General features: G+C 40.4%; 1 protein-coding gene and 1 long non-coding RNA gene across 3 annotated transcripts; one reads left to right on the forward strand and one right to left on the reverse strand.

Moving 5' to 3' along the window:
• Nucleotides 1–33,349: 33,349 nt before the first annotated feature.
• On the reverse strand, nt 33,350–537,899 carry SGCD (sarcoglycan delta). Of its 2 annotated transcripts, XM_063292142.1 has the most exons (9): nt 537,740–537,899; nt 343,443–343,632; nt 224,216–224,401; nt 168,039–168,140; nt 133,291–133,378; nt 126,289–126,408; nt 100,751–100,823; nt 40,273–40,396; nt 33,350–35,768 (listed from the first exon to the last, which is right to left on the reverse strand). In XM_063292142.1, exons 3-9 carry the CDS (start codon nt 224,399–224,401, stop codon nt 35,595–35,597), a joined length of 867 nt encoding a protein of 288 aa, XP_063148212.1. In that variant the 5' UTR covers nt 343,443–343,632; nt 537,740–537,899; the 3' UTR covers nt 33,350–35,594. The 2 variants fall into 2 exon arrangements, with proteins under 2 accessions (XP_063148212.1, XP_063148211.1); XM_063292141.1 differs by lacking the exons at nt 343,443–343,632; nt 537,740–537,899 and adding an exon at nt 237,532–237,690.
• A 384,375-nt stretch (nt 537,900–922,274) lies between these two features.
• Nucleotides 922,275–962,737, forward strand: LOC134492277 (uncharacterized). The gene is made up of 3 exons (XR_010067417.1): nt 922,275–922,318; nt 960,767–960,900; nt 962,694–962,737. It is a non-coding gene; the product is annotated as an uncharacterized LOC134492277 (long non-coding RNA).
• The last annotated feature ends 78,256 nt before the right edge of the window (nt 962,738–1,040,993 follow it).

The raw sequence follows: 1,040,993 nt of genomic DNA on the forward strand, positions 1-1,040,993 counted from the left end.
ATTTTTTGTCCTTGCAGCACAATAGAGCAATCAAATTGTAAACCCACTTTCAGCATATCTGAATTGCACCCTCAAGCAGCTGCTGACCATGGGATTATCAATGCAACTGCCATGGTGACCATTGCTACTTTTAGGGAGGGAGGTGGGTGAGAAAGAATCTATAGCTCACAGTACCCCGACCTGTCAAATGACTTTGCTACGTACAAAAACAGTTGTCTGCAGAATGCATCTGACTCTCCCTTGTCACATATTGATGCACAGTATGTACTAAGCAAATATTTGGTGAGAACAAAGCAAAATGTTGTGTTTCCAGTGCTTGCTTCCCTTTGTTCACAGCCTTGCCATTCACTGTTCTTCATAAGGGTTTGAATATAAAGATTTTATTGAGCTGTCTAGCAAGAAAAGTTATTCACTGGGATTTATATTTTCCCAAATTTCATTGGGATATCAGTATTACAGGCCAGTAATTTGTTGTATTTTAGCACTTTGGACTCATAATTATGTGGCACATTCAACATGTCTGGAGGAAGTTGGGGGAGACTGTTATGTTACCTATAATCCGTACGACGAAAGGATCTGACTACACTTGTTCTGCCTACTTATGACCGAGTATGACAACAGATGCTACTACTTCTAGGCCTTACCTAATGGTTACATGAGAAACGTGCCCCAGACTGAAAGCATGTTATATCTGAGCTTAGACTAAAACAGTAAGCATGTCAGTATAACATTCTGAGTGCTACTTACCACGAAAACTGCAGAATGTTTGTGGATGAATGGATGGATGCTAGGACTGTTTTTTTTTTAAAAAAACCATTAAAATATTCCCATGGTTTTCCCATGGAAAACTGAGAACACTGCTGTTCTCCCACTCACTGAACCAACAGATACCTGAAGATAAACAGGTATCACTAAATTACCCACCCCCAGCCTACTCCAGCTGGAGTTTCTTCCACTGTAAGAGACCATCTGGGTCTCTCCACCAAGAAACTGCAGGGCAGACACAACAACTAGACTATTTAACATCCCTTTCCATCAGTGCATCTCCTCTCTGAGATTTTCTTATTCTTTTTGCAGTCTACCAGGCAGGACAAACCCTGTAAACACATTTTCTTTTGGGATGTTCTTGGTCACAGGCGGTTGCTGGCTGCCAATGCTTCTTAACCACATTAGTAACTTTACAACAAGACATAAGGGTGAATTTCCACCCTCAATCACTTTCTCTCTGCCCAGCCCACCACAAAGGATTAGCATTAAGGTGGAATCAAAAGAGTGCGCTGCCTTGAACTCCTGGAGGAAAAGCAAGATATGTACCTGCCAAAACAAAAACAAAAATGTTCAGTTGAGTGGTATTTTATTTTATTGGAATAGTTGCCCATGCAGTAGAAATGGTCTCAGTTTGCCTGTTGCTAATTTATAGTGCAGTTCTATACATATCTATTTCAGAGGGAAAGTTCCTCTGAGTTCAGTAGGGCTTGCTCCTGTGTAAGTAGGAACAAGGTAATGCCAACAGAGAGAAAAGCAAATGCACTTCTCTACCAAGTCTTCAGTGAGTAATTTTGTAAAGCTCTGAAGTGTCCCAGCAGGTATGCCAGATTATATTTAACTTTAAGCACTGAGGTATAGCAATGATATCAGGGATCATAGTGGAATACTGCTGGATATTAAAGTAACATGGTGCTCTTTGGTGTTTACTCATGCTCAACATATGTTTCTGCATAGGAGTCACACAGCGTGACTATGGACAGCCTTTGAATAATTTTCAAAATCATAAATCTAAACTGGGCATTCACAAAAGGGTTTAATGTTGCTCATCACCTATTATGCCACAACCAGACAGAAACAACAAAATCAGTGAACTTATACTAAGGTGGAAAAGAACAAATTATCTTGGCAAAAAAATTTATTCCCTTATATAAATGCATATATGATTTTTTCAGCTATTTGTAGCTGAAAAACAGTATCACTGGAACAGATGCAGTGCTTTGAGGAAGAAAATGAAAATACTGCTTTTTAAGGATGGTGTAATTCAGGTATCGTTTCTGGTAATGATGCCATGGACTTGTCTGACAAATTCCCATTTCTCAAATAACAAAGCTGGTAAGTCAGTAATGTAGCGTCTGTGAAAAGGAAGCAGTAGAGCCAGGTTTAGTACTACAGAATTTTGTTTGTTTAAGCAAATTTCTAGGAAGTATGGATCAGCATTAGAGGAATATGGTTTTGCAGAATATTGACATAAGGAAGAGCCAAGAAGGACTGGAGTAACAGTACGCATAGGCCCAAGGAACTCCTGGCAAAGAAGGAATTTGATAGGTACAGGAAAGATTTGAAAGGCTAGGCATGTGGAATAGATCTAGGGTCTACACTCTGACAAGAACGTACAAAACTCATTTCTGCTGATTGTAGCTTCTGTGATAAGCAATATTCGGAGGAAAGAAAAAGCAATGAAGGAACTAGCTTTCAGTATTGATCTGAATAGACTTTGGCTTCCGGTTTGTCACTGGAAAGATCCTAAAACCGTGGCTCCTTCATGCACTGTTCACGCGCAGAAGGCATGCCGTGATTATTGGAGAGTGAGGATGGCCAACTTGGTTAGTGTTAGTGTGTTTTGAATGAAGAGTCCCATGGGAGAGGCTTCCTCCACAAAGTTATAATATACAGTTATGATGTCCCATCCCACTGGTATTCCAACTAGGTGCAGTTTGGGCTTTTTTTCTCCTTCCATTTTCTAAACTCTAGAATGTGATTTTGTTTCTGCCAGAAAGGGAAACAAAATCACATTCATGAATTTGACAATTAATACTGTAAAACTTTTTCCAGGAACCCTTTTGTTATGCAGGGGTTTTGAAAGGAACATTTCAGTTGTAGCACTCCAGCTCAGAAGCTTTTTCCCCAGGCAGGAATCTTTATAGTTTTCTTTTTCGCTTAGCTTATAATGTTTACTTGCTGCTCAGCTTCTACCTTGTTATTTTTATTTTGTACTGTATTAGCGGTTCTGAAGAGATTCCGCCTAATAGAGTGAGCTAGAAAACTTTTAAATAAACCAAATCTGCATAATTGACCTGAAGCCACAGCTGGAAACTTGTTTCAAGTTTTGTAGTCCAAGAAAAATATGTTGTGATTCAGGGGGAATTACAGATTTGTTCAGAAAAGATCCAGAAGTAGGGTAGAAGATTGTTTTTTTTTTTATTTTGAAAACAGCTGTAATGTGTGTTGAGATACACAGTTGTTTCTAACAGGTGATTTCTTTTTGTAGTTTTTTTTTCTTAATGAGAGCAATGCAGTGAGAGTTTATAATTTACATATCATTATTTGGGACAAATAGTTAATCTAAATTTGCATTCCCTGAATCAGGTTACTGCTGGAAGGCCTGAGACTACATTTCTGACACACTGCAAAGTTGTACTTAAGTTCAGGAGTCTAAAAACTTGCAAAGGGAGCATGACATATGCTTATTCTGAAATGCACACCTTGTAATAATATCTTTTTTTTTTTTTTGTGAGGGGGAATACTGTTACAGCCACCATCAAGCCATGAGTTAATCCCATCCCATCAGGTAGGGATTGCACAAAAAAGGTCTCCTACTTCCCCACTATTTTCTGTCTTAGTTTTGTTAGCAATTATCAAAAGACCCCTAGATCTGTTTTTAAAAATTATTTCCAAAGACTGCTAAATTTGTGTACACTGTAGAATGAGCCTGTCATTCTATATAAGTCAGGCATATTCTGACAAATATTCCAGAAAGCACCCATCAGGTATTCCACAGACAGAGGCCTCTTCTTTTCTCTACCACAATCCAAGCCAAAATTGCCCTGCAGAACAGAGGCTGGCTGCAATTGCTTTACTTACAAAGAGTGTCATGCTGAGTTCCTTCCATCATGACACTCTGCTGGAGTTGTTTTCTGATGAGGATGAGGAGGGGAAGTAGAGCCAGGGCCATCAAGGGATAACAGTTCTGGAGGAGGTGATTCCAGCAGTGTTGAACCCAATGACTCCATTTGGGCTGAGGCAGATTCAGCAAGCCCCCAGGACTCCCTGCCTGTACTGACAGCCCCTCAGACTCTGAAGTGCAGCTATCCAGTCCCAAGCAGAGGCATGCTTTAAAGATCCAACAGCAGAGGGCTGAGCTCCATAGGTTAGAGAGACTGGCCAAAAAGCAGGACAGCAGACTCTAACATGTAAGGTGCCTCATCTTTGCATTTGGGTGGTGGCTTAGTTTGGCTTATTTATTGGCCTTACTCCCTGAAAGAAAATGCTGAAAGCATCTTTTCAGGCCTCAGCTCTGTTGTGTTTACCTTGCTGTGCTTTAAACTCTGAAGTCCACTCACTGTGTCTCTTGTTTTGTCGCTTGGATTTGTCACTTGTTTATTGGATTCATGGTCTTGACCCATGCCAAGCCTTTGACTACACTACAGTTGCTGTCTTTAGATATAGGCAAAAAGAATTCTTTACTTCTAAAAGTTCTGCCTGAGTTTGCATATCACTTGACTGTGGCAGGCATCCAGCTTGCTATCTTGTTGGCTGGCAGAAAACACCAGTTATTTTATCTGCATGGCTGTTTTGAGGTACATCTAATCCTGATTCCAGATTGACATTACCAGTTTTGTTCTTGACTCCCCTTCACTGCGTAGGGGGTTCAGTTAGGTGAACCAACTTCCAGCTAAGTGATTTTTTTTTTTTTTTTGCATAAGGGCAGTGGGAGAAGGGAGGGAAAAATCAAGTGAAGTTATGAAGATGAAATCGTAGTTTGGATCTAAGGAAATGACAGCTGACACAGATAAGAAGGGAGCCCTAGTTAGTGCAACAGTGAAACCAAAGGCTCTGTAATGTGCATATCATAATTTCTTTCAGCTCACTGCCTACTGCCCAAATGGCTGTCCAGCTTGAGCAATGTGCTCTTCAGCTAATTAGTTTTTATGCTGAGGGGAAAAATAGCAAGGCAGTCCTTTAATATGCAACTGGGGCTCACTTTATAAGGCTCTGCAACGTTAACAGCATTTAACAGATCATAAATGTGACTTAACTGCAAATAATTCACCATAACTTATGTGGAAATCTTTTAAATTCTAACCTTGTCTTCCTCATAGCTACTGAAGTTCCCTTTGACTGTTTATATTAAAATCTGCCTTGCATTCTCCCACAAAGGTTTTAAGATACATTTTTATATTTAAGCATTCTGAATTTCTTACTGGTCTTACTCAGCCTTCCCTATCTCGGCGCCTTCCTGCTCCCAGACTTCTAAACCAGAGGGAATGAAAGAATTAGGTTAGGAAGGCTAATGTTACCAATCATGCTTTAACTCCTATTAAAGTGAAATTTTCCCTGCAGGGCTTGTGAAAGTTATTTGCACAGACAGGTGAAACAATCACGTGCAAAATAGAAACACTGTGAATGGTGAAGGGCTGTCGCACCCATCTTGTAGAAGCTGCAGTCAATGCCAGACAGAAATAAATACCTGCCTAGCAATAACCAAATCAGTAACAGGATCTGGACTTTCATAGTCATTGTTTTTTAAACTTCTTGCTCATACTGATCTTGAAAGAGAAATGCTCTTTACAGTAGTTTTCTGGTGCACTGGTTTCAACCCACTTTATATGTATATAAAATCATATTGTTCTACTAAGATTCAATTGAAGGTATTACTAATTAAATTAATTATTAACAAATGTTATTATACTCTTATTTTTATGTAGTTATTTAATATGCAATACTTCGCCCATCTTACAATGATGGAATACCAAATGATGGTGAAAGTATGCTCAGGATTGCTCAATTAATCCATATATTGATTATCATTTGCTTGTTGAAATACCCTGATTATTGCTGAATTTGCAAACTGAGATGTTAAAGAAGCTGAAATAGACTAAAGTGGTTTAAGCATGCAATTTATGTAGTAGTGATATAAGGCTTTAGTCTGGGTGATATAGAATAAGGATGGGGCACAGCTGAAAAAGATTAGAACTCAGAATCCTGATGTTCTTAAGGGCTTTAGGAGGCACCAGAATTGGCAAGGCTGACATTTTAAGCCTTTTTTTCTCTCTCTCTCAGAATGGAGTGTGACAGTTCAAGGGAAGGACAAGACCTGGCATTCTCAGTGAGAAAATCCCCACTCTCACCATTAATCCCATCTAAACTCCCCTATGGCCCATTTCAGCCTGTTTGTTTGGATTTGGGGCAATGTTTAAAGGTGAGAATATTTTCCTTCCTTCCTTCCTTAAATGACCCAGCTTCCACCTAACATTCCCAAACATTGGTGATCTTGGGATGCTTCAGGTTGCCTAATCCTGCATTACAGAACCTTCTCCACCTTACATTTTGGACTTTGACAAGGAAAAGGTTATATGTTCTAGCTATTATATATCATTAAGCAACAATCTGAAAAGTCTGAAAGAAGCAGTTTGGGTTAGTTACACCTTGGAGAAATTTAGAGAAAGAATAGGCTGAGAGCCAGTTTATTGAACTGGAGCTCTGGAGTCACTTTAAGGTGCATGTTTGATTAAAAACAGTATGGAGGAGCCAAAGCTATTTGGATGCTAATAATGTGAATCTCCATTCCAGTGCCTTTTAAAAAAGAGATAGGCATACAGATTTACAAACAAACAAAAAACATACAACAACTGGCATGTTTGAGAGAGCGACTAGTGGATGATGAAGTACCATGTGGAGTGAAGCACTATGGAAGAGGATGGTGGTATTGTATGTCCCATGATATAACTTGTTAACTAATGGATGTCTAGCAAAATATCTGACCTCTCTCTCTCTCTCCAACAGAGATGGTCAGCCTAATGAGAAACAACTTACACAACAGACAGGCCTGAAGCAATAGGAAGTGGCCACAGATAAAATAAAAATACTGGTTGGAAGTCAAGAAGATCTGCATTCAGTGAGAGAAGCTTGTTCATCAGGGCTGAAATGGAGTGTCACGTCCTATATTATCTTACATTTCCCCAGGTGCAAAATATGCACGAATCTCCCATTTTCTTGTATGGCCCTAATTAAACTCATGCCAAACAATGAGCTTCTTTTAATAGGAGGGAGAACTCCTATTCAATGAATGGAGGGACTTAAGTTATTATTAGAGAAGGATGTGGCAATGAGGCATATTGCCTTATTTGCTGATTCCAGTACTATTTAGTGGTATCTATTGGAATGGGGATGGTCTGGGTTGCTGCATCAGTGGGTTAGGAGGCATTAGATGGAACTATGGATATAAAATACGAGTTGTCATTTCATTCCTTTTAAAGGAGCAATCAAGTTTATTTCTTATATAATGTAATATACATATATTATGTGAGGTTTCAGCCCGCTTCTGAGTCCGAAAATGAAACTTCTCTGGAGTCAGAAGGGGGTAACGAAACTCGTCAGGAGAGAGTTGAAGAAGCTGAACCAGGAAGTGACTCAGCAGAGCGGGAGAATTTGCAGATGCAGATTGGACAAACTCTGGTGAGGGATTTGAACTCTCCAATCAGTGCTTGAGACAGGAGAGCTGAGAAGCGCGTGAATCAGAAGGCAGCCTGATTGGCTGCAAGAGAGAAAAGGTGCGGGAAGGATCGGCTTAAAAGGTAGATGCGTGAGGAGCAAGCTGCTGGAGACAACCAATCCTTCAAGCTCACAGCAACTGTGGAAGAGTCCTTACCTGTGTCAGAAGCCTTGCCTGTAGCCAGCGTGGAACCAGAACCAATGTCTTCTACCTCTGTCATGCTCCCAAATCAAATATTCATAGAACATTCAACTGGATTTGGGTGCATGTTCCAGCTGACATGTGACATGTGTACCGCCCTTGCGAGTCAAAGGCACGGGAGGGGGAACATCGCTGGAGTGTGAAATCATATTGTTTGGACTATCTTGCAGGGCCAAGGTTGGGAGTGTGGAGCCGTTGGATGCAGCTGCAGAGTCTTACACTAACTGGCACGAGAGGGAGGGGTGCATACCTGAGAAGGGGGAATGGGGAGGGGGAATTTGAAATCACTGAAGTTGTTTTAATGAGGTAAAAGCGCAGGGTTTTCATTTGCAACTTTTTCCTTTGTACTGAATGCTTCGCACCATTAAGGAGAATTCTAAGTAAATGCTTATGAGTCAAATTTAATGGGAGTTGAGTACTCCAGTCATCACAACCTCCGTGGATTCGCCTTCTACACAAGCTGCTCTAGTCGAGCCTCTCCTTGCCATCCCTGCTGAGCACAGCCTTGTGTCTAGCTCCAGACCTTGTTGCCAAGGCATTCCAGGTGTGCATCCATCCTTGCCTTTAGCATTCAGCCTTGCCTAAGATCTCCAGCCCAGTCCAGCCTTGATTCTAGCTCTCAGCCTTGCCTAGAATCTCCAGTCCAGTCCAGTCCAGTCCAGTCCAGCCCAGCCCAGTCTTGTTTCTAGAGATCAGTGTGGCCTTGACTCTCCAGCCCAGTCCAGCCTAGCCTCCATGCTCCAGTCTGGTCCTTCCTGCGTGCCAGTCCACAAAACCTTGCCTTCTGTTTCCTCCTTGCCTCGCACTCTAGCATCACCAAGTCTGGTAACTTCAATCAGAGAGTTAGCTAAATTCTGCCTTGCGGTTCTGCCTCAGTCTGACACCGCAGTCTTGCCTGTTCATCCGCCATTGCCGGGGTGGTCTTGATTGAAATTGCTTGCTTTATCACTCAAAGACTTTATTGTTGTAAATAGTTGTTTTAATAAAGAGTTTGATAATACTGCTGACTGCCGCCTCATAGTCTGAACAGGACATATTATGGGGGAGATGCTTCTTACATTTGGGTGACATGTCAGTTCAACAGAGGAACATTCACTTTGGAGAAATTAGAAACTCTAATGCTAAGCAATCAATGCCACCTAGTGTGATGAATTCACTTAGTTTGGTCTATGTCTCCAACGTGTACATCTCTTAGCATCTATCCCTGCTTGGTGCATTATACAAATCCTTCTTTTTTTAACCATCAGAAGCATTCATTCAAAGCCATACATCTTGATATTGCCTTGAAACCAGTCCAGATAACCAAGTGACACCATGAAAGAAGCTGTAGTTAAAATACTGCCATTTAGTAATAGCTATTAGATATTTTAGTTTTCCTTGTTTCCAGTGACATGAAAAGTGTAAAGATCCATACAAAGTGTTTAGTGTAACTTGGAAGCAACATACAGTGGAAAAGTACTATTATAAATCTCTTTATAGCTCTTTAAGTAGGTTATGTGGGGGAGCTCAATCAATAACTCCTAAGCATAAAAGCTGTGCTTCAGGAGAGCTCTGTGTTAGAGATGTTGTGTCTGTCTGTGAGTTTCCCCAGTGGGCCAGTTTAAGTTAATGGAAAGATCTAGCTGTTTGAGTTTTACCAGAATTTGGTAGCAACTGTTTTTCCATTCTGCCCGAGGAAGAGTGAACTACCAGGCTGTTATACTTCATTTTTTACTCTAAGAAAGGACCAGCAGACCAACTGTTGGAAATCTGGGAACACAGTAGGAACCAGCTGATGAGGTAATGGCAACATCTGCAGTTACTTGAGTCATGTTCAAGAAGGTTATGGGGATTCCAGAAACTTTAAATCTTTTAATTTCCATCCTTGAGTTAAAATTGTTGCTGGAAAAAAAAATGAAATATAAAATGATACCTTAGAAACTGCATAAGCCAGAATGCCAGGAAAGTATACTAGTAATTAGGAACTATTCTTTTGCTCTTCAAAATCTGTAATTTTTTTCAGAATACGAACAACTCATTGTTGCTCTTATGAAGCGTTGATTTCACTCTTTTGGAATGACTGATTTTCCAGATTGTGTTTGCACTGGGATCAGTTGCACATGACTACAGAAGAAATATTTGAAATCTAGGCCTGCCTCAATTATGTAAGCTAGGTGCATATGTGTCATGTTCACTGTTCCAATGTGCACTGTACATTGTAACATTTCACATGCCATGTTGCTGGCCTTGTGCCAAGCTCTGTATCTATGTTCATTTTAATGGAATGTGTTTGGGTTATGTGCTCGGCTCAAGGACTTTTCCACCGCACCGTCAGGAGCCGTTGGGAGCACCTGGGATTGTGAGCCTGGGAAGAGTCTACAGGGGAGGGATCTTGTTTGTACCGAGGGGTTTTTAGTTTGCATTTGGCGCACTTTTCTCATTCTCAGCTTTCTTTGTACTTGCATGCTATTCTTAAATAAACCAGATTTTGTTAAGCTCTTGCTTGTGAGTCTGAGAGTATTTTAGGATAGGCAACCATTACATAAAGCTGAGAATCTCCAAAGTACAACGCTAGCTCCTACCGAGATCAATTCTTGTGAGGGAAACAGCGATGGCAGAGTCGAAACTAGCGTCCGGGGAGCTCGAGGAGTCGACTAACCCAATACCTGAGTCGACAATTCGGAGTAGAGAACCAAGCCTCCCCCCCCCCCCCCCAACATTCATATTACCCAAAGGAGTCAAGTTCCAGCCCTGAGCTGGGTGGATCTAGTGATGGGGGAGAGCCAGAGCAACCGGCACCATGTGGATCACCCATGGAGCTGATCAGCCGGGATATGATGGGAGAGCCCCAGCCAGGGACGTCCCAGGCATTGTGGAAGCACCGTTTCCCGCTGACCCCAGAGGTGGAATCTACCATGGTAGCAACGGGGAGGCAACCTGGCATGCAACAGAGGGAGGGATCTCAAACTCCTGAGAGGCTGAGAGTACTGGAGGTGAAAATGGAATCAGTGGAGTATCTGCTAAAAAACCTGTCTTTGGCGATGGGCGGCCAGGCGAGATCTGATGGAAGTCCTAGCTTCATGCAAACATCACCCATCCTCCCCCCCGAACCGCTGGTGGAGCAGAGCCGCAGACGACTCCAGGATGGATCTCCGCCCTGAAGAGGAACCACTACCGTGACCTGGGGTCCCACCACTTGACCTGCCGCCGGTTCTGCTCCAGCAGGAGGGGCGGTGAAGGACTTTTCTGTCAAATTTGATGGGGATCCCACCAAACTATCCTTTTTCCTAACTAATGCGAAGAGCTACATGGAGCAATTCGGGCCATGCTTCCCTTCTGAAAAGACTAAGATAATGGCAGTGGCCACTAAGCTAAAAGGCAGAGCGGCGGACTGGTATGTCCAATTAACGGAGGCTGATGCCCCTGAGCTCGAGTCCTTTGAAGACTTCTTGTTGGCATTAAAGCTGCATTTTGAGGATCCTCTGGCCAAGACAAGAGCCAAAGAGGCGCTAAAGGATCTCATCCAGGGCCCCAGGTCGGTAGCCGACTATGCCATGGAATTTAAAGCCTTGGCAGGCAAGGTCCTCGATTGGTCTCAGTCAACCTTAGTAGAAAGGTTCAAAGACAGACTCAATCGGGACGTCTTGTGCAGAGACGACCCAGAGTCATTGTACGACTGGATCTGTCTGGCCGGGAAGGCAGAGCATGCTCAACGCACCTACATGCAAGCCAGAAGGCATGAGAGACCACCAACCGCGATGCGAGGACCCTGAACCGGGGCAACAGCTACCCCATCAGGCTACCGAATGTGGGACGAGGAGAGGCAGTGACGCTACATGCGAGGCCAGTGTATCTGATGTGGAAAGGTCGGACATCGAGCTGCAGACTGCCCAAAAACCAGGGCTGGAGATTGAGCGACTAAAGCGCCGACAAAATCGCCCCCCCCATCGCGACGGATGACAGTGGCCAAGGGGGCTACGGATGTCGAAGAAGAGATTTACTTCTCAGGAGAGGGTGAGGTTGCCTCTCTGGAGCCGGCGGGAAATGCCAGCCACCTGCCCTGAAAAGCGCCTGTGGGCAGGTGGAGGAGGATGGGTGCGAAGATGCTATGTTGAGTGCTGACTGCCCCACTCTAGCAGTGAAAGTGAAGTTGGGCTCCCGCACTAGGACTACGGAAGTCTGGGCTCTCGTTGACTCTGGGTGTTCAAGGTGTCTCATCCACCCTGATCTGGTTGCTGCATTGGACTTGCCTAGCTTTCCTCTCCAGCAGCCTTTGATCTTCATCCAGCTAGATGGGTCAATGGTGGGTGGGGGTCCGGCAACTTATTTCACTGGGAATGTAGCGATGCAAATGGGCAGCCACAAGGAGGCTTTAAAATTTATCGTGGCGCTGGTTGGCAATCCCATGGTAGTTCTGGGAATTCCCTGGTTGACTTGGCGCAGCCCATATATAAATTGGGAGCACTGGACTGTCACTTTTAAGGATGGGTTTTACCAAGCTCCTACAGCGGAGAGACCTTTACGTGTGGGGGTGGGGAGAGCTGCAATCGCCACACCGCGCCCCAGCTTACCACACTTAGAAGGCTTGCCCGACCCATACCGAGACTTTGCAGACGTCTTTGGGGAAGTGGAAGTGGACCAGCTGCCCCCCCATCGAAAGACTGACTATGCAATAGAGTTGGTCCCCAACGCTCAATTGCCCAAGCCAAAAATCTATCCAATGACCCAGAAGGAGCATTGCGGGACTTTATTGACAAAAATCTGTCAAGGGGGTTTATTGAACCTGCAAATTCCCCGGTTGGGGCCCCTGTCCTTTTCCGGGAAAAGAAGGATGGCACGCTTAGACTTTGTATGGACTATCAGGGGTTAAATTCCATCTCGGTCTGCAACAAATATCCCCAGCCTCTAATGAAAGACATGTTAGCCCATTTGTCAACGGGTAAAATTTTCTCCAAGCTCAACCTTCGCAAAGCTTATTTTCGCATCCTCATATGAGCAGGGGATGAGTGGAAAACTGCTTTTAATTGCCCATTGGGGTCATTTCAGTACAAAGTCCTCCCTTTTAGGTTAGCCGGGGCACCAGGAGTCTTCATGCAATTGATTAATGAGGTGTTACATGATCATTTGTTTAAAGGGGTCCTGGTTTACTTAGACGATGTTCTCATTTACATTGAAACTGAGGAGGAGCACGAACGCCTCCTCAGACAGGTGTTAAGCAAGCTTAGAGATGCTAAACTCTATGCAAAGCTTTCTAAATATGAATTTCACAAAGCACGTCTTGACTATCTAGGCTATAGGGTATCTGACAAGGGCATTGAGATGGATCCTGAAAAAATTCAGGCAATTTTAAATTGGGAACGCCCCTGCACCCAGCGCAACTACAAAGTTTTTTTGGGTTCTGTAACTATTATCGCCATTTTATCCAGGGGTTTGCTGAGATTGCTCTACCACTCACTGATTTGCTACGCACCAAGGGTTTGGGGGAGACACGCAAGGTAAAAAATCCTGGGGCAGTGCTGAATTGGACACTGGAATGCCAGACAGCATTTGAGAGGTTAAAAACCCTCTTCACTGCTGAGCCTATTTTACAGCACCCTGATCCTGAACGCCCCTTTGTAGTCCAAGTTGATGCTTCTGACTTTTCAATTGGGGCTATATTATTACAAAGGGATTACGACAATCACCTAAAACCCTGCGCGTATTTGTCCAGAAAATTTTCTGAAACCGAACGCCGGTGGCATGTTTGGGAGAAGAAGGCTTTTGCTGTAAAAGCCGCTTTGGAAGCCTGGCGTCACCTCCTAGAAGGTGCTAAATGCCCTTTCGAGGTTTGGACTGATCACAGGAATTTAGAAGCCCTCCACACCCCCTGGCTTCTCAGTCCTAAACAAATTTGCTGGGCTCAATTTTTCAGTTGCTTTAACTTCCAATTAAAGTTTATACCGGGGAAGAAAAACTTTCTGGCCGATGCTTTGTCACGTCTCCCTCAGGACTCTGAACACGTGTCAGATATAGTGGGGACTGTTCTCACTGAACCACAACTGGGCTTGGTTGCCGTCACCCGGAGCCAGACCCGTGCGCAAGCAACCCTGCCCTCAGCCCCGTCTGGGCAGTGGAAAGTGCAAGTTCCTTGTCAGTCACAGAAGGACTTTCTCCAGGCACTGAAATCTGACACTTGGTTGCTAGGTAATAGAGACAATGTTTCTTTTGATAATGGTCTGGTGTGGGTGGACCACTGCCTTTATGTGCCTGAAGCTTTGAGGGCTGATGTTTTGCAGTGTTCCCATGAGGACAAACTTGCTGGACACTGGTTTCGTCAAAACCTTGCATTTGGTTAGGCGTCAATTTTGGTGGCCAACCTTAAGGCGTGACGTGAAAGACTATGTTGCTTCCTGTCCTGTTTGTGCCATGTCAAAACGTAAAGGGGGAAAGCCACAGGGACTTCTGCAGCCAGTGGCCAGCCCATCCCGTCCCTGGAGGAGATCTCTATGGATTTTATCGTGGACCTACCACCCAGTCAGAAAAAAACTGTCATCTGGGTTGTAAAGGATTTTTTCTCCAAACAAGCCCATTTCTTTCCGTGTGCTTCCATCCCGTCAGCCCCACAATTGGCCCACCTGTTTCTCGTCCACATCTACCATCTCCACGGTTGATCCTCCTGTTTGGTCAGTGGCCACGGGACACAGTTCACTTCCCAGTTCTGGAAATCATTTTTGAAACTGATTGGCACCAAACAGGCGTTGTCCACATCTTCGCATCCCCAGACTGACGGATTTACAGAGGTTTTGAACTCTACACTTGAACAATTCCTTAGAGCATACATAAATTACCATCAGGACAATTGGGTTGATTTGTTGCCTTTTGCTGAGGTGGCTTACAACAATGCTGTCCATCAGAGCACTGGTCAGACCCCTTTTCGTATAGTTTCTGGCCACGACTTTGTTCCCATCCCTGAGTTACCTCAAACCCCTCCCCAGTCTTGTTCTGCCTCTGACTGGGCTGTTCAGCTTGCTGATTCCTGGCCGGTAATTAAGCAGGCTTTGGCTGATGCCCAGGCTGCTTACAAGTTCCAAGCCGATAAACACCGGTCTGTGCAACACGATTTCAAAATTGGGGATCAGGTTTACCTTTCTACCAAATTCATAAAGTCCCCACAACCATCCAAAAAACTTGCTCCCAAATTCATTGGTCCTTTCCCCATTGTTGCTCTTGTTAACCCGGTTACTGTTAAGTTAGATTTGCCTCACAATTTGAAATGCTTGCACCCTGTTTTTCATTGTAGCTTGCTCAAGCCTGTCCATCAATCTTCCCACTGGCATCCCCAACCTCCTCCTCCTGCTCCTATCATGATTGACGGGCAACAACACTTTGAAGTCAAGGAGGTTGTTGATTCTCACAAGGTTCGAGGCACTCTCCACTATCTTATCTGCTGGAAACACTTTCCCCACCCTGAGTGGGTGCCCACTTGCCACGTCAATGCTCCTGATTTAGTAAACCATTTCCACTTAGCTTACCCTTTGAAGCCTGCTGCTTAGAATTCTTTTGGGGGGGCAGTATGTCATGTTCACTGTTCCAATGTGCACTGTACATCGTAACATTTCACATGCCATGTTGCTGACCTTGTGCCAAGCTCTGTATCTATGTTCATTTCAATGGAATGTGTTTGGGTTATGTGCTCTGCTCAAGGACTTTTCCACTGCACCGTCAGGAGCCGTTAGGAGCACCTGGGATTGTGAGCCTGGGAAGATTCTACGGGGGGAGGGATCTCGTTTGTACCGAGGGTTTTTAGTTTGTATTTGGTGCGCTTTTCTCATTCTCAGCTTTCTTTGTACTTGCATACTATTCTTAAATAAACCAGATTTTGTTAAGCTCTTGCTTGTGAATCTGAGAGTATTTTAGGATAGGCAACCATTACAATATGGGTTCCAGAGCCAGGATCAACTCTTCTACCCCAAACTCATACAATGTATACGTTTAGTTTTATTTATTTCTAAAACATGTTTCCATAGCCATCCCACTCCAGAGCAGCCCTGCAGAGTTTGTGAGCAGTCTGTTTCCGGATTGGGTAACCATTCTAGCTTTGCCTGCCAGCGCCTGGGCTATAGCTGACGTGGCATTCTAGTCACTGGTCCTTTAAGGGGGAAAGGAAGTTTGGCCACCTCACAGCCCTCACTCAGATTTGGCATACCCTTCTGTCTTCACTTTCATGCAGCCAGTATTAATCTGAGCTTTGTGGTTCTTCCTTTATCCTTCCAAATCTTTCTGCCTAGAAAATGGCACTGGAATGAAATTAACAATAGACTGTTCTCCCCTTCTTTTTTGCTGCAGCTGGTTATAAAGCAACAGGCTATTTATTTTGGGGGGAGGGATGGGTACTTCTTTTGTACCCTTTTGTACAAAAGGGTGGGAATTGGGTGGTTGTTTTTTTTAATACTTTCACTACTCTCTTAGGCAACCTTTAATACCCAGCTCTTAGTGCCTACCTGTAGTCATTGTTTAGAATGTATCTCTCCCACCCACAATTCCAATCATTGCAGTAACATACAGGCATAGCTATAGTGACTGGGAAAAGTGCCTGGTTGTAAAATTACCAGCCTGCTGTTGTTATATCAGTAGCTAGCAATAGGCTTTTACATGCAACAGAGGAATGGCAACTTGCTGGCTTTGCAGCTACCTCTTTACAGCATCTGTACAGATTGTTTTTTAAGTGGCCTGTTCAGTATGTTCTGAAATATGGTTGGAGCAGGGCACTAGTAATTTATTTTTTTTCCCATTTGGAATGGAGCGTGGGATGAGAGGGATTTCTGCTGTTTCTAGGCCTGTAGGAGTTAGAGATTGTCATGAGTGCCGTTGAGCTGAAGACATCAGCGCAATGGCACACATGACAATAACAAGGAAACAGGGGAAGGGGCTCAAGATAAGTAGCCATCAACTTACAAAGACTGAAGGACAAGAGACAATGGCTAAACGGATCGCGAGGCACACCCAAGCTGTTAGCGCTAACGCAACGGAGATCGCCCAGCTGACAGCAATCACCGGAGGAATGGGAAACCGATGATGGGCGATCCCGGAACGCCAGCGGGGCCTTGCAACCCCTCACCTACCGGCAGGACAGCGTGTTGGACAAAGGGGGGTGACGTAGCCGCGAGTGAGGGGGCGCTGACCGGCGCGGGGTATTTAAACCCCGCACCGGCGCGCTCCTGTCACTCTCAGCTTTTTTCCTATACTGTATCTACACTGCGAATAAACCAGAGCCTGTTTCACGGAATCAGCGTCTGTGTATTACTCGGAGGTAGGCAGCGCATGACAGAGATACAGTAGTTGCTGACTGACTTGTATATCCCCTGCCTGTTCTGAAGTATGTAGGGGTAAAGACAGCTTCAGGACAATTTGCAGGGATTACAGAGTGGAAAAAATGTCATGTGACAATGCTCTTGGCTATCAGCTATATCTGCTAATGTTCAAACACATGGAAAATAGCTGATGGCTGGAAATATTTGCAGCTTTTCAGCCAAACATCAAGACACATTAATCTTAGTATCAGTGAGATTTTGCTTTTGCCAGATAAATCACTGCATCAGAGGATTGTTTTCTAAATTACGTATCTGACGAATATTTGAAAGTTCTACCCCCACCATCTTTCTCTGAGGAAGAGCAGATGGTGCCAACACATTTCAGTCTCGCAAGGCAGTTGGCATTTGGCAATTGCACCGGTGTATGTGCTTGTGAGATGAAAACAAAGGCCTTACAAGTGAGGAATGAAAACTGTTTCTGGGGGTGGGGAGAACCAGGCAGTTGCTGACAAATGTTGATTTGCAAATGTAAACATAATATGGTCTTACTAAGACAAGACAGTTCTTTGTAGGAAAGAAGGATAACAGTGGTTCCTTGTATTTTAATGTAGCCGACTTGCAACTTGCAATTCAGTTTTTGTTTTTGTACTCACATTTTAATTAATGAGGTGGGAAGGAATTAAGGAAGGAAAAAAAAAAGACCAGAGCATCCTTTCAGCAGCTCAAACTGCCATATTCCATACTGAGGAATACGAAGACTTGGTCAGCAAGAACAAGAAGGGCCGCAATTCTCCCCCAACCCCCAGCCTGGATATTACACTTTTGTCACTTTAATCTTTTCCATCTCTGCTATGTTTGGAAAATCCTGCAACTTTTATATAAAATGTTAACATTGTAAGTTTGGACAACTTGTTTATCCAAAGTTACTAGTTAGCGCCAGCTTGTGTCAGTTCACAGTAAATGTTTTTTCCTGCATGATACTGTATTTTCAATTATTTGGACCCAAGTAATACAGAGCTGCCCAACTAATAACAGAGGACACTGGGTTCCTTCTTATTGACTTGGAGTGGTATAAGTTTAATGGGAATGCATTGGGAGTGCACCTCCTGAAATGTCAGATGTGAAGTTGATCAAATGGTTAATGTACAGTAGGTGCTAAGAACATGTTTTAGCAGTTTACTATTCATTTCAGAATTTTAAAAAAAATGGCAGCCCTATACACTCCCAAATATTCTGCCTTGGGAGCAATGTTAAGGTTGTGTTTATTTAAAATTTTATACTTTATATAGCTCTGGCGTGGGCTGATCCATGAAGTCACAAAGAGTCAGAAGTGACTGAACGAATAAACAACAACAGTGTAAATATATAAGTCATGTAGAGTCTCTGAGAGTCAGGCAGCATATTTTTAATATAATAATAATACTAATAATAAATATATACATCATATATAATCATATGCTTAGTTAAAATGGGACGTGGTGGCGCTGCGAGTTAAACCGCTGAGCTGTCGATCGGAAGGTCGGCGGTTCGAAACCGCGCGGCGGGGTGAGCTCCCGTTGCTCGTCCCAGCTCCTGCTCACCTAGCAGTTCGAAAACATGCAAATGTTAGTAGATCAATAGGTACCGCTTCGGCGGGAAGGTAATGGCGTTCCGTGTCGTCATGCTGGCCACATGACCCGGAAGTGTCTATGGACAACACCGGCTCTAAGGCTTAGAAACGGAGATGAGCACCGCCCCCTAGAGTCGGACACGACTGGACTTTACGTCAAGGGAAACCTTTACCTTTACTTTTAGTTAAAATGGGGTGGGAAAGACAGTATAATACCACTTCATTACGTGTTTAGGTCTTTTGTAATGAGAATTAGAGTAGCATATAAGACCATTTTCAGAAAAGTTATAACTCAGCTAGGGTTTGTCAGTGTAACTTCCATAGCAAATATTTTGACAAGCACAAGAGCTTTTTTTTTTTTTTGGCACAGAAGCAGGCATTGCCTTTTGGTGTTTGAAGGTATTAGCCTACTGTTTTGATGCCCAACTCTTGACTGAAATGCAATCACATATCTCTGATAGTTTTGTTGAAAAGGAAGTACAACTGTGCTACCATGACTATATGGACTACAACATGAGACCATCCTTATTTTCCATCTGTAGAGCATACAGGAGCTCTGTTCAGACTCTAGAATTGATATTGGGCTGAAATTCTACAGCACAGCCATTGCCAATTAAAAGCCTGTAGGACAGTGTTTCTCAACCTGGGCGACTTTAAGAGGCAGGGACTTCAACTCCCTGAATTCCCCAGCCAGCATGGCTGGCTGGGGAATTCTGGGAGTTGAAGTCCACGCCTCTTAAAGTCGCCCAGGTTGAGAAACACTGCTGTAGGATGTGGAAGAGCCATTTTGTCTGGTAAGAGGAGCTCTACTGGTTGGATAAGAGAGATTTTCCCAGAAGATTGCACCTTAAGCTAATGTAAAACCCCATTGTCATAGATTCATAGATCCACAGCAGTAAAAAGAAGGGGTTGAATGGAGTTTGTTCACTATTCTAATATGTCCTTGACCGATGTGAGTAAGTGAAATTGGGGAAAGGCAGCAGAAACACTTCTCAATCCATTTCCCATTTCACTAACCCACAGTGTTGCGAACAAGCATCGAACCAGTATTCCAGTTGCCTGTGATAATTAAGCCACACCCTAGCAGTTTCAAGGACATGCCGATGTCCAGAGAGCCCACCCAGGCTCTTATCTTGCAAAAACAAACATTAAGACAGAGTGGGAGGGGTGTGTGTAGGAGGCAAGGTGATAGCAAATGGCATGCAGATGAGGAAGTGGGAAGTGATGTCTGAGGATTGGCAGCTATTACAAGCATGCAAGAGGACTGTCATTCAACTGCCAGGATCACAAGTTATGGTGAGCAGCACATCCTGGTGGGAGTCCAGCCTGGAGCTGAGCTTGGAGCTTTGCCGGGAGCTCAGTAGCAACTAGAAGAGGAGCAACCACACTGAGACAGCACCTCAACCCAACAAGTGCAAGAACTTTTGGAAGGGGCAAAGGGTGTATGCTACTTTATAGACTTCGAGACTTTTGTTTGAACTGAGTATGAAAAGACTATAAAGGACTGAGTATTAAAGGTGTATGTATATGGCAACAGCAACTTGTAGTTCCTAGATGGGTGGAGTTGACCGAGAGCAATAGCCTGTTGTTGGGGAAGGTGTGTGCTGCAATAAAGCATTGTGTACAGATTTGCTATGCTGTGGTGTGTGCAGTCCCTGGAAAGCAAAGAATCCTCACAACCTAGTAATTTATCTTGTAGATAGAAACTTTACGAACACAAAGAGACTTACCTGCTCATTTACTTCTCCATAGTTTTGTTTGGATACATAGATTGTTTTTTAACTACTGAAGGGAACAGCTCGTCACCCCCTTCCCAAATAAATAGGTACATTTATGCACATGGAAAACTTCTGGACCAGGGTGAATATATTTGAAAAGACTGACCATTTGTAGCAATTCTTCTTCTTTGTTAAATAGTGTATATATATATTTATTTATTCGGTTTGTATGGCTGCCCATCTCAACAAGTGACTCTGGGCAGCGAATGAAATTAAAGTAAAAACAATTAAAACAATACAAAAATTAAAATACATAGCAGCTGAGAAAATATCCTATCCCATAATCATGTAATCATGTTAATTTGTTTTTATTATGATTAAAAAATGGAGCCACACTTTCCTTCTTAACAATCATTATTTTATTAATATATTTTACAAGATTGCAGATTGAAACAATTTTAAATACAAATCTTTTTATACAGAAAGTGTAATAAAGTTAAAATAGTTCCTTGTGTAATCATAGCATTATTGCAATGCTTACAAAATTTTGCATAGAGTGTGCAAGGATTGATGTTACTTGATAAAAAAAGCTTTATTTTTTCTCACACAACCACACACATACATAAATTAAGAATAAAAAATAAAAATCCAAACAAAACGTGAACATCTCCATGAAGAAAACATGATAGAGAACTCTTGTGTTTACATGGTGAAGGCCTTGATGTCAGACACTGCACTTTACTATTACAAATGGAAAACTCTGGTGACATATGGATGATATTTTAATGCTACATTCATAAATGGCTAGGATTCTGACAGTTTTAAGTTTCATTGCTTATACCAGCAGAGAATGTATTCTGCTCTCAGGGCTCAATACACACAGCGTTTTAGTGGTTCTTAACACCAGTAATTCTGTGACACATCAAGCACCACTATCCAGACAAGGCAAGTTATAAAATTGGGGGTGACTTATGATCAGGAAAATGACTGAACAGCAACCCCCAATCAATCTTTTTTCAACTTATTATTTGCAATAAGACTATTACAAGTCCTACTGAAGCTTGTAAGCTTAAGCTGTGAACCTAGTAAATCAATCTGAGCTAGGAATAACATGCTTGTTCCAGATTTAATCATGCTTAAAACAGAACTATTGAATCAAAGAGGAAAGTAAGTCTAGGCTAATTTAAGTTCCATTGATTTCAATTGAATCAGTGGGTTTGGTGATTTCATTGGGTCTACTCCAAGCATGACTAAATCTGGATCCAATTTATTTTTAAAAACTTAAAAACAAATCTCAGTTTAAAATCACATCCCTTTGTCCACGGGGTACAAAGCTCAGAATACAACTAGGGGCTGGCAGTCTGAGAGTGCTTCATGTCTTGTAAGTTTCCAGAACACAAGGGTCTGGTTGCTGTTGGAAACAGAATGCTGGGCTAGATGGATCTTTGGTTTGATTCAGCAAAGTTCTTTGTCAACCACATGTGAACATTTGATTTTAGGACTTAAACTGAGAATCTGAGGGCATTTCAGATGTCACATTAAAAGCACATTTGAGCCTCTCTCATAGTATTGGTATGCATATGAATGCTATCAGTGCAAAATTGTGAATGAAAAGTCAATTCTAAGTGAATGATTCTCTCTAACCAATGGGAAATTTCTACTGGTGCTGTAGATGTGGAAAGTTGAAACAAAAAATCACAAGTGGTGTTATGTAGCTAATGGTAAACAATTTGCACTTTCAATCAAATTAAGCTGAACATCAGATCAGTTTTAAATCCTTGAGGATTTAAACTGATCTGATGAGTTGTACAAATTGAGGATTGTAAAGATGAAACCAGATGAAATCATAAAGGAGCCTGATATAAAAAAGCTGAGGGTAAGCTTTTGAAATGAAATGTGTACAATATAACCTTATGGAGTTTATAATATTTCAGATTAGTCACATGAATTTTAGAAAAGAGTAGTATTACTGAAGGAAATAAAAATACAAGTAGGCTATTTAATGTAAATAATAGCAATCATATGCCAATGGAAATAAATGGCATGGAAATAAATGACATGCTGCTCACAATTGTAGTGGATGTAAGGAGCACAAATGAAGAGCTGTGCAAATAAGAGAGGAGTCCATATGAAGCACAACAAAATCCTTAAACTCTCTCCCTACCCCACTATCATTCAGAGGCAGCTATTGTTGCACTGTAAGCTACTCAGCTATTACCCATAGCGATAGGCAAATCAATACCACCGTAGCAAGATTCAACATTCTGCTTGTTAAAAGGCCTTGACAAAGGCACCAACATGTCCAGATGTTTAGCAGTGATATATATATATCACTGCTAAACAGATATATGCATATATATATATATATATATGATATATATATATATCACTGCTAAACAGATATATGCATGCATATATATATATATATATATATATATACATACATACATACATACATATATATACACATATATATATATATATATGCATGCATGCATGCATGCATGCTTTTTGAGCAAACCATGGAAAGAATTAAAGAGCTCAGTTGGGTCCTGAAGGAATCACACTGCACAATTAGCGCTTATACTTATTTACCTTCTGCTTTATCCACCAATTTGTCTTTAATTCTACTTAATCTTTGTTATGGATGGTGATGAGTTACAAAACAAGTGTAAACTTGACTGGATCTGAAAATACAGGGCTGATTAGTGAGCATATGAAGTTAGATTTCCTTTTAGGACTGTTTGACAACAGAAAGTCAATAGAGAGTCTCCCTTGTCTCCTTAACAATTAACTGGAGCATTTAGATTTTATTATGGTTATCTTTTAGTATTTAAGATGTAGACATATGCTACACATAATTCAACAGTTTTAACCCATTTATTGCAGTAAAAAATGAGCACATTTTAGCTATGTGTTGGCTTGTGCCAAATCTGAAACAAAGGTTAGGGAAGATACTGCTTGTGAACACCATTGTGTCCTTGGATGCTTGCCTTGGTGCTCACCTGCTCAGCCCTATATGACTTACTTCCTTCCTTCCTTCCTTCCTTCCTTCCTTCCTTCCTTCCTTCCTTCCTTCCTTCCTTCCTTCCTTCCGCAAAGCAAAGGACCAGTCTTCAGCATCACTGTTATTTACAAGAATGATTCTGGACAGTTCCCACTAGCATTTTTAAAAAGTAAAGGACAGCAGAATGCCACCTTTTGTGGCCATTGCAATTTGGTGCTTTACTGGTGAATTAAAGATGTTCAGAATCTGTGATGATTTTATCTATTCTTTGTCTCATTAAGAAAGCAGATGGTTATCAAAGGTAAGAATTGAAACAGATAGGATAAAATATCTGGGATGGGATAATTTTTATCACTCAGTAGCAGCTGGGGACATTTAAATTTTGATCGCAGCAGCGGTGCCGTGCGGGAGTGAGTGAGTGTGGAAGTAATTTAACTTTATCTCCTGCTGGCTCTTTGGTATGCATTTTGTCACCTAATTTCTCCTAGTCCATCAGGGGATTGAATATCATGCCCATATTTCTGCATCATCCCTGCAAACCGGTTGGAAAAGCAGGGCAAGAGCAAATGGTTAGCCTTATCCCTCAATATTGCTGCTCCATTCAAAAGCAGACTTTCTGCCCTGTACGTCAACTGATTAGTAACTGATGTTGTGATCATAATGAAGGTTCAGAACTGAAAAATAAAATGTTAGAAGAGCTTACCATAATTTTTTCACACATTTCAGTTATAAATCATGTTGATAGTTTGTCAGCAAATTATGGCTTAGATCAGGGACTGGTCACCTTATGGTGGCTAGAGGGCTGGTTTCTAATTTTATGGGGGAAAGGCTTTTAGACTGCAGGAAATGGGGCAATAATACAAAATAGACTGGGTCACCTATGCGGATAGAGCCAGGATACTCCTTGGAGAAAAAGAGGTTAAGAGCTGCATTAATATTATTTTAAAATTTACATTACAGCTTTCCTGTGTTTTGGGCAGAACAGTTGGAGGGGCCTGGGGGCTGCTGTAAAGGGCTTCAAGGCTTGCAGACTGCCCTTTCTTGGTTCAATTAAGCAGAAGAACAGGAAGAAGTGGGGACCTTTCCATTTTGCTCAGAGTAACCTATAGTACACATTGTTGTAAAGATTTACATGACTCCAGTACTGTATTTTCCCTGTTCTAAAAACGATGCTCTTAAACTCTACGTTGTGTTTTATAGCTACAATTTAGATCCAGCTGCAGGAAGCAACTGTATGTCTTACACAGGGATTATATTAAATATTGTCCAATGGCTAGGTCATTTCTTTGCTCAAAACTCACTTTTTTGCCCTCTGACTTCAGACTGCATTAACACATGTCAGTGTTCATGTTAATAACTTGCTGCTGCACTGATGCTGATGCTAGCTTGATGGATATAATATGGTTGGAAATAAAACTGAACAAAGCAAAATATACTGCTTTGGCTAATATATTTTGGGTGTCTATGAGTAAAATTGGGGACATCATTAATATCTCATCAAGCATCAATTATCTATTACATCAATATGAGTAACTATAATTATCCTGTGCTGATGACTGCAAAGTCAGTCCAAAATAAAGGGCCTACTCTCAGAAACATAAATACTGATTTTGTTATCATACAAGATATGATACAAGAAAACAAACAGAAGAAGTCCTCAACTGAAAGCTATATAAATAGTAGGAGAGAGAAGAAGTGTCCTTTTTTTTTAAGCAATGGACCTGTATGAAAAAAACAATCCCATACAATTATTTACGATATTTATCACTGTTGTTTTCAGATTGAAAATTGCTTACAGAGCCTGCTTTGCTAGCGAAAAATCTTGTAAAAGCTCACAGAAATAACACTGCTTTAGAATGCAGTAATGCATTGAAGCAGCAGAAGCCTCCTATTTTTTTCTTATCCATGATTATGGCTTTAGAGCAGAAAAAGAAAGCAGACACAAACATGAATATATCAAAAATTTCTGTGACAACACAAAAAGGCATCTGTCATATTATACTCAGCGAACATATTCTTACAATTCACTATAAAGAAACTTTTTGAAGGGATTCAGTGTGATTTTTTAAAAAAACAAATTGGGTGGAGAACTATTTTTCTAAAGCAGTCCAACTTTATATCAAGTATATGGTAGTGTGCAACTCTGCAAATATAATAAATGCAAATATTTCCTTCTGTCACCAATAACATCTGGCAGAAAAATGAAGCAGATTCAACAATGGGGCATCTATTTTAGATTTCCCTTTAGTAAAGTGAAACAGCAATAACAATAACCAAGCAAACCAAATTTGATAGCAAAATTATCAACAACCCACCATTCTCAACATTAATTCATCTTGCCTTTGAACATGTAGCCTGATGCTGCTAAAACAATATACTAGCAAGAAACATGTGAAGAAGCAGGAAGATGAAAATATTCGCATGAAATCTATGGGATTATCCTCCAGTCTAGTCAAATGAATTTCTTTACAGGAAAATCAGTGTCCTGTAGCAGACTTCCATTAGCCCAATCTCCTACACTATTCATCCCTGCTGTAACCCACAGCCTCCTAATTTGCTCCAGGGGACTGAAAATCACTCCGGAGAAAATTTTGAGAGTATATTAGAGGTTGCAGTACAAAAAGGGGATGCCTCTTATTCAATCAATGGCAAATGCTTCTGGTAATGGAAGTGTATTATTTAATTGCATCCTGTGCCCTTAAGCTGCTTTACTGGGTCTTCTGTATGATATAGCCATCTGCTCCATTTAAAGAACGCTGCCCCCCCTGCCCCCACAAACTGTCTACTTTGCAGATTCAGAAAAGTTCAAGGGTAATCTGAATGCAGCAGGGACATCCACGGAGAGGGGTATTGAGTGATTACATTGCCTGTAAAAAGAGGTGGAGCTTTGATTGGTTACAGTCCCCATCATGACATTTTTTTACACACACAGCGACACGCATACCGTGGATGCCCCTTGGGAAGAAGTAAAGAACGTTAACTGATACATAATTTAATTTAATTTAATTCGTTTGATTTAGGCACCACCTGATTCCAGAATGACTCTGGGCAGCTCACAACAGAAGGTCCACCAAACATGTCTTAGCTTAATGCCATTTTCCCATTTTGAGCAGCTAAATGCAGCTATAGCATAATGAGAAAGCAAAGTACTCCATAGACAATTCCATCATTCTTTCATTCAGAAAGATGTCACTGTAAGCTCCCTGAGTTCTGCCTGAGGTACTTCTATACAAGGTGCTTCTGGATTGGCTTCACACACTATGAACCCACATGAACCAGGGACTCAGCTATAGCTCAAGAGGAATTACACTGAAGCTGCTTTTCAGAAGGAAATTTTAGACCTCTAGGGAATTTGTTAGACAATGGTTTCCCCATAGAAGGAACTCTTGACTCACACCTCCTATAAGAGGTATGGGGGCAAGGGATGAGCCACTTGCAAAGTACAGGCTGCTTAATTTTAATTTCTTTTCTTTTTGGATGGAGCAGGAACAAGAGGAGTTTGTTGCTGCAGGACTTGTGGCAGCTTCTGTTGGAGCAGTGATGCTTGTTTTCAGCATTTCTTAGTTAACAGAAGATGATAATAGGACATTTGCCAACTGCTTTTGAGAGATTTGGGAGAAATGACAGAGGTGTGGAAGTACTTTGATTTGGCTGACATATAGATAAGACCTCCTTGAAGTCAGGATTGACTCTTGATGACTTCATGGACAAATGCATGAACTCTTCTTGGCAAAAGTACATCAGCAGTTTGCCACTGCCTTCTTCCAGATGTTTTTCAGCTTCCTTATCTAGAATACAGCCTTGGGATTCCCCATCCAAGTAGACTCCCATCCAGATACTAACCAAATATTTCTGAGAGCCAGGCAAGATCAGCCAGATGCTGCTACCTGTAAGCACTTCTGCATAATTGCATTGTGAATCAAACAGGAAGTGTAATTAGATGAACATAATAACGTAAATGAGCAAACAGTTTTTCTTTTCTCTTAGCAGATTTTTTTCCACAACCCATGGCCCTTGTTCAGATACTCTGCAGTTTGAAAGTAAACTTAATTAAATATAAGCATTTTGATGTCCATTCCAAAAGCAGAGACAATTACCAAGAATACCATTCATACTGGAGAAAGTGTTATTTGATAGCACCTTTGGCCTCTGGAGCCTAATCTATTTTTCCACTGCATTCATTTTAGAATTTGGGGTATCCATGGATGTGCTATAGCCTTTCCTGTCTGTGGTGGGGGAAAAAAGCAGCTTTATGACATACCAAGTACGTCTTTATGTTTGATGGATGTTGAGCTAGAATGTATATTTAACACTGCAGTCCTATAAATAATTACTTAAAACTTAATTCAATTTATTTTAGTTAGTTTGACAACAGATAAATGGGTATAGGAATGCAACCTAAATCTGTCCTTAGGCTTGATTATTACTGTCTCTGCCTTAGCTGCCTTATCAATGGCTTTGGTTATTTTCTATTAATGGCAGCATTCTGGAGGTCTACATATACTGTACCAAAGTGAAACTATAAGCTTGCTGACAATGTTCAATTTCTTCCACATCAGAAATATTTAAAAGTCCCCTTAAATCTATGTATGTTCTTTAACTTTTAAATACCATTTTAATTAGGAATACAAACTATAGCTTTTCCAACTTGTTTTAAAATGATGAACTTTCACAGCAGTATATGTGAAAAGGATCTGAACAGGGACATGGGGGAAAGGCAGATAAAACAAGTCAAAATGGCTACGACAAGGAATGATTTGGTATGTATAGCCTGCAGAAGAGAAGACTGTGATTAGACACGATACCTGTCTTTTGATCGATTGTAATTGTTCCAAATTGTTCCAGAAAACAGGACAAAAAACAATGGAGTTAAATTCCAAGTAGAATTTAGTTTTGGTTGGACATGAGGAAAACCTCCTTAATGCTACAGGCTATTCAAGAATGGAACCAACTGCCTTGGGAGGTGGTGGGGGAGGTGTTTATACCAAAGCTGGAGGGCCATAATAATGGGATCCATGATCGTGGATTCCTGTGCTGGGCAAATGATTGGAGTAGATTTCCAAGATTTCTTCCAGCCCTTACAGTCCATAATTCTATGAACTCTGTAACTAGAGTTTCCATGTCACAATGAAGCTCCTTCCAACTCAGTGTCTTGAGACACCCTGCTATATGCCAATGCTATACCGGAAGGAAAACATAAACCCACAAGTGGAAATTAATTAAGATACTCTGTATAAATGTTCATCCACAGTCTAAAGTTGTGAAGAACTGCTTGCCATTCTGTTTTCTAGCATTTTATATAATTAGCACAAAGACTCACAAAACATCAGTAAATACATCCAAACGAGCAAGTTTCAAGTTGTGCAAATTTCTAGAAAGCAGCTGAGACTTGAAAAGACATTATGGGCAGAACCCAATATGCTCACAACTGTTCCTCATATTATGCCTGTTTGTGTGCCAAGGAATGACTGCACACAACTTTTCATACACACAGACTTTAAGCTCTGCTATGAGGGAAGCATCAGCGTTAAGGAAAAATTGGCACTGTAATGCTCAAGAGCCTCTTGCTTAATTTTGATTTTAGTTCTCATTTGAAACATTGGAACAGTTTCTAACAGTAAACAGAAACTTACCACAATGAGTGCCAGTAGGAAATAATAACTTGATATGGAGCCAAAGTTTGTACATGAGAATACATGAGTTTTTAAGCTCTAGACAAGGGTCCAAAACTTTCCCAGATGGTGGGTACCACTGTGTCGAACACATGTTGGAAGAGTTGGCTGTCTCATGGTTTTCTTAATTTTTATTACTTAAAAAAAAACAAAAACTAAAATGCTTTAAAATGTGGTGGCAGGGAGAAAGGACCCTTGGCACCCTTTACTGGAGGTACCCATGGGTGCTATGCTGTTGATCCCTGCTACAGAATCATCAAATTGGAAGGGATCTCAGAAATCGTGTAGGCCAAGACCAACCTGCTTGTTGCAGGATCTGGTAAAACATTTTGAACAGGGGCTATCCATTCTCCTTTTGAAAGCTCCCAGTGAAGGGGAACTTATCACTTCATGAGGCAATCTATTGAATTGGTTGACAGGCTTACTGTCAGGAAAGTCCTCCTAATAACTAAACTGAGCCTACTTCTCTATAGTTTCAGTCCACCGGTACTGGCCCTGCCCTCTGGGGTGACACAGAACAAGTCCACTCCCTCTACTGTACTGCTATCATACTGTACAGTCTTATCTTATGTAGGCTACACGTATCCAGTCCATTTGATGTTCCTGTAGATTATGTATGCTTATGTTGGTATGGATATACTGTTGTAAGGTAAGTTGTCCCATGGTTTATAGATAGCTGACATGTTACATGGGATTATAAATGACTGTATTGTCCCTGACCAAAGGATCATTAGCAACAGAATCTGTATGCAATTGGTGTAGATTGTATATTATGACTGACATTAGGGGGCTTTTGCTTAGCAAATCAACTCATTATGTGGCCAGCTTCTAATCAGAACATGAGTTAGTTTAATTATAAACAACCATTATCTAAATAGTATTCTAATTATTTTTAAGAATATTGTTTCATTATGACCATTTTCTAAATTATAACTTTTCATTTGAACTTAGAAGTTACAATGACTGTTGAATCAAACCAAACCACAGAATGATGCAAACTGTTTCCAGTTAATATGATTATGTCACTGCTGTACAGACAACTGATCTTAATCATGGCCACCACACTTCCCAGGTGTAAAATAATTTTAACGTGTGCTGAAAGTACTATAGGCCTTTCTTCTTAGCCATGGTGTTTATGGTTGGTTAAGGTGTACCAAATATAACAAGAACTTCTAAATATTTCAGAAAGAAGTAGTTGTAATGTAAAATGTATAATATTGCAACTGCTTGAAATCACCAACATTTTACCTAATGTGAATTGGTGAATATCAGACAAGGTTTCTGATGCTAAATCCTTATGGAAAAAGTCCTTTGGATGTCCACATTTAAGCCTATTCTTCTCTTAGACTGACTTCAGTGCAAGCGTGTTTCACATTCATATTACTTCTTCTTGGCAACCAGAGATGAATATCAGTGGCCACTGGGAGAAACCACAGTGTAAAACAAAATGGACAAAAATGCTATTGAAGGTAGCGTACCAACCGCTCTTGTGCTGAAAATAATCAGGAAAGGAAAATTAATCCATCGAGACTTTTGCAGAGTTCATCAAACTCCATGGTTGTTATACGGAAAAACTGCACAGATTTTTCATGGACCAATCACTAATAAAATTTGAGGTAACCACTCCTCAAGAAGGCTGTAGGAACATCTTTTAAAATTAGAATTGGAGAGATAGAGGAATATAGAGAGAAACTAATATTATATTAAAATAACAAACATTTGTTACATTGACCAGTTTTTAAAAGTATTCATAAACCATATATATGTCTAAATTGTTGATATATAATGCCTTATTTAAAAATATTCACATTGGTACAAATAACTTAATATGGAAGGTATTTGTGACTGATCAAAATCAGAGTATACGTTTAAAAAACAAATGGTTAAATATTTACAATTGAGCTCTGTTTATTTTAAGAGTGGCTTTACCAATGCACTATTTTAATACTGAATCCTAACACTTTGAACATATTTTGTTTGTTATTACATATTATTTCTTTTGGAAAAACAACATAGTGGGGAAAAAAAGGTTGTGTTCTATCTTTCCAACAAAGAGAATGGGGACAGTTTGGAGTATGGCACCCATATTTCCCATGACTGATTTCATAGATTTACCTGCAACACAGGAAAGTATCTGAGCCATCTTTAAGGAAGCTAGTTGTAAAAGCATGGTGTGTTGTCACAACCAACTATTGCTGTTAAAAAATGATAGCAATTTTATTGTTGGTAGTTTATGTACACTTATACATCGCATAAACCATACCTTGAAGATTTAAGCTTCCCACAACTTGAATTGGGAAACAGCAAAGAAAGAGGAAATGTTTTCTGTAAGTATATGTAATTTTACAGATGTCAAAATACCTTCTTTCTTACATACTATCTTAAAAGAACAATAAGTTAAGGACTGGTTTGTAGCAAAGGAAGCAAATTACCACCTTTTCCAATGAGAACTTTTGTTGCTTTGGGGATTGGCGGCAAACCTCTCCCATATTTTAAGACAGCCTTCCCTAGCCCAATGTTCATGAATGGCTGTGTGGGCTGGGATTGGTGGACTTTATAGTCCAGCCTATCTGGTAAGCATTTGATTGGGGAGGCTAATTTAAATGACTAAATTCAGCATCTAAGCTTAGATTCTAAAGAACATTTGATGGCTGTTGTGAATGACTCATTCTCCTTACTTTTGTTACGGTATTTCTTCTCTGTCCATAAACATTCTTACTGTCAATTTAGTTAACAACTAAACTAAAGATCAGGAGCCAAATTAATATACAGACTGAACTGGCAGAAAGTTAAGCCCTTTCAGAAACAAAGAAGCAAATACCCAGACACCCACAGTTCATTTCAATAAAATTGTTTCTTTCCTTATCAGTAAATTGATGGTGGAAGAAAAGATAAAACTTTGTCACATTGTAATATGAGTATTTCCTTTGCAGCACTGAGCTCATTTACCATCCTGTGCACCCTGATAAGTATTCCTTAATGAAATGGCCCTTACAGGTGATCACTATTCAGTATGAAATGAAGAACAAAAGCAAAAACACGGTTCACAAACACCTCTGATGGTCTGAAGCTTCAGTGTAAATTTAGATGTTCATTAATCAGATGAAAACAAGATTGAGGTTACCAGTGCCTCTTAGCCTTGGCAGTTTTAGTAGGTCTACCTCATAAGCCAGCATTCATCTTCCAAACATTGCAATCACCATTCTTTCCAACCTTTAGTCTAAAATATCAGATAAAATGGTTTTAATAATAAGATAAATATGATGTGCTTCTCCTTGCTGAGTGCATTGACTTAAGGCATAGGCACAAGTCTCCCTCTTTTAACAGAGATGGTATATAGTCCTGTGTCCCAATACAATTGTTATCCTGGGTGACCCCCTTGCATTTAAGTATCAGCTCAAAAAATAGTAATTGCAAGAAACATTGAGTTAGCAAATGCTTTAAGGACTTAATATTGTCACTAAGGCTGCACCCTTAAACATACTTTACTAGGAAGTTAACCCCATAAAGCATATTTGGACTTACTCCTGAGTAAGGATGTCTAGGATTGCACTGCAAATGTAATCAGTAACTACACATTTTACTCTCCATCAAAAGTGCACTTTACTGGTGTCTTCAAGCCTTTTTAACCAATGACCCGAAGCACCTAACTTTATTTAGAAATGGCTTAATCCAAACTCTACTGAAACCAATGAGAATGTCATCTAAACTAACTTCGGCTGACTTGCTAGGAAGTTCTTGGTGTTCTCTAAATCAGAAGAAATCCCCAAAACTGACTTGAAGTTTCAAGATTGTTAGAAGAGTAACCAGTAACTTACTTTTTTCCCCAAATCTTCAAAGTTATAGACCAGTTCTATTTCCTAGGTTATAAAAAAACATATGGGGATCAGCTAAGGAATCAGTTATATAAATCATGTGCCTTTTCATGATAGAAGCTGTAGAATAGTGGTAAACAGACCTGTCACCCTTTCTGAAATTGAGTTCGTTTTTGGTTTTAAGGATAGGATTGTAGAAATTTTCCTCTCTGCTGCTCCCATTCTTCCTTAATCACTATTTTCTATTTTAAAAAGGTCTATTTTTAGGATGTTTATGATGATGGGATGGTTTGCTTCCAAGACACCACACATTCCCAGGCCCATCTTAGAGCCTCTTCTGATGATATCACAGGGTAGCCTTCTGCAGCTCTCCAGAAGGTCAAGAAAGCTGAGTGGCAGCCTCTGATTACTCAGAGGTTGCCCTCCCGTTACAAAAGAGCAATGACAACTGATGTCTTGCAGCAAAATGTCAACACTACCATCCCCCTATCTCAGTTGGGGCACCTGGACCTTTTCTCATAGGCTTGACAAAGTGCTGTACAGAAGATGTCTCAGGCTCAGTTTTAAACTCCCCCCCCCCCCAATGTCTTATGACATAATTGGAAGCCATTAAAAGCTTGCTTTAAAATAAGCATTTCTGATACTGCACCATGTAAAACTTGTGACACTGATTTTCTTCCTATTAATATATTTTTACATCAAACTAATATTTCTGGCCAAAATAGGCTCACAAGGCTAAAGTACTTCCTTTATATTTTTAATTTCTCCATGCCAAGTTCCATCACAGCCTGAACTGTTGACAGCAAAGGATGAACAAGATATCTATTGATCATAAACGTCTTTATATTTATAAGTTCAGCAGATATCTAGTCTTTCAGTGAACAAGAAATTGCCTTCTTCTGGCATTCATATTCACTCCATTACACCCTATTTGCATTAGCCATGCTAGCTTTCTGGTCATTAATAGTGCCTATGGTGGTGATTCTGAGTATGCTATGCATAGATGTCAAAAGAACCATCAGCTTAAAGGATTTCCTTCATGGCATCATTGTTTTATTTTTATAGGTATGCTTTTTTGCAAGCCTTGCTGAAACAGGGGAACAATTCTTCTTCCTGTTTCGAAGACAATTCTGAGATGCATTGTGCACTCCTTGTAACCTAATAGCAATGTGCATGGGAGAGGCAGGAACTTCAAGATAATTCTGAACAAAATATCTGCCTCCTTTTCATGTCTATGCTTGTCCAGCTGGTTCTAGTCTGCTATGTTTAACTTGTGAATGTACTTTCTAGATCCATTTTACAGGACACAATTAATTTACCACTCTCTCTCTCACTGTCCACTGACAGAACCCAGGCTTTTGCCCTCAGTGCAATAACCTGTATGAAGATTCTCCATATGATGTAAAGGGGAATGATTTACTCTCCAACGTCCATGCACTGAATGAAATCTGATGATGCTGCAATCATGAAGGTTCTCTAATAGTATCAGGAATCCTGATCATATAGGATTCCCATCTCTGTGAAGCACCCTCTGTAAAGCCAGATCTATAGCCAGCATATCCTTCAATGTACAGAGCAAAAGAGGCACCAGCTACAGGGCATCATTCCATTTCAATTGCCCCATACTACAGTTGATGCTTTTAGGGGGTTGAGATATCAGCTGTGAGTATTAGAGTCTGGGTTGTGGACTACACTGCATGGAATTTGTTTTGGGATATGTACTTCTAGTTAAAAACAGTGTCTAATTTAACCACAGATTTCTTGCAGCATCCTGAGCACTAGGAAAATTTTATCATCTGATGGATTTTAATGGCACAATAATAATCAGAGATGCTTGTCTCTCTTCATGGTGTCTTTAACAAGGCAGTTTAATCAGGCAATTGATATATATCAAATTCATGATTCTCAAAGTATGAAGTTAGTCACCGTGAACTGGGAGGGCAGTCATGGTACTATTGTAGTTTGTGGGCTAGGAGCTGAAGTTCCAGTACAAACATATCTCCTCTCAGTTAATCACTGTATGTATGTATGTTTTAAAATACGTCTGTTCTATTTATCAAAAGACTGTCCATATAGCCTGGATATCTTCTACCTTCCTTCCTTTTGATTTCTCTACCTTCATGAGTGGTCTGAGGAGGGCTGCTACAGGTTCAGATGCCTTTGCTTTTTTGGTTTCATCTTTAGGTTGTCTTTATACATGCCATTATATCTCCACAGATACAGATACCTATATGGCCACAGAAAAACCAACATCTGTATACAGCATCACATAAATGTAACACATCTATCTCCCTGTTGCAGACACCTAAGGAAGCCGCAACTGCAAATCTAGGGCCTTTATGCGTGGCAGATTAAACCCGGGTGCAGTCTTGTCACATGACAGAATTTCTCCTGAGACCTGTGTCGATTAAATGTTACGTGTGAACTAGCCTTTAAATTTGGAGAGGCTTGAAAACCTTTTCTTGACAAATGGAAACATATGGTCAACAATCTGAATACTCCTGAAAGGATCTGCATCCAATTCACTTGTAGTTCTTAAATTTTGGTGCAGGAATGATAAATGCTATACCAAGAGGGTCACCCTGGAATTTCTTGTACTGAAACCTCATTTTACGCAAAGGATATATATATATCTATATATATTCATATCTATATATATCTATATATTTATATATTCACACACACACACACACACACACACACACATGCAGGCGCACGCACCCACAAACACACACACAAGTCTTTGATAGGCTTTCTGTGTTCTAGCAAAATTAAGTGGCAGCTTAACTGTCCTGCCAGGAAGGCTGCTGCAAACAGTCTCTTTCAAAGGCAGATACTCGGGTTTATCTGGCAGGTGGAGCTAGATCCTGCCTGGGACAGAAACAGCCTCCCATTGGAGCATACGCAGAGCTCATAGATTTTTTGATTGGATCCAGAAGGGGAGTAGGATCCCTGAGGCAATCTAGGTAGTTTGATTTTTGAAGCCTCCAACTTTATCTGAAAGAGAAGGAGAAGGAGAAGAAGTTGTTTTGCTCAGTTTCTTGATTTCAAACCCATGATAGAAATTAGTTATGCCATTCACTCTGTAGTATACATATGTACTCAGTGAAGGGCAGGCATTTCTGCTAATGCTAACATGTAACCAAAAATAGGTTTATGTTACAACTGTATTTATTTAGACACTAACCTGTATAATTCTGCATATAATACATGGCATTCTTAAATGGGTGTGCATATGCATATCCCATACTCTCTCACAAGTTGCTGAGCTGAATCTATCACCAAACAAAGCCATAGCAAAGAGAAACACCCAGGGTTCGCATTAAGTAGTGCATCTTATATATGTTGGCATACTGTATATAGATAGCATTGCCTTACAGAAAGTCTTATATCAATGCTAAAAGTGATGAACAACATCGGCTCATATACATACACTCTGCTGCAAATGTTTTGACCCCCAAAACTATTTGCCTTAAGATGAAAATCTGAATGCAAATAATCCCTCACCGCTGAAGGTAGAATGGTTGGACTGTGAGAAGACAAGACTCTTCCAAGATGCCCATGCTAATACATACAGTAGATGGGACACTAGGAGGAGCCAAACATGGTCAGGGACATGATTATGCCTCTTCATGCATCATGGGTTAAGTAAGAATGGACAAATATTTCAATGCTTCAGTCTGCATATTAATTTGGAAAGTCTAAATGAAAATCCAAGCTAAATTAATTGCTTCCTTACAAATGGTGTAAGTGGAACTTACTGTTTGTGTAAAAAATGCTTCACTTCTAGAAACCCTTAATAATTGCTATAATAAGCAACGTACAGTTTTCTGCTCTTTCTACATTGTTATTTATGGTCTTTGATATCATTTTATTGTTCTTTGCATGACAGTTTAATGACCCACAGGAAATTCATTGTTTGATATATATATACAGTATATATAATATATGAATTAAATTTTCCAGGAACAAATATCCAGTGCTGGAAAAAAATGCAGTATCATTAGATTATAAGTGACCAACAAAATGTGCAGTTACTGGGCTAAAAGATTATTGTGCTGATACATAATGCCCTTTAAGCAGCATGGGCACAATTAATCATAGCAAAAATTACCTATTACTTGAATTCCTAAAACTAGATTGCCTTCCTAAAAAAAATTGCAGTTCACCCAGATTAACTTTTAATACTTAATGTTTTGTAACAATATCAGATCCTATTTGGCAACCACCTCTCCCAGTCAGTCCCCGGTTAAAATGAGTCTGCATTGATGATGCATTTTCAAGATGTGTACAGAGAAGCAAGAGAAAGTGAAGACAACAGGGACTGCAAGAGACAAAGTAAAAGAGAGAACTACAAACAGGGCTTACCTTCAACTGGGATTTATTTTGGCTCACTTTCAGAATCTATATTCAGTGTGGGCTCAGTGAGATTCTAAAAATATATGGATTGTTCTCAGGTGTCTTTTGGTCATTGTATTTATAGCTATTTCCCACCTCTCTGGAACAAGGCAACCAGGTCAGAAGGGGCTGTTTCTATGCTCACTTGAACTCTGTCAATGTTTATTTTACCAATTAAGTGCAACCTGATAATTGCAATAACATTTAGGAGTAATTACTATTTTAATGGTAATTAAAAGCTTTATGCAAACTGTCTGGAGTTTGCCAGAAGGTTGAGATAGCATTAAATCTGTCTGCCAGGGGTCTGGATCTGTAACTAGAGGTTAGAAGGCTGCTGTTGCTGTTGTTATGGGAAAAAGGGCCTCTAGAGAAGCTCTAGTAATTAGGTAGAGATAAAGAGAAGAGATATACTGCTGTTTCTATAGTCAATGTGGTGGAGATCAGGGTTAGGGAACCTCAGAACTGGAGGCTCTTGCCCAGGGAGTATGAGCCAGGAGTAAGCAGTATTTATTATTATTAAATTTATACACCACCCATCTCACTATGGAAGTGACTTTGGGTGGCTTACAAATAAAAGGTCATAAAAACCATTATAAAAGTACAAAAATACAAGAAATACAAGGAAGTTAAAAGAGGGAAACTAAAAAGCAGAGAGAGTGTCTTATACCACCAACCACCCCCAGGGCTGCCTATCACTCTTGGACCCCCAAACTAGTTGGCAGAGCTGGTCTTGATGCTCTTCCTGAAGGCCAGAGGAGTGGAGGCCAACCTCACCTCAGGGGGCAAGATGTTCCACAGGGTGGGGGCCACGGCAGAAAAGGCTCTCCTCCTAGACCCTGCCAGTTGAAATTCTTTAGCTGATGGGGTCTGTAACACGCCCTTCCTGCCCAACCGGTTGGGACCGGTCAATGTAGTTGGGATGAGATGGTGCTTGGAAAAGACAGGCATCTGTGGGAGGTCCTAGTGGGCAAATGGTCCTAAGGCAAGAAAATAGCCTAAAGAGAAAAGAAGGTAAGAGGAACATGGGAAGTTTCTCTTCTCTGAAAAAAGAGAAAGAAAGCTGACTTGAGAGTAAGCTGAAAGGTAGAAGAAGGAAAGCAGAGGGGTTTTGTTCTTGCAGCATTCTGCTTAGCAGAGATTCCCTTCTCCTCAAGAAACAGGGAAGAGAACCTGGGATTGCAAAGCAGCAAGTATTTCAGTTGGCGGTAAGTTGGCCAACGGAGGCATGGGAAACAATTGGCCATGTCTGCAGAAGAGGAAAAGTGTGTCGCCAATTAGGATCAGAGAGAGAGAGACAGAGGCCTGACAGTTTTGGGCAAGTGGTCAGTGATTGTAGAGACCAAAGAGCTATGGGAAGAGTTAGAGTCATGTGGAAGTAGACAGCTCATTTAAACCATACTGTGCCATTACGACTGCTTAATACGTAGTTGAGTTTTTCATGAGCAACACTGGGAAAGGAGCAACCTGGAGTTTGTGCATTTGTAAGCAAGAGTAACTGCTTGTTTGTCTATGAGATAAAAGGGGATTCAGCAGTTTTGCTTAAAGTTATTCTTATATCTGTATGATACTTTTAACTTATATACTTGTTTATTCAAAAGAGCACTGACAATAACCTTACTGGATTATTATATCTACCACTTACTGATCACACTTGTAGATATAGTAATTTTTATGCAGGAGTTCCCTGAGATGTGAAAATTGTTTTAAGGGTTCCTCTAGGGTAAAAAGGTTGAGAAAGGCTGCTTTAAAGGGTAGGAGTGACTGAATCTTTCTATTTCTTGATCTGAAGATTGGAATCTCTTTCTGTCACCATCAATGGGGAAAACAAAGGAGAGCAGAGAATAGGACACCATGTCCATGGTTACATGTTACTGATGGAACAGAATGGGAGGTAGAGCCAAACAGGGAGGAAATGACCTTTCCACAAACATAGGCAACCTTCTACTTGTTGAAACATATAGTCATAGTTACTGCCTTATCTATACTTTTAACAACTAAAAATCAGGGCTATGCAGTGCTTTGGATTCCATTTCTGAAAAAGTGCTTTAGAATGTGCAGCGGCACAAACATACCACCAGAGTATGGCATCTTAAAGCAGCTACATCAGTGTTTCTCAGCCTTGTCAACTTGAAGATGTGTGGACTTCAACTCCCAAAATTCCCCAGCCAGCATGGCTGGCTGGGGAATTTTGGGAGTTGAAGTCCACACATCTTCAAGCTGCCAAGGTTGAGAAACACTGAGCTACGTGTTTTTATCTGGAATAGTTTAGCAGCTTTTTCCAATCTTGCAGCTGTTTCCAGGGGTTGCAGGCAGGTGTTGTGTTTTTGCCCTTATATGTTCTGAAGCACCATTTGTACCTTGACTCTGAAGCATGGCACAGCTGTCCCAGAAATCTCTCCCAGCTGTAAAATGGGATGCTAACAGTCTACATTTGCAGGACAAGACGCTTAACTAAGAAAATTAAGTGTTAAAATATTGTGTAGTTCCAATTATATTGAAATTGGCATGATGCACTTAGATAATTGATTAGTGGATAACGCCTGAGTTATTCAACTTGTGAACTTGCACTGCAGGGTCCTAAATATCTTCAAGCGTCTAAAGAGTTTGTTTTAACCCATTTAAAAAAAAAAGTGATGCCAGGCTTTACAGATCAATAGAGGTGAGTTAATCCCACCTCACCACAAAAATAATGATATAAGAGGTAATTATGCTGGTCAAGTAAATCTCACTTTAAAGTGTCAAACAAAATGAGAATTTAGTGGTCCAACTCATTTTTACAGCTACATAAATCTGTTTCCCACAACCAATGCTATTATCCCAGCCTTTTAACACTAATTAATCATCTTGCCACTTTGTATGGGAGAAGCACACTTTGCATACAATGAGTTCCATCATCTTTATGAGGAGCTTTAATATATTAGCTATCCATATTGCTTTTTAAAAACAATGCTAAATGGAATTACCATCCTATTTTTTTTAATCTGCAAATTGCCTAAATATACTAAGCTCTGTTCTGTAATCATTACAAATTAGGCAGCCTTGGCAAAAGACCAACAGCATAGTCCTGATCTTAGCTTTGAGGTTTACTGAACCTTCTCCATACCTCGCCATCTTTGGATTGCAGCTTCAGCTCTGTCCTGCACGTCGCTTCCAGGTTGCCAGCCTCAGCATTGATCTGAATTCCCTTGGGAGCCTCCATCACCAAAGAGCGTGTCGGAGATTCAAGTCTGTAACACCAAAAAGGGCTCACATCACAGCTGTGTTTTTGGGGACGGTGAAACTTTTTTGCAACTTGAAAATACTTCCTCTGAATTGATGCTGAATCTAAGAAAATGCATTTATTTGGATATACTAGTATTTCAATGACACGATATTGTATTTCCTTCATCAATTTTGGCTCAAGCTATACTCTTCTACAGCATACATTAATGACTCTTCTTTTGTGGGAGGGACATAATCTCCCTCCTTGAGGGAGGGACATACAGTAATCTGCCAGTTGGTAGATAAATTTTGGTGTCCAGTGACATTTACTATAGAAAAAGCAGGCCCCAGAAGCAGAAGATGTAGGCCAAGAAGGAAGAGCCTAAAAGGTGTCTGTGAAAGGTTCTTGAGAAAGAAGTTAACCCAGGAATGAAGTGTTCCTAATATATTCTGCTTCAAACCTGGTAATGCAGATGCCACACAGTGGATTTCTCATATGCATAAAAAATTGGGAATACAACATTAAGATATTTTTGCAACTACAAGTCATGTTCAGGTGATTCACAGCAGAACTCTTAACACCCGCCAACAGCATAGCTCTCTTCTATATGTATAGAATATCCTCTTCATATTCCCCCTACCTGTACAAAAACCACCAAGAAGCTCTGTTTCAGCATGCTAGTTTATCTCTAATCTCTTGAACAAAAATTGGAAAAGCAGAATGGAGCTACTACAGGGCTGTCTTTTCAGAGGAGTGGTGGAGAAGAGTGCACTCATTCCAGGCTTTGTTCAGATGGATCAATACTTTGTTCAGATGGATCAATACTTTTCATTCAAGGATGAAGAACTAGATCTACCAGATCTGGGTTTCAAAAATCCAGATGGCCACTCACTGGCAGCAAAGAGCTACAGAAAACTGTAGCTCTTTACTAGTGCCATCTAGCAGTTATCTGGATTTTTACAGCTCAGATCTGCTAGCCCTAATTTTTGTGTGTATGAAGTATGCCAAACAGGCAAACAAAAAAATCTGCACCAACGATAATACAATAAGAAGCTACATGCATCACAGTGATCAAAATGGTAGTTACTGTTATCCGATAATCCTAGTAACTAATTAGTTAATATATAACAGATACTACTGAATGATTTCAATATTTTGCATTTTCCCACACATGTTTACTGGCCATTGATTTCAATGGATAAAAGACAATGAAAGAAATTACACTGATAGATATTATAGTGAGGAAAAAAAATATATACTTTAGTCAGTAGACTCTCAAAAAGGCCCTGAGCTATTAGCTTGTTCTCAAAGAGATGAGTGCGGGAGGCTCCAAAGGGGGGAATAAGAGGTAAGCCCACTAAGGATGTTCTGCTATTTATTGGCTTGATGGTTTGATTCACTTTTTATTCCAAAGGATACTCAAAATACCTGCATTTCATTCTTGCTTTCTTTTAAATTATTTCTGCAAGCAAAAAACACTCTTGAATGCAGGCTGACAAATAAAATATTTGGATTTTATTAAAATACTATTTAGTCATAATCAGAATAGCACAAAGAGCCTCTATGTCTCTAGATCAGGAATGGCATCATCTGTGCTATCAAACCCACAGATAGTTATTTATAATCCTGATTTACATTCAGCAATTTGTTCATAGTAATTAAACAGTGGCAAACAGTGATAGCTTGCAGACAAATCACACTTGCGGCCTTCTGTTAATATTTAAAAGTGATACTTTAAAAAACTTTAGATCTTTTAGATCTTTATGAAACCCATTTGGAAAGAATATTGAAGCTTTCACTGTGGACTTTAACACACACAGTTATCTTGTGGTCAGACTTGTAAGAAATTTGCTGGACTAGCAACACTGCTAAACATAATTCCCATGAACTGTAAGCATCTGTTTGGCATCAAACAGCACTTCCTGGCATCTGATGAAATAGTAGTAGTAGTAGTAGAATTTATGGGTTGCCCAGCTCCATACCATTCTGGGAGGCATACAATTAAAATGTAAAAAGCTAGAAAACCCAAAAAGGAATAAGGAGTGGCCCCCAAGACAACATACAACCAGAAAACCCATCCAGCAGGGATTTAACCTTCATTCTTCCCCAAAACCTGAGAGAATGGAAAATAATCTTGGGATCATCAGGCTAGTGAACAGTCTCTTCTCAACCATTTCTAAGACAGTTCACCAAAATTTAGCCCCAACCTGCCTTTTATTCATGCTGTTTTCCTTTTTATACATTCTGCTTTTTCCTAATATCCTAACCTCTGTGTTTTTCCCCCTCTTCCTTCCTTGTTTTCTTAAAATATATTTCAATGAAAGAGAAGGAAAAAAAATGCAGGAAGAACAGTTTACATAGGCTAGCAAGCTTGAGCTGGTGTAGAATTCAGTTGTGGAAATCAGCACATATGAATGTTTTCCTTGCTACACTGTTTCTTGACTGTTCTTATGAGCGACACTAAATGTTTTAATTAAATACCTTGTACTTTCTTTCATGTCTGCCTCTAGAACATTATAATCTTAAATCAAAACAGTCCATCGCACCTGTCTACCTCCTAAAGATGTTTCTTGGCACTGTCACTAAGCTCTACAGAATCCCGCATCTGCAAAAGAGCAAAACTTTCCTTTTCTCAGTTTGAAAATTCCTAGAGTAATTTATTGGAGGTCAGCCTATCAGTTTGTTCTGTGCTTTCAGAGGTATTCATTCTCTTGCAGCAATCATTACTTATCCAGATTTCTGGTTTTCATTTCCTGCATCAAACACAGCCTCATTAATCACTTCAGAAGGAAGACAGCACTTGAGATCATCTTTTTTGCAGAACTTCTGTTTCTAATGGTGCACACAGTGGTGCTTTCCCCCCCACCAGTAGACCTGAAATGAATCTTCACAAGTATGGGTAATTTTTAAAGAATAACATTTGCATGAAAAATTGAATTTGCATATTATTGTGAATTATAGCTCAACTAGCCATTGAGTGATGCATATTTTAGTTATAGTATGTATTTTAATTAGGCATTTTACAAGTTTTTATTTTGAAACGTTAATTTTCATTCATAATAGCAGTGTATCAAATACTATAAAATGCTATTATATGTCTATCAAATACTAAATGTTATTTATCACTGTTGTTAGGTTTTCAAAGGATCATCTCTGAATTCTTGGAAACTTTTCAAGAATTTTGTGGTACCCAAGAATTGCTCTAGAATACATTCTTAAATCATTATGGTCGATGAGACCTAATCCTGTAGCCAGGGCCAATGCAAAAAAAAAGGAAGGTTGGAAACTGGGCATAAGTTATCAAACACAGCTAGATCTAGGAAAGGCTTCTTCAGGAGGAGGCCCACTACCACCTCTCTCAAGGTTGATAGCACCATGCCCTCCCCTAGTGAATTGTTGACAATCTCTCATATCCAACTCCTCATGCTTTGACTGTCTGCTTGAAGGAATGGCATGGATCAAACCTTTAAGTGGTATCAAGTGGACCAAACCTTTAAATTGTGGCATCAAACCTTTAAGGATCAAAGGATCAAACCTATAAGTGGTAGCATTCTAACTACAGTACTAAGGACCTTATCTACTTTCTCAGGTTCAAACAAGCTCAAAAGAATCCCAGATTACCACATATTTACTTATCACCATTCAACTGGCATCCAGATTTGAGTGGATTTGAATAACTTTATCAGCTATGAAACCTGAAAACTAATTATGTGGCATACCTGTAGGAGCCTTGTCCCAGAATGCCCATAGAAGCCTTAATTAGACTTATTTATTTATTTACTTACTTACTTACTTACTTACTTACTTCTCAAATTTATACTACCACCCATCTCCCCCCAAAGAGGGACTCTGAGCAGTTTACAATAAGTTAGTCAATTAAAAATTAAAAACAGTAATAATAAAACGGAAAATATAATACAATACCATATGAAAATGAAAATAGAAGATGAAAAACCAGATGACTACAAAAGATTGTAAATACAAGGGGAGCACTCTAAGGTGCCAGCCATCCCCAAGAATGACTACCTCCTTCCCCACCCCAGCCACGGCGGCAGAGCCAGGTCTTCAGGGGCTTCCTGAAGGTCAGGAGGGATGGGGCTAGCCTGACCTCCAGTGGCAGGATGTTCCAGAGGGTGGGTGCCACTGAGAGAAGGACCACTTCCTGGACCCCGCCAACCGGAGTTCTTTAACTGACGGGGTCCATAACAAACCCTCTCTGCATGATCGGGTGGGACGGGTCGATGTTATGGGGATGAGACAGTCCCTCAGGTCATGCTACGGACCCCATCAGCAAAGGAATTTCATCTAGCGTGGTCCAAGCCTTCTCTGCAGTGGCGCCCGCCCTTTGGAGTATCTTGCCCCCGGAGTTGAGACGGGTTTCCTCGCTCTTGGACTTCCAGAAGAAACTGAAGACCTGGTTCTGCCACCTTGCTTGGGAGGGGGAGAGCAACAGCTCCACCTGGGGATGGCTGGCACCATAGCACCCCTTAGTGATTGTGTTCCATCTCCACTTGGATTTTATATTCATTTTTTATTTATATTTTAATGGTAAATTAGGTGGTTGTGTTTTTAGTGTTATTTTATTGTAAACCGCCCAGAGTACCCCATTGGGGGAGATGGGCAGTAACATAAATTTAATAAATAAATAAATAAATAAACCTGGCCCCATGCCGTGTAGGGCTTTAAAGGTGATAACCAGCACCTTGAATTGGACCCGGAAGCAAACCGGCACCCAATGCAGCTCGTGCAGCAATGGTGTTATATGTGCCCTTCTAGGGGCTCCCCAAACTGCTTGCATGATTGCATTTTGCACCAGCTGTAGCTTCCAGGTACTCTTCAAGGGTAGCCCCATGTAGAGTGCATTGCAGTAGACTATGTGGGAGATGACCAGGGCATGAGTGACTGTTCTGAGGGACTCCCGATCCAGGAAACGGTGTAACTGGTGCACAACACGAAGCTGTGCAAAGGTCCTCCTGGCCACAGCTGCCACCTGCTCTTTGAGCAGAAGCCATGAGTCCAGGAGGATCACCAGGTTATGCACTGGGTCTGTCTGGGGCAGCGCGACCCCCTCCAGAACTAAAGATGACAAAGTCCTGGATACAGAAGAGCCATTAACCCACAGCCACTCCATCTTACCAGGGTTCAGCTGAAGCCTGTTGTTCCCCATCCAGACCCGCACAGCCCCCAGGCACCGAGAAAGGGCATATTGTCCTGCCTAACCTCCAGGAGCTTAAGACAGTTTATGTGGGTATCTCCCTGTATTTTATCCCCATAACAACAACTCTGTGAGATAGGTTAGACTGCGAGAAAGTGACTGGCCAAAAGTCATCCAGTGAGTTTCTATGGCTGAGGGGTCTCCCCATTCCCACTCAAATACTTTAAGCATTACCCCACAGTGACTGCTAATTCTAAGAAATTAGAAACAAATAAAAATGTATTTCATCATGTATTTTATATTTTAAAAAGTTTTGCTAAATTGGTCCTTATTATTCCCAATATGACATTTTGATTATTTTAATGTGTTTGATGTGATACTGCCTTTTAAGACTAGTTGAAACTGCAAGTAATTAAAAATATAGGACTTAGTATTGATTGGAACTGATTAGTTAGAATATATTTTACCAGTTCTCAAACTTTTCCATTGAATTTCTGTTTCTATTTGGATAGAGTTCAAAGCTAAGATTTCTTTTCTTTTGGCCAAGTTTTCAATTGATTTTTGAATTGCAGCTTTATGGAACTATTAGTGCTGTTATGCTGTTTTCTGCTATGAACAAGTTTTGTTTTATTTGTGTTTTAACTTTTCTTGTAAACCAGTTTGTAAATACAGATAATTGATCATTTTATGTTAGCCCTGCCAAATATTCCTTCCTTTCCTTTCCTTTCCTTTCCTTTCCTTTCCTTTCCTTTCCTTTCCTTTCCTTTCCTTTCCTTTCCTTTCCTTTCCTTTCCTTTCCTTTCCTTTCCTTTCCCAAGTTGATATTATTTAGCCCTCAAAACTAGTTTGACTCATTGAACCAACAAAGAAGGATTATTTCACTCTAAACTGCCTGTCAATTGATGGTAACATGCCTGCAGTGATTTATTTACTATCTTGGCAGACCCTGTCCACTGAATCTGCACTATGCATGGCTGCAACTGTGGGTTGTTATTTCTTATGGATCTAATTATTTCTTACTTTTTAAAAAAAAATCCACTGTAACATTCCATGTTGGGCATAAAATTAGCCATCATTATCAATGTAATCAATTAGCCATCATTATCAATGGTAAATGTATGTCAAACATACCTAGAGCCAAATCATTGTGCTGCTTTGTTTGAGAATGCAATCCTTATTTTATTAAAATCAATGACCTTTCAGCTGAGACTGCCATACCTCTGTGATTCTGATATTTAAGTATAATTATCCAAAGAATCAATTATTCCCCTCCAGGAGGACTCAAGAGCAAAGGCAATAATTTTACCCATTGATCAGAAGTTAATTAACCAACATGTTTTTTATTTTAAAAATACATCTATAAATGCAATGCCATTCTAATACTTGAACCTTGTGCTTTGATTTTAAGGATTCAATAAAATCTCCCTATGACAAAAGTGCATAGACAGATTGTTGGGAAAGGTGTTGCCAGGAGATACAGTGAAGATTCACAGTGGAATTTTCACTTCATTCTGGTGACCTTCCCCTCACAAATGTAGACAGAACAATGAAACCAATGAAGGATCTTGTAACTTACATTTAAGAGGATTCTAACTATTTGGAATGGCCTAGAAAGATATTGCATGCCCTGGTGTGTCCTTAAGGTAATAACTCAGGAATGGATTCACTGAATTCGGAATGACATGCTAGACCATAATTGCAAGGGCATCTATTTTAAAACAACTGTTTTGGTTCATCTGCACTATCATGCCTATTATGTACTCATAAAACCATATCCTTCAAAAGACCATAGAATTGCAAGCCTGCAGATGATTTGCATAGCATTGCAAGCATTGCATAGTGTTGCAAGCCTGCAGGTCATTTGAAGCTTTCCGCATTTGGGTCCTGCTTCTCATAGTACTGATGACAGATGGGCTAATGGTGATCTTAGTAATAATTTTTAAGGATGCATCAGCTTTAATTAGTTAAGTTAATATGACTGGATTTATAATCTGCCCCAATCTAAAAGGATTCTGAGCTGCTAACAACAAAACATAAAGTTAAAACATTGGATAAAGTCAATAAAGGCAAAAAGCAAAAGACACAAATATGATCAGCTTTATCTATGATGGTTATCCAAATCATCCAGGACTGAAGCCACACCAGAAATATATTGATTTTAATTGTTTAGAAAATACAACCAGTGTAGAAGCTGCCAAAACTACTGGGGAGCAGGTATTCCAAAGTAGAAAAGGGATCTACTAGATCAAAAGTCACTATATTAGCAAAATGATAGCATTAGATTTCACACATTACAACATTCCATCACTACAACATATGGATTGGCCAGGGTTAAGTTTTCCATTTTCCTTCTTTTGATATTTCACTCAAAAGCAGTGGGAGAAAGTTGCAGTGGGAGGAATGGCCCTGTCGTAAGGGATAATATGGTCCAATGAAAGAAATACAATCTGTAGTTCCTGCTTGCACAAACTGTCATACAATATCACACAATTTCATATGCTAGCAATGTAATACTTAGGATCATCCATGTATAGCCCTACATGGAAAGGAGATGCCAAATGTTCAAGCTGGCTTTACAAGAGACCAAGGAGCACAAGACAATATTGTGATACCCACTAGATAATTATGATACTCAAAGAATACCGAAAAGAAGTTAGTATGTGCTCACTTGATTATAGAACGACCTTTGTGTTGATCACGTCAAGCTGGGGAATATGCTTAGAAAGGTGGAAATATCAGAACATCTCATTTTCTACATGCAAAACCTATTTATACATCTAGAAGTCACAGACAGAACATGGTGAAACAGACTGGCTCCAGGCTGGCAAAGAAGAGATAAGGCTATATGCGCTCCCTTATTTATTCAACCTATATGCTGAATATATATTAAGGGAAGCAGGATTAGAAGAAGATGAGCGTTGAGAGACCTGAGGACCAGGTTAGGGACAGATCATTGTGGAGAAAATCTATCTATGCGGTTGCTAAGAGATGACACTGACTTGATGGCACATCATCAACCAATCAGTTCCTGCTTAGGTGTCTCAGGCTACCATCACAGGAATATAATTATAGCCTATTTCTCAATTTAGGAAAAATGGCATATTTAAAGTGAAGTTGTCTTCGAGCTTAGAGTTTTTGTGATCCCCATAAAAAGAAATAAATATCAGTCATTATGGAGGACCTTTCTTAATCATTGCAGCTCATGAACTGCATACTCCCCTGTAAAAATACCAAGATAATCAGCCTCTTTGTAAACATACCCTCAATATCATGGCCCACAATAAAATATTTATCAAGATCATTTATTGCATGGCACTAACATCAATCTTGTTTTCAATTATGTTCTAATGAAATGCACCAATTACTGTTTGAATGGTGACATATAATTGTAATCTCATTCAACAGATAAATCTTGCTTACACAAGCTTTTCAGCATACTTTCTTCAACAGCATTAATTACGAATATAAACAAAGATGCATTATTATCTTGGTATTCTGCAATAAATTCAGGGATTTAGTGTAACGTGCTCTTCTGTTTGACAACCTTAATCACCATGCAGTTTCCAACAATTATGTTGCAAATCCATAACAAAATCCAAGACTTAGAGGCAGATTGTTCCTGTGAACTATTATTTTATTATTTGCAACTCTTTTTACACGCAGGTAGAAAAAGGTGCTAGGTAGGATAATATCTAAATTTCAGCCAATTCAGTTTTAACATACTGAAATTCAGGTTTAAAGGAGTAACTGTCTGGGGGCTTTCCTTCTTGGATGTAGAAGATACGTTTGGTCTAGTGGTTAAGGTGCTGGGCTAGAAACCAGGAGACTGAGAGTTCTAGTCCTGCCTTAGGCATGAAAGCCGGCTGGGTGACCTTGGGCCAATTACTCTTTCTCAGCCCAACCCACCGCACAGGGCTGTTGCTGTGGGGAAATAGGAGGAGGAAGGAGTATTAGGTATGTTCGCTGCCTTGAGTTATTTATAAAAATAATAAAGGCGGGTTAGAAAACAAATAAATAAATAAATAAATAACCTATATGTATAGCTATTTATATTACATGTGCCAACACCACTCATTGGTAACACATGGAAAGTAAGCAAGTTCTTGGTAGAGAAAATAATCTGAGGCAGGTTGTTCCTGCCAAAACCTGAATAGGCTGAATGTCCTTGGGAAAAGATACTCATTGATTCATACAAGATTTCTGGAGTTGACCTCTTCTTTACTGCTATTCATCCCAAAATTATACTAAAGCAATGGAATTAAGAAACAGAATCTTATTTGCTTTTGTATTTGTGTGTATGTGTGTGTGTGTGTGTGTGTGTGTGTGTGTGTGAGAGAGAGAGAGAGAGAGAGAGAGAGAGAGATATTTTAGGGCAAAGGTCAGACTTGGAATGTTATCTGTGAACTCATTCTTTGAATATTGGTCCTTATTTGGCACAAATCCCCAAATGGCATCTTACATGAACAAGAACATGATATTTGCAAGCTTAGGAAGATTCAGAATTTTGTAGAAAAAAAGAGTTTTGAGATATATAGAGCTAAAAGTTGTCTGCATGCCCTCCCATCAGCCTTGGAGAAAAAGGCCAGAAATCACCATGTAATATAAGCCCAAATTTTCTGCAACAAACACAAGAAAAGCACCATATGTCACATGGCAAATTATCTCCTCAAAAGCAATACATCACAGGTTATATTAGCAACCTTTGAGAAAAATAGGAAAACAAGAAAAAAGTCTGCTTTATCAACAGAGTCTAGCTTTAGAGCATCAGCAAGATTAAAGGTGTAGAATAGTAAAGGTTCTGCAGAGGTGATCTGCAGTGTGATTTCCATATATTTATTTTCTTGCCTGACATTCTAAATTGATTTCCACTCTACAGTCTCTACACCAGCAGTAAGCATAGCCCAGTTGCTCTGCTGGAAGATACAATAAAAGTATTGAAGCAGCAAATTTTTGCACACTTTGCTCTATTAGTGAAGATGAGGATGGAGACATTTTATGATGTGCAAATATGGGCAAACAGCTAGTGAATAGTATGAAGTTGCAAGGTATAAATATTTGTTGCAAGGTATAAATATTTGTTGAAATAAATGAAAACATCTGTAGATAACAGCATGCTTCTGCTCACTTTGTTATATGGAAATGAGAACTGGGTAAATTAGGAAGAAAATAAAAGTAAATCGAACGCAGCGGACATGGGTGTGGTAAAACAGGAAGAGAGAGGGTCAAGAATGACTGAGAATAAAAAAGTGAGTGGCTGGTGCAAAAATAGTATATTTAAAGAAGTTTGATCATATAGAGAGAATGAATAAGGACCGAATCACAAAACAAATATTTGAATGGAAGTGGATTGGTTGAGAGGAAAGGGATGATGAGAAAGCCATGATTAGATGGAGCTGGTGAAATCCTTAAAGAGAGAAGATAAGAAAATTAAAGACAAAAGCCAAAGCACATATTAGTGTATGAATGTGATGGAACCAACAACAGAAAGATGTGGAGATGTATAGAGAATGGTGCTGGTATAAACCAGATATGAAAACTGCCCCCCTCCCCGCTCAAATCTCCTGCCTTTAATTTCTTTTGTTCGGTATGTATCTGCATAACACTGCTTGCCCTGAAAGGGAATAGTGTCATCAGTATGTACCTACGAAAACTTTTTGGACAGTCAGAGGCTGTCACTAGTAAGAAGAGGCTGTTAAGGAAGTAACTGAGAATTGTATAGGTAGGATATGTTTGGAAGAAAGTGACTGTGAAGGAACAGAAGAATCAAAAGGCATTCTGAATAAATGGACCTAAAAAAATGGCTTTCTGTATTGTCCAGTAAATTTTGCTCTGGGGATCCTGATAGAAAATGCTATAAATGCCTTCAACAATCAAAACTGAATCAAGCCTGTGGGAAGATGATAAAAAGGGTGTGAGTTGGAGATTCTCTGTTGAAAGATAGTGGAGGCATGTCTTAAGTAGATCTCCTGCAACGTACTTTCTGCTCACGTTCCTTCAAGATGTCACTGGCACGCTTATGAAGACTTATGAAGTCTTCTTAAACACAGTACAGATTTTAATGCCATGAGCCCATATAAGTAATCCCCCTCTTGGGAAAGCCCCATAAATCTGATAGGTCAACACTTTTGAGGGGAGAGCCACTGGGGATCCATAGCTGGGGAGATGACATCTGTTTCAGAGCTTGGCGCAGAGACCTCACTACACTCGCAGGAATGCAGATGCCTGGAAATGCAAAGTCAGAAAAGACTGCCAGGCATAGGACTGCCCCCTTGAAGAGAAAGATTTCTTAGGAGTAATTAGGTCTAGGGGTGAAGGAGTGGTGTAAAAATGTTTGGAATGGGAAAGAGTTCAAGTTGTTTCAAAGTCATAATTCAAAACAAAGATTGGACCATTTCCAAAATGACCAGGGCTTTTGCACACCTCTATTAGCAAGAAGCATTTCTTGCTGGCACTAAAAGATTAGCAACTGTGCCTTGAGTGCAGAAGCATTTAAGCCTTCACTGCTGGAACAATGTATGACATTGGTTTTACTGTCTGTGGTTGCTCTTTTGCTGCCCAGCTCCTGCCTCGTGAACTCATCCATGCCCTGAATCTTCAAGCCCCCCACAGTATGTTTTTCAGAAGACAATTTGGCAATGTTTGCCTCAGGTTTGTTTTCTTTTTCTGCATATCTTCAGAATGAGATGTGCTGTGTGCTCTTAGACTCATTGATTCCTGACCGATTTGAGCCACAATCTTAAAACTGTAAGAATTAGTAACCATAATAACAGAACCAAAATAAGTCTAAGAAGAAGATATAATACTATGATAGACAACTCAGAAACAACTAAGAGGTTTTAAGGTTGAAAAGCCTGTGAAAATAAATTAAACTGGTATTTGAGTCCTGTAGAACTGGACTATAGCCAATGGACTCAGGTTTTAGGAGAACAATGGGTAACAGTGATTCAAATGGAAGAAATGCCCTTGAAGAGCAAGGGGTTCCTCCCCCTCCCCTCCCCTTCCCCTTCCTCCTCCTCCTGGGATGTCATGGCTCTAGGTTTTTTGCACCAATCTGAGGTTGCCCTAGCTGGCATACAAGATTCCCTCCAGCTGCATAATATAATGGCTCCAAAGAGTATGGAAAAATCCTTAACCTGGTGTAAACTATATTGTTGTTTATTTGTTTAGTCGCTTCCGACTCTTCGTGACTTCAGGGAACAGCCCACACCAGAGCTTCCTGTCGGTCGTCAACACCCCCAGCTCCCCCAGGGATGAGTCCGTCACCTCTGGAATATCATCCATCCATCTTGCCCTTGGTCGGCCCCTCTTCCTTTTGCCTTCCACTCTCCCTAGCATCAGCATCTTCTCCAGGGTGTCCTGTCTTCTCATTATGTGGCCAAAGTATTTCAGTTTTGCCTTTAATATCATTCCCTCAAGTGAGCAGTCTGGCTTTATTTCCTGGAGGATGGACTGGTTTGATCTTCTTGCAGTCCAAGGCACTCTCAGAATTTTCCTCCAACACCACAGTTCCAAAGCATCAATCTTCCTTCTCTCAGCCTTCCTTATGGTCCAGCTCTCGCAGCCATATGTTACTACAGGGAACACCATTGCTTTAACTATGTGGACCTTTGTTGTCAGTGTGAAGTCTCTGCTCTTAACTATTTTATCGAGATTTGTCATTGCTCTCCTCCCAAGGATTAAGTGTCTTCTGATTTCCTGACTGCAGTCAGCATCTGCAGTAATCTTCGCACCTAGAAATACAAAGTCTTTCATTGCTTCTACATTTTCTCCCTCTATTTGCCAGTTATCAATCTAGCTGGTTGCCATAATCTTGGTTTTTTTGAGGTTTAGCTGCAAGCCAGCTTTTGCACTTTCCTCTTTCACCTTCATCATAAGGCTCCTCAGTTCCTCTTCGCTTTCAGCCATCAAAGTGGTATCATCTGCATATCTGAGATTGTTAATGTTTCTTCCAGCAATTTTAACTCCAGCCTTGGATTCCTCAAGCCCAGCATGTTGCGTGATGTGTTCTGCGTACAAGTTGAATAGGTAGGGTGAGAGTATACAGCCCTGCCGTACTCCTTTCCCAATCTTAAACCAGTCCGTTGTTCCGTGGTCTGTTCTTATTGTTGCTACTTGGTTATTATACAGATTCTTCAGGAGGCAGACAAGATGACTTGGTATCCCCATACCACTAAGAACTTGCCACAATTTGTTATGGTCCACACAGTCAAAGGCTTTAGAATAGTCAATAAAACAGAAATAGATGTTTTTCTGAAACTCCCTGGCTTTTTCCATTATCCAGCGGATATTGGCAATTTGGTCCCGAGTTCCTCTGCCTTTTCTAAACCCAGCTTGTACATCTGGCAATGCTCGCTCCATGAATTGCTGAAGTCTACCTTGCAGGATCTTGAGCATTACCTTACTGGCATGTGAGATGAGTGCCACTGTTCAATAGTTTGAACATTCTTTAGTGTTTCCCTTTTTTGGTATGGGGATATAAGTTGATTTTTTCCAATCTGATGGCCATTCTTCTGTTTTCCAGATTTGCTGGCATACAGCATGCATTACCTTGACAGCATCATCTTGCAAGATTTTGAACAGTTCAGCTGGGATGCCGTCATCTCCTGCTGCCTTGTTATTAGCAATGCTTCTTAAGGCCCATTCAACCTCACCCTTCAGGATGTCTGGCTCTAGCTCACTGACCACACCATCAAAGCTATCCCTGATATTGTTATCCTTCCTATACAGGTCTTCTGTATATTCTTGCCACCTTTTCTTGATCTCTTCTTCTTCTGTTAGGTCTTTGCCATCTTTGTTTTTGATCATACCCATTTTTGCCTGAAATTTACCTCCAATGTTTCTAATTTTCTGGAAGAGGTCTCTTGTCCTTCTTCTTCTCCACTTCCGCGCATTGCTTGTTTAAAAATAATTCGTTATCTCTTCTGGCTAACCTCTGGAATTTTGCATTTAATTGGGCATATCTCCCCCTATCACTGTTGCCTTTTGCTTTCCTTCTTTCGGGCTACTTCTAGTGTCTCAGCAGACAGCCATTTTGCCTTCTTGGTTTTCTCTTTCTTTGGGATGTATTTTGTTGCCGCCTCCTGAACAATGCTGCGAACTTCTGTCCAGAGTTCTTCCGGGACCCTATCTACTAAGTCCAGTCCCTTAAATCTATTCTTCACCTCCACTGCATATTCCTTAGGAATATTAGTGAGCTCATATCTAGCTGATCTGTGGGTCTTCCCTAATCTCTTTAGTCTGATCCTGAATTGTGCAAGAAGAAGTTCGTGATCGGAACTACAGTCAGCTCCAGGTCTTGTTTTTACTGACTGTATAGATGTCCGCCACCTTTGGCTGCAAAGGATGTAGTCAATCTGATTTCCATTTGGTGAAGTCCATGTATAAAGCCGTCTGTTAGGTTGTTGGAAGAGAGTGTTTGTTATGCAGAGTGAGTTGTCTTGGCAAAATTCTATCGGCCTATGTCCTGCTTTGTTTTGTTCTCCCAGGCCATGCTTACCTGTAATTCCAGGTGTCATTTGACTGCCCACCTTAGCATTCCTGTCTCCCGTGATGAAAATAACATCTCTTTTAGGCATCTTGTCCAGTAGGTGCTGCAGATCCTCATAGAACTGCTCTACTTCAGCTTCTTCAGCATCTGTGGTTGGGGCGTATATTTGGATCACTGTGATGTTAGATGGCTTGCCCTGAATTCGAATTGAGATCATTCTATTGTTTTTTGGATTGTATCCAAGCACTGCTTTAGCCACTTTACTATTAATTATGAAGGCTACTCCATTTCTTCTGTGGTCCTCTTGTCCACAGTAGTAGATCTGGTGGTCATCTGATGTGAAGTGGCCCATTCCAGTCCATTTCAGTTCACTGATGCCCAAAATGTCTATCTTTAATCTTGACATCTCACCAATAAGCACATCCAATTTGCCCTGGCTCATAGATCTTACATTCCAGGTTCCAATGGTGTGTTGATCCTTAGAACATCGGATTCGCCGTTCACCACCAGCACCGTCGGCTGCTAGCTGTCCTTTTGGCTTTGAACTAGCTGCGTCATCACATCTGGGGCTAGTTGAACTCATCCTCTGTTCCTCCCCAGTAGCATTTTGACCATCTTCCGACCTGTGGGTCTCATCTTCCGATGGTATACCGACATATCTCTGGTCGTACTGATCTATTTAGTTTTCATGGCAAGAATACTGGGGTGGGTTGCCATTACCTTCACCAGGGATCGCATTTAGTCTGACCTCTCTGTCACGACCTTCCCATCTTGGGTGGCCCTTCACGGTCTCGCTCATGGCACCATTGAGGTGCTGAAGCTCCAGCACCATGACAAGGTGATGATCCTTTGCTGAAGGTAAACTATATAGCTATATGTATAATTGCTGATGAAGTTGGATTACACTCACATTACACAAACTGCTCAATACTCACTGAACAGTAAATCATAATATGTCAGTATATGTACACATGATGGCACATAACTACCTGCAAAGAGAAAGCCTATTACTTACTACTTTAGATTGTTAACCATCTTCAAACACTGCAGGGGGAAAAGGAGGGAAAGTTATCTGGGCAGATTGCAATGCACTGATTAGAAACAGTAAAATTGCACAGGTTCCTGGATGATAAATGTTCAATCTCGAATTCTAAATGCTAAATTGTTTATAGTTATGTTCAGGCATTCATCTGAATGCATGAAGGTCCACTTACAAGCTTACAAGACTGAAGCTGCACACACATCTCTATGCCATACTGCTCCCAAACATTTGTTGTTAAGCTTACTTGTTTTTGCTTGAACTTGGATACAGTTCTCCACACAATCCAGGATTTTAATAAAGCAAGATCCAAGATTAGGGGGATATTTGTCCCCATAAATGAAAGTGCAGGTAAACCCAACAGCAGCTTTCTTCCAGCCTTCCCATAGAATGTGTGCAAGTGGGAAGAGAAAGAGGCAGGGCCAAAATTCAGGCTCTGTCTCTGTGCTGTTTAAACCTCCAGACATTCAGCTGAAACATCACAACAATCTTTTGTGTTTCATCTGCATATAGGAGAACTAGATTCATGGATTTATCAAACCGATTTAACATAATCTGAGGGACAGGGTAACGCAGAAGTCAATTTTTACTAAGAACGAATCATATCCAATTACATTTAGGCTATATACATGCAAACATAATGAGAAGCATTAGGAAGTACTACCTACAGCCAGTATTTAAAAGATGTGCACCAGTTTCTTGATAAGTAATAATAGATGATGCACTCAACAAGGAACACTCCCATCCCAGGGTTTCAAAGTTTTCCTTATATTGTACTGTACTTGGAAATGCCATGAAACAGAAGGAGTGTTTTACCACATGTGATGGACATATAAAACAAACTTAAAAGTACTGGAAAGATATACATAGTACAATGCAGAAAATTTTGGAATTTAAATTTGAAATGAAACCACAATTTTTTTCAACTAAGTATAATCCTAGAAAAAAATCAACAAGAAAGATCAACATTTAATGAGATACATGCTCACAGCAACCCAGAATTAATTTTGTCCAATACGGGAAGAAAGATGCAATTCTGACAATATCTGATTGGGAACTTAAATTTGGAGAATATGCAGCAATGGCAAAATTAACAGTATTTAGCTAGGTTAAGTTAGTTTAACCACATTTAAGCAAGAATGGTTCCTATACATATAATATATCACAGCGTGGCAAATATAAACATTTAGAGTCTGGCTTCTAAGGGGGCCCAAATGTTTATAAATATTGTAAATTAGCAGATGCACAAAAGGAGGAAGTTAGAAACCGAATAGCCTTTTTCTCCCCCCCCCCTTTTTTTCTTTCTTTACTCTTTGATATTTTAGTTGTTGTTAAATTCGCTTTATTTTCTTTTTTCTTTTTTCAACATGCACAAACATTAAGTAACATTACAGTGGAGGCCTTAATACTAAGTAATCAGCTTAAGACCAAACTTTATTGTACAACAAATACTTTGTCGCAATCTGCTGCGGTTTTTTAATGTTATATTCAATTCTGGATGAAAAAGTGTAATAATCTTATACTACCTAACATTGACATTTTAAAACATAATTAATATTGATATACTATTTCTTCCTTTTTTATCTTCAGTGGTCTAAGTTATCTAAACATTAGAGTGTTAATACTCTTTCATCAATACTGAACAAATACCACTGTATCAAAACAACATAATGTATTATATAAAGTTTGCAACAATATAATAAAGAATTTATTACTATAAAAATAGTTTCCCAAAACACTTGTTCTCATTTGTTTTTGATTTCCATCTGAATTCCAAATCAGGGACATATAAAGGAACTCATGGTCTTTATTATTTTAAGATGGTCTATTCATTATCTTAACAAATATCTGTATCCTGTGGAGCGGTAAAAAGTACTGCTCTGCATACACATGAGCTGCATTCACTACCAAGCTCCCCCCCTGGTACATGTGAACTGCTTTGCAGCAAATATAAGTACAATTACAAATTATCTCTTACTCTATGATTACAAAACAAGCTCCCTTTTTTCTATTATCCAATTTTTTTCCTAATCATCAAAATCACATGTCATAAGTACATTTTTTTCCATTTCATGCAAAACGTCTATATGTTTTTGCATTTTCAGTCAGTCATAAATATAGATATTGTTTCTTCTCTGATCAAAGAAGTTAATTTAGCCATCTCTGCACGTTCCATCATCTTCACCAACCATTCCTCCATTGTGGGAAAAACCAAGCCTTTCCATTTTTAAGCATATACAGTAATAGTCTCACTGCAGTTGTCATATACAGAAACAAAATTTCTGACTTTTTTCTAGTTGCCTGTCCATTAATCCCAGAAGGAAAGTCTCTGGATTCAGTTGTAATTTAATCTTTATAATCTTTTGAATTAGTATATGTATTTGTGTCCAAAATTTTTTGGCTTTTTTACATGTCCACCAAACATGACAAAAGTCCCTTCATGTTGTTCACATTTCCAGCAAAGATTCGAAGTAACTTTATACATTCTAGACAACTTCTCTGGTGACAAATACCAACAATACATCATTTTATAAAAGTTCTCATTAAAGTTAAAACACAGTGTAAATTTCAATCCTTTAAGCCACGTATTTTCCCATTGTTCCATTTGTATATTATAACCAAATTTTTAGCCCATTTTATCATACATTCTTTCACTTTTTTATTTTTTATCAAAGGCTTTAATTTTTTTCAAAATATACATAAAAACAGAAAAGAATGAAACAAAACAGCCTACAAAGAAAAAGAAAAAGAGAACTAAAAAGGTGACGAAAATACAAAACAAACTACTACAGAATGACTTCTGACTTTCTACAAGAAGATATACCTAAATCAATATCAATCTCTTACTCCAATTCATAGTATGATAAGCATTATTTCTGTAAAGCATTTAAATTCTCATTATAACATTCCCTTCTAAAACAAATTTTCCCTCCCAATTAAGAAACATAAAAAACCCCTTCAAATATAATTTAAAACCTAACATACTAACAAACAATATCCTTCTTCACTATAATTTACTCCTATCTGCCAACTAAACTAGCAAAAAAATATCCTGATTATATCTCATACTATTATTTATTTATAAAAATATTATTCAATAATAAAAACAATAATCTAAACCCTTAAAAAAACTTCCATTAAACACATTTAAACAATTATCAAAATAAAACAAAGCATTTAAACTAAAACAAAGTAACCTACCAACTTCTTATTACTATTATATAATTTAAAAAGTAACATTATTAATACCAAAAATGGAAAAATTCTCAAAACAGCATAAACGTTTATCTAAACCTTTAAGAGACCATCCTGATAAACACATTTAGAGAGTTATCCCACTTCAAAGTAAAACAAGGCATTTACATATCTCAGTGTTAGGCACAAAACTTTCTTCTTGTCGATTTCGAATTTTACAATCTGGTTTAAAAAGTCCAAATATTCTTCAGAAACCTTCCAGCCTTTAGAGCTTAATTCTCTTTCTTGATCATGATGTGGTGACAGCAGAATCTTTCCAACCCTCTATCTTCAACTTTCCACAATTCAGTTTTCCCTTGACTATTTAAATGCAAGTCACCAATTCTCATCTTTTTCTTTGAAGAGCCAACTTTATTCTTAGGATAATCAACCTTATCTGCTTCTCTCAATTTTTGAGACAATTTGGACTCCACAAATTCTGAAAAATGATCCAAGACTTGGGTAACTGTATTGAAAAGATCTTTGAATATCAGTTTAATCTCCTCCATACTTCCCCACAGTAGGTTATGGTGTCCTCTAGTGCCTCTGGAAGATAAAGTCCATTGCCACTGCAACTGAGCACTCTCTCCAGCCCTTTGATCTCCAATGTAGCCAGTTGAGAAAATGGAAAGTAATAATAAATAGCATTCCCATGGGAAAGTGAAAGCCAATAGGTCAGAATTTCAATCCACAGATTCAATGAAAAAAAGATTTTATATTCCTCAATAATCACTAATTCTGATGCTGGTAGGGATTCTTCTTCCAAAGCTGCAGGCTTAGAGGATCAGTTGTCTCCAGCAGCTCGCTGTCTGCGCGGCTGCCTTTTATCCCGATTTTTGGCGTGCTTGGAGTTTCCTGCAGCCAATCAGGTTGCCTTCTTCTTCAAGTGCTTTTCAGCCCATCTTTGGCGCACGCGATAGGTGTATTCAAATCCTCCTCTGGATCTCGCCCAATCAGCATTGTGGATTCTTGTGGATTCTTTCCGCTCTGCTGAGTCACGCTGGAGTTTCATTTCTCCGATTCCAGCCTGGTAAGTTTCCAATTCCTCCTCTGACTCAGAAATAGTTTCACTTTCCAAGTCAGAGGCAAGCTTGGTTCTGACAAGTACATAATTCTGTTTCAAATTCAGTCTTACATTGTTCAAAATCATAAAATCTTTTATCCACTTTAAAACTTTCTAACAATTGCATGTAAGAAAACCATTGACAAGGATATCTTCTATTGTTAAATCTTCTTTAGATTTTATTTTACAATTCCCTTGAGAAAATTCTAGGACATCACGGTAAGTTAATCATTAATGTTTAATTATAATTTCTCATCTACAAAATGCTTCTTGCACTGAAAGCCACAAAGGTGTTTTCAGACAGAAACTAAATTTATATTTTATCCATACCCCGCCTGACAAAGCAATGCTTCTGTTTTTCTACAAAGAAGGAGAATGTGATAGTTGGTCAAAATCCCACAAAGAAAACTAGTACAATTACTCAAGTAATGTTAATTGTTTATGGTATATATACAATAGATATTGATTGTAACAGAAACACATAAATAAAAACATCAACAAGATATTGCATTGAATTTTCTGGCTACTGTGCTAATTTATAGTGAATTTAAATCTGGATCCCTGTATGCTGTACCTCTTGAGGTGATCTTATGTTGTGTGCAGATGTTAACTCAATTTGAACAGCTCTCTTTGAGTGATGAATTGCCTGTAACCTGATAGCTATTTCCAAAGAGCAGTTTAAAGACTTGACTTGGTATTGACATCTGTGGCATGCTCATTTATGTAGAATCAATTGATAATGATTCCACTAACTTAAGCCTTCATTAACCATTTGATTTCTTTGGGCTTTGACTTCTCTTTTAATTAACTTTAATAATGTGACAAAATATCCAATATTTCACCTGAGCAAACTTTTTCTTTGAAATCCATAGATTATTTCAGATAACAGACTTGTGAAAAGAGGTGGAAACATGATTAACTGAAATGTCTGTTTTCACACTTTGCTAAACTTTCTCTTGTGGCTTTCAGTAGATGTTATTTGGTACAACACTACCTTATTTTTTAAAAAATCAGAAATGCACACTGTTGTTTTTTAATGGGAGTGACATTGGCAAGACATGAAAAAAGATCAAGTGATACATTTTTCAACAAAATTGTTTGAATTTTGAGGATTTGATTCCTCAGACCCAGAGGAGAGACTGGCATTTAGGGTGTAATTCTGAATATACTTAATAGAAATTAAATTCAACATTTCTGTGTAAGTATACATAGGGCTGCCAAAACTTTTGATTGCTTTCTTTAAATTAAGTACTTAAGAAATATAGTAGAAAGGATTAACTTCTCTACAAATGGAGGCAGAAGATGTCCTCAGACAGGCTTAAAATGGAGCTTTGGTAACCAATCTTTGGTGTCAGCAATGCCCAAATCCTGATCAAACCTGTACAACATCACAGATTCTGCAAATTAAAAGTATCCTTAGCAACTAACAATAATCACAGAGGCTGAGAAAAAGTCAGGAACACATGGAAATAATGGCCGATTGGGGAAAAGTTGCAAAATGTTGATACTTTGATTACAAAAGTTTTATAACAACTAGAATAATGGAATAATCATAATCATAATATTTTTTATTCCCACCTTTTATACATTTTGGTCAATGCAAGGCAGTGAACATACTTAATTCTCCTGCCTCCTATTTTCCCTATAACAACCACTCTGTGAGGTGGGTTGGGCTGAGAGAGAGTGACTGATCCAAAGTCATCCAGCTGGCTTTCATGTCTAAGGGAGGCCTAGAATTCACAGTCTCCTGTTTTCTAGGCCAGCACCTTCACCACAACACTAAACAATCTAATTAATCCTCTTCCTTGATTAATATCAAGAATATTAATATCAAGAATATTAGCATCCCCAATCAGGGCTCCTCCTCCCAAAATTCAGGCTGAGACTTTTGCTTGGAGGGTGCTCCTGCTTTGGTTGGAGTGCTCTGGGTTCCTTTGATTAAGCAACGCCATCTATCAGGACCCCAGAAAAAACGCCTTCTCTGTCAAGGTGCCTGTCCTCTGGAATGAGTTCCCCCTCGAGATTCAAACAGCCCCCACCCTACTGGTGTTTTGAAGGGCCCTGAAGACTGGCTCTTTGCCCGGGCCTTTGGTGAGGTTGACTGATGTCCTTCTCCTTCCTTTCCTTGTTTCCCTGCAGGTTTGTTTTTTCTGCCATCTTTATTATCTTGGTTGTGTTTTTTTTGTGTTGTTTTAATTTTTTTAACAATTTGTAAACCACCCAGAGTCACTTAATCACCCATATACATTTAATGAATAATAATAATAATAATAATAATAATAATAATAATAATAATTCCTATATCCAATGGAGGAGGGTCATGACCACTATGGGTTTCTGGATCACAATGGCTACAGTACTTTGATCTTGGATTATAGACAAGATCAGTCCTACATTTGTTCATAAGTCAAATAACAACAACAAAACAAAAGGAAAGAAATCAGAAGAAGGAAGAGTTGCCATTAGGGGAGGATGAAGCAAAAGCATTTGGGCATTGGGACATACTGAACTACTGCAATTCACAGCTGACTACTAAGTTGCCTCTGTTTGATGAGTTCCAGAATTTGGCTGCATTACTGAATTGGTCTTATCATAAGACTGTTCCATGATGCTCAACAAAAATTCCCATGTTACAAATCCATTTGATCTACAATCCTCTGGGGAAGATAAGTTTGTGCTTTTTTTGTATAATAGTCCTTTAGGTAGTTTCCCTTCTCAGCTACATGTTTTTTTTTCTTCAACCTTTCCTTAACATGAAAGGGTAAACTTTTCTGTGATCAGAAATGTACTTTGATCAGAAATGTATATTTTCTTAAAAAGTAACAAATAATCCATGCTGGCTAGGGAATTCTGATTCTGATACACTGATCTACTGTGAAAGTTAAAACAGGAAAACCCTACACACTTACTGAGTAAAGTCCAACACAACTGCCCATGAAATAAGGCATTTTTACAACATTATCAATCATTTTAACTGAATTGATTCCAAGGCTAGTATATATGCAAGTATTCCATCAGAAAGAGAAAGAATGATAAGATCATCAGACCCACAGGTTAAGTATCACAGATGCAAGCATAGCTCCACATTGCAAGCATAACTCCATTTCTCCACAAAAAGATGTTTAGATTTCAGACACTGGAGTAAAACAGGATAATAATTAATCCCCAATGGTTTCCATGGGTGTTTATGTCTGTGTGTGAAATGCAAAGCAAACCTGTTCCTCTTGTATGTGCATCAGTGCCACATCCACAAACAAAAGGACTTATAGTGTGATGTTGCCTGTTTTCACTCCTGTCTTTCATGCTTCTGAATCCCCTACATCTCATATGTAGTTTCCCCTAAAGAACTAATTCATCAGACTGTGACATGTTCCTATTTTTTCTAGGACTACAGTCCCCAGCTGTCTACTCAAACAAAGCTGTATTAACTCATTTCCTACAACCTGGCCTTTAACCCATCTCTGGCTGTGGTCCCCCCCCCCCACCTTTTGGTGGCTATGCAAAATAATTTCATCTCCTATCACCAATTTGAATCACTTCAGGGATGCAGTTCAACCAATAAGCTAGAAATAGTCTACAGATTTGATCTTTTGCAAGATGATTTATAAAAGAAAATCCTTCTTGGCAAATCAGTAACCATACCTTTTATTTTACAGGTGAAACATTCACATAAAATATAATTTAAATCAGAATAGCTTCACTATTTCAATAGCAATTAAGTCTAATTAATTGCTTTGGAGTTTGAACTGTTAATTTGCTGTGTTCATGAATTTCTTCTCCCACAAGACACACACAAACATATACACACACAATTCTCTGGTATGTCTTGTTTTCCAAGCAATATTAGATGTTACTTTTATTGGCTATTGTTCTTTGGCTTCTCAGTAGGTCTGAAATGATGCAATTGGAGTTCCTACAGATTAAGGTCATAGCGAGGTGTAATACATTGAAATAATAAAAAAGAAGTGATGTTTGTAATTCTTAGCAGCTCATACAGTGACTGAAGCTTTTCTTTTAGGGCAATATCATTTATTTCTATTTTAAGCTGCAATAAAACCAAGAATAGTTAGGTAGTGACTTTGGATAGCAGTTTTACGTTGGTTTTTTTTTTTTTGTAGCAAGTTTTTGATGTGAATAAAGGCAATAGAAACTTGCTAACATGGCCATATTGATAAAATCCTGTAGCTACTCCAAGACAAACTTATTTGTTTATTAAAAGTATTTCTATGCTTCTGCAATCCAAACACTTGATGGTTCACAGAGAAAAAATGCAATATAAAACACATGCAATATAAAAAATAAAAATACAACAATACATCAAATCAAATCAAGGGAAGGCTCTCCAAAACAGCCTGCTCTTCAAGAGCAAATGTTTGCTGGATATGCAGAATGAAAGCTTTTGTGGAGAAAACAATTTGCCTTTCTTTCTCTCATCTTTTCATGTTCATTTATGGATCTACCCAGTAGTGTATGGCCTGAGGGTTAGAGATGTCCCACAAATTTTTGATTCTTCAAGAGCTGCCTCCAGATTTACTACTAAAAGCACAGACCAAACTGCATAACTGCTAAATTCATTCTGCTTGGTTGTGTTAATAGGAAGGAAGGAAGGAAGGAAGGAAGGAAGGAAGGAAGGAAGGAAGGAAGGAAGGAAGGAAGGAAGGTTGCACATATCCCTGCTTTTTTCCCCTGTCCATTTGCCTGGCAGATACTGACTCAGTAAGTCCAGTTCTGTAGCTGTTGAACATAATGAAACCTTTGTTGATGTATTACACTGGAATAAGACTGCATCCACATTCAGCATTCAACAGGAATATACTATAAACTCCAGGATTGACTATTTGAACCTGTGGAAACATGTACTGCTTTATGAATGGATGCATTTGTAAATTGTGCTTTTTTCCATATTCATTTCTCTTTAAATGTCCATTTCTTTCCACTCTGTTTAAGAAGAAATGTGTAGATTTCGGAAAGTTTTTAATATATGAAATAACAAACAACGTTCTCACTTATCTTTATCCACTCAGAAGGTGCAGAAAGAGGGATGTGGTGTACCTGCCAGCTGTGTAGCGGAGAATGATGAGGAACCTGGCAAAAAATCCGTAATCCAGCACTGCAAATATGGCCAAATAGGGATTCAGAATTATACTTGAAACAGATGAAGATTCAAATCTGTATGCAGCTATTTGATAGATGAACCCATCAGCTTCACTTCTCCCACATTCATTTTTTAAAAAAAATCTCAACTTATTTCTTTTATGTTCAGGATGAACATTTTCTGAGATTGTTGACTCAGATGGTTAACTCAGGGCAAAGTAGAAGTTGAAATACTTAAAGTTCAGATACTTTATAAATTGAAATTACAGAACTTTGTAATTCATTGTGCCCCTAAAAAAATATTGGGCTGGAGGCAAGACTCTGAAATGGTAACTATACCTCTGAATTAGAGATGAACTACTTGGGAATCCCATAGATTTCAATTGATAACCATCGCTTGACGTGGCACTCAATTTTTTTTCCGTCCAACCTCTGTAGTACAGATGTGTAACTTATGGTTGTCCACGGCTTTAAATGCTGTCAAAAATTCAGTTAGAAGATTGAGAAAATGAATCATACATAACTTCATGTTTTAAAGAAGTGTGTAGTTTCCTAGATGCAATCATCTTTCCAGTCTGAGAATACTCACTCAACCCTCACTCATGGATCGGTTGATTCCCATCTGGCCATTTCAAGCCTGAGGAAATGAGATCACCACATGCAATATTTGTTGATTAGAATGCATTTTAAGAGGGATGGGTGGAAACTACCATTATCAGTGCTCACCCATTTGTTCTCTAAATCATCTTGAGCTGTGGTATTCTTGGAGGCACAACAGCAATATAACTATGCGAGAAGGGTTGAAGAGAAAGGACTCATGAGGACCATGAGCATTTGATTTTGGTCAAATTCCAACAGAACATTTGAGTTCACACTCAAATGTTCTAGCTATTCTTCCACTTGTTTCTGGCCCAGTCTTCCATGCCTACTCTTATTTGTTTGGATGACCCTGAGAAAGGAAAAGCATTGTTTATGAGGATGGGTGTTGGACTAGATGACTTCAAACTTACTCCAGTCCTATTATCATGTCCTTTTTGCTGTGTGGTAAAATAATGTGATGTTGAGAGGAACAACCTCCCTTTGGAACTCTGAGAAGCAATTTAATTATAGAGTCTCCTCTTCCTGGAACAAGACAATTTTATTCTCCTCGGCTTTAGAAAAAACATCCTTAAAAATATACAATTTTTCTTATGACCCCCCTCCTTCTGTGGATTATTTAATGTCTGTTGTCTTTGACTTCTTTTTATTTGATGAAAAAAACTTAGATATTTTACAGAAAAACAGGAATAAATAATTTATTTTATTTTTATTTATTTTATTTACTTTTTGCAACAGATGCCAAAATCAAAGTAGATGCTGTGACTGAGGTCCAATTCCATTTACCTGGATGTAAGTCTCATAGACTTACACAAGACTACTCTCCATGTCAGGACTAGATAATGTATAAAAAAGAGGGGTAGCTGTAGATCTGAATCCTGAGACATCATCAAGGAGAATTTTAAGACCCCTGATTTTGTCCAAGGACCTCTAAAGTACTTCTTGTTGTTATCTAGCATCCAGCATGAAACTGTAACACCAGTCATACACTATGAGTGTAGAGACTTAAGTGATCAAGTGACTTTGCAATATTAATTTCATTCAAGTCAAAGTGCTTCTTTTAAGGATTAATCATCTGTTTATCCAAGATGAGTGTTTTTGTTGTTTGTTTGAATGTTAATCCCTTTAAAGATTTCTTAGCTTTAGAACTAACCTTTGGAGGACATTTGCTATGGTGTAAAAGTGATGAGCCAATCTCATGCAAATCAGAAACAGCTCAGTGTAGGAAAAATGTTCTATTTTGAGAGATGGGAGAAGCATTTGTCATTTTAAATTAGTTGGCCATGTGAAAGTCAGTGTTATAGTTTGTTAACACAACTCTACTGAGTTAAAAACAACTGATGGAGATTTAATGATAATGTAATTCTTTGCTTCTGTAAAGGTGGGTGGAAAATGTTTCAATCATACTAATTCTAATTTTTCAAATCCTTTCCCTATACCATGTTAATCTTGGTTAGACTAGCATGCTTGGTTCAGTGATATTTGAAAGTGTGGTATATATAAATGAATGCAAAATTACCCAGGGATGCATTGGCATAACAATAAAAGGTAGTTTTCTTCAAGTGGAATTTGACTCCTGATAACTTCATGTACTTTTCTTGGTAGTAATATGGGAGTGGCTTACAACTGCCTCCTTCTGGTTTTTTTTTTTTTTTTTGACCTGCCAGTTAGCCTACAACCCTGGGATTCCATGGAGATCTCCCATCCAAGTACTAACTATGTCCAACCCTGGTTAGCTTCTGAGCCTAGTCAAGATGGGCTAAGTCTCTTGGGGGAGATGGGCAGTAATTAAATTTGAAAAATAAATAAATAAATAAATAAATAAATAAATAAATAAATAAATGTCCCACCACCTGTTGAGACATTAATATGTCATCCCAATAAAATATTATTCAGTATAATCCACTATAAATCCACTATAAATCCAGTATAAAATATTATCCAGTATAATCCAGATCCATTCATTACTGTTGGTTTAAAGTTGTCACAGCAATCATCATAATTTACATTATTTTTAGTTTTTGCATAATGTTTTAGACAAAAAACAAAATCTGTTGTCAGATGGACAAATTTTCTCTTCTTTTTTCTTTGTCTTGCAGCAGTGCTTCCTGAATCTTTTTAGCCCTTCCTTCCATTTTAATTAGATAAAACTGCAGTTGCCTTGTGATTGCCATTATGCAATGAAGAACCTGTATAGCAGGTATCTTCACAAACAGATCAATCTGAATGGCTGTAATTTACTGAGGAGATCATTATAAGCATAGCCATAAGACATGATTCCAACACTTGCTAGACAGAAATTTGGCACCCTATCATGCAGTCTTGCTAAATTGAAATTCCTTAACTCTCTCATTAATTCTGCTGCTGCTGCTGCAAAGTATTTGGGCTTCAAAATTGAAACTTCTATTTTCAGAGTTGTGAAGAACAGCTTTGATAACAGAGCTATACTTTTTTTTTAAAGTCCCTTCTTAAGGAAATGTATCTGACCTTGCATGGTTTGTTTTACAGTTGTTGCATTTTGCATAATTTGTTCTGTGACAGTCAAGACCTCTGCAAAATTATGGTCAACAAGTCCTCTTTCTTTTGTGCTTTCACTAGGCATAACCACTATGAGTAAGTACAATCACATAATTTCACATTTCCACCTGGCACCACATCTTTTCAAACTATTTTTACCAACATAATTCAAATGATAATTCAGAATTTTGGGTGGATAAATTCTGTGCCTGAAGTGTGCTTATTGTGGCCATGGACATTTTAGTATTTAGGTGTTAGAATGCTGTCAGCCATGCCTGAATTTTATTCTGATGATGCAAATTGTGTGGAATAAGTATACCTCAGAACTGAGACAGATTACAATTCAATCTGAAAAATAGTAAATATAGAAGATGATAAGCATATGTAAAACTGAAGACAGGTTGTATGTAACTGGACAAGTTTTTGCTTTCATACATGAATCCATATATTGTAAGTTTGTATACATGAGCTCATATTTATGGCTCGGCAGGAGCTGTAGATTTCTCCTGTGACATGTACAGCCTGTAGTACCCATCTAGGAAGTTGTGTAACATTGCTAGAAGTGGGGTGGATTCAAAAGGTGATAAATGCCTCTTTGAGGGAGGGAATTTTACTTGCTGTCTTGAAAAATGTGCTGTTTTACTCCCACCTAAAGAGGCTCTCTCTGACCCAGCAGTATTGGACCAGTTTCATTTCAATCTTCCCTTTTTAGGGTGGTTTTGGGAAATGCGGTTGTTTGTTTATTTATTTATTTATGTATTAAGGCTTATAAGCTGCTCCAATTGAAGCTGACTTTGAAAATGGCTGAAATAGGACAAATGTATATTTTAAAGAAGTAATAGATGTTTCATTGTGATTGATCAAATCACCCCTCTTCCCAGTTCCTGAAAAACATTTTGAGCTCTTACTTAAAGGCAATTGATTTTACATTAATATATAAATAAAAAATAGGTTCAGTCATCCATAGGATATGATTCATCTTCCACTCCTGTCTACATAGATATATAGATATACAGTAGATATAGATATACATAGGTATAGATATACGTAGATATAGATATAGATGATATAGATATAGATATAGATGGAATAGAATATTGCTTAAGTATGTCATGTTGATTATTGCTCTATGTTAGTGAGTTCTTGAAGCAACCCTGAATCTATCTATTTTGATAATCCTATTAATTAATGTATCTGGTTTGTTTATAGCTGATGCTCACTAAATAGATGAAAATGTCCATTTTTTGGCCTAAAAGATAAGAATTCCATTGAAAAAATGATAAAAACCTGCTGTACACAACTAATAGTTCCACATGAAATATTTGTTTCTGGCATGGATCGCTTCAGTTTGCAGAAAGGAACTTGACTATCTGCAGACTTACAACGCATACTGAAATCCCAGTGGTGCATTTTATATGAGAAAATCTCTGCATGTGTGCAGGTAAGAGTTCCTCAAGGGAGAAGGTTGAAGTCTTGTTTTTCTTTGGTCTATTAATTTTGATTGGACAAGGAGCTGGGTTCAACAAATAAATTAGGATAATTGCCTAAGAGAGACCTTAATTAGAAAAAAATGATTTAGTGCTTCTGACAGATGCTCATTCCAGTTTATGCCCCATCGTGTTGAGAAAAAGCACCTCCTTTTTCTGTGATCTCAGTTGAGTTTTTTTCATTTGCAGCATGAGCTTGGTTAGGTCTTCTTCAAGCCAGTCGATTGCATTCAGCAAGCAAGTGTGATAATCAAATCTGTGTCTCTACATTTTCTACTTCAGCCTTCAGTCCTGTGATACTGCATGAAATATGTTTCTATAAGAGTTGTTTATCCAAGGGCACACTGTCTTTGTACAGTTGAAATGAAAATCAATGCATTATTTTATGTGCCAGTAAAACCTCTCAAAGACATATTTTTACAGGTATTACGAACAGCTACTTTGGTTGATGGAGCAACAACTAAAGTTCAGCTGTCAACTGCTGCTTTTACCGACTCAGTCAAGATGGTTTCCCCTGCCCTTTGAATGCATTGCAATGTCAGCATTTCTATATGCTAATAGCAGGGAGCTGTCCTAATCTTCTTAATAAAAGACTGAGCATGGCTTTAGTTTAAATATGTGCCCTTGTACTCAAACTTTTGGGAAATTATATTAGTTGACACAGTGCTCAAAACATTTGTGTTGGCACTATATCAATCACATACAGAAGTTTTCTAAATTCTAAGTCTAGATGCTATGATATTAAAACATATTTTCTAGAACATACTCCCATTTTTTTCAGGAAACCTTTTAGAACATATTATCCATTAAAGGTGGCAATGTATTGCTAAATTATATCCCCCAGATTTGAAATTGGTCTAACTGTGAACAACTTTGGATTTACTGTGTTTGGACTACTGGCTTCCCCCAAATTATCATGAGTTTCTGGAAAAACACTTGTGGATCAAATACCAAAAATTAGCTTGAAAGGGTTTTTTTTAGTGGCATAAAGGAAAGACTGGACAATTTGATTCCACATGATCAAGATTCAATTAATTGTTTAAAACAGAGTTGTAGTACTTCATATCCATCCATCCATCCAATTATGGTTATATTTCTAATGTTGTATTAGATCAAGATTTTTTTTCTTTTCTTTTCTTTGCTTTTAATATCTTGCTTTGTTTTATTTGCATTTACATTTTTCCTCTTTGTGGTTCTATTAAATCAATGCAAAGTAATCATCATCATTATCATCATCTTGCTAGTGGTTTGAATTTTGTGGCATTGCAGCTTGAGATTTCATATCCAGTTAGTAAAATTACAGCTGCTCTTTTGACAACAAGATAAAACTAATACCTAGTGTTATGCTATATTATTTAGTTTTATTTTTGGCATAAGACCCATGTGGCAAAGACAGAACTGTGTTCATTTAATCATTGGTACTATAAAGAATGTTTTTAAAAGCAGTGGACATCCCCATCTGCTGTATGGATACCTAGATGGTATAATTTGGCTAAAGGGCTGCCTTTGCACCATTGTGGCACACAAGTTTCCTCTTGGGTAATGCAAGGTGCAGTCTATCAAACTGGAGGTTTCTGAAGTCAGCTGAGCCACTGGAAATGGCCTTAACTGTGCTGAGACAAAAAAAAAATTGTGATTAAATATTTCAGAGCATTATTTTCGAATATGCCAACTGTAGGGAAAGAACTGGCAAGGCAGGAACCAGCAGCTTCTAGGCTAGAGAGAACTATTATGTCACTGGAATACCTTCTCCACAGAAGCATATCCAGACCTCACCTTGCTGCAGTTTCATAAACAGGTTAAAGCAGTTTTATTTTAAAGGGCTTTCAGACTGTGGATGCCTCTTGGATTTTATTTGCTTTCCTCGTGGGGTTATTTTTATTTTTGATTTTTTAAATACAGTTCTGATTTAACTATGTCTTATTATATGATGGGGAAGTTGCTTTCTTGTTGTTTGTCATTTGATACTGTATACCACCTAGAGTCTTTAGATCTGTCTTCTAAGCATTTTCCTCCCACCTGTCCAAGGCAGGCTACTTGACTGCTTTCTTGACATTCTTGGAAGGCATGTTTCCATGTGTGACTTGATAGTTCTCTCTAGCCTTCCAAGAATCAATGCCTTCCAAGATGCAAAGTTTAGACATTTCATATGTGAGTTTGTCTGCTTCAATCCATCTTTGAAATCTGGCTGTTTGGAAAAAATAATCCTGTCTATCTTTCCTCTCCTGAAGGAATTTCCATTTGAGAATTTAGTGAAACAGAACTCTGTGTGTGTGTGTGTGTGTTTGTGTATACATACCAGTGTACAGACACATCCATATGCACACAGAAGTGAAAGTTCACATTTAGTGTCCTTCTCCCAGGTTATTGACAAGAGAACAGAAAAGAACATTTCACTTATACCGACACTGAACATCAAATAGGAACTCTAAAAGGACCATTTTTTAAAAAAATGTGATGTGCCATATCTTCATGGGCATTGATTTTAAATCTGAGTTATATTCTAAAATCAATCCTTACTAGCTTCTCAGTCCCTGTACTACTCTGCACGTAAAAATCTGCAATCCTCTTTGAAGTGATTGAGTTAGATAGCTTTGACAAAATAAGATACCAGGAAAATACAATACTCTCTTTAAACACAATAGCCATGGACTTACTGCATGGACTTACACATATGAAGAACAGCGACCTGCCATTAAAAGATAAAATCACTTTAAGCCATAAGGTGGTGGCAACGATGGGAATGTGGCTGCCTCTACTTGGACTCAGACAAAACAGCTATAATTCATGCTAAGTATAGTTTAACTGAGGTAAAGACTTTGTAAACACAGTTACAAGATTTTGATTTCACACTGTTAAGTTTACAAAATACTGTACTTGGAAATGTTGAAAAATCCCATTATATTTCAACATAACACCTATTTCTTGTAGTTTTCACACTGTTATGAAAGAGCTATTGATTGCTGGCTGCAGTCAACAGATGGAATGTTTAGAGCTGGGTATCTGTTGTCATAACAACAGTGGATTATCAGCCAAATAATTTAATTGAAATGATATCACAAATGCCACATAATGCAACCTACAGTTATTTGACTACCAAGTTACAAAGTTCATAGTGCAATGTAAAGCAGTAATATATCAAACTAAGTTACACTTTCTGTGTTTATATTTTATTTATTTTCTATCCCACCTTTATTATTTTTACAAATAACTCAAGGCGTCAAACATACGAAATACTCCTTCCTCCTCCTATTTTCCCCACAACAACAACCCTGTGAGGTGAGTTGGGCTGAGAGAGAGTGACTGGCCCAAGATCACCCAGCTGGCTTTCATGCCTAAGGTGGGACTAGAACTCTCAGGCTCCTGTTTTCTAGCTTAGCACCTTAACCACGAGACCAAACTGGCTCTTAAATTAAAACTGGTTCTGTTTTAAATTAAAACTGGCTCCATTATTGCTTTTAAAATAATAACAGAAAATGAAAAAAGGAACAAAACACAAAGATACATATATTGTCAAAAATAATACACAACAAATGTTTAAAAATAGGTGAAAAAATATGATAGAAAAAATAAAAAAATAATATATAATATGTCATTACAACAGTAAACAGTTACAATTATATATATATATATATATATAATGCAAATATTGTGTGTATGTCTGTGTGTATGTATGTGTGTATATACAGTATATAAAAAGTTCCCTTCTTACACCTATGGGTGGTATGTGGCTTCCTCAACCTCAGATCCTCTACCAGAGGCCTGGGAGTTTGAGGGTTCTGCGCAGTATCTTAGCTGTTTCTAGCACTGTACTCTTCTGGATAGAGAGCTCTGATGTTGTTCCTGGGACCTGTTGGAGCCACTTTCCCAGCTTGGGGGTGACAGCCCCAAGTGCTCCTACTACCACTTGGGCCACTTTGGCCTTCACTTTCCACATCCTCTCTAATTCCTCCTTCAGGCCCTGGTATTTCTCCAGCTTCTCATACTCCTTCTTCCTGATGTTGCTATCCCTTGGCACCACTACATCTATCACCACCACTGTCTTCTGGTCCTTGTCGAATACCACAATGTCTGGTTGATTGGCTGTCTGCCAGGATTGGTTGATTGGCTGTCTGCCTGGATTGGTTGATTGGTTGACCTGCCTGTCTGTCTGGATCTGCAAGTCCCACAGGATCTTAGCCCTGTCATTCTCCACAACCTTCTGTGGAATCTCCCATATGGACTTGGGAGGGTCTAGCCCATACATTGTGCAGATGTTCCTGTACACAATGCCAGCTACTTGGTTGTGCCGTTCAGTGTATGCTGTTCCTGCCTGCATCTTACACCCTGCCACTATGTGTTGGACTGTCTCTGAGGCCTCTCTGCACAGTCTGTACCTTGAGTCCTGTCTAGTGTGATAGACCCCTGCTTCTATGGATCTGGTGTTTAGTGCCTGTTTTGTGCTGCTATGATAAGTGCCTCAGTGCTGTCTTTTAGTTCAGCCCTTTCCAGCCACTGGTAGGATTTCCCAAGGTCAGCCACCTCAGCTATCTGTTGATGGTACATCCCATGCAGGGTCTTGTCTTGCCATGGCACTTCCTCTGCTTGATCTTCCTTCCATGTCTGCTGCTGCCTCAGGCATTCTCTCAACAGCTCATCTTTAGGTGCCATCTTACTGATGTACTGCTGGATGCTCTGTGTCTCATCCAGGACAGTGGCTTGGACACTCACCAGACCCCACCCTCCCTCTTTCCGCCTGGTATACAGTCTCTGGGTGTTGGACTTGGGGTGGAAGCCTCCATACATTGTGAGGAGCTTCCGAGTCTTCACATCAGCAGCCTCCATGTCCTCCTTGGCCAGCTCACTATACCGGCAAGATATCTGATGACTGGCAGGGCATACATGTTGATGGAGTGGATCTTGTTCTTCCCATTGATCTGGCTTTTTATAGTTTATATAACTATCATGCTTTTTTTTGGTAACCCTCTGTATTTTGTATAGAATTCCATTATACTTGTCCATACAAAGTCTAGTGGTTAAGGCAACAGGCTAGAAACCAGGAGCCTGAGAGTTCTAGTCCCACCTTAGGCATGAAAGCCAGCTGGGTGACCTTGGGCCAGTCATGCTCTCTCAGCCCAACTTGCCTCACAGGGTTGTTGTTGTGGGGAAAATAGGAGGAGGAAGGAGTGTTAGGTATGTTTGCTGCCTTGAGCTATTAATAAAAATAATAAAGGCGGGATAATAAATAGAGAAATAGAGAAATAGAGAAATATACATACACACTTGTAGGTGGCAAATGTAATCAGGTCTTTAATCCATTGAGTGAATGGGGCCAAGTTACACTTTATGTTTGCTAAATATGTGATTATCTAAATTTTCTGGATATTTCCTAGAGTATTTAGATGATTTAGTATGGAATGTGCTATATAGCATTTTTTCAGTAAAAAGACAAACAACTTATTTGTAAGTAGAAAGAATACCACACATTGAATTTTGTCCCCTGGAATAAACATTTATCCAATATAGGGCAATTATGAGAAAAGAATTGTATCACCTTGAATAATATTCTGCAAGAGGTGATACAAATTGCAAACCAGTTTCATAATTCACTTCCCTTTGAATCTGTAATCCTATAATTGGAAAGGGTAAAAGATTTACATGATCTGAAGAGAAACCAGACTATGCAGTCCTATAATCTTTTTACTTGGTATTAGCTGAAAAAGTCTGAACAATGACTAGTTAGATAGATGATAGATAGCTGATAGAACATTTCACTGTAAATCTTACATGTTTAACATGAAATACACACACACACACTGAATGTAGGCTATTATTATTTGAAATGAACAAGAGTAATAATATATTTTACAGGTTTGTTACAAACATACTAATAGCTGCAGCAACTCGCTATATTACAGAAGAATATGTGACTATGGTAACAATAGTGATTGGGAATTTAGATATTTATTAAAAATGCCACACAGTACTATGGTAGAAAAACACATTTATAGCACCTTACTTCTTAGCCAACAATGAATGCTGTACTGGAAACATTTTAGTCCAAAAAGGAAAAGAAACAATAGCATAATAGTTGGTTTCCCTCTTTTTATGGCAGACAAATAAAAGTTGATTTCTAAACACAGAAAAGACAGTAGTGATTTAAAAAAAATAATAATGCTGGTGAGCCTCAAACCTATTCGGAAGTTAAAGCTTTAGGCCCTTCTAATGTTGAATTCCAGAAGCATGTGCGGGTATATGATCTTTCTGAAATACTTGAAAGCATTATCTTCTTGATTAAGAAAATCTCATATACTGAGATTGAAACTCATATTAATGGAGTGGCTAGCAATACCATTATCAACTGAGTAGTTCATAAGATACAAGCTTATCTAAAGAAAACAGATCTTGCAATTCACCTTGATTAAATCCAGTGTAACATCCTTGATTACATTCATCCTAATTATATCTAGACATCTGAGCAAAAGGGTTTAAATGGCATTTTCCAACATAAAGGTTCTATGTTTCTGCTATAATCTGCTCTATACCTTTAAAGATAGTTTGGAACACATAGAATATCTGTTTAGTATCAACTGCATTCACTACTAATTGTATCTGGACATTCTTGTATGGATGGGATCTGGAGGGAGTTAACCCTATTCAACCTGATTGGTGGGTAGATGAATATAGGAGGTGTTCCCATGGGTAATCTGGTTCAGAGCTATATAGTACCTTGAGGTGACAACCATGTTGGTATTTCTTTGTTTTTGCAAGGACCAAGCCATTAAGGTTACTATGGTAACAAATCACTCTGGCAGGGTGAACAGGTCAAACTTAAGTATCCTTAGTTTTGGGTGTGAAAAGGCATGACCATATAAGGTAAAGCTCCGGATTTGCCTGGAGGGCAGCTTGCCTGGGCTTGTTAGTTTCAGTCTCCTTTCTACACAACCTTCCTCCCATTCCTCTCTGAGCGTGTGTGAATGCACAAGCTTGTAAATGGTTTTGTGCTTTCTGTAAATACATTTATTTTTATAGAAATGCCTGGTGTGTGTTTTTTCTGATCTCTCGGGCCAAATGCTTTCCAGCACTCTGCCACAGGTTATGGGCCCAGTAAGCAGCCCAGTAAACCCACAAAGAGAGCAGAGAGATCAGCTCCACACCTCATGCACATTTAAAGGCAGGTAACAAAGACCTGTGAAGATTTTCTTTGGAGCCGCCTGGAGATTTTCCAGCCACTGCCAGTCTACAGGACAAAGAAGCCAGCTGAGGTGACTTGCAAAAGAAGGAAGAAGCCATGGCTGCCTCCCAGCCCTCAGCAATGCCTCTTGAGCACCTATCAGAGACCAACTACCTGAATTGGGCCCTGAAGATGGAGATGTATCTTTGCAGAGAGAATCTTTGGATGCCAATTGGTGAGGACCCCCCCACCCCAAATCCCAGTGCTGAATGGCTTAGACAGGATGAGCAGGCTAGAGCCACCATTATCCTGGGAGTTGAGGACAATCAGCTAGTGCACGTGTGAGGCATGCAGTCTGCAAAGCAACTTTGGGACACTTTGAGAGACTTGTATGTAAAGGCAACAGCAGGGAGTAAAGTTACCCTGACAAAAAAGCTGTACAAAGCCTACCTTGCAGAAGGAGATAGCCTTCCTGAGCACCTGCATCATATTCAGCAGCTGTTTGTTGAGTTGCAGGAGAGAGGTATGGAATTTACACCTCTCACAAAATCCTATATCCTCCTGTCCTCATTGAATGAAACATGGGACACACTGATTTGTACCCTGGAGGCTATGCCTGAAGCAGACCTCACCCCATTGTATGTAACACAGCACCTACTCGCTGAATGGGAGAAGAGAGAGGAAAGATTCCCCCCATCTCTTCTGGGAAGCTACATCACCAAAAAGCAAGGGAAAGGAAGGAAAACGAAGCTGAGGCAACAGCACTAGCCAGCCAGTGATGCTTCAACTGTGGTTCAGCTAGACATTTGCAGAAAGACTGTGCCTTGAGACCCAAGAGTAGAAAGACAGAGAAGAAGAACACAAGGGCAACACAGAAGAAGGCTTTTCAGACAACCCAAATTGCACAGGTTGCTGAGAAGGGTAATTCTGATGTATGGGTATTAGTTTCTGGGGCCAATTATCATTTATGTAATTGTAAAAAGCTCTTTTGTGTCACTGTCTAAAACTGAAAGACAAAGTGTATCTTTGGCTGATGGGTCTGTGACCAAAATTATGGGACAAGGTGACTTGTATTTATCCTGCTTGGAAGAAACTGTAAAAGGTGTGTGGTATGTGCCAAATTTACAATCAAACCTTTTATCTGTGGCACAATTGGCTGCAACAGGGTATATCATAACATTTAAGAAAAATGGTTGTGAGATACGTAAAAATGGGAAATTGTGTGCTACTGGTATGTTAAAAGACTCCTTGTACATTGTGCAAAATGCAAGGAAGCCAAGCTGCAAGGCTGCAGTTGGCAACAGTCCATATCATGACCAATGTGTACACCTGATGCACAGGAGATTTGGTCATGCTAATTTCAAGTATATAGCACAAATGCCACAGCTGTGTGCTGACCTAAAGATAAAACCCTGTGAGAAATACTTAGACTGTGTAGTTTGCAAAGAACGCAAAACACTAAAAGCTCCTGTGAGTAAGCACAGTGACAGAGTTACAACTAGACCTTTGGAAATTGTACACTCTGACATTATTGGTCCTTTTGCTCCAAGTTTTGGACAAGCAAGGTATGCAATGACCATCATAGATGATTTCTCAAGGTACACATTTATCTATATCTTAAAACATAAAGATGAGGCATTTGAGAAATTTAAAGGTTTTGTGACATGGGCAAATGGAAAATTTCCAAGGCCTGTATCTGCACTCCAATGTGATAGAGGAAGAGAGTACCTTTCTCACAAATTCAAAAGCTTCTTAGCAGATAAGGGGATAGAACAAATTCTTTCTAACCCTTACACCCCTCAGCAAAATGGTGTTGCTGAAAGAAAGGGCAGAACACTGCAAGAATCAATGGAACGCATGCTTAAAGATTCCAGGTTATCGTTTAAATATTGGGCAGAAGGAATATCCACTGCTTGCTATGTACAAAACAGACTGTATAACTGTGATTCAGGACACTCCATTCCATTTGTTTTATGAAACCAAAGGTAAACCATCTTAGAGTGTTTGGTAGCACTGCTTGGGTTCATATTCCAAAACAACAGAGAAGGAAAGGAGGCCCCACAACAAAGAAAGCCATCTTTGTTGGCTATGAACAAAGCCAAAGGAGCTACAGATTCATTTGTTGTTTATTCGTTTAGTCGCTTCCGACTCTTGTGACTTCATGGACCAGCCCACGCCAGAGCTTCCTGTCGGTCGTCAACAGCCCCAGCTCCCCCAGGGACGAGTCCGTCACCTCTAGAATATCATCCATCCATCTTGCCATTGGTCAGCCCCTCTTCCTTTTGCCTTCCACTCTCCCTAGCATCAGCATCTTCTCCAGGGTGTTGTCATGAGTAAGGATGGCGAGCAGGGGACTCCCATCCAGACTCATGACAGGTGTCCTGTCTTCTCATTATGTGGCCAAAGTATTTCAGTTTTGCCTTTAATATCATTCCCTCAAGTGAGCAGTCTGGCTTTATTTCCTGGAGGATGGCCTGGTTTGATCTTCTTGCAGTCCAAGGCACTCTCAGAATTTTCCTCCAACACCACAGTTCAAAAGCATCTATCTTCCTTCTCTCAGCCTTCCTTATGGTCCAGCCCTCGCAGCCATATGTTACTACGCGGAACACTATTGCTTTAACTATGTGGACTTTTGTTGTCAGTGTGATATCTCTGCTCTTAACTATTTTATCAAGATTTGTCATTGTTCTTCTCCCAAGGATTAAGGATCTTCTGATTTCCTGATTGCAGTCAGCATCTGCAGTAATCTTCGCACCTAGAAATAGAAAGTCTTTCACTGCTTCTACATTTTCTCCCTCTATTTGCCAGTTATCAATCAAGCTGGTTGCCATAATCTTGGTTTGTTTGAGGTTTAGCTGCAAGCCAGCTTTTGCACTTTCCTCTTTCACCTTCATCATAAGGCTCCTCAGTTCCTCTTCGCTTTCAGCCATCAAAGTGGTATCATCTGCATATCTGAGATTGTTAATGTTTCTTCCAGCAATTTTAACTCCAGCCTTGGATTCCTCAAGCCCAGCATGTTGCAAGATGTGTTCTGCATACAACTTGAATAGGTAGGGTGAGAGTATACAGCCCTACCATACTCCTTTCCCAATCTTAAACCAGTCCGTTGTTCCGTGGTCTGTTCTTACTGTTGCTAGTTGGTCGTTATACAGATTCTTCAGGAGGCAGACAAGATGACTTGGTATCCCCATACCACTAAGAACTTGCCATAATTTGTTGTGGTCCACACAGTCAGAGGCTTTAGAATAGTCAATCAAACAGAAATAGATGTTTTTCTAAAACTCCCTGGCCTTTTCCATTATCCAGCGGATATTGGCAATTTGGTCCCAAGTTCCTCTGCCTTTTCTAAACCCAGCTTGTACATCTGGCAATTCTCGCTCCATGAACTGCTGAAGTCTACCTTGCAGGATCTTGAGCATTACCTTACTGGCATGTGAAATGAGTGCCACTGTTCGATAGTTTGAACATTCTTTAGTGTTCCCCTTTTTTGGTATGGGGATATAAGTTGATTTTTTCCAATCTGATGGCCATTCTTGTGTTTTCCAAATTTGCTGGCATATAGCATGCATTATCTTGACAGCATCATTTTGCAAGATTTTGAACAGTTCAGGTGGGATGCCGTCGTCTCCTGCTGCCTTGTTATTAGCAATGCTTCTTAAGGCCCACTCAACCATACTCTTCAGGATGTCTGGCTCTAGCTCACTGACCACACCATCAAAGCTATCCCTGATATTGTTGTCCTTCCTATACAGGTCGTCTGTATATTCTTGCCACCTTTTCTTGATCTCTTCTTCTTCTGTTAGGTCCTTGCCATCTTTGTTTTTGAACATGCCCATTTTTGCCTGGAATTTACCTCCAATGTTTCTAATTTTCTGGAAGAGGTCTCTTGTCCTTCATATTCTATTTTCTTCTTCCACTTTTGCACATTGCTTGTTTAAAAATAATTCCTTAGCTCTTCTGGCTAACCTCTGGAATTTTGCATTTAATTGGGCATATCTCCCCCTATCACTGTTGCCTTTTCCTTTCCTTTTTTCTTGGGCTACTTCTAGTGTCTCAGCAGACAGCCATTTTGCTTTCTTGGTTTTCTCTTTCTTTGGGATGTATTTTGTTGCCGCCTCCTGAACAATGTTGCAAACTTCTCTCCCTAGTTCTTCCGAGACCCTATCTACTAAGTCCAGTCCCTTAAATCTATTCTTCACCTCCACTGCATATTCCTGAGGGATATTAGTGAGCTCATATCTAGCTGATCTGTGGGTCTTCCCTAATCTCTTTAGTCTGATCCTAAATTGTGCAAGAAGAGGTTCGTGATTGGAATGATAGTCAGCTCCAGGTCTTGTTTTTACCGACTGTATCGATGTCCGCCACCTTTGGCTGCAAAGGATGTAGTCAATCTGATTTCAGTGTTGTCCATCTGGTGAAGTCCATGTATAAAGCCGTCTCTTAGGTTGTTGGAAGAGTGAGTTGTCTTGGCAAAATTCTATCAGCCTATGTCCTCCTTCATTTTGTTCTCCCCGGCCATGCTTACCTGTAATTCCAGGTGTCATTTGACTGCCCACCTTAGCATTCCAGTCTCCTGTGATGAAAATAACATCTCTTTTAGGCGTGTTGTCCAGTAGGTGCTGCAGATCCTCATAGAACTGCTCTACTTCAGCTTCTTCAGCATCTGTGGTTGGGGCGTATATTTGGATCACTGTGATGCTATATGGCTTGCCCTGAATGCGAATTGAGATCATTCTATCGTTTTTTGGATTGTATCCAAGCACTGCTTTAGCCACTTTACTATTAATTATGAAGGCTACTCCATTTGTTCTGTGGTCCTCTTGTCCACAGTAGTAGATCTGGTGGTCATTTGATGTGAAGTGGCCCATTCCAGTCCATTTCAGTTCACTGATGCCCAAAATGTCTATCTTTAATCTTGACATCTCACCAATAACCACATCCAATTTGCCCTGGCTCATAGATCTTATATTCCAGGTTCCAATGGTGTGTTGATCCTTAGAACATTGGATTTGCCATTCACCACCAGCACCGTCGGCCACTAGTCGTCCTTTTGACTTTGAGCTAGCTGCATCATCACGTCTGAGGCTAGTTGAACTCATCCTCTGTTGCTCCCCAGTACCATTTTGACCATCTTCCGACCTGGGGGTCTCATCTTCCGATGGTATACCGACATATCTCTGGTTGTACTGATCCATTTAGTTTTCATGGCAAGAATACTGGGGTGGGTTGCCATTACCTTCCCCAGGGATTGCATTTAGTATGACCTCTCTGTCATGACCTTCCCGTCCTGGGTGGCCCTTCACGGTTTAGCTCACGGCATCACTGAGGTGCTCAAGCTCCAGCACCACGACAAGGTAACGATCCTTTGCTGAAGTACAGATTCATAGTGGGAGAGAAATTAATAATTAGCAGAAGTGCTTCTTTTGCTGAGCAAAACTGGGGAAGATTAAATTCTAGCTCTCCAGTTGATCTAACAACAACAAAATAACAGCAAGGGCTTGCTGATAGTGATCTTTTGCCTAGTGAGGTTATTAAGCCAGAAAAGCAAACTGAAGATCTGTCTGATAAGACAGATGCTTCTCAGGAAAGTGATAGGAGTCAAAATTTAAGCCCTATATTACCTCGCAGATTTCAGAGGAGTAATAAAGGTGTTCCTCCATCCCGTTTTCAGGCTGAAACAGTAAAAGCTTTTCACATATTCACAGAACCTGAGTCCTTAGAAAAAGTAAATGGTTTGCCACCTGAGATTGCACAAAATCGGCATTCTGCCATGCAACAGGAATTAGCATCCTTAAAAGAAAATAAAACATGGAAACTGGTAAATCTACCTCCCAATGAATGCTGTCTAGGTTATAGGTGGGTTTTCAAACTGAAAAAGGATGCTGATGGCAAAATCCAAAAATATAAAGCAAGGTTGGTTGCAAAAGGGTTCACTCAAAGGAAAGATTTAGACTTTGACAAGACTTTTGCACCAGTTACTAAAGGTAAATCAATTAGATTGCTGTTAAAAATTGCTGCACTCACAGGAATGTCAGTTCATCACTATGACATTCAAACTGCATTTCTCTATGATGATTTAGGCCACAAATTATACATGCAGCAACCCCCTGGCTATGCAAAAGGGGAGAATCTGGTCTGTGAACTGCAGAAATCAATCTATGGATTAAAACAGGGTGCTAGATCCTGGAACCAAAAATTAGATGAAAACCTGCAGAATTTTGGTTTTGAAAAAGGAAAAGCAGATCCATGTGTATATGTGAAGAAAGACAAACAAGGCTGTATGTATCTGTGCATTTATGTTGATGATTTGCTGCTGTTCACATCAACAGAAAAACAAAGGCTTGATTTTGAAGCCTGCATGAAAAGCCATTTCACATTAAAAAGCCTTGGAACAGTAACAAATTACCTAGGCTTGGAAATAAAGAGAGAGAAGGATGGTAGTTTTCTGTTAAGCCAACGTAGTAAAATTCAAAGGCTCCTAGAGGATTTTTACATGCAAGACTGTAAACCAGTCTCTACTCTGATGAGAACAGATTTTCAGAAAGAAATAGGAGAAACTCAATTAACTGAGGCAGAGAAATATAGATCTGCAATTGGAAGTTTACTGTACATTGCAAATCACTCTCGCCCAGATATCTCAAATTTTGTGGCCATTTTAAGTAGACAGGTAGAGAAGCCTACATCTACTGGAAAAGCAGCATTGAAGAGGTTAATCAGGTATTTGCAAGGAACAAAGAATTATTGCCTGAAACTAAATGCCTGTAGAACAGAGAAATTGCAGGCTTTTGCCGATTCTGACTGGGGAGCAGATGTCAGTGACAGGAAATCCACTTCTGGGATTTTAATTCAATTTGCTGGGTCAAGCTTAGGCTGACATTCTAGAAAGCAAACACTTGTTGCTCTTTCCACTGCAGAAGCAGAGTGTTAGCACAAACCTGTAACAAGGTTGTATGGTTTAAACAGTTATTAAAAGACATAGGCATGGAAGTGAAGCAGCCTATAACTGTTTATGAGGATAATCAAGCTTGCATTGCAATGGCAAAATCTGAAGCCTGCAAGAATAGGACAAAACATATAGGTATCAGATATCACTATATCAAAGACATGATAGCCAAAGGGGAAATAATGTTAAAATATTGTGAATCAAAAGATATAATGGGTGACATGTTAACCAAGCCTCTTGCTGCACCAAGACATACAGATTTGACAAAGAAAATTGGTTTGTCTCTTACTCTTTAGCAAAACAAAGGGGAGTGTTGGTATTTCTTTGTTTTTGTGAGGACCAAGCCATTAAGGTTACTATGGTAACAAATCACTCTAGCAGGGTGAACAGGTCAAACTTAAGTATCCTTAGTTTTGGGTGTGAAAAGGCATGACCATATAAGGCAAAGCTCCAGATTTGCCTGGAGGGCAGCTTGCCTGGGCTTGTTAGTTTCAGTTTCCTTTCTACACAGCCTTCCTCCCATTCCTCTCTGAGCGTGTGTGAATGCACAAGCTTGTAAATATGTTTTTGTGCTTTCTGTAAATACATTTATTTTTATAGAAATGCCTGGTGTGTGTTTTTTCTGATCTCTCGGGCCAAATGCTTTCCAGCACTCTGCCACAAACCAGCACCTTGAATCACATCTGGAAGCCAGCAATTAATGCAGATCCTGAAGAAATAGGACACACCTTCACTGCCTGGGCTACCAGATTTTGTATCAGCTGTAGCTTCTAAAAGCTTTTGAAGGGCAGTCCCAGGTAGAGTGCATTACAGTAATATTTTATAGTAATAATCAAATCTCTCCTTTATCCCTAAATAATTAGCGCATCCTATTAATAGGCTATGCTACCACCAAACATTTTAAGAGCCAGAATCCATTGTTCCAGAATCCAGAATCCATAGATATTTTTGTTATTTCCTGTAGCAGATTTCCACTATTTATCATAAAGGTAGGCAGGTAAGTCTTTATTACAGTCTTTGACCTACATGTGTACATATACATATACATCAAATACATAAAATATACATTAAAGATGACAATTAAAATAAGTTATGAGTTAAAGAGGAAGAAAGGAGGGGGAGGGGAAAGAGTTTATCATAAAGGAAATGAAATCCTTTATGCCACAGAAGTTTAACTGCATTCTAATATTCTCACTACAGAGCTTTGCACCCGCATCCTAAAGAGCTTAGGAGCTAGCACTGGAGAGTTGTTTATAATTGACAACAGTTCCTCACGAAGAAGTGCCACAATTTCCTCTTAATCAGCAGCAATGCAGTTGGCGTGCTGAGTTCACAATGAATAGCTGAGAACCTTTCCCACTTATTTTCCCCACAGATGTCCTTGTAAAATTTCATCTGCAGAAGGTCATGTGCACTTGAGGGAAGGATGAGCCTTGTAATTAAGTATTAAATATTTTCACTAGTATGAGCCTGCCTGCCATGCTGTATGAATTGGCTATTATTATTTTAATGGCTTGCATTTACTAGCACTTTTTTTCTGGACAAAGTTTGTAAAGGACAGTTAAAATAGTTTGAAATGTCTCTCCCCACCCCCCGCCAAGCGTTTACCTACAGTCATATCTTATGTGAAGAGAACTAACTGCAAATGAGGTTAACTTTGATGCTTGAAGATTAAATTATGACTCTCTCATAAGATCATACCACTTTTGGAAGTAGAGCAGTGGATGGAATGTTTGGACAGGTTGGACTGCTTCTATCAGTAAGAAAAAAACAAGGTGAGCTAAGCAGGGTATACACAAAAGTCTTCAGGATAAAACCCATAGATGACTGTAGTGTAACTGTAGCACAGAAGGATCTCTCCTTTTTGACATGATAGGAAACAACATTTTGAAAAAAATGTAAATAGATACAGAGAGAGCTAAAGGATAAGGAGAATAAGAAGCTTATCCTTCTCCCAACCTATTTGTCTTTCTTTGAATATCATAGAGCATAGTAGAGCACTATGCTCTGGGATGTGCATAAAAATGTTGCAGTTGTGGTACAGAGGCAATTGGCAGGACATTAATTTCATGAACATGTATGAAGCCTTGGATTGAGTCTCTTGTTTTACAAAGGAGCAGTAAGGCTGTGTGCAAAGACATTGCCAAGAGACTTTTCAGCCAGTTACTGTGACAGGGATGGAAGGTCTGCTATTAGCTTGCTTTGTGCTCTCTGATAGAGGAAAATGTACAGTATTTGTCTATTTGCTTGCCTAAAAGAATGTAAGGCACTTATTTCAGGGGTAACCCAACAGAATCATAGCACTGTGGCCCAGAAAGGCAGGGAAAAAAAATCCCAATACTGACAGTATTAATAACCAGGACAGCAAAATTATGCTAGAGCCTTTAATGCCTATTATTGATAAGCCTATTAATAAATAAGTGTCTCATAGAAGCCACAATCTAATGTCATAAGCAGCAGAAAGGTCAGAGATGGTTTGCAACATTTCTTATAAGTGGGAGTCCTTCATTAATGATGAGATTTCTTTTTAATAATCCTCTTTTAGCTCTATGGATTTAGAACTGTTGTAGCCATTTCCTCTCTAATGACAGGCTTATCCATGAATAAATCTCAGCTTTCCCAATTGCCCTTCTACCTGAAATTATTCACTTAAAGCTCTTTTATGATTAAATCATTTTTGCTCTCTTTGACTTTATCTTATGCTTCCCTCTCCTGCTGAGAAGCAGGATGCATTTCAGATGCATTTATTTTCAACCTACAGCATGCATCATTTTGCTATTCATAGCTGTTGTGAAAGGAGTTTCTAGACTTTTTGTGTGGGCATGAAAAAAACCCCACTTACCAATGTCATCTTGAGATACACTATTGCCCTGATTCATGTAAGTGAACAGAAGGCACTGAAAACCTTGTTCTTGGAACTTAGGGAGTTTTTTTTTTTAAACAGTTGAGAATATGTGAAAGGTGAAAGGTCCCCTGTGCAAGCACAGAGTCATGTCTGAACCTCTGAGGGGATGCCGCTTTCGCGACGTTTTCTTGGCAGACTATAGCGGGGTGGTTTGCCATATTCAGAGACAAAGGACTTGAGGATAATTAACAAGAGGGCTTGCTTCAGATGGAATCTCTTATCATACCCCATTACTAGCCACTAGGAATTCTTGTTTCAAGGAAGCTATGGTAATATATCTTTAGCAAAGATCGTTACCTTGTCGTGGTGCTGGAGCTTGAGCACCTCAATGATGCCATGAGCTAAACCGTGAAGGGCCACCCAAGACGGGAAGGTCATGACAGAGAGGTCAGACTAAATGCGGTCCCTGGGGAAGGTAATGGCAACCCACCCCAGTTTTCTTGCAGTGAAAACTAAATGGATCAGTACAACCAGAGATACGTCGGTATACCATTGGAAGATGAGACCCCCAGGGCGGAAGATGGTCAAAATGCTACTGGGGAGGAACAGAGGATGAGTTCAACTAGCCCCAGACGTGATGACGCAGCTAGCTCAAAGTCGAAAGGATGGCTAGTGGCCGACGGTGCTGGTGGTGAACGGCGAATCTGATGTTCTAAGGATCAACACACCATTGGAACCTGGAATGTAAGATCTATGAGCCAGGGCAAATTGGATGTGGTTATTGGTGAGATGTCAAGATTAAAGATAGACATTTTGGGCATCAGTGAACTGAAATGGACTGGAATGCTACTGTGGGCAGTCAAATGACACCTGGAATTACAGGTAAGCATGGCCTGGGAGAACAAAACAAAGCAGGACATAGGCTGATAGAATTTTGCCAAGACAACTCACTCTGCATAACAAACACTCTCTTCCAACAACCTAAGAGACAGCTTTATACATGGACTTCACCAGATGGACAACACCAAAATCAGATTGACTACATACTTTGCAGCCAAAGGTGGCGGACATCGATACAGTCGGCAAAAACAAGACCTGGAGCTGACTGTCATTCCGATCACGAACTTATTGCACAATTTAGGATCAGACTAAAGAGATTAGGGAAGACCCACAGATCAGCTAGATATGAGCTCACTAATATTCCTAAGAAGCATTGCTAATAACAAGGCAGCAGGAGACGATGGCATCCCAGCTGAACTGTTCAAATGCATGCTGTATGCCAGCAAATCTGGAAAACACAAGAATGGCCATCAGATTGGAAAAAATCAACTTATATCCCCATACCAAGAAAGGGAAACACTAAAGAATGTTCAAACTATCGAACAGTGGCACTCATTTCACATGCCAGTAAGGTAATGCTCAAGATCCTGCAAGGTAGACTTCAGCAATTCATGGAGCGAGCATTGCCAGATGTACAAGCTGGGTTTAGAAAAGGGAGAGGAACTCGGGACCAAATTGCCAATATCCGCTGGATAATGGAAAAGGCCAGGGAGTTTCAGAAAAACATCTATTTCTGTTTTATTGACTACTCTAAAGCCTCTGACTGTGTGGACCATAACAAATTGTGGCAAGTTCTTAGTGGTATGAGGATACCAAGTCATCTTGTCTGCCTCCTGAGGAATCTGTATAACAACCAAGTAGCAACAGTAAGAACAGACCACGGAACAACGGACTGGTTTAAGATTGGGAAAGGAGTACGGCAGGGCTGTATACTCTCACCCTACCTATTCAACTTGTACTCAGAACACATCATGCAACATGCTGGGCTTGAGGAATCCAAGGCTGGAGTTGAAATCACTGGAAGAAACATTAACAATCTCAGATATGCAGATGATACCACTTTGATGGCTGAAAGCGAAGAGGAACTGAGGAGCCGTATGATGAAGGTGAAAGTAGAAAGTGCAAAAGCTGGCTTGCAGCTAAACCTCAAAAAAACCAAGATTATGGCAACCAGCTTGATTGATAAGTGGCAAATAGAGGGAGAAAATGTAGAAGCAGTGAAAGACTTTGTATTTCTCGGTGCAAAGATTACTGCAGATGCTGACTGCAGTCAGGAAATCAGAAGATGCTTAATCCTGGGGAGAAGAGCAATGACAAATCTCGATAAAATAGTTAAGAGCAGAGACATCACACTGACAACATAGGTTCGCATGGTTAAAGCAATGGTGTTCCCCGTAGTAACATATGGCTGCGAGAGCTGGACCATAAGGAAGGCTGAGAGAAGGAAGATCGATGCTTTTGAACTGTGGTGTTGGAGGAAAATTCTGAGAGTGCCTTGGACTGCAAGAAGGTCAAACCAGGCCATCCTCCAGGAAATAAAGCCAGACTGCTCACTTGAGGGAATGATATTAAAGGCAAAACTGAAATACTTTGGCCACATAATGAGAAGACAGGACCCCCTGGAGAAGATGCTGATGCTAGGGAGAGTGGAAGGCAAAAGGAAGAGGGGCCAACCAAGGGCAAGATGGATGGATGATATTCTAGAGGTGACGGACCCGTCCCTGGGGGAGCTGTGGGTGTTGACGACCGACAGGAAGGTCTGGCATGGGCTGGTCCATGAAGTCACGAAGAGTTGGAAATGACTAAATGAATAAACAACAACAAATGGTAATATATAGTAATATAGATTCTTGGAAGTGTGACTTCACTAGCACTGACTTTTTAATATCTCACAACTTACTAATCACAAGGAGGCAGTGAGGTATAGATAGAGAATTCCGGATTTACTCTGCCCCACACCACCATTCTTTGTCTATGAAATTGGATGAAGGCCTTCATTCCATATTCATGGAAGATGTAGTTAGCTAGCCTATACATATCATATATTTCCATAAGTAATTCTTTATGTTATATTTATAAAATCTGTTTCACTAATTATGGCTCAGGTGAAGTTCCTGCTCTCAGGAATACTCATAGGCATGCATAAACATTTCCCTTATTTTATTTATTTGTTTGTTTGTTTGTTTGTCATATTTATATGGTGCCCATTTCATGCAATGTGACTCTGGGTGGCATACAAGACAACCATAAAAAGAATTTTAAAAACAACAAAAACCATAAAAGCAATTTTAAAACAAGTACAAAAAATATTATTATAAAAGGCTAAGAGAGCACATCAGGTTATAAACAATGGAACCATCTAATCAAATCACCATTCCCTTGCAACCCCCAGGCCTGTTGACATAGCCACGTTTTAAGGGATTTCTGGAAGGTTGGGAGAGATGGGGCCAATCTCACCTGGTGGGCTGGGCTGATATTCAATAGGACGGGTGCCACAGCAGAAAAGGTTCATCTCCTGAGTCCCTTCAGATGGAACTTCTTCACAGACAGGACCCGCAACATACCTCTTCTGTCAGATCTGATGGGATGGGCAGGTATAATTGGGAAGAGGCGGTCCCTCAAATAACCTGGCCCCATGCCATGAAGCGCTTTAAAGATCAAAACCAGCACCTTGAATTTGACTCGGAAGCGAACTGGTAACCAATGAACCTCACAAAGTAGAGGTGTAACGTGCTGCTCTAGGGGCACACATAACTGCCTGCGCCACCACATTCTGCAGCAGCTGAAGCTTCCAGACACTCTTCAAGGGCAGCCCCATGTAAAGCACATTAATGTGGTCCATCTGGGAGGTGACCAGAACATGAGTGACCCTTCAACATGGATTGGATTTGAGGATGAAGGAACTCAAAGAAGGAACTGTGGAACTGTCTTATGTCAACTAGGGAAGAACTCTCTTTCCTAGGTGAAGAGAGGATGTCTCCGAAAGAAACAGCCTATGATTATTGTCCGGATCTTTTTAAATCATTAACTGCTGTATATTTTTTAAAATAAATAAGCACTGCCACACAGTACCTCTGTTCCATTCATTGCCAACATACTTTATATCCAAACTGTGATTCCCCCATCTTTTGCTCAATGCATTTAGCAATGGTGTGGGGTTCACACAAAGCAACTGTTCGGCCCGAATTAGCTCTCACCTTCTCTGTTTCATGCCTGCAAGTACTGAGTTTACTGCCCTGGCCCTGAGAACTTCTGCCACTCTGTGGGGCTATGAAAAGTTTGCTATCTCACCAAATCCTGGACAGTGTACTGAGCCAGCAAAGCTGCATGTGAGAACCTACCCTTGAGCTGGTCTGAATGAAACAGTATTGAAAGTCCAATTCTCAAAAAGGTTGGAAGGAAGGAAGGAAGGAAGGAAGGAAGGAAGGAAGGAAGGAAGGAAGGAAGGAAGGAAGGAAGGAAGGAAGGAAGGAAGGAGAGAGGGAGGGAAGGAAGGAAGGAAGGAAGGAAGGAAGGAAGGAAGGAAGGAAGGAAGGAAGGAAGGAAGGAAGGAAGGAAAGGATTACCTCACTGGAACAAATCACATCATTTATAAATAATATGAAGGAGACACCACATTCACACAACCATCTACACACATTCATACTGATTTTCAACAGGTGAGTTTTTTGGACTTTGTAGCACATTATTGCTGCACTGTTGTTGATCTTGTGGGGGGCATGAACAGCAGCAAAGGCATTAAAAATTGAAGTATGGTCCTAACTCAGTGGGTTTTTTTTAAAGCTTGCTTGCTCTCTTTAAAAACTGGATCATTATTTCTTCTTTGTATTCACTGTAATTAACACATGCAACATAGCAAGAGTTAAAACAGATAACTGTCACAAAATAGACCATTACAGCAACACAATGCCATCAGCCACTTCTTCTGGAATGACTGGACTGAATGGCCAAGACAAGGGTGAGATTGGTATGAATGTAAGATCTAACCTCACTTTTTTTAAAAAAAAATGACACCCAATAAACTGAACTACCTTAAACCACATAATAGCATGTTTATTCATATATCCCACCATGTACAATGGAGCTGACTCCTTAGTAGGTTCAGTGGAGTACAAGGGAGCTTACTTTTTCATAGTTTCATCATCCCATCCTTCAGAATAATCCCCACTGAGCTCAGTGGAATCCCCACTGAACTCTGAAGAAAAATATTCTGCCATTTGCTTTGATTTACTATTTTTCTGCTCCCTGGATAGAAGTGTTAATTCAGACTCCCTGATACCATTCTTCTCTCTGTATATAAAAAAAAACCCTCACATATTCCCTCCCATCCCAAATAACATATTATTTTCCTCCCTCTATATCATACAAGTTGATACCTTGTCAAAATATATATTATGAGATATATTACTCAGTATTGATTGTTAAAATGGACACTTCATTTTCTAAAAATAGTTGGAAATGTAACAAGCAGGTTGGATCATTTTTCCTTATTTTGTGGCAATGCCATAAAAATCAACAGTTTGGGACAATGGTTTATAATAGCATGAAACAAATATTCTAAAAGCTGAATTTCCTCTGTTAAAAAAAATATATTACTGAACCTTATAATCCAACAAAGGCTACTGAACTAGTTTTGCACGACTGCTGCAAAGAAACTTAGGCTTCTTATTAGAAAATACATACAGTTCCTTCTGTAGAAGAATAGATACCTTACGGGTGTCCACCTTGATGTCTGAAATAATTTCATATTTCCAAAGAAAATCCAACACAGAATTTAATGCCACTTGGAAAGTATTTGTGACTTATAATCCTATATATTGGCTTTACCATATCTGACATTTGGGGTTCTTTTAACATAAAGACTTAATATTCTGACTTTCAGAAATCTGTTAAATAAGGATCGTTTTTCTACTCTTCAGACAGAAATTACTTTAATTCCTATATCTTTATGATTTATACTGTGCTGATTAGATTTTTTTCTTATCTGGTGTAGTCCGGTTTGATTCCATGATGCTTGTAAATTCCATTCGTTCGCTTTTTGTCTTATTTTTATTTTTTTGGTTCTTTTTTCTCTTTTTGTTTGTTTCTTTTTTCCTTTCTCAAAAGTTTAATAAAAATATAATTATATATTTTATATTTTTATACTATATGCTATAATGAGAACAGTAGCAATTCTGAAAAGCTTATCTGCATACAGTTTTGTCACTGCCCTTGCAAACTAACTGCTACTGATATATAATGTGTGTGTGTGTGTGTATGACTTTTCATCCCGCCTTTATTTTTTATAAATAACCCAAGGCGGGGAACATACCTAATACTCCTTCCTCCTCCTATTTTCCGCACCACAACAACCCTGTGAGGAAGCGGGGACTTTTGAAAGAGAAAAGCTTTCTTGGAGAGAGGGTTCCTTAGTGACTGTGGAAGATATGGACAGAAAGGCAGAAGGATGGTAGCAGCTTCTCCCCTTCTTCTATGTATATATTTTTGTGTATGTGAGTGTGTCTTAATGTTCTTTGTGTATACATGCTTTAAGTAGCCAATCTGTGGGCTTTTTTGAAGAAAAGCACATATCGCCCTGTCAGAACCAAGCTTGCCTCTGACTCAGAATTAGTTTCACTTTCTGAGTCGGAGGAGGAACTGGAAACTTACCAGGCTCGAATTGGAGAAGTGAAACTCCAGCATGACTCAGCAGAGCGGGAAGAATCCACAACGTTGATTGGGTGAGATCCAGAGGAGGATTTGAATATGCTAATCAGCACGCACCAGGACGGGCTGAAAAATGTACAAAGGAGAAGGCAGCCCAACTGACTGCAGGAGACTCCAAGCACACCACAGATTAGGATAAAAGGCAGCCATGCAGAGAGCGAGCTGCCGGAGACAACCAATCCTCTAAGCCTGCAGCTTCGGAAAAAGAGTCCTTACCAGCGTTGGAGTCAGCATCTGTGGCCGAAGAGGAACCAGTGTTCAAGCGCCACTCTGAAGACGAATTGAACTCATCTGCTGTCAACGAGGAATCAGCGTCAGCCGTGCCCAGCAGTCTGCGCCTTGCTTCCAGCTGAGAAACTCCACAATTTCCTCAGCCATGTGGGCAAGCCCTGACATTCCAGCGCCGCCATTTGCCTTCAGTCCAGTGTACCCGTGCTTCATATACTCTGTCGTGTTCAGAAATTTCACACCTATTGTGCTCAGGATCTGGTAGCCAGCTTAGTCCAGGGCTTCCAGCCAAGTTCAGTTGAGTTCCAAGTTTCAAGCTTTGCTCCCAGTCTCTAATCCAGAGTTCCAAGCCAAGTCCAGGGCGTTCAGCCGAGTCCAGTCTAGTTCCAAGTCCCAAGCCTTGCTCCAAACTTCCAGTCCAGAGAATCCAGGCTAGTTTGGGGCTTCCAGCCAAGTCCAGTCTTGCTCCAGTTTCAAGCCTTGTTTTCAAGTCTTCAGTCCAGAGTACCCAGCCTAGTTCAGAACGCCCAGATGAGTCCAACCTTGCTCCGAGTTCGAGTCCTGCTCCAAGTCTTCAATCCACCTTGGTCTGTTGTTCATAGTCCTGTTTTCCAGGTCCAGTGAGTCAGATTACGCATCAGTGTTGTTCCACTTTGAGAACTATTGCCTCCAGCCCTTGTGTTCCAGTTGAATCCAGTTGGCCCATTTGGACTTGCTAACCAAGTCTTCGCATATCAAGGACTTAATTATTGTAAATAGTTATTTAATAAAGTGTGTTTTTAATAAGACCTTGTCTGGCTGTATAGTCTGAACAGGACACATCCATCATCAACTCTTACATATATTTGAAATGTATATATGTTGAACAAATTGGATATTAATACATACTCTGTTGTACAATATGAGGAAAACCTATTTTTTAAAATCTATGTTCAAATAAAGCAAGTGTTTAAAAATCATGTTATGCAGAAAAGCAAAAGTCTGGAGGAATTCATTACTCATATAGTTCTCATCCTAAACCAGTTTTTCTTTGGAAGAGGATGTTCGGTTGCTCTCTGACATTAACTTCTACTCAGATTTAAGTAGGAGATATCCAGTGTCACTGGTGAATGCCAACTTATAATTGTATACAAAAACATCAGAGACTACTTATGTCCATGCCTCCAAACTGACATAGGCAGAACAATTAAAACCTAAAAGCCATGACTGGAAACATTTAGAGAACATTTTTTTTTAAAAATCACAGAGTAAAACATTTTCTGTAAGTAAAACATTGTATGAAAAAGAGACCTCAGACTTCAGAGTTAAACTTATGGAGCTATAGAACAAAGTAACAGTAATAAGAAAATGGTTTATTAAGAAAATAAATAAAATGGTATTGTGACTAAGTAGCTTAGGCCCCAAGCGATTTAAATAAAGACATTCAATTTTTACCACTGATTTGATTCTTGGTGATCTTACTTTTCTTCCCCTCATCCTTTTTTCCTGAAGAATTCATTATTAAAAATTTATTCTTTTCCCCAATATCATTGTTCTATTCATCCAGATACTTTAAGTTGGTTTCCATTCAAATTTAGAGCAACCTTCATTAAACTTAGAATAGCTGCTTTTTTTCTAAGTAAGTTTGCAAGAAGCTTCTAATTGAAATGCTTTAAGTGGTAAGCACTGGTAGGATAAATGTATTTTCTAAAATAAACCTATCTCTGGCTTCATTCTCACTAATTAAGACAACAGCAAAAATATTAAGGCAGTTCTGAGGGACCTGTTAGAGATCTTGCAAGTTATTTTGTGTTATATGAGCGGGTAAAACATTAAAAAGTAAAAAGTTATAAAAGGAGATGAGTTAAGAAGGTATTTTTTAAAAGATGGATTTCATTAATTCCACTTTTTTTGTCCATAAAAGTGGACAACTTTTCAGATTTGCAAATCACTGTTCTTCGTACAGCTCCAGATAACCAGATATGTCTATGAGTTTTAATATTTTAGAGACAGTAGAATCATAAAATGTCATTTGTTTAAAATGTTTTCCTTTGTTGTAGACTCAAACAATAAATTGCTTCATGTTGGTCTTTTACACTGGGATGATTTTACATAAATAAAATTGTACAAGCTATTGTACATGGTTTTATTTTGTAGTACCCTTAATAGAGAAATTTTCCAAAGTGCATTGGGCTTCTACATAATAAAATATTTCCTACTCGTATTTCAGATATTCTTCCATTTACTTGGTTTTCAATACCTGCTCTCTTTTTCTTTTAGTTTATGTGCATATATAAATGAGGGGTATTTAAATGTATAAATGGTATTTCTTATTTTACAAGCAACTAATTTTAATCATTAGTCTTTTTTTCTTTTTGGTCCTGGCTCTACCTGTGATAGAATTATGGATACTGGTTAGCGTGTAGATACACACATACATATATGCTCATGCACATACAAGTGTGTCAAATGCATCTGTTTATTGTCGAAGAAGGAATCTCTAGAATGTTTCAGATGCAGTTGACAAACCTGGTTTGACAATATGGGGAAGCTGAGTATTGCATAGAATTTTTTTTTTCTTTTGCCCCAAAATTCCAGATCATCTTTCATTTGAATGAATATTGCACTCATTTGCAGATATGTGAAGAACTAGTGATCTTGTTTTCTTCTATGAGTCATAGAAACTCAATGGGTTACTTTGGGCCAGTCACGTTCTCTCTCAGCCCAACTTATTCACAGGGATGCTGTTGTGGGAAAATAAGAGGAAACATTTTGTAAACCACCCTGAGCTTCTGGAGGAAAGGCAGGACATCAAAATAACAAAAAACAAAATACTCTCTTTCTTTCCTCCTTATGTGTCAGTTAGAGCATTCTTCAGTCTCTGAATTTTTATTGATCTACTAATTGATTTGATTTATATCTCTTCATTAATTCAGGACCCAAGGCTGCATACGTGGTGTTCCCTAGTCCCACATTACCCCATAATGTGAGGTAGGTTGGGCTGACTAGCCCAAAGTAGTTGTGGCTATAGAAGTCTTACTATGATTAATTACTGTATGCATAAAGGAAAATAATACAATGAGGGGGAGAAATTGCAACAGGAATGGAGGCAGAGGAGGAAAATACTTAAGCAAGGCACAGCAAATGGGTTGGTCCTCGATCTAGCATTTGATGCCTGCACTAGCTTTGGCTTCTCTTTGTAGTGCAGAATGGACTATATTTTCTGTCCTCTGAATGACATTACTGCTTCATCACTTCTTTTACCTAGGCATCTATTGATAAGAAACACTATCTTTTGCACAGTAAGCCCCTCTGGGAAAACTGCAGCCTTGAAAGGCAAGTAAGAAACGCATTAAATAAGCAAACTTAAATTAAGTCTATGCCCAAATCCAGTAATAACACTGAGTAAAAAAGTTATCTTCAAAGTGAAATAAGAACTAATGCTGAGCTTGCTTGTTTTCCTTTTCCTTTTGATGCAGATTATAATTTAGCAGGCTGGGACTGTCTTGTTTGTAATCGATCTCATATAAACTGCCATAGAAGCTTTTTTGGCTGATATAATAAAAATGTAGCATTTCTATAATCCCATTGATCAGTACTGAGGTGTCAATGTCCACCACAGTGCTTGAACATTGTTATACAAAAGCATCAACTGGGTGAAAGACACAGACAGGAAAGGTATTGAATAAGACACCCGGTGCAAGTGTTCACAAAGCTTACAAGTTTACAGTTGTAAACCTTCTTGCCCCTCATCTAGGCAGTCCCATCTTTTTAGAACTATTTGCTTAATTTTCAGTCTCTTTCCCTGGAAAGCAAAAACTGCAATCTTCCAATCCTGCTCCATTCAGCAGCAGGCCTTTGGGGCTCATAAGGGCCCCCAGCATGAGGGCCCCCAGAAGCTCTGCTCTTTTCTTTCTACCCCTGAAAGTTTTTCTTTTCCTTTCTTTTTTTGAAGGAGACAGGAAAAGAAACTTGCTGCAGTGAAACCTTGGAGGTGGGGGAGAAGCAGAAGAAAAAGGGCAATGTGTAGGTGCAGTGGAAATTAAATTTTGTGTGAAAAAGAAAAGTAGCAACTTTTCTTAAAGTTGTATAACAGGAGGAAGTATGTCTGTAGGAAATTCCAAAAAGACAAGAAAAAACTAGAGTTTGAAGAGAATTATGCTTTGGAGTTCATATTCCAGCATTATTATTTAGGTTTGTCAATGACTCTTTTAGCCTGTTTACAGACTAAATTATTTTGTTGGGCTTAGCAGGGCAGCCATGTTAGATCTAACCTACCACTCAGTTTTGATAGCATGCAAAAATGAGTTGGATTAATTTTTTTCCTGCGGTTTTGCATAAAGACCAATCCTGTCTAGTACTTGTCAACTTCTGGGTAACATATTAGTATATAAATTAGCATATTAGCATATAAATTAGTTCACTCATAGTAACAAATGAACTAAAAAAAGATTTTTAAAAAAAATATGTTTAGCTCACATATACCAAATAATCTAGAATCTAGAAAGGGCTGATGATGGGAACAGGAGTCTAAGCATGGGATCATACCGGATACAATCACTGTGTAAAAGGTGGCTCTGCATAACCTTCCTTTCCCAAGTTTCTTCTGTAATTCAGCACAGATCTCAGAGGTTGTTGAACTGAATCTATACATACTTCCACTAACAGATGGAAAGCACAAACATCTCCATATTATTCTTCTCCTCATATTCCCTAGCAGCTGGTATTGAGAAGCATACTGCCTTTGATATTGGAGAGAATATATAGCCATTATGATTAGTAGGCAATGATGGCACCAGCTTCATTGGAATGAATAACTTACGTGCTTCATTGCACACATGCTGCATTACAGCATATACTGACAAACACACCGTTGATGTGCTGGTGCTAGAAATCTTTGTGATCTCTTTATATTCCACTTCCTTTCTTGATTGGGAGAAATTAGCCACAATCCTTTTATTCTTCCCCTCAGCAGTCAAGCAATGAACATATGCTGCACAATAATTCTGTTGGAGTAAGAAATTCATAGACTAAGCTAGGACAATGGTTAATCATGTCAAGCAAGCTGAAAAGCAGCATAAGACATGCTATTTTTCCTTTATGTTAAATGACAACCATGACACTCACTGGTCTAAGAACTCTGAAGGTTTATTACAAACAATGCTCCACATTTATTCTCATTCTCCCAGCCCCTTCAGCACCACTGATGACAGCTAAGAGGCCATTCTGCCCTAGCAAGAACAGTACAGTGTCTGGATTTCAGAAAAAGCAATCCCACACTTGTAAAGAACAATGATCCAGGGATAATAGAATTTCTGTAGAGAGTGATGGTGAGGTAATCACCTGGAACTTATTCTGCATGATACGCAAGACATCAATAAAGGCAACAAAGATGGCGAGGATGAAAGAAACAGAAAATATTGATATATGTGCATTTCAGGACTCAAACAATGTGAATCAAAGAATTACAAGAACTTCAGGCATTGATCCAGTGAAGATACACAAGTACAATGCAAAGAGAGACTTGGTGTTCAGTGAGACATGATGGCTCACACATGAATTATTTGAACAGAAGCACATATTGCCACTGGTTTCAGCAGTTGATATAAAGTTTGAAAATGGCAAGCCTTTGGGTAATTCACAATTTCTTGTAAAGAAGTTATAATGTACAGTATGGTTCACCTCCAGATATGCCTGGTAGGATTTCTGGGAATTGGTCCAATATACCTGGGGTGCATCAGGTTGGGGAAGACTGGTGGAGAGGGTTTCCACATCACCAGATCATATTGTGAGTCCCGTTGTGCTATGAAACCTCTCCATATAAGAAGTGATCTAATCATGAGTACTCAGCACATTAGGATCACTGTTCAGTCTCGCTATCGCTTTCACATGATTGTGGGTCTACATGGACAATGTTTGCTTTTTGTGACCTTTTAACCAAATATCTCATACAGGGACATTCCTCCTATTTAAGAAGTTGTGTCTGGGGAGTGGAGAGGAAAGAAATGACTGGCATGAATTAATTCTAGATTAGTTATCACTTTGACCACATTTGCTATAGTTAGGACTCAGCTGCTTGCAGCTACTGAGAATAAATTTAGCTTCTGTATTTGAAAACACTGCTTGTGTTTCATTGTGATGAAAGTGAAAGGTCCCCTGTGCAAGCACCAAGTCATGTCTGACCCTTTGCGGGGACGCCGTTTTCGTGATGTTTTCTTGGCAGACTATAGCAGGGTGGTTTGCCATTGCCTTCCCCAGTCGTCACCTTCCCCAGCAAGCTGGGTACTTGTTTCGCTGACCTCGGAAAGATGGAAGGCTGAGTCGACCTGAGCCGGCTACCCGAGAATCCAGCTTCTGCTGGGATCGAACTCAGGTTGTGGGGAGAGTTTTGGTTGCAATACTGCCGCCTACCACTCTGTGCCACACGAGCCCCTTCATTATGTACCTTGAAAAGTGGGAAAACCCAAAAAGAAAAAAAAAACCATGCTGTCATATAACTGCTGCACTGAAAGTTTGGAGGCAGGGAATATCAGATAAAAACAACTGCAATGGTTTGTGGATTGTGGCCTGCCCATTCTTCCAGTACACAGGGGCTGTTCTACCAGTAACATATAAATCAGGACAATGACAGCTCCAACAGTTGAATACAGGTACCAAGTTATTTTATCTGTATAGAAAGTAATTTGACCACAGCACCACTTTTCTGCCTGCTGACATTCTGTGATTAAAGATACTTGGAGGCCATACTCAATCAAAAAGAGACCTTTTTAGAAAAAAAAAAAATCCCAAACCTTGAGATCTAGCAGTCACAAAAATAAGAGTCTTAATTCCATGAGTCAATGCACTTTTAAAAATTCAGATTTACTTGAAGTATAACTTTTGCTGCTGTTCAGTGGCATCTATGCAACTGCATATTCCTTAATTTCTTCAGGAGTTGAAATATCACCAGCCAGAATGCACAATTCAAGCAAGGTACCTTTGAATTACATTAGAACTAAATGTCAGAGTTTACCTTAGTTCCTTGAAGGGGTCTGCCCTGACATTAGGAGTTTCTATGGATTTAGGGAACACTGTGCCTTCTGCTCCTGAAACCACAAAAGAGAACACAAGGCGTAGCTGTTATGAACTGTTAGCAGAGGAATGGTATGCAAATCACACGTCACATAGTTTGCAGCTGTCCCTTCCAGAGCATACATACTACAATCCTATAAATAGCCAGAACCAGGACAATGAATATTCTTGCAGTCCTATATAGTATAAACATCCATTTCCATCTTATGACGGAGGAAAAGAAGATATGTGCCTTTCTGTTTCTTTCAGTTTTTAATTTTCCTCATCTTAAATTTGCTTTCTCCCATCTTTGCAGCAGTTTGCAACTTTTAAAAACATTTGGAGATTTATGTGCATGTTTTTCCAATATGTTTTTGCAAGCATTGTTTCTTCATATACTATTTTGTGTGTGTGTGTGTATGTATATGTATATGTATATTCTCTTAAGTATTATGAAAGTAGATTTTTCACCCTGATGTTTCCCTTACACTGAAGAATATGGGGTGGGGAATGGCTGGGAAGAGGGAAGTATCCAGTTCTGCAGATAGGATTTGTACCTTGCTGTCCTTCCAAATTCTGAATCGCTAATGAAGAGTTAAAGTTAGACTTGGAATGCTTCAGAAATGTTCTGCTTTGATTTGAACATTTCCTAAATCTGTCAGAACGAGCCTAGTTTGGTTTGGGATTTGGGATTCATTCACTTCTGAACGAGAAGGCTTATTTTTGATACCCATGTGCAAGCACACACACACACAATCTGTTTTATAAAATTATATAAGCAATTAAATCATATTTCCTTGCTTTGCCAAGCCTCTTTTTGCATAAAATTACTCCTACTGCTACGTCTGCTTATACCCTACACCCAAATTCATAGTGGATTTTTTTGTAAAACGAACAGCAGTAAAGATTAAAATCTCCTTTTAATATATACAGTATGTTAAGTTAATATATACTATTTCAATTATTTGAAATAAATATATAGAGATTCCATTGACTTGTGGTTCGTTTAAGGGTTTGAAGATTTGATTGAACAAGGCAGGACAATTTTCCAGGATTTTTTTTTAAATTAAATTGAAATTACTGATAAAACACATAGCAGAAGCAGTTTCATTTCCAGCTAAGCTGTGTAAGTATGATTTACAGTTTTTAATAATTTTGTGTATCATCTGAACAGGTTCTCCTTTCCTTGCTGATAATGCAGTCTTTTAAGACCAAGGGGAGACATGGTAGTCGTCTTCGGATACATGAAGGGACTTCACAGGGAAGAGGGAGTAGATGCATTCTCCTGAGCTGCTAGGGGTAAGACAAGCCGCAGTGGGTGGAAGCCTTACAGTGAGAGATCCAAAGTTGAACTAAGGGGGAGGAATGTCCTGACTGTGACAGCTGTTCAGCAATGGACTAGCCTTCCTCCTGAAGTTGTGGGTGTTCCTTCAGTAGAGGCTTTCAAGAAAAGGCTAGACAACCATTTGTCCGGAATGGTATGAGGATTCCTGCACAGAGCAGTGGGTTGGACTAGAAGACCTCCAAGGTCCCTGTGAGTCTAAGAGTACAAGTTTTTTCCCCCTAAACTCCAACTTTAAGCAATAAATTCCAAGCATGTACTATGGAATTTGTGGACTGCAATCTAAGTTTAACATATATGTGCACTATTTAAATTCCACTTCTACCTATTCTTTCTAATTTTATAGTTAAGGAAGGGCTTACAGGTATTAATGGTAAGGCTTCCTTCTTCTTTGGTTCGGTTAGGTGAATTGGCATCTGGCCTTGATCTAGCTGGTGATCCTTGGGCAAGTAAAACCCTATTTCTTCCATCTTCTTCAACCCCACTGAGGGTCTTCTGCAAGGAGCAGAGATAAGGTTTCATGCCAGTCTTCTTCCCCAGGTCATCCCCTCAAATGCTTTGTGGACCACAAGCCATTCATAAACTAATGAGCTTTTAGTGGTGCAAACAATGCCTAATCCATTTTAGGACCAGTAGCTGCCTTTTTTGTGCACTGAAAGCAAGCATTCATCTTCAGCAGCTGCCTAAGTCTGCATTGGTGATTTTGGCTGCCAACATCACCTCCATTTCCAGGAATCATTGCTTCCAAGCTGCTTCTGTTGTTTTTTAGATTTCCCTTTTGCCACTCCCCTCTTTCTATGGGAACTATTTCCTATCAGAATCCCTACTCTCAGCTTATTATTGATAAAGTGAGTACAAACTATTTTGTTTGGGTACCTGCATGGAGACAAGGATATGTGAGGAACCAACACAAAACTATGGCCAAGCACAGGTGCATCACATATGTTTTTGTGTGTGTGTGTGTGTGTGTTAAGGAATAGAAATAGAAAATGAAAATTTCTTTTATTTTTTTAAAAATAGGTATATAAAACTATCCCTTTAATATATAATTCAGATTCTGCTGAAACAAATAAGTAGTTTTCACTGTATTATGGGACTATCTAACAACTAGCAAATAAATTACTAATGTCAGGGAACAGAAATAAAATCATGTCTAAAATATTAAGTAACTGTTTTTAATGAAACTGTAGGATCTAATGCAACTTCCACGTATGGGGTTATTATAATAGGAAAATCTACTTCTAATGTATTTTTGCAGAGAAACAACTCTGAAAGCATTTATTTATTTATTTAATCTTGAGTCTGAACTTATTCTTTTCTTAATGGACTCTATGGTGATGCATAATAAAAGCATGACATATCTGAAATAATACAGCCCATCAGCAAATAATAACATAATAATCAGCATGTCCATGGTACACTCATATAGACAAGAACAATAAACTCAATTTAAAATGGTTGGGCGAACAAAATTATTGTGCTTGGTTACTGAAAAATTTGTAGTATTGGCATCAATAGAAAGGATATTCTAGAGTCAGATAACATGTAGAAAAGGTTTTTTCTTTTATATGAAATATTTTAAGGTATTTGGATCCTAAGCATTTTAAAAGACACCCAAGTCAGAATTCCCACTAATGAATTTGAATGGAGTCATTCAAAGGCAACTTTATGTGATAATAATCTAACAAAAAGGTTAGTGGTGCATGAATAATTGTAGCCAAGCTATCCTTGTTTAGAAACAGCTGCAATGGTGAACCAGCTGAAGCTAGTGCAAGGCGTTTCATGTTGACAAAGCCATCTTGGCCTCCAATGACAATGCTTTATGAAGGTGCATGGCAACATGACCCCTCTTTGAGGGGAATGCCATCACAATTAAAAAGGTTGAAAACTGATTTCCTGGAACAAAGAACACAACACAACACAAGGTTCATGCTCCTTTTATTATTGTGGAAAATCACAGCGATAACCTTGAAAAAGGAATGTGATAATTCCAAAACATAATTTAAGGCCAGGAAAATTAGGGAACATGAGAAAGAAAGAGCTAGGCTTTCAAGATTGATGATCTTTGAGGTAGGCCAAGTCAGGAAACAGACTCCACAAGAAATACCTGAATTCTACTTGATTGATATAGGCTATAGAATCTGAATCTTGAAATCCTGACAGCATTTTCCCCTTCCCTCCCTCTTATACCAAAGAAAGTAAAGGTAGAGCTACTTTAAGTTTAAGCTACATTAATATTCTCTTCTTTTCCTGGGCTTAAAGTAACCATCACACTCCTGTTCTAAAGTTATGTCTATGATTCTCTACAATTACTACTCATCAGTTCATTAAATCATCCAGACTATGATTCAATTACACTGATGCCAAATACAGCTGACTGATGTTACTTTACTCCGAACCTACATTTTTTCATAAATAGCCTGCAAAAGTCAGGGTGACCACTAGAGGGCAGCAAAATGTTTTCCATATTGCTGCCATTAGTATTATTGGAGAACTTTAGCCACAAAACAGTAGACTTATCCAAACCTTATGTCAGTTGACCTCACATAAGTTCCATATATGCAACTTAAAGATAATAGCGGTAGGGCAGAACTTTGTAGGACCTGATAATTTAATTACCCAGGACTATTGTATTTATTTATTTCAAGTACTTTTCAAGTAATTTTCAAGATTTAGTTTTCTAAAATTCAATGTTTACTGTTTATTCCATTACTCCATCTTGTATAATTAACATGAATAGCATGCCAAAATCTAAAATCCAATCTCAAATTGCACTTTCATCATGGTTATGTCTATTCAGTTGTAATACCTATTAAATTCAATAGAGTTTATTTCCCAGAAAGGGAATAGAAGCTGCATCAAAATGTCACAAAATTTTAAAAAAAATCAGTCATGAATACCCAGAAGCAAATCATATCCTGGTCAAAAAATCAAATTGACTATTATAATTCCAATTGCTTTCCATTTCACAAACAATTAAATGCTATCTAAGTATCTTCATGATGCAATGGAGCCTTCAGGAATTTCAGCTTCAGCTGTGATCAGTTGAAACCACAGTAACATCTCTGGAATCTTCTAAAGAACAGTAGAGAAAACAGAGCTCCAGAAAAGAATGTATGCATTTAAAAAGCAGAAGAATGAAAAGAAACAAAGACTATATTGGGAAATAAAAAGAAGCTCACAAAGAGATTGAAAAGATCAGAATAAAATGACTAACAAAGGAAATGGGAAGGAGAAGGAATCAAAGGAAAACAGAAAGAAAGATGTTGGGTCCAGCACACATACAAAGTTACAGCCACACTGGATGGCACCAAAGACCAAATCCAATTGAAGGACTGAAGAATACATACAAGTTAAACGTTTTTATTCATGAGCATGTATAGCAAGATAAAACCTTGGGGGAATCCCACCAGCCACATCCTAAGAGGTTGAGCTGCAAATCCATAAATTAAACTTTCTGAAAACAATTCTGCAGGAATAAGCAGTACCCAATTCAGAGAAACTTTACTAAGTAGCTTAAGAAGGTCAATATTATTTATGTTTATGTTGTCATGTCATGTCATGTCATGTCGTTTTTAGGCCACTATAAGAAAACCAAGCAAAGCAAAGCAAAACAAAATACTGGCTCCACAATCACCCTGTCCCCAAGCCCTGGAAGAACCAGGTCTTCAACAATTTCCTGAATGACATAAGGTGGCGGGGGGGCGAGGAGCCATACTAATTTCTGTGGGGGGGATCATTCCAGAGGGAAGGAATTTAGTAGGCAGGCTTCCTGGGTCCTGCAGTGGAACATGTTTTAATAGATGGGGCCTGGAGCACCCTCACCCTGCTGGATCGAAGTGGATGGGCAGAGACAATGGGAGATAAGCTTGCATGGCCCTGTATATCCCTTGCATTAACCAGGGATTCTTTAGTAGCTATGCAGGCCATAAGCTATTCAGTATAGATTTTTTCTCCTGCTAGCTATCTGTAAAATACAAAAGAAAACAAGAAAATATTTCATTATCGCTCTTCCATCTTTACTGAGCACAAAGCAAACCCTGTCAGTTTGTCGATAAATCAATATCTCTTATTTCTTTTGCTATTGGAAACATTTCTCGCTATATTGTGAACGAGGGGGAAAGTAACTGTCCGGTTCGGTTTAAAGTATTGCTTTAAACTAAGCAATTGATTTTGTGGTTCACCATTCTATGTTCCCAATAGAATATAGAAGGCAAGTAGCAACAAAGCTATGTATTTTATCCTTAATTTAAATGATGAGAAATTATTCTTTTATTATTTACAAAAGAGTTTTATTATAACCTCGCTATACTAAATCTTTCTTTTAATGCTGTGTTATATATCAGCAACAAATGTCCATAAATACTTTGAGTGGAAAATCTATAAAGCTATTTCACCTTTATTTTAAGTTCCATTTAATGCTTCTCCAAAATGATTTCATCAATGATGAGTCCATCTGCTGGCCTTCTGCCCAACAGCCTAATTCCATACACTCAATCAGGAATTTATAAAGCATGTGGCACGATCTGTCTATAGAGTTTTGAGTTACTGTAATGATTCGGCCAATGCTCTGCTTTGCTTTTTCTTTCCACTCCTATATGGGTAAGCAATAGGAAAACCAATCTGCAAAACAAACAACCCCCCCCCCACAAAAGCCCATTCTCAAACTCAATTACTATAGTTGCAGTGAGAAAATTGCTTCTATTAAAGGGATAACAATTGCAAGGCACATGTTATGTGAAGAGAAACACCCTCTTAATGCTACTAAGAACATAACTTTTTGACAACTTTGTGTCAGCCTTGTGAGGTAGTCCCGACAAGAAGCACACGTAGCTCCACCTGTATTGTAAGGTTACATTAATAGACTCTTGCAAGTCTGAAAGTACATCTCTCCCTCTCACCTTTACTTTCTAGGGACTAGGGAGGGTCCCTTCTGAAATGCTTCCTATGCTTTACCCCCAGCTGTGGACCCAGCTGCCTCTTCTCTGACTGTTGTCTAGTCTGCCACTCTTCCTCCTGTCTCCCAAGGTCATTCCCACATACCATTACATCTGGATCTGCCATTTAACTTCTACAAGATGATTCGCAAAAGTCAAGCGTCTGTTTCTCTTGAAGAAGCTCATTGGTTGCCTGCAAACTTAAACTGTCTCTTATCCCCACAGCCTAGTTTTCATCCCTAGTTGCAATATTTGCTGTTAAACCTTTGGAAAGGAAAGAAATATCTATGGGAATATTGACACTAAGGTCTTGCATTGTATCTCTGGGACTTATATTTAGAATTCTTTACTGAGACTGCCCCCATCTCACCAACTGCTTCATGAAGCTACCTCACTATGTGCTATCTTGGAATGAAATAAATTCATGGTTAAAGAAATGCAGTTTCTGCAGCAGTTTAAAAATCTGAGAAAGAGAATAATAGTTGTTAAGGTCCAGAGTGCTCTTAGAGACAACTTTGTGGTTAATTCATTGCTTCCTATCTGTGTAGACTTTCTTCTTATCCAGCTGACAACCCCAGTTTTTCAGCTTACCCTCTTATAAAATACAGGTATTTAGTGGCATTAAGTACTTTTATACAACCCTTAAAGGTAAAGGTAAAGGTAAAGGTTTCCCTTGACATTAACTCCAGTTGTATCCGACTCTAGGGGGCGGTGCTCATCTCCGTTTCAAAGCCGAAGAGCCGGCGTTTGTCCGTAGACACTTCCGTGGTCATGTGGCCGGCATGACTGAATGGAACTCCGTTACCTGCCCGCCGAAGTGGTACCTATTAATCTACTCACATTTGCATGTTTTCAAACTGCTAGGTTGGCAGGAGCTGGGACTAGCAATGGGAGCTCGCCCCATCACGCGGATTCGAACTGCCGACCTTCCGATCAGCAAGCTCAGCAGCAGTAGGAGATCTTTTATCTTTTATGTAACTTTAGATGAATATACTGCATGTGCATTAGCCCACTAAAGGAAAAGTGAATGTACAGTATATGTTCTGGGTAGAACAGCTTCTAAATTTATGAGCTCATCCAAGAACCTGATGACTATTGCTCACATACCCCATTTTCCAAGAACGTGTCCTCACAATGGGGCTTCCATTTTGTAGCAAGAATATAATACTTTCCTTGCACGGATTTCCTTGCAAACAGTGATCTTTGGGGGATTGCCACTTGCTGGTTTTCACAAGCATGCAGCTGTCATTTCTTCAATGAGAAGACAGCCAGGTGCTTCTGCTTCCTTAGACCTTGGATGCCCAGAATGGAAGTGCCATTCATTAGGTAGAAAACACAGTGCTTTGTGAGAGTTAAGAAGAAAGGCAGAATGTCCCTCTGAGACTCCACTGTCTTTCTTCTCATAGCATCCCATGGCCATGTTTTCCCCCCCATTGTTGTTGACTGGCAGCATAGGCTCTGCCATTTGGGGGTTAGCCAGTGGGGGATGGTTCCTCACACACACAGCTGCATTTTGTGTGTTGACCAGATATGCCATTTTGTTTATTTCTATGTTCTCTGTTTGGATTATATATTTGTTGTGCTATTTTATGCTGTGAGCCACCCAGAGTTGGATGGGGCCACAAGGCACCTAACTTGAATAAAATAAATAAATTTTAAAGAACCAATCACTACCCTGAAAGTATCCCATATGACTTTCTCTGAGGGCACTCTTGTTCTTGTGATGAGATGCAGTGGGGGCGGGGGTAGGCTGTCGGGACAGTGCTTTCTTTCTATCAGAATACTTTCCTCCCATATCTAGGATGAGAGGAATGAACATTATCATTGCTGTGTGCATGAATCCCTTTAAAATACCAAATCATGGAAATTATATATTAACTTTCCAACAATTAAGAAGAGAGTAAATATAAGAGGAATCTGACTTCGGGCTGTTGGGCATTCAATTCAGCCAATGACTTTACAAAGTGATCAGGTGGTGGTGCCTAGTGTTTACAAAAAGCCAACTGAATGTGTAAACCCAATTGATCCATATATTGCTTTTTATTGTTTTATTGTTTAAAATTCTCACCTTTTCTTTTCTTTTTGAGGATCTTATCAACTCCATCCAACCACACTTTTCTGGTCTTCTACCTCTTCTCCAGTCATTCATTCTTCCTTCATACATTTGCTTTGCAACTCAGCCTTAATTCATTATCTGTCTATGACCAAATCACCTCACTACTGGTTGCTCATTTTCTAATTCAATCCACATCATTAAGCACCTATCCATCACTGACCCTATTTTTTTCTGGTTTTACCACACACATAATGTAAGTATTCCAGTCCCACTACGTCTGACTGTTATTTTTTTTTCTGATATATTTAAGTATCATTTTCATATAACAAAGTGGACTAAAGTATCTTCATGCAGCCATTTTCACTTCCTTCAAAAGACATTCATTCCTTGGAACAGACCACATATTACCTATTACCCTTCTACCATCATTGGCACATATTAAAATTTCTCCTCCCATTTCCCAAGTATTAGTAACATTTTACCAAGACACACAAATTCATCAACTTGCACTAATTTTTCACCATTTCCTATCATTCATTCCATTTTCCTTCAAACATTAATTAATTAATTATCATAGTTTTATCACTGCCCATCTCCCCCATGCAGGGGATCCTGGGCTGTTCACAATAAAATGTTTAAAATTCAATAAAAAACATAAAGAATATCAATAATCAATAAATACAGATACAAGATATAAAAAAATCCAAGTAATGGCAGTTTTAATTCCACCCAAAGGGGACAAGACTGGCCCCGGCAGGCCTAGGGAACCAACCAACCCCAAGAGTGGCTCCTCCTTTCCCTACTCCAAGCATGGTGACAAAACCAGGTCTTCAACCATTTTCTGAAGTCCAAAAGGGAGGGGGCTAACCTCACTTCTGGGGAAAGGGTGTTCCAAAGGGCAGGAGCTGCTGCAGAGAAGGCCCGCCTCCTGAACCCCGCCAGATGGAATCCTCTTACAGACAGGGTCCACAACATGCCCTCTCTGCATGACCGGGTGGGGTGGGTTGATGTAACGGGGATGAGATGGTCCTGTAGGTAACCTGGGCCCATGCCATGTAGGGCTTTAAAGGTGATAACCAACACCTTGAATTGGACCCGGAAGCAAACTGGCAACCAATGCAACTCCCAGAGCGAAGGAGTTATATGTGCTGATCTTGAAGCACCTAAAATTGCCCACGTGGCCGCATTTTGGACCAGCTGTAGCTTCTGGATACTCTTCAAGGGTAGCACCATGTAGAGCAATAGTCTTTATTAGTCTTTGATACATTAATTTGCAGATCTATGCTTCTCACTGCATCATACAAATATTGTTATTCATGTTGTCAATCACTTGGTTTTGCCTTAATACAAGAGTACCCATACAGTAATTTCTTAATTCTAACATCTAACAGTAGTTTCCCAGCTCTAACATCACCATAAACATTTCTTATAATTTTGTCCTTACACCTTAAATAGATTAAACAACCAAGAGAATGCCATTTAATGGCAATGTTTAATGCTGTAAGTACTGACTCACTATTTGACTTGAATATAACAAGATTTTTTTCATAAAACCAAATGCACAAAACTTTCTCTCCTATAACCACTGACCACCTGTTACTTAGAATTTAAATCTGCATAAATCATTTTTTGCTCAGATATATTGAGTGTTTCCACACAACCAAATTCTGCCCATAAGAAGGCACAACTTCCACTGTGTGAAAATTTACTTGAGAAACAAGCGCAAACTGCACATGCTTCAAGCTTCCAGAAATTAATTTTCCCTTTTCAATGAATAATTGCAAGCGGTAAACCTTAAAAATAAAACTATTTTGGAAAAAGGAACATGTGTGAGTTTTTGTACCCACCTGTTCACTTTCTTTGAGGCAGCTCACATAAAGGCCTAGAGACAAATATAGGTAGTCCTCATTGAATGACCACTCATTCAGCAACTGTTCAAATTTATGACAGCGCTGAACAAGGGGGACTGACAACGGGCCCTCCCAGTTGCAATTGTCCCAGCATCCCTGCAGTCACATGACTGCGATTTGGGCGCTTGGCAACTGGCTTGCAATTACAGTGGTAGCAGCCTCCCAGTCCCAAGATTGCCATTTGTGACCTTCACTGCTGGCTTCCAACAAGCAAAATCAATGGGGAAGCTGGAAGGAGGTCACAAATGGCAATCATGTGACTGCAGGACACTGTGACAATATGGGACTTGCCTAATGATGGCAATTGGGACTTCCAGAACTGCTGTCATAACTTGGCGCGGTCATGTGACATTGTGCTTTATGACTGCATCGCTTAGCAGTGGAGTTGCTGGTCCCAATTACCATCATTAAGCGAGGACTACCTGTATAATCCTTTTCTTTTTAATCCACTCAATTGTCCAATTCTTGGAGTCTGCCTGGACAAGTCCCTGCAGTTCTCTTGACAAGGTTTTTTTTGGAAGTGGTTTACCCTTGCCTCCTTCCTAGGACTGAGAGAGAACGACTGGCCCAAAGTCATCCAGCTGGCTTTGTGCCCAAGGCGGGACTAGAACTCACGGTCTCCTGGTTTCCAGCCTGATGCCTTAACCACTACACCAAACTGCTCTCATGTATAATCTTTAAATAACATTAAAGTAGCCACCATAAACTAACAACCCTCAGGGAAGGGGGCCTGGTAACCATTTTTAACAATGGTTAAACGGTTTAACTTCCTACTTCCATAAATATGACAGCTGTGGGTCTCAGCAGAATGTTTTCACTGTGACACTGCTTTTCTTGCTAAAGGGCATAGGAAAGAACTCATTTTTTTCTGATCTGAGATTGCTTCAGCCTCAGAGGCTTTTTTTTTTTAACATTCTTCCCAGAAGTTCCAACAAAACCAGCATCTTTAGTGAGCTCATTTTAACTGTGATTATATTTGTTGATGTGGCTACTTTGCTCAGAAACCAGAAATAGTCCATGTAAACCTTACTGAGTGGAATGACCAGTACTCCCAAAAAGCAGATTACATTTCAGAAAAGATGGAAGGAAAGGTTTCAAGGAGAAATCTGATTTGCATTAGATTTAGAAAGTGTCCTCTGTGTTCCTTTGCTAATCCTTACAATACAAAACCAATATTATTCAGATGAAAGTTGGTTCCCCCCCCCCATAAATATCGTTAAGGTTAACACAAGGTAGACAGATATGTCAGACTTGAAAATCCCATGTATTCTGCCGTGGGTTTTATCCTAATCCTAAAAGAGTAGTATTAGAAGTATCTCTGATATAGATGAATATGTATATCTGCTGAAGACTATCTTGACTCAGTCTTAACTGATTTTTAATGTAATTGTTAAGAAGCAATGAATACTGCATATTTGGTTGCTGTAGATCAATTCTCTAGAAATAAACACAAAGGATAGCAATGTCTAAGAATATTAAATAATGTCATAATGCTGATAATTTTTAAAAAAAAATTCTTAGGATTCTAATAATGGGATAAAGTACACATGGTAAGAGACACAATATCTAAAGGCAACCAAATCACTTGCAGAAGAAAAAGAAAAAAAATAATTACTTAGATACAAGTTCCATTCATAGGTTGTAAATCAATGAAAATGTGGAAAATTAAGGCTCTCTGGGAGGGTGGCAAAGGCAAAACCTAGTAAATTAGGGTTCTTGTTGGGCTCTTCCTACAAATAGTAGAGATGCCTCCTGTTTGGAGAGAGACTGCAAGTCACAGTACCTCTCCAAACAGGAGACATCTCTACTAGTTGTAGGAGGAACTGAGATTATTCTGCAGATGGCAATAAGTGAGAAGAAGAAGAAATACAGAGTCTGAGGGCTGCAGTGTCATCTGGACAGTTCCCTAGGCTCTGACTTAAGATAATACTTTTAAATTCTTTTAACTGAAAATGAAAATAGTAGCTAACACATTGCAAAGAAAACCCTACATTATTGCATTTTTCTTTTATTTATAAGTATGATCCTGAGTCTTACCAAGGCAACATAAGCAATTTTAGAAAATGACAGCTACTATCTTAAAGTTTGCCTCCTTGCTCAAAACAATTTAAAGGGAAGCTGGTTTGATAATGGCATCGGCTGTTTGCTTCTGCTAAATGGGTATTTTATGACTGTCCACAGCAACTATGACAGCAGCCATTTTGTGAATAATCATCTGGTATTTGTGGTTTCATAAAACCTGGCAGCTTCCAGATGTATTGCTTTGCAACTTCTAGAATGACAGCAGTTATAACCTGACATATCGAGGGAAGCCAGTTCACAGCAAAACTAGATTTAACAGTGAGAAACTAAGTACTAGCTCTCAGTTTTCATTGTAACAGTGTGAAGCAGAGAATGGATTGGACTGGACTAATTTTATTTGGATAGAAATTAGCTGGGAGGCTTATACTGAAAAGTAATTTGGAAGTTTTGTTTTGCTCAGGGGAATATAAATCAAAAGTGGTGTTAGCAGAGACTACTTTTAATATTCTGTATGTTCCTTATTGGATATGCCCATTCAATTACTGCTAGAACATTGACTGTCCTTCAATTGTTCAGATACATTTGTCAGAAAACTAATAATATTGAAGCAAGTCAGGGCAAGGAGCACCGTCTCTCTTACAAAATTAGCAAGCTACAGAGCATGGTTATGGTTATGGTTATTAATACCATTTACTTATTATTGTAAATCTATATGTGGAAGTGCTTGAGAAAAGGCAAGGAGATAAAGGCTCCCTTTTTTGAAGTTTTTTTCAGACTGATTTTTTTCAGTCTGTCCTGCCTTTGATGCCTAAGGACAAATTTATTCATTCAGCTACTGCTTGTCTCACTGCAGTTTTGATTAAACAAGAAGCAGGGACTGAAGACAAATCAGCGCCTTCAGAATTAATGTCAAAACATCTCCTTACCACCCTCCTTAGTAAGTTTAAAAGCATATTATTTGCAATTATGCAATGCAATTCTCGCAAATATCTGCTTTTTAATTGATCCAGATGTATTTGGTCATGTGTTAAGCTCACTGAAATCAATGGGAATTAAGTTAATGATTTCACGTAGACTGGATTCAATCCTTTTAAGTCCTTCATTTGTGAGATTGTAATTTAGGAAAGCTATCAGCTAAATGAATTTTACTGATATGTGTTGCCCAATGAGAAGTTCCATGCAGTGCACTCCCTAAAAAGTGCTAACTGCAAGTTAACTAGCTCAATTCTGTGACCTTAATTAGTTGATTAGAACCCTCCAGCTCATTTGCCCAGCTGCCTGAAACTGACCAGACCTTAATCAGTTTCACACTGAAGGCTTTTGTTTTCAGGTACACAAAATGTGGTTGTAAATGCACACATTGAATTTTTTATTGCCATTTATTATCATATTTGCAAATGGTCACTAACCAACCATTTAGTACAAATACTCCTAAATGATGAGTGGCTGTAAAGATGTTTCACTGCCAATGTATCACTGCCCTTTCTGGGAGCTACAATGTCTTCTGCCACCCTTCCTTACAAAGAAGAAAATGGGGAAGAGAGAAGTAAAAGGAAGCACCACTAAGAGCTAAGGGACACAAACAAACACCTAACTGTGACAATGCTCTTTCCAGAGGAATTTTCAGTGATTATATCTATGGGGGTCTTTCAGATTTGGATTCTGTGCTTTTTGTCAGCATATTTAGTCCTGAAACTGTGGTTATTCTGTGCAATTCCACACTGTAAGATGATCTTGGAATCTATTTGCAGGATGGGTTAATAAAATAACATTCAGTATTCAGCTTGGTTGAGATACTCCATTTCTACAGAGGTACTCAAATCAATTGTGTTCAGAAGTGTACCACCATCAGAACAGAGTATTAATCCACCTTGTACCCAGCCTGCAGGGGTTTGGTTTTTTTTGGAAAATTACTTTTGCAGGATGGAGATTGGCTTATACATAGGATTTCAAAACTGTGGTTATGTTTCCTTTTTGTAGATGGATTTCATAACTGAGATAAACAGAAAAATAAATAATAGCAAAAGTGAACAAAACAAACATTCTTTAGGTATGGCTTTTCATTTCAAACAGATTTATAGGAAACAGAATAAATGTACAGTTGTCCTAGATTTCTTGAACTTGAGCAATAATACTAACATAAAGTCCTGATTATACTTTTATAAAAATAAGAAATGCACAGGGTAGTTATTGGTTATTTGATGTGCATGATAAATATTCATGGAGTTGTAATGCCTTTTCCCCTTTTCTCTCGCCCAAATATGTATTACAAAACCTGGGTGAAAATGCCTGGGGTGCAAAGCACTGAGACAACAAGGGTGCTTTCTACAAAGATGGGATTATTAAATCATCACATTCTGTCCTGACAAGCAGGAACCACGCCGAGATGAGGAGTAGGTCTCTAGTGCTTATTACTGCTACATAAGACAGAAAATCCTAACAAACTGAAGAAGCGTGGGAGAACCCAGACAGATAAATCCCAAAAGTCAAGGCGGGTCTGATCTGTGTCTCTTTGAATGGCTGCTTAACTCCTCAGTACTACGCAGGCGTTTCCCCCCCTGGATAGGGGCCCCCTCCTGCTCGCCATCAGTGCTCATGACAGGAATTCTCTTACAGACGGGGTCTGTAGCATGCCACCTCTGCATGACCCACTGGCACTCTCTCATTGAGAACCTTACGCCTAGTAAGAATTCCGACACTATGACTACTCTTCAAGGAATGTGCCTTCAGTTTTATCTCTGGTTCAGAGGTAGGCAACTGCTCCCTATTGATGTGATTGGAAGTGCCCTCTCAGGAGATCACCTTTAGAGAGTAAGGAAGGTGACCTTGATGGACATATGCAAGCTGCATCACCAGAACAAGGTGTCCTAACAGTCAGGAACCACGCCGAGATGAGGAATAGGTCTCTAGTGCTTATTACTGCTACATAAGACAGAAAATCCTAACAAACTGAAGAAGTGTGGGAGAACCCAGATAGATAAACCCCAAAAGTCAAGGCGGGTCTGTTCCGTGTCTCTTTGAATGACAGCTCAAATTCCCGCTACTACGCATGCGTTTTCCCCCCTGGATAGGGGCCCCCTCCTGCTCACCATCAGTGCTCGTGACACATTCATCTCCCAAACTAAGCCAAAAAGCACCAAGGGCAAGGCAGAGGATTTCTTCCTCCCCTTCTGGAAAGAACCCCAGCTCCTTGGGATACAAGGCTGCACAAAGAAGCAGGGTTTTGGAAACCTGGAATGCCATTAGCTTAAAGCCATATACTTTCATGCCATGAACACTTACAAGGAAATATGCTCTATGGGATTACAGTACATATAAGATATTCTGGTTATCGCATTTTTAAAATAAATCCTGTAAATATATTGGTAAAGGCATTGTACACATAAGAATGGTATGTTTAACTGTCTGCAGAAATTCTGAGTTCACATGACTATTGCTATGGCATGTCTGTGGCTCTTGTACTGAACAATCACATTTCGAACAATATCAACTACCACTTTTTACCTGGATGGGGGAGAGTTGCCACCTCTTGGCTCAGCCTTGGGCCCTCCTGCTGATTTAACCAGCCAAGGGAATGTTGAGCTTACAGTTTCAAGAGTTAATTAGAGTTCCCTTGTTGCAGGGGTTTGCTTCCCATTGCCTGAAGAAGGTGGTGGTTAAACCTTTATTAAATAAACCTTCCCTTGATGTGAAAGAGCTGGGAAATTATTGGCTGTTTTAAATGTATTGGATGGAGGTCTTGCCCTGTGGAGGCTGTTAATTATCTGCACCCAATTTAATTAAGCTGTTACCTGGGGTATGGGATTGTGGTTGCTTGGTGGATTTTCTGTGATGGGAACTGGCTGCAAGGGGAGGGAGCACAGCCATTTCGGTACTCTTGAATCCTGCGGCAGCTTTGATATCTACATGAAACTGTTGGATGTAGTCAATATAAACTCTGGAGTCAGGTGCCATCGTATTGAATTCTGTGGAAGTACTTCATTTTCGTGACAATTGCCTAACTACAATAATAGAGTTGGTAAGCAAAAAGCGGAAGCCCAGCCTAGTAAAAGACTGTTGATAACAAAGCTAAGTGAGTTGGGTAGGGAGAAGGAAGCTGATGGAACACTACAGTGCCAGGAGGGCCTGATCAACCCAGGGCTAAGATCTCATTTCCTTCACGGGCTGGTTGCAGGTACTTCCAAAAAACTTGTTTACTGGGCTTTATGTCCACTACTCTTTTTTTGGGGGGGGGGGTTAAATCTGCCTTGAGTTGACCCCTTTGGAAGTTTGCCTAGTCTCCACCTTCTTCTGGACAGCAATGTAGGACTTAGGTAAAATATTAATTTTAAAATAAATCAGAATTATCTGTTAGCGTATCTTAATTTGATTATTTTTTACTGTATTGAGTAGTGCTTGATTCAAAACTCAGAATACCCAATTTTACCTCATATATTGGTCAACTAAATTTATTTAATTTATGTAAATGATTTATATGGCTGCCCATCTCACAGCATCCAAGGTTTGAACTCTTCCCAGGCAAGACGGTGCTTCTGGCAATTCCACAGGACTTGTACAGCTGGATCCCAACTCTGAGTGAATCCAAGTTACTTAATCTGACAGATATCTAGAATAGTCCTCACAATGGCCCTGCAGATGTTCCTGTGACCTCTCCCTACCCAGGAGGGGCCGGGTTACCCTGAAGAGAGCCAAATTCCCTTGTGAAGATGGTGGATGCCTTCTCTAGAGATTGCTGCATCTAGAAAGCAGCATTTGGGATCATTCTCCCCCAGAATTTCTGCTCTATAGGGGAAATGATTATGGGGCATTGACACATATATCTTCCATTAATTTATCTAATCTAAAACTAGTAGCACTCATTACAACTGGTAGCAGAAAAATTATTAATTCACTATGAATTAATTCATTGATGACCTTGGAGTTGCTCTTGATTTTTATCTGTTTGGCTGTGCTGAAGTTTTTATTGTACACATTGCCCAGAGAACACCTTTGTACAAATGTATAAAATGAAGACATCAATCAATAATAGGGGGGCAGAATTCTCTATTTTTTCCTCCTCATACATTAATTTTATGAATGTCTATTAATTAACGTATATATGCACACACATATACACATTGATTGTTTCATTTACATACATACAAAGCTCTAAATGCTTTAACCCAGCCTAATTTCTATTAATTTCCAGATACCATGGTTCAATAGTCAGGGGTTGGGTAAAGATTACGTCTCCCATTCCTTCTAGAAGAAATGCTCTATGCTCTGCCTATTGTGTCCTTCAAAATGCTTTCTCTCCTCCCTGCCTCACAGCTGGAACCAGCAGTGGCAGAGGATGTAGTGTGAGCAGAACTGAAGCAGGACTCCATTCAATCTCATTCAGTGTAACTCAAGCATGGATAAAAACTTTTGTTATATCTTAGCTATAAGTCTAGCAGTGAGATACATTGGCCATTTCACTGAACAGCATTGACATGTACATGTCAAGGTTCTTTTTTCTAGATCAGCCACTTTGGCCTAAAAAATTACTTCTTCCCTAATACCTTGAGTCCATTACATTCAATACAGACCAACAGCAGCCTTAGATGATGTCAGTCCTTCAAGATCAGGTCAAGAAACAGGAACAGCAAGAATGCTAGAAATGTTCTTTATTGTGGTAAGGTAGAATCTTGAGGGCCTGTCCAGCTTTCTCTTTGTCACATCTTATATTAAACACAATCAAGGTGGAGTTATATTTCCTTCTCATACTTCCCTCTTTCTCAGAACTCCGTAATCATTTCTGCAAGTCTTCCATTAACAGTTTGGTCTTTTCTTCCTCAAGGTCTTTAGAGGCAGATAGAAACAGAAGTAACACATTGGTCCTTTTCTAATGACATATTTAACTGGTTTAGTGGGGGGTGGTGGTGGTGAAGGGCAGTTGTGGGAACATAGAAGATATCTTCCAAACACTGATTGGCTGCTGTAAGAAAGCCATGCCTATTGTTGCTTTCCTGACCAATGGGGAAGGCACTAAAGATAGAAAAAGGGTTGCCATTACTATCTTTTATAAAAGAACTAAGTGGGATTCTTGGAGAAAATGGGGGAAGACTTACTAAATTAAGACTTCTGATGCATTTAGTGTGACCGTGTATTGCGGGTAAGAATATTCAAGCTGGTTAATGTATTACTGGTTAAGCATATTATATGAACAAGATGTCTACCCTTGGATAGCCCCCACCCTTTCTGGCTTTTATTTTCATCGTTGGTTTGAAAGAAAGTGTTGTTTTCACCTAACTCCAGAAAAATAAAATCTGTTCAGATGACCTGAAATGGATATGTCTCCATAACTAATCTGTGCAGGATATTGTATGTGTATCCAAGTATCCAATAAACACAAAAACACACACACATAATCTAATCCAATATCTTCATATAAAACATAGGATTTTTTTTTACAGGAATCAATTCAAAAATGTTATTTTTAAATCTACAGGCTACTTACTAATAAACAGAGAAATGTTCTAAAACCACTTATCATATTTTTGGCACCAACATGTATCTCTTGCTTTTGACATTCAAATCTCTGGCTGCTGGAAGTCTGAATTGGTAGACCTTCCTCCACTGTTTCCTAAGAAAAATATCAGCAGCTACTGTCATCTTATAAACATGAATCTCGCGACGGCTGCTTCTCTAGTATAGATTGATGGTGGCTAAAAAGTTTCACTGTTAACACAAGGCATATTTACCACATTTCAGCTAAGTTTAACAATCTCTTGAATGTAGCGCACAATAGTCTTCTCTTAGTCCATAAGGGAGAATGCCAGTAATCTCAGATACATGGTTGGGCAAGATAATTAATTTCAAAAAATGTTATTATTATTCAAGGCATAATGGTGCAACATTAGAGTCTCAAATAAATGCTGGAAATTGTTGTATTATTCCAAACCAGCCTTGTCTGCAATTTCTAACAATTGTCCACACTGATTTGATTCCAACTATTTTTTTCTCTTTTTAGTGGAGTGTTTTATGTTACCATCAGAATTAACCACTAAATGTACTGGTTGGTTGCACTATACAAGCAACACAATTGTTTGCTGTAAATAGATTGCCTATAAAAGCCACGTTTGTATTTCCATCTCCTTATTATATAGGTGTCTTGGCATAATGAACAATCCCATTCACTAGGTGATGTGAAATTTGGAAGGCTAGACTAACCAAAAATGTATTGCTTCTGTAACGTCTTATGAATAAGATTTATGCCTCTTCTATCCACTCTGGACTTTGCTACTATTATCCACCATGAGTTAGGCACAAGGTATGCTAAGAGGGATCCTCTTCCAATTATAGAAAAGCATTTTCCCCTCTATTTTTAGCTTACCAGAATCCTAAAGAACATGAGAACAATATGTTCACTTCTTTTCCAGGAATACGGAGAGGGTTATTGGACAAAAATGGATTCCCCCCACAAGATAACATGAGATGTCCCCTCTGGCGATCAAACTCATTATAGATTACAAATGTGCAATTATGCAAAGTCTTGAAATATCCCAGGTTTCCATGGACAGGGAAGAGGCAGTTGCTCTCTTCAAAACAAGCCTTTTCTCCCTAGCCTCCGAGAAGAAAAGCAATAATTCCAGGTGTGTATTGATACATAACTATCCGTAATCAATTCTATCCATGCTTATTTCACATGCATATAAGAAGCGTTGCAATGAATCTGCAAAACAGCACCCCTTAATCTTTTTGCAAACGAATTAGAAGGGAAGGAAGATGGGAAAGCCAATAGTCTGGAAATGCCCTAATCTTCTATTGCCATAGAATATTAAATAGGACAGTGGGAGATCTAACTACTACACGTTTGCTTCCACAGCACAAGTGCCTTAGTAGTCCTTTTGGCCTGGGGCTTACCATATTGGCAATGGCCTGTCCATAACTTGTGTCACAACAGTTTGGATGTTGGGTAGCTCTTTAAAATAGTAGTATCCTGCTTTTCTTCTCACAAACAAACAAACAAAAAGAAATCATTCAGGATCAACCAACCAGAAAGTAATTGATGAAACGAATAAATTTCAGCCTCACTCCATTCATTCTAGATAAAGTCCAGATGTTTAAAGTGAGATTTGCCTAGTATAGAATTGAAAAGGCAAGCTGATGTTCAGTAAGAAGAAGCACCTGGACTCTTCAGCCATGGGATTTATTATGCCAGGCAGGACAAACATCACACTAATCAAACTTCAAGATCTCTGAGTGTGCATATTTCTTCTTCTCCTTCTCATCAGGACTCCAACATCATGTTCTAAACCAAGGATGATTGCATGTCAGTTGTTGTTGTCTTACAGGCTAATTTGACTGCAGTTTATTTTCTTAAAAAACTCATCCTAATTTAAATTACTTTATATTTAATTAAAATGTTTTTGTGTAGTGATAATATTACTCTGGTAATTACGATCAAGTGGCATCTACAGGGCATATTTAAAAGTAATCTGGAGAATAAAAAGAACTAATTAAAAGAATAATGCTTTATGATTACCCTTTATTTATAAGTGCTATAATGTTCAATTTTCATTAAAATATGTACGTAATTAATGTACATGAAAGCTAATTTTTAATGTTATCTTATTAAAACAATACTTAGATACAACTGTTATTGCTCCAAATGATCAACAGTGGTTTCTTTTCCAAGGAAATAAAAAGGATAATCATAAGACAACATCACCAACAAAACAATGTACAAGTATAATTAAGTGCTTCATGTTTCATTGACCACTAAGAACTCTGGGCTCCATTTTAGAAGCCATATACTGTACACAGTTGCTCAGGAATGCCTACCTACATTATAAAGAAACCTTTCATTTTGTTAAGAAAACTCTTCTACAGTTTAGAGTTGCTGCTGTACCCTTAATCAATGGGGCAGAAAACATTAGCATAATGTATATATCCTTAATCATCCTGGAGCAGGTCTGTCTATGTGGTTGCAATGAGTTGACACTGACGTGATGGCACATCATCAGTCAATCAATATATTCCTAAACATTTCAGGCATGCATCTGAAAAACTTCTCTGTATCAATCAGTAAAAGATTTAATTTATCTCTTTTTCTCTGAGCAAATGACAAATCAACAATTTAAATTATTTTCTTAAACTCATATTTATTTCTCTACCTTGAGACAAATGATTTATTGATATAAAAGTGATCTTAACTACAGTGGCTAAACCTCCAAACATGTCTAAATCCTAGAGTAATCAAAGGAGCCACAATACCACAAAGATTAAAATTGAACTGAGACAAAATAATTTACAGTAAACTTGCACCTAACATTCCTTAAAGAACTTAAAATAAAAATCTAATTTAAAAAATCTCTTTTAAAATCTATGAAAATTAATCAACTCCTGCTAGCTTTTGTATGAATAAATTAAAAAATTCAAATTTGGGGCTCAAATTTTTATTTTAATTAGATGTCTCCATAAACTTAATGGATCTGTTACAGATGAAGGAATTCTGACCTGAGAAAAGCATAAGATCTCTCTGAAGTCTTGTCTTTTGCTCCACAGGCCAAATTCTATGCAATGCTGGCAAAGATTTAGAAGCCATCTAATCTCACAAAGAAGCTCTCCCAGCATTACCAGCAATGTTTGGGAAGGTCTGTAGCTTGGTCATAAAATACATGCTTTGCATTGCAAAAGAACCAAAGTTAAAATGGGTAATGAGGAATGCAATACCTGTGTCAAGGTATGCCCAAGAACAGTCTCAAGTCAGCATATTCCAAACTCCAGTTCTTTATTGCTCTCACCGTACAGACAGAATCTTGCCAGACTAAAACTACTCTAACTGACCTAAGGGTAAATAACCTGGGAGAGTCTAGGGCAGAGCTACCTTGAACCTCTTAACTTTCCCAGCAACAGCCTCTGGATTGTGAATCCTCTTATCTGTCTGGAATGCGCTCCCTCTTTGCTGGGAAAGAGTGGCAGCGTTGAAATCCATCATAACCTGAAAGCTTTGGGAACTATGAACAGGCAACACTAAGCTAGGTCATAGGTCAGTATTCTGGTCCTTGTGTGTACCAGAATATTCACCTAATTCTTAAATATTGCCAGAATCACCTCAAAGTTAAATACAAATTAAACATTGTAAAGGGAAAATCTTTCAAGGACTGCAGATCTTATGAAATTTCAGCTTTCTTGTATGAGATCTTGAAAAAAAGGCTAATGTTCTTGCATAGGATCTCAAGGTGAAATCACAAATGCCTTACAATCTCACAAGTTTTTCATCATGGGGATGGTCATGATGATACCTGAGACCTGAAAAATTTGCTGATCCTGGGTTACATGCACATAATGGCCTGAGTTGGTGATAGTAAGAAAAGGCTGCCAACTTACATATATACAAATGCCTTAATGATTATGATGATGATTATGTGCCATCAAGTCATTGTCAATTGTTATCAACCACATCGATAGATTTTCTCCACGATGATCTGTCCCTAACCTGGTCCTTCAGCTCTTACAATGGTGTACTTTGCTGCTGGTCATCCTCTTCTTCTCTTTCCTTCCACCTTTCCCAGTATTAGAGCCTTCTCCAGAGAGCTGAGTCTCTCATAATGTATCCAAAGTAGGATAATTTGAGCCTGAGAAATGCCTTAATACATGCCAATAAAAATAAATTACACCTTAACTTTTTCTCTCAGACTTCTCTTCTTCATGAAAAACAAAGTAATATATTCTATGCTCATCATGGCTGGTAGTTTGCAAAACAAAATATACATTATTGCCTTCTGTTTTTTTAGAAAAGTTAGAGAAGTTATAATTTTCAGGTGTTTTAAACAGTGTTTTTCTCTCCTTTCCTGGTTTTAGTGCTGGAAAAGATGTGAAGAATTAAAATCAAAAAGAGACATCCTTATTGCTTTTATTACTTGAAGACTCCAAAGCTGCTTTAGAGAGTAAACTTCAGATCAAGCTTTGAACAAGAACAAAGGAAAGGAACTAATCATCATTAACCAGATTAAAAATAGAATATGCACCCAATCATTGCTGCTCTAACCTCTCCAAGACAACTTTTATGCCAGATTATAGTGTTGTATTTCTTCTTCTTCTTTTTTGTAACAAGGACATGTAAGGGAATAACAAGAGTATGTGAAGATTGATCACACAGGAAAGAGATACTAGAGGAACCTGGACTTTGCCAATGCTGAAAGAAGTTATTAGTAGACATATCCCACCCCAAGCTAATTAGACCACAGTCAACATAAGAAAGAAGTATAACACATATCAAACAGTTAGACCCTTAAAAGTTATAATATAACATAACCTCAGCTTTGATGTCATTGTCTCTTTTTCTTTTGATGTCTCTTTTAAGAGACAGAAAGAAAAGCTGAGGACATTTTGCTGCAAACGTAAGCACCATATCACTGAAACTATACAAATATCCCATTTTGCTAAAAAAATCTGGATTACTGGTTTTTTGGAAGCTGTAAAATACCAACGTATAAATCTTTTTAACAACCAATATACACCTACACAAAACTCTCAGAAAAGATACTAAAAATAATAATTCTCCCTTTGCAGCTAATTATCAGTTTATGGGCCATGAGTGAAACCAGATGATGCAAATATTGTTAAAATCTTTATTAAAAGTAGAATAAGCAAATATTGTGGTCAATTTGTATTATTTCACCAGAGATTCTGGAAGTCCCAGAAGCATGCATAATTAGGCCACTGGATGGAAGATACTTGAAAGCATAAAAACATGATTGCTAATACCTGCATCATGAAGATTAGAGGAAGAAACCGAAAACATTTCTTTGTGAGTGGGAAGTGGTTTCTGCTGATGGAACAGGAAGAGGGTGATTTTCAGTCATTCTACAGCCTGCTACATACCCTTGAATATCCTCCAGAAGATTTCCAATTGTCCGGAATGGATTTTAAGGGTGTGCGGGGAGACACAGGTAGAAGAAAAACAATGGAAATTCCATTTCATAACCAGACATCTGCTTATATAAAACTGAATTTTTATTCAGTTTTATATAAGCAGATGTAATTTCTGCTTTAAATTTCTTTAAATAAGCAGGTAATTTCGTTTCATCACATAATGGCAATAGTTAACGTAATCTTCTACTGCCTAAGTAAGAAAGTATTGTAGCTTGTAGATAGAACACAATTTTTGGCTAGGCAAACATAGGAATGGTAGCTACTCCTGTTCTTCCTCTTTCTACATCAGAGTTTTTTCCAAAAACCCAAACAAAATGGAACAAAAAAATCCACACCACTGCATGCTTGGTCTTCACAGAGAAACCCTGCTATAGACTGCTCATTGTGCATCTCATCACCAGAAGCAAGCAATCTAAGTATATGGAATGCTTATCTTAAAATCACTGATTCTAATTTTTCAGAATAAAAACTGTTTTAAGAATTTATATAATTATATAATAAATTTAAAAGCAAAGAAGCACACTGTGGCTTTGGGTTATGAAGGATGGTGGAGGGAGTGTGTGGGAAATTTCATTCATTCATTTACTCATTCAATTCAGAGGCCACCAGACTCCAGATGACTCTGCGTAGCTTATGTTAAAATAGTAAGGAGTTTAAAAAAAACAAACAAAACAGATTGTAAGTGCTCAGAAGACAGACTCTAAGTAACAATAAAACAGCCTACAGGGGCTCAACCACCATTTGGCCCCAAGGTGTGGCAGAACAGCCAAAATATTTTAAGTGATTTAAATAATCTTAGCTGTATCTTCACACTTGGATGAAATAGATTGCAGACTTCTAAAGTGATATAAATGCTGGCAAAAAGACAAAAAAAAAAATCCCCAAACCAAATGGCTTTAATGCAGGACGTTATATTGGAATGTGCAGCACTGTTACTTCCATCACTGAAGACAGAATGCTATTTCATTTTTAAGCTTTAAGGCATAAAAACCATTTAGAAATGGGTTTATATGTAATGGCATGGCTTACTTGCCTACATCTGCCTGCAAAAACATGAGAAACAAAAGAGTTTGCCTTTCAGAACAGACCGTTTTGGAATGTATGCAGTGCTACTGAAGCTATGATGATGGTCACCATGATTGATTTCCCAGCATCCTTATCCTAAGCCCTTATTAAAGAAAGCTGAACATTTAATGAAATCGCAGAAACATTTGATCAATTTTTACTGAAGCCAAGAGAAAATCATTCTACAATGACTGTAAAAGAGATCATACACACAAACTATGCTCAAAGTAATCAATATGAAGAGAAGCTTTGATGAATATTGTTTACCTAAAACTTTCAGTCTCTCTGCTCCAACGACCACTTCATTGTCATCTGCAGAAAATAACAATTTCCCTGAAGTGGTTAGCACTTGAAATTTTTGGCCGTAGGCTTCCACCACTTTGGGACCTAAAGAGAAGGAAGAATTTAGTGGTCTATGGAAATCATATACAAGTAATGTTTACTGAGCATAATGAACAGAACTGCATGGAGTAGGTTATGCTAATTAACCTAAATAAATTATGCTAATTGAAAGACTGATAAACATGCCTGCTATATTCTACTACATTTATGTTATTTTGAATTAGTTAAGCATGTATTTTACATTTGTGCTCTTAAAAAAAAACAGTGCTCTATTGTTTGTTACTGATTTAGAATAATCTAGAATAATCGTAGAATAACTAATCATAGAATAATCTCTGAAATTATGGACCAGGAGCTTCAACATTTCCAGTAATACAAAAACAAAGCACTGGTTCCCCTTTATCTCCATAAGAGGGAAGGAAAGACATATAATACGGAAAATCTGAATAAGACTGACAGAGTTTGGAAATAGATCTATTTATTTATTGCATTTTATAGCATATAAATTATTTATTTATTTATTTATTTATTTATTTATTTATTTATTTGACTTTTATCCTGCCTTTATTATTTTTATAAATTACTCAAGGCGTACCTAAGACATGCCTAATACTCCTTCCTCCTCCTATTTTCCCCACAACAGCAACTGTGGGGTGACTTGGGCTGAAGGAGAGAGACTGGCCCAAGGTCACCCAGCCAGCTTTCACACCTAAGACAGGACTAGAGCTCCAAGTCTCCTGGTTTCTAGCCTGGTGCCTTAACCACTAGACCAAACTGTTAAATAATTGCATATTTATAGCCAAGCTTTTTCTTCAGAGCTGGAGATCTTCCATCATGTTATCCCCAACAAAACCCCTGTGAAATAGGCTGGACTGAAAGAAAGTGAATGGCCCCGGGTTACTCACTAAGCTTGAGTTTGGTTGTCCCATATCAGACTATTAAAAGATGCATCTGATGAAATGAGCTGCAGCTCATTAAAGCCTTTTAATAAAACTTGCTAGTCTGAAAAGATGCTACCAGTTGCCTGATCTTTGGATACCATAGACTAACCCCGCTCACCTCTGACAGTGCCGGTAAGACTAGAACTTGTGTCTCCCCATTCCAACTGCATAAAATGGTCATTCAGAAACCCTGGGTAGAATTCAAAGTGTATATGTATTTATTATGACATTTGTATGCCATCCATCCCTCCACATCTCTAAGAGGCTTACAAAAATACAAAAGCAACCATAAAAAGGTAAATAAAAAACAAGGGATATAAAAAGCCAAAATAACTTAACATTAACATGATACGATATGAGTAAATAAATATGATTTTAGCCCACTCATACACTGTAATAAAGAGGAGGCTTGCTTTAGTACTACAGTAGTGGCAATTTGTTTCATAACAAGGGACTTGCCAAACAGAAAACTGAATTTACCACTGATATTTCTAAATGTCTTGTCTGGACCCCACCCATTGGATTTAGAGAAACTGGTTCATGCACTTAACTAAAGTAGATGTATAAGAAGAAGCAACAACTTCCCTTGTTTCTGAATAGAAAGTTCCCTTCCATCTATTGGGAGGCTTTTATTCTGCAAAGGGATTCCACTGGTAGGAAGACACATTTTACAATTCCCAGCATTACCTCCCATAACATATTTGATAAATTCATCAGCCAGTGAGACAACACATTCAGAGGGTATAAGTTGCACCAGGAGGAACTGGCTAAAGTAATTTCTTCTTCCTGTTTCTGAGTGGGAGCAAATCCTGAACAGAGCTTCACTTAAGGAAAGCTGTCTGTCTGTCTGTCTATCGCTTGCCTGCCTGCCTGCCTGCCTATCATCCATCATCTATCTATCTATCTATCTATCTATCTATCTATCTATCTATCTATCTATCTATCTATCTATCTATCTATCTATCTATCTATCATCTATCATAACTAACTAACTAACTAACTAACTAACTAACTAACTAACTAACTAACTAACTATCATCTCTCAACAACATTCAGCCACGGGTATGTCTGACACTACCACAGGCAAAGATAAACTATTCCTCAAAAATAAAAGTCACATGAAAAGGAATTTTAGCAAACTTGACGGACTGGAACATTTTAATTGTTCCGATTATTCTTCCAAGGTTATAGAAAATGCTGTTTGGCCCGGGCTTAGCATACAGTATATTGGAGAAGAAGAAAAAAGTCCCATAAAGAACCACATAATCCCCCCAGTATTGAAATATGGCAAAAATATTATTTTAAATGGTACAATTTATCCTTCTCCCCTGACAAAAACTATGCCTCAAAATAGATATATTAAACCTCCTAGACTTTTAATGAATCTATTTTGAATAAAATGCCTGAACCTTTTCTCCCACATATCTTCTCCATTTCTTTGCCACAACTTCTACAACTTCTGGCTCCTCCCCCATTTTAAAAAAGATACAGCATAAAGTTGGGCACCAATGTTTTATATCTATTAAGGTTCTCTTGTTGCCTTTTAATCAGGAGGAAAATTGTGTTTAAACAGTTATGATACTATGCTAAATGGCTTTCTTTGAATACATTTTCCCAAAATTGATCTGTAACAATATCCACATCATAGTTAAGCTTTTCCTCCTACAGACATACCATACCTAATTTCTGGACTTCATTTAATAGGTAAGGAGGCTGTGTTACATGAATCTGCATAAGGAGTACAAGGTGTTTGACACCAAACATAGCTGTGAGGTTCAAGGAATAACTTAGAAAATAAATTCATTCAAGTACAAGAACACGGACGTGGTGGCACTGCGGGTTAAACCGCTGAGCTGCCGAGCTTGCCGATCAGAAGGTCGGCGGTTCGAATCCGCGTGACGGGGTGAGCTCCCGTTGCTAGTCCCAGCTCCTGCCAACCTAGCAGTTTGAAAACATGCAAATGTGAGTAGATTAATAGGTACCACTTCAGCGGGCAGGTAACAGCGTTCCGTTTAGTCATGCTGGCCACATGACCACAGAAGTGTCTACGGACAAATGCCGGCTCTTCGGCTTTGAAACGGAGATGAGCACCGCCCCCTAGAGTCGGACACGACTGGACTTAATGTCAAGGGAAACCTTTACCTTTACCTACAAGAACAGGGCCCAGCTAGACAGATTTAGGAGTGAGGGAAAAATTACTTCCATCCTAAATATAGTTAAATTAAATACATATAATACAGTTGAATTATATTAACACTGACAGTTCCCTGACCACTATTTTGCAGTTCCGATGGGGCATGTATTTTTTATCCATTTAATATATTTTGTGTTGGATTGCCACTGTGAAATTAGTTCAGTTTTTGTATTATTTCAATAAAATGGATTCCACAGTGAAAGGGGCCATATGGCATTCTTGCAGCTGCAAATATACCCCATTTCTCACATTCCACAGTTGTCATTGCTGTGCTATTACTTCCCAAGTGAGGTTAGGACATTATTATAGCATTACTATCACCATTATTATTGTCATTTTTAGAATTATCTGTAACAGCAGACGATATATGGTTCATCACTTGCATAAGGCTACCAAGATAATTTGGGAGCTGATTTATATAACTAAAGTCAAAGATCAAGGATAGGAAGTAATTAAGTAACTCATGGTCAAATTCTAAATGTGATGTTTTACTATTACATACCATTCAAATCAGATGCCACAGGGCTGAAGTCAACCACTGGGCAGCACCATTTCTCAAAGGCAGCAAGAATTAATAATCAAAGATGTTATTATGAAAACTTTGTTAAATGAACTTGTAAATTTGCACAGACACATGCAAATAAGTAGATTCCTCACCTCCTGTCTGATGGAAGAGATAGGAATTAATCTCTACTGGGTTACTCTGTGCTACAGCTGTTGGAGACTATATGTATCTCTTTGCATCTATGTGCCTTTTGACCATTAAGAAGGGGAAGATTTTTAACACACTGTCCCTATGTCCATCTCTTACCTGTCCCATAGGTAAGTGAGGCTCTGTGTTTAAGAGACAAAGAGAACTTCCTCCCTCTTATCTTTATCTCTTTTCAAAAGGTAGTTTAGACAGAAGCAAAGCTTTCCTATCCCATGTATTTCTTAATAAATGTAGCTTTTATTTCAAATAAAGTGAGTACTGCTAGCATTCACTGATAGTTGGACTAAGTCCTATATTGTGTACAGTGAGTGTGTGTTTGCATCTGCTTATGTTCAGGATCATTTCCTCTCACAACAGCTTCTGCTGTCTTCAAATCTCTAACAACAGCTGGCTAAATTTAGAAGATGAGGATAGACTGGCCCAATGGCCCAATGATCCATTCAATAGTTTGCCCACTCTCACTGCAGGTTACAGTGGTTGAATGATGCAAAAATAGAGATTCTGAACTAGCCTCCTCTTGCAGTTTCCTGCAGTCAACCATCTGGAATGAACTTGATAGCAGCATCGGACTATATTAAGCTTCTTTCCTGAGGAGCACGGTCACATGCACTCTGGCAAACAGGGAGCTATTTCAAAAGTATCTTAAGTGTATCCATTCAAGAAGCATATTCAAGATTTTGGTATTCCATTAGGTGGAATTGGTGGCCTGAAGAAGCAGGAATTCTGCTTTAGACTGGTTGATTAAAAGGATTAACACTAAAATGATGATAGATTTGACTAAGCTCATGGATACACTTGAAGATCTTCCTGCTTTCTTTATTGATGTTGGTGTCACCTCTAACCCTAACACTTTACAAAAGAAATCAGTGACCTTTTATTCATCCTGGCTTTTTACCTTTGGTTGGCTACACTTTTAGGTATTATTCATTTCATTTTTAAAATGATATGCTAATAGTTTTATGTTATATGTTCTTGTTTCTTGTTAGCTACCTTGAAAACCCTGTGGGTAGAAACAAAGGTTACAGAATGAATGAATGAATGAATGAATGAATGAATGAATGAATGAATGAAACAATCTAGAAATCATTCATCTCATACTCTGTAATGACCTCCTTTCAAATTTCCACTTAGAGCCCAGTGCAAGCCAATGTCACACTCCACAGATACTTTGATGATAAACATGGACAGAACTGTATAAACATTTCCCCTCTGACTATTCCACAAAGCTCATTCCACTTTCAATCTTAGTGTCTTAGTTAAATTACTATTGTTAGTTCTACTTAAGTGGCCATTGTTTTTATGGGCATGCACAGAACTGTCTTAAAATAAATCTTCCTGATTCTGTTTAACAGAACTCAAATATATATATATATATATATATATATATATATATATATATATATATATATATATATTTACATCAATCTACAAATAGGTTATCTACAGAAATTATCATCATACCCTTCCCCCCATGTAACCCAAAATAACTGAAGTTTTCAGATTGATTTTTTAAAAAAATATTGATTCCCCTAAATCTCTACTTCCTCCAAGACACAGAATCTCAAATTTGAATGTTGAGAGCAAACTCCCTGAAATAAAAACTAGACATCCAACAAAAGCCATAGTGTATAAAGTTATTAGGGCTGTACAAAGCTGGAAAAATATAGTGAGCTTTGACAAAGCTTCAGATGAAATACTCCTTTGAAGCTGCTTCAAGGGATAATGTGAACTCCTGCTTCTAAAGTTCAAAGCAAAGCCAACCCATTGCTCTGCATCATTTCTGGATCCTCCAGGACTTCTAATAGTTAGTAGAGGTTTGGCTATGAAAGCATTGAGGGAAGTCCCCAATGTGACCCCAAGCCTCTCACCGAGGAGTTAAGTGAATGAGATGGAAAAGTAGAGTGAGAAAATATGGATTTCTTCCTACATGATGCCAAGACCTAAATTATTTACATTTTTCTTATTTGCAAAGCTGGTGTACATTTTTTTCTTTTTTTTAATCAACCATATTGAAGAATTCTATCTGCAAAACTTGCATGCAATTACACTAGATGTGGCTTCCTGTTTTGCCCTTCTTGAATAAATGGGTCCCTTCGTGAACCTCAAAGGCAAAGTTGCATCTCTTGAGAGCCTCTCACGGTCCTTCAGTTTTGGCAAATGGCACAAGTCTGCCACCTGTAATACCTGCATGGTCTTTGTGCCTCCTTTGCTCCTACAACTACTACTAATTTATATTCTTCAGCTGTTTTTGGTGCAACTCTACATGTTCTGCCTGCCAGCAGCAGATGATCCACCAACTTTCCTGAATGTGAGAATTCAAGATTGACTTTATTTCCCTTCCTCGGGGCCATTTCACACATGTAACTGAAGTAAGTGCTGACCAAGGCTCTTTATTTAATTATTTAGCCTGCTGACTGGAAGACAGAGGTCATAAAAACAAACCAGGTGATCTAATTTCACCCAGAACAATATGCGGTCATCTGCCGTTGCTCCTGCTGTAAAAGCACACCCATGCTTAGAGGTGACAGGTCTGCTGGGGAATTTCAGAAGCATCCACTTTCCTGTCAAACATGGAGTGTAGCGTTTTGTGAACATGAATGGCACTCATCTGCATGAGGGATTTTTCAAAGATTTTTGGAAATCTTTTAAAGACAGAGCACTTCTGTGCCAAGAATATTAATCAATAAAGTGCCAGTTGTTCCAGGTTCATGTAAAGTATCTGGGGATAGTCTTCCGCTTGTTGCAGATCCCTGAGATGCCTGGCACTTTACTGATTAATATTTATAATTGTATCAGAAATGACATTTTTTTTCTTAGCTTCTGCTTGGATAAGGGAACATTTGTTCCTAGATCTGCGTTCAAATGAAGTGAATTCTCAGTGTCCTGAACACACCTGCTTCTTCAGCTCACATGCAGCATTTTTGTTTCTTAACTTTCACAGGGGCAAGCTGGGGTCATGGCTTGTACTGACTGAGGTATGTTAGTGATGGTTATTCCAAGGGCTAATGATCGCAGAATATCCCATCATCATGCCCTTTTGGTTCCCTTTTTCTCTTCCTCAGATATTTCCTTCGCCTTACCTGTTACCAGACGTGTAAGAACTTTACTGTCCTCATTGAGAATGTTCACTGTAACATTCTGAGCAGATTGGAAGTACAGAGGGTTGCCCTACAATAGGAGCACAAGAAAAAGAAATTAATGAGGTGGACATCACTTCCCACAAGAAAATGCACTGTCTCTGATCCTCTTCCTAACCCAGCAGGGCAGAAATGCCCAGATCAGTACTGTGCCTATTTGGTGAAATTTTCATTGGCTTCTCTTCAGTTGCTCAACAAAATGCCTGCAAAAGTAGTGCTGTGTACAATAGGACCAAGAAAATGTAACTTTTTTTAAGGGACAGAAATGAGGTATATGGATTTACTTCTATGGGATGGTAAATCACATTTTCAAGTTTAGTCTGAGGCATAGTCAACAGTGATCTGCCTGGTATTAGTAAGAAAAAAAAATCTAAACAGATAGATGGATAAAGGGGAAGATTTACTGAATGGAGTGTTGAATGTTACTAGCAACCTATACTGATTTGATATTGCCTCACATGCATCTCAAATTACTTTTTCCTCTACCACTTTTTCTTTTCACCTTTTTTAAAAAAATCAAGCCCATCAGAATACTTTCCCAGCTCTGAACTGCTAACGGTCATCATGATATAAGAGACTTGCCTCATTTTGGCAAATTTTAAGTGCATCTTTAAAAACACAAAGTTAACTACCTATTTAAAGACACACAAACATTTTTCAACCCAAGTTTCCATAAAGATCAGAAAACAAAATTCGTGAGGCCCAATATTTCATAGGCTTTGCTCATTCTCCTTTTTGAGTCTGTAAATGGTGTTCAGACCTAAAAGATATAATTGTGGCCTGGACATAGGTATCAAACGTGACTCTATTATGTCATTGACCAAGAGAATTATCCTGCTATTTACAACTTGGATCTCCATGGGAAAAAAATGAAAATCATCAGAACTGAACAAAAAGATTCATATGACTTAACCAAAATATCTTTTTTTATAAAAATCCTAATATCTTTTTTCCCTAATGTATCTTAAGATGTTTAATGTATCTTAAGATGCCAAAATGTAGTGTGATGCTGATACATATTTATTCCATTGTAATAACTTCTTCTTTAAATGGGGAATTAATGGCATACTGGTCAGAAGAGTAATGCCATAATTCACCAGCATGCAAACTATGCTTCTGGACCAGATCTATAGTGGAAAATGGGGACTGCCTCAACTGCCTGGTCTTTGGCATACCAAAGAAGGCCCAGCCATGCTCTTTTCAAGCTCCACAGAGCTGATCAAGATCAAGGAAGCAAGAACTACACAGATATCAGAATGATCTCTTTAAACTAGTTAGGGGTAGATACAGAATCCTAGAAGCTGTGAGAGGGATTTTCCACCCTCATTTATAGTAAATCCATAAACTCTCATTTATAGTAAATCCATAAAGCAGAGTTTCTGAATGATTTGAAACACTACTTCACAGGTTTATCTCTGCCTGGGCTAAATTGCTATTTATGAGATAACCTGTCATCTGACTCACACACTCTCTTTAGATTATGTCTAATCTCTCTTCCATTCCCTTCCTGGCCTGCCCACAAACTCTCACATAACTCCCCTCTCTTGCTTCCCACCCCCCACCATGGAAAGGAAAGGAAGTGAAGATCCCTCCTTGTCCTGAGAGGGGGTAGGAAACTTTTCAAGCCAAACTCCACTGAAAAGGTGCAGAAGAGACAGGCATGGCTGCCTGACCCTTGTACAGAGCAGCGTCTGAGTAAAGAAGAAGAGTAAGGTGGAAGTGGCGGCAGGAACAAGTAGGGTCACCTTCCAGTCTGAATCAGTATCAGCTGAAGACAGTTTCAAGGGTTTCAATTTACAGGGTTACTGCAGATGCACAAGTTGGGATGCATGTGTATTAGCTGCAACTTCCCAGGATCTATCAGTATCAGGGTAGCGCTTCCAGTGAATTAAGTATTCCAATTTGCCCCATCATTGTTTAGCATCTAAAATACACTCCACCTTAAATTCTTCCTCCCAGAAGAAACTGGGATGAGTGCCTCCCCTCCCAACCCAACAGGGGGGAGTGAGGGTGGGGTTGCAAAGCAATGTGGGCTTGGAATGCAGTTAAGAAAGAGTAAAGAGCAATGAAAGGCCAGGTGGATCTTCACTGAGGTTGGCAATTGTAAACAAAAGGAGACAGGGCTAGTTTGTGTGGATACAGGGAAGGGCTGATACGTTTTGGATCTAACTTCCTTGAAGGGCAGAAAGATGGCAAAAACTTAGCTGAAGCCATGCATAACCCTCTACAGGAATAAGCGCTCTCCTCAATGGCCATCTGTCATATATTTATGAACCACCATGGCAAGGTCCAGCTGTACCTTAAGAGGGAGTTATACTGCTTGCTGTTCCTCTAGGAAGGTGGATGTGCCCTCATCTGAGGAACTGAAGATGAGGGCACCTTGGAAGATTAATGGTATGTTACAGCTATAGCCCTGAGTTACAGCTATAAACCACCTGGAAAAGAGACAGTCGTGGCATGCAAAGGGTTGTTATAAGCAAATTCTGGGCACAAAGTCCAGCCAATTTTCCTATTGATACAAGACATAGCAGTGTAAGTAATGTTAAAGGGCTGTATTGGTTTTCCATATCTCTCTGTCTTCAGGAGACTGGTGGATGATAAATGAATTTGTACATGAAATAACTGGAAGAAAGATTTCCAGAAATGGGATGTAAATTGGGCTCCATGATCCAAGATCATATGATTAATCAGACACCTCTAATGAAAGGCATTGACTAGAAAGAGCTTTACAGTTTCTCATGCAGAAGGTAGTCCCATACAGTGAATAAATTGATCCATTTTGGTAAAAAGATCAATCACCACCATTATAGTTGTGAAAATTTTCACATCAGACAGATGAGTAATAAAATCTCACAAGATTATGTCCCAAAGTCCAGCCTAGGATGGAAGTGGTTCAGTCAGTCCAGCCAGCTTGGCCACAACAGACTTGCCTTGACAATAGACATGATAATGGGAAACACAGTCAATACTATCCATTTGCATGTGAGACCACCAGAAATCACTAAGTAAAAGATGCAAGGTCAAGGCAGGGTTGCAATACCTTGGGCCTTAGAGAAGTGACACATAGAAACAAGCATTGTGGAAAAGTTGGCTTTCATCTGTAGAAAAGAGCAAAGAATTATGTCTCCCCAACCCAGTCTGGACATATGAATCCTGTTGCTGCTGTAATCACACATGGTCCAGAGAGCCAAAGGTGTAATCCAACAAATTTGGGTAATCCAACCCATTTGCTGTACCTCTGTGAGACTGCCTTTATTCAGAGGTTGTTACTACGTCTAATAATGGTGTAGTTCATGAGGCTGATGCAGTTCCAGTTTGGGAATGTTTTGGGAAGTGAGTGGCTGAGGGTGGGATGGGGAGAGCAAAATATTCAGGTTTCAAGTTAGTGGTGGGAGGCTTCCAACTGATTTACCGATTGTTTATGTGGTCATGTGATCGAGATCTGGGCACTTGGCAACTGGCTCACACTTATGACAGTTGCAGCAACCTGCAGTCATGTGATCACTATTTGCAACCTTCCCTGCCGGTTTCCCACAAGCAAAGTCGATGGGGAAGCCAGCAGGGAAGGTTGCAAGTCGCTCCTGGAAGTTGCTCCTGCTCCCGCTGCTTTTTCTCCTGAAGACCCTGGCTATAGAGTACGAGATACTGGGGATCTCATACTCCATAGCACATGCCTGCCTGCAACACCCCACCTCACCTGCACTCCATAGTGCACGTCTGCCCTGCTCTGCTTATGTGGTGTCACAGCAGCCATTTATCTGCCCACTGGCCTACTTGTGAGCTGCCCAGGACTTGCGACTTCCATGGGGAAGCTGGCAGGAAGTCACAAGGAGGTCCTCACTTAACAACCCATGATCATCACTTAATGATGGCAATGTGGACTGCTGTTGCTAAGCAATGTGGTCACGGGACATCATGCTTTATGACAATATCACTTAGTGATGGAAATTATGGTCCCAATTACTGTAGTTGAGTGAGGACTACCTGTAAGTAGGAAATAATGGTGTAGTTCATGAGGCTGATACATTTCCAGTTTGCACTTACCATTTGATACCAAGACAGCGAAGCAACTCAAATATATAACTGGAATGTTAATAACACCAGACTTGGAAAATAACCCAGAGTAAGTCGAAATCACATGCAGATGAAATCAGTAAACTGGCCCAAGATACAAAATGTTCTCCAATACTTCCCCCCATCCCCAAAGAATATTGTTTGGTACAGCAGATGTGCAGACTCTTCTCCTCCACATAAGTCCTGACCTACTCCAACTTAGTGACTCTTGCAAGCAAGCTTCTTAATTGAAGGCATGATTTGTCCATAAAATATAGGAATTCCTGGGATGGCTTGCTTAACTTAGTTGGTTAGTAGAGTGTTAATGCTAGCTTGTTGGTGGCAGCATTATATGTTTGGGATGAGCCCAAAGCTTAGCTTGACATGCAAAACCCTACTTTTTAGGTACATTTCCACGGCAATGCAACACAAAGAAAAGGGTTTCCTATGGTAGGCTCACTTCAGAGCAGCATCCATTAAGCTAAACTTTGGGCCGTACATTTTAATCTCATTCTTAGGGCACATTCTGCTGGGATAGGCAGTGTAGCATCTGCAAATTCATGTGGATTTGTAAGGTTGTCATCCATGATTGCTGGAGCTTCTGCCCCCCATCTGTATTCAAGGAGGAAGAAAGAGAGATGGCATGCAGCCTTTGGTAGAGGGGGACATGTCCCCATTTCTGAGGTACTTACTGGAGATCTTCAAGGGCTGCATACTGAGGACTTAAAAAAATGCTTTGCCAACTGGTAGTTGTCCCACCATTCTGGATGGGTGAATGGTTTAAGCAATTATTGCTTTTAGCAGACACTATTGGCCAACAGCTTGGGTGCTGCAGCAAGAGTCAGCTTACTTTGAACAAGGAGATGAAATCAGTCTGAAAGTGGAGCAAGGTGAAAACAAATAATTGAAAGAGGCACAACTATTTTATCTGAAAGTGTTTATCCCCAAGGCACGCTTATTGCTAGGAGAAAGAGAGAGAAAGAAAGAGAATGTGTGTGTGTGTGTGAGAGAGAGAGAGAGAGAGAAAGAAACTTGTTAAAATGGTGAGCAAATTGTATAACAGAAGAAGTGGAGTCCTTCACCCTTGATCTCCTTGAAAAGCTGCCCAGAATACAATCAGCAATCAAATAGATTTCTATCATCCCCTCCCTTTGATCCTGAAACTGGAAAATCTCCAAGACACTTGGCGGCCCTTCCACATCATTTCCATTCCCCAATCTCTGTAAAGCATTCTGAAACCAATCAGCTGTCAGCCTCAAGAAGCTAAGAAACACTGAATTGACTATCCAATGGAAAAAATGTAAAAATTCCATCATCACTCTGACCCAAAGTTATTCCATACTACCACCACCACCACCACATAAAAGGGGGAGAAGACACATTTTTCTATGCCTACTCCATCCACATTTCAAAGTTGCCAAAGCACTCTCTCTGTTGCATTTAAAACCTGTGAAATTATATTATCTTGGCATGAAGTCTATAGGGAAAGAGGTGGAGTGAAGCTAGCTTGATCCCAGGAGCCAGGAGATTGAGCAAGACAATCAAATACATCCCACCCGCATCTCAAACAGAAAGATCACAATTCATGAGATATAGCTGAGCTGCTGAACACCGACAAAGGTGTGAGATCACATGAAGTTCACAGCTGATTCTGGAGGATCAAAGGCTCCATATAAAAGCACCCGTTGGACTGCTCAATTCTTTAATGTACAGGTGGTTAAACAGAGTAAACCTTTCCAAACCGTTTAAGAAACATACGATGGTACAATTGCAAATGCCAAGTTCCAGCTGAAAATACAAAGAAATACAAATCAGCCCTTAGTGCAATTATAAGAAAAGTATGTTGATGAACCACAGATAAAAGTGGATTTCGTGCAGTGATTAAAGGCACTGAGCTAGAAATTGGGAGACCATGTGTTCTAGTCCCCCCTTAGGCAAGAGGGGTGACTTCTGAAAGCCCAAGAAAGAAAGGCAATGGCAAACCACTTCTAAAAATATTGCCCAGAAAATGGCATGAACTGGTCCAGGTGCAGTTGCCACAAGTCAAAACAGACTTGAAGGCAAAAAAAAAAAAAAAAGGTAAGAAAGTACTGCTTCATAAGTAATAACATTCTAATATTCTAGACCAGGAGTCCACAAAATTCTTCAGCTCATCAACGCCTTCATGAAGTTTCCGATTGTTCATCGACCACCAAACATTTATTATATGAAAATAATTTAATACATACTTTAACTAATAGTACTACAAATTACGGGAGCTCACCCTGCCGCGCGGTTTCGAACCGCTGACCTTCCGTTGTTAATCCCGTTGTTAATCCCAGCTCCCGTTGTTAATCCCAGCTCCTGCTCACCTAGCAGTTCGAAAACATGCAAATGTGAGTAGATCAATAGGTACTGCTTCGGCGGGAAGGTAACGGCGTTCCGAGTCGTCATGCTGGCCACATGACCCAGAAGTGTCTATGACAACGCCGGCTCCAAGGCTTAGAAACGGAGATGAGCACCGCCCCCTAGAGTCGGACACGACTGGACTTTACGTCGAGGGAAACCTTTACCTTTACCTACTACAAATTATAATAATAATAACAACATCGACCCCTTGGACAGTCTCATTGACCCTTGATATTGACCATTTTGGGGAACCCAGTTCTAGACCAAACCACTGGTCAAGCTCAACTTGCATACTGGGAAAAGCTAGTTTATACCAAGAGATTTACTCAAGACTCCTGATTGTGTAGCACATTTATTGGCTTATTGGTTTTTGGCTTGTGAGTCAGCCTAAGCTTCAGGAAAATTTTACTAGGTTTTATGTTAAATTTGGGGGGAAGTTGACAGAGGCCCTTCCTCTGGCCAATGGCAACAGTAAAGAAGGCAGAAGAAGAAATGTCAGTGGGACAATAGGTAGGTGTGAAGTGGCAAACTTTCTCTCAGACCAACTTGCATATTTGCAAAGGCATGCTAGCTAGGAAAGAACCAGAAAGAAGAAAGAAATGGGGCAACTCAGAGGTGATTTTCAATGCAACAGGCCAGCCAGGGCTGGGCTTCATCAAGCATGGCTCCAGTTCTGACCAGCTGGCTGGCGTAATGTTTTCTGTACTGGCTGACTGACCAGCCAAACAGTAAGTACTGAACAGAAGGAGAAAAAAAAAAGGAGACGAAAGGCTTTTCTCTACTTAGCCTCCTTTCTTGCACTGGGTATTGTTGCCACCATGGCAAACTAGCAGCCAACCCAAGGAATGTAGTGTATTAACAGTGTATCTGAATTTTCTTCTAAATTGGTGCTATAGTCATTTGGTGACTAGTCTCAGTTTCATTGCACCATTTTATAGTGGTGCTCCTGATACTTCCTTTTTTCCCACATAAAACTTTATTAAATTTTAACAAGAGATAAAATATAAACAAACAGGGAAAAAAAGAATTGAGAAGAAAAGATCAGAAAGAAAGCAAAATTACGAGTGCAGAAAAGAAAAAGAATAGAAAAAGAATAGCTTCTGACTTTCTTTGGCACAGATACAAATATAAGATACAGTAACCTCTTACTATAAAATTAACAATAGTAAGCTTATGATTTCTATAATCATAAACAATTCTAATCATCAAATCCCAAAATTAAAGTTTCATTTCTTTCCATTTCAAACAAAAAGTTCAAAATGGTTTCCAAGTAGAAACATAGCTAGACAAAGTCTTTCCTTTAATCAAAGCAGTCAGTTTTGCCATCCCAGCCAATTCCATTAACTTCACCATCCATTCTTCCATTGCAGGCATTTGTAACTCCTGACACTTCCATACAGCACGAAAGACTCAGGGTGTGATTCCGGCAGACGGCAGCATTTTAAAGCACAATTGGTCTTCACATTAAAACAAAAACAAAGTTGCAAACTGAGAATTTGAAAACAATTGCCAACCCAAATCTGGGCCACCAATCTGCTGCAGAACTCCAGGCAACCATTAATCAGGATTTTCTGTATCTCTTTGCTACCATCCAATGACCACTTGAATCTTCACAATACAGCTATAGTAGCCCCATACAAACAGAATTGGTATTTGTTCCCACATGGCCCTATTTGGAGTGATGCATAAACACAGACTGAAGTCTAACAGCTCCAGTATCTCATAACTGTCCTCTCAATGAAAAACTTTCCTTTAGGCATGATAACTTTTGGTTTCAAATATTCTGATACTGAGAGGCTTTCATGTTTTTTCTTCTTCTTCTTTGAAAGATCCCTGTTTAGAAACCGTTGTGACCTGTCCCATACTGCTTGTCTGCTTTAATTAGATCAGCTGTTCTGGAAAGGTTAGTGGACTTCCAGACTCCCTTACTTACAAGAGCGGTAGACTCTGATTTTTATCACTGATTTGCATGAAACGAGACTATGCTTTTTAAAAATAACCTTACTACTCTATAGAGGAGCCAAGGTACATTTTAAAACACTTAATTCTTTCCCCTTTAATGATTCTTAGTTTACATATTCAGACCTTTGCTTCTTGTAGTTTTCACAAGACTGTTTGTCCGATGGAAGAGCAATGATTGCAACTGTCTGCAAGAGATTTTTCGTGCCTGTAGATGATGGCCACTTAAGTTCCATAATTCATATCACGAAAGGCTAAAACAAGCTAACAAGCAGGACCAATACTTTGTTACAAGGCGCTGCACAATTAGCATCCAATCTCTTGTGCTGAACCATATGGATATTTTTATCTTCTGATACACAGCATTTCATATTTATTTGTAGAACCCTGTGTAAAAAAAAAAAGCAATGAGAATTCTCCCCCAACACCAACTGCAACTGAAGATGGCCTGCAAAAACGAGTGGGGCTCCTGGTTGCTTGTAACAGGACAGATATCGTATGGAGTTCTCACTGTAGGAAACCCTGCTCTGTCTGGAGGGTACACTCTTTGTACAATACTGATGATGACTGTGAACATCTCAACAGCTGGCAATTTATCTGCTTCATTCAATTGGTATTTTCATGGTGAATCACACAGCATTCAAGAAGTGTGTGAACCAGAACTTTGTCTCAGCATGATGTCACAATCAATTGTCCCAGAATGTTTATATCAAATAAAAGTATGATTGAATTCTGATCCCTGTAATGTTTTTATGGTGTTTTAACTTTAATGGGGTAAAGATACCTTCTATTATTGTTGACACATCATTATCACCTATGTAAGAGTGCAGCATTTGTTTTTAGCACCTCAGCAACATCTGAGTGTTTGCAAACACTCTATGGATTTTTGCCAGTTTTTCCTCTTGTGTTAAACAAATGCATCATGGACAGTTATGATCAAGACTAGCTGAATCAGACAACTGAACTTTCTCCCAGATGGGCAAGAAAAGAATATGGCTTTCCTAAAATTCAGCTGAAAACCTAGAGTAACGTCTGGAAGAGTTAATGATGTGGTTTGAACATGAAATTAATTCTATACTTAAATCTGGAATAATAGTTGAAAACATTTTTTTCAAACTAGAAACAGATTCTTAAAAAATTCCTTAGCACCACAGCTTTTCATAGACATGGTTTTGGAGTTTGGACAGAAGTGGATGGCTGCAAAACACAACCATAACTGCAGAGTGATTGTACGCTTGAGACCCACCAAATGAAAAACCACAAGATTTCCTGTATACTGACAGATCAACAAAACACTCAACAAACACACAAATTCTGCTAGTAAAGACATGGTATCATAGCAGCACAAACAAAAAGCAGACCTTTGAGCAAGATGAAGTGGCACAGAGAAGGATGCTTGTAGTGTAACAATAGTGCCTAAACTTTTTGGTTTCATGGATTTTAACTGTTCCCGCTTTCAAAAAAGGGCTGCAATGTACTCACAATATAATAGGTGTGGGCAGCCTAACCCACAGTTTCTCAGAAGGCAAATGAATTTGCATCAGAACTAGAAATAGTTTGCTACTAATCCAATTACATAATGTCAGTTCATAACAGAATATTTGATATATTTAAATCAGGAAAAAATGCATTTTTTTTCTGTGGAGTCCCAGGTGCTCTCTGAGCTTGGTTGTTTGTTTGCAGACTTCTCATTACCTGACTAGGTAACATCCTCAGTGCAAGTGAGTGTGGGGTTTGCTCCCTGTTTATATACAGTAGCTTGTCCTGCCAGTGTTGGTGGGGGTGTGGTTTTCTCCTTGGTAGTTCCTTGATTAAGGTATGGAAACACATTAAAACAAGCACACTATATCTCATATTCATTCATAAAGGTTGTGTTAAAACCCATTGTCTCCTTCTTTGAGGCAGAGTGAAAATACTCCCCAGTATTTTTCTTCACTAGTGCAGTAGTGATCTGGAAGGATGCGGTAACAGTTTTGATTTGCAATATCTAAATTCCTGTGACCTTTCTCAAAGCTGTCTCTAATGCACTACTTCATCTTCCATATTGTACTGTCATTATTTTCAAATACTTCCAATTTTTTAAAATGCCTGAAATAACTATTCTCTTAGATAACAATCAAATCAGTTTAAGGCTGCAGCTTGCAGATCAACAGGCAATGAACACTTCCCCACAGTGGCATTCCTCACCTCCAAAGTGTGAAGAGTTGACTCTTCATCATTCACAAAAAGTTACCTGCAGGGAGCAAACTCTGAAACTTTACTTGTGGGTTTGGGTAAGAAGTACCAGCATGAGGCTCAAATGGTAACAGAGAGATCCAACAATATTTGTATACCAAGTTGTTTACCTCCCCCACCTGCCCCAAAGGTCTGTTGGCCTAAACACGTGGTCAACATTCTAAGTAGCTTTTGCCCTCACCGTGTCATTTTATCACTTGAACAAAGGACAAGTAGGGAGTAGCTAGTCTCCTTGGAATTAACAAGAAACATACATTCATTTACATTTTCTCATGTCATGTTGAATGATTTAGATTTTATGTGAACACTGAAGCAACCACATGATTATTTTGCTGCCTGCTCAAATTCATCTCAGTCTTTTTTTTTAAATTCAATCTTCCTACCCATTTTCAACGTCATGGGAACCAGAAGTCCCAACACCATCTAACTGTCCTAGCTATCCATCAATACAAGCAGTCATCCATGTAATTTTCACTCAGTTATTTATCAAATTTATCACCGCCCATCTCCCCTGCAAGGAGGGACTCTGGGCGGTTCACAATAAAAACGCTTAACCATAATATAATATAAATAGTATATAATAATATCAATAACAGTAAAATATAAATATGTTAAAATATAATAAAAACCAGATGGCTAAGGTACTCTGTCTGTCCACAAGCAAAACAGGGCAATTCTAAGGAGCTAACCATCCCCAAGAGGAACTATTTTATTTCCCACCCCAGGCATGTTGACAAAACTAGGTTTTTAATTTTTTTTAAAGTTCACTTCCCATTACATTTCAGCCTCACTGTGACCCAAAACTCTTGACATTCTGATACAATCCCAAAGGTTGATTTGCTTTTGATTTGGCACCAGAGAATCAAAAATGGTGAATGGTTCTGTCTGTTTTGATATTCTACTCTATCGAACCTTACCCCACCCTACCTATTTTCTTTTACCAGAAAGACCATGTGTAGGGTCTGGAGTTAAAAAAGCACATTATTCCTGCAGGAAAAACAATCTGTGTAGTATATAAATTAGAGCATGTGGATATAGTTCCAGAAAACTGGAAATGAGCAAAGTGAGAGCTCTTCCTTAACATACAATGTAGGCAGTGCTGGGAAGATCTGCTGCCTTCAATATATCCTATCTAAATTACATGAATTAGGAAGACTCTAAATCAGGATGTCTGCAAGGAGGGACAAGTGATGTCACCCACATCATGACATTATTTATTGATTTCTATGCTGCCAAATCCAAACAAATTCATGGACTTAAACAAATAACATAATTGCATGATGTCACTGTGGCTTGTAGCAGACACCTATGCTCCAAGTAACTCCATTTACTGAAGAGTCTCCATTTATCAGAAGTTTAGCCCAGCTTCCAATTCATGAAGGAATGCAGATGATTTAATTCTGTATTCAAGCTTTTCTGTATTCTGTATTTTAACTTTACCTTCAAATTCTAATAAAGTTCTTATTAAAAAAATGAAGGAATGCAGATACAGAGGAAGGGAAGTACAGAAGTGCTCTCTCACATTTTTAATCATATGTGGGAGAAAAGAGCTGAAGAGGACTTTAAACTGGTTCTCAGACCTGATTATCACCTAATCATCAATAACATGTCTTATATGGCATATTTCTAGTATCCCCATATTTTTTGCAAAACTAACAAGTTCTTACAAATGCATTGTGTGGGTTGTATTAAAAATGGATATTATGTACTACTGTTTCATGAATGATGTCATGTCCAGGGAAGATGATGGTATTTAACTCTAGTAAATTTTGGAAGAAGAACAGGGGCAGAGGGGATCAGGAGGATTTTTTTTTTTTAACAAAACCACAAATCGAGATTGGGGAAATGGATCTTATAGAATGGGAATAGAAAGAGTTCAAATAACTCAAATAACCAACAAGACAGTTTAACAAATATAGGCCAAAGAAAAAAGAAAAGAAAAACCTCATACAGTAATAAGTACATAATGAAACTGCTCTCTTCTCAAAGTCACTGACTTTTAATGCTACCAAAATTCCAAATGTTGTACAAGATGGAAAAAAGAAATGAATTCCATGACTATAAAAATACAGGTATATAGAAATCAAATGCACAGGGACGTTTACAAAAGAATATTCTCCATTAACTGAAATGGAAATTGCAAGACATTCTGGAGACAAAAGCTAACAGTATAAGAAGCATACTAAAAAGTAAAGAGCTTTTTTTTTTAATTAAACAAGACTGGCTGGAGATTTTGAACAGTATATCATTCTCTTGATTATGCTTGTATGGAACAACCTGCTTGTTTGAGCCTGTTAAGCTAGATTTGCTGCCCAGAGTTATATTATATGACTTAACATAATCTCAGTTGACTGTGGAAAAGATCACAAACTGCTCATGTTCAAGTACCAAGTCAAGCTAAAGTGCAAGAAGAAAGTCAGTCAGTTTCCACAATACGAATCAGTTTCAAGGAGAACATCAGGTATTGCTTTGAAGCCTTGGACCTTATTGCTAGGAACCTAGAGGAACTCTGGAATGAAATCAAGGAAGTTGTTAAGATGAATGTGAGAAGAGACAAAGACAAAAAATAGAAAAAAGCAAACTGGATATCAGGACAAACAGTGGAAACTGCCAAGCTGAGAAGAGAAGCCAAAGCCACAAAAGACAAAGACCTCAGGAAAGTACTTAACAAAGAATTTCAGAGAGTTTTTAGAAGCAGTGTTACAAAGACATCTGTAAAGAAATCAAGAGGTAAACAGACATGGAAAAACAAGAAAAATCCCAAAAGATATCTGAACTCAGAAGGAAGTTCCAAGTCCAAATTGGTACCTAAAAGAATGCTAATGGAAAGATAGTGCCAGCCATACTAGGTAAACCAGACCAGGAAATAAACTCCACAAGAAGGCTAAAACTACTTTTATTGAGCTTGGCCAGAATAACAGAATCTTGCAAATATCAATGGAAGGAATATACTGAAATTCTGTACAGTAGAGATGCCAACATCCAAGATACCTTAGATGTTCCCTACTTACAAGAACCTCTACTATTGGAAGATGAAATTAGATCAGCACTTTGTTCATTGCCAAGACAGAAGGCTATAGGATTTGATGAAGCGTCTACAGAAATACAGCAAGCAACAGAAGAAGAATCAGTAAAAGTTCTAACCAACTTATGTCAGCAAATCTGGAGAACGACTCAGTGAACCACAGATTGGAAGAGGTCAGCCTACATAACAATACCAAAGAAAGGAGACTTAATAAAGTACACAGATCATCGTATAATTTCCTTGATTTCACATGCTAGCAAAATAATGCTTACAATCATCCAACCCAGATTAGAACTCTACGTGGAAAGGGAGGTGATAGGACAAGAGTCATAATTGCTGATACATGCTGGATAACTGAGAAAACCAAAGAACACCAAAAAGAAGTCAATATATGCTCCACTGATTATAGAAAGGCCTTTGATTGTGTTGGTTATGCCAAGCTGTAGAATGTGCTTACAGAAATGGGAATCCCAGAACATTTCATTGTCTTCTCATGAAACTATACACTGTTCAAGAAGCCACAGTCTGAACAGAACATGGCAAAATGGACTGGCTCCAGACTGGCAAAGGAATGAGACAAGCCTGCATACTCTCCCCTTATTTATTCAGTCTATATGCTGAATATGTATTGAGGGAAGCTGGATTGGAAGATGAACATGGTTTTAAAACTGGAGGAAGAAACATCAATAACCTCTGCTATGCCTGATGTCATTATTTTGACAGGTGAAAATGCAAATGATCTGCAAGTTGTTGTAATGAAAGTTAAGGAGTACAGTGAAAGAATGGGACTAAGATTAAATATAAAGAACGTCAAACTAATACTAATGGTATAAAAACCAGTCTTAGAACTGGCAATGAAGGTATTGAAGTGATGAATAGTTTCTGTCTTTCGGGATCAACAACAGTAAGGGAACCAGCAGTCTAGCATTTGGTAGAGTAGCAACGAAGGCCTTAGAAAAGGTATTCAGATGCCAGGATGTGTCTATACCTATAAAGATCAGAATTGTGTAATGGTTTTTCCTGTGACATTCTATAGAAGTGAACGTTGGACTTTGAAGAAGCAGTATAGAAAGAGTATTGATGTTTGTGAATGTTGGCATTGGAGAATTCTCCATGGATAGCCAAGAAAAGAAACAAATGGTTCATTCAACAAATTAACCAGAGTTGTCACTCAAGGCACTAATGACCTGGCTCAAATTATCATACCTTGGGCCACATTATGCAAAGATCCAGCTCTATGGAGAAGTCTATAATGCTGGGCAAGTCAGAAGGAAAGAGGACAACCAGCAGCATAGTGGATGGACCCAATTACAGCAGCAGTGGGTGCACTATTGGAAGACCTGAAGGGCCAGGCTGGGAAAGATTGTCCTGACAAAAATCTACCTATATGGGTGCTAAGAGTCAACACGGGATGTGAAAGCAGATAATCAAGGTGGGTTTTGCTTATATAGACCTGTATATCAACCAAAATAAAATGGTTCAGAAGCCACTGTATGCAATCTGCCTAAATATGACACATACTTCACATTTTTCATATTTGAAAATCCCCATTTTTAACAAATGAGTAATGGTACTATGGGATCATACTGTGTGAAAAGGATGCAGATGCATTGAATTCATCCAGCATGCTGAAAACAGTCAACCAACAACCCTTTTTTTCCAAAAAGAGAATAAAGTAAAAAGTTACCACAAAGAGGAATAAATTTATGCATGACCCGTATTTGAATTTTTAGCATTATTTGGATCAAAATATGTGAACAGAAATGAAGAGACAGGCTGATTCCTATATATTATTAGGCTGTGAAAATATACAACAGAATAAGGTCACATATAAATGTATTTCCAAAAGGGATTTGAGAAGAGCAGGATTGATATGCAAGCTCACGTCTCCAAATTTTATCCAGATCTAATTAGGTTTTATATCTCACTGCTATAATCTGTGCACAAAACATGTCCCCCAATCTCTAGCTGTAATGGACATTCTGCATCACTAAAAAGAGATGCTGTAGGATCTTGTCAGCTGAACAGAGTGTTATTTTTAGCCAGGGATCATTGGGCTTGTATTAAAAGACAATCAAGAAGGACACTGCCTATGAGAGACAGCTCTCCTCAGGCTGATTTGAGTGGTCCACGGAACACTGAAGAAAGTCTCCAAGGTTTTTCACTTGATCAGTTAAAATACTTCAATCAGCCTAAACAGGAATAAATTAGGCCCATTTCTAACTTCTAATCTCAGTGAAATTAATATAGTTAAAGAACAAGCAAACCAGTTATGGGAGCGGAAGACAACCATGGGGCCTGTAGTATTTTGAGGTGGGGAGGTAAGCTAGCTCTAGGCTGTGAGGGATATTTTACAGCAATCATGAACAATTTTTAAGAGAAAGATGCTGAGACTGGAAAGAAGATAGAACTGCAGTTTGCAGGGAGATTATTTAGCACAATAGTAACAGAATAGTCTTTCTGACATTTGTGCATTCCTGATGGGTTGTCTTATACCTCCCAGCACTAATAGCCAGCTTGACCTAGTTGCTGATTGTAATACTGAGGTTGGTCATCCAATTCCTCCAGAAGGCACTGGCTTGATTAGAACAGCACTGAAAAGGCAATGAGCACCAGTAAGGTTAAAGTCAGACGGTACTTGTTAAACAAAGGAGAAAATACGATGGCTAAATTCACATGCAGAAGTTGGGACTATCTTCACAACCTGTACATATAATATTGTTTTAATTTTGCATTATATGGTGCCAAATTCTTGTTCCCTGGTTTGTGAGGAGGTGGAAAACACAGCAAACACCTCTGGGAGCAGTGTTTTAGGAAACAACATTTGTTTTGAGGCCATTCAATATTAAGTTTTCCTAATCTGAAACAGAATCACTCCCCCAAAGGATTATTACTAAAAAGAGAAGGAATCATAGATCAGTAGTTTAATACAGGCAAATGCTTAAAAGTTGCAGAGAAATGTCTGCAGAAACAATATAAGCATAATATCCAATGTGCCAAGATTATGCGTCCAAAGAAAGATGAATGAAGCTGAAAGACCAAAGAAAACTACTGTATAGGTATATATTTTAGTACATATACTCAAATGTGCTAGAATATATACCTATAGTTTTCAGTTTCATTGATCACTCTCCCTATTTTTTTAGAACTCATATCCACCCAAGCCAGCATGCTCCATGGTAACTGTAGAACAAAAATATTGTAATGGTATGTGGGGATTGTTGTTATTTCATTTTTTTATAGTTCAGGAATCAAGAAGCAAAAAGTTCTGGTGGGTGTAGTTTTTTCTTGCTGAAGCCAAAAAGTCTGAGTGTCAGCCAGGTCAACAGGTCATCCCCTGCCAGTAGTCTCCCGGTGGTAATCCCACGGTAATCCCGTCGTCTCCCAGTGCTCAAACCTATGGAAAACTGCTGTCCTGAGGTCTTCTCAAGGGGAACAACCATCTGGAGCACATGTGGGTAATCTTCTGTCCTCTCTTTATCTGGAGAGTTTCCAAGGAACCAGTCTACTCACCGGTTCCTTGGTCTTTGCTGCAGTCGTCAGCTCTGCTTTTGCAGAGCTGTATTCAGTTCACCATACCTTCCTGGGAAGTACAGGTTTTTTTTTTATTATTTTAGAGATGTTGATACAGGTTAAAGTATTACCCTTTCCAAGGTCACTAAGAATCCATGACTGTGTAGAGAACTTTTTTAGAGAGGATTGTTGAGAAGGTGTGTTATTTGCAGCTCCAGAAGAACCTGGAGGAAGTGGATTATCTGGCCCCCTTTCAGTTGAACTTCAGAGCTGGTTACAACACAGAGAGGGCATTGATTGCACTTGCTGATGATCTTGTGTGCCAATTTCACCCATTTCTGCATTAGGAGACCCTACTCACAGTAACTTAGTCACCTCTCAGTTGGATTACTGTAATGCTCTGCATGGGACTGCCCTTGAAGAACATTTACAAGCTGCAGCTTGTCTAGAACATAGTGGCATGGACAGTTTGGTTTAAGAAGTATTCTGCAAAGACTTGACATAAAATTATCCAAATAATTATATCTGATTTTAAAATGTTAAACGATATCACCACAGAACATTTGCATTTAATTAACTGAAACTTCCTTGTTGAGTTTTGAACTTCAGCCAAGAGCTAGAAGAGGACTCAAAGAAATCAGGTTCAGGAAAAGTTCAGTCTAAAATATCCCTTTTCTGCTGACTAATATGTAAGAAATGTTCTTCCACATGATTCAAAATACAGTTGTTTTGGAATCCTGCTTAATTAAAGACAAGATGATAAATTGTAGCAAGGGAGATTGGCTGCTCAATGGCCTTCATGGGAATGAGGTAACAACCACCATGATTATATTAGAATCAAAACAGATTTTTATTGCACTTTTTTTTTGCATCATAGCAATGGCTGATCAAGGAGTTGATGAAATACAATGTCAGATTAACAAAGACTAAATTTTACTCAACTTAGGAGCTGTAAAGAATATAAATCATACTGATTTCAGTCCAGTAACAAATTTGTCAAACATATACTTTATATAAATAGGCGGGTAATGATAAAGTCTTTCCTAGCAAACTTTTACAGGTGAAAGATCATTTTATTTTTCAAGGCCTCTCCCAGTGTGCTTGCTGCTGAGCAAATAATTCAGCAAGCTGAGATGATGGAATGGTGATTTTAGGGTTAATTTGAAGGAGACAGCAGAAACATCATGGCCCCAGAACTGATCTTCACTAACTGCTGGGAACAGAGCAGATAATAAAGTTGCAAATTGGGTTCCAATTGCTTTCCCTTTGTGTATTGTGTGCAGTATCAGATAGAGTGGAAAGCGGAGAATGGAATGCAGTGGGGAGCGTTTGTAACCTAATCGATAAAGGATCAGCTTAGCTCATATTTCCCTTAGCAAGAGCAAGTGCCGACCCTTGGGCATTAGTGCCCACCTTTTGGGAGTGTTTTGCCCACCCAAGGGTGTGAATAATGATTGTATACCAATGAAATTGTATTTGCTTATGGTGCAATGATTTTCTGATAGTAGCTGTTTAAAACCTGATGTCTTAGAATCCCATTTTTGCGCTTGTTTTGAAAGCCAATTTCCAAGTGCCATTATTCTGCACAGAATAAAGCTATAAAAGAGATTTCTGCCTTGCGTGTTAACTGGCGAAGCATGCCAGGTTTAAAGAACCCAGAGTTCCTAGGACAACAAGATGGCTAGGTATTTCCTACAGTATATGTCAGCCTCCAACCATTACTCATCGTTATTCTCTTGTAATTCCTGTTAGAACAATTAAAGTCTAGTTCCAAACATTTATGCTTTTTGCTGATTTAGGAAGAAGAGAACTAAACACTTAAATGCAATTCTATCATTAAGCATGCAGTTGTGATAGACTGCTATGTGAGTGTCTGTCAGAGGTCAGTAGAGAATAGAGGTAGGTGAGTAAACAGAAATTTAGGAAGACAATGTAGAAATGCTTGCCAACCTAGCAGTTCGAAAACATGCAAATGTGAGTAGATGAATAGGCACCGCTTTGGCGGGCAGGTAATGGCGTTCCGTGTAGTCATGCCCGCCACATGACCACAGAAGTGTCTACGGACAAACGCCGGCTCTTCGGCTTTGAAACAGAGATGAGCACCGCCCCTAGAGTCGGACACGACTGGACTTAATGTCAAGGGAAACCTTTACTTTTACCTACCACTTTTTGACCATGGTGGGTGGTGGTGATGGCTTCTGACATCTTTAAAAAGTATTATCTGATTCTCTTTTTTGGGAACTAAGGACATGATCTTGCCTTTCTCATTTGAGCAAGCTCGTGCTTTAACTCACTGTTTGACCTTTGAAATAGTTTCAACAATAGTTTCTGGATGTTTATTTTAACAAATTTCATTAGTTGGGTTTTTTTGGTTTGAATCCTTTATTTGCAATCTAGAGTTACTGTTGTAAGAAAGGCAGCCCTATAAATAGCTTAAACAAACAAACAAACAAACAAACATTTTCTTCCTGGAGTTTCCCAAAGACCATCGAAGTAAAAGAATTGTTACATTTTTGCTCCATTTTTTTCTGATCCCAGTAATGGTCAGTCCTCCCAACTGATAAAGAATCAAACGAACAGAAAACCCTGTCTATTAAAAGAAAGTACACCATTACCAGTTTATGTTTAGTTCACCCTATGAATGCAACAATGGATCATGTCACTTTTATGAAACAACAATGACAACATGGCAATAGGTATAAAGTTACCATCCCAGAGACAAAATCAAAGCATAAAAAGAGATTAAAAATAGAAACAGACCGTGACCCTGCCTGATTTCCCAATTAATTGTCTCTTACCACTCTCTTTGAGTTGGTAATGTTTTACAAAGTAAAAGCAGAGCTCTGGCTGTGATCTAGTCAGATGTCTTCTGCTTAGGACTCAACCTGCTTAGTTTTTCCCGATTAATTCGAACACTCCCAATTTTCTGTGTGCAGACATGGGCAGATTGCAGAATCTTGGTGGATTCACTGAAATGACAAAAGCAGTGTCACACTGTAAGCACCATCCCTTTCATAGGTGCATATACAAAAGGGGCAGGACTTCCATCATGATGACATGATACAGCTGTTGTTATTCTGCCCATCCTTGTCCTCCTGCTAGCAGTAGGGGTGGAGGGGGAGGAAGACCTATTGTGATTTTTATGTTGTATTTGTTTTCAACATGAGATATAAGTGACAGAACATCAGTTCACTTGAGCATTAACTAATACACGACATACAGAAATATGATAAAGGTTTGTAAGCTAACATATAATAACATGTTTTGTTATTATCGTTGATGTTATCCATCAACAATCGCCATCCAGCCTCCTCTTGTACATATCCATGAGGGGGATGAGGAGGATAATCAGTTACCTTGGCAAACTGCTCTTATTCACATCCTTCCTCATTCTTCTCAAGGCTAAGCCTACCAAGATCCTTCTCCGGAGTGCACTGAGGTTGTGGAAAGATGTTCTAACTTTCTATCAAAAATAACTTAATTTCTGAAAACGGGCTTGTGATTGAAGCAGTATCAGAAACTACTTTGATTCTAACTGATGTGTCATGTTATCATTTTTGATAACTCCTCAGCTTTTCCTATCTTCCTTTGTATTCCCTTTCAAAGATTGTCATGGGGAAGACATGCAGAAGACTCTTTTACAGAAGACAGCAATATACAGAATTGTCAGCAATAGTTATCAATAAACCAGACTTCCTAATAGTGAATGCTGATCAGCTATAGACAAATTGCTTGTGGGCTATTCTTTAATGGATGCACAGGGTGGAGGCTGAGCATCCACTGATTTTCCTGACTGGGCAATTTCCAGGTGTGTGGAACAACAAATCCCAGAACTCCCAGTGCCTGGATGTCATGTTCATCGTTCCAATGGTTTGAATACATCGTAATGTTTCACATGTCAATTTCCTCTTCCGTGTCTGTCATTTGCGGGGAGGGGAATTTCAGCCGTGCCGGGCTGTAATCTCCATGCTGTGCTGCAGGAATGTATGTTTGGGTTATGACATGTATTCAAGGTTACTTTCCCAGGCCGATGTGTGACGGTTGCCAACACCTGGGAGGGGGTGGTTGCTATGGTGGGGTGAGGGGCGGGATTGGATTTGAAGCAAGGGTATTTGGTTTGTATTTCGCGCGCTTTTGCTCATTCTCAGCTTTCTCTGTATTTGCATACTATTCCTTTAATAAATCAGTTATCTTTAAGCTCTGGCTTGTGAGACTGAGTATTTTGGAGTAGGCAACCATTACACTGGAGAATTGTACAAATTATAGTGGCTGTATGGCTGGGGAAGTAAAAAATTGGGAAAGACTACTGTAGACAACATGCTGCACTGCAGATTTGGAACTGAGCAAAGAATTAGACAGATCATCTGTGTTCTAACTCTATGATAATATTAAAAAAGTTCAGTTGGCATGCAAAGAAAATCTGTATTAAATAGCACACTGTCTTTCAGATATTGCAGCAGAAGCCTCTAATTGTAACAAAATGTAAAGTCTAAGAGCAAGTAAGGCAGACTACTGTTTATGGTTCATAAGTCTCATTAGATGATGTTAGTATGGGATATAAAATATGTTTACAACTGCAGTGAAAATTGCTCCTACATATAATAATCTGGAATGTTCTCTACCAGAGCCACAGTAGAAGAACATTCAGGTACTTCAGGCCAGCTGGTGGGTTTCCTGCCGGCAAATCAGATTACAACAGCATTTAAACTCCTGATTTTGTACTTTGCCCACAGACTTTGTCAGGGTGTGAAAAGCTTCAAAGATAGGCTTCACTTTGCCAAATGAAGCATCTACTTAATGTTGCTTTGTGAGGCAATGTGGTCCCCTTGCTTATAAGAGCTTCACTCTGTTTTGGAGTGAAACAGCCTCCTCCTGAGATGGTCGATCTATGGGAACTAAGAACTGAGAGACGCCTTCTACTTTTCCAAAGTGTTTTCAGAGAGGCACTTTTGGCAAATGCTTTGGAACACCTACAGTGTGTGCTGAGTGTGGCCAGCACAGAGCCTCTTACGGGCTGTTCACTGAAGACCTTCCAGTGAACATGGTAAAGGTCTTCCAGATTAGGTGGCTTTGGATGCACTGAGTAAGCCCGTAGTCACTGAACCTGGAAGTACTTTGTCCTCTGCTATGGAGAAGGCTGAGAGGAGTTTCTCCCCAACACTACTCTAAAGCAATTCAGGGACAGACATGTCACTGAGGCAAATCAGTCTCTTCACTTTGATGAAGTGGATCATGCAGCCTCCACAGCGTGAATCACTTTGTCAGAGTGAGTCTATGATGCTTTGCACAGACATAAAAGCTTGCCCTCTCCATCCATGCATCTTAGCTGGTGATGAACTTTAACAGTGCTGATTCTATCAAAGTCCAGTGACAGATCAGATGACCATTTATCTTTTTAATTCCTTTCTTCTCATATTTAATTTTGAGGAACTCAGTGAACTGAAGATTAATCTATTGCCTGAAAGAGAATCTATTTATGACAAATGGCAAGGCCTATCATCCAACTCTCTGAATTTAGGCATTTAAGCATGTATTTGCATCCAAATAGCTTTACAATTGTCTAACAGGTATTCACCCGTGATACTGTGCAAACATGTTGTTTTTGAAGATCAGGTGAACCCAGTGTGAATATATAGGCAAATCCAAGGCAGGTAGTCCACTTGGACCAGTCAATGGACTTTAATAGGTGCTGATTATGCTGCTCGTATTCCATGAAATTAAAAAGCTTACAAATGTTATGAACCATTACCCTTCCATTTGAGGAAACTTATGACATGTTAGGAAGATTTAATGAAATTATTTTCATTATGCTATAGGTAGCCTCAATGAGATTGCAGTTTAATGTATTACCTGTGAAATTATTTTCATGAAACTTAGTTTACTACTACTGCTACAAAAAAAAAAGAAAAAAAAATTCTCCATCAAGACCTGGTCATACTTTAAACAGTGTGTTAATCACCAGCATATTTTCTATCCTTTTATAAGTTTCTCAATGAAAAGTCCTTCACAAAGGCTAATAAGTAAAATAAAATATAGTTATACTAGGGTTTTGTTATTATCTTATCTGAATATAAAGCACAATAAAGATTTATAGCATTTCTAATGGAAAGTCTGGTTGAAATGCTTTTCTGTAATATCTTCTATCTTTAAAAGCGAGAAAATTAATCACACCAATTTTTACTGCAGAAAAGGAGTGAGCTTATTTTGAATACAGAGCCAGTTTGGTGTGGCAGTTAAGTCAACGGGCTAGAAACCAGGAGACCGTGAGTTCTAGTCCTTTCTTGGGCACGAAAGCAGCTGGGTGACCTTGGGCCAGTCAACCTCTCTAAACCCTAGGAAGCAGGCAAGGGCAAACCACTTCCGAAAAACCTTGCCAAGAAAACTGCAGGGACCAGTCCAGGCAGTCTCCAACAATCAGACATGACTGAATGGATTAATTAAAAAAAAAATTAACATAGGAATATGCCTGAAAAAGCAGTTTTGATGTAATTGTTTAGAATTTCACAAGCAACAAAAAAAACCTGAACGAATTCTCTTGCTATGAAAAATTAGTGCTTTAAATTGTAATCACTATTTCAGGAATACAGAAGCACTCAGAACAGGGAACAGAGAAACTTGTACCAAGGCCCACTGGACTGATGGTCTAACTAATTAAATCTCCCTCACTGAATTAATATCTACTGAATTATTAGCCAATTATTCAATTTAATTCCACTATTATTCAATTAATATGCTTCCACGTCCCCAAATTGTAAGCAGAGGTGCTTAACTATCAAAGTTTTCAATATGTGTACATGTTAGCATTTTTAAAATTAAAAAAGGGTTGGAAAGCACATATGTGTACTTCAGCTTTGGTAGTTTCTGCCTGAAGACTTTTACTTCCATTACAAAATGCCAATAAGGATTGTGTATCAACTTGTGATGCTTGTATTTAGTTGACAGTTCCTGCAACTGAAACAGCTGCCACATTAATGGTGTCTGTCTGCTTGGTTTATTCTTCTGGTTGTCTATTCCTTATCTTGCTGTTTACATCTGGCTAGAGGCAAAGAAAGGTGAAACCAAAAGAAGCATCTTAAACTTTCCCACAATGCAAAGGAACTAATGGCACTGCCTTGAAACAGAGATATATCGCGCCCCATAAAATTTCAATGAGTAGGTGGCTAGATATTGCTGTGCAAAATATTCATTTATTACTCAATAGCAGCTGAGTAGATTATTGTTTTATGAAGTTACTAGTGTTTTAAAATACAACTATCTTGCGCTTGCACAACATTAAAATCAAGAAGCAACAAATAGTAAATGTGATTTCAAAGCAACTGCCTTGCTCTACATTGGGGGGCGAGGAATAAATAGCAAAACTTTGATTGTAGAAAGTTACAAATGGGTTAAGGCTCCAGATAAATTTGAAATAAGATTCTGGAATTAATTATAAAGATTTTTTTTAAAAAAATGTAAGATAAGACTTTAAAAATTGGACACTACAGGGAACTAGAAGGAACTAAAGGAGAAGAACACTCAAACTCGACTTACAATTACAAAATGAAGCAAAATATTCTAACATTGGATATATTGAAGGATATTTTTGAACAATGGACTAAGAGGTTAATTTTAATAGTGTCTATAGATAGACTGTGTCTAAAAGATGTTATGGAAAAGGAACAAGTTCCACCTGACAAGACTGAGATGAGTTGAAAGTGGATTTAAAATTGACAGGCTACAACAATGGCCTTCAGCAAAGGATCGTTACCTTGTCGTGGTGCTGGAGCTTGAGCACCTCAATGATGCCATGAGCTAAACCGTGAAGGGCCACCCAAGACGGGAAGGTCATGACAGTGAGGTCAGACTAAATGCGATCCCTGGGGAAGGTAATGGCAACCCACCTCAGTATTCTTGCCATGAAAACTAAATGTATCAGTACAACCAGAGATATATTGGTATACCATCGGAAGATGAGACCCCCAGGTCGGAAGATGGTCAAAATGCTACTGGGGAGGAACAGAGGATGAGTTCAACTAGCCCCAGACGTGATGACGCAGCTAGCTCAAAGCTGAAAGGATGGTTAGCAGCTGACAGTGCTGGTGGTGAACGGCAAATCCGATGTTCTAAGGATCAACACACCATTGGAACCTGGAATGTAAGATCTATGAGCCAGGGCAAATTGGATGTGGTTATTGGTGAGATGTCAAGATTAAAGATAGACAGTTTGGGCATCAGTGAACTGCAATGGACTGGAATGGGCCACTTCACATCAAATGACCACCAGATCTACTACTGTGGACAAGAGGACCACAGAAGAAATGGAGTAGCCTTCATAATTAATAGTAAAGTGGCTAAAGCAGTGCTTGGATACAACCCAAAAAACGACAGAATGATCTCAATTTGAATTCAGGGCAAGCCATCTAACATCACAGTGATCCAAATATACGCCCCAACCACAGATGCTGAAGAAGCTGAAGTAGAGCAATTCTATGAGGATCTGCAACACCTACTGGACAACACGCCTAAAAGAGATGTTATTTTCATCACGGGAGACTGGAATGCTAAGGTGGGCAGTCAAATGACATCTGGAATTACAGGTAAGCATGGCCTGGGAGAACAAAATGAAGCAGGACATAGGCTGATAGAATTTTGCCAAGACAACTCACTCTGCATAACAAACACTCTCTTCCAACAACCGAAGAGACGGCTTTATAAATGGACTTCACCAGATGGACAACACCGAAATCAGATTGACTACATCCTTTGCAGCCAAAGGTGGCGGACATCGATACAGTCGGTAAAAACAAGACCTGGAGCTGACTGTAGTTCCGATCACGAACTTCTTCTTGCACAATTTAGGATCAGACTAAAGAGAATAGGGAAGACCCACAGATCAGCTAGATATGAGCTCACTAATATTCCTAAGGAATATTTCCAGCAAATTTGGAAAACACAAGAATGGCCATCAGACTGGAAAAAATCAACTTATATCCCCATACCGAAAAAGGGAAACACTAAAGAATGTTCAAACTAACGAACAGTGGCATTCATTTCACATGCCAGTAAGGTAATGCTTAAGATCCTGCAAGGTAGACTTCAGCAATTCATGGAGCGAGCATTGCCAGATGTACAAGCTAGGTTTAGAGAAGGCAGAGGAACTAGGGACCAAATTGCCAATATCCGCTGGATAATGGACAAAGCCAGGGAGTTTCAGAAAAACATCTGTTTCTGTTTTATTGACTATTCTAAAGAATTTGACTGTGTGGACCATAACAAATTGTGGCACGTTTTTAGTGGTATGGGGATATCAAGTCATCTTGTATGCCTCCTGAAGAATCTGTATAACGACCAAGTAGCAACAGTAAGAACAGACCACGGAACAACGGACTGGTTTAAGATTGGGAAAGGAGTACGGCAGGGCTGTATACTCTCACCCTACCTATTCAACTTGTATGCAGAACACATCATGCGACATGCTAGGCTTGAGGAATCCAAGGCTGGAGTTAAAATTGCTGGAAGAAACATTTACAATCTCAGATATGCAGATGATACCACTTTGATGGCTGAAAGCAAAGAATAACTGAGGAGCCTTATGATGGTGAAAGAAGAAAGTGCAAAAGCTGGCTTGCAGCTAAACCTCAAAAAAACCAAGATTATGGCAACCAGCTTGATTGATAAGTGGCAAATAGAGGGAGAAAATGTAGAAGCAGTGAAAGACTTTCTGTTTCTAGGTGCGAAGATTACTGCAGATGCTGACTGCAGTCAGGAAATCAGAAGACGCTTAATCCTTGGGAGAAGAGCAATGACAAATCTCCATAAAATAGTTAAGAGCAGAGACATCACACTGACAACAAAGGTCCGCATAGTTAAAGCAATGGTGTTCCCCATAGTAACATATGGCTGTGAGAGCTGGACCATAAGGAAGGCTGAGAGAAGGAAGATAGATGCTTTTGAACTGTGGTGTTGGAGGAAAATTCTGAGAGTACCTTGGACTGCAAGAAGATCAAACCAGGCCATCCTCCAGGAAATAAAGCCAGACTGCTCACTTGAGGGAATGATACTAAAGGCAAACTGAAATACGTTGGCCACATAATGAGAAGACAGGACACCCTGGAGACGATGCTGATGCTAGGGAGAGTGGAGGGCAAAAGGAAGAGGGGCCGACCAAGGGCAAGGTGGATGGATGATATTCTAGAGGTGTCAGACTCATCCCTGGGGGAGCTGGGGGTGTTGACGACCAACAGGAAGCTCTGGAGTGGGCTGGTCCATGAAGTCACGAAGAGTTGGAAGCGACTAAACAAATAAACAACAAACACAACAATGACATGGAGAAAGATGTTACACTGGACATATAACTGAAACCGACTGATATATTAATTATTAAAGGGGATATACAAACAACAAACCAAGAGAGTGAACTGGATAATTTTCCTATATTGGATTTATAAAAGAGGCTTGTTAAAGTTTTGAAGAATTTTGTGAGAAGGGACAAAGAAAAAATGAAAAGAAATCAAGTTCTAGGACATTATTTGAATGGACTAAAGATCAAGATTGTTAGAAATAAAAGGAAGGAATATAAAGTTGATTTATTTGATCAAGACTAAAATAGATATGTTGTTACCTTTGGTAACCCTTAATGGGCTTTTGCTGACATCAGGACTGAAATGCCAAAGTTTTATGGAATTGTTTATAGATAAGAGATGGGATATGGAAAGATCATTTGCTGTATTTTAAGAGAAGGTGATAAGTTACTAAAATTGTTTATAGTTGTGATGAAGGTGGGAAGTCATTTCTTTATATATTTCTTTGCTTTTTCTTTACTATATTCTTATTTTTTCTCTTTCTCTTTCTCTTTTTTCATTTTTTCTTTCTTTTCTGCATCTTCTACTTTTTCTTTTTATTCTTTTAGTTTTTTTCACTTTGTATTAAGTTTTTACTCTTGTAATTATAATTCTTAATACAATTACTATAAGGTTTGTATAATATGGGGAGGTCTGTTATCTTATGTAGTGTTTGTTAACATGTCCTCCTGACATATTCATAAGATTCACATATATAGCTCTTGGTCCCAAAAATGTTGTTTATACATAATTGTGGATTTATGCCAGGAAGTCATCTATTTTATATTCTCTTTCTGCCATTTTTGTCTCTCCACTGATGCCAGTGTGAACAGGCATAGGACACAATAGCCATGTTATTAAAATAGCATTAGCATAATTGCAACCTGGATTAGGATTGCATGCTAAATTTCCAAGTTTGTCGCCTAGTGTCCAACCAAGGATCAGATGATACAGCTGCTATCTACTCTTAACTGCCCAAATACAGTTTGCTTTTGTTCCCAATAACTCAAAATACAGGAAGAAGGTTGAAGGTATCTATGATCCACCTGAACAATTTTTGATATAGGAGAATTGTTCAGGAATAGTGTTGCATGTTCTGGAAAGAAGTCTCCAGGTATCTACTGCCTCCTAGGACAAACCTGAACTTCTTTTGGTCTAGTGTTGTACTGAGCTACATAACAAGGATTTACTTCTAAAGCTTTTTAATCACTAAGGACCTTTCAGAGTTTGTGAAAACTATTGTCCTCACTTTATATAGTATTGAATAAGTGACCAGATTTCTACTCCTAAAATCCTGATTACTTAGTTTATGATTTTGAACTATTATGTTCACTGAAATATTTATGATTGAAATATTATGTTCATTGTGTAAATACAGTATATCTTTCTGATTGAGCAAAGCTAGGAGTACTAGCTTGTAGTTCCTATTAACTGAGCATGGCAGTCAGGGCTGCAACTGGGGGGGGGGTGACCGGGGCATGTGCCCCGGGCGCCGCACTGGGGAGGGCGCCAAAATGAGCGCTGGGGGGGGGTGCCAAAATGGGCACGGAATCCATGTTTGCCCCTTGTGACACAGACCCTAGTTGTGGCCCTGATGGCAGTTCTTTCTGTGGCTGGATGCTTAGCAACTAGAACTTGGGAGACTTATTTAGATATATCAGAAAGAAATGTAAGCCACTATCCTCTCCTATGTAATAATTTATTCATTTGACAAAGGATAGCAGCTATTACAGATTCTAATCATGTAATTTGTGTATTTAGATATTTATCGGATCCAAACTACCAAAAATATTTAGCACGCCGCAGAAAGGAAAAGAAAAGCTAAAAATTCACTAATGGGCACCAAAGGTCTCACAAGATAGCAATTTATAAGCATATAAATAGATGGTTCTGTTTTCAAGACAGAACATATCTACATTTTCGTAACAAATATGGGAAGTTATATCTTAAAAGGGACGTGTTATAACATTATTTTATTATATATGGTAATTCATATATATTAGGAAATGCAAGACTATTATCAAAATTTCCCAGAATATACAATTAACAAATTTTGTTATGTGTAATTTTCAGTCAAACTTTGTTCATGCAATTTTTAAAAGCTAGCAGATGGTTTGTGCATTAGCCCACAATAAATTATAACACTTAGAAAGACAGCTACAGTATGTACCAAGAAATGCAAAGAGTCCAAGCTACAGATGACCCTTCTGATTTTTAATAATCTCTGTAATTGATGTACAGGCAAAAAAAAGAAGAAAATACACAGATGTCTAATGTGGATTCTTCATGAAGTACAAATCACTTCTATTTACTCAAGCAATGCTTCATGGTTCAGTTCACTTCTTAATTAAAGACATCAAGATGCACATAAATGGCACTGAAAAGAATGTTTAGTGTGCAATATGTTCAGCTGGGGTTTTTGGATACTTTGCTTGCTTCTGGAAACCCTGAATTATCTATCATTTCCTTTTAAAACATGGCTAAAACACATTTAATCCCTGTGCAATTAAAGAAGTTATGGCTTTCCCTAGCTAATTTGTTTTTATTATCTGCTCGGAATATTAAATTGTGTTATCAAATATTGTTTGATATACATAAAGGACTTTTGTAAACAAGAATCAGCAGTTTTATGGCTAGGTACTGCTTAGCTGAAAAGGACAGAATAATATAAATGTGACAATCCTTCCTGATATATTTAACTTGGACACTAAAATTTAATCTGGATATACTTTTTATAAATTTATCTCTAGCTGCATGGACAATTCCATGGACAAATTTTCCTAGCTTGGCCTTTTCAGCAAACAGCTTTGTTGCATTTTTTTAAAAAAAAGATGGCCGTCATACCTTTGTAGCTGTCTAGAGATAAAAAGATTAATCCTAAGGAGGAAGGAACTAACAAACTTAGACAAGATCATTTATGATAAGAATATTACTATGATAACAAAGATTGGCTAGTTAAAACAATGATTTTTCCAGTGGGAATGGATAGCTGTGAAAGCTAGACCCAGATAAAGAGTGAGAGATAGAAGATAGGTCCTTTAAATTATGGATTTTAAGTTGATTATTAAGAAAAGAGATAGAAGATAGGTGAGAGATAGAAGATAGGTCCTTTAAATTATGGATTTTAAGTTGATTATTAAGAGTGCCACTGATTGCAAAAAGACTGACTCAAATTATCCTAGATGAAATAAAGCCTGACTGCTTTCTTGAAGAGATAACCAGTAAGAAGAAATTCATATATTTTGAACATGTGATACAAGCAGGTGATGGACTAGGAAAAATATGCTTGACAAGGTTGAAGGAAATGGAAGAAGGGGGAGAGAAGAAAATAAATGAACAGGATCATGGAGACCACTAGAATGATCTTGGAAGAATTATGGATTGTTATTAGGAATGGGTAGAAATAATGAGCATTTGTCCATAAAGTTGTCATAGTTCTGGCTTGACTCAATGGCATCTGAATAATTTCTCTAGCTACAAAGGTATTGTACATTCATTCTAGTACATAACTGCTAACATGCAGAAAATAATTATTTAAGTCACAGATACAGTGTAATTTTATTAAAGGTAGGAATTATGAGATCATCAAGAATAATATTCAGAACAGATTTGATGCAACAAAATAATGATCCATATAAGTATGAGAAAGTAACAAAACTCAGAATCAAGTGTAACTTCTTTTCATAAAAACCTTGTCAGTTTGCACCAATTATTTAGTGTGTAAGTCTGTTTGATTTCCATCAGACCACAATATTTGAAAAGCAAAGCAGAGCAGAGCAGAGAAAAAAGTTTGTGGATTTTATTTCACAGACTTGGATTCCAACCAGAAATACCTAGGACAGCTTGGGTCTAAAAAACCTGAATAAACAATAAAGGACAATTTAGGACATACCAAGATTCTTAAGGTGACTAGGATCCTAGGGGCTTTTGGTCTTCCCTCTCCTGTCCCCAACAAAACTATAAACTATGCCAGCTTAAGATCTGCCATAGCAAATCACCTCTTCACTGGGAGAATGGGAAGATTATTACAAACTATCTCTATCCCTATCTCAAGTCCATCTCCATTACAGAATGGCTGTTTAAGGATTGTTTTTTTATGAACAACAAACCTAACCATTCTGTTAGCCTGATGTGTTCATTGATACCCAAGAATAATTTGGGGTTCTTGGGCATATCATGCACAACCCCTTTATAACCATAGTTTTCTCTGTATATGTTTGATTCTTCACAAAAAGAAGACAAACTCAGCATTTCATAGTATAAAATATGCGTTAAAGCTTAGAAAAATGTTTACTAACTGCAATTAATGTACAATTTAACAACTTTAGAAATCTGTTTAAAAAACTATCAAGGCCATTTTACTTCTTTTGGACTTATCCAAGTGAAATAATTTCTATAGGTCAAAGATCTTCCCTTATTCCTAAAAACACTAAGATGTGAAGAGGCTGAGAGAAGGAAGATAGATGCTTTTGAACTGTGGTGTTGGAGGAAAATTCTGAGAGTGCCTTGGACTGCAAGAAGATCAAACCAGGCCATCCTCCAGGAAATAAAGCCAGACTGCTCACTTGAGGGAATGATATTAAAGGCAAAACTGAAATACTTTGGCCACATAATGAGAAGACAGGACACCCTGGAGAAGATGCTGATGCTAGGGAGAGTGGAAGGCAAAAGGAAGAGGGGCTGACCAAGGGCAAGGTGGATGGATGATATTCTAGAGGTGACGGACTCATCCCTGGGGGAGCTGGGGGTGTTGACGACCGACAGGAAGCTCTGGCGTGGGCTGGTCCATGAAGTCACAAAGAGTCGGAAGCGACTAAATGAATAAACAACAACAACAAATTGCTATAATTTGGGTTAATCTACAATCAATTTACAAAGGTAAATTTACTTGCAGTTATGAAAGAAATTTATATTGGATATTGCATTGAATATTCTACAGAAGACTACTATACAAATCATATTAAGGTTATTTAATTAGTTATTCGTGACTAAATCAAACAGAATGTAATATAGGAGTCAAATTAATACACCCAAAATTAAGCAGGAAATATGATCCATCCCACTTTGTATCACCTGAAAATTTAAAATCTCTATCCTATTCATTTTAAGGCTACTGGTTAAATGAGAACATCTCAGATGTTTTGAGGGTGCATAAATTATATTAAAGGCTATCATTAAATGCAATTGCTATTATTTTGAAATAGATTTTCACCTTTTTTTTACAAATGTTTAGAAAATTAAACATTTTAATATATACTCTTTATCCTCTGCCTTGTTTCTCTTCAAAGCTTATATCTCATTTCCTAATTATTTTTCAGGACATTCTGGGCAGACGTTCTCCACCTCCCTCAGCTAAAAGGAGCCAAGAAAAAACACTGTGTACTGTTTTTCAAATAAGGAGAAATATTTTTAAAAATATAATATGAATTAAATGGTAAATGTTATATGTACTAAGCAGTTCCTTAGAGTTGTCCCCAGTATCAAACTAGTTCTCTTTAGCACAACAACTAGGGATACTGACATGAAAACCTTTCAAATCCAAAATGTTTGAGCTCAAAATGCCCCATCACCTCTGATTTGCTGAACTGGGTCTCTCTATGTGTGAGAGGGATAATAATGCATTTCCAAAACATTTTTCCATGAAACTCTGCAGCTTCAAACTCAGGAGGAATGTTGGCTTGTCTGAAGTGGAGTTGAATCAAAATCCTGAAAGTTGTACAAAACCAATACTTGAGGGAAATTGCCTTTTGAGGAATGAGAAAGCAGAATTTCTCAGGGAACTGGAAGTAATATCCAACAAGACATGATACATGGCACAAATATCTACAAGGGATTTTAAAAAAAAGGGATTCTCACTTCTTAGGATCTCATAAGCTATGACCAAAAGGAGTGTATACAAAACTCCTCAGCCTGATTCTTATATCTCTCTCTAGATGTTAGCCAATGTAGAACCTCTAGGATTAGAGAGAGTGTAACATCTTATTACTAGAGCCAAGGGACAAATCAAGATAAGTCTATGCCTTGCTTGTGAATCTGCCACAGCATGTAACTGGCACCATGGAACTGGAGTACTGGACTTGTTGGGTCTTTGGTGTAAACCAGGAAGGCTGTTCTATTTGTTAATAAATAATGTTGTAAGTTCTTCCTTCTCCCTGCTGGATTCTCTGGCTTGAACTCAGTAAAAGCTTCCCAGAACACAGCTCGACTGTATATTCAAATGGAGCCACTTTAAGCAATTGGCTGGCCTCTGTCAACATAAGAGTGTAGTCTCCTTCATACCTACTGCAGTTTAAAACCAGGGCTTCTTTTTCATGCCTTTCCCACATCTTAACAGACACCTTGCTTTGGCTGCTGGGGCTTGGAGCAAAGGGTCAGTAGACCATTGGCATAATCAGCATTCCTGTTCCAAAAAACTCTAGCGCCCTCAGGGTAAATCTCCCACAGGAAATGATAGCAACCTCCGTAACTTCCTTCCTTTAGAGCAGCGGGCTTAATGTTTAGTTCACACTGACTATAAGCCAGTTGCCTGTGACTGATCCGCTTTTTCAGGTTAACACAGGAAGAGAGATGGCTTAAACAAGTTAGCTCTTCCTAAGCTGCTTTCCTGAGTGGTGTGCTGTTTGCTTACCAAGCATGAGCTGTGAACTAACAAGCTCCTCTCTCTGACCTTAATCAGTTGATAGATATTTCCTTTCTCCTCCCCCGTGGTTCATGCCTCACCGCCAAATGACTTAATGAGGGAAATAGTTTGTACTACTGTGTACCTTTCTATGGATATTCCCCATGGTCCACCTACATGTCATTTTCCTTTAATTATAGAAGCTAAGTAAATAGAGCATCCAGTTTCCTTCTGGTTACTCTTCCCTAGACCAGGGTGAACTGTCCAAGGGATGGGAGGAAGAGTGGGGGGCCCCCTAAGAACTGACCCCTAAAGGCAATGCTTTAGTAAGCAGATGCCGTGGCATTTCCTCCTTGCCGATTTGGCTCACCGTGGGTGATCTACGATGCTGTAAGTATTGGATTTCCATTATAAGCCATTGTTACTTGTAATTATCCCGGCATCTTCTCTTGCGTTCACCTTTCTTGATACCCCACCTGCACATTCTAAATTAGCCGGCCGCATTAGGAGCACTTATAGCAGTGACATATTTTCAGTGATACAAAGAAATAAACATGTTTAGAAGTTCTGGCTGACTTACTGTCCTGGACCGGATTTCTTTGGCGTAGAGAGGTTTCAAGAATTCTGAATCTCCTTCTAGCTTTAAACCTTTCTCTGTAATCCTTAGGTTTCCCATTCCATCCTGAAATATATAAAAGGGTCCCATTACTATGATTTCATAAAATCGAGGCTGAAAAAAGAAAAAAAAATCTTAGGGGAAAAACACCAAGTAAGTTTTGCGATTCAGTCATTCTTTTGGCTTAGGCTTTGTGAGAAAATTGAGTTTCACATAAGCTAAAATGCATGCCTCCAAATTTATTCAGGTAAAAGAGGTCCTTTAGCTTGTCAATGGGGAAAGAAAGAAGTGAGGGGGAAAAAAAGGAAATGATGGGGTGGCATTTAATATAACACAAAGCCATTCATTAACACCTCTTACTTTTAACATTTATACTATATTCCCCATTCATTGATGATAATACTTCCTTCAGAACAAAGAGAGATCATTAGCTTCATGATAATATTTTTAAAAGGAAAACATGCTTTATCCACAGCAAGAGAGACTAAATATGCTGTATGCTGAATGATCCTCTTTTCTGTCTTTGCACAGCTTACTTTTGTTTATTAATCATCTCATTTTGCCCAGACAACTTTATAAATATTCTATATAGTTAAATATGCTTACTAGAATTCTACAATAGAAAAGGAATAAAAATAATGTTCAAGTGCCAAGATGCAATTTACCAGAATGAATGTTTTTACAGCTCTGCTTAACTATAGCTTTTTATTTTATTTTTTAAATTTAGCACAGGGTTGGGCATCCTTTTTTGTGGAAGGCTACATCTCCTTAGAATTACTCTATAAATGACCATATGTAAATGATCGCTAAGGCCATTATTTTTTTTCTTTGCCTTTGGTATCTTTCTTCCTTCTCTTTCACATGAACTAGATTAGAATGAATTGCTGTTGAAAGAGATCTGAACAGAAGGTTTTGAAGTTAGGCTGAAGACCAACCCTTTCCCTAGCCATTAAATTCTATAGTGAAGCAAATTATCACATTTCATATGTAATACTCAAGAAAATTGTCATCTGCTACACCAAGAACTGGTTAAAACAATTCTTAGAGCTTAACTGGTGGATCCTACCCTCTGATGTTCTTATGTTTCAAGTATCCTGCCAACAACTGACCAGTAGGGCAAAAACAGTAAGAAGTAGTATAAACTCTCCTTCAGTTTAAGTGTTTGCATATGAACTGGTTTAAATGTTCTTGGGGTTGGAAAGAGTGGTGAAGGATCAGGGGATCAATCAATCAATCTTTATTTCAGTTGCAGATTGGTATAAAATATATGGAATTACAACCATTCAAAGAATAAGGACTTAACATATAAAATTAGATATTGATAACAAAGTTACAGGGACTCTAACAGAGAACTGTAAAACTATAACACTAAATTATAAATTAAATTCTAACAGTTGTACTTACTGTTGAAATTAACATTATAAAGACTAGGATATGGCAATACAATATAAACAATAAAACAGAGTAGCATAAAATAAATTAAATAAAACAAAATAGACTAAAAATGACAGACCAAACAATCTAGGCTATATTGTCATCTTCTCAAAGGTTTTATGACATAAGAAATTCATTATGAATTCATAGCAGGCTACATGAAGTTATAGGAATTAGAATTTAAGGTACAAAATAATATCAACCTCACAGCCACAAGATTGTAAAACTTTAACACTATGGTCTAATGGTAAGGCTGGTATTTACTGACATTATGACTATTAAGACTATCATGGCAATACAGTATTGACATTACAACAGAGTAGTGTAATACAAATAAAACAAAAACACTTAAAGTAGTTAGCAATCCAAACAATCTAGAATATATGGTATAATAAACTAAGCATTTGCACTGCTAGCATGAAACTGTCTATTCGGTTTAGATGAAACATGTGGACCAGAAAAAGAATGAACAGGGCACACAAACAGCAAACACTGAAATGAGAAAAGAAAAACTCAAGGTTGCAATATAGAAATGTATCCTAGGTACATGCAGCTTTCTCTCTGAACGAAAGAGTTTGCACAGTCTGACCAGTACACCACACAAGAACAACCAAAGCTAGTTTAACTCCAAGCATGCTGAATGTTCGGATTGCTGAAAGCTAACTTGCAAGACAACAGATTCTTCCCTCTTCACATCATCTAGGGCAGTGTTTCTCAAGCGTGTCAGCTTTAAGGTTCTGGCTGGGCAATCCTGGGAATTGAGATCCACACATCTTAAAGTTGCCAAGCTTGAGAAACACTGATCTAGGGAACACATGTAATGTGTGCACACTCAGGATGATTCTTTCTTTGCTTGGTTTTTTACCCTTTCATCATTCTTCTTCATATGCCAAATTCACTCATAACTTTGTTTAAGGTAGTCAGACTACTTTGAAATGGCCCCAGAAATTATATTACTTCATTTTAATGGAAGAAAGGAACAAAATGAAATAATGGAAAGAAAACCAGTAACCCACTAATATAACATTTGCTCCTGCCAAGGACAGAAAAGAAAAAGGAGAATACAGCATTCATCCATTTCATCCATGCTCACCATAGAAACAATAATTTTTAATAATATGGCTGAACTGAAGACACAGTTTAAGGGAAGAATTCCCTTTCGGTAATTAAAAGCTCTGAGTTTACTTTGCCTGTCCATCCTGGATGTATTACAGAAAACATGGATTTTCACTGGGCAGGGGGCATATTTATAGCATGCAGAGAAGGTATTTTAACATACAGGTAAAAATGCTTGCCTATTTCAAAAAAGAAATAATATGGCTTTAAAGAAATTTAGTAGATCCAAAATTCTGCAAGTTTTTAAAAAACAAATCAAATGTTTAATCTGAGAATAACCATTCAAGCACATTTTCTATTCCCTTTTTCCATTTCCATAGAATAAATACCTCAAAAGTTCCCCTAACATTCAGAAAAGAGAAGAACATTGTATTAAGACAGTAGGCTCACTAAGATTTAAGGTACAGTTAGAAAAAACAAAGATGAATGAATGAGATCCGATATAAAAGAAGTTGAATTTTGTTCCATGCTAGCCATGTTTGGGTTCCCACTAGTCATATGCTGTTTATAAGAAGCTGTGTTCCATTAGGTGACAAGGTTGCTGTTAGGAAAAACAGTCAATTGGCCTTTCCATGTCCAAGTGGAAATGTTTTGTGCACAGGGATCTCTGAATCCTGTCCAAGAATTTTATAGCAGTGTCTTACAGAGAAAAAGTGGGTTAATATTTATTACAGATTAGTCTATATTTTTTAGAAAAATGGTTTGCAAGAGTTGTGTGTACTTTATTCTGTATTGGGAAATGGATGGGCATTCTAAAACTAAAACATAAAGAAACGTTGCAGGCAAGTGAGATGCCGTACACACAAAATGTATTTTTTTCCTCTTGCTGAAGGCACAGGGAACATTTATTCTTCTCTAGTTGACTGGCATTTCACTTGTTCACCAGGATTTCTCAGAAATATTATCAACAATTAGCAAGTTTCTTTAGTACTCGAGAATATAATCAGTTTGGTCCTGAAGATTTAAAATCATTTAAGATAAATAAGTATTTCTTGTCCATCTTCTTATCAGTCTGAAACTTCAGTTTTCTTGCTTCATATTGCTATTCACAACCGCCTAGACCAGGGTTTCTCAACCAGAGTTCCATGGAACCCGAGGGTTCTGGGAGAGGTGACTAGGGGTTCCCTGGGAGATCACAATTTATTTTAAAAATTACTTCAAATCGGGCAACTTCACATTAAAGAGATAAGTTTCAATCTTTATATTAAGCAACTGATATACGGATTCCTTTCTTTTCCTTTTATCTCAGCATATCAGAAGAAATCCTTTTTGTTGTTTGAGCATCAGCATAAGCTTATCCTGAATTTTAACATTCCTGTAGAGGCATCCCTGAGGGAGGGTTTTTTAAAAAAAAAGTAAGGAGGGCTGGTGCAATGACACAACTGAAGTCCCAGACTATTATTAACATCCATGCATCCTCCCTTTTGGTTGACATGTCCCCCTACAGGGGACTGTATTCCTGCTGACACATAAAGTTCTGGACTACATATTCTTCTTTGGGGTTCTACTGCTTCTTCTAGCTTCTCTATATGGTGTATTTTGTTTTCAGATTTTTCACCAGGATTCTTATGAAGCTTGGCTTCTTCTGTTGCCCTCTATTTTCTCTCCACTAGAATAATTTGCAAATATGTTTTTCAGGATCTTTTTTTACAACAAACCTGGCCACTGGAATGGGGCTACTGGCCAAATCTACTGGCAGATCATCTACCTGCTGATCTGCAAGACTTTTGTCTTCTTCAAGCCACCTTAAAAGTTGTATTTTCATAATGAAAACGCCTATTTTGACTCAGTCCTATTTTACATTTAAACATCTATCATTTTAGCAAAAGTACATTATGCTATATTTGGAACATAATACACTATATGTAATGCACTCCTTCTAAATCAACAAGTAATTAAAAAAAAACCTATCAGATTGCATTTTCAGAGTTGTTTAGACTTCATACAAACATATTTGAATAACTTCTGCAGATGCAGCCATAAATCATAATCAAGTATAGATGAGATCTATCTTTTTGTCTCTATGAAAATGAACCAGATTCAGCAGAAGCTGTTCATCCTTTCTTGTACATATTTGCTTTCCTTTTTTTTTTTGTTCTTGGGCTGCTACTGTTTACTCAGTGAACCACATGGTAAAGGTTAATCTACAGGGTAGAATTACTAGCTGAATATCACTTATATCCAGGATTAAGAGAAAACAGGAAAAGAGGCGGTTTTTAATGCAGTTGGTAATTAGCAGTAGTACAAAAGTGTTAAAAAAATCCTAATCCTCAAATACATTTTATGCACGATATGCATACAATAAACATACGCTCACTAACGTCTGCAGTTATCCCATGCCAACTTTTGCTCTAATCTGTGAATACACTGGAATGCGAAGCTGGTCAAACCCATATTCACCTTGGAGAGTCTTATTTTCATAAACCCATTAGTTTTTGAAAGCCTAGTCAATCTTCATCTTCAGGGTGTGAGTGAAAGCCAATGGGATTTGGATAAATTCCATTTCGGTTTGTAGTCTATTCTCATAATTCTGTTTCCTAAGGCTGATGTAAAATCAGTTGACGTTTTTTTTCTCCTTGTTGCAATACTCAGCTCACTGCTGGACTCAATGTTTATCTGAAACCTGATTATTATGCTGTTTGCTTTAGTACAAGATCCAACAGCCATTCAATGACCATAGACAAATTTCATAAGCAAAGGACGTGTACATTGTGCTTCTCAGAAACCACCAACAAACTGTTATAACCACATGGCATCACCGTAGTGCATAAACCAACTAAAACTCTTCAAAACATATTAAGCAAGCCAAAAGACCCAATAGCCCAAGAAGAAAAAACAGGAGTTATTTACAACAATCAGTGCAAAGACTGTAACAGCCACTATGTAGGACAGACAGACAGAAGACTAGCAGAGCACATCCACGAACACCAACTAGTAGTCAGAAGGCATGATGAGAACTCCTTAATCTCACAACACACGGACAGACTCAACCATAGTTTCAACTGGGAAACTGTGAGCATCCTAAACCAAGCCAAATCCAAAAACGCCAGAGAATTCCTGGAAGCCTGGCACTCAGACAAAGCAGCCATCAACGGACACATAGAGGTAAACAACATTTACATACCATTCAAAAGAGACAATAGAAAAGCCAAAAGACCAGTATACTCCCTTACCAGCAATCAACACCCAGATACGCAAAAATCAACACTAGGATTAACACCAGATGAACCATCAAACAGCATAATACACCCTAATGAAGGAACTATTAACTCAGTCAATCAACCAAGCAGCAAACAACAGCCCAATCAAAGAACTCCCAAGGAGAGAACAATACACCCACCAACACAAGCAGGGCAAGCCATGGTATATAAATTGAGAGCAAGGCCCACTCCCTCTTTGCACTGAAGATGTTGCCTAGTCTGGCAATGAAATGTCTGCAAGAGGACAACAAGGCTCAGAGAGCACCAAGGACTCCACAGTTCAACCCTGAGCTACAAATATTCACTTCCACTGGTATTAAATTCCTGCATTATTGAGAAATTCTTTAATGCTATAAATAAACCTGTCCCAAATTCCAAAACTGGAAGCAAAATAGTATAAAACATGATTTTCTATAACAACAACATTGTCTGCTAATATGAGAACCACGCCAATTATTATTTAATCCAGAATCCCCTGAAAAAGGATTATTTGGGGAATTTTGAATTCCCCGAAGACACCACTAACAAACACATAAAACACAAGGACATTTTTCCCCTTAAATATTGGATCAATGATATTAAAGTAGATAGGAAACATCAGATGTTATCCCTCTATCCATTGACAAGAGGTTGTCCAAGACATTAAAAAATGAATTAATTGCTCCATATCTATATTAATGCTCAAACTAGTGTTGATGTCTCTATTCTTTGACTTCTTTGTTAATAAAATTAGTGAGAAGTGGCTTTCCTAATATATAAAAGCAACTTTTATTCAGAAACACAACAGCTAAAAGAAATTGTCATGCAGATTCACTCTCTCTCTCTCTCTCTCTCTCTCTCACACACACACACACAAACACTCTCACACTCAGTTAAAAGAAATTCTATGTGCAGAATGTTTACAATTTTATTTTAGCAGACATGTGAATACATATAATAAAAGACTAGGGTTTCCTATTTCTAATCCAAAGGGCATGCTACGATTATGTTTATACAGTAGATGTCCAGCATCCCTTTTCAAATTACTGCTTTGAAAGAGTTTATTTGGAGAGGAACTTATTTTAAATCAAATTCCCTTATTTCAAGAAGCAGCTCAAAAATTCTTAAGAAACTACTAACCAGCAGTCAAGATATATGCTGTAGAAAAGTACTTAGTAGGTAGCAATTAGGTGAATGTAAAGGTTCCTGTTTAGTCATGTCCAACACTAGGGGGCGGTGCTCATCTCCGTTTCATGGCCAGAGAGCCAGCATTGTCTGAAGACACTTCCGCAGTCATGTGGCCAGCATAACAGTTACTGAATGCTGTTACCGTCCACCGAAGCAGTACCAATTTATCTACTCACATTTGCATGCTTTTGAATTGCTAGGTTGGCAAGAGCTGGGGCAAGTGCAGGAGTGTACGCTGTCACGCGGTGCTTGGGTCTCAAACCGCTGAAATTGCAACCTTCTGGTCAACGAGCCCGGCATCTTAACCACTGAGCCACCATGCCCCACAGGTAGAAATTAAGGCCTTGGAAAAGATAGTCAGATGCCACTCTATGTTTATATCTACAAAATTGTCCTGTACAGATTATGCAATCAAAGCAAGGTCTTATAAAACACTATTAAATAACTATTTACAATAAGTAAGTCCTTGGATATGAAGACTCAAATCAAAAGCTCAACTGGACTCAACAGGCAGTGAAACTCTCACTGGACAGGAAGGCTGGATGCGACTGGAATGCAGTGTGGTGGAAGCAACAGATCTTGAACTGGAACAGAGTGCTGGAATTGTTCTGATGCTGGATCACTGGCAATCTGGAACTGGATTGGGTCTGGACACAGCAACTGGATCTTGGAAGCAGGATCTTGGAAGCAGGACTCAAACTCAAAACAAGGCTAGGCTTGGCTAAAGACTTGGACAAGGTGGAATGCTCAGGACTGGAGTCTTGGAGCAGGACTTGGAACTTGAAGCAAGGCTGGACTCGGCTGGAAGCCCCGGACTAGGCTGGATTCTCTGGACTGGAGACTTGGCACAAGGCTGGAAACATGGAGCAAAGCTGGACTCGGCTGGAAGACCTGGACTGACCAGGAACCCAGATTCTGAACAAGATAGTTGTGAAAATCCAAAACATGGCTGAGTCTGTGAAGCGCAGTTGCATAGAACTGAGGACAAGCAGTGACATGGGAACCTCTCAGCTTGACTACGCTGCTGAGGAGATCACGGAGTTTCAAGACTGGATGCAAGATTAAGGCTGCTGGGCATGGCTGATGCTGGTTCCTCAGTTGCAGCAGCTGCAAGATTCAATTCCTCTTTGGAGTGGAGCTCAAGTGCTGATTCCTCTTCGGCCACAGACGCTGCCTCCGATGCTGTAAGGTCTCTTCTTCCAAAGCTGCAGGCTTAGAAGATCAGTTCTCTCCACCAGCCTGCTTTCTGCGCAGCTGCCTTTTATACCATTCTTTGGCATGCTTGAAGTCTCCTGCAGCCAATCAGGCTGCTTTCTCCTACATGTGCTTTTCAGCTTATCGTTGGTGCACATTGATTGGTGTATTCGAATCCTCCTCCAAATCTTGCCCAATCAGCGACATGGATTTTTCCTGCGCTGCTGACTCAGCCTGGAGTTTCGTTTTCCCAATTTCAGGATGATAAGTTTCCAATTCCTCCTCTGACTCTGAAAAAGTTTCACTTTACAAGTCAGAGGCAGGCTTGGTTCTGACAAAAATATACAATCATGCAGGAAATGTTTTTCTTCCTGTGACACTCTAAAGTTGAATTTAGGATAGGATGTATGAATGTAGGATAGAAAGACTATTGATGCCTTTCAGCTTGGGTATTGGAGAAGGCTCTTGAGAAGACCAAGGATAGCCAAGAAGACAAACACATGAATCATAGAACAAAGCAATCCACAATTTTCACTTGAGATAAAAATGAAGAGGCTCAAATTATCACATTTTGATTCATTATGTGAAGACCCAACTTCTATGAGAAGTCCATAATGCTGGAAAAAATGGGAAGAAGGTGACCTGGTGGATGGACTCAATTACAGTGGCAATAAGTGCAGCATTGGAAGACCTTAAGGGCCAGGTTGAAGACAGATCATTTTGGAGAAGGACTATCTATGTGGTTGCTAAAGGTCTTTGCAGACTTGTTGTCATATAATCATATTTATAGGTGATTTGTCCCAGAAATATATGATATGATCCCATTGCTATCAGGATCTGTTGAAAAGGTATTTAAAATGTATCCTATCATTATCTACAGTGAGTTTAAGTCAATGATGCTACCAGTAAGGTTTTAGGAATCACATAGGAGTGAGATTTTTAAGTAATTACCTTCAATTAAATTGGATATGAGTATATATTTTTCCATAAATAAATGCCAAAAGAATGACTGAAACTAAAACATACAATTTAGAATAAACTAGAGTCACATTCATTCTTAGGGGATTGAAAACATTTATGTAGCTAAATAAAACATTAGATATCTATTGCTACTTAGATGTATTAAGCAGAGTTTTTTAAGCAATCTCTTAATTTGTGAATGAGTATGAAGTATTTTAAAGCATGAATTATTCGTTACAGGCAATCACTGATTTTAAAATAGATAACTTTAAAGTTTTGTTTGAGTGTGATTGGGAATCACTGAGTGCCTGCTAAGTCTACTAATTCCTGGCTCCCTGGGATTGTACTTATCTATTACATTATGTGCAGGAATTTTTGTCATAAGGAAGGACCACACAAATTGCCCAGTTGAAATCTGGGGCTTTTTTTTTGCCTCTATTCACACAGGTATGTATGTATATATGTGTGTATGTATGTATGTATGTATGTATGTATGTATGTATTTATTTGAAATAAATGTATTTATATGGCCACCCATCTTAAACAACTCTGGGCAGCTCACAACAAGAGTAAAACCAGTAACTATAAAACAACCATAAAACAATAAAACAGTAAAAGATCAAGCAGAAACAAAAACCCTGCATCTTAATCATCCCCTTAGGATGCGCTGCAGCAAGTTCCAATTATCCTCGTTCCATTCTTTCTATCCTATCCTATCCTATCCTATCCTATCCTATCCTATCCTATCCTATCCTATCCTATCCTATCCTATCCTATCCCAGAACTCAGTTAAAAAGCCACGCCTTGATGGTCTTCCAAAAGGCTAAAAGGGTGGGGGCCTGCTGAATTGCTGGGGGAAGGGTATTCCATAAGGTAGGGGCAGCCATGGAAAAGGCACACTTCTGAGGTCCCACCTGGTGGTAGGATTTCAGGGAAGGAATCTGGAGCACGCCTACCCTATCTGATCTAGTGGGACAGGCAGATATTGTTAGGAAGAGGTGGTCTCATGCCATGTAGGGCTTTAAAGGTGGTCACCAGCACCTTGAATTGTACCTGGGAGGAAACTGGGAGCCAGTGCAGCTCGTGCAATAGAGGTCTAACATGGGCAAACCTATGACTACCCAATACTGTGTACGTTGCTGCATTCTGGACCAGTTGTAACTTCCGAGTGGTCTTCAAGGGCAGCCCCATGTAAAGCACATTGCAGTAATCCAAATGGGAAGTCACTAAGGCATGAAAGACTGGGAGCAAGGCCTCACAGTCCAGGAAAGGGCGCAATTGGCACACAAGATGGATCTGTGCAAAGGCCTCCTAGCCACAGCTGCCATCTGCTCATTAAGCAGGAGCTGTGAAACGAGGAAGACCCCCAAATTGTGCACCAGCTCAGTCTGGGGGAGTGCAACTCCATCCAGAGTCAAAGATGACAAGTCACCACACTCTGGAGGGGGGCCAAAAACTGAGAGCCACTCCATCTTGCCAGGATTGATCCAAAGTCAGTTCATCCCCATCCAGAACCTTACAGCCTCCCAGGCACTTGGACAGAACTACAACGGCATCACCCGCCCAGCCAGGGGTAGGGATGTATAGCTGGATATCATCAGTGTACTGATGATACCATATCCCGTGCCGTCAGATGACCTCACCCAGCAGTTTCATGTAGATGTTAAAGAGGAGAAGGGAGAGACCCAAGCCCTGAGGCATCCCACGCTGCAGAGGCCTGGGGCTCAATCTCTCCTCACCCACCAACACTGACCCATGGAGAAAAGAGAACCATTGCAAAATGGTGCCTCCCACTCCCAACCCCCAGAGCCAGTCCAGAAGGATACCATGGTCAATGGTATCGAAAGCTGCAAAGAGATCCAGGAGAGCCAGGACAGATACTGATATTGACATTATCCATCATCTCTGTCATGAGTAAGGATGGCGAGCAGGGGGCTCCCATCCAGACTGTCAAGCGCATGCGTAGCACTGAGGAATTGTTCAGCCATTCAAAGAGACACAGATCGGGACCGCCTTAACCCTTGGGGGTTATATGTCTGGGTTTTTCCCACGCTTCTTCAGTTTGTTAGGATTCCTGTTAAGCACTAGTAATAAATATTAGAGACCAGTTCCTTGTCTCAGTGTGTTTCCTGGTTGTTAGGACAATCTCAACTAATTTAGGGAGTCTGGAAACATTCCAAATGTACTCCAAGGTGATATAGGGATTTCAATTCCCAGAATTTTCAGCAATAGCCATGTTAGTTGAAAGGTCTGAGAGCTGATCTCACATATCTGGAGGATGTCCAGCTTGGAAAGGATTGATTTAGATAGTATTTCAGCAATTTTGAAAATATTACACTTCACTGTTTTTATCAATATTACAAAAAACATGAATAATATTAATACAAGAAGGAAGAAAGGAAACATTGTTTTGTGGACTCTGATCAACACACCGAATTTCAGATATAATAAGTTTTATGCAAATGAAGAGACAATCTCTGAATAATCAATTCAGTTTTTTATTATCATAGATATTAAAATCACAAAAACAGACACTGGCTTTATATATTTTCTTATACACAGAAGCTAGTTAGGTGCCATCAAGCTGAGCCAGTTCCCTGGAGACTGTATGAGCAAGTGTCTGTCATCTCAACATGTCCCTGGTGATAATCTGTAGCTGTTCCAAGAACATTGTAGTGATCTCCTTGATCCAGTTATCCTGCCCCAATCAGGATAAAAATGAGCGTGTCAGAATTGATGGAATATATGAATTAAAGTGACAACAGTGGTTTTACGACTGCTGATGTGTAATTTCACCAATCAGGATTCTCTCAGCCCCATACATTTCAAAGTATGAAAAGAGTTTTCATACTGTGGTCAATGAGAATTGTAATGAGAATATCATCATTCATAAACTGTCAGTGTTCAAGCACATTTTGCTAGCCTATAGCATGACATGCAATGGAATTCTGCTCCCTCCTTGGCAAAACACTTGCAAATTGTGCTGCACTGTAGATGATCTCCTTTAAACTGGCAATCATTTGCAAACTGCTAAAGGCTACCCAATGCGACATAATTCCCCTCTACCACCAAAACATGTGAGCAGCCCCCAATACTCTTGACAGCATTTGTAAATTGATAAGAAAGACATAGAACAATAGTAAACCAACCTTTCCCTTTTGACAGTAAATTTGAGAATCACCCTATGGGTGATGTGCTTTTCCAGTCTGACAAAGCTATGATGTACACACCCCTTCTTCCTGTTTCAGTTCAATGGTGCATACATATAATTTAACAGCGTTAGGATTTTAATTAGAATGTTGAGCTGCACCTTTCTGCATGTTTTCTGATCTGTAACTCATTTTTGCTTGATGCATTCAGATTTTATAAAGAAATTGCAAACCTAGCATCTTTTTGGTCTGTCTATGATTACAAAACAACAACAACAAATCCAAAACTGTTGTTGTACCTTTGCATATGGATGATTCTTTCTTGCTTTTTCAAAAAAAAAATAGCAGATTATATTTTCTATTGCTTATCCACTGCTTTTCTCATTAAAGAGTCAATAAAACATCTTTCACAGTTCAAATCAGCTTTGATTGCATGGGTCCTGATGGAATAAGAAAGATGACATGTCAAAGCCTGTGTTTTGCAAAATTCTGCCATTCTGATAAACAAATGGTTAGGAACAATTGTCAGATTTTATGATAGCTTCTATACCAGAAAGTCAATGTAAAATTAAATAGCAAAATATACTGCAATAGGTCAATGGTTTTGTGCAAACTTAAAACTTTCCTAATGAGAAATGAAAGGGGAAAAGCAAAATATATATATTTAAACTGAAGCTATCCGGTATAGCTCCATGTTCCTGTTTTTGAGCCAAAAGACCACCACAAAGCTATGAATATTCTACTGATTACAAATAATACTCGGTGTTTTCCCTTATTAGAGTCTACACATTTATCCAGTAAAGTACTTTGACAGAAAGCTGTGAAAAGTGAGATGAACAGGGGAAACCTATAGCCCATAAAATTATTTCTTACCAGTCGTTACAGAAAATCAGCTTGTTCATTAGCACATTCCAAAAAGTCATGCCTCAGACTGCACTGTCATTACATATTCACAGGGGTGTCTGTAAATGGCTTGACTTTAGACCTTTCTAGATAATCATTGTACTGTCTCTGTGCTATTATACAAAGTCCTCAAAAACATCATTAGTTAAAGGAAGGTGACCAATATTACTCTACTCATTGCCTGCACTATATCACACAATAATCCAAAATTGTCTGGAATTCTGGCTTCCTTATCAATTAGCAGCATGATGGCATGCACAGCTTGATGACTACTCCTTGTAACTCCTCTTGCCAAGCTTGGTTCATGGTTTAATATTTACATGAATTGGGAAAACTGCCTTATTTCTTTCCTATGAAATCAGAATCTTAAACCACAGGGTGTGGCTTAGGAGAAAATCAAAATGTATGGATTTAAGAAAAGCAAGCCAGAGTTCTTGGTTCACAAATAGAATGCTGAATGACAAGTCATCCAAATTTGTTATTATGATCCTTTAGAGAAAAAATCATATGGCAGCGATTCTGCTCATTTAATCGTGGTTCTTTACCATTTTGGCTTATAGTGAATCAGATTTTTTTCAGGCTACAGCCAGCATACAGAGTTTTTAAAAAAAAAAAATCTCAGAGCACATGTTACAACATGGCAAGCATGACATGAAATATGGGCATATTAAACATTTTCAGACATTTAAAAGGAAGAAAGATCATGCAAGAACTAATAATCACTCTCTCTTCCACTCAAATTGGGTAACTTTCTTCCAAGTCAACAGTGAATTCGTTAACAGCAAATTCTTCCCCACCCAAAAAACCCAACCCAAACAACTGTTGATTTGCTTCTCAGGCAAGAATAGTAATAAGTTTCATGATCATGATAGTTCAGTCCAACACAATTTATTGATATTTTCTTAACTTCATATGAAAGAGCAGGGAAGTTCTTTTTTCCCTTTCAGAAGAATGCATACAGTAATTTGCTTTATTCTTTTAAAACACACTTAGCATTTCATTTCTTATTTTCAAGAAAGCACTTCAGAAAGTTACATAGAGTATCATCATCTTTCATTGCATCTTCTAAGACAGTGGTTTTCAACCATTTTCATTTCACAGCACACATCTCATAGGCAGGACTTCTGGGTCATGAAACTGGAAGTCCTGTGATGTCACAGGTTGCTGGGACTCAGGAGAAGAAATGAGGCGGTCCACCCCTGGTGATGTCATGGAGGTGGGGTTCTGGCTGCGCAGTACTTCCTGTCATTTATTTGGCTTGCCGATGTGGCACACCTGTGGACCTTTTGCAGGATGCAAATGTGCCACAACACAATGGTTGAAAATTGCTGCTCTAAGAGAACCAAATACGTTCTAAGTTTGAAAAAGAATTATTCATGATTTCATTTTTTCTACCTTAGTATGTTTTTATTAAGCATTTAAATAAACAATAACTAAACAAAAGGAGAAGACAACGGATAAAAATTAAATACAGAATGACTAAACCAAGATTTCACAGGTAGCATAGAAATTTTCAGTAGTTAATTAATTAATTGTAAATAACTGAGCCTATAATCTTATTTTAAAAATCTATCAATTGCTGTTAAGTGCTAAATGGAATACAAACTTCAGAAACAATGGTCAGCACAGTATAAATCATAAAATACAGTTACAAATCATGATACATTCTATCCATACTACTAAAGATCTATTCTGATTTAAGAAATCCTATAAAAACTAAAATATTTTTATAAGGAGAAATCCGAAATTTGGATGTGGTATAAAGCCATAGATATAATTGCTATCTGGAAATAGTTTCCAAATTGAAATAAATTCTATGTCAGATTTACAATACAAGGTTATTTTAGACATCGAGCACACTTCTGTACCTTAGTTAGCCATTCGTCCACAGAGAGAATCAAACACCTCTTCCAACAGGGAGCATAGAGTATCCTCACAGTGGTTACCATGTCCAAAGCTAGTTCAGTATACTTTATGGAAATACACGGTTTTGTGAAATTTAATAAGAATATCACAAATAAAATAAATAACCTTGTTTCATTCTGGTATAAATCATTTTCCAGAATTGTTGAGCTTTGCAACATTGCCACCAAATATGAAAGACTCAGGCAATCTGATCATTACATTCCCAAGAGGTTTTTGAAACGGAACTTGACAATCAGAACTGGAGGAATATACCAACAGTGAAATATCTTATACTAGTTTTCTCTGAGTTCAATATTCGGTATAAATCTAATGTTCTTCTTCCACTAAAATTCCGATCGTTGCATATCCATTACTATATCTAATTTTGCATCCATTTATTCATACAATCTTTAATTTGTTCAACTTCTGAATCATATTTCACCAATAATTTGTAAATAACGCCAAGCAAATGATCTGTGTTTTATGTTATAACTTTTTTGCATTCATCGAACCTCTTAAGTATTTCCCCCTTCTTTCTGTAGTTCTTTTGATACTCTCCTACTTATCTGAAAATATTGAAAATAGTCAGGTGGTTCAGGCTATTAGGAGAGAATGACAGAAGAGAGGCCTAACTGTTAGGCTCCCTTCTCTTGGTTCACCTGCCATTAGAAGTTTCTACACGTTAGCTGCCTTCATGCATTCACTGCATTCCCAGAGAACCAACCCCTGTTCACTTTGCATTCCTTTGCCTCAGGCATTTGGCCAAGGATGCTTTGCTGATAAGGCACCTGCTTTAAGGAACTGCTGAGATGGGAGGTGGGAACTAAGGAATGAGAAACAGCCTGTCTGCGAGACAGGGAGGAGGGATGAGATCAGATGAGGGAAAGAATAATTTGGAATGTCTTAGCGCCAAATCCTCACTTGGAGCTTTGGCTACTATCCTGTGTTAACTGTATCCTCAGTAAAGAATTATTTAAGCTTCCTGATGGACCGTCTGGAGAATTTCTAAGTTGGGATCTTGGTACTGGGATCGTCACAGAAAGCTCCAAGTCACAAAGGAATGGCAACCTGCTCTGAGGACACTGATCTCCCTGAGGGAGCAGTCCCTTCTGTGGATTTTGGGTTGTCAACTAATCTTGGAGAGCTAACCATCCTGGACAAGTGGCAAGATGAGGAACTTATTCAGATGGCTGGACATGTCTCCTCAACAGGAGTGAGACTTTCCCAGCCATCCACAACAGGTCACTCACTGATGTCTACTGAGATGGAGAAAGCAGAGAGAGAGAGTAATGCTGGAGGTGTCCCTTTGGAAAGAAGGAGACTTTCCCAGCAGTATTTTCCTGAAATTGAGGATTTACAGCACCCAAAGGTGGGTAATACCACCATGATGGATTTACTGGCAGGAGAAATGATGGCCAAGTTGAGAAGAGCACAGGCTGAAGGAGCCAGAGCTAAAACCCAATTTGCAGAAGTGGATTTTTGCCCAAACCCTTTGCTGCAGGATCCAAAATACAAATGGTCCCAAAAGATTGGACGTGGAACAGAACCAGAAGTCAGCTGACATGCTTCAATGGAGAGAGGGTTTCGGTCTGAATCCGAGCAGTGCATCCGAAGAGTGGAGCACGAGATGTCAGAGATGGGCAACCTATGTCAGGTTTGCAAGGTTCACTCAAAGAGATGAGCCAACAAATGCATCAGATAGCCATGGCAGTAACTGGTCAGAGAGTTTTGAGAAACCTGCAAGAAGAATGTTTTCCTAGAAGATGAAGCACCACCTCTTTTGGGCCCCAGCCTGTAAACTACTTACCAGGGCTGGAACAGTGAGTTGGTGGCAGAGGCTGGGAAATACAAGACTTAAAAGTGAAATCTGGGGGAAACCCAAAGCATCTGGCTTGGTTCATGTGCAAGGATTAATGAATGAATGGGGAAGAGACTTTCTGGATGATGAAGCTAAGATCCGGAACGTGACAGCCCACCTAGAAGAGGAAGCAGCCGACTGGGTTGTGGACCTGTTCAAAGCTGAGGCCCCAGAGCTGGAAGACTTCGATGAGTTTATGTTTGTGCTGCGTACTCTATTTGAAGACCCCCTCATTGCAATGTGGGCCAGAACCAGGCTACAAACCTTTAGACGGGGAGCTGGTCGGTATCAGAGTATGCATCTGAATTTAAGAAGTTGGTAAGCAAAATGACTGATTGGCCAGAATCACTGAAAATTGAGTATTTTAGAGCTGGCTTGAAATCAGAGATCTTGGAGTGGGCTCTGGCACATGAGAAACCTGTGAGGATGGATCTGCCTGGCTGGAGAAGTAGAGGAAACCAGAGCGCAAGTGAAACTGCAGCAATGAGAGCATGCACAATAACTTAAATTTAAATGAATGAAAACAGTACTCAAACAGATGGCCACTGGATTTCTTCCAGTTAATGTGTTTTTTCCCTTAGCTGCTGGTTTTTGTAGTGGTAGTGCCTCTTGCTGGAGTATTCCTACCCACTCCCTGTGGGAATGACCTTGGGAGCCAGGAGGAAAAACTACAGCCTAGAGAACTGTCATGCAAAAGGTATCTCAGCCCACAGAAGGAAAAAGGGTGTGGGAAGTGTCTCAGAAGGGACCCTCCCTAGTTTTCTGGAAAGTAAAACTAACGGAGAAGAGGCGTGCTTTCAGACTTGCAAGATTCTGTCACTGCAACTTTACAATAAATGTTGTGTTAGTGCTCATGATTGGTGCTTCTTGTCTGGACTATCTCGAAGGGCTGAGACTTCCAGATTACTTACTGGATCCAACTTTTGGGGACAATGACTAATAAAAATTATAATTTTTTAATAAAATAAACTTTGTTTCTAAATTAAGTTAGATACATTCTGTAATGCTCGGAGGAGATGGGTGGTGACAAATTTGATAGATAGATAGATAGATAGATAGATAGATAGATAGATAGATAGATAGATAGATGCATTCACCAAATGCTATGCTATACTGCCTATTTGCTAAGAGAAGCAGGTTGCTTTTTTTCAGTTGTCAGTCAAACTGGCCTTTTTTCTTCCATTCTTAGTGTTCTGTCCCATGGTGATGACTCTGTACAGACATCACAACAGTATAGCTAACAGCAACCGAGGATGTGTGCCTCTTTCAGAAATGTATAACGGCTTATCTATAATCGATAAAAACTTTCCACTGAGTTTTGAATCAGCAACTCTTGCATAAAAAGGCAAAGCTCTTAACCACTCTGCTATTTTAGCACTTATGATAAAGGGGCAGTCCAGAATTTATTAGAGCACAAAAGAGTTGATTGCCTATCCTTAAATGTAAAATACAGAAGAAATTCTCTCAGTCTTAGTCAGATTTTTACTCACTGCATTATCTATCTTTTAGAAAAGTATTCTCACCTACATTTTCTGGTTTGGAAAGACAAAATATCTGTGGGGCAGAGAAGAAAAGAATCATAAATAGAGGTAAATATGCAAGGGTAACATTTTATCTCATTATAGCTCTAGCAATTTCCCCAGCTGTTTCATACACAAGAGGGCTAGGAATGGATCAATTTACTAGCTAAGCATTTGAAGAGACTCCTTTAATTCTATTCCCTAATTAAAGCATGCACCGCTGATGAACTTGTACTAGTATTTAACAGCACTTTTGCTCTTCTATAAATTTCTACAACCAAATATCAAGCTAGGTTTTTGTTTTTGTTTTTTTGAATAAGAGGTTTTAGGTTGGATTTTGTTCAGATGCTGTCTCCTGATTAAACTCTCTTAGTTAATAAAACCCGATCTGGAATTTAGCCATCACCGCTATCACTGTTTCCTTTATAGTAAAGTATCAACGGTATTTCCAATAACGACACAAACCTCACAACTCATTAGCTATCCAGCCAATCATGTTTACTGAAGCTTCCATCAATACTTTACTTCTGGTTTATGTACAAGATTAATCCATTACATGAAAGAAAGTAAAATCATACAATTATTTTGGACTAGTGTGTTCAGGCATGAGTTTATTGAGTGTGGGATACATTTGTAACCAAGAGTGCTAGGGTTCTCTCTGAGAGGCTGTATTTTACCCCTTCACTGAGCTAATTTTCTACTTTGGCAATCAGCTGTCTTACACACCTTCTTTAATGAATACATGTTTCTCTGATTAAATTAACATTTTTGTCTATTTAATTAGCCTGAAAAAAACCCATGCTGAACTGATCCAGGAGCAGCTTCATTACTGTTCACTAGTGCATATTAGCTACCCATCATTGTCAACCTAATAGGCTAATGGTCAGGAAAACATTAAGTTTGGTTAATTTGACTTTCCTTGGCAATCATTCTGCCAGTCAAGTCTCTGAATTGACCCTTTAGGATAGAGACAGATGTTTTAATTGTACAGATGCATTCATTAACCTCCATCATTTTGGTTGCCAGGCCTATGGCATAGGAGTATAAAACTGAAGCTAATGAAGTAGACTTACTACATTTTTAATTCATCTTTTTTATTACCAATGTTCTTGGGTAATGCCTGATCAGATTTATAAATAAAACTATGTTTACTTATGCTTGGGTGCATTCATAAATACAGAAAGTTATGGTAGCATAAGTATAAATGCCTTAATATCTCAATAATGTACTTTAGCTAATAAAATCAAGCCAGAGAATGGACAGATGCAGGTGGGTAGACTGCTGCCACTTAAAGCAACCCTTACCAGAAACTCTTATGACTTAGAGCCCCTTAAGTCAATGAACTCTGAGATGTATAAATATCATCTCTTGCTTGCTGCAGGAAGGAAAAATTATTATTCACCTTCACAAGTGGCTATCCAGTCAAGCAGATTCAGATTCAAAATAGAACATGTACTTGTTGGTGAAATGGACTAAAAGCTCTAATTTGATTCTGTAGCACTGTATGAAGTGAGCAGTGTACAAAGTAACCAATAAATACTGTATGAAATACATTTAAAAGAAGGTAATAATCACATGTCAAGCTTCCTCTAGAGATAAAAACTAGAAGTATTCCTACAGTTCTATTTGTTGATCTTCTTGGGGCATGTCTAAACAAAACTAGCCTGGCTGTTAAGGACTAAATGGGTAATGTAAATGTGTTCTCGCCTTTCATTTGCAGTGCTGTGCTGCAAATGCACCTGAAGATAATTCCTGGTAATGGTGGGAACAATTGAACAGAGACAGGATGGTTATTTCCTTTAAGATGGGAATTGCAAAATATCAAGAGTCGCTGGCTAGGGGAGGAAGGGCAGCTCTTGCAGATCATCATGCTACCTGGTTAGCTGGTATGGTAACAGGTACCTGGGTCTTCTACCATTTTGCTGAAAATTCAATATGCATCAAAACAAGGTCTGCAATGCCATCCTTAGTACATTCTGATCTTCTAACAGTCTCTGTCTTCCATGCAAACAGTAGGGGCAAATCCCTTTGGAGATAAAAATGGAAGCCATTAATCAGATATTCCATTGTCTTTAAGTTAGAAAAATCAGATTATATTAGCTCTAATGGGGACTGATTTTGGAAACAATAGAAATAAAATATTATCATTTAAGTGGTTTTAGTTTATGAAAATTAAATGCAAATACTCTTAAATCCATATTGATCATGCATATTATTTATGATCTTACAAATAGTCATGTATTTCTGATAAGGACCTGTTCAACTTTCTAATCCAAATACTTATACCATTATCAATACAGATCTTAACTTCAGCTGTGCTCTTCCTGTAGTTCAGTCTGCTAACAGGTGTAATATGTGATGAATGCAATTCCTTCAACATTATGTAAGCCCACATGCATTGCTTAAATTAGGAAGGCATATTTATTTATGTTGTTGTTTATTCGTTTAATTGCTTCCGACTCTTTGTGACTTCATGGACCAGCCCACGCCAGAGCTTCCTGTCGGTCGTCAACACCCCCAGCTCCCCCAGGGACGAGTCTGTCACCTCTAGAATATCATCCATCCATCTTGCCCTTGGTCGACCCCTCTTCCTTTTGCCTTCCACTCTCCCTAGCATCAGCATCTTCTCCAGGGTGTCCTGTCTTCTCATTATGTGGCCAAAGTATTTCAGTTTTGCCTTTAATATCATTCCCTCAAGTGAGCAGTCTGGCTTTATTTCCTGGAGGATTGGCTGGTTTGTGATATATTTATTTATATCACAATTAAAATGTTAAGTATTCCCTCAGGCACTATTCTTCCCAGTTATTTCATCTAAAAGTGAATTAATCTTCTAATGTTATGGAATTGCAAATAAAGACAGCATTTGGTTTTTTAAGATTTAAGTTGGCACTGTAGGAAACAGTTTTAGAAAAAGAACAATAATATTTCAAATACAATACAGTCCTTCATTCTGTACTGCAACCATGATTTCCAGAGTGAAGTGAGATAGGATAAGCAGTTGGAAATATTATTTAAAAGGTATTATGCATCCCTCTCCTGTTTAGAAATTGTTTTAGTTTTAATGGGATTTTATTAGAATTTTATCGTATATTTATTAGAATTTTTATTGTATATTTATTCTATATTGTAAACCGCCCAGAGTCCCTCTGGGCGGAGGAGATGGGCAGTGACAAATCCGATAGATAGATAGATAGATAGATAGATAGATAGATAGATAGATAGATAGATATCTTGTTTTATTCCGTGGACATAGTTCCTAACCGAGCTATATATAGCCGCAATATTTGATTACAGTTTACTCTGAGTTAAATATCCTTATAGGGTTTTTACAATGTATGTTTATCCAACACAGGTTACTCATTTCAATAATTAAGTTGACCCCATAAGGAGCTGCACAATATTATTCATGTTGACTTGGAAGCAAATCCTACTGAGCTCAATGGTTTTTGAAAATTGCACTCAGCTTCATAGTAAGTAGATCATTAGGATCTGAAAACAACTGAAATCCAACAGGCTTCTTACATACTGTCTATCTGTCTCTATAAATACGTACTGTCCATTCAAAGGAGTCAAACGTAGTAAAACAAAAAAGCTGTTTACAAGGATACAATATTTCTAGTTCTAAGAGCAAACCTTGGAGGCCGGTCCCAACTGAGTTTGTATGCTGAATTATTGCAGGTGACCACCTGGTCACAGACCTTTCCAGTGCCGTGGCACAAGCTATGGAGCATCCACACCAAAGATCCCCCTCGCACTGCACTGTTTCCTGTTCCACAAAATTGAATGCTAAGGAATTAGGTAAAGGGGCTGAGGTCTCTGTCTGTCAATCTGTCCCTTAGTAGAATAACTGTCCAAAATCAAAACAGAGTGGGGCCAAATTTGATGTGGTGGGAGAAGCTAAAAAAACAGAGATTCTAAAATAGCTCAGATTGGCCTGGGGCCTGTAGTGAAAAACAATCCAATTTTAAAACCGGTTTTTCACAGATTACAGGGACATCAATGCACTTAAGTACTTTCACTCCCTATCCTTGTGCTACAGTATCAACAGTTCCTGTTTTTTCTCTTCCCCATTTCTTACCTAAAAGTATTAATCGTATAATAACATAGAGGAGGAGTGGGGCAGGGAGTAAAAAGGGAAATAGAAAAGTGGTGGGGAAAAGTTGCAGAACAGTCAAACCACTTTCCTATCTGTCAAATTGACTGACTAATACTCTCCTTCCTCTTCACTATACTTTATATCAAATGCGAAGGTGAAACTTTTCTGGCTATGATTGGGCTTTGGGGAGATGTATGATTGTGGGCTTTGCTTGGGATCAAAAATACATCAAACCTTGGCCAATGTATTTGTCATTCCATGAAAAGTCCTTACTTTTATTAAATGATGAAACACTTTTATTTTTAAGGGAGCATTTCAAATTCGTAATCACATTTTGGTTTGTACTATGTGTAATTAAAAACAGTATGATGGTTCACGTTGACACTGATTGCTAAAGTAAAGCCTCCTCTGATAATACACATATGGTCAGGGTCTGCATTTTGCTCTGAAATTAAAAAGAAATGAATCAACAGCTGAAACAGCTTTTAACTCAGGGAAATGCTACTTCAAAGGAAAATGACTGTTGAACTACATTAGAGAAGGCCACAATTTCTTTCCTTTAACCAGGATGTGTAATTTACTTAAATCAATGCCAATCTTAACCACTATGTTGTGGACCAGTGAAGGTCTACAATTGCTTTCTCCTTATGAATTGCTACTACCATTCAGTGTGGGTTTGTTAAGTAATGTGGCAAATATTGCATCCAACCCAGCAGATTTTTCATACATGATTGAGCAGCAAAATTGGATATGTGAAAAATACAACTTATTTTTATCTTATCTTACTAGTGAGTTTATTCCTCCTTTACTGCCTCATTTTCTAATTCATTGACAGATGTTTCAGAGATGAGAGAAGGAATGGCTTAAAGAACGGTGAACAGAAAAATTCCACTTAACAACCAGAAGACATATCAGGCAGGCAAGAATTGGCAAGACCCATACACCTTGGGGAAAAATCCTGCCAATCTCCATGTAAATGTGGACATTTATAAATGGAATTAAAACAATCTATTATTTAAGTTCAGTGCAGAAAGCACATACCCCTTCACTTTCTTGGATGGCATAGTCTACATTATGTCAAGCCACAGGCAGAACAGAACATTTATATTCAATGCTTTTTCAAAAGCGCTTATTCAGACTTTAGCTTTAAAAGCTGTGCTTCCTTTGTGACACGAAATGTTCTGATGCAAATACTGACAGTTCAAAAGAGTTTCTTCAAATTTAAAAAATTGGGGGAACTAATGGGGACATTTGAATATATGTATTTTTTTCTGTTTGCATAGATGAGGGAGAAGAATCTGACCCTGTTCATCTCTTCTTTGGCAGATTAAACTAGGAAACATTTCCTAAGTGAATCCATGAATTGGTATTGACCTTGGGGCACTTTCAAATTAGGAGAATTCATTCTGATTTTGATCTTAAACCTGAATGCCATTATCAGAGCTGAGGGCAGCATATTTATGTGAAAAGAAATGGTGTTATAAGTGCTTGCTAGAGGCATAATTCCTCAGTCTGAAAGGAAGAATGATCACGATGCACTGCTGCACAGGCTGCATGATCTCTGTGAAACTTCAGTGTAATGGTGACATAATGGAAGTATTCTACCTCCATCTGGGATTTAGGTTTTGTTGGACAGATGTGCCAAAACAGTGCTTTTGTGTGACTGTCCTTAGTAAATTTGTATAGTAATTTGTATAGTTACTTTAAATAAGCTGAGTGGGAGAGAATTGAATCCAGCTTCCACTGCATTATTCAAGTCCTAGTTCACTTGGAGAGCTATACATAGGTTCATATGATTGTGAGTACAGTTTTTTTAGACCTCCTATAGGGACACGTGGAGTTTGGAGAGAGACTGGGTAGAATTGCACGGACTTTTCTCCTCCCCAGAATAAGCTCTCCCCACTTTCAGACAAATGCCTGAATGGGGCAGAATGATACAGCTTTTCCCACATTGTTCCTTCCAGATGTACAATGTTTTTATTTCCCATTAGTATTTGGTGAAGATTCTTGTAACATATTATATACCAACTGCTTGTATCTTGTGTCATCCAAGCTATGGAATTCATTTATTCATTATTCTCTCCATCTTATTCAGTTGGGCCTTTTGAGTTAGTTGATTATGATTGTAGGCATTATTTATGTATTTTAAAATTTAATTGTTTTATATTAGTTTGTGCTTACTTGTCTGTTAATAGCCATGAGTGCCTTAGGGATGAAAAAGGAAATTACAAATGGAATAAAACAAATCTTATTTACATTCTGAAAATGGATATGACTCTCTGACCCAGATTTTTCTTCCCTAACCATCCCTTTTAAGCAAAAATAATAATAATAATAAAAAATAAAGAAATGAAGAAATACAGCTGTAAATGAATAATGCTATAGCATTTTCTACATCGGCCAAGAAACCAAACAAATGGATCATTGAACAAATCAACCCAGAGTTCTCATTGAAGGCACAAATGACCAGGCTCAAATGATCCTGCTTTGGGCATATTATGCGAAGATCTAGCTCTGCTGGGAAAGGTGAAGGAAAGAGAAGAAGACGATCAGTAGCAAGGATCGTCAGAAGACCTGAAGAACCAGGTCAGTAACAGACTATCTTGGAGAAAATCTATGTGGTCACTAAGAGTTGGTTCCACACTGATGGCTCATAGTCATCATCATGAATTATGTGTCATTAGCATATGGAATTCTGTTCCAAGGGAACATGATTTAACGTTTATTGATATACCTTGAGGCTTTCCATTGTATTACATTCACATTTTTCAGAGCACTGGACATTTTGTCATTAGGATAATGTTTAAGTACAAGGGACAGTAGCTCCCTTTTAAGGCATGCATTCATATAAAAACATTAAGGGCTTCCTTGTTGGATTATACCCATAGTTCAGTCTGTCAAATATTTGGCTTGTTACAGTGACCAGTCCATATGAACGGTGCACTGTTTGTCCTCCCAGGAATTAGTATTCAGATGTATACAGCCTGTGAACCTGAGGACTTATTTAAAACCTGCAGCTGATACCTGCTGAAAGATTCAACTTCCAGAAATTTGTTTAATCCTGTTTTAAAGCCATTTAAACCAGTGGCTATAAATGTGTTTTGTGGTACTGTGGGAGTTCCATGAATAAGTACTATCTTTTGCATGTTCCAAAACTATTACTAGCAAGTTTTATTGGGTGAGCATGTACTATTTGATTGAAGGGCTTTTTTATTCAAATGAAAAATACAAGATTTCTAGCCTAAATTACAATAAAACAATAAAATAAATCAAATCAAAACAAAACAATGACCATAGCTGTGTGACAAACTTTCCCAAGATGATCTATATAATCCTATTTAAGATGGAATCTGTACATTACCATTGCTACAGATCTACACTGTAAAGTCAAGGCTAATAGTTCATAGAAGAGTCATTGATTACTATCTTGAGTAATCAACAACTCTTCTATGTCTTGAGTTGAGCTGCTTTTATTTACAATAACATTCTGAAAATGTGGGTATGCTCCAGGTACCTTCTGTCAATTTTTCTCAGCTTTTGGAACCTAGGAAGCATGCCTTGTCTGTCATGGCCTCCACTCTTTGAAACAGCATCCCCCCAAAAGATAGAGATGGCAGCCTGGGATTCCAAAAAGCTGACTTTAGTCCCATAGGTAAAGGTAAAGGTTTCCCTTCACATTAAGTCCAGTCGTGTCTGACTCTAGGGGGCGGTGCTCATCTCCGTTTCAAAGCCGAAGAGCCGGCATTTGTCTGTAGACACTTCCGTGGTCATGTGGCCAGCATGACTACTCGGAATGCCGTTACCTGCCCGCCAAAGCAGTACCTATTAATCTACTCACATTTGCATGTTTTCAAACTGCTAGGTTGGCAGGAGCTGGGACAAGCAACAGGAGCTCACCCCATCACGCGGACTCGAACCACCGACCTTCTGATCGGCAAGCTCAGCAGCTCAGCAGTTTAACCCGCAGTGCCACCACGTCCCTTTAGTCCCATACCTGGGGTTAATATGTCTGCGAGGGCCTTTTCATGCTTTGCTTTAGTGGTTGCTTTTAGTCCAGGTTCTTTCATGCTTGTTCATGCTTTAATTGTTTTAACTAGTATTATATTTTGTAAGCTGCCTGGAGTCCATGGAGTGAGCAGCTATATTAAATTTAAATAATACTAATAATATACTCTGCTGCTGACAGTGTTTTGGAATAGCACCTTTCACAAAAGATTGTTTAGTACTGAGTGAATAGGAAGATTCTTTCCACATCTCTTCATGTTGCTTTCTAAGCATTAAAAAGTCATCATTGTTTGAAACAATAGGATTAACAAGTATAAGCACCTTCTCCTACTATACCTCTAATTTCTTCAGCAGGTGGCTGCACCTGACAGAATCTGTCTAAGCTCCTAAGGCAAGCTGGGCCATGCCTTGTTAGTACTTGGATGGGAGATTACCAGGAGATTCAAGGTCTAATGCTACACTGGGAAATTGAAGACAGTGGCAACAAATGTCAGTACCGTTGCATAAAGAAGTGCAAGGACTTATGAAGCTGTGAAGTCCCAAGGAGTTGACTCAAAGGACACTTTACTTTCTTGATGAAAACTGTTGTTGAATGCATAATGCATATATGAGTCATGTACAGGCATTATATATTAAATCACTTTTCTCCCATACACAATTGCTGTGCAGTCCTGACAATTGCTAATAAAATGATCCCATGAGATATGATCCAGAAACTCAGTCACAATTACGCTTGAAAGCAGCAATTTTCATGAAGAAAATAGGATTAATGTTTTTTGTTTTCAGATTTGTTCTTGATGCCTTTAACCTATGTAGTTAATTTCAGATTGTCTCAATATTTTCACATGCATTCACATACCTGTCTTTCCAAAAGGACACATACACCCTTTGTGAGAAAATGTTATTAAAACACTAACTAGTAGCATATTCAGACTTGATACATTTGGAAGAAAGTATACTTTATTGCATGTGGGTCATTAAATACAATGTGGCTTGTACTATATCTACAGAAATAAAGTCAGCTAGAAGTATTAAAATGAATTATTTATTTATTTTTCAAATTTCTATCACTGCCCATCTCCCCCAAAACAGGGGGACTCTGGGCAGTTTACAATAAAATTAACCATTTAAAACCATCAACATATAAATTTCAAGACAGACAACTGACATAATAAAATAAATAAATATAAAATCCTAGTGACAAAGCTGATATTCAGTAGGGAGGCCTCTGTGACACCAGCCACCCCAAGGAAGAGCTGTTGCCCTTCCCATCTCAGGTGAGGTGGCAGAACCAGGTCTTCAAATCCTTCCAGAAGGCTGGGAGCAAAGGGGCCTGCCCCACATCCGGGGGCAGAATGTTCCAAAGGGTGGGCACCCCTACGGAGAAGGCCCACCTCCTGGACCCCGCTAGTGAAATTCCCTCAACGATGGGGTCCATAGTATGCCCTCTCTGCATTAGTATGAATAGTTGAGAGACTGTGTATAATACTAGCAATTCAGAAATAGGCAGAGAATCATGAAATAGTCTTTAACATAAAATATAGAGCTGCCACATGATTAAAGTAATCCTAGCTCATTAATCCTAAGAGTTTTGATTAATAGATTCCATAATTGCATTCGGCAAGCCAAAAGGAAGGAGCAGAAAACAAGCCAAGGATCTGGCGTGAAGAACTTTCAACACAGAGAGGTCAATGTTCAGATACATTCATTCTTGAGCAAAGCCCCAATATTTCTTCTTGCTCAAAGGACTATCCAACTTGGCAAGGCAGCACCAGAAAATTCCTCACGGAAAGGCTGTAGCGGTGTGGCTCATAACATAGGGCTACAGGTGGCATTTCTAAATACTCTCGAAAGAACCATTCCCTACATTCCAGGAACAGGAAACCTGTGGCTGTTAGATCTTGTGGAATGAGAAATGCAGGCTCTTTCATGCTTGGCAGAGTTGAATACTGAAGTCCAGCAACTCTGGGAAGGCCCAAAGCTCCCAGTCCCATGCACTGGAGGGGTTAAATGGTTTAATATTTTTAATTTTTATTAGTCCTCCCCAATTTATCAGATGCAGGTGATTCATAAATTAAAACATATTAATTCATCTAGCCATTTAGTTGACTAAAAGTTCCATGCCTATGATGATTTTTTTAAAAAACAGATGGACTCAAAGTATAATGTGGAACTTTTCTCACTTTTCCCCAGCTGCAGTGAGCTGGGACTGAACCTTCAAAAGGTGCTGTAGGCAAATTCAGGTTCTAGTCAACCCTCAGCCATGGGGTGGGTCTGGGCTAATCACTCACTCTCACTCAGCCCAACCTGCCTCACAGGGTCACTGTTGTGGGGAAAATAAAAGAAGGGTGTGCTATGTATGCTGCACTGAACTCCTGAATGAAAGTGGGATATAAATAAATCCATTTTACCAGGCAAATTGATGCTCTGTCTCTGACATGCAGATATCCTCAAAGGACCACTCATCTTTTAGAAACAAAACATCACTCATGGGAGCTAGCTTTCTGCACCCAGAAATTTAAAAGTTGGCTAGCCTTCGAGCAAAATGTCCTTTAAATACACATTGTTTTAACAATAAAATACTTAATGATTAACAATCTAGAAGACAAAGGAATTTAGCCTAGTCAGGCAACTTGTAATTGGTCCTATGACTAGAGCCAATGTGAACATTTTGGTTTGACTGAAGCACAATTTCTCATTCTGAATGGAACTAACCTAAAAAGCAAACAAATGTTTCAACTTTCTTCTCCTTTTTATGTATGTGTGTGAGGGGGAATCATATTTTCAGTAATCCAAAATAGCCTGAGGTTATGAATGACAGATGCCTCCCAGATAACCATATCTCATTGTCTTAAAGGACCAAATCCCTCCAACTTAAAGTCTCCTAAAAATAAAGGTACACCAGAGAACAACGCAGGCAATTTATTTTTTGATTTATAAGAAGATTTAAAAAAAAATCAGTACTGGCTTCTCAACTGTCCATCACCATCACCATATTTATCAGAAACTGTACTACTGTAAATGTGTGCAGAAGATGCATCATCAATACATATTTATTAGTGAAATCCAGAAGATAACAAGGTATCATGAAAGTGCATAAATGTCTGGCCTCTACTGTGATACAAAGCTACGAGCTGTAACATCATAAATTTGAAAATTAAAAAGGACCAAACAGAAAGAACAGCTCAACTGTTCTGCAGTAATATCAAACCAAGAGCATGAGCTTTTTAATCAGATTAAACAGTGATGGAGTGGGATGAGCCCAAGATTTTTTGTTCTCTCAAATGAAGAAACAGGACACCTCCCTGCCCCCACCACGCAAAAGGAAGAAGAGTAGGTTAATCTTCCTTCACTGTTGGCAATGGCACAGCAACGTCCACTATGCTGAATGTCAGTAGGCTAGACACAGGAACCTCTGGAGAGTAGAAGACCTTCTGGTTTCAACACCTGCCACTGTTGCAAGGGGATGCTTTATTCCATCTACTTATAGGGCAGCTTCTGAGTTGAGATGCTGAGGCTCCCATAAATTTCAGAATTGTATTTCCAAAATAAAAATGCCCTGTGGAAAGGATTAGGTAATCTGGTGTAGGTAACCTCATGTGCCTGCTCCTTTTCTATATAGAGTCTCCCCACGTGATCTTCATATTCACCTACTGGGCCTTTTTTAAGGGAAGTGTCCCAATGACCTGTCACACGCTGATATTATTTACTGTGCCTGTATGAATGTATTTGATGTTTCTTAAGTGGGTATATATAAGTAATAACAATATTTACACGCTGGAAAGGTCAGTGTTGCACATATCTCTTGTTCTGAAATCTTAAGCAGAACCAACTCTTCACTGTGGCCAGGCCATAAGCATTTTATATTTTCCCAAAGTAAGATCTATGACTCTGTCATACTGAAATGTGTGTATATGTGGATACTGTATTCCCATAAAATTATGCCATAGCAAAAACTGAAATGCATCTGGGCACAGAAGATATTCCAACCCTGAAATACTTGCTAAGTTTAAAACACTCACTCTTTCTGTACACAGAAGTGTTCATGCACACACGCACCAAACACACAGCATCAAAATCCTGTTACAATCTTTAGTGTTAGATATTGGGACTTTCAGCCTTAGAAGAATGACAAAACAGCTGCGGACTCTATATAACTCAGGAGCTGAGCTGCCCTGATTTTAAGATTGAGTTCCAGAGGTTTTTTGTTTTTTTTAATGCACTAAATATATTTGGAGAGGGCAAGGAAGAACAATTGGAAAACTAGGTGTTCTACCCTGGCCTATTTTAACTTCATCTCATAACAATATTCTCCTTTAATCTGGCACTAAATATTGTCTCAATGGATGCAAAACAGTGTACAGTATGGACCTATATTTCTGGGACTGAAAGAACAGTGTACTGACTGCGAAAGATGCATTGCCTCTCACTGTCCAGTGACAACAGTTCGGTGGGAGGAAAACATAACGATTTGGCTGTCACTTCAGCAGATTCATTGTACAGATTGACAGATGACAATGTATAGGCATTGTCTGAAACTTGCAAAGTTAATGAGTTTGTCTACAACAAGACACATCAATGTCAGAATCCCATCTGATATAAAGAGAAGTAGGCATTGATAAGTTTTTAAAAGGTTTAAAAATAAATCTAAAAGTTTCTATTACCTTTTGTTAAAATAAAGTACTAATGAAAGAGCATATTGTACCCATTTCACTGTGTATTCAGAAGCATCTTTTTCAAAGCAGAAGCTTAAAATACCACCAATTTCCTACACTGCTAGTTTCAAACAATTTTTTCCAAATGTGAGTCACTTGTGCCCTCTTCACCTGGAAACAATAGATGATGACTGATACATATAACTTGCTGTTCATTTCATCTATGGGTATGGGTATGGTGTGGATAACATCTGTTTGTTGTCTGCTTTCCTGCAGAATACTGGATGCTCACAAACCATCTCAATGGAAAATGCGATTTTGGCACTACTTGTTGTTTGGAAAAGAGAAGGCCTGGTGCTAGCAGTGTGATAGGCTCATAGTATTTGTCAGGTGCATCTTGATGCACATCAGCTGAGGTTTATTGGTGCAGCATTTCTTAGAAAATTCTAAGGTGTTTGATACATCCCAGCCATCGTCTAAGCCCTTTCTAAGCCCTTTCTTCCAGCACATGGGAAGAGATCACAGCATATTCCTTTCAAACACCTGGCAGGGAGGAAGAAAAGATGGCAGGGGTGCAAAGATTGGTGAGATGACAGAACAGTCGCCTTACCTGCCCACTTGCCAGTTCTGTTAACATCTCTTGCTGTAGGGAAAGGAAGCCAAGTACTGAGTGGGAAGGAGCGTAATTTCTCTATCTTGTTTCCTCCAAGGAATAAAATAAAGGTAATTATAATAGCCCTGAAACAATAGGTGGCAAGTATTGGTGGTCAATTATACATCACAGGCATACAAAACAGGGGTTTAACCATTCACAGGAATGCCAGTTTCTTTTGAAATGTGTTTCTCAATGCTTTCATGAGCCTCAGTCAGGACTTGTAATGGAGGGACAGGAAACAGACGTGCAGGGTTGGTATCAGTTCAACAAGACTGCCCATGCCATACAGTGCTGGCTAAGCAAACACCTGCAACACAATCCATGGGGAATGACATACATGCATTTTTTTTGAAGGACCCATCTGCGGTAAGTGTCGTAAATATACCATCAACATGTTTGATTGAAATAAATCATGAAAACAAAGATACTGGCTTGAACATTAATGCATTCCAAGAGAGGGAATAAATAGTACAGCTTGGAAAACATAGCAGTGCAGTTCAGAATGGATGTGTAAGGAAACATAGTAGTTGAGAATTAAATTATGTTAAATTATTTTTACAGAATTCCCATTTTTGCAAGTTTTTATGGAAGTTTTTCAAGAGAATTTCACAGAAAGTCTTGGCATATTGTTATACTGAAAAACTTTATCTAAATCATAGATAGTGAAAGCCAATCTGATTTTCCAGCTTTTAAAAATCCATGATTTTCCTTGGTTTTGTAGTCACAGTTCCAAATGCCTCATTTAAATATAGTTACCAAAGATGGAGGAGAAACCAATGAACTTTGAAGAGTCCTGGATGAAGTGCCTTGAGGGGTGTGACCTACATCCTTCTCCTACTTATAAGGATGTCTGCAACGACTGTCACAGGCTTCAAAATGGTGGGTACAACTGAGCCATCAAAGCCCCAACCCTTTTTAATGAGCATTCCATGCATGCAAAAAGGGGCAGGGCTTCACTCACCCGGATATGCCCACCCTTTTGAAGCCCATGACGCTCTCTGCAGATGCTCCTGCCTGGTTCCTTCTGCTTTTTTCTGCACCATTCCCATTGCCCCCACTATCACTATTTTCCTGCCACTGTTCCTTCTGTTTTGCACCTTGTCTGCCACATGTAGCAGACTTGGGGTGGGGTGGGGGACATTTGAGGCCTCTCCAATTATAGTATAGGACTCTGAATCTGCCACCTCTGAATCTGCCACTGTCTGTCACTAGGAGCACCTCTGACTTCATTCGTTTAATTACAAGTCTTTTAATTATATCAAGTTATTATAAACTTAGTAACAAGGTTTACCTTAATCACTGTAATCCTACAACAATGGTACCATTTAACAGTCCTTCTGGGCTCAGCACATAAATAATATGCAGATGACCGAGTGCCTTCAATGGCAAGTTACAGCATAAGCATAATCACTGACCCCTTAAAGGTGACATTAACTTACTTCTGAATTTGCAACAATTTTTAGATAAGGGCTCATATGATTTCTCTGGCTCATATAACAGAAAGTCTTCTGACACTGCTACAGAGTGGTGGCATTTGAATTAAAGAACATCTACTGAATTTTGTGAAACAGCATTTCTAAAAAAATAAAGAAATGTGTATTATGGAATAGAGAAGCATGTGTTTTTAAAATGTGGGATAATATTTTAAGTCATAATTAGCTTTTAAAATAAAGTACTTCAGGCAAACCTACTTAACATTCATAATCTAAAACATAATTCCACTTCTTAGATGAGCTAAGAAAATGATAATAGGAGAGATGAATTTTAACCCAGATTTCTAGTGGCAATTACAATGCAGGAATGGTTTCAGTCACAATAAAGGGACAGTTTCTATACCAACACTTTATAATTATCTGTCCCTTTATTTAGACCGAGCCTAAGAAACTTAATGGTACAGTATTCCACAAGAACTACTTTCCTATCAGTCTGTCTATAAAATTGATTTCACTTTATAAGTGCTGCCATTCTCAGTAATGAGGCTGGGTTTCTATATTTTTTTCCTACACCTTTCAGGTTGCTTTGAATTAAGGTTAAGCCAACAGCATAAAAAAAAATGGGGAGGGGGATGAACACTTATTTATTTATTTATTTATTTGATTGATTGCTTTGTACTCCACACTTGTGCTTCGGCAAATACTTGTAGCAGCTAAGAGATTTAAAAGAAAAACACTGCAAAGCCTCCTCTCTCAGTATAATATTTTACTGCAAATCTGAGTTCATGTGTTTTCTTAACTAATGGTGGGAGGAGATAAAACCAGTTACTGAGTTCAGTGAAATCTGATGGTTTTAGCCCGATAATAGGGCTACCATGTTTGGTTTACACTAGATGGCAGCAAAGAGTTAGTTCTCTATATTTCTTGGTTGCCATCTAATGGACATCCAGAGTTTTGCAACCCAGACATGATACTTCTCCCACACAATCTAACCCTAAATGTATATGAGGAAGTATATTCGTCAGCCCTGGGAAGGAACCATCCATCTCAGTATGCTGAAGATGACTGTAGACATTCTGATAGACTCATGGTTGTAGTGTTCATCCTACCTTTGTAGGTTTGCAATCTCTTCCAACAACTGAAGCCCCTATATTTATTGTCCCTGGCTAATGTACATACTGACTTTAACAAGCATGATGGCAGCCTTCTAGAGGTGCTTCTGTATTAAGATTGTATTCTGCTGTCCCCAAACGTCACATCTTCTTTTCTCTGAACACCCAGTGCTAAAGAAGCAAAGACTGTATTGCTGCATAATTTATTTATTTATCTATTTATCAAATTTATCCCCACCCATCTCCTCCCGTCGGGTGACTCTGGGCGGTTTACAACAATCGATTAAAAACCATAACCATAAATACACAAAATAAAATACAGTAATAAATAATATAAATAGAGGTAAAAATAAAGAATCCAAGTGGTGAAGAATCTAATGCCTTCTACCTGAAACTGCTAAGAGATGTCTATCTGGAAAGACCTACAACATGGTACAAGCTTGTTGTGAGCTGCCCAGAGTTGTGTTTAAGATGGGTGGCCGTTCAAATCAAATCAAACCAAATCAAATCAAATCAAATCATAAATAAATAAAGCTTCAGAAGAGTATTACCATTCAGGTACAGGACCGGTTCACATATATTAATAGGACATCATTCAGTTGGTTTGGCTTGGTATGCTGCGATGCGCAAATCTAACCATGACCAGTTAGCATTAAGTGCAAACAAGGCCATCCAATTAATATGGCTCAGTTCAGTAAGTGATCCCTGCTAGTGACAGAGATGATTCTAGAATATTCATTCATTTACAGCCTACAGCTTGGTAAATATAAACACTGAAAGCAAATCACTAAAAGCTATTATTGCCACTAGGGCAGAAATTGCAGTACAATTCCTTATTATTGGACTCTAATAAAATCATTCTCTTATTAGTTTCTCTGCAATATAGGTCTCACTTTATACTACCCACCGCTCTCAGTAATCAGGCCTGAATCATTATGAGGCTGGGTTTCTATAGTTATTCTCCATGCTCATCAGGTTGCTTTGAATTAAGATTATTCTCAAGCTTATTCTGAAACTGGTTCGTGTTTCACCTTTGGTGCTGTGGTACATACAGAGATGTGAAATCATGTGGGAAGATTACATGGGATGTTACAAACCTTATAAACTTCATTTCTGTATATATAGTATCAGAGTGTATGGAATCAAAAAATGAGAAAGAAACAGATACGTTTCTTGGAAACCTAATAATTTAGATTCTGTCACAGTCAATTACGTGCCTGTTAACGGATGGAGATGGGAAAACTGACTTTTACATTTATTTGTACCATTCGCCTTTCACATTGCTATGTAATCTTTGAGTCAAAAAACATGGTTTAACACTCTGCCACAGACAGGAACCAAGTTTTCCAGAAACAAAACAAAACAAAACAAAACAAAACAAAACAAAACAAAACAAAACAAAACAAAACAAAACAAAACAAAACAAAACAAAACAAAACAAAACAAAACAAAACAAAACAAAACAAAACAAAAAGCTACTTTGGTGCCTCAGTTACATGACAGGCTGTTTTCATATTAAGGCCCCCAATCTTCTCATCCTTCACCCCCTTTATTATTCTCATCCACTTGGTTAAAAATAAATACCAAAGTATTATATCATTCAAAGTAAAGTCCAAATGCTTTAAACTTCAAATGCCAGAAGATTTTCCCTGCAGATGTTCATGACCAGTATTCCTCAACAGAGTCCTGTTTGTGAAATGGGTGGCCATTTAAATCCATTGAAATAAATAAAGTGAATGATACATATTCTCTGTGATTCCAGATTAGAAAAATTGTATCTTTACGTCCATACTTCTTCAAGAGAAAATTGAATTCTTCCAGATTAATTCCCACATATCTCTGTAAGCTGAATCACAGCATAAGCTTATATCTCTTTCCTTCTGTCTTGCATGAAATTGAATTAATCAATTTTTGACAATACTGCATGACATTTCGTCAGTTCCTTACTCATTTTATGTTCTGCTGAGATGAGTATCTTCAGACTTACTTAGTTTCTTAAATTTGTAAATAAATCTTAGATTTAGAGTACACATTTAAATTGGGGTGGATGAAATTGTCAATTTCAGTGTTTCTCAATTTCTCATTTTTTTCCCAAGCTTATGCTTGGTTAAACCTTTTCCCTCTTCACTTTGTAATTTCCTTTTTTAAAAAAAAAAAAAAGTTTGCATGGAAATAGAAATGAATTTTCATGCACACTTCTCTGACTATATGTATTACTGTGTACCCTTTTGTTGTATACATTGTGAAAGCAATTTTCATAATGCATGTAAAACTGCATGGTTTGTTAGTTTGTTTTGGCATTTCTCATTAATAAACATATTGGTGCAGATTTTCCCATCCATACTTGGTCCATCAAACTTGGACAGCACATGGCTGGTTGATGTATTGTGTCCATGACTATTAATATTATAGTCTTCTTCAAAGTGAGCAGACCATTTCTGGGATAGATAGGTTGTATCAGTGAAATTAAAAGCACAGATGAAAAGAGAGCTGTAGAACACAACTGTGAAATAGTCAGACAGTCTAGCATGTGACAAAAGGAACATTCTGCATATAGTAGTAAAGATCAAAACCAGAAAACTGTAGTAGAAAGCAGCAAATAAAGGCAGCAGGCACAAGACAATTTAAGAAACAGCATGAGCCATGCCAAGTTAAACATTATAATTGAAGGTGTATGCTTTTGCTCTATTTCCCAGTCCAAGTTCAGAATTGGTACGCAATTTGGACTCTTGGCTTCGGTTCAAAGAGCAAGTAGCAGCCATGGCTGGCGGGGGCGGGGGGGACTTTTGCACAGGTTCATCTTGTGCACCAATTATGTATTAGGTCCATTTCTGACCCTGTCAGCCTCTCAGGTAGACCAGACAGGAAACACAACAAGATAAGCTAATTCTACTTTATTGTAAGGCTATATTAACAGACTTCAGCAAAGGATCGTTACCTTGTCATGGTGCTGGAGCTTGAGCACCTCAATGATGCCATGAGCTAAACCGTGAAGGGCCACCCAAGATGGGAAGGTCATGACAGAGAGGTCAGACTAAACGCGATCCCTGGGAAAGGTAATGACAACCCACCCCAGTATACTTGCCGTGAAAACTAAATGGATCACTACAACCAGAGATATGTCGGTATACCATTGGAAGATGAGACCCCCAGGTCGGAAGATGGTCAAAATGCTACTGGGGAGGAACAGAGGATGAGTTCAACTAGCCCCAGATGTGATGAGGCAGCTAGCTCAAAGCCGAAAGGACAGCTAGCGGCCGACGGTTCTGGTGGTGAACGGTGAATCCGATGTTCTAAGGATCAACACACCATTGGAACCTGGAATGTAAGATCTATGAGCCAGGGCAAATTGGATGTGGTTATTGGTGAGATGTCAAGATTAAAGATAGACATTTTGGGCATCAGTGAACTGAAATGGACTGGAATGGGCCACTTCACATCAAATGACCACCAGATCTACTACTGTGGACAAGAGGACCACAGAAGAAATGGAGTAGCCTTCATAATTAATAGTAAAGTGGCTAAAGCAGTGCTTGGATACAATCCAAAAAACGATAGAATGATCTCAGTTCGAATTCAGGGCAAGCCATCTAACATCACAGTGATCCAAATATACGCCCCAACCACAGATGCTGAAGAAGCTGAAATAGAGCAGTTCTATGAGGATCTGCAGCACCTACTGGACAACATGCCTACAAGAGATGTTATTTTCATCACGGGAGACTGGAATGCTAAGGTGGGCAGTCAAATGACACCTGGAATTAGAGGTAAGCATGGCCTGGGAGAACAAAACAAAGCAGGACATAGGCTGATAGAATTTTGCCAAGACAACTCACCCTGCATAACAAACACTCTCTTCCAACAACCTAAGAGATGGCTTTATACATGGACTTCACCAGATGGACAACACCGAAATCAGATTGACTACATCCTTTGCAGCCAAAGGAAGCGGACATCTGTACAGTCGGTAAAAACAAGACCTGGAGCTGACTGTAGTTCAGATCACGAACTTCTTCTTGCACAATTTAGGATCAGACTAAAGAGATTAGGGAAGACCCACAGATCAGCTAGATATGAGCTCACTAATATTCCTAAGGAATATGCAGTGGAGGTGAAGAATAGATTTAAGGCACTGGACTTAGTAGATAGGGTCCTGGAAGAACTCTGGACAGAAGTTCGCAACATTGTTCAGGAGGCGGCAACAAAATACATCCCAAAGAAAGAGAAAACCAAGAAGGCAAAATGGCTGTCTGCTGAGACACTAGAAGTAGCCCAAGAAAGAAGGAAAGCAAAAGGCAACAGTGACAGGGGGAGATATGCCCAATTAAATGCAAAATTCCAGAGGTTAGCCAGAAGAGATAAGGAATTATTTTTAAACAAGCAATCTTGCAAGTCTGATAGTACAAACCTCTCACTGACTCTTTTTACAGCCCAATAAATTAGGGTGGATCTCTCCGAAGTTTCTTTTTCTGCCCGTTATGCAGCTGTGGGCTCCTCCCCCTTTTATTTGATCGTTCCCTAGGCAGCATCTCTTTCCTGCATCTCTCAGTTATTCCCATGTACCATTCCCATGTACCATTACAGACCCGGAGGCCTTAGTCACTTCTTATTTGGATTATTGTAAGACACTCTACATGGGACTGCCCTTGAAGTGCACTCAGAAGCTTCAGCTGGTCCAGAATGCAACAGCGCAGGCAGTGTCCGGTGTTTCTTGTTATGCCTAAATAACACCACTGCTTTGCAGTGGATCCTGGCAGGCTTCCGGGTACAATTCAAGGCGGTGGTCATCACCTAAAAGCCATCCATGACATAGGGCCAGCCTACTTGTGGGACTACCTTTCTCCTATTGTTTCTGCCTACCCTACCAAATCTAGTATAGAGGGCCTGCTCTGGATCCCTTTGATTAAACAACTTCATCTTGTTGGACTCTGGAGTTATACCTTCTCAGTGGCAGCACCTGTGGAACAGCATCCACCCACAGATTCAAATGGCCCCCCCTGTTAGCCTTTTGCAAAGCATTGAAGACCCAGCTGTTTCCCCAGGCATTTGGGTCAGGGGGAGATGAGCTCTGCTACTATTGGAGGTTAGTAGTTAATAATTTATCCTTGTAGGTAAAGGTAAAGGTTTCCCTTGACGTAAAGTCCAGTCGAGTCCGACTCTAGGGGGCGGTGCTCATCTCCGTTTCTAAGCCTTGGAGCCGGCGTTGTCCATAGGACACTTCCGGGTCATGTGGCCAGCATGATGACACGGAACGCCGTTACCTTCCCGCCAAAGCGGTACCTATTGATCTACTCACATTTGCATGTTTTCGAACTGCTAGGTGAGCAGGAGCTGGGACGAGCAACGGGAGCTCACCCCGCCGCACGGTTTCGAACCGCCGACCTTCCGATCGACAGCTCAGCGGTTTAACCCGCAGCGCCACCGCGTCCCTTATCCTTGGGCATTGGTGGTGGTGGGGGTTATCCTTTTTTCTTTCAATATCTAAGCCACCCAGAGTAACTTGTATGTCATAGTATGTGTGTGCCTTCGAGTCAGTGTTGACTCCTGGCAACTGCCTGGATTAGTCTTTGCAGATTTTGCAGATTTGGAAGCGGTTTCCCCTTTCCTGCTTCCTGGGTCCGAGAGATAGTGACTGGCCCAAGGTTGCCCAGCTGGCTTCGTGGCCAAGGTGGGACTAGAACTCACAGTCTCCTGGTTTCTAGGTTGGTGCCTTAACCACTACATGGGCAACTATAGAAATGAAATGAATGAATGAATGAATACACACATACACACACACACACACACTGTATATATTTTAAACCCGAATCACCCATCCTTTGCTTCAAATTGATTCTATCCACCCAATATTCATGTCTTAGGTCAGAATGCTGAGATACCCTCCCCTGTAGGAGATTCGGGGGAGAGGGAGAAACTCCATGTTTGTTGATTATGGCACCAATCCCCAGGATCGGCCATCCACTGGTGATCTGGATAGTATCTTCACTCCTGACCTTTGGGATTGCTATCAAAGGGCACTGGGGGATTTTTCATTTATTTTCCTGGGACTGTGCAGCTACTATGCAAATCCAGGAAAGGGTGCAGTTTCTTCTTCAACAGGTACAGCAAAGGCAGCCATGCCTGACCCAAGCCTTTCCACCTCTGGATCTGCACATTCCTAATTGTCACCATATTGCTACCAGTGTTATCCTGTTGTTATCCTATGTTGTCTCCCTCTGTAAAGCTTCCATCCACTGGTTCTTGTCCTACCCTTAGGAGCTTTAGAGAATAAATCTACACCCTCTTCCATCTGTCAGCCTTCATTTATTTGAAGATATATGGCAACTCATTATGGCCCACAGTAGTGGGGATTTTATCTTACAAAGGCTAAACCATTTACAGGAAGGTCTATGTACCACAGATACACCGAAACAAAGAAGAAACACAACAAGTAGAGAAACAGAGAGAAACTCTCTTCCTAGAAAAGAGATGTGATGAGGCTGTTTCTCAAGTCGCTGCTAACCTGGCGACCAGATGAAACAGAACAGTGCCAAGAATGGCTTTCAAGAGATTTGAACTTCTATGAAACTCTACCCTTAAGGGAAAGGGATCAAGCTGTATTTTCCTGCAGTACTCTAGAAGAATCTTCCTCAATCTGATAGCTGCAGATGGTAAGAAATATAAGCTGACACAGATGTCTTCAGAGTAGCCTGTGCAGTATAGATCTTATGAGGAAAACTGAATACAGACCAGAAAGACAAGAAATGTAATTCTTCTATAATGCCTAACTCTTCTATTATTTCTCTTATCGATTTCCACCCATCCTTTTTGGAGCTTTGGCTTTTCTCTACTTCTACCACAATCTTCTCCCCAAAGAACCATGGCACAGCAGGGAGTGGAACATGATCAAAAGAACCATCTTCTTCACAGAAAGAATGACATCCCAAGTTCTGTTTTGCCCTTGGCTATCACTATAGATTACAGAGAAAAAAAATCCAGCTGAGAAAATAGCTGCATGTTAAATAGAAGGCTCTACACAATGCATGATGCCCTAAAAAGATGCTATAGAAAATGATGTAGTATCATCCCACATTCTACATGTCCTTGACAACCAAATCTACTCCCTTGTCTTCTGAATTCCTCTACTCCTGCATATAGCAATCATAACTCCTGGTATGATAAATACCTCTCAGAAAAATTAATAATTTAAAGTGCTTTATTAAAAAAACTGGTTAGCAATCTTTTCTTAAAAGGACCTTGTTGAAACTCAGTATACAAAATAGGGCCATGCAAAGCATTAGAATTGTTCAGGAGGCGGCAACAAAATACATCCCAAAGAAAGAGAAAACCAAGAAGGCAAAATGGCTGTCTGCTGAGACACTAGAAGTAGCCCAAGAAAGAAGGAAAGCAAAAGGCAACAGTGATAGGGGGAGATATGCCCAATTAAATGCAAAATTCCAGAGGTTAGCCAGAAGAGATAAGGAATTATTTTTAAACAAGCAATGCGCAGAAGTGGAAGAAGACAATAGAATAGGAAGGACAAGAGACCTCTTCCAGAAAATTAGAAACATTGGAGGTAAATTCCAGGCAAAAATGGGTATGATCAAAAACAAAGATGGCAAGGACCTAAGAGAAGAAGAAGAGATCAAGAAAAGGTGGCAAGAATATACAGAAGACCTGTATAGGAAGGATAACAATATCGGGGATAGCTTTGACGGTGTGGTCAGTGAGCTAGAGCCAGACATCCTGAAGAGTGAGGTTGAATGGGCCTTAAGAAGCATTGCTAATAACAAGGCAGCAGGAGACGACGGCATCCCAGCTGAACTGTTCAAAATCTTGCAAGATGATGCTGTCAAGGTAATGCATGCTATATGCCAGCAAATTTGGAAAACACAAGAACGGCCATCCAATTGGAAAAAATCAACTTATATCCCCATACCAAAAAAGGGAAACACTAAAGAATGTTCAAACTATCGAACAGTGGCACTCATTTCACATGCCAGTAAGGTAATGCTCAAGATCCTGCAAGGTAGACTTCAGCAATTCATGGAGCAAGAATTGCCAGATGTACAAGCTGGGTTTAGAAAAGGCAGAGGAACTAGGGACCAAATTGCCAATATCCGCTGGATAATGGAAAAAGCCAGGGAGTTTCAGAAAAACATCTATTTCTGTTTTATTGACTATTCTAAAGCCTTTGACTGTGTGGACCATAACAAATTGTGGCAAGTTCTTAGTGGTATGGGGATACCAAGTCATCTTGTCTGCCTCCTCAGGAATCTGTATAACGGCCAAGTAGCAACAGTAAGAACAGACCACGGAACAACGGACTGGTTTAAGATTGGGAAAGGAGTATGGCAGAGCTGTATACTCTCACCCTACCTATTCAACTTGTATGCAGAACACATCATGCGACATGCTGGGCTTGAGGAATCCAAGGCTGGAGTTAAAATTGCTGGAAGAAACATTAACAATCTCAGATATGCAGATGATACCACTTTGATGGCTGAAAGCGAAGAGGAACTGAGGAGCCTTATGATGAAGGTGAAAGAAGAAAGTGCAAAAGCTGGCTTGCAGCTAAACCTCAAAAAAACCAAGATTATGGCAACCGGCTTGATTGATAACTGGCAAATAGAGGGAGAAAATGTCGAAGCAGTGAAAGACTTTGTATTTCTAGGTGCAAAGATTACTGCAGATGCTGACTGCAGTCAGGAAATCAGAAGATGCTTAATCCTTGGGAGAAGAGCAATGACAAATCTCGATAAAATAGTTAAGAGCGGAGACATCACACTGACAACAAAGGTCCGCATAGTTAAAGCAATGGTGTTCCCCGTAGTAACATATGGCTGCGAGAGCTGGACCATAAGGAAGGCTGAGAGAAGGAAGATCGATGCTTTTGAACTGTGTGTTGGAGGAAAATTCTGAGAGTGCCTTGGACTGCAAGAAGATCAAACCAGTCCATCCTCCAGGAAATAAAGCCAGACTGCTCACTTGAGGGAATGATATTAAAGGCAAAACTGAAATACTTTGGCCACATAATGAGAAGACAGGACACCCTGGAGAAGATGCTGATGCTAGGGAGAGTGGAAGGCAAAAGGAAGAGGGGCCGACCAAGGGCAAGGTGGATGGATGATATTCTAGAGGTGACGGACTCATCCCTGGGGGAGCTGGGGGTGTTTACGACCGACAGGAAGCTCTGGAGTGGGCTGGTCCATGAAGTCACGTAGAGTTGGAAGTGACTAAACGAATAAACAACAACAACAACAAAGCATTAGAAAGACACAGATTCTTGGTCTGTAATTGTAATGCCTCAGCAGATAGCCAACTCTGGCTGATCTCAGAAGCTAAGCAGAATCATCCCCTTTTAGAGACCCTGGTTGGAACTTGGATAGTTGTGATGACTTCAGGAATCTAGGTTGTTGGCTAAACTGGGAGAAACCTCTCAGAAGAAGGCCCTGGCAAGCCATTTTTATAATGCTGAAAAGAAAATTTCATGGATTCTGGAGAGCTTGACTCAAGGACAGCTTTACCTTTATGTAAGAGTAATACATTGTCTAAGTATTTTTAAGGTCTTTCAAGAGAAGAAGATGGGGAGATACAGGAGCTGCCTACAGCGACCCTTTGTTTCTGCCTATTGTAACATTTTGCTTTACCTACAGTGGCCATTTCTTTTCTCTATCAGTTCCACTGGACAATGGTTGCCATGGGATACTGTACATTTCTTCTCTTGAAAGATGATATACTTTTCCTCTGCCTTTCAGAACAACTCTTACAAGTTGCTATTGCTAGGAACAAAGATAATTTACAAAGGGCATTTTTCAAAATTCATTTTATGTCAGCTGAAAAACCATCACTTTTTCCACATCTACATGGCAGTAGTGGTGGGATGCTTAAGAAAAGCTTCAAGTGACACAACAGAAAGTACAAAATGAAAACTGAAGTGCTGTTTATTCTACTGTCCTAGCAACAAACAAGCACTACAGTGTCTCTCTCTGTGTGTGTGTGTATTAAACAACATTTCTTGCAAGAATATTACATATTCCATATAGCCAAAGGGAGCGGGAAAAACTTCCTTTATGCTGGGAGTGGTCATTCATTTTAGGATGGTTTTCATTTGGCTCTATGGGCAATAAAACTGTATTTTATATTTTACATAATATGAATAGGCTTATAATTCCCAGTTCTCATACCAAGAATAACTATCCAAACCCAGGCTCTGATTCATGTAACACATTTTTATTTATTTATTAATCAAATTTATATAGCCGCCCATCTCCATTCAAGACTCTGGGTGGCTCACAAATGATTAAAAAACAGTATAAAAACAGCAGACCAATACAACAAGTAAATACAATAAAATCGTATAAAATGATTATATGGTTATATGATACTTTTGGGAATAGGTATTCAAAGGTCTGTTTCTCATTTTCCCGAATACTAAGTCTGACTCCGAATAGGTATCTGTATCTATTCCATTCCATACTGCAGAACTGAAGGCTACAGTTTATCTTTTGTATGTTTAATTTTTTATTCTACAGTTACCTGTCTTCTACTGATGGGTTGGTTGGTTTTATCTACATTAGAGAAAATCTAATTTTTCTACATGAACAGATACAGTATATATCTTTTCAAGTATATACCTCTGTGCACAGGGCAATGCACAAAATGCTATGTGCTGGTTCAGATTACATTAAATTACAACTCAATTCATGTCTAGGCTGAAGTAAGCACAACTTAATTTGATATTCTTTTGCAATACACACACATATACTGACATAACCTACATATCCAAAAGGCATGCTTCTGAAGATTAGAGGCAATTTTCTTTTGGTCTAATATTCAGAACATTGATATTATTACAGGGGAGGATAAAACACATGAATGATTATTAGTGACCATTTGAAATGATAAAAGACATGAAGGATTATTAGTGACCATAGGAAACTTCTATCAGAGTAGCCAGTGAGTGGAAATTAATTTGGGAAAGGCAGTAATTAGTTAATTTCAAGCTACTAAGAGATACAATAAAGAGCAAAAGACAGAGAAGAAATGTAAAAAGGAAATTTAAATATGATATATAATTAAGAACTGCAAGAAGAATTGAAGTTGTCTAATAAACATTTAATTGCAGGCTCCTATACTAATAAGGACTTAAGATAAAATCAAAGATAACCTTAATATCAGGTTGCATAATTATGTAAAATTATGATGTTAATATATTCTAGTTTCCCCAAATGGCATGGAACATCTTCAAATGAACAGAATGTTCTAGTGTGGTGCAAAAAATAAGTGAATGGTTACCCAAATACTGTTGAATATAATAAATAAATGTGGAATGACTTTTCTGGATCACCTGGTATCTTCTTCACATTAAATTCATAGAATAATTGAGTCGGAAGTAGTCATTTCACAAGCCCAGCTTCCTCAATGCAGGAATCCAAATTAAAGCATCCCTGACAGATGGTTGCCTGACCTACTCCTGAGAATATCTAGTGAAGGGGAGCCAATTACCTGCCTGGGAAGCAGCTCCCCTGTTAGATTGCTCTAATTCACCTCCCATCTCAATCTTTTCTTCTTAAGGCTAAATCTTTCCTGATTCCTCAGTCTCTCCTTACAGGACCTAGCCTCTTGAATATTCTTGTTGCTGTTTTCTGAACCTGTTCCAGTTTGCCAGAATGCTTCTAAAAGCTGTCCAGACTTGCACATAATATTCAGGGGGGAAATCTGACCAACGAAGAGGAACTATTATTTTCCATATTTGGAAACTATGTTTCTGTTTATGAGGCCTAAAATTGCATGTGCCTTTTTTGATTGGATTTTTGGTACTGGACTTGATACATATGGCAAGTAAAAGTGTAGGTTCCATTATGAACAAAAAGTCTAAAATGTATAATAATGTGAATAGCCTTGAATTACTGAATGTTTTGCAGGGTTATAGAGTAGAAGGCTGACTGTTGAATGTTTATTTATTTGTCAAATTTATCACTGCCCATCTCCCCCACAAGGAGGGACTCTGGGTGGTTCACAATAATGGTAAGAAAGGTATATGATAGAAGTAAAAATGAATGGTTAACAAATGGTTCAATATGGAGCAGGGAGTAAAATATCGAAATGTGATGCCCCTTAGTTATTTAATATATTTATAGATTTATGTATAAAGACAGTTTGTGGTGATGGTAGAGGTGTGTTGGTTAAGGGCTTGTTCTTTTGTTCTGGTTAGAACCAAAATGATTTGCAATGAATGCCAGACAGCTAGAATAGTCAGACAGAATATCAGAATGTACAATGCAACAAAGAGTATGGATCTAAAAATGAATATACTGGCAAGGAAAATAGATGAAACAATTGTAAGATATATGTAAATGATGAAAAACTAGAGCAAGTAGATGAATTCGGGTATCTTGGCAGAATGTTTTCTAAGGGGGAGAAAATGTACGGAGGAACATTAAAAGATACAAATGCTGGCAGAAAGGAAGTGGGTAGAATGTGGTGTGCTGGAGAAATGAATGTTTGTTGAAAAAATATAAAGAGCTACATAAATAAAAGCATGCTTCTGCTGACTTAGTTATAGGGAAGCAAGGCTTGGTATGTTAGGAGAAGCACAGATGTACCTCAGGCTGAAAAGTTGCAAAAGACCAGTACAGGAATCTCCTGCTAGAGGATATTTGACAGATAGCCACCCCAGTCTCTGTTTAAACACCTCTTTGGAAGAAAACTCCACCACCTTCCTATGAAGTATGTTCTGTTATTGAATAGCAATTTCTCCAATTGAAATCTACCTTTTTGTAGGTTTTAACCCATTGTTTCTTATCCTACCTTTCAGAATAATTCTGAACAATCAGGCCCTATCTTCTACATGACAACCTTCAGATATAGGAAAACAGCTGTCAGATCTCTGTGAAGTCTTCTCTTCTTCAGGCTAAACATATCCAGTGTATGAATTGTTATATGAATGTCTGCAACCATAGAAAGATAAAGCAAGAATAGAGAATAGTGAATAGTGAATAGTGCGGGTCTAAAGTTTTAGCTTTACTTTTCCTATGTCTTACCTTTCATTTCTTTGGCTTACTATTTCTTACTCTCTTTCTGAGCTTTGCGTAACTTTTCTTAGCACAAAAGGGAGCAGCATGATGGGTATGTATATAGGTGGTGATAAATTTAATGTATAGTACACCTCCTCTCTTTCTATTTATTGTTCTTTTTAACACATTGTATCCTCAGTTCCTACACTGTTGTCCTGGGAGGCATCCCACCAGATCTTGACTACACCTATTGAATCATACTTGCCACCCTATTCTAAACGTTCAAGCTCATAGAAACCATGCAGGTATGCCATGCTTGTTTTCCATATGCTGTCATACTAGAGAGTTTTGTTGTGATTTCTTTTTAAAAAATAGTCTGGGTCTCATGCTAGAGGCCTCAAGATTGCGGATTAAGAGATTAAGAGAAAGGGACTTATATAGCTTTAAATGTTATATTAGCCACTGAGCAGTAGGAGGCCCTACAAGACTAGTCACACTCTTATTCAGACTGTTCAGGCACAGATATCCCCCATATTAGATGTTATGTTCAACTCTTTGTTAATATGTTTTCTACTACAGATTAAGGTTACTATGGTAACTAATCATTTTGGCCAGGTGAAGAGGTTGAATTTAATTGTCCCCTTTTCACGTGTTAATGGTTGCATTGCCTAAGGGAGGAACTTGCCTGATCTTGTTTTAGTTTCAGTTTCCCTTCTGTGTAGGCTTGCAGAAAATATGCAGCTGAGAGAAATCTCTCCTCTCAGCAAACAGCCTTTAAATATGTTTGTTTTCTGTAAATAAAATTATTTTTATAGAAATGCCTGGTGTGTGACTTTTCTGATCTCTCCTGGGCCAAAGGCTTTCTAGCACTCTGCCAACACTCTTTACTCACCTACATATCTGGTATGCCTGCACTTCATGACGCAAGCACACACACACACACACACACATACACACACACATACTGTAACTGAAGTTCAGCTGACAGTCTCTCCTTCTACTAACCTACAAAATGGTTTCTCAGAGAAAGAAGGAAATTGCCTGAACATCTCAATACAAAAGTGATGCTGATACAGTGGTTCATATTTCAGTGCATGTTAATTAATTAATAAACAATGAATAGCCAATTCATTTTGTCTATTACTAAGGGAAAGCAGAACTTTAAATCTGAACTAGGCTCCCCTTTGACCGGACTATACTGTTATTTTCTATTTAGAGCAAATACTGGTTTATGCTTAAGATGGCCCAAGGGAAACAATTAACAAGGAATACTCCTATGTGATTATATTTTATTCAGAGAGAATTTTAATGAAAAAACAATTAAAACAAACCCCATTATTTTAAGCTGGATTAAATCTTTAATGTCTAATACATCTTTCCTACTGCATTATCCCATGATTGTCCTTACAAACCTATAATGAACCAGATAGTTTACCCACAAGAGAGAGTAACTTTATTAAAAATAACTTTTCCTAACCAATTAAAAAAATCATCTCCAAAATAAAATAAGGTTATGATAACAGTTGGCATTTAAATAGTGCAAATTAGCATTCACTTTATGAAGCATTTACTCCTATATCTGAATTTTTATATAGAAATGATCATCCATCCTTTACTGGGGTCACTATCAATACTGAAATAATAGAATACATAATTGCAACACATCAGTGTCTACATAGAGATACCAAACAGTAATACAAAATGCCAAAATTGTTACACCAAACCTATTATTACACCTTATCAGCAGAGTATGTTCCAACGGCTTAGTCCTGTTAATAATCATAATATCCTGTAGAATTATCAGCACAAATTTGGCTATGATAAACATTGCTGTTGAGTCTTTGTCTGATATCAGGTGATGCACATGGAACTTATCTCACCATTTGGGGAATAGCCTGAGGAAACGCACCAGGACTGGAGAAGTCACAGTAAAATAAGTTGTGAGCCAATGGTAACACAATCCACACTGCAAAAGGTTCTTTCTGCAAATGAGCTTTCTGAATCTACCCTCAAGAGCTGCTGATGGCAAGATATCAAATTATATTAGCATAAAAGCCCTGTTGAATTTTTGAGCTGTAAGATGCTCAAAGTATCTAGTACATAGGGTTTTATATTATTCTTATGGCATCCCAGCTCAATCCTTGTAGCAATTCTGCTAAGTTGAATTTAGAATTCCATGTTCAGAAAACTTTGCTTAAGCTTGGCCATGGTCTGTTCATGATCTAAAGCCAAAACTCTTCAGGAAATATCCGTAGCACTGCAGTTTGTCAACATTGCCATTGGGAAAATTGATAGCTATTGACCAGACTTAGAGGAGCCAAGCCTTGTCATCGAAAATTAAGCCTTAGCCAATAACTGATTCCCTGTTTCAGCCATTTCCTTAACTCCTCTTCTCTATGGGGATGAGAAATTATCACTTTGTAAAAGATGATAGAGAAAAGAACAGTTGAGGGGAAGAAAGACTCCACAGTTCTTCTCCTTGGCTACAAGCGACACATGTATAATATGCGTGCTCTTATTAATCACTTCCCTATCATCTGTTACTCCTCACATTTCCTGAACACCCCCTTTTTCCTGGGGGAGGGGAGATTGCCAAAGAAAGTGTGAGAATTAGCACATGTGCAGCAAGAATCTCCTTTGGAATCAGATCCCACTTTAAAACGTGCTCAGTTTCCTAGAAAGATGATTGAGGAAGGAAACACATAAACTCTGTAGATATGAGGTGGCTTTATCAGTCACATCAATTAAATGTTCTCTTAGGCCTTTTGCAACTACAATTCCCAGTTTAGTTATAATACTGTACGTTTATTTTTTTGTGTGTCTTGCTTTATCCAAAACCCATTCATATACATCTTGCTTTCTTGCTTTCTCATTCATTCATTCATTCATTCATTCATTCATTCATTCATTCATTCATTCATTCATTCATTCACTTTAGTCACTACTCATCTCACTCAAAGAGCGACTATGAGTTTTGCTATGTGTTTTCTGGTACTTCATCTTTTGGGAGGTGTTTTTTTTTAAATTATAAGAATCAACTTGATTCCATGGTATATACAAAGGAAGGAAGGAAGGAAGGAAGGAAGGAAGGAAGGAAGGAAGGAAGGAAGTGCAGGTTTAAATTTCTGTTTATGGTATCATTCTATGGAAAACATGTCAAATCCAGTTTTAATCTATTAAATGAGATGTTAGAAATATAGAACTGCAGCAAAAATCCTTATGCCCACAAAGCAATTGAGAAAAATTCTGGTGTTAATAAACTCTTTCACTACTAAAAACTGCATTAGGAAGAAGGAGGACAAGAAGTCTACCAGTATCTTGGATCAACATAAGGGGTACCCATATTGCTCTGTCAAATTTAATGGAATTCTAAGTCTCTAAAAGTCCCTGTGCTGAGCTTTAGGGAATTACAAAATCTGTTGATCAGGGAATGAAACACCATGTCTGGTACACCTTGAATGTTTCTAGTTTAGAGGACTTACTTTCAGAAATCATCAAACAATGGCATGGTCTGGGAACAGGTTCAGCATGGTCCACAAGGAAATGGAACATTTTGGAATTCTCTGGGATATTTTGTTCCAGACTAATTAATTATGCACATTCCCTACTGAGTACATCCCCATAAATCATAAGGAAGCTGATTATCATGGTAATATTGTAAGCTTCGTAACATTAAGTGGGCTGGAATATTTGGTAGAACAACCATTCTAATAAAAGGAGCTATACATTTACAATTTGTTCTTCAAAAAATAATTCTTTTATTCTATAGCAAGACTGAAAAGCTTAAAAAATAAAAAGCTAAGCAAAACAAGTGTCAGAAGTAGAAAACTGCACTACAAGAAGCACCCAATGATTTAATATATTTCATCACCCTAATCTATAAAGACCATGGATGCCCTCACATACTGCCCCCAACACTATATTCTTAAATTGTGCCATTCCATTAGTCAAAGATGTCACATACAATAATTCAGCAAATCCCACAAATTCAGACACTCTCCCATCCCAACAACATATACAAACATTGTATGGCAAGGGAGTACTGACAGGGGCTTTGTCGCAGGAACAGATCAAACTTAAAAAATGTCCATGAATGTCCAGCTGCAGGGTGAAGCCGTTAATGGGTGGGGGACTGCTCCAGATGAAGGTGAAGTTGCACATGCTTGTGAATGCAGCCATCCCAACCTTCCTCTCCCATCCCTAAGGCTACCCCAGAAAGCCTGAATGAGTTCAGCACCACAGGCTAGCAGGGCCACTCATTAAATTACAATGTGTGCTCATTATACCCCGTAAGTGCTCATGGTACTTTAATGAGTACAACAAGCATTCTGCTGGGAAAAGCTCAAGGGTGCAATAAAAGCTTATAACAGGAATACACAAGGAGTTACTCAAAAAAGGGAACTTACGACAAGTACTTTCAATTTTTCGTATTGCAAATTTTGAATCAAGTGTCCATAATGAGAGGGAAGTATGTGTATGCATAATGTTTACTTAGTATACTTTGAACTTCATGTGATTTCTTTCTTGGGCTTTGGACACTCTCATTTTTACCGAAATACCTGAAATCATTCCCAAAGGCATAGGCTACAGCATTACTATTTGATGCAGTTTACAACCATCAGACAGGTTGAAATCTCTCTGGGGCCATGCTACCCATGGTACTGCACTTTTCAGAGCCCACCAGTCGAAAAAGAGCCAGAACGTGTGCAGCTTGGGTCTCACGCAAGAATAGTACAGCTAAGGGCATAACTCAGCTGAAGACTGTGTTTTGTCAATGGAAAGCTTCAGTCCCCATTTAAAAGGTTCTTAGACAGGAGTGCAGATAGAGTTTTGGTACACGGCAGATGATAACCTGGAACTGGTGACATAAGCCAAATGAGCATCTCTATATGATCACAGTTGTAGACGTGTTTTGTCAGGGCGAAAGAGATCTAGAAAATGCAGCACTGCACTGTACAGATTGGTGGCTTGTGATCTTAATCGACAACTTATAGGGCTACTATGCCAAACTGGTTAGGGATATATATGTCTAAAGTAGCCAAAACATGGCCAGAGACTCAACAACACAAAAACTCCCAAATTCTACCCAATATTGTCCATACCAAGACTGCTATTGCTGAGGTAGCAGTTACTGATTGCACTCATTTCACCAGAATATGTAACAGCTGTGTGAATATATTGGAGGCATTTTTTAAAGTCTGGTCCTTACTTTAGTTAAGTGTATCCCCGTTGTGTCTGTTTTTTCGCCACTATGATGCTCCACATAGCACCTTCCAAACAATTAGAGAAGGGTGTTTATTTTGATGTAGGAGTGGGAATGAAGGGAAACCGTACTGCTGCTTTTATACAGATATTAGAATCTGTTTTATTTCCCCTCACTTGGTAAATTACCCAAGTCATTCTGATACTTTCTAGATACAAATTCTGCATTCTGATCAAAGGGACTTTATTCTCTGGATACGGCAAAACTTTGTTAAGTTGCTAGTAAGATAAGATTCAAGCTGACTAATCCCCATCCTTCTATCTCTGTCTGTCTGTCTGTCTGTCTGTCTGTCTATCATCTCTGGCTAACTTTTGAACAACACCAAATAAACAAATAAATTATTTTATTCATTTTATTTTATTTTATTTTAACCTACTTCTATCTTAGAATTTTAGCTCTATGTCTTAGTTTTAGACAAATAACATTCTGTTTCTTAATCCTAGAGACATAGCTTACACTGGTACTAATAGTGACAATAATATTTTATATTATATTGTGCTTTATATCTGGTCTTCCTCCTCTTTTACTTTTAAACAGTTCATTAATTGTTTCATTCTATATTGGTTTTGACTGAAATAAACTTTGACTTGACTTGACTTGACTTGACTTGATGGTTCTGCTCATACTATTCCTCACAATATATATCTATATATAACTATATATATTTAAAGGGCAGAGGTATAAAGCACAATATAATACAAAATATTATTGTCACTATTAGTACCAGTGTAAGCTATGTCTCTAGGACTAAGAAACAGAATGTTATTTATCTAAAACTAAGACATAGAGCTAAAAGGAAGGAGAAGGGCAGTACATAGAAGTCAAACAGATAACAAAAAGGAAACAGGACTAATTGATTCAAGAAGCTCACAATTCTTTTTTATTTATTTAAATAGAGCATAGAATCAATTCCTTGGATGATTTTTTTTTTCTTGGTTAGAATGTAACCTTTTGGAACTTTACAAAATTGCCCAAGTTTCATTGTGTCAAGTCATTACAAATGACTTCATGGCACTCTTTAACAGATGACTTACTACTCACTCTGGCAATTGACACACTTACTGGGTTTTGAAGATTGGAATAATGGTTTTTGCCCAACTACTGAATACTGATGACAAAGGAAAATGCAGTATCTTTATAATAGAAGTGAATGTAGCACCCATAAACCAGCATTTGGATCCTGCACAACAGTATGATGATAGCCTCAAAATAAGGCTGATAGCCATCTGGAAAACTCAAAAGAATCTAGCTTTCAAGTATGGGAACATATGATTTACTGTTTGTATGGATTAATTCCAAAAGTACAATTCAGAATAAGCCAGTTCTCAAATGTTATATTTACTTTATTGTACAAGTTTATATGATCACTTTGTATCAGAATGGTTTATAATGGTTTTATCTCTTGAGTAAATTTACAGTTGATACTATATCCTTATAGTTTGCAACAAGATAGCTGCCCTGATATGACTTTCACTAGAAATTGGATAGAAAATGGAAAGAAAAAGGAGGTGATGTAATGTAACATGGCTATTCCCATTTAGGTCTTCTACAAAATTAAAAAGAAACACACAGTTACATTTTCTTCTCATAAACCAGCCAATGAAAACTTTCTTTACAGATTTGTCATAGGACTTGTCCTTCAACCAATCCCCCCCGCCCCCATGGAAGTTTTCTTGGAGAAATATTTTGATGTAATTGCTTTTCTCCTCAGGGAACAGTGAATAGTGAAGTCTGTTTTTCAGTCTTAAATACATAACAAAGGAAATTACACTGCCCCAGTGCCATAAATTCTCTTTCACTATATATCTACCATCTTTTAGGTCAGTTCTGTCCTGTACTTAATAACTTTGTAGGGCAGTGTTCATTTTTAGGAATTATTGAAACCCCTTTCTCTGTGATAAGCTTTGCTGTATAGACAAATTTAGTAATTTTCCTCTTGAGCAAGGAAGATAGATAACTGTAACTTTTACAATACTGACAACTGGGATTTAAAATAATGAAAAATATGAAAACCTTAGCATTACATCTTGTCTTTTTCTCTCATTTTCTTACAAACAAGTACTTGCAAAGGTTATCAAATATCTAAGGGAAATGTTTATTTCCTTTGCTGGACTTGTGCCTCAGCAAGGCCTTTGACAGAGTGCCTCATGATATTCTCCTTACTCAAAAGTTAAAATATGACTTACCATTAGAAGGGCTCACAGTTGGCTGAGGGATTGCACCCCAAGAGGGCTCACTAATTACCCCACTTTAGCTTGGAGGGAAGAACTGAGTAGAGTGCCACAGGACTCTATTCTGGACCCTGTGCTGTATAATATTTTCATCCTTAATTGTTTGGATGAGGAAGTTGGAGGGACGCTTATAAAGTTCTCATGTGACAAAACTGGGAGGGGTGCCGAATACTTCAAAATCTGTTAAAAGGGCTTGAGCAACAGACTGAAGAGAATAGACAGAACTTAAAGGAAGAAATGTAAAGTTCTGCATCTGGGTAGGAAGAAGGAAAGGGCCAAAGGTAGGATAGAGAAGATCTGGCTTTGCTGTAATACACACGAAAGGTGTGACCTTATTGACTACAGCTTAAACTAAAAAGACAAATGCTATCTTGGGGGTGTATTACCAGGAGCACAAAGTCTAGGTCATAGGAGAAAATTGCTCTATTCTACTCTGTCCCCTTATTTGAAGTGATGTGTCCAGTTCTGATCCCCATTGGTCAAAAAGGACAGTGACAAACAGGAGCAAGTTCAGAGAAGTTCAGCCAGCCATGCTGGTGGGGAATTCTGGGAGTTGAAGTCCACACATCTAAATTGCTGAGGTTGAGAAACACTGGGTTAGGGTATAACGAGTTAAAACCATTTGCTGAGTTTCATGCAGAGTAATGTAATGCCTGACTTTATATAACTCTTTCAAGATTTAATAAAGAAACAAAAGATTAATCCTCATCTGGTACTATAATCTCTGCACACAACCTATTTAAAAGTAACAAAGAGGAGTCTAATCTGAATATATGCAAATCAGTGGAAGAGTGGGAAACAGAATAAATTCAGGAGGGCCCTATGAGCCTGCAGTATCCCCATATCTCTGGTTAGATAAGAGCTGCTTTGGAAGAGAGAGAGGGGGAACTTATAGCCCCAGGCTACTAATGAAGAAAGCCAAGAAGGTGTTCCATGGCACTGTCTGGAACTCTTAAAACTTCAGATTATTCAGTGGAACAGGCCAGATCCACAAGGGAAAATTTAGGTGATGCTCTGAGGTGTTGAGTGGAACTCCTAACAGCTTTGACAAGATACTGGGAGAGCTCCAAAGTCAAAGTACAGATTCACTAATCATCATGTGAATTAAGAGGAGAGAAAGTCGGCAGATCCACCCCAAGCCTAGACTGCGTGTAATGCTTGAGCTTATTCTAACCATACTTGAGATCCAAAATGTTACACTACCGTTACAGCTGTATACCTTAACTTTAAAGCCTGAAGAAAATTGGTTATGTACAAGTCTCTTCAAGGAAAACATCATCTACTTACAATTGTGAAGTTCATAACCTTGAGAATCCAGATGGTCATGGCAAGATTCACCAGGATTAAAATCATTAGAAGTAGCACAAAGAAATAGAGGCACCTCTTCCTCCAACCATAAATCCCCACTTTGTATACATGTGGTCCTTCTGAGCTCTGCATGGTGCTTCTCTGTGCATACTGTTCCTGAGGCATCTGGAAAAAATACAACCAGACATCATAGGCATGAACTGCAGGACATGGAGAAACTATTTGTTTCTGTATTTAAATGATTTAGATGGCCACCCATCTCACAACAGTGACTTGGGGCACTATACCAGGATAAAACAGCAACCACACAATATATCTCATGGTGCCCAAGGTTAAAACAATAACCCCAATCACAGAGGTGAAAGGCTAACAGGGTCAGGGCTATCCAGCTCTCTGGAGGGATGCTATTCCACAGGGCAGGCACTGCCACAGGGCAGGCACAACTTCTGGGTCCAACAAGATGGGGCCTGGAGCATGTCCTCTCTGCTAGATCTGGTGAGCAGAAATAATGGGAGACAGGTAGTCCTGCAAATAGCCTCTCAGAAGTACATAAGTGATAAAGCATTTTGAAAATACCTGCTAGGTAAAATATCTTTCTCAGTTTTATTGCAAGCACAGCTGCTTCACTATTGAGCAGCAGAAACCTAATTTATTATATATATATATATATATATATATATATATATATATATATATATATATATATATATATGAGAAAAAAACATTGATGGTCAAAATAATGTTATTAATGTTGTGGGTATGCTCTCCTTTCTTACTTATTCCTTTTTATGCCAAAATGCAGAAAATACAAACCTAAAGAGGACATGGGGAATAATTTAATTTGGTCCATATTTATAAAATGAATGACCTAATTCACACTTGCCAGAATTAAAAAATGGACTGGAAGACAATCATCATTCAGACTTCATAACTCACTGGATTTTGCAATTGTAGTCTGTACAAGAATGAATCTATTTAAGAAAAAAATATATGCAAAAGGATATACTGTACATTATGGAAAATAATATGGAAATGTACAGGTCAGTTGTTTGACAGTTTTTAATTTAGGTACTGGCCCCGAAATAGGGTAGGATGGATTTATGACTAAATATATGTGAGATTGATCCTGAATAGTGAAAAAAGGGCTAGATCTGGTTAGTATTTCAGTCGGAAGCAACCAGGAAACACAAGGGCTGAGCTGACCATCTGAGCAGTAGTGGTCCTCAAGCCAGAAGGAACCTTCACATGAACATTGAGCAGATGGACCCCTATCCTGAGGTCAGAAAGCAAGCAGCCATACATCCATTGACTCACAAAGGCAAGAAGAAAAGGGTTAGGGCTTATGGAGTAGACATACACGAAGAGCCTGATTTTTGTCTTCTGCTGGGGGGAAAGCTTCTGCATAGATACAGTATGACGTCTATGAGCCTATAATAAAGCAACTTATCTAGTCATGTCTTCTCTCTGAAGCTCTGCTGTAAGCAGACTGCTAAATGTCTGGACAGTCAAGATTTACAGCTGAACCTAGTAGGAGGTCTGACAAGGGCTCTGGATTAGACTGGGAAACAAAGTAAACAAATGTGAAACTCCTTCATGATAGCTCCATGAAGATGCACAGCAGATGTTATTTCTAGTTGCCCTAGAAACTCCCCTATTAATTTGTTTGTTTCAGTAACTTTACTATATATGGTTGTATTATAAATGACAAAAATGAATAATTATTTTAAAAGAAACAAAACAGAAACATTATCAAAATGTTAAAACAGTTTGGAATTCTATGATGAGAATGGGATGTTTGCTTATTTTCCCCTTCTGTATTGCTCCCAAACTATTAAATTCACTCAGCAATTGTACTCAGTCTTTACTTTTTCTACCTTCAGGGAAGAATTCACACTTTTTTTCACTGGCTAGGTCTGCTCAGTTTGAGTTAGTTTTAATAGGGATTGTAAATGTTTTTACAACATTTTAAGTGTTTGTTTTTTTTAATTATTGTCAGTTGTCTTAACTACTGTATAAGCAGAAATCCTGAATGTGTGTGTGTGTGTGCCTTCAAGTGGGTGTTGACTCCTGGTGACTGCCTGGACTGGTCCTTGCGGTTTTCTTGGCAAGATTTCAGAAGTGGTTTGCCATTGCCTCCTTCCTAGGGCTGAGAGAGAATGATTGGCCCAGGGTCACCCAGCTGGATTTCTGCCTAAGGCGGGACTAGAACTCACAGTCTCCTGGTTTCTAGCCTGGTGCCTTCACCACTACACTGGCTCCCTCCTGAAAATAAATCCTGAATATAAATATAAAAGCAATTAATGGAAAATCCTATTACACATGTTTTTCTACACACTACCTTATTCTGTGGGCTGAAAATTCTCAACAATTAATTTCAGGAAGTTATTTTCAGTGGATAAATGTCAACTGCCTCTATGCTGAAGTTCCCAAAGATAACACAGTAGATTTATCAACCTTTATTGAAACCGATACTCAAAGCTTCGCTCAGAATAGAAGTAGAGTAACAAAGAGTTACCTAAATATTTACACATAATATATCTGTACTTTTTACAGCAAAACTGAAGTTATACATTAGGCAAATGCCAGTAGATGGCTAAAAAGTCTTCTAGACAAGAGTGTATTTCCAATAATATCACTCCTACTGGGGAGGAACAGACTCAATTCAATCCTAGCAAGACCAAGTATCTGTGTCTACTTGGGCCACCCAGATCCAGACATATCCCATTGCTGACTCCGGGGGGTTGCAGTTCCTCATTTGAAGCTTGTGTGAAATCTGGGAATCCTCTTGGACTCTCAGATCCTGCTTGAAGAGCAGGAAGCAGCTGTGGTTAAGAGGGCCTTGACACAAGTGCATCTAGTGTAGCAGTTGTGCCCTTTCCTGGATCAGGAGGCCCTTCAGATAGTCATTCATGCCCTAGTCACCTCATGATTGGATGACTGTAATGTGCTTTGCCTGGGGCTGCTCTTAAGACCATCCAGAAGCTACCACTGGTTCAGAATGCAGTGGCGTAGGCAGTGATGGGTGTGATGTGTTTTGTGCATGTCAGCTCACCACTTTGCAAACTCCATTGGTTATCAGCTGGCTTCTAGGCATAATTTAAAGTGCTGGTTATCTCCTTTAAAGCCCCAAATAGGGCTTGGCTAGTTGCAGGACCTCCTATCTCTTATCTCTACCCGTTTGCTTTGATCCAGCAGAGTGAATACACTCCAGTTAAACAATGTCATCTTGGGGGACCCAGGAAGCATACAGTACCTACTCTGTTGCAATTTCTGCTACCTGGAATGATTTTCCCCTTGAGATTTGTGTGACTCCCATCCTAATGTCATTCAGGCAACTACTGGAGATTTGGTTGTTCTTCCAGGCCTTGGGGTAGGTTGATTGTAGATCCTCCTTTTATCCTTTTGCTTATTTTCTCTTGTTTTGGTCTTATTTTCAATATGCTGCTCTTGTTTTTATATATAAAACATCACACACACACCTTATTGTAAGCCACCTAGAGTTGTTTGGGAGTTAGGCAGTCTATCAGTTAAGTTAAATACACAAACAAACAAATAAAATGTTTCAAATAGTAATTCTGGCATACCCCTATTCCAGGGCACTGTATCCATAGGTAGAGAAAAACTGTTTCAAGGCAGTGAATGCCACTTTAGAAACAGCAAAGTAATATGACTTATACATCTGAAAGGGCACTTTGCATTCCCATTGGAGGAGTTTCTTGGATATCCTGCCTTCCAGCTTCCCACACAGCATGGTTCCATGCAACCTGCATGATTAGAAGGAAGGTTTTAAAGGCTTCTGATACAGTTGTTTTAACAGTCCATTTCCCCTTGCACAGCTTCTCTTCAAGGCCCTGTTGGAAGGGACATATCTCAGCCAAACTGCACCAGTTATTTACTTTCCTATTTCTGCAGATGGGAGAGGGATTTCTTTTTGAGGGAATAAGGCAAGATATTAGTTATTGATCAGTTTGAAAAATAGTGAACAAGCTAAGACTGGTTGGCAGTTCTCTGAGAGTTCAAGACCATAACCAAATTGATAACCAAATAGATGGTTATAAGATGAATTTTAAATCAGGAGGATTAGGAGACAGAAAGGCTGGGCATGTAGAAGAGTCCTAACCAAAGATTTAGTGGCCCATCTACTGCAATCACTTGAGCTCCTGAATGAGATTTGAACATTTCCTGCATTTCACCTGCTAGAGCTCCCTAATGCAGCAGAGATCACTTACCAGTGTTGAGTTAAATGAAGTAGTACATGTTACCATCGAAAGAAAGGATCCCCATAAGACAATAGGCCCATCATCACTATTCTGTCTGTTAGGTAACTGCTATAGTTGCCTGAAACATGCTGCACATCAGGAAGTAATGGGTGGGTACCGATGTTACTATCCTGTTAATGGTATGGTTTCTAACCTATTTCTTTCCCTCACTGCAACCCCATTTGCTCCAGAGGGAGGGTGAAGAGGTTGCTGGGGGAAGAGAAAGCCCTACTATGCAAGTGGATATCCAGTTGTGCAACATTTCATAGAATAATGAATCCATTCTGCCGCAGGAGTGAGGTACAGGTAAGGTTATAATAGAACCATCTCAAAATTAATGAGCACATGTGAACCCCAACATCTGAAACAACACCCATTCTGTTGTGTATGTATGGACAAGTATGACATGTGGAAATAGAGATAACAATTAATATTTAGGGACCTGTAGCATCTGGAAGACACAGCAGTTCTTACAATGAACAACATTAGGTTGCTTACATGAGTGCTAAATAACTCAAAGTGGAAGAATACAACTCTGAAAATATCTGTGACCTATGCTCATTAGCAGAATCCTAAGCAAAAAGCAGTTTGTAGATGCTTAATAAGTATCTAGGCTATCAGTTAACTTAATCAAAATGTGATGTAAATGAAATAGAACAGCTTACGTTTGACCATTATCTCTGATTTCGGAAGAAAGTTAGTTCCTAGATTGTAAATAAGTACTTTCTTCTGCACAATCCCAATGTTCCAGTTCTACACAAATAATAAAATCACAACCAGCCAATCAATCAGAGTTTCAAATAGTGTCAATCTAAATTAACAGTATGCATTCTACATGTTTGTTGCCCCTTCTTCAGTCCGGACAGAGAAGAAAATGCCATGACCAATTTAGGCAAAGAATCTCCAACACAAACTTTATTTATAATCAGCCCAATCCAAGGACAAGAGCTTCAAGTCTGCTCTAAGCAATAGGAAAGAAAATGGCAAGATGCCACAGAGAGACTGATTGAGGTTGCAATCCTTTACCCACTTAGCTGGGAATAAGTTCCATTCAGCTCAGTGACTTTTAGCAGTAAACCTCACTGTTTCTAGCTGATTATAATGTCTAAGACCACAGTAGTAAGAGATATTCTGGTGGCATGCTGTATATAATTTAATAGGTTGGGCTCTATTTTCTGATCCTGTGTGGGAAAAGGAATATTGGTGGTTATTTGATTAAGAAGTGTTAGTTGTATAAGAGTTGTGCTAATTGCAAGATCTGTGCTACAGGGCACTATTAGAAAGGCAGAAAAAAATGTAAGACATAGTTTCTGCTCAGGAACGGGATGGCAGAATCTTATTTACGTGCCTCACCATTTTTTGTATTTTTTTTCTTAATTGAACACTTTGAAGAAAATATATGAACAAATGCAAGAGAGAACATGAAAACAGAATAATAATACCTCACTATTTTTCTTACACATTAGCAAGCAGAGGAGAACCCTGAATCTATATTGCTGTATCTTGAGTGATGGGTGGGGGGAAGGTAACCAAGGTTTTTTTTAAGAAGATTTCTACTTTCTTCCTGGAAATATAATCATAACCTGATATGCACAGAAAGAACCTTGTTTACTCCTACAGAAATATCACATGACAATTTGATGGGATGTAGGGCGTGAAAAGCTAATGCAAGATGAAAGTGGTAAAAATGTGACAAGAACAAATGGACTGGAAAAGTGCCCTGTATTTTTAGAAGTTAACTGTACTGATATTTTAAACTGCACTTAAGCCTCCATAAATAAGATTCTTGAATTCCAAGGGGAGTGAAATTCAGCTTGTGGACCATCTTGACTAGATATGTAAGCTCTGTTTTTCTCTAATGGGAAGGCCTGTCAGGAAAATGGCTATAGGCAGATATAAGACTCATTCAGCATCATAGGGCAGATTCCATACTATGTCATACAAGATGCAACATATTGTGCTATATAGAGGAACTTTCCCAGCATTCTTGAGCATGTGCAGAAATATTTTGCTGCATGAGAGTACGATGCAATATGAATTTTAAAAAATAATAATAAAATATCAAGCGGGCTATTTCAAATCTTATGCATTTGCTGTCTGAAAAGACAGATTGTAATGTGATCAGCAAGAAAGCAACATAACATGACTTTTCATGTGTCATATGGTTTTGATTTCTCTTCTGGGTATATTGTGTGAAACAACACTTGTCCAAAAATTACATACAGGCATTTTATGTATACTTTGTATTTTTTACATGTGAAGGAGATTTTGGAATAAAACACATAGCATTAAGGACTTAAAACTGCCCTGCTGAATTTAAAGAAGGTCCTTCTACTGTAGTATCAGACAGCAACCAAACAGATGTGTATAAGTTTCCATAGCAAGGAACTGAATTATTGAAAACAGCCCTAATTGTCAGTGAGGTTTTATCTAATTCATAATTCATAATATGTTTTGATATCCATGAGATATTTAGTTTTGATTTAAGAAAATACACAGAATCTCTACAGTCAGGTGTCATATTCACTGTTGGACTTCATTTCAAGATGCTTTCATGTGAGATTGTCATTCTTGCCAAAATCTAAACACATTTGGAAGATATCACAAAGGAAAGAAAAATCAGATTCTATGAATCAGAACACTTTCATTTTTTTAATTCAAAAAGCATTTCTCAGGCATCTTCCCTTATCAGTTTCTATTTTCTATTTGATTTCCTGTTTCAAGAGATTGAAACGATTTTTGTCCTGACTGTAGAAGCTGGTGTAGGCATTCATTGGACTGGGGTTCTTAAGCTAGCAACAGCAGTAACCAGGAAACAACCACAAGCTATATTATTTGCTCTTGGAAATGGTTACCACAAAATCTGCTGAATGCCAGAGAGCGGACCCCCGCATGCCTCTGAAGCAGGCAGGCAGGCAGGCAGGCAGGCACCGTGTGTAAGAAATCTAACCGTAGAAGAATGGACGATGCTTTTCAGAAGGGAGGGCTGAGGAGTTCATATGCATGCACTGTGGGGAGTCACATCTGAAATATATCCAATGTTTAAGCAAAAAAATTTCCCAGGCTCCTTTTACTGGCCTTAAAGCATTATAAATTATTCCATGAAAATAGGGTTTGGTGGCAAAACATTTCAGAGGTGACCAAAAAGAAACTGGGTGGGGTGTATCGATTGTAAACTGACTGTGAGTGGCTCAACACCTTTGATTCGTGAGATCTGTCTATTCACAGAGAGAATTAAGGTTATTAAATTATATTTGGTTTGTCAAGTTCTGCCTAATTGTTTTTTATCATGCACTACAAAAATGTGTGTGTTCAAATTCGATACACTTCAAAAGTGTTTTCATGTTTTACATTCTTATACGCAAGAACAAATATGTACTCTAACGCGTTTGTGACGAGTGTATGTGTGACATCATAGATATAGAAGTGGCTGTGGCTTTCTGCTATGTATATAGTGGTAAACATTGTTCACCATCCTGTAATATATGTTAGGAAGACTCCAAACAGCACCAGAGGTCACTTTAGGAACAGGGTCAGCAGAATGTTATTTCTCTCTCTGCCATAGCCATCCCCCCTTGCTGTGCACACACAGAAACATAAGGTTGGAAGTGGAACAGAGACTCCAGATGATGGGAAGCTATTGTTCCATTCTACTCTGCTCTACTCAGATCTCACTTGAGTTCTAGGCACCACAATTGAAAAAGGACAAACCAGAGTGAGTTCAGAGGAAGGCCATCAAGATGGAAAGGGATCTGGAAGGCAAACCTCATGAGAATCTAGGTATGTTTAGCCTACGCAAAAGACAACCCAGGGGAGATATTTACTTACTTACTTACTTAATACATTTATAGGGCTGCCCATCTCATATACATGATTCTGGGTGACTAAAAATTAAAATAGAATACAAAATAAGTAATAAAAAACTGTTTCAGCAAAGGATTGTTACCTTGTCGTGGTGCTGGAGCTTGAGCACCTCAATGATGCCATGAGCTAAACCGTGAAGGGCCACCCAAGACGGGAAGGTCATGACAGAGAGGTCAGACTAAATGCGATCCCTGGGGAAGGTAATGGCAACCCACCCCAGTATTCTTGCCGTGAAAACTAAATGGATCAGTACAACTAGAGATATGTCAGTATAACATTGGAAGATGAGATCCCCTGGTCAGAAGATGGTCAGAATGCTACTGGGGAGGAACAGAGGATGAGTTCAACTAGCCCCAGACGTGATGACGCAGCTAGCTCAAAGCCGAAAGGACGGCTAGCGGCCGACGGTGCTGGTGGTGAACGGCGAATCCGATGTTCTGAGGATCAACACACCATTGGAACCTGGAATGTAAGATCTATGAGCCAGGGCAAATTGAATGTGGTTATTGGTGAGATGTCAAGATTAAAGATAGATATTTTGGGCATCAGTGAACTGAAATGGACTGGAATGGGCCACTTCACATCAAATGACCGCCAGATCTACTACTGTGGACAAGAAGACCACAGAAGAAATGGAGTAGCCTTCATAATTAATAGTAAAGTGGCTAAAGCAGTGCTTGGATACAATCCAAAAAATGATAGAATGATCTCAATTTGAATTCAGGGCAAGCCATCTAACATCACAGTGATCCAAATATACGCCCCAACCACAGATGCTGAAGAAGCTGAAGTAGAGCAGTTCTATGAGGATCTGCAGCACCTACTGGATAACACACCTAAAAGAGATGTTATTTTCATCACGGGAGACTGGAATGCTAAGGTGGGCAGTCAAATGACATCTGGAATTACAGGTAAGCATGGCCTGGGAGAACAAAACGAAGCAGGACATAGGCTGATAGAATTTTGCCAAAACAACTCACTCTGCATAACAAACACTCTCTTCCAACAACCTAAGAGACGGCTTTATACATGGACTTCCCCAGATGGACAACACCGAAATCAGATTGACTACATCCTTTGCAGCCAAAGGTGGCGGACATCGATACAGTCGGTAAAAGCAAGACCTGGAGCTGACTGTAGTTCCGATCACGAACTTCTTATTGCACAATTTAGGACCAGACTAAAGAGATTAGGGAAGACCCACAGATCAGCTAGATATGAGCTCACTAATATTCCTAAGGAACATGCAGTGGAGGTGAAGAATAGATTTAAGGGACTGGACTTAGTAGATAGGGTCCTGGAAGAACTATGGACAGAAGTTCGCAACATTGTTCAGGAGGTGGCAACAAAATACATCCCAAAGAAAGAGAAAACCAAGAAGGCAAAATGGTTGTCTGCTGAGACACTAGAAGTAGCCCAAGAAAGAAGGAAAGCAAAAGGCAACAGTGATAGGGGGAGATATGCCCAGTTAAATGCAAAATTCCAGAGGTTAGCCAGAAGAGATAAGGAATTATTTTTAAACAAGCAATGCACGGAAGTGGAAGAAGACAATAGAATAGGAAGGAAAAAGAGACCTCTTCCAGAAAATTAGAAACATTGGAGGTAAATTCCAGGCAAAAATGGGCATGATCAAAAACAAAGATGGCAAGGACCTAACAGAAGAAGAAGTGGCAAGAATATACAGAAGACCTGTATAGGAAGGATAACAATATCGGGGATAGCTTTGACGGTGTGGTCAGTGAGCTAGAGCCAGACATCCTGAAGTGTGAGGTTGAATGGGCCTTAAGAAGCATTGCTAATAACAAGGCAGCAGGAGACGACGGCATCCCAGCTGAACTGCTCAAAATCTTGCAAGATGATGCTGTCAAGGTAATGCATGCTATATGCCAGCAAATTTGGAAAACACAAGAATGGCCATCAGACTGGAAAAAATCAACTTATATCCCCATACCAAAAAAGGGAAACACTAAAGAATGTTCAAACTATCGAACAGTGGCACTCATTTCACATGCCAGTAAGGAAATGCTCAAGATCCTGCAAGGTAGACTTCAGCAATTCATGGAGCGAGCATTGCCAGATGTACAAGCTGGGTTTAGAAAAGGCAGAGGAACTAGAGACCAAATTGCCAATATCCGTTGGATAATGGAAAAAGCCAGGGAATTTCAGAAAAACATCTATTTCTGTTTTATTGACTATTCTATAGCCTTTGACTGTGTGGACCATAACAAATTGTGGCAAGTTCTTAGTGGTATGGGGATACCAAGTCATCTTGTCTGCCTGCTCAGGAATCTGTATAACGGCCAAGTAGCAACAGTAAGAACAGACCACGGAACAACGGACTAGTTTAAGATTGGGAAAGGAGTACGGCAGGGTTGTATACTTTCACCCTACCTATTCAACATGTACGCAGAACACATCATGCAACGTGCTGGGCCTGAGGAATCCAAGGCTGGAGTTAAAATCGCTGGAAGAAACATTAACAATCTCAGATATGCAGATGATACCACTTTGATGGCTGAAAGCAAAGAGGAACTGAGGAGCCTTATGATGAAGGTGAAAGAAGAAAGTGCAAAAGCTGGCTTGCAGCTAAACCTGAAAAAAACCAAGATTATGGCAACCAGCTCGACTGATAACTGGCAAATAGAGGGAGAAAATGTAGAAGCAGTGAAAGACTTTGTATTTCTAGGTGCAAAGATTACTGCAGATGCTGACTGCAGTCAGGAAATCAGAAGACGCTTAATCCTTGGGAGAAGAGCAATGACAAATCTCGATAAAATTGTTAAGAGCAGAGACATCACACTGACAACAAAGGTCCGCATAGTTAAAGCAATGGTGTTCCCCGTAGTAACATATGGCTGCGAGAGCTGGAGCATAAGGAAGGCTGAAAGAAGGAAGATTGATGCTTTGGAACTGTGGTGTTGGAGGAAAATTCTGAGAGTGCCTTGGACTGCAAGAAGATCAAACCAGTCCATACTCCAGCAAATAAAGCCAGACTGTTCACTTGAGGCAATGATATTAAAGGCAAAACTGAAATACTTTGTCCACATAATGAGAAGACAGGACACCCTGGAGAAGATGCTGATGCTAGGGAGAGTGGAAGGCAAAAGGAAGAGGGGCTGACCAAGGGCAAGATGGATAGATGATATTTTAGAGGTGACAGACTCGTCCCTGGGGGAGCTGGGGGTGTTGACCACCGACAGGAAGCTCTGGTGTTGGCTGGTCCATGAAGTCACAAAGAGTCAGAAGCGACTGAATGAATAAACAACAATAAAAAACTCAACCAAAATTAGAAACAACATAAATAATGTTAAATAGTAGCCAAGACTCATGACACCACATCTTCAATATAACTTGACCAAGAAATGGGCTCAGCCATACTATCATGGCTCAGGCCTGATGGGAAAATCAGGTTTTTAATATTTTGCAGAGGCCCAGCCAGGTCAGGGCAAATCTAATTTGGTACGGTAGCATTCTTCAGATATCTGAAGCATTGTCGTAAGGAATAAAATTTAGCTCTAGCAAACCCTTCTGGAAAGATATAAATATCTATGTTTGATTAAAGTAATCAAACTCTAGTCTTATTACTGGTCAGTAATAAGACTAGAGTTTGATTATTTTTTTTAATCAGCACAAATTTTAACCATTTCTTTTCTTACATTTTGAATTATTGCTTGGGCCTGTTTAATTTCCAGCCCAGACATCAAAGCAGCCAGATTTCTTGAATGAACATGCTACTATGAAACAATCAGTTCTAGATAATCTGCAGATATTCTTTTTCCATCATCTAGATTTGATGGATATATTTTTCTTACTTTACTTTATGGTCTGATTGTCCAGACCTCACATCTCTTCATTTAAAATGAACCCATCAAATATACCCATCTGCCTGCCTTTATATATATCTACAGACATTATTTCCCTTTAACCTATTTCTTGATAGGATTTAAACTATTTTCTGGAGTGGCTGATTCTGTTTCTTTACTTCACTTAGTAGTGACTTCTCCCATTCTGTCTAAAAGTTGACTATAAAACTCCTAGCCCTGTGCCCCTCTGTTCTGGATTTTCATGCTGCTCATACATCTAAAAGTATCAATATCAGCACAGGCTACACAGTTCTACAGTCCAACCTAACTGCTGCTAATTAATGCAAAAATATGGCTTCTGCTGCCTCATACATTAACTCGGCTTTTCATTTAACACTGCTGTTCCCCTCAAGACAAAGTAGGGCAAGGGAAATGCTCAGGACAGAAATAAAATACATGTTGAAGAGATCTGAGAAAAATATTTTTTTCTGCTAGGCTGAGTCTAGGCAAACAGAAAATGGAAGGAAGGTTGTTTCAAAGTACTTCTCATGCTGTGCAACTACTTTTAAAGAGAGAGAAAACATGCCAGCTAAGGTTTAATGGTCACTGGTGAGGAAAGGCAATAAACTTTAATGGCCCAAAATAGAGCACTGCTTAACAAGACACACATTCACTTGTGATTTGCAAGAGGGAAGCCCTATTTTTAAAATAATGTGTTCAGGAAATATTTATTTGGCAAAATGTCTCATCAAAAGTAGCAGGTGGCACTGAATGGAGTAGTCTGGAGAAAAAAAGTTTCTCTGAAACTTTCCTGAATTATATTGTAGTGCATTTCCTATTATTTTGCAACAATTCTGTGTAACTGTAGAGAAATAAATAGGATTCTAGCATTATTGTCTTGTGATTTCCAAGTGATTTCCAAGTGTACTGCTTAAACATTCCTCCAAACTACTCAGACTTTGCCTCAGTCTCCTCTTTGTAAAATAGCTATATCTGAATATTATAGTTGCACTGATAGCAATTTCTGATACATATTAGCTGATCACATATCTTATATATTAAACAGAACTATCCAACTTTCTCTAGCTCATCCATACACACCACTGGTAAACTTTAAAAACTGTATTATGTAGTTATAAGTACATATGTACTTAATGCGGGGAGAGTTGACAAATATTCATGCCCATTTAAAGAGAAAGCAGAAGCATTAGAAGCTGGAAAGACGACCAACCAAGCCCTCCATAAATGTAGTGACAGATCTCCAACTTCTTTCTCCATTAACTGAGCACCCGACAGTCCCTATTCCTATAGAACAAAAGAGCAGCAATGCCCAGTAAAGCTGCATTAAGAAAGAACAAAAGCCTCTTACCTCTTTTGTGGGGAAGCCAAAAGAACAAAACAAAATCCAGGATATGCCAACGTGGGGGCAAGAGGGAAGATGCCGTGTTGCTTTCAGAGGCGTGCAAGGCCTACCCCGTGTTCAGAAGCTGCCCCTGTCAGATTTTCCAGCAGCAGAACCGTGGCCAAGTCCCTGCCCATGCCCAAAGAATTTCCTGAACAGCATTCCCGTTCTTTCTCTAACTGTTTTGAAACCACACTCTGTCTTTTACTTCAATAAGGCTTTGTCAGGCCAAGTTACAGCTACTGGTCTGGCTCCAGATAGCAATTGAAAACACATGTGTTTTGCATGAAAGCTTCCCCACATACTTTCGTGCCTCTGCATCACACACAGGGACCTGGCATGTTTTGCATTGGGAAAGCTACAGCAAATCATTTCTGCAACAAATGTGTATGCTATTTTTATTATTTTCTATTCAAGACTGCTATATGCTTCTCCTTTGTTTTAGCCTTGCGAACCAGGAGAAACTTTCCTGGTATTTACTTTTTCGCTGCACCAAGCCCGCAAAGAAGGATTCAGATTCCTATGCAGTCCACCACCCTCCCTTTACCTAGCTTTCTCTCGTGTTTTAATTTCAATTGCGTAAAGGGAAGGTTTATTTTTAGAAGCTCTAGGCTCTGCTCAGCACATTGCTGTGTATCCTAATCTTGACATGTAGCACTGTAAGCTGAAGATACTAAAAATACTACAATTATGCCTGAGCTCTCGGATTCTTCTCTACTGTGACAGTCCCTCACAATAATTCCCCAAATAGTTTTTTTTGAGTGCCTATAAGAAAAAATTGGTTTAGCTTAAGTAATAGGAGAGACATATGCTTTATCTTTTGTCACAATGGCTCCCCTTGATACTTTTCCATTCCCTATGATACCATAGATCAAGGTTTGCTTTTTTAAAAAAATATTTTATTTTTCTGCTGCTTCAGATACCCAAAAATTGACATGAGTTTCTGCAGAAGACCATATAGTTATCTCTCTGTACTCAAGTAAGGTCCACCAGAAAGGGGAAAAAAACAGCAGCATAATTGTTTAGATAACAATATAGTAAAAGAAAGATTGAAGAAATAATTATTTCTCCTAACTTTGAAAATCCTGTGCAGATAATTTTATCCTTTTTAAAAAAAAAGTTACTCATTTTCACAGTGTGGTTGTCACCCAATTGGCCAATACATTAGTCTGCCCATACATTAGTCTGCACCAACATGGCTGAATGGGGGCTGAAGGAAAGTGGAATAAATACATATACATTCAAATATAAATAGCGAACAGTACTATTTCTTACTCATTTTCCATACTCTGCCTAACATTGCTTAATCTGACAGGGAGTAGTATGATGGGTATGTATCTATGTCTTTTCATGCTGTCCAAAAGGTTTTAGAAGAGATGTTAAATATAACTGAACTGTCCTGTTTGCTTCATGAATGAGAAGACCAGCTCTTCTAAATGAATCCTCATGCACACATATGTAGAAAATAATTTTGGTTCAATGAAAATGAACATAAGTTTTTTAAAAAAAATAGCATTTAAAAGCATTTTAACATACCTGTCAGCCAAGTTCACATGTCAGTTAAAGTGGTTGATGTTTATGGAGTTCTTTCTATAATAAATATTTATCCTGCAAATAAATTCACCCATATAACAAACTTATGATACACACATTAGCAATCAAACAAATCCATCAATGCATTTTAAAAGCCAGAAGATTTAGATCAGACCTAAGGAATCTCTGTCTTGCATACTGAAAAATGACTACAAAATTCCCAATCTAGCACAAGCTTTGCCTACTGTTCTGTCTTTTCTAGAATCTCCCCTTTCCATCCCTGCCACAAGGAAAGGCTGCATCTTACAGAGATGGGGAGAAACAGTGAGCTTACTGGGATACTGGAGATACTGTAAGTTCTGCCTTGCCCACAGCACTGCAAAAGGGAGATATTCGACTGCAGAGCAGAATCCAGAAGAGACCTTCCCCCTGCAACATTTCTAGTTGAATGTTTAGACCCTAGGTGAATGTTTTTTGTAGGCAAAAAACTATGAGGATAGTCTTTGGGGTAGGAAGGAGAAAGATTACCTACTCTGCTATCCTACCATTATTTCTCTGCTTATACTACACTGCAGCACTAAAGTGGTATTGGACAGAAGTTGGCCAGGTGATACATTGTTCAAGTCCAAGGAAAGGAAACAATAATAAAAAAAAAACCCTATGTAATTTCAGTACGTTCAATATATTTAGTGTCAGACTTCCCTCCTGACTGTCTAGACTGAAACACTTATTCCATGGAATAAAAACCTGAGAGCTGTGATTAATAATATTTATCAGAAGGAAGAGTAAGTTTACAATACAGTAATTCTAGCAAGGACTCCACTTTCAAATGAGAAATATATATATAGGAAATTTAAGGTGACAAAACTCTTGTCTGTTTCCTTATATTTTTTTCCAGGCAGATGGGAGAAGACCTTCATTGTTTTGTTAACTGCTAATCCTTGAAAAATCACATACAGGCATTTGCTTGCAACCGCCCAGAGTCCTCCGTATGTGGGAGATGGGTGGTGATAAAAATATGATAGATAGATAAATAAATAAATAAATACATATCAACTGAGCTAATACAGGAGAAAAAGTCAGGGGCACAGAGATATCTTGCCCGTAACATCCTCTGAAACCATCTGTGAATTTACTGTAGAGGTCTAAAAAAGAAACTATAGTGATGTTTATGAGAACATGATATAATTCTATCTATGATTCAAAACTTTCATGAGGCTAGACATATCACAGTTGCAGAATGATCTATTATAATCAATATCTTGAACTATCCCCCAGAGTGGAACTGGTAGTTGATGGCCAGGAAAGATAGTGGTGGTAGTAGCAGCAGCAGCAGCAGCAGCTGGCAAAGGAGGGATGGATGTAATAAATCCATTGGTAGTGCACACACAACATACTGGCTTCTCTTCCCCTCTTCAAGAGTTTCATTCATTTAACTAAGAATTCATGAAATAATTAACAGTGTTTCAAAATAAAACAGTGTTTCAAAATAAAACACCAAAAAACACAACAATAGTTGTACAGGTCTTCAGAGTCGTCTAACTGCTCTATTTACAGTATTTCAGTAACCCTTAAATCAGCCAGTTAGAGTAAGATCCCATGTTGCATATTGAGGGCAGAGGTTGAGAGGGAATAGGTTTCTTAAAGGTTTAACTAGTTCCTGGTTAACAGCTTTTTTTTTTAATCCATTCAATTGTGCCCGATTCTCCCTGCAGTATTCTTGGCAAGATTTTCGGAAGGGTTTGCCATTGCCTGCTTCCTGGGGCTGAGAGAGAGGGACTGGACCAAGGATATCCAGCTGGCTTTGTGCCTAAGGCAGGACTAGAACTCAAGGTCTCCTGGTTTCTAGCCCAGTGACTTAACCACTATACAAACTGGCTCTCCAACAGCTTTTACTATTTGCTATTAAAAATGTGTGTTTAAATATTAAGCATGTGGCAACTCTTTTCAATGGGGATCAATCAATCAATCTGCTCATTCTCACTCAATATAATATTTTGCCAATATATATGTAAATCTGAGTTCTCTGACTTTCCACACTGAAAGGCTTGATATATAACTGTCAGTTAATTCCCATCTTGGTCATCCAAGCTACAAATGCTAATATAGACTTACTACTATACTAGAGGGAAAAAAGAGGTCCTCAACATTTTTTAGCTGTTTATGGAGATAAAATATGTCACTACACAGATATGACCATTGTTCAGTTCATGCCATTTAGGTAGCACCGAACATAGTATAAATAATACCTGGTTTATATAAAACCATTACATGTGCTGTAAAATTGAGGTGCAGCATTGAAAGTTTTGCTGACAGCTGAAGTTGAATACGAGTTGATATAATATGAGTGGATACACACATGTATACACAGCATGTTCTCACTGACAAAATAATGCTGCATTTACAGTGAGGCCATTGCAATGATACGTAATGAACAAGGTGATTTTTGCATGGTTTTACACAAAGATCTGCAGCTATGAATCTTCATTTCCGGAGCATCACACCCTAAGAATGGACCTATGCTTGGATGAAATCATTATGTCTGGGGAGGTAGGAAGAGGAACAAGTACCAAAATATGCCTCATGAATCATGCTGCAAACCCCATAACCTACATACTTGCATATGATGTTGGGATATAAGTATGGAAAAGCAGGATTTGCACTGTGATGTCACAATATATATTTTGTCATTTTTGCATCACTGCAATTAGCAGCAGACGTCTCTGGAGGAGATTATGTTGACCCGCTACAATCAAGGGATAAATTCTATTCCCTATAAATGAGTTTTCTGCAAAGGTCATATCTGAGATAAACTCTAGAAGGACTTCAGTACTGTGACATTTGCCACTTAAGCACTGCTAGAAACTGACCTTTTGGTCAAACATACTCCTCCTCTGCAACCACAGCCTATACATCTAATTAGCCTGCTGGCTTCTATCGTTTCTTGCCATAACAAATCTTTATTTAAAAGGGTAACGTTTTAAAATTGACTATGAGAGATTTTAGGAGGTCTTAAAAATGTGAGTTTCTTTACAGAAATGGACAGATTGTAATAATTGCTTCACTTCCAATTACAAATTAATAATATATTTCAGGAGCACATAAACAACACCCTAGTAGATATAAAATTTTAGTGTCTGTCCAGACCCTCAGATCAGTGCTCCTTTTGGAAACTTCTCAGCAACTCTAATAAATCTCATCCAAGTTGCCTTTCCTCTAGTCACACATTCTGACAATATTCTGGGTAGCTGATTAAATAATCAATTACACCAATGGCTTTACATTTGTTTTTAGTGATCAAGTCACAGAAAAAAAATATAGAGATTTATATTGAGACTGTACAGAGAACAGTTTGGGATCCTAGTCCACAGGTCTGGAAAAAGGCCAATCCACTCCAGGTCATTCTGGAAATAGTCTAATATACGTCCACATGTAATATATGCATGAGCACATCCAGAACAACAACAACAACAAAAAAGGGGGGGAAGGGATACAGAGAAACATATGTTATATTAGTCCAATTCCCAGTAGAGAGTTTGAGCTCCATTGAATAACCTTGGGCTGCCCACACCTGGTAAGTCCCACTAGGGCTCATGTTGGTTAGTGTAACTGAAAATACCACACAGGATATATACTGTGTAAAATAGAGAAATCCCCCAAGAGGGGTGGGGGTGGAAGTCATGTAAAGTTCTGTACATGGGAGCATGTCATAAGTAACATCTACATATATATCTCTCTGCTCTGAGTTTAAGGGAAAGTAGCCTGCATGGACGCAGTGGCGCTGCGGGTTAAACCGCTGAGCTGTCGATCGGAAGGTCGGCGGTTCGAAACCGCACGGCGGGGTGAGCTCCCGTTGCTAGTCCCAGCTCCTGCTCACCTAGCAGTTCGAAAACATGCAAATGTGAGTAGATCAATAGGTACCGCTTCGGCGGGAAGGTAACGGCGTTCCGTGTCGTCATGCTGGCCACATGACCCGGAAGTGTCCTATGGACAACGCCGGCTCCAAGGCTTAGAAACGGAGATGAGCACCGCCCCCTAGAGTCGGACTCGACTGGACTTTACGTCAAGGGAAACCTTTACCTTTACCTAGCCTGCATGTTCCCCTCTGATAGATGCAAGAAACCTAGATGTTTGTGAGGAGGTGGAGCATGACAAACTATTGAGCTATGCACTTTGAAAATATATATGTTTTAGGTGTCAATATCATCATCAACATCATCATCATTAGAATATGCCGCAGTTTGCAGCAATAGCAGCCCTTGCAGTGAAAAACAAACATGCTAATTTTCAGTTATATTAAAGGGGAGTTATGTAAAATTTATAAGGACTTATCATTCCCTTTTTAGACTTCAGTGGAGCTGATTGCTTGGGGTTAAAGCTGAAGCATAAAGACTTAATTGGGGGGGGGCGTTATCCCCCTAAAATAAATCGGTCACAAGGTGAAAACATTGACACATAATTCCTGGTAAAAGATTGAATAACAATGAGGTGAAGAAAGTGTAACTCTAAAAAAATCATTTCAACCTCCACAGTCTCACCACCTATATGTGATGCTATTATTGAGATGACCAGTGGTGACCATTTTGATTTAAGGACCTGCCTGTCACTGGCATCCAAAAAACTCTGCTTCTCTCTTTTTTCAACATGGCATTTTATGTAAACCACGAAGATGATGGTGGCAATGATATAGTTTGCTTTAGAGCAGGAGTCTCCAAACTCTTCAGCTTATCAACCCCTCCATGAAGTTCCAGATGGTTCATCAACCACCAAACATTTATTATATCAAAATAAGTTAAGAAATACTACTTTAACTAATAGTACTACAAACAACAACAACCACCACCCCTTGGGGTTGATATTGACCATTTTGGGAAACCTTGCTTTAGAGACTGGGTATCACCCTTAAAAGCTCTCAGAATTCCAGAGAAACAAAACAAGCCCTTAGCTCCTTGGAGGCCCAGAACTGGAAGGTTCCAGCCCATCTGTTTTGCCCCAGGAAATGAAAATCTTTTCTAAATAACCCCATCCACTTTATTATTCATTTTTTGGCAGTCTTGTGTAGACTCCTATTTTATATTTTATTATTAGTAAACATTTCAACATATTATAGAGATGCTAAGGATCAGAGTCAGAAGTTTACAAAAGAATGGAAAAATATCTGCATGAAAGTATAGGTAGTCCTCACTTAATAACCATTCGTTTAGTGATGGTTCTTACAACAGTGCTGGAAAAACCAACTTACAACCAGTCCTCACATGACCATCGCAGTGTCCCTGTGGTCACATTATCATGATTTGGGCGTTTGGCAACCAGTTTGCATTTATGACTGTCACACTGTCCCATGGTCACACGATCACCATTTTTGACCTTCCCGGATGGCTTCTGGCAAGCAAAATCAATGTGGAACCACATGATTTGCTTAACAACCACGTGGTTCATTTAACACCTGATGTGATTTGCTTAACAACTGCTGCAACAAAGGTAATAAAATTGGGTCGCATTTGTTTAATGACCACTTTGCTTAGCAACCAAAACTCTGATCCCAATTGTGGTTGTTAAGCGAGGACTACCTGTATATGATCTGTTTGTGGCAGTGGAATTTTTGCAAGGAATAGTTAGACAAGATAGTCACTTTCCTTTGTTATGCCCTTCTCAGTTACTAAGGTAAAACAGGCTCTGGAAATGATACAGACCAGTAAGCTACTTAGATGTATCTCCTGCAAACTTTTATCCTCCTACATCTAATTTTATAAAATGCTAGAGAGGAAAGAGTAGTATTTCTTTCTGGAGATTCACTGACTTAGTTAAGTACAGCATTCCCTAATGCCCTTGGCTGCAAATCAGTGGCAGCAGATTGCTGCAAATACAAAACGAAACACATACTACATCCATACCCACAGAAGGAATGCTATTACTGGGGGGGAAAAAGAATTGATGAGCTTGGCCCCAGGTGACTGCATGAACCTCTCCTGATTGTTTTCTTGGAAGTGGTTTTCTGTTGTCTTCTTTTGGGATTTTTTTCCCCAGCTGAATCTGTAGTCCTGTGTTTCTGGGTGGTTTCTCATTTAAACATATAGCTGTTTAAAAAGAAGTTCGTTCAAGATGCAACTTGCTATATCAGCAAGATTTATACACTTGCTTTATTTTTAAAGGAGGTGACAGATACATGCTTCCATTTAAAAAAATGAAAAACAATCAGTTTCCCATGACACCCAGACTTGGGGAACATTGTTTTGTGGAAACAAAGCTCAAACTGTTCATATTGTTGGTGCCTTTTCAACATACAGCTGTTCCTTTGCTGTCTAGAAACTGACTGTGAAAATCACAAAAGAAAACTTTCCTACAAATGCAATCTAGAAAGTTACAACAGCACTGGGAAATAAGTAGGTCTGGTGCGTAGTGTCAGGAGGTTTATCTGGAGAAAGAAATAAGTTAACTTGGGTGCTAAGGGTGTGACTGTACTCATCTGCATCTGATGGGAGTCAGAAGCAAAGGAAACAGGATGAAAGGTTAATCAGTTGTGGGAAGAGTTTGGGGAGTGTTGGCAGATACAGTGGCATCCGCAAGGCCATAAGAATTGAGGATCTCCAGCACAGAGGAGAAGGTTGTCCAGAAGAATAGAGAGGGAAGAAATAAATCTCAGAGTCTGTGGAGCTGTGGGTGCAAGCCACTTCACATGGATAGATATACCCAGGGGAGAAAGGAGAGAAACAGAGGTTTTGCCTGAATGCAGAGGCTAGGAAAAAGAGGAGAAAGAGCAAACAGATTGGGAAGTTCAAGGGGTTTGGATTGGTTGGCAATGTGGGTAGAGTCCGGCAAGTTTCAGCAATGTGGAACACCCATTGGGTTTCAGCTGGGGGATGAGCATGACCAAGAGGAGGAGACATTGACTAGATTCAGACAGGCCAGGATAGAGGAAGTTGAGGAATGAACCAGCTAAGGAGAGAGTGACACATGGCTGCATGAGACTTATGGAAAGACAGCATGGCTGCAAGCATCTTTACCAAGGGAAAGGGGGGTGGGGGGAGAGAAAAAGTGAGAGCGAGAGAGAGAGAGAATCCTCAGTGAGAGGATTCACTAAGGGATTAATTTCCACTGAATTCAGTAGCTACTGTTGTTTAAATTTCTTCTTGAGCCTATGCAATATGCGCTCACATATGTATTTATCTCTAAATGCAAACTGTAAAATACAGCTGTTCTTGTCCATTCATAACTACGGCCTAATATTTTTCTTACTGGGTTCATGGGAGAGTGTGGGTGAAGTTATCCATTAGTTCTCCCCCGGCTGGTTGGATAGTAGGCAGCAGGCTTGTTTACAGTGATTTAGAGAGAAGCTGAAAGAATCCTAATGGAAGAATCCCTGAGGGATCAGCTTCTTAACTCAGGACCAGCCACTGCAGGAGCTACACAAATATGAAACGAGAAGAGAGGAAAGGGAGAAAAGCATGATCCCAAGATCCACTGCAACCATTTCATTTAGTGGAAAACAACAGTCCCACATGGTGTATGACTTAGGCCTATAGCACAACTGGGAAAAGAAGGATTTGTGTTTGGCTCTTCCATTACCCAAGTAACAAGCCTGTCAGTATCTGTGAAGGCCTAGTGAATTCATCAGGATTTACTCCAAAAGGAAAACTCTATAGAATTGTAAGTTAGAGAGGTGTTAGAGCATGCTGGCTGGGGAATTCTGGGAGTTGAAGTGCATAGATCTTCAAGCTGATGAGGTTAAGAAACACTGGGTTAGAGGACCAAATCATTAATTTATTTGAAAAGTAATCCACATCCTGGGTTTTCCTGGACCAAAGCCAAAAAGTAGGCAGAAAAATATTTTTAATGCTATTTGATAATTAGATAATAGTATTCATAATTTGTGAGAGTTGGTTTGGTGTCATGGTTAAGGCACCAGACTAGAAACCAGGAGATCTTGAGTTCTAGTCCCACCTTAGGCATAAAGCCAGCTGGGTAAACTTGGGCCAGCCACTCTCTCTCAGCCCCAGGAAGCAGGCAATGGCAAACCATTCCAAAATGGTTTGCTAAGAAAACTGCAGGGACTTGTCCAGGCAGGCCCCCAGAATCAACACTGACTTGAAGGCACAAAAAAATATATGTCATAATTTGTACAATAATAGTTACAGTATATTTAGGAAATCTTATTCCACATTTTGCAGTATTTATTTACAGTGGTTTTTAAAAGAGTAATAATAATATATAAAATACATTCAGTTATAAACAAGGGTATCATTATCAATATCAATAAACCAAAAATATCCTTCTCCGTGGAGGCCAAATGCCAAAAAAAGGTTTTACAGTGTTGCAGAAAGACAGGCAATTCTAAAGTGAGGTTATTGTGCAGCCTTGGGAATACAGCTGAACAGGAAAAGCTGGTTTTTCATGTTGAAAATGCCTGACCTCTGAAGTCAAGCATGCTTCTATTTGACTCCACCGTTGTATAGAAAATGAACTAAATCAATGTATTGGCAATACTCATGCAGTTAGCTTAAGTTATTATGAGTGAAGGTTATATAGCACCAAACGCATGGTTTCCATTAGATGATGTTGGAGTTAGATTTCACTTAACATTCAGGCACAACAACATATGCTTCTCCCCCCAATTCTAAATAGAAAGGCAATTACCCCACAGTTCTTTCAGCCAGCTGCAGCACACATGAATGTTTTGGCCTGGCTCTCTGCCCCCACAGGTCGCATCTAACCTAATGCCAGCAACGTTACACTCAGAATTCATGAGTAAAATTTCTGGCCTCAATTTTAATTTTTTGAAAACATTTACTTGCTTCTTCTCCATCCCTATTTTTTTTTAAAAATGTATTGCCTGAAGAAAAGTTCCAGGGAGCTCTTTTTTGTCATTTTTGCTTGGTCCTAATAAAGAATATTACAAGGGACGCAGTGGCGCTGCGGGTTAAACCGCTGAGCTGTTGAGCTTGCCGATCGGAAGGTCGGTGGTTTGAATCCGCGTGATGGGGTGAGCTCCCGTTGCTAGTCCCAGCTCCTGCCAACCTAGCAGTTTGAAAACATGCAAATGTGAGTAGATTAATAGATACCGCTTTGGCGGGCAGGTAACGGCGTTCCGTGTAGTCATGCCAGCCACATGACCACGGAAGTGTTTACGGACAAATGCCGGCTCTTCGGCTTTGAAACGGAGATGAGCACCGCCCCCTAGAGTCGGACACGACTGGACTTAATGTCAAGGGAAACCTTTACCTTTACTAATGAAGAATATTACCTAGCTATGGATTTTGTATTCCTCCCTGCAGCCACCACATTCCTTTTTTATGTCTCCTTTAAATGGCTCTCCAAGGCCCTAAGCAGAGGTATGAAACACATTTGAATGCTTCTCAGTTTATTGGCCATTCAGCCCATCATTATTTATTCTAGCTGACAATGACTCTTTAAGGTATTTGGAAAATGTCCTATTACAAAACTCCTTTATGTGAATATGTCAGGTATTTAACCTGGCATTCAGTTGACTACCTATGTAGCTCCCCTCCCCTTTTCATTGGGCTGAGTCTTTTATCAAATAAATACTTTTGTATCCTTGTATTGTATGGTGTTGAGCTATCATATCTGGCTGTAAAAATCCAGATACCCAGTAGATGCTGCAAAGGGACATGGACCATTCTAACCATTCACTGCCAATTAGTTGTTGTCTGGATTTTCTGATACTGAAGTCCTAGTATGGGGGTGAAGGGGAGGGAGGACAGGAGAAGACTGCTTTATCAATAAACAGATTTGCTGGAAAAGACTGAGATGGCACCGATTGAGATGGCACCTAGGTATTAAGTTGCTATGGGAACTAACTGGTCAGCCAACTGTTTCTCAGTAGGTGGCTATATGAAGATTTTTCTGAATAGGAAGAATTTTGATACAACTCAATAGACTTTTCTGTGCTATCACCTGCTCACTAAACATTTTGTAAACAAGGCTTCTGTAAGAAAGGAATGGGTATCTGATATGGGAATACAGGATTCTAAGTGCTTATTGGACTACTGTGTCTTTTTCTTTGTTCAGATGGTAGATTTGTAAAGAAACGTATATATTACAAAATGCTAAAAACTGCTCTTTCCAACCAGATATGGGTGTACTATGTTAAAAAATACAGCAGATGTCTGCAGCAGCATATGATTCCTTTACAGGCCAGAGAGAAAGAACTTCAAACAAAAATTTGCCAGTCATGAGTGACAAACAAAAGCACTGTTTTAGAACAGCTCTATGTCTGTTTAACCGGAACGGGAATGCTCAACCAACTCCCTGGTTATTCAGCAAATAGACTATAGCCCTACATGAAACAAAACAAAACAACCTACCCGTTACAGACACAGAGAGATAACAGCATTACCTGCTTTGACAAAGGAAAAAAAAATCAATTTTCCACCAATACAGGGAAGATAATTTTAATTTGAACTATTTTCTATTAGTTGTTCTATAAAATAGATCTGTTGTCCTGTTCTACTTTTCCTTTTCCATTGCTGTTCTACAGTAGCAATGCTTCTGCAACATTTAAGACTAGTCCTAAAAGCATAGGAATTGTTGTCCCAGAAAAGATGGGCTCATTGAACCTAGTATGCAACAGCCAAAAAGCACACCAGCAGTACAGATTGGAACGACTTTATTTGCACAAAGAAAGGGTGCAAGGGAATAATTTTCCAAAGCAAGCAGCAATACTGCTTTGGTGGGCATCCTTTTATATATTTCTACAGAAAAACAAAGTCATTCACAACAGCTCATCTTGCTGTCAGGTTCCCGGAGCAGGGGTGTGTGTGTGTGTGTGTGTGTGTTTGTCTGTGTCTGTGTCTGTGTGTGTGTGTGTGTGTCTCCAGGAAGCGGTGTGAGGTTGAAGTCTTCAGGAGCTGTTGAAGTCATTAGTAGCAGTTGAAGTCCTTAGTGGCTCATCAACAAAACAGACAGATAGCCCTCAAAGCCTTCTATCTGCAAATCTGAGGCATTCCATTGTCTGACTACCAGACAAATCTACTGCTTCCTGCCTAGCAACAGGCAGGGTCAAACAAAGAACAAAGATGGAGTAGCTCAGGCCTGGTACCCCAGAACCAAAGGCTGCTATATATTAATTATCAATATTTGTGTAATTTTTAATACCTGTTTACAATTATATTTTACTTGCAAATTCTGTTTATCCCATGTATGTTTTTGACTCCCCCAGAACGCCCCCCCAAACCCCACAATTTACAAGTATTTTCAGGCCCATTTCCCCAAAGACATTCATTTTATATGCATTATTTTTAATAACATGGGCAATTTTCCCTGGTAAACGCAGTTTTGTTATGTATTTCTCTCTATCATTCAGCAGTTTGAGGAACTTTTTGAATTGTAAACGATTGATCAAATTTTGAAAAAGGCATATTTTGTCCTATATATATATGTTTGAAGTACTGAGGGCCAGTTTGGTCTAGTGGTTAAGACACCAGGCTAAAAACCAGGAGACTGAGAGTTCTAGTCTCACCTTAGTCATGAAAACCGGCTGGGTGACTTTGGGCCAGTCTCTCTCTCTCTCAGCCCCCGACATCAGGCCCGGGTGACAAGCCAGGCAGTCAATTCCTGTCACAACCACAATCAACATTTGGTTGATCTGAAAATAAGTGGACCCTGCATATATGGGAAAAACTCTAGGAAGAAAAACAGAATGTGTTTAAAGTACTATATATTGGGCGGTCCAAAATCACTGGTGTTTTGTGCAAATTATGAGACAATGAATGTCTTGTCCATAGTTTTTGTAGAGTACCTGAAGCCTTTTCACCTTCCTGAAGGCCGTGAAGACCTGGTTCTGCCCCGAAGCATTGGGCTAGGATGGGGTTGACCCTGCGAGGCTGTTTGGTGTGGCACCTGGGAGCAAGGGTGGTTTTGTTTTAACTTTTGTTTTTGTTGGCTCTTGTAAGCCACGTAGGATCACTATGTGAGATAGGTGGCCATATAAGTTCTATAAACAAACAAACAAACAAATAAAAAAGAGAACATTTTTAGTGTATTTTAAATTATCTGCAACTATGCTGAATTTTCATTTCATGTATATATCTGGCTGGACTTTGAAGAAGCAGGGTAGAAAGAGTTTTGGCACTTGTGAACTTTGGTGTTGGAGAAGACTCCTGAGAATACCACAGACAACTAGGAAATCAAATGGATCAGCAAACAAATCAACCCAGGGTTCTCATTCGAGGCACAAATGACCAGGCTCAAATTATCCTACCTCGGATACATTATGCAAGGACCGAGCTCTCTGAAGAACAGAGCCTCTAATCCTGTGAAAGGTGGAAGGGAAGAGAAGAGGATAACTAGTAGCAAGGTGGATAGACTCAGTTACAGTGGCAATGGGGGCACCACTAGAAGACTTGAAAGACCAGACCAGGTTATCATCATGGAGAAAATCTGTCTATGTGGTTGAAAATGACTTAATGCCAAATCAATCAATCAATCAATATATTTGGCCCCCTATATTCTCCTAACAAGTTGTGGAAAGAATATCAATATCTGAAACTGATTTAAGGGAATGCAAGATAATGTTCTAGAATGAGAACTGAATAGACTGAGGAAAACCTTGAGTGCAGAACCCAGAAGGGGTCCCTGAGGCAAGGCCCTGAGGCAAACCGGGAGCAGTTCAAATTAGTTTTGTTCCAGACTTGGATATCTATATCTGATGCCAATCTCCATCCCCAGTATTGGGGGCACTGAAAAGGGGCCATGGTACAGCTCTTAGAAAAGCCACTTTACTGGTAACTGGAAGGGAGAGGAGAATGATGGAGATGCTGAGTTTCAAACAGTGACTAACAGGTATTTGTCTAAAGCATAATGGAGGGACTGTATCCAACCAGCATAGACAGGGAATGTGATTCCATTGTTACAATTTGCTGCAGAAGGACCTGCCTCCTTTGTCAGCAGGCTACTGCTACAAACATTTCCTTCTGTCTGAGATCTATATGAAGCATCAAAAAGCATGGGGGAGGGGATACCTAGTGACTCTGTTCTATGCATTCTCCCTATTACAGTACAAAGATTTATACTACAGAGCTGCTTGAAATAGTTACTGAGTAAGACAGTATAACTATGGTTCTAACTACAAGAAACTAAATTACACTGGACTTGAGTTTGGCAGAGTACCATGAATAAATTTCTATCATTTCAAAATCCTTTGCTTTTTCTTCATTTTGGTTTTATTTCCAGCTTCTTGATAGAAGTCTAAACTTCTTGAGAAAAAGAAGCATCCAGCTGGGTGCTCTCTGAGTACAAATAATGTTAACTTTTTTTTTTTTGGCTGTTTAATTGTGTCCAATCCTTGGTTACTCCTGGACTACTCCCTGCAGTTTTTTTGGCAAGATTTCAGAAATGGTTTGTCATTGCCTGCTTCCTAGGGCTGAGAGACAGTGACTTGCCGAAAATCACCCAGCTGGCTTTTGTGCTTAAGGCAGGACTAGAACTCACAGTCTCCTGGTTTCTAGCCTGTTGCCTTAAACACTAGGCTCTCAATGTTAACTCAGAGCTTTCCAAATATATCATAGGCTGGTGATGAGAAGACAAAGAAGAGATGATGTTGTAGACTAGTTTCTCATTCTTTTCTCCCTTTACTCATATAAGCTATGTCCAGATTTGAGACTTCTTTTGCATTAAGGCTTTCCCCCTTAAGTTGCATGCAGAACTGTAACATGTAATCCACCCAACTTATTCGTGTTCAGTGTTTATTTTACACATACACACATACACACTCATGCAGCAAGTCCCTGCCTACATCAAAGGGCAGATCATGCCTTGTCCACTTGGTCAACTTTCTTCCCCTTCCCCCTCCTCCTAACTTGTATGCCTCTTGACTTTCAACAACCCTAGGTAGCTCCCAGCAATCAAAAAAAGAAATTACAACAAAATCTATAAAAGATAAAGACAAAAGATAGCAAGCACAATAAAGCAAGGGGCCTCACTCTTCCTTGCCAAAGGCCTGGGTAAAGAGCCAGGCCTTCATGGCTCTTCCAAACAACAGCAGAGTGAGGGCTATCTGGATCTCTGGGGGAACCTCCTTCCAGAGTACTTAGAAACATGCACTTAGGAATCTGGACTGGATGATTTCTAAGGGCTTTAGATTTATGCATATACATGTGAACCATATAATATCTGGGAGCTTTGGCTTTAAAAAGTCATATGACAGCTGATCTGCTCTTGCCTTTTTTAGTGTGAAAGCAGCCTGGTAATGCCCTCGTGCTGTTGTTGGCCTTATCAGAAATAGATTTCATTTGTTTGTGCCAAATTTCAAAGGGCTAGAATACTATGCCAAGATATTTGAAGGATGAAACTTCGTCTATATTATTATTGTTCATTTGCCACTGATGTTTGCAGTATCGAGGTCTCTTTGAAAAAAACATGGTTTTAGTTTTAGTTTATTGTGAGCCTTTCCTCCCTACAGTAGTCTGCTAGCAGCCATGAACTTCTTCTAAGGCCAATCTTTTTTTTTAATAAAGCTTTAAGTTTTTCAACAAATACATAAAAACTACAAGAAATGAAATAAAGTATACTACAAGAGAAAAAAACTAAAAAGCATGAAAATACAAAAAAAGCCTACTACGTAATACATACATACTAACTTCCGACTTTCTACAACAAAGATATAAATAAGTCAGTATCAATCTCTTACTCTAGTTCAAACTGGAATGAGCATTACTTCCATAAAACATTTCCATTCTCAATATAACATTTCCTCTAAAACACTATTTTTCCCTCAAAATGGATATATAAAAAAGCACTTTTATAACATAATTTTCCCCCTTAATAGACAGATACTCAAATATTATTTTCTTCATTACAATTTTACTCCAAACCAAAGCATTTATGTAGTTAAACATATTTCCACCATTATATATTTAAACAATAATCTTATTAATATCCTTTGACCCAAGGTAAATTCATTATCCCAAAAGGAAAAACATCTCTCTAAACCTTTAAAAGACCATCCTAATAAACACAATTAAACAGTTAACCCACTTCAAGGTAAACCAAGGCATTTATATATCTCAATGTTACATACAAGGCTTTCTCCTTGCAATCCTCGACCTGCCTTGTAAAGTCCAACTCATCTTCAAGGACCTTCCATCCCTTGAGGCTTAAATCTTGTCTTCAGCCTCGATATTCCATGAATGCAGCCATTTCTGTTCCTTTTACACCCACAGATTTTCCTTCTTCAAAATATACATTCCAGAGGTGAATCTTCTTCCCTTCACTTTTTGGCTTTAGGACGTCACTCCTCATTTTCCTCTTTGAGGCTGGGACCTTATTTTCCAAATAACTTTCTAAGAGATGGTCCAAAGCATAAGTAACCTTGAGGTACAGCTCCTTAAAAATATCTTTAAAATCTTCCCTATCCCTCCACAGAACGTTATGGCGCCTCTAGTGCCTCAGGATATTAGACAAAAGGCTGACTTTCAGAAAGAAAGTGTTAATCAGCAGGGATGGAAAAGTAAAAGTAAACAAAGCCATTTCTCATGGGAAAGCAGACAGATCAAAGCTCAGCTTCGCAAATTCAACAAAGTGGGTAATTCTTTTGTAATCCTTCAAACTTTGAAAAAAGTAGCAGTAAACAGGCAAAAGTCTTTAAATCCAACAATAACATTTAAGAAGAAAAAAGAAAATATATATATTTAGAAAGAAAGCCAAATTAAAAAATTAATTTACTTCCAAAAGTAATGAAAACCAAGAGATTCTGCATTTCTTTGTTGCAAAGAGCCTCTCCTTAATAATAAGTAAAAAAGAAAAAAAAAATGATGTTTTAGAAATGGGGTAGGCAGCTTTTGAGTCTGTTTAAGTCTTCAACATGGCTTAGGAAGTGTTGGCAATCCCTGCCTCCCAGCTGCTAGCTTACCAGTCAATTGCAAAATGCTGTTTTGTGGTCTTCTGGCTGCTTCCAGCCATCTGGAGGACAAATGGGTTAATTTCTGGGGTTCTCCTTAATCTGGAGAACACTTCTGGGCTCTAGGAAATCCTGCCTGAGCCCAAAAAAGTCTGTGTTGCCAGGTCAACCATGGACTCGCAGAGACACATCTCAAGTTGTCAATCCCCCACTGGAAGTTCCTTCTAAGGCTAATCTAAGTTAAGGAGAGAACAACTGCTTCATCAGCATGGAGAACCACTGCTAGCTGTCTATAGTTTAATTTAAGGGGATGGAATTAAGGTGGTGACCACTGAGTTCACATAAATATTGAAGAGAAGTGGGGGTAGTATGCAGCCATGTTTCACTCCTTTCTGAATTGATGACCTTAGTAAAACAGGTGATACTTGGTTTGTTCTTCAAATGTGGTCCTCTAAAAGGTATTAATAGAGAGCCAGTTTTGTGTGGCGGTTAAGATATCAGGCAAGAAACTGGAAGACTGTGAGTTCTAGTCCTGCCTTAGGCACAAAGCCAGCTGGGTGATCTTGGGTCAGTCAGTCCAAGCCAGCTGGGTGATCTTGGGCCAGTCAGTCACTCTCAGACACAGGAAATGGGCAATGGCAAACCACTTCAGAAAAACCTTTACAAGAAAACTGCAGAGACTAATCTGGACATTGCCAGCAGTCAACACTGACTGGAAGGGACCAAAAAAAAAAAAGGGCCTTAATGGACATTAAAATTGGGTGAAAATATTTTAGTTAGAAATGGGAAATGAATCATTGAATAGTTTCAAACACTGTAGACAAACCCAGCCAAAATATCAGTACGTAAGATCCAAGATGGCGGTCGGGAGCAGATGCTGACTGCTGCCGCTCCAAGCTTCCCAGCTTTGCTGACTTTTGGGGCTCTTTTGGGCTTGATTGTCAGCCCCTCACCCTGCTATTGATTGGGTTGAGGCTGGGGAGAATAGTTTTCCGGCCCCAATATCTGCGGACTCCCAGCCTGGATATTTAAATACCTTGGGCTACCGTTTCTGGATTAAGCGGTGAGCTGCGGTGTGCTTCGGGAGGTCCCAATAGGTCCGGCAGGTCCGGCGATAGATCCTGTGACTTGGCAGGCTTGAACTGGACAGTGCAATGCGCTGGACAGGCGGGACAGGCTGGAGCTGGGCAACGTGACAGCCCCGACAGTGTGGAGGTGTGACCTGGGCGTCTCCCTGGTTCCTGGTGGCTTGGTGAGGCTTGGCAGCTTGGCGAGGCTCGGTGGATGCCAGCACAGTGGAGGAGGCTTGGGATTGTAGTGGCTTTGCAGCTTTGCAGCAAGGATCGGTGGGCCTGGTGCTTTCTCTTGGCCCTGGGCCCTGGCAGCGAGGTTGGGCCCCGGCAGCAAGGCTGCTGTAGTGGTGGGCCGGCAGAGCGACGAGCCCTTGGTGGGACAGCCAGGCCTTGGTAGAGTGGCGGATCCCAGAACAGCAGTCCCCAGTGAGGCAGATCTCGGCATAGTGAAGTGGGCCAATTTTGACCAACTTTAGACTGAGGACACTAGTAGGGGTCCTGGTGGCATGGTTGACGATAGGGGGTGATGAGTTCCTTGGACTTTAGACCTGGTGCCAGAGCCTCCTGGATGAAGATTTTGGTGGGGAGGCAGTGAGCCTTTATAGTCCCAGTGCCCTTCCTGAAGTCCTTTAGATGGGGAAGTCCCTTAGATGCAGAAGTAGTTCAGAGTGTGGGTGTGGGTCATCCCCCAACCTGCCCAGAGATGGCAGGCAGCTAAGAGGGTCCCTCCAGTGTGTGTGTGGTATGCCCCTCTGAGTGTGAGAGATGCGGGGGGAGTCTAGAGTTGTGTGCTTGTGTGTGAGAGTGCTTACCCCCTGTGTGAGAGATGGGGGGGCAGGAATGGGTGGGTGCCTCCTCATTGACCAGTGAGAGAGGCTGAGGGGGGGCCACAGGGAGAGTGTGAGGAGTATTGGCTAGGGCACCAGAGCGCCGAGAGCATGAGCTAGTGTGCTATGGGGCCAGCCATTGCCTGGCCGTTGATTGAGTTTTGAGGATGTGTGAGTGGAGGAGGAGACCCTTATTTCCATCCAGTTTCTGGAGGTCTGGGAGTGGAGGCAACTGGGCCTGGAAATTCTGGGGGCTGGGGGGGGGGTGTACCATTGAGGTGGTGATGGGTCGGGGATGTTATGACGGGAACTGGAGGGTGGGCCATCTTCATGGAAGACACCCCCGGTGTCTGCTACCGATGGCACGTTCCAGCCCTCCGGGTTCAGACCCAGGCCCTAGACAGCAGATCCTTGAGGGCCCTGGTCTCCAGCTGCTGCTCCTTAAGGCCAGGTCAGTTAACAACAAAGATTTGATCACAGAGGAGGGTGCAGACCTGGCGTGTATCACCGAGACCTGGCTGAGTCCAGAAAGGGGGGTAGCCCTTTCAGAAATGTGCCCAGCTGGGTTCCAGGTGTGGTACCAGCCGAGATATCAGGGTAGGGGAGGAGGGGTGGCTGTTGTCATCTGAGAGTCTCTGGTGGCCTTCAGGGGCCCTGCCCCACAAGTGGCCGGGTGTGAGACCCTGTTTTTCAAGTTGGGTTCCCGAGAACAGTTGGGAGTGCTGCTACTGTACCAGCCTCCCTGCTGCATAGCAACCTCCCTGCCTGAACTGCTGGAGGTCATCTCGGGGTTGGCGGTGGAGTTCCCCAGATTTATGGTTCTGGGGGACTTCAATCTGCCTTCCTTGGGGCATGCCTCGGAGGCAGCTCGGGAGTTCATGGCTATCATGGCAGCCATGGGCCTGTCCCAGATTATTCAGGACCCAACTCGAGACAGTGGTCTCACTCAGGACTTGGTTTTCTTGTTGGAGCAGTGGCAATGTAATCTGAGGGGAGAGCCACATCTATTCCCATTGTCATGGTCAGATCATGCCCTGGTGGCCCTGAGATTCTCCTATGCCAGCCTCCTCCGCAGGGAGGTAGGACCCATTCAGTTGGTCCATCCCCAGTGACTGATGGACCCAGTGAGGTTTCAAAGGGAGCTGGGGGTTGTACGTGAGGATCTACTGCATGGTCCAGTGGAGGCCCTGGCTGTGCCTGGAATAGGGAAGTGGCCGGGGCCTTGGACAGGATCGCGCCTGTGCGGCCTCTCTTGCCTCATCCAACCCCACACTCCCTGTGGCTCACAGAGGAGCTGAGGGTTTTGAAGAGACTTAAGAGATGTCTAGAGCACCACTGGAGGAAGACAAAGACCGAATCTGACTGAACACAAGCTAGAGCCACTATTAAGGCCTACCTTGTGGCGATAAGAGTGGCGAAACAGCAGTATTTCTCCACTCTTATTGCATCCACAGATTGCTGTCTGACAGCCCTGTTTAAGATCACATGTACCCTTTTGGGGAAGGTGGGCCCAGTGACCCACCTACAGGGCCGTGCAGAAGAGTTTTCTGAGCATCTGCAGGATAAAATCACTCAGGTCCATTCCAAGTTGGACTCCATGAGTGAAGGAGGAGATGCCGAGGGAACGTTTTATCCTTGTTATCTGGGAGCAGTTTGATCCTGTTGGACCCGAGGAAGTGGACAGGATCCCCCTGATTGTGAATACCACCACCTGTCATTTAGATCCATGCCCCTCCTGGCTGGTGAAGGCAGCTCAGGAGGTGACGTGTGGTTGTGTGCAAGCAATGGTAAATACATCCTTGAGTGAGGGGGTGTTCCCGGCTGCCTTTAAAGAGGCACTGGTGCACCCCCTCCTCAAGAAGCCATCGCTGGACCCAACTGTGCTGGACAATTTTGATCCAGTCTCCCACCTCCCCTTTTTGGGGAAGGTGGTTGAGAAGGTGGCGGCATTGCAACTCCAGAGGATCCTGGATGAAACGGATTATCTGGACCCCTTCCAGGCCAGGATATGGGGCAGAAACTGCATTGGTTGCACTTATGGATGATCTCTGGTGGGAGTGGGATGGAGGCAGTGCATCCATCCTTGCTCTCCTTGACCTCTCAGTGGCTTTCGATACCATTGACTATGGTATCCTTTTGGGACAGCTCAGGGAGTTGGGGGTGGGCGGCGTAGTTCTGCGCTGGTTCACCTCCTCCCTCCAGGGCTGATACCAATCGGTGGTGATAGGAGAGGAGAGATCCGACCCTCAACCCCTCTATTGTGGGGTGCCGCAGGGTTTGGTTCTCTCTCCTCTCTTATTTAACATCCACATGAAACCACTGGGTGAGATCATCCGTCACCACGGGATGAGGTATCATCAGTATGCCGATGATACCCAATTATACATCTCCATCCCGGGTGAGGTAAGTGATGCAGTGACTGCCCTTTCTCAGTGCCTGAGGGCTGTGGGGGTCTGGATGGGGAACAACAGGCTTCCACTGAACCCTGGTAAGATGGAGTGGCTGTGGATTGATGGTGCCTCGCCTTCCGGGAAATTGTCCTCTTTAGTTCTGGATGGGGTTGCACTGCCCCAGACAGACTCAGTGCATAATCTGGGGGTTCTCCTGGACTCTTGACTCCTGCTTGAAGAGCAGGTGGCAGTCGTGGCCAGGAGGGCCTTTGTGCAACTTTGGGTTGTGCGCCAGTTATGCCCGTTCCTGGAACAAGAAGCCCTCCGAACAGTCACTCACGCCCTGCTCATCTCCTATATAGACTACTGCAATGCGCTCTACATGGGGCTACCCTTGAAGAGTATCCGGAAGCTTCAGCTCATCCAGAATGCAGCCACATGGGCCATTTTTGGTGCCCCTAGGTCGGCACATATAACACCTTTGCTGTGCGAGCTGCATTGGGTGCCAGTTTGCTTCTGTGTCCAATTCAAGGTGTTGGTTATCACCTTTAAAGCCCTACATGGCATGGGGCCAGGTTACCTGAGGAACCACCTATTCCCCATTATATCAGCCCGCCCCACCCGATCATCCAGAGAGGGCATGTTACAGACCCCGTCCATAAGAGAATTTCATCTGGCGGGGTCCAGGAAATGGGCCTTCTCTGCAGTGGCCCCCGCCCTCTGGAACATCTTGCCCCTGGAGGTGAGGCGGGCCCCTTCACTCCTGACCTTCCAGAAGGCCCTGAAGACTTGGTTCTGCCGTCTCGCCTGGGGCGGGAAAGTGGGCAACCATTCTTGGGGGTGGCTCGCACCCTAGAGTCCCTCCCACCAGCTTGGAATTTTATACCCTCTTGGATTTTATATTTATTTATTGCATTTTATAATAATGGTAATGTGTCTGGTTTTATGAGATTTTAACATTTATGATTGTCGTTTGATTTTATTGTAAACTGCCCAGAGTCCCTCTCTTGGGGGAGATGGGCGGTAATTAAATTTGAATAATGATTAATTAATTAATTAATTAACATAGTTCAAAACTGAAAGTTGGGCCTAATGAATTACCTGATTTGATATTATTGCTTTAGTGAGCCCAGTAGGAATGCGCTGCTCGTCGGTCTGGATGGCAGTCATTGCATCATAACATGCAGGATCACAGTATTCATCAAATGCTTCATATATCTACTATATACCTAAAATGTACTCTATGTTTTCAAAGGAATGACATTTGAGAGCATAATTTGTATTTGTATCCATTAACACGTTAATGATGGATTATTGGATAAAATGTGATAGAAACATTATTAATAGGAATTGAATGGAATTGACTACTTAGAGAAAGAAAAGGGACAGAAGGAGATAGAGGGAATCAACTGTAGGAGATCTCTTCCATCAGTCCAAAGCAAGAATGCCATTTCAACTAGAAAGCCATCTTGGCTCTAACACTGGCCAGGGAGACTACTTTTCTCCTCCCTTCTAGAAAACAAGTTTATCTCTTAGTATTACTTGTCTCATCATTTCAAAATCAAATTGAAACCCACTCTGGCTTCATCTATCTCCATTATATGCTTTATCATTTACAGTCCTGTTGGCAGATGGATTCACAACAAACAAAGCAGCCATGTTTTAAACATTAAAATGGGTACATTAAATAGCATTCCCTATACAACTACTCAGCAGCACTTTTGCAGTGTCATTACAATTGTATTCTATCCCAGCAGATTTTAAAAGGCAAAATAGCCTTGTTGACTGTAATAAAAGTCCAAATCCATATTATGGAACATCCTTTTAGGCTAATTGAAAGATCACAAAAATATGGAATTTTTTCAACAACCTGTTACAATAATTTCATTTTATGTTTATATCTTATGCTTCATCTTAATGAGATAAACTCAAAATAGTGAATTGATAAAGCAGTAAGAAGTTGAAATGTAGAGTTGATATGGTTTGTAGGATACTTAAATAACTCATGAATTTGTTCTGTGATTATTCTCTTCACATTAGAATAAGCTTTGTTTGGGCCTTCACGTAAGGATATTTTGGTTGTCAGAGTTAATTCTTTGGAACTGAAATTTCAGCTGCTGAATATTTTTTTTTCTTTTAAAATTCAAATATTCTTGACTGTTATTTCTGTTAAGTAACAGGGGGAAGGAGACCTCTGTTTGGAAATTTGAGTACTCTAACTCTCAAGTGTATATTCATATATGCCCACCTTTTGGTGGTGCTGGTGGGGCTAGAGAGGACACCTGGATCTTCTTTCCTAGAAATTAATAGTTGATGGTAGCCTGTTCTTTTCTCATCGTAAGTATTTAATTCTTAATGTCAGCTTAGTTATTATCATTCCATAATTTTCTCATACTCTAAAATAAGGTTACTGTTTCATTGCAAGGAGAAGGTAAAGACTTAGGCCTAGTAGAAATTCAAATGAAGATCCTTTGACTTCAAAACAGGTGCTGTTTGCTGAGAATGAGGAATGATGAAGTGGTATGTAGATGGTAAAGAATGTAAGAAATAAAACTAATATGAGTTAATTCTAACAGGATGCTCGTACCTGGATCACATCTTCTTCCTTGGGACAAAGTTCCTGTGAGGAACTCTGTGATCTCTTCGGATCAAGTTGCACCCAGAATTGGCTTAGCACCAGAGGTTTTTATTATTTCTTTGTGAGATTTATATCCTGCCTTTCATTCAGGAGCTCAGGTGGTGATTTCAATGGCTGGGAAGTAAATTGTTACAGCTATTAACATGAATAAATGTTGCATGAGTTTCACTTTCTCCCCAGCAGCTTCAACCCTGGGCTGAAAAAGATTGTTCATGGCTGAGGCCATCCCACTTTTATTTTTTATGTATGTGTGGGCTTTTGGAAACTAATCTGGAAAGCTGATTTGTCATGCTCTAGAATTAGCAGATTCATCAGGAAAATTGTTGGGGGGGGGGAGTTGTTGTTTATTCGTTTAGTCGCTTCCGACTCTTTGTGACTTCATGGACCAGCCCACGCCAGAGCTTCCTGTCGGTCGTCAACACCCCCAGCTCCCCCAGGGACGAGTCTATCACCTCTAGAATATCATCCATCCACCTTGCCCTTGGTCGGCCCCTCTTCCTTTTGCCCTCCACTCTCCCTAGCATCAGCATCTTCTCCAGGGTGTCCTGTCTTCTCATTATGTGGCCAAAGTATTTCAGTTTTGCCTTTAATATCATTCCCTCAAGTGAGCAGTCTGGCTTTATTTCCTGGAGGATGGACTGGTTTGATGTTCTTGCAGTCCAAGGCACTCTCAGAATTTTCCTCCAACACCACAGTTCAAAAGCATCGATCTTCTTTCTCTCAGCCTTCCTTATGGTCCAGCTCTCGCAGCCATATGTTACTACAGGGAACACCATTGCTTTAACTATGCGGACCTTTGTTGTCAGTGTGATGTCTCTGCTCTTAACTATTTTATCGAGATTTGTCATTGCTTTTCTCCCAAGGATTAAGCGTCTTCTGATTTCCTGACAGCAGTCAGCATCCGCAGTAATCTTCGCACCTAGAAATACAAAGTCTTTCACTGCTTCTACATTTTCTCCCTCTATTTGCCAGTTATCAGTCAAGCTGGTTGCCATCATCTTGGTTTTTTTCAGGTTTAGCTGCAAGCCAGCTTTTGCACTTTCTTCTTTCACCTTCATCATAAGGCTCCTCAGTTCCTCTTCGCTTTCAGCCATCAAAGTGGTATCAACTGCATATCTGAGATTGTTAATGTTTCTTCCAGCAATTTTAACTCCAGCCTTGGATTCCTCAAGCCCAGCATGTCGCATGATGTGTTCTGCATACAAGTTGAATAGGTAGGGTGAGAGTATACAGCCCTGTCGTACTCCTTTCCCAATCTTAAACCAGTCCGTTGTTCCGTGGTCTGTTCTTACTGTTGCTACTTGGTCGTTATACAGATTCTTCAGGAGGCATACAAGGGTGCGGGGGGGAGTAGGACATGGAAAACTTCTTAGGAGTATCTCCTGAGGTAATCACCAGCAGGGGAATATATGGTGGGGGTTTACAACTGCCATTGTAGGGAAAAGAGAGCAGTTCCTGGCTGGCCTCACTCTCTGTTACAACTTAACCAAAGCAGTTGAGATGAAGCAATAGTGGCTCCTCTAACCTGAAAGGCTCTTTAATGATCCACCACTGTTAAAATATCCAGGATGTAATCCAAGATGAAAATGATATCCTGAAGTATATGACACAGACCTGACTGACAGAAGAAGGAATTTGTCTCAGTTCTGCTGGCCATGCTACTCTGTGAGTACAAACCTAGGAGGGAGGGTGAGGTGATGAAGTGACTGTGGTCTAGAAAATTCCATCTCACTGACCACATTCTCTATACAGCACTCCACCAATTTTGACCCCATGTTGCTGTTTTCTGATGATAGGATAGGTTTACTGTTAACATTCACCCTCAGCCTCATAGGTTTTCTTTCTTAGCCACTCAGTGTGTTATTGGGAATGGTGTTGGATTATCCTAAGCTCCTTGACTTGGGGGATTTCAATGTCCATGTTGAGGTTGCCCAGTCAGGAGCAGCTCAGAATGTCTTGTCCTCCATGACAACCATGGATCTGTTTGAGCTAGTATGAGGCCCACGCATGCAAGAAGGCACACGTTGGATTTAGTTTTCTGTTCAGGTGGAGCTGGTGATATGAAGGTAGAAGAATAAGCTTTCAAAAATATATTACTTATAGATCAGTGGGAGTAGGAGAGATGGCACCCTCTCCCACTCCCACTGGGAGAGACCTAGGTGTCTGATAGATCCAAATAGTCTTCTCAGTCATGATGATGATAATGACAATGAGCCAAGTCTTAGTGAACCACACAGATAGATTTTCTCCAGGAGGCTGTGTCTCCAACCTGGTCCTTCAGGTCTTCTGAACTGAACTTGATCATAAAACTCATCAGCCTCCTCTTCTTTTGCATCAGTGTTTGGAGCATATACTTGGATAATTGTCATATTAAAGGGTTGTCCATAAAGTCTAGTTTATATCACTTAGTCATTGATTGCACTGTAGCCCAGTACTGTTCTTGCTATACCCTTCCTAATTATAAAAGCAATGCTTCTTTCTTTTTCATGTTCTAAATAGTAAACAGTGTGGTCTTCTGAATGAAATTGTCCAATTCCAGACCATCTCCTTTCCTGTTCATCTCAATTTACTGATGCTGAAGATGTCAATGAGTGATAGATTCATTTCAATAATGCACTTTAATAATTTTCTACATTGTTTGTTGTCAGTACTGTTGATGGAGACGTTTTTACAGTAGACATTATTGCTCCTAAGTACCCTCTTTCTTTTCATGAAGCCAAATTAATCCTTTGCTTTACTAGCAAGCTAAGAATTATGAAACAGATGGGATATCAACTAGACCACAAGTGGAGGAATTTTCAAGACAGATCAGGTCATGAGTGAGGCTCATCTGAAGGCCCATCTAAATTTTATTGTGTGATGCAGGAGACAGCCAAGAATATTTATTTATTTGCTGCCACTTAATCTGCAAAGAAACAACTGTGCAGCATCTCTTCCATCTGTAATCTCACAATCACTTGCCCTGTTTTGCATTATTTTCAGCTCATATGACTGGAGAATATGGAGAATATGTGTAGAGAAATGTGGGTGCTATCTAGTTACTTGATCCCTGACTCTCTCGGTTGATTAAACTGGCCAGAATGGGACTGGCCCTTGGTAAATGGAGGTGATTTACAGGAGGGATGTGTTCCTCTCTGCCTAAAAGAAGGAGAAATAAGAATTACTGAAGTAGCTCTCTCATAACTCAGGAGGCCTGCATAATTTAGGTCAATCTCAAATGTTATAGTTTTGAGAATGGTGATGGAGACCATGATGACCTCCCAGCTGAAAATGCATCTGAATGATACTGAATTTCTGAAGCATTTCAATTAGGCTTTCTTCTGGAATATGCTACTGAAAGTGCTTGGGCTGCACTGTGGGATGACATGCAGGAAATTGGGGAGAGGTAATTTTCCTGGATCTCTCAACAACTTTCAATACCATAGTATTCTTCTGTACCACCTGGCAATAACATACCTTGAGGATACTCTTTTATAATAGTTCTGAGCCATTTGTTCCTGGGCAATATCCAGAAGGTGATGCTGGGAGACTACAACTCACAGACAAGTGGCTTATGATGTCCCATGGGATTCCATTTTCTCCCCCTTGCAAATCAACATTTACAGGTTGAAGGTCATCTGGAGGTTGAAAATGGGGTATCATCAGTATTCCAATGATACCAAGCTCTACTGCACCTTCACAACCAATTCCATGAAACTAATCAATATCCTTGAATATTGCCTAAGTTCCATAATAGCCTTTAGGAGAGAGAACAAGTTAAAATTAAATCCAGACACGAAGAAGGTGCTATTGGTAAACAGAAAACTGGATTTGGAGATGGGGTTCACCATGGTTTGGATGGGTCCGCACTCCCCCAAGAGAGATTTGCAGTCTGGAAGGGCTCCTTGATCCTCAGCTATCACTAGATTCATAAATGGTGCCTCTAGCAAGAACCACTTTTACACAATATCATCTGATGATTCCTTTTGAAATGATTCCTGAAAGTGATTCCTTTTGAAACCAGTTGGATTTGGTGATGGGGATCCACACTTTATTTACATCTGGTCTTGATTACTGCTTTGTAAGGGACTGCCTCTGTCATTTTGAATCTGTCCAGTAATAAAGGTTACAACTGATCATCACCTTCTCTTACATTAAATCTTTCAAACTGCCACAATATATTAAATGCTAGATACTGGATGTCCAGAATAAAATGCTAATGTTTCCTAACTATTGCTAGTCCTAACTACAGTTAAGAACTGAAAGGAAAGAGAAAAGTCTTTTCATTGTAAATACTACCAGTGCCTAAATTCATGCTTCACTTAACTAATACAGCATATTATGAAGATGGAGAAAATTTATTATAAGGCAGCCTCATCTTAAATTTATTTTCTTTGCAATATTTAAAGTCTTCTGTAGCCAAGAAAGAGGTTACATGCAGAGACACACCTTATAGCAGATGAAAGATTTCATGAAGGTTTTGAATGAACCTTTGGGAAATCATGCCTCTGGGAGAAGCAATTTTATGTAAACACAGCGTATGTGCTGGCAGAATGTCATATTAACATAATTTTATGCATTTAATTTCATAGGATATTTGCAAAAGAGAACAGAAGTAAAACTTTCAAAGGTCATAAAATATGAGCATCAAGCTATCTGAAAAGAGGATCAAGGAAAAGGACATATATATTTTGATAGAAAGTGTCAGAGGCTTTTAGTAGCATATAATGAAATTAATTGGGTAAGCATAGTAGAATAGTCAGCAGAGGTCTAGGAATGTTGAACCTAACTACTACTTTTCCAGAATAATTTCCAGAATACCTTTCCAGAATCGACTCTCTTCCTTACACACATACTTTTGTTAGCACTTTTTCCTCCACTGGGAAACAAGGTTTATTACTCGTATCAGCACTGAACATTTATCTCCTTTATTTCTCCTTTATTTTCTTGTGCTGTTCTCTCTTCCTTCTTCTGACAGCTTCAGCCCTTCCCCTCCATATCTCTCTGATATATTTTTTGTATGCCTTCAATCCACCCTCTCTTTTACCAAGTAAAATTCTTTGGGGGAAGGTAGCACCCAAAATTAGCAGTATTCTAGTGGTAAAAGCAGCCTATTGGCCATATTGATTTCTGTCTCCTGCAACCTTTTCATCATCTCAAAGCTGATCAGCCATTTCCAGCTAGGAGAGAGAACTTCTGGTTTATTTAGTTATCCACAGGTACCAACTCTTTGTCCCAAAATGCAACACTATTGTAGTTGTCTATTAACAATTATTAATAAATAATTGTTCATTAAATACAGTAGCCTCATGGTTGTTTACAGTAATAATATAGCACTAGAGTTAATACATATATGAAAATCATAATTAAAATAAAATAAGACTTTTTTTGTTTCCAAAATGTGATTTGAAAGCCTTTCTAAAACAAAATCTGCAAATCAGTTCTCTCTGTTTAATGGTGAGTGGATTACAAGACAAGGGATTAATATGGAACATCATGGCAAGGTAGTATGTACAATGGTAATGGAAAATCTTCTATAATGGAAATAAATGTTATAGAACCTCTGTGGTGAGAGTTAGAATAATAAGATAAGGCATGCCTCATGCTTGTTTATTGCACTTTATTAAAAATAAAGTTAGTCAAAAAGCCAATTCATGTACTGAACCAGTACTATATATTGCACATTTAAATCATTTACTATGTATTGAAAAAAACTTCTGAACTACAGAATGCCAATTACATCTACATACTGTACGTTGAAGAGAATAAGTAAAACTTATTTTCCCTTGATAAAGCTTCCAAGTAAATTCAAAAACATCACCTGCTGCTCAGTACTGAAAAGCCATGAAGTATAATCTATTAGCCTTTAAGAACTTTTTTGCTGGAAAAAAAATTAAGTAACAACAGCAGCAACAATCCAGGTATTATGTACCCAGGTTAACTGGAATGATGTTTGTTCTCTCTCTCTCTCTCTCTCTCTCTCTCTCTCTCTCTCTCTCTCTTTCATGTGATATGTATGGCATCTTGAAATATATAATTTTGATTTGCAACACAAAATCTATGTGATATCCTAGAGCTGAAGGCATGTAATACAACAAAATAGGAGACACCAAGAAGCTATAAGTCTGGTGAATGCGTGGATGAAAGATCCTGTATGGCACTGTTGGAAAAGACAGGATATAACTGTAACAAATAATATACACCTTAAAAAAATCAGATCCTGAAAAGTAATTCACTTTATCATGTTTATATCTTATTTTTCTCTAACCACCTTAGTACTACAGGTTATCTTCTTAAGAACTTTTCAATAGTGTAACATAATTTCATGGCTGAGTGAGGATTTAAACCCAGTTACCTACTTACCTCCACCATATTTCTCTAGAAATGCAGCCTTCTAATGTCTCTATATACCGAAGTGCAAAAAATACTGCTTATTTAGCCAAAAGGGAACCACTCATCTGTCAGAGTGAGTTATCAGCATACCAAAATCAAGTGCAGAGATTTTTAGGAAAATAATCCTAAGGGAGAAATTCTTAAAGCAGTTCAGTGAACATGATTATGATACTTCGCACAGCACTCTTTTCACTTCCCAATCCCTCCAAAGCGGTTTGAACATGATCTAGAATTATTTTCATTGCTGCCAGCCTACAATTATAAGGAACATGCTGAGATTGCCACATGCCAATCAATATTCCCTCCAGATGATCAGTAAGAGAGCATCAAAAATATTCAGTCACTTCCCCATCCATTGATCTTCTTTGAACTTCCATAGTTTATCCCTGAGGATCAAATCAAAAGTAGCTTTAAAACCTACACAGGCTGTATAAACCTCTCCTCCCAGTCTGGAGGTATACTTTCCAATTAGAGTTTGCAAACCTAAACATCTCTTTGACTACCCTCCCTTAAATCCTGGGACAGGTAAAAAGAAAAGTGGAATGGGGCATTCTGATGCAGTGTAAAACAAATGGAGAGGAACGCGAAACAAGATCATCCCATACTCAAACATCTTTTTTTAGGTCTCTTGTCTGATAGACTAACCAAAAGACTAGCCATTTTTTTTGGGTGGGTGGGGGATATGGACTGAGTTTTCAGTTTGGCGGGTTATAAAACTGATTAATCTCATAATTATATGGAAAGCAATGATAAGAATAAAAATCATTACTTGTAGTTGTAATAGCAAGGTAAGTATTAACAGTGATTCCAATGAACACAGTTTCAGATATTGAAAATATTTATTAAGTATGCAGTGCTGGCACGCAGTTGTTAAATCTTGTAAGTTTTTGACAAACATGTTCTGTAGATATAGTAAGGAATGAAATTACTGCTCAACATTTTTTTTTCTGGAATCAGCAACTCATAACAGCAGCAATTTCCTAAGCAGTATACACGACAGCAAAAACGAAACAAAAAATAAAAATAAAAAAACCCAAAACCAACCCCCCCCCACTGTATTTGATATACTTCAAATACTGAAGCAATGCTGATAACCTTATTCTTTTCTCTGTAGAATCTATTTCCATGCTTCTATAGAACTATCCATATCTACTCTGATTTAGTAAAAGTTACCATGGTTTGGTAGATTTATTTGATTAACTCCATATTACAGATGTTTGTCTGAAACCAACCCATAGGTTTATAGCTCACATGACAGTGGACTGATGAATTTTGGATCTTAGCAACAGATCTTCAGGAAGCCAAGCTGGGTACATACAGTACAGATGGAGAGGTTCACAGGCTGTGCTATCCTTCCCATTTGGACCTATCTACTCCCCAAAATACTTCATGGGCGATTTAAAGACTTTTTGGAGTGGGATACAGTGGATGGAGCAGAGCTAGTTTGGTGCAATGGTCAAGCCACAAGGGTAGAAAAACCAGGAGACCATAAGTTCTAATCCCGCTTTAGCCATGAAGCAGCTGGATAACTTTGGGCCAGCCAGTCCCTCTCTCAGCCTTAGGGAAGAGACAGTGGCAAATCACTTATGAAATTGTTGCCAAGAAAACTCAGTTACCAAGGGTCAAGATTGACTTGAAGGCACTGTTTCTTGTTGTTCCAAGGTGGATGGAGAGTGATGGATGGAGGTACCCCCATAAACCCTATACTGCACCTCTCAATCTAGATGCCAGACCAGATTTCCTTTTCATTCTCTAATAATAGACATTTATTAAACTACAATTAACATGCTTGCAAACTTTGATCTGAATTCCTGGACACATAATACTTTTGTTTTATCTACATATAGAGGAGAGCAAATGTACTTTAATAAAACTTATTTCAGTGAAGTTTACATTATGTAGAAATCTCATGTCCAGTACTCAAATTCCTTGTGCCTTATTGAACTAATCTTTTATTATAGGAGGGAAAATGCTGAGTAAAATATGGATGCCTATAAAATTATATTCATGTTACTCAACTGCTGAAAGTGTTTTACTGCAAATTTGCAAAGCTGAACATACAAATAAAACCATCTGTGGAAAATAAAACAGGAATAAAACATTGCCTTATTATGCCTTGTTCTTGTTTCTGCATTGCTCTGTAAGCTAGTTTATTCTAACTGCGAACCCTCCCATTTCTTATTACTATAATTAGGTGAAATTACTATAATATCTGAGAATACACCTGTCTCTCATAAATACACCTGCTGTAAAAGTTACAATCATACTCTATCTCTGACTTGTTCAGTTTCTTTTGGAAAAAATTGTATTAGTGGATAACTTACTGTACAACATTCTTTAAATCTTCTGGGACTTTCTAGCCAAGTTATCAGTTACTTTACTACTTCAACAAGCTTGATTTAGGTTTTTTTTCCCTCCATGACACAAATCATTCCTAAAAAATACCCACCCCTACTGCCTTCCAGCTCACAAAATAAATTGGCTCAGCAACTATTTTTGAAAGCAAGGAAGAAAAAAAAGGATAGTCTATCCTTGTCATTTGGTTATGCAGAGAGAAATAAAATCTCCCTCTGGCCACAGATAATTCAAAGCTTCTGTGTGGGATTGGCTTTTTTTTTTTACAGTTACATATGAGAAAATATGCATATGTGTGCAACTCTGGCAGATTATGAATAAAATGTAAAACCAGATGCCCAATAAATACCTTTAACTATCAGAATAAGGATAAACCACATTTCTAGATTTTTTTCTGAAACAATCTTTGCTGACCCAGAAAGTCTTGATTTTGCTGAATAACTTGTAATTCCACAGGAAGTGTGAGAATGCTCATAACTGAGATGCCTGTATTTGGGGAATAAACATATTCAGATTAATCCAGTTGAGGAGACTTCTTAGCTACAGAAAGCCTAACTATACATATGCAGAAGAGTTCAGCATTAGAAGGTTTCTTGAATTTCTCTGTTAGATCCATTAGTTCTCTCTGTTATAAGAGTAGCACTGCACAAATGGAACACAAATGCTTAATAAAGCATTTTTTAAAACAAAAATGCTTCTATCTGTTGTATGGTAACATTTAGCAGCTTCTCTAATTAAAAACACGAAAAATTTTAAAAGTGTGATTAATATGATCCCTGGTACTCTGGTTTAGTTTCACACATGTTCACTTATATTTGTGCTAACATTTTAATTTGGAAATACTCTCAGATACTTCACCAATTTCAAATCTGTTTCAGTTCAAAATTTGCACATCAAGAGAAAAGTTTGTTTCACTTTTAAGTGACCAACAGAAAGCATGGGTTAATTTTCAAAGTAATTATGAAAATTCTCTTAAGTAGTTATGGTTTATGAACTGTTACAAAATTATGTAAAGGGATAAAATTTGACACGAAAGAGGCATTAAGACTTTTATTTCTGAAAACCTGGTGCTCTGGGCTCTCTGACTGTGACTCATATTGTGTCTCTTGCACCTTAACCCCCCCTCCCACAACTGCTAGCCAGAGGATATGGACAAGTGAAAAGTGGCATCTTAGTAGCATTCAATTTCAAGTATTTTCCTTGTAGCTGGGAACTGCAAAAAATCAATACTGAGCTATGGTTCTGGGTTTCTCATCATAGGATATCTGGAAGATAGGTTTCTTTCATTGGACAGTTTGAAAACCAGGACTTTAGCTTATCTTTTCCCAAGATGTGCCTGCCCAATGTTCTGGGATAATCTTAATAATCCAATCCAATCTCAATATATTAAGGTTAATGAAGTTGAAAAATCCAAGCTAGGTCAACCAACAACTTGCAAATGGAATGCTCTGGTTTTCAGAATAAGATTTGGTTACTCTATTCATTTCAGCTACTTTCAAGAAGCCTTTCCACAGACTGAGTACACATCCCAGTCTAAAATACTCATTATCCCATAGAAATGTTCTGAAGCTAATTACTTAATTAAGATGCAGATGTATTTTTCCTATGTATCTCTGAGTTACAGTATTGTTAATAGCATCAGTCGGATATTCTTAGTGGTTTGAGCTCTACTGTTAATAAGGTATTATTTAATATTTAAAAATATTTCAATCAAAACAGATTTTGATGCTGTTTATTAACATCATCAGATCTGTTCTTTAAAATTATTTATCCATTTGTTTCCTTGGCTGTCCATGGTATTCTCAAGAGTCTTCTCCAACACCAATGTTCAAAAGCATCAATACTGTTTCTGTTCTGCTTCTTCAAAGCCCAAGTTTCACTTCCAGAGAGTGTCACAAGGAATACTATGGCTTGCACAATTCTGACTTTGTAGGTATAGACACATCATGGCATTTAAGTATCTTTACCAAGGCCTTCATGGCTGCTCTGCCAAGTGCTAGTGCACAATTTATTTCTTGACTGCTTGTTCCTTTACTGTTGATGGTTGATCCTAAAAGGCAGAAGCTATCCACCACTTCATTGTCTTCATTGTCAGTTCTAAGGCTGGTTGTTCTACCTAGTGTCATAATACATTATCTTAAAAGTGTTACAAGGCTTAGTTGTTTAATTAATTAATTAGTGTGCAAGAGCTTTTCACTCTATCTTTGAAGTGATATTAAGCAGATTGTGGTGGATGATGTTTAGCAGTTATGCTTTTCTTCCAACAGAAAACCATTTAAGCATTTTCTAGAAGCAAGCTCTAAATTAAGTAAAAGCTGTGATGATAATGATGATGATGATGATGATTAGTGTCAACTTCATAATTATTTTCTCTTTAAAATTATTTATGAAGTGCTATATGTATTAAAACACTCTCTCACATGCAGAAACCGAGTAGTGGAACTGAATGGCAAGCCACTTGCGTTTTCTAATTAAGAATTGCTGCTAAAATGTTACTTAGCAATATTCCTTACTATAAATATTTTGTGCTTGTAAATTAACAGTATTCTTCATCTTGGTGTTAAGATATGACACCTCTTTATGAGTCATAGTGCAACCTTTGCAAGTAAATTTTAGGTAAAGTTTGGAACGGGAAAATAACCATGGGGCTCTACAATTTCCTTTGGCTTGAACTACATTATTTTCTACAGAATACAGTTGTTTTATTAAGGAATATAAAATGGTTCTTAAATCTATTAGTATATGAAACTTAAAACAGGCCCGTTGAAATTTCTCCATTAACAAGACAGGATGTTTAACAATTCGCAGTTGTTAGTAACTGTATTATTGTCTTTTACAGAACCATTATTTCAGCGTAGCATAAAGTTAGGTAAAGGTAAAGGTAAAGATTTCCCTTGACATTAAGTCCAGTCGTGTCCGACTCTAGGGGGCGGTGCTCAACTCTGTTTCAAAGCCGAAGAGCCAGCGTTTGTCAGTAGACAATTCCGTGGTCATGTGGCTGGCATGACTACACAGAACGCCGTTACCTGCCCACCAAAGCGGTACCTATTAATCTACTCACATTTGCGTGTTTTCGAACATAAAGCATAAAGTTACCATAATTAAATTTTCAGCAATTTGACGACTGCTTCTCATTTATAAAAACCCATTCATTTCTTCACCTATCCTGGATCATGCAAATAAACCTCAGTGTGGAACAAGCTGAGCAGAGACTCTATATAATCTCATATATGAACAGATAAGAAAGAAGGATTTTTATTATCTGCACAATTGGTCACACGAGTATGCACACACTCAAATTCTCTCTTTACTCTCTAGTTACTTTACAAGATGGATTAATAAATTTTGTTTCGGACTCCAACACAACTTTGTTAAGCCTAATTGTGAACACTTTTTTTTTTTATGCCACATATTCTTAACTTTGACCTGGTGAATCAGCAGTTTTCCCTTTCTTTCAGAGAATATTTTTCCTGGGATCCTATTTGTTAATAGAAAATGCCCAACTCAGTTGCTTCTTTTTTTTCCTAAGATAGTTAATTTTCTGTCCTTGTGATTATGCTAAAAAGTCAGGAGAAACACATGCTTATATCAGGCAGCTGCAGCTGACTAGAAAGCCCTTCAAAAGAAAACAAGAGAAAGAATTATAAATATCATTAAATGTTTATTGCTCTGGAAAATATCAAGTGGAGCTCATTGCCTTCCTTGATGTCCTGATTACCAGGAAACACACTGAGGCGAGGACTTGGTCTCTAATATTTATTAGTAGTACTTAACAAGAATCCTAACAAACTGAGAAAGCGTGGGAAAACCCATCCATATAAACCCCAAAGGTTAAGGCGGTCCCGATCTGTGTCTCTTTGAATGGCTGAACAGTTCCTCAGTGCTACGCATGCGCTTGACAGTCTGGGTGAGAGCCCCCTGCTCGCCATCCTTACTCATGACACTTGCCTTGTATAGAACATTATGACTAGTGCCTTTACACGTAATTTCAGGCCACCCCAATTCTTAAGCATTTTGAAAATTGAAATACTCGTGGAGAAATACTTAAGCATTTCTCATTTTACACAGTATAATCCTTGGGGTCAAGGAGATCTTCTGAAGTAGTTTTACAATTCCTTTTTCAAGATAGAAGGACCACCCTTTGCCAAAGGTCGTGTCAAAATCTCTTGAACAAAAACATAGGAAGCTGCTTTATATTAAGACCATCAGCCCACCTTCCATATTATTTTCAGTACTTGGTCACAGCAGCATGAAGGAGCTTTTACATCTTTACCTGGAGATGTCAAAGTTTTAACTTTGCACCTTCTGCATGTAGACAGTGTTCAGCCATGTAGGCTCAGACTTCCCAAAGATCAATCTCTGGGTTTTATTTTTACTGTAATTATTTCAATAAAACTATTCTATTCCTGGGGTTCCAAGGAAAGTCTCCTATCCAGGTGTCAGCCAGGGCCAGACCCATTTTCCCTGCATCTTGGTCTGCAGTAATAGCCAAATCTCATGACAGATAAAGGTGTTAGTTGCCAAGGTGGGTAGGAAGTAGAGTTTGGTTTCCAGGTAGAACTGAATTGTCTATTCTTAGAAACTAATCAAATATTGACAAGATCAAGTCTGAATCATCCTTTTCAATTCATTTATTTTTATTACAATAAATAGGGTAAATAATTGTGCGTCTCTCTCACATATATATAATATCTAACAAATTAGGAAAATAAACATCTGCTTTGGAATGGCTTGCAGTATAGCTACAATGCCAAGCTCAAAGGCAGTCGCATCTGAAAGACAGGATTTGGTGGGCCGGCCACTTACCGAAACTATTTCTGACTACAAAGCTCAGAATACCATTGAGCAAGATAGTGTGTGTGTGCGTGTTTTGAAAGGGGAGCAAGAGGGAAGCACAAAACACAGTATGTGTTCTCTATGTTGCTTGATTACAATTTTTATTTTTTAAAAAAAGGAAGGAAAAGAGTAGCTGTTAAAATATGGGTTTTAATTACTTCACTTGATTACCATTTCTTGTGAAGAGAGAAATGTACAAAAGTTTGCCTTTATCCGGACAGTGCCAGGACTACTTTGACACGTCTGCATCATTTTAGCTTATATTCATTCTTGCCTTGCAGACCTTTGTGTTGTGATGCTATCATTTACTAATACTATATGCAAGCAACAATAATGGAGAAGAAAGAGAACGATCAATTACTGAGCTCTCTAGAAGTCCCTTTCACTTGTCGATTTATCAGTAGGGTTGCTCTCTAGAGCTACCAGGTCAGACTTCCGAAGGCCTGCCTGTCAATGGACACCAGTCCATGTGCACACACATAACCTTTCCTAAAAACACAATGCATACACAACACACATCTCCACGCACTCAGTACATACAACACACTTCTCACAAGCTACTGAAAAGCGCTTTATTTTTCCTTTCTGCTACCATTAGAAGCAAAAACAGAATAGTGCTGTACTCTGCCTGGGAAGAAACTTCATGAAGCTTTAATTCCTCTCCCTAGGGAAAGAAAGCAAACCAAATTTAATTTTGCTGCCCCAAATAAAGGAATTCTGCTTTTGCAGAGAACTACAAGCTACCATATTTGCATGCTGAGGGAGGAGGCAAGCCCAAGTTACTTACAATCTTATCCAGCTTAGAGCTTCCTTCTAATAAACGATTCCTATTGTTCAGTTTTTTCTTGTTAATTACAGCAATTTTGCTTTTCTTCTCATCCTTCCCTCTCTTCCACCTCTGCCTTCCACACATCTTTGCTTCCTCTTCTATCATTTCCCTGCTCCTGCCTCACCCTCGGTCTGTTTCTCCCCATCACTGTTGCTCTACCTGCACTCTATTACCAAGGATCACTGCCTACTTACCTGCTCCCAAACAGGCTAGAGGAGTACTGCACTACTCAACTAGTTGGGGCTATTTATTTATTTATTTATGAGACCTCCTGACGGCATCCCAACTGTAGCCAGTATACAACATGAAAACAATTAGAAATAAAATAATACAGCAACCATATATAACAAACATCCATAAAAAAAGCACCACCACCACCCAAAAATCCCACAAGGGGTCCACTAACTACTCCAGCCCAAGGCCTGGGGAAAAAACCTAGGTTTTAAGTGCTCATTTAAATAGGGTATGTGGGAAGCACATGAATCTCTGGAGGTACATTGTTCCAGATAGCAGACTATAGCATCATGGGTGTCATTTTAATAAAGAATGTACTTTCCAAGCCTAATGTCCTGACAGGCAGGAACCATGCCAAGATGAGGAATAGGTCTCTAGTGTTTTATTACTGCTACAGTAGACAGAAAATCCTAACAAACTGAAGAAGAGTGAGAAAACCCAGACAGATAAACCCCAGAAGTCAAGGCGGGTCTGTTCTGTGTCTCTCTGAATGACAGCTCAAATTCTCGCTACTACGCATGCGTTTTCCCCCCTGGATAGGGGCCCCCTCCTGCTCACCATCAGTGCTCATGACACCTAACAACAATATAAACCAGTCAGCTTCTGCCTCAGAAGAGAGAGCCAGGAAAGTCAACAGCAGTTTTTTGTTCTCTTCTTTTTTTTAATCAATCAATTAATTTTATTACAATTTTTTAAAGAAAATAACCCCCCCACACACAAAACCTAACTTACTACAAAACAATAAAAGCAATATATAAACAAAAATTAAAAAACAGAAGAATATAATGAATAACAAACAATAACGAGCAAAACAAAAAAAAGGAAAAAAGGAAAAAAGTTATGAACCACCTAAGTGTAACACCTGTACATCAAATATTAAACAATATATGAGACATACAAATTGGGGGAGGGGCCGTTTTGTTCTTGTAACATGTTATGAAATCTGTGCCAAAGGGAAATAGATAACATCATTTTTTAATTGGTGGGAAAAATTGCCTTTTCAAAAATGAATTACACATATCTTGAATCCGGCCCTTCATATCTGGAATTAGTGGTTAAGGTGCTGGCCTAGAAACCAGGAGACAGTGAGTTCTAGTCCCACCTTAGGCGTCAAAGTTGGGTGACTTTGGGCCATCAACTCTCTCTCAGCCCAACCTACCTCACAGGGTTGTTGTTGTGGGGAAAATAGGAGGAGGAAGGACTATTATGTATGTTCGCTGCCTTGAGTTATTTATAAAGTAATAAAGGCAGGATAAAAAAATTGAATAATAATTATTATTATTATAATAATCTACTAACAACATTTCTCAAGAATAGTCAAATTCCACATCACACTGACAACAAAGGTCTGCATAGTTAAAGCAATGGTGTTCCCTGTAGTAACATATGGCTGCGAGAGCTGGACCATAAGGAAGGCTGAGAGAAGGAAGATCGATGCTTTTGAACTGTGGTGTTGGGGGAAAATTCTGAGAGTGCCTTGGACTGCAAGAAGATCAAACCAGTCCATCCCCCAGGAAATTAAGCCAGACTGCTCACTTGAGGGAATGATATTAAAGGCCAAACTGAAATACTTTGGCCACATAATGAGAAGACAGGACACCCTGGAGGAGATGCTGATGCTAGGGAGAGTGGAGGGCAAAAGGAAGAGGGGCCGACCAAGGGCAAGATGGATGGATGATATTCTAGAGGTGACGGACTCATCCCTGGGGGAGCTGGGGGTGTTGACGACCGACAGGAAGCTCTGGCGTGGGCTGGTCCATGAAGTCACGAAGAGTCAGAAGCGACTAAACGAATAAACAACAACAACATTGTTTATGGCTGTCTTCATTGGATCCTTGGAAAGAGGATGGGAAGGGCGAAACAAAAGCTTTGTGTGTAGACTGGCAATGTGATGTTGCCAACCCAGAGCATAATTTTCTATGCTATATAGTATAGTGGCATATTTAAATCTATCATTACAATTTTGCTAAAAGGAATCTGGATAAGTTTGTAAGTAACTTGGCCGAAAAGATGTAGATTTGCTTTATGTACTTCCTCAATGAGCAATTCACCTTCAGGTCGAGATGTCAGCCCCACTAGGTAGACCAGACCATGAAATCAACTTCAGAGAATGTGCACACCTACTTTTATTGAGGTTGGCTATAATAGCAGAATCTTGCAAGTCTGATTGTGCTGTACCTCCTCCTCTCCCTATACTTCAGTGAATTAGGGAGGTGTCTGTCTGAGCCGCTTCCGAATGATATCTGAACTGTCTGGACTTTACCAACCCTTTACCCCTGTTGCCTAGGCAATGAATTCTGCATATTCCATCAAGGTCATCTTCTTTACTGTCTACAGGAGAAGAGTTAGAGATCAGTACTGGATGTGAGGGTGGCTGAGAATCACTAGTTTTCACTGGAAGAGGCAGAACATGATTGATTGATTGATTGATTGATTGATTATGTGCCATCAAGTCAATGTTGACTCTTAGCAACCACATTTATAGATCTTCTCCATGACTATCTGTCTCAAACCTGGTCCCTCAGATCTTCTCTTTCCTTCTACCTTTCCCAGCATTAAAGCCTTCTCTAAAGAGCTAAGTCTTTGCATAATGTGTCCAAAGTAGGATAATTTGAGCCTGGTCATTTGTGTTCCGAATGAGAACTCTGGGTTGATTTGTTTGATGATCCATTTATTTCCTTGGCTGTCCATGGTATTCTCAGGAATACCATGGTCTTTGGTATTCCTGAGAATTTGGTATTCTCAGGAATACCATGGTCTTCTCAGGAATACTTTGGTCTCCAACACCAAAGTTCAAAAGCATCAATACTCCTTCTGTCCTGCTTCTTCAAAGTCCAAATTTCACTTCCATAGTGTCACAGGGAATATCATGGTTTGCATGATTCTGCTCTTTGTAGGTATAGACACATCAAGGCATCTGACTATCTTTTCTAAGGCCTTAATGACTGCTCAGCTGAGTGCTAGTCTGCAGCATATTTCTTGACTGATGGTTCCTTTACTGTTGATGGTTGATCCTAAAAGGCAGAAGCCATCCACCACTTCAGCATCTTTACTGTCAATTCTAAGGCTGGTTGCCTATTGTCATTAGTTTGGTCTTCTTTACATTTTAGTCCCATTTTTTTTCACCGTGCTCCCTAACTTTTATTACTACAACTTGCAGATAGTTCAGATTTTCAACTATCAGCATAGTGCAGGTTACTGATGTTTCTTCCTCCAGTTTTAAAACTATGTTCATCTTCCAATCCATCTTCCTTTAATATATATTCAGCATATACATTGAATAAATAAGGGGAGAGTATACAGCCTTGTCTCACTCCTTTGTATAAAAATCTAAGAACATAATTCATGTCATTTGCACAATGATATCACGATATGTGTGATGTCATTGTGGATGCTTCCAGATACCAATGTTTCTTTCAGGTATATTTTTCTTTCAAAATGCCCTGTGCAATGCTCCCAGGTTGTCTGCTACATAGGAATGGGAAAGAAATATTCACTTTACATTGTAATGGCATAGTAATGAGAACTTACCCAATTTACATTTCCCCAAACTATTCATGATCTGGACTGCATGGGAAAATGCTAGAACAAGCAGTGTTATCAGTTAATATCTGTATTAAATTTTGTCATGAAGTTTGCAACTCAAAACACTTACATATAACAATATGGACTTGAAACTGAATATTTAAACATCCATTTTATGAATTATGCACTTATTTAAAAGCCTCTCCAAACAAGTGCTTACAGCTGGAATGAAGTAAACTTACCCAGTACAATGCAATTAAAGAAATGTGAATCCACCCACACACACATTGCATCGAACACAATATTGGGATTTAAAATATTCTCTATGAAAGTAGAATCGACTGAATTAAGTATGTTTTTTTAATCCCTTATTTAAAAAAAAAACCAGAGCTGTATTAGAATCTCTTAGCAACAGGAAAGTGGATAGCAATTGAATGAATAATCTATCACTAAAGACTGATATCTTTTAAAAGGTTATTACAGTTAGTATGTCAAGTTCTTGGAAATGTTAATGCAATCCTCCAGTGATCAGGAAAGAAGCAAGCTATCACTACTGATGAACAGGAAATTGTTTTCCTCCTTAGGCAAAAAGTTAGTACACCTGAGTCTGATCACCCACAGATAAAAACTATGTTCATAGAATCATAGGGGCTAAAAGGGACTTTGGAGGTCTTCTAGTTCAACATCCTTGCCCAGGTAAATGGCTGCTCAAACTTTGCTTAAAAAGCTTCCAGTGATGGATCACCCAGAACCCTAGGAAGTACCACTTGTTCAGCACCGTCATGAACAAGTAACTGAATGAGTGGTCATCAACTGAGGACTACCTGTACAGTAATCGGCCTTTCTGATTGTGCAAGGTTTGGGCACAAGTTGTCTCTTGTTTCTGCTGTTATTTAAAGCAGCCTTCCATAATATAAAGCTATCCAAATATGTTGAACTTCAGTTTGTGTCATCCCTGTTAGAGTTGCCATTGGATGATGGGATATGTACTCCAATGCATTTGGAGAGCAAAGATTACCTAATTGGGGATTATTGTACTCAAGGCTGTCATGCAGTGCTGGGCATACCTGGTCAAAAGGAATGGCAAAGAACTAAATAGACTTGTTTGCAAAGTATATATGAAATATAAGGAAACCGTTACACTTCGCAGTGAGCAAGGTGAAATGTTAGGAAAAACTTTGGGAAGTAGCTCTTTGTCCAGATTTCTGGATGTTCTTCTCACTCGGAATCTGAAATTAAGTGTTTGCTCCTTTGTCTCAATAATTAATGCTCAGCATCCATTGTTACCCATTGAAAGGTGATTGTTATCCACCTTTTGTACAGAAGCTCAAGGTGGGCATACTTAGTTAGGCTATTTGCCCCCAAAACAGCAACTTTGTGAGACCAGTTGGACTAAGAGGGAGTGACTGGCCCTTAAGTCAAACATAGTTGAAAATGTATTGATTTTTAGGAAAATTACCTTGGTTTTCCATGTTTTTGTTTATTCGTTTAGTCACTTCCGACTCTTTGTGACTTCACGGACCAGCCCACGCCAGAGCTTCCTGTCGGTCATCAACACCCCCAGCTCCCCCAGGGATGAGTCCGTCACCTCTAGAATATCATCCATCCACCTTGCCCTTGGTTGGCCCCTCTTCCTTTTGCCCTCCACTCTCCCTAGCATCAGCATCTTCTCCAGGGTGTCCTGTCTTCTCATTATGTGGCCAAAGTATTTCAGTTTTGCCATTAATACCATTCCCTCAAGTGAGCAGTCTGGCTTTATTTCCTGAAGTATGGACTGGTTTGATCTTCTTGCAGTCCAAGGCACTCTCAGAATTTTCCTCCAACACCACAGTTCAAAAGCATCGATCTTCCTTCTCTCAGCCTTCCTTATGGTCCAGCTCTTGCAGCCATATGTCACTACGGGGAACACCATTGCTTTAACTATGCGGACCTTTGTTGTCAGTGTGATGTCTCTGCTCTTAACTATTTTATCGAGATTGGTCATTGCTTTTCTCCCAAGGATTAAGTGTCTTCTGATTTCCTGACTGCAGTCAGCATCTGCAGTAATCTTCACACCTAGAAATACAAAGTCTTTCACTGCTTCTACATTTTCTCCCTCTATTTGCCAGTTATCAATCAAGCTGGTTGCCATAATCTTGGTTTTTTTGAGGTTTAGCTGCAAGCCAGCTTTTGCACTTCCTTCTTTCACCTTCATCATAAGGCTCCTCAGTTCCTCTTCGCTTTCAGCCATCAAAGTGGTATCATCTGCTTATCTGAGATTGTTAATGTTTCTTCCAGCAATTTTAACTCCAGCCTTGGATTCCTCAAGCCCAGCATGTCGCATGATGTGTTCTGCGTACAAGTTGAATAGGTAGGGTGAGAGTATACAGCCCTGCCGTACTCCTTTCCCAATCTTAAACCAGTCCGTTGTTCCGTGGTCTGTTCTTACTGTTGCTACTTGGTTGTTATACAGATTCTTCAGGAGGCAGACAAGATGACTTGGTATCCCCATACCGCTAAGAACTTGCCACAATTTGTTATGGTCCACACAGTCAAAGGCTTTAGAATAGTCAATAAAACAGAAATAGATGTTTTTCTGAAACTCCCTGGCTTTTTCCATTATCCATCGGATATTGGCAATTTGATCCCTAGTTCCTCTGCCTTTTCTAAACCCAGCTTGTACATCTGGCAATTCTCGCTGCATGATTTTCCATATTGCCCTCTATTTCCAAAATCTTTCCTGGATATTTCACATCTTGAAGAGAAAATATTTTGATGCTAGAGCATGAAAGAGAATATTTATAGGAAGTAAATGGAAAGCTACTCAGTTCAGGGTCAGGCTGACTAATCTACCTAGCTAAGTATCCTCTACTGAGCAGACGTTCTTCCTCTATCCTAATCCTACCTGCAGAGATCAGGGACTGGGAATGAGGCTTCTGCACACACTCTACACCTGTTCTCTGCCTATACACCTTATCCTCTAGTCAATTTGACAGTTGGGCTATGGAACAAATGATCCTACAGTGGATTGTTTCAGTTTATATGCATTCTTTTTTCTCTCCAACACACTGTGAGGGAGTGAAGTTGAGAACAGAATGGTAGCTGCAGCCAGACAGAAATCCTCTCAACCCATTTCCCTCATACATTAATTCATTAATCCACAATGTTAACTCACAAGCATCCAAACTGGCATTCCAGCTGCCTGTGATAATTAAGCCACACCCTAACATTTTCAAGGACATGCGGACAACCAGAGGCAGCCTCACCCCAACCAGGCTCTTATCTTGCGAAGACAGAGTGGGATGCGAAGACAGAGTGGGAAGAGGGTCTGTGTGGGAGGCAAGCTGATAAGCAAACGGCATGCAGATGGGGAAGCGGAGGCGATGTCCGAAGATTGGCAGCTATTCCAAGCAGGCAAGAGGATTGTCATTCAATTGCCAGGATCACAAGTTATGGTGAGCAGCATATCCTGGTGGGAGTCCAGCCTGGAGCTGAGCTTGGAGCTTTGCCAGGAGCTCAGTAGCCACTAGAAGAGGAGCAACCACACTGAGACAGCACCTCAACCCAACAAGTGCAAGAACTTTTGGAAGGGGCAAAGGTTGTATGCTACTTTATAGACTTCGAGACTTTTGTTTGAACTGAGTATGAAAAGACTGAGTATAAAGGACTGAGTATTACAGATGTAATTACGTGGCAACAGTAACTTGCAAGTCGTAGATGGGTGGAGTTGACCCAAAGTAAAAGCCTGTTGTTGGGGAAGGTGTGTGCTGCAATAAAGCATTGTGTACAGATGTGCAACGCTGTGGTGTGCGCAGTCCTTGGAAAACAAAGAACCCTCACCCACACAGTCCAAAAGCTAGCAGGTGCCCCCACTTGTTTCTCTTCACCCATGGCATAATACTGAGCCAACTGCGGTTCCATAAGACAAGGTATATTCCTTTGTTCAGCTTGCTCTTTAAAAGGTTGCTCAGGGCTGGTTTGATATTGCACAGCCGGTTTCCAGATGAAAGCAGGAGCTTTTTGACTTTCTGCACAACATTAAAGTAATTATAACATGGTATTAACATCTGATTAACCCTTACTTTCCATGAGGCATCTGCCAAGTCACTACAAAGACTCTTTTAACATAATTTAAAGAGTTAAAGCTTTAAAAGTGCTTGCTTTTATTCAATGACAATAGGCTGAATTAATTACAATGTTTCATTTTCTTCTTTCTGCTCCTTTCAATCCAAACCATGCTGACAGCATTATCATTTTCACAATGAAATACCCCTGCAGATAATAAATTGCATCCTTTTCCAGTCATATAAGCCATATTCTACATACTTGTTTGCTTAGTTTATTCCACCACCCCACCAAAAAAAGCAAAAACAACTGCTCACCTCTATTCATTTATTGACACTTAGAAAAAGAAATTCTGATTATTTACTTAAAACAGAGCAAATTCAACATCCAAAGATACATACTGCATAATAGTACTTTCAAATATATATGGCATAGGGTTTGAAAGTGCCCATTTCTTATTGTAATAATTATAATCATAATAATTAATGTAGAGAGTCACCTCATGACATTGCTGCCTGAGATAATGTATGCTGTAAGGTAGACCGATACTTTCCATTTAATTAACATTTATCAGATCTAAAAAGTGTGTGAGAGAAACATAAATACAAATCTCAGTTTCAATGTATGTCAAATATTTCTTGACAACCTGATCCAAATTAGCAAGTAATCCAACCTAATTGGTGGTGGTGAGATACCCTTGGTGATAAAACAATTGCCTCCCATCATTGTCTTGTGCTGTTTTTTGCAGTGTTACTTATTTTTGAATGTTTTAACAAATGTAAACTGCCCAGAGATGCTGGGAGTCAGGCAGCATATAAATTTAATAAATTACTATCATTATTAAAATACCCATGAAGCAGTCTTAGTGGAGCATTGGATAGACCACAAAACAAATAATTTTGTCTTCAAGATCTCACTGTTGCTGCCTCTCCTTTGATACTTCCTCTCCCTGTCCAAAAATAGCATGGTTACCAAACTAAAAAGCTAATGTAGGAAGGAGAAGATGAAGTTGGAAACATATTATTACTATCAAAGAGGCAAATATATTGGCTGTTATGGTAGAACATCAGATTGAACAGGGCAAGTTTCAGAATTTAACTGAGCTGGAGTTACTTATTAAATATAACTATATCCATGTGCCCACATGTGATGGGAAGGACACTATTATTTTAATTATTTGATCCTGCTTTTCTGCTCTGGTAAACACAATTATAAACACATAAATGATAATTATATCAAACGAAAGACTTACAGGGGGCTAATTGTTAGGCACATGGAAAAATGACTGATATTGCCAGGATAAAGTAATATAAATAGTTTTCTTTTACTTTTCACAATGTATCAGTGGCACTGCACTCTGTTTCTGCATGTGAATATAACTGCCTTTCACTTATTCAGGCTGAGGCTAAAAATGAATTATTTCGATGGAAAAAATAAGGTAGTAAAGGATAATAACGCATTGGCATTATTCCTAAGGCACTATAAACCGGACTTCCTGGTCAGGTTCAGAGTCAATTGTGTCTGCAGTGCCAAGAGGTTATAAATCACTATGGGCTAAAACAACAACACTGTAATTTCTATTCATTGGACGCACCAATAAGAAACTGCAAGTCTTTCCAAGTTAGTTTAGACCAAAGTGCTGTCATAAAGTTCTATATCCAATCTTTTCACATCTCACCTATGAAACTCTGGAGAATCCTTGCTCCTTGCTGAAGACAATGGACCAATGGTCTGATAGCATGCAGGCTTCCTACACTGAGCCTGATAACCGGATTGCACTTAAAGCATATAAAACTTCATGATATATAACAGAAGCAGACTCTCTGGACATCTCTATCCATGGTATACTTCCACATGGAAGAAAAAGCTACATCCATTCTTTCATTCGTACTGAGAGTATATAAAGGATGAAAGAACCAAAACAGATTTTTAATGAAAGTATTCAAGTATTTCTATCTCAAGGATTACTACCATTAAGTCAAAGTAATGTCAAATGCAGCCATCGTTCCAAAAAGGTTGCCTACTCCAAAATAATTATTCCATTTCTATAATTATGCTGCTATTTTCCACCTTTTCTGAGAAACCAACTGAAGAAAGCACAGATTAATTGACCGGGTTAATGATAAAACAAACAAACATATAAACTCACGAATAACGCAAATTCCCAAGAAGTAGTGCTATATCTCTGAAGAAAAGATCAGAACCCTAAAACATAATAATTCTGTGGCTAATTACAAGTCCTGCAATACATGCCCATAGTCAAAACCTTGCTGAACAAGTAATAAAACAGGAAGCTCTTTCTAGCAGTCTTAAATCACCCTGACAGCTACAATAACTGTGAGTGTGGGGGAACAAATCTTAAAGGGGAGGATGGAGAAATCGTCGCTTTCCAGACAGAAATGCCATAGTATCTGTTTCTTTAATATATGGATTCACTTTTAATATTCCGATATAATCATGAAAAAATGTGACTGTTTATGATACTTCTCTTTAAACATAGATGAATTGTGGAGGTCACAACTGAAAATCAGTTATGCTATTCTGCCATACGGAGAAGAACAATATTTCGAGCCCAAGGGTCTAGTTTGAAAAACGTGGTTCCATAATCTCAAAAACATCCTTCCCCATTTTATTTCCTCCTTTGGTCACACTGGCTGAGATGCTGGGAGACAATCCAATATCTGAACAGCCACAGATTATGAAGTGCTGCTTGCAAGAATAAATTCTCACAGTTCTCTGTGACATTTAAGCCAATACAACCTTCCACTTTTCCAAACTCTTCATTGTCATGTCATTGTCAACATATTTGGGGATGTCCTTGTGTGACCGTGCATTGCCAAAAAAAGTGCCTGCAATGCATATTAGGCTTTTACTCCAGAAGTTGGATATGGATTCCAGTGAAATCAATATTCGTTTTGGATATTTCGCATGCTGAAAGGTGACATACTGGCTAAACCTGAAATATTCTGATATATCATCAACTCACTTATTCACAAACCAAATGTAATTGATTTTATCTAGTTCTAAGAGCCTAAAGACTTCTGACAAAATGAAAATGAGGCAGTTATGGGAGGAGGAAATAACAATGGACAAAAGAAACCTTGGAAGTGGCAGTGTACTAGTTTAAAGTTCGTAAGTGCCCCATCAGTTCAGACATTATTTCTGAAATGTTTTCAGTCTTAAAGATGTCATCCCCAAGATTCTCAAAAAAGAAAAAAAAATAGAAATGTAAATGCTGGTTTTTAAAATATTGATTGATTGATTGATTGGTCAAATTTGTATCACTGCCCATCGCCCCCCTAAGGAGGAGGTTCACTCAATGGCTGTAATGCTTCTTTTAGCCTGTCACTGTCTAGGACTCACTGCTGGCATTGAAAGAAAGAAGAGAACCGTATTAGTCTATGGTAGCAAGAAGTCAGGAGGAGTCTGGTAGCACCTTTTCCGATTAACACATTTTATCAAAAAGCACATACTTTCATGAGCTGAACTCCCCTGTACATCAGTGGTCAATGATCAGTAATACCTTGATCAAATGGCCATTTTTGACAGGACCCCCCCTGTCAACTACTGCAAAGATTAAGGGGAGACTACCACCTCTTGCTTTTGTTTTTTTTTTTGGGGGGGGAGAGATTGAAGGGGGAAATATGTAGCAAAAAATCTGCAATGTCCTGATCATACTCAAAGCCACCGGCTGCCTTTCTGCCCCTGCTGCACTCCTGTGTGACGAGTTTGCTCGAATTCCTAGAGCAGCCTCATCACAGGCTATTCCATGACTTGTGCCAGTAGCAGGAAGAGAACATTAATCTTTTGTTATCCCTCTCTTCTAATTAGATAAAACAGCTGATTGGGAAGATCAGTTTGGCCAAACAATACCAAGAGAGTTTGGGTCTAAAATTAACCCTCTCTATATCCCGGAATGGTTAGGTCTGGGGTCTACATGACTCATTCACCCCGCCAGTGGCTGCAGCCAGTGTGTTTCTTATCCATATAACCAGCCTCAGCTTTCTCTGGATATGCACCTGTGTGGATATGTGTTCTGCCAGTGGTAAGTTTACCAACCGAATCCCTGTACTGGCAGTCTCTTTTTCCAAAGTAACTCGTTTTATTGTCTTAACACACTCATCTTCCTCATCTAATTCTAACCCATTGCCTTTTGCTCATTCCCTTGATACAGTATAGAAGGGAGACATTTCCGATAAACACAGGATTTGTTTGTTTGTTCCTAGGAATACAGAAGGATGCTTACTTTTATTGAGGCTTGAAGCAAGGGCAGTCAATAGATTGAGGGTGATGTTTTATTTGTAGCGTGTGCTCCACTAACACATTCAACACAACTCCCCTTTCTCTCAAAGTTATATAGACCCATTAACATAGTATCTGATGCCACAAATACTTTAATGCATCCTTGCAGCATTCCTTGAAGTAATGAAGTGCTTACACAGAGGCAGAGAAAACTAAATGACTTGTCCAAAATAATCAGTGAGGCTGTGAAACAGCTCTGTGAAAATTAAAAATGCTGTGAAGACCATTACTTGTGTGCAAGGCAATGTTGTACTGAAAAGTTTAGACTTTAGCTCATGCTGCTTTTTCAGCCTACAGCAATACCCATTTTTCCAAATGTGTCCATTCTGTGATGTTCTTTTCCACATCAGCCTAATAATACAGGCTGACAATCTACTATATTATTATGTGGATGATCTTACATTCACTTTAGTTTTTGTCTATGAAGATACTGTATATCATTTTCAGCGTATGCATCAGCTTGAGAGAAATAAAACATACGTGGGAGGTACATAAGACTTCCTATGGTAAACCTGAAACTTGAACCATACCGGGTACAGTTACAGAACTCTAGGATCAGTGTCACATTCAACCTCTGAAACTCTTAGATGTAGGGCCCAGAGGACCCCCCAGAAGTTGCCACTGAATAGTTTTAATAGGTAGAAATGGGAAATTATTAAATAATTGGGGAGCAATACTTTAGCTGTATTTCATTGATTAAATATTAGTGTAATTAAATATAAAAATAAATGAAATCACATCACATCAAATTTCTGCCCTGGCTTTGCTCACTTCTTTGTTCTGGCCCCACCTACTTTTCAGAGTATGATCCTTGATGTGGATCACAAAAGCTAAGTGCAAGCCCTTCACTCCACTCTCTGGGGAAGCAAGTGCTTGTCCCACATCCAGTGGCCCCATATGTTCAGTCTCCATCCTCAGTGTTGCTAGGCTGAGCTGGAAATCTGAAGGAAGCTTCTACTGTGTTCACCTAATGGCTCAATTAGGGAAGGCAGGAAACAACAAGGCAGAGCATTGGAGTGACCTGTGTGTATCTCTGTGTATGCTACAAAGATTTGTATCTGTGTCAAGCCTAAATTTAATCAGTTAAAGGTTGAAGAGCTGAAAAATAAAGAGCAGGCCAGTTGCATATTGTGTATGACTTATAGCATGTAGTTTCACACACACACACACACACACACACATACATATACTGTACATATACATATACATATACATCATATACATACATACACGCCTTCGAGTCAGTGATAACTCCTGGCAACTGCAGTTTTCTTGGCAAGGTTTTTCAGAAGTGGTTTGCCTTTGCCTCTTTCCCAGGGCTGAGAGGGAAAGACTGGGCCAAGGTCACCCGGGTGGCTTTGTGCCTAAGGCAGAACTAGAACTCACAGTCTCCCAGTTTCTAGCCTGATGCTCTGTTTTGACTCCTAGATTCCAGAAATTTGAATGCATTCATCTGGTTGCTTTCCATATGGATAAAAATGAGGAGTTTTGTGAATGTGTCAGCATTAGTTTCATTAGAAAATATGTTTAAATATGTCGTGTAACATCATTATGTCAGATAATAACCTGGGGCATGCAGTTGGTTCATCTTACATAGCAAAAAGATGCTCTTTACAAACAAATTGGGGTTGTTGAGGCTACTTCTCAGTATGAAACAGTCTGAAGATTACTTACTGCTCTTTCGATCTACTAAAATAAAAATCTATGCATGATTTTTTTTCTCAGTATATTAATATAATAAATTAATTAAACTGAAATTGTCATAATCACAGTTACGTTAATCCTATGAGCTATTTGGGTGCTGAGATGATACATTCTTACTTGCAATGAAAAAGTGCACTGCTGGATTCTTCTTTTTATTTTTTAAGAAGCTAGCTTAAGGAAAGAACAATGGCAGTTAAAACAACCTTCTTCAGCATTTCAAACCAGCAACGTACTTGCAAGGCAAGTGTTTATTATGACAGTTGCGCTACTGTGGTCTTCCTGATAAAGGCAGTTCTAGAAGATGTTATTACAGCATTCCTTCCCCAATGAAGTGATCAATGAATGGTTGAGATCAGTAAGGAAGTAAAGGGCACCAGCCAGAGCAGACCAGAGCACCTGAGGCAATACAAGGAGGAAAATAATACTTTAAACCTGCAGCAGAGAGACACACCTGGAGATCACATTTGCAAAGGGAGGGAGATGAGTACAGAGTGACGTCATCTGTCCTGCCTTCAAAAAAATGATTGGTGGCACATTCTGGAGATGGGCAACTGGGCAGGACAGACAAAACTTAAGTCTCTCTTGTTCTTCAGTGTGTCTTCTGACTACATTTAGAATATTCTGTGCAGCCTGTTGCCATGGCAATGCAAATTTCATAACTGTGGAAAAGATGGTTTATTAGTTCAGCTGAATGGGTAAAGGATCCCCCTTCAGAAGTTATGGGGTGGAAGGACTATCTGTGGAAATGCATATGCAACCTGCTGTATGGATGGTTGGTGGTGGAGACTATCATTGCATTATTTCTGTTTTAAACAGGTTTCGGTCCTTGGGATTTAAGGCTAAAAGAAATTATATTGGCTTCAGGCTTTAGCTATGCTATCTTCCTCTATACCATGCCCAAGACCTAATGTTTTATCTATTGGTTTTCTTCGTTTGGTAATGTATACTTATGAATACAGGCATAAGCTCAGCTTTCAGATTGTGCTATAGAAGTCTAACAAGGCCCAGTTTGTAATCTACAGATGAAGGCCATTTCCTACACAAAACCCCTTCCAAGCAAAACTGAACCCAAACCACAGATTAAAATCAGCCATTTGGGCAAGTGATTGACAGTTAATACAATTAACTATAATCACAATGTTGATCTCATTAAATTGCTTTTGAAAAAAATGGGTACAGTACTGTGAGAAATTTCCTGTAAATTGCTCAGAATGTTTAGAGTGCTTGGGAATGTATACTTACAGTACCAGTTCATTTTACTTTTTTTTTCCTGGACTGGTTTCTTATGTTGGATAGTTTCTGAAAATCCACTGCTTGTTTCCTTGTTCATATGACTTTTCAGACAATTTTTCAGTTTCAGACAATTTTTATTTCCTTTTCAAATATTTTAAAATAATCAAAGAATAACTATGAACATGAAGTCATGCAAATGAGCAGAAAATACTCAGTAGCAGAGGTGTCCACAGGAAGGGAGTCAAAAGAAGTCAAGATGGTAGCCACAACCACATGATAAGAGCCCTGTAACTTTGCATGATTATGGCCAACATGTTGACTGTTCTTCCTGCAGACACCCTACTCAGTAGGTATTTAGAATGCTTTCTGCTGGCTTTTAAAAGCAATCAGAGGAAATGAGAGTTGCCTGTACTGAGAGAAGGGTAGAGAAAGGCAGTGCATTCTGGTAGAAGAAAGTGTCTATAGGCTTCTCAAAAGTCCTAGGAAATTACATATATAAGCCAGTCATTTCTGTCAATAGGATGACGAATGGTTTTATGTTAAAACTCCAGTTGATGGATTATCTCTGGTTGGTGGGTCTACACTGAACAGTCCCCAGTGCACTGAGGATAATGAAGATAACTAAAAATAGTGCAGTGTCATTCTCACTGTCAGCCCTTTGAGTTAGGCCAGATCAAGAAACAGGCATGACAGGGATTCCAGGAATTATTTTATTGTTGTAAATATCAGAATCTTGAAAGCTTGTCCAAGTTTCTCTCTGCCTCATCTTATATTAAACAAATCAAGGTGGGGATATTTGGAGTTCCTTTGTCACATGTCCCTCTTTCTCAGAACTGTAATCTTTGCTGCAAGAGTCCCTTTAACAGCTCACTCATTTCTTCCATATCCTCTACATTCCTTTACGCTCACAAACTTGCATTTCTTTAAATACAGCATACAGAGTAGTCTCCCAAATTCCTTCCTCCCAATAAAATTACTGAAAGGTCATGAGATCTCAGGCAGGAATGACAGACTCTCAAGAGATCCCATTGCAATGGCACAACATTCTTGTTGTCTTATATACAATCTCATGGTATTTCAGTGACTTCTAATGGCTACAGTTGACACCAAAGGAATTGTGCAAAAGTGCTGATAATATTGTCTGCAGCAGGAAACTCACAGGCAAGACCCTCACCCTAACTGTGCCACAAGCTGTACTAAGGGATGATACTAGGCAGGAAAACTCTAGTCTCCTAAACAGCAGCTGAGGTCAAATAGGAGTGGGCACAGGAGAGGGAATAACTGTAGGGATATATCAGCCTCTACAAAATAAAAACCTCCACTGAGGGGAGAAGCCATGCACACTTATAGAGTTGGAGTGAAGACAGGAGCCTAATTTTGGAGAAGCAGATGGGTTCATGGAGATGTTCATGGAGTAGATGTTCATTGAGTAAATGGATTTCAAAAGTATTTAATATGAAGACCCACCTTCGCACGTAGATCAGGTAAAATATATTTCTGCACATCTTTTTTCCTGTGTCACCTTCATAGAGAAGCTCATGTGAGATTTCTAGACCTTACCATAGTAAAATATCTTCACAAACCCATACAACCGTACCTAATGCAGCTCTTTAGCAAAATAAATGTATAATAGAAATAACAGTATCCATCTTCTACCCTGAAACCACACTGTAATGGCAATTTCCATAGATCTGTGACTATAATCAGCTGATTACGAGGAACAGAAGGACTACAGCCTCTTTTATTGTGCCAGGAAGAGGCAGAACAGTGAGTCCTTGCTGATCACACACTAATTAATTCACATGAAGCCGTTGCATTTATCATTTAGTAGGCTAACAGATCTATAAACAATCCTAAAACAAATAGCTGATTTGCTATAACATAATCCTCTTTTCGTACACAAGCTTTTTTCTTTAAGTAGCAGTTTTAAGCATGCTGTCATATTTAAAAACAAACATCCCCTCATCCTGCCAGTCACAAAGATGCCCATTTAGAGGAGAATCATCCTTTCCACTAGCAACATTGTTTTTGTGTATGTTTTCAAATTTAGACTCTGCCCTTGCAGTCCCTCTGAACTCTCATTTAAAATGGTTTCTCTAAGCAAAGTACCGTGTGCAGTAAGCAATACGAAAGAACTGAAAATAGAGGCAGAATAACTATGGCTGATGATTTGTTTGCAGTTTCACAGGGAAGTATTATCAGTCTAAAAAAGAACTTGGAAAGTGAGCACTTGTCTTCCAGGACCGTTGCTCTGGGCTGCTTAGAAGTCTGTCCTCCTGTGGCCTCATTAACCAAACTCTCACAAGCCAAGCAGCAACACACTGCCCCAGATTTTCACAACCTGGCACTGACATTTCCAACACACTTTTCGGTCTTCGCTAGATCAAAACCAGCTTTCTTTTAAATTTTGTAACTCCCAAACATCCCCAATTTTGGCAGCGTAGGGGGAAAAAAGAAAAACCCTAAACAGTGCTCTTGTTAGACAAGAGTTTGCGTTCCAGTAGAAGAGAATATTTGTAGCTCAGAGTTGAACTGTGGAGTTCTTGGTGCTCTCTGACCTCTCAAACTCAGAGAGCACCAAGAACTCCAAGAGTTTTGGTAGCCAGACTGGGGCCACTGGGTCAGCCCTCGCCAACTGACTCTGACCACACAAGGAGGTTCTAACGTTCTCTGACAGTACCAACAGGAGTCCCACCTGAATCTCTTATAGCGAGAGGAAGATGAGGATGGCCCAACAGCAGCAGCTCTGGCCCCACTTGACAAACATCTGGTCAATTAGGATGCAACAGCTTTCATCACAGTGCAACTAGGAGATGCTTGGAGAAGAGCCACAGGCCTTGGGGAATAGCCAGGGCCAACAAGAGCAAATCCATGAATGAAGCAAGAAAACCTGGGTTGGGGCTGAAGCAGGCAGCTAAAATACTGGCTGGCTGACTTCTCTGCCACCTATTCTCAACTAGGGCAACCAGATCTGGGCTACGAAAATTCCAGATGGTTGTTAGATGGCAGCACTCTCTAATAATTATTAGATTATTAGATGCCTACTCTCAGCCAGCAATGACTATTGCAGGAAATCTCTCCTGATGTAATGGGAGGGGAGGGAAGCCAATGAGTCTGCCTGCATAGGATCTCTCTCACAAGAAAGAAGGTTTCGGTCTCAGCTTTACTGGAATTTCAGACATTACACCATGTAGCTTGAGTCAACCAGAACGCAAAGGTAAAACTAAGAAGATGGCAAGTCTTACACCGCATAATCCAAATTTATAAAGATGTGTCTATTTATAAAGACGGCCTTGCAGTTTAGAATAAAATCAGGGATAACGTGCTATTTTTTTATTTCCTCTCCAGACAGCTCGTAACACCATTAGTGTATATGTGAAAACTGTAGGATAGACATATAGAAAGACTAGGACCCTAACTTTGGAGGAGCTGATCTTCACCATCATTAAGAATAACTGTATCTACAACAAACTTTACCATTCTATCCATGCCTCATCCTTGGCTTCTCATGAAAGCTTGCGAGTAGTATTTGATGCTCTTAAAAATACTTTTTGCAGTAGCTTAAATAAAGGCTGAATAGAATAGGTACAAGGGATGTTGTTAAAATATTCAGCTTCCATTGCCAAGGTTTTCTTACAAAATAGAGACAAAAGAAAAAGACCAGGAATCTCCTTTCTGTGTGGGATTTCAATGACTAGAAGATTGTTCCAGAGAATATTACTCCTGTAGGGGCTTATTCAGACTGCCTAATTTCCCCCATCACCAGAATGGGCAATAATAACTTTTTTGCAGACAGGAGTGGATGACATTGTTCTTTATTCACTTCCCAAATGCAACCTAAGGATATCTTTTCCTGATGCTTTTTAAATGTGCAGTTTATGTTGCTTTAACGGCTCCTTGGCCAGTGTGCTTTACTTCCTCACAACCGAACCCCAGCAATTTATTGCCTGGTTCACAGAGGAAGGAATGCCCCGTCACCTCATTTTCTTTTCTTTTTTAAAAGCTTTATTAATTTTTTTTCAACATATAAATAAAAACTAAAAAGGATGAAACAAAAGAACCTACAAAGAAGAAAAGAAGAAAACTAAAAAGGTGTGAAAGTACAAAAAAGACTACTACAGAGTGACTTCCAACTTTCTACAGCAAAGATATACATAAATCAATCTCTTACTCCAACTTAAGCTATAATAAACATTATTTCTATAAAAAAATTCAATTCTCAATATAATATTCCCTTCTAAAACAAATTTTCCCTCCCAGTTAAAAAAAAATGAAAAAAACCTTTCAAACATAATTTTTCACCTAATAAACAAACAAACATTATCTTTCTTCACTATAACTTACTCCTATTTGTCAGCTAAACCAACAAAAAATAACCTAACTACATCTTATTACTATTATTTATTTATAAAGATATTACGCAAAAAGTAAAGACATCCATCTAAACCCTTAAAAAAATCATCCTGATAAACATATTTAAACTATTACCAAGGTAAACCAAAGCATTGAAACTAAAACAAAGTAACCTGCCAACATCTTATTACTATTACATATTTAGAAAAGTAACATTAATACTGTTTTACCAAAAATAAAAGTGTTATCCAGATGGCAAAAGCATCTATCTAAACCTTTAAAAGACTGTCCTAATAAATACATTTAAACCATTATCTCACTTCAAAGCAAATCAAGGCATTTACATATCTCAGTATTATACACAGAGCTTTCTTCTTGTCAATCTCAAATTTTACAGCCTGACTTGAAAAGTTCAAATATTCTTCAAAAGCCTTCCAGCCTTTGAAGCCTAAATTCTCTTTCTTGGTCCTGATATGACAGCATCACAGCCTTTCCCATCCCTCTTTTTAGGTCCAAAACTCTCATTGAAATCTCCACAACTCAGTTTTCTTCTCTTCACTTTTTAAGTCCAAGTCACCAATTTTCATCTTCTTCTTTGGGGAAGCCACTTCATACTTAGGATAATTTTCAATCTTGTCAGCTTCCCTCAATTGTTGGGACAGTTTGGGAGACTTCACAAGTTCTGAGAGATGATCCATAACATGAGTGACTTCAAGGTAAAAACCTTTAAAAATCACTTTAATTTCCTCCATAGGTCTCCACAGCAGATTATGGCATCCTCTAGTGCCTCGGGAAGCTAAAGTCCACTAGGACTGCTGTTGAAAACTTCCTCAGTTTGTTATCTTCAAAGTAGCCAATCGATAGAAAGTCGTAACAAGGACCATTCTCACAGGAAAGTGAAAGCAAATAGGTCAGAATTCCAATCCACAGATTCAACAAAGTAGGAAAAATCTTTTATACCCCTCAAAACTCACTTAATTAAAATAAAGCAACAATAAAAGAAAAAAATATTCTTTAGTTCTCAGCATTACAAATTATATAGAAAAAAGAGCCAAATCACCAAATTAATACATTTCAATAATAATGAAAGTCACCAAGAGATTCTGCACTTCTTTGCCGTAAAAAGCCTCTCTTTGGAAACAAATAAACAAAAAAACCCTTAGTGTTACAGAAAAGTGGTGGGCAGCCTTAAGGTCCGTTTTTGGCTTCTGTGTGGCTTGGGAAAAGATGACAGCCCTGCCTCCCAGCTGATCACTCACCAGCTGATCACAAAATGCCATTTTGCTGTCTTTTGGCTATGACCAGCCATCCAGAGGACATGGGGGTGATTCCTGGGGTTCTCCTTGCTCCAGAGAACACTTCTGGGCTCTAAGGAAGCCTGCCTGAGCCCATAAAAATGCCACGCTGACAGTTCAGTCCACAGACAGTGGAAAAAACCTACTCAACCCGCCATTGGTCCCCACCGGAAGTCCCCCCATACCTCATTTTCAAAGCATTTATTTAAGAAAGTTTTTGCTGCTTCTGTTAAAACATCTGCCCCCCCCCCCCAATGGTTTGGGGTCATGGTTAAAGCACTGGGCTAGAAACCAGAAGACTATGAGTCCTTCCTTAGGCACAAAGCCAGCTGGGTGACTTTGGACCATTCATCTCTCTCTCAGCTCTAGGAAGGAGGCAATGGCAAACCACTTCTGAAAAACCTTGCAAGAAAACTACAGGGACTTATCCAGGATGTTGCCAGGAGTCGACACTGACTGGAAGGCACCAAAACTAAACAAAAAACCCCATCCCGATAAGTCCAGCAGTCCACCGTTTCATCATTTCTGCATTCTCTTGAGTCTCCAATCACTTGACGTAAAAGTTTTATATATGTGTAGTAAGGGCTGCCCGCAGAAAGAAAGTGATTGGCCATTGCTTTCCTAGACCAGAAAACTGGGAGGACATAGCAGCAGGCAAATTGTCCAGTGGGAAGACAGGGTAGCCTTCTCAAGCATTCCTTCTCAGGAACCCTTCTCAAGATGTTGCCAAAGTTGACAGGTTTTTCTTCAAGTCAGTTTGGAGGCAAACTGCCAGAAGAATAAAACAGGAGCAACTTAAAAGTTCAGCACATACAGGATATGCCCTAAATGTCACATTTCAGCAAAAGGATAATGAGTTGGGTGTGCTCAAGTCAGGCTCCGTTTCTAGTACTGCATAGGCAAATGCTCATCATCTTTTGATGGGAGATGGGCAGTGATGAAATCTGATCAATCAATCAATCAATCAATCAATCAATCAATACATCTTGACCTGTCTTTTGTAGCCCTTTCAGTGAAATTCTTCACCCTATCCATCCATATTACCAGCTGTCTTCCTTATCTACTTCTTTGAACCTTGCCAAGCATCGTGGATTTTTTCTAGCCCATCTTTTCCTTGAATTACATACACAAAGTATATGAGGTCCTGCTTGCTGATAACTGACTCAAGGGAGCAGGTCATTTACTTGGTAGAGGACTGATTGGGTCTTCTGGCAGTCCATGGTAACTGCAGGTAGCTTTTAGTATATGACTCCAAATCTATGGCAATATGTGCACAGCCAGAATAAATGTAGAGGTCAGCAAAGAAGGAAGAGATTAATTCTGAATTACCTACTGAGTAGAGGAAAACAAAAGGTAATTTATTAACACAATAGATATCTAGCAGGCACCTGACTGACTATCTTGGTCATTGCTGCCCGACTCATTTTTTAGAAGCTAAAAATAATATTATGATGGTAGTGGGTTTGTGACTGCCTTTTTCATTGCACAATAAACGACGATTCAAAATGGAAAACTACAATTGAAGGTGTCCCTGCCAGAGGGTGTTACGTACAATAAGAAGCTGGTTAATTAAAAAATAATAGTAATGTATAGAAGCTGTGTGTTTAATTTTTATAGTCTATATACTTGATCGGTTGTCAATACTTTCTCATGGAGGGGTTCACAGACCCATTCAATGAAAAATAGAGAAAAACATTATCTATATTCATTATTTTAATTACCAGCTGTTCCATGTAATTATACATGCTCCTTCAAAGATATGTATGGCTGGATGCTCTTTAAGATTTTCAATAATTTGTACAATTTCTTGAGAAAGCGTAGCATTAGTTAACCCTACTCAGGTTATCAACTGAAACATCTTTTAAAATAAAAGTGAACAGGTTCTTTAGCTACTGCATGGACTGTATGTCACAACTTTCATAAAATAGCAGAGGGTATAAATTGGCTAATAGTATTACCAGCACAAACCACAGAGACAAGATGGAGGCAGCAGTTTTACAAAGCAAATATTCCAGCATAAAGTTCAGTGGTTCAGTTCTTCTAACAAGAAATGTGTTTCTATATTTGTCCTGGCAATTTAGCACTTCAGAGCAAAGAAATGCATTTAGGCCAGACAGCAGAAATAGTAAATATTTGTCACTTGACACTAAAAGAAAGGACAAAGCTGACAGGTTTTTGAGGCACTTTGGGGTAAACCATGCCAAATCCATCATGACAAAAAGATAGTAAATGAGATTGGAAAAGTGAAATTGGAACATTAAGAAAGCATGCAAATAGAAGGATTTCATGTTAAGAGAAGCACCAAAATGGAGACAATTTTCTGAACACAATCAGCTAAAAGCTGCTCTCATTTAGATGCACAACTGGCCAATTTTCAGTAAGAAAGGTCCCCTTTTCCAGAGCACATGCTGAGTATCTGTCATCTCTAAATGCACTCAAAGATTTCTGGGAGACAAAGTATTTATGGAAAGGAAGACAATCTGGTATTTAAGATACTACCTCACCAAGAAGAATGGACATTGTGAAAAAAGTGTCAAAAATCCTATGCAATTTTCAGCTTCCCTACCTTGCCCATCTTGGATGGCCCTGTAATTGAAATTAATCCTGGTTATTTGCCTGCTTAACAAATGTGTGCATTCTATCTATCTATCTATCTATCTATCTATCTATCTATCTATCTATCTATCTATCTATCAGAAGTCGCATTAGAAAAAATGGCAGGTCCAGGACAAAAACACAATACTGAGTACTGATTAAATGAATGGCCAATAAAATAATATATTCCAGTTATACATTAATTGATCTCCCATTTGCAGTCAATCTGAGTGATTTTATTCACCAAGTGTCAAGAATAAAAAGCTGGCTTCACCAGCCTTTCTCAACTTTTTGACCCTGGAGGAACCCTTGAAATATTTTTCAGGCCTTGGGGAACCCCTGTAAATTCAGGCTCAAATATAGGCCACAAGTTACCAAATTATTATATTCATTTCATGTGTAGGCCTGTATATATGCATTAACAGTGTTCTTAAACTAAAAATAAAGAATGAAACTTACCTCTTTAATATGAAGTTGCTCAAATTTGAAATAATTTTTAAATAAATCATGATCTCCCAGGGAACCCCTAGTAGTGACCTCTCATGGAATCTTAGGGTTCCATGGAATCCTGGTTGAGAAACTCTGGTCCCTTGGCCCTTCCTGACCTAGTATGGACTGGGTCACCCTGAACCAGGCTGCTGGATAATATTCAGATAATGCAATAGAAGTGGAAAAATAAGCACATTTTGCCACTCTTATTGCCATAAGATACTGTAGGTCGTGACAAAGGCTCTAACCTGAGTCTGCTTGGACTCACTTCCATATTTCCACTTGTGGTGCTCCAGCAATTTCTTCTGTCACTTCATTCTCCAGAGGTAAACAAGGGTATGCATTAGGGTCAGTATACAGAGAGAGTTAACCTACATGTGATCCATGTGATCTGGTTTAAAGCTGCCGTCTCATTCCAAATGGTGCCCAAGTCCTCAGCTGAATTGTTTATCAAAACTTCAGGAACAACCTCAAGTACACTCTGAAATCTAATTGACTCCATTAGGCTCCTGGGGCAGGTTGATTGAATAGGTCCAGCCTCCCTGAGGAGGAAGTGGGGGGGCTGCAGTAAACTCAGGGTCAACAGGGAATGATCTGTCCATGACCAGAGTAGAGTAAAGAGGATGACCTTGCTGGAAAGAGGGAAAATCCATTACTAAAGCCACAAAGAGGGCAACATTACTTGAGTCCAGACAACGGAGCTTGATTCTGAAAACAACTCAGGCAGATACTCCTCTAATTCACATGAATATAAATGGAGGAGGAGAAGCACAATCAGATGTGTAATATTACGTTACCATAGCCAATCTAAATAAAAGTGGTTTATTTATTTAGGCTTCCATAGTGTCTATTTCTTGGTCCGGACTGGTCTGCCTCATACAGCTGACATCAAGGAACTGAGGGTAATCTCCCCCAGCACTGCCCCAAGACCAAATCTAAGCTGGGTGAGATCCATGGTGGCAATGAACTCCCAGACCGCCTTCAAGTCCATCCCCAAGGAAAGCTGGTTAGAGTTTCCCAGAACCATAAGCCTGAGGAACTCCACTGTCAACCCAGAGATAGCATAACAGCATGATCAGAAAGCATGTGTGAAGGTATTTGGTGGCATATATTCAGGAAAGGGAATGGACTTAATAGGAAGAAACTATACCACAAACATCATTTCACTGCTGTCTACAGAAGTTTTATTATAGAGGTAAACTCCTAGGCAATCAAAGTTTTGTAAATCTCAGGGAAGTCGAAATTTACCATCCCTTGCCTTATATCAGAACAGTATTAATCATAATTATAAACTACAGAAAACAAGAACACATTAAAATATGACTCAAATGTACTGTAGCTTGAGTCACATTCACTGTAACTGCCAGCATTTATGTTTTAATCATTCCTGAAATGGGGTTCACCTCTATCTGGCCAATCCTGGTGGCAGTGAAGGAGGTAATACAAGTGATTGCTGACACATAGTTTGAAAAAAAAATCCAACATTCATAACCCTAACAGTGATCCTGGTATCTAAATCAGTAGAACTCTGAGCCAGGAAGGGCCATCAGGCAGGAGAAGGCAAAACCATACATTTCTTCTTAGATAAGCAAGGCTCCACAAAGTGACAAAAAAGTTGTTAAAGCCTCACAAAGACTGTTCAGAGTTAGGGAATACTTTTTAATCTATGTAAATCTCAGGAAAATATAGATTGCTGAAGATGTTTGATACAAATGTATGTTATGACTTGGAGTTAAAAAGGATTTTATGATGAAGTTTTAATTAACCGCCCAGAGTCGCTGGGAGTTGGGCGGCATATAAAGTTAATAATTTATTTATTATTTATTAAGTTTTCTCAAATTATTTGCTCATAAATTTCTTGTCTAACATAAAACATGAACTGTTAAATAAAAAAAATATTATAAAAAGGTCTCATGCTGCAACTACTTCTGCTATCTGAAATGGCCACCTCAATTCCTTTTTTACAACTCATATTACAGAAATATGACAGTGATGTGATTGTGTGAATGTTATATTAATTTTCTGATACCCTTTTAGCTTGTTTTAACATGTTAAAGTTAATTAATTTTAAATAAAATTAAAACCATGTGTTTTAATTAAAATATGTTTCCTCAAAGGATGATTTAAAGACAAAATACTATGCATCTAATATCCCAAGAAAAAGGGAGGGAAATTGTATTGTATTTAAACAAAACAAAAACAAGTGTATCTGGTAACTGCTAAGCTAATGTAATAACTAAAACAGAAATTCAGAAAAGGAGTTTTTAAACCCAGGGACACTGCTTACAATTGCAACATTGTCTTCCTAGGTATCAGATCTTCAAAGTCTGGCAGGCATCACTGGATCAAATTGATCCCCTCATCCTTGCTCAATCAGGTTTTGATCTTGTATAACAAATCAGTTTGTTCAGCAAGGATCAAATGCTAAACCTCTTCTCAACTACGAACTGCATGTTAAACAGCAACATTTTGGGGGGGAACTTTTAATTATTTTTGCAAAGTATAAAGTTATAAAAGTACAAATCTACAGAACCAATTAAAACTAAGCTGAAATTAAACCATGCAGATACAACTGTCCTACAATAATTATTTCTGTAGTGACACCCAAGTTGATGGGAGGTCCTGTCATATACAGTCTAGATCAAACAAAATAAAGAAAGGCTAAGTATATTTATAATTTGGGTTTCCCCATTTCTTAATATGTTGGGTCAATTTTTCTAATTAGGCCAATTTCCAAACTCTTTCCAAGTATTTCCTGAACCATTTTCTTGACAAATTAAATGCTGAATACGAAGAGGCTGCCATCTCTAGGCAAGCTGCAGATAAAAGAAATGCAGACAAAGTTTGATTCAGCAAAAAGTCATTATCTCCAATGAGCAAAGAAAGAAGTAAAAAGAATTCACTACAATGAATGTTTTAAAAATGGTTATCTTAGTATTTACAGGATCTCCTTCCAAGATTGCCCAGCCACTGGATATCTAAGATAGGATATATGTTTTAGCAACCCAGTTGACCTTGCTGGGGCTTAGAAGCTAACAGGATCAGGCCTGATTAGTAGATTTGGAGACCACCAAGAAGTTCTGCAGCTGTAGGCTAGATTGGGAAGCTGGTTGAGCATCCCAGAAAAACAAAATGACAAACCGTTTCTATGCTGTTGCCAAGAAAACCACATAGTCATGTCAATGAAATGTGCAGGAGTTAAGCTTTACTTGGAGACTTATAGAAGGTATGTTCCCAGGCAGATGAGATACATCCATGGAGATAAGTGCCCATTCCCCCACACACTCTCCAAAGCATTGGGAAGACTGGGCTACTTAACTTATTTATACAGCATTTGCATACTATCCACTCACATGACTCAAAGAACAATAACAATGATATCACATAGTATAATCCAAAGAATAGTTCATCTAAACCCCACAAAAACCATAATATAATCTATAAATAAATATGAATAAATAAATTATATCATATCATCAAGGCTCCTTACTATCAGCACCTAAAGCCTGATGGAAAAAGGTAGTTTTAACTACCTTATGTAACAGAGTAGAGGCTCAACAAAGGAATTGGGGATCCACCACTAAGAAGTGCTTTTGGGCCCTTATCCCTGCTGGAGATACCAGCAAATGAGCATGCCTCATTAGCATGTGGATGAGTTCACTCTAGGATGCAAATTCTCTATGTGCTTCTGGAGGAAGCTGTTTGTTGTTCCCACCACATTCCTTTGTCTCTCTTCCTCCTTCTTCACTATCTGGGAAGGCAGCATGCTTTTGCTACTCCTTCCATCTCTGGGCCACATGCTTGGGCCTAGAGTCAGGAGGTTCCCCTTTTCTCCATGCAGCCTTCAGCAGCAATGAGGGCTGAGGGTCAATTCAGTTTAGGGAAAAGAAAGAAGAACAAGAATCATCATTTTTCTTCTGAATAGATGTAACTAGGCCAAATAAATCAGTAAGACTCTTTCTACTTACTTTTGAATCTACTTTGTCTAAGTGTGTAATTCTTTATGCTTGGGTGGGCTAAGTGTGTAAGATCAATAACCTATATTTCTCTAACGTGCTCATTAATGCTATTTTAGATAATATTCTTTTTCTGTGCATGCTTTTTCGCTATATTAAGCTCTGCTCCATTCAGTGGTCCTAGCTGTCCACTAATGGCTTCAATCCCCTTCACCTCAGGTAGGGTAGGACTCCCAGCACCCTGTGGGATGCACAGGAAGAACCATTTCTGTTTGGGAGAAACAGTCCTGAAGGTAGATGGGGGTCAGCTGCTAACAGGGATCAGAAGGTTTATGAGGATCTTAAAGGCATTGCATGGGTGTAGGGCTTTATAGATCAAACCCAGCATTCAGAACTAGACCAGAAACTTACTGGCAACCCGTGCAATGCCTTTAAGATCCTCATAAACCTTCTGATCCCTGTTAGCAGCTGACTACTGCATTTTGAACCAGTGGCAGTTTCTGAGTTGTCTTCAAAGGTAGTCTCATGTAAAGCACATTGCAGTAATCTAATTGCATGGTGATGAGTTACTGTCATAAGAAGCACTGTAAGTTAAATGGAGATCCTGAGCTGATACTATTTTTAAAAAATCTTTAGGCTACCTAATTTTCACCATGTCTCCTACTGAAACAGAAAGGTCAAATTCCCAGAAAAAAATATTAAGTTACAAACTTATTTATTTAAGTTAGAATAAACTATTGTGCTTTCTTCTTATGCCCAGAATTGCCATTTCGCACCCATGTGCATCGAGCAAAATAAGAGACCCTTTGCCTTTGAAGGCAACAAAAAGAAAAATATGGTGTAACTAATCAGATTCTGATTATAGAGTTTCTCTCTATTTAGTTCCTGTAGTATCACATGTGCTACCTACGACTTAGTAAATGAAACCCTTCATTCACTATCGTCAGAGGAACCCTATCAAAAACAAAAATGATCTTGTTTACATAAGCTAAATCACGATTAATGTATACCATATGGGAGCATGTGCTAATACTAATAAATAGTTCTCTCTATGGCAACTGATAATGGGTTTGCAAAACAGACAAGTTGGCATTTACTAGAAGAACAGGATAAAAGATCAAAACAGAATAATAGCCAACAGGCTAGCAACTTCAAAATAGCAACATTAGCAATTAGAATGAATACAACTTTCAAACGACGGTTCAGATGGGGCAGCCCTATTTGGATAGCTTTCTGAACAGATGCCTGGGACAGTAATATTGTTTTTGCTCCTTTCTTGGCCTACAGTATGGAGCTAAAGTTGCACTTCAACAAAGTAATTTTGTAAACAGCTTGAAAAAGCCATTACAAGATTGAATACCTGTCTTCCTGAAATTGCTTATAAATCCAAGCAGGTGAGAAATTTAGAGGAAAGTACCGTCAGATCAAAGGACCTCTATTACCTGATCCAGAAAAAGGGATTTGAGGGCCGAAGCTGCTCCTCTCCCCACTCATACCCCGATATACATACAAATGCACAGGCCCATTTGTTGAATAATACTTAAACACACTCACTAGTCTCCTTTGATATGTCTTTTAAATGGAAATCTGCAGTAAACCTATTCTGGATTTGGAATGGCATAATGTGTGCAATTCTTCATACCATTAAAATGGGAATTTCCATCAGCTGTGCTTGTCTATTATTTTTATTACTACTGCTAATAATAATGTAACATACATCAAGGATGCGCAGTGTTGTCCAGGCACAGGGCTACGGCTCATTTTTAAGTGGTATACTGGAGCTGATTTCCCCAAAGTAGTGGATAGGACTACCGTTGGTTTAATTTATATGTAAATTCAATTTAAATTCAGTTAAATAATTATCCAGGAAAATGCATTTCGTTTCAAAAATTCCAATCTGATAGCAACTCCCTTGTGTGGGGGAGATGGGCGGTGATAAAAATATGATAAATAAATTAAATAAATAAATAAACTTTTGGAGGTCTCTGGAAGACATTTCTAAGACTCTGTGAAAGAATGTAGACCTGGCCTTGGGAAAGGAGAAGGGATGGTCAAATGGTTAAGGGAGGACCATTCGCTTTGATTGGTAAGGGAGACTTTCAGAAAAGATTATTCAGTCCTAAGAAAGAGGAATGTATGAGAAAGAAACTCAAAATATTGATTTCATTTGTTTTAAGATGGAGTAGAGACAAACTCTGATAGCCTTTCTTAACGTTGCCCATAACAAAGGACTGACAGGCTGCAGCCTGTCCTGGATTATCAAGTTTTGCTCCTCTGATATACACGGAGGACCTACCAAAAGATTGGATATGAAGGATATTGAGTCAATTTTTGTATTTGCTAGGTTATTAATAAAGTTCCACTATAAGTTCGTTTATAGCCAGTTTGATGTACTGGATAAAGAAACTAGGCAGCTATGAATTCTAGTCCCGCCTTAGGCACAAAGGCAGCTGGATGACTTTGGGTCAGTCAGTCTGTCGACCCTAGGAGGGAGGCAAGGGCGAACCACAACTGCATGGGCTCCTAGGCTCAGTAAACCAAGGAGAGATGCAGGCTAAACAAGCAGGCAGAGGATCAATTGATGGCCTGCGACACCAGGGCATTTCAGTCAGTCACCAAAGCTTTTACCAAGAGGCCTGGTGGATCAGCAATTTCCCTGGTGGAAACTGAGGAATTCTGTAGGATCTAAAGGCTGCTATGGGTGAGCTCCAAACCTGCCTCATGCCTCAGCAGGACAGGGATGGGCCTTCTAACAATAACCCATGCATATCAAAGGAGTCACAGCTTACTCCTTCACCCATAGGCCACCTTCCTCAGAGCAGAAAACCAATCTAATGCAATATCTGCTTGGGCAGATATTGTCTGAGACAGACTCATGGAAGTCATGGTATATCAGTAGCCTTTGGGCCATTGAATCACCTCTGAGACCAATCCTTCCAGTTCAGGCAAGGAGGCAGTGGGGTAGGGCACATGGTAGTCTTATTTCCCCAGCTCCTGGTATTATTATTATTATTATTATTATTATTATTATTATTATTATTATTATTATTAAAATTTGTATACTGGCCAACTCCCGATGACTCTGGGTAGCTTACAAGTAAAAACATTAAAACAAGAAAAAATACAATAATAGACAAAAATAAAAGAATAAAAGGAACCAGAGTGCACCACCCTGCCAGATTGAGCGGGCTGGGTGGATATTATGGGAGACAGGTGGTCCCTCAAGTAACCAGGCCCTATGCCACATATGACTTTAGAGGTAACAAGCTTTGAACTGCACCTGGACACAAACTGGCTAGTGCAGCTCCCAAAGCAGAGATATTACATGGAGATACTGTGGTTCGTGCTGCTGCAGTCTAGAGCAGGTGAAACTTCGGAGTAGTCTTCAAGGGCAGCCCCATGTAGAGCGTATTGCAGTAGTCAAGTTGTGAGATGAACAGGGTGCAAGTGACTGTCTGAAGGGTGCAAATGGTACACCTGATAAAACTGTGCAATGGCCTTCTTGGCCACAGCTGCCACATGCTCATAGAGTAGGAGCAGTGAGTCCAGGAAGACCCCCAAATTGTGCACCATTCTTGAATGGGGAAGTGCAACTCCATCCAAGGTTAGAGATGGAATATTCCCAGATCTGGGTGGTATATATGCACACACAGAGAGAACTTTTGGTCTCTTTAATCTTAAGCTTGGTCAGAAAAATTGAACCTTTTGCAATAATGACAATCCCTCTCCTTCATACCTCTGTTCCTGAACACAGACAACTGATGGGAGAATCTGGGCCAGATGACATCACACAGCTTGCCCAGCCAGATCTCTGTCACATACACACCAGGATCCTTCAATTATCCAGCACTGTCTACGCACACACATTTCTCCCTAAAGATCACCCAAGAGGATGCAAGAATAAGTCTCATTTATCACCTAACATAAAACCACACAACCCCACACAACTCACCCACTCCCAATAGCTCTTCCTGCTAATTCACTCTACTCCCAAGGACTAAAAGTGAACACCAGCCCAAGCCCAAGCCCGTGTTTCAGCTTCTTCCACAAAACGAATATATTCCAGATCCTTCAATCTAGGAAACACTCTCTGCAGTAACTAATACTTTACCAAGTCATCCACCTACCAGGAGCCAGTGTACTTGAGCCTGTCAAAAAGGTGGAGAGAACAAAGAATCCATGGTGACAAAATTGGCTACATAAGCCTCACCTATCAGAAACATTGTCTGAGCCCACTGAAATAACAACAAAGCCACAGTGGCAACCCTGAAGAAAGCCACAAGGAAGATAAATCCCACAGCATTGCTGATGGCAGAGGAGGCGGAAGCAGCATCCACAGTGGAAGATATCAACAGGCCAAGCTGTTGAGAGCAGCAAGAGATGTTGCAACAACTGTGCCAAAACCATTGTAGCAGCAGCAGACGAAGCCAACAGTGTCAAGACAGCAGGACAACATCCATTATAAGTCGATTTAATAGTGGTGAGGAAGTATGTGAGAGGACAGCTGATAGGAGCTGTGCTGCCCCGCACAGTCATGCAGAGCTCATCCTGCATGTACAGTTTCTTGGACAAGATATGTGTGAGGCAGATACGGCTTTAAAAAGGTTAATTCCAGGGAGTTAGCATGAATGTAGAGAATGACAAATTGGTGGCATATGGGAGTGAGGTCCTGTGACTGAGTATTTGGTATGGATTGTAGGTAGAAGACCCTGAAGACCCGGAGGTGGACCCCAGTTCAGGAAGTCTAGAGAGTCACCAGTTCAGCAAGAGGTGGGGATCAGAGAATCCAGCCTATGTGGGAAGGACAGTGACCAAGTGCCAGTCGCTGATCATTTCTGGCAGTAATCTCCAAGCAGGACAAGAATGCCAGGCCCAACTGTGGAAAGTTGCAGCATTCAGCGGGACAACCAAGCCAGCCAGCCAGCTAACCAACCAGTAACTAGCAGTAAAGGAGAGTGATAGGAAGGGCAAGAGAGAACCCATGTATGGTCCCTTTAACTTTATTCCTAGACACAAGCACCTGGTTGTGAAAGTAATTGGCAAAGTAGGTCGGGCAAGGAAGGAGGGAATCTTACATCCACTGTATTTATTACATCCAGTGGCAAGGAATCCCAGTACGCTCTAACACCACAGGAGAAAAGGAGAAGGCAGGAAAGAAAAATCTTTGGAGTTCTGAGTGGAGAAATAGCCTTGAACAGAGAGGGGTAGAGACATTTCAGTTTTTCACAGAGAAGATTTTAGAAATCTCACCTGGTTAGGGAGAGATTGCCATGTACCACCTTGGAACAAAAGTTGAAAGTGAAATACAGAGAAATAAATATACAATCAGGAGAATGGAGACATGAGAAAAAGCAACCTTTTTATGTATCACACTTGTTAAACAATAAAAAGAAAATTCACCAGAAAAAAACCTCTATGTGATTATCATACAAAACCCCACAACAAGGCAGAACAATAAAAGGGACAGCAGTAAGATGAAAATATGGCCACAATCCTTTGCAGTGGTTATTCCAAGGATTATAGTCCAACATTCTTACATTTCGGTTGTTTCTCATGTTCTCAGAACAAAATTTCAGCCTCATATTGAGATAACACACCATCAGTCGAAGTACAGTGCAGTGTTCAGTGGTATAAAACAGGGGAAATACTCTGATCAACGAGGCAGACTGCCATATTGGAGGGGGAAAAAAATCCAAATCAGAAAATCAGATTGAATCATCAAATCAAATCAGATCCCTCTGAATTGATTAGGATACTTTTGTATACATGCAAAAATACCTTTTCTGAATTGATCTGAAAATCTATATTGAATCAATACAATTTGATAGCAAGTATCTGAATCATATCAATTCTCCAAATCAGTGTGAACTGTCTAGTGAAGTAAAATCAACTTGCTGAATCAAATCCATGATTCAAATACAATTTTGCCTGATTACAGAAGCCTACTGTAATCTACTGACACCTTCATTTTTCTCTTCCCCACCTCCATCCCCCATTTGTACACTATAGAGATTTCAATTCATTTCAAAACCTTTTCTTGGAATGCAGTATATGTATTGGGAACTTTTCCTGGCTGGCTTCATGTTTCAGTCAACAACTGAGTAAGAACACTAAACGTCCATTCTCCTCTCTTCTTAAGATGGCCCTGTCCAATGCTTATGCATTCTTACATTTCGGTTGTTTCTCGTGTTCTCAGAACAAAAACCCTTGAACCCTGTATAAAATGTTCATTTGTAATGGCCACCTGATTATTTGCAGTGCAGAAGAAGTGATATTTTTAGAATCTCTCTGTAGCCCATGGTTAGCTTCTGATAAAAAGCCAAAATATCTTCCAACAGCTTCCATGAAACCAATTCATTGATTCCAAATGACAGCTTGACTGGTAATTTTAGTCCTACTTTCCTGTGAGGGTCTCTGTAATTACTCTCTTTTCACAGTGCTGAGAAAAATAATAGCTCACAAATTGTTCATGGTTTTTTTGTTTTTAGGGGAATAATAAATCTTGGATTAATAATAACTGGACCAATGAAATGGCATGGAAATGCAAGTATCCAAGAAAGACTTCCAAATCACTCACAAACAGACATGGCTAATAATCTGTTTTCTGTTTATTTCAGATGAAACTCTCTCTTCCATTACCGATATCATGGCATTAGAGAGAAGGAAAGGGTCTGAAGGAATCTGCGGCCAACAAACTATATGAGTCCCAAATATTTTCTAAGCAAACATTAAAGTTACCATGAGGAAAACTGAACAGAGAATTAAGATACAGTTTGTGACACTGTTGTCCTTGTTGCTTTCCACCGGCTGGCCATAAGGCTAAAGACGGCTTCAATCCCTCTATGGAAAAATGGCTAACTCGGTTGCAGGCATTTGCTTCAACATCTCAAATCATTCCTTACCTTAAAATTAAATCTGGCACAGATTTTAATTTAATTTGAAAGCCATTTTAGACTACAATTTAATATATAGATTTGTACCACATCCAAAAATGTGGGTTTCTCTCTACATAAAGTGTTCATATTGCAGTTTTGTACAACTTCAGTTAAAACAAACTTGTAGAAGTATGGATAGAATTTATCATAATTTACAATTTCATGTAATGATTCACACTATGCTGTCTTTTTTTTATATTTGTATTCTACTTAGAGTTTAACAGTAATTTTCAGGTTTTTAAAACAATGTAATACAGTCAGTTACCTACAATTGCTTAATGAAATATTGTAAAAAATGTAACTTTTATGATGGCAAATTTCTTGCTTATTCACCTGATTCTACCCATTTATTTATTTATTTATTGTTGGACTTTCTCCTTTTCAGTTTACACATTTCTTTTCTTGAATTATTATATAAATAGCAGTGTTGAATACTTGGACAAAAGAAATAAAGGATTGGGTTTACTTTATTTATTATTCAAATTTATTTAGTTGCCCATCTCGTATATATGACTCTGCGCACTTATAAACAATTAAAACAAATATAAAAAGAACAAAAAAGGACAATACAATAATTTAAAAATAAGAAAGGGTAAAAGGTTTCCCTTGACGTAAAGTCCAGTTGTGTCCGACTCTAGGGGGCGGTGCTCATCTCCGTTTCTAAGCCTTGGAGCCGGCGTTGTCATAGACACTTCCGGGTCATGTGGCCAGCATGATGACTCAGAACGCCGTTACCTTCCCGCCGAAGCGGTACCTATTCATCTACTCACATTTGCATGTTTTCGAACTGCTAGGTGAGCAGGAGCTGGGACGAGCAACGGGAGCTCACCCCGCCGCACGGTTTCGAACCGCCAACCTTCCGATCGGCAGCTCAGCGGTTTAACCCGCAGCGCCACCACGTCCCAAAAATAAGAAAAGAACATTATAAAAGCATATAAAAATCATAAAATACATAAATCAACTGAGGTAATCCCATTCATCAAAATAATCAGTACAGCGGACTTCTGGGGAAGAAATGGTGGACTGAAGATGGCTTCGTGAAAGGGGAGCCAATGACTGCAGCAGAATGAAGAGCCAGCGAATAGACTGGTTCTTCATAATTCTTCTCTGGACAAGGAGAGGACTTGAGATTGCCCACAACTGCAAGAAAACAGTCTCCAGCATGTTTAGAGCTCTGGGTTCAATATATAATTTTTATTTATTTATTTATTTAATTAATTAATTTGTCCCTGCCCATCTCCTCCCATTGGGGGACTCTGGGTGGTTTGTAATCAACATTGCAAAGTTGGTATATTCATTAAAATTATATACTTTCTTACATAAATATAATCAAACTGTAAGTCTCTTTACTGTTTGAATTTACTGTGAAGTACTTTAAATGTTGGGGGACATGGTGGCGCTGCGGGTTAAACCGCTGAGCTGCCGATTGGAAGGTCGGCGGTTCGAAACCATGCGGCGGGGTGAGCTCCCGTTGCTCGTCCCAGCTCCTGCTCACCTAGCAGTTCGAAAACATGCAAATGTGAGTAGATGAATAGGTACCGCTTCGGCGGGAAGGTAACGGCGTTCCGTGAGTCATGCTGGCCACATGACCCGGAAGTGTCTATGACAACGCCGGCTCCAAGGCTTAGAAACGGAGATGAGCACCGCCCCCTAGAGTCGGACACGACTGGACTTTACGTCGAGGGAAACCTTTACCTTTACTTTAAATGTTTGTTAACAAAAGGAATTATAAGCTGCTGAGATTTAGGATCTCTTAACTTTATCAATTTGACAAGCTGGCAAAAAGCAAAATTGAGGACCAAAGAAACAGCATGATAATAAAAGAAAGTTCCGTATTCTATCCTTATAGTAGACTCTTCCATGTATTAATGGCTACCGAAAAAGAGCTGAAGAAAACTGAAAAAAGAAGACTAATTTTACCCAAAAAATTACCTTTAGACATTGTCTATTCAGCTTCATTTTCTGAGCTATCACCACTAGCAGCAGTTTCTGTGTCTTCTGAGACTTGATTTTTATCCTCATGGTGAGTTTCTGATTCTAAAAACTGAAAGTTCAGCTCAGGCTGAGATAAGCTTCTCTACTATGTTCCTGTGGATAGAAGTCATCCAATTTTAAGTTATTAGAAAAAAGTGTGTGTGGGGGGGTGGGGGGGTGGGGGTGGGAGATAAAGTATAGCAACTTATTCTAAAAGAAAATATTTCATTGGAGCTTTTTTAAACTTTCCAAACCTTTTCAATTTTTCCATTTTGGGGGGATGGGGTGGTTGAGGAATAATAAATAAAATACATTTTTTTCTTGAATTGTTCCATTTGCTTTTCCTGAGCCTCCAGATCTCTAACCCAAACCAGCTATGCATTTATTTGAATTGTCTACTTTTTCTTTTTTACTTCACTTATACAATATTTTGGTATTAAATAAACTGTTGTTTTTCAAGAGGTTCCAATAGAAAAGAGAAAGAGAAAAGTTCCAATAGAAGAAAAAAAAAAGGAACAACTAGAGAAGACACATGAAACAATCAACAACATATTCAAAGGAATAAAATTCACAAGGGAAGGAAAAAACAAGAACACACTACCCTTCCTGGACATTCTCATCAGCAGAGGAAATGATGGCAAGTTAGAAATACAAGTCTGTCGAAAAACAACCCACACTAACTAAGTGCACCATTACCAAAGTAACAACCCAAACTCCCACAGAGGAGCTGTGTAAGAACGTTATTCAGACGAGCACTCACACACTGCAGCAGCCCAGAACTTGAGAAAAAGATCACCTATACAACATCTTCCAACAAAATGGATACCCACGCAACTTTATCAAAAAGTGGCTGACCCTCAACCCACTACAGCACAACCAACACAAGCTATGAAAAGGATAACACTGCCATACATCAGAAACATCTCAGAAACAGCCAACAGACTATTACAACCACTTGGCATCACCGTAGCACACAAACCAACTAAAGCCCTCCAAAACATCTTAAGTAAACCAAAAGACCCAGTAGCCCAAGAAGAAAAAAAACAGGAGTCATCTACAACACCCAGTATAAGGACTGAAACAGCGACTGTGTAGGACAGCCAGGAAGAAAACTAGCAGAGCACATCCATGAACACCAACACTAGCAGTCAGAAGATATGATGAAAACTCCTTGATCTCACAACACATGGGCAGACTCAACCATAGTTTCAGCTGGGAAACTCTGAGCATCCTAGACCAAGCTAAATCCAAAAATGCTAGGGAATTCCTGGAAGCTTGGCATTTAGACAAAGCAGCCATCAATAGACACACAGAGATAAGCCACATTTATACACCATTCAAAAGAGACAATAAAAAAGCTAGGAAGGAAACAAAAACACCAGAACCAATCCTCTTCAGCAGCCAACACCCAGATAAGCAGGGATTAACACCAGGCAAACAATCAAGCAGAAAACAATATCCTAATCAAGGAACTCCTAGGAGAAAACCACACCTCCACCAACACTGGCGGGGCAAGCTACTGTATATAAACAGGCAGCAAACCCCCACACTCACTAGCACTGATGATGTTACCTAGTCAGGTAATTAAATGTCTGCAAACAAACAACCAAGCTCAGAGAGCTCCATACTTCTCCAAGAGTATAAAATGCATTTGCCACATTAACTTGCCAATCGCTGTTTTTTTCCCCCCCCAGCCAAACTGGAAACACATTGTTGCAAAACCAAACTAGTGGAAACACGATCAAATAGAGAAGAAATATATTATTTTATTGGCAAACATTTTGGAATTGTGAACCAGACTCATCAAGCACTGATGATACTGGTAAAAGATAGAATTATTATGTTTTCCTGCTTAATCATAAGCATAAAAATATGGCAGCATGAAAAGCATGGCTAATCAGATTAGTCATAGAATCATAGAACTGTGAGAGGCAGTTTAGGCCACTGAGTCCAATTCTCTGCTCAGGGCAGGAATCCAAATTAAAATATCCCTGACAGATGGTTGTCTAGCCCCCACCTGCAACCTTGTTAATATTAGACTCTAGTTTTCCATAGGTGGCTATGGAGCACTAAACTGTACATGGTATTTTATTAACAATATAAACTACACCTTGCTTTAAAAATCAAAAAGGAAAGGCTAGCTCAATCTTTGAAAGACAGACAGCACAATGAAAGAAGTATAGTGTGAAGAACCCAGAAGGAAAAAGAGCAAGAGTTAACTGGGGAGTGAGGGCTTCCACTGCGATAACCAAGTTATATATTTAGTTATTGTACATAACATAGGTTACAGCTGAATCAACTGAAGGTCGGCAAACATTTTAAAAAGGTGACAGTATCATTGATAAGCCCACAGTGTAAATTCCTGTTAATTACAAAGGGATTACTTATTGCTTTCTGTGTTATAGCTGTCTTAAGTAGCCAGTTTTAATTAAGCAGATACTGCATTACAAAGGCATTCCATTAGCAAATATTTTTAATACAGATAATCAGTTTACAGTTCACAAATTGATACTGTTCTTTGAAAATACAAGAGATATTTCTACAGTTCATCTCAGCTTTGATGTCACCTTACTGGTTTCTGTTAAATACCTCCAGGTTTATCAACTTAATACCCAAATAACTGACTAATGCATTATTTTTAATACAGTTCTCAAAATATCAGGCAGCATCTTGCCTGAATGGAATCTGCCTGTCTGGACAGGACATCCAGAGAGAGACCCTTTCCTCAAGAAGTGTGTGGGCACGGATTAGGCATCAGGCATTCCAAATGGTACCCAACACCCTCCGGAATACTCTTCTGCAGAGGTCCACATGGCTCCTGTCCTCCTGGTTAGAAAGCAAATACAATCAATTCCATTCCAGTAGGCCTTCAGTTCTGGTTGCTTATAGATTGCTTTCATACAAAAATGAAAACACTTTACTTCCTGACTTGTGGATGGAATTGTGTGCAAATATACTAGTCCCATGCAAGAGAGGGAGGAAGATATATATATGCCACAGCAATAAAGAGTAGCATTTTACAGATGTATCCTTCAGTGGGTATATGTGAAAACAATAGGAAATATAAGATTATACATCCTGGGAAATGGGACAAAGGGCATCTGAGTGAATAGATGATGCAAGGCTACAGATATAGATACATGTTGTAGGAGAAAATCTGAGATTAAATCCTAACTCTTAAATTCTTTAAATAAGTAGCATTACTGACAAAGCTAAAAACAATCAGATTTTTGGAATTCTCAGCTCTGCCAAAGGTAGCAAGGTGCTAAAAGAGAAGTACAAGAATATGCCTACAAATTAACCCAATCAGCATGGTTAACCTGTATCTGCAGGCACATCTGTCATGTTCACTGTTTCAATGTACACTATACATCATAACGTTTCACATGCCATGGCGCTGATGCACATTTCTGTTTGGGAGGGAGCTGCTGTGAAACCTTGTGCCAAGCTCTGTATCTATGTTCATTTCAATGGAATGTGTTTGGGTTATGTGCTCTGCTCAATGACTTTTCCCGCAGACCATCAGAAGCCGTTAGGAGCACCTGGGATTGTGAGCCTGGGAAGATTCTATGGGGGGAGGGATCTCGTTTGCACCAAGGGTTTTTAGTTTGCATTTGGCGTGCTTTTGTCATTCTCAGCTTTCTCTGTGATCCTGCATACTATTCTTTAATAAATCAGATATCTTTGAATTCCTGCTCATGAGTCTGATAGTGTTTTAGAATAGGCATTCAACACATAAAGCTGAGAAATCCCACAAAGTTGTACCATTAGCTCCTACCAAGATTAGTTTCTTGTGAGGGAAAATAGTTAACGATGGCCGAGTCCAAGCTCATGACCGGGGGACTTGAGGAGATGGCTAGCTTGATGCCCGAGTCGACGGTCAAGAGCGGAGAACTGAGCCTCACCCCAGAACCTTCAGATTTCTGGGAGGAATCGAGTTCCAGTCCTGAGGTGGAGGAATCTGACAATGGGGGAGAACCAGAGCAACTGGCACCCAGCGAATTGCCCGCAGAGTTGATCACCTGGGATGAAATGGGAGAACCCCAGCCAGGGACATCCCAGGCGTCCTGGAAGTATCAGTTCCCGCTGACCCCAGATGTAGAATCTACCATGGTATCAACAGAGAGACAGCCTAACTCACGAGGCAGGGAGGAATCTCAAACCCCTGAAAGGCTAAGAGTGGTGGAGGCCAAAATAGAATCAATGGGGTACATGTTAAGAAACCTGTCTCTGTCATTGGGGGGGCAGGGGAGGTGTGGAGGAGATCCCAGCTTCAGGCAACCATCCCCCATCCTCCCACCCAGACTGCCGGCAGAGCGGGGCCGGAGACGGCTCCGGGATGAATCTCCACCCCGCAGGGCTCGACCACCAGTGTCCCCACCCCGAAGAGGGAGAACTACTGTACCCTGGGGCCCAACCACTCAAGCAGCCACCAATTCTGCTCTAACAGGAGTGGGGGTGAGAGACTTTTCTGTCAAGTTTGATGGGGATCCAACCAAGTTATCTTTCTTTCTAACCAATGCTAAAAGTTACATGAGGCAGTTTGGAGCATACTTCCCTTCCAAAGAGGCTAAGATAACTGCCATTGTCACCAAGTTGAAGGGTCGAGGGGCTGACTGGTATGTTCAATTAAGTGAGGCTGACTCCCCTGCACTTGATTATTTCAAGGACTTCATGTGGGCATTAAAGCTGCATTTTGAGGATCCTCTGGCCAAGGCAAGAGCTAAGAAGGCAGGGCCAACTGTCTGTAGCTGGTCATTGTACGAATGGATGTCTGGCCGGCAAGGCTGAGCATGCCCAGCATACCTTCATGCAAACCAGAAGACCTGAAAAACCACCAGCCACCATGAGGGGACCCTGAAGTGCTGCAGCTGCTGCCCGGCCAGGCTATAGAGCCTGGGAAGAGGAGAGAGATCGGCACTATGCGAGGGGTCAGTGTCTTCGATGCGGAAAGGAAGGGCATCGAGCAGCTGATTGCCCAAAAGCCAAGGCTGGAGACCGAGCGGGCAAGCCGCCGGCCAAATCACCCCCCCTCGCAGCGGATGACAGCAGCCAAGGGCACAGCCGACGCTGAGGAAGTATTCTACTTCTCGGGAGAGGCTGAAGATGACTCTAAGGAGCCGGTGGGAAACGCCAGCCACCTGCCATGAAGAGCGCTTGCGGGCAGGTGGAGGAGGATGGGCGCGAGAATGCTATGGTGAGTGCTGACTGTCCCACTTCAGCAGTAAAAGTGAAATTGGGCTCCTGCACAAAGACTACAGAGGTCTGGGCTTTAGTTGACTCTGGCTGTTCCAGGTGTCTGATTCACCCTGATCTGGTTGCTGCTTTGGACCTGCCTAGCTTTCCCCTCCAGCAGCCTTTGATCTTCACACAGTTAGATGGTTCAACGGCAGGGTGGGGGGGTGCCCGGCAACCCATTTCACTGGAACTGTCACAATGCAAATGGGCAGCCACCGTGAGACTTTGAAATTCGTAGTAGCACCTGTTGGCAATCCCTTGGTAATTCTGGGGATCCCCTGGTTGACCTATCGAAGCCCATATATAAACTGGGAACACAGAACTCTGACTTTTAAGGATGGATTTTACCAAGCTCCTACAGAGGAGAGAGCTGCATGTGCGGGGGGTTGGAAGGGCTGCAATTGCCATGCCGCGCCCTAGTTTTGCACATTTAGAAGGCTTGCCCAATTGATACCAAGACTTTGCAGACATTAAAGCTGTCCACATGAAAATTATACACAAAACAGTCTTTAGCTTATGATTATCTCATTTTCTAAATCTTACATTTAATCAGTGTTTCAGATTATTTCCAACCCTGTTTGGTGGATAAATAGATAAATATGCAGAAATACAATATGGGCTCATTTTCCTCATAAATTATATAAACCAACAAAATAAAACGAATGCATTTGGGTTTCTCAATATTGTTCAACTTCACATAATGAAACATATGCTAAAAACACATTGCCAGATTCCAGCTGATACCGGCTAGCAGTGAAGGATAATGAACATGACCAAAATCTAGCATAATTCTGGTGAAGCCAGGTAAGCCAGGCTTAAATATAATGAGTATCTTTGTGTCATCACAACTCTATCGGTGAACACAAGATAGAGAAAGTGTGCAGAGCATGGTTTCAGGCATTCCTTCCACCCGCCGAATAATAGTTTCACTCTTGGTCACATGACCAGAAGGAAGGAAAGAGGGAGGCTTAGAATAGCAGACCCAGCAACATTCCAAGCTGATGCCGCTTAGTTGGGCATGCTCTGGGGAAAACTTTTCTTGATTTTTTTCCCCCACAACCTCTTGATCTGTCTCATTTCATTTTTTGTTTTGCATCGCCCTCCCCTCCCCAAACTTGGTCCTGTTATGTTTAGTTCTCAAAGAGTTCTGCTGACAGAAAGATGGATGGACAGAATCCTGAAGCTCTTTACCAAATTTATTTCCAACTTTCTGTTGCGCTGGGAAGAAGACAAGGAAAGGAAAGTGTGGCTTTGGGGATTCTTTCCATACACTTAATAGCAGCTCCACCCTGGGTCACATGACCAGGATGGAGGGAGGTTAAAGAATGAGCAGTCAGCAAGATTCTGAGCTGCCGCCCAACACTGGAGAATATTTTTCTGGATCTTTTTTTCTCCACAGCCCCTGGCTGGATCTGGCCTATTTTCAAATTCAATCATGCATTTTTTTTTTTGCCAACTTCTCTCCTCTCCTCCCGACTGCACATCAAGTTTGATCCCATTTGTTCTATTTTCACAGTTATCTTGCTAACAGAGAGACAGATGGATAGACAGATGGGCAAACAAAGTCTTTAGCCTCTTTATCTAATCTCTTTCCAACTTTCTGCTGGGTTGGAAATAAAAAGGTAAACATTTAAAAACTCCATGAGCACATCAGTTTTAAGTAACATTCCTGAGAGATGCACAAACATATTTCCATTTTTAAGAGAACAGTTTCCTGAAAATTAATGCAGAGAAGAGCCCTTTAGTTTGCCTGCACAATAATGAATCTTAAAGGAAATTACTAAGAAGGTACTGTCTGAGTATTTATTTATTTATTTTATTTATTTATCGCATTTATCGCATAGCAGGGAGGCTGCTATGCAGTAGGGAGGCTGGTACAGTAGCAACAATCTCAACTGTTCTCAGGAGCCCAACTTCAAAAACAGGGTCTCACAACTGGCCACTTGTGGAGCAGCACCCCTGAAGGCCACTAGAGATTCCCAGGTGACAACAGCCACTCCTCCTTCTCTGCCCTGGGGTCTCAGCTGGTGCCATACCATGAACCCAGCCGGGTACATTTCCAAAAGGGGTGCCCCCCTTTCAGGGCCTAGCCAGGTCTCATTAATACACGCCAGGTCTGCCACCTCTTCAGTGATCAAATCACGTATAAGAGGGGCCTTGTTATTAACCAACCTGGCATGAACAAGCAGCAGCTGAAAGCCAGGGCCTCCATGGATCTGTTGTCCAGGGCCCTGGTCTGAGTGCTGGGGGCGTCTTCCCCTAAGATGGCCTGCCCTCTGACTCCTGCCATGACACCTCCATCCTATCACCACCTGAATGGAACAATCTGCCCTAAATCTCCCAGAGCTCCTAACTTTATTTCGCCCCAATCCCAGCCCTCCGGCTTCCCTGGTTAGGGGTCCCTCCCTCCAATCACACCACAAACAGACACCAAACAATCACAGGGTGGTGGCAAGCTCCCCAGCACTCCAGCTCTTGCTCTCGGCCCTGCAGGAAGTCAACTATCACTCCCACATCTACCGTACCCCTTTCACCAGCCTCTCTCACTAGCCAGAGGGGGCGCCACACCCACTTCTCCTACTCCCTGACTCCCACTCAAGGAGAGAGGATCCCCACATACATACCTCATCCATTCTCAGGCTCCCCCCCTCTCACATCAGGGAGGGAGTGTCCCACATGTCACACTGGAGGGACCCCAGCAGGGCGCTCAACTCCTTGCTCTAAGGGGCTCAATAGCCCACTCAGGTCTTCTCTTTGCTGTTCTTCCACTGTTCTGGGGGAGTCCATCTGGATCCATGGGGCTGCTCTCTCGGGGGCTCCGCTCTGGGTCTGCTAGGCCACTCAAAGATTCGTCACACCACCAGGCTACTGCACTGCACCTCCCAGATTTGCCACACTGCCTGGCTACCACACCACACCTCTGCTGCTCCAGGAGGGTCCATACCATGTCTGCCCAGACATCCCAAATGCTCTTCAGTGTAGTTGGCTATTTTACCACACTTCCCGGCCACATCTCTGCCGCTTTGCTCCGCCACTCCGGGAAGCTCCATGGAGCTCTGTTTGCCCCCTCCAGCTACCAACGCCTCTGCCACGGAGCTTGGGACACCCCCAGACATCCCCCCAAGATTACTGTCCAGCAAGGCAGGTAAGAAGGGATCTCCAGGTGCCAAAACAGGCACCCCATTCAGCGTCAGCTCCTGGTTGCCATCTTGTTTGCTTCCACAATAATGAACCTTAAAGGAAATTACTAAGAAGATACTGTCTGAGCATTTATTTTGTCTAAGTGAAGCTGTTTTTAAAATGTTTTCTACTAAATTCCAGGCTTCAATAAAAATGCTTTTGAAAAGTTGTATGTTAAGACAGTTGTGTCTAACTGAAAAGGAAAATGAAGTTACCATAAAAATGGCCACATTTGTTTGTTTGCCAATGCCATATTAAATATAAACAACCTTTTGGCCATAAGATTTGAAACTACTCAATCAATTCAAATATTAAGCAATGAAGAAACTAACATATAAACCAGGAGCCCATGAGTTCTAGTCCCATTTTAGGCATGAAAACTGGCTGGGTGACTAGGCCAGTCACTCTCTCAGTCCAACTCACCTCACAGGGTGGTTGTTGTGGGGAAAAGACAAGGAGGAAGGAGTATTTGGTATGTTCTATGTTTGCTGCCTTGAGTTATTTATAAAAATAATAAAGACAGGATAAAAAAAAAAATCTAAGAAAAACCATATAATCAGGATGCTGCTAGAGAAAAAAAACCCTCTTGCATTCCCATGTATATAACTTCTTTTGGTATGGGACAAAGACCTTCTCATAGATAGAAATCACTCGGAATCATCCCATCTGTCCTCCAGAATGGCACCTTGCAGCCAGAGGATCGCAAACACAGTTCGCGCTAATCTGGTAAGCGACACCGGGAGGCCGGGATGTCACCATTTCTAAGCCATGCTGTAGCCTTAAAGGGTCACTAAGATTGGCCACCCCATTTCTAAATCAGATTTTTTTTTAAGTTCATGTATTCTAATAGAAGCTTTCTACAGCAAGGAGAAGCAATCTCTTTTGGTGCTTATTGCTATTTTGGGGGTTAATTTTTAAAAATCTTTTAAAGTTTTGACTTGTTTCCCATCCAAATACTAAGGATGATTGAGAATAAACAATTGCCTCCCTGCTATTATTTCTGTACTGAATTTGAAGAATTAATATTTTCCTACACGTTGAATCTGCTGTTTTGAACCTTCAGCTTTCTGCTGCCACTTTCCCTGAGAGCTGCCTGTTAGCATTCTTTCACTTGTGTCAACATCTTTCGGAAATTTTCCATTCACTCCTACTTTTGCTAGTCAAGTATCTAGGGGGCGCCATAGTCTACTGCCTGAGACATGGAGGATTTCAAGCAGACTTTCTCAGAGTTCCCTTGTGAGCTTAAGCAGATTTTTTTTGATTCCTGTCAAGCTATTATGCAAGATATTCGGGACATTGTAGAAAGCATCAGCTTTAAAATGTGTCATCTGCCTGGGGACGTCATGGAAGAAGTTGAGGAGCTCAACAGTGATAGAAATGTTTCTACTGACAGTGAGATCGAGGCTTTTGATGAAATGCCAGATGAAGCCCAGATTCCAAGGAATCCAAGGAAGATAGGCATAGTCACAAGGAGACTACTGTTGTATCAGAGGAAAGGCAGGAAAACCAAGAACAGAAACTTAAGGAAGTGGAGGAAAAGATTAAAAAAGTCTTTGAAATCCCTCACACAAACACGGGAAACACACAATGGAGGTAGCGGAATCCTAGATATATGTGGGATGTACTGGGGAGAGCAAAGAGTCAGCTTGTATCACTGGGCAGAAGTTACCATGTATGCCATAGAGCAGGTTTAATGCATACCTCGTCCAATATTAAACAGTTTCCATCATTAACAATCACATTGATTTATACCTTCCCTGCTATGAATTTAAATGAAAATGTTTTGGATCACTCATTTTCATCAATCCCAAATAGCCTAAAACAGGTAATATGGATTCCTGATATACAAATGTCCATGGCTAATTTACAATAATGTGCTTCAATTATTCAGATAAAAGTGTTACTGCTATATATTGAAATGCTGATTGTTTTAGGAAAGTATAATTATTGTTGTATACTATATTTAATACAACAATAAGTACCATCTAGATAATATCTATAATATTATAAGTACATGGAGAGATATGTGAACGAAATGAAAAATCAAGATTAAGGAAGAGAGCGTATAGAATATTATCTTTTTTATGTCAAACCTTTTGGCTGTATAAAGCTCATCTTTACCTATAGCACTAAAATTATATCTACCACTCAAAACACAATTTTTACACACTATGTAGAGTTTGCATATTTACATTTATAGGTGTTTTTGTGTCTGCATTTGTATTCATGCAGACCAAGAACTGCATATCTGCAAATATACTGATGGTTTAACTGCAATACTGAATTGTATTAGCTCCCTTTCCATAGTAACACTTGGTTCAGATGTGCTGAAATAGTATAACTTATTTTGATATAAGGACTGTACCAGAAATCAGCCCAGGATTATTGAAGGAAGTTTTCTGAAAACCACTCTGCTTTAGCATTTTCTCAAAACAGGTGTATTCTATTGCTCAGTTGGCACAAACCAGAAGATAAGGACTTTGAAAAGGATATGAGATACTATACATGCAGGCATTTTGTCTAGTTGCAGACTCACAAAGTGCAGTGTTCACAGGAAACCTGACAGTCAGCAGCCTTTCGGTCAATATGTAATTAAAAGTTGGCAACAAATGTTAAGAGCACACTGTGTGTGTTTACAAAGATCAGCATGCTTAGTGGAACTACAATATATTAAATATGTATAACCACGTAAGGGGGATCTATGCTTACCTTTTAAGTGCATTGTATGCGTGTTTGGATAAAATGTGTTCTGCAGACTAACATTTACAGTGAGATTTCAGCAGATGATATTTTTTACCAGAAGCATCGTCTCCAGGATGAAGCAAAGCAGATATTAGTACTTTTTGACACCAAAGCATTATTATAAACAATTTGTTGAGTTTCAAAGATTCATGGCAGAGTGGATAAGAACAGTCTGGATAAAGAAATCATTACAACTAATGGTGCTATTAATAATGTTTATTATTGATGAGGGAGGGAGGGAGAGAGCACACATCAGCATCTATTATTCCCTTCCATGCTAGCTGAGCACATTCTACACCCTCTAGAGATGACACACAAATCCAGAAATCTCCTATAATAAGTACCATTCAGGCATTATCTTATACAGAGCACTCAACTTGTGAGTACTTTGTTTCACCCTGACCCCACCAATGTCACTCACTGGAGACATCACTGCGCAATGCCAATTTCTGCAAAAGACTTTCTTCCTGCAGATGCCCAAGCTAAATGTATTGCTGTAATGATGTCATTACAGCAATGGGGAGGGTGTTGTATCTGAGCAGCATTCCAGATAACATAATGACGGAACAGCCTAGGCTCATTATTTTTCTATAGGATAAAAATATATATACAGTATATTTTTTTCTGTGGGATACCATGCTCCATTAAGTCACACAGGATAAAGAAAAAGTGTATACGCTGTAGAGCTTGGACTATGACCTCTGTAATAAGGCTAGAAACACTCCTACGTGGAAGGAACAATTTATAATCTGGATCCAGATGAACATCTCTGTTCTGATAGATGTAATAAGCCAGGAAGGTCAAAGATCAAGCAAATATCTTGCCATGTCTTCAGGCCTTAAGAGCTGAAGTTGTCAAAAAGAATCTGAACTGAACCATAGACACTGCTGCATGCCAACCTGCCAAACTTATGACTTAGAGCTATCATAACCAATGTGATCAATTTTATCCTGACAATATCTAGTCAACGTTCCACAGTGAGCTATGTGGGTTCTATGTAATTGCATCAATGTATTGGTACTTTGGTGGAATCCCATTAACTTCTTCTCTCAGCAGAAATAGGAGGAAGGGATTTTCCATCTCTGTTACAGCCTCTTGTGTCAGCCTTGTGCGGTAGTCCAGACAAGAAGCACACCCAGGAGTACTAGCTCTACCTTTATTGTAAGGTGACATTAACAGACACTTGCAAGTTTGAAAGTACATCTCTCCCCACTCGCCTTTACAGTCCAAGAAACTAGGGAGGGTCCCTGCTGAGACATTTGCCATGCCCCCATTCTTTCTGTGGGCTCAGCTGCCTCTTAACTGACCACTGCCAAATCTGCAGCTCCTCCTCCTATCTCCCAAGGTCATTCCCATATACCATTACATCTTGTGATCTCCCAAAATCTGCCTCAAGATTGGGGAACGCCTCCAAAGCAGATCTGGAAAAGGGCCAACAATTGTTATAAAGCCTCTCCTTATGAATACTAGATATGAACAAATACTAAATTGTGTGGCATAACACCTACTGACCTGTTAGAAAAGAAAAGGTTGATTACTTTGTGGAACTTTTACTGCCTTGGAAGTAGCAGCTGAGGATGGGAACATAAAGCCTATAAAAGACTTTTGTATCGTAGGTGACAAACAGGCCTGAGGAATTAGAGGGAATGTGCAAGGATACAAAGGTGCTAGCTAGGTAGCAATGTATCTTCTTTGATGCTGGTGCTATTGCAAATATCATATGCATTTGACAGGAGAGAGATGCTACCTCAGATTTTTTTTAAAAATTCTGGTTGAGTTTTGAATGCATTGCTTTTTACAATAAGTTTATATTTCCTCTTTCTACTATATATGATGGTTAATAAACTAGACAGTAGAGGATAAAAATGAAAATTACACTGCAGTATAATTGTACTGCAATAATCTACTACACAGAGCTATACTATTTTTTATTCCTATATTTAAATCCCACACAGAATCAAAACTGATTCATTTGAGGTAGCAGCAAAGAAGTATAAAAACCATCTGTACATATGAATCATTTTGATGACGCGTTTAGGTACATACACTAACAGAAGAAGCTGTTCACCTGTAAGAATTCAACTTTTCCATATTAAAAACATAGTAATTAGTTTGAAAAACAATATAAGACAATTATTTTCAAAGGTTTAATAATGATACAATTAACAAAAATAATATTATTGCTAACATGATATGTCCTTTATCCAAAAGGGTCTCATTTCTAATTGTCACTGTCTTGGTTAAAGCTATGAAAATTTTAATAAAAGCATTGCCTGGGCTTAAAAAATTGTCAACACTGAGGTACCATTCCTCTAAACTACTACAGATATACTATTGCATGTTCATCCTGCTCATGGTCAGGAATGATACAGTTGAATATTAGCATCCAAAAATTCTTAGAAAGAGGTCAGAGTGCACCTACATTTTGAAGCCGCTTTAGCTTTTACTAAACCTAAATATAATGGTATTAATTACAATGATTCGATATCAAAAAAGATCTGATGTTCCATAAGATGTTTTCAAAATGTTTTGAAAATCATTTTTAATACTCAGGGCAAACAGTTTCTAAATTATTTTGCATTGTTCCTTACCAATATACTAAGATGCTAACTTGCAATTCTGAGTCATTGCTTTATCCAGATTTCTTAAACATTTATACTTAGGTTCATATATCATGATTTGTGATGTTGAGAAAGATCATCCAAATACTTCCATTGTCTGAGTCAATTAATATATTGACTGATAATTCATGGACATTTTTCCTTGGGTGATACAGAACATAGTGAACCATTGTTTAAGTAGGTGCAATCGGACTTAATAGTTTTGTTGTTGTTGTTGTTGTTGTTGTTGAGCCCATAACTAAACAAACACTTCTAGAATGGTTGCATAAAATTACAGAGCAACTCTGACCCACAGCTTCATCATCACTGGGTTTTACAGAACTCAAGAGTCTCATGTAATTGTCATCTCAAGCTTATAAAAATAGATTTTGCAATTTTTATGAATGCTGACAGATTTGCTTTAGTTTGTTTACATGGGCATTGTTCTTATATATTTACAAAGCGTCAGCCAAAAGTTAAGCACCTGTAACAACTGAGATCACCCTGAAATCTGATGCATTTATTTGTTTGCCTTACATTCATATCACAGCTTTACATCACTAAGTGGCATAGATGCATTAACCTAAAAGATTACAATCGTTTATTCTGCACCCAAATCCTATTTGTGCAGTTAGGATTGCTATATATTTACCAAGACATTACATCTCTCTTTAGGTAATCCAGGGCCCCTCAAACTGTAAGCAGCCTTTATATTTCACATTATACACTTTGTCCACTTCCATCTGATTATAAAATGAGTTATTCTGTATTAAACTACAGTCCCACCATGTTCAGCCCTTTATTTGCACAGCAACTAATCAGATGCCTTTGAAAAGCTCATGTATAGAAAATAAGGGCAGTATTGCCTTCCCACTCATGCTGCCTGGCACCTAATACTCATAGGAATACAATCTTCCATACTGAAGGTAATATGTAACTATTATGATTGGTGGTAGCAATCATTGATAACCTGATCTGCCAGTATTTAATTCCCTTTTAAATCTATATATGTTCACAGGTATCACTTTTACTAACAAGCTCCACAATACGCATTGTGTGAAACTATTTCCTTTCACCTGTCCCAAATTCCCATTATTCAGCTTGTTTGGATAACCTGAGTTTGAGAGAGGAAGAAAGAATCAGCCAACTTCTTCACATCCTGTATAATTTTATACATTTCTATCCAGATTTCACTTACTTGCTTTTTGTCCAAGCTATAAATACTTAAAATGTTTTAATCTTTCCTCATAAGGAAAGTTGTTCTAATTGATTATTATTTTGGGAACCATTTTCTGCACATTTTATTTCAGTTTTTAAGATGCTATGAAGAGAATTCCAAGTGTGGTTAAATTATAGATTGTAAAACTGGACATGTTTTTTTAAAATATTTTTCTAATATCCGTTTGCATTCCTTAGCATCCATCAAATGTTGGAAATAAAATATATTAAAAAGTCAGGACTCTGTCCACCAGCAGGATTACTGTTCAAAAACTGAATGGGACCAAATTTGCTATGGTGAGAAAAGTCGACCCCCCCCTAATGAGATCAAGTTTGAAAATGGGTCAGATTTAGCTGGGGGCCCTGTAGAAAAAACAATCCAGGAAAAAAGTCTCCATGAATCACTATCATTGAGACAGTTCAGTAGCAGGTTAGAATATTGCTGTCAGTCTTAAGCTGATTACTTAGTGTTAAGGTCTCCACTGTATTGTTACTTAATGTTTTTTTGTACATGTTGATAAAGGAAAAAAGTAGATAAACAAAGCAAATTTGACAACAAAGCAAATTTGACAACATTAAAATTCCAGAAAGAAAGAAAAAGAAAGAAAGAAAGAGAAAAAGAGAAAAAGAGAAGAGGAGAAAAAGAGAAAGACTGTTGGGTTTCTAATTTCCCCTTTTTGTGCCTCTGCTAATTTACAATGTTTATAAACATTTGGGCCTCCTTTAAAGACAGACTGTAAATGATTATATTTGCTGTACTGTATAATATATTGTATGTATGGGAACCATTCTTAAATTTGGTTAAACTTCTTTTATGAATATTGTCATGAGTAAGGATGGCGAGCAGGGGGCTCCCATCCAGACTGTTAAGCGCATGTGTAGCACTGAGGAATTAGGTAGCCATTCAAAGAGACACAGATCGGGACCGCCTTAACCTTTGGGGTTTATATGGCTGGGTTTTTCCCACGCTTCTTCAGTTTGTTAGGATTCCTGTTATGTACAAGCAATAACTTCAGCAAAGGATCGTTACCTTGTCGTGGTGCTGGAGCTTGAGCACCTCAATGATGCCATGAGCTAAACCGTGAAGGGCCACCCAAGACGGGAAGGTCATGACAGAGAGGTCAGACTAAATGCGATCCCTGGGGAAGGTAATGGCAACCCACCTCAGTATTCTTGCCGTGAAAACTAAATGGATCAGTACAACCAGAGATATGTCGGTATACCATCGGAAGATGAGACCCCCAGGTCGGAAGATGGTCAAAATGCTACTGGGGAGGAACAGAGGATGAGCTCAACTAGCCCCAGACGTGATGACGCAGCTAGCTCAAAGCCGAAAGGACGGCTAGTGGCCGACGGTGCTTGTGGTGAACGGCGAATCCGATGTTCTAAGGATCAACACACCATCGGAACCTGGAATGTAAGATCTATGAGCCAGGGCAAATTGGATGTGGTTATTGGTGAGATGTCAAGATTAAAGATAGACATTCTGGGCGTCAGTGAAGTGAAATGGACTGGAATGGGCCACTTCACATCAAATGACCACCAGATCTACTACTGCGGACAAGAGGACCACAGAAGAAATGGAGTAGCCTTCATAATTAATAGTAAAGTGGCTAAAGCAGTGCTTGGATACAACCCAAAAAATGATAGAATGATCTCAATTCGAATTCAGGGCAAGCCATCTAACATCACAGTGATCCAAATATACGCCCCAACCACAAATGCTGAAGAAGCTGAAGTAGAGCAGTTCTAGGAGGATCTGCAGCACCTACTGGACAACACGCCTAAAAGAGATGTTATTTTCATCACAGGAGACTGGAATGCTAAGGTGGGCAGTCAAATGACACCTCGAATTACAGGTAAGCATGGCCTGGGAGAACAAAACGAAGCAGGACACAGGCTGATAGAATTTTGCCAAGACAATTCACTCTGCATAACAAACACTCTCTTCCAACAACCTAAGAGACGGCTTTATACATGGACTTCACCAGATGGACAACACCGAAATCAGATTGATTACATCCTTTGCAGCCAAAGGTGGCGGACATCTGTACAGTCGGTAAAAACAAGGCCTGGAGCTGACTGTAGTTCAGATCACGAACTTCTTCTTGCACAATTTAGGATCAGACTAAAGAGATTAGGGAAGACCCACAGATCAGCTAGATATGAGCTCACTAATATTCCTAAGGAATATGCAGTGGAGGTGAAGAATAGATTTAAGGGACTGGACTTAGTAGATAGGGTCCCAGAAGAACTCTGGACAGAAGTTGGCAGCATTGTTCAGGAGGCGGCAACAAAATACATCCCAAAGAAAGAGAAAACCAAGAAGGCAAAATGGCTGTCTGCTGAGACACTAGAAGTAGCCCAAGAAAGAAGGAAAGCAAAAGGCAACAGTGATAGGGGAAGATATGCCCAATTAAATGCAAAATTCCAGAGGTTAGCCAGAAGAGATAAGGAATTATTTTTAAACAAGCAATGCGCGGAAGTGGAAGAAGACAATAGAATAGGAAGGACAAGAGACCTCTTCCAGAAAATTAGAAACATTGGAGGTAAATTCCAGGCCAAAATGGGTATGATCAAAAACAAAGATGGCAAGGACCTAACAGAAGAAGAAGAGATCAAGAAAAGGTGGCAAGAATATACAGAAAACCTGTATAGGAAGGATAACAATATCGGGGATAGCTTTGACGGTGTGGTCGGTGAGCTAGAGCCAGACATCCTGAAGAGTGAGGTTGAGTGGGCCTTAAGAAGCATTGCTAATAACAAGGCAACAGGAGACGAGGGCATCCCAGCTGAACTGTTCAAAATCTTGCAAGATGATGCTGTCAAGGTAATGCATGCTATATGCCAGCAAATTTGGAAAACACAAGAATGGCCATCAGACTGGAAAAAATCAACTTATATCCCCATACCAAAAAAGGGAAACACTAAAGAATGTTCAAACTATCGAACAGTGGCACTCATTTCACATGCCAGTAAGGTAATGCTCAAGATCCTGCAAGGTAGACTTCAGCAGTTCATGGAGCGAGAATTGCCAGACGTACAAGCTGGGTTTAGAAAAGGCAGAGGAACTAGAGACCAAATTGCCAATATCCGCTGGATAATGGAAAAAGCCAGGGAGTTTCAGAAAAACATCTATTTCTGTTTTATTGACTATTCTAAAGCCTTTGACTGTGTGGACCATAACAAATTGTGGCAAGTTCTTAGTGGTATGGGGATACCAAGTCATCTTGTATGCCTCCTGAAGAATCTGTATAACGACCAAGTAGCAACAGTAAGAACAGACCACGGAACAACGGACTGGTTTAAGATTGGGAAAGGAGTACGGCAGGGCTGTATACTCTCACCCTACCTATTCAACTTGTATGCAGAACACATCATGCGACAAGCTGGCCTTGAGGAATCCAAGGCTGGAGTTAAAATCTCTGGAAGAAACATTAACAATCTCAGATATGCAGATGATACCACTTTGATGGCTGAAAGTGAAGAGGAACTGAGGAGCCTTATGATGAAGGTGAAAGAAGAAAGTGCAAAAGCTGGTTTGCAGCTAAACCTCAAAAAAACCAAGATTATGGCAACCAGCTTGATTGATAACTGGCAAATAGAGGGAGAAAATGTAGAAGCAGTGAAAGACTTTGTATTCCTAGGTGCAAAGATTACTGCAGATGCTGACTGCAGTCAGGAAATCAGAAGACGCTTAATCCTTGGAAGAAGAGCAATGACAAATCTCGATAAAATAGTTAAGAGCAGAGACATCACACTGACAACAAAGGTCCGCATAGTTAAAGCAATGGTGTTCCCTGTAGTAACATATGGCTGCGAGAGCTGGACCATAAGGAAGGCTGAGCGAAGGAAGATCGATGCTTTTGAACTGTGGTGTTGGAGGAAAATTCTGAGAGTGCCTTGGACTGCAAGAAGATCCAACCAGTCCATCCTCCAGGAAATAAAGCCAGACTGCTCACTTGAGGGAATGATATTAAAGGCAAAACTGAAATACTTTGGCCACATCATGAGAAGACAGGACACCCTGGAGAAGATGCTGATGCTAGGGAGAGTGGAAGGCAAAAGGAAGAGGGGCCGACCAAGGGCAAGATGGATGGATGATATTCTAGAGGTGACGGACTCGTCCCTGGGGGAGCTGGGGGAGTTGACGACCGACAGGAAGCTCTGGCGTGGGCTGGTCCATGAAGTCACGAGGAGTCGGAAGCGACTAAACGAATAAACAACAAACAAGCAATAAACATTAGAGACCAGTTCCTTGTCTCAGCGTGTTTCCTGGCAGTTAGGACAAATATGTACCGTTAATATTGCAATTGCTGCAAGTTTAAGTTCCTGATCAGATATTGTTGGAATTATATCTTTGTTCCAGGACTGAGCAAAATTCATTCTTGCTGCTGTGAGCACATATCTCTTTAAATTGTGATGTTTCTTGTTTTTTTTTCCTGAAACTATACCTAGGAAGAAGAGTTGTGGTTTTATTTCAAGTTTAAATTCCAAAATCTTTGATTATGTGCCATCCAGTCATTTTTGACTCCTAGTGACCACATAGATAGGTTTAAAGATCCAAAATCTTTATCGTACGACAAATACTTTGATGCAGTCTGCAGCACTGTTTTTCTTTTTAATGTTACATTCAATTCTGGATGAAAAAGACAAATAACCTTACGCTCATTAACATCCTAAATTGTAATTAATATTGATATTCCCTCCCTTCCTTCCTTCCTTCCTTCTATCCTCAGCAGTCTAAGTTACCAAAACATTAGTGTTAATAGTCTTCAATCAATACTGTACAAATATCACTGACTGAAACAATATCATGTACTAAGATTTACAACAACAATACAATATTGCTGACTGTTCCATTCTAAATCCCACCCCTCATCCCCTTGATTACCTGAGTCACCCTGGAGCCTATGCAGCCCATCCTGTGCATCCCTGTGCACACACTCATACAAATATACACCGATGCAACATGAAGCGAGAGAAGGAAGTCAAATATATAACATGTTCCTTCATTATACAGAAGAAAAGATAGATGCTTCCTATGGCTATTGCTAGTAATGGAGTGGGAAAGAACTCTAGAAACCATGTTTTGCAGGCCTTCTCTAGCTTTTTTCAAACAGTGGCATACTGAGTTAATATTTTCATCACTGCTAGCTCAGGATTCTTCTATGTGTACATGATGTTCACTAGCCGGAGATGGAGGGAAGCAGGATGTAACATACAGTAGATGCTGGGGGATGAACAGGAATGGAACTCCAGTTGTGGATGAGGCTTAGATGGATCAGACACTTAAAGAGCCTGGAACGCATCAATCAATCAATCATCTGCTGTGTGTTCCATTTCAGAGATGCTTCTGTGTCCCAATACTCTCTGCATGAATGACAAAGAGGTACAGGTAGTCCTTGTTCAGCAACCACAACTGGGACTGGCAGCTCTGTCATCAAGCGAAGTGGTCACTAAGTGAAACCATAAGTATGCTTATGATCTTCCTTCAGCTTTCCTTTGCTTTACAGACTGTGAAGGTCGTAAGTGCAAGGAATGGTCGCAAAGTTACTTTTCCATCACCATCATAACTGCAAATAGTTGCTAAGTGAGGCAGTTGCTAAATGAGGACTACCTGTAATTACAAAGCTTGCAAATTCTTTGAAAGAAGTGGCTCAGAACACATGGGGAAGCATATGAAGCTTCACTTTTCAAATAATTAAAGCTGCCATGTCTTCTGCAAGGCTCACACAGCTCTTTCGGAAGCTGTTCCTGGCCACTTTGCTTCGCATTTTTCTCCATGAAGGGAAATGCTCTGCGTGCATGTGCATCAGGGATGGCTGGGAATAGCTTCCAAAGCAATTCCCAAGCCTAGAAAAAGACACAACTTCTTTACACAGGTTCATACATGCTCCTGCTTCCTTTACTTGCAGAACAGGCTCAGAACTGGCATTAATTCAAGTATCCTTTCCATTTAAACCCAAGATGTGGGCTATAGTACCTATGAGATTATATGCTACCATTACTTCAGGAATTCAGGGTGACATACAGTATATAGCACTCCGTCCTCCAATTTTTCATCAAAACAACATCCTTTGAGGTAGGTTGGGCTGAGAAAGTATGACTGTCCCAAAGTCAGCCAGTTAGTTTCCATGGCTGAGGATGGATTTACACCAATGGTCTACTTCTCTCAGATGTAGTTCAATACCTTACTCACTACACCACTTTCAAGCTACCAACTGGTTCCTGGCTCACTACTGCTAACTAAGAATATTTTGGGGTATTGCTGGAAGGTTCATTAATTCACTAAATTAATGCTATTGTCATAGTTCAGTAATTTATCTATGATTACTCCACCTTAATGTACTTGTATAAACAATTTTTCCTGTCTTTGAATTCCTGAAAAAAAGTAATCAGGAATTGATTGGGGAGGTGTTCATCTAGAAAGGCACTTCCAGGATTCCTGCATTACTAATTTTTTTTTTGGTCATTTCACACATACCTTAAATGTAGCACTACAGTTGGAGGTAGGTCTGATCAGGATTGGCTTTTACTGCTCAACTGCTGGCTCAAACTGAACTACTTTCTCGTCTTAGCACATCGCATCTTGATCATTATCAGTCCAACCAGCACAGAAATGTACAATCAAAAGAGCTTCATACGGATTGTCACCTAATTCTCTGACAGTTGAAAAGGCTAAAGAAAGCATCAGATGATTTTTTTTTCCTGTAAATTTGTGACCATCACTCAGATTTGGCCAAACTAACAGATGTCACTTAACCCAGCAGATGTTTTAGTCTTTTTCAACAAGCCAGATATCTTACCTGGTTTGTAGTCAGCATATTTTTCTTAGTTCACTAACTTTTACCATCAACTATCTTAGAAGGCAAATATAATATTCTATGAAGGACTAGACCTATTCTCGTGGGACAAGGAAACATGATACTTTAATTCAAGTTTAACTGAATGGTTTATTTTATTAAAACGTTTGAACTGCCTGTATTACTTCTGCTCCTGACTAATATGTCAAATAGAACTGATATATTTCATATCTTTTGGCAGATCCATATTCAGCTGTTACCCTTAGTGTAGGGAAATTTTGTGTTGTTGTTTGCAGAACCAGTCAAACAGCCCTTTAGGTTTGGTTCAGGGATGAATCCAGTGTTTTATATGGCAGATGTAGATATGACAATGATAGATCTGCTTGATTATCTTATGTCTTGCTTTCAGTCTGTACTGGTCAAAGGCAGTAATAAAGAATGCTGCTACTATTATTACACTGCAAAATGTCAAAGCATAATCATACCAATGAAATGTAGATAGCCTTCAGGCCAATATGTATTTATTTATTTCAGCTGTTTACCTCTTACCTATCAAGATAACAAACTTCCCAGCAGCAATATAAAAATTGTAATAAATAAATATAAATATATAAAATTCCCTTCTCACCCCTATGGGTGGTATGTGTCTTCCTCAGCCTTGGGTCCACTACCAGAGACTTGGGGGTTTGAGGGTTCTGCACAGTATCTTGGCTGTTCCTAGCACTGCACTCTTCTGGACAGAGAGCTCTGATGATGTTCCCGGGGTTTGTTGGAGACACTCTCCCAGCTTAGGAGTCACAGCCCCGAGTGCTCCTACAACCACTAGGTCCACGTTGACCTTCACTTTCCACATCCTCTCTAATTCCTCCTTCAGGCCCTGGTATTTCTCCAGCTTCTCATACTCCTTCTTCCTGATGTTGCTGTCCCTTGGCACCGCTACATCTATCACCACCACTGTCTTCTGGTCCTTGTCTACTACCATGATGTCTGGTTGATTGGCTGTCTGCCTGGATTGGTTGATTGGCTGAGCAGACTTTCGTAGTAGTTATCACCGGCCTTCCTAGTTTCTCTTCAGGGATCTTTCCCATGGAGTAGTTTGTGGTAATTTCCCTGTGGGGTGGCATCCTTCCCACTGAATAGTTTGTGACAATGGGCCTGTGGGGTGAGAGGGAATGTCCAGCTGAGAACCCTTCATGGTGGCTTTTTAACTGTCTTCCTGGGTCTCCCAACAGATAAGTAAATTTCTTCACTAAAGTGCCATTTATATCTCACTAATATTTAGTACTTTAATAACACCACAGTGCTGATATAGATAATTAGGCAGCTTGCAAGGAACCTGCAATCCATAATGGGTTGACAATTATTTTTGTTATCCTTAAAACAGCAGGTTCATTCAGGGATACAGCCATTTACTTATGTCATTAAGTGTGGAGTCAATATAGTGTCTGCCAAGCATTTTAATTACAGTATGTTTTGCCATGAGCTGTCAGCTTTGGGGCTCATTGTGGGGCAAATGAAACATTCCCTCATTCTCTCTTTCAAATTTTAACTTCAGAAAATAAAACAGTGTAAACTGTTGTGGAATATTACCTTGTTTAAAAGGAGCTGACATCCATGAAAACAGAAACCCCTAACACGTGCTTTTATAAATTTTAAAAGCGGCCCCAGTAATGAAGCACTCAGAATGATTTTGTGGCATATTTACTAAAATCAACTCATAGCAGAAGGGAATCAGCTTTGGAGAGTTGTTTTTTATTTAAAATATACAGGAAAATTAGCTGCCATTGTATCAACCACTCAAACATGTCATAATGCATTCCACAAATATCCACCTACACCATTCTATATTTAATGTATCTCATATGAAATGTTCTATGTACACATGGATTTCATTCTAGCTGTCAGATTTATAAAGGTTTTATGTTGCATGAAATTTTCCTCTAGAATACCTTTCAAGGGGTGCTTGGGGAGATTCCAAGATGGCAGTATAGCAAACTATTTTCAAGAACTAAACATATCTAGGAAAGATTTTTCATATAGTGGCCAAACAACTGCTTGATTATCATTATATAATTTATTTATTGATGGATATGTTTTATGCTTACACTAGGATTAGACTTTTTCATTTTCCTTTATTTCAACAATGTATTCAGCAAAATCGATTTTGCTGGTCTTTTTGAAAATATTTTTTGCACAGATATATTAATTATCAGACATTATGCCTTACTACGACAAAGTGATGGATTAAGTGAAAGCGGTATCAGGACAAGTGGATTGGGATAGGTCGCGAATATGATGCCATGACAAGATTAAGCATGAAATCTGCTGAACTTGCAACTTGGTAAAGAAAATTTAAAATCCATTATTTCAATAGTCAAGTTTCAAAGTCTAAATGCTTTGAAACAGTATGAAATACTGTGAAATACTATGCTGTGCTATGCTATACCATGAAATAATAATGAAATACTAATTTCATAATCAATATTTTACTTGTATAATGAATGCACATATTTTTAGCAGTGAAATAATTATACATGTAATAGTGTTCAATTATATTTGAACAGGTCTTTAACAGTTCCCCAAGCAGAAGCTGAATGGTCATCTTTCAGAGCTGCTCTGGTGGATCCTGCACTGAGCTGAGAGTGAACTAGACCCTCTAAGGTCCATCCAACTCTATTATTCTATTAATTTTATAATATGACCAGTAAAGTTGAAAGAAATCTATTTTAGTTAATACGACCTCATCTGTTTAGGAGCCTGAAAAGAGTTCTAATAGATCTGTTTTCCTTAAAGGATCTAGTTGGAACTAGCTTTAGATGAGCCACGTTGGCTTCATTATTCAAGCAGCGATCAGGAGAATAAGATATTGTACTGTCATTATTGCTTCTTCCCATTACTGTTGCCTATTAGTTCACATCAAACTCTGACTTCTCCCTGCCTCCCAATCTTTGGGCTCAAGAGAGCCATTACTCCTTCTACACTGCACTCTACAGCAAGGGCTACAACAGTTGCAGTAAGTACCTGGCTGAAAAATTAGAGTTTTATACTATCCATCACAGCTTTCACAGGAATTTAAATGCAGAAATAAGAAATGTTGGCAGCCAAGCTGCAAAAATTTTGCAGAAGAGGTAAATGCATACAGCATGTACTGAGTTTTTGGGGGTGGAGGGGGTGGAGACAGCAGTTCTTTTTTAAAGTTAAACATGTTAACTTTCAACCCCCCCCTTTTTTTTCAGCAAAATTTTGGAATTTCAGGACCTGCCATAACTCAGAAGTAGGATATTGATTGAATTATAATTGTTGCAATCTTCTGTTAGTCAACTGGAAGAAGCACTGATTAGGTTAATGTTTTCCCTGTTGGCTTGCAGCATTCTGAAGTCAATGGCAGGGAAGACAAAAACACTCTAGCAGCATTAGGGAATGGAAGCAGTACTATTCAAGTGCCCTGATATGCGAACTTTGCAAAGTTCAGTGGATATTACAATGTAGGGATATTCTGTATGCCATGGTTTGCAAAAAAAACTTTTCTTCTTCATCACCATAAGGACTAATCAACTTATACTGGTTTTATTAAAGTGCATTTCATATCTAAAATTTAACTTTCTAATACTAAACCCGTGAAAGAAGGAATCAAATCTACTGCTATCATTTCCCAAAATGGTAGAATGTCATTGATGTGATACCACCATTTCAAAAAATTATGCACAAATGGATTATTTATTGTGGAAATAAAAAACTTTCTTTAAAAAAAGCCCATAGGGAATCATATAGCTAATGTTTTCAACTTTTAAAATAACTTACAAGTAGAAAGAACATGAAAAGAACATGCCAAAAATGAAGAAAGAGAAGAAAGCAAACTGCAGGTCAGAACAAACAGTGGAAATTGCCAAGAAGAGAAGAGAACCTAGAGCTAAGAAAGACCAAAATTTCAGGAAGGAGCTTAACAAAGAATTTCAGAAAGCTGTTTGAAAGGATAAGCAGTATAACAACAGCATCTGTAAATACACTAAACATGGAAACAGACATGGAAAAACAAGGAAAGTCTTTCAAAAGATCTCTGAACTCAGAAGGTGGTTCCAACCTCAAATTGGTATGCTAAAGGACTCCAATGGGCAGATAGTAACCAATTCAAAGGAGATCAAACAAAGATGGAAGGGGAAGGAATATACTGAAACATTGTACAGTAGAGATGTCAACATCCAAGATACCTTAGAAGATATTCCCTACTTACAAGAATCTCTAGTACTAGAAGACGATATTAGATCAGCACTTCAGTCATTACCAAGTCAGAAGGCTACAGGAACTGATGGAATACCCACTGAAATATGGCAAGCAATACAAGAACAATCAGTAAAGGTTCTAACTAAGCAAATCTGAGAACAACACAGTGGCCAAAAGATTGCATAACAAGAAATCTACATTCCAGTAACTTAAAATGGAGACTTAACAGAAAGTACAAACTATTGTACAATATCCTTAATTTCACATGCTAGCAAAATAATACTTACAATCATCCAACACAGATTAGAGCTTTACATGGAAAAAGAGATACTAGATGTTCAAGCTGGCTTTAGAAAAGACTGAGGAACATGAGACATTAATGCTGATGCATGCTGGATAATTGAGAAAATGCCAAAGAATACCAAAAAGAAGTCATTATGTACTTCTTGGATTATAGAAAGGCCTTTGATTGTGTCGATCACAATAAACTGTGGAATGCTCTCAGAAAAATGGGAAACTCAGAACATCTCATTGTCCTCATGAGAAACTTATATACAGGTCAGGAAGTCACAGTATGGGCAGAACATGGTGAAACAGAATTTCTCCAGGTTGGCAAAGGAGTGTGAGAAGGATGAATTCTCTCCTCTTATTTATTCAAGCTATATGCTGAATATATATTGCAGGAAGCTGGAATGGAAGAAGATGAGCATGGTTTTAAAATTGGAGGAAGCAACATGCAATATGCTAATGACACTACCCTGATATGTAAAGGATTGCAGGCTTTAGCAATAAAAGTCAAGGAGCACAGTGAAATACTGGGACTAAACTGAAATAAAAAGAAAACCAAACTAATGACAACAAGTAGAACAACCACCCTTAGAATTGACAACAAAGATATCGAAGTGGTGGGTAGCTTTTGCCTTTTAGGATCGACCATCAATAGTAAAGGAGCAAGCAGTCAAGAAATATGCCACAGACTAGCACTTGGGGAGCAGCCATGAAGACCTTGGAAAAGATATTCCAAGATATTCTTGTAATGTGTCTATACCTGGAAAGATCAGAATCATGCAAGCCATGGTATTCCTTGTGATACTCTATGGAAGTACAAGTTGAACTTTGAAGAAGCAGGATAAGAAGAGCATTAATGCTTTTGAACTTTGGTGTTGGAGAAGACTCCTGAGAATACCATGGACAGCCAAGGAAACAAACCAGTGGATCTTCAAACAAATCAACCCAGGGTTATTGCTTGAAGCACAGATGATCAGGCTCAAATTATCTTACTTCAGACACATGTATGCAAAGACCTAGCTCTCTAGAGAAGGCTGTAATGCTGGGAAAATTGGAAGGAAGGAGAAGAAGAGGATGACCAGCAGCAAGGTGGATGGACTCAGTTACACTGGTGATGAACATACAGTTGGAAGACCTCAAAGACCAGGCTAGGGACATATTATCATGAAGATAATGTGGATATGGTCCCGAGGAGTCAACAATGACCTGATGGCACAAAATCAAAATGAACTCTTAGCTACTAACACTTTTCCTTGGGATTTGACTTGGTTTGCCTCTATTCCTACTGCTCCTTTGGATGCTCCCTGCCTGGTGAATCTGCTTATGTATGTATGAAACTTGGACTGCAAGCTGTATTCAAAATAAACTTGGTAGATTACCACCTTAAATCAGATAAGCCCTTCCATTTGTTCCAAGCAAAGGAATGCTAATTGTCTTTCCCTGTAGGAAAGTTATTCCTGCTCTTAATCATTTTGACTGGCTTCTCTGCACCTTTTCCAACTTTACAGTATTCTTTTAAAGGTGAGGTGACCAGAACTCTAAATAATATCCCAGGTACAGTCTCACCATAATTTTATATAATGGAATTATTTTATCAGCAATTCTATTTTCAGTTCTCTTCCTAATTCTTGAAAATATGGGAGTTTGCCATTTTCACAATATTTTGATGTTTTCATCATCTTGTGACTGCAAGATCCCTTTCCTGACCAATCATTGCTAGCTGAGATTTTATTAATGTATAGATAACGTTTGGGGAAGGGGTGTTGTGCCACCATTCATTATTTTATATTTGTCTACACTACACTTACATACCTACCAAGTTTGAAAGATCCTTTTGGAACTTTTCAGAATCTCTTTCTTGACTTTGCCATGAACCCTTTGGCATTAACAGCAAACTTGGCCACTTCATTGATCAAGCCTACTTGAGGTCATTTAAATAAAAGTTTAAAAGCACCCATCTTTGGAGGAAGCCCTCTTTGCGCATGTCCTAAATATGAAAATTGCCCATTTATTCCTCTGTTTCCTATTTTGTAACCAATTGCCAATTTATGAAAGCACCTTTCCTGCTGAGTTTGTTCAGGAGCCTTTGTTGTAATATGGTATGAATATGTACTGTATTAATATTTTACGATTTCTAATTTTGTCCTTTACATAGCCAAAATAACATAAGTGGGAAGAATAAATGCTCTAAGTAAATCAACAATATGCCACTGATGAAAAGTAGAATTTCCTCATGTTGGAATAGTGTTGCTTTTTAATGGATTTTCATCAAAATCTGCATGTTGGAAATATAATACCACTACATTAAAATGTTTAAGAAGAGTTTTTTTAATAGATATTTTTTTAAAACCCCATTTAAAGGGACGCGGTGGCGCTGCGGGTTAAACCGCTGAGCTGTCGATCGGAAGGTCGGCGGTTCGAAACCGCGCGGCGGGGTGAGCTCCCGTTGCTCGTCCCAGCTTCTGCACACCAAGCAGTTCGAAAACATGCAAATGTGAGTAGATTAATTGGTACCACTTCGGCGGGAAGGTAACGGCGTTCCGTGAGTCATGCTGGCCACATGACCCGGAAGTGTCCTATGGACAACGCCGGCTCCAAGGCTTTGAAACGGAGATGAGCACCGCCCCCTAGAGTCGGACACGACTGGACTTTACGTCAAGGGAAACCTTTACCTTTACCTCTTACATTAAAATGTTTAAGAAAAGTTTTTTTAATAGATATTTTTTTAAAACCCCATTTAAGTTTTTCTCCAGAGAATGCAAACACAATAAAACCTTATTTTAACAGACCACTTGTGGGAGAAGGGCAGTCTATTATTCCTGGATGTCTGTTAAATAGGAAAGTATGTCATCATAATGATTTATGTCATTTCTCTAATTATGACATTATGCAAATTATATACATGGCTGCAAATGTAGTAAAATTAAAGTACAAGTTATGCAGAAATGATGTAAGGTAACGTTTTCTTCATTTGAGCTTTACTCCTGAGGACTTAAAAGACACACCCATGAAGGGTGTTTTGCCTTTGACTGCAGTGTTGTTTTTAACATCTTTAACTTCCTGATGTATTTATTTATTTACGTATTTTTTTAAACCACCCAATAGCCAAATATCTCTGGGCAGTTTACAACAAAACACACCAGAAAAAGAAAAAAAACCCAATTCAAATTAAAATATAAACCAAACCAAATAAAAATAAAAATGCCATACAAACTAGGTAGCAGCAGCAAGGTGGTCATGAACATCTAAAACAATAAAATTAAAGTAGGAATAAAGCGTGATTAAAGTACCACTGTGGCTCAAGCTTTTCCAAATATCCAAGTTGGGTAGATGGTGCCACTTAACTGGGCAACATAAAGGAAGATGCATCATCTATATCCTCTTCCTTTTGAAAACTTAGGGAAATGTTAGAGCCAAGACAATTGCCATCACAATTCACTTTAAACTATTTTATCAGTCCATGGAGACTTCTCCAAATATAAACTTCAGGCAATTAGAAAAGTGAGAGATGAAGTACATTTCTTCATAATGATCCCATATTTTCAGAGGTTTTTTAATATACTTATAAGATTCTTAATTACTTCTCGGTGTGACATGCTGTATTTCTGGTGTTTAGTTATACATTTGCAATAATGGCACCACATGTTTTGTAAATAATTCATTTATATTATTCAACAAAACACAACTATTTTTAGATAACAGACAACTAATTTGTTCCCTAGAAATAATATGATCCAAAGCAAAGATGTGGATTTGGCCTACAGTGCAAGTGTTAGAATAAACAGCTTGCCTGTGCTGTGTAATTTCCTGTTCCCAAAAATCATTAAACACAGTGTGCTTCTTTTCTTATCTCGTTCTGTCCAGTCAAGTTCTGTCTTACCTGATATGCCATGCAAAGCTAGTCAAGTTTCTCATATTTAAAACACAGCAGCAACGAAATAGAACAGGATATTTCATTCAAGGTCAAGAAGATAATAAGGTCAAGATAACAAGCTGTAACTGTGCTATGTTCTGACTTTCTTGCTTATAAATATTCAGAAAGCATCAGATATCTGTTTTTCAAGTTACAGATGCATGCTTGTAGCTGTTGCATAGCAATCAAATCAACAGATAATTTAATACAAATACAGTGCATTAAGACATTACTATATAAATGATTCATCAGTAACAGCTATAAGCGAATGCTTAAGATTTTATCTTAAACAAAAAGCAAGGAGCTAAGATAAGCAGAGATGCATACCTTGGCACGCCTGATGGTTCAGAGTTGTTGATCCAGATTTTTTTTTTTCAGAGCAACATTGGAATGAAGATAAATGAAGTTCCTCAGGTTACCACCAATGAGAAGTCAGTCTCAAGTTCCAGCAGCTCAATCTTCTGTGTTTACACACCCATATGGTTTTGCCCGAGAGTGACTATAATTTCTTCTAATTCTTTAAGAGTCATAGAAGCAGAGGAAGGGAGAAAGGGAGAGAGAGAAATTCTAGAATCACTTGTTTGGTTGATTCAGAATAAAACATAAGACAACTTCTGATAGGAATAAAATGTCACGTGAGGAAAAAAAAGCTTCTGATAATCCATCATATGTGACACTGTTTTGAGAATAATCTTTGAATTCAACAATTCAGGTGCAGAACTATTAATACTTTTTAAAATACTTTTTTCTGTGATACATAATTACGAACTGGACAGAAACTGAGGCCTACTTTATTATAATCTGAAGTGGCAGGTATAAATTGACATTGATACAAAACCTTCGAATAATACATTCAAAACAAATGTGTATTGCTCAAGTGACAGGTTTAAAATTTAAAACCTCACCTAAAATTGCATGCCTTGTATGATATGATTCTTCTGATACTTTTTTCAAGTAAGCATAGATAATTACAGTGCACTGGGAAAATTCTGAGAGAGAATCTCATATGCAAAGGATAGAAAGGTAAATAGAAGGCAAGCAGGACATGATTTACAGAGGGGAGAAGATTCCTCTATATGTAATTACTATGAAGTCATAAGTATAAATTACATCCAAAGTAAGCCTCTTAAAGTACTCAAGGATCTTTTACCATGTGATATATTAGTAACATAATCTATTGCTCATTATTTTGCAGAAATATAATGTTCCCAATATTGGTAGCACCCAACTTCATAATTACTCATCAAAGGTGTATCTGCCTAAATCATAACGCTCAGAAGTATATACATTCCACATAAATTCCCAATAAAATGTTACTCCACATACCATTATTCATAGAAGCTTAAACTTTTTTTCCTTTGGAGAGAGAGAATTGGCTTAGTTGACTCTGACCTATGATCAGTTCTCAAACAAGAACAAAGGATAAGATCTGCCCAACACTTGACTTTGATCTGCTTCAGGAGAACTTTGAGCTGAAACAATATGTTTGTGACATTGATCTGCAGAAAGATCTGAGCTCTTCCGCTACACTGTTTATGTTGGCCTTGTTTAGAAAACTCTTTCCAGCTGCTAATTACTTTTGCCAATATTTTATGCCTGACTCATTAAAAAAATCTTTCTTTTTGCAAGATTTGAAGTCCTGTCATCATCACTGCTAGAAGGGAGATTCAACAGCACTCCTCTGCAACAGCCTCTTTGCTCATCCCTGAGAGAATAAGTAGAATCAGTTTCACATACGCTTCTTCACTGTCTGTTCTGTATGATTTGGTATGAGGATGTAATCATACCTCTACTAATCAGTTCTCATGAAACCTCAGAGGAGGAAATTATTCTTTTTTCTTTTTCTTAGTTGACAGGTTAGTGGCAATCTCCAAAAGAGTTGTACATTTTTTGCTGAATTGCCATTCCAATCTTTCGTTTTATATCTTAGTTCTGACTGTTTACTATATTATACAAATTACCCAACCACGTAGATTTTGTGTTGGGATATGCATTGCGGTCTTTCTAAAGAAATAGATTTATTGATATGGTGATACAACTAATGGTACAACCAAAGTTAAAGCATTCTCCAGTTATGCAAGTTAATGTGATTCCATTTATGAGTTAAACTAGGGAGAATGTATGCAACAAAAGTCATCTTTCCATAAACACTATCAGCAAAATGTAAAAGTTATCTTTCTATAAACTCCATCATCTTTTCTTGTGATCAAACAAAGGTCTTTCCAGGAGTAAACATGAAGCAATAGAGATCCATCCCCTCCCACCCATTCAGTTGCACACTCACTTGCCTCTTCATAACATTTGAAGAGGCAAGTGTTCTTCAACTTGTGATCTTCAACAAAATGGAATGTTGCTTCACATTAACAAGACAATGGTTATGCAGACATATTTGGGTGATCCTGTATCGTTGCAGTCCAAGAAATATTTTATCTCCTCAGTATTTAATTGCTAACATTTTCTATTTTGAAATGTGTCTTCTTCTGCATCCCAAATTAGAGTGGAATCATTTTCTGCTGAACTTGAAGACCAATCAAACTAGCTGAATTTTTATTGTATTCCAGATCTAAAACCACTGCTTCAAATTTGAGAAAAAAATGTTTGAAATCTTATCTTATTTCAATCTGGTACTGAGTTTTCACGTAGCTGAAATGTATTATCGCGCAGTATCACCCTCAGCCACCATAAAATACAAATAGCACCAGAATCTCTGTCACTTGGATCTTCAGTGAAATCTCATTTTCTTCTGTACCTAAATGGCAGAAAATGGTGAGCCTCAAGTACCAGGAATGAACAAATAATTAAAGTCTCCATACAGTTAGCAACAAGTAATTGGAAGGTTATGGAGCATAATAGGTCAGACTAATTCTATGAAATTAATTAATTATTCACTGATTTTGTTCTACAAGAAAATGCTAGGAAAGTATCTGCATGTATAGTTATGAATCAAATTAGCTACTGCTGTTTGCCCTTCTTTCTTTAAATTATTTAAGTGTTCCCTAAAGTTATGTAGAATGAAAATTACGATACAGGTTAACAGTATCTAACAGTGCTTGTTATTTGATTTTATTCTCTTCATTTTCTTGCAAATGCTTACCCCAGAGAGAATATGCTCCCACACTGATAAAAAACAGACTTGTTGATGTTTAATTCTGCAAATTAAAGCTGAGAAGGAAACATTGAGAAATGCTCTCTGCACAATATTGAAACTCCTGTTATTAAATGAAACAGAAAACAAAGCAGCTCATCTGATCACTAGTTCAAACTTCACATTCTGGATTCAGACCATGCAGCCATTTTAGTTTTTTTAGGTATTGGCCCTGGCCATTTAAAGTACTGTATATATTAAAAAATTAAATTATGAATAACATTCATATATTTGCAAACACATATACCCCGGAGCTCTAATTATGGAATTATTATTGATTTGCTTGGTTTGCTTCTGTGACATATTTTGACTAACGCAAAATGTTTTGCATCTTTTAAGCTTAAGTATATATTATGGGATGTAATCTGCTTATCATAAGAATCTCATTCCATATTTATTTAAAACAGATCTTCCATGTCTCCCTCCCTGTTCATAAAGCATTAGAACTGAAGTGGGGAATGACTGCTTTGCCTTTCCCAGGTCTTTGCATTCCATTTCATTCTACAGGCTTCAGTTTTAAACAGTGTACATTCGGGAAACTATTTTCATGTACTTTTCCAGTGGACCTTACCTTGGAAGGACTGATCTTGCTCATCCAAGGTCTCTTTCTCTCTTACAGGACGTTAGCATGTAAGGTCAGAAGTTAATGAAAGTGTGTATCTTTTGTCTGTGCGGTACTTCTTCAACATTTCAAGTTTTAAATTTTGGTTACCTTTGACTGCCTACAGATGCAAGCTATTATGCTACTGCCTGCTGTGTAATGGTGATCTGGAGGAGAAGGCAACCAATTGGCTGCCTGTTAAGAGAAGCAACTTATGGGATACGTGGTATCTTGGATTTCTCTGTTTTATTAATATTTAGTGTCTGCATTGCACGACTTGCGTTAAGTCATGGTCAACTGATTTTAACAACAGGTGTCAGCCTCGCAGGGTAAACCAGATAGGAATCACAACCAGATGAGGTAATTCTATTTTACTGTAAAGCTACATTGACAGAATCTTGCAAGTCTGAAAGTACAATTCTCCCCGTCTGCTTTACAGCCTGAGAAACTAGGGAGGGTCTCTTCTGAGCCTCTTTTCCCTCCCACTATCCAGCTGCGGGCTGTGCTCCCTCTTATCTGACCTTTCCCTTGGCAGCGTCTCTTTGCCCGGTCTCCCAAGGTCTTTTCCACATTCCATCACAACACGATTACCAGGGCTGGCTTTTCTCCCCCTCTTCCACAGCTATTTATTCCACTGTTGTCAGTTTTAGCCTTGATCTAGCACAACAAAACAATAAGGCCACTCTAATACTCACTTGGACTGTAACATGGTTTCTTACAAAATACTTTCTATCATGTACAATACCATCAAATAAATAACCTTATTTCCAAAACTGAGTAAGCTTAGCACCTCCCAAAGAAATAACTTATGTTTTGCCATACATTTCCTCTGAGATACATACACAAATACATACTCAGCATACTATTTTTTCAGGATGAACAATATTATGCAGAGAAGGCATAAGAAATTAAAGTCATGAGATGAGATAAATAGATAACTCTAGCATACACCAACACTATACATTGTATTTCATCATACCTTTCCATCTCTGCAAGCCATTCTTGTTTCTATTACATCCATAGGCTGCGTTTTTTTCTTAAAACCTTTTACCACTTTCTTTTTGAGAATCTCATCAGCTCCATCTAATCACATTTTTTCAGGCTTCTCTTTACTCTCAGCCCATTCACTGTTCCTTCATATATTCATTTTGCTATTCAAACCTTATTTCTTTATGACCAGCTACCTCTATGTACTTTTTTTCATACTGGTCACTCACTTTGATGTTAATTCCACATATATACAGCACCTGTTCATTCTTGGCTGTATTTTTTACTATACATTCCCATTCCCACAGCATCCAACTTAGTTTTATAGTTCTCTGGACAATCAACTCTCACTGAAGTGGACAGAAGCAGGTCAGGTTCCACATGACCATTTTCTTTTAACAAAGATTTATTCCTCATAAAAGATCACATGCAACCTACTATTTTTCTACCAACACCTTACAATTTCTCCATTACTTTCCCATCTTTAGTAAACATACTACCAAGGTACACCAATCCTTCTACTTGCTCTGGTTTTTCACCATTTATTTATTTATTTATTTATCAAATGTTTATTACCGCCCATCTCCTCCCAAAAGGAGGGACTCTGAGTGGTTATGTAAAACTGTTTACTTTATTTGCTCTGTATTTGATACATTCATTTTCAGACTTAGGTCCCTTGTTACACTACACAATCTATCTGACATTCAGACTGTTATTTGGAAATTGTTTGGGATCTCAGCCAACAATATAGCATCACCCACATACTTATGTACACTTCCATGTCCCCAGGCAATATACTGCTAACATCTCCACAACCATTATACATTTACCCATAAATATTATAAACAACTGAGGGAACATCACACAGTCCTTGCTTAGCATTGAACCTTTTGCAAAGCTTTTCATTTGTTCTCATTTGTTCTTAACTTTCATCATCTGCTGCTCTTAGTGCATCTAAAACCAACTTTCAACTCCAAATTCACACAAAACAGTCCATAATGCTTATTGTAATAGCCTTTCACTAAACCAATTAATATATAATGCACTTTATCTCACATTCATGCAAAAACCTAGTCTCTGATATTAAGCTTATTTCTTTTGTTATGACTGCTAACAAAATTCTTAAAAAAATAATACAAATGGTCCAAATTACAAAATTTTAACTATTGTAAAGAAAATGCAAACTATCTTTAACTAAATTTTTCAGAATATGTTTATGATTACAGCCCTGCTCCTATGTCTTAGTTAAGACTCACCCTCTGTTCAAAGGACGTGTTTAGCCTTTACGCCAGTGTGTCTCAACCTTGGCAACTTGAAGACGTGTGGACTTCAAGTTGTCAAGGTTGAGAAACACTGCTTTGTTCATTCCATGCAAATATATGCAGACAAAGTTTTTGAACACATACCACTGTATACATAATGACTAATAATAATGCAGAGTCCTGGTTTGCATGGAGGCCAACACTTGGACAGAAAATGTCTACAGGAAGGCAAAGTTATTTGAGCAACATCAGCAGGAGGCACAATGCTTGAACAGAGTTATTATCTTTGCCCATTATGTTTGACATAAAATGATGCAGGTTTTAAAAAAGACACATAAAACCGTTTGGGGGTCTTAAACTACAGGACATAAAGTAAACAAGAAGAATCCTCTCTCTAGGTTAACCCTTTGTTTTATCATTATGACAGAATGAATTCTATTTTTATTTAGATTTTTTTTAAATCCTGCCTTTACTTTTATTTTTTATAAATAACTCAAGGCAGGGAACATACCTAGTACTCCTCCTTCCTCCTCTTTTCCCCACAACAACAGGCCTCTGACATGAGTTGGGCTGAGAGAGAGTGACTGGCCCAAACTCACCCAGCCTGCTTTCATGCCTATGGTGGGACTAGAACTCACAGTCTCCTGGTTTCTAGCCTGCTGCCTTAACCACTGGACCAAACTGGCTATTTGAAGATCTTCCCAATATAAAATCTGCTGGGAATTAAATTCTGTTTAAAAACTTGCTGTAAGCTTCTCATCTTTTATAGAGAATAGGGCTTTTTCTCCTTAATGCTTGCTATCCATATCAGTATAATGCTGCATCCTTTTGAGTATCTTTTGACACTGCTTTGGTATGTTATTTCAGAGAAAAGGGATGTTATTTAAATCTGGCTCTTGAAACCTCTCGGCTATGCTCATGACAGAAACATGAGTGTAAGAAACAAAAAATCTGGAGCGCTTACATGTTCCTAAAGCTTCTTTTACCAGCTAAGTGCCATTAAAAAAAAAGTTTTAAATAGTATCAATACAGCTCTACTTTATCTGGATTTAGATTGGGATACTACTAGGGTTCTGTTCTAAAAATGTGTATTGAATAATTGTGTTTAATGTTTTGCTCTCTTTTTTCCACTGGCTAGGGGAGTGTAGGTAAAACAAAGAAGGATGCTAATTTTGCCAAAGTTTCTGATAATAGGAAGCCAGAGGGTTGCACTTAACTTTCCCCCAGGAGGAATAAGGGAATGTTATTTTTATCATTTGTAAGAGGCAAAGCAGGCTTTCTTTCTAGCTATTTTTCAGTCCCAGGCCAGAACTCAAATCAGCTTTTTTCTCCCTTTGATTCTATACTGGCACAATCAACCACCGAAATGGAAAGACACAGTTCCACTCTTTAAGTTATGAGTTTGGGAAAAAGAATTCTGTACTAAAGTGATGAACTCTGTTTATTCTTTCCAGTGTATCTTCTGCATTTTTTTTAATCCTCTTTCTTCCTTTGTAAATTAATTTATCACTTTTTCAGAGAATAAAAAACACTATGGAGGGCTCCCCTGACATCACTTCCCCAGCTGATCCTCCTTCCTTTACCCACTCTCCTCCCTCTTTTTATACCCTATATTTGGGTTTTCTTTAACTTGGCAACTTTAAGATGCTGGCTGGGGAATTCTGGGAGTTGAAGTTAAAGTCCACATATCTTAAACTTGCCTGGTTTGAAAAAACACTGCGCTATATTATCCACCTGTTGAACTGAACTTTTTAAAGCACATTCTCCTTCATCCTTTGTTGTGCTCATCTTCAGTGTCCTTTCATTGTCTCAAGATGACCATGCATATGGTAGAGATTGCTCTGATTCAGCCCAAAACTCCTTCCAATTTTTTGCTGTATTTTCCCCCATTTGTTTCCAGGGCTCTCAGATTGTTCCATTTTCCTCTGCCCACAGTTTCAGGAGCTTGATTGCTAATCAACTGACTTGTGCCCATTTACTGATCTTACAACAAGGGTTGCCAATTTTTATTTGATGAGCGTTTGAAGGATGACATTCACAACTTGAGGAGGTGATGTTTGTGCTCATCATTGCCTAAAAGGCAGGCAGAGGGGTTCCAAGAATGCTATGTTCCTTAACTAACAGGTTCTGTGGCCTGAAAAAAGTTTGAAAAATGTTTCGTTCACCTTCCCCCTTCCTGTTTAACATCTACATGAAACCACTGAGTGTTGTCATCAGTCAGTTTGGGGTTCAAGATCATCAGTACACAGATGATACCCAATTGTACATCTCAGCCCTGGGCTGCAGAGGTGAAGCTATGACAGTACTAACTCGGTGTCTGGAAGCTGTTCAGGTCTGGATGGGGAAGAACAGACTTCAGCTCAATCCAGACAAGACTGAGTGGCTGTGGCTGTTTGGGCCCCCTGGGTCTTGGGTGGGGTTGCATTTCCCCATTTGAGTCTGATATGCAACTTGGGGGCTCTCCTGGACTTGTAGCTACTACTTGATGAGCAGGTGGCAAATGGGGCCAGGAGGGCCTTTGCACAGGTTCATCTTATGTGGCAGTTGCACCCATTATTCAAGCAGGACCTTCAGACAGTTACTCATGCCCTAGCCACCTTGTGATTGGACTATTGAAATGTGCTCTACATGGGACTGTCCTTGAAGACCATCTGAAAGTCACAGCTGGTCCAAAATGCAGTGGAGTGAGCAGAAGTGGGCACTTCTCTTTTTGTGTCATCACTGCCACATGAGCTACATTGGCTATCAGTTGGCTTTTGGGTTTTTCAAGGTGCTGGTCAGCTATAAAGTCCTTCTTGGTACAAGGCCTGATAATCTGCAGGACCATCTATCTCCATTTCTGCCCTCCTGGTATGTTCAGGCAGAGTGGGTGTCCCCTCAATTAAACATTATCATCTTGTGGGACCAAGGAAGCATGCCTTCTCTGTCACAGCCCCTGCCCTCTGGAACAGCATCCCCCTGAGATATGTATGAAACCAACTCTCTTAGGGTTCTGGAAGGCTCTTAAGACCTGGCTCTGTTCCCAGGCCTGGGGTTAGTGCGTTAGTTGAGCCTCTGTCATGTCTTTTTTTTAACTGTTATGATTACTTTTGTCCAGACTGTTATACTGTGCTGTTAGATTTTTAATTGTTTTTAATTGGATATTGGATATTGTAAGCTACCCAGAGTCTTTTGGATATGGACGGCTATAATAAGTCTAGTCTAGTCTAGCCTTTGTTGTTGTTTATTCGTTTAGTCGCTTCCGACTCTTCGTGACTTCATGGACCAGCCCACTCCAGAGCTTCCTGTCGGTCGTCAACACCCCCAGCTCCCTCAGGGACGATTCCGTCACCTCTAGAATATCATCCATCCACCTTGCCCTTGGTCGGCCCCTCTTCCTTTTGCCTTCCACTCTCCCCAGCATCAGCATCCTCTCCAGGGTGTCCTGTCTTCTCATTATGTGGCCAAAGTATTTCAGTTTGGCCTTTAATATCATTCCCTCAAGTGAGCAGTCTGGCTTTATTTCCTGGAGGATGGACTGGTTGGATCTTCTTGCAGTCCAAGGCACTCTCAGAATTTTCCTCCAACACCACAGTTCAAAAGCATCTATCTTCCTTCACTCAGCCTTCCTTATGGTCCAGCTCTCGCAGCCATATGTTACTACGGGGAACACCATTGCTTTAACTATGCGGACCTTTGTTGTCAGTGTGATGTCTCTGCTCTTAACTATTTTATCGAGATTTTTCATTGCTCTTCTTCCAAGGATTAAGCGTCTTCTGATTTCCTGACTGCAGTCAGCATCTGCAGTAATCTTCGCACCTAGGAATACAAAGTCTTTCACTGCTTCTACATTTTCTCCCTCTATTTGCCAGTTATCAATCTTCAGCAAAGGATCGTTACCTTGTCGTGGTGCTGGAGCTTGAGCACCTCAATGATGCCATGAGCTAAACCGTGAAGGGCCACCCCAGACGGGAAGGTCATGACAGAGAGGTCAGACTAAATGCGATCCCTGGGGAAGGTAATGGCAACCCACCCCAGTATTCTTGCCGTGAAAACTAAATGGATCAGTCTAGCCTAATCTATATATTTCTGGAGAATAGGTACAAAATTTTCCACCAGTATGTCCAGATATTAACTCTATTCCTTTTTATTACTAGATACATGCTTGCATCACTCCACAACCACAAAACAACTTTATGTATATTCACTTGTAATCTGTTTTAAACTGCTTCATATCCATTTCATTTACATAAAAATGTATAAATATGTATATTGAGTTCCTCTTTTTTATTGGTAAATTTTATTTTGATTTATGTTATCAATGATTGGCATGAGGCTGCCAGTTGCAGAAAAGTTCTTAGTAAGACTATTTTGACTTATTGATTGATTTTGTGCCATCATGTTGATGTCAGCTTTTAGCAACCACATAAATAGATTCTCTCCAGGAGGGTCTACCCCCAACCTGGCCCTTCAGGTCTTCCAACAGCATTCCCATTTCCACTGTTACTGAATCCATCCACCTTTTAAAAAATATATATATTCAATTTGTATTGCCTTGCTGATCATCCTCTTCTCTTCCCTTCCACCTTTCCCAGCATTAGAGCCTTCTCCAGAGAGCTGGGTCTTCACATAATGTGTCCAAGCTATGATAATCTGAGTCTGGCCATTTGTGCCCTGAAAGTGAACTCTGGAGTGATTTGCTCTAGGATTCATTTGTTTTTGTTTTCTTAGCTATCCATGGTATTTGCAGAAGTCTTATTTAACAGCAAAGCTCAAAAGTGTCCTTCAGTCCTGCTTCTTCAAAGTCCAACTTTCATTTCCATAGTCTCTCACAGGAAAACCATTGCTTACACAGTTCTGCTGTCTGTAATTATAGACATATCATGACGGTTGAATATATTTTCCAAGTCCTTCATTACTACTCTACCAAGTGCTACTCTACTGCCTATTACGTGACTGCTTGTTCCTTTACTGTTGATGGTTGATCCTAAAAGGCAGAAGCTATCCACTACTTCAATATCTTTATTGTCAATTCTATCATTGGTTGTTCTATCTGTTGTCATTAGTTTAGCCTTCTTTATATTTAAGTTTAGCTCCATTTTTCACTATGCACCTTGACTTTTATTATTAGAATTTAAAGATCCATTGCATTTTCGGCTATCAGAGTAATATCATCAGCATGGCACATTCATATTTTGATGTTTCTTCCTCAGTTTTAGAACCATGTTCATCTTCTTTCACTCCAGCTTCCATCAATATATATTCTGCACATAGGTTGAATACATAAGGGGAGAGTATATAACCTTGTCTAACTCTTTTGCTGACCTGGACCCAGTCTGTTTCACCATGTTCCATTTGAACTGTGACTTTCTGATCTGAGTGTAAGTTTTATGTGAGGGCAATGAGATGTTCTGGGATTTCCATTTCCCTAAGCACATTCCACGGCTTGATATGGACAACACAATCAACAACCTGTATTTAATCGATGAAGCTCCTGTTCTTCCTTTTGGTATTCTTCTTCTGTTGCTTGGTATTTTTCTATAGATATGCCATCAACTAGCTTTCTGACTTGATAATGACTGGAGAGCTGATCTAACGTCATCTTCTAGTATTTGAAGTTCTTATAAATAGGGAATAGTCATCTTGAATGTGGACAACTTAACAAAGAATTTCAGAGAGCTGTTAGAAGAGACAAGAAACAGCATTACAACAACATCTGTAAATATATTGAATATGGAAACAGACATGGAAAAACAAGGAAAGTTTTTGAAAAGATCTCTGAACTCTGAACTGAAGGAGGAGGTTTGAACTTTGAATTGGTATGCTCAAGGACACCAATGGAAGATAATAACTGATTCCAAGAACATCAAAGAAAGATGGAAGAAGATACTGAAATACTGTACAGTAAAGTTACTTCCTGAGGTTTTTGTCTTTCTTAGCTTTGCATTCTCTTCTCTTTGTGGCAATTTCCATGGTTTGTTTTAACATGCAGTTTGCTTTCTTCTGTTTCTTCATTTTTGGCAGTCTTTCTTCACATTCTTTCTATTCACAGGTTATTTTAAAAGATGAAAACATTAGCTATGGGATTCCCTATGTGTCTCTAATCTTCAAGGAAGGAAGACCTGTTTCTCTTTTTAATGTAGACTACTAGCTCTTTATGGCAATCGTTCTGTTTTTTAATGCATTCTGACCATACTGAAAGAGATACTGTACATGAAAGACAATATCAGGTATATATTGAATACTGTTGAGTTTATAAATCAGAGTAACAGGAAGATAACTATGATCTTTCTTAATATGGAGTAAGCTTTTGATAATTTGGAATAGTTTTTCATGCTTATAAATCTTGAATATGCATTGTCTTCCTGTTTATCCACTTTGTGCTTTATTGTGTGTGTGTTTTTTTTCTTTTCCTTTTCTTAAAAATGTTCAATAAAAATATAATTATAAAAAAACAAATATTGAAAATGTAGACATCAAAGAAGAGGAAGATGCATTCCAGAACTGAGACAAAACAGAAATTGGTTTCAGGCAGACCACAAGATGTCACTGGTTTGCTACAGCAGCTCATCCTTTGCCACATTTCATAAAAAGGGACCAATGAGAAGTTTCAAAATAATTACAGATTACAAGAAAACCCCAATTGTTATCTTCTTATGCAGCCTGATGGCTGGAGGAAGGCTGAAGTTTAAGCACCCAATTCTATAGCTGTTAGAGGAAAAGAAGACAACGATCACAACACAGGAAAAAAAAATCAAGGATCTATCACAAATTCTTGGATAGACTTCTATCTGTTGCTTCCTAACTAGTACTTTTTATTTATTTGATTTTAGCCCATCATAATCAGCTGATTCTTGATGGGTTACAATTTGTAATTTGCAATCAAATAATCAAATGGTAAAAAATTAAATTAACATTTTAAGAAGAGCAAACAAAGAAGAAATAATGAGATGGATGCATTCAAACTTCAAAAAACATCTTAAATAGTTGTTTTTAAAAACTTTTTATAATACGGTGGAAGCTATTTGAATTTCACAGGGCAGGGTGTTCCAGTGTACAGCATCATGACAGAGAAACAATATCTATGCACTAATTCCCTGTTACTCCTGAAACTGGGAATCACTAACAAGTTCTCCTGGGAATTTTACAATGGGAAGGTCAAACTGAGGTGGAGGAGATAGTTCTGGAGGCCTTTTCCTTCAAATCTTCTGGATTATTCACTTCTTGGACATTCCAATCTTAATAGGGGTTGCAAGAGTTCCTCTCTTCCCAGCCTTGGTCCCCAGCATTTTTCTGAGTTCTTCCCCAGTTTTAAAAGGATCAGCCTTTTTTCTTTTTCCAGCAGAAAGTGGGGTGGACTCTGTACCTAGCCTGATTCTGTATGTGACCAAGGGCCAAACTTACTCATGAAGATGTGGATTTCCTTTCTGATGTCACAGCTTGGCAAGCAATCTACATTCACAACAACTAATGTAAATTGTAGAGTATGCCATGTCCTCAGACTGCTTTATCGTTATTATTAAATGTTTTTGTATTTTTTTCTTTTCTTTTAAACATACTAAACTTTGTATAGACTTTAAATGCTATAAACTGCCCTGAGTAATATCTGTCTGTCTATCTGTCTATCTACCTATCTGACAAGGGCAAGAAAGAAGACTTAGTTTAAATAAATAACTTTTCCTTATTTTTCAGAGGTCCTGTTTTCCTTTCAAACTGATATATACTTGGCTTGCACAGTTCACCGTTACTACAACTGACATTAAGCCTTTGCAAAGTAGCTTACATTTTCTTTGACAGAGTGATGCCATGCAGGAGACATGATTCTCTTAGTTGAAGCAAAGAGGCAATGTGATTTGCCTCGACAAAGTAAGGTGCATCATTACCATGAACCATTTTGGGTCAGAACTGTGAGAAAAGGCTCTTTCTGCCTTTTTCCTCAGTGCTGGTCAAAATGCTCCCAAGCCAGCCAATGGTGACCAGTGTGGCTACCCTGGCTTTGCTCTTAGGAGTGAGGGGAAGATAGTGTTTTGTAAAGCAGCTTTGAGGAAATGCTTTATTTAAGCCTCCATCCAAGCAAAGCACCCCTTCAAAGATTTGCACATCCCTAAGCAACAGATCTAATATTTAGTTTAATTATCAGCTAAGTGGATTTACTTCAGAAGTAAAGTATCTACTGCCTAATGCAACCACTTTTATATGACTGGCATTGGTTATAAAGAAAAAAAATTAATATGCGAGCTTGGAAATTAATGCTTTCTGTTTCACCGTAGCCATGTACTCATTGGATGGCATTAGACATTCCACAAACAGACAGCTTTTCAGACTTACTTCTTTAGCGCTGGAAAAATAGTCTGCTTTATGGTGCCAGTCTGCTTTATGGTGTATTATGAAGACTGGTGAGATAATGCTCTGAATCACGCCCTACTTTCTTTTGCGTGGCAAAAGGAAATGTTTTTTTCATGTAGATCAAGGCAATATGTGACCACTTCCCAATGCATCTTTCATAAAAAAAAATTTAGGTGAAGCAGGTGAGTTTCCTGGGAAGCAGAGTGACCTCTGCAGAACAGATGCAGATGCGTCATAAATAAATAAATAAATAAATAAATAAATAAATAAATATGATGCTGCGAATGCTTTAGAAAAAGCTCACCATGTAACAATCCATTACACAAAATTGTGAGTGAAATATTTAAAACTCATTCATCATCAATTCATAACATAATTAATGATAAGATTTATTATAAAGAGTAAACAAATATACATTTACACAAGTCAGCACCAACTTGAGCTCAGCTCATTAGATACGGAAACCCAGAGCTTAATTGCTTGATTTAAATTTGGTTAGTAAAAATGCATACAGAAGCATTGCTTATTTAATTATGTTAATTCATATTGGAAGAGCTAAATTTACAAAGGCAATAGCATTAATTATTTATTTGGCCATTAAGACTGAATATATATTACTCAGCTAAACAGCTTAAGTCTCCTCCCCTCCAAAAAAACTCCCAAGTTTGTAAACTGATTTATATATTAAAACACACACACACACACACACACTCCCTGTCTACACAGTACTTTTTTCCAGCTGCTTTTTTTTTCTATTTTGGTCACAGCAAGAGCAAGGCTGCAGTCCTTTCATTGATAAAAATAAGGGCACAACTGCTTAAGGATCATACTATTAGCTTCTGGATCTCCTTTCCAACGGAGAGGTAAACTGCTGGCTGGGGAATTCTGGGAGCTGAAGTCCACAAATCTTCAAGTTGCCGAGGTTGAGAAACACTGTTCTAAAGCTTCTCTGTGATGATACAGAAAGTTCTACAACTTGTGCCCCCTCCAGTGAGGTCGAACAAACAGGAGGTACTCTACACAAGCTACTGGATCCATAGGATCCAAAGCTTTCTCTTCCCTCCACACATGCTTCTAGAAAAGAAGGAAAATTGGCCCAGCTAAGCAGCTGCTTTATTTATTTAACCCCTCTGAAAACAATGGTTATGAAACCTTTTTTTAAAAAAAAAGCTACGCAAGTCTAAATGTTTTTTAAAACACTTCATAACTTTAGCTGCAGCAAGGCACAGGAAAAGATACGTCTACCAGCTCTGTTTTTTTCCTATTCCTTCCTAATCAGACTGGGCTACCCTTTCCAATGAACTCAATGGGACAATTCCACAAATAGGCACATCATAATCATATGTTCAAAATAATTCCTAAACTCTTCAGAAATAAGTTGTCCAAAATTTGTTTTTGTACAGAGGCTTTTTAAAAAACTTTTCAGTCTCTATGCACAAAACTTATCTTCATGACTAATGAAGTGCTGGTAAAGCTTTCCATAATACAACTCAAAGCAGTTTTGACATGGGGTTGGTGGGGGGCGGGACATATTGTATGTGATAGGCAGCTATATATAGTAAATAAGTAAGCAAGTAAGTGAGTAAATGGTAAGTGCAAAAATTAGTGAACAGCGCTCTGGTGTTAAGGACGTTCTCTGAAAATAAAACAATGAAAAGTTGGGAAAGTGAAGTAGAAGAACATGATGAAAGATAGTTATTGGTTCCAGGTCAGTGAGGGTCAGTAATAGTATATTAATCTCAATTAAAGAATTATGTTGTTCATTCTGCATAAATAAAATGTGTGTACACACAGTGATATCCTTGTACTTTCATGTTAAAGATCTACAGGGTAGGCAAATGCTAATTTTGGGATTCTGCAATAACACGATAAATCTAAAGAAGATGGCTGCCATGGAATGCACTGAAGTGACAGTATTCTTGGCAAAAAATATTAGCATCTCTGTCTCACCACAACAACAGTCTATCAGTCAGCCTTATAATTAACACTCAGATATAATTTTAGAAATTCATGGGCACTGTTACTGAGGGCAATGGTTTCATTAATATTTTATCTTTCATTCTTCATGAGTTGGGTAGTTAAAATGTTCAATGAACATTTATGCAGGCATGCTGATAACAATAAAATAAGATTACTAATGGCTGCAACAATTAGTGTTGCATTAATGTATGAGAAAAAGCTAATCTGCACACAGGCAAAAAGGATATTTTAATTCCATTTGGCTATGTCTTTAAATTTAGGAAACAGTAAAGGACTTTTCCCATTTATATCTCAGCACTGCAGACTTAATCCTTGAATGTGAATGGAACAATTGATAAACTGAACTTCTGTTTTGTATCAAAATGGCATTTCTTTAAAAAAAGAAAAAAATCAGCAAGGTGGATGGACTCAGTTACAGTGGCGATGAGAGTATCATTGGAAGACCTGAAAGAGCAGCTTAGGGATAGATGGTCATGGAGAAAATCTATCTGTGTAGTCACTAAGAGTTGAAAATGACTTGATGGCACAAAATCAATCAATTAATGCCAGGGGAATGACATAAATGCACACACACACACAAATGGTGGAATAGAACATTACAGTAGGCTAAGGAGCTGTAGGTTCAAATATTAACCTGCAGGATATATCATTCTCTCAGCCAATCTTATTTTATAGGATTATTATGAATACAAACTATGAGAGAGGAGGAGGGTGGGGAGAAGAAGAGGAAGAAACATTCCCTTGTGCTTTTGACAGATCTATATGCTAATAATGCTACTGTATATATGAAACATATAACAGATTAAAATTATACAATTTATTCTTCAGCAAAGGATTGTTACCTTGTCGTGGTGCTGGGGCTTGAGCACCTCAATGATGCCATGAGCTAAACCGTGAAGGGCCACCCAAGATGGGAAGGTCATGACAGAGAGGTCAGACTAAATGCGATCCCTGGGGAAGGTAATGGCGACCCACCCCAGTATTCTTGCCGTGAAAACTAAATGGATCAGTACAACCAGAGATATGTCGGTATACCATTGGAAGATGAGACCCCCAGGTCGGAAGATGGTCAAAATGCTACTGGGGAGGAACAGAGGATGAGTTCAACTAGCCCCAGACGTGATGACGCAGCTAGCTCAAAGCCGAAAGGACGGCTAGCGGCCGACGGTGCTGGTGGTGAACGGCGAATCCGATGTTCTAAGGATCAACACACCATTGGAACCTGGAATGTAAGATCTATGAGCCAGGGCAAATTGGATGTGGTTATTGGTGAGATGTCAAGATTAAAGATAGACATTTTGGGCGTCAGTGAACTGAAATGGACCATAACAAATTGTGGCAAGTTCTTAGTGGTATGGGGATACCAAGTCACCTTGTATGCCTCCTGAAGAATCTGTATAACGACCAAGTAGCAACAGTAAGAACAGACCACGGAACAACGGACTGGTTTAAGATTGGGAAAGGAGTACGGCAGGGCTGTATACTCTCACCCTACCTATTCAACTTGTATGCAGAACACATCATGCGACATGCTGGGCTTGAGGAATCCAAGGCTGGAGTTAAAATTGCTGGAAGAAACATTAACAATCTCAGATATGCAGATGATACCATAAGAGAGAGAGAGCTGGACCATAAGGAAGGCTGAGAGAGGGAAGATCGATGCTTTTGAACTGTGTGTTGGAGGAAAATTCTGAGAGTGCCTTGGACTGCAAGAAGATCAAACCAGTTCATCCTCCAGGAAATAAAGCCAGACTGCTCACTTGAGGGAATAATATTTAAGGCAAAACTGAAATACTTTGGCCACATAATGAGAAGACAGGACACCCTGGAGAAGATGCTGATGCTAGGGAGAATGGAGGGCAAAAGGAAGAGGGGCCGACCAAGGGCAAGGTGGATGGATGATATTCTAGAGGTGACGGACTCGTCCCTGGGGGAGCTGGGGGTGTTGACAACTGACAGGAAGCTCTGGGGTGGGCTGGTCCATGAAGTCATGAAGAGTCGGAAGCGACTAAATGAATAAACAACACAACAACATATATGTATTTAATGTGTATACCTCTGATTTCAACAAACTGACTCACAGGAGTTTACAGCAAAAACATAAATCATGTCCAGGTGTGAAACATGACTGAAAACATGACTGAGACCACTGTCTCAATTACTTTTCAATTATTAGCTAGCTGGCTGACAAGTCCGTAGGTCTGTAGGGTATTAAAGGTGAGGGATGCAGCAGAGGACTACTCATAGGCACATCACTAATGCCCCTCTGACCAGTCATCTAGGATAATTATTAATTTGGCATGGGAATATCAATCTTGTTGAATGTCTATAGGCATTCCTATGTCTATATATACACACATGCACAACACACACTCTCTCTCTCCTCTGGCTGACAGATCAGTGGGGCAGAGGAGGGAGGAGGGGCACAGGGTGAAGTGAGACACAGCTCTGTTAATATGTCTGTAAGCTGACTCCAGCTCTACTCCCCAATCACCTCTGCCACACTGACCTGTCAGCTAAGATTTCTACTTTAATGAAAGTAGAGTAGCATTATTTCAGAAGGTCAGTAGTTCCATGTTCAGTTGGGCACCTTGAACATATGTCTGGACATATTTACCTCATTCATGCAAGTGGAGTTCCCCAGTCCAGCCCCAACCTGCAATATGATATGAAAAGTGATTGATGGTGGTGCTGGGTGGGAGGAAAAACAAAGCTAGAGAATCCATCAATTACTACCATGATATTGCCCAGCATTAATTCTGTAAGGATAACACCATTCACTAGTTCAACTGAGGTGGCAGTGAAAATTATGCAAGTTAGATGGATTTGTCTAAAGATGGAATAACCACACCAGACAGTACTGCGAAGTGCTTCCAAATCAGCTTGGAAAGCAATATTGAGTGAATGCTGCTGGGACCTGTGTGGTTCAATTTTTTTTATTAATGATCTAGATGAAAGAATTGAAGGGATGGGTTTTAAGAAAACTATAAAACCCTGGTTTTTAAAAAGAGCCCTTTGATGTGATCTGATATGAGCCTCCTGTCATGGTCCCTGTTCCAATGTTCCTGGAAAACATCGTAACGTGTTCCCATGCCATGCTGGTGCTGACACGGGTTGCTGTACGGGAGGGGGCTGCTCCTGTTCCCTTGTACCAGGCTGCAATGCAAGGAGTGAAGAATGCGTGTTTGGGTTATCTTGACTGATCAAGGACATTTTCCAAAGACCGGCAGAAACCGTTAGGGGCACCTGCAGGGAATGGAATTGTACTGACTCTGGGGGGAGGGACTGGACACTGCTTGGTTTTTTTACTGGGAGAAATCCCACGCTTTCACTATTCTCAGCTTTGCTTGTGATCCTGCATATTATTCATCATTAAATCAGATATCCATGAAAGCCTTGTGTGAGTCTTGATAGTGATTTTGAATAGGCACTCATTACACCTCCACTCTTGGTTGTATCTGGTTGTTTATTGTTCCTTGTAATTGATTTGCTATTGCTAGTTGTCTCTTTTGATATTATTTTGTTATAGTGTTCTTACTGAAGGAAGGGAATGTAAGCTGCTCAAAGACTACTTGGATCAGTGCATTGTATAATAAATTATTAAGTTTGCAGATGACACAAAACTAGGAAAAATAGCTAAGTTTTTGAAAAGAAAGATAAGATTTGAAAAGATCTAGACAGTCTTGTACAGTGGACCCAAACAGGATTAAATTTAACAGAAATGTAAAGTCCTGCATGTGGGGAGAAAGATGGCAGTAATACAAGTAAAAAGAATCTGAGCATTCTAGCAGATCAGAAGTTGAAATTGAGCCCGCATTGTGATGCAGTTTGCAAAAGAATAATTGTGATTTGGATATGTATTAACAGAAGTAAGGAATTCAGTTCATGGGAAATAATCATCTCATTCTACTCTGCCCTGGAGTAGACTTGTTCTCTCTTGATCTGTAGGGAGGATCAGAATCAACAGGTGGAAATTACAGGAAAGTAGATTCAAGTTAGGTATCAGAAGGAATTTCCTGATAGAAAAAACTATCAACAAGTGTAACAGGTTACCTCAAGAAGTGGTATATTTCCCTTTATTAGAGTCTCCAAACAAAGGCTCATATGTCCAAAATATCTTAGGAGATCCTGCACTGAGCCAGCAGCTGGAATAGAAGACCTCTGAGGTCCCTTCCGACAATGATTCTATGATTCTATGTCCAAAATGTGATGAGTATGTTTGAACACAAACAGTATATTTATATAATCCTAGGATTAGTCAAAGAATAATAAAAGAATGATTAAGGGTGTTTAATTTCCTGCCCTATTTTCTTATATAGGCCATCTTTCAGAAACAACTTCAGCATATTTTTCCTTGACTCTGAAAGAAAACCTACAGAAATGAATATGCATTCTTGTGAAGCACTGGCATAATATGAATGCAGAGGTTGTGCAATATACAGCAAGCAGATGTGAAATATAATTGGTTGCTCACAGATGATTTATGTCTTTAGAATTAGCAGCCCATTATTTTTGGAAATATTCATGCATTTCCAAAAGATTCCTGAAAATCCTTCATTTTTTAAAAAAGTTGAATTAAAAACAGTAAAAATTCCAGACAATGGCATACAACTTTAAAAGCCATAAAAGAGCAGTCATATAAATAAAGATGCTGAAGATTATTGATCAAAGGCCTGTACATATGGGAAGAAATAATCATTTATGTATCTTGCCTCCAAAACCTTTTCATTCCCCAAACACTTTGAAGCTACATAGTTGGTATCAAACAGCTGTTAACTGGTTTGTAGAGCTTACCATGAGAAAGCAAACAAAAGTACCACATTTTGTATTATCTGCAGGTTATCAACAGTTTCAGAGTATTCCTATGTATCAGGGGTGTCCACAGGGTATGTCAAAAAGATCAAGATGGCGGCTGTGATGGCACTATCAAAGTTCTGCCTGTTTTTTTATGGGTGTCTCCACTGCAGTAATCTAAAAGATAAGCGAGTAAGACTGTTTTCCCCAGAAAATAATGTAGCCAGCACCCTGGCCAAATCTGCATAATGAAGGGCCGGACCTCTGAAAAGCAAGGCTAATTCATCTCAAGCTGGTTCCAGTCAGCATTAGGGGCATGAGGGAGATCTAGTCCTGGGCTGCTCCTATGTGGGGTGCCCCAGGGTTCAGTTTTCTCACCTCTACTATTTAACATCTACATGATGCCACTTGGTGAGGTCATTTTGCAGCATGGGTTCCGTTATCATCACTATGCTGATGATACAGAGATGTATACCTCTATCCCAGGCTGGACAAGTGATGCTGTTCAACTGCTGACCCAGTGCCTAGAGGCTGTGAGGGTCTGGATGGGGAGGAATCAGCTGCAATTCAACCCTAGCAAGACAGAGTGGTCTGGGTTTTCAGGTCCCCTGGATCTGGAGAGTTACCACTTTAACTATCCTTTACTCTTGACAGGATAGTACTCGCACAGAGTTGGTGCACAATTTGGGGTTCCTCTGGACTTGCAGCTTCTGCTCAGCTTTGCACAGATGCATCTTGTGTGCCAACTGCATCCACGCCTGGACCAGATGTGCTCATGGTCACTCATGCCCTAGTCACTTCCCTTTTGGACTGCTGCAACACGCTCTACATGGGGCTGTCCTTGAAGAAAACATCAACTGGTCTAGAATGCAGTAGTGTGCACAGTTTTGGCAACCCGTGGTTTGCCCATGTTACACTGGATTCCAGCTTCTTTCCAGGTGCAATTTAAGATGCTAGTTATCATCTTGAAAGCCATGTATTGCATGGGGCTAGTTTATTTGAGGGATTGCCTCTCCCTGAGGACATCTAACCATCCCACTAGATTAGGTAGAGGTGGGCTTGTTCCAGGTTTCCTTTGTTAAAAGTTCTCATCTGGTGGGACCTAGGAAGAGTCTTTTCCATAGCTGTGCCTACCCTATGGAACAGCCTTGCCTCTGAGATATGGAGGGCCCCTACACTCCTTCCTTTCCAGGCAGCCTTTAAAACCTGGCTCCTCCCTCAGGCATTGGTCCAGCATGGCAGGTAAGTCCAGCATTTGTGTTTTTGAGAGGATAGCGTTATGGCATTTGGTGATGTGTCAGAGTTTTTTTTAATCATGTCTATTTTATTACTGATGTTTCTGTTTGTTAGCCACCTAGGATTGTTTTACATCTTATGGGCAGCCATATACCTTTTTCTAATAAATAATTCATGGTGCAGAATAGAGGACAGATCACCTGATATCCTACTTTCCATCTCTATTCTGCTGCTACTGCTATGTACATAAAAGGATAAAGGCTTGAGCAACTAAAGGCCAATTCTTTGGGGACTCTCCAAGCTATTTACCCAGAGCATAGTTTCCAGTGGCTCTGGAAAGTTCTGTGCCTTTTGACATTTATAGATCTATAGATAAAATAAATGGTTGCCTATTGCTTATATGTCGCTCTCCCTGCTTTTCTCTGCCTTTGGTTCCATTTTTGCCAGTTAACTGTTTCGATGTTTGCTGATATTTAATAAATAAACATCAAGCTATATTTCTGTTAGCTGAACTAATGATGTGTATGTTTGCTCTGATCTGGAACTAGAGATTGACTGGGAGTGTTCTGGGTGCAAACTAAACTGCCAATTACCCACAGTAATTTTCCAACAACCTGCTCCCATCCAATGTGTTGGATCATAACTTTCATTATCTCCAGTCATTGTGGCTTGGGGATTACACTCAGGGCCTTTTTAGGACTGAGCACCCTGTGGAATGTTTATTGAATTCTTTCCCCCCACCACACACACACACACACACACACAACCCTATCCCATAGCATCCTATGCCAATGCAATTTTTTTCTCTGTTGTTGTCAATTGAAGTTAATGGCCCATTAAATGGGAACGTAAATCTTAGCTGATTAGTTTTACTGCTTTGAATGGGAAGTGTCAATTATTTTATCATTTCAAATACTGAGGAGTAGGCCAAGCTCCTATGTGGAAGGCCCAGGCCAATTACCCTCCTTACATGCTCCCTCCCTCAAATAATGTGTTGTAACCCAACGCATCTAAAGGGCATCGTGTTAAAGGATGTCATGCTGGAGTTGGGTTACACCAACTGCTAAAGTAACAATATCAAATGGAACATGGTAAAATAGTAAAAAGCTGCAAACAGTTTGCAAGGTTGAGTGCTCAGTCAGTTCCAAGAACACTGAAGGGAAAGCACCTACTTTGAGTTCTCAAACAGCAAAATAAATGAAAGGAATCATAGCATGCTCAAGAGGGCCGATTTAGTCCCTGGACTAACCTGCCTTAGTGACACCTTAAAAAGCTACTAAATACAGTATAAGATTTGTGTTAGGTGGGAAATTGTCTGATTTCCTGAAAGGCAAATTCTGTATTCTTATTTTATTTATTTATCAAATTTGTCACCGCCCATCTCCTCCCACCAGAGGGACTCTGGGCGGTTTACAACAATAATCAATAAAACAATAAATATACAATAAATAGATAGTCTATCTCATATAGACTATTGCAATGCGCTCTGCATGGGGCTACCCTTGAAAAGTATCTGGAAGCTTCAGCTGGTTCATAATGCAGCTGCGCGAGCTGTTTTTGGTGCCTCCAGAAGGGCACATGTAACACCGCTGCTGTGCGAGCTGCATTGGGTACCAGTTTGCTTCCAGGTCCAATTCAAGGTGTTGGTTATCACCTTTAAAGCCCTACATGGCATGGGGCCAGGTTACCTGAGGGACCGCCTCTATCCCATTACATCAACCCGTCCCACCTGATTGTGCAGAGAGGGCATGCTACAGACCCCATCTGTAAAAGAATTTCATCTGGTGGGGTCCAGGAAGCGGGCCTTCTTCGCAGTAGCTCCCGCCCTGTGGAACATCCTGCCCCCGGAGGTGAGATTGGCCCCATCGCTCCTGGCCTTTCGGCGGAGTCTGAAGACCTGGTTCTGCCGCCTCGCTTGAGGTGGAGAGGGGAATAGAGTTACATGGGGATGGTTGTTATAGACCACTCCTCCCACACTTGGACTGTTTTAGATGTTTCATCACTTGGATTTTTTATTCTTTATTTTTATTTCTATTTATAGTATTCTTATTGTATTTTATTATTCTGATGGTTTTAATCATTTGTTGTAAACCACCCAGAGGCCTCCGACGGGAGGAGATGGGCGGGGATAAATTAGATTAATTAATTAATTAATTAATAATATATAAAAAATACAATATTTAAAAACATTGTTGTTTATTGTTACCAATAAACAATAATTATAGATAAGAAGAATGCTTTGACAGGACAAACTAAATAATTCAACACAGCAGATCATAAAGATCAAAGGGAGAGCTCCTGTGAGTAGAGCGCGATTCCTGATAATTACATGGATAGATCCATATAGATTTCTTGGCAGCAGGAGAAAAGTGATTTGTCTTTGTCTTTTTCCAAGATTTTTTTCCAACTTTCTAGTTATCCTACAGCTTTGGGAATTTCCAGTACCCTCCCATCAAAATAGTAATCAGGTCCAACCTGTTTTTTTATAGATCAGCCAATGTTGACTAAGAACCAGGACTTTTAGAGAAACAAGCATCCAAATTATTCAGTATCAGTCTGAGAAATCCTGTATTATAGCAAGGAGCCATGTTGACTAGGATAATGAGAGAATATCTGGTTACGAAAGATAACAGATCCTTTTGAACTGAAATACACTGATTCAGTTATACCTATGTGTCAACTCCTGATGATCACATTGATTGATTGATTGCCCATGTGGCTTTCTTGGTAAAAATACAGGAGTGGTTTACCATTGCCTTCTTCCATGAAGTATGAAATGATGCCTTGTCGCTACAGTGATCATCTGTCTTCAGCATCTTTCTATATCGCTGCTTATCCAACATAAGCTGCCTGTTTGCTTTAGCTGGGCAGCTGGGAAGGTCTTCAAGTCTTGGGTGACCCTGCTGAGAATATATATTCTTGGCATGCATTCCCTACATTCTTTGCTCATCTCTCCCAGGAACACCTACCTCCACCGCAATGAGGCAGCACAGCAGAACTTTGGAGGAATAACTTTACTACAAGTTCAGTATAACAGGAGAATTTTAAAATCTATCAAAGGACATTTCAGTCACTAAACTCAATAGTGTTTTAATGAAAAGTTGATTTACAAGTTTCCATCCATAGAGACCAAACTGCACAATAAATATTATGCAAGAGAACAGACAAAAGAGAAGAAGTAATCATGCAGCATAAGTTATTGATCTGTACAAAGAGTTATAACAGAACTATATATTAATAAGGAATAATTGTATTACTTCTTCTGCTTTGAGTATCTGGGACAAAAATTGTCATTTCCTATATGTACTTTGCTGAATGGAATTCAAATTCATTTCAGTTTTCAGCAAATGCTTCAGTACCAATACTAAATAAATTATCGTTATTACAACTGTTGTCTAATGGGTTTAGCAACAAGTACTGTGCAGTACTCAGGATTTCTCCAGTTTTCACTGGTTGATTATGAATGAAATTATTTTTTTAAGATGTAGACATTATATGTTGTATAGTAATGATCTTAGAGAAGGGAAAAGAGACATTAGTAGAAAATGCAAGTTTAATGCATAACCCTAATATATAATTTCATTATTTATTTGGATCACATCTGGGAACTTCCACTGGTCTAGACTGCAGCATAATCAATGGTATCATGACTCCTGATTGAACCCAGCACCTTGTGGTGCCCTGAAGAATGTGCAGATGAAAAGGAATTAGACCCTGCTCTGCTTATAGCAGAAACATGACTGCTGTTCTCCTAGGTCCTCACAAATTAATAATACGGCTCATGTTCTCTACTAGTATATCCATTCCCATGAATCAGTGCTTGCACCATAGGACCAAGGTTCTGTATGTACAACCTATTTTGACAAGGAGGAAAGGCAGCTATAGTAAAGAATTGCCAGCCTACAAAAAGCTCCAGGAGACTTCTTCTCTGCTGAGAACAGTCTTCTCTAGAGGTCAGCTAACAAAACACGCTGCAGCTAACCAAGTTGCTCACTTTTTTTCAGGCCTAGCCATCTTTGTTCCAGGAGGCTGAGTTAGCATACTTTTGACCTCACAACAGAACTCAGTTGAAGAGATGTTCTTGCCTGAATTTGTATTTACTTGTTTCATATGAGGACAGTATTTTTGCTTCGTTGGCAAACCTCTTGCCAAGTGATTCCATGAATTGTCTGTTGCCACAGCACCTAGTAGTCTTTTATTCACTTCTATTCTTCCCATGCCTCTTGATACCATCACAACAAAAAATTTGAAAACTGTAAATTGAACCTTCTGAAAAAAACTACTGGATGATTTTTAAAATATTATGTACAACCCTCCCTCCCTTTCTTAAAAATAAAAATTACAAAAAAACTAAGCAAAATCCACTTTCCTGGTAATGGATATCTGATGCCCATGATTTGGCTGATGCTCAGCTTCTCTCTCTCTCAATCTATTCCTTCAATGACCTTACATTTCTCTCAGCTGTTTTTAAAGGAGGCAGACACATTTTCTCCAAATTACGACTGAATGTGTCGGGGTATTTGGGGACAATTATATATATTACCATCCTTCCATTCCATTAATTGAACCTCTAACAATAGGTAGGCAGGAGGAGTCAACATGGACAGCACAATGGTGATAAGAAAGGCAAGGCAGTGGAACCAGAAAGTCTACTCTGCCAATGCTTGCAACCTTACGCCACCAGACAGTATGAGAAAGGAATATAATTTGGCAGAATTGGGAAGGAAATCAAGACGAGCATTGTGTTTCAGTAACAGAGTAAGTAGACAAATTACGTAGAATCTGAATTACGTAGAGATTTTACGGATGTTGTCACTCAAAAGGCCAACTGTTTACAGACTACTTTCTTCATAATCATTAACAATACTCTATTCAATGAATTGAATTCTCAATTCAGTGAATTCTCTATTAACTGAAAAGATTTATAAGGCAGAAGTATTTGTTTCAACATTGTTGGTTCCTGTTCAAGAACACTAAGGCTGTAACTAATGGTAAGTATGAGTAAATATTTTGATAATTGGGCTAGGCAGATGAGCCATCCTAGCACATAGATTGTCATCCATCTCCTCTTCAGTGACCTTCGCCCCTTCCTTTATCTTTCACAACTCAAAAGGCAGGAGGGAAACATTTACCATGGAAATATTCTTCCAAAAAAACCCCGCAGCCAAATTATGACCTTCTTTTAATCATATATCTGGACAACTGAGTAAATAGCTGTAATAATGCCTGATATTCAATATTCCTACCACCTTACATGTAGCAGGATTCATTGGTTTGAAATTCAAATGTATTTTTGGATAAACCTTGTAGCACTTTTTGAAAATATATTCAAAATCTGTGTTCTCTGCCACAGAAAAAGAAAAGTTATGACAAGTAGGAGGAGAAGTTACAGAAAGATAAGCGAATTTTCTGAGAAGTATTTAAAATTGTTAAAGTAATTTGGAGAAAACAAACTTATATAATTCTCACTCAGAATAATATATTATCATAGAAAAGACTGAGGAAGCCATATTTTTTCTACAGGAAAATAAATAAATGAGTTCTATGCCTTAGCTTTTCCCAAAATACCATCGCTATCTCTATCAAATAGGTTTTTCAGGCCTTCAGAAATTTTATGGGTTGTTCACCACCCACACTGCTTTTAATCTGTTCTTTCTTGAACAGTCTTATGTCATCAATCTACCATTTCATAATCTGCATAGTCCTGACCTCTCAAATCTCCATCTTACTAATGAATTTAAAGGCCATTTTAACAGTTTATAACAATTTATACTCAAGCCTTTTTATCCTTTTTTAAAACTAGGCACATAACTATACTAATATTGTATTTTAAAAATAACAAAGAAGCATAGTTTAGCATAGATTTTGAGTGTATGAAAATTTCCCATAGAAGGTTAATGTGCAGAATATTCACTGCAGGAGGTAGTTTGGCTGGCTTTAAGGAAAACAACCAAATTAATGGGAGAAAGCTTTAAAAGGGTTCAGGGGACTTAATACAATAGCGCTTTTAAGGACTGGCAATTGTGCTATAATATGAGCATCATGCAGAGAAGACAGAAGAAGGCAGAGACCAACAGCAAATAGGAACTTGGAAATTCCAGGTAAGTCCTGGCAGTTGAATGTTTTCCTTATTAAAATAATGGTAGAACTTTGTATCTGAAACACTTGAAAACCAACTGAAGTCTTAAATAGTAGCCTGGAACTATCCAGTGTGAATTCATTTTGCTGATCAAGTTGCCCGGCTTCTTAAAAAGCTCACATCTGACACTGCAGTCTCAAACATCATCCTGAATCTGAGAATGATGTATTGTCTGCTTAATATTTATTTTATTTTATTTATTTATCATATTTTTATCACCGCCCATCTCTCCCACACGGGGGACCCTGGGCGGTTCACAATAAAAACAATTTAAAATTCAATAGAATTATAAATAATACCAATAATCAAATATAAAATACAATAAAATACAAGTAAGGGCAGATCAAATTCAGTCCATAAAGGGGTAAGACTGGTCCCAGCAGGGCTAGGGAACTAACCAGCCCCAAGAATGGCTCTTCCTCTCCCCATGCCAAGCCAGGTTACACAACCAGGTCTTCAACTGTTTTCTGAAGTCCAGGAGGGAGGAGGCTAACCTCACTTCCGGGGGAAGGATGTTCCAAAGGGTGGGAGCTGCTGCAGAGAAGGCCTGCCTCCTGGACCCCACCAGATGGAATTGTCCTAACAAGCAGGAACCACACTGAGGCGAGGAATAGGTCTCTAGTGTTTTATTACTGCTTCAGTAGACAGAAAATCCTAACAAACTGAAGAAGCGTGGGAGAACCCAGACAGATAAACCCCAAAAGTCAAGGCGGGTCTGATCTGTGTCTCTTTGAATGGCTGCTTAATTCCTCAGTACTACGCATGCGTTTTCCCCCCTGGATAGAGGCCCCCTCCTGCTCGCCATCAGTGCTCATGACAGGAATTTTCTTAGAGACGGGGTCTGTAGCATGCCATCTCTGCATGACCAGGTGGGACGGATTGATATAACGGGGATGAGACAGTCATGTAGGGCTTTAAAGGTGGTATCTGTCATGAGTAAGGATGGCGAGCAGGGGGCTCCCATCCAGACTGTCAAGCGCATGCGTAGCACTGAGGAACTGTTCAGCCATTCAAAGAGACACAGATCGGGACCGCCTTAACCCTTGGGGGTTATATGTCTGGGTTTTTCCCACGCTTCTTCAGTTTGTTAGGATTCTTGTTAAGTACTAGTAATAAATATTAGAGACCAGTTCATTGTCTCAGTGTGTTTCCTGGTTGTTAGGACAGTATCCTTCCATATTAAGGAATTTTCTGCCTTTTTTTTGTTGTTAAATTTTTATCCCGCCTTTGTTATTTTTATAACTAACTCAAGGTGAGGAACATACTTAATACTCCTTCCTCCTCCTATTATCCCACAACAACAACCCTGTGAGGTGGGTTGGGCTGAGAGAAAGTGACTGGCCCAAGGTCACCCAGACAGCTTTCATGCCTCAGGCAGGACTAGAACTCTCAGTCTCCTGGTTTCTAGCCTGTTGCCTTAACCACTAGACCAAACTGGCTTTCTTTCTTTGAGGATTCCTCATTCAAATTTTCTGCCACATGTTGAACCACTGGAGAGTCATGACACTAAGACTATATAGGCTTCTAAATTCCACAGGGGTAATGGGTCCCAGATTTTTTACACATTCTTTAAGTTAGCAGATTTTAGGTACCTTGATTCAAAAATTGTTGCAGAATAATGCTCCATTTGGGCTAACTTGAGGGTAGAGAGAGACAAACAGATAAACACAATGAGAGTTTTAGTGGTATATAGATTTACATGATATTGAATACATCTCTTTGGCAAAACATCCTGAGAATTTTAATTGCACTTATTACAATTACCTGTTGAGAAAGGTAGATTTAACTTTTCACACATTCAAGTTTATCTCTGGGCATTTAGCTGAGTGTCTATTACTGTCTTGAATAAGGAAGTTCAGGATTTGGGGGCTTAGTTTGAGAGTAATTATCTCAACCCATTTAAATCTTAGCAAGTATTAAGATCCCTCTTTCTATCAGAATTGGTTTCAATGCCTGCCTGTAACACGGGAAGGCATATATGGAAAATATTGGGCCAAAGATTTAACATTGCCCAGTTTATCCATGAAAAGATTACATTATGATGATCTCAGTTTAAAAATAGTTTCTAAATTGGTTTTATGAGTAAACAGAGCCTCTCACAATGCACAAAGGATAGCTCCTCTTAGAAACCTACCTGGAGCACAATGCCAAACTGAAAATACCTGAATATGAATTCAAATATTTTCACACCAGGTTTATTTTAAGAGAGAACATGAAGCTATTATAAGCTATTTCAGAAGATCCAATCCTGTTTTCCCAAGCTTGCATGGAAATTACATTTTCAGAGCATAGCATTTCTTCCTCTCCTTATCTAGCATTCCTGATTGCTGCTCATGACAGTGGAAAAGATCTACAAAACTGCAAGCCTTATAGGGATTATTTTATGGTAGTTTAAAGAAAACAACTTCTCAAAGCTTAGCTCCATCCATCCCCTGAGAAAACTATTTTTTAATGTTACTTTTACCTCTTCCACTGTTTGAATAGCTTGTATTTTTGAAAAGACAGAAAACATGACCTTCCTGTCCCTCTCCATCAGTGCTATTTTTTAAAAAGCTGAGTACAACAACGTCCCTTTTCCTGCATTAACCTACAATATATTACAGTATATACATGAACATCTCCTTGTATTCCATAAACAACATGCACTGATGAGGGAGGGGGTTGTTGCATGTGTATGTCTGTGCAGAAACAATGCCATTTTTTAATGTCGTGACAGGTATATTGTGGAATACTACTTAGCATCTGAAAAAGCTAATATTTGTGTAGATGCTTCAGATTATAACAACTGGATGTACAGTAAAGTACAACTTCTTGGGATATCCTTTTAGCATCTGCAGGCAATTCCAAGAGTATCTGCAGGGCTTTGACAGTGGATAATTTGTCTAAGCATTGAGTAGGAAAGATTTTCTTCTTCCAAGCTTCCCCATAGGGAGAACTCAGGCCAGCTGTTCTTATTGCTAGAAGTAGCATCTTCCATCTTGGATTTATTTGCTCAGGGTGGTTGAAGGCAAGGGGCATTCATGGGCAGTGGCCCACAAAGTCAAGATGCCTGCTGAGACTGTGATTTAAGCCCCACATCTTTTTTACATGTGTCTGAAGAACAATAGTCTTTAGCAGTTTCATGTTTCAAAAAATACAGGTCAACAATTGATGGTTCTAGTTGCTGCATGAGTACATTAGAGCCAATTTGTGGTACTGGTTAAGGCACCAGGCTAGAAACCAGGAGTCTGGGAATTCTAGTCCCACCTGAAGCACAAAGCCAGCTGGGTGACCTTGAGCCAATCACTCACTCTCAGCCCTAATAAGGAGGCAATGCCAAACCACTTCTGAAAAACCTTGCCAAGAAAACTGCAGGGATTAGTCCAGGCAGTTGCCAGGAATCAAAAACTGATTTGAAGGTGCAAACACACAAACATTATTATTATTATTACTTAAGGTTAGTAAGACATAAATCAATACTATGTTCACCTGGCCTTTTTTTTTGTGACTAAAGCTAAAAAGGGGGCATTAAAGATCCTGACTGATTCAGATGGATGTGAGAGATGAAGTGGTTTTTGTCATTGCAAATTCTATTGAACAGGACTGATACTAGGTGGTATTTCTAATTCTAATAATCAGTGTTCCTGCATTTTTATGTAAGTAGCCTTTCATTTGATTTTCCACAATGTCGGGAACATTACATTTTTTCCTCATGTCCATCCATATTTTTGTCCATCTCCACTACTGGATGTGGCAGAGTTACTATGTGAGGAATGAGAACATTGAGTTCACGAAAGGAACCAAAGAAGCCTCAGTATGCACTCAATATATCCATTACTGTGGGGACCATTTAATCGGCTCTTTGATTTATTTAATGCTCATTTAAGTTTTAAAATAAAAGATTAGCAAAATACAATATAAATTAAAAGACCGTTATAAAAATAAACTGTTTCCATTGCAACAATTAAAACATCAATAATCAGAAACCACCTCCCTCATTAAAAATGCGCCATAGAGTGATAACACTGCAGGTTTCTTTAATTTAATGGTATTTATATTTTGTGAAAATGTATCTATTTAAATTATAACATTTTACATGGGGTGAAAAAGTGGAGCTTGGGTCGTTGGTGTTCTCTGAGCTTGCTTCTCTTCTTGCAGATATTTTATTACCAGTTTAGGTACCATCATCAGCTATCTAGCATGGTGACGAAACATCTGCAAGAAGAAAAGCAAGCTCAGGAACGACTAAGAACCCAACTACTCAATCCTGCACTACAAATAGTCTCTACCACTGCAAAGTGGGGCTTGCTTCAAAGGGCCCAAGATATGATCAGATCATATGGGTCAAAAATCAGACACTTAAAAAAATGGAAGGATAGTACTAAGCAAATCTACAATTAAATAAATGCAACTTTTTTCAGTTTCTCTGAAAAAGTAAGACTTTCTACAGCCTAAAAAATAGTGAAAGATTCACAGAGATAATACAGGATGGCAACAAAGCCTCATGAAAAGAAAATGATTAAAAGGACAGCAATTCCACACTGATCACCTACTGTGGAGCCTTCACTACTGAAACTGGCAAATGTTCCTTGGAATAACTTGGAAGTTGAAATGGACTTTGTAGTTGTGCACTACAATCCCTCCTTCCTCTTGGGATTAGCATCATCCTATTCCAATTAATAGCAAAAACACAAGTTGCTATCACTTCTGGACTAAAGATGTTATAGAACCTTAATAGTTTTGGCAAATTCCTGAAAACAATGGATTAACTCTTCCAAAAGTATAGAGACAAATGGAAAGAATTGATCCTTAGCAACCTAAAAATAAGTTATTCCCCACCCCCCAACAGTTCTGATTTACCAAAGGATACCAAAAGACAAGCAGCTTTTGCAGTCATGGATCAGTTATTCTTAGAGGTAAGTGTCATCCTTGGAGAAAAATTGCTCTCAGAGCTGCTAAAAGGGAAGCCAACAGCATCTGGAGTGCAATATTTAGCTTCTCAAAACATTTTTTTATTGCAACTGAAGCCTGGACTTTGAAAAGCTACTGCAGTCTCCAAATAGCTGAAGTATTAACAGAAGGCTTAAGGAAAATGGAAAGCAGTAAACAAACAGCCAGAGGAAGTTTGACTTTTATGATTTGAATATGTAAATACATTTAACTCCTATTGAAACTGTTGTAACTAAAGGAAATAGGGCTGGACACATCATCACCATCCACCGAACTGTTTCCTTCATGTTTCAGAATACAAGAGGGTTCAACTGGTGTCTGATTTTCAACTCCATACTCTGCTATTGTGTATCGTTAAAGAGTTAAAGCTGGAATAACTAAAAAGCACTCTTTTTGAAACTGTCCATGCTACATACCCAAATACTGTTTCTAGTACCTCTGGAAAATTGTGTGCCTTTTGACATATACTGTAGATCTATACATAATATAAATGCTTGTCTGTTGCTTATGTGTCTTGCTTCCTGCTTTTGCCCCATTTTGCCAGTTAACACTTTTGAAGTTTCCTGACATATAATAAACAAACATCAACCTATATTTTTTGCTAGTGTAATGACTTTGCTAGTGTAATGACTAGACTGGCTTTGTTACTTTGTAGCCAAGTATTGGATTGAAGTGCCGTTTGCAACTCTTGTTGCAGTTCTCCGTGCACTTTCACTTTCTCCACCACTGTTTGCCTGCGAGTTACAGCGGCCAGCCCCAGTTGAGTGGGAGAAAAGACAGTATCTATAATCTCTTTTCATTGGCCATTGTGCTGAGGAAGGCAAGAGAGAGCATCAGCCAAGAAATTTTTCTTGCCCAGCAAATACTTCAACATAAAATCGAATCAACTGAAAAACTGAGCCCACCTAAGCTGCTTGACTTTTAATTTCCTAGGTGTGCATAAAGCTTCTAGGTTTTTGTGATCAGTCCATACCTCAAAGAGTGCCGCCAGGCTACAAGGGCTGATTTTATAGATAAAGCTTCTTTCTCCCACATGTCATCTATGCTCAGTGTCAGAGAATTTACGGGACAAGTAGGTGCAGGGGCGCAAGGTGCCTTGAGGGTCCTTTTGGAGGAGTACAGACGCAATCACAGATTCTGATTCATCTGCCTGAATTATGAATGGCTGATCAGGGTCAGTCTGATGTACACAGTCTGTGTAAGTCAGGGTTTGGCAGTAAAGAGTGCTCTGAGATGGTCAAAAGTGATCTGGCAGTCAGCAGTCCAGCTTAACCTCACACCAGGACTTGCGACCTTGTGCGTTTCACCTTTCCCCTTTGTTTTCAATAGCTCAGTCAAAGGCAAAGTTATTTGCGCAAAAGTAGGGATAAATTGACAATACAAGTTTGCAAACCCAAGGAAACTTTGCAATTGCCATCACGTACAGGGAGGTTCCCATGTGACAGTGTCCTGGATTTTGGCAGGATCCATCTCTATTCTCTTAGTAAACACTCTATAGCCCAAATAGTCCAATTCTTTATGAAATTCACATTTTGACAATTTGGCATACAGCTGGGTGCCTCAAAGCTTGGTTAGCACCTTCCTGACCAAGTGAACATGCTCTTGTTCATTTTCTGAGTATATTAAGATATCATCTAAATATACTAACACCCCTTTGTACAAATATTCATGTAAAAGCTCATTTATGAACTGCATGAACACTCCAAGTCCCCCAGACAATCCGAACGGCATGACTTTATATTGAAAGGACCCCAAAGGAGAGTTGAAAGCAGTCTTCCATTCATCCCCTTTCCAAATGTGTATTTGGAAATATGCTTCCCTTAAATCCAGTTTAGTGAAAATCTTCCCCTTGGACAGATGAGCAAGCATGTCCTTCATCAATGGCAGAGGATATTGGTTTGTGGTGGAAATGGCATTTAGACCTCTATAATCGGTGCATAGTCTTAATGAACTGTCTTTTTTGGCACGAAATAACGCGGGTGCTGCCACTGGAGAATTGGTGGGTTCAATGAATTGGGCTGTTTTTATCGATAAATTCCCTAAGTACCTCCACCTCCATTTGGGACATAGCACACATTTTAGGCTTAGGGAATTTGGCGTTCGGATCAATCTCAATTGCACAGTCCATTCTTCTATGAGGGGGTAATTGATCTGATTCTTTTTCATCAAACACATCTGCAAACTCTTTGTATTGGCTTGGGATTAATGGATTGTTCTCCCTCAAGAGAAGGAAATTCTCTTGGATCAGAGTCCCTGCAAAGTTCCTCTTTGTGGCTGGGGTCTCTTTGGGTAATCCTGGGTAAAATCCATCCTTGAATTGTAAACTCCCAATTTCCCAATCTACGTGGGGTTTTCGGCTCCATAGCCATGGCAACCCCAAGATTACAGAGTTGTTCACGATCGGTGCCACAATAAATTGTAAAGTCTCTGTATGGATGCCTACTCACGTTGCCACAGTCTCTGTATAATACTCCATTGGACCCCATGGGCTTCGGATCCATCCAATTGAGTGAATACTATGGGTTGCTTCAGCTTTCTCACTTTTAAATCCAGTCCCGATACTACAACAGGATGTATTAAACCCCTTGTGCACCACAAGTCCAGCATGGCCATTAAATCAGCCTTGTGGCTAGTACTTAAATTTTTTTATCTGTACCCCTACCAGCAATGTCAGGCAATCATCACTTACTAGTGGGTCTTTGCCCCCATCATCTGCTACCTGCCTGTTGGCGCAACTCAGAGCTTGAACGATTCTTTTCCTGCTGACTGGGGGGCTTCTTCCTCAGTTTCCTTCCTGAAGTCCTCCAAAAAGAAATAATCCTCCTCTCTGTGGGCAGTTGAAGTAGCTACGGCCCCTTTGCACTTGACCGGTGGAGATTTCGCTGCTTTGCTTCCAGCCTTTGTGGTTGTGCTCACCCCCGAACAGGAACAGCCTGTGGCTTGATGTTGGTCTTTTCCACATTTAAAACACTGCCCTTTCTTGACGTGTCATTCTCTTTCCTCATCTCATGGGCGATTCTGCTTTCTCATCAATGGTTGTAAACTAGTGGTACTACTAGTCATATTAAATGGCTGTCCATAATAAAGTCTAATTGATATTATTCAGTCACTGACTGAACCATTTATTACTTCCAGTACAGTTCTTACTGTAGTTATTTGTTCAGTGTAAAGATTCTTCAGAAGATTCTTTAGGTATTTGGGCACATGCAGTAGCCCAAGCATCTTCCACATTGTGACATTATGTACACAATTGAGGGGCTTGCTATAGTCAGTGAAGGAAAGTAACTCACCTTTTTGTATTTTCTTCTTTGCTGCCTTATCAGTTTTTGGTTAGCTGTCTGATCTCAGGCCTCTCTGCCTGGTATGAAAGCCACCAGTTCATTTGGTTTTTCTGGGCATGTATTGCTCTATTCCTCTTTGTAAGACCTTAAGCAAAATTTTGCATGTATGCAGAATTAGTACAATTCTTTGATTATCTGTGCCCTCGCTTGTGTATCCCTTGTTCAGTATAGATATATTCATTGATCTTTTTCAGTATCTAGGCCACAGAGTTTAGTTTTATATTTGTTGACACAGTCCTGTTAATACTTTAACTGCTCTTGTCTTGCAGCTTTAAACAGTTCAGTGCTGTTTTATCTGTGTCTGTTTGACAGTTGGTCTATTGTCTCTTATACATCACCTTCTAATGGAATTGGTTCCCCAGTGTATTATCTCTCTACAAAAGTTTTTGTGATTTGTTAATCCATTTATAAAATGTTTCACTATTGTTTTCCCATATTCCTTTAACCAAGGTCTTTATCAGATCAATTCTGTGATTACTCTTCAATATTTCTACCTCAGCTATACTTTTTTTTTCTTGAAAAGAGTTTTTTCCCCCTTTATTTGTTATATTCCCCTATTGGCATTCTTCACTGAACTATCTTTCATCTTCCTTACCTGATATTAGAAATCTGTTCACTTATTGTACTTTGTTACTCAGGTTGTTCATCTTCTATCTTTCTATGGCTATTGTGATAGCTTACCCAGAAACCCACTTGGAATTCTTCCTATTTGAAATTTGGGGGATCTTTTTTTCCTCTTCAGTTTTCATACTGTTGCTTAGCTTTCCCATAGATATATTTTACATAATTTACAACTGCTAAATCTATCATCTGTCTGTATACTGTATTAATATGGTCTTATCTTACTGGCATATCTATGCCTTTAATTCTAATACAGTAGATATCAGTATATCATTATCTGTTCCACATTCTGCACCTGGAAACGACTGAATTGCATTTCTCTTCTATTCAATCTTTTCTATTATGTAGTCTTTTTGAGTCTATGCTATCCATCTGGGGATGTTTATGTGTAGAATCTGTATTTATGTTGCTTGAAAGATGTATTAGCAATAAACAAAGAATTCTTTTAGAAAAACACAATTAACGTACCTCCTGTATTATTGCATTTACATAAACGATATCCTGTAATTCTAGGTTCCTCCATTTCTCCAACTTTTCCATTCTAATCCCCCATTAATAGTTATACACTCTATTTTGATGTTTCGCATGGACTCATGTCCTGAATAGCATATCATTGAATACTCTGAGTTAGTCTGACCTTTTCCAGTCTGTCTAAATTCTCTTATTCCTAAGACATCCAATTAACTATGCTTTGATAATTCCAAGTTTATCACATTTTACATTTCAATATTATGTATCTTAGTAAAATGTGGAGGCAGAAAGGGAGTTATGCTCAGAATGGTCAGTGGTAAAAGGAAACGAGGCCGCCAAAAAACATGGTAGCTAGAGACCATCAAAGCTGACCCCAGCCACAGCATAAAACAACTAAAAGAAGCTGTACAGGAGTGGAAAATGTGGAGAGCTGGTCCACAGAATTGCCAAGAATCAGACACAATTGAACAGATAGCTTTATTTATTTATTTATTTAACTTACTTACTTACTTACTTACTTTAGCCACTGTCCATCTCCCCCCAAAGAGAGACTCATCATCAAAATAAAGAGCTGCTCTTTCAGTATTGGGTATTGTGACCAGACTTACCAGTAGCTTTGATCTAGGTATGTAATTACCTCCAAATCTAGTTTTGAAAATCTGATTTTTTTTTATTTTTTATTATTAAATTTATACATCACCCATCTCACTATAAAAGTGACTCTGGGTGGTTTACAAATAAAAGTTATAAAAACCATTATAAAAATACAAAAATACAAAAGAGAAGAAGATAAAAGAGGGGAACTAAAAGGCAGAGAGAGCTTCTTTAAGCCACCAACCACCCCCAGGGCTGCCTATTGCTCTTGGACCCACAAGCTAGTTGGCAGAGCCGGTTTCGATGCTCTTATTTATTTATTTATTTATTTATTTATGTGATTTCTATAGCAGCCCCTCAGCAAGTGACTCTAGGTGGCTTCTGGGAAGGCCAGAGGAGTGGGGGCCAATCTCATGTCTACAGTAACTAAAGGAATACTTTTCAACTGGGGTGGGGGTCTCATACTCTGATACCCAATGTCATGAGCACTGATGGCGAGCAGGAGGGGGCCTCTATCCAGGCAACAGGCTGTAAAAGTCCTTGCAGCTCCCCCCCCCCCTTCCTTTTCGCTTGGGCACAGACGTGGCATGGGGTGGCATAGGATTGCACATCAGAGCGAAGGGAGGGCCACCAAAATTGGCACCTGACCAAGTGTAGAGTTTTGGTAAAGGCAAAATGCCCTGCAGATTTAATGTCATGGGAACAGTGTAGAATGGTTTTGTGCAAAGATTCAGACACGTAGATTTTGTTGTTGCAATACCAAACGTTGTCAATTTCAGTCAATTGGTCTTTGTTACATTGTAGCCAAGGATTGTTAGAGAGCGCCTGAAGCAGTTCCTCTTTCAGGTCTGCCTGCACTTTCACTTTCCTGGCTACTGCTTGTTTGCTCATTACGCAAGCCATTCCAAGCTGTTTTGGGGAAAAAAACAGTATCTACAATTTCAGAGTTAGTGGTATTATATTGTGGAAGGCGAGAAAGTGCATCAGCAAGAAAATTCCTCTTTCCAGGGAGGAAATTAAGGGTGAAATTAAAATGGCTGAAAAATTGAGCCCAACGGATTTGTTTGCCATTCAACTTTCTGGGGGTTTGTAAAGCTTGGAGGTTTTTATGATCAGTCCAGACCTCAAAGGATGTTTGGAGCCCTCCAGCAAATGCCTCCAATGTGTTAAGGCAGTTTTGACAGCAAAAGCTTCTTTTTCCCATATGAGTCAATTGCGCTCAGAGTCAGTAAATTTGCGGGAGAGGTATGCACATGGGCGGGGGAAATTGTTTTCATCCTTTTGAATCTCAACAGCCCCTACTGTGGAGTCAGAGGCATCTGCCTGTACAATAAAGGGGCGGTTTGGGTCTGGGTGAGCCAGAATTGGTTCCTCTGTGTATAGAGCTTTCAAACGCTCAAACGCAGCTTGCCAGTTGTCTGACCAAGCAAGCTTCACCCCCGGGGAAGTCACTTTCCGTGTTTCCCCCCCTCCCTCTAGTTTTAAGTAAATCTGTCAGAGGCAGTGCAATTTGAGCAAATTGGGGAATAACTTGTCTATAGAAATTGGCGAAACAGAGAAAACTTTGAAGCTGCCTCCTGGTGCGGGTTGGCTCCCAACCCCTTATGTCCTGTACTTTATCCGGGTCCATTTCAATGCCATTCGAAGAGATATGATAGCCCAAGTAGTCTAGCTGACTCTTGTGAAATTCACACTTGGAAAGTTTAGCATTCAGCTGGGCATCCCTCAGCTTTTGCAGCACTTGCCTGACTAGTGGGATGTGTTCCTCTAAATTTTCAGATTGGATCAGAATATCGTCTAAATACACCAGAACCCCTTTGTACAAATGCTCATGGAGGACCTCACTGATGTATTGCATGAATACTCCAGGGGCCCCAGCCAATCCAAAAGGGAGAACCTTGTACTGACATGATCCCAGAGGGCAATTAAAAGCCATTTTCCACTCATCCCCCTCCCTGATGAGGATTCTGAAGTAGGCTTCTCTGAGTTCAAGCTTGGTGAACACCTTTCCTTTCGATAGGTGTGACAGCATGTCCTTCATGAGAGGGAGAGGGTGAATACATGCCATCTCAGTTGTTTACTGAGATGGCATTTATTCCACGGTAATTGGTACACAGCCTTGAGGAGCCATCCTTCTTTGCCCGGGGCAGCTAACGGGGAGTTAGCTGGTTCGATAAAGCCCCTAGCTAGGTTTTTATCTATGAATTCCCTGAGGACCTTGTTCTCAGTTTCTGACATAGCGTACATTTTCAGCTTAGGCAGCTTAGCTCCTGGGTCAATTTCTATGGCACAATCCATTTTTCTGTGAGGCGGCAATTGGTCAGATTCTTTCTCATCAAACACATCAGTAAAGTCTGAGTATTCGGCTGGTATGGCTACCATTGCCTCTGGCTTCCCCACAGGTATCTGATTCAATAGTATTCCTGCCAATTGGGCATCCCTCCTTTCAGGCGGTAGGGATAGTGAGTTGCTAACACCTTCCTTAAATGTTAAGGTGCCCATACCCCAGTCTATTTGTGGTCTTCTACTTTTTAGCCATGGTAGCCCCAATACAATTGAATAGTTCGCTATGGGGGCTACAAAAAATTGCAGGGTCTCTTTGTGCCCCCCCAACTTCATGGCTACAGTTTTGGTTTGAAACTCTACGGGGCCCCTGTGGGCAATGGAACCATCCATCTGGGTAAAAACGATGGGCTGTTTAAGTCTCTTAGTTTTGAGGCTTAGTGTGTTGATCAGTGCGGGGTGTATTAAGCATTTCGTGCACCCTGAGTCTAGCATCGCTGTCAGGTTGGCTTTGTGACGTGTTCTTAAGTTTTTAAATTCAACCCTGACTAGCAACGTGGGGCAGTCATCACTCACCAGAGGGTCTTCCCTTTCCTCCTCCTCAGAAACAGGCGTGTTGCACCCAGGGTTTTCCACCTGCTCGCAGGCACGATTCAAAACAGGTGGAATTTGTTTCCTGCCAGCTTCTGTTCTTCTGGCTCCAAGTCCTCACTTGACTCCAGCAGTGGCCCCGCATCTAGGTCTCTGCAGGCCAGTGTGGTCACGGCAGCTCCTTTGCATTTAGTTGGTGGGTCTTGGTCGGTTTCGCTCCCCACTTGGCTGCCTCTGGTGGTCCGCAGGGACACTCCACTGCTCAATGTGTGTCTTTACCACATTTGAAGCAGCTGCCTTTCTTCCAGGTGCAGTCTTTGGAGTCCTCTTTCTCCCGGAACAGCTTTCATTGTGCAAAGGGGAATTGGCCCGGAGCTCTGGTATTCCTCTCTGCCACTTGCTCTCTCAGTTGCCTACGAAATTGGTACTGGGTATTCTCGACCTCTGCAGTCAGGCAGATCCATTCTTAGAGTGGGGGGATCCCCTCTGCATAGCGCCCATCTTAGGACCTCTGGTTGCAAGCCACCCTTGAAGTAATCAATTTTGGTGGTCTCTGATCAGTCCATGACTTTCCCTGCTAGGGCTTTGAACTCCATGGCGTACTCTGCCACACTTTTTCCCCCTTGCCTGAGCTGCTGGATAGCTGATTTTGCCCTCATCTTGTCTAGCGGGTCCTCAAACCTCTCCCTCAGGGCTTTCATGAACTCCCTCAAACTGTGTGGCTCAGGTACCAATCTGCTGCAGCTCGTGAAGCCTCGTGCTGACCTGGCTCACCTTCTTGTATTCCGTGGGGAAGCAGGACCCAAATTCTCGCATATAAATGGACATGTTGGTCAAGAAAAATGCCAGTTGTCGGGGATCTCCATTGAATTTGACTTGTATCTCCTTCAGAGTTCCCAGAGGTGCTGCTTTGCCTGCTGGAGGTCCCCCCAGCTCCTCTTGGCTTTCCACAGGGCCCCCACTCATTTGTCGCCTAATTGGTGAGTCGAACCCCCTGGTGGGGGTTATGGTGTAGCATCTCCCTCGCGGGTCCGGCGATGCCACCCTGGAGAGCTGGGTCGAAATTCCACCAGGGGATATGCCATAGTGTCATGCTGCATCATCACCTCCATGGCGGACTTCCTCGCCTCCAACCCACAAATCGCTTGTGGGGTTCCATCAGTGTCTGCTGCAGTCCCACGAGACCCCAGGCTCAACACCCTCACTTATGCCTCCAGGGGTGGGGGTGGCCTCCCTTCCGCCACCTTGGCACCCGACTGTGAAGGGCCCATCTGTGATTCTTCCAGTATCACATCTGGAGTCTCGGGTTCTCTCACAAAGTCGAGGGTAAGGAGTGCGTTCTCCAGCTCTGTAGTGTTGAGCCAGGTTTCTGTTTCACACTCGCTTTCCCCGCTCCTGGAGTTCCCTTCCAACTCTACCTTTTCTTCTTCTTTGGCGAACAACACCGTCCTCTCAGTGGAGGTTGAGGGCGATGGCTTCTTAGATCTTCCATGTTTCACAATTATTTTGTTAACTCTCAACTGAGTTACTTTCCCAGGAAGAGTTCTCAAATACAATGGATTCACAGCTTAATGTCAGCACTAGATCATTCAAGCATTCACACAATGATAGTCAGGAGGCCAGGATCCTTTAACTGTTTAATGAAGTGAAATGACTAGGACAGAGGTAAAGCTGCAAATGGAGAATTCCCACTAAAACCTACATTTAACATTACATTCCCTTGATTGCCTTCCTTTCCCACGAAAGTATGTCACACACACACCCTTTCCCATCCAGGTGGTGTTGCTGGTGTATCTCTACTGACTGGCCTTGATGTGAACCATCATAAATCTGTAGCCATAATAATGCAATTCACACTCCAACTCAACACCCCCTCCCATCTGGCAACAGAGAGGATACCCCCATTGATAAGGAAGTGATGGAAGATGCTCCGATAAGGGGTTCTGTGAACCTTTTGATCGGAGGAGTCTGACATACACACACACACACACACATGATTTGATATCATCAGCATAAAGATACCAGACCACAAACTAACCAATGACCTCATCCAGTGGTTTCCTGTAGATACTGAAGAAGAGGGGGGAGTGCATAGAGCCCTGAGGCACCCCACAAACGAGGGACCATGGACACAATCTCTCCCCCTTCCAACTACAGAGAAAGAACCACCATAGCACAGTGCCTCCCCCCCCCCCAGTCCCTGCAACCAGTCCAGAAGATTAATGATATTGAAAGCTACTGAGAGATCAAGGAGGACAAGAATGGAATGAAACTGGGGCACTTGCAATACATGTTTTAGGCAGCCGTTATATTCACTGGGTGGAGAAAATAGATAGGCTTGGTTCTCAAGCTTACAAGGCTTCATAAGATGGTTTTGTAAACAGGCATCACACACTCAGTGAAAGGAACTGCCTCCTTGTAGAGACTAAGGAAGATGACCTTGACGAAGATAAGCCAGACCTAGAGACAGAGAGACAAGGCGAAAAGCACAACCCAAGCTCAGAACAATCTGAAGGGAGGAGGATATAACTTAGACAGATACCTCTTTAGTTTCACAGGGATATAAGCCAGAAGGAGAAGTAAAGCACAATCAGAGTTGCAAGTTTCTATTATAACAGTCCATAAATCTTGTGGAGAAGAATCTTCATCCCTGGGAAGGAAGTCAACTGCTCAAGAGCCTGACAGAGAAGTTTAATTAACCTCCTCAGGGAATCTTAGCTGATCTCAAAAAGTTAGGCTGGGCACGACCCAGTTAGTACTTGGATGGGAAACCACCAAGGAAAGACTGGGGCTGAAAGCTAGTTTAGGAAACTGTAAATACATCCCAGGAGAAGGCCATAACAAAACAAACGATTCTTTACCTTTTTTTTTATCAGCCAGAATGTTATACAAGCAATGATCATACCAGAGACTACTTTTATAAAATATTTCTGTCCTTTTACGCACATTAAAAATCTTCACACACTTTCTGATTCTGCCTTTTAGAACAAAAGATTAGCATCTTTAGCCCTTGATTTTTAATTAGTCAAAGTGAACTGCTAGGGAATGTGTGTGTGTGTGTGTGTGTTTAATTCTGTTTGCCCCAAGTGACAGACCAAAAAAACAATCTGTAATTATTCTTCAGACATCATTTTCCCTGTCCATGATTAACAAACCCCATTCAACGAATTTCAACAGAACCTAAGGCTAGGGAAAAAATGGCAGACATTTTGGCTTTGGCTCCACTAACTTCCAAAGGTTTGAAATGCAGGGCTGAAGGAGAAGCACACTCTAAATCACCTGCTACAAAGCCAGATGGCTAATCACATGACTGATTTCTGTGACTGGAAGCATAGGGAGGAGAAAGAGGAAGAAACGAATAAAGACTAAATACTTACCCAAGCCACATTTTTTAATACATTTGTAAAGCTGTCCATTCTTTTTCATACTTCATCTCACAGGATAGAGCTCATAAAGCTTTTCTCGCTGTTAGTCATACTGCAATTCCCAAATTGGCATGGCTAGCAAAGAGAGAGAGCACTTGTATGCCTTACATCTCAATTCTGTGCATGTCTGTTCAAGGGTCCCCATGAGTTTGATGGGGCTTTCTCCCCCAGATGTAGGTACAAGGTTACAGTTTGACTTCTTACTGGAACCACTTGCTTGTTACAGCAAACAGAGAGGAAAGATCAGTTTAGAAATCACTAAAAGCGATTGGAGGAGCAGCTTAAAAGTACTGTTACATTGAACTCCTCTCATTACAGATGGTCACAAGTCAAGATAATAATTTTGAAATAATATAGTTCTATTATGTGAAGAAACTTAATGAAAGCTGACTGAGAAAGTCTAGAACAGCTGCTCATATCAGAACTGATATGATATTAACAATTACTGTAGTTTCTACAGTGACAGGAGTGCATTGACTTGGGTGCCCCCATTTTAAATAAATGGACTCTGGTGCTACTCCTTGATAAAATATATATTAGTTACTATCTTAAAATGATTTCTATAGCAGGGGCTGTGGAATAAGGCAGCACTGTAACACTAAAGGCAGCAGGAATTCAATGGCTTCAAAAGAAAAAAAGGATACGAAAAAGTTCTAAGGAAACATAAATGAATCTTTGATACACTTTAAATCTAGAACCTGCAAAACATATCTGTTTTGAAAAGATGGGCAGCTTCTGTTCCAAGGAGGCAGCCCATTCATAAAATGGCATTTACATTAGTAATAAGGCATACAGTTGTGTTGAGGGCCTATTAATAATATTGTTAAGGTTGGTACTTGCTTCCTAGAAATCCAAGCAATTAGTAATTTATAGTTTTATTTATCACTTTATATGTTGCCTCAATCCGTAGTAACTTTAGGGAATTGGTAATGATAAGAGATGCAGAGCTGGGAATATCTCTAAACTTGAATATAATACCCATTACAGCTTCAACTTGGGGTTGGGTGGGAGGAAGAAAAGTAGTTTCAACTACAATACTAAACTTAAAATACTATCTTTCAAACTTCTCACTGTTCAGCAAAATAGAAAGCATTTATTAGTATTGACAAAAGACATAATTAAATTGATGCATAAAAATAAACTACTTGGAAATACAGGACAGTATTAGTAAAGATATTTGCATAAATTTTCTGTTTTTAAGTGGATTATCTAAAAAGTCTGATAATATATATCATACAGTATATTGATATTTTCTTAATAATATTCAAACATTTCAGTACACAAAATAAGATGTGCATGTATACACAGCCATGATATTAGCAAAACTGGCATACAAACAATCCTCATGAATGACAATAGAGGTCTCAGTAGATTTAAAAACTTTTAGTAAGGCAGATAAGCACCCACCCACACCACATCTACAGATTTAAACACTCTGATGCAATTATGTGAGGAGTACATTGGATATATCCATGTAAGGAACTTCCAGAAATATGGGAATGTGTTGAATATCATTCTGTAAAGGTGGATTATATTTTTTAAATTTAAGTATCATATAATGCAGTGTTAAAAATGCAATATATTAATTAAGCACAAAAAAAGTAACAGTACTCATAGATCAGTTGCACTGTTATGAACTCTGAATGATAAGGTAAATATAAAATGTTTACTTTTATTTACATACTTAAAATGCCATCAAGATACAGATGACGCCCAACTCTTCCTTTCTTATGAATAAATACAAAGGCACAAATATATTGCCTTCATCAGACTGAGGCTCAGTTCAGACAAAACAGATCAAGGAAAATTCAAAAACTTAATCTTATACAGAGAAATACCTATTCTAGCCAGAAATATCCATGCTAGGTAAATTCATAGTGCTTCACATAATGATGAATTCCAATTTTTTTGACATATCATTTAGCATCACATTCAAATCTTTGACCCATATTGCTGTTTCCAAAACCATATTAATAAACGTATGGATATTAAATCAGAACAGGAGAACAGTGGAGCAAGCCCATATGGTATACTCAAGTGTCCCTCTTTCATTTTACACTGCCAGCATAAAAAAGTTGACAGTCCATTGTAAACATTTTTGAGGTGTCCAACAAAGATGAAAACCTATATTGTTGAATTCATCTATTCATAAAAGCGTAAGACATATGCTTAATATTCTTTAAGACCTCTAACTACTGATTTGTTAATATGGGTTATTTCAACTCTTTGTTCTGAAATGTCTGCATGTAACTAATGTCCAGCATAACAATCCTCTTTAATTACAATAAAAAGCATTGCAAATTTGAAATGTTGTTGAAGACATATTTCCATATTGGTAGTAATTCCTGAATTAATGCTAGGAGCAAACTGGAAAAGAAAAATTGTTTTAATTTAATATACTGCTTTCTGCCCTTTTGGAGAACCCCAATGCCTCTTGCAATAACTCAAGAGATTTAAAAACTTGACTGGCAATAAACTGATCTACCTCCCATTAGCCCATGAATTCCTAAAAAAGAGAAAGAGAGAGAGAGAAACAAATAATTAACTGTGATTATCTAAAAGCTTAAGTTCATCATGTAAATAAGGGTAAAAATTATACTTCCATCCCAGCATCTTCCAAATATGCTCTGCAGCCTTTAATGCTGGAAATATAGGATTTTAATTAAAAATTAAACCAAAGCTCTGCCATGATGTCAAAGTGGTCATGCATTAACTTCAATATATACTCCTACTGGGTTTGGGACATTTGGATTTTATGGAGAAATAGAAAAATACATGCCCCATGATAAAGCTGAAAGTTAGCAAAGTTAAAAATCCCTGTCATCATACTGTAAATTAAAAATATTTAAGGAGTTGTCCCTCCTATAACATTCATAATTATCAATAAGACATAATATATAATCCAACATTAAAACTGGGTTCAACTCTAGCTGTTTTTATGACAAAAATGCCCTTTGATTGCCTTATAAGACAATCAATTATACCAGTGTAAAATTAAGCATAAGAACAAAGGACACTCTTGATGAGTTCCGTGAGACATCTTGATAACCGAAGAAACAATTCTATTTTAATAACTTTGCTCCAAAGAGTAGAATTTTAATTCAATTAATTAAAAAAGAGGGAAATCTGTATTTGGGGAAAACGTGCTGCAAAAATATCAGTTGTGTGTATCATGTCCAGGGAGACTACCACTGCAATTTTTCTCAATGTGTACCTAAAGTATAAATCAGTAATCTAATAGTATTTGAGCCATGTCAGCCTTTGATAAAATCAGATTGCACCATATGGACAACGAAAGGTAATATTGTCTACAGTCTATCTGCCAGGACTGCTGTCAAAATTTTGGCAACAATATTTAACAAGGAAATTGGTCAACTTGTCCAATAAGCAGAATCTTTACTAACCCTCTGAATCGCAGTTATATAAGCTACAGTAAAGGAAGCTGGCAAGTTTTTATTCAAGAAAGCATCATTATAAACCTCCAGCAATATAAGAACAAAAAAGGTCAATATATGTTTTATACCATTCATTGTGATAGCCATCAGGACTGGAAGCTTTTCCTGTGTTCAGATTTCATAAAGTCTATTACGTCCTGAAGCAATAAAGCTGCAACTAGATAAACAGCTTAGTCATGCGTAACTTTTGGAAGAGCTGCATTTTAAAAATGATGAATTTCTCTCTTGATAAACTTTTATTCAGTACTTTAAACATGAGCACAACAAGTTAAAAAATAAAAATAAAAGAGCGAATACCTTTGTTAGCTGTGAATTTCCAAGGAGGAGGAAGGGATTCATCTGCTATTTTAAAATTCTGAGTATTTCAGTGTGTATGTTTCATCTGAATAAGGATCAGAACTGCACTTGTCCCTTGTAGTCTTTATTGCTAGAAAAACTGTAGAATTGTGGTAAAAAAAGAGAAAACCCCTGCATGAAGGGTGTGCTTTTGCCCACTGAAAAAGAATAGAAGGCTATATGTGAAGCAGCATCTGGACAGGGTGGGAGAATGGGAACAAGGGGAAGTTAAGAAGAATGAAATATATGGAGATACAGTATACGGTATCTGGTGTTGCTGCCAACTGGATTTAGCTTTTTTTTTTCTTATCCTGTATCCTTGATTTGTTTTATGTACTATTTCTTCTTCCTTTCTCTGTGCTTCACATAAAGTTGCTTACCCTGAAAGGGAATCGTATGATGGGTACGTATGTATGTATGCATGTATGTATATATGAGATCAATGAGATCTAAACTTATAACTTAGGTGAAAGAAACAGCACAACCTGACTTGTCCCAATTATATCGACTGATCAATTATATTAGCAAGAAAAATTCCATCACATAACTTAATTTGAAATAGATTCCAACAAAAATGTAATAAGCATACGACAATTATCACATGGCACTGAAGCTATTTCTTCAGGTCATAGATGGAGTTCTGCTTTACAAAATGGCTTCTTTGCACGTAGTGACTGAGGCCCATTTCAAGCTACTTCTTCCAGAGAATGATAATGGAATAACAGGAATCAGAAGCGAACAATATTCATCTGTCTCTCTCGTGTGTTCTTGTTTGGAACCAATCCAATAATAGCATAATATTCTCCAGATGTCCTGGAATATTATGCTATTATTGGATAGGTTTCAAATATTCTGACTTTCCCATAATTAATACTTACAGAAAAAAGGAAAGGAAATTCACTAAGGATAAACATTTTAAACAGTAATAAATAGAACAATATTCTGCCCAAAACATCCATATACAGGAAAAGATTGAACCTACTCTTAAATTAGGGGGGAAAAAATCATGTTATCCCACCAATACCAGGATATTTGTGTTATCATCAAAAACTTGTGGAGTGATGGTAGTGAATGGTCATTACACAGTGTAATTAACAAATTCTACACCTTTTTAGTTTTCCTATTACCTCACAGTTTACATTATAGGTAGTCCTCGATTTACAACCACAATTGGGACTGGAACTTTGGTCACTAAGTGATGTGGTCATTAAGTGAAGCATCACGTGACCGCACCTGATTTTATGACCTTTTTGTTGTAGTTGTTAAGTGAATCACCATGATTGTTAAGCAAATCATGTGTCATTAAATGAATCTGGCTCCCCACATTGATTTTGCCTGTTGGAAGCTGGCTGGGAAGGTCATAAATGGTGATCATGTGACCCTGGGACATTGTAAATACATGCCAGTTGCCAAGTACCCAAATTTTGGTCATATGACTGTGCGGATGGTACAATGGTTGTAAGTGCAAGGACCAGTCAGAAGTCACTTTTTTCAGTGCCGAACAGTTGCTAAAGGAATAGTCGTAAGTTGAGGACTACCTGAATTATTCATTCCAGTTCCAGATTCTTAAAGTGATAGCAAAGAGATTGTGCCAGTAGCAAAAGAACATTAAATATATCCTTTGTTCCACATGATTTTGCAGAGACCCCTTCCCTTTGCAGCAACATATCTCAACCTTCCTATATGAAATTCAGAATGCATGTTTTCCATAGTAGCCAACTATGGAACAACTGTTGTTGCTACAAATTTCATTATAAGCATTTATTGCAAGCCCTGGAATTTAAAAGAACTCAGAAATTCTTGCACTGGTTTTGTCACTGGGCAGCTGGATCCCCTCGTAAATCTCTTGCTTCCCTACAGATGATACCCTATTCTCCTAAATATACATCTCTACCTATTTATTTATGTATACGCACACCCCTGATCATATTGTTCTTGCCTGTATTTTTTTCTCTAAATCGTGAGAGAATAGGTCTCCAGTTTTCCAAATTTGCATCTGAATCACACCCTCACATTATATTAGACTACCTCTGAAATTACTAATGCTAGGTCAGTCTGCTCCTGAAAGGGAACTAGATTGGGAGACCTCTGCAAATCCCATAATATACCTTTCAGTCAGGACATTTTACGCATGCCAAGAAGTGGACAGTAATCTTGATGACATATTTTAACTGCAACAGAGAAACATAGCTTCCTGTTTGGATGTCTGTTAGTTTTACTACCAATTACTGCAATATTAAAAACCATTCCAGACTTCAGTTCCTTCCAACACCTCCCACACTATTTTCAAAAGGGCTTTTGCAGCATATAAGTTTTCATGGAGCACTTTAGGATAATACTCCAATCATCTGAGCAAACAAAGAAAGTTGCATAAAAGCCTAAACTACACTGTCTCCTCCTTTTCACACACACATATACACAGACAGAGTATTTCACATCACAAGATTTATTCTTCTTTTGTAGTCGTAAAATCCTTTCTCATACACCAACTGGTGAATGATGGTAACTGAAGCATTTTACAGCTACTGCTGTAGGATTCAGCTGAAACGTAATTTTGTAGGTTCTGTATCTCATATTACTTTGCTGCCATTCCACCTCTGCCTCATTTCCATTGGCTGATTTAACTTCTGTCACATTCAGCAGTTGGGAAAAATCACTGACAATTGTTACTTCACACATGAAATGTACTTTTTCCATTTTCTGTATCTTTTATATATTAACCAAAGCCTCATGACCAAAGCAAGACATAAAAACAGTTCCGTTCCTGTCATTCTGCAGTCACGTTCACAGCACTCCACAGCTCTACTTACTTTGAGGTGCTGATCCACTTGCCAGACAGAGTGATGATTTCCAGCCATATTGTGGGAATTACGTTGAGAGCCAAAGTTTCCCAGAGCAGGAATGCTGATTATGTCAACAATCAGCGTCAGACCTGAGAAGCGCAAAGCAAGGTATCTGTTAAGTGGTTGGAAAGGTGGGAAAAGCAAGTGCTGGATTTAAACTGCGGTGGGTATAAAAGGGACTGTGCTCTCATGTGGACTGAGGGCAACTAACTGCTTCAAGTGGCATCAGCCTAGTGTGCAATAAAGATTCTTATCGAGTCATGTTGTGCTGAGTGTGTCAGTAGCTTCTGCTGAGTTCGAACCAAGGAGCCTGACACATTCACCGAGTTGGCAAAATCCCTTCACAATCCAATACAGCTATTGCTATGAAACAGAGGAGGAAAAAGGAAGAGAAGCAAAAACCAAAGAATATTTTTCTGCTAATTACTGCTGCTTTAGTTTGGAGGCATTACTATTTTTAAAAATTGAAAAGACTTAAAAACATGGTAACAGACTTGAAGCCCTGCCCTTAGACTTGACAGTCTAACAAAATTTCTGCTAAAATACATTGGCAGTGACTCAGCGGGAACCCAGAAAAAATGTTCAGGTTCACCTAAATAAGTAACCCCAAAGCATTGCTGAACAGTTAAAACATTGCCTCAAGAAAAATGGTTTACTTGCTAGAAGATCTGTATATAAAGCCTGCAAACAATGCAAGAACCCTGAGCCGATAATTTGCCCTGGAAATCTTACCTTTCTTCATCTATGTTCAGTGTTTCTATTCACTGACTACCCATATTCTTCAGCAACATCATATATTTATCATCATTTCTAGGTTCAGTCATTTCAGGGCTCAACTCTTATCCATTCTGTGATTCCACTCCATATATTTTATGCCATTTTGAGCCAATGATTCTTTCATCATAGCAGCAATCCAAAAAGGCAGCAAAAATTAATAATGCCCATATGTAACCAACTGGAACATGAAAATTCAGGCAATGTAAGACAAGCCTAGGTTCTGAAGTTAAGGAACATACATTCATTTTCTGTATAGCCTAGGTGACACCTTAACAAAATACCTGCCTTGTACACTCAGCATGTGTGCTAATATACTGTAGGTAATACAGTTCAAATTAAGTCGTTGGAATCCTATATTCTCAAATTAGCAAAGTCCAACCACCACAAAATGCACATACAGAGTCAGTAATAAGAGTGGCAAACTCAAAAAAGCTCCGATCACTCTGTGGCTAATCACTAGTCATGTTGCTCATATTTAGGTGGTCCCCAGTTTAAGAACGAGTTCCGTTCCCAAGGCCTGTCCTTAAGTTGAATTTGTATGTAAGCTGGAACAGCATTATTGTATAATACTGCATAAGTTGTATTATGTAATTAACTCGAACCACTGGGGTTCAAGGAGCCCCACAGAAAATGCTTTGGGGGAGACACACCTACCCCTGGTTATTCCCTTTCCCTATTCTTGTCTTATTGACTTCCCTCCTGGAGCTCTTTCTCTCCCCATCCCTCCTTGCCCTCTCATCAAAGCCCTTTCTCTTCTTTCTTTCCCTCTCCTCTTTATTCTCCTTCCATTTTTATTTAAAGGAATTTTGAGCACGTTTTCCTTTAAGAATGTAGATGTGTTCTGGGGGCAAGGCAGCAGTTGCACATCTTTATTTCTCCAAAGGCCCTCTTGGGGGATCAAGTGACAGCTGGACAGTAACTGTGCTGACTATTATTTTTATAATTACTTTTAAAATGTTTGTGGTGCAGAATTAGAGAACTTCTCAGCTGCAGGACCTTGGACCCCTGCCCAGCAATTCAGCCATAGCAGCAAACTCCTTTCGTGACCATTAGACATCTAAAGAACTATCATAAAGTGTTGTTACAATCATTACATATCTCTTCTACAACCACGAGTAACTCATAACTCCTCTATTTGCCCACCGTCACCTACCCCCGATTGCCTTTAATCGGTTGGCATTTGCCACTTTTCATGGAACGCTTACATCAATGGTATTGCACTCTGGCATAATGCCAATGTGTACAGGTTAACTGTGTAACGAACTATTCTGCCCAGCAGTCGTAATTCAAAGATAGGAGTCACTTGATGTACTGTTTCAACTATCACTGAAATTTCTATTGTACACTCTGATAAACATTTCCAGATATGCTGCTACTCACTTGGCAGTCAAGTTCTCTCCTGGGAACTATCTTAAAAGAAAATAATACTGCTGATGAATCAAAGGCACTATTGTGGCAAAAAGGCAATTATCAGGAAAAAAAGAGTCTCATCATTATTATTACATGGGGGAGGGGAATCTTCACACAGATATCCCCAAATCTAAAGTAAAAAAACAAACAAAAACAAACTAAAATACTCTAAACTTTAAATAAGAGAATATGCAGTAGATCCTGCTAACTTTTCTTTATGCATACAGTAGTCATCTAAGGTAAAAGCAAATGTAACAATGAGAGAGCTACAATTGGTGCAAATATAATAACAAATAGATGCAGGGTGACCGATATGTGGGCTTTTCCAAGTATTATAGGACCTGTACAATTGAAAGAAGAAAAATCATTGAAATGAATGAATTCTATGAATAAACTCAGACGGTCTCTTCTACTCTTTCTTTATGATTTCAAGGCCTCATGATGCATTAGAAATAGAATCTTCACATTATTTTTTCCATGTGGAAGAGCTTTAGGATATCTGTAATATTTAAAATAATGAAGATGCTAGTCAATAGAATCAAAAGGGAGATATATTCAGGAAAACTTGCCATCTTGCAAAACTCTAAGCAGTTTTTCTTCCACCCATGGAAGAGAATTCACGTCACTTCAAAGGCAGTGATAAGATTTCATGATGTTCTTTCTGCTTTCAGAAAGTATTTATTAATCCTAACATTTGCTACATACAGATTACAGCAAAAGTAATGGGTGGTATAGGGGAGGGAGATTTTTTAAAAAATTCAGCTAACCACACAATTCCTGTCTTCTTCCACAGATCCCTGTGTTATAACATTTGTTTCTAGGCCCACCAAAATTTGGGGCTCATAGTAAGTGAAATTACTTGACATTCAGGTTTTCATCACATGATAAAGGCTGCTGAACTTTTTGGACAATTTATCTGATGTAGTCAGCAGAAAGAGGTAAACTAAATTTCTTGTGTACATGAGCAAGTTAATTTGGGAATGGGGGCAGAATTAACTCTATCTTCAGACAGAAGCTAAAAACCAGGGAGTTTGGGAGGAGCAGCTAAAAGTTTCTCACCACTATTCAACCCCAGGAATCTGTTGCCTATAGTTATCGCTCCATTCTGACTAATTACGGAGGCATCTCTCTTTAGGAACCTGTAAAGGAAGTCAGAATACCTTCTCAGCTTGCATGGATGAAACATACATTTTAGTGATAACTATGTATCTATATTTAGAGAAAAATGGGTATCTAGAAAACAATGAATTATCTTTTAATTCTGTCAACCCAGGAGTATATCCAAGGCAAGATTCAAAAATAACTGCTGTGCAAAATTAGTTTATAGCCCAATTCCCTAATGGAAATATGTTTAGTACACTTTATTCCTCCACCAAGTAATCACTTAGGGTTAGGGTCCTTGGCAGGCTGCCAGCTCTTTAACTCTTTTTGTCTCAGAGTTAACATAGTTGTCTCAAAGCTACAATTGTCTCTCACTTCCTTTTAGATTAGTTTATTGTGCTTTAATGTCTTCTTAATCTTGCTGTATCTTTTCTACATGTTACCAACTCTCAATATATTCTAAAAGGTAAAAATTTATTTCAAATTATGCTATTTCAAGCTATAACATCAGATGGAATTTCTGGTGTAAGAATAACTCTCTGTTAGGTTTCCAGTCTGGACTGGAGTTTCAGTCAAAGTTCCCACATGGTGAGGGAGATGGATTTCTCACTTGAAGCCTTACTCCTCAGTTCTATAACAGTTCTCTAGAATCCAAGGCTGGTATATGCTATCTGAGGGATGTCTGATTCATAGGAGAAAAATGGGAAGATGCAATGGGTCATTACTGCATCTATGAGGTGATATTTCTTCCCAAAATACCAGAAGGGGCAAAAAAACCAACAACATTTAATAATATTGACTCTTCAACAGTAACTTAATAATATTGTCTCTTCAAACATAGACCAAAAGTTTCATGACAGGAAATCTGAACGAACACACTCACACACACACACACACCTATAAATGTTCAGTCATAATAGCCGTCTAGTAATAAGCTTGTATTGTTCTTTAGTTCATGCAAATATATTCACCTCTATTCAGTTACTGTGATGAAGGACAAAAGTGTCTATCAATACACGAGTCAAAAAGGCTTTATTATTTAAGATGCACATTTTAAAATATTATTAAACATTTTTATATTCAGAATTAAACTCATAAAGAATATGCACCATGCATTCCGAATAACCAAAAAGGAAATTATAGCTATGAATTCTTCTTTGACTGATGCATTTTGATATGAGAACATAGCTAGCTAGCTAGCTAGCTAGACAGATAGACAGACAGACAGACAGACAGATCGATCTATATAATTTGCATGAGAATTCCAAATCTCAGAAGAAAACAAATGTATCTTATTTACCCTATAGGAAGAAAGTTTTTTTTTCTCCACAAATAATTTACCTGTGAATTGAGGAATTCACCTTACATTTGTTGATAAGAGTAAAAGAAACTATTGAAAATAAAAGGATTGGGGAGAAGATACAAAGTCAATGTTACTCTGGGAGGCACACAGCAAAAGCAAACAGCAAAATAATAAATAAATAAATAACCACATGACATTAAAAAAGCTACCCAATATATGAAATATAAATATATAAACATTCTGTATGTGTGAGAAAACTTTTGTTATAGTGAAACCTCAATTTTCTGATTCTCAGTGCAATAAGCTTTGCAGGAAAAGGAGGAAATTCAACTGCAGTTTACATCATTTTCTCTATGATGTCATTATGTAAATGGTGCAAATGAAATCATCTACTTAATGAATTTAACACATAATTAGCATAAATGATGGAAATGACATAATTTGCCAGATTCTGGGGAATTACAGACACTCCACCCCAAAGTTCCACTATGCATGCAGATAGGGAGTAAATTAGTTTCACAAATGAGGTTTCACATTATTTTACAGAAAATCAATTTTAATCAGTTTGCAAGTTGAATCAGTTTTTAATCAAATTTAATCAGTTTTTAATCAGTTGCATTAATTTTCTTTGCATTACAATATTTGGCAGGTACAGATATAAATATATATTCACACACATGTGACAGATCGATGCATTTGGAGCTGACAACTCAAAATTGAGAAGCTAGGGAAGCTGGACATTGCACTGGATTTTGGTCTATGTTTATGGTACATTTCACAGCCCATGTTACCCACACTCTCACATATAATCTTTCTATATATGCTGAGCACATGACATCAGACAACTGCATCTTACTTGGCAAAGTAAGAGGTACAGCTCTTTTGAATGGGATTTTGCATGAGTCTGCATTCACTCCATAACCCCCATTTTAGGACTGACTTGGAACTAGAGATTTAAGTTAGAACTAGAGAGTTAAGTTAAATTTCTAAATTTTCTTATTACTTCCCTATTTCCTTTTAGTAGCATCTTCCCTGATTAAGAGTTATGGAGATCTTGAAAGTTTGCGCACCTTTTACATCATGTTGCCTTTTCCTAATAATATCACTAATCACTCAATATCCTAATCACTTAGCTATGATATTTATCTTCCCCCGCAGAATAGCTATGATTTCTTTTAATGTACCCATCTTTATTTCTGGATGCTTAGTCAAGGCTTACCCAGTCTTAAATTCTGGCTTAAATATGCCTGAATCAAACTAAAATGAGAGGCAAATCCATTTCAAACTCTTAACATCCCCTACGTTCCTTTAAATCTTACTACCCCAAAAGTTACAGCTAACAAGTTTAAGGCATGTGCAGTTTATCCCTGTAGCTGACCAATGTTACTAAGAAAAACAATTAAAAATGGAACCATTAAAAAAACACCCTCCTGGCTTCTGTGGAAGCATGACTTGTATGCTACATAACAAACAAACCCTTCTAACCCTTTTGTAAATAAGATTCAATCTGAGTAAGCCTCCACCTCAGGGAACCAATGCTTTAGTGAGAACTGCTACCACACAGAAATAATAGCGTGAGATTCCTCATGCCATTCTTTTAAATGGTTTGAGGCCATACAATCCCCATACAATAAATTTCATTAGCTGCATTTATATACAGACCTTCACTTAAAGCTCTTGAATGCAGAGGTGTGTCAATGTTAAGATGTCACCTTCCCAGGCCATAAATACAAGAAAAAACACTTCTGAAGCAAGTTAAATGTTTCAATTCTCAAAAAATGAAAACATTGAACAGTATTAAACAACAGCTCTGCTAGTCTAATTTCCTTGTTTTGTTTTGTTTTGTTTTGAATTCTTACAGCCTATACCTAGGCTATAAGTTTGTAGGGTTGGTCTACAGCAGGGTTCCTCAACCTTGGCAACTCTAAGCTTTACTGGCTGGGGAATTCTGGGAGTTGAAGTCCACACAGCTTAGAGTTGCCAAGGTTGAGGAACCCTGGTCTATAGAGTCAGGATTATTTCAAGGTCTTTGAAATGTCCTGTGCAGGCTCTAGGGGGATTTTTGAATCTAGAAGAGATGGGTCAAATTCTATTGCAACTTATGATTGATTGAATGACTGACTGATTTGATTTATATATTTTATTTACAATAAAATAGACAATATAAAATAAAACCATATAGCAACTAAGCTTCATAAACAACTGTCAACATAGTCAACAGACGGGTTCTATCACACACTGAGCTGCAAAGCTTTTGCTCTGTGAGATTATAGGGTGAAACAAGCTCAGATTAATCCTTGTACAACAGAATTGCTATTTATCCATAATGATCTGGGTAACTCAATACTATCTGTGCTGGTAGTTACTCTGGATGGGGTTGCACTGTGCTTGAAGGAGGTGGTTTGTGACTTCGCTGTTTTTTCAGATTCTAGGCTGGTGGTTTGACCCTGTAGGGATTGAGTTGGGAAGGCAAAAGCTTAGAATAAGATAAGGCTAATGAAGAATGCAAAATATAACAAGATGATTGTTATTAGTGTGGGTATTTTTGATTTGGAAGTAAAAAAAAGAGTGAGTTTATTCCATGGAAATGACAACAAAATAATAAGAACAAAGAGATGGTGGAACTGCTTAACACCCTCTTTGTGTTAGTCTTCTCTGAGAAAAAGGAAGATGATGTGGGAGAAGCACAGCACAAGATTGATAAAGATACAATAAGAACCTAAATTACTATCTGAAATGAATTCTAGTCTCCAGGGCCAGAAAAATTACATCCCAGGATGCTGTAGGGGTTGACAGAAGTGATCTGAGAACCACTGCCTATAAAGTTTGGAAACTAACAGAGAAATGGTGAGGTGTTGGAAGACTGGAAAAGAAATACTACAAAGGCAGGAAGGCAGGCCTGAAGGAAGGAGATAAAGAATCCAGGAAAGTACAGACCAGATAATTTAACAGATACAGTGAGCAAGATATTACAGCCACATGCCTGTGAACATTTGGAAAAGAATGCTACCCATTACCAGGAGCAACTATGGATTTGCCAAAAATAAGCCATATATGACTAATCTGTTTGCTTGTTTGTTTAATGGCAGATTGACTAGCTTGGTAACCAAGTAATGTTGTAAATGTAAAGGGTCTTGATCTAAAAAGAGTGTTCATCAAGAACCCTCATGATATTCTTATGGATAATATGAATCAGTAAAGGCTAGAATCTACTGAGAACCAGTGGGTTTGCATCTGGTTGATAAACTACATCAAAAGTGTGACTGTAAATTGTTCTATATGAAAGTATTGATTGGGATCTGCCAAGGTTCCATTTTCATCCCTGTGCTATTGATTATCAATATATATGACCTAGAAGTTGGAAGGGAACCTTTCAAATTTGCAGATGATGCCAAGCTAAAGAGATTGAAGTCTCAGGTGATAAAAATCACAATTCAACATGAACTCAACACACAACGTTCAGTGATGACCAAGGTAAGTTCCTCAATCTAAGTAAGAGAAATGAAATACCTACAGGTAGTCCTCAACTTACGATGGCAATTGGGACTGGAATTTCCATCACTAAGCAATGCAGTTGTAAAGCATGACCACATTGCTTAGCAATGGCAATTCCTGCAGTCCCAGTTGCCATCATTAACTGAATCCCACAGTCATTAGGTGAGGCAAATTCTTGCTGGCTTCCCACAACCAAAGTCAGGGGGGAAGCTGGCAGAAAGTTGTAAGTCCCAGGCCCACAGGCAAGTAAATGGCTGCTGCCAGGTGGCAGAGGGAGTGAAGGGATGTGCAGGGGTTGGGGGGGGGTTGGGGAGGGTGCACGGGGGTGTGACGGGGTGCACAAGAGGTGCTTTGTGAGAGTGGCCGGTGAGGTGTGAGCACAGATGGGCTGAGGCAGGGTGCACAGGTGGGGGAAACTTACCCTAGTGACTTGCAACCTTTCCTGCCAGTTTCCCCCATTGACTTTCTGGTTCCAAGCACCTAGATCACAATCATGTGACTGCGGGGGTGCTTGTACAGCCAGAACTCCAAGAACCAGTCATAACCACCATTCGTTCAGCCCTGTCGTAACTTGGAATGGTCACTGACTGAATGGTCGTAGATCAAGGACTACCTGTATACAGAATTTGGCAGATGTAGTTTGGTGGCAGAGCTTGTTAAAAGGACCTAGCTGAACGTGAACAAGCAATAGTGTGATGCTATAGCAGCTAAAGGTACTGTGCCCAAATCACAGGAAGTAATGGTTCCTCTGCGTGGGATGGATCATATTTGGGGTACTATGTCCAGTTCTGGGGGTACAACAGTTTAAAAGGGACATGGAGAACCTGGAACAGACTCACAGGAGAATCAGCAGAAGGGGTCTGGAAACTCAGCTCTCTGAAGAATAGTTAAAGGAGCTAGGGATATTTAGTTTGCAAAAAAGAAGAATGAAGGGAAATATGATAGTAGTCTACAAATATTTAAAGCTGTGTCATGTGCAAGAGGAGGTGGGCCTGTTCTTGGCTGAAAATGAGGACAGGACAAGGACCCTGGGTTAAATTAAGAAAGGAGATTCAGGCTGAATATTAGAAAAATATTCTATTTAGTAGTTAAGCAGTGGAACACTCTGCCTATAAGAATGATGGACTCCTCCCCACCAACAGTTTTCAAATGTCATAGATGGTTTAGGGGATGTAGATTTCCTTCCAACCTAAACATTCTGTGATTCTATAGCCATGCAGAATTATTCAGCCTAAATATATGAGTACTCTAATGATAGCAAGGTCAAGGGTCAAGGATATACTTCAAGTCTACTCCTAACACCCCTATCCTCCATTACTGTAAGGATTGCCTATTCTAAAACACCATCAGACTCATGAACAGTGGTAGAGGATATTTGTTGCAGATTGAGACGGAATTTAACCCCTGATAGTCCGTACAGAGTCGAAGCGTGCCATCTTTCTTTTCCCGGAATAGCACAGGGGCCCCAACTGGGGAATTTGCAGGTTCAATAAACCCCCCTGACAGATTTTTGTTGATAAAGTCCCGTAATGCCCCAAGCCCCTTCTGAGTCATTGGATAAATTTTTGGCTTGGGCAATTGAGCTTTAGGAACCAACTCTATGGCACAATCAGTTTTCCGATGAGGGGGTAGCTGATCTGCTTCCATTTCTCCAAAAATGTCTGCAAACTCTTGGTATCAATCAGGCAAGCCCTCTAAATGTGCAAAACTAGGGCGCGGCGCGGCGTGGCTATTGCAGCCCTTCCAACCCCTGCTCTTGAAGCCCTCTCTGCGGCAGGGGCTTGGTAAAACCCATCCTTAAAAGTCAGAGTTCTGTGTTCCCAATTTATATGGGGGCTTCGATAAGTCAACCAGGGAATTCCCAGAAATACTAAGGGGTTGCCAACAGGTGCTACTATAAATTTTAAAGTCTCACGGTGGCTGCCCATTTGCATTGCGACAGTTCCAGTGAAATGGGTCGCCGGGCCCCCGCCCGCCGTTGAACCATCCAACTGTGTGAAGATCAAAGGCTGCTGGAGGGGAAAGCTAGGCAGGTCCAAAGCAGCAACCAGATCAGGGTGAATCAGACACCTGGAACACCCAGAGTCAACTAAAGCCCAGACCTCTGTAGTCTTTGTGCGGGAGCCCAATTTCACTTTTATTGCTAGAGTGGGACAGTCAGCACTCACCATAGCATCTTCGCGCCCATCTTCCTCCACCTGCCTGCAGGGGCTTTTCATGGCAGGTGACTGGCGTTTCCCGCCGGCTCCTTAGAGTCGTCTTCCCCCTCTCCTGAGAAGTAGGGTACTTCTTCAGTGCCGGCCGCCCCTTGGCTGCCTTCATCCGCCGCGAGGGGGGGGCGGTGATTTGGCCGGCAGTTTGCCCGCTCAGTCACCAGCCTTGGCTTTTGGGCAATCAACTGCTCGGTGCCCTTCCTTTCAGCATCGGAGACACTGACCCTTCTCATAGTGCTGATCTCTCTCCTCTTCCCAGGCTCTATAGCCTGGCTGGGTAGCAGTTGCGGCACTTTGGGGTCCACTCATGGTGGCTGGTTGCTTTTCAGGTCATTTGGTTTGCATGTAGGTATGCTGAGCATGCTCAGCCTTGCCGGCCAGACAGATCCATTCATACAATGTCTCTGGGTCGTCTCTACACAATGCCCACCGCAGGATGTCCCTGTTGAGTCCCTCTTTAAATCATTCTATTAAGGTTGACTGAGACCAGTCGGGGATTTTCCCAGCTAAAGCCTTAAACTCCAGGGCATAATCAGCTACAGATAGTTGGCCCTGGATAAGATCCTTCAGTGCCTTTTTAGCCCTTGCCTTGGCTAGAGGATCCTCAAAATGCAGCTTTAACCCCCACATGAATTCCTCGAAATCCTCAAGCTCAGGGGAGCTAGCCTCACTTAATTGAACATACCAGTCAGCTGCTCGCCCCTTCTTCAGAAGGGAAGCAGGGTCCAAACTGTTTCATATAACTTTTAGCATTAGTCAGGAAGAAAGACAACTTAGTTGGATCCCTGTCAAACTTGACAGAAAAGTCTTTCACCCCCGCTCCTGTTGGAGCTGAATCAGCGGCTGCTTGAGTGGTTACAGTAGTTCTCCTGTCTCGGGGTGGGGACACTGATGGACGAGCTCTGCGGGGTGGAGATTCATCTCGGCTCCGTCTCTGGCCATGCTCCGCTGGTGGTCTGGGTGAGGGGATGGAGGATGATTGCGTGGAACTGGAATCTCCTTTGTGCCTCGGCTGCCCCCCCCCCCATGACAGAGACAGGGCTTTTAGCATGTACTCCATCAATTCTATTTTGGCCTCCACCACTCTTAGCCTTTCAGGGGTTTGAGATTCCTCCCTCCCTTGCGCGTTAGGCTGTCTCCCTTCTGATACCGTGGTAGATTCTACATTTGGGGTCAGCAGGAACCGATACTTCCAGGATGCCTGGGACGTCCCTGGCTGGGGTTCCCCCATCTCATCCCAGGTGATCAACTCTGCAGGCGATTCGCTGGGTGCCGGTTGCTCTCGTGCTCTCCCATCTTCGGATTCCTCTCCCTCAAGGCTGGAACTCGAATGCTGCCGTGAACCTGAAAGTTCTGGGGTGAGGCTCAGTTCTTCGCTCCTGACCGTTGACTCAGGCATCAAGCTAGTCGGCTCCTCGAGTCTCCCGGTCGTGGGTTTGGATTTGGCCATCGTTAACTGTTTTCCCTCACAAGAAACTAATCTTGGTAGGAGCTAACGGTACAACTTTGGTGATTCTCAGCTTTATGTAAGGATTGCCTATTCTAAAACACCATCAGACTCATGAACAGGATCATAAAGATATCTGATTTATTAAAGAATAGTACGCAGGATCACAAAGAAAGCTGAGAATGGAAAAAGCGCGCCAAATGCAAACTAAAAACCCTTGGTGCAAACGAGATCCCTCCCCCCATAGAATCTTCCCAGGCTCACAATCCCAGGTGCTCCTAACGGCTTCTGATGGTCCGTGGGAAAAGTCCTTGAGCAGAGCACATAACCCAAACACATTCCATTGAAATGAACATAGATACAGAGCTTGGCACAAGGTTTCACAGCAGCTCCCTCCCAACAGAAACGCACATCAGCGCCATGGCATGTGAAACATTACGATGTACAGTGCACATTGAAACAGTGAACATGACAATTATTAACTTTGCCACATTAAGCAGGTAAGTTGGAGGGGAGCAGAAATTTCAGTGAAAAGATTTAAGGAATAGGATTTGTGTAGGAGATCTAATCCATTAATTTCCAGATACACAGGTTAAACTCCTGCAATAAATTGTACCCATATTTTGTTCCAAGGCTCTCATTCCAACTCAGATGTTTACAGCCCTAGCTTGAAATATATGTTTATGTTAGATTCTCACTGCCTAAGCTTCACTTATCAACTTCTAATGACCTAGCTTGACATAAATGGATTTTCATACTTGCCATGCTGATTGTTCCAACATAAATTGATGGTAATGTAAACATCTGGACTTACTCAACATGGCTGCTGGCCTCTGAGTATCTCCCTTGCAATAATTTGTTATTGTCCTATTCTTTTATGTTTCTTTTTGTTCACTCCTGAAAATAAACAAGGCTAAAAATATTAAAATATATGTTCCATATTCATGCTTGCAACTGATAAAAATGAACATAGTAACATAAATAGGTGAAAAAAACAAACTGTCCGATTAATCTTGAAGTTAGTTTCTTCTCCAAGGTGACCAGGCATAATCATCTGTCTTCTGGAGACCCTATTGCCAGAGCTTGTCAGGACACTCATTTGTCATATGCCACCTCATACAGTGGTCCTTGAATTGTACATACACATTAAAACAGAGCAGTAATTCAACAACCATTCTTCCAGGCATGTCAACTGTGAAGTATATAATCTAAAATAACCCAGGCCAGTTCACCTGAAGTGCAAACAAGTAGTTGGTATGCAACAAAAAAATTGGTGACTTTCACAAAGTATTGCATCTACAATGAGAGAAATGTTGAAGTTTGAATGAGAATTCCAAAGGGGCTATCAGAAATGTTAAGTTTTAAATATCATTTGTAAATCTCACTGCATTAGCAGCTTGTAAAATACACTAACACAGAATAATATTTCTTCCTGTTCTCCTTTTCTTTCTAAATAAATCTCATGTCATCTTTAATTATACTGTCAATTGCTTTTGTCCTTTAAAAAAATTCCTTCTTTCCTCAGCAAAACTACAAACAGCTTTACGAGAACCTATGTATTAGTTTTTTTAGAATCCAGAAACATAAGCTTGTGTTACTTTATTAAATTTCAGTGGTTGTGTTGCATGTGGACTGGAAAGACATCCAAGTAAGAAAATGGTAGAAGAAAAGTTTCTATGTGGCAATTGTGATATATAGGAAAATAATAGTTTTTAAAGAAACTCAAGATACTAATGTTGTCCTAATCTATATATTACCAAAACTCTCCTGTCTCTTTGTAACCTTCAATTGGATGAAATAGTGCATCATAGGGCAACAGTTCTTGAATCAAGATACCTCATATGAGCTAACTTAAAGAATACATCCAAAATCCAGGACCCATGATTCCTGTGGAATTGAAATTTCAAGGATCTTCACACCAGTTCTATTCACAAAGTTGTGGCCGTGATTATAATTTCCAGCTACACTTCCCAGAAGCCCAGAGGTTGTGTGGCACAAGGGAAGATGGGAGGGGCATATCCCTGCCCTCTTTCCCACCTCCCTCTGGCCCTGTGCCCAATCAGCTGGTGGCAAGGCCTGATGGACAAGTGGCAATTGGCTGCTTTGGACTGGCTGCTTTGCTATATTATATGTGGAAAGAAAGACAATCCAGTGGGTCATGGGTTGTCTAGTGGTGTCATAAAACTGATTGCAAAAGAAAAAGTTCTCAGTTACCAATGGGAAAAGATGGATTACGACTTTGTTTCAGGAAATTCTGCTGCTGCGCATTCCTTAGGCTCATGTCACAGGTTCACCTTCAAAGCAAGAGGAACTCTTCATCCCTCACTCTCAGAAGGAGATTTAACTTGAAAGCCATATTTGTATGGCCTTTTTTTTGTGCACAATCACTGCATAAGCAGGAAGAAATGCCATCTAAAAATTAAAAAGGATTTTGACTTTTTTCTCCACAAGTTGTAATTACAACACTTGTTCCAGTTGTACATTTTTTTTTCTTTGAGGAACTCAAGGAGTTGCAGAAAGGAGAGGAACACAGAAGAGCCCCAATACAACTATGGGAATGCTTTCAGAACACACTTTTTAAAATTAATTAAATGTATTCAATCTAAGCACCATCAACTCCAAACTGACTCTGGCTGGTGTACAATAAAACCAAACAAAATAGAAAGTACAATACCATAAAATTATTTTTAAAAATCCCCAAAGGTAATATAGAACAAGAACCAATGGTGAGGCTAGCTAAGAACACCCATATCCCCATACATACAGTATACAACAGGGTTTCCAACCACCCCAACCCAAGGTCTGGGAGAACAGCACTTTCTGGAATGCCATCAGGGTGGGAACCACAAGGGGGCACCTCATTCCAGATGGCAGTAGCCACAACAGAGAAGGCATGCTTCCTAGGTCCTGACAGAGGCCATTGTTTAATTGAAGGGACCTGGAGTGTGCCAGGTATACTAAACCAGACAATCAATTCCATAGGAAGGCTACAACTATTTTTATTAAGATTGGCTATAATAACAGAATCTTGCAAGTCTGATTGTGCTGTACCTCCTCCTCTTTCTTATAGTCCAGTGAATTGGGAGGCATCTGCCTGAGTCACTTCTGAATGTTAGCTCATTGTTCTGAACTTAAAAACCTGTTTCAGTCTTTTTGCCTAGGTAATATTTCAATTAAGGTTATCTTCCTTACTCTCTACAAATATTGATGTCTTGCCCATATTGCCATGGGCTCTTACCTATGTTTGGTCAGACTTGGTCCGAGTCTTCCTCCAAGGGAGCTCCAGGGGCCTTTTCTGGCGCTTCATCTCCCAGAGCTCCTCAGTAAACCAAGACACACTCCAGGATCAGGGAACAGGGAGGGGCCACATACGGGTCCAAAGCCCCACCCACCTGCCCATTTCAAGCAGTGACTGTAATTGTATGTGGGAAGACCTTGGGACAAAGGGGGAAAAGATGCTGCCTTGGGAATGGTCAGATAAGAGATAGCATAGCCTGCAGCTGCATAGTGCATGGGGCAAGAGGCTCAGAAGGGACCCTCCCTAGCTTCTTGGGCTGTAAAGGAGACAGCGGGAGATTTGTACTTTCAGACTTGCAAGATTCTATTAATGTCACCTTACAATAAAGTAGAATTAGCTCATCTGGTCGTGTTTCCTATCTGGTCCTCCTGGTAAGGCTGAGATTGACTAAGGCTTTGCCCTAACTGCTTACCAGGACCTCAGGCAAAACCCCAGACTCATCTGGAAGCCCACTAGGTCCATCAGTTATCTGGGATGGGCTGATTGAACAGGTCCTGTCTCCCTACAGGGAAGGGTGACATCAGCAAGGCTGAAGACAATCCCAGAGTGATCTGTCCATGGCAAAAGACTGATGTCAATGTCCTTCACTACCAGATTTAAGATCACATGTTGTTGTTTATTCGTTTAGTCACTTCCAACTCTTTGTGACTTCATGGACCAGGCCACGCCAGAGCTTCCTGTTGGTCATCAACACCCCCAGCTCCCCCAGGGACGAGTCTGTCACCTCTAGAATATCATCCATCCACCTTGCCCTTGGTCGGCCCCTCTTCCTTTTGCCCTCCACTCTCCCTAGCGTCAGCATCTTCTCCAGGGTGTCCTGTCTTTTCATTATGTGGCCAAAGTATTTCAGTTTTGCCTTAAATATCATTCCCTCCAGTGAGCAGTCTGGCTTGATTTCCTGGAGGATGGACTGGTTTGATCTTCTTGCAGTCCAACGCACTCTCAGAATTTTCCTCCAACACAGTTCAAAAGCATCGATCTTCCTTCTCTCAGCCTTCCTTATGGTCCAGCTCTCGCAGCCATATGTTACTATGGGGAACACCATTGCTTTAACTATGCGGACCTTTGTTGTCAGTGTGATGTCTCTGCTCTTAACTATTTTATCGAGATTTGTCATTGCTCTTCTCCCAAGGATTAAGCGTCTTCTGATTTCCTGACTGCAGTCAGCATCTGCAGTAATCTTCACACCTAGAAATACAAAGTCTTTCACTGCTTCGACATTTTCTCCCTCTATTTGCCAGTTATCAATCAAGCTGGTTGCCATAATCTTGGTTTTTTTGAGGTTTAGCTGCAACCCAGCTTTTGCACTTTCTTCTTTCACCTTCATCATAAGGCTCCTCAGTTCCTCTTCGCTTTCAGCCATCAAAGTGGTATCATCTGCATATCTGAGATTGTTAATGTTTCTTCCAGCAATTTTAACTCCAGCCTTGGATTCCTCAAGGCCAGCATGTCGCATGATGTGTTCTGTGTACAAGTTGAATAGCTAGGGTGAGAGTATACAACCCTGCCATACTCCTTTCCCAATCTTAAACCAGTCCGTTGTTCCGTGGTCTGTTCTTACTGTTGCTACTTGGTCGTTATACAGATTCTTCAGGAGGCAGACAAGATGACTTGGTATCCCCATACCACTAAGAACTTGCCACAATTTGTTATGGTCCACACAGTCAGAGGCTTTAGAGTAGTCAATAAAACAGAAATAGATGTTTTTCTGAAACTCCCTGGCTTTTTCCATTATCCAGAGGATATTGGCAATTTGGTCCCTAGTTCCTCTGCCTTTTCTAAACCCAGCTTGTACATCTGGCAATGCTCGCTCCATGAATTGCTGAAGTCTACCTTGCAGGATCTTGAGCATTACCTTACTGGCATGTGAGATGAGTGCCACTGTTCGATAGTTTGAACATTCTTTAGTGTTCCCCTTTTTTTGTATGGGGATATAAGTTGATTTTTTCCAATCTGGTGGCCATTCTTATATTTTCCACATTTGCTGGCATATAGCATGCATTACCTTGACAGTATCATCTTGCAAGATTTTGAACAGTTCAGCTGGGATGCCATCATCTCCTACTGCCTTGTTATTAGCAATGCTTATTAAGGCCCATTCAACCTCACTCTTCAGGATGTCTGGCTCTAGCTCACTGACCACACAGTCAAAGCTATCCCTGATATTGTTATCCTTCCTAGACAGGTCTTCTGTATATTCTTGCCACCTTTTCTTGATCTCTTCTTCTTCTGTTAGGTCCTTGCCATCTTTGTTTTTGATCATACCCATTTTTGCCTGGAATTTACCTCCAATGTTTCTAATTTTCTGGAAGAGGTCTCTTGTCCTTCCTATTCTATTGTCTTCTTCCACTTCCGTGCACTGCTTATTTAAAAATAATTCCTTATCTCTTCTGGCTAACCTCTGGAATTTTGCATTTAATTGGGCATATCTCCCCCTATCACTGTTGCCTTTTGCTTTCCTTCTTTCTTGGGCTACTTCTAGTGTCTCAGCAGACAGCCATTTTGCCTTCTTGGTTTTCTCTTTCTTTGGCATGTATTTTGTTGCCGCCTCCTGAACAATGTTGCGGACTTCTGTCCATAGTTCTTCCGGGACCCTGTCTACTAAGTCCAGTCCCTTAAATCGATTCTTCACCTCCACTGCATATTCCTTAGGAATATTAGTGAGCTCATATCTAGCTGATCTGTGGGTCTTCCCTAATCTCTTTAGTCTGATCCTAAATTGTGCAAGAAGTAGTTCATGATCTGAACTACAGTCAGCTCCAGGTCTTGTTTTTACCAACTGTATAGATGTCCGCTCCCTTTGGCTGCAAAGGATGTAGTCAATCTGATTTTGGTGTTGTCCATCTGGGGAAGTCCATGTATAAAGCCATCTCTTAGGTTGTTGGAAGAGAGTGTTTGTTATGCAGAGTGAGTTGTCTTGGCAAAATTCTATCAGCCTATGTCCTGCTTCGTTTTGTTCTCCCAGGCCATGCTTACCTGTAATTCCAGGTGTCATTTGACTGCCCACCTTATCATTCCAGTCTCCTGTGATGAAAATAACATCTCTTTTAGGCATGTTGTCCAGTAGGTGCTGCAGATCCTCATAGAACTGCTCTACTTCAGCTTCTGCAGCATCTGTGGTTGGGGCGTATATTTGGATCACTGTGGTTAGATGGCTTGCCCTGAATTCGAATTGAGATCATTCTATCATTTTTTGGATTGTATCCAAGCACTGCTTTAGCCACTTTACTATTAATTATGAAGGCTACTCCATTTCTTCTGTGGTCCTCTTGTCCACAGTAGTAGATCTGGTGGTCATTTGATGTGAAGTGGCCCATTCCAGTCCATTTCAGTTCACTGACACCCAAAATGTCTATCTTTAATCTTGACATCTCACCAATAACCACATCCAATTTGCCCTGGCTCATAGATCTTACATTCCAGGTTCCAATGGTGTGTTGATCCTTAGAACATCGGATTCGCCGTTCACCACCAGCACCGTCAGCCACTAGCCATCCTTTCGGCTTTGAGCTAGCTGCGTCATCACGTCTGGGGCTAGTTGAACTCATCCTCTGTTCCTCCCCAGTAGCATTTTGACCATCTTCCAACCTGGGGGTCTCATCTTCCGATGGTATACCGACATATCTCTGGTTGTAGTGATCCATTTAGTTTTCACGGCAAGAATACTGGGGTGGGTTGCCATTACCTTCCCCAGGGATCGCATTTAGTCTGACCTCTCTGTCATGACCTTCCCGTCTTGGGTGGCCCTTCACGGTTTAGCTCATGGCAACATTGAGGTGCTCAAGCTCCAGCACCACGACAAGGTAACGATCCTTTGCTGAAGCTAAGATCACATAGCAGATTTAAAATAATAAGGTGCTTTAGAAGTATATGGAGAAACAATTACAACTTTGAAAATATTGCTAATAATAGATGCTATTATAATAATTGCTAAAATAGGTGGGGAAAATATGAAGACAATTTACAGGGAGGATAGCAGAGAAATTAGGACTCTTGTATCTTTAAATTCATTTTATTACATCATTCTCAGATCATATTTTCTAATGTGTCACCAGAATTTGTAGAGCGAATAGCTGAAATCACAGTAATCTTGGGAACATCAGAAGTATGACATTAATCTGACCTATTCTGAACAATTTATTTTTTTTTGTAATTAAAGATTGTGTCATACTTTCCAGCAACTACAGGCTCAGGTACTGAGCACTGTAGATTTTTAACTCACAAATAAAAATACATATATGTGAAAATATTGTTTGTATATAGTATTTGTTGCAAGAGAATAAGGAAAATGTCTTCACACAACATCCTAACATTAATTAATGGATTATTCCAAAAATCCATTACAATCACAGGAAGGCAGACCCTGGCTGAATATTGGGGAAAAAAATCTAAACAGTAGGATTAATCTGACAGTGGAATCAATTATTCAGACTTATGCTGATGCACTGAAGTAAAAGCTGAACACCCATCTGTGGGTGTTGCTGTAATTTGTGCTTATGAATGGAATAGGAATTTGGACTCAATAATCTAAAGATTCTTTCCAACTCTGTATGATTTTATACACTAAAGCTCCTTTCTGACATGAGGACACAGAGAGCAACTGGACATAGCATGGAAGTCCCCCTAATTAAATGCATACTAACTTAACATGGTGATGAGGAGGTAGATGTGACACTATGTATAAAGGCAGTGAATACTTACTTGCCACAGATGCCATCTTGTCATTTATATAGGAGCTTCACTAAAGAGCACAAAACTTGTTTGCAAGCCCTCCACCAGGATATATTTGCACTGCACTTCTCAACTCACTCTATTTTTTCAATTGGAATTCTACCAAAAAACTTCCCAGGCACATTTAACAAACTGATCCCTCTGTAGTTACAGCATTTACTCTTTTTATGCTTACTTTTTCTTTTGTATAGGGAGATCAAAATGGCATTCTCCCAGTCACTGGGCAAAGGTGCCACCTTCACATTAAATGAGTTGCACAGCCACTGTATATACTGTACCAACCATGTCCATATTTAACATTTCTCCAATTACACCTTCAATACCTGCAGCCTTACAATTTTTCAAAATTCTCACAGCAGTATGACTTATTTTTTATTTGGATGCTATTTTATAGCATTTGTTTCAATTCCACTGTTTGACATTTCATTATCATTCCCACAGAAATTTCTAAATAACTCCTTCAGCACTTCCCATAGAAATTTCTAAATAACTCTTTCCAGCAATAGCCCAATCACTTTTTTGTACTCTCTTGCCTTGTTCCTAACCATCCATTAATACCATTTAGCAGAATAATTTTTCCCCTTGATTACGTTCATTCAAAATGTTGCACAATTTTCCCCAAATCTCATCTCTGCTTCTTCCATTATCAGTGTTTACTGAAGCATAACAAGCATCGATCACCAAGCTGTAGATTCCTATTTTCCCACATATCCTTAAAACTTAGATGACACCAATTAATATTTTCAGGAACACAGTTTGACCCTTTTGTGCCATTGCTCTTATTCTTGTTGTTGCTATTGTTGTTGTTATGGTGTCAGAGTGGCTGATGGCTCCCAGAGCTCTTCTTTGGAAGTAAGGTTGGAGATAAGAGCAAGTAGATTGGAAACACAAATGTAGGAGAGAGAGAAGATGTTGATGACGGACCAAGGTTGGGGGGTACCTGATAGAGCTGAACAAAAATGGAAGGAGACAAGAGAGGATATTTGGAGGCCAGGTGACAGATGCAGCTACATCAAGAAAAGTTAGTTGGACAAAGAACAGAGTCTGGCTGAAGGTGCTGGGAATATCATTCCACCATCTTCCAACTCCCCATCACCCTCTCTCCCCCACCCCCAGGCAGGAGAGGCACCAAGCTACCACCCACATTTTATTGTAGCAAGCCACTAGTTGAGCAGAGATTGCTGATCATCCAGCAGACTTACCTGGGATGGCAGTGATGGAGTACATGATTGAGTCAGAGGAAGAAACTGACATGGGCCCATTGGATGTTAGACAGTGGAGCTGACTAGAATAGTGGAGTGGAAAAAAGAGTAGTAGTTATGAGACAACATGGGAGACAGAAATAGTGGCTGGAATAGTAAAGCCAGTATGGTCTAGTGGTAAGGTGCTGGGCTAGAAACCAGGACTCTGTGAGTTCTTGTCCCACCTTAGGCATGAAAGCCAGCTGGGTGACTTTGGGCCAGTCACTGTCTCTCAGCCCAACTTACCTCACAGGGTGGTGGTTGTGGGGAAAATAGGAGGAGGAAGGAGTATTAGGTATGTTCCCCACCTTGAGTTATTTATAAAAAATAAATAAATAAAGGCGGGATAAAAATTAAATAAATAGTAAAAGCAAACGGTAAAGTAAAGGTAAAGATTCCCATTTAGTCGCGTCCAACACTAGGGGGTGGTGCTCATCTCTGTTTCATGGCCGAAGAGCCAGCGTTGTCTGAAGATGCTTCCGCAGTCATGTGGCCAGCATGACAGTCATGGAATGCTGTTACCTTCCTGCCAAACTGGTACCTATTTATCTACTCTCATTTACATGCTTTCGAATTGCTAGGTTGGCAAGAGCTGGGGCAAGTGCAGAAGCTCACTCCGTCATGCGACACTCAGGTCTTGAACCACTGAACTTGCAACCTTCCAGTCAACAAGCCTGGCATCTTAACCGTTGAGCCACAACACCCCCATAAAAGCAAACAGAGGTAAATGCAAATTAAGTTTAAATAAGATAGATAGATATGAAGGAGGACAGTGTAGGACTGTAAGGACTATCAGGACAGTCACTAAGACAAACTGAGGAAGTTCTAGGCATCTCAAAGGAGTTGGAGGGAACTGAAAATGGGACAAGCAACAGATTTGATTTACATTTTCCTTCTTAGGATGAGCACTCTGAAGAGCAGCTGCATTAGGGGGAAATAGGGAGGCAGTCAAGGTTAGAATGTCAATCTGAAGTCCTGAATGGTCAATGAGTGCAGGCCATGCAAGCTTGGTTGGAGGTCTTGGGCAGCTCCTAGGGGTTCTGTGGATGGGCCTCAGCAATATTAGTAGGCTGTAGAGAACCAGAGAAATGACCTTGGAGAACGGATGCTATGAGGATTAGCAAAACATGAATTAAGTCTGGGAAGGGAAGAAAGTATTAGAAAGAAACTAAGTGACCCTGCCTTGACTCCTTTGGTATAGTATAAGAGGAAGGAAAGGGAAAATATTGTCAGGCTTTCAAGGTTCTGTTATTGTAATCCAGATCCATAGAGTTCCAGTATTTCTTGTGGAGTCCAATTCCTTACATTGACCAAACTGAGCTGAAAAAGAGCCATTGTGATGATTTGAACCACCTGTGTTATACCAAACTTCTTTATGACTCAAAAGAAGAGGGTACTCTTCCAGATGGGAAACAGAAAGTGTTGGTGTGACCCTTGTGCCTCAAGGGGTGGGGGTGGGTGGAGCAGGAGGGCCATGGGAAGTAGGAAGATGGTGGAATGAAGGGGAGGATATGTGAGAGGATGTCTGAAGGGGTACGACATACATGTTATATGTTGATATGGAGTGGAGGTAAGTGTGGTATGGATAAATGTGGTTTCTGTAGGAAATAGCCATGTTTCCTGATGTTTGGAGAGAAGAGTTAAGAAGGGATTAGGAGACATTTTGAAGAGTAAATGTATTAGAGTAGTAACTGGTTGAGGAAGATATGGTATCAGCAGGTCATTCCGAAGGATGGGAGGTGAGCAGTCTGGTGCCCATATCTCCTATTCTGGGCCATCTACCTTATTCCAATGCCCAGGTGGCTGGATTGCTGATAGCAATGGAATCACAAATGCTTCTGAAAAATTCCAAGTCTGTGTGGAATAAGATCACATACAACCACAATTTGGTTGCAAATAGCACACAGATCTGACCTATATAACCAAAAGGCTGGGTGAGAATAGTGATATTGCCATCTTTGAAATTTGTCTTGCCAAATTTTAAGTCCTGCATCAGCCACAGTCCCAAAGTAAGTGAAAAGGGATGGCAAAGGTACTTCTGTGGAGGTAATAAGCCATGAATACCTGTTTGTAACATTGAGCCATAGGCACATTGTGCTTGTGAAGGGCCCATATTTCTGCACAAACCTACCTGCCTGAGAGCCTCCAATTAAGATTTTTCAGCCCAGTCCCCTGATGGATCTGGGTAGATTCTTGAGGGTACTTGGGGATATTCTCAGCAACCTTACATCTGAGATCTGTCTGAGCAATGGATTGATCTCTAGAATACAGAACAAATCAAAGCTCTTTATGAGATCAGCTTCTTGGTTTATTAAGAGCTCTGCATGGTAAAGCAGCTGACAAGACCCCTGGAGTAGTTGTGGAAGAAAAATATGACCTATCGCATGTTTAAACCTACAGTGCGGCAATAAGGAACAGAAGCATGCACATTTTCCCACCTTTATTGCATCCAGAAACTGTGCCCTGGTGGCCCTATTATGAGTGAAACAGTCCCCATGGAAAGTAGAAGGTAGAAAGGTGCCCCTAAGGCCCACTGTGCAATCTTGGGGTAACGTTTTAGAGATAAAAACTGTCTAATTTACTCTTGCCTGGACTCCATATAGACAGAGCAACTTCCAAAGTTACCACAAATTCAGGGAGATTCAACACTTTCAAAGAGACTCACTAATGAAGGAGGGCTGGACGTTCCTATCACATGTTCTAAGATTCTGTACCACACACCTAATTATTGCATTAAAACTCCTTACGGAAGCCTGTGTGATGCTTGCTTCACTATCTGTGCCCCGCTGTACAGGTGTTGACAGATCTGTTGTGAGGAATGAATGTTTGTTGAAAGAAGCAAAAATGGCTTTGGTTAAGAGTGAGTTCTGTTATATGGAAATGAGAGTATGTCAGGATTTATGTCAAGCTCTGCAAGACTGGCAAACTCAGGAAACAAGAACTGCTTGGATTTCTGGAAAGATCTTTATTGCTTTTAGGCTAATGGAACATCTTGAGAGCCTGCCAAGCAATTCTCCTGCTCAACTTTTATCTACCATAATTAGAGTAGAGTTGCTCTGAGTCTCTTTCTCATGCTTCCTCCTTCCCTTGGGCTCAGGTATTTCTTTTGCAACAGTCCCGTTTCTCTCCTGTTTTCTCCAGGTCTGATAGACACTCCATTACAGTACCTATGTATATACAAGATTATGACTCAAAGCACATGGGCTAATGATGGAAAATTAATGTGACAGATTGTTTGCATACAATTTTGAATGGCAGTCCAATCCATTATATATTTACTGTGAAGTCATGTATGGATGCTTATAACCATGTAAGAGATCAAAATTACTGCTCCATAAAAGTAAAAAACCAATGCATGAAATGCAAGAAGTTGGTATTGATATAGAACAACTGTGTTAAATTAGACAAATAACTCTAGAGCAATTATGCAATCTAAGCAGATGTACTTTGGAAATAGTTAACAATCTGGAGAAAAGACAGGACATCCCCAATGTTCCCTGTGGTTTTCTCTTTTAGTGTATATAGAATTGCAAAAAAGTACACTGTGGTTGATTCTATTGCCTCTATTAATAAATATACAAAATGTAATAAATGCAACCATAAATTACAGCAGGATCATATAGTCACCAAATACGACCACCAATTCAGCAGAAGAATCACTGGATCCAAAGCATGCCTAGCCCAGAAGTAGAGGAAGAAAATGCAAACCAGAAAACAAAAAAGTGAACAGACGTATCCAAAGCACACCTAGAAATATACCCAAAGTCCAGTAATCAGAGACATACCATGTAGCCTCATGGCATATCGATATACAGATAACCAACTGACATAGGAAAATCCAGGAAGTATGTAAATTATGTTCCTACATAAACAATCAACAAGAAATGTAGAGAAATAGAAAAGACTGTTTTGTTTCCACACTGTATTTTATTTTCAGAAAATACTGATTCACGCCTTGGTAGGGACACGAGAAAAAAAAAACATACAAAGAGCAGATTTTCTTAGGAATCAATATCACTTGATGGCTGAAGGCAAGGATAGACGATTGAAGATCTAGGAAAACATGTGACTCTTAAATCAAGTAGTGGTCCCTCTGCATCCTTCTCTGACCACAACTGTTAAAACAACAGTAGTGTTATTTTTAAGCAGGAAATACATAAATGCCCTAAGTCCTAAAATAGTTTTTAAAAAAAAGAACCTATCCAAAACACCCTTGAGAAAATCAGGAAAATAAGACCTGTGATTGACCATCCCCCATCTGTATAATCACCCACCTGCTGTAGCTTCACCTTCTCCCAAATGCCAAGTATGGTTCTTGGTTATCTAAAGGGTGCCAACTCCTGGATTAAGAGCTATGTTGGAAGTCTGCATATTCCCCCTGGATACCAAACTAATATTGCATCGTATTGAACAAAATCCCTGGATTCTACGTCACAAATAATTTACACTGAGATGAGAAAGCACGTGGATGATCACATAAGTCATTTTATTTATTTATTTTTTTATAGCACTCACAAGTTTCTTTATCCTCCAGCATACTATATACTCCTAGATGCAAGGGTAGGGACCCAAGTTTCTCTCTCTGTGTTACATACATTACAATAAAATAAACAGAATAGAACATTGAAAAGAAAAGAAAAAAGAAAAGAGGACGAAATAGTGGAAGTCTAAATGGAACTCTAACCATAAAACAAGTAAGAAAGTGAAGCAAGTTTCGACAAATCCTATAATGCAATTTTTTTAAAAGTTAGAATTAAATACAAATGTGACCAAAAAGATCAACATGACCATCTATGTCATTGCTTGGACACAGTAATTCTACTTTGCTACATCAATCAATTTTATCACTCAATTTTATTTATGGCCAAAAGGTCCAAAAGCAAGTTACAAATATAATCTAAACTTGACATTAGATAAAACAGTTTAACAAGTAAGATATTTAATAAATATTACATGATACACTTCAAACCCCAGCTCATTGATTTGTTACTAAAAGTCTTTTTATAGCTATAGTTAAAAATCTGGCTGTTGCCACTGTAACTTTAGGATTTTCTTCTGCAAGTAGCATTTTTACATACTCCGAAGTATCTCTTCCTGATTTGGATTTTAAAATAGGCAAGATAAATTCCTGCCTCAGACTCTTATAAAATTCACAATGCAATAAAATATGATCCACTGTTTCAAGATCAGTACTATTACAGGGACAAAATCTTTGGGAAATGGGAATTATTTGAAATCTACCACATAGCATATTTGATTGCAACACAATTAATCTGGCTTTTGAAAAGGCTATTCTGTATTTACTTAAATATAAGCTATTCAGATATTTAGAAAGTTGAAAAATATATCTGTAGTTAATTCCAAAAGTTACAGATGAACACAAAACTTTGGCTTTAGCCATTAATTCCTGTACTGAATTATCCCATAGTCTTTGTTTAATACAGTGAAATGCTGATGACATATCCCTGGAGAATAAATAATCAGGATCAATTCCAATATTATTAAACTTTTGAGTCACCTGTTTAAACCACATATCTACAAAGGATTCATTTGAGATTTCCTGAAGCAATCCTTCCTTGTTTTTAAAAATATATATAATTTTTTAAAAGATACTAATTATAAGAAGAAAAATTATAAGATACTAATACATCAGAAGAAACAGAAAGCAGAGAGCGATTCCTGGTCATTATTAATAAATGCTTCTCTGTATAAAGATTCCAAAACTTTTTGGAATTTAATTTCCAGGGCTTTCACTGCTCCCTCAGCCCTGGATTGCTGTATACTTTGCTAGATGGAATTCTAAATACTATAAATTTATTGCAGAGTCCCATTATCACAAATCTTAATTTATTAAAACAAAAGCAAATACACATGGCATACGATATAACAACCACATTATTCTCTACATTCATATGCAATGCGTGGGGAAAAGATGTCTCACTGAAGACTAGCGAGGATGACATTCTATTGTAATAGAAACTTTTTTTAAAAAGCTGCTTATTCCATCATTTCTTTGGATCCTACTAAATTGCAGTATTTTGTTCAAAACAAAATGAAAAGACCTATGATAAAATGGAGCAATTTGAGCAGTGAAGAATACACCTGTAATTCAATTTCATGGCACCTGGTTTCACAATATGTTTCTATAGCTCAGGTATAATATTGAAAATGTTTCTGAGTGTAACAATTCTTATTTTAGGAAGCCAATTTCTCAAGACACAAGTGAGCTTTAAATGGCAAAGATTACAAACAATAAGCAATTTGTACCACTTCCTAAGGTTTTTCAAAATTTCCATGTATGTATGTATGTATGTATGTCTCAAGAAACTCCTAGGAATGATTAGAAAATAACCCCTGGTCATTAATGCTACAAATGTGCTTGGGTAACAGGAAGTAGCAGAAAAGAAGCCCCACCTCAGACCCAAACGTATGAAAGAAAAAGAGAAGCTTGGTTATTGATATAATGGAAAGCCATTACAGAACAACAGAAGAGAATAGAAGAGACTCAACCATAGTTTCAACTGGAAAACTGCCAGCATCCTAGACCAAGCTAAATCTAAAAACAGTATGGAATTCCTGGAAGTTTGGCATTCAGACAAATCATCCATCAATAGACACAGAGGGATAAACCACATTTGCAGACCATTCAAAAGAGACAATAAAAAAGCTAAGAAGGAAACAAAAGACCAGAACACACCCTCTCCAGCAGCCTACATCCAAATAAGCAGCAATTAACACCAGAGAAACAATCAAGCAGAAAACAATACTCTAATCAAGGAACTACCAAGGAGAAAACCATATCCCCACCAACACTGGCAGGGCAAGCTACTGTATATAAACAGGGAACAAACCCCACACTCAGTTGCACTGAGGATGTTGTCTAGTTGGGTAATGAAACGTCTGCAAGCAAACAACCAAGCTCAGAGTGCACCAGGGTCTCCACATTATAGAACAAGTTACCATGTGCTACTATTGGGGGAAAAAAATCACTTGGAAATGGGACCAGAAGGACTTCTGGTGGAGGCATGGTGAGCTAAAAACGAGTAGATGGCTTCTTCGGAACCTCTCTGTACAAGGAGAGGATGGGAGAACCTCTCCAGACAGCTGCTCCTCATGAGCAGACTGCTGGACAGCAGTTTCTCGCAGGTCTGAGTGCCAGGAGATGAAGGGATCAATCATCAAGTTCACAATCACAGCAGAGTCTTTTAAAGGACACTAAGTTTGCTAACCTCACTTTCTAATCACAGAAATTGCTTATCTAACCATCTTAAAGCTATTAGAGATCTTTGGAAGGACAAGTTTGAAAAACCACCAGGTGAGTCTATTTTCATTTCTGAACAAAAGAAAAATTAACTATAAGTTTAAGAACTTAAAGAATTTGAAATAAATGGCAAAAAGCTAAATAATATTTTGAATCAAGAAAGTTATAAACAAATTAAGGGTCCAGACAAATTTGGAACAAAGTTTTACTCTAGGATTTTGGAACTACCTATATAAAATAAACAGCTTTTCACAGGAACCAAAATTATTTTGTCTACTGTAAGTCATAACAAATATTAGAGACTTTATGATTTAAACTGGACACCAGAGGGGACTAAAGATCCCAGCAATAAGAGTGGGAGAACTGCCTTTGGTTTTGATTAGGATTGGGATTTACAAAATGACACAAAACACTATAACATTTGAAATAGTAAAGATCTTTAAAGAATAGGGCCAGAAATTAGTAGCCACAATATCAATATCAGTAATGATGTCTGCTTCTATGGATAGACTATGTTTAAAGGATGTTAATGAAGGAATGACAGATGTGAAACAAATCTTGTGTCATGGTTCCTGTTCCAATGTTCCTGTGAACATCGTAACCAGTTCCCATGTCATGCTGGTGCTGACATGTGTTATTGTTCAGGAGGGTGCTGCTCTTGTTCTTTTGTACCAGGCACTGATGTAGAGACTTTGGAATGTCTATTTGGGTTATCTTGCCTGTTCAAGGACACTTTCCCGAAGACCAGCAGGAACCATTAAGAACACCTGCAGGCTGCGGGGAGTGGACTCTTACTGACTCTGGGGGGAGGGATTGGAACTAAGCTTTAATTGTTTGAAAGACCCGTGCTTTTGCCATTCTCAGCTTTGCTCTTGAACTTGCATACTATCCAGTAATAAATCAGATATCCATAAGCTTCTTGTGTGAGTCTGGTTGGAAACTTGGGTAGGCGTTCATCACATCTTGCTTGATGCAGAAACAGTAGAATCAGAAATATTGGATTTAAAAAAGGGTGCACTACAAGGCAGAGAAGTCATTTAAAGTGGAAATACTAGTGACAGGCCAAGAGAATGACCCAGATAAGGATTGGATATACAAAATAAGTTTTAAAACTTAAAGGGAAATACAAATGATAAACCAAGAGAATGACCTGGATAATGTCTTTTTATTGCATTTACAAAAGGGGCTTGATAAAGCCTTGAAGAAGCCTATGTGATGGGACAAAGAAGAATTGAAGAGAGATCAAATCCTACGACAACGTTTGAATGAATTAAAGATTAAGATTTTCAGAAATAAAAGGAAGGAATATAAAGTTGATCTATTTGATCAAGGTTACAGTAAGACATGTTTTTATGAAATTCCTGCAACCCCCTTATAGACTTTTTGCTGACACTAGGATTGAAAAGTTGATGTCTTATGGATTTGTTTATAGATAAGAGATGGTTGATGGGAAGAAGAGATATCTGTCTGTAACCTTATGGTGGGTGAAGAGTTATCAAACTTGTTTATACTTGTGATAAAGATTAGAAGTCACTTCTTTATATATTTCTTTTCTTATTTCACTCTTTCCTTTTTCTTTTCTTTCTTTTTACTTTTTCTTTCTTTGCACTTCTTTACTATCTTTTTATTTTCCTTTCTTAGTTTGTATTAGTTTTTATTACTGTAATTAAAATCTGTGATTCAGTACCATCAATCTCCTTCAGGTCTGAGGAAAACAGTTCTTAAACTCAGTGGAAAATAACTAGCTTGATATCGAAGTTTCATAATCTATACCTGTCAGTGCTTTCCTGCCATAGTCGATTAATTCTAGGCTGCACTTCATTAGAAGTATAACATGTAGATGAGCAGCAGAATGAAGTGCATATGCATATATGATAAAATAGTTGCAAACCTAAATTTTTAAGTGTAATAACATTTTCTAAAGAGAATAAAGAGTAATACATCCAAAGTACTATATTAATTTGTGGATCCTTTGTTTTGTACCAGTAACAGAAGCCAGAGAAGAGAAATTCTTTAATGAGATAATTAACCTTTTAAAACAAACTCTGCAGCTTCCACCATATCCCAGAACAAGTGAACAGAGGTTCCTGTTGGTTTACAGCAATGTTTCTCAACCTCAGCAACTTTAAGATGTATGGACTTCAACTCCCTGATGGCTGAAGAATTCTGGGAATTGAAATCCACACATTTTAAAGTTGCTGAGGTTGAGAAACACTGGTTTACAGCACCAAAACTGAAAACCAATACAGATGTAAAGAACTGTAAAGTGGCAAGCATAATGTGACCATTCTTTCCCCAAAGGACCTCTGAAACAACTCTGTTTTAACAGTTTCTAGAAGGCCAACAATAAAGGTGCCAATCTCATCTCAAGGGGAAGAGTATTCCATAACATCGGGACTGCCCCAAATAAACATTGCTTATGAGCCCTGCCCCCCTTCTCCTGCCCTGTATTGACACCATTCAGATATTGGCTAGACAGCTTTACTGAATGAGTTGGGTGGGCACCTCTATATAGAGGAGACAGTGCAGTAAGTACTTCAGTGCTAAATCATACAGGCTTTATAGGTCATTTTGGATTGCACCAGAATTATTGGTAACCAATGCAGCAACTAGAAGATATGTATTATATAGGGGCTTTGATTTGCAAATGCAAACTGCCCAGCGTCCCTCCAGTGGGAGGAGATGGTTGGTAACAAATCTGATAGACAGACAGACAGACAGACAGACAGATGAATGCATGGGCCACTATATTTTGCACTACTTACAGTTTCCAGGTCTTCAGAGGCATTGCATGTGTTGCAGTAATCTAATCAACTTGTGATAAAAGCACAAATTACTGTGTCAATGCTTCCTACCCCAGGTAGTGCTGCACCTGGTACACCAGCCAAAGCTGGGTAAAAGCCCCTCTAACCATAGTCTCTACTTGCCAATCAAGCAGTTGTTGTGAGTCTAGGAGGACCCCCAAGTCATGGACCTGTTCTTTTAAGAGCAGTGGCACCCTTCAAGTATTATCGCTGGAGATGAAAGAGATCCCTTCTTCACAAATAGCAACTCATTCTTGCTTGGGTTCAATTTCAACTTGTTTCATCCTATCCAGACACAACTGAGGTTCCACAAGGTTGATCTTTCTACCAGTGCCACGCAGGTAGAAATAAAACCACTAGAGCAGGGCCACCCCAATCCTTGCAGTCAGTCCAGAAGGATACCATGATTGATGGTATCAAATGCCATTGAGAGGTATAAGATGATCAGGAATGGTGTATTTTCCCAATCAAGGTCTCAACAGAGATCATCTACCAGAATGACCAATGCAGTTTGCATCCCATGACCAGATCTGAATCTCAGCTGAAAGAGGTCTAGATAATCTGCTTCCTTGAGAGTATTCTGTAATTGACAGCTGTTGATTACAATTAATTCTGTAATTGACAGAATACTACTTTCTTGACAGCTGCCTCAAAAAAGAAGACTGAAGACAGGGCAGTAGTTATCTAAAACTTATCAATCAGTCAATCAATTTGATTTATATGTCCACCCATCTCACAGCGGCACCCCTAGCTGCCACCTTCTCATCAACCTTGTCTGCAAAGCCATCCATAGGACAAATCAAGGGGGAAGGGGCAAATGATGAAAACAGAATTCCAAAAGTGCAATGCAAGCTCCACCCCTTTTGTACATGATTTTGCACATTTATATGAAATGGGTAAATCTTACATGAGAGAACAATGATGCTTTCAACATTGGACAAAAGTCTCCAATCCTGCAGATGTCCCTGCTTACCTAGGAATAATTTAGTAAGATTTACTTTCTCATAGACATATATTGGATTGTAATACCAGCCAGAAATTTGCTTATTTATTGCTCTTTTCAAAACAAAAGCAAAATAAGAGTGCTGAACCAAAAAATAAAAAATCACTCTAAAGGAAATTCTTTAATGCGGTTATCCTAGACCCATCCTGGTGCTTCTTTCAAATGACAGCTGGCACCTGTGGCCTTCTGTGAAATACTTCTGACACTGATGGAGTGGGACAGATGGCCAAATTGGCAGAAACTGCCACATTTGATTGATAAAGCATTCTAAGTGTCACAGGCTTGTAGAATGTCATTAGCATTCAAGAATTCCTCTGCAATAGAGGTAGACCATCCAGCATAACACAGGCAGTAGTAAGAGCATAAGCAGTTGTAGGGTGGAGGAAGGAAAATCCACACTCTTTTATTTATCTAGGGACCTTGCTTTTTAACAAGCAAAAATTAAAACCTAAGATTATTGGCATGCTTCCCTACATAAAGACACACAACTGTGTATAAATGTACTGTTACATTCTCTATATATAGAGAATATTTTAATGAATCTGTTTCTGGTCTTCTAATGAGTCTTCTACTACTTAACACATTAATATCTTGCCACTGTATGGTTGGACAAAGGATATAAAAATGGGAAAACTTGATGGTGGCTTAGGAAACAATATTTTCCAACTGAAACTGGAGCCTCCTGGAGAAATATAGAAGTTTTGATTGCATTAAATCTAAGTCAGCTTCTCATCTCTGTTTCCAGAATGGTTTATTCTGGCCTCTCACTAGCAAATGATCTCCATTCACAGAACGTGCTGCTGGACAGTGCTATGTGCATTCCCTCTGTCAGAATGAAGCTTCTGCCCATCCTAATCCCTTCTGTCAATATATCTGGACTTTAGATTCTTTAGGAAGTTTTGAAAAACTAGCAACTGAATGCTATTTAAATAACAAATCAGAAAAAAAAATATTTAGCTTATATTCAGTTCGGAAATATGAGTTACTTTACGTTTTAAAATTAAAGATTTGTGTTCGGTCTTAGACTGATTCTGGTTCTTAATAACACTAACAATTCAAAGAGGATGAATCATTAACTAAACATCTTTATTCAGCTGACAAATGATATGAGGAATAGAGCAAGGACAAGCAGTCTGATACTTTCCAACTCCCTTAATCTATCAGCATTGGCCATTCTGACTGGGACAAATGGGAAGTCTAATCAAAACTGATAGAGAAGCCTATTCCTGAAACAGAACATGATTTTTTTTTATATAGAAGACTTGTAAGTCCCTAAAACTTTCAGCTTTGGTATACAGAAACTTCATAGGGACATGGAAAAATAGGCTTTTCTGGTTTTGAAGCTAAAACTCGAAAAGGAGCAAAAGATAAGGATGCTTTCAAGTGCAACTCAGCACATAGAAACAAATCTATAGCATTCTCTGCAGGGTTATGGAAGTGGTCTACCACTGTCATGTTCTGGGATGTTTTTCAACTTTTCAGTCTATGCTATAGCTCTGGGATTGTCTAGTAATCTCCCATCCAAGTATTAATCAGACATGAGCCTGCATAGCTTCCAAGTGCAGGTAACATCTGCTAGGTACTGCTTCCTGCTGTGACATATTTCAAGAACATTTGTTCATAAATTAAGAATTTACAGCCTGCTTCTAAGAGCACTGCATTTCATAGTGGAGGCATTTTACAAAACATGAGGTATTTTTCCTGCCAAGAGTTAGATTTTGCTTTAGAGGTAGTCCTCACTTAACAATCATTCATTTAGTGATAGTTCAGACTTATGACGGTGCAGGAAAAAATAACTTACAGCTGGTCCTCACACTTACAACTGTGCAGCATCCCCACAGTCACATGATCATGATTTAGGTGCTTGGCAATCAGTTTACATTTATGACCATCACAGTATCCCCTGGTCATGTGATTGCCATTTTTGACCTTCCAGGCTGGCTTCTGGCAAGCAAAATCAGTGGGGAACCGCATGATTCATTTAATGACCACATGGTTCACTTAACACCCATGTTGATCCACTTAACCACCACCACAAAAAAGGTCTTAAAATCAGGTCAGATTTGCTTAATGACCACTTCACTTAGCAACCAAAATTCTGGTCCCAAGTGTGATTGTTAAGCGAGGACATAAAATGTTATTTTATGTATTCAATATTTTTAATTCTTTCTCCCATCCTAAACTTTTCAAACAAGGAGCATCTCACAATGTGATGAGATATTGAAAAGTACGTAGAGCTGAGACTCCACTAGGTCTCCACTCCTAGTCTAAGTCCTTAACCATTACTTATTACTGTTTTTTAGTAATTTGGTACCGTACAAGGATGGAATACTTTCAGGATGCTTATTGGGAGAATTGCCAGCTTCTGTATCTTCCAAAGTTTGCTTTCTAACTTCCAAAGTTAGCTTTCTTCAGAAACTCTGAAACACTTCCTTTTCTGATCATCAGTGCAATAAACCATTAGAAATATGTACACACAGACATTTATTTTGGATTCAGGTAAACCTGAATTAATATGAATGGGATGCTTGTGTTGATTTCTTTTTCCTGTTTAAATGTTGCTGTTGTGTAATTTTTCACATTCATTCATATGCATCCTAATACTCCTACTTTGATGTATTAGAAAAAAGCCCAAACTGTTATATTTTTTCTAACTTATATTCCCTCGGAGAGCCAGTTGGGGTAGTAGTTAAGGCACTAGGCTAGAAATCAGAAAACCGGGAGTTCTAGTCCCACCTTAGGCACAAAGCCAGCTGGGGGATCTTGGACCAGTCACTCTCAGCTGTGGGAAGATAGCTGTGGCAAATCACTTTGAAAATCTTACCAAGAAAACTGCAGGGACCAGTCCAGGCAGTCATCAGGATTCAACACTGACATGAAGGCACAAAACAAATAAAAAATTACCTTGAGTCATAATTTTAGGTACTCATGAATATGAGTGGTAAGAGAGATAATGCAATAATAATACACACACACACACACACACACAACCCAACTAGATCAAGCCAAAGAGATCTTAAGATTAAGCCATGACACAGTGTAAGGAATGATGATGTGGTGTAATTTTCAGTTGTCAGGCTAGATCAGATAGTTAATGCAGCCCATCAAACACTGTCAGAAGATACTTTTTGTAGTTGCATTTGCTATTTTAATTCTCATCATCCTAGTTCAGAATGCCGAGGAAAATACTGTTTCAATGAAGATCCATGGAAGGACTGCTATTTGTATTAGTCTCTTAATGTGATTTGTTGACATGAATCCATCACTCCACTATTTGTTTCTGTTGAATTTATTCCAGTATTGTCGAGGACTGTTACACTACACAGTCTTACTTTTTCAGATAATTGAATTATCCAGTATGTTGTATTTGCATTAACTGTTTCTATGGTTGCTCTTTCACACGTATCTTGGGAACAATAGTGGCATCATTTTTGCTGAATAAAAGCAACTATTATACTGACAGTCCTCATTTGTGTCATTTAAAGCAATGTGGTCAACTTGAAAATCACAGATTGTAATTGTCATCTCTTATAAAGCAAATTTTAATAGCACTGTTACTGTACAGGACTTTTACTCCATTTGCATTAAAAATTAACTCTCCTACTCCACATCCTGTTATTGGCACTACATAATAAGCTAGCTAGAGTTTCAAGCCTTATGCAAAAGAAAATCTGTTCTTATATACATTTTAACATGAAGATACCAGTAAAAAATTATCTTTTTTTTGATAAAGTACATAGTATTTATTTATTTGATTCAGTTTGTATAGCCGCCCATCTCAAACTGGTGACTTTGGGTGGCAAACAATCATAAAAACAATTAAACACAGTACAAAAAAGAAATTAAATACAATTAGCCAAGAGATATTATAAGCCATCAGTGTCAGCACAACCAGGAAAGGGGCCCTTCACACACAGTATGCGACCTGTTCCTTTCTTCTCACCTCCAACAACAGCAGGACCGCAGGAGGCAGCTGCACAAGGATAAGGAAATATATTGTATTATATCCAAGCAGACAATACTTGAAACATGTTTCATGCTATTGAGGTATTAATTCTTTATTCTGGAAAGTTTCCAAGAACATAAGCAAGAATGCTTAGGGATTGTATTTTTTTTTTCTGTTTTCCTCTTTTGAGATTCATCTCTTTCTGATATATTATCCCAATTTGAAATCTTTGTCCATTAATCATTATCTCATTCAGTTTTATGTTACTGCCTACAGAATGAAATTGATTTCAGTCTTTGCAGGAGGACAGTTTGACTTGTAGAAGGAGGTCCTAGAGATGTCTTATCCAGGAGTAATTTGGATATATTTATCTGAAAGATTAATTTTTCCTGTGCAGATGCCACCTTTTCCAATATATTTTACCAGATTCTTAAAAGGCAATAACCATCTCTGAATTCAGCTGTTTGAACTATTGATCTTTCAGTACATCACTACCTATTGGGTGGGCATGCAACCCATCATGAGAGAAGCAACTATAATCTACTACAGAGAAAAATGTTCCTTATTATCTTCTTCAACAGGTCCACAGTGTTACACTTCCATTTGACCAAAGGATTCTTTCTGGTTTACCAGACAGTTAAGTCTAAGGAAGTAGATATGAATAAGAATAGAATGATAGTAGGGAGATACATAACAAACCTGAAAGGCCTACACTGTAGAACGATTGGCCAAAACGTTTTTATATGATCAGTGACCCTTTAGGGCTGGGCCACTGGCAGGCTGAATAGGATCTTCTATTCTGCCACACTTTCTCCATTATCAGGCACCAGCAGAGTTAACAAATCCCTCCCTCCCTGTCTTCCTTCTAGAGTTTGGTTAAGAGAATAAAAAGGGAATAAGCTACAGTTGCCCTAGGAATCTTCTTCCAATATTTCTAAGTCTATATAGGAGCCAGGGACATTGTGGAAATTCAAGAAGTTAAACTTTTTAGTATGTCCAAACTGAGGAGAGGAGAGGAGTGGAGTAGAGTGGAGAGGAGATCCCTCACTATTTTCAGTGCTGTCTGATAAGGGAACATGAAAAAGAAGGAAAGAAGAATGTGGCAGAAGTGGGGAGAGTGGGGTATAGGTGGGGAGAAAAGGATACTGGATGAAGAACAATTAGGACAAAAATGAATGGTAGATTTTTTCAAAATTTATTTTTCAGACATAGATTGCTAACATACATTCCAACCAACAGTTCCTTTTCTTATCTTTTAGTACTGGCTTACTTTTTAGCTGCTGTGAGAGAAATTGAGTTTCTAGTTTGGCCAATTTAACTTCCTCAGATCTCTCTTTTAGGAAACCATAAATCTAGGACACCACAGTTCAGAAAGCCTTTTTGTCTGTAACTGTGTGCATTAATTTTCCTATAAAAGAATCTATTCTTACATAGGTGCATTGTTTATCAAGCACAGCAGAATAAATTAACCCTGCTTTTTTTGCAACTTGCTCATTTTCCATCATTCATCAAATTATGTAGAATTGTAAACTGAACTTTTATCAATTTCATAAACCAGGTTCAGCCCTATATCAACCATGGACAAAGCAATTCTGTAACACAAAATCCTTAAGAGGAGAAGCTGAGTAAAGCCTTTCCCTTGCTTAGTATCTGGCAGATTACTCTCATCAAAGTATTAGGTTTAGAAATTTAAATGAACATCAAGAACTAAATAACTAATTTACCTATTTAATTTTGTATGGGACTCCAATTCAGAAGACTCTGAATGGCTTCCAGCACACCCTCAGTAGGATTTAAAATTAATACTAAAATCCATTCCTCACAGAATTTTACCTGCCGTTATTTGGCAATCGTATCATTTTACTCATCCCCAAATGCCATTCTGAACATCCACCTTTTCATAGTTTTTACATACCATAAAAGAAAAAGAGTGCTCCAGATTTTTCCAAAAGAACAGGGAGATCACTGTGAATGTTTCTAGCTATATAACGATACTGATTTTGTTGCTCTAGTAAGTATTTCATATCAAAATTCTTGTTGCTATTTACTCTACAATGGGAGATTTTTATTTATAGTTTATTAATATACATGTAATATACAAACCTGTAGCACTGGATCTGTAGCAAAGGTAACACTATTTACTATTCAAACTAACCCAGTGTTCTGTATCTGCTGCATGCTTTGATGGCATTAACAGTAAAGTTTTTATTAACAAAGTCACCACAGGGGATGTTGATTGGGCTGTTACTTCAAATCATTTTACTGGTATAAATGTAAGTTATTACTAGGTTTAACATCAACTTGTTCCCATGCATTTCACTGGAGTGTAAACTATTGTGCATACAATAATTTTTCCACTAAATGAGAAATTTATTGGAAATGTGGAATTTTCAAAATAGAAAGCCCTAAGGGGGCAAACTCCAGTGGAATTCCGCAGAGTTGTTTTTAAAATAACAATAAAAAAGCTATTGATCCAGTTTTATATAAAGATAATTGAATTTTGTGATTTTACCAGTGAGATTGTACGCTGTAACTACATCGGGATTATTTGACAGGAGACATTGTATGTTTATGTTTTAGCATTGATAAAAAAGTCTTGAGGCTTTAGATCACAAGAAGACGACATCTTAAGGCCAATCCTGTCATATCTAGTTAGGTTTAAAACTGGACAATACTTTGCACAAGCAATCTTGGAGTAGTAATGTCAGTCAACACTGATGGACAGCAGAGAGACAGATATAATAATTCAGTGATACTTTTGTCAGAGAACAGATATACTGCAACACATCCTTTCTTAAAATTACCTCAAACATATTTGGTTGTTTGATTCACAATGTATATGTGCTGTTTTGTTGCTGCTGCTGCTATTTCGTTTTGGTATGCGCATCTGCGTATGTTAAAACTAACTGCATTTCTGTGAGGTAGCACTTGAATTTGGGAAGGGGGAAATTTTATTATGCATCTCTCCATACTTCCTGATTTCTTCACTATTTTTCCCCATTGAACTAAATAATCATGATCAAAAGAAAGCCCAACAGTAATTTTTGCAAAACTTTAGATGGCCAGCCCCAGAAGAACAAGAACTTCTGGAAACAGACACATAAATCAATTGGCTAGATTGAAGATAAATGCTGCAGTTAACAGAACCCTTTGTAACAATTATAAAATCTTCCTTCCCATTCTTCAGCCAGGCGCTATGATATGCATGACGTACTTAGGCTTGGGTCACAGCTAGAATAGAGTGACACTCTGATCTGAGTAATTATTAATGAAGTAGGTTTTATAACTATAGTGGAAAGGATTGCCCCCCCCCCAAATATATTATAGGAAATTCCTTCCTAACTACATCCTATTAGAAGGAGAGACACAGATCATATCCACACAACTGTTTTGCTGGGCTCCTATCCTGGAACTGGTAGCAAATCATGCCACGTTAAAACTTGCCGCCCCCAGTGCACCCTTAAGGCACACCTGGAACAGGTCTTTGCTGTGCCCCTTTCCATACGGCTTTAACACACAAAATTCTAAGGACCATGATTGCTGCTTCCCTTGGTTGAAATTCCAGCCCTATCCAACATCCTCCAGCACTTGAAAAGCCTCCTCTAAGTAGCATGCAAAACTCTCTGGTTACTCCACGCACTGCATTTTCTTTTCTTTTTCTTTCCTACTGTAGTGTTGACCAATTGATTTCTTTGCCTTGAAACTATGAGTAAATCAGTTAACTGTTTGGCATATCAACTACTTGGTGCAGCAAAGCAAGTTTCTCCTGTCTGCAAACCAGGAGTTGTCTGAATTTATCCAGCCAAGATGCAGTGAGTGGATAAGTGTTACTAAAGAGCTGAGAAACGTAAGCGTATAAGCATTATGAAGTTTTATGAAGAGAGGTTGAAGGATCTGGGAATGTTTAGCCCTAAGTAGAGAAGACTGGGAAAGAGGAGCACTCTTTCAAAATCTGAAAATTTGTCACACAGGCCTGTTCTCTACTATTCTAAAATATAGGATATGGAATAATGGATTTAAGAAAGCAGATCCTGTTTGGAAATTAGCAAAAATGTCCTAACAGTAAGAGCAGTTTGATGGTAGAACCAATTCCCAGTGAGACATTAGCCTCCCCAACACTGGATGCATTCAAGCAGAAGCTGGGTAGACATTGGTTGGGGATGTTTTAATCAGAATTGCTGCATGCAATAGAAGGTTGGACCTGATGGTCTACATACCTCCTTCATTTTCTACGATCTGATATTATCTCTTCTCAGTAGAAGAAAGCCATCTATAAAGTCAGCCTCCTCAAAATATACCATTACATAACCATTTTTCAGATGCCATCTTCATGTTTCTCATACCCACCCATGGTAGAATGGAAAAAAATGAAATACATTCTAGAATAGACCATAATGTAGACAGGGGTTCATTCTTAAGCATATAAAAAGCACAGAAAACCATATAATGTCAATGGTCTTTCTGAAACAGAACACAGGGCAAATTATTTTCTTTAGTTATGCATTTAATAGTTATGTAATACAGAGGTAAGCATGTACCTGATACTTTAAATAGTTATGTAATATACTTATAGTGAAAAGCATAGGCTCCCTCCATATTACAGAATCAAAATCGTATTAAAATCAAGGCATAGTTCATTAATACCAGTGAAGAGATTTATTTTTCCAACAGGGCTTAAAAGAACTAGATCTCATTGTTGTATCTGATATGTAGCTAATGTCTACTTAGTGTATTATCTGAATATGCTACCACTGATACTTTCTTCCACATTTGCTATCACTGTGTAATTATTTGAGGTTATAGAAAACAAAAGTTTTAGTGAGCTAGGATGCAGTAGGTTGGAGAGAGAAACCAAATAAGATAAATTTATTTGGCAGCATGCAACAACCTAGAATAACCAAGAACCAGAGTGACATGGTCATAACTGATAATAGAAACATTGCAAGAACACAAAATTTGATATTTTCAGATGTACTGCTTGCGTTCTGTACATTTCTATTTTGTGTATTTTTAAAAAAAATGTACAGTATATTTATAAAACCTTGAATAACTGCTGTTATTGCTATTACATCATGCTTTGTGACAAGTCTGGAACATAGATTCCCAACAGAGGAATTTCTCTTGCCAATGTTGTGGCTAAAACCTGGCTCACCTAAAGCAACCAAATCACTTCGAAGAAACAACATAAATTTATTAAGCATTCAAACCACTACAGTGTAGACCAGGCCTCCAGCAAAGCATTGGCAGCTTGCTGAGCAGTCCTGAACAAAAGCAGAACCATAACTTACATACCTTTGGCCTACTACATTAGAAAGACAAGATGAAGAAAATGGTAGACACAGTGTAAATTATAGCATGACAGAATGTTTTTGATAAACCCTTTCATGGACCTTCTTATTATTATCCCTTCCTCCTAGGTCACCATGGCAGCTATACTATCTTTGAGAGATGGTCAGTGGATATAAACAATTTGGTTTGCTGGGTCACAGGTTCCTGCCTGATTCTTCCCCGTCACCACAGGATCAAGTCAGCTTGCTGTGATCGTTTTATTACAAGGGTGCTTTAAGCAGTTCATATGTATGGGAGGTAGCTTTGACCATTACACCAACCTGTCAAAAAGTGCCTGCTTTCTCTGAGCCAGTTTAGGATGCAGCACATCCTCCCAGTCTTAAGGATCAATCCCCCCATCCAGGCAGCCCACAGTAGGTTCATTAAAGTTTCTAGATAAGTTCTAGCCATGTCTACTGGCTCTTTAGCTTTTTCAGAGTTATAATTTCCTAAATCTTATCTCAAAGCATTCATGCAGAACATCAGCATCTGAGACCATTGTGCTCTAGTACCATATAGATCACCATTCATACCATACATAGAAGGATATCACGTCATATAGAAACTAATCGTATGGCATAGCAATTTGGTGTTCATGCTGCTTTTTCTTGCTGGGAAATCCTTGTGAGGTCCAGCAGCCAGATGTGTAGACTATTTAGCCATGACAAGTCACGTTGCCCACGTCACGACGAGGAGGCTAGTCTACATTGCACCAAGTTGGGCTGAGAGAAAGTGACTGGCCCAAGGTCACCTAGCCGGCTTTCATGCCTAAGGCGGGACTAGAACTCACAGACTCCTGGTTTCTAGCCCAGAACCTTAACCACTAGACTAAACTGGCTCTCTACCAACTACACTGACAACTTGTAACTGTGAGTCAACTTTACCAGAGAGCACCATCCCAAATCTAAGACTGTGCAGAAGTCAGATGTGGAGGGGAGGCTTTTGAGATTAATCTGTAAGATTAATGAAAAATTCACAATCAAGAAATACAATAATAAACTACAAACTAACAAAATATATCACATAATAATACAGCATTCACTCTGCTATTACTGTATTAATATATTTGTTACCTTATAGGGTGAGCCTAAAACATTAGAAATTATATGGTAAGAACTTATAAAAGTAAAAATATATATCCCCTGACAATTTATCAATTAAAATATTTCAAATTTAAAAGTACTTTTTAAAATAGGGAGTTATTTCTTTGTCTGGATTTGTCTTATTTTCATTGCAGCAACACAGAATTTGGCAACTGTACACGTAATGTAAGGTTTTAAATCCTGAAGTAGATAGTTCACGTAAAAATTATCTGGATACCCAGGGAGTTTTTCTATTAGGGGCAAAATGTAAGTTGACCTGATATCCCTATAAAATTTACAGTGTAGCAGTACATGTAAAATAGTGGGGACTTTGTTGTATCTGCCTTGGAATAGTGCAGAGGGGAGAACATTGAATCTGGCTTTAAAGAATGCGATTCTCAACTTAGGAAATGTTAAATTTAGGAGATATCTTGCTGGTTCCCATACGCCCGTTTATCCAAATTCTGTTATGTTGTGGGAGCCTATTGAGTTCATTCTGGAACTCCATGTCCTTTATTCTTTGGATGACTATTTGTTTGGCTTGATCATAGCATAATGATATTAAGAATAGAGGAGAGAGTCCATACGAAGCCAGCTTATATTCTATTCTACCGCCTGCTTCCAGGGTGAAGAGAAATTATCTGCTAGGACTAAAGGAGTTAAACCAACTGGAAAAAATTGAATTTTTAGTCAATGATTTATCATCAGCTTCCAGGCCCTCACTTGGATTGATGGCATTCCTGTCTTGAGCCTTAACTGGGCATTTGATGTACCCTTGGGTGTGGCCAAAATTGATTGCAGGAATTTTGTTTGGGCTGTTTCCTGTGGCACCTTCTGTATATAAATTCCTATTTGTGCCCCATAAAGAATTTGAGCCAATGTTTTGGCCTCAAAAAGTTTTAGAGCTTCAGGTACTAATTGTCCTCCACAGTGTAAAAAAAACATTTAATGGTGTTCATTGACCTGAGGGCTGATTGCACTACATAGTTCTGATGTGCATTCCAAATACCTTTCGAGTGGAAGACCACCCCAAGGTAATTGTTGACATTTTTATTGTCTTGCTGGACAGATGAAAGCATGACCATGGAAAAGAAATTATGCAAGATTCACTCAGTTTCCTTGGTTATTTCCATCAATTTCATCTCTTTGAAGGCACATAATCATTAGCAGCAGGATCTTGGTGATAGAAAATACAATCAGAACTTTATTTTCTAAAGGCATATCAAACCTCTTAATCTGTGAGAGAAGATCACCAATGTTTTTGCAAGAAGCAAACAGTGGCATATTTGCGAAGTGCTCATCTATTAATAAGACATTCCTGTTTATGATGGCAGATTACTGGTGTGATTTTTTTTCTTGGTAAATATCCAGCTCTTCATGATTTAGCCTCAACTATTCATATGTATGCCTTTTCTAATCCTGAGAGCCAGAAAAACTTTAGGGCAGCTTTATAGCAGGTGTGAACTCAACACCGAGCAGAACAAGATCTTAAATTGGTAGCACTTGGCTAGCCAAAGCTATGATATACTAATTATAAGCTGAATATTCCCATGAAGCAATGTAATTTATCAACTTTCACATTGGGATGTTTCTAGATTTTTGAGTTCCAAGTTACATTTAATTAAAATTTAGGAACATTTCTTGGACAGAAGCAGGAAGTACATTACATCTTCTACAGGTCATTTAAGTGATGAAAGAAAAGCAGGAAAAAAATCCTCCGAGAGTGAACAATAAAAGCAAAACAGAAATGACTGTGGGAAAATTTGTTCAGTTTATATTTCAGCACAAACTTCCCAAATAAATGTGTGCTTCTCCAACTAATGTGCAAATCAAAACACCAGTATTCACACTTTCCCAAATTTTGTGATGCAGTTTTCCATAAAGAAAAATGCATACAAAAATGTATGTATCTGAAAAAAGTATCCACACATCTGTTGGTTTGTTAAAAACAGCAAATAGAAATGTGCATTACATTTTGTCATATTAGGTATATTGTGCAATAATGCCTGCATATTGTAAGAAATGTCTATGATAATGTGCAAAGATTTTTGTCTAAACTTTAAAAAAATATATATATCTGGATTAGGAACTCTGCTTATCTACCAACAGACTGGGTTTGTTTGCATGACACATTAAGCAGGCAGTGGGGTTTAATGGGAAGTTGTGCACACAGCTCTTTAAATTTGCACAAAAGTTCCTGTATGTTTAAGCATGACACAGAGAAGTTACTGAAAATGTTATAGCTGCTGCTATTTTCTGTTAATTCTACTCAGAATTTAAAGCCATGCTTATGCACTGACTTTAATACCATTTTTTTCCCCTGTTCAGTTGTGTCTGATTCTCAAAGACTGCCTGGACAAGTCCCTGTAGCTTTCTTGGCAAGGTTTCTCAGAAGTGGTTTGCCATTGCCTCCTTCCTAGGGCTGAGAGGGAGTGACTGGCCCAAGGTCACCCAGCTGGCTTTGTCCCTAAGGCGGGACTAGAACTCCCGGTCTCCCAGTATCTAGCCTGATGCCTTGACCACTACACCAAACTGGCTCTCAGTATCAGTTAGCGATAACCAAAAATACAGCAATTTTACATTCATATGGTACTCTAAATCACAGAGCTGATGACCATGCAGGGCAGGGGTAAGCAGATAGCATGCCCATCCACAGTAATAAACAAGAATGGTTTAACACATCCTGAGACTATGCCCATTGGTAGCTATGGCAATGTGAATGCTCTTTGCTGTCAAAATTAGAAGTCACCATATATTTAACTCGCAACCATTGCCAGTTTCAGAGTGATTAAAAAAAATCTTGCATACTTCAGTATTCCCCTTAGTGTGCAATTACTCACTTCTGCCATCTCTCTTGACCTATTTTGTCATTCAATTCATTCAGAAATAGGGCAGTGCGATAATACAGATAGTGCAGAAGACCTTCATCAAAAAGAAAAGTTAATTTCCAGAGCTGTTATTCTGGTATTCTGTCTAATTAGTTTGTTCTTAAGTTGACACAATACCAGTACAGTTTTTAAAAGGTCAAATAGCACTGCTTTAATTTCACAAAGTAACGGTAGCTTTTACAAAACTTTTTCAGAAAACAGAGAAACCATTTAGATTTTTAAAATGCAACAAAAGTCATGGCGTTTTCAGATTTAACAAATTAAATAGAACACAGGCTTTCGTGGATTCATTAGGTGCATTCAGGGTTGTCTTTGTCACAGATAACCATGCATATAGTAGATGAGAGATCTGTAAGCACAATGACAGTTCAAAATATGTCTGCAAAATAAGCTTCAGTTCTTCAGACAGCAGTGATGGATGAGAACAGAAACAGTTTAGCAACACTGAACTTTTGTGCCTATCTTTGGGGGCAGGGGAATCCTACTCAGACCCAAATGAATAGAATATTTTGATGAATTATAATTTAGTGGTTTTACATGGTATACTAAGCTTGTTTAAAAATATTTTTGCTACAACAGAGTAATACAATGGAAATTGCCCCCCCCCAAAAAAAACCATTAAGTGTTCCTTACTTCTTTTCAGTGGTAGCATAAGGCCAGTGCAGTGATTAAAGTGTTAAAACTAGGAGAGGGGAGACCCTTCAGCCATGCAAGCTGAGTGTGTCTGGGCCACTCACACTCCCAGCTAAATCTACCTCTCAGGGTTATTGTTGTGAACAATAATATTGTAATGGAATCTCTTAAACATGCAGGTAAAATTTTGGCATCCAGGAGGTTTCAGTATCTGCTATTCCATTTTAAAAGCTACTAGTTATGATATCTTTACTTTTTAAAAAAGGATGGCTTTTTGTTAATAAGTGTTGATATGCCTTGAATGGGTTTGTACCTTGACATTAGGATATAAATAACTGTTGAGAACTCGTTATTGGATTCAGTAAAAGTGATTTTAATTAGTTATTTAAAGGCAGTGAGGTAGCATTACTGAAATATTTCCAGTGGCAGCTAAGAAAGTGTTTATTTTCTTTATTTTAGACATTGCTTTTCTATAATGCAGTGAGTTGGGCAGGGATCAGATAGCGTTCCCAACTTTAATAAAGAGCTAAGCTTAATTCAGGGAAAGAATATTACAGTTTTCATGCAGTAATTAAATGGAACAGAGCAGCACAAGATGCTTGAAACATTGAAAGGTCACCCCAACTGAAATTTCTGCCCTCTAATCTTGTCAAAGAGAGCCTGTTTGGTGTAGTAGTTAAGGCAATGAGCTAGAAACCGGGAGACTGTGAGTTCTAGTCCCGCCTTGGGCACAAAGCCAACTGGGTGACCTTGAGCCACTCACTATCCCTCAGCCCTAGGAAGGCAGCCATGGCAAACCACTTCTGAAATCTTGCCAGGAAAACTGCAGGGGCTGGAGTCAACAGTGACTCAAAGGCTCCCCACCCCCCGAAATACTTTTGTCAAAAGCACAGATTCACAGTTTTAAAAAAGTCATTATATATTGCTAAAGAGAAATTATTTATAGCTTAAGTTTTAAAAGCAAGCTTTCCATGTTTCCAAAGAGCCATTTAATAGATACAGTTTTGAAATATATTTATGATATAACAAAACAAGAAAATAAACCATATGTGTCTACAACCCAGTGAAAACATTTTGGATCTTGTTGAAACTGCATGTTGATATGACTCATTTCCCTTTAAAAAAGTATTATTTCAGTGTCAGCTCAGAGATAAAACTCTCAATATATCTATGGGTTATTTCAAGCTTGGCACACTTGAAATGTTTTGAGGTAGAAACATTTTGCACTCTCTTATTTTCACTTCTCATCTTGACAAGATGGCAAGAAGGTCCTTACTTTTGTTCTGCTCCATCTCCAAGGGAATCCTTTATTCTCTCCCCTCCACCACACCCATGACACAAACAAGAGAATTGGCTTGGGTCTTGAGAATATACAACCTTGGTTCTTGTACAGTGTATGTTATAAGCTACTCATTGGCTGGTTCCATACAATAAGACAAACTTTTTTTTTAAAATCACAGCTTCATGAACAAGCTACAGCAGTTCAGTTACCATGATAATTCTAAATTATAATAGATATATTTGTGTATCATGATAAGGCAAGAACAAGTTACGTCATGGAACAGTCTTTTCTACATAAAGCTAGAATTTTCTAAGTCTAGTCTCAAGTACTCAGAAGCAATGAATATTAACACAAATATGAATTTAGTGAGCCAAGAAGGATAATGCATAATAGTGAGTATTAGCAAACAAATCAGACTACTGGAGACAGGAAAAGCCACTGCACTGCATTTACACAAAAGGAATATGGATTTTTCCCTAAATAAGAATCTGGGACTGAACATTATCTGGAGCTCTCTTATCTTCACTGATAACAGAAGCTGTTCAAAGCAGAAACTGTTCAAAAAACAAAACAAAATATGAGATGCAAATGTTTGCAAAAATTGCTGTTGCAAAGAGCAGATCCCTCTGAATATTAACTGCTGCTCAGGCAAAACCATTTGCCAGTGAAGTTAAGTCTTTTTATATCCCTAAAAAAGATTTGCTCATCTAGCCTCCATCCATCCATCCATCCGGCTTACTGACTCTCTTCTCTCTGATTTCCTTTCTTTCTCCAGGTCTAGTTTCAGATGGGCACTGCACTTTGTGTTTATAATTTTATCCATCTACTTTTCATCTGGGGAGGGAAGTGTATCCAATTCAAAATTATCCTACTTTTTGTAAATACAGCATTTATCTAATAGGAAGACAAAGTGGATTCCCCAAATAATTTCCTGTGAACTGGGAAGGCCAGCTTACATACAGAACAGAAGACACTGTTGAAAATAAATGAGATTTTGTAGGAGGGGAGCTATGTTAGCTGATGGTAGCAAAAATCAGAAGGAGTCCTTGGTAGCACCTTCTCTGACTAAAAAAAAATATTAAAAGACAAAGTTTTGTGAGTAACAGCTTATGAAAGCTAATGACTTTTCATAAAATTTGTTAGTCAAAAAAAGGTGCTTCCAGCTTCCTTCTAAATAAATGGGAGGAAGTGTGAACACTTAGATTTGTATCTGCCTTTGAAGATTAGGAAAAAGGAATACACAGAACTGTCTTCCTTGAGCAAGAACCTTCCAAATGCAAATGGCCATTCTTATCATGCCGAAACAGCATGTTATAATCTAATACATCTGTAGCTATAATTCATCATATTTGGAGAGGATCTGGATGGGGAAGGCAGATACAGTATCTAGAATTGCCCAGTTTCCATATTTTTCATAAATAGTGTTATTCATTTCCTCTGATTAAGTGCTCTACCCTCACATCATGCTAGATATATCTGCTTGCTCTCTTTAAATACAAATATAGCTGTTGTGATTATTCATATCATTTACTGAAAATGGCAATCCCCTGATAAACTAAAAACTTCACATACTACTCATTTAATCTCATTAATTAACACAGAGAAATACATATAACCCCTAATAACAGTTAGCAGTTTTGCAGAAGAGCGGGCTTGTAAATAATAAACAGCTGGAGCAGAAGATTTTAAAAAATCTACTTTATAGATTTAAAAAACATTGCTGTACAGTTAACAAATCAAATATAAATAATTGCCATTCTAAATTTATCATTCTAAAAATTACAGTGCATTTTGAAGAAGTGTAATGGTATGTGGGAATGGCTTTGGGAGACAGAAGGAAGAGCAGCAGAGTAGGCAATGGTCAGTTAAGAGGCAGGTGAGCCCACAGAAGGAATGGGGGCATGGCATATATCTCAGAAGGGACCCTCCCCAGTTTCTTGGACTGTAAAGGCAGGGGGAGAGAAATTGTGATGGAATGTGCCCCTGAAGGGTGGGGGGTGATGTGGTAGATTTTGAGGCTGCCGCTGGTTCTCAGGAAGGAGGGAGCGCATTCCAGGGAGATAAGAGAACTCTCAGCAGTCCAGAGGTGGGAATGCTGTGTTGGTGGGAAAGCAAAGAGATTCAGGGTCACCCCACCCTAGAGTCTCCCAGCTTATTTGTGCTCAGGTTAGTTAGAGTAGCTTTAGTCTAGCAAGATTCTGTCTATATGGTGAAAGCTAATAAAGAACTGGAGTTTGGAATACACTGACTCATCATTGTTTCTTGGGCTGGCCGGGACAGAGATGTACTTTCAGACTTGCAAGGTTCTGTTAATGTAACCTTACAATAAAGAGCTAGTACTCCGGGGTATGCTTCTTCTCTGGACTACCTCAAAGGATTAACAAGAGGAGATGGTGTGTGATATATTATGTGCAAATGTCCAGAGTCCTGTTGGATTGTACTGACCAAGTGAGAATGGAGGTCCCATACCAAGCAGTTATTGGGGAGGAGGGGGGAGGTGTCAGGCTATTTTTTAAAAAATCTTTTGTGGATTTCTTTTTTTAAAAAAAATCCCATATATTAGATACTACAGGTAGAGTGGAGAACTTCCAGTGAATAAAGTGGTGTAGGTTCTGGAGCTTCTGAGGCTGCCTCCCTCTTGAATCTGATCATCCCTGCAAAGTGGAGTTCAACAGTTTCTTCAACAGTTTCACAGGACACCTGATTTTAATCTGGATAAACTTTTTTCAAATTGTCTAGCTTCATGTTTTAAGAGTGTAATAAACTGAAGCTTACATTCATGGTTTCCTCATTGGAACATGCTACCCAAACAGAGTATAACAAGACACTGGCATATACAGTACTGTATATGCTAGTGATAAATAAACATTTCCTTATTTACTTGATATCTGCACATATTATGCTAGAAACGAAAAAAAGACCCCAGATACTTATTTAGGGGTTTAGATTCTAGGCACATTTGTTTTTAATAAAATCAAATGGTGGTAATGGAACTGCAGAAGCATTCAGTAGCTTCCAATTAAACAGCCAGAAAGCCAACTTTTGGGACTGCTGTTATAAAGCCTTGGTGAGAAGTATGGCCCAAACCTAAATCATTCCTTTCTTCAGCTGGATCGAGTACCTCTTCATACTCTTCATAAAGTCTTTTGCTTTGCATATTTCAATCCAATAGCTTTAACTCCAGTCTATGCTTACATTTCAGGCATAGGAGATATTATCAATGCATCAGCCTCAGGTAACACAAAGTACAACACATTTTAGTGTCATTAGAGTTCTCATTCAGAAACCTTCAAATTTGATCAGTCAGGTATATTGAAGAAAATATCCCAAGTAAGAGAAGGAAGGAATTAAAAACTTGATCTGGTAATAATATAGATTAAAAATATACTTTTGTTCAAACTTAAAATAAATAATGACAGTCACTAGGAGAAGAGATGGAGTTCACATAATCAGAGTTTATTGTCACAGTTCCCCAACTTTTACTACAGTGCCTATGTTATCAACCTTGGCACCTTAATTTAATAATGCCTTTGCCAGTTAATCATCCAGGCAGATTGGATGAGACTGCAGCCTTTCTCTTTCTCTGATCTTTCAGTAGAAACCTCCAGAAAAGTTGCCAAATTCTGTTTAATTGCTATTGCTGCAAGGAGGCTAATTGTTTAAGTATAATATACTAACTAGGAAGATACACTTTTTTATTGTCAGGTCTTGGAATAGTTTTTCATAGACTACCACACAGTTCAATTAACCACTTTTTAGATTTACCTTTAGTTTTATTTTGACTCTTGCTCCTTCTTTTTCTGCTTGTTAAGTGAATTGTATTTTGAACTATTAGTCAAAGTCCAGTCATTCATCAATCAATCGATCAATCTGCAGAAAGGCTACCTCAATGAAAGGTAGATCAGTGGTAAGTAAAACAAAGAGGATTTAAATCCCCCCACTTGTTCATGCACATTTTCACTTGCCTTTAGCATCTGTATACCATAGACATTTTGTGGCTATATGAAAGTTGGCTTTCTTAGGAGTCTAGGGGTATTCCCACTCCCCAGAGGTACCCAACTGCTACTCTCATAATGCCTGATTCTGCAAACTAGTGCACAAGCAAGTAGATATTAAAGTAAGAAAATGTCATTTTAAAAGAGTTCTATTCCAATTTCTAATCAGTTTTATCTTTTACAAAAAGCTGTATTTGCATCTCAATTATATTCTGAATTAGATAACAAGCTATGGCTGGCAGAACAGGCTGACCTTTTAGAAATGTTCAAAATATTTCCAGCAAGAAGAAGTGATAGCAGAAAACATATCTTTAAAAGGCAGGCACACAAGCTGCAGTATATTCTATGAGATAAAGGGGAACAAATTGTCTTTGGTTCTGGCAGCCAAATTCTGCAGCATATATATATTCCGGGTACCTAATCATTTTGCACAAAACATCAACACAACAAAAAGTGTAAGTTTTCTATTTTTCAGTCAGATCAACTCTGTGCTTTTCATATCAGGATTTATTTTGTATGTCAGTGTCTCCATCTTCTTAGTCATAACTCTTCTCATGCAATGACCCACCAGTAAACTTAAAATGCAGCATTGGCAAACACCAATAAGCTTTAAAAAACCTATAGGGCCAAAGCCCCCCATCCCACTTTTTTTTCCCTAGCATGCAGACAACTGCATAAAGAAATCTATCCACACTGTTCTATACTTTAATAGCTCCCATTAGGAGTAGTGTAGTATGATGTATACGTAACAGCCTTGAAAAGTATTTCAAAATTTCAGTCAGCACAAAACGTAAACTGTTTTGGTCTTGCCTGACCATATCATGCCAGTCCTATACAACCTATAATAGCTTCAAATTTGTTACTGGACATAATATATCTGTCATGAGTACTGATGGTGAGCAGGAGGGTGCCCCTATCCAGGGGGGAAAACACATGCGTAGTTTAGAGAATTTGAGCTGTCATTCAAAGAAACTCAGAACAGACCCACCTTGACTTTGGGAGTTTATCTGTCTGGGTTTTCCCACGCTTCTTCAGTTTGGTAGGATTTTCTGTCTACAATAGCAGTAATAAAACACTAGAGACTTCTTCCTCATCTCAGTGTGGTCCTTGCTTAGTCAGGACATCAATCCTACGAAACTGAAGAAGCGTGGGAAAACCCAGACAGATAAACCCCAAAAGTCAAGGCAGGTCTGTTCTGGGTTTCTTTGAATGACAGCTCAAATTCTCCAAACTACGCATGCATTTTCCCCCCTGGATAGGGGCACCCTCCTCCTCACCACCAGTACTCATGACAATATCTGACCCCATTTTTCTGTATGAAATGGCTCACAATTTAAGATAGTTTTTGTGAGTTCTATTATATGTATCAATAGTAATAGAGGTTGGGTTGGCAGTAACACAAGACAGGACCTTTTCTGTAGCAACATCTCAGTAGTGAAATCCTTTATTGGAAGATTAGTCTATGTAACATAGAGTAACTAACATAGAGCCACTTTTTGTGAGATGGGCAGCTATATAAATTTGTTAAATAAATAATAAAAACATAGGGGGAATATTTATTCATGTACTCACCAGAAGTCAATCCTGATGCAAGGGCACTTCATTAATTATTGGAAGTTTTTGGAAAGTTCTTCTGACATATTTTAACTAATTTTAGATTGATATTATTTACTCAACTCTTAATAATGGCTATTAATGGTATGCCATTTTTCTGGTATCTTGTATGTTAGGGTAGATACCAAGCATGAATGTAGCCTGCCTACCAGTGCCTCTTGTTGTACTGTCAATCCACATCCCCAGAGAGATGCTCTTGATCACATACAGAATGAAATACCTTAGCTCTTCCCTTTGCTAGAGATAGAAAATGTTTGGTTTTTTTCAAACAAAGGAATAAAACCTGGGGGGGGAAGCTTCAGTAAAGCCGGAAGGATCAAGATAAGAAAAATCACAGGAGTATCATTATTCACAACAGCCTAGAATTTCCAGTAATATGGGCAAATTACTGGTAAATGAAACAAAACCTTTTGCTTCAAAAATTGCTATTTCTGTAGAAACAGATAAAACATCTAAGTAGGAATTTATGCTAAGTTTACAATTCTGTTTTATTTCTGGTGCTAAAGTTTCATGTTCTTATTTCTCTGTGCAAATTAAAAATTGTGGATAATTTCAGCCTTCATGCTATACTTCAGGCTGTGTTCAAGCAGAATCTTCTTATAATTTCTAATATTAATTTGAAACAATTATCCAGTCCCTTTTCAAAGGAGAACTTGGGCAGAAAGCAGGCTGTTTGTGGTAGGCTAGCACCATCTTGTGGACTGACCAGAGCATTACATTTTCTCTTGAAATGTTCTACTAATTTGCAGCTAATTTGCAGATTTGAATTTTTCTGATTTGCAAATCAGTTATATCCTGTGAGCTATACAGCTCTTTAATTACTTTATCAGTGAATGTTTGCATTTTAACACTTAAAGATAAAGGTGGCAGTTATACTTTATTTACTCTTTTTTTAAAATAAAGTTTTATTTTATTTATCTCCGGTGAGATTGGTTTATCTCCCAAAGGGAGGGAGAAAGGGCTAAATTTTCTACTTATCATCTCTCTATGCTATAGAGCCAGGAGAAAAATGCTTTATCTTTTAATCACTAAAAAGGCAGCACAGGTTATTTATCATATTTGTATCTCCACCCATCTCACAAAACATGCCTCTGTGCAGAGAATAAAAAACCATAAAATGAATATTTTAAAAAATTCCACAATATTATTATTATTATTATTATTATTATTATTATTATTATTATTATTAGCCTAGGAGGGAGCATTAGCTGTTACAAACTATGTAGCCACCTCATTAAATCACCAGTTCCTTGAGACCCCCAGGCCTGTTGACACAGCCAAGTTTTGAGGGACTTCCAGAAGGATATCAAGGATGGGGCCAATCTCACCTTCAGGGGATTATGTTCCACAGGCTGGATGCCATGGCAGAAAAGGCCTGTCTCCTGGACAATCACAAGGAAAAGACCAAGAAGGATGTACCACAGCTGGGAAGATTTAAATGTCCTTGTCACAGCTTCTAAAATTTTCAATTCACCAATTTCAGTATTGCAAAGCAAAAAAATCATGTGTCTAGAAACACCTACCAGGAGGAAAATGACCACATATGCAAACCAGGTATCCTTTCCTGAAAGAGATAACACATGTGTCTGTTCCTCATTCCTCCTGGGAATACTTTTCATTGTTAGGTAATATGGATAAAGATAAAGGTACACACCTTCTAGTGTGCACATATACACTGACACAGCATGAGGGGAGAGCAAAAATACACACACGCATATGTTACTTCGTTATACAGAAGAAAACACAGATGCCCCTTACAGCCTGCTGATAAAGGCATTGGGAAAAAATTCTTTTCTGTTTGCTACCCCTACCTTGTTAGTAACTGATTATCTGTCCTAAAACTTACACTAAAAGAGTAACTCACCTTCCTTTGCAATACAAATTGCTAACTTGGGAAGATGAGGCATATATTTCACTACTTTCAGAGAGTGTCAGATTGGGCACATCTCACAGGATCATGGGTCTGAGCAAGCCACTCGTATGTAATGTTCTAATTACATGCAAACTGAGAATAATGTAAATTGATATAATATGCACTTCAATCTATCTTTTTAAAGAGCAAGAAATATACAGATTCAAGCCTATATGATCTATAAAATATCCATGTTTGGAAATAATGTCTTTTATATCTAACAAACCATACTATTTTGAAATCTAAATGGAAAAAAACATACACATTTTACTTTTCTTTGACATCCCAATAAATTCCCCTCTTTTCTACCTTCAGGTCACTGTCAAAACAATTTTCAGGTCCCCCAGCAGCAGCAGACTTGTCTCTTTTTCTGAGCCTTTTATAATCTAAACAGATCTCAACATTACCAGCCCAGTGAGAGCCATTGGATAAAAAGAGCTATCCCCTTAAGCTTCTCAATTTACCACAGTCTGCAGATATGAAAAAAATAAATAGGTGCAGTCTGAACAGTTGAATTGCAGGAAGGAAAAAAATTCTAACTGCCCTCATAAGCTCTGAGTTCCCAGTTAGACATGTAAAAAAAAAATTGATGAGGAACAGAGGTGCTATCTTTAAAATAATGGATGTAACTATTCTATAAACATTGGTTGAATAGTATTGTTATAGATGAAGTAGCTATACTTTTCTATAGTTTTAGTTTTAAGATCTTTTCAATTATGTACATTCAGAATGGCTAAACTTCTGATACAGAATTAGTGAGGGGAAATTTCAATAATTTCAAATTGACAAGAGAAACTTTAGAACTTATTTACAAATTCCTTCAAAGGACTCCCTAAATATAATAAATGGGCAAAATCTTGCCTAGTGGACAAACACAGTGAAGACATAACTTAAAACTGAGAGATCCATTTCTGGTTAAGCTGGACTGTGAAAAAAATCGAAATTACAAAGCAAAATATTTTACTCAAATCTTATTGTATTAAGGTCAGTCACTGAAAATTCACTACAAATCAGTGCTAACACAGAAAGACTAAATAGTACAACAAAAAATGTTGTGAGCACTCAGACTCTGCATTAGATCTATCCAGAGAAATCAAAGGTATTTAAAGGCAGGTAGGATCCAAGTATTCACCAGGTACAAATCATATTTCTGAAGTACAATGTTTAGAGAAAGGATGAGAAGTTGGGGTGTCATTTTGCTAATCTAAATATAAGTGGCGCTATGTTTCAAGCAATGCTGATGTTCCAGATTGTTCCTGGCAAGAAAGTTGTTCTGTTAGATATCTATTCTGACCTGGCTTCTTCTCCAAAATAACCTGGATGATACATTAATATTTCAGATAAAGATCCATTTACTAGTACATTTTGCTTGAGCAACTGGCCCACCAGGTTCCTCCCAAACTGCTACTCTACAACTAACACCCAACTGCCTGACAATGAAGACAGCTGCCTTCTCTGGAAGAGCTTGACATCAAACATCAGAAAGGCCACTTTCTCCCTGGCTTTCAGAAAGGCCACTAAAACCTGGCTAGTCTATCAGGCCACAGGGACTGGAATGCTATGCTTGCTTTGTCTGGTGACAAATGGTTTTTAATTTCTGAATCACTGAATGTGGTATTCTTTTGTTTTTTTTAAAAAAAAACAATTTAATGTTTTTTTTTCTTTCACATTGATTGGCCTGAGGTTATTATTTATACTGCTATGTCTAATTTTGTTTTTAAACTGAATTTTCAAAAGTAGGGAATTATATGCTACTCAAAGTCAACTCTGATTGGAGTAGCATTTAAGCCTTGTAAATAGAATACTGTGGTTTTGCAATACTTTCTACAGTATAATTATCAAGCAGTTATTGAGGTTAATTTCTTTCAATCAGTCTTTGCCACTCCATGTCAGTGTACTTATCTATTTATTTGCCAAGGTGGACAAATGAGTTGTGAAACACACAAGTAAGACGACACTGATTCTGGGGAGAGAGAGAGAATCTGTTTCCTATTTACTCTTACTTTGGTGAGCAGTCAGTGCTGAGTCCCACTAGAATGAGAGAGTGACTTCCCTTCCCACTTGGGGATGGGTTTCTGGCTGTCATTCAATTATCAACAGTAAGTTTAAGTTATGAGTAGAGGCACATTGGAACTTGTCTGCATGGATGGAGATGATTACTAAAGGAGGAGGGGCAGTTTATTTAGCCTGCTGGGGTTACAAGGAAGAAAAAACTAGGGGATCTGAAGTTGGAGGAACTGGGAACCCCCCACCCTCAAGAATAGGTGAAGAACTGCCATTAATCTGTAATCTTTTTTTTTTAAGAGTAAATCCCATAGCAATTCATGGGGCCTTTTTCTGAGGGGAAATTAGGTCAGAATTATTATCAGAATCAGTTGTTGCTTAATTTAGATAGTTTGAGTCAAGCGTGACTATTTGTGACTACATGGACACAACTATGTACTATGAGGACACATTCATGCAGTTTTCTTTTGAACAATTATGGAAATGATATGTAAGAACATGTACAATGTTAAGCTGAGCTGGTCTATGAACACCACAGTTTTCCTGCTGCATGAACTTTTCATCTTTCTCTTGCTCGCAAAGTTCAGAATGAGTAACATTACTACAGCAGACAAAAAAGATATATGCTTTTCTCACAGCCCTGTACCACAATCCTGAATGTTTTATTTTACAGAAAGAAAATCTAGTCTTTGCCTGATTGCTCCTCATCTCAGATAACAAAAGAACCTACAGCATGTCCTTTTTCCATTTCAATGTTACTTTCTTCTTAGTAAAAAAGGGAAAAAGTTTAAACCATACTCTGAAAATTATCTCCATATGGGAACTGTCATCCCTTATTACTCTCAGATAAGCAATTGTTTCTGGTCAGCGTAATCCTTCTCTTGAGTAACCTTCCCATCAAAGAAAGGACAGTTATAGATTCATAAAGCAGAGGTCACCAAAATCAGGCAGCCATGAATCAGCTTGTTACAGATATAGCCATGAAGCAATGGATTTTTATCACTAGCGATAGTGTGCAGAATGAATCTATACATACTTTCAATAAAACTAATGAGCCTTATTCCCAAGTGAATGTGCATAGCTGCATGGGATAGCTATTTGATTCCTGATACAGCAAGAACTACTTAAAAGCAGATGCTAAGGTCCAAATGGTATGATTTTCATTAACTAAGTCCTCTAACAAGTGACCATCAAGGACAATAGCAGTCACTGTCTTGGTCTATTTTACTTTTCTTAAATTGCATGTATGATCTCACGGCATTAGATGTTAATTCAAAATACTAGGCCTTACTTTCACCTGTGTGGAACTCAGTTCGTAGAAGCACTACTTATGAAAAGAGGAAATGCAAGTTTTACTAATTTAAATTTATCTTCACCCCTACAAATTCTCTGTGCCGTTCAAGAAGAGATTGTCTGCCACCAGTAGTTTAGAGTCTCTTCCATGATTCTCCCCATATGGCTCAGAATCCAGTTTGTTCATGTATTTATAAAGCAATTTCTTTAAGCAATATACATATCTTTTAAAAGGAAGAAAATGTACATGCAAAATAAATACAAACATTATAAAAATATAATTCATACACAACCTGATAAAATTTTGTTTAAAAAAATATGAAGGGATAGAACTAGCTTGAAAACATGTCAGGAGTTAATGTTACTAACCAAATTACTTATAACTCTAGTGGTATTAAGATAGCTACATTTAAAAGTGTTTGCAGAACAAAAAACTTAACTGGGCAATGAATGAAAAAAAAAAAGTGTTTTTGAGTAGGCAAAATGTATATTCCATAACTGGGGAAGCTGAATCCCTGAAAAATCACTTTTTCTAGTAGATAATCTCTAAACTACAGAATGAAAGGACATTAAGAAGAAGGCCTCCAAAGAGTGCTTTAAAGGCATAGACAGACCCCCACAGAAGAAAGCACTCCATCCATCCATCCAGTACTGAGATCCCAAGACATGAGGAGTTTAATAAATCAAGCTAACACTTTGAATTGGGCTTCATGTGCCCTACTGGACAGGCTAAAATAGTATATATTTCAAGGTGACTCTTTTAGTTAAGCCGTAGGCTTCACAGGTAGCTTGACACATTATGTTTATATTTCATGAAGTAAACTCTCTCTTTCTGAAGACAGTGTTTCATGAAGTCTTAAATGCAGAGAAATTCTATTAAAGTAAGAGAACAAAATTGACATTGCTTTTCTTTATTAAAACATGTATCACAGAATAAAATATTTCAATTCACTACCATATTATGTAAATAGCTCAGCCTAACATAGTATACATATCAAATCACAAATGAACTAGAGCTTCCTAGAAGAGCAGGTTAGTTTCCTGCCACTTTAATAAAGCACATGAAAAGAAGGAGTATGTGCTTGAGAACTCAAAGCAGTGAGTCTGAATTCTATTTAACATTCTAAAATGTTACTGTTTTGGCAGCTAGTATAGTATAATATAGTATGAGCTATTTCAATTATTCTACAACACTGTAGAAATCTAGTAGATGCAGTGATCAGACACAGAAAATGAGGAGTTTATATCTGAATAGATTATAAAATCATCATAAATGTCTGTATGAGAGAGAGAAAGAAAAAGTGTGTGAGTGAGTGAGAGGGAGATCTGTATATGCATACTCAAATGTTGATACTGCCATGGGCAAAAACGTTAAGCAACCTGATAATATTCTTCCGATCATTACTTTACATGGTACTGTAAGCTGTGATCACAGTACAAAATAAACAAACGCTGCAACTGCACCAAGAACTGTAGGGTTTAGTGCCATTTTATTTACTGCAAGGCATTGCTCAGGGCAAAGAGAAAAAAGCATAAAGCACAATAAGCAGAAGGTCAAAGGCATAAGCTAACTAATTCTCTCTTGGTGTTTCTTCTGCAGCACCATGCTCACTATACAATTGGATATTTCAGAAACTTTAACATTTGACATTTCAGATGAAATGTCAGCAGCATTACTGTGAATCTCTTGATGTTATATCTTTAGAATTAGCAGGTCTAGCCCTTCCTCTAACAACCTAGAATAGGACAGGAGACAAGGCATATTATATTGTTATGTACTTTAAATTAGAAAGACATTATCTCTACCTTTAACATATCCAGATTACCCCATCTTTATAATATATTGTAGCCTTTTTTTCATCATGGGAGATATAAACTCAAGGTCTTATTATATTTTATATACTAAGGAAAACTTCCTCATTTCTGAACAATTCTTTTTGAGTTGATTTTGGCCTCCTCCTGATAAAGTTGCCAGATCACAACCCAGCAATCTTGCTTGTTCATTTAAAAATTCCAAAGGAACAACAACAACAACAAAATCAGTCAATATGTTCTAGAGATGGACAATTTAAAAATTGTAAGGGTCAAGGTCAGGAAATTTTCTGCTTCAAATAGGGCTGTGTAACAGTTTGAGCAGTTTGAAACTGAGGCAGAGGTCTGAGGAAAGCACCATCTCGATGTTGCTATGTGAAGCCACATGGCAACTTCACCGATAAGAACAATGGAACCATGTAGATTTACTCTGCAGCCTCTCACAGCTATGCTGGCAGCCCTCACCAAGCTTTGGCAAAAAGGTGTTGCTCAGCTTCCTCCAGACCATTCATCCAAACCTTCGGTGAGCACTGCAGAGGACCTCTCACTCACCACCTCCAGCACCACTTGCTGAAGATTTGGTAAGTCATACTTGGGAACACTCATCACAAAAATGCTTTTGTCAGGAACAGTGCTGGTGGAAAGACTTTGTAGCAAAACAGAAATACTTCACTGAAACACATCACATTGATTTGTTGCATCAACAAAGGATGTCTGCTCCATGGTAGAAATATACTCTTCAATGAAAATGTAAGTTGCCTTACACAGGCTCATCTCCAAATTGTGTTAGTCATTACGACCTTTTAGCAAACCTTTTCCTTGGCACCAATATAATTCTTCAAGTTCTCATCTGACAGTTCCCTCCCACCCTGCTTTCCAATACGAACGAACAAATATATATATATATATCCACACACACACGGACATACAAACATATCGTGTGTGTGTGTATTCTACATATGTGTTTAAATAACTGAGCAAGAAAAGAATAACTACAGCTGAATCTAGCATTTGTTAAGCTGTTCCTGAATGAATGGAAGCACTCAGAATTTAAACAAATTCCTGTTTCTAGTTTATAGCAGGAAAAAATTGTAACAGAAAAACCTGTGGTGCAATGAAAGACTTAATGGCCATGAATCTTCCAAGGCATGGAAAACTAGAAACAAATAATCACACACAAAATTTGCAAGGTTCAAGTCAATATAAGAAAAGGGGGAAATCTAGCATAAACTTCAAGTTTATCTGAAGGGTTTTTTTTAAGGGCCCAAAAGTCCTACCTCTTTTCAAATCAAGACAACCAAATTTCATCAATACTAAGAGGTTCTTTCCCATTTGGTGAATTTGAAAGAGAATGTTCCTGATCAGAAAACACATACCTTAACAGCATATTATCTTTTCCTCTTTGTACAGAACAGAAACCACCATAATTATTTATTCATAGGTTTAAATGCTGCCTTTCTTCCTAAAGGTCAAGGATAGACTTTACATTTAAAGGGCACAGCATATGGCCCTTGGCAACATGTGCAGTCCCTCCAGAAACAGCCACCACATTGTCAATGTTTTGTCAGAAGAGAAGAAAAAAGACTACTTGATGAGAAATCAGTATAAATACTGTATTTCACTCATCAATGCTATTTTTAAAAAAATTCAAATAGTTATTTGCCAACATGACATTCAAAGGCCAAGTGCTCAAAACACTTTGACTTCTGACATACATAATACCCCCTTTCTCCAATGATATGCTGACAGCACAAGCCTGTGAAGTTGGTTCCATTGAGAGACAGTGACCAACAGAAGGCCTCTAAATGAGCTTCCATATCTAAGTTTGGATTTAAACATGGCTCTCCATAGTCCTAGTCCTGCATTGAAGCCTACATTACACTGGTTTTCACAGAACTCATACTTTCTTCAGAAAAGGTTCTAGAGATAGGGCAAACTACATGGTAAGTAGAATACATATATCCAGAGTAAGCAGCTATAGCTCTCCTCAAGTCCTGCTATGCTGCCTCTTCATGGCAGTGGGGTGTACCTGGGAGGGATAAGCAAAGAATTCCAGCAGAGTATGCCAAGAATATATACTTCTAGTAGGATCTCCCAAAGCATGAAAGTAATCTCAGCTGCCCCATTAAAGCAAGTTCACACCTACATTGGACAGCAGTAACATAGGAAAATATGGAAGGCAGATGATCACTTTAATGGCAACTTGTCAGCTATTCAAAGTAGCCTAGGTCAAGGGACAGGCATGACAGAAATTCCAGGAATGTTCTTTATTGTGGAAGGGTACAATAACACAATCTTGAAAGTCTGTCAGAGTTTCCCTCTTCCCATCTTATACTAATGAAACACAAGGATCAAGTTATCAGTTCTTTTCTCAAACTCTCCTCTTATCAGGACTGAGTAATCATTTCTGAAAGCCCTCTTAAGAGTTTGCTTATTCCTTCCTCATTCCAAGTCCATGTCTACATTTCTTTCCAACTGCCAAAAGTCAAAAAACAGAAGAAGGCAAATTGAATGTAAGAAAAGACAGTGGAAATTGCCAAGAAGATAAGAGAAACCAAAGCCAAGAAAAACAAAATCTCAGGAAGGAACATAAAGAATTTCAGAGACAAAAGCTGTATTACATCTGCAAAGACTTATAAAATGGAAATAGATACAGAAAAACAAGGAAAGTCTTCTACAAGATCTTCCAACTCAGAAGGATGTTTCATACTATCACTTCCTTTGATAGTAAGTGATTCAAATAAGATCAAAATATGGAAGGAGCATATTAAAATTCTGTAGTAGAAATGTCAGCTTCCAAGATATCTTAGAAGATATTCCCTATTTACAAGAATCTCTAGTACTAAAAGGAAATAAGATCAGCACTCTGGTCAGTACCAAATCAGAAGGCAAAACAAATTGATGGATTATCTACAGAAATATGGCAATCAGCAGAAGAAGAATCTGTAAAGGTTCTAACCAAACTACGCCAGTAAATCTGGAGAATGACATACTGGCCAACAGATTGGAAGGGGTCAGCCTCCAAAGAAAGGAGACTTAATAAAGTGTACAAACTATCACACAATATCCTTAATTTCACATGCTAGCAAAATAATACTTAGGATCATCCAACACAGATTAGAACTCTACATGGAAAGGGATGTTCAAACTGGTTTTAATAAAGTCCAAAGAGCAAGACACATTGTTGATTCATGCTGGACAAGTTAGAAAAACAAAGAATATCAAAAAGAAGTCATCATATGCTTCATTGATTATAGAAAGGCCTTTGATTATGTTAACCATGTCAAGCTGTGGAATGTCCTTAGGAAAGTGAGATTTCCAGGACATCTCATTGTCCTCACACAAGATTTATACACAAGACAGGAAGCCACAGTCCAGACTGGAACATGACCATAAGATTAGCACTTGGTCTGGTAACAATGAAGACCTTGGAAAAGGTTTTCAGATGCTGTGACATCTTTATACCTACAAAGGTCAGAATAGTGCAGGCAATAAAATTACCTGTGATATTCTATAGAAGCAGAAGTTGGATTTTGAAGAAGCAAGATAAAAATAGTATAGATGCTTTTGAACATTGGAGTTTTTCCTGAGAACAGCATGGATAGCCAAGAACACAAACAAATGGATCATAGAATAAATCAATCCAGAGTTCTTACTCAAGGCACAAATGATCAGACTCAAATTATTATAGTTTAGACACATTATGCAAAGAGCTAGTTCTCTTGAGAAGTCTATAATCCTGGGAAAGGTGGAAGGAAAGGAAAGGAAAGAAGAAAACAGGCAGCAAGGCAGGTGGAATCAATTATAGTGGTGATAGGAAAACATGAGGGGTGGAACAGACCACTCTGAAGATTTATATGGCCCCTAAAAGTTGACACTATCTTGATCAATCAATCAATCAATCAATCAAGAACATGGGGATAAAACTGTGATGATCACAGTGAGCAGAGAAGAAGCCAGATCTTCCACTCTTCCCTTTGTTTTTTTCTCCACTTCTGAGTTGAAGTGGAACCCTTGAGCTGGTAGGAAAGTTCCCAATATAAATTTTCCCGATTGCTTATCCCTATCCTGCCTCATTTCAATGTCCTGCAATAACTAGATGTCCCTCCAAAATAGTGGATGACAAAGTCTACTAGTATTTACATTCTTTGAGTCTTGCCCCAGATAGTGTCAGAAAAATGAGGAAAACATTAAGTGAAAAGGATATGAGACTGCATGTCAGAGAAAGTCCTCACTCTGGGATCTTGGATAGGACTGACACATTATGAGAAAGATATCAATGGGTTACCTCCATGGTATTTGTTACACGAAGGAAAAATTGATTGATTCTTTAATATGAAATATATTTCTGTAGATAGCTTCAAGAAAGTCCCAGGCAACATACAGAAAGAACGATTTGTTAGTTACATACATGCTGTGATGTATTTGGGAGAGGTTGAAGAAATAGTTGAACATATTTAGACACAAGAACAAATAACATAAATAGCAAATGGCTAGAAATTACCATAGTTTGACAAATTGGTGGTATTTTTACAATTAGTAAAGAAAATATATCTGAAGGTTACTGTGATTTTTTTTTTAAAAAATTACTAAGATATTACATTGTTAGACTATCCTGAAAAAAATGAGAAGAATATGACAGCTTTAAACAGCAAAATTTTATCTAATATTTGAATTTATTTCTTCGTGCACATCCAGTGGAATTCTAGAGTATGAATGCAAAATAGTAACATGAGAGAAAACATTTTTAATACAATTTCATTGCAAGAGAGTCCACAAACTCAGTCTTGACAGCAGTAAATGGAAATATTATGGGAGATTCTCCACAAGAATAATGGAAACCTTGGGGGGAAAATGTTTTTATTAAAAGATAGTGCAACTGCTGAGCCACTTTTGTAAAACCAATTCTCACAGTTCAGAGGGGTACAGCATTTAATATCCAAAAACTTTCCAATTAATTAAGAAATCATCTGACAGTATACAAAGTTATTAACATTTCAAAACCTCTTCAGTACACTTGCAATTTTAAAGAAAAGAGGCTATATATTATAAATATTATTCCTTTCTTTCCATATAATTTTCCATATATGTACAAAGGCATGAGGTTTGGAAGCAAGTGTTGGCCCATGTGCAATAGCCCAACTGCTAACTGGGGGTAGCAGGTTTAGCAATGGACACCAATGATTCAATCACTGCATCAGCTAGCAATTTTCTCCTGAGTCCAATTAAAAATACTGGTTATTATCTATCCAGCCTGGTCCGCCCTAGGTACCTGTAGGCTTGTTTCTTCCAGCCAGATCAACTTGCACACATCTCAGGAGGGGTGTTTAAGCTCCAGCCTTGGATGAATTGAAGAGGATGGGGCACTAATGAAAGTCCTTCTCAGTGGCTGCCTATTGCTTCCTCAGGAATGTGGTAGCCTTTAAATTATTAGCCTTTAGGAAGGCTGTTAAGACCCCTGTTCTGCAAGGCATAGGAGCACTAATGGTAGTATGACTGCCTTACTGACATGTTTTGTTACTTATTGATATTTTTGTTGGCATTTACATATTTGTATTTTTTTATTTTGTGAAAAAGCAATTTGCCTTGAGTCCAAGAGTAAACCAAATGCCCAGTTTTGAATATTTGTGGTACTCACAGACCAACTTCGGCAACTTGGCTTCTTCCAGCTACACTGAATTACATTTCCCATAGTTCCCAGGTGCAAGAGTAGAATTGGTACTGGCTAGTAGTTTAAGGACTTGCAGTCCAATAGCTGCAGAGCCACCAGGCTGGAAACAGTAAGATAGACCAGGGAAATGGACAATAATTCATTCTTGCTCCTTAAGCTTGAAGGCAATATAAATTTTAATTGCTTATCCTTATGCTGGTCTATGACCATAATAAAGATTTGATTTAATTGCTTATCAAGGGGAAAATCTGCACTTTCATCCATAATACACTGGCAGAGCAAACAACCCCTTAACCCTTACTTGCCAAAAGCTGCAATGGGCCAAACTACTAATTAAGTATTAAAAAGGGTAAAAATGGGAATAGAGATATTTTGGGTAATCTGTAGTCACTTCTTTCACATACAAAGTGCATGTAGAAGCTTCAGTAGGAACCACTCTTCAGGAAGCAAAAAGACTACTGGTTTAATGATTATATCAAAACAATTATATAGAAAAAGACACCTGACATTTATGAATGGGAACCAAAGGAGAATAAAAAGCCCAAGGGTACAACAAAAATGACTAAGGAAATATGAATTCTTTTGGATCTATCTTTACATGTTCTGAACTCTATAACATCAGAATGTTTATGAATTTTACCTATGAAGGAGGTCCTTGAGTGGACCAAAATGTGCAAGGCTTTTAAAGGAATTGTATTAATTATCTTCACATTTGTCCTAGTTATTTTCATATATCTGGGGAGTTTCTGATTCCCATTAGCATAGAACTGAGGAGAAAAAATGTTACATAAGAATGTAATGTACAAGCAACAAGTGCACAGGTAAAAATTTACATATCGGTCTCTTACTAGCTAAAAACAAGGGCACAAATCTAAATTCAACAAGAGCTGAAGGTAGAAAGAAATCTGATTTTATTAAAAAATAAATGGTGGTGTTTCAAGGAACAAAATATTTTCAGCCAGCAATACATAAGGCATTCTTCTTATTCTCTTTTCAGTGATATCTGCACAATGTAGCAAGCTGGGTAAACTACCAAATAATGCCATCCCACAACATGAGAAGATTACAAGGATAAATGAAAGCAGCATTTCCACTGAAAATAATTCAGAAAGAATCCATTTCTAATCCTCTAGGAACGCCAATTCTGCATGAAGAAACCAGACAAGTAGACTAGGTACTACAGAGCAACCTGGCTTCAATATCTAAACAGATAATATAGAATGTGAAAAGCCATTTAGAAGCTTACCTGAAGATCTTCAGTCTTATCAGTAGCAGCTATGATTCTGACATTTTCCTATGAAAAGATGCAAGTAATCTTGGAGGATGATAGTGAGCATGCTGGATGCAATAGTTCATCTGAATTATCAAAATTAGAAATCAAAATCCATTCTAAAAAGATTTGATTTTTACAGCATACCACTTACTAGGAGATTGAGATCAATACTGAGGCCAGCATCATAGATACTGGAATGCAGGCTTAAAAACAAAACAAAATCTTAGGAAACAACAACTAAGTATTTGTTACCACATCACTGAATAAATATTAACTGAAATCCATATTAATGTCATAAATTAATATACTAGATTCAGTGGAATCTAAGCCAGAGGTAAAGAATCCCTTTCTAGTGATGGATCTCTTGTTTCCAGATGAATGGTCCAAAGCTCTCACACCAACAGGTAGTATCACAGCTCAAATGCCTAAGAATCCCCACTGCAATACTCTTCCATTCACTTACACCCTGATGTCATTCATGGACACCAATGGCTGATTGGAGACTGCTCCTTCCATGTGTTATGTTACCCAGGAAGTTATGGTTTCCCACCTAACTGATTTTGCTCCCTTTTTTACCTTTCCCAATGGGCAAAACAAAACATAGCAAACTTTTTGGCAATCACTTTTCAAGATACTCTAGTGCCATGAAATGACAGCTCCTCCTTCACTAGAGAAAGAAGACCTGGGCAGTGAAAAGATTTTAAGGAAGAAAGCCTTTATAGAATAGAAGAGGACATCTGAGGTAAACTAAGCAAAGAAGAGCCAGGAAGAAGATGCCTATTTGCAGCTACAGACTGGTCAGCATGGATCAGAGAGCATGTGTAGCGTATCAGTGTCTACCTTGGTTACTAACTATTGAAATGCACCTCCTGAAATCTATCAGAAAACAAAAAACCCACCCTTGTGTCTTCTTCCCCTTTGACCCTGTTCAGTAATAGTTTACATTCCACCTCATTGTGCAGAACAAGAGATTTATAAAGGTTTACTCTACATGTCAGGGTTTGATCAATTGCGAAGCCCTGCCACGAGGTTGTGTATAAGGGTGCAGCAGAGAGTTACAAGCCAGATGTATGTCAGCACCAGTGAATTCTGCCTGGACGAAGGAGGAGGGGCAACATTCCAGCAAAGACAGTTGGAGAGTGTTTACAGAAGGGCTCAGCATCAAGTCTGCCCCGTCGGTGCCTTCTAGCAGTGTCTGGAAGATGGACTGGTGGGGGTTTGTAAAGCTGAAAGCTGAAAGGAAAAGTACTGTTTGATAAGAGACTCAGGAGGAGGGGCTGGCACAGAGTGGGAAAGTGTTTAATTCAAAGGTCTGAGCGCGAAAAGCTCATTCAGGGCTTTGGCCATGTTTCATGTTACTCTTTTTAAGTTACTTATTCCTACTAAAGAATTCTTCTATATCTTCAATGGATTGTACTGAGAATTTCTACAATTAGGGATTGAGAACTGCAACCATCACACTACATTATTGATAATTTGAGAAAAATCTAATTGCAAAAACTATTGAAAGTTAATTATTGTTTTGTTCTTATACTTAGCTTCATCAGTTCTATTTGGAATCCATGTCAGTTGTCTAGTGTTCATTCACATTAGTCTGATTTTTGTTTGGAGAAAAGTTACATATATTTGTAAACATATTTTCTTACAAAATTTTTATCTGGGAAGTTGTTTTCTCTCAGCATTTGCAGTTCTCAGTGTATGCTATCCCCCCAAAATTACTCTAGTATTAAAAATGACAAAGAACAGTGAAAGGCAAATTGCATTCTTACCTGTACATTAGCCTAGAATGCACAGAACAGGTTAAATTTTAATACCACATTTCTGTAGTATTGGCAAGAACATTTAGCTTCAGCTAATTATCAAATTTCTGCAAATTTTAGGTCAAACAATATTGTGTCATTCTGGTTATTTTTATTGCTTTTATGAAATCTTACCTTTGGTCCTTAACTTGTTAGGCAGATGCATAACATAAATATGCTTATTCAGTTTAATTGTCTATATGTTTGCTTCATTCTCACAGCATTTATAACTTCTTTGTCATTAATTCATTCTGTTGGGAGATTAATCTGTCTTCTAATATTCTGTTTTATAGAGGTCAAACATTATCTTTCTGCAGTCTTTCTACTTTAATTCTCATTTCTTTCACTTCTTTCCTTTTCTTCCATGTCCATTTTTTCCCCCAAATCCAGTCTTCATATTGCCAAAGAAATGATCTGTCACATATTTAAAACCTTTCATTGCCCTTGAATCTTTCATTAATTTTCAGTCTTTCATCATAAACAATAAAATCAATCATGTTTTAGATGTACATTCATCCTCTTGCATGTTCATTTGCATGTGAATGAGCATATACCTAAAATATGTATTTGAAACAAACCTTTGTCTAAGTTACTTGAATAGACATTTTCATTCATTCCTGGGTCTCTGAATAGCCCCATCACTTTTTCTGTATTTTCTTATCTCATTCCCAACCAGCCATTCACATCCTTTCCCCTGGATTACATTCATTCAGAATGTGGAACATTTTTTCCACATACTCATTTCCATTACCAACATTCACTGAAGTGGAACATTCAGTTATTGTCAACCTATGGATCCCTATACTTATTTGCAATTCCTACCATTACAAACTAGATGACACCAATTCATACATTCTGTCCTTTCATTCACAATTAAACCTGCACCTTCCCTACATGTATTCATCAACTCTATTTCAAAGTTAAATGAATAGATCAATAAACAGATCATTCAGATTTATTACATACTTCCCCTTTCTCTTAGTTTTACAGACAACCTATTTGTACTTCTTTGTTTCAGTTCACCACTAATACATACTGTTTGCCATTTACTCCTTTTCTTTCCAAATTACACTCTTCCATATACCAGGATCATTACCAAATAGGACCAGACACTGACCTCTGTTACCCAACATGGCATGGTTCAATCATGGCTTTCAGGTGTAGGCTAGGTTATCAGCCTTACAGCACATCTACATTGAACCCTTAAGCTGCTTTTGTCCCATGCTGATGCCGGCTGGACTTTAAATCAGCTTAAGAAAATTCTGTCTGGATTGGGACACTTTGAAAGTGACTTGCCAGGCATTCAGTCCAGACTGTCCCTTCTGGGGCAATTCTCCTGCTGCTGTGTCAATTGCTTTTCTTTCTTCCTTATTGGATATGTATGTATCCAAAATTTATATACAAGTGAAAAACTCAGAATTGTTTTTATTAGTATTTTTCTTTCCCTGAGCTACCCACTTTACTGTTTGTTTTTTACAATTTCACTAGTGCACTGTTTCATACTTGAAGGTAGAAGGGTTTCAACTGAGTTCAGAAAAAAAACAATTAATAAGTATGCAAATAATATATTACCAAAATACCTTGAGGTATTTATTCATTTGAGCTATTTGAAACCAGGGATGTCCAACATTCCAACAACCCCCACCATTGAAGACTCAAAAGTTGAAGCAACAATTCTCCTCAAGGTTGTGAATTTGATCAGGAGATTGAAGTATTTTGTAGCTTTCTGAAGTGCTTTTCAGATTTGATGTTTTCTTCTGTTGTTTCTGTGTTGTTACAGCCCATATACAATTTTGCAACTTACTTCCACATATGGAGAACTCATATCAAATGCAACCTCTCAAAATTCCAGATGTATCTATCAATTTAAAATGGATGGGTATCCCTGGATATAGCCTCATTTTTTCCCCCTTATCTGGCAGATTTCCTTAATCTTAAACCCAATGTCTGAACTTCAACCATAAATTCTCATCAATAGCTTCATCTGGAGAGTGTCTAGGTTGGGAAGAGCTGACATAAAAGATAGATGTTAAAACACTGAGAAAAGTTTTACGCTTTTATGGATATTTGCATATTCTACTTACTATCTTATATAAAGCATATAAACTATTAAGTGATACATGCATATACCCGTAACGTACTGAGAGGATAGATTAGAGAGATAAGAAAATTCAGCATAGTAGCTATAATTTTTTTCCAGTTCAACTGAAGCTTACTAGGAAAGTATTCCATGAGTTACTTCTAAGTGAATATTTAATTTGATGTAGGCCACTTTCCAAGTATTGTTTCTAAAACCTGAATCAAATCCATGTAGCGCCTATGGTTTAATCACCCAAATTTGAGTGTTCTGCTGTCTAGAACCTCTGGAAAGTATGCTGCCTTACCTATTTTCACACAGAATAAAGCAGCATAGTACACATCATGACATATAAGATAAGACTACATCAAGGTCCATAAAAAAGGAAGCACCAAAATTGCCTTTCAGAAGGCAAAAGCAAGGCATCCTGAAAGGTGGCAGTCCTTAAACAAAACCGTCAAACCAGTGAACAGAAGAAAGGAGGAGATTTCAAGAGAGAGACTGGTTGGAAAGGCGAAGAAGTAATGTACTAACAAAAGAATGCATCCTAAGGTTGTCTCATCTGTAGCACAGGAGAAGTATAATCCGAAAGAAATACAAATCATAGTAGTGAAAGTACTGAACTGAACTGCAAGAACCTGTTGAGGTAGAAAGGATGAGGGAGCAAATAGATCAATCCAATTAATTCCTTCTCCTACTTACCTTTTTTTCATTTTTTGTTTCATTTAAATCCATCCAAAATCCAGGCTCCACCACAGGGACCTTCGTTTCTTGACAAGAGAACCTCTCAGCATAGATTTAATTTCTTCCACACCAACAAAAGCTGCTAGCTGAGGCAATGGAGAAGGGATGGGGAAATGTAATGTGTTAATATATTGCATTCCTCTTCAGCCCTTTGTTTACCAATTACCTATTGCTGACCATATTCCAGTTCCTTGCTTTAAGAGATGATGTACACACAGAGACATGCTACCTTTTGTAAAGAGAGGGCAGAGGCTAGGCCCAGATCTTAAGCTTTTGCCTTTATTCTCTTTAAATATGAAATTAACTATTTAAGGTTATATTATAGTAGGCCACTATTATGGTTTTAAAATAAGCACAGTCTTGCAAGCAGCTAAAATTCACTGCATTGTCATTTCAACAAGCCAAATCTGTCCGTAAGGGGAAGCTTGTTCATCTTTTTCTGATGATTTTGTCATGGCTCCCATGGCATGAAACTCCAGACAGCTTTTAGAAAATTTGCAAAAGGACAAGCAGAACTGCCAATTCAGAACTGTGACACTAGTTCAGAAAGAAAGACGCTGGCTATGCAAGGAAGGGAAGTGACACAGCTTTCTCCTCAAAGTGATGTTTTAATTCAAAAGAAAACTTCACTAATCCCTGGAAAGATTTATTACCTATGTAGAAAACAGGACTGCAGTTGGCCACACAATAAAGCACTGGTTTCCTAAGAGGCAATTTAGAGTATAAAATGATAGAGAACTAGTCCTAAAAAAAAAAAAGAAGTCAGCTAGAACTTCACTCTTACCTTTAATTTGATTTAAACACTCCATAAGGCTGAAAATGAAAGTGCTGCATAAGGGAAATCTATAGAAGAATATACCACACTAAGCATCTTCATAGGCTAGAAGTTATTCTTACTAAATACTTGTAAAAAGGCCCTTGCTTCCCAATATGCCTTCACAAACCCAAGCAACCAAACTGCAATGATTAAAGAACACCTCACAGGAAACACATTTAGACAAGATGCATGGCATCATCAGAGGCTTTCATGTATGAGAACATTGAAATCATGAGATAGGACCAGGAAAACTCCCCTCCTCCAACACCGTATGTTCACCCCAGAATTCCAAAGACTAATGCCTTAATGCCTATCCAAAGAAGCATCACATGAAGCTATCATGGTAAGAAGGAGACAGACTAACATAAATGGTAGACCCCTTCTATTTCTATTCATGAGTAATGAGGATCTACTGTTAATAAGATTTAGAGGAAAAAAATCACTTTACATCACCAAGGCAATAGCACAATTTCATTAGAAACGAAGGCTATTGGCTTTCTTGTTGAAAGTATACAGGGCAATTTTGTTATAGCAAGCTATGCTATATTATAAAAGCCATTTGGGATAACAAGATAATACTCTCCTATTGTGAACTATAATAGTTTTGAAATTAGGTACTTATTTACAGATAAGCTATGTGCAGGCAGAGATATTTGGTTATATACAAGAAAGCATGAAAGCATGCTATACTACAGAGAAAATTGATTGGCACAGCATTAGCATCCTATATAATTCATAAATCCATATCGTTCAAATTATATAGGCATCAAGGAAGAACGCAACTCATTTGTTCAATTTCTAGAAGCAAACATTAAATGCAATTATTCTTTCTTATAGATAACAAAACTTTATTATTAAATCAAGATGTCAGATTAGTCTTATAATTCATTTTGAAAGTACAATCTGAGCATTCTTTCATGAAGTCAAAGGCAACAGATGCATTTAGACACCTTCTTTAAAAATAAAACTTATTGTAATAAGTTATTGATGCATAACACCAAAAATAGATAACAATCAACATTCTATTGACTTGAGATTGTCGCAATACATTTGAGGGGACTCTGAACTATATTTTCTCAAATTCATCTGACTGCCCTATTAATGGCCTGGTGGAGACAAGGAACAATGAGATTTCCTGGGTGCTTGAGATCATTCTTAAGCACTTCATCTTTGTCAGAGCCCCTGATACTACTCAGTACATAGAACAGTTTCAAATGATGAAGCATAAGGGCAGATGAACATGGGTGTCGATCTAAGGATAAATCTGATCAGAAATGGTAACAGTTATCACTGTAAGTCCTATATTATGGCAGTAAGAGAAGAAAGGAAGCAGTGGATATTCTACTATGTACTTAAGTTTTATTTTAAATACTTTGTGCATTTCTTCATAGATAAAAGTGCTCAGACTTATGAATGTTGCTAGGGCAACACTATAGCTAGCATGTATAGCACACTCTCTAACCACATCAGTCAGAATCAATTTAAATGTTTGTCTCATGAAAAAGTAGATTAAAGTTTTTATATCTGTTTATTCCACATTATCCTGCTGATAATTTTTGAGTTTCAGCAGATAAAACCAGCTTTGCCTCTTCTGAAAAAGAGAGAACCAATGACCATGGTGCATGTGCTGATAACCTGCAATGTACCCTTTGTGGGGCAGTCCATGAAGATTTCCAGGAAGTAGAACTAATTCAGAATGTAGCACCTCAGGTGGTGAGTGGCTCTTTCATGATGTGTCCCAAAATATATTTTTATAACCAGGTACTGAATTATACTGTCCCAGGTTGTTTATCCTAGGCTGTAAAATTTGCATACACATAGTTAGATTTTGGCTATTTATTTCAGACAACTTCAGCTTATACTAGAAAATAAAGTAAGTCTTCCCTGTGTAGAATTCAAGTCCCGGTGACCACATGAACATATCTTAGCAACAATATGGAAATGTTCAACCAATGTCATCTTCTGGGATGTTTTCTCAGCTTCCCAGTCTATTCTATAGCTCTGAAATTTCATAACGGGCTGCCATTTAAATACTAAGCAGGTCTGATCCTATTTAACTTCATTTATGATCAGGCAATTTGGCTAGCAGCTACCATCTGCCCTAAGTAACTCCAAGTATTGTTTTACACAGAAGAATTATTCATTAGGAGATCTGCAGCTATGCCTAGCAGATTGTAGGAACTGTTATGCAAATGATCTGAAATGTATGCAGATTGATGTGTGATACAGGGTTCTCAGAAATGAGGAATTATTTTCAAATATTTTACAGGATCATAAAAAAACAACTGTTTAGCAAGATATGAATCAGCACATGAAAATTTCCCCAATATTTTCTGAACTATTTTTTAAAAATTCTAAATCATAGCATTTCAAAACTATGATCTGAATCTAAACTTCATCATACTTAAATAGATCCAGTGAAATCAAGGAGCAAGTTAATCATGAGTATCTTAACTTTTTCAGCCCTAGTTAATTCTTACCTTCAAACTTATCTTTTTATTTTCATATCCAGCACAGATTTAATCAACAACTTAATCATATATGGTATGATTTAATCAACATACATATATTTAAAGTAGATTGTAAAGGGTGTTTGACAAGACTTCTAGAGGGTTCTTTGTAATTAGGAAATAAAATAAAACAGTGTGTACTATTTACATACTAATATAGATGCTCAATCATTTGAATAAATATTTATGTGAAAAACAGCTACCACAGACTTTTTGTGTGAAGCACTGACTTTCCATGATCACCATATAACCAACCCATCAACAATCTGCTGCAAAACATATTGAGCCAAGAAAAAAACTTCCAGCACCTACCACAGAGTCTCAGCAAGACCTCTTCATTTTAATCATGCAACAGAAAGAATATTATGCAAAGTTCCTACAGAGTTCATCCACTTTTTAAAAACACTTTTTTCTCAGCTAGCAAGAAATCACAGCTGTGCATGTGAGAACTGATATAATAACTTAAAGGCAATTCAGAACAGGATATAAAGCTGAGCACACCTGGGATTGATCAGAGACAAACACCACTTATAGAACAAATGATAATGTTGGGGGGGATGGAGGGAGAACTCAACTACTCAAGACTGGATATATTCATGACTGAAGTAGGTTCATATTCTTGCCTGAAATATTTACTGGCTTAAAACTTCATGCTAAACCATTATGTGGATTGTTTGGTGTTGACTTAGTATGTTGTGTGAATCCAACTACTGTAGTGTCTACTTAAGCCACCTTAAGTAGAAATTCGTCACCTAATTTATGCAACAGGAAGGATTAAGTTTGGAGAGAATAAATACACTTCATAATCTTAATTCTAACATATGGGCATGCTTGCCTGGGACCTGGACATTTTAAGCAAAGCAATCTCTTGAATCTCTTTTAAAGCTTGAAATGTTAAGCTTTAAAAGATGCATGTAGGTAAACTTACTGAATTTTTTTTCTTTCACACTGAGTTTTCATAAAATCAGAATATTTCCTGTGATTACCAGATTCATGGAACAATAGTATTTACTCTGAGATCATAGTATTAAATACTATAACTTCTCCCTTCCATAAACAGCACAGCTGCAAAACTCAATGCATTCACTAGATGGCATCAGTGAGTTAAGGTTTTTTATATTTGTTAGTTGCATTTTTAAAAAAAGAAATAGAGAATATATACAAAATGATTAGTTATGAAGTCATACAAAGAAATAAAAATGAAATATAATAAACTAACAAATAAACAAAAAAAACAGATAAATTAATGGCTTTTCTATATCACATTGTCATATAAGGTGGATTTTTGCAGCCAGTATCTGGTAACCTTCAAGAAAAAGGATAATGTGCATTTATAAATACCTGTAAAATGATTTTCTGGTAATTCTTTAATATTCATAGCCAGTGTTTATTGCTAAAAAACAGACAGCTGAAAGGGATTATTTAGACAGTTCTTCCTTTCTCTTGAACCACAAAGATTATTTTTGAAACAAATCTTAGCATTTCTTTTTCCATCCCTACTTTCAAAGAATACACATACACAACATTATATCATTGAGACAATTCTTTTTTTTTTAATTGTGCTGTTTGAACCCTATGTTACCTACCCAGAGTTATAACTGCAAGTTAGGCAGCCATATGTCGCTTAAATATGAATAAATAAAAGTCCAGGCTTGAAAAGTTGGCAAAATCATGATTTAAAAATAATTATCTGCCAAGCTATAACATTTCCTATTTATTTATTGGAAAAAGTACATCTGGCCTGAATTACTTAAGCAAATTCCATTCACCTCTCTGAGAATTTATAGATGCTTTTAAGGTATTAATTATAAAAAGCTCCAGATTAGAGCCTGCCCCCAGAAAGAAGCCCAAGGTGCAGTAGGGTAATTTATCTGGGAGTGCTAAATACACTATTGGGGAAAAAAAGGATTAATAAGACACACTTTAAAAAAGTGGGAATATATTGGCATAACTTTATTGGTTAAGAAAACATACCATTTGCTATGCAGCATCAGGCCAGATCCAGACCTGTGCATTGCCAGCTATAAAACTCAGTCCCAGACATTCACACAGGAACCACCCAAGGTGATTGGCTTTTTGAGCTTGCTTCCATGTGACATAACACATGCTGACCTGCCATCCTCAGATGAGAAGAGGTTAATTCTCAACCCAAACTCAGCTAAACTGTAAAGCGACAGTACCTCGGCCTTGGCTCTTTCTTTGGTTGCAGGTCCTTCCTACCTGTCTATCCTTACCATGGATCTAACTCTATGCCCTCAGTGCAATTTTTACCAATAAAATGTTCATTGAAGTATTTTACTAACTTAGATACCTGGTTTAGGATAAACAGATAGCAAAACCCAAGTGAAACATGCAGAAAAAAGTGAGCTGTCTTCTAAGTAAGCTCAGGATAAACAAAACTGCTTTGGCATTCTCTAGTCCCAACCCTCTCCTGACCTGTGCTTCCATAAGAGCCAAGGATCTGACATCAAACATTTCTAGAACCTTCCTCCCCTTTAAAATGGGCTTAGCTGATTGCTTCAGAACAGATTTTTATTTACTTGGGATGGCACTAACAGGCCTGGATCCACTCTGTCCCTCTGGCCCCAATTACCATGAGCATCCTTTCATTTTGCCAAATAGCCTCTCATTTGATATGCCTGAAATTCTGTTAGGGGCTCCCCAATGTTAGGGTTATTGTAACTGCAAGGTTCATCATGATGTGTCCCAAAATAATACATTTATAAAACCACACTTTTAAGATCCTACATAGATCCTTACATAGACCCTTCCTATGACATTCAACATCTTTCATTTTCTCTTCAAGATCTAGCTTTCCTAAAAAACACAAAAAACAAAACCAACCCCTACCCTATTCTATTGAAACTACTAATTACAGCCATTTCTGTTCTTCCATGCTGGAGTGTGGGAGACTGGAACTTCATTTTTCTGAATCTTGCCCTGGGCACCTGGGCGCTGAGTCAGATTTGGTTACTTCTGAGCAATCTGACCCATTCCCAAAATTTTAATTCAGATCTGTAAATTGGGATGGGTGGGTTCTGCTCCCTTCAGGAAGCAGCACTGTATTTTTATCTGTTTCAATATATTATGTAATATTTGTACACTCTAAGTGATGTATGAATGTCACTTGTTGAGATGGACAGCTATAGAAATTGAATAAATAAATTTTAAAAATGAGCAAGGTTTTAATACAACCAAATCAAGTTGGCCAGAAGTCTACTTTTGCTGTTTTGTAGTTACGAGTTTTATAAGTTATCTCTTATTTAAGAGATGAACAAATTGGGCAGCATCAGTTGATGAAAGCTGGTAAACAGCTGAAGAGCTGGAACTGGTGGCTGAATGGAGTACAGCTGACAGCCAGGGAAATACAGTAGACTCTCAGTTAACGGGCACCCATGGAAATTGGTAGATGCCAATAAATGTAGTTTCTGGTTGCTTGAGAGTTACTATTAAACCCTAATACCCACTAGATGGCAGCAGAGAGATACAGATTTTTTTTGCTGGTTGCTTGAGAGTGCCGGGTTTTTTTCTGGTTGCTTGAGAATGCTGGTTTTTTTCTGGTTCAATTTTTGTGCTGGTTGCTTGATAGTGCCAGTTGCTTGAGTTCTGGTTAACTGAGAGTCTACTGAAGCAAGTTTTCTCAATTGAGAGAATTGTTCTGGGACAAGATATGAAAATTGAAGTTGATGGTTGAGGAAGTAGAAGACCCCAGCATGAGAATTCAAGCAGATGCCTGTCCAGAGAGAATTCCAACAGGTAGTTCTGCAAACAGTTCAATTATCCTAGAAGCATTTGTTCCTAATTGGGAAGGATTAGCTAGGATGAATTTAGGGGAATGTAGCCTAAGCAGGAAAAAAGATCTTAATTAACTGATGAGAATTTCTAAAATATGAGTTACTATAAATAGTGAGCTTCCCTGCACAGGTTATATTATTGTGTCTAGATGGCTAGATAGTCATCTGCCAAGAGATCCTTTAATTTAAATTCTGTATTAAGTAAATAAGTGGGCTCACTCACTTATTTCTCTCCCCAAAATCAAGTCATCCCTGACTTCTGGAGATTATAGCAGCAAGTTCCTGCAGTTTTCTTGGCAAGGTTTTCAGAAGTGGTTTGTCATTGCCTACTTCCTAAGGCTGAGAATGAGAGTGACTGGCCCAAGGTCACCCAGTTGGCTTCAATGCCTAAAGCAGGACCAGAACTCATGGTCTCCCAGCTTCTAATCCAGTGTCTTAAACACTGGACCAAATTGGTTCTCCTCAGCTAAATGGTCTCTTCCAAATCTGAGATTCTAAATATACTTAATCCTATAAAACTAAGGACCTGCTCTTAATAAGTTCACCCTAACATCTGAAATAATATATCTGAATTTTGATTATTTTATGAGCTTGCTTCCAGTGGTGATGCCAATCCTACATCACTCTTGCTATGAGATACAGAGCATTTATTTTTATGGCAATATTTACAAGTTTTATGGTTAATTCAGCATTCAATAACTGTTAGTGCTATCTCAGAACTTTATGCAGCCATGAAGTTTGATCTGGTTCCACAAACCAAAGTGCGATGTTTGAAAAAGGGAGTAATGTGAGTTTTGCCACAATGTTGTATATATTTTATTGGTCCCAGTACTGCCTAGAATTTTGAAATGTTTGTTATGCACCTGCATGGTTTGTTTTCTATTTTAATTGATTTATCAGCTGGAGCAGAAAGGGAGGAAAGCCATTCAAAGGACTGTTTATCAAATTAACTGACTTATCTGGAAGAGTAATTCTATCCTGGTAAAAATCAAAGGTATGTAGATTCTACCTATTTTTCACTGAAGATGAAGAAACCGTTGGCCTCTAGGGAAACAGTAATAAAACTGTGATTATGCTGTACTATTGGAGATAAAATGTATAGAGAAAAAACAATACCATGCCCAATTATAATACATAGCCAGGACAAACATCTCGTTTATATAGTGGGTATATCACCACTGCTAACTTTGTAGCTTTTATAGAAAAAACAGAATATTGTATTACTGACAACTACAGAACAGAAATTGGACAGTCCATATGCTGAAAATATTAAAGTTCAAGTGGGTTGAAAATGAATTAGGAAGAAAAAAGAAATAAATGAAGCATCTCATCATATTTCTAGTTTAGACATGTTACATAATTAAAATGATAGCTCATAATAATATTTACTCAAATATCCAGAACATTCTAACATCTTTTACATGCTAATTACTTCCTACATATGTTTTGAACAATTTGTAACTATGTGGTTTCTAATCCCAGTGAAATCATGACCACCTGACCTGTTAAGACTGATGGAGTGGAAAATACATTCTAAGCATCATAGATGTGATTGGGTCCTGCATGAATGCCTATCATGACTGAATAAATGCAAATGCCACCTGAAGCTGTGTCTGGCATTTATATAAAATATATTAGGGCTGTTCAGCCTTCAAAATGATTCAGAAAATGCAGCTGTTTTAAGGAGTCAATTTATAATGCTAGGAATTCTAACATTAATAGGCCCAACACAAGGAAAAGAAGCAGTATACATTTTTCCCATTTCTTCCCAGCTTTAAACATTCAAGCCCAGAGACATTCTGATAATGAAGAAGATTGGTGTAGTTGATTCAGTTTGACTAAATTTCTCAGGAGCAGATGGGCTGAAAAGAGTTGCACCATTTATGCATTTTGCATCTCCAACACAAGCTGCTTTCTAGAAGGCCTACCAGGACAAGGAAAAGAGTGTTTAAAACTTTTCCATTGCACTACAAAACAACTGTTTGTACATTGCTGTCATGTTCGCCGTTCCAATGTCTTTGATACATCGTAACGTTTCGCATGTCATTAGCAGGATGCGTGTTTCATCTTTCTCGGGAGGATGGGAGTACTTATCTTTTGGCTTTGCTCTGGAATGTATTTGCATTATCTACTGTGCTCAAGGTTACTTTCCCAGGCTAGCAACTCTGACGATTGCTTGCACCTGTGCCGGGCGGGGCTGTTACGAGGGAGGCGGGATACGTTTGCACCAAGGGTTTAAGTTTGTATTTGGCGCGCTTTTGCTCATTCTCAGCTTTCTCTGTATTTGCCTTTAGTTCCTTAATAAATCAGATTTCATATAGCAGCCTCTTGTGAGTCTGAGTATTTGGGCTAGGGCAATCATTACCTAAAGCTGAGAATCTAAGATCCCAACTCCGCTGGCCCCTGTCCAGGAAAAGACAAGTTGTCTAACCCTGTGAGGGAGAGCGCCAGCGATGACCGAACCAGACATCGTGATGATGGAAGAAGGAGAACCGGACTCGACCGTGAGGCGGCCCGACTGACCGTCCCAAGGGGGGGAGCTGTCAGCCATCCTAGAAGAGGCGAGCTCCGAGTCGGAGGGTGAAGCCGAGGGTCTGAAAACCGCCCCGGAGACTACCGTAAATTCTCCGGGCGAGCTGGTCACCTGGGATGAGACCCAAGGGGATGTCACGGTGGCAGGGGGCCCATCCTGGAGGCAGAGATACCCATTATCCCCCACCGTGGTGCAGGTGCAGCCAACGGAGGGCTCACCCACCCCGGATCGTATCCGAGTACTGGAGTCAAAAATGGACTCGTTAGAAACTATACTGAAGCAGCTGAGCGTAGATGTGACCTCGTTGAGAGAAACCCGGGAAGGATCAAGCCAGCGGCATTCAACCCCTTCGTCCCAAGGGCGGTCCCCGGAGCAACGGCGGCCGGCGCGGAGGCGCGAGGGGGACCAGTCGGTCCAGATGGAAATCGCAGCATCGCCGGCGCGGCCGTCCCCGGGCCCCGCGCCGCCGCGAGCCCGGGAGGTACCAACCTCTGCAGCCCCGGTGGCGGGGCGCAGCCCGGCGGGGAGCGGGATGAGAGACTTCCCTGTCAAGTTTGATGGGGACCCAACCAAACTCTCCTTTTTCCTGACGAATGCTAAAGCCTACATGGAGGAATGGGGATCGCTTTTTCAATCGGAAAAGGCAAAGATCATCACCATTGCCACCAAGCTGAAAGGGAGGGTGGCAGACTGGTATGTCCAGATGTGCCAGTCGGAAGCGCCTGAACTGGAGAAATTCGATGAGTTCCTCTGGGCATTGAGACAACACTTCGAGGATCCCTTGGCGAAAGAGAGGGCAAAGCGAGCTCTGAAGGAACTTAAGCAGGGGTCAAGATCCGTGGCTGACTATGCACTGGAGTTTAAAGCACTTGCTGGGAAGGTGGATGACTGGTCCCAAGCCACCATCATCGAGCTATTCAAGGATGGCCTGAATACAGAGGTGCTGCGCTGGTCGTTGGGGAGGGACGACCCATATACGCTTTACGAATGGATCCAACTGGCGGGGAGGGCTGAGCATGCCCATGAGATCTTCGCCCATCGAAAGACCGCCAAATCGGGGCGGGAGGTGAAGCCCAGCTGCCCATCGAGCACCGGAGGGAGACCAGGACAACGACCCTGGGATGAGGAGCGAGAGAAGCGGTATGCGAAAGGCCTGTGCCTGAGATGTGGTAAAGAAGGGCATCGAGTGGCGGCGTGCCCGAAGGCAAAGGGAGAGGAATGGCTCAGCAAGCCGCCGACGAAGTCCCCTGCCCTGCCGAGGAAGCAGAAAGCCGCGGTGGCTGAAACCGTGGGAGACGATGCGATGTTCTACGAGGAGGAGGGCGAGCCCGAAATCCTGCAGCCGGCGGGAAACGCCAGCCACCTGCTTTAAAGGGCGCCGCAGGGCAGGTGGTGGAAGAAGGGCGCGAGCCTTCATCGGTGAGTGGCAGTTACCGCATTCTCACGGTGAAGTTGAAGTTGGGCTCCCAATCCAAGACTATAGAAGTATGGGCCATGATTGATTCGGGGTGTTCCCGGTGCCTAATGCACCCTGATGTGGTAGCGGCTCTGGAGCTACCCACTTTCCCTTTACAGCGACCCATCACCTTTACACAGCTGGATGGGTCCATGGCCGGGGGCAAACCGGTCACCCATTTCACGGGGCGGGTATCCTTGCAGCTGGGCAGCCACCAGGAAGGTTTGTCTTTTGTCGTGGCTCCAGTAGGGGGTCCCTTGGTGGTATTGGGGGTGCCTTGGTTGGTTCAGCAAAATCCCCAAATAAACTGGGTTTACCGGACTATCACGTTTAGGGATGGGTTTTACCAAGCGACTGAGGGGAAGGGTGCCCCAGAGGAGATGGTGGGGGTTGCGGCAGCTGCGACTCCGCATGTCCCGGCCCCTCCTCTGGAAGGCTTGCCGGCAGAGTACAGGACGTTTGCTGATGTGTTTGGCGAAAAGGAAGCCGACCAGTTACCCCCCCATAGAAAGACGGACTGTGCCATTGAACTGGTGCCCAACACCCAATTGCCCAAGCCAAAGATTTATTCCATGACACAAAAGGAACTGACTCTGTTACGAGACTTTGTGGACAAAAATTTGGCACGCGGATTCATCGAGCCGGCGAATTCACCAGTGGAGGCGCCAGTTCTCTTTCGCCCAAAAAAGGATGGGACATTGAGACTTTGTACCGATTTCCGCGGATTAAATGCCGTATCAATTTCCAATAAATATCCCTTGCCATTGATCAAGGACATGTTGTCACATCTGGCTAAGGGAAAGATCTTCTCTAAACTTGATTTAAGAGAAGCCTACTATCGTGTACGAATCAAGGAGGGCGATGAGTGGAAAACTGCCTTCAATTGCCCGTTGGGAGCTTTCCAGTATAAGGTGTTACCTTTTGGTTTGGCTGGGGCCCCTGGGGTATTTATGCAATTGATCAATGAAGTACTGCATGAACATCTGTTTAAAGGGGTATTGGTGTATTTGGATGATGTATTGATTTATACTGAAACCATGGAAGAGCATGTGTCTCTGGTAAAAAAAGTGCTGAGCAAACTCAGATCAGCAGAATTGTATGCCAAACTGTCTAAATGTGCATTTCACCAGAGACAAATTGACTATTTGGGGTATAGAATTTCAGATAAAGGCATAGAAATGGACCCTGCCAAGGTGCAGGCTATCATGGACTGGGAAAGCCCCCGCACCCGCAGGCAACTTCAAAGTTTCCTGGGGTTCAGCAACTACTACAGATTATTCATAAGGGGATTTGCTGAAATTGCCTTGCCCCTAACAGAACTGCTCCGAACGAAGGGTGTGGGAGATACTCGGAGAGTAAAGAATCCAGGGGCGCTGTTGCGCTGGACGCCTGCTTGTCAAACGGCGTTTGAGCGGCTGAAAGCAGCTTTTATCAAAGAGCCCATTTTGCAACATCCTGATCCCTCCAAACCTTTTGTGGTACAGGCGGATGCCTCCGATTATTCCATTGGGGCATTGTTGATGCAACAAGACGGGACAGGATGCCTCAAGCCATGTGCCTACTTGTCCCGCAAGTTCTCCGAGACTGAGCGACGTTGGCATGTATGGGAAAAGGAGGCATTCGCAGTAAAAGCCGCGTTGGAAGCTTGGCGACATCTGTTAGAAGGGGCAAATCACCCTTTTGAGGTGTGGACTGACCATAAAAATTTGGAGGCTCTTAGCACCCCTCGAAAACTGAGCCCGAAACAAGTCCGTTGGGCTCAATTTTTTAATCGGTTCAATTTTCATTTGAAGTTTATTCCGGGGAAAAAGAATTTCCTGGCTGATGCATTGTCAAGGCAACCTCAGGATTCGGGGGCAGCGCCAGAGGTGGTTAGCACCCTGTGGACAGCGCCCCATGGGTATGCAGGCTGTGACGCGTAGCCAAACGCGCGCGCAGCAGCCACCCGCTGCCGACGCCGCCCAGCCGAGCGCTTTGTCAATTCCTTCCCAGTTGCAACAAAAGTTTCTAAAAGAACTGAAAACAGATACTTGGTTGCTTGCAAATAAAAACAATGTTACTTTTGACCGAGGCTTCGCTTGGAAATCCGACCGCCTCTATGTCCCGGAAAGCCTCAGAAAAGAAGTGTTATTACGTTCACACGATGACAAACTGGCAGGTCACTTCGGTTTTGTGAAAACCTTGCACCTTGTTAGGAGGCAGTTCTGGTGGCCCACATTACGTAAGGATGTCAAAGACTATGTCGCCTCCTGCACTGTTTGTGCGATGTCTAAGCGCAAGGTGGGGAAGCCCCAAGGACTGCTGCAGCCGGTGGCTGCCCCTTCTTGCCCCTGGGATGAAATCTCCATGGACTTTATTGTTGAATTACCACCCAGTCAACGCAAAACTGTCATTTGGGTGGTCAAAGACTATTTCTCCAAACAAGCCCACTTCATCCCTTGCGTGTCCATTCCGTCGGCACGTCAATTGGCCCGCCTGTTTCTAGTACACGTGTACAGGCTACACGGATGTCCCTCCCGCTTAATTTCGGACAGGGGCACACAATTTACCTCACAATTTTGGCGGGCGTTCCTCAAATTGTTGGGAACGAAGCAAGCCCTGTCCATGGCTTGGCACCCCCAGACGGATGGGGCCACGGAGGCTTTAAATTCTACTCTGGAGCAATACCTTCGAGCTTTTGTGAATTACCAACAGGACAATTGGGTAGACCTCCTCCCTTTTGCCGAAGTGGCTTACAACAATGCAGTGCATCAAAGCACCGGCCAAACCCCATTTCGGGTGGCCCAAGGCAAAGACTTTGTACCTATCCCTGATCTACCGCAGCCTTCGGGCGGTTTGGCCGCTCCGGGTGATTGGGCGTCGCAACTGGCAGACTCCTGGCCAATGATTCAAAAGGCGCTAGCTGAGGCACAATTGGATTACAAACAGTATGCTGATCGGAAGCGTGCTCCTCAGCCGGCGTTTCAAGTAGGGGACTCGGTTTACCTTTCCACCAAGTTCATAAAGTCCTCACAACCTTCCAAGAAGTTGGCTCCTAAATTTGTGGGTCCTTTCCCAATTACCGCTCAAATCAACCCTGTGACTTTTAAACTTGACTTGCCTCATAACCTCAAACGCTTACACCCTGTTTTTCATTGCAGTTTGCTCAAACCGACTATTCCTTCTGACCGCTGGCATCGCCAACCTCCACCTCCAACCCCCATCATGATTGACGGTCAGCAACACTTTGAAGTTAAAGAAATTTTGGACTCTAGACGCCTTCGCAATACTCTGCAATATTTAGTTCATTGGAAACATTTCCCTCATCCAGAGTGGGTCGCTGCACCAGATGTGGCTTCCCCTGTCCTAGTTGCCCGTTTCCACTCTGCTTATCCCACTAAACCGGGTCCCTAGGAATATTTTTAGGGGGGCGGTATGTCATGTTCGCCGTTCCAATGTCTTTGATACATCGTAACGTTTCGCATGTCATTAGCAGGATGCGTGTTTCATCTTTCTCGGGAGGATGGGAGTACTTATCTTTTGGCTTTGCTCTGGAATGTATTTGCATTATCTACTGTGCTCAAGGTTACTTTCCCAGGCTAGCAACTCTGACGATTGCTTGCACCTGTGCCGGGCGGGGCTGTTACGAGAGAGGCGGGATACGTTTGCACCAAGGGTTTAAGTTTGTATTTGGCGCGCTTTTGCTCATTCTCAGCTTTCTCTGTATTTGCCTTTAGTTCCTTAATAAATCAGATTTCATATAGCAGCCTCTTGTGAGTCTGAGTATTTGGGCTAGGGCAATCATTACAATTACACTCTGGCTGCTCCAAGCACAAGATAAATGTGCTATCTGTCATTCAACTACTCCAGCTGAGTCTGTAGTTTTCTGCTGGCTTTCCAGCAAAGGAAGCGTACCACTGACTAGCTGAAGGTGCTATACTGCCAGCAACACATAATGCAGAAACATCAGTCAGGCATTGGAACCCTACAAACCAGGGAGAGACGATTTTTAAAAAGTCTTGTGTCCACCTTTCACATTATTAAAAAACACAGCAGCCACAATTATTTTATAGTGATATGACTAATCATAACCCAGGTGACATGAGCATGTAGTTATTCAGGAGGGCTCCTATATACTTCTGCTTGTGACTACCTTTCTGACACAAAGATAGCAATGCAAGAATAAAAACCCACAGATGTCAAAAAATTAGAGAAAGACATATCCTGTTTGTATCTCAAGAAAGAAAAAAAGGAAGACTTGGGTAATTACAGACTGGTCATCCTGACACCAGTACCAGGTTAAACTCTGGTCATCTTGACACCAGTACCAAGTTAAACTTTGCAACACATAAACTTTCCTAATACTATCAACCTTTAATATAAATTTACAGCAGATAATGAGAGAGAAGGTTTTTCCAGCTTCATAAGATTCCTATGAAAAGAAGCACTTTAAGGACCTTTTAAAACTTCTACAGGTCAGACTCCAGACATAATTCAGGGGGAATCAATTCCAGACATTAGGAGCTAAATCGTAAAAAGTCCTAAATCATAATGCAGCCATTTTTATACAAGGCAACTAATTGACCTTGATTGCACTATCGAGCAGCAACATGAGTTGTAATAAATTTTTACAAATAATAGGGTGTTCCTGTATGTATAGCCCAGAAGGCCAGCACTAGCAATTGCAACTAATAATGCTCCCGAAGATCCAACCAGTGTAGGAACTCATGGGGGGAAAAGGGGTTGTGTCCAGTAGAGATCCAGAAAATCTATTATATTTAATGGAAGGGTTAACCCTAACCCTGCTGTTACATGACTGAAGATTTGTGTATCCTGATGGGCCACAAGCTAAAATATGAACCAATGCTGTGATGCAAGTTTAAGAAGAGCAACCTTAGGTTTAGTAGAAGTATAGTATAGTATCAAGATCAATATAAACCATCATTTCTCTCTATTTCTGTATTGTTCAGACCTTATTGAACATTATGTCCAGTTCTGGATACCGTATTTTCAGACATTGATAAACTCAAAAATCAAGATAATGAGTTGCCTGAAAAATACAAATTATGAGATATGTTTGGAGGCATTGTGTATGTCTAGTTCGGAGAAGATAAAATTGTAGGTAGGTATGATAGCTGTCATGTGGAAGATAGTGCAGAGTGGAGTCCTTGGTGCTCTCTGAGCCTTGTTGTTTTCTTGCAGACGTTTCATTGCCAGACTAAGCAACATCTTCAGTGCAAAGAGGGAATGGGCCTTGCTCTCAGTTTGTATACTGCGGCTTGCCCTGCTTGTGTTGGTGGGGGTTTTGTTCTCCCCTTAGGAGTTCTTTGGGCTGTTGTTTGCTACTTGGTTGATTGCCTGAGTTAATAGTTCCTTGATTAGGGTGTATTGTGCTGTTTGATGGTTCATCTGGTGTTAATCCTAGTGTTGATATTTCCATATCTGGGTGTTGATTGGTGGCCAGGGAGTGTACTGGTCTTTTGGCTTTTCTATTGTCTCTTTTGAATGGTATGTAAATGTTGTTTACCTCTATGTGTCTGGTCTGAGTGCCAGGCTTCCAGGAATTCTCTGGCGTTTTTGGATTTCGCTTGGTTTAGGATGCTCACCGTTTCCCAGTTGAAACTATGGTTGAGTCTGTCCATGTGTTGTGAGATTAAGGAGTTCTCATCGTGTCTTCTGACTGCTAGTTGGTGCTCGTGGATGTGCTCTGCTAGTCTTCTGCCTGTCTGTCTGTCTGTTTGAAGATGTTGCCTAATCTGGCAATGAAACGTCTGCAAGAAAACAACAAGGCTCAGAGAGCACCAAGGACTCCACAGTTCAGCCCTGAGCTACAAATATTTGCTTTGAGATAGTTCAGAATTTGTCAAAGTTGTTCTTTTGGAGCACAAAAAAGCAGTGGGTTTAAATTACAATGATATAGATTTCAGCTGTACATCAGGGAAAAAATGCTAACAGTAAGAGTTGTTCAACAATGGCTTGGGAGGTAGTGGACTGTCAGCCCTACTAGGTAGACCATATCAGGAAATCAACTCTACAGGAAGGCTAAACCTACTTTCATTGAGATTGGCTGTAATAACAGAATCTGGCAAGTCTGATTGTGCTGTACCTCCTCCCCCTTCTTATACTCCAGTGAATCTGGGCAGCCTCTGCCTGAGATGCTTCCAAATGTTACCTCATTCTGGACTTTAAAAATTCTTCAGCTCCTTTTGCCTAGGCAACAGACCCTCAATATCTCCATCAAGGTCATCTTCCTTAACACTGACTCTCCTTCCCTAGAGATATTTAAAAGCAGCCTGGATGGCTATCTGTTCAGGATGCTGCAGTAATGGATTCCTGCACTGGGAAAGTGTTTGAGCTGGGTGATCTTCAGTGTTCCATCCACTCCTTATATACTATTATTTGTGGGGCAAGCAGCCAGAAACAGACCAAGAGGCACATAGTGACAAATAGAAAAGACAAAGGCACAAGGGCAGAGTGGCTGACAAACATGTACAGAGTGGAGAACAGACAGAGGGACCAGCTTCTAGAGAGAAAGATAAAGAAGATGGCAGCAGATGGGAGACAGGCAATACTTCCACCCCACCACTGTATTCAAAAGTCTTAGAAGCAATATAAAGGCATTCCATGATTGCCCTTAAATGCTGTGAAAAAAAGTACAAAAGCCATCAACCTTTTCAGAAGGCCTGGAAGATTCTGCAGTGAACAGAAACAAAAGCCATCACCCCATTCCACAAAAGGGAAAAGAAAGGCAGGTGTGTGCACACGCACACACACACACATACACATTCAGTAGTCTGGTACTTTGCATGAGGGCTCCTCCGGTATGAAGAAAAGGGGAAAATGGACTATACTCTTGTCAATTTCCCCTTATTGATTTTGTCTGGGTTACCAAGGGGGAACAGCAAAATTCTCAAGCTATAATTTTCCTTATGGGATGTGAGGGTAAGTAGCCAAGAGAAAGGTTGAAGCAGGTTTTAACTCAAATAGGGAGTTGGAACCACAGTGCTGAGAAAGAGGCAGGCAGGCAGGTAGGCTGGCTAACTTTGCAGCTTTGTAACTGAGCCAGAAATACATTTTCTCAGCTTTCTAACACTGCTGACATTGTGAGAATACAGTAATCCAGAGCTGTGCTTTCAAACTGGCACAGAATCCTTGTGTAGAAATGCTCAGAGGGTTTTTTTTAAACTCCTATTTAAGTGAATGGAGGAAATACCTAAATTGCCTTGAATCAGGAAAGAAATCCTAACTCAGGATTTTTCTTTCAGAATTGCAGACATTCCAAAATACATGTTTATGAAGCAATTTATTTTGTAACTGGCACTGAGGTGAAAAAAAATCAACGTTTCCAAAAATCAGCAGGTCCTTATGATAAGAATATGGCAGTTTCCTTCTGCTTTTCCTTTCAATATTTCCAAATATGCAGAAAGCCAGAACCATTGCATACAATGCAGAAATCCATAAGTTTGCACTATAAAACAAAATGCCAAATTAAGGATATCAGGACTGAGACATATTTAAGATATATTAGAAAAGCAGGCTGTAGTGTATTGGGTTATTCATGTTATTGGATGATTAAGCGTGGCTGTGATTTTGTATTATTACTCATTACCTTGGGCTGCCTGTTTATGCCGTAATTCTTGCAGACTCACTGGCATTAGTTTTGCTGTAAGTTTCAATAACGCAAGCAGTATAAAAACTTACTCCTCACTTTGATGTCTTTTGTTTGAACAGTAGAAATGAAACAACACAGGCAAGAACTGTTTTAATATGTCACTCTGAAAGCCTCTTCCATCATTATTAGCTGTAGGTCTACTAAAGAAAGGAATACTGTATCAGCTCCAGGAAGGAAAAAGAGTTGAGCCTCTTTCTCAACTGAGTAGTTAATAAAATCACATTTTCAACACTAGCTTAAGGAATTTTCATTAAAAATAGTCTTCGATTGCTACACAGGCCATTACATTCGGTACTGCCATGCAACAAAATGTGAAATCAATAGTCATGCAATGCCTGCTGCTGAAATGTTAACTCTATATAAAAGAATAGGTGAATAATCTCCAAACTGTCCTTGTCTGCATGCAAATGTTCAGGTGATAGATAAAGCCGGAGTGACAGTCTTCTACTGCACACTCCTTCTGCAGTTGCAGCCAGTTCCAACTGAAATCCCAGGCTGTGCAACCATTACCCAAAGGTCTGTCTGCAGTAATAAACACCAGTCCAGTGACATGCAGCCGTGGTAGTGCATGTCTGCATAGGTATAGGATCAGCCACAGAACAGAAAAGAGGTAATATTAAAAGAAGGTACGTTTTCTTCTTCTGGTCATTATGTTAGCACTGCTGGGGCTAGAGAGCCAGTTTGGTGTGGTGGTTAAGGCATCAGGCTAGAAACTGGGACACTGTGAGTTCTAGTCCTGCCTCTGGCACAAAGCCAGCTGGGGGACCCTTGGGCCAGTCCACTCTTTTTCAGTCATAGGAAGGAGGCAAGGGCAAACCACTTTTGAAATCTTGCCAAGAAAACTGCAGGGACTCGTCTAGGCAGTCACCAGGAGTCAAGAGAGACTCAAAGGCACAAATACAGAGCTGGGATTGGGATAAGGGGCCATGAATAGAATTAAAAGAAACTCTATATAGCAATATTAAATGAAAATGTGTGAAAGAGGCCACAATTCTACCCTTCTCTCATTTTCTTAGCATATGGGGACAGAGGGTAGTATTGGCCTACCATGCTCAGTAGACTATACAGCTCCTCTAAACTAAAAACTAGAAAACTGAGTGCTAATCAGGAAGATCCATCACAAGGAAAGAGCTTGCATATGAAACCAGTACTTCACTTTCTTTATACAAACTTACATTCTGCTACTACTTTCATTTTAAAGCCCATTCATTTCCTACTTTAATTTTAGTCAACTGTAATGTTCTAAATCATGAATCAGGATGGGCTTTCAAAATATTACTCTCCTTTTGGATCACCTTGAACCAGCTTCAGCCTGCCTCAGCATTGGGCTGACAACAAGATGGAGCCTCCATGAGGAAACATCCTCTGTAAAAGAGAAGTGGGCTATCTCAGAGCCAGGGCAGGGAGGTTGTAGGAATAAGCCCAATGACGAGGAGTCAATTATTCAGTAACAAGCCTTATTATCACAATCTTCTAAACTCATTTAAACCCTAAATCAATTGCAATATTTAAAGAGAAAAACTATAAAGGGAACTTTCTGATAATCATGGATCCTTTAAAAAAAACTGTCCAGGTGTTCTACAACATAAACAGGTACCTTTCACCTTAAGAAAATTAAGCTATGTTTCATAAATTATCAGATTCACTGCCTGTTTAAAACAAAGTAAACAGTATCTTGTTGAGTTAGAATATCTATCACAATTTAATAGCTTTGGAATAATGGATTATCACTGACAATTGATGGTTTCAATATCATGCCAAAGTTTAGTACGGGAACTGAGTCAAAGAAAAGCCATAATCAGGACAAAATAGAAGTACAGGAAGTTGTTTTACAGCACTTTCTACTAACTTCCATAATTTGGCATAATAGATAATTTGCCACCAGCACCTCTTCCATCTCCCAATCTTTGGCAGCTCCTTCCCCCACTCTAAACCTTCAAAGTCAACCATCCTCCACATCTCAATTGTTAGGATAGAGAATGAGTCTGAGAATGATGAGGACAGCCCGGAAAAACCACTAAGCCAAACCGAGACAAAAATGGAAGAAGACTTATGAGGGAAGAAAAATCTCGAGGGGGAAGAAGCAGAACAGCTGACGAGGCCAGGCAGTGAATCAGGTTCGCCACCGCCAATCAGCGCATGAGAGTGACATGTGGCAAGGAGGGCCGAACAACGAGAAGCCCCATTGGCTCTCAATCAGCAACGGAGCAATCTTGCAGCCTATAAAAGGCAAAGGAACGCTCAGAAGGGTGACAACCGCTCCTTTAAAATGCCTCACGAATTCACCTCAGTACCTTCGGAATCAGATAGACTTGGAAAATGATCTTAATCCTGATAAACCTAGTATTCCTGTAACATCCTCAGTCCTCCCGCCTACTTCTTCAATCACTTTAAATTCTTTAGCCACAACTCCGTGAATTAACTCCCTCAGTAATCACTGCTGCTTCTCAAATTCAGAAACCTCCTCAGCAGTGAAGCCTTAGAGCTGTCCATTCCTGACTGTTGACAACTGTCCACTCCTGCATTCAGCTCTGTCACAATTAATTCGAATTCTTCACCTCAGCTTTTGTAAACTTACCTTAGTTTCTCTCCGAATCACCACTGTCTTCGCCTCATAAATTCTGCGTCAAGCCTATCAGCCTTACCATCGCTCCTTCTAGTTCCTTACTCTTTTAATCGAATTTCCTGCCTCAGATTCTACGCAGTGTCAAGCAATCGGAGCTGCCTGTTACTACCTCAGAGTTACCAGCTCCTAATTTTCAATCAGTTGCTAACTCTGCATTACACAATGAATTGATGTAATCTTGTTTGTATTGCCTGTTGCTTATAACTCTTTCTATTGCTAATTTAAATTGGGGAATTAATTACCAGAATTAATTACTTGGTTAGTAGTATTTCATTTCTTGTTACATTTATAATTTCTATACGATCTACAGCTTGCTAAAAGAAATTAGTAAGTTTCAGTTTTATTATTATTATTAGAATTTCATTTAATGTAAATTTTTGTTCAATAAAGGATTTGAATTCATAGTCAGTTTAACAGGACATCAATGTAGTCACTAGATCTCACACTGACCTCCATTGGGATGTCACTAACCCTCACTGAGCTTCTTCTCCAGTCTAGTAAAGAAGCCATGGTGGCCACCATGTTGTTTTCTAATCTCCCAGTTGTCATCCTTCTTCATATTCCAATAGCTCCACCCATTTCCAAAAATGTCTCCACAGCAGGTCATTTTAACTAGTTCCACAGGCAACTCTGGCTCCCGGGCACATGTAGCTCTTGAACCTCAGGTTGACACTGCTTCTCTAATGTTCTTTGTCATCTGATATCCTTTCCTTAGTTTTAAAAAAGGACTTCATAATGTTTAGAATAGGACTTACTAGCAAACATGTTTAAGATTACAGCCCAAATCTTTTCCTATGTGCTCTCACCTAGATATCCATAAATTATAATTCAGTCTTCAGGACTATATTATTATCTCCATAAAGTAGCAATTATAATTCCTCTATGTATGAACATAACAATCCAAAATCAAACACTTTTTTCTGTATCTCAGTTCAAAGAAAAAGAAAATAATGATGCAGAAATAAAGCTGGCTTCAAAATATTTTGAATATGAAGAGTCGGGACCACAGTGAACATGAAGAAAAGGAAAATAAGATTAAGAGATTTGGAAAGAAATTATAAAGTAATTAGAAGAGTAACTAAAATGAGGCAAAAGAAAATAACCCAAGAGTATGTCCATCTTGTTCAGGAATGAGGATCAGCCTTAAGAATGTGATTATACCTTTAGCATCATGAATAATTTATCCACAAATACTTTTGCCTTCTGAGAAATCATCACTTGTTTGGCATGGTTTTTTTTTCTTATTTATCAGAAAGTACATTTTCACCAATACTAAATGTAGCACATACTCCTGATAAATTGTAGCAGCTTCTTCATTACTTCATTTATTTTTTATACATTTAAGTTGTAGAAAAGAGGCTCAGAATATTTTTATAGTTCCTAAACATTAATGTTTTTTTAATATGTACATGTAGACATTTAAATGCACAGCTCAAAATCATAGTTGAGAAGACGAGAGAAGTAAAACTAAGAATATATTGCATATTATTCTAGCTTGATGAAGGAATGTTTTCACAGAATGATTACTTAATATTATTCCTCTGCTTATATAGAAAGCCTTTGTAAAACTATGGAATAGCATTGTGTCAAGCTCTGCCTGCGATCCAGTAAAGACACAGACGCTAGCGTAGGCTTAGGTTCTGGCTTTATTGAGGAATAGAATGCATGATCTTTAAAAAGCTGAGAGTGAGGGGAGCGCGCCGGAACGGGATTTAAATAGCCCGCGCGGTCAGCGCTCCACCCCACCTTATTCCAGGTGTGCCCCACAAGTCCCACCAGTTCTGTCCCTGTCAGGTGAGAGGTCGTTCAGCCCCCTGCGCCCTGGGCGTCGTCTCGATCGCCTTCCTGAACAGTAATGATTCATTGCCAGGCGATCAGGCTCTTAATCCTTTGACAGCTCGGGCACGCCTCTCTTGTTGTTCAGTCAATTGCTTGTTGGCAACTTTGTATCGCTGTCTTCCGCGCCGCCGGTCTCGGTTGTTACTTAGTTTCCTGCACCTGTTGCTTTCCTTTGTGTTTCATAGTTGCCTTTGCCTTAATCCACCAGGGACCCATTTCCCTGTATTGTCATGCGAGCCATTGCGATGTCACAAGCATCGCAACGGTGATCATGACATACTGCCCCCCTTTAGGAAATCGCCGAGGGTTTGGAGGGATAGGCGGTATGGAAGTTGCGGATCAGGTCGGGAGCCTGGATGTCGCGGGCAGCGACCCACTCGGTGTGGGAAGTGTTTCCATTTGACTAGGTACTGGAGGGAGCCCCGCAGCTTGCAGGAGTCTAGTACCTCCTTGACCTCGAAGTGTTGCTGTCCGTCTATCATCACTGGAGGGGGGGGGCGTGCATGGTGCCACCAGGAGGGGTCACTTGCCGGCTTAAGTAAGCTGCAATGGAACACCGGGTGCAGCTGCTTTAAATTATGGGGCAGGTCCAAGCGCACCGTGACTGGGTTCACGATTTGTGTCACCTGGAATGGCCCAATAAATTTGAGGGCCAGTTTCTTAGCTGGTTGCGGTGATTTGATGAATCTGGTGGATAGGTAGACCAGGTCCCCTACCCGAAACGGTTGTTGGTGCTGGTGTTTGTCCGCTTGCAGTTTGTATGCGGTTTGCGCCTCTTTAAGCGCGTCCTTGATGACCGGCCAGGACTCTGTGGGTTTCACACCCCAATCACAGGCGGCCACTGCTGGGGACGGGGGCTGGGGTAGCTCAGGGATGGGGATGAACCCCCGACCCGACACCACCCCAAAGGGGGTTTGTCCCGTGCTTTGATGTATCGCGTTGTTGTATGAGACCTCTGAAAATGGGAGTAGGTCCACCCAGTCATCCTGGTGGTAGTTTATATAGGAGTGGAGAAATTGCTCTAGTGTGGCATTAAGGATCTCTGTAGATCCGTCCATCTGGGGATGCCAGGAGGTTGACAGGGCTTGCTGGGTGCCTATCAGTTTCAAAAAAGCCCGCCAAAACCTCGAGGTAAATTGTGTGCCCCTATCGGTCACCAAGCAGGAGGGGCACCCGTGGAGGCGGTACACGTGTACCAGGAAAAGTTTCGCCAGCTGTTGTGCTGATGGGATCGAGGCGCAGGGGATGAAATGGGCTTGTTTTGAGAAGTAGTCTTTGACTACCCAAATGACCATTTTCTTTTGGCTGGGCGGTAAGTCCACAATGAAATCCATTGAGATTTCATCCCAAGGGTGGGAGGGTTCAGCCACGGGTTGCAGCAGCCCTTGGGGTTTACCAGCCGGTCGCTTGGCCATCGCACACACCGGGCAGGACGCCACATACATTTTGACATCATTCCTCACCGAGGGCCACCAAAACTGTCGCCGAGTTAGGTGTAGGGTTTTCAGGAACCCGAAGTGACCAGCCTGTTTGCTGTCATGCAATTTGCTAAGGATCGTCGGTCTTTGTGAGTCAGGAACATATAACCTTTCCTCTGCCCATGCGAGGTCCTGTTCCATAGTTGCTTTGTTAGGGTTGGCGAGGAGCCAGGGGTCAGATTTTATTGCTGTTATAAAATCTGCCTGTAGCCCACCTGGCATCTGTGGTTGCCTGCGCCTTGGGGCGGGTTGTGCCGGAGTTGTTTGCAAGGGGGGGGGCAGGCTGTCCCCGCGCGCATCCCTGGGTGACAGCTGCCAGACCCAGCTGGGAGTCAGAGAGCACAGTCCCGACGATGTCAGAGATAGGCTCCGCATCCTGGGGTAGTCGGGAGAGTGCGTCTGCCAGGAAATTCTTTTTTCTTGGGATGAACTTCAGCTGGAATTTGAACCAGCTGAAGAACTGCACCCAGCGTATCTGTTTGGGACTGAGGCGCCGGGGCGTACGGAGCGCCTCGAGATTGCGGTGGTCTGTCCAGACCTCAAACGGGCAAGTCGCCCCTTCCAAAAGGTGACACCAAGCCTCCAGTGCTGCTTTAATTGCAAAGGCTTCCTTTTCCCACACGTGCCAGCGCCTCTGTCTCTGAAAATTTCCTAGAGAGATAGGCGCATGGCTTCAGGATTCCAGCGGAATCCTTTTGCAGTAGGATGGCCCCAATTGAGAAGTCAGAGGCGTCCGCCTGCACCACAAAAGGCCGTTCGGGGTCCGGGTGGGACAGGATTGGCTCCACTGTGAACAGTGCTTTTAGCCTGTCAAAAGCGGTTTGACAGTCGGGAATCCAATTAAGCACGGCCCCTGGGTTTTTGACCTTGTGCATCTCCCTGATGCCTTTGGTCTTTAGTAAATCGGTTAAGGGCAGGGCAATTTCCGCAAAACCCCTCGTGAAGGACCTACAGACATTCGCGAACCCAAGCAAGCTTTGAAGCTGGTGCCTGGTGCGTGGGCGTTCCCAGCTCAAAACTGCCTGAACCTTCGCGGGGTCCATCTCTATGCCCTTGTCAGAGATTCTGTACCCTAAGTAGTCCAAGTGCGACTTGTGGAATTCGCACTTGGACAGCTTAGCATAGAGTTTGGCTTTCCGGAGCTTAGTGAGAACTTATCTCACTAATCTCTCATGTTCCCTCTGAGTCCTTGTGTAGATTAGGACATCGTCTAGGTAAACTAGTACACCCTTGAACAGATGCAACACCTCGTTGATGAGTTGCATGAAGACCCCCGGGGCCCCCACAAGACCAAAAGGCAGTACCTTGTACTGGAAGGAGCCCAAGGGACAGTTGAACACCGTTTTCCACTCGTCCCCCTCCCTGATGCGAATTCTGTAGTACACCTTGTGGAGGTCGAGTTTGGAAAACACCCTTCCTTTTGACAAGCGTGCCAGCATGTCTTTTACGAGGGGAAGGGGGTATTTGTTGGATAGGGAGGCGGAATTTAATCCACGGTAATCTGTGCATAGTCTCAGGGTGCCATCCTTCTTTTCTCGGAATAGGACGGGCGCTCCAACTGGCGGGTTTGCCGGTTCGATGAAGCCCCTGGAGAGGTTTTTGTCCAAAAATTCTCACAGCGCCGCCAATTCCCTCTGGGTCATGGGGTAGATTTTGGGCTTGGGTAATGGGACGTTCGGGAGCAGTTCAATTGCACAGTCCGTCTTGCGATGGGGGGGGAATTGGTCCGCCTCCTCCTCCCCGAAGACATCTGCGAAGTCCGAGTATTGCTCCGGCAGTTCTTCTGGGGGGGGGGGGCGTGGGTTTGGTCGACGATCTCTGCCCTCCCCTCAATCAAGGCAGAGGATTTCTCCTTTGTTAGTGCTTGGTAGACCCCGTCCTCAAACGTTATGGAGCGGGTCCTCCAATTTATGCAGGGGTTGTGGCGTGCTAGCCAGGGGATCCCCAGCACCACTATGGGCTTCCCCACCGGGGTTACCACAAAGTCTATGGACTCCCTGTGGGTGCCCATTTTCAGGGTGACCTTTCTTGTACCCTGGGTGGCTGGTCCCCCCTGCCCCCCGCTGTAGAGCCGTCGAGTTGTTGGAACACCAGCGGTTTAGGGAGGGGGGAGCAGGGCAGTTTTAGTGCGGTGACAATGTCTGGGTGGATTAGGTTTCTGGAGCACCCAGAGTCCTCCAGAGCTTCGACCGTGATGGCTCTAGAGCCGTAAGTCAGTTTGATTTTCCCTGCCAGGATGGAGCAATCTTCACTCACCCTGGGGTTGTCGCGCCCCTCCTTTTCCACCTGCCCAGCGGCGCTGCTTAGGGCTGGTGGGAGGCGTTTCCTGCCGGCTGCTCCTGGGTGTCAACCACATCCCCTGCAAGGTAGGCATCCGCTTCCTCATCCGGGGTCGCTAGCGCTCCTGTCAGCCGTCTGGGAGGGTTGGGCGGCTTGTGCGGCACCTTCGGTGTTGGTCTGGGCGGGCGATCCATCGTCCTGTCCTTGAAGCATTCCGCTGCCCGGAGGCCCGTCTTCTCACACCTGGCACATTCCCCGCAGGCAAACCGCCATTGTCGCGCTGCGTCCCAGGTCGGGCCTGACTGTGGGACTGGTCCTCTCCCGCTGGGAGGGGTTCTGTCGTTCGTGGTTGCTAGCATGAAGTTGCACTGGGCGTGCTCAGCCTTTCCAGCCAGACAAATCCACCCATGTAGGGAGTCTGGGTCGTCCCTATAGAGTGCCCATTGTAGCACCTCACAGTTGAGGCCATCCTTGAACATGTCGATCAAGTTGGCCTCAGACCATTCCGGGATTTTACCTGCTAGGACCTTGAACTCAAGAGCGTAGTCTGCCACTGCTTTTTTCCCTTGGCGAAGACCTTTAAGGGTACTCTTGGCCCTTTCCTTTGCCAGGGGGTCTTCAAAGTATTGTTTGAGCGTGGCTAGGAAGTTGTGAAAAGTGGCCAGGGCTGGGGCTCTGGACTCCGACATCTGGATGTACCAGTCCGCAGCCCTGCCTTTGAGTTTCGTGGCCACTGCCGAGATTTTGGACGCTTCCATCTCGAAGCAATGTCCATACTGGGCCATGTAGTTCCTGGCGTTCGTCAGGAAGAATGACAGGTTCATGGGGTCTCCGTCAAACTTCATGGGGAAGTCCTTGGCAAATCCCCCAACTTGCAAGACCCCCACCTGTGGGTGGTTAAGAATGACTCCCACCGGGCTGGGACCACGAAGCCCTGCGAAAGAGTCCCGTGCTTGGCCCCTTCCTCTTGTGGTTGTCGATGGGGTGGGTAGGGTGCCCCAATCCCCTCTTGCCCCCTGTGCAGCAGCAGTCTTTGTGAGCTCGCTCACCACCGATGCCATGGACTGGAGCATGTGTTCCAGGGCTCGTACCTTGGCTTCTAGGGTGCTGACCCTTGTATGACAGGGTCGTCCGTCCTCGGTGCTGCCGGCTGCTGCCCGATCGGCAGTCCTGCGACTCCTTGCTTGGGCGTTTGGGGGTAGTGGAGTCTCCAGGTGGTGTAGGATGTCCCCGTCCGGGGTCCTGCTCTGCCGTCCCACGTGAAGAGTTGTTGGCCCCCGACTTCGTCTCCCGTCGGGGCTCTCCAGTCCGGGCTGGAGCTCCAGGTATGGAACTGGGGTGCGGTGTGGGCAGGGAGGGAGCCCATGTCCCATCTCGGGTGCGCCGACTCTAGCAGCTGTCGGGTCATCTCCCCCTCTTGCATTGCGTCCTTTGCGCCTCCAGTGTGAAGCACCGACTCCATGGCCGTCCCTGGTTCCGTCATCGCCAGTGTTTTCTCCCGCAGAAAAATTTTCCTGGTGGAGACTGGCGAGGTTCGTTTTTGGGACTCTCAGCTTTATGTCAGGCTCTGCCTGCGATCCAGTAAAGACACAGACGCTAGCGTAGGCTTAGGTTCTGGCTTTATTGAGGAATAGAGTGCATGCCCTTTAAAAAGCTGGGAGTGAGGGGAGCGTGCCGGAATGGGATTTAAATAGCCCGCGCCGGTCAGCGCTCCACCCCACCTCATTCCAGGTGCATCCCACAAGTCCCACCGGTTCCGTCCCTGTCAGGTGAGAGGTCATTAAGCCCCCCTGCGCCCCGGGCGTCGCCTCGATCACCTTCCTGAACGGTAATGATTCATTGCCGGGCGATCAGGCTCTTAATCCTTTGACAGCTCGGGCGCGCCTCTCTTGTTTAGTCAATTGCTTGTTGGCAACTTTGTATCGCTGTCTTCTGCGCCGCCAGTCTCGGTTGTTACTTAGTTTCCTGCAACTGTTGCTTTCCTTTGTGTTTCACAGTTGCCTTTGCCTTAATCCACCAGGGACCCATTTCCCTGTATTGTCATGCGAGCCATTGCGATGTCACAAGCATCGCAACGGTGATCATGACACATTGTTGCATGTTTTGTAAAACCGTAAGTGAGCATATAGATTTAAACATTTTTTATTTAAACATTTTTTTCTATAAAAATCCATATAAAAATCAGTAATTAGCTATTAAATGCTATAACCAGAATAAATTGGGTTTAGTTTAAAGACCTTTTTTTGGTGTTAAACTGAATGAATTTCTACATTTTCTATAATGAAAATTATACATCTCACAAGTTTTTTGTATGGGTGTTACAAACCCAAGATACAAATTTGATCTCAGATTTCTGTTTTGTTACAGGTTTTTGTTAAAACAATAAGGCTAATTACTTACTTCACCAGCCAGAGAAATTAGCCCTTCAGTTTGAGCTGATTTATGTCATAAAGGCAGCACCATAAACAATCTTGTTGGCAAGTGATATTCTGATTTCTCTCTTGTGATGTAGGCTTCTGGTACAGAAAGGAATTCAGGCTGACATCCTGGGCTAACTGGTTCAATTGACAAACTTTCTCAGGTAGTAGACTGAATAGACTTCTAACAGTTCCTCATGATAAAATCTAAACTAGCCAAATCATTAACAGTGCTCTAGTTTTGGGATGAACTTTTTTTTGCTAATATTAGCTTCTTCATAAATAGAAACATCTCCACCCTTATTGTAATAACTGGCGCATAAAGATTACCTCTTTTACTCACTGCCATTATTTCAGAGACCAAAAGTACAGAAACAAAGCTGTTATCTCCACTGGCACAAAAATATTATCTCCAATAAATGTAACTGATGAACAATTATTTCTCTTTTCTTTTAATTCCCATTTATTATTTTGAGCCAAACTTGCTGCTACTTTTATTCACTTTTCTTTTTCTGATTAAAATATTGTATGAAAATATTTCACTTAAAACTAGTTTTATAAAGAACAATCATTTTAAAGGAGCATTTTCTCTTACTTGGGGAATCCAATACAGTTGTATATTACTCCCATGATTTTTTCTTTTTTTTTTATGATACTGGTACTCAGCTAACACATTCTAAATTGTTTCTAAATGTATGAATCATAATGTTTCAGTATTGCTTGATGGATACAATACTATAAGATTCTCTCAAACTTCATGGGACCTTAAAAAAATGTAGAAATTGTTTTTCTATTAATGTATCCTTGTTTACTTGAACATACAGAATTACTAGAATAGGCCCATTTTTTAACCTATTATGGGAACTGAAAGAATTCTTTATATACACCTTTCTTGAAGTCTTCCCAGCAAGAACTAGGTTTTATGTGCATAAAAATGTTATATAATTTTACTTTATTACAAAGAAGCATTTATCAATGGCTGTAAGATTTAGATCTAATCTTCATAATCATTCACTCTGAATTATCGTGTAGTTGTATACACAAGAGTTGGTGTCCCCCCCACCCCCACCCCCAATGGCAAGTCCTGAGTTTGAAAAGCTATCTGCAAGGGAAACTCTCAAGGTAGGATCCCTATCAGTTTCTTTTCTAATACCTAGGCAAAATATTTTATACAAACCTACTAACTTTTTTTTTTTTTTTTTTTTTTTAACTTGGGATACCAAGTCATCTTGTATGCCTCCTGAAGAATCTGTATAACGACCAAGTAGCAACAGTAAGAACAGACCACGGAACAACAGACTGGTTTAAGATTGGGAAAGGAGTACGGCAGGGCTGTATCCTCTCACCCTACCTATTCAACTTGTACGCAGAACACATCATGCGACAAGCTGGCCTTGAGGAATCCAAGGCTGGAGTTAAAATCTCTGGAAGAAACATTAACAATCTCAGATATGCAGATGATACCACTTTGATGGCTGAAAGCGAAGAGGAACTGAGGAGCCTTATGATGAAGGTGAAAGAAGAAAGTGCAAAAGCTGGTTTGCAGCTAAACCTCAAAAAAACAACAACAACCAAGATTATGGCAACCAGCTTGATTGATAACTGGCAAATAGAGGGAGAAAATGTAGAAGCAGTGAAAGACTTTGTATTCCTAGGTGCGAAGATTACTGCAGATGCTGACTGCAGTCAGGAAATCAGAAGACGCTTAATCCTTGGGAGAAGAGCAATGACAAATCTCGATAAAATAGTTAAGAGCAGAGACATCACACTGACAACAAAGGTCCGCATAGTTAAAGCAATGGTGTTCCCTGTAGTAACATATGGTTGCGAGAGCTGGACCATAAGGAAGGCTGAGCGAAGGAAGATCGATGCTTTTGAACTGTGGTGTTGGAGGAAAATTCTGAGAGTGCCTTGGACTGCAAGAAGATCAAACCAGTCCATCCTCCAGGAAATAAAGCCAGACTGCTCACTTGAGGGAACGATATTAAAGGCAAAACTGAAATACTTTGGCCACATAATGAGAAGACAGGACACCCTGGAGAAGATGCTGATGCTAGGGAGAGTGGAAGGCAAAAGGAAGAGGGGCCGACCAAGGGCAAGGTGGATGGATGATATTCTAGAGGTGACGGACTCATCCCTGAGGAAGCTGGGGGTGTTGACGACCGACAGGAAGCTCTGGCGTGGGCTGGTCCATGAAGTCACGAAGAGTCGGAAGCGACTAAACGAATAAACAACTAACTTTCCAGCCAGCAGGAGTTTCTAAGAGGCATTTTCCCCATCCTCCACAGTGCCACATCCTCGTAAGATCCAGTTGTACATGTGACCAAACAGCTTTATTTTGTTATTAAGCGTGCTTATTTAGCAGTTCAACATACTACTTTCATGGAACAGTAGTTCCACAGATGTAAACAAATCTGCACATATATATAAACACAGAAGAGTAACTTTACATAACAATAGCTACTGAACTCAGTGGGTATGAATCACTTTCAGTCCTGAGAGGCTTGCTCAGAAAATGCATTCTTTCTCTCCCCCCAACACCTAGGAAAGCTTTTAAAAAGAGGCAGGACATTTTAAAAGCACAAACATATTGACACAGTTCAACTCTCCCCCTCTCCCTTTGCTCTTAATCTTAGATGTCCTGCAAGAATTTCATGGAGCAGTTTTTACTCTCCTGCACTTAGCTCTGCTTGCTGATCCTTTGTTGTCCCTGTTGGGATCAGGACTGATTGCCAGTATAGGACCCTAACCCATTATATTCCTGCAGCCTCTAAGGTCTTTTAAGCTAAGGTACTAGTCCCTCAGCTTCTCTATGGCTCTCAAATTTGCTCCCTTGCAAAGCTTAATATTATTGAAACCATTCAGAATAAGTTCATTCGAGCCATATTGATGGTACCAAAAAGTATCAAAAATGCCATCCTATGGGTAGAAATAGATATAGTTTCATTGGATGCCAGAGTATGGTTCCTTCTTCTTACCTTCAGCTTGCCTCTCTCAGTTAAACATTCGTTTCCACTTAGCCATGGCTTCTAGGCCCAGTGTCTCTGGGTCAAGACTTTGTCCACCAGCATTCTTAGAGCTACTTCTTGCTCATAGGTATGTTTCTTGCCTTTCCCCCATAACTCCACACCTTTTATGCCTCTTCCAAAATCTGTTTCATTTCTTCCTCTGTCACCTTTTCGGAGTGACTTCTCACCTCCCTTTGATAGGCCCCCCATTTTGATTTCCTTGCAGGCTCAGTGCTGTCTGGTGAGAAGCCCTTTATCTGATCTGGTGATCTTTTACTATTTCCTCCTGTCTACCTTACCATCCAAAGCCTCTTTCTTATCTCCTGCTAATTACAAAAGTGGGCACCCAGATTACTAACAATCAAGTTATGTTGTCACTTTTCTTGCTGGTGCAGACCCACCAATTTGCCTCAGCTTCATTGAAACCCCCTGGTTACATATGGCTGGATTGCTTTCTACTCTTTCAGAACTGATATTTGGAATATTGTAGCAGTATAATTTTAAATGGATTTTAATTTAATATTTGCATTTTATTGAAAACTCGATTTATTTTTGTAATGATCAATAGATCACATATGATAAACATCTTACTTACTAAGCTAAACAATAAATCTGTTGGTATGTACACACATTTGGACTAAATAAAAATTCCATGCTAGAGATTAAAAAACTATTTAGATTAATATATCCAGTCAGAATTAAGTAAGAACATGAATCTTAACCCAAGAAAGGGTTTATCAATATGCCCTTCAAAATCTAGAACAAATATAAAAGTTCTGCAGCAGTTTAATTTCGTCTTTGATTAATCTCCTCTGCAAGGACAAATCACTGCCTCAGAATCTATCATGTTTATACTTTAATATTCCATCTCTCTCAGGTTATAGCGTTAGGTTAAGTTTTATCATTTCCCAAGGTCTCTTGTTAACAGGAAATCTATTCTCTGCATCCTGTGTCCAGTGGTTTTTAAACTGGGGGTAATTTTTGGCATATCCTGGGGGTAATGGAGCAATTTGTAATTGCATGTTTGTGAGCTGAGGATCCAGTTTGGGACTGCCACTGCTGAGACTCTTGTGGCAAAGAAGAGAGCTTGTTTTTTTTGTGGGGTAATGACGTTATTTAAGACCAGGAAAAGGAGTAATTGGATCAAACAGATTAAGAACCACTGTATGTGTGTGTGCCTTCCAGTCAGTGTTGACTCTTGGCGACTGCCTGACTAGTCCCTGCAGTTTTCTTGGCAAGATTTTGGAAGTGGTTTGCCATTGGCTCCTTCCTAGGGATGAGAGAGAATGACTGGCCCAAGGTCACACAGCTTCCTTTGTGCCTAAGGCAGGACTAGAACTCATTGTCTCCAGGTTTCTAGCCCATTTCCTTAACCACTACATCAAACTGGCCCTCTTAAGAACCACTCCTATAGTCTATATTAAGTCATGTCACTCAGTAACTTTTTGAAGTGAATATTTGTATTTGAAACGTCTGCAAGAAAACAAGGCTCAGAGAGCACCAAGGACTCCTCAGTAACTTTTGAAAGTGAATTCCTAGCACAGTCCTTACAAAAGCTGGATTTCCCTAATGTTGACTGCTTTGTCTGTAAATCCTTATCATTTGTTTCATTAATATATTCATCTTGTAGTTTAGTGATAATTCTTCTTAGGAATAAGAAATGGTATATACATTTTATATAGTACCTTGTCTATTTTATTATTTCATCTGTTTTTAACCTGCAGCCAAGTCAAAGTGAGCTATTGTTGATTTAATGCAAGGGCCAAGTGCTGCACTTAACTTTTAAGGATGATAGAGGGCTTCAAAGTAGATGGGGCCACTACTTTGATGGATGAGCAAGATAGGTTTGGGGCTAGGACAGAGGAGATTATTTGGTTTTAAAATGTGTTGTGACTATTTTAGGCTTACACTATAGCTTTCATTTTGTTCCCTACTTCAAGTCCTTTTGCAATGCATGGAGGCTATCAAGACTGGTTGTTCCAGAAACATTTTGGAGAATGAAGTAGAGATGCTTCCCCCAATAGAGGTGACTGTTTATATTGGAAGAATGTTTTCCCAATGCAATAGGATTTCTAATTGTTAGTACTGATGGTTTTAACCTTGGTTACAGAGATGAGTGAAGAATGCTAGGGATGTATGAAGACTATACATACCCAAGGTGTGTCATCCCAGCTGCTCAGCTAAAGCAAGCAGGAAGGAGACATCTATACTGGGGGCAGGGATATAGGTAGATGCTGGAGGCAGATGATCACTTTAGTGAAAACAGCAAAGGCATAATTTCATACTACACAGGAGAAGGAAATGGTAAACAATTTCTGTATTTTAACACGAAAACCACATGGTTAGACAAAATAAAGTGATTGACAATATAGGACTGGATGATGGGTAGTGCTTACCCATCAAGCAGTAACTCTGCCAGTGACCAAAGACCCCAATGTATCATCTTCAATTCTGACTTGCCAGAGTTCAATTTCAGTCTGTTCAGACCATGACAACCTCAAGATACTGGGGAAGGAGATTAACAGCATCTCTTCACAGCCTGGGATAGCAATGTACAATTTGGTATAATCAGCATATTTATCTTTACTCTTATTTATATTATTTATTATTGTAATTTTATGATAGTTGTTTTAATTGATTATTGTAAACTGCCCAGAGTCCCCCGATGGGAAGAGATGGGTGGGGACAAATTGGATAAATAAATAAATATTAATGATGCCACACCCCAAATAATTGAATGACCCCTCTTTGCAGCTTCATATGGATGTTAATGGTGTTGACTGTGGAACAGATCATAAATGGCTCATGTTCCAAAAAAAAAGAAAGCAAACCAGTTTCTACAATATGATCTTGGGCATATGCCTACCATTTTCAAGGAGAACATTAGGATTTGTGAACTCTAGTAATGAAAGTCAAAAAACAGAGTGAAAAAAATTGAACTATAATCAAATATAGATAGGATCAAACTAATCTCAACAGGTACAGCAACCAGCCTTAGCATTAACAATGAAGACATGAAGTGGTGGATAGCTTTTGCCTTTTAGGGTCAACTATCAACAGTAAAGAAACCATCAGTCAAGAAACATTCCACAGACTAGCATTTGGTAGAGAACCAATGAAGGGCTTGGAAGAGATGCTGTTATGTATCTATACTTTCAAAGATTACAATCATATGGGCAATGGTTTTCTCTGTGACACTCTATGAAAGTGAAAGTTAGACTTTGAAGAAACAGGATCGACACCTTTACATTCTGTTGTTGGAGAAGATAGCCAAGAAAACAAACACAGGGATCATAATCAACCCAGAGTTTTCACTTGAGGTACAAATGACTAAACTTAAATTACCATATTTTGGACATATTATGCAAACATCCCTTAAGGGCCCTTGAGAAGTCCTTAATGCTGTTCGATTTTAAGGTTTTTTTTTTTTACATAAACAGCATACATTCTCAGCACACAAAGCAAAAAAAGTATAGAAGGTCACGATTCTGAGTCTGTTGAAATTATGTCCACAGCAAATGGAAAATTCTACACTATGTCTTAAAACATCTATTAGAACAGCCAGGATAGTTTTTGAAATAGAAGACCTATATATTCACTTCCAGGTTTATAATAAACAAAATAATTAAAATAATTTTTATAATTATTAAAATTAAAACTAAACTGTTTGCCAAACAGATCTGCAAAAGCAATACTGTTCTAGAATAGGAGGGCATTCCTAGTAAATTACTACAACCTCTTAGTTACCATAATACAGAGATGGTAAACTCATATGAATAACTTGGCCTTATCTTCTGCAGAGTGTATTGTCAGAAAGCAGAAAATATAGTTTGTCTTGCATTATCTGTAATAAGATAGACAGTCCTTCATTTTAACTAGGTGCCACTGCCAATATCAGTCCTGCTGAATGAAAAGCCACTGCAGTGGTTTTTTTTATTCATACAAGTGGAATGAAACCTAGGGAGACCTGAGGCAATTGATTATACTTTCCACCAGTTGGCACACACTGTGTGTTCAGTCTGTACCTTGGTAAAAATTATAGCAGCAGATTAGACCCCTTGCACAATACATCAAGGTATAAAATGACCTAGTTCTACCAAACTGCCAACAATTAGTTACTAGCACTCTGCTATAAGCCACAACAATAGCATTCCAATTCACTTGAACCTTTTTCTAAGAAATATGGAATCTGGATATTGAAGAACACTATTATTTGATATACAAATCAAAGTTCTTGTTAAACTATTGCTTTATGAATGAGCCATAAGATTTACCCTCAGATAATTCTTCAGTGTTGGGACAAGATTTTGAGTAAGAATTGAGTAATAATATAAAAAAATCCTAGTAATTCCCCAAGAAGGTGCATTTGCCCCCTTCAAAATTTATGAAAACAGCAAAAATGCACTTTATCACTAAGCTTTTGTTAATTTTAATGCTGTTTTAATATTGATTTTAATTTTTGGTTTTAATGGAATTGATTTTACCATTATGTCTTATATTTTATGTTCTTGTCAAATGCAATAACAGGCATGGTATAAATCTAATAATTAACAAATAAATAAATGTTGGATTTGCAATGGAAATTCAATTATTCTTGCTCAATGTACATATCCAACTTTCAGTAAAAGCCATTTCATACTTGACACTTTTCCTGCAATAATTTACCTATCAAAATATTTTAAATTGCAGGTGTGTGAGAAATGTACAATATTCATCTAGGGAAAATGCAGAATATGTAACCGTCTTTAGGCTTTCATTTAGGTTACACTACATTACAGCTTGGTACTTCTTGTCTGTCTTGCATGGATATATAGCAGTTAAATGTAGAATTATTAGGATTAAGATCCTGTAATCAGAACTTCAGTTATAATACATTCTAGTACTCTTCATATTGTATAAAGAATGAGCTTATTCTTCATTTCACCTGTAAGACACAGATAACTCAGAAATTATGAGCCACATAGTGATCTTCAGTAGTTTCATGTGAGGCAGACCACGGTGGAGGTGGAGGCAAAGAAGAAGATTACCTTACCTAGGCTGCCATATATGAGTTGCAGATAACCAGATGACTTCTTTGCTGTCACCTGGCAGTCATCTGGATTTTTTTACGAGATAGCCCTAACTTTAACCTCACCCAATTGGACATGTGCTCATCAGGTTTGTTTGTTTATTTATGTATATAATTTTTTATTAAGGATTTTGATTACAATAGTAAAAACTAATACAAGCTAAACTTAAAGAAAGAAAAGGGAATATTGTTTGTCTTTACCTGCTGCTCAGCAGAAGTAGTGCAGTAAGTGTCAGAACTAATCTGGGAGTGAGAAACAGGAAAGAAAGTGGAGATTATCACCTAATTTTCTGGGTGACAAGGTTAGTCCCCCTTCTGCCTTTCTTTATCTCTATGTTTAAATAAGAAAAGGGAGAGGGGGAGGGAGGGAGGAAGGACTGCCACTAAAGAATTTTAAAGAAATGAGCCAATCATACCTCAGCAGCATCATTAGAATACATTTTACCATAAAGAGATAACATCCACTTTCATAAAAAACAAATAGCTCCATGTAATTGACTTTGAAACAAATCAGTGGCTTTTCATAATTTACCTCAGAAAATCCTTGATGTGACTTCAGATCAAGAACTGATCTACAATGATAGGCTCATGCCATCAGTAAGAAATTTTATCTCATTTTCTCAACTAAGGAAATTATTCAGAGAGTAATTAGTTTGGGTTTGACAGCCCAATTTGTCTGGAAAATAAGGTCATGAAGAGTTTGTAAAAATAGGAGACCTGTTATGCTACATAATAAAGCTGTGCAAACTTCAAAAGTAATGCAAAAGAAATTTTTTGAACCTCATTTATTCATTAAAGCAGCCTGGGTTTTTTTTATTTTTGTATTTATTTAAAACAAAGGTGTATTTTCAAGAAAGATAATATCAATAAATGGACAGAGAATTACTGAAGTTATACAGTTAATGCTCAAATATAAACCATGCCAAGCAAAGTACACTGAGTTAGTTTTATGATATAAAAAGCAGTATGATTTTTTTAGCTTAATGACAAAATGTCCACTATAGGTAAATATTTAATTTCTGACTTCCCCCTTCTTTGTACTTCAGCCAATTTGCAGTACCTATTGGCATAAACTTTAGAAAACATACTCTTAAGCATTTGTATTTACAAGTAGTCCTTGCTTAACGATGGTCTGAAATTATGACAGCCTCAGAAAAAGTGCTTTACAACCTGTACTCACACTACCGTCGCAAACCATCATACCACCCCTGCGTGATCGCAATTCAGGCACTTAGCAGCTGGCTCACATTTACTACCAGTTGCAGCATCCTGTGGTCATGTGATTATGATTTGTGACCTTTTTGCTGGTTTCCAGCAAAAAAAGTCTATTGGGGAAGCTCGATTTGCTAAATGACCGCAGTGATTCGCTTAATGACCATGGTGATTCACTTAAAGGCTGTCATAAAAATGGTGGTAAAATTGGGTCCAGTCATGTGGTGATTCACTAAATGACTGCACCACTTAACAACCAATTTTTGGTCCCTATTGTGGTTGTTAAGTGAGGACTACCCGTACCATGCTATGTAATCTTTAATATATATATGCCATTCTTGCTTAAGTTTAGTTAAACTTCTGCTATGTTTATATACTGTTAGTTTTGCCATTACTGCATTTTCTCCAAGTTTAAGGTCCCAATCAGATGTCATCAATACTATGTCTTTTTTCCAATGTTGGGAAATGTTTGTCCTCACAGCCAGAGGCACATAACTTAATACATTATCATATTTTTATTGATATGTTTTGGAATTATACCTAGTTAAAAAAATGTGGTTCCATTTCAGATTTGATCTCTAAGATTCTCTGAATGATGATGTGTATGTTATTTCAATACTTTTGGGGTTTTTTGCATGTCCACCACATATGGTAGAATGTTCCTTCTGTCTTGTGGCATTTCCAGCATTTATTACTATATGATTTGTCTATTCTGGCAATAATTGATGGAGTTGTATATCATCTGTAAAACATGTTATACTAGTTCTCTCTCAAACCATAGCTTGGGGTAAATTTTATAGATTCGTTCTACAGTACAGTTCTTCACATTGTTGTATCAGGCCTGTTTCTTTAAAGTTCTGCAACCAATTTAAAATACATGTTTTTATTTGTTCTATCTCCATACCGTATCTAAGCAGCCTCTTGTTTTTGAGGCTTTGCGTGAGCCAGGAAAAAGATGCTGCTCCTTTAAGGAGTTAACTTAGCAACTCTTGAAGCAGTAGCATCTTTTATTCACATTCACATGGATCCCTGAAAACAGATGGTGGTATTTAATGAAGAGCATGGTGTTGCTGTGTTTGCATGAGGTCCAAAGCACTTCTGAACCATTTGTGAAACATGCTTCCTGCAAAAACAAAATACCAAGCTTTGGTCTTTTATATGCATTATTGCAACAAGGCAGAATATAAAAGACTAAAACTCTGCAGACCTTTGAGAGGATGCCTTACTCCAATGAGAAGTTGAGCAAAGCACCTTCTCCTCTCAAAACTGCTTTACAAAGGAATGCAATTGTGCTGCTTTGATTTGCACTGTTGTGAATCCTCCTCGCTGTCTCTCTTAGCAATTCTGAGTGCCAGAATAGACTGTAGGATGACACAAAGGGCCTGTTGAGGCAAATCACCTTGCTTCTTCACACCATCATGAGATGTATCATCTTGTCTTCACGGTATGAAGCATTTCATCAAGGCAAATTATTTCCACAAAATCATGCTTTTTACTTAATACATACACATCCTCATGCACTGAAAACAGATATAATACAGCCCAATATAACTATGAGGAAAGTGGAAATATATGTGGAATTAGATGTTGCTTCTCACATCCGAATCCCCACATTTTTTAACTTTTGCATCTAATTGTGAACCTACTTAGAAGCTCATTTAAAATGTGTTGTTTGGAACTAAGTAAAAACTTCTTGGGGAAATATTATATGATTCTATACCATAGTTAGGATTTTATAGACCTGCAAAGCATATTTTAATACATCTTGGCTTCTTACCGCAGCTTGGGAGGTGACATGCAGTTGGGTCCATGTGGTGGTATGGGCCTCTTTGTGAGAGGGAGTGGTTCCACAAGCCTTCAAGGAGGTGGTAGTGTGCTCCCTCCTCAAGAAGCCATCACTGGACCTAACCATCCTGGAAAATTTTCATCCAGTCTCCAATCTTCCTTTTATAAGGAAGGTAACTGAGAAGATGATTGTGTTGTAGTTACAGAGGATCCTACAGGAAATGGATTATCCAAAGCCTTTTCAGTCAGGTTTCAGGTCTGGACATAGTACAGGCATTGGTCACATCTGTCAGTGACCTATGGCAGAACCAGGATGGGGATGATCCTACCATCCTGGCACTCCTTGAGCTCTCAATCATGGTATTTTTCTGGACAGGCTATGGAGAGTGGGAGGTGTTATGGTGCTTCTCTTTTCTTCCTGGCCAGTTTCAAGCAGTGCTAGTAGAAAGGGAGAGGAGTGCAGTGCCACAGGGGAAAGGTATCCACCATTTCAGGGTCAGGTATAACCAGTACACTGATGATACTCAGTTGTACATCATAACTCCTGGCTGACCAAGCAATGCTGTCAAGGTTTTGCCCAATGCCTCAAGGCTATTAGAGTCTGGATGAGGAGGAACAAATCCAGGCTCCATGCTAGTAAGACCATGGTTCTCCTGATGCTGGGGACTTTCCATCTTTAGTCCTGAACAAGGTTGCACTGCCTTTCTTGGGACTGGTGCATAATTGCTCAAGAAGCAGGTGGCAGCTTTGGCCAGGAAGGCTTTTGCACAGATTTAGAACAAATTGCACTGATTTGTTCACCAGTTGTGCCCATTCCTGGATCAAGAGGAACATAAACATGTCTGCATTGGCAACTTTGTGGGTGACCTATTGCAATGCACTCTACATATGGCTGCCCTTGAATGTAACTCTAATACTTTGTGGGAATGACCTTGGAAGACAGGAGGAAGAGGTGCAGCCAGGGGAATGGTTGGACAAGAGGCAGCTTAGCTCACAAAAGGAATGTGGGCATGGCAAACATCTCAGAAGGATCCCTCCATAGTTTCTTGCACTGTAAATGCAAAAGGAGAGAAATGTACTTTCAGACTTGCAAGATTCTGTTAATGTAACCCTACAATAAAGTGGGATTAGTCCATCTGGTTGTGCTTCCTGTCTGGACTACCTCGCTAGGCTGGCAATAACTGAGTAGGTACAGCTGCTCTAGAATGCAGCAGAATTAGCAATGATAGGCAAACTTTGCCATGCCCATATAACATCCCTGCCCACTGAGCTGCATTGGTTGCCAGCTGGCTTCTAATGTAATTCAAGATGCTGGTTATAACCTATAAAGCCCTACATGGCATAGGGTAATTGAGGGGTCACCTGTGTCCCACAGAATCTGCCTATTCTGTGCAATCTGACTGAGCTGGCTTGTTTTGGGTCTGATTGATTAAGCAATGCCACCTAGCAGACCTAGGAAGTGGGCCATTTCTATTGCTGCACCTGCCCTTTGGACCACCAGCCCCCTGAGGTTCATATGACCCCCACCTTGACCATCTTCAAGCATTCTTTTAAAAATTAATACTTCCAGGTCTTGAGTTAAAATGGTTAGATTGGTCCTTTGAAGCTGAAGAAAGTGTCTGGAAGGATGGTTCTGTTCCCTCAGACAGTTATTTGATGTATGGTGGTTGTTTTTATGTAATATTTTTTTAATAAAGCTTCATTAAGTTTTTCAACAAATACATAAAAACTACAAGAAATGAAATAAATTATATTGCAAGAGAAAAAAGAACTAAAAAGTGTGAAAATACAAAAAAAGAAAACTACATGCTACATAATACATACATACTTCCGACTTTCTACAACAAAAGTAAGAATAAGTCAATAGCAATCTCTTACTCTAGTTCAAATTGGAACAAGCATTTCTTCTATAAAACATTCCCATTCTCAATATAACATTTCCTCTAAAACACTATTTTTCCCTCAAAATGGATATATAAAAAAGCACTTTTATAACATAATTTTCCCCCTTAATAGACAGATACTCAAATATTATCCTTCCTCATTACAATTTTACTTCTAACCAAAACATTTATATAGTTAAACATTATATCTCCGTCATTACATATTTAGACAATAACCTTATTAATATCCTTTTACCTAAGATAAATTCATTATCCAAAAACAGAAACATCTCTCTAAACCTTTAAAAGACCATCCTAATAAACACAAACAGTTAACCCACTTCAAGGTAAACCAAGGCATTTATATATCTCGATGTTACATACAAGGCTTTCTCCTTGCAATCCTCGACCTGCCTTGTAAAGTCCAACTCATCTTCAAGGACCTTCCATCCCTTGAGGCTTAAATCTTGTCTTCAGCCTCGATATTCCATGAATGCAGCCATTTCTGTTCCTTTTACACCCACAGGTTTTCCTTCTTCAAAATATACATTCCAGAGGTGAATCTTCTTCCCTTCACTTTTTGGCTTTAGGACGTCACTCCTCATTTTCCTCTTTGAGGCCGGGACCTTATTTTCCAAATAACTTTCTAAGAGATGATCCAAAGCATAAGTAACCTTGAGGTACAGCTCCTTAAAAATATCTTTAAAATCTTCCCTATCCCTCCACAGAACGTTATGGCGCCTCTAGTGCCTCAGGATATTAGACAAAAGGCTGTCTTTCAGAAAGAAAGTGTTAATCAGCAGGGATGGAAAGGTAAATGTAAACAAAGCCATTCTCACCAGAAAGCAGATAGATCAAAGCTCAGCTCTGCAAATTCAAAAGATGGGTAATTCTTTTGTAATTGTTCAAACTTTGAAAAAAATAACAGTAAACAGGTGAAAGTCTTTAAATCCAACAATACAATTTAAAAAGAAAAGAGAGAGAGAAAAAAATTTAATGCCAAATTAGCAAATTAATAACTTCCAAAAGTAATGAAAACCATCAAGAGATTCCACATTACTTTGTTGCAAAGAGCCTTTCCTTAATATTTTTTTTTTTTAAATGGTGTTTTAAAAATGGGGTGGACAGCTTTTGAGCCTGTTTGAGGCTTCAGCACAGCTTAGGAAAGGATGGCAATCCCCGCCTCCTGGCTACTAGCTTATGAAACACTGTTTTGCAGTCTTCTGGCTGTTTTCAGCCATCCAGAGGACAAATGGGGTATTTCCTGGGTTTCTCCTTAATCCAGAGAACACTTCTGGGCTCTAGGAAATCCTGCCTGAGCCCAAAAAAGTCTGTGTTGCCAGGTCAACTGTGGAGCTCGTGGAGACACATCTCAAGTCACCAATCCACCAATTTTGGGCTCAGGAAGGATTTCCTAGATTTCCAGAAGTCCATGTAACATTATTTTAACTTTGTGAAGCCACCTAGAGTCATTTTAGTGTTGGGCAGCCTAGAAATTTAATACAGTCCTTGACCTACAACCATTCATTTAGTGATTGTTCGAAGTTACGACAGTGCTGGGAAAAGTGTCTTGCAACTGGTCCTCGCACTTATGACCGTCGCAGCATCCTTGCGGTCATGAGATCAAAATTCAGGCACTTGGCAACCAGCATGTATTTACGACAGTTGCAGTGTCCTGGGGTAATGTGATCGCCTTTTGTGACCTTCCCACCTGGCTTCCAACAAGCAAAGTCAATGGGGGAAGCTGGATTTGCTTAACGACCATTTGTTTTACTTAATGACCATGGTGATTTGCTTAACGGCCATGGCAAAAAAGGTCTTAAAATTGGGTGCAACTAACTTAACGACCACCTCACTTAGCAATGGAAGTTCCGATCCCAGTTGTCATAAATTAAGGACTACCTGTAAATAAACGAATTATTTAACGGAAAATCTTTCTCCAACTGACAAAATATTGCACTGCTTGCAATATTTGTAATAGATTCTGGAGTGAAAGCTACTATTGTATTCTATTACAACAAAAATAGTTTTGTGGAAATAACATTTATTTATTGTAGCATCTGTTTTCATAGGCCAGAAACTATTTTGCCAGTTAGGTCCTGTGGATGTATGCCTGGTTCTTCTCTTTATTCTACTGTTAAACAAAATTGGAAGAGAGAAAACTAGAAAGATTTGTAGCTAGTCTCCAAATTCTATCTGGAAAAAAATTACATCAGAATAAATCTAGTGCTGCTTTAAGAGGCTGTCCCTTTCTCATGCACAGATGGGTATCACATACAAGCAAAAAACCCAACACACGACACATATACACAATATGTTTTCTATCATTCTAGCTATGAGTGCTGAATACCACTTTTTTTCACTGAGGTCAAGAAGATGAAAATTCTTCACAGCTGCCTAATCTTCAAGCAAGTAATGCAATTCTTTTTTATTTAACAATTTTCTTTCTCTTAAAATAACTCTCAGTCTATAGCTTTACCCACACTTATTCTGGAATATTTGAACATATTAATAGAACATGAGTATCATTGCTCCCATTCAGAATGGGAACTAGCCAGTCAGGATATGGAAATATATAGCTCTCAATGCTGCAATTATTGATTTTTTTATCTGCTACAAAAAATCTACAAAAGATTTTGAAGAAACGCATTCCTAATTAAAATAACATCTTTATAGATTGGTTTTTTAAAAAATCTTCAGCAAAGGATCGTTACCTTGTCGTGGTGCTGGAGTTTGAGCACCACAATGATGCCATGAGCTAAATCGTGAAGGGCCACCCAAGATGGGAAGGTCATGACAGAGAGGTCAGACTAAGTGCGATCAGTACAACCAGAGATATGTCGGTGTACCATCAGAAGATGAGACCCCCAGGTCGGAAGATGGTCAAAATGCTACTGGGGAGGAACAGAGGATGAGTTCAACTAGCCCCAGACGTGATGACGCAGCTAGCTCAAAGCCGAAAGGACGGCTAGCGGCCGACGGTGCTGGTGGTGAACGGTGAATCCGATGTTCTAAGGATCAACACACCATTGGAACCTGGAATGTAGGATCTATGAGCCAGGGCAAATTGGATGTGGTTATTGGTGAGATGTCAAGATTAAAGATAGACATTTTGGGCGTCAGTGAACTGAAATGGACTGGAATGGGCCACTTCACATCAGATGACCACCAGATCTACTACTGTGGACAAGAGGACCACAGAAGAAATGGAGTAGCCTTCATAATTAATAGTAAAGTGGCAAAAGCAGTGCTTGGATACAATCCAAAAAACGATAGAAAGATCTCAATTCGAATTCAGGGCAAGCCATCTAACATCACAGTGATCCAAATATACGCCCCAACCACAGATGCTGAAGAAGCTGAAGTAGAGCAGTTCTATGAGGATCTGCAGCACCTCCTGGACAACACACCTAAAAGAGATGTTATTTTCATCACAGGAGACTGGAATGCTAAGGTGGGCAGTCAAATGACACCTGGAATTACAGGTAAGCATGGCCTGGGAGAACAAACCAAAGCAGGACATAGGCTGATAGAATTTTGCCAAGACAACTCACTCTGCATAACAAACACTCTCTTCCAACAACCTAAGAGATGGCTTTATACATGGACTTCCCCAGATGGACAACACCGAAATCAGATTGACTACATCCTTTGCAGCCAAAGGTGGCGGACATCTATACAGTCGGTAAAAACAAGACCCGGAGCTGACTGTAGTTCAGATCACGAACTTCTTATTGCACAATTTAGGGTCAGACTAAAGAGATTAGGGAAGACCCACAGATCAGCTAGATAGGAGCTCACTAATATTCCTAAGGAACATGCAGTGGAGGTGAAGAATAGATTTAAGGGACTGGACTTAGTAGATAGGGTCCCGGAAGAACTCTGGGCAGAGGTTCGCAACATTGTTCAGGAGGCGGCAACAAAATACATGCCAAAGAAAGAGAAAACCAAGAAGGCAAAATGGCTGTCTGCTGAGACACTAGAAGTAGCCCAAGAAAGAAGGAAAGCAAAAGGCGACAGTGATAGGGGGAGATATGCCCAATTAAATGCAAAATTCCAGAGGTTAGCCAGAAGAGATAAGGAATTATTTTTAAACAAGCAGTACGTGGAAGTGGAAGAAGAGAAGAGAATAGGAAGGACAAGAGACCTCTTCCAGAAAATTAGAAACATCGGAGGTAAATTCCAGGCAAAAATGGGTATGATCAAAAACAAAGATGGCAAGGACCTAACAGAAGAAGAAAAGATCAAGAAAAGGCAAGAATATACGGAAGACCTGTATAGGAAGGATAACAGTATCGGGGATAGCTTTGACTGTGTGGTCAGTGAGCTAGAGCCAGACATCCTGAAAAGTGAGGTTGAATGGGCCTTAAGAAGCATTGCTAACAACAAGGCAGCAGGAGACAACGGTATCCCAGCTGAATTGTCTAAAATCTTGCAAGATGATGCTGTCAAGGTAATGCATGCTATATGCCAGCAAATTTGGAAAACACAAGAACGGCCATCAGATTGGGAAAAAAACAACTTATATCCCCATAACAAAAAAGGGAAACACTAAAGAATGTTCAAACTATCGAACAGTGGCACTCATTTCACATGCCAGTAAGGTAATGCTCAAGATCCTGCAAGGTAGACTTCAGCAATTCATGGAGCGAGAACTGCCAGATGTACAAGCTGGGTTTAGAAAAAGCAGAGGAACTAGGGACTAAATTGGCAATATCCGCTCGATAATGGAAAAAGCCAGGGAGTTTCAGAAAAAACATCTATTTCTGTTTTACTGACTATTCTAATGCCTTTGACTGTGTGGACCATAACAAATTGTGGCAAGTTCTTAGTGGTATGGGGATACCAAGTCATCTTGTCTGCCTCCTGAGGAATCTGTACAACAACCAAGTAGCAAGAGTAAGAACAGACCACGGAACAACGGACTGGTTTAAGATTGGGAAAGGAGTACAGCAGGGTTGTATACTCTCACCCTACCTATTCAACTTGTACACAGAACACATCATGTGACGTGCTGGGCTTGAGGAATCCAAGGCTGGAGTTAAAATTGCTGGAAGAAACATTAACAATCTCAGATATGCAGATGATACCACTTTGATGGCTGAAAGTGAAGAGGAACTGAGGAGCCTTATGATGAAGGTGAAAGAAGAAAGTGCAAAAGGTGGCCTGCAGCTAAACCTCAAAAAAAAACCAAGATTATGGCAACCAGCTTGATTGATAACTGGCAAATAGAGGGAGAAAATGTAGAGGCAGTGGAAGACTTTGTATTTCTAGGTGCGAAGATTACTGCAGATGCTGACTGCAGTCAGGAAATCAGAAGACGCTTAATCCTTGGGAGAAGAGCAATGACAAATCTCGATAAAATAGTTAAGAGCAGAGACATCACACTGACAACAAAGGTCCGCATAGTTAAAGCAATGGTATTCCCCATAGTAACATATGGCTGCGAGAGCTGGACCATAAGGAAGGCTGAGAGAAGGAAGATCGATGCTTTGGAACTGTGGTGTTGGAGGAAAATTCTGAGAGTGCCTTGTCTGGAAATAAAGCCAGACTGCTCACTTGAGGGAATGATACTAAAGGCAAAACTGAAATACTTTGACCACATAATGAGAAGACAGGACACCCTGGAGAAGATGCTGATGCTAGGGAGAGTGGAAGGCAAAAGGAAGAGGGGCCGACCAAGGGCAAGATGGATGGATGATATTCTAGAGGTGATGGACTCGTCCCTGGGGGAGCTGGGGGTGTTGACCACCAACAGGAAGCTCTGGCGTGGGCTGCTCCATGAAGTCACGAAGAGACGGAAGCGACTGAATGAATAAACAACACCAAAAAGAAAATAAAAGCATCTTTGGGAAGAGGAAGAGGAGGAAGAGAAAGAGGAGGAAGAAGCAGCAGCAAGCAAGGAGGCTTGTTATTTTGAACATGAAATGAAGTACAAGTATGCTGTGGTTTAGGTTATGCATAAAACTAATTCTTGTGACAGCATGTGGAGTGTCATGCTACATAATTGGGCAAATTACTTTGGAAGCTTTCTGTTATTTTTAATATCTAACAAAATGAAATGCATGAAAAACCCTACTGGGGATGAGAAATGATGTAACATACACAGCTGGTGGTACCAAGACTTGCATTTACACTATCAATAGCCATAATGTTGTAGTGATTAATTATCCTATTCCCTAGCTTTGCCACTGAATTTGAATGCCAAGGTCCTTAAAAAACAAAGATGAAGCAGCCAAATGTTCACTAAGCCTTTGAAAGGTCAATTTGTGGTGAACATCTGGGTCTTGCAACTTATACAGACACTGGTTTTTGTTATAAACATTGTGGCCTCATTTAATCATGACGGTCAATTAACAATCATCTGATGTGACAAATCCACTAAATACTTTTAAGAAAGACATTGGTCTGCACGTACATTTGAATATTGTAAGTGTAGCAATATATATACAGTATATATATTAAAGAAAAAATGTCCAGCATGCCATCAGATCAGATTTTACAATATCGGTGATTTTTGCCTGAGGAAATGGACAAACTATTTAAGTAGTGTGCCTTACATCTTGTAAACATAATCCTTGCCCTACTTGCTTGATAAGAATTGGGACAGGATGATTAACTGAGTAGATTCAGAAAATGGGGAAGCTCAGCTATCACAGCGGTTACCTTTTGGTATGGCTACACACCTAGATATTTGGATTTTATTTACAGGTAGTACTTGCTTAACAATAGTAATTGGGACCAGAATTTCCATTGTTAAGTGATGTGGTCATAAAGTGCGGCGTCACGTGACTACATCACTTAGCGACAGCAATCCCGGCAGTCCCCGTTGCCATCATTAAGCTAACATCACGGCTTGTTAAACGAGGATCTCCTCACAATTTCCTGTCTGCTTCCAACAAGTCAATGGGCAGGAAGTCGCAAGTCCCAGGTAGCTCGCAAGCAGGCTGGCAGGTGAGTCAGTGGATTCTGCAGCACAGCACGAGTGTGGCAGGACCAGGGATGGCTGCTGCACTCCCCCAGGGTGGGGGACGGTGAGCAGGGGCTGCTGCAGCATAAGTGTGGCTGGGCTGGGGGTGACTGCTGCCAAGTGAGGGAGGGTGGACAGGGGGCTGCCATGGTGAGGCACGAGCATGGCCAGGGGTGGCTGGTGCCAGGTGGGGGAGGATTCACAGGTGGCTGTTGTGGGTGGGTTGCTGTGGACACACATGCATGCTACAGAATACAAGATCCCCAGGATCTCGTACTGCATAGCTGGGCTCCTCGGGAGAAAAAGCCATGAGAGTGCCAGCAACTTGCAGGAGCGGTTTGCAACTTTCCCTGCCGGCTTCCCCACTGACTTTGCTTGTGAGAAGCCAGCAGGGAAGGTTGCAAATGGCAGTTGCTTGACTGCAGGATGCTGCGACCATTGTAAACAAGCCGGTTGCCAAGCTCCCTGATCATGATCACATGACCATGGGGGTGCTGGGATGGCTGGAACTTCAAGCACTGGTCGTAAGTGCCACTTGTTCAGTGCTGACAAACAGTCACTGAACAAGTGGTCTTGAGAATCATGGATAAAAGGCAAACATAAATGTTGTAATAAATATTCAGAAGCATTATGAGATTTTTCACATCAGTTGATTATCACCTGACAGGCATGATAAAATACACAATGTTTTGGAATAGGAATAAATAAAATGAGACTTTCTTATCAAAAAATGCAGTACCTTTGGTATCAAATAATAAGTAAACTGTATACAAACTTGTTTATCTTCAGAAAAGAGGTGGTAGTATATTTGAAAGTATTCTGAGAAGTATTGTATAGAACCAAGACCAGTTAATGCTCTAGGCAGTTGAAACTTTGAAATAGCCTTAATATAATTCATACAGATTGAGCAGCAATTCCATCCAGTGGTCCTTTTGCATAAGAATTTCATAGTCCTACTCAATCTTCTTTACCTCCTTCAAATTTGCTCAGGAGGACTTACCAAACTTCTTTAATATATTTGGAAGGTGCACAAGAAGTATATAGGAGAAGATGAAGTCATTCCACAATCAGAGGACATAGTATTGTTGGTCAAATACACCTGGGTGCCACCCATTATTTTATATTCAAAAGAAGAGACCAGTGTAGATACATACAAATCTTTATAAAATGCTGAAAATAAAAAGGGACCTGGATAGGACATGGAAGGAATGGCATATTACCAAAGACAAATGCAAGACAGTTGTTAGAAATGATGGGGATTGTGTCAGAAAGGTTAAAAGACAGAATGAGCTGAGCCCTGCAAGAAATGTCCAAAATAATAGAAAGTGTGTGCGCATGTGTGTGTGTGTCTGTTTTGGTACATCTGAAATAAAAGGCTAGGGGAAGATGCTAGAGGAATATTGCAGAGGAAAGGAATGAAGTGGTAACAGGTGATGGTGAGAATGTCTCAGAAGGGAAATTAAGCCTTAGCTGGCCATCATTGAATGAAGAAAGCTGCAGCTTAGAACAGATGAGAGTATAAAAGAAAACTTAGCTAATTTCAATGGATTCAAGTCTCCAGGGCCAGATGAATTACAACATAGAGTACTGAAGGAACCAGCTGAGGTGATGGCAAAACTGCTATCTGTAAACTTTGACAACTCCTGAAAAATATGTAAAGTCCCAGAAGACTGGAGGACAGCAAATGTCCCTAACTTCAAAAAAGGAAAGAAGAAAGAAGATGGACCTGGGAAATTACAGTCCTGTCAGCTTGACACTTATACTGGGAAAGGTCCTCAAACAATTTATTTGTAAGTACTTAGATATGAATGTAACACTTAACAAGAGCCAGCATGGGTTGCCACAAACAAGTCATGCCAATTGACTTTATATGGTTTTCTGATAAAGTTACTAGCCTAAGATGAAGGGAATACGCTGTGGACATCATGACTTCAGCAAGGCATTCTTATGGTATCTTCATTAACAAAACGGTAAAAAATAGGCTATGTGATACAACTGTCAGACAGACTCACCATTGGCTGAATAGCTATACCCAGAAACTATTCATAAATGGCTCTCACACTTTGGAAAGTAGTATTGAGTGGAAAGCCACAGGGCTCTGTGTTCTGGGCCCTGAGTTCTGGAACTTTGTCACTAATGATGTGAATGAGGGGCTGAGGGGACAATTATCAAATTTGCAAATGACACAAAACTAGGTGTGCCGAACACTCTGGAAGTAAAAAAGATTATTCAAAAAGGTTTGGACAGGTTTGAACAATGGGCCAAGAAGATGAAACTTAGGAAGAAGTATAAAGTCCTGAAAGGGGGGGTGTCATGTTCACCGTTTCAATGTGCTTGGTACATCGTAACAGTTCGCATGTCATTTGCCTGATATGGGTTTGCTCTCGGGAGGGGGGAAGATTCCTCGTCAGGGAGTTGTTATCTGTTGCCCGCTGGATTGGAATGTGTTTGGGTTATCTCATGTGTTCAAGGTTGCTTTCCCAGGATGTGTGGAAAATGGTTACCAGCACCTGGGAGGGGGGTGGTTGCATGGCTGGTAGGGGGGAGGGATCACGTTTGGAGCCAAGGGTTTTTAGTTTGTATTTGGCATGCTTTTAGTCATTCTCAGTTTTCTCTGTATCTGCCATAATTTCTCTAATAAATCAGATTTCATTTAAGTAACCCCTTGTGAGTCTGAGTACTTGGGAAAGGCAAACATTACATAAAGCTGAGAATCCAAAACTTCAAATCCCGCTGGCCCCTATCCAGGAAAAGACCGGTTCTTCCGATCCTGTGAGGGAGAGTGCTGGCGATGACCGATCCAGATGTGCTACTTGTGGAGAGTGAGGGGTCGAGTGAGGGAGAGCCCGACTCTACAGCGATGCGCCCCGACAGAGCCCCCCTGGGAGAACTCTCAGCGATTCAGGAGGAGGCGAGTTCGGGGTCGGAAGGCGAAGCTACAGGCATGAAGACCGCGCCAGAGACAACGGACACGACCCCGGGCGAACTGGTCACCTGGGACGACAGTCGGGGGGACTTCTCGGAGGCGAGGGACTCGTCCTGAAGGCAGAGATACCCGCTGTCCCCAACGGTGGTACAGGTGCCGCCGAGGGGGGACTCCCCCACTCCAGACCGAATTCAGGTGCTAGAGTCGAAGATGGACTCTCTGGAGCTCATTCTGCAGAAAATGAGCATGGACCTGAGTTCGCTGAAAGAGGTGCGGGAGGGGTCAAGCCAGCGGCATTCGACCCCTTCCTCCCAGGCACAGTCCCCGGAATGGAGAAGGGGAGCTCGCCCGAGAGAGGGGGACCGGGCTCCCAGGGTGGAACTAGCGTCGCCGCCCGTCCCTGAGTGGAGGTGGGCGGGAGCTGTCAGAGCAGCTGAACCGCCAGTGGGGGGGCGCAGCCCGCCGGGCGGAGGATTGAGGGACTTCTCTGTCAAGTTCGACGGAGACCCGACAAAACTCTCATTCTTCCTGACGAATGCCAAGGTGTACATGGAAGAGTGGGGGTCGCTTTTTCGATCGGAAAAAGCGAAAATCATCACCATTGCCACCAAGCTTAAGGGGAGGGCAGCAGACTGGTATGTACAGATGTGCCAGTCAGAAGCCCCTGAACTGGAGAAGTTTGACGAATTCCTCTGGGCCCTACAGCACCACTTTGAAGATCCACTAGCTAAGGAGCGGGCGAAGCGTGCCTTGAAAGAGCTCAAGCAGGGATCGAGAACCGTGGCTGACTACACGCTGGAGTTTAAAGCGCTAGCGGGGAAGGTGGAAGATTGGTCACAGGCAACTGTCATAGAGTTGTTCAAGGATGGTTTAAACACCAAAGTGCTGCACTGGTCGCTGGGGCGAGATGATCCTGACAACTTGTATGGGTGGATCCAGCTCGCTGGAAAGGCTGAGCATGCCCACGAGGTGTTTGCGCAGAGACGGGCGATGAAGTCGGGGCGAGATGGAAAACCCACCCGCCCCTCGGGCTCCGTTGGAAGATCCAGACAACGTTCATGGGAAGAGGAGAAGGAGCGCCATTATGCCAAGGGGCAATGCCTGCGCGGCGGCAAAGAGGGGCACTGCGCAGCAGCATGCCCGTGGGTGAAGGGCGAGGACCGGCAGGGAAAGTCGACTGCGAAGTCCCCCTCTCTGCCGAGGAAAATGAAAGCAGCAGTGGCTGACAGCGAGCTGGAAAGCGTGCCATTCTACGGGGACGAGGGTGAACCGGAATTGCTGCAGCCGGCGGGAAACGCCAGCCACCTGCTCTAAAGGGCGCCGCAGGGCAGGTGGTAGAGGAGGGGCACGAGCCTGTGTCGGTGAGTGGCAACTATCGCATTCTCACTGTGAAAGTAAAGTTGGGATCCCGCTCAAAGATGATAGAAGTGTGGGCGATGATCGATTCTGGGTGCTCACGGTGCTTAATGCATCCCGACGTGGTAGCTGCCTTGGAGTTGCCCATCTTTCCATTGCAGCGACCCATAGCTTTCACCCAATTGGACGGATCCATGGCAGGGGGCAAACCGGTCACGCATTTCACCGGTTTGGTAGCCTTGCAAATGGGTAGCCACCGGGAGGGGTTGTCATTTGTAGTGGCTCCGGTGGGGGGTCCTTTGGTGGTTTTGGGTGTCCCATGGTTGGTCCAACAAAATCCGCAGATAAACTGGGTCTATCGAACTGTAACCTTTAGGGACAGATTTTATCAAGCACCAGAGGGAAATGAAGCCCCAGAGGAGGTGGTGGGGGTAGCAGCAGCTGCGACTCCGCAGTACCCAACCCCTCCTCTTGAGGGTCTACCGGAGGAATACCAGGCATTTGCTGATGTGTTTGGGGAGAAAGAAGCGGATCAACTTCCCCCCCATCGGAAAACTGACTGTGCCATTGAGCTGGTGCCTAACACCCAATTGCCTAAGCCAAAGATTTACTCAATGACTCAGAAGGAACTAACTTTGTTACGGGAGTTTGTGGACAAAAACTTGGCAAGAGGGTTCATTGAACCAGCTAGCTCGCCAGTGGGGGCACCGGTTCTCTTCCGCCCAAAGAAAGATAGGACATTAAGACTCTGTACCGATTTCCGTGGGCTCAATGCAGTCTCAATATCAAATAAATATCCCTTGCCTTTGATAAAAGATATGTTATCACATCTGGCTAAGGGGAAAATCTTCTCGAAACTGGATTTAAGGGAAGCCTATTACCGTGTGAGAATCCGGGAGGGGGATGAATGGAAAACGGCATTCAATTGCCCGTTGGGAGCATTTCAATATAAGGTTTTACCATTTGGTTTGGCTGGGGCTCCTGGGGTGTTTATGCAATTGATCAATGAAGTTTTACATGAACATCTGTTTAAAGGGGTATTGGTCTACTTGGATGATGTATTGATTTATACTGAAACTCTGGAAGAACACGTACAGTTGGTTAAGCAGGTGCTTCGCAAGCTAAGGAAAGCTGAGTTGTATGCCAAACTGTCCAAATGTGCATTCCATCAAACACAAATTGATTATCTGGGGTACAGGATCTCAGATAAAGGCATAGAGATGGATCCTGCAAAAATCCAGGCCATCTTAGAATGGGAGAGACCCCACACTCGCAGGCAACTTCAAAGTTTCCTGGGGTTCAGCAATTACTACAGGTTGATCATAAAGGGATTCGCAGAAATAACTTTGCCCCTGACAGATTTGCTTCGGACGAAGGGGGTGGGAGAAACCCGCTGGGTAAAAAACCCAGGCGCACTGCTTAGATGGACTCCGGCTTGCCAGGCGGCGTTCAATAAGCTGAAGGAGTCTTTTACACAGGAGCCTATTTTACAACACCCTGACCCCTCCAAGCCCTTTGTTGTTCAGGTGGATGCCTCTGATTATTCCATTGGAGCCCTGTTGTTGCAAGCCGATGGAGCGGGTTGTTTAAAGCCATGTGCCTACCTGTCCCGCAAATTCTCTGAGACGGAGAGACGTTGGCATGTGTGGGAAAAGGAGGCTTTTGCAGTTAAAGCGGCTTTGGACTCTTGGCGGCATTTGCTGGAAGGGGCTAATCATCCATTTGAGGTGTGGACTGACCATAAGAACTTGGAAGCCCTTAGTACCCCTCACAAGCTGAGCCCGAAACAAGTCCGCTGGGCTCAGTTCTTTAACCGGTTCAACTTCAAACTGAAGTTTATCCCAGAGAAAAAAAACTTTTTAGCAGACGCGCTGTCTAGGCAACCCCAGGACTCTAGCTCAGCACCAGAGGTGGTCAGCACGCTGTGGACACAGCCACAACTGGGAATGCCGGCTGTGACCCGCAGCCAAGCCCGTGCGCAGCAGCCTGCCGGCAGTGATTCCGCTCCACAAGGCACCTTGTCCATTTCATCTCAATTGCAACAAAAGTTTCTAAAGGAGCAAAAAACTGACACTTGGTTGCTAGCAAATAGAGACAGTGTTACTTTTGACCGGGGATTCGCTTGGAAATCCAATCGTCTCTATGTCCCTGACAGTTTGCGAAAGGAGGTTTTACTCCGTTCGCACGATAAGGTTGCTGGACATTTTGGCTTTGTAAAAACTTTGCACCTGGTTCGCAGACAGTTTTGGTGGCCCACATTGCGCAAAGATGTGAAGGATTATGTGGCATCTTGTTCTGTTTGTGCTATGTCTAAACGTAAGGTGGGAAAGCCTCAAGGCTTGTTGCAACCAGTGGCCAGTCCTGCTTGCCCCTGGGAGGAGGTTTCCATGGATTTCATAGTGGAGTTGCCTCCCAACCAACAAAAAACTGTGATTTGGGTAGTAAAAGACTATTTCCCCAAGCAAGCTCATTTTATTCCATGCGTCTCCATTCCTTCGGCACAATTGGCCTGCCTATTCCTTGTACACGTGTACAGGTTACACGGATGTCCCTCCTGCTTAATTTCTGACAGGGGCACACAATTCACCTCTCAATTTTGGCGGGCATTTTTGAAACTTTTGGGCACTAAACAGGCATTGTCCACGGCGTGGCATCCAGAGACTGACGGGGCCACAGAGGTGCTAAATTCAACACTGGAACAATATTTGCATGCTTTCGTGAATTATCAACAAGACGACTGGGTTGACCTCCTTCCCTTTGCTGAGGTTGCCTACAACAACGCCGTTCATCAAAGCACCGGTCAAACCCCTTTTCGCACCGTTCACAGCAGAGATTTTGTCCCAATCCCTGACTTGCCGCAGCCATCTATCCTGCCTGCTTCACCGTCCGAATGGGCAACACAGCTGGCGGACTCTTGGCCGATCATCCAGCAGGCACTAGCAGACGCACAGTCTGCTTACAAACAGCACGCTGATAAAAAGCGTGCCCCTCACCCTTCGTTCCAAGTGGGGGACATGGTGTACCTGTCTACCAAATTCATCAAGTCCTCTCAACCATCGAAAAAACTAGCTCCTAAATTTGTGGGTCCGTTTCCTATTGTGGCACAAATTAACCCAGTGACTTTTAAACTTGATTTGCCGCATAATTTGAAACGCTTACACCCTGTCTTTCATTGCAGTTTGCTCAAACCCCTTAATCGCTCTGACCGCTGGCATGATCAACCTCCGCCGCCTCCTCCCATCATGATTGACGGGCAACAACACTTTGAAGTGAAAGAAATTCTTGACTCTCGCCGGCTTCGCAACACCTTGCAGCATCTAGTTCACTGGAAACATTTCCCCCACCCGGAATGGGTGGCCGCTCATGATGTGGCTTCTCCTGTTCTTGTTCGTCGTTTTCATAATGCCTACCCCTCCAAACCAGGTCCATAAATTGTTTTGGGGGGGGGGGCAGTATGTCATGTTCACCGTTTCAATGTGCTTGGTACAACGTAACAGTTCGCATGTCATTTGCCTGATACGGGTTTGCTCTCGGGAGGGGGGAAGATTCCTCATCAGGGAGTTGTTATCTATTGCCCGCTGGATTGGAATGTGTTTGGGTTATCTCATGTGTTCAAGGTTGCTTTCCCAGGATGTGTGGAAAATGGTTACCAGCACCTGGGAGGGGGGTGGTTGCTATGGCCGGTAGGGGGGAGGGATTATGTTTGGAGCCGAGGGTTTTTAGTTTGTATTTGGCATGCTTTTAGTCATTCTCAGCTTTCTCTGTATCTGCCATAATTTCTCTAATAAATCAGATTTCATTTAAGTAACCCCTTGTGAGTCTGAGTACTTGGGAAAGGCAAACATTACAGGGGGAGGAGCGCAAATAATGAAAGGCACAAGTCAGAAAGGTATGAATTTCTGTGTAATGGGAGAAATGTCTTTTAAAAATAGTTGGGAATAGCAAGAGTAAAAAAAAGGGAGGGGATAAAAGAAATCTAGTTAGGAATTTTGGATCTGTCATTAGTAAATCAAGATCAACTCAGCTTTAACTCAGATACAGCTTTCTTCAGATACTGTACATAAATAGTAATGCTTGGGCTGATAGGCCACAGCAAAAGAGACCATTAGCCATAGCTTTCTACAAGGAAGAACTGAATTCATCTACAGGGACTAAAAAAATCACTCCCAAAATTTAACTTCAAGGCCTTGCTTGGAATATTATGTCCAGTTCTGGGCACTGCAGTCACTAAGAACGACGAACTGGTATAAGTTGAGGACAGCTTACCCAGATAGTCAAGAGGACTGGAAATGAAGTCCTGTAAGGAATTGCTAAAGGAACTGTTTATCCTGCAAAAGAGAACCCTGAGAAGAAATCTGATAATAGTTTTCAGGTATCTAAAGAATTCTCATACAGAGGAATGAGCAGGCTCATTCTTCTTTGTCTTGTAGGGCAGAACCAAAAGCAATGGCCTAAAATTACAGGAAATTACAGACCCAGTTTGGACATTGAGTGTCAATCCATGGAATAGTCCACCACATTAAGTGGTAAGTTGGGGCTGGATAGTGTAAGACAATAGAGAAGTTTGTGCACTTGGTATAGCCTGGCACATAGCAAGTAGAGATAAGAAATTACTTAGCACATATTTTTTCTAATACACATATTTATCTTACCATGTCTTCATCTGTATCCAAGTATGGAGTGTTTGACATCTACCCTGTAACCAATAAACTGTTTGTAATTTCAGTCCCTTTGGTCCTGTAAAGTATTTGGTGGTGGAGGGGGTCTTTCACCTCAGGAGCATTGCTAATATGTCCTTTGTGTGACTGACCAGGCTCTGCAGAACCTTACAAATAAACTATTTGGAGTCTGGGTACTGGGTTTGTGGTCTTGATTCAACAGACAAATGAACCCGGATCAACCTCACTGTAAAAGCAGTTGAGAAAGGAGAGGGAGCTATGTGTTCATGAATTTTCTTTCCAACAATAGCCATGTATCCAAAATGCTTTCATAAACGGGGTTAGGGTAAATGACCTCTGATGTCCCTTCTTACTGTCATATGGATTCTATGATAATATAAAGTTTAGACCTAGCTTTCTGGAAAAAGAAATGATTTGATATAATTTGTCTTTGCCATGGAAAAGTTTTCAGTGTTTTCGCACTGAAGATATTGCCTAGTCTGGCAATGAAACGTCTGCAAGAAAACAACAAAGCTCAGAAAGCACCAAGAACTCCCCATAGAAAAGTGCAAATAACTAACCCTTGGAGTTAAATCTTCTCAAGTCCTGACAATACTAACAAGAAATAGGATTTTAACGTAATCCAAGAGGCCTGTGCTGAAGCACCACTTGAATGAGAAAACAAGATTTAAGCAGCATACTGTACCTTCACACAGCCATAAGTTACATGATGGGACTAAACATATAGCTGTTTTCTTTTCAAGTATTACAAAGAAAAGCCTTTTAAAAAACCGCTTGTACTTTGATGTTCAAGTTTCATCAAGCTTTTCATACCTGGTTTTACAGATTATTCTAGCATCTGTGTTCATATAAAGAACATATTTTTCAGAATGAAGGTTTAGATATTATTTTCGGATGCACACAGTTATAAAACCTGGAATGAACTATTTCTAATTCACATGTTAAATATTTTAGAAGTTATTGGAGGAGGATGTATTTTTATGAAAAGCTTTTTTCATCAAGAATTGAGTCCACAGCTTGAAGTATCTCCCCTTTAATTCATTTATAGTCAAACTTTATAGGAATTCCTCTTTATCTATATGATCCACAGTGCTACAAACAGCAGTAGCTGCAAAATTCATGGAAACAGCTTGTCATCCGGCAGTGAGAGACCCATTTTGTTACAGAGGTGTGTTTCTTTTCCATTAATATAATCAGTTCAAGATTATTACAGTCGTGGTTTGCCTTTAACAAGAGAGCATCAAATCCCCAAAGGGAGGACAAGAAGCTAGTAGCCAAGGACATACCCTGTGTCACTGCTGGCTGCTAATAACATAATAAAATGGCAACAAGCCTTTGAACAGACTCGTTCTAGTTATTTAAAAGAATACTGCATCAAAAATAAATAAATTTATAAGTGTGCATTGTGTATATATCTGCATACACTATGACCTGGTTCATGTATCACACAAAAGCATAGTGTGATTTGCTAGTTTTGGTTTATTAGGTTGTGTGAACTGCTGCTTTGATTTGCAAACCATGCAACCTAGCCAACTGTGACTTAGTCAACAAACCATGCCTTAATGCAACGTATAAACTGGATCAATGTATCTGGTTTGTTATTCTTTAGTGAGAATGATTTATATTATTGTATTTTTATCAAACATCCTGGCTTAAATCTAAACTTCGTTTAATATTTAATCATGATGCTTTTTTCCACTGATTTCAGTTGGGCTATTCAGATTGATTTTAGATCCAATACTATAGATTTGTCCCCAGTTCATTAATGCATAACGATTTACATTTAGATGGCAATGAAAATCCAAAGGAAGATTGAAATGATGCCCAATCATGACAAGAAGGTGTCCTTTACAGTTCTGAATAGCAAGAGATTTCTACCAATCCCTTAATTCAACTCCTGGTAACTACAAAGACAAGTGCTCACCATCTTGACCTGTCTCCAGCAGTAATTTTTTCAAGATCATTCCAGCACATCTCTCCATGCAGTGCTGCTACCATTTATCCATAAACACTAATCTATACAAATGCACAGAAAGATGTGAGAACATTTTTGTTCTATCCACTTAAACATTCTATCCACTTAAGCCATGCATTATCTGTACATCAGATTGCAGCAGCAAAATTCTTCCTGCAAAATCTGTTTAATTGAGCTCTGGCACTTACAAATATCCACTAAAGGGAAGAAAAAAATTATAGCAAGGGGATGACAAAATTCAGGAAAGGAATTTTGCTGAATTTGCTTATCATGTTAAGAAAATAAATGGTATCTTCCCTGGAAGAAGAATTAAGATTTTCTAACTCCATGCACTACAACTGTAGCCGAAGGTTTATTTTCTATTATTACCTGCAGTGTCTAGAAAATCCTCAGAATTCTGTTTTCAATGTGGGCTGATTTTTAAATATATTGTAATATAGATGTCCTGCCCTTCCTCCAAAGACTAATTTAAACATGGCGTCTTTCCTGGGGAAAAAAAAAAGCTTTACCAGTCAAGAATTGGCTAGAGCTAAAAAATGTAATTGAAGATTATTGGCAGTATAATCCTTTATATGTCAGTTCAAGTTAATAGACAGGTAGGATATAAAATAAATCAATCAATGAGTTCAAACATCACACTAAGCCATAATGTGGTTTGTTTTCTTTGGGATTAACATGCTGTTTTAACATGTTATGGTTTGTTAACAAAAATTAGATCCAACCAATTATAGCTTATTCAATAATCTGGCGAAGCAAACATGGCTAAATGCAAAATGTGAATCTAAATGCAAAATGTGAATCGAATTACCTTTATTAAATCTCACTGAATTCAATGTGTCTCATTTCAAAAAGGCTGGTTATAGAATTACATTTTGAATGTCACAGGATTATATTCTGATTTACTCTTACTTAAATGAGATTCCAGTGGCAGGATTCTGGAAAACAAGACATGAAAAAACAGCTCTCACGCTATTACATTACAATGTGAATTGGACCTTAATTGTGTGATTATTGCTACACGCTGCTCATTAAATTATTTGCATACAGTAGTTTATCTGAAATACATTTACATCTGCCTCAATGAATGACAAAGGATTACCCCTCCTTCAGTGCAAAAGGGTTTATCGTGACTAAGCATCTCTAATCCATGTTCTATACAAACATTAAGGGTAATGATCTCGAAATCCAATGTTTTTGTTTAATAACAAGGAGATGACATTTTCCTCCATTTTGTTAATACATCTTGAGTTATGTATTAACAAAATGTAAAAAAAAAAAATCACTGTAAAAAAATTTCTTCCTCAACAATGTTCTAATCTTTACACTTTTATTGTTATTCAATCATATTTCTTATTTCTTGTGAGCTATCTCTTATATATGAGCATATAAATATTGCATGCATAATTATCTTGGTGGGGACAAACCTACTGAATCCATAAGAATTGCTTCTGAGTAGATGTGTATATGATTGACCTGTAAATAAATACCTTTTACAGAATTAAATCTGAAAAAGGCTGAAAGAAAAATACCACGTTCCAGGCTGGTATTGAATTTTTTGTTTAATACTGATTCAGGTAAAAGATTCCAACCACTCAGGTGCCAAACTACTAAGATTTTTTTCCCAGCCCTGGTTGTGAAAACTAATGTTTTGCAAATATCTGCATTCCAGTAACATCACACTGTTTGTGACAAAACTGAGAAGAAACCATCAATGACCCATATGGATAAAGGGACAGCAACAAAGCATCAAAGAATGCAAAACTTGCTTCTAGCTTCAAAGAGCCACAAAAATTCTCTGCAACACTGCTTGAAGGAAGTGAGTCTGAAGAAATGACAAGGAATAAAGAAACAGATATATTTAAGGATGGAGGGGACTTATCAAAATATTTGACACCATAAAACTTTGAAAAAAATATTTATGAATTAAAAATGGGATATCAATTTTAACCATTCTTTACAGCATTTCACTAAGTTATTCAAGAATGCAAGACTTCTAGGCACTTGACTTTTAAACATTTCAGTGGAACTTTTGCTCTGTCTGTGTGTGTGCCTTTGAGTCAGTTTTTAACTCCTGGCAACTGCTTGGACTAGTCCCTGCAGTTTTTTTGGCAAGGTTTTTCAGAAGTGGTGGGCCATTGCCTCCTTCCTGGGGCTAAGCCCTTCTTAGGGCTGTGCCTAAGGCAGGATTAGAACTCACGATCCTCTGGTTTCTAGCTTGATGCCTTAACCACTATATCAAACTGGCTCCCCTTTGCTCCATTTACTCACCTTCCAATATCTAACATTCCTTTTATACAGAATTAACAAATTTATTTTTTCTATTTTTTTTTCTAAAACCTTTCATACCGTGTGGGAAAAGGCAATGGTAAACCACTCCTGTATTTCACCAAGAAAACCACATGGGTACACAAGATAAAGTGCCAGATGATAGGTCCCTCAGGTCAAATAGCACTCAGCATCCTCAACAGCTGAGGATCTTTCAGAGTACTAATGGTATTTATGATGCAGCTAAATAAAACCTTTGGGACATCTAGTTGCTGATCTGTCATGTAGAAAAAATCTGAAGCTGCAAAGAAGAAATTACAGCAGAACACAGAATATAAGAAGCGTGAACATGGGAATGCTCAACACAGTGAAAGATGAAATGAAATTGACTACAAATTGACATTTCTGGCATCAATGAATTAAAATGGACTGGAATTGGACACTCTCAGTCAGAAGATCAAACTGTTTGCTACTCAGGACACACAAAAACAAGGAACAGCATTGCTTTCTTAGTCAGGAAGGATAAAGTAAACACAGTACTTAGATATAATACAGACAATGACTGAATGATATCAATTAGACTTTGTGGACAACTCTTTAATATGAGTTGTGCAAGTTTATGCTCCACCCACTGATGCAGTAGAAGAGGTTGATGAGTCTTATGGTTAAGTTCAATTTGAAATTGACAGAACATCCAAGCAAAATGTGCTGCTTGGGGTTGGAGACTGGAATGACAAAGTTGGAAATATTAAGGAGGAAAATGTAGTTGAATTCTATGGCCTAGGAAATCAAAATGAAGCAGGAGAACAATTTATCACTTCCTGCCAATCCAATAATTTCTTTGTTGCCAATGCAGTCTTCAAACAACCAAAATAGACATCACCAGATGGAATACACAGAAATTAAATGGATTATATTATTGGCAAAAGAAAATGGAAAAACTCCATTATAACAGCAAAGATATTTCCAGGGGCTGAACAGATCCTGTCTGGGGGCTCACATGCAAGTTCCAGGATAAGCTAAAGCTGAAATAAAAACCCAACCAGTTTCCACAATATAATCTTGAGCATATCCAGCATTGCTTTGAAGTCCTGGACCTCACTGATAGAGAACCAGAGGAACTGTGGAATGATCTGATTAAGTTGTTAAGGACGACTGTGAAAAGAGACCAAGAAACAGAAAAAAGCAAACTGGATGTCAAAATAAATAGTGGAAAACTGCCAAGAAGAGAGAGAAGCCCAAGACAAAGATCTCAAGAAGAAACTTAACAAAGCGTTTCAGAGAGCTGCAAGAAGAAACAAGAAGCAGTATTACAACAACCTCTGTAAAGACACTGAAGCTGGAAACAGACATGGAAAAGCAAAGAAAGTCTTCTGAAAGATTTTCAAACTCAGAAGGAGGTTCCAATTTCAAATGAATATGCTAATGACTGCCAGCATACAGATAGTAACTGATTCTAGGAACAAAGAAAGATGGAAGGAGTATACTGAAATTCTGTACAGTAGGGATGACAGGATCCAAGATACTTAAGAAAATGTTCTCCATTTACAACAAACTTTAGTACTAGAAGATATGTAATTAGATCAACATTCCAGTCATTACCAAGTCAGAAGGCTACATGAATTGATGGAATATCTACAGAAATATGGTAAGCAACAGAATAACTATAAATTTCTAATGAATCTACGCCAGCAGATCTAGACAGAGTGGCCAACAGATTTGAAGAGATCATTCTACATAGAAACACCAAAGAAAATGAGACTTAGCAGAATGTGCAAACCATCATACAATAAATATCATTATAGTCATTCAGGTCAAATAATTTGCTAAGCATTCCACTTACTCTTAAGCAAGTTTTATTTCCATCACATACAGCCCTTATTGCATTCAGCCACCAACCATCAACTCCATATTTATGCATAAAAAGTCCATCATTCAAGCCTGTAATTTACCATATATTTTCTCTAAGCAAATTTGCAGTAAACATTCTAAGTTCACCTGCTAAAGAGTGACACCAGGTCAGTCTAGCAAAAATTCACATTATGCTTTCCAAATTTTGCTCATTGTCACCTTTTGTTTACTTTTACTCAGAATTTTGCCAGCTTTCCAGCATACTTAAATTAATTTCCCTGTAGCTTTTGCATTTGCTCCTCTATCTCTCCATTTTTAAAAGGAAAGTATAACCACATTTTTCTATTATTCACACACACATGTAGACTTCACACTCATGTTAAACAGATTGCACAACCATTCCATAAGCAAACTGCATCCATATTTTAACATTTCTTCAGTGACACCATCTACACCAACTGCCTTACCATTTTTCAATTTTGTTACAGCACTGATCTCTTTTGCAACTATTTATTCTGTTAATCTGTCTTCTAATAGTTTTCTACACATAATTCATACATCCTCTTCCTGAAGTCATTGTATCTTCATACCATTTTCTTTCACTTCTTTTCCTTCCACGTCCATATTTTCCTAAAATGTCCATCTGTTGCAGCAAAAAATGGACTATCCCCATTCAGAGCCTCTCATCACCCTTGTATCCTGCACTAATTCTTTTAATCTTTTATTGAAACAAAATCATATATTCAGATACATATTTACTCCTTTGCCAATCATGTATATATGTTTTTTAAATAATAGCAACAACAACAACAATAATAATTTTGGGTCAATCTTGACCCTGGACAACTGCCTGGACAAGTCCATGCAGTCTTCTTGGCACCTTTTTTTGGAAGTAGTTTGCCACTGCCTTCTTCCTAGGGCTAAAAGAGAATTATTGGCTCATAGTCATCCAGCTGGCCTCATGCCTCAAGCAGGACTAGAACTCACAGTCTTCTAGCCCAGGGCCTATAACCACTACACCAAACTGGCTCTCATGTAAATATATGACTTAAATCATGTATTTGAAACAAAAAGTTCCTTTCCAAACAGATAGTTACCAAGTATTCACCATCTTCATTCATTCTCAGATATCCAAATAGCCCAATCATTTTTTTCAGTATTCTCTCATCTTGTTCCCACCCATCCATTCATTCCACTTAACAGAATACAATGGTAACTTTTCCTGCTAACAGTAAGGACAGTATTGCTCAGTTTTGGCACACTTTGGCCAGCATGTTACAAGTGCAACTAAAGGTCAGTTTTACCTGAAAAATGCTTGCACAATTCTGTGCAGTCAAAGAGCTTTAATCTGGAGACTACCTCGCAGACCCACATACATTGCCTGCATCAGTCCAGGCAGGGTACACGCAGTACATGCTCAGGATGTGTGTCACTAATTCTGAATATGTATTAGTTGTCTAACAGACAACACAGATATCTACTTTCAAGGTCACTGAAAATATAAAGTCATTGGGAATTGGGTGGCATACAAATTTAATAATTAATTAATTAAAAACTAAATTTCTGAGTGCCTTAAATAATTTATCCTAGGTCTTTAGGAATGTTAACCCCCACAAACACCCCATTTTAGAGCTTACTTATACCCACACAGTATCAAAAACTACTCTGAAGTACTCTGTAAATCCCCTCAGACTCAGAAGACATTATCACATAGCACAAAAAAGGCAGACTGTTATTGTTCATGGAAAACAAACCTAAATCCTCACTGGATTTATAGAACTAGTTTCACAATTAATTTGATTTCTGCTTTCCTTTTGTTAGAAAGCCAAACAAAAATCGATTATTTGACATTTGGCCTCTTGACTCATAGGAAATATACTTCTGAAATGCAAAACATATGCCTGCTGAAATGTCCACAGGTTTTCTAAAGGGTGCCTCAAGTCCTAAGCAATATTAAGTTTTATTCATTTATTCATTTCTTTAAGTCACTGGTTAGCAATCATGTTTCTTCTTGAAGTACATTAACAACCATAGACTTTTTAAAAAATAAGGCACACTCACACCCTCTTTTTTTGGAATTTAAAGCTTCATTGAAATAAACTATCATGCAAGATTCTAGTTCTTGCTCAGTCAGAAAATTATTTCTCACTCAGTGCCTCTTGAAAGACGGACAGGATACCTGCATGTGAGTGCATGACTGAAGCCTGTCAGTTTCAATAAAACAGCACTTATTTAAACCAAAAGAGAATTTAACTCAAATAATTCAGGCCTTAATGTTATACTTAGCCATTCTGGATCAGCAAGTTTTAATGAGGTTAAAATTATGCACATCAACACTTTTTAAAGCTAAAAGGATTTAGAGACTGCAAGATCTTTTGGTGTAATATTTCCCAACCAAATAACAAGTAAACGTGTTTGCCTATCATTTTGAACTTCCAAGGTTGAGATTTTACTGGTTCTGTTCATTTCAAATATATAATGATTTAGGCATAAATTAAAGTTGGCCTATACTGTCTACAGCAACACGTTGTCACAGTTTTCTGGATAGACAAGATAGTTTGTCAGTTATTTGAACAATGCTACATTAAGTGTTTTTCATTTTAAACTGGGCCCTGATGAGGTTTGCTGTTTTTACAGCTTTTTGTGACCAGCTGCCCACAGCATAGAGGAACTAGTGGTAAGCATTATTATTCTGGTAGGCACAAAACAGTTAACCTGACAATGACGCAGAAAAAAATTAGAGTCTGGCTAATGTACCTAATAGGCAGTCATTTATCATGCAATCTTACTTACCACTTGATGTTGACTGCTGAGAAGGATAGGATGCAGACATTCAGGGGCAAGGGGGAGCACAGCCAATGGAGAGAGATATTTCTAATAACAGAAGGCTTTATTGTACCTGCAGAGAACTCCATGAGCAAAACCCTACTCTAGCAGTAGTAAATACATCGCCCCGAAAAAGAATATGCCGGGAGGAGTCATAACTAGCTCTGGGCCTCTTGGATCCAGTGCTTCTATTTCCTTGTGAGGGCCCCATCTGGACATGAGATGGCTCAGGAAAACAATACAGTAGCAAATAAAACAGCAGTAGACAAATCACTCATCCAACCTAGTCAGTACAAACCTGAAGGAGTACAAACAAAAGAGATGTCAAGTTTACCTTGTCACTCTTCTCCTACCTCACTTTGAATTGTTCTATTTGATAGCATGTTTAGTATAAAGCCATTTAATTTATTCTATCATTTGAAACTGTAAGATATTTAGTTCAGACAGTGCTAGAAACTATATGACCCTTTCTTGATCCCAGTTTATATCAGTTATGATTAGGACAACTCTGGTTTCTGGGAAAGCTATGGTTAACATCACTCTTCAATCATAGTGATACTATCACTAGAAAACTACTTTGGATACTCATTTACAATTACAGGTAGTCCTCATTTACTGACTGCCTCATACAGCAGACATTTGCAGTTACAATGGTGATGAAAAAGTAACTTTGTGACCAATCCTCCCATTTACAATCTTTGCAGATCTGTAAAGCAAAATAAAGTTGAAGATCGTAAGCACAGTTACGGTTTCACTTAGCATCCACATCTGAGTTGCCAGTCCCAATAGTGGTTGCTAAACAAGGACTACCTGTACAGCATTCACATGGATGATGTAGCCAAGAATCTTTTTGTCTTTCACAGTCAACTTTTATTACTACGTTATGTTTTCTAATGAACAACAGAAACAACTGTACTAAAAATTGACAATTTACTTATTAATTAAAATTTGGAAGCTCATAGAATATTGAAGATATATTGATTACCTTCATATCATACAGTCCAATATAATTCAGTTCAGCTCAACCATGTGCTACTGCCCTTGCCTGTCCAGATGAATGGAACAGGCAGAGAGGAAGTAAACAAGTGGACTCACAGCCAGTTAAAACTCCAAACATCTGGATTCTTGGGGTTATACAGATGTGAGTCTCAGCTTCATCAATTTTTGCTGTTGCAAGGAGCTTCAGAAGTGTACAGCTCAAATCCCCAGAACCACATGAAGACTATACATAAAGCTACGCAAATTCTCCAAAAGTTGTTACCACTTACCAAATTGTGTTTTTAAAATGTACCAGAGGATAAAGTGTTAACTATACTGTATGGAGAGTAATATTTAATATTAATTAGATTTGAAAATTAGTGAAATAAAATTACATTTAGTTTTAATACTGAATGCAATGACTAGTTTTAAGGGTGAGGCCTTTGGCACACAGCATTCAGCCAGCTATGGTTCCTGGCTCAGAATTTTCCAAATCTTTGTAATATCTCATTCCCATCAGTAAATTTTAAGCTATTTTCTTGTTCTTATCTAAGTTTGGAGTGCCATCTGTTTTAGACTGCTTGTTCTGAAACTTAGCTCACTCTTAGCTCACTCTCACAGCCTACTTGGTCCATGAGTTAAGTCCTTAGTTCAGTTGGCAGTCAGTTTTCTCCAAATTATAAAATGTGCTGTGTCTCATCTTCTTTCCAGAAGATCTTCCAGGTTGCAGTAAATCCTTATTAAAATTGATGAGTGAACATGCACAGAAGCCAGAATATCTGTTTTTTAAAAATTTCAACTTTCCTCCTTGGAAAAAAAATGCAAATCAGGTCTTGGTTACCTTTCAATGAGTTTAATGCCTGTAAAGCAAGTTGTAGTTCATTTATATTTCAAGATCATTAATATATTACATATGTGTTTCTCCAAAAATGAAAAGAGCCTTAAAAACATTAAACAGATCATTAATTAATTCTCAAATCAGCAGAACTCCTAAGACTTATTGATACTGTAGCTTTACAATCTGTATTTTTTTCCTTATTTCCTTATTTATTTATTTATCAAATTTATATGGCCATCCATCTCACAGAAAGTGACTCTGGGTGGCCTACAACAATTAATTAAAACAATAAATACATAAAAACAGTCATTATTAAAAATATAAAACAGTCATTATTAAAAAATAAAAACCATACAGCACAGGAGAGAGTGAATATCAACCACAGTGATGGAGCCATCATAAAATTTCACCAGGCCCCTAGGATCGCCAGGCCTGCCGACAAAGCCAAATCTTGACGGATGGAGTTAATCTCACCGGGAGGTGGGGTGGGGGGAGAATGTTCTATAAGGCAGGTGCCAGGGCGGAGAAGGCCCGCCTCCTGGGACCCGCCAAATTTAAGTCCCTAGCAGATGGGATCCAAAGCATGCCCTCTCTGCCAGATCTGATGGGCCACTACATTCTGCACCAGCTGAAGCTTCCGGATACTCTTCAAGGGAAGCCCCTAATGTATCAACAGAATTAGGCTACAAAACTGTGAATGTTCCATTGGTATTTTGACATCTCTGCAGCAGTCTTGAGACTATCCCAAACAACCTTTGGGATAGAGATCATGTAACACTGGAAAAATAGACTGTAGAAGCCTTCATCTAGATTTCCAGAGCAAGAGATAATTGCACTCAATAAGAAAATTATTGAATATCACATTCCCATTGAAACTGAAATCTTGTCCAAAAATCTTTGGATATGAAGTAAGCATATACAAAGCTCCCAAATGCTTTCTTTTAGAAACCATAAAGCAAAAATAAATGATATCTGAAACAATATAAGTGACTTAAGTTATGCTAATATAAAAGTGAGTAAGATCATTCACTCTGTTATATCTTGAGGGCACAATCAAAGACGCACTTCAGTTGTCATCAGTATACCTTTATTTGCATCCAAAGTTCTGTCAGAATGAAAAGATATGAAATATAGCAAAGAACTTTTGTTCATAGATACTACCCCAAGCCCTCAAATTTAATATTTATCTGTAGGAATACCAAAAATGAATGCTGCTGTTTAAATGCACCTTATTGCCAAAACTCTTTGGTAATGGAAATCATGCCACAAGATTTCTACACTTACTTGATGATTTTACAGAGTAAGGAAGTTCATGGGAATATTTTAGTATTTAAGTTTCTTGTCAAACATTATTCCTTCTAAGCCATTTGACAGATTTATTTCAAATACAAATACCAGAATGCCTCCAAAATATAAACAAAACCCAAAAATGCCAGCATAAACTGAATTCATTTAAGCAAGTTTCAATCTGTGTTCTTACTTTTTTAGATGCTTTACCAATATATCTTTCTCCCATTATCATACTATTCTGCACATTTCCTTGATGTTAAACTTCACATGGGATCCATTAAAATCAACAATTTCAGAAAGACATCAGAAAATTATTAAGTGAGTTAATGAAAAGGCTACCCAGCAATCCAGAGTTGTATAATTCATGGTTGAGAGATTTTGTGACTGAAAGGCTGCTATTTTCCCAGAAGGATTGCTGCGTAACATTTCTCTGAAAGCAAGAGAAATGCTCACAGAGAGGTATATACTTATGAAATCCCCGCCGTATTTAAATCTTCCATCCATTCAATCAAAATGGCATGCCAGCTTCCACCAAGTCCATGCCACCCTTCCAGGACATTTAAAGTGATTCAGCTGGGAATTTACTGCCTCACAGCAGTGCACCATCAAGAAAGTGTCATCTCTGGCCAGCAACATATGAGTGTGGTTAGAAAAAAAGGCAGGTCATGCTATTCTTTTAGCCCCTTCTATGTGCAGCATGAAACTAGGACAGACTTCAAATAATTGGAAAGCCAGCCTTTTTGTTCATATATGAAATCCCCCACCTGTTGAATAGTATGAACCAGAAACCCAGTCTGGACCCATTCATATGGATTAAGCTTTATTTGAGGGAAAAGACCAGAGTAGCAAAATCTCATTCACTATGATTTCTTTCCTTAGGACAAGGGTTTGTCCTAAGACAACCTTGATTTACTTGTAGTGACCTCCTTTTCTTACTTGCATTCTACTATCCACATTGCCTCTAGTTGAACTGACATTTAAAACCCATGAAGACGGTTTGAGCCCGTGAAGGTATTCCCGATCGTCAAGGCACACTGGGCAAAGATAAAAGCTGGTTTGCTTGCAAGTGCCAATAGATAATATGAGCCAAAAGAATTACAACATGCCATAGATGCATTATGAGAGCCGATTTTCCCCTTTGGAATGCAAATCAGGAAGCTGTACTACCGCGCGCAAAGACGCGCGCCTTGCGCGCGCGCGCACAGACACACACACAGAAAACTAAGATCCGCCCCACGCACACATACACACACAAAAAGACAGCACCTGCTGTCTTCCAGACCTGGCACCGAAAGCAGAAGGTGCAGAGCTTGAAACGTTGCAAATTCCAAGAAATCTAAAATTACTGGCTTCTCCAGAAGCAATGAGATGGCTGGAGAATTTAGCATCTAATTGTTGGGGCAGTCTCATTCATTACAGACGACCAAAAGAAACTTGATCGCTCCTTCTCTTTCTTTCCACCTGACCCCACCCGCCTCAACTTATTTCCCGATTAGTCTAGCGAGCCGGGCTACTCACCCCACCCCAGTTGTTCGAGGTTTTTTCAACTCGAGCGGCTCTCCTCCAAACTGTGTCCAGGATGGAACAAACGCGCCCTTTGGGGGCTGGCACTCGCCGAGCAACACGAGCTCTTCAGCAGCGGCGCTTCCAGCCGTGTAATTCCATGGAGAGCGGGGACTGGGGGGGGTGGGGGTGGCGGCGGGGGAGAACGCGAAAGCGGGCGAGCGGGAGTCGAGCAAGCCCGTTAGGAGATCATGATGCCTCCTGCTGCGGGGCCAGCGGCGCCAGGCAGCTCGGGCAAGGAGGCAGCCAAGCTCGGGCGCCTCTCTTTGGTAGCTCCCGGGAGAAGCCCTCCTCACGCCCGTTCAGGACGGGACATCCTCGAGGGAGCGGGAGCCCAGCCGGGGGCTGCTGCCTGTCAGAAATCCTCCCCTCTTTCGGCACTCAGCGCGTGTTGGACTCAGCCGGACGCTGCTGCCTTGCCCGGCGAAACATCGCTGTGGAGAGCACACCTGGACCCACCGCTGCTGCCGCAGCCGCTTGGCTGGCCGGCAGTCGAAGAAAAGAAGGAAATTCCCGCTTTCGCTGTCACCTTCCTCTTCCCGGCTTGGCTCGCCGCTGCCGGGCTTCCCCCGGCGCTCTGCCCTCCCCTCCCCGCGCCTCAGCGGCACTCTCCTCGCTTCCTGCCTGCGGGATTCCTGGCAGAGTCCAGCAGAAGAGACGGCGCTGGCAGCGGCAACAGTAGCAGCATTAACGCCAAGCTCGCCTCGGCGGCGGCGGCGGCACCAGCGGCGGCAGCAACACCAGCAGCAGCAACAACAAATCCCGTAGAAAAGCCCACCTTATAGCTTCCCACGTGCTGCGCCTTTCCTCGGTGTACCGGGGAGGGGGGACATACGCGCGCGTGCCGGCTGGCCTCGGGGGACGGCGTCCAGCGGCCGGGTGTTTTCTCGCGCCTGCCCCACCCCCTCTGCGCGCCGTGCCGCTGGGACTTTCCCCGGCTGCCAATGCCAGGAAGCCCGCTTTGCCAAGCTCGCTTTTGGAGGAAATGGAGGCAGGGCTGGCCCGCCTCACCCCGCAAGAGCGGGCGCAGGAGCACGCAGCTGCCTCGTTTTAGCCCGAGGGCCCATTTCCAGCTTCCCCCTCCCAGCAAACCTGACGCTCCTCGTGGTCATCCTGTTTTAGAAACTAAAAGAAGTGCCCGTGATCAAGGAGCAACATACACCTGAGTGTGCAGGCAACATTCCAACTTGTTTGTTCCTGTTTGGCTCCCTAAGCTGACCACGGTACAAACATGGTATGGGTACTGGAGATCTTTTTTCTGCCATGTGCAGAAACATGGGCACCCTCAGGGGAGGTGGTCTGTGTGTAATGTGCATTTGCAAATGTGATGCTGTAGTCCTGCAAATGCTGCCCCGAAATACTTGCCTGCAAGTATGTAATCACAGTATTTGCATATTTGGGCACCACTGTGGTTTGTTTTGTACACTGCTGTCCTTCCGACATTACCTTCATCTGATTTCTAGTCCATGAATGAATGATTTCGCAGGATGGCTAGACCACTTTTTAAGTAAGGATTTCCCCCTTCATCTGGTAGCAGTAATTTCAAGGTGAGTATATTTTGACATGCTTCATTGTATTCTGTTTATAGTAAAGTCCATCTGATGGCCTCTGGGGGTGGGTGGATGTGTGGGATAGCCTACTGGCCACTTCAGGTAGATGCAGTCACACTTCCCTCCCCTGGGATCCTGCCTCTATTCTCTCCCCCACCCCCTGTCACCTCCAGTAAGAAAGAGCAAAACAGAGCAGCAGCTGCACTTACAGTGCAGAGAGTAAGGAAGGTGGCCTCGACAGAGATACAGTATGCAGAAGCTGTTGCCTGGACAAAAGGGGCTGAAGCATCTTTAATGTCCAGAATGGCCAGATAACACTCAGAAGCAGCTCAGACAGACATTTCCCTATTCACTGAGCTATGAGGAGGAGGAAGAGGTACAGCACAGACTTGTAAGGTTCTATTATTATAGTAAATCTCAATAAAACTAGTTTTCGCCTTCTGTGAAGTTGATTTCCTGGGCAGGCCTACCTAGTGGGGCTGACATACAAGTAGTTCTGCACAACCTGCCAAATACCTGAATGGCAGCTGGGGAAACCAGCTGTAATGGTATGTGGGAATGATCTTGGGAGATGGGAAGAGCCGCAGCCAGGGCAATGGTCCGATAAGCCACTTAGCCCACAGCAGGAATGTGGGCATGGCAAAGGTCTCAGAAGGGACCCTCTCTAGTTTCTTGGGCTGTAAAGGCGCAGGGGAGAAATGTACTTTCAGACTTGCAAGATTCTGTTAATGTGACCTTACAGTAAAGTAGAGCTAGTTCTTTTGGGTGTGCTTCTTGTCTAGACTACCTTGCAAGGCTGACATCAGCACAGTAAAGTGAAAGACTGGCTCTCTTAAATTCCAGGCACTCCCATTTTACTGTGCTCTTCTCCCAGCTGCTGATCAGCTGTCAGACAACCTTGTTTTGATAGTGAGTTTGAGCACTTTTTCAAAATTCCTCAGTTCTGAAAGAGCACAAAACCCACTGCCGAAACAACTTCTACGGCCAGCTGGCTGGCGGGAGGGGAGGCTTCTCAGTAAAGCAAGAGGTCATTTGATCATTGGAGTTGTCCAGTAAAATGGGAGAGGCTTCCTGGGTTTATGGGACCATCCCCCCATACTAAGAACTACTACCAAACAGTCATTTAGGTAACAGCAGTTCCTTTTCTAATTGTTTCACCATTTTCATTCATAGAATTATAGAACCATAGAATGTGATGGTTAGAGATCATCTGACAAACCCCCAGCCCAATATCAGAATCTACTGCTAAAGCATCCCTGACAGATGGCCATCCAATCTTTATTTAAAAATTTACAGCAAGGCAGTCAATTGTTTCCCATGGTAGCATGTTCCATTGCAGAATAAATCTTTCTATTATTATTATTTCCCCCACATCCAGCAAAAATGCCCTTGCTTGTAATTTCAAACCATTGTTTTTTGTCCTGTTTTCTGGAACAACCCTGAACAACTATTCTACCCCCATATTACAGCCCTTCAGAAGACAACTCTCAGGGCTCCTTACAGTCTTCTCCAGGCTAAACATATCCAATACCTCCAACCATTCCTCAGTGGGTTTTCTTTCCAGGCCCCTTGTCATCATTTTTTCCCACTCCTCCTGAAATGTTGCAGTTTAGTGTTTCCAGGTGTCTTAAGGGGATCAGAACAAGCAGAATAGCAATTGTAGTATCATGATTGCAGCCCCACCCCTTTGTGCATGCATGAGACTTTGACACACATACAAAATGGGCAAGGCTTCAGTTATGATGCCACAGCCGCCATCTTGCTTCTTTTGAACCCCCTTGCAGATGTTGCTTATACTTTCTAAAGTGCCACACCTAGAATTGGATGCAATGTTTCAGATGTTGGCTGACCCACAGAGAGGATCAATATCTTCTCTTGATCCTGGCAATATAACTTCATGGGATTATATTTCTCCTCCTCCCCCTCCCCCTCCTCCTCCTCCTCCTCCTCTTCCTCTTCCTCTTCCTCTTCCTCTTCCTCTTTTTCTTCCTGCATCACACTTTTAGATCAAGTTCAACCTGTGGTCTGTCACGACACCTATATCCTTCTTGCATGTGCTGCTGTCCAGTATCATCCCCTCCCCATACTCATGCTTTTATTTTTTCTAATCCAAATCTAGGACTTTGCATTTGTCCCCACTGGAATACATCTTGCAGGTTTTGACCCATTGTTTTAGCTTGTCAAGTTCCCACTGAATTTTGATACTGCCTCTAAGGAGTTTGCTACCCTTCCCACTTTTGGGTCATCTGTAAGTGCATTAATCATATTTTGTAATCATTTGCAATCACCAAAATCATTTATTAATATGTTGAACAGCACAAAGTCTAGAAAGCAGCTCAGCAGTTTGCCAGTGAACACTTCCTTCCAGCTTGAAGCAGAGCCACTGTTTGGATATGATTGTTCAACTAGCTATTATCATTTTCTAACAGAAACTGGGAGAAATTCCCAACCCCCTTGAGAATATAGCCAAAAATAAAGGAGGGGGAGGGCCAGGAAATCAGAAGCCTTCACTGCAAAGTAAAAAAAACATTCAGGCAAATGAAAAATAAATTTAATACAGCAGGTGGCAGCATATGGCTGACTTTGGCTGATCTAAAAAATAGTTAATGCTTGGATGGGAGACCATCGAGAAATTCAAGAGTGGAAGGTTAGACTGGGAAGCAAAAGCACACACATACTCTCTGTTATTCTGGACAGAGGCAATGGCAGACTTCCATGCCATATATCACCATATATGATGATAAACACCTGTTGTCTTCTCAAGATTAAACAGATCAAAAATCATCACAACCCACAAATTACTCCTATAGCTGAACCTGTTACCTTGCTTGCTAAGATTAGATGTCCGAGTACATTCTGCATTCATACACCCCCAATTACATTCTTTAATGTGCAGTCTCTAAAATGAGCAATATTTTTTTCTGTTCTATTTCTTCCAGTTTTATTGTTTTTAATAGCAAGATTACAAAAAAAGTACAAAAACACAAATAATTAACAAGGGAACAACAGAATACTAAAGACAATTAATAACAAAACATCTAAACAGAACCATGAAATAGACCCCCCCCCCAATAATTAAAAATACCTTATAATGGTATATTGTTATCAAATGAAAAGAATAAAAACATTTATTTATTTATTATTTTTATTTATTATTAAATTTATACACCACCCATTTATAAAAGTGACCCTGGGTGGTTTTATAAATAAAAATTATAAAACCATTATAAAAATACAAAAAATATAAAAAGAGAAGATAAAAGAGGGAAACTAAAAGGCAGAGAGAAAGCATCTTAAGCCACCAACCACCCCCAGGGCTGCCTATTGCTCTTGAACCCCCAAGCTAGTTGGCAGAGCCAGGTCTTGTGCTCTTCCTGAAGGCCAGAAGCATGGGTGAAAGGTGAAAGGTCCCCTGTGCAAGCACCGAGTCATGTCTGACCCTTTGGCGGGACACCGCTTTTGCAACGTTTTCCTGGCAGACTATAGCGGGATGGTTTGCCATTGCCTTCCCCAGTCGTCGCCTTCCCCAGCAATCTGGGTACTCATTTTACTGACCTCGGAAGGATAGAAGGCTGAGTCATCCTGAGCCAGTTACCCAAGAATCCAGCTTCTTCTGGAATCAAACTCGGGTCATGGGGAGAGTTTCAGTTGCAATACTGCCACCTACCACTCTGCACCACATGGGACCAACCTCAACTCCAGGGGCAAGATGTTCCATGGGACAGTGGCAATGGCAGAAAGGGCTCTCCTTCTTGAACCTGCCGGTCGAAACCAACAGGATCCGTAACATGCTCCTCCTTCCAGACTGGGTGGGACGGGTCAATGTAATTGGGATGAGATGGTTCCTGTGGTGGATTCTGGAGCTGCTGCTGGTTCCCAGGTAGGAAGCCCATTCCAGACAGATAAGAGGCTTTGCAGCCCAGACACTTGCTGGGAATGTTAAGAGGTTCAAGGTAGCTCTGTCCTAGAGCCCTTCTAGGTTATTTCCCCTTGGGTTATGCAATTCAATGAATAATTTCTACTAAGGACATACAGGAAATTAAGTTCTTGTTTAACACAAATAAAAATTTTGTATAATTCCTGTGTAGACTGACTTACAACTTTGGAAAAAATCCTCACTTTTCACATTTTCTTTTTTAGAATTTTAGATTTTAGAAACATGTGCAATAATACAACCATGAATATGCTTCCTAAAAGCATTGCCAACAACCATTAAGTTCTCAGTTTGTCTATTTATAAAAAAAAAAAACTTTAAAATCCTGTTTCATCTGTTTTATAAAAAATGGATCCTTTAATAAGGATGTATTTAAATACCATATTCTTTTTATGAATAATTTTATTTAAAAGATTTTACAAAGATTTAAAAAAAATACAGAAACATAGAAGAAATAGAAAAGATTATAAAGGGGTTTTTAAAAGTGAAAAATAACAAAAAAAGAAAGAAAAAGAAAGATATCTAAAGAAGCAACTTCCAATCTTTGCAGCAGTTACAAACATAGCAATTACCATCTCCACCCTCCCATATTGCACACCCACAACTTACTGCCCTCCTCCTCCTCTTCCCATAAACAAACCTTTTTAATCAATAAATTCCAAAATCAGCAGTTCATTTTTATCCATTTTCAGCAAAAATTCCAAAAAGGGTTTCCAGTCTTTTATTATTATTTATTTATTTTCTATCCCACCTTTATTTTTTTTTTAATAAATAACTCAAGGCGGCAAACATACCTAACACTCCTTCCTCCTCCTATTTTCCCCACAACCACCACCCTGTGAGGTGAGTTGGGCTGAGAGGGAGTGACTGGCCCAAGGTCACCCAGCGGCTTTCATGTCTCAGGCAGGACTAGAACTCTCAGTCTCCTGGTTTCTAGCCCGTTGCCTTAACCAGTAGACCAAACTTTTATAAAGAAATACCATCTTCTTATAGTTGACAGTCTTACTGAAAGATGGTCAGATGTTGCAATATTATCTGCATTACATTTATCTAGCTGTTCAATTAAGACTGAGATAGTAAAAAATAATCCAATCAGGAACAAGTCTGATGGGGAGTTGAAAAAAAAAGTATATTCTTGCTGTGAACACTTTACAAATCTCTGTATAGCGACAAAATTAAGTTCCAGTATAGCAACCTTGTAGCATTTTCCATGAACCATCTTTAAATTTAGCTGAAACAGTATTATCTGATGAAAGATCCAGGTAGCTTTAATTATCCGATCCAGTAAAGTGAAAAGTAAACAAAACACTTTTGTAAAACATCTCAGTTATCATTGTAATTAATTAATGAATATTAAAATATTCAATCGTCACAATTTAAAAAAATCTTCTAGGTCATTTATTTCTTAAAGTTCCTACAATCCTGGGAAATTATGAATTCCCATTAATATATGCTTGACTAACCTATCTTCAAAATGTGAAAGAATATGAGTTTCTTGTAAAAACCAACTTCAGTTTTTAAATTGCCCAACTTAATCATTATTTGTCTCCTCTTTGAAGAACATGTAAGCCTTTTATATTCCCTGAAGTAACTGGAATTGTAAGTAACAGAACTACACATTGGCAAAGCCATATTTCCATAGGTCAAAGGAAAAGAAAAAAGCCAACCAGTTTTAAAAAACTAAATAAAAGAACATGAAAGATTACAAATAAATAAAATTACAAATAGAAAAAGACTTTTAAAAAGAGAAAATTATAAAAAAGCAAGATCTGTAATTCCTGGAACTTCAGGATGAGGTACTAAAAATGCAGTAGAGGAACTTGCCCTAAACCAAGTTAACCCACCTCCCTCTAAAAGCAGATAATAAGGAAAAATACTAAATGTTCAACAAGACTGCTATCTTTTCACTTCAGACAACTCAAAACGTTACATTTTTCCTCTGCTCTTTCACAGCAGAATCCATAATTTACCCCCACAAGAAAAAATCCTATTCTGTGTAGCTGCGAGCTGAGCTGAGCTGCATGATTTGTAGAGGCAGATCAGAAGAACTAATTATCTTCTTTGCATTCAATTTCAAAGATTCTACTTGCTGATATATATGCAGAATACGATCCCATACTCTAGATCTCAAAAATCTCCCAATAAGAAAATAGAACTAGTTTTTGTTCTGCGTAGAAATGAAAACTGACACAATAAGCAGCTTTGATTTCAACTTTACATTTTGGTAGCAATAAGAAAACTCAGTATAAATTTATCCCCAAAGTCTGCTAACTTATCTTACTTAGTGTTGGGTTCTAAAATAATAAGTGATCTTAATAGACTTCGTAATTGGGTCACTTTATTCTAAAGACTTTTATTTAGCTTCAAAACTGTTTCCACATCCTGGCACTTTATCAGCTTTTTCAGACTGAGTGACTATAATTTCATGTGACTGAATCAAGCAAGGTTTTTTAACTCCATGATTATTCAGACATTGTTAAGGTGTATAAATCTTGTGAAATTACTTTTAAAATGGGAGGCAACTTCATGTAATTTTCTTTCTCTATTACTCTTTCTTTTTTTACTTGGTTTTACAGATTCTACCGCCTGCTCAAAGAGCTGTACGCTCTCTCTTAAGAAGGAGAGGGAGATCTTTCTTTTTCCAACTTCTCAATTTTGAACCCATAATAACTCAAGTGAAAAGCAAGGTAGTAATTTAAAGGAAGAAAGACAATATGAATTTTCTGCTTATAAGTAGAGCAAAAAAGCAGTCAAAAGATCAGAAGATAGTCCTTAATGTAGAAATCAAAGTTTGTAAATCATTCTTTTGTCATATCAATTGGAAGTTTTAATTAGTATCTACCTCCATCATGTTCTAATTTGCCCTAAAGATGCACAAATATTTTTCTGTTGTAATAAACATTATTGAAAGTAATTGGGCCAATAATAGCAACAGCTGGTGCTACCTCCATCAAGTGAATTGCTGTTTTGGATAAAACAAGTTATTTTGCATGATTTTCTGGTGAGTTTTTTTCCTAGGGTACATTTTGGTCCTGTCAAGATGCTAGAGGACCACAGCCATTCCCTCTTTGAAAGAGGGAAGTAATATCATACCTCCAACAATCATTTACTCAATGGTATTGTTTTATATGAAAATATCAGTTCCCATTTTATTCAATATTCTGGAAATAGTTCTGCTATATTATGGGTTGCTGCAGTTCCTCAGATGATTTACAAGATAAACTTTTTTATTTCACTAAATATAAGAAACCTTTTCTTTTCTACAAGATGTTTCAGATGATTATCTTCTACTTCCTGAGATCACTGGTGATTAATGAGAATAAACTGAGCTTGGACAGAGATTAGTCTCTTCCCATATAACATTCTCTGCTCAAGTGCAGTTAGGCTACGAGAGATAGTGACTGGACAATCTGACCCAAGACCCAGTTGTGATTTTGCTTTTCTTGCCTTATTTATGCTTTTAACTGGCTTGCTTGACTACTGCTGTTTTACCCTTTATCTCTGAACCATGGCATATATTTTGACTATTCTTTTGCTATATATTTTGCCTATAGATGACATGTGTATCCTATGTTGGCCCCTTAGCTGTACTTTCCTCTTTGAATGACTTTAAGACAGGACAAAAGGACGTTGCCTGTTCCTTACATGAAGGCATGACACCGCACAAGATTCTTCGGAGATTATTATTTGAGTCTCGTTAGAACAAGGCTGGGGAATTCTGGGAGCTGAAGTCCACACAGCTTAAAGTTGCTGAGGTTGAAAAACACTGGGTTAGATGTATGTTGTTATGTTGGTTTTTATGTTGGTTAAGGAAAGCTGCCCTCAGATTGAGTTCAACTCCTGAGGATTACATGGACAAATCCAGATGATTTTTTTTCTGGCAACAGAATGGAAATGGCTTGTCATTGTCTTTTCTTTTTTAAAAATTTTCCACTCCTGGGATTTCCTCATTGTCTCCTGACCAAGTACTACTCAGACCTGACCTGCTGAGCCAAAAGTAGCAAGATGCTGCTGGGACTAGTTTTGTGAAGTGCCAGATAAAAAGCTGTTCTTTTCCTAGATTTTTTTTTAACACTGTGGTCAATTTCATTTAGAAGGTGCTGGGTTTTTTGCAGTTCTAACTTTATTACATTCTATACAGTTCTGCTGTTTTATATTTTTACTGTACTGTAGATCATTGTTTTTTAATTGTTAGGCACTCCTGTGGCCCTCTGGGATTGGATCGCAGGATAATACATTGAATAAGTAAATAAAGAAGCAGAATACAAATAAAAGAGACCCGGAAAACTCACTGGAGATATGTTTTCTCACTATAGTGCACTGCCTGATAAAAGTAACAAAGTTATCACAGTGTCCTTTCTAGCAAACATACTTACATTATCAGTGAACCAAGTGAATTTGATACATACCCTAATTTCTGCACTTGTTTTCTGCCTATAAAATGAAATAACACCTTTGAAGATTTTTTTTATGCAAAGTAAATGGAAGAAGATGGAGAATTTCTGTGGAACAAATTAAGAAAAATAGACATCAGGGTTATGAATGTCTATATTAAAGATAGAACATAAGGATTAAAAGAAATTCTACTCAGTTGGCACAGAATCAGTGAAAGTGCAAAACTGATGGTCTGAGAAGAAAGTCCTAATCAATTTTCATTCAGCCTTAAAAGAATGGATGGATAGAGTATGACACTTTTTTACTGAAAACCATGCACTAGTTTGGTGTTTGATGAACAGTATAATACTGTAGATTATATCCAGCTAGTAGCTCTGACTAGCAGAATGGCATTCATCAGCAGTATAGTTTATCTCCAAATCCCTTGTCCTTTGTATGTGGTTTGATACATCTATAGAATAGATATGGAAGCATGGGGAAGTGGAGGTGAAGAAAGGAGCATTCCTTTGTGAATCATGAAGTCAACCCCTTGTGTGCACATGTGGCACAGAGTCAGATGCTGAAAGCTCTACACTGCCCTAAAAATAATTCTGAAATTAAATTTTGGTTTAGTTTTTAGTGGCCAAAATTGGAGTGTGTTTATAAATCTGTGAAGATGAAAAGAAGTATATTGTCATGAGTACTGATGGCGAGCAGGAGGGGGCCTCTATCCAGGGGGGAAAATCCACGCGTAGTACTGAGGAATTAAGCAGCCATTCAAAGAGACACAGATCAGACTGGACTTAACTTTTGGGGTTTATCTGTCTGGGTTTTCCCACGCTTCTTCAGTTTGTTAGGATTCTGTCTTATGTAGCAGTAATAAACACTAGAGACCTAATCCTCGTCTCAGTGTGATTCCTGACTGTTAGGACATCAATCCTAACAAACTCCTACTCCCATTGAAAGAGGGAGGAACAAAGAAAAATAAAGGAGAGACATTTGGAAAATGTCTTCAGAAAACCAGGAAATTCAGCAAGCCATCCAACAATTAGCAGCAGCCCTGCAACAACAACACCAACAAGTAGATCTCCAGATCAACACATTACAAGCAGCCATGCTACAGCAGTTACAACAACCAGCTCCGATTAACCCACAACCAGTGCCAGCAGCAGCAGCAGCTCCACCAGTAGTCTTGAGATCCCAGGGCAGTCTACCAGAGAAGTTTGGAGGAGAAGCAGGACAGTTGAGAACCTTTCTCACACAGTGCACAATGTTTTTCGACAGCAGACCGGCAGAGTTTCCCACAGACAGAATCAGAGTCACCTTCATTCTAAGTCTGCTAAAGGGACCAGCAGCCAAATGGGCTATTCCCATGGTGGAGAACAACGACCCAATTCTCAACGACTACCAGAATTTTCTGGCAGGGTTCCGAGCACACTTTGACGACCCGATCAGAGAGGTCACTGCCAGCCGGGAAATTCGGAAGCTCAAGCAAGGCAACAAGAGAGTGGGAATCTACATTGCTGATTTCAAGCTGTTAGCAGGAGATCTGGACTGGAATGAGAGTGCCTTGAAAGACCAATTCAAACAGGGGCTGGATGAAGAAATTAAGAATGCATTAGTGCGCCAGGGAACACCAGCAACGCTAGAAGCCTTATATCAGCTGTCTGTGGTCATAGATGCCAGGCTAGAAGAGCTCAGACAGATGCAGCCGGGGAGAGGCAGGGGCCTCAGGATGCTTCCAGGATTTCCAGCTCTCTCCGCAGCAACTCCTTACTCAGGACCAGAGGAGCCGATGCAGATCGGGGCGAGCAGGAGGCTTACTTCCGAGGCTGAGAGACAGAGAAGGAGAGAGAGAGCCCTCTGTTTCTACTGCGGAGTCCAGGGGCACATGGTGAGAGCTTGCCCAGCGAGAAGCCAAGCAAATTTCATAAGAGCCCAGGGCAAGCAGCTGAAACAGCCACCTCCGCCTCTACTTTCAACCAGGGAAACTCCGTCGGTCTCCCTCCACAGAGCTCTGCAGGGAGACCATCAATCAATTAAGAAAGGCTCATACTGAGGATTCCAGGCAATCCTTTTACTACTTACCAGTCATAATGCACATAAACCCAGAGCACCAGGTCAAGCTAGAGGCCCTCGTGGATTCCGGAGCTTCCACCAATTTTATTGATGTACAGACCATACAAGACTTCAACATCCTGACCATAGAATTGCCACGTCCCATAGAAGTGGAGACCATTGATGGCCAGCCCCTTAAGGCAGGGCCGATTAGAAGGTTCACAGAACCTTTGCAACTAACAATGGGAGACCACACTAAGTGGATCCAACTTTACATTACGGCATCACTTAACGTGCCTATAGTCCTGGGCACACCTTGGCTGAAGATCCACAACCCATTGTTGAACTGGACTACAGGAGCAATCTCCTTCTCAGCTAAGGAATGCCAGCACCACAAGATTCAAGCTGCTCTCCTCTCTCCAGCAACCAACGCAGTCATGGAAGCAGGGGGGGTCCAGTTGCCAGCCAAGTATGCAGATTTCACAGACATTTTCAGCGAACAAGAGGCCACAGCACTACCCCCCCCCCATAGGGACTGTGATTGCACCATTGAGTTGATACCAGGAGCCAAGATTCCAGCAAGGAAACAATATCCCATGTCCCCCAAGGAACTAGCCACCTTAAAGGATTACTTGGATTCTAATCTCCAAAAGGGTTTCATCTGACCATCTACTTCCCCAGCGTCTGCTCCTACCTTCTTCGTACCAAAGAAGCCTGACCCGTTGGCACTGGCAAACCAGGAGGCACCCATGAGAGGGGTCCACGATTTCAGTTCCCTCAATAAACTCACAAAAAAAGAAAATTATCCCATGCTGATAATATCTGATCTGCTGGATCGCTTACAGGAAGCACGCATTTTTACTAGGTTGGACCTCAGGAATGCATACAATCTGATCCGGATGAAAGAGGGGCATGAACATCTGACTGCCTTCGACACCAAGTTTGGTAAATTTGTGTACCTTGTTTTGCCCTTTGGCTTGTCTAATGCAGGAGCCATATTTTCCCGATTTATGAATCAATTTTTTTCTGATTTACTAGATAAGTATCTGGTCATTTATCTAGATGACATATTAATATTCTCTGAGGATGTTACAACTCATGTAACCCATGTACGTAATGTCTTACAAAGACTGAGAGAGAACAAGCTGTTCGCCAAGCTAGAGAAGTGTGCCTTCGATTTAACTGAATTACATTTCCTGGACGATAAAGTATCAACAGAAGGCATATCCATGGATTCTTCTAAGGTCCACGCAATTCTCTCTTGGCAACCCCCATGAAATGTGAAAGATGTACAAAGGTTCCTGGGGTTCTGCAATTTTTACAGGAGATTCATAAATAAATTTAGTGACAGGGCTAAACCCCTCACACAGCTTTTGAAGAAAGGATCAAAATTCATTTGGGTGGAGAGGGAGCAAGCAGCCTTCCAAGAATTTAAGAAACTCTTTGTATCCCAGCCGCTGTTAAAGCACCCTGATCCCACGAAGCAATTCATGATGCATTCAGATGCTTCCGATATTGCCATTGGGGCGGTGTTATTGCAATATACAAACAAAACCGAGAATACATTGCTTCCTTGTGCCTTTTTTTCACGCATGATCTCACCAGCAGAGAGAAATATGATGTTTTTAACAAGGAGTTGCTAGCAATTAAAGCAGCATTCCAAGAGTGGAGGCACTGGCTAGAAGGTGCAGCCTTTCCTGTGAAAGTTTGCACTGATCAGAAGAATTTACAGCTTCTACAAAATGCCAGGTCCCTCACCCCACGCCAAATCAGATGGAGCCAATTTTTCTCCTGTTTCAATGTTGTTATTTCTTATGTTCCTGGGGTGCAGAACTGTTTGGCAGATGCCCTGTTTCGATCCATTCAGGCAACCCCCGCTACTCACCAGGCAGTACAGGGTACTATATTACAACGTCACAACTTTGATCAGTCTGTGAGGGGGAACCAGACAGAGATTTTAGCAGCAGGCAGACAAGCAGAGTGTCATGAGTACTGATGGCGAGCAGGAGGGGGCCTCTATCCAGGGGGGAAAACGCATGCGTAGTACTGAGGAATTAAGCAGCCATTCAAAGAGACACAGATCAGACCTGCCTTAACTTTTGGGGTCTATCTGTCTGGGTTTTTCCCATGCTTCTTCAGTTTGTTAGGATTCTGTTTTATGTAGCAGTAATAACCACTAGAGACCTACTCCTCGTTTCAGCATGTTTTCTGACAGTTAGGACACAGAGGACCTATTTAGAAGAGTCAGAGCTCAGCAGCAACAGGACCCATATGCCAGGGCCAGGATGGATGACCTCCAGAGGGGCCTGCAAGACACTGCCTCGCCATTCAATGTGGAGGCAGGAATCCTCTGGCATAGCGGGCAATTATACATTCCCCCTTCATTGAGGGAAGAAATACTGAGACTTTGCCATGACCATCAAATGGCAGGCCACGGAGGTGTTTTCAAAACTCTCCATAGAGCTCTGAGAAGTCTCTACTGGTGGCCTAAGATGACTGCAGACATAAAGGGCTACGTGGCTTCTTGTCATACCTGTAGATGAGCCACGCCTCTCCCAGGGAAGCCCACAGGACTCTTGCAACCCCTACCCACCCCCAGTCAGCCTTGGGATACAATCTCCATGGATTTCATCACTGATTTACCCCCGGTCCAGGGGCTGACTTCTATACTAGTGGTGGTGGACCTTTTCACTAAAATGGTGCATTTTATTCCTTGCAAGGGCCACACATCTGTGCAAGCCACAGCGCAGTTGTTCATGGACCATGTTTTTAGATATAGAGGCATGGTAAATCACTTGGTGAGTGACAGAGGCCCTCAGTTCACTTCCAGGTTCTGGAGGGCCCTTTTCCAGTCATTAGAGGTCCAGATCCATCTATCATCATCGCATCATCCGGCTAGTAATGGGCAAGCTGAGAAAATTAACCAATGGTTACAGCAGTATCTCAGGTGTTACACCACTTATCAGCAAGACAATTGGCCAGCCCTGCTCCCCATGGCAGAATTTACATATAATAACTCTGTGCGATCCTCTACCAAGATGTCTCCTTTCCAAGCACTCTACAGGGTTAACCCTCAGGTGTTGCCCACCTCCTCCCAGCAGGGAACTGTTCCAGCCGCAGCTGATTTCCTTAAAGAACAACAAGCTGCACAGGAGTTGTTAAAGGAGCAGCTGAACAGGGCAAAGAGTGGTTACAAGAGAGCTGCAGATGCTCACAGACAAGAGGGGCCAGCGATTGCGGTAGGAGACAGAGTGTGGCTCTCTACCAAGTTTTTGACCTCTACCAGACCCTCCAAGAAGTTTGACTCTATGTTTGTGGGCCCTTTCAGTGTGGTACAACAGATAAATCCAGTGGCTTATCGCTTAAAGCTGCCAGCATCCATGAAAATCCATCCAGTCTTTCACAGAGACTTGCTAGCCAAAGACCCTCCCCCAAGTACCTTGCGATTGCAAATGCCCCCCCCTCCAGTAATTGTGGAGGGGGAGGAAGAATACGAAGTCGAGGAAATTCTGGACTCTAGGAGGAGGGGAAGGGGCATCCAATATTTCATACACTGAAAGGGTACCCTGAGGAAGAGTGCACATGGGAGAATGCCAGAGATGTGCATGCACCAACGCTGGTTCATCGATTCCATCAGCTTTTCCCTCACAAACCCAAGCCTCACACTCTACCAGAGATTTCTCACTTGGCTGAGCAAGCAGAGGAATCCCAAACAGAGGAGTTCATAAGTTTGAAGTTTCCACTCCCACCTGAAGCCTTGACACCAGTAACAGAGGAGGGGGGGGGAACTGCAGCCCTCCACTTCGGGCTGGCATTTCCCAGGGGGGAGGGGGGACGACTCTTCTAATTATCTAGCTATTTTCCAGCAGCAGCCACCTGGGCCAGAAGAGTTATCAGGCCTGGAGAGCAGCACTGATTCGTCCTTGGAGGAGTTTTCTTTTGAAGACTTTCCATTGTTGCCCAGTTCCCATGGGAGCTTAGAAGGAGACATAGACTCTTATCAAACCTCTGGAAGGGAGGGGGCTGAAATGGAATGTGAATCTGGAGGGGAGGGTGATGTCATGAGTACTGATGGCGAGCAGGAGGGGGCCTCTATCCAGCGTGGAAAACACATGCGTAGTACTGAGGAATTAAGCAGCCATTCAAAGAGACACAGATCAGACCCGCCTTAACTTTTGGGGTTTATCTGTCTGGGTTTTCCCACGCTTCTTCAGTTTGTTAGGATTCTGTCTTATGTAGCAGTAATAAACACTAGAGACCTACTCCTCGTCTCAGCGTGATTCCTGACTGTTAGGACATATATTGCCTAATAACTCACATTAGTTGGGTTCCCGAGAACAGTTGGGAGTGCTGCTACTGTACCAGCCCCCCTGCTGCGTAGCAACCTCCCTGCCTGAGCTGCTGGAGTCTGTCTCGGGTTTGGTGGTGGAGTTCCCCAGACTTATGGTTCTGGGAGACTTCAATCTGCCTTCCCTGGGCCGTGCCTCGGAGGCAGCTCAGGAGTTCATGGCTACCATGGCGGCCATGGGCCTGTCCCAGATCATCAGGGACCCGACTAGTGACAGTGGTCTCACTCCGGACTTGGTCTGTCAGAACAGTGGCAACATAATCTGAGGGGAGAGCCCCATCTATCCCCATTGTCATGGTCAGATCACGCCCTGGTGGCCCTGAGATTCTCCTATGCCACCCCCCTCCGCAGGGAGGCAGGACCCATTTGGTTGGTCTGCCCCCGGCGACTGATGGAGCCAGTGAGGTTTCAGAGGGAGCTGGGGGTGGTGCCCAGGGATCTGCTGCATGGTCAAGCGGAGGCCCTGGCTGCTGCCTGGAATAGGGAGGTGGCCGGGGCCTTGGACAGGATCGTGCCTATGCGGCCTCTCTTGCCTCATCCAACCCGATACTCCCCGTGGTTCACGGAGGAGCTGAGGGTTTTGAAGAGGCTTAAGAGACCCCTAGAGCACCACTGGAGGAAGACAAAGACCGAATTTGACCGAACACAAGCTAGAGCCGCTATTAAGGCCTACCTTGTGGCGGTAAGAGTGGTGAAACGGCAGTATTTCTCCACTCTTATTGCATCCGCAGATTGCCATCTGATGGCCCTGTTTAAGATCACACATACCCTTTTGGGGAAGGTGGGCCCGGTGACCCACCTACAGGGCCGTGCAGAAGAGTTTTCTGAGCATCTGCAGGATAAAATCACTCGGATCCGGTCTAAGTTGGACTCCTTGCGTGAGGCAGGGTCTGAGGAGAATGCCGAGGGAACGTTTTAGCCTTGTTATCTGGGAGCAGTTTGATCCTGTTGGACCTGAGGAAGTGGACAGGATCCTCCAGATTGTGAATGCCACCACCTGTCATTTAGATCCATGCTCCTCCTGGCTGGTGAAGGCAGCTCGGGAGGTGATGTGTGGTTGGGTCCAAGCAATGGTAAATACATCCTTGAGTGAGGGGGTGTTCCCGGTTGCCTTTAAGGTGGCACTGGTGCGCCCCCTCCTCAAGAAGCCATTGCTGGACCCAACTGTGCTGGACAATTTTTGTTCAGTCTCCCACCTCCCCTTTTTAGGGAAGGTGGTTGAGAAGGAGGTGGTGTTGCAACTCCAGAGGGTCCTGGATGAAACGGATTATCTGGACCCCTTTCAGTCAGGTTTCAGGCCAGGATATGGGAGAGAAACTGCATTGGTCGCACTTATGGATGATCTCTGGCGGGAGTGGGATGGAGGCAGTGCATCCATCCTTGCTCTCCTGGACCTCTCAGCGGCTTTCGATACCATCGACCATAGTATCCTTTTGGGACAGCTCAGGGAGTTGGGGGTGGGTGGCGTAGTCCTGTGCTGGTTCACCTCCTTCCTCCATGGCCGGTCCCAGTTGGTGGTGATAGGAGAGGAGAGATCCAGCCCTTGACCCCTCCATTGTGGGGTGCCGCAGGGTTTGGTTCTCTCTCCTCTCTTGTTTAACATCTACATGAAACCACTGGGTGAGATCATCCGTCACCACAGGTTGAGGTATCATCAGTATGCTGATGATACCCAATTATACATCTCTATCCTGGGTGAGGTAAGTGATGCAGTGACTGCCCTTTCTCAGTGCCTGGGGGCTGTGGGGGTCTGGATGGGGAACAACAGGCTTCAACTTTACCCTGGTAAGATGGAGTGGCTGTGGATTGATGGTGCTTCATCTTCCGGGAAATTGTCATCCTTAGTTCTGGATAGGGTTGCACTGCCCCAGACAGAGTCAGTGCGTAATCTGGGGGTTCTTCTGGACTCACGACTCCTGCTTGAAGAGCAGGTGGCAGTCGTGGCCAGGAGGTCCTTTGTGCAACTTCGGGTTGTGCACCAGTTACGCCTGTTCCTGGATCGAGAAGCCATCCGAACAGTCACTCACACCCTGGTTATCTCCCATATAGACTACTGCAATGTGCTCTCCATGGGGCTACTCTTGAAGAGTATCCAGAAGCTTCAGCTGGTCCAGAATGCAGCCATGCGGGCTATTTTTGGTGCCCCTAGGTCGGCACATATAACACCGTTGCTGTGCAAGCTGCATTGGGTACCAGTTTGCTTCCGGGTCCAATTCAAGGTGTTGGTTATTACCTTTAAAGACCTACATGGCATAGGGCCAGGTTACCTAAGGGACCATCTCATCCCCATTACATTGGCCTGCCCCACCCGATCATTCAGAGAGGGCATGTTGTGGACTCCATCCATAAGAGAATTTCATCTGGTGGGGTCCAGGAAACAGGCCTTCTTTGTAGTGGCCCCCGCCCTCTGGAATATTTGCCCCTGGAGGTGAGGCAGGCTCCCTCACTCCTGACCTTCCGGAAGGCCCTGAAGATCTGGTTCTGCCGTCTTGCCTGGGGTGGGAATGTGAATAACCATTCTTGGGGGTAGCTCGCACTCTAGAGTCCCTCCCACCAGCCTGGATTTTATACCTTTCTTGGATTCTATTTATTTACTGTATTTTATAATAACTATTTTATGAGATTTTAATGTTTATATTTGCGCTTGATTTTATTGTAACTACCCAGAGTCCCTCTTTTGGGGGAGATGGGCGGTGGCTAAATTTGATCAATCAATCAATAAAATAAATAAATAAACCATTTTAGAAAAATAGATTGCAGTGTAGATTAGATTTAAGGAAAAGTTTGGTTTGAAACAAGGATTGAAAGAAGTCATACAAGCAAAACACAGCCACCAAATCCCGTGTCTTCAAAAATTGCCATTACTGCTCTTAGCAAACATCATTGACAGAGGTCACAAAATCATTAAATCAGTTTCAGATCCATTCCTTCTATCTTGAGAGATAAAAAGAAACATGAAAGGCCTGTTAAAGCTAGAGAAGTCAATCACAAAATTACATTCCCTTTTTACATCATCCTTTTCCCCTGCTTGGCATTTTATAAAAATATGGAGGCCTTGGAAGAGATATAACTATGTTTAAAAAGACAGCAAAAATAAAAATATTCTCTTACAGCAATTCCAAAATATTGAGACCATCCCACATCGTCTTTGGTGTGAAACGGACCAAATAAAGGAGGGGTTACCAAATCTTAGACTTGTGTCTGGTGTTAAATGAACACATAGCTGAATAAGTGAGTATAACTTAAATTCTGCAGTGAGAACATAATATCCATGAGACTACTGTGCTTGTGATGACCCACCATTATGCCCCTCAAGTCTCTTAGACATGCATCCATGCCTCTCCCCTCCTTCTTAGTCATCCACCAATTCTAAAATTTTGGCTCAAGATGGTGGAAGAAGAAGAGCAGGACGAGGATGCAAAAAGATGTAACAGTTCTATATCTCCTCAGCATGCTTGTTAGCAGGTTTATGAATTCAGTTTTCAATTTACAAAATTGTGTTAAGTAGAAGATGGCTAGTTGTGGAGGCGGGGGCAGCTTTGTTAGCTCTTTGAACCAAGTAAAAAATGATCTTATAATTCTCAGAATCAATAATCAAAGGTGGAAGTACAACATTCTGCTTCTTCATTTGGTCTTCTTCACTAGCACTTCAAAATATTCATTCTTGTGACCAGAATGTCTGGAGAATGCCAGGCAACTCCTGACCTCAAAATGTTGCCTGCTCATAGTTTATCTACATTTTCCTTATTTTGAATCAGCACATTGAAAAGAAAACTCTTCTATATTCATGTATCAGCAAATGCAGGTATTCAGGAATCAGAAAAAACATCAAAGTGTAAATACTTAACATTCAGAATGTATTTCAGATAAAAAAACAGATTTGGGATCATATTGTGGGTGAAGAAGTATGACATGTACAATGTTTCAGATTTTGGAATACTAAATTGAACATTAGCCAGCATGACTGAAATCCAAAAGTCCTCTTTTGAAGAGAACATCCTCTTAATTATTTCATATTTCATCCTCTTAATTATATGAATGCCCCCTTAAATGACCTGCAGAAGAAATAATGCTCAGAAGAGTCCATTTCCATACCTTGCCAAAGTCATCCAAGAACTACTTCAATTTCATAGTCAAACCTCCTGAGGCTCTTCCTTTATCATGTAACTCCCCAGAGCACTTGCAGCTAAAACTCCAGTAGATATTTCAGAGCTCACAGGAGTATCTAACTGGCCATTACAGAGCCCACTCAGAAAAATGTCTGCTTGGGAACTTTTCAAGAGGCATGAAAGTTCATAGCTGTAAACAAGGAATCAGCAAAAGACTAAGAACAGACATGGCTGGAGCTGTTTAAATAAGCCTTATCTGAAACTTTGAAAGGTTCATGGCCTTCAAATATACATACAGTATATACACTTAGGAGTTGTGGTTGGCCTATCTGTCACATTAGGACTTTGGACTAGTCCAGAACCAATTTTGAACTTGCACAATAAGTTTAAAAATTCAAGACCTTATCCAATTACTTATCGATAGTGGGCATGTAGAAAGTAATGATGAGTACAGTATATAAATAGCAACAGTGACAGGACAAAGATACCAAGGTAACAACTGTAACAGTAGGCATAACTGATGTTTTAGAGGAGTAAAATTTTGAGACTTAATTGTGGCATAATTAGTCATCAGGGAAGGGGGTTTGGAATGGAGTGTGATACCGTAACAGAAGCCACATTTATGTAATAATTTCTGGGTAGTGGCTGCACTGTTATACACATTAGTAACAGGACAACTTGCTCAAAACCACTACGCTATACTAACAGATTGTTATTGAGGCAATGACAGAATTAGCCATTTGCAGCAAAAGGCAGTCTCAGATGGCCAATTAAATTGAAAGTTGGATCTAGCACTCACAAGGGCTTAAAAAAACAAATAACTTCTTTCTAAGATGTTTTCCCCTTAAGTACATGCATGGATTAATGACCCTTGAAACAAGCAACTTTCTGTATCACCATTCATAGCAACACTAGCAGGAAGAACCATTTTCAATCATTTTTAATCCATCCTATGATTATGCCTTTTGCAGTCAATATTTATTTAGACAGGGAGAGGATTCATCTGCACACTCAAGAAAAATTGATTATTTTATACAGTATGTTACTATCAAAATGTTCTCTCATTGCTGCCCCTTGCTTCAATATATAGCAGTACTATTTTGTCAATGCTTAATATCCCCAAACTGAAAGATGAAATCTGTTAAACTGAAACAAGTACTGTATGTATATCTTTAAAAAAATGTCCTGAATTAGATTTAGGGATGGAACCAAAGGGCAAGGGGAAGATTCTGTGTCACAATTTATTTTGCCCACCCATTTTGGCTCTGCCTAATTTATGAAATAGTGGCAATTATTTATGAATTATAACTAGCAAAACTTTATTTGCTCCTGAAGATATACCTTAGCATTCACTTTTATAGGTAGCTTGTCAATTTTAGTAATAACAAAGTAAGTTTTTAAAACAATGCAAACTGTTCAAGTGCATTGGAGCTTCTGTCATCATTTTGATTTCTTCAAAACAGAAGAAGTGATCTTTTCTGTGAAACTGACCTAAAATTGAAATAGCCTTTTTTCTTAATTTCAGTTTCAGTAACTGTCATGTTTTTTTTCCCACACTAATGATGAATGAATTCTGATAAATTAATTCATTTCTAGGATAAAAAAGGTAATGGAGCAGAGGCTTCTATATTTGTTATGCAGTGATAAGACAGAATAAAAATACAATGTGTTTTATTTGATAGGAGCCATCCACCTAGAAGCACCCTAAAAGAAGATTATGTATTACCTGGACTATTGTAGATCATCATGTTATATTCTGTCCTAATATATAATTTTGGGTATTATGAACATAGCCAAAAAAAGATGTAAATTTTCTCCATTAGAAGAGAGTTTACAGTAAGGACATAGGAACATGCTTTTGATAGAAGACAAGACAGACATCCAGAGAAAAAAGTATCAAGAACAACAGTCTCATTTCCTTCTGCCTCCTATGGCACCTACACAGTAGAAAAACAACCAGCAATAAATCCATTTTAGATTATCAGGCTGCAGGGATGGCCATTAAAAAGAGGATCTTCAGAAGTTTTGGTTATTTACTGTTCAAGCTTTAGACCAGTGTAAACAGAGCAGATTTTAGAAGTTACCTTTCAATACAATTTTCCATACATTGTCAACTCATAATATATTAGATACTTTATCTGAAATGGGAAAGTAGATAAACTGACCCAACCCAACTATACATAGTAAACTTATTGATTTTCAAGTATATGTGTTTGAAGATAATTCAAATCTGTGCACTATTTAACAGCAAATCTCCACAAATTGTTAACAATATCTTATCTTAGTATAAGCAGTTTCATTCAACCATTCATTTTCCTTGTCTGCAATAGAACCCAATAGAAATTGTCCCAATTTCTGCAGCATACACATAAATAACATTGATTTCCACTATCTGTGTCCTGTTCAGACTAAGCACCAGACAGGTTCTCAAAGAACAATCTTTATTAAACAATTATTTACAATAATGAAGTCCTTGATATGCTATACTTGGTTAAGCAAGCCCAACTGGGCTGACTGGAGGCAACAGTTCTTAAACTGGAACAGTACTGGAATAGCACTGACACTGAATCTCTGACTCACTGGACCTGGAACACAAATACAGACAGCAGACAGGGATGAACTGGACACTTGGATCAGGACTCGAACTCAGAGTGAGGTTAGACTTGGCTGGAGGTTCTGGACTAGGCTGGGTACGCTGAACTGAAGACTTGAAGACAAGGCTTGAAACTGGAGCAAGGCTGGACTCGGCTGGGAATCCCAGACTAGACTAGATTATCTGACTGCAGGCTTGGAGCAAGGCTTGGAACTTGACTGGACTTGGCTTGAAGCCCCAGACTAGGCTGGATTCTCTGGACTGGAGACTTGAAGCAAGGCTTGGAACTGGGAACTAGGCTGGACTCAGCTGGAAGCCCTGGAGTAGGCTGGATTCTCTGGACTGGAGACTTGGAGCAAGGCTTGGAACTTGGAACTAGGCTGGACTCGGCTGGAAGCCCTGGAGTAGTCTGGATTCTCTGGACTGGAGACTTGGAGCAAGGCTTGGAACTTGGAACTAGGCTGGAAGCCCTGGAGTAGGCTGGATTCTCTGGACTGGAGACTTGGAGCAAGGCTTGGAACTTGGAACTAGACTGGACTCGGCTGGAAGCCCTGGAGTAGGCTGGATTCTCTGGACTGGAGACTTGGAGCAAGGCTTGGAACTTGGAACTAGGCTGGAAGCCCTGGAGTAGGCTGGATTCTCTGGACTGGAGACTTGGAGCAAGGCTTGGAACTTGGAACTAGGCTGGACTCGGCTGGAAGCCCTGGAGTAGGCTGGATTCTCTGGACTGGAGACTTGGAGCAAGGCTTGGAACTTGGAACTAGGCTGGACTCGGCTGGAAGCCCTGGAGTAGGCTGGATTCTCTGGACTGGAGACTTGGAGCAAGGCTTGGAACTTGGAACTAGGCTGGAAGCCCTGGAGTAGGCTGGATTCTCTGGACTGGAGACTTGGAGCAAGGCTTGGAACTTGGAACTAGGCTGGACTCGGCTGGAAGCCCTGGAGTAGGCTGGATTCTCTGGACTGGAGACTTGGAGCAAGGCTTGGAACTTGGAACTAGGCTGGAAGCCCTGGAGTAGGCTGGATTCTCTGGACTGGAGACTTGGAGCAAGGCTTGGAACTTGGAACTAGGCTGGACTCGGCTGGAAGCCCTGGAGTAGGCTGGATTCTCTGGACTGGAGACTTGGAGCAAGGCTTGGAACTTGGAACTAGGCTGGAAGCCCTGGAGTAGGCTGGATTCTCTGGACTGGAGACTTGGAGAAAGGCTTGGAACTTGGAACTAGGCTGGACTCGGCTGGAAGCCCTGGAGTAGGCTGGATTCTCTGGACTGGAGACTTGGAGCAAGGCTTGGAACTTGGAACTAGGCTGGACTCAGCTGGAAGCCCTGGAGTAGGCTGGATTCTCTGGACTGGAGACTTGGAGAAAGGCTTGGAACTTGGAACTAGGCTGGACTCAGCTGGAAGCCCTGGAGTAGGCTGGATTCTCTGGACTGGAGACTTGGAGCAAGGCTTGGAACTTGGAACTAGGCTGGAAGCCCTGGAGTAGGCTGGATTCTCTGGACTGGAGACTTGGAGCAAGGCTTGGAACTTGGAACTAGGCTGGACTCGGCTGGAAGCCCTGGAGTAGGCTGGATTCTCTGGACTGGAGACTTGGAGCAAGGCTTGGAACTTGGAACTAGGCTGGACTCAGCTGGAAGCCCTGGAGTAGGCTGGATTCTCTGGACTGGAGACTTGGAGAAAGGCTTGGAACTTGGAACTAGGCTGGACTCAGCTGGAAGCCCTGGAATAGGCTGGATTCTCTGGACTGGAGACTTGGAGCAAGGCTTGGAACTTGGAACTAGGCTGGACTCGGCTGGAAGCCCTGGAGTAGGCTGGATTCTCTGGACTGGAGACTTGGAGCAAGGCTTGGAACTTGGAACTAGGCTGGACTCAGCTGGAAGCCCTGGAGTAGGCTGGATTCTCTGGACTGGAGACTTGGAGCAAGGCTTGGAACTTGGAACTAGGCTGGAAGCCCTGGAGTAGGCTGGATTCTCTGGACTGGAGACTTGGAGCAAGGCTTGGAACTTGGAACTAGGCTGGACTCGGCTGGAAGCCCTGGAGTAGGCTGGATTCTCTGGACTGGAGACTTGGAGCAAGGCTTGGAACTTGGAACTAGGCTGGAAGCCCTGGAGTAGGCTGGATTCTCTGGACTGGAGACTTGGAGCAAGGCTTGGAACTTGGAACTAGGCTGGACTCGCCTGGAAGCCCTGGAGTAGGCTGGATTCTCTGGACTGGAGACTTGGAGCAAGGCTTGGAACTTGGAACTAGGCTGGAAGCCCTGGAGTAGGCTGGATTCTCTGGACTGGAGACTTGGAGCAAGGCTTGGAACTTGGAACTAGGCTGGAAGCCCTGGAGTAGGCTGGATTCTCTGGACTGGAGACTTGGAGAAAGGCTTGGAACTTGGAACTAGGCTGGACTCGGCTGGAAGCCCTGGAGTAGGCTGGATTCTCTGGACTGGAGACTTGGAGCAAGGCTTGGAACTTGGAACTAGGCTGGACTCGGCTGGAAGCCCTGGAGTAGGCTGGATTCTCTGGACTGGAGACTTGGAGCAAGGCTTGGAACTTGGAACTAGGCTGGAAGCCCTGGAGTAGGCTGGATTCTCTGGACTGGAGACTTGGAGCAAGGCTTGGAACTTGGAACTAGGCTGGACTCGGCTGGAAGCCCTGGAGTAGGCTGGATTCTCTGGACTGGAGACTTGGAGCAAGGCTTGGAACTTGGAACTAGGCTGGAAGCCCTGGAGTAGGCTGGATTCTCTGGACTGGAGACTTGGAGCAAGGCTTGGAACTTGGAACTAGGCTGGACTCGGCTGGAAGCCCTGGAGTAGGCTGGATTCTCTGGACTGGAGACTTGGAGCAAGGCTTGGAACTTGGAACTAGGCTGGAAGCCCTGGAGTAGGCTGGATTCTCTGGACTGGAGACTTGGAGAAAGGCTTGGAACTTGGAACTAGGCTGGACTCGGCTGGAAGCCCTGGAGTAGGCTGGATTCTCTGGACTGGAGACTTGGAGCAAGGCTTGGAACTTGGAACTAGGCTGGACTCAGCTGGAAGCCCTGGAGTAGGCTGGATTCTCTGGACTGGAGACTTGGAGAAAGGCTTGGAACTTGGAACTAGGCTGGACTCAGCTGGAAGCCCTGGAGTAGGCTGGATTCTCTGGACTGGAGACTTGGAGCAAGGCTTGGAACTTGGAACTAGGCTGGAAGCCCTGGAGTAGGCTGGATTCTCTGGACTGGAGACTTGGAGCAAGGCTTGGAACTTGGAACTAGGCTGGACTCGGCTGGAAGCCCTGGAGTAGGCTGGATTCTCTGGACTGGAGACTTGGAGCAAGGCTTGGAACTTGGAACTAGGCTGGACTCAGCTGGAAGCCCTGGAGTAGGCTGGATTCTCTGGACTGGAGACTTGGAGAAAGGCTTGGAACTTGGAACTAGGCTGGACTCAGCTGGAAGCCCTGGAATAGGCTGGATTCTCTGGACTGGAGACTTGGAGCAAGGCTTGGAACTTGGAACTAGGCTGGACTCGGCTGGAAGCCCTGGAGTAGGCTGGATTCTCTGGACTGGAGACTTGGAGCAAGGCTTGGAACTTGGAACTAGGCTGGACTCAGCTGGAAGCCCTGGAGTAGGCTGGATTCTCTGGACTGGAGACTTGGAGCAAGGCTTGGAACTTGGAACTAGGCTGGACTCAGCTGGAAGCCCTGGAGTAGGCTGGATTCTCTGGACTGGAGACTTGGAGCAAGGCTTGGAACTTGGAACTAGGCTGGACTCGGCTGGAAGCCCTGGAGTAGGCTGGATTCTCTGGACTGGAGACTTGGAGCAAGGCTTGGAACTTGGAACTAGGCTGGAAGCCCTGGAGTAGGCTGGATTCTCTGGACTGGAGACTTGGAGCAAGGCTTGGAACTTGGAACTAGGCTGGACTCGGCTGGAAGCCCTGGAGTAGGCTGGATTCTCTGGACTGGAGACTTGGAGCAAGGCTTGGAACTTGGAACTAGGCTGGAAGCCCTGGAGTAGGCTGGATTCTCTGGACTGGAGACTTGGAGCAAGGCTTGGAACTTGGAACTAGGCTGGACTCGGCTGGAAGCCCTGGAGTAGGCTGGATTCTCTGGACTGGAGACTTGGAGCAAGGCTTGGAACTTGGAACTAGGCTGGAAGCCCTGGAGTAGGCTGGATTCTCTGGACTGGAGACTTGGAGCAAGGCTTGGAACTTGGAACTAGGCTGGACTCGGCTGGAAGCCCTGGAGTAGGCTGGATTCTCTGGACTGGAGACTTGGAGCAAGGCTTGGAACTTGGAACTAGGCTGGACTCAGCTGGAAGCCCTGGAGTAGGCTGGATTCTCTGGACTGGAGACTTGGAGAAAGGCTTGGAACTTGGAACTAGGCTGGACTCAGCTGGAAGCCCTGGAGTAGGCTGGATTCTCTGGACTGGAGACTTGGAGCAAGGCTTGGAACTTGGAACTAGGCTGGAAGCCCTGGAGTAGGCTGGATTCTCTGGACTGGAGACTTGGAGCAAGGCTTGGAACTTGGAACTAGGCTGGACTCGGCTGGAAGCCCTGGAGTAGGCTGGATTCTCTGGACTGGAGACTTGGAGCAAGGCTTGGAACTTGGAACTAGGCTGGACTCAGCTGGAAGCCCTGGAGTAGGCTGGATTCTCTGGACTGGAGACTTGGAGAAAGGCTTGGAACTTGGAACTAGGCTGGACTCAGCTGGAAGCCCTGGAATAGGCTGGATTCTCTGGACTGGAGACTTGGAGCAAGGCTTGGAACTTGGAACTAGGCTGGACTCGGCTGGAAGCCCTGGAGTAGGCTGGATTCTCTGGACTGGAGACTTGGAGCAAGGCTTGGAACTTGGAACTAGGCTGGACTCAGCTGGAAGCCCTGGAGTAGGCTGGATTCTCTGGACTGGAGACTTGGAACAAGGCTTGGAACTTGGAACTAGGCTGGACTCAGCTGGAAGCCCTGGAGTAGGCTGGATTCTCTGGACTGGAGACTTGGAGAAAGGCTTGGAACTTGGAACTAGGCTGGACTCAGCTGGAAGCCCTGGAGTAGGCTGGATTCTCTGGACTGGAGACTTGGAGCAAGGCTTGGAACTTGGAACTAGGCTGGAAGCCCTGGAGTAGGCTGGATTCTCTGGACTGGAGACTTGGAGCAAGGCTTGGAACTTGGAACTAGGCTGGACTCAGCTGGAAGCCCTGGAATAGGCTGGATTCTCTGGACTGGAGACTTGGAGCAAGGCTTGGAACTTGGAACTAGGCTGGACTCGGCTGGAAGCCCTGGAGTAGGCTGGATTCTCTGGACTGGAGACTTGGAGCAAGGCTTGGAACTTGGAACTAGGCTGGACTCAGCTGGAAGCCCTGGAGTAGGCTGGATTCTCTGGACTGGAGACTTGGAACAAGGCTTGGAACTTGGAACTAGGCTGGACTCAGCTGGAAGCCCTGGAGTAGGCTGGATTCTCTGGACTGGAGACTTGGAGAAAGGCTTGGAACTTGGAACTAGGCTGGACTCAGCTGGAAGCCCTGGAGTAGGCTGGATTCTCTGGACTGGAGACTTGGAGCAAGGCTTGGAACTTGGAACTAGGCTGGAAGCCCTGGAGTAGGCTGGATTCTCTGGACTGGAGACTTGGAGCAAGGCTTGGAACTTGGAACTAGGCTGGACTCGGCTGGAAGCCCTGGAGTAGGCTGGATTCTCTGGACTGGAGACTTGGAGCAAGGCTTGGAACTTGGAACTAGGCTGGAAGCCCTGGAGTAGGCTGGATTCTCTGGACTGGAGACTTGGAGCAAGGCTTGGAACTTGGAACTAGGCTGGACTCGGCTGGAAGCCCTGGAGTAGGCTGGATTCTCTGGACTGGAGACTTGGAGCAAGGCTTGGAACTTGGAACTAGGCTGGAAGCCCTGGAGTAGGCTGGATTCTCTGGACTGGAGACTTGGAGCAAGGCTTGGAACTTGGAACTAGGCTGGACTCGGCTGGAAGCCCTGGAGTAGGCTGGATTCTCTGGACTGGAGACTTGGAGCAAGGCTTGGAACTTGGAACTAGGCTGGAAGCCCTGGAGTAGGCTGGATTCTCTGGACTGGAGACTTGGAGAAAGGCTTGGAACTTGGAACTAGGCTGGACTCGGCTGGAAGCCCTGGAGTAGGCTGGATTCTCTGGACTGGAGACTTGGAGCAAGGCTTGGAACTTGGAACTAGGCTGGACTCAGCTGGAAGCCCTGGAGTAGGCTGGATTCTCTGGACTGGAGACTTGGAGAAAGGCTTGGAACTTGGAACTAGGCTGGACTCAGCTGGAAGCCCTGGAGTAGGCTGGATTCTCTGGACTGGAGACTTGGAGCAAGGCTTGGAACTTGGAACTAGGCTGGACTCAGCTGGAAGCCCTGGAGTAGGCTGGATTCTCTGGACTGGAGACTTGGAGCAAGGCTTGGAACTTGGAACTAGGCTGGAAGCCCTGGAGTAGGCTGGATTCTCTGGACTGGAGACTTGGAGCAAGGCTTGGAGCTTGGAACTAGGCTGGACTCAGCTGGAAGCCCTGGAATAGGCTGGATTCTCTGGACTGGAGACTTGGAGCAAGGCTTGGAACTTGGAACTAGGCTGGACTCGGCTGGAAGCCCTGGAGTAGGCTGGATTCTCTGGACTGGAGACTTGGAGCAAGGCTTGGAACTTGGAACTAGGCTGGACTCAGCTGGAAGCCCTGGAGTAGGCTGGATTCTCTGGACTGGAGACTTGGAACAAGGCTTGGAACTTGGAACTAGGCTGGACTCAGCTGGAAGCCCTGGAGTAGGCTGGATTCTCTGGACTGGAGACTTGGAGAAAGGCTTGGAACTTGGAACTAGGCTGGACTCAGCTGGAAGCCCTGGAGTAGGCTGGATTCTCTGGACTGGAGACTTGGAGCAAGGCTTGGAACTTGGAACTAGGCTGGAAGCCCTGGAGTAGGCTGGATTCTCTGGACTGGAGACTTGGAGCAAGGCTTGGAACTTGGAACTAGGCTGGACTCGGCTGGAAGCCCTGGAGTAGGCTGGATTCTCTGGACTGGAGACTTGGAGCAAGGCTTGGAACTTGGAACTAGGCTGGAAGCCCTGGAGTAGGCTGGATTCTCTGGACTGGAGACTTGGAGCAAGGCTTGGAACTTGGAACTAGGCTGGACTCGGCTGGAAGCCCTGGAGTAGGCTGGATTCTCTGGACTGGAGACTTGGAGCAAGGCTTGGAACTTGGAACTAGGCTGGAAGCCCTGGAGTAGGCTGGATTCTCTGGACTGGAGACTTGGAGCAAGGCTTGGAACTTGGAACTAGGCTGGACTCGGCTGGAAGCCCTGGAGTAGGCTGGATTCTCTGGACTGGAGACTTGGAGCAAGGCTTGGAACTTGGAACTAGGCTGGAAGCCCTGGAGTAGGCTGGATTCTCTGGACTGGAGACTTGGAGAAAGGCTTGGAACTTGGAACTAGGCTGGACTCGGCTGGAAGCCCTGGAGTAGGCTGGATTCTCTGGACTGGAGACTTGGAGCAAGGCTTGGAACTTGGAACTAGGCTGGACTCAGCTGGAAGCCCTGGAGTAGGCTGGATTCTCTGGACTGGAGACTTGGAGAAAGGCTTGGAACTTGGAACTAGGCTGGACTCAGCTGGAAGCCCTGGAGTAGGCTGGATTCTCTGGACTGGAGACTTGGAGCAAGGCTTGGAACTTGGAACTAGGCTGGAAGCCCTGGAGTAGGCTGGATTCTCTGGACTGGAGACTTGGAGCAAGGCTTGGAACTTGGAACTAGGCTGGACTCGGCTGGAAGCCCTGGAGTAGGCTGGATTCTCTGGACTGGAGACTTGGAGCAAGGCTTGGAACTTGGAACTAGGCTGGACTCAGCTGGAAGCCCTGGAGTAGGCTGGATTCTCTGGACTGGAGACTTGGAGAAAGGCTTGGAACTTGGAACTAGGCTGGACTCAGCTGGAAGCCCTGGAATAGGCTGGATTCTCTGGACTGGAGACTTGGAGCAAGGCTTGGAACTTGGAACTAGGCTGGACTCGGCTGGAAGCCCTGGAGTAGGCTGGATTCTCTGGACTGGAGACTTGGAGCAAGGCTTGGAACTTGGAACTAGGCTGGACTCAGCTGGAAGCCCTGGAGTAGGCTGGATTCTCTGGACTGGAGACTTGGAGCAAGGCTTGGAACTTGGAACTAGGCTGGACTCAGCTGGAAGCCCTGGAGTAGGCTGGATTCTCTGGACTGGAGACTTGGAGAAAGGCTTGGAACTTGGAACTAGGCTGGACTCAGCTGGAAGCCCTGGAGTAGGCTGGATTCTCTGGACTGGAGACTTGGAGCAAGGCTTGGAACTTGGAACTAGGCTGGAAGCCCTGGAGTAGGCTGGATTCTCTGGACTGGAGACTTGGAGCAAGGCTTGGAACTTGGAACTACGCTGGACTCGGCTGGAAGCCCTGGAGTAGGCTGGATTCTCTGGACTGGAGACTTGGAGCAAGGCTTGGAACTTGGAACTAGGCTGGACTCAGCTGGAAGCCCTGGAGTAGGCTGGATTCTCTGGACTGGAGACTTGGAGAAAGGCTTGGAACTTGGAACTAGGCTGGACTCAGCTGGAAGCCCTGGAATAGGCTGGATTCTCTGGACTGGAGACTTGGAGCAAGGCTTGGAACTTGGAACTAGGCTGGACTCGGCTGGAAGCCCTGGAGTAGGCTGGATTCTCTGGACTGGAGACTTGGAGCAAGGCTTGGAACTTGGAACTAGGCTGGACTCAGCTGGAAGCCCTGGAGTAGGCTGGATTCTCTGGACTGGAGACTTGGAGCAAGGCTTGGAACTTGGAACTAGGCTGGACTCAGCTGGAAGCCCTGGAGTAGGCTGGATTCTCTGGACTGGAGACTTGGAGAAAGGCTTGGAACTTGGAACTAGGCTGGACTCAGCTGGAAGCCCTGGAGTAGGCTGGATTCTCTGGACTGGAGACTTGGAGCAAGGCTTGGAACTTGGAACTAGGCTGGAAGCCCTGGAGTAGGCTGGATTCTCTGGACTGGAGACTTGGAGCAAGGCTTGGAACTTGGAACTAGGCTGGACTCGGCTGGAAGCCCTGGAGTAGGCTGGATTCTCTGGACTGGAGACTTGGAGCAAGGCTTGGAACTTGGAACTAGGCTGGACTCAGCTGGAAGCCCTGGAGTAGGCTGGATTCTCTGGACTGGAGACTTGGAGAAAGGCTTGGAACTTGGAACTAGGCTGGACTCAGCTGGAAGCCCTGGAATAGGCTGGATTCTCTGGACTGGAGACTTGGAGCAAGGCTTGGAACTTGGAACTAGGCTGGACTCGGCTGGAAGCCCTGGAGTAGGCTGGATTCTCTGGACTGGAGACTTGGAGCAAGGCTTGGAACTTGGAACTAGGCTGGACTCAGCTGGAAGCCCTGGAGTAGGCTGGATTCTCTGGACTGGAGACTTGGAGAAAGGCTTGGAACTTGGAACTAGGCTGGACTCAGCTGGAAGCCCTGGAGTAGGCTGGATTCTCTGGACTGGAGACTTGGAGCAAGGCTTGGAACTTGGAACTAGGCTGGAAGCCCTGGAGTAGGCTGGATTCTCTGGACTGGAGACTTGGAGCAAGGCTTGGAGCTTGGAACTAGGCTGGACTCAGCTGGAAGCCCTGGAATAGGCTGGATTCTCTGGACTGGAGACTTGGAGCAAGGCTTGGAACTTGGAACTAGGCTGGACTCGGCTGGAAGCCCTGGAGTAGGCTGGATTCTCTGGACTGGAGACTTGGAGCAAGGCTTGGAACTTGGAACTAGGCTGGACTCAGCTGGAAGCCCTGGAGTAGGCTGGATTCTCTGGACTGGAGACTTGGAACAAGGCTTGGAACTTGGAACTAGGCTGGACTCAGCTGGAAGCCCTGGAGTAGGCTGGATTCTCTGGACTGGAGACTTGGAGAAAGGCTTGGAACTTGGAACTAGGCTGGACTCAGCTGGAAGCCCTGGAGTAGGCTGGATTCTCTGGACTGGAGACTTGGAGCAAGGCTTGGAACTTGGAACTAGGCTGGAAGCCCTGGAGTAGGCTGGATTCTCTGGACTGGAGACTTGGAGCAAGGCTTGGAACTTGGAACTAGGCTGGACTCGGCTGGAAGCCCTGGAGTAGGCTGGATTCTCTGGACTGGAGACTTGGAGCAAGGCTTGGAACTTGGAACTAGGCTGGAAGCCCTGGAGTAGGCTGGATTCTCTGGACTGGAGACTTGGAGCAAGGCTTGGAACTTGGAACTAGGCTGGACTCGGCTGGAAGCCCTGGAGTAGGCTGGATTCTCTGGACTGGAGACTTGGAGCAAGGCTTGGAACTTGGAACTAGGCTGGAAGCCCTGGAGTAGGCTGGATTCTCTGGACTGGAGACTTGGAGCAAGGCTTGGAACTTGGAACTAGGCTGGACTCGGCTGGAAGCCCTGGAGTAGGCTGGATTCTCTGGACTGGAGACTTGGAGCAAGGCTTGGAACTTGGAACTAGGCTGGAAGCCCTGGAGTAGGCTGGATTCTCTGGACTGGAGACTTGGAGAAAGGCTTGGAACTTGGAACTAGGCTGGACTCGGCTGGAAGCCCTGGAGTAGGCTGGATTCTCTGGACTGGAGACTTGGAGCAAGGCTTGGAACTTGGAACTAGGCTGGACTCAGCTGGAAGCCCTGGAGTAGGCTGGATTCTCTGGACTGGAGACTTGGAGAAAGGCTTGGAACTTGGAACTAGGCTGGACTCAGCTGGAAGCCCTGGAGTAGGCTGGATTCTCTGGACTGGAGACTTGGAGCAAGGCTTGGAACTTGGAACTAGGCTGGAAGCCCTGGAGTAGGCTGGATTCTCTGGACTGGAGACTTGGAGCAAGGCTTGGAACTTGGAACTAGGCTGGACTCGGCTGGAAGCCCTGGAGTAGGCTGGATTCTCTGGACTGGAGACTTGGAGCAAGGCTTGGAACTTGGAACTAGGCTGGACTCAGCTGGAAGCCCTGGAGTAGGCTGGATTCTCTGGACTGGAGACTTGGAGAAAGGCTTGGAACTTGGAACTAGGCTGGACTCAGCTGGAAGCCCTGGAATAGGCTGGATTCTCTGGACTGGAGACTTGGAGCAAGGCTTGGAACTTGGAACTAGGCTGGACTCGGCTGGAAGCCCTGGAGTAGGCTGGATTCTCTGGACTGGAGACTTGGAGCAAGGCTTGGAACTTGGAACTAGGCTGGACTCAGCTGGAAGCCCTGGAGTAGGCTGGATTCTCTGGACTGGAGACTTGGAGCAAGGCTTGGAACTTGGAACTAGGCTGGACTCAGCTGGAAGCCCTGGAGTAGGCTGGATTCTCTGGACTGGAGACTTGGAGAAAGGCTTGGAACTTGGAACTAGGCTGGACTCAGCTGGAAGCCCTGGAGTAGGCTGGATTCTCTGGACTGGAGACTTGGAGCAAGGCTTGGAACTTGGAACTAGGCTGGAAGCCCTGGAGTAGGCTGGATTCTCTGGACTGGAGACTTGGAGCAAGGCTTGGAACTTGGAACTAGGCTGGACTCGGCTGGAAGCCCTGGAGTAGGCTGGATTCTCTGGACTGGAGACTTGGAGCAAGGCTTGGAACTTGGAACTAGGCTGGACTCAGCTGGAAGCCCTGGAGTAGGCTGGATTCTCTGGACTGGAGACTTGGAGAAAGGCTTGGAACTTGGAACTAGGCTGGACTCAGCTGGAAGCCCTGGAATAGGCTGGATTCTCTGGACTGGAGACTTGGAGCAAGGCTTGGAACTTGGAACTAGGCTGGACTCGGCTGGAAGCCCTGGAGTAGGCTGGATTCTCTGGACTGGAGACTTGGAGCAAGGCTTGGAACTTGGAACTAGGCTGGACTCAGCTGGAAGCCCTGGAGTAGGCTGGATTCTCTGGACTGGAGACTTGGAGCAAGGCTTGGAACTTGGAACTAGGCTGGACTCAGCTGGAAGCCCTGGAGTAGGCTGGATTCTCTGGACTGGAGACTTGGAGAAAGGCTTGGAACTTGGAACTAGGCTGGACTCAGCTGGAAGCCCTGGAGTAGGCTGGATTCTCTGGACTGGAGACTTGGAGCAAGGCTTGGAACTTGGAACTAGGCTGGAAGCCCTGGAGTAGGCTGGATTCTCTGGACTGGAGACTTGGAGCAAGGCTTGGAACTTGGAACTAGGCTGGACTCGGCTGGAAGCCCTGGAGTAGGCTGGATTCTCTGGACTGGAGACTTGGAGCAAGGCTTGGAACTTGGAACTAGGCTGGACTCAGCTGGAAGCCCTGGAGTAGGCTGGATTCTCTGGACTGGAGACTTGGAGAAAGGCTTGGAACTTGGAACTAGGCTGGACTCAGCTGGAAGCCCTGGAATAGGCTGGATTCTCTGGACTGGAGACTTGGAGCAAGGCTTGGAACTTGGAACTAGGCTGGACTCGGCTGGAAGCCCTGGAGTAGGCTGGATTCTCTGGACTGGAGACTTGGAGCAAGGCTTGGAACTTGGAACTAGGCTGGACTCAGCTGGAAGCCCTGGAGTAGGCTGGATTCTCTGGACTGGAGACTTGGAGAAAGGCTTGGAACTTGGAACTAGGCTGGACTCAGCTGGAAGCCCTGGAGTAGGCTGGATTCTCTGGACTGGAGACTTGGAGCAAGGCTTGGAACTTGGAACTAGGCTGGAAGCCCTGGAGTAGGCTGGATTCTCTGGACTGGAGACTTGGAGCAAGGCTTGGAGCTTGGAACTAGGCTGGACTCAGCTGGAAGGACCAAGTGGGCCATGAACCCAGATCCTGAACAAGATAGGTGTGAAACTTCGAAACGTGCTGGAGTCTGTGAAACACGGTTGCATAGAACTACAGACAAGTGGTGGCTCTGGAAAGTCAAGGCTTGCCCATGCTGCTGAGGGTATTGTGGAAATTCACAGCTGGAAGCTAAGCAAAGGCTACTGGCCACAGCTGACTCGGTTTCCTTGCTGCCAGCAGATGCAGTATTCGATTCGTCTTCGGAGTGGAGCTCGAACGCTGGTTCCTCTTCGGCCACAGATGCTGACTCCGATACCAGTAAGGACTCTTCTCCCGAAGCTGCAGGCTTAGAGGATCGGTTGTCTCTGGGAGCTTGCTCTCCGTATGGCTGCCTTTTATCCCAATCTTTGGCGCACTTTGAGTCTCCTGCAGTCAGTTGGGCTGCCTTCTCCTTTGCGTGCTTTTCATCCTTCTCTGGCGCATGCTGATTGGTGTATACAAATCCTCCTCTGGATCTCACCCAATCAGCGTTGTGGATTCTTCCCATTCTGCTGAGTCATGCTGGCATTTCGTTTCTCCAATTCCAGCCCCGTAAGTTTCCAATACCTCCTGTGACTCAGAAAGTGAAACTAATTCTGAGTCAGAGGCAAGCTGGTTCTGACAATCTGATTAGTTCTAATAGATAAAACATTAAACCATTTCTTATATTCTAAACCTTGCAGCCCTTTGCCACTTAATGTTTTCCATCAACTACTAAGCCAATCTTCATATTAAAATATAATATAAAGGACACCTACATTATTTCTTATATTCTAAAGCTGACTTTGGTATAACTTACTAGTAGGTCTAATGGGCTAGAACCCTGCAAATGATGTTTAGGTGTGAGGTTTGAGTCTGCTTCTGACTCTGAAAGTGAAACTTATCAGGAAGGATTTGGAGAAATAAAAACCAGGAATGACTCAACAGAATGGGAGAAACCAGAGATGCTGATTGGACAAACTTTGGAGGGAGGTTGGAATCCTCCAATCAGAGCAGAGAATCTCACAAATCAAAAGGCAGCCCAATTGGTTGCAGGTGACAAAAGGCATGGAAAGGATTGCTTTAAAAGGCATGTGTGCCAAGAGCATGCTGCCAGAGACAACTGATCCTTCAACCTCTCAGCATCTGCGGAAGAGTCCTTATCCAAGTCAGAAGCCTTGCCTGTAGCCAGCATGAAACCAGAGCCAGCCCCTTCTGTCATCGCAGACCTGCTTCCTGCACATGCTGCTCCTGTCAAGCTTTTTCTTGCCGTCCCTGCTGAGCACAGCCTTGCATCCAGTTCCAAGCCTTGTCTCGTTGCTCCAGCACAATTCAGTCTTGCCTCCAGCTTCAAGCCTCATCATGATGTTCCTCCGAAGTCCAGCCTTGTTTCCAGTTCCAAGCCTTGCCTCATTGCTCTAGTCAAGTCTGGTCTTGTTTCCAGCTCCACACCTTGCCCTGACGCTCCAGCCAAGTCCAGTCTTGTTTTCAGTTCCAAGCCTTGCTTAGATGCTCCAGTCAAGTCCAGCCTTGTCTCCAGATCTGGAAGGAAGGAAGGAAGGAAGGAAGGAAGGAAGGAAGGAAGGAAGGAAGGAAGGAAGGAAGGGGAATTCCTTCTTTAATTTAAAACAGAATAAATATTTCTAGTTAACTCTTGAGATGCTTTTCTTGTCTAAGGGAAAACATTTCAGTCATCAAAACTTTCATAACTATTTTATAACTTCAAAAACAAATGAAAGCTATATAAAACACAAAAGATGTACCACTATAATATATTCAAGTTTATCTGCAAAAGAGTCAGATCCTGAACTTTCTATGTGCATAAATTATTTATCAGATTAAATAAGTTTTCTTACCATCATCGTCATCATCATCCTTCAGAATATACAGTATCTATATCAAGTGATGTATAAATAAGCATTGAGGTCCATCAGAAAATGGCAACAGTTGGTCATCCTTAACCTTGTTCTGGGCTTGGAAGCTACGCAGAGTCCAATCTGGTAGACAGAAGACTTTGATGGAATGCTGGAACACAAGCAAACCAAAGCATGTCCATTATTGCCTGTGTAGCTGCATTCTGGACCATTTATAGTTCTGTGTGGTCTTGAAATAGTCCGCTCATGAGATGACTAAGGCATGAATGACTATCTGGAATGAGGGCAACTGGTGGACAAGATGCATCTATACAAAAGCCTTCTTGACCACAGCTGCTATCTGCTTTTCAGACAGGAGCTGCAATTGTACACAGGACTAAAGATGGATAATACCTGGATTTAGGGAGCCACTCAATGTTGCTAGGGATCTGTTCCTCCTATCCAGATCCTCACAGCCTCCAGGCCCCAGGACAACGCATTGACAATATCACTTGGGCAGACTGGGATTGGAACCTATAATTGGGTATCATTAGCATAGTGTTCATAACAGACCCTGAACTGAAAGATTATCTTGCCCAATGGTTTCATGTAGATATCAAATAGGAGGGGCAAGAGTGTTGAGCCCTGAGGCAACCCATGAGGGATCATGAGCTCAACCTCCCTCCCATCAATACTGATTGGAACCAACTGGAGAGAAAGGAAGAGAAACCATATATGTTGCCCCCCAATCCCCATGGTCAGTCCAGAAGGATGCCATGATTGATGATATCAAAAGCTCCTGAGAAATCAAGGAGAACTGGAATGGATACACCATTCCCATTCCAGCTCTGCCAAAGGCAATCAAAGAGCACGATCAATGCTGTCTCCATACTGTGTCCCAGTCTGAAATCCAATTGAAATGGGTCCAGATAACCTGTTTTCTCCAGGGCCCTCTGAAGATGTAGCCCAACAACCTTCTCAACAACCTTCCCTAAAAAGGGAAGAGTACAGATTGGACAAAAATTCTCCAGAATAGTTGGATGGCTTCTTGAGGAAAAGGTATAGCACTGCATCCTTTAAGGATAGCAGAACCAGCTTCTCTTCAAAGAAGCTGACACCAGTGCATGGATCCAACCACATGTCACCTCCTGAGTGATTGTAACAAGCCATGAGGGACATTTCATTGCTCTTATCACCAGGCCCACAATTAGGGTCTGTGTCACCCAGGGCAAAAAATGGATTCTGCGCCCATTTTGGTGCCCCCCCCATGCTCATTTTGGCGCCCCCCCCCCCAGTGCAGTGCCTGGGGCACATGACCCAGTTCCCCACCCCCCAGTTGCAGCCCTGCTTATCACTACAATCACAAAAATACTTGTGCTCAGTCAGGTTAATTCTTTGTCTTTCTCCAACAGTGCTTCAGACATTTCTTCTGGTGCTTCATCTTCCAGATTAAAGAACCAAGGTGCAACCTGAGATTGGTGCATGGCCCCAATCACATTCTTGGAGGGTCGGGTGTGTGGGAGGGAGGGTAGCATAAGCAAAGCAAAAAGCAATCAGAGAGTGTCCCTACCATGGCATAGGAATGATAGTAACACCTTCCACCAACAGATTATGTCGCCACTGCCCCAAGACAAAAAACAGATCTAGTGTGCAACTACTAATATACAACAGACCTACAATAACTTAGGATGGGTCTATGGTTGCCATGACCTCTTGATCTGCCCCAGACTCAATGTCACCACTGAGAGATCAAATATGAAGAAGGTATATCTGGAATTACAGATCTTCTGTACATTCTACTTGTTCCTGGACTTGCACTGGTCTTAGTGTTCCTATAAGGGCACAGTGTTCTGACATTTTGTATTTTATTTTTTCCATATTGTACTAATTTTCAAATATGAAGCATTTTGCAATCATATAAAAGTTTGCAACTGTATATTTGTGGAAGTGCTGTTTAGCTATGTGCACCTTGCTTTAATTTCTTTCCTTGCATACTCAGGTTGGAAGACTGCTGGGCAGCTGTTGCACTGAAGTTATAGGCACTCATAAAGAATAAGTCTGTCATGTCTTACTGTTTGTAGTGGTGCCTGTTTGAAAACAGCAACAACAAAAATGAGGTGAGCGAAGGCCTTCTTAGTTGAAGTCCCAGTTAATTAAGCGATCCTTTTTAGCATCTGTAAGGAACTGTCAAATTAACAACTAAAGCTGAATTCAATTAATATGTCAAAGAGTATCTGTCCATACCCATTAGGCATTATTGACAATATTTGAAATTAACTCCATAATTTGACCATTAGAGAGAATCTTAATAAAACATTGCTCTTCTAAATATTCTCAAAGATGTCTGCATTCGTTAGTTCATTGGGCTAACAAAACCTGACCAGTCAGTATAATATAATGATTAATCAAGATGAAGAGACATATGAATGCATTTATTTTCACAGATTTCATACAATGTTGCCAAAAATTAGAGCAGCTGGCTGCGAATTCTGGAACTTGTAATCCATACACATCTGCCAGTTACGAGATGGTAGAAGGCTGACTTGAACATCAGGGGTTTTTCTTCAATTGTTCCATGGTCTTTAGTTGCTCTATGGCAGGGAGGGGGCATAGGTGCAGATCCCAGGGCACTAGAGCACCACAAATCACCCAATGTTTAGCATCAAAATTTTGTGGCCTTTATTTTACCTTTGTTGTTGTTGTTTATTCGTTTAGTCGCTTCCGACTCTTCGTGACTTCATGGACCAGCCCACGCCAGAGCTTCCTGTCGGTCGTCAACACCCCCAGCTCCCCCAGGGACGAGTCCGTCACCTCTAGAATATCATCCATCCACCTTGCCCTTGGTCGGCCCCTCTTCCTTTTGCCTTCCACTCTCCCTAGCATCAGCATCTTCTCCAGGCTGTCCTGTCTTCTCATTATGTGGCCAAAGTATTTCAGTTTTGCCTTTAATATCATTCCCTCAAGTGAGTAGTCTGGCTTTATTTCCTGGAGGATGGACTGGTTGGATCTTCTTGCAGTCCAAGGCACTCTCAGAATTTTCCTCCAACACCACAGTTCAAAAGCATCGATCTTCCTTCGCTCAGCCTTCCTTATGGTCCAGCTCTCGCAGCCATATGTTACTACAGGGAACACCATTGCTTTAACTATGCGGGCCTTTGTTGTCAGTGTGATGTCTCTGCTCTTAACTATTTTATCGAGATTTGTCATTGCTCTTCTTCCAAGGATTAAGCGTCTTCTGATTTCCTGACTGCAGTCAGCATCTGCAGTAATCTTTGCACCTAGGAATACAAAGTCTTTCACTGCTTCTACATTTTCTCCCTCTATTTGCCAGTTATCAATCAAGCTGGTTGCCATAATCTTGGTTTTTTTGAGGTTTAGCTGCAAACCAGCTTTTGCACTTTCTTCTTTCACCTTCATCATAAGGCTCCTCAGTTCCTCTTCATTTTCAGCCATCAAAGTGGTATCATCTGCATATCTGAGATTGTTAATGTTTCTTCCAGAGATTTTAACTCCAGCCTTGGATTCCTCAAGGCCAGCTTGTCGCATGATGTGTTCTGCATACAAGTTGAATAGGTAGGGTGAGAGTATACAGCCCTGCCGTACTCCTTTCCCAATCTTAAACCAGTCTGTTGTTCCGTGGTCTGTTCTTACTGTTGCTACTTGGTCGTTATACAGATTCCTCAGGAGGCATACAAGATGACTTGATATCCCCATACCACTAAGAACTTGCCACAATTTGTTATGGTCCACACAGTCAAAGGCTTTAGAATAGTCAATAAAACAGAAATAGATGTTTTTCTGAAACTCCCTGGCTTTTTCCATTATCCAGCGGATATTGGCAATTTGGTCTCTAGTTCCTCTGCCTTTTCTAAACCCAGCTTGTACATCTGGCAATTCTCGCTCCATGAATTGCTGAAGTCTACCTTGCAGGATCTTGAGCATTACCTTACTGGCATGTGAAATGAGTGCCACTGTTCGATAGTTTGAACATTCTTTAGTGTTCCCCTTTTTTGGTATGGGGATATAAGTTGATTTTTTCCAGTCTGATGGCCATTCTTGTGTTTTCCAAATTTGCTGGCATATAGCATGCATTACCTTGACAGCATCATCTTGCAAGATTTTGAACAGTTCAGCTGGGATGCCGTCGTCTCCTGTTGCCTTGTTATTAGCAATGCTTCTTAAGGCCCACTCAACTTCACTCTTCAGGATGTCTGGCTCTAGCTCACCGACCACACCGTCAAAGCTATCCCCGATATTGTTATCCTTCCTATACAGGTTTTCTGTATATTCCTGCCACCTTTTCTTGATCTCTTCTTCTTCTGTTACCTTTGGATGATGCAAAAAGGATGTGTTAAGCCACAGTGCAACTTTTTTGCACATCAAGTTTCCTCCATCCCACTGCCATTTTAAAAAGTGTTAAAATGGCAATGGGATGCTGCTAACATCACTGGCTATGCTTCTATGGCCCTAGGAGACTCAATTAAAAAAAAAAAAATACATGGAGAAAGCTACCCTGTACGTGCTGTGTGGCTAGACATGATTCAGATATCACTTTCGAGATCTCATTTTATTTATGAATTTATTTAATTTACATCCTAATGGTGGCTAATTAAATAAAAGTGGCGATATAATAACAGAAATATTAAGTATGCAAAACTATGGACCATGGAAAGATCAGAAGTCCCTACTGGTCTTTGAGGCTTGCTCTCAGATTCTCTCAACTCTCCCCAGCCTCACAGGCTTTTTTCAGATATTTAGAAAATTGAATGCTTGAAAGGGCCCCAAAGAAAGTATAGTAGGTTAAGAGACCTTGAATAGCCCATATCCAAAAGCATTTGGTCCCCTCAAATAGTGAAAAATCTTTACCAGTTTGGAGCTGATCAATTCCCCCCTGCCCTCATCCCCATGTTCCTTGCAATAGCCCAATAATCTTTATGGGGGAAAAATAACATCCAGCCAGGATGGGAGGGAGAAATAAATACCTCTATTCTTCACATTCATCCTGCCGGTCTTTTGTTAGCAAAGTTTGGGTAATGTTGGAGTGCCTTAGAAAAATAAAACTACATCAGTAAGAAAGTAAAAAGGGCAGTCGCCAGATTAAAACCTAGTGCAGCAGGTTTAGAGTTTAGAGACTAAGAGATTATAGGAATAGAAATCTTGTTTCTTTTCATATAGAATGTGTTTAGTTGTATTTGCTGTGAGACAAGAAGGTTTAGGAATGCTGGGATTAATTAATAAATAAAACTAATTACCCAGATTAATATATAAATTATCTCTGTGTGCTGTATATATAATATTTTATAACTCTACCTATGGATATATTGCTAAGAAACTTTTTGGTTACATAAAAAAAGTAGACTGGTCACAGAATTCGAGTTATCTCTGTGCATCATGCTTCAAGTTAATCATGGAACATCCATGCAAATTCAACTTCCCATTAGGGTCTATACAGCCCATTAAACAGAGCTATATTTATCTGCCTTTTCTTAAAACACACACACACACCAGCTAGCGCTTGTGTCAGGAATAGCAAGTAGAAAACAAATTGTTTAGTTTAATTTGAGATGTATTTGGATTATGGGGCATATACTGTATTTCAAATGGCTGTTCTGTATTTACGGCATGGCTGTCTTGTTACACCACTGCACTATAATTGTTTGCCTGCTGAGAATGATAGCAGCAAAGTTACTTTGGGTACTATTACAACTAATTATAGTCTTGCTTTGGAATTTAAGGGCCCCCCTGCAAAGCTCTCTTCTTGCCATTTACACACAATGGATAGGAATGTATTTTGACTGCTGTGTGTAATTTTAGTGATTAAGTTCCTGCCATGCCACTTCTTGATGCATGGCACTGCAAATTATTTGAAGGTTTGGCTGCCAAAACTCCCTTCTAGTTTACTGGGCTTCCACTTCTTAAAAGGGAATTTGGAATCAAATAAGACACTATTTCCCAAGATGCAAAAGGTCATTGCATGCCTTGGTAATTCTCTCTGCATATATCTGTATAAATGTCATGGTTAGGTTTTTTTAACTGCATTAATTTTGTATGCTGGAAAATATGCTATTGTGTGCATTTAAAAAAAAGAAAGAAAAAATCTCCATTTGTGCCAAATGCACAAATCTGCTCTATATATTTCCCAAAATTAAATCATTTCTCAGACAAAAGCTTACAAGCAACCTTTTTGTTAAAAAAATAACTCAAAACTGCATAGTTGGGACATTGAGATTCTTCTATCCTGTACAGCACCTACTACAATGTTTTCAAATTAAACACATGTTTAGTACAAAAACATACGTACTGCATTCTGTGCAGTACACAGATATGATGTTTCTATTCTGATAAAGGAAAAACAGTGTTTTTCAAACTTGGCAACTTTAAGATGTGTGTACTTCAACTCCCAGAATTCCCTCCTCTGCTGAGGGAGGAGAATTCTGGGAGTTGAAGTCCACACATCTTAAAGTTCCCAGGTTTGAAAAACACTGCTATAAAACATGAATTCAATGAAAAAGTATGTGCAAACACTTAAAGCAGTGCTTCTCAACCTCAGGAACTTTAAGATATGTGGTCTTCAACTTCAACTTTGGACTTCAACTCAACCTCAGGAACTTTAAGATCTGTGAACTTAAACTTCCAGAATTCCCCAGCCAGCGTGGCTGACTGGGGAATTCTGGGAGTTGAAGTCTACACATCTTAAAGTTCCTGAGATTGAGAAACACTGACTTAAAGAGTACACACTTATCTAGGGAAGGGGAGAAGGGAAACTTATTTTATTTTATTTTATTCTATTTTATTTATTTAGTTACAGGACTTATATGGTCACCTGTCTCATACAATGACTTTAAGCAGCTCACAACAATCCATAAAACATAGTTAAAAACGAAGGTACCCATGCCCCCAGGCTCCAGCCCAAACATCTTCACTTCACCATAACCCTCACTGCCCAGAGTCCCTCCGGTGGGAGGAGATGGGCAGTGACAAACTTGATAGATAGATAAATAAATCAATAAAATTATTTTATCTCCAAATAGCCATAATGGTTGCAGAATTATCCAGCCTCAAAAAACTCACAGAAACCTGACAGGAACGATTTGACTTCAACAACAGAAGAGGAACCTTCTGTTTACGCTCCTCTTCTACCATCATTCCAAGCTCAGGCTGTCCAGCTACAGATAGGAACAAGCGTCTGCAAAAAAATGTCTCAAAAGAGAGGGGGGGAAATCCTCAGTTACTTTTCAAAGGAGATTATTCAAATACTTGAACAGCTACAAACATGTAGGAATGCCCAATTCCCATTGTATTTCTGATTTAAGGTAGGTTTTGATTTGCTTCAAAGCAGGGAGGGATTTTAAAATGCTGAATCCCAAACACAAGCAACAGTCCCGGCACATTGTACTGAACTATTTTTAAACACAAGATACTGTTTGAATAAAATATTCAGTATCCCTGAGAAATGGGGCTTGCAGCTATGTTATAAATAGACTATTTGGAGGCACATCATCTACACTATCTATAGTTTGGGTATGGAGGAGGCTTTGCCCATATGAAGGCAAAGAGAAAATCACCACAAAATAATAGTGTTGATAAACAACTTACGGTTTGTATTTATTTGACAGGCTGTATAAAGGGGCCACTGCTCCAAAGACTGCTCAGCATGCACAGTTCTTTGTTTTTCTGTATCTGTCCCCTACAAAAATAAATAATCTCTACAGAAAGAATTTATTTGCTTTTTTATTCAATTTATATACCCACCCATCTCAAACCAGTGACTCTGGGCTGCCAACAATCATAAAAACAGATAAACAATCAAAACAGTGCAAAATAAATTAAATACAAATAGCAGCCAAGAGATATTAAAATCTGTTGGTGTCAGCACAACCAGGAAAAGGGGCCCTTCGCACACTCGGGACTCAAATGGCTTCGTTCATTTCCCTTAGAAATGACAAGACCTCCAGTAGAAAACACAGTTTCCAGATGGACTTCCTCTTGTAAAGAGACACTACATTTTGTGTCGCTCAGAAGCTCATGTATGATTTCCACTGAGGCCCTGAACAAAGCAAAGTACCCGACACACGCTTCATTTGCTTGGCTGACAGTCACCCAGGATGAGTTCAGGATGACAATGGAGGGAGGGGGGCGTAAATGATAGGCAAGCAACTGAGGTGGTCTTGGTAAACCAGTAAGGGGAGGAACATTGAGTCTTATTCAAATGTTATTACACTGTAAACAATCAGGAGGAAAGATGGGCGTAATCAGGGAAAAGTAGTATTTTCCTTTTTCTCCTCGCCATGGACATGATTTAATATCCTAAACCTAACAATAAGGTTGGTGAGACAGGCAAGGTCATGCATCTGCTATTGGCTGCTTTTGGCTGCTGGGAGGAAAGCCCACCTTTCTCGGTCATTGGCATTGCCCTCTATGGCCATCTTGGCTTAAGCTGCAAAAGACAGATAGCTTCCATGGAAACATCAGTCCAAATAATGCCTGACTGTCACCCTGGGATGGCAACAACTCAGGCAATGCATACAAACTGGTAGAGCAACCACTTTTATTAACAGATTACTGATAAACTAAAGAGGAGTCTAAAGTTGCTCAGTATTGTGTGAGTTATATTACAACGCCCGCCTCCCCTGTTTTCTTAACTTGTTCTTCTTGTATTTTAAGAATTCGACTTTCTTAAATGTGGTGGTTTTTTAATTCATTGTTTGTCTATAGGCTACTCTTAGTCTGATTTTCCTCCTCTATTCACAAGGCTTACAGTTAGTCCTTCCTCTCCTGTGTAGGGATGTTCTCTTAGCTCTCACTTGGCAGGGTAGGCTTTGCGGCTATTTGTTTCATCTTTGTTTTAGGCTTCGCTGACGTTAAGTGAGAGAGAATTCCTAGTTGCTTTCTCTTTGGGTGTCCTTGGCTCTATTCTTTTCTTTGAGAACTTCTGTGATGGATTTCCTTCAGGTTTGAACCTTTCTATCTCCTGTCACTTGGATGTACTGTAGTGTCTTTTCTGCTGATGAAGAGCAATTCCTAACTCTCTGATGAACCATAGCTTCTACTTCTCCACACTGCAGCTAAAAAACTAGTAAACACCTTCCCTCTATTTAAACCTTCTCAGCACCACCACTCACCTTCTACAAAGCTAAGGAGACCACGCCTTGTTAGTGCAGCTTAGGGTCTATGTGGTAGGGATGAACTTCTGTGACAAAAAACCTTGAGGCATCCTGTCACAAAGTCTTATTCAGGCTCCTTATATACACCGATTTAATGATGTTTTCAAAGTGGATTAGATAGTGGTTTCAAAAACACTAGTATTAGTCCTGTGCTGCATATATGGTTGATTTAAATCAGGAAAGAGAGCTGAGGTTTGCCAGCTGTGTGTTGCAGGTACTGTCACCAACAAGTGCATTACAGGTTTTCTGTGACTTCTGCTTACACAGGTTTTCATGTTGCTCTACTTTTTACCATTTTTAATTCTTGCAGAGAGTGGTACTATGACTATCAAAGAATTCCAGATTGCTTTGTCTAAATATTTATGATTGTACAGGTTCCACATGTTCTCTTTTTAATATTCCCATAAACAAGTACAGAGGAGCACTAAAATTACTTTGGAGAAAATATGCAATGACAATTAGTAAAACATGAGCTTCACCCAGGAAAACAAGGAAGTGTGAGAAAGAAACTAAAGACTGACCCACCTTGACCCTCTTTGGTATAAGAGGGAGGAAGGAAAATGTTCTTAGGCTTTCAAGATTCTGTTATTATAATCTGCATCAATAAAGTAGAGGTCTAGTATTTCTTGTGGTATCTGTTTCCTGTATTAACTACCTTGAAGAGCTGACATGTGAACCAGAGGTTGGTTGGTTGGTTGGTTGGTTGGTTTTACTAAGCAAATCACACTTCATAAGAATACTGAAGTCCAGCATTCTCCTTTTCCTCATTCTCTAGCAGTGATTTTTGAAAATATAAAATAAAATATCCAGTTAATAGTAATTGCAATGTGAATACAGTAGATCCTGGAGTTATTTTCATTTTACTTTTTAAATATCCTTGGTCATCGTGTTCAATAATTGCAGGACAATTGGAGAAATATATACAAGTTTAAAGCAAGCCCATTCCATTTTCTATACTTTTTCCTTGCTATTAGTTTATTTTGGGAATCTCCTTCTTAGTTCCTTATCAAGATCTTTGCACCAAACAGAACAAAACCCAAAGCCAGTAAGAAAGAGAGCCTATATCAGTTTGCTATTTTTATTCATGCCATACTGAGATAAAATAAAAACACATATCACAATCCATATAAAGAAAATAGAAACTAATTTCCCTTGGAAAAAGGGTAATTAGGCTACAGAGATCACAGAAATGATGAGGAACCAATGCCCCCATATTCTCAATTAACTAAATGATCAAACTTGCACACATACAGACTCCTAACTCCATTATTCATAGATAATCACTATTCTCAGCTACTTCACAAATGAAGATGCTTCAGGCTTACGATCCCCACTCCAAAAGGGGAAGATAAGGGTTAGCATTCTAAAGTCTTTCTAAGTGACCATGTCTGAGATGCAATAAAAGGAAAAAAAACCCTTCTAATTCTGTGGCATTAAGCTGCTGTATTCCCAAAGGGAATAGCAATGGTAATCCATATCAGGATACCCAAATAATTTGCTGCACGAAAGGATTTAATTTTTCCAAGAGCTAAAGTGCAGTTTCCTGATTGTGAAGGACTGCTTGGTGTCAACATACTGGAGAAATCACAAAGAGATGGAATAAGTTTGGTTTGCATCTTCGACATTTTATCCCAACACATTCACAAAAAATTACTAAGTGGAATCCAGAATATACTACAGACTGGAGAAATGAGGATTGCTTGTTGAAATAATAATAGGAATGCCTGCCCTAAGTGTTTTTGTAAATCTCTATCTTTGTATGGGCTTAAGCCATGTTTATTGGTTCGTTGCTTTGGTAACAGATCTTCCCTCTCTCTGTTAAGGCCATCCTCTATATACTCTCTACACAAAAAGGAGACTTAACAGAGTGTGCAAACTATTGTACAATACCCTTAATTTTCACATGCTAGCAAAATAATGCTTAAGATCATCCAATGCAGATTAGAGTTCTACATGAAAAAGAGATGCCAGATGTTCAAGATGGCTTTAGAAAAGGCTGAGGAACATGAGACATTATTGCTGATGCATGCTGGATAATTGAGAAAGCCAAAGAATACAGAAAAAAAAAATCACTATGTGCTTTATTGATTTTAGAAAGGCCTTTGATTGTGTCAATCATGACAAGTTGTGAAATATGCTTGGAAAAAATGTAATCCCAGAACATCTCATTGTCCTCATGAAACACTGATATACGAGTCAGGAAGTCACAGCATTAGTAGAATATGGCAAAACAGACTGGCTTCAGGTTGGCAAAGAAGAGAGACAAGGCTCACTCCCCTTATTTATTCAACCTATATGCTGAATATATATTAAGGGAAGCTGGATTGGAAGAAGACGAGTGTGGTTTTAAAATTGGAGGAAGAAACATCAATAATCTGTGCTATGCTGATGACATCACTGCTGAAAATGCAAAGATCTGCAAGTTCTAGTAATAAACATCACGGAACACAATGAAAAAATGGGATTAAAATTAAATATAAAAAAGATCAAACTAATGATCTTCTAACAACCAGCTATACAATTAAGATATCAAAATGGTAAATAGCTTCCATCATTTAGGATCAACCATCAATAGTAAAGGAGCAAGCACTCAAGAAATACACTACAGATTAGCACTTGGTAAAGCAGTCATGAAGGACATGGAAAAGATATTCAGATGCCATAATGTGTTTATATCTACAAAGATCAGAACAGTGTAAGCAACACTATTCCCTGTTATACTCTATGGAAGCGAAAGTTAGACTTTGAAGAAGCGGGATAAAAAGAGTATTAGCACTTTTGAACTTCAGTGTTAGAGAAGACTTGTGAGAGTACTGTGGGTAGCCAAAAATCAAACAAATGGATTATTGATCATCAACCCAAAGTTCTCACTCAAGGCACAAAAGACCAGGCTCAAATTATCCTACTTTGGACACATTATGTGAAGACCCAGCTCTCTGGAGAATACTCTAATGCTGGGACAGGTGGAAAGAAAGAGAAGAGGAGGATGGCCAGCAGAAAGGTGGACAGACTCAGTTACAGTGGAACACCTGAAGGACCAGGTTAGGAACAGATCATCATGAAGAAAATCTACCTACCTGGTTGCTAAGAATCAACACGACTTGACAGCACATAATCAATCATCCATTCAAAGAAATGCTGGCAGTGAACCAAAAGTAAAAGAATCAACAATCATAAAAAACAGACATACATAACCCCCCCTCCCCCAGGTCAAGGCCCTTCATTAAAAACAAAGGACACCCATGCTATACATCCACACCAGAGCTCCAGAAACTAAAAGCCTGGTCTCAATACCTTAGAGAAAAGCCAGGTTTTCACAGCATTCTGAAAGACCAATAAGGTCTGGGTAATTTGTATATCTGGGAGGAGGATAGGGCAGGTGCCATGACAGAGAAGGCATGCTTCCTAGGACCTACCAGGAGACATTGCCTCACCAAGGTAACCTGAAGCATGCCCACTCTACCAGAACTGGTGAGATGGCAGCAACCATCAGAGAGTCCCTCAAGTAACTTGGCTTCATGCCAGGCAAGGCTTTAACAGTGACAACCAGCACCTTGAATTGCACCTGGAAGCCTACAGGAAGCCACTGTTATGTGGTGTACCATGTATCATGATGTACCCAATACTCCATGTGCTGCTGGATTCTGGACCAGCTGAAGCTTCCAAATGCTTTTCAAGGGCAGACTCATGTAGAGTGTGTCCACATAGTCCAATCAGGAGATGACTACACTATGAGTGACTGTGATGTAGGAATGGGCACAAATGGCATAAAAGATGTATTTGTGCAAATGCCCTCCTGGCCACAGTTCCTACCTGTTCCTCAAGTTCAGGAGCACCTCATATTGTGCAACAACTCTGCTTGGGAGAGGCCTAACCCATTCAGAATTAACAATGGAAAATCACAAGATGTGGGGGCCCTAAAACCCAGTCACTCAATCAGGGCTGAGCCAAAGTTGGTTCCTACCCATCCAGACCCTCAACAGCATCACTGGGATGGCCTTCGGTAGAGATGTACAACTCAGTTTCATCAGCATACTGATGAAACTTAACCCTGTGCCAACAGTTTAATGTAGATATTAAATAAGAGTGGGGAGAGAATCGAGCTGTGGAGAGTCGAGCCTCATGGCATCCCACATAATGTAGGCCTAGGGCTGGACCTTACCCCCCCCCCACTAACACTGCCTGGAACCAGCCATGGAGGAAGAAGAAGAACCACTGAAGAATGGTGCTGCCTACTCCCAGCCCCCTCAGCCAGCCCAGAAGGATACAGTGATAGATGGTATTGAAAGCCACTGAGAGATCAAGAAGGGCCAGAATGGATGCACCACCCACATCCTGACCCCACCAGTGGTCATCCTGAAATGTGATCAATGCCATTTCAGTGCCATTTCCCAGACTGAACCATGACTGCAACAGGTCCAGATAACAAAGCCCTTAGAAGCTGCAGGCCCACCACCTTATCAACAACCTTCCCTAAAAAGGGAAGCCTGGCACTCAGACAAAGCAGCCATCAACAGACACATAGAGGTAAACAACATTTATATACCATTGAAAAGAGACAATAGAAAAGCCAAAAGACCAGTACACTCCCTGGCCACCAATCAACACCCAGATATGCAAAAATCAACACTAGGATTAACACCAGATGAACCATCAAACAGCACAATACACCCTATCAAGGAACTATTAACTCAGTCAATCAATCAAGCAGCAAACAACAGCCCAATCAAAGAACTCCCAAGGAGAGAACAACACCCCCACCAACACAAGCAGGGCAAGCCACAGTATATAAACTGAGAGCAAGGCCCATTCCCTCTTTGCACTGAAGATGTTGCCTAGTCTGGCAATGAAACGTCTGCAAGAAAACAACAAGGCTCAGAGAGCACCAAGGACTCCAAAGTATTTCCATTTGTTCACACAAGTGGAACTCCATAGTCCTTAAGAAAGATTCTATGAAAGGGCAGGATGGAAAGAATGCAGAATATTTATTGATGCCTAATTGTTACCAATAAATTCATCTGTAGCTGCAAGCAAGGGTAAATGCATAATATCGGTCCACAGTTAGGCACTAAATGGTACATCTAGAATTAAGAAGGAGTACATAGAAAACATCTTTGGAGATTAGGGGAATGTTTGTGATTAGCAAGAATATGACCTATACATTCAACTATACAGAGAAGACAGCTGCTGTATATATTCCATAGCAGATAGAGCTTTTAGAAATGCTAAACCCCAAAGCTTTGATTCTGATTGCATTGTGTAAGAAAAGTCAGCTCCTGGAATAACCAGTGTTGCTGTTTTTCATTGTCTTCTAAATTCACAGAGTTTGCGTAAGCCATTCTTTTTATCTATGCCTATTTATTTAATTCACTCTGATAGAATGAAGAACAAGCAAAAATGATTTCTTAGGCCTTTATTCGCCCTGAGCAGAATTACCATGCAGGGACTGGCACCACAACTAAAGTCTTCCTTCCGCTTTTGTTCTTCCTCTTAAATCTGTTTAAAAGATTTAAGTGCTGTGTCTTTAGATAGCTGATACCCAGTATGACGACTTATTTGTTTATTTGTTTATTTATTTTTATTAGATTTGTATGGCTGCCCATCTTAAAACAACTCTGGCTCACAACAACAATAAAATTATAAAAACTATAAAACCCATATAACACAAGCTAAAAAGCCAGCACCTCAATCAACCTCCCAGGGTCCCCCAACAACCTCTGCAGGCTCCACCATTCTACCCCAGTGCCTGGGTAAAGAGCCAGGTTTTAATGGCCTTCCAGAAGGCTAAGCGGGTGGGGGCCTGCTGAATTTCCAGGGGAAGGAGTTCCATAAGGTAGGGGCAGCCACAGAAAAGTCACGCTTCCTAGGTCCCACTAGATGGCAATATTTCAGGGAAGGGACCTGCAGTGTGCCCACCCTATCTGATCTAGTGAGCTGGGCAGAAATCCTCAGGGAGAGGCAGTCCTGCAAATAGCCTGGTCCCATGCCATGTAGGGCTTTAAAGGTAATGACCAGCCCCTTGAATTGCACCCAGAAGGAAACCGGAAGCCAGTGCATCTCAGACAGCAGGGGTGCAACATGGGCAAACTTAGGGCACCCAACACTGCACGTGAAACATGAGAAGCACCCCTACTGCAGCAGAATGAAGAAATGGTCTCACTATCTCAAAGGATCGTCAAACATTACAGAGGTCAATATGGAAGTACAAGGGCATTTCTTTTCTAAATGGGAGAAACAGATGGACATCTTCAGTAATCTGACATGGAAGTTCCCTTTTCAGATGAGAAGTCTTCATAAAATTGGGGGATGAATATATCAGGATAGTGGTTAAGTTGAAGCATTGTTAAGAAAATCAATTTGTTTCTCTCCATATATATTTTAATTCAAGATTTCTGTTTTTGTTTTCTGTTTTCTTCAAAACAAATTCTAAAAACAACTTTTCCCATTGTCTGCAGTTTGTCTAGGCTTACTCACATGGTAGGAGTAATACTAGTATAAAGGGTATGGGTATAATGGATCCAAGCTCTTCTGCATTTTGCAGGGAAATATGAATGATTGTTTCACAGCATGTCTAAATCCAGGTTATGTTCACTAGAGACTAAAATATGTCATTCTTCCACAAAAATATGTAATAGTATTATACTTAGAATCCAATAGGATTATATTTGTCAAGCACACCCAGCAGGACATAGCTCCAGACCCCAAGCTAAAGCCAACCACTGGAACCAGAGCTGAGCAATTGCTTCACTCCAGGAAGAGACGATGATTTGGCCAGAAGTACAAACTTTAGAAAAGGGTCTAGGCAGAATTGGATGCCCAGAAGCTTGTCCAGTAGAGTGGACAAGGATTAAAAGAGGGAAGGATTTTGATTTATGCCATTGATTCCCTGGAGTTTGGAGGAGGGAATTGGGGAAATTCTTGTTGTTTTGTGCATTATTCAAAGCCTATTTTAGAGCTCACATGAATGGTTTCGTGCAGTTTCTTGTCTACGGTGTATGAAACATTGTCTTCATTTTGGAAATAGAAGCCAAAGGGAATTCTGGGGGCAGAGAAATGGACTCAGAGAAGACAGGAGGCCTCCAGTTGCTCAGTTCTGGTCTGGGAGAAGTAGTTTGGCCATTCAGTTCTTAGCAAGCAGAACTACTGTATAGCTCATGCTATGGCTAGAAGGATCCAGTAAGGAGTAAAATTTGCCACATGATCAGGGTGCTTCTTGAGCTGATCCAAATGAATACTTGGTATGTTGATGATGTAGCCCACCCTTCCTCAACTTGGGTGCCCCCCCCCCAGTGCATGGACTTCAACTCCAGAAGTCCCCAGTAAGCATGGTAACAGCTGAGAATTCTGGGAGTTGAAACTTGCACATGCAGAGGGTGTCCAGGTTATGAAATACTGACATAATAACTGACTCAGTGCTATCCACTTATCTGATTCTGGTATATTTCATCAATTGAAAAGATCTTTAAACATGGCTGTAAGAACTGACACCTTGGGTCCCAATAATGACCTGACTCATGCACAGTTGGAAAATGCAGAATTCAGATTTAATGAGAGTAGTGTACAGATCAAGAGAAAAGCTGCAATTGAAGATTCCCGCCTAAACTACCTAATTAAAATATACCAACACCCTGCCCCCCCTTACAACTCTTCCCACCTAATTCCAACAGTCAGCCATACCAAGCACAGATATCTCTGATAGTACGACCTTGACTCCCCACCTTAACCCAAACAGAATAGGATCACACTCCTTGGTGGTCCCTCCTCCCATCTGGTTCTTGACACATGTTGATTGATCATGGCAGACGAACATGGTCAGATGATTCACCAATCATTTGATTGTGGAGTCTCACAATGGCAGAGATATAAACATGTCCTACAGTATTTTTCAGGGAAGTGAAATCTATATCAGCCCAAACATATGTAATTTATAACTGAATATACACAACGTGAATGTAAAAGCTGACTTCTGCCTGATTAACCTTAATTTAAATGGGTGGAACTTTGCATGATTTGGATTGGTCTGCAATTATGGTACTAAGCTTTATAATGGCAAAATTAAGTACCCCCCCCCCCAAAAAAAATTGCTTTGAAGAGCAGGCAGTTTAAGAAAATGCACAGTACAGTAATGTCAACCACATCATGCAATTTTACAGCAACATGTTCCAGCACAGCACTTTAACAGCAGCACAAGAAAAACTACGGGACAAAACTTCAGTTGTAGCTCCATTTCAGGGATGGAGAAAACTGGGCAGCTCATGTTTGGCTTTTAGTAGAAAACAGTGACATATTACAGAAATATATACAAAATGATGCTTAAATAAACAAGGACTGCCCAGAGTCTCTGGAAGTCATATAAATTTTAATAAGAATAATAAATATTAACCTGCTTTTTGTTACATTATTAAAATTTATTTCTCTATATTGTTACAAGGTTGTTATTCTCTATATTATAGTTTACTTTATTTACTTTACTCTCTGTACTGTATGTACAGCACCTGCAGGATAAAATCACTCAGATCCATTCTAAGTTGGACTCTAAGTGTGAAGTGGAGTCTGGGGAGATGCCAGGGGAATGTACTTACCCTGTTATCTGGAATGGTTTGATCCTGTTGGGCCTGAGGAAGTGGACAGGATTCTCCGGACTGTGAATGCAACCACATGTCAGCTTGACCCATGCCCTTCCTGGCTGATAAATTCAGCCCGGGAAGTGACTTGTGCTTGGGTCCAGGTGATGGTTAATGCATCCTTGAGGGAGGGGGTGTTTCTGGCTGCCTTTAAGGAGGTGCTGGTGTACCCCCTCCTCAAGAAGCCATCCTTGGACCCTACTATACTGGGCAATTTTTGCCCTGTCTCCCAACTTCCCTTCTTGGGAAAGGTGGTTGAGAAAGTGGTTGCATTGCAGCTCCAGAGAATTTTGGAGGAAACGGATTATCTGGACCCCTTTCGGTCAGGTTTCTGTCCAGGATATGGGACGGAGACTGCATTGGTCGCACTTATGGATGATCTCTGGCAGGAGCGGGATGGAGGGAGTGCATCCATCCTGGCTCTCTTGGATCTCTCAGCGGCTTTCAATACCATCAACCATGGTATTCTTTTGGGGCAGCTCAGGGGGTTGGGGATGGGCGGTGTAGTTTTGCGCTGGTTCACCTCCTTCCTCCAGGGCCAGTCCCAGCCGATGGTGATAAGAGAGGAGAGATCTGGCCCTCGACCCCTCCATTGTGGGGTGCCGCAGGGTTCGGTACTCTCTCCTCTCCTATTTAACATCTACATGAAGCTGCTGGGTGAGAACATCCGTCACCATGGGATGAGGTATCATCAATATGCCAATGATACCCAGTTATATATCTCCGTCCCGGGTGAAGTAAGTGATGCGGTCTCCACCCTTTCCAGGTGCCTGGGGGCTGTGGGGGCCTGGATGGGGAACAACAGGCTTCAACTGAACTCTGGTAAGACAGAGTGGCTGTGGATTGATGGCCCCTCGGGTTCCAGGAAGTTGTCAACTTTAATTCTGGATGGGGTGGCACTGCCCCATTCGGAGCCAGTGTGGAACCTGGGGGTCCTCCTGGACTCACGACTCCTGCTCGAAGAGCAGGTGGCAGTTGTGGCCAGGAGGGCCTTTGCACATCTTTGGGTGGTGCGCCAGCTATGCCCATTCCTGGACCGAGATGCCCTCCGAACAGTCACTCATGCCCTTGTCATCTCCCATATAGACTACTGCAATGTGCTGTACATGGAGCTACCCTTGAAAAGCATTTGGAAGCTTCAGCTGGTCCAGAATGTGGCTGCGCAGACAGTTATTGGGGCTGTAAAATCAGCCCATGTGACACCACTGTTACGCGAACTGCATTGGGTACTAGTTTGCTTCTGGATCCAATTCAAGGTGTTGGTTATCACCTTTAAAGCCCTACATGGCATGGGACCAGGGTACCTGAGGGACCGTCTCGTTCCCATAACATCGACCCGTCCCACCCGGTCAGGCAGGGAGGGCATGCTACGGACCCCATCAGCAAAGGAATTTCATCTAGCGGGGTCCAGGAGGCGAGCCTTCTCTGCAGTGGTGCCCGCCCTTTGGAACATCTTGCCCCCGGAGTTGAGACAGGTTTCCTCACTCTCGGATTTCTGGAAGAAACTGAAGACCTGGTTCTGCCATCTTGCTTGGGAGGGGGAGAGTGATAGCTCCACCTGGGGATGGCTGGCACTATAGCACCTCTTAGTGATTGTGTTCCATCTCCACTTGGATTTTACAGTTGTTTTTATGTATATTTTAATGGGAATTTTTAGATGGTTATATTTTTAGTGTTATTTTATTGTAAACCACCCAGAGTCCCCCACTGGGGGAGATGGGCAGTGATATAAATAATAATAATAATAATAATAATAATAATAATATAAGCTTAGCTTCTATCAAGTTTATTTCCTTACCATATTTCATCTATCTTTGCCTTGTCTTATCAAGGTATGCACTATTTCTCTATTTCTATTTTTTTTCTTATTTCTCAGTTATGATAACTTGATTTCTTCGGCTAGCTTCATCTTATGTTCCCATTAACAACTTCATCTGCCCAGACTCTGGGAACTTTACTATCCAAATCATCATTCTTCCTCCCTTAACTCTCTTTTAAACTGTTTCTTTACTCTTTTACTGCTTTGCTTCACTCTAAAACTTTCTTCTTTATTGTTTCTCCCCCACTTTCTCAGAGTCACTTGCTTGCTATGCCCCTCATCTTCTTCTGCATATAAGGGTACTGAGGTCACTTGTCAACAAGACAGCTGTCACTTGTCTTCTCCTTTGAAAGCAATGCTTCAATCTTACTGTGGAGTCCTTGGTGCTCTCTGAGCTTGGTTGTTTGTTTGCAGATGTTTCATTACCCAGCTAGGTAACATCATCAGTGCTGCACTGATGATGTTACCTAGTCAGGTAATGAAAAATCTGAAAGCAAACAACCAAGCTTGGAGAGCACCAAGGACTCCATAGTTCAACCCTGTGCTACACATATTCTCTTCTATTGGAGCCTAAAGTCTTCTGAGATGCTTTCTCCACCCGCATCCCTCCTTTGGACTCAGATTTTGTTTATTAGACTATTGTCTAGGCTGCAGCTCTTCCTCCTGTCTCCCAAGGTTATTCTCACAGTCCATTACATATGGCCTTGGAACTTAACGTGGAAAAATGCAATTCAAAGATCATGCTATGGTAAGACTGTACAATGGTCAATTTTATCTGTACTTTCAAAGAAATGCAACTGAGAGGAAAACCACTTTGGAATTTACAGTTCAAAGCTCTGGAATTGGAGGTCTTTCAACTAATTACTGAAATAACATTAGAGGAAATGAGGGCAATGATGCAGGATAAAGACATTTGTCTGAAGGAGTGGTGGGAGAAAGTAAAGAGGAAAGTAGCAAAAAAGTGTCTGAGTGGCACCTGGAGGAATAGACAAAAGGAAGTCAAGGAAATCTATTGTTTGTTAAAATATCATCATCAAACCTAGATTTGCCAGTGAATAACAAAATCCCTTAAAAAGCTAAGAATTATAATTCTATTCAATTAAAAGAGAAAAATAACAAAAACTTGAAGAACTCCAGTTCTGCCAAGGAAGATTAGGTAAAAGCAAAGCAACAGAGAAGGTTGAATCTATTCCAGAAGTTGCATAAAAATGTAGCCCAACCAATAACAAAACTCATAAGACATGTTTTGCTGTTGTTTATTCGTTCAGTCGCTTCCGACTCTTCATGATTTCATGGACAGCCCACGCCAGAGCTTCCTGTCAGTCGTCAACACCCCCTCTCCCCAAGGACAAGTCTGTCACCTCTAGAATATCATCCATCCATCTGGCCCTTGGTCGGCCCCTCTTCCTTTTGCCTTCCTCTTTCCCTAGCATCAGAATCTTCTCCAAGGTGTCCTGTCTTCTCATTACGTGGCCAAAGTATTTCAGTTTTGCCTTTAATATCATTCAAGTGAGCAGTCTGGCTTTATCGTGGAGTATGGACTGGTTTGATCTTCTTGCAGTCCAAGGCACTCTCAGAATTTTCCTCCAACACCACAGTTCCAAAGCATTGATCTTCCTTCTCTCAGCCTTCCTTATGGTCCAGCTCTCACAGCCATATGTTACTACGGGGAACACCATTGCTTTAACTATGCGGACCTTTGTTGTCAGTGTGATGTCTCTGCTCTTAACTATTTTATTGAGGTTTGTCATTGCTCTTCTCCCAAGGATTAAACGTCTTCTGATTTCCTGACTGCAGTCAGCATCTGCAGTAATCTTTGCACCTAGAAATACAAAGTCTTTCACTGCCTCTATGTTTTCTCCCTCTATTTGCCAGTTATCAATCAAGCTGGTTGCCATAATCTTGGTTTTTTTGAGGTTTAGCTGCAGGCCAGCTTTTGCACTTTCTTCTTTAATATTGCTGCTGCCCGATATAGGTGCCAGCTTGCTTTAGCTGGGCAGCTGGAATTACCTTCATGCCTAGGGTGACCCTGCTGGGAGTATATACGTTTGGCATATGTTCCCTACCATGCTTTACTCATTCGTCCCAGGAACACACCACCACCATCACCACAATGAGGCAGCACAGCAGGACTTGTGGGTGGGGATGGACAACTATTATAAGGAATTCTACTCAGAATAAATTGACAGTTTCTACACTTGCTTGTTTGCTTTCTGTCTGTGAATTTGAAGAATTCAAATTGAAGAATTCATACTGAAGAATTATTACACTGATAAGCTTATCAAGACTGCATTGTACCTTCTGCCATTGGAGACCTAGGCTCTGATAAACAACTTGAATGAAGACCTCTTGCAGCCACACTGGTGGAGTTTGGCCAGAGATACTATCTAAATTTGAAAGGGAGATGGCACCATTCTGTGAAAGTCCAGCAAGGTGAATAACACTGAAATGCAAGACATAAATAAGGGAACCAGTTTTAAGTTATGCTTTAAAATGTTTTAAAATGCTCTAGGAGATTTTTGGGGTGAGACTGATGTTAAAATGTTTTAAGCAAAGACATAGAGACACCAGCTGGGATTTGTCAAAAACCCCCAATCCTAATAGACTAGTCATATCTCTTTGTCTCCCTTTTGTTGTTTTTCTTTCAAAAAGTATGCACCCACATGCCTAGGGCCGCAACTAGGGTCTGTGTCACCTGGGGCAAACATGGATTCCAAGCCCTTTTGGCACACACCCCCAGCACTCATTTTGGCACCCCCCCAGCGCAGCACCCAGAGCACATGCCCCGCTTGCCCTCCCCCCCAGTTGTGGCCTTGCACATGCCAACTGAGTTTGGGTAAGACTTAGCTAAACTTGGGTATAAGGAGACACAAAGCTCATTCAGCAAATTATTGGGGAAAAATGGCAAGTTCTCATCTTTCCACTTTATGTTTGGAACCTCTGATCTTGAATGAAGTATCAAATTTGTTGGACTTTTGACCATGTACCAAATATACTTCTTGACTCCGTTTAGTCTAGTAAATTCTGCTAGCTATAGCTCTTGAACCTGACTTTCCTTATTCTTTTGCTTGTTTCCTTTGTGTTGGACTGATTGCCTTTTCTCAACTTGAGACAATCTGATTATTCTTCCTTGGCATTCCCAGGATAGAACAGCATTTTATCTTTTCCTGCTTATAGAAGATCAACGCTTGGAACAGGCTGAAACATCTTTTTTTTCCCTCGGCAAAATGTGCTATTTGGAGGACTTCCAAAGTGCTGTGACACTCCAGCCATACCCTACCAAAGACTTCCAGCTTCCTTCACATCCTTATCACCAAAGCCATTTACTGGTATCACAGTTATTCCAAACCACAGTAACTTTCTTTTAAATTCCAGACAATTTGAGTACAGCTTTCACAGAAATATAAATGTTCATCTGAACTTTTGTTTTTGGCAACGTTCTATTTATAATGATGGGAAAACCTCAGTTGGCTTAGACATGGGCTTGGAATAAAACCTCAAGCCTAACTATTTTCTGCATTGCTTACTTTCCCCCCACTGCCTTACTCTTCTTGCTGTTCTAATGGCCATACATTAGAGGAAGGAAGATAGACATCCATTTCAAGAGTGCCTCTGGAATTAATAGTGAGAAATAATATGGAATAAATATGTGTATGAGAGAGAGGGAGAGAAGGAGGGAGAAAGCAATTATTCTAGGGATTTAGAGTGGGAGGAGGCAGAAAGAGGGATGTTTATCCCTTCATAAGTAGAGCAACAATAGAGGAAACGTACAGGGGAGGAAAAGCTGAATATGAAGTCAGAGTGGAAATCCTCTTTGGTTTAGAGCAAATAGCGCCAGAAAATTATTTTTGCACTCATATATTAACTTGTAAGTGAACATTACAAATAGGTCACTTTCTTCTTTCTAGTACAAATATTAACATTCTACCAAGATTCTCTGATATGCAGAGAACTATTCTTGGTTCTGAAGACTGTGTTACTAAAGATCATTTTATCTGCCAGCCTAACATGTAACTGTGATGCTGCTAAACACCACTTTACTACTTCAGCTTTACCAGCAACTGCTACCATACTGGTATCTGCAGGAATCTGGGAGGGGGACAAGGAAGCTGCAATGTCAAGGGCAAGTTGAATTGCTTGCATGGTGCACATGGATAGAGCACATCCCCAACATCACCCATTTTGTTTTGTTTGCATGCATGTCTTATTGCTTAGTGGCATATTTCAGCACAGAAACACTGTACAAGCATCTTAACAATGTATTAGATATTCTTGGCAACACAGTATTCATTTTAAATCTTTATGTGACCTGTTTTATGTGACCTGGGAAGATATTTCCTAACAGGAGGTCACAATCAAGCATATTCACTATGAAATGCTTCTTGATAAGACCGACAATAAATCTCACAGTGTTCAGAAGCATTTCTCTTATTCTGGTATTTACAGACAGTATCTGTCACAAGATTTTTCAATAGCTGTGGCTCTTTTGGATTTAGACAGTTTCTTAGATTTCTATAGGAAAGTCCATCTACTTCGCCTTAGCAGTGTATTAAAGCATTTCAAGTGATTAAGTGGGGGTGGGGGTGAGGGCCGGGTGGGGTGGGGTGACCACTTCAAGAAAAACAGGAGATTGTAATCATCAAAGGTTTGTCCAGTTTTCAGATATTGTCACTAGAAGCTATTCAAACATTTACTAAACAAGGAACACTTTTCCTAAGGAGAAGAAACTGTAATCCCTGTAAAAAGCAAAACACCAGAAAAGTTTGTTTTGTTTGGCAGATATTATCTCCTGGATCTTTTAGCATTTATCAAAATTCAGACTAAACCAATGTCTCCAAGGCAATGAATGAAAAGAGTGGGGAACTATCTATAACATAGGTAGCAGCTGTGCTCTCCAGAAGTTTTTGGCTGTAACTTCCATAATCCCTCACCATTGACCACATTGGCTGGGATTTATGACATCCAAATCGTGTAAAGCTCACCTAACAGCCTATTGCTGTTCTGGAGCTAGGTACAAAACAACAAAGATTCTTGGGATATGTGATTGAGTAAAAGGGAACAAGGTTCAACAGACCAATCATGAGCAAATGTATATCTTTGAGCAATCCATTTTATGCAAATTGGTCTCACTTAGTTTAGTGAGGATCAGTATTTATAACTAGAGACTAGATATGTATAGTTTGATCTTGTATATTTTTGAAACTGGCACTGAAAACTCAAGATGAGACTAATTGCATTTACACTGGCAATTTCTGCTTAACCAAAAGAACAATTTCTCATCAACAGCAGTTCATACAACAAGATGCTAAAGACACTTTTCTACAGAGAGGTAAAGGAATGTCCATTTTATTTTATTTCATTTCAATGTGTTTGGGTCAATTCTAAATCATTGTTAAACCATGCAAATTGGTTTGCATAAGACTTTGGGTCTCTTTTTTTTTTTTTAGAAAAACCAGAACTGAAGGAATGTGCCATATTTCCTAAGATTCTGATTTGGAAGGAGATAGATGAGTGCACCGTCAAGTGCAGAGAATCTGTTTTCTTTCTGGCAGATTCTGGCCTCTGCCTCTCCTATTTCTTTCAGGCAGTGTTGAGGCTAAGGCTTTACTGGAAGCCACCATATCTGACTCATGAATCCTTTTTTTTAGTCACTGGCTCCTGGTTATCAATAAGGATTAAACCAATAACCAAGATAAGAATAATAATGTGGTATTCCCTGTGGGCAACATCACCATGCTTTCTGGATACACCAGAAAATATAATCAAAGTTGGGCTTTGCCTATCCTCATACCTATGAAATTAGATGCAAACTGGGAAGTACTAATAGGATCTTGATATTTTTTCTAATATACATTGTTTCAAGCCAGTGCTTGAACACAACAAAACACTCACTTTTAAAAATGCTTTTAAAATGGAATCATTTATTATTTTTGCTTTTTTCAAAAATTTAAAAGCACCTTTTTAATAGGACGAGGTAATGCATAAATTATGAATATTGGATATGGCTATGAGCCATGCTATATAACTCAAACATATAATTCAAGAACAAAATCTGGGTGCCATTAGGCAGACTGGAGAAAGGGCTTCTCAGTGCCAGGATGGAGTTATGGAATCCATCCCAACCAAACAGTACATTATTTGGGCTTTTCTGAATTCTACATGATCCCATGAAGGGAATGGTAAGGCTGCTCTAAGAGCAGTCACCTGACAGTTCAGGCATAATAAGCTGCCACTTGAAAACACCTCTTCTGACATGCAAGATATCACATAGAGATAGAAAAAGTGCCATTGTAGTTGTAAGAGTCATCTACCTACTTTTTAGCCAAGGATAGCAAGGACTATAAAGAGATCCAGTAAGACACAATCTTCTCAAGATCTGTGTTTTGCTGCAAACTCTTTGCCATATATGTGAATTAGAAGAGTTTCTAAGAGTATGGAACTGATCTGAGGAACATCAGTCAGCAGTGATTTGCATAGCTTGAGTCACAAAAACAATTCTCAGTTTGTCTGACAGTGCTTGTATTAAATGTCAGGTCAAACATTAGTGACAAAAGGAAATATTGCCATATAGCAGAATGGTTTCATTCTGAACTGATTTTGTCATACTATGTTGGTAAATGTTTGCAGCATCTTTCATTAAGTATTTGTTTTCTTGTTATTCTTAACCTAACATATTGTATTGCTTTATTACTACTGATTTACCTTTTATTTACTGGTATTTATTTACCCTTTCTATTTGTGAAGAGTTTTATAAATAAGCCTGAATTTCTGTTGTAAAAATTGCTGAGTCCTGGAGGTAAAGCCTAGGAAGTGTAACATTATGGACAAGAAGTCAAACTTCTGAGTTTTGTAGTTATAGGAAATGGAATTCCACAGATATAAGAAATGTACAAATAATAGTAGTTTTGTAACAACTATTTGTAAATAGGACAAAATGCAATATGGCATGCCAGCCTGATCAGAAAATAGGTAAGACTAGGGAGGTTGCAGAAAAGGTTCATTCCTCTTTATCTTTGTTGAGTTTGTGGGCATGGTGAGACCAGTTTGGGCTGAAATTCTCAGTGTCTTTTGAGCACTGGATGTCTCATGAAGATTTGCACAAAGTATTATCTTTTGCACGATATATCTATAAACTCTATAACAGTAACATTACAGTTAATCAACTAATACCAAAGTCTTCTGCTCAGGATTCAGGGCCTCACAAAAATCATCTATGAAGCATTCTTTTTAAAGAAGTGTATGTGTGACTTGACCTGCATCACACAGAATATTGAATAGGGTTAAGCCCAGTCTAGAGGACTCTACACTTTCTTGAGGTATGCAGAAGAGCCTTCTGGTTTTTAAAGATTCCACCTGTGAGGAAGAGGAGTGAGAATCTTGAATAACACTTGGATGTAACAATAAATCAATTATGAATAAATAGGTTTTATTATAGCTTTTGGCCACCCAGCAGAATACAATAACCCCCACACCTAGAGTATCATACATAAAACAGACAAATTTAATACAGTCAGTGAAGTTTGCCCTTGGATATTTCTCAAGTATTTACCTATGTCTCCACTAATGACAGCAGTGTTCTGGACTTTGTAATAGTATTGGAAAATTTATTTATTTGTTGTTGTTTATTTGTTCAGTCGCTTCCGACTCTTCGTGACTTCATGGACCAGCCCACGCCAGAGCTTCTCCCCCCAAAAAGGAGATTCATTCTTCTTCCTGCTTCAGCCAGTTATATTCCATGAGAGTAATTTCACAGTTTGGCTTTTAGCATATTTGCTTATTTATATAATTTGATTAATCTCTAGCTGTGGGACCAAGGAATTTAAAGGGTTGCTTCTATTAAGCTTCTCTAAGTAACACAACCTTACTGTCACTAAATCACAAAGACTGCTTACTGCTTTCCATATTTGCGGATGTTGAATTAGAAAGATAGCACTCCTTGTTGAGGATGGGAGGGTGAACTGGCTGCAGCAGCTATCACCCCATTGATCACCAAGGTTGTTTCAGCTGATCTGGCTGACTAGGCAGGTGTTCTCTTTCTCCTGCAAGTGCATCTCCCTTAAGTTGCATGCTCAGTGGAACAGGATGTCCATCCCAGATTGGAGCGTACCATTCTTGGGTCAAGGATATACAATAGCTGCACTCCAATGCTAGAACCTCCAGATGAGCATTCCTTGCTGATATTTGACATTAGGTCCTATTTCTCTATTGCTACACTTTTCCTTTTTATGTCCAACAAATTAAAAGTAAGGTTACAAATTTTCATCTTATACACATCCATATTTAAATTGCCCCAAATAGTATTGGCTGGATCAGTAAAGGTAATCAGGGTGAGGATTATCCATCTTGTTTTTCTGACTGAATAGTGATAAACATTTGGTTTCCCCTTCTTGGGTCAATATAAAATCAAGTGTTTTCCCAGTCCAACATTCAATACAACCTGGGAGTGATATAAGTATAGCAATCCCCAACCTCTCTTTATTTTTTAGAATAATTTGGCCATCCAAGTTGTTCTTTGAGAACTCAGTTGCCTGTGTTAAAACTAGAAGAGGGGATTTATATCCCCTCTTCTAGCTTGTTTTTAAGGATATTCATTTTAGAGGCATCTCTATAGATTGGCTTTTAGCAGGTACTCCAGGTAGAGCAGACTTACACTGTGACATCCAGTTGCTTCATTAAAATGGTTGTGAAAAAACTCACAAGAGAGCAGCACTGAATTTATAACTGCTGTTTCTAAACAATTAGCAGAGCAGGCTAAAATGTACCTGAAATGTAAGTGCAAAAAAACAAAAATAAGAAAAAATATTTGATCCAGCTCATAAAAACACAGCCTCCCTCATTGCCATTTTACCTGAAGTCCCCAATAAACGATAATTTGTGGTTTTATTTTATTATGCATGTTCTTACTTATCTTTATATCTTATTATATTCATTGTTTTACTGTTATATATACAGGATATAGATGAATGTAACAGCTATATGATTGGATATTTTACTGTATCTTGGCATATGGATGCAGTAAACAATTTAATTTGATTTGTGATGTTCTAGATTCCAGAGCTGGATGCTCTTGGGTTATTTATTTAATTAATTAATTAATTAATATTTCAAATTTAGTCACCGCCCATCTCACTCAAAGAGCGACTCTGGGTGGTTTACAATAAAATCAGAATAAATTGTCATTAAAACACAATAAAAACAATGTTCTTAAATAAAAATATGTAATCCAAGATATAGCTGTTAAAAAAATTCTTAATTTAATTTACAGGAGCATCTTCAGGGTGCTAACCACCCCCAGGATTGATTACCTCTCCTCACGCCTCACGCGAGATGGCAGAGCCAGATCTTCATCCCTTTCCAGAAGGCCGGGGGAGTGGGGGAGTGTAACAATGTTGAAAAACCTGAAAAAAACACCTGAAAGGTGACTATAAAAAACACACAAAAGGTGACTATAACATTCTAGATGCCATTGTGTCTATCAGATTATTCCTGTTAATCAGTCATGTGCACCATCTCAAAAGTTACAGATAATTTTAAAAATGCCATTTTAGGGAATAACATTATTCTTTCTGTTTTCAATTGATATCAAATGATATCATTCTGATTCTGGTACCTACGGCCATATTAATTCTTGGCAATGAAGCATCATGACTCTCTTTTTATATTCTGGCAGGATTCTTACCAAGGGTGAGGTTAGTGTTAGTGATGACAGCAGTGATCATGTTCTATCTGGTTTGGAGATTTGCCTTTTAAACAGGACAGCTTTTAATTGAACTACTGGTTCTTCCTGGCAGTGATATTTTCCAAGCTTTCAAAAATTAAACATTTTCATTTTATTTCAAAGTTATAGTTTAGGTCAGTTGCCAAATTGAGAAGGAAGGGAGGGAGGGGAGGAAAGTGGTTGTGCCAGCCCAAAAAGGTGAAATAATAACAAAGGAAATGGTTATTAAGGAAACAAAGATAATGACCCACTAAACGGTTTTATGAACTGATTTTCTCTTCTTGTTTCAGCCTACAGTAATATTGTCCAATGACTCAATGACACACAGCCATGTAAAGAACACTGGTTTTGCATCACACTGTAACTTTTTTTTCTTTTTTATTCATAATCTTAATTAGCCAATGTGAAGTCATTCAATGATTAACTCACAGAAACAACAGGATCTGAACTGCCCTTTATATTATATTGATCAATATTCTTTTTTCTGCTATGGGGAAATAATCACCTCATGCTTTAGGTTGTAGTTTAAAGGAGTTGGAATATAGCATGGTTTAAGATCATAAATACTCAGGTTTGCATAAAATTCAGAATTGTTAATGCTACCCCATTGAAAAACCAAAGCTCAGAATTAACCAATGTTACAAAAAGTTATCTATCTAATTGTCTAGGAAAAACTGTGGCTTTCATTTACAAAAAAAAAAAGAGAGGGAGAATATTCTTAATCGTAAAGTCATCAAGCTGTTATTTAAGAACTGATTTTTTTTTCCCTGTAGGGAAAGGAAAGCATGACAGAAATAGAGATGATGGGGTGAAATGCTAATGTTGTTTCATTAAATGAATTGTGGAGGCTGGGAAGGCTGGGATAAAAACAGCATTCTCAAAGTATAATTTCTTTAAATACCTTGTGCTTAAGATTCCCCTCTAGGCAACTGTTCATCTTTTTTCCTTTTAAAAAGCAGCATTAAATTTTATAAGAGTCCCAATTAAGCTGATAACTTGCTTCAAAGTACATGCAGGCTTAGGTGAAATGTGATACGTTAACACTGATGGAAGATTGCCCATAAAAGCTTTTTAATTTTTCTAAAAAAATATTCTTTAGGAATTCATGCTAACTTGATTGATGTATTTTGGGGGAAATGGCACAAAAATACTCAGGTTTAAGGTCAAGTTTTAAATAAAGTTGACAGGAATGGGTGAAAGCATATCTGCCTGGCTTTGAAATCCAGTTAAGAGCCACTATATCTGCAAAGCCAGCCCATTGCTTTTGGATCTGAGTCCTTAAATTTTAGGGTGAAGTCAAACCTAGATGTGAAACTAATGGTATTAGTTTGGTAGGCAGTATATATTATGAATTGCTGTAGTTGTATACAATTACACATTGGAGCAATTAATTTATTGTCAGGAGCTCACAATCAGAAAGACTGAATATTAAAGTAAGAACACCTATTTTCCAGTGTTCATCCCAGCACTCACAAACATTTCAAAAGGCTGGAAAGTTTGTGCATAAAGGAGTTGAAGTAGCAGAAAAAAACCAAAGCATTCCAACAGTCTGAATTACTAGGATGACGTTTTAATCTGTGAGAGTCTGATAACGCAGTTGAACATATTAACCGTTTAAAACTGTCCCAGATTGGGGCAAGTCTCATGTGGCATATTAAGTGTGTCTGACAATTTGGAAAAGATACTGTGCCTTTAACTAACCCACAGTCCCATACTGAATGAACAAGACAAAGTTTGGATAAAGACTTGGTACAAATCATCATCATCATCATCATCATCATCATCATCATCATCATGTTAAAATATTGTGGTATTTCTGAATACAGACTGATGAAGTCTTGGCACATAACACACCAGATTTAACTGCAGTTGAAAAGAAGAAAGTGTGGATAATTGTTGTGGCAATACCAGGGGATAGTAGAATTGAAAACAAAGAATTGGAGAAGATCAGAAAATATCAAGATCTGAAAATCAAAGTTGAAAGATTATGGCATAAACCGGCCATGATGATCCCAGTGGTTATTGGCACACTGGGTGCCATACCAAAAAACCTTGGATGGCACTTAGAAAATCTGTGCATTGACAAAATTTCCATCTGCCAATTCCAAAAGGCCACACTGCTTGGATCTGCACATATATTATGCTGATATATTATGACATCCTAGTTTCTTGGGAAGAACTTGATGTGAATGAAGGCCAACACCAGCTAAAGAACTGGCAGCTGTGATTTCATGTTGTTGTGTATATAATAATAATAATAATACTTGTATGCCACCTGACTGGGTTGTCCCAATAATCTAACAAAGAAATTACAATAAAACATAAAAAGGAAAGAAAAAAGATGGCATGCATGAAGTGAAGGGTCTCACTAACCCTCACTGAAGGCCTGGGTGAAAGAGCCAAGTCTTCACAGCTCTTCTAAACAACAGCAGAGTGGGGACCATCTAGATCTTGGAGGAACCTGGTTCCAGAGGCAGGCACTGCTACAGAGAAAGTGCACTTCTGGGGTCCTGAGAGATGGCTTGGTTTAATTGAGAGAACCTGGAGTGTGCCAGCTCTGCAGGATCAAATTGGCTGGGCAGATGTTATGAGAGGCAGAGGGTCCCTCAAGTCTTGGCCTATGCCTATGCCATGTAGGGCTTTATAGGTAACAGTCAGCACCTTGAATTGCACCTGGAAGCAAACTGGCAACCTGTACAGCTTGCAAAGCAGAGGTGTTACACAGGCATAGTGAGGCATGCCCATTACTGTTTGCACCACCACATTCTGGACCAGTTGGAGCTTCTGGGTGGTCTTCAAGGACAGCCCCATGTAGAGAGCATTGCAGTGGTCAAGCTTTGAGGTGACTAGGGCATGAGTGACTGTCTGAAGTGCCCCCCCTGATCAAGGAAAGGGTGCAATTGAACATGTTAACAGTTTAAAACTGTCCCAGATAGGGACAAGTCTCAAAGGCTTTCCTAGCCACAACTGAACAGCAGGAGCTGAGAATCCAGGAAGACCCCCAGATTGTGTAACAACATTCAAGAGAGAAGTACAATCCCATCCAAGGTCAAAGATGGAATATCTCCAGATCTAGATGGTTCAAACACCCACAGCCACTTGGTCTTGGTAGGAATGAGTTGGAGACAGTTCCTCCCCATCTAAACCTATTCAGCCTCCTGGCACTGGGACAGAACCTTGATAGCCTCACTTGGCTGGCCCAGGGTCAAAAGATACAATTGGGTATCATCAGCATACTGATGATACTGAATCCCAAACCAGCAGGTGACCTCACCCAGCAGTTTCATGTGGATGTTGAAAAGGAGAAGAGAGAGAGAATAGAACCCTGGGGCACCCCACAGAGAAGGGGCCTAGGGAGTGATATCTCCCAACCAACACCGACTGGCTCTGGCCCTGCAGAAAGGAACAGAAGCACCATAAAATAGTACCCCCAATCCCCAACCCATGGAGCCAGCTCAGAAGGATACAGTGGTCAATGGTATTGAAAGCTGCTGAGAGATCAAAGAGCACAAGGATGGATGCACCACCACCACCCTGGCTCCATCACAGGTCATTGACAAGTGTGACTAAAGCTGTCTTAGTACCAAAACTTGGCCTGAAACCTGAATGACATAGGTCTAGATAATCTGTTTCCTCTGGGGTTCTCACCAGCTGCAGACCAACCACCTTCTCAACAACCTTCCCCAGAAAGGGAAGGTTGGAGGCTGGTCAGTAGTTGTCAAAAACCACTGGGTCTAAGGATGGCCTCTGGAGGAGGAGGTGCACGACTGCCTCTTTCAAGGCAGGAGTTATCACCCACTCCATCAGAGACACTGTCATGAGTACTGATGGTGAGCAGGAGGGGGCCCCTATCCAGGGGGGGAAACGCATGCGTAGTACTGAGGAGTTGAGCAGCCATTCAAAGAGACACAGATCAGACCCACCTTAACCTTTGGGGTTTATCTGTCTGGGTTTTTCCCACACTTCTTCAGTTTGTTAGGATTTTCTGTCTAATGTAGCAGTAATAAACACTAGAGACCTATTCCTTGTCTCAGCGTGGTTCCTGGCTGTTAGGACATCAATCCTAACAAACTCAACTACTCCCATTGAAAGAGGGAGGAACAAAAAAAAAGAAGAGACATTTGGGAAAATGTCTTCGGAAAACCAGGAAATTTGGCAAGCCATCCAACAACTGGCAGCAGCATTGCAACAACATCAACAACAAGTAGATCTCAAGATCAAGACATTACAAGCAGCCATGCTACAGCAGTTACAACAACCAGCTCCGATTAACCCACAACCGGTGCCAGCAGCAGCAGCAGCAGCTCCACCAGTAGTCTTGAGATCCCAGAGCAGTCTACCAGAGAAGTTTGGAGGAGAAGCAGGACGGTTGAGAACCTTTCTCACACAGTGCACAATATTTTTCGACAGCAGACCGGCAGAGTTTCCCACAGACAGAACCAGTCACCTTCGTTTTAAGTCTGCTAAAGGGACCAGCAGCCAAATGGGCTATTCCCATGGTGGAGAACAACGACCCAATTCTCAACGACTACCAGAATTTTCTGGCAGGGTTCCGAGCACACTTTGACAACCCGATCAGAGAGGTCACTGCCAGCTGGGAAATTCGGAAGCTCAGGCAAGGCAACAAGAGAGTGGGAATCTACATTGCTGATTTCAAGCTGTTAGCAGGAGATCTGGACTGGAATGAGAGTGCCTTGAAAGACCAATTCAAACAGGGGCTGGATGAAGAAATTAAAAATGAATTAGTGCACCAGGGAACACCAGCTACCATATAAGGTTTCTATCATATAAGGTTTCTATGTGGTTGTAGACACCAGACTAGAAGAGCTCAGACAGATGCAGCTGGGGAGAAACAGGGGCCTCAGAGCACTTCCAGGATTTCCAGCTCTCTCCGCAGCATCTCTCTACTCAGGACCAGAAGAGCCGATGCAGATCGGGGCAAGCAGGAGGCTTATTTCTGAGGCTGAGAGACAGAGAAGGAGAGGGAGAGCCCTCTGTTTCTACTGTGGAATCCAGGGGCACATGGTGAGAGCTTGCCCAGCGAGAAGCCAAGCAAATTCCATAAGAGCCCCAGGGCAAGCAGCAGAACCAAGAGCCAACTCCACCTCGACTTCCAACCAGGGAAACTCCATTGGTCTCCCTCCACATTGCTCAGCAGGGAGAGCATAAATCAATTAAGAAGGGCTCATTCCGAGGATTCCAGGAATGAAATTTTACTACTACTTACCAGTAATAATGCAGGTAAACCCAGAGCACCAGGTCAAGCTAGAGGCCCTCGTGGATTCTGGAGCTTCCAACAATTTTATTGATGTACAGACTGTACAAGACTTCAACATCCTGACCATAGAATTGCCATGTCCTGTAGAAGTTGAGACCATTGATGGCCAGCCGCTCAAGGCAGGGCCAATTAGAAGTTCCACAGAACCTTTGCAACTAACAATGGGAGACCACACTGAGTGGATCCAACTGTATGTTACTGCATCACTTAATGTGCCTATAGGCCTGGGCACACCTTGGCTGAAGATCCACAACCCACTGTTGAACTGGACTACGGGAGCAATCTCCTTCCCAGCTAAGGAATGCCAGCACCACAAGATTCAAGCCACTCTCCTCTCTCCAGCAACCAACGCAGTCACGGAAGCAGGGGGGATCCAGTTGCCAGCCAAGTATGCAGATTTCACAGACATTTTCAGCGAACAAGAGGCCACAGCACTACCCCCCAATAGGGACTGTGATTGCACCATTGAGTTGATACCAGGAGCCAAGATTCCAGCAAGGAAACAATATCCCATGTCCCCCAAGGAACTAGCCACCTTAAAGGATTACTTGGATTCTAATCTCCAAAAGGGTTTCATCCAACCATCTACTTCCCCAGCGTCTGCTCCTACCTTCTTCGTACCAAAGAAGCCTGACCCGTTGGCACCGGCAAACCAGGAGGCACCCATGAGAGTTGTGCATGATTTCAGTTCCCTCAATAAAGTCACGGTCAAGGAAAATTACCCACTCCCCCTATTATCTGATCTGCTGGATCGCTTACAGAAAGCACACATTTTTACTAGGTTGGACCTCAGGAATGTGTACAATCTGATCCGGATGAAAGAGGAGCATGAATATCTGACTGCCTTTGATACCAGGCTTGGTAAATTTGAGTACCTTGTTTTGCCCTTTGGCTTGTCTAATGCAGGAGCCATATTTTCCGGATTTATGAATCAATTTTTTTCTGATTTACTAGATAAGTATCTGGTCATTTATCTAGATGACATATTAATATTCTCTGAGGATGTTACAACTCATGTAACCCATGTACGTAATGTCTTACAAAGACTGAGAGAGAACAAGCTGTTCGCCAAGCTAGAGAAGTGTGCCTTTGATTTAACTGAATTACATTTCCTGGGCTATAAAATATCAACAGAAGGCATATCCATGGATCCTTCTAAGGTCCAGGCAATTCTCTCTTGGCAACCCCCCCGAAATGTGAAAGAGGTACAAAAATTTCTAGGGTTCTGCAATTTTTACAGGAGATTCATAAATAAATTTAGTGACAGGGCTAAACCCCTCACACAGCTTTTGAAGAAAGGATCAAAATTCATTTGGGTGGAGAGGGAGCAAGCAGCCTTCCAAGAATTTAAGCAGGTCTTTGCATCCCAGCCGCTTTTAAAGCACTCTGATCCCACGAAGCAATTCATAATGCATTCAGATGCTTCAGATTTTGCTATTACAGCTGTTTTATTGCAATATACAAACTGTCATGAGTAAGGATGGCGAGCAGGGGGCTCCCATCCAGACTGTCAAGTGCATGCGTAGCACTGATGAATTGTTCAGCCATTCAAAGAGACACAGATCAGGACCGCCTTAACCCTTGGGGGTTATATGTCTGGGTTTTCCCACGCTTCTTCAGTTTGTTAGGATTCCTGTTAAGTACTAGCAATAAATATTAGAGACCAGTTCCTTGTCTCAGTGTGTTTCCTGGTTGTTAGGACACAAACAAAACAGAGAATACATTGCTCCCTTGTGCATTTTTCTCCTGCACGCTCTCACCAGCAGAGAGAAACTATGATGTTTTTAACAAGGAGTTGCTAGCAATTAGAGCAGCATTTCAAGAGTGGGGGCACTGGCTAGAAGGTGCAACCTTTCCTGTGAAAGTTTGCACTGATCACAAGAATTTACAGCTTCTACAAAACACCAGATCCCTCACCCCATGCCAAATCAGATGGAGCCAGTTTTTCTCCCATTTCATTTTTGTTATTTCTTATGTTCCTGGGGTGCAGAACTGTTTGGCAGATGCCCTGTTTCAATCCATTCAGGCAACCCCTGCTACTCACCAGGAGGTACAGGGTACTATATTACAACCTCACAACTTTGATCAGTCTTTGAGGGGGAACCAGACAGAGATTTTAGCAGCAGGCAGACAAGCAGAGGACCTATTTACAAGAGTCAGAGCTCAGAAGCAACAGGACCCATATGCCAGGGCCAGGATGGATGACCTACAGAGGGGCCCGCAAGACACTGCCTCCCCATTTAATGTGGAGGCAGGTACCCTCTGGCATAGTGGGCAATTATACATTCCCCCTTCATTGAGGGAAGAAATACTGAGACTTTGCCATGACCATCAAACGGCAGGCCACGGAGGTGTTTTCAAAACTCTCCATAGAGCTCTGAGAGACTACTGGTGGCCTAAGATGACTGCAGACATAAAGGGTTATGTTGCTTCTTGTCATACCTGTAGATGAGCCAAGCCTCTCCCAGGGAAGCCCACAGGACTCTTGCAACCCCTACCCACCCCCTGTAGGGCTTGGGATACAATCTCCATGGATTTTATCACTGATTTACCCCCGGTCCAGGGGCTGACTTCTATACTAGTGGTGGTGGACCTTTTCACTAAAATGGTGCATTTTATTCCTTGCAAGGGCCTCACATCTGTGCAAGCCACAGCGCAGTTGTTTATGGACCATGTTTTTCGGTATAGAGGCATGACAAATCACTTGGTGAGTGACAGAGGCCCTCAGTTCACTTCCAGGTTCTGGAGGGCCCTTTTCCAGTCATTAGGGGTCCAGGTCCACCTATCATCATCGCATCATCCAGCTAGTAATGGGCAAGCTGAGAAAATTAACCAATGGCTACAGCAGTATCTCAGGTGTTACACCACTTATCAGCCCTGCTCCCCATGGCAGAATTTACTTATAACAACTCTGTGCAATCCTCTACCATCATGTCTCCTTTCCAAGCACTCTACGGGGTTAACCCTCAGGTGTTGCCCACCTCCTCCCAGCAGGGAACTGTTCCAGCCACAGCTGATTTTCTTAAAGAGCAACAAGCTGCACAGGAGTTGTTAAAGGAGCAGCTGAACAGGGCAAAGAGTGCTTACAAGAGAGCTGCAGATGCTCACAGACAAGAGGGGCCAGCGATTGCAGTAGGAGACAAAGTGTGGCTCTCTACCAAGTTTTTTACCTCTACCAGGCCCTCCAAGAAGTTGGACTCTATGTTTGTGGGCCCTTTCACTGTGGTACAGCAGATAAATCCAGTGGCTTATCGCTTAAAGCTGCCAGCATCCATGAAAATCCATCCAGTCTTTCACAGAGCCTTGCTAGCCAAAGACCCTCCCCCAAGTACCTTACGATCGCAACTGCCCCCCCCCTACCTCCAGTAATTGTGGAGGGGGAGGAGGAATACGAAGTCAAGGAAATTCTGGACTCTAGGAGGGGGGGAAGGGGCATCCAATATTTAATACACTGGAAAGGGTAGCCTGAGGAAGAGCGCACGTGGGAAAATGCCAGAGATGTGCATGCACCAGCGCTGGTTCAACGATTCCATCAGCTTTTCCCTCACAAACCCAAGCCTCGCACTCTACCCGAGATTCCTCACTTGACTGAGCAAGCAGAGGACTTCCAAGCAGAGGAGTTCATAAGTTGGCAACCTCCACCCCTGCCAGAGGCTCTGAGGCCAGAGAGAGAGGAGGAGCGGGAGCTTGCATTTCCCAAGGGGGAGGGGGGAAGAATCTTCTAATTATTTAGCTATTTTCCAGCAGCAGCCACAGGGGCCAGAAGCATTATCAGACCTGGAGAGCAGCACTGATTCATCCTTGGAGGAGTTTTCCTTTGAAGAATTTCCATCGTTGCCCAGTTCCCATGGGAGTTTGTTGTTGTTTATTCGTTCAGTCGCTTCCGACTCTTCATGACTTCATGGACCAGCCCACGCCAGAGCTTCCTGTCGGTCGTCAACACCCCCAGCTCACCCAGGGATGAGTCCGTCACCTCTAGAATATCGTCCATCCACCTTGCCCTTGGTCGGCCCCTCTTCCTTTTGCCTTCCACTCTCCCTAGCATCAGCATCTTCTCCAGGGTGTCCTGTCTTCTCATTATGTGGCCAAAGTATTTCAGTTTGGCCTTTAATATCATTCCCTCAAGTGAGCAGTCTGGCTTAATTTCCTGGGGGATGGACTGGTTTGATCTTCTTGCAGTCCAAGGCACTCTCAGAATTTTCCTCCAACACCACAGTTCCAAAGCATCGATCTTCCTTCTCTCAGCCTTCCTTATGGTCCAGCTCTCGCAGCCATATATTACTATGGGGAACACCATTGCTTTAATTATGCAGACCTTTGTTGTCAGTGTGATGTCTCTGCTCTTAACTATTTTACTGAGGTTTGTCATTGCTCTTCTCCCAAGGATTAAACGTCTTCTGATTTCCTGACTGCAGTCAGCATCTGCAGTAATCTTCTCACCTAGAAATACAAAGTCTTTCACTGCCTCTATGTTTTCTCCCTCTATTTGCCAGTTATCAATCAAGCTGGTTGCCATAATCTTGGTTTTTTTGAGGTTTAGCTGCAGGCCAGCTTTTGCACTTTCTTCTTTCACCTTCATCATAAGGCTCCTCAGTTCCTCTTCGCTTTCAGCCATCAAAGTGGTATCATCTGCATATCTGAGATTGTTAATGTTTCTTCCAGCGATTTTAACTCCAGCCTTGGATTCCTCAAGCCCAGCATGTCGCATGATGTGTTCTGCATACAAGTTGAATAGGTAGGGTGAGAGTATACAGCCCTGCTGTACTTCTTTCCCAATCTTAAACCAGTCCATTGTTCCGTGGTCTGTTCTTACTGTTGCTGCTTGGTCATTATACAGATTCTTCAGGAGGCAGACAAGATGACTTGGTATCCCCATACCACTAAGAACTTGCCACAATTTGTTATGGTCCACACAGTCAAAGGCTTTAGAATAGTCAATAAAACAGAAATAGATGTTTTTCTGAAACTCCCTGGCCTTTTCCATTATCCAGCGGATATTGGCAATTTGGTCCCTAGTTCCTCTGCCTTTTCTAAACCCAGCTTGTACATCTGGCAATTCTCGCTCCGTGAATTGCTGAAGTCTACCTTGCAGGATCTTGAGCATTACCTTACTGGCATGTGAAATGAGTGCCACTGTTCAATAGTTTGAACATTCTTTAGTGTTTCCCTTTTTTGGTATGGGGATATAAGTTGATTTTTTCCAATCTGATGGCCATTCTTGTGTTTTCCAAATTTGCTGGCATATAGCATGCATTACCTTGACAGCATCATCTCGCAAGATTTTGAACAGTTCAGCTGGGATGCCATCGCCTTGTTATTAGCAATGCTTCGTAAGGCCCATTCAACCTCACTCTTCAGGATGTCTGGCTCTAGCTCACTGACCACACCATCAAAGCTACCCCCGATACTGTTATCCTTCCTATACAGGTCTTCTGTATATTCCTGCCACCTTTTCTTGATCTCTTCTTCTTCTGTTAGGTCCTTGCCATCTTTGTTTTGATCATGCCCATTTTTGCCTGGAATTTACCTCCAATGTTTCTAATTTTCTGGAAGAGGTCTCTTGTCCTTCCTATTCTATTGTCTTCTTCCACTTCTGCACACTGCTTGTTTAAAAATAATTCCTTATCTCTTCTGGCTAACCTCTGGAATTTTGCATTTAATTGGGCATATCTCCCCCTATCACTGTCGCCTTTTGCTTTCCTTCTTTCTTGGGCTACTTCTAGTGTCTCAGCAGACTGCCATTTTGCCTTCTTGGTTTTCTCTTTCTTTGGGATGTATTTTGTTGCCGCCTCCTGAACAATGTTGCGGACTTCTCTCCAGAGTTCTTCCAGGACCCTATCTACTAAGTCCAATCCCTTAAATCTATTCTTCACCTCCACTGCATGTTCCTTAGGAATATTAGTGAGCTCATATCTAGCTGATCTGTGGGTCTTCCCTAATCTCTTTAGTCTGATCCTAAATTGTGCAAGAAGAAGTTCGTGATCAGAACTACAGTCAGCTCCAGGTCTTGTTTTTACCGACTGTATCGATGTCCGCCACCTTTGGCTGCAAAGGATGTAGTCAATCTGATTTCGGTGTTGTCCATCTGGTGAAGTCCATGTATAAAGCCGTCTCTTAGGTTGCTGGAAGAGGGTGTTTGTTATGCACATTGAGTTGTCTTGGCAAAATTCTATCAGCCTGTGTCCTGCTTCGTTTTGTTCTCCCAGGCATGCTTACCTGTAATTCCAGGTGTCATTTGACTGCCCACCTTAGCATTCCAGTCTCCCGTGATGAAAATAACATCTCTTTTAGGTGTGTCATCCAGTAGGTGCTGCAGATCCTCATAGAACTGCTCTACTTCAGCTTCTTCAGCATCTGTGGTTGGGGCGTATATTTGGATCACTGTGATGTTAGATGGCTTGCCCTGAATTCGAATTGAGATCATTCTATTGTTTTTTGGATTGTATCCAAGCACTGCTTTAGCCACTTTACTATTAATTATGAAGGCTACTCCATTTCTTCTGTGGTCCTCTTGTCCACAGTAGTAGATCTGGTGGTCATTTGATGTGAAGTGGCCCATTCCAGTCCATTTCAGTTCACTGACGCCCAAAATGTCTATCTTTAATCTTGACATCTCACCAATAACCACATCCAATTTGCCCTGGCTCATAGATCTTACATTCCAGGTTCCAATGGTGTGTTGATCCTTAGAACATCGGATTCGCCGTTCACCACCAGCACCATCGGCCGCTAGCCATCCTTTCGGCTTTGAGCTAGCTGCCTCATCACGTCTGGGGCTAGTTCAACTCATCCTCTTTTCCTCCCCAGTAGCATTTTGACCATCTTCCGACCTGGGGGTCTCATCTTCCGATGGTATACTGACATATCTCTGGTTGTACTGATCGATTTAGTTTTCCTGGCAAGAATACTGGGGTGAGTTGCCATTACCTTCCCCAGGGATCGCGTTTAGTCTGACCTCTCTGTCATGACCTTCCCGTCTTGGGTGTCCCTTCATGGTTTAGCTCATGGCATCATTGAGGTGCTCAAGCTCCAGCACCACGACAAGGTAACGATCCTTTGCTGAAGCATGGTTGCTTAGAAGGAGACATAGACTCTTATCAAGTCTCTGGAAGGGAGGGGGCTGAAATGGAATGTGAATCTGGAGGGGAGGGTGATGTCATGAGTACTGATGGTGAGCAGGAGGGGCCCTCTATCCAGGGGGGAAAACGCATGCGTAGTACTGAGGAGTTAAGCAGGCATTCAAAGAGACACAGATCAGACCCGCCTTAACTTTTGGGGTTTATCTGTCTGGGTTTTTCCCACACTTCTTCAGTTTGTTAGGATTTTCTGTCTAATGTAGCAGTAATAAACACTAGAGACCTATTCCTTGTCTCAGTGTGGTTCCTGGCTGTTAGGACAGACACCATGGAATGGATCCAACAATAAGTCACCTACTTGGCCACTTTCATGATCCAGGAGGAGCCCAGATCCAGTATATAGGTGGCCAAGCTGACAGCACAAAGAACCCTGTCCACTTCCTTGGGAGCCACCAGCTCAAACACATACCAGATCACACCTCCAAACCATGCCCCAGGCTCCTCAGCCTGTTCTGCCCAGTCAGAGTCCAAGCTGAAGAAAATCTGAGTGACTTTATCCATCAGATAGCCTAAATAATCCTTGCAGCTGCCCAATAGATGTTACAAGAAGCCCTTCCTACCCAATAGGGACCAGGTTATCCTAAACAGAGTAACTGGACAGCTATCAACAGATGCAATAAGGGTGGAGAAATATTGATGTTTTGCAACCTTTATCACCATGAGGTAATCCCTAATATGGGCTGGGGAGAGAACATATAGACATTGCCTTCATTCATTCATTCATTCATTCATTCATTCATTCATTTTCTATCCTACCTTTATTATTTTTATAAATAACTCAAGGTGGGGAACATACCTATTACTCCTTCCTCCTCCTATTTTCCCCACAACAACAACTGTGGGGTGGGGTGGGCTGAGAGAGAGTGACTGGCCCAAGGTCACCCAGCCAGCTTTCATGCCTAAGCTTTATTATCCCTGTGAGGCATATGAAACTTGCTATCTGTCAGTGCTATCTGTCTCACCTAGATAGCACTGTAATTCTGGAGCTGATTAGTAATTTTGATTGGTGGGATACATGAAGTCCTTTCTGAGTAGTTTGTATAGGTTTTCATTGTTGCCCATTTTTGCCATCTTTTTGCTCCTTGTTTTTAATGTCATATGATTTTATTGTTATTTTTTCCTGTGTTTTTTTACTTTGTAAACCATTGGGAGTCAATTTACTTTGTGAGTTGCCAGGAGCTGGGCAGCGTACAAATTTAATAAATAAGTATATAAACAAACCAGCCTAACAGTGAGTTCTCCCAGCTAGAACACTGATTGCTGGACGTGATTTCATCATTCTCAAGTTGTTGTAGCAATTGAGCACAAGAATTAGAACTATAAAATTGGCCCTTGCATATCACCCTATTTATTTGACTCAGTCTTCACAGGTTTATGCTGAAATAAAATTCTTTATTTCAGTGGGTCTTATCCCAGGTAAATGCATCACCTAAGACTTCATCATTTTCTCTCATAGTTTTTTTAAAAATATATTTTATATAATAAAAGGCAAACAACGTTCAGTAGGGTATTCTGTGAGTTTACCACTTATACTGTTTGAAATCCAATTATATATTCAGTTTTATGCCTATATAGACAAGGGATTTACAAAACAATTGTATATCATATTATATATTAGTCTAAACCTGTTGCCTGCAAGCAATATGTTCTGCTATAATAAACCATGCAGGCTGCCTGTATTTTAATAATAAAAATAGGCTTCAATGGTATGGGGAAAGGGATCAGAATAAATCCAACCTGACATTTCTATCAGATGGGACTTCAGCCTCTTTCCAGTCTGCCTTACGCAGCCAGCAATCCAACCAAGGTGTAGAAAGGAGTGGATTGCACTGTACCTGCTTAATAGTAAATACCAGAGGAAGAAGTTTTAAGTAGTCATGTTTCAGAAGATCCCATCCAATAGAATGACCTTTCAGTATGGAAGCTTTTAAACTGATATAGAAAATCTAGTTATATTTCCCTCTTCTCCAGCTAAGGTGGCATAGCTCTATCCCTAGGAAAGGTGGTACTATATTTCCATTTCTATATATATTCTACAAGGTTGATGTGGCTGCAGCATCTACCATTTCATTTTTTCTTTAACTATTCATTTATAAGCCTAAGCCTAACCCTATGCTCCACAAAGTTCTTGGCATCTCAGAACAAGTAAATATTAACAGCTAAAAATATTGTCTAAAACATAAAGGTATGAAGCATAAATTTTCAGCACGAAGCAAACCACAGCAATAATATATCTGAAATATTAAAAGCAACGATTGACTAAGAGCAGTCCTGTATGGATTCAGTTTCCATTTGCTAACCCACTTGTATTTCTATCTCTAAGTAATAATTCAATTGCCTTTTTGGAATGGGATAGAAAAGAGGGACAGAGTGAGTGTTGTATGCATTTTGATGACACCAAACCCCAAATGATTCTCCCACAGCAGTTTTATGTGGATGTTAAATAACAGAGGGACAAAATAGAACTTTTCAGATTTCACTAGGCTAAAGGGCAAGATTTCTAATAGCTGTGTCCCCAGGACCACTCTGAACAATGACTTTTCCAGAAGAATGAAGCTACTGTCATCACCTCATGCTCCCAATTCTTGCAACATGCAAGGAGAAATTTATTTATTTATTTATTTTCCATCCCGCCTTTATTAATAGACATGCTATAAGGACAGTAAATCTCTGGGAAGAAGAGGCAGCATTGCATCTTGTTAGCTTTCACTGCAATCCTAAAGCAAAAATTCTCACCATTCTAGTTTTTAAGATTAATCCCAGATTGCTATCGGTCACATATGAAATGGTTGAATTCAGACAGCATTAGATACAGTACAGTGTGGGCAAGATAAAAACATTTCCCAAAATGTTTGACTTTAACAGGCAATGATAAGTAGCAACTGTTTCTCTTCCCTTTCCTTCATGTTCCTTTGCTTCTGCATAAAACAGTGTCATAAAATAGTTTCCTCTAGAATTCTCACAAAGATGTTTTAAATTTAAAAGGACATATTAGTAGAATCTGATCTAGTTCAAAGTACCAGGGTACCTTTCTAATTGCAAGTCAAATGCGTCATGAATGGAAAAGATCACTTTAGCTACGGATGGCAAATTAAATCAAATTCTGACTGAGCATGCTGCAGACCATTTATAAAAAGTTTACAAAGTAAGCAGAACAGTGCAAGCAATATGAGAAAGACAGATCCATAAGAACTACAATGGATCTGAGGCTTGCCATCTCCAAAAGAGCAAAAATAAGAAAGATTTAACCACAGTGAATGTGTTGGACTAAGTAAGTGTATAATCATTGCATAAAACCAGTATTTTCTTCATTTCAGAATATTAATTTGCATTCTGCTTTTGAGATAACTTTAACAAGACAAAAGAAAAACAAAAGACTTTTCATTACACAGTGAAATCCACTACAATGAACCACAACCAACAAAAACAGCAATGAAATAAATGCCAAGCATGCCAATAAAACATCCAACTCAGATAATTTAAAAATTTAGCATTTTTTCCAGTAATAGTAAGGGTCATTATTTTTTTCCAATTACAGTCTGATAAAATATAACTCAGAAAAATAATCAAAACCTAACAAGAAAGAAAAACATGGTGTTTGGAAATTTCCTAAAGGCCTGCAGTAATTTATGACAAAACAAAACAAAAAAAACCTATAATACTTCTATTCCCATGGTCTAATGCTCACAATGTTCTGTAAGCATTTTGTTTTGTATTACTTTATGAACTACCAAATATTTGCTTTAGATAATATACACATTCTCCCACTTAAATTAAAACTGACAACCTTTAATACTTGTTTTTTATATATTTACACTTCACACATTGCTTTCAAAAAGAGCTTTTTCATGAAAAAAAACATTTCTCATCTTTTTGAGAGACTCAGACCACAGAATCAATAGTTTATAATTCTTTTAACCTCATTCTATAAAGTTTTACCATCCACATTGCCCTATATTTAATTTGATTTTGACTTGAAGTTCTGTAATTAAGAAGCTATTGCTCTTGACCACTGATTGGAATGAAACAAAAGCCTGTGTGCCAATAGAAGTTTTCTAGTATTCTCAATAACATATTTTTTATTCTTATTTGTGGTTGTTAAAAAAAATAAAATGGATTTTTTAAAAAATCAAATACTGTTCTTTGAAGATCAGTCCCACATCATCACAGAGGTACGCCAGGTCCCTTGACATAGGAAAGGGAATTTGCCGTCCCCATATGATGGTGTCAACTCATGTACAGACCACTGAAGCTACAAGGGATTTTATTCTAGAAAAATGGCTCCTCAAGTAGCTGTAGCTGTTATATGCCAAGAATGCAAATGCATTGAGCTATTTTGTGAAGGAAATCTGCTTTGCATAATCAAGTCTATAAGAATACACTGTGGTGCTGTCAAGTCCCAATTTTTTTATTTACAGTAAAATGACTTATTAAGGAATTTATTCAGAGATAGTAACAGGAAAATATGTGGTGTTCAATGGTAGCATCACTTTCACATAATGCAATGGATATGGATAAGAGCTTAAGATATGTTCTGTTGCCTACATTTCAGCTCTAACTGGAAGGCATAGCTTCATCTCTACTATGTCTTAAACTGTTAAAAGAAAAAAAACACATGGTTGAAAATTTTGTATTAACTTAGCAAATTAGCTTGTCTGATTTGATATAATATGAATGCTGATTCATATGACCCAAGTGGAAAATAAATGTATGGGCACATCAACCTGGCAGGGCACAATCAGAATCCTATCAGAGTTTTCTACTACCTGTACTTTTTTCACATCAGTTTATTGTTGTTATCTGCTTAAAGCTTTTGCCAATCTAAGGATGCTAAATAAGTAATTAAATAATGCATGCTGTGCAATTAAAATGGAATAACAACAACAACAACAACAACAATGACTGACAATGACAAAATCACCATCAGTCAATTGCAAAAGGCAGCTTTACTTGGAGCAGCTTACGTCCTGCGACAATACCTTTAATATTAAACAACAACATTTGCCTATCCCAGGTCCTTGGGAAGGACTCAATAGGTGGACGAAAATGCCAAATCCAGTCTAAACGTCTTGCTGACTATGCAATCAGCTTTATAATATACTAAAACATTTAAATGAACTGATAAATTCAGGATTAACTACATCTTTTGTACTCTTCTCTGTCCTCTGGTGATGCTGCTTTCTAATGCATATTTTGTCACTTCTTTAATTTTTGTTTTTTATTTCTTTCCTGTTTGTGTAGTTCAGAGATGCTCACCAAGACAACAGACTGAAAATTATTTTAGCAATGCTGCAAAATTCCTTTGGTATGTTTGTAGAGGTTATCACAGTGGGTAAGATTGCCATCAAGAACAATAAATAGCTCTAGATAAGAACTGAACAGCCTGTACCAGGCAAGCAATTTAACTAGTACGATCCACAAGACCATCAATATAAATTAGAGTTTACCTGCATGAACCATTTGCAGAGCTTTGTTTTTCAAATATATGTGTAGAAAAAAGGTGGGAATTAACATTTTTCTTAATTAAATTATTTTTTCTTTTGTTCAATCATAGATATGATAGATATCTATAGATGTGAAGATATAGGATCATGCATTCATACAGGAAGTATCGATGATTGATGTCCGCAGCAAAATCTCATACTCTTTCTAATCAGTGCTGTGCTGAATCAGGGGCCTGGCATTTGAAGTAGTGAAAGAATTCCACAAGGACCTGGGAAAAATGTCAACTTATTTCCACTACCCCCTCCCCAAGCGGTCTGCTTTCTACAATGTCATGGTTGCCAATGCCATCTTTCTTTCTTTCTTTCTTTCTTTCTTTCTTTCTTTCTTTCTTTCTTTCTTCCAATGATCATCTGACCATACAATAGTTGATGTGCTTTTGGCAACATATGCACACTGCATCTGTCCTGTTTGCATTTGACTTTTCAACGGAAAGGACCTCCTCTTCATCGGTCCCAAATTCTACATACCGTATTTGGTTCATGCCCTTTATTCTTTCTTCCTCACAAACAGGGAGACTTCAAAGTGGGGCAAAAGTTTGGCCTAGCATTAATGTTTACATGGTTATCCTATAAAGAATGAACAATAACTTTAAGCCTCAATACCTCTTAAATGAAAACTAAATAAAGACTGCTTTCCAAGACAAACTTGGATAAGAGAGAAAATGCTAAAAATAATTAAAAACTAGATTGAATAATAACAATTTTCATTGCTTGTCAAACTTCAAAGAATGGTATAGCCACTCCATGAAAGAAATATAGTAATTAGTGTACTGCTACAGAAAAGGCCTTTCCTTGAATATTCACCAGCCTAACTTCTCTGGGTAGTTGGACTCTTCTCTGATGTTTAGAAACCAGTTTGGGAATCTAAGGGCACCTCCTTGCACAACATTTGCACCACTCCTGGATACATTTGTTCTGTGTGGCTATAATCTCACATTAACCCCACATCAATCCCATAATTTAGTTATATATTCACTTCAGAGCTGAAGGGGTGAAACTCCATGGAATTTGAGAGCAAGCTGAGAATTTCTGCAAGTGGGAACACAAAATTTCTGCAAGTGGGAACACTGGCAGAAATTTTGACTCCAGGAATCTCCCATTCCTCATTTTACAGCTGATTTTAGCTGATCAGATGGGAGATTGCCTGGGTAGCTCAGCAGCTATCTTTCATAGGAGAGTTTCCCAACTGTGGCAACTTCCAGGTGTATGCACCTGCCAGTTGTGGAATTCTGGGATTTGAAATCCACCCACCTGAGAATTGCCAGCTCTTGGTAGGTCCACGAACCTTCTTTGGGCCTGTAACTATGGTTCTGTCAGCCCTACAAGGTAGACCAAATCAATGTAATGTAACTGACTCCACAGGAAGACTAGAATGATACTTTATTGAGATAGGCTATAGTAACAGGACCTTGCAAATCTCTGTGTATTTTCCCAGGGAAAACATGTATCTTATACCCCAGGGAATCAAAGGAGAGTCATTCTGAGTCTCTTTCTCATTCTCCCCTCCTCCCTGGGCTTAATGCATGCTTCAGCACCTGACCTAACTGCTTCTGGATTCCTTCTCCAAAGTCATCTCCATGGCCTCCTACATAGTCCAATTTGGTGAAGGATCCTACTGCTATCCAGGTAGTCCACCTGGGAAAAATGGGGGATAAGAGAGGTGGTCAAGACTCACACCAGAGAGTCATAATAATATTTTTTAAAAAAAAAAGAGGGGAAGAGGTTGGTCCGGGTGACTGGGTTGGGTTAACTGGGTTGGGTTTCCTTCCTGACAAAAATGTCAAAAGATTGAGGGCCCTGAAAAGGTTGTCCAGGTTCCTTTTTTGATTAGCAAAATAAATTCCAAGGAAGAACCCAAATCACATGCCTATTGCTTTGTCAGACAAAAGGAATGGCTCATTAAGACTCCATGCCTCAAATATCCTTTTGCTGTATCTGTCTTTGCCTTATCAAGACACAGAAATCAGCAATGCAGATGGGAACAGTTTCAGGTGATGTTAGCCCAATCTTACTCTGGAAAAACCATCTTTGGATCCTTTAATATCATTAGAATTGCCTGTACACCGTGAATCATATTTGATTCTCAAAAGCTTTCCTTTTTTTTTTCCAACTAGATTTCTTTGCAGACCTGAAATGTGTCATTATCTGTCCCATGGGTCCCAACATTCGGAATGTTAAGAATGTCGAGAATATGTTATAAGTACTTTTACAAGATAGTTGTCCTGAAAAGGCTATAAAATATCTTTCATGTGGGTCTGGCAAATCCCATTTACCAGAAACTAAGCTGGTGAGAACTCTCTACTTTCTCTAGCCTCTCTAGAATGTTCTGTACTACCTCCAGCTTGTCTTTTTCCTAAGTGGACCCTTTCATGCCTTTGGAGTATAATTACCTACCATTTTGTTATTATTACAACACTGACTGAAAGCACTTTTATTGAATCTTTCCCCACTTACCTGAAGATACCAAGAATTCTGCTTGGGACCTTCTTTATGAAAAATATGTTTTGGGCCACTGAATTACTGCTTTCTTAAGGGCTACCACTTCATTCACAGGGGTTTGGATTGAGCCTTATGTACAGGATAATCCTCTAGCCATCTATAATTAATAATCCTTTAAGTCAAGCAATTATAAATACTTATATACCTTAACTTTGAATTTCCCTTGTCTGTCCAGCTCTGTTTAGCTAACTAAGTTTATAACATCGTTCTCTAATACAAGGTAAAGCAGGACAGTTGGATAGGAGGGCATAGTGGGATCTAGCTGAAAAAGCACATGGCATTTCATTTTAGGATTTAGGGGTCATGCAGTGTAATAGGTTCATTTAAAACAAAATTTGCACTCTTGAAACACACCACATACAATTATTAGAATAAAGTGAAGTATCAGGAAGCAAAATTTATAATTTGCTGTCCTATTCATTTTTTCCATATAGCATCTCCAAGAGATTTGATGTATTAATTCATAATGCTGGTGCTAATTATATAAGCCATTAAAATGGTGACCTGTGTTGTACTTCCAAAATTATTCTCTGAAGGATCAGTGTTACTTCTAATCTGACAACCCTCTTATTCATTTCACTTAGTTTCCCAACTGTTTCCAATTATAGTTTCCCAGATGTGGGTCTATTGTGGCTCTTTCTAGCTTACCTCCATAGTTTCTTGGGGAAGATTGTAATATTAAACCTGTGCAATATAACTTACAGATTCAGACACTCATCCCTTCTGAAGAACAATAAACTGAAAATAAATCTTTGGCTGTAAGAATTCTATAATAGTTCCTGCTTGTATATGTATAGAAGGAAAGACTCAAGGCTGCTGACCTGAGTTTTCCTTCCTTATGAATTGCATTCCTTCCTTATGGATTATTCCCTCAGACTTTAAGAGAGCAAAGGACCACACCTATACTGCAGGGAGATAAAATAGAAATGCTGAAGGCACAGGGCATAGGTGTTGGTGGAGGAGAGAAAGGAGAGTGTGTTAGAGAGCAAAAGAGGCCATCTGTACTTGGAGGAGGTGAGAACAAAACAATTGGTGGAGTGAGTAAAGAGACTTGGAAGGTGCTACAGCTGAGAAAGGAGTAGCAGAGCCTTACAGCTTCACAAGCCTTCCAAAGATGTAGGCCAGCTACAGCCAGAAGCAAGTAATTGTTTTCTCCTTTCCACAAGCTGATAAGGACTGAGAGTCAGAGAAGCAACTCAGTAAAACAGAGCAATGACCAGGCTACTTCAAACTTCAGCAGCATCTACTGAAGTATAGGGACTGGACAGTAGAAGATCATACAGGGCTAAGTGTAGGGTAAAAGGACATTAAGCCCTGAGTAAAAGGAACATAATTCCCAGTCCTTAAAGTTGAGGGCATGGGAAAGAACTGTGGCAATACTGTCTTATTGTTGGAAAAGATGGGCAGTTAAAAAACACAGGGAAAAAGGGAAAGCTGTAAGTTTGTTAAGTATCATCACTTATAAATATAATTAGGCACAGATAAGTAGATTAGTTGTATATATCAGGATTAACACAGTAGAAGTATATGTTTTGTATAATAAACCAACACTGGATAAATATCAAAGGAAAGCATACAGCTTCTTGGTCTGTGGTTTGTGCCATAACTTAACTGTACAATATGCATTTGACATTAAAACTGATTTAGTAATTATGCCAATCTCTCTTGATGGCAAGCAAAATCTTTGAATTTGCAAACAACTTTATTAGCTTTGATCCACAGAACCAGTGGCAGTGTCACCAGTGGGGAGAAAATGGCTATCCTGGTCCTCCTACCTCTAGCTGTGAGGTTTGAGCCTGCTTCTGACTCAGAAAATGAACCTTATCCAGAGTCAGAAGAGGAAAATGAAACTTATCAGGAAGGACTTGGAGAAATAAAACCCAGAAGTGACTCAGCAGAGCGGGAGAAATCAGAGACACTGATTGGTCAGACTTTGGAGGGAGAATTAAATCCTCCAATCAGCATTCAAGAAAGATGATCACAGAAGGACATAAATCAAAAGGCAGCCCCATTGGTTGCAGGTGAGAAAAGGCATGGGAAGGATCACTTAAATAGGCATGCATGCCTGTGGCAAAGTGCTGGAAAGAGTTTGGCCTGAGAGATCAGAAAAAACACACACCAGGCATTTCTATAAAAATAAATACATTTACGGAAAACATAAAACATAAGCAGGTTTCCATATCCAGAAATCCTGGATAGGCACAAAAGCTTTACAAGCTCATATTTTACAAGCTCATACACATGCACATGTGCTCTGAGTATGACTGGAAAGAGAAGGCAGCAAAAAGGAAACTAGAGAAGTCCAGGCAAGTTCCCTTCCAGGCAATCAGCAACTTTAACTTATATGGTCATCTTTTTCACACCCCAACCTGAGGATACTTAAGTTTGACCTGTTCACCCTGCCAAAGTGATTTGTTACCATAGTAACTTAGTGACTTGCTCCTTGCAAACAACCAAATACCAACAGTGCCAAGAGCAAGCTGCGGGAGACAACTGATCCTTCAAGCTCACAGCACCTGCAGAAGAGTCCTTGCACCAGTCAGAAGCCTTGCCTGTAGCCAGCATGGAACCAGAGCCAGCCAATTCTGCCATTGTGGACCTGCTTCCTGCACCAGCCACTCCAGTTGAGCCTCTTCTTGCTGTTCCTGCCTAGCACAGCCTCGCCTGCAGTTCCAAGCCTTGCCTCGTTGCTCCAGCATGATTCAGCCTCCAGTCCCAAGCCTTGCCTAGATGCTCCAGTCCAGTCCAGCCTTGTCTCCAGATCCAAGCCTTGCCTAGACACTCCAGCCAAGTCCAGTCTTGCCTCCAGATCCAAGCCTTGCCTAGATGCTCCAGTCCAGCCTTGTCTAACTTCTGTGTTTCAGCCTGGTCCAACCTGCGTGCCCGTTCACAGATTTGTGGTGTCAAGCCTCCTCTTTGCCATGCACTCTAGCTCCTTCAAGTCTTGCAGCTTCAATCAGAGAATTAGCCGAGTTCTGCCTCACTGTCTTGCCACAGTCTGAACCTGCAGTATTGCCTGGGTGTCCTTTGCAACCTGGGTGGACTTGATTGATTGCATTGCCTAATCTATTACAAGACTTTTGCTATTGTAAATAGTTACGTCAATAAAGAATTTATTTAGTAATTCTGCTTGGCCATCTCATAGTCTGAACAGGACACTAGCAACCCCCTTGCTGGGACCACTCCCACTTTTCTCCCTTCACTCCTGAACAGTCTGGGCTATTGTGAAGTGGAGGGAAATCTTGTGTGATATGAGTTATTCTATGCGGCAAAAGACATGGTAAAAAGTAGAAATCATTGGACAGTCTACAATTACTATGTAATTACATGTGCATGTACTCATCAGGGGTCAAGCTCATCTTAACCAGTTTACAGGAAGAAATTACATGATGGAAGGACATTCCCTGTGAATCTCTTCAGATTTCAGCTATCACAGGTAAACAAATGAAGTGTGTTCAGCGTTCATAGGGAGGTGGCCTGATAATGAAATAATGTAGATTGGAGTGGTTTTCAAAATACAGTACCTTCAAATCCTATGGCACTGTATTGTAAAAACTAATTATAACTGAAGATCATATTTCAGAGTACATAAAAGGTAACTTATGACAGTTATAAGACACATTCCCAAAACCATATGAGGGTAGTACTTTTATTAAGATTCCAGAGAGGTAGACCAATTGGCTCATAAGAAAAACAGAAATTCATGTTCACATACATTAAAGACTATGAGATTCATTCCAGCATAAACAATGGGATGAAAAGACCATGAAAAGGCAGAGAAATGTCACAGACTATTTCTGCTACACTTCATGGTTTCTTAGTCTCCATATTTACAATTCTACCCTTCCCTTCCCTCCCCACATTATTTCCCAATGTATATAAATTTCTAATATAGCTATGCATCTAAAGATGTGGGCTGTAGTCCATGAAAGCTTCTAAAACAATGTTTAATAATTCTGTTAGTTTTAAGGGAGCCACAAAACCTTATTCCAGCAGGCTAGAAAATCTAGTTGACAAACATGGAGTACTACTAATAATAATACTAATACAAGGGAACAATAAGGTAACACTACAGTTATCCTTGGCAGTGATCTCCCTAACAAATACATTTGCTTCTTTCACTGCTTAAACTACACTATGTGCTCATAGATATGAAATCACTGCATGGTAAAATATTCCAGATGCTAACATATACTAAGTTAATTAGTGTGTGTGTCTAACAACTGGAGGTTGCTCAGCCTCAAGCATAGAAGAGGGATTATTGCTATAGCAACAGTTTCATTTTTTCCCCATTATGGCAAAAAAAAAAAAGAAATCCCATGCATTCTAAATTTGAAACATATCTCTTTTCAGCCATAATTTGTGTCCTTCATAGGTTTGCTGCTTTCTGCAATAATATAACTTAACTGCACATATTGTAGACATTAATTACACAAAATTGCCCCCAAACATTTTAATACGTGTGATTGAAATAGTATGCATATTTTTATAGTGTGGGAAATATGACACATTAATATACTCAATTACTTTGGCTTCTTTTCTGTAACTGTAGCCCAGAAAGTTGCAGTAGAATTGGCAAATAAATCTGGTGCAGACTGGTATTCATTCATTCATTCATTCAGTTTGGAGGCCATTGGATTCCAGGATGAGTCTGAGTGTCTTACAATTTAAAACAGAAAAAACAATAAAAAGAAACTAGAGTGTCCAGACAATATCCCATATAACAAAATACTGATTAGGTTCCACAGCTTCCTTACCTGAAGGCTTGGGAGAACAACCATATTTTTAAAGACCTCTGGAACACCATTATGGTGGGAGCCACAAATTTTCTGCAGGGGAGGTATCATTTCAGAGGGCAGGTGATGCAACAGAGAAGGCATGCTTCCAAGGTCCCAATAGGAATACTGAGTCATGCCCAATACTGCTTGCACCACTGCATTCTGGACCTCTTGTAGTTTCCAAGTGGTCTTCAGGAGCAGATGTGACACAAAAGAAAATATTGGGGAAGGAGCAGGAAAAAAAAAACAGGTTGGATATCTTAAAGTTATTATTTTCATTACAACCTGTTGGGATGAAAACAGTTGAAGTGGCCTCATGCAAAGGCTTGCTGGTTCAGTGATGGTTGGATGAGCCAAAGGCAGATGATAATTCAACAGAGATAATGAAATAGAATTGCCTCCCTTTCTAATGCGCCCTGTTAAAATGGCTGGCACTAAGTGACACTTTATTAAGTTACTGCCATAATACTTAGAGTCTCTGAGATGAACAAAAATTATTAAATTACGATATGTGAAACTTGTTCCTGCCAGTAAATGATTTTTCTGGAAATAAGTGTAGGCTGTTACTCAGTATATTTTGGGGCTGCGTCCTACATCAGCATAATTGATCCAGCTTAACCAACCACCTCAATCTATTTAGAGGGACTTCTGCCCATATGCATGTCAGAATTCACTCTTATTGAAGCAAAGTGCTTCTCCACTCTAGCTGCTTCCATTCTGACCTTTAGCAGCAAGAAGTGGCATTGTGTCATGTTCACTGTTTCAATTGGCATGCCTATTTCTCATCCACATCTACCGTCTCCATGGTAGCCCCTCCCGTTTGGTCAGCGACTAAGGGACACAGTTTACTTCCCAGTTTTGGAAATCATTTTTAAACTTGATTGGCACCAAACAGGCGCTGTCCACCTCCTCCCATCCTGAGACTGATGAATCTACTGAGATTTTGAACTCTGCCCTTGAACAATTTCTTAGAGCATACATTAACTACCATCAGGACAATTGGGTGGAGTTGCTGCCTTTTGCTGAAGTGGCTTACAACAATGCTGTCCATCAGAGTACCGGGCAAACCCCTTTTCGTGTGGTTTCTGGTCATGGCTTTGTTCCCATCCCTGAACTGCCACAACCCCCTCCCCAAACATATTCTGCCTCTGACTGGGCTGTTAAGCTTGCTGATTCCTGGCCGGTGATTCAACAGGCTTTGGCTGATGCCCAGGCTGCTTACAAGTTTCAAGCCGATAAGCATCGTTCTTTGCAACACAATTTCAAGATTGGGGATCAAGTGTATCTATCTACCAAATTCATCAAGTCCCCACAACCCTCTAAAAAACTTGCTCCCAAGTTCATTGGTCCTTTCCCTATTGTTGGTCTTATCAATCCAGTTACTGTTAAGTTGGATCTGCCTCACAATTTGAAACGCTTGCACCCTGTTTTCCATTGCAGCTTGCTCAAGCCTGTCCACCACTCTTCCCGCTGGCATCCCCAACCTCCTCCTCCTGCTCCGATCATGATTGACGGCCAACAGCACTTCGAGGTCAAGGAGGTCGTTGATTCTCGCAAGCTTCGCGGCACCCTCCAGTATCTGGTCCGATGGAAACACTTTCCTTGTCCTGAATGGGTGTCTGCTCACCACGTTAATGCTCCTGATTTAATTTGCTGTTTCCACTTGGTGTACCCTTTAAAGCCTGCTGCTTAGTGTTTTCTTTCTTTTGGGGGGGCAGTATGTCAAGTTCACTGTTTCAATGTGCACTGTACATCGTAACGTCTCACATGCCATGGCACTGACGCGCATTTCTGTTTGGGAAGGAGCTGCTGTGAAACCTTGTACCAAGCTCGGTATCTATGTTCATTTCAATGGAATGTGTTTGGGTTATGTGCTCTGCTCAAGGTCTTTTCCCATGGACCATCAGAAGCCGTTAGGAGCACCTGGGATTGTGAGCTTGGGAAGATTCTACGGGGGGAGGGATCTCATTTGCACCGAGGGTTTTTAGTTTGCATTTGGCATGCTTTTATCATTCTCAGCTTTTTTTGTGATCCTGCATACTATTCTTTAATAAATCAGATATCTTTGCATTCCTGCTCATGAGTCTGAAAGTGTTTTAGAATAGGCATTCATTACACATTGTTTCACAGTAGCTCTAACCAAGTGAACTTCTCTTAGTTCCCTCTCCTCTCTGACCTCTTATATGTCTTCCCAAACTACTCTGAAAGTCCTCTCAAGTCCTGACACAGTGCCTGATCAGATTTTCCCATCTCACTGATAGCTAAAAAAAGCTGAGTTCATGGTCCAAATTCACTGGCATCCACAGCAAGCTGAGATTTCATCAAAATGATGAGATTTTCATTATGATATCACAATGCAAACTCTGCCACTTACATAGCTATGTGCAATGTCACAATACAAGCACAAAAGGGGAAGAATTTCTGTCTTCACAATGCATGTGTTATCATTTGCTCCCCTGTGGATGTCCATGTTCAGATTTTATTCTTGAATTATTCCATTAGTCAAATGACCACTTGTAAATATCCTAATTATGATATCCTTTCCTTTCAGAGCTCATAAGCATCTACCCTTGAGTATCTTTGGAATGTACAGCTGACTTTTGGAGTCAACAATTCAAATAGCACAGAGTTTTCTGTCATTAGAGCTTTGGAGTATTTTTTAAACAAAGGTTAGGGGCCACTTATCCAGAACATTGTTATTCTGGGAGAAAATTGATCAGGATGACTTAGAAGTCTCTTCTACTCCATAATTCTATGAAATGTATACTTACTAGGTAGTGCATGCCTCAAAAATTATTTAGTAGTGTGTATCTTTTATTCATTAAAGCAGGAACATCTGTTTTCAGGTTCCTGCATGAGCCTGAAAATTGCTGCTGCTGCTGCTGGAAAAGTCATAGTGAAGACATTTTCCTTTAACAAGTTGGTTCATTGAATCAGCAGCATCCTTTCTTCAAGCTTTCATGGAAGCTTACTCTGGGCAGGATATGTTGCGCACATGTCAGATGGCTGTTGGACAACAGCAGTTGCTGAATGGTATCCAAGAGAAGTAAAAGGACCTATTGGCCAACCTGACCTCCAAAGAGATGGGAAGATTCAATAGTCAAGGGCTTTGGCCGAACCTGAAGAAGAAAAGCCAGGATTCGAGATGAATGGAAAGCAAGTTGCGACCAGCAGGACTCTGTCTGGTTACAGTCTGGTCAATCAAGGTGATCAAGGTGAAGGCATGGAAGCTTAGTAACCCTCAAAGCACTTCTTCCAAATCATTTTTAAAACATGGATGGATGGATGGATGGATGGAAGGAAGGAAGGAAGGAAGGAAGGAAGGAAGGAAGGAAGGAAGGAAGGAAGTTTTAGATCCTAACTTGCTCTTTAATTCATGTTAAGAGGGGATTTCCATCAACTCCACCTTCATCTGCATCTTTGCCCCTGGGCCATTATCCTGATTATTTTCAAAAGTCTCCAGCCCTTAGGAGCAGATGTTTCAGGAATACAGAGAATTGCAGAGAGAACAAATTGGTTAGGCATCCTGGCCCATATATGTAAATTCTAATCATCAAAGCCATACTGCTCATAGAGTTATATGTATTGTTAACGCTTCTGAATACAATATTCTGTGGGTGACTGTATGCATATGCCAGTATGGTATAGTATGGATGATATCTGGTTAATGAAAAACTATTACTCTAGGCTGGACAGGAATTTGAACCTTGATTCTCTTAATTTTATTTCACTACCAAATAGTGTGGTATTTTATTGTGTCATATTATCTTAGTACTGATGATGTTACCTAGTGGGGTAATGAAACATCTGCAAGCAAACAACCAAGCTCAGAGAGCACCAAGGACTCCACAGTCATATTATCTTTCTCTGAATTTCACTAGGTGGCCAGATTTTGTTTTTGTTTTTCATTTTCTCCAGAAGCCCACCAATGTTTATGGAGATTGATGCATCATTGGCCTCCTGGAACAGTATTTACTTTCATCAAAGCAGGTAAAGCAATTTATGTAGAACCTATTATTAATAATGGTTCTTTATCATTTCTGCTAAACTGCCTCCAACTACAGCATAACTTGGGTAATTATAGAACTGTCTTAGTCTAAATAGTTCTCTGGGACAGCTGTATCAAGTAGTTTGATACTAGCATATATCTGAAACCTGAAGATGTGGGATACCCCCAGAGACAGGGCAGAAAGTATGATAACACAATTTCAAAGTGGCGAGGGCTGACTTCTGTGCACCTGTGCAGAAAGCTTCCTAATTAAACCGAACAAATTGTTTCTAAATAAAGTGCTATGTTTCCCACCCCCACCAAAGGCTTCTTACTACTAAATTTCCATATTTTGTCTATTACAAGCCATTAAAAGGAGAATTGTAATTTAAATCTAGGTAGTAACAATCTTTATTCTGTGCAAATAAAATTTAGCAGAACAACGGCATTTAATGAGATCATAAATTATCAACTGCTGCAAGTAATTTTCCTTTTCCTCCACCCTTTTTCTCTGGGCAATGCAACTCTCAATGCATAGACAAACAGTGCAAGGAGAATGAAGTAAATACTGCTCACATTACTAAATAAGTGGACAAATGCTTGGCAAGATGGCTCCTGATTAGCTTCCCCCTGTATGTTGAGCCAGGAGAGTTCCTTGGTTCACTGAACACCTCCATGAGATGAAATCTCCGAAGAGATGCCTATTGTAATGCTGGTGAAAGATGAGAAATAAATATAACTGTACAAGTAGATGAGTGCTATGTTGAGTCTATTATGGCCATAAAGAACTTACTTCTCAGAACTTATAATGTCTAGAGGCTGCTACCCAGCAGCCTTGTTTAGGGTTATCTATTCCTTGTTAGTGAGTGATAATGTCAGAAGAACATCTCATAAGCTGATATAACCTTTTTGCTAAACACTTCGTGGACAAAATTGCTTAATATTCACTTAATGTTAGATGTCTGATGGGCAGAATCCAATTAGAGGAAAGGGTAACACCATGAACATCTGGGATTGATTCAAACCTGTGAACTCTGAGATAACCTCTGTCACTTGTGGGCTCAATCCTTGCCCCACCTGTTGTAGCTGCCAGTGAGAGGATGAAAGATTGGTTTGGGCATAGGCTGCACAGGAGATGTGGTGGAAATCCTGAGCTAGTGCCTGGGGGCTGCAAGGGATGGGACAAGCTTACGCTTAGGATGAATCCCAGTAAGATGGAGGTGCTATTTGTTCAGAAGCCTCTGGTTCCAGTACTGGACCATTAACTTTGGAGGGGTGGCATTATATCTGAAGGAATAGATTTACAACCTGGAGGTCCTCCTCATGGAACAGCAGGTAGAAGCCATAGCTAGAAAGCCCTTTGCTCAGCTTTGGCTGGTGCACCAGTTGTGACCTTTTCTGGATCAGGCAACAATTACTCAAACCTTTATCTAATGGCTAGGTTATTGTAACTCACACTTCATCGGCCTGCCCTTGAAAACTATTTAGAAGTTACAGCTGATACAAAATGCAGCTGCTCACATGCAGAGTGGTCAACACCACACTGCAGGAGTTGCATTGGTTTCCATTTGACTTCCAGGTCCAATTCAATGTGCTTTATGATCACCTATAAAGCCTTATTGTAATAAAGATCTGTCCTTGCTACCTTTGTGGCCATCTGATCCAATTACAATCTACTAGGTGGTGCCGAGAGCCTGCAGACACCAGAAAAATAACCATGAGCGTTCTTTTTTGCAAGGGAATTACAAAAGATCCAGAAAAAATTGCCAAGCATATCTTTGCCTGCTGAGATTCAAAAAAATGTCATTTTAATTGTGATCATCATCTTCTAGTCATCAATATACAGTGTAACAGATGTGACCATATTGCAGTTCTATAGAAAGACAGCAAGCAGTTTTTTTTTTCCCAAAGGAGCATCAAGATACTTTACTGATTGTCACAACTGCTAGATTACAAACACACTATGGATTTTTAAAGTGTAATTAACTAAAATTATAATATAGCAATCATGCACTTCTGGAGAAGGTGATCTTTTTATTTCACTCCAATATGCTAGTTTATAAACAGTATTTTAAAAAAGAAAACTGAGACATAATTTGATATGAACTTGACAGGACAATCCTTCTTTGAAGAGTCCTGACTGATGTTGACCATTTTTGGCACCAGATGAGAACCTGATTATTGATGCAAAATGTAGTCTTCTTAAAAATACAAGGTAGAATTTTATCAGTGTTGTTTTGAAGGTAAGGGTGATTTTGATGATTAGATATTTTCCTATTAATGTTAAACTGTTGTGCAGAATTATTTTATTTTTTGTACCCAGCCCTGAGATCTATTTCTACAAGTCAGCTAAAAACAGAGCTCAGTATACCCTTTTTTCCCTGGCAGCAGAGTTTTTAGAAAAATACACAGTAGAGACATTCTAATCCAGTAGGGAATATAATATAAAATAAACCTCAGATATCAGTTGAACAATACCTTTATTAGGAAAGAACAAGAAGGTGTGCAAATTTTCAATTTCTCCAGTATCAATCTTCAGATAGGCTGACCATACATCCTGTTTTGAATGGGACAGTCCTGTTTTTTTAACATTTCGAGACTGTCCCATCGTTTTAATATAAATGTCCATTTTGTCCCGTTTTCTTAAAAACCTTACTTAAAAATTTGAAAGTTCCTGCAAACCTGTCAGAATGCAGTCTGACTTTGAGTGTTAGGAGGGGGAGCTCAGCAGAAATGGCGGGAAAAAAGCTGCAGAGCTCAACCCAGCAGAAAACCTAAAAAGAAAAAAACAGGATCAGCTGATAGGTGGTGATCAAAGGGTGAGCCGATTGGCTCCTGCCTTGAAATGGCAGGACGAAAAGAACTTAAAAGCATGGTCAGAGGAGGACTGGCTTGTCAGGGACAATTGTTCACTAGACTCTCCAGCCCAGCCTTGCCTCTCGCAAACAAAGGAATCCGAAGATTCTCAGCCCGAGAAAACCGGAGAAGTTCCTGCCTGCCAATCCAGCCCACCACCCAGCCCTGCCCTGTTTTGCCATCCCAATGTCCCGTTTTTGTCTCAAGGAAATACGGTCAGCCTGATACTTCAGAGTATCAGGAAAGATAAACAATACATATTTATGCTGTGACTAAAACTGTGACTAAAATGCTGTGATTAGAAATGGGGTTTCAGAGGCTCAGATAGACAATTAATTCTCTGAGACTTGAGAACAGACTGTACTCCCAGCAGTGGGTGTTGAAAATCACAATCACTTCATCTCCAGGCCAGGAGACCACATCAGTATGTGGCTCCCATATATAAATATAGGAATGCAGCTACTAAGACGCATGTCATTCCTGAATGAAAATGTGCTGAATAAATGGGGACTGAATACAGAACTGGTATGAAAAAAAGGTTCATTGCGATGGTTTGGTCATAAAAAGAATGAATTGTGCAAAGTGAGTGTGCAAAGTGCTGATTTTTAAAAGTTGGGGTTGACAATATGACTGTTAACTCAGGTCACTTTTTCAGGGAACAAAGACAATTGGAAGAAAGGATAAACTTAATCTGAAGAAGGAAAAAAAAATAAAATTCAGAAGTCTGCTTGAAGCTGGACAACCATAGTAACTGAATGTGGTGAAAGCAGGTTCAGATGTGTGTTTTGTTAGAAAGTAATGGTGAGCCAACCTATGCCCAGAAATTCCTCTCTCTCTTCCAGGAGGCTCAAATAGCCATTCTTCCACTCTCAGCTCCTTATAAGGCTCTTGTGGAGAAAAAAATTAGAGGAGATCCCTACATACCACAGCTTGGATATCTGCAAAATGATGGGGTATAATTGCAACAAACAGAAATTATTAGAAGAAGCTGCAGACTGTTGACATCACTGTTGTAGGTGTATGATTGCTTGTGGTAAGATGGACTTCTCTGAAACTTACATAACATCCAAAACTTTGTAACTGAAGCTAGGCTAGAAGAAGTATATGAATTCCAATGATTAGCTCATGTCTGGTAGTGTCTAGATCTCTTCTAAATTCCCCCCACTGCCTGCAATTTCCTGATCTTCTGGAAGCTCTGTTACCATGAAAAGGGAGCTCTGGCCTCACCACTTTTTCATTTGAGCATAAACAGTTGACATCATGTGGTGTCTATCTTTTCTATGGTTCAGTGGTCAGAAAGATCATTAGCTTACTTTGTGAGAATGGAAAAAATGCATCATTCAGTGCTTTTCATTCAAGGTTTTGTCTCTCTTTTTCCTTCCCCCACTGAGCAGAAGTTTATTTTAGAGTATGAAAGGAAAGATATTACAAAAGCTCACCTCTCTCCTTCTAATCTAGCTGGGCTAAAATTATTTTATTTCAAGGAAGTATTTTTAAGTGTATTTCAGGGATGGTGAGCTCTTTTTTTTTCATATATACATCCAGCAATATTGTTGGCACTGAACCATTCAGCATGACAGAAAGTATATAAAACACCTGAAATACCACCTGTACGTGTATGGAGAGGTAAGTCATCCATTGCATTACAGGACCAGGCTGCTGCTGGTTGTAGAAAGATTACAATGAGTTTTAAGCAGCAGATGCTCAAAGCAACTACATACATCATCGTCAGCTATACATATGCAACATCTAAGAGACATCATGGTGTAATGGAAGTACACAGTCCTTGTCACATGAGGTAATCTTTGGCTTCTAGATGTAGTGTCATTGAGTACTGGTATCTACTACCTGTAAAAATGTATGGCTGCAAAGAAGTGAGCATTTTTTAATAATAACAATCTGACAGTCAGCTACTATATGTGTAATATTCTTGGCTTAATCTACTAAAGTTTCGAAGCCAGGAACAAACACTGTGCCCACACGATTTTATTTATTTAATTTATTTATTAAATTTTGCCACCGCCCATCTCCCCTCAAAGAAGGGACTCTGGGGGGCTTACAAAAACAATAAAAGCATTAAATATCATAACATAAGTATCAAATACAATATAACAATATAATATAAGACATACTGTAAATATAGTATAACATCCGGATGACGATAATAGATATAAAACTGCTCATGTATATCTAGAGGGCCATTTTAGGGTACCAGCCATCTCCAGGAGTAATTACTTCCCCCCCTGCCCAGGCAAGGTGGCAGAACCAGGTCTTTAGGGGGGTTTTTGAAAGGCCACAAGAGATGGAATCTATCTTATCTCTAGGGGAAGGATGTTCCAAAGGGCGGGAGCCACTGCAGAGAAGGCCTGCTTCCTGGACCCTGCCAGATGGAATTCTCTTACAGATGGGGTCCGTAATATGCCCTCTCTGCATGATCGGATGGGACGGATTGATGTAATGGGGATGAGACAGTCCCTCAGGTACCCTGGACCTATGCCATGAAGCGCTTTAAAGGTGATAACCAACACCTTGAATTGCACCCGGAAGCAGACTGGTACCCAATGTAGCTTGCGAAGCAACGGTGTTTCATCTTCTCTTTCATCTTCTCTTGATTCTTATCATGGTGCTGCAGCATCAGCAGGGAGATCCTGGCCTTTTCAAAACAGCTCTCTTACATCAAAATCAGGGTACTATGGTTTAATGTCAGTTTACTAAGCAGGAAGTAATAATTGAGATTTGGTTTAACTGGGTTTTCAGAACCCAAGCCATTCGTGGGAGAAGAGAGAGCCAGTGTCTGAACTCACTATCAATTCCTAAACCAAGATTTAGGAAACCAGGATCTGAAAGGAAGAAGGAGAAGGAGAAGAACATTTATTGCCTTAGCATTGGCTTGATTCCAGCAGAAGCCACTTTGATAGCTATGTGTCCTGGCTTAAAGCTTTAGTGAAATGAAAGACTCACGGGTACACTTAGGGAATTAAAGACAGAAGTGCCAAAGGAATTTAATCCATGGCTGCGAACTCGCCCAGAGAGCAGAAAATGTTTTATATTGCCATATTTTAGATGCTTTAGAATTTCTGGGCAAAACCACTATTATGTAACACGCCTAAAAGATGTGGTCAGAGACAGTGCCCATCTAATTAAAACTCTAATCTAATATATATTCCTATATTATTTATTTCTCTGATAGTTTATGTTAACTTGATATTTCAACTAATATCAACTTCTCCATATTCTTTCTCTTCTCATACTTGGGTTCATGGTGAAAATGGCATTTTTTAAGTGAGCATAATCTCTTTTCTTCAAAAACAATAATTAATGCCATGGAACTTCCAGAGTTTTCAAAGCAATCTCTGATGGTACTGCTGCTAGACTAATTCGTTCACATTGTGTTATAAAATGGGTCTTTAAAAAAACCCTCTTTTTTTATATCTTCGGGCAAAAAACTAAGAACTGCTTCTATTTAGCAGAAATATTGCAAAACAGGGATGATTCATCCATTTCACACAGCTAGACTTTTACCTTACTCTCAAAACCTCTGAATCCTTCCTCCCTGCCCCCAAAGTGTCTTAATCTTATTTTGCAAATACAAGATGGAAACTACTGAAGGATAGGAGGAGTAACATAATTAGTAAGTATCTTCTAGGAATTTGCTGTTGCTTAAAAGCAGGCCTTCAACTAATACTGTGGGTGATTAGAGCAAGACTAATCACAAGAGCACGGTGTGCCACATCACAAGATAGCTTGCTTTCTCATAGTGGAAACATGCCATTCAGATGTAAAATTCTATTGGATTGTTCTCCAGAAGGATTCATCTCTCAACATTCTTGAATCTGCATTTCAAATAAAGAGTTAGCTATTGCTCCCAGTAAAGAAAACAGAAGAGCCCTACACCAGCCCCCCCCAAAATAAATGAAAGAACAATTGAAATAAGTGCAATAAAGATTCTGGAGCCATCAATGTAAATTTAGTTGTTATTGTAGTTATATATAGTGTTTATATTTTATATAATTATTATTACTGTATTTTATTATATATGTTAGAAACCACCTAGAGTGCAAATGGATTGAGGCAGCATACACATTTCATAAAGAAATAAAGAAGAATAAACAAAAAGAAAAATTAGTCCACTTGTTGTCCTATATATGACTTTTATAGTCCCTACAAAGCAACTGCCACTTCACATTACTGAATAAAAGGTCCTTAGTATGAAAAAATATACTAATTGCTGAACATCTACCTTAATGCTTAATGATATAATTTGAAAAACCTTTTTCTAAAGTTTGTGTTCTGAATATGTCCACTGCCTCTATCAAGTGAGACAATAACAAATTGACAGTAAATACAAATAAGACATCCCAAATAAGTTAAAACAAAACCACTCCTCCAGGGAGAGGCTGTTCCATAGGGCAAGCACCATGACAGAGAAGGCCTGCCTCTTAGCTCCTGCAAGATGAAACTATTTTACAGAAGGGACCTAGGGGCAGCCCACCACTGGATCTGGTAGGACAGATGGAAACCAACATAGACAGACAGTCCCTCAGTATCTTGAACAGTACCTGGAAACCTACTGGGAGCCTGTGCGGTGAAACAGTGGTGTTATGTGGATGTACTGCTGCATTCTATGTCAGCTGCAGTTTCTGACTGCTCTTCAAGGGCCACCCCATGTATACCACATTCCAATGAGCCAAATGGGAAGTGACTAATAGATGGCGCCATCTTGTCAAGAGATAACACTGGAACTATCAGAGCACCTCTGTGCACAACAGCAGCTCCATCTTGCTTCAGTTCCGTTTTACCCTCTTTCATCCTGTCAGACCCTAACCTCTAGCTACACAGACAAGATCAGTTTTGATACAGTTGAGCTGAAGCTTGTTCTTCCCCCCCCAGCCCCCCCCCCACAATCCAGGTACTGGGGCAGAACCTTGACAGCTTCACCAGGATAGCCAAGGACAGAGATGTACCATTGAGGATCATCACCATCCTGAGGGATGACCTCTCTCAGCAGAGGAGAGAGAGGGGAGAGGATAGACCCCACAAAGCAGAAGTCTGGGGCTAGTCTGTTCTCCCCAACACCTACTGGAACTGGTCCTGGAGGAAGGAGGAAAACACCTGCAAAACAGTGCCCCTCCCCCACTCCTAACCCCAAACTGGTCCAGAAGAACAGCATGGATGATGATATTGAAGGCCACTGAGAGGTCAAGGAGGGCCAGGATGGCTGCACTATCCTTATCCCAAGCCCACCAAAGATCATCCACCAGTGCGACCGAGGCAATCTCAGTACTGTGACCCAGCCTGAAATCTGACTGAAAGGGGTCTATTGAATTTCATAATAAAATGAATATATTACATTACATTACATTGATTATGTATGATTATGCATCATACTTATTCTAAAAATGTCAGATTATATTAACTTTCAAAAATAGTGGGCTGGAAAGGTAGGTCTTTCTTGTGGCAAGTTTGTGGGCTTACCAACACCATTTGTGGAAACAAAATGATACAGGTGAAAGATACTGAATGATTCAAGACAGGAAAAATGTCTAGGAAGAATCCAATTAATTAAGTTTATTTATTTATTTATTTACAAAACATATAGCACCATGGGAATGGGTTGTCATTGAGCCATACATCAAACAAGTTTTTTATGGAACTATAACTGGATTTATTTCTCTTATTTAGACTATTCAGACTATCAAGTTTAAGACTGCTGCTGGTAGGATTTTGTCTTTGTTTCAACAACCGCTTACAAGTAGAATCTGAGCAGCATAATCAACTGCTCTGGACACTTCTGAATTATTTGCAGGCGGTGTCTGTTCTAAGGAGTATCTGCTCTATCTTCTTCACCTCTTTCATTCTACCTTTGGTATTCCATCTGTTCCTTCTCTGAGGTCACTGAGGTTGTAAACAGAAGGGAATGGGATCAACTGTTGAGCTGAAATACAGTATGAGCAAAAAGGTCAATAGCAGCTGCTTCCTTTTCACAGGGCTCAGAGAGAGACAGTGTGCAAGCAAGGATTAAAATTGTGACACTCACTACTTTTCACAAGAAAATGCAAGAAAAATCACATAGCACAGATCTATTCCTATGAACAAAACTGAAAATATAAAGAACCTGAACAAGGCAGACTTTATAGGACTTTTATCAATCTAGCAATGCTAAAATAATTAATAGTTTTTGTATTGAGTTTTCTTCTTACACATCAGGTTCACAGCTCCTTGGGTAATTTAAGGCAATTTAACACTAGTCCAAAATCTGAAATTATAATTCATCTTCTCATTTCGTATTTGCTTCAGAGAATAAGATCCACAAAAACAGGTAGTCCTCACTTAACAACCATTCTTTCAGTGACCGTTCCAAGTTACAGCAATGCTGAATGAATGGTACTTACACCCAGTCCCCAAAGTTATGGTTGTTGCAGCGCCCCCACAGTCATGTGATCAAAATTCAGATGCTTGGCAGTCTGCCCGCACTTACGACTACAGGAGTGCTCAACCCCCCACTATCTCCCCTCCACCTCTGCCTTTTGGCCCTTCTAGGCAGCGGCAGTGCTGGGGCTGAAGTAGAGGACTTCAGAAGTCTCAGCTGACCACTACTGCCCCTGGGTCTCTACTTCAGCCCCAGCACCACCACTGCCCCAGCAGTTCCTCCACTCTGTGCTCTGCAGGCCCTGCCATACCAAGCTGACCCTCACCATTTTCCTTCTGCTCCTGATGAAGCGTGCCTGCCCTGGCCCTATGCAAGGCAGCTGCTGGCCATGCCAGGCCTGTTAGCAGATAGTCAGCAGGAACTGAGCTCTGCCTAGAAGTCCTGCTTCTGGAGGTGTGGGAGGAAAATTGGTTTTCTGGCCTGTACTAGATGATCATTTAAGAATTACTTTAATAGTTTACCATCACTGAAGGGAGAGGATAGCCATAGAATCTTAGAGATGGCCTCTGTTGGCAGAGTGCTAAGAAAGCCTTTGAACCAGGAGAGATCAGAAAAGTCACACACCAGGCATTTCTATAAAAATAATTTTATTTACAGAAAGCAAACATATTAACAGGCTCTCAGTGAGAGCTGCTTAACTCTCTACATGCCTACACAGAGGGAAACTGAAACTAAAACAAGTCCAGGCAAGTTCTTCTCCCCAGGTGCAAAAATTAACATCCGAAAAGAGGGCAATTAAATTCAACCTCTTCACCCGGCCAAAATGATTAGTTACCATAGTAACCTTAATCTGTAGTAGAAAACATATTAACAAGGCTTTCTTCCTGATGCCACTTGTGCTGTACTCCAAATTGTGCGCACCATTCTCGCAATACTTTGGAAAGCCTTTGGAAACCTTCTGAGGCCTTCCAAAGCATCGCAAGAATGGTGCGCACAATTTGGGGAATGGTGGACGTGGCCTTCTTGTGAGGTTTCAGAAGCCTTCCGAAGCACTGTGAGAACAACATGCGCTATTTGGTGTGCACTATTTGGAAACAGCATGCATAGCCTTGGAAGAAGGCCTAATGTGGCCAGCAGCTGCTTTGCATAGGCTGGTGGGGGAGTTGAAGAAGAGGCAAAGGAGGCAGTCCGTTACCTTACCGAGCATGGAGCTGGGGGGGCCAAGCCAGGAACTGCTTGGATCAGAGTGGATCCTCGCCTAACAACTGCTGGGATTCGGTTAATGTTGACAATGGGGACTGCCAGGATTGCTGTCACTAAGCAATGTGATCACATGATGTCATGCTTTATGACTGCATCGCTTTGCAATGGAAATTTGTTTCCTAACTACCATTGGAATTCAAGGACTACCTGTAGTACAATCAGTGAACTGAACACATTACTGACTGTATTTTGTCGTATCTATCCTTTGACCACTTTGAGGCATAATCCTTCATACTGTTGTTTAGGAAGATCCCAAACAAGAATACACATCAATGCTATAACAATCACCATCATCATGTTTTTAGGGGAACAGCTGTTTTTATTGCATTATTTATTTTTATTTATTTATTTATCAGATTTGTCACTGCCCATCTCCTCCAACCAGAGGGACTCTGGGTGGTTTACAATATAAAACAATAAATATATAATAAAATTTCAATATAAAACACACTATAAGACAATTTCACAGAGCTACCAAATATAATATAATCCAGATGACTGTGGTCTCATTCAGTCATTGTATAGGAGGGGCACTTCAAGGCACTAGCCAGCTCCAAGTATGCCTATTCTCTTCCCTGCCCCAAGCCCAGTGGCAGAGCCAGGTCTTCAACTTCCTCCGGAAGGCTAGGAGCAATGGGGCTAATCTCACCTCTGGGGGCAAGATGTTCCAGAGGGTGGGTGCTACTGCAGAGAAGGCCCACCTCCTGGACCCCACCAGATGGAATTCTCTTGCAGACGGGGTCCGTAGCATGCCCTCTCTGCATGATCGGGTGGGACAGGCTGATGAAGTGGGGAAGAGGCGGTCCCTCAGGTAACCCGGTCCCATGCCATGCAGGGCTTTATAGGTGATAACCAACACCTTGAATTGGACCCGGAAGAGACTGGTATTGTCATGAGTACTGATGGCGAGCAGGAGGGGGCCTCTATCCAGGGGGGAAAACGCATGCATAGTACTGAGGAATTAAGCAGCCATTCAAAGAGACACAGATCAGATCCGCCTTAACTTTTGGGGTTTATCTGTCTGGGTTTTTCCCACGCTTCTTCAGTTTGTTAGGATTTTCTGTCTTATGTAGCAGTAATAAACACTAGAGACCTATTCCTCATCTCAGCGTGATTCCTGACTGTTAGGACAGGTATCCAATGCAGCTCACGTAGCAAAGATATTATGTGTGCCAAAAATAGCCCGCGCAGCCACATTCTGAACCAGCTGAAGCTTCCGGATACTCTTCAAGGGTAGCCCCATGTAGAGCACATTGTAGTAGTCTATATGGGAGATAACAAGGGCATGAGTGACTGTCTGAAGGGCCTCCCGATCCAGGAAAGGGCGTAACTGGTGCACAACACACAGGTGTGCAAAGGCCCTTCTGGCCACAGCTGCCACCTGCTCTTTGAGCAGGAGCCATGAGTCCATGAGGACCCCCAAGTTATCCACCGGGTCTGTCTGGGGCATTGCAACCCCATCCAGAACCAAAGATGATAAGGTCCTGGATACGGAAGAGCCCTTAACCCACAGCTACTCCATCTTACCAGGGTTCAGCTGAAGCCTGTTGTTCCCCATCCAGGCCCCTACAGCCCCCAGGCACCAAGAGAGGGCAGTCACAGCATCACTTACCTCACCTGGGATGGAGATATACAACTGAGTATCATCAGCATATTGATGATACCTCATCCCATGGTGACAGATGATCTCACCCAGCGGTTTCATGTAGATGTTGAATAGGAGAGGAGAGAGAACCGAACCCTGCGGCATTTCATTAGCAAATAAAATCACTTATATGGGTGACCCAGTGCTAATCTCTTCTCAGCAGTGATGGCATGAATATAAATATTTCAGGTCTTTAGACATTGGGCATCTTCAGTTAAATGGATCAGTTAGTATGTGATGGCAAATTTCCTCAGACTGAAATACTAGATGAATAATAGTGAATTAGATTGTTTAAAAATAGTCTAACTCAGTATAAAACAGCTCCCGCAAGTTAACAGCAACTTTTTTTGTGTTTAAATCAAATGTGCCTTCAGTTGTAAGTCAAAGAGGAAAAGCAGCATGAAACTGTCATACATTGAGAAGTTCTGCAGTTATCATTAACTACTCATAGCCTCTCAGATTTGAACATTTTGTTAGGTTTTCATCCATGTCCTTTAAGCTTTCAATGATGTTCTAATATTCAAGTACAATTTTTCAAAGTGTCTGTTGAATTCACTTTGGGAAGGAACCATCATTCACCACCCAAATTAAGAAGCAGTCATAACTTCTTGACAATCTTTCTCTCAAGAGATCATTCTCCTTTCTCTGGTGCTTCCATTTTTCATTCCTCATTTATTAAAAACTATATAAAATGCTTAGTACGTGAGCTTTCAGTTCAGAGCCGAAGTATGGTGCTGTTTAAGCTAATCACCTCTTTTGGGGAATTAGGAAAAAAAGGAAACTATAGCATTTGAATACAACATAATCTATAATTAAAAGGAATCACATGGCATCAAAAGAAAGATATCAAGCAACAGAATAAAAGGGACTGAATTGGGGGAAAAATTAGAATGAAACCATAGGAATCACAAAGGAGACCACACAATCAGTGAGGTACATTATAAAGCATCAGAGAAATACTGCTATTATTACTGGAGGGACTGGTAAAATTGACAGATACAGGTAATAATTGGTAAGTATAAAACCACAATAAAAGAAGTTCAGTTAGGATGCAGTAAATCCAGGATCCATACTGGATCCTGAAATAATGTGACAAAAAGTCCCTCTAATTATACACTAATAATGTCTTGACTGACTAGGAAAGGGATACAGTTCAGTGGTTAACCTAAAGTTTTATGGGGTGCTCCTTAAAGTAGAGGGTAGTGTCAAGGAAATGAGAAAGAGGCAGAGACAAGAGAAAGCATCCTTGGTGGTCTCTGAGCTTGGTTATCTGCTTGCAGAGGTCTCATTACCTGACTAGGTAACATCATCAGTGTGAGTGAGTGTAGGGTTTGCTCCCTATTTATATACAGTAGCTTGCCCTGCCAGTGTTGGTGGAGGTGTGGTTTTCTCCTTGGTAGTTCCTTGATTAGGGTATTGTTTTCTTCAAATACATACATACATACATACATACATACATACATACATACATACATAACATTACCATACATCAAAAACATATCAGAAACAATCAACAGACTATTACAACCACTTGGCATCACCACAGCACACAAACCAACTAAAGTCCTCCAAAACATTTTAAGTAAACCAAAAGACCCAGCAGCCCAAGAAGAAAAAACAGGAGTCATCTTCTAAATACAGCATAAGGACTGAAACAGCCACTATGTAGGACAGACGGGCAGAAGACTAGCAAAGTGCATCCACAAACACCAACTGGCAGTCAGAAGACATGATGAGAACTCCTTAATCTCACAGCACATGGCCAAACTCAACCATAGTTTCAGCTGGGAAACTGTGAGCATCCTAGACCAAGCTAAATCCAAAAACACTAGAGAATTCCTGGAAGCTTGGCACTCAGACAAATCAGCCATCAATAGACACATAGAAATAAGCCATATTTATACTCCATTCAAAAGAGACAATAAAAAAGCTAAGAAGGAAACAAAAAGACCAGAACACATCCTCTCCAGTGGCCAACACCCAGATAAGCAGCAATTAACACCAGAGAAACAATCAAGCAGAAAACAATACCCTAATCAAGGAACTACAGAGGAGAAAACCTCACCTCCACCAACACTGGCAGGGCAAGTTACTGTATATACACAGGGAGCAAAGCCCACACTCACTTGCACTGACGATGTTTACCTAGTCAGGTAATGACATGTCTGCAAGCAAACAACCAAGCTTGGAGAGCACCCAGGACTTCACAGTTCAACCCTGAGCTACATATATTCCCTTCTGTTGGGACAAGAGAAAGAAAACCCTTCCTTAAAATCAAGCAGTTTTCTTGTTGATGTGTGTACTTGCCCAAATACACTATTGGTACTTTGTATTTTGAAAGGAGTCCAAAGGGATGCTGTTGGAACAATTCCGATCCTAAAGCTGGCCAGAATTGGAAACAAGCATGTTTTAGCAACACGGCTTCTGCTACTTAGTAGAAAGAGTTATCTGATTTACTTTTGTTTCTATGTTTTGCATCACATTTGAGAACTCCTTTCAAACAATTTTTCACTTAGTACAATAAGAAAAAGCAAAGATGCAGCAGTGAATACATCCCTGCACTTCTTTAGAGGATACTGAAAAATGGAAGAAGGGTTGAAAATATACTGCTTAGTTGCTATTGTAGTTGTTTGGTAAAGTTACTCCACACAACAAAAAGATCAACAATTTAAATGATGAGAGATCAAGAGTTGCAGAAATTGCATTTTTAATGCTGTAAGTTGTCTTGAGAGGTGTATAAATATACAGGTGGGATTCAAATATAATAAATAAGTAAATAACATATACATTCTGTTCACTAAGCTATGAATTCCTGTGATGTTTGTAGCTCTTTGTAGCTTTCAGCTATTCTCTGCTTTGCCCAAGCTTTGGTCTCTGGAAGACTAGCCACCAGACAGGCTTAACTGAAAAAGTTCTTCCTCAGTTATGAAATCACCCCCTGTGGATTTTCTTTCTTTTTAGAGATAACAATTAAAATGGAGCAAGTTAATAGGTAGCAGGGAGGGGAAAATGCAGGAATGAAAAATACAGAAGTACTGAATGCTGATGGCTGAAATGGATTTTTCCCTCCTAAGGTTTATTTAAATGCCTCAAAATACAATCTCTTAAAATATTCGTCATCCAGTAATTATGTATAACTGTTGCAATTACTTTTCTCAAAGCAACTAAGTGGCAGGTGGAGAAAAAAATTAAACCCACTTAGGCAAAACAAGTGCAGAAGATCTACAAATCAGCTGAAATTACCACCAGCAATTTCCTTTAAGTCTGAAGGCCCAGAAAATAAAAATCATTTTAGAAGTTACCTGATTTTCATGCCCCCTCCAACATATACCATTAGGCATCAGTTTCAAATCAAATGGGATTTGTTTCAGAGATTCAGAAAGATGGTAAAGGCCAATCTATACATAGGATTTGCAAGATCAATCTTTAGTTTGCTGGCTCTACAGTAGGATGTGAATGTGGATTTTTTTTCTGGTTTCTATAATGCGGTTACAAATTAGTAAATTAATGTCTACCACATAGGGAATAGGGAAATCACAAAAATGGAAATTGTTGCTGCCTGTGATTATCCTTCCTTCAAACCCTTACAAGTATTTAGTATCTGAGCAAGGCCTTCCACATTTGCTTCCTAGTTAACTTTAGCAAAATTCCCTAGCCTAGGGTTATAGTGAAGGCCTTCTTGAGAGAGCTGCTGAATGTCGGTGCAGATTTTTTAAAAAAAAAGTTTGGTAATTCAATTTGTATAGCTCATAATCTGTGAACTATTGAACTCCTCATACGTGAATATATAGCACAGTGTTTCTCAAACTTGGCAAATTTAAAATGTGTGGACTTCAACTCCCTGAATTCCCTAGCCACCAAGTGTGGAGCTGAAGTCCACACATCTTAAAGCTTCCAAGTTTGAAAAAACACTGATACAGCAGGTTTGGAAGGATTATTGAGCCAAGGACAATCTTCAGGTATGATGGAGATTTCAGAGGTCCCTATTGGGGATTATGTTCAGTGGATCCTGATGGGTTCCCCACTACCACTATAGAATAAATTGGGCATGTTCCACCATGCTCTAAAGTGCACCATTGGCAATGTCTTGATATGAGCTTAAGGAGAGAAAAATATACATTGAACATAAATTGTTTTAGTTGAGCCCCTTCTAAATTGAACAGGTGTGGCTTGCGTGTCATCTCTAATTACATTTCTTTAATAGTTATGCTTCAAGGATGATCTGACTCCTATGTTCATATATATTATGGTACTTCATCTGAGCTGAAAGGTCAGTAATTTTTTATTAAACTTTGGCTCTTAAAATAAGTTATTGCCCTCTTTAGTGACTGTTCTGAGAGGAAGATTAAATGCTTGTTCATTTAGGGAGGTCCATTCATGTTGAAATCTGATTCAAGTAATACTCTTACTCAGAACTGATTCCATCTGTCTCTAATGACTATGGCATGCATTCAGAATGGAATGGTTATTCAACACTATGGCATCTCATTAGGTACATGATGCCTCAGTGGCTGAGATAATGGATGATCACTGAGTGTGATAGTAATAGCATTATGTAACACATGCTATTAGCATATATAAGCATTTTTAATCAGCTGTTCAATAAGAAAAATTTAAACACAATGCAACCTGAAGTCTCAATGAGGGAAGTATCGTTACACTCTGCATTTAAGCAGGTGGTATCTGTATGTGTGTGTAGGGGGAGGTATAAATAAAAGTCAAGATGTTGGTCACAACTATGCAATCAAAGCCCCATCCATTTTTAAAGTGTCTATGACAGACATAAAAAAGGGGCAGGGCTTTGATTGTGCAGCTGCAATTCCCATCTTGAATTTTTGATCCCTCCTCCCAGGGATGCCCCTGCTTTTAGCTGTTGTTGTTATTTTCACATTTTACATGAGAGAAGATGTTCCAAATAAAAGAAATTCTACAGGGAAGTACATTTTAAATCATACACAAATAACTAACAAAACAATCATATGCCTGTGTACCTAGAAGACAGGTCAGTTCAAAAACATTAAGTTTTACTTCGGAACAAATTTGTGAGGATTGTGCTGCAAGTTACTAAATTGGACAATTTAGAAATGCCTGAAAAACCATGAAAGTCTGCATGAAAAACTTTCAGCTGATGTTAGAAATCTCAACTGTTGAAATACAGTTATTGAAAGGTCTTTTAAGAGTAATTGGCATATAATGTTGCTTTGTTATTTTTGGTTTGACAATACACCATTAAGTGACTAATGTTACTTAATCTCTTTTCCTTAATCTGTAAACGTTATATAATTTCCTAACTGATGTAGAAAACAATTCACATTTTCATCCACACTGGAGGTACAGGATTAATAGCTTCGTGAAAAGCAATGCTGAAGCTGACAAACTATCCCTGAGGACCCTTCTTAACTGAATGATATTTGATAATGGATTTTATTTATTTTAGGGATTTTTTTTCTTCTTCCATTGGTTGTATTTCACTTATGGCACATCTCGTTTCTCTTTGTCAAAACCCTCTATGCTTTAAGACAGATATTTCTTGACCAGCCTGATAAAAGAGAAATACATCTTCCCAATGGCAACTAGATATATTACTATGCACTTCTAGACAGCAAAGTACATTTCTTAAATTTTGAATGACTTTATCCACAGTCACTTTTAACAATCCTGTTAATGAGCATTAGAATTCAGCACTGGATAACAGCTGCTAATGGGATTTAGTTTTGTCCAATACTATTCTTCATGATATGCTCTTGGACCTCAGTTATTCATTTTTATTCCATGTGGCATTCACCCAGGTCCGCTCCTGTCCTTAGTAAGTCACCCCTTCCCTAGATTAGCAGCAGTGCATGTCCTTTTCAGTCCACATTGAATGGAGCATATTAAGTAAAACAATTAGTTGAACAGATGTAGAAAATGCGATAAAAAGAAAAAAAAAACATTTTATGCAACCTTTCTGAGCTCATGCCAAGAGAGTTTTGAATGATTTGGAGGCTCTTGTGTCAGAATTTTCTGCAGCATCAGAAAATACCGCTCTGTCCGTTGTTTTCTGTTCTAAAGACTGAACCACAATTAGAGGAATGCCAAATCATCCTTTCAGTTCAAACTGCCAATGAAAATTTGCCTCTTCCCCAAAGAGATGAAATGCTGGAATGACACAATAATTACTACCACTTAAATGGCAGTGGGACCAGTAAAAAGTGTAACAGTGGTTTATGGTCCTTACCTGAGATAGCAAAGTTTTAGTAATTTGAAAACATCCAGTTTTCTGGTGTCGGTATTTTTGGTTCTAAGGTCGCCATGACCCGATAGGCCAGCTAAATGCTAGGGACAGAGTGAAAATGTTAATCTACTCTTGGAAGGCAAAGTAGATTAGTACTGGAGCATGCATGAATAAAAGCAGCTAATATCTGTCCAAGTTTAAATATTGCAGTAGCTTCCGATATGGAGACACACTTAACTATTCTATCAACTTACTGAACAAAGTTCTTGTGGTTATTTTCCAAGTTAATGGATGTAAGGAACTAAATAAAACAGACAAAGCAAGCCAGGAGAACTCCAGCCTATGCTATCTAGAATAAGTGTGTGATTAAGTCATGCTAGATTGTGAAGTCGAGAAATAATTTCCCATAATTTACATAGTGATGGAAAACAAATTTTTTTTCTAATGAGTTAAAAAGGCAAACAGAAGCCATGTTTGTACAATTCAATAAACCATGAAGTCTGGTTACTCTGCGTGCAGCCACTAACTCCTCACATTAAGCGAATATCTGTGGTTTGTTTTTTTAAAGTATATATTTCAAAGTCAGGATGGATATTATTTCCAGCTAGAACTAACCATAAAAAGTAGCTGTGCCCTGGCTTGTATGATTAATTTCAACCAGAATGAGTTGGTACCCCATGTCTGAACAACATTTTTAACTATAAACAAACCACAGACACATGGTTTGGTTGCTACACCACTCAGGAAGAAGCCAAAGGTGTCATGTTCACTGTTTCAATGTGCACTGTACATCGTAACGTTTCACATGCCATGGCGCTGAGGTGCGTTTCTGTTGGGAGGGAGCTGCTGTGAAACCTTGTGCCAAGCTCTGTATCTATGTTCATTTCAATGGAATGTGTTTGGGTTATGTGCTCTGCTCAAGGACTTTTCCCACGGACCATCAGAAGCCGTTAGGAGCACCTGGGATTGTGAGCCTGGGAAGATTCTACGGGGGGAGGGATCTCGTTTGTACCGAGAGTTTTTTAGTTTGCATTTGGCGCGCTTTTTCCATTCTCAGCTTTCTTTGTGCATACTATTCTTTAATAAATCAGATATCTTTGTGATCCTGCTTATGAGTCTGATGGTGTTTTAGAATAGGCAATCCTTACAAAAGGAAGCTACTTGGAAGCCCCCCTTTTTTAAAAGATTTTTTTATCCCTTTATTATTTTTTATAAACAACACAAGGCAGGGAACACACATAATACTCCTTCCTCCTCCTATTTTTCCCACAACAACAACACTGTGAGGTGGGTTGGGCTGAGAGAGAGCGACTGGCCCAAGGTAACCCAGCCAGCTTTCATGCCCAAGGTAGGACTAGAACTCCCAGTCTCCTGGTTTTTAGCCTGTCGCCTTAACCACTAGACCAAACTGGCTTTTGGGGGGCTTTTTTCTGTGAAACAAAACAAAACAAAACAAAAAATGAAATCATGATATATGGATTTGATGATTAGCAATAATAATGAACAATAGAAATAATGAAAGCTATGTTGTAAACTTAGAGTGAGAGTTTAATGTAAATGTATACTTATATCTGTGGCAAAGAAAGTTGGGAGTCATTCTTTTTCTGTATTTTTCTTTTTCTGCAATTTTGACTTTGTTCTTTCTCTTTTTCCATGCTGTTTTCCCTCTTTACTTTCTAGCTTAATCATTACTTTTTGTTTGCTTTTATCTTTTTAATCTTGAAAATTTAATAATGTTTAATTGAAACTACTTTTAAAAAAAGGAAGAAGCCAACAGACAAGCTAACGTAGTCATTTTGTATGAATTACAGAATTAGCTTGCTTCTGTTTCAGGGTAAGCTCAGTGTCTAACCTTTTTAAATTGTTTGTTCTTGCAAGAGCTTCACGCTTTAAGGAATGTGAAAAAGATGCTTGCATTTCTTCAGGGTTTTATCATTGACCATTTAAAGTGCCTTTTAATTATCTTTCATAGAATGCTTAAGTTTGCTTTTCAACACACCGTCACACTGTTCTTATATTTCCAGGCAGGGATTAAGAATAAGGAAATTGTAAACTTTCCATTAAAAAAAATTAAAAGAGGGCTTCTGCTTCTGCTTCAGTATAATGCAGGATTATATTTCTCTGGATCCATAACCAGGCAATCCATAGTATCCCTGGCAAGGATTATTTACCCATCAGCTTTCTATATGGGATCTATACTGCCTAGACTTCCTCAGAGTAGTCCATCCATTGCAATGTCTAGCATAAATTACATAGACTAGTGAAGGGGTTGAGAAACTGTGACTTCAATCTGTTGTTTGACCTACAATGCCAAGCAGCCCTAGCTACTATGGGCAGTGGTGAGAGATAGTGGCTGTTACAGTTCAGCATATCTGGCAGAGCATAGAGCCTCAACTCATTCTACTGGTTTCTCATGCAGGTCCATTTCAAGTCTCAGTACTAGTGATGCTCAATTGCTGTGGCTTCTGCCTGCTTCAACAGCATTTTTCTCAACTTTCCCAGGTCTGTGCTCAAAAGTATAGAGTTGCACTACTAATATGCTTTTGCCAAATACAGTTGGAAGGGGAAAGCTTATCTGCTGCTCTTTCATACTAGCTTGACATTGTATTATTCCCATCCTTTGAATGGAACACAACAAGAAAATGCAATGATTTTTTTCCCCAGATATGTTTTAATTTTTCAAATGAAGAAACATAGTTGTATGCTAGGCTACATCAGGGGTTCATTAAAGCAGGGTGTATAAATCTATTATTACATACAAAAGAAGGAAGAGAGGAGAACCAGAAAATGTGAAGGCTTTCCCCAGGAGTCACTGCAACTAGATACTCCTGGTGTTTTGAAGTGGTGGATCCCAAGACCTTCATTTCCTCCTTGCCTTTTCCCATCAGAATAGCAGTGGTTCCTAGGCAGACATGTAGGATCAGTGAGTAGAGCTCACTTTGGAAACTAGAGAAAGACTGGGAAGATTTGGCTCTGGCCTTGTCTACTGAGGTCGTTCAGCCCTTGGAAGGTATTCTGCCCTGCACCTGGATTGGCCAGGAACATCCACAATCTCTCACTTTAGAAATACAGTCACTATTGCTTATTATACAGTTGTATAGTATACAGTGACAAACATTGGCAGAAAATTTTAAAAACTATGGATCGAGGCTAGATGTTCTCAATATGGGAAGCTAGGTTCAATAATAGAAAGAGTTAGTTGACTTTCCATAGTTTTTTGGGAGCACAGCAGAGAAACGAAAGCCAAACTGAGATGCAGAAGTTTGATAATGAGCAAGTCTCTGCTTTTAAGCAGGCACTGGAACAATCCTAGGGCAGACTCAAACACCCAATGGATTTGCAGGAAGAAAATCTCCTCAGTCTCTTAAATCAAAAGATCCATCGTCCTGCTCTATCCCCTGATTTGAGGATGTTCTAAGGAATTGGCATTTGGGAATGGATTAAGCTCAGTTGGGGGTTTATGTTAAAGCTCAAGCATTAACTGCTCAACATACCAAGGTTTCTGTTGAAACTACCTATAGGTTCATTCTGTTGACAAGCTGTCTGCTTAAGCTGTTGATAACAAGCACCCACATTGACCAAAAGAAATAAGCTAAAAATATATAGTGTGCCTTGAATTGGGAGCCGCATTTAAGAATCTTGTGCTTTACATGCCAAATTTCATACAACCTATGTAAAATAAATGACATCCCAACTGATGATGCTGAGCACTAAAGTATTTCTTAGCAGTAGGATAACTCTGGTGTTGTAGCAATTCTTGTCTAAAGAATAGCCACAGGTGACATTCTCGATCTGATTAGTGAGTCTGATCATTATTCTAGAATAAAATCAGAACTAGCTTTAATGGCTCTTGAAGTGTATTCATTTTTTATACGGCATATGTATACAGGTGTGTCACAGAACCTTTTCAAACCTGTTTCAAAATTACGTTTAATAAAGAAAAATAAGTTTGCTACTTTCTGGATAACCTGACATTCAGACAAATGAGGGCTTCCCTCCTCTTTGGACAATTGCTCTATTTCCCAGGAGCCCCATCACCCAATCTTCTTCTAGCACTTTCCAATAATTTCTGTAGTCAGCTCAGGTTTGCTCTCTGCCTTGACTCTATGTCTCTTCGGCCTATCTGCATGCATACACAGCAGCCCTCTAGGGATGGAGAGAGAAATATAAAAAACTTCCTAGGTTGAAGTTTTTTAGTATTTCTCACAGAGCACTCAAATGGGCCACCCTGATCCTCCCAATTTGGCTGAAATTAGTCATAGATATCAGGTCAAGAATCATATTGCATTACTGTGATCACTGTGCAGGCTAAACAAGAGCTGCTGTAAAGGTGAGAATATTGGACTAGGACCAGGGAGCCAAGTTAAAGCCCATCCTAGATCATGGAAGTTCAGTGGGTGCATTGGTCAGTGGTCAGTTTTTAGCCAGCCTACTTCACAAGACACACTGCCTTGAGTTTCTGAAGGAAGGGCAAAATATAATTTTAACAAAATAAGCATTGTTTCATCTCAAACTTATCCTATAAGGAAAATGTCAGGGTAGATGGAGGAAAAGAGAAAAAAAAACAGATTGCCATTTTGTTATTGAGAACTCTAGCTTCTAATCACAATCAATAGTTTTAGCTGAACCCTCCAAGAGCTATTTGTTGGAAGGATGTTGAAGGAATCTTTCACAGGAGTATTCCAGCATTTAATTACCTTTGCTAGTTTTTCTTCTCAGAAGCAGGAATGTTTTGAAGGTAGGTTTTGGTGGGACTCGGGGGTATAGCACTAGAAAGTGTTGGAAATGTTTGCTTAAAAAAGCCTGGATACTGATCTTCTGCTTCTCCATTTTATATGCTCTCCTACTATGACTTGGGTGTCAGTTTAATGTGGAAAAAACTTAAACTGATTTTCATTCAGCTCTGGCTCATGAACATATCCTGAAAATTTGAATGTTTCTTGTCTAGAGATCATTCTTTGATGTTGGGACAAACCCCTAGTTTTGGTAGGGCCCCACCATTACCCCTAACATTTCTGATGAAATGACCCTGTTCTGAGAGGCCTGAATAGATGGAACTCAATTTTTGTTTCCCATGTACCCTATTGTCTCCAGGCAGAGTTCAGTTAAGAGTGATTCGCAGCTTTATGTGATGACTGCAACACTCTATTACCATTAAATCCAATTCATATGTAAAGGCAGTAGAAATCTTTTTAATGGAAGAAGCATACAGAATTGTAAAAAAGTTGCAAATGAAAATTCCCATGCTTTCTTTAACTTAAACAGCCCAATGAGTACATGATTCCCCTCCCTCGCTCTGGTATGCAGCCCCCCTTTCCCTCAGTTCATGCCAGTCTCTTGCAGGTGTCTCCAATGGCTCAGCCAGTTGACCTTGGATGCAAGAAATAGTCCAAACATGAGGTCTTCTCACTCCTGAATGTTCTCCCTCCCCTCTGCCGACTCTCAAGATCCGACATGTGTTGACTACATTCATGCATGCAAGTCCAATCAGATGTTCTGGGAATGTTTGATGGGGAGCATGACACCTGTTTGGTCTAGTGGTTAAGGCAACAGGCTAGAAACCAGGAGACTGAGAGTTCTAGTCCCGCCTTAGGCATGAAAGCCGGCTGAGTGACTTTGGGCCAGTCACTCTCTCTCAGCCCAACTCACCTCACAGGGTTGTTATTGTGGGGAAAATAGGGGGAAGAAGGAGTATTAGGTATGTTCACTGCCTTGAGTTATTTATAAAAATAATAAAGGTGGGATAGAAAATAAATAAATAAATAAAATATATATCAAAACAGAACTGTGAAAACCAGAGTGAGACTTCATAATTCGATCGAGGTCATTGGGAAGGTTGTTTAAAGAAAAGTCTCTCTCAAGTTGAGCTTGACTCCTGGTGACCTAATGGACTTGTCCATGCAGTTTTCTTGGCAACAATACCAAAATTATTTGCCAACTTCCTAGTTGAGTATACAGCCCTGGTGTACCTTGGGGGTCTCCCATCTAAGTGCTAATTAGGCCTGACCCTGCAGAGCTTCTGAACCAAGACAGAGTCAGCCAAACACTGCTACTTGCTCAGATGTGTTTAGTCCTTAGATAATTTCTGATTTGGTGGTTAGACCTACTGATCTTAGATTAGGTATTGTCTTTGATTGGGCAAAGCAACAGTCTCCCCAAAGAGGCTAGCTGTCATTTATTCTCTCATTTTCTATGAAACTGAGGATTAATACTTAGGAGTAAGTAAGGAACAGCAGAAGATGACAGAACAAGAATGGCCTGCCTATAAAACCCTCCAATGTAGCCCCACAAAAATTCTCTCCAACCATGCAAAGAATATGAGCTGAAACCTAAGATCTTATTCAGATTGGTAATAAGTAAGTAGAATGGCTGGGATTATTATATTGTTTTGATTTGGAATTTTATGCATGAGATTGTAGCCTTGTCTTGTTCATTATGTATTTCCCTTTTCCCAGTAAATTCCCTTTTTATATCTATGGATTTGGCCTCAGTGGTTTTTAAGGGAAGTTATGACTAAAACTTTTCCCACATGCAGGACTTTATGGTTGTATAGCCACACCCTGTGTTTTAGGACTGGTACGTGGTTTAATTTCTGTATTTCCAGGATTGGGTCAGAAGATCCAAGGCACCTTCTTCTCTGGGAGAACGATCTGGGCTGAAGGGGCAAGTCCTGGGTACAATGGCTTAGAACTTCCAAACAGGACAGACTAGGTTCAGCCAGACTGGTGGTGGCCTTCCATTATTATCTTTTCCTGGACAAATGGGTCTGTCAGAGAGGTTTTAAATGATTCCCCATCCTCAGTTTGTAATAGAAGTGTGTGTGTGCACATGTGCAGAAACACACAAAATGTACACTAGGTGGTCAGCAAGATCTTTTTTGGAAACTCCAAACAGTAAGGTTACAACCACTATTAATTTTTAAGAATAATAAATGTGGAACATGGGCATTAGGATTAACTCCTGAGTCAAATTGGCAGGGGTGTGCTTGTTCCAGATTGAATGTTATGGTTGGTAAATCAGTCATATAGCTACATATTATGTGATACTTTTGTGCAGAAGATGTTATTAGCTTCCAAAAGAGGCTTAAGAAGTCTTTTTTATTATTTTTAATTTTCTAGCACACTAATTCTATTTATTTGGATGATTTTTGAAAGCGGTTCTGTGAACTGAAAAATAATTTTGCTTTGTGCCTTTGACCGGAAATGGTTTGTACTCCCAAACAGCCATGATTTGTTCATCAAATTGAATTCAACTAGCTCCTTCTTGCTTATTAATCTAAACTCTCAACTAATAAAAGCAATCAGGGTTTAGAACAGGGAGGCCCAAACCAGGTTTACCAAGGTGTCTAGCAAATTTGGTGAATACCAAGGTTATTTTTTAAATAGACAACCATTGGTGAAGCCACCATCCAGTCTTCATTGCTCTGCATGATGCTTATTAGGGGTACACTGTGCTTTGGATTCAAATTCCAAAATGGTGCTTGAAAGCAGGTGGAAATGTACATGGAACACCCATCTGCAGCTCTTGAAATCAAGCATCTCTTTTCCTAGGATCTTGTGGCAGCTGCACAATCACAAGACAAGACATAGTGGCTTGCAGACAGGGCATCTGTTTGCATTTAAAAAGCTGTTTGCAACAGCTTTTTAAAAAATCAGATCCAAAGCACTGCACAGCCCTAATACTTTAAAAATTTTAACCAATAGAAAGGGACATAGTCCCTAATTAATTTTCCAAGAAATTGGCTGATTATTGAAAAGCATCTGAAAGATGAACCCAATGATTGTTCAAGGAATACTTTGCTGGCTGATCTTCCTTTATATTCGGCAGGAGATTATGGAGGATTCTATCTGTACAAGTATGTGTCTAATAGGAACAAGCCTAGGTAAGGCTGCCCTGTAGTTTTTATTCAGTAGATTGAACAGTACATTTTCAGTCAGCAAAGCACCAAGATCTGAATAGCTTTTTATTGAACTACTTTGCAGGCAGCACTGCTGGGAGATTGGTTTTAAGGTCACTATTGCATATACTGCACTGATGCTATTGGACAAGTAGAAGCATTGACATTGGTTATGTGTGAGATAAGCAAACTAGCAGGTTCCTCTGTAAACGGTTTGGTGGAGTGCAGGCTATAAGCAGAGCTCTTTGGCCCCAAGGCAGTTGGCTGCCAATGGTAAAAGAACTCAGATGCCAAGCTGCCCAAACCCCACCACCACCACCACTTTTATTCAAAGCTCCTTCCTTCCTGGAACTGTTCACATACACACTGCCCTGTCACATATTAGGATTGCCATCTCCTGTGGAGGAATTCTCTTTTTAGGCTTAAGAGACAAGTAGGAAATTAGGGGAGGAAACGGTAGAAAAGCTGGAGGGGCAAGGAGAATAAAGGACCCCTGTACCAGAAGTTGGGGCTTCCTGCTCTTCTCCTGGGAGTAAATTCAGAAGCCAGAAATGGAGAAGCTAAAGCAGCTGTATAAGGCTTAGGGCTATGCAAAGATCACCTTGCTATGCAACATTGGTGGTGACTTCTCCTTCCCTCCCTCACAGCTGCTTTTTCCTTCTGCACCACTGTTCTGCTATGGCTGTAGTGATGGCAAAGAGGCTCAGAACCCTCTCTTTCCTGTCACAGCCCTGTTACCATAGCCCTGCCCCACACAATCAGGCTTGTGGAAGGCATAGGGCACATAGGAGCCTGGCAGGCCTCTGTACCTGCAGGGCCCAAGGCAGCTACCTCCTCTGCCTTCACTATTTTTATGCCACTGATGGCAGACAGATAGACAGAGAGACAGAGAGATGTGAATCTGCTCTGCTTGTTCAAATTCTGGAGTGGGTTGTGGCATTAACAAAAGATGATATAACTCATGCTGGCATGATTATTTGCTTTCTAAGGCCTCCAGCTATGGAGATGGCATAGCACACACTGAAAGCCTGCTGTGCTGGGCATCCACCAGTCATCTATTCCTGGGGTAATCTTGGAACCAGCATAAAACAAGGTATCTGCTCTAGAAATCTTTCCGATCTAGGTAGAAAACAGATTCCAACTCAGATTCTAGTTGGGAGGGAAGTCCCCCCCCACCCCAACTCCTAGTAATGCCTCAGGAAAACTAAAAGGAATTATGCCATTGTTAAAACAAAGATTTTAAAAACAAAGACTTTAAAAAGTCTGATGTCTTTAAACAGGTACATTTTATAGGAGATTGGCCTAGTTTATGTATTTAAGCCCATTCTACCCAACAGTAAGAACTGGGTGAGATGGTTAGTGATGACTTCCAGAATACCACTGAAAAAAGAAATCTCTATGTATCATTACAAAAGTGCTGTTTCAAAGACTCCAACAGAGTTAACTGCACAAAGATAATGAAAATTGGAAGATGTGACCCTTTCAAAAAGATGCTAAGGGTATGAACATTTTTTTATTTGATTTGATTTGATTTGATTTTAGGACCAAAGGCTCATGGCTCCTCTGCCCTGTTTTATGAGAAAAACAGAGATATATTTCAGACCTGTGTTTTGGGATGGTGAGGCATTAAAGCAGTCAACACATTTCACAGTTCATGAGCACTGAGAGATTAAAATGATTAACTAGAACAGCAGAACCAAGCATAGGATGAACTTGCAGCTTTGGACAGTGAGAAATTACTGTGATCAGCTATTCAGAATTATTAAAAGTTCACAGGACGAATTGAGATCCATGGATATTGGGAAACAGTGATTAAGTGTGCCATGTCCATTACTGGGAGGTGGGGAGGACACTGATCCGTGGATAGTGAGATGATTATTTACATAGCTACATCAATAGTTATTAACCTGCTTGCATCAATATTGTTTGCAGAATGAACTTAGCTTCAAGGAGAGTGGAAGATTATTAAGGAAGGAACTTAGCAGCAGCGTAAGGGCAAATTAAGATCTATGGAGAGTGGTTGAGCTTCATGTGAATACTTCAGCACTGACTTCTGGAGAACAGGTTCATAGACAGACATGCATTAACATGGATTCTATCAAATCAGCTCGTCTTTCTTCCTAGTGTGCATATGAAGGTTATTTCCTCCAGAACTGAAGATCCGATTAATAGGTTCAACAAAATCTCAAAGGTAAGTCTGTTTCTTGGCAGAATGTGCTATTCAAAGACTTGCAGAGAAAAAGCTTTCTCATTGTTTGAAATAAAGTACATACAAACACAGAAGCATTTTAAAAAATCCAGATGTGAGTATATATCTTAGGACCAGTTTCCAGTTCACAGATGACTGGCTATAGTGTATCATTCTCCACTGAGCATGCAATTTTTGTTGAAATCTGCTTGTACAGTATATTTAAAATATGTAGACCATGTTGGCAGATTGCTAGGAAAGCCTTTAGCCCAGGAGAGATCAGAAAAGTCACACACCAGGCATTTCTATAAAAATAATTTTATTTACAGAAAGCAAAACATATTTAAAAGGCTTCTACATCCTTACAGGCTCTCAGTGAGAGCTGCTAAAAACTCTCTACGTGCCTACACAGAAGGGAAACAGAAACTAAAACAAGTCCAGGCAAGTTCTTTCCCCCCCAGGTGCAAAAATTAACATCCGAAAAGGAGACAATTAAATTCAACCTCTTCACCTGGCAAAAATGATTAGTTACCATAGTAACTTTAATCTGTAGTAGAAAACATTAACACTCCCCTTTTTATACTACAGAATAACATGCAAACCAATTTGCTTTGTTAACTCTGTGTCTTGGTACAGCAAGAGGTTTGGTTAAAATATCAGCAATCATGTCTTTTGATTCACAATATTTCAACATTTCTCCTTTGCTTATATTTTTGATATATTGATATCTAATATCGATATGTTTTGTCCTATTTTTGCAGGCTTCAGATTTTGCCATAGCAATGCAAGCTTGATTATCCTCATAAACAGTAATAGGCTGGTTCACTTCCATGCCTATGTCTTTTAACAACTGTTTAAACCATATAACCTCATTACAGGTTTGTGTTAGAGAATAAAACTCTGCTTCTGCAGTGGAAAGAGCAACAAGTGTTTGCTTTCTAGAATGCCAGCCTAAGCTAGATCCAGCAAATTGAATTAAAATCCCAGAAGTGGATTTCCTGTCACTGACATCTGCTCCCCAGTCAGAATGGGCAAAAGCCTGCAATTTCTCGGTTCCAGAGGCATTTAGCTTCAGGCAATAATTCTTTGTTCCTTGCAAATACCTCAATCTCTTCAATGCTGCTGTTCCAGTAGATGTAGGCTTCTCTGTCTACTTAAAATGGCTACAAAATTTGAGATATCTGGGCAAGAATGATTTGCAATGTACAGTAAACTTCCAATTGCAGATCTATATTTCTCTGCCTCAGTTAATTGAGTTTCTCCTATATCTTTCTGAAAATCTGTTATCATCGGAGTAGAGACTGGTTTACAGTCTTGCATATTAAAATCCTCTAGGAGCTTTTGAATTTTACTACGTTGGTTTAACAGAAAGCTACCATCCTTCTCCCTGTGTATTTCCAAACCTAGGTAAATTGCCACAATTCCAAGGCTTTTTAATATGAAATGGCTTTTCATGCAGGCTTCAAAATCAAGCCTTTTTCTGTTGATGTGAACAGCAGCAAATCATCAACATAAATGCAGAGATACATACTGCCTTGTTTGTCTTTCTTCATATATACACATGGATCTGCTTTTCTTTTTTCAAAACCAAAATTCTGCAGTTTTTCATCTAATTTTTGGTTCCAGGATCTAGCAGCTTGTTTTAACCCATAGATTGACTTCTGCAGTTCACAGACCAGATTCTCCCCTTTTGCATAGCCAGGGGGTTGCTGCATGTATAATTTGTGGTCTAAATCACCATAGAGAAATGCAGTTTGAACGTCATAGTGGTGAACTGACATTCCTTTGAGTGCAGCAATTTTTAACAGTAATCTAATTGATTCACCTTTAGTAACTGGTGCAAAAGTCTTGTCAAAGTCTAAATCTTTCCTTTGAACCCTTTTGCAACTAACCTCGCTTTATGTTTTTGGATTTTGCCATTAGCATCCCTTTTCAGTTTGAAAACATACCTACAACCCAGACAGCGTTCATTGGGAGGTAGATTTACCAGTTTCCATGTTTTATTTTCTTTCAAGGATGCTAACTCCTGTTGGCAGAATGCCAATTTTGGCAGAATGCCAATTTTGTGCAATCTCAGGTGGTAAAGCATTCACTTGTTCTAAAGACTCAGGTTCTGTGAATATGTGAAAAGCCTTTACTGTTTCAGCCTGAAAACATGATGGAGGAACACCTTTATTACTTCTCTGAGAACTGCGAGATAATACAGGGCTTAAATTTTGACTCCTATCACTTTCCTGAGAAGCATCTGTCTCATCAGACAGATCTTCAGTTTGCTTTTCTGGTTTAATGTCCTCATCAGGCAAAAGATCACCATCAGCAAGTCCTTGCTGTTCTCTTGTGGTGGTCAGATCAACTGGAGAGCTAGAGTTTAATCTCCCCCAGTTTTGTTCAGCAAAAGCAGCGCTTTTGCTAATTATCAATTTCTCTCCCATTATGAACCTGTAGCTCCTCTGGCTTTGTTCATAGCCAACAAAGATGGCTTTCTTTGTTGTGGGGCCTCCTTTCCTTCTCTGCTGTTTTGGAATGTGAACCCAAGCAGTGCTACCACACACTCTCAGATGGTTTACCTTTGGTTTCACACCATAAAACAAATGGAATGGAGTGTCCTGAATCACAGAGTTATACAATCTGTTTTGTACATAACAGGCAGTAGATATTGCCTCTCCCCAATACTTAAATGATAAATGAGAATCTTTAAGCATGCATTCCATCGCATTTTGCAAGGTTCTGCCCTTTCTTTCAGCAATACCATTTTGCTGAGGGCTGAAAGGGTTAGAAAGAATTTGTTCTATCCCCTTTTCCACTAGGAACCTTCTGAATTTGTGAGAAAGGTATTCTCCTCCTCTATCACATTGGAGTGCAGATACAGGCCTAGGGAATTTTCCATTTGCCCATGTCACAAAACTTTTAAATTTCTCAAATGCCTCATCTTTATGTTTTAAGATGTAGATAAATGTGTATCTTGAGAAATCGTCAATGATGGTCATTGCATACCTTACTTGTCCAAGACTTGGAGCAAAAGGACCAATAATGTCAGAGTCTACAATTTCCAAAGGTCTAGTTGTAACTCTGTCACTGTGCTTACTCACAGGAGCTTTTAGTGTTTTGCATTCTTTGCAAACTACACAGTCTAAGTATTTATCACAGGGTTTTATCTTTAGGTCAGCACACAGCTGTGGCATTTGTGCTATATACTTGAAATTAGCATGACCAAATCTCCTGTGCATCAGGTGTACACATTGGCCATGATATGGTGTGTTGCCAACTGCAGCCTTGCAGCTTGGCTTCCTTGCATTTTGCACAGTGTACAAGGAGTCCTTTAACATACCAGTAGCACACAATTTCCCATGTTTACGTATCTCACAACCATTTTTCTTAAATGTTATGACATACCCTGTTGCAGCCAATTGTGCCACAGATAAAAGGTTTGATTGTAAATTTGGCACATACAACACACCTTTTACAGTTTCTCCTAAGCAGGATAAATACAAGTCACCTTGTCCCATAATTTTGGTCACAGACCCATCAGCCAAAGATACACTTTGTCTTTCAGTTTTAGACAGTGACACAAAAGAGCTTTTACAATTACATAAATGACAATTGGCCCCAGAATCTAAGACCCATACATCAGAATTACCCTTCTCAGCAACCTTTGCAATTTGGGTTGTCTGAAGAGCCTTCTTCTGTGTTGCCCTTGTGTTGTTCTTCTCTGTCTGTCAACTCTTGGGTCTCAAGGCACAGTCTTTCTGCAAATGTCCAGCTAAACCACAGGTGAAGCATCGCTGGCTGGCTAGCACTGTGGCCTCAGGTTCCTTTCCCTTCTTTTCCCTTGTTTTCTGGTATTGCAGCTTTCCAGAAGAGATGGGGGGGATCTTTCCTCTCTCTTCTCCCATTCAGCGAGTAAGCGCTGTGTAACATACGATGGGGTGAGGTCTGCTTCAGGCATAGCCTCCAGGGTACAAATCAGCATGTCCCACGTTTCATTCAGTGAGGACAGGAGGATATAGGATTTTGTGAGAGGTGTAAATTCCATTCCTCTCTCCTGCAACTCAACAAACAGCTGCTGAATGTAATGCAGGTGCTCAGGAAGGCTATCTCCTTCTGCAAGGTAGGCTTTGTACAGCTTTTTTGTCAGGGTAACTTTACTCCCTGCTGTTGCCTTTACATACAAGTCTCTCAGAGCATCCCAAAGTTGCTTTGCAGACTGCATGCCTCGCACATGGACTAGCTGATTGTCCTCAACTCCCAGGATAATGGTGGCTCTAGCCCACTCATCCTGTCTCAGCCATTCAGCACTGGGATTTTGGAGGGTTTGCTCACCAATTGGCAGCCAAAGATTCTCTCTGCGAAGATACATCTCCATCTTCAGGGCCCAATTCAAATAGTTGGTCTCTGATAGGCACTCCAGAGGCATTGCTGAGGGCTGGGAGGTAGCCATGGCTTCTTCCTTCTTTTGCAAGTCACCTCAGCTGGCTTCTTTGTCCTGTAGACCGGCAGTTGCTGGAAAATCTCCAGGTAGCTCCAAAGAAAATCTTCACAGGTCTTTGCTACCTGCCTTTAAATTGTGCATGAGGTGTGGAGCTGATCTCTCTATTCTCTCTGGGTTTTACTGGGCTTACTGGGCTGTTTACTGGGCCCATAACCTGTTGGCAGATTTCTAGGAAAGCCTTTAGCCCAGGAGAGATCAGAAAAGTCACACACCAGGCATTTCTATAAAAATAATTTTATTTACAGAAAGCAAAACATATTTAAAAGCTTCAACATCCTTACAGGCTCTCAGTGAGAGCTGCTAAAAACTCTCTGCATGCCTACACAGAGGGGAAACAGAAACTAAAACCAGTCCAGGCAAGTTCTTTCCCCCCCAGGTGCAAAAATTAACATCCAAAAAGGAGACAATTAAATTCAACCTCTTCACCTGGCAAAAATGATTAGTTACCATAGTAACTTTAATCTGTAGTAGAAAACATTAACAGACCATACAAGTCCATCTAGGTGGTAATACCAAGTGAACGTTGGCTAACTGCAAACCACTAAGCAGGTCAGACCTGGTTAATACTTAGCTGAGAAACCCCTGGGAATTCCAGAGCTGTAAGCAAAACTGGGATTTTTCTAAAACAAACAAACCAGAAGTAGACAGTTGGCAAGAAAACTATATGGATGTGTGTACATGAAGCTACAGAGGTTGAGTTCAACTCAAGGATGTCTTTATTGTTTGGATCATGCACGTAAAAACTACTCATGTAGGTATTTTAGTACATAAGCTCCCACTAGCAAAATGTGCAGTAACAGTGGATCAATTTTTTGAATTGGCTACTCTTTCCATCAATTACATTGTTACTTTTATAAGCATGTAATAATATTAAGGCCACTTCCATGCTACTACCAAAAATCAAACTTCATTCCATTGTCCTCAAAATACTGGGGGGGGGGGGGAAGGCTAAGGCAGCTGAACCTCTATGAGTGGACAGAAAATTGCTGGCAGATGGTATGAGACAAAATTTCCTACACTTGAGAGGACAAACTGACCACATGGTCACTAAGACTGCAGCACAACTTTGCTGTGATTCCAGATACAATAGAACTGAACCAGCAGTAGATCAGTTCAAATTCTAGATGAATCAAACTATCAAATTAGAGAGTCAGAAGACTGGAAAGGTTAGTGCTGATTCTGAACTGGTGCAAAGACCATATATAGAAGTATCCAAATTGCTAGGCATGCTTAAGTCATGGAAAAGTGTCACGATGGCAGGCAAACCAAACTGGTTGAGATATAAAGATCTGCTGAACTTTGAAGAAGGTATACCTAAACATAAAACAAGGGAACAACTAGAACTGGAAGGGCATATTTGTCACTGGTTTAATTATGCACAACTGTAGGACTGTTTAATTTGGATAAGAAGGTATATAATTTTGTTATGAAAAAACACAATTTGAAATAGAACTTTGTACAAACAATGAACATCTTATTAAGAAAATATACAAAAAGTTGTTGCAATTGAATTTAGAAGATGAATATGTTAAAGATTGTATGATTAAATGGGCTAAGAATTTTGGGTATAATATTATGCTTGAACAATGAGAGAATATGTGGAATGAAGGTATGAAATTTACTTTGAACTATAATTTGAAAGAGAATTTTTATAAAGTGAAATACTGTTGGTATTTAACTCCTGATAGACTGTCTAAAATGTGTAAGGGGGTATCAAATGTTTGTTGGAAATGTTTACAGGGTGCAGGAACTTTTTATCATTTATGGTGGACTTGTGGAAAAGCTAAGAAATTCTGGAATCAAATTTGTATTATTATTCAAAAGATTGTCAGAGTGGACTTACAATTGAAACCAAAGCTGTTTCTCTTGGGTTTGATGGACCAACAGATTGAGAAGCAACATGGAACTCTGCCCTTATATATGATAACAGCAGCAAGACTCTTATACGCTCAAAGATGGAAGTATGCACAAATTCCCTCAATGGAGGATTGGATGATTAAGTTAATGGAACTGGCGCAAATGGCTAAACTGACAGCATTGATAAGAGAAAATACTGTTAACTGGTTTTGTTTCTGTTTGGAAGCCGCTTTTGGACTTTTTGCTTGTAATGGAAAAAAATGAAATTCTGATTTTGGGTTTTGATGATTAAATGGTTTGATTTTAGAGAAATAATGTTACTAAATGCTTAACTAATAGCAAGAGATTAACTTTTAGGTGCTTTTATATCTGTGTTGGAGAAGGTTAGAAGTCACCTGTCTTTTAAGTTTTTCTGTCTATTCTTGCACTGTTTTAGTTTTTCTTCTTTTTTTTTTAGACTTGTATTCTATCTGTTCTATATTCTGTATTTTGTGTTTTGATCAAATTCTGAAAAATTAATAAAGCTTTATGGAAAAACAAACTGGGGGGGAGGAAAAGTGACACAAATGTCTCTGTAACATGACAGCTGTCTACTGAGACATACCAATAGTCCATCTTACTTCGTGCTTGCAACAGTGACAAGCAGTGCTTCTTCGTGCTTCCTTGTCCCATTGGAGATGCCCAAAATTGAACTTTAGCATGTAAAGCAAAGACTCGTTCATATGGAGCCTTTATGTTACTCTAGGTTTGGAAACAGAGCTGTTAGCTCCCACCCCATTGTTAAGTTTTCACAGCACTGCCCATTCAATTTCTAGTTTACCTACAGTGTAGTCCAGATTAAAACAACAACAACAGACTTTCCATTGGCAGTGGTGAAGTTCTTGCAGATTATATGTGAGGAGTCTATTTTCTCAATGGCAGGGAAATCTTGCTTCACTTCACTTTCTAGGCTTCAGCTAACATAGCATGGTGTTCACAGGTCCTTAAAGAAAAAGGTGACTTCATAGTTTCACAAATCCCCCTTGACAGTAACTGCTCATATCTTTTCTCAGCTAAGTGAATCCATGCCATTCTGCTGATAGTTTTTTTCTTTCTTTCTTATCTGGATTGTTTTTCTTTCTTTTTTATTTTTGCAGTCATTTCTGCAGACACAGGGGCCCAGATGAAGAGAGTGAGAGGTAAAATTTGCAAGAGTTGTGTCTATTTGCCCTTTCTGTTCTGCAAAGTGCCAGTCTGCAGAAGTGTGTGTGTGTGTTTCTGTGTATAAATACATAGCTAATTGTTTCACTCCTCCATATTAGTAATGGATGATCTGATTGAAATCATAAATTGTTATGCAACTCTATTTTATGCCAGGACAGCCCACATCTGTATGTATGCATATGGTAATTAAGAGCACACAACATGATAAAAAAGATGCTTGCTGTGAAAGGACAGAGATTATATTACCTGTGCACAACTAAGTACAGTAGATCTGTTCACTTTTTAAAATGAGAGGCATTAGAATCCATACCTGCCTGGTAATCACAATCTTTACTTTGGAAAGCCTCATCCGAAGCCTAAAAGCATTTTAACTCATTTCCAATTATTAGGGAAGGGAAAGCATCTAAAAGAATGCTGTTTCCTTTGTATTCCTTTTCATGGTCCAGAACTATAATTAGTTTCTCTATGACTTCCTCTTCAAATTGAGTGTCCAAGCTGACTAGCCATTATTGGAGTTGAAGTCCATCTCTGGAGAATATCAGGTTGTGGAAAGCTGGTCTACACAGACAGCAAAATGGATTGTTTTCCCAAATATTCAAGTCCTATCTGCATACTGGGCATCTGCATACTCATTATTGGTAAATATCAAACTGAAAATTGCAAATCATTAAGGCAAGAGGAACACAGTTGTACACTCAACCTCTCTGCAAGGGAACATGAAAGGTTTTTAAGACTGTGCAGATGCTACGGAAAAACTAACTCTAAAACTGTAGTTCTAAACTTCTTACTCAGAAATAATGCCCATTAAATTGGGTTTGGGATGCAAGCATTTGTAACAGGGTGGTATAGAAATGTATTAAACAAGTAACTTAAATTACTAAATATTCTCATGTGGTGCTAATCTATCAGAGACTGTCCTTAGTAAAACATTTGCCTGTTATAAGGAATATGGAATTTTCAACATTTGGAAAGTACAGATTGCTTAAGGGGAGAAATTCTTCACATTTTCTAAGGATCACCTTCAATTACTGTGGACTGAGCGATTAAACAAGATGCTGGTGGAGATCAGCTGCACCAGCTCCTTGTTCTCTAGATCCTTGGCCATCATGACTCTTACATTCTAGCAAGAGATGTTTAATTGGATGAGTCAAGGAAATAGTTAATGTCTGTTTACATGAAGATATAGCACCACTGCTTTGAAAGAGATAATGATGCAACCTCTCTGGACCTGGAAGTTTTGATTAACCAGTTGCAAATATCCCTCTCCAGGGCAAAATGATAGCGTTAGTGAATGGTCAGTTATAAGTGTGCTTGGAAGAAGAATATTAGCTAAACCAGGAATGTACAAATTTATCCAAGCTAATGAACACATTTAGCATTTGAATGACATGCCAGAGGTTATGCTTCAAGAACAGTGAGTCCAGGACAACAACAAAAATTGATTTCATTGTATTAATGTTTAATTAAAATTAAAAATAGTATCATTAATGATTTCTCCTTCTGTCACATTAAAAATTACAATTAGAGATCTCTGGGAGTAATACGCAAGATTTTTGAGGGGGTGGTGGTGGTAGGAAGGATCAGGGACTTCAGGTTGTGCACTTCTGATCTAGACCTATTTCAGTCTGGCTTTAGACCTACATATAGCAGTGAGGCAACTTTGGTTGTCCTGACTGATGTGCTTATTGGGAGAGAGAAGAGGAGAGCTGTACGTTGATCAGCTTCTTTGATGCCCTATTCTAGGTGCTGTATCACAGCTCTCCTGCCACATCAAATAGAAGCTTGAATAACTTCCAGTGGTCTTCTATGGATGTGCAAAAGACATTTCTGCCCAAGTGAGGTGGCAGGGGGAAGTGAAACAACCAATCTTGATGGTCTCTATTGCACAGTGCTTTTCCGTCCTGAGACATCACCTTGAAGCAGATTGCTCTAGCAATCATGTCAGCAAGTGGAATTGAGGCAGCTCCACAGAATAAAGCAGTGAGCTTCACACACTCCATGCCCTAATATATTCACAGTTAGATACTGAAGTGGGCTATTTTTGAAGGCTACAACTCAGCTTCAGGGTTAGCTAGATGAGTCAGATAACTGGGACCACATAGGTCATTACATCTCTGCATTGGTTCACTTCAGTTTAATTCATGGTGTTGACTTTGAACTTTAATGCCCTAAAAGGTAACCCATGTATTAAAATCAGCTGGGAACCCCTGCATATGTGCCTTACCAGCTAGACCAGACAAGAAACATGACCAGATAAGCTAATTTTACTTTATTATAACTCTACATTAACATAATCTTGCAAGTCTGAAAATTCTCCCTCCATCTCCTTTGTAGCCCAAGTAACTAGGGAGGGTCCCTTCTGAGCCTCTTGCCACACCCACTATCCAGCTGTGGGCTATGCTGTCTATTATCTGACCTTCCCTAGGCATCATCTCTTCACCCCATCTCCCAAGGTCTTTCCCACATACCATTACAATATGGTCCCACCTGTACCTGTAGCCCATACTATGATGACAAAAAGTAAGACTTCCTTAGACGTGGTACCCCAGTTATGGATCTCTCTACCAAGGAAAGTACAACTGCTGCCCACATTGCCTAGCTGTAAATGTTCAGGTAGGCTTTTACAAGGAAAACTAGTACAAAACCAGACTGTCTTGCAAAGGACATTTGTTCAACTATTGTACAGATATATGTTGCATTTCAATTTCCTTTGGTTAACTTAGTTCATTGTTTATTCTATTATTGATTTTGTTTCTGTGCATTGCTCTGTACTCGTCCAAAAAAAAAAGTGTTATATAAACATTCAGGAAAAATTGTAATTGTATTAATGCTGCTTCATTTCCATTTTATTCTTTACTGCTGAAAATCATTTTGATTGTCAAATAGATATAGTGGGAGGCAAATCCAACGATAAATACATAATAAAAGTAAACAGATAATTAGTATTACTTAAAACCCATGTGATCTTGTGTTTTTCTACTTAGAAATAAATATCACTGTGTTCTGTAGCATTGCCTTCCACCTAAACTTGCTTAAGGCTGCAGGCTGAGAATAATAACAGTAATTATTATTAAATTTATATGCTGCCCAACTCTGGCATTGTCCTGGTGGAACTAGTTCAAATGTCTATCAGTAAGGATACATTAACAGCCATTCTGTTGTGCACAGCAAGCTATTGTATATCCCCTGATGCCTCAGTAGCATCTGATACAGTATACTGTATACTGCTCAACAGAAAGGAATGTGTGTGAGAGAGACAGAGATGGGGTGAAGATCCAAAATGAAGAATGAGGCAGAGCTGCCTGGGGACAGAAAAGAAAGGGGGATCTGTGTGTGTGTGAGAGGGAATGGTGTGATGAGGAGTATGTCCCAGAAGATACCTTGCTCAGGACCTGTTCAACCATAATATCATCCCTAATGACTGATTAAAACACAGAAAACATGTAGTTGGGAAGGCTGGATTTGACTGTGGTGTTGGATTTCAAAGATATTTTAATCTCAGTCATATAACTTACCAGGAAATTGTGAGCCATTCCCAGTGTCTCAGCCAACCTACCTCAATGGCTGTTGTGAGGATAAGATGTGGTAACCACTGTATGCTGTTGTGAGCAGTTTGAAGTTAGAATGGGAAACAAAGTAATAAATAGACACAATAAAGTCTTCGTTTTTCACCTGCAAAAGGCTGAGTGGCAAAGTTAATTGGGAGAAGCGGATAAATACCTGCTACTGTATACCTAAGAGTATTTATGCTTTCTTAATTCCTTACATGCAGTAACGTTTACTCAGCTTAAAAGAGGTTAAAAGTGCAGTGCAGAAATTAATTGGCTTGTTATGGCTAGGATTAGAATTTGTGTATGATTTTCTAAGGAGGGATAAATAATATTCATTTAAAATTCCAATCATGAATGTTTGTATCAGTTGAAAGAAATGAGAGTGCTTTCATTTCTCAGCCATGGCTTTGAGATGAACAGACACACAGCTAATACAAAATGCCATTAATCTAGAATTTAAAAAACAAACACTTGAAATGCCGTGCAGATGAAATGCAGTATAGCTGAGAAAGACAAAGTCAACCTAAATACCCATCTCAGATGATACTAATTTAACTATCCATAGTGAGACCCAGCAGTTTGATTTAGCTTTCCTTTTGGTATTATTGTACCAAGGTTGACTGTAGAGCAGGTTCAAGTTGCATTCAAGTGAACATGAGTAGAAACTGTTTCCAGTCTGATTAAGGGTGCTACTTAACCTGCTATGGCTGTGGACAGGTAAAACATGGCGGGTGCACTCAGGGATGTTATGCCTCATGCACAAATTCGTCTTTTCATTTCCTACAGTATTTGTTTATCCATGACAGCTTGTATCTCCTGACAAGTCCCCAGCCGTAAGACCACCCCTCATTTGAAATCAATTTGGCAAAAAGTCCATTTGGGGGGAGATGGGCAGTGATAGAAATTTGAAAACAAACAAAAGTGTTAAACCCCAAATCACCCAATGAACTCCATGATTAAGTGGAAACTTTGATCTTAGTTCACTACTTTAACCACAAAAGTATCCTGGTTCTTCAAGAGGTTTTCTGTTTCAGCTTGTACTTCATCAATACAGCCAGTAGTCACCCCCTATGCTGCAACCCAGTTCCTGAGTTAACCTGTTTTCTGGGTTCACATAATTCATTGAACCATTCTTTAACCAAATGGGCAGGATTTGTACATACGGGAAGTCACAGGAAAACTAACCATCTTTAGTCATGCTTGGAATAATGACCATCCTATGGATCTTTAACCAATCTGGTTAAACATGTTATATGAACACAGTATATACTTGCATTACTTCTCTTCCTAGCTGGCAAAAGAGGAACAGAATTCTCTTTTTTATGCCTTTTGTGTTCCAACTTTTACACCATCATTAGCTCCCACTAAGGAAGAAGCTACTTGTCATTCTGGATCACCAAGCAATTTTTTCAACTGAAGATATGGCTAGCTGCTACAACAATGTGAAAACTATAGTGGGAGCTTGTGAAGGAGATGATATTTTGAGTCAATGATGCTTTAACTTGATTGGCCAAAAATGAACTGAGATCAGCTGGGAGTCAAGAATGCATTTGAACCACCATTCCTAAACGTCACATGCAAAAACAGCTTTAATTCTCTTTAAAGCAAAAGCTGATGTTCCAGTACAGATAATGTAATACAGATTTTGTCTTCCATGCTTTGTGATTAGTACGGCAAAAATCCCACTGATCTATAACCTAACCTACATGCTAATATTTTAAATTTTGTTGGTAGTATTTTTTTAAAAGTTCTCTTGACCTCGTGGACTGATACTGCATCAATGACAATTTTCACCAAATGGCCTATTCATCAAAAATTCACATGAGCTAATGCCTTTATTAGACCAGCAAAACTCGCCAAATTGTGTGAATTTTGAAATCCAAGAACATTTTCTTGAATAATAGAGCTGCGCAAAGCATTTGCAGCATTACTGCAAACAAGGCATTAGAAAAAAAGTCATGTCCTTTGCTTTCAAAGCAGTTGTGCTGCTCAGTATAGTAGCCCCTTCAATTGTTTACTGATCCCACTTACAAACCTATGGAACAGCAGAGACAGCGCAAGACAACTCCCTTTCTCAGCTCTGTTGATCTGATTCCTAAAGAATCTACTGCTTAACTTCTCACTCTGTTCAGGTCTTGGATTTTGTTTTTGCTTTGTCCAACCAGCTGACTAGTATTTCTATTGCCCTATTCTTTGCCCCATCTTTTCAGGGGTTTTTTTTATCCTGTCCCATTTGACACTTGCCTATTTCTGCTTCATGTTTTAAGTGCTTACACCATTTTTATTTTTCCTTTGTTGCACTTCAACAAATAATTCCTACTGACATCTGCAGCCTCAAGAAATCCCCTCTCTAAATACTTTGAAAGTTACTATCATGCCATTCTACTTTTTTTTCCCCCTCACATCCCTGCAAAATCTTTTGGATTTTATAGATTTATGGGAGAAGCTCATCACAGTATTCAAGAAGGTATAAAATTCTCTGCTTCACATTTTGGATGTGTTTGTCTCTTCCGGTCTGGGGACCCTCACCCAAAGCAAATCATTAAGAACTTAGCATAATTTTTCTTGAAAATAGCTTTAATAAAGGTTTTTTGTATTATTTGTGCCTGTATACATTGTTAAATCTTATTAGGTGGCCAGCAAACACACAGCACCCATATCTAAATTCTGATGCTGGGATCTCTAAACAGAGACCAAAGCTGAACAGCAGCTACTACGAAAAATAGCTTAAATTATTTTCTGCAGTGCAAGCCTGAAAAAACATATGATGTGGGTAGATGACACTAAAAAGCTCATATTTTCTCTTTCTCTGTGCTGCCAACCAGTGATTATCTGATTTTTCAGTCCAGAGTTCAAATGTGGCTCCAATAATATGTGTTGGGCGAGCACCTCTTTTGAACATTTTCAAAGGTCCTAGTAAATAAACTATAAAAAAAGGAGGAAGGCAAAGAAAAGGAAAAATTGTTATTGTTAAAGCCAGGTATCCGTATTTAGCTAAAATCATTCAAATGTGGGTTGTATGAAGGTTGTGATGCTAAGATGATTGCAGGTTGCACCAGTCCTTTACTATAGGGTTTGGGGACAAAAAAGTTTTAAAAATATTTGATCCCCCATTTTGACTTTAAAATCCTTTAGGATTATGACAAATCTATTTTTCATTGGTAGAGAAAAGTTAGAGGGCTTTATATGAACAAAATCTGAGATTCATTTTTTAAAAGTTGCTGTTCTGTGTTTTAAAAAAAGTAAATTGAAGCCAAATGAGGTAATGATTAAACCCCAGTTTTAGGTAGTATAAAATCTTCCATTGTAACAGTCTACTGTTGAAAGACTAAATTTGGTTCTATTACTACTACTGTGACTACTACCACTACTACTACTACAAAGCTATTTATAGTGACCATAGCAAAAAACAAAAACAAAAACCCTCCCTAGTTCGCTTTTATAATTAAAGAACATCAGGTGTGTTTCTCACTTTGAATGATGCATGTTTTTCAGATTACTGAATAATTCTTTAATTCTTACCTAAATGAATAAACTTTGCAGTATTACATTTGTCTTTACACTGATCTGAACTTTCTTCTTTACCACAGTTACTAGTGGATCAATTAGGACCTAGTCATAGGTGATTCATAATGACTTTAAATTCAGTATTAAAACTGTGTGCTGAAATCCAAGCAATTGCCAGAACCTAACCAATTAAACATCTGCTGAAAACAAATGCAGAAAAGAATAAAACATGCATTTAAGTCACATTTCACTTTAAAAATCAGGCAAATATTGACAGATCTTTCCCAACTGTTTGATCTGCTCTCACAATGAAGTAATATCTGCAGGATGACTAGTTCTGCTTTTAGAGCTTACTAAGCAAGTTTTGTGGGTTTAGTTGATCTGCTCAACCATAGCAAAGCTCTCTTCCTCATTAGAAGAAAGCAAGACAAACCTTCCAGAAGGGCTTTGTAAAATTAATGAGAAAGAGCTAGCTGGTCTGACTTTAAAAAGAATAACCTTTGATATTATTAAGGGGGCTTAAGGTCCAAAAAAGAGGACATCTTTGCATGCTAATTTATGTAACATTTGTGTAATTGCTTGTCACTTGGTCCAACAAGCTCAACTTTTATATTTGGTTGAGATAATATCAGGAATAATAGCAGCTGTGGTGCCCTCTGGCTTTTTCAAGATCAGCTAGTACTTCCCAGACATGCAAGCAGCATCCCACTCTCAGGCAGGATCTTCCTGAGCAGAAATTAGCAGGTAACCAAGAGAGAGGTCCCCACCACCCCTCTCTCTCCAGGTGGAAACCACAGGACATTTTGTTCTTTGGGAAGGCTCTCTGATGGGAGGGAGATAAGCAAGAAGGTATGTGCTGAGGTGGGGTAGTGGGAGAAAGAAAGAGCTAAGATTTTCCTTCAGTCTCCAACCCAAGTTGGAATTTGCAGGAAGATGGATTTTCCAGGTAACAAATTGGCACAGAGCTCACATCTTTTCTGAGGGTCATTTATTTTCTAGAAGAATAGGAAAAAGGCAGCTAAGAACTGTTGATTTCTTTTTCTGTGTGTTTAAGTCTAATTTATTGTCCCTGGGGATCGTTGTCTCAGTTCTGGCGTGTTTTATACCAATTGGCACCTCTTTACATCAGGTGTGCTTCTAAATAGGAGCATCATCTTGAGAACTGCTCAAAGCCTTGTATTTCCTGTATATTTTGGGGTTGGCAGTTTTCTAAGATTTTTCTTGTGATTTGTGCAGCCCTATTCCCTACCTCTGAGTGTTTTGTTTGCAACAACTTAAAGTTAAAAACTCTTCCCCCTTTCTTTTTAATAAAGTTTGATTCTATTTATCTCTTGTGAGACTAGTCTATCTCCCCCTGACAGGAAGGGGAAGAGAAGATAATTTTTCTAGTCGCATCCCTCAAGAAGGTGATGCTATAGAATTTATTTCCTTTTCATCGCTTTTATTTTCCTTTTCCTTGCCAGTAAGATGCACAGATTGTAAGAGCTCTATTTTTCTCACACCCAGAGTTGAGGAGGAAGCCAGGTACCTGGAAGATAGTGGCAGCAAGAATTATCCAGTCATGACACAAAGGCAGCTAGATGTGTTGACCTAGAAGGAATCTGGGACCTCTGATCTTTCACCCTACAGGCTCACTTATGCTCCTGCAATATCTCATTATCTGTGGGAAATCCCAGGTTCTTTCAATTCTACCAGATTTTTGTTCTTTTCATTCTTGATTTATTTTTGATTTTGTATAGGAGCTCAAAGTGACGTACAAAGGGCTCCCTCCTATTTTTTCCCACAATAACCCTGTAACAGGGGTTGGGCTGAGAGAGAGTGAATGGTTCAAAGTCACCCAGGCAGCTTCCATGGCTGAGGGTGGACTCAAACCTGCATCTCCACACTCCACTTCCATTGCACATCTCAGCCCCCAGAACCTAAGCAACCATTATCTTTTCTTTCTGTTCCAAACATCCATCGTTCAACATTTAACCACAAAGAATTGGCCATGTTCACAGTGGCTGTGTTTACATAAGGAACTCACAACAATATAATGGGCATTCCTTCAGTCTTTTTGCTGGCAGAAGAGTACATGGAATAAATGGTTCTGCCCTGGCTGTGAAGCCCTCTTCTGCCTCAAGGATGAGGCTGGTGCTATTCTTACAGATTTAATGCAGAAGTTCAGGAAAGTGACAGGTGCATACCCTCAGCTTCCTTTCTCCACCCACTGAGCATTATCTGTTGGAATGAAAAACATCTAGCAATCACTCTCCCTAACATTGGTAGGGCTTGTGTCAGGAAAAGGAGTGAATTTTGACAGAAGGCTACCCATGAGTTTAACCATCTGTCAAAAGTTTTCACTCTATTTCTCTCTTGCTGGGCAGCAGCAGGAGGGCTGCCCACTGTAGCCTCATGCTCACATTACCTACTTCCACAAAGCAAGGAGGCTTGTGCCAAGCAGCACCAACAACAATGAAGTGAAAATCCAAATTATACCTCTAGAGAAGCTATGTTCCTTTTCTTTCCCAACCTAATCTTAAGCCCATTTTAGGCATGGTTAAGCAGTTTCTTGACTAAGAAGCACCATAATCTCTGACCATCATGTCTGTCTGTTCAGCCAAGACATAGGCCATGCCATCTCTTGAAAACCCCAGAGCAGCCAGGCAATGTTCTCTGCATATGCTTTATAGCACTCTCTTCCTTCTACTGCTACTCCTGCATGCTGAATTCTTGCTCTACTGGCAGCCCCTAACAACTGGTGACCATTGGGGGTGGGATAGGGCTGCCTGGTAAAACAGGAGAGGCTCCCTCCTCACTGTCCCAATTATTTCCTTCTTGCCAGGCCTATACCATGGACAGGTTCTGTGCCTTTAATCAAGGCAAAAAAGCTTTAATCAGTCCTCTTGCATTGGAGCTATGTCTTTGCACACCTGGTCTTGTATTTTCCAGGGGAAAGATCTAAGTAACTAGTGCTAGTCCTGCCCTGCCCTGCACAGAAAAGTGAGCCAGGTTCCATCAGCTGGGTGTTACTGGTTCTGCACAATATGAGTGCATTGCCAATTTTATGCAGCTTCTGCTAACAAGGGGTTTTATGTTGTTATCCTTTTTCTGTTTTTATTATGGGGGGTATCATTTGGCATACACTACAGGTTATTTCCTAGCCATGGCCCCTTCCTCAGTACCAGACTGCCATTCCCTTGCAGCACCTATCAGTTTGTGATATATGTATCACATCAATTTCCAGGTTTCTTTAGCATCCTCTTGTAACTGGAACCTCAATCACTTCTACTTGATGCATTACTCTTGAGTTTCTCCCCTGTTTGTGATTCTTTGCAATTATTCCAGTGCGCACAGGAGTCAAAGTTGCTAAAGTGAAACTGGTAAGAATGGTTTCCCCTTTTTGTTCCCTGTTTAGGTCCTACTAGTCAGGCTATTTTTTAGGCACAAGTTTAGACATCTTTCAGAAGAGTACTAGATTATAGACCAGTGTTTCTCAACCTTGGGGATTTTAATATGTGTGAACTTCTACTCCCAGAATTCCCCAGCCAGCATGGGGAATTCTGGGAGTTGAAGTCCACACATCTTAAAGTCCCCAAGGTTGAGAAACACTGCTAGAGGCCCAGGTTCAAAAAAAGTCCAAGTCACAGACAAACAGTAAAAAGGGGAAGGAGAACCTCCACAATGGTGGCCTGACACTTGGGCAGCATGTAAGGTGGCTAAACACTACATTCCAGCCAACTTGCCCAACTCCATCTTACCCAATATTAAGGAGAGTGCTTTGTCATGGTTTTGTCCACTGGCAAGTGTCATTCACAGGGAGAAGAAATAAAACCAGGGAATGCACCAATCACTTCCTTTAATGTGTCACCTAATAAAACTGTAGGGACAGTAGCACTCACCACATCACTGAGGCAGAAGACGGTTCAACCACTCAGGCAGCACATTTTATCACAGCATGATCTTCTGCCAGCTCAGAGAATGGAAAAAAGCACATTTACAGAAACATGAGGAAGAGTCCTTAGTCCACACAACAGTCATTTGCCAATTGCTGATTGCATTGCTGGAGGTAAGAGGCAGGATCTGGCAGGGCCATGTACTGGGGGGGAGGGGTGGCGAATGACATCAAAGTGGCATATAAGGCTGGGGAATTGAGTTCTCTCCACTTTTTACATGGGTACGATGCACATTAAAAAGGGTCATGGCTTCAGTCACCTGGTTATGCCCTCCATTCTGATGCTGTTCATTATTTATTTATTATTCAAATTTAATTACTGCCCATCTCCCCCAAGAGAGGGACTCTGGGCAGTTTACAGTAAAATCAAACTCCGATCATAAACATTAAAATCTCATAAAACCAGACACATTACACTTATTATAAAATACAAAAAAAATGTTCACACATACCCCCAAGATGAGCCTGAGATCCAAACTTCCCAAGGATCAGAAGAAACAGGCAACCAGCTTGACTTTGAAGGCTTCCCCAGATGCTTTGGGAACTTCAAAATCCTAGACCAATCCAGGCTTTTCCTGGTAAACCTATTATAGTTTATGTCCTAAAATACAAAGCAAAGAAGGCATGATTAAATAAATTTATATCCCACTTACTGTATATGAGTTCATTATTTATTAGAAGCATGATGTTTCTTGGTTTAAGATTGGGAAAGGAGTATGGCAGGGCTGTATATTCTCACCCTACCTATTCAACTTGTATGCAGAACACATCATGCGACATGCTGGGCTTGAGGAATCCAAGGCTGGAGTTAAAATTGCTGGAAGAAACATTAACAATCTCAGATATGCAGATGATACCACTTTGATGGCTGAAAGCGAAGAGGAACTGAGGAGCCTTATGATGAAGGTGAAAGAAGAAAGTGCAAAAGCTGGCTTGCAGCTAAACCTCAAAAAAACCAAGATTATGGCAACCAGCTTGATTGATAACTGGCAAATAGAGGGAGAAAATGTAGAAGCAGTGAAAGACTTTGTATTCCTAGGTGCAAAGATTACTGCAGATGCTGACTGTAGTCAGGAAATCAGAAGACGCTTAATCCTTGGGAGAAGAGCAATGACCAATCTCGATAAAATAGTTAAGAGCAGAGACATCACACTGACAACAAAGGTCTGCATAGTTAAAGCAGTGGTGTTGCCTGTAGTAACATATGGCTGCGAGAGCTGGACCATAAGGAAGGCTGAGAGAAGGAAGATAGATGCTTTTGAACTGTGGTGTTGGAGGAAAATTCTGAGAGTGCCTTGGACTGCAAGAAGATCAAACCAGTCCATACTCCAGGAAATAAAGCCAGACTGCTCACTTGAGGGAATGATATTAAAGGCAAAACTGAAATACTTTGGCCACATAATGAGAAGACAGGACACCCTGGAGAAGGTGCTGATGCTAGGGACAGTGGGAGGCAAAAGGAAGAGGGGCCGACCAAGGACAAGATGGATAGATGATATTCTAGAGGTGACGGACTCGTCCCTGGGTGAGCTGGGGGTGTTGACGACCGAGAGGAAGCTCTGGCGTGGGCTGGTCCATGAAGTCACGAAGAGTCGGAAGCGACTAAACGAATAAACAACAACACATGATGTTTCTAACGTTCCTGGGGGGAGGGTTTAATTAATTCAGTGTAAATCATACGGCTGGGCCGTAGAACATAATGCCATGCTAAGATTCCACAATCCTGTTTTTGTAAGCGTAAATCCAACTGTTATTCCTGGTCTATTAATTTTCTAATCAAAATAAATATATATTTTATTAGTTTCTTCCACAATAGAGGTCTTTAAAGGTGTTGAAGCACTGTTTTACCATAATTAGTTACAAGTGGGATTAAAATGGAGATTTCACGCATAGCACTTAATACTGCAACATATATAGTAATCAGTATAGGCCATGATCTTTCAATAATGTCTATTCAGAAGTAAGTTTTCAAGAGTAAAAGGTCTTTTTCAATAAAAGCACTCAAAATGTTGGAACCTGAGATTTTTCAGGTTGACTATTCCAGCTTTTCTGCAGTTTTGTCTGCAGTATGAACAAAATACTTATTCCAGATTATTTTGAACATTCTGGTATTCCATAGCCAACTTTTTTTAACAAAGAAAAAAAATCCTCTGAGCTACTGAAAGTTGAAGAGTGCATAAGCCAATAAAACAGCATGCATAAATTCCATCTCTGCTGCCGTTGGCTGAAGATAGTTGAGGAAAAGTTGGGAACTAGGAAGAGTCAATTAAACACATGCTGCTGCCTGCCAGGTAGGTCATTTTAATGCTATTTTAACATTTTCTGCTATATGGAGTCAGAGTTCATGGGTTATAATGTAATGTTGTTCCTATGCCTCCTATGTACATTATACCTCCTTTCTCAGGCAGGTTGCCATATGCAAACAAGTGCATTGGATATACACATAATTAAATCAAAAATTCATGTCAAATACACCATAATTGCTGAGTTCACATAATGTGGTCTGCTGAAACAAATAATTATCATGTTTAAATGTGATAGCCTGGTTCACACAATATGTGTGACAGTGGATCTTTTCTTACAACATGCTGTACCACAAGGTATCCAATCCTGTTTTAGCCTAGTTTAATGTGCTTGTAAATCAAGCCAGGGTGTTGCCATGCTGATGAGATTTCAGGTTTCCAAACACTATGTTACCTTACTTGCTTATTAATTTCTCCCCTGAGGTTGCCAGATGCCAACAGGATGTTGTGTGCATGTGATCAGAAGAATGTCAAGTCAGTAGTCAGGCAAGTGCATTTTTGCTGTTGTTTTGTTCTTAAAAGGACTATTTTGAAATGGATCTACTGTTATTGAGTATATGAGTTTTGTGGATGATAAATGGGGAAAAAGAACAGGCTGCAAAAGTCATGTTTCTTTAGGTTGTCTGTTAGCTAGCATTCAGCATAGACGTTCACACACAAACACACCAACATTTGAGGCCCCAGGCTAGAAAACAGAGGAGAAAGTAACTTGACTTGAGTTTCCATTATTTCCTATGACAGATCAATAGAAATACTTTTTTTAAAAAAAATTGTTTCATGACAGCACAATGCACTCAAAAAGTTGTAAATGGAACACTCTTAGAAAGTTTGTTCTAGGCTTTCCCCCTCCCCTAATTTTGGGACAACCCCATTTCCCAATGTTTTATTGCAATCCTGATTTTATTTCTTCTTGTTAATCTTGGCTGGAGGATTAATGATGAATAACCTCTAATTGTTCCATGAGTTAGCCTCTCAATTATATGTGCAAGCTTCTATTCTCATGGGTTAAATAGCAGGGGGGAGAGAAAAGCTTTCATTACTGGTTTGTCTGTATGAAGTCCCTTTTTATTGTATTACCATGTTCATTTTCAGAAAAGATGAAAAATAGGTGGAACTTTACTTTCAACATTATTATCATAATCAACATTCACTTCAAAAACAAGGTGCTTGAATGTTTTGGGAGAAGAATGACTGTTGGTAGTAATATGGAGCAGATCCAATTAAAACCATTTATAGATTACATTTGACTCCCAGTTAACTTGAAGGAAATATGTTTAAATATGTTAGAAATGCAATTCTAATAGTGCTGATTAGATGGATAGGTGGTACCGTTCTACAGAAATTAAATACCAATAACTCCCATTAAATATATGAATCCAGTTGCTATTAAATTTATTGCTATTAATTCTTATGCAGTTTAAAAGGTTTTAAAAAATAGCTGAACTATTGAGATTATGGTTACTTTGCTGACCTCTGCAACAATAGCAAATATTCCAAACTTGGCATAATTGGGGAGGCAGTTATCATTTTTTTAAAAATGACCATGTCATCCCAATTCATATATGGAAAGCATAGAATGGATGAATGAATCATTTCTCCAACCTTCCTCTCATAAGGTTTAAGCTCTTCTTTCCTGATGTGATATGTTTTGTGAAAGTAAAAATCTACTCCCTCTCTTCAGATAACCTAAAGGCAAGTTATCTATGATAGTCATTTAAAAATAATTAAATATATTCGAACTACTATAACCCCATTTGGTCCATTTAAGGAATTATCTTCCCAGGAAGACTTGCCAGGTACCCAGGTTGATACCTTTGGGGCATGAGTCATTTCTCTCCCCTTGTTTTTCCTCAGAACTCAGGACAATGTATATAACACTCCGTCCTCTTTCTCACAATAACAACTGTATGGAGAATTTGGGCTGAAGGAAGGTGACTGGCACAAATTTACGCAGAAAGCTTCTGTGGCTGAAGGTGGACTTGAACCTGATTCTCCCCAGTCCTAGTCTAATGTTTTAACCCCCATACCACACTCATTTGAAGGCAGCTTTTGATTTAGTTTCCCATAGGAAGCTATAGAGGAAACTAGCAGCTTCATCTACCAACCACTGCCTCCTTCAGCTGATAATGATGCTGCACAAGGGCATATTCGTGCATGTTAAATGCAGTCAGTAGTGACCTGACAGTTCCCATTTGTACTCAAAAGGCAGTTAAGCAGAGGTGTATTCTGGCTGCTTTATTATTCACCTTTTATGGTAATGTGACTGCACAGGCCCACACAAAATGTGAATTCCATCTCTGACTCTGGCCCATAACTCAGTCCCCATTCCATTCCTTCACTGATGATGCCATTATATTATCTGTGACACAAGTTGTATTTTGGCAGGCTTTTCAGAACGACTATCATCTTGCTATGAAGAAAAACTAGAAATTAATTATTCAAAAATTAAGGAGGATGTATTCAACAAGCATCATAGCAACTATTTTTGATAACTGGAAAATTAATGGTAACCAAACTGAACAGGTTAAGACGTTTAAACATCTGGGCATCTATTTCCAATCCTCTACCACTTCAAGATATCTAGCTGGGGACCTGATAGCATGGCCACAAAAGGATACTCATGCAGCAATCAGATTAGCAAATCATAAGGGCAACAGCTATGCTTCTGCAGCAGTTGAAATATATAACACTAAGGTATTAAACCTTCTGCAGTATTTTACAGTGTTGCTCTTAAAAACATGCAACGGCTCTAGAAGCAATTCAGTCAAAATTTCAGAGACCCCAATTTCCATCCTATTTTAATTATAAAGAAGATAATCCCATTCATAATCATCTGACCATAGGGATTATACATACAAATATACAGTATATATAAATCTAAGAGATAAATTTGAGAAGAAATCCAATTTTCTTCATCAGTTGTTCAGAAACACGATTTGCACCATATCAAAAGCTTTCTCAGCATCTAATGATGCCAAACTGGCTGCTTCATTCTTACCCTCATGTAAAGATAACAAATTCATTAGTAATCTAACAGGCCCGTATGAGACTCTGCTGTTTGAAGTGTTGGCCTAAACAAATATTTGGAAGCGAGTCCCTGGCCCAGTTTATTCTGGCAGATAAATATGCCTTCTCTTAGAAAAAACAAATAACTTCTGCTCTATGTTACTTTAGGCCTCTCAATCCATGCCTTATATTATGGGACTAGAAAAAAAGATGGTTCAAGTTAAGCAGTACGGGTTGTTTGTTTGTTTTTTAATCTTAGATCTACAAAATGATGCATCTAAAATCTCATATGGTCATTACAGACACCTTGGTTGGTAATCTTTTTGTCACCCCTGAATAGTTTCACAATACTTTTTCTGCCTCATGCAGGAGGGCATTCATGCTGGTAAGATTGGATATCTTGCTTTCAAATATGATGGAGTGGAGATTTAACAACCTCTCTCACCAGGAATGCCTATGTTTTGCATTCAGATGCGGACACTGAGACAGTTGTCCTCTGTATTATGCCTGGTGCTCAGAGCTCATTTCTCCACCCATTAGTAGCTGTTTTGGCTGGCCCTAATCAGGGATCTTGACTTTTCTAACAAGGGATCATCCTAGTGGAATTTCTATGAAAGATGCACAATTTTGCGCTATTGTAATAACAATTAGACGAGATTGGGTCTGAGTTGTTCATAGTCACAGATGTTTTTTGTTTTGTTTTTTTCATACGTATTGGCTTCTGAAGTCTGATAGTTTTTACCCTTTTTATTCTTTGTCAGCTTACTCCTGTAGCCTTCTTATTTTTATGTTAACTTCTTGGTCTATGACTGTCAAGCTAATAAGAAAATAAGTATGCAAAGAAATGCCACAGTGTCTCTTTTCTTCATTGTGCCATTCTATTAGAGTTTTATTAGGCTATTGTTTTTCTATTTAGGACTGAAGGGTAGAAAATAAATGTGGATAGATATGTGTCTGGGGTTGATGTATGTGCACGTGTGTATACACACACATACACAAACATGTAATTTTGGTGAAATAAACAATTTTTATTAATATTCTACTTCCAACTTTAAGTGTTACTATGTTATTTCATTCTTACAATTGTTCACCATTGTCAAATTATCTGATAAACCATGAAGGAAAGCCTCATAAGGAAACGATGCATGTTGTTGTAGTGATTCAAGAAACTAAGATCTCAGTTCATATCCCTGTTCTTTATATTCTCCAAGCTAATTAATTTTAATTTCCAGAAACACTTTTCAAGGAGCTCTGATTTCCTTTCATGGATAACACTGGGAGCATAGAAGAAAATATGACCATCTGTGGGGAAATATTCATTGCATGTAACAAATCAGTTTGGTCCATAATTATTTTCTACATGAATTCATTTAAGAGAGATTTAGAAAGCTTAAAAATGTAGAATGAAAGAGAAAGTCATAAAATACAATTACAACCATTATGTCCCACAGACACCTGGTTAGCATTTAGGTACAAGAGCATTCTCCATTGCTTAACATTACTGTCATAGCTTCTTTCCTAATTTGTATCAGTAACAACAGGTCTTTTTTAAAAAACAAAAAGCGTTTAGTTCTTTTTAAACAATAATTTTCATTTCCAAGTTATGTAATGTGTTGTTAAGATTACGACTGTGTCAGGGCAGCCACGCTCTAAATAAAACGCAGACTCACTTAGAGGGTCTAAGGATTTCTGGCTTTATTAGAACGGAATGCATGCAACGAAAAAGACGGGAATCCTTATGTGTTGACAGGGTGTCCTGTTTATACTCTGTTGGCGGACGTTGTGCTTCTCCACCCTCGAGCCATGACCGGATGGGTGCTTGGGACTGCAACGCGTCAGCTGATGGGCGATTCCGGTGATCCCCGGCGTTCTCCTTTGTCTCCCTGCCTTTGTCCGGAGCAGGTGCGTCCCCTGGGGAAATGGGAAGGCGTTTCCCCGATCTTTCGATGGGTGTCAAGTCCGATCTGATGGGCGCTCCCATTGTGTTGGTGATTCCTCTATGGACATGGGTGCCTGAGGGACATGTGAGTGCATCCCCTGGGGAAATGGGAAGGCGTTCCCCCTATCTTTGATGGGTGCCAAGTCTGGTCTGAGGGGCGTTTCTGTTATGTTGGTGATTCCCTTATGGATATGGGTGCTTGAGGGATATGTGAGTGATTAAGGGATTATACTTATCCCTTCCTTTTACCTAATGTGCATGTTCCCTGTTGTGATGCACATATGCCTTGCAATGGGGAACATGACAGACTGTCTCTTCCCCCCACAGCCCACTGTTCCTATTTTTGATAACAGCAAATATAAATAGGATACAAAGAAATCCTTTCTACCTATAAGGCGAATAATTCACTGATAAATTAGACATCAATAGTGAGAAAATTATCGTATCCAGTCTTGATTTCCTTGGTGTCAAATGTACAGTAAGTTTCAATTGTCAGGGTCCTTTTCAGCTGCTTTAGTTTCCTTCTACAGTGAAAACAATAGTACGTATCATGTGGAAGTAGTAATTTCCAACTCATTAGGTTTATCATGATGGGGAGGATATTAATCCTTCAATGAGATAGATCCACTGTTTACATTCAGAATAAAATTTAGGGGTTTCCAGAAACACTGCTTCCATTCTTTTGTAGTCATTTTGCTGCAAGTAATATTTTCCCATTTTATTGTTACACTAAGATCTATGAGCTAGGGCAAATTGGATGTGGTTATTGGTGAGATGTCAAGATTAAAGATAGACATTTTGGGCATCACTGAACTGAAATGGATTGGAATGGGCCACTTCACATCAAATGACCACCAGATCTACTACTGTGGACAAGAGGACCACAGAAGAAATGGAGTAGGCTTCATAATTAATAGTAAAGTGGCTAAAGCAGTGCTTGGATACAATCCAAAAAACGATAGAATGATCTCAGTTCGAATTCAGGGCAAGCCATCTAACATCACAGTGATCCAAATATATGCCCCAACCACAGATGCTGAAGAAGCTGAAGTAGAGCAGTTCTATGAGGATCTGCAGCACCTACTGGACAAAATGCCTAAAAGAGATGTTATTTTCATCACAAGAGACTGGAATGCTAAGGTGGGCAGTCAAATGACACCTGGAATTACAGGTAAGCATGGCCTGGGAGAACAAACCGAAGCGGGACATAGGCTGATAGAATTTTGCCAAGACAACTCACTCTGCATAACAAACACTCTCTTCCAACAACCTAAGAGACGGCTTTATACATGGACTTCCCCAGATGGACAACACCGAAATCAGATTGACTACATCCTTTGCAGCCAAAGGTGGCACACATCTATACAGTCGGTAAAAACAAGACCTGGAGCTGACTGTAGTTCAGATCACAAACTTCTTCTTGCACAATTTAGGATCAGACTAAAGAGATTAGGGAAGACCCACAGATCAGCTAGATATGAGCTCACTAATATTCCTAAGGAATATGCAGTGGAGGTGAAGAATAGATTTAAGGGACTGGACATAGTAGATAGGGTCCCGGAAGAAGTATGGACAGAAGTCCGCAACATTGTTCAGGAGGCAGCAACAAAATACATCCCAAAGAAAGAGAAAACCAAGAAGGCAAAATGGCTGTCTGCTGAGACACTAGAAGTAGCCCAAGAAAGAAGGAAAGCAAAAAGCAACAGTGATAGGGGGAGATATGCCCAATTAAATGCAAAATTCCAGAGGTTAGCCAGAAGAGATAAGGAATTATTTTTAAACAAGCAACGTGCAGAAGTGGAAAAAGCAATAGAATAGGAAGGACAAGAGACCTCTTCCAGAAAATTAGAAACATCGGAGATAAATTCCAGGCAAAAATGGGTATGATCAAAAACAAAGATGGCAAGGACCTAACAGAAGATTGGTCGGTGAGCTAGAGCCAGACATCCTGAAGAGTGAGGTTGAATGGGCCTTAAGAAGCATTGCTAACAACAAGGCAGCAGGAGAAGATGGTATCCCAGCTGAATTGTTTAAAATCTTGTGAGATGATGCTGTCAAGGTAATGCATGCTTTATGCCAGCAAATTTGGAAAACACAGAAATGGCCATCAGATTGGAAAAAATCAACTTATATCCCCGTACCAAAAAAGGGGAACACTAAAGAATGTTCAAACTATCGAACAGTGGCACTCATTTCACATGCCAGTAAGGTAATGCTCAAGTTCCCACAAGGTAGACTTCAGCAATTCATGGAGCGAGAATTGCCAGATGTACAAGCTGGGTTTAGAAAAGGCAGAGGAACTAGGGACCAAATTGCCAATATCCACTGGATAATGGAAAAAGCCAGGGAGTTTCAGAAAAACATCTATTTCTGTTTTATTGACTATTCTAAAGCCTTTGACTGTGTGGACCATAACAAATTGTGGCAAGTTCTTAGTGGTATGGGGATACCAAATCATCTTGTCTGCTTCCTTGAGGAATCTGTATAACGACCAAGTAGGAACAGTAAGAACAGACCATGGAACAACGGACTGGTTTAAGATTGGGAAAGGAGTATGGCAGGGCTGTATACTCTCAATCTGCCTATTCAACTTGTACACAGAACACATCATGCGACGTGCTGGGCTTGAGGAATCCAGGGCTGGAGTTAAAATCGCTGGAAGAAACTTTAACAATCTCAGATATGCAGATGATACCACTTTGATGGCTGAAAGCGAAGAGGAACTGAGGAGCCTTATGATGAAGGTGAAAGAAGAAAGTGCAAAAGCTGGCTTGCAGCTAAACCTCAAAAAAACCAAGATTATGGCAACCAGCTTGATTGATAAGTGGCAAATAGAGGGAGAAAATGTAGAAGCAGTGAAAGACTTTGTATTTCTAGGTGCGAAGATTACTGCAGATGCTGACTGTAGTCAGGAAATCAGAAGACGCTTAATCCTTGGGAGAAGAGCAATGACAAACCTCGATAAAATAGTTAAGAGCAGAGACATCACACTGACAACAAAGGTCCACATAGTTAAAGCAATGGTGTTCCCCATAGTAACATATGGCTGCGAGAGCTGGACCATAAGGAAGGCTGAGAGAAGGAAGATAGATGCTTTTGAACTGTGGTGTTGGAGGAAAATTCTGAGAGTGCCTTGGACTGCAAGAAGGTCAAACCAGTCCATACTCCAGGAAATAAAGCCAGACTGCTCACTTGAGGGAATGATATTAAAGGCCAAACTGAAATACTTTGGCCACATAATGAGAAGACAGGACACCCTGGAGAAGATGCTGATGCTAGGGAGAGTGGAAGGCAAAAGGAAGAGGGGCCGACCAAGGGCAAGGTGGATGGATGATATTCTAGAGGTGACGGACTCGTCCCTGGGGGAGCTGGGGGTGTTGACGACTGACAGGAAGCTCTGGCGTGGGCTGGTCCATGAAGTCACAAAGAGTTGGAAGTGACTGAACAAATAAACAACAAATTTTTACACATTTTTGAAAGAGCATAAGAAATAAATGGTACAAATAAAAGAATCAGGTATAAATGGAGAAATACTGGCAGGTGAACAACAAATCTGACCTAACATAAAGCTAATATATTCTAATGCTTCATTAGAAACTTATGATTTTATAAGGTATTTCATACCCATTTTTTAAACAAAATCCATATGCTCCTTTTGAACCTTAAGCCTAAAGTGCTTGGTTAACCCAGTTCAAATATTTTTAAAAAGACTGTATATAGTAAACAACATTGTAAATCAATACTGTAAATTATAGATCAAATTAATATATGAACTCTAAAACTCAGATCTTCAGCAAAGGATCGTTACCTTGTCGTGGTGCTGGAGCTTGAGCACCTCAATGATGCCATGAGCTAAACCGTGAAGGGCCACCCAAGACGGGAAGGTCATGACAGAGAGGTCAGACTAAATGCAATCCCTGGGGAAGGTAATGGCAACCCACCCCAGTATTCCTGCCGTGAAAACTAAATGGATCAGTACAACCAGAGATATGTCAGTATACCATCGGAAGGTGAGACCCCCAGGTCGGAAGATGGTCAAAATGCTACTGGGGAGGAACAGAGGATGAGCTCAACTAGCCCCAGACGTGATGACGCAGCTAGCTCAAAGCCGAAAGGACGGCTAGCGGCCGACGGTGCTGGTGGTGAACGGCGAATCCGATGTTCTAAGGATCAACACACCATTGGAACCTGGAATGTAAGATCTATGAGCCAGGGCAAATTGGATGTGGTTATTGGTGAGATGTCAAGATTAAAGATAGACATTCTGGGCGTCAGTGAACTGAAATGGACTGGAATGGGCCACTTCACATCAAATGACCACCAGATCTACTACTGTGGACAAGAGGACCACAGAAGAAATGGAGTAGCCTTCATAATTAATAGTAAAGTGGCTAAAGCAGTGCTTGGATACAACCCAAAAAATGACAGAATGATCTCAATTCGAATTCAGGGCAAGCCATCTAACATCACAGTGATCCAAATATACGCCCCAACCACAAATGCTGAAGAAGCTGAAGTAGAGCAGTTCTATGCGGATCTGCAGCACCTACTGGACAACACGCCTAAAAGAGATGTTATTTTCATCACAGGAGACTGGAATGCTAAGGTGGGCAGTCAAATGACACCTCGAATTACAGGTAAGTATGGCCTGGGAGAACAAAATGAAGCAGGACATAGGCTGATAGAATTTTGCCAAGACAATTCACTCTGCATAACAAACACTCTCTTCCAACAACCTAAGAGACGGCTTTATACATGGACTTCACCAGATGGACAACACCGAAATCAGATTGATTACATCCTTTGCAGCCAAAGGTGGCGGACATCTGTACAGTTGGTAAAAACAAGACCTGGAGCTGACTGTAGTTCAGATCATGAACTTCTTCTTGCACAATTTAGGATCAGACTAAAGAGATTAGGGAAGACCCACAGATCAGCTAGATATGAGCTCACTAATATTCCTAAGGAATATGCAGTGGAGGTGAAGAATAGATTTAAGGGACTGGACTTAGTAGATAGGGTCCCGGAAGAACTCTGGACAGAAGTTGGCAGCATTGTTCAGGAGGCAGCAACAAAATACATCCCAAAGAAAGAGAAAACCAAGAAGGCAAAATGGCTGTCTGCTGAGACACTAGAAGTAGCCCAAGAAAGAAGGAAAGCAAAAGGCAACAGTGATAGGGGGAGATATGCCCAATTAAATGCAAAATTCCAGAGGTTAGCCAGAAGAGATAAGGAATTATTCTTAAACAAGCAATGCGCGGAAGTGGAAGAAGACAATAGAATAGGAAGGACAAGAGACCTCTTCCAGAAAATTAGAAACATTGGAGGTAAATTCCAAGCAAAAATGGGTATGATCAAAAACAAAGATGGCAAGGACCTAACAGAAGAAGAAGAGATCAAGAAAAGGTGGCAAGAATATACAGAAGACCTGTATAGGAAGGATAACAATATCGGGGATAGCTTTGACGGTGTGGTCAGTGAGCTAGAGCCAGACATCCTGAAGAGTGAGGTTGAATGGGCCTTAAGAAGCATTGCTAATAACAAGGCAACAGGAGACAACGGCATCCCAGCTGAACTGTTCAAAATCTTGCAAGATGATGCTGTCAAGGTAATGCATGCTATATGCCAGCAAATTTGGAAAACACAAGAATGGCCATCAGACTGGAAAAAATCAACTTATATCCCCATAGCAAAAAAGGGAAACACTAAAGAATGTTCAAACTATCGAACAGTGGCACTCATTTCACATGCCAGTAAGGTAATGCTCAAGATCCTGCAAGGTAGACTTCAGCAGTTCATGGAGCGAGAATTGCCAGATGTACAAGCTGGGTTTAGAAAAGGCAGAGGAACTAGAGACCAAATTGCCAATATCCGCTGGATAATGGAAAAAGCCAGGGAGTTTCAGAAAAACATCTATTTCTGTTTTATTGACTATTCTAAAGCCTTTGACTGTGTGGACCATAACAAATTGTGGCAAGTTCTTAGTGGTATGGGGATACCAAGTCATCTTGTCTGCCTCCTGAAGAATCTGTATAACGACCAAGTAGCAACAGTAAGAACAGATCACGGAACTACAGACTGGTTTACGATTGGGAAAGGAGTACGGCAGGGCTGTATCCTCTCACCCTACCTATTCAACTTGTATGCAGAACACATCATGCGACAAGCTGGCCTTGAGGAATCCAAGGCTGGAGTTAAAATCTCTGGAAGAAACATTAACAATCTCAGATATGCAGATGATACCACTTTGATGGCTGAAAGCGAAGAGGAACTGAGGAGCCTTATGATGAAGGTGAAAGAAGAAAGTGCAAAAGCTGGTTTGCAGCTAAACCTCAAAAAAACCAAGATTATGGCAACCAGCTTGATTGATAAGTGGCAAATAGAGGGAGAAAATGTAGAAGCAGTGAAAGACTTTGTATTCCTAGGTGCGAAGATTACTGCAGATGCTGACTGCAGTCAGGAAATCAGAAGACGCTTAATCCTTGGAAGAAGAGCAATGACAAATCTCGATAAAATAGTTAAGAGCAGAGACATCACACTGACAACAAAGGCCCGCATAGTTAAAGCAATGGTGTTCCCCGTAGTAACATATGGCTGCGAGAGCTGGACCATAAGGAAGGCTGAGCGAAGGAAGATCGATGCTTTTGAACTGTGGTGTTGGAGGAAAATTCTGAGAGTGCCTTGGACTGCACGAAGATCAAACCAGTCCATCCTCCAGGAAATAAAGCCAGACTGCTCACTTGAGGGAATGATATTAAAGGCCAAACTGAAATACTTTGGCCACATAATGAGAAGACAGGACACCCTGGAGAAGATGCTGATGCTCGGGAGAGTGGAGGGCAAAAGGAAGAGGGGCCGACCAAGGGCAAGGTGGATGGATGATATTCTAGAGGTGACGGACTCGTCCCTGGGGGAGCTGGGGGTGTTGACGACCGACAGGAAGCTCTGGCGTGGGCTGGTCCATGAAGTCACGAAGAGTCGGAAGCGACTAAACGAATAAACAACAACAAAAACTCAGATGCTGGATGTAGTTTGATTCCATGTATACAATTGTAGTGCAAGCATGTAGTGCAAGCAATATTACTGCAAATACTATTAAAATGCACCTTCTTTAAGATACCACATGTGGTTTGTTGCTGAACTTTCTTTGAAAGACTGAATACTGCACTAAAGTCTATGACACAGGCTTGCAGTTGTCCTATACAAACTACACAGCTGGAAAAAAAATTAATCTATCTTTTGCTTATGCCAGAAGGAAACCAGTGCCTATTCTGTGCCAATAAACACAGGTAAACCCTGCAAAGGGGACACTACTCTTTGCCACTGTTTCCCTCAAACTATGCTCGAATCACTCGATGCAAAATCCATATTGGCATATTTGTTCCCAAAAAGAAATACCCACTAGTAGCTGAACATATGGGACGCGGTGGCGCTGCGGGTTAAACCGCTGAGCTGCCGATCGGAAGGTCGGCGGTTCGAAACCGCACAGCGGGGTGAGCTCCCGTTGCTCGTCCCAGCTCCTGCTCACCTAGCAGTTCGAAAACATGCAAATGTGAGTAGATCAATAGGTACCGCTTCGGCGGGAAGGTAACGGCGTTCCGAGTCATCATGCTGGCCACATGACCCGGAAGTGTCTACGGACAACGCCGGCTCTAAGGCTTAGAAACGGAGATGAGCACTGCCCCCTAGAGTCGGACACGACTGGACTTTACGTCAAGGGAAACCTTTACCTTTACCTCTAGCTGAACATATATAAAGTAAAATAAAGGCTTTAGAATCTTCAGGGAAAAAAGTCAGATAGAAAGAACTGGATTGATTTAGTTATTGATCATCCTGGAGGAAGCTTGGGGGTAAAAACATGTTTTGGGCAGGCTATCTAAAGTGTACATATTTCTTTTGATCTCTCTTACCTGACCCCAAGAAGTCAGGATGGATAATGAATTTAAAAGAGCACAGAATAGTTAAAGAAAAAAAAGCAGGAACACCTAAAACAGCCTTTTGCAACCTGAAATTTTAAAATGTTGGTATTCACTTCCCATAATCCTGCAGCCAGCATGGCCATTATAAAAAACTTACACACACACACACACACATACACACACACACACACACATACATACATACTTACTCCAGTGTATGTGAAGGTTGGTTGGGGAAAGGTGGACCACTTAAAAGCATTAACCTTATTATAATTTTCCAAAAAATGTCACCCTGAATACAAAGATCTCATTTCTAAAACAATCCCTACAAAAGAAAGAGATGTGCACCAGGAGGCCATTGTCAAGGTTGCTTTGTGTTGTAATGATCATCCTTCAGTCTTCGTTGGTTTTCTTCCCAGCAGGATGGCTGTATGAAAAAATGCCTGGAGAGAACATGTTGAACTCTATCAACTAGTTATTCCAAAGGTTAATTAAGTCTTCTTTATTGTTATAAGTTGAAAAGTAGAAAAAATCAGAATTCAAAGCTCTCCATGTTTGGCCTATGCAAATAAGTCCATGATACTAATGAAAACCAAGGAGAAGAGGAAATTGTGTGTTCACCAAGACAGCTGAAGTCACCAGAACAGGTGACATAGATATACACAGATACTGGGCTGGTTATATTTTGACCTCCTAATGTTAGAAGTCATATCATATACAACAAGTTCAAAATATAACAGAACATGTATTGTCAGGATTGTCTCCTACATATGGATATGCTAGGTGGGGTTGCTAGGCCATTGACTTTTAAGAAATATTTGATTGTAAAGTTCCCCTACCTGGCAGTTTCCAAAAGTGTTAGGACTGCAGCTCCTAGAAATTTCAGCCATGCTAAAGATTTGATTTGATATTTTGATTTGATTTGATTCAATTCATTGGATTTTGAGGCTGCCCAACTCCAAAAATACTCTAGTCATCTTACAATATTTAAAATATATAATTTGAAAAACATGGCCACCTGAACAAACCTACATCAATAACATTCAAAAAGACCTAGGAGTTCTAGTCCCAGCATATCTGGGAGATACTAGACTGGGGAAGACTGTTTTTATGCAGGCATGCAGGGCTGCAACTAGGGAGGGGCAACCGGGGCATGTGCCCTGGGTGCTGCGCTGGTGGGTCACCAAAATAAGCACTGGTGGGGTGCCAAAATGAGTGCTGGGGGGGCACAAAATGGGCACGGAATCCATATTTGCCCCAGGTGACACAGACCCTAGTTGCAGCCCTGCAGGCATGGGCAACCTATGGCCCACAGGCCAGATGCTCTCTGCAACAGCTGAGACTGTGGGACAAAAATGGCCAACTGGGATAGAATTGGGAGCAGCATGGAGCAGGAGGGCTCTGGAAGGCAAGCCACTGAGTTTTACCTTCAAACCCTACCCAACCCCTAAAACAGCTAGAAATAGCATCTTTGACATTTGGACACCTTGTTTTGGTGGTAGTTTCGGGCTGCCTTTTGTGAGGTTGGAGGCTCTTAAGATAGACATTAGAGTAATTTACATCCCTGAAGTTTCTTATGCCCAAGCTTAAACCCACTCTTCAAGAAGTGCTCCCCCCAAATTACATCCACCTCTTCCTGTGAACTTATCATCCTTCTGGTGACATCCCTGAAGCTTTCCTCAGGGAGTGAGCGTTGTGATCCCTGACCCTCAAAAGGTGGTTCACTCTAGTTTCAGTGCTTCTATTTATTTGTTGATTATTTATGAATACATGATCTGGAAATACCTAGCACCTTGAAATACAGACTAAGAGGAGGTTTGTTATTACAGTACCCCTAGGAAGCATGAATAATGCCTTGCATTTTTGTAATTCAAAGAGATGTGTAGATATCTAGAAAATTGCAAGGAGCTCAACAATATATACAGTAAAGTGAAAAGAAATTGATATCAGCACCTAAGATAGGTATATACTGTCACCATACTGCCCCTTCAATTCAAACCATAGTGAATTTTAGGTGCTGGACTGTGTTAGCAAATATAATCTATTGTAACTTTTATCTTGGTTCCTAAAAGAGACAGAGAAAAAATATCCCTCATCTCCATATCTGCATTCTATAACCACACAGCAGTAAAGAATAAACTAAGCAGGGTTTGAAGAGTGCTGCTCAAAGCTCTCTTTTATTTAGATTCACAGAAGATAACATTGTTTGGACAAACGACTTGAATTCCCCCAAGCAACTATAATAAATAATGTGTACAAGTAATAAAAATGACAAGGGAGTTCTTTGTGAGAATAAATGGTTCTCTCTTACAGGGCTGTGTAAATCTTTGAAGGGTGTTTTGCTTCAATGAAGGTTTCTGCAAAGCCCCCACCACCACCAAAATTGCTTCACAAAGCAGAGGCCTCCTCACTTCCAAGAGCTAAAAGAAATAACCATGATCATGCTCTACTTTGCAGCGCCCTTCAGCATCCTCCAGACCTTGCAAAAGTTGAACAGAAGCCTCTTTGCTGGAGACATTAAGAGGAGGCCAATGAGATAACGCTCTCCTCTTGGTGTTCTCCAGCCCTCTGAAAAGCAAGCACAGAAACCTCCTTCAGCTTTTGCTGGGGACAGAAGAGAACAGGGAAGCTTAAAGGTGACACCAGAAGAATCACAACACTTTCATGATGCAAATCTCTTTGTCAAGGTGAATCTAAGAGGTCTTCCCCACAGCACCCACTCCTCGAGAGGAAAGTATGCCATTTGAGGAACTGTTGCCCTCACAGCATTCCTCGGTCATGCCTCAGAAATGAGGCCAGCAAGTTGCCACATTCCCAGGCGGGCTGGGGCTTCTGCTGCTGTTGGGGGAGTGAGGAGCAGAGAAGGAGACAGGGATTCTGAATGCCACTCTCCCCTACAACCCAAGCCCCAACTCCTTGCTGAGGGCTGTCCATGGCTATACGGATCCTCCTAGAAAGTATAGAGTAACAATGGTACTATGAATGCAGCAAGCAGGCAGGCCAGCTGTCACTTACTACAGACACTGCTTCCATGAGAGGCCAGGGATGGTAGCTGGAGGTTAAGGGCAGGGTTTGCTGTGGTAGAATCATTATCAGTAGGAATTACTTTGTAGAATGCATTCCTTGAGGTTACTTTGGCTCCTTTCAGAGCCAAAATAGAATGAATAACAAACACTCTGCTGGGCAAGGTTTTATTCTGGCAGCCACAGGAGAATATCCACAAAGGTACAAAGCTCTGTGGATGGACTGGAGGGAGTGGTCCTGCACTGGACCAATTGGAGGCCTGAAAGTCACTGACCTAGCTTAGGCACCTCCTCCAGATGGAGGATGGCTTTCGATACCATCAACCATGGTATCCTTTTGGGGCGGCTCAGGGAGCTGGGGGTGGGTGGCATAGTCTTACGCTGGTTCACCTCCTTCCTCCAGGGCCGGTCCCAGTCAGTGTTGATAGGCGAGGAGAGATCGGCCCCACAGCCCCTTCTTTGTGGGGTGCCGCAGAGATCAGTACTCCCCCCGCTCCTATTTAACATCTACATGAAACCGGTGGGCAAGATCATCTGTCACCATGGGATGAGGTATCATCAGTATGCTGATGATACTCAGTTGTATATCTCCATCCCAGGTGAGATAAGTGATGCCGTGACCACCCTCTCTGAGTGTCTGGAGGCTGTGGGGGCCTGGATGGGGAACAACAGGCTTCAACTGAACCCTGGTAAGTCGGAGTGGCTGTGGATTAATGGGACCTTGGGATCTGGGAAATTGTCATCCTTAGTTCTGGATGGGGTTGCACTGCCCCAGACAGACCTGGTACATAACTTGGGGGTCCTCCTGGACTCACAGCTCCTGCTTGAAGAGCAGGTAGCAGCCGTGGCCAGGAGAGCCTTTGTGCAGATATGTGCTGTGCACCAGTTACGCCCCTTCCTGGACCAGGAGGCCCTTCGAACAGTCACTCATGCCCTTGTTATCTCTCAGATAGACTATTGCAATGCGCTCTACACGGGGCTACCCTTGAAAGGTATCCAGAAGCTCCAGCTGGTCCAGAATGCAGCTGCGCGAGCTGTTTTTGGTGCCCCCAGAAGGGCACATGTAACACCGCTGCTGCATGAGCTGCATTGGGTACCAGTTTATTTCTGGGTCCAATTCAAGTTGTTGGTTATCACCTTTAAAGCCCTACATGGCATGGGGCCAGGTTACCTGAGGGACCGCCTCTTCCCCATTACATCAGCCCATCCCACCTGATTGTGCAGAGAGGGCATGTAGGTAATGCAAAAATAATGGCTAACTAATCTGAGTTATTAATCTTTTGGGGTTATAATGGCTAACTAATCTGAGTTATTAATCTTTTGGGGTTATAAATTGTGCAGGGTGGATTCCGTGAATAGATATGTAGTTCCATGGATAACCCTGGTTTTTTGTTTTTTACACATGGGCTAGACCAGAATTCAAGAAACTATCATGAGGGGAAATTCACAGCTGTTGAGTCCTAATACTGGTTGGTGGTTGACCAAGGCAGGAAAGACAAATAATAGGCTATGCAATCAGTACATCAACTCAAGGCTTCCTTCTCATAAAAAAAGAGAAGTTTTTAAACCCTGGTTTGTTGAACAAGGCACAGTGACTTCATAGGTTCATAAAGCCATGCCATAACAGGTGGGCTCATACATCATCCTTGGCCACATACAATCAAATGGTTTAACATGGTATGTAAACTCAATCAATCTTGTAGGCAGATAAGCATGTAGAATTGCTGGATTTTTAACATGAATCTCCCGTCTCCATTCCCCAAATTATAGCATAGACTGCATTTGTAGGGTTGACTTGACTTCAGTCTTCAGCTGTGGTTCAAAGTCTCAAAAAACTCATGGCTGAAAAGTTATTGGACCCTGTTAGAGTTTTAATTTTTCACATTAAAAGTGAAACAAAATGAGGTTTTATGCCCAGCTCCTATTTATTTGAATGACTTATCAGGCTAATCTTCATGTAATATAAAAATGAATCTACTGGGGTTGATTTTGGCTGCATTAATGCTTCAGACATGACTGATAATAACCCCAGATTAAAACTGCATGTTGCCCAACAATGCCCCTTCCTGCCTTTATTAAACCTACTCCTTAGCAGAGATACAAGTTCATAATAAATCCCATTTCATTTTTTCTTTTGTATGGGAGCCAATGTTAATGAAGTCATTTTGTTAAATTCATGGTTGGACATTGTAAACAAATGATTTCACAGTTGGAGCCCAAGATAATACCCACCTAATTTCCACCTGCAATTTGAGTCATAAAATTAGTCTAGTCTACTGTAGAAGGTTGCTCCAGGAGGCTCCAGTTTGCTTTATTTTTTCCTATTTACCTCTTCAAGTCCAATTAAGATTATTTTTATTATCAAGGAACCTAATCATAGGTTTTCAGGGGATTAATTCAAAGTCAAAACCTCACTTTCCCAAATGATGATATTTATGAAATAAAATTTGTATCTTTTTGTTTACATCTTGTGCCAGTGTGGGATCAAATGTGGAGAAAGTAATTCCATCACAGGCAATCAAGGACAAATATAATTTCAGTTCCTACTGAAACATCAAGAACCACTGACAGACTATAAGGAGAGATCTTACTGAGTTATCTCTCTCACTGCTCCCTCAAGTTATTTGTGCCAGAATTTCATTTGCTATACCTGTATCTGTGTGAGCTATGTATCATTAAGTTTAATTCATAACATTTGAACTGATTTTAATCCCTTTCTATTAAACTACAATACAGGTACATGATCATATGACATGCGCCAGGATAGAACATAGTGTTCTTTTATGATCCTCTACTACAGTTTCTAATTTTTTCTGCAATAATGCCATGCAGTGTTTATAATTCTGAGAATGCTTTGCCATTTAATTGTCTAGTTAATGACTGTCTTCCACCTCAACTTGCCACAAGCCTAGCTCTAGGCCAGTAATTACGGGCAGGACAGGTCAGCCATCACTTTCTCTCTCTCAGTTAGAATGAGGACAGGCTCACATGGTTTTGGCAATGAGAAAAGGATTGCTATTTTTATTTTAGTTAAAGGGTTCTACATTGAGTTGAAATCTTCCTCACTGCCATTCAAGCTGAAAACTAGGAGTGGGGAAGAAGGAAGGATGAAGTGTTAAGCAAGCTTCAAGAGGCCTGCAAGTTTTCAATCATGGCTGTTATTAAATTTGTGGAGAGGCTAGAGGGGACAAGCTGCTTTTTAAGATGAAGAGGTTTTGAAAAAAAAAATCCCTTAGAATTCAAATTACAAAAGCAAAACTTTTGGAATTTAAACTTAAGCTTTCAGATTTGGAATTTAATGCTGCATTTTCTCTCAGATTGTTAGCCAGCATGTTAAATCTTCCATTCAGTGATATTATTAATACTCCCTGGAGTCATGCAAAATTATCCTGTCCTGGCTCACAGATATAAAACAGCTTACTGTACTGTGTTTTTATTCTGTTTTTAAGTGTTAGCCACCCAGAATCTTGCATATGAGATGGGTGTCCATATAAATTTATGAAATAAACTTCTCCCCATTTAAAAGAAATTGGTCTCAGTGATTTATTCACCCAAACAGTGGTAGGATCATAGAGACACTAATACTCTCAGCAAATGAATAATGCTTCTAAAGTAAGTAAATTTATCTCTTAATAATCCATATTCTTGATTTCTTATGCACCCCACCTTTATTTATTTATTTCTGAATTAGTAGCTCATCAACATAAGCAGTGCTTTCACGCTTAATACACTGTATTTTTGTGTCAGGTGCAACTGTTGTGACAACATGAATTAAATAAATGAATGCTATTAATGCAGCAATGATATTCTGGGTTCAGATAAAAACATATCGTTAATTCTACTATACATAATAACAATAATGTTTAAAGTCATACACTGAAATGTGACTGAATCTATGAATCTGCTACATAAGATGAAGTCACTGAGTGTGGAGGATTCTGGTTATATTCTCCACAGCAGAGTAATCCCAAATTGTTGGATTAGTTTACTGATTAGAGACAATATAACCTGCCTTCTTAATGTGTGTTGCAATGATACTTAGCTATGCAAAGCTGGTGATAAACAAGCAATCCCAGAATGTAATAGATAATTTGAACAAGGTAAAACGACCATGAAACTTGACATTCTGTTGGTGAAGAAAATGAATTAAGAACGAAGCAGCAGATCCATTTCTCCCAGGGAACAGAATTTCCCACTGAAATCACTTATACATGTCATGCATAAATAAATGTATAATATACAGCTACTTTACAGATCTCTACACCAGAGCAGGGAGGTTAGACGTTGGGGGCCATAGATAGTCTCTTGGCATCTGTTGACTAATATCTAGTTATAGGGTTCTTGTTTTCGTTTTTCTCATTTTTCATTTAAAGCTTTTTTTTTTTTTTGGTGCCTTCAAGTCAGTCTTGACCCCTGGTGACTGCCTGGACTAGTCCCTGTAGTTTTCTTGGCAGGTTTTTCAGAAGTGGTTTGCCATTGCCTTATTCCTAGGGCTGAGAGAGAGGGACTGGCCTAAGGTCCCCCAGCTGGCTTCATGCCCAAAGTGGGACTAGGACTTGTGGTCTCCTGGTTTCTAGCCTGGTGCCTTAACCACTACACCAAACTGGCTAGAACTCCATCTCTATCATCAACTTTATTTATAAGAATGTCAAATAGGCCACACTGACATTCTTAAAAAAAAATAGAAATGGTGGGTGGCTAGAGCCTAGTGGATTGTTTGGAATAGAGTCATCAGTGCACTGTTTGGAGGCTGGGCAGTTTTTCACCATCTCTGGCATTTCAATCATTAATTTCATCCTTTCTAGATGTTACATGGGGTTGCCCTTGCAGATCTCTCAAAAACTGCAGTTGGTCTAGAATACATAGCTCAGTATGTCCATGTGATGCTACTGCTCTATGAGCTGCTGTGATTGCCAGTAGACTTCTGGGTGCAATTCAAGGGGCTGGTTATCACATATGAAGCCTTTTGTGGCATATTTGATGGACTGCCTATCTCCCATGGTTCTTGCCTGTCTGATAAGATCAGGCAGAGTTGGTACACTTTGGGTCACCTCAGTCAAATAATGCCAACTTAGAATAAGGTATTTATGGAGTCCTGGCTAGTTGGTTCTTGTGTAATTTGTCTGGATACTTGATTCCCTTTATTGTTCTCCTGTAATTTATTGGGTTATAGCTGAGCATATATTTAGCTGTTTCCTTTTTTGGGTATTATTCTGACTCTATTCCTTTGTATTGTCTCATGTTCCAAATAGTCTATCACACAATGATCTGATTTAAAGTGGCCTACTCTAGTCCATGTAAATTCCCTTATTATAAAACATCTAATTTAATGCACTTCATTTCTGCTTTGGTAATTAAAGTTGTCCTTGGTTCATCCTTCTCACTTTTCATGTTCCATTTATTTATTTAATATACTTACTATGCTAAAGTGTGTTGAAATGGTTTGCAATAAAAGCAGCAATAAAGTATATCATAAAACAGTACATTAAATGATATAAAACAATATTCAGTGAAACATATTCCTTTAAAAGTTTGGAGGGAAAAGGGGGAGTATTCTCCCAACATTCATATTGGGGAGGTAAAGCAGTGAATTTTTAACAAGTGCCTAAAAGATGTTACAGTAGGTGCCCACCAAATTTCAAGGAGGACAGTATTCCAGAATGTAGATGCCACCACAGAGTCACTCCCTACTATCACCATTACCAGCTACCAGATGGCATTTCTCAGGGCATGTAACTGTACTTCCCAATTATCTCAGTGACTGACCAGTTTCTATAACAGCAAAGGCAGTTTTCCAGGTATCCTGATCCTAGGTTGTTTAGAGTCTTACTGTCATGGTTCCTGTTCCAATGTTCCTAAAACATCATAACAAGTTCCCATGCCATGATGGTGCTAACACGTGCTGCTGGCAGGAGGGAGCTGCTGCTGTTAGTTCATACCAGGCAGGAAGGCTGATGATGCGAATGCGAAGGAATTCATGTTTGGACTACAGTTGCCTGACCAAGGTCGTTACCTGAAGATTGCCAGCAACCATTCTGAACACCTGCAGAAGAATGGAATTATACTGATAGTGGGGGGAGGGGTCTGGGATTGCTTGTGGTTTAATTGGGAGAAATCCCGTGCTTTTGGTATTCTCAGCTTTGTCTGTGATTCTGCATGCTATACATTATTAGATTGGATTTCCATAGAACTCTATGTGAGTCTGGTTGTTGATTGGAATAGGCAGTCATTACACTTACATGTCATAACCAAAACTTGGAACCTGGCTTGGTAGGTAATTGACACCTTGGGCAATTGCTTCAACAGAGGTATCACATACTGTATACATCCAGGAACCGTACACAGCAATCTGCCCACTGCATTCTGCACCTTCTGGACCAAGTGCAAGTTAGCCCCATATGCAATTACATGTGAGGTTGACAGCATATGAAGAACTTCAGCTAGGTAATCTGTCCAGGAATGGGCAAAATTATTGTGCCAGCTGAAGCAGGCAACAGACATTCTTAGCCACAGAGATCACTTGGACCTCCAGTGAGAATGATGCTTCTAGGAGCAGTCCCAAAACTACATACCTGTTTCCCTCCCCCTGCCAACCCAGGGATTGCACCCCCGTTTGGAACAGATAAATTTCCCAATTCCAAAACCTGGGAACAACATACCCACAAAGTCTTCCTGCTCTTAGAATTCAATCTCAGTTTACTAGCCATCATCTGCCGCTTTATTGTATCCAGCCACTGGTTCAGGACATATACAGTATAATCTCTCCAGATTTGGAGCAGAGTGGCATATTCTCTGCATATTGGTGACACCCAGTGGGTACATATAGATGTTAAATAACACGGGAGGTGGAACACTACCTTGTGGTACTCATCTGCACAGCTGCCAGGGTGTATACGTAGGCACAGTCACCCAGACTATTCTGTGAGTCAGTCCCTGCAAGTAGGAACCGATCTACTGTTCCAAAGCATCCACAAATCCCACCTCAGAGAGGCATCCAGAAGAATTCCAATACTCAGTAGAATTGAAAACCACTGAAATATCAAAAAGGATAATCGGATTCACATTCCTCCTGTCTCTTTCTTGTAGGAGATCATCTGTCAGGGTGATCATGGATGATTCTGTCCCAGAACCATATCTGAAACCAGACTGAAAAAGATTGGGTATCCTCCAAGATCATCTATAGCTGCATAGACACTGCCCTCGAAACATCTCTCTCAAAAAAGGCTTATTTGTGACTGGATGGTAGTTGGTAAAATCCTCTTGATCCAGGGGTGTATTTTTTAAGAGTGAGCAGATGAGATGTACTTTTAAAGACAGTGGTACCATTTCATCATGCAAAGGTGTGTTCACCTATCTGGATTCATCCAGACAACTCCACTCAGTTAGCTTAAATGAGTTAAGATGGGCAGGGATCAAATAAACATGGGGTAGGCTGGACTGATGCAAGTGTCTCATCCATATCCTCAGGCCTTAGAAATTGAAAGATGATCCCATATAATGGGATCAGACAGCATGCTGCATATCTCCCTATATATTGTATCAAATATAGTGTTCAAGTTGATACAGATATGAGTGACCTTATCCTAAAAGTGCCAGACCCTGAGGCTTCAACATTAGTTTTTATGGGGCAGATAACAATAAGATCTTTGCTGCCATGAAGAACTCTGCTAAAGAGCTATGTGAGGATGAAGTGGAGGCTGCAAAATAAGCCTCCATGCAATAAACAGATTATATGCATTGTGGGGCACCCAGTCATCCTCTTTCCCCACTACCTGTCTCCTGGGCCATTTGACTGCATGGAACACCCCAGAAAATTAGGGACAAGCCCAGATTTAACAACACCAAAGAGCACTTGGAGCAATCATATCAATTTTCCATACTGGTTTCCCATTCATTGGGTCAGCAAAAGCTTTGGTGGGGAATCTCCCCAGAACCCATCAAATGCATACATTTCCAGGGTAGACCATTTTAATGGGTCCACAACCCTCTGGGGGGTGGGTGATACCTTTGCCAGGTGATGGCCTGACCATAATAGAAAGGTAACTATAACACCCCCCTCCAATTCAGGCCACCTCACTCTTGAGCTGAGACAAAAACTAAATCAAGAATGTGCCCTGCCATATGCATTGTCAGATAAATAGCTGTCATAGAGGCCATGAAATCCTGAACTGGCCTTACTAAGGCAGCTCACCATTGTCCTGAGGTTTTCCAATACCATACTTGAGACCACCTTCACTAGTTCTAACTGGGGGACTGTTGAGAAGCATGATGTACACCAGTCTTTTTTTTTTTTTACTGACCTATCACCTGGCAGATGGGTTTATAGCCTGCCCCAGTTTAGAAAGATTTTCTGTTGAGCAAAAGGATATTGCTCTGGACCTCAGTGTTTCCCCCATCTGTCCCCCTCAGCCTGGTTGATGCTGCATTAAGAAACCACCCTGGCACAGCTAAGTCTATATCACCCAGCTCATCCACCCAGGCTGTAGTAATATACATTATGTCATGAATGAGTGAGTCTTACTGTGAGCCAACCTGGCATTTAGCAACAACATCACCAAGGACAGAGGAGGGAGACCAGAGGGGTCAATTGCCCACAGCCATCTACATCTTCCATATACTTTGCATAATCCAAATACATGTACTTTCCTTCCATACTCTCATGAGCTGCAACCAGTAATCACCTGCTTTGGAGTTACATCTCTCTTCCCCACTCCTGGAACAACCCATATTCTCCACATGCCTATATCACCAGTCACCCAAAGAACACACAAGTTAAAATTACACAGAATGATTTGGACAACCACACACTCAGCCCACCCATCAAACATATAAGGTGACATTAAAGAAAACAATAGCATATTTTGCTTCCTTTATCAATAACACTGCTGATGTTTTAGGCAATTTAGTGTCAGGAATGCAACACTGAAAGACCAGCAGTGTCAGCTGATGTTTTGTGCTGTTGCTAATTCTACATGAAAGAGTTGACTGGCCATCAAAGTATAAAATGTAGATTATTGAAATGCCAGTGGGCAAAAACATTAAATTTAAATATAAATGCAAATTCAAAAGATCTAAATATGGTTTGTAAGTTAGTTGTCTGACCAACATAGTTCTTACCCTAGGGGTAAACAAACCATATATACTTTTTTTTGTTTTTATTTTTAAGGCCATTAACATCTTTATTTGCTGCTGGCAGAACTGAAAAGAAAGGAAATATGTTTCATTTGGTCTACTGATATCACTATAGTCAAGCAAATTCAGTAAATGTAGAAAGGTCTTTTGAGAACTCAGAGGAAAATAAAACATTTGGGCAGTTCACAACACTGGAATTTGTGGGGAAACATTAAACTTAAACAGATATAAAACAGATATAAAAGAGCTGATAAACTGTGTCTCAACTGAATATACTTTAAAAGGTTCAAAAAAAATGTGGTACAGTATTACTGTTTCTGGTCTCATTTTCTGGTGATGTGATATCTTCATAGTGGAGAATATAGGGAAACCCTCCTTTATGGATTAATCATGTGAAGGGCTTTCTATGGAATGACCACAATGCACAGTTGTTGGTTCTGCTTCTGACATAAAAAAGGCTATTTATGGCCAGTACTTCCTCAGGTGCAGGTTACTTCTCTGAAGAAGATTCTGTCAAAGTATGAACATCCAGGAAGTAGGGTCAGGTGCCATCCTGAGGAATTTTATCAATTCTACATAAACTTAACAAACAATCACAGAACCATTCTATCACAGAAGGGAGAGGAGGAAGAACAGTCAGGTTGCACTGTATCTTCAAGTTAGCCTGCTATCACCTAGCACAGAAAATTCTGTCCCCTGAACAGTTTTGACATAAGCTTCAATTGACAGTCATCTGATTCTGAATGTTATTTACATACATATACACAGATGGATGTGTATATATACAGTATGTATATTTACGTACATATACATAGAAGCAACACCATCTTTTCAGCCAGTCTTAAGTCTAGGTTGCTAGTGTAGCTCCTGTGTTAGCACAAAAACTCATCCTGGGCTTGAGGAGCTCCCAGAAGATCTCTCAGCCTGGGCTCCTCCAGCTCCTGTCCAATTGTTCTGTGTTGCCAATTACACACACACAGCCAGCTTCTGATATAAACTCAAGGTATTTATAGCAGTTGTAAATAGTTGACATAAATGCACACACACCACAAATTTCAAACTTTCTGCTTAAATAACAAAAACTCTGAACCTTCATTTTCAGATCATCCAAGGATACAAAACACCAGTTCAGGAATGATCCAAGAGTGGTCAGTCTCCAGTCAAAGGTTCAGCTAGTTAACCCAAGTTATTGAAAGTAGCATATAGATAGGATTGCAGGTGGGTGGGAGTGAAAGACTGATTGCCACAAAGAACCAGTGCAGCTGCCAGTTCCTTTATACAGCCCTTACTACCGGCTTGACTAAGTCACTCTTCCTTTCTTTCATGTAAATGGATTGACTTTCCTTACTCTGCTCTTCTTAATTTGCAATGTGTTGGTGGGCTCCTCACCTTGTTTAGCTCAGGCTCTGGATCAACTGACTCAGCCTGCACCTGTGACTCCTCAGGTGTATTCTCTCCAGCTAATTCCTTGTGGTGCAGGGTGTGTAAGATCTTCAGATTCTGAGTCTGATTACTAGCACCAATTCACTTTAAACAAGCCTATTGCTAAGTCTCCAAACAGTGGGGGCAGGATTGACTTCCCCCTTCTGGATCATCAATTCTTTTAACCTGAATATCAGAAATTTTGATGAGAATAAATCTAATTTATGTTGGAGTCCATAGTCTAAATGCCACAATATCTAGGCACCTGAGAAATTCAACAGGTCTTCTTTTAATATTACCATCTGGGTTATGGTTTGCTAATGGCAATAGGTTTTTTTCCAAGACAGAAGACTTCTTTTCTATCCATTTGTTATTTTAATGAAGAAGAGTCTCATCATAAGCCTTGTTAAAGTGTCATTAAACAATTACAAAAGAAACAAAGATGTTTGAAAGTGAACATTAAAAGTAATCTCTGTCCATCAGAGCAGAAATTATAAGCTTCAGAGAAGCTTGAAGAGACAATCCCCAAAATAAAACCATTATCCTGCTAATAAAATTGTAGCATTTTTTAAATTGTTTTGGACACTAATAAGTCTTTTCATGCATTTTAATTCTCTACAGAGTTGAGACAAAAAGAAGAGAAAGGAACTACTAAAAACTATAAGGTCACTAAACATATAATTGGATATCAAACTTATGTGAGGTGGAACAACCCTAAAGGAGGGTAGGAGAAGTTAAGAAAAAGATTGTCCATGACTTCCAGTGGGGGACTGACAACCTGAGACATGTTTCCACAAGCTCCGTGGTTGACCCGGCAACACAGATATTTTTGGGCTCAGGCAGGATTTCCTAGAGCCCAGAAGTGTTCTCTGGATTAAGGAGAAACCCAGGAATTACCCCATCTGTCCTCTGGACAGCTGGAAGCAGCCAGAAGACCACAAAACAGCATTTTGCAATCAACTGGTAAGCTAGCAGCTGGGAGGCAGGAATTGCCATCCTTTCCTAAGCCGTGTTGAAGCCTTAAATGGACTCAAAAGCAGCCCATTTCTAAAATACGATTTTTTTCTTTTTTTAATTATTATCAAGGAGAGGCTCTTTGCAACAAAGAAATGAGGAATATCTTGGTGGTTTTCATTACTTTTGGAAGTTATCAATTTGTTAATTTGGCTTTATATATATATATATATATATATATATATATATATATATATATTCTCTTCTTTATTTTTAAATTATATTGTTGGATTTAAAAACTTTTGCCTGTTTACTGTTACTTTTTTCAAAGTCTGAAGGATTACAAAAGAATTACCCACTTCATTGAATTTGCGGAGCTGAGTTTTGATCTATCTGCTTTCTGGTGAGAATGGCTTTGTTTACATTTACTTTTCCATCCCTGCTGATTAACACTTTCTTTCTGAAAGACAGCCTTTTGTCTAATATCCTGAGGCACTAGAGACGCCATAATTCTGTGGAAGGATAGGGAAGATTTTAAAGATATTTTTAAGGAGCTGTACCTCAAGGTTACTTATGCTTTGGACCACCTCTTAGAAAGTTATTTGGAAAATAAGTCCCGGCCTCAAAGAAACAAATGAGCAACATCATCTCTGGAATGTTAATTCTGAAGAAGGAAAAGTTTTGGGTGTAAAAGGAACGGAAATGGCTGCATTCTTGGAATACTGAGATCAAAGACAAGATTTAAGCCTCAAGGGACAGAAGGTCCTTGAAGATGAGTTGGACTGTACAAGGCAGGTCGAGAACTGCAAGGAGAAAGCCTTGTGTGTAACATTGAGATATATAAATGCCTTGGTTTACTTTGAAGTGGGTTAACTGTTTAATTGTGTTTATTAGAATGGTCTTTTAAAGGTTTAGAGAGATGTTTCTGCTTTTGGGATAATGAATTTATCTTGGGTAAAAGGATATTAATAAGGTTATTGTCTAAATATGTAATGGTGGAGATATAACTATATTTAACTATATAAATGCTTTGGTTAGGAGTAAAATTGTAATGAAGGATAATATTTGATTATCTGTCTATTAAAGGGGGAATTTTTTTTATGTTATAAATTATATATCCATCAATCCATCCATCCATTTTTAGGGGAAGATAATGTTTTAGAGGAAATATCCTATTGAGAATGGAAATGTTTTATGGAAGTAATGCTCATTCCAGTTTGGACTAGAGTAAGAGACTGCTATTGACTTATTTATATCTTCGTTGTAGAAAGTCGGAAGTTAGTATGTATGTACTACTGGTATGTAGTAGGCTTTTTTTGTATTTTCATGCTTTTTAGTTTTTTTCTCTTGTAGTATACTTTATTTCATTTCTTGTAGTTTTTATGGATTTGTTGAAAAAAACTTAATAAAGCTTTATTTTAAAAAAGAAAGCAATTGTCTGTCATTTCCAAAATTCTCCTGCTCGTGCCAAGTGGCACAAATGGAAATATTAAAAGTTGGGTTGATGCAGGGAAGGGAGGAAAGAATTCTAGCTTGATTCCAATCCATCAGAATCTTAAGAAGGGTAGGACAAGGTAAATCAAGGCTGAAGGCCTATACTATTAGGGCTGGGCATACTTCAAAAATTATTTGGAAAGCCTGAAAAAGAGTTGTGACTTAACTCTTTAAAGCAGCTACATCTTCCTTCAGACTGGCACAAAAGCCAGGGGGGAAAAGGCTATGCCTGAACTAAGGAAGAACAGAATGGTGGTGTGCTTGTTAGAGGTCTGGAGCTTTCCTTCTGAATCATTTTAAGGCACATTGACTTGATATTGATCTAATAACACTTCCAACTGAATGTCTAGATGTAAAAATGCATGCAATTTCAGTGCTATGCAAGCTTCAGTTTATACTTCATACTATCTATGTAGTATTTTAAATGTTTTAGGCAAAATGAGGTGTGACATCAGGATTAAAAAAAAACCCCTCAGTTCAGGGTAGACTGCAGAATATGGGAAGTGGAAATGTAAGCCTTTCCTGCACTTCTTGATTCTAATGAAAACACTTTCCATGGTGCAAGAAACAACAGAAAAATGTTCCTATTGTCAGGAATGGACCTTTTTTCCTATCACTACAGGTAGCAAGTAATGATGGATGTGTTGGAATTGTAACAGGTGAAGAACACTCAAATCTTTTCTTCTAATATGTACTATTCCTGCTTAAAGCAAAGGAGAGGTCTGTACCTGTATTGTCTTTTAATAAAAGAAAATAATGTAATTTCCACCACACACAGCATAATTAACCTACAATGCACAACTACAGTGATCACTGGGCTTGAAGAGCCCCAAGGCCCACAAGGTTACAGATTATATACTCTCTGAAATGTTACATACATCATACAAAAGCAGTGTAAATTATAACCTAACCTTTTCAACAGGAATATATAATCTGAAAACAATATGGGGTGACCTTACTATAGGCTGACTTGGTGCCTCTACATTCTGCTCTTCTAAGGAGGCTTCTAAGGAGGCTCCAACCCTTTCTACTGATACTAGCACTCTCTAATATAAACAATGTATTTCATTGTACCCATACATTGCCTCCTTGAACACCATGGAAAAGACGACAATCTGGTTTTTGTTAACTGCCTTCTTCCTCACCCAACCCCACCAGGTCATCACGCACTTGCAGTTTGCCTGCTCTGTCTAAAATGCACTTCAAAATCATGTATGCGAGGGTTTTCATGTATACACAACGCCCACTGTAGGACGTCCGGTTGAGTCCCTCTTTAAACCGTTCTATTAAGGTTGACTGAGACCAGTCAGGGATTTTCCCAGCTAGAGCGTTAAACTCCAGGGCGTAATCAGCTACAGACAGTTGGCCCTGGGTAAGATCCTTCAGCGCCTTCTTAGCTCTTGCCTTGGCCAGAGGATCCTCAAAATGCAGCTTTAACACCCACATGAAGTCCTCGAAATAATCAAGTGCAGGGGAGTCAGCCTCACTTAATTGAACATACCAGTCAGCCGCTCGACCCTTCAACTTGGTGGCAATGGCAGTTATCTTAGCCTCTTCGGAAGGGAAGTATGCTCCAAACTGCCTCATGTAACTTTTAGCATTAGTTAGAAAGAAAGATAACTTGGTTGGATCCCCATCAAACTTGACAGAAAAGTCTCTCACCCCCACTCCTGTTAGAGTGGAATCGGCGGCTGCTTGAGTGCTTGGGCCCCAGGTTACAGTAGCTCTCCCTCTTCAGGGTGGGGACACTGGTGGTCGAGCCCTGCAGGGTGGAGATTCATCCCGGAGCCATCTCCGGCCCCGCTCTGCCGGCGATCCGGGTGGGAGGATGGGGGATGGTTGCGTGAAGCTGGGATCTCCTCCGCGCCTCCCCTGCCCCCCCCCCCATGACAGAGACAGGTTTTTTAGCATATACTCCATCGATTCTATTTTGGCCTCCATCACTCTTAGTCTTTCAGGGGTTTGAGATTCCTCCCTCCCTCGCATGTTAGGCTGTCTCTCTGTTGATACCGTGGTAGATTCTACGTCTGGGGTCAGCGGGAACTGATACTTCCAGGACGCCTGGGACGTCCCTGGCTGGGTTTCTCCCGCTTCATCCCAGGTGATCAACCCTGCGGGCAATTTGCTGGGTGCCGGTTGCTCTGGTTCTCCCCCATCGTCAGATTCCTCTACCTCAGGACTGGAACTCGATTCCTCCTGGAAATCTGAAGGTTCTGGGGTGAGGCTCAGTTCTCCGCTCTTGACCGTCAACTCGGGCATCAAGCTAGCCGTCTCCTCAAGTCCCCCGGTCATGAGCTTAGACTCGGCCATCGTTAACTATTTTCCCTCACAAGAAACTAATCTTGGTAGGAGCTAATGGTACAACTTTGGTGATTCTCAGCTTTATGTAATGGTTGCCTATTCTAAAACACTATCAGACTCATGAGCAGGAATTCAAAGATATCTGATTTATTAAAGAATAGTATGCAGGATCACAGAGAAAGCTGGGAATGATAAAAGCACGCCAAATGCAAACTAAAAACCCTCAGTGTAAATGAGATCCCTCCCCCTGTAGAATCTTCCCAAGTTCACAATCCCAGGTGTTCCTATCGGCTTCTGATGGTCTGCAGGAAAAGTCCTTGAGCAGAGCACATAACCCAAACACATTCCATTGTAATGAACACAGATACAGAGCTTGTGTCATGAGTGCCGTTGAGCTGAAGTCATCAGCGCAATGGCACACATGACAATAGCAAGGAAATAGGAGAAGGGGCTCAAGATAAGTAGCCATCAACTCACAACGACTAATGGCCAACAAACAATAACTAAACGGATCACGGAGCACACCCAAGCCATCAGCGCCAATACAACGGAGATCGCCCAGCTGACAGCAATCACCGGATGAATAGAAAACCCGATGATGGGCGATCCCGGAACGCCAGCGGGGCCTCACAACCCCTCACCCACCGGCAGGGCAACGTATTGGACAAAGGGGGGTGACGTGACCGCGAGTGAGGGGGCGCTGACCGGCACGGGGTATTTAAACCCCGCACCGGCGCGCTCCTGTCACTCTCAGCTTTTTTCTTCCGACGCTGTAACTGCGCTGTGAATAAACCAGAGCCTGATCCATCGAACCAGTGTCTGAGCATTATTCAGAGGCAGGCAGCGCATGACATAAAGCTGAGAGTCATAAATTCAGCCTCGCCGAGCCCCACCGGACGACAACGAGCCGCGGGAGGAATAGACGGCGAGAAGACCAGCAAGATGAAGCCGGAGCGACGCGGGCAAGGAGGGCGAGCCGCACGGCAAGAGACAGAGGAGGACCGACCAAGGCCAGAGGCACCGCGGACTCCCGGAGCCATGGACGCCCACCCCACCCGACCCGAGCCTCAGCTCCAACCCCAAGGGGAGATGGCGACGGAGGCAACCCGACCGCGGGAGGGAGCAACATGCCTTCCGAAACCAGCGGAGGACCCCGCGCCCCACATCGCACCCCAGCAACGGGCGTGGAGCGACAGCCCAACGGCGGTCAACACGGAGGAGGACGATGGAGACACCCAGCAGACGGCGGAGGAAGTGGACCAGCGGCAGAGGGAGGATGAACCCCACCGGCAACCCACCCCCGCCGACGCACCGACGGAACCGGCCCCAGCGGCGGCGCGGGCCGTGGACGAGGAGGCACGAGCTGAACTTGCGGCCATGTGGGCCCAACTGACGGAACTCCGGACCATGCTCCAGTCGCTTATGCCCCCCGCGCCACCCAACGACGTCCCCGCACAGGCCCACACCCCGAGCGAAGCACCGAACCCCCACGGGCCAGCGGAGGGTCAGCAGACGGCCCAGGCGGACGACACCACAGGCCGGGAAGCGAGAGGCAGGGCCGCGCAAAACGCCCGGGCCCCAAAGGACTTCCCCATCTTCTTCAATGGGAACCCCACGAAACTCTCGTTCTTCGTAACGAACGCCAGGGAGTTCATGGGGAGGCACGGACACTCCTACGACTCCGAAGCCGACAAGATCACCGCCGTGGTGATCAAACTACAAGACAGGGCGGCGGACTGGTACGTCCAACTGTACGAGTCCAGCTCCCCCGCCCTCGCCACCTTCCCTGCCTTCATCAATGAGATGAAAAACTACTTCGAAGACCCCCTAGCCAAAGTAAGGGCGAAAAGCGCACTCCAAAGACTTAAACAGGGCACACGCACGGTCCCAGACTACGCCCTGGAGTTCAAAGCCCTCGTGGGGAAGGTCAGCGACTGGTCCGAGACCACCCTGCTGGAAATGTTCAAAAGGGGGCTCAATCGCGACGTCCTCCAATGGGCCCTCTACCGCGACGACCCAGAAACGCTACACGGGTGGATCCACCTCGCGGGGAAAGCCGAACACGCGCACCGCACCTTCCTCATGACAACCACGGAAGACACAAACTATGCCGGCAAAAAGGTACCCGCACCACACGTGGGGATGGCCGGCCCCATATACCCAAAAAAGAAATTCAATCGGGAGCCCTGCGGGAAGTGTGGCAAACTAGGACACAAGACGGTGGATTGCTTCGCCAACTGACCGCCGACCAGTGCGCCTAAACCCACCCCGAAAATTAGCCCCAAACCACCCAACCTGGGGCCGCCCCCTCACCGCCGAATGACCGTGGCCACAGCGACACCAGAGGAAGGCTGGGACGCCTACTGGGGGGAAGAGGATAACGTAGACCCCGACCAGCCGGCGGGAAAACCTCCCCGCCTGCCCTGAAACGCGTTGCGAGGCAGGCGGTGGGACAGCAGCGCGGACCACCTCGACGGAACGACGAAAGCCCCATAATAATGGCGGCAATCAAACTCTCTGCCGGCAACGGAGCCACCACGGCCGCGGCACTAGTGGACTCGGGGTGCTCAAAAAACCTCATCCACCCCGACCTAGTCGCCAAACTCGACCTCCGCTGCTTCCCCCTCCCCACGCCGTTGGCATTCCACCAGCTGGACGGCTCTACAGCGGGAGGGAAACCAGCCATGCTGCAAACCGAGCCGGTCACCCTGCAAATGGGCACTCACACCGAACGCACATCGTTCGTCGTCACTCACATCGGACGGCCCATTGCAGTCCTGGGGATGCCATGGCTCGCGACAAACAACCCGCGCATCAACTGGGAGACCCGCACCTTCACATTCGGCGACGGCGAGTATCGGGCACCAGTTCCAGCGGGCAGAACCAACCCCACTGTAGGACGAGCGGAGGCGACTACACAGGACAACGCCGCTACCACAGCAGACCTACCGGAACAATACGCCGACTTCTCCGAGGTCTTCGGAGAGGCGGAAGCTGACCAACTACCCCCCCACCGCAAGACGGATTGCCGGATCGACCTACTGCCCGACGTCCCCTTACCTAGACCAAAGATCTACTCGATGACCCCGAAGGAGATGGCAACCCTCCGGGAGTTCATCGATAAAAACCTAGACAGGGGATTCATAGAGCCAGCATGCTCACCGGTCGGAGCCCCCGTCTTATTCCGGGAGAAGAAAGACGGCACCCTACGGCTCTGCACCGACTACCAGGGCCTAAACGCGGCTTCCCTGTCCAACAAATACCCCTTACCCCTGGTGAAGGACATGCTCGCCCACCTGTCCACGGGCAAAGTCTTTTCCAAATTGGACCTTCGCGAGGCGTACTATCGCATCCGAATCAGGGAGGGGGACGAATGGAAGACTGCGTTCAACTGCCCCCTAGGCGCCTTCCAGTACAAAGTGCTGCCCTTCGGACTCGCGGGGGCCCCTGGGGTGTTCATGCAGCTCATCAATGAGGTACTGCATGAACATCTGTTCAAAGGGGTCCTGGTCTACATCGACGACGTCCTTATTTACACAAAAACGCACGAGGAACATGTAACCCTAGTCAGGCAAGTCCTCGACAAGCTCAGAGGGGCGCAGCTCTATGCCAAGCCTACAAAGTGCGAGTTTCACAAAGCGCGCCTAGACTACCTGGGGTACCGAATCTCCGGGGACGGCATAGAAATGGACCCCGCAAAAGCCGAGGCGGTGCTAAACTGGGAACGCCCCCGCAACAGACGCCAAGTCCAGAGCTTCCTCGGATTCGCGAATTTTTACAGGTCATTCGCCCGGGGGTTCGCAGAGATAGCCCTCCCCCTAACGGACCTCCTCAAAACCAAAGGGGTGGGGGACACCCGACGCGCCAAGAACCCGGGCACAGTGTTGAATTGGACTCCCGCGTGCCAGACCGCATTCAACAAGCTGAAAGCGCTGTTCACCACGGAGCCAATCCTCGCGCACCCGGACCCAGAACGGCCGTTCGTGGTCCAAGCCGACGCCTCAGACTTCTCCCTGGGGGCCATCCTGCTCCAAAAGGACCCCACGGGACTCCTGAAACCATGCGCCTACCTGTCAAGGAAGTTCTCCGAGACAGAAAGGCGATGGCACGTCTGGGAGAAAGAAGCCTTCGCGGTAAAATCGGCGCTAGAGACATGGCAACACCTACTCGAGGGAGCCACCCAACCATTCGAGGTCTGGACCGACCACCGGAACCTCGAGGCCCTACGAACGCCCAGACGCCTTAGCCCAAAACAGGTCCGATGGGCCCAATTCTTCAGCCGCTTTAATTTCCAGCTGAAGTTCATGCCGGGCAAAAAGAACTTCCTGGCCGACGCCCTCTCCCGACTGCCCCAAGACAAAGAGCCCGCCCCAGACACCATTGGGACGGTCCTATCCGCCTCGCAACTGGGGATGGCCGTGACCACCCGAAGCGGCGCTCGGAGGCAGCTCGACTCTACGGCGCAGCCGACGGCGGGACAACCTGCGACCAGAAGAAGCCAACCGCAACTACCAGGGGGAATGCGCACGGACCTCGCCGCCGCCCTCAAAACCGACCCCTGGTTCCTGGCAAACCCCGACAAGGTAACGATGGCACAGGACCTGGCATGGGGGGAAGGCAGAATCTATGTCCCGGACTCGCAACGCCAGGCGATCTTGCATAGGTCACACGACGCCAAACAAGCGGGACACTTTGGGTTCCTCAAGACCCTACACCTAACACGGCGTCAATTCTGGTGGCCCGCGCTCAGGCGAGACGTAAAAGCATACGTAGCGTCCTGCCCAACGTGCGCTAGGGCCAAACGGGCACCAGGCAAACCCGCGGGGCTATTACAACGGGTGGCAGAACCCTCCCGCCCATGGGAGGAAATCTCTATGGATTTTATAGTGGACCTCCCACCCAGCCAGAAGAAAACGGCCATTTGGGTGGTGAAGGACTACTTCTCAAAGCAGGCCCACTTCATCCCCTGCATGTCGGTCCCATCCGCACAACAGCTAGCCAAACTCTTCCTCATCCACGTGTACAGGCTACACGGATGTCCCGCACGTGTGGTGACCGACAGAGGCACACAGTTCACCTCCAAATTCTGGCGGGCCTTGCTAAAGCTGACGGGGACCCAACAGGCCCTATCTACGGCCTGGCACCCCCAGACGGACGGAGCCACAGAGGTTCTTAATGCCACCTTAGAGCAATTCATACGCTCATATACTAACTATCACCAAGACGACTGGGCTGAACTGCTCCCGTTCGCCGAAGTCGCATACAACAACGCCGTCCACACGAGCACGGGGAAAACTCCGTTCGAAGTAGTCTCGGGGCGCGACTTCGTCCCCATACCGGAGCTACCTCAACCCCCGGAACCCCAGGTGGATGCTAGCGACTGGGGACGGAAGATCGCGGAATCATGGCCAATAATCACGGCGGCGCTGAAGGAGGCACAGGCAGCCTACAAAGAGCAGGCCGACAAGCACCGGCGCCAACAACCGACGTTCCAAGCGGGGGATATGGCCTACCTATCCACCAAGTTCCTAAAGTCACCCCAACCCTCGAAAAAACTGGGGCCTAAGTACATCGGGCCGTTCCGAGTCACCCAAATAGTGAACCCGGTAGCAATACGCTTGGACCTGCCACACAACCTACGGAGACTCCACCCGGTGTTCCACACCAGCCTCCTGAAACCGGCAACCACCTCTCGATGGCACCCAAGCACGCCACAGACCTCACCGGTGATGATCGACGGGCAACACCACTTCGAGATAAGGGACATACTCGACTCCCGCAAGCAACGAGGAACTCTACACTATCTGGTCAGGTGGAAACACTTCCCCCACCCGGAATGGGTGGCGGCGCACAACGTTAATGCGCCTGACCTGACCAGAGCATTTCACCGGGCATACCCCGACAAGCCACAACCAAGGTCAGCAAGCCGTCCCCTGCAAAACCCCCCCCGCAGGCCCCCCCGCCTCCCGTGCCCCAAGGGAAAGGGCCCCCCCAAGCCCGCGACTTGGGTGGACCTCCCCCCCCCGGGACTCACTCCCCCCGCCCCGGGCCCACGAGGCGGTGACAAGCGTTCGCCAGCACCCTCCCCCCGCCCCCCGGCCGCGGGGGAGTGGCAAGCAAGTCAACAGGGCAACCTGGGGGCAACGCCCAGGAGCTATAACAAAGGCGACGCACTTTAAAAAAAAAAAAAAAGAAGGGTCCTACCTGGAGCTGATAAGCACCCGACCAGCCACGCCTCTCTCCTCGCCGAACTGAGCCAAACAAACAGGGTGTGGCTGGAGCATGCGCACGCCAGGACGTGACCCGGGCATGCGCACTATGGACACACCCTGGGAAGGCACGTGGTAGAGGGAGGAGCAAAGGGAGGGGCGACAACTACTCCGGCGGGAATTTCGAAAAAAAAAAAAAAAAGTGCCGTTTGACAGCTCCACCGGGAAAAAAAAAAAAAAAAACCAGAAAACACTATTCGGGGGGAGCACTATTCGGACAGGGGGCAGTATGTCATGAGTGCCGTTGAGCTGAAGTCATCAGCGCAATGGCACACATGACAATAGCAAGGAAATAGGAGAAGGGGCTCAAGATAAGTAGCCATCAACTCACAACGACTAACGGCCAACAAACAATAACTAAACGGATCACAGAGCACACCCAAGCCATCAGCGCCAATACAACGGAGATCACCCAGCTGACAGCAATCACCGGATGAATAGAAAACCCGATGATGGGCGATCCCGGAACGCCAGCGGGGCCTCACAACCCCTCACCCACCGGCAGGGCAACGTATTGGACAAAGGGGGGTGACGTGACCGCGAGTGAGGGGGCGCTGACCGGCACGGGGTATTTAAACCCCGCACCGGCGCGCTCCTGTCACTCTCAGCTTTTTTCTTCCGATGCTGTAACTGCGCTGTGAATAAACCAGAGCCTGATCCATCGAACCAGTGTCTGAGCATTATTCAGAGGCAGGCAGCGCATGACAGCTTGGCACAAGGTTTCACAACAGGTCCCTCCCAAACAGAAACGCGTGTCAGCGCCATGGCATGTGAAACGTTACGATGTATACTATACATTGAAACAGTGAACATGACATCTGTCAATAGACAATGCACCCCAAACCTGTTAATATTTTGACACGTACAAAAATTTTTTACCATATAGTCCAATTTGTCCCTGCACAATTTGTTAGAAAGATGACAAATTAGGACAAATTGGATCACTTGCTTACCTTGATACACATACTGAAATATTTTATCTAGTCCAACGTTTCACAACACATACACATAATATATTATGCAAATATTTGCAATTTGTAATCAGAAGGTCCAAAGTAAATAAACAGATCTTGATTTGACAAAGCTAAATGTCCTTTTCAGACGTTCCTTCCAATCTGAAAAGGCTGACTGATTTCAGCAGAACATACTTGAAAGTCACGTGACTGAGTGCAAGGCAAGCAAGCAAGCAGCTTAATGGCATGGGCTTATATACTGGCACGTGTAAAGATGTTTCTAAGGACTTCTGTCATTTATCATTACTGCTTATATTAAATAGATCCATGGAATGGGGGGGATTGATTGGAGGAAAGATCAGCTATCTGACTGAATGCAAGTTATGTCACCTAAATTTAAAGAAAAATGGCAAGAGATTCCCAAATTAACTGGGGGGGTCAATGTCAGTGTACAACTACTGGACATAAGTGTGCTGGCCTGCTTGTTTAGTTCTAATCAAGAATATTTGACTTCCTTTTAAAAGAGTATTCCTGTTACACAAATACAGCATGACACGTTTTACTCTCCAACTGAGCAAGGAATGAGAATTTCCGTCTCTGATGAAGTTGAAACTCTCAACAATGAGATCTACCTTACTGCAGGAATTGTGAGGAAAAACCTACACCCAAAGTCCCATAGTACTGGCTGCAAATCATGGCTGGTGCAGACCACTTGACTCAAAATACCCAGTTCCTGAGAATGAGGTTTGCATTCTGGGGATGAGTCAGGTGTGGTTGAACATGCATTCATGCCCATGTAGCTGCCCCACCCTTCTCACAGCTTACCCAGTGAAGAATGCAAGAGCAGCTGTTGTGTAATGGGTCCCTTTCATTCCTCAGAGGCTCTTGTGAGCTCTCTAATAGTACAGTACAGAATAAGCTTCACCAGGAAGATGTCACATCACCAAAGTCAAGGCTAGTGAGGAAGACACAAGGGAACGACATTGAGAATTTAGGATTAGGGATGATTTGGGCATGGCACAAATAGGTGTCTGTCCATAACAGGGTCAAAACCTGCCAGATGGGCATAGCATCACAAGGCAAACCCCCCCCCCCCCTTGTATGGGTGTGCAGCAGCAGGGGCAAAAATGGTAGGACTTCGATCCTGCCACTTCACATAGCATCTTGCAGATTTTCACACCCCACTCCCCATGGATGCCACTGGATTGTGGTATGGTATAACTCAGTAAAGGCATACTGTATTAATAAAATATTGTTTAATGGACAGTTTGTTGGGGAGGAATAGGAAGAAAATGACAATTTAGGCAAGCAGTATTATATTTCAAGTGAAAATCCCTGAATCCCACAAACCCAAAGCCTACCAGTTCCTGACATTTTACATAGGAATACTTTCCCCATGGCTGATGCTGGCAGCAATTTCTCTGGCTGCTGGTCTGGATAACGGAAGCAAAATGTGTTACAAAAGCTGGCTCCTTCAACTGACTGCCCTGTTCAATTCACCAACCTGAATTAGTTTTGCAGATTTTAAAATGAGCTCCAGAGAGGTTAGGTGATGGCTGTTCCTTGTGATATACATAGGATTTCACCAAATCCTACATTTTGAGGAAAGCTAGGCTATTTCAAGTATGATTCTTTGCTTCAAAGGCAAGGCAAGCTGTTTCTGAAGCAGTCAGAACTAAATTGGAACATTGCAAATCTTTATGTCTAATTTGGAGCTTTGGAACATTGCATCTACATATTATGCCTTTTCTCTCATGATGATATTTATATTCAATTGGCAATCATGAAGAATGTAAAAACAGAAGAACAGCTCTAGTAGATCAGGGCAAGCCCCATCTTAGTTCAGCATTTGGTTTCTCACAGTGGCCCAACCACAAACCTCTGAGCTGTTCTCAAGCAGGAGATGGAGACCTATTCCTCTCCTACCATTGTTCCCCTGCAACTTATATTTGGAGACATACTATCCCCAACCCAGAGTTAACATTGAGACTTCAAGACCGATAGCCTTTGATAGACTTCTCCTCCAAGAACATACTCAATCCCTTCTTAACGCTATCCAAGTTAGTGGCTTTCTGAGTAAAGTATCCCCATCAGACAAACTTTATTTATTTATTTATTATTCAAATTTTGCTATATTGGCGCTTCAGTGGTATGCAGCACATGGAGCCTTCTTTCATTACTACCACCTTCACCCCAAAAGAAAGGGTTGAATCATTTCAGAGGATTTAGCATCTGTTCCATGCTTTCTGGGTTCTATGTACTGCAGGGTGCTGAAATGATGTTTCCTTGGATTCTGTATTGCTGTGGCATCTGCAGTGGGAATGAGTCCACTGTCAGGAGTTCCGGGCCAGGAGCAACTAGGGAAGTAGTATCTTCACCTTATATTTGCAGCCAGACAACCAGCTGTAATGACTTCCAGTTATGGAATAGAGCACTGTTGAAATTGTTCTCCCTACACACATACACAAACATACAAATGTTGCTCAGTAAACAGTATTGCTGGGAAGAACAGGAAAGATGATTGTGGGATCTCCTGAGTCCATACAGTATATTCTTGGAATTTGTCAGATATGTCACTGTGAAAATATGCTTTAAGCTACTGTAGTTAAATGGGTGTCCCATAGCTGCTAGAATTATTTTGTTAAAGAGATAATATATTACAGAGTTAGCTTAGTAAAAGACAGAAAAAAACTTAGATGCTTCAGCAAGTTCTTGAACTGTGACCAAAGTCTCTCAGTAGATCTATCAGCTTTCAACTTAATTATATACAAAAATACTATCCACAAGACAATTCCCTCCTCAAAAGTAATATATTTTTATAACTGCAAATTTTCAGGTAATGCTATAAACGGTTTTAAGGCAGTTTCCTTGGCTTTTATATATATGGCTAAATCCTCAGTAGCTGCTGAATTAATCTGATGCTCAATTGTATCAAAACCAACAAAAGGTGGGTGGCCATTCTTGTGGGTGGCTCACACCTTAGAGCCCCTCCCACCAGATTGGAATTTTTATAGCCATTTGGATTCTATATTTATTTATATTGTATTTTATATTTGTAACTTGTTTTTATTTTCATGGGATTTTAACGTTTATTGTTATAGCATTAATTTCATTGTAAACCACCCAGAGTCCCTCTTTTGGGGGAGATGGGCGGTAACAAAATTTGAAAAATAAATAAATAAATAAATAAATAAGTAAAATGTTGCCTGTGCCTTTAGTAAAATGGTCTAGGTACTTCACATCTATCAATAAGCTCTGCTGGAAGTATATACAGTAACTACTTGTAGGTGCTATAACTTAATTAAGTCACGCACTCTTAGAAAAACCCAACAATTTGTTGGATTTATTCACCAACAGAAGCATTATTATATGCAAAGGCAATCCTTTGCTAAGGCAAACTAGTCACTTCTGTCCTGTAATCTATACTCATTTTAATATCAAAGCTCTGCAGAAGGGGATCATTGTAATGCATTGCTTTGCTCCTGGATGGATTGATCCATTCTAGCAACTTGGCCAACTGGCTTAATTTAATATTTTGCCTATTGGGAAAATAGATTGTGCCATAGATGGAAAGTTACAAGCCCTTTTTTAGACTTTGCTTAAATGCACGAAGAACTGAAAGGCATAGGAAAAAGGACAATACTGTACTCAGCCACCTCCTCTTTCCCATTTCTGTCCATTCATCCAGAGACCTGAAGAGAAAATGTACTTGTGTCTGCTGAACATATATATCTGGAAGCCTTCTTTATTAAAATTCCAGATTGTGGGGAGAATTATATCTATGCTAAAAATATATTTTTTAAATGAGAGGACTTCTCAGTGATGACCCGTTATGGAACATCCTAACCCCAAAAGAATGGACAGCCCCAATCCTCCTTGCTTTTAGGAAGCAGGTTAAAGTGATGCTGTTCCTCTGAGCTTCTGGCCTGTAGCTTGCTTTGGGTGCCCATTGTAGTTGGTTGATCATTGCTGTTGTTATTATTTTAATTGCTTTTTATTATGGTATTATATTTTGAACTATTGTATGCTATCCAGAGTCCAGATGGATTGGGGTGGCCAGAAATAATGTTAAATAGATAAATGTTCAAGCAGTTCAATTTGGCCAAATCCCAATCCAAACAGGGTGTATCTGAACAGATTCCACAGATGTCCAAATCAAAGAGGGATTCTTCCAAATGGTTCATATCCAAATCTGGACTTTTCTAGAGCACTTCCCTAATAATTGATATATGCATTCTTTCCCTTTTGGTTGTGAATCTGAAGAGCTAATTCTAAGATATTTATTTTTGCCCATGACAGATAGATGGCAAATCACAAAATTTTGTCATTTGTTCAGCAAAAGCTTGCTGAAATTATCAACTCTGTTCTCAACTGCATAAAACAGGCAAAATGGCAAGAGGGGGAAAAAACCCCACAAGTATCATAGTGTTGATACATAAATGCCACATTTGTACTATTATATGCCAGTTTGGTCTAGTGGTTAATGCAATGGGCTAGAAACCAGGAATATGTGAGTTCTAGTCCCCACTTAGTCATGAAAGCCGGCTGGGTGACCTTGGGCCAGTCAGTCTATCTCAGCCCAACCCACCTCACAGCATTGTTGTTGTGGGAAAAATAGGAGGAGGAAGGAGTATTAGGTATGTTTGCCACTTTGAGTTATTTATAAAAATAATAAAGGCAGGGGGAAAAAAAGGAGTGAGCAGGTAGGAGTTTTACTGCATCCCTCCCAATTCTGTGCCTGTGACAAAAGTTTCAGCAGGTATCATGTTACGGCTGGCTCTGATTATACAATGCTTTTAGGAAGCAAATGTCTTTTTCCTTCCAAATCTTTTCCTTTAAAAATAAAAAAAATAATCTCAAGTTTCCTTTTTCTTCTTCTTCTTCAGTAGTTAAACAACCCACTATCGTTTCAACCCATCTGAGTTAAAAATTCAGATACGTTCCAGGGTAACGAGAGCAGAAAACCACATTTCATTCTTGATCGATTTTTTCCTAGTCAATAGGAAAAATAGAATTGCTTATTTAATTGTTTTTTTAGTATTTGACCTTTCTATTCCATTTGATTAATCTCTGTGATTATTAAATAGCATTTATAATTCATAAAAAGGGTAGCTATTGGAGGTTTGGAACGGGACGGCTTTCCCTCTCTCAGATTTTTTGCTATCACAATCTGGAGTAATAAAGGGGCAACAGTGAATTCTAGGACAGGGTGGGTAACGCACAGTAACCTCCATCACTGCATTGGATGGTTCTAAGGAGGAACCTTTTTTTCCATCAAAGTCTCCTGCTCTGTTGCTGAGGAGAGAATTTGATGCAGACAGGTTTCCTCGTGAACCAATCATGCAAGCCTAGCTATCCTAAGGGGATGCTTCCCTTGGAGATAAACTCTCCTGGTGTTTCTGATCTCTGGGTCTCTGAACAGAAGAATGAGTTCATTAGCATAAGAATGTCCCATTTTGCATGGACCCCAAGTTCTGTTGCAGTGGGAGTTGTTGAAACTATTAACCCAAGCATAGTCAACAACATTTCTCCCCCAGGCAATAAATAAATAAATCTGTTAGGTTAAGCAAAGACGACCAGTTATTTTCAAAACAGTGTGAGGATTTTACTAATATGCCTGCATGTTAGAGAAAAACAGAAACAAAAATAGCTGTGCAAAATCTCTCTCTTTCTCTATACAGCCTCTTGGATGATGTTTCTCCCTCAGTTAAGCAGAGCAATTAAAGTTGGTCTCACTGAAAATTCCTGCCAGATTCTATAATAGCCTTCTCTAACTTGGTGCCCTCCAGCTGAGTTGGGACTTCACCTTTCAAACTTTTTTATTATGCATTTGTAAGATGTATTAGATTAACCAGTTTGGTGTGATGGTTAAGGCACCAGACTAGAAACCGGGAGACTGTGAGTTCTAGTCCCACCTAAGTCACAAAACCAGCTGGGTCACCCCTCTCTCAGCCCTAGGAAGGAGGCAATGGCAAACCACTTCCAAAACCTTGCCAAGAAAACTGCAGGGGCTTGTCCAGGCAGTCCCCAGGAGTCAAGACAAGAAGGAAGGAAGGAAGGAAGGAAGGAAGGAAGGAAGGAAGGAAGGAAGGAAGGAAGGAAGGAAGGAAGGAAGGAAGGAAGGAAATTTTTCCTCAGTGAAAAACACTATCCTGGCTTTGACTTATGTCCAGAGGCAGTATCCCACCATTGACTCTGACCATAATGTCACAACATTAGTCTTCCTCTCCAGACCTAACCTTACATCCATGCATTTCAGGTAGACATCTCTGCAGGAAGCTTAGGTGCCCTATATGAAGTTGAAATAAGGCCAGCATTGAATTTCTACTCTTGGGAGTGTCCATTGGGGGAGAGAGATCAGGATTGGGGCCTCAGCTTGGTGATCAAAGTCCCATCCCTTCTTACATATGTTGCATGTGCAATGCAAATAAAAATGAGGCAGAGTTTCAACTGTATAGTTATGACCGCCTCCCACTTTCCTTCCATTGTGTGGCTCTTCTGCATATCAGTAACATGTAAAAAAGGGCTACAGTCCTTTTAAGTTAATTTATTGTTTATTGAGATGGCAATTGTTTTAAATAACAACCATGGCATAATAAATATAATCTAACACATTGTATGGATACAGCCACCCAAGAGGGCTAGGCAAGGTACTAAAACCAACTGGTTCCTCAAAGGTAAGGCTGCTTGGAAAACTAGGGCCTTGCTCCATAGAATTTGGTTCTTCAGTATTGATTACGAGAAGGAATTTGCCCCCTTCTTTCCTATATAAGCATATCTGGGAACTGAGACCCTTGACTCTGTCTGAATCAATTAAATTTAATTTAATATGTCCATACAGGTGATAGGTATTAGAACATTTCTGACATTAGTGCCCCAAATCTGGAACAGACTTCTTAACTGAAAAGTTGCTAAGATGGGGGGCCACTGGGCACATTTGGACATTTCAGTATGTGCCATGTGTTCTTTAAAAAACTAAGAAATCTTTTACTAAATGTTTTCGTTTACATATTATGCTTGCCCTAGTGTCAAGATAACCTCCTAACCATTTGTCGAGGACCTGTCCTTGTAACGGTGCCTTCATCTCAGTGGCAGTGAACCAGCAGGAAAGTGGTGTTTTCCACTGGAACACGCAATACAGCCTCCTGTGCGAACATTCGGATTTGCAGGGGGGAAGACGCCTGAAAGAGTAAGCCACCTGCAGGACTCTAACTGTCCTTCCGTAAGACTACTCCTTTATGCCTCCAGGGCCATTTCTGCTTTGGTTGCTGGAGAGGACAGAACATCATCACGAATCTGCTTGCCTGCCCTCCGGCTCAGGTGGGAATAGCGATCTTCTGGACCGTATTCCATGAAGTTGATAATCCTACCAATAAGATCTGCTGCCACCTCCTACCAAGTGATCCCTTTTTCTTCTTTCTTTTCTCCTCTCCAGCAAATAGGGTGGCTTGCCAGAGAGAAGGTAAACCCAGAAAGAGAGCCGTGTGGTTTTCCTCTTCTCCAGAAGCAGGGATCCATCATTTCCTTGCTCCTCTTTCCTTCATATCACCTGACTTTATCTTCAGGCCTTGCCCTTGTGTGAGGGCAGTCTTGAGGATGGGGGAAAGCACATCATGGAGGGGTGTGGGGGACAACCCATAGTGTGTGTGAGGAATCAGAAAAGGCCCATAGATCAGAAGGTTAACAGGTGAGGTTTTCCTTGCCAAGACCCAGTCCTTTTTTTTGATTATGTATATCATTTGGAGCAGGTGAGCTCTAGTGACTCAGCATGTTTCTTTCCTTGGAATCTGCATGAGACCTAGATGGGTCCCAAATCATTAAATAAATATAATGCTGAGGCTGGTGCTTTTCTTTGCAGTTTGTTGTATTTTCACTTTTTTTTTTAATTGGAAAGATCTTTAAAGAAATTAAAGCCAGGTGTGGCAGGTTGCCTGGAAACCCTGCTTGCTTCTGTCTTAGAGAGCTAAATCTGGCTTCATCAGTGTTGGGTGGGGGTTTTTTTTTTTTTGGTCAATGAAGATGAAGTTTTATGCTATTGGCCTTTTCCAGATTACTGCTTTTAAGAAATATTTGGCTATATTGCAGCTGCTCGTTTCTTGGTTTTGTTGTAAATATATTGCTTAGATTGCTAAACTGTTACTTTATTGCCTGCCAATTTACTATTTATAAATCAATTTCACTCTGTTAAAAGAAAGGCTAGGGTAGGATTGCAAGAAAAAGATAAATAAAATTACACCATGTTCACACAGTGTTTCTTCCAGAAAATTAGTACCCAATCTCCTGCTGCCAGATTTTGCAGACCTTTTATTTCATGTGAGTGAACTGCTGTGTTCACTGTTTGAATTGTTTTTGGAGATTGCTATAACTTTTCCAGCTATAGCCTGAGAAATGAAAACTTTCCAACATTATAAACAAGTCTACACACAGGCCTGTGTGAGGAAGCTTGGCTATGCCCTGATGGGGCCTTTGGACCACAACAGCGATGAAATTCTTCTCACCAAGTTAAAAAGGCAACATGATTCTCTTGACAAGGCACTTCATATTGCCTTGAAGCCTTCACTGACAGCTCCAGTAATGCATCTACAAAAAACAGCTACTAGGGCAGGATTCAGAAAAGAGGCAAGTAAAGCAACTTCATTCCTGTCTTGGGGGCAAGGAAGCCATGCTATTTTCCAAAGCAGGTTAAAAGTGCTGTTTTACCTTTTTCAAAGATCTGCATGGCCCTAGGAAGTTACATTTCCAGAGCTTTTATTACTCTACTGTTTTTCCTGTTTTTCCTTCTACTGTATTTTGATCAGCCTCAGAGCAATTTTGAAAAGTTGTTAAACATTCTTTCAAAAAAGGTTTTTTTGGACATGTATGCTTATGTAGCCTCTTTTAAATTAGAAAGCAAATGAGATGAGTTTTTCTTCTGCATGCAGACTTCTCTCCAGACACACACACATACACATGCACAGACATCATATCAAGTAATAATTGTAAAATTCCCAAGAATGTATCAGAGTTACTGCTAAGTTAAGGATATTTCTATTTCTTCCCATTCATCAATGCTGACAATACAGGAGAATTTTCATTATCTTTATTATTATGCAACTAGAGGCATTTGACCAAAAGAATGAAACAAACAGCTGATAGTTCTTATATATACTTCCTTTCCACATTTAAATTCACTTTGAAGACTAAAAAGATGGCAGTGGGGAGAGGAATCATATTCAGTCCACAGTGGATGTAGATAGATAGATAGATAGATAGATAGATAGATAGATAGATAGATAGATAGATAGATAGATAGATAGATAGATAATAGAGATAGATAATTGCTTTGTGAAATGAGTCTAAGAGCCAACTTCACAACTAAGGAACTTGGGGCTTTAACTGTTTCTCAAGCATATTTCAAAATGGAGGCATTATTATGCTTTTATCTAGATTTAACATGTCATCTCTACTGAAAATCATTTTTATGTTCCATATTTGCAGATGTGTTGCGGCCACTGATCTCTTTAACTTGACAAAGCGAGAAAATAAAAGCAATGTTTATGAAACCAGCATGGTATGTCATTCCTAATGTCTGAAATCCATCAACAGGGATATGTGCGGTGGAGGATAAAACTTGTAGATGGAGAGAAGACGACGGCAAATATTTTTCAATTACAGAGGAGAGCTATTTTCTACTTCAAATAGACTGGAGTTGACAGGAACTGAGTGCTGAGTACCAGAAGTTAAAACACTTCAGAAGTCTTTCCAGTACATAAAAACAATGCTGTCTCCTTTCTTTGAAGAATAAAATGTTTATGTTTCTAATCTTGGGCATAAGGAGAGGAGTTTAGTTCCTGCAGCATCCAAGTTTGAAAAGGGAGATGTTCCCGTCACTTCCAAATCTCTCACCTCGATCAGACTTCTGCAGCACTTGTAAGTGAGCTAACGTTTCACATTGACTTTTGCATTGTGATAGAAGGGGCCAGAATCACTAGGGAAGATGATTCTGCTGCTCTTTAGAATCAGGTGGACCATAAAACTCAGCAGCACTTGTGCATTTTCAAAACTTTTAATATTCATTCAGGAATCTTCCCTTGCATTGAGCATTCCTATTGTGTTTAATATGTTCTTGTTTTGAATAGTCACATATTTATCCAACTAGCTGCTGTTATGGAAGTTCCTGTGCAGAAATCTGTTTCAGGGCTGGGGAAATAGTATAATTGGCCTGAAAGGATGGGCATGTGCCAGAGGCAATAACATTAATTCCTGATCTATCATTCATTTCATTTCAGCCCCACCTTTCTTCCAGAAGCTCAAGGAGGCATATATTGCACTTCCTCTTTTAATCTTTCCAGCAAAAATAACCCTTGTGAAGTAGGTTGGGCTGAGAGACAGTGATTGGCCTCAAATCTCTCAGTGATTTACCAACTCCCAGCCAACAGCTTAACCACTGTACAGGTTGACTGATACTTCTGCTATATAAAGTGTGCTTTAAATATATCTGTCTTATATGTAATTTTCTGGATCTATAGGATCTTTCTTTTTTAAAAAAAATGTATTCCCTTGAAAACTTTGTAATGTGTGAGATAAAGGCTGACTTTAGGGATTATGCATGCATTGTGGCTATAGCATAAGGAATATAATGTTTGACTAAAAACTGTTAGATGGAGATAACCGATCAAAATGGGCTATTGGGGGCCAAGTATTTCTCAACCTCAACCCTGTAAGGGAGAAAGGAGTGAGACTGAAAGCACCCTCCGTGCTTGGAAAAGGCAGTGCCAAAAGGTAGGAATGGACCCCTCCCCATTCCCAAGATTAAACTTGGCTCATTCCTCCCAAGACTCCTCCCAAGACTCCTCCCAAGACTCTTCTCCTGAAGGGAAAGCACTTCACCCCCCAACTGCTGACAGAGGCAGACCGGCCAGCACAGACTCCTCCCACAGGCATCCACACCAGTGCCCGCCAGCTGGTTGGCTATACCCAGCTACTTGACTGGCATAATAGCATCCTCTGCTGGCTAATTTAGCCGCACCCTGGGTTTTTCAAGGATGTGCCAACATCCATACGAAGGCAGGTTAACAACCTTCATCCCACCCATGCCCTCAGCCTAGAAAAGGGAAGCCAACCCAGAGGGTGTCTGGGCAAGACGAGGAGAAAACAGGTGACCAGAGAAGTGGGAAGTGACATCTAAGGGACTTCAACAGCTACAGACAAGAACAGGGCTGACATTTAGCTGCCAGGACCACAAGCCATGGTAAGTAGCCAAGCCTGCTTGATCCCGGACTGGAGCTTCGCTTGGGAGCCCCACAGCATATTACTTAGACCAGAACTTGGAGCTGAGTCTGGAGCTTGGGAGCCACTTCGCTGTACGACTGTAGTTATAAAAGGAGCAACCATGCTGAGGCAGCACATAATCTCCAACAAATCTCCAACAAATGCAAAAAAAAAAATTTGGAGGGAGGCAAGGACTGCATTCTACAGTAAGGACTGAGCCCCAAAGACTTGTTTACAGGCTAAGCCAACTTGTTAGGCCTAGGAAGGTGCCCTTATATCAGGGAACTTGTGGGGTATAATAAAGTGCTGTGTAAAGTTGTCATCTAAGATGTGGTGTACCCAGTCCTCTCAAAAAGAATCCCTCACAAATCTACAGCATCCTTCATCAGTGGCCATAATGACTAAAATCCTGAGAGTTGTAGTTTAGCAAAATCTAGTCAAAGGTTCACCATCCCTGATTTTTCCTGCCATAACTTGGAAAACACATTTATACCTATATATGTTTCATTCTACCATATGACTCCATTTTCCCTTCCCCACCCCCACTCTAGGATATTTCCTGGATATCATTATTTGTGTGATGAGCATGCTGAGCATATTGCTTAGGGAATCTGTGGTTTTCCCCAGGACTATCTCATCTGGGGTCAGAAAACTATGAGTGATTGATTTCATTAGAAAAAGCTCCAGCACAAGAGCTTACCGACCATGGAAGAAACAGATATGGAGTGCTAGACAAAACCTGCATCTGGTTTTCTGGCCTTGCTATCAAAATCAACCTTGACTGATTTTGGGAATCATACTGGAATGCTAAAAAGCAGGTGCTTTTAGTACAGAATTTGGAGTAGCTAAATTTAATACAGCTATGCAGGTATTCAGTTGAAGATTCTGTTCAGTTATTCTGTCAAATACCAAATCAATTTGATGTGCTGAATTGAATCAAGGGCTTCAGAATCACATTGACATTTGAAACTGAAATGATCCAATTCTCTTGTTGAATAGGTTATTCCAATCAGATTGGTTTGTTTAATCCAATCAATTATCTGAATTGGATTTGGGGTGATTTTTATGTTGTAATATTTATCCAGGCTACAGTGAAGGTATGACTTTAGTCCCAAGGTGGGGGAGGGAGGGGAAGAGAAGATCCAGGGATACATATAGGAGCCTGAGGGAGCAGGTAGAACAAAACTGTATTTTCTAGTGGAATTTAATGAGGCAAGTTGCTTCTGATACACCAAAAGGCGTCAGGACTTTTTATTGTGGTTGTCTCTTTTTAAAAAAAATGTTTTTATTGTTTTGTGAGCAACCCAGGGTTATGATTCATATTGATTGATTATGTGCCATCAAGTTGTTTTCTACTCCTAGAGACACATAGATAGATTTTCTCCATGGCGACCTATCCCTAACCTGGTTTTTCAGGTCTTCCAACAATTCACTCATCACCACTGTAACTGAGTCCATCCATCTTGCTGCTGGTTGTCCTCTTCCTCTCTTTCTTTCTAATTTCCCAGCATTAGAGCCTTCTCCAGAGAGCTGGGTCTTCACATAATGTGTCTGAAATAGGATAATTTGAGCCTGGTCATTTGTGCCTCGAATGAGAACTCTGGGTTGATTTGTTTGATGATCCATTGGTTTGTTTTCTTGGCTGTCCACAGTATTCTCAGGAGTCTTCTCCAACACCAACATTCAAAAGTGTCAGCACTTTTCCTATTCTGCTTATTCAAAATCCAACTGCTTCTATAGAGTGTCACAGGGAATACCATGGCTTGCACGATTCTGATCTTTGTAGATATAGACACATCACAACATTTGAATATCTTTTCTGTTCTATCAAATGCTAGTCTGCAGCATATTTCTTGACTGCTTGTTCCTTTACTGTTGATGGCTGATCCTAAAAGTCAGAAGCTATCTGCCACTTTGATATCGTCATTGAAAATTCTAAGGCTGGTTGTTCTGCCTGTTGTCATTAGTTTGGTCTTCTTTATATTTAAGTTTAGTCCCATTTTTTTCACTGTGCTTCTTAACTTTTCTTACTAGACTTGCAGATCCTTTGCATTTTCAGCTATTAGAATAGTGTCATCAGCATAGCACAGATTATTGTTGTTTCTTCCTCCAGTTTTAAAACCACACTCATCTTCTTCCTGTCCAGCTTCCCTTAATATATATTCAGTTATTTTATTTGTTTGTTTGTTTGTTTATATTTTTCAAATTTTGCCACCACCCACCTCCCCCAAAGAGAGGGACTCTGGGTGGTTACCAATAAAACTAGCACATTAAAACAATAACCATAAATAACATCTAAAATATAAATACAATTACCAGATATAAATATAAAAGTAAAAATAAATATAAAATCCAAGTGGCCATAAGAGATCTAATTCAGTGAGGAGGTTGAATAAGTAACAGGAGAGTATACAACCTTGTCTAACTCCTTTGCCAACCTGGAGCCAGTCTGTTTTACCATGTTGTGGCCATAGTGTGTCTTCCTGGCCTGTATATACATTTCTCATGAGGACAATGAGATGTTCTGGGATTCCCGTTTTTCTGAGCCCATTCCACAGCTTGACACGATCAGCATAAGCAAAGGCTTTTCTATAATCAATGAAGCACATACTGATTTTTTTTTGTATTCTTTGGCTTTCTCAATTATCCAGCATGCATCAGCAATAATGTCTTGTGTTCCTTGGCCTTCTCTAAAGCCAGTTGAACATCTGGCATCTCTTTTTCCATGTAGAGCTCTAATCTGCATTAGATGACTGTTAGCATTATTTTGCTAGCATGTGAAATTAAGGATATTGTATGATAGTCTGCATACTCTGTTAAGTCTCCTTTTTCCGTATTGGAATGTAGATGGATTGACCTCTTCCAATCAATTGACCACTGTGTCATTCTCCAGATTTGCTGGCATAGCTTAGTTAGAAACTTTACTGATCCTTCTTCTGTTGCTTGCCATATTACATTCATCAGTTCCTGTGGCCTTCTGACTTGGTAATGACCAGAGTGCTGATCAAACTTCATCTTCTAGTACTAGAGATTCTTGTAAGTAGGGAATATCTTCTGAGGTATCTTTGATGTTGACACCTCTACTGTACAGTGCTTCAGTATACTCCTTCCATCTTAGTTTGATCTCCTTTGAATTGGTTACTATCTAACAGCTTTCTGAAATTTTTTGAATTCCTTTCTCAGATTTTTGTCTTTCTTGGCTTTGGCTTCTCTTCTCTTCTTCACAATTTCCATGGTTTGTTCTGACATCCAGTTTGCTTTCTTCTCTTTCTTCATTTTTGGCAGTCTCTTTTCACATTCATCATTAATAACTTCTTTAAGTTCATTCCATAATTCTCCTGGTTCTCTATCAATGAGGTTCAGGACTACAAAGCAATTCCTGATGTTCTCCTTGAAAATGGTAGGTACTGTATATGTTCATATTGTGGAAAGTGACTGTATTCCTTCTTCTTCTTTAGCAGGATTATATTCTGCCTGATGGGAAAAAGAAGAGTTACTTCCTTGATATGAGTGCACTGTGCAGAAAAGTAACAGGTAAATATTCAGAAGCACATAAAACTGTTCTAAGACTCATCACTCAGTACTATGGGATGCAGAGAGTAGTGGTAGAAAACCTTTTGGTGGCAATTTGTCTCACCCACTTCAGGTTGGGGGCTTTAGACCTTCCTTAACACCATAAAAACTTAAGCCATGGAAAAGAGATAGTAGTTTCATTATTTCCAAGTCATGGGCAAGATGGGCTCAAATCACCAGAAATAACTGCTCAGTATCTCCTCTATTAATAATATCCCACACAATATTTGGATTGCTAAAGGTTCAGTTATATCAAAGAAAGTTGTGGCCCCAGTTATTCCATTAATGTGGGCATTGTTGCAATTAGATGGGAAGTGACAGGACCATTTTTTGTGTACATCTTGTCCACAGGACAAAGAAATCATTTGTACTCTTACTGCTGCCAATCCTTAGCACCACAGCTATGTTTTTCTTGACATTTGCAAAAAGTAAGTGGGTGACATCTTAGATGGCCCCACACTTTCTGATTAGTTAATGGACCCTGTCCATAACCATAACTTGCTAGACAGTAGGTGATCACAAGAGTACCAGACTGACAGAAGGAAGTGTGGGGAGCATTACAGGAAAAAAGCAAATCTGGCAGAAACTGGTTCTTATTAAGAAACTGGGTCCAGTCTGAAGAGTCTTCAATCTGTTCCACTGAAAGAAAGAAAAAAACCAAACCATGATGAGCTTTAATCAAAATGCTGATGAAAAGAGAAGGATAACCTTGGGGCAAGATGCTCTTTTCACTTAGTTCTTGAAGCATAAAATGTGAAACCAATTTAAAAACAGTCAGCTTTTTCCTGCCCTTAAAAATGGAAAAAGAATGTCTGACAATATTACAAGAGAGCTTTCATCCCACGTGGTAAGTTATCTAAGTTCCAGTTCTACTAGCATCCATATGAGCAAAATATTTGGACATTCTTGGAGTGCTTTGATGGTCATGGATTGATTTCCTTCCCTACTTTCCTCACCCCACCAACACACACTTGGCAATAGGTACTACACATTTCACATCATGCTCAGCTTCTATAAAACCTGGTGCAAACCTTGCAACATTGGGGTTCATGAAACAAGGGCTGATGAAACTAGGTGTATAGGTCAGACTACAAATCAACACGGATATTTTGGATTTGTATATAACAGGGTTTCTCAACCAGGGTTCTGTGGAACCCTAGGGTTCCATGAGTCACTAGGGGCTCCCTGTGAGATCACAATTTATTTAGAAAATTATTAAGAACACTGTTAATGCGTATATACAGGCCTACACATGAAACAAATGTAATAATGCTGTAACTTCTGGCCTATATTTGAGCCTGAATGGGCAGGGGTTCCCTGAGGCCTGAAAAATGTTTCAAGGGTTTTTCCAGGGTCAAAAAGTTAAGAAAGGCTGGTATATAACAATGTATCAACAATGTCTATAAAAAGCATCCTTGAACTGGATTTAATCCATTTATTCCAGCATTAGTGGTGCTAGCCAGTTTTAGACTATAGACTTCAAAGTATTATGTTGTCATATGGACCAATTTATACTGGCTTATGTCTTCCTTAGGAATAAGCATAACTGAAATAGCATAATGGGCATCTACAACTAAATATATGCCAAGCCAGCCATCCCTGACTGGAACATTTTCTTTTAAAAAAAAGAAGGCACTCCAATGGATGCTGAAGTGAGCGGTAGCATCTCTGATTGGCTTGGCAAACTCGTAACAGCCCAGACAGTGAAGCCAGGCCTGTTTGCTGTTGCCCTGATTACCTGCCACTCTGGAGATTGACACTTATGCCCCCAACCTTTGACTGCAAGGCCCAAGACCTTTGTCCCAGCCCAGTACTTTTTTCTCTCACTGGCAGAGATTCTCCAGGTTCTTAGATCATTTCCACCCTTGCTACCTCTAATTAGCAGTTTCAGAGTCCAAGGAGCCTTTATTTGCCAAGAAAACATGTTGCTGTATGCTACCACCACTGTACTTTTTCCATTAGTGTTGCTCCTGCATAGATAACCTTTAGTTTCCTTTTGAACTCTAAAAGCTTCAAAAGCTACTATTCTTTATAACATTTGTAAGTGAAAGGTGGAGGCCAATAGCATCAGGGAAAGCTGAAGGCAGAATAGAGCTTACATGTATACAGGAGCTCTTTACAATTCAATATAAATAATAACATACCCGTGGATACCAGTGTACTCTCCTCACACTTCATTAAATATAACAGTGTGCTTCTGCTACAAGGGGTTGCTCTCTGCTATAAAATTAGGAATCTTTTTATGCAGCACCAGAGCCAAGTCTCTGATCACCACCCAACAATTGCAGGACACTACAGATAGATTTTAGAAGGTTTATTTCAGTGATGCCAGCATCTCACATTGACTCAGTCACTCAAATTGTCAGCCCTTTGAGGTAGGCAAGGTCAGGGAACAGGCATCACATGAACTACTAGAACTCTACTTTATTAATAAAGAATCTTGAAAGCCTGACAGAGATTCTCTGTCTCCCTTCTGATACTAAAGAGAAACAACGTGGAGCGAACTTGAGTTGTTCCTCACCCCCTTCTGTCTCCCCAGAATAAGTTGATGTTTACATAATAGTCACTGAATTCCTTCTTCAAATCCATCTCCATATTCCTCTACACAAGACCCTGCTTGTCGTTGGTCAAGTGACAAAAAGTAGTAGGAAACCCCTGCAGAGCACTCTGAAATGAGCCCTGGTGGCATGGTAGGTAAAACTTTGAAATTCTCTTCCCTGCAGTTCTCTTTTATAAGCAATGCTGGGTTACCTCAGCTTGATTGCTGGGTCACCTCAGCATCGCAGATCATGTTATCAAGGTCCCTGGTTGTCCACCTGACCAAATGTTCCTTTCCATGACCATTCCATGACTGTAGAATTGCAAGAACCTTATCAGAAAAATATTCCCCCAACTTCTCTATCCCTTCATATCTATCTTGTCTTGGAATAAATTATATCCTGACACAGCCTTGCATATGTATTCCTTTCAGGTTCAATGAACAATTTTGAGCTTATTCAGGCACATTTGGGAGATTTCTGCACTATATTTATTTATTTAAATTTACTTGGCCACCTGTTCACCCTGCAATTCAGAGCAGCTAACAAAAAATTAAAAATAGCAAATAAACAACAGTATTCATGCCAAGCACAGTTCCTACATTCTGACAACTAAAATAGGTTTACACAACCTTCCGATCCAGGGCCTGGAGGAAGAGCCAGGTCTTCAAGGCTTTTTGACAGGCAGGCAGGATTGGGGCCACCAGATCTTAGAGGGCAGGGGGAACGTTGTTCCAAACAGTGGGCGTAGCAACAATATCCTCCAGAGCTGACCAAATGTGAATCTGAACCATCCCAAAGCTTTATTAATAAATAATAATAACCACCATATTCATTACCAAAGAAGCTTGAGAATGCCTTCCCACACAGTACAAACTGTAACATTTGCGTAATTTTATTGTGATGTATATTTTTAAGTGAATAGTTGTATCTTCAAGCAAATGCATTATTCTCCCCAATAACTTGACTGCTGAATTAAGAAGTAAATAAAATTAACCTTTGAATGGGAAAATCAATGATTTTCAGTAAATATCAACAAATCCATTTTAACAACTCCCACCAAAACACAGTGAGCTTTACTATAACATGCTAGTGTAATGGGCGAAGGGAAACCTTTCAGTGAAGATTTATATGAGCTAAAATAATGTGTTACATTTAGAAAGTTGCAGAAAGAGAAGTAGTTGCTGCTGCTGCTGCTGTTTAGTCAGTGTTTGCAAGTAAGCAGAATAGAATCTGCTTCTCAGGAAATGGCTATAGTTGTTTTTTCATTTATTTTGTAATGCCTTACAGTCATTTGAACTTATAGGTAACAGGGCTTCCTACTTTAGATAATAAGCCACCCAGAGTCACTTGCTGAGATGGGCAGCTATAGAAACTGAATAAATAAATAAATAAATAAATAAATTTCCCATCATCTTAGAAATATTTCTATTTAGGACTCATCCTTGCACCTGCGTACTACAGTGCCAAGGTGCTCCACTAATTATTTCTCTACAGCTTGATGCACATAGGAACATGTTGGTATTTGGGGTTTTTTTCTGCTTTTGGCTGTAAAGTCATTAAATTACTATGGTAACAAATCACTCTGGCAGACTGAACAGGTCAAACTTAAGTATCTTTAGTTTTGGGTGTGAAAAGGCATTACCATGTAAGGTAATAGCTCCTGATTTGCCTGGAGGGCAGCTTGCCTGGGCTTGTTAGTTTCAGTTTCCTTTTTTCTACACAGCCTCTCTTCCCAGTCGTCTCTGAGTGCGTATGAATGCACAAACTTGTAAATGTTTCTGTGTTTTCTGTAAATACATTTATTTTTATAGAAATGCCTGGTGTGTGTGACTTTTTTCTGATCTCTCAGGCCAAACGCTTTCCAGCACACTCTGACATACCTTGAAATGTCAGGATCAAGCAACATTCTCTGAGGAAAATATTGACTGCAAACAAACTGGTCCTTCAGGGTGCAGAAATTCCTACTAAGGCCTCTCACCAGCCACCCAATCCTCTCCTTAGCAGTGTTCCAGTGAGGACTGTGGGCAACAGCAGTCTAACATCATACTCCTCAAGCAGAAGCATGACCTGGGCATGTAGAATACCAAGCTGAAGTATTTAAACTTGCTTGTGACCTAGCCTTCTGAAAGCCCTTTCTCCTGCCCCCGGCCCTGTGCTATTGTTATAAGGATATAAGCAGTGCACTTCCATTTATCTTCCCTCAGACTAAGGGACTGAAAGCCTTTGGCCATTGCTGGGAACTTTCAGTTTTATGCCCTCTGGATTTATCACTGCCACCAAGAGACTGGTTGTCTTCTGCCTGCTGACTGCCTGCTTCTCATCCTTGGGGATTATTGCTGCCACTGAGGATCTAGTAACCTGCCCACTGAATGAGGACAACCAGTTTCCTGCACCTAACAACCAGTGCAGATTAAACTCTTTGTTTCTTTATGTCATTGAATACAATACCGTATTACCAAATTCAGCATCCCAATCTAATGAAGCAGGAGTACAGAAAGGACAGAGAGAGAGAGTGGAAAACAGGCATGAGGGAACGATCTCAGAAATCTTCCTCGGAGGCTTTAACTAACAGTTTGCTGTTTGTCTCACCATCTGTTGCTGAGTCTAATGGATTGATGTCTTCAAGGTAGTGCTAGGAGAGGAAGGAGTGTTGAATGGTAATGAAGTCCAAGGACCATATGCTCTCTGAGAGGCCAGACATCCTCATCCCTTCTGAATGGGTCTCCCATTCAATCCTTTAGGACACAGCACCAGCATCTTTCCTGTTCCAGCCTCTTCTTGCCTATGGTTCCTTACCACACTTCTCTGTATACAGGAAGTGTCAATTTCCCTCCCTTGCTCTCCTTTTCACTTTTACCCACATGCATGCACATGTGACTGCAGCTGATTGTCTGAACAGTCATGGTGCTTCTGCTTCTTGCCCCTCATGCAGTCTATGGTCAGCCTAATTTAGCTACTTTAACTTGTTAAATGCCAATTTCCTGTTTCTTGCTGCTTCTTCTTTTTGACAACTACTGAGTTGACACTGGTCTGGCATCACCTTTTTCTTCAAAGTCTTTCTTAAGAAAGGAAGGGGAGGAGGAGAGGACATAGCAGAGTAAAACAAACATCAGCATATCTGACATGGCTTCCTTCATTGTAATATCACTACACTGATACATAGAGAGGCTCAGGGAAGATAGCTGCTGCCTATCAGCAGCCCCAATTTGTTGGACTCCAGGACCAAGTCTCAACCTCCTCCTCATCCCTGGTAGCCATGCTTAGTGGAGATGAGTGCACCCTGAGGAAGCCATGCCAGTGACCTATTGAACTGCAAGCTCTGCAGCCCTGGAGGTACAACTACACCCAACAGCTCTCTAGCTTCACTCTCTAAACCCTTATCTCTGTCAAGAACACAATAGCCTATGTCAGTGTCAAACAATGTGGGTTTATCTTATTCTACTTTATTTCATAGGTATAATTCCACAATGGGAAGATCAGTCTTGTGTTTAGGAGAGGGATCAATAGGTTAATGATCTTAAAACAAAACAAAACAAAACAAAGGGAAAATGTGGGATTGGGCAGAGCAGCCAGAGTTTATAAGCACCTCCCTGACAAAAGCTCTAAATACAATAGTGACTGATGGTGACTTTTCCCACTAGGTGGGAGTGGATATTGGCTAGGAATGGAACTATAGCAAGGGAAAGTACTAATTGCAGTCCCTATAGTGTCTCACAATGTATCTGTACAGATGACAATCATTCATTCCGGATGTATGGTAAGAACAGGCTGTCAGGGCAGCACAATTTATGTTGGCTTGATTTCCTCCCAGCTCAGAGTTGGGAGGAGAGCACGTTAAAACAGCTTCGTGGATGAGCACTTAAATGTAAGGCACATCTAGCTTTGGGCACAGCCACAACTGGGGTGGCTTTTGTGTTTCTAAAATGGATGTGATAAACAGAGAGAAGGTATATTTCAGGAAGAATTCAGTTGCAGAAAAAAAGAATGTCACCATACATTCATTTTGTACAATGTAGACACTATTGAAATGTGTTGCAGATAGAATTTCATAAGTAAGATTTGTCACATCACCCAGCAGGAAATACCTTGCCTGCTAAACCTCTTATTGTCATAAAGGTATTAAAGAATAATATATTTCCTGCTGCCAGGAAGCTGCTAAACCCAAATATGTCTATCAGGTATGGTCAATCAGTGGTGTGGATGAAGCAGAAATTTATTTTATTGCACCAACTCACCTTATCAAAATAACTTCAGTAGTGCCATCTAGCACAAGGATTTCCATGCACATACTTTATCAAAGGATATGCATGCACATACTTTATCAAAAAAGGCTGGTAGAGGGTGATGTCTCTTTTTTGAAAACTTGAAAGCATCATCCATTTTTTTTATTATACAGAAGTGGACAAACCCTCAATTACCATCTGACTTCTGAGCATCCAGCTGCTGAACCCTGCCTTAGCCCTACAACCAGGCAAATGAAAAAAGGCTAAGTCTATAATCATGTAGGCTTTGGGAGAGTTCCTAAGAGGTCATAGGATTATGCAGGCCCTACCCTTTAACCACTGAAAAGGACTGTAAGTTATGAGGGAGGCCCAAGCAAGTGCACATGTTCAAATACACTTTGGTAATGGCAATATGCCAGGGGTGACACTAAAGGGGCGTTTGATCTGCTGGATCCCATTTCCACATATAAGACCTTCCTAGAATGAGGGAGAAAACCCTGTTTCTTCTTGCACTCACTCCCCAACTTGACCCTTCTGGAATGAGCCCACCACGCTTTGGATATGGCAGTGTCTCTTCCACAGCTTCTTCCTCTTGGCCCTCTTAGGATTGCTCTGCTGGGTGATGATGTAACAATCAGAAGGCTGTTGTATATTGTAAATGGAAGTCAGGTGGAGGTGGTTGAAGGGCTCCAAGTAATATCATTAATGGAATACGGAAAAGAGTTGGGCGCAAAAGATGCAACAATTATCCAGAATGCTGAGATGCCAAATTAAGTTCTTTCCAGAAAGCTCTTGAAGAAGAAAAAGTGCATACTTTTCCGTTCCTTTCTAAGCATGCCACATGTTGTTGTTGTTGTTTATTCGTTTAGTCGCTTCCGACTCTTCGTGACTTCATGGACCAGCCCACGCCAGAGCTTCCTGTCGGTCGTCAACACCCCCAGCTCCCTCAGGGACGATTCCGTCACCTCTAGAATATCATCCATCCACCTTGCCCTTGGTCGGCCCCTCTTCCTTTTGCCTTCCACTCTCCCTAGCATCAGCATCTTCTCCAGGGTGTCCTGTCTTCTCATTATGTGGCCAAAGTATTTCAGTTTGGCCTTTAATATCATTCCCTCAAGTGAGCAGTCTGACTTTATTTCCTGGAGGATGGACTGGTTTGATCTTCTTGCAGTCCAAGGCACTCTCAGAATTTTCCTCCAACACCACAGTTCAAAAGCATCTATCTTCCTTCACTCAGCCTTCCTTATGGTCCAGCTCTCGCAGCCATATGTTACTACGGGGAACACCATTGCTTTAACTATGCGGACCTTTGTTGTCAGTGTGATGTCTCTGCTCTTAACTATTTTATCAAGATTTTTCATTGCTCTTCTTCCAAGGATTAAGCGTCTTCTGATTTCCTGACTGCAGTCAGCATCTGCAGTAATCTTTGCACCTAGGAATACAAAGTCTTTCACTGCTTCTACATTTTCTCCCTCTATTTGCCAGTTATCAATCAAGCTGGTTGCCATAATCTTGGTTTTTTTGAGGTTTAGCTGCAAACCAGCTTTTGCACTTTCTTCTTTCACCTTCATCATAAGGCTCCTCAGTTCATAAAAGCATACATTTACCCACCAGCCAGGACATGCTGGAAAGATGAAATGACTTTTGCTAAGTTTCTGGGTGTATCTAATTAGTCAGCTAAAAAACGGTTTAGTTCAGGCCTCCTATGTTCCAGTTAGCTCTCGCCTGTCAGGCATGAAGAATATTGAGGTACAGTGTGGGATTAGCTCAAGGTTTGACTGACTCATTAGGGCATCTCTTTTGGGGAGCTGAGTTTATTTCAGGCTCCACTCCACTTTAGTAGAAACCACAGAAAAGCAGGTGTTTTCCTTTGAACTGTAGTCACTCTGAAAACATGTGGGTAGTCCATGTTATGAGTGTTGAAATTTTTGCCGCCTCTACCTCCACCTCCTGGCCTCAGTTACTATTTCCCAATCCCAGCCCAAGAATCACCACCCTGTTCCTGGAGTTAGTCTCTTGATGAATTGTTTAGAGCAGTGTTTCTCAGCCTTGGCAAATTTAAGCTGTGTGGACTTCACCATTGCTGGCTGGGGAATTCTGGGAGGTGAAGTCCACACAGCTTAAAGCTGCCAAGGCTGAGAAACACTGGTTTAGAGCTTACCCATCCTCCTCCAGTCCAGCTACTGTAGCAACATGCAGCCATAGCCACAGCTATTGGGAAAAGTTGCAAAATTGCCCAGTTGCAAAATTGCCAACAAGCTGTCATTTCACCCTTAACTAAGATTTTAAATACAACAAAAGAATGACAGCAAGGCAGTTGGGAAGACTTTGGATTTCTTCATTGTATGGAGTGGTTGAGGAGATTTTGTTACTCCAGAACTAGTGGCAGCTGAAGGAATAGGTCACTCACTGAATGATGTTCTTTGCACTATTTTTGCACCATATACTTTGCAGTATATACTACTTGCACTCAATTGTTGGTCAGCTGGAGAGACAAATTGTGAGCACAGATTGCCTCGTAGTGTTCTTTGTATTTCAAGGACTTCTCCAAGAGCAGCAACCACCAGGAAGGGTATTCCCTGCCCTGTACACTTCAGAAGCCCCAAAATAGACTTCTGCAATTATACTTTCAGTTAAATCTGAAAGTGGAGCTGGGCTAGTCATTTTCATACTTTGTGCTCCTTAGGTCTACCATTAACGGATCTGTTTTTGTTTCTGTTTTTTTAATGAATGGCTGCAGAAGCTGGGTTCTGGCCCCTCTCGTTCTCTTGCAGCCAAAACAGGAATGGACAACAGGCACTTAACCCAGGGACCTGACAGAAGGAGGTGGTCCCACAGCAGAAAATTTTGGGCCAACTGTATCTGAGCAGATTGCCACTCCCAACTGTGTCACCCCCAAGTCTCCTTCTCCATGTGCTATAGATTGTCTGTATTAAGGTTTTTCTTAGTCTGGTATAGATCACAGACCCAAAGACTGCATTTGTTTTTCCCACAAAATTGTTTTATTATCCACAATTAAACTCCTAGTCCTTACTTCTAATCTTAATGCTAATTCTATGCTTGTTTCTATTTTTCAATTTATCTTAATCTACTATTACTATAAGTTTACATGATTTCTGCCTTATTTAATCTATGAATTTCTGTCCCTATGTTGTATGACTGTGTTCCTATCACTAAGTTTTCCTATATTAAATTTGGGACTTAATATTTCCCCAGGTCTTCAGCTCTTGTAGCTAAGTTCAGTCTGTTGGCATTTGAAAACCCTTTTCACTCCTCTACAGGCTTGTGAATGGGGCTTTTCTCTCCACACACACACACACCCAAAGCACTCATCCTCCTCTTTTCCTGGAGCTGGTTTTTGGAGCTCTGCACCTGGGCTGTGGCACACAGTGGGCTTGCTTTGGTTTGCAGACTCCAATCGGTGGGTGGTTAGGAGGGCTGTGCGGTGTGTTTTATTTGATTCAGAAAACATGCTCTGGAACATTCTGAGGTATGAGTGTAATGCTTGTCTGCCTCTTTTAAAGCAGCCATATCTTTTCCCAGGATCCCATGGCAATTGCAAAAGGCAGCTGCATGATCCCAAGAAAAGATGAGACTGCTTTAAAAAGTTACAGTCAAAGGCTATTTATCTTTGCACTCCAAGTTCTAAAGCACCCTTTATTCATTATTTCCAAAGGGCTGCCCTAGTGGTTAGTATTGGTCTGGGCAAAAGGGGAACCATTCCTTTTTAATAATAATGGGCACCAGTTGATAAAAGATGTTCCATATACTCCATTTATTGAAGATTCAATCATTCTATATGTGATATTATATGAAGCCCAGGCCATTATACGCTCCCATACTGGACATGTGGTCTCTCAATAGCCACCTCCGTTCCACCAATTCTGGGTCTACGACTAGTCATTCCCCAATGCATTTCCTGGACCAAAAGTATATCACATTTGTGCTTCCTGCACATGTCTGCCCTAACTGATGTGTGAATGTTTATATATGCAGATGATACAGCAGTGGCTGTACAAGAACCAAGTTTCAATGAGTCTGCTGAAAAATTATCACGGGCTCTAGAAGAACTGGAGAGGTATTATGATAATGATTACTTAAAACCTAATCCAAGCAAAACTCAAGTATGTGCCTTACACCTTCATAATCGAGATGCAGGGGTTGAATTGGATATAACGTGGAGAGGAACAGATTGCAGCACTGCCCAACACCTAAATATTTGGGTGTTAGTTGGACAGAACGCTTTCTTTTAAGCAATCTGCTTAAATACCAAGGCTAAAGTATGTGCTAGGTATAACATCATCTGACGATTGACAAACTATACATGGGGAGCCCAGCCAACTATGCTACGAGTATCAGCTCTGGCCTTGAGTGTCTCTACTGCCAAATATGCGGAACCAGTATGGAACACATAGGCACATGCAAAGCAAGTAGATATCACTGTGAATGAGGCAATGCGCATAGTGACAGGATGCCTCAAACCTACGCCCATTAATAAATTATATTCCCTTGTAGGCATTGCTCCACCTAAGATTAGAAGGGAAATAGAAGCAGAAGCTGAAAGAACCAAGCAAGAGACTGACTCTCATCACCCTTTAAACAGATCTGCTCCTCCAGTTCATTGACTTAAATCTAGAAAGAACTTTATGGCGAGAACTAAAACCCTAGAGGGGCCCAAAGAACAGAATTGAATAAGTAAATGGAGGAATGAGCTCACCAATTTAAGAATTCTACTGAAGGAAGAAATGGCCACAGGAAGCATTCTCCCATTTACAGTTTGGAGGACAATGAATAGGATGAGGGTGGGGATACCAAAGTGTAAGAGGAATCAATTTAATTGGGAGTTGCTGGCTGACGGCAATATATTATGTGAATGTGGAAGAATCCAAGATCTGGCACATCTGATGGTGTGCCGATTATTGCCAGAGCCTTGTACTGTCAATGACCTACAGCAAACTAATGACAAAGCTGTGGCGGTGGCTACGTTTTGGCAGAGCAAAGTTTGATCTGGACACGAAATAAATAAATAAATTCTGTATGTGAGAGCTAATGTGCAGGAGCTAAAGTGGAGAGAGAGGAATGGGTCCTGTCTTCTGTGAATATCCAAATATATTTTCAGACCTTGCCCACATAAAACAGGGTCCAGAATCACTAGAAGACTTCTCTCATTAAACTGTATAAATTGTTCAACATAGCTATATCTGAAACAGAGAGAATGGTCTATCTCATCCACCTCCCTACCTTGTTCAACATGCTTTGGATGACACTTGCAACGATATTGCCACCATTTTGAAAAAGGGAGGAGCAGACCATGGTAGTCCCTATTAAAAATTTAAAAATCCTGGCTCATTTACAGGGCAGCAGCAGTATCAGCAGAACTCCCTGGATGGCATTAAATTAAAGTGAATGGGCCTATGTCAGATGACGTTATGCTGTAGGTGCTAAGTGCCAAATCCCTTCCCATAGTGATGCATTCAAATCAGTGTAGCTATGGATCGCTATGACATATTTTACCGTTATCTCATTTTAAATCTACTTTCCATTTTTATACCCAAAAGCAAACACTAAGCAGTTTGGAATTTTTTAACTACATCTGATTTTAATATAGATATGATCTTGAGGGAACACAGAGAACATTATGCTGATAAGCTTCTATAATGTCATTTTCAGAGTAAAGTGGCAGATGGATAACCCTCACAAACCAATGCTGTCCTTCAGCTTATTATGGTTGTTGTTTTTAGCATTTGTACCACTTAGTTGCAAGGTCCACTTGTTTTGTACTGGCTAGCCAAGTTCTTACAGCAAATCTCACCAATGCATAGTGTGACAAGGAGAGTTGATTTTCAGCAGGATTGACATGGAGCCTGACACTGATTTGAGCTGAGAGGTAGTAACTGGCCCAAGGTCACCCAGCTGGCTTCCATTCCTGAGGGAGGACGTAACCTTAATCACTACACCATGCTGACTCTCACTAGACCTTATTAAGGTCACGACACCTATATGGAAATGAGATAGGTGGGGTCCCTGTCTCTCCTCATGGACCTGTAAAAAAACAACAGTACAATGGATCAAACCAACTGGAAAGTTTCTTCAGGGAACAATCCATGGGCTCTTCTGAAATGGATTGTTCCCTGAAGAAAATGCTTAAGTTGCATCTAATCATGCTGCATTGTTAGTTCCACCTAAGGACTCTGATAAGATCAGACTGCAGGGTCAGAAAGCTAATTGAAGCTCAAGAAGCCTCCTGAGAGGGATAAGTCTTTTTGCTTCCACCTTGAAAATCTAATAAGGAAAAGAATATCCTATTAAGGTGAATATCCGTTTGTGCTCAACCTGTAGGTTTATAAATAATACAAATATTACAAAACATAAGTCTCTAATTATCTCCAACCTCAGAGTTTTCAGTATTCAGGAGAATTGGATAGGGAGGGTAGGGCAACTTATATACTAAAAAAAATGAAGTTTTTTGCGAAGCAATAATGGGCCATAGCAAAGACATCAGATGTGAAAGAGTTTCAGATGCCAGCTCTTCTCTCAAATGTTCAGGTACTGGATTTCTCATCATTTTTATTCTTTGTATTGTCTATATCTGACACATGGGTGCATTGGTACCTGAAAGCTGTTCCGTTCTCAGATATGCTTTCAGGAACAGTCTCAAATTCCTCAATCATTCTTTAAGTCATGATTTTGGTGCCTCACTGTTTTTCCCACTTGCAATGGAAGAGAAGTTATCCTGTCTGTTTTTGTTTTTTGGCTACATTAGACAGCTAATATGTAATTTAAATGAATAGATTCAACCTTGTTCTCAAAAGAGGCTAGTATGTTGTTTTGTTCTCTTGCACCCTCATTCCTCCCTCCCTCCAACTCTTTGCCTTTTAATGTAGGAATCATAACAGCTGACTGAATTACTTGACTTTACAGCCACAATTGCAGGGTTATTACCCTGCCAGTATTATCCGTAAATGGTTTATAATAGAGAAGCACCTCATTTAGGCCTTGCTTGAAGAACTTGGGCAATAGCAAATAATTTCTCAATGACAGATAAATCTCCTGCTTAGTAACAAACAGCTTTGAATCTCGAAAGTGAGAGCCTTTTAGTGCCTGGCAGTGGTAAATTAAAACAGACTTGGCATTTATGATCAAGGCCCTTGTGGCGCATTAGAATTTCTTAGGAAGGAATAGAGTTATGCTGAACATACTCAGTTACCTTATGAGTAGGTTTCTAACTATTATTTCTCGGTTGTACTGGTGGATGAAACCAAGATTGAAGAGACTTAGTTATTCAGTTAAAAAAATGACCCCTTTACAACATGTTAATTCAAAGAAGAAAACAGGGTCTGAGAACTAAGGGAGAAATAGACCAAACTGAAGGTATTTCTGAAATGAAATTTGATTTCAGCATATCCTAGTATAGAAAATACAGCCATTGTGCTATCTTTAAGATAAAGCATATGAGAGCATCTCAGATATATGTGGTGGCTGATTCCTTTGCCCCAGTACAAATCATACTATCCAGATGTAGTTATCTTATAGAAAAATTCCTTCTAATTTATTGGGCATTTTCTGGAATGATCTCAGGGTAGTAAATACGATTCCCCCTCCCCAATGTTATTCTTTACATCAACCCTCTAAAGCGGCCTAGTTTAAGAGAGATGGATCAAGCCAAGTTCCTTACAGAAACCAAACTCCAAACCAGTGCTGCATTTGCTACTGCTGGGTACTCACTCTGAGTAAGTTCAGTTAATGGCAATTGCCCGTTAAGTGTAAGAGCCACTGTGAGACTAACCATGTTATTGTAAGTTTTTGTTTTTTTTAAGCAAACCAGGTAGGTGTAATACAAGCACAAAGAAGCCTCCATTTTAATCTGTCAAATGCTATGATAATTATCAGGATAGTATCCAGATATAGAGAAGCAGGAAATGCACACTCACCCACATATTGTCTGTTGAAGGAGTTTTCAGATATAGTATGGGTTAAAGCAAGCTCATATCTGAGAGGAGAGTGATACTCAGAATATGATACAGAATGTTTTCCTTGCCATTTCCTATTGTTAAACCTGATTTTGTCAGATATTACCTAGTTGCTTGTTTGGGTTGAAAATGTTACCTAGCATTACAAGAGCTGATAAAAATATAGCAAATTATTTCTGAATATGTTACATGTTCAGATATTATATGCATTGGATACCTATTTGCAATCAGATACTACATGAAGACACAGCAATTAATTTCTGAGTTCCCCAAATGTTTAGAAAGAAAGAGAAGAGACTGTGGAGGAGAAAGTTGGAGGAAGGGTGGAGGTTTTAGAAAATGTGGTAAAACAAGATAATCCCACCCACCCCCACATACACACAAACACACACAAAGTCTTTGTCATCCTCACTAGAAACAAGCTACAAAACTCAAATACAGATTTAAGACCTATCAGATTTTTAAAAATTCTACTCTACCCCTCAGGCTTCAAAAGCAGCAAGTTTATATCCAAAAGCAGAATTTTATTAAAGTGATTATTCCCACCTTCTATATGAGTTGACATCTTTTAGCAGTGAGCTGCTTTTGGGGAATCAGCAAGCTCTATACATCTGTGATCAAAAACTGTCCCTACGACAAAGCACATCTCATAAGTTCCCTCTATCACACAATGGACATTTTGGTCAAATGTGGTGTGTCAAATCCTATGGTCCGTCTTCATTTCATGAGCAGCTTCCATGTTAGCATCCCTTTGTCACTGGTGAGTCTGATGCAGAAAATAGAAAGCAAACATTCAGATCACCAAGTAACTCAAATATCTCATATGCTGGGCAAGTTATTTCTAATCATGTCTTGGAAGATATAAAAAAGTCCATTACATTATGGTTATTCTCCCCACCCACAGTGGTGGAGTTCATTTGCTTTTACTTTACAGGTTGTACTAAGCTGTTTTTGGAAGAAAAGATTTCTATCCTCCACAAATGCTAACTGAAGTTAGGGAACCTGACAAAATAATATTTTTTCAAATAAAGCTGAAAGTCTTATGGTAATTCCCTGCCCATTGAATTAATAAGGGCTGGTGGCAGTGAGCTACTTTGTCTGCCTAGCTGGTTATACAGATTTGTGGACTGTTAAGTGTGGGTTTTATATTATGCTGACAATTGTAAAGATTTAAGAAGTCCACTTAAGCATCTATGCCCATCATCCACAACCTGGAGGCTTTATTGATCAATGAGATCCAAGAAAATTTCCTTATATCTTCTTCCCAATTGTGCACAATTGATTTGAAAGTAAAATGGCCCAGTTGCTATCTTTTAATTTACTGTGAATCCTTCAATGGATTCTTCAAAAAAGAGCTCCCCAGCAGATGAAATATAAAATGAAATGTATTAAAATGTTATGTGCAGATTTTGTTGGGAATGTTCCTATTTAAACTATCTCAGTAACATAAAGAAGTTGCATTCCAGGAATTCACTGGGAAAATAGATATGCCTTATATCCTGATATCTCTTTCTCTGGAGTAAGCCCTGATGAATTTCATCAGGTTTCCTCCTGCATTAGCCACATATTAGACTGCCTTATAATGTTCCAAATATTTATATCAAAATATTATATCATTGTTTCAATTGTTTTCCTGCTGGGAATTACATCCCATGGAATTCAATGGGAGGAACCTCTGAAGTACCTTAAGATCATCCATGGAAACCCTTCTTCACATGCCTCCTAATGCTAATGTTTCAAAGGTGGTAAGAGAGCAATAACATCATTCCCTACCTTGAAATCATAAAGCAAGCTTAAAAATAGTATCCAAAGAAAATTAAAAGAAAGCACTATGCAACTGTAAAGCCTATTTCACAGGGAAAGGAAATTTCCAGGAAATTGGAAGATTGATTCACCCCTGATCATGCTTTCTGCTTACAGCTGTATTTTTTTTATTAATTTTGTACTGTGGAGTTGACTCTATTGATTTTATTGCACTTTATCATGTAGACTGTACAATGCCAAGATGTTTTTATGACACTGTGATAATATATAATAATAATTTATCATCATAATTATTATAGCTTCAGCCTGTTCTATGTTTAATAGATTCAGTCTAGGTCTGATTTTGAAGAGAAAAAAACATAGGCATGAGGAATGAAACCCCATGAACTCACATTTACCTATGTACCTACCCCTTTGCAAATGATCCCTCCTCACACACCTTCTAGTGTTGATATGTGGCAGAAGATAGAAGTGTTGGGACAGTGGGATGGGGCACAGGTTGAGAATTTCTGAAGGCAGCCTCTGTAGAGAGTAAGGAAGATGACCTTGATGGAAATACGCAAGAACCGTTTTCTAGGCAAAAGGGGCTGAAACGTTTTTTTTAAAATTCCAGAGAAATAAGGTAACATTCAGAAGTGGCTCAGGAAGAGGCTGCCCAGATTCACTGGAGTATAAGAAGGGGGAGGAGGTGCAGCACAATCAGACCAACAAGGTTCTGTTATTATAGCCAATCTTAATAAAAGTAGCTGTAGCTTTCCTGTGGAGTTGATTTCCTGACATTAGAAGTCTAACTAGTGGGGTTGAGATTAGAGAAAGATGAGCTTGAAAAACATGATTAATGGTGATTGCAACTGCAAGCAATTGTGATATACCTCTGTGCAGATCACTGGTTCAGAAATAGCACCATGTTCCTGAATAGTGCTTGGAAGGGCTGTCTCTCTATTCTTATTAAAGAGGATTTTTGGTTCATCCGGTCTCCCAGCTCCTGGGAGCCCATCATAGCAACATGCTGGTTGAGTGAGGAAAAGGAGCACATTCTTAGTAGGAGTTTGGAAAGCAGTAGAGGTCAGCTAGATCTTTATTTTTATGGCAGCTGGATAGGATGTTTGCTTAAACCCAAGGGAGTGGAGTGAGGCACACAGTTCCTGGCTGCAAGCAAATACTAACCGGCTGACAGTTGTCTGGCTCAGCTTTTGGCCAGGCTTATAAACTTACCTATGCTTATGTTAGCAACCTGAGATCCAGTCAGATCTGAAAATGGTCTGAATAGCCCAGAACAATCTGAGATGTACTACAACCTGAAATCAGACATGCTGGCATATGGAAAGGTCAGTTGCCTGGAAGAGGTTGCTCTGCAATAAGCTTGGTGAAAAGAAATTTCAGTCATATCTAAAGTAATGCTTTTCTGCTATTACATTGAACTTGGTCTTAAGACAATGGAATTGTGGTATGAACATGTATGCTTTGCCAATGACCAGAGATAAATTGCTGAATGAAGGACACCTCTGAAAGATATTGTTGGATTAAGAACAAAGGATCTGATGGGGATTAACTTTCTTTAACTAAAAAAGAAAAGCGTATTGGTTTTCTCCCTGGGGAAGCATCTCTGCTGAACACTGTTCTAGCTTTGTTTTTGAAAATCAGAGGCTGCCCTATCAATAATTAAAACGAATGCTTATAAAGCTTTCTTCCCACCTACTTTTTATATTATCTTCCAATTGTTCAGAATGTTTGTTTGCTAGTGTGATGAAGCAATTAAGCACAGCATGTAATAACAATGGGGATCATAAAGTCAGAGCCAGGAAGCAATAGCACAGGAAAATGTTAAAGACAAGATCATGATTGTAATTGAAAATAATTAGATGATACAGCTCATTTGGCCAGCACTGACATCTATTGAGTTTTTTGGGTCTCTCCAGCATGCATCAGCAGCTACCTCTTCACCTGAGCTCCAACTCTCCACTTCTTTTTTTCTTTCTTCTTCCAGAAAGGAAAATCCACAACTAATCACTGCATACTATGCCTTGTCATTCAAGGGACACTGACTGCTAACTTGCAAAGGATCTTTAATTAAGGCCACTACAACAAAAAAGAAACCAATTACCATAAAACAATTATGAGTGTCTGAACATTTGTGAGTGTCTGAAATAGAAACATACAGTACATGCGCACACACGTACGCACCCCTTTATAAAAACTAACCCTAATGTTACTGAAAACCATACAAGACTTGTCAGGTGGGTAATCCTGTTCTGACAATAAACTTGGCAAAATTTAAAGCAGAACAGCTAATCTGAAGACTAGCAGCTAAACCAGCTAAAGCAGAAGACTAACCAAAGGAGTTTGCTGCTTGAAAAGAACATGATTCCACTTCCATTCCATATAGGTTAGGGTAGCATTTTTCACTACACTTGAAGGTGGTAGGCTAATAAAGAGGGTGCAGACATGCCATATGATGCAGAGCTTTGTTTTCTAGCAACTCATGGATTCCCCACCATCCAAGGTGTGTGGCGTGCATAACAAGGGATGCAGCATTGATCATGTAGTCAGAGCCACCATCCTGACGTTTTTGAATCCCTCACCAGTCAGCCCTGCTACCATATGCCCTGAAAAATTTATCTGTCCTTGTTTAATGACAGGGCTGGCCATGTTGCTTTTTCTTGGATTAAAATCTTCTGAAGGTATTGTCCAACTAGTAGAACTTTAAACCAGAGACCTGTTGTTCACTTTCTAAATCCATGCTAATATATTCTTTATTCTCTCAGCTATATGAGATTATTAAATTTGATAGTTCATTTCTGAGTTCACATATTCTAGAATAATAGCCTATATAATTATTTTCCTAGTCCTATTTTTATGCACCATCTTTTGCTATTTTATTTTTATAGCTTTATAATTTGTTATAGTTACATAACAGTACAACACTATAATCTTTATAGTGTTTTTTTAATTTGTTATAACTGTTGGTCCAATAGAAGTATAATTATTCTAATTATTCTACAGTGGTTCTCTTCTTTCTCTGGGGCTGGCCCCATTTGGTATTGGTTGGTGGGAGAGAGATTACTCCTTCAGCCCCTGTTTTGTGGTGTACCATAGGGTTCTTCTCTCTCTACCCTCCTTTAAATCATCTATATAAATTGCTGGGTGAGGTCATCCACCAGTTTCAAGTTCAATATCATCAGTTATATCTCTCGAGCCTGGGCCGGCCAAATAAGGCTGTCAAAATTCTGTTCCAGTGCTTGGAGGCTGTGCAGGTTTGGATGGAGAGGAACCATCTCCAAATTAATCCTACCAAGACCAGGTGGCTGTGGGTGTTTGAGCCACCGTGATCTGTGGATATTCCATCTTGACCTTGGATGGTGTTGAACTTCCCCATTCAAGAGTAGTGTGCAATCTGGGGGTCTTCCTGGAATCACAGCTCCTGTTTGATGAGCAGGTGGCAGCTGTGCCTGGAACACCTTTGTGCAGCTTCATCTCATGTGTCAGTTGCATCTTTTCAATCAGGAGGCAGTCTCTCACATCCTGGTCACCTCACAGCTCAGCCTGGCTACTGCAGTATGCTCTACATGGGGCTGCTCTTGAAGAACACTGAAAAGCTTCAACTGGTCCAGAATGCAATGGTTCAGGCAGTGATGGGCATACTTTGGTATGACCATGGAATACCTCTGGTCCATAAGCTGCACTGGTTGCCAATTTGCTTCTGGATGCAATTCAAGGCAGTGGTTGTTAGCTATAAACCCTTCATGGTATAAGGCCAGTTACCTGAGGGACCACCTACATCAGCCTGACCAATTTGATCCCACTGAGTTGGTGCACTCTGGATTCCTTTGATTAAACAATTCCATCTATCAGAATCCCAGAAGTGTGCTTTCTCTGCAGCAGCACCTGCCCTTCAAGCCCCCCCCCACCTTACTGATAGTTCAAGGGGGCTTGAAGACCTAGCTCATTTCCCATGCCTTTGGCGAGGGTGAATGAAGCCCCCTTAGATTGTGTGGGTTTGTTTCTTTTTGTCATCTTTGTCATCTTTTATTCTTTACTGTTGTTTCTTCTTGCATTTTTAAAAAATGTTTTTACTTGTGAGCTGCCCAGAGAACTGGATGGCATAAGCATTTAATTAATTAATTAATTAACCCTAATATAAGTGACTTTGATGGAACCAAATTGTCAATAGAGTGGAAATCCCTCTTGGTTGCATCATGAAGCACCCCTCCAATCTGCTTCAGAGATCTGAGGAAACCTCTCAGAACAGATTTGGGGTGCCAGTTTGAGGGAAGGAGGAAAATGACTAAAAGTCATCTTGCTCAATGTAGGATATCATAGAGAAATCCTGTTCTGAGCAGTGCACTCCATTGACTTCAGTGATGGATGCCAGTATACCTTCATTTGTATTGGATTGCAGTGGTTCATCTAGTGCTATGGGGGGGGGGAGTTGGCATTTTTTCTCCTGCAGTTTTCATTTGGTATGATGAAAGAGAAATTGCTTTCAATGTTCCTTTCAGAGAAGAGAAATGTACTGTTAATTCTTGTGAATGGACTATGGTGTTCTTGTACTTTTTTTTTTTTTTTTTGGTTACAAAGTGGGTAAGTGATGTTTGCAAATGTTTTGTTCTGCAGCCTCCCTGGCTTCCCATGTTTCAAGTTAAAACCCAAAGGAAGGAAGCCCAAGAGAATACCTCCCACTGGGCTTTCTCAGATTGAGAAGAATGAGCAGCCAGAGAGGATCCAAAATAATGGAAAGTCTGTAACAGAAAACTTTGCCATCTGTAAAATTCAACCAAGCTGAAAAGCAAGCTCAAAAAGACAGTCAAGGGGAATTCAAAAGAAATTCTCAAACCCCAAGAACAAAGGAGAAAAACAGAAGCATCTTCTATGGGGGAAGAACACATATGAGACAGGACAGATGTTGGCACAGAATTAGGTCCAATGACTAATCTTTCTAATCAGAGACATGCCAGTACTGGAATACATGATTCTTGCTGCAGGATAACTTCCAACTTTCTATTTGCTTTCCAAGTTTGCTGTAAGTTCCACCCTTTTCCATCATATAGGTAGATGAAGCCATGCTGCTTTTTAGGTAATGCTAGGGAGAGTGGAAGGCAAAAGGAAGAGGGGCCGACCAAGGGCAAGATGGATGGATGATATTCTAGAGGTGACGGACTCATCCCTGGGGGAGCTGGGGGTGTTGACGACCGACAGGAAGCTCTGACGTGGGCTGGTCCATGAAGTCACGAAGAGTCGAAAGCGACTAAACGAATAAACAACAACAACAAGCCTATATACTGCAGTTCTCTGGCTGAGGACATTGACAGCAGGATCTGTTTGTTATTTTGTATAGGAACAGATACTTTTATTCAATGAATTAACATGAAATCAGAGGTTTTGAGTTGTATAGGGAAATATCACAAGTTTCACTGCATAAGAAAACTGCATGCAACTAGTAAAAACATGTTTATGAGTCTTCAACTGAGTGCCACAGGGTGGAAAAGAGCATGAGGCAATGTACGGAATGCTGCCTGCAGTCCAAAGAACAGGAAATGGGATTCTCAGTGCAAAATTCTACAAAGGATGACATCATATCCATTATGTCTGAAGATAATAAGAAAAAGAAACTGGAGGCCAGTAATACACAGGGCCTTACTAGGGTATGGTTTGCTTTTCATGTATCTTCTCTGCAATGCAGAAGAATGTGGAATAGGGCTATCATATCTTGGGTGAAAAAATCTAGACACCCAGTAGCATTAGACTGTTTTGTATCTCTTTGCTGCCATCTAGTGGTGATCTGGGTTTTTGCACCTCAAATATGGTAGCCCTACTTGGAGGTTATTTCATTTATAACTTGGAAGTTATACTGTAAGTCTAGTTACAGTAGTTTCTTTGCATTCTGTATTAGTTTGTATTCAAAACAGATTTCATATAGAAGAGAATTCCCAATAAAATGCTTACAGTTTGCATCTCAGTACCTTGTTTCCCATGCATTAGGATGGGTTTATAATTTGTACATTATTATAAATTACAATTTGAGGGAATGGTTTGAAGAAGAGCATTTGCTTAGGAAACTCTTGAACCTTCTGAAAAAATGCTCTCAGGTCATCATAAAGAATGTGGCCTCTTTCTGTCAAGAGATTATTTTCTATTAACAGAATCCTTTCAGAACAGCTGGAGGATCACTTCAGAAGAGATGTCAGAAGGCTGTCAGTGAGTAGATTATCTAATTGCATTGGTCACCTCTAGAAATTCTGAGTTGTGTATGAAAGAAGTGTGGGAAAGTAGTACATTAAACAGAAGGTATAACACTTTTATTGGGGCATTGGGGATTTAAGCTTCTGTGGCAAACCTGCTAGGAAGGACAAATTGTCATATCCCACCCATCCTCATCACATAGTTTAGAGACAGAGATGAATCATACAAAAATCAGGATTGCTCATGTAGTCATGTAATCTGGACACACATGGACATAGCTTTTAGTTAGAGGAATGGTCCAGCAAAAGCAGGTGGAGGGGAGGCCTGAATCTGCTACCAACTTCCCTAATCTGGTGTGCAAATATGTAAGATCGTATTTGAGGAAAAACCAGGCAGGACTGCTCATGCCATTAGTAATTTGATGCAACACTGTTTTACATCAATAAAACATTATTTTACATTTCAGAATAAATACACTAGTTTTACTAATTTGCAACACAAAGTCAGAGTTGTTGGGAGTCGGGCGGCCTACAAAATTATTATTATTATTATTATTATTATTATTATTTATTTATTATTTATTTATTATTTATTTATTATTATTATTTCTTCCACTATGTCTGTTCCTATGCCTGTCTTGAGTTTAAACATGGCAATGTCAAAAGCTCCTGTGTGAAAAAAGGCTGTTCAAATGTCAGGAGGTTTGGGGGCATAGTTTTGTTGCATAGATTCACTAACAAAGCATACAGTGCACATACAAACTTTGCCACTGCCATGACTGCACCTGACTGTGGACAATCCAAAATATTTTTTTTTAAACAAAGCTTCCCATCTTCGCTGGAAGATGATAGAAGTACCCAGCTAGAGGAATATCATCCAGCATTATCCTTAAACAAAAGTGAAAGGTCCCCAGTGCAAGTACCAAGTCATGTCTGACCCTTTGGGGGGATGCCACTTTTGCAATGTTTTCTTGGCAGACTATAGCGGAGTGGTTTGACATTGCCTTCCCCAGCATTACCCTTAAGAAGTGTCATTTCTTCAGTAATATTTGCTGGAATGTATAGTAATTATTTATTTATTTATTATATTTGTTCCTAGTAATATGAGGACACATGCAAATTCATAACTTTAATTTATTCATTCAAAAAATTACTAATACATAAAGGCTAATAGGCTAGTGTAAATCTAACATTACAATTTTCTTTTAAAAAGTAATCATTTCAAATTACCCTTAGATGAGTTTTGTTCCTCATATACATATCACTGATGTTGTTGTTGTTGTTATTATTATATCATAATAATAGCCAGTGAGGTACAGTGGTTAAGGTGTTGGTTTAAGACCAGGGAGGCCTATGTTTAAGTCCACCCTCAGCCATAGAATCTTACTGGGGGACTTTGAGACATTTTTCTCTCAGCCCAACCTGTCTTACAGGGCTGCTACTGAGGGAATAAAATGAAGGTTGATCCCCATATAAGCTAAGTAGATCCTAGTGAGACTCTTGATGTCTTTGGGGTTATTTACACAACAGTATATGATACTGTCTCCTGCCAACCTAGCAGTTCAAAAACATGCAAATGTGAGTAGATTAATAGGTACCGCTTTGGCGGGCAGGTAACGGCGCTCCGTGTAGTCATGCCGGCCACATGACCACGGAAGTGTCTTCGGACAAACGCCGGCTCTTTGGCTTTGAAACGGAGATGAGAACCGCCCCCTAGAGTCGGACACGACTGGACTTAATGTCAAGGGAAACCTTTACCTTTTTATATGATACTGTACTTGTTACACAATATTTATTATACCAAAACTTACACATATCAGTGAACTGCTTCCAGGAATAGCTGAAGATGTTTTGTCTCCTGGGCAGATGATACAATGGTACTGTCCCCTGCACTGCCATTCCCATTCCACATATAAAAGCCAGTCTGACTGCAAATGAATTTTATTTTAGTTCAACCCTGGTAACAGGACAGCATTCTCAACCTGATCTAAGCACATATGAGGGTACATCTTCTTGTATTTCACCACCATTCTTTAACCAGGCCAGATGTAGAACATGGCATATGGAAGACTGTGACTTAAAGGGTAAGAGGAATAATTGATAAAGAACATGATTTAGTGAAATGGAAGAAAGAAAAATCAATACAGTACATCTTTGTGAAATCGGGATAAAGGGTAAGAATGTAATAGTTCTGAATGAAAGTAGTCTGAAGTTGTCGGAGAGGAATTGATGAATACATGCAGGGAAATGAAAGTGTAGGCACAGCTATACGTGTGAAGGCTAAAATGTATGTCAAAAATTATGAACTGATCTAGTTTGTGGGTGGGTGTGAATGTAGGAAGCCATAGTTTGGTGATATCTCTATGTTATGCTCTAATAAATGGTGATAAGGGAAGAACCAGGGATGTGTTTGACATGGAAAAAGGGAAAGAAGTGAAAGAAACAAGAGTGAAAGTAAAATGCAGAAAGAAAGGATAAATCTTATATGAAAAGGTATTAGAAAACAGATCAATCCCCAAAAGAATGACTGGAAAATGAATATAAGGAAAGAGGATGCAGAATTTGCTTGGAAAAAAGTGAAAACAATTATGCTAACAGGAATTACGAAAACCAATGCTTGATGGAATGGTGTAATACAGAAGCTGAGAAAAATGCATGTAAGAGAATGATTGCTACACAAATTAGATGACAGAAAATAGAATATAAGATGTTGTTGTTTATTCATTTAGTCACTTCCAACTCTTCGTGACTTCATGGACCAGCCCACGCCAGAGCTTCCTGTCGGTCGTCAACACCCCCAGCTCCCCCAGGGACGAGTCCATCACCTCTAGAATATCATCCATCCACCTTGCCCTTGGTCGGCCCCTCTTCCTTTTGCCTTCCACTCTCCTCAGCATCTTCTCCAGGGTGTCCTGTCTTCTCATTATGTGGCCAAAGTATTTCAGTTTTGCCTTTAATATCATTCCCTCAAGTGAGCAGTCTGGCTTGATTTCCTGGAGGATGGCCTGGTTGGATCTTCTTGCAGTCCAAGGCACTCTCAGAATTTTCCTCCAACACCACAGTTCAAAAGCATCGATCTTCCTTCGCTCAGCCTTCCTTATGGTCCAGCTCTCGCAGCCATATGTTACTACAGGGAATACCATTGCTTTGACTATGCGGACCTTTGTTGTCAGTGTAATGTCTCTGCTCTTAACTATTTTATCGAGATTTGTCATTGCTCTTCTCCCAAGGATTAGGCATCTTCTGATTTCCTGACTGCAGTCAGCATCTGCAGTAATCTTCACACCTAGAAATACAAAGTCTTTCACTGCTTCTACATTTTCTCCCTCTATTTGCCAGTTATCAATAAAGCTGGTTGCCATAATCTTGGTTTTTTTCAGGTTTAGCTGCAAGCCAGCTTTTGCACTTTCTTCTTTCACCTTCATTATAAGGCTCCTCAGTTCCTCTTCGCTTTCAGCCATCAAAGTGGTATCATCTGCATATCTGAGATTGTTAATGTTTCTTCCAGCGATTTTAACTCCAGCCTTGGATTCCTCAAGCCCAGCATGTCGCATGATGTGTTCTGCGTACAAGTTGAATAGGTAGGCTGAGAGTATACAGCCCTGCCATACTCCTTTCCCAATCTTAAACCAGTCCGTTGTTCTGTGATCTGTTCTTACTGTCGCTACCTGGTCGTTATACAGATTCTTCAGGAGGCATACAAGATGACTTGGTATCCCCATACCACTAAGAACGTGCCACAATTTGTTATGGTCCACACAGTCAAAGGCTTTAGAATAGTCAATAAAACAGAAATAGATGTTTTTCTGAAACTCCCTGGCTTTTTCCATTATCCAGCGGATATTGGCAATTTGGTCCCTAGTTCCTCTGCCTTTTCTAAACCCAGTGTAACGGTTGCCTATTTCAATAAAAGGCGTCTCACCAGTAATTACTAGAGAAAACTGATTTATTGAATGAATAGTATGCAAAGTACAAAGAAACCTGAGAATGAGCAAAAGCGCGCCAAATACAAACTTAAAAAGCCTTGCTCCCGTTGCGAACCCTCCCCTCAGGCTAGCATAGCAACCACCCACCCCAGATGCTAGCAACCGTTAGAATCGGCCTGAGAAAGTAACCTTGAACAGCAGAGATAACCCAAACATACATTCCAGAAGATCACAAGTCAGCACAAAGGAAATTTACCAGCGTGGCCAGGCAGGCACGCAACTGCAGACATGACATGTGAAACGTTACGAGGAACCATAAACATCGGAACGGGAACATGACATACCGCCCCCCCCCCCAAAGAAAAACTTAATGATTAAGGCGCGGGTTTATCAGGGTAAGCAGCGTGAAACTGAGCAACCAAGTGGGGAGAGCGCACATCCAGTGCAGCGACCCACTCCGGATGAGGGAATCAGATACTGCGAATCAGATACTGCAGAGTGGAATGGAAACGTCTAGAGTCTAATATTTCCTTGACTTCGAAATGTTGTTGACCATCAATCATTATGGGGGGAGGTGCAGCCGGCTCAGGATGCCAATAGGTAGACTCCACGAATGGTTTAAGCAAACTGCAATGAAAAACAGGGTGTAAGCACTTGAGATTGTGAGGTAAGTCCAACTTAAAGGTAACAGGATTAATCTGAGCAACAATAGGAAATGGACCTATGAACTTGGGCGCCAGTTTTTTGGATGGTTGAGGGGATTTGATGTATTTGGTGGTAAGGTATACTCTATCCCCTATTTGAAAAACAGGTTGTGGTGCCCTTTTTACGTTGGCATGTCATTGATAAGTGGCTTGAGCATCGGCTAAAGCTTGCTGTATTTTTGGCCAGGAATCTGCCAGTTGTGAGGCCCAATCGGTCGGAGAGGTGGGCGAGGTAGATGGTGGAGGCAATTCAGGAATAGGGACAAAGTCACGCCCGAATACAGTACGGAAGGGCACTGCCCCAGTACTTTGATGCACAGCATTTTTGTAAGCAACTTCAGCAAACGGCAGGAGGTCTACCCAGTTGTCTTGTTGATAATTAACAAAAGCACGTAAATATTGTTCCAACGTGGCATTGACAGCCTCAGTATTTCCATCTGTCTCAGGATGGGACGCCGTGGATAACGCCTGTTTAGTGCCCAATAGCTTCATAAATTCCCGCCAAAAGCGTGACGTAAATTGTGTTCCTCTGTCAGTCACCAAGCGGGCAGGGCTACCGTGTAATCTGTACACGTGAACCAGAAAGAGGCGTGCCAGCTGTTGTGCAGATGGTAGAGACGTACAAGGGACGAAATGAGCTTGCTTCAAGAAAAAATCCTTAACAACCCAAATGACAGTCTTTCTCTGGCTAGGAGGTAGATCCACAATAAAGTCCATAGAGATTTCCTCCCAGGGGTGGGAGGGATTGGCCACTGGCTGCACAAAGCCCTGAGGTTTCCCTCCTTTTCGTTTTGCAGTAGCACAGACAGGGCAAGACTTGACATAGGCTTTTACATCTCGCCGCAGGGTTGGCCACCAGAACTGTCGGCACACTAGATGAATAGTTTTTGTAAAGCCAAAATGCCCAGCTGTTTTATCGTCATGAGACCTGAATAGCACGGTTTTGCGCAAGGTTACAGGCACATAGAGGCGATCATCTTTCCATGCCAAACCTTGCTTCAAAGTAACCTCGCTCTGATTGTTTTGCAACCAAGTATCCGATTTCAACTCTGTCAGAAACTTTTGTTGCAAATCTGCAGGAATGGATACAAGTATCGCGCTAGGACTGGCAGAAGTGTCAGGTTGCTGCGCTCGCATCTGACTGCGAGTCACTGCTGCTAGTGCCATTTGTGAATCTGTCCAGAGGGTGCCCACCACATCTGGGGCTGTTCCCGAATCTTGGGGTTGCCGAGACAGTGCATCAGCTAAAAAGTTTTTCTTTCCCGGAATGAATCTGAGTTTAAAATCAAAGCGACTGAAGTACTGAGCCCATCACACTTGCTTAGGGCTGAGCTTGCGAGAGGCAGTAAGGGACTCCAAGTTTTTATGATCAGTCCACACTTCAAAAGGGTGTGCCGCCCCCTCCAATAGATGCCTCCAATTCTCCAAAGCGGCTTTAACCGCAAAAGCCTCCTTCTCCCAAACATGCCAGCGCCTCTCTGTCTCAGAGAATTTACATGACAGATAAGCACAAGGCTTTAATTGTCCTTGCTCATCGGCTTGCAATAAGAGGGCACCAATAGAAAAGTCTGAGGCATCGACTTGCACCACAAATGGTCTGTCAGGATCAGGGTGTTGCAAGATTGGTTCAGAGGTAAACAGTCGCTTGAGTTGGTCAAACACCTGTTGACAAGCAGGCATCCATTTTAGGCGTGTCCCTGGATTCTTTGATTTGCGGGTGTCTCCTACACCCTTTGTTTTGAGTAATTCAGTGAGGGGTAAGGCAATCTCAGCAAAAAGTTTTAAAAATGGACGATAGAAATTCGCAAATCCGAGAAAAGATTGTAGTTGTTTCCGTGTGCGTGGGGGTTCCCATACCAAAATAGCCTCAATTTTGGCAGGATCCATTTCAATGCCTTTATCTGAAATTCTATACCCCAAATAATCAATTTGTGTTTTATGAAATGCACATTTGGATAGCTTGGCATATAATTCAGCATTTCTCAATTTGGTTAACACTTGCCTAACCAATTGCACATGTTCTTTCATTGTTTTTGAATATATTAACACATCATCTAAATAGACCAAAACACCATTGAACAAGTGGTCGTGCAAGACCTCATTTATCAATTGCATAAAAACCCCAGGTGCCCCAGACAATCCAAACGGTAACACTTTATACTGAAAAGCCCCAAATGCACAATTAAAAGCTGTTTTCCATTCATCCCCCTCCCGAATGAGAATGCGATAATACGCCTCCCTTAAGTCCAATTTAGAGAAGATTTTCCCTGTTTGTCTATTGGGGGAGGGGGGTGTTGGGGACGCGGAGGTGTCAGGAGAGTCACTGCCTTCTTCACCTCCCGTCTTTTCCTTTTTCTGAGTGTCCCTGGTAAAGGTTAACTTTGCCAACAAATCCTCTATGGATTTCATCCTCACCTCCAGCTGCTGGGATTTCTCCGTCTCCGTCTCCGTTGGTGTCACTGCTCTCGTCCTTTTGATGATTTGCACGGTCGGAAACAGCGAGGAATACACCGGCTTGGCTGGGGCTGGTGGCGACCCATACAAGGGTCCCTCCGTTTTCTTGACTACCACTGACTTCACTGCCTTCTCCGTATCACAACTGGAATCCGTTGCCTCGGAGAGGTCATCCGACCCTGGCGTGAGAGTCCCCTCTCTCCGCAGTCCCATGGGCTCTCTTTCCCCACCTCTGGAGAGCTGACTTTCCCCCGAGCCGGTGGTTGAGACTGGGGCAGTTTCAGTCATCGCTAACTAAACTCCTCACAGGAAACTGGATGGATGCTAGCGGACTGATATTAAAGATTCTCAGCTTTATGTAACGGTTGCCTATTCCAATAAAAGGCGTCTCACCAGTAATTACTAGAGAAAACTGATTTATTGAATGAATAGTATGCAAAGTACGAAGAAAGCTGAGAATGAGCAAAAGCGCGCCAAATACAAACTTTAAAAGCCTTGCTCCCGTTGCGAACCCTCCCCTCAGGCTAGCATAGCAACCACCCACCCCAGATGCTAGCAACCGTTAGAATCGGCCTGAGAAAGTAACCTTGAACAGCAGAGATAACCCAAACATACATTCCAGAAAATCACAAGTCAGCACAAAGGAAATTTACCAGCGTGGCCAGGCAGGCACGCAACTGCAGATATGACATGTGAAACGTTACGAGGAACCATAAACATCGGAACGGGAACATGACACCCAGCTTGTACATCTGGCAATTCTTGCTCCATGAATTGCTGAAGTCTACCTTGCAGGATCTTGAGCATTACCTTACTGGCATGTGAAATGAGTGCCACTGTCCGATAGTTTGAACATTCTTTAGTGTTTCCCTTTTTTGCTATGGGGATATAAGTTGACTTTTTCCAATTGGATGGCCATTCTTGTGTTTTCCAGATTTGCTGGCATATAGCATGCATTACCTTGACAGCATCATCTTGCAAGATTTTGAACAGTTCAGCTGGGATGCCATCATCTCCTACTGCCTTGTTATTAGCAATGCTTCTTAAGGCCCATTCAACCTCACTCTTCAGGATGTCTGGCTCTAGCTCACTGACCACACCGTCAAAGCTATCCCCGATATTGTTATCCTTCCTATACAGGTCTTCTGTATATTCTTGCCACCTTTTCTTGATCTCTTCTTCTTCTGTTAGGTCCTTGCCATCTTTGCTTTTGATCATAGCCATTTTTGCCTGGAACTTACCTCCGATGTTTCTAATTTTCTGGAAGAGGTCTCTTGTCCTTCCTATTCTATTGTCTTCTTCCACTTTCACGCATTGCTTGTTTAAAAACAATTCCTTATCTCTTCTGGCTAACCTCTGGAATTTTGCAGTTAATTGGGCATATCTCCCCCTATCACTGTTGCCTTTTGCTTTCCTTCTTTCTTGGGCTACTTCTAGTGTCTCAGCAGACAGCCATTTTGCCTTCTTGGTTTTCTCTTTCTTTGGGATGTATTTTGTTGCCGCCTCTTGCACAATGTTGCAGACTTCTGTCCATAGTTCTTCTGGGACCCTATCTACTAAGTCCAGTCCCTTAAATCTATTCTTCACCTCCACTGCATATTCCTTAGGAATATTAGTGAGCTCATATCTAGCTGATCTGTGGGTCTTCCCTAATCTCTTCAGTCTGATCCTAAATTGTGCAAGAAAAAGTTTGTGATCGGAACTACAGTCACCCCAGGTCTTGTTTTTACTGACTGTATAGATGTCCGCCACCTTTGGCTGCAAAGGATGTAGTCAATCTGGTTTCGGTGTTGTCCATCTGGTGAAGTCCATGTATAAAGCCGTCTCTTAGGTTGCTGGAAGAGAGTGTTTGTTATGCACATTGAGTTGTCTTGGCAAAATTCTATCAGCCTATGTCCTGCTTCATTTTGTTCTCCCAGGCCATGCTTACCTGTAATTCCAGGTGTCATTTGACTGCCCACCTTAGCATTCCAGTCTCCCATGATGAAAATAACATCTCTTTTAGGCATGTTGTCCAGTAGGTACTGCAGATCCTCATAGAACTGCTCTACTTCAGCTTCTTCAGCATCTGTGGTTGGGGCATATATTTGGATCACTGTGATGTTAGATGGCTTGCCCTGAATTTGAATTGAGATCATTCTATCGTTTTTTGGATTGTATCCGAGCACTGCTTTAGCCACTTTACTATTAATTATGAAGGCTACTCCATTTCTTCTGTGGTCCTCTTGTCCACAGTAGTAGATCTGGTGGTCATCTGATGTGAAGTGGCCCATTCCAGTCCATTTCAGTTCACTGATGCCCAAAATGTCTATCTTTACTCTTGACATCTCACCAATAACCACATCCAATTTGCCCTGGCTCATAGATCTTACATTCCAGGTTCCAATGGTGTGTTGATCCTTAGAACATCGGATTCGCCGTTCACCACCAGCACCGTCAGCCACTAGCCGTCCTTTGGGCTTTGAGCTAGCTGCGTCGTCACGTCTGGGGCTAGTTGAACTCATCCTCTGTTCCTCCCCAGTAGCATTTTGACCATCTTCCGACCTGGGGGTCTCATCTTCCGATGGTATACCGACATATCTCTGGTTGTACTGATCCATTTAGTTTTCATGGCAAGAATACTGGGGTGGGTTGCCATTACCTTCCCCAGGGATCGCATTTAGTCTGACCTCTCTGTCATGACCTTCCCATCTTGGGTGGCCCTTCACGGTTTAGCTCATGGCATCATTGAGGTGCTTAAGCTCCAGCACCATGACAAGGTAACGATCTTTTACTGAAGAGAATATAAGATATATAGTGAGAAAAAGATAGGAGCAAGGAATGATTAAGATTAGAAAAAGCAGAGTGATTTTACAAACTGGAAATAAAAACTAGTTTGGAAATGGGTTTAAATGACTGAACAAGTAGCTTCTAGTAGAGTGAATGGAATGAAAAACAAAAGTGATGAAATTATTTGGGAATGCTGGAAGGCATATTTTAGAGATTTGTATGGGAGTGATAGTGATATGTTGAAGAGTGAAACTGAAATGAATGCTACCAATTGTAATGTCCAGGAAAAATGATGAAATGGAAATTACAAATCGTGAATATTAAAGACTGCAGGTGTAGACAACGAAACTGGAGAACTATTAAACTAGAATGGAGGAGGGTCTATCAATACATACATACATACATACATACATACATACATAACTAGTTTACTTACAGAGTAGCTGTGTGACTTGTGTAATGTGTGTGTGAAGATTTCATCTGTGCCTAACATTTGCAAGGATGCTGTAATTGTTCCCTGTACTAAGGAAAAGAGAGAATGTGAAATCTACAGGGGGATTAGTTTGTGAAGTGTGCCTGGGAAGGTGTTTGGCACAATTATAACTGAAAGAGTATGAGAGGTGATAATGAGAAAAAATTTGGAAGTACAGTGAGGTTTTATACCAGACAGTGGATGTTCCTTTTCAGCAGAAAATTGAGAAATGTATGAACATGACCAATAACGTTTATTGCTTTACAAGAGCTCGTTGAGTTCAAAGAAGGTGTGAAAGGAGAATAGGTTTGAATTATGGAAAGTTTTGCCTGAAGATTGGTTGCTGAATGCAAAAAGAGTGGTATATGTAGAAGTAAAGCATTCATGAGAATAAATGGTATGCTGAGAAAGTGGTTCAAAATTGAGTAGGGAATACCGTAAGACAAGGAACTGTGTTGTCTTCTTAGGTGCTTAATATATTTATGGGCAAATGTATAAAGAATGCTTTAAGTGACATTAGAGGTGTGTGGATTGGTGAGATGAATGTACGTATATAGATATTGTAGTGTTGTTTGAGAACTTGAATGATTTGCAACCAATTTTAAATAATTGGTATGATATAACAAAGGATATGAACCTAAAGATTAATGCATCAAAGAGAAAGGTTGTGTCTGAGTGGAAAAATGAAGTAAACTGTTGTAAGTTATACATAAATAGCAAAAAGCTAGAACAAATAGATGGGTACCTTGGTGGGAGTTTACTAAAGATACGGAAATAGATGTAGAAATGTCAAGGTATGGAAATTCTGGAAGAAATGTACTGGGTAGTATGTGGTCTGTTTTGAAAAATAAGTATTGGTCAAAAGAAGCAAAAGTGGCTGAATGTAAGAGCAGGCTTCTGCCCACTTTGTTTTATTGAAGTGAGCGTGGAGTATGTTAGGAGAAACATAACTGTAAGTTGAATGCAACGGGAATAGTACAAGAAATGTATGCTGCGGAATATTGCAATGATACAGGTACGAATGTATGGTTGCTGAATGAATGTGGATTGAATAGAAAAGTAAGTGAACAGCAGAAAAGTTCATGTGGTTTGGCCATAGGGACAGAATGAGCAAAACAAATACATGAAAGAAGAATGAATGGCTTGAGAAGAAAGGGAAGACTGAGGAAGTTATGGTTGCATGACATAGTGTTTGGATTTGGTGGAAGAAAGGATGATTTGCTAGGAGATATAGATATAGAGATCGAGAGAGAGAGAGAGATTATACAGTAAGTATAGAGATATAATGAATGGTGTTGGTATAAACTAGATATAACTATATTTCTTTCCCTTTGCTCTCATCTCATATCTTCAATTTCTTATTCCTTTTCTGAGCTTTCCATAATGTTGCTCATCCAAAAGGGAATAACATGATGGGTGTATATGTATATGTATGTACAGTATGTGTTGGAAATTTCTCAAGCAGCTTTGCTATGGATAACATCAACACATGGCAGTGGTTTAGCATGAAAACATCTCTGAAACATGCACAAAATACTGATCAGTAGCTATGTGAGAGACAGCAACTTCTTCAGCATAATTTGGTACCCCAGATCTGGCAGATATATATAGATAGATAATGTAGGGATAGAAATAGAGATAGATGAGAATCATCTGAATTATTTTCAGTCATTTTACAAGAATCCAGCAAATTAATTAAGTAAGACTAGGAAATTAACGGAGTTGAATTTAGTGAATGTTCCCATCCCTGGAACTCAGAAAAACAAACCCAAATCCTCATTCTTGACAGGGAAAGGACCAATAATTTCCCCTTGCCTTGCCTTCAACTTCTGGGCCCTGATTAAGATAATTCAGATGGAGAGGGCAGCTAGCTGTGTTGCACTGACAGAATGAGAAGACTCAATCAGAGAAGCCACCTTGTGATGCCATCCTGCCCAAGGATTCTCCAAAACCAGGACAGGGCAAGGCAAAAGACAACTCTGCAAGGAATAACTAGTCATCTATTTAATTAGCAATGTGGCTACCCCAACTGTTAAATGAATGAGGCTACAGTTTTGGACAACAGGTGCTATGAGGTTGCACTTTGTCCTTTTCATCAAGCGGCAAATGCCTTTGCTTGAATAGCGTACAGTAGGTTTTGTTTAGAGAACTTTATTAATTTTCAGAATATAATTAAAATACAAAATAAAGAAAATAGAACAGACAGAATACAGAACTAAAGAAAAAAGGAAAAACTATGAAAGTGCAAGCAGATAGAAAATAGAAATGGAAAGTGACTTCCAACTTTCTCCAATACAAATATAAGTAAATTTGCAAATATAATCTCTCACCATTAGTTAAACCTTAGTAACATTATTTTTATCAAAACAAACCATTTAATCACTAAAACCCAAAATCAAAACTTCATTTTTTTCTGACACAAGCGAGTAATCTAAAAGTGGTTGCCAAGTATGAATAAATCCAGAAACAATATTTTCTCTTATTAACACTGTCAACTTAGCCATTTGGGCCAGCTGCATCAGTTTAATAATACAATCTTCCACTGTAGGTATCTGTGGATCTTTCCATCATCGTGCGTACAAGTCTTGCTGCTGTAATCATATATAAAAGCAAAGTCCCATGCTGCTTCTCGAGACCCAAAAGGAAACAGTTCTGGTTTTTTCGTAAATCCTCTTTAAGGATCTTCTGAATATTAGCACATATTTGATCCCAAAATTTTTGGGCCTTCTCACAAGTCCACCAAAGATGATAAAAAGTCCCTTCACCAAGAGAATATTTCCAACAAACATTTGTTACTCCATTGTACATTTTTGACAACTTATCAGGAGTTAAATACCAACAATACATCATTTTATAAAAATGCTCCTTTAAGTTATAATTCAAAGTAAATTTCATATGTTTGTTCCACATATTTTCCCATTGCTCCAACATAATATTATATCCAAATTTTTAGCCCATTTAATCATACATTCTTTAACATGTTCCTCTTCTAGATTCATCTGTAACAACATTTTATACATCTTTGTAATAACATGTTCATCATTTATACAAAGTTCTATTTCAAATTGGGTTGTTTCATTAACAAATTTAAAGTTCTTTTTATCCACTTTAAAATGTTCTGACAACTGCACATAAGTAAGCAATGACATGTAAGTCCTCTTGACTCCAACATTTCCCTTGTTTTAAGCTTCAGTTCACCCTCCTCAAAGTTTAACTAATCTTTATAAATTAGCCAACTTGTTCCTCCCACATGTTCTCTTCTAACCAAATGCTTCATGAGATGATAATCATAATGGTACATTAGGAGACAATCTTACTTTATATTTGTTCCAAACTCTCAGTATGGCACTCCTAATAAAGTGATTTTTAAAATCCTTATTAACTTTAACTTTATCATACCACAAATAGGTATGCCACCCAAATCTCAGTTCATGTCCTTCAAGTTGTAGTAGTATTAGGAGTAGGATAACTTCTTTAAAGTTGTCCATTCCTTCATCCAAAGCAAACTGCAAGCATCAAAATATAATTTTAAATCAGGCAAACCCATACCACCTTGTTCTTTGGCATCTTGTAACAATTTATATTTGATTCTTGGTTTCTTGCCTTGCCAAATGAACTTTGAAATATCTCTCTACCATTGTGTAAATGGTAAATCTGTCAACAAAATCAGTATGGTCTAAAAAAGAAACATCATCCTAGGCAAAACATTTATCTTAATCATGGATATTCTCCCCATAATAGACAATCGTAATTTTTTCCCATCTCAGCAAGTCCTTTTTCACATCATTCCACATTTTAACATAATTATTCTGAAACAACATACTATTCTTGGTTGATAAAATCACCCCCAAATATCTAACCTTTTTTTCAATCTTAAAACCAGTCTTATCCATCAACAATTCTTGATTGGACAAAGTCATATTTTTCGTCAACATCTTTGTTTTTTGTTCATTTACTTTAAGTCCTGCCAATGACCCAAATTCTCTCAATTTCATCATCAGATGCTTCACAGTATCCAAAGGGTCTTGTAGTATCAAAACTAAAACATCAGTGAAAGCCCTCAGTTTAAAGACCTCTTTTTTATTCTTTAATCCCTTTATTTGTCCATATCTCCTAATATCTCTCTTCAGCAAAGGATCGTTACCTTGTCGTGGTGCTGGAGCTTGAGCACGTCAATGATGCCATGAGCTAAACCGTGAAGGGCCACCCAAGACGGGAAGGTCATGACAGAGAGGTCAGACTAAACGCGATCCCTGGGGAAGGTAATGGCAACCCACCCCAGTATTCTTGCCATGAAAACTAAAGGGATCAGTACAACCAGAGATATGTCGGTATACCATCGGAAGATGAGACCCCCAGGTCGGAAGATGGTCAAAATGCTACTGGGGAGGAACAGAGGATGAGTTCAACTAGCCCCAGACATGATGACGCAGCTAGCTCAAAGCCGAAAGGACGGCTAGCGGCCGACGGTGCTGGTGGTGAACGGCGAATCCGATGTTCTAAGGATCAACACACCATTGGAACCTGGAATGTAAGATCTATGAGCCAGGGCAAATTGGATGTGGTTATTGGTGAGATGTCAAGATTAAAGATAGACATTTTGGGCATCAGTGAACTGAAATGGACTGGAATGGGCCACTTCACATCAGATGACCACCAGATCTACTACTGTGGACAAGAGGACCACAGAAGAAATGGAGTAGCCTTCATAATTAATAGTAAAGTGGCTAAAGCAGTGCTTGGATACAATCCAAAAAATGATAGAATGATCTCAATTCGAATTCAGGGCAAGCCATCTAACATCACAGTGATCCAAATATACGCCCCAACCACAGATGCTGAAGAAGCTGAAGTAGAGCAGTTCTATGAGGATCTGCAGCACCTACTGGACGACACACCTAAAAGAGATGTTATTTTCATCACAGGAGACTGGAATGCTAAGGTGGGCAGTCAAATGACACCTGGAATTACAGGTAAGCATGGCCTGGGAGAACAAAATGAAGCAGGACACAGGCTGATAGAATTTTGCCAAGAGAACTCAATGTGCATAACAAACACCCTCTTCCAGCAACCTAAGAGACGGCTTTATACATGGACTTCACCAGATGGACAACACCGAAATCAGATTGACTACATCCTTTGCAGCCAAAGGTGGCGGACATCTATACAGTCGGTAAAAGCAAGACCTGGAGCTGACTGTAGTTCCGATCACGAACTTCTTCTTGCACAATTCAGGATCAGACTAAAGAGATTAGGGAAGACCCACAGATCAGCTAGATATGAGCTCACTAATATTCCTAAGGAATATGCAGTGGAGGTGAAGAATAGATTTAAGGGACTGGACTTAGTAGATAGGGTCCCAGAAGAACTATGGACAGAAGTCTGCAACATTGTGCAAGAGGCGGCAACAAAATACATCCCAAAGAAAGAGAAAACCAAGAAGGCAAAATGGCTGTCTGCTGAGACACTAGAAGTAGCCCAAGAAAGAAGGAAAGCAAAAGGCAACAGTGATAGGGGGAGATATGCCCAATTAACTGCAAAATTCCAGAGGTTAGCCAGAAGAGATAAGGAATTGTTTTTAAACAAGCAATGTGCGGAAGTGGAAGAAGACAATAGAATAGGAAGGACAAGAGACCTCTTCCAGAAAATTAGAAACATCGGAGGTAAATTCCAGCGCAAAATGGGTATGATCAAAAACAAAGATGGCAAGGACCTAACAGAAGAAGAAGAGATCAAGAAAAGGTGGCAAGAATACACGGAAGACCTGTATAGGAAGGATAACAATATCGGGGATAGCTTTGACGGCGTGGTCAGTGAGCTAGAGCCAGACATCCTGAAGAGTGAGGTTGAATGGGCCTTAAGAAGCATTGCTAATAACAAGGCAGCAGGAGACGATGGCATCCCAGCTGAACTGTTCAAAATCTTGCGAGATGATGCGGTCAAGGTAATGCATGCTATATGCCAGCAAATTTGGAAAAGACAAGAATGGCCATCCGATTGGAAAAAATCAACTTATATCCCCATACCAAAAAAGGGAAACGCTAAAGAATGTTCAAACTATCGAACAGTGGCACTCATTTCACATGCCAGTAAGGTAATGCTCAAGATCCTGCAAGGTAGACTTCAGCAATTCATGGAGCGAGAATTGCCAGATGTACAAGCTGGGTTTAGAAAAGGCAGAGGAACTAGGGACCAAATTGCCAATATCCGATGGATAATGGAAAAGGCCAGGGAGTTTCAGAAAAACATCTATTTCTGTTTTATCGACTATTCTAAAGCCTTTGACTGTGTGGACCATAACAAATTGTGGCAAGTTCTTAATGGTATGGGGATACCAAGTCATCTTGTCTGCCTCCTGAAGAATCTGTATAACAACCAAGCAGCAACAGTAAGAACAGACCACGGAACAACGGACTGGTTTAAGATTGGGAAAGGAGTATGGCAGGGCTGTATACTCTCACCCTACCTATTCAACTTGTACGAAGAACACATCATGCGACATGCTGGGCTTGAGGAATCCAAGGCTGGAGTTAAAATCGCTGGAAGAAACATTAACAATCTCAGATATGCAGATGATACCACTTTGATGGCTGAAAGCGAAGAGGAACTGAGGAGCCTTATGATGAAGGTGAAAGAAGAAAGTGCAAAAGCTGGCTTGCAGCTAAACCTGAAAAAAACCAAGATTATGGCAACCAGCTTGATTGATAACTGGCAAATAGAGGGAGAAAATGTAGAAGCAGTGAAAGACTTTGTATTTCTAGGTGCGAAGATTACTGCAGATGCTGACTGCAGTCAGGAAATCAGAAGATGCTTAATCCTTGGGAGAAGAGCAATGACCAATCTCGATAAAATAGTTAAGAGCAGAGACATCACACTGACAACAAAGGTCCGCATAGTCAAAGCAATGGTATTCCCAGTAGTAACATATGGCTGTGAGAGCTGGACCATAAGGAAGGCTGAGAGAAGAAAGATTGATGCTTTGGAACTGTGGTGTTGGAGGAAAATTCTGAGAGTGCCTTGGACTGCAAGAAGATCCAACCAGGCCATCCTCCAGGAAATCAAGCCAGACTGCTCACTTGAGGGAATGATATTAAAGGCAAAACTGAAATACTTTGGCCACATAATGAGAAGACAGGACACCCTGGAGAAGATGCTGATGCTAGGGAGAGTGGAGGGCAAGAGGAAGAGGGGCCGACCAAGGGCAAGGTGGATGGACGATATTCTAGAGGTGACGGACTCGTCCCTGGGTGAGCTGGGGGTGTTGACAACCGACAGGAAGCTCTGGCGTGGGCTGGTCCATGAAGTCATGAAGAGTCGGAAGCGACTGAACGAATAAACAACAACAATCTAATATCTCTATTAAAAACTTCCAACACCAAAATAAAGAAGAAAGGTGAGAAAGGACATTCTTGTCTTGTCCCTTTTTGTATATGACATGGTTCAGTTAACTCATCATTCACAATTATGCTTGCCTTTTGAGGTATATAGATTAACTTAATTCCCTGAATAAAATACTGTCCAAAGTCCATATGTTCCAAGACTTTAAACATAAAACTCCAGTTCAAATTGTCAAAAGCTTTCTCTGCATCTAGGAAAATAAGAGCCGCTTGACATTCATTATGATATTGTAATGTCCAAAGCAATTTTTACATTATCTTTTAGCTGTCTTTTGGGTAAGGACCCACACTGAATCTGGTGAATAAATTCCTGTAGAATTTTCTTCATTCTTTCAGCCAGTATTGAAGCAAATATTTTATAATCATTGTTCAGCAATGAAATTGGTCTGTAATTCTTAAGTAGAAAAGGGTCTTGTCCTTCCTTTGGTAAAAGTGAGATGTTAGCTTCTTTCCATGAATCTGGCGTTGTGGAACCTAACAAAATAGAGTTATTGGTCTTTTAAAAGGTTGAAGAATCTGATCTTCAAAACAATATAATGCAGGTAAACCATCAGGACCTGGCGCCAATTTCCCAATTTAGTTCTTTTTATTACTTCAGCTATTTCAAAAGTAGTTATAGGATTATTCAATATTGCTTTCTGTGACTCTGAAAGTTTTGGTAAATCTTGTTTATTCTAATATTCATCTATCTTCTCCAAGGAGACTTCTTGATTTTTATACAAGTTAGAGAAAAAACTATAAAATGCTTTCTTAATCTTCTCATTGTCCAATAATTCTGCATTTCTTCTTGAATCTTTAATATCATTTTCTTCTCTCTTTCTTTCTCAATGTATAGGCTAACCATCTTCCTGGTTTATTAGTGAAGTCAAAATGTCTCTGTTCAGCATATATCTACTTTGTTTCTATTTCTTTTACAGTCAACATTGACAATTGCTGATGTAGTAACTTAAGTTGGTACACAATATTGTTATCTGTTGGTTTTTTCTGTAGCTGTTTCTTTCAGCTTAATCTGATCCAAAACTGTTTGTAACTTTTATTTAGATTTCTTCTTAAGACTACAGTTATGATAGCTAAAATGCCCTCTCATAACCGCTTTACTAGTATCCCAAACAGTTTTTAGATCTATTTCATTGTCCAAGTTAATATAAAAAAAAATCATTTAATTTCCTCTTACAATCCTCCACAACCTTTTATTTTTGTAGAATTCATTCATTCAGTCCCCATCTATCTGCCCTAAATGTTTTCTTTATTGTCATGATGATAGGATTATGATCAGAAAAAGTCTTTGGCCAATATCTACTTTAGAAACTTTATTTGCCAAGTCCCTTGAAATCCACATCATATCAATTCTTGAGAAAGATTGATGTCTCTCAGAATAAAAAGTATAATCCTTTGCCAGTCCATTTTTGTATCTCCAAAAGTCTACCAATGCCAAATTGTCCATCAGATCAAAAAAGGATTTTGGTAATTTCCCTTGTTTAATTTTAATATGTTTCTCAGATATTCTGTCAATCAATGGGGAAATAACTCCATTCTAGTCCCCCATTAAACACCAACTTCCAACTTTGATATGAAAAAGATGACAATTCATTCAAAAGTTGCGTTAAAAACTTTGCTTTTCTCTTCAGTTGGTACATATACCCCCACAATAATAGATTTAAGACCATAAAGTTCCACTTCCTGCTACATATCTACCATGTTCATCAGCTAATAATAAATGTGGTTTCAAATGTGGTTTAACATATAATACAAGGCCATTAATTTTCTTCAGACCTGCTGAAATAAATTCTTGTCCCAAATTTTTATTTATCAAATATTTTGTATCTTTTTTTCCTTATATGAGTTTCTTACAGACATATCACATCCTGTTTCGATTTTTTCAAATAATGAAAAAAATTTCTTCATTTTTGAGGGGCACTGAATAACATACAGTAGGAATGTACAAGATCTTTGCCATAAATTCTGCTGGAAACTAATCTGGCCGTTCTATTCCCAGAAGGCTTTGACACCACATGAATGCTAGCATCAAAGAACATAATCTTTCCCCAATAAGATATCCACAAAATATTTTCAGATAAATTGCATACAAACAGCAGTATTTATGTCTGAAGTCAACAACCATTAAGCAATTTGCATGTCAAATCTTGTATCAGGGAAATGTACATGTTAAAGAATTGCAGCAGGGAGGTATGCATTGAATGGGGGGTGGGGTAGATAGTTTATATTAACAGTTATGTAAAATGCACTACGATATGCTGTGAAAATAAACTGCTACAAAAATTTCTATGGATTTTCTTTTTAAAAAACTGGAGGTGGGTGGGGGTTAACAAATCAAAATGCTTTCCTAGTAACGTACGGAGTAAAGTGGACTCATTTTAGTGAAGACACCCCAAATATAGACTAGCTTGGGATCAGCTAAATTTCTTTTCCAAAGTTGGCTCCTGATTGAAGGATAAAATGTCCCCAAAGAAAAGGAAGGTAGAATTCTGTCTGGGATATATCATCCAAGAATGCTGAATGGAATTTAAAATGCAAGAACATTTGTGTTAGCAAACACAATGTAATGAGAAAGATGTCCAGCAAAAACAATAGCCTGACTGCAGAGGAACACAAGCATCCATCACAGGTAGGAAACCTGAAACGTCGTCTGTCCCATCATAACTCATGCTGAAATCAAGTCAATCTTAGTGCTTTCTAATGAACACAAAGGAAAAGGAGCAAAAGCGAGAAGATGAGTACATCTGCTTACTACATTGCAATAATAAAACACATCAAGGAGAACCTACAGTTTGATAGAAGTCTTTATCGCAAGGATGTAAAAAGAAGTCCACAGACTTGCATTGATTCACTGATTTCCAACATGACAACAGAACGTCGAGGACTGATGCAGCAATATGTCTGAAGAGAAAGCAAAGAAGGCTTATCAGGAAGAGCCCAGAAGGCAAAGAATTCATAGAATGAACCTGTTCATAGAATTTAGATGTCCATGTATTACATAAGATCCAAAGAATCCAGCAGCAAGATACTGAGGAAGCTTAATAATTCAAGGGCACGTGCAGGGCTAGGCAATGAAAGCAAGAACATAGCTAATGTCCTGGATAACGAACCACTGGCTGTCTAGACCAATATTGCCTCCTGGTCCTGGTGAAGAACTTAGCAAGAAATGTGTCTTCTGTCATCTAAAGATAACAGGGACCCTTATCAGACCCACTGAAGCATGGAGCCCTGAGCCTAGAAAGAAGCCGGCTGAGGAACCCAATAGGGTGTTCCAATCCAATGCACATTTCTTCATGTAATTATTCAATTTGAGGTATATTTGTCTTTCCACCCAAGCAAAGATTTTGACAGAACAAAAATATAAAAATAAAAGCAATGTAACTAAAACACAATTAAAATAATATATAAATAATACAATAATATTTAAACACAATATTTAAACAGTTTAAAAAGCCAAGTTAAAAAGTTGCAAAATCATGGGAGGTCATTGGATTTTAGATGCTTTACTCCCCAAAGCAGCACACAAATAACCTGATCTATCAGACTTCTGAAACTTTTGGAAAAATCTGGCAGTCAAGAAAAGACATGACCAGTTTGTTATAAATGGCTTTTAAAAAGAAGGAAAGTAAAGCCACAATAAACTCCGTGTGACTATAAGGAAGACAAGAACCACTTAACAATTGCAGAAAAGCAATAATTTTAAGGCTGACAAGTAGCAGGAAGTGGTCTAGGGGAACATGTATTTGAAAATATCTTGACGATACTTTCAACACAAAGAAGAAGTATGCACCCAAAGGCAAAGCTCATGAACAGTGCATGCTATGCTGGAGGAATCCATAACAAGAATGTTATTAAAAGAGGATGAAATCAATAAGCTTGCTGGATGACTTCTAACCCAGTTTGTCCTTCTTAGTGTGCGTCATCTTCCCAAGCCCAGATGTGGGGTGATATGTAAGGAGGAATGTATGTGAGAATGATTGAGGAGTGTTCACAGAAATTCAGTAAAGCCGGTTGCCTAATGCTGAACTTACAGAGTCTGTGACATCACATCAATTGCTGCATAAGATCTTGCCCATCTTGGTTCTGGTCACTTCTCCATTAGAGTGTAGAACACAGAGGTACTCAGGTTTAAATTCCCTGAATTCATAACAAGTTCAAGAGTGGAACCATCTCTTTTGACCAGCCAATTCTAATGTTCCATTTTAACCATAAGACCTGCACGATAACTGTCTAGATATTAATAGTATTTTTCAGTTCAAATTTGGACTGGACAGCCAGTTTAAATAGAGGACTATAATCTGTAAAGTAAAATGCATGGCCATCTTATTTGGTATAACAGGTTTCCATTTTATCAATAATGCATGTTCAAAAATGGAGGTGTTTGGACAATCTCTTCATAATCTTCTTAAAAGAAGTGGAGGAGAAGTTGAAGGATCCATTCCTGTTCAGAAATTCAAGCAAATGAACTGGATAATGCTGTAGAGAGCATGTGTTAAAATAAATGGAGCATACGTGTTAAAATGAATGGAGTAAGAAATAAAAGCAATATTGTTGTTAATGTATACTGCTGTCCATCCAGCCAAGGAGAAGATGTGAAGGAATACTTCTAAAAGCAAACTGCAGATATTTCAAAAAGACATGAAATGATGGGGAGCTTTAAATAGCCCAATATTGGTGGGGAGGTGGGGGAATTCTGCCAAGCAAGGTCATTCCTGGAAATTTCTGGCTTCTCTTTCTGACAACATTCTACTTTAGAAGGTGAAGTGAAGCACAAGAGAATCAGTTGTGATTCTCCAACAAAAAAAGAAATGAAAATGAAAATGAAAGAAATGAAAGTAACAGAGGAAGATAACTGCTTGATGACCTGAAGGTCAAGACTTAATGACTTAAGTCGGTGTTTCTCAACCTTGGCAAGTTTAAGATGTGTGGACTTCAACTCAAGAATTCCCCAGCCAGCATGCTGGCTAGGAAATTCTGAGAGTTGAAGTCCACACAACTAAAACTTGCCAAGGTTGAGAAACACTAACCTAAGTAACCCCTTCTGTCTCTATCATTCCATGATTCTTCCGTGGGTGAAATAAGATAAAATGCAAAGGTAACTCTTCCAACTGAAGTACCTATAATTGAATTTAGGGCTATATCTTGTGATGCTCCGTTTTCAGATTTTCTTTATTATAACTGCATTTAAAATTCAGTCTGCCCCTTATGGTGTGGAATATGTCAGTTTTGTCAAATGAATTGGGTAAAGAATTAGGATAGCATTTTGTATCATTTTACCGATACTTAGCTCTAACACTGATTTTGCATCTCTTCTGGCTTTATGCATTATCTAGTTGGGAACTTGGCCAATTTAATCATGATTTACGGATTTCGGAAATGCGCCCAGCGGGTTTATGGCATGGCACCAGCTGAGACCCCAGGGCAGGGGAGGAAGGGTGGCAGTTGTCATCCAAGAGTCTCTGGTGGCCTTTAGGGGCGCTGCTCCACAAGTGGCTGGTTGTGAGACCCTGTTCTTCAAGTTGGGTGCCCGAGAGCAGTTGGGAGTGTTGCTGCTGTACCAGCCTCCCTATTGAGTGGCAACCTCCCTGCCTGAACTGCTGGAGGCTGTCTCAGGGCTGGCAGTGGAGTTCCCCAGGCTTATGGTTCTGGGGGACTTCAACCTGCCATCCCTGGGGCATGCCTCAGAGGCAGCTCAGGAGTTCATGGCTACCATGGCAGCCATGGGCCTGACTCAGGTTATTTGGGACCCGACTCAAGACAGTGGCCTCACCCCCAGACTTAGTTCTCTTGTCAGAGCAGTGGCAATGTGACCTGAGGGGAGAGTTACAGCTATCCCCATTGTCATGGTCAGATCACGCCCTGGTGGCCCTGAGATTCTCTTATGCCACCCCCTCTGCAGGGAGGCGGGACTCATTTGATTGGTCCGCCCCCCGGTGACCGATGGACCCAGTAGGGTTTCAGAGGGAGCTGGGATGATCTGCTGCACAGTCCAGTGGAGGCCCTGGCCGCAACTTGAAATAGGGAGGTGGCCGGGGCCTTGGACAGGATCGTGCCTGTGTGACCTCTCTTGCCTCATCATACCCGATGCTCCCCATGGTTTACGGAGGAGCTGAGGGTTTGAAGAGGATTAAGAGACATCTAGAGTGCCACTGGAAGAAGACAAAGACCAAATCTGACCGAACACTGGTTAGAGCTGCTGGTGGCGATAAGAGCGGTGAAGCTCCAATACTTCTCTGCCCTTATTGCTTCTGCAGAATGCCACCCAATGGCCCTGTTTAAAATAACTCAATCCCTTTTGGGAAAGGTGGGTGCAGTGACCCACCTACAGGGCCATGCAGAGGGGTTTTTGGGGCATCTGCAAGACAAAATCACTCGGATCCATTCTACTTTAGACTCCAAGCATGATATATGGTCTGTGGAGATACCAGGGGAGCGTACTTACCATGTTATCTGGGAACAGTTTGATCCTGTTGGACCTGAGGAAGTGGACAGGATCCTCAGGACAGTAAATGCCACCACTTGTCATCTAGACCCATGTCCCTCCTGGATGGTGAAGGCAGCTCAGGAGGTGACGTGTGGTTGGGTCCAGGCGATGGTCAATACATCTTTGAGGGAGGGGGTGTTCCCAACTGCCTTTAAGGAGGCATTGGTACAACCCCTCCTCAAAAAACCATCGCTGGACCCTACTGTACTGGATAATTTTCATCCAGTCTCCCACCTCCCCTTTTTGGGGAAGGTGGTTGAGAAAGTGGTGGCATTACAGCTCCAGAGGGTTCTGGAGGAAACGGATTATCTAGACCCCTTTCAGTCAGGTTTTAGGCCTGGTTATGGGATGGAAACAGCATTGGTCACACTTATGGATGTGGCGGGAGCGGGATGAGGGTAATGCATCCATCCTTGCTCTTCTTGACCTCTCAGTGGCTTTCAATACCATTGACCATGGTATCCTTTTGGGTTGGCTCAGGGAGTTGGGGGTGGGTGGCATGGTGCTGCGCTGGTTCACCTCCTTCCTCCAGGGCTGGTCCCAATCAGTGGTGATAGGGGGTGAGAGATCTGACCCTTCACCCCTCCATTGTGGGGTGCCACAGGGTTTGGTTCTCTCTCCTCTCCTATTTAACATCTACATGAAACCACTGGGTGAGATCATCTGTCACCATGGGATGAGGTATCATCAGTATGCTGACGATACTCAATTGTATATCTCCATCCCGGTGAAGTAAGTGATGCTGTGACCACCCTCTCTGAGTGTCTGGGGACTGTGGGGGTCTGGATGGGGAACAACGGGCTTCAGCTGAACCCTGGTAAGATGGAGTGGCTATGGGTTAAGGGCTCTACTGTTTCCGGGACTTTGTCATCTTTGGTTCTGGATGGGGTTGCAGTGCCCCAGGCAGACCCGGTGGATAACTTGGGGGTACTCATGGACTCACGGCTCCTGCTCGAAGAGCAGGTGGCAGCTGTGGCCAGAAGGACCTTTGCACAGCTGTGTGTTGTGCACCAGTTATGCCCTTTCCTGGATCGGGAGGCCCTTCAGACAGTCACTCATGCCCTTGTTATCTCCCATATAGACTACTGTATTGTGATGTGCTCTACATGGGGCTACCCTTGAAGAGTATCTGGAAGCTTCAGCTGGTCCAGAACGTGGCCGCGCAGGCTATTTTTGGTGCTCCTAGAAGGGTGCATAGAACACCTTTGCTGCGTGAGCTGCGCTGGATACCAGTTTGCTTCCAGATCCAATTCAAGGTGTTGGTTATCACCTTTAAAGCCCTACAAGGCATGGGACCAGGTTACCTGAGGGACCGCCTCTTCCCCACTTCATCAGCCCATCCCACCCGTCATGCAGAGAGGGCATGCTGCGGACTCCATCTGCAAGAGATTTCCATCTGGGGGGGTCCAGGAGGTGGGCCTTCTCTGCAGTAGCACCCGCCCTCTGGAACATCTTGCCCCCAGAGGTGAGATTAGCCCCATCGCTCCTAGCCTTCCAGAGGAAGTTGAAGACCTGGCTCTGCCACCGGGCTTGGGGCAGGGAGGAGAATAATCATACTTGGGTTTGGCTAGTGCCTTGAAGTGCCTCTCCTATGCAAGGAGTGAATGAGGTCATAGCCATCAGGATTTTATTAGGTAGTTTTTAAAATTGTTTTATTCTATTTTTATTGTATAGTTATTGTTTTATGCTGTAAACTGCCCAGAGTCCCTCCGTCCGGAGGAGATGGGCGGTGAAAATTTGATAAATAAATAAATAAATGATCAATTCATCCTTGATTGTGATGTACTTTACACCAGGACACATTGGACATTTTTTTTTTCAACCAGTGCTTTCATATTTGGGATCAATGAACATATTTATCAAAGGGAGAGAATCAGCAGCAACTGAAACAAGCCATGATGATGTTGAAATGGTGACATGTGTGTCATGATGCCACTGCACAATTGGAATTATTGTGTAAAATGTCATGACACTTTCCAGTACATAATTAATGTATTTTACTGTATGTATTTAATGTACATAATTAATGTATTTAATGTATGTATTGCCAGTACATAATAAATGACATCTGACACTTGCCAGTACATAATTATTTATTTAAGTAATGGGGTCATAATGCACATGTCATCATTTCACACAATCTCTCCTCAACCCAAACAGATGCCCATGGAGATATTATCATATTAGGAACTGTGAACCTCCAGTGGCTGATATACTCACTCTGAAGTCAGATATGCCTCAAAGTATTAATGAATAATCTGTACACTCAATATCTCCTTCCACCAAGCATAAACAAAAGAGCTCAGACTTTCAACTTCAAATTATAGATTGCATATTCAAAGACAGAAATTCAGATCTAAGCATACAATTCAGGCTTGGATTTTCAGTTATGAAAATGAAAACTGAAAACTTAACAGAATAAGATCTGTTTGGAAACTTCTAGGACTGAATGTCATGATCGCCGTTGCAATGTTTGCGACATCACAACAGCTCGCATGACAAAGCGCAGAGGCTTGTCAATGACTGGAGAGGAACGGGCGATAAGACAAAGATAATAAGTTGGGAGATCTACAAGCTCTCATCGCCCGGTAATCGACCATTAACACCAGTATCAAGGAAATGATCAGGGCGAGGATCGGAAGGGCGCGTCCGGGCGCTTTCTAGGAATACCGAAGCCTAATCTCCCAGTAATGGGCCATTACTCCGCAAAAGGATAAACGGCAATGCCCAAGGCGAATGGGGCGGATGACCTCTCACCTATGGATGGCCTGTCACTCCATAGAACTCGTGGGGCACACCCGGGGAGTGTGGGGGTGGAGTGCTGTTTGGCGCAAGGCTATTTAATTCAACTTTTGGCTCACTTCCCTCTCAGCTTTCTACTGGTGTGCACTCTATTCTGAATAAAAGCCAGAACTTAAACTTGCTTTAGAGTCTGAGTCTTTTATTTAGTTTTAGGCATTCCTCACATAAAGCTGAGAGTCATTCAAGAATAAACCTCGCCAGCCTCTACCAGAAAAAAAAAATTTTGCGAGAGAAGCAGCTGGCGATGACTGAACCGGGGACGATCCTGCAGTCGGCGCTTCAGAGCGGAGACGCGAAGGACTCAATGCAAGGGGGGGAGGCGACCAGACAGCTTCTGGAATCTGCGCTCCCGAGATGGGACACGAGCCCCACCCCTACCCACACTGCACCCCAGTTGGGAGCCTGGAGCCCCAGCACGGAGTGGAGGGCCCCGATGGAAGAGGGAGGCGTGAGTCCACAACACTTCAGGTGGGACGTCATCGCGGACCCCCAGCCGGGGACATCCCATGCCACCTGGAGACTTCAATACCCCCAGACGCCCGAGAGGGAATTTGCGGGACCGCCGATCGGGCCGCAACCGGCAGCACTGAGGATGGACGATCCCGTCACACCAGACAGGATTAGGGCTCTGGAATCCAGGGTGCAATCATTAGAGCACCTGCTGCAGTCCCTGTCAACTGCGGTGAGTGAACTCACAAAGAGTACAGCTGCGCAGGGCACAGAGAGGGGTCTCGGCATCCCACCCACCCTATCGCCGGCCCCGAGAGGAAGGGGCCAGACACGGGACTTACTCCCAGGGCCCTGTGGTTTTATTCCAGTGGGGGTCACCCCTACTCACACGCGCGTTGGGGTTTCTCCAGTTGGTGGGATCGCTAAAGACTTTCCAGTCAAATTTGATGGCAACCCCACGAACCTGTCATGCTTCTTAACAAACGCAACAAACTACATCCAACTATACAGACATTGTTTCGCGTCAGAAGGGGCTAAAATCTCAGCTATTGACACTAAACTAAAGGGCAGAGCCGCAGACTGGTACGTTCAAATGTCAGAGTCCGGAGCCCCAGCCCTAGCTACCTTCCACGCCTTCCTGGCCACCTTGAAGCGGTACTTTGAAGACCCCTTGGCGAAGGAGAGGGCTAAAAGCGCACTGAAAGAACTTAACCAGGGACAGAAATCGGTCACGGATTACACCCTAGAATTTAAGGTCTTAGCAGGGAAGATCCCTGAATGGTCGGAGGCCACCCTGATTGACATGTTTAAAGATGGCCTCAATCGAGAGGTGTTACAATGGGCACTGTACAGAGACGATCCAGACTCACTACATGACTGGATCTGCCTTGCCGGGAAGGCTGAACATGCCCAGCGCACCTTCATGCTGGCGGCTAAGAGGGACAGGCTTCCTCCCAGCAGGAAAGGACCAGCGCCACAGTCGGGCCCAACATGGGATGCCGAAAGACAATGTCGCTTTGCCCGTGGGCAATGCATCAGGTGCGGGAAGGCGGGTCACCGTGCGGCAGAATGCCACAAGGCTAGGACAGCGGATCGCCCATCTAGACTGATGCAGAAGGCTCCACAGAAACCGCCTAACACCCCCCCCCCCGACAGCTGACAGTGGCACTAGCGACCCAGGATGAAGAAGAGGACGTCTACCTCGCAGAGGACGGGTTGGCCACCCTGAAGCAGCCAGCGGAAAATGCCTTCCACCTGTCCTAAACAGTGCCACTGGACAGGTGGTGGAGAATGGGCGTGATGACACCAGGGTGAGTGTGGACTGTCCCATCCTGGCCGTAACAATTGAACTGAGCTACTGCTCTAAGACCATCGAAGTCGGGGCTTGGGTGGACTCCGGGTGTTCCAGATGCCTGATCCACCCCAACATAGTCGCTGCGCTAAAGTTACCCTGTTTCCCGCTCCCAAAGCCACTGCTCTTCCAACAACTTGATGGTTCCACAGCAGGGGGTGGGCTGGCCACCCAGGGTACAGGGAACGTTACCCTACAAATGGGCACACATAGGGAAACCATAGAATTCGTGGTCTCCCCGGTGGGCAAGCCTATAGTGGTTCTAGGAATCCCCTGGCTAACACGCCACAATCCCTACATTAACTGGAGGACCCGGATGACAACATTCAAGGATGGGTTCTACCAAGCACCTGACAAGGGGAAACCCCTCACTTTGACGGTAGGGAGGGCAGAGATTGTCGACCCTCAAGTTCACGCTTCCCCCATGGAGGGGTTGCTGGAACAATATGCGGACTTCGAGGATGTCTTCAGGGAGGAGGAGGCAGACCAGTTACCCCCCCCCATCGCAAGACGGACTGTGCCATCGAACTACTCCCTCATGTCCCATTGCCTAAGCCAAAGATTTACCCAATGACACCAAAGGAGTTGGCAGCATTGCGGGACTTCCTCGATAAAAACCTCGCACGGGGCTTCATCAAACTGGCAAACTCGCCAGTTGGAGCGCCCGTTCTGTTCCGCGAAAAGAAGGACGGTACCCTAAGACTGTGTACAGACTATCGCGGGTTAAATTCAGCTTCCTTGTCAAACAAGTACCCCCTCCCCCTCGTGAAAGACAGGTTGGCACACTTGTCGACTGGAAAGGTCTTTTCCAAACTTGACCTCCGCGAGGCGTATTATCGCATTCGCATCAGGGAGGGGGATGAATGGAAAACAGCTTTTAACTGTCCCTTGGGCTCCTTCCAGTATAAGGTACTGCCGTTTGGTCTTGCGGGGGCCCCGGGGGTTTTCATGCAACTAATTAATGAGGTTCTGCAAGACCACTTGTTTAAAGGGGTACTGGTTTATCTGGACGATGTCCTGATATACTCCAAAACTGAGAAAGAACACAAAAGATTGGTAAGACAGGTTCTCACCAAGCTCTGGCACACTAAACTCTATGCTAAGTTCTCCAAGTGCGAATTCCACAAGTTGCGCCTGGATTACTTAGGCTACAGGATTTCAGATAAGGGCATCGAAATGGATCCCGCTAAGGTTCAGGCTATTTTGAGCTGGGAGCGCCCACGCACCCGGCACCAACTCCAAAGTTTCCTGGGATTCACAAATTTCTACAGATTCTTCGCAAAAGGGTTTGCAGAAATTGCCCTGCCCTGCCCTTGACTGACTTGTTGCGGACCAAAGGCGTCAGGGAGACGCGCAAGGTAAAAAACCCAGGCCGTGCTCAATTGGACTCCCGCCTGTCAGGGGGCGTTCAACTGATTGAAAGCTCTCTTTACAGCGGAGCCAATTTTATCCCATTCCGACCCAGAACGGCCTTTTGTCATGCAGGCTGATGCCTCCAATTTTTCCATTGGGGCTATCCTATTGCAAAAGGATCCTGCCGGACTCTTGAAGCCCTGTGCCTATCTCTCCCAGAAATTTTCCGAGACGGAAAGGCGCTGGCATGTCTGGGAAAAAGAGGCATTTGCAGTAAAAGCGGCACTGGAGGCTTGGCGTCACCTGTTAGAAGGGGCAACTTGCCCTTTTGAGGTCTGGACAGACCACCGCAACCTTGAGGCACTTCTCACGCCCAGGCGCCTCAGCCCTAAGCAGATTTGCTGGGCTCAATTCTTTAGCCGTTTTAACTTTCAGCTGAAGTTTATCCCAGGGAAGAAGAACTTTTTGGCAGATGCACTTTCCTGATTGCCCCAGGATGCGGAACCTGCCTCTGATGTTGTAGGGACTGTGCTCTCTGAATCTCAATTGGGTTTGGCCGCTGTCACCTGGAGCCACGCTCGGGAACAGTCCTCCCCCCCCCCTTGCGAACGACTCCGGCACAGCCCACCCCAGGCCGCCGACAACCGCAGATGCCAGGTGGGTTGCATGCAGATTTTGCACTCGCCTTAAAATCTGATCCCTGGCTCCTTGCTAACCCTGACAAGGTCTCCATGGAACAAGACCTCACCTGGGTGGAACGTCATTTATATGTCCCTGACTTGCAATGGTCAACTATCCTCAGCTGGTCCCATGACAGCAAACAGGCTGGTCATTTTGGGTTCCTCAAATCCCTCCACTTGACCCGACGCCAATTTTGGTGGCCCTCACTGAGGAAGGATGTCAAGACATATGTGGCATCCTGCCCTGTTTGCGCAATGTCTAAGTGACCATCCGGTAAACCCCAGGGGCTGCTGCAGCCCGTGGCTAACCCTTCACGCCCTTGGGATGAAATCTCTATGGATTTCATCGTGGATTTACCGCCCAGTCAGAAGAAAACAGTCATTTGGGTAGTCAAAGACTACTTTTCCAAACAAGCTCATTTTGTCCCCTGTGCCTCTATCCCGTCGGCACAACAGCTGGCGAAGCTCTTTTTGGTGCACGTGTATTGCCCCTCTCGCTTGGTGACTGATAGGGGCACACAATTTACCTCAAGGTTTTGGCGGGCTTTTTTGAAATTAATCGGCACCGAGCAAGCATTGTCAACCTCCTGGCATCCCCAGACAGACGGATCTACTGAGATCCTCAATGCCACCCTAGAACAATTCCTCCGCTCATACATCAAGTACCACCAGGATGACTGGGTGGATTTGCTCCCGTTCGCGGAGGTTGCATACAACAACGCTGTGCATCAAAGCACAGGACAAACCCCCTTCTGGGTGGTGTCGGGTCGGGACTTCGTCCCCATTCCTGAGCTTCCACAGCCCCCGGCTCCAGTAGTGGCGGCCTGTGATTGGGGTCCTAAACTCGCAGACTCCTGGCCAGTCATTAAGGACGCTCTCAAGGAGGCACAGACCGCATACAAACTTCCGGCTGACAGGCACAGGCGCCAACAGCCACCTTTTCGAGTAGGGGACATGGTTTACCTCTCCACTAAATTTATCAAGTCACCTCAGCCGTCCAGAAAACTGGCTCCCAAATTTATTGGCCCCTTTCAGGTTACACAAATTGTGAACCTGGTCACGGTGTGTTTGGATCTACCTCATAATTTGAAGCAGCTGCACCCTGTGTTCCACTGCAGCTTACTCAAGCTGGCCAGTGACCCCTCCCGGTGGCATCCATGCACCCTCCCCCCACCCGTCATGATCGACGGACAGCAGCACTTCGAAGTCAAGGAGGTTCTCAACTCCCGCAAGCTTCGGAGCTCCCTCCAATACTTAGTGCACTGGAAACACTTCCCCCACCCTGAGTGGGTCGCTGCCCACGACATTCAGGCCCCCAAGCTAATCCGCCACTTCCATATGGCATATCCCTCCAAGCCCTCGGCTTGATTTTCTTTAGAGGGGCAATATGTCATGATCGCCGTTGCGATGTTTGCAACGCAAACATCAAGGCTCGCATGACAAAGTGCAGAGGCTTGTCAATGACTGGAGAGGAACGGGCGATAAACAAGACAAAGATAATAGGTTGGGAGATCTACAAGCTCTCATCACCCAGTAATTGACCATTAACACCAGTATCAAGGAAATGATCAGGGTGAGGATTGGAAGGGCACGTCCGGGCACTTTCTAGGAATACTGAAGCCTAATCGCCCAGTAATGGGCCATTACTCTGCAAAAGGATAAACGGGGTAATGCCCAAAGCGAATGGGGCGAACGACCTCTCACCTATGGATGGCCTGTCACTCCGTAGAACTTGTGGGGCACACCCGGGGAGTGTGGGGGTGGAGCGCTGTTTGGTGCGAGGCTATTTAATTCAACTTTTGGCGTGCTTCCCTCATTCTCAGCTTTCTACTGGTGTGCACTCTATTCTGAATAAAAGCCAGAACTTAAACTTGCTTTAGAGTCTAAGTCTTTTATTTAGTTTTAGGCATTCCTCACACTGAACTACAATGTATTATTAAAATATCCACACAAGAGATATTTAATTGGAATACAAAAGGGATATGAAACTGAAGATGTCTTAATCACTGGCTTTCTTAGAAGGATGTTCTGACATTTTCTACCTTAATTGAGTTATATAAATAATCACTTCTTGCCAACCTAATTGAATAGCTCACCTAAGCAAACATGCCAATTGCTCTTACTGCCAAGGTGATCCAATGTATTTTTGAAAGTGTGATCCAGAAAGCCCCATCTAATTCACAGAATGAAGATGCAGAACATACCACCTTTTATCATACATGAGGAAAAAAATCCACTTTAAAAAATCTTATCCTAATATAGCAAATACAAAAATCAGCACACTTCCCAAATCCTTGTGATATTGTAGAGCTTGGTAGGGCTTGAAATGTTGATCAATTAACTTAATTAAAATCAAAATTTAATTAATTAAAATTAGCTTTGGCTCCTGCTTCAGAAGAAAAGCTGTGAAGACAGTTCTGGAATTCCAGGACAGGCAGAATTCCACTAATGGAACTTCTACCTCATTCTGCTCCCCAGCTCCTGCAGCTTCCCCAGCAGTAAGATATTACCGCTTCTTGCCATCATACCTCCATCCTCTACAGTCACACTATACACTTCTACAAAAAACAAGGGTTACAAGGGAAGAATAAGAAAGGGGGCAGAGCGCAAGCTAGCTACCATTTTTAGCACTCCCGTTGGTCACTAGGAAAAGTGCTGTTCAGATGAAGGAGGGGAAAGTGAAGGCAATTGCTAGGAATGGCAAAGTGGCACAAAAATAGTGGTTATATTTCAAAGAGCAAAGTCTCAGAGACTTAATTACAGAGAGTTAGAAAGGGAGAGAAGTTAGAGGCCAGGATTAAGAACATAAGAAGGATCAATCCAGACTTGTCAGCCCCACTAGGAAGACCAGACCACAGGAGGGCTAAAACTACTTTTATTGAGATTGGCTATAATAGAAGAATCTTATGGTTCACTGAGTTAGGAAAGCATCTACTTGAGCGGCTTCTGATGTTGTCTCATTCTGGGCTTAATGTTTAATGCTTCAGCCCCTTCTGCCTAGGTAAGTGTTCCTGTATATCTCCATCAAGGTCATCTTTCTTACTCTCCACAATAGGACATAATGGCCAGTTGGATGCATTTGGAAACTCACAAACCTGGACTGGAAGGTGATAGCTCCCACCTACTGTCACTTCTCAGCAATCAGCATTTGAAGTACACTGCTTATTCTTGAGCAGGCAGAAAACAGCCATCCATAGTAGCAACTACTGACAGTCTGATTCTCCATGAATGCTTCCCTTTTCAACCAATCCAAACTGGCTTTTGTAATCAAAACTGTTGGCAGAAAGTTCCACAATTTAACTGTGTGCTGTGTTTTAAAAAAGCTTTTCCTTCCATTGGCACGGATTTTTCTGCATTTAGTTTCAATGGGTTGAACTCTTGCACTGTGAGAGGGAGAAAAACTTACTTCTCTCTCTCCAATACTGTACTTATGTCTATATATACCTCTTTCATGTTTTCCTTTAGCCATGTTCATAACAAGCTAAAGAACCCTGATTTCTGTAATATTTCCTCCTCCCCCAATACCTTTTTATTGCCCTCTTTTTTCTTTTTTTCACTTTCCCCACTTCTATATATCCTTAAAGTGCAGTGGCCAAAACTGTATACAATATCCAATGTCAGCTCATCACAGATTTGTATGAGAACATTATTATATCTGCAGTTTTATTTTCAATTTCTTTCCTAATGATTCCAAGCTTGGAATTGCCTTTTTCCTCCCTCCCTCCCTCCCTCCCTCTCTTCACGGCAGCTGTACACTGGGTTGACATTTTCATCAGAATTAAAGCCTAGGCGCTCGCAACATGTCAGCCATCAGCACCAGGCCACTTCCCAGTAGGAATCTGGTACTACCATAATTTTGTGTACAAATGCAAAAAAACCCCCCTCAGTATCTTACTAAGATGCAAAAAAGTCAGGGTGTTACTAAGAGTAAAATGAACACATGTTCATTTACCCACCTACTCCCATCCTAAATTTATCACTCACTCCTGTATCTATTGGTTTCCTAGCTATTGTCATCCTGCTTCCAGCCCTACACAAATAAAAATCTTATGGGCAGAGAATTGGAAACAAGCCATGAGATCCTGCATGTTGGAGTAAGCTCTCATGGTTCCAGTTAGGAAAAGGATTTGGATCCAGGAGCATAGGAAGTACAGTGTGCAATGCTGATTGCTGAATATGCAGCCATAAGTACCATGCTTCCAACCTCTGCTCCAAAAGACCAAAGCTATGTTCAAGAGTCTCAGCTTAGTCAGATTTTGGAGATTCCTCCCTCTGGAATATTGCCAGCCCTTCAAGGTAGGCAGGTCAAGAAACGGGCATGGCAGGGATGCTGTTTACTGTTGTAGGGTAGCAGAACAGAATCTTGAAAGCCTGTCAGAGTTTCTCTCTGCCCTATCTTCTATCAAACAAAATCAAGGTGGGGTTATTTTGAGTTTCTCATGCTTGAAGTGCATCTGTGCTGTCAGGAGGGCTGATGAGCTGACCTGGTTGCTGTTGTGGGGGAGGTAGACAGCAGTCCCATTAGTCCAGCCTGGTATGTAGGTGTTAGGGACTAGAGCCCTGGGGGGACATCCTCCTCCTCAGTTGCTGGGGGACATGCTGACAGTATGACCCAAAATTAGAGAGGGAGAGAAGGAGAAGAGAGAAAAAGACTAAGCAAAATGGAGTGGCTGGAGAGAAAAGTCGGAGAGTGAAGTTATGTGAGCATGCAGAGCAGTTGTCAGTTTCTGTTCAGGGAGGGAGAAGGTAGCTTCCCTGAAGGAAGGGAAGTCCCAGAGAGATGACATTTTCACCCAAGGACCAAGACAGGAAGGGGGGAATCAGCTGTCATTGATGAAGCCCTGGTCTCTGGAGAAAGACTGGGCAGAAGACCCTGAGAGAAGGTCTTCCCAAATGGAAGAGAAGGTGATTGGCTAAGCAGATCCAGGAGAAGGAGTCAGGCTGGGCTAAACACACTGCAGTAAATTTAGCACATTCCTTTCTTTTTACTCACTCTTGATAAGCCTGGAAATTGGGAGGGAGATGGAGTGAAGGGGGAGAAAGCAAAGCAGGTAGCAGGAGCACTAGAAGGGAATATCTCTGGGAGAGAGACTTCAGAGTAAACCTGATACCAGGATCATGTTGTATATACCTGACACTGGGATTGTGCTGTTGATACCTGTTGTAAATACCTGTTGTAAACAGTTTCACTGTATATAGTAAAAAAAAGCATAAAAGCCTCCGCTCAGTGAAGATGTTGCCTAGCTGGGCAACGAAATGTCTCCAAGCAAGCAACCAAGCTCAGAGAGCACCAAGGACTCCACAGTTTGATGTTTTGCTCTTCATTCATTTTCCAATTCCTCAGCATCCTTCTTTTATTGTGACAACCAGAGCTTGAAACAGTGTTCCAGGTACAGTCTGACCAGTGCAGCATAGAACTATCACTTCTCATGATCTTGATATTATACCTCTGTTAATGCAGCACAATACTGCACTGGCTCTTTGGGCAACTGCAGCACACTATTCATGTTTAATCTGGGGTCTATCAGAATACCCAGATCTTTCTCACAAGTGCTGAGCCTATCTTGTACCTGTGCGTTTGGTTTTTATTGCATCCTTCTAGCACTACTGCATATTTCAATCATATGTTCCATCCCACCAAGTTTCAGCCATGCCAATAAAGTCGTATTTGCTGCCCCTCTACTCAAACTTCAGTTCAGTTCCTCATACTCTACATATTGGTGTGCAGGCATTTGAGCCTTTTAGTTCTGTCCTTAGTTTGCCCTCTGCAACTCTTAGTGTATTCCTGAGCGCCCCTTCCTTCTTACTACTTTCTTCCTTGTTATAAGGTTTACTACCTTTGGGCCTGTGCTTTGTGTGGGTTCTGGGTATTAGTCTCCATTCACCTTGAGATTTAGTTTAAATCCTGCCAGATGACCTGAGCAAGGTGTCTTTCTTTTCAGGTCTGATTGCTTATTTTGCTATTTTTTTAAGCAAGATTTCATACAGTACTTTTAAAACATTGCAGTAGAAAACCCTATTATTGGGCTTCACTGACACCTTAGTTTCCCTACGTTTGGGTCAGGAGAACATGGCAAAGTTTCTGAACTAGTCACCTACTTTTCTGTGATATCCCCACTGGGTGGTCAAAAGGTCAAGTATATGTGATTTGGCAGGCACATGTTCTTTGTCTATACCCCTTCACATATGAAGGAGGGCAGAGGCTGGCTTTAAGAGAATGGAGTGAGGACAGAAGAAAACACTGCCAGGCCACATTCAGGTAAGAATCTCTACAGGATCCATTTCAGATAAAGACCTATGAGAGATGTGTTTAAGGATTAGAGAAAAGTTCAGGCAAAATAAGCTAACTTAATGCAGTCTCCATGTAATAAGGATTTGGTAAATGCTTTCTGGCAGGTTTTTCACAAAATGCTTAACCCAATCAATAAAAGTTTCATTCATACAACAAGCTAAGCTGGGTTGTTTTAATCTGTTAGCATTTATTCAGGTGATTATAAGTAAAGATTGTATTTCAGATGCAGTCAGTTGCATCTGCCTCACTGTCTCACTTATACTTTGTTCAGGAAAAACAACATACTTGGTAGCTCTAATAGACAGATGCTTCCCCCTGCCCCACACCCCACAACATACAGCCATGGTTGCTTTCTCTCTATTACATAATTCCATGCCATTCTGGGCTCTATTCCAGCTTCATTTCCACCTACTTTCATAGCAATTTATATGGTGATATACTTTTTTCCCAACCTCTCTGACCCTTGGCATTTGTTCCCGCTATTCTGAAATGCTGAGGTTATGTTATGAAACCTTATGCACTCCTGAAATATTAAACTGTTAGTTTTAAAATATATTTCTGATTTTCTCACACTCACATACACACGAATGCACACCACATGTAGCAGAATGAGTTATCTGCACAAACTCCAGGCTAGAAAGTTAAGTACTGTTTTTCTGATACGCATTTAGTCAAGCTGGTTTTCTGCGTATGTACTTTATTAAACACTTATCTATATAATTACCATGTTTATTAGTCCTGACAGCTGGATTGTACCCCTTTCTTGTTTTCCAAGTGCTGCAGGAAGATTTTTACTGTAGCAAAGTGAATGAGAATCTTGCATGGATGTTTTTATAAAGTATAACTTGGTACAAGTGACTAAGCTCAGAGGTAAATCACTACTGGGCTGTGAGAGATTATCAAGGTTGTATTCTGGATCAAGCATTGGATGTAGATGGCCACAAAGGTGCTAAAATGAGTGCTTCCCTTAAGATAATTTGCATACTCCTTGGGTACTCAGGGAAGGGAGCAGAAGGTCACTGCAAGCAGCAGGTTCGTTGGACTTCATCTCATTAGGTGAAGCTAGCAGCTCGTGCATCTAATGGTGTGTGAAACTTAACAGATTGATCAACTTCCCCCTTATTCATTCTTTTTTCTTTTCTTTGTTTTGTTTCTCAGCATAAAGGACTCACAATGTTTTGCTTCTGTTTCCCCTCCCCCCTTTTCCCTAGGAGTGTCTAGACAAGGAAGTGTACAAAGGAAGGAAGTTTTGGACTTTTACAATCTTTGGATAACATACAGAAATGGATAAATTGTATCCATGGTGAGCTGCAAGATGTGTTCCACATTTAGGTTCCTGCCTGAGGAGAACTCCAGCTATACCTGCACAAAGTGTAAACTCATTATACTGCTGGAGAAAAATATGGAAGTGTGGAGGCACATCTGGCCATACTGAGACTCATCAGTGAAAAGGAGGAGCTTCTGCAGAATGATGCCTGCAGAATGAACACAGGAAGGAAGAGACTACTACAAAAACCCAACAAACCAACCAGGAGACCCAGAATTGTTTTTTGTTACATGTTGGAAGAAATAACACACCAGAAAGAGTCTGGAAAGAATATTGAGGGACTTAGAGGAACTAGGCTGGGAGGCAAAAGAGTTTGGAGCATAGGTGGTGTTTGCAACCATACTTCCAACTGAACTTCATGGCCCAAGGAAGGAATGGAGGATTCTGGAGATGAACCAGAACCAGCCTCAAGGGATGGTGTTGCCAAGAAAACTTTGGATTCTTGGACTGTGGTCTATGTGGCAGAGTCCTGGAAAGCGTTTGGCCCGAGAGATCAGAAAAAACACACACCAGGCATTTCTATAAAAATAAATGTATTTTCAGAAAGCACAAAAACATATTTACAAGCTTGTGCATTCACACATGCTCAGAGAGGACTGGGAGGATGGCTGTGTAGAAAGGAAACTGAAACTAGTCCAGGCAAGCTGCCCTCCAGGCAAATCAGGAGCTTTACCTTATATGGTCATGCCTTTTCACACCCAAAACTAAGGATACTTAAGTCTGACCTTCTCACCCTGCCACAGTGATTTGTTACCATAGTAACTTAGTGGCTTGGTCCTTGCAAAACAATCAAGGAAATGCCAACAGTCTATACCATCTACAGGAGGGGCTTCTGGTAAGAGATAAGTTGAACCTCACAAAGATATAAGCTGAACCTTCTGCACCATTCTGTACTAAATTATCTCAGGCTAGGCTCCACTGCACTCAGTAGAATATGTCCTTTAACAGTTATCTATAGGACTGCTTTGTTTATAAAATCATTTTTACACTCCCTGCAAGGGGACATGGTAAGTCAAATAGAGCTGATGTAGGAGCTTTGAATGAAAACTGAGAGCTTGATCAGGAAAGGAAGTAAGAGCATTGTCAGGACCCATATATGGATCAGGGACAACACACTTGTAAAATTGGATAAACAATTTTACAGGAGCAGGAAATGCTCCTTAAAGTTCCTACACTCTGATAACAGCTACCTCATTGTATTATAGCCTGGGTATTTAAGGAAATGCAATTCAGCCTCAGTCTGGTCTATGTCAGTGACCTAGGATTTAATGTATTACTCTGTTCTATCATTTTTTTAAACTGAGAACCTTTTTTTAAAAAAATGCCTTCATTCTTGCAATATTTCCTAGTATATCCATTTTTCTACACAATTTCCCCAAATATGTACTTTTCCGTGATCCTCTCTAGTTATGCTTTTAAAAAATGCTACTCTTTCTCATGCACAAAGAGAGACAAACATATTTCTTCATTTATCTCTCCTAAATATATACTTTATGTGAATTTGTGAGCAAAGTGATAGATATTAACAGTGATGGATATTAACACCACTCATTTACGCCTGTCCATTCTTCACTGGAGTACTTTTTAGGCAAATCATACCAATTCTCCCTCACTGAAATCCAGGATGAATTTCTTTATATCCTTCAGTGATGTTGGCATTGCTCCACAACAATAGATTCACACATTTATGCTTTCTGATGTAATGGATTGCTACTACTGTACAGCATTATAATGCTGCCAGGTGATTAATAATTATGGCATATTCTCATATTCTTACTGGGTCAAGGATATGTTTTCCTGTCAAACTTCTTTTAAAAAGCCACATCAAGTCCTATATATCTTGTAGACCAGGGATGGATAATTCTGGATTACCTGCAACTTTGGACCTCTTTTTGCAGCCTTCACTGCCCCCTTCAACTGTACTTCTGAACTTTGGGCTGTGCAATTGCTGAAAACCTACACATAGTTTCCTGCTGTTTTAAAACACCACACACTGCAATCTGGAGGGGGGGGGATGAAAAAACCCTAACACTGGTCATAATGTTGACATGCCTCTGCCCATTCCTCTTCTTCCTGCACCCTTTCTATGAAACCACAAAAATTGCCTTCCTGAGATTATAACACCAAGTAATCTATGACAAGGTTACAGTCCATGCTTCCCCTCCCAGCTGGAATGCTGGTAGCCCTTGCTCAGACATCTCAGCTCCACTCTCTCTCTCAGATCCAATCGTATTAGTATGGGATGCTTCTCAAAAGAATATCTGCTTCCAAACTTTGTCCTTAGCAAGGAACAGTCAGGGGATGAGACATTAACTGTACAGGTTAAATACATAAAGCTAGACCTCTCTTCTTTGCCCCTCACATGTTACTCTTATTCAGCTGTCCTTAACTTGGGTGCCTTCCAGATGTGTGGATTTCAACTCCCAGCTCAGCAACACACCTGCTGGTTGGAAAAATCTGGCCATAGGCCACATGTCAATAGTGGCAGAAGAAACTGCTAGAAATTCTCTTCCCTTGCTGTTCTCACTGGGCTTGAAAAAGAAACTTATTTATAGCACAACCTGCAGGACTGCTCCAGTTTACATACCAGCTTCACTCGTTGACACAAAGGCCTTTGAGCAAACAAGAAACTAATAAAGCCTTGCCTGCTCAATGGGAAACTGACAGCATCAGTAATGTGGAGGTTGCTTTGCTCAATGGACTACATATGAATGAGCCCACTGATTGATTCATAAAAATGCTGATCATGAAAAGTAGCCTATTTCCTATGGCAAACAAGACACCCAAACACACACTCACATGCCTTTTGTGCGTATGAAATTACTGATATATCAGAAATCACATTTAAAAGGGTAGAGAATGAAACCTTGACTTCTCTGGATAAAAAACAAAAGGATCATAAATATATAGTCCCCCTCCAAAAGTTGGGGGGGTGGGAGAATGGAGAAAGATTATAGGCAGGAAAATTTAAACTGTGATGATGATTGGAACTGGGCTGAAAAGTCTTAAAAATAAAGAGGGATATTAATGTCAAGACCACTTTCGTTTTAGAGACTTTAAAGTGACTTTCTCCATAAAGTGCTTTCCTTATACTTTTTGTGAGGACCACAGCAGAAGAAAAGGGTTAGACTCAGGCTATGTCTGCTAGGTTTGCTCGTCTTATTGCCAGTATGATCCCCCCACTATTTCTTGAGTACAGGGATGGATGGCATTGTCCTTCATCTGCTCCCAAGCAGATGGATCTTCCTCCCATGTTCTGCCTCAGAATTACTGTTTTTTTGTCCCAAAGCATCTTAAGCCCTTCCAAGGGGTAACTCTGCACTGCCCCAGACAGAGCCGGTGCGTAACTTGGGGGCCCTCCTGGACTCACGACTCCTGCTCGAAGAGCAGGTGGCAGTCATGGCCAGGAGGGCCTTTGTGCAACTTCGTGTTGTGCACCAGTTACGCCCCTTCCTGGAGCAAGAGGCCCTTCGAACGGTCACTCACACCCTGGTGATCTCCCATATAGACTATTGCAATGCTCTCTACATGGGGCTACCCTTGAAGAGTATCCAGAAGCTACAGCTGGTCCAAAATGCCGCCACGCGGTGATCTTGGGTGTCTCAAGATCAGCACATATCACTCCTTTGCTCTGCAAGCTGCATTGGTTGCCAGTATGCTTCCCGGTTCAATTCAAGGTGTTGGTTATCCCCTTGAAAGCCTACATGGCATGGGTCTAGATTACCTAAGGGACCGTCTCATCCTCATCACATCAACCCATCCTACCTGGTCATGCAGGGAGGGCATGCTATGGGCCCCATCTGCAAGAGAATTGCATCTGGCAGGGTCCAGGAGGTGGGCCTTCTCTGCAACAGCCCCTGCCCTTTGGAATATCCTTCCCCCGGGAGTGAGATTGGCTCCCTCCCTCCTGGACTTCAGAAGACAATTAAAGACCTGGTTTTGCCATCATGCCTGGGGTGGGAGGGAGAATAGTCACCTTTGGGGATGGCTAGTTTCCTAGGTTCCTATTCAGCTTGCGGGTTATAGAGGCCTTTTAGCCATTGGGTTCCTATCATGTTTATATTTCATTATGTATTATATTTATTCTATTGTTTCATAGGGTTTTTATCTATGTTTTATTTTAAACTGCCCAGAGTCCCTTTTCTGGGGAGATGGGCGATGATAAATTTGATAAACAAACAAACAAACTCTATCATGCTTCATTCCACTCTAGTGACCTCCATATTTCTGATGGGCTACAATGCCTGTCATGCCCCCTTCTCTGCAGCAGCTGGTTGCTGCCCAGGTTGGTTGAAGCATATTCTTCTTTCTTTCCAGTCCTGTGCTCATTGTACTACAATGGTTCTCTTTCTTTTTCCTTTTTTTAAAAAATATTTCAACTGCAATGTAGGCATGTTGGATCAAAGTTACACAGTTTAACAAATGCTACTTATTTGCTTCTATGAACCCAAAGCATTGCTGCTACAAAGTGTCTATGGTCCCACAATGGAATGAAGAGATAGCATGTTCCCTTTCCTTTATCATTATAGGATTAAAGCAAAGATGGCCAAAAGGCAGGGTGGGTAGAGAGAAGGAGTCTGTGTTAGTGTCAGGAGAGAATGTGCAAAGGGGCATGCAAGGCATACATGTCTACAAACATCTGGGAAAGCAAAGGAAAGGCATGCAGACTCATGAAGGACAATCCCAAAAAGGAGAAGACAAGCACTGGTAGACCCACCACACAGGGGCCATACCATCATTGCACGGATGGGAAAGGCAAAAAGTGGTGGAATGACCAATCAGGGTCTGCAGTGGATATAGTCCACACTGAACACCAACTCCAGGCCCCATTGCCAAACCACTGTAATCTAGAATGGTTTAAGCCAGCTTCAGGAACAGCTGGGAGCAGTACAGGAGACCAGCAGCTTAAGATGCCATGTGGAACTGCCCTCACTCTCCATGCCTAGTCTGACACCAGTAAGAATTAGCCCTTTGCCACAGCAGCTATCTGAACATCTAGGAAGGGTTTACAGGATCCTTATTGGATATATTACCAGACATTATTCTATGAAAGGAAAGGAAGCTACATCATTTGCTACTCATCTCTGCAGCCCATGAGAGCAGAGAAAGGGGAGCTGTACTTGAAAGAATGACATTGCCCATGCATTTCTTTTTGTATGGAGATGTTTTAGGGTTAGCCTATAAGACAAAAACTAACTCTTCAGACTTATGTCACATTATTAATGGCCATAATGTTTTTTTTCATTTGCGCGAGAACTTTTCACTCTTATCCATACCTTTCTTTGATAATTAAAATGTGTGAATTACTTTAGGTAATCCTTAGCTAGGAAATTCAGAGGTGCTTTCAGTATTATGAAAAGGCTAGAGAAAGATTTATAGATGGTAGGTGGAGGCATTTTTTTCATTAATACACCTTGGGAAAAGGAAAAACGTGCAGGATATTAATACTGCAAAATCCATCAGTGCTTAGCATGTGTCAGTCTTTTGTATTAGCTGCTGCATTTGCTTGGATGCTTAAGTAAAATCCGGGCATTTACAGTACCTTTGAAGATTTCATCATGTCAGAAATCTGCAAACCTGATCAGTACTGTATGTGAAAATTAGAATGTGAATCAGTGAACACCTTTCTGAAGCTGTCAGTTACATGCCTAAGTGAAGAGGCACAGAAATTCCAGTAGGTTATCAGCAGTAAACCATATTAACATGAAATGTGTGTCCACCCTGACATTTTCAATGGGCTCAAAGTGGCAAGGGTAGTTACACATTTACTCCATGCTGACATTCCCTGCCTGTTATCGACAGTTTTTTCGAAGTGCTAACGTTAGGCTGTCAATACAGAGGATTTCTAAAAATAATTTCTCTGTTTAAGATGTGCTGAAAGTACATAAAATATTTACAAGACTTGCTTGCTTTAGATAAGGATATTTTTATATAAAGATTTTTAAATCTGTTATAAGGGTAAGAGGAATATGAATTAGAATGCAGCAAACAGAAAAAATATGGGGGTGTAGAAAGGGAGTGGGGTTCAATTTATCCTTCGTCAGACACATTGTGCAAAGGCCCAGCTCTCTGGTGAAGGCTCTAATGCTGGGAAAGGTAGAGGGGAAGAGAAGAAGAGGACAATCAGCAGCAAGGTGGATGGACTCAGCTACAGTAGCAATGAATGCAGCTTTGGGAGACCTGAAAGACCAGGTTAGGGACCTGGAGAAAATCTATCTATGTGGTCACTAAGAGTCAACAGTGACTTGATAGCACATAATGAATCAATCAATCAATCAATCAATCAGAAAGGAAGTACTTAAAAACAAAGGCAGTAATTGAAGGAAAAGGATAAACAGAAGGAAGCTACATATTGGTCATTTGAAAGGACAGCCAGACTCTGAACAAAATAAAAACTGAATTAAAACAAAGCATGTCAGAAGCTTGTCAGCATAAAAAAACACAAGTATAGATTGAATATGGATTTTTAAATGTGGGTCTTTCTCCTTAAGAGTATTAATGTATATGAGTATGACGCACACGCAATCTCAGTTGTGTTCATGTTTTATATTTGCCAATTTTTTAATTATTAACTTCTTTGTTATTTTTGTGTTTTGTTATACTGGGCTTTAGAATAAGTTATCAATGAAGGAAGAGAAGTATTAGCAGAGCAAGCCTAATGCCCCTATGGTGTCTCTCTGAAAGAGATGAGGATGGGGCAAAAGTGTTCCTACATGGGCATGAATACACTTCCTGCAGGGTTCCCACTGATTTTCAAATGGAGAATTTCATTCCCCTAGGAGGGTCAAGAATCAACGCCTTACCTAAAGCCAGAATGGGCATTTTCCCAATGGAACTACCCAGAGAAAAACAACAGGAAAAGAGGAATAAGCCAACAGTTTAGCTGCAAATACTGGACAATCATGAGCAGCAATAAAGAGTGAAGTGTTTTCTGTGTAACTGCTCACTACAACAGAGGGAACATCCAGATTTTTTTCAGCCTAAATCTGGTGGCCCTAAGAAATATGCCACATACCTCCAGTCTTAAATATTGCTTTGTTGGCTGGTTTCAAAAAGTGTCTTTGGTTAGGTTACTAGGTCTGGGCTGTAAAAATCTAGAAAATAACTAGATGGCAACAAAGGGATACAGAAAATTCTAAACTTTTGCATCCCTCCAGTGGCTGTCCAGTTTTCTGCAGCCCGGATATGGTAGCCCTATCTTTACTTGACCTCCTGTCTTTTAATTGTGCTTTAATTGAGGTGTTTTGATATTTTAACTATGACTTTTACCTATATTTTTATTGCTAGCTGCCCTGAGCAATTTTTTTCAGCAGAAAGGTAGAATATAACATAAATGAAAGGATAATGGATAGATGGATCTGGTATAAGTGTGTGTAAATGAGAGAGAGAGAATAAACACAAATGTGTGAGAGAAATTTTATGTGAGTGAGAGCGCAAATCTGGACTTATATTTATGTTTACTCTTTATTCTATCTGTGTTTACTCAGAGACATAAATTTCACTGAGTGACATAGAAAACCTGCAGAATAAATAGCTAGAATAAATATAGTACAACTCATTTGTCTGGATTCACTGGACGACAGCCAAAATATCTGAATAATCAGAAGGATACAGTTTGATTTATAAGCTTGTTTTGTTTGTTTGTTTTTTGGTCCCACACAAGGTGATCTTGAGCAGTCAATGCATAAAATGTGATCTTGTGAATGAGTCAGAATTTACATTTGATAACTCAGATGCAGGTAGGCAGAAACCTTTTAAAGAACAGATTTACCAAGCAAAGTAAACATCATATTTCAGAGATTCATTCAGCTGAAGTTCTTACGGTTCTATTTCTTGGTTTTTGCCATTATCCAGCCCCACAATTAACAGTATTGAAAGTCTGGATTGGTGGTCCTATAAGCTGCAATCAATGAGAAGTGCAAGGGGGTCATTATATCATTCTGTCCCTTTTCATTTCCATCTCTGAAATGTGAATCATTCAACCTCTTGGATGGTGCCTTTCTTGCATTCTGTCCAGCCTACGTGCCCAGGTGAGCTGATGCCTCCCGCAGTTGCTTCCCCTGGCTCATCTTGGATGATTTTTCCAAAAAGGAGCATCCATCTTCTATAGTTCCTCATTAACACAAGGCAGAATAGGAAAGGTAGGTTACAGTAAAAAAAGAAAGGACTATCGTGTTAGAAGAAGCAGTTCAGTTTCAACTGCAGCATAGCTGCTGATCTTGCTTTCAGTTTCTTTAGGGGTAAGATTACTACTACTGTTAACTATTAAGATAGTCATTTTTTTTCCATTAGCAGAAGACAACTTATTTCCATCACTTCTTTAATGATTCTATCATATAATTACTAAAGGAAATAAAAAGAAAGCATTCATCAGACAGATTTAGTAACTTTCCTCTCTTTTCAAAGGGACACTTACTTTTATGAAATAATTATGGATTCAAAAAGATCAGTCTGTAATTTAAAGGAATGTTTTCCCTTTTTGTGTGGCAAGCTATATTAGGATAATAACAACTTTCCAACTATCACTGACTTCCTCCCTCAGAAAAACTGTCTTCCAGATTGGCTGCCACCTTCTTTCACCTTCCAACAATCTTCTCTGACTTGTGTAAAAGTCTCTGATGCTTAAACAGTGTAAACAAGTTTCTGAATGGCAAATGGAACCTTCCAGGTAGCATCAGTGGGAAAAGAATGAAACAACTAAAGTATCTGTACCTGTACGAATGTTTCTTCATCCCAGTAGATCAAAAAAGACACAGTTTAACCAAAGTTAGAGATTATAGATAGATAGATAGATAGATAGATAGATAGATAGATAGATAGATAGACAGACAGACAGACAGACAGACAGACAGACAGACAGATGATAGATAGATAGATGATAGACAGATAGACAGACAGACAAACAGATTTAAAAAGATTTGTATAGCCACCCATAACCACCTTAAAACAACTCTGAGCAGCTCACAACAAGATCTTCCTTTTCATAAGGCTATCAGATCTGAGCAGCAAAAATGTGAACAACCATCAGATGGCAGCAAGAGATGCAGAAAACTAGTTCTTTCCTGCCATCTACAGGTTGTCTAGATTTCTGTATCTGAAATATAATAGCACTATGCTTTGGTTCTGGGACTTCGTTTCAAATCTGAATGCTATATATGAATGTTGACCATTGTTCTAGAGATATGCAATTTAGAACTAACAAAAAACAATTATGGCATATTAAAAATGATTTTATCATTTTGGCCTTATGACTGACAAATGTCAGACTATAAAAGGATGAATGATAGAATATATATATATATATGTGTGTGTATATATATATATATATATATATATATATATATATTGAAGATATCAATATATTGTGAATAGAATATATATTGGAAAGTGAAGGCCAAAGTGGTCCCAGTGGTGGTAAGAGCATTCCGGGCTGTGCCTCCTAAGCTGGGGGAGTGGCTGCAACAGATCCCAGGAGCAACATCAGAGCTCCCTGAAGAGTGCAGTGCTAGGAACAGCTAAGATACTGTGTAGAACCCTCAAACTCCCAGGCCTCTGGTAGAGGACCTAAGGTTGAGGAAGACACATACCACCCATAGGGGTGAGAAGAGAATTTTGAGATACACACACACACACACATGAAATCTAAAGTTATGGTTTCCTTCAAGCCAAAGTCAGGTCTTGACAACTTCACAGACATACTTATTTAGCCTTTGTGGCAACAATAGAGATGAGGCTTCTTCCAAGATATTATTTTGGCTTCCTTGTTTATATTTCATGTACAAATGTAATACTATCCCACCTTACTGTTCTTCATGGTGGTCTGCATCCAAGTCTTACTCATGTCAGTCCTGCTTAGCTTTTCAAGATTAGTGCTTACTCAGGTCTACTTTTTGTAGAATTGTAGAATTAGTTACTGTATAATTACAGGCAGCAACTGTGAACTTGATGTAAGAGGAATTAACACAGAATGCAAAGGTTCATGTAGCATGGATCATTATAATGGATCCATTTCATTCTTCTAGAATTATATCACTTTGATTTATTTTACTTTCCCAAATATTGTATTGAATAGGTTTGTTTTATGTTTTTATCTATGAAAGCTTATGCCATGATAAATATGACATTCCTTAAAATGTCACAATTTTTATTGTTTCTGCTCTAATGAATCACTCCTCTGCACAAGTGCCCTTCTGTAAGATCTGTGAGCTCACAAAGCATTCTGCACTATTATATTTGATGCAAAAATATGCAGATGTTATAAATATGCTAACCATGCTTGCCCTCTGCTTTCATTGATTTGTGTCTATAAATCTATCCAGACTCCAAAATGATACTGCTATAAGCATTTATTATTTCTTTGGGGCAAGTATGAAAATAACTTGCCCTTTAGAATTTGGTTCCAACATATTAAAAGACTTCACTTTTGTGTCTAAAATATGTTACAAGCTTGGCTTTGGGTGTATCTTGGCAACAGTACAGAAGTGGTTTACCAATGTCATCTTCTGATTTTTTTTTCCATTTTACTTCTCAGGCTAATAGCCTAGAATTTCCATGTACCCCCTGTTCAAGTACTAACCAGGACCAACTAAGCTTAGCTTCTGACAGCAGCCAGGGTTGGCTAGATGCTGCCACCTGCTGAAGATGGAGATATGCTAGGTTCTTCTATGAATTCAGTTACAGATGATATAATGTCAATAGTTGGATGCCTAGCATGGTTAAAAATCTGATATGTAAAATTTCATTGCCTGAAAGAAGAACATTTCTGAATAGATTTGATGTGCATAGCTTGAGACAGACAGCACAACCCCTCTTTTAAAATCAAGAATATTGAAGTCAGAAAAGTAAGTCATATGTTATAATCTAGCACCTTTCGTAATGTTTCTGTCTCACAAATATATAGGGATATAAACATTCCACCAGCCCAACTTCTATGTATTGTAAGCAAACTGGCATTAAGTAAATGGCAGAAGCTTTCTCCATCAATTCACACAAGGGGAAAAAATATCACTTGTTTTTAAGTGATGATTATTAAGAATCAAGATGGTAAAGGCTAGGGACAGGGACAGCACACACACACACATACCCTAGTTATTATTATCATAATTATGGTGAAGATATTGGGAGGTTCGCTTGAGACAAATGTACACATTCTGAATATTTAGCCTTTTTCAATTAATGGTGAATAGGTTGGCCAGTTATGAACAAAGACAGGGCTATTCCATTTTTAATAGTCGTGCAGAAAAGGACATTTCAGCATGTATCATTTGCATGACAAGCTAAGCTACATCTGCTGAAAATCCTTTTACATAATTATTAAAGGTGCAAGAGTTCTCCCCTCTTTTGTCTCTGCCCACTCTAGTAATGAATGAGTCCACTCTACTTCAAGCTGTTTCCAGTTAATGGTTGCCAATTTTGTTTAATTGGTCCTGCTCCAGAGCTCTGTTCAACATGAACAGAACAGTTTGCAGAACTTTCCAGATGACTCTTAATAGATAAAATGATGAGAAAAATTCTACAGGTTAATTTCTAAGTTTCAGACTGCCTTTAAAACACTGGGTATATAAAGTACTAGAGGAAAAAAAACCCTACAGATAAAAGAGGATGCAAATCGAAGAGAGGAGGAAGCTTCAATCCATCCGCATTAAACTGAAATGCATTACTAAAGGGTACATTTGGCCTTTTTGCACACCTTGGAATGCTAGTGAAATAATACGCTGGCCTCCAAGTGATTTCCACTTAACACCTTCACCCATGACACCAAACATGAGTAATTGAGTAAAATCCACTGCAGCTTCAAGGCAAGCCTAGGTAGCAGCAAAGAAGATGCTTTGCTAGACCAGAAAGTTAAATATATCGCATCTCATCAGACTGTTATGACTACAATGTAAACAGCTTTGATAGTTTGTTCCTCCTGCCCTGCACTCCTTGAGTCCAGAAAAATGTAGTAAGATCCTTTGCAGTTAAATTCGTGTCTCTGGCCATCAGAAAGTGATTGTAAATTTGCAAGTAGCACATATTGCCATGAGATACCTGCCATTTTTATTCTATGTGTGTAAAAATCCATCTTTTACGTACATTTGACAGTGTTACAGGAAAATGGTCCAATGTTCCAGGAACATGAAAAACTACCTTATAAAGAGTCAGAACTTGGGTCATTCAGCTTAGTATTGTCTACACTGATTGGCAGCAGTTCTCTGGAGGCTTCACCAGCTCCTTCTGGAACTGCATGGGATTAAATTTGCTGCCTTTGCTTTGCAAAGCTCCCACTGAGACGCAGCCCTTCCCTTCTGCTTCAAGACACCTGGGCACATTCAGCAGTGGAATCTGAGCAGAAGATATTTTACGGGAAGAGGGGAAAGGTTCAGGTAAAGCTCACTTTATTTTCATATTATTGATCAGCCATCTTTCTCAGCAGTTGGTATATGACAAGATTTTCATTACTTGATTTATATTCTTGGAGCTGCATGTTTGTTGTTGGAACTGCAGGTGTTGTTCCTGGTTGCACAATTATGATTTTAAAAAAGGATGGATTGTGTCAGACAGTGAGTGTCATTTCTGGTAGTGGTGGAGACAGAATAACCTACATGGAAGTTCTAGCCTGTTGATGGACCTGACTTTGAGAAATTGGTATACTAGCTCTCGTCTTTCTTTTCCAGTGGGGAAACTGAGACACAGACAATGGTTTTCTACTTGGTTTAAAATCCCCAAAGATTGAAATCTCAGCCAGCTGTTTGGTATGTAATGGTTTGGATACTGAGGATTAATTCAAAGTAATTTAAAGTTAACAGTTGCATCAACTTGGATAAGTAGATTCCTTAAAAGAGAGGAATCTTTTTTCAGGTTTGTGTGGAAGCCTAAAAAAATGTTGCTTTAACAAAGGGGCTGGGCTTTCACTCTCCTAAAATCCAAAGACTTCCTTCCAATCATTTATTAAATGTGCACAGCCCTGTTAGATACAAAACTGGCCAATCACAGCTTCATCATAATTCTGGACTTTGGGATTTGGGATTTTTTTAATGAGCCAGTAGTAAATCATCATTCAAGAAAGTATTTTAAAAAGCTCTTCCTTCTCAGGCTATATGTCAATCACTGTTAGACAGGTAAATTTGTTAGCCAAAGATACTGAGAAGTAGAAAGTTCTTCTTTTAGTTTTTGCAGAATTGTGGCTACACATACTTTGCTTGCCTGTGCTGTTAAATGCACAGACTAGATTTTTTCTCCCTTTTAAAATAAAAATCTGGGATTTGGGAATTATATTAATTGAGGAGCATGGTTGTTTTCTTCATCTCCACTTGACTGCAGCTTTGTTCATGTCAAGGCACAGAGAACCAAACTAATGACAGGGATACTGTATGTACGTTAAGATACACTGAATTTATTGCAGAATAAAATAGCACTGATTGCATAATCAGAGGATGGGCAGTCTCCTCTTTCATGCCTTTTCAGGCCATTCTCCAGATCAGATCCATCTATTCTGGAATTACTAATTCTAAAAAACCCTAACTCTCTGATTCTGTTCTGATACTCATTAATGCAAATCAGTCTCAATCAACAACAAAAAAATTAAGGTTAATTCAAATCAGAATTGCTGCTAAATGGCTGGATTCATTTCACAACTCTGATCTCTATCACTAAGCTATTATTAAGGATCAATGCCTACAACAGAAGAATGGTTGGTGAATATGACAGAACTTGCCGAGATGGCCAAATTGGCCTGTTTGATTAGAGAAAAGACAGCATCTACATTTATTGCTGAATGGAAACCCCCTATGGACTATTTGCATAAAACAGAAAAAAATGAACTTATGAACTATGGTTTTGACAATTAGATAGGATCATAGAAAAAAAATCACAATGTGATTTTAGAACAAGAGGTAAATCTGTAGTTGTATTTATAACTGCTGTAAAGAAGATCGGAAGCCACTTCTTTATATCTCTTCCTTTTTTCCTTTTTTTCTTTACCTTTTTCCTTTTTTTCTTCTTGCACTTTAGCTTTCTCTTTTAGTTCTTCCTTTTTCTTTTTTCCTTCTTATTCTATTTTAGTTTATATTAATTTTTACTCTTGTTTATCAAGGATCAATCCAATGACCGAATAATAAATCTAGAAGTGAACTGAAACTGACCTGCTGAAATCAGCTTGTACAGAGGACAGTTATTCTTCTTAAGGAGAAGCAGAAATTTTTCTTAATGGAGAAACCTTAGTCCAGTTATTCCCTAACTAATGTGTCCACAAATCACTACTGTAATGTCATATTCCAGTATAAAAGTAGATTGAAATCATAGTGTTCAGTCTATAATATTCTCAGAGCAATAGTTAATACAGGAGACTTATCAAGATCGATTTCAAAGGAAAATATACCCAGACTTTTTAGTTCTTAGTCAGCTGTTAAAGTAGATCAAATACTCCAAATAAAAGTGTTGAAAAACCCAAGCAACAGATGTTTCCTTTGGCAAAATTTCATTTGTAAGACTGAAAAGTTCCTTAACAGCAAGGCCAAGGGGTTGCTTTTATGATTTGTTCAGACTATGTAACTGATGTACAGTAATACATATTATTCACAATATTAGCATCCAGTCACCTAGAAAAAAATATAAGCATATGTGCTAAGTCTGAACCCCTAACAGTTACAGTTTATTCTTGCCACAATTGTATATTTCTGTGTAAAAACCTCAACCATTTATTTAACCTCACCTACCCATATAAGTGTCCTTATGGTCAATTCTGCAGGGGGAGACTGTTTTCTGTACTTCTAGAGCTTATCAGTTCCTAAAGCTTTGCAGATACATTGAATGAGGTGAAACTCATAGTAGCAAATGAAAAACTACATACAGCTGTAACGTGATTGTTTTGGTTTTGATATCCTTGTAATGTGCATCTATGTCTCTTCAACGTCTTCACCTGCATTGAAAGCAATGCCTCCACCAGCTAAAAACTAGGCAAGTCCAGGCAGCAGATTATTCAACAGGCTCATGAAGAAGGCTCCAATCTGATCATGTACTTGCAGAAAAAACATCTTTTACCTGGAGTTTGTAATTCTATAGATCTTACTTCACTGAGATGATGAAGCCACTCTGCTCTCCAAAGGGAACTTTTCAATCCTGAGCCCATGAAGGCTGCTGCTTTATTCTGCGTATGTTTCAGTGAAGACAGTTATTTCCCTCTTCTTGTAGGATAACTTAAAATGCCACATTGCAGCTAATTAAATGCCTGCTGTAGTTGTCTTTATTCCGATCTTTTCTGCAATGTGGACCACTGAGAGGTAAGTTGACATTGGCAGTTAGTGGGAAACCGTAAGCTGGATTGCTCTCTTTTGATGCTGCTTTTCATCTAATAAAAGCTGCCTTTTGCACTGTTAAGACTGCAAATTGTTTACTTGTGTCAGTGATGGCAATTCATTAAATAAATGGGTACCTTCCTGCTTGATAAAGCAATGAGGGGATCTGAAACATTTTTTTTAAGGTTTGCCCAGTAATTATCTAAGCCAGGGGTGGTGAATCTATGGCTCTTCATATTTTCATGAAGTGTAATTCCAGCAGCCCTAGTCAGCATGGCCAGTGGCGAGGGATGTTGAGGCCTGTAGTTTGGTAACCTCTGAAGAGCCATGGATTCTTCACTCCTGAGTTAACATTATAATCCTATATCTGATTATTTTGGAGCATCAGATCAGTAGAACTTACAAAATAACACTATATAAGGTGAGAATGGTTATTCCTTAATGTGGATATATTTATTGTATTATGTACTTTAACATTCTACTTGTTCTGATGCTGTATGTATTACAAAACTTATTCCCATACTATCAAAAGTAATTACATGGTGCAAGTGCTCAGATGACTTTTAGCAGACCCCAGAATATGAGGATAGATTGTCTGATGTTTTGAAAGACAGGCACACTTTCAATTATGCCTGTTAAGAAGGTCAGGCAATGTGATCTCACTAAGCCTTTCGCTAAATTAAAAATGCTTCTTTGTGTGGTCTCTATGCAATGGCCAAAGGGATTTCATTTTGCTTACTTTGGGAAAAAAATAAATCACTGTGAGAAGAAGAATCAAGTTTCTTCTCCGCACTGTGCTTTGTTCCTGTGTCCTCACAGTGCTCTTTGGATTTTTCTCTCCACCTTGTCCCCATCTTACCCAGTTGCTCCAAGGTGGAGCTCTGCCACTTCCCACAAACAGTGGTGACAAGGGAGGAACAAGAGCAGAGGCAAGACCTCCACTGGCTACTGAAGGAAGCAATAGCTGGCTCAGCTGGAGAACTGAATGCAACAGAAACTCCTGCAGAAGTTTTATGGTGACTTTAGAAGTACTGTACCCTAAGCCATAGCTGTTCACTGATCAGAAGGAAAACTTGGAAAACAAGGGGAAGTGGCTGTAATTGAAGGAAGGTCAATCAGAAGCAGCACTTATAACAATGTTGAAGCCCAAGCCAAGAAGCTAGGACAGAATGTTCAGACACTCTGGTGGATAGGAAAATAACCCTGGGGAGAACTTGAAGGAAAGGGGGAAACCAAATTTTGCATGAAAGGCTATTCTAGTTGAGGAATTTTGAGAATTGCAGCCCCAACACATCTGGAGAGTGTTAGATTAGGAAATGCTGGTCTAATCACACAAAACAGTTTTTACATTCTTAAACAGTATACTAGGCAGAACCAGGTTTACTTAAACAATCCTAAATTCTTGAATAGTAAATACAGTCATCTGTGGAAGACTAAGTTGGCCCATTCTTAACCTAGAAGGAAGCCAGAAGCACTTTGTTAATTGTATCATCAGTGTACCAAGTTCAAATAGCTTGATTTCTTGGTTGGTTTTAACTGCAGAATAAGTTGAAGGTTGAATGGTTTCCCAGAACTGTGAAAGATTTTGGCTCAGTTGGGTTGGCTCTGGATAATCAAGTCCAGAAGAATGTCAGTATGTTTAAAAAACACAGATTCCATAAAAATTTATTGTCTACTTTTGGCCTCTGACCCCACTAATGTATATTTATTATCTACAGTATGGGTATTTATTATTTAGTTTTGGCATCTAATTTCTGACTTCAGACAAGTGGCAACGGTAGACAGTTGTTTCTGAAAATCCTCTGACACCTCAGCGTAGCCCACTGTACTATTTCCCAGCACACTTCAGTTCACTTGTATTACAAGTCAGTGGTCATCTTTGTCATTCAGTATTGACTTGTTCCCGGAGGACATGTTGATGCATTTATTGAATCATGCAGTTTAGCTTTCACCTGACTTAAGACCTTCTCTGTGCTGAGCCATCTCTTAAAATGCTGGACACTTCTCCTGTCCCTCCACCATCTGATTTACAAGAGAAAAACACCAAATAAACTGAGGCTGTTCCAGTAAATATCACATCTCTGTCACCAAATGGTTCTTGTGAGGACCCATCGTTCCATAGTTAACAGTTCTGATGATATACAGTAACTCAGAAGTCAAGTCTCTATGTTTGTGATCCATGATGAGCTTTCCAAAGGAAGGTACAGATTTGGGGTGGGGAGTGGAAGATGGACAAATGGATTTATTCTTTAATTTATTCCTGTTCTGTGATGCACCATCCACACACCACAAATAGGAGCTGTTATATCACCCAGTTTCTCTATGCCAGAGATAGATACATTCTCTAAAGATTGGAATGGGACAACTTTTTTTTCTGCCACAATTCTTTTCCATTACTTTCAACCTCTGAGGGCCACAAAATTATGCAGCATTGATACCACTTGTGTAGCTGGGCTAACTTTTTGAACTCTTTATTTTTCATGGTTTTAGGGAACTGTTATCCCAAATATGTACATTAACCCTCTACTGCATAAACTGTGGGGACCATAGTCATGCTGCCAAAAAAAAGCAGCTATTTCTGAAGGGACTGGTGACTGTTAACATAGGGCTGGCTAGGGAATTCTGGGAGTTGAAGTCCACACATCTTCAAGTGGCCAAGACTGAGAAACACTGTTCTATAGCATGATGGGGGAAAGGATGTGTATGCTAATGTACACATGATGTGTATAACAGGGCCAATGATCCTGTTGTACTTGAAGACTAAAAACATGAATATGTACCTTGCCAGCAGCAGTGTTCACACACAGAAAAGAACATTTTCTCTAGAGGCAAGAGCTTTACCATAAGGGAGCCCTGGCATTTAGGAAGAGTTTTACATGCAAATGTGCACCTAGAAGCTGGTCCTGAATTCAAGGAGCTGAGTTTCCCCAAAACTACCCAAGTGGGACCCCCACTTTCAGCTTGTAGAACTTATTTCAGATAAGCCTGCTGGGAAATCCTCTACCAGGAGCAATTTCCCTCCTTTGGGGCATCCAATATAAATAAATAAATAAACAAACCTTGTGGTGAACTTTTTACAGCTTTTACTTACATGTTTAAGAAACAGCATACAGATATATGAACAGTATCACCTAGGTACAATAAGAACTTTAAGAAATACCGACATGGATGAAATTTGCCCACCGCTATCTCCAGACACTGAGCAAGCATACCAACTGGTCTCTGGGTTTCTCCTTGTTAGCTCCCTCATGTTTTTCTCCCTTTTTCCTCTTGCTTCCTCATGAGTAACCTTTCTGCCAGTGAGGGTAAATGCCCCACTCTGCTACTTCCCAATCTTCCTTCTTTCTGTCTCCCTCTTTCCTTCCTTGCCATACCCAAGCCTGTTTTTGGGGAGGTTGGGTTTTGTTTTTACATTTTTCAGAACTAAGTCTGAGTTTCTTCTCAGATTACAGTATTTTTTTCCCTTCTATTCCATCCCCTTCCCATTACCTGACCTTCAGGTGATGGTGAATCTATGACCCTGGAGGTCAGGTTGTCCAGCAGCAAAGGCAATCTATCTCTATTTCTTGTTTCCTGCATCCTGCAATTTCACGCATAACAACATTCACCTTTCCTGACTTGTTCTAACAAGAAAGCATTTCCCTCTTTTCTTTATAAATATTCCCCAAATATTTAGTGATGACATTAGGGAGCAGGCAATCTTACTACAGGCTTTGAATCCTGGGTCACCACTTGGCAACTATTGGCCAAGATGGAACCAAAATAGTTTAGTTAGTAATTAATTAAATTAGTATATAGCATTATCTCTTCCCATTAATAAATCAGCTTAGAATACAGCAAAGGAAGCAGAGCATTATGTATACTGCCTTGAGTTGTACAAAATGAAGCTGGGGTATAAACCTAAAAATTATAATAAACTATTTCCAATATAAACATCTTTTTAATGGAAGTTCACTGTACATCTGGCATGTATATCAAGATGTGATAAAATATTATCATTTCAGTTTTCCTGAATCTACAATTATCCAATCACTTGTCTAAATAAGCATTTCAGTTTGATTTGATCACAGTATTTTTTTCATTAGCAGTGGTAAGCTTAACAGGGTTTAGCTGTTTGTTTTCCTCTACTCATTCTTAGTAAATAAAAGAGCTGATATATTTCAGAGATCGTGACACAGGTTTCTGCTGGGATGAGAAACTGAACATGAACCATGGAAGGCCTCTGTCTGCTTTGCTGATTTGATAGAGGAAAGGGGTGGTTATGCTTGTAGAACAGCCTTTCTCTTCTCTCTTTTTCTTCACCGGGACTGAGATGCCACTTGAAGCAGAACAGCAGAAGCAAATCTTTCTTCTCATCTCTCCTGCCCTCTTGGTCAAGACAAGCAGAGAAGAAAGACAAGCTTCTTGCTCAGTGTCAGCACAGCGAACCCAGGAGAACTGGCCTGTCTTCAAGGTAATCAGGTTTTCAAAAGCTCCTGTTGAAACCAGTCTGAGGGATTTTCCCCCTAACTCCTGACAGATGAAGGAATGCATTGGAATTTGGATTCTGTACTTAACATAATCTTCCCAGTGTCAAAATGGATTTGGTTTTGGTTCCTGTGGCACTGCATTGTTGGAAGAAATTGTTAACCTGCCCATCAAACAGGGCTGAAATGTGTGATATTTCTAATAAAAATCTATTAAATATATATAAGACACCAGTCAAGCAGCTGCAGCATTTCTTTGATTTGCCCTTGCTGGTTTCTATTTATTTGCTTTCCTTATTATAACCCTCTCCCCTCCATTATTAGTTCTTTGCATCTGTCTTCTTCGCTATAGGATGCACTGTAAGTGGAAGAATTGCCTTCCAAAGCATTCTGTTCCCAATATTAAACATCAAGATTTCTGGGTGGAGACTTATGTCAACTGTGATAAGAACTCAGCTGTTATAGCTATCGCAGTTATTGGCAAAAGTCTAAACAGAAGGCACAGCAGAAGAAAAAGAAAACAAAACTCCCAATGACTTTTCCAACAGTTACGGGTGATGGGAACATATTTTTAACAGGCTGCAGTTTACCTATGCAGAAGAGCTGTCACTAAGAGCTCAGAGGGACTAATTATGAAAACACGGTTATAATGGATTAAGCACTCTGTCAATCACAGACATGAATCTGGTAACAAAGAGGCAGCAGGTGAAAGTGCCACAGGATTGGAGAATTAAATGCTATGGGTTAAGTACCATGTTTATCTATTGGGAAGGGCAGGGCAGGATTATTCAGTGGAGAGTCAGACAGCTTATATAATAAAGCACTGATAATGGTGCCTGTGAGGGGAGAAATCAAACATCAGAGTTTCACCCAAAGTAATGCAAGAAAACTTTCACTGAGAGAATGGCCCTTTTCCTTTCTCTCCAGAGCAAATTTCAGAGCAAGTAGGGCCTGCAAGGGAAAACGGATGTCTCTGCAAGGTATGCATTTTGCTGATGGGCAGTCTTGTTGGTGACCACCCATATTTCCCTTCTTGTTCCCAATTACTATGATGAGGAGCTATGTGGAAAAGAGAAGAAAGCCATGATAAGACTTGCAAGCTCTTGCTATGCCATCAGTCTAGCTGACAATAGTGGCATGTTCTGACCATGTCGACTTCAAAATAATAAGTAAAAGTAAGATTGGGCAGAGTGGGGACACACTGGGTCCCTTCTGTCAAGCAATGTTGTCTAGTGAGACACTGGATGCACACCTTCTCTGTCACACCTGCCCTCTGGAAGAGATTCCTGCCAGAGATTGGCAGAACTCCCACCATGCATGTTTGCCAAGTCTTTGGAAATGTGCTTGTGCTCCCAGGCTGGAGCCGGGTTGGTTGTTGAGCCCAGGGTGGGTTTTCATTGTCCTTCTGTTTGTTTGTTTTGTTATCCATGTGTATTTTGTCCAAGTGCACGCATTCTTTTCTTCTTAATTGTTTTCCTCTCTTTTAATTATGTAAGCCACCCAGAGGCATTTGGCAGTTGGACAGGCTTCTAAATCTAACGAAATAATAATAATAATAATAATAATAATAATAATAATAATAATAATTTTGTAGCATGTTTGTTTAAATATTATATGTAAAACAAAAAATGAAATACCAAATGAATGTATTTTTCATATATAAGATTGTGATATCACTTCCAACCAAATTTTGGTTTTTCTCTTTTTCTTGTCTTTGAGATTCTATCAAGAATACTGAACAAAATGGAAGAATCGCCGGGAGACAGGTGTATTATTAATGTAATAAATAAATAAACAAACAAACAAAAACAACTGGTGCAAGAGAGAGAAGAACAAGGAATCACACACTTGAACTGTCATAAGTTTAAAAGGATTATAATTTCTTATCAGTCATAGTTCATGGAATTTTGGATCGAGTCACTGGGCAATCTGATCATTGGCCTATACCATCTTCTTAGCGTGCTAATAAAATGCTAATAAAATCAACGGGAAATCAATGCCTCTCTCCTCATAAGGTTCTGGTATGTCGTCTATAAATGAAATATACTCATAGGCCTTTGTACTTGCATCCTGACACCAGACAACAGTACACAAGTCATGTGGTTTGTGCTGTGATGTTACAACACACTTTTCAACTTTTATCTTCTCTTCCCCAACAATGATACCTACATTCATCTGTAGTGGCAACGTGGAAAACTGTTGTTATTTCGAGGAGCTTGAGTGACATATTTTGATTTTCTCCCTCATACAAAGATTAGAGTTTATTTTGAGTTATACTAATGTTTAACTGGCTTGTTTTTTATTTCTGTTTGGAATGGGGGGAGATAAGAGAAAAACCCCAGATTGTTTTGGTTATCTGTATAGCGTCCCAGGCTCTTGGAAACAGGTGTTCCAGACTGGGAACTATCCCACTCAAGGTCAAGTCATGCAGCCTTGGTTACCATGGAAACAGAGTCATTAGGTTTTAGGGCCAGATTTTGATAAAACTCTTAGGATTGTCTTTTGAGTGTGGGAGCTTCTGCACAGACCCTAAGCACTGGGTGCTGTGGAATTAAGTCATCCTGGTGTATTCTCCTGCCTTGGTCAGGAGGCTCCTGGCAGCTGAAGGGAATAAGGTTTCATCTTGTTTTGGAATGTTATGATTTCCTTTCTTTATGCTATGCTTTTTATGCTTTTGTTTAATCTGCTTAAACTATGTTTCTGTTTAAATTTGTTTGCTTAAGTTAATAATAAAGCTCTCTTTATTAAACTCTCTTTATCCACTGGCGTGCTTATTGTCTCTGGATCTAAAAGAACCAATTGTCTGGGCCCCTGATCACTGCTTGGACACTTGGCAGAATATCACCTGGTATGAATTCAGCCAGGCGGCCTGCCACATGTCACAAGAGTGCACAGTGGTGTTATCTAAATTAGGCAATAATTGGTTCCAAGAGTAATTTGTCATGTTAGTCCCTTGTGTTGCCTTATTTGGATAGTCAGGTTAAGGTCTAACCATACATCACTTCTCAGTCCCCTGTTGGAGTGACTCATGAAGACCAGGGTATAAGTCATACAGCAGACAGGATGCTCCAAGGAAGACGTTGAGTGTGTGCAAAAAAAGAACCTGATAGGCTTTTGTTTCCACTTGCTTCAATGTATGGGATAATTAATGCCCATAATAGAAAAAAAGTCATGAGACAAAGTTCATTAGAGTGCAGAAATAATGTTATTGTTTACTGAGAACATAACAGAAAGAATCATAAGTATCCTAAGAAAGTAAAACAACAAAATAATGCCCAATATAGCAATTAGCAAACTTCTATACTACATACCAATTTATTTATTTTATTTATTTTTATTTATTTATCATATTTTTATCACCGCCCATCTCCCTCATACGGGAGAATTTATACATTCTAAACCTTAAATTTCAGTATAATCCCAGACCAATATAGATCCAGGGCAATTTTTTGTGGGGGGGGGGAGGAAATAGGAAATCCCTATTCCCTTTTATTTAACCTAACCCATAAAATACAATAAACATGTAATTAACAATAAAATGTTAACAGTGTCTATGAGGAAGGCAAAACCCCACACCATTAGGCCAGTTATATACAATCAATTAAAGTCCATCCTACCTAAATTTGACAATAGCAATATGTTGCTGCTATTTTGGGGAGAGGAAGTAGGAAGGCCAATGGTAACCACTGAAGTTGGGGGGCTAGGCATTTTATTTTGTAGTCCAGAAGAAACCTATCCCATCTCTAGTCTGCTTGCAACTGACTTGTTCTCAGGAGCAAGTTGTCCTCCTTTAGTCAGCCCAGTCAAAGCAGGAGTTCCTGTTTTAGCTTGCTGGCTTTGTGCTAATGGGCCACTTGCCTTCTGCTATGCAGCTATTATAAAAGGAACTCTCAAGTAGGTGGAGACATGCAGCTTGGAGGAAGTTCAAAAATGTATATGTTGATCTCTTATTATGGTCAAGAATTCAAGCTAACCAAGCAAAATTTGACAGTGGACACAAAATTCAGAATTTAAGTTGTTCTCCCATTATATGCTGAGAATAAAGAACATTCAGAGACTTGTAATGTTTGACTCTTCAGCATTTGTTTCTGAAAGAAGACTATTGACATGCATAAAACCTTCATTGTTTGGTGAGGCAGCATCTTCTTGCTGCAGGAAAGATTTGTCAATTTCCTGGGATTGATTTCATTTTTCAGGATTGCCAAATGGGCTAAAGACAACTAGAACAGATTCAGTAGGGTCATTTAGAATAAGATGACCAATGTGCTGAGCACATCTGCAATTGTTGCTGATGAGTGATTATAGTTTTGAATAAATCATCCATAAATGCATCAATGTGATGTGTTTATTTTATTAGCTATCCTCACATCAGATATCCTGACATTTATACTCAAATGGGGAATAAAGGGGAAGGGTTGTTCCAGGCAATTACAGAAAGTAACTTATTTAGTGTAAAAGCTGTTCCAGTATGTCATTAACAGTGAGGAGAGAAACCTCCCCATTCAGAACAGACCTTTGATGCAAAGGCAGTGGAGGCTAATACAGGGGGCTGCAGGAAAGGTCAGGAGACAGCAACTCTCCCAGTCAAGCTCATAGTTTGTATCCATGCTCATACATACCAACTGCAGTTCAAAGACCTCCATCATCAGTGGACCAGTCTGCTTCCCATCATGACAGTTTCCCACGTATTATATCTCCATTGATTTTATTTCCAGATCAACCTGTGATTGACCCTCCCATACAGAAAGAAAACCATTGTTTTCAACTTTTTTTCTTACAAAATCCACGTTTTTTAAGCTTGTTGACTTAGAGTGGATTTGGGACCATGGCTTAGACAATAACAGAAGCCTGATCAGGCGTTCTGCTTGGGTCAACAAGTTCTTCTGCCAGAGCCACACATCTGGTTTATTCCTCCAGCTGGCCAACGATCCTTTACTCCAGAAGTAAGCCCCTTGGGTTGGCTGGGGGGTGCATTCAGCTTTGTATGGTACACCAAAGTCTTCGTTAAGAGTATGATGTGCCAGGAAACAATGGGGTGGGCCAAAAATAAGAAATGTGTGGGATCAAAACAAAATTAAAAATAAAACATTAACAGTTAATTAAACTCATGAATGAATAATAATGTGCTGTTGGAAATGGCTTTGCAACAGGACTGAAAGAAAGGCACGAAAGCTTCAGCATACAGAATAGCACATTCACATATGAATGTCTGCCACTGTTGTCAAGAGACGTATTTATGTGTGTGGGGGGAGATACAAATATATATTTATTCACGCGCGTGCACAGACACACACACAGGGTAAATTTTTCCAAATCAGACTAATAACATACAGTCATAATTTTGGAATTAGTGTCAAGCACTTGAAAAGCTTATTACAATTTTTGATGAGGTTTTCCACATTTACCCCTAATGCTTTTGCAAGTACTCAATTTAGATCAGTCTACAAAAATCATACACACACACACACACACACACACACACACACCAGAACAATCCAGATTGACTCAGCCATCCAGGGAAATTAGGCTATGGAAATTCAAGGCTCATGGTGCATTCAAGAGGCTTGTCAATTCCCAGAAAAAAAAAACCCACAAATATAAACCAGAGCCTGCTGCATCCAAATCCCCACTGATTCCTGAAATTAGAGTTGCTGACCCCTGTTTCCAACAAGAAGTGGAATTCCCAAAATAAGATCCATTGTGCTGAAAAGTTCAGCAAAACCTTTCATAGCATTCAGCACTGTCCCCTATAACCCCATGTAGGATTGTTCTTTGAATTGTGTTCATGTGGTCCTCTGAGTGTGTGAGAAATCAACATGGAGACATGCTGTCCCACTAGTTCTCCTGATTTGTTCCATGATCTCACCATTTTGAAGGACAAAACCTGAAAAAGCATTCTATGGGCATTTATTAAAACACATCTAGAATTCTCCCTGCAGTTATGAAGCCTAACTTTTCTGAGATCGATTCTCCAGTAGTCACTTATAGCATCTTCCTGCAGCCATAGTTGAGGCAATATAAAGCCCGTCCTCATTACTGTTACTATATATGGGCACAATGATGGTTGCATAACTTTAGAAGACACTATACATCATTAGTGAGGATAGCCAGAGAACCCATGATTGTTTAAAGAAATGAGGCCATTGTCATGTTCCCGTTCCGATGTTTATGGTTCCTCGTAACGTTTCACATGTCATATCTGCAGTTGCGTGCCTGCCTGGCCACGCGGGTAAATTTCCTTTGTGCTGACTTGTGATCTTCTGGAATGTATGTTTGGGTTATCTCTGCTGTTCAAGGTTACTTTCTCAGGCCAATTCTAATGGTTGCTAGCGTCTGGGGTGGGTGGTTGCTATGCTAGCCTGAGGGGAGGGTTTGCAACAGGAGCAAGGCTTTTTAAGTTTGTAATTGGCGCGCTTTTGCTCATTCTCAGCTTTCTTCGTACTTTGCATACTATTCATTCAATAAATTAGTTTTCTCTGTAATTACTGATGAGACTCCTTTTATTGGAATAGGCAATCATTACATAAAGCTGAGAATCTTTAATATCAGTCTGCTAGCATCCATCCAGTTTCCTGTGAGGAGTTTAATTAGCGATGACTGAAACTGCCCCAACCTCAACCACCGGCTCGGGGGAAAGTCAGCTCTCCAGAGGTGGGGAACAAGAGCCCATGGGACTGCAGAGAGAGGGGACTCTTACGCCAGGGTCGGATGACCTCTCCGAGGCAATGGATTCCAGTTGCGATACGGAGAAGGCAGTGAAGTCAGTGGTAGTCAAGAAGATGGAGGGACCCTTATATGGGTCGCCACCAGCCCCAGCCAAGCCGGTGTATTCCTCGCTGTTTCCGACCGTGCAGATCACCAAAAGGACGAGAGCAGTGACACCAACGGAGATGGAGACGGAGAAATCCCAGCAGCTGGAGGCGAGGATGAAATCCATAGAGGATTTGTTGGCAAAGTTAACCTTTACCAGGGACACTCAGAAAAAGAAAAAGACGGGAGGTAAAGAAGGTAGTGACTCGCCTGACACCTCCGCATCCCCAACCCCCCTCCCCCAGTAGACAAACAGGGAAAGCCACGGAAATATTGGGGGGGAGGGCCCCCGCCGAGCAAGCCTCCAAAGAAAGCCTCCTTACCTTCCCCAAGTAGGGAGCAGAAGGAGAGAGGACGGAGCCGGGAGGGGGGGAGACGTGTGAAAGTTCGACTGGCAGAGGCTCAAGAAATAGCACCAGAGGTGCAGGAGGAAGAGCCACCACAGCCACGAAAGGCTAAGCAAACAAAAAAGAGACACGATAGCCCAACCCGGGTCCGATATCGAGACTTTAATGTGAAGTTTAATGGGGATCCTACAAAGCTGTCATTTTTTTTGACTAATGCACACAGCTATATGGAAGAGTTTGGGAGCGTGTTTCGTTCTGAGCGGGCTAAGATTAATGCTGTCGCGACCCAACTAGAGGAGAGAGCAGCAGACTGGTTCGTGCGACTGGTTGACATGGAAGCTTTGGAGTTGGATTGCTTTGATGATTTCATGTGGGCAATGAAAATGCATTTTGGTGATCCTCTAGCTGAGGAAAAAGCAAAGGTAGCCCTAAGGGAGTTGGTTCAAGGCTCCAGATCAGTCTCGGATTATGCGCTGGAGTTTCAAGCACTCTCCGGCAAAGTAGAGGATTGGTCTGCCACCACCCTTGTAGAGATGTTCAAAGATGGACTAAGACCAGATATACTACGATGGGCAGTTGTACGGGACGACCCAGCAACGCTGTATGAGTGGATACAATTGGCTGCGAAGGTTGAGCAAGCCCAAGCTAAGTATACTCAAACTAAAAGAGGTCCCAAACAACAAGCGATGGGGAAACCTACAAGGCCAGCAGCTACTGCTAGCAAACCAGTGAGACGGTCGTGGCAAGAAGAAAAAGAAAGCCGTTTTGCCAAAGGATTGTGCCTGCGGTGTGGAAAGGAGGGGCACCTGGCAGCTGCATGTCCCCGCAGGAAACCAGAGGAACAGAGAGACAGATCGGGGGGGAAATCACCAGTGGCACCGAGGAAGCTGAAAGCGACAGTAGCAGAGCTGGTGGAGGATGTGGACTTGTTTTATGGTGGGCAAGACAAAAAAGAAGCCTCCCAACCGGCGGAAAACTCCAGCCACCTGCTCTAAAAAGCGCCAAGGAGCAGGTGGAAGAAGAGGGGCGCAATCATGTCTCGGTGAGTGGAAATTTCCCAACGTTGACCGTGAGACTTAAGCTCGGTTCCCCTACAAAAACTGTGGAACTATGGGCTATGATTGATTCGGGATGCTCACGTTCCTTAATGCATCCTGATGTAGTAGCTGCTTTGGAGTTACCCACCTTCCCGTTGAAAAGTCCCATGATTTTCACCCAATTGGATGGATCTATATCGGGGGGAAAACTGGTCACCCAGTCTACAGCGTTAGTGGCTTTGCAACTGGGTAGCCACTGGGAAAAGTTGCCCTTTGTGGTGGCACCGGTGGGTGGTCCCTTGGTCATTCTGGGGATGCCTTGGTTTGTTCAACAGAACCCTAGTATAAACTGGGTACACCGAACTGTTACTTTTGCAGATGGGTTCTATAAAGCCCCTCCTGGGGATGATGAGGAGGAGGATAGCAATGTGGGGAGGGCAGCAGTGTCAACGCTGCATACCCTCGCTGTACCATTGGAAGGGCTACCGGACCAATACCAGGACTTTGCCGATGTGTTTGGGGAGAAGGAGGCGGATCGGCTGCCGCCTCATCGGAAAACTGACTGTGCCATTGAAATTCTTCCCAATGCAAAGTTGCCCAGACCAAAGGTATATGCAATGACCCCAAAAGAATTGGCTACTCTTCGTGAATTCATAGACAAAAACTTACAACGGGGCTTCATAGAACCAGCCAATTCACCAGTGGGTGCTCCAGTACTCTTTAGATCAAAGAAAGACGGAACTTTAAGACTCTGCACGGATTTCCGTGGGTTAAACGCAGTCTCCCTATTAAACAAATCGCCCCTCCCGGTCATCAAGGAAATGTTAGCCCACTTGGCGGGGGGGAGAATCTTCTCTAAATTGGACTTAAGGGAGGCGTATTATCGCATTCGCATTCGGGAGGGGGATGAATGGAAAATAGCTTTTAATTGTGCATTTGGGGCTTTTCAGTATAAAGTGTTACCGTTTGGATTGGCTGGGGCACCTGGGGTTTTTATGCAATTGATAAATGAGGTCTTGCACGACCACTTATTCAATGGGGTTTTGGTCTATTTAGATGATGTGTTAATATATTCAAAAACCATGAAAGAACATGTGCAATTGGTTAGGCAGGTGCTAACCAAATTGAGAAATGCTGAATTATATGCCAAGCTATCCAAATGTGCATTTCATAAAACACAAATTGATTATTTGGGGTATAGGATTTCAGATAAAGGCATTGAAATGGATCCTGCCAAAATTGAGGCTATTTTGGTGTGGGAACCCCCACGCACACGCAAACAACTACAATCATTTCTCAGATTTGCGAATTTCTATCGTCCATTTTTACAAAATTTTGCTGAGATTGCCTTACCCCTCACTGAATTACTCAAAACAAAGGGTGTAGGAGACACCCGCAAATCAAAGAATCCAGGGACACGCCTAAAATGGACGCCTGCTTGTCAACAGGCGTTTGACCAACTCAAGCGACTGTTTACCTCTGAACCAATCTTGCAACACCCTGATCCTGACAGACCATTTGTGGTGCAGGTCGATGCCTCAGACTTTTCTATTGGTGCCCTCTTATTGCAAGCCGATGAGCAAGGACAATTAAAGCCTTGTGCTTATCTGTCACGTAAATTCTCTGAGATAGAGAGACGCTGGCATGTTTGGGAGAAGGAGGCTTTTGCGGTTAAAGCCGCTTTGGAGAATTGGAGGCATCTATTGGAGGGGGCGACACACCCTTTTGAAGTGTGGACTGATCATAAAAACTTGGAGTCCCTTACTGCCTCTCGCAAGCTCAGCCCTAAGCAAGTGCGATGGGCTCAGTACTTCAGTCGCTTTGATTTTAAACTCAGATTCATTCCGGGAAAGAAAAACTTTTTAGCTGACGCACTGTTGCGGCAACCCCAAGATTCGGGAACAGCCCCAGATGTGGTGGGCACCCTCTGGACAGATTCCCAAATGGCACTAGCAGCAGTGACTCGCAGTCAGACACGAGCGCAGCAACCTGACACTTCTGCTGGTCCTAGCGTGATACATGTATCTGTTCCTGCAGATTTGCAACAAAAGCTTCTGGCAGAGTTGAAATCGGATACTTGGTTGCAAAACAACCAGGGCGAGGTTACTTTGAAGCAAGGTTTGGCATGGAAAGATGATCGCCTCTATGTGCCTGTAACCTTGCGCAAAACCGTGCTGTTCAGGTCTCATGACGATAAAACAGCTGGGCATTTTGGCTTTACAAAAACTATTCATCTAGTGCGCCGACAGTTCTGGTGGCCAACCCTGCGGCGAGATGTGAAAGCCTATGTCAAGTCTTGCCCTGTCTGTGCTACTGCAAAACGAAAAGGGGGGAAACCTCAGGGCTTTGTGCAGCCAGTGGCCAATCCCTCCCACCCCCCCTGGGAGGAAATCTCTATGGACTTTATTGTGGATCTACCTCCTAGCCAGAGAAAGACTGTCATTTGGGTTGTTAAGGATTTTTTCTTGAAGCAAGCTCATTTCGTCCCTTGTGCGTCTCTACCATCTGCACAACAGCTGGCACGCCTCTTTCTAGTTCACGTGTACAGATTACACGGTAGCCCCGCCTGCTTGGTGACCGACAGAGGAACACAATTTACTTCACACTTTTGGCGGGAATTTATGAAGCTATTGGGCACTAAACAGGCATTATCCACGGCTTCCCATCCTCAGACAGATGGAAATACTGAGGCTGTTAATGCCACGTTGGAGCAATATTTACGTGCTTTTGTTAATTATCAACAAGACAACTGGGTAGACCTCCTGCCGTTTGCTGAAGTTGCTTACAATAATGCTGTGCATCAAAGTACTGGGGCGGTGCCCTTCCGTACTGTGTTCGGGCATGACTTTGTCCCTATTCCTGAATTGCCTCCACCGTCTACCTCACCCACCTCCCCGACCGATTGGGCCTCACAGTTGGCAGATTCCTGGCCAAAAATACAGCAAGCTTTAGCCGATGCTCAAGCCACTTATCAACGACATGCCAACGAAAAAAGGGCACCACAACCTGTTTTTCAAATAGGGGATAGAGTATACCTTTCCACCAAATACATCAAATCCCCTCAACCATCCAAAAAACTGGCGCCCAAGTTCATAGGTCCATTTCCTATTGTTGCTCAGATTAATCCTGTTACCTTTAAGTTGGACTTACCTCACAATCTCAAGCGCTTACACCCTGTTTTTCATTGCAGTTTGCTTAAACCATTCGTGGAGTCTACCTATTGGCATCCTGAGCTGGCTGCACCTCCCCCCATAATGATTGATGGTCAACAACATTTCGAAGTCAAGGAAATATTAGACTCTAGACGTTTCCATTCCACTCTGCAATATCTGATTCGATGGAAGCATTTCCCTCATCCGGAGTGGGTCGCTGCACGGCATGTGCGCTCTCCCCACTTGGTTGCTCAGTTTCACGCTGCTTACCCTGATAAACCCGCGCCTTAACAATTAAGTTTTTTTTCTTTGTGGGGGGGCAGTATGTCATGTTCCCGTTCCGATGTTTATGGTTCCTCGTAACGTTTCACATGTCATATCTGCAGTTGCGTGCCTGCCTGGCCACGTGGGTAAATTTCCTTTGTGCTGACTTGTGATCTTCTGGAATGTATGTTTGGGTTATCTCTGCTGTTCAAGGTTACTTTCTCAGGCCGATTCTAACGGTTGCTAGCGTCTGGGGTGGGTGGTTGCTATGCTAGCCTGAGGGGAGGGTTTGCAACAGGAGCAAGGCTTTTTAAGTTTGTAATTGGTGCGCTTTTGCTCATTCTCAGCTTTCTTCGTACTTTGCATACTATTCATTCAATAAATTAGTTTTCTCTAGTAACTACTGATGAGACTCCTTTTATTGGAATAGGCAATCATTACAGCCATATGCATTAACTTCAAATGAACAAGCATAGAGTACTCATTTAAACCTTGTCATTCAAGGCAAAGTTGGGGACTGAGAGGAAGAGGCTTGGTGTATCCATGGATGTAGGAGTTAGAGCCATCATGAGCTGTCCTATCTCCATTTTGAAACTTGACAGCTTCAGAAAAAGTGTGAAAAAGACTATACTAACAACAAGCCAGATGGTACATAAGCACTTTCCATATCCTGCTGTTTACAAGTGGTGCTCTATGCATGAATCTTTCTAAGCTATGGTTATGAGAGAAACACACTAAATGGAAGTCCTGAAGGGACAGTAAAAAATGTCCTCCAGCAGATTAAAACATTTCCTGTTCAAAGGTATAATCTGATTTTTATAAGGCAGTCCTGAGGCACTGCAGAACAATCCCTGGAAATAATAGCAAGATCAGAAATTAACTGTAAGAGGCTGAGCTAGTGAAAAAGAAAATGCCACAGCACCAGGGTTTCCTTTAAAGCTCTTCAGTCAACAAACCTCTGGGTGATTCAAATGGGCATTTAACTCAATTGAGGGACATATCCATTCCCGGTGTAGATAAATATTCCTTCAAGAATGCTAAATGTTTCCCATGTATGCATTTCAGTAATATTCCATGCCACCTATGAATGGAATTGTCTTGTTTACCACTTATGAATGAAAATGATAGGGTGATTTTTAAAATCTGAATCAATTGCAGTACTTATGCCTATATTTGGTGCAAATTCAATAAAACACATTGCTCAGACAAATGCCATTTATTCTCTCTGCATGCACTGAAATTCTGTTCAATTAACAACTTTGTAGTATAATGGTAGTATTATTTTTCAAGTGGATTCCAGTGTAGTGGTAATTTAATTAGTACTAATAAAAACTTTAAAGGAATAATTACTCAGTGTTAGCATAAAGGACTAGTGTAGAAAATGCTTAATCATTTCTCCTCTAGAAAAAACAATATACCAGGTTCTAAGAAGATGCTTCAATCACTCTAAAGCAGTGTTTCTTAAACATTTTTTTTTCTCTCAGGACCCCTTCCCACTTTTAAAAATTATGGGGGACCCCAAAAGAGCCTGTGTTTGTATGAGTTATATTTACCAATATTTGCTGTATTAAAAATTGAAATTGACACATTAGCTGCCGCTATCACTTCTCTTGATCTTTTGTTGGGATTTTAATATTTAATTTTTCAACACAGGCTGGCAATTTTGATCTCGCAGATCCCCTGAGAGGGTCTTGGGGGACTCCCAGGGGTCCTATGGCCACATTTTAAGAAACACTGCTCTAAAGCAATTACATCATTGTTAAAGGGTTTGATTTTTATGACTAAAAGAGTGTTTGCAGTCTTCTGCTTCTATCTATCTTTTCTCTAATAGCATGCTTGCTCTGGGCTTCCCAGTTGATCCCCTAAGACAGGCATGTTCATTGGTGGGCAGGTATCAACAAAGACAAGATGGCAGCTTTGATTGTGTGGCCATGGACCCATCTTGACTTTTTCTATCTGCCCACCTTCCAACTGTCCACCTTCTGCCTCTGTCCTAACATATGAGCCACCTGCAGATATTAGACTTTATTTACAAGGGCTATGAGAAAAAATGAGAGCAAGTCCAATAACCATGTTCCTGGATCTTCTGTTCAGGTTTTGAGTACTAAGTTCTGGAAGGGGACTATAAACAGGTCCAGCCAAGCATGGCTCCAGTCCCCTGGGAACAACGTTTAGTGTGGGTTGGTAAAAATGCAGAGTGTTCTGGGATGATTTGGGCTGTAGCTGACAGGCATACCTTTGGCCCTTATACTTTCCACACCAAGTCTGCCAGTAGAGCTTTCCAGGAGCAATGTCTTTATTCTCTTTCACATATCAAACTGCTTGTTCTTAATGAGTGTATTTTTTTTTCTTTTTCAAGTTTGCATTTTTAATTTACTGAGGTAATGTTCTGCTTCATTTCCCCTTCTTGTCCTTCCACTACTCAGTCTTTGCTGACCCCTCTTCTTCCATAGCTGAATAGCTTCAGTTGAAAGCCAAAGAGGTTGCACAAGGTGGGCATGCTCCAAAGCTCTCTTTTAAAGCAGTGTCATCTAATGAGACCTGGGAGACGTACCTTCTCTGGTGCTGTGCCTGGCCTTTGGAATGACACACACACGCACACCAAGGTTCAGGTGGCCCTGACCCTATTAGCTTTTCATCAAGCTGGTTCTTCTCCGATGCATTGCACCAAGATGTTAGATGAGCCTCTTCTGTTGTGAGAGTGTTTATTATACCCAGCCTTGGCCATGTGTTTATTGTGGTTTGCTAAGTTGGCCCATCTTCTATTTATTTTTTATTTTATTGTTTCTTATTTTCTATCGATGTATGCTGCCCAGATTCATAGTGCGTGAGTGGACCGGCCTTATAAATTCTACAAATAAATATTTTTTTTCTTTCAAAATAAATGTATTCTCTTCCAGTGACTCACATTGATTTTCTTTCTCTGCCGCTGGCTCCTTCTCCGTGGCTATGTCCCAATTGGCCAAGTCTTACTAAAATGCCATGTATATTCTTCCCTTTCAAGATACCATCTCAGTATACCTTATCTTTGAAATCTTGGTCTGAGGTTTAGCAGAAGATATAACTTACCACAAAATTACTATAGCTCTAAAATAATTCCAAATAATTATATTTTTAAATTAAAACCAGGCTTGTAAAATCAGAGTTTGTATCAATTTAAACACATTTGGATTTGAGTCTAAACTATAGTAGGTGTGGGGAAGAAATTAATTCAATTGAATAGAAGGGAATATATGTAGCTCAGGGAAAATGTGAGCATCCTAGACCAAGCTAAATCAAAAAACACTAGGGAATTCCTGGAATTTTGGCATTCAGACAAATCAGCCATCAATTTAGGTTTCCCTTGACATTAAGTCCAGTCATGTCCAACTCTAGGGGGCGGTGCTCATCTCCGTTTCAAAGCCAAAGAGCCGGCGTTTGTCCGTAGACACTTCCGTGGTCATGTGGCTGGCATGACTGAACGGAACGCCATTACCTGCCCGCCAAAGTGGTACCTATTAATCTACTCACATTTGCATGTTTTCGAACTGCTAGGTTGGCAGGAGCTGGGACTAGCAACAGGAGCTCACCCCATCACGTGGATTCAAACTGCCGACCTTCTGATCAGCAAGCTCAGCAGCTCAGCAGTTTAACCCACAGTGCCACCACGTCCCTTCAGCCATCAATAGATACATAGAAATAAATCATATTTACATATCATCAAAAGAGATGATAAAAAAGCTAAGAAGGAAACAAAAAGACTAGAACACATTCTCTCCAGCAGCCAACCCCCAGATAAACAAGGATTAACACCAGACAAGCAAGCAAGCAAGCAGAAAACAGTACCCTAATCAAGGAACTACCACAGACAAAACCATACCCCCACCAACACTGGGGGGGTAAGCTACTGTGTATACAAAGGGAGCAAACCCCACACTCACTTGCACTGATGATATTACCTAGTTGGGTAATGAAATGTCTGCAAGCAAGCAACTAAGCTCAGAAAGCACCCAGGACCCCACATAATTCAGGTGACTGCAATGTGAATTCAGCTAAATTGCCATTCTCATGTTGAAATTTTGATATTTGCACTTTTTAGAAACTTGTGTTGCTGACCTCCAATCAGAAATATATGTACAATTATATGAATGTCTATTTATTCATTTCATGTATAACCCCAATGTTACCCTCAATTCTATGAGGAAGGGAGGGCTTAGAGAAAGAGGACTAGTCCAAGCTGTATACATTGAACAAAATGTAACTGCAAATGCAGATGAATTTTGTGCACATTTCGTTAAAAAGCAGACTGCTAGAGAAAGGTGCCAAAACAAATTAAATTGGGAAAAAAGAGTGAATGAGTGAAAATAGAATTGACAGAATTGTCTATCCTTAGCAGATACAAACAGTTTTGGGTAAGTTTTTCTGGAATATTTTGTCCAGACTATATTGTCTTCTCTAATCAACCTCCCAGAGTCCCCCATTGGGGGAGAGGGGCGGTAATAAAAATCTAATAAATAAATAAATAAATAAATAAATAAATAATCTTTTTTTCTTTCTCTCTCTCTCCCTCTCCCCTCTTCCCCAGCTCCATCCCTGATTCTTTTATATGTGGTTTTTTTTTTTATAAACTTTTCACTTAAAAGTGAAGGTTATAATGCATTTTATTATTGTGAATGGCTGTATTACATTTTTCTTAACATAGAATCTTAACATAGAATCTCAACAGCTCTTTAGGGGAAGGGAGGCTGTGGAAAAACAATTTCTTTCCTATTTTATATGACCTCTACATTGAAAAACCCAGCCTCCTTAAGTATGATCAGCAAAAGCATTATTCAGAATATATTCTTTTTTTATCCTCAGCATGAGCATGCATGGTAGAATCTGTCCTGGACTTTAGTGAAAAGACAAAGTATATTTGACTGGTAGGATTTCTTTTCTAGTTATGATTCCCCCACCCCACCCCAAAGTCAATCTTTGTAAAACTCCAGTTGCAGCTTTGAACATTTATGTGCAGTCTAAACCAATAAGTGAGCATAGCCTCAAGCAGATAGCTAGGAAAAAAAGATCGCTGTGATGCAAATTGGTCTGAATAGGAAGATAATACCCTGAATCATGGCAGAGTAAATATAGTAGAGCTGCAGAACGTGAAAAAGAATGTAACTACATTTGAAACACAGAGTATGAACATAATGAGAGCTCAAGGAGACTGGGAAGTGTGTCACAGAAAGAAGAATGGGAAGAGTTTCTTTGCCCTGTGAAAGGATGGCAGAGATTTGCATTTGAATTAGTTTTTCTGGGACTTTTCCCCTCCTCCTTTAAAGGCAAATTTTTAACATTCATTAAAAGAAAACCAATCTCCCTGGTTAGCAACCAGTTTTCAGAAAGGTTATTATGAGAAGCAGGGATGCAGCAGGAAGGAGCTATGCAAGGCAATAGCTGGAGGTTGAAAAGACAGATATGCCCACGTGTGCACACCTACCCACTTCACCCTCATAGCCAAGGAATCAGAACTGTGACTTGTGTCTACTGATCCATGATGGACTTAGCTCCCATTCTTAATTCATGCCTATCATGCAGGTACTAGAAGCTAGAAAGTTTTGTCTACTAGAAAAGTGTCAACCCTAAAATCAAATGAGAACATCTCCTGCCCATAAACTTTTTCTCTTCTGCTTTATGTTTCAGTTTATGTTGTAATGTTCCATTATAACATTTGCTACCATTTTTTGTTCTTAATTGCAACATTTATGTACTACTTATGAACAACAGCTCTCAAGGAGGCTTACAGTAGGAAAAAAAAAAGCAGATACATAATGATTAGACTGTAGCATATAAAGAAAGCATAACTTCATCAGCAGATGATAAAACAAAAAGAATGAAATATCATCCCCAGGAACATCCTCAGTTTCCAGCCCTGAGAGATATTTTAGATGTTTAAGACTAAATAAGTTTAAAAGGCCTGGGAGTAGAAAGGTTTTTGTCTAGGGCTTAAAAGTCTAATATTTCAGACATGAACAATTAACAATGTAGTGGTGAATGGGGAACTCCATCCTGATGCTGTGGCTGGGGTTCCAACAGGCTGCACAGGCTGCTTGTCAGGGTTGCGAGGAAGGAGACATCATCCTGTAAAGCTGCCAGATGTGAGCCTGCTGAGCTAGAGATGATGCCAAGGCACGTAATCAAATGTACCTTGCAGAAGCTCCTAACGCTTGCCTCAAATGAGCATTACTGGACTTCCCTCCCAAGAGATGTGCAGCTGGCTCCATCTGTTGTTTATAAGCAGGCTTTAAAAGCATATTGGTTTTCTTGGTTTTTAACTGAAAAGACTTTCCTTATTTTCTTTGGTAAGTCTGAGATTATATTTCAATTTCTTCATGTTTATTAATAACTGGTTAATGTATAGTATATTGTTGTAAAATCTCCTTTGAGTCAAGCTTAACTTCTGGTGACTTTGTAGATACTTTTAATTGATTTCCTGGCATAAATTATTTGCTTGTTAATAAAACTCTAATAAAACTTTTAGACCTTCAATCTCATGACGTTTGGCAGTGTACAAGAACCTCAAATAGCAATCTTATAATGCAACAATAACAAATAAAAACAATCCACTACCTAATAAATATGGTCCTCCTCCTTCTCCAGGAAGTCTCAAAATCACCAAAATCCTACTTTAAAGGAAAGGTTTTCAAAGTGTCTTGAAAGCCTTCCTCACATCAAAGCCTCTTGTGATGGGTGATGTCCCAACAGGTTGGACAGACTCATACGGGAGAGTACAGAAATAGTCTGTCGCTTTGTTCTGGGATCTGTTTTGACCTCTCAGTATACATCTCCTACCAAGCACTAACCACGCCTGACCTTGCTTAGCTTCCAAGCCTAGGCAATGTTGGTCAGATGCCACCATACTGAATTGTATCAATACAACTGGTCTTGAATTATGTCTTAGAAATGCAACAACTAACTAACTAAATAAATAAATAAATAAATTGAGAGTTCTGGGTTTTCTCTTATTTACCTGTTATTTTGAACCCAGGAAGAATTATTCATTATTCCCAATTTTTCTCACACAGCCGTCATCATAACCATCTTCACCAATCTCTCCCCCAAACACCTTTTCCCCTTTCATTTTATTCTTTCAGCTGGCAGGGGTGGCTAACAGAGAGAAGAAAGGGAAGGACATCTCTGCATGTGTACACATCCATGCCCTTTCTAATGCTTATTCTATTACACAGCATGCTGAATAACAGGTGGCTTTCTATGATGGAATGACTAACTGGCCAAGGGAACACAGGAGAAGAAATAGGACTATTACAGCAGGGAGGACAATTAGGGGAGGAAAGAGGACCAAAAGATTCCTTAATCCAGGAGAGGGGGAAAAGATGAGAAAGGCTCATAACTCCACCTTAACTATGCTAGGCATAAACTGAACTGGAGAATGCTCTGGCAGGCTTTCAAGATTCTCTTACATCACTGTACCAGCAATAAAGATTATTTCAGAGATTGAAGTGGTTCTTATTTTCTGAGTTTGCCAGAAAAAAACTCAGAAAAGGGCTTGAAGGGCTTGATGCCCACTTACTAAACATTACTGCAATGCAGTGTGTTACTTCTGATACATAATCAAGAGGGAAAAGAGAGGTCTTGTCCATCTACTTCCCTGGTTTGTTATTGCTGCTCCTGGAAGGGAGAGAGATGGAGAGACCCTTCCCCTGTCTCTCCTTGGTGCCACACTGCTGGACCACCACTGCTTCCCCTTGCCCAATGGAGTCAAATGGAAAGGAGGAGGGATAGTGTCCAAATTCAGTCAGTTGGATGTTCTTTCCAAACCAGTCCATTGTGACTGAAGGGAGAAGGAAGTTGCCCCTAACTCTGTTAGACCCATATTTCACTGGCAATCAAATGTTCTTTAAATCTGCTGGGCAGTGTTTGAGAACAAGGCAATTCCAGCATATCTATCACATTTAGGGATTTGAGTGAGTAAAGTATGGGATGTTACAGGGATGGGGAAGGCAAATTAAAATAGATGAAAGTAGCAGCAGAAAGGGATAAAGTAATGCAATCATACAAGCAATTACATTTAATACTATATTGATTATAATACATGTATTTATTTACTATATTCCATGGTGTAGAGTGTCCTAATCAATAAGTAGGTTTCCACAGTTGGGATCTCTCAGACCCTTTTCTTAATATCAGCAAAGACACTGATTATGTATGGGTCCTCAAATAATTATAAATCAAAATTTGAGGGCTGTCTGTAGAGTGGAGTATTAGAAGAAGGCTTGATATAACTGGACATGGAATTATCCAAGGGATTTGGACTCTTCTAATCTAGTTTACCTTGCCTTCTTGTCCTGACAACTCTGGGATGCCTCCATCTAGGGCCAAGGGTTAACCATCCCTGGATTTAAATATCAGGTTAGTTTAGTCTCTCCCTATTGGACAGTAGGGGAAAAGATGAATTATAAAGGAGTGTTTAAGGCATGTATGGGCAAGATCTAACAAAACTACATTCCTAGGAGAATGGTAGAAACACTGAGCTAAAAAAAGTATCTGAAACATCAGTCAAACCAGTCCTGAACTTAATGAAGTATAACAAGAAGACAGTAACTTTTTAAATAAATAAAAAGTTAATAATAGAATAGAACAGAACAGAAATTTGAAGAAGCATACTATCCATCAGTAGTCTAAAACTGATAGATGTACAATCTTCAGGTCTTTAAATCTGCCAAGGATATCTTCTCATAGATTCTCAAATTGAACTATTTTAATTCAGATTAGAATCTCTTCAGAAGTTAATAGATAGGAAAGACAATTTAGATCTGCCATGGTTTTCCTAGCAAGTTACTTTTTGTTGAGCTTATACCAGTGTTGATTACACAATTTTTTCATTTAAACAATTTAAAACCTGTACTTTAAAACAGTTTGATTAGGTTTTGGTTCAATTTTAAAAACAGCTGATCTCAAAAACAGCTCATCTAAAAACTAGATTAGAAGAGTCCAAATCCCTTGGATAATTCCATGTCCAGTTATATCAAGCCTTCTTCTAACACTCCACTCTACAGACAGCACAGACTGCAGATGGCAAAGTTTCAGATGGTATTTAAGTTGTGTGCATGTTTTTCAAGGGATATACATCAGACTAAACTACATCTATAGTAATTATTACCTACCTCATTGCAGTAGGAGATAAAAGTATTAATTTTGGGATAATTTTTGCTTTGCTTTTTTATAAGTGTGATCCAGAATTGTTCTGCCTTACAGTAAAGACAACTGAACTGGAAATAAGCAAAGCTGTAAGTCAAAGATTACACATGAATGCTCAAAAACCAAATGACTCTACTGAGAGTACTGAAAGGCAGGTATAGAACAGGCCAACCTGCCATAACACACAGCTGTCTCCAGTCTTGGTTATCACTTATTTGAGCCAGTGACTAAACTACTTACATTTTATCAGTTCTAACAAAGCCACTCTCTATGTGGACACACACATGCACTCACACAATCCTAATAAATAAAATGAAAGGGTTTCCCCTTCTACTCTCCTAGTTAATTAGCACCCTCTTCTCTCCACACAAGTGTTAGTAGTAATTGATAGTTAATAGGATACATGATTTTTTTAGCATCTGGTTTTGTTCCTATGGTCCAGATGATTAGTAAAAACCTCCTAGAAGGTAGGTGGAATCAGACCAGCCAATAAGTGAGCTGCTAATGGCTTCTATGCTAGGAATGCTAAAAAAAAATTGGCTATATTTTCACTTCAAAATAGTTGCACAGCACTATTTTTAAACACCATAAATCTATTTCTCAAACTAGGCCAGGATTTTGTAATGGCTTCTGGTGAGCCATTACAAGTCCACCCTGGGATTCATATTAGATTTCAAAGCAGCAGACTGTTTACCTGTAGATGCACACAAGAAGCAACTACAAAAAGATGGAGAAGACTCTCCATCTTCTTGGTACCTGAGGCATTTGCTGAGTTGGATCAAATATTTTTATGATTCATTCTAGAACCTACACATTTGGAAACCATAAGTGGGAAAAAAGGACATACATGACAAGCCTACCATATCTGCCCTCCAACCATAGTCTATTATGTGTCTTCATCAGCCACTGTCATCTTTCTTATTACATGTAACAGCTGATAATGAAATTAGGTTGTACCTGTTTTTTATTCAGCCCAATGAAAGTTGAGTGTGGTGAATAAATCAAGCCATCTCCCAGAAAAGCAGAACCATTGCCACCACAATCAAACCAAGAAACCCAAATGAAAAAGTCTCTACAGCTTTTTCCAACAGCTTTTTACACAGCATCAGTTATTACTGCTGTATTATTATTATTATTATTATTATTATTATTCATTATTATTCATTATCTGTACCTCTACAGAGTAAACTATAACTATTACTTTATATGCACTCTTTCTCTTGCAAAGTAGGTGGACTACGCAAGCAGTACACTACCTTAACAATTGCCTTTCTGTCAACTGCATTCTTAGACTTATAGCAGATCCAACTGTTGTTCTAGCTACTTCTGTCATTCAAATAAACATTCAGGGAACGTACTTGTTCTCCTTGGGGTTCAATGCCTTCACCCTGATACAAATCAGGCAGTATTATTGAGACCTTCAGCAAAGGATCGTTACCTTGTTGTGGTGCTGGAGCTTGAGCACGTCAATGATGCCATGAGCTAAACCATGAAGGGCCACCCAAGACGGGAAGGTCATGACAGAGAGGTCAGACTAAATGCGATCCCTGGGGAAGGTAATGGCAACCCACCCCAGTATTCTTGCCGTGAAAACTAAATGGATCACTACAAACAGAGATATGTTGGTATACCATTGGAAGATGAGACTCCCAGGTCGGAAGATGGTCAAAATGCTACTGGGGAGGAACAGAGGATGAGTTCAACTACCCCAGATGTGATGACGCAGCTAGCTCAAAGCCAAAAGGACAGCTAGCAGCCGACGGTGCTGGTGGTGAACGGCGAATCCGATGTTCTAAGGATCAACACACCATTGGAACCTGGAATGTAAGATCTATGAGCCAGGGCAAATTGGATGTGGTTATTGGTGAGATGCCAAGATTAAAGATAGACATTCTGGGCATCAGTGAACTGAAATGGACTGGAATGGGCCACTTCACATCAGATGACCACAGATCTACTACTGTGGACAAGAGGACCACAGAAGAAATGGAGTAGCCTTCATAATTAATAATAAAGTGGCTAAAGCAGTGCTTGGATACAATCCAAAAAACAATAGAATGATCTCAATTCGAATTCAGGGCAAGCCAACTAGCATCACAGTGATCCAAATAGATGCCCCAACCACAGATGCTGAAGAAGCTGAAGTAGAGCAGTTCTATGAGGATCTGCAGCACCTACTGGACAACATGCCTAAAAGAGAAGTTATTTTCATCACGGGAGACTGGAATGCTAAGGTGGGCAGTCAAATGACACCTGGAATTACAGGTAAGTATGGCCTGGGAGAACAAAATGAAGCAGGACATAGGCTGATAGAATTTTGCCAAGACAACTCACTCTGCATAACAAACACTCTCTTCCAACAGCCTAAGAGATGGCTTTATACATGGACTTCACCAGATGGACAACACCGAAATCAGATTGACTACATCCTTTGCAGCCAAAGGTGGCGGACATCGATACAGTCAGTAAAAACAAGACCTGGAGCTGACTGTAGTTCTGATCACAAACTTCTTCTTGCACAATTTAGGATCAGACTAAAGAGATTAGGGAAGACCCACAGATCAGCTAGATATGAGCTCACTAATATTCCTAAGGAATATGCAGCGGAGGTGAAGAATAGATTTAAGGGACTGGACTTAGTAGGTAGGGTTCCGGAAGAACTATGGACAGAAGTTTGCAACATTGTTCAGGAGGCAGCAACAAAATAGATCCCAAAGAAAGAGAAAACCAAGAAGGCAAACTGGCTGTCTGCTGAGACACTAGAAGTAGCCCAAGAAAGAAGGAAAGCAAAAGGCAACAGTGATAGGGGGAGATATGCCCAATTAAATGCAAACTTCCAGAGGTTGGCCAGAAGAGATAAGGAATTATTTTTAAACAAGCAATATGTGGAAGTGGAAGAAGACAATAGAAAGGAAGGACAAGAGACCTCTTCCAGAAAATTAGAAACATTGGAGGTAAATTCCAGGCCAAAATGGGTATGATCAAAAACAAAGATGGTAAGGACCTAACAGAAAAAGAAGAGATCAAGAAAAGGTGGCAAGAATATACAGAAGACCTGTATAGGAAGGATAACAATATCGGGGATAGCTTTGACGGTGTGGTCAGTGAGCTAGAGCCAGACATCCTGAAGAGTGAGGTTGAATGGGCCTTAAGCAGCATTGCTAATAACAAGGCAGCAGGAGACGATGGCATCCCAGCTGAACTGTTCAAAATCTTGCGAGATGATGCTGTCAAGGTAATGCATGCTATATGCCAGCAAATTTGGAAAAGACAAGAATGGCCATCCGATTGGAAAAAATCAACTTATATCCCCATTGCAAAAAAGGGAAACACTAAAGAATGTTCAAACTATCGAACAGTGGCACTCATCTCACATGCCAGTAAGGTAATGCTCAAGATCCTGCAAGGTAGACTTCAGCAATTCATGGAGCGAGAATTGCCAGATGTACAAGCTGGGTTTAGAAAAGGCAGAGGAACTAGGGACCAAATTGCCAACATCTGCTGAATAATGGAAAAAGCCAGGGAGTTTCAGAAAAACATCTATTTCTGTTTTACTGACTATTCTAAAGCCTTTGACTGTGTGGACCACAACAAATTGTGGCAAGTTCTTAGTGGTATGGGGATACCAAGTCATCTTGTCTGCCTCCTGAAGAATCTGTATAACGACCAAGTAGCAACAGTAAGAACAGACCACGGAACAACGGACTGGTTTAAGATTGGGAAAGGAGTACGGCAGGGCTGTATACTCTCACCCTACCTATTCAACTTGTATGCAGAACACATCATGCGACATGCTGGGCTTGAGGAATCCAAGGCTGGAGTTAAAATCTCTGGAAGAAACATTAACAATCTCAGATATGCAGATGATACCACTTTGATGGCTGAAAGCGAAGAGGAACTGAGGAGCCTTATGATGAAGGTGAAAAAAGAAAGTGCAAAAGCTGGCTTGCAGCTAAACCTCAAAAAAACCAAGATTATGGCAACCAGCTTGATTGATAACTGGTAAATAGAGGGAGAAAATGTAGAAGCAGTGAAAGACTTTGTATTTCTAGGTGCAAAGATTACTGCAGATGCTGACTGCAGTCAGGAAATCAGAAGACGCTTAATCGTTGGGAGAACAGCAATGACAAACCTCGATAAAATAGTTAAGAGCAGAGACATCACACTGACAACAAAGGCCCGCATAGTTAAAGCAATGGTGTTCCCTGTAGTAACATATGGCTGTGAGAGCTGGACCATAAGGAAGGCTGAGAGAAGGAAGATCGATGCTTTTGAACTGTGGTGTTGGAGGAAAATTCTGAGAGTGCCTTGGACTGCAGGAAGATCAAACCAGTCCATACTCCAGGAAATTAAGCCAGACTGCTCACTTGAGGGAATGATATTAAAGGCAAAACTGAAATACTTTGGCCACATAATGAGAAGACAGGACACCCTGGAGAAGGTGCTGATGCTAGGGAGAGTGGAGGGCAAAAGGAAGAGAAGCCGACCAAGGGCAAGGTGGATGGATGATATTCTGAAGGTGACGGACTCGTCCCTGGGGGAGCTGGGGGCGTTGATGACCGACAGGAAGCTCTGGCGTGGGCTGGTCCGTGAAGTCACGAAGAGACAGAAGCGACTAAACGAATAAACAACAATTATTGAGACATCACCCAGGAACATGACAAGGCAAGACCAAGCAGATCCACTTCAGAAAGGATGCAAGTTGTTTTCCTGCTGCCTGCCCTAATCCATATGGATCTGCCACCAGTTCTACTTCAAGGTATTTGCTTTGTGCGGAAGTTTAAAGGAAACTAGAGGACCACAGGGTAAATTAGGCTTACTGTAGTTTATTGATGTGCATCAAAGCATTCTGCTTAAGAGGATGCCCCAAGGGATGTTTTCAACTTATGTTTATACTATGTAATAAACATCTATTCTTGTTCTAAAACTAGTGATCCTTAAAATCTATATCCCCTCAAACTATGCTTTGATCTGTGAAAGTGTAACAAGATTCTTTTTTATTCTTAAGCAATCATGCAAAACTATACTGAATTTTGTTCTTCTCAGACCCTACTATGATAAGATGGTTTTGATGATCTTTAACTTGTATCCTAGAAGACTGTTAAGTTTATATGAAGAGTTGCATAATAGCACTTTTTTTTAATCCATTCAATCGTGTCTGATTCTTGGAGACTGCCTGGACAAGTCCCTACAGTTTTCTTGGCAAGGTTTTTCAGAAGTGGTTTGCCATTGCCTCCTTGCTAAGGGCTGAGAGAATATGACTGGCCCAAGGTCACCCAGCTGGTTTTGTGTCTAAGGTGGGACTAGAACTCACACTCTCCTGGCTTCTAGCCTGATGCCTTAACCACTAAACCAAACTGGCTCTCATAGTAGCGCATAGTTACACATAATTACACATAGTTATACATTATATAACCATTACTGTGTAACCATAGTATATTACATAGTGCATTCCATTCAGCATCCATGTTGGAACAAGATGGCTTTTCATGACAAAATGGTTCCTCTTGAAATACAGCCCTCCCACATTTTTTTCAAACTGCCTATTTCTTTCCATTGCTTCTCTGAAACCAGAATCCAGGCTAGTCTGCAGCCTTGATTGTAGGCAAGCGAATACTCAGATTTGTAGTTTATAAAAGAAAATTACCTCAAGAGGTATCTATGACTTCAAGTGGTCCCTATGTGAGAATGTGAAATACATGTCCTATTAAAAATTGGCAGCAGCCATGCTGAGCTTAGTGAGCTTAGATAATTTCATTATACCAGTTGCCCTTCTATTAGCTTTTTCTGTCTAAAATGCTTACTCTCAATATTACACAACTGAAAAGTTTTTAAAATCTCATTGATTGTTACATAGTGATATAATAATCATTTATTATCATTCTGGCGTATATTGATTTCAGCTTCGTGTGCCTTGGATTAGAGTTATTCTTTAGTGTGCCTTGGATTAGAGTTATTCTTTAGATTCCTTTAAGCAATGCAAGACCTCAACAATGATGGCAGCTGTGTAGATAAAAGAGTTTGGCCCAGGACCTGGAAATGATTTGCAGGCAATGGTCATCACCCAGATGCATAATCACAGGAACTCAACTTCCTCTGAAAAAAAGAAAAAAAAAGTGATACAATACGATATATAGGCTAAGACAACACGCTGACCAGATCAGGAGCAAAAGAAAAACAAATATATGCTCTGATGTATGATTAACACTACATTTTAAAAGTAAAGAAAACTATCTAGTGAATTATGTTTTATTCAATTATATCCACTTTGGGTTTATAAAAGACTTTATGAGCAAGGCTAATGGAACATATAATATTCTTTGTATGTCTACTGATAGCACAACATTAAATTTAATGTACTAGAACTCACTTGCTACCAGCTTTGCAAAAGGACTATCTGATGTCTTTTAACTGCCTCTTTGTTTAATTAAACCTACAGTGTCCCATTCAAAAAGCACCTTAGTGCTTGCTGTCTGGGAAATACCAAGCCAGCTTTACATCCAGATTAGAAGGAAAGCATAGATTGTTTTGCTTTATGCTGCTGAATCAGAATAGAGCAGTCATGCAGTTCTTCATCTATTGGCTGGACCCTTGAGCTATATGGGTGACATATACTCAACACGCAGAATTTATCACATGACATATTACAACAGTATAAGCCAAGATCTCTAGGTCTGGTCAGCCATGAGACCAGACGATTCATAACTATGTAAGTATGGTATAAGCAGAACTTTGCCTTTTTCCAAGTGAGCCTCACATTTTCTAAAGTTCTTTGCACCAGAGATAAACTGGAGAATCCAAGGACAGAGAATTTTGCTGAGTCCCAGTGAATGAAGAAACTTCTCTTTTGCTTCACTCAAAAGATATAGATTACATTCCCAAAGAAGACGTTTATATGCCATGAGAATACTTTAAAGACATGGATTGCAGATTGTCTATATCTTTTCAAGCTAATGAAGTGCTGTTGTAATATAATGGGCTTTGCATCAGTTCAGTGTTACAATCAATGTGATCAAAATGCAACGGCAGGTGATTACCTTAATTTTGGAGCTAACAGGTCTCTTTGTATCAGCAAAAACTGCTAACGTACTTACATTGACTTTTTTAGTCCCTCTGTAAGATTCACATCGCCAATCTTTTGATTTCTACCTATATTCCATGACTATTTGCAAGGTATAAACTGTATCAAAACAAACACCTCTCTTGGGTAGTGCTGCACGTAGATAAAAATATCACACAGCACCATCCAGACTGCAGGCTTTCCATGGTACTGATAAAATGTTTACTAAATGTTAAAGTAGGGAAGCAAAACCGAGCAATGACAAATCTCAATAAAATAGTTAAGAGCAGAGACATCACACTGACAACAAAGGCCCGCATAGTTAAAGCAATGGTGTTCCCTGTAGTAACATATGGCTGCGAGAGCTGGACCATAAGGAAGGCTGAGCGAAGGAAGATCGATGCTTTTGAACTGTGGTGTTGGAGGAAAGTTCTGAGAGTGCCTTGGACTGCAAGAAGATCCAACCAGTCCATCCTCCAGGAAATCAAGCCAGACTGCTCACTTGAGGGAATGATATTAAAGGCAAAACTGAAATACTTTGGCCACATAATGAGAAGACAGGACACCCTGGAGGAGATGCTGATGCTAGGGAGAGTGGAAGGCAAAAGGAAGAGGGGCCAACCAAGGGCAAGATGGATGGATGATATTCTAAAGGTGACAGACTCGTCCCTGGGGGAGCTGGGGGTGTTGACAACCGACAGGAAGCTCTGGCGTGGGCTGGTCCATGAAGTCACGAAGAGTCGGAAGCGACTAAACGAATAAACAACAACATATATGTGAGAAATAAGGTGCACTAATACCATTCATCCCTATATACATGCTTATAGCCTAAATCTACTTGCATTTTCTTAGTTCCAGTCTTAAAAGCAAGCATTTGTAAACTCCTGGGTCAATTTCTTCTTAGTTTAGTCCAGCTGATGGCAAAGAGAAAGACACAGCAATAGTGCATGTTCTGCAGAAGTCAAGCATACATACACTTGTATTAAGCCTTTAACCCCTTGCTTAAGGTGAGGTATCTAAATGCAGTCCTTCAAAATCTTAATAGTAATCCTGCAATTCCTATTAAAGGAACTTGGAAAAACTTTATTCTAAAGAGCATCATGGGAAGAAAGAGGCTGAAATTGAATCCCAACAAGTCTGAATGGCTATTTGTCCAGAAGCCTATGGGCTCTCTGATAACCTCTACTCTAGCTTTGGCTTAGAAAGCTAGCGTCCTCTTAGAACAGCAGGTGAGATCTCTGGCCAGGAGAATCTTCATCGAGCTCCAGCTGATAGTCCAGCTGTGGGCACTTCTGGAATGGGATGCCATAGCAACCACTGCCCATGCCCCTGAGCTTTACATGGGGCTGCACTTTAAGACTACTCAGAAATTTCAGTTCTGCAAAATGCAGCAGTCCACACACTGACAGATGAGAACTGCTTTAGCCTCATCAGTCAGATTTATTGAGAGGAAAAAGGGTAGGTCACTCATGCCCTCCTCATCTCTCATATTGACTACTGCAATGTGCTCTACATGGGGCTACCCTTGAAGAGTATCCGGAAGCTTCAGCTGGTCCAAAATGGAGCCGTGCGGGCTGTTTGTGGCACCCCTAGATCGGCACATATAACACCTTTACTGCGCGAGCTGCACTGGGTGCCAGTTTGCTTCTGGGTCCAATTCAAGGTGTTGGTTATGACCTTTAAAGCCCTACATGGCATGGGGCCAGGTTACCTGAGGGACCATCTCATCCCCATAACTTCGACCTTCCCCACCTGGTCAGGCAGAGAGGGCATGTTGCGGACCCCGTCAATAAGAGAATTCCATCTGGCAGGGTCCAGGAAGCGGGCCTTCTCTGCAGTTGCCCCCGCCCTTTGGAACATCTTGCCCCCAGAGATGAGGCAGGCGCCTTCACTTCCGACCTTTAGGAGGGCCCTGAAAACCTGGTTCTGCCATCTCGCATGGGGCAGGCAGGTGGGCAACCATCCATGGGGTTGGCTTGCGCCTTACAGCCTCTCCCACCTGATCAGCATTTTTAACCTCTTGGATTTTATACTTATTTATTGTATTTTATATTTGTAATTGTTTTTATAGATGTTAATTGTTATTATCATAGTCTTGATATTATTGATTTTATTGTAAACCACCCAGAGTCCCCCTTTTGAGGGAGATGGGCGGTAGCAAAATTTGAATAATAAATAAATAAATAGATTCCTTTAATCCTCTAACTACCTCTTCAGGCAGGGGAGATTTGCTCTCTCTTGCTAAATATGGAAGGAAGGTGTGTTTGTTCTGGCCCTGCCGCATTTCGCAGATGACTGTTTCCATTCCCGTGCTCAAAAAATTCTATTACAGTGACAGTGATTCTGTGGAGGCTCTATTGACTACTGGTTTCTTTCTGAGTACAATTCAATATGCTAATCATTAATAGGACATATAATGCTTTACATGACTTAGGTTCATTACATTTCTCAACCCAGAAAGAAGTTACATCTCATCTCATCAACTGATGAGGTTTCTCCCTGCTTGGCAGGTTACTAATGGATGGGCCGAGATGCAGACATTCTCTGTAGGTGCCCTGTCCCTGTGGAATACATTTCCCCAGTTGTGGAAGGTGAAAAACGGAGTGCAGCTCTCTGAGGAGGAAGATAACACACTTAACTGAGAGAAAAATCATTGGGTTCCAATTTACAGAAGGAGAAGGAACAATCGAAAGGTAAGATCTTTTATAAGGATTTTGAATTGCGGGATGGGAAATTCTAGGGCTCAGATCTGCTGTCAGGGTTTTAAGACCATGGAAGAAAAACGGAATTATTATGAAAAACTGTTTTTAGAGGAGACAGCAGCACTGGAAATAGCTATTGTATCCCTGCTAATGAGCAGTGGAATATTGATTGGATCAGGGAGTGTCTCCAATTTGCATGGAATGCCTGCAGTTTTGATGAGCTACAAAGTCAACCTTTCTCTTATTAGGTCCATCTCAGACAATTGCATGGGGCTGGATCTCCACTGCCCTTCATTCCGCCTTTGCTAAAATAAAGAATATTTCTCTCTTTTCAGTAAAGAAAGGATTAAGGGGCTTTGTTCAGGGAAGGGAATAGTTCCTTTAGGTATAACAGGATTATGTAAATGGAGAACTGGATCTGGTCCTTTCCACATTCACAGGGGCAGAGGAAAATGTCCTAGAAATAAATTCTCAATTTATTCCAGCCATAACACCCCAAATCTGTGCAGTCCCAATTCTCCTCTCATTTCAGAGAACAATTAAGGTTTGGCACTTTAATATAGGTTTGGAGATTAAATATAATGCACAGATTTTTTTCAACCAAACGTTATTTTTGAGCTTTGATTCTTATTATTATGTTTCAATGCTGTTATTACTAAAGTCAGTTTTATGAATCTTTGGGGAGGGGCAGCATATAAATGCTACTATATTAAATAAGTAAATAAATGGATTTGCACCTTTTGGAGGCATACTGGCTTGTGGAATCAGTGGCTTGTTTATTTGATTCTCAGACATGAAAAAGGGTTGAGATAAATTTCAAGCCCTTTTGTTCTGAGACAAAGAATTAAACTCCCACCTTCTTCAAAACTCCTTGTCAGTCCATTATAGAGGACTTTCCATTTCAGATGGCCACTTTCTCTGTCTCTGATACATGCTTCATTAGCTACAGCATTTCTTAAACTCTTGCTTTCCTCACCAGCATGGCTTTACTTCTGAAAAGTTTTGCTCATGGACTTCCAGAACTTTCTGGCTGGCCACTCTTGAAAGAAAATGATGGATCAGGTAGAAGTAGGTGGAAGGGAGATCAGTGTCTACTAGAGATCTCTGGACGATTTGCGGTGATTTAGTAATGATTTCTGAGTCCCAATAATGTAATGTTAGCAGCAACAAAATGCACACAGGTGCACATGCACATACCCACACAAGAGATGACAAATGTTTGGGATAACCAGGAACTGCTTCTTGCATGGAAATTATTGAGCTCCACTCTAGTTGTATAATTGTTTATTTTAGGGAAACATCATTTGGATACTAGAACTCTGTCTGCAAGCCTGAAATCAGCTCATAGATTAAAAGATGTAGGGCATTTCAGGTTTGATCTGCCAGGTCTTCTTAATAATGTATAGAAAAACTATACTGAAGATAAAAGGCTCAATGGGCAACCTTATTTCATAAACAAGTCAATAGAAACTCCAACAGAATAAAGATAGGGTGTCTCTCCAGGAAACCAGGCAGTCTTTCAATTTTTGCTTCTAGACAGTTACTTTCTATTAAAGCTGTTGAATCAAGCAGATTTTTTAACATGTGTACATACAATATTTATTCAGATGTAGCATTAAAGAAAACTGAAAATAACTTAATACCTGGCTTTTAAGGAAAATATTCAGGCAAAATATGACCCTTATCTTAAGTACTCCATTTTTTAAAAACATGCTAAGGCATTTTATTTTCCCTTCACCTTACTCTCTATCATATTTTTTTATAATGATCCATGAAAGTATGTTCATACAAGAAATAGCAAAATAGCACAATGATGTACCATGTGATTTGCCTTAGTTAATTTTTGGTTAATTGATTTGCTGTGCTGCACACCTTTTTTTTTAATAAATTTTATTAAGTTTCAAGGGAAGAGTAAAAACTACAAAAAAACAAACTACAAAGAAGGAAAAAAGACCTAAAAAGGTGCAAAAATACAAGATTTTTTTTTCAAATTTACAAAAAGATGTGGCTTCCAACTTTAAACAGCAAGGATATACAAAAATTTTCAAAATCAATCTCTTACTCTATATTAAACCAAAACCACATTATTTCTATAAATCATTCCACTTTGGTACATAATAAAAATCACTAAGTACAGTTATTCCTCCCCCTTATATTAAAATAAAGGAAAAAAATCATATAAGCCTCCTAAACATCTTTCTCCCCTCCAAAAGATAACACATATTTAATTATTCCCTTCCTACCACTATTCTGTTTCTGTCTACTAAAATAAGAATCAAATTAAAAGCACATAGATTGTCTGCAATTATACTTGATAATACAATAGTTTTAATAATCTTAATTTTAATAAACCCAAAAAACAAGGACAACTCAAAACAGTAACCTTAAATCAAATCCTTAAAACCATCCAAATAAACACATTTTAACCTTAATAAACTTAATCCAAATCTTTAAAAGCAAATGACATCAATCAAACCCTTAGAGCAAACCAGATAGACATTCTTTAACCTTTATCCCACTTCAAAATAAACCAGAGCATTTACATATCCTCACAATGTGCACAGAGCTTTTTTCTTAAAAGAATCAAACAGCTCGACTGCCCCCCTCAAAAATTCCAACTTCTTTTCATGGCATTCCACCAGAAAGTCAATTTCACTTGTGGCTTGCAGATCTCTCTCTCCCTTAAATTTCTCCAAGTCCACTATCCGATCTTCATCCAGCATCTCAATAAAAATCCCAATCTCACTCTTAGAAGAAACATTTCTATCACTGTTTAATTCCTCGATTTCATCCACCACATCCCCAACCTGATGAGGCATTTTAAATCTCATATTTTCCACAATGTCCTGAATATCTCGCATAAAAGCTTGGTAAAAGTCAGAAGAAATCTGTTTAAAATCTTGGTGGAAGTCAGAAAAAAATCTGTTTAAAATCTTGGTGGAAGTCAGAAAAAATATGTTTAAAATCCTCCATGTCTCACACAGTAGAGGATATGAAAAAGTTCCAAAATGTATTTACGCAAGCAAAAGTGAGATAAGCCAACAGTTCCCAAGGGAAAGTGAAAACAGAAAGTTGAAGGTTCAGATCAGCTGATTCAACATGTAGGAAAATGCTAATTTGTACTTGGCTTTTAAGGAATACCTGGCTTTTAAGGAAAACATTCGGGCAAAATATGACCCTTATCTTAAGTACTCCATTTTTTAAAAACTTTTTAAAAGAGTCCCCCTTTTTAGGGGGAGATGGGTGGTGATATAAATTGGAATAATAAATAAATAAATAAAATCTTCAAATTTAATACAAAAATAATAACAGGAAGACAATTGTTTACTCTCAATCCTCCTATATATTTGGAAGGAGAATGAAATCCGAAACTTAGAAAGAATTTTTATGAAGTAATCCCAAAAATAACGATAAGCACCAAGAGAACCAGCTTTTCCTTGCTGTAGAAAGCCCCTCTTGGGGTACATATACTTAAAAAAAAAATACAAATTGTGTGCTGATCTAGAAATGGGGTGGCTGGTCTTAGTGTCCCTTTAAGACTACAGTGTGGCTTGGAAAATGGTGATGTCCCAGCCTCCCAGCTAGCTCTTACCAGTCGAAAGTGAAATGCTGTTTGTGATCTTCTGGCTGCAAGCAGCCATCCAGAGGACAGATGGGGTGATTCCAGGTGTTTTCCTTACCTGGAAAACATTTCTGGACTTCAAAAGAACCTGCCTGAACCCAAAAAATGTTACCGTGTTGTCAGCTCTGCCTGCTAAGCCCGCAGGCATAGCCACTCAGTCTGCCATTCCCCACAGGAAGCCCCACTGTACTACACTTCTAAGAAGAAGTAAATTATTATATTAGTAGATAATTAATGTTTCCATTCTGTTTCTTAGCCTTGTGTTTGACATTGTAATTTATTCATTCTCTCTCTCTGTTAAAGTTCTACAGCTTCACTTCTGGCCTGATGGTCTGCTGATGGACAGAAGTTCTTGTTATTTAAAGTCACTAACTGGAAGGAACTCTCTTGCTTCCTCTTCATATGCATGGGAGTAAAAGTGAATTAATATTGAGCAGAATCTGCCCAGTAACTAGCCAGGGAAACAAACACAAACACAGCAATACAGAGTTCAATTAACAATTTCCATGGTAAATTATACCAGAATACAAAACAGATATGTGGAAAGAGCATGATAAAGCCATAGTCAGTCCTCTATCACTACATGTATGTGGGTCAAACTATCAGCCCTACTACCTATCACAGCCTTTCTCAGTCTGGATGCCCCCCAGATGCGTGGCATTTGACCACTCTGCTAGCATGACTATTGCTAAAAATTCTGGCAATTTGAAATCAACACATTTGGAAGGTATCCAGATTGGGAAAGGTTGCCCTATCATACATTACAGTTTCTGCAGGCTCCTACACTTTGGGGACTTCTGCAATGGCAGGAAGAGGGGGTTTATTATTATTTGAGGGGAGGCAATTTAGAACTTTGATGTTCCAGGACTCCTAATCAGTAAGTTAGAAAAGTCTTCACAAAGTCTGTCTAAACAGGTAAGAAACAGGGTATAGAATCTGGATAGGGAGGAAAGTTAGGAAGAAAAAAATGTTCTGATTATAACATTTGAAGTTCAGTAAGACCTCAGTGGGCTTAACCATAATATGAATTAATGTGGCTTCAGGCTGAATCATTTTTAAAAATGTATTTTAGATAATCCCAGAAACGCAGCCAAAACACCAGAGGAGCAGTTGTCTTCTTCTCAGAAGCAAGTACTGCTGTTATAGATCCTAGTATTTACAGCATTGGTAGCTCTGATAAAGGTTCTCCCTATTAGCCTGCAGGAAGACAAAGGACGCACAGTCATATTTAGTAATGGGTAGCAGAGAGAGAGACAGAAAAAGAATAGGTAGATAATAAAAGCAGCAACCTATCCCAATCATATGGTTCTCCCCACTCACCCATCCAACACCACCATCCAGGGCCGCAACTAGGGGGGCAAGCAGGGCATGTGTCCTGGACGCCATGCGGGGGGGGGGGGGCAAAATGAGCACCAGGGGTGCCGAAATGGGCGTGAAATCCATGTTTGCCCCGGGTGACACAGACCCTAGTTGCGGGCCTGCCACCATCATCAACCACAGGATCTTCTAACACCAGCTTTCCTCAGCAAAACCTACTACAAAGAAGCCTCCAGAGGCTTGCCTCTTCCCCATCACAGGACCATCTATTTCCTAATACCCAGTGGGAGGAAGAAGGCAAAGACAACATCAGGTACCTGCTATTTCACCACTGGAATACTTTATTGTTCACTTGGAGGCATACTTCCTTCAATTACCCTGCTAGCTAAAGACATGGTTGAGTGAAACCAAAGTGCTAAATTCTTATATTCCTTTCCATTGTCTGATAGAATGAGCTGATTGCCTGCTTATCTATCCCAGCCTTGGGCTTAAGAAAGGGGGCAAAGTCGCCATTACCTCCAGAAATAAGTAGATGTTAAACAAGCTTTAGACTTCCATAACATGGTTTCTTCTGATATGTTGGACTTCAGCTCCCGCAATCTGTGGCCAACACAGCCATGGACTAAAGGTAATTTTAAATGCATCTGGAAATGTCTGCCCAAGAAAATGTTTCTGTCATCCTGTATTTATACCAAAAGATTCCTGCATCAAGTTCCATTTCAAAGGATTAATAAAACATTTTAAAATAATGTTACTTCATGAGAAGATATTTTTTCCATTAAATTTAAAAGCGAGGATGACTAAATGTAGAACTGAGGCTTGTTCTGCAGATGTTTGCTTTTAGTGCCATGCTTGCAGTTAATTGCTGCAGCAGATACTAGCAGATGGCCATCTCAGGCTACTATCCTAGATTGCTCAGCGGCAGTTTGCAAAAGTTTAATTCTGATGGATAAAATCCCCACTGAAAGTAAGCTATTATGAAGCAGGCATAAATATATATGATCAAAGCTGGTCAGCAGCAGCTCAGTGCAAAGCTGCCAGCCATAAAGGCAGTTTTCAAAATTTAAAATGTATGTAGCATTGGTCATTAAAAACAGGACAGTCATTAGCAACCAGCAGCATACGAGGCAAGTGACTGGGTATTCTGACAGTGTTATACTCAATCAGTGAAATGCTCTGAAATTCAGACTTTTCAGCTGAAAAGTACTTGAAAATGCCACCCCAGATGGACTGTATCTTACACTTCTGCATGAATCCACAAATTTGCCACCCATCCTATCATCTCTACTGGAAAGCTAATTATACTGTGTTAAATTATACCCACATGTAGGATTGCAGCCCCAATGTCTGAAGGTAATCAGATGGAAATCTCTCAGAATGAGACAGATAATTTCACAGAGCCAAAGACTCTTCATGCCATTCAACAGGCAGCTGTATTGAAGAACTTCCAGCTGGAGTATGAAAAAGCTGCCACATTGGAAAGTCATAAAGTGGCTTATTAATCAAAGCACAAGAACATGATCCCAGACATTCTTTTTATTGTCAGCCCAAGCAGAAGATGTTCTTTGCAAGTAATGATCAACTCCTTTAAATGTGGGACAGGGTTGGGAAGGAAGGATGAGACCTACTGTAGTATTCCTGGTCGTACTTGATAAGGTCTGCAATGGCGGTGACTCTGCTGTTGCACTCATGATCTAGGGCATCTAGAGTAACCTTTTTCTATGGAGGGCTGCATTCCCATGGGAATAATCTATTGCAACCAAAGGAAAAGATTCATTTGGTTTAAGGAACTGTGGATCGGTGTCTAATGGGCACCCCCATATGCTTCAGAGCACCTCAGAACCTCATCCCACAGGGATCTGATAGAAGTCAAAATGACATTATACACGTCATCACAACTTCATGCAAATGACATGAATTAGGCAATTTGCTTCAGTTGCACCCTTATCTCAAAATCCATGTAATGTCACTTGTTCCTCCTTGCGCCCTCCCAATACCTAAGTCCAAGATTTATCATTCAGTATATGTGTCTCTGTATGCACGAAATATTTTCTCTTACTGTATATGCCTAAAACAGGGAGCATCTCCAGCCACATTTCTAAAATTATCCTCTTTATTATTAAAGTTTAAGTATTAATCTAACATATCCAAAATGCAAATTGTTAGAAAAATACTTCTTTTAGGAGGTGCTCAATTTTTCAGGAGTGTTACTGTATTTTAAAAATATCTTTTCCTAATAGTGATTGTCTTAGAAACAAACCCTTTCTCTTTCTTCCAAAACAAATCTTTTGTCAAAGTAACCAACATGTACACACACACACACACACACACACATCCAAAATGTTTACCTGTCAAAATGGATCTAGTAGTAGAAATCAGAAAATTAAATCCAGTATTATTCTTGGAAGATCTAAGATTGAAAACTACTGGGGTTTTTTCTTGATCTGTGTATGGGATTTTTGTATATCTATTTCATTTAAAGTACATGCTGTACTGTAGCTAAAAATGATTAAGGGGAGGGCGTCCTACCTACTTCTATTATATTTTTCATTAGCAGTTTTACAACAGATGCTTTCTCTTTTTTCAAAATGGTAGAAACCAGTCTTTAGTATTCATAGCACACTCCAACTTCATGAAACACTTAGGAACAGACTTCAAAGCATATGCTCTTCTGTCATCTTTAGTCAACTAAATTGCCATGTAAATGGGATCTTGAGTACATTTATGTCAAATAGGTGCCTTGGCCTTGTTAGAGAAGGTAAATGTTTTTGTTTACTTATGAAAGATTTTGCTTTGCATAATTTAAATGCCTGGGTAAAATATCCACTTTTATGACACATACTTTTAAAAGGTTATTATCTACATCACTGTGGGTAAAGTACTGTACATGAATTCATACGTATGTATTTATATCCAAACATCTTTGGGAAACCACAAAAGGATTCAGGAAATAAGGTATCCCTAAAACCTCAAAGAGAGCCAGTTTGGTGTAGTGGTTAAGGCATCAGGCTAGAAACCAGAAGACCCTGAGCCAGCTGGGTGACCTTGGGCCAGTCACGTTCTCTCAGCCCTAGGAAGGAGGCAATGGCAAACCACTTCTGAAAAACCTTGCCAAGAGAACTGCAGGGATTTGTCCAGGAAGTCTCCGAGAATCAGACATGATTGAACAGATTAAAAAAAAACAACCACCTCAAAAACACTATGTAACTAAGATCTTCAAAGATATCCCTCCAAACATCCAGAAAGTGGTGTCTGGAGTCTAATAATTGGGTCTAATGTACATTTTTGGCATTATTTGAATAAAATGCTATGAATTTTGAGATTTTTCTGGTCCAAAGAGGTCAGTTGCCATGTCTTCTATCTGATGTTAAAGGAGTTTTTAGTAAGAGTTCAGAATCCCTTGCACTTTGTACACTCATCCTTCCCAGGTCCAACAGCCCAAACCAATGCTTAAAGTAAATCCAACAAGAACAGAGGCCTGAACCCATGTGCACCTTCTTAGAAATATATGCTACTTGTGTCAACAGAATGTACTCAACCTTTAAATACTTCTGATTACAAAACACTTTACTTGTAGTAGTAAATTTATATCTCATCTTGCTTCTGGAAACCAAAAGTCATCACAATTATTTTTGTAATGTTTGTTAAAATGTATGACATAAGGCTTTAATAAAATTAATTCTCCTAAACTTGAGATTTGAGGGAATTGAGGAGATATTTTGGATTTTTAAAAACTTTTTGAATTGTAGTCCCTGGGATGTCACTCAAAGCAGGGTGTGGCTCTCAAACTAGAAAAAGCTGCCTATTCTAAATGCTGCAAATGTTAACAAATGAAAAAAAAACCACATAGGTGGTGACAGTGCCAATTTTTTCTCTATACAATATATAATCCCTTAATACACTAATTTTCAAGGAAGGACTTTTTCCCATGAACTCAGCAGATACATACTAAAAAAGTACTACCAAGCCTTATTCGCTGAAAGGTTTAGACATCAGTACATGATCTGAGGTTACTGTCATTTCATCAAAGCTTTGCCCATGAGCTAACAGAACAACACATCTTTAAATTCTTCTAAATGCATGAAGGTCAGTAAGCCGTGTGGTTTAACCTTGTGTAAATACTTTTATTTAGAATGGTTTCCCTTGAGGACATTCAGCCACCTTTCTATTGTGGATGCAAGTGAAGTAATCAGCAATGTTAAGAAATCTAGCTCACACATTAATCGCTGAGTCCAGAAACTGACAGCCAGCCTACCACACCTCATGTCTCTCATTATCCACAAGCTTGCTGTAATGAAGGTTCTCATTCTCACAGTGGACACTGAACTCTAAATGAACTTGGAGAGATTTTTATTGGCAAGTGTCACACAGGCAGCATGTGTACATTGAACCTGGAAGCTCCAGCACCCAAGTTCTCTCAGTAACAACCTATTGTAATAATTAAATAGTAGTGCTGAAATAGCATTATGGTGGGGTGAGGGAGGGTGGAGGCCAAATGGGCTCTAAAAATGATGGAGGGTTTTTTTCCAGCACAAGTCACAGAGGCAGTGAGAGCCTTATTATTCTTCTCAGCTGTGAGGAGATGCCTGCCCTTGAGCACTTTAATAGCAACCGGAGAGCCTGTCCTCCTCTTTCCCTCTTTAGCTGAGTAGAGTACATACTTTGGGTACATACAGTTATGAACCTGAGCCCCAGTTCCTGAAGCAATGGGAACTCTATGAATTCAGGCATTATTCTAGCTTCTGTTTCATAGGGAACAGGTCACTGAAGCTTATGGCAATTTTATATCTGATTTATTCATTTTATTATTATCTGTTCCTGACATTTCCATGCCATTCCACTCCAAACAGATCTGTGTATATTTACATACATATATAGGTTGAGCTATAATATTACCACCCCAAAAGAAATTGCTTCCTCCTTGGCTGTCTAGAGAGACAACTTCCAATGCCCCGACTTATACATCATAATATAGCACAACATTTACACAAGCAGGAGAGACCACACAAGTTCAGTAGACCTCTAGAAATGAGACAAATAATCAAGCCAGTGAACAGATACATGTCACTTACTTCCAGCATCTCACTGTCTACTTTGTGCATGATATATTCACAGATTAGACTGAATAGCAGCAAGAATGTAGTCTTTGGCCACGCAAATCAACCACTGCCCCCTATAAAGCTGGAAGGCTGATCTGCTGATTGGCCCATTAGTAGGGAACACACCCCTGTCTTTCTGCTGCTAATGGACTGAACTAAACTGCTGAGACACACACACAAACACACACAGAGAGAGAGAGAGAGAGAGAGAGAAAGAGGGAGGCTTTCCCCCACCCAACATTCCCCATGAGCAAGATTACTAGGAGGAATGGAAACTTTAGTGGTTTTTTTTATCTCAGTGAACCTGCTCCAGATCATTGGGAAGAAGGAGTATAATGATGGGGAATGAAACTGGGCGAGTGTCCAATTGATGGGAGGGGGTGGGTCTGTGAATTTGTGCACAAATGCATGTGTGACTGCTGGCCCTTGATGCAATGAGCCAAGTGGCCTATGAATGCCAACTGGTTGCTGTTCCTCATATTAAAGTATCAAGCCAAGCTCATTTGATCAATAGAAATGAAGGAAAGGTTAAATTGAACTATGTTAATCCTATGCATGTCTACCTAAAAGTAAGCCTTCTTGTAGCATACTTCTACCTAACTTCTGAAACGATACGTTAGTTATTCCTTGCTGGCTGGGGAATTCTGAGAGTTGAAGTCCACACGTGTTAAAGTTGTCAAGGCTGAGAAACACTGCTCTAGACACATGTAAAAAATATGTATGCACTGCTTTCTTAAGTACTCAGAAATAGATTGGGATGTACAGCATCCCTTCAATTAAAAAAATGATTCTTGCTAATCGGAAATGAATTTCAAAAGCTGCTGTCAGATCAGTGTGCATTTTTAACAGACCTCTGTCATGAGCTAAACCTTTTATAAAAAGGTATAACATCCCTCCAGAATTTAGCATTCAGTTCCATTGTTTTCTCTTCCTTTGTTACGGACCAAAGCAAGGAAATTGGTTCCAGAATGATTACCACCTGGGGCTTCCTTCAGAGTTTAAGCAATGCTAGTAAAATATTTTAGATAGACATTCTAATATTACCAGGTTTGGACAGAATTTCCACTCTGGAAATATGCAAAGCAGTGGGGGGTGGGGGGAGGAAGGGATTCTAGTCTTCTTCAAGTGTTATTCTTCTCACACATTGTAAGCCCTTCGAGGTAGTCCAGACAAGAAGCACCAACCATGAGTACTAACACTACCTTTGTTGTAAGGTTACTGTCAGGGCAGCCATGCTCAGAATAAGACTCAGACTCACTTAGAAGGTCTAAGGATTTCTGGTTTTATTTGAACGGTGTGCGTGCAAAGAGAAAGACGGGAATCCTTGTGTGGTGACAGGGTGCCCTGTTTATACTTTGCTGGCAGACGTTGTGCTTCTCTACCCTCGGGTCAGGACCGGATGGGTGCTTGAGACCGTGATGCGTCAGCTGATGGGTGATCCCGGCGATCTCCTTTGTCTCCCTGTCTTCGTCCGGACCAAGTGCGTCCCCTGAAGGTGTTTCCCCGATCTTCTGATAGGCGTTAACTACTGCATGATGGGTGCCCCCATTATGTGGGGCATTACTCTGTGGACATGCGTGCCTGAGGGAGGTGTGAATGCATCCCCGGGGGGAATGGGAAGGCATTCCCCTTGCCTCTTGATGGGCGCTAAGTTTGGTCTGAAGGGCTTATCTATTGTGTTGGGGGTTCCCTTCTGGATATGGGTGCTTGAGGGATTTAGGGATTATGCTTATCCCTTCCTCTTACCTAATGTGCATGTTCCCCGTTGTGATGCACAATTGCCTTGCAACGGGGAACATGACAGTTACAGTAACAGAATCTTGCAAGTCTGAAAGTATTTCTCCCCTCCTTTGCTTTTACTTTCCAGAAAACTAGGGAGGGTCTTTTCTGAAATGCTTCCTATGTCCCTTTTCCTTCTGTGGGCTGAGATACCTTTTGCATGACAGTTGTCTAGGCTGCGGCTCTTCCTCCTGTCTCCCAGGGTCATTCCCACAGACCATTACACACAAGGAAGGTGACAAGCACACTAGACTATCTACACCATCTATATCACATGACTCTGCCCATTCCTACTGCCTTACAAGAGTTGGGAAAGAGAACTTCTTCAGTGAGGGAAGGGAAGATTTTGTGTTTTACACTTGTTCTAGCTATTCCCCACTTGAGTCATTCCTAGTTATCTTACTACTGTAGCCTGCTGGTGCATACATAATTTACAGGAGCCAGAGGACACCTGGAAAGGGCATTTGCCTTTTAGAAGTCACTTAATTCAATAACTCTTGATTATATTCATATATACAAAATGTATAAAATCAGTCCTAAACCAAATATGGAGAATGGCCTTTTGACCAGGGTGATGGTTTTGGATATCTGTTTCAACTCTTGCTTGACAACTTTGAGGATTTGGGTTCTGTGCAGAAGAAATTAAAGAACAGAACAAAACTTGCAACTTTTATCTTTTTTTAAAAAAAAATCAATTTAAGAAATGCTGCACCTCTTAAATTATTGTATTAGGTATTGCCAGTATGCTCAGAGCTAGCAGTGGGAGAATGGTTTCAATTAAATGTACTGTAATCATATTTATAGCACTAAAATATATATTGCAAATTTAAAAAACAGAGATTTAGATTCACCTAATATACACTAGAGAGTCATGCTAGCATTTTTGGTTCTTAACATTTGTTCTGTCCTGGAATGACCACTTATGTCATGTCATGTCGTGTCGTGTCGTGTCGTGTTGTATCGTATCGTATCGTAGCGTATCATCGTATTTAAATACATTTCACCCATTCAAGAATTTGATGTTCTTTTGTGCTAGTTTTTCCTGCTTCTGGGGACTTTTTCTCAGATGTGACTGACACCTCTGGTCTCAACCCTAACCTTGTACTTCAATTTCAGGCCCCCACAGTTTTCTTAGATCAGTGTTTCTCAACCAAAGCAACTTTAAGATGTGTGGACTTCAACTCCCAGAATTTCCTAGCCAGCATGAAGTTGAAGTCTACAGATCTTAAAGTTGCTGAAGTTGAGAAACACTGCTTTAGACCATGAAAGACCATGAAAGATATTATTGTGTAGTAACACTTAATAGTATTCTACTGACATCAAAGTCACTGCAGCTTCTCCAAGGGCCTTTCAGCACCATTGCTTGAAGCATGCCACAATGACATTATACAACCATTCTATCTTCTTTCAGAAACGTAAGTATACAGAGATGGGAGGTGAAGGGGTAGATACTGTTGCAACAGACAGACATGACACTGTCCCTTCATTACTTTTTAATTAAACTATCTAAATATGCACTCACTGAAGAAGCGTATTAGCCAGGGTGGCCCAAGGGGACCTGCTGCCTGAGGCAGAAGTAAAAATCTTCCCTTGAAGTTTTTTTATACTAATTTTATTAAAGATTATAATTACAATAGTAAAAACTAATACAATCTGAAAAAAATAGAAGAATAAAAAGAGAGAGGAGAAGGTGCAGAAAAGAAAGAGAAAAAATAGAAAAAGAAATAGAAAAGAAATAAAAAAAATAAGAATATAGTAAAGAAAAAGAAAAGAAATATATTAAGAAGTGACTTCCCACCTTCTCTTGTCTCCCAGAGCTCTAAACCCCATTGGAGACTGCTGTCTTGCAGTCTCGACATGAGAAGCAGATGTCTGGAGCACTTGTGGGCAATCTCAAGTCCTCTCCTTGTCCAGAGAGGAATTATCAAAGAGCCGGTCTATTCGCCAGCTCTTCATTCCACCCTTTATTCCACCAGTCATTGGCTCCACTTTTTGGAGCCATTTCCAGTCCACCATTTCTTCCCCCGAAGTCCCCAAAATCTTCCCTTAAAGTTGAGAATGGAACCATTCAGCATTATCCTGATTCTCTCTTTCTCATCTTCAGGCAACCGCTTTAGAATAGGATAACTACAGATAAGCAAGGAGTATAAAACAAAAGATTTTAAAATGACTTAGGGAAGGAACTCACTTCATCGAAGCAAATGCTAATTATGCCGCAAGAGATATTTGTGATAAACATGGCAATCACATTCATCAGCGTAATCAGGCGATCTCATTCCAGCCAAAGTTAAGCACTTTAACTCCCATTGATTTAAGTGGAAGACAGCAGTACTATACACGTTTGAGTTGCTTCCCCTAAAGCCAAGGGAAGTTCAAGATGCTTTAGTGGAAAAAACACCAGGGTTGCAGAATTAGTCAGATTTAGTTTCCTCAGGAATTATGCTAGGGTTCTGCATTATTGCACATGTATTCATTCATTCATTCATTCATTCATTCATTCTTCAAATTTCTATCACCACCCATCTCTCGCAAAAATCTGTCTATTCTCAGATTTTTATTCTCAATGGTCTCAGATTATGGATTGCTTGTTCTTTTTCCAATACTTCTCTTATGGAGGAGGGGGAGACACATGTTGAAAAACATGCCCCTTGTTAAAAGAATCTCTGGCAATTTCCTTAATCTTTTTGTTTCTTTAAAAAAATATTTAACAGTTGCCTATGCATTTATCATCTCTGTTTATGTAAGAATGCAATGTATATGACTGTTTGAAGGATATACCTTGATCTAAAACTGGATAATTAAAACTGGTCAGGCCCACCAAGTTGAAAAGGCAAGTGAAAATGCAATTCTTTAATATTACCTTAGATAAAATAATAATTATCATTTTAAATTACCAATGTACTTATTTTTGCATAGAAGAACTAGCAGCATTTTAGAAAATTCGGCTAACATGATAAGTTTGTAACAAAAGTACTTCGAAAAACTATGCATAAAGAATTGGTTATGTGGGAAACAAGTTCAGATGAATGAAGAACCAACACAGTCACTGTGGCCATATCAGAAAATACAAAATCTTCCAAGTTTTCCATGAAAACATTTCCTTAAGCCTTACCAGATGGTGGTAAGTCATATGGGTGATTCTCTATCTTATTGCTGCTTATTAAATCAGTCCTGGCGAATTCAAGGAGATAACATCTCTTTATTTAGTAAAAAAGATAAAGTTTCCTTCAAGCTTTGCTCAGCTCTTGGAGCAGTGTTCCTCAACTCTGGCAACTTTCAGGTGTGTGGACTTCAACTTCTTGCTGGCTGGGGAATTCTGGGAGTTGAAGTCCACACATCTGAAAGTTGCCAAGGTTGAGGAACACTGTCTTGGAGACTTCATGAACTCCCCTATGTAGTTTACTTGTTAGCAATATGGGAGCAGTTTGTTTTCTTCCTGGATTTTTTTTACTTTCCAGTTTAGCCTATAAATCTGGTATTTCCTGGAGATAGTCATCCAAATACTAACCAAGCAAAGCCAACCAAATGCTGTCATCTACTCACATTTTTATTAAGCATTATGATTTCATTGACACAACTCTGGTAACGTGTCCATGTGCTTGTCACCTTCAGCTTGGGATCTATATATGACATCTCCAGGTTTGAATTGTTCCTGTCCAGTATTGTTCTCCAGTGTTTCATAGACAGGTTTGTCTTTCTTAGTTTCTAGGAGAACAACAAGCAACTTCCCAACCACAAGCTATTCAAGTCTCAACTTTTCTGTTTCTGTGTAATATTAAATCCTAACCAGAAGCCTCCATCTATGATTTCTAGCTTCCCAATACTCACCATCAGTCTGGGATAGATGATCCAGTTACATCATAATATTCTTTTGATTCTCTGGCTCAAAAATGGTGTAAGCAAGTAACTAAACCCTGGCTAGGATTTATGGATGTTTATGACTCTGCGCAGTTTTGCCCTCCATCTTCTATCTGTCCCAGCCATAGAAACCTTCCTGATGGAGTTGTGGCTTGAGGGAGAAGCTATAGTCTCTGTGGCAACCCTAAGGTGGTCTTCCTTGCTTGTCTTTTCCACCTCTTTTGCCCCATCCTCAGTCCTAGCAGGAAGATACCGGTAGGGAATTACCCAGCTTTCTGAATAGCCTGTGATGGTTTATGAAGATTTTGAGGTATGAAAAATAACATGTAGTTCACAAATCAATGAGTCCTTTCCTCATTCGAACTTCCTAGATTAATACAAAAAGGGAAAAGCATCTTTCTGAATTTTGTACTTTAAGGGTCACTATACAGAAAGATTTGTCTATTCCTCTCATAAATGCACGTTGCCTTCTAGTGGCAGCAGCACTACCGCTGACCTGCATAGGCATTTTGCAACACCACTCTTCCCACCCCCCAACCCATGGTATGCTACCACCAGGATCCACCTCAGAACCATGGTAGGATAGCTGACCAGGGCAGCAGAAGAACTGGTGAATTAGGAGAAAAGTGGGTAGTTATTATTAGAACTACCACGAGTGTGGGGAACCCTCTCCTGCAATGGAACCTGAGCCTTGCAAGCCAGCAGACATTTAGTGGAAATCTCTAGGAAACAAATTCCTTTCCTGCAATGTACTTCTGCACCGAGAGCCAGTTTGGTGTAGTGGGTAAGGCACCAGGCTAGAAACCAGGAGACTGTGAGTTCTAGTCCCACCTTAGGCACAAAGCCAGCTGAGTGACCTTGGGCCAGTCATTCTCTCTCAGCCCTAGGAAGGAGGCAATGACCAACCACTTCTGAAATCTTGCCAAGAAAACTGCAGGGACTGGTCCAGGCAGTTGCCAGGAATCAACACTGACTTGAAAGTACACACATAGATACACTTCTGCACTGGAAAGGCAGTGTTTGAGTATGCAGGTCTGCTGACCATTTTTTTTTCCTGGTCAGAGGAATATGTTCCTGTCATGTCCTCTACTTCCCAGCAAGCTCCCAAAGGCTCCACACTGAGTTAGACTAATTCAGAGGAAGCCTCCTCTCTGTCAGCAAGAGCTTGAAAGTTTGCAAGCACAACAGTTTGTGGCGTGGCAGAATCTTAGCTGGCCCTGCTCAGATCACAGACCAGGTAAGTGTCACTTTCTGTTGCTCAAAAATCTGCCTGATGTTTCCTGTGGTTCATTGGTTTGGCCTTACAAAGGGTATTTGAAATTGCCAGTTCCTGCACCATTGCTGTGCTCTACGGAGATAATATTTCTTTCTAGAAGAAGCAGCCAAATGTTCATTCTTCTCAAGTTTGTGATTTGATTCAAGCTGAACTGTAAATGCCAGCTAAAAAATTGGACCTGGAGTGGGGATCAGGTAAAAAGATATTTCCATTCCCGGCTGCATTTTTCACAACATGCCATCGGACAAATACAATTATGTACTCAATGCATCATAGAGTCCAGCCTAACTTTTCTTGCTTTCCTTGTAGAAACAGTCTTTCTTTCAAAAGAGATGTGTATAGATGGTCTTCCGTTTGGCCTCTTGTGACGTACATCAATAACTGGAAAGGCATTCTCAACTGGGGAGTCACAGTAATGGAGATAATTTCTTTTTCAGAGGTCAGAGTTGCATCAGCCCATTTCCTGTCCAACCAGCTACAGCAGCAAGGATTTCTCATATAGTATATTTCAGCTGTCTGCCCTTACCCACCCACCCCACCAAAAAAAGGCAAAGTCTGCCTTGAAAAGGTCAGAGGCCAGCTCGGCTTACAGCTCACCTTGTTTTTAAGAACATCAGTGAAAACTTGCAGCCCCAACTAATTACAAGGAGTGCCAAGCTTTTTGTTGATGAAGGAAATTATTTTATTTGCTGGAAAATATGCTTCTCAAGACCTAGCGCCTATTTTAAAAGGCAAATAAAGTAACTGTAGTATCATGCAATCTTTTCTCTTTTTGACAAAATAGCTCATTAGATGTTCTATGAGAAGCTTTCTCATTTTTTTAGAAGGGTACCTTGTTCCAAAGCAACATACAGAATCTGGGGGAATAATAAACCCTTATTTCTACAGATTAAAGCCTTTGGCAGGGAGGGGAAAGGAGGAACGAAGGTCTGCTACTGGCTCAGTTTATTCTCCTGCCCATGGGGGCTGTTTCAGTCCCCTAGACAAAAGGTACTTCCATGCCAAATGGCCAAATGGCCAGATGTCCTTGGCAGCAGCTCTGCCAGATCTTCTGCCCTTGGGAGACCAAAACAGAAGATGGAAGAAGAGGCAGGAATGTAGTCACAGTAACAGGCCACTGTCAGCACAGCCAGCTTGTTTCTCCGCTGATCATTATCACACCTGGCTGGAGAAAGAAGACAACATAAGCAGGAGTCCTTCTTGTAATTTCCCATCCCCTTCAGAGAATAAACGATCAGAATCATGCAGAACTACCCACCAGTTACTCCTCTCTTATTTTCCTACCAGATCCTGGTTAGAAAGAATGACTCCAAGTCAGCTGACTCTTTCTCTACTCAATCTGCAGGCAATGGTTGCTGGAGTCCAGTCTGGTTGAGCATATGGATGCTACTCATCTTTGTAACAGGTTGGGTTTTTTTGTTTTCACATTATTGTTGTAACCACTTTGTGATTTGTATATTCAATTAAGACATCATTTATATACTGCCCTATCTGAAATTACTCCAGGCAACTTATATCAAGGAGAAGCAACATCTAAATGTTTTGGTTGAATAAACCAATAAAGCAATAGTGATTAGGTAGGCCCACTGGATATTGAGGTATTTTCAGTTCATTGCGGTTACTTATATGGCATTTGGCATTCCTAAGTAAACATGTTTAGGGTTGCACTATACAGTAGAATTCTTTCTGAAGGTTTTGGTGTGGTTTTTTTTTCACATGAAGTGGTGGAAACAGAAAAAAAAAGAGATTAGCTCACCTGGTAATTTACAAGGTGATGACTTCCAGTGGGGGATTGACAACTTGAGACGTGTCTCCATGAGCTCCGTGGTTGACCCAGCAACACAGACTTTTTTGGGCTCAGGCAGGATTTCCTAGAGCCCAGAAGTGTTCTCTGGATTAAAGAGAAACCCAGGAATTACCCCATTTGTCCTCTGGACAGCTGGAAGCAGCCAGAAGACCACAAAACAGCATTTTGCGATCAACTGGTAAGCTAGCAGCTGGGAGGCAGGGATTGCCATCCTTTCCTAAGCCGTGTTGAAGCCTTAAATGGACTCAAAAGCTGCCTACCCCATTTCCAAAACACTTTTTTCTCTTTTTTAAATTATTATTAAGGAGAGGCTCTTTGCAACAGAGAAATGCAGAATCTCTTGGTGGTTTTCATTACTTTTAGAAGTTATCAATTTGTTAATTTGGCTTTTTTTCTAAATATATATATATATATATTTCTCTTTTTTATTTTTAGATTGTATTGTTGGATTTAAAGACTTTTGCCTGTTTATTGCTTTTTTCAAAGTTTGAAGGATTACAAAAGAATTACCCACTTCATTGAATTTGCGAAGCTGAGCTTTGATCTGTCTGCTTTCCCATGAGAAATGGCTTTGTTTACTTTTACTTTCCCATCCCTGCTGATTAACACTTTCTTTCTGAAAGACAGAAAGTCTTTTGTCTAATATCCTGAGGCACTAGAGGCGCCATAACGTTCTGTGGAGGGATAGGGAAGATTTTAAAGATATTTTTAAGGAGCTGTACCTCAAGGTTACTTATGCTTTGGACCATCTCTTAGAAAGTTATTTGGAAAATAAGGTCCCGGCCTCAAAGAGGAAAATGAGGAGTGACGTCCTAAAGCCAAAAAGTGAAGGGAAGAAGATTCACCTCTGGAATGTATATTTTGAAGAAGGAAAATCTGTGGGTGTAAAAGGAACAGAAATGGCTGCATTCATGGAATATCGAGGCTGAAGACAAGATTTAAGCCTCAAGGGATGGAAGGTCCTTGAAGATGAGTTGGACTTTACAAGGCAGGTTGAGGATTGCAAGGAGAAAGCCTTGTGTGTAACATTGAGATATATAAATGCCTTGGTTTACCTTGAAGTGGGTTAACTGTTTGTGTTTATTAGGATGGTCTTTTAAAGGTTTAGAGAGATGTTTTTCCTTTTGGGATAATGAATTTACCGTGGGTAAAAGAATATTAATAAGGTTATTGTTTAAATATATAATGGTGGAAATATGTTTAACTACATAAATGCTTTGGTTAGGAGTAAAATTGTAATGAAGAATAATAATATTTGAGTATCTGTCTATTAAGGGGGAAAATTATGTTATAAAAGTGCTTTTTTATATATCCATTTTGAGGGAAAAATAGTGTTTTAGAGGAAATGTTATATTGAGAATGGAAATATTTTATAGAAGAAATGCTCATTTATTTATTTATTTATTAAATCTATATCACCGCCCCTCTCCCCCAATGGGGGACTCTGGAGATTGATATTGACTCATTTATATCTTTGTTGTAGAAAGTTGTTAGTATGTATGTATTATGCAGCATGTACTAGTCTTTTTTTGTATCTTCATGCTTTTTGGTTCCTTTTTTCTCTTGTAGTATACTTTATTTCATTTCTTGTAGTTTTATGTATTTATTGAAAAACTTAAAGTTTTATTTAAAACGAAGTAATTTACAAGGTGATGAGGTGTTTGTATATAGATGTGCATTTGCACACAATTGTAAACTACTTGTTTTCCTATAATAAGAAGCACGGAGACACATGACAGTTTAACAAAATCAGCCAGAAGACTCCTGCTGGTATGAATATCGTCACTTCCACGGTACCAGCATTTTCCTTTCCCAAACATCCAAAAACAGGTATCACGCTGCCCTTTCTTTGAACATTTCCCGACACCACTAGTGATGGGCTTTCATTGTCTCTTCAAAACAGGAAGAAAGTGGAAAACTGATACCCCAGTGATGCCCATGTCACAACTTGACAATGAGGCCAGCAAAGTTGTTGCCCCTACATGAGAGGAGAAGAAGCAGAGTGGGAAGGAAAGGAAAGGAGAAGAACTCCTGCTCTGCTTTTTGTTCTCCAGATAGCAAGGACAGAGGAAGGGACGCATCCCCTTTTCTGCTGCCTCCCTTTTTCCCTTACCCAAACACAGATCCTCTGCCATCTGTCACCACAGAAATCCCTGCTCTTACCTCTGTGCTCTCTGGAGATCATTGCTGCCAAATACTTGATGGCTGTAGATAGCAGTGGCATTCTCCGGCAAGTGTAGAAGTAAAGGCAGGGATTGCCATGCTGGAAGGTGGCAGGATACCTTCCACTGGAGCCAAAAAGGAAGGAGATATAGCCATGGAAGCACAGAATATCATGGACACATGGGAAGGGTGATGTTGCAGTGGGCCAGTTGGAGTCCTGAAGTTTGCCAATGTTCTTCAGGCTGCTCATCCTTGTGAATCATAGTGTTTGTACTGAAGTATTTTCCAGTGGCAAACACTAGCTACCTGAGAGATTTCTTTGATTCATCCTTGACCTCGTTCAGTGGAAGACTGCCCCAGATGGATGGTCTGGTGCAAGGACATATTGTCAAGGACCATCAGGCCATCGAAACTATGATAAGAGAGCTGTGTGGATGACCTGTTTGTTCTCAATGCAGCCAACCTTGAAATGTTGAGGCCCAGAGGTTCTGCTTGCAAACTCTCTGCAGATTCCTCTTGCCCCCTGGTATCTTCTAGATTATGTTTTAAATTACTTCAATAGTTTTTCCCCATTCACTGTAACCACAACAACTTTGAATGGTAGTGATGGTGAAGGAGGAGGAAGAGGAAGAGAAGGAAGAAGAAGGGCAGCAGTAAGGGAAAGACTGAGAAGAACCAGATCAATAACAGGAAAGATTGGAGAAAACATGGTGATGAATACAATAAGTGCCCCCACTATGTCTATCAACTGAACTACTTGCCTGACACACAGAACATGTTCATATGTCAAGCTTATCTTAGTTTTCTATCTAATGCATCTGCAAGCTGACAGAAGAGTCATTGGATTTTCATTTATTACATTTGTAGCTTCCCACTTTCCTTCCAAGAAGTTCTCTGCAGGTAAATAATTAGGCTGCCACAGTCAACTGATTTGGGGATGCAAATTATTAGATGATGAATGTTTTATTAATGCATTTGTACTACCCAATGGGAGAGAAATATTTGTAATTTTTTTCCTGCTGAAATGGTTTTGCTTTGCATACACTTTGCATGGGAGGGATACTGTTTGCTGTCCTATCCCAGGCAGCATGATTCCTTGTGATATTGCTGGGCTATTTTTTTTCCCTATTGCTTAAATAATATATCTCATACCAGTTGTTGGCATTACTTCAAATTAAGTCTAGAATACAACATTTCCTCAGTGGCAGCTTCCATAACTGACTGTTCTAAAGCCCTGTCATTTCATCATCAGGAATTGTATCATCCCATCATGACTTGAAAACACCTATGTTCAGTTTGTGTGAACTAACAGAATCATTCATTATTACAATATATTCTCCTTTGGAAGAGTTCCTAATTTTTTAGACTGGGGCATTTAACTAATATGTCTTTCACCTTTGTGGACTTGTATTGCTACCATTGCAATTCTTGAAAAGAGCATGCAACTTCTGAAACCTCTAGTTAGCTTGACTCTATGCCTTCTTTAATGTAGAGAGGAACAAACCTGGTGTGTTTCTCTCTGTGTTACCATTGTTTCAGTGCAGTAGAATTTATACTGCACACTACAGCACAGTCAGGCCCTCAGCCCAGAACCATTTAGGTACCCTTGCACTGTACACATAGCATACCTCCACAGCTGAAAAGCCATGCCAAAAAGCAAGTGTTTTGGCTCCATCTGGCTCCTAGCTTACCTGCATGCAGAACAGCTAATCAGGTCTGTACATAAGGTGATGCTTGTGGCTTTGCAAAGTAAGGATCTAAGAACAAAGCGTGTGTGTGTGCATGTGTGTGCATGCATCTTTGAGTCAGTCTTGACACCTAGCGACTGCCTGGACAAGTCCCTGCAGTTTCCTTGGCAAGGTTTTTCAGACGTGGTTTGCCCTTGCCTGCTTCCTAGGGCTGAGAGAGCGAGACTGGTCCAAGGTCACTCAGCTGCCTTCATGCCTAAGGCAGGACTAGAACTCACAGTCTCCCAGCCTGCTGCCTTAACCACTAGAACTCACAGTCTCCCAGTCTGCTGCCTTAACCACTACACCAGACTGGCTCTCAAGGACAAGGTAATTCATTTTATAGTATGGGTTTTCTTATAAAATGTTGCACAAGAAGGTAGACTTATGCCAATATTTGTCTCCATTTAGCCATATCCCCATTAAGTCACTATATCTATATTTTCCTTTCAAAGCCAGTAACTCCAATTCTAGTAGTGTGTTTCCACAAGCAGGATATAAGGGTTCACATTTCTTATCTAATATAGAAAGGAATACTTCTCTGACTAATTGTCGTTGAAAGTTTTGTTCTCTATGAATTTCTTTAATCCTACTTTTCTGTAGGATTACTAAATAATGTAAAATAAATAAATAAATAAGGAAATATTTTTATATCTGTTAAAGTTGGTGAGCATCAAATAAGGCAATAAGCAAATTGCAGATGAAATCTGTTCTGAATCCTTTCCACTTAACACTGGTGGCTTAGAAAACTGAAGGCACAGTCATAGAAAAGTTTGCACTTAACACCATATAGCTTTTTAAAATGCGATCAAAGACTAGCATTCAGTTTACCACTGTGTCCAGTCAGGAAGAGTAAAACACATATAAGCAAAATATATCCCAGAACCCATATTCCCAAGCAACTGGGATAAAGAGACATAGTGCATTTGATACAGCCACCATAGATAGATAGAAGCTCTTGATTCTCTATGAATTTCTCTACATCTCTTTTGAACTTTCCCCATCCTCTGGTAGCAAATTCCTAACATTCAGTACTTATTTACCCCTGCATTCACTTACTTGCTATCTTTATTGGTCCTCTTTTAACCTAATCCCTTCCCATTTATCTTTGATTAGATCTGCTTTCCTCTTTCCCTTCTTGCTATTTGTTGTCTTGCTTTTTCCTTTCTGTGCCTTCTTCTCTTGGCTGCCCCATGATCAACATTCAATTCCACAGGGTAGAGGCACCACTTGGTTTGCTTCTGTTCCTTCATAAAGCACAAAGTAAATCACTGGTGAGATATCAGTAATAAATCATAATAACCTGGCTGAACTCACAAAAAGCATCAGCATGCATTCTCTGTGGCTCTGCTGAGCTGTGAAAGAAAACAGTCGACATAGTTTGCATAAGGATCTGATAGTGTTTGCTGTTGAGGCTGTGAATATTAGTGGTACACAGTTTGTGAAATATGAAATTATGACTTTAGAATTATATATTCTTTTTCTTTTCTTTTCTTTTCTTTTCTTTTCTTTTCTTTTCTTTTCTTTTCTTTTCTTTTCTTTTCTTTCTTTCCTTTTTTTTGGTTTGATTTTACTGCTATAGACATTTGGGAAAGCTGCTGTCAATATCATCAGCCTTATTCATCTGCTGATTGCATCTCTTATCTTGTTCAGAACTTTCCTTATAATCAAAACCAAAAGAATAGGAACCACCCATTGTTTTGAAGCAAAGCTTAACTGACTGTATAGAACCACCTTTGCCCTACTGCTGTTTAATTCCTCAACTCAGGAAGGAATCTTGCCGGCAGCATTATCTATGGGAAGCCCACATGACTTCATAATGCATGAAAAAGGGTAAGAACGAAGAGATGCTTTTGAATTGATCATCTCATCAACTTAGTCTCTTAAGAAAGCCAAGTTTCTTCTCCAAGGCTAGCTGAGATAAACATTCACTCCAAATTTAAGGTATCCATGTAATTACATTCTATTTAAATTGAATTCATGGGATTTATTTCCTTGGATGGATCGTTCTTGTTCCTTCTTTCCCCAGAGCAATGTAAAAGAGATCAAATCAAATTGAACAACAGTTGAATGTGCTCATGTGCAATAAAGTGCGAGTTCCCTTTGGAACTATATGCGTGAAATATTGCTCAGATGAAACTGGAATAATCATCAATGTTTCTTCCTAGCTCAAAGCTGTCTCTCAGAGGAAGACTGTTTTCCTCCATCATCATCATCATCATCATCATCATCATCATCATCATCATCATCATCATCTGCCCACGTGGTTCTTAGCACTAACATATAAGTGGCAGATGGCATCTTTTATACAGTAAAAGCGAGCCAAGTGTCCTTACTGTTTAAGGCTAACCATTGCCCTTAAGAAGAAATATTACATATTATTTAACATAAGTGTTTTGTGTTATGTCTGAAAATTACTCTGAGATACTTCCTGGCTGAAAAATATTGTTATGGATATTCAGTACATACGTTCTGAGTCTTTTGGTCAGTCTGCATATACCTTTCAGTTTGCACATCTCTTGCAGCTAGGCAACTGCATTAAAGTGTAGTCTGCTGGCCCTGGTTCCAACAGAAGAATTATACTGGCATAAATTGTACTGCTCCAAAGACTGAGCCCTATAATGGGTCAGTAACAAGGTAATGACTGTAAATGACTTCACCGTTTTAATGCAGGATATGTTGAAGAAAGCAGTGGTGGATTCCCCTGGCTGCATTTCCCCAGTGTCATGAGCTGGCAGGAAAAACAACTACCAATCACTATCCTTAACATGTGGCAGAGCATGCTCAGATGACTGGAGGTGAGTGCTTTGAATGGCAGGTTTAGCCACCTATCAAGTTGCCCAACTAAAAGGGTGCAAGCATGGAAAAGTGCTATGAGGAACATTGAGGGTGGTCCAGCTTCACCCCGAAGACCTCTGCCACCCCTGTAACTTGCCAGTCAGACTAACAGATGTGGAGAGGGAGCGTGGGTGTAATGGGAGGCAACAAATGATACTTGCCAAGCTCTCTCCTCAACTAGCACTGCAAGGAAGCGGTGGTGTGTTCTGACAATGATGCCTGTTGCTAGCAGCCCCCCACCCCAAAGTAATAAAAACAGATTAAAGCAGCCTTTCTCAACCTTTTGAACCCTGAAATATTTTTAGGCCTCAGGGAACCCCTGACCATTCAGGCTCAAATATAGGTCAGAATTTACAAAATTATTGTATTTGTTTCATGTGTAGGCCTTTATATATGCATTAACCATGTTCTTAAACTAAAAGAATGAAACTTACCTCTTTAATGTAAAGTTGCCTGAATGAGGCACCTCTAGTGACCTCTTGTGGAACCCTAGGGTTCAATAGAACCCTGGTTGAGAAACCCTGGTTTAAAGTAATAAAAACAGCTAAAAGCCTTTATTGGCAGAGGAAGCCTATAATGCACAAATTGGTGACATAACCTGTAACATGCTGCTGGCAGAAACCATTTTATTATCCTGTTTTAAACTGACCTTCTGCTCAACACAGAAACACAGGTCTAGCACTTCCTTAAAAGTGTGATAAACTCATATGTACTGTACATGAAGCCAGGGTAAGATCTGATAAGTGCTTTGGAATGCTCTGGTCAGGTATTAAACAGGCAGATGTCTCTGTCAAAGCCAGATGTCCTCAGCCTGTAGCTAGGAAGGCTGGATGGCAATCCTATATATGTATAGCCTTCAAGTCAGTGCTGACTCCTGGTGACTGCCTGGGCAAGTCCTTGCAGTTTTCTTGGCAAGATTTTGGAAGTGGTTTGCCATTTCCTACTTCCGAGGGCTGAGAGAGAGTGATTGGCCCAAAGTCACCCAGCTGGCTTTGTGCTTAGGGCAGGACTAGAACTCATGGTCTCCCGGTTTCTAGTATGGCACCTTAACCACAACACCATTGGCTTTCATTTCTTTTGCCCCATCCCAATTTTTGGTTGTTTGTTTGCTTAATTGGTGTGGTCACTTTGGCTCAGACAAAAAATCTTCTAGAGCTTGTGCTGTGTATGACTCTAACTGGCAGCTGCTGATTCCAGATTTGTTTGCTTGTTTTTTTGTTTAACATATGGCTGCCTATTTTACATGCCACAATCCTAAGTGGCTCACAACAAAACCAGTAAGACAGCAATGAAACAAACTTATTACCCCTACAAAGGACCGTCACCCTTCCTATCATGGCACCATGACATCCATCACTTTACATTTGCTGGCTCATCCCCATCCTAGCCCAATGCTTGGGGGAAGAGCCAGGTCTTCACGGCCTTCTGGAAGGCTAAAAGGGTCCAAGCCCTCCAGATCTCAGGTGGGAGGCTGTTCCAAAGGGCCAGGCTTATTACAGAAAAGGCATTCCAACTCTGCCTCTCCTCTTATTCCAAAATGTTTGTGCTCATTATGCTTTGGAGGGCTAAACTCACACTAGGAGTAGCATTTTTCAAAGTATTGTTGTAACCTTTTACTACAACTTGAACTTTAGTTCCAGAAGTAGTAACTATAATCAGTATAGCCTTTTATCTTTTGACTGTTTGGGGAGGAGGATGAAGGAGAGAGAATGAGGAAGACAGTAGAAAAAGCATTTTAATGTGGTGCTTATTTTATTGTTGTGCTTCTTTTATTTAATTAGTTTTTTTAGAAGGGATTGGAATTTAAATTTTCATTTAGTTTCGGGGTGAGGAATAAAAACAAAGAAGTGGGTGAAGGCGGAAGAAAAAGTGTTTTAATGTAAGTAATTCAGTTGCAGGTTTTGGGGGGAAGGAAGATGGATTTTTGCTTTTTTGTTGTTTGTTTATTTTTCAGGTGAAGGGAGGCAAAAATGCCAGGAGGCAAAGAAGAGGAATGAGGCAGCAGAAGGAAAGTAATACAGTTCAGTTTTTAACTTTAGTTGTTGTTGTGCTTTGCTGTTTATGTCACCCAATCTACTTTGTGAAATTTTAACACGTGCTCCTGATATTGTTAAAATAAACAATAGAAAACCTAGCTGCAAAATTTCATTTGGCCAAATCCCTTATTATAAATTTATTATCATTGGTGCAGTTTCCAAATGACTCAGAAGTATGGACTGCATTTCCAAAGATTAGTCTTTTGGCTGAAGCTGCATGAACAGGTCCAAGTAATACTGCAAGGTTGAATATTGTTTTCCACATTTAATACCAGTTTGACATCCACAAAGGTTGTCGATTTTCCATAAATGTAAAATAGATCTGATTTTTCTAAATAATAATACAGACTTTATGGGTTGTACCTGAATGAAACTGTGTGAATATTGCAGCATCAAAATCCAATCCTTCTCCTTAATTTGGACTGGATCAGAGTGGAAGTGAGTTTGAAGAAATGGTCAGACTGACAGGTTCGAAAGCACCCTGAACAACAACAGAGAAACAGAGAGGTGTAGAAGAAAGTTCACCGTGAAGCAGCAGAAAGAGAACCATCTCTCCCTCCCTCTCTTTCCCCCACCCACCCACTTTAGAGGAGTGTCTCCTATGGCCACCACTTGTCAGCTGCTAGTCAAACCAGCTTGGAATGTACAGGGGAGAACCTGGTTTGAACGGAGAACCATTTTCTGACTGGTAGGCAATGTTTGGTGGAAGGGAAGCAAAGCCAGGAGAACCCACCAATACTTAACCTTAATGTGTGCTAGGCTACCTCATCATGGTTGAGGATGCTCCTGGGGGAGATGAGTGAAGAACGCTGACAGTATACACCAAGACTATATACGCCCAGCAGTGTCATGCAAGACGCTAAGGTCGTCCCTGGTTCTCAGTTAAAGCAAGCAGGCACATACAGCAGTGATATAGGAAGATGCTGGAGGCGGATGATCATTTTAGTGATAACAGCTTAGGCATCATTTCATACCGTGTAGGAGAAGGTAGTGGTAAATGGTTCCTGTATTCTACCAAGTAAATCACATGGTAGACAAGATAAAGTGACTGATGATACGGTGCCAGATAATGAGCCCCTCAGGTCAGATGGCATTCATTATGTTACTGAGAAAGAGATGAGGATTGTTTGGAGTACTAATGGTGTTTATGACATGGCTAGATTAAAGCCTTTGGGACATCTGGTTGCTGATGTTGCCATGCAGGAAAAGAAAATTCAAAGCTACAAAGACAGAATTACAGTAAGACCATGGAACATAAGAAGCATGAACATAGGAAATCTCAACACAACGAAAGAGGAAATGAATCAACTACACATTGACATCATAGGCTTCAATGACTTGACATGGACAAGAATTGGACATTTTCAGTCAGATCATACTTCTTACTATTCAGAACAAGAAACACAAAGAAGGAATGGTGCTTTCATACTTGGGTACAATGCAATCAGTGACTAAACAATATCAGTAAGACTTCATGGACAATCCTTTAATACAGGTAGTCCTTGCTTGGTTGTTGTTTATTCGTTTAGTCGCTTCCGACTCTTCGTGACTTCATGGACCAGCCCACGCCAGAGCTTCCTGTCGGTCGTCAACACCCCCAGCTCCCCCAGGGATGAGTCCGTCACCTCTAGAATATCATCCATCCACCTTGCCCTTGGTTGGCCCCTCTTCCTTTTGCCCTCCACTCTCCCTAGCATCAGCATCTTCTCCAGGGTGTCCTGTCTTCTCATTATGTGGCCGAAGTATTTCAGTTTGGCCTTTAATATCATTCCCTCAAGTGAGCAGTCTGGCTTTATTTCCTGGAGGATGGACTGGTTGGATCTTCTTGCAGTCCAAGGCACTCTCAGAATTTTCCTCCAACACCACAGTTCAAAAGCATCGATCTTCCTTCTCTAAGCCTTCCTTATGGTCCAGCTCTCACAGCCATATGTTACTACTGGGAATACCATTGCTTTGACTATGCGGACCTTTGTTGTCAGTGTGATGTCTCTGCTCTTAACTATTTTATCGAGATTGGTCATTGCACTTCTCCCAAGGATTAAGCGTCTTCTGATTTCCTGACTGCAGTCAGCATCTGCAGTAATCTTCACACCTAGAAATACAAAGTCTTTCACTGCTTCTACATTTTCTCCCTCTATTTGCCAGTTATCAATCAAGCTGGTTGCCATAATCTTGGTTTTTTTTAGGTTAACTGCAAGCCAGCTTTTGCACTTTCTACTTTTACCTTCATCATAAGGCTCCTCAGTTCCTCTTCGCTTTCAGCCATCAAAGTGGTATCATCTGCATATCTGAGATTGTTAATGTTTCTTCCAGCAATTTTAACTCCAGCCTTGGATTCCTCAAGCCCAGCATGTCGCATGATGTGTTCTGCGTACAAGTTGAATAGGTAGGCTGAGAGTATAGAGCCCTGCCGTACTCCTTTCCCAGTCTTAAACCAGTCCGTTGTTCCGTGGTCTGTTCTTACTGTTGCTGCTTGGTCGTTATACAGATTCTTCAGGAGGCAGACAAGATGACTTGGTATCCCCATACCACTAAGAACTTGCCACAATTTGTTATGGTCCACACAGTCAAAGGCTTTAGAATAGTCGATAAAACAGAAATAGATGATTTTTCTGAAACTCCCTGGCTTTTTCCATTATCCAGCGGATATTGGCAATTTGGTCCCTAGTTCCTCTGCCTTTTCTAAACCCAGCTTGTACATCTGGCAATTCTCGCTCCATGAATTGTTGAAGTCTACCTTGCAGGATCTTGAGCATTACCTTACTGGCATGTGAAATGAGTGCCACTGTTCGATAGTTTGAACATTCTTTAGTGTTTCCCTTTTTTGCAATGGGGATATAAGTTGATTTTTTCCAATCGGATGGCCATTCTTGTCTTTTCCAAATTTGCTGGCATATAGCATGCAATACCTTGACAGCATCATCTCGCAAGATTTTGAACAGTTCAGCTGGGATGCCGTCGTCTCCTGCTGCCTTGTTATTAGCAATGCTTCTTAAGGCCCATTCAACCTCACTCTTCAGGATGTCTGGCTCTAGCTCACTGACCACCCCATCAAAGCTATCCCCAATATTGTTATCCTTGCTATACAGGTCTTCTGTATAGTCTTGCCACCTTTTCTTGATCTCTTCTTCTTCTGTTAGGTCCTTGCCATCTTTGTTTTTGATCATACCCATTTTGGCCTGGAATTTACCTCCAATGTTTCTAATTTTCTGGAAGAGGTCTCTTGTCCCTATTCTATTGTCTTCTTCCACTTCTGCTCACTGCTTGTTTAAAAATAATTCCTTATCTCTTCTGGCCAACCTCTGGAAGTTTGCATTTAATTGGGCATATCTCCCCCTATCGCTTTTGCTTTCCTTCTTTCTTGGGCTACTTCTAGTGTCTCAGCAGACAGCCATTTTGCCTTCTTGGTTTTCTCTTTCTTTGGGATGTATTTTGTTGCCGCCTCCTGAACAATGTTGCAAACTTCTGTCCATAGTTCCTACGAGACCCTATCTACTAAGTCCACTCCCTTAAATCTATTCTTCACCTCCACTGCATATTCCTGAGGGATATTAGTGAGCTCATATCTAGCTGATCTGTGGTTCTTCCCTAATCTCTTTAGTCTGATCCTAAATTGTGCAATAAGAAGTTTGTGATCAGAACTACATTCAGCTCCAGGTCTTGTTTTTACCGACGGTATTGATGTCCACCACCTTTTGCTGCAAAGGATGTAGTCAATCTGATTTCGGTGTTGTCCATTTGGGGAAGTCCATGTATAAAGCCGTCTCTTAGGTTGCTGGAAGAGAGTGTTTGTTATGCAGAGTGAGTTGTCTTGGCAAAATTCTATCAGCCTATGTCCTGCTTTGTTTTGTTCTCCCAGGCCATGCTTACCTGTAATTCCAGGTGTCATTTGACTGCCCACCTTAGCATTCCAGTCTCCCGTGATGAAAATAACTTCTCTTTTAGGCATGTCATCCAGTAGGTGCTGCAGATCCTCATAGAACTGGTCTACCTCAGCTTCTTCAGCATCTGTGGTTGGGGCATATATCTGGATCACTGTGATGGTAGATGGCTTGCCCTGAATTCGAGTTGAGATCATTCTATCATTTTGGGGATTGTATCCAAGCACTGCTTTAGCCACTTTACTATTAATTATGAAGGCTACTCCATTTCTTCTGTGGTCCTCTTGTCCACAGTAGTAGATCTGGTGGTCATCTGATGTGAAGTGGCCCATTCCAGTCCATTTCAGTTCACTGACGCCCAAAATGTCGATCTTTAATCTTGACATCTCACCAATAACCACATCCAATTTGCCCTGGCTCATAGATCTTACATTCCAGGTTCCAGTGGTGTGTTGATCCTTAGAACATCGGATTCGCCGTTCACCACCAGCACCGTCGGCCACTAGCCGTCCTTTCGGCTTTGAGCTAGCTGCATCATCATGTCTGGGGCTAGTTGAACTCATCCTCTGTTCCTCCCCAGTAGCATTTTGACCACCTTCCAACCTGGGGGTCTCATCTTCTGATGGTATACCGACATATCTCTGGTTGTAGTGATCCATTTAGTTTTCATGGCAAGAATACTGGGGTGGGTTGCCATTACCTTCCCCAGGGATCGCATTTAGTCTGACCTCTCCCTCACGACCTTCCCATCTTGGGTGGCCCTTCACGGTTTAGCTCATGGCATCATTGAGGTGCTCAAGCTCCAGCACCACGACAAGGTAACGATCCTTTGCTGAAGAGTCCTTGCTTAACGACCACAATTGGGACTGGAATTTAGGCTGCTAAGCGATGTGGTCATTAAGCGAATCCAGACCGGATTTTATGGCCATTTTTGCAGTGGTCATTAAGTGAATCACATGGTCATTAAGCAAATCACATGGTCATTAAGCAAACCACATGGTTGTCAAGCAAATCACATGGTTCCCTATTGATTTTGCTTATCAGAATCCAGCTGGGAAGGTTGAAAATAGTGATCACGTGATCACAGGATGCTGCAACCTTCGTAAATGCATGACGGTTGCCAAATGCCTGAATCACAATCACGGGATTGTGGGGACATTGTGATGGTCGTAAGTGCGAGGAACAGTTGTAAGTCTGTTTTTCAGTGCTGCCATAACTCTGGACGGTTGCTAAACAAACGGTCGTTGAGTGAGTACTACCTGTATGATGATTATCAAGTTTATGTTCCAACTACTCCTGCATTTTACCAACAAAATCTCAAGAACAGACAATAAAATGTGACTGACAACATAGTGCAGAAGAAAAGAAGGCTGATGAGTTTTTATGGTCAATTTCAATTGAAAATTGACAGTGCACACAAACAATATGTGCTGCCTGGGGCTGGAGACTGGAATGTCAAAATTGGAAATATAATTGGAATGAAGCCAAAATTAAAAACAACTTATCACTTTCTGCCTATCTAAAGATTTCTTCATTGTTAACACAGCCTTCGAACAACCAAAATGATGCCTATATACATGGACATCACCAAATAAAGTAAACATAAATCAGATTGGCTGTATTATTACTAGAAGATGAAATAACTGTTATAACAGCAAAGATGTGGCCAGGGGCTGACTGTGGAACAGATCATGTGCAACTTCCAAGTCAAGGTAAAGTAGAAAAATAAGGTCAGTCAGTTTCCACAATATGATCCTGAAAACTCACAGTTTTCAAGGAGAACATCAGAAATCACTTAGAAGTCCTGAACTTCATTGGAGTCAGAGGAACAGTAGAATAAAATCAAAGAAGTTGTTTAAAAAATGGAAAGACTACACTGAAATTCTATAAGAGAAATGTCAACATCTAAGATACCTTAGAACAGCAGTTCCCAACCTTTTGGGCACCAGGGACTGGTTTTATGGAAGACAATTTTTCCATGGACCGGGTACGGGGGGGATGGTTTTGGGATGATTCAAGTGCTTCCTCTTTTTCCCAACCTTTTATTCTTTTTTCTTCGCACCTTTTGAAGATAGCAGCCAATGGGCTTGCTTTCTTTGACAGGAGGCAGAGCTCAGGCAGTAATGCGAGCGATGGGGAGCAGCTGTAAATACTCAGGCTGTAAATTCGCTCACTCGCCCACCACTCACCTCCTGCTGTGCAGCCCAGTTCCTAACAGGCCACAGACCAGTACCGGTCCACAGCCTGGGGGTGTGGACCCCTGCCTTAGAAGAGATTCCCTATTTATAGGAACCTCTAATACTAGAAGGTTATTAGCATTCTGGTTATTACCAAGTTGGAACGCTATATGAATTAAAGGAATATGGCAAGCAACAAAAGAAGAATCAGTAAAGGTCAAATCAAACTATGCCAACAAATCTGAAGAACAGCACAATAGCCAACAGATTGGAAGAGGTCCATCTATAAACCAATACCAAACAAAGGATACTTAACAGAGTGTGCAGTATCCTTAATTTCACATGCTAGCAATATAATGCTTAGGTTTATCAAATTCAGATTAGAGCTCTACATGGAAAAAGATATGCCAGATGTTCAAGCTGTTCTTAGAAAGGCTGAGAACAAGGGACTTTATTGCTGATGTATGCTGGATTGAGGAAACCAAAGAATTCCAAAAAGAAGTCAATATGTGATTCATTAATTATAGAAAGACCTTTGATTGTGTTGACCATGTGAAACTGTGGAATGTCATTAGGAAAATAGGAATCACAGATTTTATTGTCTTGATGCAAAACCTATAGACAGGACAGGAAGCCACAGTCCATACGAAGTATGGTAAAGCAGACTCGTTCCAGGTCAACAAATGAGTGAGACAAGTATACTCTCTCCTTATTTATTCAAATTATTTGCTGAATATACTGTATATTGAGGGAGGCTAATCTGTGGAAGATGAGCATGATTTTAAAACTAATGACAACAGGTAAAGCAACCAGCCTTAGAACTGTTCACTAAGACATAGAAGTGGTGAACAGCTCCTGCATTTTAGGATTCACAATCAACAATAAAGGAAGCAGCAGTCATGAAATATGCTGCAGACTGGCACTTGCAGAGTAGCAATGAAGGCCTTGGAAATGCTATTTAGACACTGTGACATCTTTATACCATGCAAAGATCAGAATCATGCAGGCAATGGTTTTCCTTGTGACACTCTATGAAAATAGAAGTTGGACTTTGAAGAAGCAGAATAAAAATAATATTGACAGTTTTGAACTGTGGTGTTAAAAAAGGCTATTGAGAATACCATGGATAGCCAGCAGCTGACTTCCAGAGGAAGATACAGCAGACTGAAGACAGCTTCACAAAAAGCAGAGCCAATGACCACAACATAGAACAAAGAGCCAGTGAGTAGACCGGCTCTTTGAAACCTCTCCAGATAAGGAGAGGAAGGGAGATTGCCCACATGGGCTCTGAGCAGTTGCTCCTCATAAGGAGACCACAAGACAGCAGGCCCCAGCTGGTTTTAAGCAGAGACAACGGGAATAGCCATCTTGCTTGCAACTACAGTCAGCACCTTAAGCTCGTTAACTTCTTTTTCTAATCATGTTTGGAAATTGCTTGTTAACGACTTTTAAACTATTAGAGACCTTCAGATCGACAAGTCTGAAAATGCTGGGTGAGTTTTCCTTCATTCCTTTTTGAAAGAAAATTGTAATCATAAGTTTAAGAATTTTTTTTTTAATGGAAATAAACAGCAAAAAGCTAAATAAGACATTGATCCTAGAAAGTTATAAACAGATTAAGGGTCCAGATAAACTTGGAATAACATATTGGAACTAATTATAAAGACTCCTTCCCACGGGAAATAGATTTGTTTGGACGTTTGCAAGAAAAAATAAAGATAAGCAATTTTAAAAATCGGACTCTACAGAGAACTAAAAATTTTAGTTAAAGGAGAAAAAGCCTGATTAACAGCTAATTAACTGAAATGTATAAAATGGCATTAATCAGGCTTGTGTATTTTTCTCCTTTAATTAAAATTTTTAGTTCTCTGTAGAGTCCGATTTTTAAAATTGCTTATCTTTATTATGATTAACAGCTAATTAACTGAAATATATAAAATGGTATCTTCAGAAAAGGATCATTACCTTGTCATGGTGCTGGAGCTTGAGCACGTCAATGATGCCATGAGCTAAACTGTGAAGGGCTACCCAAGATAGGAAGGTCATGACAGAGAGGTCAGACTAAATGCGATCCCTGGGGAAGGTAATGGCAACCCACCCCAGTATTCTTGCCGTGAAAACTAAATGGATCAGTACAACCAGAGATATGTTGGCATACCATCGGAAGATGAGACTCCCAGGTCGGAAGATGGTCAAAATGCTACTGGGGAGGAACAGAGGATGAGTTCAACTAGCCCCAGACATGATGACGCAGCTAGCTCAAAGCCGAAAGGACGGCTAGCGGCCAACGGTGCTGGTGGTGGACGGCGAATCCGATGTTCTAAGGATCAACACACCACTGGAACCTGGAATGTAAGATCTATGAGCCAGGGCAAATTGGATGTGGTTATTGGTGAGATGCCAAGATTAAAGATCGACATCTTGGGCGTCAGTGAACTGAAATGGACTGGAATGGGCCACTTCACATCAGATGACCACCAGATCTACTACTGTGGACAAGAGCACCACAGAAGAAATGGAGTAGCCTTCATAATTAATAGTAAAGTGGCTAAAGCAGTGCTTGGATACAATCCAAAAAACGATAGAATGATCTCAATTCAAATTCAGGGCAAGCCATCTAACATCACAGTGATCCAAATATACACCCCAACCACAGATGCTGAAGAAGCTGAAGTAGAGCAGTTCTATGAGGATCTGCAGCACCTACTGGAGAACATGCCTAAAAGAGATGTTATTTTCATCACAGGAGACTGGAATGCTAAGGTGGGCAGTCAAATGACACCTGGAATTACAGGTAAGCATGGCCTAGGAGAACAGAACGAAGCAGGACATAGGCTGATAGAAATTTTGCCAAGGCAACTCACTCAGCATAACAAACACTCTCTTCCAACAACCTAAGAGACAGCTTTATACATGGACTTCACCAGATGGACAACACCGAAATCAGATTGACTACATCCTTTGCAGCCAAAGGTGGCGGACATCGATACAGTCGGTAAAAACAAGACCCAGAGCTGACTGTAGTTCTGAACATGAACTTCTTATTGCACAATTTAGGATCAGACTAAAGAGATTAGGGAAGAACCACAGATCAGCTAGATATGAGCTCACTAATATTCCTAAGGAATATGCAGCAGAGGTGAAGAATAGATTTAAGGGAGTGGACTTAGTAGATAGGGTCTCGTAGGAACTATGGACAGAAGTTTGCAACATTGCTCAGGAGGCAGCAACAAAATAGATCCCAAAGAAAGAGAAAACCAAGAAGGCAAACTGGCTGTCTGCTGAGACACTAGAAGTAGCCCAAGAAAGAAGGAAAGCAAAAGCGATAGGGGGAGATATGCCCAATTAAATGCAAACTTCCAGAGGTTGGCCAGAAGAGATAAGGAATTATTTTTAAACAAGCAGTGAGCAGAAGTGGAAGAAGACAATAGAATAGGAAGGACAAGAGACCTCTTCCAGAAAATTAGAAACATTGGAGGTAAATTCCAGGCAAAAATGGGTATGATCAAAAACAAAGATGGCAAGGACCTAACAGAAGAAGAAGAGATCAAGAAAAGGTGGCAAGAATATACAGAAGACCTGTATAGCAAGGATAACAATATCAGGGATAGCTTTGATGTTGTGGTCAGTGAACTAGAGCCAGACATCCTGAAGAGTGAGGTTAAATGGGCCTTAAGAAGCATTGCTAATAACAAGGCAGCAGGAGACGACGGCATCCCAGCTGAACTGTTCAAAATCTTGCAAGATGATGCTGTCAAGGTAATGCATGCTATATGCCAGCAAATTTGGAAAAGACAAGAATGGCCATCCGATTGGAAAAAATCAACTTATATCCCCATTGCAAAAAAGGGAAACACTAAAGAATGTTCAAACTATCGAACAGTGGCACTCATTTCACATGCCAGTAAGGTAATGCTCAAGATCCTGCAAGGTAGACTTCAACAATTCATGGAGCGAGAATTGCCAGATGTACAAGCTGGGTTTAGAAAAGGCAGAGGAACTAGGGACCAAATTGCCAATATCCACTGGATAATGGAAAAAGCCAGGGAGTTTCAGAAAAATCATCTATTTCTGTTATATCGACTATTCTAAAGCCTTTGACTGTGTGGACCATAACAAATTGTGGCAAGTTCTTAGTGGTATGGGGATACCAAGTCATCTTGTCTGCCTCCTGAAGAATCTGTATCACGACCAAGCAGCAACAGTAAGAACAGACCACGGAACAATGGACTGGTTTAAGATTGGGAAAGGAGTACGGCAGGGCTGTATACTCTCACCCTACCTATTCAACTTGTACGCAGAACACATCGTGCGACAAGCTGGGCTTGAGGAATCCAAGGCTGGAGTTAAAATTGCTAGAAGAAACATTAACAATCTCAGATATGCAGATGATACCACTTTGATGGCTGAAAGCGAAGAGGAACTGAGGAGCCTCATGATGAAGGTGAAAAAAGAAAGTGCAAAAGCTGGCTTGCAGCTAAACCTCAAAAAAACCAAGATTATGGCAACCAGCTTGATTGATAACTGGCAAATAGAGGGAGAAAACGTAGAGGCAGTGAAAGACTTGGTATTTCTAGGTGCAAAGATTACTGCAGATGCAGACTGCAGTCAGGAAATCAGAAGACGCTTAATCCTTGGGAGAAGAGCAATGACAAACCTCGATAAAATAGTTAAGAGCAGAGACATCACACTGACAACAAAGGTCCGCATAGTTAAAGCAATGGTATTCCCCGTAGTAACTTATGGCTGCGAGAGCTGGACCATAAGGAATGCTGAGAGAAGGAAGATAGATGCTTTTGAACTGTGGTGCTGGAGGAAAATTCTGAGAGTGCATTGGACTGCAAGAAGATCAAACCAGTCCATCCTCCAGGAAATAAAGCCAGACTGCTCACTTGAGGGAATGATATTAAAGGCAAAACTGAAGTATGTTGGCCACATAATGAGAAGACAGGACACCCTGGAGAAGATGCTGATGCTAGGGAGAGTGGAAGGCAAAAGGAAGAGGGGCCGACCAAGGGCAAGATGGATGGATGATATTCTAGAGGTGACAGACTTGTCCTTTGGGGAGCTGGGGGTGTTGACGACCGACAGGAAGCTCTGGCGTGGGCTGGTCCATGAAGTCACGAAGAGTTGGAAGTGACTGAACGAATAAACAACATGAAATGGCATAAAACATTTTAACATTGAAAATGCTGAAGGACATGTTTTAGAAATGGAATCAGAAGTTAGTATCAACAATGTCAATAGCAATGTTTGCTTCTATGGATAGTCTGTGTCCAAAAGATGTTATGGAAGAAATGGCAGATGAGGAACAAGTTTTATTTGACAAGACAGAGACAGCATCGGAAATGGATCTACAAATGACAGGTTATGAGAATGATATGGAAAAGGATGTCTCACTGAAGATCGTTCATAGTTCATTGTTTTCAACAAGTTTGGGCTAGTGTGCATGCTTCCTCTTCCCCTTTTTAAAATCTGTCCTGAAGTTTCTGTTCCTTTCTGTTTCTTTTAGCTCACATGTCTGAGGTGATCAGAAGAATAAATGATCTCCACAGAAACAAGGACTAGCTTTTGCAAATAAAAATATGAATGTTTGATTGCCTCACTACCACCTCTATTTCTTATGGCAGCTTGGTGATCTGTTCAGACTTATAATTCATGTGTATTTCATTTCAGTCAGGGGACCTAAACCATTTGACATAGTAAACAGCAAGTTTTAATCTCATTTAGTGATTTAGTGACTCATTTAGTGCAATGATTTAACAAGAATAGAAATGATCAAAAGGTACAACTTAAGGAACAACTTCCAATTAAGGATTTGTATTGTGGAAGATGCTGGAGAGACATACAAATGGACTCTATTTTTGAAGGAATTTCTTGAAGGATTTGCATTGGTAAGTCTGGAAATGTAATGACTGTTTTGCAATTTCTGTTCCTCTGCAGGTAAACCAAGCAAGTGCCAGACAAGACAAGCATGTCAAATAGATAGGAAGCATCAGCCCCAAAGCAATATCTGTGCCAAAACTTAAAATAATATTGGCCATATCTGGGCTAAGCTATAAGAAGAATAACAGCAATAATGACAATATTTTTAAAAATAGATTTAAAATATTCATGGCTAAATTAAAGAATATTAACGCATCATATGGTCAGTTTTATTTTCCCTAAGTTTCACTAAAATTTTATGGCTATCTCTCCCAGACAATGCCATCTGTTCTGCTTTGTGGTTGATCTAGAGAATATCCGTAAGTCATTTATATACAGTACGTGGAACGTCTAAGTTAGAATATATTTCAGATGTTTTTTAATAGGGATCTAGTTCTTGAGATCAGGTAGATTGATAGACAGCTATCAATATGTCAACAAGACATAAGCCTCCCCCTGTTGCTCTCACTTCCTTAGGAATCCAATCCAAAGTACCTCTGAGGTTGCAGTTAATTATTTCTGAGAGCTGCTGATTTTTTGTCCAGAATAGGAATTAATTTTAAGTTTTTACTTTAGATTCTTTAATGACTTTAGTTTTTTTTATATGCTGTTGTAACACAGGTTGTGAACTTGATAGAAGGGCTTGACATTTGCAAATGTTTGTTTTTATGGAACGGTGATTCAGTAACAGTTTTTGTTGGAATTATGTCCTTTGCATTTTTAAAAAACTCATTTTACTTATTTTAAAAGTTTCCTTATGGCAAAATGTAATAAAGTGATTTTAGTTTAGGATATGGCACCTTTTTGTTCTGCCAGAGCTCCACAGGGGATAGAGATGACCAAAAAAAAAATTGTTGCTTGAGTTTATCATGACCAGTCACTGGAGATCTGAAACCTCTCTGGATTAAAACTACTAGTTCTTATGTGTGCATTTTCTACACTTCTACACAATCACTCCTTCCTTAATAGAAAGCATTGAAAGCTCAGAGCTGTATGCAATCGTCCCCAATAAGGGTTATTTACTCTTGTAGACCATTAACTGCTTTGTCCACCGCAGCATCAAATATTAAGCTTGAAACATTAAACAAAAAAAAAAGATTTACAAGTTCAAATATTGCTTTACTAAAAGGAACATGTCCAGCTATGCAAAACAAGATTCAAGTTAGAGGCTGAAGCTGTCAGATATGCTTTCTGCAGGTGTAGATGATAGCAAGCAATTTGAAAATCTTAGTAGTTCCTTTATGGCCTGAATTCATGGCCAGAAGAAATAGAAAATAGTTATAGAGGTTTATGGGCAGATAAGCTGTATATATAAATGATATAGGTAGAGATATATAGACACCAATTATATCTATATAGATTTTTTTTATAGATAGTGCACATCTAAGTGTTTAGCTTCAGGATTGATTTTCTGGTAATTTAAGTGTTGGGGTTTTTTCCCTTTGTGGGGAAAGTATTAGAAGCTTATATGCTTCTCATTAGGCAACTATTATTTACTTCTTTCTTGACAAAGATCATTTACTAAGACACACCATGAATGATTCTGCTAAGCATCCCAGTTGACAGATGGCCTGGCAGGACTTAGTAGATGGCTTTGCAGGTGTTATGGACTGGGACACATGGTCATTTAAATCTCACTGGCAGAATCCTTCTTCTCAGGGCTCTCCAAAAACAGATAATTATGACAGATTCTCACCAGTCAGGCTAAACCTCCATATACACCCTAATCTGTCCATCTGGAGAATTCTTGGTCCTTCTGTTAAGGACTTGTCCCTTCCATTCAGCTCAGTTCATGTTCTAGAGAACACAAGGAACAGATCTTAACTAACCCTTGTAAACATCCTGAAAGTCCAAGAGCTGGCTACGCAACTGTGCAGTTTTGCATGAGAAAGTTTTAATGATATATTTATCTTTTAAATTTTTGAAGACAAATCTCTAGACTAGACACAAATATCTAGATGTTTATTGAGGAAAGGGGGAAAATAAGAAAATCTGGGAATGCAACAGTTTCTCTCTCTCTTAGAAAGAGAGAGAAAGAAGGCATTCCAAATAAAATTAACACAACCAGTTAATTCCTGGTGATTTTGCAAGGCATTGAAGACCTGGCTGTTTTCCCGGGCATTTGGGTCAGGTGGGTAGATGAGTTCTGTTACTATTGATGGTAAGTGAGGTCGTTGTTTATCCTTGGCCATTGGGGGGTTAAGTTTGGTGGATTTGTATCTTTTAATCCTGTAAGAGTTTCATGCAATATATGCTCTCTGCTTGAATAAGATCTTAGGCTCCCAAACGTGTTCAGAGTTCACCACAGAAAAAGTGGTTGGCAAAAGACCATATTCTCTTCTCTTTTTTTAGCACTTTTTACAGTTGTATGGAATGTGGAAGGTACGTGAGAGCCAGCCTCTTTGGAGGAACAGACCATTGCTTTGCTCAGCCAAGCAAAAGACTCCATCTCTGATGTCATGTATTGAACAGAAAAACAGAAAATTACTTGGTGGCTGAACTCATCTTCTTATGGTTGAATGACTGAAACACTACTTTCATCAGTTATTGTACTGTAGGACAAGGCAGGGAAAGCGTGCAGAGCCCGACTTCTGGAATTCTTTCCCACTCCTTAATGATAGCTCTGCTCTGAGCCACATGACCAGCAGGGGCTTAGAATGAAGGAATGGCAGCATTCTGAGCCATTGGCCATCTGCCTCTCCCATAAGGTTGCAATTCAGGCTTTGTGTGTGTGTGTGTGTGGATTTTTTTTCTCTGCAGCCCCCAGTCAGATGTGGCTCATTTTCTAAGCCAGTCTTTTTCTGCCAAGTTTCCACACACGCCAAATTTGGTTCTGACCTGTTCAGGTTTTGGAGCATTATCCTACTGAAGACAGACAGGCATACAGCCAGTTTATATTATTTCTAACATTGAAAAGGATATTATGGTAGGGAAGGCATGCAGAACATGGTTTCTGGATTCTTTCCAACCCCTTTACCAGCAATGGCCATAAGATGCATCAATATTCTCTCTCACATAGTCATTTCTGCTCTCCCCTTTAGCATCTGTGAATGTGTGTAGGTGTGCCCTAGGAAGCACAAGGTGGGAGGAAGTCTTAGAATGGAGCAGTCAGCAGAAGTCTCAGACACCGCCAAATGCCTCTCCCACAGAAACAAATTGGGTTTTCTTTTTTTCTAGATTTTTCTTTCCCCAGTTCCCAGCCTGATATAGCTCATTTCCACAACCTATTTTTTGGAGGGAGGTCTGTTTCTCTACCATAAGAAATTTGGTCTCATTTTGTTCAGTTTTTAGAGAATTGCCTTCCAGATGAACCTACAAGCAAGCAGGCAGGCAGAGCTTTGAGCCCTGTTACACCATTTGTTTCTAACATTTTATTGGGTTGGGATGAAAACGATTATATGTCAGAGGGAGAAACAGAAAATGAATCCCATCTATGCAACCTCTCTGTTTGGAGTTAAATTACCAGATAGTTTATGGGACCCTCTGGTACCATAGGAAAAGTAGAGATGTGTCCATGGAAGGATCCATTATATCGTCTAACAGTTGGCAAAAGGAGGAAGAAAAATCCTCTAAACTGAGAGGAAAGTTATTTGGGAAACCTTGTTGTAAACATTTCATTACCTGGATTGCTGAAAGCACATTTTGATTAGGCTAATCATGCCCAGAATGGATTGTATTTAGATCCAACTCATTTCTGGTTTAGAGGCGAGCTCCCTTTCTTTCCAGCAAAAGAAGGACATTCCAAACTTAATTTTTCTCCTTTGAGTAGAAAATATATCTTATGATACTCAACTGTTGCCAAGAATCCAGTTATTTTTCCTCAAGACACTTTCCGGTATTTCTGAGGTAGGGATAATGTCTTTTCCTTGATCCCAGAGGTTATATTTTGTGATTCACCCTCCTTATTAGTACTGACATTGCACCATTTGGGTGTAGTATACACATAACCTTCCCAGAGAATTGTAGGCTGTTATGTCAGTGGTGTCCATGGGAGGGGGTCAAAATAGGCAAGATAGCAAATGTCACCTTGTGATTCAAGTGATCCACTCCTTTGCATGTACAGAAGGATCTAGACTGTGACTCCACATTGGCCATCTTGCCTGGGATATTCAGAAGAATTGGGAAATATAAAAAGGAAGGATGCATGGAGGGGAGTAAGGTAGGAGGCAGGAATAATGGCTAAGAAAAATAAGAAAAGTAGCCTAACATAAAGAGATGAGGAACTAAGCTGCAACGCCTTTTCTCTCTCTGAAACAGAAGAGAAAAAAGCTGACTTGTAAGAGAAATGTAGAAGGGAGAAAGTATGAGACTTTTCCCCTGCAATATTCTATCCATAAGGATACCCACAGCAAGAGGGAGGAGGGGTGATGGGGGTTGTGTGGAAGAGCAAGAGTTTCATTTGTAATGGTGAGGCAACTGGAGAGAGGCTGGAAGGACCACAGGTAGAGTAAAAGCCCAGATGGAGGAAGACTGAAGCTTGGAGGAACTGGATAAGATGGGTCAGATGGAGGAGACCCAATCCAGAAGGATGGATCAAGCTAAGGGGAAAGAATCAGAGAAGGATGAGTAAAGAGAGTTTTGCAGATCCACCTGTTGCTTTGAGGACAATCTGCAAAGGGAGGGGGGAAGTTTGGTTGGTTGATTAAGTGCTGTGCTTTTCAAATGTACTGTGCCTTGAAGACTTCGCAGTCTGCTATGTGTGAGTAGGGGGCTGAGGATGAATTGCTAGCTCTCAGCAAGCCCTCTCTGCAGGACAAAAGGGGATCATCCAATTGAGTTCAATAGCATTGTTGTTTGAAGTTCTATTCATGATGGTGTGATGCTGTTTAACTATCTGTATCAGTATAAGGCTTTTTATTATTATTAAAGGTGGTAAAGCTGTTACACATTCTTCACAACTAGGAGGTTAATTTTTTTTATTAGATGTCTGAGAAGCAGAGAGGGAAAATGACTCATTAATGCCACTCGCTGGTAGGAAACATAGCATCTGTCTTTATATAAAATAAATTGCAAGGAAAGTGGAGAAAGCCCACTTAGGAATGCAAAGGGGAGACCAGCTTCTCAAATTCAGGACAGTCTCTGCTTTAACACAGTGGCTACACTAATGAGGAAGTTTGTAACTCTTATATATGGAAACCCATAGTACTTAAATATCTGTTAAAGGGAAGGGAAGGGATATAAGGGAAGAATTATCTGTTAAAACAGAAATAAGCCAGCATTATTTATTTTGCATTTGTTTCATTGTATGATGATTAGTCCCATGCCTGTTTCATTTGCTTCAGTCCTATGCAGGTCTTTACCCTTTCTGCCAACAACAGTGCATTTGGCTGCTTATGCCATATCCAGTCATGCCCTGAACACAAGCCTTTTTTATAGGTCCTATGTAGGGAGCTTCAAATAGCTGTGTTTAATCCAGTTGTGCTGCCCCATCAGGGCAGAGAAGCGTTCCTGAGAAGGGTAAGCAAAGACCACTGGGATTGTATGCCAAGAGTATATAAAATTCTCCCAGCAGGATCACCCAAGGCATGAAGCAAGCAGGCATCCATATCAGGCCACAGTGATATAGGAAGACTCTGGAGATGTATGGCCACGTTAGTGACAATGGCAAAGGCATCATTTCTAACTGCATAGGAGAAGGCAATGGTAAAACATTCCTGTATTTTACCAAGAAAACCACATGGATAGAAAATATAAAATTAATGACAATATAGTGCCCAATGATGGGCCCCTCAAATCAGATAGCACTCAACATTCAGAGCATGAAAAATAAGGAACAGTTTTTTCATAGTCAGGAAGCATGTAGCAAAGACAGTACAAGGGTATAATGTGATCAGTGACCAAATAATATCAATTAGACTTCATGGACAACCCTTTGGTATGATGATTATCCAAGTTTATGCTCCTACAACTGATATAGAAGACGAGGTTGATGCGTTTTATGATCAAGTTCAATTTGAAATGGGCAGAACATGCAAACAAAATGTGCTGTTTGTGGTTGGAGAATGTCATTGCAAAGTTGGAAATATTAAGGAGGAAAGTGTAGCTGGAACAGTATGGCCTAGGAATCTGAAGCAGGAGAATGACAGGATAATTTAATTTCTGCCAATCCAATTATTTCTTCATCGCTTACATAGTCTTCAAACAACCACGACGACTATATACATAGACATCACCAGAATGAAGTACACTGAAATCAAAATGACTATATTTTTGGTAGAAGGAGGTAGAAGACCTCAGTTACAATAGTAAAAATGTAGCCAAAGCCTGATAGTGGAATAGATCATGAATTGTTCATGTGCAGGTTCCATGTTAAACTAAAGCTGCCGAAGAAAGCTAATCAGTTTCCGAATGATTTTGAGCATACCGTATACCCACCGTTTTCCGACCATTTTCAAAGAGAACATTGAAGTCCTGATCCTCATTGATGGGGAACCAGAGAAACTATGGAATGAACTTAAATAAGTTGTTTGTTTGTTTGTTTGTTTATACAATTTATAGACTGCCTGATCCCAACAACTCTGGGGGGCTTACAATTAAAGTAAAAACAAAACACAAAAAAGAATCTTGAACAACCTCAGAAACAACACATAACATATAAACAAAATATTTTCAGAATATTTTCAAAGCTAGACGTATGTTATTATGTGTATTGCTGCAAGGCAGATACTTCAAAACCCTATTAACCCAGCACACCTGCCTATGTGGTGACAAAGAGATTGCAACCATTCCTTGTGTATTACTACACTGCAAATTCTACAGGGATATTAGATCTACTTCTGGTCTGCCCCTAATATGTAAATTCCCAGGAAGGCCAGACAGTTGCTATGTGAATCATCTTCTAGCCCTTCATTACTTGTTCAGTAGCCAAAATCTGTGTTACTGCAAAGAAAATAAGGCAAAACTGGCCTCAGGAATAACCACTTCTATTTACCACTTCACATTTAAAATATAGATTCTACAATCGTGTCAGCTATTTTGTTTTAGGTGACATGTATATTTACTCCATAGATTGTAATATTTTAGACTTATACTTGCACGCTTTATTAATATATATCATTATAGTAGCTTATGTTACACTATTAAAGAGACTCCTTGTTATGTTGGTATTTCATCTCATCCATTTCATTTGACTTTCATGTTGTGTATTTCGTAAATTTTTCTGGTCATTGACTGAATAAATATTACTGGAAAAATGTATATTGAGAGAAGCCGAACTGGAAAAAGATGAGTGTGGTTTTAAAATTGGAAGAAGAAACATCAATAACTATGCTGTGCTGCTAATACTGTCCTGATGACCAAAAATGCAAATAACCTGCAAGCTGCAGTAAAGAAAGTTAAGGAGCATAGTGAAAAAATGGGAGTAAGATTAAATATAAATAAGATCAAACTAATGACAATGAGTACAGCAACCAGTCTTAGAACTGACACTGAAGATATTGAAATAGTAGATAGCTTTTGCCTTTAGGATCATCTATCAAGAGCAAAGGATCGAGCAATCAAGCAATATGCTACAGACTGGCACTTGGCAGAGTAGCAATGAAGGTCTTGGAACAGATATTCAGATGCTGTGGTATCTTTATACCTACAAAGATCAGAATCAGGCAGTGGTTCTCCCTGTGACACTCTCTGGAAGTGAAGGTTGGACTTTGAAGAAGGGGGTTAGAAAGAGTTTTGATGCTTGTGAACACTGTTGTTGGAAAAGACTCCTGAGAATACCATGGACAACCAAGGAAACAAACCAATGGATAATCGAACAAAGCAACCCAGAGTTCTCACCTGAGGCACAAATGACCAGACTCAAATTATCCCACTTCAGACACATTATGCGAAGACCCAGCTCTCTGGCAAAACCTATAATGCCGGGAAAAATAGAAGGAAAAAAGAAGATGACCAACAGCAAGGTGAATGGACTCAGTTACAGTGGTGATGGGTGCACCATTGGAAGACCTGAAGGAGAGAGATCCTCCTGCATAGAATCTATCTCTGTAGTTGCTAAGAGTTGACACCAACTTGATGGCACATAATCAAGATGTCAAGGATTTTGAGCTGGGCAGAAAATGAAGCCTAGACAGGGCTGACATTAGTCCAAAGATTTGGCAGAATACAACTGTCTGCATTGTGCCACGGAATACAACCTATTGCAACAATTCCTTTCTTCCTCCACAGCATCACATAGCAGAGACGCTGCATTTGGTTTGCCACCTTCCTCTCCCTGATGACAGTTTTGCCACCAAATGTACTGAATGGCTTGGAATAAACACAAGCAACATCTGCTGTTCTTTTAAACAGTTCTCACTTCAGGATATGGAGACAGCTGTTTAGGAGAAGATGATGTCTGCTTCATTCCCAGTTGCAGCTTTTCCATCCCTACTCTACTGTTTTGAACAACATCAGAGAAGCGATATTTGAACAGAAGTTGGCACTATGCACATGTAAGAAAAAGGGGAAATTTCTTGAAGGAATAAATTGAACCTCATATCATTTGAAACTAACTTGTGCTGACATTCTATTGTTTTGAATAATAATACATATTTGATTCCAGAATTTCTTAGCTTTTCCACAAGTCCACCGTAAATGATAGAAAGTTCCTTCACCCTGTAAACATTTCCAACATTTGATACCCCATTATACATTTTGGACAACCTATCAGGAGTTAAATAACAACGGTACATCATTTTATAAAAATTTCCTTGCAAATTATAGTTCAAAGTAAATTTCATACCTTTGTTCCATATATTCTCCCACTTTTCAAGCATAATATTATACTCAAAATTCCTAGCCCATTTAATCATACAATCTTTAACATATTCATCTTCTAAATTCAATTGCAACAACATTTTATACATTTTCTTAATAAGATGCTCATTGTTCGTACAAAGTTCCATTTCAAATTGTGTTTTTTCATTAACAAAGTTATATACCTTTTTAGCCAAATTAAACCGTTCTGACAGTTGTGTGTAATTAAACCAGTGACAAGTATGACCTTCCAATTCTAGCTGTTCCCTTGTTTTAAGTTTATGTATCCCTTCTTCAAAATTCAGCACTCTTCATATCTCAACTAACTTGGTTTGCCAGTCATCTCTCTTCTAAAAAAGGCTTCTTGAGGGGACAACCACATAGGTACATTAGGAGACAATACTGGTTTATATGTATTCCAAACCCTCAGTATGGCACACCTAACAAAATTTTATTTATTTTATTTATTCTTCAAATTTCTATCACCGCCCATCTCTCCCAAAAAGGGAACTCTGGGAGGTAAAATGATTTATAAAATCTTTATTAACTAACTTTATCATACCACAAGTAGGCGTGCCACCCAAATCAGAGATCATGTCCTCCTTTTGTTGTTTATTCATTCAGTCGCTTCCGACTCTTCGTGACTTCATGGACCAGCCAACACCAGAGCTTCCTGTTGGTCGTCAACACCCCCAGCTCCCCCAGGGACGAGTCCGTCACCTCTAGAATGACATCCATCCACTTTGCCCTTGGTCGGCCCCTCTTCCTTTTGCCTTCCACTCTCCCTAGCATCATCAGCATCTTCTGCAGGGTGTCCTGTCTTCTCATTATGTGGCCAACGTATTTCAGTTTTGCCTTTAATATCATTCCCTCCAGTGAGCAGTCTGGCTTTATTTCCTGGAGGATGGACTGGTTTGATCTTCTTGCAGTCCAAGGCACTCTCAGAATTTTCCTCCAACACCACAGTTCAAAAGCATCGATCTTCCTTCTCTCAGCCTTCCTTATGGTCCAGCTCTCACAGCCATATGTTACTATGGGGAACACCATTGCTTTAACTATGGGGACCTTTGTTGTCAGCGTGATGTCTCTGCTCTTAACTATTTTATCGAGATTGGTCATTGCTCTTCTCCCAAGAATTAAGCGTCTTCTGATTTCCTGACTGCAGTCAGCATCTGCAGTAATCTTCACACCTAGAAATACAAAGTCTTTCACTGTTTCTACACTTTCTCCCTCTATTTGCCAGTTATCAATCAAGCTGGTTGCCATCATGTCCTTCTAATTACAATAATTTCTGTCCTTCAAAGTCACCCAATCCTTCATCCATAGCAAACAGCAAGCAACAAAATACTGTTTCAAATCAGGCAAACCTAGACCTCCACATTCTTTGGCATCTTGTAACAATTTATACTTGATTCTTGTTTTCTTCCCTTGCCAGATGAACTTAAATATATCTTTCTGCCATTGTTTAAATGGTAAATCTGTTATCAAAATCAGTATTGTCTGGAATAGTAACAACATTCTAGGCAAAACATTTGTCTTAATCACAGATATCTGACCCATCATTGACAGTTGTAATTTTTCCCACCTTAACAAGTCTTTCTTAACATCACTCCACCATTTAACATAGTTATTCTGAAACAACATACAATTTGTTTTTGATAATGTCACCCCCAAGCATCTGACCTTTTTTTCAATTATAAAACCAGTCTTACCCATCAACATTTCTTGATTGTGTGTAGTCATATTCTTGATCAACATCTTTAAGTCCAGCTAATGACCCAAATTCCTTTAATTTCTTCATCAAATGTTCAACAACATTCGAAGGGTCTTGTAATATTAAAACTAAATCATCCGCAAAGGCCCTCAGTTTGAAGACTTCCTTCTTTATCTTCAAACCCTTTATTTGATCATCTTGTCTAATGTCTCTATTCAGGACTTCCAAAACTAGGATAAAGAGTAAAGGTGACAAAGGATACCCTTGCCTTGTTCCTTTCTGTATATGACAAGACTCAGTTAAATCGCCATTTAATGCGCTTTTTGAGGCACATAAATTGATTTAATTCCTTGAATAAAATTACCTCCAAAGTCCATATTTTCCAAAACTTTGAACATAAAAGTCCACTTCAAATTGTCAAAGGCCTTCTCTGCATCTAAGATGAGAGCTGCTTGCTGTTCATTGTGTGTTGTAGATATTCTATAATGTCCAAAACTATTCTCACATTGTCTCTTAATTGCCTTTTTGGGAAGAAACCCACGTTGATCTTGGTGAATAAAGTCCTGTAAAATTTTCTTCATTCTTTCAGCCAATATTGAAGCAAATATTTTATAATCATTGTTCAGCAATGAAATTGGACTATAATTCTTAGTTAGAGTAATATCTTGGCCTTCTTTTGGTAAAAGTGCAATATTGGCTCCTTTCCAAAAGTCAGGCATTGCAGAGCCCTGCAAAATAGAATTCATCAATCTTTGAAAGGGCTGAAGAAGCTGATCCTCAAAGCACCTATAATACAACTTTGGCAAGCCATCTGGACCTGGTGCTTTCCCCAGTTTGGTTCTTTTTATAGCTTCCACTATTTCAAAAGTAGTTATAGGATTGTTCATTAATAATTTCTGTGATTGTGCGAGTTTTGGTAATTTTTGTTCCTCCAAATACTCATCTATCTTTTCCAAAAAATCTTCTTGCCTTTTATACAAATTAGAAAAAGTTGTGGAATTATTTCTTGATTCCTTCATTATCCGTTAATTCAATATTTCTTTCTTGAATTTTTAATATCATTTTCTTTTATCTTTCCTTCCTTAATTTATAGGCCAACCTTCTTCCAGGTTTATTGGCAAACTCAAAATGTCTCTGTTTAACGTAATTCAGTTTTGTCTCAATTTTCCTCACAGTCAACATAGATAATTGTTGGTGTAATAATTTAAGTTGGTGTAAGATACCAGTATCCGCTGGGTTTTTCTTCAACTCAATTTCTTTTGCTTTAATTTGATCCAAGATAGTTTGCATTCTTTGTTGACACTTCTTTTTTATATTACAATTATGGTAAATAAAGTGACCTCTCATAACTGCCTTACTGGTGTCCCAAACAGTTTTTAAGTCAGTCCAAAGTGATGTAAAAAAAATATTTTAAACTCCTCTTGCCATCAACCAAAATGTTTTCTCTTTGTAAAATAGCTTCATTCAATCTCCATCAAAAAGCCATAGAAGATCTCTTTATTTTCAAATTTACTGGATTGTGATTGGAGAAAGTCTTTGGTAAAATATCAACATTACAAATTTTATTAGCTAAATTATTTGAAATTCATATCATGTCGATTCTTGAATATGATTTATGTCTTTCTGAGTAAAAGGTAATCCATGCCAATGGATTTCCCTTGCCAATGGTAATCCCTTGCCAATCCATTTTTATGTCTCCAGGAATCCACTAATGCCAAATTGTCTATCATGTCAAAAAAAGACTGTGGGAGTCTTCTGTCATGAGTAAGGATGGCGAGCAGGGGGCTCCCATCCAGACTGTCAAGCGCATGCGTAGCACTGAGGATTGTTCAGCCATTCAAAGAGGCACAGATCGGGACCGCCTTAACCCTTGGGGGTTATATGTCTGGGTTTTTCCCACGCTTCTTCAGTTTGTTAGGATTCCTGTTAAGTACTAGTAATAAATATTAGAGACCAGTTCCTCGTCTCAGTGTGTTTCCTGGTTGTTAGGACATCAATCCTAACAAACTCCTACTCCCATCGAAAGAGGGAGGAACAAGCAATTAAGGAGATACGTTTAGAAATGTCTTCAGAAAACCAAGAAATGCGGCTCGCCATCCAGCAATTGGCAGCAGCCCTACAACAACACCAGCAACAAGTAGATCTCCAGATCAACACATTACAAGCTGCCATGCTACAGCAGTTACAACAACCAGCTCCGATTAACCCACAACTGGCACCAGCAGCAGCAGCAGCCCCACCAGTAATGTTGAGATCACAGGGCAGTCTACCAGAGAAATTTGGAGGAGAAGCAGGACAGCTGAGAATCTTTCTCACACAGTGTACTATGTTCTTCGACAGCAGACCCGCAGAGTTTCCCACAGACAGAACCAGAGTCACCTTCATCCTAGGCCTGCTGAAGGGACCAGCTGCCAAATGGGCTATTCCCATGGTGGAGAACAACGACCCGATTCTCAACGACTACCAGAACTTTTTGGCAGGGTTCCGAGCACACTTTGACGACCCCATCAGAGAAGCCACGGCCAGCCGGGAAATTCGGAGGCTCAAGCAAGGTAACAAGAGGGTGGGACTCTACATTGCTGATTTCAAGTTGTTAGCAGGAGATCTGGACTGGAATGAGAGTGCATTAAAAGACCAATTTAAACAGGGGCTGGATGAGGAAATTAAGAATGAATTGGTGCGCCAGGGAACACCAGCTACGTTAGAAGCCCTATATCAGCTATCGGTGGTCATAGATGCCAGGCTAGAGGAGCTTAGGCAGATGCAGTCGGGGAGAAGCAAGACCCTCAGAGCGTTTTCAGGATTTCCAGCTCTCTCTGTAGCAGCCTCTCACTCAGCACAAGAGGAGCCAATGCAGATTGGGGCAAGCAGGAGACTGATTTCCAAGACTGAGAGGCAGAGAAGGAGAGAGAGAGCCCTGTGTTTCTACTGCGGAGCCCAGGGGCACATGGTGAGAGCTTGCCCAGCGAGAGGCCAAGCAGCTCCAGTAAGAGCCCCAAGGCAAGCAGCTGAAACAGGGACCAGCTTCGCCTCTACTCCCAACCAGGGAAACTCCAGCAGTCTCCCTCCACAGAGCTCAGCAGGGAGACCATAAATCAATTAAGGAGGGCTCATTCCGAAGATTCCAGGCAAGCCTTTTACTACTTACCAGTAATAATCCATGACAACCCAGAGCACCAGGTCAAGCTAGAGGCCCTCGTGGATTCTGGAGCTTCAACTAATTTTATTGATGCGCAGACCGTACAAGACTGCAACATCCCGACCAGAGAATTACCATGCCCCATAGAAGTGGAGACCATTGACGGCCAGCCACTCAAAGCAGGGCTGATTAGAAGGCTCACAGAACTGGTGCAACTGACAGTGGGAGACCACACTGAGTGGATCCAGCTTTATGTTACTGCATCGCTAAATGTGCTGGTAATCCTAGGCACGCCTTGGCTGAGGATCCACAACCTGTTGATGAACTGGACTACAGGAGCTATTTCCTTCCCAGCTAAGGAATGCCAGCACCACAAGATTCAAGCCACTCCATGCTCTCCAGCAACCAACGCAGTCACAGTAGCAGGGGGAGTCCACTTGCCAGCCAAGTATGCAGATTTTGCAGACGTTTTCAGCGAACAAGAGGCCACAGCACTACCCCCCCATAGGGACTGTGACTGCACCATTGAATTGATACCAGGAGCCAAGATTCCAGTAAGGAAACAATATCCCATGTCCCCCAGGGAGTTAGCCACCTTAAAGGATTACTTGGACTCCAATCTCCAAAAGGGGTTCATCCGACCATCTACGTCCCCAGCGTCTGCTCCTACCTTCTTCGTACCAAAGAAGCCTGACCCGTTGGCACCTGCAACCCAGGAGACACCCATGAGAGTGGTCCACGACTTCAGTTTTTTAAATAAACAAACAGAGAATCCTATCCTCTGCCCTTAATCTCGGATCTGCTAGATCACTTACAGAAGGCACGCATTTTTACCAGGTTGGATCTCAGGAGTGCGTACAATCTGATCCGGGTGAAAGAGGGGCACGAATACCTGACTGCCTTCGACACCAGGTTTGGAAAATTTGAGTACCTTGTTATGCCCTTTGGCTTGTCTAATGCAGGAGCCATATTTTCCAGATTTATGAATCACATTTTTGCTGATTTACTAGATAAGTACATGGTCGTTTATCTAGATGACATATTAATTTTTTCTGAGGATGCCACAACTCACGTAACCCATGTACGTAATGTTTTGCAAAGACTAAGAGAGAACAGGCTGTTTGCCAAGCTAGAGAAGTGTGCCTTTGATTTAACTGAAGTACATTTCCTGGGCTATATAGTATCCACAGAAGGCATATCCATGGATCCTGCTAAGGTCCAGGCAATTCTCTCTTGGCCACCTCCCCGAAATGTTAGATATACAAAAATGGTTAGGATTCTCCAATTTTTATCGGCGTTTCATAAGAAATTACAGTGACTGTACCAGACCATTTACACAGCTCTTGAAGAAAGGCTCAAAATTCATATGGGGGGAGAGGGAGCAAGCAGCGTTCCAGGAATTGAAGCAGCTTTTTGCTTCCCAACCGCTCTTAAGGCACCCTGACCCCACGAAACCATTCATAATGTATTCAGATGCTTCAGATGTTGCCATTGGGGCAGTGTTATTGCAATATACAAACAAGGCAGAGAATACATTGTTTCCTTGTGCCTTTTTTTCACGCCTACTCTCACCAGCAGAGAGAAACTATGATGTTTTTAACAGGGAGTTGCTGGCAATTAAAGCAGCATTCTAAGAGTGGAGGCACTGGCTAGAAGGGGCGACCTTTCCTGTGAACGTTTGCACCGATCACAAGAATTTACAGCTTCTACAGAACACCAGATCCCTCACCCCACGCCAGATCAGATGGAGCCAGTTTTTCTCCCGTTTCAATTTTGTTATTTCTTATGTGCCCGGGGCGCAAAACTGCTTGGCAGACGCCCTGTCTTGATCCTTTCAGGCAAAACCCCCCACTCACCAGGAAGTACAGGCTGCTATATTACAACCTCACAACTTTGATCAGCCGATGAGGGGGAGCCAAACAGAGATTTTAGCAGCAGGCAGACAAGCAGAGGACCTATTTTCAAGAGCCAGAGCTCAGCAGCAACAGGACCCGTATGCCAGGGCCAGGATGGATGACCTCCAGAGGGCCCCGCAAGACACTGCCTCCCCATTCAATGTGGAGGCAGGAATCCTCTGGCATAGTGGGCGATTGTATATTCCCCCTTCATTGAGGGAAGAAGTACTGAGACTGTGTCATGACCACCAAACGGCAGGCCACGGAGGCGTTTTCAAAACTCTCCATAGAGCTCTGAGAGACTACTGGTGGCCTAAGATGGTTGCAGACATTAAGGGGTACATTGCTTCTTGTCACACCTGCAGACGAGCCAAGCCTCTCCCAGGGAAGCCCACAGGACTCTTGCAACCCCTACCCACCCCCAGTAGGCCTTGGGATACGATCTCCATGGATTTCATCACTGATTTACCCCCGGTCCAGGGCCTGACTTCCATACTGGTGGTGGTGGACCTGTTCACAAAGATGGCACATTTTATTCCTTGCAAGGGCCTCCCATCTGCACCAGCCACAGCGCAGTTGTTCATAGACCACGTTTTTAGGTATAGAGGCATGGTGAATCACTTGGTGAGTGACAGAGGCCCACAGTTCACTTCCAGGTTCTGGAGGGCCCTTTTCCAGTCATTAGGGGTCCAGATCTAACTGTCATCAGCGCATCATCCTGCCAGTAATGGGCAAGCCGAAAAAATTAACCAGTGGTTACAGCAGTATCTCAGGTGTTACACCACTTATCGGCAAGACAATTGGCCAGCCCTGCTGCCCATGGCAGAATTTACTTATAACAACTCTGTGCAGTCATCTACCCAGATGTCTCCGTTCCAAGTGCTCTACGGGGTTAACCCTCAGGTGTTGCCCACCTCCTCCCAGCAGGGAACTGTTCCAGCCGCAGCTGATTTTCTTAAAGAGCAACAAGCCACACAGGAGTTGTTAAAGGAGCAGCTGAACAGGGCAAAGAGTGCTTATAAGAGAGCGGCAGATGCTCACAGGCAGGAGGGGCCAGCGATTGCAGTAGGAGACAAAGTGTGGCTCTCTACCAAGTTTTTGATCTCTACCAGACCCTCCAAGAAATTGGACTCTAAGTTTGTCGGCCCTTTCACTGTGGTGCAGCAGATAAATCCAGTAGCTTATCGTTTACAGCTCCCACCATCCATGAAAGTCCATCCAGTGTTTCACAGAGCCTTGCTAGCCAAAGACCCTCCCCCAAGTAACTTGCGATCGCAACTACCCCCCCCCACCTCCAGTAATTGTGGAGGGAGAGGAAGAGTATGAAGTGGAGGAAATTCTAGACTCTAGGAGGAGGGGAAGGGGCATCCAATATTTCATACACTGGAAAGGGTACCCTGAGGAGGAGCACACGTGGGAGAATGCCAGAGATGTACATGCTCCAGCACTGGTTCATCGATTCCATCAGCTTTTCCCTCACAAACCCAAGCCTCACATTTTACCTGAGATTCCTCTTTCGCCTGAGCAGGCCGAAGAGGCCCAAGCTGAGGAGTTTGTGAGTGTGTATTTCCCCCCGCCCCCGCCTGAAGCCTCGACTCCAGTTACAGAGGAGGTGGGGGAACCACAGCCCTCAACCTCGGGCTTGCATTTCCCAGGGGGGAGGGGGGCTGACCCTGCTAACTCTCTAGATGTTTTCCAGCAGCAGCCACCTGGCCCGGAGGCATTATCGGATTGGGAGGGCAGCACTGCTTCGTCCTTGGAGGAGTTCTTCTTTGAAGACTTGCCTTCCTTGCCCAGTTCCCATGGAACTTTACAAGCAGACAGCACATCTTATCAAGACTCTGGAGGGGAGGGGGCTGAAATGGAATGTGAATCTGGAGGAGAGGGTGATGTCATGAGTAAGGATGGCGAGCAGGGGGCTCCCATCCAGACTGTCAAGCACATGCGTAGCACTGAGGATTGTTCAGCCATTCAAAGAGGCACAGATCGGGACCGCCTTAACCCTTGGGGTTATATGTCTGGGTTTTTCCCACGCTTCTTCAGTTTGTTAGGATTCCTGTTAAGTACTAGTAATAAATATTAGAGACCAGTTCCTCGTCTCAGTGTGTTTCCTGGTTGTTAGGACATCTTCCTTGTTTAAGCTTAATTTCCTTTTCAGATGTCCTGTCCAATCATGGGGAAGTTACACCATTCCAGTTTCCTAGTAGATACCAGCTTTGATATGAAAAAGATGACAATTCATTCAGAAGATATCTAAAAAATTTACTTTTATCTTCATTTGGTATCCCCAGAACAATAGATTTAAGTCCATTAAGCTTGACTTCCACTGCTACATATCTGCCATGTTCATCAGTAAGCAGTAAACATGGTTTCAATTGTGGTTTAACATATATTAAAGGCTATTTATCTTCTTCAAACCTGCTGAAATAAATTCCTCCCCCAAATTTTTATTCATCAAATATTTAATATCTTTTTTCCTTATATTAGTCTCCTGTAAGCATATCACACCATGGTTTAATTTCTTCAAATAATGAAAAAAAATTCTTTTGTATGGGGCATTTGCCCCATTCACATTCCAAGTAAGGTAAGTGCAGGCCATGATTAAGCAGACATCTGATCAAAGTCCTTAGATGTAGCACCCATGTCTACACCTACATATTCTTGGGGTCTAGTTCCAGGTTTCTCAACTAGATCCATATCTAGCAAGAAAGTCCTTGGCCTTAGGGATGGAGGTCAATCTGAATCTTTGCTGTTGGAACATAAAACTTACACGTTCCAATCTTTCCCATTGAAAAACAATTTTATTCTTTTTTGGAATCTCTGTTTAAAAAGCATAGTCTTTTCTCTTCCTCAAAATCCTTACAGGAATCTCTTTCAAAACAATTATATGCACATTGTCAATATTTAATCTTGATTCAAAGTGAGTTTGCAAAACCTGATCTCTTGTTTTCCTTCTAGCAAAATGAACCAAAATATTTCTTGGTTTATTATTTACAGCTGCATATCTTGAGTTGATGCGAAAAACTTTATCTAATTCATTCTCCATTCTATCTTCCTCCAATCCAATAATTTTGCCAAAGCCATAGGATTTTTTCAACAATATTCTCCCCTTTCACCTCAGGAACTCCTCTCAGTCTCAGACAAAAATCCATGTCCCTAAGTTCTAACCGAGCCATTTTATCAAGCTCTTTTTCACTCTCTTGCCCAGTATTACCCATCTTAGTTTCTAACACCTCCACTCAATCCCTTACTTGTTTCACCTCTCCAGCAGTTTTTTCCATTTGATGTTCAATCTTTTTCTCAAAGTCAGAATATTTAATTTCCATCTTTTTCTCAAAGTCAGAATATCTATTTTCCATTTTCTTCTCAAAGGCATCAAAAGAGTGTTTAAAGGTATTACAGATTTCATCAACCATATTTCTCATCATTTCCCCATCATCAGAACCACGATGAGGTGGTCTCCTAGAAGCCACAATTAGTTCCCTCTGGTGGTTAGAATTAGCCAATACAACCAAATCTTAAAATCAGTGGAAAAATACTAGAGACTGAGATTGTTCCAAAGCAAAAGTCTTGCCACTAGAGGTGTTTATGGGAAGTATCCAATTAACTTGTTAAGAAAAGAGCAACAACACTCACTTTCTCACAATAGCCATGAAAGTTCCAATTCCAATAGGATGGATTTGTTAAATCCCAAAAGGAAACAGTAAAAATACCACCAATTAAATCCAATATATATATATATAGTCCTTTGCTTCTATAAAATAGATCCATAGTTCAGCTTTCAGTTCTTTTTGCCCAAAACGTAAAATACAAAACCAAGTTCAAATGTTCAACAGTTAAGTTTCAAAAATAATGTAAAAGTTACCAAGAGAAATCTCATCACTGTATTGGAAAAAGCCTCTTTTAAACAAACAAAAAAAGCAAATAAATTGGTGCATTAAGAAATTGGGTGGTCAGTTTAGTGCAGTGCAGCTTGGGAAAGGATGACAATCCCACCTCCCAGCTGATCACTCACCGCTTGATCTATAAACTCTGTTTATGGTTTTCTGGCTATGACCAGCCGTCCAGAGGACACAGGGGGTAATTCCTAGGGTTCTCTTTTATCCAGGGAACACTTCTGGGCTCCAAGGAATCCTGCCCAAGCCCTAAAACGCTGTGCTGCCAGGTCTACTTGAAAAGCTAATTCACAAAGAGACACTGTTCAAAACGCCATTCCCACCGGAAGTCCCTGAACTGCTAAAATTTCAACCCTTTGAATTCTACTTTCATATCTGTATACTCTGCTTCTGAATTCACCACCACCACCACACCTCATACATTCTGTTGCTCCCTGTATGGGGTTATTATTTTAAAGTCCATTTTGACTCCTGTTCTCCATGTTGCCATCTGATACTCTCGTGAACATGGCTCAAACTAGAGATTACCTCTTAAATACATATCCACTACAAGTTCTTTAAACAATGGCCAAAATTGAAATGATTGAAATGCGTACATAAAGCACATCAAATCAAAATATTCAAGCAATTTCTGTAGGAGAAGTCTCTGCTTGTTTATGAGTGCCTAAAAACAGAAATCTAACCTGATCAAAAACTAGTGTACAGGTTTTTAATTATACCAGAGAGAAAGGAAAAGAAATATATGATGGAGATAGGCAAAGCCTAGCACCACATGAAGGGAAGACTCGTGAGAGCAAGAACTCTATACACACACCTAGGAACAAAGGCAGAAGAAAACCTAAAATGAGCAATCTCAAAGGCAAAGAACAAAGAGTGACAAACAGCAGATCCCAAGCAAATCCTTAACTTTCTACAGCCACTCCTCATTTAGCAACCACTTCAGATAGCAATCATTCACAAATACAACAGTAATGAACGGTAGCAACAGTAGTCAAAAACTCATTTTCTGACCAATGATGGTTGAATTTCTGTGCCTGACAACAATGCACACTGGAGTGAGAGTAAACTGGTATTGCTGCTTACTCATTTATCTAAATGAGATGGCAGCAACCAGTGATCTTTGCACTCTCTCTCTCTCTCTCTCTGTGTCATGTGGTTCGCCTAGCAAACATTTTGCCCGAACCAACTGAGGTTGCTAACCGGGGACTACCTGTATTTACACACTACTACCCCTTGTGGTCATAAGCTGTGAGGTGCTGAGGAGCCAATGCCACTGGAGTCATACTTCCAACAATTGTTTTGGAGAACAGCAAATATGACAAAAAGTACAACAGATCCTTATGATTTTAGCAGGGGAAGATTAATAATCCAGTTTAAAATATACAATCTAAATTAAATTAAATCACAACATCAAGTATTACCAGCATAAAATATAAATAGAAAAGAAAGTGTTTTAGAATTGAAACTTGGGTAATTTGGATAACAGTTTGTTTGAATGGTGTTAGTGACTTTAAAAATATCATCTATAAAGCATTTTATTACCAATTTTCCCTGAAATTGTAGCTTAAATGTTATTGCCTTTTTTCCATAGCTGTTCCCTTTGTTCCACCGTGATCACTTCTTTGAAATTTTGCATCCACTTTGTCATGTAATTTTTAATTTGTTCCATCTCCACATTATATTTCAATAACAATTTATAAATGCGTTCCAATAAATGGTCTTGATTCTATATCAGCATTTCAAATTCTGTCATCTTTCTCAGAGTCTCTTCTTCCTTCTAAAGGTCACTTTTATTCTTCCAGCAATTTATAAATACATAAACCACGGGAGATTCCTACCTTCAATGAGAAATGTTTCCTGTGTCTTTAGTCTGTTTTCTGAGTCTGAATAATGAGATGATATCAAGCCTGTCCTCGTTACTGTTTTACCAGCACACTGATGGGAGGATGAGGCTATCCTGCCAGAATGAAATAGAACTAAAAAAATGCCTGCTTTTTCCTGGTACATTTTTGGACCAATCTAGAGAATAGCTGGAGTGTGGCGATGGCTTGGATCTTTGCTACAAAATACCTTAAAATGGGATTACCCACAATTTTTCCCGTTCTTTCTTGGACCTTCACAGCCTTTATACTTTAAGAGACTTCTCAGTTTTATGTAGTCCTGCTAATTCCTCCAGGAAAGTAGCCCATAGGCTTTAGCTTTTTGATGTACAAGGCAGCTATGGCTGAATCTCAGAAAAGTGGGTGTTATTTTTTTTTCCTATAATCTGTGGTAATTTTTGCTGCCAGGGTTTCCATGAAAACAGCAATTTGTGTCTTTTCACTGGCTTTATCTGGAAATGTTGGGGAAAAAGAGGGCAGAGCTTTAGGGACTGAGACATTTACATCTCCTTGACTAGGAAGGTGGCATTGCCAAACAGAGTAAGGGGTCAAATGTCAAATTGCTGATCTTGGGAAGTTATAGAACTAGCAACATATTTTAGCCCACCAGAATGGGTATGGTTCTTTAGATGAAGATATCAATATGAAGTGGGGAAAAAATGTATTTGATCTTAGTTTAACTGGAGAGCTTCCAGTGGGACTTTGCCCGACTGAGCAGCTGTGTCTGCAGGCTCTGCGGGCAGAGCTGACAGCATGCACTTTTTGGGGGGCACAGGCAGGCTTTTTCTGGAGCCCAGAGCTTTTTCATGAATAAAGAAAAAGCTTAGAATCGCCCCATCTGCTCTCTTGAATGCCATCTTGTAGCCAGAGAATCGCAAACAGTTTGTGACGATCCAGTAAGAGACAACGGGAGGCAGCGACATCACCATTTCCAAGCCACATTTGTAGCCTTAAAGGACATTAAGTCGAGCCACCCCATTTCTAAATAAATAAATAAATAAAGTTTTCATACCCTAAGAGAGGCTTTCTAGTAAGAAGAAGCAGAATCTCTTGGTGCTTATCGTTATTTCTGGATTAAGTTTTTTAAATTGTTTAAAGTTTTGGCTTGTTTTCCCATTCAAAGATTAAGGAGAACTGAGAATAAATAATTGCCTTCCTGTTACTATTTTTGTACTGAATTTAAAGGATTGAATATTTTCCTACACGTTGGATTTGCTGTTTTGAATCTTCAGCTTTCTGTTCGCTTTCCCTGGGACCTGCTTGGTAGTACATTTTCTCTTGTTCAATTTCATCCAGAAGCTTTTTATTAACTCATTAACTCCTACTGGCGCAAGTCAAGTATCTAGGGGCACCATAATTTACTGCCTGAAACATGGAGGATTTCAAGGAGGCTTTTTCAGAGTTCTGTTGTGAGCTTAAGCAGACCTTCAAAGAGATCTTTTCAGATTGCTGTCAGGCTATTCTGCAGAATATTCAGGACATTGGGGAAGAGATTATTTCTAAAGTGTGTCATCTGGAGGTGTTATGGAGGAAGATGAAGATTTTGGCAAAGATGGAGATGTTTCTGCTGTCAGTGACACTGAAGTATTGCCAGGTGAAACTACATTTTTTTTTTGTGGACTTTAGCTCAGCATTCAGTACTATTATTCCAGGAATTCTTTATAACAAACTGATCCAGCTTACTGTGCCTGACCTTACCTGTAGGTGGATAATCAGTTTTATAACAGATAGGAAACAGCATGTGAGGTTAGGCAAAACTATATCCAGTATTTGGCCAATTAGCACAGGTGCCTCTCAGGGATGTGTGCTCTCCCCGTTGCTTTTCTCCCTCTATACCGATGACTGTATTTCAAAAGATTCTTCTGTTAAAGTTCAAAATTTGCAGATGACACAACTGTTATTGGTCTCATTCAGAATGGTAATGAGTCAGCATATAGATGGGAGGTACAACAACTGGCCCTGTGGTGTAGTTATAACAACTTGAAACTGAATACGCTCAAAACTGTAGAGATGGTTGTGGATTTTAGAAAGAATCCTTTTAACTCCCCTCTTCTTACTATATTTGATAGCCCAGTATTAGTAGTAGAGTCCTTTAAGTTCTTGGGCTCCAGAATTTTTCAAGACCTGAAATGGACACTTAACATCAGAACTATCATCAAAAAGACACAACAAAGGATGTTCTTCCTGCATCAACTTAGGAAGTTTAATCTATCTCAGGAGCTTTTGGTACAGTTCTACAGAGGAATTATTGAATCTGTTATCTGTTCTTCTATAACTGTCTGGTTTGGTTCCGCCACCAAGCAGGACAAATAGACTTCAACGAATAGTTAAGTCTGCAGAAAGAATTATTGCAATCCACCTGCCTTCTATAGAAGACCTGTATATTGCAAGGGTCAAAAGGAGGGCAGAGAAGACCCTTCACATCCTGGACATAAACTATTTCAACTTCTACCATCAGGACGGCACTACAGAGTACCGTCAAAACATCTAGATATCGAAACAGTTTTTTTCCTCATGCCATTGCTCTGTTGAACTCTTAATTAATGTAGCACGATATAATGATTGACAATGTATGGTAAGACATGACTGCTGGGATGTGACTGGTAATGCTCTGTTGGATGTGAACATATGTTGGACAACAGATGCAGTATGCTGTCCATAAATTCTCCTTTTAAATATGAGCGTGTGTTGGTTGATAGCTGTAGTGTTACTTCCTTCATTTTTTTTCTTTCTTGATTGTACGGTTTTAGTAAATAACATTGTTGCTTTATTATTGTTTATTTTTGATGTTGTGTAGATATGTTGAGAGCTCTTCCACCGAAGTCAAATTCCTTGTATGTTTGATCATACTTGGCCAATAAAGTATTGTATTGCATTGCATTGCATTGCATTGCATTGCATTGCATTGCATTGCATTGCATTGCATTGCATTGCATTGCATTGCATTGTATTTTGGTGCTGAAGGGGTTAAAGTGACAGTCTAAGCTGCAAATTACAAGGAGAGTTGTTTTTCTGGGGAATTGTTATGACTTTCTGAGGGAATGTTATGGGAGAGAAGAGAATCTGCTTTGTGGGTGTTTTTTTGCTGAGAAGTCTGAGTTTTTAAGGGGGGCAGTTGGGCTGTTTGATTTCTGTAAGAAAAATGCCTTATGTGTAATAGGAAGATATGCAAATGCCCTGGTATATTTTCAAGTGGGGTAAAAATTAAGAATGTGTAATTAGATTGTTAATGAGGTTATTATGATTTCATTTCTCTTTAATGATTTGAATTAAGATTTACTGGACTTCTTTTAAGGTTTGTTTGATTTGTAAGATCTATAAGGTATCTATAAGGTATAATAATAAATTGCTTGGTTTTTTTAGGTTTAATAGGATTAAGATTGTTGTATTATTAACTATAAGTAGACAATTTATATGTTTTTATAATTTGATTTTTATTATAGTGGACAGAAATATATAGAATAGTGGTAGGAAGGAAATATTTAAATAAATCTTGTTTTTGGGGGGAGGGAAGTTGATTTAGAAGTTTTTATATAAATATATATACTTTTTATATACAAGGGGAAAGAGCAGTACATTAGTGATTTCTATATGTGCTAACAGAAGGATTTATAGAAATAACGTGATCTTGGTTTGATATAGAGTAAGGGATTGATTATGGAAATTGCTCTATATTCTTGCTGTTGAAAGTCAGAAGTCACTTCTTTATGTAATTTTCAAAATTCTTTTTGTGTTTCACAATTTTTTTTAGTTTTTTTTTCTTTTTGTAGGTTTTTTTTTGCTTTTTTGTTGTTTTTATCTTTGTCTTAAACTTAATAAAGTTATATTTTTTAAAAAATCTTACTTTAACTGCTCTGTTAACTGGGAAACTGATACAACAGTAGATTAGCATAGGGGTCTGGAGGTGCTTTTGAACTGATCCAGAGATCATATGGGGAAGTGCCCATTGCTGTTCTATATATACATTTACATTCAGAGATGGTACTGTATTGTGAAGTAATAAGCAATGGACTGGACACCATCTGCTTAGATACAGCTGAAAAATCGAGTAACTTTCACTTAAAGTTCAGTTAGTCATGGCTATGGAGAAACAGTGATAGGTACCATTTCAGATTCAAGATAACCTTTACAAAAAGAAACAAAGGAAAGGAAACAGATCTTGGAATAGACTTAATTGGTTAGCTTCAAAAGCAAATAAATGGCATCAAAGTCAGTAGCCAGAATTAAAAAGAGAGCTTGTTCAGAAAAAGGCCGTTCTCTAGAATGGAGTAGTCCATAATGAATGTACTTCCATCAGTCAAATGACCAAAACGTTGTAGCATCTTGACTGAGAAGATGACAAGTATGGTGATGTTCCTGACAAGGAAGAGGAAGAGGAAGGAGGGAAGCTAACTATGGTATACCACAATAGTTTCATTGGGAGCGATTATAATTATTTCAATAAAAAATTATGGAAAGTAGTCTTTTGCCTTGATGAACAACTAGGTAAATATTACTCTTACAACTGACTCCTATCTAACAGAAAATAAAAGGAAAGCTACTCTAATTCTCTAGAGTAAGAGTGCCACAATTAGGATGAACACTATACAGAAACATGTAATATAGCCTCACATGATTAATCCAACTTTCAACCAGGTTCATACAGAAGTGTGATCTTTTAAGTACTCAAGCCTGAAGTTACTTTGTTTTTTAAAGGCAGGGAGAATATGTGTGTGTGTATGTATGTGTGTATGTATGTATTTAATTATTTAACAAACTTATGTAGCTGCCTATCTACCCAAAGGAACTCTGGGCAGTGTTGAGTTATCTAGAATGAGTCTGTTGAGGGTCTGTGTCTGTCAGCCTCGAGATGCTGTGAACCTACTAATAAAATATCAAGACAGAAAAGGAATTCTGCCCACAATACTCTTCAATCATCTCCCTGCCTAAACTAATATGAATTGTAGTAGATAATCAACATGATAGCTGTCCCAAATTATTGACCGCAGAGAGGCCCTATCCCCATTTACATTTAACCATGGCATAAACCTGCCCTGTCAACCTCTAATTTATGCCATGTCCCCATGACTTTGCCTTCATCCCATCCCCAGCTCATGAGTGAAACAGATTTAAATCATCCTTAGCTAGAGACAGTTCAAGGCAGCCTTCAAGGTGTATAAAAACTATTAGATTTTTTTTACCCATTAACTTGGAGAAAAACAGATGATTGGCAATCAATGGGAGGACTGTGGATAACATTATATCCTGATAGTGGGGAAAGGCTTATAGAAGAACCTGAGATGAAGTCTTGGTACCCATAGGATACCTGTATAATAAACTGTAGTTTGTCTCCCTGGGATGAAAAATAGCTACATAGACAGAATTGAACCAGCAAAACCACATTTTGTTTTGAATCACAACAGAGAGTTAAACTTACTATTTTAAAACCATAAGAGATGCAATCATGGATTCTCATAATCTTGTCTTTGCATCTTAAATTCACTATTAATCTCACTGTACATTCAGGTAACCAGGAGCAGGTAATGGTGCAGTGGGTAAGGCATTGGACTGGAACTGGGGAGACCCTGTGACATGGAAGTTCTCTGGGTGACTTTGGGGCAGTCACTCTCAACCTAACACTCCTCACAGGGTTGCTGTTATAAGCCACTTTGCCCTCTAAATTGTCTCTAAGGCAACATATAAATCTAACAAAGAAATTAATATGGTTTAAAACACCAGGCTCCAAAGGTCAGGATGGCTGTTTGATAACTAGTTAATCTGTGGAAGGTTTAGGGAACACCATTTAAGATGGTATAATATTGCCTTTTCTTTTGTGAAACAGGGTTTAATTAAGACAATTCCCTAAATGAGAAGCTAACTTCTGCTGAATAGAAGCAACAAAAAAAGGCTCATCTCTAGCTGTGTTTTCATGTTTATGCTTTTATATTATCAGCACACACTTTGTTATTATCTCAATAGTCAGTTTTCAGAAAGAAAAAAAAATGGGAGAAAAAAGTCAAGCTTATCTCAAAAACATGAAACAAAGATATTTGATATACAAAGCTAACATACTCCAGAGAAATCCTTGAGAATTAGGTCACAATGGGTATTAAGGTACAAAGTATGGCATTAAGTTAAGATTTGCAATAGTTTTATATTGGTGGGGGAAGGGACGTCAGGAGGTCAAACCCAGTGTCTACCATCTAGTTTGTTAAAAGGAAGAATAGAAGCTTAAAAAGCACTGTAATTTAAACAAGACTTTCCACACGTCAGTTAGATTAGTTGCAGTTTCTTAAGAACAACACCTTTTTAAAACAATTCTTTATAAAGCTCGTAATACTCCCAATATTTTCCCCATGTGTGTTTGTGTGTCTGCATGTGTGTGGATAATGTCACTCTTTTTTCATTTAGTCTATGGACCCCATTAATGCTTCCTTTAATATTTTAGCTCCATTTTTCTTTGTTCTATAAACTTTTTTTCTGCTCTTCTAGCACTGTTATCCTGATTTTGTTCTTACTACAGTAAACTATGACAGGGCTTTTCACTCATTTATTTGGGGAAGCTTTATTCATAAGTGTCTTTATCAACTTGGTTCTATCAAGCCATTCATGACAACAGAGAACTGACAGCATAACGAGAGATCCATTTTCATCCTGTATTTGACCTCTTCTTCCTTTCATGTTTCAAGCTCTATTTTTTAGTTCTTGGAGCAATCTCTGTATTATCTTTTTCAGATCACCTTTCCTTCTGTTCACAGTGCTTTATAATCTTTGGAACAATGATACCCATATCCCAATTAAATATGTTTTCCCCATTTTGAAGCTTCCTGGAATATGTGGAAATCAAATAAATAGGGTATTATCATGCTTATCCGAAAACCAAGGAACATTTCCAAAATTAGTTTTTGAATGATGCCATTTTGAGATTTTGATGGAATATCCTACTCCTAACATTTTTAACACCTGAGCTGAGAAAAGGGTATGATGGGAATACATATAAAATAGAGCTGCATATGAATTGTAGTTCACATTCCTGTAGTTTAAGGAAGATACAATGGAGATTGTGTGCCTGTACAATCTACGTACCCATCCTATTGTCCAGATTCACTGGGAGTCAGGAGGCATATAAATTTAATAAATTATTATTAAATTATTATTGTCTATAAGTATGCACACACATGCATACCTACACACAAACATGCAAACATGCACATATTATTACATGCAAACAGTATATTGGGTCTTTGTGAATGGGATCTATATTAGGATTGCAAAAAGCTTCAAAGCCAAATTCTGGGGCAGAAAAGGCTGAGAGGTTGCACAGATAACTTCATCAAAGGGAATTGTGTAATTTCTTTACTTTGATGAAAAGAATCGTGTTTCTTCCACAGCTGGAATCTCTTTGTTGAAGCAAATCTCAGTTGCTTTGCACAGGCTTAGTACATGCATGCTTGTAACCAGGCAAACTTATCAAAGAGGCACATATAACCTTGGGCAACAGCTCACAACATGCTTGCCCAATTCACTCCTTGGGATGAAATAATTTCTCCATCCCTGTGAAGGCTGGGAAGAATATCTCCATGCAAATGGGGTCATGATAAAGAATTAAGGTTGATAGGAAGGGACTAGTAACTCATGAAAGTAGTCATGTGATGGCTGGGAACATACAGTAAACATATGTGTACATTTGCATGCAGATGATTATTTCTTGTCAGCTGAGAACCTGAATGATCTAAAGCAAACAAAGTGCTTCTGAGCAGACATGGACATGTACTCTGCACCTGTCAGTACCTCCTTAAAGAAGCTGAAGAAGCCTTTCCCTTTGCTCATACAATAGCCTTGCAATCCTAGGAAAATCCTCTTTGAATTAAAAAGGTGCCAACAGCATGTCCATGCCCAATCCAAAACACTTTATTGCACTCTGTCAGTGCCTCTTTAGTTCACACCATAAAGGAAAATTCAACTACTCTTATAAAGTCAAGACCAAATTATGTAAGGCAACTACTTTTTCTCTAATTACACTGTAGGAATTGTGTAAAAGTGTATTAAATTCATCAGTAGGAGAGAAGCAAAGGGCATTACCAGGCATGGCTTCAGATCACTGCAGAAAGTAGACTTTATTTAGGGTTTATTTAATCAGACTTATATGCTATCCAATCATCGCCAGCTCTGAGTGGCTTACATACGTATCATCTGTAAAAAAAAAGGATTAAACCAGTAAAAATACTTAACACTAGATTAATAACAATACCCTCTTCATGAACCAGGGAATGCCAAAAACTCAGTTCAACAAAGACACCCGATGCAGGAAGGATCAACCTCATGCCTTACCTGCTCCCAAGGTCTGATGGAACAGCCAGGTTATCATGTTTTTTCTGGCAATCAGTTAATGGCATTCCTGGGCATTTTCTGTTGCAGTAGGTCTTGGCTGCCTTTTGCTCTGTTGATGAGATTTTATGGTGACATCACAACACGAGGAAGGACTGACAAAATGGAAGCACTCACTGATACTGTTGATTGATGAATTGAGGGGTTGAATTCATTTCTCAAGCAGATTTGAAGCCATGTCTGGTAGTGCTATAACATTTGCTTCCCCACCCCCCAGACTGCAATTGTTTTAATCAAACCAGAAAATGGGTTTATTGTCATTCCTGTGAAGCAGAAACACTACCACTGGCCCCACAGTTTGGCCACAGTGGTTAGCAGTTTATATAGTTAGCTAGATCAGTGATTGGATGGAGGTTTTGCTAATTGCTTTCCATTTGTTAGAGTTGCAGTGCCAGTTGACAGTTATAAACACAGGAAAAAGAACTCATCAGATATTCTGCATCATGCTTAAGGAGAAAAAAAAAAAGACAAGGGAATTCCAAATGAATGAGGCTCTGAGTAGCTCAAATGGGGCTCTGAGTAGCTCTCACTTAAGACAGAGAGTGAAATTCTTCTCTAATGGAAGAATTTTGTCAGCTGTCATTTCTCATCAAGGATAATAAATGATGTACTGAAAGATGAATATGTTGCTCTAAATCATTTCCCTTTGTTTGCCATAGTCTCTACTTCTTGTAGCATCTTGATCTAACGTTATTACATGCATTACTGCTTTCATCTTTGAGGCTTGGAATCCCAGTTATCAGACAAGAGCTGTATAGCTGTTTGTTTTTGTGCTGGAAAAAGAGTGAAAAAAAGGTTCCCTGTATGGGATCTGTACCCAGCCAAAAAAAATAGAAGGATCGATCATGCATTCTGAAGCCCATCTAATCTGGGTGTACAAGTGTAAATCTAGCAGCTCATATAATACATTGCCAATGAGAGCCAGTTTGGTGTAGTGTTAAGGCACCAGGCTAGAAACTGAGTTCTAATCCCACCTGAGGCATAAAGCCAGCTGGGTGACCTTGGGTCAGTCACTCTCTCTCAGCCCTAGGAAGGAGGCAATGGCCAACCACTTCTTAAATCTCACCAAGAAAACTGCAGGGACTTGTTCAAGCAGTCACCATTAGTCAACACTGACTCAAAGGCACCAAAAAAATAAAAAATGAACAGCAGGGCTAAAGATCGTAACTTCAACTCCCTTTCTCACCATGCCTTTGATTCTACATGGAGGTGTTACTTTTATATAGAATAATCTATAAGAATAATTTATCATTATATCTACATGGAAATTATAGGGCCTTTTCCCACTCCTGAGTTAAAATGCTTTCCACCCATCCTTGAGTCAGTACAAAATAATGCTGGTATAAAATCCGCCATCCAATTTTATCTCCCGAGTTGAAATAATGTGAAATAAAGAAACATATGGGGATACAGTGGAGAGAAGGATGCAGACTCTGGCATGATTGTGCAACTATTTGGCTCCTGTAGAGTGAGAGGATTGAAACTGACAAATACAGGGAAATTGGCAAATAAGCAACAAAAGCCTAATTTACCATCCCTCTTTATTTTTTGGACGCTGCAGCAAGGGAAAGCCAAGCTGCAGCATCATAAAGTAACACAGATGATCTTTCCTGACAGTGTGAGAACTAACTCTCACTTATATGAAAGCCACACTTTCCCAGTTCTAAATCAGTTTCTGGGGACTTCTACTTCAATTTGAAAAGAGTTTTGGACGTCTGTGTTCCCACAAAATCAGCAGTGCTAAGAACTGAACTGATCTGTTTTCCAACTCAGCTGTAGTGTCATTGGAAGTGCAGCAAATTAAAGGGTTTCAGGATTTTTTTAAGGTACTGGATTCTGACCTTCAGGCTGTCTAAGAGAAACGCTGATTTAAGAAAATTGCAAATCTTTCCACTCAAGAGGACAAACCAAACCATTCTCTATAATCTGGGACAAGCAAAGGGCTGGACTATTGTGCAAAGCACCACACTATGTATTATTTATTTATTATTTTTATTTATTTAATTTTTTTATCCCACCTTTATTATTTTTTATAAATAACTCAAGTGGAGGGAATTGTTGCTGCACAGACAGCATCAGCTTGGGACAGTGCAGGGATTTTCCACATTTGCAGCTTTTCAAGTCGGCAGAAGTGAAGACAATTACAGATCACCTTCAAACTGCTTCTCAGAGTTTGAGGAGCAAAAATAGAGGCAGTGTAGAAGTGCCTGAAATTTAAAGTTTATATATATTTATTTCTTACAGTGTTATTTATGTTTACCATAAAGATGGATAGATCACCTAAACATCCTGTATTCTACATTCCTATTCTGCTGATGTGAATGACAGAAACTGCTTTTTAAAGTATTTTTCTTCCCCTGTAATCACCTCTGGTGAACATTTTCTAAGACAAGCTGTCCATAAAAGTCACAATTTGGCAAAAAGCTGTTTTGTATTTCTTAAGTGCATGCCCTATATTAATTATGGTCTTGACATGTTAAAACTTAGAAAATGGTGTTACCCATTAGAATAATCATATGGATATTAAAACATTCCAGCTACATACCCTGTACTAGTTATCTAGAGGTTTGGCATGAAGTATCAATGGTATGATCCAGCTGTTCTTTTCAATTAGATGGTCAATGTTTTAAACAGGTCCCTGGGATTAGTAATGGGCTGGATGAAGATAAATAAAAGTCACATCTAGACAAGTCAAATGATTTTGCTAATGAAGGATCTAATTGATATAAAAGTTGGTAGGGAATATTCCTTCTGAAGATCAGGTGTATCTGGCTTGTGAAATGTTCTTGGAATACCTTAGAAAAATCTATCTCAATGGAGATTAAATGGATTAAATGGAGTTGATACATTTCTCACATTCCATTTATCTATGAAAGAATTCCAATTATGATTTTGTTCCAAAACTGAAGTGTTATACTATAGTAGCAAGTAGTCCCCATGGTCCAGCAACAGAAACCAGTTCAGCAGAATTGTTGCTTCTTGAAAAGAATGACCTGGCCACCATGTTAGAGATTAAATTCAAATCTATTCTCCAAAATTCTCCTTTTTCACATGGAACACATATAAATGTAAGTATATCAAATGGCATTGGCTTCCAGTGAGTTTCTGAACTCAACACAACATCCAGTTTAATCTTAACATTTTTAGTTTTCTTACTCCAGATTACTTCAGAGGATGTTTCCTTCCAATCGAAGCAAATATTTGTAGCTAAAAGACCAGTACACTCCCTTGCCAGCAATCAACACCCAGATATGCAAAAATCAACACTAGGATTAACACCAGATGAACCATCAAACACCACAATACACCCTATCAAGGAACTATTAACTCAGGCAATCAACCAAGCAGCAAACAACAGCCCAATCGAGGAACTCCCAAGGAGAGAACAACACCCCCACCAACACAAGCAGGGCAAGCCACTGTATATAAACTGAGAGCAAGGCCCACTCCCTGTTCGCACTGAAGATGTTGCCTAGTCTGGCAAAGAAACGTCTGCAAGAAAACAACAAGGCTCAGAGAGCACCAAGGACTCCACGATGTTTCCTTCCTTCTGTATGAAACTCCTCTACAAGGATGTTGAGGTGTCTACTTTTGTTAATATCTTTGTAGTTGTTAACATCTTATCAGACAGATAAGAACAAGGAGCAGGGCCTTTGACATAGAGGCATCCTCAGCTAAATCTCAAAAAAGCCTAATCAGTCCAACTGATTGGTTAGAACCATTGAGACTACTTTGTTTGCAAAGACTATTTGACTAATGAAACATTGTTTTTTTAAGTGATTTTTTTAAAGAAAGAAGTAAATGCAATATTTTTCATTGCAGCTGTTGATTTCTACTCAAAATGATAAGTGAATTCATCTATTCTTAAGAGCTATGTAAATCAAAGTGCTGGCATATCATCCTTTTTCCTTTTCCTTTTTTTGACATTACCCATAATGAACTCTAGAAATATTTTTGTTACTATTTTTTCCCTTGAATTTACTCATTTCTCTATCAGAAGGCATTTGTATTGCACCAAACCTACCTAGCATGAAGGAGACACTTTGATTTCCTTTTTCTTTGTGCTTGAAGCCAAAATGAGTCATCTTCGCCATGAAATACAAATTTGCACACAACACTGGCTGTTAATTACACCCCCTGTCTCCATTAAGGAGTGAAGTGACAATTTCAACCTGTCCCTGGGTGGCTGTTGTACATGCTCTCTCACTTTCTCCCCCCACAAATGCTGCTGTCATAATTCAAGTGCCACTCAGAATAATCAAAAGAGCATTTCAGGAGACACATCAGAGCCAGCAGGCTGTGAAGGCATTGTAGAGGAAACCCAGATGATTCCTTTCTCCAGCATAAAACAAATATTGGTGCATTCTTGAGGAATGTTCCTGCCCCTTCTTCCCCCTAGGAGGTAATCAGTACTTCTAGTCTAAATGGAATTTCTTAGCCATGGACTGTAAGAGAACTCCAATGGCTGCTCTGAGTTTTGAAGGAGAAGCTATCCAGCAGGCCTGCATTATTCGCACTTTCAAGCTTCTAAAGAGAATTTGGGTGACTGGGACACTCTCTCTTCCCTCTTCCCAGAAACTGTTGACAGTTGAGGTGGGGTAGGATGTTTGGTGGGTCTTTGGGGATTGCAGGCGGGGAGCGGTTAATCTGAGCATTAAGCTATTGTTCTTTATATATTGTGATGGAACAGGAAAAAGAAATGGCTCAGGGGTGAAGGAATTGTGCTTCCATTCTCAGGCCCTTTTTCAGATAAAGCTGACTGATGATACTAATACATTAGTTTCTGCAATTCCTACATGTGGACTGGGTTCCACAGAGCACATACCTTGTCATAATAGTCTAATGCTCACCCTCATAGCAATGGGTGGGTGCATTGTGGTACCTGCACAAAATCTCAAGCAGATTTCTGCCATCTTAATATATATATTATTCTAGTTTCAGAATTGAAATACTCGATGATACTACTCATAACGGAGAATGAAACTAAAATGTTTGAACCTTAGGCGAAGACAACTGCCAGTATGTTGAGAGGCAACTAAGCCATTAAGGAATATATTTAACTCTTATCCCTAAAGAATACTAAGTGGTACACAAAGTAAGGGCAAACATTTTCATGATCTGAAGAGAAACCAGAGAAGAAACAAGGAATACAGATGGAAGATATGTATCAAAAAGCAAAATAAAAACCAATACGCCACATTGAAAGCATAACCATAAATAAATAATATAAACTCTTATAATGTAAGACAGTGTAACAATCATCAGTAACAGAATTTAAAACATTAAAAGCTTATTTTAAAAAATCTCGATCAGAAGGTGAAGGGCAGGGCCGCAACTAGGGTCTGTGTCACCCGGGGCAAACATGGATTCCATGCCCATTTTGGTGCCCACCAGTGCTCATTTTGGTGCCCGACCAGGGCAGTGCCCAGGGCACATGCCCCAGTTGCCCCCCCAGTTGCGGCCCTGGGGAAGGGAGTCCTAGACAGAGACTGGAGAATCTCGACAGAAAGGTTAGTCAAGAAAAAGGAAAGAAATGCAATTTCAAGATACAGAATAACAAACGTTCAAGCAGCTATTTGTTTGTTTTGTTTTAATTTGTGCATCCCACAGAACTTAAAAGCTGAAATGGACTATCTCCTATCTTGTTTATTTTGGTTCTTGAAATACTGAATAGAGTTATAAGACAAGATGAGAGGACTGTGGGAGTAAAGGTTTAAAAAGAAAGTTATAACTTAAGGGCTTTTGCAGATGACTTGGTGTTGCTTCTGGAAGATCCTTAAAGGATTGATGGGAAAACTAAAAGAACTTGGTGCATTAGCAGGTTTTAAGATCAATAAACAGAAGATGAAGACGTTAACAAAAAACATGAAAATAGAAGATCAGACAGAATTGATGAGTAAAATGGGTTTTAAGATTGAGAAGAAAGTAAAATATCTGGGTATCACTATGACAAACATGAATTGTATGTTATTTCAAAACAATTATGTTAAGACATGGAATGAAGTTTAAAAAGATACGTTAAGATGGGAGAAACTACAATTCTCATTGATGGGGAGAATTTCTGTGGTAAAAATGAATGTCCTGCCTAGAATGATGTTTTTGTTTCAGACAATACGTGTTTTGACAACTGATGCACCATTTAAACAGTGGCAAAAGGATATACTAAATTTGTATGGCAAAGGAAAAAACACAAGTTAAATATAAGGCGTTACAGGATGTAAAGGAAAGAGGAGGATTGGGTTTACCTGATTTGAGATTGTATTTTGCAGCTTGCTGTTTGGTTTGGTTGAAAAAGTGAGAAATAGAAGGCTTTTGGAGTTAGAAGAACATGACCTGAGATTTGGCTGGCATGGATATTTGTGATACGATAAAGTCAAGGTTAATGCAGATTTTAAAAATCATTATGTTAGACATGCAATATTGAGAATACAGAATAGATGCAAATCCAGGTTGTATCCGAAAACACCTTTGTGGCTCTCAGCGCAAGAAGCATTTTATAGATAAGAAATAATGGGCAAATACAAATCGCTAACTTATCTTGAGATACTAGAATTTCGTCAAAGGGAATACAAAATAAAATCAAGAGAAGAACTGATGGCAAAGGGACATAGTTGCCAATGGTTTTCTTATGTACAGTTATTAGAAAGATTTAAATAGACAAAAGAGTTTATGGTTTTGAACATTGTAAGACTGAGTTTGAAATGGAATTATGTACAAATGATGCACATGTAATTGCTAAAATATATGAACTTCTATTGAAATTTGAAACAGAAGAAGAACAAGTGAAAGGATGTATGATTAAGGGGACTAAAAATTTTGGTTATAATATACAGATGGAACAATGGGAAAATATGTGGTTGAAAGGACTGAAATTTACACTATGTTGTAATCTTAAAGAGAATTTTTATAAAATGATGTACTGTTGGTATATGTCACCAGAGAAATTATCTAGAATGTATAAAGGCACTTCAAATACATGTTGGAAATGTGAACAAGAAGGGATATTTTATCATGCTTGGTGGACATATAAAAAAGCTAGAAAATGTTGGATTCAAATACATACGCTGATTCAGAGGATTTTAAAGATTAATATACAATTGAGACCAGAGATACTTCTTTTGGGACTGATGGACAAACAGTTGGGAAAAAGTCATGAAACTTAGTTTTTGTATATGATAACTGCAGAGAGATTATTGTATGCACAAATATGGAGAGATTCAGCAATACCTACAATGGAGGAATGGTTGCTGAAGATGATGGAACTCACTGAGATGGCCAGATTGACTTCTTTGACCAGAGAAAAGAGAATATCTACATTTATTGCTGACTGGAAACACTTATGGATTCTTTGCAGAAAACAGAAAAAAATGAACTTGTGATTTATGGTTTTGATGATTAGACAGGATAGATTAGAAAGAAGAGAGACATATTGTACTTTAGAGAAAGAGGTACATTTATAACTGTACTTATAACTGCTGTAAAGAAGATCGGAAGCCACTTCTTTGTATCTTTTTTCTTTCTTTTCTATTTTTCTTTTACTTTTTATCCTTTCTTGCACTTTTAGCTTTCTCCTTGATTTCTTTCTTACTCTATATTAGTTTGTATTAGTTTTTATCTTCTTTTTTAAAACTTTTAATAAAATTATTTTAAAAAAGAACTTAAAAGCTGAAATATTTGTGTCACCTAGGCACAAGAGGTTCTCAACATTGAAAATTGTTAAAAACCACATTTAAACCTTTACTGTTAAAAGAGGAGCAGCATGCCTCCTACTTCTCCACTTGAGGCAGGAGAAATGTCCAATATCTCACGGAACCGGATTCAGGGCAAAGCTGCACAAATATTACAAGATTTGTTTAATCTGGCAGCTGGTACTGAGATCTAGAGAAAGTTGCTGGCCAGAGATGATGCTGTTCCATTTTCAGCATTAAGTATGATCTAAGTTACATCTCCGCCAAATTGCATGCAAGTTGGAACTAGCTGTAAACCACAATAACCTTCAGGCATTACAGTAAGGATGTTTATCAGCATGTGAGTCAGAACACAAGCTGTTCCAAGAAGGCTTACTCATTGACATCACATATGACATTGCCCTCTCTTTTCAATGTCCATTCCTGTAGTATAAACATCTGCATCACAGATACTGTGAAATCCATGTTGTGAATCCAAATTCACCCAAAAATGCCAAACAACTGAACAGGAATTAAACAATATTTTTATTTAGCAAAGCTAGCAATTTACAGTGAGTCACTGGTCTCTTGCACAAGGGGAAGGCCAAGAGCAAGCATCTCAGGATTGCACAAAACTTATATGGGGGTTGATCAAAGTACAGCACACATGAACAGTACAATGAAACAAAGAAATTACTTATAAGTAACACAAGAATGGGTGATAAGGCCAGAAATGTTCTCACAATGCAAGAGGCAACAAAGGCAAAGGTAGCATCCTTGTTTACAGAGAGTGTCAGTGTCTTACTGTTATTCTAGCAAGCTTGCAAACTGCCTCCTTCACCACAACTGCAGAAGAAAAGAGAGAAAGGGCCCACAAGGCACATTCCCAAGTCCTCGGCAATTTCCAAGGACATCAAACTAGGTCACACATTGTAAAAGTATATTAACAAGGACCTGTTGATCTTTAATCATATAGAGGACTACAACTATATTGGGTTGTAAGTTCTACAAGATATGAGCATCATTGACATAGCAGGTAGAAAGCATAAAATATATGTGAATATGCAATCAAATGTATGGATAGAAATGCTCTAGAGATGGTGGAATATCAGGATGATTTCAGCCACATTAGTGCACATCAGAAACCACATAATGCATCCTAGATGGCAATCGGGCAGATATCTAATGACCCTAATTTCTCCTGCGAACAAAGAGCTTTTTTCAGAGCTAAGCTTGAAATGCTTCCTTCTTCTGTGCTTAATGGGAGATTTGCTAAAATCCCCATGTGTCAAAGAACTTGTCCCTGCCATACAGGAGCCATTGAAACTACACATATATACTGCTCTGCTGTCCCTATTATCAGAACATTCAACAAAGTCTCATCTCTCCCTTGCTACTCCACTACATAGGTCAAAATGAAAGCCTGCTTGTGGATTTTCTCTTGTCTGACAGGAAGCCAATCATTACATATAATTTAGTTAAATTCTGTGTGGCAGCAATTAAACTTTGCAACAGATAGTCAGTGGATTGGGATAAGGGCAAACACACAGAAAAATCTCCTCTTTTTTTATTTTTTATCGCTATTACTGCCATCAACTGTGTTTTAGGTTGAACTCTCTCTAATTAAAACTGCTCTGATTCTCTGCCCAACAACACAGTAATAATTCTTCCCCCTCTTTGTTGACAGGCCCAATATTAGTTTTAGCTCTGAGTTTTAGTCTTAACCTAAAGAATAATTTGCTTTATTATACAATATTATATCGATATACTACGGCATATCTAAATGTTGTTCAACAGCTCACACGGATCTGGTATTCTCTGCTTTGTATTGGTTCTTTCAATTTGCCCCATTGTTTTACTGTTTTTGTTTTGCTATTGTTTTATGCTGGTCATTGACCAAATAAAGTTACTTACATATATAGATATATATTAAAAGGCATGCAGGATATTATCATTATTATAAATAACTCTATATAGAAATACCAAAGAGGCATAAGAGATATAGAATATAAGCAGTTTTAGAATACAATTTCTCCTTCCTCTCTAATTTCATCACGTTTACCACCAAAATGTCTAACCAAATTAAACTAAAGCTAACTCTCAGCACAGATGCATTGACAGCTTTAAGACAACCCACACACTTGGAAGGTTTCCTGCTTGTTCTTGCCTACTAGGTTCACTTCATACAGATGTACATAGACACAGTATATACTTGTACAGAATCTGTGCATATAGAATTTGGACTGGATGAGTGTCAAGGCTTAGCAGAATCAGAAACAGAAGATGTGGCCTAAGAGCAGAACAGAGGGCCTAAGACAAGGTGTGGCATTGCAAAACAAGGCATGGCAAACCTATTTAGCATATCGTCATCCTACGAAGTTCCCTTCATCCCAGCTCTTGGGTGTGTTGTCTAAGCATTATGTGACATGTGGCCCATGCATCTTGAGGTTTCCAGGTTGGGAAGGCTGAGTAACCAAGTCTGGAGCAGTAACTATATAGAACCAGGACCAGGTCTTCAAATGTTTTTCTAGTGTCCCAAAAGTGTAGCTGATAAAGCCACAGTGCTGACTTTGCCTGTTACAGCAGTGGTGCTGAGACACAGAAAAAAATCAGGCTAGAAACACCCCACCCCACCACAATCTACAGGGAGTAAGGTTCCAATATCCTTTTGCCATAGTGCCCACCCCTCCACTGGGATTTTTGGTGCCAAGTTTGTCATGGGCTATACCTGCATGTCTCCAGGAGATGGGACTGTGAGCATGACTCTGCCCTTTTATGTGTACTCAGCAAAACTAAGGAAGAGACTCGGCTGGTGTTAAAATGGGAAGAGAAGAGGACTTCAAAAGTTGTGCATTTGAGTGTGGTGGATTAAAAAGAGCAACACAATATAAATTATATTGTAATTTGTATGTTTTAATTCTGATTTTATTGTAAACCACCCAGAATCCCCTTTTGGGGGAGATGGCCGGTGATAGAAATTTGAAAAATAAATAAATAAGCACCTTGCACCTATTGTTTTGAATAATATTATGTATCTCCCTTCTGAAATTTGAAAACACTGCTTATTGTGTGGGGGGAAGTTAACTTTCTTTTATTCACCTGCTTAAATCTCTTCTTTCCTCCTGTCATGTTCACTGTTTCAATGTGCACTGTACATTGTAACGTTTCACATGCCATGGCGCTGACGCGCATTTCTGTTTGGGAGGGAGCTGCTGTGAAACCTTGTGCCAAGCTCTGTATCTATGTTCATTTCAATGGAATGTGTTTGGGTTATGTGCTCTGCTCAAGGACTTTTCCCGCGGACCATCAGAAGCCATTAGGAGCACCTGGGATTGTGAGCCTGGGAAGATTCTACGGGAGGAGGGATCTCGTTTACACCGAGGGTTTTTAGTTTGCATTTGGCGTGCTTTTATCATTCTCAGCTTTCTTTGTGATCCTGCATACTATTCTTTAATAAATCAGATATCTTTGAATTCCTGCTCATGAGTCTGAGAGTGTTTTAGAATAGGCATTCATTACACCTCCTAGGACACTGCTGGAAATTTGTAATAAGCTCTCTTTCTTTAGGAAACAAGAATGAGATACATTCTTGTGGCTGTACAATTAAAATAAAAGGAATTGTGGCCTTTGATATCACTGCCTATGGTCTCCTTGGCTATGTGATGAATGATTCAGATTCACAAACTTCCAATTTTTTATCCAGCTGAACTGGACATTCCAGTTTCTCTTAAAAGATTATCAATAATACATTGAAATTGTTGGCTGTATGTTCTCACAAGCCAAGCCTTTGAAACCAAACAGATGTTTTGTCATAGCCAGCATTAGGAATTGTTTAATCCCCCACTGTATTAATGCTGCATAAAATTTTGTCTACCTTGAAATTTATCCATTGCTTCAATGCATCAGTCACAACCTGTATGTAAACTAATCACCATTCATAGTGATAAATTAATCTGACTGAAGCCAAATTCAAACATACAGGGCTGCATGTCTGGACATAGGTTATCTTTAGCCAGTATCAGCTGGCATTGCCCAATCAAGAAGGAGTGGAACACTGCAATACAATGTCTCCAATTCCCAATGAAGATAGGCAAGCCAGAAAGATACCATGGTTGTGGTATCAAAAGCTGGTAAGAGATCTAGCAGGACAAATAGAGCTGCATTCCCACCATTCACATCACTATTCAAGACCAAAATCATTTATATCCCATGCCTGACTGAAAAGGAACTAGGTTATCTGCTTCATCTAGGATCCTTTCAGCTGCATTCCAACCACTTTGTCCCAAATCTTTCCCAAATAGGGAAGATGGGAGACTGGATAGAAGGCATCCAATACTTTGGGATCAAGAGTTGGCTCTTCAAGTGGGAATGTATCATTGCCTCTTCAAGGGGCAGATACACATCTCTCCCTCAAAAAGGCATTTCTCACCTCCTAAACCCACTCTCTCACTGCATCCAGGCCACCGAAAAGAGCTGAGTGGAGCAGAGATGCAGCCCTCCGGTGGCCAAACTTATGCTACAAAGAATCTTGTCCACATCCTCAGTATTGGAGAAGGCAGAAGGAATGATCTTGAGGGACAGGACGAAGAGCCACTACTAAAACAACAGTCAGACAAAAGAGGACTGAGTATGTGGCAGGAAAGTTTCCTGAGGAAACTTCTCAGACAAGCCCCTCCCTAGTCCTCACAAAGATAAAGGGAAGGAGGGGCCAAGGGCATTCAGACTTGCAAGATTCTATTACTATAGCTTTACAATAAAAGTAGTACCAACCTACATGTCATTGGATTCCCAGGCTGACCTACCCTCAAAGGCTGACAAGTATCAACAAGGTGGAAATGTAAACTTACAAGACATTTGCCTCAGTGTGACCTCCAGCTCTGAAGAACTATGAGTGACTTTGTCAGCAAAATGTCTTACAATCCTATCACAGCACCCAGCAGAAAATCTACTGACCCACCCTGCCTAAAAAAGTAATGTAAGTGTTATATTTACATTACAGAGAAATAAGGGTACTTTGCCACCTTTATCCTCACAGTGTGCTCAGTCATATTCATCCTTTGTTTTCCATCATAAGTGCTCCAGGCTTTGTTTCTGCCACTTCATCTCCTCAAGCTCCTGAGTAAACCAAGACTTGCCTCCAAAGATTTGTAGTCAGGAACACGCCACAAGGGCACAATCCTACCTAGAATCTAACTAACTAAGCCCATGTAACAACTGCCTGAGAAAATCCCTAAGCACCTTTCCCTTTGCAGAGGGCAGCAGTGGTGATTAACTACCATCTCACCAGGAAGTGATCTGATCATGAGAAAGACTAATGACCAAGTCCTCATCTTCAGATCAAACTCCAAGCTGTCCTATATTTTCTGATACATGCTTTCCCTTACTCTGAAGCCTCCCTAGCTACAGACAATCACACTCACATACTCCATGGCCACATCATATGTCATTCTACCCATTAACCTTTTTCCTGAAATTCTCTTCTCCTTTTAAAGAAATTTTGGAAGCATGTTTCAGATCAAATTGAATGAGGACTGACAGAATAATGCAATATATTTTTTCTGCCCAGCACTAACAGAAAGTGACAACTTCTCCACTGGTTACAAGTTTGGTTATGGCCAGAGAACTGCTACTACCAGCAAATGCCATAACCCAGCTGAAGGGACCTCAAAATTGACCAAAGTTTTTATATGAAAAATAATCAGGTCCTGAAGCATTTCTACTGATGATTTATCACTTGCTTCCTTCTCCCAAGATGAAAATGTTAGTCTTTAATCTGCAGCAAGAATAAGTGTTACAGCATGCAGAGAAGGGATGAAGGGTTTACAAATGAAACAACTTAGCAATTTGTTTCAGAAAATGGGGAAATATTACCAATAAATTTATTGATTGTAGCTACTAGGATATTTTGGCACAGCATATGGAGCAAATCAAAATATGTGCATTACTAGCTTACCTTTTGTTGTTGTTTATTCGTTCAGTCGCTTCCGACTCTTCATGACTTCATGGACCAGCCCACGCCAGGGCTTCCTGTCAGTCATCAACACCCCCAGCAAACCCAGGGACGAGTCCGTCACCTCTAGAATATCATCTATCCATCTTGCCCTTGGTCGGCCCTTTTGCCTTCCACTTTCCCTAGCACCATCATCCTCTCCAGGGTGTCCTGTCTTCTCATTATGTGGCCAAAGTATTTCAGTTTTGCCTTTAATAGCATTCCCTCAAGTGAGCAGTCTGGCTTGATTTCCTGGAGGATGGACTGGTTTGATCTTCTTGCAGTCCAAGGCACTCTCAGAATTTTCCTCCAACACCACAGTTCAAAAGCATCGATCTTCCTTCTCTCAGCATTCCTTATGGTCCAGCTCTCGCAGCCATAAGTTACTACGGGGAATACCATTGCTTTGACTATGCAGACCTTTGTTCTCAGCCTGATGTCTCTGCTCTTAACTATTTTATCAAGATTTCTCATTGCTCTTCTCCCAAGGATTAAACGTCTTCTGATTTCCTGACTGCAGTCAGCATCTGCAGTAATCTTTGCACCTAGAAATACCAAGTCTTTCACTGCCTCTATGTTTTCTCCCTCTATTTGCCAGTTATCAATCAAGCTGGTTGCCATAATCTTGGTTGTTGTTGTTTTTTTGAGGTTTAGCTGCAGGCCAGCTTTTGCACTTTCTTCTTTCACCTTCATCATAAGGCTCCTCTGTTCCTTTTCGCTTTCAGCCATCAAAGTGGTATCATCTGCATATCTGAAATTGTTAATGTTTCCTCCAGCAATTTTAACTCCAGCCTTGGATTCCTCAAGCCCAGCATGTCGCATGATGTGTTCTGCGTACAAGTTGAATAGGTAGGGTGAGAGTATACAGCCCTGCCGTACTCCTTTCCCAATCTTAAACCAGTCCGTTGTTCCATGGTCTGTTCTTACTGTTGCTACTTGGTCGTTACAGAGATTCCTCAAGAGGCAGTCAAGATGACTTGGTATCCCCATACCACTAAGAACTTGCCACAATTTGTTATGGTCCACGCAGTCAAAGGCTTTAGAATAGTCAATAAAACAGAAATAGATGTTTTTCTGAAACTCCCTGGCTTTTTCCATTATCCAGCGGATATTGGCAATTTAGTCCCTAGTTCCTCTGCCTTTTCTAAACCCAGCTTGTACATCTGGCAATTCTTGCTCCATGAATTGCTGAATCTTGAGCATTACCTTACTGGCATGTGAAATGAGTGCCACTGTTCGATAGTTTGAACATTCTTTAGTGTTTCCCTTTTTTGGTATGGGGATATAAGTTGATGTTTTCCAATCAGATGGCCATTCTTGTCTTTTCCAAATTTGTTGGCATATAGCATGCATTACCTTGACAGCATCATCTCTCAAGATTTTGAACAATTCAGCTGGGATACCATCATCTCCTGCTGCCTTGTTACTAGCAATGCTTCTCAAGGCCCATTCAACCTCATTCTTCAGGTTGTCTGGCTCTAGCTCACTGACCACACCATCAAAGCTATCCCCGATATTGTTATCCTTCCTATACAAGTCTTCTGTATATTCTTGCCACGTTTTCTTGATCTCTTCTTCTTCTGTTAGGTCCTCGCCATTTTGTTTTTGATCATACTCATTTTTGTCTCTGATGTTTCTAATTTTCTGGAAGAGGTCTCTTGTCCTTCCTATTCTATTGTCTTCTTCCACTTCCACGCATTGCTTGCTTAAAAATAATTCCTTATCTCTTCTGGCTAACCTGGAATTTTGCATTTAATTGGGCATATCTCCCCCTATCGCTGTTGCCTTTTGCTTTCCTTCTTTCTTGGGCTACTTCTAGTGTCTCAGCAGACAGCCATTTTGCCTTCTTGGTTTTCTCTTTCTTTGGGATGTATTTTGTTGCCGCCTCCTGGACAATGTTGCGAACTTCTGTCCAGAGTTTTTCCGGGACCCTATCTACTAAGTCCAGTCCCTTAAATCTATTCTTCACCTCCACTGCATATTCCTTAGGAATATTAGTGAGCTCATATCTAGCTGATCTTTGGGTCTTCCCTAATCTCTTTAGTCTGATCCTAAATTGTGCAATAAGAAGTTCATGATCTGAACTACAATCAGCTCCGGGTCTTGTTTTTACCAACTGTATAGATGTCCGTCACCTTTGTCTGCAAAGGATGTAGTCAATCTGATTTCGGTGTTGTCCATCTGGGGAAGTCCATGTATAAAGCTGTCTCTTAGGTTGCTGGAAGAGAGTGTTTGTTATGCAGAGTGAGTTGTCTTGGCAAAATTCTATCAGCCTATGTCCTGCTTTGTTTTGTTCTCCCAGGCCATGCTTACCTGTAATTCCAGGTGTCATTTGACTGCCCACCTTAGCATTCCAGTCTCCTGTGATGAAAATAACATCTCTTTTAGGTGTATTGTCCAGTAGGTGCTGCAGATCCTCATAGAACTGCTCTGCTTCAGTTTCTTCAGCATCTGTGGTTGGGGCGTATATTTGGATCACTGTGATGTTATGGCTTGCCCTGAATTCAAATTGAGATCATTCTATCATTTTTTGGATTGTATCCAAGCACTGCTTTAGCCACTTTACTATTAATTATGAAGGCTACTCCATTTCTTCTGTGGTCCTCTTGTCCACAGTAGCAGATCTGGTGGTCATTTGATGTGAAGTGGCCCATTCCAGTCCATTTCAGTTCACTGACCCCCAAAATGTCTATCTTTAATCTTGACATCTCACCAATAACCACATCCAATTTGCCCTGGCTCATAGATCTTACACTCCAGGTCCCAGTGGTGTGTTGATCCTTAGAACATTGGATTCACTGTTCACCACCAGCAGCACCATCGGCCGCTAGCCGTCCTTTCAGCTTTGAGCTAGCTGCGTCATCATGTCTGGGGCTAGTTGAGCTCATCCTATGTTCCTCCCCAGTAGCATTTTGACCATCTTCCGACCTGGGGGTCTCATCTTCCGATGGTATACCGACATATCTCTGGTTGTACTGATCCATTTAGTTTTCATGGCAAGAATACTGGGGTGGGTTGCCATTACCTTCCCCAGGGATCGGATTTAGTCTGACCTCTCTGTCATGACCTTCCCGTCTTGGGTGGCCCTTCACGGTTTAGACAAGGTAATGATCCTTTGCTGAAGACTAGCTTACCTACAGAATAAGTAACTTCCCCCAGGTACCAAGTTAGTTGGAGAACTGCCAATGATGACATGTTTGAAATTATTGATCATGTGCTTGCCTGTCATTAGTGGGAGGTAGAAGACCAACCCTCAAGCCTGGTGCACTGGGTGAGGCCATGAAACCTCCAGGGACCAAAGGTGCATGTTTTCATCACCTGTGTACTATGACTGTGGATTTAGTCTCAGACCCCAATGCAGCCTCTTCTTAAATGAGCTATGGGAGGGAGGGACCCAAGAGCTATTGGTCCATCATCCCCTTCTACTTGCATACAATAGGGGAAGATTTTCCCACTTCACTGGAGTCATGCAATTGTTCCTTCACTATTCAACCATTCAGCCACCCACGCTGGGCAAAATAACACATACACATGCACACTTACAAGCTACTAAGTCAGCTCTGAGGTCCTCTTTGGTTGTTTTTGCTGCAACAGGTTACAACACTTTCACAACTGATTCTGGTCTGATTGTCTAACCCAACTTTTCCCAGTTTGGTGTGTGCCTTGCTGGCTCAGAGTATCAGGAATTAGGACACTAAATTGAAGACCAGTCCTATACCATGCACTGGTTCTTGGTCATAGACATTCTGGACTGGAATCTTTGCAAGAGCTATAAGTGAAGTCTAGAATCCAGATTGTAAAACCATCATGTATAGACATAGCTATGACCATATTAAGGAGAAGTTTGCTCAGATGGGATTCTACCATCCAATAGCTGCTACTAGCCATGTCCATATTCTATAATGCAAAGCAAGCAGGGAAATAACTGAACTTGGAATCTAGACTTGTAGTTATTAGTGATTCATAACTTACTTTGCATTTGAGGTGTTCTCAGAGGTTCTAATGCTTGAGGGCAAGACTTGTAAGTGTTACGTTTCACTCTAGTGGAACTATCTGGCTGATGTGCCCTCTTGTAAGTGTCACATTTGCTTTAGGAACCTGCCATTTTTATATTCATTGATTCCAGATGATCTGATTGAAGTTTTCACTTGCAGTTTAGTATGACAGATGCACTGGGCTTATTGCAATCAAGTGGGAGTAAATAGCAGAGACTGCTCTGAAACAGTGATTAAAGAAGAAAAGTGCAGGAAAATGTTTCCATGGATCCTTGATTGGCAGTGGTTTCATTTGATAATATTGCCAGCAATATCTTGTATTCTAATTTTTTTTAAAACACCAGAGGCATAGCTATTCCAAGTAGTCACCTCAATAAACATTCATTCCTATAAAAAACAATGACAACAAAAAGAAAAAATTATATGGAATTAACATCACCAAGATATATAATTTTATTTTCATCATCACTGACTTGGTTCATACAAATATGTGTTTTATTTTGTTCTGGCTTTGGATGTTGGGTATAGCTAGCGCTTGTACTTTGCAAACCATGGTATACGGTTCAGCAGTAACTGAACCCATCCAATTGTGGCTTAATATGGTATATAAACCTATTCACTGAGTGAATCTGTAAAGAGGGAAGAGCATCATGCCATTGCCAAACAATGTTGGATGTTTTTGTTACTAATCATTTTAATGGTTAATAATGATTTAATTGTTCACAATTTTAAATTGTTCATAAATTTTCGATTTTTATATTTGCTTGATGCTGGCTGCCCTGAATGTTCAGCACAATAGAAAGGTTGGATAGAAATTGAATAAATAACAATCATAAATAATAATTGCCAGTACTCATCACTTCTACATGTCAGTGAAAGTTTCCAGAGGTACAGAACCTATGCACCTTCAGCTTATACATGCAGAGTTTTTCTTCAGATATTTTGCTAGATATATAGATGTTGTAGATTAGGAATAATTATTATGGTCTTATTTCTCTTATATGCATTCAACTGTAGAATTGGGCAGTGCCCAAAACTCAAATTGCAGTTGATGAGTTGATTTTGATTTTACAACTATTACTGACAGAGTGTCTGTATTCACACAACACACTTAACCTAGTTATTCAATTACCATAATGTCCTTTCTGGGTTCTCATGTTACCACTGAATCATAAAATAACCAAAATAGCTAAATTTATACAACATGCTGAACCACCAGAGGAGGGGGAGGAGGGGGAGGAGGGGGAGATCAAGGTAGGGAAAGCATGGCTTCTAGAATGCTTTCCAACCTCTTCACCCATCAGGGCAATATTTGGGGACTTATGCGCACACAGGAAAGCATTGTGTAAGCTGCATATGCTTTATACTGGGCCAGGTGATCAGGAGGGAACAAGCTTAAGAATGGAGAAATTAGCACAATTTTCCATGCCACTGGCAAACTGTCTCTCCCATAGGGATGCAAACTTTTTTAGCCAGCTTCTCCACCCCACCCTCCTCCAAATTTGTTTCCATTCTGTTCTGGCTTTTTGGAGTGTCATCATGCTGATTACAAAATGACAGACAGACCCAAGCCCCATTAGACTATTTCTTTCCAACGTTCTGTAAGGTTGAAAAGAATAAACCCAAGACGAACACTAGCCAATATAGCATAAAGATTGTCTCTGCCAGTTCTTTACCTGACTGGGCTATACCTGTTGTAGGAAGATTCTGAGATTTCACATATCAGTTACCATCTGTTGGTCTATGTATAGAAAGGAAATGGAGCATTTAACTCAAGGACAATAACAAAAATCTAAGTGCAGGGCTTCATTTCTGGGATTTGATATCTTTGATAATGGAAGGCCAGGTGGAAGCAGCAGAATTTTCCTCATCCATAAATATACCCCCTGTAGCAAAGCAGATACACATTAGTCTTCCCTAAGTTTCATCTATTTACTTTTTTTTAGAAATAGAAGTGGCATATCAAAATGCAACCCATGAAACTGCCCTTAGGACAGGAGATTTCACTTTGAAACAAAAATGGCATTTGTCTCCCCAGATCTTCACCTTCTTCCCCGATCACCCACTGTCATGTCATCTGGTGACACCAATGTGGCACTAACAACCCCAACCAGACTTGTGCTGCTGACACCTCTGCCAATAAATGTGAGTGACAGGGCAACTGGCAGGTCACATTGAGAATTAAATCATGATAGCAGTCACTGTAAGTCTGTAAATGTCATGTTTTACCCCCCAAAAAAAGAGTTTAGGTAACTACAGCAGCTTTAATTTAACTCATAGCATTTGCTCCTTAAACCAGTGTGCTCCAAGAAACATGGGCCATCATCTGGGGATCTGAATGTCCGTCCCAAAGACAGCAAGACCCACTCTCCTAGGAACAAGGATATACTGGAGTTTCTCTTTGTTATTTCATCCCCATCTATTCTGGAAAAAAAGAGCAGAACATTCATTCATATCAACATACTTATTTTACAACACCAAGCATGATGTTTTTGCTTCCAATGGCTGAGGCCACATTGTAAATGGCTGCCTCTTCATTGCCAATGCATTGCTCCTGTAAATCATACCCCAGAGCAAGGCTTTAAAGGAGACACTTAAATCACAAAATAAAACAGATCAAAGGTGCAATTATGATCAGCGAAGCAGGCACCAGTATGTTGTGCATAATTAAAATGACTGTAGGTCTTCTCCATAAATACTGTCAGAAAAGTACCTCTCCCTGCATTGAAATTACAGCTAGCTGTGGAGAAAAGTTTCTTACTCAACTTCATGACTTTGGAAAAACTTGTAACTGATGGCAAAATAATCTTGCATTTGTTAAAAAGTTTGGGGACATCACTTTTCCCACCAGCTTGAAAAGAGACTCAAAAGAATAATTATTGCATAATTTGGGGACTTGAGAAGAATGCACTGAAAGACATTTCAATTTTTGAAGGGCAATTCATCTAAAGCTGAGCTTTGGGAGCAAAAAAGCCAAATTAGCCCATCACAACTTCCAGCCTGGATCTGATAGGGAAAGCTGTCAGAATGAGAAATAGACTCCAAACAAAATCCTCATCTTATGTCTAAATATGGTTGAAAATAGTTTTCTGAGCAGTAATCTCAGAAATACCACCCAGAGTCCCTCCTTTGGGGGGAGATGGCCGGTGATAAATTTGATAAAATAAATAAAATAAAATAAATCTACAACTTACACCAAATAGTATTGATTCGTTGCCAAAAATATTTTAAGACCAGCCTATCATACTCAGAGCCTAACTGACCTAAACACATATTACAGATTTGCATCATTGATAAATGCGAGGAATTTGGATTCAAGAGAAAATTGTACACTTAAAAAAGGTGACAATATTACAAGAAAATAAATAAGCAAACAAATGAATAAATAAAATTTTGTGAAAGGTTCTAGAGTGAATTAAATACCGAAGCTAGACCCTTGCTTACAATAGACCCTCTAAATTAATGTTTCCCTTCTTTTCAAATGATCTGGTATTGCAGTGAGGAAGAACCACTGTTCATATGTTCCATGATAATAAACAGCAACAGAGAGCTAACATAGATTGGGCAATACAGTCAGGGAAATAAATATTTACAGTTACACAATTTGGGGGGGAAGGTTATTGAGAAGGTGGTTGGTCTGCAGCTGATGAGAACCCTGGAGGAAACAGATTATCTCAACCTGTTTCAGCCAGATTTCAGGCTGGAATTTAGTACTGAGACAGCTGTGGTTGTGCTTATAAATGACCTGTGGCAGAGCTGGGATGGTAGTGGTGCATCCATCCTTTCCTCCCCGCTTTTTATTATATCATTGTAAATCTTAATACATTATATTATTTTGTTACAATGATATTTGTATAATATTAAAATTATTGACATTCTATTGTTTAGACAGAGTGTTAGAAACAAAGAAAAGAGCAAGATATGTTCTATCAATATCAATCACAATTTAGGATATCGATAATACAAGCATAAAATTATTTGACTTTTTCGTACGAAATCCTGAATAACGTTAGGAAAAAAAAGAGAAACTGCTGCAGATTCCATCAAAATATTTGTTGTACAATAAAGGTTTCAATCTTGGTAGTTACTTAGTATTCAAGTCTCCATTGTATAACAGCTTAATGTAAATGTTGCATGTTAATTAAAGGGGGAAAAAAATAAGCAAAACCAGTTTAACAAGAATTAAAATACCAAAAACTAACTTTAAAAAAAAGGGAAAGGAAAAGGAAAAAGAATGGTGCATCCACCCTTGTGCCCCTTGACCTTTTGGTGGCTTTCAATACCACTGACCACGGAATCCTTCTAAGCTGGGTCCGTGGGGATGGGGGCGCTGTTTTACCAGAGTTCTCTTCCTTTGCTTGATGTGGGTTTCAGTCAGTGTTGGTAGGTGGGGAGAGATCATTCCCCGGGCCCTTTGTGAGGTGTACGTGCATTTATTCTCCCTGTGTAAGAATGGGGATAGATTAGAAAGATATACCAGTGTAGGCCCTAGTACCTCTCAGAAGCCAGGCACAGGCGGGTGTTGCTTCCTAGTGGAGCTCATTGTGGCTTAAATGGCAGACAAAGTGAATGACCTCCATGGCTGAGGTCTACCTATCAGTGGGCTCCGTTTTCATTTGACTTCACCTCTAGTAATGAGTTCTTTTCTCCTTCTGGTACTTCAAGTCTAAAAAGAAAAGGAGGGTTTTTGTTTGTTCTGCTGAGCAAGGGTGCCTGGGTGGCCTATAATTGTTCCTGTTGTTTTGTGTTGTTGAGCGCCTTAAGACACAACTGTAGGCGACCCAAAAGAGAGGGCTTTTCTCTGGTGGGGCCTCTCTCCTGGGCACAGCAGCAGTATTTACTGTATTTCTTTGGCTTCCAGTAGTATCCTGGTCAAAGTTGTAAACTACAGATTGTCAGAACATTGGCATGGCTGAATATCTGCAAGGGAATCATGGAAAGGGGTGATTTTAAAAACATATTTGAAAGAAACCTCATTTGTGTGGATTGACTGGGATGCATTTTCTGCCTGGATACCTGAGCTTCAGATAGCCTGCCCTGGAAGTAATTAAAAGGAATCTGAGACCTGTTTTTTTTTAAAGCCCAGGCTAATCTCCTCCCATTCCATTCGGTTTACATCCTCTGGTTTACTCTCCTCCTGATGTAGCACAAGGCAGAGCAAAACCAGCCACATTTCCCAGGGCTGCAGAGCAGCCGGAGTATTTAACTGCCCACAACAAACCACCAGCAGATTGCAAGCTCCCCTGTGAGACTGGGGGAAACACCTTCAGAAGCAGGGGTGGTATTTTTCTGTGTATGATCAGAACCAGTGAGCTCTACCATTCTGTAATATGTTGTTGGCTCAAATCATCCCCAACAGAGAGCAAGCCCACTGTCAGCCTCCCAGGTAGACCAGGTAGGAAACACAACCAGATGAGCTAATTCTACTTTATTAGAAGGCTACATTAACAGAATCTTGCAAAACTGAAAGTACAAATCTCCCACCATCTCTTTTTACAGCTTGGTAAGTTAGGGCAGATCCATCTTAAGTTTCCTTCTCTGCCTGTTATGCAGCTGCAGACTCCTCCCCATTTTATCTGACTGTTCCCTAGGCAGCATCTCTTCCCTTCTTCTCTCAAGGTCATTCCCACATACCATTACATCCACTCTTGTGAGCCCCTGCATTGCTCCCCTGCTACTGTTGGAAATCCACTTGCTGCCCTTTGATCTGTTTGCCATTTGATCTGAGATGGAGACCAGCAGCTGCAGCCTCCTCCCAATGCAGAGACTTGTAGGAAGAAAAGAATCTCATTTTTAAAAATTGTTGGAGAAATGGATTTTTTGCCTCCTTCCAGGGGCCCTCCATATTGGATTATAAATAGGGTTGTAAGAACAGCAGAAACATACCCAGAGGTAAAAGCGGGTTCCCCCTCCAATATACCGTATCGTTCAGTAACATTTCAATGTGGAGACACTCCCACAAAATGCCATATTTCCTACATTCCTGTTCAGCTGTATAACTCTATTACTTAAGCTATTGTCTCAGTTTTATTATGCAAACATTGCATGCATGAAGTATTTTTTCTGCTAAGAGCTGTACAATTATTGAAAAACAACTGACTGGCAGCTTGAGGGAAAGAGCAATAAATCTCTTGCCTTGTCATACATTGCTCCACCTCAGCAACTGAGATCTCGGGTTGGGTTGGAAATACAGTTCCCAGTCCATAACAGGCCACATGACACCCCCTGATCATTATCACCTAAGACTGTTTGTGAATGCAGTCCACTTGTATGAAGCCAGAGTCTCAGACGTGCTCTATATTCAGCTCCGAATATCTAAACTTCTAGTAGCATTCCAGGCATGTTCACTGGTTCATTGACAGTTCAAAGTTAACCCTGCCAAGACTGTGATGTAAATAGATTCTGCCTACAAAAGGTTTTCACTGCACTGCATGATCAATTTTTCTTCTGTCCCCATATCCTGTTTTCCTTAGCTTATAGCAACTGAATTCAAGTCAAGCCTCATACACGCACACACACAAATATAAAAGAACTTTTAAATCCTAATTTCCTTTTAAACTTATTTACAAGTTTTACCATTAAACATTATGCAAGCACTTTGCAATCTTCCCTTAATTCCCCATCTTTAATTATATAATTGAACAACTTCCCTCCCCCCCCCACACACACCAATACAAAACTAATTTTTCCAGGAAACATTAAACATTACCATCTTAATGAAATTCTTAATGAAATGGTCCACTCTGAATGCAAATGAGTAGTGGTGGAGCCACCATTTGCTTATCACGCTGTAATGCAGAAGGACAAATGCCCTTTCTTTCATCAGTCACTAAGAATGATGGCCTTTTTAAAATCCAGCATTTCTGTTAGTAACAACAACAGAGGAAACAAGGTTAGAAACAGGTGCATATACTTCTGACCAGTAGCTTTCAAAATAAATAATGATGTCCCTATAAAAATTAGTTATTTCCATAAAATTCACCCATTTAAGAGGCTTTCCCAGTTCTGAAGTTTAACTATTTGTTACCCCTGCAGATACAGCTGAAAATATACACCAATAGAAATACACTGTGAAGTCCTAATAAGATCATATTTGCCCAGCCAGGTCTGTGGGGAAATGGAAATAAGCATAAATCACTTTCCATTCATACTATGTGGATAATTTGTGCAAGACAAGACTGTTGAGGGCAGGACCATGGCTCAGTGACAACGCATGTAGAAGTTGCAGCACATTCATGTTCCAGCATCTCCAGTTCATTGAATTGAAAGTGGGTGGCAGGAAAGAGCTTTCTCTGAGCATGACCTTGCTGTCAATCAGTTTGCATTACAACCCTTGCTAAGTCGACAATTAGCCTGAACAAGTACAAGACAATTTCCAGCGGGTACATAAAATTTGTTATGGTCAGAGACCAAGATGTAATGGAGCAATTGAATCGTACCCATCATCTAAATAAAAGACACTATGAGCGGGAAACTTCAATATCTGGCATTATCTATATTAAGCTATATGTTGACAACTAGGTGGAATAGCGAAACTTAGCAACTTGAAGTGTGGCATTTACGTCTTGGTCATCCAGAAGGTATTTAAGACAGAATTCAGAGCATCCAAAAGTAGTCCTAATCAGAGGTAATATTATGTCATTATGAGTGTCCTTATGAAAAGTACAATGAAGTAGAATGTGAGTTTTGTTTCAATGGCACCTGAGCTCCAAGGACAGGTTCTGTCACTGTAGAGGATGTTCTTGAATCTGCCTTCCACTACTGCTGTAGAAAGAATATTGAATCAGTCATGTGGGATTGTGGCAGAGTGTAAATGTAATAAATAAATCCACATTATTAGGGAGAGTGAGCTGTGTGGGATACTATTGCTGACGTAGAATTGAAATCACAGTAGTACAACAAATTCTGGCAGGAACAGCTGTGGACTCAGCAGGAGTTCTTTGGGGAGGAGCTTTGATTCATTCTAAGCAATACTTCCCTGGGTAGGAGAAGGGAAGTACTGGAGGTGATCCCCTTTGCGTGAGATGGTGGGGGTATGACCTAAGCAAGGGTGAGATTCTTTGGGGAAAAGTGGAAGTGGAAGAGGGGAAAAGAGAAATTGTGAAAAGTGGGTGAAGGTAGTTGGGAGGGATATTAGGAGTGGCTAACCCTAACCTCTAACTCAGATTGATTGAGTGAAAGAATAGATCCTGATTTGGTTGGGAGTATTCATTGTAGATTATGTTTTGGATTTGCTGAGGATATGAGGAAAGATAGCAGATAACTTGGTTGAGGGCAGGGAGGGGGTAGGCACATTTCAATCATAATGGATCTGAATGAGAGATAAAGCAGGTGGTATCAGGTGAGCCCTTACAGGGGAAATAAAAACAGCAATTTGGTGCTAATCCCCACTTCTGGCCCAGATATCCCACTCCTGGATCCAGTTGATCAGAGCATTGGTGACTATTGCCCAGGGCTGTTGATGGTAAATGCAGCTCCATTTGTAATATGACCAAGTCCATACACACTTGAATCATGGATAAGCAAGTGGAACTGGTGTATATTACAAAAACCTGGCTGAGCAACAGAAGTAATGTGGCCTTCTCAGACATGTAGCCCTCCAGGTTTTGGATTCTTCGGTAGACTTTAGCTGCCTCAAGTCCAGGGTTGGTGAGGGGCTGGTGATGGTCTTAAGAGATACCTTGTCTGTGTCTCTACTTTAGGAGTGATGGGATATGAATGCCTGTACCTTAAGAGCAACAGAGTCAAGGAGGATCCCTTCTTAAGCTCTTGGATCTTGTTCCTAGGAGCTCCCCAGGCTTCTTGTGCTGGGGCACTTTAACCAATATGTCTTGGGGGCAGGTTCTGAGAGTTCATGTCCTCCATGACAATCATGAATCTCCCAAGTAACATCTGGCTCAGGTCATAGAGATTGACATACTTTAGACCTTATTTCTATTGTAGAGGAGATCATGTGTGATCTAGATATAGAGGGTATTAGACTGAATCCTTTGTTGTAATTAGATCACTACCTAATTGAAACAAGACTTACCTCTACCTGGGACCTCCACACATTACCTGGTCTTTAAGATGCTCTATCCAGCTGAAGGATTCCAAAAGCCACTTCCAAAAGCTCAATCTGGCAGTTCCACTGAATGCCCAGTTAAATCCTGGAATAGGAGATAACCCAGGGCCCTCAGTGTGATTCCTCCCAAGCAGGCTAATTCTGGAAGGCTCTTTGGTTTATTCTGGTTTAATGGTGACTCAGTGATTGCAATGGACTCTACATTGAAGACCACTCAGAAACTGCAGTTGGTCAAAAATGCAGCAGCTCATGTACTGGTGAATCAGACTCACCATAATCATATAACAGCTATGTTACTATCATTGTGTTGGCTACCAATAAGTTTCTGGGTGCAATTCAAAAGGCTGTTTTTAATCTATGAAGTCCTATATGGCCTGGCACTTAGATACTTACAGGACTGTCTTCTTTAACTAGAAGTGGCCCATCCAGTGCATACAACCCATCAGATCCCCTAGATCTGTAAGATGAAGGACGAGGAGACCCACAAGCAGTGTTTCTCAGTTGTGCCCCCCCCTGCACCCCCATTGTAGAGTAGCCTCTTTCCCGGAGTTAAGCTGCCACCTTCAACACTGTCCTTCCAGAAACTGTTAAAGATTGAACTGTTCCTGAGGGCATTTGATGAGTGGGAACTGTCACATTCTGCTTTTATCCTTATTGGCAGGAATTATCTTCTACTTTGTTATTCTGATTTTAGATGTCACTGAAAATTGTTCTGTTTTTATATGTTGTGCACAGCTGAGAGTTGTTTGAAGTCTGACAGTATAAAAACACAGTCAATCTACCAATGGTTGCCTGCTACAATATTTGAGAGGCAAATACCAGACTGATAGATACTTATGGTCCTTTTAAAAAATATTTATGGTCCTTTTACCAAATACCAGACTCTGATAGACACATAAGGTCCAGTTATGACCCTCTTCTACTGCCGTTGTAAAGGAATTTAGCTCTGGCCTTAAGAATGAGGTGGGAGAGGGGAAAATGGTTACTCAGCCCTTGGAAAGTAAACAGCATGAGAAAGAGACTCAGAACAGTCCTGCCTTGACATTGTTGTCCTCCAAAAAGAGGCAGTAAAGATTTTGGACAAGCTTTCAAGATTCCGTCCCTACAGCAATGAAGTAGTATTCCTGGAATAATAATAATAATAATAATAATAATAATAATAATAATAATAATAATTTAGTAAACTTGTGTGCCACCTGACTCTAATGACTCTGGGTGGCTCACAGCAATCAAACAAAGAAATTACAATAAAATCAATAAAAGATAACAGATAAAAATAAAAGATGGCAAGTGCAACAGACCAGATGGAATGAAGCACCAAAGCACCAAACACAGCACAGTGGGGGCCATCCGGATCTCGGAGGAAACTCATTCCAAAGGACAGGCACTGCTACAGAGAAGGCACACTTCAGGGGTCCCAATAAATGACATTATTTAATCAAAAGAACCTGGAGTGTGCCAACCCTGCCAGATTGAATAGGCCAGGCAGATGCTATGAGAGGCAAATGGTCCCTTGCATAACCAGGCCTTGTGCCATGTAGGACTTTATAGGCAACAACCAGCACCTTGAATTGCACACAGAAGCAAACTGGCAACCAGTGCAGCTCACCAAACAGAGGTGCTGCATGGGCCTATCGAGGCATAACCATCACTGCCCACACTGCTGCATTCTGGACCAGTATCCCTGTGGTGATTTTTTCTTGACATGGCCCACCTCACAGTGCTGACAGCAACTTTAGAATATAATTCCTTTCTACTCTAACATCAGGTATTAATCCTATGTGTGCATCTGTGTGTCTGTGTGTATAAATAATGTGTAGAGGAAGGGGGTTGAAATGGATGTTCACCCAGTATTTTTCCATGGAAGCATCATAATCTTTCAGCCAGAAGTGTTTTCCTATCCTTGTAATATAGTAAAAAAATTATCTGAACCTGCAATACATTATGTTAGGGTGTGTTTACTACAACTCTTACTTAGAGCTGAGTCATTGAGAGTTGGGCAGCATGCAAGTTTAGATGATGATGATGATGATGATGACGACGACGACGACGTTTTCAGCCACAGTTCTGAACTGAGAAAGATTTAATGGCAAAATCTGATATGTTTACTTTTGTTAGGGGATCTAGACTAATCCACTTGCAAGGGTTTGTCACTATTTCTCTAGCGCGAGCAATAAATTAGTATCAGCCTATTTTGCAGTTCATTTATGGAGATTTTCCTTCTTTCCATAATTCATTTTACAGCTGCATGCTCTTGCACATTTTCAGCCTGACTTATTGTAGATGTTTAAAAGTGATTGTGATCACTTTGTCCCTGCAAATAATACCAATGAGACAGAAATCCACTCTGTTTACATTAGAAGTTGAAAGTATCTAAGTTTGCACATTTAATCAATATGTAAACTGAAACTCAGGCAGTTTTTAAAATTAGCACTTTCCCAAATTTTGCAATGTAGTTAAATGTGTGCAAGATTGTGGATAATGGGAAAGAGCACAGAGAAATGCATCTGGTAGTGAAGAAATATGGACATTGTTCATACTAAGCTAAATGTCTTGAAAAATGCACCTAATAGGCAAATTTGCATAAAATTTGTCTATGAAGAGCAGAGGCATCTGTTAAATTCAGAGGCTTCATCACAATCACAAAATATGCATTGTGACATTGTGATGCAAGCTCCATCCCTTATTATGTGCATGGGTGTCAAGATGCAGATAAAAGGGGGTGGGGTTTGCATTGTGATGTTGAGATACACATTTTGTCATTTGCTCTCCTTGCCCTCTCTACAGACATCCATGATTACGAGGAATACCTGAAAATGAATCACATTTTCATGTGCATCTTTTTTTAAAAAAAGCATCTCCAGCTATAGAAGTGCCTAGAAGTATGAAGCTTGATCCCTTATTAAAATCTATGCAATTTCCAACGAATATTGGAGAGAAGTGGGAGGGGAAAGGAAACACTTGCATTTCACCTCCTAGAGGTACCTCTGTCACTGCCCCACAGGCCAGTATTATAGAATATAATTTTAAATGATGGAAAGCTAATGTGCCATGACCAATGCAAATCCAAACTGCGTGATATTCAGGGAGGATGGTTAGCTATGCAGCTACAGATTAACATCTAACTCTATGCATTATGTGGCAGCCACAGCTGCTGTTGGAGTTTCCTACAGGAAAAAATATGACACTATCAATAATATATCCACAGAGAATGTATCTGCATCTCTAAATTCTCATTTACATGTACCAGGGAAACCTCACTGAGTTGCCTAGTCTTCTTAATACAGATTCAAAGGTGTTTAAATACGTGAATATAACCCCTGTGGTTGGTATCTTGGCTGTTGCTAAACCGAGGAGCTATCCTTAGGGGAGCCTGTCAATCATTGCAGAATATTCTGTGAAGTGAAGGCAGCCTATGTTACTTCAAGTCATATTCCAGGACTTTTTCTCCTACCATTTGCACAAATGATAGCTAGAAACCATTAGGATATAAAAATTAATTAGAACGGAAATCATTTATTTATTCATCAAATTTCACCACTGCCCATCTCCCCCCAAGAGAGGAACTATGGGCAGTTTACAACAAAATAATCCTGTGCTCTTGCCTTAAATTACTTTTCATCCAAATCTAGAGCTTTGCAGTGTAGTATACTTGTAAGCATGTTGGTTGCACCTCCTTTGTGCTTCATCCCCCAGTTCTATTGTACTAAGCATTCCTAAGATAAAGTCATTCTGCAAAGCAAAAACAATGTCTTACATTTTGTTTATGCCTTCTAGTTAGTCCTCATCACCTTGATCACCTTGACTGACCAGACTGTCACCGGACAGAGTCCTGCTGGTCACAACTTGCTTTCCATTCATCTCGAAGCCCGGCTTTCCTTCTCCAGGTTCGGCCAAAGTCCTTGACTATTGGATCTTCCTATCTCCTTGGAGGTCGGCCGATAGGTCTTTTTACTTCTCTTGGATACCATTCAGCGACTGCTGTTGTCCAACAGCCATCCGGCATGCGCGCGACATGTCCTGCCCAGCGTAGCTTCCGTTTTCGATATTCAATGATGACATCATTTATTCCACTTCGTGTTCTAATCTGGCTGCTTGGGATGAGGTCTCGGAGAGAAACTTTCAGCATGGAACTTTCCATAGCTCTTACTACTCTTGAAAGCTCTTCCTCTTCTGCCTTTGTTAGCGACCATGTTTCACTTCCATATAGAACCGCTGATAAGACAGTCGAATGAAAAAGATTAGCACGCAGTTTTCTGTCGGTCTTCTCATTCTTCCCTGATGGATTTGTATCTAGCCCATCCAGCTTTCCTTCTTCTGACCAGTTCTTCTCTTTGATTGTTGTTCATTTTGATTAGCCATCCCAGGCAGACATAGCGGTCACCCTCTTCAATAAGTTCATTCTGAAGCCTCATTTGGAATTTTGGAAGGTTCCCTGTCTGCATATATTTTGCTTTAGTGTGATTCGTCTTTAGACCCACCTTTCCGCTTTCGGTGTCAAGTTGTCGAAGCATTTTTTCAAGCTTTCCAGCATCCTTTGAGATCAGTACAACTTTGTCTGCAAATCTGAGATGGTTTATCTTCTCTCCGTTTATATCAATTCTGTCTTCCCATTTCATTTTGCACATGAAATTTTCCAAACAAGCATTGAAAAGTTTAGGTGAGACCGAACTGCCTTGCTTTACACCTTTCTACACTGGTATTCCTATTTCGGTTTCAAAGAGAGTAATATTTGTGAAGCGGTTGGCATTTGCTTCTTTGAGCAGCGCGATGTAGTCGGAGTTGATTCCTTGTTCACTGATCGCTTGCATTACTGCATTGACTTCAACACTGTCAAATGCTTTATAGTCCACAAATGTGATCGCAAGCAGAAATTTATATTCTCTTGACTGTTCAGTGAGCTGAGTAAGAGTGAATATATGATCAGTAGTACTGTACTTGCTTCTAAAGACAGCCTGGTCTCGTGGCTGTTGCTTGTCTAAAGTTCTTGTAAGACAGTTTGTAATCACTTTCGTGAATAGCTTATAGATCGTCGATAATAAGCAAATCAGCCTATAATTTTTGAGATCTCTGTGATCTCCCTTTTTGTACAGTAGGACTGTAGTGGACTCCTTCCAGCAGTCAGGAATTTTTTACATCTCTACGTACCTGGTGAAGTGCTCCGCCAGTGCTTTCCATAGTTCATGACCTCCAGTCCTCAGTATTTCCGTTGTTATACCATCTTTTCCTGGAGCTTTCTCCAGTGTCATCTGATGGATGGTGTCCCAAACTTCACTTATTAGAACAGGCAGTATATGCTCGGTCGTGGCAGTCAACGGTGGCATTGGAATGTCCAAACAGGATGCAAACAAGTCCGTGTAGAATTCTTTGTAGATTTGCTCAACATCTTGCTTTCCTGTCTTTTATTTTCCATTTTTATCTTTTAATGCTGCTATTGTTGTTTTACACAGTGCTATGTCCCATTTGCACTTTCTGATGCTGCTTCAAGAAGTTTCTGCTCTCGGAATTTCTCCAGATCTTCTTTCAGTTTCCTCCGTATTAATTTGCAGAGGAGATAGTATTCAACATTATTCTGAGCAGTTCTAGCCATCTGACTTCTCTTTTGAAGAAGCATTTTGGTCTCTTCTGAAAGTCTTCCTTTTGCCTCTTTTGCCTTCATCGTTCTTGCTTCTTTAGTGCATTGCATCAGCTTCTCAATGAAGTTGCTATAGTCTTCTTTATGATTTTCTACCATGTTCCAATTCATCTTTGAAATGCTTTCCTTCAGGACATTTTCATCAAGAGATTTTGGTTTGCAAATAGTAGGATTTTCTTCTCGATCTTTTCATCAAAAATTAGTCTTGCCTTTAGCATCCGGTGGTCACTGCCTGTATTAAATGAAGGCACTACAGAGACATCTTTCAATAATCTTCTTTTGTCGATCAGAATGTAGTCAATTTCATTCTTCTTCCTTGCATTCGGAGTGATCCAGGTCCATCATCTTTTAATATTCTTCTTAAACCAGGTGTTGCCAACATACAGTTTGCTGGTTTCCACCATTGTTGCAAGCTTTTCACCTCTTTCATTCCTTTCACCAGATCCATACTTCCCAATAAATTTTTCCCCTACAGCTTGTTTTCCGATTATCATGCTGAAGTCGCCAATCACCGTTGTATATGTCATTTTCTGAGACAGAGCATTTGAGACAACTTCATAAAAGCTATCCACTTCATCGTCATTGCTCTGACTTGTTGGTGCATATACCTGAACAACCTTGAGTGTGCTGCTGGGGCTTAGTTTAGTAAGAAGAGATCTGATCCTTGCTGATGAAATATTGTACAATATTATTTTTGAAGACCATTCCTTGCTAACAATGAAACCGATTCTTCCAGTTGTTAATGGGCCATCTCCTTTACCAAGTCTTACTGTGCTTCTGTCTTTCAAGGTTGCTTCTAGCTCTCTTGTGTCACATTTCACACAAACCAAGGATGTCGCACCTCAATTTGGCTTTTTCTTCCATGAGATGGTTTAGATGATCATCTGTCACTAATGTTCAACAGTTCTAGGTACATAGCGAGAGGGCCATGGTCGATTGGGATGGTGGCCTGCCTCCTGAGATTCTTAGCAGCCTCTGGTCGATTGAGCTCCACACTGCCACCTTAGCACGGTTCGAGGGACCTGCAGGGAACTGAGGCCCATTTTTGTGAGTTGTTTTAGCCACAGATTTGAGTCACCCACTGGCTAGGCTGTCAGTGACCTGTGTGCCTTCTTAACTTAGCTAGCCATGAAACCCTTTGGCCAACAGCCTGACACCTTCACGGCTTGGTAGAACCTGCCAGAGAATACACTCCACCATACTTCACCATCAGACAGCCAGGGCCACTGCTGCACCACTATGAGGTGTGAGGTAGGACTTTGCAGCAGGTTAGTCCTCATGTTGTTTGAAGATTTAAAAGGGTTCGGGGAAAGTTAATCCAGGTATACAGATTTGATTCACAAGGATGTCATCTTGAGTTTTCTGTCATTTTAAAAGCAGCTTCCCTTTTGCACTGTATCATCAAAGCCTTTCAAACACAGCCCAGATGGATCCTGGAATGTGAAAATGTCTTCTATTCTTTGCTCAAATGTTATTTATATAACATGCTTGGCCAAATCTAAATGTAGTTTACCAAAGACCATGTAGCTTTTCTTGTCTGCCATGCAAGCGCTTTCAGCTGAGTCTAGCTGCACCATTTTGGAGCAACATTTTCCATGAAATGGAAAACACCCTGAGTCTTTGTCTTGCCAAATCCAAGCCCAGTCAAGACTGGAACTGAAACAAAAGTGGTACATGCAGCTGCATATCAGGAGCAGCTTCCTTTGATTCCACATATCTAGTATGGGAAACTTTGGGCACAGAAGATAATGTATCTGCTAACTCTACTTATGCCAACTCATAAGTATGCGCTCATATAGCTGAAAGTTTCTTAAACTGACACAAGGAAACATGAATGACAGTTTTCAGATGTGATATGTTGACATACATTTGTAACATGAATCTGCCAATCTGCATGCTGTATGAAACAGGCCACACTGAAAGCTGTTGAAGGCTTCAGAAGCACCATCTCTTTCATCCTTTGATCACTGGGAGCATCAAAAGTAGAGACATCAAACAAGAGATTCCAAATTTGGCCCTTGTTATCTCTGCCCTGTTTTCCTCTGACTACAAGACTCGTAAGCTTCACTGCTTCTTACAGGAAGAACTCTTCTCTTCTCCTCTTCAGCTGTGAAGACAGATCATTAAGAAAATGCAGGTTTTCTGTCAGAGCCTGTAACTGCCTTAATGAATCCTACTTGTTCTTTTGGACCTTCAGCATTCCTCTCTACATACTCTTAATGACCTTGGTTCTACTCACACATGTCTATTCTGCTAAATACAGATTCTAGCAAATGGACTGGGGGATTCAGGCAAGGTTATCTCGACATTTTCCTTATGGAAACACCAGCAAACTCTACTGTATCATTTGTAAGAGTTGTTGCTGCCTTTTACAACTTGTTTTCCCATCTCTAAATGCAATTGTTATTGTACATTCTATATTTGGTCTTCAAAAAGAACCTTCAAAAAGTTCTTTTGGAAAGTATTTGGTATCCTGTTCATTAGAAGACATACATATATGTATCCTCCTTATGTTTCCAAAACTTTCTGTTGGGATATACATGCAAGTTCCTTTCCTTCTTGATTTGTATCTTCTCTAGTAACCAGGACTGTTTCTTGAAAGAGAAAATACTCAGCCAAAACAAAGAATTCTGCATAAAACAGCTGATACTATAGAGGGCATGGGAGTGTGGCATTTGTCAAGCACAGAAGGCTCTTGAGCTATGAGTTTCTATGGTCACTAACCATGCAATAACTTTCAAAATAATGAATTATTGTGATGATGATGTGGTGGTGTTTTTACTGCTGCTGTTGTTTCTAAATTATTAGGGCAACTTAGTTTTGCCAGAGCAATTATTCTGTGCTAGTTAAGTGTGGGCTGGATGGAATGATAATTAAATGGATGTGTAGCTGGCTTGAAAATCATACTCAGAGAGTGCTTCTGAATAGCGCTCATCAAACTGGAGAGAGGTATCAAATAGGCTGCTACCAAAATCAGTCCCAGGTCTTTGGCTCGTCTATATTTTTATTAATGATTTGGATGAAGACGTTAAGAGCACTCGGGACAGAAGATGTAAATAGGACTCAAAATTAACTTGATAACTTGGAGAAATGAGTTGAAAGAAATAGAATGAGTATATGCACAAAGATCTTAAATTAGGAATCAAGAAGTCACATTTGCGAGATGGGCAGCTACTGTATATAAATTTGAGGAATAAATTAAAAAAACCATGGGAGCCAGTTTGGTCTAGTGGTTAAGGTGCTGGGCTAGAAACCAGGAGACCATGAGTTCTAGTCCCACCTGAGGCATGAAGAGCCAGCTGGGTGACCTTGGGCCAGTCCCTTTCTCTCAGCCCAACTCACCTCACAGGGTTGTTGTTGTGGGGAAAATAGGAGGAGGAAGGAGTAATAGGTATGTTCCCTTCCTTGAGTTATTTATAAAAATAATAAAGGTGGGATAGAAAATATTTTTTTTTAAAAATCCAAGTTGTAGGATGGGGGATATCTAGCTTCACAGTGGTACTTGTAAAAATGATCTTGGCATAGTAGATTTATTACATTTATATCCCATTTTCCATCCAGGAGTTTATGGTGATGTACGTAGCACCTTTCCTCTAATGTTTTCCACACAACAACTCTGGGATTGGTTGGATTGAGAGAGTATGATTAGCCCAAAATCACCTAATGACTTACAGGGCTGAGAGTGTATTGAAACTGAGTTTCCCAATCCTAGTCCAACACCTTTACACCAGTATGAACCAATAATGCAAAATAGCTACAAAAAAGGCAAATAGAATTTTAGGATATAATTTCCAAATCATGAAAAGTAAACATTCCACTTTATTCTGCATTGGCCATACCCCATCTCTAATACTGGGTCCTGTTCTGGGCATCACAGTTTAAGAAATATGTGGAAAACCTGGAACAGTTCAGAGATGATCCAGACAAAGATGATCAGAGAAATAGAAATTAAGATCTCCAAAGAGAAATGTAAGGAACTGGATATCTTTAGACTTGAGAAAGAAAACTAAGCAGAGGGCATGATAGCATTCTTCAAATAGCTGTTTCAAGACCCGTTCAGGTCATGGAAAAATGGTTTTAAGATACAAGGTGGCACACCCCAACTGAACATTGGGGGTGAGCTTCATAACAATAGGAGCTATTTTACAGGGGAACGAATCACCTCAAGAGGCGGTGGCTGTTATTCACTGGATCTGTTGAGGTAGAGACAAGACAACCATCTGGTTGGGATGCTTTAATTTGGATCCTTTCACTGAATAGGGAGTTGGACTTAAATGGCCCCTTCCAACTCTAAGATTCTATGGTTTTATTATTCAAATAAAGATTACAGTAGATCTGTACTATTTTGTCTTTCTACTTTTCTTAACTATTATATTTTAAAAGATTATGTTTATATGTTGTTTCTGAAGCATTAGCTGTATCTCTTTCTTCAGGGATCTGGAGAGAATTTCCCCTCCTCTAAGATTTATTTATTTATTTATTCGATTACTGTAGCCATCCATCTCAGCAAGTGACTCTGAGATGGGTGGCTATAAAAATCAAATAAATAAACTCTAGATCCCTCTCCTTGGCTTTCAGTCTGTAATGATAAGCCCTTAGATATACTGCTTTCCCAAAGCAGCAAGAGATACACATTTCCAGTCAGTTGCAAAGAGGAAAAAAAATCCAATGTTTTTTGTCTAAGAGCAGCTTCCTTAGCTTGATGAATAAATTGCAGTTTTGCTGGCACTGTAGTTCTATCCTGTGACAATAAATCGGATTATTATGATTTCAGCTAAGGAGAAGAAAAGAGAGCTGGTAACAAAAATGATACCATTTTAATAGTAAAACAAAAAAAGAATTAAAATCTTGAAGCAATTGGTTGGAAACTGTAAAATGGAAGGAATGCTTCCTTCCTGACACTTTGCTGCCCAATAATTCTGAGTGGATCTGGTGCTACTGTCTTGCCTGAAAGGACTTGGATTGCAAATTAGGGATTTGACCCACAGCAGCTGCTAGCATTTTCTGATTGTGGCAAGGAAAGCATTGTTCAGCATTGTCAGAATGGAGCTTCAGCTCATTCAGTTGAACATCTGTAAAAGTCTCCTTGAGAATGTGAATCCAGAAATCATAAGGAGGATCAGAGATAACAAGACTTGAAATCCCAAAGCTGGGAGGTTGGACCCAATGTCTTAAATGGCATCTTCCAACTAGAAACCATTAATAGCTCAGCTAGGCTACAAAAATGTCTCCTACTTTCTCAGCTGGGCTACAGAATGTCTCCTACTTTCTCCATGCAACATGAAGAGAGATGCAATATCCTTGAGGAGGCTACAATTTAGCTACAGTGAACATTTTTATTCATTTTCACAGTTAGTAATTTATTTACCATTGAACAAGCCTTCACTGAAATTCCTGTTTCAGCAGGAACAGGATCAGATCCAGGACTAGCAAAGTTCTTAAAATTAGCCTTCTTTCAGTCACTGGGAAGACCATCACTGTCAGCTGCACTTTCCTTTCATATGCCCTCCACATTCTTCCCTATCTTTTCTCCTGTGTCTCTTATCTTGGTTGTCCTGTCCTGCCTCTGTTTCTCTTAGTTTAGATCCTCCTCACTCTGCTAATTTCAAGTTCTGATCTTCCCATTTCCTGACCTGCCCAGTGACACCCCAGAGGAACGGGGTATCTAAGGGCTCTTTTGCATAACCTGCTAACTGCTTCAGCAGTCACTCTGAAAGGGCTTGAATGAAGGATACAACCCTCAGCTCACCACTCTCTCTGTAGGAAAGCAGCCTTTTTTTCCCACCATGATGTAGAGGAAGTAGTCAAGTACAAGGGGGAATCAACTGAGGGGGGCTCACATAAAAAGTACATCAATGGAAACCATGTCTTCAAAAACTCACCCAGTAGAAAGAAAAGTGATAGGGGCTGTTTTCCTGGCTGAAGGGTAAAGCTGAGGGAAATCCATCAATCAGGAGCTGTTCTGAGCACCTGGCCAGCACCATTGCCAAAGCATGGGTTGAAATCTGAGTAGCAGTTTCTTAAACCACTGATTTCAGCACAGGAGGCTACCATAGCAGCTCAAGGCTGCTGGGTGGAAGAGCCCTAAATAAGTAACCATTCCCTTGTATGGTTTGCTGATTTCCAATTGTTAATGATTTCCTGACATTCCTGTTCATTAATGTGCTACAAAACTACTGTGAAAGATTATCACATAAAGAGGAATATTTGCCATATATTTCCCATAAGTTTATTAAAGTAATATTAACCATTTTTAAGCAAAACATGTTACCCAAAATGGTTGATAAGTATCAATACTAAAACAGTCCTTCCCTCATGATTACAATGTAGGAGACAAGATACACAAGGAAGAAGTTGGGGAGAACCTAAGAACATATAAGGAGTGCCCTGCTGGACTGGACCCCTGGCTCATCTACTCCTGCAGTCTGTTCTCACAGTGACCAGCCAACTGTACAAGGAACCCACCAGTCAGCAGATGGCCTTCAGAGGCAGTCACACTGCCATCAAGGCTAATCACTGTTGATTCCCACAGGAGAAAAGCAAGCATAATGGAACTGGTTCTGGCTAGGTAATTGTTGTGGGGAGCCCAAAGCAACTGGTTTCTCAGGGGAAGCAATGGATAGTCCTAATTTTCTTCTCTCCCTCTGCACTGCATCTTGATGAAATCAGTGCATGGATAGATTTCATACCCAAGTGTTCTGAATTAAATTACACTCACAAGTAGGAAAACACTACTTTAAAACTAGAATAGTTAAATACAACTTAAAGCAGCCTCCATTAGGGCCTGAGAACAAGATGAAGGCAACATAAAGAAGACATGTCATATAAAAATGGCTACCAGGGCATGTTCATACTACAGTCTGATGAACATGAGAATGAGCCCTACACATCCTATCAGGACAGGTCTAGTTAGATTCTGGCTGGTTTACTTATTTACTTATTAGATTTATATCCTGGCTGTATATATCCAGGAAAGAGTAATTACTTTATTGTGGTCTCATCCTTTCAAAAAGTTTGCGCTGTGCTACAGATACCATCACTCTATCCAACAATTAATATATACCCCCAGATCAACCGTAACCTGATTTTGAGTAAATCTACCATAACTGGGAAAAAATCAAGAGGACCACTTGATGGAAGCAAAGATATAGAGAAAACACTATCTCTTTGCTGCCATTTAACTGTCTCTGGATTTTTACAACCCAGATATGGTAGCCTTAGCTTCAGGGATATTTGTGAATTCAGAGTAGCAGATTTATTCATCTTCATTCAGCTCCATTTAGCAATTTCTTTGCCTCTTCATCCTTCCTTCATTCTTCATGAACTGCATGTTACAAGAAAAGTTTGTGCATTTCTAAATCTGACATTCCCTTTCAATCTGAAGCCTTATTTCTTTTGATTTTATCATGTATTAAGAACAACACTCAGTGAAGGCTGAAATTTACTATGGTTGATGTATTTACAGATTGCTGGATGAAACCTTAATAAAGAAGAAGGGTTTCTAAGACAGTGACAGAATGTGAAACGCTTATACAACCAAGACCACCTACTGGGATGTATATGGAAGTTGCTATTAAAATGGAGAAGTAAAATATTGTATTTTGCTGCTTTTTCTCCTTTTTAATGTAATGTAATGTAATATAATGTAATGATTTATTTATTTTCTTTGTTTTTTCTTTCTTTTTTTTCTTTCCTTTTTCCTTTTCTTTCCATTTACATGATTAAGTGCATCTATTTTTGGAACAAAGACAAATAGTGGTAATATCAATATTAATATTATGGTTAGAGTGTTATTAATTATTTCTTAAGATGATATATTAAACCTAGTTCTGTACATTTAATTAATTAATTTTAAAGTTTATGATAATTGTAAATCTTTTGTTTATTTACTGATATTTTATACTTCATCCACTATGTCTCTTTTTACCTTCTCTCTTTTTTTTATGTTGTTACTAATTTTGTTCCTTAAATGTTTTAACAAATAAATCATCAGATTGGAAAAATATAAAAAGGAAAAAAAAGAAAAAAGAACATTACTCAGAGTCTACTATTTGCTAATATGAGCACACAAAGGCCTTACCCCATTTAATGTAGACAGATCACTATTTTCCTTCTACTAACTTCTTTAAGTTCCATTTCTCAACTAATTTTTTTAAAGTTTCAATTCTCAACTAATTTCAACCACTTCAGGTTGAGTTTGACTTCTGGTGACTTTATGGACATATCTATATAGTTTCCTTGGCAACAAGTCGGAAGTGGTTTGCCACTGATTTTCCCCCCATTTTTTTTAGACTTCCCAGTCTGGCACACAGTATTTCTTTGTTGTCCTTCATCCAAGTATTAACTAGGATGCTAAGGAGGCTTTTCAAGATCTGCCAGGATGGACTAGCAGTTGTTAAATTAGCTTTTCCAAATTTGGGGGCTCCAGATGTTGGATTTCAAATCCCATCATCCTAGTCAACATAGCCAATTGTTAGTGATATAAAAGAAGCACATCATTGATTTTTTATAAAGATCACTTTTGAAAAATCCACCCAAATGGTCTTTGCTATGACATGAGAGGACAATACCAAAGGAATCTACTAGTACCAGTCTACCTTTGGTTAAAAACCTAGACAAAAAGATTGTAAGAAATGCACCTGGGAAAAGTTATATGGAGAAAGATAATAATATATCTTACATTGAGAAATTTTACTTTGAAACAAAGAAGAAATTTCTAAAATGAACAAGGACATCAGGGAAATTCACATCAGAAAGAAGTGTTTTCAGAGAAGTTACATAAACAAGGAAAAATTGCATACAAAAACTGCATTTTAAAGTTGTGGACACAACTGGCAGATTGTGATTGTATCTTAATATAATTTGAAAATGCACTAAACATACAGTATATTGACTTCCATATCCCTAATCAAGGATACTGTCCTGATTACCAGGAAACACACTGAGGCGAGGACTTGGTCTCTAATATTTATTAGTAATACTTAACAAGAATCCTAACAAACTGAGAAAGCGTGGGAAAACCCAGCCATATAAACCCCAAAGGTTAAGGCGGTCCCGATCTGTGTCTCTTTGAATGGCTGAACAGTTCCTCAGTGCTATGCATGCGCTTGACAGTCTGGGTGAGAGCCCCCTGCTCGCCATCCTTACTCATGACAGATACGATGACTTGGAGCCCAACATAGTTTAGGAATCTCCCATTAAAAAGATTTCAGGAAATGGGTTATGTTTCATCCCTGAAATTCTTGAAAGAGGTTGTCACTCTGAGCAAACAACACAGGACAAAATAGATGTGCTGTCCTAGTATAAGACAGTTTCCTTGTTCCAAGTAAAAATATAATATTAAAATCAAATTAGTGTTTTGCAATGTTTAAAAATTACATGTATCTCACTGTGGAAGTGAACTTTGCAAAGTAGCTCTTTTTGTTCTAACAGTACAGCTCTTGTAAAGCTTCTATTCCCTAAGAGGATCATGATATGGCTTAACACCATCCATCCAAAGTTCAGCAAATCTCAGTCCCATTGATTTCTATTTAGGAGATTTAAAAGCATGCTCACTGTCTCACAAAAATAAAGTTTGGCTCAGGAGTCCTTAACGAAGACTGGATCAAGTCCACAAAACAAATGTCTCAATAAAACAGGGGGAAAAGAAAAGCAGCATAATGCAGTCAGAGAGATAGACCTGTTTCAGTGAAGTTCTGTCCAGCTAGCAGTTTTTGACTTTTGACAGGAAAGATGCAGAAGGGAGTTCAAAATGGAGCAAACTAGAAGTATGCAGTTATGAGAGCCAATAAATCTTTCATATAGAGAGACAGTATTTTTTTCTGGCATTTTTTACACCATTTTGCTACTTTAAAGAGACAGCATGAACATGGACATTATATGAGTGTTTAATGTGCTTGCTATATTAGATATAAGGAATTCAAAATTCTAGGGCAATGTAAATCATGAAAAGCTTTTAAACCAAAGGCAAGCATTCTTTCAAGGTGACTTTATTAATCCAGATTTTATGGCCTCATACATCATAGGAAAAGACTGAAAAAAAGTCATTGACTGCTGTATGTGGCCCCTGTTGTGCAGCCGAGCAGACAGCAATCATCTGTAAAATTGAATGCTTTCCATCTAAAATTAATTAAATTAGCTACAAATCCATAAATAATCTACTTGGATCCCACTGTATCTCCCAGGAGAAACAAGTTCTGAGTGGGGTGTACCAGGAGACCATTTGTGGAAATTAGGTGATTATTACTTTAACATAGTCATCAAATTAATTTTTCAGAAGAAGAAAAATGCCAAGCATTAGAAGTAGGTACTACTGACATGGTGTACAGCCTGTGAAATGCTTTAAATTAATTGGATTGGAGCTTGGAGGATATTGCCAACACTAACTATGGTAATTTGTTTGCCTTTAGGATCCAAACAGAAGATTCAACAATATTTTTAAAATTATCCCAACATAAAATTAATCCTTGTGTAGCAAAAAGAATATATAGTTATAACTACTCTACTAATAAACTACTGACATTGGCTATTCGTTAGGGAAAAGTCATTACAGATTTCCAATGCACTTAGTCAAAGAAAAGTAGTAAGATCAACAATAACAACAATAATGGATAACAAGGAGAGTTTGTGACACTAATTTCATGCGAAATCATGTTGTGCATTAATGGAAAAGGACTCTACATTCTCATCTATCAGTTGTTTCTATAGTGTCCTCTCATAAAAAGTTTCATTGCTAATGGCTGAGCAGCCTGTGGATGTTATACATGTGCTGTTTTTGCTTATTTGAAGAGGTAGGTAGGTTGGCTTTGGAAAGGAAAACCAAAAGTAACAGTTGATGGTCTTTGTGGAGGCTTTCCAGCTTTTAATGGTGATTTACAGAGGCTGAATAATTGCCCATGTTCTCCTTGGTCCCCACCAGCCATGAGTTGTGTGGGCCAAGGGCTTTAAGATCTTTTCTCTCCCTGAGCATCCTCCCAGTCTTATTAATAGTTGCAGAGTTGTTGGCTGTTATTCCTGTTGAATGACAGTTCATCTCTTCAGACATTCTGAGGCTGTTTTCTCCACTTCTGCTTATTTGGAGTAGGTTTACTCTGGAGAGGAACTCCATGCCTCTCTCCCAAAAATAATGACATGCCTAGAGGTCTCACATATGGTTTACAATGTTGACAAAGATGCACTGCTACCTAGTTGTTCCATGGCAATTCAGAAATAAGTTATATAGAGATCCATCTTTATTTGTCTATTACAGCAATAGTGGACAAGTTTTCTCAGACTTGGGGTTGCATTTTTTCCATATTTTTATTCACCTATTGGTCACTAGGAGGCATGTTTCATGCTATAGTGATTCCCCTGTGTGGGCAAAATGAAATATTTAATGAAAAAAATGTTAAAAATCATACCACCCACCAAAACTGGCTATTTTATTACTGAATTTTGGTGCTGCAATCTTGGGGTGCTCAATGACCACACATTGGGACCTGAGAACCGTATTCATACCTTGGGTTCCCACCCCTGTTTTACAGAGATAGGGCTATATTGTAGCTCCAGAGCACTGCAAGGAAAAGCTGTTATTAGATTTATTTTGTTGTTCCTTTTTCTCCCATTTCAGGACATGATGATTATAATCTGCTGTAGGCAATCAGTTCAGCATGAATTCCTCCACAACAGCTGAAGAACTTTGCCTACCAACTCTTGCCTCAAGAGAACCTTGCCTACCCAAGTTTACGATGAACAGATAATATGGTAAGGAAGAAAGAGATACAGCTTTTCTATAACCCTATGACCACTGGGACTCTCTTAGGTCCTATACGCTGAAGCTGAATGACTGCTTCAACATCAATTCATTTTGCACTAACTGCAGATCATTTTCATCTCAAATATTTTAAGCAAATCTGCTATAAAATGAACAGGAGATCTTTAGTTCTCAGGTGTCACCTTCATCAAATGCTGAGTTCACAAAGCATTTCCTTAGAGTTCAAGAACCTGGACTTCCATTCTATGATTAATCCATTCTGTTAGAGCATCTTCTTGAAAGTCACAGCAGTCAGCTCCTAAAAATGGAGGGCCAGTAGGAGATTGACTAACTGCCTTAATATTACAATCACTGGCAGAATCTGTAAGCACTTATTTGGTTATGATACAAAATAATGAATAAGCATTACTGTATCTATTCCCAGTGCTAATTAGATAATAGAACAAAGTTACCTCTGCATACATGATTAGATCACTTTATTTGTTGCATCTTCAACACCTTGGACAAGTAACCTTTTTCTATCAGTTACCTCCACTCATGCTTGAAGTTAAATGAGACACCCAGGAGTGCTTAGAAGACAAATATTCTATATAGTGCGAGGTGACATTACCTGACCATGCGGCCACTATTAGCACTAATGTCAGCACTTGTGCAATCTCTCATAAAAAGATACTCTGGAGGCAATGAGAGGTGCTCCTGAGACTCCTCTTGAGTTCTTTTGATATGGGAGTTATTATTTGCTGCTTGAATATTATTCCCCAAAGAATCTGCTTTATTGTTCTTTTGCATCAGCATTTCATTCTAAAGTGGTATCCAATGGATGTTTAGATTTACTTTTAAAGTCTGAGAATCACTACAGTGTGTGATTCTAGCTGCTACACAGGATGGTGATAAGAGAATGATTGTTGTATTCTGATTTGAGTTTGAGATTTTCCCGTTCTCTATAAATGGCAATGGCTTAGATCACATATAATGCTAAGTCACACTGTGTTTTATGTAGTGTGATACACAAATTCATCTATTATGGCTTAGTGTTATATGCAGACCAGACCATTATAGGTTTTTCAGCCTGGTTTAAACATCCTGATTTTGTATTGTTTTGAACATGAACAAGATAGAAGGTTCAACTACTGTAGTGAAGCTTGTCCTTAATTATATCTCCTGTGAGCAGGCACTTGGAAAATAAAATACATGCTAGGTTTGGAGCATGGGAGGTGACAATATAGTTGAGTCTAGAAGATTTTCCTTTGTATGCTTACAATTTCACTGAAAAATATGAGGAATCTTATTACCATAACCATTATTTGTCTTGTTGGGGAAAAGACAATTATTCACATATTTTCTCTGATAGCTGTAATTGTGATTGGGGAAACCATAATTCTCACCCAACACAGGAATGTCAGTGGCTTGGGAGAGCTATCAGACAAATCTTACATCTTCTCTTGTTTGGTCTTCAAGTGATCAAGCATTGTATGATAGCTAACAACTAAGGTTGTTGCATTCTGCGCTATTAAAAAAAATTAAAACCCAGAACCCAAACAGCCCAAACTAAATTCTGCACTGTTATTTTAATAAAGGGAAGAATATAATATTTTGCATGCTGAAGGTACTAGATTTGATTCTAGAAATCTTGCAGGTCTAGAAAAATTGCTGCCTGAAATCCTATAGCACTGCTACCAGCATTACTGGCCTAACTGGACCAAAGCTTGATTACTACCCCCACCCCCAACTCTTAAGCAATGCAAATTTTGCATATGTTCTCACATTTTTCATTTTTCTCCAGCTTTGTAGGGTAAGAAACCATGCAGGGCAGCCAGCTGCTGGAAATTTTATTCATCTACAGGTATATCTCTGGAACTCTAAGTACAATCCCATTCTGAGTTTTTTTATTTTGGTTTCCTTTTTTTTATCCCAAAGAAATACACCCAGTTACCCTACTTATAAATTTACTATTGAGGTCTGCATCTTTATGGGGAGCCACTTGTATGCTACTGATCAAAGGCCATGGTTCCCAGGTCTCACCAAGCCACCTAACTGTGGGACTGTGTTAATATAGTAGCCTAGAAATAACTTTATAGTTGGTCTCACATAGCAGCTTCAGCTGTGGGAGATTTTAAGGAGCTACAGTACTTGTCCATATGAATCTTTCCTATTCCTCCAGTTAGTGCACTGATAATATCAGGCCTCCTACCCACCAAGATAAAATCTTATGTTGAAATTCCAAATACTTTAAATTAGTTCCTTTTGTTGTACTTTAAATTATGAGCTCTAGTTGATGCTCAATGTAGATATGTTTTACAGCAAACGATGCTTTACATTAGGTATGCAATTTAAGTCATCATTATGATTTGTTATCTATAAAAGTGCCTAAAATAATCAGGAAACAGTTTATTGATGCAATGCAATGCACATGTCTTGCTCCCAAGCTCATTGGAAGAACTGAAATAAACATCTGGAGAATATTCAGCATTTAAAACCATTAAAGAAGAATTTTGAGCAGAATTTCTGGGAAGGTATTAATTTCTGCTCTAACACTATTGAAATAAGAATGTACTATATGCTAGAATATTACTTCTGATTTCAGGTGAGATGGATTTTGAGCAGAGAATTTCAATTGTTGGATAGATGCCAAGAAAATATTATGATAGTAATATCACCTCCATCTTACTTTGGATTTCCCTGAAGTTTTTTTTTTTCCCCTATGAAAGAGATTTCAGTTTTTCTGTTTAATGGGAACTTCAAATTTCTGTTGGTAGTTGTTTTTGGTTTATTTTATATTGGAAGGAGAAGAGAATGCTAATGTTATTTTCTGTTATACATCCTTCCACTACTTTGCAGCCTTCCTAGCTGCCCTTCGCTGCTATGATTTTACTTTTTTCCCCACTGGTTTTTATGTGCTGTTGCTTTTTATGTGATTCTGTGTATTATACAGTATATTAGGCTTTAATATATTAATAATTTTAAATTATTGTTCTGATTGCTGTTTTTTGTTGTAAACCGCTTCTTACTGTAAAACTGCTGTGAATATTCAAGTAACCTCTTTTTTTTTCCCCAGGCATTTGTGCAACCCTGGGAAAATGTGCAGCTGTTTTAAGGAGTTATTCATTAAAGCCTATATGATTCTTGAAATAACCACATTTTTTTTCACCTGATTTCAGTGGGACTTGCTTTAGAGCAAGTGTGTATAGATTTCTAACAGTAACTGAGGATGTCGAAGGGATAAATGGGGCCAAAAAATAGCTTTGTAACCTAGATCTCCATTGCACTTGAAGCTCATCAAGAATGGCCTGATTTTGTTTAGTGAGCAAATGTTATGCCAAAGTATATAGCTATTCATTCCTTACCACCACCTAAAGGCATCAGAAACAGTGTCAATTAAGGCTGTGCAAGCATCAGATTCAGTTCCCAAAGCATGCAAGGGCAAAAATGTAGCATATCTTTGCCCAGGATCATCAGCTAATTGCTCTAAACCAGGGGTGTCCAACCCGCAGCCCTGAACAGCTAGTAATGTGGCCCCAAAATATTATTTTGCAGGGGGGTTTTGCAACTCGTACCTTGCAACCGGCCAAGCAGGTGACAGCAGCCAAGGGAAGGTGCGGGGTAGGGCATGCACAGTGGAGGGCAGATTTCGGTGTCAAAGAAAGAGGAGGCCCGGGAAGAGCGGTGGGTGCACTGCAAGCCACAAGGTGGAGAAGCAAGTCGCCGATTGGCCAGCCCCAGATTGCCGCTGGGGTGAGCATGCCATCAGGCATTTGCAGCAATGGGCAAGAAGCACGAGGTGGGCTCTTTCTTTTCCTGGCAGGGCTGGCAAGGCTTAGCCTATAAATCTCTGCACCAGGAAGCCAGGGTGGGGGGCTGCCTGCCCAGCCCCCTCCTCCCAAAGGAGGGGTTTGGGAGACGTGGCGCTGGAGGTCTCCGGGGAGGGTGGAAGAAGGAATTTAGGGCCGATCCCTTTTGGCTAGAAAGGGATCGGCCCTCCTGTCCTTTCCAGGGCTGCCTGCACTGCAGCCATCCAGGGAGGCGAGGCCAGGGAGGGGTCCCCATGTGGGAAAGCCAGGGTGGGGGGCTGCCTGCCCAGCCCTCTCCTCCCAAAGGAGGGGTTTGGGAGACACAGTGCTGGAGGTCTCCTTCAGGGAGAAAGTGTGAAAGTGTGCATATCAAAAATAGAAAAATGGGGAACTAAGCCACATTGCCCTTGACATATTTAGCTCCTCTATGTCCCTGACATCTCGTTTGGTGCTAGAAAACAGCTTTTGCTGGATCTTTAGCAGTCCAAATCAAGAAGTTTCAAGGGGACCCAATGATGTCAATACTATGGGTCTGATGTTGAAGAAGGACAATTACATGATAAACATTTATCTGAGAGCAGCTGAAGTCTACGTTAATAGCAATAGTCTTTCTTTCCTTCAGTTCTCTTCCTGTTTTCCTCTACATATCTCACCAGGCCTAACCAATTCATAGCTAAGTAATTTATGATTTGGTTGCAACTAATAAATCCAAGATCCATTATGTCATGGATCATCAGGGCCCCTAGACTATGTCCATGGATCTCCAAAATAAAATAGGACATTGATTTTCTTTTTAAAAATATTCTTAAGAGGGAAAAATGCCCCACAATTCATGAAACCACCAAATCTCACATTTTGTATTCTGATATGGGTTTTTTTGAGATCCACCATGGCAGCAGTGAAATATAAATTTACTCCAACACTTTTTTGCTCAGATGGTGTTTCAGCTAATTCAGTTTGGATTACTGCAATGTGCTCTACATGGGGCTGCCCTTAAGGACCACCCACAAGTTACAGCTAGTCCAGAATCCAGTCGTGCATGTAGTGTTGGGCACCCCTAAGTTCACCCATTTTACACTCTTATTTGATTATTAAACTGCTTTGTTTATTTGCCTACCTAACAATTTACAATGGGCTTGTTGTGTTATTTCTTTAAAAATATATTTATTTATTATTTATATTTATTCCTAAATAAATTTATTCCAGCATGGCTTCAACGTCATTTCAACAGAAAACAGAACCCAAAAAAGAAAAGAAAAAAAGAAAAATTGCAGATGAAGGAAGAGTATTCAACGAAAAATGGACAGATGAGTACTTTTTTTATCTAGACAAATACTAAGGCACTATGCTTAATTTGTAGGGAAAATGTGACAGTTTTCAAAGACAATTTGAAATAGCATTATACGGAAAGACATGCTGCCAAATTCTACGTGTATCAAGGAATTTGTCGTAAAGATAAATTAGCGGAACTGAAAAAAAGTCTGTCATCTCAACAATGTTTTTTTTAAAATTCACAACTCAAAAAGGACTGTATTATAAACTAATTGCAAAAAAATCAAAACCATTTACTGATGGTGAGTTTATTAAGCAATGTATGGAAAGTGTGGCAGATATAATTTGTCCTGATAAAAAAAGCTATTTTTTTTAAATCAGTTTGTCTCACCAGACTATACCCAGGCGAACTGAAAAACTAGGAAAATCTATTGAAAGAGGTTTGAAGAGTAAAGCTGCTAACTTCACATTTTATGCTTTGGCGATGGATGAAAGTACTGATACTACAGATACAGCTCAACTTGCCATTTTTATTAGAGGTATTGATAACAAATATAATGGTATTGGTCACAGTTATGGATGATCTCTGGTGGGAGCGGGATGGGGGTAGTGCATCCATCCTTGCTCTCCTTGACCTCTCAGCGGCTTTCAATACCATTGACCATGGTATCCTCTTGGGTCTGCTCAGGGAGTTGGGGATGGGCGGCATGGTTCTGCGCTTGTTCACCTCCTTCATCCAGGGCTGGTCCCAATTGGTGGTGATAGGGAGTGAGATATATGACCCTCGACCTCTCTTTTATGGGGTGCCGCAGGGTTCGGTTCTCTCTCCTCTCCTATTCAACATCTACATGAAACCACTGGGTGAGATCATCTGTCACCATGGGATGAGGTATCTTCAATATGCTGATGATACTTAATTGTATATCTCCATCCCAGGTGAGGTAAGTGATGCTGTGACTGCCCTCTCTTGGTGCCTGGGGGCTGTAGGGGCCTGGATGGGGAACAACAGGCTTCAGCTGAACCCTGGTAAGACGGAGTGGCTGTGGGTTAAGGGCTCTTCCATATCTGGGACTTTGTCATCTTTGGTTCTGGATGGGGTTGCACTGCCCCAGACAGATCTGGTGCATAACTTGGGGGTCCTCATGGACTCACAGCTCCTGCTCGAAGAGTAGGTGGCAGCTGTGGCCAGAAGAGCCTTTGCACAGCTTCGTGTTGTACGCCAGTTACGCCCTTTCCTGGATCGGGAGGACCTTCGGACAGTCACTCATGCCCTTGTTATCTCCCATATAGACTACTGTATTGTAATGTGCTCTACATGGGGCTACCCTTGAAGAGTATCTGAAAGCTTCAGCTGGTCCAGAATGCGGCCACGCTGGCTATTTTTGGCACCCCTAGAAGGGCTCATGCAACACCTTTGCTACATGAGCTGCATTGGCTACCAGTCTGCTTCCGGGTCCAATTCAAGGTGTTGATTATCACCTTTAAAGCTCTACGTGGCATGGGACCAGGTTACCTGAGGGACTGCCTCTTCCCCGCTTCATCAGCCTGTCCCACCTGATCATGCAGAGAGGGCATGCTACGGACCCCGTCGATAAGAGAATTCCATCTGGCGGGGTCCAGGAGCCAGGCCTTCTCTGCAGTAGCACCCGCCCTCTGGAACATCTTGCCCCCAGAGGTGAGATTAGCCCCATCGCTCCTAGCCTTCTGGAGGAATTTGAAGACCTGGCTCTGCCACTGGGCTTAGGGCAGGGAGAAGAATAGTCATACTTGGGGTTGGCTAGTGCCTTGAAGTGTCCCTCCAACACAATGACTGAATGAGACCACAGCCATCTGGATTTTATTATATTTGGTAGCTTTGTGAAATTGTTTTATAGTGTATTTTATATTGGAATTTTATTATATATTTATTGTTTTATATTGTAAACTGCCCAGAGTCCCTCCAGTTGAAGGAGATGGGTGGTGACAAATTTGATAAATAAATAAATAAATGTCACTGAAGAAATGGCTTCTTTGGTGCCATTAAAAGACACAACAAAATCTCTTGATTTGTACAAAGCAGTAAAAATGACATTAAAACGATCTTCTTTAACCATTGTCAACATGTCTCGTATATCTACTGATGGCGCCCTGGTGATGGTTGGTAAAAGTGAGGGACTTACAAAATTGATAGAAGATGATGCAAGTGCTGCCGGCAACTCACGTTTGATGAAGAATCACTGCATTCTACATTTATGCACGAAAGCTTTAAAAATGGATAATGTCATGCAAATTGTCATCAAAGCAGTGAATTTCATAAGGGCCAAGGGATTGAATCATTGCCAGTTCCAGGAGTTCCTTAAAAGTATGGATGCTGATTATGGGGACATCTTTTACTTTTCTGAAGTATGGTGGCTAAGTCGGGGTAAAATGCTGAAAAGATTTTATGATTTGAGAAATGAAATCAAGTCGTTTATGGAATCAAAAAGAAAATTTGTGCCAGAACTTGAAGATGAAAAATGCCTCACAGATTTAGCATTTTTGGTGGATGTGACCGCTCATTTAAATGAGTTAAACATGCGTCTTCAAGGTGAAAACCAACTTATCACTGCAATGTTTCAAACCATAACAGCGTTTGAAATGAAACTTAAAGTATGGCAAGCTCAAGTTATGGAAAATAATTTTATACATTTTAATACGTTGGCTAAACACAGTCCTGTGAACAGCTAGAAATATGCAGCCTTGCTTTTCAGTTTGATACAGGAATTTGAGAACAGGTTTCAAGAGTTCCAGAAAAATCATCGATATTTTTGACTCCATTTTCAGTCGACATAACTACATTAGCTCTGAATTTTCAAATGGAATGTATAGAGTTGCAATCAGACATTCAACTCAAAGAAAAATTTGATCATGTCTCTCTACTGGATTTTTATAAGACCTATCTTCCCAGAGAAAAATATCCCTCGCTTCACAATCACACCTTATTCATGACATCGCTTTTTGGCAGCACGTACGTTTGTGAGCAACTATTTTCAAGGATGAAGCACACAAAGAGTAAAATTAGAATTAAAATTTCTGACAAGCGCCTTGAGAACTCACTGAGAATTGCAACCACATTCATCAAACCAGATATTGATGCATTAGTTTCACAAAAACAAAGTCAAATATCCCACTAGTTTTATGTTGCCCTCTTTTCTGAAATTTTATAATAAAAATATTAAAAAATAAATGAAGTTTATTACTTATATACATTAACTATACTATACATTTTATGTGTGTCCCAAGACAATTCCTCTTCACTCAATGTGGCCCAGGGAAGCCAAAAGGTTGGATACCCCTGCTTTAAACACTTGGAGACAAGTGCTAGGTTCAAATCCCATGTGCTCTGAGACCCCCTTTTAGAAACAAATCTGAAGCTCTGCACAGCTGTAAAGGTCGTCGGCCACAAATTCATGAATGATTGGTTATGTGATTTCATTTTCCCCCTTTTGGATACTACATATGCTTGTGTTCTAACTTATTTTGGGCATGAAACCCACCAAATTTAATATTATTTCATGACAAATTAATGTAGACATGAATGCTATTTTACTACTCATTTAATTACTTCTTACAGTGAGTTTACTTCTCATTGTAAAGAATAAAAGGCCCATCATGAAAATAGCTTTTATTACAAGAAAGAAATGTACAATAAACCTGCCTTTGGTGTGCTAATTTCATTTCATAAAAAAGAAGAGTATTGTTTTAATTTATCATCTGGAAGCAAAGTTAGTATGATTATGTAAAATGTGCTGTAAATTGTTCGCATCCACACTGCTGAACAAAGAGTATTTAGTTATTCCAAGTTGCTAAAGATTTTATCTACCTGAGTGATAGTTCAGTTGGCACTATTCCATCTCATATTTGGGGGCAGGGGGGGAGGATTCCAGCAGCAGGAGGGAACATTTCCTCAATATGTATCAATCCTACCTTGTGCCAGTATGATAAATTGCTATAATTAACAGTATCCCATGCAAACAAAATGAAGTATGCAGAATGATTGTGCAAAAGAACACCCCATATTCCTTTCTGTTCTTTGTGTTGGTTATGTGGCTCTCTGCTGTTTTCTTGATGGGCCTAATGAATGAATGTCATTTGTTCCAGGAAGCTGTAATGGCTTGATATATTAAGCCCCCATGTGTTCATGTATTATATTTATATTCCAACTTGCAGCCAAGAGAAGACTCAAGGCAATCATGAGTTCCCAAACAATTTTTCTATCCAGATTCACTTAACTCTAGCAAGGTTGTTGAATCATGTCCATGCCATGTTCTTTGACCCTCAGCTTGAAGTAGCCAACATCACAGATTCTGCCCTTGTCTATGCATTACATCACCCCAAGGGAAAATAGTAAAAATGTACAAGGATTCCCTAGCTTAGGCCATGTTTATACATCACACTAAGCCACATACCTTAATGCAAATGTGTTCAGTTGCAGCTTGGTTCCTCATCCCGAGTGGAGTGGTTAGTAGACTAACTAGACCAGTTTGGTCTAGTGGTTAAGGCAACGGGCTAGAAACTAGGAGACCATGAGTTCTAGTCCCGCCTTAGGCATGAAAGCCGGCTGGGTGACCTTGGGCCAGTCACTCTCTCTCAGCCCAACTCACCTCACAGGATGGTTGTTGGGGGGAAAATAGGAGGAAGAAGGAGTATTAGGTATGTTCCCTGCCTTGAGTTATTTATAAAAATAATAAAGGCAGGATAGAAAATAAATAACATAAATAAAAATAAATAAACAGTCCATGATATATCTACAGCTAAATGTGTCATTCACATGCAAGATGCAGACTCCTTCCACCCAAAACTAACCAAAGAACATAGCCAGGTCTAATTTTAGGTTTGCATATGCAACAAAGTAGACAATCTTTTGGAGCCAGGGAGCAGATTTGGAGTTTTGCAAGCATGTTCTGGATACAGTATGCTCGCAAAATAACTGTCATGGGGTGGGGGAAGCATGCCTTCTCACAAAATGTCTGCCAAAGTGGACTGGTCCTGTCACCAAGCATCCATTTACCAGACAGTGACTTAGTGACGTTGACTTGTATCATTCCCTTTAGCCATCATGGATATTCCCTTCTATCCCTGTTTGTTGTCATCTTTCTTTTTGAACAAATAGGTATATTTTCAACAAAGTACCATTGTACCCTCTGACCATTTTATTTTTCTAAGATTGCCTCAGGGACCTATATGAGGCCTAGAGGCAGTCTTGTCAATAAATATGTCATTATATTTTGTCAGATATACAGCATTAAAAGCACTGATTTGTTCACCTTTTATACTATTGAATATTAGAGGCAGTAAGAGAAGAAATAATTTCTCTCTTTGGACTCATCCATGTGTCCTGGTTGCTGTAGGGAAACTACTATGAGTAATTTCCAGTTTAGTTGCAGCCCAGCACACTCCCAGTCAATTCCTACATCCAGATTGGGGCACGCACACAAACTAATCAGCTCGGCTAGCCAGAATATAGCTTGATGTTTATTTATTAAACATTAGCAAATATTAAAACATTTAACTGGCAAAACCAAGACAAAAGGCAGGCAAAAGCAGGGAGAGAGACATGAACAACAAGCAAGAATTTAAAATATCTATACATCTCTAACTATAGATTAAAAGGTGTAGAACTTTCCAGAGCCGCTGGAAACAATATCGTAGGTGATTAGCATGGAGAGTCCGAAAAAGCCTTTGGTTATTCCAGCTTTAACCTTTTATGAACTTAATGGCAGTAGAACAGTGGTTGAAAGTAGGATACCAGATGATCCTTTCTCTATTCTGTACCATGAAAGAAACAATTTGGTGGACGGAGATGATGCACTGTATCTAACAGTGCTGTGGGGTCAAGATGTTTCACAAAGCTTTTGCTGAAGACACGTCCTTACAGTGTTGTTTCTAACCTGCTTCTGAAGCAGGCTGAAGCTAATTTAAGGCCTTCCAATGTCAAAGTTGTGTTGACAGGTTCAAACGATACACCTCTTCCACTTGAAGTGAACTCTGAGGATCAGTGTATCCCGTGGGTAAATCTCATAGTAAACAATTTCTCCATATTGGAAGATTTACTATAGAACCTGTTGGGCTTAGTTTCTGCTTTTTTCAGTGTATGGAATACCTAATATCCATACTTAGGAATGAGACTTAACCCTAACCTTATGCTACTTTCTGTGATGGCAGCAACACTATCGCTGCTGAGGTACAGTAAAAAGTTGGCTGTGGGGATAGAACTTTTTGACTGAGATTCTTTCCTTCCACTTTAAGGACAGGAGGAGGACATCACATCACCATTATTGTGTGAATGAACTCTTTGTCTCTGCCCTCTGCTCTTTGTCAGAGCTCTGCTCTGCTCTCCCTAATTAAATGATTGATACTCCTTAGCTCTCCCCATAGCCTGCTTCCTAGGAAGAATGCAGTATGTCCTTCTGTCATCCCTTTTCCCCTTTATGAAAATAGAAACCTCAGAGAAGCAGGGTTTCGATTAGCACATGTGTAATTTTCTGAATAAATGTTGTCCTTTTGGAACTTGAGCATCTGCTTCTAGATACAGTATGCTAAATAGACTTGGTTCTACTGACAGATACTCTGGTAAATATCAACCCCACTGAAAAAATTAGAGGATTCCTATCACGGTTACCTCAAAATTTTCCCTACAGATTTGTCTGTGTACTTTCAAGAATGCAAGTGTGTTATTTAATACATTTTTTTAAAAAAAAAGTCAAAGAGGACAGGGAGAGAGCCTCCAGGAGAATAAGGGAAGTTCCTGCAGATGCATTGGTGCCTATTGTTGGTATATGGTGTTTTCTGCCAGAAATTTTAGCTGCAGAGAAATTACTATGGTAACAAATCACTTTGGCAGGGTGAGAAGGTCAGACTTAATTGTCCTCAGGTTGGGGTGTGAAAAGGATGACCATATAAGATAAAGCTGCTGATTGCCTGGGGGGAACTTAACACCAGAAGGTTTTAGTTTTGTTTTTGCAGCCTCTCATTCCAGCAGTCTGTCCCAGCTCTGTGCATGTGAGTGTATGAGGTTGTAAAATATGTCTATGCAAAAAGCTTTTGTGCCTGTCCAGGGCTCTGGATATGGAACCTGTTTATGTTTTATGCTTTTTATAAATACACTTATTTTTATATAAATGCCTGGTGTGTGTGTTTTCTGATCTCTTGGGCCAAACTCTTTCTAGCACTCTGAACACCTGTGAGCATCTGGAAGCCTATCTCTGGCTTATATCTATGTGTCTAGCTTATTCCAGCTGGAAAAGTCTACATCCAGTATCTGGAGGACATGCATCACTGCCAACAAACCATGGATGATAAATAAACCATGCACTGCTTCAAGGAAAAGGTAATGGCTAAATGGGCACATTGATGCTGAGCAAATCTTCTATTATGCATCCATGGCTAGTGCTACAGCTGAAAACAGTAAAAAAAGAAGGAAAAAAACCCCCAGAAGGTCACCTCTGTTCAGGAAGTATTGTTCCATCCTTGAGGCTCTGACTGTTTGGGTAAAAGGGAAGATGGAATATGCTAGAGGGCAATATTACAGCAATTGTACTATCTCTTAGTTACATGGTAACTCTTCCTAGGATCTGATCAACAAAATAAAACTGGTTTAAGAGTAAAATATGCTACAAATTAGAGCATGTATACTACATTAGATCCTATCTATCTATTGGTATAGGTGGGAGAAGCAATGGAGAAGAAAGAATGGTAAGAAGTGGCAAACATCATCTGCCCCTTTATAAAGCCCCATTGCACAATTCTGGAAGCAGGCTTTTCCCCTTAAAACTCAAGATATTAGACCAAACTGCTATTTTACTTGGATCCCGCAAAGTTTTTTCTTATGTCATAATAACCCTGTAAGCCAGGGTTCGGCAACCTCCTTCTGCGTAGGGGCCAGAGGCCATACCTACACCATGGGCTGGATGATTTTGGGTGGTAGACTACATCCAGCCTGTGGGCCGTAGGTTGCCTACCCTTGCTGTAAACCTTAATGTTACTGTAGCACCCATCCTTTTTGTGAAGCAATGACTACAGCCACTTTTCTGACCTTTATGGCATGTTTTAATGTCACTTTACTTTCTATGGAAGGGTTTTAAAGGATATTTTTTCGAACTGTGTTCCACTGAACTTTAGAGTCCTGCATGAACATGATAGAGTTCCAAAAGAGATGAAGTTCACTTGAACCCAGCTGATTTTCTGTCCTAGTGCTTTACTTCTTGGTCAGGGAGTCCAGGTTTCTTTTGTTTATTTATTTTTAATTAACAGGTCCCACAGCCTGAAAGACTTCAAAAACCCCTCTGTTTAAGGCAAATGCTTTTGAATGAATAAGAATAAATCTGACAGACTAAATTAGCTAATTAGATTTTCCTCCAAATAATAAACACTGGGCAATTTCATAAACTTTGTAAAAACTAAGGCTGGAATGTCTGAAGAATAACATTAAAGAAGGTACATGTTTTTCTCTATTTAGAAAAAGCCTCCAAAAAACCACCGAATATTCCAAATAATATATGATGAATAGGAATGATGTTCCTTATATAGGTCTGAAAACCTATATATTTGTAAACTGAAAGAGAGATGTAAAATTTTAAACATTCAATATTTCTACCAAAAAATGAATATGCTTTTACAGTGAAAAAATTACATTTTTAATATCATGAAAAAATGGGGACCAAATGTTAGTTAAAGGATTTAGAATTTAGGATTAGATTTAGGTTTCTCAGCCAGTGCTACTTTCTATACGTTTAAATACTTCTAAATTATTCTAAAGAAAGATGTATTTTGTTTCAAATATTTTGCTACAGTAAATCTGGCCAGGAAGAACATCAGGTTTGTTTGTTTTTTGAGTGGTAGACCTCTCAACCACACTAGAATTAATTGCTAAAGTATGTTTTGTTATTTTTCCAATTACCTCAAAAATGTTCAGTAAAAATGAATAAATAGGGCTGTTTTCTAACAATAGGGCACTTTTCATCAGGGGCTTTTCAATCATAGTAGTTTGAAGCAGCAATGTTTACTGCTTTGTCTGTAAGTGACATTTAATTTATAAAGAAACAAATGTTATAGGAAACTACCTTTAAAAAACACACAGAGACACACACAGCCAGACTTTAAAGGAGCCTAGGTCCCAAATGGGTGCTCTGATCCTCCTGTTATTTTCACAAACACCATTCACCAAATTAGAGAGGAATTATTACACCTCTGATTTCCCAAATCTGCAGGGCCCTCCTTCACACAATTTTCCCGGTCCTTTTCTGAGTGAAACTGAGCATGCATCATCCCTGAAGAACAGACATCTATATGTATAACTGTCAGCTAACTCTGTCAGAAATCAAAACAGAAAAACTTCAAAATACAAAGGAATCTAGAATGAAAACTCTTGTGCCTCTTCTAAGGCTGTGTCATTTTCATTTCTTCAGAAAGGAGCAAATTTCCATTCTTCTGATAAAAAGTAAGTTAGAGTCTCTTGCAGTTTTCCAGAGTTAGCTAGTTGGAGGCAGAAACTTCACTTTCTGACTCAAGTCCAAGCTAAACCAAGTGGCCTCTGATTTGGGCCATGTCAAGTCCATTTTTTTTTTCAAATACTGAACTAAGCCCCAACTGAATCGATCGTTCAATGGACAGCCCTTTGAAAGAAAGGATTCGTCAGGCTTTAAACAGTAGCTTGACCATTTGCTAAAACAGCCTGATAAAGTTAAACCTGAGTTCTCAAGGCAGATAAGATAGAAAGATTTGGAATGTGGAGGTCAAATATAACTATAGCCATCTTTAATAAATAGCTAAGGGCTTATCACTTTGGACTGACTCAGAATAATATGTATAGAGGATGCAAGCAGTTTTTGTCTCTTGTTGGAAAGGATTGGTGCCAAGGACAAAAATGATTACCCTAAAACAGGAAGAAAGTATAGTATGACTCATGAAGAGAAAAATGGAATTCTAACCCAAAGGCATTTGACATAGGTGTGTGTGTTTGAAGTGCTTCCAAGTAAATTTCTAGAATTCACAGGAATGCAGATAGAGCATCTGCCACCATGTGATCCCAAGAAAAATGTACCTGCTTAAGGTGTTGCAGGCAGGGGCCATCTTTGTCTTTCAGGGAGCACAGAAGCAGCGCTCACCAGGTAAGCCAGAGAAGGAAGGGTTAAGCAGGAGAAAAGCAGATAATATGAAGAAGTAAAGAAGAAAGATGGACTAGGTCATAAAGAAGGTTTAGCATCAGGAGGACAAGTGACCAGCTTCTAGAGAAAAGAGACACAAGGCAGCAGGAAGTAGAGGAAATCCAACAGACTGAATTGGATGAGCCCAGGAACAGGAGCAACAGCCATGGAAATAAAGGAGAGCAATTTGGCCATAGAGCAAATTGGCACTTGGGAGATAAGTAACCATAGGGAGAAAGATAGAGCAGCCAGCAGCCAAAACAAAAGCCAGGCAAGCTGGGCAAAGGATTAGACAATCCCCAGTTTGCTACTCAGCAACAGCAACTAAAATATTTTGTTTTTGTTTTTTCAAATAAATAGATAAATGAGGGTTATTTGAAATGTGTTTAAATATTTTATATAGTGTCATGGAAGAAGATAGTGAAATAATTTTGCTATGGTAATTTAGAAAAGAAAACTCTGAATATATGTGTTAGAAATCATACTTTGGAATTGTAGCATGTCTTTAGATCTGCTAACAGTGATTGATCAGTGTATGCTTTGAATAAGAAATCCTCATTAAAGTGCATCAAGCAGACATTTGGGAACAAGGGAAAAAACAGGCAAACTGTTGGCTTGTTGATTGAAACAATGTTGTATAATATCCATCATGAGAGACTCCACAAGGACAAGGGAATCAAATGCAATTCTTAATTTCTTGATTTTTATACAAAAAAAATGTGGAGATATCTATCGAACAAATGGATCACTTTTTTAGATGGAATAAGATTTGTCAAATTTATTTAAAGGATTTAGCTCTATATCTAATATTACAGGAGATACTTTACACGAATTATGAAATCTGGGAAGGCCCTGAGCCCAGGTTACAGAACACATAAGGAGGCTTTGGCTCCATTATTGTTAGAGATATCTTGTAAGTCTTTTGAAAAAGAGGCCCTTCCCTTATCATTCCCTGAAGCTTATATAATGATGATTTCGAAAATGGGAAAAAACCCTACAATGTGGATGGGTTCTCACCCAATATTGTCAAAGATAAATGCAAAGATTCTGACTGCAACTTTCGCACAAAGATTGCAGGACACATTGCCATCAGTAATTCATTCTGCACAATTTGGCTGTATGAAAGCTTCTGATATCAGATTATTCATGGGTATTTTAATAATAGAATTGGAAAATTATGAAATGAATGCAATGGCTTTACTGGACACTGAGAAAGCCTTTGATATGGTACAAATCAAATTTTTGGAATCAGTTAAATCATCTGATACTAAAATTTATTCTAGTGCTTCTGCTCAAGTAATTACTAATAGGATTATCCCCCCTTCCTATTAAAATGTATCATGGAACTCATCAGAGATGTCCCTTATCTCCTCTTACATTTAATTTAGTCTTGGAACCTTTGGCTTATCTTTGTTTTGAACTGCAACCCAGCAGTCAAAATACTACAGCCTTTCTGCCAGTCAAATTGCCAGATAGCAACTAGATTTGAATGTACACTTTCTCTGAAGCATGGGCTGTAATATGTACACTCAGAAGATTCTCTCATCTGCTCCCCTCGATAAAGAGAAGGTTTTGTTCTTTTAAAGGCAGAGGTAGAACTCCTGGGACACAGAACAAGAACTGTTCCACCTAGAATTACCTCAGGAAACAAAGGAGGTCCAGAGGCAAAGACCTCAAGGACTTTGCTTCAGGATTCAGATTCTAAGGAATCTGAAGAATTCTAAGAATTCTACGGAATAAGTAACCGCTCTAGTTAGACATTGTGTTAAGTTTAGAAGCTTCATTCTCACTTCTTCCCATTTCTGTGTACGTGTAGGATGTTCTATGTAATTTCAGACTGAGATCAAGATTTACATTTCTCTTTGTTAATGTCTTGAGCTGATGTATAACATGGAAACTGTCCTCCCAAGATAATGAATTATGGCAGACCAGCATCGTTTTTATGGTTGCACCTTGCCTTTAATTCAGGAGCTCTAGATAGTGTACGTAGTGCTCCCTACTCTTACTTTTTCTCACAAGAAAAACCCTGTGCAGTAAGTTGGACTGAGTGCAACTCAGTGAACTTCCATGGATGACGGTGGATTAGAAGCTGGGTTTCCTCACTTCTGATCTGACAAGAATGTTGCCAGGTTTTGTGGTGGGGTTTGGTTGGGTTGGGTTGGGTTTGGTAAATTGAAGTCCATATCTCCTATCTTTTATTTTTTCAAATATAGTTTGATTTTGTTTACCCCTTCTAAAATTTATCTGTCTCCTAAAGGGAAAGGGATGGAACCACAAGTCACACATCTTTACACTGCAAGGTCAGAAGGCAGAAGGCAGGATAAGGGGGGGAGGGTAATTCTCATGGGCTACTGAAGAAGGAAGTTTGAAGCCTCCAGTTTTTCATCCTATGTCAGCCCTCCAAGGTAGACCAAACTTGGAAACCAAAGACATACAAGTAAATACTACTTTTATTACAAGGCTATAGGTAACAGAGTCTTGCAAGTCTCAGTGTGCTTCCCCCCTCCCTCCATTTATCTTCATGAGAACTAGGGAGAGTCATGTCTGAGATGCTTTCTCAAATTACATTTCTGCCCTGGGCTCAGATTTCTTTTATCTGACCCCTGTGTTGGATGGGCTCTTCCTCCTGTTCCTCAAGGTTATTCCTTCTTCCCATTACACCCAATAGGACCAATCATGCCACTACCTTCAGAACAAAAACACAGCTCTCTTATACAAATATTTGATAGAATCTGAACAAAAGACAAATCTCCAGTTTTAGTATATTTCCAGAGAAACCTTATTGTCTATTAGTAAAATTGTCTACTAGTAAAATGTTAGATTTATTCCCATGTATTATATACAGTACACAGGAATTTATCATATTGTGGTACAGTCTCCAAAAACCTAAAATTGTCTTTGATATTCAAGGTAGAGAGGTGGCAGGAGCTGAACACAAGTTGTAAGGTTCCTCTGATCTTGGTTAATAATTTTGAATTGTCTTGGAAAAAATCATTTTAGCAGAGGTTGCAATGTTATAGCTTCTCACAAGATATACTTGTGCTGATGGGCTATAAGCAGGAACTGTCAGGCCTTAAACAACATGGAATGAATGTAAAAGAGTAGTTAGATCTGTCAACTTTCTCTAGATATGTGTTTTTGAGTAGCCAGTGCTCTTTTTTAGACCAGTAGCACATTTTTTTAGACATAGCACATTTTAATGTATTCCCATGAACTGTTCTTGAGAAATTCTGGAAAAAAAAAACACCCTTATCTATTGTGACTTTGCCTTTGTGGTAAAGGACCAATTGAAAATATGGCTCATTTTTGGCAGTGCGGTCCATTTTATGAAAATACATGGCTATGTTTTATAATTCCCTTTCAACTAAATTTTCAGGTGACTCAGATCTACTCTATGTACAAAAGCTGTTAGCTGACCAGTATGAGTCAGTTTCTTTCAGTGTGGCCAAATTCTGTTTTATTGTTTGTAAAATTTGTCATAACTTAATCACATACACCATTTGGCCATTTCCCTTTGATTTGTTGATTTTACTCTGTATGTTTTAACCTTTCATCTTGCTTTAAGCGGCACTGTCATCAATGACCACAATAAGGTCTGTACTGTAAATATATTTCTTATTATCTTAAATGAGATTAATTCATTTTTAAAAAAATTAAAAATTCATTCATTTTAAAAAATGAATGATTTGGGGTTGTTGAACAGAAGTTTTGGTTGATTGTCACCCTTCTTATGTTGGACATGCAATAAATCTGAAGTTATTTTACTGTACAGGTTTCACTCATGCCCTTGGTAGTTTATTGTTGGTCAAATATTCATACCATGGTTAACCAGGTTTTTGGAAAGAAGTTCAAATTTTAAAATGTCAATGTGTTGCTATATGTCAGGCTCTGCCTGCTACCCAGTAAAAACACAGACGCTAGTGTAGGCTTAGGTTCTGGTTTTATTTGAGTATAGAATGCATGCCCTTGGAAAAGCTGAGAGTGAGGGGAGCGCGCCGGAACGGAATTTAAATAGCCCGCGCCGGTCAGCGCTCCACCCCTCCTTACTTTGGGTGTGCCCCGAGCCCTGTCGGTTCCATTGCCAGTAGGTGAGGGGTCGTGGAGCCCCTCCTGTGCCTCGGGTGTTTCCTTGACTGTTTTTCCCGGCCGGTAATGGTTCATTGCCAGGCGATCAGGTTCGTAATCTCATTGACAGCTCAGACGCGCCTTGTGGTCTGGTCTTGTCAATTACCCTCTTTGCAACATTGTATCTCTCTCTTCCGTGCCTCGGGCTAGAGTTGATACTTTGTTGCCAGCACTTGTTGCTCTCTTTTGTTAGCTAGTTGCCTTTTCTCTTAATCCGCCCGGGACCCATTTCCCTGCATTGTCATGCGAGCCGTTGCGATGTCACAAGCATCGCAACGGTGATCATGACACTATATTATATTCCAAAAATGTGGTATTTGACCATTTATGAAGAACCTTCCATTTACCATGCTTGTACTGTTGGCAAAAATGATCATCGTGTGTTCCTGGAAGACACTTGTGTACCAAATACCAACGGCTGACTTATGAAATGTGTCCACCCTCAGCCTTTCAATTGGCCTTTACTGGTGCAAAGGAAAGGCCGAACAATGTAGTTCCACATTGTCAATATTCAATTTCTTGTTTAAGAACTAAATTGTAGCAATTGGTATATAGACCTAATTGTAATGATTGCCTATTCAAAATCACTATCAGACTCACACAAGGCTTTCATGGATATCTGATTTAATAATGAATAGTATGCAGGATCACAAGCAAAGCTGAGAGTAGTAAAAGCACGGGATGTCTCCCAATAAAACCCCAAGCAACTCCCAGTCCCTCCCCCCAAAGTCAACACAATTCCAGGCCCTGCAGGTGCCCCTAACGGTTCCTGCCGGTCTGCGGGAAACGTCCTTGACAAGGCGAGATAACCCAAACATGCATTCCTCATTCTTCACTCCTCGCATCGCAGCCTGGTACAAGGAACAGGAGCAGCCCCTCCCGTACAAGAACTCATGTCAGTACCATGGCATGGGAACCCGTTACAATATTTTCCAGGAACACTGGAACAGGAACCATGACACTAATTATCACTGATTTCTATTGTTTTCTTTTTGTTTGTTTGCTAGTTTTATTTGGTTTTTATCTCTTATTTTATTTCAGATGTACTCACATGTCTTGGGGTTTTTTCCCCTGTTTATAGTTACAGTAAAGCAATAATAAGTACAGAAGTGCAGAAAAGCTGGAGCACAGGGAAAATGCAGGCAGCCTGGAGGAGAAATTGGAAAGGGCAAAAACAAGTAAGTTAAGCTTTACTTTGCAGACACTGCTGTTTGCGCAGTCTGTCAAGGGGGACAGAGATCCACTAACTTTAATATGTACTATAACTTTAAGGCTGCCTGCCTCCAAACAGAAATAGCTTCCTTGGAAAGGTGGCTGACTCTAGGCTTGCCTGATTCTGCACAGGGCTGTAGTTCTACCTAAGCCCAAGTTTCTCTAAAGGGAAAAGGGGATTTAGCCCACTGAGTTCAATAATGCTGCTTCCTGTTATTCTTACTCCTGTATAAAAGAACTCATGCACCAGCATTTCCACTATTTCTGTTTTGATAAAGCTGTTTGACCACTATCAGTGATCAATCTGTTTGCTCTGCAGAAGCAGGAGGTGGCTTTTCTTTGATCCGATTTCTTAGAGAGGTGGAGGAAATTGATCCATTGAAGGGCCATCACAGGATGAAGGCATCGTAGGGTGCCAGAATGCACTTAAAGGGAAAGCATACAAGCACTGGGTCAGTTCTAAGCCTAGGCAACCTGGACAATCACCTAGGGTGACAAATTTTAGGGAGTGCCAAAATTGAAAAGACTTCTGAAAAACACAATACAAAAGTGAAAAGCAGTAACGGTGTATGCTGTGTGCCAGTGCACCCGCTCAAGGGTTAAATATAATTTTGCAGAATTGTTGCCATATGACAATGGATGTTGATGTAATTAAAATTACTTACTATGTAAATAGAGCGAAAACGTCTGAGAAAAAAATTGTTAAGGGCTGAAAATCATAAGAGTAAAACTCAAAAACTCGAAGGAAAAAAGAACAATAGGGCGCCTTTTTTAAACTCCTAACAAAATTGGAAGATAAGCCAAACTAGAGTGGGTGCCGGAATATGACTTTGTCTAGGGTGCCAAAAGGTCTAGAGCTGGCTCTGCACCAGGAAGACCCCAGGGGAGGGAGCAGGGTTGTCCTTAGAGGATAGAAAAAATTCAGGATGGTGGCCACAACAGTGTGATCAAAGCTCTACCTTATTCTAATGTGTGTTGCATGTACAATGCACGTAAAAAAGAGGTGGAGCTTCAGTCACACCACTGCGGATGCCATTTGACTTTTTTTTTTTTGCACACCTTGCAGACATCCCTTTCAGAGAGGCTCTTACAATACCCAGTTCATAACTCAGGACGAGCCCTGATTTAAACAGGAGCTATACATATTTCTCCTTAGTCTCAAGGCAGGACTATGTTTCATACAACATTATTTACAAAGAGCTTGCCTATTATAATTGCCTTTGTGTAATTTACAAATAGATAGCATGGCAAAAGAGAGCAGCTCATACAATAGCTTACCAAAAAAATATTCATCTTCCTAACTAGATCTAGTGACTTGCTTTGTGAATAGAAGTAAATCTGATAGAATAATCACAAATAAAAACCATATACTATGGACTTCTCTGGAGAGCAGTAATTGGACACATTTGACACAAATGGCTATTTCATCTGGGACTGGAAATCTGGCATTTCAATTCCTATTGCTCCCGTGGAGCATAGTCAGTGGCAATGGATTGTGGGAGCTGTAGTCCAAAACCTCTGGAGGACCCTAAGTTCCCTCCCTCGGACTTTCCTGCTTAGAAAGATCTTACTGCCTGCCTGTGCATTTACACCACTGCCTCTCAGCTGACTGTCCCTGTTCCTCCCACATACAGGGGCTCTTACTGATGTGCTGACTGCAGCAGTCTTTACCATTCCTCTCTCTCTTCCTCTCCCCACCACCCCGCGTGCCTGTCTGCTTGCTGATGTGCTTATTTCTTGGCCAAATATCACCTTCTACCATGAGAACAAAGACTCCCCTGACCACCTGATGCTTCAGTCAAATGATATCATTGTTCCAGCATGATAATGTGTGCCAGAGAGACACTTCCCCATGCATTGGTTCCAGCTGATCCATCATGATATTACTGTTGCTTTTTGGGGGGCAGGGAGTGGCAGGGAGAAAGAAGAGAATTGTACAGTGAGCTTTATCAGTAATTTAATCTATTATTCCATTCCCCCTGCCATGTTCCACAGCCTCTTGATCTGACCATGGTTAGGATTAATAACCTTACAGTCAGTAAGGAATAAAGAACATTAGACACCCTTAGCACTTTCTCTATCTTCATCTGTACTTTTCAAAACAGCTTTTCAAACATGAAATGGTCTTTTGGCTTCTTTTGCATACATCTGCATGGGCTCAGCTGAAGGATGACTTAATTAATTTCTTTAATGGAAATGGCTAACTTTCACTTTATAGGATCCACTTTCTTTCTCTGTGTGAAATGTAATACAATTCTTTTCAGGGCAGGTATGATTTTAGAGGTTTCTCCACTTTTAGATTTTCAAAAACAATATATCAAGAAGCTGAAAAGAGAATAAACAAAAGGCAGATTCTCTTTCAATTGTCAGTCATGCATCAGGCCCACAAAATGGTGTTAACTCAAAGAGAAGACATGGATGCTTTTTCCAAGCCATACAAACTAGCTTATTCACACAAATACCTATTGCTATTTGGCTTTTATAATGATACAAACCAATGGGGTTTCTCCAGTTCCTGGGCAAGCATGAGACACAGAGTGATTTATTACTTTAAATGTTCAAAATGCCACAGGCCCTAAAAATGTATTGGGTCCTTATTACTTATTTTAAAAAACAAACAAGCACACTGGTTAAAGGTTAATATACTAACTAAAACAGATCAAGAATGGATCAAGAAAGATGGAACTTCCAAATCAGCTTGCTTTTTAACTCAGGCATAAGTAAGCCTGCTGCTATGCTGGTTTTGTGGCTGCAGCAAACAAGAAAAGCTTTGTTCAGAGAAAACTGAGGGACAGAGATGAAATGACAATAGTCTATATTCTATATTTAGCACTGCCAAAGCAGTCCTTATGTATTATGTATTTAACCAGGCACATAGAACTAAGCAAGGAAATACCACAGAAACCATGAGGAGAAGCAGACAGCATCCATAGTCTTCCAAGCAGTATTATGTAGTTGACTGGGTTTTGCCACCACTTTAATGTTTAGAGATACCTTCTATTTTTTAGAGTTTCTTAAGGCATTATATTTGACTCCTGAGAATACCAGGAACAGTCAAGAAAACAAACAGATGCATCATCGAACAAATCTACCCAGATTTTTCACTTGAGACACAAATGACCAGGCTCAAATTATTATATTTTGGGCACATTATACAAAGACAAGCTCTCATAAGCTCTCATAAGAAGTCTGTAATGCTGGGAAAGGTGGAAGGAAAGAGAAGAAGAGGACACCCAGCAGCAAGGTCAATGGACTCAGTTACAACAGTGATGAGTGCAACACTGAAAAACTTGGAAGACCTGTAAGGCCAGATTAGGGACAGATCTTCATGGAGAAAATCTGTATGGTCACTAAGAGTCGACAATAACTTGATGGAACATAATCAAGGCATTGTGGGATATAAAAATAATAGATAGAACTAGTTGTCTGGAAAAAAAGAAGTGGAAGTAAGTGTTGATGCAAAGCACCAGTAGCTGTCCAAGGATGTGTGTTGACTTCAGATTGACCATAGTGTAAGACCTTATTTTGGTGAGTCCTTGTCACCAAATTTACTATTCAAAATGGTTAGGCTGATAGTATAATGTAGAATGTCATAAATGCTAATAATTATTGCATATAAATATATGCAGCAACTGCATATCCTTCTCCTTTGCCTTCACCTTTCTCTTGTTTCCTTTGTGATGAATCTTACATTGTAGGCTCCCCAAGGCAAGAAGCTGTTCTTTGTATGTTTTAAATGGCCTTTTTTAGTTTACCGAGTTTTTACTCTGTTCACTGCCCAGAGTTCCTCTTCTGGTAGATAGGCAGCTTATATGTTTGAATAATAATAATAATAATAATAATAATAATAATCCAAAAATACACAAGCAGAATCATTGTATCAACCTGAAAGAAAAATAATCCTGAAATTACATGATGCTTCCAACCATAAAGAAAGAGTTAACACAGAGACACAGCTAAAAATGCCCAGTTTCCTCACCTTGTCAAAATAGGTTTGCTGACTCCAGATGAAACCAGTTTTGAAAATTCCTACCACTTCCACCAAAAAAAAAAGTAGTGAATCTATGTGACACACTTGTATAAGTGTCAGTTTGTGTGTATACTTGCAGAAGCGAGTGTAAGAGCAAGGAGCAGCACACAAATATTAATATTAACTGTATTAATAATTACTGATTCAATGTATTTGCCTATAAAATACTCCATTTGTAAAATTGATCCTCTGTCTGCACATACCAAACGTTCTCTTCCACATGGGCAAACCATTATCCCACACAGAAACACCCACACATCCACACACACTGCACACAGTGCTCTGCAGAAGAAACAAATAGAAAGGAAAAGAGGGTGGGTATGGATAGGGATGGGGAGGTAACAGGACAAGGCAGGAAAGCACAGAGAGAGGCCATGTGTAGATATTAGAAGTTAATATTCCCTAGCACTGGGCATGAGTTCCACCCTTAGGAAGTCTAAGGCATCTTTGGCAGAGAGAGCTACAGCTATTTTCATCTTACACCCATTCATTTTCAATAGTATTCTCAGTACCCCAGCCTTAATCCTAACCCTACATTCATGGGTATTTTGTTTACAGGAAAAATGCCTCTTTTCATTGGGTAAATACGTTAAGTCTGGAGACTCCAAGAAGCTTACAGTATGAATGGCCCCATGTAAATAAAAATAAGAACAAAGGTGTTGCACTGCATAAATAGCCCACAGACCGTGCATTTAAAAGAATATAATAAAATAAATGAGAAGAATTGTTTGTTTGTCTCTTTGCAATACGTGTAGATTACTGACTCCATGTAAAGTCATGGAGGTTTACAAACAAATGCTGTTTATAAAACAGGAAATATGGAAACATTCTCTCCCTGTTCCCCGCAACCCCTTGTCTTTCTGCAGTTTTGAAATACAACTACAAAAAAGCTCCTGTCTGTGTAGAGAAATGACAATATTCAGTTCACTAGTTATCATGCTCACCAGCTTCTAGGAATCACTGTACCTTGTCCAGCAATTCTATCCAAAGGAAGTGTGTAAACCAGGTGACTAGTTAATAAATCTTCCCAAAAAGTAAAATGCTAAGAAAAAGATCCTGTACACCAAAAAAATATGTTCTGTTATTTCAAGTTAGACAATACTGCAGGGCTATAAATATCAGATAATATCTTCTCTCTCTCTCTCTCTCTTCAGCTAATAATCTTTTGTTTGTCCACTGTTTTAAAACATTTCTGCAATTACAAGATTGGCAGTACATCAGCTAAGAAGGAATAATGAGTCAAATCCCATGTTCACCTTTAATTTAGAGAAACTAACCGTTTCCTTCAGAAGATACTTCAATAATAAATGTTAACTATCTGATTCTTGGAAAGGAAGTCAGTCATAATAATGATCTGACATTTGTAAGCCAAAATACATATTTCTGCTTAGAAGGCTTTGGATGGAAATAATACATGTCAAAAGACAAGGTGGGGTTACAATCATCCACATTTTTATTCATTTTATACTGCTGCATTAAACTTAGGTTTTAAATAAATTATCATCACAATTTATATACTAGTTTATTAGCAAGTGCCTGCCAGTACATCAACATAATTCTTCCCATTTCACAATCATTTTAATTCATAGTAGTAAAATACTATACAATATAATTCTCATTTGTGCTGACTGATGGCCATATAATTCAACACAGTATGGAAGGCAGAAAAGTGGGAAGGCTGGCTTATACACTGACCCAGGGCCAGACTACATGTTTAAGGAAAATAGATAAAGCAAACTTTCCTTCCCAAGAGCCACCATTTCAGTCCAGTGTGGAACTTCTACCTTTATTTATTTATACAATTTATATAGCTGCCAATCTCACACAAGTGACTCTGGGAGGCTTCTAAGGATTAAAACACAGAAAAACCTACAACAAATAACCTCCAGTGCCCTAGGAGAAATAATAATGCCACTCCAAAACCCCACATTGTTTTTCAGTAGAAAATGAAGCACCATAAAAGAGTTACAACCTCAGATCTCCATGGTGTGTGGTTTGATCCTCATTGCATTACACATTGGGGGAGGGGGGAGTTGTCTCTGAAGTGATTCAGCCCTTCAGAAAAGACCAGACCAGGAAACACATTCCACAGGAAGACTAGAACTAGACTTTATCGAGATCAGCTATAATAACAGAACCTTGCAAGCCTGACTGCTTTACTCCCCTCCCTCTTAACCCAGTGAATCAGGGAGGAGCTTGCCTGAGTCCCTCAAAATACTGTACTGTCTGTTTTTCCCAGGATTTGAGGAATGAATGTAATGGTTGCCTAAACCCAAATACTCAGTCTCACAAGCTCGAGCTTAAGATAACTGATTTATTAAAGGAATAGTATGCAAAAAGGGACGCGGTGGCGCTGCGGGTTAAACCGCTGAGCTGTCGATCGGAAGGTCGGCGGTTCGAAACCGCGCGGCGGGGTGAGCTCCCGTTGCTCGTCCCAGCTCCTGCTCACCTAGCAGTTCGAAAACATGCCAATGTAAGTAGATCAATAGGTACCGCTTCGGCGGGAAGGTAACAGCGTTCCGAGTCGTCATGCTGGCCACATGACCCGGAAGTGTCTATGACAACGCCGGCTCCAAGGCTTAGAAACGGAGATGAGCACCGCCCCCTAGAGTCGGATTCGACTGGACTTTACGTCAAGGGAAACCTTTACCTTTACTATGCAAATACAGAGAAAGCTGAGAATGAGCAAAAGCGCGCCAAATACAAACTTAAAAGCCTTGCCTTCAATTCAGTCCCCCCCCAAGCACCCGTCAGCCCACACCCCCTCCCAGGTGCTAGGAACCGTTACACGCGCCTGGGAAAGTAACCTTGAACAGGATTGCAAACCCAAACATACATTCCAAAGATCCAAAACAAAGGAGAGTGCAGGAATGGAAAAACCCCAACATGAGCCAGGCGGGTATACACGTAAAACGGCTTGACATGTGAAACGTTACAATGTTAACAGAACATTGAAAGGGGAAACATGACATATTGCCCCCCCCAAAACAATGCTAAGGAGCCGGTTTGTCAGGATATGTAGAGTGGAAACGAGCAACTAGGCGGGGCGAGCGAACATCAGGAGCGGAAACCCATTCAGGATGAGGGAAATGTTTCCAGCGAACGAGGTACTGCAAAGCGGAACGCTGGTGGCAGGAGTCCAAGATTTCCAAAACCTCGAAGTGTTGTTGGTTATCAATCATGAGAGGAGGCGGTGGAACCGGTTGGGGATGCCAGCGGTCCGACTGCAGATAGGGCTTGAGCAAACTGCAATGAAAGACAGGATGTAAACGTTTGAGGTTATGGGGTAAATCGAGTTTAAAGGTAACAGGGTTAATTTGTGCCACAATCAGAAAAGGACCGACAAATTTAGGACCAAGTTTCTTTGAGGGCTGTGGTGACTTGATGAACTTGGTGGACAAGTAGACCCTATCCCCCACAGCAAAAGTAGGTTCGCGGGAGCGTTTGGCATGGGCATGACGTTTGTAGGTGGTTTGGGCATGGAGCAGAGCTTGTTGAATGTTCAGCCATGAGTCTTTGAGAGAGTCCGCCCAGTCAGTGAGAGAGGCTGGTAGGGGCTGCGGGTGCGGGAGTTCAGGGATCGGGGCGAACTCCCGCCCGAAGACAGCCTTAAAGGGAACTTGACCAGTGCTCTGATGCACGGCGTTGTTATAAGCCACTTCAGCAAACGGAAGCAAGTCCACCCAGTTGTCCTGTTGGTAATTGACAAAAGCTCGAAGATATTGCTCGAGAGTAGAATTAACCGCCTCAGTAGATCCATCCGTCTCTGGATGCCAAGCGGTGGATAGGGCTTGCTTTGTCCCAAGCAGTTTTAAAAATGCCCGCCAAAATTGTGACGTAAATTGTGTACCTCTGTCACTCACCAAACGGGCGGGGATACCATGAAGGCGGTACACGTGAACGAGGAAGAGGCGTGCCAGTTGTTGCGCGGTGGGGATAGAAGCGCATGGGATGAAATGGGCTTGTTTTGAAAAAAAATCTTTGACCACCCAAATGACAGTTTTTCGTTGACTGGGGGGTAGGTCGACGATAAAGTCCATGGAGATGTCTTGCCACGGGAAGGACGGAGTGGCAACTGGTTGGAGGAGACCTTGAGGCTTGCCAGTCTTGCGCTTCGTGGCTGCACAGACAGGGCATGCCGTGACATAGGCTTTAAGGTCCTTTAGCAAAGTTGGCCACCAAAATTGACGCCGAATTAGATGAAGTGTTTTTAGATATCCAAAATGTCCAGCTAACTTGTCGTCGTGGCAATGCTGAAGGATTGTTTTCCGCAAAGCGTCAGGCACATAAAGACGATCATTGCGCCAGGCAAAATTGTCAGTGAAAGTTACAGTGTGTAGGTTTGCCTGTAACCAAGTATCATTTTTAAGGTGGAATAGCAACTGTTGTTGCAAATCCGATGGAATTGGCAAGCGCGGTGAGCGGCCGGGAGGCGGAGTGGCTTGAGGCTGCGTCTGGCGTGCTCGCACTTGGCTGCGTGTCACCGCAGCCAAACCCAATTGCTTTTCAGTCCAGACAGTACCTTGAACTGTTGGCCCTGGGCCAGCATCCTGGGGTCTGTGGGAGAGCGCATCGGCTAAGAAGTTTTTCTTGCCTGGTATGAATTTGAGGGTGAAGTCAAAACGGCTGAAAAACTCAGCCCAGTGAAGTTGTTTAGGGCTGAGTTTACGACTGGTGCTTAATGCCTCCAGGTTCTTATGGTCAGTCCAGACTTCAAAAGGGTTCGAAGCCCCCTCTAATAAGTGGCGCCAAGTTTCCAAAGCTGTCTTAACAGCAAAAGCCTTTCTCCCAAACATGCCACCGTCTTTCTGTTTCAGTGAATTTGCGAGAGAGGTAAGCACAGGGTTTTAAGGTGCCAGACTGGTCTGACTGGAGCAGGAGCGCTCCGACGGAGAAATCGGAAGCATCCACTTGTACCACAAAAGGCTTAGTAGGGTCTGGATGCTGCAAAATTGGTTCGGTAGTGAAGATTTGTTTGAGCGCTTCAAATGCCTGTTGACAGGTTGGAGTCCATTTAAGGAGCGCTCCTGGGTTTTTTGAGCGCCGCGTATCCCCCTGCGCGTTAGTTTTCAACAGTTCAGTAAGGGGGAGGGCGATTTCAGCAAAATTTTGGGCAAATGCCCGATAGAAATTGGCGAATCCAAGGAAACTTTGTAATTGTCTCCTGGTACGTGGAGGCTCCCATGCTACAATAGCTTCCACTTTGGCAGGGTCCATTTCAATGCCCTTAGCGGAAATCCTATATCCCAGATAATCTATTTGTGATTGATGGAAGGCACACTTGGATAGTTTAGCATACAACTCAGCTTTTCTCAATTTAGCAAGCACTTGACGCACCAAGTGAATATGTTCTGACATGGTTTCAGTATAAATCAATACATCATCCAAATACACCAGTACTCCCTTAAACAGGTGGTTGTGCAAGACCTCATTGATAAGTTGCATAAAAACCCCAGGTGCTCCCGATAAACCAAAGGGTAAAACCTTGTATTGAAAAGCCCCGAGAGGACAGTTAAACGCTGTTTTCCACTCATCCCCTTCCCTTATGCGAATGCGAAAATAGGCTTCTCTCAAATCCAATTTTGAGAAGATTTTGCCTCTGGCCAGATGTGATAACATATCTTTGATCAGGGGCAAAGGATATTTATTTAATATTGAGACTGCATTGAGCCCGCGGAAATCGGTACAGAGCCTCAATGAGCCATCCTTTTTTGGTCTAAAGAGGACAGGGGCCCCCACTGGGGAGTTAGCCGGCTCAATGAAACCCCTAGCCAGGTTTTTGTCAATGAACTCCCTCAGCGTAGCCAGCTCTTTGGGAGACATGGGGTAAATCTTTGGGTGAGGTAACTTTACATTAGGTAAGAACTCAATGGCACAGTCTGTTTTCCGGTGAGGTGGCAAGCGATCTGCTTCCTTCTCCCCAAACACATCAGCCAGATCTTGGTATTGGCTGGGTAGCCCTTCTAGTGGCGAAAGGGTTTGTACTGTAGTGTTAGCCACCCGACCTCCCTCCATGTCCTCTAACAAGTCCTTTTCAGGTACTTTATAAAATTCATCAGCAAACGTTACAGTTCTATGCAGCCAATTGATAAAAGGGTTTTGTTGCACAAACCAAGGCATTCCCAAAATCACCAAAGGGCCCCCCACCGGAGCTATGACAAAAGGCAATTTCTCCCAATGGGAGCCCAACTGCAAAGCTACCAGTCCTGTAGAGTGAGTGACTGCTTTCCCTCCCGCCATGGTCCCATCCAATTGTGTGAAGATCATGGGCCGTGGCAGAGGGAACGTGGGCAGTTCTAGGGCAGCTACGACATCAGGATGCATCAGCGAACGAGAACAACCCGAGTCCAGCATGGCCCAGACTTCGACAGTCTTAGTTCTAGAGCCCAATTTTACTTTGACAGTCATTGTAGGGAAGTTCCCACTCACCGAATCGTGGTCGCGCCCAGTTTCTTCCACCTGTCCAACGGCGCCCTTCAGGACAGGTGGAAGGCGTTTCCCGCCAGCTGGTCAAATTGTAATTCCTCGTCCTCCTCCCCGAATGGGAGGTCTGGAGGGTCGATTGCAGCGCAGGCAGCCTTCATCTTGCGTGGTAGGGATGGCGATTTTCCCGGCGCTTTCCCGGGCCGCTCTTCTGGTCGGCGCCTTGGGCATGAAGTAGCACGATGCCCATCCTTCCCGCATCTTAAACACTGCCCTTTCGCCAATCGCCGTTCCCTTTCTTCCTCCCAGGGTTTCGGTTTAGGGCGACTCAAAAATCCCGCTGCACGAGCCCCCTTCGCGGCTCGGGTCTGTCTCAGCTCCTTACTCTGGGCATACATTTGTAGGGCACTTTCCGCACTACCTGCCAACTGTATCCAGCCATACAACGTTTTGGGATCGTCCCTGCACAAAGCCCAATGGAAGATTTCCGTCTCCAGCCCTTGCTTGAACATCTCCACCAAAGTTGACTGGGACCAGTCCTCCACCTTTCCTGCCAGGGCTTTAAATTCCAAAGCGTAGTCTGCGACAGAGAGGGTCCCTTGGTAGAGTTTTCTTAGGGCGTTCTTCGCTCTCTCTTGGGCTAAGGGGTCTTCAAAGTGCTGTTTCAGCGCCCACAGAAACTCATCAAAATCCTCTAACTCCGTGGCCTCGGCTTGGCACAGCTGTACATACCAATCAGCTGCCCTCCCCTTCAGCTTATTGGCAATGAAGTTAATCTTGCCTTGTTCAGAGCGGAAATTTCGACCCCAATCCTCCATATAATGTCTAGCATTGGTAATGAAGAAGGAAAGCGTGGCAGGGTCCCCATCAAACTTCACCCCAAAGGGTGGGAAGGTCCTTACCGGCTCCACCGGCTGTGGTGGCTCCGCAAACAACAACGTGCGTCGAGCCGCCAGTGGTGGCCGGTCTCTGGACGCCCTTGACTCCCTTCCCCCCACTGGCCGGGGAGCTCGAGTCTTGCTTCTCCCCCTGAATGACAGGGAACTCCGTCGGGGGGGAAGCAGCTGAGAGGGTTCCTCTTCCCAGTCTTCCTGTAGGGACCCCGAGCTTTTGGTGGCATCCTTGATGAGGGTCACTATCATTTCCATTTTGTCCTCTATTGCCTTCATGCGGGCAGGGGTGACAGGCTCTTCTAAGGGTCTATTGGTTACCACCACCCTCGGTGATAAGGGGATTTCGGGTTCCCAGGATGGTTGTGGAGATCCCCTCCCCAGTGCTGCTCCCACCTCGGGCTGGGGTTGAAGTACACCCCTTGTGGCACCCTGCACGGCTGACAATAGGTCATCCAGTTGGACATCTCGCCTCTCCCAACGTGCTGCCCTTTGCGCTCTCGAAGTTGGAGCTATTAGAGTCCTCGTCGGGTCCGGCTCTTCTTCAGTCCCTTCACTCTCGTGAAGCGGAGGTTCGATCATCGCTAGCGCTCCTCTCTACCCAACTTTGGATGGGGCTAGCGGAAAGTATATAAATGTTTCTCAGCTTTATGTAATGGTTGCCTAAACCCAAATACTCAGTCTCACAAGCTCGAGCTTAAGATAACTGATTTATTAAAGGAATAGTATGCAAATACAGAGAAAGCTGAGAATGAGCAAAAGCGCGCCAAATACAAACTTAAAAGCCTTGCCTTCAATTCAGTCCCGCCCCAAGCACCCGTCAGCCCACACCCCCTCCCAGGTGCTAGGAACCGTTACACGCGCCTGGGAAAGTAACCTTGAACAGGATTGCAAACCCAAACATACATTCCACAGATCCAAAACAAAGGAGAGTGCAGGAATGGAAAAACCCCAACATGAGCCAGGCGGGTATACGTGTAAAAAGGCTTGACATGTGAAACGTTACAATGTTAACAGAACATTGAAAGGGGAAACATGACAATGAATGTGTCAGCCCAATTTGCTTATATAATGGTTCTTGCCTATTTCTCTCAAGGTCATCTCCCTGATTCTCTACAAGTGCAGATAAAGGCACCATGAACACAAAATCCCTTTGTTCAAATTTAACGTTCCACTTTCAAGTGAAACCACACACTCATCCTGTCTTCATAACTCTAATTCTTCTGGTGCTATCCTTAGTGATGCTTGTCCTGTTACATTTTCTCATCATAAACTGACTCCTGTGAGTGATTTCACAGTCTGCAAAGATGTGCAAGACATTAATCTGAATGAATTGCATACCTGTCTGGCTTCAAAACAACTTGTGAAATGCCATGCCTTCTCCAGAGTACAGAAATTGGTGGATCTGTCTGGCAGCCATATGACAAATTTTCCTATGCTTCTGTGGATATGACAGTAAAGCAGTATTATGATCACCTCATAAAGAAAAAAGACCTTAGTTACGTACTAAGTAATCTCCAATCACTTCAGGTGTAACTTTGATGCACTGACCCAAATAGAAACTTGATGATGCTACAAAAGCCAAAGCAGAACCAGATCATTGACTAATATTGAATCTTTTTTGTGATTATCCCTCTTGGTTGTGGGGTCCATTTGTTTGTACAGCAGTTGCCTAGTTCACACAACAAAGCCCACTGAAGCATGATGTGATGAGGGATTTGTTCTTGAGCCAGCTCATTGCAGAACCTGATCCTGTATTAGGGCTGAGAGCATGTGATTGGCCAAGGGCCCCTTAGCTGCTTTGCATGCTTAAGGAATAACTAAAAATTAGGTCCCCTTGATCCTAATCCAGCATTTTAACTACTATACTGCACTTGCTCTCAGCAATTACAGCATGTCAATTTAAAACAGAAAACTCTGGGAAAATCGAAAGTGGGTCTTGCAATTTGCTGTAGAATTCCTCAGTGTTTTATTCCATTGCATCTGAGTTAGTACACTTACAGAAGACTGATATTAACTGGATATCCACGCAATGAAATAGATACGATTGCACTGTTAATCATGTTTTATCTAGTAACATGATTGACTATCATTTCCATTCCCATCCTTTGTATGCACTTATGTCCCATATATCATTTAATTATCTGACCTAAAATGGCCCTTTTGAACCTAAATTCATTTATTCCTAAAACATCTCTTTTGAAACACTTCACTTCAGCCAGCTTTGAGAATTTCAATTTTTCCTTGGATAATGCTTCTCAGATTCTATAGTTAGTGGTTACAATCTAAAAAGAGATCCAAGGTTCAACTTAGATCCAGCTATTATATAAGCAACAATATTTTTTGTACAACTATGGAAAATATTTAAGTGTATCTCCTGTCTAACAATCAATATTCTTTCAAAGCAACCAGCTTCATCTGATATTTTTTTTCAATAAACAAATCAGAAATTCTGCTGATCAGAATTGCAATCTCTTTGGCACATTTAGGCTTTCTGTAAGAGCTGGTTATCCTTTAGAAGAATATGAGTCTCCTATATAAAAGCAATTCAGTTTTCATTTTTTTTAAGTTAATTAATTCTTATTTATGCTTAGAAAATTACCCTAGCTCTTTTATATTCTTGTTGTAAGAAATCATTAGAAACAGAGACCAACACAAGGTATTCCCATGTCCATCCTGAATGTTCAAAACCACCCATATACGTAACTATTCTAAGCTGGAAAAGAAATTAAAAATGTAAAAACAAAAATAAAAACTGAGAATGATAAAATAAAACAAAAGGTGATGAAAACAGGCATAAAATCTGTACTTCCAGATCGGTGACAATTAAGTTTATTGCAAGCTTCCTACCCACTTGAATAAGCATATTAGAATAATTACATGACAAATGTAATGAGGGACGTGGTGGCGCTGCGGGTTAAACTGCTGAGCTGTCGATCGGAAGGTCGGCAGTTCGAAACCGTGCGGTGGGGTGAGCTCCCGTTGTTAATCCTAGCTCCTGCTCACCTAGCAGTTCGAAAACATGCAAATGTGAGTAGATCAATAGGTACCGCTTCGGCGGGAAGGTAACGGCGTTCCGAGTCGTCATGCTGGCCACATGACCCGGAAGTGTCCTATGGACAACGCCGGCTCCAAGGCTTAGAAACGGAGATGAGCACCGCCCCCTAGAGTCGGACTCGACTGGACTTTACGTCAAGGGAAACCTTTACCTTTACCTTACATGACAAATGAAGGGAAAAAATTATTACAAGAAAAAAGTGGAGAAATACCTACTATTTTTACTATTGATTGATCTTCCAACTGAATTAGCTTTAAAGCCAGGAGTATAAAAAAGTGTGGAGAGAGAGAGAGAAATGAATCACAGCCACTAAACAGGAAAACAAGAAAACCTGCAATGTGTAGGTCCAAGAATTCAATACAGTACAAGCAAATACTGTACTTAATTAATGACAACCTGAAGTTGAATATGGGCACACTAAGAAAGCACTGGGAAAACATGGATAGTTTTAAATTATCTTTAGTCAGAGCTTGAACTGGTAATAAATTTTTCAGCTTGGGCTATGAAAGGATTTCTGGATGCTGGCCACTGATTTACACAGCAAGATGGCTATGAAGATAATAAAATACTGAAGATTCTCCTCAAGAGTCTGTCTCCTTTTGAAAATGCTTTTCAATATTCTCAGATTTTCTTTGTTCAGGGGAAGAACATGATTCAAGACTTTTCATCTTCCACTAAATTAAAAGGTTGGAGTGTGCTTTCTCCACCCTTCACAGAAAATCTGAGAAATCTGTTGTTTATCTGTTTATCTATGAAAAGGATATGCTGGATGACAATGAGCTTTCCCAATATAATATAAAGCAGCAAACAAACAAAATGAAAATTACAGAAATGTTGTAAAATCAGTATTTATGATATGTTTCAATTACCATAAAAATAACACTTATACAAGAATAAAATCTTATATCTGTAACTTGACACATCCTGCCACCTTACTTTATAATAAGATATACACTGGATAATCCCACCATCTTTTCATCACATCTACTCATAACTGCTTCCATCAATCTTCAGATCTCTCTTAAATGCATCTAAAGATGTGTGGGACTAGAATAGAAAAGGAAGAGTATTCCGTAAGCAGGGACCTCGTTCCTGAAATGTACATCAACTTATAAAAAGGGAATGGAAAGAAACCCCTGTCTTGTCAATCATGTTGTATAAACAGGATCATGCCAAGACAGGAGTTGAGACAGGAAATGGGGAACAGCTAACTTCAGGGCCTTAAACACTAATAATATTGAAAACTAATAATCTTCTGGCAAATCTAATAATTCATATTTTAGGGATCCCAAAGAAAAGGAATACAGGCTGGCCATTCTCTAGTCATTCTGGAATTCCATCCCATATAAACTAAGATAGCAAGACTGACAGCTCCTTCAATGTCCTGCTTACCCCAACACAAGGATGATCTATTAACTATTTCTCAAAGACAGGAATGCAAAACATTGTCTCAACTCAACCCCAGCCCACTACAAAGGCAGCCTCCTCCTATCTTCCCTTATTCCACATCGATAGTAGTATTTCCCAATCTGGCCTGAGCAATGCTGTGCAATCTGCCTGCTGCATTTCATTTCATTTCATTTCATTTCATTTCAGGTAAATGCCTCCATTTGGCTACTGTATGCTGTGTAGGGATACTTCCTCCCTTCTACTCACTGGTTGCTACCCTCCATGGTCATTTTACTTTAGGCTGCTGTGCTATGTCTGCCTCATTCTCATGGAAGTTCTACCATTTTTCCCTTCTCATACAAGTGATAGGAAAAGAGAGGTAAACTGTGAGGAGAAAATATATCAAGAATGTGGGGAAATCAAGGGAAGGGGGCTGCTGAAAAAGGTCTATCAATGGAAAGCCTATGTCCTTGAAGGCCAAATTTACATTTAATCATTTTACACCATTTGCATAATTAGTGTAAATGGCGTTATTTGCAGTAAAACCTTGATTTAATGGACTGACCCTTGATTTAACATTAGTCTGTTAAATGGGGTGAATTCCAAATGAAAAAAATGTCCATTCTGTCTGAAAGTTGACGAGCCATTATCCATTCATGTTTGCAGTCATCAGTTATTTTCATGGAGAGTCACATTTTTTCACGTCTGCCACAAAACGTGTGCCAAGTTATTCATGTTTGTTATTTTATTCCATTTTAAAAAAATAACAAGAGTTCTTTGTGTGTCATACAAACCTGTTAAAAGGATAAAAAATAGAAAAATAAACAAATTCTTGCCAATACAGGCTTTCCATTTATGCAAAGAGGTTGTTAATGTTGGCAAATTATATACCTGTTTAGCAACATTCCCTAGTCTCATTTTCTGTTGTTTCCACGTACTACTCATAGCCTTAGATATAAGTCTTTTGATTAAAGTGGTTGTGCCCTTTGTAGGCTCACATCTAACTTGAACTCCCTACATGGACACTTTGTGACTAACCTTCTTTTTCCTTCACTTCAAGCAACTCATCCTGCAGAGATAACCAATATCTTGAACGTAAGCAAGGAGTGATTATGTGTTTTCCCCCTAAGCAGAGCAATTCCTTTAGGCTGCTTCACTTTCTTCATTCCTTACCAATCTTTCTAACAAGTGCACAAAACTTTGCAGCAATTTGGATATGTGGAGGAAAAAAATTAAGAAATCTCCCCTAAAAGATACAACATACAAGTGAATGGTACAGATAATATATGCCTGTTCCAAATGTTGGCTAAAGTTGTCTTAATGAATTCTTACTGTATGTAGATATTTCACATTCCTAACAGGAAGCCCTCTCTACATGTGCCGTTTGTTAAGAGGAACAAATACGGAGTTTCCTCTTCTGCTGTTCATGCAAGTAATAGTGGAGAATAAGAGACCATCCCAAGGTCAAATAATGTAAATATAAGGTGCAGGAGACCAAATACCTCAATACAACTTACTCTGTCTAATACCACCTTAACACAGATAGAGATGCAGCTAGGTAATTTTGACAGCCACATGTATAACTAGGAAAAAAAAAACAATGTTGTTGTAGAAAAGAAATACTATATTTTAAAAGCAATGTAAAGAAAAGAAAATTCTTTTGCTAGAAGTCTTCAAACAGAAGCTGGATGGTCATCAGTCAGAGATGCTCTAGTGAAGCTTGCACTGAGCAGGGGGCGGGAACAGATGACCAACTATATGAGTCCAGGATAACACACACACACTTACTGATATGTATTATATATAGGGTGATGTTGGAAGTCACATCACTTTGATTTAGGTCTAATGCCAAACTGAATTGAAACTGGGCCTGTTTCCTACTTTCCCCTGTCATAGTGTGACCAGGTTCATTTCTGAACTGGAGGTCTATTTCTTAGCAAAGGTGGCAACACACCACAGAGGGTGCTTTTTATGCTTTTGACTATATACAGGTATTTACGGAAGGTATTTACAGCAGGGCTAAACAACATAGTCCTTGTGTTGGGTTACTTCCCACATCTCCCTACCAACAACTTTCCCCTTCTATTTTGCCTGCTTCCTCCTCCTTTCTCTCCACCTCCCTCCCCTGCTTCTGGGCCTGATAAGAAAGCAAAAAGAAAAGAAAGGAATGGACTGGACTGGGATTACTGGAGTGTGCTCAGTGTTGCTTGACTTTTTTTCCAGCTCAGCCAAAACACCATCCATTTCTGCATTGGAAGAAGAATGGTACTTCTGCCCAGTTTTTCCCCAAAATCCAGAGCTTCTCTGCCAGCAGCTGTCACCCTCTGTCCCCTCCAGGATCTTGGGTAAAGCTGCCACCTGCAACCAGCCAGATCCCTCCTAGCCCTTCAGGGTCTTGGATGGAGCTTGTCCCTCTGGGTCTTCACTTCCTGACTTCCAGGGAAGCCACCAGTGGACCGTCCTTCTCCTCTCCCCAAACAGGAACCAACACTTGCCCTGCATACTTCATTTCACTCTCCAACCTCTCTACAGCCTATTCTCTCCAGCTTTTCCGTCCACTCCAGCAACAAACTTGTACTGTCCTCTCCTTCTCTTCAATCTCTCTCTCTCTCTCTATCTCTCTCCAATTTCTGGTTAGACTGGCAGCATGACCCACAGCAACTGAGGAGGTGGGTGTCCCCATCACCTACTGTATGGATCTCGCTCACCCAAAATCTCCCCACACCAGCCCTGGCTAGCAGCCAGGTCAGCTCATCAGGCCAAAACTGAGCTGCTTTTCTCTCCTTTTCCTTCGCTCCATGCCTGGCTCATGCCAGAAACAGCAGCCAGGCCAGGTCACAAAATCCATATGCCACACCCCCATCATATGCCATTCTCTGAGAGGGCATTTGAAGAGCCCAAGTTGTATCATTGTCCATAGTTTCAGGAATATATTCTCCCAGCTCTTTTAATTTTTATTTATTTGTTTTTATTTATTTATTTATCAAATTTGTCACCACCCATCTCCTCCAAACAGAGGGACTCTGGGCAGTTTACAACATAATTACAAAAGAGTAATTGGAAATCTGTAAATAAAAAGCTTATTCTGACCCATTCTAAGTGGTCTGACTCAGAAATGACCTGTTCTAATAAGACTGAAAGGTGCTACTAGAAATAGCAGGGGAAAAGGAGAAACTGCACCATAGAATTGGTTGGACTAAGGGTTATGGGGGGAGAACGGCAAGGTTTATTAGCAGCTTAACATAGGATATTTGGGACTCTTTTGTTTAAGAAAAAAAGATGTGATTGTGGTATATAAAACTATGCATGACATGGGGAATATAGATGGAAAAGTTTTTCTCCTTTTCTTAAAACACTAAGACTGGAACTGATGGAAGGAAATTAGAACCGACAAATGAAAATGCATTTTCTCACAGCACTTAATGAACCTGTGGCATTTATTAGCACAAGACATAGTGACGGCTGCTAACTGAGATGGCTTTAAAAGGTGATTGGTTAAATTCATGGGAAACAGATATACTGAGGACTGTTAGTCTTGACTGAGACTCAGTGTTATTTCTAGTCTGTCTACAAACCAGTTGCAGGAGAACAACAGTAGGAGAGGGGTACACCTCTCTACAGAGAGCTGTTCAGAAGCATCTCATTTTCCACTGTGAGAAACAAAAATTCTGGATTAAGACAGGCCTTGGCTTCATTCAACAAGAGTACAAATCTCTACTCTTATGAGATTTGTATTCTGCATAAGAAGGTTCTGTGGGAAAATCTGGATCAAGGCTCATCATTCACCATTCCCATTCTAAGACAATGGTGTATTTTGGGGAAAACATGAGCTTATATTTTATACTCCAAAGTTTCTCACTGTGTATTATTTCAAACATGTAGTGTGGGCATGTTTTTATTCCCTTTCTCACATAGCCAGGAGATGCTTTGTATACTTTTTGCTTGTATTTCTCTTCATCTGTGGCAGTCTGCTGCCCCTTTTCTCATTGTGTCACTGTTTATTTCTAACATAGGACTTGGCCCCAAACCAAATATACAACACTACTTGAAATTTTTACAAATTCACACTCTAAATCGCTAAGTCTATGTTTAATCAACAATGTCTTCATATACAATAATTTCCTCTAAGCACTGAGGGTTCTTAACTGTGAAATTGCTATAATTACCATCAAAAGTGTGCATGAATTATATTAAACACTCCCTTTGCTTTTTAATTTGACTAATTTGCATGGAAGTATTTTCTACCTTCCAACTGTATTTGCTTTCTCTGTATAGCTGTAGCTTAGTTAACGGTTTAAATGTGATGTTTCCCTGAAGCACAAACTAACAGCCTCATTTATAAGCTACAGTGGCATTTCCCCAGCCTGGTGAGATGCAGAAAAGTTGGCCTTTACAATTCCCAGCATGATACAACAGATCTGAAAGGTCGTATTTGGGCATCCATTTAGGAATACTAAAATAAACTGATTATCAGTTTACTAGAGAGCAGATTAGGGTATTCTAACCCTAACCCTAATCCCAACCTTAAATCTAGTTAAAATCTCTCTGAAATAATATAGCTGAGCCAGATTCATGTACCTATTATTCATAAAGTAAATTTTTGCAAGTTCTAAAGCTTCAGTTCCTCCTTTACTAAAGAGCTATTCTGTGCCAGAAAGCAGCAACAGGGCTCAAAATCACATAAAACAGACTTTATTGAGCATTAAAAAAGCACAAAATACCTAGACCCCCTCAGATGTCCAGAGAGGCATGGGTCATCTCCAGCCTTTGAGCCCCAAGTCATAATAAAGATTTTAAAATGAAGATCGCCCACCACCAGTGCTTGCTTCTAACAGTATCTATCCTTTTAGCAGCTTCTATCATGCAGTTAAATAACATGCTGCAAATCTGATTTTAGTAATAAATATAAAGTGAAGAACGTAATTGTCATTACAAAAGGAAAATATCATTTATTTTTAAATGACATGTAATGGACATATTTTGGAAATGGGACAGGGAGGAGAGATGGAGAAGGAATTGTGTTAAGGATTGTTACTTGATATTGTCTTGGCTATCTGAGTGCCAAATAACAGCATTATCAGAAATTATGCTTTTCTGACAATGACTAGCAATGGAACATTGCAAACCCATAATGGACATGGCCAGTCACAAAATATCCATTTACTAGATGCTTCCTACTAGCTCTTCTAAGACCCAGGATTCTTCAGACTTTTGTCATTTTCTGGCAGATGGGCAGACTTCCAAATAATACTGGACTTCAACTATCTACTATTTTTATTGTCTAAATATAGTTTTAGGCCTGGCTCAGTAGCATTTTGGAAACAAATATGATGATAGAACCTGGTGTTTTCTTTTCTTTGCAGCATACCACTGTCTTGATTAATCTTTCAATTAAAAGATTATAACTATTTTTTAAAGTCAGGTGGGGAAGAGAACCTGGCAAACGAGGGCTTATGGATATCATAGGGATATTCCAGAGTGATGCTTTTATTTATTCTGGCCAGCAAGGGTCAACTGGTAACTCAAGTGTGATTTTGTATCTGTGATTTTATCCAGCTTCCCGTTGCAGTATGAATGGGTGGATGGCTTAGTCAGCATCTCTTTTTCTTGTACAACAAAGTTGTTCAACAGTCCTTCTGGCCTTTGCTGGCCCAGCCAATTTCTGACTGTACTGTAGCCTTCCCAAATGAGAGGAGCTGGGCCAATGGCCAATGGTAGAAGGACTGTTTCACATGCAGAAGGCTCAGTCTTTGGCATTTCCAGATAACACATGGAAACATTTTTGTTTGAAGCCTTGGAGAACTGCTTCCAGTCATGGTATAAAATACTATAGTTAAAATGTAAAAGAACTTTGTATATGCACTTGGGCAAAGATACTCCAGATGTTTCTAAATGATCACAATGAACTGTAATATTGAGCCTCTCATTTAGAACAGAGATCCTTTAACTTGTTCAAATGCCAGATATGTGTGTTGTGACATTATGATCAAGACACGTATGTGCGCTAGACCATAAAGTCAAGTCTTCCTCTAGTCAATCTCAATTTCTGGCCCACACAGACTCATTCATGCTGTGTCCTTGCAGCAACAGAAAAGCAGTTTGTGACTGTTTTCTTCCAGGAAGTTTTTTTTGTCCAACTTCCTAGTCTAGTCCACAGCTCTGTGATTTTCTTATGGTTTCCAATCTGAGTGTTAGCTAGAAACAACCCTGCCTCATTTTTCAAGATCAAAGTACTGCTTGGTGCGGTAACTTGTTGTGACTCACTAGCCTGAATGCAGCAAAAATAGAGCAGCAGCTTAGATAGTTGCAGTTCATTTAGAATCAATAAATGAAAAAGTAACTTTCACATCTTGGTTCTAATTTATTCACTTTGGATTAGAAGCTGTGATGTTTGGATGGTGAACCTGCCAGTCAAAGGATTGCAACACTGACTTGCCAGGTTATATTCCAGCAGAAAGAGAGAGGGCTTTGGGCAGGCAGGTGGAAGGACAAGTCAGAGGGGCTCAAAGTCCAGGCCTGGGAATAACTCCCCAGTCAAGAAGGAAAGGGTTAAGAATAATGTTGGCACTATGTTAGGCTGGTATTGATGGGACATGGATAATTTGTAGAAATAAGTGAACCCATTTTAAAACCTATTTTTTACATTCTTTAATAAAAATCCATTTGGTCCTTTCTTCTGATGTTAGCTGGTCTATATTATCTTATATCCTATGTTATCCTTTATCTTCCCCATGTTCACTCCAGTCATGTTACCTTAGAGACTTAAAGAATTTCTGAACTCTCAGAGGGGTTTAGTGGTGGCAGCAGAACAAAAGGATAAAAAAAAGACCCCCCACAACAGGGATGGTTATGACAGAAGCATTTACAAAAGTATTGTTATGATCATTATTTCACATTGTTCTTTAGAAAAGATACAGGTTTGTCAAGTATTATCTTGGACGTGAGGAGCACACTTCAAATCAGAGCTTAGGAAATCAATCTGGAGCTGCCGTTTGATTGTTAGACTGGTTCATAAAGTCACATTCATGCTGTATTAACAGAAGATGTCCTATTGATTTTTTTGTAGCACAGTTTCCCATAACCAAATGCCCTATGGAGGCAGTAAAGAATGAACTCATTTCTTTGGCCACTGTTCTACTGTGCTTTAGCTTTCCATATACGGCAGCATGCTAACTGTAGTATTACAGATGGACTGGAGGCTTGCCAACCTCCATTTTCCTGTTGTGAACAATGCTAGAGGGAGAAATGAGGGCTATTTATAACAATGTCTTCATTTCAGAAAGAAAGGTTTGTTATTGACAAGAGGATGACCTGAATACAATAACTATGATAGCTATCAAAGCTAAGCAGTTGATTCCAGGGACATTTCTGGTTATCTTTTGATTGTCAGCTTTTCCGGCACAAGCCAGAATCTCAATAAATTCAATTTTAAAGACGCATCTTAATGTTAGATAAAAAGTAGAATATTCTCCTTCTTCCTGTAGTTGGTCCAGTATGAGATTACTTAAGTTCTAACTCTGAACAAATGTGTAATGAGGTGTTTTATGTCCATGTACTGTTTATTTGGCCAAGGCAGTTTGTCGATCGAAAGTGCGAAGACAAAGAAAAAAGAGGATTTTTTTTTCTTTTGAAAAAGAAGACAGGGGAAGGTCTACTTTCAGAGTGACTGTATTTTTCATTATTTTTCTACCAATGGACAATTTTTTATCATTATCATCATTGTTAATTATTATTATCAGCCTCCTAGGCTTATCATACATGTGTCTAGAAATGTCATAGCTATTTTTCAGCAGCCGATGCTTATTTATTATAAATCTAGTTTGGCCTTCATCTTATCCTGGAATTTGCCTCTGCTAACAGCAACTCTGCAGTTCACAAAATATTTCTCAACCAGGCGCACAGATAAACTGCAATTTACATGGATACCTGCCAACATTTCAGACTCAGAAATATGGATGTGGTTATTTCAATGTTGCCTTGCATCAACAATATGGAACTTTTTTGCATATACTTCTCCCTGAATGCCTCCCCAGAAGTAAGCAGGGGAATTGACTGAACAAGGAAAGAAACATGTGGGGAGCTGGAGCTGATCCAACAGATTGTGTGTCATGTGACAAGGAGAGAGGAGGGAGGGGGCTTAGAATGGAGCAGTTGGCGGCATTCCAAGACCCTGCCCTACTGCAGCGGATGTTTTCTGGATTTATTTTCTCCACAGCCCCAAGACAGATCTGGTTCATTTTCAGAATTAATAGTTCATTTGCCAGCTTCTCCCCCAACACCAAATTTAGTCCTTTTGTTTTCTTTTCAGAGTTATCCTGCTGATGGACAGAGTCCCAAGCCCCTTCATGGAACTTCTTTTCAACATTCTGTTAGATGGCAAAAAACACAAAATTCCTCTCCATGCCAAATTAGGAGTGAGTCTCACTCGATTCAGTGTGGCTATTCCCAGCCAAGCAAGTATGGGTAGTCCTTCCTTAGAGACTGCCTCATTCAGGGACCATTTGAAGTTATGACAGTGCTGAAAAGATAACTTTATGACCAATGCCTGCATTTACAACTTTTGCAGCATCCCTCAATCATGTGATCACCATTAGAGTGACCAGTTGTGCTTCTTTTTTTCTCCCTTTCCAAAACAAAGAGATGGGAGAGGAAGGGATTACAAGAAAGTAAGCAGGTACACAATTGGGGATACACATCAAAAGCAATGCAGTGGTGGACACACTTCACTGCAGATGCAGGGGGTTACACATCAAAAGCAATGCACCTAGGAGCCCCTAGTGTGCTCAGGGCTGGGAACCGCAAACACGTTACACAAGCAGCCTGGCGTACTCCCCATTATGTGGCTGCTTACTCTCTTGTAATCCCTTCCTCTCCAACAAATGTAAGTGGGGAAAAGGAAAAGGGAAAAGGGAGTGAAGGGGAAAAAAGCAGTCACAATCACGTGATTTTCCACTTGGCAACCACTTTATTTAATGACAGAGCTGCCAGTCCCACTTGTAGTCGCTAAGCGAGGACTTCCTATATAACAATGCAATCTCTTAACAGAGAATTAAGCAATAAGCTGCGGTGTACATAATACAGCACAGTGATGAGTTCCTCCCACCTCCCTCATTTTTTCTGGCCACCACAAAAATCAGAAATGCTTTTTTCCCCCTATAGGATGTTATATAAATTGATGTTTGCACAGTATTGTCCTATATATGCTTATTCTGATGTGAGTCTAGTTGAGTTCAACGAGATTTATTCCCAGTTGAAAGGGTAGCAAGATAAAAAAAAACACATGCAGAAACAGATTGCACTGACTACATTTGCAAACTCCAAGCAGCTTTGAAATAAAGACAAAGGTTCCTTCATCCTCATCTCCCTGCCTTTTCACTAGGACTTATAATATTAAACTATCACACTGCGGGCATCAGAATCTATCGAAGAAAGCTAGGCTTATTTAAAAATCTCTCTCTTCTGCTCATAGCTATTGCTTAAGGAAATAATACACTTTTCTGAATGCAAAGGGAATAGCTAATGTGGTTCTACAGGCTTTGGATTTAATTGAAGAGAGGTGCTTTCAAACGTGAGGAAGCATGTGCATAGTTCTGGATACAGACTTGGCTGCTTTATGACTTGCAGATAGGGGCTACATTAGCCCTCCTGTAAAACAGAGACATGGAATAAAGAGGGTTTCAAACAATTTATTTCAATTCCCTCTTGTGTGAAGGAGATTTTTATTACTCCAGGATTCAGATCAGCTCAAGAGAATGGGGAAAGTGATTGAATATCATTCAGTCATCACATTCTCAGAGTCTTGAGGTTAGAAGCTTAAATGATTGCAGGTTATCTTCAAACTGTTTTTTGGGGTGGGAAGTGGGAATGGCGATGCTGATGGTATGGATATGAACACCATCATCACCCCTGATATGTAAGAGCAGACTTTGAGCAATATGAGAAGAGCACAGATGTAGGCTCCCCTCTTCTTTATAATTGCACATCTTGCTTCAGGTTCTCTTGGCTGCTTTGGAAGTTGCTCTGGCTGTCTCTTCACGTGGCTATGCAGAGACAGCTGGGATCAGCTTTTGAAGCAACTATGTGAGCTTGAAAAAAAGACACAGTTTTTAAGAAGGCAAAAGAGGTGCTTCAAATGTCTTTACCCTCTGTTCGAAAAGACCTCTTCTGGAAGATTTGCACAGCCCTGGAAAGAACACCTTGGTTAAACGCTGGTATGTTGTCTGTAGAAGTTCTATGTGTGTATATTATCTTTGTGAGGTTTTTTGGGGGGGGGACAATTTGTGATCAAATTTTGTTAGCAAAATGTGTGTGATGGGTTTGTAGCAGGTTTTTGTGGCCTTGGTCTTTCTATTAAGGGTGTGTTTCTGATACAGTCATTTGACTAAACAATAAAGTTATTGTTGTTGTTGTTATTAAGGGAGTGGAATTGTGGATACTTCTTTTGCTTATGTCTCTTTTCTGTAAAGTGGGTAATTCCTGGTGCCTCTGGGTGGTGAGATGTGATTTATTTTACTTTGTTTGGAGCTCAGACCCCAGCTTTGACTCTGTTCCTCAGCTTTTCTAGCATTTCTGTCAAAACTGTGGTTGAATGTATTGACTTTCTATCAAATAGGCATTTCAGTTACAATAGTAAATTTTCTGAATGGCTGTATCCACATAGAAATGGTTTCTACACCCCACATACAGACATTTTTTTTATTCAAAAATTCCAGGCCCACCAGCTTTAAAAGATTAGGGATCTTTGTCCTTTTTGGTTCAGAAATTAGATGTGCAAAAGGGTGCCCTGTTGTTTACACAGATTTTCCATCTGCTAATATTTAATGCTGATCTCTGGTTCACTCATTCTTCCTGGAATGGAATGATTATGGAAATCAACTAATGAAAACACATCATGCCCAAGTGCCATCAGCATTTAATTATGTATGCTAATTGCATTAAATTCAACAGGACTTCAATATATCACTCTGCTCAAGTGCAATGCACCTCATCTCAGCAGTCTTCTATGCTTTGCTTCATTTTCAATATAGGATGGTTTTGGCTCACAAAACCACTCAAAACCCACACCAGAGTTGAACACCAGACTTGCAATGCAATGCCATGCTCAATTACTTGAACTTATGCCTCACTGAACTCAGTGAGACTTTCATATGACTAAACCTGCAGAGACTGCAATCAGCTATATTTTTGTCACCAGGGCAATGTTTCATATTTCAGTAAGGGGAAGAAGAGCCAGACTTTAAGATTCAAAGGCATAAATTTGGATTTACTTTGTATGTTCAGTTACAAAAATGCAGAGTATCTGAAAAGCATTGATTATTCAAGTTTTCAGATTTCAGTTTCTATCTCATTTATAAACTAGACATTTTTATTAGTTCAAGTCTAAGTCAAGTCCAGGATTCAGAACAACAGAGATAGTACCAGAGATTCAAAAAAGCAGAACAAGAGGGCAGTCAAGAAGCAGGGCAGTCGAGAAGTTGAAGAGACTAGATGTGCAAGCTGGGACAAGGTTCTGAATGTATAAACACAAGGGAGCTGCAAAGATACTGGTTGTAACAACTCAAGTACTCAAGACATTTATGGCAGAGGATTCCATTAGCCCTTGATGGACCATGGTCTACTCAGGATAAATTTTTGACTCCCTAGTGAGCTTTAACTCCCAAGGTGCAGAGTCTTGAAGCCTTACATTTCCATGGCACTCTATTTGTTGCTATACTATTGGGAGGCAGCTACTCTGTTCTCATGGGCTTGGAAGTTGTGAAAAAACTCCTGGATCAGGTGTCTGCTATTCAGATTCTACTGGATAGAATGAGTTCTGCAGTAAGATTCTGATCTGACCTGTACCTTGGATGAGATGACTTCTCCTGTCTCCAAACCTCCTCATCCAATCCTTCTTCCTTTAATAAGAACTTATCCAAGTGGGTTTTATAATCTCTAGGAGCACCAATATTTCTGGTTAGCTCATTCAGCCTAATCTCAATAATGGACTAGATGAAGGACAAGCTGAAATTAACTCCAGACAGGGTAGGGGAGATACTGGCAAGGAGAAAGCTGGACTCGGGGCTTGAGATGAAGGCTGTCTGGATTGGGTTGCACTCTGCCAGAAAGATTTGCAGTTTGGGAGTGCTTCTGACTGTTACTGGATTTCCCGGTAGTGGCTGTGGCAAGGGGCAAGTTTGCACAATTGCACCTAATGCATCATTACCTTTCCTGAGCCAGCCAAAGTTAGTGAAACATTTCTATGCTGTGGTTACAACCAGTTGACCAGTACAATGTACTTTATGTGAGTCTGTCCTTGAAAACTGTCTGGAAATGACAGCTGATGCAAAATGCAGTAGCTAAGCTGCTGACTAGGACAAGGTACAGTGATAATAAGATACCTGTAATAACAGGTCTGCACTGGCTACTGGGAAGAATTTAAGGTGTTGGTGTTGATCTTTAAGGCTATACATGACTATCTATGAATCTGCCCAATTACTGAGATCATCAGGATAGGCCCTTCTGAAGATGCCCCTGCAGCCAGAAGCTTGACTGTTGGATGCATTGAAAAGGCCTTCTCCTGTGTGTTTCCCAGGTTATGGAATTTGCTGAGTCCCACCCTCCCAGTGTTTAAGGATATGGTTAAAAACACACACATCTTTTGCTAAGTTTCTAACTATTAATTACTTTAATCATCGTTTTTAATTTTCGTTTTAATTTTAATTGTAACAAATTGTGCTTCTGCATGTTGGAAGATGCCTTGAGTGTTGGAATAAATAGAAAGGAGGTGTGCATATATTCAATAATAAATAAACTCCTTCCTTCTGTACCCAAGGAGAGAAATCCTAATGTAGCATATCAATCTTGGCAGATTTACTGGCAGTTTCAATTCACTTCCTAATGATACCCAATTAGTAAAGAAATTAAAAAGCTCTCATCTCAGTATGGGTCCTTGGGAGAATCCCACATTTTCCTTCCCACCATTTTACTTTTTGCCATGGCTGGAATGTTCATTCACCAATAGTCAGTGTCAGAGTAACTCACATGAATGTTCAATAAACATGTGGAAGAACCTGGACTTTCATCTACCACCAAAAAGATATCAAGTGTTCTCCAGGGAAGCTTCTCCAATGAAGTCCTTCCATACAAAGGATCTTGTAATTTTCCCTGATTGCATTATCAGAATCTTTTCTCCTTTGGCTACTTCCTTTGTCAAGAGGATGTTGGTTCATCTCATCCTTTTTGAGGAGGAAAATGTTGATAACATTTCTTGTAGCACATATTTTAAATAGGTTCATAACAAACACTAAGAAAATATACTCTTTTTATATTGTTACTGTTACTGGGTTCAAGATGCTGAGGTGCTCACAGTCTAAAATTCAGACGGGGGAAACTTAAATGAATGGTATTAAAATTAGGCATAGTATATCTGGCTTGCGAAATCTGCATGATTGCTTTTTTTTTTTTCCCGTTCAGTCATGTCCAATCCAGCGGCTGCCTGGACCAGTCCCTGCAGTTTTCTTGGCAAGATTTCAGAAGTGGTTTGCCATGGCCTCCTTTTTAGGGCTGAGGGAGAGTGACTGGCCCAAGGTCACACAGCTGACTTCGTGCTTAGTGCATGACCATTAGATGGCAGCAAAATAATGTTACCTGCTGTATCTTTTGGATGCCACCTACTAATCATCTACTAATCATTTTTGCAACCCACATTCAGTATGCCTAATTAATTTCCAATTCTTAATCATAAATCCTTCCAGAGTAGGTTGCTTAAGCCTGCTGAGCCTCTGTTTACTTTTACTTGGCATTTCTGATTTGCCATTCTTCAGCATAAAACTCTCAAGTTCTCACATATTAAAACAGTAAAAACAACAAACACAATAAAAACTCATTCTTAAATACCTCCTACAGTAACAAAGTGCAGCAGAGTAATAAAAATATTAAAATGATAATATTACTCATTTAAAGCCAGGTGCAATAAACATGTGGGAGAACTTGGGCAATCAAAAAAGCCTTCAACTAGTATCAAAAAGATAATAGGTATTCTCCAGGGAAGCTTCTCCAATGAGCAAGTGCTCTTAACTGTACTTGCAAAAGGACCTTTCACACCTTGCCAAGTATTAAGGACTACAGCAGATTGCTTCCATACAAACAATCTCATAATTTTTCTCATTGCTAGCTGCCTATCTTTAGAAGGCAGGGGAGATCTCTGAAGGTAAGTAAATCTTCCTAAACCCAACTCACTAAAACCCATGTGTTTCCACTGTAACCAGAAATTATACTCCTAGAATGAAGAGCATTCCCACCTACTAAGGAGATTCTGTTTTCTGTTACCTGTGCCACATGCAATATGCTGAAGACACAGAACACTGTCAGTGTATGCTTTATAGTTTGCTGTAGTGGCTTACCTATGTTCCACCTGCAAACAGTGCCTGAACCTAGCAAACCGAAGGAATAGATTGCATCACCAGGTATTGAGGTGCTGTTTCATAGAACAAGGAGGAGACAATTCTTTGTGTGCTGTTTAAGTAACTTAAGCACACTTGCAAAGGGACCTCTCACACCTTGCCAAGTACTAAGGACTACAACAGATTGCTCTCCAAGAACAATCTAATCAGAATCCTCAGCCACAGGATGACTAACAATCCTGTCCCTCTGCCTCAAAACTGCATGCAAAAACTGCCCAAGTTGTGGGAAGATTACAGCTACCAAATAAATAACTCTAGCATGTGATAGATAGAACAAATACTCAGTGAATGCAAGTCTCTCCTCACTGAAAAGTAGGGGTGGGGAGCATTCCCAATCTGCACATAGAAGGCTCCTAAGAAGCAGCCAAACAGATGGGGAGAGGCAAAATAATCTGTTCAAAGCCAGCTACTCCCAAGGAGGGGCTGATGTGGTACTGATATGTTCCAAAAGAAAACAGTGATAGAAAGAGAAAAAAGACGTTCATCTTGTTTGCTGATAGAAACAGGCAGCAATTGCCAATTTTAAGAGCAATTCATGGAAAAGGAACGTGCTTAGGATGTAATTTTAGACTGAAATGTACTGCGACTTTTAAAATGGGTTCATAATAACTCAAGATGCAATGTTAGGCTGCTGTGCTGGCATACGCAGGAAAACTTTGCTACAAATCACTGTCTTTTGCAACAAGGGAGTGGGGCATCAGATTTGTATTTTAGACCAGAAACAGCCAACACTTTTACTTCAAAGAGTTGAAAGTGGCATGAAAGAGCCATGATGGTTCATAAACTATGTACTTGTTTGATGCTTTTTCTCCCATGGCTGATTCTGATCCAACATGTTAGGCTGCAGTTTAAAGTGATTCAAAAACCTATAAAGTATGATCTGCATGTAGCACCTGTGTGCAGCTGCATCATGATCCCAGGAAAAGGCACAGCTGCTTTAAGGAATTGTAGAAAAGTGTAGAGGAATGTAGCTATTGCCTCGAGAACAGGCTGGGAAAGGAAAAATGGGTATTTAGTCTAGGAAAGTAGAAAGCATGAGAAAGAGACTCAAAACAGCACCCCACACATATACTTTGACCCTTTTGTCCTCAAAAGGGACAGTGAAGGTTTTGAACAGGCATTCAAGATTCTGTTAATATACCCTACAACAATAATATGCTGTTCCTGGAATCCCTCAGTGCCAGTTTCTTAGCCTGGCTCACCTCACATGGCTGACCAAAAAAACGTTACATATGCATGCCATGTGTCATGAGTAAGGATGGTGAGCAGGGGGCTCCTTTCCAGACTGTTAAGCGCATGCGTAGCACTGAGGAATTGGTGAGCCATTCCAAGAGGCACAGATTGGGACCGCCTTAACCTGCGGGGTTTATATGGCTGGGTTTTTCCCACGCTTGTTCAGTTTGTTAGGATTACTGTTATGTATTAGCAATAAAACATTAGAGAACAGTTCCCTGTCTCAGAGTGTTTCCTGGGAGTCAGGACACCATGTCATTGTACTCCCCCATAAATACATAGGGGCTACCTACTACAACATACAACCATGCTAGTATTATTTATTTGATTTATGTTCCACTTTTTTTGTACAGGAACTCAAAGTGGTGTACATATTGCTCCTTCCTCCTATTTTTCCCCACAACAACAATCCTACAAGATAGGTTGGGCTGTGAGAGAGAATGACTGGCACAGAGTTACCCAGTGAGTAATTTACCCATGGACTAGGGTGGACTAGAAAGTGGATCTCTCTGTCCCTATTCCAATACCTTAGCTTCTACACCACACTAGTTCTCTAACAATTGTTGGGGAACTACATTTCTCTTACCACAGAAAATCTATACAGTGGGATATGACCATAAGAATGACTGAAAAAAAGGTGTAGCATTTATAACCTCAGTTTGGTTTGGTTGTTGAACAAGAAGTTTTCAAGACAGAGTTATGCATTATAGTTCATAATCTTATGAAGGAGGGCCTAAAGGCATCAGTACACTGAATGAGAGCAAATAAATTGAGACTTCAACCAGAGAAGACAGAGTGCTCCCAGGCAGGAAAAAGTTGGACTCAGAATTATGATTTCAGCTTGTTTGGGACCATTAGGTTGGGAAAACAAAAAGGGTGTCCTCAGTGACTCCACTGAAATTATGGAATTCCTTGCGTATCTAGTGGTGTTCTGCAAATATGTCAAGACATTCCTTTTTATAAAGGTATTCATCCACAGGCAGTGTATTGTGTCTTTTCTACCAATCAAACAAAATATACTTGAGTCAGGAGGAACTGCCTGCTTTAATGAAGCTTCTAGAGGAAAAAACTTGAGTGCATCTGCAAGAATTATAACATATGCAGACAGTCTAAGGTAATCAAACAGCAGTACTGGATCACAGGTATGCTTAGTCAATCAATAATAACAATAATCCAATATATTATACCACTCCTTGCTACTATGTTGACCAAATTATATTTATGAAACTAGGCATTGTCATGGCTTTTGTATGTGAATGTGGTAACATCTATCACAACAGTAAGGAACATTTGGAGTATCCAGTGGTACTGGCAACCATGGAGCAATCACCAGTCTACTTCAGGGATAAGGGCTACCAGTGGTAAATCAGGAATTACAGTTGAGTCTCCAACCGCAGCAGGCACAATTTCTTATTTCTGTTCCAAGATTTTCTTTAGCTGTCCAATATGTTGTGTTTCAGCATGAGAAGATTGCTCAGTTTGTTTCAGTTGTTTGTCCTGAACACTTTTTTCTATGTTTGGTAAGGTCCTACCTTGAATGTTCTTAATTTAATAGATTAAGAATAACATGGCTAATGTTTGATTTGTTGTTGTGTACTTTGTATTGCAATATGTAAAATGGACAATTTGCAAGCTTTTGATTCAATGTAATTTGTTGCTCATGAAGCATTCTTGAAACTTTGATTAACTTCTTTAGTCAATCTGTTTCTACCTGGCTGATATGTTGCTGATGTTATATGTTTGGTTCCATTCTTTTTCAAAAAGTCTGTAATTGTTCAGCTACACATGGTGCTCCATTGTCACTGACAAAGTATTCTGAAACACCCGCTCTCACAAAAAGTTCCCCCAATACGTCTGTGGTATGCCTGGCTGTTGTTGAAATAATTGGAAACACATCTGGCTACTTTAAAAATGCATCCACCATAAATGCTCCCACCAAGCCTATATGAATTCTTTGCAAAAGCAAGATAGGCCATTCTCATGGTTGAAGCGGGGCTCTTTGGGTCATGTTTTAGGCATGATGGCAATCTCAGCAATTTATTGCAGATTTATTAGTCTATCTGTGGCCACAAAACAATTCTTTCATTTTTATTATTCCAAGATGTGTAACACATAGCTCCTTTGACACTCAGCTTGGATGGTATGTTGACTCAGTCCACACATAATACAACTACTGTGAAGCATAAGTTCATCAAAGTGCTGATAAAACTTCATAAACAGGTGGTCTCTGTGATAGTAAGTCCAACACCGATACTATCCGTAGCAACAGTTTCCAGGAGGGGGCAATTTCAAATGCTCTCTTGAATGTTAAATCTGCCTCTGTGAAGAGTCTTTTTTTTTTATGTTGTGTCATGTTCTCATTCTAATGTATGGTTAACATTGTAACGTTTCACATGTCATTCTCTGTTCCGTGTTCTTTCACCCGGGGTTTTTCCATTCTTTCGCCCTCCCTTGTTTTGAGGGCTTGGAATGCATGTTTGGGTTTGCGCTCCTGTTCAAGGTTACTTTCCCAGGCGCGTCTAACGGCTTCCAGCACCTGGGAGGGGGAGCGTCCTGACGGGCGATGGGGCGGGACCTGCTTACAAGCAAGGCTTTTAAGTTTGTATTTGGCGCGCTTTCGCTCATTCTCAGCTTTCTCTGTATTTGCATACTATTCCTTTAATAAATCAGTTATCTTTAAGCCCGAGCTTGTGAGACTGAGTATTTGGGTTTAGGCAATCGTTACATAAAGCTGAGAAACATTCTACCCATTTTCCGCTAGCCCCATCCAATCATTGGATAAGAGGGAACGCTAGCGATGACAGAACCTCAACCTCAACTGCGCGCAAGTGAGGGAAGCGAAGAAGAGCGGGAGGCGGTCAAAAGCCGGCCAGTGCTAACTTCGAGAGCGCAAAGAGCAGCCCGTCGAGAGTTGCGAGATATCCAATTGGACGAGCTGCTGATATCCATGCAGGAGAGTCTCAGGAGTGAACATAGAACTGTCATGGAAAGAGCACAGGGGAGGGGGTCTCCACAATTGACCTGGGAGCACGAAGTCCCCTTGTCACCGAGGGTGGTGGTAACCAACCAACCCTCGGAGGAGCCGGTCACTCCGGCCCGTATGAGGGCATTAGAAGATAAAATGGATTTAATTGTGACGATCCTCAAGGATCTACCCAAAGAGGATCTACCCGGAGAGGCAGAGCCCACCCCGGAGGATTGGGAGGAAGAGCCGTCACAGTACCCCAGGCATAGTACCCTGGTGACCCGGGGGAGAAGCAAGACTCGATCAGCCCGTCAAGGGGGGGAGCGAGAGGCAAGACCTCCTAGGGATCGACCACCCATGGGGGCTCGGCGCACGCTGACATTAGCGGCACCGCCACAGCCAGCTGAGCCGGCAAGATCCTTCCCACCATTTGGAGTGAAGTTCGATGGGGATCCCACCACGCTCTCCTTCTTTATTACTAATGCCAAGCACTACATAGAGGATTGGGGTCGAAATTTTCGGTCTGAACATGGCAAGGTCAATTTCATTGCCAACAAGCTAAGAGGAAAGGCAGCGGATTGGTATGTGCAACTATGCCAAGCTGAGGCAACTGAGTTAGAGGACTTCGATGACTTTTTGTGGGCACTTAAAGAGCATTTCGAAGACCCCCTAGCTCAAGAAACGGCCAAAAATGACCTGCGGAAACTTTACCAAGGGTCCCTCCCAGTTGCCAAATATGCGTTGGAGTTTAAAGCTTTGGCAGGAAAAGTGGAAGACTGGTCTGAGCCAACAATCATCGAATTGTTCAAGCAGGGGCTTGAACCCGAAATCCTTCGATGGGCTCTGGGTAGAGATGACCCTAAAACGCTATATGGGTGGATTCAGTTGGCGGGAAGCGCAGAAAATGCCCTACGAACCTATGCCCATACCAAGGAGCTTAGACAAACACGTCTCGCTAGAGGAGCGCGCACATCTGGACTTGCCAGCCGCCCCAAACCAAAAACCTGGGAAGAAGAGAGGGAGCAACGGTTCTCCAAGGGTCAGTGCCTCAGATGTGGGAAAGAAGGACATCGAGCCACTTCGTGCCCAAGACGTCGTCCAGAGGAACGACAGACGAAACCCACGGTAAAGACGCCTGCTCCTGCTCCACCGCGAAAACTGAAGGCAGCCCTCGCGGAACTGGACCCCCCAGACCTTCCCTTCGGTGAAGAGGAGGAAGAGTTGCAATTCGAGCAGCCGGCGGGAAAAGCCTACCACCTGCCCTGAAGGGCGCCCTAGGGCAGGTGGAAGAAACCGGGCGTAACCATGATTCGGTGAGTGGAAACTTCCCCACACTGACTGTTAAAGTTAAACTAAGCTCAAAAACCAAAACGGTGGAAGTGTGGGCCATGCTAGACTCGGGTTGCTCCCGTTCCCTGATGCACCCTGATGTCGTAGCGGCTCTGGAACTGCCCACGTTCCCTTTGCCAAGACCCATGATTTTCACCCAATTGGATGGAACTATGGCGGGAGGGAAAGCAGTCAATCTTTCCACGGGACTGGTCGCCTTGCAGATGGGCTCCCATCAGGAAAAGCTGCCATTTGTGGTAGCTCCAGTGGGGGGTCCTCTGGTAATCTTGGGGATGCCTTGGTTTGTGAAGCAAAACCCTTTTATCAACTGGCTGCATAGAACTGTGACGTTTGCAGATGGATTTTACAAAGTACCCGAAAAGGACCTACTGGAGGACATGGAGGGTGGTGGGGTAGCGTATACCACTGTGCAAACGCTTCAACCTCTTGAGGGGCTACCCAATCAGTACCAAGATTTTGCTGAAGTATTTGGGGAAAAGGAAGCAGATCGCTTGCCACCTCACCGAAAAACGGACTGTGCCATTGAGTTTTTACCAAATGTAAAATTGCCTCACCCAAAAATATACCCCATGTCTCCCAAAGAGCTTACCACGCTAAGGGAGTTCATTGACAAAAATCTAGCTAGAGGTTTCATTGAGCCGGCAAATTCCCCGGTAGGGGCGCCTGTCCTATTCAGGCCAAAAAAGGATGGGTCATTAAGGCTTTGTACCGATTTCCGCGGGCTCAATGCGGTCTCAATATTAAATAAATATCCTTTGCCCCTGATCAAAGATATGTTATCACATCTGGCCAGAGGCAAAATCTTTTCCAAACTGGATTTGAGAGAAGCCTACTTTCGCATTCGCATAAGGGAAGGGGATGAGTGGAAGACAGCGTTCAACTGTCCTCTTGGGGCTTTCCAATATAAAGTCTTACCATTCGGGTTATCGGGGGCACCTGGGGTTTTTATGCAACTAATCAATGAGGTCTTGCATGACCACCTATTTAAGGGGGTACTAGTATATTTGGATGATGTATTGATTTATACTGAAACCATGTCAGAACATATCCACCTGGTGCGTCAGGTACTAGCTAAATTGCAAAAAGCACAGCTGTATGCAAAACTGTCAAAATGTGCCTTTCATCAGTCGCAAATTGATTACCTAGGGTACCGGATTTCAGCTCAGGGCATTGAAATGGACCCTGCAAAAGTAGAAGCCATCGTGGCATGGGAACCTCCCCGTACCAGGAGACAATTACAGAGTTTCCTTGGATTCTCTAATTTCTATCGAACATTCGCCCAAAATTTTGCGGAAATCGCCCTCCCCCTTACTGAACTGTTAAAAACTAAAGGACAGGGGGATACGCGACGTTCAAAGAACCCAGGCGCGCTCCTTAAATGGACTCCCGCCTGTCAGCAAGCGTTTGAAGCGCTAAAACAAATCTTTACCACAGAACCGATTTTACAGCATCCAAACCCCTCTAAACCCTTCGTGGTACAAGTCGATGCTTCTGATTTTTCCATAGGAGCAATTCTATTACAAGCTGACCAATCTGGCGCTTTAAAACCCTGTGCCTACCTCTCTCGCAAATTCACGGAAACAGAGAGAAGATGGCATGTTTGGGAAAAGGAGGCTTTTGCTGTAAAAACAGCGTTAGAGACGTGGCGACACCTATTGGAAGGCACTTCAAACCCTTTTGAAGTCTGGACTGACCATAAAAATCTGGAAGCGTTAAGCACCAGTCGGAAACTCAGTCCCAAACAGCTGCGCTGGGCTGAGTTTTTCAACCGCTTTGACTTCACCCTTAAATTTATACCAGGCAAGAAAAATTTCTTAGCTGATGCACTCTCGCGCAGACCCCAAGATGCTGGCCCAGGGCCAACGGTCCAAGGCACCGTCTGGACCGACAAACAATTAGGTTTGGCAGCGGTGACTCGCAGCCAGACCCGAGCGCAATCAACTCCGCCTCCAGCCGCTCCGCCTTCCAGCCGCCCGCCTCCCTTGTCAATTCCCTCCGATTTGCAACAACAGTTGCTCTCCCACCTTAAAACAGATACTTGGTTGCAAGCCAATAGACACATTTTAACTTTCACCGATGATCTTGCCTGGCGCAACGATCGTCTCTATGTACCCGAAGCAATGCGAAAAACCATACTCCAGCGCTGCCACGATGACAAGCTAGCTGGACATTTCGGCTACGTGAAAACTTTGCACCTCGTTCGCCGCCAATTCTGGTGGCCAACTTTACTCAAAGACTTGAAAGAATATGTCACTGCGTGCCCTGTATGTGCGGCGATAAAGCGCAAACCGGGCAAGCCCCAAGGTCTCCTTCAACCTGTGGCCACTCCATCTGTCCCTTGGCAGGATATCTCCATGGATTTTATCGTTGATCTACCCCCTAGTCAACGCAAAACTGTCATTTGGGTCGTCAAAGACTTTTTCTCCAAACAAGCCCACTTTATCCCATGCGCTTCAATCCCCACCGCACAACAGCTGGCACGCCTCTTCCTCATCCACCTGTACCGCCTCCACGGTATCCCCGCCCGTTTGGTGAGTGACAGAGGCACACAATTTACGTCACAATTTTGGCGGGCATTTTTGAAACTTTTGGGTACAAAACAATCGCTTTCTACCGCCTGGCATCCGGAAACGGACGGATCTACAGAGGCGGTTAATTCTACATTGGAACAATACCTCAGAGCTTTTGTTAACTACCAGCAAGACAACTGGGTCGATTTACTCCCATTTGCTGAGGTCGCTTACAACAATTCCATTCATCAAACCACTGGTCAGGTTCCCTTTAAAACAGTTTTTGGACGTGAATTCGTTCCGATTCCTGAACTTCCTCATCCTCAACCGCTCCCAGCCACCCTCGCTGGCTGGGCAGACTCTCTCAAAGACTCATGGTCTAATATTCTCCTCGCTCTCCACCATGCCCAGGCTACCTACAAACGCCATGCCGATGCAAAGCGTTCCCCGGAACCATCTTTTGCGGTCGGGGATAAAGTCTACTTGTCCACTAAGTTTATCAAGTCCCCACAACCCTCTAAAAAACTTGGTCCTAAATTTGTCGGTCCTTTTCCAATTGTTGCTCAACTCAACCCTGTTACGTTTAAACTTGATTTACCTCACAACCTTAAACGTTTGCATCCTGTTTTCCATTGTAGTTTACTCAAACCCTGCCTGTCGTCGGACCGTTGGCATCCACAACCCATTCCTCCACCTCCCCTCATGATTGACAACCAGCAACACTTCGAGGTGGCATCTATCCTCGATTCCAGACGCCAGCGCTCCACTCTACAATACCTCATCCGCTGGAAACATTTCCCTCATCCTGAATGGGTTGCTGCTCCAGACGTGCATTCTCCTCGTCTCGTAGCCCAATTTCACTCTCCCTATCCTGACAAACCGGCTCCCTAATTTCTTTTGGGGGGGCAATATGTCATGTTCTCATTCTAATGTATGGTTAACATTGTAACGTTTCACATGTCATTCTCTGTTCCGTGTTCTTTCACCCGGGGTTTTTCCATTCTTTCGCCCTCCCTTGTTTTGAGGGCTTGGAATGCATGTTTGGGTTTGCGCTCCTGTTCAAGGTTACTTTCCCAGGCGCGTCTAACGGCTTCCAGCACCTGGGAGGGGGAGCGTCCTGACGGGCGATGGGGCGGGACCTGCTTACAAGCAAGGCTTTTAAGTTTGTATTTGGCGCGCTTTCGCTCATTCTCAGCTTTCTCTGTATTTGCATACTATTCCTTTAATAAATCAGTTATCTTTAAGCCCGAGCTTGTGAGACTGAGTATTTGGGTTTAGGCAATCGTTACATGTTGTCTTTCAGAATTCCACACACTAGCCAATTTCTCAATGTACCATTTAGCCCTTCACTAAATTTGCAAGGTTCAGACAGCTTTTTAAGTTCAGCTGCATACACTGCAATGAATTCACTCTCCTTTTCTTTGTGCTTATAAAACCTTCTGCAATCAGAAATGGTTTGGGCACCAAACATTACCTGCATGATTTTTACCAGTTCTGCAGAGCTGAATTACATGGGCTTTTGCAGAGCAAATTTAATGAACTATGCTTTGTCTTCCAAAACACTTAGTAAAACAGGCACCTTTTTTTTTCAAAAGTTATCTCATTTGCCTCAAAAAATTGTTCAAGTCTCTCTGAATATAATGCCTCTCTAGACATAATGCAGCGCTGTCAAACACATTCATTTTCCCAATGAACTTAGCCATCTTGCTGACTTTTTTCCTCTTGTTTTTACTCACTTACTGTAACTGTTTCCGCATTATTCTTCCTCAGTTCATTTTTTTCACTGCTCCTTCACATACACATATGCACACACATACATCCCTGCAAATAAAGTGTTTTTTTTTTAATCCCACTTTATCACTGCTGTTGCATCTTTTCTATTGATCAGACAAAGGCTCTTGTGTTAGCAGTAGGTTTGTCTGCTACTTGTTTTACTAAAACATCTGGAAGTAATAACTCAAAGAACTTTGGAAGAATTACATCATAGGCAGGCCAGGGTAATCAAGCAACAGTATTAGATCAGAGGTATGCTGGTAAAATAAAAATAAACCATACACTACACAGTGTAAATCTGAGAACTTGTTGTGTCCTGTTTCTGCCTTTTATTAAGTTTTTTTAGCTTTGTCTTTTTTTTAAAAAAAAATGGACTTTTATATTGGTTTTAAACGCTATACACTCTCCTGAGATGCATATGCATTGGAAGAATACAGTTTTTATAAAATAATATTTTCCACTGTCAAATGTATTAATAGAAGTAAACATATTCCAAAGTCACTTGTTTCTATTCAGGGAACCCAAGTTTCTTTAATTTTCTTGTACTTCCAAAAGACCTGTGACTTGCCTTCAGCAGTATGCGGTGGGGAGGGGGATGTTGAAACAGGCAAGATAACAGGAATGATGTTGCGATGCAAGCCCTGCCCCTTTTGTAGATATGTTGATGTCACGTGTACAAAAGGGGCTAGACTTGTGTCACAACACTGCGTCTGCTATCTTGCCTGTTTTCACTTGCTCTTTGCAGACCCTTCAGCCTGTCTTGCTGACAGCTCTTCTTCAAAAGCTGGAAAAAGGACATGTATATGTATATGTATATGTATATGTATATGTATATGTATATGTATATGTATATGTATATGTATCCATTCAGTGCAGATATAAAATAATTTCATTAAATTTTTAAACAAGAAAAACTAACAAAAACTAATATTTAAGATGAGGGAAAGAGAAAAAATAAAGAGAGAGAACAAAGCCAAAAGCGCAGAAAGAAAAAAGAAATATAAATGACTTCCAATTTTCATTTTCAACAGTTATAGATATACATTTAAATTGAACTCTTATTTTAAGGTTACAACATAACTTTCATTTTTTCTATCATCTAGTATTTTTTCTAATCATCAAACCTACATATCATAATTTCATTTTTTATTTTTTTCTGTTTCACACAAAAAGTCCAAAAGGGGGTTCCAATCGGCATTCAACCAGTGTCTTTTCTCTAATCAAGGCTGTCAATTTAGCCATCTCAGCAAGCTCCATCAACTTCACGATCCACTTGTGATAAGCCATTCTTGATTTGACCCTAACCAGTAGGGAAAACATGTAGGCAACGTAAAAGTAACAGGAACTTGGACAAAGGAACCCATTGTAATACTGCAGTCCTAGATCTTAAGGGAAACTAAAGCTAAGACAAATGTATTCCTTGGATAAGCAGATTTGAATAAACTCAGAGCAATACTAAGAGAATTCCATGGCAGGAGAAAGCTAATGGCAAGAGGAACCCAGATGGGTGCGAGTGCTCCTCCCCGCCTCCAAATGAGGTACTAAAAGCATGATTGAAGGCAACTCCAATGAGGAAATAAAGAGAGTACATGTAGAAAGCAGGCAAATCACCTGGATTTGTATCAGGAAAGGAATGAGTTCAGGTTAGTGAAGGATGGTAAGACAACAAAAAAGGTAAGACAACAAAAAAGTGCTTTTTTAGATCTATTCAGAATAAAATGTAGAGAAAAGAAATTGTGTATCAGCTGCTCAGTGAAGAAGGCAAAGGGTAACAGAAAACAGAGAAAGCAGATAACTTGGTTCATGTTCTTTGAGAAGACGATATGTATTTCACTGGGCAATTGTGAAGAATTAGTTGAAGAAGCTTCAGCTTGATAGGGAACACCTACTGACTTCGAATTAGTTCATACCTTCAGACCCAAACGGATTTATCTTAGGGCTCTGGAGGGTCTCGCAGATTTTGTGACTAAACCTCTATTCATGTAATTTATTTATGTAATTTCTCTACCACTTCAATCCTTATGGACTCTAGGCAGTTAACAAATCCTTGAAAATGGGCAAAGTATCAGATGAGTGAATGAAGCAAATGTCCCTCCCTTCAAAAAGGGGAAAAAGGAGCATTCAGGGAGTGACAAACCAAGAAACCAACAGTGATGAAAAGAGTCTAGAAGAGATCATAAATTGTAATTGCTCAGAAAAAAACTACAGTGAAATTAAGTGGGGAGAGGCCAGGAGGAGGTGTTTTCATCATTACACCTATGTCATCAAACAGCTGGAAGGGTAAGATTTGCCCCAACTCTGTTGACCTTCTGGAAGCCTATTAAAGCAGAATTATTCTGGAGGCCTTTTTAAACTAATTAGATACCACCATAGCAAGGTTTAAAGCTGCTTTGCTTGTTGGGGGGCAGGGGGTTTATTATTGTGGATTTCTTATTGTCTTTATGTTTGTAAATAGTGGAATAGTGATTAGTGTGGTGGTATAAAAATCTAATTAATTTTAAAAAATTGATATTTGTGACATGGCGATTTAAAAGGCAGCTACAGTTTTAGACTGTAGAAATACTGGAGGTGCACAGTATTTGCATCAATGTGGGGAAAGGTGCTTCACATCTGGCACGGGCACTCCCACTGTGCCTGTGAGCAGCTCTATAAAGGCTTCTCCTGGGCTTGCATGGGCTCATGGAAATTGTTCCCTTGAGTTCGGGAGGCACTGCAGAGAGGATGACAGGGTGCAAGCCATTTTGTCACTGCCTTCTCAGCACCTCCTTAAGTGAGGTAGAGACTTCCTCTGTCTATGAAACCACAGGTTTACTTTACCCAATCAAACAATCAATTATAATTTATTGTGGTCTTAAACCAGTGCAAGGATAATGTTCTGTGAGGTATACTCTACACAAGTTTGTCCCTTGTTGAAGTAAGATGAAAAGTTCCAATTCTTACATCACTTTAAACTGCAAATACTGCATTTTGACCATAGATTACTACTAGAAAAATAAGGGTATGAGCCAGGCTTATTAGTTTCATTGCTGGCTGCTTTTTTAGAAATAAGGCCCAGCATGAAGCGATAGAACTCATGTTCTCAAGTTGTTCTAGCATGCATGATTGATGGTATGCTCACCCTTGCCCTGACCCATATTTTTAACTTGTAAAATGCATAAAGAAAATGCCAATTACGGTTTTCCTCATGTAGTGTCATGTTTCATCTGTCCTTTTTCATGGACAGATGAAAATAAGAAGAATAAAAAGTCACAAAAAATATGAACAACTTAACCAAAGAATTATAAATAGCACCCTTCCAACTGCTGTGTCATAGATCATGCAGTTAGTTTTTTATTTAATTATATCTTTTTTTTTTAATCCAGGCAGTTTAGGGAAAGAAATGTTCTTTTGAAACAAACAAATAATAAGAAAATGTGGCAATGATGGAGAATTCATGCATGTGCTGAAAGGATTTTATCTTATCATTTATTCATTTATTTGTCAAATTTTGCCACTGCCCATCTCCCCCCAAGAGAGGGACTCTGGGCAGTTTACAAAAGAGTAAATAGGATTTAGTATCATATAACACGCTCATAAAATTATGAGTCACGTTTCAGACTTCCTCAGGACTGAAGACGGCTTCGCGAAACACCGAGCTGGTGACTGTGGCCAAGAAAAAGGAGCCGACATACAAATCAGCTCCTTTGATCCTCTGTGGAGAAAGAGGATGAGAGATTGCCCAAGTTGTTCTCCTTAGGGAAGAATCATTTCTTCTTACTGGACTTACTAAAGAGGCTTGTTAAAGTTTTGAAGAAATTTGAGACAAGGGTCAATAATCATTTGAATGGATTAAAGAGCAAGAATGTTTTACTTAAGAGGAAGAAATATAAAGTTGGCTTATTTGATCAGGGTTAATATGGGACATGTTATTTTGGGTGGGGTTTTTTGCTTATAGTTAAGAGTTGAGAGATGGAATGATGAGTTTTATATTTGTTAACTAATGTTATTAACAAATAGGATTGTTTTATGCAAAAGGAGGGAACGTGATCAGGGTTAAAATGGGATATGATGTTATTTGGGGTGTTTTTTTCTGAATTTGCTGACATTGGATTTGTTTACAGTTAAGAGCTGAGATGGAATGATGAGTTTTATATTTGTTAACTAATGTTATTATTTTAGGGCTCTGTTTGGACTTTTTGCTGACACCTGGACTGGAAAAGACATTGCTTACTGGAGTTGCCTATAACTAAGAGTTGGGTTATGGGATGAAGAGTTTTATATCTGTTAATTAAGAGGAGGTGAAGAGATAGTGAAACTGTTTATACTTGTGATGGTGGGAAGTCACTTTCTTAGGTTTTTTCCTTTTCTTTTCTCTTTCTACTTTTCTTTCTCTTTTTTTCTTGCACCTTTTATTTTTCTCTTTCTCTTTCTCTTTATAGTTTGTATTTTTTATTATTGTAGTTAAAACTTTTAATAAAATATTTTTTAAAAAATTATGAGTCAAATTTCAAAGAAAATAAAGTTAATGAAATATAAAGCCTTATTTAACATCAAAAAATCATAAAATCAAATATGCTGTGCAATGGAATCCTCTTTAAGGGTGCTCAGAAAGATGTCCCAATGTAGTTAAGTCTTGGCATAGAAATAAATATTTCCAAGTAACTTTATGGCAGGTTACATCAACATCAAATAGCAATCACTCAAACAAGCAAGCAGCAAAAATAGCAACAGTGGAAAAGTGTTGATGAACACATTGTTAATATGTTTTCTACTACAGATTAAGGTTGCTATGGTAACTAATCATTTTGGCCAGGTGAAGAGGTTGAATTTACTTGTCCCCTTTTCACGTGTTAATGGTTGCATTGCCTAAGGGAGGAACTTGCCTGAACTTGTTTTAGTTTCAGTTTCCCTTCTGTGTAGGCTTGCAGAGAGTATGCAGCTGAGAGAAATCTCTCCTCTCAGCAAACAGCCTTTAAATATGTTTTGCTTTCTGTAAATAAAATTATTTTTATAGAAATGCCTGGTGTGTGACTTTTCTGATCTCTCCTGGGCCAAAGGCTTTCTAGCACTCTGCCAACACACATCAGTGTTTTTTAATTGAGTTACAGGAAAAGTCAAGGAATGAGGGTGAATAGATCTTTCTGTACAAAATGTCAGAGTGGATGCCACTACAAAAAATAGCCTTCCTCTGAGCCCCAGCAGATCACACAATAGAAAACACACACACACATACAGAAAGAGAGAGAGAGAGAACAAGGAAAGATGGGTAGACGGTTGTTACGGATGGCAGATTCTGTGGCCGTTATGAGCTCCACACACCAGAAGGTGTTCAGACCTCAGAAAATATGTAAGGGTCATGGAAGATAGGCTCAAAAATTTGTTGAAACTTATGTTAAATATTGATTGATTGATTTCTTCTAACCAAATATAGGCAGAATTTGGTCACAGCAAGAATGGAAATAGGAAAAGTTCTGTTAAGGCACTATTTGTAATCACAGGCATGATTTGTGGTGCAGTATGGTAGTAAAAATATATATAATAATAATATATTAAACTTCTATGCCACTCAGTTCAACAATCTGGATAAAGAAGAGCTTGTTCCTACCTTTTCTTCTGAAGGCTGGTAAGAGGAGATGACGAAAAAGGCATGTCTCAAAACGTTAAAACAGGGAATCCCCCCCACCCCCAAAAAACATTTTCAAAATAGGTGGGGTGTTGTTGTTTTGTATAAATATACTTCAAGGGAGTGGAAAATCTGTCCTCTATGTAAGATTTAATTTTCCTCCTAAGAACAAGATATTAGTTAAGCCTTCATTTGCTTTTGTTCTTTGATATGTGGAGTTTTTTGTTAAAAGGGATTTCCGGTAAGATTTTCAGAAGACTGCACCATCAAAATTCCTACAGATCAAGCTACCTTTGAAAATATTCATAATTGACTGCATGCCTGAGATTTCTCTAGGGAACCCCCAAACTTCCTTTGAAATATTGAATTTTCTGAACTGTTGGCAGCTCCAGAGATTGCTGTAATAGAATAATGTTCTATTATTCTGTAGAACAGCTACAGAACCCCAGACTGGTATTGTTTTATTCATCCTCAGCATTCTTTATTTATTTACTTACTTACTTACTTACTTATTACAATTTCTCTAACATTATACCAAAATAACATCTTCCATGACCCTTACATAAAATCCAAGAGGATTTTACAGAAAAGATTCTGTGCATCATCTTATGTGAGCTCCGGAGTCCTACAATAACATAGAATGTGCCAGGGCTGTAGAGGCAGGACCATGTGCAACTTCAGATAAAACAGCTTACGGACTCTAAGGTGCATCTGGCTTTCTTTTACGCTATTGCAGCTATTGTGGGAAATAGGATGCTAAACAAGGAATGTCGAGCAGGGATCATCTTAGGTTCTTTTTGAAACTATGGTGCTGCAGATGTCAGTGCATGAGAAGCTCTCCAGGTCTTGGTGCTTAGAGGTTGCAGGAAGGGGTATGTTGAAATTCTCAGGAGGGTGCACACAGTCCACCTTTCCTTAGATTTTCAGAGCAGAGAGACATGTAGATGTCACATTATGCTATGCCCCCATTAACAGGGTTTTACATGGCTTCCATCCCCCTTCTTGGAAATCAAGGGGGGGATTAGCTCATACAGCTAATGCACTCTGCGTAGTCCTCTGAAGTGTGAAGATTCATGGCTTGAATCCCATCTACCCACAACTGAAGAGTCACAGTAGGACAAAACTGGTCACACAGTGCCTCCTGGTGGTCAGTGTAACTGAAAATACCACACAGTTATGCACTGTGTAAAAATAGAGAAATGTTCCCCTCCCTCCCAGGGCCGCAACTAGGGGGGACAAGCGGGGCATTTGCCCCAGGTGCCGCGCTGGAGGGGGTGCCAAAATGGGTGTGGAATCCATGTTTGCCCCAGGTGACACAGACCCTAGTTGTGGCCCTGCTCCCTCCAATAGCCCATATACACTAGTGAATTTCTATGGCTGATTGTGGACTTGAACCTGCATATTCCTGGTCTTAATCCAACACAGGCTTCACTTGAATTGTGCTAGAAATAAACTGCAAGTCAGTGCATATTTTAATACCAGCAAGATACAATCTATGAAGTGAGTAGCAATTAATAATTTAGCTGTTATGTTCTGACTGTTTCAGAAGAGTTCTCACTGAGCAGTTCAACCCAGAGCTACATATATTCTCCACTATTTGCAAAAAGTAGGTAGGAGACTTGTGCTGTGGTGGAGTGTTAAGTGAGCACCACTTAATGAGCAAATCTTCTCTGTGGTGCTGGTGTATATATACTATCTCTTGTGTAACTGGGGAATGGGATGTGGTGTTCTGATTGATTTTCTTCTAAGGGTAGGAGGCAACTGAACATATTTCATGCATCATTAATATGTTAAATGAGTTCAAAACAGTTATAATCAAGATATTTTTGGTTTGTTCAGTGGACATGAGTTGCATTCCACCAATTTTTGATGGTGTTAAGTATCCAATAAGCAGTGTGTGTGTGTGTGTTGGTAAATCTGAATGAATATTGAAAGGCCACCATAGGTAACTGCCCCAATGGACAATTATTGCTTTGGTAGTATATGTCCTGATAACTTTCTAGATTTTAATACTGTAATGAATTTCATGGGCAAAGGAATGAGGGTACATTTGGGGACTCTTCTGGAATAGTCAGAACCTAACAGCTAAATTATTGATATTCACTCCATGCATTATATCTTGTTGGTGTTAAAATCTACATTGACTTCCAGTTTATTTGTAACACAATTCAGTTGAGAGCCGGTGTTGAATGGAGACCAGGCATATACAGGCTGAAGTCCACAGTTAACCATAGAAATTCACTGGTGTATTTGGGCTCCTTATTGGCTCTCAGTCCAACCTACCTTGCAGGCTTGATGAAGGGATAAAATAGGAAAAGGAAGTTCCATCTATAGCACCTTGACCTCCAAAGCAGGATAAGCAACTTTTGAAGAGTTGGAGATCACAACTCAGCCTCTTAACCTTTAAGAGGGCAATAGCTAGTTTGGTCTAGTGGTTAAGGCACCAGGCTAGAAACAAAGAGACTGTGAGCTCTTGTCCCGCCTGAGACATGAAAGCCGCTGGGTGACCTTGGGCCAGTCACTCTCTCTCAGCCCAACTCACCTCACAGGGTGGTGGTTGTGGGGAAAATAGGAGGAGGAAGGAGTATTAGCTATGTTAGACACCTTATTTATAAAAATAATAAAGGTGGGATAGAAAATAAATTAATAAAAATGTGATCAGAAGGGCTTGCACTGGGAGTGGGAATGAAAGGTATCCCTACACACACACACACACACACACACCAAAACTGTTCCAAGTCACACTATTAAAATTTACAGCAGTGTAATCTCAAGATGAGAGGCAGTTTTGTGTGGTGGTTATGGATTAGGCTAGAAACTGGGAGACTGTGAGTTCTAGTCCCAGTTTAGGCATGAAGCAAGCTGGGTGACCTTGGGCCAGTCACTCTCCCTCAGCCCTAGGAAGGAGGCAGTGGCAAACCACTTCTGAAAAACATTGCCAAGAAACTGCAGGGACTTGTCCAGGCCATCTCTGAAGATCAGGCATGACTAAATGGATTTTTAAAAAAATCTCAAGATGCTGGAAGGTTGCATGCAGGTCACATGTTGTCCTCCATATCTTAGAAGAAAGGTAGCATATAAATCTAAATAAAATGCATGTTTAAACATATATATTGCCTTTGAATAGCTGAAGGGTCACTTACTTTAAATGAACCTGACAGCTGATCTGCATCAAATGCACTGTTTTAGATGCTGCCGAACAGCTTTTCTAATAATAGTGACGTAGAATGCTCTTCATAATTGGACAGCATTGATTGTGTTTATTGTTGTAGAGAGTCAGGGAAATGACCTTAAGGCAAGAACCATTATATAAGCAAAGAGTGCTGAAACATTCCCCAAGTCCTGGGGAAAAGGCAGCATTCAAGAGACTCAGGCAGGCTCCTCCCTGATTCACTGGGATACAAGGAAGTAAAGTACAATCAGGCTTGCAAGATTCGGTTATTACAGCTAATCTCTTTTCATGAATAATTTTTATTAAAAGATGATTTTACAAAGGTTTAAAAAACTACAGATACATAGAAGAAATAGAAAAAGATTATAAAAGGGTAAAAGAAAAAGTGAAGAACCACAAAAAGGTTAGTTAAAGAAGCAATCTTCTTTGCAGCGGTTACAAACATGAGGGTGAGGATTTACCATCTCCACCCTCCCATATTGCATATCATAGTTCCCATCTTCCCATAAACAAACCCTTTTAATCAATCAATCCCAAAAATCACCAGTTCCTTTTTATCCATTTTCAGCAAAAAGTCTATAAAGGGTTTCCAGACTTTTCTAAAAGTAGTTGTAGTTCCCTCCTTAAGCAAACAAGTCAATCTAGCCATTTCTGCAAAGCCAGCCATCTTCACAATCCATTCCTCCATTATTGGTATTCCTGTAGTCTTCCATCTTTGTGCATATAATAGCCTTGCTGCAGTCACAGTACATAAAAGCAATCGTCTTTGAGCCTTTTCTAGTTGAGTGTCCATCGGTCCTAATAAGACAAGGTTTCATCTCAGTATTTTTAAAACTCTCTGCCTCACCATATGAATTTGTGTCCAGTATCTTTTCACTGTTTCACAAGTCCACCATGCATGATAAAATGTCCCTTCACGTTTTTCACATTTCCAACAGTGATTAGAACCTTTATACATCTTAGACAATTTCTCTGATGTCATATACAAATGGTACATCATTTTTAAAAAGTTTTCTTTTAAATTGTGAGACAATATGAATTTTAGACCTTTTAACCACATTCTCTCCCATTGATCCATTTGAGTATTATAACCAAAATTCTTGGCCCATTTTAACATTCATTCTTTAACTTGCTCTTCCTCCATTTCAAAGCTCAACAAACGTTTATACGTTTTAGCAATCACTTGTTCATCATTTGTACATAATTCATTTTCAAATTCCACTTTATCACATTCTATTCCTGGTACCTTTTTATCTATATTAAATCTTCTCTTAATTGTGCATATGAGAACCATTGAAAACTAAATCCCTTTGCAGTCAATTGTTCTCTTGATTTCATCTTTAAGCTCCCCATTTTTCTGTGCTAGCAAGTCTTTATATGTTAACCATTTGTCTTTGCCCACTGTTTCTTTTCTATAAAATGCTTCTTGAGCTGAGGCCCACAAAGGTATTTTTGGGCATAGCCTGGGTTTATATCTATTCCATATTTGTAGTATGGCATTCCTAATATAATGATTTTTAAAATCTACATTTACTTTAACTTTATCATATAGTAAGTAATCATGCCACCCAAAACTCAAACCGTGATATCTGAAAGTCTTTTATTTCTTAACAACAGCCATTCCTTCATCCAAACCAAAGAGCAGGTAGCAAAATACAATTTAAAATCAGGCAATCCCAGTCCTCCTCTTTCCTTTGCATCTTGGAAGATCTTATGTTTAACACTTGGTTTTTTCTCCTGCATATAAATCTGGATATGTCTTTTTGCCACTGTTTAAATGGTGCATCAGTTCTCAAAACAGGTATTGTCTGAAATAAGAACAACATTCTAGGTAACTCCTTCATTTTTACCACAAAAATTCTTCCCAACAATGACAATTGTAATTTCTCCCATCTTAATAAATCCTTCTTAATTTCATTCCATACTTTAACATAGTTATTTTGAAATAACATACATGTTAGTTTTAATGATACCCAAATATCTCACTTTTTTTTCAATCTGAAAACCAGTTTTCACAGAAAATTCTTTTTGGTCTTCCACATTCATATTCTTTGTCAGCATCTTTGTTTTTCCCTTATTAATTTTAAATCCAGCCAATGCACTAAATTCTCTGTTTTTCCATTAGTATACTATCTATCCCTTCTCCTGAAGGGTTCTCCAAAATTAGAACCAAATCATCAGCAAATGCCCTTAGTTTATAAACTTCTTTTTTAACTTTCACTCTAGCAATTACCTCATCTTCTCTTATGTCTCTATTCAAAACTTCAAGAGCCAGAATGAGTAACAACAGAGAAAGTGGGCATCCTTGCCTCGTTCCTTTCTGTATTTCAGTTTGATCAATTTCCCATTCACAATTATTTGTGCCTTTTGCGAAGCATATATCGATTTCACCCACTAATAAAGTTCTCTCCAAAATCTGTATCTTCCAAAATTTTAAACATAAAAGTCCAGTTTTAATTATCAAAAGCTTTCTCTGCGTCAAGAAACATTAAAGTAGCTTGTTTTTCACTGTGTTGCTCCAAGTACTCTAAAACATTAGGAACATTTCTAGTATTATCTCTTAATTGTCTCAGGTAAAAAAAAAACATTGGTTCTCCATGGATAAAATCTTGTAAACATTTCTCAGCCTTTCAGCTAAAATCATCATGAATATCTTATAATCGTTATTCAGTAATGATATTGGCCTATAATTTTTTGGAAAAGTCTAATCCTGTCCTTCTTTAGGAATCCATGGTATATGTCCATCTATCCAGTATCTTTCCATTGTCTAAAATGGAGATTTTTTGCAAAGGCAATAAAAGCCGATCTTGAAAATATTTATAAGCAGCAGCCAATAATCCATCTGGAACAGGGGGTCTACCTTTATTCATCTTCCTTACAGCATCATAAATTTCCCTTGTTATTGGTCCATTCATCATTCGTCTTTGGGCATCTGTTAACTTCAGATTTTCTTTCTTTAAATATTCATCTGCCCTTACTGATAAAATTACTTCTCTTGCATAGCATTGTATAGTACTGATTGTTATTATAGCCAATCTCAATAAGGTATAGTCCTAGTCTTCCGGTGGCGTCCGTTTCCTCAAATGATTTTCCTTGAAGGGCTGACAATTGTGGTACTAATATAACGATGTCCCGTTAAAGGAAGAGGTTTAGCCAAAGATTCAATAAACGCCATGAGGGAAGGAAGAAGCCTTTTCTGCCCACCTTGGCCCAAATGGCTTTTTCACTTATTGCCTTTGGAATGGTTATATACGAAGGGAACTTGAACACCTTAAATCAACTCTAGTTCTCTTAAAAGTCTTGGAATACACAACAGTACTGTTAAATCACCTCCTATATTAATCCATTTTATATAAGGCATCCCTTCAGCAAGGGATCGTTACCTTGCCGTGGTGCTGGAGCTTGAGCACCTCAATGATGCCATGAGCTAAACCATGAAGGGTCACCCAAGACGGGAAGGTCATGACAGAGAGGTCAGACTAAATGCAATCCCTGGGGAAGGTAATGGCAACCCACCCGTTTTCTTGCCGTGAAAACTAAATGGATCACTACAACCAGAGATATGTCAGTATACCATTGGAAGATGAGACCCCCAGGTCAGAAGATGGTCAAAATGCTACTGGGGAGGAACAGAGAATGAGTTCAACTAGCCCCAGACGTGATGACGCAGCTAGTTCAAAGCCGAAAGGATGGCTAGCAGCCAATGGTGCTGGTGGTGAACGGCGAATCCGATGTTCTAAGGATCAACACGCCATTGGAACCTGGAATGTAAGATCTATGAGCCAGGGCAAATTGGATGTGGTTATTGGTGAGATGTCAAGATTAAAGATAGACATTTTGGGTGTCAGTGAACTGAAATGGACTGGAATGGGCCACTTCACATCAAATGACCACCAGAGCTGCTACTGTGGACAAGAGGACCACAGAAGAAATGGAGTAGCCTTCATAATTAATAGTAAAGTGGCTAAAGCAGTGCTTGGATACAATCCAAAAAACGATAGAATGATCTCAATTCAAATTCAGGGCAAGCCATCTAACATCACAGTGATCCAAATATACGCCCCAACCACAGATGCTGAAGAAGCTGAAGTAGAGCAGTTCTATGAGGATCTGCAGCACCTCCTGGACAACACACCTAAAAGAGATATTATTTTCATCACAGGAGACTGGAATGCTAAGGTGGGCAGTCAAATGACACCTGGAATTATAGGTAAGCATGGCCTGGGAGAACAAAAAGAAGCAGGACATAGGCTGATAGAATTTTGCCAAGACAACTCACTCTGCATAACAAATGCTCTCTTCCAACAACATAAGAGACAGCTTTATACATGGACTTCACCAGATGGACAACACCGAAATCAGATTGACTACATCCTTTGCAGCCAAAGGTGGCGGACATCTATACAGTCGGTAAAAACAAGACCTGGAGCTGACTGTAGTTCAGATCACAAACTTCTTATTGCACAATTTAGGATGAGACTAAAGAGATTAGGGAAGACCCACAAATCAGCTAGATATGAGCTCACTAATATCCCTAAGGAATATGCAGTGGAGCTGAAGAATAGATTTAAAGGACTGGACTTAGTAGATAGGGTCCCGGAAGAACTATGGACAGAAGTTCGCAACATTGTTCAGGAGGCGGCAACAAAATACATCCGAAAGAAAGACAAAACCAAGAAGGCAAAATGGCTGTCTGCTGAGATGCTAGAAGTAGCCCAAGAAAGAAGGAAAGCAAAAGGCAACAGTGATAGGGAAAGATATGCCTAATTAAATGCAAAATTCCAGGTTAGCCAGAAGAGATAAGGAAATATTTTTAAACAAGCAATGCGCAGAAGTGGAAGAAGACAATAGAATAGGAAGGACAAGAGACCTCTTCCAGAAAATTAGAAACATTGGAGGTAAATTCCAGGCCAAAATGGGTATGATCAAAAACAAAGATGGCAAGGACCTAACGGAAGAAGAAGAGATCAAGAAAAGGTGGCAAGAATATACAGAAGACCTGTATAGGAAGGATAACAATATCAGGGATAGCTTTGACAGTGTGGTCAGTGAGCTAGAGCCAGACATCCTGAAGAGTGAGGTTGAATGGGCCTTATGCAGCATTGCTAATAACAAGGCAGCAGGAGATGATGGCATCCCAGCTGAACTGTTCAAAATTTCGCAAGATGATGCTGCCAAGGTAATGCATGCTATATGCCAGCAAATTTGGAAAACGCAGGAATGGCCATCAGATTGGAAAAAATCAACTTATATCCCCATACCAAAAAAGGGAAACACTAAAGAATGTTCAAACTATTGAACAGTGGCACTCATTTCACATGCCAGTAAGGTAATGCTCAAGATCCTGCAAGGTAGACTTCAGCAATTCATGGAACGAGAATTGCCAGATGCACAAGCTGGGTTTAGAAAAGGCAGAGGAACTAGAGACCAAATTGCCAATATCCGCTGGATAATGGAAAAAGCCAGGGAGTTTCAGAAAAACATCTATTTCTGTTTGATTGACTATTCTAAAGACTTTGACTGTGTGGACCATAACAAATTGTGGCAAGTTCTAAGAGGTATGGGGATACCAAGTCATCTTGACTGCCTCCTGAAGAATCTGTATAACAACCAAGTAGCAACAGTAAGAACAGACCATGGTACAACAGACTGGTTTAAGTTTGGAAAAGGAGTATGGCAGGGCTGTATACTCTCACCCTACCTATTCAACTTGTACGGAGAACACATCATGCGACATGCTAGGCTTGAGGAATCCAAGGCTGGAGTTAAAATCGCTGGAAGAAACATTAACAATCTCAGATATGCAGATGATACCACTTTGATGGCTGAAAGCAAAGAGGAACTGAGGAGCCTTATGATGAAGGTGAAAGTAGAAAGTGCAAAAGCTGGCTTGCAGCTAAACCTAAAAAAAACCAAGATTATGGCAACCAGCTTGATTGATAACTGGTAAATAGAGGGAGAAAATGTAGAAGCAGTGAAAGACTTTGTATTTCTACGTGCGAAGATTACTGCAGATGCTGACTGCAGTCAGGAAATCAGAAGATGCTTAATCCTTGGGAGAAGAGCAATGACAAATCTCGATAAAATAGTTAAGAGCAGAGACATCACACTGACAACAAAGGTCTGCATAGTTAAAGCAATGGTGTTCCCCGTAGTAACATATGGCTGCGAGAGCTGGACCATAAGGAAGGCTGAGCGAAGGAAGATCGATGCTTTGGAACTGTGGTGTTGGAGGAAAATTCTGAGAGTGCCTTGGACTGCAGGAAGATCAAACCAGTCCATCCTCCAGGAAATAAAGCCAGACTGCTCACTTGAGGGAATGGTATTAAAGGCAAAACTGAAATACTTTGGCCACATAATGAGAAGACAGGACACCCTGGAGAAGATGCTGATGGTAGGGAGAGTGGAAGGCAAAAGGAAGAGGGGCCGACCAAGGGCAAGGTGGATGGATGATATTCTAGAGGTGACGGACTCATCCCTGGGGGAGCTGGGGGTGTTGACAACCGACAGGAAGCTCTGCCGTGGGCTGGTCCATGAAGTCACGAAGAGTCAGAAGCGACTGAATGAATAAACAACAAAAATAAGTCATCCAGAATTTTTAATCAAGAAATTAAGATACAAAATGTCATGTTTCCCATTTCAATGTTCTGTTAACATTGTAACGTTTCACATGTCAACTCCTTTCCCGTATTCATTCGCCCGTTCAGGGTTTTTCCATTCCTCCGCCCTCCGTTGTTTTGGAGCCTTGGAATGTGTGTTTGGGTTTGCGCTCCTGTTCAAGGTTACTTTCCCAGGCGCGTGTAACGGTTCCTAGCACCTGGGAGGGGGTGCGCATTGACGGGTGATTGGGGCAGGACTGGCTCACAGGCAAAACTTTAAGTTTGTATTTGGCGCGCTTTTGCTCATTCTCAGCTTTCTCTGTATTTGCATACTATTCCTTTAATAAATCAGTTATCTTTAAGCCCGAGCTTGTGAGACTGAGTATTTGGGTTTAGGCAACCATTACATAAAGCTGAGAATCATTTCAATCATCTTCCGCTAGCCCCATCCAAACGTTGGATAAGAGGGAGCGCTAGCGATGACTGACCAACAGCTGCGCGTGAGTGAAGGGAGCGAGGCAGAGCAGGATTCGACAAGGACCCGGCCCGTTCTAACTTCGCGAGCGCAAAGAGCAGCACGTCGAGAGATGCGGGAAGTTCAATTAGATGAGTTGCTGATATCCATGCAGGAGAGCCTCAGGAGTGAACACAAATCCATAGTGGAAAGAGCCACGGGGAGGGGGTCCCCACAACTATCCTGGGAGCCCGAAATCCCCTTGTCACCGAGGGTGGTGGTAACCAACCAATCTATGGAAGAGCCGGTCACTCCTGCTCGTATAAAAGCAATCGAGGATAAAATGAATCTGATAGTGACAATCCTTAAGGATCTCCCCAGGGGTGCAGAGCCAACTCAGGAAGATTGGGAGGAAGAGCCATCACAGCTGGCTTACCCAAGACACAGCACCCTGCCACCCAGGGGAAGGAGCAAGACTCGAGCGTCCCGCCAGTTGGGGGGGCAAGAGGCAAGACTGCCCAGAGATCGGCCACCCCTGGGGGCTCGGCGTATGTTGACGTTTACGGAGCCGCCACCGCCAGCTGAGCCGGTAAGAAACTTCCCACCATTTGGGGTGAAGTTTGATGGGGATCCCACTACACTCTCCTTCTTTATTACCAATGCCAAGCATTATATGGAGGATTGGGGCCGAAGCTTTCAGTCGGAACATGGCAAAATCAATTTTATTGCCAACAAACTGAGAGGGAGGGCAGCTGATTGGTATGTGCAACTGTGCCAAACCGAGGCAACAGAGTTAGAGGAATTCGATGACTTTTTGTGGGCACTTAAACAGCACTTCAAAGACCCTTTAGCCCAAGAGACAGCAAAAAATGCCCTGAGGAAACTCTATCAAGGGTCCCTCTCCGTTGCCAATTACGTGCTGGAATTTAAAGCCTTATCAGGGAAGGTGGAAGATTGGTCCGAGCCCACTTTAATTGAAATGTTCAAGCAAGGGCTAGAACCAGAAATCCTCCGTTGGGCGCTAGGAAGAGATGACCCTAAAACGCTATACGGATGGATTCAGTTAGCGGGCAGCGCGGAGAACGCCCTGCAGACCTAAAGAACTTAGACAATCCCGAATCGCCAGAGGAGCGCGTACGACGGGGCTGGCCAGCCGCCCTAAACCAAAATCCTGGGAAGAGGAAAGGGAACGACGGTTTTCCAAAGGTCAATGCCTGAGATGTGGAAAAGAAGGGCATCGCGCCACTTCGTGCCCTAGACGCCGTCCGGAGGAACGGCAGGCGAAACCTTCAGGGAAGTCGCCTGCCCTGCCGCGGAAAATGAAAGCTGCAATCGCGGAGCTAGAACCACCAGAACTACCATTTGGGGAAGAAGAAGAGGAATTACAATTCGAACAGCCGGCGGGAAAAGGCTACCACCTGCCCTGAAGGGCGCCGTTGGGCAGGTGGAAGAAACCGGGCGTGACCACGATTCGGTGAGTGGGAATTTCCCTACGCTGACTGTAAAAGTTAAACTAGGCTCAAAGACCAAAACTGTGAAAGTTTGGGCCATGCTTGACTCGGGCTGCTCCCGTTCCCTTATGCACCCTGATGTCGTAGCGGCTCTGGAACTGCCTACGTTCCCTTTGCCAAGACCTATGATCTTCACCCAATTGGATGGAACTATGGCGGGGGGAAAAGCAGTCACTCATTCCACAGGACTGGTGGCTTTACAAATGGGTTCCCATCGGGAAAAGCTACCATTTGTTGTAGCTCCAGTGGGGGGCCCTCTAGTGATTTTAGGTATGCCCTGGTTTGTACAACAGAATCCTTTTATCAACTGGCTACATAGAACTGTCACCTTTGCGGATGGATTTTACAAAGTACCCGAAAAGGATCTCCTAGACGACATGGAGGGTGGAGGGGTAGCGCACACCACTGTACAAACACTTCAACCTCTTGAGGGACTACCCAGTCAATATCAGGATCTAGCTGATGTGTTTGGGGAAAAGGAAGCAGATCGCTTGCCACCTCACTGAAAAACAGACTGTGCCATTGAGTTCTTACCTAATGTAAAGTTACCTCACCCAAAAATCTACCCCATGTCTCCCAAAGAGCTAGCCACGCTAAGGGAGTTCATTGACAAAAACCTGGCTAGGGGTTTCATTGAACCTGCTAACTCCCCGGTAGGGGCTCCTGTCCTCTTTAGACCAAAAAAGGATGGCTCATTGAGACTTTGTACCGATTTCCGCAGGCTCAATGCGGTCTCAATATTAAATAAATATCCTTTGCCCTTGATCAAAGATATGTTATCACATCTGGCCAGAGGCAAAATCTTCTCAAAACTAGATTTGAGAGAAGCCTATTTTCGTATTCGCATAAGGGAAGGGGATGAGTGGAAAATGGCGTTTAACTGTCCTCTCGGGGCTTTTCAATACAAAGTCTTACCCTTTGGTTTGTCGGGGGCACCTGGGGTTTTTATGCAACTAATCAATGAGGTCTTGCATGACCACCTATTTAAGGGAGTACTTGTGTATTTGGATGATGTATTGATTTATACTGAAACCATGTCAGAACATATTCACTTGGTGCGTCAGGTGCTGGCTAAATTGAAAAAAGCAGAGTTGTATGCCAAACTGTCTAAATGTGCCTTCCATCAATCACAAATTGATTATCTAGGATATAGAATTTCCGCTAAGGGCATTGAAATGGACCCTGCTAAAGTGGAAGCCATTGTGGCATGGGAGCCTCCCCGTACCAGGAGACAATTACAAAGTTTCCTTGGATTCGCCAATTTCTATCGGGCATTCGCCCAAAATTTTGCTGAAATCGCCCTCCCCCTCACTGAACTGTTGAAAACTAAGGCGCAAGGGGATACGCGGCGTTCAAAAAACCCAGGAGCGCTCCTTAAATGGACTCCAACCTGTCAACAGGCGTTCAAAGCGCTCAAACAAATCTTCACTACTGAACCAATTTTACAGCATCCAGACCCTGCCAAACCATTCGTTGTACAAGTGGATGCTTCTGATTTCTCAATCGGAGCACTCCTACTGCAATCTGACCAATCTGGCGCCTTAAAACCCTGTGCTTACCTCTCCCGCAAGTTCACCGAAACAGAGAGGCGATGGCATGTTTGGGAAAAAGAGGCTTTTGCTGTAAAAACTGCTTTAGAGACTTGGCGACACTTATTAGAAGGGACTTCAAACCCTTTTGAAGTCTGGACTGACCATAAGAACCTGGAGGCACTAAGCACCAGTCGTAAACTCAGCCCCAAACAGCTTCGCTGGGCTGAGTTTTTCAGCCGCTTTGACTTCACCCTTAAATTCATACCAGGCAAGAAAAACTTTTTAGCTGATGCGCTCTCCCGCCGACCCCAAGATGCTGGCCCAGGGCCAACAGTCCAAGGTACCGTCTGGACCGAAAAACAATTGAGTTTGGCAGCAGTGACGCGCAGTCAGGCGCAAGCGCATCAAACGCAAACTCCAGCCGCCCCGCCTCCCAGCCGCTCGCCGCGCTTGCCAGTTCCATCGGATTTGCAACAACAGTTGCTCCTCCACCTTAAAACTGACACTTGGTTACAAACAAATCAAAACATTGTAACTTTCACCGACGATTTTGCTTGGCGCAACGATCGTCTCTATGTGCCTGAGGCTTTG

The sequence above is a fragment of the Candoia aspera genome, chromosome 2 (assembly GCF_035149785.1).
Source record: "Candoia aspera isolate rCanAsp1 chromosome 2, rCanAsp1.hap2, whole genome shotgun sequence".
Lineage (NCBI taxonomy): Eukaryota > Metazoa > Chordata > Lepidosauria > Squamata > Boidae > Candoia > Candoia aspera.

Coding starts and splice junctions, on each gene's coding strand:
- SGCD (XM_063292142.1), bottom strand. CDS start 224,401: ATGCCTCAGGAACAGTATGCACAGAGAAGCACCATGCAGAGCTCAGAA. Junction 100,824..126,288: donor AGAGAGACTGAAAGTTTTAG/GTAAACAATATT, acceptor TTGTGGTTTCAG/GAGCAGAAGGCACAGTGTTC. Junction 40,397..100,750: donor GACCCCTTCAAGGAACTAAG/GTAAACTCTGAC, acceptor TTGGTGTTACAG/ACTTGAATCTCCGACACGCT.